The 1,153,433-nt window shown below is 43.7% G+C and overlaps 2 protein-coding genes and 1 pseudogene across 3 annotated transcripts; 1 reads left to right on the plus strand and 2 right to left on the minus strand.

Moving 5' to 3' along the window:
• Positions 1–45,475: 45,475 nt before the first annotated feature.
• Positions 45,476–890,850, minus strand: HTR1F (5-hydroxytryptamine receptor 1F). 2 transcript variants are annotated; one of them, XM_078656077.1, is made up of 3 exons: positions 890,747–890,850; positions 370,284–370,444; positions 45,476–46,773 (listed from the first exon to the last, which is right to left on the minus strand). In XM_078656077.1, exon 3 carries the CDS (start codon positions 46,741–46,743, stop codon positions 45,628–45,630), a length of 1,116 nt encoding a protein of 371 aa, XP_078512203.1. In that variant the 5' UTR covers positions 46,744–46,773; positions 370,284–370,444; positions 890,747–890,850; the 3' UTR covers positions 45,476–45,627. The 2 variants fall into 2 exon arrangements, with proteins under 2 accessions (XP_078512203.1, XP_078512204.1); XM_078656078.1 differs by lacking the exon at positions 890,747–890,850 and adding an exon at positions 821,607–821,694.
• On the minus strand, positions 170,307–172,921 carry LOC144771794 (zinc finger BED domain-containing protein 6-like). Its single transcript, XM_078656076.1, has 2 exons — positions 170,651–172,921; positions 170,307–170,374 (listed from the first exon to the last, which is right to left on the minus strand). Exon 1 carries the CDS (start codon positions 172,848–172,850, stop codon positions 170,979–170,981), a length of 1,872 nt encoding a protein of 623 aa, XP_078512202.1. The 5' UTR covers positions 172,851–172,921; the 3' UTR covers positions 170,307–170,374; positions 170,651–170,978.
• On the plus strand, positions 463,885–465,695 carry LOC144773814 (uncharacterized; annotated as a pseudogene).
• Positions 890,851–1,153,433: the final 262,583 nt, after the last annotated feature.

A 1,153,433-nucleotide genomic window follows, 5' to 3' on the forward strand; every position in this document is an offset into this window, starting at 1 on the left:
CCAAGAATCAGGAGAGCCAGAGTGACGCTACACAGCGACGCGCCAACGCCAAAACACCGTGAAGGTGAATAGCGACCACGAAGAAGATAGCACAGCATGACGACTCATGCCGAAGGTAAAAGCCGACCACCCAGTCTGGTCGCCAAGGAAAGAAAAGAAGCAACTGAGAAGATGGCGACAATCGGTCCAGTCACTAGAAGAGAAGACCAGTGTCTGAGAGCCATGCCCAGACCAGAGAGATACAGGTGGAGTGCACGCTACCTGGAGAAGACTGGCTGGAAAGACCAAGGCAGTACAGTGACCGGATCACGTCGCAAGAAAGAACAGGGAGAAGAAGGGCGCGACGCCATAAAGGAAAGGACATGGACCCACGAAATTCAACCCCGTAATTATTGAAAGCGACAGAAAGAGGAAGTGAAGGTCGCGACGCTAACCCTGGGAAGTGAGCGACCAGAAGACAGTGTCCTAGGACTAGGACAAGACCAGGATGACACGTGCAGAGTGCGCGCGCTGCATGGGAAAGCCTGGCCAGAGAAGATGAAGAAATGGGGACCAGGGTACGTTGCGAGAAGAGGAGAAGAGAAGAAGGAAGAAAGAACAAAGTGGCCACCGACACTAAGAAGAAAAGAAGGGAGAAATCGGAATGGCACGCTGCCACTGCAAGAAGCAGCCGCCCCGGCGGAATGAAGCAAGGTGACAGGCACTGGAACACCTGAGTGCAATGGAAGACAAGCCTGGCCAGAGCACCGGCAGCGCAAACCAAAGACATCCACCTACGAGCCATCCATCCACATGGCGATCGCAGAAGAGAGCAAGCTAGACGGTTGGTGACATCTACCTCTGGGGTTGAGCGGAAGATTGGATAGCGAGACTACTCAGGACTCCGGAAGCTGAGGAACTGACCACCTCGCACCAGCCCGTGGCAACCCAGAATCAGAGGCCTCAAGGGACTCTGGTGGCAGCAAGTCCCACACGGGAGATAGGTCTACAGATGCACGTCTGCAGGACCCAAGGGGATGAAAGCCTCGCGAGCAATGAGAAGAGTCGACAACTCAACCTTCAGGTGGAACTAGGACACGACGGTGGGGCTCGTGGAGCGCCCTGCTCACGGCCCGAAGGCTATGGTGGAGCAACACGACCGGAAACACCAGTCCAGTGGAAGCCTGGCAAAGAGGTCCTCCCGGACATCTGGTGAGAGAGGAATACCGGCGAGAGGGACATCCTAGTGAGAGGGATATGTGCACCTACTCTATTCACCTGCCAAGAGTCAACCCTAAAGCCTGCCCGGAAAAATATCACGCAGCCAGAAGAGAGAACAAAACCAGAAGACTGTTGACACCTGTGTCATCCATCTATCTCTCATCACCAACGGAGTGAAGCAAAGGCAGGGCTGAGAACAGCGGACAGACAGCACAAACAAAGAATGAACCCGCCAAACAACTGCGAACTGTGCCACCGAGAACTGTTAGTCCTGAATGCAAGAACTATATTGCCTGCGGCTTGCAAGCAGCCAAAGAGACTCATTTTGAAAGCGCAAGTCCAATGTTATTTTCTGTGTTTCCTTTCCCCCACAGGTTTTTGGACTTTTTCTGTTTGGGTTAATTTTTAACCAATTTGGGGAGGGATGTAATGCCCAGCATAAGTCAGCATTCTAGTGCTGAAGCCTGTATTCACACTAAACACCCACCCACCACTGATGTCACTGGTCAGGTGACACAGCTTCAATAAAAGAGGCCGAGCCCACGTGCTCGGGGCCAGTTGCACCCAGTTACCAGAGTGTCTGTGTCAGAGGTTCTTTCCAGCATGAGGGCCTAAGGCCCGACCCTACACATCCCAGATCAGACATACCTTGTTGACATTGGGGCCCAGATTTATGTACCTGTTACACAACGCAACGCATTCTCCAAAGTTGTTGGCTGCATTGTTTGACAGGGGAGAGCAGGAAAGCACCATTTCTGCAGAGTTATGGCACTCTCCTCTCTTGCTGGTGAGTGCCACACACATAACTTTGCGCCACATTGCAAAGGTGTCTACGAGAGTCAAGCATAGGATTTGTAATGGAAGATTGCCCTTGCAGAACAAACTACTATGCATAGACACAAGGCTAGAACTTTTTACCATTGGAGGTGTGCTGTACAATGTAGGACACATGGAAAGTTGGAAAAGTAATGAGAAATAAAAGCATTCTTCTTTTTAACGCCTGTTTTCAAGGGGCATTATTTTTGGTGCTGCTTTGTGTTAATCTCAGACAATTTTCCAGTGCAAAACAAGGTTTGGCTGGAAATTAATTAAAAACAAAAAACATTTTGCACTGGTTTGCATCACTTTAGATGTCCTGCACATCTAACCTGGGCTTCTTTTGGAATTTTATAATGCATATTTGCAAGTCCATTATCACTGTTTTAGCGGCAGTTTCCTGCTGCTAAAACGGCGATAATTTTCACGAGGTTCTTGCCAATATGCCCCCTAATTTTCAGAGACTTCCAGTGGTCGGGTAACTGAAGATGGAGAAAGGTAATTCCAAAATTCACAACATGTAAGCATCTATGAAATAAGTAGCCAAAACTGAGAATGGTCACCATTATACACATTTTCCTAATTGACAGGGCGTTTTGGAGCAATATAGGGGAAGATAGTTTTGCTGCACAATATATTTAATAAAGTTCTCAACAATTAAGTGTGGCCCTTTAACATGGAAGGGTCTCTGCACAATGCAGTTTTCATTTGGACCCATTGTTCCACTGGACACTAGTCGATGTGGGATAAGGTTTGACTCAGAAGATTACTCAAGTTGGTAATCCCATCCTAGCTAGTTATGGGTGAAGGTGAACTCCACCAGTTCTATAAAGTGTGTTTTTTAAATCACACACTTTAGTAATTTCAGAAAATTGTGAATGTTTTTAAAAAATAGTGGCTGAAACATTTAATAAAAGGCTCATTTAGAGAGAGAGAAAGTGAACCTGGAAAGATGACTTGCATTTTTATCTGTGCACGCTACATAAAATGTCTCTTGCCACTGTAGTGCCGTGTGGCCTAAGTCACAGAGTGAAGATGTTGATCAAACCATAAATTAAGTTAGTAGGAGCTTTTTAATAGAGGAGTGAAATTTGAGGTACTAGTGTATTGTCTCAGATTATCATGTAGATGATTACCCAACCAAGGCCCCAAAAAGAAAAATTATTACCACCCACTTTTTGTCTCTGAACCCTTAGTCAGCAGATTTGTTTTTGCCCCAAAGAGAGTAGCATGTACTAGTACGTGGATTCCTGGCATCATATAGCCTGAACCATGCCAATTTCCAGTTGATGGTTTATAAACGAGACCCAGGGTTTGGAGTCCTATCCAAGCTTCTGCTTTTAGCTAGGTTAATGATCTTCAACTTTGTGGAATACTGTTGTATTTGTGAAGCGCTAGCGTGACCCAGAATTCTGGGCTAGTTTTAATTTATTTATGAGATATTTTGAGATTCTGGTATGAATGCAGTTGGTGAGTTTTATTTTCTTCAAGATAGTTACTCACACTAAACATTGTTTCTTGACACATTCTCCATGAAATAATTTTTCACCAGTGCTTAATTTGTAATAGAATGAGTGTGGGTGCCCAAAGCTCCACTCAGAAGTCACTCCCTGCCCCTTCATCTCACTTGCGAAGGTTCCTGCTTTCTCTCTTTGAAATGCTTTTTCCGCCTGTCTCTTCCTACTTCCTTGCCCTATGTGTATTTTCCCTATCTTGCTCATGTCAATGTCTGATGATGAAAAATAAGTGCTGGTCTCCATAAATGAGTGCTGGTGAACTCCGCCGGCAAGCACTGGCTCAAATTAAGTACTGACTATTATCTACCTAAGAAGTTTAGCCAGAGTTCCAAACTTTGCCACTTCATGAAGTTGAAAAGCTTCACACAATTGCAAAACCTTGGCATTCAAATCAAAATGTTCTTATCTTTAACCATAACAACCATTCTTGGTGGAAGGTAAGCCATTGGGTAGTCCTTCCTTGCAGTTTGATATGATACAACATGTGCCCTCTGGGTATGAGAGAGGTTTTGATAGAAGATGACATCTGGATTCCTTACTTAAATAATGTGAAAAGTGCTGGGTATTCTTGCACCTGGCCATAGCCATGAGGATCGCCTTTTAGTGGGGTCACCTATAAGAAGTGTGGCTCTTACACAGCTTTACCTTTTTATCATTCCACCATTTTAAAATTGGTGTTGCTACTATGTAATCTTTAATTGTATCTGAACTGTTAACTGGAATGGGAACTTGCATTTGCTATAGTGCAAGTTATTTTACTAACTCATTCTTGCAAGATACATTTATTTATAAATGTATGACCAACCCCAAATAGCAAGATACAGATCAGGGTTCATTTATTTCTAGAGAGAGCTCACAATTATTTATTTATACAACTTGATTTCTTTCTTTGTTGTGCTTCATTCATTTATTCTGCTTTGTGACATGGGATGTATTCGCAAAGGAAAATTCAGTTGTAAACAATGTCTACAACCACATATACCTTTTTTACCACTGCAGCAATTCACAAGTGAGTGAGCAATCTCTGGCATGAGTATGGAGATCTACAAAGTCATAAATTCCACTCCGGGGTTAGAAGTGGAAATGACAAGGCATGGTTGACCTTTGTTAGTTTAGGAACACTCACAAACATACATTTATTGCCTTTCCCAAACTCCAATCTGACCCTTTCCCACTTTGAAAATAAGTGGCGGGAGGATTTAATTCAGCACAGGAATGGAGTAACTTCCCTTCCAGGTTAGAAAGGGGAATGCATGGATTGACCACAGACCTCAAAATACACCACACAGTATTCTCTTTTTTTGTGAAGGCCAGAGAATATACTGATGTGAAAGCTACTTCCATTTTCATTCCATTGATCATCCCTAGATCTGGTGGAAGTAGGGAAATGGCTTTCTCCATGGGGGAAAGATATGTGCCTGAGAAGGAAGAAACTGCCTGCCTTGGTACAGGGGCCTTAATTGCCCTCTATGGAGGACTCTACTGTCCTGGAATCCGTGCTTAATTTGAGCCAGTGGTTGCTGGTGCTCAGTACCTGCATTTAATTGTCAACCCTGGCACTTGTGACAGTCTGCCACAAGGTGGCACTGTCTGGCTACTTTAGAGAGGACCACAACAACAGTTAATTAATAATTAAATATACATAAAGAATTACTATTATCTGCCACCCAAGCCATTCTTATAGCATCGGGGGCCTGAAGTAGTCCAAACTGTCACACGTGTATGCATATGATGGTTAGTGGATGGGTTGTAATTATCATTGGCAACATGGTAGGAGCAATGTGTTGTTCAAGCTGCAGTGGCCTCTTGACAAGAGCCCTGGCTCTTATGTTTTTTACAAACTAAGCACTGCCTAGAATTGGCTTATCATTTGCTAAGAGATTGGAATGCTCAAAGCTTTGCATCTTTTCTAATACACCAAATTAATCTCCCTTCAGTCATGTGTCTGCTTTCTTGGCTCTATTTTCTATTTCAGAGCAGTTTATTGTCTGCCATTTATGTTTCAAATTTAGGTCTCTGCTAGCGTTTTTTGAAGTGGGCATTCTCCTCTCAACCTCGCCTTCTAACTGCAGTTTTTCAATATCCGATAAACTAAGACACTTCATTCTTTTTCCCCCTTGAAACTTTAACTCAATTTCTATTCTTGTGTTTATTGTTGACGCTTCGGAGCCCATTACAAATGGGCTGGTAATTAGCTTGATATCCCCTGGAAATATTGATACAGTGGTGGGATTAGTAATTTGAGAGGATTACCTTTAATTGCAGGATAGTGGGGAAAAACATGTACGGTTACGTTTTTCTTTATCTCTTAACACGTTTATGTCAATTTTTGGCCAGATTTTCCCTAGGACATTTTGCCACTTTTCAGCAGATGAAATGCCTTGGTGTAAAACTCCGGACCGCGTTGTTCCTGCATAACTTTTTTATTCCAGATTAGGACAGTATCTAATGTTGATGACTACACTGGGAATTACAAGTCACTTGCAATGAAACGCTGTGTTGCTCTTTCCAACCATGCCCCTCTTCCTTTCACTCTGCAGTTCTTCTTCTCTTTTGTCCTGCCCTTACTATAGCACACTTTGTGAACACCTGCTTTAGTGGTTTGATGTTTTTTCTTTATTCTACTTGGATAATGAAGATTTGAAAACTTTTATGGCATGTATGCCGAAATAAAGTTATTAAACGATAAAAACGAAACTATATTTTTCTCCCTTCACAATTTCATTTTCTATTTATGGTCTCTAAGTGTGCCCATTCCACATCTCACTTTTTTTTTGTTCAGTAATATAACCCCTCTTGAGTGCAAAAACGTCTAAAAATAATTTTAAGCGCTTTTGTACTACCAGCAACATAAAAACTGGCGCCAAAATCTTGCTCTGGTGTTACACAAACACCTACTGCGTGCTTTTTGCTGGTCGTAACTGCAACAATTAAATAGGACAAATCAGATAATAATGTGTTCAACCAGGTCCAAACTCTGTTTGCATATATTATACACCCCATTTCCGCTCATGTTTGTAAATGGGGTGAAAACAGTGGGGCATATTAGCAAGGGTGTTATCGCTGCTTTAGCGGCACCTTTTGCCGATATAGCAGCAATTTTTTTATCGCCCAATTACCAAGCTGTCGCTAACAGCATTTAGCGACAGCTTCCACGCGATAGCGACCGGTTCTGGGCCCGCTGTGCATGTCAGCGATATTTATCGCTAATGACATGCAAAGTGGGCGTACCCAAATGGTAGCGAATGAAAGCAGTTGCTAACACAGCTATTGCCTACTAGCAATACCCGCAATGTGATAAAAAAACGCGCTAACCGCGATTAGCGCCAGGATTTTACACCTGGTAAAAACCTGACTTAGCCATAATAGTCAATGGGAGGTGGATTCTATGGCTAAGTCCCCACCTGCCTATTAGCGAGATTTTCCATAGTGATAGGATTTTTATAGCTGGAAATCTCACGTTATAGATGGGATTCGCTGCTATTGCTGGATTTTTTATCGCCGTGGAGATAAACGTTGGTAATACTGCGATAAAATCCTGCGATAGGATGTGATAAAAAAAAACGCGCTAAGCGCGGTTTGCAATAATTATCGCAAGTTGTTGCTAATAGTTTTGTGACCGAATTATCTCTGTTAGCCTCAAACGCCCAGTCTGTATTTTTGCATGGTTGCTATGAAAAGGCGGAATCCTCTTTTAGCCTCATTATGCATGACTGCTTCCCTTGCCTTACTTACTGAAAAAGCTTGAATACCACTTTTTAGCTCTGGCATTTCCACTGTGACCTTTTCTGTACTATTTTTAAACACTTTATTATAGACTACAAGGTTTATTTTTAAACCACATTTGCTCAGAAAGCGTTTTCAATAAATGTGGTCTATTTTTAAAATGAATAAACTCCTACAGAACCCTGTCAGGTTTACATACAGGCTTTTAACCAATATGAAAATTAAAGTAATTTTTACATTCATACATTCTGTAGCCTTCATTAACAAAAAAATCACACTGTGGGGCAAATTACAAAGAATCAGTAATCCTGATTAAGACAAGTACCACCGGGATCGATTATGAGGTACTTGGTAAATCCATGGATTCTGCCCATTTCAGATTTAAATAATTGGTCAGTATTGTATTGCTGAATGATCTGCAAAGGTCAAGTGTACTCATTTTACACTTGTGATGATCGTGTTCAATGGGTTATACGTCTGGGGGATTAATGAATAATCTAAAAAATAATGGGTCTTATTTACAAGGCCATTGCGCTGCCAGTGCGTCACTTTTTTTGAGCAACAGCGGCGCAGTGGGCCTGCCCATATTTACAAGGCCACATAAAGTGATCCTGCATGACTTTTCATGGCCTATATAGGCCCCTTTCACGCATTACTCTTTGTGAAAGGGGCGTTCTGTGGGTGTTGCTGTGGGTGTTCACATGCACACATCCATGGAACTTGACACATTCTGGAATTTACAAAGTTTTGTAGAGATGGGAATGAGTGGCGCAACGAGGAAAAATACTTTTATTTCTCTTTTTTGTCTCTTTCAATGCGTACTGCATTCTGCAGCGCATAGAAAGAGGAAAATGCTATCAATTATTGTTTTTGTTCAGGAAGGTGTCCCTTCCTGCACAGAAACAAGCTTCCCTGCAACGTAGGCACCCTGGCAACATGACACAAGAGTGCCTGTGCTGGGGCATGGCAGCCAACTGTGAGCCAGCGCAGGGGAAAGCACAATGACACATCATATTGTTGTTAGCACAATGTATTCCTGTGCTGTGAAAATGATGCTGCTCCGTACAGCAAAATGGTTTGTGGCACCGCACTGCATAATTTTTTTGTAAATGAGGCCCATAAGTTACGTTGGTGGCATAGAACAAAGGTCAGATTGGCAAGTCTTTTTGGGCAGCAAAGTGACTTTTAGGTGAGCAAATAGCAGCATTACCGATTGCCAAATCAATTTTGTCATTCATAAAAAGTGAACTTGAACCGAGAAATATAAGTCTATATTTACATACATATATAATTACTGCAATTTAACACATGAGTAATACATCTCCTCTGAGTGTTCCATAGTGGGGTATTTTGAAATAGTTGGTGACTTATCTTTTTGGCACATTCCCATGTTTACCAGTTGTTCTAAATCTTGGAATGCGTCAATAACAATATGAGTTGCGTGGGAACACCCACGCAACGCATTCTAAGGGCATAGTAAGGCAACACAGTGGTTTGTGCTGCATTGCCTTACTCCAGAATTATTGAGCCACTCAGGGCCATGCAAAGTGACCTTGTGTCACTTCATGATCTGAGTTAAGGTTTGCGTCGCTCTTACACCACATGTGTGGTGCAAGAGCAATGCAAACCAGCCCATAAATAGGCCCCATTGTTGTCAGTCTAATTCAAGCCTGTGCCAAAAAACTGTATTTTTCAAGCATTAACCCCTTCCACGTTTATGACGAGCTCAGCTCGTCATGAGTTACGCCTGTCGTACGCTCATGACGAGCTGAGCTCGTCATGATACGCGGCTTTTCGCAAAAGTCAGCGCACAGCGGGAAAACCCGCAGCGCGCATGGGGTTAAACGTTAAAAGTCACAGTAATATGATCTGTTGCTGCTGAAGACTATGACAGCTGGGAGTAAAAAATCGTCTAAAACATTGACACCAACCATTCCCAGACCCTGTTATGTTGAAACTGTTACAGAATCAGATTTGAATGTCTGTCCAAGGAAAGGTTGTAGAGTAAGCAAATCATAACACTGATATGTTCTAATGATTGTTTTTGTGCAGCATTGAAAGAAGTCAAAGAACCTTCTAAGCTACTGAAGAGAGGGTGACAGGGCATAACGTTTTTCCAATTGTTTAGCAACAGAAGGGGCATTTATTTATGTTGCTTTCTTCTGTGACTTTTGAAATTGTGTTCATGGGCATAGAGAGCTGCTTCTGAGCGCCACAGATGAGACAACGCGACAGAAGGAAAGTTTAAATAGTAGTTCATAGGCTTTATTAAGAAACCCAGTGGGACATAAAAGACGAGCCTTCTGCCCTATTCTGAATTTCAGATGCTTAGATTTAAGGTGAAGGTACAGGGGTCCAGGGTGGAAAAATATTGATACTTTAAAGAACAGACGCCAGAATGATTGGACTTCACCTAAGAGGTACCCAGCATGTGTGCCTGTGAGTTTTACGGTACATGAAGGATGTAGTTGTGTTCAGTGCGTGCATGTTAAATGCACGTGCTGGGTGTATGTGTGCCTGTGAGACGCACAGTACATGAAGTTTATAGGGCTGTGCAGTGTGTGCATGTTTAAAGTGGGTGTATTTGTGCCTGTGAATGGTACAGTACATGAAGGATACAGTGCTGTGCAGTGTATGTTGATTAAATGCATGTACTGAATGTATTTGTTCCTCTGGATGATAGAATGCATGCCAGACTATGGGTTCCATTTTGGGAAACCCAGGACTGCATTATGAAACATAAGAAGGTAGAGTAATCCCCTTTGCTAGATTTTTTAATTGTTGCATTCTTGTAAGCTGCTGGGTGGGACACACTGGAGAGGGGAGAGGTAGGCTTCTCCCATACACTTTAAAGGGTGCTCTGTGATTCAGAGAGAGGTCACAAGAAACTGGCCTGGGCACATCTAAGGAAGGAGATGGGGCTGATAAGGGAATCATAAAAAGTAGGGCTGAGACCTTGGGCTAACCTTTTAGTACTCATATCACTGTGCCTGACATCCAGGTGTGTACTCTGGTCATTCCCATGGCCTGTTTTTGTGGGGCTGTGAACCTCCTACTGTGACAGACTGCTTTCAAGAGGAAGAGAAGGCAGAGGAGTGGGTACTTTAAACGGAAGCAGACCCCAACATAAACCTGAAAGTCTCAGATTCTAAATCACAGTTGGTGTCTGAAAATGGACTAAAAGAAGGGGAGCTTGAGACCTCAACAATTGTCAACTGCTATTCAGCCAGTTGACAAGGAGTTGTGTGAGGAGGGGAAGCACTGAAAGACTTCTGCCAGTGACTAGGACTTGGGGTAAGGCCTGTTAGACTCCATGCTGGATCAGAGGACATCACCAAGGACAGCCTGTCCAAGACAGCCTGTCCTTGAGCTTGGAGTGGTAAACGAAGTTTACCCCGAAACTTTTACAACGCAGGGAATCACAACTTGGTCTTCCGCATACCATTACTCCGCACGTCGCAACAACGACTTGCGGAGGGGGGGGGGAGGTGTTGCATTTAAAATCCAACACTTTCCCTACTGTCTGCACAGACTGTAGTTGTAATAGTAAATTATACTATTCCAACATCCATCGCCCCCCTGCGCAAGTCGTTGTTCGGGTTTGCGGAGTTAGGGTATGCGGAATCACAACGCAGTCATTGTAACAACCGCGCTGTGATTCCCTGCGGGGGAAAAGCCAGCGGAATAACATCATAGATTCACTTGGAGCACCTGCACCTACCTGCTTGCCAAGATCAGAGTGCCCTGTGAGAAACAGGAGACTGTTGGAGGAAGCAAAGTCTAGTGGCGAGCCCTGTCAAGTGAACTCCTTTTTGCAAGGAGACAGCTGCTGCATCGATCAGGTCATTGCCCATGTGCATGACTAATTCGGTGACCCTTTTATGCCAGAAAAGGCCTGCTGTGGAGTGAGCCGTTTGCATCGCTGCACCAATCGGGCCCAGAGCCCATGTATACTGAGTAGCAGGCAAACCCCTAACCAGGAGTGGCTTCTGCATGAAGATTGCAATGCTGTGAGAGTCATAGCCCTTGTTCGGTGGTGAGTCGTGAAGCCGTATGCCAGGAGGGTCCTCTGCTGAGGACTTTGCAGTGCCAAACCGGTGTCAAAGTAATCGCCAGAGGTGTGAGGCCACTCTGCGGACCCCAGCACACCTGCACCGGGGGCAGGATTCTCACCAGCCACGTGCAGCTTACTCACCTAAATCAGCTGCTGGCACCCCAGCTGCCTCAGAAGAGGCGCCCTCAGGAACTCCAGTAGCTCTGATCCTACTGGTGTAGGTAAAGCTGATTTCAGGCTGGTCTACCTCTGGGGCTCTTGCTTTCTAGATAGCGTTGTGGTGCTGGTACACTGTGGACTTTAATATAGAGTCAGAGTGAATGCTTGTGATTCTGACTACTTCTGGGGCTTACCCTGGATGCTGCCTATAGTGAATGGGGAATAAGCATATAGTTAGTAACAAAGAGGGAGTGGTATGCGGGCAGCCACCAAAAAAAGCTTGAGCCCCAACATCAGGGACACTGTGTAGTTCTTTGCGAATATCATATTTTCTTTCATGCTGGTAACTGTAAAATAAAATACTTAGGGGCAGATTTATGATGACTGGCGCATCCCCAGGGATGCGCCAGTCATCCTGCGCCGCTGCTCCGCCACCCATGGTGCGCCGCATTTATAATGCGGCGCACCATGGGGCAAAAACGGCACAGATGCGTGACGCATCTGTGCCGTAAAGGTGGCGCATTGCTGGAGCTGCGTCGCAAGCGCGACGCAGCTCCAGCAAGGCTCGGGGGTGCCCCATCTCCACAATGCTGCGTCAAGACCTACGCCTGCTTCAAGCAGGCGCAGGGTTTTGACGCAGCATTGTCCTGAAAGTGACTGAGTGAAATCTCATAGATTTCACTCAGCCACTTTTAGGAGGCGTTCCTGCGCAGGAACGCCCCCCCCCTGCGCAGGAACGCCTCCTTATGGCGCAGGGCTTTACAACGTGATGCATCTCCTAGATGCGTCACGTTGTAAATAGGGCGCATTGTTTGCGCCGCCGTTGCGTCAAATAAAGTGACGCACCGGCGGCGCAAGGCCTTCGTAAATCTGCCCCTAATTTTATCACAATAATAGGCATTTGGAAGGACAATCATTTATTCTGCTGTTGCAGGAACACTGAGTTGCGAGCCTATGTTAATCCCCCTGTCTCCTCCTCCCACCCACTGTGGAAGTCTTAGACTGTTCAGACCATGCTAACCCTGAGAGGCAAGTGCTGAAGAGGTACTTGGCCCAGTCTCTCCAAAGTCATAGTAGGTCAGGCCCTGTGACATCAGAAGTAAAAGCCTTCAAACACCACAGTTGGGCCCAGTAGCTCCTGCTTTACCTGCGGCCCTCTGAATGGAGCTCTGACAATACACAACCATTGAGCCATAGTACAGTGTGTCAGGGCTGTCTAGCATAAGATTTGTACTAGCAGCAAACCCTTCCAATACCAAACCTATCTTTGACATTTCACTCATTGTATGTGTGTTATACAGTACAGCACGTGAGCTATGTGTGACATCTTTTGAGAAATGAAGGCATTTCTTCTTGATTGTGCCTGCCTCTTGGTGTTATTTTGTGGATGTAAATCCTGGTCTGGCTATTTCAGTAAATCAGGTTTTGCATGACAAACTAAAAACTAAGGGGCATATTAGCAAGGCTTTATCGCCGCTTTAGCGGCACTTTTTGCTTCTAAAGCGGCGATTTTTTAATCCCCCTATTAGCAAGCTGTCGCTAACAGCAGTTAGCGACAGCTTTCAGGCGATAGCGACCGGTTTGGGGCCCACTTTGCATGTCAGCGATATTTATCGCTAATGACATGCAAAGCGGGCGTACCCAAACTGTTAGAGACTGAAAGCAGTCGCTAACACAGCTATTACCTATTAACAATGCAGGCTGTGCGATAAAAAAAGTTACGCTAGGCGTGATTATCGCCAGAATCTGACGTCTGTTCAAGACATTACTTACCTGTGTTATCATTGGGGGGTGGATTGTCATGTTAGGTCCCCATTGGCGTTAATGCGTGAATATCGCTGGATATCCAGCGATATTCACGCATTTAGCCGCTATTGCTGGATATTTTATCCCATTAGCGATAAACGTTGCTAATAGCGTGTTATCCCTGTGATAATATCCGGCGATAAAAAAAACGCGCTAAATGCATTCTGCGGAAAATACCGCATGTCCTTCATGATAAATGTGCTTGTGGTGATTCACCCAAGCTACACCCAAGTAGTGCTCCTTTTATGCACCTTGCCACAAAAGCAGAGCAAAGTGATGTGCTGAGAAATGGGCACCTTTTCAGTGCAAATATTTTGCGCTAGAAACAAATACCCTTGGAAGAGTTTACACTACTTTGGGCCACATTACTCCAGAACGCACCCTTAGTAAATCTGGCCCATGGTTTGCTGTCTTGTGAGCTACTTGGTCACAATATGAAATAGAATGTTACGGGTAAACCAGGGAGTCCTGACGTGGATGTGGTGTCTTGTTGGCAACCAATACATAATCTTCATGTTTGTGTGACTATTTGACCATGTTAGTCCAATGATAAGAGAAGTAGAATGGTTCTTGCCCCCTGCGTTTTGCTGAGAGATTTGGCAGAAGCCAGATGAGATGCTCCTGTAGCAATATGGTGTAGGGCATGACTTTTGAAGGAATCAACCTAGAATTAACGGGAATCATTACGAAAATGAGGATCCGATGGGATGGTGGATTCGTGAACACTGCTTTATTTCAAAGATGCCAAAAGTTTTTATTCCGATGTCAAAATCTGGTAACGTTGATGAGTTTTGCCATATTTTCCACTTATGCCTTTGCCATAAAAAGATATTGCACAACCTTCTTATAAGCCCATTTTCTCAGATCTTTACTTCTGTATTTTCTTAATTTCTAAACTACACAAAGTTGGAGAAGACTGCACATGACTTCATTAAGCGTGCAAGTGAGAAGTCCTACAACCCTTCACAGATCTAACTGCTCTGTGATTGAAAGGATACATTATTATTGGCGGTCAAACTGAGGCTTCTGACTTCCTACTTTGACGCAGATGGTAGGTTTAGGTAAGGAAGAATTGAAATTTGCTGGTTCAACAGGGCAGAATAAAGCCTGTAATGTCTTTAGGTATAGTTGATTGGAATTCATACTGATGGATGTGCAGATGGTAATATGTGACTGCTTGACAATTCTCATTGTTCTTGATCATTTTGAGGTGTCGCTGGCCATTGCCAGTATATGTCATAGCCAATCACATATTTGTCAAGAATACAGTAAAACGGGTTGTGCATAAGTTGAATACAATTGACAATAGACCAAATCCTTGCAGAACAGTGAAAACCATGCCCCTGAGGTACAAATCAAGAGTACAAGAAGACTGTCTTGTTTGCATCTAAGAATGCCGTCATAACCACCACTACCGGCAATATGTTTTTCAAGATTAAGCAGTCAATGACTAATGTTCATTTTAAAAGTATAAAATATGTAACTAACTGTTAGAAATGGGAATCTCTAGCTGGAAGAGGTACGCACCTTGTCCAAGTAGGGACCCTTCCTTCTAGTCCGTGTAAGAGGATCACACACTTAGATAACCCCTGCTCACACCCTCGGTAGCTTGGCACGAGCTGGCAGGCTTATCTCAGAGGCAATGTGTAAAGCATTTGTACAAAACATACACAGTAACACAATGAAAACACTACAAAAGGGCACCACACCAGTTTAGAACAATAAAGTACCTTTATCTAAACCAAACAAGACCAAAACGACAAAAATACAACATACAGGATTTGTAGAGTGCAGCTGCTTCACCCGTGAGGGTTTGGAGGCGCTGTCTAATATAAACTGCCTTTTCTCCTAACGGTTGAACATCCATGTCTTTAGGCACTTCTTGAATTGCTGGAGTGATGGTGAGGGTCTGATGTGCAGGGGGAGTTCATTCTAGGTCTTGGCCGCCAGCTGGAAGAAGGAGCGGCCTCAGCTGTTTGTCTGGCAGATACGACAGCTGGCAGCTAGGGAGTGGGATACAGATCTGAAATTCCTGGTGGGCTGGTGAAAGTTCATGTTCTGGTTGAGGTATGCAGGCTCTTTGTTGTGCAATGCCTTGTATGCGTGAGTAAGTATCTTTTACTGATTTTGGAAAAGGGGGGTGGTGATGGACAGAGCTTCTGAATGATGCAGAATACTCTTACCAAGTCAAGAGATCATGGTTTTAATCCATCACCGTTTTTTAGCTCACTGCACCATCCCAGCTCAGAACCTGGCTATATGCAAATTAGTCTGTTCCTGTCCCAAGCTTCCGGGGACCGGTTTCTGGCATCACAGCCTTCTTCGGCCCGGAAGCTTGTTTCCTTACCAGTATAAGAATTGGCTTGGTAGTTTGGTTTGCCCTGTTCCCATCATGCACTGGGACAGGAACAGACTAATTTGCATATAGCCAGGTTCTGAGCTGGGATGGTGCATTGAGCTAAAAAACGGTGATGGATTAAAACCATGATCTCTTGACTTGGTAAGAGTATTCTGCATCATTCAGAAACTCTGTCCATCACCACCCCCCTTTTCCAAAATAAGAATCTTTTACTGGCATCTCCTTATGACTGGCAGCCAGTAGAGTTTCTTGAGGTGAGGGGTTATGTTTGTACATCTGGGGAGGTTGAGGATGAATCTGGCTGCTGTGCTCTGAATTGTCCGGAGCTTCTTCATGAGTTGGGCTGTTATTCCTATGTAGAGGGAGTTGCCCTAGTAGAGTCTACTGGTGACAAGTGACCTCATGACAGTTCCTGTGGTGCTGATCTGCAGCCATCTGAACACCTTCCTGAGCATACGGAGCATGCGGAAGCAAGTAGTGGAGATGGTGCTGAATTACTTCTTCATTGATAGCTGTCTGTCAAAGATGATGCTGAGATTGCAGGTGTGCTCTGTGGGTATCGGGGTTGGGCACATACTCCAGGGGCCACCATTCATTGTTCTAGTGTGTATCCTTGCGTTTCCTGAAGACGAGTACTTCTGATTTGTCAGAGTTGAGTTTGAGTGTCAGATTTCATCGCGCCTCAAGGAATCAACGGTTACCGCGGGGAACAGACTACAAGTCCCAGAAGGCTTAGCGGCTGAAAGGCGGAGCATAAATAGACGCCATTTCCTGGAGCCGGTGTCGGATATTCCGGTTCGTGTTTCTTTGGGCGTTCCTGTCGACCGTGCGGTGAGGTTTTGTCAGTGCTATTGATGTCCCACAGCACCCTTCTTGAGTGCTATTCCAGCGCTGTTTCTTCAGTCCTGTCCTCTGTTGGAGAGCCTTGTCTTCGGCTATTGCAGAGGACAGACAGTGTGAATTCTTGGTTCTGTTTGCGTGTCTCCGTTGGCGAGCCTTCTTGCTACGGCTATTGCGGAGGACACGCTGTGACTTCTCCCGTTTCCTCCGTTGGCGAGCCTTCTTGCTACGGCTATTGCGGAGGAAACTGTTGTATTGATTTGAGTTGCTAAGACCCTCTGTTGGACAGCCTTTTTGCTCCGGCTATTGCAGAGGGTCTGCGTTATTTGATTCTTGCCTGGGACGAAGGGAGTACTACACCTGAAAAGATCTTGGCTTCAGGTAACCTTGTCTCCATTGATTTTGGGTGACGTAACCCGTACTATAATTTGAGGGAGTTACTGTATGCGTATTTCGCAATCCATATCACCTGGTCTACGTTTCTTCAGGGCTCTGAAGTTCAAGGATTAGGGTACGTAGCGTTATTCTTCCCCCATATAGGTATTGAGTGCTTATAGGGTCTTAGGGGGGGATGTCTTACAGTCATGTTTTTGTACTTACAGGGGAAGGCAAGTACATGCTGATTTACGTAACCTCAGTATAGAGAGGCATCTTCTGAGTTCAGGCGTTCAGCATTCTCCATACAGGTATAGCATAGCCTAGTCGGATTGGTAGCTTGCTTCACAGAGTACTGTTATGAGCATTGACACCAATCCCTTGTTTGTTTATGTTTTCACAGCTCTCCCTCCCTGCAGTCCCCTTCCTTTCCTTCCTGTTTATTATTTTGCCCTCACCTGATCCTTCTCTAGCCCACGGCTATTACAGCATTCTGGGCTTGGATAGATCTGGAGGTGGCCTACTTGTACCACGAGCTGATCCTGAGGACGGAGAGGTTAACATTGAGACAGTTGATGTTCATCCAGTCGGCAACATCTTTCATACATCTTTGGAACTTGTCTTTGATCATTCATGGATTGTTAGAGGATGAATTGGGTGTCATCTGTGTAGGAGATGATGTTGAGCCCATGGCATTTGAAGATGTTGGCAAGGGGAGCCATGTATGTGTTGAAGAAGGTTGGGCTGAGGGAGGAGCCATGAGGAGCCCCACAAGTGATGTTCTTAGGGGGCGTGGAGTAGGGAGGGAGAATGCTTTATACATTCTTCCACTGCTGTATGATGCAATCCACCTGAGGGCATATCCTTGGATCCAGTCTGATGGAGCGTGTTGATCAGTGTGTGGTCGAATATGGTGTCAAAGGCTGCTGAGAGGTTGCGGAGGATAAGGGCCACTGTTTCTCCCTGGTCTAGAAGCATTTGGATGTCATCTGTGGCTGAACTAGAACTGTCTTGGTGCTGTGGTTTGCTCTGAAGGTGGACTGGGAGGGATACAGGAGGTTGTGGATCTCCTGATGTCTGGTGAGATGGATTTCGATTGCCTTCACAATGGCCTTGACTGGGAAGGGGAGCAAAAAGATGGGACAGTAATTTTTCAGTCCTCCTCGGTCCGTGGATGGCTTCTTCAGCAAAGGCTTCACATTGGTGTGTTTCCAGTTCTGGGTGAAGTGGGCTTTGGTGATCGAGGAGTTGAGGACTTTGCTGAGTTCTTTGCTGATGAATTGGTGGCCGAGGTTGAAAGTGTGGTGGGGGCAGGGGTCTGCACGGGCTCTAAAGTGCATGGATCTCATGATGGTAGCCATTTCTTCTTTTGTGAGGGGGTTCCACGAAGTGAGCTGGTGTGGGTGGGTGTCGGTTGGCATGAGGAAGTTGATGCTGTCTGCAGCAGGGTGTTGTGGTGCAAAGTGTTGGTAGATGGCGATAATTGTGTTGTGGAAAAAGTCCAAAAGGGCGTCAAATAGCTCTTGCATGGGTGTGATGTTGTTTTCTGTTGCTGAAGGGTTGGTAAATTCCTTGACTATATTAGATAGTTCCTTGTAGTTGTTGGAGCTGCTATTGATGTGGGGAGCTAGGATTACCTTTTTGGTGTGTTTCAAGAGGTGGTGGCAGCGGTTGAGGGTGGCTTTGAAGTGTATTCGGTCCTTGTCAGTCTTGCTGGAGGGCCATTTCCTTTCAGCCTGTCCGCAATTGCATTTCTGGGTTTTTATTTCTTCCGCAAACCAGTAGGGATGTCATATTCATTTCCTGGGGTAGGTAGGTTTCCTCGTGGTGACTTCATCAGCGCTTGCTGTGATCCATTTTACAAAGTTGTCTACTGCTTGTTCTGTGTCCTCATGGTGGGTATAAGGGAGATGTTGGTCCAGTATTGTTCTGATACCTTGGACCAGCTGGGCCATGTTTCACTGGCGGTAGAGGTGGGGGGTGTTGAGGGGTGCAGAGATGTGTACGCATTGGTGGTCGGTCGAGGTGAGCTCTTCAATTTGGGTGTATTTTACTCTGTTGCTGGCTGCGAAAATGGTGTACAGTCAAAATATCGAGTTTTTAATATCGAGTAGCAAAAATATCGAGTAAAAAATATAGAATAGACATAATATCGACTAGACAGAATATAGACTACCAAAATATCGAATAGAATAGTATTAATATTGAATAGAATAGCATTAATATCGAATCAAAAATATAGACTGGACAAAATATCGAATGGACAGAATATAGACAACAAAAATATCGAATTTGAGGTAAGTAAGTTAATATAATTTTAAATTTTTGTGTAATATAATTCTGGAGCGGGTTGTGGGTTTATAGGGGAATAGGGCGGGAAGTAATTTAATTATAATTAATTAAAAATGTTATTTTATTTATTGGTATTTATTTTGAATTAATTGTTAATATATTATTAATTGGTAATTACTTAAAATATAATTGGTAATTAGTTTTAATTGATTAATTGATAAATATGTTAATGTTAGTTATTTATTTTCTGTAGCGGGTTTTGGGTTTTTTAGGGGAATATGGTGGGAAGTAATTTAATTATAATTAATTAAATATGTTAATTTATTTATTGGTATTTATTTTTAATTCATTGTTAAATAATTATTAATTGGTAATTAATTAAAATATAATTGTTAATTAATTTTAAATAATTGATTAATTGATAATTATGTTAATTTAATTTCTGTAGTGGGTTGTGGGTTTATAGGGGAATAGGGTGTGAAGTAATTTAATTGTAAGTAATTATATTTTTTAAATTTTTATTTTTTTTATCTAATTTTTAATTATTTTTAAATTGTTAATTAATTGATTGTTAACTGGTAAATTTGTATTAGTAGGTAATTATTAATAAAAATTAATTTGTATTTGTATTTTTAATTGATTAATTAATATATAAAAATTTTAATTATTTAAATTAATTTGTAATTGGTATTAATATTTATGTTAGTTTTATTTATATATGAAGTATTTACTTTCCCTACTGTTGCACTCACTGAAGTGTGAATAGTAATGTTTAGCCTCCCACTATTCAACGTATTCCCTACTGTTGCACTCTCTGAAGTGGGAATAGTAATTTTTACCCCTACGCTATCCAACGTTTTCCCTACTGTTGCAGTCACTGGAGTGGGAATAGTAATTTAAACCCCTACGCTATCCAACGCTTTCCCTACTATTGCACTCACTGGAGTGGAAATAGTAATTTTTACTCCTACGCTATCCAACGCTTTCCCTACTGTTGCACTCTCTGGAGTGGGAATAGTAATTTTTACCCCTACGCTATCCAACGCTTTCCTACTGTTGCACTCACTGGAGTGGGAATAATAATTTAAACCCCTACGCTATCCAACGCTTTCTCTACTGTTGCACTCTGTAGTGGGAATAGTAATTTTTACCCCTACGCTATCCAACGCTTTCCCTACTGTTGCACTCACTGGAGTGGGAATAGGAATTTTTACCATCCCACTGTCCAACGCTTTTCCTACTTTTGCACTCTCTGGAGTGGGAATAGTAATTTTTACCCATACGCTATCCAACGCTTTCCCTACTGTTGCACTCACTGGAGTGGGAATAGTAATTTAAAGCCCTACGCTATCCAACATTTTCTCTACTATTGCACTCACTGGAGTGGAAATAGTAATTTTTACCCCTACGCTATCCAACGCGTTCCCTACTGTTGCACTCTCTGGAGTGGGAATAGTAATTTTCTCCCCTACGCTATCCAACGCTTTCCCTACTGTTGCACTCTCTGGAGTGGGAATAGTAATTTCTACCCTACGATATCCAACGCTTTCCCTACTGTTGCAGTCACTGGAGTGGGAATAGTAATTTAAACCCCTACGCTATCCAATGTTTTCCCTACTATTGCACTCACTGGAGTGGAAATAGTAATTTTTACCCCTAAGCTATCCAATGCTTTCCCTACTGTTGCACTCTCTGGAGTGGGAATAGTATTTTTTACCCATACACTATCCAACGCTTTCCCTACTGTTGCACTCACTGGAGAGGGAATAGTAATTTAAACCCCTACGCTATCCAACGCTTTCCCTACTATTGCACTCACTGGAGTGGGAATAGTAATTTTTACCCCTACGCTATCCAACGCTTTCCCTACTGTTGCACTCTCTGGAGTGGGAATAGTAAATTTAACCCTCTCGCTATCCTACGGTAAAAATATTGTATATGTTTTGTTAATAATAAGTGATTTCTAATGTATATAATTTTGATGTAGGTGATAGTGATACTTTGAACACTGTCATGGCGTTGGGCATAAGTGGGACACAGGCAGAAACGACGTGCAGTACTACACAGTTACTGACTGAATTGGAGTCTGATATGATTGAAACACAAGAGGAAATGGCAGGCAGTACTACACAGTTACTATCTGAATTGAATATCTGCACTGATACAGCAGCTAACACTGCTTTCAAGAAAAAATCCAGCTTCTTGCCGATACTCCCACATGACAACATTGATGTTTTTCAGGACTGTGTGAACAAAAGTCTTAATGAACTTAGACATAAACATCATAAAGGTAAATCAAAAGAACAATCAAATATGACCTATAAACAAAGACAGGCCGTGAAATCCCTCATGGAAGATAAGACAATAGTTATCCGCCCTGCAGATAAAGGAGGAAATATTGTCCTGATGGACAAAGATATGTACATTGCAGAGGCCATGAGACAACTGTGCGATAAACAATTTTATGAGCCTATTGAAATGAAATGCTACCATGAAAGTGTTACTAGTTTATGGGATTTGTTATTTGATTGGAAAGAGAAGGGCATTCTTACGTGGGAGGAATTTGAATATCTGAAATGTGATTACCCTGTTCTTCCTGTGCTCTACTTACTGCCTAAAATACACAAAAATGCCACTATACCCCCAGGGAGACCTATTGTGTCCTCACGGGGAAGTGTATCTGAAAGAGTATCCAAGTATATCGACCATTTCCTGAGGGAGTATGTGATGGAACTTACCAGTTATGTAAAAGATACCAAGGATTTTTTGAAAAAAATTGAAAATCTACAGTGGGAGGTGGGTTATGTTTTGATAACCTTAGATGTTCAAAGCCTCTACACTATAATCGACCATGACCAGGGTTTAGAAGCATGTCAACATTTCCTCAAAGACAGGCCCATCAAGTATAGGGAACATACACGTATGCTTCTTTGTATGATACAATATTGCCTAAAGAATAACATCTTTCTATTTAACGGTGAACTGTACAGACAGGTCAGTGGCTCAGCAATGGGTTCTTGCTTTTCACCTAGCCTGGCCAATCTATTTATGGGTAAATGGGAGAAGGACATTCATTCTGATCCCATGCTGCAACAAGACTTTGAGAAGGTGGCAATGTGGCTACGCTACATTGACGACCTCTTCATTGTTTGGAGAGGTACTTTAGACGAAGCAGATCTGTTCATCAACAAACTCAATCGTAATGATTCTAACATTGTCCTTAGTGGCACAAAGAGTATGACAGACATAGAATACCTTGATGTTAAAATTGAGATCACCAACAACAAGGTGCATACCAAACTTTTCCGTAAAGCTATGGCTGGAAATAGTGTCTTGCACGCTCTCAGCAGCCATCCTGAGAGTTTAAAATGGAGCATTCCGTTTGGTGAATTGTTGCGGGCCAGACGTAATTGTAATAATGACAAGGCTTACAGAGAAGAAAGCGAAGTCATTTTAAACAGATTTAAGAACAGAGGTTACCCCAATTGGGTACTCAAGAAAGCCAAAACTAGAGCTGACTCCATCAAAAGGGCTGACACTATCTGTGACAAATCTAACAGTGAGGGTGATGAGGATAATGTGACCAGACTCATTCTGACCTATAGCACTGATTTCCAAGCTGTGAGGAAAATAATATCTAGGAACTGGGAAGTACTCAAGAATGACAATGTTATTGGCAAAGAACTACCCAATAGACCCAGCATCACGTACAGACGTGGGAAGAGCATTAGGGACATGCTTGTCCACAGTGACATCACCACGTATCCTCCTGCAAATGTACAAGGCTTAGATGGTTTCTTTCCTTGTGGCCATTGTAAGGCCTGCGCCAATAGCAAATCATGCAAGGAGGTGTCTTACAATGGGATAAATAAGAAAATTACGTCCTTTCTCACATGCAGTTCTACATTTGTTGTGTATGCAATTGTCTGTACATGCAACAAATGGTACATAGGCAGCACTACATGCATGGCCAAGAAGCGCATTCTGGAACACACCAGAGCCATCACCAATTTTGACCCCAAATACCCGGTGGCACGACATTTTAGGGAACAACATTACTCTAATGTCAAATATTTAAGTTTCATAATCCTGGAACAGATACCTATGAATCCAAGGGGAGGCAATAGGGTTCTCAAGCTCCGACAGAGAGAATCCAGATTGATTATAGATTTCCAAAGCAAGGCACCGGGGGGTCTGAACCAGGATGAGGAACTGGCCGTGCACTTGAAAGAATAATTTGGTCTGTATAGTTTTTTCTGCACGTTCTTTGATGTCTTCTATACCTTAAGATGTTAGTAGTCCTACATTAACAGCTGTATGAATGGTGACATGTTAGTATGTTCATGTTCCATCATATTTTTAATTTTTAATTTTGTATTTATCCATTTTGTTGCAGGAGCAAGAGAGGGGCCCATTTCATCTTCACTACACTGCACGGGAATCCTCCCTTCTCTTCTCCAGCTTCTTCACTTTAAGGGCACTTGATGGTTTGAGAGACTGAGAAACAAAAGGACGGTAAAATATTCCCACTATGTATTCGAGCACTTGCGAATACTTGATCTCGCTCATGCAGGGCATGAGTTTTATGTTGTTAATTACTTCACAGAGTGTGCTGTTCTGCAGTAAAACTTGGACCTTTAAGGCACTTGCCGAACTGCACGCATTGGGCGGTATAAGGGGTGGAGTCCAAGTGAGCGCCGTAGTCACATGATCGGCACTGCTGCAATGTGTTTATTTTAAATGTATTTTGCATTTTGGGATCTGAATATAACCTTAAAAAATGCATGTGAACCTTTACAGACCTATGTAAGTTGCCAGTATCCATGCTGCACATATTATGTGATGTATTTTTTGGTTCGTGGTATTACGTCGAGACAGCAAGTTACTTATATTAGTTTGAGGGATTTATTTTCAGTACCTCGAATACATGAACGCGTGTGATTTTAACATGCGGATTAATGTGTATTTTGTTACAATTCAACTGATGTGAGGAATGAAGTACCTGTCCTATGTTTATGCTTATGATTTAACTACTTTAAATCAATGCCTCTCAAACATGTTTCCACGTGATCAAGCCGTTTTACGGTGAAACGCGTTGTGGAATAAACAGCACTTCTTGAATACCGGTGCCTACCTCTTTCATTGTCCTGAGAGCGTGCTTCCTAAGACTGTTTTGGTTTATAACGATATATATATATATATATATATATATATATATATATATATATATATATATATATATATATATATATATATATATATATATACATATATATGTATTAAAATATTATAATTTTTTCAGTTATATTAATTATTTATTCATTTTAAGTTTATTTAAGTGTTTTAAGTATGTTTAAATTATTTATATTTATTATTATATTAATTTTAAATTACTTTTAAGACATTTAAAAAATTTGATATTTTGACTGTCTATATTTTTCACAATTGATATTTTGGAGTCAATATTTTTGTACTTACCAGTTTGTAGATAGGAAGTCGATATTCTGGCATTCTATATTTTCTCCACGATATTTTGGTAGGTCGATATTTTGCTCCTCGATATTCTGTCAGTGATCCGCAAAAATGGGACTGAGCCCATGCCCTGTGATGTGGGTGGGGTCGGTGACAACTTGCTTAAGTCCGAAGTTGGCCATACTTTCTAGCAGGCCAGCCGTGTTGGTGTCGTCGGTGTTGTCAGGTGAAAGTTGAGGTGTCCAATGCAATGTACAAATTTGAGTTAATGGCAATTAGAGCAATAAAGTTGGAGATGATGTTACAGAAGGGATGGGGGTCCTATAGGTCTGTAGGCGCAGGTGCCTTGGACTGTGGCTTTGCAATTCATTTGGAGTTGGAAATTAAGGTGCTCCATGAAGGGGGTGGTGTCGTCTGTGGTAGTTGTGCATTTGAGGGTCTCTTTCTAGATTATGGGTATGACCCCGCCACTTCTGTTGGTGCTGTCTAGGTGCGCGATTTTGTATCCGGCCGGTGTGGATGTGGCGATGTTGGGTGCTGATGCTGGGTTCAGCCAGGCCTCCGTGATGAAGATGGTATTTTGGGTGTGGGTGGTTTTCCCAGTGAGCGTGCGTTAATCAGCAGGCAACTAATCTCTCCAGAGGTGTTTGCACGGGTCTGCTGCTGGATGTGAGAGACATGGTGTGTCTGATGGACGTTGCCTCAGTTGCTTCCCTTGTGATGCAGGTTGAGTAGCAGTTCCAGCAGAAGAAAGGGCCCCCAGTGGTACTGGGAGAGGCTTGGACATAGCTGTTGTTCTGGTGTCTGGGGTCCAGGGCTCGAAGTTAATCTGAGGTGAAGCAAAAGAGGTTTGTGGTGGTTGGAGTCCTGGCCGAGAGGGAGTTCCGCGCTTGGTTTTCCCTCTGTAAGCTTCCACTGCGAAGGTGTGCTTTGGTCTCCATGCTGGAGTGCAGGCTGGGGGTCACTGGAGAGGTGGTGGTGGTATCTGCAGGGAAAGTCCCCAGGTACAACAGGGAGCAACGCGGGAGGCGAGGTGCAAGGAAGCAGCAGGCCTGCGAGTGGCAGAAGGGAGGCCCCAGCAGAGTAGCAGGACAAGAGACAGGTCAGGGGGTCTCCTGCACGCAGGGCAGGCAGGGAGAGAGGGAAAAGGGCAAGAAATGAATGCCTGCCAGGTCACGTTTGGCTGGACCAGGCTGCCAGGAGCAAGGGGGCATAGCTGAGTGGTCAGCTGTTGGGAGCCTGGTGCAGGGGCAGTCAAGACGTAATGTTGGGCATGGTGATAGGAAGCACCAGGTGGCATGGTACACTACCTCATATGTTCTGTTGATGAAAGACGGGTGGCCTAGTTCAGCCTCCTCTGGGCTCTGATGGGTGCAGATGGGCCCACCCTTCTCCAGGGCTTCGTATGCATCCCGGGACGCGAGAGCCACAGGAGGAATAAATCAGCACCAGGAGGTGTGAAACAGGGAAGGCTCGCCTCCGGGGTGCTGATTGGCACTCTAGTTCCCTGCTAGCGAAGGCAGTGCTGGTTCCTAAGTGGAGCAGGGGGCAAAAATAGTGCCCAAGCAGAGAGGCAACGGAGGGATTGCAGGCACTGCGGAGTCCCTCTATACATATATCAAGATATCACTTTTAGAATTAATATTGCAAAAATAGAAATTGTAAAAACAAATGGCTGCAACTGGGGCTATTACAACATTGTGATAAGCACAAATCCAAAATGCGGCGCCAACCGCAAGGTGCGCAGGCCGGCCACAGGCATCGAGTCTGGTGCAGGGGGGTTGAGGTGGCATTGGTGCTGAGGCATCAGTTTAGTTTGCCTGTGCGGTGTCGATGAGTTCAGGAAGTCACCCTCATCAGTTATTGGCTCAGCAATAACAGAATGGAGGCACTTGCGGTTACGGTGTCGGTGCAAGCATTGCCATCCAGTAGGCCGATAACTTGCAGGCATTCACAGCATCAAAGCTGCAGTGCAAGCAGGGTCGTGCATTTTGTACATCACAAGCAGTGCCCCCAGCCTTGGTGCAGGTCGCGGCATCACTGGTGTCGATGCTGACGGCATCAATTTTGTTTTTCTTGGATTGCAGCACCAACCACAAAAGTCCAACAGAGGGGTCAAGGTGCTGTTTAGTAAGTTGCAGCAGACATATTTGTGGTCCGAGACTTCAGAACAGGAGGCCAACTATACTTCAGGCCCTTGGAGATCTTCTCAAGCAAGATACCACAGCAGGGCAAAAAAGAGTCAGCCATTTTCCTCTGCCAAAAAATAAAAGCAGAAACTGCAGGCCAACTCACCCCTCACTCTCGACAAGGCAGTGCTCCTCACCCAGCTCTTCTTCTTGGCAGGGTCCTTTTGCATCCAGAAGTAATCGTAAGTTCTGGGGGTTTAGATCTAATATTTATATTCTATTTTCTCTTTGTAGTCTTTGTTGCAAGGGTCTCTGAGCTTAGTAAAAAACAGTTCTGTCCTCCCTGGTCCAGCTTCACCACAGGAGGTGGAGACAGCATTGGGCAGAGCAATCATAGACTATTCAGGTGCTAGTGAAAACACCTCCCGCAACTCTAAATGCAGAAAGGTCTCTTCAGCCTGGCTATGAGTCACCCAGGAAAGGCAGGACATACCTCAACCCCACTTGTGACTGTCTAGAGTGAATACACATCCCAAGCTCCTGTCACTCCAAAACCATACAGTAAATACAGGCAGAGGAACACCAGATGGTTAAACAAGAAAATGCCCACATCTAATAAAAGTGCCATTTTCAAACCCACAATTTAAAACCCACTTTCACTAAAATGTGTGTCATTAACTTCTGAGTTCATAGAGCCTACTTTTCAAATCTCTAGCTGTTTGCAATGGAAAGTTACACTTGAAAAATTGTTACAAAGCAACTCCCATGTGAGCCTATGGGAGAGCTAGTCCTTGAAATGGTAAAAAAACACAAAATTGCCAGTATTTCTCAATCAGGACATGTAAAACACACCAGTACATGTCCCGCCTTTAACATGCACTGCACCCAGCACTTGAGTGTACATTGGCCCTACCTCAGGGGTGCCTTACATGTAAGAAAAGGGAAGGTTAAAGCCTGGCAGGTGGGCGCAATTCCCTAGGTAGACATGGCAGTTTAAAACTGTGGGTGCAGACAGTGCAGTGGCAGGTCTGAGACACACTTGAAAGGCTAGTGGTGTGGGTGGCACAATCTGTGCTGCAGGCCCATTAGTAGCATTTGAATTACAGGCCCTGGGCACATACAGTGCACTTTACTAGGGACTTGCCAGTAAATCAAATATGCCAATCATGGATAACCAATCATAATTACAATTTACAGAGGAAGCTCATGCACTTGCACACTTAACAACAGTGGCAACGTGCCCAAAGCATCTAAGCCAGCAAAAACAAAATCCAGCACACAGTCAAAAATGCAGGAGGTAGAGGCAAAAAGTCTGGTGAAACTACACCAAAGATGCCAAGTCTAACACATGTTCGCTCCAGCTGAAATGTGAAGAGAACTACCCAGCCACCTTGGAGATCTCATCGCCAGGGCAGAAGCATCTGGACAGACCATCAGCATTGGCGTGTTCTGTACCAGGGCGGTGATCCACAATAAAGTCCATCCCTTGTAGGGAAATTGACCACCTCATCAGTTTTGGGTACTCACCCCTCATTTACATCAACTATCTGAGGAGCCTGTGGTCTGTATGAAGCCAGAAGTGAGGTCAAAACAAGAAGGGTCTTAGCTTCTTCAGCTCCCAGACCACAGAAAAAGCGTCTCTCTCAATTTCACTCCACCTCTGTTCCCTGGGAAGTAGCATCCTAATAATGAAAGCTACAGGTTGGTCCAGGCCCTCATCATTCAGTTGTGAGAGAACTGCACGCACACCATGCTCTGAAGCACCTGTCTGCACAACAAATTCTTGGGAGAAATTTGGGGCCTTGAGCATGGGCGCCGGGCACATGGCAGATTTCAGAGCATCAAAAGCGGTCTGACAGGCATCAGTCCAGATCACTTTCCTTGGCTGATTCCTGGAAGTGAGCTCAGTCAAGGGGGCAACAATGGTACCATTCCCCTTGACAAACCTCCTGTAGTATCTGGTGAGACCTAAAAAGGCTCTCACCTCAGACTGGGTCTTGGGGCCCCCAAGCCAGGGTGGTTGTCAATCTTAGGTTGTAGGGGCACCACCTGGCTGCTTCCTACCTGGTGCCCTAATTATACCACAGACCCCTGCCCTAATCAACACTTACTGGACTTGACAGTGAGGCCCAATTCCCATCAACACTTCACAGAAGTGATGCAGATGTCACAGCTGGAGCTGAACACTGCAATGCCATCTATTTAGGCAGTGCTGAATTCCTACAGCCCAGACAATACCTGGTTGACCAGTCTCTGGAATGTGGCAGGGGTGTTCTTCAACCTGAAGTGCATGACCCAGAACTGGTAGTATCCTTCTTGTATTGAGAGCATAAACCTCTCCTTGGCCCCATCAGTTAAGGCAATCTGCCAGTACCCAGACATCAAACTTCCAGAGGAACTTGGCAGCTCCCAACTGATCTATGAACTCATCAGCAATGGGGATGGGGGCATGTCAGTCTTGGTGACCGCATTAAGCCAACGGTAGTCCACACAGAACCGAAGTTCAGGTGTGGCACCAGCTGCAGCAGCTTTTGGAACCAATACCACTGGGCTAGCCCAGGGGCTGCTAGAGGGTTTTACCTTCCCTAATGCCAACATTTTAGAAAACTTCTTCTTTGATGCTGGCTTTCACCCTGTCAGTCAACCTAGAAATCTTGTGTTCCACAAGAAGGCTGTCCCCAGTGTCAATGACATGGATGCATAAATGGGTGATACCTGGAGTCAGGGAGAACAGTGCGGCAACTGTCCCAGCATCTGGCGACAGTCCATTTGCTGCTCTGTAATCAGGGTAGGAGAGGTTCCCACCATCCAGTAATTGATCTTGCTCCTTGCTAGAAAGGAAGTCAGGAAGAGGCTCCCTCTCCTCTTCCATTCCATCATCTGTTGCCAAGAGCATGTTTACTTCAGACCTCTCAAAGTGAGGCCTGAGGCAGTTCATGTGCCGGATCCCCAAAGGATTCCTTGGAGACTGCAAGTTCACCAGTTAGGTGATGTCACTCTTGTGCTCCACAAACTCAAATGGCCCAGTCCACTTGATCTGGAGCATGCAAGGCCCCACTGGCATCATCATGCCAGTGGGGCCTTCTGCCGGAGTGGCATTCTGGACATACCATCGTTTTATCTCTTCCTGGCTTCTAACTTCTCTTGAGCGAGCATCCTGAAGCGCACAGTCTGGTTTCTAAAGGCAAGCATGTAGCTAAACACCTCATGTGGAGGTTTAATGGGGGCTTTCACTCAGCCTTATTTCACCAGACTTTCACCAGGCTGAGAGTTCCTCTATGCAGCAATTAAGGGGACTGAACCCTAAGAATGTCTGCGGTTCTTCTCTGTAAGCAAACAGAAGTCATGGCAAGAGGACATCCCACTTATGCCTCGTGGGGTCTCCTAGACCTGTGATCATGCCTTTCAGGGTTTGGTTGAATCTCTTAACCAGCCCATTTTCTGGGGGAAGGTAAGGAATAGTGAACTTATAACTTACACCACACTCCTCCCATAGAGATGTCATATACTTGGATATGAAGTTAGTATCCTGGTCAGATAACACCTCTCTGGGGAACCCCATGCGGGAAAAGATCCCCATCAATGCACGGCTCGCCACAGGGGCCAAGATTATCCCGAAAGGGCTAGCCTCTGTGTACCAGGTTGCATGGTCCACCAAGACCAGGATGTACCTGTTGCCAAAAGCTGTCTTGGGGTCTAGGGGCTTCACAATGTCAATTCCCACCGTTCAAAAGGGGTGCTCACCACTGGAAAAGGCTGAAGAGGAGCTTTTACCTTCCGCCCACTATTACCATTTGTCTGGCAAGACCTGCAGTGTGCATCTAACTGCCTTCATATTTCGAGCCACTAGAAGTGAGTGACAATCCTCGAAAAGGTTTTGTCCTGCCCAAACTATACTGTCAGAGGCACATCATGAACCAGACCCAGTAGGAAGGCTCTGAGGTGCTGGGTTACCACCACCACAAGGGCTGACCCTTGCTCAGCAACCTAAGCCTCACTATACAGGAGACCGTTATCCTACTAGATCCAATATGATCCAAAATGCCCGGTCTGCACCATGCTTGAGAAAACCAAATAGAGTAGGGAATTCCATCTGCTCATGGCAGAATTCCTCCCTGGTGTGACTCCCCTCCTGCTGCGAATGGGTCAGCTCAGATAGATCTCAGAGTTTGGACACTTGCTCCCCTGTAGGCTTCAGGGCATCCACCTCAAGGTTTACCTCCTCCTGGACTGTGGGAACCTCTGGGGTGGGTTTCTCATGTCCCTGCCTCTCTTCTTTATGGCAGGCACCTAGACCACTCTTTCAGGCTCAAGGTCCTATGGATCACCCCTACTGGCTACCATTAACTCACACGCCCACTAAGGCTGATCCAACATCTCCAAATGGGCTTGGCATTCCTCCTTATCTCAAGAGGATCTATCTATGAAATTGCCAAGCAGACAATTGACAGGCATGGTGGGACTCACAACTACTCTCAAGGGACCTGAGATCCCCCCATTCAAAGGAAATCTGCACCAACTTACATAGGTGTTATGTGTTATTCACTGCAGTTACTGGGTGAAGCAAATTGGGGATTATCTGCTCTTCAGATACCCACTGAGAGCTGACTGATGTCACACTGGCCCCTGTGTCTCTCAGAGCCTCCACCCTCTGTCCATTGATGGTTCCCCGCTGCCCGTATTTCTTTGTGTTATCAGGCAGGAGGGTTCTCTGGACTAATTTACTGTCCCTAAGTGAGACAAGGGTCATCTCAGCTGGCTCCCAACTTTCACTTGAGACCAACTCATTTCCCAGTACTACACTCACCAACCCATGTGACAGTGCACCAGTGGGTGCCATTGTGGACCTGGGACACTCAGGATCCCCTCTCATGTGAACCTACTGATCACATGCAAAGCACTTGCGGACACCTTCTCTGCAGGCCTCCATCTAGGGAGCATTGGCTTCTTGCCATCAGGGGACCCTGAAAATTAGTGTGGGCCCTTTAGAGAACTCCTTATATTTATTTATTTATTTATTTATTTATAACAACATTTGTAGAGCGCGAACGACGGCCCTGGGGCATCTCGGCGCTAAATAGCTGCTGTGTTTAACCCACGGAGGTGTTGATATACCAAGGTTATGAGAAATCAAAGATTAAAAAGCCAAGTTTTGAGGCTTTTTCGAAAAGACCAGAGGGAGGTACTGGTCTTAATTGAAAGAGGGAGAGTATTCCACAATTTCGGTGCCGCCACCAGGAATCTTCTGTCACCCCAGTTGACAGTTTTAGTTCGGGGGACCACCAGGTCAGAGGAGTTGGAAGAGCGCAGTGTTCTAGAAGGACAGTAGGGGGTTAGGTTTTGAGTAAAGAACACTGGTCCGGTGTTATGTAAGGCCTTATAGATCAGACACAGTGCCTTGAACCTAATCCTCTTTTTCACCGGGAGCCAGTGAAGTTGTCTGATAATTGGTGAGACCGGTTGGTGCTTAGGGATACGCCCTAGGAGCCTGGCGGCTGCGTTCTGAATAACCTGCATCTTGGCTAGCACTCTCTCCTGGGCACCTAGAAACAAAGCGTTACAATAATCCAGGGTGGAGAGAACCAGGGCGCTCACCAATGTTTTAGCGAGATGTTCAGGTATAAATGGCAGAATTTTCTTAATGAGCCGTAGTTTGTAAAAAGCTGAGGAGGAAATCTGGTTGGCATGAGGTAAGAAATTCAGTCGATTGTCGAATAGGACACCCAGGTTCCTAACCTTATCGACCGGGTCTGGAGGCTGGCCCATAGACGACGGCCACCATAAAGAGGACCAGTCCGGGGAGAGATTGCCGAAAATTATGACTTCTGATTTCTCTGAGTTTAATTTCAGGCAATTGTGGGCCATCCAACTACCAATTGCCTGCATGCCCTGATTGAGCATGTTGGCTTTTTGTGGCCCATCATTCTTGACTGCTAGGACCAGTTGGGTGTCGTCTGCGTAGGACGTTAGGCTCATCCCATATGCCCTGATGACTTTGGCTAGGTCCGACACATAAATGTTAAAGAGTGTCGGACTGAGGGATGAGCCCTGGGGAACTCCACAAGGTATTGACAAGGGGGAGGATTCAAAAGGTCCCACGGTGACAACCTGGGTCCTATTAGCCAGGATGGAGGCAATGAGATTTTTGGCGTTACCTCGGATCCCTATACTCTCGACACGGCCGACCAAGGTGGTATGGTCGACCGTGTCGAAAGCCGCCGATAGGTCCAGTAGGATCAGGATGGCTGATCCTCCGGCGTCCCGGATGGATCTAATGTCATCTGCCGCTTTGACAAGGGCGGTCTCAGTTCCGTGGTATCGGCGGAAGCCAAATTGCGAATCGTCCATCCTTTTGTTCTCCTCGATAAAGAGGGAGAGTTGGGCATTCATAATTTTTTCCACGATTTTTGCTAAAAGTGGCAGGCTAGCGATGGGTCGGTAACTTTTAAGTTCTTCTTTATCAAGGGTGGGCTTCTTGAGGAGTGGTTTTATAAGTGTTTTCTTTAAGGTATCCGGATAGGAACCTGTGGAAAACATAGAGTTACAGATCTCAGTTATGGATGGAAGAACTACATCCATCATAGGCCGCAGAACCTTCAGAGGACAAGGGTCTCGGGCCGACCCTGATTTAATGGAAGATATGATGTTTGACACCAAAGAGCAGGTCACCTCTTCGAACTGGTGGAAAACTGGTCCATCGAGATCAATAGAGGCCCCATGGGATTGGGTAGCGATATTGGCAAAGATTCGATAAATGTCATCAACTTTGCTAAAGAAAAATTTGGACAGAGCATCGCAGAGTGCTTGGGACGGGGGGGGGAGTAAGGTCAACAGAGGAGCCTGCTAACTGTTTGGTCGTCTCATATAAGCATTTATTTGAATTTTGTGCGGTTTCGATTTTATGACAATAGTACTTTTTCTTAGCGTCTGTGATGAGATTTTTATATATGGCTACAGAATCTTTGTACAGAGATTTAGATTCCTGAGTGTAATCTTTTCGCCAGTGTCTTTCTCTGTTTCGACACTGTTGTTTTTGTGTGCGTAGTTCATCAGTATACCATGGGGCCGAGGGGGTTGATCTATTGCGTGACCGTTGCTTGATTTGGACCAGATCTTTAGCTGCTGAACTGACCCAGTTGTAAAATTGGAACGTAGCCGTATTGGGGTCAGTAGATAACGAGGGGGTGGTATCTATGAGCAGATTTTTTAGCCTACGTTCATCTATGTCATCCCACGCCAGGTATGGTTGACGGGGGTTACAGTAGGATTTGTTGATCAGAGGATCATGTATTTGTAACGATGACAAAATGAGATGGTGGTCAGACCATGTTAGAGGGAGTATGTGTGTGACTTCTGGTTACCCTTGTCCCCTCACTCTTCTGCTGGGGTCCCTGCCCACCCTTCACTGGGTTTCCCGCATACTCAATGTGGTCCCTGGTACTCGTCCAGTAGTCTGCCTTCTGAGCAAGCTTCTGGGGTCAGTCAACTTACTATACATCAGATGCTGGTGCAGATCTGGAACAGAAGCTGCTCCCATGCAATTAAATCATACAACCTCTGATAGTCAGTTACCTTGCTGCCCTTTATCCAACCATCCAGTGACCTGCAAAACAAATTCACACATTCATCTCAAGTGTTAGATTCAACCTTTCTAAAAGACCTGAACTGCTCTGTATACTTCTCAGGGGGGGAGGCTATACCTGAGGCATAGAGCCTACTTCATGTTTGGGTAAGTGAAGGCACCCGCCTCCTTCAGTGGTGTTGAGGTGTCCCTCCCATTTACCTCAAAGTGTTTCCACAAGCCCACTCTTCATTGCTTCTCTGGGACCTCATTCATGCTGAGAGTTGCCTCATGAGCTGTAAACCAAGCATAGATGTCCTCCCCTTCTGAAAACCATGTACCACATCATTTGGAATGTGTACCCTCCCCATATACTGCACTGGCTGCATGCTGCCACTATTTGAACTGGACTCCGCCTGCCTGACCTTGATATTCAGTTCCTTTAAACTCAACTCGTGTGACAAAAGCAATTTCTTTCCTTCAAAGGGAAGGGTGTTCTCCTTGTCTTTATCTTGCTGCTTTTGCTCCATCTCAAGCGTTTTCATCTGGAGCCTCGCAAGCTCCAACTCATTATTCCTGGCGCTATGTCTGTCCTCCAGCTCCTCTGGGGACACACTTCTAGAAGTTGCACTGCTGCCAGGCCTGAGCATTACTCCCCCGACGGATAAATAATGAGCGACAAAATCCCCTATCTGGCTTAAATCTGTGAGCTCCACGCCATAATCCTCAGCCCCCTCAGCTTTTCTTGCTGCCCGAAAGACCATGAACGTCTTCTACAGTCCCCGCTTTTGGGCGGAGCTTCCCACAGGGCAGCCAAGGGCTTAGTAAAACTGCTTTAAGTCACTCACAGTGTAGGAATACAACTTCCCAATCTCAAATACACTTTCTGCAACAACAACTTCTGAGTTACCAAGCTCAGGTACGACTACACTTCAAGGGGTGTCACAAAAATAGAATAAAGTAAAAACGGTATGTGGTTGCATAATCGTCTGCACTATAATAGTAGTGTACACTAATTACTGTGGGTCAAGTACAAACACAAGTTCAATCCTCACCACTGTCCATCAATGCTAGAAATGGGAGTCTCTAGTTGGCAAAGGTTTGCACCATGTCCAAGTAGGGACCCTTCCTTCTAGTCAGGGTAAGGGGATCACACACTCAGATAACCCTTGCTCACTCTCTTGGTAGGTTGGCATGAGCAGACAGGCTTATCTCAGAGGCAATGTGTAAATCATTTGTACAAAACATACACAGTAACACAGTGAAAAACACTACAAATGGACACCACACCTGTTTAGAACAATAACGTATCTTTATCTAAACCAAACAAGACCAAAACACAAAAATCCAAGATGCATAAATCAAGCTTTCAATTTTAGAATGATTATTGCACAAATAGAATTTGTAGAAACAAATAGCTCCAACTGGGGATATTACTACTCCATGACTGGCATAAATCCATAGTACATCACCAACTGCAAGGTGCGCAGGCTGGCCCCAGAGATCCACGGGCCCCAAGCAACAGCACCTTGAAAAATGAGGTTAACAGATAATTCACAGCTTCGTGGAGGTGAGGCGTCGATGGGCAGAGGCAGCCATCTCCGTAATGCCACAGGGGAGGTGAGGTGTCAAATCAGTGAGGAGGTGAGGCGACGAGTTCAGTGCAGGCGGGGTGAGGCAACGTCAGTGCAGAGGCGTCGGTTCTGCTCCACTGTACAATGTCGATGAGTTCAAGAAATCACCCTCGTTGGTTATCGGCTCCACGAAAACAGGATGTAGGCGTTGCCAGTGATGGAATAGGTGTGAGCGGTGGCATCAGGAAGGTCGATAACTTGCAAGCGTCTGCAGCATCAAAGAGCGTTGGACCTGCAATGCAGGTGGGGCGCTGCATCGTGCACTTCACAAGTGTGCCCACAGCCGCAGTCCAGATCAAGGCATCATTGGTGGCAATGTTGCGGGCATTGATGTTGTTTTTCTTGCAGCACCAACCACATGATGTGGACTGCTATTGTGTGAGGTGTGTGGTTTGAATCGTCTTGAGGCGAAAAGCCGGGACCGTGCTGTGAGAGACTGCTGTCTTTTTTATTGTCCTTTATCCTTTTTAACTTGCTCTGCTATTGCTATTTGCACTTGATTTGTTATTTGCACCTGGAAAAGTTATCTTAAAGATTTTTCACTCACCCGTTGCCTAATTAATGGTGGGACCCAGCGGTTCCTTGCCCACGGCTGACGGGCCGATGCAGACGCAAATTCCACCCATTTTGCCCGTAATCTCGCCAGGACCTCCCCATCACAGCCGAGTAGGCGCTGCCTGGGGTCCCGCCATCTTGGGTGAGGAGCAGGAGTAGGGATAGCAGACTAGTGTTAAGCCCCTCCCACCCTCACGCCCTCGCCGGTACAAAAGATCACCAGTTCACGCCCCCAATGACTGCTATTGTGTGAGGTGTGTGGTTTGAATCGTCCTGAGGCGAAAAGCCGGGACCGTGCTGTGAGAGACTGCTGCCTTTTTTTATTGTCCTTTATCCTTTTTAACTTGCTCTGCTATTGCTATTTGCACTTGATTTGTTATTTGCACCTGGAAAAGTTATCTTAAAGATTTTTAAGTCAATCGTTGCCTAATTAATGCTGGGACCCAGCGGTTCCTTGCCCACGGCTGACGGACCGGTGCAGACGCAAACTCCACCCATTTTGCCCGTAATCTCGCCAGGACCTCCCCATCACAGCCGAGTAGGCGCTGCCTGGGGTCCCGCCATCTTGGGTGAGGAGCAGGAGTAGGGATAGCAGACTAGTGCTAAGCCCCTCCCGCCCTCACGCCCTCGCCGGTACAAAAGATCACCAGTTGACGCCCCCAATGACTGCTATTGTGTGAGGTGTGTGGTTTGAATCGTCCTGAGGCGAAAAGCCGGGACCGTACTGTGAGAGACTGCTGTCTTTTTTATTGTCCTTCATCCTTTTTAACTTGCTCTGCTATTGCTATTTGCACTTGATTTGTTATTTGCACCTGGAAAAGTTATCTTAAAGATTTTTAACTCACCCGTTGCCTAATTAATGCTGGGACCCAGCGGTTCCTTGCCCACGGCTGACGGACCGGTGCAGACGCAAACTCCACCCATTTTGCCCGTAATCTCGCCAGGACCTCCCCATCACAGCCGAGTAGGCGCTGCCTGGGGTCCCGCCATCTTGGGTGAGGAGCAGGAGTAGGGATAGCAGACTAGTGCTAAGCCCCTCCCGCCCTCACGCCTTCGCCGGTACAAAAGATCACCAGTTCACGCCCCCAATGACTGCTATTGTGTGAGGTGTGTGGTTTGAATCGTCCTGAGGCGAAAAGCCGGGACCGTGCTGTGAGAGACTGCTGTCTTTTTTATTGTCCTTTATCCTTTTTAACTTGCTCTGCTATTGCTATTTGCACTTGATTTGTTATTTGCACCTGGAAAATTTATCTTAAAGATTTTTAACTCACCCATTGCCTAATTAATGCTGGGACCCAGCGGTTCCTTGCCCACGGCTGACGGACCGGTGCAGACGCAAACTCCACCCATTTTGCCCGTAATCTCGCCAGGACCTCCCATCACAGCCGAGTAGGCGCTGCCTGGGGTCCCGCCATCTTGGGTGAGGAGCAGGAGTAGGGATAGCAGACTAGTGCTAAGCCCCTCCCGCCCTCACGCCCTCGCCGGTACACAAGATCACCAGTTCACGCCCCCAATGACTGCTATTGTGTGAGGTGTGTGGTTTGAATCGTCCTGAGGCGAAAAGCCGGGACCATGCTGTGAGAGACTGCTGTCTTTTTTATTGTCCTTTATCCTTTTTAACTTGCTCTGCTATTGCTATTTGCACTTGATTTGTTATTTGCACCTGGAAAAGTTATCTTAAAGATTTTTAACTCACCCGTTGCCTAATTAATGCTGGGACCCAGCGGTTCCTTGCCCACGGCTGACGGACCGGTGCAGATGCAAATTCCACCCATTTTGCCCGTAATCTCGCCAGGACCTCCCCATCACAGCCGAGTAGGCGCTGCCTGGGGTCCCGCCATCTTGGGTGAGGAGCAGGAGTAGGGATAGCAGACTAGTGCTAAGCCCCTCCCGCCCCCTCGCCGGTACAAAAGATCACCAGTTCACGCCCCCAATGACTGCTATTGTGTGTGGTGTGTGGTTTGAATTGTCCTGAGGCGAAAAGCCGGGACCGTGCTGTGAGAGACTGCTGTTTTTTTTATTGTCCTTTATCCTTTTTAACTTGGTCTGCTATTGCTATTTGCACTTGATTTGTTATTTGCACCTGGAAAAGTTATCTTAAAGATTTTTAACTCACCCGTGGCCTAATTAATGCTGGGACCCAACGGTTCCTTGCCCACGGCTGACGGACTGCAAACTCCACCCATTTTGCCCGTAATCTCGCCAGGACCTCCCCATCACAGCCGAGTAGGCGCTGCCTGGGGTCCCGCCATCTTGGGTGAGGAGCAGGAGTAGGGATAGCAGACTAGTGCTAAGCCCCTCCCGTCCTCACGCCCTCGCCGGTACAAAATGATGCTCCTACCCAGGAAGCGCAGCGGGCGCGCCAGCGGCGCGCCTAAGGCGCGCCAAAGGCAAGCCCGTCTGCGCCCGTCCGCGCCTGGCCCGTGCCTAGGGCCACTACCCCATGCCAAATGGAGCCTATCCTGTCATCAGTTAGCCGCCTCTCCTATAGCCGGAGTACACTTTGGGCCTTGGGGGGCGCAAACAGAACTTCATGCTGTATCAGGCGTGAAGTCTGCCCTGACACACAGACAATTTATCATCATTGTGCGGGCTGTAAGCAAAAGCTTCCTCTGGTTCTATGGCAACCTAGCAAGACGATCAAGAACCCTGAAACAGTCTTACCCCGAAAAGAGCAGGCTACAGTAAACTGCATGCTGCTCAATGCCAGGACCCTGGTAAAACACAGCTCTGAACTGGCGGATTTGATACTTGAGACAAATGTTAAAGTGGCCTTCATAACTGAATCCTGGATGGATGCAGCCTCTGGCCCTGACATTGTCAAAGCCACCCCCCCAATTATGACTGTTTTGTATTGGACAGGCAGGGGAAGAAAGGTGGTGGATTGGCGGTCATTTACCACAACTCGGTGAGAGGGAGTTTTAAACCCGCATCTAGGGGCCAGGACGAAATACTTGCATTCAATCTCACTTTATCAGACCATCAAACACTTAAAGGCTGCCTACTCTACAGGCCCCCGGGGGCTAAGGCCCCTTTTTTTTCGACTCTGGGGTACCTGTTAGAAGAAGTAATATGCTCCAAATCGTTTACCATGCTTGGCGATTTCAATTTCTATTTGGAATGCATGTCCGACACGGATACTCGTGATCTTCTAGACCTGATGCAGGGGGTGGAACTATATCAAAAAGTCACGGGCCCGACTCATAAGGCGGGACATACTCTTGATGGCATTTTTTCCAATCACCCGAATTTAGTGGTCACGTTAGTTGACCCTGTTCCCTGGTCGGACCATGCCGCAATCCATTTTTACATTTCCCTAGGCCCCCCCTAGGCCCAGTAAGGTCAGGAATCTACCCAGAATAATTAGAAACTGGAAAAGTATTGACAGTGAGGCCCTTAAGACCCTACTCATCTCCTCACCAATGCACTCCTCAGGTATGGTCGAGGAGGTGGCTATGAGTTATGCTAACTGGCTAGACGCGGCGTGTATGCATTTAGTACCTCCTAAAACTTACCATTCTACACGCTCTAGTGCGTCAGCTCCTTGGTTCTCGGAACAAATCAGAGACCACAAGGTGAAATGTAAAAAACTGGAGAGAAACCGGCGGAAACATTATAAAGAGGTGGACAAAAAGCTACTGAATGCAGAGTTGGGAGTCTATAAAGAGATGATTCGATCAGCCAAAAAGGCTTTTTTTTACCACTCACATTCAGAATGCGAGTCACTCCTCTAAGGAATTATTCCGCACAGTGACATCTCTTGCAGCTCCCAAAGCAGTGGAAATTCCCCCAAGTCAGGAATTATGTGACGACCTGGCCAAATTCTTCCAAGGTAAGGTCGAGAAGATCTTTTACTCCCTTGACCACCTAGTTAAGGTCAATCCCCCACTGACGAACCCAGACAGTTCAGAGACTGACTGCCATATAGGAAAATTACTCAACTTCTCCCCTATCACCGAGGAGGAGGTCAGGAGGTGGATTCAGAGGATTAAATCAGGCTCCCCTGGTGATCCTTGCCCAGCCACCATTTTAAAAACAGTCCCATCCATCATAACAGCAAGACTCACTCCACTTTTCAATAACATACTGGAAAGTGGTGAGTACCCTTCGCGCTGGAAACAAGCATCGATCCTACCTCTACTTAAAAAAATCTAACCTAGATGTGGGCGACCTGAATAACTATCGGCCCATCGCTAGGTTACCTTTACCAGCTAAAACCATAGAGGGTCCAATAAACACCCAGCTGAGCGTATTTCTAGGGAAAGCGCAACGTCTGGACTCATCTCAGCACGGATTTCGGCAAGGGCATAGTACAGAATCAGCTCTGATAAAATCTGCCGAAGATATAAGACAAGTGATGGACGCAGGTGGCAGAGCCGCCCTGATCATGTTGGACCTGTCCGCAGCCTTCGACACGGTTCACCACAGGCTGCTGGTGGACTGGTTGGGGGCCTGCGGAATCCAGGGCAAGGCCCTTAAGGTCTTGCAGGCCTTCCTTGCCAGCAGGACTCAGGTGGTGGCTCTGGGAGACTATGAATCGGCCCCTTTTGTTCTGCCTTGTGGAGTCCCTCAAGGCTCGTCCTTGAGCCCGACCCTTTTTAATGTGTACGTCTCCACCCTGGCGCCAGTCATAAGATCTTTCGGCTTTAACGTAACATCGTATGCAGATGACACACAGATCGTAGTGTCTCTGCTACCGGGTGGAGTGGATGACACAGCGGACAGGTTCAAGGACTGTATGCGTGAGGTCAGTAATTGGATGGTAAAAAACTGTCTTAAATTGAACTCAGCGAAGTCTGAAGTCCTGCTATTTGGGGCCAAATATAACTTTTGGTCCCCAAGATGGTGGCCCGAAGAAATGGGGACACCCCCCTCTCCAGTTACGAAGTTTAAAAACCTGGGGGTGCTGATGGACGACACTCTCTCCTTCAGGCCTCAAGTAAACGCTCTGTCTTCTTCCATCCACTATATCCTGAAAACGATACGAAAAGTGCTGCCTTTTATCCCTGACATACACAGAAAGACCGTGGTAACGGGATTGGCTATATCCCGCCTAGATTATTGTAACAGCCTGCTTCTAAATGCCCAACAGGGGCTGTTAAACAAACTACAAATCCTACAAAATGCGGCTGCCCGTTTGATTACGGGAACTTCCAAATTCTCCTCGGTAGCACAAGATCTGGTAAAGCTCCATTGGCTACCAGTGCGGAAAAGAATAGCCTTTAAGACCCTTTGTGTAGTTTTTAAAGCATTGAAGGGTTAGGGCCCTCACTGCATGACCGCTCTCTTTCAGTGGTACAAACCGACTAGGTTGCTTAGGTCTTCAGACCAAGGACTGATCTTAGTCCCTAAAGTCAGGAAGGCCCGTTGGGGGGGAAGGAGCTTCTCCCTGGGAGCGTCTAGGGCTTGGAATGCTCTCCTATTTGCCCTAAGGCAGATTTCCGATCTGCTGCCCTTTAGAAGGGCCCTGAAAACTTGGCTATTCACACACTAAGCCACTCCGTCTCACTCTTCAGCGGTCATTCAGCGCCAGGACACCGTTTCGGTAACAGTGCGCTTTACAAATGTGTAAAATAAATAAATAAATAATTCCAAGGGCCCGGACACTGGAGTAGGCACGCTTTTTTAATCAGGAGTCCAACAGAAGAGTACAGGTGCTATTTAGCAAGTTGCAAGTGAAGACTTTGTGTCCCTGACACTTCATAACAGGAGGCCATCTCTACATTAGGCCCTTGGAGACCTTCTCAAGCTGGATACCGTAACAGGGCAAAAAAGAGTCAATCCTTTTCCTCTGCCCACAGATAGAATGCAGGCCAACCCACCCCTCACTCATCACAGTGCTCCTCACACAGCTCTTCCAGCTCTTCGATTGGCCGGGTCCTCTAGCATCCTGAAGTAATCTTAAGTTCTGTGGGTTTAGGTCTAATATTTTTACCCCATTTTCTCTTTGTAGTCTTTGTTTCAAGAGTCTCTGAAAAGACCAGTTTTGGTCTCCCTGGTCCAGCTTCACTACAGGAGGGGGAGACAGCATTGTGCATAGCAGACACAGCATATTCAGGTGTTAGTGAAAACTCCTCCCACCACTCTAAATGCAGAAAGGTCTACTCACCCTGGCTATGATTCACCCAGGAAAGGCAGGACACACCTCACCCCCTTGTGACTGTCTAGAGTGAATGCACATCCTTAGCTCCTGCTACTCCAAAACCAGACAGTGAACACACAAACAGGCAGAGGCACACAGGATGGTTAAACTGGAAAATGTCCACTTTTGAAAAGTGGCATTTTCAAACAAGCAGTTTAAAAAGCACCTTCACTAAAAGGTGTGTTATTAAATTCTGAGTTCAGAGAGCCTAAACTCCAAATCTCTTGCTGTTCCCAATGGAAAGTTACACTTGAAAAATTGTTACAAGGCAGCTTCTATGGTAGCCTACGGGAGAGCTAGTCCTTGCAATAGTGAACAACTAAATTGGCTGTATTTCACTATCAGGACATGTAAAACACCTAGGAGTTGCGTTACATGTAAGGAAGTGGAAGGTTAAGGCCTGACACTGGCAGTTTAAATCTGTGCACACAGACACTACCGTGGGAGGTTTGAGACACATTTGAAGGACTAGTGGTGTAGGTGGCGCAATCAGTGCTGCAGGCCAACTAGTAGTATTTGATTGTTCGGGCCCTGGGCACATACAGTGCACTTTACTAGGGACTTACCAGTAAATCAAATATGCCAATCATGGTTACAATTTACACAGGGACCACTTGCACTTCAACACTGATCAGCAGTGGGAAAGTGCCCAAAGCATCTAAGTCAGCAAAAACAAAATTCAGCTCACAGTCAAAAATTACGGAGGCAGAGACAAAAAGTCTGGTGAGACCAAGCCAAGGATGCCAAGTCTAACACTAACAAATGAAATTAGAGATTACATGAGAGTTGCTCTTGTGTTAGGTACCCTTTGATCACCCTTACATTTTGCAATCAAGAGCATTTCTTTCCTATGCAGCACAATGATGGTTTAGGATTAAACAAGATATAGAGTTGGAATGGACCTGGTAGATTATCAAAGCAAGTTCTCTTCCATATGTGGAAGACTACTTGTTGTACTAATGTATGCAAATGCTTGCATCCTTGTAATGAAGAACTTATTATCATCCCACAGTTAAATACTTTGAAGGCTGGATGGAGTTTCCTGGTAGCCAACTTCTAGTTTTTCCATATACCATGCTTTCACTTCCATCTTCCATTTGTGGTAATCACTATCTTTTAACTATTTCACAGAGTAATTAAGGTTCCTCCCAACAACACTTCGTACAGGTGTGAGTCTGTTATGGTACCTTAAGCCCTCGAACCATTATTTAATACTATAAACATTCACTCCATTTTCTAGATCGTATTATCATCATTTGTGGGGTACATCTCAAAAACCGAATTCAACATTCAATATATAACGCTTAAGAATAGACCATGAAGTGGGATTAATGTGTTTCTGTTTCAACTCTCTGTTTCTCTTTATTTGTATCTGCACGGCCTGATATAGAAGTGCATTTGTATTCTTGTTACTACATTCCATAAGCTTCCCACATCCAGTTTTTTGGCAACAATTTCCTCGGGCCATTCCCTGAGCTACATGACAGAAGCCTGCTTAGTACCCATTTTTAACATAAATGTCAACTGTTTTGCCCCAGGTGTATAACTTTTAACTTTTCTAAGTTAAGTTCCATACAATACAGATTTCGGGTCTAAAACTGTTTTTGCAGTTAGTCTCTCTCTTCTGCTTTCCCATTTTTAATTATTGTGAAGTTTTATCAGAGGTAAGATAAAATAATGTTGGTCCATTACCATCTTTATCTTTTACCATTTCCCAGACACATTGCTGTTAGGTCTTAATGCAGCACAATTTCAACATGTTCTTTATGAATGAAGGCAGATTGAGTGAACCGAACTCATGTGTCCAACGTCAACGTACACCATTTTCACAAATGTGTCTCCTCATATAGTTTCTGTTATCAAAAGATCCAACATTTTCCCTGTATAGTGACACACTTGATGTTACCTTTTTTGAGTATATGTTCCATATCTTCCAATTACGAGTTCCCGGGTGCTTAATTCATCTATAGATAGTCATCTTATATTGTGATGTTTAAAAAATAGAGGAATATACAATATTGAGTATATGTCCTATGCGTAAGTCATATGTTATGTTTAAATAAATGCTAAAACTAAAAAAGAAATATATTTTCAGTTGCTCAAAACCATGTGCCAAAGGCTTACTTATTAAAATGGCTTTGAAAATATTTGTTGTAGCTGTGTCAGAATATCATTTGTAGAAATATCGTGTGTCGAAAATTGTGTACTAAATACTTTGTAAAAAACACATCATCCCATTATCAAAAGAGAGTAGATATTCATTTATTAACACCAGTGGGTGATACTTTTTTAATCAATATGTAGGACCCAATATTTATGTCAGAGGATATTCCGACAATGAAATTCTGGACCATACTTTTATTCTAGTTTATTTACAGTCCAGATATTTAACCGTATTGCAAGGCAAAAAGGTTCTTGTGTTCGGAAAATAACACATTTTCCTTTTTAGCTGATAGTTGTGGCATTGGGCAGAGAGCAAACTAACAGACCAGACTAAATCAAATTCGTGTGTGTGCTGTATTTGGTTGTCATTGCGGAGTCATGATTTTAAACCCAGTTCCAATAATTATAGCATATAGGCACAAAGAATGTAAAAAAGTAAACAGACATGAAAAGGAAGTAATTAACAATAAAAATGTACAGAATTATATTAAAACCATGACACAATACATGGGTTTGAGACCCAGCAAACAAATAGTGAACTTGATCAGGGGAAGTAAGCAGGAACTTATTGCAGATACTGTGATTGGTCACAGAAGAGTCAAACATTACATTTAACCAAATGTGTTGGATCAGTTTAAATAATATTGTTGTTTAAAATATTTTGCTAACCAAATTCACTATTATGTGCAGCAAAATCCTACTGCGGTTCATATTATTTAATATTCTTAATAACAGTTAATGGTAATGATTTTTATAGTTCATCAGGTATAATTGAATAACTATTAAAAACAAGATTAAAGTTCTATCTATTGCAGTGGAATATTTTGTCAAAGATAATGTTTACATCGCATAAGTCTCTGAAATGCTTTCTTGAAGTCTTCGTTGAAGATAGTGTAAATTAGAGGGTTTATAAGAGAATTGAGGTATCCCAACCAAGTTAGAAAATTGGACATATCGTCAGAAATATAGCATGTTTCACAAATATTAACAATGACTTCTTTTACAAAAAAAGGCAACCAGCAGATCACAAATGCACCCAAAATCAACCCCAGGGTGGTTGCTGCCTTCCGCTCTCTGTTGCAAGAGATCTTTTGTCTTCTCCAGGCCTTTTCTCTCCTGGATTCAGACTTTGGGTTTCTCACTGTGATGTGGATGCGATCAAAGTCTGTTGAGGGATCTGACAAAGATTTTTCCGCTATGCATAGCGTGGAACTTATTTTGGAAATCCTCCCACCAGGATCCAAGTGCATTTGTCCATTTTGCTCCTCTCTTGCAACCCGGCTTACATTTCGCTTGTGGTATAAAGTTTTGGCAGCTCTGTATATTTTGTAATAAAGGATCAAGATTAATGCAAGTGGAATGTAGAAGGCTCCAAATGTGGAGTAAATTGTGAACCAAATGTGATTATGTTTGATGATGCATTCATCTTCCTTAGTGAATCCTTGGTGCCGCCAAAACAAAGGCGGCATTGAGATGAAAATAGACAAGATCCATACGACTGCTATCATAAAGCCTGCATGCTTAGGTGTTCTCTTCCTGGCATACTCAACTGCGTCTGTAATTGCGCGATACCGATCCAATGCAATTGCAGCAAGGTGTAAAATAGAGCATGTGCAGCCGGCGATGTCAACACTAAGCCATATGTCACACACGGCTTGTCCCATGACCCATGTCTCCTTCAGAATGTACATTATGCTGAAGGGCATCACCAAGATGGCTACCAGAAAATCAGTAACAGCAAGGGAGCATATTAGATAGTTTGCAGGGTGATGGAGCTTTCTGGTGACAATGATGGCAGCAATCACCAGGGCGTTGATAGCTGTTGTCATGAGTGTCAGGACAGAAAGTGTGAGAACAACCAGAACCTTGCTCACAGTTCCCTTGTGCATTACTTCAAGAGTGCAGTTTCGTTCTGTTGAATTAATTAAATCCATGGCGTTCATTTCGGTGACATCACAGGGTACAGAATGTCCCTGCAGAGAAAGAAAACATATCGAACTCATTATTGTGTTGTACTAGACACCTATATCACCAGTAATACATCACAATGACATCACCATTTCATTCAGGGGTACACATTTCAAAGTTAGCAATAGTTAAAGAACAGTTTCAGTGATACAGGTTGAACATTGTTAAACAGGGCAATTTCAAGCTGGCCTACACAGCAATCTATCAATCTATCTATCTATCTATCTATCTATCTATCTATCTATCTATCTATCTATCTATCTATCTATCTATCTATCTATCTATCTATCTATCTATCTATCTATCTATCTATCTATCTATCTATCTATCTATCTATCTATCTACATACCTATTGTTCTTCTATGACATGAGTATTTGTTGTGGGTTCAATTCACAGATGTCAAGGGAAGTTCATCTCAAATGTAACCAAGAGGTCAGTACAATTCTTAAGTTGACCCTCCCATTTCTTAAATTGTAAGAAGTCATGATACTGCTTTATCGGAACCTCTAGTTGTTACTTATCCCTTCCAAGACCGCAAACGCCTTATCCATAGCGCTCATGAATCTCATATCATATTTTCCACAAGACAGTGTCTCTGTGTCAATCAATGATTATTTACACAATATTGTGCTACCACTCTGGATTACAACCGAATGCTTTCAACTTCCTAGGTCAACAATCAGAATGTTTCATGATTTCATTATATTCCCTGTTTTTATAATGTGCATTGCCATGCCTCTCATCAGTGATTTGATGTGTTAATCATCATCATCATCATATATTCTTTATTCAGCATTTCACTAACACCATAAAAGTACAATATAAAAAAGAATACAGACATTTTATTTTAAAAAGAAACATCCACTATGGTACAATACCACTTAATTTATCAAGTCATATATAAAAACAATATTTTCTCTTCACCCTTCCAACAGAATTATTATGGTATCACTCCACAAATTCCTATGGTGGCCCTCAATTTAACTGAGGTTCTTAAAACAATTGTTACACAAAATAAAGTCAGGGGATCTCTTGCCACTTGTAAAAATATAAGGGCTTCTTTCACAAATCTGAGGTTGGCCTTTTTAAACAAATCTACTAAAAAGCGACGCCTAGGCAATGGATAAAATGGGCATAATAATACAAAATGAAGGGTATCCTGCGGAGATCGATGATCTCAGCCGCAGGGACCCTTTGACTCAACTGAATTAGTGAAACCCGCAGGCTCAGCTAATAAATGATGGAAAAGGTTGAGCCTAAAACATGTTAATAAAAATCTTTTCTGGGGGTTGTATACAAGGGCGAGGTAAGGCTCCAAACCGCAACAGGACCTCACTACAGCATGTGCCTGAACTGACTGTTTATTTCTCACTTCCACTTCCCGTGCAGTAGCTTTATGTTTAAAGAGCATCTCATTTACTCTAGCTTGGTCCCGTTGAGTAATACAAGATGGTGTTAAAAAGAGATCTACACAACCAATATTCTCAAGGCCCTCCTTCACATATTTGAGCCAAGGGATAGACATTCCTTTCTCCCTTCCCATACAGTCTCTAATTATCTGCTGAGTCAGATTGGCTTCTTGGTTGACACAGATCTTTAACCAGGCGGCAAAGGGCATGTTCCTCACCCTCTCCTCTAGGTGCTTGCAGCCTAGTTCCTCGTGTACAATATGGGATGATACACATTGGGGGACTTTGAGGAGCCTTCTCATGTATTTATTTTCCTCTATTTGTAATTTAGATACCTCCGCCATCCCCACAGTTCTGCCCCATATGCTACTTTAGCATAAGTGATCGAGTTATACAAAGTCAGCATTTGCTCTGGGGACCATCGTCCCAGTCTACGGCCAAAATTCATTATAGCCCCTGAGCTTGATGCTAACTTGTTACAACGTTCCTCGATCAGCGGTTTAAAACTTAGACTCCTATCAAATAAAATGCCCAAATATAAAAAGGTCTGTACCTTCGCCAAGCTTGCTGAGCCTATTTTGTAGTTAACATTTTTTCCAAAAAGGGCCAACCTCCATGACGTATGATGTAGTCAGGTTAGCAGATAAATCTAAACTGTTCATAAACTCTACAAACCCATCTATCAGGCGCTGCAGTCCTAATGGTGTACGAGCCAGCAGGACCGCGTCATCCGCGTAGAGCAGGACAGGGACTGGTCTGCTTCCAATTCTTGGTGAGTCGACTTTTAAATTAATTAAAAAAAATAATTCTAGGCCATTAATGTAAATGGAGAACAGGAAGGGTGCCAAAATGCATCCTTGCCTGACCCCACTAGTACACTTAAAAGACTCGGTTTGCCCTCCCTCCAAGTTGTACCTCACTTTTGCAGTTGTGTTTTGGTGAAGGGCTCTCAGGATATTAATGAGACAAACTTCAACCCCTAAACTGGACATTATGGCCCACAGCTTTTCCATATTCACACAATCAAAAGCTGCTGCTAGATCCATGAAAGCTAGATATACCTTTTCCTTGCTAGCTACTGTGTATTTCATGACCAATAAGTATACATTTAAACATTGGTCAGTTGTGGATCTGCCAGCCCGGAAACCATACTAGCCATCTGTGAGGATATGGTGTTCTTCTTCCCAGCTCATAAGACGGTTCAGGATAACCCTACCCATTACTTTAGCTGTTACATCTATCAGAGAGATGGGCCTATAACATTGAGGGCTATCCCTACTACCCTTTTTAAATATAGGCACTATTGTGGCCGTCGACCATGAGCGGGGTAGGCCAGAAGCCGTGGCCGCATTTATTACTCTAGTTAACACCTGTCCCCATAATTTCACATTACTTACAAAGAGATCCGGCGGGATCCAGTCCAGGCCTGGGGCTTTGTTTCGAGTGAGGCCTTTAATACCCCCCTCAATCTCTTTCAATGTGAATACTGGCACAGCTGACCCACTCTCCCTGCTTACCTCCTGCTCCCCAGTCGCCGGGGTCCCTCTGTTATATAGAACACTGAAGTGTTCCACCCACCGTTCAGGGAGCACATTTGATGCTATCTGGGGACTGTTTCCATCTTGGAAACAAAGTCTGTTGATTATCGACCAAAAGGTGGAAAGATCTCTTCTTTCTGCTACCCCTCTTAAATCTTCCCAAGTTTGGGTTTGGAGGGCGTTCTTACGACGCCTTACTTCCTGTTTATACTGTAATCTGCAATGAATAACCCTTAAACCGTCTCTGGGTTTATGTTTGAGGGTTGCTCTGAGATTCCTTTGGGCTAGGGAACACCCTCAATCAAACCATTTGGGCTTAGTTGTTGTTTTTCCTCTCCCTGTCGTATGCATTAGGCTATCTACTAGCCGCCCTATCTCTTCAAATGCCTCGACTAACGGGGGCCCATTAATCTCTAGATTTAAGCACACCTCTAGGTGCTGTTTCCCCTCTACCAGTAATGATTTGTAAAAACTATCTCCATCCAATTTAACCCATTTTAGGTGTCGCCCCTGGTCCGTGACCGTCTCCCTAACATCTCATTTTCTCCTCCTTGTTTTACTGCTAACCCGTGACACTGCCACTGTCACTGTTAGAGGGTTATGGTCACTGAAACCACTACAATCAATATTAAATCCCAGAATTTGTTGTTTTAATAGGTGAGATAGAATTACAAAATCAATATAGGAACAGTATACTCTTCCTTGAAAAGTAGGGTTAACATCTCTGTTAGGTTTAATAGATAACAGGTCCATTGAGTGTTCCATGCCATAATTTTTCATCATCCTACTTATTTCCCCCCTTCCACCGTATAGTCAAAGTGGGCTCCCTCCTCTATACTACAAGAAGTCAAATTTTCCGTGAAGGGTATCAACTTTGGACACAAATGGCAATTAAAATCCCCTGCTATTAAAATCAATGGAGCCGTCGCGTCCTTCACCCGCTCCCGCTGTTTCCCTAATCTTTCTTCCAGCTCTCCCAATCTGTGTCCTACCGCATTATAGAAATTAACTATAATTAAGTTAAGATCCTTAGTTTTGTACTGCACCACTAGCGTACAGTCTGACTTCCAATTAAGATCCTTCCAGGTCCCCTCCAGACTCTGAGGGACCCATAAAAGGAGGCCCCCCTTAGCTCTACCTGCCGTTGATCTATCAGCTGGAACTCCGAATGCTTTGTACCCGACCAAGTTAAAATTAGTCGGTTCAACTTCCCAGGTTTCTTGGGCACAAATTACATTAAATTTATTTACATATTCCAGCCACTCAGTATTTTGAAATTTGGCTGAAAGCCCTGCCACATTCCAGGACAATAGTTCTAGGGTGCTCCATTGACTCCTGGGTAAGAGCCCCGGGGTCAAGGAGGGCCCATTAACTGTATTAGTGTGCGTGGCTCTTGGTCGAGGTATGTTAACATGTGCCACCTGTATCCTATTTGGGTGTACTCCCTTTGTTATCTCTCCACCTTGTGTTCTTAATTGTGGGTCACTTTCCTTTGCTGTCGTAACCTTGGATAGTCAGTCTACTTTGCTGAGGTATGTACCCCGGCTCAGTGGTGCATATTTATTATATAGCGATAGGGCACATCCTTTTCTTTTTTGGATTGTCAAACTCTCATGTATATGTGACCCCTGGGTGTAATAGACCGGGTTCTCGTTCCTGGCTCTATGTGGCCAACCCCTTCCTCTATTAGGCTGCTGTGTCCACCCCTCACGATCTCTCCAGCGCCCTCCCATGGTCCCATTCTGTTCAAGTTTGTAAAAATAACTTAAATCTTGCACCCCTATGTTTGTTCGCGTGCCTTTCTGTTGGGCGATGGTAACATGCTGAGCTGCCCTAGGATCATTGAAATTCACCACAATGTAGTCCCCAGCTTTATTTTTATGGTTATTTCCCACCCAGCTCACTCTCCTTACGTACTAAACCTTACATTGAGCTTCTCGGGGCAAAGGCCTATTACAATTTAACCAATGTATTGTTTTGTTTTTCAATTGGTCGTAGGATTCCTCCACTTCTGCATTGAGCTCTGGAACCCCCATCAGGACCGCGACATATGGGGCACAGTCTGGGGGTAGATTTAAGTTGGGCTGTAATTTCTTTACACTGTTCCTTTCTAACCCTCCATTACCAGGACCCTCCTGTGATTTATCATCATCAGTGTTCGATCTCTTACCTTCCACCCCCCCTGTTTTTTCTTTCAGCGGAAATTTTTCCGCAATGGGTAGCCTAGATGTTTCAGTAAGGAATAGGTCCATTTCGCCCTCTCTTACATCCCCCCTTCCAGTGCTTTTCAGAGAGTCACCCCTCTTTAACTTATCGTCTAAACTTCCCAGGGTGTCCTTTATCACCTCTTCAGCCTTCCCAAGTCTATATTCAATCGCTTTAAGTCTGTCCCCAAGGGGTTCTAAGTGAGCTAAAAAAACAGCCTCCAGCTTCCTCCAGAATGAATCCTCAGTTCGCGCAGAGGCCATTGCCATCTCTAGGGCAGTTCCTTTTTCCTGTGTTACTTGCGGATTATCAACATTTACACTGTCCTCAGTGACAGTTTCCTTCTACGTGCTTTGCTGACATTTTTTCACCTTCTTCCATTTCTGTTGGGTGCCCACTCGAGTAACTCCTCGCTTTCTTTTTGCAGTAGCCCCCCGCAAACGCTCGACTAGTAAACAGGGTTCCTCAGAGGTTTCCCCCTCCCGCGGTGATGAATTTGCCTCCCAGTTCCGAGGGGTTTGGGGGTCCCGAGCGATGTGAATATCTGTATTCTCCTCTTGCGGGACCGTTATAGTATCACTCTGGCCTTGTTTGACCGGCGTGCGTGCACTCTCAATGGCCCCCAAAGAAGATCTTTTTGTAAATACTGGGTCCATTGAGAGTCGACGTTCTGTCAACTCTATCTCGTGTGCAAGGACTGAGGAGGCTCTTCTAATAAATTGGTCAAGAGTCTCTGCAACACTTCCCGCTACCGCTCCCTTCCTCCCATTACCAATTCTCAACGACATGTTACACAGAGATTATTTAGGTAGCACAGCTTCAATAATAACAGAGCCAACAATCAAATATACTTTTACGATACCCAAGGACTTGGAGAGGGGGCCCAGCCCTGCCTCAACCTGGCTCGAATGGGATCAAACGGGCCCGCCCTAGGCCCTGGCTTCGCCCGGCGCGCGCCCGCGCACGTCCTGCGAGGCGGGAGCGGCGAGGTCGTTTATAGCGTCTAGGTGCGGGCGTGCAGAATAGCCCTCTGGTACAGCGAGTCCAGGACACCAGCGATTCAGGGTAGGTTCTCCTCAGCAATCCCCCAAACACTGCACTGCGATGTGTTAATCACTTCCCTCTGCTTTTTTAAATGTCAGTGAAATCCACTTTTAAACTAGCTGCCATAAGCATTCCTTATCCCATGTGTGAGAAATGTGGTTATTCATTGAGGGGGGTGTGAAGTCCTACTCAAAAAACAACCACAGCCTATGTCAATCCTTGTCAAGGTGAAGCACAAAAAGTCACTCAATTAACCTGTGCTTAGCCCTCTGGTACCTTGGCACAAAAAGCAGTCAGGCTTAACTTAAAGGTAATGTGCAAAGTAGTTATGCAGCATTAAACAGTAATAAAGTGAAACACAATGCAAAACAATTCGACACCAATTTAGATAAATAGAGTAATATTTAATACATCATTTGACATAAAAACTAAAAAAATCTACTTAGCAGAACTGAAAATCTGTAATTGTAAAGGTTTAGGTAAAAATAGTGCTTAAAAGCACAAAGCGCCAACTGTGATTATCTGGTTGCATCTGACCGGGAAAAGTCACAAATTCAGGCCAACCGCGATGGAGCATGTGCCAGATAAAGGGACCGGGTGAGGCCCATTGAAAAATGCACCTTATATCCTTAATGCAGGGTGCAGTGCCACGTAGCAGTGGTTCCAAAGAATAATGAGGGGTCCTGCATCAAGATGTGTTGTGAAGTGTTGGCTCCGATGAGAGATGTGGGGTCCTGCGTTCAGCTGCATTGTGCAGTATCGGTTTCAATGATGAGCTTCCAGAGCTGTAATGTGAGCTCTGCATTGAGTTGCGTCATGCTGCCTCAGTTCCGAATAGGAGCTGCAAGGGCTGCATCGGGTTGAGTTGTGCTGTGTTGGTTCTGACGGGGACCACAGCTGGGCTGGCAGAGCAACTTTATTCCCACTTCCAAGGGTCAAGGACTGGAGAGGCACCACTTGGGGAGTTGGGACTCACAGCAGGTAGAGTCCAGGTGCAGTGTTCAAGGATGTTGGAGTTTGTTTTGTCCCTGTTCCTCAGACCAGGAGGTCAGCCAGATGTCCCATGGAGGTATTCTGGTGGTTCTGGGATCAAGGTGCAGGTTCAGTCCTTCTTCCTCAGATTGCAGGGCAGCTGAGCAGTCCATCTTTCGGGCAGGGCAGCAGAGCAGCTGGGCAGTCCTTCCTCCGAGGCTTCCACAGGTCCAGAAGTGATCTTAAGAGTGCATCTGAGGGTCTTCTTTTCATACCTGGTGCCCACTTTGAAGTGTGAGAAGCTTCTGGAATTTCTCCCATCAGACGGGTCTGGAATTTCCTGCCTCCCTGCCTTGATCCCAGTCTCTCTGGGGGAACAACAGACTATTGTGAAGGCCTTTGTGTGTGAACTGATGAAGTGCCTCTGAAGTGCAAATGTGGCAGATGACAGCACCACTCTCCCATCCTACCAGAGTGGCCAATCCTGCCAACACCCACCTGTATTGTAATACTGTCTGGATGGAATACACAAAGGCCAACTGCCAACTACACCTTGTCATGTGACCCAGGAACAGGCTGTAGGCACCAAATGGTTAGGAAAACAAAATGGCAACTTTCTTAAAGTAGTATTTATAGATTTTACCATTAAAGGTAGTTTTAAACATCAATTCCTCATACATCAAATATGACTTTCCCACCTGTTCCCAAATCAAAAGTTATAACATATTAAATGTAATAAGGTAATCCATTCTTATCCTCTAGGACAGGTAGGCCTCACAGTACCGGAAAACAAATGTGTGACTTTTTCACTACCAGAACTTTTAAAACTGAAAACTACATGCCTAACATTTTTATTACAATGCACCCTTCCCTATTGGTTGGTTTCAGCCTACTTTAGGGGTTACTTATTTGTAATAAAAAAGGAGATTGCAAAGGGATTATTTTACCATGTTGAATTGGCAGTTTAAAATTGCCATTAGGCTGCAATGGAAGGCCTGGGGCATGTCCTAAGTGGCTATTCAATTGAGGGGCACAATAAGTGTTGCAGGCCCTCTAGTAGCATTTAATTGACCAGCCCTAGGTATACAGTCTTCCACTTTACTAGGACCTTGTAAGTAAATGAATTATGCCAATCAGGTGTAAGCCAATGTAACCATGTTGTGGGAAGTGTGCACAAGCACTTTAGCACTAGTTATCAGTGGTAAACTGCACGGAGTTCTAATAAAAATAAAAACGATGTCAGAAATATAGGATGGGAGAAGATAAAAGGATTGGGGGAAGACCATCCTAAGGCTAACAGGTCGCACATCATGGAATTGTATCTTTGTTGTATTTGTATGATGGAAATTCAGCCCAAAGGCATCGGAGTGCTGTACAAGGTCAAAGGCAAAGATACAGACAGTAAATGATTGAAGAGATGTTCTGTTACTGTACTATATTAATATAAAATTAGAGTTGCCTTCCATTAGGGTTTTCGCACTAAAGAAATTCGATCTGATATACAGTGTAACATCCTGAAGGAAGTGAATGAAGATGCAAATATTGGTTAAATCAATCCAGCACCCTTTCTCATATTTATAGCCCTGGAAATAGTAGAAAATAAGTTGTATTTAAAGAAAGCAAGAGAATCCCAAAGTCTAATCTTAATAGTAGTTTGTATTCTGAGGTTTTATTCTTTTCACGTGAGTTCCTTCTCCGTTGCAGCATTTTTAACCCCTTCCTCAAGACACCAATTAGGTGGTATCAGACTCCCTATCTACCTCCATGTTATTGTCAATACACGCAGGGAGAAGACCATTTACCATAACATCACTTCCCGTGCTAATTCCCATAATTACATCATTTATGACTCATGGTTCAAATGCTAATTTTGTTAGATCCTTGTATTCTGCTCCTCAATCCCTAAACAGGGAACATAACGGTGTATACTTCAAGACAACTACCAGTAATTGAGAGAGGAAGGGCCCCTGCATGTTAGTTGTGTTAAGTCAACAATTTACTATATACAATCTGAATTCTGTATTCTGAATTTATGTTCCATAGGGCGACTGAGCCATCTTGACATCTACTGCCCTGGTGCTTGTGGGCATGAATAGAACTGGTGAAAATGGGTAGGATATATAAAAATCACAAGTTTTACTCCCAACCAATATTCTTTCTTATTTGCTCCCTTTTGATTACCCTTGCAAAACATTCTATTAAAGTCAGCATAAAATCCCTTATTAGGGATAATAAAGGCAGCTCTTACCAGTGTTTTTGATCCACCACCCAAAGTTACAGTAGACAGGTGAACCACACACCTTGAAATTACGTCATTGATTAGAACAAACTTTGTGTGGTGCCAGGAGATGGAGAGATACTAATAGATTGTTATGTTGCTGATTAGTGATCTACAGTGATAAGTGGCAAGCATTTTAAGAAACCTGGCTTCACCGCACCAGATCTGCTACCTATTGATGAACCACAAAATAGCAAGCAGAACAAAGAGAGACAGAAAGAAAGGGGGCAGGGATGGTAGAGGAACTAACTCAGCCGGTGGAGAAGGAGACAAAACAAAACATAGAATAGTGAAAGAAGAGACAAGGAGATGGAGCACGATTTTATTGACATCATTGAGCAGCATGACTCCCAGCAGGGAGAAGACATAGATGATAGGACAACTTTTGATAGGAGAGGTCGGATGCAGAGGAGACGTGCAGGAGAAAGGGAGCAGGATGGTTAAACTTTCAGCAGAATGGCCACACTTCTCTTGCACATGAGTAGCTCTATCCTGTGACAAACCCCTGCATTTCAATGCATCAAATATTCTGGAAGGTGCAACATGCTCAGGGCCTGATTCACAAAGGACCTCCGCACTCATGGCGGGAGCCCTGCAGCCGTGGGGGAGTCTCTGCACTGGGGTGGATACTCCACAATGAGAATCCGCATTGCAGATAATCCGCCCCAAATACAAAGACTCCCCCATGAATGCAGGGCCTCCACCATGAGTACAAAGGCCCATTGTGAATCAGGTACTGAGTCTGCAGCATTGTGTATGCATGTGTGGGACATGTACATTTAATTTACACTCAACCTGATTTGCAACAGTGCTGAAATACCTTAAAACCATTTGTTGACCAAGGAATGAATTCTCAGAAAAAGTAGACATCAAAATTCCAAGTTACTTGAGCTTCTATAATGTATAACCCAGGAAAAAGAACATAAGTCATCCGAGAAGTCATAGCACGGTTGTATGACGGGCCCACGCATGCCATTACAATGCACGCCTTAACAACGCAATTAGTACCATGAGTGCATCTTTACCACGCATGCCTTTACAATGAACAACTTCACCGTACATACGCCTAAGCAAGCATGCCGTTACAACATCCATGCGCTTGACAAATTACCTGTTGTTTCAGAAAACAAGCAGGTGACCTGACGTTCACAAAAAAGAAAACAGATCCATTCTCATATTATTGTCAGAATCATAAACAAATGACATCAGCTTATAAAGAAAACATATATGCTGCTTTGCATCATTACTTCTAAATTCTTCAAAAACTCATAAATGCACTGTTTTAGTCCCATTATCAAGCGCATATCAAGACAGGCATTGGGCATTGGCACATAACCAAAGCCTTGACCGTCGGTCATTTTTTCCTACTGACAGGAACATCAGGCGCATACGAGGTGGAGACAGAGAAGGAAAGCTCAGACTTCTGGAGTCAGAGTATATTATAAAACTTGGCAGCACGTCTCCCTGTGACCATAATGAGGATGAGGAGCTCCATGTGCACATCAGCTGATGTGGGTCGTGAAAGGAAAGATCTTTTAGAGACTCTGGGCGGGGACTTCAAGCTGGCAGAGGCACTCTGGGAATGATGCTTGCCCATGGTGCAGTTACAAGAAATTTGGCAGGTATTGATGCACACTTTTTTTTATAGAATTGTCAAGGCTGCATCAAACTATTTTTCCCTCCACAGAGCCCACTGGAAGCCATAGTGAATCTCAAACATAGGGAAAGGGGATGTAGCCAAATGTGCTAAATGGGGTTAGAGAAGGCGACAGACATCCACAAGGTCATGGAACACCCAGGGATTCAGCAGTTTTGGGAAGAAGTGGATAAGACCGTTTCATGCATTGTGGGGGTGGATTTTAAGGCAAGCCTCTCTTTGATCATCTTTAGGACACTAGAGGGGCCAGAGGAGCTGAGCAGGGGCACGAGAAAGTTACTTTTTTATTTCACTTTGCTGACAAGAAGGGAACTTTCTAGAAAATGGGTGTGTGATCTACCACCCCTCCCCCCCTAAATATTCAGAGTGGCTCAAAGCACTCTCGTATGTACCAAAAATGGATGTGGCAAGGGGTGTCTCTAGGAGGAAAATCTTCTGGTTCTCGTTGATGGAGTGGGTGGGTAAGCACGAGGGCTAATAGTCCGCAAATGCAAGGAGCATATATCATGACCAATTATTACACCGTTACAGCTTTCTCCTCAGCATATACAATTGACCCTGGAACGTGCCATCCTCAATTGAGAGATGCAGCCTCCTTGGCCTAAGCCTTCATAATGAACAAGGTCAAAAATAGAGAAGGTTTAGGAGACTGGTTGGAGCCTGAAGTGAATGAGGCCAAAATAAAGAAAGTAATGTTATGTTTTCTTCCCCGTTGGGGTGATTGAAGAGAGTTTATTCCTTTATTTCTTTAATTTTTTGAACCTTTATGCAAGTTGCAACTGTGTTTACACAGACTGTTCTATATGAGCAGTTTTGTGATGGGTGATGGGTACCCTGTACTCTCCCTGATGCAGTGTTTCCCTTTTTCCATGTTGCGACATTTACCCTTGGAAGGGAAAATTTTATTTTTATTAAGCTTGTGTGTTTTGTTTTGCTTTCTCAAGGGTATGACAGCGGAGTGTGCACATATGGGTTTTGTTTTAGTTTTTCACTTGGGGAATGTATATTAGAGCATGATCGCTGAAGTGACTGTTAATGCCATTTGTGAGTTTTCGATGACAAACAAGACTGTATTCAGATTTGCCTACTTTGTGTCTGGTTGTTGTGATGTGGGGTATCTTTCTCATAGTGAGCAAACATTTGAGGAAAAGCAGGGGATTTTCTGCAGGTTACATAGCTGCTTTGCTTCGATTTTCCAAACTAATGCTTCGATTTTCCAAACTAATTGCTTCGATCTTCCAAACTAATTGCTTCGATTTTCCAAACGAATTCTTATATTTTACCTAAATGCTTATGGACTCCATTTTGTTTATTTCAAGCTAAACTTCTTCCAGCTGACATTTGTTGGCATTGTAATTTACACTCTGGCTCGCTATTACATATGCTTTTTACCTGTCCGTTAATCTCCAAATTTTGGACAGAAGTTTGGGACATCATTAAAAAGATCTTAAATACTCATGAAGATTTATCATATAAGCTGTTAATATGTAAATCTATTATTTTATCACAAGACTTAAGTGTTCTTGAAGGAAAACTATTTAATTTTGTAATATCATCTGTTCTAAAATCCATTACATTCTGTTGGAAGGATGTTTCAAAGATATCAGTTCATGCTTGGTGGTCATGTTTTTTTTTTTACAAGAAGAGGTACTCAGTTATCTATGTCTGGGGTTTGTCATAACCATATTGCTTTTCAGTCATTCTGGATTCCTGTTGATATTTACTTATCAAACTATTAGTTTATTTATTGCTTATACCTCTTTTATTGTTCTTTAACGTTTCAATTGTTATGGTTTAGTAACTCTATTTAAACATTAATGCTAATTTGCTATTTCATGTTTCCCGTTCCCTCCTCTCCCTTTTTAGTTTTGCTATGATTACGTTTATCATTCTATCTATTGAAATGAAAGAGCAAATATTATATTTTATGTAATCTAATAGATAGTTTCGAATTAATATTCTTTTTTGTTTGTCTTGCTTGTTGTTTATTATGAAATAATTTCAATAAAATATTTTGAACACATAGCTGCTGGGGCTGTCAGCTGTTTCGAAAATTATGTACATTGCAAATATTGTGCATATCACTGTCATTGTTTTACCTTTGTTATTCAGTAGGATAGGAACTGTTGTCTTCTCAGTTTCCAGACGCTCAGATGGAAGCGCACATTTCATCATGGTGTGACTAACTCTTACATGATGATTTGCCACTGGGCAGATGCTCTTGTGTGCTTGCATTTCCATCAAAAGGGACACTTTAGCCACTTGGTTCAAACCTGAACTGTGTTCTTTTCAATGCCGCTAAAGATTGATCATGCTTTATGGGCACGCATCCTGCCATGGTGGCAGTGTAAGCAGTGAAAGCACGAACATAGCAACAATCTATCCTTTCCATTACGGCTTCACATGCAAATTATACTTTGTTAGGAGCTTCCTTTGTTCAATCCTTGTGTTTTGTTGTTTTACTTTAACTTACGTTGTAACTGGAATAATGAGACAATGTGAACATGTGCTTGATAATGGAACTAAAACAGTACATTCATGAGTTTTCGAAGTATTTCTGAAGAAGTGATGCAAGGCACCATATATATTTTCTTTATATTTTGATGTAATTTTTTATGATTCTGCCAATAATATGAGAACGATTCCGTTTTCTGTTTTGTGAAAGTAATATGACCTGCATTCATTCTGAAACAATAGTCAATTAATCAAGCTCACTGATGTTTTTCTATGTCTATTACACGATTACACCTCACGTAGGTGTCTTCCATGTTTATTGTTTAAGGTATGTATTATACGGAATTTGCGCACTAAATGTTTCAAGGCCATGAAGAAGACCGGTTGGGTGAAGCGCATTGCCTAATGAATCTTTGGAAACTTTACAACTGTGAAGTGTGGAATATTTTGTATCCTGATTGTTTGGTACTTTATTTTTTTTTTAATACATAACAGGATCTATATTTGTTTTTCCGCACCGGCTCGGCTTGGTGGAAGCGACTCGGCTATTTGCAGGAACTTTCTATGTATGTGTATGTGTGTGTGTGTATATATATATGTCTGTGTGTGTGTATATGTGTATATATTTAAACATATATATATATATATAATATATATATATATATATATATATATTCACTGAAAAAACCATATATACTCTCTTAAACAATCAATTATAAAAACACATACTCACTAACCCACCCATACACACAATCATCCACCCATCTGACGTTAGTATCTTACGCAGATGATACCCAGTTGGTGGTAGCTCTCAATGGTAACAACGATCTGGAGGCCCATCACTTCAAGCAGACCCTTACTGACATCACCAACTGGATGACGGCGAATTTCCTCCAGCTCAATGCGGGGAAAACGGAGATACTGCTCTTGGGGAAAAACACCGCATCCTGGGGCGAAAATTGGTGGCCTGATACTTTAGGCCAACCTCCTAAGCCCAAGGAATGTGTAAAAAACCTGGGAGTATGGGTCGACTCAGCATTGAAATTCACTAACCATACCAAAAAAGTCGCAGCCACCTGCTTCGGCATCCTGCGCAATTTAAGACCTATTCTGAAGTTTTTCAACTGTCACACCCGCCAGGTAATTGTCCAAGCTACCATCCTTTCTAGAATGGACTATGTCAGCTCCCTCCTACTGGGCGCTAACCTGGCGAAAATTGCCAGACTTCAGAGAGTGCAGAATGCTGCTGCCAGAGCACTGGTAGGTCTCCCCCGCCACTCCTCAGTGGCTGGAGCTCTGAAAAAACTGCACTGGCTCCCGGTGGGAAAAAGGATTCAGTTTAAGGCACTCTGCTTTGCCTTTAAAATCCTTAAAACCGCCTCCCCCCGGATGTTGCGCCCCCTCCTGACGGAGTATATTCCTGGGAGGTCACTTCGTTCAGAAGGACAACATCTGGTGGTCATTCCCCGTACCAATCTAGCCAGAATGGGCGGCCGATCCTTCAGCCTGCTCGCTGCCAAGCTCTGGAACAGCCTCCCGGAAACTATCCGTGGCATGCAGGACCTTCTGGCTTTCAGGAAAGCCATCAAAACCCTCCTCTTTCAGTAACGGCACCTCTTCTTTGGTGCTCTTTTCTTTTTCTGCCTTTAGCTTTGCTCGCAGCGCCGGGACGCCCCTTTGCTGGGGCAGCCGAGCGCTATACAAATCCCAATAACATAACATAACATAACATAACATACAGTCTTGCACACATGCTGTCTTCAAAATACATACAAATAGTGAGTCACTCATTCATGCATCTGTGCTCTAAGTAATATCCCCCACCGAACCATACAGACACTGAAACTGATACTCAAAAAAACAACTAATAACCCATATATACACTCATGTAGCTACTCACCAACCCATGCAGCCACTTATACACAAAGTGAGACACAGATACAGATATTTAAATATTTAAACATTACGCGCTAATATATGTATTCACTAAGATACATTTAATAAGTCAGTTAACCAATCAATTTTACACAAAAAAATATCCATTTAGACATTTAGTTACCCATTTATTCTTCCATCAACCTTTAGATATACATATATAAAAAAATATTTATTTTTCAGAAAGATACACATTCACTGGATGATGTCATCAGTGATGTCATTTGAGATGTCATCAGTGATGTCATGAGTGATGTCAATGACCATGTCATGAGTGATGTAATATGTGACGTCATCAGCAGTGCATTGCACGCGCAAGTTATAGTGAGTCCAACTAACTATAACGGGGGAATTTCAATGGTTTTATGCGAGTAAAATTTCCACCTAACTATAACTGGTGTGAAACCTATGGTTTTTTCAGTGAATATATATATATATAAAATTTCTATGGCAAAATGAAACCCCTCATTTTGTTCCTTTGCAAATTAAATGTTTTAAGTGTTAACACTTTATTCCAATCAAGATGATTTCAGGTGTGCCATACTTTTGTCATAAGTAAGACTGTTAGCGCTCTAGTTGTTCTTTAGAACACTCTGGGACATTCTGTCATTGGGCTATAGTTAGGCTACATCTGGCTGATATTTGGGCTACATTTGTTTTTTTTGTCTCTGGTGGCCATCTTTGGGCTACATTGGGCTACATTGGGCTACATTGGGCTACATTTGGGCTCTAACATACATATAGCCCAATGTAGCCCAACATATATTTTTTCAAAGTAAATTTTCGTAAAAACCACTGGAGCATATATCTTGAGACATAGCAAAGGCTCATCGGGGTACCAGTCCCTACAATTTTTCCAAGTTTGGTGGAAATCCATTCACCCGTTCGGGCTAAAAGTGAGTCCAACCGCCCTATGGAAATGAACATGGGGAAAACACGTTTTGGGACCCCCCTTTTATCTCTGCCCCAGCTTGACGGATCCCCCCGAAACTTTCGGGGAAGGAGCGGAGCGCAGCGAGGCAAAGTTAAGGAAAATTACAGGCAGATCCCTCATTCGGCGCCAAAGTTATTCCCAATAGAATGATGTGGATTTCCTATGGAAAACGATCCTAACTATAACTACCTACTGGCGACCGCCAGTAGGTAATATATATATATATATATATATTCACTGAAAAAACCATAGGTTATAGACCATATATAGTTAGGAATTAGCATTTAAAAAACCTTATTTTACTCACACAAAACCATTGAAATTCCATATATAGTTAGTTGCACTAACTATATACCGCGCACCCGCAATCCACTGCTGATCATGTCACATATTACATCATTCATGACATGGTCAGTGACATCACTGATGACATCACTGATGACATCTCAAATGACATCACTGATGACATCACTGATGACATCTCAAATGACATCACTGATGACATCACTGATGACATCTCAAATGACATCACTGATGACTACATCCAGTGACTGTATAATTCTGTCAAGTTAAAATATGTCTTACATATTGAAGAATGAGTGGATGTATAAGTGTCTTGATGAAGGATTTAGTAGGGGCATGGCTGACTGTATGAGTGACTGATTAAATGTGTCTCACTGAGTGCATGGGTTAGTGACTAAACTGTCTTAATTTGTGCATCATTATGTCTGTTGTTCTGTAAACTTCTGCATGTGTTGATCATTAGCTATATGATTAACTGTATGGGTTATTGATTGGTTGCCCAAGCATTTGTATGGGAGACTGAGTGTGTGTGTGGGTGGCTGGGAGGTGTATGACTCTCTGCATAGATGTGTGAGCAGTTGATTGACTAGATGTATGGGTTCAAAAGTGCATGTGGAAACAGCTGTATGGGCGGTTGACTGTGTGCATGAGTGTATTGGTGAGTGAATGGATATCTCAGTGCTACATGTCAAAGTAAGTACATATGTAAAACACAGTACATGTGAGAGTTGACATATATAAATAACTGTGCATAAGAGCCAGTGAATGTGTGAGTGGCTGTATGGATCATTGTGAACTTGTATCCAGGATTGTATAAGTGAGTAAATATGTTTTAGTATATGTTTGAATAAGTAAGGTGTGTATAACTGTATAGTTGAGGAAATGGAGGTGTGATTGATTCTTTGCATGACTGACTAAGTGTCTGAGTAACTCCATGGATGAGTGACAGTCTATGAGTGTCTGTTTACACTGAGTGTATCTAAGGTTATATTAGAGTCTGAAGAGGTTCATCGTATTATCACATGAATGATGTCATCAGTGATGTGATCAGTAATGTCAAATGAGATGTCATCAGTGATGTCATCAGTGATGTCATTTGAGATGTCATCAGTGATGTCATTAGTGATGTCATTTGAGATGTCATCAGTGATGTCATCAGTGATGTCATTTGAGATGTCATCAGTGATGTCATCAGTGATGTCACTGACCATGTCATGAATGATGTAATATGTGACATGATCAGCAGTGGATTGCGGGTGCGCGATATATAGTTAGTGCAACTAACTATATATGGAATTTCAATGGTTTTGTGTGAGTAAAATAAGGTTTTTTAAATGCTAATTCCTAACTATATATGGTCTATAACCTATGGTTTTTTCAGTGAATTTTCAAGGTTTTGTAAATGCTAATTCCTAACTATATATGGTCTATAACCTATGGTTTTTTCGGTGAATTTCAATGGTTTTTTAATAGCAAATATCATAGGCTGTCGAATGTCAAGTACGTGGTAAGTGAAAACATTTTCGTGTTTATGCACACTGATCTGCTTTGAATGGTGCCCCCCCCCCTCATTTCTATTAGGAGTACTCTCTCTTTGCAGATAGTGAAAGGTAGTTAACGCAGGCCTTTGCCCCCGTTGTAATCCGTCGTGCCTGCTTCTCTCTCCATTTGATTGATTGTTATCCAAGTATTTACTGTTTTAGAATTAGTTCTCTTTGGTTCATTCTCTATTTACAAACAAACACAGAGTCGCAATACTCTGTTTAGTCTTTGCAGATAACGAAAAATCGTGTAAAAAAAAAGAAAAGGAATCGAGCAAAATCAGTAGGCCACTAATGGGATCTCTTTTTGACCTCGCTAAAATAGAAACATTAGGAACAACCCCTCATGACAAATACAAAACTAGTGAGATGAACTGAACTCCACACAATGATGGCTGCAAAACAGCTCGGCTCCGCCACCCACCCCGCCCAAAATAACGATAAAGAGCGGCTGCCATGATTGGTTGCGGAATGGCCACGACGGAGCTACGAAATGGTGCTGCTCTCATGCTAACCCCAGCTTCAGTCTGAAACATCCAGAAACACTGTAGACTACCAATTCGATCAGTTCCGGTAGCGCCCCAATGTAACCCGGTAGAGAAGAACTAGCCCTCCCCTCTTTGACTGATGGTTCTTGTTGCCTGTCCCTTCTGTTGTCATTTAACAGAACTATTTAGCCTGCTGAAAGGGGTTGTGTTCCGACCGCTGGTTGGTGGAGACATTTTGACTATATTCTGGACCTGCGTTGTCGCGTAATGCGTCATATGACGCGCCGCGTTAGCGCATCCGGAAGTCATCCGGGGCGCGCAGCGCGTAACGTAAGCATAACAAGTCATGTGACTTGTTAATAAAACTTTTCATTGGTTCATTTTACTTTTCTTATTGTAATGATGAAAGGCTTGGTCATATGACCTAAAAATTACGCTTTTCATTACTTCCGAACATTATTTTTTCTTAAATATATGTTATAATGTTCCAGGCTAATGTACTTTCCCGGAAATTTTACAACTGTCCTGCAAGTAAAATATATTCTTTTTTCGAGAAAAAGAGCGTTTCTTCGTCCCATGACGGAGCCGTGGAGCAAAAGAGGGTCGACCTGCTGTCTTAGTCGCCGATACGCCTGAATATGAGATTCTTATCGATCACTTTATGTTGCAGGAATAGAAAACACAACAGCCCTTGACCATTTATCTTTACTGCGTTCCTTCGTATTATACCTTTTACCCTTCATGTAATTAGTCTGCTTTATTTCACTTGCCTTTTAATGATTCTAAAACAGTGACTATTATTAAAAACTTTACCAATGTATATACTACTACCATGTTTTCTTTTAAAAACCTTTATTGTGAAAATTTCATTATACAAATACGAGCCTATAACCACGTGGGCCTGCCACGGAGCAAACTGTAATCGTATATGATGAATAGACATTTACACTGTAGAGGAACGTAACGGGCGGGCCATTAGGTTGCAAGAACTAAGGTGTCTAACAGTTACGGAATCGGTGGACGTACATTTTATAATTAAAATACGACAGGGCCAGTTACAATAAAATTATCTAGATATACATTTGCGGGCAAGTACCATGGGTGACGTTAATTCGAACTTTCAACAGTACAGTAATCAATAACACATCAGAACTTAATATCAATAGGGATGTCGAAATATTCAATCAATTCTCGTCCCCGCCCGCCATGTGCTTCAAAACTGCATACGTATCTCGTGATTTCAAGGTTCTGCAACCAGTACACAACAAGGAGTTACTAGTCCCATTTATTCCGGTGCCATTTTGGGCGAGGACGGGCAGGTCCAGCATATAGTCAAAATGTCTCTACCAACCATCGACTATGATGATGTTCATATGCTGTATTTATTAGAGTAACACTCATCTGTCCACATGAAATTAATTTGCCACAATCTAAACATGTCATTTTAATCTTTCCAAAGTTCTTCTAAATATTTGGGACCGTTTCCCTTGCCTCTGAAGCTCTCAGTGCCACTTCTTTGATGAATGTACTAGCAGGTCAGGGGTTCTCCTCCAAATCTCTCTTTTATGCAGCACTATAATTAATTGGTGCCACCTCTCCATATGACGATGCATGGTATAGTTACCACAACTATATTTTTTTTCGGTTCCTCTGGAGAGTTCATCGTGGCAGATGAAGCGTGTAACGTACCGGGCATTTACCTTTTTTTGCATGTACAGGAAAGGAAAAAAAAATCGAGCGTCCGAGTTCTAAGGTGTCCCAGGGCCATTTTAGTGGACCAGGCCCAAATCCAAAGAACAGGCCGCCATTTTGAGAGTCCTCTTGCAGCCGCCTGTCGCTGTAGCATCAAGAGCAGCCGAAACTCAGCTGAATGGCAACTGAAACGGTAAAGGGGCGCCTCACTACAGCAGACGAGCCTCCACCTAGGAAGGCCCATTCACGCCGCCTCCCCCCCCCCCCTTCGGGCACCCCACGCCGTTATTCGGAGCAGTATTGTAGGATGGCCACACCAGTGCGGCAACTTGCTAGACATCACCTCGGTGGTAACCGAATCTCAACGCCTTGTGGTGTCTTCTATTCAGAAAACATTGTTATGCTGCCTTCGACCTATTCGCCGCAAGTGCGCACACAACTCAACTGCATAGCTTGCTAGACACCACCTCGGTGCCATCCGGATCTTGGAATCTCAGCGCCTTTTGGTGTCTTCTCTTCAGAAAATATTGTTGCGCTGCCTTTGGCCCCATTCGCACATCAGTCCGCTACTGACGCCATCTCACAGGCTAATGGGGCGCCCCACGTCGACTTTCAGCATTGTAGGATGACCACACCAGTACAGCAACTTGCTAGACATCACCTCGGTGCCATCCGGATCTCGGCGCCCCACTGCAGATGAAGTGCCTCTCAACTATGAAACCACCACGGTGACATCCGGATCTTGGCGCGTTGTGCTGCCTTCGGCCTATTCGCACATCGGTCCGCTACTGACGCCATCACACAGGCTAATGGGGCGACCCACGCCGAGTTTCAGCATTGTAGGATGACCACACCAGTACAGCAACTTGCTAGACATCACCTCGGTGCCATCCGAATCTTGGCATCTCAACGCCTAGTGGTATCTTCCATACAGAAAATATTGTTACGCTGCCTTTGGCCCCATTCGCACATCGGTCCGCAACTTAGACATCACCTCGGTGCCATCCGGATCTTGGCATCTCAGCGCCTTGTGGTGTCTTCTACTCCAAAAATATTGTAGAAAATATTGTTGCGCTGCCTTTGGCCCCATTCGCACATCAGTCCGCTACTGACACCATCTCACAGGCCAACAGGGCGCCCCACGCCGACTTTTACCATTGTACGATGGCCACACCAGTGCCACAACTTGCTAGACACCACCTCGGTGCCATCCGGATCTTGGCATCTCAGCGCCTTGTGGTGTCTTCAAATCGGAAAATATTGTTGCGCTGCCTTTGGCCCCATTCGCACATCGGTCCGCTACTGACGCCATCTCACAGGCCAACGGGGCACCCCACGCCGACTTTCAACATTGTAGGATGGCCACAGAAGTGCGACAACTTACTAGACACCACCTCGGTGCCATCCGGATCTTGGCGCGTTGTGCTGCCTTCGGCCTATTCGCATATCGGTCCGCTACTGACGCAAACTCACAGGCCAACGGGGCGCCCCACGCCGACTTTCAGCATTGTAGGATGGCCACACCAGTGCACCTTACTAGACACCACCTCGGTGCCATCCGGATCTTGGCGCGTAGTGAAGCTGCAGCAGCTGCAAATAAGCTTCAGACAGTGTTACAACCGCTGCTCAGAACTCTCAACTATGACACCACCTCGGTGCCATCCGGATCTTGGCGCGTTGCGCTGCCTTTGGCCCCATTCGCACATCGGTCCGCTACTGCCACCATCTCACAGGCCAACGGGGCGCCCCACGCCGACTTTCAACATTGTAGGATGGCCACACCAGTGCGGCAACTTACTAGACACCACCTCGGTGCCATCCGGATCTTGGCGCGTTGTGCTGCCTTCGACCTATTCGCACATCGGTCCGCTACTGACGCAAACTCACAGGCCAACGGGGCACCCCACGCCGACTTTCAGCATTGTAGGATGGCCACACCAGTGCTGCAACTTGCTGGACACCACCTCGGTGCCATCCGGATCTTGGCGCGTTGTATTGCCTTCGGCCTATTCGCACATCGGTCCGCTACTGACGCCGCCTCACGTGCCAACGTATTTTCTCCGCATTTTATACCCTATGCCGCATAACAGGTCATGTGACTTGTTTATAAAACTTTTCATTGGTTCATTTTACTTTTGGTTTCCTAATGATGGAAGGCTTGATCATATGACCTAAAAACAACACTTTTCATTGGATGAAAACTTTTTTTTTTCCCAAACGATGAAAGCCCCACCTTGTTTCTGGATGTTTCAGACTGAAGCTGGCGTCAGCATGAGAGCACCACCATCTCGTAGCTCCGTCGTGGTCATTCCGCGAGCAATCATGGCAGCCGCTCCCCACCAGAAGCCTGCAGGAGTCGGGGCCCCCAAAACTTTTGATGAATTCTCAAGGCGGAGGGGACGCTTTCGAGAATGGGGTCCAAGACCTAGCAGACAAGCGTCCGATTTCCAAGGTGTCCCAGGGCCATTTCAGTGGACCAGGCCCAAAAAGGAAACAGTCTGCCGCCATTTTGAGAGTCCTGTGACAGCCGCCTATCGCTGCACCGCAAGAGTGGGCGCAACTCAGCTGAATTGCGGCTTTTGACACAGTGGACCAAAAACGGACGGAATGGCAACTGAAACGGTAAAGGGGCGCCCCACTACAACAGATGACACTCCACCTGGAGAGGCCCGTTCACGCCGCCTCCCCCGGGGCGCCCCACGCCGTTATTCGGAGCAGCATTGTAGGATACCAAAACCAGTGCGGCAACTTACTGGACATCACCTTGGTGCCATCGTTCTGCTGCCTTGGAACTATTCGCACAACAGTTTGCTACTGATGACCCACCCCCCGCGACGCCCCACGCCGGAAATCTGGACGTTGTGCTGCGTTGGGACTATTCGCACAGCCGACCGCTACTTCGTTGTTTTTCCCTAAAAATGTTTATATGTTATTACTATTTTTGTTTTCTTGTATATATTTATAAATTATTAAAGTTTTATAATCTTACTACTTTGTCGGAGTGCTATATATTTTTAATGTGACACATAATTGTAAAAACTTTGATGTACAAAGAGTCATCCCTGGAATCTTCCGCTTCAGACTCGGTCCCCTCCCCAATCACAATACAGGATGGTTTTCAGATAATAGCAACGCTTCTGCTGTGACGGATCTCATCGAGTGTGGGCCTTGATCTACTATAACTCCTTTGAAGAGGGGTGATTCTTTACAGCTGTGGCCATAAACTACATCTGCAGGGCTAGCTGATACCCTAGGACCAGCCTGGACAATCGGACACAGAGGAAAAGGAGTGTCAGAGGGTGCGGTAGTGAATAGGGCGAAAGGGAGGTGTCGGGCAGGCACAGGGTGTGATTCTCAGGGAAGAGCAGCGCAGATGGGGGGAGGTTTATTACCCATGCATAAGACAGAGAGCGGGGGTGACCACTGCCTGGGGGAGATGCTTGCGAGGGTGGGGAGCCATGCTAAGGATCGACAGCGTGCACAGAGTGGGTCTGGTCAAGGCATCTAAAATGGCTGCCGTGCACGATAAAAGTGTGGCATTTGAAAAAAGACAAGATGGCGCAGACAATGTTTTTCAACACTTCCTGATTTCCTTCGAATCGAACGTTAACAGACGTTGGGGCATATTACCAAAGTTAAGCGATATTTATCCCTAACGATGCTTAGCAACGATTTTTTTACCGTCAGAAATTATCGCAGATAAACCTTGCTAATATCAAGGTTTATCGCAAATACGATAAAAAACGACCGCAATGCATTAATATCGCTGAAAACTCAGCGATATTCATGCATTACCGAGCTAATGCTCTTAGCCATGTTATCCACCTCCCATTGGATAACATGGCTAAGAACTGCTCAGGGCAGGTGCTAGCTTTTGGAGATATTCGCGCTTATCTCGAATATTTCCAAAACTTGATAATAGGAGATAGCGATGTTAGCGACTGTTTCCAGTCGCTAACATCTTGGCATGCCCACTTTGCATGTCATTAGTGATAAATATCACTCACATGCAAAGTGGGGCCCAAGATGGTCGCTATCTCCTACTAGCCGTCGCTAACTGGTGTTAGCAACAGCTAGGTAATACAGATATAATTTTATCTCCGCGAAGCGGAGCGCTGTTACAGATATATATCTTGTTTTTGAACGTTAATTTCTCAAAATGCACTGAAGCACATATATTGAGACCTAGCAAAGGCACATCGGGCTACCAGTCCCTAATATTTTACCAAGTTTCGTGCAAATCCATTCAGCCGTTCGATTATTATTATTATTTTTTTTTTTTGCCCCGCGGGGCCCTTTTAAAACCTCCACATCAAACCTAAGGGGTCAGCGAGGATCTACTATGCCCCCTTATGGTCATTTGCCCCTTCGCTTTGGCCTCCTCTTGTCTCTCGATCCTACCGAGAGACAAGATGGCGGCCGCTACGGACTGTTTGGAATGTTTACAGACACCGGAGAGCCAATCAGCTTCGCTTCGCAAATCTCCGTAACGCGAAAAGTACGCGAAGCGGTGCGCTGTTACAGATATATATCTTTTTTTGAACGTTAATTTCTCAAAATCCACTTGAGCACATATATTGAGATCTAGCAAAGGCACATCGGGCTACCAGTCCCTACAATTTCGCCAAGTTTTGTGCAAATCCATTCAGCTGTTCGATTATTATTATTTTCTTTTTTTTTTTGCCCCGCGGGGCCCTTTTAAAACCTCCACATCAAACCTAAACGGTCAGGGAGGATCTACTATGCCCCCTTATGATCATTTGCCCCTTCGGTTTGGCCTCCGCTTGTCTCTCGATCCTACCGAGAGACAAGATGGCGGCCGCTAAGGACTGTTTGGAATGTTTACAGACGCCGGAGAACCAATCAGCTTCGCTTCACAAAGCTCCGTTGCGCGAAAAGTACGCGAACTGGAGCGCTGCCCGGTCCGCTGTTACAGATATATATCTTTTTTTAAACGTTAATTTCTCAAAATCCACTGGAGCACATATATTGAGACCTACAAAAGGCACATCGGGCTACCAGTCTCTACAATTTTGCCAAGTTTCGTGCAAATCCATTCAGCCGTTCGGGCTAAAAGTGAGGCCAACCGCCCTATGGAAAACTCAATGTTAAAAACACGTTTTGGGACCCCCCCTTTTTTCTCGACCCCCCCTGGACGAACCCCCCCCCAATTTTCAGGGGCTGCTCAGAAACAAAATGTGCCATTTTCCTGAAAATTTCAGCCAATTCCGTCCACAAACGCCAAAGTTATTAGACATAGAATTTTCAAAAAACCCATAGAGAAAAAATCCTAACTATATATACCTACTGGCGACCGCCAGTAGGTAATATATATATATATATATATATATATATATATATATATATATATATATATATATATATATATATATATATAAAGGGTTTATAGAAAGGAATGCGTGTTAAGGCATATGTGTTTGTAAAGAAAATGTATAAATGTATATTTCTAAGTATTTTGTATACACACATACATATATGTATGTATCTGGGTATATATCTTTACATATGCGTGTATATATGTAAAATACATACATATTGTTACATATACATATATAATAATATATATATATATATATATATTTTCCCTCAACCCTTAAACCTTCCCCACCCTAAATTCTAAACAATTCCCTTGCCACCCATAACCCCATAATCACCATAAACCCTAAACATTCCCTTGCCACCCAAAATCCCATACCCACCATAAACCCTAATCAATCCCTTTTTAATGATTTCCTAGATGCGATGGTACATAGAATACATCACCATATTACTTTCCCCAGTACTGCACAGGAGTTGCATGAAAGAAAACTGAATTTTTACCGGAAAGGCCCAATTTTTCCATGTAATTGGTTGTATTGATAGCATCCATGTTCCCATATGCCCACCCTCTTACAATGAGTACATACTTAGGAATATAAAAAAACACCTATTTACTAGATATATAAATGATGTCTGATGCACAGCATGTATTCACAGATCAAGTAACAAAGCACCCTGGCAGTTCGCATGACTCTTTTATGTTCAGGCATATCTGCATTTACTCACGTCTTCTCAGAGGAGAGTTTGAAGATGACTATCTACTTGGTAAATAAGGCTTATGCATATGCCATAAATGTTCCAAATGCTCAAATGGTATATATCATAACCACATTCCCCAAATGTTTTGTAGGTGAAAGTGCATATTCCAAATCTACATTCAGAAAGCCAAAGGGAGTTATGCTACAATACAGCACAAAAACAGGCAGAGTCTGTAATAGAAAGGACATTTGATCTAGTGAAGAGAGGATTTAGCTGTCTACACAAAAGTAGGGGTGCCGTACAATATTCCCCAGAGACAAATTGCAAGTTAATTGCTACTTCTGCAATTCTCCACAATGTTGAAATGCGGCGAGGATTGCCTAAGATAATGTCGGAATCAGATTCCTATAAAGAAGTAATCCAGAACCCAACACCACAGGCAACACAGGAAGGTACATTAGCAGCAGAAAGAAGAGCCAAATGTAAGGCCATTGCAAACAATTATATTTAAGGTACATGAATGATGCTGTGTGTTACATGCTATGTGATACACACATAAACACAAGAAGTGCAGTGTTAAACAAAATAACCATCATTTCTGAGGTTGTAAAGGGAGTTGTGAAATACTTTTCACTCCTCAGCATGTTCAAATGAAAGTACAACATCAGTACACATTACTGAAATAGCAAAAAATAACAAAACAATATGTGGTGCAAATGGAAACTGATTGATGTTTCGACTGCAAATTGAACTTTGTCACATGCGTGTAGTGGAGTCTTCTGTAGCAACAACACCACCTCATGATCTACTGCAATGCACACACATTGCCTCATTCAAAGAGACACTGCTTATGTTGTATCGTTCCTCACTTTAAGAATGGCCAGCTGCTCTGTTTTGTGCTATTTGAGTGGTCTGTAAGCTCTCTACTGTAATGGTTACTTGCACAAGGCACCGTGCCACATCATCAGTATAGTGGCCCATTTCAACCAGGAGCCCTATGGTGTGAGAGTGTTGATGTATGCTGTACAGGGCAATTTAGTCAACAACTCAACATATCTATACTGGTGAATAGATGGTGCTGAGTATGTCTGCACATTGCATTGTCCTCTTGCATTTGAACACATAGATTGTTCATAGCATCTTGAGTCTACAATTGCCTCTAGAGACTTGAGGGAATCTTCAATGGTTGTTGCTACATGTTGGAAGCCTGTTGCTATGCTTCTTTCTATTCCAGCTAATTATTTTGTATTAATGAGCATATGCTTGCGTTGTAGGTGCTGTACCTTCAACATAGAGGCTCTGAGAACAGTAAACTGATCTGTGATATCCCCCATAGCTTTCTTGGACCTTGACCTGATATTAGGCTGTAATGCTAGACACATGTACCTCTGTGCAGCTGTCTGCGCCTCACTTAGGGTTCTTCTGGGATGTGTACTCCCTGCATCATTCACTTCCTCAATCGCAAGTTTTGACTGGCATGTTCAGGAATGATACTTGCCTCTGGGGTGATGAATGTGGCTTTATAGACTGATTGCTTTCTTGACTGGACATCGTGTGTCTTCCTGACCTTCTATCTCTGACTCATGTTATGTTGGTGTTAGAAAATCTGTATAGAAATGCTATGTGTGCATATTTGTGAATACATGTTGTTATGTTAATTTTTGCTTGTATCAATTACAGCATACTAAGTTTGGTTTATGCTGCAAGTGCTCATAATGGAGTACTACATATCTCATTATGCACATCTAGGGTAGGCCTAATACTTCTAATGTATTTTTCTTATATTCTATTGTGACTAAATATTTCCCAGCCTGATATGGTTATAATGTTACCTCACACATTACTGCAAACATGTTATAGTGATTTTGTAAGTGTATGCATCCCTCTTGCCTGTTGAAGTCAAAGGAGCATCTGAGGTGTCAATTTTCCTGAGTCCAGACACAGTTTCTGGCTCCAGGGTGGACTCAATCATTTCTTCCGGAGGAATTGGTGGTAGCTAGGTTGGAGGCCCTTCTCCTGGTTCCCGAGCCTCAGTTCAATAGGTTGCCATCTTTCCTTTGGTCCTGGCTCTGAGGTCATACCACCTTTTGCTGATCTCTTCAATGCATGTCTGTGTGACCCCCACATAGTTGATCCGCTCCTGGATTTTCAGCCAGATTTTGTCCTTCTGTGCCTCTGGCACAGAGAGGGATGTTTTCCCAAACAAGGCATCATGGTTCACCACACATTCTTCAGTGAGTATTTCTAACTCTTTTCTGAGAATTGTAATTTTGACTTCCTCCCTCCAAGGTCCTTCTCCTTGTCAGGACTTGGCCTGGGAATGTTCCCACTGGGATTGTGTTGACTATCACTTGTCTGAAGGCTCTCCAGTGTTCTTATAGGCCTGCTGCTGCTCTACTTCCTGTAAGTGATGTTATTAATCACTGCCAGGTAAACATTCGGTACTTGTGACTCAATTGGCTGTTTACTGAATCGATATTTGTGATTACTTTAGTAGCAAATTTGACTCGTACCGAATAGGTATGGCCAGACGCTCACATTCGTATATACCAAGTACCGATTTGTAAATTTTCATTTGGTAATAATCGCAATTTACGAATCAGTATTCATTTGCTTCGTACATCTAGCCCTTAGTGACCTAGCATTCTTTCTAGATAAGTGAAATAAATACACAGCAAGCAGTGTTCCCATGGAGAACATTTATTGGATATTGAGGAACATTGACAACTCTTGACACATACAACATAACTCTCTGCCAAATTAAGGGAAAGATACCACTGAACTGGGGATGGAGAATACGTAACTGATCAATGGTAATCTGCCTCACGGGAAATGATTGGTATCACTAAGGCTAATGAGGTGTTCAATTCTAGAACTGTCCATCTGTTAATGGAGAAAACGTAATAACCTGAGGTCTGCCTGGCCATGAGAATCGCCTAAACTTGCCAATAATATAAGGGGATTGTTTACCTTCACATACAGCATTGCTTTTATTGGGTTCTCCCAGCTCTAGGAAAAGAAACCTATTTCTAAAATGGGAGAACTAAAATAATAGAATTGCCAGTTACTGAGGTCACGTTAGTGTTGTCTTAAGAAATACAGTGTACAGTATTCAAAGCAAACTTCTCACCAGACGATATAATCAGCAAAATACTGCTCCTGTTCTCAGTAGAAAAACTGAAAAACAGCCGTGTTGCACTCAAATTACACAAAATAAACTCAGTATTCAGCAGAAACAAACTGTACTAATTTATAGTGTGCACCCTCTGAGGTGGTTCTACCCAACCACCTGTTCAAAATTGAAGAGGAAAACTCGGATGAAAGTCTTAGACAGAAAGTGCACTGCTACATATACTCTAAGAGTGTCTTACACATATTATGCTCCAAATAGACTAGTTCATAACCTTAAACAAAACTTTAACACAATCACAAGCAACACATAAGTTGGTCAAAATTGTCCCAATGAATATCCTTGACACCGTCACTCTGTTCCTTCGTAGATGTTTGTTTATTCAAAAGTAGAAGTTTTAAAAAAAAGTTCATCGTCTTCCAGATATCAATCATACATGTCAAGCATGGATAACATAAATCCCTATACATTTCGGGTATCAAAACCACCCTTCTTCAGGGGAATCTACAAACAAATCATAATGACGATAAGTATACATCACATAAAGTCACATGCATACATTCAATTAAGCCCAAATGGTCCTTAATTCTGTGAGGTAGATATACCTCACAGGCTAATGAGAGGTAGGCATTCTCAGAGCATTCCTCTTTAATGTGACTTTCTAAACCCACATGGCATATACACAAAGGAAACACGAGTGAGTGACAGGCACACTTACCAATCAAAAGGCAAGTAATTCTCCAAATCATCATTGTTTCAAGGTGTAGGGAGGGTCAAACACATCTCAAGACAATCCACATCCTTCATCAGACAATCCGCACATGGCATCATCTTTTGTCGCACATCCACACAATCTCCAACAGTCTGCTAAGGCTCAGAGAAGACACCACATGGTGATTTAGTGCCATATGCAGAATTCCCAAACATTACAGACTATGAGCCCGATTCACAAAGGTAAACCTAGACTTTTGATCTAAACTTAGAGCAAACGTCTAAGTTTACACCTTTGGGAATTCAGAAAAGACATTTACAAGTACTATCTTTATGTCACTCAAGGTAGAGATCCGCCCTGAGTGCAGACATAACTTTACTACTCATAAATGCCCTTTGTAAAGTCGTAAACTTCGATGTTTGGTCTAAGATTAGACAAAATGTCTAGTTTACCTTTAGGTCCCTGTGTCTTTTTCTGAACTTGTACAAACCTTGTCTATAAAGAACAAAATGTAAAAACCTCAATAATGATTGGCATTTAACTCAAACTCTCTAAGTGCTTAAAATTAAAAATACAGTCATTCTTCTTCACTCTCTCCATGATGTTAGCTGTCATCATGAAATTAATTTATAAGCGTTGACTTAACATATGTGACTTGGGAAGGGTAGCATTCTCTGGAAAGCAACTTAGGTGCTCCTATGTATATATATATATATCGTGATCAAGGGAGCTTGACTCCCGAAACGCGTTGATGGATGTAATTTGTAAATAATAAATAAGCCTGAACCAACGATACCCTTGCTCGAGTGCCGGATGATTTCCTTGTGTTATATGAATGGATCTCTTATTTTGAATATATATATATTGTTGTTGGCGACAGGGTTCACAATATTGAAACTGTATTTGCGGCTGCAACTATGTGTCTTAGTCATGTTTTGCGAAACGGAACGGCGGAAAGCGGAGCAGGGCATGTTCAAAAATAAAATCAAAACCATTGACACACAGGGAGGAGTACAGGGTGCTGCGAGCAATAACGCAACAGGTTTGAATGCCAAATTGGGAACGTCTTTACGAGAGAGAAATTAGAAAATGGTGGGAGGCGACCTCCCTACAGAATTACATCGACGTTGATCGTGTACCTAGAGGACTTAGGATTTACACGATACCGGCATATGAGAACCCAGACCCCTTGTTACTGGATGCATGGGCTGAACACACTGCCCAATCTTGTAAGGGGAGTCTGATAATTCTAGTGCGTTTTGCTTGGAGCGACCGAGATAAGGCCCTTGTACAAATCAAGGATATTGAACATGACTTATCTAAAGAAGAAGACCAATCCAAATTAGAGGAGAAACGAGAAGCTATGAAAAAACGTCTAAAGAAATATGAAGAAAAAATCAAACAAAGAAAAGAAGAGAAATTTGAGAGAGACGAGAAGGATTATAGCAGGGGAAGGGTGCTCACCTTCTCCAAGAAATATGATAATCCCAGGAAGGAATTAAGAAAAAAACAACCAGAAGCAATTGTTACAATTCCAGAAACCTCAGACTCGTCCGTTACGGGGGATGAAGTGTCTAGCGAAGACGGCCAGGATGGCTTACCGGAGACGTCGGCTTTTCACGAGGAATATCAAGTCATGCGGAAGCAACAGCTCCAGGGGGGCAGGGGCAAACCCCCAGACAAAAGAGGAGCAAGAGGAAGACGAGGAGGGGGGCTGGAGCCGCCAACATCGTAGGCTCGCCACCCTTAACAAGGAGCAGGAAGATTTTCTACAAGAAGAAGGTGTAGAAGCAAAGGATAATTTAACTATAATTAATTTGACATCCAAAATCCTAACTGACGAAGAGCAAAACATCCTCAAGCTTGGACTCACTTTTTGCCCACAGAAAAATTTAGAGTTCACGCAGACTCGGATAGACCTCTTTAAATTTATCCGTAAACTAAAACTATACAAATATTTCAAATTGAAACCCCCCACCTGGCAAACCAACGGCAGTTGATAGCACAGGGGATGGTATATTGACCTGTAGGGATCTGGCAGGTATCAGATCCTTGGAAGAACTGAGGCTTGAGATTAATGAGGATGAAGAAACGAACTTGAGGAACACACAATTGATAACAGAAATGGACGTGCAGCAAAAAGGGGGTGCCACATCTTTTAAACCCACTTCGACTTTCATGCCTATAATGGGGACTGATGCTATAGATACCTTCTCGGAGGCTGTGATCCAAGACTTGAGAAAACTAAGGAGTACAATAAAATTCAAACATGTGAATCCAAATTTTTCCAATAAACAGCATTTGGCACTGAAAAAATTATGTGAGGACTCTTCTTTGGTATGCAAACCCTCGGACAAGGGAGGGAACATTGTTTTGCTTACTAAAATACAATATGAGAAAGAAGCGTTACGACAACTTAACGACTCTACCACATATATCAGAGTTACGGAATCTATCTATAATAACAGCATTAAAGCATACCATGACATGATCTTTAAATGGTATAACAGAGATATGCTGAATTGTGATGAACACCTTTTTCTGAGATGCTTGAATCCAATAACTCCTACATTTTATTACCTACCCAAGGTACATAAAGACTTGGTGAACCCCCCGGGGAGACCCATCGTTGCCTCGTTAGGTAGCCTCACAGAACATTTGTCTACATATATAGACTCTTTTCTTTCTCCACATGTGGTAAATTTGAAATCATATCTGAAAGACACTAAACATTTTTTGAACTGCATTGATAAATTTGAATGGCGAGAAGGGTATACCATGTTGGTCATTGATATTACTGGATTATACACCTGCATAGGACATGAGGATGGGCTGTTAGCCATTTCTTGGATCCTCGAGAGTAGACCTGTAAAATATTTCGAGCATAATAAGATGCTGCTTGAATTCATGCAATTCTGTCTGGATAATAATATCTTTCTTTTTGGCAAGGAGTTGTTTAAACAGCTGACGGGAGTGGCGATGGGTACCTGCTCCGCCCCCAGCTTCGCAAATCTTTTCGTGGGGTGGTGGGAGGAGCAGGTGGCCTGGTCACCCGTGTAGGAAGGTGGATATCTGACTATGGTTACCCCCAAACTTTTTGCCTGGTGTTTAGCTGGTTTTTGACATAGTTGGCCTGGGATCCTGCTATTCAGGGCCCCAGGCTAATTGCTCTTTCCTTAAAATGGACTCCATGTACCTTAGGTACATACACAATTGGAACTGGTTCACCTTATTGGCCCCTGTAACAGTGTACCCAGGTACCCAGGGCATAGGTGCTTCCAAGGCCTACCAGGGGCTGCAGCATGTATTGTGCCACCCCTGGCCTGGCCTCCATATTTAACACAACTGGCTGATCACTCAGGGTAAGTCGGTGTAACCACCCCTTACTTAGGTGTAGTATGCCTATACCTAACCTAAAATGGACACATATGTCCCTATCAGCCACTCCTATGGAAGGCCTCATCAATCCTGGAGGCAGAGTGCTTGGGAATATGTGAGATAGTGCTCTGGCATGAGCTGAGCCTGTCTGCAGCTTTCGGAACCATGTCCTTTAGCTGTTTCATGATATTGCCATACCATATACTCTTAAGTGCATTATGAACCTCGCGGTTAAATGCTATCTTAGGTTTGGCTTTATCAAAACATGTCGAGTAAGGTGTCATACGAATTGGAATACTACCCCCTCGCCAGTTCTGGCAACGGGGGTAGCATTCCACCCTTCTAGAGGGACACGACATGTACCTAGCCTGAACCCCGGTTAAAGTTAAACAGAGCCTTAGCATCCCAAAATGGATGCTGCCACCACAGACACAAGTCTGACCTCCTGCTGCTGGGAGTCCTTCCAGCGAGGGCAGCTTGGACAAAGGGTTTCCTGCCTGGGGAGGTGCTAGCACCACTCCAGACAGGATTTTGTGTATTGGGTAGGACAGGGCTGAATAGAATCAGACATGCCTGGGGCACACAAGGTGTCCCTGTGCATAGGCCAGTTCAAACCGGTGCTGGGGCTTTCCAGCCCCAGTCCTGGCGTGAAACTGGACAAAGGAAAGGGGGTGTAACCACCCCCCTTCTTGGTTCCACCCAGAGGAGGGACCTAGTAGGTGATCCGGCCCCCCAGATTCGAATAAGAGTGGGAGCTGTGTCCTGAGACTTCAGATCATCCTGAATCAACTTGAAATATAGAAGAAGACTGGACTTCGACATTCTGCTGCACAGAAGACGGAAGAGAATCTCCCTTGTGGCCAAGGAGTGACCACCCTGTGAACACAGGCACCAACCAGCAACTCGACGTCTGCTTTGCCGCCGCCTCCCGCCGGAGCCCGAGCCCAGAGCCTGACAAGACCCAGACTCCCAGACTTCTCACCGACCGATCCACAGTCCCTGCAAAGAAGGGACCCGTGGAGGCACCGAGAGACGTGGGACCGGACATCTTGGAAGACCCCCGAAACGCTGACTGCGCAGCATCAGAGGCACCCTCGACGCTGTGCTTTGGGTTTTGAGAAGCCCTAACCTCGAGCAGCCCTTGCACCAAAGATCAGCCCCCCAGCATCTCCACGATCTGCGTGGGGCCCTTTTGCACTGTGCCACTCGACGTGCCATCCTGGCCACTTGCCACGTGGCTAGCGGCCATCTTGGCAACGAAACCTACAACTTTTACTGCGGGTCTGGTTGCTCCAGACTTGCCCATGCTCCTGTAAAAAGGAGTACCTGCTCTGACCTTGCTGGTCCGAGTAACTAGCCTTTTTCGATTCCTGCGTGGCTTGCACTAGCCAAGGCCTGTTTGCTTCAATCAAGTTGCCGACACTGCCAACAGCGAGAAGCCTGCGTGGGACAGCTCGTGACCGACTCCTGGACGTCTTCGACCCCTCGTGTCCACGTGGCTGCAGAGAGAAGCTACACCTCGACGCCTGTTTGCACCCGACATCGCCTGGTTCCACTCTGGTTCCATGGTAGTCACTGGCTAGTGACTTTGAACATTGTCCCCTCTGCTTTCAGGTCTTCACCTCTTCAGATCCACCCTTGGATCCACCGGAACTCTTCACATCGAGTCGCCTGCAGCATCTTCAGCTCCAAGCACCATCGACCTGCGTGACGAAACCCGACACTACTTCGACCCTATGCACCCGCTTCCTGTGGGTGAGGTAACTCAGCTCCGCTGGTGTTCCCACACTGGTACACACCTCTAGTGTCTGTGTCTCAAGTTTCATCCTTCTAGGTCACTCGGAAGGTTCCTTTTTAACTAACTTTGTAACTTTTACGCACCATTGACATTGCATTGGTAAAGCGTGCACTTTCCGCACTGCACCCGAGTCCCGCTGGCCTTTCCCGACTTCTTCACTGCTAGTCCCGAACAGCTCCAGCGATTCCCCAGGCCCTAGGCCTCTTCACTTTCCCCATAGTGGTTCTTATACCACTATTTTAGTATATGGTTTAGGTGGCCCCTAGGGCTCATCCATATTGTGCAACTTTTGTGTATTTAAACTGTGTTTTGTTTTAACGCATTTGCTTCTGTGCTCATAAAGAGTATCAGGGTTATTTGTAGAAATAAATCTATATATATTTTCCATATATATCTGTGTGGTGTCCTTTCATTTGGTATTCAAGGGATTGTGTATGGTAAAACAGCTTGCTTCACATGCCTTTACAGAGTTTAGCCTAAGACTGCTTAGTCCATGCTACCCCTAGGATAGCTTGTCTATAAGGTTGACTTTACAACCTGCACCATAAGGGGTTGCTTGGCATGGTACAAGGTGATCACTAGAACTAGTGAGCATCATATACCAGGCCAACTTCTCACATTGGTGAGCAGCGGATTGGGATTTGAGCTTGCTGTTGTTTTACCATTGCAATCTTTGAAAATATCATTTGAAAGATCATACAGGTACCTGATAGGTACACTAAAACAAGACTAGATATACTTAAGTTCTACTGAACTTAGTTGTTGTAGAGGATAGGGAGTAGCACACCCTGACTACAACTACTAGATAGGTTTTGTAGGAAAACACAAGTGTAGGTAGATTGCAACACATCCACCACACTAGAGCAATGTCTGGAGCAGAGGGATCCACTGGAACCACCTCTGTTGAGAGTGACCCTCCAAGGGCACCATCCAAATTTGCTATCTTTCCATTTAAGGAACTGAGGCAACTGTGTTCCATGAGAGGAATCAAAACAGGTCCTACTCCTACAGCAGGACACCTCAGAGAGCTGTTAGACCAGTCTGAAGCTCTAAAGAACTCCAAGCCAGGCACCTCAGGGACTGGTGAGCAAGTTTCTCCCTCTGAAGATGATAACCCTGATGCCCCTGCCCCTGTTGTCCAGATAGATGAGGAAGACCAGACCACTGGGAATACTCAGCCTGAGGAAGAAGAGGGGGAGGAGGTTGAAGAAAAGGAGTCTGATGATGATAGAGATAGCCAGGTGTTAGTCAGCAGGCTTAACCAGGCTAACCTAAGCTTATTTGGGACTAAAGGTGGGTCCAACCCATTCAGACCCCCAAATGGACTTAACCAGGAGCATAGGAGGAGGAGGAATCACTCAGGTGAATCCAATACTTCCCATGTTTCTAGAGGTTCTCATGATAACTCCAGAAGGGAGTTCACTAACCCTCAGAGAAGGGAACATGAGGCCAAAATGAGAGAGGCTGAACTTAGGATACAGAGACAAGAATTAGAAGTCGCCCTGGCCAAAGAGAAACTTGCTAGAGCAAGGCAGCCTAGAGAGAGTGGATTAGATTCCACTGGTGGCAGCACTATCCCTAAGGATAAAGACAGGTCCTATGACAATAGAAACCTGAGTAAGATTGTGCCCCCCTACAAAGTTGGGGATGATATCCACAAGTGGATGACTGTACTTGAGAGAGCTTGCAAAGTACAGCAGGTCCCTCAGGAGCAGTGGGCAGCAATCTTGTGGCTCTCCTTTGAAGGTAGAGGCCGAGACAGACTCCTCACAGTTAGTTATGGGGATTCTAGAAACTACCTGGTCCTGAAGAGTGCTCTGATTGATGGGTTAGGCTTAACCACTGAACAGTACAGGTTAATGTTCAGAGACACCCAGAAGACACAGACTCAGGACTGGTCTGAATTTGTTGAATGTGCCACCAAGGCTCTGGAGGGCTGGTTGCTGGGAAGTAAGGTTACTGACTATACAGGATTGTATAATTTAATTATGAGAGAGCAAATCTTAAGTAATTGTCAAAATCAGCTTCTACATCAGCACCTGGTTGACTCTGATCTGACCTCCCCACAAGAATTGGGTAGGAGGGCAGACAAATGGGTCAGAACCAGGATCCGGCCTAAGAACCAGGGTGGTGACCAAAAGAAAGAGACTACCAAGCCTCAAGAGGAGGGTGGGGATAAAAGTAAGGAAAAGACTTCCCCAGGGCCCCAAAACTCCAAGGATGGGGGTGGGTCCCAAGACACTTCTTCAACCCAGAAAAAGCCTTATTGTCATGTCTGTAAACAGGTTGGGCATTACAAAACAGACAGCTGTTGTCCCAAGAATGGCAATAAAGAGAATATACCTCCAAAGCCAGCTCCAACACCTCCTGTTACTGTCAGCAGTAATCCCCCAGGAAGTGGGAGCACACCCAGGAATCTGGGTGGGTTTACTTTTGGAGGACAGGTGGATTCTGGCCCACCCAGGACCCCTACCTCAGATACTCTTGTCTATAAGACTGGCATGGGGTTTGCCAATTTCACTGCTTGCCCAAACACTTTGAGCAAGTATAGACAGGAGCCCCTCATCAATGGCTTGAAAGTTGAGGCCTTTAGAGACACAGGGGCTAGCATCACCATGTTGGCTGAATGTCTAGTCCCCTCAATGCAACTTTTACCTGATGCCACATATCAGGTGACAAACATTGATGGAATAGAAACCAATCACCCCATGGCAGTAGTAAATCTTAGCTGGGGAGGTGTCACTGGCCCAAAGAGAGTGGCAGTGTCATCAAACTTGCCTGTAGATTATCTACTGGGGAATGATTTAGAAATCTCAGCCTGGGCTGAGGTGGAACAAGACACCCATTCTAAAATGGTAAATCTCCATGGAAAGGTTAGTGGGGCCGTGATGGCTACAGCCCCAATCCAAGATGTCCTTCCTGAAAAGGTTCTCAGCCCCATCTTTAGCTAACTTCCCTCCTGAAGAGATTAGCAGGGCTGTGATGGTAACAGCCCATACCCAAACTGAGTCTCCTCCTGAAAAGGTTGGTGGGGCTGTGAAGGCCACAGCCCAAACTCAAACTGATACATGTGTTGTGAAGCCTGAAAAGATGGATCACTCCACACAAACAGAGAGCATTGAGGAGGAAGAGAAATCTCCCTCCCACCAGACTTTAGGAAAGGATCAGCCTCCTCAGGGAACTGATCTTACCCCTGATGAAGGAACTGTCCCAGAGGTTGTTAGGCCTGGCCTGACAGAGCCTCTGATGACAGTGGACCCTTCCCAGGTGGGAACCAGTCTGGAGCAGGTATCCTGCCCCTCTCTACCTTGCCTTGCTCAGCCCAGGGCTGCAGAGGACAAGAAGGACAGTGAGCCCCAAAGGGCCCCCTGTCAAATAAAGCACCCCCATCAACAGATTAGGGGCACCGAAACTAGTAGCCCTAGTGAGGTGAAAACTTTAAAAACTCCCGAGGGAGCCCCCTTAAAAGTAGTTAGGGACCTCCCACAGATGGATTCTGTTGGGCACAGCCAAACCTGGGACCCCAAGGCCCCAAACCTGACCTGTCCCTCCAGTAAGCCAACAAGAGGGACCCAGCCTCCAGCTTTAGGTAGCCAGAGGTTGACCCTGAGAGCACAGTGCAACTCAGTCAAAGAAAGAAAGGCACACATGGTGGAGAGTGATTGGAGGAAGCTGAGTCCTACAGAGGGATCTCACTTCAGTACTCCATCCCAACACCAGCCTTTTACTTTGCAAAGACACACCACAGGTAGAGATTCCCTATGGTGGAGACCCTCAGATACCCTTAGGGTGAGGGATTGCTTAGTGGACCATGAGACAGGGGGTAACCAAGCCAGAGCTGGTACTTCCTTATATGGCCACTTAGGCAATATAGGCTTACCTGGTCAAGGATAGCCTTATCTCCTTTCGTTTGGGGGGGTATGTAGGAAGGTGGATATCTGACTATGGTTACCCCCAAACTTTTTGCCTGGTGTTTAGCTGGTTTTTTACATAGTTGGCCTGGGATCCTGCTATTCAGGGCCCCAGGCTAATTGCTCTTTCCTTAAAATGGACTCCATGTACCTTAGGTACATACACAATTGGAACTGGTTCACCTTATTGGCCCCTGTAACAGTGTACCCAGGTACCCAGGGCATAGGTGCTTCCAAGGCCTACCAGGGGCTGCAGCATGTATTGTGCCACCCCTGGCCTGGCCTCCATATTTGACACAACTGGCTGATCACTCAGCTGGGGTAAGTCAGTGTAACCACCCCTTACTTAGGTGTAGTATGCCTATACCTAACCTAAAATGGACACATATGTCCCTATCAGCCACTCCTATGGAAGGCCTCATCAATCCTGGAGGCAGAGTGCTTGGGAATATGTGAGATAGTGCTCTGGCATGAGCTGAGCCTGTCTGCAGCTTTCGGAACCATGTCCTTTAGCTGTTTCATGATATTGCCATACCATATACTCTTAAGTGCATTATGAACCTCGCGGTTAAATGCTATCTTAGGTTTGGCTTTATCAAAACATGTCGAGTAAGGTGTCATACGAATTGGAATACTACCCCCTCGCCAGTTCTGGCGACGGGGGTAGCATTCCACCCTTCTAGAGGGACACGACATGTACCTAGCCTGAACCCCGGTTAAAGTTAAACAGAGCCTTAGCATCCCAAAATGGATGCTGCCACCACAGACACAAGTCTTACCTCCTGCTGCTGGGAGTCCTTCCAGCGAGGGCAGCTTGGACAAAGGGTTTCCTGCCTGGGGAGGTGCTAGCACCACTCCAGACAGGATTTTGTGTATTGGGTAGGACAGGGCTGAAACGAATCAGACATGCCTGGGGCACACAAGGTGTCCCTGTGCATAGGCCAGTTCAAACCGGTGCCCAGTCCTAGCGCGAAACTGGACAAAGGAAAGGGGGTGTAACCAGCCCCCTTCCTGGTTCCACCCAGAGGAGGGACCTAGTAGGTGATCCGGCCCCCCAGATTCGAATAAGAGTGGGAGCTGTGTCCTGAGACTTCAGATCATCCTGAATCAACTTGAAATATAGAAGAAGACTGGACTTCGACATTCTGCTGCACAGAAGACGGAAGAGAATCTCCCTTGTGGCCAAGGAGTGACCACCCTGTGAACACAGGCACCAACCAGCAACTCGACGTCTGCTTTGCCGCCGCCTCCCGCCGGAGCCCGAGCCCAGAGCCTGACAAGACCCAGACTCCCAGACTTCTCACCGCCCGATCCACAGTCCCTGCAAAGAAGGGACCCGTGGAGGCACCGAGAGACGTGGGACCGGACATCTTGGAAGACCCCTGAAACGCTGACTGCGCAGCATCAGAGGCACCCTCGACGCTGTGCTTTGGCCTAACCTCGAGCAGCCCTTGCACCAAAGATCAGCCCCCCAGCATCTCCACGATCTGCGTGGGGCCCTTTTGCACCGTGCCACTCGACGCGCCATCCCGGCCACTTGCCACGTGGCTAGCGGCCATCTTGGCGACAAAACCTACAACTTTCACTGCGGGTCTGGTTGCTCCAGACTTGCCCTTGCTCCTGTAAAAAGGAGTACTTGCTCTGACCTTGCTGGTCCGAGTAACAAGCCTTTTTCGATTCCTGCGTGGCTTGCACTAGCCAAGGCCTGTTTGCTTCAATCAAGTTGCCGACACCGCCAACAGCGAGAAGCCTGCGTGGGACAGCTCGTGACCGACTCCTGGACGTCTCTGACCCCTCGTGTCCACGTGGCTGCAGAGAGAAGCTACACCTCGACGCCTGTTTGCACCCGACATCGCCTGGTTCCACTCTGGTTCCACGGTAGTCACTGGCTAGTGACTTTGAACATTGTCCCCTCTGCTTTCAGGTCTTCACCTCTTCAGATCCACCCTTGGATCCACCGGAACTCTTCACATCGAGTCGCCTGCAGCATCTTCAGCTCCAAGCACCATCGACCTGCGTGACGAAACCCGACACTACTTTGACCCTATGCACCCGCTTCCTGTGGGTGAGGTAACTCAGCTCCGCCGGTGTTCCCACACTGGTACACACCTCTAGTGTCTGTGTCTCAAGTTTCATCCTTCTAGGTCACTCGGAAGGTTCCTTTTTAACTAACTTTATAACTTTTACGCACCATTGACATTGCATTGGTAAAGCGTGCACTTTCCGCACTGCACCTGAGTCCCGCGGGCCTTTCCCGACTTCTTCACTGCTAGTCCCGAACAGCTCCAGCGATTCCCCAGGCCCTAGGCCTCTTCACTTTCCCCATAGTGGTTCTTATACCACTATTTTAGTATAAGGTTTAGGTGGCCCCTAGGGCTCATCCATATTGTGCAACTTTTGTGTATTTAAACTGTGTTTTGTTTTAACGCATTTGCTTCTGTGCTCATAAAGAGTATCAGGGTTATTTGTAGAAATAAATCTATATATATTTTCCATATATATCTGTGTGGTGTCCTTTCATTTGGTATTCAAGGGATTGTGTATGGTAAAACAGCTTGCTTCACATGCCTTTACAGAGTTTAGCCTAAGACTGCTTAGTCCATGCTACCCCTAGGATAGCTTGTCTATAAGGTTGACTTTACAACCTGCACCATAAGGGGTTGCTTGGCATGGTACAAGGTGATCACTAGAACTAGTGAGCATCATATACCAGGCCAACTTCTCACAACCCGGTAACAAGAAATGGAATAATCTCGTGAGGGGTTGGTATCGTTATATCGAAGACCTCTTCATAATTATGGAGGGGTCAGTCGAACTTGCTAAGGAATACATTGAAGTATTAAACAACAATGATAACAACCTGAAATTCTCAGGAGAAGTTAGTCAAACGGAGGTGAATTATTTAGACCTGACAGTATTCATTGAGAATGACAGCCTGCAAACCAGACTTTTTCGTAAGGTGACCGCTGGGAATTCCACGCTATATGCTACCAGCAGTCATCCTACCAGTGTGGTTAACAGTATACCTTACGGGGAACTGCTCCGGATTAAGAGGAACAATACTAACGAACAGGAGTTCCGCAAAGCCGCGGGTAGCAGCATACAGAGGTTCAAAGCTAGAGGGTACAAAGATGGGGTACTCAGACAGGCTTGGAGCAAGGTAAGCAGGCTAGATAGAAAAACGCTGCTGGAAAACAAACAGGTGAAAACAAGAGGTGGAGAGTTTAGACTCATTACAACCTACTCCAGCAATGCTTCTGATCTTAAACGTATTATGCGGAAGCATTGGAATATACTGATGACGGACAACATTATTAAGAAAGATCTACCCTCTTACCCGTTGGTGACTTTTAGGAAAGCTAGGGCTTTAAAAGATTACCTAGTACATAGTCACCATGAAGAGTGCAAACCCAAACCTAAGTCAGAACCCTTGAAAGGCTTCTTTCCTTGCGGTCGCTGTAAGGCGTGCAAGGTAAGCAAGCGGGTTGTACAGTATAGAGTTCCTGGGATTCAGAAACCCAGAAGAATACAAAAATTCCTTACCTGTACCACGCCATACGTTGCGTACTGCTTGACATGTCCTTGTGGCAGGAGGTATGTCGGCAGTACTACAAATCCGGTGAAACTAAGAATTTTAGAGCACCAGAGAGCGATCCAGAATGCAGATGTAAGTTATCCTGTGGCTAGACATTTTGATCTAGAGCATGGACATAACAGGGACCTGTTATCTTACTTTTGTCTAGACTCTGTCCCCTCAAGTGAGAGAGGGGGAGACAGGTTACAGAAACTTAGACGACTCGAGTCGCGTTATATAATCGATCTGCAAAGTAAAATGCCTATGGGTTTAAACATGCACGAAGATTTAGGAGTTCACTTAATATGATTGATAAAATGAATTTGGTGGATTATTTCTGTATATTATGAATTTTGCAACTTTTAATATGTAATTGATTTAAACATGACTCGTATTATTGATGTAATGTATTTTTTGACATATGCATAGGGAGTGGACCATGGCCCATTCAGGGCAGGATAACAACATCGTTTGGTATGTGGACGGGTGCAGACATTGATGTATCCAGCCATATGTTTGCATTATAATAAGGGCATACCCATCTAGGGTGTGATTCCTGTGGTTCAAAATTATACTGTGTGTGATGTTCCTAAATTCTGATGATATGTTGTAGGGATGTCTATCCAATGCACACATTGTAATGACTACTTGACCCATTCCAATATGGCGACCATATTCTGCTATTGAGTCCTATCTCTTTGTCAATATGTCATGTGATGATTTTAAATGGCGGTTGTCTGCCGTGACTCTAATTCATTACTGAAGAAGGCCGAGTGCCGAAAGCGCATTCTTGAATAAATATTGTGAATAATACCCTGGGAGTGCTGCTACCTCATTTTCCGCATGATCGCGGTTTGGGACTTTTGGAGCAGATATTACATGTCGGGTGCACCCCCGACAAAGCAGGCACCAGCCTTTGAGTGCGGGAGGCAGGTGTAAACGGAGCAGTTATATATATATATATATATATATATATTCTCCACAGATCCCGGCACATAGTAGAGGCTGTCCAGTGAGGCAGTCCATTCACAGGGTACCGGAAACCCCAATTACACAAATCCAAACTTTCCGATATGACGGAGAGAAAAGCGGACACCTTGAAATGTTGCAGAAAAATAGTGATTTTTTTTCTGCAGCAATAAATCACTATTTTTCTGCAACATTTCAAAATGTCAGTTTATCTCTCTGTCATATCGGAAAGTTTGGATGAGTTTTACCCATTTAATCCAAGGGTACAGTCCATCAAATACTCCCAGCACAAATACGGAGCCAAACGCGTTTCGGGCGTAACCACCGCCCTTGATCACTGGCAATTGGAAAAAGCAGTAAGTGAACCACCTGCATACATTATAATGTCCCACCCCAGTGGGCGTGTACGCTGTTGCATGTTGGTTTTTGCAGTCCACTATACATTCAAACCCCTGTGGGTCCCGCCGTATCCAATATAATGTTCAATCTTACCCCAGTGGGCATGTCAGGAGTAATCAGGCAGACCCCATTAGCACCTTTGGATCGGACTCATCCTTCCTGCAGTGTCTCTTTGTCTCCGTCACTGCGGACCCGCTCAGTACGCGGTGGGGCTTCTTCGCGGCTCGGCAGGCCGCTACACAAAAAACAGAAGGTTGCCCAAACTGAAGAAGCCACACAAGATGAGTTTTACCCATTTAATCCAAGGGTACAGTCCATCAAATACTCCCAGCACAAATACGGAGCCAAATGCGTTTTGGGCGTAACCACCGCCCTTGATCACTGGCAATTGGAAAAAGCAGTAAGTGAACCACCTGCATACATTATAATGTCCCGCCCCAGTGGGCGTGTACGCTGTTGCATGTTGGTTTTTGCAGTCCACTATACTTTCAAACCCCTGTGGGTCCCGCCGTATCCAAGATAATGTTCAATCTTACCCCAGTGGGAATGTCAGGAGTAATTAGGCAGACCCCCATTAGCACCTTTGGATCGGACTCATCCTTCCTTTAGTGTCTCTTTGTCTCCGCCACTGCGGACCCGCTCAGTACGCGGTGGGGCTTCTTCGCGGCTCTGCAGGCCGCTACACAAAAAACAGAAGGTTGCCCAAACTGAAGAAGCCACACAAGATGAGTTTTACCCATTTGATCCAAGGGTACAGTCCATCAAATGCTCCCAGCACAAATACGGAGCCAAACGCGTTTCGGGCGTAACCACCACCCTAGATCACTGGCAATTGGAAAAAGCAGTAAGTGAACCACCTGCATACATTATAATGTCCCGCCCCAGTGGGCGTGTACGCTGTTGCATGTTGGTTGGTTTTTGCAGTCCACTATACATTCAAACCCCTGTGGGTCCCGCCGTATCTGTACTGAGCAGGTCAGCAGTGGCAGAGACAAAGAGACACTGCAGGAAGGATGAGTGCCTCGGGTAGAGGGACCCACTGTGGTCTTATTTTAACATTGTGTGAATGAAGTGGCAACGATAGCTCACTTGAGAAAGAATGGGACACTGCAAATACCAGCATACCAAAAGGTGTGGCCACGCCCACGGAGGCGGAGCACAAAGCCTTAAGTGTCTGAAATGGTCGTGCCGCTCATTTCACGAAGCCATCGCCTCTGAAGAAGTGAACCTACACGAAACGCGTCAGGCGGCTTGGATATCATTCCTGTGCTGGCGAACCTTTTAACCTTGCTGTTTCCTCCAAATAAAGATTGTTTGGCTATACTTACCTGTTGTGGACTCCCTCAAACCCCAGGCACCTTTGGTTTTGTAAGTGTGGCGGCCCCGCCTGAGCTGCGGAGGGAGGGCCGGTGCTTCACGGCACTCCTGTGGTGACGCCAACCGGCGCCACTGTTGAAGGAACAGGTGCCTTGTTGTTTGGAGATACTCTGAGACAGCGAAGAAAAAGATCAGCTGCACTCCCCACTGTGGTCTTATTTTAACATTGTGTGAATGAAGTGGCAACGATAGCTCACTTGAGAAAGAATGGGACACTGCAAATACCAGCATGCCACGAGGTGTGGCCACGCCCACGGAGGCAGAGCACAAAGCCTTAAGTGTCTGAAATGGTCGTGCCGCTCATTTCATGAAGCCATCACCTCTGAAGAAGTGAACCTACACGAAACGCGTCAGGCGGCTTGGACATCATTCCTGTGCTGGCAAACCTTTTAACCTTGCTGTTCCCTCCAAATAAAGATTGTTTGGCGATACTTACCTGTTGTGGACTCCCTCTACCCCAGGCACCTTTGATTTTGGATGTATGGCGGCCCCGCCTGAGCCGCGGTGGGAGGACCGGTGCTTCACGGCACCCCTGTGGTGACCCCAACCGGCGCCACTGTTTAAGGAACAGGTGCCTTGTTGTTTGGAGATACTCTGAGACAGCGAAGAAAAAGATCAGCTGCACTCCCCACTGTGGTCTTATTTTAACATTGTGTGAATGAAGTGGCAACGATAGCACACTTGAGAAAGAATGGGACACTGCAAATACCAGCATGCCACGAGGTGTGGCCACGCCCACGGAGGCAGAGCACAAAGCCTTAAGTGTCTGAAATGGTCGTGCCGCTCATTTCATGAAGCCATCGCCTCTGAAGAAGTGAACCTACACGAAACGCGTCAGGCGGCTTGGACATCATTCCTGTGCTGGCGAACCTTTTAACCTTGCTGTTCCCTCCAAATAAAGATTGTTTGGCGATACTTACCTGTTGTGGACTCCCTCTACCCCAGGCACCTTTGGTTTTGGATGTATGGCGGACCCGCCTCAGCCGCGGAGGGAGGACCGGTGCTTCACGGCACCCCTGTGGTGACGCCAACCGGCGCCACTGTTTAAGGAACAGGTGCCTTGTTGTTTGGAGATACTCTGAGACAGCGAAGAAAAAGATCAGCTGCACTCCCCACTGTGGTCTTATTTTAACATTGTGTGAATGAAATGACAACGTTAGCTCACTTGAGAAAGAATGGGACACTGCAAATACCAGCATGCCACGAGGTGTGGCCGCGCCCACGGAGGCAGAGCACAAAGCCTGAAGTGTCTGAAATGGTCATGCTGCTCATTTCACGAAGCCATCGCCTCTGAAGAAGTGAACCTACACGAAACGCGTCAGGCGGCTTGGACATCATTCCTGTGCTGGCGAACCTTTTAACCTTGCTGTTCCCTCCAAATAAAGATTGTTTGGCGATACTTACCTGTTGGGGACTCCCTCTACCCCAGGCACCTTTGGTTTTGGACATATATATATATATATATATATATATATATATATATATATATATATATATATATATATATATATATATATATATATATATATATATATATATATATATATATATATATGTATATATTTATATATATTTTCCCACAGCGGCGCGATCACACCAGCAAAACCGGCGCACTCGTAGATTATTTTCGGCCAAAGTTTATTTTCAAAGCCTCCCCCCCTCGTGCTGACAGACGCGTTTCGGCATAAAACGCCTTTCTCAATGTCAGTTCAATAAAGTTAAAAGTAAACTTGAATACATATTATTGGTGCATGTGACCTTGCATTGCACAAAGTGCTAGAAATAAAAAGGGTGACTACACACAGAGATCCGTGGCGGCCATCTTAGAAAGTGCAAATCAAATATAAAATATAAAAAATGTGATAAAGTGAAAGATACAGTAATATATTGCGCTCTAATACGCGATTTCTAGGCAGTACAATTTATCATTGTTGAGAATGGTTTAAACGTAAATTACTCAGTGTAAAAAAGATAATTAAAACATTTCATTTGCCAAACTCAGCATAATCTCGTGCCTAGAATGCACTTTGCATAATTGAGCCCTGCATGGGCAATGAGCCTAATTATTCTCATGATGTGGCTGAAAAATCTATGTACATTTCCTAAACCCAGGATTTTGTGTCACCTTAAGATTCAATTCTCTCTCTTAAATGGTAGATAAGAGAGGGCCTTCTGTACCATCCTTTTCTCAATGATGTGAATTTAAGTCTATTCTACCAGAGAGCCAACATCTGGGCAGGAAAGGATCTGCTAGAGAGGATTGCGGCTAGTCAATTAAAGAGAATGGGTGGCAGACATTTTTGGGGACTTGGTCCAGGCTGAAAAAACTCAATAGATCTCTATTGCTTTTGTGGCACTTTTCAAAATGGCGATCGATAGGATAACTCACATCCTTATTGTTAATCGCTTGCATGTGTTCGAGATTGCGCCTTTTTACCGGATGGATCGTACTGCCGATATACCGCTTGTTACACGGACATATCAGGCAGTACACGGTATACTCTGAATTGCAGTTTAGTAGTAAGTTGATTTTCCAAAGGCTTTTGGGATCATTGGCATCAGTTCTATATGTGGTGACTTTTTTTTACTAAACTTGCAGGCTTTGCAGCACATGCAAGGATAGAATCCAAGGACAGGATCCTTCCTAGTCGGTGTCATCTGAAAATGGCTATGTACCAAATGGTCACCTACAGATTTCCCACGTCTGTAGGTGATCATGCGTCTTGCTGGAAGTCTGCCCCGTAGGACTTGATCTGTCTGTAAGATCTTCCAAAGTTTTTGAAAACTTTGCATGATCTGGGTGGATTTACAGTTAAACTGTGTAATCATTCTCACAGGTTCTCCTTTGCTATTACTAGGTTCTGTCTCTGTGTTGCCCTTGGCACTTCTATTCGTTAGGAGATCTTTCCTCTGTACTTTTTCAACCCTGCTCTCCACTGTTTTAAGGCTATTGGCTGAGTAGCCCCTAGCTATGAAGCGATCTACTGCTTCTACTTTAGCTTGGTGATATTCTTTATCCAGGGTACAATTGCGCTTGATGCGCAATAGTTCTCCATAGGGTATATTGGAGATTAAACTCTTGGGATGATGGCTCTCAGCGTGTAGGGTCGCATTTCCTGAAGTCGGCTTGCGATACAGTTTAGTCAGCAGTCTGTCATTGTTGATATACACTGTTAGATCTAAATAACAGACTGCTTCTCTACTTATGCTTGCTGTGAAGAACAGATTGAGATTATTGTCATTTAGATGATTGATGTACTCCTCAGCCGAGGAGCGATCTCCTCGCCAAATGACAAAAAGATCGTTGATGTATCTTGCCCACAAGACTATCCTGTCCACCCATGCTTCGTTGTCACTCACCCAGTCCACGTGCTTCTCCCACCAGCCAACAAATAAATTTGCGTAGCTGGTGGCGAAGCACATGCCCATCGCGGTCCCCCTTTGCTGCCTGTACAATTGCCCTGCGAAGATAAAAATGTTATGTTCTAAGCAGAATTGAATCGTATTAAGTAGCATTGCACTGTGATCTTTATATTTGAGCGGTCTCTTTCCTAGGAACCATTGTATAGCATCTAGTCCCTGTGCATGATGGATGGACGTGTAGAGACTCGTAATTTCCAACGTTATTAGCGGCATATCCGGCTCCATAATGATGCCTTCTATGAGTCGTAGTATATAAATAATGCACTGCAACCTTGATCACGATTAGCATCATTTGGGAATTTTTCCATTTTAAACCATTACATCCCATGTGCAAACATAAAAAACTGACATAAGGTGGTGATCAACCTGGCAACCTTCTGAGTGTTAATAATGTCGGCCATTTTGAAATGGTTATAGGCTATTGTATACTTCCGTTTGTAATTTATTGTAACAGATATTGCATATCACCTAATGTACACATGGTAATAAAAAAATAACTATTTCAACTCTGGATACAATATTCAATTTTACAACATTTATGTATAACAAATATTTATAACAGGACCTATTGTCTTTAAATTCCTTATGTATCAGATATATTAACAACACCTGACTGATTAGACTTCATATGAAAAAAAAGAGAAATACATTCCCTTTTTAAGTCAAATTTCAATCTATATATAACCTGCTGTATGCTGAAGACATTGCCCTAAATTGTTTATTCATAAGAATTCGAAAAAGTTTAAATAGGATGTTAGACCTGGCACCCTTGGCGTGGTTTCCCCAGACTTTTTGCCTTCTGACTTCTTGTTTTGCTAGCTTCATTTTTGCTGGCTTTGGGATTCTGGGCACCTTTTCACTACTAACAAGTGCTAAAGTGCATATGCTCTAAACATAGTAACATTGGCTTATCCACAATTGGCATATTTTATTTACTTGTAGGTCCCTACTAAAGTGCACAATACCTGCCCTGTGCCTATAAACTAAATGCCACTAGAGGGCCTGCAGCAGTGATTGTGCCACCCACTCAGTGGCACTTTAAAAATGGCTCAGGCCTGCCATTGCATAGCCTTTGTGTGCAGTTTTAACCTGCCATTTAAACCTGGCTAGTTAACCTACTTGCCAGGCCTAACCCTTCCTTTTTATTACATGTAAGTCACCACTAAGGTAGGCCTGAGGTAGCCCCATGGGCTGGTACAGTGTATTTAACAGGTAGGACATGTACTTTTGAGTTTTATATGTTCTGGTGGTAAAAAAACTGCTAAAGTCATTTTTCACTACTGCAAGACCTAACTCTCCCATAGGTTAACATGAGGATTGCATTACAACATATTTTATGTGTATTTTCTCAAAGGGAGCAGATAGAAAATTGGAGTTTGGTGTCTCTGGGCTCACAATCTAAAAGCACATGTTTTAGTGAAGTTAGTTTATAAATTGCAAGTGTATAAAGACCCAGACAGAAGTGAGAGCCTTACCCCCTTTCTCCTCTGTTCTTTACCTTCCCCCCGGGCTTCTTTAGTGCAGACCCCAAAGTCCCACTTGGCTAGATTATTATTGAGTGGGGGAACATCCCTTTACAGATTAAATGTTGTCTATTTACAGTAAAGGATGGCATAAGTTCTTCGGGGCAGAGCCTCTATAATGCTGACACCTCTTTTACTGACTGTATGTTCATTTGTTTCCTACTTATATGGTTTTATTAGTGTGACCATAACTCGTGTAATTCTCTCCAGCGTAATTACTCGTAACGACCGCAAAACTACTCGTAATTATGCATAATTGTGTGACAAGTGCAACCCAGCATTTTGCGTTATTTTCCCATAGCAAAATGCACCCTTGCATCCAAAAGGGGCCTGATAATTCATTTTGCTTTAAGGAAATAACACTAAAGGCTACAGGACATAAAAAGCAGGATCAAGCAGCTACTCGTTCTTTCTTAGTTTGTTGTTCCTGGGTAGGATTTTTGACCCAAATTATTCTTATTACTTCAGCTGGAACAATTTTTGTAATTTCGCATCACGAGAATAATGTGCAATTAATTAAATTACTCCAATTACTCCAGTGTAATTAAATTTCCCCCAGGCCTAGTTTATATGTGTTTTATGTAGAAGATGTCTTCTTCGTCATCATTTGAGGCGTTATGTTCAATATGTGAAATCTTGACAAGATAGAAAAACTCCAACTAAAATGCAGATAAAAAAAGAAATCGGTCAACACGTGCAGTCATTATTCTGATGATTTCAATTTTTTTTAACCTTTTCATGAAAATGTTCAAACTTACCCTTGATACTCTTAACTTCGCATTCAATTCCATTAGTGAACATATTAGGCATTGAAATAGCTGAGCATAAATCAGTCTCATTTTAACTCGGAGGCCGGCATTAATATAACCGATTTTATTTTTTTTACAAAATTAAGGGGCATATTAGCAAGAACCTCGTTAAAATTAATGCCGTTTTAATGGCAGGAAACAGCCACTAAAACGGCAATAATGGGCTTGCTAATATGCGTTCTAGAATTCCAATAGAAGCCCAGGTTAGATGTCCTGCACATCTAACCTGGGCTTCTATTGGAATTCTATAATGCATATTAGCAAGCCCTTTACCGCCGTTTTAGAGGCAGTTTCCTGCCGCTAAAACAGCGATAATTTTAACGAGGTTCTTGCTAATATGCCCCTAAGTTCTTTTAGAGAAATGCCAGGCGCATAGATGTGACAGAAAATGTATGGTTTCGGTATGCTCAGAGAAAATCTCTTAGAATTTGGTGCCAGAACAAATGGGTGGAGAAACCTAAATCCCTAGTCTGTTATCGGCGATTACTGGATGTTAAGAACTTGGGGGCATATTACCAAGGGCCTTATCGCCGCTTCAGCAGGAATTTTTCCCGCTAAAGTGGCGATAATTTTATCGCCCTATTACCTAGCTGTCGCTAACACCAGTTAGCGACAGCTAGTAGTAGATAGCGATCATCTTGGGGCCCACTTTGCATGTCAGCAATATTTATCGCTAATGACATGCAAAGTGGGTGTGCCAAGATGTTAGCGACTGTAAACAGTCGCTAACATCGCTATCTCCTATTACCTACAAAGGCGTACATTTGGAAATATTCGCGCTAAGCGCGAATATCTCCAAAAGCTAACGCCTGCCCAGAGCAGTTCTTAGCCATGTTATCCAATGGTAGGTGGATAACATGGCTAAGAGCATTAGCTCGGTAATGCATGAATATAACTGACTTTTCAGCGATATTCATGTAGCAAGGTTTATCTGCGATAAAAATCGGCGGAGCTCGGCGATAATAATATTGCCGCTAACCGTGTTAAGCGATAATTATCGCTTAATCTTGGTAATATGCCCTTGATCTTTTTTCTGCACATCAGCACTTTACGAATATATAAATGACATACCAAAGTATGAAATTGATAAGAGTTTGTTTACTGGGATTTTACAAGCTTTTGACTACACGGTTTATTGATGTTACGCAATTAACATAGAGAGTTGTGAGTTAGTTACGTTAATTGAACAGTATGAATGGACATATAATATGTGTAAGATTTATATGAGACGAAAATATTTAGTGAAACAGATTCATCAGCTTTTTCTGGATTTAGAGTGCAGATTTAAGGAACAATTTGGCAGTACTGCCTTTAAAATCAACTATTAAATGGATGAGAGGATGATTTTAATAGGAGCTCGTATAATGGTTCTTGATTCATTGGAGGACACAAATTGGTGCAAACTGGCACACGGATATTGGAGTTTATTTGGAGTCCCATCTGTAATGAAATTGGCCATAAAAAGAATGTGCAAGCCATCCTCTAGAATACCTTGCATGCTTTAAATGGCCTATAAGGAGATTTTCACTTCAACCTCTCAATTGTGCGTATCAAGCAAAAGGCTCCCCTGCAGTACTGTGCCCCACTTTAGTTGCCAACATGTATTTAATTTTTAGATCAGTGTGTTGGTGTGTTGTTACGCAACATTTATGCAGTATTTACTACCTAAGGCAGCTGCTTACATGGGTTGCATTGCGCACCTTGTAAGGTGTATAGTTGGAAGAGTTTTGTCTTTGTTTTAATCCTATGTGAGAAGTGTTTCCATGTTGTGTGGAAGTGTGGCCCGTGCCGGTAAGAGTGGTGGGGCAGGGGGTTGTCGACAGACGACAATGACGGAAATGTTTTTTTTATTAAAGTTTCCATTGTCATCGTCTGTTGCTTCCCCCCCTCCTCCCCGCCCCACTGCTCATTTTTTGCACGGGCCACGCCTGGTTGTGTTGGTGATCAATGAGACACAGTTATTGTGTTATTAGATGCAGTGCATAGCAGTGTAATGGATGAAGGCATGTGAGAGAAACAGGCGTGCAGTTTATGGTTTTCCGTAAGCTGGCAGCTTTGAACATCTCTGCAGATCCCTTTTTGATATCCCTTCAGATCATAGTCCATTTAGATGCTCACTGCACTGGGATGTCGGTTCTAGATCATTTGTTTGAAGTTCATGGTCCTGAGCAAGCAAAGAAGACATGGGGGAGAGATCTTCTGGGAAGGACTTAACCACTCCGGTATCAGTAACTTTGGTGGTGGGGAAAATCAGGGTATTTTCAGACCCATTCACAATGAGGCCCTAAGTTTCTCATTTCATTTTGAATAATAATCTGCTCTAAAAAGAAAAGTCAGAGTCCACTCTCGAAAAAATCTCGAAAAAATCTTACTCTGCTGTATCCTAAAATAACACATCTTCAGGAAATATTGCTTATAAAAACCCATGCACTTTCCCATACCCAAATGGAGCTGCATCATTTGATATCACTCTGAAGAATATTTTCGAATAAGAGAATAGACAATTGGAAGAATGGTGGAAAAATAACCATAAAGCTATGTGTTCACATAGTTATCAACATAGGGGAAAATGTACAGTGTTTTAACGCAACACAGCGCAGTAACCAAAGCTGCTGAATTGTGTGAAAAGTAGTGAGCAGGACAACACCACATCTTCAAAGATATGGCTCTGCTGGTCTCTGTACCTAAAGTCTATACAACAATCATCAGGATCAGCCGGCTTTGCAGTCGGAAGAAATCCAGCGTGTTTCACCAAACCCCTGACGAAGGGTTATTTTGACTGACCCGAAATGCATTGGGTTTAATGAAACGCACTTCATGAATTCACGACTGAAATGAACAATTTAAAATCTTGAATTGGAGGATATTAATATATCGAATAAAAATGGAATGATATCAACATCGAATGGCTGATCCTGATGATTGTTGTATACACTTTGGGTAGAAACCATCAGCTTTCATGTTAAAGGAGCGCGCCCTTCGCGATAACACTATCACACAACTCATTAATATTGAAAGGCACTGAGAGGCACAGTGCGTCAAGGACAGCGCCAAAATTAATCGACATCTAAACTACCGAGCTCAATCTAGGTGTCCAAGGAGATAAATCAAATCTCTGCTGGTCTCTGCCCAAGCACTGCTCCCCTTTCCTCCTGTCTAATGCCACACACACCTTTGTAGCACAATGCAAAGGTTTTCTTTACGAGTCTAGCATATATTTTGTATTGGAAGGGCAGCTTTCCAGTACAAAACACTATGGCTACACTTACTTTTCAACTTTTCTCCGTTTGTATGTGTGCTGTATAGTGCACCAATGCGAAATTTGAAAAAAACTGAAGAAATTAAAAACATTTTCCTTCTTTGAGCCTCCCTCAAAGAAATATATTTTTTGGTACAATGCCCTGTCTCAGTTTGTTAGTAGTGTGAGCATTGCGTCATAAGCCATGGGTGGCAGCATGGAAATGCCCATCTACCACCCATGGGATACTCACGTGATGTAAAGTAGCACATGGGACTACTTTGCGTTACTCTCAGGAGACTTTCTAGTGCAAACAAAACACGTTTTGTGCTTGAAAGTAAATGCCAAATCAACATTTTTTGTCACTTTTGGTAACTCTTCCCCAGAGCAAAGTGTTGATAAATATGTCCCATGGTGTTCAGTTATGACTGGCCGTATTACTGGTTTGTCACTAAATAAACTTGGATTATCAGCATAGACATATAATTGTTATTTTAATAAGTTTAAAGTGGTTTACTTATTTTAATTCGTGGAATTAAAAAGATTTGCTTATATGCATTGTAGAATCATTCTGCAACATTCTCAGACCTTTAATTGAAAGTAGTTGATCCCCTCCCACCCCCACCCCCTTCATGGTCGGCCAATCGGTAGTCAGAAGAAGCCCAGCTGAACGTGGTATTGTGAAAGATTAAAATGAGTAACAGAAAATGTTTTAAAATCCACACTGACAAGTCCCTGGCACTGAAAGAAACTACTTTATATGTGGATATTGACATTGAGGGAGGCAGAATGCCATGGCCCACACAGAGACATGAACCTATAAAGTGGACTGACACAGTGGCCATGTTGTAAGCTGTGATGGGAGGAAGCACAACGTGAATGACAATTGAACAGACCAATGAATAGAAAGGGTCTATGAAGAGGGAGTGGACCTTTAACAACCGGTATAGCCTGAAGCAGGACTATAAGGCTGTTATAACATTCCACTCACTGGGGGTAGAATGTTGTAAATTAAAATGAGAGGAACAGAAAAACAAAGATAAAAATATAGGATCAGAGAGTCTGTACCAACCATTATTGGCCCTGTACCACTTCATTATAATCAATGAAGCTTCCACATTCCAAAGTTCTAATAAGCCTTATTACTTCTGCTTGGCGTCAGTGTTGATGCTCTGTAATTTCAGCCCGATTTGCAATTCATTGCTACCTGGGCAAAAGAGCCTCATTATTGTTAAAAGAAGTCAAAAGAGACTCTTTCCTACAGAAATTCCTGGAAGTTTGCCCTCTACTATGCCTCAGAGGGAGTACTGAGGACACAGAGTTCAAGAATAGTGTGCTTGTGATTGTCCTGAGGTGGAAGCCGGGACTCGTATGCTCTCATTGTATTGCATGACTGTATATTTTAAAAACTGCACTTTTATTTTGTTTTGCACAAAATTCTGTTTTTAAACTCGTGGCACTCGTAAAAACTGTCAATTACTCTTGTGCAGCACTGATCTGCCTTTATACGACCAGTTACCCGGTCTCTGCTTCCTCAGCCCCACTGCAGCCGATTAGGCGCTGCCTGGGGTTCGATATCTTGGCGCCCGCCATCTTGGGTGTGGAGCGGGCGAGCGGTCTAGTGCTTGGTCCCTCCCGCCCCAGCAACTACAAAAAGACCCTTTATCACGCCAGCACCGATTGATAGTGTGCTTGTGATTGTCCTGAGGCGGAAGCCGGGACTCGTATGCTCGCATTGTATTGCATGCCTGTATATTTTAAAAACTGCACTTTTATTTAGTTTTGCACATAATTCTGTTTTTAAACTCGTGGCACTCGTAAAAACTGTCAGTTACTCTTGTGCAGCACTGACCTGCCTTTATCCGACCAGTTACCCGGTCTCTGCTTCCTCAGCCCCACCGCAGCCGATTAGGCGCTGCCTGGGGTTCGATCTCTTGGCGCCCGCCATCTGGGGTGTGGAGCGGGCGAGCGGTCTAGTGCTCGGCCCCTCCCGCCCCAGAAACTATAAAATGGTCCCCCCCTACAGGGAGCGCAGCGGGCGCGCCGAAGGCGCGCCAAAGGCAAGCCCGTCTGCGCACGTCCGAGCCAGGTCGCCAGGTCGGGCCCAGGGGCCAGTGATGCTGGTCGATTCTTCTCATATTCAGCAAACATCCTCAGACAGCTACAAACCATGCTTCAGCCGCTCTCCCCTGGTGCAGTGAGGCGGATCAACTCCGCTGGCATCGCTCGTAGGGCATCTAGCACTCCTGAGAGCCGCAAGTACGTTGTGGGGCCTGTAAGGAGTGTGACATCTGTTCGTGTGATGTATTTGAACACACGCTCTTTGGTAAAGCACCATTTAGACATTTTTATTCTCCTTACTACTGAAAAACCTGATATATTGCTAATTACAGAGACTTGGATTACCACTGACTCCCATCCCGACATCCTTGCGGCCCTTCCCTCAGATTATTACATCCTCCATGCTGACAGCCCTTCAGGCCGTACTGGGGGCGGGGTGGCAGCCATTATACTAAAACAATTTAAATGTATCTCCTCTGCTTCTCTTGTCCTTCCAGAGGTGGACAATCTTGTCATCAGTCTAGAAACAGAGGCTGGTGCCCTTACAATTATACTTCTATACCGGCCCCCCCACCCCATGCCCTCATTTCCTATCTCCCTGACTGAACAGCTGGCTAATTTAATGACACATCACGCCAGAATTGCTCTTTTCGGCGACTTCAATTACTAGTTCAACGATGAGAAAGCTGTCTCTCACGCCACGGAACTGTTTGAAGCTCTAACCAGTCTCAATCTTGTCCAATAAATCTCCGCGCCTACTCACATCAAGGGTCATACCCTTGACCACATTTGGACTTATGAGCTAGCATTATCCTGCCCAGTCATCTCCCCCTGCATCTGGTCAGATCACCATCTAATCAATACCATCATTACTGTTAGTGGCAGGGTTAAGGCCCCCATCCTGGCAGGCGGGTCATCACGCAAATGGAGTTCCTACGACTCCCAAGGCTTTCTCCCTGCCTTGGCCAAGACTCGACCTACCACTGACATCGATGCCAACGTCGAGGCAATGGAAGGTGACATCTGCAACTGGCTAAAGGTGGCCAGTGACCAGTTTGCCACTCTTACCAAATTTCCACGCACCAGACACAGTAATTCACATAGATGGTTCTCTAGCGCCCTCAAAGAACAGAAATTGAAGGTGCGTCAGCTAGAACGGATCTGGAGACGCAATTACTCTGACTCTGATAGATTGCTCTTCGTGGCGGCCCGTAAAGATTATAAAGGTGCGATCTCCCTGGCTAAATCCACACACATTTCTGACAGAATTCTCTCAGCCGACAACAAACCTAAAGAAATTTTCAAAATTATGAATGAGCTTACCACGGACGACAGAACCCTTCCCACTCAGGCCCCATCCCAAGAGACCTGTGATGCTCTGAACTCCTTTTTCATCGAGAAAATAGTTAACATCAAGAATTCCATCCCTCCTCTTACCTCCGTGGGGCTATCAGACACCTCTCCCATCAGTCAGCTGTTCTTCAATCAGTTCCCTATTCTCAATCCCAACTCCCTGGCTGAGCGTGTGGCCCGTGTTAAATCAGGGTCCCCTAACGATTGTTGCCCTCCCTCTGTCCTTCGGAACGTCTGTCTCACTTTACCGGACTGCATACTGTCTTTGTTGAATGCCTCTCTCAACACCGGCACGGTCCCCAGCTGCTTCAAAGAGGCCATTCTAGTGCCCCTGCTGAAGAAACCAGGTGCGGATCCTGTCGATCCCTCCAATTATCGTCCCATCTCCCTCTTGCCCTACCTGTCCAAGCTCCTCGAGGCTCATGTTACCCGATGCCTCTCAAATTTCATCGAGAGCTCCTGCTATCTTGAACCTAATCAAGCCGGCTTTAGGCCAGCCCATTCCACCGAGGCCGTCATCTTGGCAGTATTGGACGCCTTGAGGGGGAATGCTGACAAAGGGTCACCTCAGGCCCTCGTACTACTGGATTTTTCGGCTGCTTTCGACACGGTGGACCATAACATCCTTCTCCACCGTGTCGGACAGGCCGGCATCCAGGGCCCTGCCTTCAATTGGATCGAGTCTATCCTCGCTGGTAGAGCACAAGCCGTTCGTTTGGGCCCTTTCACGGCAGCTAGGGTACCCACGACTTGCGGAGTCCCTCAGGGCTCCTCTCTTTCCCCCCTTTTATTTAACTTATACCTCCAGCCATTGATCCACTCGCTCAAGAGGTGGGATATCACAGTGTTCAATTACGCTGATGATTTGCAGATCATCTTCCCTCTCGAATCCCCTGATGCTACTAAAAGTTTTCAAGCAGTGATGACCCATATACAGTTGTGGATGAAACACAACCAATTGAAATTAAATCCAGGGAAAACGGAGCTTATCCTTCCTGGAAATAGCCCAGCATACTGGGGTCCTCAATTCTGGCCCAAGGAGTTGGGCTCCTCCCCTGCCCCGGCAAGTGCGGTAAAGAGCCTGGGGTAATCATCGATGTGGATCTCTCTCTCAAGGCTCAAGTAGGGGCTGTGATCTCCTCCAGTATGTTCCAACTGCGTAAAATCCGCAAAATAGCCCATCTACTACCACATGCGGCATTGGTCCAGGTTGTGATCTCCTTGGTACTATCCCGCCTCGACTTCTCGAACTCCCTATACTATGGACTCTCTCAGTCACTGCTCCGCCGTCTCCAAATTGTACAAAACCAGGCTGCCAGACTTATCCATAAAACTCCAAAGTGGCAATCAGCGAAACCACTATTGCGCAAACTGCACTGGTTGCCAGTTGAGCAAAGGGCGGCCTTCAAGATCAGCTGCCTGACTTTCAAAGCTCTCCACTGCACTAGTCCTGATTTCCTCAAAACATTGATCACGCAGCACCGTCCGGTGCGCAACCTCCGTTCGGCTCATCTTCACCTGCTGGTCGCCCCTACAGTAAAACTCAAAAAGTTTGGCGGCCGCAGGTTTGCTCACCTGGCCCCTAAATTATGGAACCCTTTTCCTTGTCAGTCAAGTCATGTTGCTCCCTATTGAACTTTAGGAAATTTCTGAAATCCCGGCTTTTCACTCAAACTGGTTAGTCCGCCCCCTGCAATCTCTGCACTATTTCTTTCAGCGCCAGGAAACTTATGGTGTCAGTGCGCTCTATAAATTTCACTTAAGATAAGATAAGATAAGAAGTACAAGTCCAGGGTCCTTCCACTCAAGGCAGGGTATCATCAGTGAGTCAGTCCATCCTTCTTTTTCTGTGGTCCCATCTTCACTTAAACTATTTGCCCCTGTGCAGAGGTTTAAAAGTGAAAGTGGGAGTGGAGGAGTTCTAGAATACAAGCAGCCCTACCCAATCCAGAAATACCATATCACCTCTCTACCTCAACAGGCATTACTTGGGAGTAAGTCCAAGGCTTGTTCACCTCCTTGCCTAGCATTCTGAGTTCCTACAAGTCAGTAGAATCAAGTGTTGGTCTGCAAGACCTCTTCCCTTAAGCTCTGTCCATAAATGACACTCGAAAACTGGTTTCCTTTCTCCTTGAGAAACTTCAGAGAGAACCCCTGCTGTGACTAGTGCCAGAGTTCAGCCAGTTCCCTCTTTGCCCCTGTGAAAAATATATGCCTAGACGTGTCAGGGAGTTTCAGCTAATCACCCTATATGGATGCCTTCCTCGCCCTAGGGCAGGACCAATCTCTCTTGTCTAGGGGGTAGCTTACAACCACCACCGGACCAGCAGATTATTTAACTGGGGACAGCAACATAATTTCAGGCACCTCACTCGCATTGGGACTAGCTCTGGGAAACATTACAAATGTCAAAGTGCATCAAGGCATGCACATAAAGCCACACTCATATGTTATATGTGTCTCGGATCCAGATAAACATGAACAAGTTTTGCCTATGGCTTATCTATGTTAACCAAATAAAAAATTGCATCCAAGCACTTTTCAGCTACACTGTAAATACAGTAAAGCAAATCAGGTATACACCCTTAGGCACAAGAAGAGAGTGGGGTATTTTCCTAATCACAATTAAATTATAAGACCTGAACATGCCAAAACCAATTGATTCTGGCTCCATTTGCCACAGAGATACCGGTATGCAAATGCCAGGCTGAACCAGACAACAGTAATATTTCCTTGGCTTCCTGGTTTGTTGTCAATTCAGATGTATATTGCAGTCGTCGACGCTTACTGGAAATACCGTTTATGGAGCACAAGTATATCTACCAGCCAAAGCATAAAAATATTCAACAACAGGTTTGAGGATAATGCCTAAGGTACTCCACTAGCTGCCTTCGAATTTAATTGATATTCACTTTAAGGCTGATGCCGACAAACCCATCCATTCATTCAGACCTTTCTGTAAGTTCTGTGGGGCTCATTTATGAGCCCATGCGTCACTTTTGCACCAGGGGCCTCATTTATGAAAAGTGACGCATCGCTGCGTGAAAACAGTGATGCGTCACTTTTCACTGCGCCTTCCTTGCACCACCAATGATGCGTCATATTTACAGTATGACGCATCATTGCGCAAGGAGTTACAGATACGTCAGTATTTCTGACGTATCTGTATGACGCAAAAGTGACGCATTGCTGGAGTGTGTCACAAAAGTGACGCAACTCCACGTGAAAGGGCCTGCTTCAGCCTGCTGTGAGGCAGGCGTAAGAAATTGACGCATTTGTGTCCTAGAAGTGGCGCAGTGAAATCACATAGATTTCACTGCGTCACTTCTACGACCCTTTCTTGCATCAATACGCCCCCTTGCATACATTATACCTGGCACAAGTATAATGTGGCACAGGGGTTTACAAAGTGACGCATTTACCTAGATGCGTCACTTTGTAAATATGGCGCAACAAGGCGCATTTTTCACGCCATTGGTGCGTCACAAAAAGTGACGCACTAGCGGCGTAAAAGTGACACATAGCCTCATAAATGAGGCCCCAGCAGTGTAAAAAATGCGCCTTGTTGCGCCATATTTACAAAGTGACACATCTAGGTTGATGCGTCACTTTGTAAACCCCTGTGCTACATTATACCTGCGCCAGGTATAATGTATGCAGGGGGGGTGTTCCCATGCAAGAAAGGGTCATAGAAGTGACGCAGTGAAATCCACCAGATTTCACTGCGCCACTTCTAGGACTCAAATGCGTCAAAATCTTACACCTGCCTCACAGCAGGCGTAAGACTGAAGCAAGCCCTTTCACATGGGGCTTGCCCCATGTGAAAGGACACATTGCAGGAGTTGCGTCACTTTTGTGACACACTCCAGCAATGCGTCAGTTTTGCGCCATACAGATACGTCAGAAATACTGACGTATCTGTAACTCCTTGAGACATGAAGCGTCATACAGTAAATATGATGCGTCAATCATGTCGCAAGGAGGGCGCACTGAGAAGTGACGCATCGCTGCTTTCACGCAGCGAAGCGTCACTTCTCATAAATGAGGCCCCGTGTGTTTATGTTATCGTACATTGCAAAGAAGTCTAGTTGTTTCAGGGCACCTTGTTAGCCTTTAATCCTTTGTGCATGAAATGGACTTCTCTGATATTCCCCACTGTTGTCCCTTTGAGCTTCAGTTTTAGGATGTGTAAAATTAGTTATGCTGTATTTCATCGCAATCAACTTGTAACTTCTTTGTCCAATATACTATTGGGATAAAGAGCCTGAGCAAGAGACATCCTTTCACCTGGCAGCAAGAAAGGTTTTCATGGCTAATCATCCTATCCTGTAAATAACATAAATCTAGAAAGAAAAGAACAAACTCTAAAGAAATGTGCTTAATCTGCTCCATTTGCCACGATTTTCCAATACGTCCTTGCCTTGTAAACACATTTTTAAATCTATTGGGTTGAGACCAATGTTATTGGTCCAGTGTTTTTACAGTGTACTATTTGGTACAGACTGTATACAAAACTGAAACTACAACCCTCAATGACCCAAACTACTGTGATAACAGGCTCAATTGATACTAAACCATAACAGCTAAAACTCCTTGAGGGAAAGCCCTAAACAGCCAGTGAAAGGTATTAAGTCAAGTTAGTCTGAGAGCAAAAAGCACTATTCACCAGATATTGGCCAGCAGAATGACTACCCGTATTATGTACTGTACCGCAACAGTCAATGGTCCCTCACAAGTAATCTTTTTTCTCCTAATATTTCATTATTGGTTATTCAGTAAAACCCAGGAAAAACAAAACAAACAAAAGGTGTTGCTTAACCGGAATAGAGGTTTAAAAATGAAAAGGTACAGAGACAAACAAATGAGGAATGCACATGATGAAATAGGCTCTAGTCCAGTTGCATACGTTCACAAGTAATCGTGACTCAGATTAGGATGTTAGTTCCCCTCATCCCCCCATTGAATTGTTAGCAATGAAGTTTGGCTGTTGTTCCCCCGAGTAGGTTGTATGATGTTACAACGCCATCTTTTAGATCACGGTACATCACAAAGCATCTTTTACAACGCAAGTCGTTACCACGACTTGCGCTGTAGGGTGCTGGACTTGGGAATAGTAAGATTTACTATTCCAACTCCAGCCTACGTACAGTAGGGAAGGTGTTGGAATAGTAAATCTACTATTCCTTAGTCTAGAGCGCCCGCCACGACTTGCGTTGTAAAAGACGCGTGGTAATGGCAGCGCGGTGTTTTGACCGTGTTGTCATGGATGTTCCCCCCCCCCGAGTACCCTGCATACAGCCACGTATGCTGCACATATAGGGGCATATTTTTGCAGTTTTCACACAGTGCTGCGCAGTTGCTGCGCGAAAGGGCTGGAATGCATCGTATTTAACATGCTACGATGCATTCCCATCCTTTCCTTGCGTTGGCACCCTTTTGAATGCCTAGCACTTACCAAGGCACCCTTGTGCCATGGTGCAAGGGTACATGCGCTGCAAACAGAATTGTTTTTGTGCCGGAAGGGGCACTTTCCCTCCCAAAAAACAATCCGCTGAAGCATTTTCCTCTTTCTATGTCTGCTGCAGAATACACACATAGAAAGAGGAAGTAACGAGGAGAAATAAAGGAATGTCTCCTCATTTACGCCTCACCAAGAGAGGCGTAGAATTTTGCGGCATTCCTAGGTTTGCCACTGATGGTTAATCTGGGAATGTGCAAAAATCCATTGGGTGAATGGACACCCACGCTCCACCTATTGGAAGCCTGCCAGGGGCAGAGTAACGCAACGCAGCGATTTGCACTGTGTTGTGTTACTCTGGATGTATCAAGTCAAGCAAGGCCATTCATGATGGCCTTGCCTGGCTGGAGAAAACATACTTAGGAGTTGCGTCGCTCTTTGGCCTCGTTGAGTGGCGCAAGGGCGACACAACTCCTACATAAATATGCCCCTCAATTGTACTTGAAGGCAACCAACTCTCTCATCCGCCAGACCTAAAAAAAACAGGGGAGCTTATTTACAAGCCCAGTGCGCCGCCTGTACGTCACTTTTCCCATATTAAAAGTGACGCAAAGGGCTTGTAAATAAGCCACTGGATGCGATGCAAGACAGTGTGTTATGAGTTGGCTCATAGTCTTTCTTCACCTCAACAACCCTTTCATTCAGCTCAATAACAAAAGCAAGGACACACGGTGACATAGTTATTGTTCGTAAAAAAGGAGATACGCGCATAGTCACTTAAAAGAATGCAAAACGAAAGATAATTTCCTTTATTTTTCTTCTTTATAGGTTAGAACCCTTTTTCTGCCATGAACATTTTACGTCTTGATTTTCCAGGACGCATTTCGTGCTAGGCAAGCTGGCATGTCCTGCAGCTATTTTTGTTAGAAAGCAGGCCCATTTCGTGTGCCCTTCCTTGAGACGTCTGAAGGAAGCTGCAAACGAAAACACGTTTTTATTTTTCGTTAGCGCTCCTCTGCGTTCGAATGTAACCCCGATATTTTTTATGATCGAAATAATTAAAAAAAAAAAGCTGTGGAGATGAGAACGATTAATTGCATTGGAGCAAAGACATTTTGCTATAATGCGCCTTGTCCACGCGCAGTAGCCCTTGTTCAGCTGTCTATTGCGGTCAGTTATCTTCTGCTAATTTCTGCTTCATTGGATATTACCGCCTAATTAGAAGCTAGCGGGGAAACAAGTGGGCTGTAATGAAAACTGATTAATGGCTTCTGAAAGCTTTATGTATGAACCTCAGGGTTATCTGAGAAGATTGTATAAAGTAAGCATGTGATGGACAGATTCGCGGAGTCGTGATCGCGGTTATTTTTAGCGGTAATAACCTGTTTGCAGCTTTGAATAACTCATTTTTGCAATAAGCCGTGCCCAAGTGGGACAGACGTGCTTCATTTCTGATTTGACGGCGGAGAGTCGACACAATACCAATAACAGTTTGTTGTGTTGGAAACACGTTTGGCTTTAGTTTGCATTTATAAGGCTCTCCTGCCTGTGCACAGCTGCTTCGCGACGCAGACGTCATTCCGAGAGGCCATTGATGCATACTCACGGAATGAGCGAAAATGTCATTGGAAGCTTGAGGAAAATGAGGTCATGCTTTTTTAGCCCTTCTTTAAAACAGCTACCGAGCCAGTGCTTAATTTGTAAAAAAAAATAAGTATCAGGGCCCTCTCAGGACATCAGTGGTGCTTGCACTACCCATTGCTCATACCAGCGCTACCAATAACAGTACCAACACAACTACTAAGCACCACACTCCTAGCAGTGTGACAATTCAGACTATTCTAGGACCCCGTAGCTATAAGAATGGCTTGTGCCACCAGGTTTTGGACTTTTAAAGTGTATTGAATTAATAAACAAATATTGTTGTGTATATCTCTAAATCAGGGTCGTCTGCGACATGGTGGCGCTGTTTGTGTAAGTGCTGGTGCTGAGAAGCGGAAACCCCGGCTTAAGTTAAGCACTGTACCTAGCTAGCCTTTGTAGGGATATATATTGCTTCAGTACAGTATTTGCATATTACTTTATGGATGCTCAGTGGTAGAGCCCTCATTTGAGAATTTTCCGCCAATACTTCCGTGAGTACATATGAAAACAGACTGTGGGGAATATTGAAAACAGACTGTGGGGCATATTTACTAAATAAAAACTATTGCAGCACCGCAACCTAAGTTGCTGCATGGCGCTGCACATGGGGAGACAGCCCTGAAAAGGCCCATCATTGATATATGGTGATGCTGTTCTTTTCCTCAGCGCTGGTGCACAAGAAAGGATGCCTCGTGCCATGGACACACCTGTGCACCATCGAGCACAGCTGTGTGTATGATATTTTGCATAGGTTTTGTATCGGAAGCGTCAACTTCCAGTACGAAATGCTATGTTTAGACTGACTTTAATATTTTTCACACTTTTGAGGCAGATTTACTAATATTTGGTGCAATGCAGCAAGACAACTTGCTGCGCTGCATTGTGTGAAATAGAGAGGATAAGAATGCACCAGATCTACGCACATATGGCGCATTCCTGCTCTCTGTTTGAACTGGTGCACTTTGTGGCTGCTAAGTGCCAATGTAGGCGTTGGGTGAAAGGGAAAGGACTGGAATGCGCTGTATTTAACATGACACAACACATTCCTGTCCTTTCCTTGTGCAGGAGCCCTGTGGCTGCATAGCGTCAATGCAGGCACCCTTACATCGTGGTGCAAGGGTGCCTGTGTTACAAGCAGGATTGCTTTTGTGCAGGAAGAGACATGTTGCTGCACAAAAAATCCTTTGAGGTTTTTGCGTCTTTCTATATATGCTGCAGGAAAAGGCTCAGTAATTACTGGGACATACACATTTTGTGCCAGTAAGGACCAACACTTGCATGATGTTCCCCATTAAAGAAAAAATACTTGAAGTAGGTGAAATTTGTAGCACCTGATTAATTCTGAACTCAGATGTGTCAGATTTTATAGGGTGTGATAAATTGCATGTCCCCCACCCAGGCATTCATAATCAGGCCACCAGTGTCCAGTTCTAGTTTGCCTGTCAAATAACTTCTACTTCCTGTTGTGAGTCATAAGCATTTGATATGGTATGACTCTGGCACAGGCCACTCTTACTTGTTATGCCTTACCACATCAATGTGATTAATTACCAGTCCGGAGGTAATCAAAATGTTGCCGGTAACAGGGGATGCCGGCCAAATTAGGATTGCAAGTAATGCAGAAACACAGTACTCATTGTCTTCCTGTGCAACATTTCACCAAAACAAATTCTGGCAAAATATGCAAGGGCAAAATGACCTGGATTGCAGTGAAAATAAAATACAAAATCATAATGGAAAAATTGATTCCTTGTGTTTTACTGCCAATTTCATAGCAGAAATTTCAAAATAGTGCACCAAGACAGTGCCCGGAAACCACTGTATGATGGGTGTTTGTTCGCAGGATTATCGCATCAGGAGTCACACAACTTAAGTAACATGGGCCGTAGGACTGAATATTGTGGAATTGTTTAGTCCTGACATGTCCTCATGCCATCTCTCCCTGCTACAGTTCTGTTGTCCAGCTTGCCCGCAGTCTGTTACCCTCTGTTAGTGCCTCATCTGTTCATTTCTTGCTCTTTTACCTTTTCTGCAGGTTTTTTCTGCCCTCTGATTTGTCTTTTTCTGCTCTCTGTTTTGCCTTTCCTGCTGATTTTTCTGCCCTCTGTTCTGCCTTTTCTGCTCGTTTTTCTGCCCTCTGTTTTGCCCTCTTCTGCTATGCTTTGCCTTTTCTATTCATTTTTCTGCTCTCTGTTTTGCCTTTTCTGCTAGCATATTTTGCTCTCTGTTTTACCTTTCCTGCTTGTTATCTGCCCTCTGTTTAGCCCTCCTCTGCTCTGTTTTGCATTTCTGCACGTTTTTCTACCCTCTGTTTTGCCTTTTCTGCCCTCTTTTTTTGCCTTTTTCTGCTTGTTTCTTCCCCTTTTCTGCCATTTCTATGCTCTCACTGCTTCCCTCCTCACTCCAGGCAGCGCTTCACCCTTCCTAGGACCTACTAAATGGAGGACGCACCACAACCACATTGATTGGGTGCTCTTGCCAGCTCCCCCAGTGACAGTTCTCCTGTCCAGCTTGCCTGCTAACCTCTGCTGCCTGCATACCTGCTGCCCTTGGTTTGTACCTCCTCTGCTCATTTCCTGCTCTGTTTTGCCTTTTCTGCTAATTATTCTGCCCTCTGTTTTGCCTTTTCTGCTTGTTGTTCTGCCCTCTGTTTTGCCTTTTCTGCTCGTTTTTCTACCCTCTGTTTTTCCCTCTTCACCTCTGTTTTGCATTTTCTGCTTGTTTTTCTGCCCTCTGTTTAGCCTTTTCTGTTCGTTTTTCTGCCCTCTATTTTACTTTTGTACTGCTAGTTTTGTCCCTCTTCCTGGAGTTTCCCCAAGACGTGGCTTTTTGACAGGGACCTTGCACCCCAGCACCCTGATACCCCCAGGGGTGATAGTGCCACGCTCTACAAATGCTGATTGATTGATTGACATGTTGACATCTGTCACACAATTTTGTTATATTCTGGTCATGCCGCTGCAGTCAGCAGCCAACGAAGGCAAAATTAATATTGAACGCAATAGTGTTTTCTTTTTTATAGTCTATTGTCTAAGTGTTTTATAATTCTTTTGGAAAGCTCTGCATTTTGTCAGGAAATTCGTAAATCTGGCCTTGTTTATCATGCTTTTTTGCCAAACAGGACACTTTCTGGAAACAGACTGGCCATTTCCATGCATTTTGGGCATGCTTTATAAAAGAACGCAGTCAGTGTTGTGAATCCTGCCACCAGAAAGAGCACGTTCACCTGCAATGTACACACTTTGCTGACCCTGCAACCACAAGACTGTATATGCTTTTATGCCTTCGGTTGCAAATGGGTGTATTTCAGTAATTCTTTGAAAGGCTTTGTGCAGCTGCAGCCTGTCCCTATGGTTGAAGGGACCACACCCCTAATCTTTTTTCAGAGAAGAATGATGTATGTCAGGTTGAGCAATGGTCAGCCTGATGGACACTCTTCATGTTCAGTTTAGGCAGCCAGGAACTAGACATCCGCTAAATGCGCAAGCTCCAGGCTGCATGAGCGGAACTTTGCCAGGCAGACAATTTCACAGCCCTATGGGCGTGTCCTCCTCAGCCTGGCACCCCAGGGTCTAAAACCGGCTCCCACCCTGGTAGCCTACCAGGGAAACACCTGGTGCTCACTACAGCCAGTCTGGGCCCGATGAGAGGGAGCGTCACTGATTGCCTCAGATGTGGGCACTCCAGTTTTGAACCCTGAGGTGCACAGGACTGAGGTCAGTAACACCTTGTGTTGGAAATCAGGACTTGTTTGCAGTGTCCCCCACTTTGTACCCCATTTGAGACCCCTAGATGCTGGTTTGCTGACTCTGAGAGTACCCTGGGCCGTGCTAGGCAGGCCCAGTACCATTGCTAAGGTAAAAACACACTTAGATACAGTGAAACCACCTACATACAGTATGAGTTAGGGTACCCCTATGATTGCCATGACCTCCCTTATAAGGCCCTAGTTCGTAATAGGGCAAGGGGATCAAAACTATCTTTAAGTCCCTAGTATATACTAGCGTACAGCAATTTAGAGGCCAGCAGGCCTTTCTGCACTTGCATGTGTGCACTGCTGAGGCCTGAGGTCAGTTTAAAGCAGTGCTGTGTTGCAGGTCAGCTTTTAACATTGAAATTGTGGCCAAACTCGACTTTAGTGTTTGGGGCACTTAAAAATCGACAAACTTCAAATTTTTGGCATATTAGGTACCCCCAGGATCTACTCTAGGTGTCTCAGTGGTTGGCGGAGTAAGGTACTTAGAAAGAGGACCCTTATAAAATAGGTTTTATATGCCTTGGGGTTAGTGAAATTGCAAATTTCACTTCCCACATTGTAGGACAGTGCTTCCCAAAATCGACCTTTGTGCTAGGAGCACTGTTGAGTGAAGATCTGCAATAGTTTTACATATTCAGAACCCCTAAAGTCTCCCCTTGTTGTTCCAGGGGTGTGGGGTCCTGTAACTATAGGCAGGGCCCTTATAAAAGATGTTTTATAAGCCCTGGTGTTGGAGAAATTGCCCAGTTATTTTTCCCCATTGCAGATCCCCAGCCACATGGGTTAGCATGGCAAGAATGTATTATTTAATAACTCCCGCCAAGGAGAAAAAGAAAAAAATAATTCAAGAACGTACTAAAATGGTATCAATAAATACCACATTATGATATTGTTGAATTTATCCTCAAATTTACAGACAAGAAGTTATTAGACTTCCCTGTCTGTAAGACAAAATTCGGTCTTCCAGTGAACTGTTCTGATTGGTCAGAGTTAAGTGGATTAGCCAGGCTGCTAGACTAGGCGATAAGTAGCCCCAGGGTGAAAGAGCCATTCTGAGAGAGGGTTCTGCTGCATTGGAATGCCTGAGCAAGGGGGAGGGGTCATAAACAATGATCTTCAAAAGGAAGACTAGACAGGCAGAAGAAACCAGTTTAATTTATGTCCCTACCCTCTGAACCTGGCCAGATGGTAGGTTTAAGGAAGGAATGTGCAGATGCCAGGGGAATTGAGAATATGGAGATGAGCCACCCTGGAGGTTGGTTTAGACAGCTGTTGTCTCTCTGCTGGGACTTCAGTCATACTGAATTCTGGAGAAATAGTGTTTTCTGAGAGACCATTGTGCCCCACTTCGGAGAAAATCGTCATGCTCTGAGGTGTTGCCCTGTACCTCATTGGCCACAAGTGGCCTCCTGTGTGACCCCAGCGAACACTGCATGAGTATCTGAGGGGGCAGTGCCTCTCAGATCTGCTGCTTGAAACTAGAGGAAGAAGAAGGGTCCATGCAGGAAGTTTGATTTGCACCAACTAAGCCCTGCACTCTGACTGACTGTGTTGCTTGCACAATCTGGAACTACAGCCCTGTGGATCAAACCTGCTTCAAAAGGACTAAAGAATGGACTCTCTTCAAGCAACAGGTTTACAGAGCCCATCAAGACCATCACCCCCAAGGATCCCCAGCCTGGAGTACTGCCAGTAGATTTGCAATGGTTTTGTCTAAGTGGATTGTGGGAATTGAAGCCCTAAGCTTTCAAGGACAATCTTGGAGCTTCCAGACACTCGGAGTGAGTTGTGAACACTTTGGGACCCTCAAAGAAACTTCTGGAGGAAATTTCAGAAGTTTGAAAAACTTTAGAACAGCTTTGAAAAAAAGGTCCATAAGTGGACCAACTCGACCTAGCCAGCCAAACTGCGACCCTCAACTGTGAGCCATCCTGCCCTCTAGGTTCATCCCGCAGAAAGAGGTCAGACTTCCAGAGTTTCATCTGGAGTTGATCGAATCCAAGTCAGCCAACACTCTCTAAATCCAGCCTGATGAAGTGCATCTAGGGACCCGGGAGAAAAAGCTCTGTAAAAATTTCGTAATCTGGTCGTAGAAAAGGTGACTGGAATCAACCACAATAGTCAAGTCGACCACCTTCAACCGCTAGCCGGTCTGGACCTCTGGTTCATCCTGCTGGAAAGCTCCGGATGTCGGACTTCCATAAGTTTTACCAGGAGCTCATTGCAAGGCAAGCTGGGGAGCCGTCACCAAATTTGGACTGGCTGAGAGCTTCGAGAGACCCCGGGAAGAAAAGCTCTAGAAAAAGAGACCTACTGTGAGGCATAGTTGTGCAGGGCCCCATTGCGGTCGGCCTGAAACTTTGACTTTTTATCAGACTAGGGCGACCAGATGGCCCAATAGGCACTATAGGTTTCATGTTTTTGAATGTTTGGTGTATGTGTACATATATGTGCAAATGTATGCATTTGATGTGAGTGAGTATTGTGAATGGGTGTCTCTTGGCCTTTGTGAATGCATGGGTGTGAGTGATTGTATATGTTTGCATGTGTGGACCACCCTCTCTGCCAAAATTACCTGTTGCCACTGGCTTTTTGGGAGTATTGTGCACTGGGTGTGCCTGCATGCGGATTGAATGGACATTCTGCCAGTCTGGCATTTACCCAATAGGGTACATCATGGGACACTAGATGGTTTGCCATGATCCAAACATGAAAGCCTGTAAGGTCTCATTCTAGTCCCTTCCTCCTTCTGTTTGGGGCTTGTTACAATTTGTTTTGCCAAGGATGATTTTAGTTTTAGTCTGGCCCCATCTGCCTGACAGTACATGTATGTAGAATGTGTACTGCTTTATTTCCCCAATACGAGGCTGTAGCTAATACCATCATTGATTACATTAAAAATCATCTTTAGAGCAGACAAGAAAATGCAGCTCTGTAACACAACAATGTGCTGGAATATTTCATTTCCTTTTTCACACTATATAAGTTGTGAAAGTTGTGAACTGTGATCACAACCAATTAGTAGAAAATCCAAATACGAAAACTGTGAATATGAAGATAGTTGCTGATCCCCAACAAGGTCACAATATGCAAAACGTTTTTACTCCTACATAGTTTCACATATGTCTATAGTCACAAAAAAACTCCAGTTTTGAAAAAAATGAACAAATCCTGTAGTGATAAAATTAATTTGTTACAAGGAATGTTTTAATTAATCTCAGCTACTGTCATTCACTCTGGCCACATTGCAATCTACTAGTTTACTTTAACTGATGCTCTCTAGACAGAGACCAGCCATGTGCAGATCAGTCACGGGCAGTCCATTGTGAACTGATAGGTCAGGCCCCTAAAAATGGTAAAAAACAATTAAAGCCAGAATGGTTATGGCCTAGATGGGCCTCATGAATGGGTATAGATTGAGTCTTACAGTATTTGCCATGCACACTGTTTGCACTTCCTGAATGTTTCCAAGCATGGACATGCTTTACCCGGGCAAGCCCTTGGTCCAGTTCTTAACAATGCCACAGCAAAATAGGTAGGATGCAGGGGCGGCACCTCCACTAGGGTGGAGGAGCATCGCCTCACTGCTTTCTCTCAGTGCGAGAAGCAGAACCATAATATGGTAAAACTACCATTTTATGTTTCTGCTTCTCATACTCCCAGAAAGCAGAAGTGTTTGGTTGTGGGTGGGCAGGTGAGGCGGGGCTGGTCTACGAGCAGGGGAGGACAGGGGAGGAGTGGTGTGCACACTCCTGAGTTAGCATGATTGGTTTGGTCGGCCCTCTAGGGCCACCCAAACCAGTCATGCGCACTCTGCCCTTTTCCATGCAGACTGCACACAGCCTACATAGAGAAAATGGCCTCCTCATAGGTGCCTGGCTGGGCGCCATCCCGACCAATCACTACGCTGCCATTGCAGTGTTGTGATTGGCTTAGGGGACAGGAGGAAGGCTGCCTGCTTCTTGTTCCTGCCGGAGGCAGGCGAACAGAAGCAGGAGCAGAGAAAACGTGGGACCTGGCCAGCCACCGGACACGTACATTTTATAAAATGTATTATTTTACCACCCTCCTCCCCTGCGAATCCCCGTCCCCCTACCAGAGATTAATGCCGGCCACGACTGGGAGGATGTGAAGGCGAGGTAAGAGGTGGACTACACCCCACAGTGAAAAAAAGAAATGATAGTAACCATAGCATAAATATTCAGGGCCTCATTTATGAGGTTTTAATTTAGGGCAGCACCACAAGGAATCTTGCTGCTCTGCTCTACATCAAAAGAAAAGGGCAGGAATGCACAGTATCTATAAGATACAGTTCATTCCTGTCCTTTTCCCCTGCACTGGCGCACAATGGGCTGCCATGTGCCAATGCAAGCATCCTTGCACCATGGTGCAAAGTTGCCTGCTTTCCAGTGCTGATTGATTTTGTGCAGGGATGGACATCTTCCTGCACAAAATCAATCTAAAGACTCTAGTTGAGATTCAGCAGGGGGCTAAAGATAGACCACACACAGAAATCCAGATAAAAAAACTGAGGAAAAAAAAAACCCCAGACAAATAATACTAAGTTATTTATACACAGCATAAATACTACCTTCATGACTTAAAACTGTATTTTGAAACCTAACCCAAACTTTCTGCAACCGGATGTCTCATTAACCAAGACTTCTACAGATTTGGTAGAAGCCACCAATAGGTAGGTTCTTTCCATTTGTTCATATGTCCAACAAATATAAATAGAACATCCATTTATATTTAATAAACTACACATTATGTGCTTTTTCACAATCCTAGACTATTCCATGAAACATATACTTTAGATAAGGAAGATTCTACATATAGGGACACCTTCTTGCACAAAAACGCAGCACACATAGAAATAGGGAAAAATGAAGAGAAAGGAAAACATTTCTCCCGTTGCACCTCTCTACGTCTCCCTTGGGGTGTTGTAGCATTCTGACGCATTCCTAAGGTTTACGATTTCTCGTAAATCTGGGAATGTGACTGGCTTCATGGGTGTTGCATAGGAACACCCACAGCAACACCCATGGAACGCCCCTTTCACGTAAAGTGCTGCATGAAAAGAGGCCGTATTTACAAGGACACATAAAGCCACGCAGGGTGGCTTTAGTGTCCTTCTAAATATGGGGCAGCAAAATGCTCTGCAGGTGCGTTACAAAAAGTGACGCACCTGCAGCGCCAGGGCCTTGTAAATTTGCCCCTTTGGGTTTTAGTGCAAATCTAGATTTACTAAATAGCACGTTCTGAATTTCCCCAAATCCAAATCCCAAGTAAAAACAGGCACAAGTAAGTAGTCAAGCAATATATTGCTTGGGATCCATACACATAACATTTGTACTTTACCGTAGAGCGCTCATTTTATATGTATGACTCCTGTGCTGTTGTCTACATCTAAGAACTTGTACTAAATGGTGTACAGTTCCAACAGCATGAATTTTATTGCCATTCTTAACAGCCAGCTTTAGCGGGGAAAACAATGTCATCGGAGGGAGACTCTTAATAAATCTCGTGCTGGGCTATTTTCTGCCCTTCGAGCAAATGCAGCTCTGTAATTTTTCACAGTGCTTTCAGTTGTGTGAAAAGACTAAGTGCCTGATTACGAGTTTGGCAGACAGGGTTACTCCATCACAAACATGACACATATTTAGTCCGCCGTATTACAATTCCATTATATACTATGAAACTTGTAATACTGGGGATGGGATATCCGTCATGTTTGTGACAGAGTATCACATTGCCAAACCCATAATCAGGCCCTAAATCTGGGCCACTGTTTCTTTACAGTACATGGCAGATACTTCCTTCTAAGGTGCAGGGAAGTTTTGACGTATTCCAGGATGTGGATTAGATTAGCTGGTATTTTCCCATCAAATCTGCAGTTGAAGGATGTGTTGATTTTATCCATCAATTTATAACTTTTAATACTTAGATTAATAGCATTGACCTGGTCTTTGGAATCATCTTTTTTATTATATGTTTGTTAATATGCTTAATTTTTATTAGAACAGGAGGGAAACTGATAGCCAGAGGTCAGTATCAAGAACAACAGCGGATCACCGATTAATGAGATTCCTAATTGTCTTGCCACTTAATTTACATAAGCAAATACTTAAAGCTGTAAGGTTCAAATTGCTCTATTGCAGTCAAGGTACACAGTGATAACTTCATGTTAAAATGAAAATATACAAAATGACACATGTGAAACAATCTGCCATTGATTGCTAGCATCAATTATTTTAACCATCTCAGTGTGAAACGTAATATTTGTAGTGTAGCTAGCATTGTCTTCTTCTAGAGCAAGGCAATAACTCTTTTGCCAGGGCAGGACAAGTGATATTTTTGCTGCTCCGCCCCATTAAGACACAGGGGAAGCATTTGATCTTTGTGAAGCAATAAGATGTTCCCCTGTTTTGGTACCCCAGGCTGCTTCAATAATTCTGCCCATCTATCAATCAATCAATCAATCAAGGATTTGTAAAGAAAATCACCAATGAGGGTCTCAGGGTGCTGGGGTTGCTTGCTGCACCATGGCAAGCTCTTGAGCTCTTTCCTGAATTGCCAGAGCAATGAGGCGGTCCTTAGGTGCAGGGGAAGGTTGTTCCAAGCTTTGGCCGCCAGGTGTGAGAAGGAGCATCTTCCGTTACTTCTTCGGCGGATTCAGGTGGGAGGCAGATAGCAGGTGTCTGGTCGGTTGGTGGAAAGTCATGCATTTGTTGATGGATGCTGGTCCTTCATTGTGAAGGGCTTTGCATGCGTGTATCAACATCTTGAACTGGCATCGCTTGTGGTTTGGGAGCCAGTGTAGCTTCTTGAGGTGGGGTGTGATGTGGGTCCATCTGGGGAGGTCGAGGATGATTCGAGCAATGGAGTCTTGTATTGTCTGTAGTCTCTTCAGGGGTCGTGCAGTGATTCCTACATTGAGGGTGTTTCCATAGTCTAGTCTGCTGGTGATGAGGGCCTGAGTGAGGGTCCTTCTTGTGTTGACTGGGAGTCACCTGAAGATCTTGTGGAGCATGTGTAAGGTGTGGAAGCAGGTGGATGAGACTGCCTTTACCTGTTTCTTCATGGATAGCTTGCTGTCCAATATGATGCTGAAGTTAGCTGTGTGGTCTATTGGGGTAGGGGGATGGGCCGAGTTCAGCAGCCCACCATGCGTTCTGCCATGACGAGGTGATTTTCCTAAAGATGAGCACTTCCTTTTTGTTCGGGTTGAGCTTGAGGCAATTGTCCTTCATACAGTATGTGACGTTCATCATACAGCTGTGGAATTTGATTCTGGTGGTAGAGGATTCTTCTGAGAGTGAGAGGATGAGCTGGGTGTCGTCAGCGTAGGAGTTGATGTTGAGTCCATGCGATCTGACGCTGTTGGCTAATGGGGTCATGTATGTTTTGTAGAGGGTGGGGCTAGAATCAACTTTGTCATTTGAGTTCCATCTTCCTTCGTGTGGTGTCATAGTCAAATACAGGAATGAAGATTTGTTCATCAATCTACATAATGTGCACTGTAATATTTTTAATACCATAAAATAAGCACATGCACAACAGAACTCTTAGTAATGAATAGCCCTCCACTCTTACAGCTACATGGCACTATACTAAATTAATGTTGTTTGCAAGTGATTTATAAATCAGTCTAACACTTTGTGTGAGAAGTTGACCTGGTATATGCTGTCCACTATTCTAGTGGGCAACTTGCACCAGTCCAAGCAACCCTTATTGATGGTAGGGTAAAGACAACTTTAATAGAAAGCTATCCTAGTGGTAGCTGTGGAGAGCAGTCTTCAGGCTAAGTCTTGGAGAAATGTAAAGCAGCTTGTTTTACCGGTCTATAATCTCGTAATTGATCAAATGAGAGGAGAACCACACCAGGTGTATATATAAAATATATGTATTTATTCTAAACACATCCCTCTAGTCCCTTTATGAGGCTAGAGGCAAAAATACATTCAGTAAACTTTATAGCACACAGTAAATTAGCACAATATACGTTGAGCCCTAGGGGCGTACTAGACCAAATATTAAGAAAATGGTCTAAGAACCACAACTGACATAGAGACAAGGCCTAGAGCCTGTAGATCTGCTGGGGCCACCAGGAACCACCCAAGGTAGTGACACAGGGGACCCACGGAGGACGTGTGCAGTGTCTAAACACAGCCGCGAATCACCATTAACTTCTTTGGGGAAAGTCGCGGTTGGAATTTTAAAGATAAAGGACACTTAGAAGAGGACTTGGAGCAAACCCCTTTAGAACTAGGAGGTTCTGGAGTCAACACCCAGGGGAGCACCGAAGTACTCGAGTTACCTCACCCAGGGAAGCAGTGTGCATAGGTGTCTTTTTGGTGTTGGGTTTCGCTGTCGTTTTCAATGGCGATCTGCTGCAAAGTGCTGCTGGCGTCCAAGTGGAAAGTGTTCGGTGTGATCCAAGCCTGCATCAAGGATGAGAAGAACCTGAAAACAGAGGGGACAGAGTCTGGGTCACTTGCCAGTGACCAGGAAGACGATAGGCGGATGCCCACTGATGTCTGGTGCTTTTAGGTGAAGAAGGTGAAGCTTGACTCTTTAGTCACGAGGGCCAGGAGGCGTCGATGACAAACAGGTTCTGGATGCGAGCTGTCCCACAAAGGATGCTGAGTGCTGCTGTGTCGGTTTTTGGATTGGATTGGACCCAGCAACCCACACAGAAAGCAGAGATTGGCTTCGGGGCAGACCAGCAAGGTCTGCGGGTCTTGCCACTTGGTAGGGAGTCAGGGCACATCTGGAGCAACCAGGAAAGCCCAAGGAAATGTAGAGTTAACTTCGTAGGGACCCGCCAGTCGACGGACCAGTGATCGCGAAGGGGCCTCAAGCGGAAATGCTAGAAGCAGGCTCACAGAACACTCGTAGAGTGTAGGCCCACAATCTTCAGTGCAGATGGTGCTCGAGGCTTGGGCGATAAGTAACCCAATGCACAACTTCGGGAGAGTTCGGGAAGTTGATGCACTAGCAAATGTGCAGACTGTCCAGGGATTCCAGTTCCAAGTCACTCGTGAGGGCTGCAGGTTTCTGCTTTGCTGGGGACTCATATCGGTCTCTGAGAAGTCTGGAAATCCTCGTCCTGTGTCACAGATACTTGGAGTCTGTCAGGCGCTTCGGAAATGCAGACTGGCAAGATGCTTTGTTGGTGCCTGTTTGAACAGGGGAGTCACTCCTTGACCCCAAGGGAGATTCTTCCATCTTCTAATCTTTAGTAGAGGATCGAAGTTCCAGGATTTAGTATCAGAGTTTCGTCCAGGTGTAATCTAAAGTCCTGTTGCCAGGGTCCCTTACTTATACTAAGAAAAGAGGTTGGATATACTCTGGGGACCCACCTATGGGAGGGTCTGGAAAGAGGGGTGGTTACACTCCCTTCCTTTGTCCAGTTTCGTGCCAGAGCAGGGGGTGGTAGCCCCTGCAACCAGTTGGAACTGGGCTATGCACAGGGACACCAAATGTGCCCCCAGTGCTGTCTGAAAAGCACTCTCAGAGTGCCCCCACCCAGCCCCAATACACAAAAGTCTGTCTTGGAGGTGGTTACACCTCCCTGTGACAGGAAACCTATTGCCCAGGCCTCCTCTGACGGAGTTTCGTCCAGCAGCAGGAGGTCAGACCCGTGTCTGTGGCTGCAGCATCAATTTTGTGATGCTAGGGCTCTTTTAAACTATTACCGGTTAGACCAGTGTGTACATGTTTCTCCCTCTAGAAGGGTGGAACTCTACCCCCGCCGCCAGGACTGACAGGGGGTAGGATTTCAAAGTGTTTGACACCAAACACAACATGTTTCCATGCAGCCATTCCAAAGTTAGCATTTACCGCCAGGTTATAATGCACTTAAGAGTATATTGTCTGGCTGCATTACAGAACAGCCTCAGAGAATAGGCTCCGAAAGCTGCAGAGGGGCCCAGCTCATGCATGGGCACCCTCCCACACAAAAACCAAGCACTCTGCCTACAGGATTGATAAGGCCTGCCATTGGAGTGACTGATAGGTTTATATGTGTCAGTGATTATGGTAGTTTTCGGTAACCTATATCATAGTAAGGGGTGCATGCACCACCTTCCCAGGCTGCAGTAGCAGTCCTGTGGTGTCATTTTGGAAGGCTTCCTAGGGGTGGCATAATACATGCTTCAGCCCCTGGTAGGCCTCTGGGGTACCTATGGCCTTAGTACCTAGTGTACCATATACTAGGGACTCACAGGGGTACCCCAGTAACCAAACTGGAGTGTACCTAAAGTACATGCAATCATTTTAGAGAGGAAGCAGCTAGGCTGGGGTCCTGGATAGCACTGGAACACCAGCAAGAAGTGGGAGTAACCATAGTAAACAGATCCTACTCTCCTACACTTTGGAGTCCACAGGTGAGTAAGAAACAGTGTTAGGGAGTACTCCTTTTCAGACAAACACATTTCTCAAATTCTGGGCTTGTATGAGCAGGGATGGACTGGGACACAAAAGGCCCAGCCACCAAAATAATAGTAGCACTTATTAGCAAATCAGATAGCTAAAGAAGTAGTCCACATTTGCAAATCGGAAAAGTTTTGTACCTGTAAATACACGTTGTAAAGTTATTTTGCAACGTATGTGAGTTGGAAATGAATTGTATTGTGCCACTGGAAACAGTAAAAAGTGGAACCAAGGAACACCTCGCTGATGAGCCCATAATAAGGTTGAAACCCATTCTGGGTGGTTTGTGTTCCGGTTCAGAGAGGATCTGGCTTGGGAGTTCAGTCTAGGCTGTTCCTATTGGAGCAGAATTGAGACTGATTTGCATATAGCTGGGTCCAAACTGAAGTGGCATGGTGTTTAAAATAACAATGGAGTGGGATGCGGCCCATGTCATTACCAGTGGCTGAGATCAATTCAAGGATTCCATCCATCACTTTAGTATAATTTAGTGTGTTTCCCTAAGTTGGGCGGGCTCAGATGTTGGCCCCACGCACACTGATGGGCCCATAACAAGGGTGAAACCGACCCTGGTTTGCTTATGTTCTGGATCAGTGAGGACCTGGCTTGGCAGTTCAGGCTGGACTTTTCCCACTGGAGAAGGGTCAAGACTGATTTGCATGAAGGTGGGTCCAAACTGAAGTGGCATTTTATGTAAAATAATGATGGAGTGGAATGCGGCCCAAGCAATTACCAGTGGCTGAGATTAATTCAAGCATTCCATCCATCCCTTCTTGCATACTTTATCAGCAAACACTGGCCCATCACACCATAGAACACGCCTACACACTGACTAGTCAGACCAGCCCATTGGGTACTGCCTTATTGCCCTACGGGCCAGCCCGACCCTGTGTATGAGTGAAGTTAGAAACAGAAGCAGATGCAAGAACCGTGAGAGAGAGGCAGGGGGTGCTGCACCATCATGAAGTTGGGAAGGTTTCGGATCTGACAATGGATCCAGGTCTTGTTATAATATGTGGTTGTGTAAACATACGCCTGTTCTTTTACGGTATGCTATAGCTGTGTATCATACGTTATGCCAGATAAAAGTATGTTATTCCGGGCTACTTGAAGTTTTGTTATTGGTATACAGTTGACAATAACTGTGGTTTACATCGAGCATTTTACTGCATGTGTTAAACCAACATCAGAAAGATGCAAGGCTGCATGAACCATAGGGCAATAAAAAAGAACTTCAAGTTTACAGCTTCCTCTTACCACACTGGGCTATTTTACCAGGCTGTTCTGCTTTATTATTCAATTTCTAATTAAAAGCACTGTCAGTTTAATTGAGAGCAATTCATCCTAGGCCTCTTTTACGAGCGGCCGAAAAATGGGCCATCTTTTCCCTTATCCCCGGATGTACCAATACCAGGAGAACCTATTGGAGTGAGGAGAAACGTATCTATCAACAAATGAACCCTGATGTCCACTAAGAAATGAAGAATTACTGGGGGAATCGGTATTGCGAGGCCTGATTTTCCTGGCCATTTTTCTCCATATTTTCGCACAGCGGTTTCAGTGGTTTTTCAACAGCTGAAATTTCTGTGTGAATGTAAAAAGTTTGTCATATCTATTAGGCCAGCAGATGGTAACGACCCATCGGGATTAAGAGCCCACTCACAATAAGGGTTATTTTCTCCTGCTATGCTGAGATTGTAATGTATGAGTTCAGTTAACATAGCACCTAGTTGCTTTCATTATTTTATAGTGGATATAAATCTTAAGGATCTGTAGCAGGTATGCATTCTGCACTTGTACAGAGACTATAAATTTATAATAAACTGCAACCTAAAAGAAAAACTCAGAAGAAAATCAAGCCTTGGGGTATGATTTAACAACCTAATGATTTTTGTTCATTGTGGTCCTGGCTCACTTCATTTCGATTAAATGTCAGAGCACAATAGAGATCATTTGTTTCCTCTACTTAAAAGAGTCAGTCTGAGAAACTTATGGAATGTAAAATTCAACAGAATGTGTATTAATTTGATAAAATACCATTGTTTGCAAACAGACTGCATTGCAATATTATCAGATAATTTTTAATTAAACAACACAAAATCGGTGGTAATAGTAGCATATCTTGTTGAAGTATATTTTCTTTAAATACACACATTACTTCATATCTAAAAGCACGTATTACCTGTTTTATGAGTTTGCTGTTAGCTTCACGCTGATAACACACCATGAAGGCCTCGATAATAACTTTATTTTGAATTCCGATGAGGTTGGCAACTTCAGTTACAGACCCCATTGTAATTAAAAAGTGGGGACATGGTTAGTCTCATTATGGGACTCTTTAAGCTTCCCCACGTGACCTTTGTTAACTTCACCACTGAAGTTACTAGTAACCCTTTACTAGTAACATGGTGGATTTAACAGGGCAATAACCAAAGGACCATGTAACGAGGTACTACAAGGGACCGATGATGCAACCACAATACAGAACTGGGACTAGATGTGCACCAGTTTGCACTAATGTCTTATTTTGTAGTGTCCTATGAGATGTGTGAAGTTTTCTAGTGCAACTTATTCCTTGCATACTTTATGTACCTCACATAGTCCACAATGTTTCTTTTTAAGCCAAGCTACACCATTTTTGATCTGGGTAGAGACAGCTTTAGCTGTTTCCAGAGTTGATATTACCACAACAAACAACAGAACAGCAATAAACATAGAGGGGCTTTTGGACAACTGCTTCAGCCAGTGGCTTGTTTGAGTCGGCCCTCTTTACATTGATTCTGTGAGGTGACCATCATGTTCTAGATCAGTTAGCAGCATCTCATGAACATTTTCCTTTTGCAATAATAATTTACATTGATAATTGAGAGACCAAGTCAGTCAGTCAGTCATAAAACTTTATTTCGCAACGTTTCATCTGCATTAAAAGTACATACATGACATTCTATGTAGACAAGACACAAAAACAACAATAGATCTAAAAACATAAAAAATAGAAAATACAGAATGTAAAAACTGATAAAAACATAATCCATTTTCGACTGATTAGAATCACAGTTCATGTTTACACATCTAATCCTCCTACATGACTTAATCTAAAATCTGTTTGTTAGGGCCCTTATTCCTCTTTCACGGGTCTCAAAAGAGACATGTCCTTATTTCCGGTATCTTGTCCGGCACTCCTCCTTTGTGGGAGGAAGCGCTGTCACTGTGCAGCCTTCCTGCACACATACACTGGGGTATTAATAATTGATGCTGTTCTTCTCAGGCTTTTCTCAGCTGTGGCATAACACTGGTACTAGATTGGTGTCCATTGTGAGAGGAATCCTGACATTAAAGTGGTCAACACCTGAACATGATGGAATGGTGAAATTTTACATGAAATAATTTGCTTCTTTCATTTGTCCTTCCACTTCCTCCAACACTGAGCGGCTTGAGAAACCTGGTATTGAATTAAACTGAATTTCCTTATCTGAATTCAGAAGAATCTTCTGCATTAGTTGCTGAACTGAAAAGAGTGTTACTGGATATGCTCATTGATGAACTTGGTTCCCTTCTCGTTAGGGATGATGCAAGAACAGTGTTAAGTTGCATCAAGAAGATAACCTTGAAGAATAAGCATTGGTACTAGAGTGGTGTCCATTGTGAGAGGAATCCTGCCATATAGAATTGCGAACACTCGAACATGATGAAACGGTGGAATTTTACATGAAATAATTCCAATACCAGGCAATCATCCAATATGCCAAACAATGGATGTTGTTTTAGGCATGTTACAGTCACTTAAGAACCCTACGGCTGTTTCAGCAGACCGGATTAGAGTCACCTGTTTCTTTGCTCTGCTGCACTGCTGAGAGATCAAAAATGTGTATCCTACTTGGGGTACTTGTTAGGAGTGCAATGTAACCGTTTGTAGTTTGCACTCTCATAATATTCAGGTTTACTGATGTAAGTAGATAATAGAAGAACAGTGAATTAATTAACATATCCTTGCAATATTAACGTGATTAAATGTGAGTTTAACAAATGGTTTATAGAATTTTAGTAACTGCATAAAAAAATGATGTAAAACACTTACATAGGGTTTATTAGTGATGTGGCACACTGATACAATAAATGTATTTGACAGTTTATTATGTTAATGATGTAGTTGAATATATGTGAATAATTTAGTTTAATAAAGGTGTCTATTGAAAATGCAATTGAATTATGAAAATGTTAAACGTGCATACCATGGTGCTTTTTCTAATTTAACCTAAGTCGTAGGCCTGAGTTCACAAAACATTGAATGTTCTCGTTTCTGAAAGCAATGCTTAGGTTCCCAAGCAAATTTGTATAGTGTTACTTGTTTTTCTTGCTTTGCTTTGCAGCTGGACAAGCACCCTGTTGGTGAATAGTAAGATCATTGTTTCCATTAGATAGTTAAGGTATGAAGGCGGTACAGTTAGCCTGGCCTGGTGAAGATAAGGTGGAAGGAGGTGCATTTACATGGGAGAAGGAAAAAAAACCTAGGACGAATTGTTGCAAGGGACTGTAATAGAGAAGATTGTGGAAGGAATTGACGTCATGGAAAAATCCTGTGTCTTAGCCTATTGTGAAGAAAGTGGAGAAAACCATTTGGGACTTCTGTTGAATGGGATTTTGTGTATATGATGCATTGTAGTGAGGGTCAGGAGCTCCCAATCCACCTTGACTTTCCGACCGAAAGCACCTGTGTACTAGCTTGTTTCTTTCTGTTGGTGGCTTTATGCTGCTTGACCCATCTGATGTTGCTCTGACTTCTTAAGAAGAGTCTAACCACTGACACCTTTTCTTTTGCAAACCTTTTGTCCTAAATGTAAGTAGGGATGCCACTCTAGAGTCAGAGTAGGGATAGATAGAACTAAATGCTTTTCTCCAACGAAGTGCAGATGTAGGGAAACTTAAATTTTTTCTTTTTGATTACCTGCATACTATTCATAGAACTCATTTTCCTTTTTCTACTGCATCAAGCGAATCTTTTCAAAAGATTTGGATTCTCTCTGTGCCCACTGTACTTTTATACTCCTATGCTGCGATTCGTATATGTCCAACTATTTTTGAATTTGTAATAAAAAGTGACTAACCCTTAATTTATTGCCGAATTGGGTTATTGTGTAGCTACGAATTGGTAACAATGTATACTAAATTGGTTTATGAAATTTTGCTCTCCTTTACACCTCCATGCTGCAAAAATGGACCATCAAAGGATCGACATCAGAGAGTTACTGAGTAAACAGGTCCAGGTCTTTTCACTGCGACCGGTTTTGCTGCATTATTCAGCCCGTCTGACGACAAAACTTTCAATGTAAGCACTGAGAAGGTGCCACATAGCCCAAACAGGCACTGAAGACCCGGGCTCTGGGAACCTGCAATAGTACACCACATCTAGGCCTCATAGCAGCAGGGTAGCTGGTCAGTGAGGTGCCATGTCTACTCGAGGATGGTCATAATGCGTTATAGATGGGGCTGTGTTCAGGCTGCATTTAATGAAAAACTTACATTAAATTAAAAGGAAGGTTCATTTATTAAAATATATTAAAGTAACTGTAATATTTTAAAAGGATATGGGATGCTGATGATGGCTTCACCTTACAAAAAACACAGGGGCATATTATCAAGGGATTTATCTCCGCTTTTTTGGCTTTAAAAGCCAAGAAAGCGGAGATAAAATTATCTCCCTATTACCTAGCTGTCGCTGACACCAGTTAGCGACAGCTAGTAGTAGATAGCGACCATCTTGGGCCCCGCTTTGCATGTCAGAGAAATTTATCACTAATGACATGCAAAGTGGGCGTGCCAAGATGTTAGAGACTGGAAACAGTCGCTAACATCGCTATCTCCTATTGACAACTTTTGGAGATATTCGCGCTAAGCGTGAATATCTCCAAAAGCTAACACCTGCCCTGAGCAGTTCTTAGCCATGTTATCCATTGGGAGGTGGATAACATGGCTAAGAGCATTTGCTCGGTAATGCATGAATATCGCGGACTTTTCAGCGATATTCATGCATTTCGGACGATTTTTATCGCTTAGGACAGTGTTTCCCAAACTGTGGTCCGCGGACCCCCAGGGGTCCGTGACACATTCCCAGGGGGTCCGTAGGAAACAGTTTTAAAAGCACAGAAACATTTCTTGTATAATTAGCAGCTTTTCAGCAACAATAAAAGTGTCAAGAGAATGCCAGTGATTAATGTACCTGCTGGAGAGCAAGGAGAGTTTTGTTCAGTGGCTTTGATTTAACTAATGTAGCACAGAGGGTCAATGTGCCTACTGCAAAGAACGTGTAACATGCATCTTAAAAAGCAGCATTTTATGTGCCTAGGTTCGTGGTTACTGCTTTTGTCACAGAGATTCTGTTGTTACTGTGCACTTCATAAGTGACAATCGTAATCTAGCAGAGGGACCTATAAACAATCAAAGTGCTGCTTGCAAACTGCATGGTACCAGTTAGTAACTTATATTTTGTCCCAGTTATTCATTATCCTGATGCTGCTAAAAAGATATATTTGGCTGGAAATACATCTTTAATGTTAAAGTCAATGCTAGCCACTGTGTTATGCTCTCAATCCTGAGTTTGTGCTTTTCCAGACCAAGCACTCTTTAAACATTTTATATACACACTGATTTACATGTATGTTTCAATGTCTCTATATGTGTGTGATGTAAAGTGCTCTGACATCCTACAGTGGTATGAGAGATGCTACAAAACAAATGAAATACATGTGACAGAGGGGCTATTACTTCAATATAAAATACTAAGGGCCAGATGTACGATCTGTTTTTATATGCGCGAACGGGTTTGCAAACCCGTTTGCGCATGCAAAAAGCTATTGGGCCATGTACATAGCCTATTTTGCGAGTCGCAATTTGTTTGCGACTCTCTAAATAGGTTTTGCAACTTGCTATTTAGAAGGGGCATTGCCTTCCAAATAGCGAGTCTCAAAACCATATACAAATGTTTTGCGGTCGCAAAACAGTCACAATTACCACCTACATCAAGTAGATGGTAATGCATTCGCAAATGGGAAGGGGTCCCCAGAGGACCCCTTCCCCTTTGCAAATGCAAGCAAAATTATTTTTACGGTCAGGCAGTGGTCCCAGGGACCTCTGCCTGCCCTTAGAAAATGAAACGAAAACATTTCATTTTTTTTTTTTTTTAATGCATGGTAAATAGGCTGCATTTTTTTTTTAAACTGCTTTATTCAAAAGCAGTCCGAGACATGGTGGCCTGCAGAGCCCAGCAGGCCACCATCGCTGGGAGGGCTGGCATTCCCAATGGGCTCGCAAATTGCGAGAGGCTCATTAATATTAATGAGCCTCGCAATTTGCAACCCCATTGGGAATCCCAAACATTGTTAAACACACTGTTGCACATTTCATTTAGCGACTCGTAATTTGCCACTCGCAATGTGTCGCCAATTGCGAGGCGCTAAATGAAATGGTCGTACATCTGGCCCCACAATCCTTAGTACTTTGAGTATTTGTTTTGTGTGCACACGTCTGTATTTTTTTCGAATTACTGTTTTAATGTTTGAAATTTAACTCATACAAATTGCTTGGGGGTCCCCGGCTTCCAGTGGTGACTCCATGGGGGTCCTCAGGAGTCAAAAATTTGGGAACCACGGGCTTAGGAGATAAACCTTGATAATATCAAGGCTCCTAAGCGATAAAAATCGTCGCTACATGGCGATAAAATTATTGCCGCTAAGCCAACATAGCGATAATTATCGCCAGTTGTTGGTAATATGCCCCACAGTAACCATAATAACATTTATTTGAACTGTTTTCTCAGTAACGGTCTCGGTAATACCTGACAATAAGTCCATTGAACTCAAACCAGCACACATTTTCTTCAGCAGAGGTTAAAAAGAAGTTGGAAGCATGCTCCCTTCCAAGAAGGCTGTCTTATTTGCATGACAGGAGAGTCCTTTGTCTATGATGATGACCCCTTCGCTGCTTCTCAAAGCTGTTTTGTGCTTCTCTCCTGCTAGAGATCGCCAAGACGGAGGAACATGGTACCATCAAGATCTGCTTGCAGGGAGATTAGGGGCAAGGTAGAGCTTAACTCAACATGGAGATGAAGCTGCATTGTGATGGAAAGCCACTGCCGTTACTTGAGCAGTATAGCACCTATGGTGGCACTGGATTGTTCCCTTCCTGGACAGGGGACACACCTGTGGTGCTAACCAAATTCCAATAGTAAATGTTACTACTAGGAACTTTATGTGTTTTATGGGGAGCTGTGATGTTGCCTCCTAATGGAGGGTGGGAGGGGGTGAGCTCTTAATACTCAATTCAATTGCCTCAGAAGTACTAAGAAATGGGTGGCAAGAGAGAACATGCTCACTCAGAAAAAAATAACATAACATAACAGTATTTTCGTAGTGAGATGGGCACAATTGAAGGATGGGTTTATGTCTCACTCATACTATGTTGCCCGTGCAGCCACACAAATTCATGACATATTCTTCAGCCACATTCATTGAGAGGCGTTCATACCTATGAAGGAATTTTCATGTTAAATCTGGGCACCTTCATATAGTGTAATTGAAGATTATTTGCCCTTTTTAGTGAGGCTTGGTGCTACTTTTAAAATTGTATTTATTTATCTATTTATTATTTATTTATTTAGCCAAACTAGAGCCAGTGGATCTTAGAACACTTACAATACAAGGATACTTTAGTTGTATTGAGTTACAAATTGCTCAGGGCAAGCATCAAGTTTCAAATACAGTTATGAAAATATTTTTCTTTCAGATAGTTTGTAAACAGAAGGTGCACATCATCCAGTGGATAGTCAACTAAGAGATGGCAATGTGGGGACATCCAGACATTTTGTCTGTACCTTTGTTAACACCCATTACAATGGAGCTGGTGGCAGTTCTACCCAGGTTTAATGCTGCTAGGAACAAGGTTATAATAGTGAGGAATCAGCTGAGTCATGTTTGACATCCACATAAGTCAGGTCACTTCTAGGACATACATTTTGATTAAATTCTTTCATGGCTAGCGCCATATATTTTTCACATTTCTTTTCAGGATTTTTTACTCACTTATCACCCATTCATTATTTTACTGTCTCATCAGTTCATACAGTCACTCATTTATCTAAGCATTGACTTATGTTAATGTCCATCACCTCACCATTCCATGCAATAACACAAGCTAACTCATCAATCAACGAACACTGCTTGACAATGCTAGTGGGCTGGACAGTGGTCTTGAATTCCAGAATAGACAAAGCGTATCAGTTTACATTTGCCAGAGTGTTGAATATCATGGCTGCACATACAGCATGTAGGATGTGGGTGGTAAGCTGGGAGTTGTAGTCTTCTGGGCCTCTGCAGCAGTGCATTTTGGTATTTGCTGCTCCCAACCCTTTTCCCCACCCCAAAGCCATACTTTTGAACTACCATTCCTATGTGTGCATATTTGTTTCTGAAATCTAGTGTATGTCTTTGGCTCAATTATTTGGGCATGTCGTGCCTTGTTGCTTGTATATTAGCATAACTGTTTTGTGCTGTACATTGTAAACTTTGCTTGTGGGGTTATTTTTGCAAGCCTTCTGAATGTTCTGTGTGTAATTGTTTTGTGCAGGACTGAGACATACTTGTGTTCATCTTTTTAGTGTGAGCCCCCCCCCCCCACTTCTAATACAGATGCTATGCTTGATCTGATAGACTGATCAAGAGGAGCCATGTCTTAGCAATCAGGGTTACACTGTCCCACTAACCTTGAAGAACATATGAGTGAAGTGGAAATTCACTGTTGAAAAAAACATGCAAAGTGCATTTGTGCATTGGTGTTTGCATATATGAGTAAATTAAGGCCAGAACTATTGGCTTTGGCACTGCTTGTTTAATAAGCAATGTATTAGCTATTCACAGCTCAGCACACCATTTGTTATTTATATCACGAAGTTTGACTTTTTTGTTGTTTTAATAAAATGAAAGCTGAAGAAAGAGTATTCAACGTTCTAAGGGGCTTATTTACAAGGCCCTTGCGCTGCTGGTAAGTAACTTTTTTCCATATTAAAAGTGACGCACCAGCGGCGCAAGAGGCTTGTAAATAAACGCCTAAGTGTTTCATTTTTAAAGCAGATGACCCAGTAGCATTGTGGGCCAAATGCAGCTTTTGGGTACTGTCCAGGAAAAGGAAATTGACCGTAAAGGTTTGTTCCACCAGCTACAGTATGATGAATTGAATGACCTGGATATCCACCCCCAAATTATTTACCACCTTTAGTTACTGGTACTGTTTTTGGAAACATTTCCCAAAAAGGTCGCGTTGAACGATTTACCTTTTCCTGCATTAAGAAAATGGCTGTTGTTTTGATGATTCATAAGAAATATTGTAATTCTGAAAACAATTGAAGTGATATTGTTGGGCTTTCTTAATTAAAACCAGAAGTAGTGGCACACACATGTCGAAATAATATAATAGAAGGCGATATTACAAAGCCAGCAAAAAAGCTGAGCACTGCACCACTGTCAGACCCATAAACAGTTGATTGTCTCAAGGAGTGTGCTGAAAGGGAAGAACCTGTGCAGCTGTGAGGCCAGTGTGTGTAACTTTGTATCATCTATTTTAGTCCCTCGTCATCACTTTCAGCCCCAGCATCTAAAGCCTCGTCCTGGCTGTTGTTCCATTCCTTCGGTCACCTTTGTAAATACTGCCCCTTAACCCGCATCATTTAGCGTAAAAGGGGCATGCAATGGGTGTTGCTCTGTGTGATCCACTGCAACATCCATTCCTTTTTGATGGTGCCCCACATTTATAAGGACCTGTAAATCTGTGGCAGCACCAAAAACGAACGCCATGCAAGAGCAGGCGTTAGATTAGCAAACGAGGAGAAATGCTTACAATGTTTCTTGCATTTGCAATGCCACACATTCCCTCCGGGAAAAGTTGGGGGAACAAACACAAATATAAGTGGGAGTGTGTAGCCCCAAAATCAAAGCCAAATAGATTTCAACCAGTATTAACAATGAAACAACTGTATCGACTCCCATCGCCTATGAAGAAGTCGACCCCAAGTCTCCTGGGCCAGGTGACTGTGGTCTGGTGACTGTAATGTTATTATACATGTCTTAATTGATCGAAACTCCAAAACTACCTTTGTCCTGTCTCTTATACACAATTTGCCTCTGCTATTAACCATCGATCTCTTGTAGATATTTAGAGACTTTGTAAACCTACTTTAAAACAGTGTACCTTTTTGTTACCTGTACATTTTCGCATTCTAAAATTGATAATTTATTTGTCTGAAATCCCATGTCCCAACACATTTTGAAATCAGATATTGGCACCATGTTGAAATCGGATCATGCTCCTCTTACTTTATATTTGGATTTACTCCCTGTCCCTACAAGTAATACACAATGGCATTTTAATAATTCACGTTTATTAGAGACCTCTTTTACACAAGGTTTTGAGTCCTTTACAACTGTATGTTTCCTAATAAATGATTTTCAGGATCTTTCACCCTAAATTATGGGGGATACCTTTAAAGCTACTGGAAGGGATTTTATTATTACCAATGAGTCTAGGAAAAAGAAAGTATTTTCACGAAAAGCATTAGCAGCCGTGAAACATAAAAAAATATTTATTTATGTTTTACCTCAAAATCTAAACTTTGTTTGGAGAAATTGATCCAAGTTACATTTGATTCTAATAAACTATGTAAAGGGGATGCCGCCACTTATCTCTTTCAATCCAATTCTAAATAATATAGTGTACAAAATAAAGCAGGTAAACCTCTGGCTAATTATCTTAAGGTACCAAAAGACAATATTAAAATAGAGTCTATTTTGTAATACAATACCTATTTTTAAAGATGCCCGAAATGTTAGATGCCTTTACACTATAACACAATTTTCTCTATACTCCTGAATCTAACCCTCGTCAAGACATTCAGAAAGAATATAATCCAGCTTTTGATTGTGCTTCCCTAGAAGGTATCTCTTCACAAGATATTCATACTTCTATGAATTCTAAAAAGAAATGAAAAGCTCCTAGCCCAGATGAGTGCTCCATTGATTTTTATTTACAACAAGGGGTGGTGATGGACAGAGTCTCTGAATTAAGCAGAATACTCTCACCCAGTCAAGAGATCAGGGCTAGATCCAACACCGTTTTTTAGCTCATTGCACCATCCCAGTTTCAGAACCTGGCTGTATGCAAATTAGTCTGTCCCTGGCCCAGTGCATCATGGGAACAGGGCAGACCAGACTATCAACATTTCTCCAAATATTTAAATCCCAGATTACATCAATTATTTTCATGTTTTATTAAGTGTAATTCAAGGGGGGGGGGGGGTCTTTTCAAGATGCTTAACTCTGTCTTATTCCCAAAGATGGACCATAAAGTATGCAAAAACTAGAGACTAATTTTCCTGGTTAATTAATTCTGACTATAACTTTTTTGCAAAAATGCTTGCTTTATGTCTGACTCTCAACTACCAAATTAAATTGGACGGGAGCAGTTTGGTTGTAAGAAGGACAGATATATTTTAGATAATAGTGGAATATTTGTATATGTTTTGAGTAAATCCAAGTTATACAAATGTTCCCTAGCTGTTCATATTTTAAACTCAGAGAAGACATTTGATCACATGAATTAGAATTGTACTTGTCATACACTTACATGGTTTGGCTTTGGGTCTAATTTTATCAGTATGGTCTCACTTTTATACTCATCTCCCAAAGCCTCCATTTTTGTAAATGGACTAATTTGCTTATCCTTTTGTATGAAAAGGGGAGTTTGTCATTGTTGTCCCCTTTCTTCTTTACTTATTAGTTTAGCTTCAGAACCGTTTCGGCCGAAATGTGACAAAATACTGATATCCGTGGTGACAAGCACATTACACTCTCTGTATATGCTGATAATATCCTTTTATTTCTGCCACACTCAGATTCCTCCTTAACAGTATTTCTTGCAGAAGTTGGTATTTTCGTTTCTCTTTGAGGATATAAACTTAATTCTGATAAATGTGAGATTCTTCCGCTAATTGAACAGTGTTTTGAGTGTGACTTTATTTCCTCAAATTTTACTTGAAACTGAGATAAAATCAAACATCTTGATGTCTGGTTTACAGATTCAGTTAGTTGAACTGCTTCTTTAAATAGGAAAACAGCCAATACACACATTTCACCTCCCAGACATAGAACAATTTGTTAATTCATTAATATGGTACATTTAATTTATGAAGATCAATAAACAAAGGGTTTGTGGATCTCATGGAGAGGAAAGTGATTACTCTGGCTACACAGACATATTCACAATGAATTCTTTTTTTTTACTTCTAACATGCTCAGTTGCTTTTTAATCTACCCTCCTCTTATAACAAAATAATTGACTCTATAATTTCTGCCATTTTACAATTTATCACATTTTAAAATCCAACAGTTCATCCACTACGAATCACTCTCAACTACCAAATATAATTCTGTCTGCTCCTACAGCATCTTGCATTTATAGTGTTATTAATTCGTCTTTTGACATCAGGGAGAAGACCACTGTAGAGCTACTAGGGGGAAAACGACTTCCGAGCCAAATTCTCTATTGCTTTATGGAGTACAATTTGCTGAAGATACATACATTTTCTCGGGGCAGCTTATACATCCCAGACTCTATTTTTTACATATATTAGACTCATGGCCATCCTAGTCACTTTACACACAATTAATAGCACCAAATTTGGTTAAAACTATGGAAACAAAGTAACTCTATATTTTACATAAATACACCATCTTCAAAGATGTAGATTCTCACTGGTGACCAAGTAATGTCATGTTTGACAGAAAGGGCAACTGGGTCTGTATATGCTCTATCGAGTCTAGGATTATATTGGATGCTATACCACCAGACTTGAAATGAATTAGTTTTAGAATGTTTCCAATTTTTAGTTATTTGCTGATGCCTTTCAAGTGATTGGAATTGTTGTGAAATGATTGTTTTTGAGCATGAAGGGGCATATTCCTGCTCAAAAACAATCCTGAGAGGCATATCCTTCAATCTATGTGTGCTGCAGAAATAAAGATATTTCTTCCTGTTACACTCTCCTGGGAAGGCATATCTTTTTGGCACATTCCCAGGTTTATCAGTTATGGTGCATCTGGGAATGCATCAAAAACTATGGGAGGTGCTTAGGAACACCCTCGCAATGCCCATGAAATACCTCCCTTGCACAGAGTAAGGCAATGCAGTGATTTTCGCTGCTTTGCTTTACTCCAGATTTATGAAACCATCCAGGGTCACACAATGTAGCCTTGTTTGGCGTCATAAATTGAATTTAAAGTTTGTTTCGTGCATGTACCACAATGGATGGTGCAAACACGACACAAACTGGCTCATTAATAGGCTGCTCGGTATATTACCTATGTGGAGATCTCTGCACATGTGAATTGACGACTTAGGCCTTGATTTTGATATCGGCGGAAATCCCATCTGACATCTTCGGTTTCAATTCTGACCGCCATATTATGAATACAGCAGTCGGAACTGAAACCAGCAGGTCATTCCGGCTGGCTTAGGGGCAGTTGAAACCTGCACATTATCGCTTAAGGATGGCGTTTCCGCCATCAGGATTACCATGTTGGTTTCCCATAGACTTTTCATGTCAGGCTTTCCGACATGAAAAGCCTGTCAGAAAGAGACTGTGGGGTCCCTAGCAGGGCCCTCTAGCAGAAGCGGCCTCTGGTTGAGGACCTGTAGGGCACATTTGGTGCCCCCCTGTCAATCCCTGCAGCAAGTGGCAGGCAATGTGTGGTGCCTTCCACGAGATGCAGGGATTAACATAAATCCGCATTCCTCTATGGGAGCTTGTGCTGCAGCCGGTTTCCGACTGCAGCACAAGCTCCCATAGAGAAATGGGAGTGTGCGACCGCACATGGTGCGGTTGGGACCGCTGACCAAAAGTGGGTCTGTTCCAATTCCACAACAGTGTTTGACCAACATCGTAATGAGCCCCTTTGTAATAAATGTGGGATGGACTGGAAGAAAGCAGTGGGAACATGGGTAACATCCAACACTAAATGGAAGGGGTTCAGAGAGGGATTTGAAGGGGTATAAGGAGGGGGAAAGGAGGAGTTTAAGAAGGGGCATGCTAAAAGAGTCAACTACCTCCACATCCTCTGAAAGACCTTCATATGGATTCTCCCTGAACACAGAAAAACCGTCACCCACGCACTCATAACCAGCAGACTGGACTACGGAAATGCCCTCTATGCCGGCATCAACAGGACCCGGCTGCACAAGCTCAAAACCATCCAGAACGCAGCCACCAGGCTCGTCCTTGATACCCCATGACACAAACGCATGATGCAACATCTTCGAGACCTTCAATGGCTCCCAGTTGAGAAGAGAATAACCTTCAAACTTCTTACCCACACCTACAAAGCTCTCACCAACATCGGACCCAAATACCTCAACGATAGAGTCGGCTTACATGCTCCCAAAAGAACCCTCCAGTCGGCCGACCTCGCCCTAGTAGAGACACCCTGCATCCGCAGAAACAGAACAGGTGGAAGGGCCTTCTCCTACCTCGCAGCCAAAACCTGGAACAAACACCCGGTAAACATCAGACAATTCCCCAACCTGCACATCTTCAGGAAGGACCACAAGACCTTGCTCTTTGACTGTTCCAGAGCTGCCCACCACCCCCTCCCCCCTCCCCCCAGCGCCTTGAGACCCTCACGGGTGAGTAGCGTGCTTTATAAACCCCTGATTGATTGATTGATTGATTGAATACAAACACCCACCTACAAAAGACTAAGACCATTGCTATTCACAAACTATATTTCTACAGTTCTAAAGTTACTATTGCCCTAAAGGTGACAAGACAGTAGTAAATGTCCTCTAGGCCAGCCTTGCAGTAAGTCTAGCACTACACAAGGACACTTACAGGTACTGCAACATACTTGGACCTGATGGGAAGTAAGGTTAAAAGATTTAGATTATTTCAACATTTATCAAATGTGTTTCTGCTTGTGTACACACTTATTTTAGACTAAAAATTAAGCAAAATGAATAATTACATATTGTATTAGTCTGAACATTGACAGTTAGCATATGAAAACATATTTTGACGCTCTTATTAAACATTAAAATGTAATTTACATTAATTGCACAAAACTTTTATTTATATTTAATAAATAACAAGGGTTTTTTTATTTTATTTGGTTTCAAAATTAATATTTGCAAAATAGATTACTATATTTAAATGATTTATTATTTATGAAACATTTATTTTGAAGAGCTAATGTACCCTAGCATTTTATTTTATTAATTCTAGGGAAAATATATTTATATGATGTTATTTTTCATTTATAATTTGCAATAAAATAACTAAAATATTTTGGGGAAAATCATAAACTTTAATCATTTTCTTTATTCTTTCCCATAGAGATATCTTCACCGCAGTGGCAGAGATCTCAGCCACTGTGGCAGAGATCTCCACCTATGTGTGAAAAGCTACCATTATTATCTTTACACTCATAAATTTGGCTACACTTCCTGGTTTCAGGGTATGGCGACATGTATGTCTACACTTTGTAGTAAATTCACGCTCCTACATGGTGAAAAGTGGTCAAAAGTAATATATTTACTCAGAGTATTTGAGTAAATATGCATGGGTTGAGTTACGCATGCATAAATTTACCTTTGTAAAAAGCCACTATAATGTCTAGAAGTGAGACAGGCCAATTTGTAGCTGGCATTCCTCGAGAGTAACAGAATTGAAATCTGCCAATCCTTGCACAGTATGAAGGAGCCTTTCACTTTGTAAAGGTCTTCTATGCATGTAACATTCATATTTCTATATCTTAGCTTAAGAAGATATTGGAAAATGTGTATTAATGACCTTTTGTTTGTTTCACTAGGCATTAAAAATCGAATCAGTGATGTTAGATTTTCAGTGCAAAAGTCACAAAGCATTCGGTCTTCTTTCACTCAGGTGGTTACAGGGAAGCAGGACTGCTTTGTGTAGGTACCTCATTTTAATAGACAAGCCCATAATGGGCGTGGATGGTTTGATTAGCTGAATTTATCATACGCTATATTGGTAAACTTTTGTAATGGTGTTTTCTGTGTATGTCCTTGTCATAAGTCAGGAGAATTTCCGAAAAGGTGGAAAATACCCAGTGTGAGATTTTAGTGTGGGTAGGCAAATAATCACTACCGATCACTGTTGAGTAAACACAATTTTGGGGCTCTCACCACATGGAAAACAAAACATTTCTGTACTTGGTGAAGACAAGAAAGAAGTATGCTTGCTGTCTACTGCCGGCCTCAGGGAGAACTGATGTTTTGACTGTATGCCTTCTTGAACCCGAGATCTGGTGGAGGTTTTTAAGGGTTAGGCCTTCTGCCCTCATGTTGTGCAAAGGATGGAAAGGGTCAAGAAGGGCATCTTTGCAGAGGAACCAGCAGACCAATGAAAACTAGGACTTTTGATGGAGACTTGGCTGAAGAGTGTGATTGGGTGTATTTCTTACTGCTCTTCAATTTCTGATAAACTGTCCTTAACAGTTTGGAGAGCTCAGGAGTGACCAGGAAGAAAATGATTACCATTCTACAAAGTGTGACGTGCACTATTGTCTGTGGCTCTGAAAAAGAAGAGTGGAAATTCTGTGTCCCCTTCGCACCCTTGGCTTGGATCCATCCATAAAGTACTGCATAAAGTTTGTGAAGAAATTAAACACCTACTACAGACCAACACATTTTAATACAAGTTGTGTAAGGGTGGCATTTGCTGTCACCAGCATGTGAATGTGTATGCAGTTAATATTGCATGTGAGTGCACTGTGTTTTTGAACAAAAGCTGTTTTCCTATTCCTGGACTATTTTTAAGTCATCCAAAAAAACTGTACGGCAGTCACTTAGGGATAGTGTTGAAATGCACAGCTTCACAAGAAATCATGCACTTATGAAACCACTACTGTTTTCAGCGGCTGTTTTTTGCCTTTTCAAATTCGTAGCATCTGATTAACTTGACCAATTTTTGTTGTGTGGTGTAATTCTTATGTTTTATTTCCTTTTATTGAAAAGATTTGTGAATTTCAACATTTGATTTCTTAACTATAATGTTGCTAAGTGGATGTCATTTAGGGGGTCTCCCGGAGCCACAGCTGTGACACCATTGGTTGTTCTATGTGACACCTGGCACTGCCTTTGCGACCACCTGCCTCCGAGGTACCAATCAGCGTCTTAAACACAAGGGTCGCTTGGGTCCTTATTTTCACTCAATTGTTTTCTATACTAATAGTGAATATTCTTCTAGTATTCGCTATTAGTTTAATTAAAAATGTAGCAGGGTTACCTGGATTGGCAATGTAGTGTCAGCTAAAGTAAGTAAAAAAATGCATTCAAATGTATGTTATGTATGTGCTTGTGAGTGAGAGTGTATTTATGTGCGAGACAATGTTTGAGAGTGGGTAAAGAAAAGTGAGTGATATATGCTTACAAATCTGTTGTGTGGCCATGTCAGACTGAAGGTAATTCTTGCCTTAATAAAGACAGCTGTGTTAACATATTGGTGCTGGCATACTTGAGGCAGTTCTTAGCATGACAGACACCTGTGGCAAAATACAGGCACTGCCACACAGACAGTAATTCCTAGCATACTGGATACCCATAGTAAAATACTGGTAGTAGCATAGTAGAAGTAATTCTTGGCACATGAGGCACCTGTGAAAAAATGTTGCAACTAGCACATTGGAGGTATTCCTTGGCACAGAGGACAATCGGACACATGGGGAAAGGGCAACCATGGCAAAATGCTGACTCCGTTATATTGAGGTAATGTTTGACAATAAGGGTCACCTATGATGTGTGGACAGCTTAAATGGAAAAATTATGGCACTGGCATATTGGGGGTACACATGGCATATGGTGCACACGTGACAAAATCCTAAAACAATAGAGCAAATCTTTTGAGATATGGTGGCATCCATAGCACATTGTTTAAATAATGTGATCAACATCCTAGGTAGCATCTGCTTTCATCAGCTTGACACACCATGAAACGATCTGAAAATGTAATGAGTGCTATTTCAGAGCCTATGACATTTTAGTAAATATATGTGAAATGTGTGCTTTAAAATGAACTATATTACCACATCCTTTTCGATGTTTTCTGAGAGAGGGAAATCACCTAATGGAGGCCTAGCATTTTTGTTTTGTTTGATCACTACAATACAGGGCAAGTATACTGTCCGCAAACTTTCAAAGGTCATGTCAACACTATAATATAGGTGGTATCTAAAATACATGTTTGTCTTTGTTGTGTTATGATATTAATCATGCTGTTATTATTGAACTTCAGTGATATCAATTATTGTGATGTCATCATGGTCAAGGTCATGTGACATGACTTCCTGGCAAAAAATTAGGGTCAAGGGTCATATGACGTCACCCTGTGATATCTTTAATGGCAAATGGTATGTTATGTCACTAACTTTCCCCTGGCATTTTGGTGAATTGACGCCTATGTATCGCTTTGCTGCTTCTAAATACCTTACCCATATTTTCTGTTAAACACAAAAATAAAACATAAAGCCTGATGCCTGAACCACAGTTACCAGGAGTGAGACAGGATTCTTCACTGATAACTGCTTTCACTTACCTAGATGTGAGCTACATACCTTAGTGGAAGCTCATTCATGGATCTCCAATACTCTTCAGTTAAAAATACAGTTTCTCCCAATCTGTGATTCTGGATACAATATAACTCCATCATTTTAAAGCAGGAGAATGAGTGAGTTCAGTAGTCAAAAACAAGCATAAACATTTAGTACATATTTACTAGAAAATGATGCAGCACAGCAATGCAAAAACCATCTTGCTGCGCAGAGCTGCATCATTAGGAAAGTGCAGGGATGTGTTGTATTTAGAGCAATATGACACATCTCTGGGCTTTCCACTGTGCTGGCGTGCAATTGCCTGCCGAGCACCCGCGTAGGAACTCTTGTGCCATGGTGCAAGGGTGCCTGAATTGTGGGGTTGATTGTATTTGTGCAGGAAGGGACACTTTCACAAAAACAATCATTGATGGTGTTTTCTTCCTAAGTGTGTTGCAGAATGCAGCACACATAGAAAGAGCAAAAAGCGAGGAGAAGTCAATGTGTTTCCCCTTGTTGCACTACTTTAACGTCTCTCCTGCAGAGGCGTTAGAATCTGATGCATTCCCAGGTTTACGAAACCTTGCAAATCTGGCAATGCGTCAGATTCTATGGGTGTTGCATGGCAACACCTACTGCAACACCCATGGAACGCCTCTTTCCCACTGAGTAATGTGTGAAAGGGGGCCATATTTACTAGGCCATGAAATGCCACACAGGATGGCGTTACATGGCTTTCTAAATATGGGCCTGGTCACTGCGCCTCCTGAGCATTACAAAAGTGACGCTCCTGCTGCGTTAAAGTGCTGGGGTAGAGATGAGCAGGCGGCAATGGCGCAAGATGGCCACATCCTGAGGGAGCCCCACGGAATCGGCGTTTACTCTGCCACGAAGGGGTCACTATTCGGCTTTGTTCCCGCTTCCCGGTTTGCAGTATTTATGTCAGAAACTGCTGGGACTGCTGTGGCGTGTTTTCAACCTCCGTTATGTGACTGGAGGTTCGTTTTGGCTGTTTTTCTCCCTGCCGCTTTTGCCTCGTAACCGCGGCCGCCATTTTACGTGCATTTGCAGTAGCGCAATGAAATTCCACCTCAACTTGATGGCGGTTGCCGAATTTATCGGCATCAATATTGTTTAACTAGAGAAGTGGAGCAGCAACAAATGATCTGTCCTTCTCCACCTTTGTTAGCTGCAGATATCTTTTTGCTTTGCGCATTGCGCTCCTTGCAAGTGTGGTATCTCTTTTTTCTCTCTTCCCTCACCTCAGCTCAACAGAAATGGCACCTCTTTAGCGAAGTGGGCGTTTCTGACAATGTCGTAGTATTTCATCTGCCGCTACATGTATGTTTTTTGGGATGCATCCTATTCTGAATTTTTGGCAGTGGCATTCAGCTGGCATTATGAGGGCATATATATCAATTTGACCTACCCTGCATTACTGCATACTCTGAAGCTTAGGTACTAAATCTTCTTCAGCAGTTTTTTCCCACGTACATTAACGTTTGGCACTGCAATTGTATTCAAGCACTTCCCAACCTGCTGTTTTAAAATTTGGCGGATTCTTGGAACCTGTTTTTTTTTTCTTTTCGCCAAAGGAACAGTAACTTCATTTGTGCTCACCCGTTTCCTTGTGGCAGTTGGAACTTTTAGTGTCTTTTGCTTGCCCTTGAACAGATCCAGGATACTGCCTGCCTAGTCCATCTGCGCCTGTTTCATGCTTGTAACCTCTTGGCTACATTTTGTAGCTTTTATTGTACACTCTGCGTCCCCTCAGCATACTGATCCGTGCACTCCAGTTTTTGGTCCTTGATGATTTCAATACCTTTTTCTCTCTGTGCTTACGCCATTGTTTTGCTACCCTCTATATTATTCCAAAATGGATGTCACGCAGTCCAATAAATCACATAATGCCTCAGGGTCTGCTTCTGGGAGCTGTAGGGTTTCTGCAGCCAATAATAGAAAACGTCTGAAGAAGGATCCCTCCTCTCCAACTAAATCTCCTCTTCCCATCACATTAGAGGATATTATGGACGAAGTACGTTTCTTTCGCCCATTCATGTCAGACACTACTGCCACTCTCCAAAGAATTGAAGAAAAATGGTCTGGACTGGATATGAGACTAACTGATGTTGAACAAAAAGTAAGTGATGCTCAGGATATCATTGCTAAAGTTGAGACTCTGACCAAGGAGGTTAACCAACTGAAGAAATCTACAGAGGACTTAGAAAATCGTAATCGCCGTAATAATCTACGCATTTACGGAATTCCAGAGGGTTCTGAGGGATCTGACATGATCACCTTTTTGAAGTCTCAAGTCCTACAGATTGTTGGCCTCTGAAAAACATCTGACTTCAACATCCAAAGAGCTCATCGATTGGGACCCCAAAATGCATCCAAGAGGTATTATTGCCTATTTTTTGTTATATTCTGACCTCATGGCTATTCTCACCACAGCCAAACAACATAAGCAGATGTTCTGGTCAGGCCATAAAATCTTTTTTAGTCAATATGTGTCCAAATCAACTGCTACTAGGTACAAGGAGTTCCTATATTTCAGACCGGCCTTAAAATCCATGAATGCCCGTTATGGCCTTATACACCCCTGTTTCTTCAAAGTGACTTACAAAGACAGAACATTTTCATTTGATGATCCAGCTGATCTTCGGAAGTTCATCCACACTCACCGAGAAGAGCATAAGGAACTGGGCAAACACTAATCGACTTGTTATAACTTACAAAAAAAAAAAGTTTTCCTTCTTTTTTCTCTGTAGGTCAACTTGTTTGCTCTTATTTGTTGCTAATATCAACTGTTCTCTTGTCTATTTTAGGCTTATCTTGTGCTATGGTTGACAATCCCTGCCTAAATAATTTGTTTCTTGACTGTGTTTGACTTTCCTGTTGATGTGTTCCCCTAACTCCTGGTAAGCTCCCTTTATCTTTGTACAATTATATCATGTGTGTTGCATGTTCTTCCTGGATTATCCCATCCCTTCCTATTTATCTGATGTTATATTGTCGAATTCTGCCCTCGACTCCCCCCAGTGATGTGGTTGCCTTGGTTTTTTTCCTCCATCCCCCCTCCCTCAACATTGCTTTTTTTTCCTTTTTGCCTATTATGACTAAAGCCTCACGGCTTCTTGTCATCTTCTCTTTCCTTATTACTTTGGGAGACCATGCTCCCTATCTATTCTTCTTTCCTTGTTTCTTCCCCTCTATCTCTTCTTCCTTACGTTTATCTGGATATTCACATTTATTTTCCTTCTTTTTATCGCTCTATGGGCAACATTTTTTTTCTTTTCCTCTTTTTTCCTCTATTAAAAATGTTCTCTTGCATTTCAACCACTTTCTCAGTATCTTTTCCTTACCTTCCTCCTGTTGCGAATCTTCTTTTTTCGTACATCTTTCCCTAGCTTTTTTCTGCTGGCCTTTTCTTCCTGCCCCTCTTCTGGATATTTCATCTCCCTTTTTCCTCACTCTTTTACCTTTTTTCTAACTTTCCTTCTCTTCACATTTACTTATGAATGGTCTTCCTGTGATATCTTGGAACGTCAAAAGCATTCGCAACCCTATTAAAAAACAGCGAGTTTTATCTCATTTGGCGATATTAAAACGTCAAATTGCTTTGCTGCAAGAAACGCACATTAGATTAGAAGATCTGCCTTCACTGTGTAAACAATGGGTAGGAGAGGTTTTTTGTTGTCCGGCAGTAAAGGTGTGGTTATCTTATTTTATAAGTCGTTAATCGTTCAGTTACATAATGAGTTTCACGATAACAACGGTAGATGGTTGTTTTTAAATACTACTGTTAATGATGCGCAATTTTCACTTTGTAACGTTTATGGCCCCAATGGCCTTGATTTAGTGTTTTGGAATGACTTCTCTAATCTTCTCTCTTCGCATGCAGCTGATAATTTAATTGTGGGCGGTGATTGTAATCAGCCCTTTCTAGATCATAAGTCACAAACCAGACATATTCCCAACAAGATGCAAAAATCTTTTTACAGAGCCATTTCTTCAAGAGGTCCAGTAGATACATGGAGAATTTCCCATCCTGATACACTAGAATTTTCCTTCTTTTCCCCAGTTCACATATCTCACTCCCGCATTGATTACATTTTCCTTACACAGCATGCCTTACAATTCATGACTAACTCAGAAATAGGTTCTATTCTCATTTCGGATAATGCTCCTGTCATTATTGACCTGAATTACCCTACACCTCCTTCCTCCTCCCGTCATTGGCGCTTTAACTACTCTCTCATTTTAGACCCTCACTTTGTTGAGCAATTTACATCCTTTATGGATAAGTTCTTCCTTAACAATCTTCATTCCACTCCTCACTTTAATTTTGCTGGGATGCTCTTAAGGCCGCTGACGTGGTTTTATTATTGCATTTGTAGCTCAGAAGAAAAAGAAAGCTCTCCTGAAATCTTCCCTTGTCCTTAAGCAGATTAAAGACCTTGAACTTCAATATTTCACAGCAAACTCCACAGATACCCTGTCTTCTTTAATTAAGGCAAAATACAATATAATAAGCACTCTTGGGACTCTGCTAGCAACAATCTTCTCAAATGTAATGCAAAAATGTATGGCGGACGGAAAGAGGCGAGTAAATCTTTGGCAAATTATCTCAAAATTAAGAAGCAGAAATCCAAAATCGTTGTTATTAAGGACATTCAGGCAGTGTGTCACTCTACTGACGATAAGATTCTCGATTGTTTTGTTCAGTACTATACCTCCCTATACACTCCAGAATCCACTCAAACCTCTTTGCAAATTGACTCCTTTTTTCAATCCATTCCCAAGTCTTCTGACCAGTCTACGGACCTCTCCTCCCTAGATGCTCCTATATTAGATAAAGAAATACTTAATGCCATCAAATTACTACCCAAAGATAAGACTCCGGGTCCAGATGGCTTTACTGTTCGCTTCTACCTACACTTTAAGTCCAAATTAATACCCCACCTACTCTCATTGCTTAATTATTTTCTTAATACAGGTAAATCGGCCGCTTCATTCACTCAAGCAATGTTATGCCTGATTCCTAAAAAGGACAAAGACCCTTCCATGTGCAAAAATGACAGGCCTATCTCCTTAATTAATACTGACTGTAAAATCTATGCAAAATTTTTAGCCATTCGTATTAATTCAGTTATTCCTGATCTCATTCATATATATCAATCAGGGTTTGTTAAGGGTAGATCAATTACGGACAACTCAAGAACTTTCCTTAATATCATTCATCTCGCTTCCAGAATGGATTCTCCAGTTGTCGCAATAACACTAGACGCTGAGAAAGCATTTGATAGAGTGAGTTGGGATTTTATGTTTTGTGCACTGCGTTGGCATGGCTTTAGTCCTCACATTATTCAGCATATTCAATTGCTATATTCTGCCCCTTCCACTTCCATTTGGGTTTATGGTTCTCAATCCGACTACTTTCCTCTTCACAGAGGCACCAGACAAGGATGCCCCCTCTCCCCTCTTCCTTTCATTCTTGCTTTAGAACCTTTTCTGGAAAAAATTAGGCGCTCATCTTCTTATACTGGATTTACCTTTAAGAACATTGGCATAACATACACCGCTTATGCTGATGATATTCTTCTTTATATTTCTATCCCGTCTAGCTCCTTATCCGCTTTCTTTTCCTTATTAGATGATTATTCTACAGTTTCGGGTTATAAATTAAATATTGACAAAACCGAAGTTCTACCCTTGAATAAATTCTCCCTCTCTCATATGTTTCAAGGTTCTGGTTTTGAATGGAGTCCCAGCAAAATCAAATGTTTAGGTGTACTATACGCGAACACCATCAGAGAAACCATTAACATTAATCTTGCAGATTTATTGAAAAAGATATCTACTCTCATTGAGGGTTGGTCCCCTCTTTTCCTATCCTGGTGGGGTAGGCTCTCAACTAATAAAATGATGCTTCTCCCTATTGTCAACTTCTATCTTTCTATGCTTCCTATCTCCCTCCCGCTCTCTTTTTTAGAACTATTAATCAAACCCTTATTAAATTCTTATGGAATAACCGTAAGGCGAGGATTTCTCTCTCCCGTCTTCAACAACCGAAAGACCAAGGAGGGTTAAACTTTCCCAACCCTAGTCCTTATCATTCCGCCTTCACGTTAAAACAGATTTGGTCTTTTCTTTCAGATTCTTCCTGCCTTATCCCTGCTGCTTGGAGTTCTATTGAATTTGCACAACTCTCACCCTTCTCGTTTCTTACTGCGACTCGTCTAACTCAACCACCAAAACGTTTTTTTACCCCCATATTTAAACATTCTAAAGCGCTCCCTCTACTGTTGTCTCACATCTTTATTTTACATGCTGACTCTCAATCTCAAACCCCAATCTGGTACAATAAATTCTTAAAGATTAATAATGGGGCTATCTCAGATGTTCGTGACCTTTTTCATATATCTGATACTTATTCTTCCCAATACCCCTTAGTTAAAAATGCCCTTGCTTCACTGAGCATATTCTTCAGCCCATTACTAACCTTACTCTTTCCCCTTCACCTGACTTTTCCTCCCCTCTCAAGGCTGCAGCTATATATAAAGGACTCTCTCTTTCACAAACTGTCAGATTAAAATCAAAATTAGAACTTTTGTGGGAACAAGATTTAGCTCAGGATTTTTCCTATCAAATCTGGGATTCTATCTGGTCCAAAATACACACAGCTTCACGTTCTGCAAGTACTACTCAAACTTTATTTTTTTTATAATATACTCTTTTTTACCCCCTCTGATCTTTATAAATTTAAATTGCTTGATTCTAAGAAATATTGGTCATGTTCACATACCAATGGCGACCTCCTTCACATGTTTTTTCACTGTCCCAGGGTCAAATCCCTTTGGTCTCATATTTGGTCAAAGCTTAATGAGATTTTAAATACTGACTTTTCTTTTGCCATTGCTCACATTTTTTTAGGAGGCTCCTCTCCTTTGTGGAATGTTTCTCATAATGTACGTACGTTTACAGATCTGGATATTGCTATTTCCTTTCAGATCATCCCTACCAATTGGAAGGACAATTCAAAAATGTCATACAATGCCTGGTGGAATTTGTTATGCCATCATCATAGACTTGATTGTGCTTATGCCACCTCTGTACCATTATTAATCAAAAGAGATTTGTTATATTTATTTTAATTTATTTATTCAAAGTTTTATATAGCGCGAACAAGATCCTTACAGATATCAGAGCGCTTCACAATGAAAGGGGTAGGGGCAGTAGGAATGAACAGAGGTAATGGGAGCAATGTAATAGTCACTAACATGAAAGGATAATAATAACATACATAAAACATATCAAAATACAGTCAGGTAAACAAGAAATATAAGACGGCACAAGTCAATGATCCCACTACAGAGGTGTTCAGGTACACTTTGGGTGTGTGGAAGGCTTAGAACAGTGTTTTAGTATAGAGAGAGCACTGAGTGGGGGCACCGGGAGGGTGAAACAGTGACCCAACGTGTATCATATATTGGTTGGTAGTGAGAGAGTAGCGTAGTAGTGTCTCTCTCAAGTAGAGGTATAGTGCCAAAGGACAAGGTAAGCATTGACACAAAGCAATGCAGAGTCTCTGATCCAACACCTATAGCGTTCAGGAGATCTTGGCCAGAAGGATGGTTTTCACCTCTTTCTTGAAGAGTGCAGTGGAGGAGATACGCCTGGTTATGGTCTCCATTAACTGAATTTCTTTCTAGACATGTGGTTTGAATTTTATATTTTTTCTCTTTATCTACCTTTAATTCGTTGTTTCCTTTTTTTTTTTCTCTTTTCCCCTACTCTTGTGTTTTTCATAATCACCTTACATTATCATACCGAGTTGTTTATAATGTTGCCTTTTCTCTTTTCTTTTTCTTTTTTCTCTCTTTTCTCTTCTTCTCTTTCTTAAAAAAAACACCAAAAGCCTCTTGTACTAGGTATATTTCTTAAATTTTTTCTTTAACACTTAAAATGTTCATGATATTATCTTTCATTGTTTTAATCCTTTATGTACAGATGTTTTACTATGTATATTATATTCAATAAAGCTTTCTAAACTCAAAAGTGCTGCCGGAGCATTGTAAATATGCCCCTTACTTTTGGAAATTTCTAGCCTACAGTGTGCGTATATCAAACCTTTGAGGCACGTAATCTCAGGAACCACAGCACCAATCACAACACCCAATACAGCATTGGAAAGGACAGTTGCAGCAGATGGACATAGGCTATACAGCTGGCCACCATATACATTCGAAGGGTAAAAGAACCTTAGGGACAAAGTAGTCCCTTGTGGGTGTGGGCGTTCTGCTCGGGGTGTTCTGCTGGGGGCGTGTGCATGTGCGTTGTGCTGGAGGCATGGCCATACAGCGATGGGCGCGGTATTCGCTACGTGTTAGTACTTCCTTGTGGCCGTGTGCGTTGTGCTGGGGCCGGAAATCAGGTAAAACAAGCGTTTACAGGGCTCTGTTGTGGGCATGTGGGGGCGTGGCCAACGCGGCGTGTTAGTACTTCCTTGTGGCCGTGTGCGTTGTGCTGGGGGCGGAAATCTGGGGGCGGAAATCACGTAAAACAAGCATGTGAGTTGTGCTGGGGGCAGAAATCTGGGGGCGGAAATCAGGTAAAACAAGCGTATACAGGGCTCTGTTGTGGGCATGTGGGGGCGTGGCCATACAGCAATCAGCGCGGCATTCAACGGGGCTCCGTTGTGGGCATGTGGGGGCGGGGCCATACAGCAATCGGCGCGGCATTCAACGGGCATTCGGCAAAAAGGGGGCACGAAAATCCTGCAAAACAAGCGTTCACAGGACTCCAGTGTGGGCGTGTTTATACCCGGACAACGTCGGAACGGGCTGCTAGTATATATATATATATATATATATATATATATATATATATATATATATATATATATATATATATCCATCAAAACGAAGGTGACCCCTCGGTTGTCCTCATGGAAAGAGCCACTCAGCAGGTAAGTATGTTCTTAGCTTTAATCATGAAAGCTGCAGCATCACATCCGAAAACAGCATTAAATATCAAGGGAGTCCATACGCCGACGCGTTTCGTGCGCTGTGCGCACTTCTTCAAAGGCGGACTGTTGAAATAACACACAGCAATCCACGGCACCTGAACACTTTATGACGCTCGCTGAGTAGGGCGGGGACAGCTCGCACTGTCTTCTGGTCAATTGAGTGCAGTGGACAATAAAGTTTTGCTAGTGTGCTGTCATATTCAAATAAAGTTCCACAATGGGTTAGTGCTCGTTTCTCTTCTGGGAGGCTGCACTGTAGACCTTCCATTTAGCCCTCGCCTGCCCCTTCAGCTAGCGTGATTAGGCGCCAGCCTGGGCTGTGGAACACAGCGGGGTTCTTTCCGCGGCTGGACTAGCCGCTACGAATCCATCAAAACGAAGGTGACCCCTCGGTTGTCCTCATGGAAAGAGCCACTCAGCAGGTAAGTATGTTCTTAGCTTTAATCATGAAAGCTGCAGCATCACATCCGAAAACAGCATTAAATATCAAGGGAGTCCATACGCCGACGCGTTTCGTGCGCTGTGCGCACTTCTTCAAAGGCGGACTAAAGTGTTCAGGTGCCGTGGATTGCTGTGTGGTATTTCAACAGTCCGCCTTTGAAGAAGTGCGCACAGCGCACGAAACGCGTCGGCGTATGGACTCCCTTGATATTTAATGCTGTTTTCGGATGTGATGCTGCAGCTTTCATGATTAAAGCTAAGAACATACTTACCTGCTGAGTGGCTCTTTCCATGAGGACAACCGAGGGGTCACCTTCGTTTTGATGGATTCGTAGCGGCTAGTCCAGCCGCGGAAAGAACCCCGCTGTGTTCCACAGCCCAGGCTGGCGCCTAATCACGCTAGCTGAAGGGGCAGGCGAGGGCTAAATGGAAGGTTTACAGTGCAGCCTCCCAGAAGAGAAACGAGCACTAACCCACTGTGGAACTTTATTTGAATATGACAGCACACTAGCAAAACTTTATTGTCCACTGCACTCAATTGACCAGAAGACAGTGCGAGCTGTCCCCGCCCTACTCAGCGAGCGTCATAAAGTGTTCAGGTGCCGTGGATTGCTGTGTGGTATTTCAACAGTCCGCCTTTGAAGAAGTGCGCACAGCGCACGAAACGCGTCGGCGTATGGACTCCCTTGATATTTAATGCTGTTTTCGGATGTGATGCTGCAGCTTTCATGATTAAAGCTAAGAACATACTTACCTGCTGAGTGGCTCTTTCCATGAGGACAACCGAGGGGTCACCTTCGTTTTGATGGATTCGTAGCGGCTAGTCCAGCCGCGGAAAGAACCCCGCTGTGTTCCACAGCCCAGGCTGGCGCCTAATCACGCTAGCTGAAGGGGCAGGCGAGGGCTAAATGGAAGGTTTACAGTGCAGCCTCCCAGAAGAGAAACGAGCACTAACCCACTGTGGAACTTTATTTGAATATGACAGCACACTAGCAAAACTTTATTGTCCACTGCACTCAATTGACCAGAAGACAGTGCGAGCTGTCCCCGCCCTACTCAGCGAGCGTCATAAAGTGTTCAGGTGCCGTGGATTGCTGTGTGGTATTTCAACAGTCCGCCTTTGAAGAAGTGCGCACAGCGCACGAAACGCGTCGGCGTATGGACTCCCTTGATATTTAATGCTGTTTTCGGATGTGATGCTGCAGCTTTCATGATTAAAGCTAAGAACATACTTACCTGCTGAGTGGCTCTTTCCATGAGGACAACCGAGGGGTCACCTTCGTTTTGATGGATTCGTAGCGGCTAGTCCAGCCGCGGAAAGAACCCCGCTGTGTTCCACAGCCCAGGCTGGCGCCTAATCACGCTAGCTGAAGGGGCAGGCGAGGGCTAAATGGAAGGTTTACAGTGCAGCCTCCCAGAAGAGAAACGAGCACTAACCCACTGTGGAACTTTATTTGAATATGACAGCACACTAGCAAAACTTTATTGTCCACTGCACTCAATTGACCAGAAGACAGTGCGAGCTGTCCCCGCCCTACTCAGCGAGCGTCATAAAGTGTTCAGGTGCCGTGGATTGCTGTGTGGTATTTCAACAGTCCGCCTTTGAAGAAGTGCGCACAGCGCACGAAACGCGTCGGCGTATGGACTCCCTTGATATTTAATGCTGTTTTCGGATGTGATGCTGCAGCTTTCATGATTAAAGCTAAGAACATACTTACCTGCTGAGTGGCTCTTTCCATGAGGACAACCGAGGGGTCACCTTCGTTTTGATGGATTCGTAGCGGCTAGTCCAGCCGCGGAAAGAACCCCGCTGTGTTCCACAGCCCAGGCTGGCGCCTAATCACGCTAGCTGAAGGGGCAGGCGAGGGCTAAATGGAAGGTTTACAGTGCAGCCTCCCAGAAGAGAAACGAGCACTAACCCACTGTGGAACTTTATTTGAATATGACAGCACACTAGCAAAACTTTATTGTCCACTGCACTCAATTGACCAGAAGACAGTGCGAGCTGTCCCCGCCCTACTCAGCGAGCGTCATAAAGTGTTCAGGTGCCGTGGATTGCTGTGTGGTATTTCAACAGTCCGCCTTTGAAGAAGTGCGCACAGCGCACGAAACGCGTCGGCGTATGGACTCCCTTGATATTTAATGCTGTTTTCGGATGTGATGCTGCAGCTTTCATGATTAAAGCTAAGAACATACTTACCTGCTGAGTGGCTCTTTCCATGAGGACAACCGAGGGGTCACCTTCGTTTTGATGGATTCGTAGCGGCTAGTCCAGCCGCGGAAAGAACCCCGCTGTGTTCCACAGCCCAGGCTGGCGCCTAATCACGCTAGCTGAAGGGGCAGGCGAGGGCTAAATGGAAGGTTTACAGTGCAGCCTCCCAGAAGAGAAACAAGCACTAACCCACTGTGGAACTTTATTTGAATATGACAGCACACTAGCAAAACTTTATTGTCCACTGCACTCAATTGACCAGAAGACAGTGCGAGCTGTCCCCGCCCTACTCAGCGAGCGTCATAAAGTGTTCAGGTGCCGTGGATTGCTGTGTGGTATTTCAACAGTCCGCCTTTGAAGAAGTGCGCACAGCGCACGAAACGCGTCGGCGTATGGACTCCCTTGATATTTAATGCTGTTTTCGGATGTGATGCTGCAGCTTTCATGATTAAAGCTAAGAACATACTTACCTGCTGAGTGGCTCTTTCCATGAGGACAACCGAGGGGTCACCTTCGTTTTGATGGATTCGTAGCGGCTAGTCCAGCCGCGGAAAGAACCCCGCTGTGTTCCACAGCCCAGGCTGGCGCCTAATCACGCTAGCTGAAGGGGCAGGCGAGGGCTAAATGGAAGGTTTACAGTGCAGCCTCCCAGAAGAGAAACGAGCACTAACCCACTGTGGAACTTTATTTGAATATGACAGCACACTAGCAAAACTTTATTGTCCACTGCACTCAATTGACCAGAAGACAGTGCGAGCTGTCCCCGCCCTACTCAGCGAGCGTCATAAAGTGTTCAGGTGCCGTGGATTGCTGTGTGGTATTTCAACAGTCCGCCTTTGAAGAAGTGCGCACAGCGCACGAAACGCGTCGGCGTATGGACTCCCTTGATATTTAATGCTGTTTTCGGATGTGATGCTGCAGCTTTCATGATTAAAGCTAAGAACATACTTACCTGCTGAGTGGCTCTTTCCATGAGGACAACCGAGGGGTCACCTTCGTTTTGATGGATTCGTAGCGGCTAGTCCAGCCGCGGAAAGAACCCCGCTGTGTTCCACAGCCCAGGCTGGCGCCTAATCACGCTAGCTGAAGGGGCAGGCGAGGGCTAAATGGAAGGTTTACAGTGCAGCCTCCCAGAAGAGAAACGAGCACTAACCCACTGTGGAACTTTATTTGAATATGACAGCACACTAGCAAAACTTTATTGTCCACTGCACTCAATTGACCAGAAGACAGTGCGAGCTGTCCCCGCCCTACTCAGCGAGCGTCATAAAGTGTTCAGGTGCCGTGGATTGCTGTGTGGTATTTCAACAGTCCGCCTTTGAAGAAGTGCGCACAGCGCACGAAACGCGTCGGCGTATGGACTCCCTTGATATTTAATGCTGTTTTCGGATGTGATGCTGCAGCTTTCATGATTAAAGCTAAGAACATACTTACCTGCTGAGTGGCTCTTTCCATGAGGACAACCGAGGGGTCACCTTCGTTTTGATGGATTCGTAGCGGCTAGTCCAGCCGCGGAAAGAACCCCGCTGTGTTCCACAGCCCAGGCTGGCGCCTAATCACGCTAGCTGAAGGGGCAGGCGAGGGCTAAATGGAAGGTTTACAGTGCAGCCTCCCAGAAGAGAAACGAGCACTAACCCACTGTGGAACTTTATTTGAATATGACAGCACACTAGCAAAACTTTATTGTCCACTGCACTCAATTGACCAGAAGACAGTGCGAGCTGTCCCCGCCCTACTCAGCGAGCGTCATAAAGTGTTCAGGTGCCGTGGATTGCTGTGTGGTATTTCAACAGTCCGCCTTTGAAGAAGTGCGCACAGCGCACGAAACGCGTCGGCGTATGGACTCCCTTGATATTTAATGCTGTTTTCGGATGTGATGCTGCAGCTTTCATGATTAAAGCTAAGAACATACTTACCTGCTGAGTGGCTCTTTCCATGAGGACAACCGAGGGGTCACCTTCGTTTTGATGGATTCGTAGCGGCTAGTCCAGCCGCGGAAAGAACCCCGCTGTGTTCCACAGCCCAGGCTGGCGCCTAATCACGCTAGCTGAAGGGGCAGGCGAGGGCTAAATGGAAGGTTTACAGTGCAGCCTCCCAGAAGAGAAACGAGCACTAACCCACTGTGGAACTTTATTTGAATATGACAGCACACTAGCAAAACTTTATTGTCCACTGCACTCAATTGACCAGAAGACAGTGCGAGCTGTCCCCGCCCTACTCAGCGAGCGTCATAAAGTGTTCAGGTGCCGTGGATTGCTGTGTGGTATTTCAACAGTCCGCCTTTGAAGAAGTGCGCACAGCGCACGAAACGCGTCGGCGTATGGACTCCCTTGATATTTAATGCTGTTTTCGGATGTGATGCTGCAGCTTTCATGATTAAAGCTAAGAACATACTTACCTGCTGAGTGGCTCTTTCCATGAGGACAACCGAGGGGTCACCTTCGTTTTGATGGATTCGTAGCGGCTAGTCCAGCCGCGGAAAGAACCCCGCTGTGTTCCACAGCCCAGGCTGGCGCCTAATCACGCTAGCTGAAGGGGCAGGCGAGGGCTAAATGGAAGGTTTACAGTGCAGCCTCCCAGAAGAGAAACGAGCACTAACCCACTGTGGAACTTTATTTGAATATGACAGCACACTAGCAAAACTTTATTGTCCACTGCACTCAATTGACCAGAAGACAGTGCGAGCTGTCCCCGCCCTACTCAGCGAGCGTCATAAAGTGTTCAGGTGCCGTGGATTGCTGTGTGGTATTTCAACAGTCCGCCTTTGAAGAAGTGCGCACAGCGCACGAAACGCGTCGGCGTATGGACTCCCTTGATATTTAATGCTGTTTTCGGATGTGATGCTGCAGCTTTCATGATTAAAGCTAAGAACATACTTACCTGCTGAGTGGCTCTTTCCATGAGGACAACCGAGGGGTCACCTTCGTTTTGATGGATTCGTAGCGGCTAGTCCAGCCGCGGAAAGAACCCCGCTGTGTTCCACAGCCCAGGCTGGCGCCTAATCACGCTAGCTGAAGGGGCAGGCGAGGGCTAAATGGAAGGTTTACAGTGCAGCCTCCCAGAAGAGAAACGAGCACTAACCCACTGTGGAACTTTATTTGAATATGACAGCACACTAGCAAAACTTTATTGTCCACTGCACTCAATTGACCAGAAGACAGTGCGAGCTGTCCCCGCCCTACTCAGCGAGCGTCATAAAGTGTTCAGGTGCCGTGGATTGCTGTGTGGTATTTCAACAGTCCGCCTTTGAAGAAGTGCGCACAGCGCACGAAACGCGTCGGCGTATGGACTCCCTTGATATTTAATGCTGTTTTCGGATGTGATGCTGCAGCTTTCATGATTAAAGCTAAGAACATACTTACCTGCTGAGTGGCTCTTTCCATGAGGACAACCGAGGGGTCACCTTCGTTTTGATGGATTCGTAGCGGCTAGTCCAGCCGCGGAAAGAACCCCGCTGTGTTCCACAGCCCAGGCTGGCGCCTAATCACGCTAGCTGAAGGGGCAGGCGAGGGCTAAATGGAAGGTTTACAGTGCAGCCTCCCAGAAGAGAAACGAGCACTAACCCACTGTGGAACTTTATTTGAATATGACAGCACACTAGCAAAACTTTATTGTCCACTGCACTCAATTGACCAGAAGACAGTGCGAGCTGTCCCCGCCCTACTCAGCGAGCGTCATAAAGTGTTCAGGTGCCGTGGATTGCTGTGTGGTATTTCAACAGTCCGCCTTTGAAGAAGTGCGCACAGCGCACGAAACGCGTCGGCGTATGGACTCCCTTGATATTTAATGCTGTTTTCGGATGTGATGCTGCAGCTTTCATGATTAAAGCTAAGAACATACTTACCTGCTGAGTGGCTCTTTCCATGAGGACAACCGAGGGGTCACCTTCGTTTTGATGGATTCGTAGCGGCTAGTCCAGCCGCGGAAAGAACCCCGCTGTGTTCCACAGCCCAGGCTGGCGCCTAATCACGCTAGCTGAAGGGGCAGGCGAGGGCTAAATGGAAGGTTTACAGTGCAGCCTCCCAGAAGAGAAACGAGCACTAACCCACTGTGGAACTTTATTTGAATATGACAGCACACTAGCAAAACTTTATTGTCCACTGCACTCAATTGACCAGAAGACAGTGCGAGCTGTCCCCGCCCTACTCAGCGAGCGTCATAAAGTGTTCAGGTGCCGTGGATTGCTGTGTGGTATTTCAACAGTCCGCCTTTGAAGAAGTGCGCACAGCGCACGAAACGCGTCGGCGTATGGACTCCCTTGATATTTAATGCTGGTTTCGGATGTGATGCTGCAGCTTTCATGATTAAAGCTAAGAACATACTTACCTGCTGAGTGGCTCTTTCCATGAGGACAACCGAGGGGTCACCTTCGTTTTGATGGATTCGTAGCGGCTAGTCCAGCCGCGGAAAGAACCCCGCTGTGTTCCACAGCCCAGGCTGGCGCCTAATCACGCTAGCTGAAGGGGCAGGCGAGGGCTAAATGGAAGGTTTACAGTGCAGCCTCCCAGAAGAGAAACGAGCACTAACCCACTGTGGAACTTTATTTGAATATGACAGCACACTAGCAAAACTTTATTGTCCACTGCACTCAATTGACCAGAAGACAGTGCGAGCTGTCCCCGCCCTACTCAGCGAGCGTCATAAAGTGTTCAGGTGCCGTGGATTGCTGTGTGGTATTTCAACAGTCCGCCTTTGAAGAAGTGCGCACAGCGCACGAAACGCGTCGGCGTATGGACTCCCTTGATATTTAATGCTGTTTTCGGATGTGATGCTGCAGCTTTCATGATTAAAGCTAAGAACATACTTACCTGCTGAGTGGCTCTTTCCATGAGGACAACCGAGGGGTCACCTTCGTTTTGATGGATATATATATATATATATATATATAGAGAGAGAGAGAGAGAGAGAGAGAGAGAGAGAGAGAGCGAGAGAGAGATCATAATAGAATGTGACTGTCTGTCTTACCTACATTGTTGAGGTTTCCAACAAAGGCACTCATTACAAGTTGTTAGGACCGAAAGCTGCACGTTATATCCTATTATTTAGGAACAACATATACTTGGGTGATATTTATCACACCGGATAGATTCCGATTCAGTGGAGTTGAAATTTATCAGGTGTAATGAGGGCCTTCATTTTTCTACAGGCAATGAGTCATTGGAGCAAGCACTCCTGCTCGTTGTAGCCCCCAGTGGATTTCTCTGAATATGCAATATGCCATGGGCTCTATTTCCGAGAAGATGCAGTAATAAAGAAAAAAGCGTCAACAACAAGCGACATTACGTTTGAAAAGCGAAATGTAATTGGTTTACGATTCAGTCCATGATCAAGCAACCTATACAAAGGCGGATCGGCTCTGTTAGCATCTCATTACTGGCATTTATAAACCAGAGAAGGAGATAAAAATGAAGAGGAATCACCCATGCAAACAACAATTTCCTCTCTCTAGCAAAAAAAAATCACATGAAAACAGGCTTTTGAAATTCAATAGGCCCTAGTAAACATTATTTCCAATTTGTAAATTTAACTCTGGCCACGTTTCAAAAATCTCCTTACGAAAAACATCCAAGTGGCTAAAGTGATTTACTGCTCGTTTAAAACGAAATTAAGTCAAATATATCCATTAAAGGATTTTTACCTTGTATCAAGATTGAAAAGTAGCACTGATTATTTATAACATCTGCAAATACCAAAAGCACAGTAAAACCCCAAACCAGGTAAAAGCAAATGGACAAATCCAGGGCAGACCCATACTCACTGTAATATAATGAAGGGTAACTAAAAAAAAAATAAACATTATAAAAGACCAATAACTCACACAGCATTCCCCAAAACCAGAAAGTGCAACGCCTGCATTAGTGGTAGTCCGTCGGATAGTGGTGACAGATACTTGTCCATCTGCTTTAGAGTATATAAAAAGATATTGACTCTAAATATGACAGGTGGGATGTCAGCCACTTTTTGGCGGATGTTCAACAATTTAATAGTCAAAATGACCTCCTTAGCCTAGATGGCTATGGGTGAAACAGTTTGGGATCTAGTTGATGAGCTTATTTGCCTCGGGTGTGTGGTACAACCGTCTCTTTGTCAGACATTCAGAATTAAGGGTAGGTAAATACCTCACAAACAAGTATCCCATAACTGATTTATTTTCTAGGAGGAAATTAAATATGTCCTCTATTTATCACCCTGCGGGCAAAGATAAAAAAAGAAAATGTCTTTGATAGATAGACCCCACCCACTCTAGTAGCGGCATGTTTCATCATCAAGACTCATCCTGGTCCCTAAAGACCAGCATGGGCTCAACCTTTTTCCAGGGAGCACTTTGAATATTATCTAAGCTCAACTTTGGTCTCAAACAGATGCTAAAAATACCTCAAACAACCTAGAAATCCCTTTAATAGCGGTTGTTTGGGTATGTTAATAGATTTTTCTGTACAGGGTTAAAGATATAATGGTCCTATTATCTTAGTAACTGGTCAACATATTTCAACTCTAAATCGGAAGGCCTATTGACTAAGCATGGGCGGATTTTGCGGATTCGCAATCCGCGAATTTGCGGATTTGCGTATTCGCGGATTGCGAAAATACGCGAAATCCGCGAATTCTCGCGGATTAGCGGATTTTTTGGGGGTGTGTATGTTCGCACGGGTTTCTGCAAGTTCGCGAGGGTTTTGTACTATTTCGCAAATTGCGAACTTACTTGTCGGGTCGCCAGTTTAGCGAACTTGTTGTTTCTACGTGCCCAGCCTGTTTGCTAAGCTTTCTTCATCACTGCCACCCTCTGTCACCACTGGCACTCTCTTTGGTCACCCATGCCACCCTCTGGCTCACCCATGTCACCCTCTGTGTCATCACATCACCCTCTAGTTCACCAGTGTACATTATTGGGGCAAAGCAAAGCACTGCCATCCTCTGTCAACACTGGCACTCTGGTTCACCCATGCCACCCTCTGGCTGGCACACCCATGCCACCCTCAGTGTCATCACAACACCCTCTGATTGACCACTGAGTGAACAAACACCTGCTAAGTGCCTTAAGTTTTGCAAACAACAACACCTGCCCTGCCCCAACTGACATTAATGAAGGCTGGCACCTGCTTGTCTGCTCCCTTTCCTTTTTGTTGCAAATGCAAAGTAAATAATTTTTTTTAACAGGATGCAATGGCATACTTGTAACTATTCTGTGACTGTCAGAGCAGGGTCACACAATAGTTGCAAGTAGGCAACCGGATTCTGGAGGGCCCCTTCAGGAAGCACTACAGGTAAATGGTTACAAATGATGAGCTCGAACTTTTGCACCTGCTCGTTCGTTTTGCTTTTGCAAAACTCGTTTTTCGGTAATTTCGCCCTATTCGCGGGGCGCGTCGTAGTGCGAACTGGCCCGTGGAGGCCGCAAACTCGTGCGAGTTACCTCAAGGTTGAGTATGGGCGCCGCCATTTTGTTTGCGTGACGTATTTCCGTTTCCGCCCGCTAAGTGTAATCTCGCCCGACTCGCGCCTTGCGAATACAAGTTCGCACGAGTTCGCGAGAGAAATCGCGTGCGAACTTACTTACGCGCACGTGATCGGGCCGCCATCTTGTTTTTCATTCATTCCTATGTGTCTGGGTATGGTGTTTCTATCCTCTCTATATCTCTGCCATCCTTTGCTTGTTTTACTATTTTTTTGATCTATTTAACTTATTTTCTATCCCTGTATTTTTCTAGATCTATATTTTTGTGTTTTAGGCTATTTTTGTTTACTTTTGAACTACTTTTTTAAACTTTTACTTTCCTTCTTCTCTACTCTTATTCTTTTTCATTTTATCTCCTTACCTGCCCAGAACATGGTGAAGACAGCAGTCAAGCTGCCCAAGACGGGCACCGCAGCCCGTGCCCGGCTCCCGTGTGGTCGATTGAGGGCGGAAATGGTGGTGCCCCGGGAGATTTTCAGCCCTGAGGAGGTGGGCGCACTTGTTTTTTACGTGCAGCGCCGTCTCCCCAGGACCATCGCGGCAGGCGGCAGGATTGCTGCTGGTTACACCAACAGCCAGGAGCGACGGAAGCGGTGGGGGCAGGTGTGCCGGGCCCTTTTTAAGATCACGGGGGTCCAGCGCACCTACAATCAGGTCACCCACCGCTGGACCGACATCCTTGACCGAGAGCGTGACCTGCTAGACGTGCTGGGAGTGGAGGTCCCCGGTCTTGGTGAGTAGTAGTAGCAATTTTTTCATTAATATTTCAAAATCTTCTGTGCATTTCAGGTGCACTGTTCTCCTTCTCTGTGCCGGTGCCACTGCTTATTTGTTATCTATTTTGTGTTCATTTAATTGGGCTGAGTATGAGTGTATTTTACAGAACTGCGTAATGCTAGACACAAAGGGGCAGATTTACAAGCCCCTTGTTCCACGTTTACACTGCCTTACCTGACGCACAGCGACGTAAACGTGGCGCATCCCTGCGAGTCATGTACAACGTGATGCATCTAAGGAGATGCGCCACGTGAATGCCTGGGCCTGCGCCTCAATGGGTGCGTTCCCACGCAGGGGGGGAGTGGGGGGTGGGTGGTGCCGGTCAGGCAGATGTGTGCCTCGCAAAAGTGCCTGCGTAAAATCTACAAGATTTAGCGCAGGCACTTCCGCGACGCTGCTATGTCAATTCTTTATGCCTGCTTGCTTGAAGCAGGCGTAAGGACTGATGCGGTATGTAGAGTATTGGGCAGCCCTGAGCACTGCTATAGTTGCATTGCGCCCACGAAGCGACTCTAGAGATGCGCCCCTATTTCGTCACGAGATGCGTTACGCATCTGCCTACCCTTGCGCCAGGGTTTGCCGCATTGTAATAGCGGCGCATCTGCCGTGACGCAAGGTTAGTTTTGCGTTACGTATTTGTTCTGGTGCACATCTGGAGGTGTCCAGCTCAGAACTCGTAAGTATGCCCGTAAGTGTCAGATTAGCAATTACCTGCGCATCCCTGCAAAGTGTGTGGCACGGCAGCACCACCCATGGTGCGCCGTATTTACAATGCGGCACACCATGGTCCCACAACGTCACCGAAGCGTTACGCATCGGTGCCGTAAAGGCGGCTCTTTGATGGAGTTGCGTTGCAACGATGGCGCAGCTCCAGCAATGCTGCGTCAAGCCGTAAGTCTGCTTCATGCAGGCGCAGGGTTTCAGTGACGCATCATTGTCCTAAATGACTGATTGAAATTTTATATATTCCCCATAGCCACTTTTAGCATGCGTTCCTGCGCAGGAACGCCATCCCTTGCGATGGAATGCTCCCTAATGGCGCAGGGTTTTAGAATGGGATGCATCTCCCATATGCGTCACGTTGTTAATATACGCCAGACCATGGCGCCTCTCTTGTGGCGCTGCGTCACAAAATTGACGCAAGAATGGAGCAGAAGAGCTGCAAGGGGCTTGTAAATCTGCCCCTAGAGTAGAGGCTCAGGTGCAGTCCTTCCATTGTAGCCCTCTTTTTGGCTGAAATAGTAGGTTCTTGTTCTTTCTAAATGTTTGATTTGGTTGACAAGGACATCGGCAAGCAGCAATCATCAATGTTTTCTGTTATTTCTTTCATGTTGTACGTCAGGTCCGCCCAGGGGCAAGCGGGCGGAAAAGGAGGATGCAGCAGTGGCTCCAAAGGAGGAGGATGCAGGCCAGGGCGGCGAGTGTTCCTTTGCTGGCCCCAGTAAGTTTTCATTTAAATATAGAGGACCTATTGTTGTCCAAGCATTCCTAATTTAATTGTTTCGAAATAGTGTTTAGATAGGAGCAAAATCCATAATACTACTGTTGCAGGGACACTTCTCCACAAACCGAACTATGGACACCAAAGACCAGAGTAATAATATTTCAGAGTGGCGTGTTTGGCACACTGTATAAATAAACCTGGTAGTGTCAGCAGCACAGATTCCTCCTTCCAAAAATTGCAAAACTTTTCGCTCAGTCACTCTAGTCTGGACTCTCTGGAGGAAAAACTACAGAGTCAATTCAAGTTTAAAAGCTTTATTAAAAGTTTAAGTAAACACATATATTAAAATAAAGTTAGTTGGAAATGGAAAAGTGCTTGGTGCAGAGTTGATGAGTACTGGATTGGTAGAAATTTCTTGTGGTCGAGCCGAGCTTTCACCTGGTTTCAAGTTGATGTTCCTCTTGTCCTTAGAAGTCCAGTTTCTGTCTGTTCAGAGAAAAATAATGTGTGTTAAAATTAAGCAAGCATTCAACAATTGTGACAAAAAAATTAAGCAAGACAACAGCTTTCCCTGGAAGGAGGGACATTTACTTTAGACTAGAGTAGACAGTCAATTACTTTTTCAGTTGTTTTCACATTTTTTCATTCATAGACCAAATACTAGTGGAGTGGTGTAATCGAACATTCTTAAATCTACTTTGTAGGTGGAACATCTGGTGGCGGGGCCAGCTCGGATGTGGTCATCATTGACTCGGAGTCCGAGGGTCAATCTGGGGAGGAGGCGGCGCTAGAGGAGTCGGACCAAGAAGAAGTACAGACTGTGAGGAAGGAGACAGTGGCGGTGGCGAGTACAGGTAAGCTGGATCATGGTACTATCTGACTCTTAGATAGGATATGATGTGTATCCAGTGGTGGCCCAGTGACAAATTACAATATGGTAATTACAGCAGGCTGGGACCGAAAGACAGATAGAGGCAGAGACAGAGAGAGAGGAAGACAGAAGGAGAGAGAGAGAGAGAGGGAGGGAGCCAGAGGGAGGGTGAGGGAGGGAGACAGAGAGAGAGAGACAGCGAGGTAGAGGGAGACAAAGGGAGACAGAAAGAGGGAGACAGAGAGAGAGAGAGAGAGAGAGAGAGAGAGAGGGAGGGAAACAGACATATCGCCTGGGCCTGGTGCAGATGATACGGTTGCTGGTGTGGTTAACGGCTCAGAGGAAAAATCACTCACTTCTGCCACATCTCTTTCATATGAAAGAGCACCAAACCAAGGATACAAGAGAGTTGTGGGAAGGGAAATGGTGATTCAAGCGCCCCTCCCTGCGGACGCCCATGATACTGGCCTGAATAGTTTTGTACTGCCCTGGCTAGTTGCTAGTTGTACTGTGACACAACTTCCTGCTGAATCATTTTGTGTTAATCATATTCCTAAAGAGCATTGCTTACAGATTATGTCTTTCTTTCTTCATATAGTTGGCAATACTAAAACCTCCAAACCAACGAGGAGTATGCTGGCTGTACTGGCCCGGCAACGGAGGCTGGAAGCAACTGTTGCGGAATATCGGCGACTGGTGGAACTCGAGGGGGATGACACGCACTCCAGTGCATCCAACTTAACATCGTCTACATCCTCCTCTGTTACCCCACGTTCTGCCGGTAAGCACAGTGCTCCAGCGAACCGGAGCCGTGCCGGAAGACGCCACCGCCGAGCAGCAAAAGCTGCACCTCGCAGCACTGTTAAAGGTCGCTTGCACCGTGCACTCCGCAGAGTGTCAGACCTAGAGGCGGAGGTCCAGAAATGGCACAAATTTCAAAATGTGGTGGAGGGCCTCCGCCTAGAGCAAGCCATCCTCCAAGAAAAATATGATGCCCTGGCCCTAAAGCATGATGCCCTGGAGGCCAAACTTACCAGCTTGCATCCCTAGAGTGTCCCTTGCCCCTTTTTTTGAGACTTTTGGGGGGTGGGAATTGGGAGTTGGGTTTTTTGGGGACTTTTGAGGACTATTTGTTGGGGTTAGGGAGGGTCTTGCGGGAGATTATTTTGTTAGGGATATAAATATACTTTTTCAAACTTTATCTGAGCATACCTGTTTTTTTACTACTTTTGAGCTGGGTGGGTGGTGGTTTTGCAGTAATTTCATTTAACTGAACACTGTCATCGTGTTGGTTCACGTGCAATAGGCCAAATGTTTTCCTAAGTAAATGCCTGTCACAGAGTTTGTTAATTCAAGAGCCCTAGGACTTTGCTGCTAGTACCACTGTCACTCTCTCGCCTCTCCGAATACTCCATTATACTACCTCCCATCCAAAAGCTTATCTTACCTGTAATTTGTGTTTGAGGGCTGGCTCCACCTGGAATTCACAGAGTCCTAACGCGTTCTGCAGCAGGGCCACAACTGGAGTTTCCCGGCGTGGATTTTCTGCAAAACAAAAACAATCAACATTAGAAATGTGGTAGCGGTGCTGACACAACCCTAAAACCTAGAAGCCCCAGAGACAGCACCCCTGAGACAGGCAAGCGAGCAATATAACGCCTACACGTTCACGTGCAATAGGCCAAATGTTTTCCTAAGTAAATGCCTGTCACAGAGTTTGTTAATTCAAGAGCCCTAGGACTTTGCTGCTAGTACCACTGTCACTCTCTCGCCTCTCCGAATACTCCATTATACTACCTCCCATCCAAAAGCTTATCTTACCTGTAATTTGTGTTTGAGGGCTGGCTCCACCTGGAATTCACAGAGTCCTAACGCGTTCTGCAGCAGGGCCACAACTGGAGTTTCCCGGCGTGGATTTTCTGCAAAACAAAAGCAATCAACATTAGAAATGTGGTAGCGGTGCTGACACAACCCTAAAACCTAGAAGCCCCAGAGACAGCACCCCTGAGACAGGCAAGCGAGCAATATAACGCCTACACGTTCACGTGCAATAGGCCAAATGTTTTCCTAAGTAAATGCCTGTCACAGACTTTGTTAATTCAAGAGCCCTAGGACTTTGCTGCTAGTACCACTGTCACTCTCTCGCCTCTCCGAATACTCCATTATACTACCTCCCATCCAAAAGCTTATCTTACCTGTAATTTGTGTTTGAGGGCTGGCTCCACCTGGAATTCACAGAGTCCTAACGCGTTCTGCAGCAGGGCCACAACTGGAGTTTCCCGGCGTGGATTTTCTGCAAAACAAAAGCAATCAACATTAGAAATGTGGTAGCGGTGCTGACACAACCCTAAAACCTAGAAGCCCCAGAGACAGCACCCCTGAGACAGGCAAGCGAGCAATATAACGCCTACACGTTCACGTGCAATAGGCCAAATGTTTTCCTAAGTAAATGCCTGTCACAGACTTTGTTAATTCAAGAGCCCTAGGACTTTGCTGCTAGTACCACTGTCACTCTCTCGCCTCTCCGAATACTCCATTATACTACCTCCCATCCAAAAGCTTATCTTACCTGTAATTTGTGTTTGAGGGCTGGCTCCTTCATTTCTTCATTGTGCAGAATCCAGGCATCAGCATTATGGGTAATGGATAGGGTGAGTCTGGAGGAGGAGGACTCAGGATAGACGACCAGGACTGAGTTCTTGTCAACTAACTGTTGTGAACCTGAGGAATGCTGCGGCATCAAAATCAAGATAGTTCTGTTGATGGGCTTGTTGTTTTATTGGTTGATTACAGTTTTGTTGGGAATGTGATGAAGCACTTGCTAAAGAAAGGCAGACACACAGGAATAAAAGTGAATAAGGAGGACTATTTACAATTAATGAATGATTGAGTCATTTTCAGAACTCGCTGTCAGGGAAGCAGAACTCGTCCTCATACTCTGCTAACTCATCAGTCGGGGTTACTTCTGGTAACTGAGGAGAACTTTCCTCGGGTAGGGCGGTGTCCTCTTCTTCCTGCGTGCATTCTCGTACTCTGTAATCTGGTGGTATGAAGTGCTGGTTCATCTTTATCAAGGTGAGCCGCTCCACATTTGCGGGCAAGAGGCGGGACCTTTTGGAAGTCACAATGCCACCAGCAGAACTAAAAACACGTTCTGAAGACACGCTTGCGAGTGGGCAAGACAAGTAATTGATAGCCAGGTTGGTGAGCTCTCGCCATATTTTTCTTTTCCCATGCCAATACGCCAATGGGTCCTCAGTAATATTGACCTCTGTTGAGTCATCCAGATAGGCCTGCACCATTGAAAGAATGTCCTCCCGGATTCCTGTACTTTGCACTTCTGTGTCCTTTCTAGGACCAGGAAACCCTAGCTGAGTTAGCCAACTCGCTTCAGACATATCGCATGCGCCTGGTGGAGATGATACGGTTGCTGGTGTGGTTAACGGCTCAGAGGAAAAATCACTCACTTCTGCCACAGGCACAGATGGTGAAGTGCTTTTTTGGGACGCCTGATCGCCTGCTGATTCACTAGTAGTACTGTCTTCTCCTACAGTTTCCTTCCGTTCTATTTCAAAACGAATGGCTGACTGAGCTAGCCAACCTTTGTACTCTGTAACATCCGATGTTTCAAAAGGAATTATTACTTTGCCAAACAATGGCTTTTTGTAACGTGGATCCAGAATAGTAGCACAAATGTAGTGCTGTTGTTTCTTGATATTTACAAGCCGTTCATTGCTAACTAGGCGTTGTAATAATCTCTGCGCCAACTCATGTGCTTCGTTCTTTCCAACGTCCTTTAATTGTGAAGACACCACCTTGACTTGGTGCTCGAGCTTCAGCAACAGTGGGATAGCTTTGCTCAAAGAACAGTCCTCCCTGCTCACGTCACGCGTGAAGACCTCAAAAGGCCGAAGCATGTCTGTCAGGCTTTTAACTAGCTGCCATTGCTCCACCGCTAGTATCATTCCTGTCGTATCACCACCCAGGTTGTAGAAATACTCATTGACTACTGGAAACAGCTCATGCAGACGCTCAAGCATGTAGAAGGTTGAGTTCCAACGTGTTGCCACCTCCTGGATAAGTGCTTTCACTGGCATTCTACGTTCATTTTGCTTGCGCCTCAGCTCCTTCCGGGCCTTAAAAGAATGGTTGAAATGTGTGCATATTCTTCTGCAGATGGTCAGTGTTTTGTCGACTGCAAGTTCTTTTTTCAAAAAATTTTGCACAACAAGGTTGATACAGTGCGCCAAACACGGCACTCTGAAATAGAAACCGTCCGCCATGGCCCTAACTACATTGCTGCCATTATCTGTAGAAACATAACCAACCTTGCAATGTCTTGGGCGCAGCCATTGCAAGACCTTTTTGTTAAAGTCAGCCAAAATGTTGACTGCAGTATGACTTTTCTCCATGCCAAACATGGCTAATGTTGCATGTTTACGAGCACCCTTAAAAATCTCGACCAAGTCACCACCTGCATTTATCTGTTTAATAACCCCTGAAAAAGAGACCCAGTGTGCAGTGATGCACATGTAATCAGTGGCTGCGCAACTGGTCCACATGTCTGTTGTCAGGTGTATAGTGTGAACAGCACTCTTCTGCAAAGCTGCCCCCACCAACTCAAGCACCTCTTTGTGTAGTGCTGGAACAGCAACCCTGGCAAAATAGTACCGGCTAGGAACCTTCCATTTAGGGGCCAATGTTGCCACGAGTTCAAGGAAACCCACACCTTCGACAAACGAAAAAGGGAGAAGGTCCACCGCTAGCATTTTTGCCAGCTTAGTGTTATAGAGGCGTACAGTTGGGTGGTTGCGTTGAAATTGCGCATCTGAGGAGAACATGGCTGAAATGGTGCGCTGGACAAATTTACGGGATGATGCTGATGCCTTCTTCGACCCACTTCTGATCAGTGTTGACATTTTCCGCATTGGTGTGTCTCCCAGACTCTCAGTGTGCCTGTTATGTGTTACGGAGGGTGTGGTGCTGCAAGGGGTACTGGGTGCAACCGGACACATGTCTGACGCTTCTTCTACCTCCCCATCATCTTCAGATGAAACACCTACTATGGGTATATTTTGGCCACTTGCCCTTTGGGATCGCTTTCCCTTGACGTTTGCTAGGTGCGGAAACCATTCGACAGCGTGCTTTCTTTCAAGATGACCTATCTGGCCTCCGGTTCCATAGTTGGTACCAGTCTTACCACGGCTAACGCTAGTCTTACAAATGCAACAAACGGCTATGTTATCATATTTTTCATGGACACTAAAAAAGTTCCAAACTGGGGACTGGAAACTTCTGGTTTTGCCGCACGAGGTGATACTGCTGCCAATGCCAGATGAAGCAGTGGTGGATGAGCCTTGCAGACATCTACTGGGTTGTGCAATTATTGCAGCAACCTTACTTGAGGGAGTCGAGCTGGATGGAGTCCCCCTCCGGGGAGAAAATATGGGAGCTGTAGGTTTTGTTGAACTTGTGGTACTACTTGACTGCGTTGGTGGTGCTACCAGTGGCACGTCGCCAGGGTCACGCTCAGCATGACGTCGGGATAGGGTGTAAATGTCTGTCTGCTGCATGGCCGGTGTGGCTGGACTGACATGTGTGATGACTAGGTCATTGCTGTCATCCTCTTCAACAACATCAGAATGCACCACTTCATCAAGTCCGACGTTCGGATCCATAAGTATGAGCTTTCCGGGGCCCTTCCTTTTAAGATTTGATACCATTCGCAGCTCATGGTGTGCCTCCCTCTCAGACGTCGGAGATGGTTGCCAATCCAGATCCAGATCATCATCTGATGGAGCGGGGCTTGAAGAGGAACTTCTACACACCCTCCTTGATCTTTTCCTTGCTGGGGAGCTGGGAGAAAATGAATCATCAGGAGGAGTGGCTTCGTCTTCCTGACATGATACCCCGGCTCCAAAGTCAATTTCCTCCTGTGCCCCTACTTCTGGAAGAACAACCATTGTGGGCACTTGCACCGCTCCATGGCCATCTTCACTGACCTCTACTTGCAAGTCTCCATGGACCTCTCCTTCTCGGCCTTCTCCTTCTCGGCCTTCTCCTTCTCGGACAGCTCCTTCTCGGCCTTCTCCTTCTCGGACAGCTCCTTCTCGGCCTTCTCCTTCTCGGCCTTCTCTTTCTCGGCCTTCTCCTTCTCGGCCTTCTCCTTCTCGGCCTTCTCCTTCTCGGACAGCTCCTTCTCGGCCTTCTCCTTCTCGGCCTTCTCCTTCTCGGCCTTCTCCTTCTCGGCCTTCTCCTTCTCGGACAGCTCCTTCTCGGACAGCTCCTTCTCGGACAGCTCCTTCTCGGCCTTCTCCTTCTCGGACAGCTCCTTCTCGGACAGCTCCTTCTCGGACAGCTCCTTCTCGGACAGCTCCTTCTCGGACAGCTCCTTCTCGGACAGCTCCTTCTCGGACAGCTCCTTGCGCATGTACTTCTGCTTGTACTAGTAGCCCATGCAGTTGTTGTTGCGGCTTTGGTTGTTGAATAGTACTTGTGAGATGAGTTAAAACCTGTGTTGATGGCGTGCTGCTACTTTCTTGCGATGATCCAACATCACTGGTCGTTGGTGATTCAACAACTAAACAGGCTACCTGTGCAGCACTCATGGTGGGCCTTTGTTTTTTTGGTTGTTGTTGCCCAAAAAATGTCTTGGTTGAGCAACCAGTCGCCTTGGTAAGTGGTGCCACTTGCTTCTTCTTCTCCTTAGTAGAGACATCTTTCTTGGAAGAGGACCTACGGGCACCTCTTTTTGGAGCCATCTTCTTCAGATGTCGGAACAACAGGCCGCAGCAGCACTTCTTCCTGGCACTGATGCTCAACGATGATGATGCGTAGTTTTGTGCACCTAAACGCAAACGAAGACAGAGGAACATCAGTAAATATAAATGTTGCATATGTAGCGCTTGAATAAACAGTTAGCAAGTAGGCATTTATGAATACACACGTGCACACCACACAATATGGAATTTTCAAAATTAGGATTTGCTAAATTTTTGGGAAACAGGAATTTAACATTGATCCAAGAGAGCACACACACAGAGGGTTGTGCTTTCATGTACCCCTGACTCCGCCTGGGCACAATGGGTGAAAGCAAGGCACACCTATGTCTCAAAGCTCACTGCCTGCCTTCAAAATGGCCGCTTGACCCCCCCATCCACATGGCCAGGACCATGCCTCAAAATGGCCACCACCAACATAGCCAGCACCCAACCCCTACTCCAAAAAGTGAAAACACACAACACAAATCAAATCACCACAATCCAATGCCATCCATCCATTTTCAGAAGGCTTATGCTGCCTGCTGGTGGTTTTCCGGTGCAAAATTGCATTTTTTACAATTTCGCGAGTGCGAGATTGTTGCTTCACGGCGCGAACGTGGCAAAAACCCACAAAATCCGCGAACAGACCGATTCTGGGCCCCCCTGGGCATAATGGATGACATCAGAGCACAGTGGGTGCAGGCCTATGGCACAAAGCACACAACTTACAAATGGCCCCTAGACCCCCACCCACACGGGACCAGACAATAAAATGGCCCCCACCCCCATAGCAAGCCCCCAACACCACCCCAAAAAGTCCTAAAACACACAAAAATCAGCACAATCCAATGTCATCCATGCCCTGGCCAGAATCATGTTAACAAAAATAATTTCAACAAAACAGTTGTATCATCCATGCACCCATAAATAAGCCTGGTGGTTTTCAATTCATGTGCAGCAGAATTGTAATTTTTACAATTTCGCGAGTGCGAGATTGTTGCTGCGCGGGACACGAGCAGTGCGAACACAAGCAAAAACACATCCTCAGCTCGCGAACTTGCAGATTTTCCCCCCAAAAAAGTCGAAAAAAAACAACACACACAAAAATCACCACAAACAAACAACATCGACTTACTTCTTTGTGAAATCAAAATTCGAATCCAAAAGTAATCCAAAAGGCCTCAAATCCAAATATCCAGCAGCAACCACAAAAAGTAATCCTTCCCAGTCAAGATCGAAATCAAAGTGGCCAGGAAATGGAGGAGCTTGCTGGACAGGAACAGGAAGTTGGAGACTGGGGCACTTTCTTCACCCCACCCCTATGGGAGGAGCTTGCTGGACAGGAACAGGAAGTTGGAGACTGGGCCACTTCCTTTACTAAGTAATTTTTGTACTTTCGCTAGTGCGAGATTGTTCCTGCCCGCGCCGCGGACCGCGAGCAGCGCGAGCAGTGCGAACACAAACAAAAAATCCGCTTCGCGCGGATTTTGCGTATTCTCGCCGCATCCGCGAGAGTTCGCGGATTGCGGATTCTCCGAAAATACGAAAAATCCGCGAGCGTAACGGATTTTACGCCCATGCTTACTATTGACCCACGGGTTTCACCAGGCCACACGTGCTGCCCAGTTTCTTTCTAAAGTAAACACACCATGCATCACATTCATGCATGCTTTGTGAGGTATTACTTGCCTCAAAATGCTGTATTGATATCTTAACTTCCAACTGGGGAATCCTTAATGACCACAGTACCCCAGTAGTCACACATTTGTCACATGCCAGCATTGAACCTACTTCGAGTCCCGCCAGTTGAAAAGCGAGACTCGCTAGAGGTTCAATGCTGGCTTTTTTTTTACTACATAAGTGCAGCTTATTGTCTGGAGGGATTTGGGTTGCATGTACTGGGCTCAGAAGACCAGGGCACAGAAAACAAAGGGGCATATTATCAAGGGATTCATCTCTGCTTTTTTGGCTTTAAAAGCCAAGAAAGCGGAGATAAAATTATATCCCTATTACCTAGCTGTTGCTAACACCAGTTAGCGACAGTTAGTAAGAGATAGCGACCATCTTGGGCCCCGCTTTGCATGTCAGAGATATTTATCACTAATGACATGCAAAGTGGGCGTGCCAAGATGTTAGCGACTGCAAACAGTCGCTAACATCTCTATCTCCTATTACCAACTTTTGGAGATATTCGTGCTAAGCGCGAAAATCTCCAAAAGCTAACTCCTGCCCTGAGCAGTTCTTAGCCATGTTATCCAATGGGAGGTGGATAACATGGCTAAGAGCATTAGCTCGGTAATGCATGAATATCGCTGACTTTACAGCGATATTCATGCATTTCGGCCGATTTTTATCGCTTAGGAGATAAACCTTGATAATAGCAAGGCTCCTAAATGATAAAAATCGCCGCAACACGGCGATAAAATTATTGCCGCTAAGCCAACATAGCGATAATTATCGCTAGTTGTTGGTAATATGCCCCAAAATGCCCACAACTCTTGCAAGGAAAGAGGCTGACACTCATTGATCTGCCACTGCTCTAATGCGACTGGTTCTTCTAGGACACCAGCCTTCCTGTCCTCCCTTAGAGCAATAAAAGCATTTAAGTCAGCCTTTCAAGGACAACAATTCATTGAAATCCAAGAGTAGGGAACATGATATCACCTACTCTGTGACTCATGGTTACTTCACAAGATTGGACCCGTGTTGTATCCAAAACTCTCCCCATGCCACTTATTATCGTTCGTGGGTGTATGGTATGGAAATGATATGGATTGGTAACTAGAGAAATGGGTGAGGAGTTAATAGCTATGTTTGCTTTTGGTTCCTTTCTATTACTTCTGCTTTCTTAATGTCCCTTTCATTTGACTATAATGCAACAACAATGTAGGAAACACACAGGCTTCTTCTCCTGACATTACGTTCGAGCCAGGTTGTATTTCCTACAAGGCCAGCATTAAGAATGCCTGACAACCTCACCAATAAACTCACCACTTTTGGCAGACAACACCACACCAGAGTGCAGGACTTCAACACAAAAGGGATGAAAATATGCAAGGATGATCAATTATAGGCAAAGTCAATGGGGGGGATTTACTAAGATTTTCGGCTGTGTTTGTTCACAAAAGTGATGCAAATCTGCGCAAAAACTTTCTGTTCTGAAATAATGTAAAAATAACGCAAACCAGCGCATAGTGCTGCTTTGCATTACTTAGAGCCAGGGGGTGTACCATGTGTGGAGCATGTGCATTCCCATGCAACCACCCAAGGCACCCTTCAACTGGTCTTTCGACTTTGTACGTGTGCTGCACTGTACAGCACACATACAAAGAAGAAAAATGGTTTTCAGTACAAAACCTATGATAGACTCATGGAGATACCCTTGCGCCATGGCATAAAGGTGTCTCCGTGGAGAACAGCAGCTGATTCAGCACCGGCGCTAGGGAAAGGGGAGGAGAGTGCGATATTTCAGTAAAATTGGCACGCTCCTCCTCTCTCCTTTTCACGCAGCACAGTTTTTGCGGCTGCTACACTCTGCTTTTTGAAAAGGTGATAAATCTGCCCCAATATATCTGGATTGCATTTTAATTCAAGAGCAAAACAATTTTAAAAAGATGGCTAAAGTATAGAAACAAAACAAAGAAAACTTGCTTTCTGAATACAACGCATCTCTGAAATAAAGAATGTAAGATCTGATGATGCAGTTGCTTTTGAGATGGTAAAATAATCCCTCAGGCCCTTTATCAGACCAGGCATTTCACCATTGAGGTGGCGTCCCTGGAGCCAGTTTTGAAAGACCTGGGTGCCCAAGTGCTGCTGTTGTTCTCCCTATCGTCACCAGGCTAATTGCAGAGGGTACGAGGAGACTTCAACAGGGAGAGAGAAAGAGAGAGTGGGGAAAGGGTAGAAAGTAAAATAGCAGAGCGGTAGCATGTGAGAGAGAAGGAGCAAGAGAGAAGGATGGATGTAAAGAGAGAGATAGAAAGAGGATACAGAGGGAATGGGGCTGGTTTGAGCATGTTTCAAAGGCTCCTATTGGCTCCCCAGTCTGTCCTGCCCTAATACATTTTAACACAGGAGCTCCTTGGAAGAAGAATGATTCATCGAACATCTGCTAGCATGAGGTGATGGGAAACAGCCATTACAATGCATTTGCCTTTACCACGCATGCCTTTACAACAAATCTCGTTGTAAAGGCATGAATGGTAAAGGCATATATGTTTTACATGTAAGTATAAGGTAGGTATAGGGTTTGGTTTGGGTCCGGCTTTTGGGATGTACGGGTATAAGTGTTGGGATGCCAAGGTTAGTTTTAGGGTTCATGGTGTATATGGGGTTTTGAGGGCAAGCCTAATTTTAGGGTTCAGGGGGGGTTTGGGTTTTGGGGTGCCCAGGGTAATTTTAGGGTTCAGGGTGGATTTGGGATTTGGGGTGTCAAGGGTAATTTTAACTTTTAGCGTCGGTATGGGTTTTGGAGTAGCAAGGGTCATTTTGGGGTTCAGGGTTGGTTTGAGTTTCTGGGTACCAAGGGTAATTTTATGTTTTAGGGTGGGTATGCATGTTGGGGTAGCAAGGGTAATTTTAGGGTTCCGTTTTGCGGTGCTAAAAGTAAATGTAGGGCTCAGGGTGGCTATGGGTATTGTTATGTTATGTTAAAATTATTTCTAGCGCGCACGTGCACTGATTGGTTTCTTGGCATTAAATATAGCAGTAGCCGAACCCTGGTGAGACTATTCATATGCCTGACAAAATAAAATGTCTTAAGTAGTCTCCTGAATATAAGTAGGTCTTCGCAAGATCTGATACCAAGGGGGGGGCATTCCAAAAGTAAGGGGCCAACACCACTAACCTACTGCCACCTAGTCTCTTCCGTGTGTTGGGTGGTATGACCAGGAGATTCATGTGGGCAGAACGCAAGTTAAGGGTGGGTTTATGTCTCTAGATAATATTGGAGACACATTTTGAGACACCCGATTTTGAAGGCACAGCGTTGTGATATCGGGAGCCAGTGTAGCTTCCGCATAAAAGGACAGGCCTCTTGCCATCTTGGTTGATGGAAAGTCAGTCTGCTGCCTGATTCTGCACCAGCTGGAGTTTCTTAACTAGATACATTAGCAGACCGAAATACAGTGAGTTGGCGTAGTCTACGTGGGAGATGACCAAGGCTAGGACAACCTGCACCAAAGCTTCCCTGGTAAGGAATCTGCTGATTTTCCTTATCTTCTGCAGCTGGAAGAAACCAGAAGAGAGTACCATTCTAATCTGGGATCACTGTTAATTGTGACCCCGAGGCTCTTAGATAAAGAAGATGGAGCTGGGGGGGTGGGGGGGAATCCAGCTCAGTTGGCCAAAAGTGTGAACTCCAGGGGTTCCGAACACTGCTAGTCAAGATCAGTTCGGTTTTATCTGGATTTAACTTGCTGTTCATCCAGTTGCTGATGTACAACATGGGGGATTGAAAATCAGAAATGGAGTTGTGTGTGTTATCGATAGTGAATATAATTTGCAGGTCATTGGGGTAATTAAATGTGCTCACATTTCTTTCTCTTAAAGACCAAATCAGAGGGAGTAAATATAGATTGAACAGTTGCGGGGATACTGATGATCCCTGTGGCACTCCACAGTTTAAAAAATAAACATTATAAAAGACCAATAACTCACACTGCATTCCCAAAAACCAGAATGTGCAACGCCTTCATTACTGGTAGTCCGTCGGATAGTGGTGACAGATACTTGTCCATCTGCTTTAGAGTATATTAAAAGGTATTCATTCTAAATATGGCAGGTGGGATGTCAGCCACTTTTTGGCGGATGTTCAATAATTTAAAAGTCAAAATGACCTCCTTAGCCTACATGGCTATGGGTGAAACAGTTTGGGATCTAGTTGGTGAGCTTATTTGCCTCGGGTGTGTGGTACAACCCTCTCTTTGTCAGACATTCAGAATTACGGGCAGGTAAATACCCCACAAACAAGTATCCCATAACTGATTTATTTTCTAGGAGGAAATTAAATATGTCCTCTATTTATCACCCTGCGGGCAAAGATAAAAAAAGAAAATGTCTTTGATAGATAGACCCCGCCCACTCTAGTAGCTGCATGTTTCATCATCAAGACTCATCCTGGTCCCTAAAGACCAGCATGGGCTCAACCTTTTTCCAGGGAGCACTTTGAATATTATCTAAGCTCAACTGTGGTCTCAAACAGATGCTAAAAATACCTCAAACAACCTAGAAATCCCTTTAATAGCGGTTGTTTGGGTATGTTAATAGATTTTTCTGTACAGGGTTAAAGATATAATGGTCCTATTATCTTAGTAACTGGTCAACATATTTCAACTCTAAATCGGAAGGCCTATTGACCCACGGGTTTCACCAGGCCACACGTGCTGCCCAGTTTCTTTCTAAAGTAAACACACCATGCATCACATTCATGCATGCTTTGTGAGGTATTACTTGCCTCAAAATGCTGTATTGATATCTTAACTTCCAACTGGGGAATCCTTAATGACCACAGTACCCCAGTAGTCACACATTTGTCACATGCCAGCATTGAACCTACTTCGAGTCCCGCCAGTTGAAAAGCGAGACTCGCTAGAGGTTCAATGCTGGCTTTTTTTTTACTACATAAGTGCAGCTTATTGTCTGGAGGGATTTGGGTTGCACGTACTGGGCTCAGAAGACCAGGTCACAGAAAACAAAGGGGCATATTATCAAGGGATTCATCTCTGCTTTTTTGGCTTTAAAAGCCAAGCAAGCGGAGATAAAATTATATCCCTATTACCTAGCTGTTGCTAACACCAGTTAGCGACAGTTAGTAAGAGATAGCGACCATCTTGGGCCCCGCTTTGCATGTCAGAGATATTTATCACTAATGACATGCAAAGTGGGCGTGCCAAGATGTTAGCGACTGGAAACAGTCGCTAACATCTCTATCTCCTATTACCAACTTTTGGAGATATTCGCGCTAAGCGCGAAAATCTCCAAAAGCTAACACCTGCCCTGAGCAGTTCTTAGCCATGTTATCCAATGGGAGGTGGATAACATGGCTAAGAGCATTAGCTCGGTAATGCATGAATATCGCTGACTTTACAACGATATTTATGCATTTCGGCCGATTTTTATCGCTTAGGAGATAAACCTTGATAATAGCAAGGCTCCTAAATGATAAAAATCGCCGCAACACGGCGATAAAATTATTGCCGCTAAGCCAACATAGCGATAATTATCGCTAGTTGTTGGTAATATGCCCCAAAATGCCCACAACTCTTGCAAGGAAAGAGGCTGACACTCATTGATCTGCCACTGCTCTAATGCGACTGGTTCTTCTAGGACACCAGCCTTCCTGTCCTCCCTTAGAGCAATAAAAGCATTTAAGTCAGCCTTTCAAGGACAACAATTCATTGAAATCCAAGAGTAGGGAACATGATATCACCTACTCTGTGACTCATGGTTACTTCACAAGATTGGACCCGTGTTGTATCCAAAACTCTCCACATGCCACTTATTATCGTTCGTGGGTGTATGGTATGGAAATGATATGGATTGGTAACTAGAGAAATGGATGAGGAGTTAATAGCTATGTTTGCTTTTGGTTCCTTTCTATTACTTCTGCTTTCTTAATGTCCCTTTCATTTGACTATAATGAAACACCAATGTAGGAAACACACAGGCTTCTTCTCCTGACATTACGTTCGAGCCAGGTTGTATTTCCTACAAGGCCAGCATTAAGAATGCCTGACAACCTCACCAATAAACTCACCACTTTTGGCAGACAACACCACACCAGAGTGCAGGACTTCAACACAAAAGGGATGAAAATATGCAAGGATGATCAATTATAGGCAAAGTCAATGGGGGGGATTTACTAAGATTTTCGGCTGTGTTTGTTCACAAAAGTGATGCAAATCTGCGCAAAAACTTTCTGTTCTGAAATAATGTAAAAATAACGCAAACCAGCGCATAGTGCTGCTTTGCATTACTTAGAGCCAGGGGGTGTACCATGTGTGGAGCATGTGCATTCCCATGCAACCACCCAAGGCACCCTTCAACTGGTCTTTCGACTTTGTACGTGTGCTGCACTGTACAGCACACATACAAAGAAGAAAAATGGTTTTCAGTACAAAACCTATGATAGACTCATGGAGATACCCTTGCGCCATGGCATAAAGGTGTCTCCGTGGAGAACAGCAGCTGATTCAGCACCGGCGCTAGGGAAAGGGGAGGAGAGTGCGATATTTCAGTAAAATTGGCACGCTCCTCCTCTCTCCTTTTCACGCAGCACAGTTTTTGCGGCTGCTACACTCTGCTTTTTGAAAAGGTGATAAATCTGCCCCAATATATCTGGATTGCATTTTAAGTCAAGAGCAAAACATTTTTAAAAAGATGGCTAAAGTGTAGAAACAAAACAAGGAAAACTTGCTTTCTGAATACAACACAGCTATGGAATAAAGAATGTAAGATGTGATGATGCAGATGCTTTTGAGATGGTAAAATAATCCCTCAGGCCCTTTACCAGACCAGGCATTTCACCATTGAGGTGGCGTCCCTGGAGCCAGTTTTGAAAGACCTGGGTGCCCAAGTGCTGCTGTTGTTCTCCCTATCGTCACCAGGCTAATTGCAGAGGGTACGAGGAGACTTCAACAGGGAGAGAGAAAGAGAGAGTGGGGAAAGGGTAGAAAGTAAAATAGCAGAGCGGTAGCATGTGAGAGAGAAGGAGCAAGAGAGAAGGATGGATGTAAAGAGAGAGATAGAAAGAGGATACAGAGGGAATGGGGCTGGTTTGAGCATGTTTCCAAGGCTCCTATTGGCTCCCCAGTCTGTCCTGCCCTAATACATTTTAACACAGGAGCTCCTTGGAAGAAGAATGATTCATCGAACAGCTGCTAGCATGAGGTGATGGGAAACAGCCATTACAATGCATATGCCTTTACCAAGCATGCCTTTACAACAAATCTCGTTGTAAAGGCATGAATGGTAAAGGCATATGTGTTTTACATGTAAGTATAAGGTAGGTATAGGGTTTGGTTTGGGTCCGGCTTTTGGGATGTACGGGTATAAGTGTTGGGATGCCAAGGTTAATTTTAGGGTTCATGGTGTATATGGGGTTTTGAGGGCAAGCCTAATTTTAGGGTTATGGGGGGGTTTGGGTTTAGGGGTGCCCAGGGTAATTTTAGGGTTCAGGGTGGATTTGGGATTTGGGGTGTCAAGGGTAATTTTAACTTTTAGCGTCGGTATGGGTTTTGGAGTAGCAAGGGTCATTTTGGGGTTCAGGGTTGGTTTGAGTTTCTGGGTACCAAGGGTAATTTTATGTTTTAGGGTGGGTATGCATGTTGGGGTAGCAAGGGTAATTTTAGGGTTCCGTTTTGCGGTGCTAAAAGTAAATGTAGGGCTCAGGGTGGCTATGGGTATTGTTATGTTATGTTAAAATTATTTCTAGCGCGCACGTGCACTGATTGGTTTCTTGGCATTAAATATAGGAGTAGCCGAACCCTGGTGAGACTATTCATATGCCTGACAAAATAAAATGTCTTAAGTAGTCTCCTGAATATAAGTAGGTCTTCGCAAGATCTGATACCAAGGGGGGGGGGCATTCCAAAAGTAAGGGGCCAACACCACTAACCTACTGCCACCTAGTCTCTTCCGTTTGTTGGGTGGTATGACCAGGAGATTCATGTGGGCAGAACGCAAGTTAAGGGTGGGTTTATGTCTCTTGATAATATTGGAGACACATTTTGAGACACCCGATTTTGAAGGCACAGCGTTGTGATATCGGGAGCCAGTGTAGCTTCCGCATAAAAGGACAGGCCTCTTGCCATCTTGGTTGATGGAAAGTCAGTCTGCTGCCTGATTCTGCACCAGCTGGAGTTTCTTAACTAGATACATTAGCAGACCGAAATACAGTGAGTTGGCGTAGTCTATGTGGGAGATGACCAAGGCTAGGACAACCTGCACCAAAGCTTCCCTGGTAAGGAATCTGCTGATTTTCCTTATCTTCTGCAGCTGGAAGGAACCAGAAGAGAGTACCATTCTAATTTGGGATCACTGTTAATTGTGACCCCGAGGCTCTTAGATAAAGAAGATGGAGCTGGGGGCGGGGGGGGGGGAATCCAGCTCAGTTGGCCAAAAGTGTGAACTCCAGGGGTTCCGAGCACTGCTAGTCAAGATCAGGTCGGTTTTATCTGGATTTAACTTTAAATGGTTGCTGTTCATCCAGTTGCTGATGTACAACATGGGGGATTGAAAATCAGAAATGGAGTTGTGTGTGTTATCGATAGTGAATATAATTTGCAGGCCATTGGGGTAATTAAATGTGCTCACATTTCTTTCTCTTAAAGACCAAATCAGAGGGAGTGAATATAGATTGAACAGTTGCGGGGATACTGATGATCCCTGTGGCACTCCACAGTTAGACTTGACCTCAGATGCAATGAAGTGGGAGAGGTGAACAGACTTGGAGCGTTCTTCCAAGACGGATGTAATCCAGCTAAGAGTCAAACCCTGAAGTCCTGCGTCCCTGACACGGTCCACCAGAATTCCATGGTCAACCGTGTCATATGCCACCCCCAGATCCAAAAGCACCAGGGCCTGAGGGCTGCCCCTATTGACTCCCTTTCTTAATTCGTCTAACACAGTCAAAATTACTCCCTTAGTTGAATGAGAGGGGCGAAAACAAGTTGGTAGGGATCAAGGAACTGAAACTGTTCAATGAATGAGCAAAGGCATTTTGCCACATGGGACCCCAGTACCTTAGCCAAAGAGGGAAGCAAAGATATGGGGCGATAGTTAAGTGGGGTCAAGGGGTCAGCCCCAAGTTTTTTCAAAAGGGGAAATATAATAGCTTTTTTGAAGGCTTTTGAAGTCCAGCCTATACTGCAAAGCCAGATCTTCCCATAATCATATACAAACATCCTGGGACCTTTTTTGGGGTAACACCCCTCATCAGCCATGCTAGCTTGAATCCAGTGGCATGTGAGCAAGGGACCCACGTCTGGGTATACACGCCAACTTAGGGCAAAAAAAGCACGCACAAGGAAACGATGGAGAGATCGCTGAAACTTTTCAGACACTCACCCTCAGTCACAGATCTGGGTTGAATGCCTCATCGTTCTTTAGCTCACTTTGCCACCTCAGTTCAGACCCAGCTAAATGCAAATCAGTCTTGATTTAAGCTATTCTGGCTAATGAGGGAGGAAACCCTGAAACCAGTCCAAGGATACTTGTTTCCGGTCCAGAGAGGACCCTGCTTGGCAGTTTATTTATTTATTTATTTATATAGCGCACTACTACCCGAGGGGGTCTAGGCGCTTGTAGAGGTAGCCCACAAAGCAGCTGCGTGATGCAAAGAGCTAGTGCTTACAAAAATTACAGCGTGTAAAGCCAGGTCTTCAGTCCTTTCCTAAAGGACAAGAGATCAGTAGAGTTCTTCAATTGAAAAGGTAGGTTGTTCCACCATCTGGTGGTGATAGTGAAAAAGCTTTTTCCAACCCATATCTGAAGATGGGAGGATGGCACTAACACAAACATCAGGAAGGTCGAGCGAAGTGTGCGGACCGGTGTATGCCATTGGAAGCGTTTTACCAGGTAGATGGGACCTGAATTCTGTAAGGCCTTAAATGCAATACACAAAGACTTAAATCTAATGCGCTGCTCAATAGGCAGCCAATGTTGGGTGTTCAAGGCCTGTTTGGCTGATGAATATTTGGACAGACCAAAGAGCAATCTGGCGGTGGAATTCTGAAGTACCTGCAATTTTGCTATTACAGTTCAGCTGGACTGTTCCCATGAAGCACAGCATCAAGACTGATTTGCAGATGGCCAGGTATCAAATGGAGGGGCATGGTTAGCAAAAGATTAATGGATTTAACCCAGATCTCTTGACTGAGGGTGAATGTTTTATTTGTTCTGCATTCCGTCCATCAATTGGGTGTCTTTTGCTTTCTCGTCCTAAGTGCATCGGGTATTCCCAGACGTGGACTCCAGGCTCACTCTGTCACTGGATTCCAGCTATCCTGGCTGATGAAGGATGAAATCCTGAAACTGGTCCTAAGATGCTTGTTTCTGGTCCAGGGAGGACCTGGCTTGGCAGTTCAGGCTGGACTTTTCTTATGAGGCACAGGGTCCAGACGGATTTGCATATTGCCAGGTCTAAACTGGGGTGGCATGTCGAGCAAAAGAATGATGGATTTGACCCAGATCTCTTGACTGGGGGTGAATGTTTTGATTTGTTCTGCATTCCGTCCATCAATTGTGTGTCTTTTGCTTTGTATGTACTCTTTTACTTACATATAAAGCAAGAGGCTGGGTCCTGATTCAGAAAAGAAAGGTACAATGATGGTGTAAGTTTACTATTTTTTTCTCTAAACAAACTATGGGCTATATTTATGATCCAATTTGCATCGCTCTTCCACCACACAATGTAGAGTAAGAGCGACGCAAACCTTAAGTCATATTTTTTAGGCCACGGAAAAGCCACTTTGCGTGACTTTGAGTGGCTCCAAAAATATGAAATAACACAAAGCAGTGTAAATTGACGGTTTACGATACTCTGCCATAGGTAGGCATTCCATGGGTGTTATGAAGGTGTCCCCAGGCAACTGTCATGGTTTTCGATGCATTTCCAGATTTAAAAGACCATAGAAACCTGTGAATGTGCCAAAAAGATATGCAGGAGGCGTAACAAGGAGAAATATGTTTATTTCTCCATGTTTGTTCCTCTTTCTATGTGTGATACATTCTGTAGCACACTTATAAAGAGGATAAAGCCTCTCAGGATTGTTTTTGTGCAGGAAGGTGCCCCTTCCTGCATAAAAACAATCCTGCCTGCAACACAGACCCCTTTGCACCAGAGTGCAAGGGAGCCTGCATTGGCACTAGGCTGCCAAAACGGTGCCAGAGGGGGGAAGGACAGGAATGCACCCTTTGGATATATACGGTCCCTTCCTGGCCTTTCCCTGTGATGCAGGGCAGTAGAGCAAGGTGGCTTGCTGCACTACCTTGCACCACTAAACTTATCATTATGGCCCTGTGTGTTTAGTTTTACCTGTAGTATTTTTACAACTGAAGAGACTGTCCTATTTGTTTATGTGCAGAGTTCGCCACAGTCGTAAATATGCAACACGTAAAACTACACTCGTAGTTTGTGAACAGCAAAAACATTGTAAACCTACACCAAAAGTGTACGTTTGCCTTTGTGAATAAGGCCCCTGATTTCTTCAGCAGGTTTTTTCAATTCAACTCCTCACAAGGGTAAAGCCGAGCGTTGGAAATGATCCTGCATTTTCATCAAGGACTGGTTGGAGAAAGATGTACTAGATTGTCTGCACCTTCAACGTGTTCAATATACTTCATAAAATATTAGCTCGCATAGCATTCTTAAACGTGTGAAATCTCATACACTGTGTGGAATTGGACACTTTGTGAATGTGCTCCAATATTTCATAAAGTGAATCTTAAATCCACCAAATGGTTTGTTTAACAACATTTTAAAATTGCTGTTCAATGACCAAATGTGCTATAGGCAGCTCAAAGATATGTAAAGGGGATGAATTGATAATTCTTTGATTAATAATATTTGTATTTGTATCAGTGTATCTGCAGTTTACAGAGCAGATCTGTTATTTACATAATTGCAAAGGAAATTAAGATCTACGCGTGAAAACGAATAGTAAGGGGCTGAATCATTTCAAATGAATGTCGTTTTTTCACAGCTGTGACAGCAGTTAAATATGTAAAGTATGCATGTAAAGAGCAGAATCTGAAATACATTTTCTTTTTTATAATTGAGCGAATGGAAATTATTTCTATTGCTATCTTTGGCAAATGAAAAACACAATTTGAAGTGCCTCTTGCTCTGTAAAATAAATTCCTTTTTAATTAACTTTAGACGGATTAGTAGCATTAGCATTTAGCCGCTGGCCAACTGTAAAACTTGGTGTATTTCTACTTAGCAGCTTAGAAACGTCCTAATTGAAAGCAAATTAAATGCTTTCAAAATGACCCTTAGGAAAGTGCTACTTTCATCTTTTTGTACATCTCATTTTTCAAAAGAGTGCTTGGCGCCTTCAAAAACCTGCACCCTGCACTAATGAGCTCTGAATGTGCAGTCTGATGCCTTCACTGAAGGGAGACCTTGTTGAGTGTTTTCAATCTAGCAGAGGACAATGGTAAGATCTAACAGCTTATCAACATCAGAGACAGCATGACCAATCAGGAAAGGCCCTGCTGATCATCAAACAGGCACCACCAACTTGTGAAGGTGATCAGCTATGAGCATGCAATTAAATGAGTCACCATAAGTACCTCTCCCGGTCTAGTCCAGGGGGTCCCCAACCTCGGTCTTGAAGGGCTGGATCCACATCAGATCAGATGACATCAAAATCACCTAATATGTAACTGAATAATTTAGATGAATTGTGCATACATTTATTTCATGTGGCCCTCATAGAAAATGTGGCATGGATTAGTCCTTCCTGGACCTATGTTGGATACCCATGGTTTAATACGAAATATAATCATGTAAGGACTTAAAAAGCAAGCACACTAAGGGGCCGATTAGGATGGCGGACGGACTTGCGTCCGTCCGCCACCCCTGAGTAGGAGGGACCGTCCGCATGGGCAGCGGCGGTCCCTCCATGGCAATTAGGATGTGACCGCCAGGGTGGCGGTCACATCCTCTATTTTTAACATTGCGGCGGGTGCAGCTTCAAGCTGCACCCGCCGCAATGTTAAAAATGCATGTGTTGCATTTACATGCACAAAGCGGCAGGCACCGCACGGTGCCTGCTGCTTTGTGTACGCAAATGCAGGGGGGTACCATAGGTACCCCCCATGTGCACCCCCCACCCCCCATTCACCCAGGGGGCCCGCAACGGGTCCCCAAAGTGAATGTCCGTATGCTTTTCCATGGCGGAAAAGCCACCGTGGAAAAGCATATTTACACAAACATCATAATATGGCGGACGGTGTCTCATAGACACCGCCTGCCATGTTATAGCTTTTCCGCCGCGGTCGGAAGCCGACCGCGGCGGAAAAGCGGCGGACGGAATTCCAGACCCACCAGCCATCCTAATTTGGCGGTGGGTCTTTGGAGTCTCCGCCGCGGTTTTTCCGCATCCTCCAGGCCGGCGGACACTTCCGCCGGCCCAGAGGATACGGAAAAACCGCCATCCTAATGAGGCCCTTAGTCTGTTTAGGATAAAACATATTCTCAGGATTCCTGTCTGTTCTTTGTTGGTAATCTGTTGATTTCCAAACCGTCACGTTCCTAGTAAACTATGAGTGTCTGTCTTGTAATTAACTCACTCTGTCTTCCTGTAGGAGCTGTACCAGAAGGGCACGAATCCTTTGTTCTTCACCGAGAGGCACCTCAAACGTCTTCAGCAAAGCTGGGGAATCCTATGACTATCACTGTAGGAGTGTAAGCCTTCCAGAACCAGCCAGGTAGGTGGCTGTCCAGGTTTCAGACAGAGATGCACTACTTAATTACTTTTCACTAATTAGTTTTACTTTAATAAATACTACAAGGCTGTTTTCTGAAGCATTTTTAATAAATATTACAACGCTGGTTTCTGTAGTGTTTTCCTAAATCAACTTTTGATAGATTGACTTTTATGCTTATTGCAGGCCTTTGAAAAATGTAAAGGCCGTGGCGCCTTTTGCTCTAATCAGTTCTTTACTACTATTACTACAAATACAGGGATGAGAGAGATATGTACTGGAAGCTCTGTTTGGCTACATCAGCTCATGACAATCCTGAATACACCCTGTCAAAATATGTGTTCCGTCAGTATAATTAGCGAAGTTTCTGCATATTTTCGGTACTCTTGTTGCAAGAAATTCCTGAAATGTCGTTATAATGAAACATCTCATAATTACGAGCCAGCCATTCATCGTAAAAATATAACGCAAATGCAGCGTTTTGGTAACATGTATTGCAAATGCATGGGAACAGATCATGAGTGGCTGTTGTTCAAAGTGCATTTTTTTATTTTGCAATATATTTTTTGCACAAAATGCATACTTACATCCAAAGTGGACTCGAGGGGATATGCTAAAGTACAGCACCAAATACCAGTTTTGCATTTCGCAAAATTACGCATATATATTTATTCAATTAAAAATAGCTTTATTCGACAGCATGTGTCATAAAAGCATCAAATAGCATACATACAATAAAATAGAATCTGTACAATAAAAAGAGAAAAAGATCATGTAATACAGAGGGTTGTTTAAAAGTCTCATAAAATAGAATTAATAGCAGCATATTTGGTTAAAAAAACATTAAACAAGTATCATAAAAGAAAATTTATTTTGGGGCACTATATATATTTATTGTTTGATCAATATCAAGATAACAGAATGAACGTACTACTTTCGGTATTCACAGAATAGATTTAAGACTACTAACTTTACGTCCGCACTCGGGCCGGAATTTCCGGCCTGGAGGCGGAGCTTCCAGCTTGGGGGCGGAGCTTGCAGCCCGGAGGCTGAGCTTCCGGCCCAGAGGTGGAGCTTGCTGCCCAGAGATGGAGATTTCAGCCATGGCTAAATCCCCACCTCTGAGCCGGAAGTTCCGCCTCCAAGCCGCAAGCCCCGCCTCCGGGCCGGAAGCCCCACCCCTGGGCCACAAGCTCCGCCACATGCCGAAGCTCCGCCTCCAGGCCGGAATTGCCGGCCCGAGTGCGGACGTAAAGTTAGTAGTCTTAAATCTATTCTGTGAATACCGAAAGTATTCTGTGAATCCCGAAAGTAGTAAGTTCACTCTGTGACTCCCGAAAGTAGTAAGTGCATTCTGTGAATCCCAAATAGTAGTAAGTTTAGGATTTAGTCTTAAGTTCATTCTGTGAATCAGGCCCAATCTATTTTTTCCTCAGTGTAGCATAAGCAGGGCAAAAGAAAAGATAATGATCAATAGATTCAATGGCGGAGTTACATGACGGGCACATGGAAGTAGAAGTAGAATTCGTCCTTTTGCTTCTCACGGCGTTCAGAGGAAGGGTGCCAAATCTAAACTGAATGTAGAGTGCACATGTTTGTGGGGGTTCTACATCATCCATGTACATTTCAAATTTAAAACAACTTTTAATATTTAAAAATTGTGTTGTTAAAATGCCTAATGACCTTGATTCAGTGCAACCAGTATTAATAAAATTCTAATACATTGTTTTTAGTTGGGGGATCATTTTTTTAGATATGGAGCGGGGGTCATCCCACATGCTGCTTATCCCTATTATTGGAAGCCACCCCTTAACCTTCCCAAACCAGGGCAAGAGACCTCATTTCCTTTGTAGGGACAGCAATTCTTCCACAGTATCCTTTACGGGCATTTGGATTTTGCTAGTCCACAATCTTTCCCAGAACGTGAGCACCTTTAGGGCAGCACAATGGGAGATAGATTTTAACCCAAGGTCGATGCTTAATGGCAATAAGGGAGTACTCTTTGGAATATTTAGAAGAGCTCTTAAACATTTATTTTCGGCAACTTCTAATTGTTTGGTGTCCTCTAGGCCCCAAAGTTCAGCCCCATAAAGTGCCGGGCCCAAGTCTTTGGCCCTATGAATTTCTATCACAGGGAAAACTGGGTGAAAGGTTGACAGTTTAGCTCTTTTAACAATTGTGCAGTATACTTGTTGTAGTGTCAGGCCACTTTCCAGAATTTGAGGGGACCATGCCAGGTTTTCACAAATTCTAACACCTAAATAATCAAAGGCTTTAACCTGCTGTAAAAGTTGACCTTCCAACAGCACTTTCCTCTTGGCAAATTGGTAGGGGTGGAAAACCATATACTTTGTTTTCAGACAGTTGATTTTCAAACCCCGGGATTCACATGCTATTGAAAATTCAGTTAAAACATTTTAGATGCTCATAGGGGTTTTAGATATAAGTAACATGTTGTCAGCAAACAAAAGCAATGGTATTTGCTTGCATCCCAATTTCGGTGGGTCACCTCCACAGTCGTATGGCTCATTAATGAGCTCATTCATAAATAAAGTAAACATGGTTAGTGCTAACAGGCACCCCTGGCGTACTCCTATCCTAATTAAAATATTTCCAGATTGCCTCACATCTTGATTCCATCTGACTCTTGCATAGTTATCCTGGTGTAACCCGATTAAAAGATGGAGTAGGGCAGGGGGAAATCCCATGTCCCTCAGGGTATTCCAGAGCCGGGTGCGATCGATGGAGGCAAAAGCGGTTTAGAGGTCAACATATACTACATAGAGGTGTCCTTTCTTAAGTGTGACCTCCTTCCATATAAGCATTAAAAAACAAAACACTTGGTCTAGAGTGCTGGCGGCAGCTCGGAACCCCGCCTGCAAGTGTGAAATTATGTTATTGTCCTCTGCTCAATTTTGAATACAAGTCAAAATTATTTTACTTAACATTTTTTGGGACACGTCTATGAGGCTGATAGGCCTATAATTAGCAGGGTCCCCTTTTTATATATTGGGATTATTTTGGCACCCAGCCACGTGCCTGTAATAGTGCCTCCTCGTATAATAGCATTAAAAAGAACATGAAGCAGAGGGCCCCAGATATTGGGTTCTGATTTATAAAGATCTCCCGGGAGTCCAGGGGCTTTGCCGGTTTGGTAGGAAGTGGTTGCATTCTTTACTTCCATAAGGGAAAAACTCACTTCCTCATTTCAGCCAAGCTCCACATTTCGGCCTCTGGGTGTCTCCCCTGGGTACTCCCCCTGCGGCACCCACAGCCTCATCAACCTCCATGGAATATAGTGCCTGGAAACACCCTTCCCAGATATGCGGCTGTGAATAAAAATCATTTTCGGCAACCTGATAGGTTACCCCCTTGGAAAGGAGATGCCAGAATAGGTGGCAATCATTTTGCCCACATGCCTCCACTAGAGTGGGCCAACTCCCAGTTTCCCAATTTCGTTTGGCCTCCCTTTGTGTACTCTTGTAGTTCTACCGTTTATTGAGTATGTTAGACCTCATCTAGGTAGCTGATTTAAATGATATCATCATTTATGTTGGCATTAGACAACTTCAATAGGAATTGCGTCACCTCTTTATAGATTCCAGGGAGAAGCTTCCCATCCGTAACTACATTTGTCCACTTAATTCTATTGTTGTTATTAGGTGTTACTACCTTGCCTTCCTTAGATTTTGCTGAGAATTTAAAATCAGTAACCCATAATAACTTAGAAGTAGGGCGTTATGGTCACTATCATTTCGATCAAGAATGGCCATATCAATTACTTGTGGCCAAAGATCAAGATCGACTAAAATGTAGTCTATTCTACTTCTAGTGTTCCCCCTCTAAAATGTGTAATCGGACCTAGGGTCAGAGAGGGTCCTCCCATTGCATGCCCACAACCCATAAGTAGGTGTAAACGATAAAACTTCCTGTGCTACACAGGTACACCTCTTAAGTGGTGGAATTTGGAGCCTTGTGATACCTCTTGCAGCTTCCTCCTTCAGGACTAATTCCTGCACGCAATCCACAGGCTCAAACGTAGTGTTAAGGTCTCCAGCTATAATGAGGGGGCAGACACTACTGTCGGATTGCAGAAAATTAACTAACGTTGTCATAGTGTTAGAGGGTTTATGAGGGCTAGTAAATGTCCTTATAGCATGAGATATTAAATTCCATTGATTGTGATAACCAATAATAGACCTTGTTTTTTAATTGGGCTGTGGTTTCCTGGATATTAGCCTGAAACAGATGAACATTGGTAAGTATGACAACATGAGGGCAACATTCGGGTGGTAGGTCCAAAGTGACCTGATGTGGTGGATTAGCAGAATGGGCCAAAGCATTTGACTGACTAGGCCGTCGCCTTGGTGGGCCATTCCCCTTGAGAAGGGTGTTAGAACTGCGAGTATCAGACCTGGGTCTATTTCCAACGGTTTCACTGCCGTTTATATGACTAATATGCTTGGAGGCCCTATTGGCATCCCCCAGTGCTGCAACTCCCGGCCCAGGCTGTGTCGCTGGTGAATCCACATTAATCTGATTCCCCAGCCTGTTATAGGTATCCATTGGAGCGTAATACCCCTGTGTTAAGACTACCCTGATGTTGTACTGGATTTCTCCCTCCACCTACCAGAACACCTGTAACAGATTTAATTAAAAGATCCACATTTTGCTCTAACTTGTCAAGTCTAGACAGGATTGGGATGAAATTTTTGGTTAAAAATTCTGGCAACCGATTTAAGAAAATGTCTGTGTCCTGTGAAGAACTAGGTGGAGTGATATGTCCTGCAACTTTTTCTTGGCCTTGTCTTAGCTCCAATTGTGGGTTCCAGGTGTTTTGGATTTTTCCTTTTTACTGGAAGACCAGGGTCCATAGGAACTAATTGGGGGGGGGGGCAGAATTCTCAGGGGGAAAGGATGGCTCAATTTGTGAGGTATCTTGAATCAGCATGCTTCCCGAAGCTCTGTGATCATTTGACTCATGCACCCCACTAGACAATGGATCATGACTCAATGTTGCATAGGAACTCCACCCCAAAGATAGCCGTTGTTAGGCTGCCAACATTTCCTTGTCAATAGTAGAGGCAGCCTTGGTTAGAAAACTGTCGAGTTTAGGATTTTTGGTTTTATTTCATAGCTATAATTTCACTTTAACTGTGTTTTCAATAATACAGACACACAGTGGGAAAGTGTGTTATTGATTGTGGGAGGGTGTTAAGCCTACTCAAGCAACGACCCTGATCACTGTCAGGGCTACCCACAAAAAGTCTCTCAATTAACCTGTACCTAACCCTCTGGTAGCTTGGGTCAAAGCAGTAGGATTAGATTAGATACAATGTGTTAAGCATGGATGCAGCACTTAAAACGCAATAAAGGGAAAACACAATGCAAGAAAAATCCACACCAATTTAGTTCAATAGAGTAATATTTAAAAATATATTTGATATCATAAGGACAAAAATTAATTCAGTAGAACCAGGGATATGCAATATTAAATATGTTAGGTAAATATAGTGCCTAAAAGCACAAAATGTAACTTGCAGTTATCTTGCCGTGCTACACCGGGCAAAATCTCAAGTTCAGACCAACCACGATAGAGCGCTAGCAGGGATCAGGTTAGTCCTGTGGGAAAAGTTAACTTCACAAAGTCTAACAGGAAAAGTCCAGTTGGCGGTGGAGTAGTCTTCGAGGAGTGTTTCGCAGATGGTTGTTGCTGTACCGTGAAGAGCAGGCCAGGTGTTGGGGTGGTCATCTCTGTAGTGCAAAGATCCTGTCATGTGTCATGGACAGTCGTTTCTGGACCTTTGCATTGCCGGTCACCGGGGGTGTTGTTGCTGTAGCACAAAGTACAAATCTTGTGTAGCCGGTTGTTGCTGTAGTATGAAGAGTTGGGTCCATCTGAATTCTGCATTGGCGGTCATCGCGGATGGCTGATCTCACATAAAAGGGCCCATTTGCATTTGTGAAGAGCCCAAAACCTCAGGATTTCCCCCTTTTGCTTCAGAGGAGTGCACTCTGATTCCAATCAAGGGATAAGAACCTAGGGAGACACCTCTTAGAGATCTGGGACTCACTCTAACAGAGGCCAGCAGGGCTCAGGCAGGTCCAGTGGCAGGTCCAGGCAGATCAAGTTGCAGCGGATCAGCTGGGAAGTTACAGGGAGTCCTGTTGTGCTTATTGTGTCCCTGTAGATAAGAACATGAGGTCAGCCAGCTGACCCTTGGAGGTCACTCTGCCTGGGATAAAAGGGGCAGGTCCAGTCTTTCTTTTCAGAGACCACAGCCAACCTCAAGAAGCAGGGCAGTCCTCGGAAAGCAGGGCAGTCCTTCTGTAGGAGCAACAGGTCTAGGAGTGTACTGAAGAGTGGGTCTGGGGCTCTTATTTTTATACCTGTTGCCATCTTTGAAGTCAAAGACACTTCAGAAGGTTTCCCCCGCTAGATGCTTTTGGAATATATTTTCGCCCTGCCCTGGTCCCCAGATGTCTGGGGTGATTAAAGACTAGTGAGAAGTCCCTTGTGAGTTTTCTAAGGCAGTTCCTTTGAAATGCAAGTAGAGCTGTGCACTGTTCTGCTCCTCCTATCCACTGCAGGTAATTCCATTTTACATGCGGCTAGTAACCATCCCCCAGGTCTGGTCAGGAGTATCCCCCACGGGGAACTCCTTAGATTAAAACGTAACAGTACCTAGTACCAGGGAGGTGGACTTTGAGATAGCAGCAAAAGAAAGTGTTGATAGATTTACCAATAGAGGGTATAACAGTAAGTTCTTGCATGAGACCCTTAATAAGGATCAAACGATACCTAGAGATACTTTGCTGAACAAAGAGAAAAAGAAAAATGAATCCAATGACATCAATAAAAACAGTTTTAGGAGGATTACAACTTTTTGAAAGAATGCCAATGAATTAAGACAAATCATGAAACGCAATTGGCATATTCTTCAAACTGACAATGTCATTGGCTCTGACATTCTGCCAGCTCCTTTGATCACATTTAGAAGGGCGAGATCACTGAAAGACAATTTGGTACGCAGCCATTTACAAGCAGTTAGCAAGAAATAGGGGACCCTAAGGGAGATTAGGGGGTTTTACCCTTGTGGTAAATGTAAGGCTTGTGTAAACAGTAAGCGTACGTTGTCTTATACTATAACTGGCCTGTCTAAACCTAAGACCATAACTAAGTTTCTCACATGCCACACTGACTATGTGGTGTATTTCCTTCAATGCCCGTGTGGCTTATGCTACATAGGCAGTACCATTCATTCTGCAAAAATAAGAATCTTGGAACATATGAGAGCAATAGCTAAGGGTGATGTGAATTACCCTGTTGCCAGGCATTTCGCTGAGAAACATAACAGCAATAGGGAGCTATTGTGTTATTATGGTCTGGACCATGTCCCACAGAATATAAGGGGAGGGGATAGAGTCAGGAAACTTCGTAGCCTGGAGTCACGATATATATTAGACTTGGGCACAAAGACCCCTAATGGAATGAACATGAGTGAGGAGATGACAGTTCATTTGGGAGACTAGTGCACTAGTGTCTGTTATTCTGTGTATAGCTTTGTTTATAATATCTGTTAAGGATGCACTATTTTAAATTTGGATTTTAATGATTAAGTTTGAATTTTGAAATTAATCTGGTGGATTTGCCGATAGACGGCTTAATCACCTATGAACAGCAATGAGCAGTTGATTGAGCCGATACACGGCGTGATTTAAGTGTAGACAAAGTAATCTTTTGTCGTGTTATTATGCAAACAGAGGAAAGTTTATTATCTAAGGCCACATGCGCATTTTCCCTGCAATATGAAATAAAGGGATTAAGCATTATTGCGCAAGTTTGTGAATTGTCGGAAAGGCGGCGATTCAATAAATTTTGAATTGAATTATACTATTCAAAGATGGCCGCTATACAGACTCTGTAAGTCCTCTTTGATTATTATGAATATTCTAATCATGTGATCCATGCAATGTAAGCCTTAAAATGTTTGCTTTACTGGCGCGTAATTTGAAAAACACAAGACTAAGGCATCGCCGAAACGCGTCTGTTTTTCATGTTTCCCCCCCATACAAAATAAAAATACCCTGATGAATTGCAGTGGACCCCGTGAGTGCTATTTCTGGTACCTGAACTGGAACGGGATGGAGCTTTTGTATTAACGCGGATGCACTGCCGTGTTCGAGGCACCCGTCTGTGTGTGCGCTGTTGAAAGGTGCAGTTGGAGCGAAGATATATATATATCTCTCTATATATATATATATCTATATATATATATATTTATATATATATATATATATCTATATATACAGATATATATATATATATATATGTATTTTCCACCAAGAAAAGATTAATGTCCGCACTCGCTCAATACATTGAATTGGGTTTATTTAACAAGAGACTGCAAACAATCCCCTTCAGTGAAGGGGATTGTTTGCAGTCTCTTGTTAAATAAACCCAATTCAATGTATTGAGCGAGTGCGGACATTAATCTTTTCTTGGTGGAAAATTTAATTGTGGGGACGTTCATCTCCGCTGTCCTGCACCGGCCGTGCAAAGTGTGCACTTGCAAGTGAACAATTTGGTGGATAATATATATATATATATATATATATATATATATATATATATATATATATATATATATATATATATATATATATGTATATGTATATGTTGGAAATGGCCCTTTTTGCAGGGTTATCCCCAAACCTTTTGCTTCTTCCCCCCTTGTTTTTCCTGACCTATGGTTGTTGGCAAAAGGACTCTGAGCACTTTACCACTGCTGATCAGTGCTAAAGGGCATATGCTCTCTCTGTAAATTGATATGATGATTGGTTTTCCATGATTGGCATATTTGTTTTACCTGTAAGGTCCCTAGTAAAGGGCACTGAGATTGCCGGGGCTGGTAATTTGAATGCTACTAGTGGGCGTGCAGTACTGATTGTGCCACCCACATGAGTAGCTCTAAAATGGTGTCTCAGGCCTGCCATCTCATTGCCTGTGGGCAGTTGCTAACTGCCGTGTTATCCTGGCCAGTTTACACACTGACCAGACCTGACCCTTCCCTTTTCTTACACATTGGACACCCGTATGTTAGGCCCAAGGTACCCCCTGGGCAGGGTGCAGTGTATATGAAAGGTAGGACATGTACTAGTGTGGGTGACATGTCCTGATAGTGAAATACTGCCAATTTCGTTTTTCACTATTGAACGGCCATCTTGCCCATAGGATAGAATGGGGAATGCTGTGTCCCATGTGTACCTGCATATCTCCCCATAGGAGCAAGATGGGAAGCTAAAGTCTGGTATCCCTGAACTCAGAATATGATAACGCATCTTTTAAGAAAGACGGTTTTTAAATTCCGTGTTCTAAAATAGCACTTTTAGAAAGTGGCTATTTTCCTGTTCAACTTTTCTGTGTGCCCCTGCCTGTTTGTGTATTGACTGTCTGGTTTGTGAGTGACAAGGGCTGGGGGCGGCTCCAGGAGACTGGGTGAGTCAGCACTAGGCTTAATAGACCCATCTACATGTAGAGTGGTGGGGAGGAGTAGCACCTGGGTCTGAATAGGGCTGTGCCTGCCTCCCACAATGCTGGCTCCAACTCCTTCGGTGCGTCTGATAGCCCTGGCCCACACTCACAAAGGAAGAAGACATGCCCTGGCAGAGGGCACCTAGAACTGGTTTGGACTGGATCCTGGACCCCTCATGCATGTAACAACAAAGACTTTTGGGGTATAAAAGTAAGAGCTGGAACCCCAGTAAAATTAGACTACTTTGGAACCAAGTAGGAACCTCTGCCCAAGAAGATCACTTGAAAAAATTGAGGAGAAGTACAGCCTTTGCTGTGTGTTTTGGGGCTGGCCTGCAGTTGGCTGATTCTGCTGAGGGTGAGGCTAAAGGACTTTGCTGTGTGCTGTGTCCCCCCCTTCTTGAAGAGAAAGGACTTTGCTGTGTGCTGTGTCCTAAGAGTCTCCAAGGGCCTGAGGAGAGCTGGACTCCTGTTTGCAACTCAGGGACACAAAAGTTGCATAAGATATCCGCTTGTGAATGACCAGTGCGTGTGGCTGCGCACTGACTGTGGCCCTGTGAACTTTGCCCTGCCTGCCCGTGTTGAAAATCACTGGGTGTGCTTGTCCGCACACATCAGGGCTCTGGGTGAGGTGTGACATGTCCCCATCGTGAATCGCTGCCGGATTGTCTCGGTGATCAAGAGTGCCTGCCAGGGCACCTCCCAAGACGAAGACTCAGGGGTTAACCTCACCGCCGCTGACCAGGGATTGACTCACACACTGAGGGCCGGAGCAGGTCCAAGGCTGATTTGTATATGGCTGCTTCCTGTCCGAGGTGGCATGGTGGGCAAATAAATTATAGAGTGAATGCGGCCCTAGTAATTCCGAGTAGTTGAGATTAAGTCAAGTATTCCATTCATTACTTTTTTGTTTTCTTCATCATCATAATGACAGGTCTCAAAGTACTCTGCAGAGCTTTACCATTGTCAGGACCACTAGGATTATGGAGCAAAGTAAATAATGTGGCTTAAGAGCAAATTGTACGCCACATTCTCTAGCAGTATATTTTCATTTACTGTTTTCAATAAGCATTCCTGCTTAAAAAGACACACACTTTAATCAATCAATCAATCAATGACACTTGTAAAGCGCGCTACATGCCCGTAGGGTCTCAAGGCGCTGGGGGGGGTGCCGCTACTGCTCGAACAGCCAGGTCTTCAGCTTCTTCCTGAAGGAGAGGTGGTCTTGGGTCAGGTGCAGGTCGGTCGGCAGGGAGTTCCAGGTCTTGGCAGCCAGGTAGGAGAAGGACCTTCCTCCTGTAGTCGCTCTTCGGATGCGGGGGACGGCGGCGAGGGCGTGGTTGGCTGATCGGAGGTGGCGTTTGGGAGCGTAGAAGTTGACTCGGCTGTTGAGGTAGCTCGGGCCTTGGTCGTGTAGGGCTTTGTGTGCGTGGGTGAGGAGGCGGAAGGTGATTCTTTTGTTGACGGGGAGCCAGTGAAGGTCTCACAGATGTCCGGAGATGTGATTGGTTCGTGGGATGTCGAGGATGAGTCTGGCTGAGGCGTTCTGGATCCGCTGGAGTCTCTTCTGGAGCTTGGCGGTGGTACCGGCGTAGAGGGCGTTGCCGTAGTCCAGTCGGCTGGTGACGAGGGCCTGGGTGACGATCTTCCTGGTCTCGGTGGGGATCCACCAGAAGATCTTCCGTAGCATGCGTAGGATGTTGAAGCACGCCGAGGAGACGTTGTTGACTTGCCTGGTCATGGAGAGGGAGGAGTCCAGGATGAAGCCCAGGTTGCGTGCATGGTCTGTCGGTTTGGGTGCGGTGCCCAGGGCGGGAGGCCACCAGGAGTCGTCCCAGGCGGAGGGTGAGGGGCCCAGGATGAGGACTTCCGTCTTGTCCGAGTTCAGTTTCAGGCGGCTGGTCGTCATCCACTCGGCTACCTCTTTCATCCCTTCGTGCAGGTTGGCTCTGGCGGCGGTGGGGTCGTTGGTCAGGGAGAGGAGCAGCTGGGTGTCGTCGGCGTAGGAGATTATGCTGAGGTTGTGTTTGCGTACGATGGCCGCGAGGGGGCTCATGTGGACGTTGAAGAGGGTGGGGCTCAGAGATGATCCTTGAGGGACGCCACAGATGACTTCGGAGGCCTCTGACTTGTACGGTGGTAGGCGGACTCTCTGTGTTCTTCCGTCGAGGAAGGAGATGATCCATTCCAGCGCCTTGTCCTGGATTCCGATGTTGCTGAGGCGCCGTACTAGGGTGCGGTGGCAGACCGTGTCGAATGCCGCGGAGAGGTCTAGGAGGATGAGGGCCGCTGTTTCTCCATTGTCCATCAGGGCGCGGATGTCATCGGTGGCGGCGATGAGGGCGGTCTCGGTGCTGTGATTGGCTCGGAAGCCGGACTGTGAGGGGTCGAGGGATCCGTTCGTCTCGAGGCAGGCGGCCATCTGCTTGTTGACGGTCTTCTCGATGACTTTGGCTGGAAACGGGAGGAGTGAGATGGGGCGGTAGTTCTTGAGGTCGGTGGGGTCCGCTGTTGGTTTCTTGAGTAGAGCGCTGAGTTCGGCTTGTTTCCAGCTCTCAGGGAAGATGGTGGTGTCGAAGGATGTGTTGATGATGTCTCGCAGGTGGGGTGCGATGACAGCGTCGGCCTTGTTGAAGACGTGGTGCGGGCAGGGGTCGGTCGGTGATCCGGAGTGGATGGAGTTCATCGTGCGGATGGTGTCTTCGGTGCTGATCGGGGTCCAGGCGTGGAGGGTGGTGGTGGGGGGTGGTTGTTCGGTCATGGTGTGCGTTGGTTGGTTGTTGAAGCTGTTGTGTATGTCCGCGATCTTGTTGTGGAAGTATGAAGCCAGGGAGTTGCAGAGGTCTTGCGATGGGGTGATGTCGTTGTTTCCTGCGCTGGGGTTGGAAAGCTCTTTCACGATGTTGAAGAGTTCCTTGCAGTTGTGTGCATTGTTGTCCAACCTGTCCTTGAATGCTGTTTTCTTGGCGGCGCGGATTAGCTGGTGGTGTTTCCGGGTGGCCAGCTTGAAGGAGGTCCTGTTGTCCGGTGTCGGTTCCCTTCTCCAGACTTTCTCGAGGGCTCGGCAGTTCTTCTTGGAGCTCTTGAGTTCGTCGGTGAACCATGGAGCCTTCTTGCTGCCGGGTCTGCTAGGCGGGGTCCTCAGTGGGGCGAGTTCGTCCGCGCAGTTGCTGATCCACTTTGTGAGGTTGTCAGCGGCCTGGCTGGGGTCCGCTGTGCTGGCAGGAGGGTGCTGGCTCAGGGAGGTGGCGAGTTGGTCTGCTGTGATCTTGCTCCAGCTTCTGCGGGCGGCCTGTTGCTGGTGGTGGTGGGTCGTCGTTCTCTTGAAGGTGAAGTGGACGCATCTGTGGTCCGTCCATTGAAGCTCTGTGGCGTGGCTGAAGTCGATGTCTGTGCTGGAAGCGAAGACTGCGTCGAGTGTGTGTCCGGCGAGGTGGGTGGGGGTGGACACCAGTTGCTTCAGTCCCAGGTTGGCGAGGTTGTCGAGCAGGGTGCTGGTGTTGTGGTCGTTGTTGTTCTCCAGATGGAAGTTGAGGTCTCCCAGGAGGATGTAGTCGGCGGAGGGGAGGGCATGCGGGCTGACGAAGTCGGCGATGTCCTCGCTGAATTGGGTGCGTGGTCCGGGGGGTCGGTAGATCAGGGTGCCTCTGAGGGTGGTGTTCGGGTTGGTGTGGATCTGGAAATGCAGGTGTTCGGCGCTGGTCAGGGTGTTGTCGGTGCTGGTCGTGAGACGGATGGTGTTCCTGTGGATGATGGCGATGCCTCCTCCCATCTGGTTGGCGTTTCGGTCCCTCCGGACGATCTTGTAGCCCTCTGGGATAGCGATGGCGATGTCGGGAGCTGAAGAGGCGTTCATCCAGGTCTCCGTGAGGAAGGCAACGTCAGGGGCTGTGGCGTCTAGAAGGTTCCAGAGTTCGATGGCGTGTCTGTGGACGGAGCGGGTGTTGAGCAGGATGCACTTGAGGTGGGTGCTGCTGGCGTTAGACTTAGCGGGTGCTGGTGCGAGGCTGGTCCGGATGCAGGAGAACTTGCAGGCGTGGCAGCTGAAAGGTCCGTTGGTGCGTCGTGGTGTGGCTTGGTGGCAATCTGGGAGTCGGCCGGTGTTGAGTGCGGTGAGGGTGGCGGCGGAGTACGTCAGGCGGGTCGGTCGGGGTCCTCGGGGACCAGGGGTCCTGGCGCTGGTCGCGATCCGGTCGCGGACGGGCGCAGACGGGCTTACCTTTGGCGCGCCTTCGGCGCACAATCGGCGCGCCCGCTGCGCGTGACCGCTGCGCGTTCGCACGGTCGCCATTTAAGGCGAAGTGCGCGGGTGGGCGGAGCAGCTGGGAGGCGGGAGCGGGGAGGGAACAGAAGAGAAAGGGGCGGGGCTAATGGCGGTGGCGGGAAGCGGGAGCGGGGAGGGAGAGCGGAGGGCGGCGAGGTAGGCGGGCAATCAGGAAGGAGACAGGCACAATGCACAATGGGGGTCAAAACACTAAGAGGCGACGGCACAGAAAAATACAGGCAACAATTCTGGTCAAAACGGGTGAAAACAGTTAAGCTGACGATCTTACGGCACACAAAGAAACAAGCACAAATGTCGGGCAAAAGCGGGAGAAAACAGTTAAGCTGACGATCTTACGGCACACAAAGAAACAAGCACAAATGTCGGGCAAAAGCGGGAGAAAACAGTTAAGCTGACGATCTTACGGCACACAAAGAAACAAGCACAAATGTCGGGCAAAAACGGGAGAAAACCAACGGGGATCGCTCAAGGCGGCAGCGAGGCCGGCGCTGAGGCAGAGGCAGGCACTGGGGGCACACGCAGCAGCTGGTGGCCGTGCGGCGCGGGGGTGTCCCACAAGTGGCTTTTTAAGCTAACTATCCAAACGTAAACATGTAATATAAAACCTGCATAATAGGGAAAGTATAACTCTGTAATATAATAACATCTCGGGACTCTGGTTTATGATGTCACTAGAAAACTTTGATGGGACTATAGGGTCATATTACATGCATACAATACGTACAAAGGAGGTCGCTTGTCTGGCAGAATCAGAGATAAAGGCAAGCTCAAATAATATCAAAACAATTGAGTAGCAAAGGGTAAATAAGGGACGTTGTGCCCTTATGTCATGGACGCAATAGAGTCCTTGAGGCATTTTGATTTTGAGGCGTGATGTCTTTAAATGAAATGCAGAGGTGGTTTCTGAGCTAACTGTTGTTATGGCTTTCCACAAAGCAATGGTCAGTCCTGTCAAGTCATATAAAATGGTTTAAACAGGTTTTATATTATCAAAGCTGCCAGAAGACCTGAAGGTGAACAAACTATGTCTCAATTGTTGTTCCATTTTTAGCGGAAAACGTTTTTATTTTAGCGTGAACGTCAAAGTGTCTGGCTGAGGATAATTGAATTCGAAATGGTGAACTCCTGATGGGCCTCCAGGCAAAGGATGGCCTGTCACAAATAAACAGATATTTTGAAATGCTATGTCAGAGAAAGGCAGTGGACTAGCAAATGGAAAACTCTGCAAACTTAATTTTAACCAAGCCTGGGCGAAATTTCAATTTTGCATACGTAGTTAGCGGTGTTTCCATTGTTTCGCGTTACATTACACTAAATTACTCCATTACGCCTCTTAGCATAATTGTAGGTTGTTTCGGAGCGGGAGTGCCTGAACAATGCAGATAGAAGGCAAGCAGCTTTTATTCGGAGTACTTGGGTTTTTCATGCTTTTTAGCACGAAGTGCTTTCTGTGATCCAAAATTGATACATGTCGTGCCGCGGTCTAGTCCTCCGTCGTCACGTGACTCCCGCGAGGTATGCCGGGAGTGACGTGACGCGGCGGCCGGCCATTCTACGACCAAGGCGCGACAGACAAGATGGCTTTCCCTGCATGGAGATTTCTAATAATACATTTATCATAATAAATAAGCAGCAGTACAACCCTGGATTATGTTTCCATTATTTAGAGGGGCTGCACACTCATATTCCACAGTGGCGACGAGGCGGAGAACTCGCTGATTACACCCACCTAGAGTTTCTCAGGGAGAGCCAGATATTACACAGTGGGATATGCCCATCGCCTGGCCTGCTGTTGAGAGGCCTGTCACCATCCAGGGGGCATCGGCGTGCACCTCGGCACGCATCCCAGTCCTTCCGCTGTCCTCCAGCTGCAGCAGCCACCAGAGGGGCTGAAAGACAGGGTGCTTCACCACGTGCCCTCAGCAGGTGGGCCACACCAGGGATTTCTCCCCTCAACTCGGCCTGGCAATGCGCCACCCGGCTCAAGGCATCCCCCAGGCCTGCTCCATTGCCCGCCAATGACCAGCGGCTACTGTGAATACACTGCCCACAACCCGGTAACCGTCACCAAGGATACCACCCAGCGAACTATACAGCCCCACTGCGCACCTGCCTCAGCAGCGCCCTACACTGTGACTTTAAGCCAAGTTATATGTTGCACAGAAAAGGTCCTTCTGTCCTGGGGTGGGCAGACCAGGGAGCGCTGGGTATTCAAATCAACCCAGGCGGCTACACAAAAGTACTTTTAATGAACAACCCATCCGCACCAGCCGGATTAAAGGAGGAGTTTCCCACAGTTTTCAACGGCAACATTTGTAAACTGTCCAAATTCACGCTCAAGATCATGCTCAAGGAAGGGGCAGTGCCAGTCTCCCACAAGGTTAGTGTTAGACCTGGCATCTTTGGCGTGGTTTTCCCTGTCTTTTTGTCTCTACCTCCTGTATTTTCGAAGCAGTGCTGGATTTCGTTTTTGCTGGTTTAGATGCTTTGGGCACTTTGCCACTGCTGATCAGTGTCAAAGTGCAAGTGCTCCCTGTGTAAATTGTGATTGTAATTGGTTATCCATGATTGCTATATTTGTCTCACCAAGAAGTCCCTAGTAAAGTGCAATAAGTGTGCCAGGGCTGGTGATACAAATGCTACTAGTGGGCCTGCAGCACTGATTGTGCCACCCACATGATTAGCCCTAAAATGGTGTCTCAGGCCTGCCACGCAGTGCCTGTGTGCAGTCTGTGAACTGCCATGTGCTCCTGGTCAGTGTCCCCACTGGCCTGGCCTAACCCTTCCCTTTCTGTTCACATTGGTCACATCTATGGAAGGCCCAAGGGACCCCCTTGGGCAGGTTGCAGTGTATGTGAAAGGTAGAGCATGTACTAGTGCAGATGACATGCTCTGGTAGTGAATTACAGCCATTTTCGTTTTTCACTATTGAAAGGCTACCTTTCCCATAGACTATCCTAGGGAATGCTGGCTACAGTGGCTACCAGTAGATCTTCCCATAGGAGCAAGGTAGGACATAAAAGTCTGGTATCCCTGAACTCTGAATTTAATAACACATCTTTTTGGAAAGGTGGTTTTTAAATCCTGTGTTTGAGAACAGCACTTTTAGAAAGTTGTCTGACCTTTCTGTGTGCCTTAGCCTGTTTGTGAATTGACTGTCTGGTTTGAGAGTGACAGGGGCTGGGGAGCCCCCAGGAGGCTGGCTGAGTCAGCCCTAGGCTGAATGACTGCATCTGCATCTTGAGTGGTGGGAGGGGATAGGACCTGGGCCTGAATAGGGCTGTGCCTGCCTTCCACAATGCTGGCTCCACCTCCTGCTGGGCGGCTGATGACCCTGTCCCTCACCGTGAAAGGAGAGGAGAAGCCAGGAAAGCAAAGTGCTCAAGAAACACCCAGAACTGGGTCCGACCAGGCTCAGAGCCCTCCTGCACAAAGGGAACAAAGACTTTTAGGGGTATAAGTACAGGACTCCTGACTACAGAAAATTAGATCATCCTGGACTCAAGAAGGAACCTCTGCCAAGGAGAAAGCTGAAACTGAAGAAGGAAGACTGTCTTGCTGTTGCTCTGCTGGACTGACCTGCTGTTGCTTTGCTGCCAAGGAGAGGGGAAGTACTTTGCTTTCTGCTGTGTCCCCTTGCTTGAAGGAATCTCCAAGGGTCTGAGAGAGAGCTGGCTCCCTGCTAAGAAGTCCCAGGAACAAAAGGACTTCACCCCCAGCTTCCCTGAACTCTGCTGAGAGAGTTCTGTCCTTCCTGGAGTGCTTGACCCATGTGTGGTGCCTCAGGAAGTTGTACCTGTGTTGGGAAGCTGGACACCAAGATTCTAAAGACTTTCTGCAAGTTTTCATGCCTCGCTTGCGGAGCGCATCCCCGTCAGTGCTAGGAAATTCCCGACGCTACAAAGGCCAAGATCGTCGCAGCGCCTGCTGCCGCTGTCAAAGCCGTCGCATCCTTCGTTTGTGGGATGCACAAGTCCGGTGCGGGAAGAGTATCATCGCTACGAGCATCGTTGCAGAGCCTGCCGTCACTGGGCGAGATCGTCGCACCGCTTGCTTGCGGACCGCATTACGTCGCTGCGAGAGTCTAGAGTTTGATATATGTTTTTAATCATTACCACCAAATGGTAATTTTGCTTTAAGCCAGACAATATCCTCTGGATCTCTTGTGAATTCACATACGTTTATCATCGCATGATACCTCCCTAACTTGGGCCGCACTCAGCAGTTTTGTTGGTGTCCGGAAAGCCGAGGGAGTTCATTGTTCCCCACATGTGATGTATGAATTGCTGTATAAAAAATGATATGTTCAATTTAGAGTTGTGCCAGTGCAAGCAACATTTTAATCACCAGTAAAGTTATACATCACACATATGATTGGAGAAAAACGATCATATTTAGGCATCTCTACTAGTGCAGCAGATTGGCAGTACACCTAATGACAGAATGTCAGCAAACTGGCTTACTTAACCCTGAGTTAGTCAACACCTGGGCTTCTCTACTGAAAGAACTTTTTGTAATGTCTGATCTCACTGATGGAATTACTTTCAATGTGGGCGAACACTGAAATGATCCTTTAGAGAGTCACTACCCAGCTTCTCTATCCATGGATCTCCAATAGGGGGGTTTTCTGTATGAGATTTTGTTTTTGCTTTCTCTTTCACTTATGTCAGATTTTTTTTCCTAGCGTATTTTACTAGAAATGTATCAATATCATATAGCAGTGTCAGCTTATTTTACAGCAGATTCATGCATTGCAACGGTGGGAAAAGTGGTAGACCTGTGGAGTTACATTTTTATCCCAATTTGCTTTGGCTAGTACATTTCAACATAACACTTTACATCAGTTTTGCGTTAAAAATTAATGCAAATCTGGTGCAAAGCATTAGTGAATCTGGGCCCAGGTTAATAGTGTGTACAGTAGATTTCTTTGTCAACAGAAGGTAGCCTAAACATTAATTTGTTAGTTATAATATTCTAGAAAGCAGGACAAAGTAAAAGGTAGGTGCTGCATTCGATTGCAATGCCTAAGAAGAGAATCAGCAATAAGTGCATGCAAATGCAGTGGTTCATGGATAAGAACTACTGAGGTGGCACACGTTTACATTGGATTTGTTAAAGACATCTGACCAAAAAATAACTACATTATCATGTGATCTTGTTAGGGAATTTAATGTAACATCAATCATTTAGGGAGTTGGTCCAATATATTTTATTTCAAAATCTCCCCTAAAAAATATAACATCAGGAGTTCGAGATCAACAGTCAGAAAACTGGACAGAAAGGACAGGTCAAGCAATTCCCTGTCATAAGTGTCTTTATATTCTTATTTATGAAGGTTAGTTTAATGATTTCTTTTGTATGATCTGTCCAAAAAAGTGCAGTTAATGGGAAGGTGCTCAAAATTAAATAAGGCCGGCGATAAAGTTGAATGAAGATAAACCAAAAAAAAAATCAAGAAATATTCATGACGACAGAGGTATCACTGTCTTCAGGCCCCACCCTTCCTTTTTACAAGAAATTGTAATATCCCCCTTTTTATTCCCACCCTCCTCTCATTTGCAGCCTTCCCTCCTCTTACCAGATCTACTTAGAAACCTTTTCAACACCTGACTGAGCCATGTTCCTCCTGGAATGTGGCTAGGAGTTGAACTCCACTGGCAGACAGGATCCGTCCTCAGTTCTCCAGGTGTCACTGAGTTCTCCCTGGTCTTATAGACCTTCGGTTCCTCCCGTCTCAACTCTTCAGAACCCTCCCCCCTCAAATCCTTCAGTTGCTTCCGTCTCAACTCCTCAGGTTCCTCGGGGTTCGGGTCAGAGACCTGTAGCCGGTAGTCTCCTGCTGTGACTCTTGTTGGACGTGCACCTTCCAGCTCCCCATTCGCCTCCCTCCCCGAGTCTGTCCGCCTCTTCTTCTAGACGTACGCAAGTCCCAAGGTAGCTCTGTTCTACACAGGGTTGCCTGACTTCCAATCTCGTTGTATCGGGCCTGTAATAGAAGGGCGCAGTCGGCTCCAGGGAGGTAAATCGCCTTATCTTCAGCCCCAGGTTTGTGACATATCACTAATGTGATTTTTAATCCAAAGAGTTTCATTTGAATGGAATTAATGAAGAAATGCATTTGCTTAGCACTCAATACACTGGCTCTCCATATATGGAGTGCATTAGGTAAATCTGATTAGGTTTCTGGATATTTTCATTGAATAGAGGGAAATTAGGAAACTTGCTTTTTGTTTCAACACAGATATCTTCTGGCCTTGATTGTACATTCAAGAAATGAGGGTGCAGATTATGATGGTGGTCGGTCTGACCGCCGCCCGTTATAGCAGAGGTCAGAAGACTGCTCGACAAGCTGGCGGCGTTCTGACTACCGCAGTACGATGTGACCACTGTGCTGGCTGTCGGAATGTGCTCCTAATCATGACAGCTTATGCTGTGGCCAAGGAAAAAGACCACAGCACAAACAGCAGTGATAAGGAGCACCTCCTGCATGTCCATGGACTGTGTGACATGCACCATGTAATGCCTGGCACACAGTGCATGGATATGAGGGGGGTACTGCATGTGCCCCCAGGACCAACATACAGTGGCCCACAATGGACGGGGGCCCTGTTTGGGGACCTCCATATCGGTTTCCGACAGCCTTTTCATAGCGGTCTTCTCACCCTGAAAAGGCTGTCGGAAAGGGACATCGTAATCCCAATGGCGGTGCCTGCCTAGGCACTGTCGTCATTAAGGTATATGAATCCGAACTCCACCTCCAACAGGATCATAGATCCTTTTGGAGGTGGCGGTCTTCTCTCCAAGCGCAATGGGTCTGACTGCTGGAATTGTAATTTGGCGGTCGGACCGAAGGGCCTGTTGGTGTGTCGTCTGGCAGCTATTGTAATTGGCCCCTAAGAAGCAGTAGCCTGGATGGGTAATAAAATATTTTATTTTAGAGTTAAAGTGATCTTTATCCATTGAGTACTATTTTAAAGGGGGTTGACTGGGTCGAATTAGGTAACAGTATTGCTCATAATACATATCATAAGGAAGAAGTATCATGTGTGCAAACATATCACATCATGTCTTCAAAGAAATTAAATGCCGGAAGGAAATGGAGCATGCTGATGTAGAACTTAAAATGTAAATGCCCATTAGTTCAAATTGAAGATTGTGATGAAAAGAGTTTCCTTAAACAAAAAAGCTCAAATAAGTTAACAGAGCCGACCCCCAGAGGAATTAGACAAGGGGAATTGGTTGACTTTTCCTATTTGTTCAATAAAAAGAGGGATAGAGTGTATTATCCAAAAGATCCGCTTTTTTAACAGTAAATACAGAGACAAAGCTCGTTATAGGTATTTGAAAAATATTATATGGGGACGCCACAAAAGAAAATGAAAAAAGGTGTATCCGTGTTCTGTGTGCAAAATACGATTTAAGTAATTGAAAACACAAGTTATTGCCTTTTCTGGAAGTACATGAACTCTAGTAGTCAAGGTCTTCAGGAGACAATGACACTTTTTATCTCAAAATGAACCTTGATTCAAATCTGGAAGAATTTTTATCAGGCGGAGGGTGATAATAACTTTTTGAATTTCAACATTGTGTGTTATAATTAGAAAGAACAAGAACCCACTTCTCTGGAGGTAGCAGTAGTCTAACAACGTAAAATACTAATGGGCACATGCATCAACCTATTTAGAAAGTGCAAACGGTGCGAATCGGTAAATTCGGCCGTTTGCGCTTCCTAAATACGTTTTTGGGATGCATGAAACAATGTTTCAAAATTCGCTTTTTTTTGCATTTCTTAAAAATGCGAATGCATTTAAGGAATCGCATTTGTGCGATTCCTTAAATGCAATGCATCATTTTTTTTAAAAAATGCGAATTTTGAAATAGGAAGTGCAAATTAACACGAGGTTGACCCTCGTGTAAATTTGCGAAAATCTTTAACAAAGCAAAAAAATTCATTTTTTAAACTTTCATGTTACAGACACACATGTCCTTAGGACATGTGTGTGTGAAACATGCACTTTAAAATACATTTCAGGGGTGCAGGCGGGGGTCCTTTGGACCCCCCTCTGCACCCTTGCAATGCATCAACAAATTGCGAGTTCAAAAAAAAAAGAAATGCAAAACGGCATTGATTCCTATGGGCCTGTAGGCCCATAGGAATCAATGTAATGCCATTCCTTAATTGCGATTCGCAATTAAGGAATCGCAATTTCCGAAAATTAAGAAATCCTAAAAACTTTTAGGATTTCTTGATGCATAGGATTTTGCAATTCCTAAATTGCGATTCCTTAATTTTCTCAATTTAGGAAGTGCAAAATCCTACAATGAAGCATGTGGCCGTAAGAGCCCCTGGACCAGATATTTTTTCTAACTGATTAAGATAGAGGTAAATTGGCAGGTCTAGGTGTTTTTATCATCATCAATAAACTTTATTCGGCTTTAAAGATAAAACCATCAAAGTCATACAACCATCAGTATACCAACATTCAGATTACAAATTGACAAATATGGTAAATTCCAAGTAATCTGAGTACGGGACAAAAATACATGATTTAAAATACAGAAATGAATCACAGCTTGCCCTGAGTCTGACAGTGACCCGTAAAAAGTTAAGAGTATAAAAATGGTGTCACTAGAGGGGAGTTCTAAAAAAATAAAAAGCTGATCTCACCCTCCTAAAACCCACTTTTTTAAGAATTGAGAGGATCAATAACTTTCTGGGAACAGTATAAAAAGCACAAAACATTAAAACCTGCATCATGTACTGAGGTGATGTACCGTCGCAGCCAGAGGGCATAAGGTGTTGTCCTCTGTGCGACTGAACTGGGGTGGCAGAGTGGGCTAAAGAACGGTGATGGATTAAACCCAGATCTTTTGACTGGGTGTGAGTGTTTGATTGGTTCAGATGCTCCATCCATCACCACCTCCTTTTGTACCGCGTTGTCCTCTGTGCGAGCCATGGGGATGTGCCAATAAGTAGTGAAAGAGGTCGGGCCGGAACCTCGTCAGTAAAAAAAACGATCATAAATACTTTTGCCTTTGTGCAACATTCAGTCCATCATCTTGTGTGTTTTGCTGATCACCCTATGTGGGAAGAGTATGCCCAGACGTGGGTCCAGTGCTCACTAAGCCACTGGAGTCAAGCTATCCTGGCTGAAGACGGCTTGTAGCCAGAAACCAGTCCTAGGATGCTTGATTCCGGTCCAGGGAAGGCGTGGCTTGGCAGTTCAGGCTGGACTGTTCCCATGAGGCACAGGGTCAAGACTGATTTGCATATGACCATGTCTGAACAGGGGTGGCTTGGTGAGTAAAATAACGATGGATTAAACCCAGATCTGTGACTGGGGGTGAATGTTTTGCCATTGTGCAACATTCCGTCCATCATCTTGTGCGTTTTGCTGATCACCCTATGTGGGAAGGGTATGCCCAGACGTGGGTCCCATGCTCACTAAGCCACTGGAATCAAGCTATCCTGGCTGAAGACGGCTGGTAGCCAGAAACCGGTCCTAGGATGCTTGATTCCGGTCCAGGCAAGACGTGGCTTGGCAATTCAGGCTGGACTGTTCCCATGAGGCACAGGGTCGAGACTGATGTGCATATGGCCATGTCTGAACTGGGGTGGCTTGGTGAGCAAAATAATGTATATTGTATGTTTTGATAAATACTTTTAAGCCCTAGGAGATATAGCTCGGTGGTAGGCACAGTTTTCAGTACAATGTACTTTCGTACACTGGGCTTACACAGCTCTTTTCCCTTTCTTTCACAACAATGTGTTCTTAAAAAGCACTCCTTGGCCCAGACCAGGTCCCTTTTACAAAATACGCTCAGGGTTCGTGAAAAGTTCTACTCTTCCTAGCCTGGCAAGGCAGACTGTTATGTACTGGAGCCATTCGATGCATGAGACATTATCAAGAAAAAGACAATCCGGTAGGACGTCTTTACTAAGTGTGTTCTCTTGCTTAGCCCAGATCTTGAGCCACGATGCCAGGGGATGGAAGGCCAGTTCATCTGTAAGGAAAGACATCCCCAGATCTTCATGGACAAAATAGGATGGAATACATTGTGGGACAGAAAGGACCCTTCACAAGAAAGAGTTTTCGTTGCTTTGCACAGTCCCAAGCTCGATGTGGCCCCATATCTCACTCTCGTGGGAAATCTTTGAAATACATTTTGCTTGGTAGATCTTCAAGAGGGCCCCTATTGGCTTCCCTCCTACTCTGCTGGCAAAATAATAAACAGCTGCAGAAGCTTTCACTAGGTCCCCATTCTTCAAATTAGGCAAGGGGCACCTGCTCAAGGAATCATCAAACACTACTCCCAAGAAGAAGAAAACATTAGTCTTAGGTATTGGCGAGCGTCCTAATTTAAAAATGGGCTGCTTTGCCCTTGCCTTACCGGGGCCCACCTGCATGATGTATGATTTGGAATGGTTCGCCAATATATCCAGGTCCTCCATAAATGAGGCAAAAGAGTTAAGGAGAAGTTGTAAACCCTTTGCTGTCCTCGCCAGGATGACTGCATCATCCGCATATAGGAGGACCGGCAGGCTACGCTTGCCTACCTGGATACAGTCTGCTTTTTTTGCAAGAAGGGCCTTCTCTAGAGAGTTGATATATAGGTTAAAAAGAAAGGGTGCTAGGATGCAGCCCTGATGCAAATCCCTCTTGATGTTGAACTGGCGGGACACTTTCAAATACTTTGAGTAACAGACAACCGCCCAAGAATCTTGATGAAGATCCCTAAAAAACAAATGATGTTGTTGTCAATGCCGATGGATGAAATCGACTGCCATAGCTTGGATCTGTTCACACAGTCGAATGCTGAGGGCAGGTCCATAAAGTCTATATATATGGGGCAGGCACGAGCCACGGTGTACTTGTTCAGGACCAGATATAAATTTAAACACTGCTCCACTGTGGAATGACCAGAGCGGAATCTCTATTGAATATCAGCTAGAAAATTACTTTCATCAGCCCAAGATTCAAGTCTGTCAAGAATCATGCATCCCACCACCTTCACCACAGAGTCTAAGAGGGAGATGTGTTGATAACAAGAGGTGCTGTCCTGATCACCCTTTTTAAATATCGGGACTATAGTCGATAAAGCCCAAGAATCTGGGCGGCCAACACAAACTGAAGCATTAATTACAGCTGTAAGAACGGGCGCCCAGGTTTCTACGTGGGCAATGTAGAGGTCAGGCGAAATCCAGTCTCACCCCAGGGCCTTACTTTTAGATAGTCCCAAAATACCAGCTCTCACCTCTTGATGGTGAAGACGAGATCCGCCTTACCTGCCACCCTTTCCCGCCCCTTAATTGCCATAGTATTTGGCTGAAAGATACCCTCAAAGTTATGTACCCAATCATCATCCATAATGTGGGCGTCCAATTGATGAACAATTTATTTTGACAGAAATGGACTATTGATAATGGCCCAGAACTTAGAGCTGTTACGCAATGTACTTGCCTCAATGAAATCAGTCCAGGCCTCCTCTTTCAGGGTGGACTTACGGGGTGCTATTACAGCCTTGTATGCCCTACAAAGACCTTTGACCACCACCAGATCTCGGGGCTTAATATTCAAGGTCTGTCTCAAATTCCTGGAAGCCTGGGAGCACGTAGAATCAAACCATCTTGGGCCTACTGACCCATGGCCCCCACCCGGGGTCCGTAGTAACCTCCGTATAATGGTGGACATGTTTCCAAATGCGCCCAAGATGTCCGAGGCACTTGCCTTGCCATCAAGACAGATGGCAAACTCCCTATGACGCTGATTAGCGAGGGACTCATGAAGTGACTCTGGGACAATATACAACTATTTTAAGCTCCTCCCCACCTCCACCACTCTGAGAGGGACACACACCCTCCCGCTCACCTTGGTGTGTCTGTGTACTCGGGACCATCCTGTTGCAACACAAATGTTTTTTTTTTATGATCGCTACACTCACTTGTCTGGACGGAAAATTTGGTGACCAAGGAAAAGAAAGGGGTACATACAAAGGGAAAATCTATAAAGGTGTCACACCCTCTCCCAATGAAGGTGGGAGTGATATCGGTTTTCCCCAGGGGCAGCTTGTTCATGGCTGATGTTAAATCAAATTCAAGCAGGATTGAGTTAAGCTCAGTACCCTGTGGGGTATGTTCATGTGCAGGCATGCTTGCTGTGCGCACCCCATGGCTTCGACACCTCCTTGTCTGATGTCCCCAAACATATGGATGTTAAAATCCCCTGTTAAGAAAATGTAATGCCACCTCCGACCTTTCAAAATGCCAGCCCGTAGTAATGACCCCAGCTGCATTATAATACACTTGTCCTTGTGTGTAGCTCCCGCGTTATAGAAATTTACCAAAAGGAGCTTGCTCTTGCAACTGGTCAACAACATCACGTGTACATTGGGGAGACATAGAGTGAGGTGACGGAGATGTCAAGGACAGCTAATGAACCAAAGGTAGAGAGCCCCACTTAGCTCTCTAACCCTGATATGGACGGGATTGCTGGAATGAAGAGGGTTTTATAGCCATCCAGGTGATAATTATTTTCAGTGGTCCAAGTTTCCTGGAGGAATATCACATCAAAGCTTTTCACAAGGGCCACCCATCCAGGATTGTCTATATTACTTGCCACCCCACGGTGTTCCAAGAAGGGAACTAGCAGCCTGATTCATCGTTCTCCCGTTTTGCGAGCCCCTAATAGCGATTCATAAGGAATCGCTATTAGGGACTTGCAAAACGGGATTCATGTAGGAATTGCTAAATAAATAGCGATTCCTACACATTCCTTATTTGCGAGTAGCAAATTGCTAATCGCAAATAAGGAATAACTCCCCATACATTCCTATGGGCCAAAAGGCCCATAGGAATGATTGGGGAGTATTCCTTATTTGCGATTAGCAATTAGCTAATCGCAAATAAGATAGCGATTTAAAGGGTGCCAGGGGTGTCCAAAGGACACCCTGTAGCACCCCTTAAATGCAAATTGAAACAGGTGTTGCGCACACACATGTCCAAAGGACATGTGTGTGTGCAACATGCAACTTAGAAAAATGCTTTTAAAAGCATTTTTCTAAGTTTTCACTATTTACCACGAGGTTTGACCTCGCGGTAAATAGCGGGCCGAAATTGCGAATTCGCAATTTTTAAATGGATGATGAATTGCATTTAAGGAATCTCAAATAGAGATTCCTTAAATGTAAATCCTCGCAAAATAGCGAAATCGCTATTACCGATTTTTGCATTTGGGATGATGAATCCCAAATGCAAAATTGGCGCTCGCAAAGGGCCAGATTCTCAGAATCTGGCCCTTTGCGAGCCGATTTCGGCTTGATGAATCAGGCTGTTACACCCTCCTTTTCTACTCAATGCCTGGTCCGAGGGCTGGACATTTCCCCATGGTACAAGTACCAAGGGGCCAGAGGAACCCATACAGAGTCAATTGCAATCTTCCATCGAGCTTAAGGGAGCAAACCTATTTGCAGAGCTTACCCCTATGATCCCCTCGGTTCGGCCCCTGTGACACCCATCAAAGAGAAATTTCTGGGTCGGTAAAAGAAACCCAGTGGGAGTGCCAGGATTGCTGAGTTCCAAAACCTATAATCGGACTGCACAACCGTACTTAAGATGTGATTTACAAAGATTGAATTATTAAAATTAACAATGATACAATTCCCCTGCCTAGATTTCTTGGTACTACCAACCCACTGTGTCCGGCACACCATAAGATTTGATTTTCCACCCTAGGGCCAAGGACAATGTTAGAATTAAGCCAGTGCACCACCTTATTCTTCATCTGGAAAAAGTCTTCATTGTAAATGTAGTATACTTGTAAAGCGCACAGCTGCCCCAGCAACGGGGCGTCCCGGCGCTGTATAACTCTGGGGAACCCGTCCTGGCTTTCCCTGTGGGATGGTCCCTTGCTGGGAGTCCCCAAGGTGGAGCCAGGCATCCCCGGAATTGGTGGGGCCGTTGTGGAGATTAGGCAAGCTAATGCCCAGAGTTGCAGAGTGGAACCCTGATTAGAGTAAGCACCGATGCGAGAATTATCGAGTCCGCTGACCAAGGTCCTCGACCCTGCCACGTCGGGAATTGAACCCTGGTCCCAGGCTGACTTCTGCTCTCAGTCCTGCTGCCTCTAACCAGTGAGCCACACTACTCCATTAGAACCAGGATCAAGACGCAGTACATTAGCTAACACCACAACAAGTGGGGTAGACTCAGGAGGGAGGTGAACAGAGCCCACACTACGGGAATGGTAATTGAGGTCCCCAGGTGACATGCCATCAGACCCATCTCGCCTATCATCGGGACAATACAAACTGCCTACTTTAACACTCTGAGGTTGGCGGAACTGAGAGGTGGCTGAGTTCAAGATATTATCCCCCATTGAGTTATTAAACGGTCCTGTAGGTCAGTCCAGGTCCTGGATGATGCCGTTGTGACTGCTGCCATGAACATTGGCTGCTGTATGGCAATAGGCACCACTCTGGCTCCCGCCCCCGTACCACTACCATTAGGACTAGAGTTAGGGGTCGAGGTCGTTTGCTTTGCGGGAGGAAGACATGTAGTAAGAAGGGTGCGGTGCCTTTGCAAAGAGGCTGTCAATTCAAAGAGGTTCTGTTCCAGTGCAGCGAGACAGTGTAGGATGGGATCCAGTTTGGTATCAAGTGCTGACAGCAAGGCAGCTTGAAGCATATTTAACTAAATTGCATCCAAGTTGGGCACCACTAAGTGTGCTGCTATGGTTGGCCGAGGTCCAGATTTCTTACTGCGTCTACAGGGTCCCCCCCACCGAAGGGAGCTTCCTCTTTGCACCTCTTGAACTCAAGCCGATTCCAGAAAGCTTACCCAGTTCTGACCCAGAAGGTGGCATATGCGCACCACGCCAGTTGATGACCGTTGGGGAGAGGGGAACAATACCACCTACCAGAACTGGCGACAGGCCAACCCGGTCTACTGGAGGGGAATGTAACCGAGTTTGGGTGCCAGCATGTAGGATGACCGAGGTGATCAATAGAGGAGGGTGGGAAGGTGATTGAGATAAATGTCTACCCACCAATTCAATCTATTTGACCAAGACCCTAGCTGCGCTCTGCAGAATAGCGTCCATAATGCTGCCAGTGTATGGGGGCTCTTTACTTATAGATCCAGCCACCCCCTACACTTACCCATTGCTAATGTGCTTGATCCTATAGGAGTAAGGATGCTCGGGTCGGCTCTGCACCCGCCCTGCACAAATGAAAGTTCTTTTTAAGAATAGTTAGGGTTTTGAGATCAGCTCAAATCACAAATGGAAAGACAAAACTTCCAGACTGGATTAACACACAATCCTTGAGAATCTGCCTCCTTGTCCCTTAGAGATACTAATACTCCAGATGTACAGCCTGCAAATAGTTGGTGGGGATATATGAGAATATGTGTAATAAGGAGTATTCTCCCTACCTGGTCCCCTGCGGCTGTCATGGAAAGTTGAGCTTGAGCTGTAGGAAATGCAGGAAGATGGATGAGCCTGCTTAGCAGAGGGCTAAGGTCTAAGGGGATAAATAAGTGAGACCAAGAGGGTAGGCCCAGCCTGGCCTCCTTCGGTCTCGGATGGCTACTTGAGCGCCTCCAGGCACGTCCCTTGGTACATTGGTAGCGTGGCGTGGCCGCACTGCAGGCTGGGTGTTTTGGTCCCCGAACCCGGACCTCTGGATCTGTGGCAAGTGGGGTGGCAAGTCATATAATTAAAAAACAGCTCATGCGCAGCGGGAGCCCTGCAGGCTACTTAAGCGCCTTCAGGCGCGTTCCCAGGTATGTATCTTTTTTTTAACTGATTAAGATAGAGGTAAATTGGTAGGTCAAGGTGTTTTCATCATTATGTACTACACCTTATGTGAGACTGGTGTAATACTGGTGACACTAAGGGCCTGATTCTGATGCGGGTTGGAAAGCTTCCCGTCCGAATCGGTTTAGAAATGGTTTCCGACCCACACGGATCGGGAGAGTCCCGCTGACAGAGTACGATGCATCCTGATACTTCCCGATTCAATATGGTTGGACTCTCATTGACTTCAATGGGAGCATATGTTCCTAACCGCATCATAATTGGGCCCCGGTCAGGAAGACACGTTCCCAATCCGATTTGGAAGGAGCAAATGCCGCATCAGAATCAGGCCTTAGCTGGGAATGCTTTCCTAACTGCATCAGAATCAGGCCCTTAATGGGACATGGTTGTGTCAGAGGAACCAATCTCATATTGGCTGTTTTTAGTTAATAATTCTACATGTGAAGCATCTGCGAAGCATGGGCGTCCACAGGGGGACAAGGAGAGGTGCTTGCCCCCCCTGGAGGTCCACTCCTTGCCCCACCTGCGGACGCCCATGCCACTATGCATTACACATGGTGCTCCAGCCACTGTTCCTCTCCAGCTCGCACTCTCTGTTCTAGTCTGAAGCTCCTCTGCGTCCCCGGGCTCAGTAGGACAAGACGCTGAGGCTGTGCTCCATTTTCCTGCACTGTCCCATTGGCACTCTCTTCTAGGCGAACTCCTCTGCATCTCATCGCACGTCAGATCTAGACAACACCTGGAGACTCTGCTCTTTTCTAGATCCTTCTGAGTACCCTCTGCCCCCCCCCCCTCTATCTTATCATTTAGTCAGAAGTGCCAGGAGACCTCGGACTTTATAGCGCGCTCTGACACAATAACACGATTGAGGCAGAGTCTTTTCAAATAATTATTGGATTATAGTGATGGACTGCCTAGAACAGTTGCTGTTAAGTAAGTTACTAAGCAGAAAGAATAGCCACATTTGAATAAAAGAAAATATTTTAACGTAGGCACCGCTCTGTCATAAAATGGTGGACATCAATGGATGATTTTTGATTTAATAAGTTGCATTTATCAAGAAAGATAACACAAACAGAAAACGAATGGAAATGAAGTGTTAGACATAAGTCAGTACAGAGGGGGCTATCCAGAGGGCTAGGAAGCGTGGATGCTAAGAGGAGAGGGGCTGAGTCCATGTGTAGTCACCACTGTAGTCCAGAGCAGGGAGGAGGTGCAACGAGCAGGCAGATGTAAGATGTATCCATGAGTAGAAATGATCATACAGCCCTTCCGAGCCTTACTCATTGAGGGTTAGAGCAACTCGTTCTGGGCACTTGCCTGCATTGCCGCAACATTACATGCAAATCAGGGATGTGTTCTTTAAATATAATATTTTTTGAGCCCTTAACGTTTTCTTCCGCCCAATGGTATAGATAGCCAAACAGCGGAAAGTTTACATCCATGTGACAGGTCCACTGGAATTATGCAATTGTGTGGCGATTTTAGCATAATTGTATATTTGCAGCATTTGTTGCATAATCCAACATATGACGCATAATCTGTAGAGTTTGGCAAAAAAAACTTTCTAGCTCAAACGGTTCAAAGGTTAGTAAAAACGAAGCAACACATGTTGCTGGGCAGTAGAAAGTCCTTTGCAAAGGTTGACTGATCAACTTTCTGTAGCTTGATGCTATATTTGGGTGTTTAACTAGTGCTAATGAGGTGCAACTAATGCCCAAACAGTGTTAACAAGTTTAAAAATGACTAAATGAAGTTATACTGTCACAAAATGTGCCACATAATTTGCTTTTTCTTGACGCATAATTCACTCAACCCTGCCGCTTTATTTGACCCTCCCTGCCTCATAATTGCAGTGGCCCTGCTGCTAGGGTATCCCTGCTGAGTGTCTCATATTCTACTCACAGAGTGTGATTGGCGGAGTAAGGCTGGGCCTGCCTTACCCGTGTGCTCTAGACTAAGATGTGTGGCTGCGCTTGTGTGGTGAATGTGGCCTCAGGGAGTTCAGACCTCTGTGAGGACCGAAGACAGACAAAGAGAGGAAAGCACCTGGCTGCGGATGGCAGAGCCACTTTTCGCAGCTACCTCTCACCACTGGCAGGCCCCAAAACTAGGGCAGTGCCTCATACACACTTAAGGGTCTCCCAACCTGTGTATTCGAGTCTGAGCCCGTGCTCTCATCAAAATGAGACGGTCAGAGAGAGAAAACAGTAAAACTCGGGGAGTCATGCAATGACACAGAAATGAGTATGAAAACATAACAAACTCAGGAAAGCAGGTGCTCCTGAGTAGACTGGGGAAGATATTTGTGTAGCATCCTGCTAAAAAGATTCCTGCATTTCTCACCTGCACTAAGTTACTATCTGGTGATGTCAGAAACAAGGGGTTAGTGGGGCAGCGATGACCAAGCAGTTCGAACTTCCACTCGTACCTAATCTTAGAATTGCCATACATGCTCCAAGACTGCTTGAGCTTGATAAAGGTAACCAAGTTAAGTAACACCAGTACAAGGGGTAAATGTAATTTGTGAGGTATAGAGTAAAAATGGTTGTAGAAACAACCGTTTAATTTTCATGTATCATCCCATTCCCTAATTACCAAAAATACAGTACAAAAGGTTGAGAATCCATAATTAGGTACTTTGTAACGCGACAAAAAAGGCCATCCTTCCATCCTTTTTCAACTTTGGGCTGAATCTCTTTTTCTGTCCATCTGTTCACAGTTGTTCTTAATCACAGTGAAGTGTTGTAAATGGCCATAGCATATGTTTTTATTTTTGTATACATTTGACACATGCAGCCAACTTAGTAGCCAGTAGGTGCTTAGAAGAATGTAGAGTCTAAATGTAGTGGTTGTGAGATTTGCATAATTGAGGACCCCTATTCCGAGATCCTTCGCATACATAGACCTTCTAGGCAGGGGGCGCCACAAATTGTAACTAACACCCCAAACCTCGGGACAGGAAGATTTCAAGGATAGCACAGGTACTGGTCCAGTACCCGAAGTAAAGAGCAGCACAATGGACTACTTATTAAAACTACGTTGGTGCCCTGAGGATAGGAAATGTTGTGCCTTGATCCCTGTTAGAAGTCTCTGGCGAGCTAGTCGGTTTGTAGAGCTTAATATTCAGCCTGTTCCTTCACCACTTGAAATGCCCTGGTTGGGAAATATGCGCTCCTCAGGGGCTTGTTGCTTCCACTGGCCCCTCTGCTGCCTTCTGCTTGTCGAATCCATCATTAAGTTAACCCAGAAGTGCAGTAGGTGCTTGAAGTACCCCTGGTCTGTGAGGGAACCAATCAGATGTTCCAGGGTCTGTGTCACGCACAGAAATAATTTCCCGGTGTAGCTGGAAATATTTTAATCCATCGTTATTTTGCTCACCAAGCCATCCCAGTTCAGACATGGCCATATGCAAATCAGTCTTGACCCTGTGCCTCATGGGAACAGTCCAGCCCGAACTGCCAAGCCAGGTCTTCCCTGGACCGGAATCAAGCATCCTAGGACCGGTTTCGGAGTTTCACCCCTCTTCAGCCAGGATAGCTTGACTCTAGTGGCTTAGTGAGCACGTGACCCACGTCCGGGCATACCCTTCCCACACAGGGTGAACAGCAAAACACAAAAGATGATGGACGGAATGTTGCACATTGGCAAAACATTCACCCCCAGTCACAGATCTGGGTTTAAACCATCGTTATTTTGCTCACCAAGCCACCCCAGTTCAGACATGGCCATATGCAAATCAGTCTTGACCCTGTGCCTCATGGGACAAGTCCAACCCGAACTGCCAAGACATGTCTTCCCTGGACCAGAATCAAGCATCCTCCATGCGGCCCCCTTCCCAAATTATACATAATTTGTATTATTATTTATTTTTAAAAGAGTAAGGCCAACCCCGGGGGATGGGGTCCCCGGGGCCATAAGTGGCCAGAGGAGGGGGTAACTCAGCCCCCCTCCAAAAAATAACAAATTAGGCCATGCCCCGGGGGATGTGGTCCCTGGGGCCGATTAAGGCCTCGGGAGGGGGACCACATGGCCCCCTTCCCAATTTAAAAAAAAAAAATAAATAATTTGGGGGGCAGGCTCTGGGGGATGGGGTCCCCAGGGCCAAAATATTAGGAAAAGAAGGGGGTGCGTTTGCACAGTGGTGAAGGGAGGGGGCGGGGCCTGAGTTCACATGTGTGCAAACACACCCTGTGGCGTGGTATAAGTTGGGGAATTAATTCCTTCTCAATCCTGAGGGACCCTCAGAGCCAACTAGCCCACCATGTACCTTCAGTAAGCGCCACGGAGCTGCCTGATGGGCTAGTTGGCCCCCAGGGACCCACAGGATTGAGGAGGTATTAATTCTCTAACTTAAAACGCGCCACAGGGCGTGTTTGCAGACATGTCACCTCTGGCCACGTCCCCTTCCTTCTCCACTGTGCAAGCGCACCCCGTGACGTGTTTTAAGTTGGGGAATTAATTTTCTTTCAATACTGAGGGTCCCTGAGGGCCAAATAGCCCAACAGGTATCTCCAGTATGCGCCAGGGAGCTGCGTTGCATAGAGGTGTTCAGAGGCCACGCCCCTTTTTACACCTCTCTGCAACGCAGCTCTGTGGCGCTTATTGGAGGTACCTAGTGGGCTAGTTTGACCCTAGGGACCCTCAGGATTCAAGAGGACTTAATCTCCCAACTTAGAATGGCCACAGGGCGCGTTTACACAGTGGTGAAGGGAGGGGGAGGGCCTGAGGTGACATGTGCACAAACGCCCTGTGGCGCGTTTTAAGTTGGGGAAAAAAATCCCCTTCAATCCTGAGGGACCCTGGGGCCAACTACCCCACAAGGTGCTTCCAGTAAGGGCCACTGCACTGCGTTGCAGAGAGGTGGTGCAGGCCGTGTCCCTTTTTACACATCGCTGCAATGGCGCTTACTGGAGATACCTAGTGGGCTAATTTGCCCCTAAGGACCCTCAGGACTCAAGGGGACTTAATCTCCCAATTTAAAATGGCCACAGGGCATGTTTATACAGTGGGGAGGGGAGGGGACAGGGCCTGAGGTGACGTGTGTAAACACGCCCTATAGCGCGGTTTAAGTTGGGGAAATCATTCCCCTTCAATCCTGAGGTCCCCTGGGGGCTAACTAGCCCACCAGGTGCTTCCAGTAAGCCCCACTGTGCTGCTTTGCAGAGAGTTGGTCGAGGCCGTGCAACTTGTTACACTTCTCTGCAACGCAGCTCTGTGGCGCTTACTGGAGGTACCTAGTGGGCTAGTTGGACCCTACGGACCCTCAGGATTAAAATGAACTTAATCTCCCAAATTAAAACGGCCAGAGGGCGTGTTTCCACAGTGGTGAATGGAGGGGACGGGGCTGAGGTAACGTGTGCAAACATGTCCTGTGGCGCATTTTATGTTGGGGAATAAATTCCCCTTCAATCATGAGGGCTCAGGTGGGCCATCTAGCCCACCAGGTGCTTCCAGTAAGCACCACTGCGCTGCGTTGCACAGAGGTGGTCTAGGCCGTGTCTCTTTTTACATGTCTCTGCAATGCAGCTATGTGGCGCTTACTGGAGGTACCTGTGGGCTAGTTGGACCCTAGGGCCCCCCAGGATTTAAGGGGACTTAATCAGACAACTTAAAACAGCCACAGGGAGCGTTTACACAGTGGTGAAGGGAATTGGAGGGGGCCTGAGGTGACGTGTGTAAACATGCCCTGTGGTGCGTTTTAAGTTGGGGAAAAAATTCCCCTTCAATCCTGAGGGACCCTGGGGGCCAACTAGCCCACCAGATGCTTCCAGTAAGCGCCACTGTGCTGCGTTGCAGAGAGGTGGTCTAGGCCGTGCCCCTTTTTACATCTCTCTGCTACACAGCTCTGTGGCGCTTACTGGATGTACCTAGTGGGCTAGTTGGACCCTAGGGACCCTCAGGATTGAAGGGAAATTACTTCCCCAACTTAAAACGCGCTACCGGGCTTGTTTTCACAGTGGTGGAGGGAGGGCATGGTGTAGGAAAGTGGCTCTATATATACAGGACCAAAGTAAAATCAGTCGAACTATGAATTATGATTTACTCACCTGTTATCAGGAGAGACCTCAGTGCTGCATCGTTGAGCCCAGTACTGATCCTGAAAAGTAATTCTAACTGTACAGACCAGTAACTTGAGTTTCCTTCCATAGGCTAACATTGACTGATTTCACTTGGAAATTGTTTTAAGTGTGGCGTTTTGGAACTTTAAAATATTCCTCTAAAATCAGCCGAACTACGAATTTCGATTTACTCACCTGCTATCATGAGAGATCTCATTGCTGCATCTTTGAGCCCAGTACTGATCCTGAAAAGTAATTCTAACCGTACTTACCAGTAAAGAATTTTCTTCCATAGGATATCATTGCCTGCTTTTTGCTGAAAAAGTTTCTAAGTGTCGATTTTTGAAACTAACAAATATTCCTCTAAAATCAGACAAACTACGAATTCCGATTTACTCACCTGTTATCAGGAGCGACCTCAGTGCAGCATCTTTGAGCCCAGTACTGATCCTGAAAAGTAATTCCAACCGTAATTACCAGTAACTTGAATTTCATAGGATATCATTGCCTGCTATATAAAATATATATAAAATAAAAAAATATAAAATAAAAAAAATATATAAGAATTTCAATATTTTTAAAAACTTTTTTTTTCCAATTTATATTAAAACTATGTAATGTAATTTAAAAAATAAAATATCTAAAAATAAATAGTTTAAAAAAATGTAGTAAATCAGTATAAAAAAAATATAACAATTAATACATTTAAAAATTGTCATTTACAAAACCTTTGAAATTCACTGAAAAACCATAGGTTTCAGACATGTTGTAGTTAGGAATTAGCATTTAAAAAACCTTCGAAATACACTGAAAAAACCATAGGTTTCAGACAGGTTATAGTTAGGAATTAGCATTTAAAAAACCTTAGACATTCACTGAAAAAAAACATAGGTTTTAGGGGTGTTATAGTTAGCTGGACATTTCACTCGCACAAAACAATTGAAATTCCTCCGTTATAGATAGTTGTACTAACTATATCTCGCACACCCCAAATCCACTACTGATGATGTCACATATTTCATCATTCAGTACATGGTCAGTGACATCACTGATGACATCACTGATGACATCTCAAATGACATCACTGATGACATCATCCACGGGACAATCTGATACATCTCATCATACACTAGTATAACCTTTCAACACTCATTATAAAATATGCAGTACCATATTTGAAACCATTGACACACCAATAAAAGTTTCTAAAAACCCACTCAGTGATTCCTACATCTACACACACACATCTAGACACTTACCTATAGATTCACTCATACATGCTAACAAAGATCAATAGAACACTATTAAATATACTTATACACCTACATCGACATTACACACCAGCACACATCCTATTCACTTATGCAGTCATCCTACTCACTTATGCAAACAATTGATCATACTTACATTTACTAAGCTACACACTTATACAAACACCACTTTATGTATTCATATAGATAGTAACATCACTATTACAAGTATACCGTTTTCGATGCAATCACTCATACAATCACTGAGTCTTATGTATACTTATTTATATACAACAACTGTCACATACACTGCCTTTTATATTTCTACTTTGTTGGATATGTATCATTGAGAAATATATTTACTCATCACCACACCCATAAAGAGATTCACTTACCCAAGTAACTGTTTCCACATACAGTCTTAACCTCATATACCTACTAAATCAACTATTTACACATCTTTGGACAGTCACACACCTCCCACCCAACCACACACACATTCACTATCCCATACAAATACTCACTTAACTAATTAATAACTAATAGAGACTTTCACATAGCTAGTAACCAACTTATGTAGTTGTTTACACCACAAGAGATAGAGTGATACAGATATTCACACAGTTTAATCACTACCCCATATATTTAGTGAGACACTTTAAATTCGTCACTTAGACAGTCAATTACAGTCCTACTAAATCCTCCATCCAGACACTTATACATCCACTCAGTCTTCAATGCAGATTGCTATATATATAATACTTATTTAAATTTCGAACCAAACCAAATTCACTGGATGATATCATCAGTGATGTCATTTGAGATGTCATCAGTGATGTCATCAGTGATGTCACTGACCATGTCATGAATTGTAATATGTGACATCATCAGCAGTGAATTGTGGGCGCGCTAGTTATAGTTAGTACAACTAACTATAACTGAGGAATTTCAATGGTTTTGCACGAGTGAAATGTCCAGCTAACTATAACACCCCTAAAACCTATGTTTTTTCAGTGAATATATATATATATGTATATATATATATTAACACACAAAGTTCCAAAGCGGTACAACACGCTCTCAGAGACCCAAACACAACGCGTGGCGAGCAGAGTGCAAGGGTGTTTATTATCACCTACTACATCTTTCGGCTTCCACGAAGCCTTGATCACGTGATCCGTGATCAAGGCTTCGTGGAAGCTGAAACATGTAGTAGGTGTTAATAAACACCCTTGGACTCTGCTGGCCACGCGTTGTGTTTGGGTCTCTGAGAGCATGTTGTACCGCTTTGGAACTTTGTGTGTTAATTTGATTACCGGCGTGCTCGGCCGGTGTACACGCCACCTCCCTCGGGGCCACTGCAACCCACGGAGCAACTTTTGGGATTGGATATATACATATATGTATATATTGTAGGCTAGAAATTTCCAAAAGTAAGGGGCATATTTACAATGCTCCGGCAGCACTTTAACGCAGCTGGAGCGGCACTTTTGTCATGCTCAGGAGGCGCAGTGAGCCGGCCCATATTTAGAAAGCCACATAACTCCACCCTTCGTGGCATTTCATGGCCTTGTAAATATGGCTCCCTTTCACACATTACTCTGTGGGAAAGAGGCATTCCATGGGTGTTGCAGTAGGTGTTGCCATGCAACACCCATGGAATCTGACGCATCCCAAGATTTTCAAGGTTTCGTAAACCTGGAAATGCATCAGATTCTAACGCCTCTGCAGGACAGGTGTTAAAGTGGAGCAACAAGGAGAAACACATTTATTTCTACTAGCTTTTTGCTCTTTCTATGTGTGCTGCATTCTTAGGAAGAAAACACCATCAATGATTGTTTTTGTGAAGGTGTCCCTTCCTGCACAAATACCATCAACCCTGCAACGCAGGCACCCTTGCACTATGGTACAATAGTTCCTACGCTGGTGCTAGGCAGGCAATTGCACGCCAGCACAATGGGAAGCACAGAAAGGAGTGATATCTGTAGAGCATATTATACATATATTTTCTTTTTAATTTTGATCAACTTCATAGACTTGACAACAAATGTTATGTAAATTAAGGAATTAGCACCGACATATCGATAATTGTTTTAGTTATTCCAATACTGGTCGATAATAGAGTATATGTCCAACATGAGGCTTACCAGACATGATATACTTGTATTATCAACCAAGTACTTGCTGACAATAGATATTGTTTTAAAAAAAAAGAAAAATTGCCAAAATATGATATATATATTTTTTATGTATTTATACAGATATACAATAATATGCTTGATAGCATGAGTCAGGATTTATGACTCATATACTTCAAGATTTTCAGCCTTCGTAATTTCTTGTGCAGATATGAGAAGTTGTTGGATTGCTAAGTCTGTTTTCCGTGTTTGACATCACATGACACGGAACCCGTGAGGGGAGGGGGTTGTGCACTCAGCAACATTTAAAAACAAACATGGATAACTGTTCTCCGTATGTGAACATGGGCTGTCTGAGCCCGAAACGCGTCATCGCTTTGTGAGGGGAAGGTCCCAATAAAACATCTTGCCTGATACCCTGTGGTCCGTCTCTCCTTCATCACCATCAGGAGGTTGTGGGAGGTAGCAAATCTTTTGGATACCATTACGGAAGTTGGTTGCTTCCGCGGACGGACCCCGTCCCTGTAAGCCGGCAGCTGCCCTCAACCGAAGCTTGTGAGACTCCATAGTGGAACTTTGGTGGCCGCTCCCTACTGCACCCAGTATACTTTCACCGACCGGAGGACGTGAAACAACTGGGTCAGAGGACTCGTTGAGGATCTGAATCAGGAGGTGAGTTACACGGCATAAGGCGTAGGTGGGGAAGTCTAGTGGAAGTCACCCAGATTGCTAGCTCAGACATTGTGGGCTAAGGACCAATGACAGAAAGAAACACCTCACGATTTGTGCAGAAACAGTCCGTGAACGAGAGGCAGCAGCAGATGAGGTATTTGGCAATTTGCCCACGATATCCACAAATCAAGCACATTCACAGAGCAGTGGAGTTAACAAAGAAACTGATGCAAAAATATTGTTGATGAATTTGGAGAGAAACACGAGAGTAGAAATCACAAAACGGTGGGAGCACAAATCATTAACCAAATATGCGGAAGTGGGAAGAGTCCCACGAGGACTGAGAATTTTACTTGCCCCATGTTTTGATAAACCCAACTCGCGTATGCTGAAAGAATGGGGGGAAAATAATCTTGCTGCTTCAATGAACCGTGTCCATATCTTAATAAAATATGCTGAAATAGACCGCCTGGCAATCCTAGATGAAATCAATAAGATTGACGAGGAACTTACTAAATTGGAAGAGATGGAATACATTAAAAAAAACGGGAAGCCTTCAAGGAAAGACTGCGCAAGCATGAAGAAAAGATTAAATCAAGAAAAGCGCATAAATTTGCGCGCGACCTAGCTGATTATGGGCAGTTGTTTACGTACGCGCGCAAGTTTGACAACGCTAAAAGGCAACAATACAGTAATAAAAGCAAGAGCGGCACAGTCAATGTACCTTCAAATGTAGTCCCAGACCCCAATGATGAAGTCTCTAGTGCTGACACAATATCAGTAACTAGCGATTCGAGCCTAGAACCGGATTCTATGAAAACACTGACAATGAAACTGAGTTTGGGGGAGGAACTGGATTTTTTAGCGGAAGAGAGACCACAGACCTTGAGACGGAGGCAGCAAAGGAGGCCAAACGAAAAAGAAAAAACACAAGAAAGTGTAACAGGAGAAAAAGGCGCAAACAAAAATCAAAAGAAAAAACCACAATGGCAGAGGAATCGATAACTAAAAAAGACAATACTATAATTAATCTTTCATCGATAACACTGTCAAAAGCCGTAGAACAACTCTTGGCACTTGGTTTGAATTTTTGCCCAGGACATAGTTTTGATGATGCGACCACTCGTATTGATGTATTCTGTTTCATTAGGAAACTTAAACTTAGAAAGTTTTTTGCCATCAAGCCGGGAACGAGCAAAACTAACATGGCATTGGACAATAACGATGGTGAAGGTCGGGCACTTGCTGTGTCTGACATCCCCACTCTCTTGATGTTGCACGACCTTAATGAAGAAACTGGATTGTGGCCCTCAGTTTCTGATATAGATGTGGCAACACAAACAGGATTACGCAAAATCAACTTAGTATAGAAGGGGGCTGGGATCAGCCCTTTTAAACCCAAATCATGTTTTATTCCACTAATGCCCAAAGATGCAGTGGACATTTTTCATGATAGGGTCATTGAGGACATCAAAAAACTATATCACCAAGTAAAAGGAAAGAAGAAAAACACGCAATATAAAAAATATGAATATGTCAAACTAATGAAAAAGTTGGGAGAAAATAACGAGATAATAATTAAAAAAATCGGATAAAGGAGGTAACCTAGAAATATGGCCTAAAGGTGACTACATTCGGGAGGCCATGAGACAACTTGATAACCCTGATTGTTATGAGAGAACTACAACAAAGGAATACAACAAGGCAAAGGAGATTTTACAGAGACAATTGGCACAATGGAGACGGGAAGGGCTTATATCTAAGGACGAATACAAATTCCCAGTCCTTTCCGTACTATATCTAATTCCCAAAGTGCACAAAAATACTATGGCGATTCCTGGAAGGCCCATCATTTCGGCTATCAATAGCATGGGAGAACAAGTAGGACAATACATTGATTTTGTCCTACAAGATATGGTAAAGGAATTACCCAGCTATGTGAAAGATACAGGGGACTTCCTTATAAAAATCAAAGACATGTTATGGACAGATGATTTACTGTTGCTCACCCTAGATATAGAGTCTCTCTATAGTAGCATAGATCATAATATGGGTTTACGAGCAGTCAAATATTTTCTTGACAGGAGACCATGTGAGTTGTATGAACACGATAAGGTGGTTTTGGATCTTATTTCATGGTGCCTGAATAACAACTTTTTCCTTTTCGATAAATATATATTTAAGCAAGAGAGAGGAGTTGTGATGGGAGCCTGTTTCTCCCCCAGTTATGTGTGTTTGCACGTTGGCTGGTGGGAGGAACAGGTTCTGAAATGTGAACAATGTGAAAAGTTAGATCAGCATTTGATATGTTATCTTAGATATATTGACAATGTTTTCATACTATGGAACGGTGATGAAAGGGAAGCTCATGAATTAATTGAAGTTATTAACACCAATTCAATTAATTTGAAATTCACTTCCCATGTAAATAAGTCCAACATTGAATTTTTGGATGTTAAAGTCGACATAAAGGATGGCAAATTTGAAACAACTTTATTTAGAAAGCCAACATCGGGAAATGTCACACTTCACGCAAGCAGGGCCCATCCCAAACACCTCATAGCGAGTATACCCTATGGGGAGGTTTCAAGACTTAAACGGATTTGCAGTTTGGAATCTGATTTTACCTATTGCTTGCAGGAAACTAAGAGTAGACTGAGAGCAAGAGGGTATTGTGACAGCATTTTAAATGAAGCTATGGAAAAGGCAAATTCCTGACCTAGAATGAGTCTTTTTAAGAGTAGTGTGAGTGTCACACATGACTCACCCACTGAGTCTGAACCCCTGCTTAAGAAAAATGAAGGCCCTAGAATAATCACCACATACAGCAATGAGGAAAGAAAAATCAGATCCATAATCAAAAAGAATTGGCCAATTGTCCTCAGTGACGGAGTGTTGCGTACTAGACTACCTGCAACTCCCTTGATCACTTTCGGAAGAGCAAGGTATATGGCCTTCATTTTGGAGACTAGTTGCCCTGAGACTAGACAGTCTACAACTAGGCTTAAACCAGCTTCAGATTTTAGAAAATGTACTACCTGCAGGGCCTGCAAGTTTGGCATCAGTAAGACTCATTATGTAACCCCATTTAGCAGGAAAGAAATAGCCATTGTGGGCAGCTTTAACTGTAAAACTGACCATGCAGTGTATGTTCTGACATGCACCTGTGTCCTTAACTACATTGGTAGTACTAAGCTACAGGTGCATGTCAGAATTTTGCAACATCTACACGCAATCTTACACAGCGATCCAGCATATCCAGTAGCGAGGCATTTTAAAAGAGTACATGACAATGATGTGAATTGCCTCACGTATTATGTGATTGGCTCTGTTCCCAAACCAAGGCGTGGGAGAAATAGGGAAAGGCAGCTAAGGCAGCTGGAGACAAGAATGATACCTGAGTTTGATAGTAAGTGGCCCAATGGCTTAAATAATACTGAGGATATGCATAATTTTCTCTAAAAGTGAAAGAATAGTATGGTTTCTGGTAGAGAGAATAAAAAAGAAATTCAGAATCTCTGATGCATTACTATACGTTAGCTGGAGCAGTTTTTTCTGGATTTCTAATGGATGTACAAGGGCAGATTGTTTTTAATCATGATGTAAGGATTATAGTGCCTCATCTGCTGAAGCAATTCATTTTATAATGAGGAAATTTTTAGCATGATGTTTTTAGTAAGGTTATTTACTGTGCTGCCTCTTCTATTCTTTTTCACCACCAGTTATGAAGAAAGGTTTTGAGGAGGAGACCCGAATCCCCTATGAGAGCAGGAAAATCATATTGAAAGCTGGCGGAGCAGGCGAGGCAAGTAGGAGCAGGAGCAAGCAAGCGGGCAGGCACGGCACAGAGGCGGATTGAGTGCGGACTTTTTGGGACTGCAGGTCACGGTAACGATTGCGGCAACGGGAGTGAGCCGTGTTTGAGCCAGGAGCCAGTGGCGGTCTCCCGTGACCCCCCGCGATCACATCCGCGAGTGCAGGCGCTCAAGCTGCTCGAGGGGGGGGCAGAGGCGGTTGGTGTACGCGGTCCCTGGCTGCTGGTGGACCGAACTGCAGGATCACTGTGGGACCACCGATCTCCAAACAATCTTCCGTGAGTACCTGCGAGACCTGCGAGGCCACTGGGGCAGGTCTGTGACTCACGCTGGTCTTCACCGGTGGTGGTCGTGGTGCCCACCTTACTCATACTTGCTTGTCCCACTGCCTTTGAACTCATGCTGAGCCTCGGTGCTGCCTCATAAGCTTCCTAAGGTTTTCAAAGGTTTCAAGGGACTCTAAGGGACCCCAAAGGACTCTAAAGTACTCCAAAAAGTGCCCAGTGAGCATCTCAGGAGCATCACAGTTGTGATCCCCCCCCACTGCTTTATTGAGTTACTAAGCCTCTTAAGGCTCCCTCCTAAGGCCCCTTGGGCGCAGGGAATTTTAATTGCACAGATTCGATTGTAGGGGATCCCTCCAGCAGTTTTTGCTTTACTGCTCTCTTAGATCACTCCAGCCCGGATCTTTTGGACCGTCCATTTGCTCCAGTGGCTTGAAAGGAGAGGACGCAGAGGCAAGCAGGGAGCAGGGAGCCGGGAGCCAAAGACAAGCGGTTAAATACTGGGCTCACTGCACTTAATGCATTTATTGCATTTGCTACATTCTCACTGCCCACTGCTCACTGCACCCTAAAACACCACAAGCGTAGCAAACAGCAGACCTAAGCTGCAACAGCACAGCAAACAGCAACCTAAAGCCACTTCACGCGCTTGTCCACCCAGGCAACTGGAACTTCTGGTTTATAGAAGGCAAAGGACAGCAAGGGCTGTAGGACTGTTAAATTGAACTACAATCTCTGCACCTTTAGCGTTATAGGCGGACTTCAGGTGTCTTCAGGTGAACTCATGAGGTCAGGAAGGACTAGGGTGACCCTTGCGTCTAAACCAAGGGGAAAAAAGGGAAATTAAACCCTAGTGAAAAAAACATCACTGAGCCAAACTTCATCACAATTGAGCACAATTTGGCCGAGGATCAGGGCACGGCAGCAGCAAAACTGCAAGTCGCAAGCACAACACACTGTTACCAACCAAAGATTTACACAAAATTCAGTTTTTTAAAGGATGTGGGCTCGGCTATCTTCTCCAGCAACAAATCATTGCAAGGCCTGAAAACCCCATTGCTACCAGCATTACCACCCTCACAAATGCCAGCAATTACCCCAAGCCTTTTGCCTCCAGACAAACTAAAGGCACCACAGCACCAAGACGAGACTCTGATCCATAGAAACAAGGGCAGCCCCCAGAGGACCCCGATTAAAGGAGAGAAGCCCCACGAATTAGCCGACGATCCGCCATCACCTCCATCACAGCCTGTAGGCAGATTGGAAAACGCCTGCCTGGGAAGCAGCCAGAGGATTACATCGGCAGGACACAAAGAGAATGAAAAAGTCACTTCAACACTACAACTAGACAACAAACCGGGAAACTGGACCACCGCAAGGAACAATGCCAAGCAGGAGCCCGGGGTTGAACCAAGGATAAAAGAAGAGGAACAAATCAGGGAAACAAATCTCAGCCCCTCGACAAGCATGCTGATCAGAAGCCACAGTACGCTGATCAAGCAAACAGATCTAATGACCAAAAGTCCACCATCAATCATAGACCTGCATGGATATGCCCAAGGTAGCGTGCCTATCAAACTGGGAGGATCAGGGGCAGGCTCTCAGGACCCAAACCAGAAAGAAGAAGGTAGGGCAATGGTGTCTTACCTAAATACACTTCAATGGAAAGACATGCTTGCTACTTACAATCCAGACCAGAAGGAGTACCCTCATCAAAACTCCCTACAGGAGTCTCCCAGGGCCATTAACCAGGCAGTTTACAATGCCAATAAAAGTAAAAACGAGAAAGAACTCAGGTAAGAACAAAATTATGGCACCTGGAGTTCTCTCTTAAACACAATCCAACTAGCCGTTGAAGCTTTGCAATAGCAATCAGAAAAAATGGAGTTGCAACTAACACTTCTGAACACATTGGCAGTTTTTACAGCCAGTATTGCCGAAAAGTTGGGCAATATGAACAGCTTGATAATGAGAGCAGAAACAAACACCAATCTCAGTTGCAACTGCAACCAGGTAGTTGACAAACTAGCGACTCTGCCCTCAATGCTAACTGGTCTTATAAGCGATATAAAAAATTAAACAGCAGAAAATGCAACAAAAGATCTGGGCTCCACCAAAAGCGAAGAGGGTTTATCCAGCAGGAAAAAACCCGGCAAAGGCTCACAAGACATCTCTGAGGACCAGAATGACGAGATGGCACAGACTGGAAATGGGAATCTGCAAAAACTTAATGCCAAACAACGTTGCCAACAAAAAAGGAAAGGGCGCAATCAAAAATTACAAACAAACACAATAAAATATTTTTCCATTTTCACAGGCACTCAGAAAAAACACGTAACAAACGCTAGTGATGCAAAGCCAACACATCTGGTAAACCTGGTACCAAACACTCCCAAACAACAGCAAAAACCAAACAGAAGAAGCACGGACCATGGTGAAATAAAGGTACAAACTTTGTTAATAAGAGACAAAACCAAACAAAATGAAGAACAAAACAGGAGAGAACCAAGATCCCCAACTAACTAATCCGCAACTCCAGGGCAAGCAGGCGGTCTGACGCGCAACTCAGAGGCAACAAGCGCACTTGAAACCAAGCAAACGACCCCTACTTCAAATCCCTACACAGGGGACAGAAGAAGAACTAATGGACCAACAATAAGGCCATATCATGAAGTATCGCTAAGGGACATAGAAACTAGGAGCATACACACTATGACCAGACCAAGGGGGAACCCACTGGTAAAATGGACACACGACAAGGGGATAGAACTAAAGCAAACTCCTCTAAAACACACAATAACAATATCAAATACAATGATCCCCTTAGCATCTGGAGCAAGTAAGCGTCTGGAAATCCAGGAAGAAAAATCATACAATGATCTAACGGCTACAATACACTCATTACCAATGAAACAACAAATACCAGAAAACAGTCGTCAGTAAACAGAGGTCCTGGTTTTCCACCCCGAATACACGTCAAAGGGACAACAGGACCTGCTAAATCACGGCAACATCCTTAGACTAATGAAATCCATCCCAAAGCTAGAGGGAATAAGTTTAAAGGATTTAGTCTCCATAGAATTCCTATCTGCAGTCAATCCCCAAAGCTCGGAGGCAACTAAGACAACCTGGACTTCAAGCAACATAGCAGACTTAATCTTAGCAGAACAGGAGCTTTTCAACATCTGGGGCATCAAGATCGCCCCCTTTCTAAAAACCAGCCTACCCTCTACCATTCCTGAGCATGACGAGCTCAGTATCAAAGACACATCAGGCACACTCTATCAGTGTACATAGCGGTGCCCGGGGAAGCTCACCAAAAAGTAGCACAAGCAGCCCATGGGATCGACCAGACTTATGGTCGGTTGCAGCAGCAGAGTCATTTCAAGGCCCAATAAGGGAAGCACTGTCCCGCACCATCACCATACGCTCCGAGGAGGGCTGACGTTACCTTCAAGATAGAATTTGTAGTGGGGGAAGGTAACCAACCCAAGGTTTATGCTCTTGAAACATTAACGGATTAACTACAAAAATAGACAACCCAGATTTTCTGGACTACGTCTCCCTCTTCGATATAATACCACTCCAAGAAACTTTGCTCAAGGACCCACAGCACATCAAGGGCTACACATGTTTTGCCACACCAGCCTCAAAGGCCAGCAGGTTCAGCCATCACTCAGGTGGATTGGCTACCTACATCTCCACCACAACAATAGCGTCAGCAACCCTTATGGACTCAACTTCATATACAACAATAGCAGTCAAAATAAGAATTGCCCTTGATGAAAAAGAAGAGGAGGTATGCATAATCAACTCATAGGTACATCCAAAAAATAAATCAAAAGATTCAATTAAAATCACTAATCAACTGGCCGAGTACGTCACCCAGATGGAATATCCACTCTTCCTTCTGACAGGGGACCTAAATCAAGATCTAATTGGCTCGGCAGAAGGGGAGGAGGTACTGGCTATAAACATAATTCATAATATTCCATCGCAAAGCGTCCTTCTGGACAGGAAAAAATGTCGCAATCGTCGCTTTCTTAACGACTTAGAACACCAAAATCTCCAGTCTTTTACACGACCGCAACAAGCACCATTCTGGACTACACCTTCGCAAGCCTTGCACTGTTCCCTTACATCTCGGGGTTCAGAATAGGCGACAAGGGTGACAGCGACCATCGCCCCCAGGAATGTCACATAATATCAAACACACCTACCTTAATTACGCCAGATACAACAATGGGGCCGATTCACTCCTTGAATCAAAAAAGGATTAAATGCACGATTGCCAATACGAACCTTCAAGCCGAACCTGCACTTCAACTCTTCGATATCCAAGCATCGACTGCAGCCGGGCATATCACTTATTGGGCTCACTTTACTGCAATATTGCTAAAAAAGCTTGCAGCAACTTTCCTCTCAAAAGACAACCTTCGTAAAGAGGGTAGCAAACACAATCTAAAGAAAAAACTGAGAGTACAGCTAAGGAACCTCAAAAGATCAGTAAACTCGACTCTACGCAAACTGAGAAAAGCTCCTAAAAACATCAGCTTACGAGCAGTGCTGAAATAGCAATGGACAGCGCTCAAACAATTAAAATGGAACATCAAGATAGACGGCAAAAATTAAGCATAGGCCAGACTCCTATACGACATTAACAGTAACAACAGTGCCCGCTTCTGGGAAACAGTAAATGGATTCATGCGTCCGCCGCAAAAAGAAATAGGATCTCATATCACTGAAGAGACCTGGATAAAATACCTCTCCAGCCACTTTAACGACCACACAGAGCATCTAGGAGCCCAAATGGGGACTAGCAAGATCCCAGAGAGAAATTGGAAAACGTGTTCGTTAGAGACACAGGCACAGGCCTTCTCAGGCATAAACATCAACCTCTCAGAGATATCGAGGTGCCAGCAGTCAGACTTAATTAAAAAGCAGATAGCCAAAGGCAGGAAAGAAGGCACCCCAGGCCCAAATGGCATTCCACCTGCCCTCTATAAAGCAAATAAAGAGTGGTCTGACATCATGCAACTTCTATTCTTGGAAATCAGGTTACTAAACCGAATTCCAGAATCCTGGAAGGGTTCGACGATTGTCCCAATCTACAAAAAAGGAGACAAGGCTGACCCAAACAACTATCACTTAGTAGCCCTTATTGATAATGAGGCGAAATATTTTGCCCGCACTATATTAGAGGAGCTTACACTTTGGGCTGAGTCAAACCTGATAATACCGCTAAATCAGACAGGCTTTTTCGAAAAACGACTGTAACATCAACAAACATCCTTGCCATGTCATTAATAATCGATGCAGCAAAATCATCTAAGATTCCCTTACATTTGTGTTATATCGACTTCAGCGCCGCATTCAATAACATCGAAAGAGGCAGACTATGGAGGAAACTAGCGCAATGGGGCCTACCACAGTCGACACTTAATATGCTGATGCTCCTTGTTAGACCTGACATCATTGGCCTTAGACCCTTCCATTTTTTGACGGATTGCCTCCTCTGTTTTGACATATTTTTGCTGGTTGTATGTTTTGGGCCCTGTGCCACTGCTAATCAGTGCCACAGTGCAAGTGCTCCATATGTTAAATTGATATACTGATTGGATTCCATGATTGGCTTATTTGATCTACTGTCAGCCCCTAGTACAGTGCACCAGGTGTGCCCAGGGCTTGTAGAGCAAATGCTGCTGGTGGGCTAGCAGCACTGGTTGTGCCACCCACAGAAGCAGCTTGTAAAGTGTGTCTCAGGCCTGCCATTGCAAGGCCTGTGTGTAGTCTGTGACTACCATGTCGACTTGGCCAAGTGCACCCACTTGCCAGTCCCTAAACCTTCCCTTTGCTTCATATTAGACACCCCTATGGTAGGCCCAAGGGCAGGGTGCATTGTAAGTATAAGGTAGGACATGCTCTGATGTGTGTAGCATGTTCTAGTAGTGAATTACAGCCATTTCCGTTTTTCACTATTGAAGGCTACCTGTTCTCATAGATTAGACTGGGCAGTGAAGATTGTTACATCCCTACAATCCTAACTGACTCAGGGAACATGGTAGAAATTCCGAGTTTAGTATGCCTGAACTCAGAATAATAAAATAAATCTTTTAGTAAAGTTTATTTTAATATTCTGTGTTTGCAAATTCCACTTTTAGAAAGTAGGTATTTGCTTGCCTAACCATTTGAGCCCGCCTCTGCTGACTTGTGTATTCCTTGTCTGGGTTTGTGTGTGACAGGGCTGGGGAAATTCCAGGAGACAGTCTGGGACAGCCCAGTGGCGATTAGGGAGATTTACATCCAGATGGGAGGGGGAGAGTGCACCTGGGACCTGAATAGGGCTGGGCCTTCCCTCCACAATGCTGGCTCCACCCCCTGTGGCTTGTCTGATGTCTCTGCCCTGCACAGTCAAAGGAGAAGGGGAATCCTGTCAACAGAGTACTCCAGAGCTGCATCTTCCCTCCCCTGTGCTGGCTCCACCTCCTGTGGGGCGTCTGATGTTTCTGCCCTGCACAGTGAAAGGAAGAGAAGAGTCATGTAAACACAGTGCTCAGGAACTGGTTTAAACTAGGCAGAGGCCTCTCTGCCTTCAGAGAACAAAGGATTTTTTTGGTATAAATGTTGGGACCCAGTCCCACAGACTTTAGATCACTTCTGGAACAAGAAACCTTTCTGCCAAGGAGAAGAACCAAGGAAGCTGCAGGAGTTTGGACTGCCCCTCTGTCAGTGTGCTGTTTGCTGGGTTGGCCTGCAGTGGTTGCTTCATTGCCAAGGGAAAGGAGAAGGAACTTTGTAGGGACTTTCATCTACAGAATATTCTCCAAGGGCTTGAACTGTGCTTGCCTCCTGCTGAAGTCTCAGGGCCAAAAGACTTCACCTCAAGCTCCCTCCTGAATTTCCTTGCTGGGAATTCTGACTCCAGTCACTTGCGTGCCGCTGGGAGCTGGAAGCGCGACGCATCGAGAAGAAGCGTGTCGCCGCCGCAGCTGAAATCATCGTAACGACAGAGAAGCGAGAGTTCGTCGCATCTCCCTGGAAGCGTGTGTTCATCGAAGCTGTCTGCTGTTGGATCGCCGGAGAAGCGCGACGCATCGAGAGAGCTGTCATCGCATCACCGGAGAAGCGCATCGCAGGGCCTGTCGCGGCTCAAAAGTACAGAGTCATCGCAAGGCTGCCAGGGCGTCATCGCATCGTCATTGCATCGCCGCATCAAGGGCGCCATCTTCTCGCATCGCAACTGGATCATCGCATCGGCATCGCATCGCATCAAGGCGCCATCTTGTGCACCGCAACAGGTTGAGAATCTACACATCACCTCCGCACCGGTAAGGCTCACGACGAGTCCCCTACTCTGCGCAAGCATTGAGGAAGGACGCAACCGTTCCCCCGGGTCACGGAACCGACACATCTCCCCTTTTGCGAGCCTTTTGTTCACTTTGCGTGCCGCATCCAAGAACTTTGTTGAGAACTTTGTCGCATTTACCATCAACTTGAATTAAGAGACTTTTATCATATTTTAAGTAACCTTTAGTATAGTATTGTGGATTTTTGTCGTTTGTGGTCTTGTGTTTAAGTCTATATAAAGAATACCTACTTTTATAAAACATGTGTTGTGTCCATATGTAGTGTTATCACTGTATTCCTGTGTATATTCACAAAGGCTTAACACACTGCCTCTGAGGTAAGCCTGTCTGCTCGTGCCAAGCTACCAAGGGGGTGAGCAGGGGTTATTAAGGAGAGTAATCCCCTTATCCTGACTTAGAAGTAAGGGTCCCTATTTGGACAAAGGTGATAACCATTTCAAACTAGAGACCCCCAGATCTAACACTCCTCCACAGGGACACCTGGGTGCAGGTGAAACTAGGAAGCGGCACCCACCTGTCCTCAAAAGTACCAACTACTAAAGGTTTGAAACAAGGGTACGTTCTTGCGCCAACCTTGTTCAATCTTTTTATGGCGGACCTACCAAAAGCATTCGATGCCTGCAATTCTCACTCACCGAGGATAGGAGGGAAAACCTTGAGCAACCTTTTGTATGCAGACGACGTAGTGCTACTCAGTCACACTTACATTGGCCTTCAATGACTTCTTACTGAAATGCAGAAATACGCCATGGAAAACAACTTAAAAATAAATCTCAGCAAGACATGTACAATGTCAATTAACACCAACAAAAAACAACAGAAGAGCTGGTCTCTCAGAGGTAAAAAAATTGAGCCAGCTTGTGAGTATAAATACCTGGGAGTCATATTTGACAAAGAAGGCTCTTTCGCGCACCAGAAGCAGGAAATAAGAAGGAGAGGCTCATTGATTGCCCTGACGATGATAAATCTGGCAACCCAACTGATGGGTCCGACTATGACCCCGTTTCTGAAGGTAATCCAGGCAAAACTGCTTCCCTCGATCACCTACGGTAGCGAGGCAATGCGGGGAAGAGATTCCAAAGACCTGGATAGCATACAGGTCAAAGCCTACAGAACAATGTTCTCGCCCCATCTTACACATCTCCGGCTCAAATAAGACTGGAGTTCAGCCTGCAAAAACAAGATCTAGCCAGGCACGAGCATACATCATCTGTTGGCATAAACTAAGAAGCGCTACCACAAATACACTAAACTCTCTGTTATGGAGTGATATACAAAACAGGGACGCTTCTCAGGCAAGAAATTACCTTCAGTTAGCCTTGGGAGTCACTAAACTCTCAGAGCTCTGGGACAAACAACTTGGGCATAGCAATTTAAAAAAATAGTCTGGAAAAATGTTAAATCACTCTCCTTATTGGAGGATAAGGCACTATTCTCAAGAAGATCACATGCATGGATAACCTTAAGTTCCTACAAATCATTAACTCCACAAATATATTTCAACCAGGGTTACCCTAAAGCCACAAAAATGAACCTTCTAAAGTACAGAGTAGGGGTTCTGCCATTCACAGGGCACTTACCACCATGGTTGAGGAAATATGGTAATGAGACCTGCAGGCTATATAATTCCAACAATGGTGATATCCTTCACGTAACCTGTCTATGTGAAGAACTGCAACAAGCACGCCAACTGCTTCTTAAAGACCAATTTAAGCAAAGAGGGATTGGCACCAGAAGGCAAGTGGTGCTCGCCTTCCGGAATCCGTCAAACACCAAATTAAACTGCAGATTTGTGAAATTTCTGCGAGTGGCCGAACAGAGAATGCCAAAACTGGTGGAAAATGCTACAGACTCAGGCCGATCAGCAGATGGACAAAAGGATCTAAAGACATCTTATTGAACATGTCCGGCTAGCACCAGTGAGACATCGTTGTGCAAGCAGAGCCCATGTGGTAAACACAGCATATGGCTGAACAGGACAAGAGCTATCTAATACAGAGATCAGCACTGTCCTGCAGTTAGTGTAAAAAAGTGTGCTTCACCCAGTTTTACTGAGTTATCTTTTTAATTCTAAGGAATTTCCTATTTCATGACCTATTTTAAGAGTTTTAAATAATGATGTTTTAAGAATGTTGTAATATGTGTGACAATTGTTTTAATTAACTATGAAAATAAAATAAACTTCAAACTTCAAACTTATATGATTTTAGCAGTATTGACCTGGATAATGTTTTTACTGTTATTAATATATGTAAGATTTGCACACACCATACTATGATCTGTTATTGGATATATTCCATATAGTTGCACTGTAGTACTCTTTTTGCACTTTTGTCTTTTGCTGCTAAGCACTTATGCACTTTTTTTAAATATTTCTTTTTATTAAAACAGGACATCAAAAATAAAGACATAACATGGAGGAGACACTCTCCCATATTGCACATCATCTCGTCAGGAGAAAGAAGGGGTGAGGGGGGAAAGCAGGGAACATGGTACACAATTATAGGACACTCACGGAGAGGTAGGGACATCTACGGGAGAATCAAGAGGTGGCACTCAGATGTCACCCCTGTAGCGGTTCTACAGCCCCCACACAGATGCCCACTTACGAGAGCGGCCCCTTGCTATATAAACAGTTTTTTCGCGGAACATACACCAGTCCATGTTCTCTTTCCATTCTTCGATGGTTGGTAGTCTCTCAGATCCCCACCTCTGTGCTATATTCCTTTTCGCTATCATATCACCTAGAGTTACCCAGTTAGTCTGTGCTATATTAGGATCTGTGGGTTCCCAAATATTTAGGCGGCATCTCCTCACTTCCGGCAGCACAGCCACTCCCAAGACCTCTTGCATGATAGCATGTATCCCACTCCAATACTCGGCTACAGAACGACACTCCCAAATGATATGGAGGAATGTATCCACCAGACCACACCCCCCTCTGCACAAATTCATATCCGACAGCCCCATCCGGGCCCTGTGACATAAACTCTATGCAATATTTTCAACTGAACAAGCCTCAAGCGTGCCGGGATCGGAACTACCTTTGGCGATGATATAGCAGATTGCCAATCCTCATCATCCAATTCAACACCATCTTGCAACCATTTTTCCCTCAATTCGACCAGCAGATCTGCCCTATGATTAACCAACTTTTTATAAATCAGGGAAATAGTTTTTTCAGGCAAGTGGCCATCTAAAGTTCTGTCTTCAAGAGGCGACGCCTCGGGCAGGTCCGCCACCGCTGGCAGAGCCGCTGTCATCGCATGTCTGACCTGTGCATAGCGAAAATACTCAGTTCTACCTAATCTATATTCAGCTTGCAATTCTTCAAACGTTTTAATCCGTCCCTTAGCCCAAACGTCACCGATAGTCGAAATCCCAATCAGGTCCCATTTGTCGAAACCCTTTGTATTCCAGAATTTGCCCAACTTATCGGAATCAAATAGTGGGGTAGCCTGGGTCAAACGGTCTCTCCATCCCAGAGAGCTAGTGGCATCTCGCCAGATCCGCACCGCATGCCTAGTCGGCCCGTCAAACTTCTCCATGCCGACTTAGCATATAGTTCCCTTCTATAATTGCCTCCAGGAAGAAGCCACCTATCCATCACATATCCAGGGTCAGAGGGGGGCCCATAAGTACTGAGGTTAATAGCTGCCAACTGAGAGGCCCAATATTATTGCCTGATATCCGGGAGTGCAATCCCGCCATCATACCATGGAAGCGTCAATTTGGCTAATGGGATCCGGGGTCTACCATCCCATAAAAGACTACGTTGTAACCCTTCGACCTCTCGAAAATAGCTAGCTGGCACTATATCTAATGTATTTTGAAGGGCATAAAGAAAACAAGGCAAATACATCATTTTAAAGAGGGTTGCACACCCCAGTAGGGAGAGAGGGAGCTTCTTCCAGCCAGCCACATTGCTTCTTAGTCTAACCAAGGAGAGAAGGAGATTCCTCTCATAACCGACTGCGGGGTCGAATGAAACAAATATCCCATAATATTTAAATCCATCTGTAGCTATTTGAATCAGACAATTTCGCGGTGGAAGCGGAGTCTCCCCACTAAGAACGAACAAAAGCGATTTTCCCCAATTTATAGACAACCCTGAGTTCCTGCCAAAGGAGAACAGCACATCACAAACGGCATCCAGGGATTTCCTAGGTGAGGCCAAATAAAGTAAAAAATCATCTGCATACAGAGAGATCCTGTCCTCCCATTGTGGGGATCACCGGAGACCTCAAACAGAGGCCTCCCAGTGGATCCAGGCGGCCAACGGCTCCAGGGCCAATGAGAACAGAAGGGGAGAGAGGGGACAACCCTGTCGGGTGCCCGACCCAAGACAAAATGGCGACGAGACCCGGTTATTCACCACTACTTGGGCAAGGGGTTCAGTATACAACAAGCGGACCCAGCGGATAAAATCTGGGCCAAAGCCGAATTTGGCTAGGATGGCCCACAAATAAGGCCATTCTACAGTATCAAAGGCCATTGTTGCATCAAGCAATGCTATTACGGTGTGCCCCATTAGGGTATGAGCCCTGGAAATCACACCATGTAACCTACGCAAATTGAGGGCCGTGTTTCTATGAGGGATGAAGCCCGATTGATCGGGGTGTATCAATCCGCTGATCACTTTAATCAACCTGGTGGAGAGGATCTTGGCAAGATTCTTGGGTTCCGCGTTTAATAATGAAATAGGCCTATAGGAAGCGCAACTTGATTTTGGTTTGCCCTCCTTATGAATAACCACTATAGAAGCTACTCTCTGATCGTAGGGCAGTATCCCCTTCTCCCGGGCTTCAATGAACATGCGTCTCAGGTAGGGAGCAATCTTATCAGGTCGAAGCTTGTACAGCTCAATTGCAATCCCATTTGGCCCCAACGCCTTACCCGAATTCAAAGAGCGCACCGCCTGGGCTACTTCTTCTATGGTGAGGGTACTGTCCATAAACTCACGGTCCTCCCTGGTCAAGCACCGGAGCTGCAAGTCTCGCAGCATCAATTGGAAGTCTTCCTCCTGGAGATCCGAGACCGAGGTGTATACAATGCGAAAATACTCCGCAAAGCTCTCTACTATATTCTGTGGGTCTGTGAGGTGCATGTCGCTCTCCATCACAATATCTGGGACAACACGATCTGCCCTATCTTTCTTGTTCAACCAAGTGATAAGTTTCCCTGCTTTATCCCCGACGTCATTCAGCCGACGTTGCTGCTCTCTGGGCTGGACTCAGGGCTTTAGCGCTATCCGTGACCAGCGATTTGTACTCGTGCTGTTTTAAACTAAGGACATGCAGCTTAGCATGAGTCACTTCCCGCTCCAGTTCCACATCCAGGCCCCCTATCTCAGCTTCCACCTCAACAATTTCTTTATTCCGGTCTCTCTTAGCCCCTGCTATCAACGAAAGAGCCTGACCTTTAAAAACCGTCTTAAAGGCTTCCCAGAGTGTGATAGAAGAGGACACCGATCCCTCATTTTCTAGGAAATATTGATCTAATGCCTTGATCAGGTCCCCCCTGATTTTGGGATTACGCAGATGCCAGGGATTAATGGGGGCTACCCTACCCTCAGATCGCAAGGCAACACCGAGATGGGACCAGAGCGGCGAATGGTCTGATATGCCCTAGCAAGGTGTGTCGCCTCCACTACGTAAGATGCGCAAGCTGCCGGCACAAGACAATAATCTACTCTAGAGAGACTACCCTGGGCCCCAGAGTGAAAGGTGTACTGCTTTTGGTCCGGATGAAGCAACCTCCAGCCATCAATCACACCCATGGCTTCTAGGAAATCAGGTAACCATCTCTGGACTTGTTCTATATCCCGCGGAGGATGCCTGTCCATAACTCCAGAAGCCACCGCGTTAAAGTCACCTACCAAAATCAATAGGTCACGCGGGAGATCTAGTAGAGCTTTTCCCAAATCGGCAAAAGTAAGAGCTTGCATGCCTGGAGGTACATAAACCGATAAACAGGAGAGAACATGTCCCTCCCAGCGACCCGTCACTCCAACATATCTGCCCCTGTCATCTTCGGAAATAGAGTCAATCACAAAAGGGAGCACTTTACGGGCAAGGATTCCCACCCCTCTGGAGCCCGAAGCGAAGCCCGCATGTGCCACCAATCTGTATCCCATTCTGTGCATCGCCTTACACGTATTCCCAACCAGATGCGTTTCTTGTAATAGAACCACATCCGGAGCGTATCGTTTAAGGTATTGAAAAACCACACTACGCTTGATTTTGTCACCCAACCCCTTTACATTCCAACTCAATACCTTTAGTTCCCTACCCCCATCCCTAAAGATGCAGAAGGAGCGGTCTTCCCCCAACCAATGCAACATGTTCATGCCACTGTCCAATTCGATGCCTTGATAAACAATAACAAACAATGTGAAAAAAAAAAAAAACATCCCCCAAACAAGCCCCACTTACCACACCCTCCCTGCATCCCTGCTCATGGTATACATCCGCCCCCAACTCGCAGTGTGCCTGTCGCCCCATGATCTAACGAGTTAACTATCAAAAAGTAAATCTGAGGAGGAGTACGACCCTCCGATTCCCTGGACTATCATTGGACCTGCTTAAGTCATCGCTACAGCTGACATGTCTGCACATACTTTTCAGCCAGGATCCACCCCCCAACTCGGTCCAACCCCACCTGCAACAATGTCAGTCATTATTCTTGCTCTTGCACGCACTCATCTTCATCTCCGCTCCGTCGCCGCTGCTCATCCCAAGAGGAAAGACTCTCCAACCAGTCCGAGGCAATTTCGGGATTATCAAAGAAAAACGCTTTGCCCGCATGTTCCACTCGCAAGTTGGCAGGGTACATCATGGCATACTTCAGTCCGTTAACACGAAGTTTCCGTTTGACACCCATGAAGGTTTGCCGTTGTTTCTGTACCACCTGCGTAAAGTCTGGAAAAAAACTGAGGGTGGAATTTTCATACTGCAGAGGACCCCCAGTCTTGGAGGCCTGCAGGATAGTGTCTCTGTTCCTAAAGTTAAGCACCCTTGTGATCATTGGCCGGGGTGGTGCCCCAGGTCTCGGTCTCCCTCCTGGTATCCTGTGTGCTCTTTCCACTGGAAAGAACTTTCCCAGGCCTCTGGGTTTCAAATGATTGAGTATAATGTCTTCGACAAAAAGGTCCGCGGTCTGTCCTTCGGCCTTCTCAGGTACACCAATATTGCGCACGTTGTTTCTACGGGCCCTTCCTTCATATTCGTCCAACTTGCGGCTTGCGACTTCGCCAGAGGTTTTGAGGTCCCGAACTTTCTGCTGCAACAGTGCTACATCATCGGTAAGACTGGATGATTTGATGTCTAGTGACTTTACCTTTTCACTAGTTTTGGTGAGGTCCGCCCGGATTAAATTAACCTCTATAGTGACCGTGTCCAGTTTATGATCTAAGGACTCCATCTTCTGACCGAGAGAGGTTTTCACCCCTTCAATCGTGGTCATCACATCCTGCAGCATAAGTTCCGTTGTAGCGGCCGACGCCTCCACACTCCCATCTTGTGATTTCCCAAACCCGGTGGGCGATCCTCTGGGTTGCGTGTAGCGATCCAGCTTGCTAGTTTGAGTATACCTGGCTCCTCTGGTAGTCTTAGATTGTCGTTTCTCCGATTCAGGTTTGGTCGCCATTCTGAAGGCCAATGAAGAGCGGGTCAAGCTGCGGCTGAGATCTTGCGACGGTGGCACTAAACAATGGGCACAGCTGCGTGAGCGTTACTGTAATCACACCTGGTCAGCCAGCATAGCCAGCAACCAATCGCGCAAACCAGTGTTCTAGGGGGACGGTCAGCCCCAGACCTCCTCACTCGCCCAATGACAGCGCCGTCTTCCAGTCACCATCGCGCTGACAAGGTAGCAGAATGAAGTTTCACCATTGAAGCTTCACATTAAATGTAGCGGCTCCTAAAGTGGAAGAATTTTCATGCCCTCCACCGGCCACTACCGCCCATGCCATCCGCCTCACCAGACCTGGATATCGCAGCTCGAGGCACTCCGGAGCGCCACAGGCTCTCACGTCTCCGATCAGATACCTCCAGCTCGAAGCCTCACACCCTGGCTCATGCAGCGTAGTCCTGGGAGCCTGCAATTAACACTTATAGAGCCGGGGCTGCAGGCACAGGCAGCTCGTAAATCCTGGTCGCAGCGGCTCAATTGCGCCCCGTCCGTGGGCCAGTGTGTATTGTACTGCGGGGGCCGTGGGGGGGTCACCCAGTAATCATGGGGGAAAGGCCGGGACATCTGCGGGGCCGGACCGGGGACTTCCGGTTTCGGCCCCGATGTTGACGCACTCCTGCCGGGGCCCGATGCCCACTCGAGACCCCGGCTTCAACGCTGACAGGCCGCAGTCTTCCCGATCCTCTCCCTCCGGCCTACAGCGGTCTAACGGGACGCAAGTTGCAGCACCCGGCACCGCCCCTCTTCCTCCGCAACAATTCACGTCCAACCGCAGGATAAGTTACAGGATAGACCCGGGTGGTAGCGGGGGTCTCGGGAGCCCTTAGCTCACGCGGCCATTTTGGACACGTTCGAAGCTCCTCCTTCACTTATGCACTTTTTAAATTTTTTCTAAATACATACCAAACAGGAAACTTTGCAATATTAACTTGCCATGAATAATAGACATTTTCAAGGATTTATCGAGAAAAGAGTGATATCTGTAGAGCATATTATACATATATTTTCTATTTAATTTTGATCAACTTCCTAGACTTTACGACAAATGTAATGTAAATTAAGGTATTAGCACCAACATAACGATAATTGTTTTGGTTATTCCAATACTGGTCGATAATAGAGTATATGTCCAACATGACACTTGCCAGACATGATATACTTGTATAATTAACCAAGTACTTACTGACAATAGATGTCGTTTAAAAAAAAAAGAAAAATTGGCCAAAATACGATATATATATTTTTTATGTATTTATGGTTTAAATCTTTTTATCGGTTTCAGTACAAACAAGAAAAACCAAGACCCTCGGCCCCTCAGTGATGTGTTAAGAGACAACAATGTTGTGTTGCATCGGTACCATAGGCAAAAGCATGGAGCGGGTCCTCAGAACAAACAAGGAAAGGAACAAGTGAAGAATCAGAAACCCCCCCCACCAACCCACCTCCCCACCCACCCCTCGTCCACCTTGAACTAAAGAAAGCAAGAATGGTGAAAAACGGGGAAGGGGAAAGGGAAAGAAGAGAGCAGCCCAGTGTTCAGTGGCCTTTCTTGTGAGCTGTCGTGGAGGTGCTGCTTGGAATTCGTGTGTCAGGGAGGCGGAGCAGACGCAGATCCCAGGGACATGTTAACTCCCAAAACTTGGATACCAGTAGTGTCAGGAAGGGCCACCACAATTCGGGAAACCCTGTCCCCCTGCCAGCTAACGTGAGAGTGAGCTTCTCCATCCCCAGTACCAGCCAAAGTCTCTGAAGCCAGCCAGTGTGTGTAGGAAGCTGAGTGGCGTGCCAATGTAGCAAGATGTTCTATATAGCCGAACCTGGGGCAATTGCGATCTATCAACCCCTCCGGGATTTGAGTGGATATGTCAGTGGGTTAGAGAGGCCTGGGAGAACATAGGAAGGGCAGCGTGGGAGCTGTGTCTCAAAGTGTAAATCAATTTCGTCGAGCACTTGGGACCAATATGGTTGTATGCGGGCGCAGCTCCATAGAACATTTTCCAGTGTACCCACTTTCCCACACTCCCTCCAGCATAGGGCACCCCGTTGAGTGTGAGCGCTCTGGCATGTAATACCAATAGGTAACAATCTTGGTTAGGGTTTCTGTAAGGCCCATATGATAGGCCCAGTATCGAGCCCTGTGGTATCTGCCTTCCCATTCCTTGTGGCTCAGTGTTCTTCCCAGGTCTCTTTCCCAACAGTCACGGCCTGCATTATGTGTGTGAGTAGTGTTGGCAAATAGCATTTTATAGAGGTCAGAGATGAACTTCTTATCAGAGGTGCGTGTTCTTAGCCTCTTCTCATAGGGAGTGAGTAGACGCTGCGCCTGTGGTTTGACCTGTGGGTGGAATGCCCAGTGACATATCTGGAGATAAGGCAAGCGTTCTGTTTCAGGGATAACATAGTGTTCTTTGAGCAGCTGTTTGACGTCACATCACACGGAACCCGTGAGGGGAGGGGGTTGTGCAATCAGCAACATTTAAAAACCAACATGGATGACTGTTCTCCACATGTGAACGAGGGCTGTCTGAACCCGAAACGCATCATCATTTTGTGAGGAGAAGGTCGCAATAAAACATCTTGCCTGATACCCTGTGGTCCGTCTCTCCTTCATCGCCGTCAGGTGGTTGCGGGAGGTTGCAAATCTTTTGGATATGTATATCTTTCTCAGTTTGAGGAAACAACTGCATAGATTGCTGTCTGCTGTCCCTTGTAGGTCATCATCTCTGCTTTTGTAGACAGTCACAGGGGGTGTTAAAATTGGGGGTCTCGAGTTGGCAGTGGCTTGCACCCTGTCCAAGTAGGGACCCTTCCTTCTAGTCAGGATAAGGGAGTTACACACCCAGATAACCCCTGGTCACCGCCTTGGCTGCTTGGCATGAACAATCAGGCTTATCTCAGTGGCAATGTGTAAAATATTTGTACGCAACACACAGTAAGACAGTGAAAACACCACACCAGTTTAAATAAAGTATCTTTATCCAAACCAAACAAGACCAACATGACAAAAGTCCAACATACACAACTCAAAATATGACTTTTAAAAGGTTTCAAGCAAATTTGTTCATAGAACTCTATGGATGTGGTGATTTTACCCAAAGCACTTCAAATGCTTCAAAATCCACAGGGAAAAAAAGCCGCAGAGGAGACAAACATAAGAAAACACACTGACACGTCCTTGAGGAGGCGATGCATCATTTCTGCTGCACGCAGGAGAAGTGTTGCATCGAATCTGGACTGTAGGGGGAAGCAATGCATCGAAATCGAAGACGGTTCTGGCATGCGGGTGATGAGCCAGGAAACCTGTCGCACTGGTGCGATGTGTGGAAATCTGGATATGCTAGAAATCGATGTGGCAGTGGAAACATGGTGCGCTGAACTCGGGCAGCGGTGGTTTCTTTGGCCATGGGTAGGCGCTGCATCGAGTTCTACTGCCACATGGTTACGGTGTATGGAAATTTCTCCCGCACCTTGGTGCAGCTTTGGAAAAACAGGCACTGGAAGGGCGATGAGTTGATGTTTGATGGTTTTAAGCAGATCTTTGCAGCAGGAGCAAACTCCAAGTTCCCAGAAGGTAAATTGGCACCACTTGGCAGGGCAGAACTCCCAGCAGTGGAGTTCAGGGATGCTGCAGGTGAAGTCTTGCTGACCCTGACAGGTGGCAAACACACACAAGCCCTTGGAGAAACCTCAAAAGCAGGATAGAAAGCAAAGTCCAGTTCTTTTCCTCTCCAAATCAGAAGCAGCAACAGCAACTTCAGGCCCACCTAGCAAAGCACCACTCAGCAAAGGGGCAGTTCCCTTCCTCACAGATCTTCATCTCTTCTCCTTGGCAGATGTTCCTCTTGATCCAGATGTTTTCTAAATCTCTGGTGTTTAGGTCCAATACTTATACACCCTTTTGGCCTTTGAAGCAGCATTCTTCAAATGGTTGTCTTTGTAGTGCACAAGTTCTAGTCCTCGTCTTTACTCTAGACACACTACAAGGGGTTGAGACAGAATTGTGGGAGGCCAGGTGCCACCCTGTTCAGGTGCAGGTGACAGCTCATCCCACTACTCTAGTTCAGGAAGCCCCATCAGCCTGATGATGGGCCATCAGGATATGCAGGCCACACCTCAATTCCCTTTGTGTGACTGTCTAGATTGAATGCAAAAACAGGACTCTTCTAGTCTACACCAGACGTTGATTCAAAAGGCAAACAGAGGCACAGGATGGTTAAACAAAAAAATGCCCACTTTCTCAAAGTGGTATTTCCAAACACACAATTTAAAAACCACCTTTACTGAAAGATGTGCTTCAAATTCTGAGCTCAGAGATCCCAAACTCCAAATCTCTAGCTGAAAGTTACACTTGTAAAATGTTACAAGGCAGCTCCAATGAAAGCTTATGGGAAAGATAGTACTTGCAATAGTGAAAAACGAAATTGGCAGTATCTCACTATCAGGACATGTAAAACACAACTGTACATGTCCTACCTTTCATATAAACTTCACCTTGCCTATGGGAGTCTCTTGGGCCTACCTTAGGGGTGCCTTACATGCACTAAAAGTGAAGGTTACGGCCTGGCAAGTGGGTGCACTTGCCAGGCCAAAATGGCAGTTTAAAACTGCACTCACAGACACTGTAATGACAGGTCTGAGAAATGTTTACAGGGATACTCTTGTGGGTGGAACAATCAGTGCTGCAGGTCCAGTAGTACCATTTAATTTACAGGTCCTGGGCACCCTCGGTGTACTTTTCTAGGCACTTACCAGGAAATCCAACATGCCAATCATGGAGAACCATTCAGAATTACAATTTACACAGGGAGCACTTGCCCTTTAGGACTGATCAGCTGTGTTAGAGTGCCCAGAGTAAATAACACAGCGAAAACGAAGACCAGCCGAACATCAAAAACACAGGAGTTACAGACAAAAAGACTGAGGAAATGAAGCCAAGGATGTGAGATCTAACAGGGGAACTCGGAGTGTGACCTAAAAAAATGTCAAATCCGTATTTGTAAAGCATGAACCACCACCCTTACGGGTCTCAAGGCCGTTGTGGAAATTAAGTGAGCTATTGCCCAGAGTCATATGGTGCTGAGCTGAGCTGCTGTCGGAGCCAGGGATCAAACTGTGAACCTTGTGCTCCGAAGTCACCTACCCTGGCAGCTGCACCACACCTCTCCACCTACATAATGAGTATCAATTTGGTACATTGTTCTGTAAAGCCATTCAAATGTTCATTTGTAGATAGGTTTAATTGCAAATTGCATTAAACCCTTCAGCGTGCAAAATGCGCATCCAGGTTTGCTAATGGGTTCTTGTACATCAGGCCTCCATAAATCTAGGCTACGTTTTGTATGAAGCAAAAGAATAAAATACATTTTAAGCCCTACTGAACGGATTTCTTAAATTTTTACTTGATGATTATGGTTTGATTTGGGGAGTGCTAAACCAGAGTGCTTTATTGTAAGGCCTCCATAAATCTGATTTCAAATCCTAGCTTCACTTCTAAACCACATTATACCATCTTGGGCCAAGAAACTGCATTCACATATGTCTCATTTCCCATCTCTGGAATACTTAAGTTGAGGTGTTGGGGTGGGGGTGAGTGTGTGTATGTGTATGTATTACCTACTGGCGGTCGCCAGTAGGTATATATAGTTAGGATTTTTTCTCTATGGGTTTTTGGAAAATTCTATGTCTAATAACTTTGGCGTTTGTGGACGGAATTGGCTTAAATTTTCAGGAAAATGGCACATTTTGTTTCTGAGCAGCCCCTGAAAATTTGGGGGGGTTTCGTCAAGGGGGGGCCGAGAAAAAAGGGGGGTCCCAAAACGTGTTTTTAACATTGAGTTTTCCATAGGGCGGTTGGCCTCACTTTTAGCCCGAACGGCTGAATGGATTTGCACGAAACTTGGCAAAATTGTAGGGACTGGTAGCCCGATGTGCCTTTTGTAGGTCTCAATATATGTGCTCCAGTGGATTTTGAGAAATTAACGTTTAAAAAAAGATATATATCTGTAACAGCGGACCGGGCAGCGCTCCGCTACGCGTACTTTTCGCGCAACGGAGCTTTGTGAAGCGAAGCTGATTGGTTCTCCGGCGTCTGTCAACATTCCAAACAGTCCGTAGCGGCCGCCATCTTGTCTCTCGGTAGGATCGAGAGACAAGCGGAGGCCAAACCGAAGGGGCAAATGACCATAAGGGGGCATAGTAGATCCTCCCTGACCGTTTAGGTTTGATGTGGAGGTTTTAAAAGGGCCCCGCGGGGCAAAAAAATAAATAAATAATAATAATCGAACAGCTGAATGGATTTGCACGAAACTTGGCAAAATTGTAGGGACTGGTAGCCCGATGTGCCTTTGCTAGATCTCAATATATGTGCTCCAGTGGATTTTGAGAAATTAACGTTCAAAAAAAGATATATATCTGTAACAGCGCACCGCTTCGCGTACTTTTCGCGTTACGGAGCTTTGCGAAGCGAAGCTGATTGGCTCTCCGGTGTCTGTAAACATTCCAAACAGTCCGTAGCGGCCGCCATCTTGTCTCTCGGTAGGATCGAGAGACAAGAGGAGGCCAAAGTGAAGGGGCAAATGACCATAAGGGGGCATAGTAGATCCTCGCTGACCCCCTAGGTTTGATGTGGAGGTTTTAAAAGGGCCCCGCGGGGCAAAAAAAAAAAATAATAATAATAATCGAACGGCTGAATGGATTTGCACGAAACTTGGTAAAATATTAGGGACTGGTAGCCCGATGTGCCTTTGCTAGGTCTCAATATATGTGCTTCAGTGCATTTTGAGAAATTAACGTTCAAAAACAAGATATATATCTGTAACAGCGCTCCGCTTCGCGGAGATAAAATTATATCTGTATTACCTAGCTGTTGCTAACACCAGTTAGCGACGGCTAGTAGGAGATAGCGACCATCTTGGGCCCCACTTTGCATGTGAGTGATATTTATCACTAATAACATGCAAAGTGGGCATGCCAAGATGTTAGCGACTGGAAACAGTCGCTAACATCGCTATCTCCTATTATCAACTTTTGGAAATATTCGAGATAAGCGCGAATATCTCCAAAAGCTAGCACCTGCCCTGAGCAGTTCTTAGCCATGTTATCCAATGGGAGGTGGATAACATGGCTAAGAGCATTAGCTCGGTAATGCATGAATATCGCTGAGTTTTCAGCGATATTAATGCATTGCGGTCGTTTTTTATCGTATTTGCGATAAACCTTGATAATAGCAAGGTTTATCTGCGATAATTTCTGACGGTAAAAAAATCGTTGCTAAGCATCGTTAGGGATAAATATCGCTTAACTTTGGTAATATGCCCCAACGTCTGTTAACGTTCGATTCGAAGGAAATCAGGAAGTGTTGAAAAACATTGTCTGCGCCATCTTGTCTTTTTTCAAATGCCACACTTTTGTCGTGCACGGCAGCCATTTTAGATGCCTTGACCAGACCCACTCTGTGCACGCTGTCGATCCTTAGCATGGCTCCCCACCCTCGCAAGCATCTCCCCCAGGCAGTGGTCACCCCCGCTCTCTGTCTTATGCATGGGTAATAAACCTCCCCCCATCTGCGCTGCTCTTCCCTGAGAATCACACCCTGTGCCCGCCCGACACCTCCCTTTCGCCCTATTCACTACCGCACCCTCTGACACTCCTTTTCCTCTGTGTCCGATTGTCCAGGCTGGTCCTAGGGTATCAGCTAGCCCTGCAGATGTAGTTTATGGCCACAGCTGTACAGAATCACCCCTCTTCAAAGGAGTTATAGTAGATCAAGGCCCACACTCGATGAGATCCGTCACAGCAGAAGCGTTGCTATTATCTGAAAACCATCCTGTATTGTGATTGGGGAGGGGACCGAGCCTGAAGCGGAAGATTCCAGGGATGACTCTTTGTACATCAAAGTTTTTACAATTATGTGTCACATTAAAAATATATAGCACTCCGACAAAGTAGTAAGATTATAAAACTTTAATAATTTATAAATATATACAAGAAAACAAAAATAGTAATAACATATAAACATTTTTAGGGAAAAACAACGAAGTAGCGGTCGGCTGTGCGAATAGTCCCAACGCAGCACAACGTCCAGATTTCCGGCGTGGGGCGTCGCGGGGGGTGGGTCATCAGTAGCAAACTGTTGTGCGAATAGTTCCAAGGCAGCAGAACGCGCTGAAATCTAGATGACACGAAAGTGATGTCTAGTAAGTTGCCACCCAGCAAATAACGGCGTGGGGCGTCACGGGGGGTGGGTCATCAGTAGCAAACTGTTGTGCGAATAGTTCCAAGGCAGCAGAACGATGGCACCAAGGTGATGTCCAGTAAGTTGCCGCACTGGTTTTGGTATCCTACAATGCTGCTCCGAATAACGGCGTGGGGCGCCCCGGGGGAGGCGGCGTGAACGGGCCTCTCCAGGTGGAGTGTCATCTGTTGGAGTGGGGCGCCCCTTTACCGTTTCAGTTGCCATTCCGTCCGTTTTTGGTCCACTGTGTCAAAAGCCGCAATTCAGCTGAGTTGCGCCCACTCTTGCGGTGCAGCGATAGGCGGCTGTCACAGGACTCTCAAAATGGCGGCAGGCTGTTTCCTTTTTGGGCCTGGTCCACTGAAATGGCCCTGGGACACCTTGGAAATCGGACGCTTGTCTGCTAGGTCTTGGACCCCATTCTCGAAAGCGTCCCCTCCGCCTTGAGAATTCATCAAAAGTTTTGGGGGCCCCGACTCCTGCAGGCTTCTGGTGGGGAGCGGCTGCCATGATTGCTCGCGGAATGACCACGACGGAGCTACGAGATGGTGGTGCTCTCATGCTGATGCCAGCTTCAGTCTGAAACATCCAGAAACAAGGTGGGGCTTTCATCGTTTGGGAAAAAAAAAAGTTTTCATCCAATGAAAAGTGTTGTTTTTAGGTCATATGATCAAGCCTTCCATCATTAGGAAACCAAAAGTAAAATGAACCAATGAAAAGTTTTATAAACAAGTCACATGACCTGTTATGCGGCATAGGGTATAAAATGCGGAGAAAATACGTTGGCACGTGAGGCGGCCTCAGTAGCGGACCGATGTGCGAATAGGCCGAAGGCAATACAACGTGCCAAGATCCGGATGGCACCGAGGTGGTGTCATAGTTGAGAGTTCTGAGCAGCGGTTGTAACACTGTCTGAAGCTTATTTGCAGCTGCTGCAGCTTCACTACGCGCCAAGATCCGGATGGCACCGAGGTGGTGTCTAGTAAGGTGCACTGGTGTGGCCATCCTACAATGCTGAAAGTCGGCGTGGGGCGCCCCGTTGGCCTGTGAGTTTGCGTCAGTAGCGGACCGATGTGCGAATAGGCCGAAGGCAGCACAACGCGCCAAGATCCGGATGGCACCGAGGTGGTGTCTAGTAAGTTGCCGCACTGGTGTGGCCATCCAACAATGCTGAAAGTCGGCGTGGGGCGCCCCGTTGGCCTGTGAGTTTGCGTCAGTAGCGGACCGATGTGCGAATAGGCCGAAGGCAGCACAACGCGCCAAGATCCGGATGGCACCGAGGTGGTGTCTAGTAAGTTGCCGCACTGGTGTGGCCATCCTACAATGCTGAAAGTCGGCGTGGGGCGCCCCGTTGGCCTGTGAGATGGCGTCAGTAGTGGACCGATGTGTGAATGGGGCCGAAGGCAGCGCAACAATATTTTCGGAATAGAAGACACCACTAGGCGCTGAGATGCCAAGATCCGGATGGCACCGAGGTGGTGTGTAGCAAGTTGCCGCACTGGTGTGGCCATCCTACAATGCTGAAAGTCGGCGTGGGGCGCCCCGTTGGCCTGTGAGTTTGCGTCAGTAGCGGACCGATGTGCGAATAGGCCGAAGGCAGCACAACGCGCCAAGATCCGGATGGCACCGAGGTGGTGTCTAGTAAGTTGTCGCACTTCTGTGGCCATCCTACAATGTTGAAAGTCGGCGTGGGGCGCCCCGTTGGCCTGTGAGATGGCGTCAGTAGCGGACCGATGTGCGAATGGGGCCAAAGGCAGCGCAACAATATTTTCTGATTTGAAGACACCACAAGGTGAGATGGCGCTGAGATGCCAAGATCCGGATGGCACCGAGGTGGTGTCTAGCAAGTTGTGGCACTGGTGTGGCCATCGTACAATGGTAAAAGTCGGCGTGAAGACACCACAAGGTGAGATGGCGCTGAGATGCCAAGATCCGGATGGCACCGAGGTGGTGTCTAGCAAGTTGTGGCACTGGTGTGGCCATCGTACAATGGTAAAAGTCGGCGTGGGGCGCCCTGTTGGCCTGTGAGATGGTGTCAGTAGCGGACTGATGTGCGAATGGGGCCAAAGGCAGCGCAACAATATTTTCTACAATATTTTCGGAGTAGAAGACACCACAAGGCGCTGAGATGCCAAGATCCGGATGGCACCGAGGTGATGTCTAAGTTGTGGACCGATGTGCGAATGGGGCCAAAGGCAGCGCAACAATATTTTCTGAAGAGAATACACCACAAGGCGCTGAGATGCCAAGATCCGGATGGCACCGAGGTGATGTCTAAGTTGCGGCCCGATGTGCGAATGGGGCCAAAGGCAGCGTAACAATATTTTCTGTATGGAAGATACCAGTAGGCGTTGAGATGCCAAGATTCGGATGGCACCGAGGTGATGTCTAGCAAGTTGCTGTACTGGTGTGGTCATCCTACAATGCTGAAACTCGGCGTGGGTCGCCCCATTAGCCTGTGAGATGGCGTCAGTAGCGGACCGATGTGCGAATAGGCCGAAGGCAGCACAACGCGCCAAGATCCGGATGTCACCGTGGTGGTTTCATAGTTGAGAGGCACTTCATCTGCAGTGGGGCGCCGAGATCCGGATGGCACCGAGGTGATGTCTAGCAAGTTGCTGTACTGGTGTGGCTATCCTACAATGCTGATAGTCAGGCTGGGGCGCCCCGTTGGCCTGTGAGATGGCGTCAGTAGCGGACCGATGTGCGAATGGGGCCAAAGGCAGCGCAACAATATATTCTGAATTGAAGACACTACAAGGCGCTGAGATGCCAAGTTCCAGATGGCACCGAGGTGGTGTCTAGCAAGTTGTGGCACTGGTGTGGCCATCCTACAATGGTAAAAGTCGGCGTGGGGCGCCCTGTTGGCCTGTGAGATGGTGTCAGTAGCGGACTGATGTGCGAATGGGGCCAAAGGCAGCGCAACAATATTTTCTGACTGACACCACAAGGCGCTGAGATGCCAAGATCCGGATGGCACCGAGGTGATGTCTAAGTTGCGGACCGATGTGCGAATGGGGCCAAAGGCAGCGCAACAATATTTTCTGAAGAGAAGACACCAAAAGGCGCTGACATTCCAAGATCCGGATGGCACCGAGGTGGTGTCTAGCAAGCTATGCAGTTGAGTTGTGTGCGCACTTGCGGCGAATAGGTCGAAGGCAGCATAACAATGTTTTCTGAATAGAAGACACCACAAGGCGTTGAGATTCGGTTACCACCGGGGTGATGTCTAGCAAGTTGCCGCACTGGTGTGGCCATCCTACAATACTGCTCCGAATAACGGCGTGGGGTGCCCGAAGGGGTGGGGGGGGGGAGCCGGCGTGAATGGGCCTTCCTAGGTGGAGGCTCGTCTGCTGTAGTGGGGCGCCCCTTTACCGTTTCAGTTGCCATTCAGCTGAGTTTCGGCTGCTCTTGATGCTACAGCGACAGGCGGCTGCAAGAGGACTCTCAAAATGGCGGCCTGTTCTTTGGATTTGGGCCTGGTCCACTAAAATGGCCCTGGGACACCTTAGAACTCGGACGCTCGATTTTTTTTTCCTTTCCTGTACATGCAAAAAAAGGTAAATGCCCGGTACGTTACACGCTTCATCTGCCACGATGAACTCTCCAGAGGAACCGAAAAAAATATAGTTGTGGTAACTATACCATGCATCGTCATATGGAGAGGTGGCACCAATTAATTATAGTGCTGCATAAAAGAGAGATTTGGAGGAGAACCCCTGACCTGCTAGTACATTCATCAAAGAAGTGGCACTGAGAGCTTCAGAGGCAAGGGAAACGGTCCCAAATATTTAGAAGAACTTTGGAAAGATTAAAATGACATGTTTAGATTGTGGCAAATTAATTTCATGTGGACAGATGAGTGTTACTCTAATAAATACAGCATATGAACATCATCATAGTCGATGGTTGGTAGAGACATTTTGACTATATCCTGGACCTGCCCGTCCTCGCCCAAAATGGCGCCGGAATAAATGGGACTCGTAACTCCTTGTTGTGTACTGGTTGCAGAACCTTGAAATCACGAGATACGTATGCAGTTTTGAAGCACATGGCGGGCGGGGACGAGAATTGATTGAATATTTCGACATCCCTATCGATATTAAGTTCTGATGTGTTATTGATTACTGTACTGTTGAAAGTTCGAATTAACGTCACCCATGGTACTTGCCCGCAAATGTATATCTAGATAATTTTATTGTAACTGGCCCTGTCGTATTTTAATTATAAAATGTACGTCCACCGATTCCGTAACTGTTAGACACCTTAGTTCTTGCAACCTAATGGCCCGCCCGTTACGTTCCTCTACAGTGTAAATGTCTATTCATCATATACGATTACAGTTTGCTCCGTGGCAGGCCCACGTGGTTATAGGCTCGTATTTGTATAATGAAATTTTCACAATAAAGGTTTTTAAAAGAAAACATGGTAGTAGTATATACATTGGTAAAGTTTTTAATAATAGTCACTGTTTTAGAATCATTAAAAGGCAAGTGAAATAAAGCAGACCAATTACATGAAGGGTAAAAGGTATAATACGAAGGAACGCAGTAAAGATAAATGGTCAAGGGCTGTTGTGTTTTCTATTCCTGCAACATAAAGTGATCGATAAGAATCTCATATTCAGGCGTATCGGCGACTAAGACAGCAGGTCGACCCTCTTTTGCTCAACGGCTCCGTCATGGGACGAAGAAACGCTCTTTTTCTCGAAAAAAGAATATATTTTACTTGCAGGACAGTTGTAAAATTTCCGGGAAAGTACATTAGCCTGGAACATTATAACATATATTTAAGAAAAAATAATGTTCGGAAGTAATGAAAAGCGTAATTTTTAGGTCATATGACCAAGCCTTTCATCATTACAATAAGAAAAGTAAAATGAACCAATGAAAAGTTTTATTAACAAGTCACATGACTTGTTATGCTTACGTTACGCGCTGCGCGCCCCGGATGACTTCCGGATGCGCTAACGCGGCGCGTCATATGACGCATTACGCGACAACGCAGGTCCAGAATATAGTCAAAATGTCTCCACCAACCAGCGGTCGGAACACAACCCCTTTCAGCAGGCTAAATAGTTCTGTTAAATGACAACAGAAGGGACAGGCAACAAGAACCATCAGTCAAAGAGGGGAGGGCTAGTTCTTCTCTACCGGGTTACATTGGGGCGCTACCGGAACTGATCGAATTGGTAGTCTACAGTGTTTCTGGATGTTTCAGACTGAAGCTGGGGTTAGCATGAGTTATTTACAACAAGGGGTGGTGATGGACAGAGTCTCTGAATTAAGCAGAGTACTCTCACCCAGTCAAGAGATCAGGGCTAGATCCAACACCGTTTTTTAGCTCATTGGACCATCCCAGTTTCAGAACCTGGCTGTATGCAAATTAGTCTGTCCCTGGCCCAGTGCATCATGGGAACAGGGCAGACCAGACTACAAAAGCCAATTCTTACACTGGGAAGGAAACAAGCTTCCGGGGACCGGTTTCTGCCATTTCAGGCGTCTTCGGCCCGGCTTGCTTGAATCCTGATGGTGCAATGAGCAAGGGACTCACATCTGAGTATACCCTTCCACGCTTAGGGTGGACAAAATTATTTACAACAAGGGGTGGTGATGGACAGAGTCTCTGAATTAAGCAGAGTACTCTCACCCAGTCAAGAGATCAGGGCTAGATCCAACACCGTTTTTTAGCTCATTGCACCATCCCAGTTTCAGAACCTGGCTGTATGCAAATTAGTCTGTCCCTGGCCCAGTGCATCATGGGAACAGGGCAGACCAGACTACAAAAGCCAATTCTTACACTGGGAAGGAAACAAGCTTCCGGGGACCGGTTTCTGCCATTTCAGGCGTCTTCGGCCCGGCTTGCTTGAATCCTGATGGTGCAATGAGCAAGGGACTCACATCTGAGTATACCCTTCCACGCTTAGGGTGGACAAAATTATTTACAACAAGGGGTGGTGATGGACAGAGTCTCTGAATTAAGCAGAGTACTCTCACCCAGTCAAGAGATCAGGGCTAGATCCAACACCGTTTTTTAGCTCATTGCACCATCCCAGTTTCAGAACCTGGCTGTATGCAAATTAGTCTGTCCCTGGCCCAGTGCATCATGGGAACAGGGCAGACCAGACTACAAAAGCCAATTCTTACACTGGGAAGGAAACAAGCTTCCGGGGACCGGTTTCTGCCATTTCAGGCGTCTTCGGCCCGGCTTGCTTGAATCCTGATGGTGCAATGAGCAAGGGACTCACATCTGAGTATACCCTTCCACGCTTAGGGTGGACAAAATTATTTACAACAAGGGGTGGTGATGGACAGAGTCTCTGAATTAAGCAGAGTACTCTCACCCAGTCAAGAGATCAGGGCTAGATCCAACACCGTTTTTTAGCTCATTGCACCATCCCAGTTTCAGAACCTGGCTGTATGCAAATTAGTCTGTCCCTGGCCCAGTGCATCATGGGAACAGGGCAGACCAGACTACAAAAGCCAATTCTTACACTGGGAAGGAAACAAGCTTCCGGGGACCGGTTTCTGCCATTTCAGGCGTCTTCGGCCCGGCTTGCTTGAATCCTGATGGTGCAATGAGCAAGGGACTCACATCTGAGTATACCCTTCCACGCTTAGGGTGGACAAAATTATTTACAACAAGGGGTGGTGATGGACAGAGTCTCTGAATTAAGCAGAGTACTCTCACCCAGTCAAGAGATCAGGGCTAGATCCAACACCGTTTTTTAGCTCATTGCACCATCCCAGTTTCAGAACCTGGCTGTATGCAAATTAGTCTGTCCCTGGCCCAGTGCATCATGGGAACAGGGCAGACCAGACTACAAAAGCCAATTCTTACACTGGGAAGGAAACAAGCTTCCGGGGACCGGTTTCTGCCATTTCAGGCGTCTTCGGCCCGGCTTGCTTGAATCCTGATGGTGCAATGAGCAAGGGACTCACATCTGAGTATACCCTTCCACGCTTAGGGTGGACAAAATTATTTACAACAAGGGGTGGTGATGGACAGAGTCTCTGAATTAAGCAGAGTACTCTCACCCAGTCAAGAGATCAGGGCTAGATCCAACACCGTTTTTTAGCTCATTGCACCATCCCAGTTTCAGAACCTGGCTGTATGCAAATTAGTCTGTCCCTGGCCCAGTGCATCATGGGAACAGGGCAGACCAGACTACAAAAGCCAATTCTTACACTGGGAAGGAAACAAGCTTCCGGGGACCGGTTTCTGCCATTTCAGGCGTCTTCGGCCCGGCTTGCTTGAATCCTGATGGTGCAATGAGCAAGGGACTCACATCTGAGTATACCCTTCCACGCTTAGGGTGGACAAAATTATTTACAACAAGGGGTGGTGATGGACAGAGTCTCTGAATTAAGCAGAGTACTCTCACCCAGTCAAGAGATCAGGGCTAGATCCAACACCGTTTTTTAGCTCATTGCACCATCCCAGTTTCAGAACCTGGCTGTATGCAAATTAGTCTGTCCCTGGCCCAGTGCATCATGGGAACAGGGCAGACCAGACTACAAAAGCCAATTCTTACACTGGGAAGGAAACAAGCTTCCGGGGACCGGTTTCTGCCATTTCAGGCGTCTTCGGCCCGGCTTGCTTGAATCCTGATGGTGCAATGAGCAAGGGACTCACATCTGAGTATACCCTTCCACGCTTAGGGTGGACAAAATTATTTACAACAAGGGGTGGTGATGGACAGAGTCTCTGAATTAAGCAGAGTACTCTCACCCAGTCAAGAGATCAGGGCTAGATCCAACACCGTTTTTTAGCTCATTGCACCATCCCAGTTTCAGAACCTGGCTGTATGCAAATTAGTCTGTCCCTGGCCCAGTGCATCATGGGAACAGGGCAGACCAGACTACAAAAGCCAATTCTTACACTGGGAAGGAAACAAGCTTCCGGGGACCGGTTTCTGCCATTTAAGGCGTCTTCGGCCCGGCTTGCTTGAATCCTGATGGTGCAATGAGCAAGGGACTCACATCTGAGTATACCCTTCCACGCTTAGGGTGGACAAAATTATTTACAACAAGGGGTGGTGATGGACAGAGTCTCTGAATTAAGCAGAGTACTCTCACCCAGTCAAGAGATCAGGGCTAGATCCAACACCGTTTTTTAGCTCATTGCACCATCCCAGTTTCAGAACCTGGCTGTATGCAAATTAGTCTGTCCCTGGCCCAGTTCATCATGGGAACAGGGCAGACCAGACTACAAAAGCCAATTCTTACACTGGGAAGGAAACAAGCTTCCGGGGACCGGTTTCTGCCATTTCAGGCGTCTTCGGCCCGGCTTGCTTGAATCCTGATGGTGCAATGAGCAAGGGACTCACATCTGAGTATACCCTTCCACGCGTAGGGTGGACAAGATTATTTACAACAAGGGGTGGTGATGGACAGAGTCTCTGAATTAAGCAGAGTACTCTCACCCAGTCAAGAGATCAGGGCTAGATCCAACACCGTTTTTTAGCTCATTGCACCATCCCAGTTTCAGAACCTGGCTGTATGCAAATTAGTCTGTCCCTGGCCCAGTGCATCATGGGAACAGGGCAGACCAGACTACAAAAGCCAATTCTTACACTGGGAAGGAAACAAGCTTCCGGGGACCGGTTTCTGCCATTCTGCCATAAATAACGGTGATGGATCAAGCCCTGATCTTTGGACTGGGTAAGAGTGGTCTGCTTAATTCAGACACTCTGTTCATCACCACCCCCTTTTCTGTATCGTTTTTGGCCACTATAGGTGTGGCAGGGTATACTCAGACATGAGTCCCTTTCTCACTGCTCCATCAGGATTCAAGCAAGCCGGGCCGAAGAGGCTGAAATGCCAGAAACCGGTCCCCGGTAGCTTGTCTCCTTTCTGGTGAAGAATTGGCTTTGTAGTTTGGTCTGCCCTGTTCCCATGATGCACTGGGCCAGGGACAGACTAATTTGCATACAGCCAGGTTCTGAGCTGGGATGGGGCAGTGAGATAAATAACGGTGATGGATCAAGCCCTGATCTTTGGACTGGGTAAGAGTGGTCTGCTTAATTCAGACACTCTGTTCATCACCACCCCCTTTTCTGTATCGTTTTTGGCCACTATAGGTGTGGCAGGGTATACTCAGACATGAGTCCCTTTCTCACTGCTCCATCAGGATTCAAGCAAGCCGGGCCGAAGAGGCTGAAATGCCAGAAACCGGTCCCCGGTAGCTTGTCTCCTTTCTGGTGAAGAATTGGCTTTGTAGTTTGGTCTGCCCTGTTCCCATGATGCACTGGGCCAGGGACAGACTAATTTGCATACAGCCAGGTTCTGAGCTGGGATGGGGCAGTGAGATAAATAACGGTGATGGATCAAGCCCTGATCTTTGGACTGGGTAAGAGTGGTCTGCTTAATTCAGACACTCTGTTCATCACCACCCCCTTTTCTGTATCGTTTTTGGCCACTATAGGTGTGGCAGGGTATACTCAGACATGAGTCCCTTTCTCACTGCTCCATCAGGATTCAAGCAAGCCGGGCCGAAGAGGCTGAAATGCCAGAAACCGGTCCCCGGTAGCTTGTCTCCTTTCTGGTGAAGAATTGGCTTTGTAGTTTGGTCTGCCCTGTTCCCATGATGCACTGGGCCAGGGACAGACTAATTTGCATACAGCCAGGTTCTGAGCTGGGATGGGGCAGTGAGATAAATAACGGTGATGGATCAAGCCCTGATCTTTGGACTGGGTAAGAGTGGTCTGCTTAATTCAGACACTCTGTTCATCACCACCCCCTTTTCTGTATCGTTTTTGGCCACTATAGGTGTGGCAGGGTATACTCAGACATGAGTCCCTTTCTCACTGCTCCATCAGGATTCAAGCAAGCCGGGCCGAAGAGGCTGAAATGCCAGAAACCGGTCCCCGGTAGCTTGTCTCCTTTCTGGTGAAGAATTGGCTTTGTAGTTTGGTCTGCCCTGTTCCCATGATGCACTGGGCCAGGGACAGACTAATTTGCATACAGCCAGGTTCTGAGCTGGGATGGGGCAGTGAGATAAATAACGGTGATGGATCAAGCCCTGATCTTTGGACTGGGTAAGAGTGGTCTGCTTAATTCAGACACTCTGTTCATCACCACCCCCTTTTCTGTATGGGGTTAGCATGAGAGCAGCACCATTTCGTAGCTCCGTCGTGGCCATTCCGCAACCAATCATGGCAGCCGCTCTTTATCGTTATTTTGGGCGGGGTGGGTGGCGGAGCCGAGCTGTTTTGCAGCCATCATTGTGTGGAGTTCAGTTCATCTCACTAGTTTTGTATTTGTCATGAGGGGTTGTTCCTAATGTTTCTATTTTAGCGAGGTCAAAAAGAGATCCCATTAGTGGCCTACTGATTTTGCTCGATTCCTTTTCTTTTTTTTTACACGATTTTTCGTTATCTGCAAAGACTAAACAGAGTATTGCGACTCTGTGTTTGTTTGTAAATAGAGAATGAACCAAAGAGAACTAATTCTAAAACAGTAAATACTTGGATAACAATCAATCAAATGGAGAGAGAAGCAGGCACGGCGGATTACAACGGGGGCAAAGGCCTGCGTTAACTACCTTTCACTATCTGCAAAGAGAGAGTACTCGTAATAGAAATGAGGGGGGGGGGGGGCACCATTCAAAGCAGATCAGTGTGCATAAACACGCAAATGTTTTCACTTACCACGTACTTGACATTCGACAGCTTATGATATTTGCTATTAAAAAACCATTGAAATTCACTGAAAAAACCATAGGTTATAGACCATATATAGTTAGGAATTAGCATTTACAAAACCTTGAAAATTCACTGAAAAAACCATAGGTTATAGACCATATATAGTTAGGAATTAGCATTTAAAAAACCTTATTTTACTCACACAAAACCATTGAAATTCCATATATAGTTAGTTGCACTAACTATATATCGCGCACCCGCAATCCACTGCTGATGATGTCACATATTACATCATTCATGACATGGTCAGTGACATCACTGATGACATCACTGATGACATCTCAAATGACATCACTGATGACATCACTGATGACATCTCAAATGACATCACTGATGACATCTCAAATGACATCACTGATGACATCTCAAATGACATCACTGATGACATCACTGATGACATCTCCTTTGACATCAATGACCACATCACTGATATCATTCATGTGACAATACAATGCATCTCCTCACACTTTAATATAACCTCTGTTACACCCAGTGTTAAATACAGAGTATAATTTTTGAAACCATTGACACACCAATACTAGTTACTACATACGCACTCAGTGATTCCTATGTTTACACACACATTCACTCATTCACCCATACAAATCATTCATACATACAATCACTCATCTTTACAACACTATCATATGCACTCATACACCTATACAGACTCTCACACTCTGTCACTCATCCATGGAGTTACTCACACACCTAGTCAGTCCTGTAAAGAATCAATCACACTTCCATTTTCTAATCTATACAGTTAAACATAGAGCACCTTACATTTTGAAACATATACTAACACATACTTACTCTCTTATACAATCATTGATACAAGAACACATTGATCTGCACAGTCACACATCTCCCAGCCAGCCACATACACACTCAGTCTCCCATACAAATACTTGGGCAATCAATCAATAACCCATATAGTTACTCATATAGCTACTGATCAACACATGCAGCAGTTTACAGAACAACAGACATAATGATGCACAAATTAAGACAGTTTAGTCACTAACCCATGCACTCAGTGAGACACATTTAATCACTCACTCATACATTCAGTCATGCACCTACTAAATCCTTCGTCCAGACACTTATACATCTACTCATTCTTCAATATGTAAGACATATTTTAACTTTACAGAAACATACAGTCACTGGATGTTGTCATCCGTGATGTCATCAGTGATGTCATTTGAGATGTCATCAGTGATGTCATCAGTGATGTCACTGACCATGTCATGAATGATGTAATATGTGACATCATCAGCAGTGGATTGCGGGTGCGCGATATATAGTTAGTGCAACTAACTATATATGGAATTTCAATGGTTTTGTGTGAGTAAAATAAGGTTTTTTAAATGCTAATTCCTAACTATATATGGTCTATAACCTATGGTTTTTTCAGTGAATATATATATAACTAAATATATATGTGATTCCATATTTCTAGCGTTTCAGCTTCCGTGTAAATTCTTTCCATTACATATAGCGTGACTGTGTATTTTTTTTCAATTAGCGTTTTTAATAATACACCGAGATATCTGAAATTCCAGAGAACGCTGATGAAATCCAAAATTAGCCCAGAAGTCATTAAATGTAAATTTAAATATGCAGTTCATCTTACAAGTAAATTAGTCTCCCCGGCTATGATACACTGACACTGCTTGGATGATTCGTTTTTGGAAACAGCCGGGAGACAGTACACAGGGCCTGCGAGCAGTAGCATAATTCTGTAAGACACTGAAAAGCTGCGTTCATCTGTGCCCAACAGTTGGTGAATTTGTTGCATCTAATCAAATCAGTCTGTACTAGGTGCCACAAATAAACCTTTTTGCCAAAAATACAATTAAAGCAAGCAGAGACCCACCACTTTATGTACACAAACTAAACGCAGAAATAACACCTATTAATTTCCGTTGTGCGAACCTGTGCTGGTTTATTCGGCCAAAGACAGCTATTATTCTAAGGGGCATATTAACAAGCGGCAGCAATAATTATCCCTGGCCGCGCTTAGCGAGAAAATAGTTATCGCAGAAAATTATCGCCATGCTAGCGCTGTATTAACAACGCATAGCGCAATGGCAATAATTTCCCAGTGATAGCGATGTTTTCCATGGAACATCACTGGTTTTGCAGCGATGTTCCATGGAAAACGGCGATAACCTTGCTGATACAACCCTGTGGTCGTATCAGCATAATCTACCCCCAATGATAAGTATAGCTAAGTCTGCATTTTAGCAGACGTTAGTTTTTGGCGAAAACAGCGTTTTTCTCCCAAAACTAACGTCTGCTAAAATGCGTGGGCAGCCTTGTAAATATCATGATGTGCACATCAGCGATATTTACAAGGTTGTACTGCCCAGTGAAGCCCACTTTGCCTCTCATTAGAGATGCAAAGGGAGGCGTTGGGTAAAACGGTGCTAACATGCTCTAATGCATGTTATCACCCTCTTGTAAATAGGGCGATATTTTTATCTCCGCTTTTTTGGCTTTAAAAGCCAAAAAAGCGGAGATCTGGCCCTTGTAAATATGCCTCAAAATGCGGTATACTTATTTTGAACATTATGCTCAGTAGTTCTGTTACACTGCTAACTGGCTAATTACATTTTATATCTGTAGCATATTTCTTACAGCATAATTTATATAGTGCTCCCTTAAGCTATCTCTAAAACAAGCATTTTTTGCTTTTGTCATTAATCTTAATGTTGATTGTTGGTTAGGAGAATTATAGCATGTACACTTAAAGCGAAAGAGGGTCCTTCAAATGCCAGATGGGTAGGAAAGGAGAAAAAAAGTGGGTTTGAGCTTAAAGTGTAGCACTAGCAGGAGAGGAATCCAGAGGCTAGCACAGATGCCAGATAGCATGATTATGGGTAGGTGAGGGCGTAACTCATGTCTGTAGCGTAATGATGCGTAATTACTCACAAATCTGCAAGATTACACAAGAAGAGTGATTCTACATTTAGCTCTATCCAAAATGAAGGCGAGCATGTATTTGCACTATGAAAGAGTACTACAGACAACAGAACAGAGATAGCAGTGCGCGCAGCCGCTCATTAAATGTGCACTTGGGACAGGATTTTCTCCCGATCTACTCCTGGCATTTAGAGGTAGTTTTTAAGAGCAAAATTGACCCTCCCATTTAACCGCATGCGCGCTAGCGGTTTTCCCGCTGCGCGCTGCGATTTTGAAAATCCCGCGTTACGTGACAAGGTCAGCTCGTCATCCGCGTAGCGCAGGTTACGCCCATGACGAGCTGACCTTGTCATGAGCGTAGAAGGGGTTTAAATCGACACAAGGATACAATTTGCACTAAGAAAATAATGCTAAATGCCGCAGAATATAAACAGCAGCATGAGGGTCCGCTGCACTTGCTAAATGTGTTCTCGCGGTAGGATTTTATTCCTACCAAATTACTCCTAATTAAGCGAGCGGGTGTAATTACATTATTATCAGTAATTACGTGTCAACTTTACATAATAGAGTGGAAGAGAATGCAACATCTGAAAATAAATAGCGGTTAATAGGGGAAATACGTTACCTTTTTATGTAAGTATAGAAGAGGGACACAAATGCAGTAGAAACACATTTGTGCCGGCAGAAAATGCAACAATAGTTTTAAAAGAAAAAGAAACTCCCCATCACGTCTCAATGCTCCTAAAATATAACAGCCCTAAGTATGCCACAAGTTTCAACATTGGAAACATTTTTTTTTAACAAATTATGTGATAATGACTTTAATGTTCATTGTCGGTTTGAGGCTGGAAAATTAAAACCAATAATAATTTATATATTTTTAAATTATCCAAATTTTGATCTTAGGCAGTCATGTTTCTCATTTCTATAGAAATAAGAAAAAATAGTACGCCTAAAATAGTACAATTAATTCATGTTTTTAACTATGTTTCCTTAATTTTGTACAATGTAGGTTCCATGATATTCTGTGATGTAGGAAAAATAATGCAGTGGGTGAGTATGGATTCTTAATAACTTCTTTTTACATAGCACTTCACCCCACAGTTGGTTTCGAAGCAATGTAAATATCAGAAAGACATAGCAACCAATTTGATGTACAGTACTTACCAACCTTAAAAAGATGGAACTCTGAGTTGGCTTTGGGAGGATTTGAACACGTGACTTCTGGTTATATTAAATGTCAGCATAAAACATATAACTCACTGAGCTGTCTGTCTGGTGCTAATTATAGGCAAGCAATATTTCAAATGATTATGCTAATTCCATGCTGGGTTATGTGCCAAAAATCAACAGCCTCGCCAGTACTTCAATATAAGTACTTAATAAATCTTTCTGTAGGATTTCCTTGAAAATAGTCTTAAAATTAACTTCATAAGGTATGTTTAAAAGATTGACACTCCTAAAAAGCCAAAACCAAATTTGAAGCAAGGCTTTAGTCAGCTCTCCATTTTCACACCAAATGACTTAGGGTGGGTTGTGTGTTAGAATAGCTGTTCAGAAAGATTGTATGACCTAAATATTGTGTCTTAAATATTGTTCCTTTGGGTGCACAGTTTCTATTGATAAGTGATTTGGTGTTTTTTGGGGGGAACAATATTTAGGAATCGATATTTATGCCAGACAATATTATGGTCTGAGGCTCCAATATGTTGGTGGTGCTGATGCGGCACCGCTGAGCATATCACAAGTTGCCTCACTGCAACCCTATCAATGGCCTAAGGTCGAAGACTTTCCAACTGAGATCGTAATCAGGCCCTAAGTAGTGAACACATTATTTTTCTTGTACTTTAGGTGGAATTCTTTTTAGTTTAAATGAAAAAAAATATTTTTATTTAATTCAATCAATTAAAAATAATGTTTTCTTTGATTAATCATTAAGTAATTAGCATTTTGTCTTTTGTTATGAATTTAGAATAAATATATAAAATTAATTTGCATTATTATTTATCAATTTCTAAGTTTAATAACTTACAGAGCTTTCCACCACCAGAGTGGAGATATCCCTATGGTAAGGCATGCATAACCTTTTCCTATAATTTACCATGTCGAGATCTCCACACCAGCTGCCTCAAATTCCAATAATAGAGCATAGGGATAATAAAAAGATTACTGTAAAATATTTGCATGATAAATATTAATATACATTTTACATTGAAAGACAAAAGGCAAAAATAATGATAAGTTTTCAATATGTAGCAATAGTTATTAGAAGTGATGTATATAATTAATAAAAACAAATGTAAATATATTTTAATAAAAAATAATTTACATTAAATATTATATTCAATATGTTACTACAACATAAAAAATATGTATTTTTAGATCAAACATTTTTAATTCATTTGATTAACATTAAGGGCCTGATTAATATGGCGGCTGGAAGAGCGCCCTACCACCATCGCCGCAGGAATGGAACTGCTCGATATGTAGTCACCAGTTCCACCCACCGAATTACAATGCAGTTACAGTGTAGGCGCTCATAAAAATGCATTTTATCATAAAAGGGCTGCAGCACAAGCGGCAACAGTAAAAGGTACTTTCCAAACATCCATGCACCATGTGCCAGGCACCATATGGTGCCTGGCACACAGTGCACATGGGTGTTTGCGGGGCACCAAATGTGCCCACCAGGCCCATAGCGGAGGCCAAAGGTTGATAGCGGCCCTGCTAGGGTCCCCTTAAATCACATTTGGCTGCTTTTTCATGGAGGTCGGTCCGCCATGAAAAGGCAGTCGGAAAGGGCCATCGTAATTACTGCTGCGGTACTTCCACAGGCACCACCCCCATTGTTGGGATTACGGTCGCACCAGCCTGTCGGAGGGATGTCGGAGGCGTCTGTCAGTCCCTCCGACCGCTGCACTACAACCGACGCATCGTAATACGGCAGTCGGACCACCACCAACGACCTGTTAGTGGCAGTGTCACCAACAGCATAATTGGGCACTAAATGTTATTTATTTATACTTTTTACTATTGTGCTTAATTTAGTCTAATTTACCATATTTCCTATTGGGGTCAAATATATTCTATGGGAGGGTGTCATAGTTTGGCCATGTGTGGTGCTGTATTTACTCCAGCTCTGAGCTGGAGTGCATTTACCACTGTTTTGGGTTCTTTTGGCAGTAGTAACTATAGAGGTGCAGAGTGTGAATAGAAGTGGGTGTCACACTGTTCCTAATATTTCAGTTAGACGGTGGATTTGGACAACATAAACATCAAAACTATACTGGACTGAGTCCATGCACACCATCAGGATATGTTGACCTTAGTCCAGGCTAGCTTGCAGTGCACCATATGGACCTTTAAACCTTACAAGGTACCAGGTGGTGTCTGCAGCCTCAGAACATGAGAACCCTGATTCCTCTTGGAAACAGATCAAACCCTTTTGTGAGTAACTTAGGCATGCCCAAATGGAGACACAAGAAATACTCAACTTTGCATTTCAAACATTTATTGAAGAAATACGATTTTTGTGTAAAATACATGTGCTGAAATGAATAATAGAAGGAAACAAAACAATCAGTATTACGAGAATGGTAAAGAAAATAAACTGTTCAACCACTGTTCTGTTACATTGATTATATAAGTATATATAAATATTACTACCTAGCACTGCCTATCTTTATATGCATAGGGTGTGCAGATCTGCCAAAATACATTGAGAGTGGTTTAAGTCCCCATTTATTTGGAGGTGGGTGTCATCTGGGAGCCCGGCAAAGGTCCTAAGTTAGGATTTCGGTCAGAAAGCCTTGGTCTAAATTCCAACTGGTGTATTACGATTACGGCAGCCACATTTCAAAATGGCCAGTCATTCTGTCTGGCTTCCGATGGTCTCCTTCAAGTTGGAACTACCACCATAATCCCATGTGGACGGCACTTCTGCCGTCAGGATTATGATGGTTTTTTTTCGACACTGAAAGCTTGTTGGAAAGTGACTTTTGAGACCCTAGCAGGACCCCCTCAATCTGCAGCCTCCTGTTGGGGGCTAAGGGGGCACACTGTGCATGGATTTACAGTGACTCCCATTTCTCTATGGGAGCTTGTGCTGTAGCCAGCTTACGACCACCACACAAGCTCCCATAGGCAAATGGGAGTCTTTAACTGCACCATGTGTGGTCACATCGTAATTGCGCCAACCCGAGGTCGGTCGGTCTCGAAACCGCAGGGATGTTGGTCAAAGGAAACTTTGATGACATCCTAATCAGCCCCTTAGTGTAGTGCGGGCCGTCCTCCTCCTCATGGGGGTAACAGGATTCAGCTTCAGCCATACTCTCTATGCCGGAGTTCTAGTCTGGTTGTTATTGTTTATTCCACCCTTGCTGAGCCTGAGCTGTTGCCAAACAGACAACAACAAACAACATTTTATGCAGTGAACTTAGTCCTCTTACAAAATGTTCATGGCCCTGATAATATGCCTAAAAAGAAGTACAAATGTACGTAAACGCAATTTCAGAGAATATTATCCCATAAGGGTGGGTAAGCAAATGTGTGTCAAGCGTCATTGTTTGAAAAAGATGTCAACTTTAAACATATATCACTATCAAAGGTTAGAGAGAGGACTAGGTAGCTAGTCGTAATCCCCGGGGTTTTATATGTGAGATCAAAAAGGACTAGCCTATTTGTGAATTTACATAGACTCAAGACTGTAAGACAGTGTACAAACCCTTTTGTTTGTTCATGAAGCCCTCACCCACCAACCTGGTTGGTGGCATGCTTCATCATCGGGCCCACTCAGTGACACCGAGTGTGTCCTGGGTGTGCTTCGACACCTGAATACAGCGGAACAGGTATGTTTCTGAGTGTGCAGTGTAGTGACGTGAAGGTGAAAATGTAAAAGCTATACAGGGATCCCAGTTCCCGAGGGTAAATTATATTTAAATAACTGGGTCACTGTTAGCATTAAAAAAGGCTGTTGGATGTTATAGGAGTGTTAACTAGGGTCTCCTACATCCAGGTGTGGTCTACATGTTTCAGCCAGGCCTTTATGATTAAAACTGGCTTTCCTCAAGACCAAAGTGTGCACGTGCAAATTACTTAATTTGAAGTGATTGTGTAATTTTGAGAAATGTGTAGCACTCGCTAAGGTGCTTTACATGTGTGAGGGGGATTTCCTCTTAGAGCATTAGTTGGCTTGTAGCCAAAATTGCCCCATGGAGTAGTCCGGCAGAGGAATGGACCGAAACTTTCGGTCAGTGTCTGCGTTGAACCTCAAGTCGTCTCTGCGGCCTAACATAAACATGTAAAATGATGGTGTTCAGTGCCCAGGGCCTATATAAACACACAGCATGTACTTACTCTTTTGTGGATGGGTGCATGTCCCTCTCTATACCCCTCCCTAACTCTCCCTCAACCATTCCTTATTCCGTATTCCTCCCTAAAAGCCTAACCTTTCTATTTTCCAGCCACTTTCCCTCAGGCACCTGGCAACTGACAGCTCACCTGATGCTGCCCAACACAATACGCAAAGGGGATGCTGCCCCACAAGCACAGCTACAGTACTCACCTGTAGGTAGACATTCACATAAAAGCTACCACCACCACCACATGTCTGAGAGCAGTGTAAAAGAGCTAGAAGTGCATTATCAGCAGATTTTCATGTGTCACTTTGTAAGAAGAGGGCCATGCTGAGGAAAGGGTTTAATATTTTTTCCAGAACGCTGAGCCAGTTATGTAGAGGGCAGGAAGTTATAGCCATCTTTGAGAATAGATTTTTGATGGATGCCACAAACAGTCTTGATGCAATCATGTTGCATCTCGTTTGCCACCATCATTACACACTAGTCCCTGTAGTGATACTAGTCATTCGTTGTCAAAAATAGCTAAAATCGCTTCATGTTTGGAAATGTTGAGCAGGCAAATGAGACACATATTAAATGATGCTGCATGTAATTATGTTCAAAGAGTATTATTTTTTCGTATTTTCATCATCACTATTCATGTTATGGTGGTTTGGTAACATCGCTCACTAAAGTATATTTGTTAGATCTGTTGCAATTCATGTACTGTGTATAGTTGCTTAATGACACATGCATGAATATCGGACATAACACCTTTTTTTTTTTCATTTGCTAAATTAAGTTTATTGAAGTACCATCTTCTTGATGTGCCTTTATCCATATTCCCTACAACAATTTCCATTTTAATCAAGACATGATCCAAAAAGGCATTTAGAATGTGTTCATATCTATAACTACAAAGTTATGTGATGTCAGAAAAAAATCTATTCTTGATGCTGAATCATATTTTGCTGAGTAGCAAGAATAACCATGTTTAGCTGGGTTGTTAAGTCGCCACTTATCTATAATATCTAGATCAGATTTACAGCTAGACAGAGCAATAGTAACTTGCAGTTTATTTTGTTTACGTTCTAACTTTGTCGAGTCAAGTGAGGGGTCCTGTAAAAATTTCAAATCACCTCCCCATATGATCTGTCCAGGTATGCACGATGGAGCTTGCTTTAATTGTAAGATAGGGAGTGGATCATCTATCACTGGTGCATAAATTGTAGCCAAAATAAGGTTCGACTGATTTAATTTCCATGCACAAACGTCCATCTTCCACTCGGATCTGAGTATGATCCATTAGCATGAAATTGGACATGCTTACCTAAAAAGATGCCCACGCCCCTCTGTGCAATACCTGAGAGGGATGAGCAATAGAAACCCACCCAATTCTTAAAGATTTTACTAGCATCTAGCAAGCTTCCAAAATGTGTCTCTTGAATAAAAATCACTTCAGGATTATGCCCTCTGAGCCAGCTCGCTACTGCCTAGGTTTTGCTCGGGTTATTAAAACCATTAGCATTAAAAGTTAGGATTGTTAATTTATTCCCATTCGTCGTTTTTATGCTTTATGGGATATTTTTTTAAATCGTCTGAGAACCTACAAGATACACATCTCATCATGAGAAATTGTGCTTAACTCCCTGACCTTGACTCTGCTCCTAGCTATGACCCTGATAAAGAAAACATATAAGCATAACACACATAAAGATCCCTCCAATAAAATCTATTCCTAGCAGTTGACCAGCTAAAGTGCAGATTGTGTGAATTGTGCAAAATATGCGTTAAACAGCAGCAGCTCTTGATAGCAACAACAAAGTAGCGTGCAATAAAGCATAAGTACCTACAACAACTAAAGTGCAAATTGTGCAAATTGTGCAAGCCATGCTTTAAGCCTCAGCCCTCAGCTGCATAAATAGCACTCAGTAGTGGCTAAACATACGGTAGGGCATAGGTACCTATAATACATTCTACATTTGCCCTTTACCTGATAGCTTAGCATCCTAAAAAACATATTTTTTTAAATAACCATCTAGTGTGCAAATTTAGCCTTGAGTAGCAGTTTGTAGTAGGGGCTAATATATAAAGTGCAAAAAGCAAACTTGTGTACCAAAAAAGCTTAACGTGTTTTCTCCCCCTGAAATACATAATATATTTCAATAAATGTACACCGTGTATTGGCAATTTCTCTGCAAAATCTATCCGTATTCTGAATAGTTAACACTTTGTCTAAGAACTCTCTTTTTTCTAAATGCTTCACCCCCTCCACCTCCCCCCCTTGAAGGAGAGAAACTCCCCTTTTTCCAACTGTTCTCCCCTTCTCCCTCTTTTTTTCTGGATGCCATCTAGTTGCATTCTTTTGCCTCTCCTGATTCACCTCATGACCGCCCTTGGCTTCCTTCCATTTCCAGTTCTCAACATACTTTCTATTAGAGTCCGAAGTCAACCTATACCTGCGGAGCCCCTTTTCTTACACAACGCTCAGTTCTTCCCAAAAAGTTTGAGCATCTGATAAGTCCGTAAAAATTAAAAATGTTCCTTTAGCCAGAACTTTTAATTTAGACTGTTGAATAATTATTGCTTGCACTCCTTTAGCCTTAAAGGAGTCAATCATTTTAATAAAATCCTTCTGTATATGTGCTGAGGCTGCGGACATGTCAGAAAAAATTAAAACATTTTGGATCTCAGAGGTGGAAAATGATCTTCTGGCTATTGCTGCATTTACATTTTTTTCTTTATTTCTGTAGTCTGAGGGGTTCATTAAGATTGTTTATGGGTATTTGGCGTTTGGATTTTTCTGTGTAGGAACCCTGTGTGCGATGGTGACTGTGAGGTCCCTTTGCAGCTCTGGTATTTCTTTTCTTAGGAGTGTCTTGGACCACTTTACCATATTGGTGTTCTCCATACCTTCCAGGATTCCAACCATGCGAAAGTTAGACCGTCTGTTATAATTTTCAAGATGTTGAAGTTTTAGCTCCATCTGACGTTTATTTTTATTGAGCGCATAGAGATCCTTATGCATAGCTGTGATATTGTCCTCTAAGTCCGAGACATGGTTCTCGACTTCCACAATCCTTTTAGGAATGTTAAACAGGTTTTTCTCAAGCTTAGACACCCTTTCATGTAACTGTGAGATTTCATGCGTTTGGGAGACTTTAAAGTCTCTTAGTACTTGTAGGATGATTGTAAGCATGTTTTTCTTGACGTATTTCCTTTAGTTTCCTCATCTGCTATTGGCAAGAATAGATCTAATTCTGATTCTGATTCAGAAGAAGACTCAGACACTTATACTTCTGTCATTGAGTGAGCATCGTTTGCACAAATACTTTGCACCGTGCCACTAAGTTAAGCCTTACTGCTCTATGCCAAGCTACCAGAGGGTCGAGCACAGGTTAATTTAGGATTGGTTTCTGCCTCATTTTAACAAGGATTGTGGTTGCTGCGTGACCAGGGTTCACACCCCAGTCGACCAACAACGCAATTTCTTACAGGTCCAAATTATTTTGTTTTTTTTAATGTTAAGGAAAGTTCCTGCATTTGTGTTTGAGGTTCTTCAATTAGTTCAATATCGATTGGCCTTTGGACTGTATATATACTCACTCACACTTTAGTTGTTTTTTGCTCTAACTTTTTGTTAAAGCCACAAAGCTGCATGCATTTAATAGGCCTCCATTACAATTGTCCTGATAATTCCAATGGGCTGTTATTAGGCTCATCAAAATTATGGATTGTGGTGTTTCACATGGAGAGTACAGCTGGTAAAAGACTGAGGGAAAACATGTAGAAATTGGTTTGGAAGCATTATCTTTTCCAACATAATTTCCTTGTACCCCCAGAATTACCAGATAATTCACAAGCATTGAACTAACTGTGCTAATTCTGGGGCATTCATAACGGGGGCGTCATTATGGCTTCTATGGTGCCCTACATGATCTGAGAGGAGAAACGCATGCTTGCTTTAGTTGTACTCCATATTTAGCTTCCAACTGTTAAAACCTTATGAGCATGTGAAACAAATGTGTTACATCGCAATGTATGCATAAGGGCTAAGGGCTTGATTGATATCAAAGAAATATGCCTTGTCTGCTGTACTTTACCACCTTTCCTAGTAGTACATTGTAGTTTAATCTTGGAAGTTAAATTGAGTATGCTGCTTCTGTCTAGAAACCTAGCAGCATTTGATGAGGTCTGGAAGTCAACAATATAACACAACCAAAACACTAACATCACACTAAAACAATAAAACACAATTAACAACACAACTTAAAGCATAACACATCCAAATATAAAAACCAACACAATTCAATTGCTGCACTGGTAACTTTGGTTTGTTATGGTATTGGGTTATATTGTTCTGTTGGTTGTTGTTGGTGTGTTGTGCTTTGTTCAATTTGTACGCTTGTACTTTGTTGTGCTGTTTTTGTGGTGTTGCTGACTGTTCTTTCTGTATTGTGCGTTTGTTTTTGGTTGTGGCATCGTTGCATTCTTGTGGTGCTTTATTGTTCGTTGTTTGGTTATACTACATTGTGTTATTGTGACATTGTCTTGCACTGCTTTGCCACTGTGGTACCTCAGTTGCAGTCTGCCTGTGTAAATATGCATCAGCATTCTTGGTAAGGGGTGTATGTACCAAACCCTGTGCCATTTACAATCTAGGAACATGTGTCTCTTGGCACCCTAGTCCTTTTTGCTCTATAAGATTTCTAGCTAAACATCCATGAGTCACGTGACTTGAAATAGGCTGTCGTGAGATCATAATGGCAGAGTTTACTGGCAGCAAAGCAAATTCTTAAATTGAATGTTTGTATCATTAGTTGGATGCTAAAAGGTCTGCAGCATTTTGAAAATGGTAGGTTTACTTTTTAAATAATATAACTCTCTTTCAAAAACGAACACTAGTCCATTTATAGATGCACAACCTCTTGTTTTATGATGCTGTGAACTGCAGGGATTAAGGCATTTATTTTAAATCCCCATTTTCACATATTATGTCCACTAACAAAAACAGCAATCACTGTAATTATGGCTCATAGAGGATTCATATACATTGTGAAAATTGTTTAGTGAATAAATAGCTATTTGGTTATTATGGCACACATGCACTAACACAGTTTCCCATAGACACAGGCTGGGAAAAACCCTTAAGTACATCAGGCCCTTCGTTGTTCAGGCTTTTAAGCTTTGTGTAGGTTTTCAACCCTCGTTAAGTCTGTTGTTGTTGAGGATTTCTACGTCCAAAAAAGAGCAAGGGGCCAGTCCAGACTATGTGGAAGAGGGCAAAGGATTTAAAGGGCTAGTCGACGTTTCTCTTCAGAAAGCCCTAGGGGACCATATATACGATTTTACAGTAAGAAACTGCATTTTAACATTCATCTAATAAAGCTGTAGGTGCATATTTTAATACAGTGATACGTGTATGCATTCATGTAATGCCAATTAAATTAAATGTGTCAAAAAGGCATGTTATTTAGATTTATTAACACAGTGTAAAGGTGAAATTTAATGTTATTACATTCCTAAAGAAGGAAGTGAGTAAGGTGGACTGCTTCATATACTCCCTTTTAGTTGATTTACAGAGGAGAATTATGGTCCCTATACTCCTATTTAATCAGATGTGATTGCTTTACAGTGATTACACCCGCAGTGGTTAAATACCTTTATTTGTACCTTCTACACATCACAAAACTGCATGGCATGCCCATTATAAGCTGATCATCTGAGAGCAATAGGCTAGGTATTATCATTTTTTTAAGAGGGGATAATCATCATGATTAAAATGAGTCACGGCCACCCCACGTGACGTAGACCAATGTTGATTAATCACATATTATACCTGATGTTTCTGCACATTTGCTTTGTACACATTTTGTACTGAAAAAAACTTCACAGTCAGATGGAAAATATCAATTCCAAAATGAAAAATTCTTGTGCAACTATTTTGGGAATAGAGTTTAGTATGGTAAAGTTATTTCTCATTTCTATTTGAACGTTAGTTTGTTTAAAATTGGACTTTTATGACACAGTCTGCATTTTGTGGACAAAATTTACCTCAAAATGAATCCCTACAATTCCTGCCCAATATATACAAGGTTATACTCAGCTGTAACTCAGACCCATCAAGTAGGAGTCTCAAAGATATTTTTCACAAGCCTCTACGTCACAGCTATCCAGGTGTACTACTATGTCGTATATATATTTTTAAGGCTGCTCTTTCCAAGGTGTGGAACTTGACATCACGTATAATTGTGCACTGTTGAGCGCAGTCTGATTTGCAAATGTTTCTTTCTTTTTTTTCCATGGGGAAATTATTTCCATAAACTTGGGCAGTATCCAGGGGTAAAAGAGTGAGCTAGAAATGCGTGGACGCCCACAAACTCACAAGTCTGAGCGCATCCTCAAACCTACAAGCAAACTACACATTGATCTGCTAATTCCCTACACCTTGAGTGGGGTTTATTGCTGAATAATTCCATAAACCCCCAAACTCAGATGATCCTTCCTTTTTATCAACCTTGGAGTGTAATCTGATAGAGTCTAAACTCCTGGTGGTTCTTGTGGGAGATTTTAATACCCTACTGGATGTGAACCTGGATAGATCTACTAAAAAAATTGTATACACACACACACAAGACTAGACAGGGCTTAAGAAGGATGATACAGGATTTTGGATAGATGGATGCCTGGAGACATCAAATGGGTTTGGCAAGGGGGTACACATTCCATAGAAAAAAGTATGGTCACTTTTCAAGTTTAGATTATCTTTTTATAGATGGTGTTTTAGCTGAAAATATTAAAGAAGTCAAACACCTTTCTGGTTATGTATTAGACCATTTATCCTTAATTATGACAGTTCAATGCCCCGAGTTGTCCAGAATTCAAGGTGGACTGTCAATCGAGCCCCACTTCTGAATGCAGATATCGCAGTGGTCTTCAAAAAGAGTCAGTGATCCGTTTTTTATTCACAATATGGGATCTACTTCCCTTGCCAAAGTTTTGGATACCATTAAGGCTTTTATTAGGGATGCAGTGAGAAGCTAAGCTAATTTCAAGAATAATTGGTGGGGATAATGGAAAAGTATGAGTACCCGAATGGCCTAGCCCCTCCAAATCTGTTGATAAGGTCAGAGACAGAGGCAAAGAAAATCTTGATCACCTTTGAAACTCAAAGAAGTTCAACGACAACATTGTTCACTCTTGCTGGGGGGAGTGAAGGGTAACAAGTTATAGAGATCTAGCCTTTTAACAGCTAGCTGATACTGACAGCAGAGGCCCGTCCCCTGCCAAAGTGGTGGGGGCCGGAGGAGGGAAGTGGGGAGGCAGGTTGGGGAGAACCCCACCCCCCCAAAAAATTTACCTTCTCTCACTCTTATTGATTCTGGGCACAAGCTCCCAGAATGCCCATTGGCCGGAGACTGGGAGCCAGTGACTGCTCTCTTCAGGCCCAGCAAGACAGCTGGTGCTGGAGAGAGTTTCACTGCGCACGAGGGTTTGGCTGGCATGAGATGGTCAGCCAAACACCTCCTGCACAGTGAACAGAGTGCACCACTCCCCCACCACCAGTGGCATCCCCTTGATCCACCGCCAAGACGCGAAAGAGTCCTGGGGGTAGGTCCAGGGGATGAAAAAAAAACGATAATTAAACAGGCTTAAAATAAATTTTAATATTGTTTTTATTTGCTGGTGGTGGCCGAGAGGTGGCACTCCTCTGCTCAAATGGAGCGGACACCACTGGATACTGAGTTTGTAACATCCGTTCTTATATGTGGGTCTATGCTACTTTATGCTCAGGGAAGGATTTTGCTACTCCTTTAGAAGTGTGATTAGCTGTTTTCTGGGACATGCAGCTCCATACAAGTTGAACAAACTACAAGCACTGGTGGGAGGTGATAGGAAGAGGAAATAACTCTTGCCCTCTCAAAGTGGATACCAATCGTCTCCTGTTAAGCGCAATCTTACTTGATCTCATGACCGCTCACAAATGGAGGCCAGAATGAAGTTTGCAGACCTCAATTTGCCTCATGAATGGTGCTGTAATCCCCACAAGCTGACCAGAACCCGACACCTATGTAACGATCACTGCTGGTGCTGTGGGCAACCGGGATGTGACCTTTAACAAATTCTTCGGTCTTGTCCTTGGCTCCAAGGCTACTGGACAGCGGTTTGGAGTAAGCTGCAAATTGCAAAGATATACCCCTTTGCAGAATATTTAAAATTGACCCAATATAATACATTATGGACATTGACAATGCTACAACCCCCTGGAGGTGGTGGATGGCAACAGCACTCATGATGGCAAAGAATGCACACTCCGATCTTGACGCACACTGACTTTGTCCACACATGCGGAATGGATAATTGAACTGTTCTGACTGGCTACATTTGAATGGAGAGAATATACAAGATGCAAGACCAATTCCTACTGTTTCAGGCAATCAGGGGATCATTTATTTAGCCATATGGACACGTCTACAGATCAATCTTTGAACTTCGCCTTAGTTTTAGTAGGTTTATTGACCACCTCACTCACAGATGATGTAGAACAAAGCCCTGTGAAATGCTAGGGTAAACAGGAGTGGCCACTATGATCCCCATGCCATTCAGATATATGAGAAGGTGGTCTAGAAGTCATAGAAGTATAGAGCACTAAGCTAGACTGGTACAGTGTCCCCTCATGGAAGGGCGGCATGTTTCAGAGGAAGGGCAAGGTGAGAAAAGACGAGATTCTGGTTAATGCAAAGAGACGACTTTAGCGCTGGTGGTGCCTGGTGTGACACTATTTTTGGGCGCTCTCCTCCCCATGACCTCCTCCTCGGATTCCCTCACTATCACCCCACAAAAGTACCCCAATCTCTCCATAGCCCCTCTCTCACATGCATTTCATTTGTTTGAAAGTACTTGTAAAGGCTGGCTTTACTACCAAACTAAGCTGTCCTGATAGAATGCAGATCTTTTCTTTGCAGCACGCATAGTAACCCTCTGTGCTACTTTATAGTGAGTGAAAACTGCCCCTAGACAAAACTCAAATCTCTTACCCTAGCAGGAACATTATTCACAAGAGTTATCTTGACCTTTCTGTTGCTGCCTGAAAGCTGGACACATAAGGAATTCTGTAACAGGTGCCTTTAAATCAGAATGGTTTTGCTAAACACAGCACCCCCCTTGAGGGAAGTGCCCCCTCCAGGTCAGGGCCCAGTGCAACTGCATTGGTTGCACTGCCCTAAAGCTGGCCCTGTAATAATGTACGGCCACCACTGTCACCCTGGTATGACATACCTACCTCTCCGAAATTGTTGTAGCATGAATGTTTCCCCCACAACCTTTGTCCCACTTTGAAAGCACTGAGAAGTATGGTGGAAATGGTGCTACTCTGAGAGTTGCTATGATCTTACTCACCCTGTCAAAATGGGCTCCAGATGAGGAGCTATGGTCACCCAAAACCACGTGTATCCAGGACCATTATGCTGTTTATATCAGTAGGGGGACTGTGAATTGGTGCGTATTGAACGGCATAGGAGTGTAACTATGACTGTGAACATGAATAAATATTACTCTTGAGATTTGTTGCTCGTGACGCTGGGCTAGACCAGGCGCAGGACATTTGCAGGACGGGGTAGAACAAAAAACAAACAAAAAATACTGTGACTGGTGGAATTGGCATTTGTTTGAGTGTAAGGTTCTGCAAATATGTGTTACATCACTGACAGGGATGATGCTACTTGTATCTGTATTATTTTAAAGATGAACTTATAAAAACAATGTTCTAATAAATAAAAAGGAACGCAACTACACTGTTACCTAGCATCCTTGGTGTGGTTCCCCCTGTCTTTTTACCTCTACCACCTGTATGTTGTGACTATGTGCTGGATTTAGTTTTTTCTCGTTTAGATGCTTTTAGTACTTTGCCACTGCTGATCAGTGTCAATGTGCAAGTGCTCCCTTTGCAAATTGTGATCATGATTGGTTATCCCTGATTGGCATATTTGCTTTACTGGTAATTCCCTAGTCAAGTTCACTGCGCGTGCCCAGGGCCTGTAAATCAAATGCTACTAGTGGGCCTGCAGCACTGATTGTGCCACCCACATAAGTAGCCTTTTAAATGTGTCCCATACCTGCCACTGCAGTGTCTGCATGTGCAGTTTTTGTTTGCCCTGTCACCCTGGCAAGTACACCCACTTGCCAGGCCCTGACCTTCCCAAATATTAGATGTAAAACACCCCTAAAATAGGCCCAAGGTACCCCAATGGGCAGAGTGCAGTGAATGTGGAAGGTAGAACATGTGCTGGTGTGGTTTACATGTCCTGATAGTGAAATATTGTCAATATCATTTTTCACTATTGCAAGGACTAACTCTTCCATAGGCTAGAATGGGAGATGCCTTGTAACAGTTTTACAAGTATAACTTCCCATTGGGAACAGCTGGAGATTTGGAGTTTAGGCTCCATTAACTCAGAATTTAATAACGTATCTTTTTAGTAAAGGTGGTTTTTAAATTGTGTGTATGAAAATGCCCCTTTTAGAAAGGGGGCATTTTCTTGTTTAACCATCTTGTGTGCCTCTGCCAGTTGGTGTGCTAACTGTCTGGTTTTGGAGTGACAGGAGCTGGGGATGTGCATTCACTCTAGACATTCACAAGGGGGATTGAGGTGTGTCCTGCCTTCCCTGGGTGACTCATAGCGAGGCTGAATAGACATTTCTGTATTTAGAGTGGATACCTTGGCCAACTAGAGACCCCATTTCTAACATGCACAATTATATTCTAATAGGGATGAGTCTCAACCATTCCATTGTGTCTCCCAAGATACACAACACACATATTCGGCTTTCCTAGTTAAAAGAGTCCCTAGTTTGTAACATTTCTTTAAGACCCTTAATTCACTCAGCACATCTCATTCATGCCCTGCCCTGAGAATGTCATTTGATCTAACCCTGGGCGAACAAAACTCTCCAAACCAACCACACCAGTGTTGCCCATTTGAAAAGCTCGCCAATAATAACCAACAAAAAAGTCCGCTGCTAGTTTTATATACATAAAGCAGCCAGCACTAGGTTCCCATTAAGTGTTGGGAGGATGCGCCTATGAAATTTAAAAACTGTACAAACAAATATACATTGTTTACTTTTTAAATCAACATATACTTAGACGAATAGTAGATATTATACCATTTGGGTTAGAGGAGTCCAATGAATAGTTCAACTATCATCGGGCTCAAACCTAAAAACAATATGGCAAGCCCTAGTCCACAATATTTTATGGCAACAGAAATGTCAACAAATAGATCACAAGAACGCAACACGTCTCTTCATATGAATCTCTAGTCAATAATTTTAACGAAGAATCGGGGTCAGTAGATGTACAGGAACAGAGCCAAGATCCAGGGGTATAAAGATAAACAGATGTTACAGAACTACGGATGCTGGGGCACCTTGATGGTCTGAGCTTCATGTATTTTAAAAGCGAACAATTAAACTCCTCAACCGTGAGTCACAGAATAAAAGAGTAAGAAGGGGCCAATCAGGAAAGTTAAAGTTTATAATCGTTATCAGTGTGCAAGAGCAGTTCCATTGATCTCTTACCAATGCCCGAATCACATATCGCTGAACACCAATACACAGAGGGACATTAAAAGCTTATGGACACACTCCCTGAAGTCTAGAGCCCATCTTGGAAGGGTACTGCCAAATTTGCACTAACAGTGCCAGATGACGTAGCAGATATTTGACTATAAAAGATTTAAAACCGTTGGCAAGCCAGCGGTTGGGCCCATGTTCGCCTCGCCTCTCACTCTGCTACCACTGTACCTTAAAACTCAGTGACAGCAATTAAATATTCAATTAGTCTTTTGTTTCATGTGATATAGTTATTAAATTTGCAGAGCATTGACAGGAGGTTAAATTCTGTGCCTAATATTTTTTCTTCTTCTATGAATTGAGAACCCATTAGTCTGCCTAGCAATTTCTTTTATAATTGCCAACATTGTTTTTATTATGAGTATTGGAAAAGATTTTAATTAAAATAAATGCTTTCAATTCAACTGTTCTGTTGTAAGAAGGTTACAGTTCCCTAGCTTCTAGGCAAACTCATTGCTACACTTCATAATAAAACATGGTAAATTATGTTGGAATCTCGATGCATTAATAAGAATAGTATCACATGGCTGCAAAATCCATTGTCTTTGTATTTGGGACTTAAAAAGCGCGTTATACCTAAGGGCGTCAAAGTGCTAGCGGTGTTGATAAAGGAAGTTTGCCAATATTTTAATTTGTATATGTTGAGTGAGGCTGCTGGTTTTGACCTTTGTTCACTGGTCACTGTGTTGCCTACACTAATTTTTGTTGCACTCTTCAAATTCTTTTTGCCACCATAGTGACATCTTTTGTCCATCAATGCAGGTAAATCTAAATCCGGTATTTGTAAAGCGCAAATTACTTACCCCAAAGGGTCTCAGGGCACTGGGGACCATTGGGAGATTAAGTGAGCTATTGCCCAGAGTCACATGGTGCTGAGCTGAGCTGCGGCCAGGAATCAAACCTTGAGCCCTGCGCTCCGGAGTCAGCCACCCTGGCCGCTGAGACACATCTCTCCCTCCAGGTAAGAATTAGGCACGAAATATTCCATTATCTGATCAGACTATAAGGAGAGAACACCCCAAAAGGTTTGCTTTTAATCTTGTAGCTAACCTAATTTAAATGGGAATACAGTATGCCGTGTATAGATGCGTGACCACACCTTAATATGTCGTATCTTTTTGCCAGTAGGCCTTTTTGCAATATTCAATATAATTTAGAGAATGTTGATCCTGGTGAAAGTTCTGAATTATCTAATTCCACTAGAATCTTACTGAAATTGAGAAAGTAGTAATTTCAAGGTCTTCATCCAGCAACAAACGTGAGCATCACCACTGCTTGTACCATAACCAATTGTACCATCTATGACAAAACAACTGCCACCACCACCAAGGCACCTTTAGAAGCCGAACTTCAGGCACCTCAGGATCACCACCACATGTGTATGTCACAGTGCAGATTTGCGTTTGCCTACCCCTGAATCTCACCTGCTAAGGAGTTAATGCAAGGTAGTAATTTTGCATACATGTGCTGGGGACACATACATACCACTCTGTGGGGCCTAGAACAAAGGCCATTTTGGGGTACCTAAAACATAATTTTGTATTGCTCTTTTATGAACACTTACATACCTTTTTGTGTAAGCCCTAAAACATCTTCAATTGGAAAATTTGGGAATATTCATATACATTTAGCGTGACTGAAATGGACTGGGCCCTCTTTTGACTCATGCTAATAGGGAGTTGGATGTTTCAGGACGGGTTCACAAACAAATCTGCGAGCATGTAAAAAAAAGTACAAGAGTGTGTTTTACATACTCCAAAGTTAAACTCATTTGTAAGTAGGCCTCTATGAGTCAGTCCATGAGCAAAAACTGCACTGTGTTTCTAGGCTGTGCTATCTACAGCCCATGCAACTTGTAGTCAAAAGACACCGGGCTAGATGTAGGTAATTGAAATTTACCAACTCTAAAATACCGAATTTTTTATATTCGGTATTTTAGAATCGGTAAATGCTATGTAGGTAAAAAATCGGTATTTTTTACCGATTTGGTAAAATTCGGAATCTGCCATTCGGAATTTACAGAACCGGTAATTACCGAATCGGTATTTACCGAATCGGTATTTCTCATCCATTCCTATGGGCCTTTTGGCAGTAAATTTACCGAATCGGTAGTTTTTTTGGCCCCTACATCTCAAAATCCAAATACTGGTCGGTAACGGCCGGAATTCGGTATTTTCGGCCGTTAACGACCGGTATTTGGCTACCTACATCGGGCCCATCTTTCTTCAACTGTGCACAGCTACATAACAGGATCATGATACTGGCCCCTAGGTGTTAGTCAATAGGTTATGCTATTTTTGGAAATGGCCCTTTCTAGGGTGCTTGCCGTCGACTTTTTGCTTTCCTCCTTCCCAGTTTTGCTAGCCTTACTTTGTGAATGCATTTGGCACTGCCGAGTTCGTCATATACATACTGTGGATTGGTGTTTATATGATTGGCTGATTCGAGTTAGCTGTCCCTTGTCATGGGGTGAGACTCATACCAAGGGCATGTATCTTGAATGTGCCTCCATGGGCCTTCCATGCTGGTGGACCCATCCACGAAGGTAGCTCATCGATTGTGCCACTAGTTTGCCCTGAGGGGCCTGTGCGCATGAGTTACTGTTGTTTGACTTGGCAGTTTCACTGCTTTGTGCCAAGGTTCTGCATGTCTCCTGCTGTATTGGAGTTCAGTGTAGGGTGTGGTGTTGGAAAGAGGTTGGGCAGGTGTTTATATGTGTTTTCTGCAAGAGACGTGATTGACACCGGATGGTGTGTTTGGTATGATGGGGCCTGCTTCTCGCATTAGATCAGCATGAGGAGATTAAGGGAAAGGCTGTCTAGCATTAATTCCTATTTGCAGAATAGTAATAATATAGTGTTTGGTATCAATAAGTTCGGAATAGCATATCCTCTTCAGTAGCGGGAGTGGGTTTGACATTACAGTGATGGAAATGTCACTTTGGGAAAGTGGGCATTTTGATGTCCATGGCTCGGTGTGCCCAGCAGCCTGTATCCTAATTCACAACTGGGTACTAGGTCGATAGCCACATCTGTGCATTACTGATAGAGGGCCATAAACTAGGGAATCACAGGAAACTGCAGTCCTCTGACTCTGTAGTGCCTTTTGGGGGCGGTTACCTGGGGCTGAAATTGGCACCTACATTCCAAGAGGCCCCACAAAAGGTTGTTATCAAACTTCCCTGGGTCGGATGGCAGACAAGACAACATTTAGAGAGGACCTGTACATTTCAAAGGTGGCCGTTTGACCCGATCGTATCTTTAAAGGCTATGGTGTGTATGACTACTAGGGCTTCGGCCTCAGAAAGTAGAGACACTTTTTGATTTGGATCCATACTGCACTCACTTGATCCTGGGACATTGACACAAGGAATCATTAGGGCAGGAGGGACTGCAACTGGAATTTCCGCAGCCTTGTGGTGGCTTGGAGCTTGTCGTGCTTTAAGAAGGGGACTATCACTTGGTTGATTTTGACGGGATATTGCTTGCCTGCAGCTAGTGCCAAATGTTGTGACCTGGGTCTCGAAGTACTCTCAGAGTGCTAGTGAACTGGCTTCCTGTCCACGAGATACCAGAGACAGAAAGGAACTCACTGTCTCCACAAGATTATAAGGACAGCACTGGGTGAGGCGGAGACAGGTGGAAGTGATTGTATTTGGGACAAGGACCAAACTGATATACACCATCTTCTTGCAGTGCAAGAGACGTGAGTGTGCAAAGATCAGCAGCCATCTAAGGTGCCAAGACGTGAGGACTTTGAGGAGTGCGGGGTAAGCTTGTAGAGTACGAGGGACCCGTGCTTGCAATCAAGGGGATATATTATCTTGTGCTCCAGAGTGTCTGGTGTCCTAGGGGTGTTAGGGGATCCTGAGCCAGGAGATGAGACTATCTTCAGCCTCCAGATCAGGAGCACGGCCGTGCCTGATATCATTTCCTCTGTCAGAGATTGTTCGCTCCCTCTCCCTGGACCCACGTCACAGGGTGCTTTGTTTTGGAAAACATTGAGATTAGACCTGAGTGGTTTCGTGCCCATTGTGGACATCTGCAGCTGACTGCCGGGGGGTATGGCAGGACACACCTTCGCTTGAGGGGAAAACATTTCTCCAGATGGAGAGTGCACCAGCTTCCTGGATCACAACCTTTTGTCTATGTAGGGCAAGTGATCCCGCACTCATGCTGATGCTGTTGAGTGCTTGAGGCCTAATCCGGAAGGATGAAACTAAGTAACTGTTTCTTTCCGTATTAGGTGGTTCTGACTGTCTAAACAACTGGGTGCCAGCAGGGACAACGTGTATCGTTGGCTGTTGGAGTTGCAAGACTGAGGCGCTGGGTCATGAGGGGTAGTCAGAGACGAGTGACTGTTTGACCTTTCTGCAATAGGAAAGTCTGACAATTGCATACAACTGTGAAGTGTATATACAATGTATACTTTGCTTTGATTTCAATAGAGGTATTTGACAATTGCGTATAACTGTCGAGTGCATATACAATGTGTATCTCATTTTGATTTCAGTGTGCATGTGTAATACAAAGACAAGCGTTTTTATACATACGATGTGGAGTTTTGTTTGTGGTGAACGTACTGAGTTGCGAGGGGGGGTGTTGTGCCAACGATTTACACTCGAGCCCTGAGGATAAGCCTGACTGCTCAGTGCCAAGCTACCAGAGGATGAGCACAGGTTATTGGACATGTGTATGGTACTCATCCTATTTGGAACGGTGGATTCTGACTGGCTCTGAGCCCAAAACCGTTGGGTCTAACAGTTATGTGGAATGCAACATCAGTATGCCATAGTAACAGATCAATTATCATTCCTATATTCTGAACAGCTGGATGGTCTGGTATTTACCTTATCTCTGAAAGCAGTGGTACTGTGTGATATGTTGCCGCATACTAATTTTTTTTGGTCTAGCTACAGACATCACCAGCTGTCTGTCGGAGTACAATACTAAACTGAGTCAATCCTTGTTCAGCATTGGATGACTTTCATGTCAGTCTCCGCTGCCTTGCTCAAATTTGTAGCTTTCCCCCCTTTTTTTGTTTGATGCGCCCAGAGGAGCATTTTTATTTCACCTTTCCTAAATGCGTTATTATTCATGCTCCGAACGCAGCTTTGCAGCTAATAAAACGTAACCACATTTAAGCACCAGTTTGCTGCATTTCACTGTCACCTACTGCTCACTAGAAACACTGCAGAAGAAATGTAAAAGTTACAGCATGGATTTTGGCAGACATTGAGAACTTCTATAAACAAGCACTGACAATTACAATTATTCTAACTTGTATGCAAAGGTTAACGACCAATTGGCATTGACAAGGCTTGTTCATATACCCTTTTCCCATCTGTTCCACTGCATTCAAATAAATGCACAGGCTCTTTGAAACTCTTATTTTAGTGTGTGGGTGCCAAATGATGCATCATTAAGGTGTTTACTTACACTAAACTGCTTTTTTTTCTTCTGTCCAGTGCCATTACCTCCCACAGGATAATAATGTAACATGATGGTTTCCCTTTTTCCAAGTAACCTTTCAAGCGCTCGGCCAGGTGTTACTGGATAAATACTCTATTAAGTACAGTTGGTGTAGATCATAAATATTACATTATCAGCCTTCTGTCTATTGCCAACAGATCATTGGACAGCAAATCCTCAAGCCAAGGAATCCCTGGAGGGCGCCTCTAAATTTTTAAACAATTTACATATGGCGCATCGAGAAGAATGTTGCATAATTTATTCTCTTGAAGACAGTTCCATGTTTTCAGAGCAGGTGGTTTGCTTGGGCAAACCCTGACAGACGCGTGGTTCTTCCCATGTGATGATCCGCGCTCCTGTTTCTGTGCTAATTCGAAAAATATTCATGAACACTAATCTTGAGAGCAAAACTATTCACTAAAATTTCCCATCTACTAGCAGATTAAAATAGTTTTGTCAGTTAAGTTAAGCCTTTATGTCCAATTTAAGACCAGATAAAAAGCCAACTAACATCCGAAATTTGGAGTCAGAAAGCAAAGCACATCCCATGACTGAAATGGGCTTCAAATATCACTTTCGTTTGTGGAGCCATGGGAACATCCTTAAACCGCTAAGCAACACCCCTCTTCCATTAGAGCGCCAGATTTATTTTTAGAACTCATGCTATGACAAATTATTGCTGGATGGGTGCCTTCTGTGCTCTACCATGTCCCCAAATTAAATTCAGAGATTGAACTGCTTGCATAAAACAGAGGCATTTTGTCTGTCACAACGCCTTGTCAATCATTTCCGCTAATGTTTGTGTTATCAAAGTCACATCCTTGAAAAGTATAATGATGTGAATATTTGCACTTACAAAATAGATTCAGTTCTAAAAGTGCATAGCTTGCTACACAAATAAATGCATACATAAGTACATAAATACATAGATAAATAAATACCTATTTAAATAAATATGCAGGTAAGTGCAGGGTTCCAAAGTTATGTGATGACCTCAACTCTTGCTCTGCCAAATGCCTGAGTTGATGAATCAGTAGTCTTGATCCTACCTCATCCATATTTCTTCCAACCCTACACTTTGACTATTTATCTCTACTTAGCAAGTTCTTTTTCCATTCATGCTTTTTCCATGCTCACTGGTTTCCTATCTCCCCCACCTCCTACTTTCTCCTTTTCTGCCTTTTTCTTCATTGCTCTGGGTCAAAATGTAATTCTTAAACCCAGTGGTTTCTGGGGATGCATCAAAACCAGACAGAATCCAGTCTCCGAGATAGGACAAGTAGGATACACTTGCCCGATAACCTGTGCTTACCTTTGATAGAGTGCTTACAGCCCTCTAAATTGTATGGGTGCATTATACATATGGTTTATTATATATTATCGTTTGCAGTGTTTCAAATCATATAAGCATTAGATTGTTAATGGCACATTCCAGTAGGATTTGTATGTATTAGAAAAGTCTATAATTCCTGTATGCATACTGTGCAGGATGTCATTATACCCATATAATGTAAGTGTGTATCGTTTAAGTTGCCTGCACTGTAGGCCCAACAGTGCAGGTTGTTTTGAAAATTTGTCTCTCCTTGGTTGCTCAAGAAATAATTGCAGGAATTCAATCTTGTTATTCTTAGATTTAAGGAGATTCCCAGAATGTCTTTGAAGAAGACTAGAAGGCAAAAAGGGAGGACGCCTTTTGTGTCTTGTTGATCTGGGAACCAAGGCCACTGAGAAGGAGCAGAACAACACAACTCCTGTGAAAAAGTACAAAGAAGTTGCAATTGAGAAGTTTATCATGTGCCGTATTGGGGGCTGAGCATTGTATTTTTGTATGATGTGCAGGGACAGATTTGAGACACATCTGCATTTTCGGAGTAGAAGGAGCATCTTAGAGCGAACTCCATAGCCTTAAGCTATCAGACCCATTTGACGTGAGTACTTCCTAGGAAGTCAACACGTGCTGACACCTTTGGGGTATGATACAAGGGAGACAGGCAGGACCCTTATTTAGAGCAGTGTAGGAAAATATATCTTTTGTTTTTCCTCTCAATGAAAAGAGAATTGGACTCTGCTATGATTCTAGGTTGCATTTTGATTCTGGAGTTCATCATATTATGCCTTTTGTGCCAAATGAATTATATTCGCAGACTCGGCTCTGTATTGATTTTATGTACCTATATACTCTGATTTTAAGGTGTGTTTATATCCAATTATTTTTGGCTTTATAATAAACCCAAAATATCAAGTGGGGAATAGATCACTTGTCCTGCATAACCAGGGTTTTCTTAAGTTTTTCGTGTAGTATACCCATAAAAAACCCTTGTTCACGTACGGAGGATGGTGGTGGCGGTATATCTTGGTTCTCCGCCTTTCTCTTAAAAACTTGACTAGCATCATCATAGAGTTAGTTCTCATGCTTACTCCACCCGGAGATGTACCCCTGGTTAGTACCGTAGTGATCAGTGATATAGGAGTCTCAAAATACAAAAGGTATTATTATTATTATTAATCGAAATTTGTAGAGCGCAACTAAACCCGTAGGCGTCAAGGCGCTAAGAGATGGTGAACTAATTGATCAGAAAACGGCAAGGGATGAGTTACAAGTATGCTTCTTGAAATAACCAGGTCTTGAGTGCTTTGCGAAACAGGGCCTGGGATGGGATCCCCTTGAGGTAATCGGGGAGCGTATTCCAGAGTCTAGGCGCAAGGAAGCGAAAGGCCCTTCCACCCCATCTGACCTTGGATATTCGGGGAACAGCCAGCAGACTTTTGCTAGAAGAGCGAAGTGCCCTACCGGGGGTATAGTAGGATACAATAGTACGGATGGCTTCAGGCCCAATCCCATTAAGGGCACGATGCGTAAGTCAGAGAGCCTTAAAGTTAATCAATTAACAATTCAAGAAGTTTTTATTCGATTATTAAATCATAAAAGACATGTAACACAATTTACAAATCTCTAAAATACATATACATTTCACATAATAAAAGGACAAATAAAATGGTCAAAGACCAGATTAAATCGAGTACAGTACTTCATTGAGAGTCATTAAATATTAAAATAAACCTTAGTCTAATAACCTTAATGGGACTGACAGGTTTTACAGAAACACAATTACACGTAATCAATAGCAATTCTGTGAAGTGGAGTCAATAACCTATGATGAGTTAATAAATCTAGTTCTAAGGATCCAGGCCCAGCCTAGATATTTCGCTACTCCAGTTACGATTAAGGGCGATGGGTCAGACTTTAACAACCTTCTGGCAACTGCTGCTGAACGAATACCCAGATTCCTACAAACAGGTTTTAGCCACTTAGCTCTAGGGGCAATATACAGGGGGCAGACAAAAAGGAAGTGATCAATACTTTCATTTGATCCTGAGCACCTAGGACACTGTCCCGGTCCTCCCTTACCCCACTGTTTTGTATAGTCCCTTAAGGGCAAGCAGCCACACCTAAACTGGTGAAACAATTTGCGGTCCAGGGGCTTAGTTATTACATCCCAGTAATTTTCAAAGCTGGAGACATATTTCATAGCAAGAAATTTGCCAGTGAGGTTTGTATCAGACTGTCCGGTATGTCTAATATTCACCCCCCAATCCCAGTATTGTAGCTTTAAGTCCTTCTTAGTGGGAAATGTTGCAGTGTCAGGGTTTAGCCATAGTTCCCCGTATCCCATAGCACATAGAGTGGATCTCAGAACCTTAAACCAACCTATGTTTGAGGAGCCCGGAAGATCCCTAACCTCTAGACACACTCTCGCATAGAGCTGGAGTTCGGGCGTAGTCCAGAGGCGACGCCAAAATGCTATTGGGCGCTGTCTAGCCATCTCCTCCACCGGCTGACACCCAAGATCATACAAGAGTGGAAGCCGAGGAGTAGATTGTGGGAGGCCAATAGCCTGCCTTAGGAATTTATTTTGGGCAACTTTCAAAGAATCAAGGTTACTATGACCCCATAGCTCCGCTCCATACAGAACAGATGGTAAAACCTTCATGCCATAAATTTTTATTAAGGGGGACATGGGCCTAGAACTGGAGTTTTTGTGTTCTTTAAGCAAGGCTCCTCCAATCTGCATATGCTTTAGTGCCATTAGGTTAACCTGGTGGGCCCAACTGAGAGTCTCACTAAACGTAACTCCAAGGTAGGTAAACAGCTTAGTCTGTTCCAAAGGTGTACCTCCCATAGTAACCCTAGCTGAGACGGATGAGTGCCCTCTTAGTACCATAAATTTTGATTTAGATACATTTACCTCTAACTCATGTTCGCAGCAAAACAGTTCGAACCTAGACAGGGCCTGCTGGAGACCCTGTCTGGTCTTAGATATTAAAAGAGTGTCGTCTGCGAACATGAGGAGTGGGATTTTCATTCCAGCCAGGGTTGGGGCATCAGTAGACTGGTTGGTAAAATATTGAGTAACCCCATTTATATACAAGGAGAATAGGGTGGGTGCTAAAACGCACCCTTGCCTTACACCTTTAGAAACTGGAAATTTTTCTGTTACCTCCCCTGGTTTGCCCCAACGTACTTGGGCATATGTGTGGACATGGAGGTTGACCAATAGGTGTAAGAGAGGAGCAGGCATACCCAGCTTCGCTAGACAGTCCCATACCTTGGCCCTTGGGACAAGGTCAAAGGCAGACCTTAGGTCCACGAAAGCTGCATAGAGATTTCCTTTTCCTAAGGTGACCGTCTTCCAATAAAGAAGAGTGAACCAAAGAGCCTGATCCAGAGTGCTCACATGTGGCCGAAAGCCAGCCTGGAGTGGGGAAAGAATGTTAAACTCATCAGTCCATTCTTGAATCCTGCCAAGGGCGAGGTGGGCTATGATTTTTTGCACCGCATCAATTAGGCTGATCGGCCGGTAGTTGGAGGGAACCGATCGATCGCCTTTTTTATAAATAGGCAGGATTTCTGCCCCAAACCAAGATTCGGGGACCTCGGCACCTGAGGCTAAAGCATTTGCCAGATGGACTAAATAGGGGACCCAAAGGTCCTGATCCTGTTGGAATAGATCGGCAGGAATGCAATCTGGACCAGGTGCCTTACCCCCAGGGATGGCTTTCAAGATATGTTTAACTTCACTGCTTGTAAATTTAAGTGGGGGACTAGAGATAATATTTGGAATATATTCCTGTGTATTACTACAGTTCTTAAATTGTTCCTCAAAGAAACATACCCACTGGGATTGACCAACCGAGGCAGGGCTTGGACGATCTTCCTGTGAATTACCCCATTTTAGTAGGTGCCAAAACTGGCACATGTTCCGGGATCTACATGCTTCGGTTAGCGTCGCCCACCGTTCCTCATCCCAGTTGGACTTAGCTTTATACCTTGCATTTTTATAAGCCTTCTTACAATCCTTTATTATGCTATGGTTTTTTAATTTTATTGTTCTAAACAAATCCCCATGGGTTTGACGACAATCCTCATCAAACCAGGATAAAGTTTTCTGTTTTCCCCTTCTGCCCTGCTTGGAAATGGTTTTGACAAAAAGGTTTTTTAACTCTAAAAATAAGGTAGTATGAGTCTTAGTAATTTTTACATTAATATCATCCTGAGACTCACAACAAAGAATTTCATCCAGGGTGTTTAGAACTAAAGTTCTAATCTCCTTGCATGCCTCAATATTAACAGAGACTTTAGGCCACCGCACCCTCCTCATGTTGTTACTAAGGACAACTTCATTCTGAACAACATTCGGGCAGTAGCTCTCTAGCCCCAGGAAGCTGTGATCCCTAAGTTCCATCACAAGCGGGTCGTGATCACTTTCAGGTCTGGTCGTGACCACCATGTCCTCTACTAGGGCCCACATCGTAACGTCTACCAAAATATAGTCTATACGGCTATTATATCTGCCGTTACAAAAAGTGTATCTGCCTATCCTATCGGATCGTACTCTGCCGGTTAGTGCTCGCAGACCCTTATCCAGACACAACCCTTTAATAAATGTAGCAGTTTGCGTCCATTTCCTGATCGGGGCTAACTCAAGCTGGGGAATCCCCCAGGTCATATCCTCAGCCTCTGTAAGTAAATCATCACCAATGCTCAAAGGTTCAAAACAGGAGTTGAAATCCCCCATTACAACCGTAAAACCATTTACATGTGAACCGGAAAGGAAGTTGTCCAGAATATGGAGGGTTGGTACAACCATTCCTCCCCGGCTATCCCTGACATAGATGTTAATCAATAATATGTCAAGGCCTTTTGATGATCTTATTCTTACCGCTAATATGTCAGGGCTATCAGTATATACCTCCTCAGCTCTTACACCCTCATGTTGGCGAACCCAGGTAGTCAGGCCTCCCATAGCACGCCCTCTATTGCCTTTCATTGCTGGTTTACTAAAATTTAGGTAACCTACATGGAACACCGCTGGGAGTGCCCAGGTTTCCTGGAAGGTCCAAACATCACCATGGTTAATAAAATCAACCCATTCCGTGTTGCACAATCTGGACTCAAGGCCAGCAATATTCCAGGATCCAAACTTAGTACCACTTGAAGCTGTCCCAGAGATACTAATATCATCATACATTTTACCCCCAGTGTTTGACCTATCTAATGGGAGTACATCATCACTCCTTTTTCCTGTGTCGGCCTCCCCATAAGCTACCAACTCGGATGGCTGATCCCCATTTTGTGAGCCCCCATGGTCACCAATCACCCTATCAGCTACCTCGACAGTCACTACATCCTGGGATACTACTTCAATTTTCTCACTCCTACCCCGTTCCCCTCCAGAGTTATCATACAGTTCCCTACCACAATAGATTAATATGTCCTTTGGCTTTATTCCATAATGGGAATCAATTTCTGGGGTAATGAAAGTACCCGTACAATGTAGGATGACCTTAGAAACTTGATTGTAGGAGACAAGTCAATCATTTGATTCTAGCCCTGACAAAGGATCATATAGATTAGACAATGGAATATTCCAATAGTCATTAGACCAATTAGAGTTAGTGCGGTTATTTGATGTGGGGAGAAAACTTGGAGGATAGTAGCGACGGGTAGGGGGGCAGGGAGTGTTAGGATTATTGGTAGGAAAGGGGAAAAGAGAAGAATGTTTTGGCATGGTCAGGAAGGGGGTGTATCCACTAGCACCATGATGGAGAGGTGGTCTTAACATGGGCTCTGGGTAGAAATAACTCAGATTTCGAGTGGATATACCTCCTTCATTGTTTCCTGGGAACCAGTCACTTATATAGGGAACAACTCTGGGATCCCTAAAATTGATGATCACAATATCGCCCTCTATATCCTTTGGGCGGACACCAACCCAGTTACACCTTCTTACTGAGATAATCACTCCGTTTAGATGGGCTGGAAGGGGTCTATTTTTTTTCAGCCAATAGATAACTTTATTCTTCAAGTTATCATTAGGCTCACGATAACCATTTGTGATCGAGGGAACACCAGTCAAAACAATTACCAAATTAAACGAATCGGGGGGTAGGTCCACTGTGTTCCTGCGAGTTAAGGTCTTTCTTTGAGATAAGGTTGTGTTTTTATCAACTACAGGGGGCAAACTTTGACTATTAGCAGTAGGGATCGGTTTGTTTGAAGCCTGCGCATGCTTCACTTTAACTAGTGTTGGTTTGGGTATTGGGTTATCTTTATTATTTTTGCTGGATGGCTTTCCAGTTATTTGAGATGTTTTACTATTTGTCGGTATTGTAGGTTGAGGTTGGACTTTCAATTGAGACCCATCAATGCAATTCACTGGCTGGTGAGTTTTTGTCTGGACAGCAATTGTTAGTAGGTTATCTATTTTCTCCCCCAAAATCCTCACTCTCTCCAAAAGGGGGAGCATGTAGGATTTTAAATTTTTGTCTAAAAGTTCTATCATCTCTTTTTTCAAAGAGGTTAATAGATCATCTATGGGGGTAGGAAAGGGGTATATAGAAGACCCTAGAGGAACAGCCCTCACGGGCGAAACTGTTATATTAACATCCGGTATTTCTACCGGGGGAGGTGAAACTTGATTAATAAGACTTTTCCTTTTAACCCCACCCTTTCTCCTCTTCTTCTTAGGCGGGGAACGAAACACCCTATGAAGTTTGGTGGATTTGGTACCAATATCATTTTTACTTTGAGTGGGCATTAATTTGTGTATGGGAGTTGACTTGGTAGGGGTTACATTGTCGGATAAGTGATTAGACAAAGATGAGTGTGATTTGTTAGCTCTAATTGGAGCTACTGGAGTATTTAGAACTATGAGACTATTAGAGGTAGTAGGTGGACTATTACAATTATCAACGATATTTGTTCCAGAATTTATAACAGATGTATTGTGGTCACAAAAAATACTAGGGAGGTGGTCAGTACAGAATAGATCGACATCTCTGTCCGACCTCCCAAAGCTTCCTGTGTCATGTGTGGAACTTTTGAGTACCAACTTGCCACTCATTTCCCCCTTACTTGTTGTGTACCAAAAGAAATGTTTTAATACACAAAATGTTTTTACTATTATGTCAACTCTCTAAATGTAGAATTTTTTAATTAGAACCTTTTCTCAAGTCTTGAAATGTGATTCCTTGCTTAATTCTTAATAAAATACTGAATTTTACTTTACTGTTGTAGCTTAATTTCCTTGTTTTATATTGACATTGATCTATGTTCTCTATGATTGCCTAGATTGTTATTTCTCAAACATGTGTGGAACTTCTATCAATCACGGGAGGCAGGGGATTCTGTTTCAAATGTTCAATGGATCGACGTCGCTCAGCACGCTTCTCAGCTAGTAAAAGTTCTTTATCTATATCCTTATTTGCTTTCTCGAAGTATTTATCGAGGGGCCCGAGGATCGACACCCCAACACAAGATGGTAAGGAATTAGACATAACTATAAAACTATATTTTAAGGTGCTAAGAATCCCAGCTAACCTAAATACAACAGTGGTGGAATTACCGTCTTGGAGACCGGGCCCAGCCTAGCCTCTTCCGGCCCCTGACGGCCACAGACGGCCCCGCCCTTGTCCCGGGCTTCTCCCGGCGCCCTCCCGCGCGCTCTCGCGCAGCGGGAGTGATGCTGTCCCTTAATAGGGAAGTGGTGGGCGCGGGGGCGTGGCGATCGGGGAGAGCAGCCCAGGTGTTGCTAGTTGGGCTCGCAGGGACTCCTGGACAGTGGAGTCCCTGCTTTTGCTCGCAGCCCCAATCAGGAAAGCTCGGTGAAGGCGAGAGCAGCCCCTCCGCTTTTGAAGACCGCACAAAGTCAGGTGCGCTGCAGGACCCGCGCAGCGGGTCCGGCGAGTAGTTGGCGCAGGTAGGAGTCAAATACACCAAGGGCCAGTCCGCACTCAGGAATCCTTTCGCAGCAAACAGTGTCCCAGAGAACAGCCCCAAACGTCCGCCTTTACCAAAGTAGGCGGGGGGCGTGGTGATCGGGGAGAGCAGCCCAGGTGTTGCTAGTTGGGCTCGCAGGGACTCCTGGACAGTGGAGTCCCTGCTTTTGCTCGCAGCCCCAATCAGGAAAGCTCGGTGAAGGTGAGAGCAGCCCCTCCGCTTTTGAAGACCGCACAAAGTCAGGTGGGCTGCGGGACCCGCGCAGCAGGTCCGGCGAGTAGTTGGCGCAGGTAGGAGTCAAATACACCAAGGGCCAGTCCGCACTCAGGAATCCTTTCGCAGCAAACAGTGTCCCAGAGAACAGCTCCAAACGTCCGCCTTTACCTCCGTAGGCGGGGGGGGCGTGGCGATCGGGGAGAGCAGCCCAGGTGTTGCTAGTTGGGCTCGCAGGGACTCCTGGACAGTGGAGTCCCTGCTTTTGCTCGCAGCCCCAGTCAGGAAAGCTCGTTGAAGGCGAGAGCAGCCCCTCCGCTTTTGAAGACTGCACAAAGTCAGGTGCGCTGCGGGACCCGCGCAGCGGGTCCGGCGAGTAGTTGGCGCAGGTAGGAGTCAAATACACCAAGGGCCAGTCCGCACTCAGGAATCCTTTCGCAGCAAACAGTGTCCTCCAAATTGATCGAATCCCGAATAAAAAATTAAAGAGAAGCCGGGCTTGAGTATTCACCTTAAGGTACAGGTAATGACATAAATTATGTCTGGTCTGAGCAAAGAAAAGGTTATAGAAGGTGCACCATCCAAAAGTTGTGCACCTTGACCTGATCTGTAAAGTAATGACTCCGATCGGCGTACAGTGTGTGTCACAAACCCTTCCTTAGGCCACGGCCGACTCGCGGGAGGAAGGCTGGAAAACGCCCGATCTATATCTCGTAGAGCCCAAAAGCAGCATACCCCCAATCCGTATAGTACCTTAAGGTGAATACTCAAGCCCGGCTTCTCTTTAATTTTTGATTCGGGATTCGATCAACTTGGAGGACAGAAATATTAGGAAGACCTCCAGTTATTCTCTTTAAATATTTATATAACCGATTCAAACTACAGCAGTGATCACCATATTCTTGCCTCTGCCGCACTACCGATTAGACCATCGAGCTACCAATTCATTCTTGCCCTGAAGAAGTCCCATCCGGGACGAAACGCGTCGGCTGCTCGTTTCTATCTATTGGAATAATAAAAGAATTAATCAAGAAAATTTGGATATCACTTTCATTGTCTTTGTAACAAGTTCACTGCCTTTTTATAGTTCTGATATATGGTGCACCTGTGCTTATAAATTTAATCCGCGAATTTAATACGTCTGGATTCGAGGTGTAATAAAATACGGTTCTGTGCATAGTGGGATTTATTAGGAATCTCTTGCACCAAATATGTCCATAAAAAAAGTCAACATGTTTCAGCCCTCGTGTTTGCTCATGTGGGTCAGGTGGGCTTTCTTCAGGACCTAGAGTGAAAAAGATAGTGTTGGACACTAAGGGGCTCATTAGGATGGCGGACGGCCACCCTAGAGTAGGAGGGACCGTCCGCATGGGCTGCGGCGGTCCCTCCGTGCAAATTAGGATGTTACCACCACCCTGGCGGTCACATCCTGGATATTTAACATTGCGGCGGGTGCAGCTTCAAGCTGCACCCGCCGCAATGTTAAAAAAGCATACATTGCATATGTATGCAGCAAGCAGCAGGCACCGCGCGGTGCCTGCCGCTTGCTGCATACATATGCAGGGGGGTACCATAGGTACCCCCCATGTGCACCCCCCACCCCCCCTTCACCCAGGGGGCCCGCAACGGGCCCCCGCAGTGAAGCTCCGTATGCTTTTACACGGCGGAATATCCGCCGTGTAAAAGCATTTCTTTCTGTGCATCCTAATATGGTGGACGGTGTCTGAGAGACACCGTCACCATATTACAGCTTTTCCGCCGCGTATGTAAGCCAACCGCGGCGGAAAAGCTGCGGACGGAAACCAGGACCCACCAGCCATCCTAATGTGGCGGTGAATCTTTGGTGGGTCCGCTGCGGTTTTTCTGCATCCTCCGGGACGGCGGTGGATTCCGCCGGCCCAGAGGATGCGGAAAAACCGCCATCCTAATGAGCCCCTATGTGTGTCCCTGTGAATATAGACCTAGAATTTTCAGGGTCTTGTGGAATCAAGATCTATTAGCCTGATTCCAAAAAGGTCAAATAGTACCTCGTGTCCTATAATCCGGACATCAGCGGGCGGCCAAGAAGTCAGTTTCCTACTTTGGCGCTGGGGCAGCACAGTTTGTGCTGACTCTTCCTTTGGGGCCTCGGTTTATAATAAACCCATCAAATGAAGTACGGAGTCTGTGGTCCTTTAACTCATAACTAATTTGTAAGTATATCCATGAATTGCTTTGCTCCCCTCAACCACTTTTAGCAGGCAATTAAAAGACCATCTGTAGGGTATCTAATCGGGAAGGCAAGGAGTAAATTTAACATAATCACCTTTGATAGCTTGCCACAGGGCAGCAAGGGTAGTCCTCAATGCCCCCCTAGGACTCCCTCCCTCCCTCTGCTGATTAGGCTCCACTGGCTGCCAGTGAGGGCACGAGTACATTTTAAGACCCTATGCACTATCCACAAAAGTATGATAGGCAAAGGCCCAAAATATCTGGCCAACATCTTCCTGCCCTATGCCCCTGGACGTACCCTTCGTTCCGGTAACCAGCAGCTTCTGCAGGTGCCCAGAATAAAAAGGTCCAGACAAGGAGGGCGAGCTCTGGCCCATCTTGGACCAAAGCTCTGGAACTCCCTACCTTCTGAGATGAGAATACTTACCAACCATCTGACCTTCCGTAAGGTCTTAAAAACGTACCTATTCCCCAGCAATTGATCCCTCTCTGTTTATATGTACTACCCATATTCATCTGAGGATATTCTTACTGGCAAAGCGCGGAGATACCCCTTCGGGGATCTATTCAGGCGCTATAGAAGAATATAAAATAAATAAATAAATAATAAATAATCCTCAGGGTCAAAGTGTAAAATACTGGCACAACCCCACTATTGTAACACACTGAGTACACTACAAAAAGACTACACACCGTATGTATAAAACTCTGGTCTTTGGATTACACACACACATTGAAATCAAGATGATATACACATTGGATATATGCTTTACAGTTATATGAAATTTGGGAACTGTCCCACAAGCAGTAGAACAGCATGAACAAATATGTACTAGTCATAGGCATTCACTTGACCCATTATCCACTCAGTCTCGTAAGCAACATAAACCCATGTGCGTACTTCCCCAAGATGTTCACGATCCAAGCAATCCCTCCCACATCAAAAGCGACAGAAAAATATATACAAGCTGTTCAGTGGTATTCCAATTTCCTGCTAACACATTAGCATAAAACACAACATTCATAATATCACATACCCCCATACAGTTGTAACAGCTACAAAATCACAGGTTTTGACTACCCTTGTGACCCAACCCCTCAGCCACTCAAACTACACCAGCCAACGATACACATTGCACCTGCTGGCGACACTTTGATTAGATTGTAGGGACCACCTAAAGCAGAAGGAAACTGTTACTTGGTTTTGTTCCTCCAGATTATACCTTCAGGCACCCAGCGGCACCTTCACGAGTGTGGGATCACTATCAACCCCGTAGGCAAAAGACTGTGACACCGGAAGCTGGTGCACTTCCAAATTGGAGAAATGCTTCCCTTCAGGTGGATGTACAAGCTGCAGTTGCTCCAGGCAGCCAGCCTTGGGTGCACACAAGGACCCCACGGGTCCAGTCACGATATTCTCAACAAGAGAGTATCTTGTGGCGTGGGTCCGGGGAGAGGGAGCTGATGACCTCGGATGGAGGCAGCGATGTCAGGTACTGTCGTCCTCCCAATCTGGAGTTTGGAGACAGTCTCGGCTTCCAGCTCAGGTCCTGTGGACTTGGAAAACGTCCCCCAACACCCCTTGAACACCACATGTTATGGAGTACAAGCTAGTAAAAGCTTCTGGTTGCAAGCACAGGTCCCTCGCACTCTGCAAACTTCCCAAGCACTCCTCAAACTTCTCACATTCCGGCACCCCGGGTGCTCCACTGATCTTTATGAGCACACTCCTCTGAACAGTGTGATTACGGCATACGCCAGGATGGTCATTGTTCCAACCGATGATCACTTCCACCCGTTTCTGCTGCACCCCACGTGTTCTTTGCTATCGCCTCGAAATGGGAAGATCCTTTCTGTCCCTGGGATCTCATGGACTGGAGGCCACTCAACCGGCTCTTGGAGAGTGCTCAGGGACCCACACCATGACAGTTGGTAATTAGCTGCAGGCCAGCAACAACAGCAAAATCCACCACATGATAGTCCCCTTCTTGGAGTACGACAAGCCCTAGGGCACCGCAAGTCTGCAGATAATCCAGTGAAGTCCCTCCTGCCCCAATGGTTCCTCTTGTCACCGTCCCAGTGTTGAACTAGCATTGTGTGGTTCCAATTCCAAAAACGTCTCTAACTCCTCAGGCAGAGTCCCAGCAGTTATACCCACAATGGCCTTTGAAAGTGAGATCAGTTCCAAAGGGCCACCTTTGAAATGCACAATGTCTTTCTAAATGCTGTCCTGTTTGCCATCCTACCCTGGGAGGCTTGATCAATTTCTTTAGTGGGGCCAAGACCTTGTCTCTTGGAATGCAGGTGACAATTCCACACCCTTGTATCCATCCCAGGAAGGCCCCTCAGAGTCAGAGGTCTGCAGTTTCCCTTGAGACCCTAGCTTAGGGCCTTCTATCAGGAATGCACAGATGTAGCTGTCCCCCCAGCACTCAGATGTGGATTGGAGACAGGCTGATAGGCACACAGAGTCATGGCATTTCCACAATAGTAATGTTGAATCCACTTGCACGACCAGAGAGGTTTTTCCATTACTAATTTATCGATATTGCACCCTTTACTGCTTCTCTTCTGCACATGGGAAACACTGGTCAATAGCCTTTCCATTGGTCCCTCATGTTAGTCAATGCGTGAAGCAGACCCCACCATACCGAACACACCATCTGGTGCACTTTACTACCAGTGAATGTAGCGCACCCCTGCCCATGCCCTATCACTTCCCGATACGGCACCCTGCCCCCAGGTAGTACTCCGATGTAGAGAGAGACATGCAAAACCATGGCAAGTAGCTTTTTAAATGCCAAGCTGAGTAAAAGTAACCTGTACACAGAGGTCCTGCCAGGGCAAGCCTGTGGCAGATTTGAAGAGCTACCTCCGTGGGTGGCACAACCAGTGCTGCAGGCCCACCGAGGAAGTATTTGAGTTACATGCTTAGGTGTATGTCTTACCTCTAGACATGGGACTTACAGATAACTCAAATCAGCAATTTGTGTATACACCAATCACCAATATGTATATGGCAAGCACGCTTTGGCACTGAATAGTGGAGTCAAATCGCTAAAAGTCCTACACCAGCAAAACAAGGTCCAAACATGAGGTCAGAAGCCTAAAAGGCCAGTGGAGGCCACGTCCAAAGATGCCAGGGCTAACAGTAATGATGAAAAATGCCTCCTGACCCTCAAAAATGAGTGTTGTTTCCCTGCACCTGCAGACACATTTTAGCATGGCCTTTACTACTTAGGCATACATATTAAGTTGTTCTGCCATACAGTGAAATGCTGATAGTTATAATTTATGCTTGTTGCGGTGACTTTGATACTGCAAATCCAAATATGGGTTCAGTGTGATTAATAAATGCAAATAGCACAAACTTTGTATCACTGACATTTGTGTCACCATGTTTTGTTATGATCGCTGGACCTTAACGCATGTTACTCCTAACTTTACTACTCCTAAACTGAAAACAATCCTGACTTTCGGTATTCACAGAAGGCATTTAGGAGTCCTAAAGTTAGGAGTCCTAACTTTACCACTCCTAAACTGAGAAAAATCCTAACTTTAAGACTTTCGGTATTCACAGAAGGCATTTAGGAGTCCTAAAGTTAGGAGTCCCAAATTCTGTGAATACCGAAATGAGTAAGTGCGTTCTGTGAATACCAAAATGAATTAGGGGCATATTACCAAGCAGGGCGATAGGCAATTATCGCTGCTTTAGCGCCCCTTTTTGGCCGCTAAGCGGCGATAATTCTATCGCTCTATTAACAAGCTGTCGCTAAGAGCAGTTAGCGACAGCTTTAGGCAATAGCGAGCGGTTTGGGTCCCGCTTTGCATGTCAGCAATATTTAGCGCTAATGACATGCAAAGTGGGCGTACCCAACCTGTTAGCGACTGAAAGCAGTCGCTAACGCCGCTATCGCCTATTAGCAAGGCAGGCGTAGCTATGGAAATATTCCCGCTATCGCCAAAAACTAACGCCTGCTCTGACCAGTTCTTAGCCATGTTATCCAATAAGAGGTGGATAACATGGCTAAGAGCATTTTGTCACTAATGAGTGAATATCGCTGTATTCTCAGCGATATTCACGCTATCGCTGGAAAATTTATCGCTTTGGAGATAAACGTTGCTAATAGCACGTTATCTCAGCTATAATTTCCGGCGATGCTTAGCGATAAAAAATTAGTTGCTAAGCCTAGTTAGCGATAAATATCGCTAATCGTTGGTAATATGCCCCTAAGTGCCTTCTGTGAATACCAAAATGGTAGTAAGTTTAGGATTTTGTCTTAAGTTACTTCTGTGAATCAGGCCCCCTGTGCGTAACACTCTGGTAGCTTTGCAGGAAGCAGCCAGGCTTAACTTAGAGGCATTGTGTATAGTATTTATGCAGCACACAAACAAAGAAAGTGAAAACACAAGACAAGATAAAATCACTTTAGAAAAATAGAGTGAAATCTAATAAATAATTTGAGACCAAAATTAGAAAAAACCCATTCAGTTGAACCAGAAATATGTAGTTTCCCTTCATCTTCTCCTCCTGACGCTTGTTGCTCGACAAGTGATATGTATTTGAGACCGTGCTTGTGCCCACCCCCGGGTTCGCGCCCACTGGATGGGGATAGGATCAGACAGCCAGTTGTGGAGTAAATGCTGTGCGGAGTCGTGCCTCAGGACTGTTGCGGGCTCTAAGAGAGACACAATTGAGTGGTTTGAGAGGACTTCTGGTTCCATGCAAAGCTGAGCACAAATTTGTGAACTTGTGGGAGAAGTCACCTGCAGCAATTCCAGCTCCTGGTCATTGCAGTCGAAACCTATTTGGCACAGTCTATTAGCCTTGCAGGGTGGTGGTGACAGTATCTCAGAGCAGTCACAGCATGTAAGAGGAGGAGGTAAGTGGAGTGCAATTAAGAAGTACATATTTGCTTCTAATTTTGTTTTATTGCTACCAAATAAACAAAGTGCTTATTAGGCATCTCTAGTCAACCATGGGGTTTGTATAGGGAAGCCTCCCACAAAAAAAAAGGCTCTAAGCCCCAGGCTTCCGTTAAGAACAGTAAAGGAGCCGGGAAAGCGAAGGTGCCAGCAGTTGGTACAAGAGACTCTTTTGGATTGAATAATGTTTCACTTAGGGAATTAAGCAAGTCCCCTCCACGCAGATCGATCCCTTGAAAAAGGCATGTACTTTGTCTAGCAACAAAGTTAGCTGTTTAAATTAAGGATTTTGTGGGGAAACTCGTTAAAAGTATAGTGTCACAGGATTCTGCACATGCTGGCCCTGCGGCCACTCCCTCAGGAGATGATTTGAAGATGCTGGACACCCAGTAGCGGGAGGTCCTGGGTTTGGTTGAAGATATTGAAATGATGCACCACTTATCTTCTTCGCCCTGTTTATTCTGCCCATCTGAACTAACTTTTGCAGGCTTTGAGGAGGGTCTGGAGAAGTTCTACACTCCCAAGCGCCTCCTCAGATCAACCAACCACGCCCTCGCCGCCGTCCCCCGCATCCGAAGAGAGACAACAGGAGGAAGGTCCTTCTCCTACCTGGCCGCCAAGACCTGGAACTCTGTTCCCACCAATCTGCGCCTGACCCAAGACCACCTCTCCTTCAGGAAGAAGCTCAAGACCTGGCTGTTCGAGCAGTAGCGGCACCCCCCCCTCCCAGCGCCTTGAGACCCTACGGGTGAGTAGTGCGCTCTACAAATGACCTGATTGATTGATTGAGGGGAAAGGGGAAGTGAGAAGAGCAGGGAAACACCTGAAGCTGGTATGTCCAGGGGAGTGATAGCAGCTAAGATTGATTGTGCAGGTGTATCTCTACAAGAGGGGGACAAAGGGAATCTGGCCTCGTCTACTGAGAATATGGACTTTCACTGTCTGGCCACTCCCGCTGCTGGACATTCTCTTATTGATGCAAAATACCCTGCATGGTTTATTGGAATGATCCCTCCCAACAAATGAGTCTCCGAGAGCTGAGGCCCGCATTCTAAAGGAGATCCTTTGCAAGTTAAAATCAATTAACTCTTCTATGCCTACACTTGTAGGGCTGGTGACCTCTCCAAACTCTGAGCCTGGTCCAGGGAACGAAGTAATAGAACTATTCTCTGAACAGTCCTTAGTAAAACTGATTAACTTCCTTAAGCTAACTAAGGCAGCTAGTCTGGGTAATCTACTGCTATTATTAAAAAATCCAACCCTAAGAGGTGGACTAGCTTTTTTCCAAAGTCTTTGTTTTTATAACAAAAATAGGTATTTTTCCACAAAGTTGGAAGGATGCAATAATTATGCTCATACACAAAAGGTATTTTGATAAGTTTGCTCGACATCAGAGCTAAATTGTATTCCAAGGTAAGTCTATTGTCCTTAAAGGACTAGCTCAAGAGAAATAACCCTGTGCCAATGGAGCAAGGAGGCTTTAAGCAAGGACACTCTACGTTTGACCATTGCTTTAGTTTGTGGGCACTTGGGCAGAAGGCAATGGAAAGTACAGGGAATCTTTTTTGTTGTTTTGATTTTAGTTCTACTTTTGATATTGTGAATAATAGTATTGTGTGGGATAAGCTTCGACATCTGGCAATTGCCAGTAGCTTACTTGCAATCCTCCAGGAATTGCAATGCCAGAATTTGGCACAAGTGGAATTAGGTTTAAGTCGGGCGCTTTCTAAAAAAATTCCACCGGGTAATCGGGTGAGGCAGGGTTGTGTTCTTGCCCCTACACTGTTCTCACTATTTCTTGCCGATCTTCCCAGAGCCCTTGCTAATACCAAATATTTCTCACCAAAAATGACAGGAAGGCATATAAGGTGCCTCCTCTATGCAGATGACTGGGCCATCTTAGATTTGACCCAGGCAGGCCATCTTAGATTTGACCAAGGTAGGCCTCCAGAAAAAACTGGAAAGGTTCAATATGCATTGTGTGGATAATGAACTAAAGGGGAATTTGGAGAAAACTCAAATAATTAACCTTGGGGAAAAAATTCAACTGTATAAGTTGGTATTGTGCAACAAGATGGTGGAGGTTGTAACCGCGTATAAATACCTTGGAATGATGAATACTAATAAATTAAATTGGGCCATACACAAAGAAAATGTGGAAGCTTGGGCAGTATACTCTACAGAAGGTATACTAAAATTCAAAAATACCTTTAGAGGACCATCTTTGACCACAGTATTATCTGCTTATAATGCTATGGTGCCTAAACAATACTTATATGTTGCTGAACTGCTGACTTTAAGTGCAGATGCACGCTAGGATATGTGTGAGGGTAAATGCCTGAAAAAACTTTTGGTGTTACAAAAAAAAAAAACACAATGTGCCCAGCGATAAGAATGGAAGGGGACCTGCAGGATTGGAATTCCCTAGCCTGTAAAGCTTCCATGCGCTTTCAGGATAAACTTTGGTCTTCGAAGGTACTAAAGGTGTCAGCCCTCTGTGCCAGTCAAATAACAAGGAGTGAACTAAAATGGGCGGTGCAGATCAGCAATAGTTTAGTGAAAACTGCTGTGACTCTGAAGGTTGGTAACTTGGAAGTCATGGTGTCCTCCTACCTATCAAAGGGGGATTTGAAAGAGGCCAGTAGGAGAAAATCCAGGGTAGCAAATTGTTGGAAAACGGTCCTCCATGAAGGATCACCCACAATGTTTTACCTTCCTCCTCCTTTTTTCTGTTGGACTTAGGACCCTGAGCACTTCAACACTGCTGACCAATGCTAAACATGGTAACATTGGTGTTTACACAATTGACATGTGTAGTTTACTTGTAGTCACTTGTAAAGTGGTATACCGGGGCCTATAACCTAACTGCTACTAGTGGGCCTACAGCACTGATTGTGACACCCACACAAGTAGCCTATTGAATCTGTCTCAGGTCTGGCTTTGCAGGGCCTGTGAGTATAGTTTTCTGCCACGTCAACTTGACATTTAAAACTACTTTCCAAGCCTTAAACTCCTCTTTTATTATACATAGGTCACCCCTAAGGTAGACCCTAGGTTGCCCTAAGGGCATAGTGCTCTGTAAGTAAGAGGTAGGACATATTCTGGTACGTGTTGCATGTCCTAGTAGTTACAAACAGCTACATTCGTTTTTCACTACTGTGAGGCCTACTCCTCTCATGGGCTAACATTGGGAATTCCTTAAATCACGTATAAGCTGTAATTCTTGATTAAAAAGAGTAGCTGCATTCTGTTTCTTATCTTTGGAATGGTAATGATAAATAACCTTTGCAGGTATAGCTTGATTTAACATTACTGTTTTAGAAATGCCACTGTGGACATTTCTTTGCACTTACTGCTCTGTGTGCCTTGCAGCGTGTCTCCAATACCCGTCTGGGGTTGATGACAGCTACACTTATGCATTCCTCTAGACAGCCAAAAACAGAGGAAGGGTGGGTGTGAATGAAAACATATCTACATTCATCTGAATTCAGAAAGCTCTACCTGGGGAGGAAGAGAGAGGGGAGCTGACACTTACACCTGAATAGACTTTGTCCTGTTTCCCACACTGAGGGCTGAGTACCTCATACTGATAGTCTGGAACCAGAGCTGGTAAAGAAAGGGGCATTGTGTACTTCAAGAACCTGCTTTGAAGTCACACTCACTTCAAAGGTAAAGTGGGTATAAGTACTAGTCCTCCGACCCTACAAGGACAGTACACTGCTGGCCCCTTGAAGAACTCTGCCAGGAGTAAAAACGTTTGTGCTACAAGGATTGCCACTCTACTTGGCTGCTGTTTTGGAAGAACTGCTTTTCTGCTTTGCTGTGCTGCCCTGCTGCCTGCTTCCTGCTGATGTCTAACCGGCTGAGGACAAGGACTAGACCCATCTCACTTGAATCCAGAGTGACTCAAAGGGCTTGCTGGCTAGCTTACTGTTCTGAAGTCTCAGGGTTATCATAGACTTCCTTCAACTCTGCAACAGTACCTGGACTGCCATCTGTGAGTCCTACCCTGCCAAGTGGTGCCAAACCAATCCTGTGCCCTTGAAATGTGATTTCTGCTGTCCAGAACCATCAAAATCAACTCAGTGATGAGTTTGCACTGCGTGGAACCAACGCATTGCTCTTCTATGCCAATGGAGAAGCAGAACAAATACATCGCTTTGATGGACTGTGCAGCTCTATGATGATGGACAGCACAGCTCAATGATAATGCAGTGGCTTCATCATAAAGTGGTTCGTCAATGAAGCATTCATCACCTGCATGGATCAGAACCGAAGCATTGAGTTTTTGACATCAATGCTTGCCCCATCGAAGGTACTTTTGCAGCAGGACCTGCTTGTGTCTTGTATCTGGCCTGCCCTCCATTGCAGTTGGCCTGAACTTTGGATTTTTCCTGGTCAAGCATGACGTCAAGTAACCCTTAACACTATTTTTATTTAAGCACTACTTTTGTAATTATTCTTTAAAGATTCATAACTCCTGGTCTAATTATTGTATTTTTGTTATTTTGGTCTTGTTTTACTCACACAAGTATTGTCTATTTTTTAACCCTGTGTGGAGCATTTTTGTAGTGTTTTCATTGTGTTACTGTTAGTGTGTTAGTAGCACAAATACTTTACACATTGCATCTTTAGATAAGCCTGGCTGCTCTGTGTGAAGCTACAAGAAAGTCAGCACAGGTTATCTTTCATTGTGTATCTAGCTTACCCTGACTAGAGTGGAACAGCCACAATCCTTGTCAGGGTGAGCTACAAAAAGTCACAACATTAACTGTGCTTAACACTCTGGTAGCTTGGCTGGAAGCAGTCAGGCATAAGTTAGAGGCAATGTGTAAAGTATTTATGCAGCACACAAACAGAAAGAAAGTAAAGACACACGACAAAATCACTTTACACATATACGGGCATATGTACTAGAAACTTGCTGAGTGCAGTGTTAATGCAAAAATGAGTAGCACCACACTCTGTCAGTTTCAAAATGCAGGGAAGAGCCGTATTTACAAAGATACTCACTTGTTTTTAATGTCATCCCCAGGTTTAGGGGCATGCAGATAGTTATAAAGAAATCGAGGAGGGCGCACGGGACCACTTCAAGGGATTATTGATGTCCCATGGACCACCACCTCCCCAGGTCTCATGTTAATAGCAAATGGGGGGCCTTGTAGCCCCCCGATGCCCTGGGGACCACCACTTCCATGGGGCTATATAGAAAAACGAATACGGGAGGGCTACACGGACCCCTTCCAGGCCCGGGTACCACCACCTCCCCAGGGCTTTTAATTTTTTTTTAGAAAGATGGGGGGAATTGAAGTCCCCCTCCTGGGTTGTTCTTGACCCCAGGGACCACCACCTCCCCGGTGCAGGCCAATGAAAATCAAAGGAAGGGACAGCGTGCCCCTCTTCCTGCAGCCATACATGAACCTCAGGACCACAACCCCGAAGTCCGGCTCCTGCTATGTCCCAAGGTGCCCCCCCCCAGGACATACCAGTTTGTATTTGCTTCCCGCCAAGCAAAATCAAAAACTAAGCATCCAGCAAGCAGAGCTGTCAAAATGCTCCTTCTTGCTGGAAGCTTAGTTTTCATCTCTTTCTCTGCCCACAGCATGTGGGCAGGAAAAGAGATGAAAATATTGCTCTTGAACGCAGGGAGCTGCATTTCCAGCAGCACCCTCTGTACAAGAGAAATGGCAGTTCCTGTTGGAGGCAGGGATTCAGCTAGGACCGCAGGGGTCTTGAGGCTCCCCCGCCGTCCCATCGCACACTGGCTGTCTTGAGTGGGTTCCAGGGCACCAAGAGAGACATGGAGGGGCCCGATGGGATGGGGTCTCTGGGGCTGACATCGGCCCGTAGGGGGTGCTGCGCTGCCCACCTCTCCCATTGTATTTCAGCTAGGCAACTGGGGTAGGGGTTCGGGGGGCTGAATTTGGCCAAGGGAGGGGGGCCACATTGCCCCCTCCCATTACATTTCTACTGGAACCCAGGGGATGGGGTCCCGGGGCCGAAATCGGCCCAGGAAGTGGGGCTGCATGCCCCCCTCCCCAATTGAATAATGACCCGGCCCTGGTTGATGGGGTTTCTGGGGGTATCATTAATTTGGAAAGGGGGGCCATGCTGCCCACTTCCCCTTTAAGTCGTGGCCAATCTCCAGGGACGTTCTGGTCTTGATGCACATTTAAATGAAATTATAGTTCAAAGGGAGGCACTTACAAATTTAAACATAGCAGGTGCCCCCGTTGAAGCTCCACTTCTGTAAATGACGAATGATGATAACTCCTAGGTTTGATGAAGGCAAAGCTAGTGTGTTTTTTTGGCAAGTCCATGTCAAAAAAGTATCTGAAATCCTTTGTGGAGGTGAATGCGTTCATCTATTGGAGCCCAATCTGTAGTGACTGTGACAAGTGGATTCTTTGTTGTCCTCTACTGGTGACAGAAGAGTCCATGGTTCTTCCTTATTGCTGTGAGTGTGCAAATGTGCAAATCACTTGGAAGTTTACATGTTGGGCCTCACTCACCTTAGTAGTATCCAAACATCTTCCTGCCTTTTGCCAGGGTGATGGACAGCTTAACAAGCTGCCTTCCCAGTGTGTTTCCCACTGATTTTTGTGAGGATTTCTTGATACAGAGGAATATGAGGAACTCTCCACCAAACAAAATGGACTTACTTCCTACAGTTAAGAGGAAGAACCCTTGTTTGGTGGCTATTTACCTCTTTGTAGTCTTGTTGTCTTCTCCAAAGGAGGATTCATGTTATCATATGTTTCTGGATAAAGATGCACCAGGAACATTCACATTACCAAAACACAATTTCCTCTTACTCCATTACACAGCTGTAGTGTGTAATACGTACTGGAAATTTGCTCAAAGAGGTAACACTTAGCAATTAACCAGTAGTAAGAACTCCACTTAAGCAGATATTTTGTGCCAAACTGCAGAATTTCTATAGTTTTGTACAAGTGAAATTTGAGCCAAACTATATTGTCCCTGTAACCTTTGTTTTTCGAGTGAATTTCTAAGTTTTTTGTAATGCTATTTGCTAAATAGAATTTGCCTGTAACCTATGTTTTTTTCAGTGAATTTCCACCGTTTTTGAACGTTATTATATATATAACGTCCCTGTAACATTTGTTTTTTTAGGTGGCTTTCTAAGGTTTTTTGCTCTTTTTCCTAACTGTAACCTTTCACCCTTGGAAGAGGGTGCGTGAGCGGTGTATGGGTCTATGAGTGAGTGTTTAGGTAGGTGTGTGACTGGGTGAGTAAATCAGGCCCAAAGTCTTCAAGGAATTTCTAAAAGCAGACCTTCCTCTAAGCGCTTCATTTCAGTGTATGTGACTTCACACCACAGCAATGCAGGTATTATGCTTCCACTGTCTAGGGGTGCTGACCTGGCCCCATTTTTGTGCCATAATAACCAAGGGGCATCCCAATGGTTTCTTCTTTACTCTTCTAAATAATACTGCGAGCTATACTTTAAGGTTGAACATCAGAAGATATCTGCTCCATTATTTGCTGAATATTAATTTTCAATTATTGAATTATTTACCTCTTATACTTTCTCATGTTACTATGATCATGAAGGTACTACGTCCTTTCAGCACAGCCTAAAGCTCTCTATATTTCACTATTGATGCATCCAGCAAGTACTTTACGCTTCCATCCCTTGAGCAGATCAGCTGTCCTTACTGAAGCTGTGTTCTAGGAGTGGACAAACTATTTGTCTGATTAGCGTTTGTCAGAAGTACCTAATATAGCACAATCTCACATGCAAATAATGTTTCTTTTTACACTTTGCATCCTCAAATCCATTTGGCTGCTGTGACAGGCCTGACAATTCTCTTCCCAGAAATAAATACCTAGGTGTGCATTGCAGTTTTTCTGAGTCCATTTAATAATTCCCTTCCTGCTGAGGAAGGTTGCTCAGGCCACCTAACAGAGTCAAACCTCAGGCTCCAAAACATCTGTATGGTGCCTTAGGTCAACCTGTAGGATGCAGTTTGGTGCAAAAAAGCAGCTTTCTGCCTAAAAACAAGAAAATGCATTGGGGTAAAAGCAAAGTGTGCTGTGGATACACCTGGGAGAAAAAGTAAAACGAGTTGTTAGCCAAAGAAAAACATTTTTATTTATTTCCACATCACGGAAAAAATAAAGTAGGGTGCAAAAGAAAAATGTGTGGTGAAAAACTGAAAGAAGAGCAGGGCGGAGCATAGCAATGGGCCAGGATTTAGTATTGCGGTGGTGCAGGAGTAGCGGCGGTCTGAGTCACAGCAGAAAGGTGAGGCGGAGTACCTGAGTAAGAAGGAGAACATACATTTGGCTGTAATGGCATGAAGCAGTACTTTGAGAAAGCAGGCAGACAATGAAGCACGCAAAGGGTGCAGAGGTCGTGTCGAAAAGTTTCGGAGTCGCAGCCTAAAGAAAAGGAGGTGTGCCCGAAAGTTGGGGATGTGTCAGCGAAAAAGAAGGAGAAATGTTGAAGCGCCGGATGCAGTCCAAGCGCATGCACCTCAAATTCCGCAGATTGCAGCAGTTGTTAGAATGTTGCGTACCATGGCACCTTTGCTGTTGCTCTCGGTTCCTTGGTTCTCCTCAGTCTATGTTGTTTGCACAGTAAGATGTCCCAGGCAGTGGGGAGCCCCAGCAAGGGTGCAGGGGAGCAGGCCAGTCCGAAGGTAATCCATGCTGGGTGTGATTCCGCTGGCACCTTGTCTGTCCTGACCAGCTGTGAAAGTCCACTACACCAGGCATGCCTTCCATGGATCACCTGGGTAGGTCCATAGGTTCTACTGTGCATAGAGCTTTATTAGACGGGTGTATTTGTGGAACCCTGGCCTAATCTGTGCATAATGAGTTGTGCAGAGAATACACCTGGACTGTAGCCTGTTGAAAGAATGAAGCAGGGGACCCGTCCTGTCTGTTACCTCACAGTGGTGGTCTGAGAAACCGCTTAGTCCCCGTATGCACACAATGAGTCTTGCTGCCTGCACACTGACCTTTGAAAAATGCAATGTATAGCAGACAGCCTCCTAGCTCTTACTGGCAACTTGAGGGTGTTTGTGCCATACAGGACGTAGTACCTTCATTTTTGTAAAAAGCCCGGCCTCTCATGGAACAAAGGGGCATATTACCAAGGGCCTTATCGCCGCTTTAGCGGGAATTTTTCCCGCTAAAGCGGCGATAATTTGATCGCCCTATTACCTAGCGGTCCCTAAACCAGTTAGTGACAGCTAGTAGGAGATAGCGATCATCTTGGGGCCCACTTTGCATGTCAGTGATATTTATCGCTAATGACATGAAAAGTGGGCGTGCCAAGATGTTAGCGACTGGAAACAGTCGCTAACATCGCTATCTCCTATTACCTACTTTTGGAAATAATCGCGCTAAGCACGATTATCTCCAAAAGCTAACGTCTGCCCAGAGCAGTTCTTAGCCATGTTATCCAATGGTAGGTGCATAACATGGCTAAGAGCATTTGCTCGGTAATGCATGAATATCGCTGACTTTACAGCGATATTCATGCATTTCGGCCGATTTTTATCGCTTAGGAGATAAACCTTGATAATTGCAAGGTTTCTAAGCGATAAAAATAGGCGAAGCACGGCGATAAAATTATTGCCTCTAACTAAGCTTAGCGATAATTATCGCTTATTCTTGGTAATATGCCCCAGAGTCTCTGTTTATAGCACCCACATGCCAGTTGTGCATCCTGTTACCCCAGAACTTCCGGCATCCCCAGGAATTCACTGTGAGGAAAAGAAACTTGGCCACCTGGACTTATGAAATCTATCTCAACAAACACAATCCCTTTGATAACAGTAACTTATGTGACTATTGGACTTGTTTACTACCTGCATTTGTGTTTTTTGATTTTTTTATACCGAGTCCATTTAGCTATTTTACCACCTGCCCCTGGGACCTGGCTCACCCGGGGGCTCTATCATGAACAAGTGTGGGAGACCATGCTTGTTTTCTTTTTTTAATTCTTGCCAAGGATTCGCAACTCTGTTGCAATTTTGCAGTAAAAATGAAAAAGGAAAAAAAGTTTTTTTGCCTTGGCGGGATTCCTAAGGGGGTCCAGGACAAGGGCTAGGGAGTCAGGGTATTCCTTACCCTGTCTCCTTTGCTTTAATTGTATGTGTTTTTGCATGGACTTCACTGAGGCCTGGTTGAAGTGTTAGTTCTGAGAATCCGTGTCCCAAGATATACAAATTTGTTTTTCCCTTAGTATCTGAAAACTACTGAATGGTTTTACATCAAATGACAAAAAGCCCTCTTTGTGGACCAAGAGCTAGCTTTCTGACAAATTTGGTGTAATTTGACTCCCCCAAAATGCACTGCTTATGATCTCACATATTATATCACTCATATATTGCAGTGCTCACCATGGATTCATCAAATATCGACAGTGCCGCCTCCTCCCTTTCTCTAACTTCATCAGCTGACATGATGCCAAACGAATCTTTAGTGGATGTTCACCACTAAGCAAGAACCGCCGGTGTCTACGTTATATGTAATAGTAGAAACACAGGGGCATATTACCAACGTTAAGCGATATTTATCGCTAACGATGCTTAGCAACGAATGTTTAACGCTAGGCATCGTCAGAAATTATCGCAGATAAACCTTGCTATTATCAAGGTTTATCGCAAATGCGATAAAAAACGGCCGCAATGCATGAATATCGCTGAAAAGTCAGCGATATTCATGCATTACCGAGCTAATGCTCTTAGCCATGTTATCCACCTCCCATTGGATAACATGGCTAAGAACTGCTCAGGGCAGGTGTTAGTTTTTGGAGATATTCGCGCTTAGCGCGAATATCTCCAAAAGTTGGTAATAGGAGATAGCGATGTTAGGGACTGTTTCCAGTCGCTAACATCTTGGCATGCCCACTTTGCATGTCATTAGTGATAAATATCACTGACATGCAAAGTGGGGCCCAAGATGGTCGCTATCTCCTACTAGCTGTCGCTAACTGGTGTTAGCAACAGCTAGGTAATAGGGAGATAATTTTATCTCCGCTTTCTTGGCTTTTAAAGCCAAAAAAGCGGAGATAAATCCCCTTGATAATATGCCCCACAATTCTTTACCGGCATTCCCTCTTCCTTGACCGCGCTGCAGAATCCTCGCTTACCTGAGTGTTATGGCGCAAGCCGCGAGTCCTTCGACTCTCTGGGTTGCTCCTCGCACTCCATTTTCTGCTCTGAACAATGTTTTGTGGCGCGTTGACGCTTGCCTTCATCAAAGGTAAGGGGGGCAGCGCTTTGTAAATCCAACACTCATTGCTTGTGTTCGACCGCCGCTGCTCCAAATCAGAGGGCGCGTCGTCTTTGTGGACAACCCAAGCTCAGTCCGTAATGTATCAACAGACTTTCCTTCGACCAACAAATGATGACGAAGCCGTGTCTTGCCAAAATACAGATTCAATTGTCAGCTGTTGGACGAGTAGTGCCTGACCTGCAGGCTTGCTCACCAACGGGTACAATAACGTTTTCAGCCATTTTAAATATTTTGAATGCTATATCACGTGTAAAACTACTAAAACATAAAAGATGGGAGGTTGGAGACTTCGTTATTCCGTAAATCTACAGCGGGAAACAATTTGCTACATGCAACCAGTTTGCACCCCCAGAATCTAATCAAAAGCATCCCCTATGGGGAATGCCTGCGAACCATAAGCAACTGCAGCAACCAAGTAAGTTGCAACGAAGAATTGGAGGTTTTAAAAGCATGTTTCAAATCCAGAGGTTATTCTGAAAGTTGTATAAAATTTGCCATTTATAAAGCAAAGAAAAGGTCGAGAGAAGACATCCTTTTTAATAAAAGTAATGCAAAAAAGAGATTGGAAAGTGAGAATAAAAACCAGTGTAGGATGGTGACCTCTTACAATACACAGCATAAAAAACATGAGAGATATTTTGTCCAAATACTGGCATTTGATCCAGTCTTGGGCAAACTGGTACAGCAGAGACCGCAAATTACTTTCAGACGAGCAAGGTTGTTCAAACAAATATTTGTTACCGTGAGCAAAGCCGTGAGCGGGCTGAAACGCATTGGTTGAGTTGTGCCGATAAACTCATTTGAATAATCTTCACTTGAGTGCCGCGTCCTTTGTGTGCAAAAATTATATATATATCATATGATCAAGGCCTCTGGGCAGGCAGAAACGTCATGCTGGCATGGTGCGCTTCTTTTGAAATAAAAATCCGATTGCTTACCTGCATCTTCTGGGTCAACTTCTCATTTCTGGTCATCGTAACGCTCCTATGATAGGGGGCTCGGCGATTCGGATTGAGTCTTCAGCATATAATATATATATATATATTCCAGCTGGAATATATATATATATATATATATATATATATATATATATATATATATATATATATATATATATATATATATATATATATATATATATATATATATATGTATATATATATATATATGTATCACAGCAACACAGCAGTACAAGCATCCCAGCATCTGACACCATTTAGCAGGAGGCTATGTTATAACTGGTGGATTTTAGTGTTTTTTTTTTAGTTAAAACATTAAATTGTGACTGAAATCTTTACATTTTCAATGCATGCATGAAAAATCTGTATGTGGTAACATCTACTATTCTTCTATTACATGTGGAAAGGACACAGCTCTGTATTGCAGGGAGGTGAAACTATTAATATTATCCAAGGTACCACTAAATACCAAACCATATTCACAGATCATTATTGAAACTGGCCACTGGTTGGCTGAACAACAGAACACAGAGATGGACCAAACACTGGTTAACTACCGGTCTCAGGCCCACAAGAAATGTATCCGAGGACTCATGCTCCTGACCAGGGTCATGCAAGATTTGCGTAATTTGCATCCATTTATCTTTGCAAAATTATGTGAATTGCAAATCGATCATTTGGCCCTATATTTTAGCACAAAACATGTCCTTGTTTCAATATTTGATGTGATCAGGGTCTGATTCCCTGGGCTGGCAAACACTCGGTACCTGAAGGACCTATTACAGAGGCCAGCTGGTGGGCCGTTGTTTTTCTTTTAGCATTAGATAATCTGGCCCAATTTCCCTGGGCGGGTATGGCTGCAAGCTTGCAGCCAGAAAGGCTACCTCGGCTTCCGAATAGGTGTTTAGGGCTCAGTTTGACCAAGTACAGCGCCTGGCTGTCTCATTGTCATGCGCAGAAGTACAATGTGCAATCTGAAAAGGCATAGAATGTGGTGGGTCTCCTCAGATCTTGGGACACAGGGAGTGACAGTGAGGCCTCAGGGAGTGACACTTCTGTTTTTGAGCTCACAACCCTAGTACTATGAGGGGGGCTGAATGAAAGGCACGTACAAGACAGTGGTGTAGTAAGAGGGAGCAGGGGGCAGACCGCCCCGAGTGGCATGAGTTTTGGGGGCGGTGGCTCTCCCCCCTTACCTGCGGCTGCTGAGGGGTGGTAGCTGCAGGAATCACTAGCACCCCTCCACTGCTCTTAGAGACCTAGCTACGCCACTGGTGCAAGAGACCGTCCGATGACAAGTGGTGGCCGCTTAAGAGGCGTTGATTTTGTCTTTAGCAGTGGGCAGACAAGCCCCGGGTGCCTGCTTCCACCTTATTATGTTAAAAAAGGGCAAGAGTAAATATTGATAACAACCAAACAAAGCAAAGAGAAAACAAATCTATTTTTTAAGGGTTACTGTGAAAAAAACATTAATCTTGGACAAAATTACAAAGGGAAGGGAGAGACAGAGGAAAGCAATGGGAAGAGAGACAAAAAGGTGAATTGCGATGGGAGAGTGGATAAGAGTAACAAAAAGAGGGGTAGAGGAAATGGCAATAAAGAGAGCAAAAAAAGGAAGGTAGAGGAAGTGGGAAAAGAATCCTAGAGATGCAGAGAGACGGATGAGGGCGGGGAAGAGATTATGGAGAAGAAGTGATAACAAAGTGAGTGGAGAGAAGGGTAGAAATAAGTAAAGCTAGAAGAGTGAAATCTGGAAAGCGAAAGTGAAGAGGAAGGAGACAGGAAGGTGAATGACCAAGGAAGTATGAGAAGAGAAGAAGGCTGGAGAGGGTGACAATAGTTTCCTGGTCTGTGAGAACAAAGGAAGAATGGATAGTTCCACTAATGTGCTAGGATGGTACATGTGAGCGACTATTCATCCTTTCTTAGTTTAAAGATTGTTGGCTTTCTGGGAGGTAGTGCTAAATGCAGAATACTATCCACAGGTGGAATTTCCTTCATCAAAGGGAAGGAATTGTAAAGAAAATTGCACCAGGGGATACTACTTTGGTTTTAGGGATGTCTCCTTACACAGGAGGATTTGACATTACTGACTGCAACAAAGCAATAATTGGAACACAGGAGACTATAACATTAGTTGTAGTTCAAGACACAAAGGAGTTAGAGAGTCAGCGAGAAGTGAGTTCGGCCTTCGGGAGAGAGGGAAGGCTTACTAGACAGAGAAATAAAACAAAACACCAAGGAGAGATACAAAATGATAGGAGGAAGCAAGGACAACAGACAGAGATAAAACAAAAATATAACCGAAGAAAGAGCTACTATGGAAGGCTCATGAGTGTGAGTTGGGAATCTGTAGACTGACTGAGAAAGATAGGAAAGAGAGGGAAAATGAGAGGGGAGTGGTGAAAGAAGTAGGTAGAGTGAGAAAAAACAAAGAAAGGAAAAGGCAGAGAAATAAACAATGATAGAGAAGGTGGAAGAACTAGAGGTTGGGGCCAAAATGTGATCGGGTAATGTGAGATGTACACATCAAGCAAGAAAGGAATATGGAGAAATACACAGAGGAAGGAGAGAGGGAGAGAGACAGAAAAGTTGGTGTTATAGATGGATAGAAATAGAGAGAGCTAGAAAATCAGGCAGATCATTGCACTTGGTAATAGAGGAGATGAAATGATGAAAAAGAAAAAAGACAAGTGGATTTAGATGTGTTTCGGGGAAAGAGGGCAATGGCACATATCATATGTAAGAGAGTAATTAAAAGGCTTCATTTGGAGTGAATTCCTGCAGCTTTTCCAAATTCAAATCATGCCTCTGCCATCAATACAAAAGACATCTAGTACCAAGCTGTATACAACCCCTAAAGACATTACATGTAGAAACATTCCTAAGTGACAACCAAAACATGAAGACTTGTATAACTCTGATGCCACCTTGGATGGTTGCTGGAGCTTCCCAGGGAGTATGACAGTCACTTAAGGGTGGATAGCGGCAAACTGGTGCTGAGCATATGAGGAAATTCCTTGAGATTTCAGATACCCAATTAGTGGCGGATTTATACAAAGTGAGACAAAAAAACTGACTCCCGCTTAACCAAACAGTGTGTCCTTAGGCAAATATTTTATTTCAGTAATCCTCCATTTTCCTCAATATACCATATGAAAGTACACTGAAACAGGTGAGTTCACAATACCAGGCGTGTGGGCCACATACATGGTGCACATGACAACTGACTTGTCTCTTAGCTCAGAAACATGTCGTCAGGGCGAGGGAGTGGTAGGAATTTTTCTAAATTTATCATTATAGACTATGGGCCAGATTTACAAAGGCAAAGTGAGAAGAAAGTCTAACTTTACAACTTTTGGTATTCAAAAGGGCATTTACACATAGTAAAGTTAGACTTTAGTCTCAGTTTTGGTCTCATCTAAACTTAAGACCAAAACTTAAGTTTAACTGATATAAAAGGCTAACTTTACTACTCGTAAATGACCTTTGTGAATACAGAAAGTCGTGAACTTAGACTTACATCTCAGTTTACATTTCCGAATCGTGCCCTCTGACATTTAATAAGTGCATCTCAGTGCAGTGATATAAAGTGACCTATTAATAATAATAACACTTTCTGCATGTTAAAGAAAGTTGCTTTTTGAATTTTGAAGAGACTTCATTATATTTTACGATGTGTTTGTTGCATGATTTAGATTGCTAACATTTCTGGGCTGAGCTTGCACAAAGGCGAAAATTGTCGATACAGCCAGGCCTGTGCACTGACGCCAGAGGAGTCAGATAGCTGGTTGATCTTTATCTTTTTAATTATCACTTCCAAGGGTGGAATAGGTGGGCCAAGAACAGAAGAAGCTGTCCTTGCATTATCAACTGTGCGCTCATAAGCACAGACATTACTACTGACCCCGCTTTCTACAAAACGAATGCAGCAACCTGCAACCTTCTGCAGTCCCAGTGCAGTGGAAGAAGAATGTTAAATTGCTGCTCTCATCTTCCCAATTGATCTGCTCCTCCACAAGATTTCGCTGATGCTGTTTCTGGAATTGTTACAACAACCAAGTAACAGTTTTTTTGCGCTGCTCGTGGTTCAAAGGCAACAACAGCACACAGACTCTTGCATGATGAGAGAGGTGTGTACACTTCATAATCAAGATTGTGCTCTCGGGGAAGTCCTGGTGCGTGCGCCAGCAACACGGGATCCGGAGATGACCATGGGGCATATTATCAAGAACGGCAATAAAATTATCGCAGCCTTAGTGGCAGGAAACTGCAGATAAAGCGGCGACAATGGGCTTGATAATATGCCCTTGAGAATTCCAATGGAAGCCCATGTTCACACCAGAACCTGGGCTTCTATGGGAATTCACAAGGGCATATTATCAAGCCCATTATCGCTGCTTTAGCAGCAGTTTCCTGCCGCTAAAGCGGCGATAATTTTAACACCGTTTCTTGATAATATGCCCCCAAGAAAGTAAGCGGTGCACGAGAAAGCAGGAATTTCAGGAGCATGAAAGTGACGAGTATAATGAACTTCTGTGACCTGGGGATAATTAGGACTATCAGGTGCCGAAACTGAGCATGAGCTTCAGGGATCTACTTCCTGAGTAGGAGCCTCTGAGAAAAATGACAGTGAATCTTGCGTGTCTGAGGTAGACTAGGAGACTCAGGGAACTGAGGATGATCCAAGGCTGGGGAGAAAACAGACACATCAGGGAAATGAGAGTGAGCAATTGCTTCACGGAAATGAGGATGAATTTGAATCTCAGGGATATAAACTGACTAGTACCCTTCAAGCTTGCCTGCTCACCCCATTGTTCTCGGTGGGCACTGAGTATGAACAGGAGCCTCAGGACATTGGGTGAGCAGAGCGGCTGGTGAACTGAGAGTAAACATAGCAATCAACGTATCTGAGGTGAACATGGTTCTCGGTAAATGGAAAGTGAGCTGCAGCTTCTAGGTAACAGTGAAAAGAGATACATGGCTTAAGGATGAACAGGGACATCAGGTGAACTGAACTCCATAGGCATTTCAGACTGAGCAGGAGCCTTCTGGGAATGTGAGTTCCCAAAAGGAGAATGCAAATGAGCTTAAGGGTCCTGTTGTTGTGTTAGAAGCTTTAATAATAATGATGAGAAAGTGTCTTAAGGTCTTACGATGAGCAGGGCCTCTTATTCCTTGAGGGTGCACAAAAGCCTCCATACAGGATGCACATGGTCCTCTGACTCATGGCCTGATGGAAGGTAGGGAATTCAGGGATCTGAGAGGGAGCACAGACAAAAGGACTAAAGGGTGACTAACTAATTCATTGAGCAAGGTTCAGAAATGTTTAGACCTGAAGATTAGGTGAGGAGACCTGTAGGTGAGTTGCAGTGGAGCAATGGCATTTCTATTTTTGGGGAATGCAACTGGCTCTGGAAGCTTAAAAAGCTACATTTATCACAATTTGTTCTCAGAATGACTATCTTGATACTAACTAAGCAACGTTTGATGACAATTCATTATCCGCCAATGTAGGCCACTTTTTCTTCCGGTGCCAGGCATAATTTTGGTCCCACTCTGACCCCGGATGTGAGGGCACATTTTGTGTAAAAATATAGCACAAAAAACACAATTGGCAAGAACAATAGCGGCTTGAACTCTGACGGGGCATAATCACTTATTTTCCGGAATTTCACATACAAGCGGAACACAAAATCCTGACAGTACTCAAATTATGCAAGCCTAATTTAAATATCTCACTGGCCTAGTCCTGAACAGATACATTTCTACCACATCCTAGCATTGGTATGCTTGCAGGCTGAGACAAGAAGGAAAGATTTATGGTGGTAGCGTGCAGGTATTTTGCTGCAGAATATATCTAATTTAATGATTTCCTTGAGCTGTCCTTTCCCCCAGTGCTTGCGCCGTCAGCCTATCGCCAACACAGGCACCCTTGCACCATTTGCAAGGGTGCCTGTGTTGTCAGCAAGACTGTTTTCGAGCAGAAAGGGCCACCTTCCTGCACAAAACAATCCTGAAAAAACTGTTTTGCTTTTTATGCTTGCTGCAGAATGTAGCACACATGGTAAGAGAGTAAACAAAGAGAAATAAAGTTATTTCTTCTTGTTATGCCTCACCTTGGGAGGCACAAGATGTTGGCACATCCATTAGATGGTTTTGTAAATCGAGGGAAGCATCAAAATTCATGGATGTTGCGTGGGCACACCCACATCAATGCCCAAGGAACACCTGCTGAGAACAGAGCAAGGCAACGCAGCGATTTGAGATGCCTTGCCTTAATCCATATCTATGAGGTTATTAAACGCCATGCAAAGTGGCTTTGCGTGGCCTCATAGATATGATTTCAAAGTTTACGCCTCCGGAGGCTCACAAAAAGTTACGCTCTGGCAGCGCAAAGGGCTCATAATTATGGCGCTGGGTTTGAAAAGTGGTTTCAGGCCAGTAAGCCGAACAAAAACATTTTTGCACTTAAATTATAAAAAATCTGATTTCACCACAAAATCAGATTCTGAAAATGAATTGACAAATAACTTTGCAGCATTTTTGTAGCATTTCCCAAAGCAGAGGTAAACATGTTCAGGAAAAGTTAACACAGTGAAATAGCTTCAGGACTTTACCTTACTGTGAGAGCACACTAACTCCAATAACTAATGTGCCCTGTTTGTAGGTTTCGCCTGCACATTGCTTGCGCTGTCCTTGTGAAATCTATTGCATTTAATATATCTTAAATGGGGCTCACATCCCACCTTCACTTCTTATTGGTCCTTGTGCTTGTCTCTTTATATTTCCTTGTTTCTATTTGTGTAGGCATTCTTTTTCCTGTTGTTCCATGTGTGTTTCTCTTATCAGTTTCCCGTGGCCCAAGTACTTGTTTTCATCCACCCACTTTGATGGCAACTACTTTAATTTGTTTAAGGCTGCACAGCGTTTATTTGCTTTGTCTGATGAATGAACCTCTTTAAGGTGTGCTTTCTGAGAGGTTTTTTTCTGCTTTCTCTTATCTCTTTTATTTGAACATTTTATGTTAGCATGCAGATCAAGCGTGCTTGTGAACCGATGCTGAGACTCGAACCAGGCTCCCCAGCTCCAAGGTTGACAGCTCTGGCCATTACGCCACATACTATGTTCTGCCCCTTCTCTCTATTTTCATTACCTGCTCCAGGCTTCCTCTGGAATGCAAACACACACACATTCCAGATAACTCGAGTTTAGTTTGAATATCGTTGTCTTTCTTTAATAGCATGAGCAAAGATAAAGATGAAAAGTTGTGGAAACATTTTTGAACAGTTACCGTTTTTACTTTCAACATACTTCGATGTACATTTATGATGTTATTTTTCTTCTACACTGAAAGAGTAAAATAGTTTGGTAAACTGTTCCCTTTGAATCAACTGGGTGTTGTCGTGCAGTGAATGTGAGTGCACTAGATGAACAGAGCCCTATTGCTCCACAATTAAAAAATAAAGGTTTCTTTAAGTTCTATAGTGTGAAGGAACTAACCTGAAAATCCACTTCCTTCTAAAAGCAGAAGAGGAATGTGCACCTTCATTTCCTGATTACTGCTGGATAGAGTATTATACAAACTAAGTGAATAGAAAAACAACTCATTGCGACAACCTAAACTTACCGACAGAGTGCACGTAGCATTTTTATTGCCTTTTAAGTTCTTACATTTACTCATTGTTTCTTCTGTTTCCGTTCTTGTGTATAGGATTTAAATGTCAAATGGAACTAGGGACATTCCAATAATACTGGGGTGAATTCTTGTTTACTGATGAGGATGAGATTAGGGTGAAAGGGGTGAAAGGCAGCTCATAGAGACTACGCAGAATGTCCATAAGTCTGTCTAAGGTCAGCATCGCAACAAAATGACTTTCAGAGTACAACTCAAGAGTGGGACTAATGATAGAGTGGTATTTCGGCTGTTCCAATATATTAATATTAAAATCATTTCTGAAGCTCTTTAAATAATGTAGATAGTGTGATGGTTATTATTACAAAAGTGCAGCATTACCTGCACAGTAGGCCTTCATTAATATATGCTTTGCTGAGGTGTACTAAGTGCTTTGGGGTTTCTCTGCTGCGAGTGATGCTGCCGCAGAAAGTTTCAGAGAAAAGAGTCAGGTAACAGCTCTTTTATGATCCTGCATTAAAATGCTGCTGTAAATCACTTCACTTCTTTGCTGGTCGGCTTGCAACTAATGGGACACCTCAGTTGACTGACCATAGATACCATAACATCAGGGTGTTGGACACAGGGGAACTGTCTGGAACAGCACATTTTGCAGTGAACCTGTTAGAACTGGGGGTCCCTAGTTGGCAGAGGTAGGTAACACTGTCCAAATAGGGACCCTTGCTTTCAGTCAGGGTAAGGAGAAAACACTCTTTAGATAACCTCTGCTCACCCCCTTGGTAGCTTGGCACAAGCAGCCAGGCTTATCCAAAAGCAATGTGTAAAGTATTTGTACCAACACTCACAGTAACACAGTGCAAACACCACAAACTGACTCCACAACAGGTTAGAAAAATAAAGGTATTTAATCTAAACTACACAAGACCAAAACGACAAAAATCCAATATACACAGTTCAAGAATATGGTTGCGAAAGAGTTCTTAAAGTTGCGATAAAATAATCCACAGATGCCTGAAAAGTTCACAGTTGCGTCTCGTTTAGCCAACAGTACCTTTAAATGCGACAAAGTTCCAAAACAGAAGCTGGTGCAGTGGAAAACAAGTGATGCGTTTCTCATGAGACCCTGGGGAGGCGTCGGCGACAGCCCCGCTGCAGCAGCGGGCGTGTTACGACGAATCCGGACTGTATGGGGAGGAAGGCGATGACTTTTATGGATTCCGGTGCATAGGTTCCGTAGGAAGTTTGTTCTCGCAAAGGCACAATGCGATGATCTGAAGGGGCTGCAATGATCTCTGGGGCAACGATGGGTGATCCAGCGGTGATCTTCCTCTCAAAGCTCCTCATTGCGATGGCTCTGTGACGATGTTCGCAGTGACGTGATGCGGCCCGCAAGCAAGCGGTGAGGCGATCTCACCCAGCGATGACAGGCTCTGCCACGATGCTCGCGGCGATGGTGATCTTTCCGCAAACGAAGGATGTGACTTCTCCGACAGCGCCAACAGGCGCTATGACGATCTCTGCCTTCGTAGCGGCGGGAATTTCCTCACACTGTCGGGAATGCGCTCCGCAAGCGAGCGATGCGATAACTTTTCTGTAGTCTTTTAAATCTTGGTTTCCAGCTTTCTAGCGCAGGTACAACTTCCAGAGGCACCACAACTGGCCCAAGCACTCTAGGAAGGACAGAGCTCTTACAGCAGAGCTCAGGGAAGCTGGGGGTGAAGTCCTTTTGTTCCTGGGACTTCAAAACAGGGAGCCAGCTTACAATTTGCCCTTGGAGATTTCTTCAAGTAAGGGGACAAAGCAACAACAAAGTCCTTCCCCTCTCCTAGGCAGCAAAGCAACTGCAGGTTTGTCCAGCATCACACAGCAGGGCAGTCCTTCTTCTTCAGTCTTCCAGCTTTCTCCTTGGCAGAGGTTCCTTCTTTTTTCCAGGATGATCTAATTTTCTGTAGTCAGGGGTCCTGTACTTAAACCCCTAAAAGTCTGTGATCCCTTTGTGCAGGAGGGCTCTGAGCTCGGCCTGAACCAGTTCTGGGTGTTCCTTGAGCACTTTGTTTTCCTGGCCTCTCCTTTCCTTTCAGGGAGAGGGACTGGGTCATCAGCCGCCCAGCAGGAGGTGGAGCCAGCATTGTGGAAGGCAGGCACAGCCCTATTCCCTATACACAGGATTTAAAAACAACCTTTCCTAAAAGATGTGTTATTAAATTCTGAGTTCAGGGATACCAGACTTTTATGTCCTATATTGCTCCTATGGGAAGGTATGCTGGTAGCCACTGTAGCCAGCATCCCCTATGATAGCCTATGGGGCAAGATAGCCTTACAATAGTGAAAAACGAAAATGGCTGTAATTCACTACCAGAGCATGTCACCTGCACAAGTAAATGCTCTACCTTTCACATGCACTGCACCCTGCCCAAGGGGGTACCTTGGGCCTTCCATAGGGGTGACCAATGAGTACAGAAAGGGAAGGGTTAGGCCTGGCCAGTGGGTACACTGACCAGGAGGACATGGCAGTTCACAGACTTCACACAGGCACTGCGGTGGCAGGCCTGAGACACCGTTTTAGGGCTACTCATGTGGGTGGCACAATCAGTGCTGCAGGCCCACTAGTAGCATTTGTTATCATCAGCCCTGGCACACTCAGTGCACTTTACTAGGGACTTCTTGGTGACACAAATATGCCAATCATGGATAACCAATCACAATATCAATCTACACAGGGGCACTTGCCCTTTGACACTTAACAGCAGTGGCAAAGTGCCCAAAGCATCTAAACCAGCAAAAACGAAATCCAGCACAACGTCAAAAATACAGGAGGTAGAGGCAAAAATACTGCGGAAACCACGCCAAAAAGATGCCAGGTCCAACAAGTGTCTCTTCCAGCTGAAAGTGGGGAGAACTATCCACCCTCTTGGGAGTTCTCTTCACTAAGGCGGAAGCATCTGGACAGACCATCAGCGTTGGCCTGTTCTGTACCAGGGCGGTGTTCCACCATAAAGTCCATTCCCTGTAGGGAGATGGACACCTCAACAGTTTTGGGTTCTCACCCCTCATCTGCATTAACCATCTGAGGGGCCTGTGGTCTGTCTGAAAACGGAAGTGAGTTCCAAACAGGTAGGGCCTCAGCTTCTTCAGAGCCCAGACCACAGCAAAAGCTTCCCTTTTAATTGCACTCTACCTCTGTTCCCTGGGGAGTAGCCTCCGGCTAATGAAAGCTACAGGTTGGTCTCAGCCCTCGTCAGTGATCTGTGAGAGTTCTGCTCCCACACCATGCTCTGAAGCATCTGTCTGCACTATGAACTCACTGGAGAAGTCAGGCGCCTTGAGCACCGGTACTGTGCACATGACAGTCTTCAGGGCATTAAAAACAGTTTGGCAGGCTTCGGTCCAATTCACTTTCTTGGGCTGCTTCTAGGAAGTCAGCTCTGTCAAGGGGGCAATGATGGTGCCATATCCCTTGACAAACCATCGGTAATACCCGGTGGGACTTAAAAAGGCTCTCACCTCTGTCTGGGTCTTGGGGGGCTCCCAAGCCAGAATGGTATCAATCTTCACCTGTAGGGGCGCCACCTGGCCGCTCCCAACCTGGTGTCCCAAGTACACAACAGATCCCTGCCCTATCTGGCACTTGCTGGCCTTGATAGTGAGGCCTGCCCTTTCCAGAGCCTTCAACACTTCACAGAGGTGTTGCAAGTGTTCTTCCCACGTGGAGCTGAACACAGCAATGTCATCCAGGTATGCCGTGCTGAATTCCTCCAGCCCGGTCAATACCTGGTTAATCAGTCTTTGGAATGTGGCCGGGGCATTCTTCAACCCAAAGGGCATGACTCAGAACTGGAAGTGCCCCTCTGGCATTGAAAATGCAGACCTCTCTTTGGCCCCATCAGTTAAGGCAATCTGCCAGTACCCAGAAGTTAAATCAAACGAACTGAGGTACTGGGCAGCTCCCAACTTATCTACACGCTCATCAGCTCAGGGGATGGGGTGTGCGCCAGTATTCGTGACCACATTGAGCCCACGGTAGTCCATACAAAACCGGAGTTCTGGAGTGGCACCGGGTGCAGCAGCCTTTGGTACTAAGACCACTGGGCTAGCCCAGGGGCTGCTGGAGGGCTCAATTACCCCTAGCACCAACATCTCGGAAACTTCTTCCTTGATGCTGGCCCTGACCTTGTCAGCTACTCTGCAAAATGTTTGTTTCACAGGTAGACTATCTCCAGTGTCCACATCATGGACGCACCAGTTGGTGATACCTGGGGTCAGGGAGAACAGGGTGGCAAACTGACCCAACACTTGGCGACAGTCCTTCTGCTGTTCTGGGGTCAGGGTGGACGAGAGGACTACACCATCCACTGACCCATCTTGCTCCTTGGTTGCCAGGAAGTCAGGAAGAGGGTCACTTTCCTCTTCCATTCCAGCATGTGTAGCCATGAGCATTATCACTTCAGACCTCTCAAAATGAGGTTTGAGGCGGTTCACATGCAAGACTCTTAGGGGCTGCCTGGGAGACTTCAAGTTAACCAGGTAGGTTACTTCGCTCTTGCGCTCCACCACCTCATATGGCCTAGTTCACTTGTCTTGGAGCACACAAGGCCCACTGGCGCCATCACCCACACTTTCTGCCCAGGTTGAAATTCGACCAGAGTGGTATTCTGGTCGTACCATCTTTTCATTTCTTCCTGGCTAGCTTATAGGTTCACCTGAGCGAGCTTCCTGAAGCGTTGTGTCTGGTTGCGGATGGCCAGCACATAGCTGAACACATCCTGGGGGGCTTTCTCACGGGACTTCTCTCATCCCTCCTTCACCAGAGTGAGAGGTCCTCTAACAGGGTGGCCATACAGGAGTTCAAAGGGACTGAACCCTAAGGACTTCTGAGGCACCTCCCTGTAGGCAAACAACAGGCATGGTAACAAGACGTCCCACTTCCGTCTCATGGGCTCCGCTAGGCCCATAATCATACCTTTCAGGGTGCGGTTGAACCTTTCAATCAACCCATTTCCTTGAGGGTGGTAAGGAGTCGTGAACTTATAAGTTACCCCACACTCCTCCCACAGAGACTTTATGTACCTAGAGATGAAATTGGTATCCCGATCGGAGACCACCTCTCTGGGGAACCCCACACGGGAGAAGATCCCCATCAATGCACAGCTCACCACAGGTGCTGTGATTGTCCTGTGAGGGACTGCTTCCGGGTACCGGGTGGCATGGTCCACCAAGACCAGGATGAACCTGTTGCCTAAGGCTGTCTTGGAGTCCAGGGGCCCCAAAATGTCGATGCCCACCTGCTTGAAAGGGGTGCTCACCACAGGAAAGGGTTGGAGGGGTGCCTTGCACTTCCCTCCGCTCTTGCCACTGGCCTGACATGTTCGGCAAGACCTACAGAATTTCCCGACGTGCTTCCTCATCTGGGGCCAGTGGAAGTGGGTGACAAGCCTGTGTAGGGTCTTGTCTTGCCCCAGATGTCCTGCGAGAGGCACGTCATGAGCCAGACCCATTAGGAAGTTCCTGAAGCGCTCGGGTACCACCAGCACACAGGCTGCACCGGCCTCAGCGAACTTAGGCTCACTATAAAGCAAATCATCTTCCCAGTAAATGAAATGATACTTGGCCACTAGGCCTGCTGCCTGGTCTGTGGCCTGTTGCCACAAACCAACACGAGAAGGGCACTCCTTCTGCACCTTGCAGAACTTCTCGCTGGAGGGGCCACCCTCTTGCTGCCAATGGGTCAGCTGAGGCAGTTCCCCCAGTTCGGCCAACTGTTTCCCGGTAGGCTCCAGGGCACCCCCCTCAGGTTCTGCTTCCTCCTGGGCCGTGGGAACCACGGGGTGGGTTTCCCAAGCCACCTGCCTACTCTGTTCTTGGCAGGTCTCTGGACCACTGTTTCAGGCTCCAGTTCTGCTGAATCACCCCTACTGGTTGCCGTAGCAGGCGTGGTGACACAGATCCACGCTGGTAAACCTAACATCTCCAGATGAGTTTGGTGCTCTACATCCTTCCATGGAGAACTCTCCAGGTCATTCCCTAGCAGATAGTCTACAGGCAAGGCATCACTGACAACAACTTCCAAGAGACCAGAGACTCTCCCCCTCTCAAAGGGGACACGCGCCACTTTGCAGAGGCACACTGAGCTATCAGCTGCAACTATCAGGCGTAGTACATTGGGGATACACTGCTCTTCAGACACCCACTGACACCTCACGGATGTCACGCTGGCTCCTGTGTCTCTCAGAGCCTCTATCTCCCTTCCATTGATGGTCACCTTCTGCCCGTATTTCTTAGTGTTAGGGGGCAGTAAGGTTTCTTGGACCACCTCTTGGTCTCGTAAAGAGACAAGGGTCATAACTGCTAGCTCCCCCCATCCACTGGAAACCAATCCCCTCCCAAAGTTACACTTGCTAACCCTGGGGTGGGAGCACCAGTGGGTGCTGGGTTTTTCTTGGGACACCTGGATGAAAAGTGGCCCACCTCGTTGCAGTGATAGCATGCAGAGGGCCCTTGGCTATCCCTTCCGCCCCTAGGGGGCCATGGCTGTCTAGGTCTGGTGGGGGTTGGAACTCCTTTCCCTGGGAACTATTTTGGGGCCCTTTAGAGAACTCCTTTTCGTTACCCTTGTCCCCCCCACTCTTCTGCTAGGGACACTGCCCACCTTTGGCTGTGGTACCCACAATTCCTCTATGGACCCTTGTACTGGTCCAGCCGTCCGCCTCCTTAGCAAGCTCAATGGGGTCTGTCAGCTTGCTGTCTAAAAGTTGCTGGTGCAGCTCTGGAACACAAAGACTACTCAAGTGCTCCCAACTGATTAAATACAATAACCCCTTAAAATCAGTTACCTTGCTGCCCTTCATCCAACCTTTCAGAGCACATGAGTACAAATTCACACATTCCATCCAAGTCTTAGGGTGTGCAGTCTAAATATCGAGTTTTTTATTTCGAATGGACATAATATCGACTCCAGAATATCGAGATGGCATTAATATCGAGGTAAGTAATATCGATGTATTTTTTATCGATTGTTATGTATGTTAAAAAATATCGATAGATAAAATATCGAGTAAGTAATATCGTTAGTAAAAAACATCGATTTGTTTAGTAGTTTAAAAATATCGAAAGTTGTGTTATCGGCTGTCATGATATCGACTGTCATGATATCGACTATTAATATGGATATAAATAATATCTAATAGTTAAATGTACACTGTTTTAATGTTTTATAAATACATTTATTGTTAAAATATATGTTATTTATTTATTTATTTATATAGAAATAATTTAAAAAATAATTAATAATTTAAAAAAATTATTCAATTACTATAATAATTTCTAGGAGCGGGTAGTGGGTTTTTAGGGGAATAGGGTGGGAAGTATTTTAAATATAATTAATTAAATATGTAAATCTATTAATTGGTATGAATATTTAATTAATTGTTAATTTAAAATTTTATTTAATATATAATATTTAATTGGTAATTAATTTAATTGAATACATTATTTGCTAATTATGCTCATTTAAATAATTTATGTCATGTAGCGGGTTGTGGGTTTATAGGGGAATAGGGTGGGAAGTAATTTAATTATAAATAATTAAATATGTTAATTAATTAATTGGTATTAATATTTAATTAATTGTTAATTAAATAAAATATGTTAATTATATATAATTTAATTGGTAATTTATTTAATTTAATAGAATAATTGATAATAATGTTAATTTAAATATTTTATGTCATGTAGCGGGTTGTGGGTTTATAGGGGAATAGGGTGGGAAGTAATTTAATTTTAAATAATTAAATATGTAAATGTATTAATTGGTATTTAAATTTAAATAATTGTTCAGTAAACCATATATTTTAATTTTAATAAATTTAATTGGTAATTAATTTAATTGAATAATAGCTAATTATGTAACTTTATAAATTTAATGTCATGTAGCGGGTTGTGGGTTTATAGGGGAATTGGGTGGGACGTAATTTTATTATAATTATTTCCAAAGTTAAAATTATTAATTGGTCGTAATGTTTTAATAATTATTACTTAAATAATGTATTTAAATTATATAAATTTTAATTGGTAAATAATATAATTTAATTGAGTAATTGCTATTTAGGTTATTTTAAATAATTTATGTTATGTAGGGGGTTGTGAGTTTATAGGGAAATAGGGTGGGAAGTAATTAATTTATAATCAATTAAATATGTAATTTTATTCATTGGTAGTAATATTTAATTAATTGCTCATTAAAAAATTCATGTTCATTATTTTAAATATAATTGGTAAATAATGTAATCTAATTGTTTAATTGCTAATTATGTTATATTAAATTTTTACTTTTCTGGAGTGGGTTGTTTGTTTATAGGGGAATAGAGAGGGAAGTAATATAATAATAAATAAGGAAATATTAATATTTAATTAAGGTATACAACGTTTAGCACACAACGTTTAAAATGCACTACCTTTACAATGAAACTTGTACAACGCTAAAACCATAGCAACGCATGTATTTAGATTAAATGTTTTAACTATGCAGGTATTTTTACAATGCATACCATTACAACGTAAGTGTTGGTAAGTATATAATTATATTAAAAATGTTATAGCTTTGGATTGTTGGGTAAAGGGGTATTTTTAGTGTTCTTGGTCAGTTTTCAGTATTTGGGTAAAGGGGTAGTTTTAGGGTTCAGGGTCAGTTTTCAGTTTGTGTATTAAGGGGTATATTTAGTGTGCAGGGTCAGTTTTCAGTGTTTGGGTAAAGGGGCATTTTTAGGGTTCAGGGTCAATTTTCAGTTTTTGGGTAAAGGGTTATTTGTAGGGTTTAGGTTCAGTTTGTGGGCTAAGGGGTATATTTAGGGGTTAGGGTCAGTTTTCAGTTTGTCGCTAAAGGGGTATTTTTAGGGTTCAGGGTCAGTTTTCAGTTTGTGGGTAAAGGGTTATTTTTAGGGTTCAGGGTCAGTTTTCAGTTTTTGGGTAAAGGGGTATTTTTAGGCCTCTGGGTCAGTTTTCTGTTTGTGGGTAAAGGGGTATTTTTAGGGGTCAGGGTCAGTTTTCAGTTTGTGGGTAAAGGGGTATTTTTAGGGTTCAGGGTCAGTTTTCAGTTTTTGGGTAAAGGGGTATTTTTAGGGGTCAGGGTCAGTTTTCAGTTTGTCGCTAAAGGGGTATTTTTAGGGTTCAGGGTCAGTTTTCAGTTTTTGGGTAAAGGGTTATTTGTAGGGTTCAGGTTCAGTTTTCTGTTTTTGGGTAAAGGGGTATTTTTAGGTTTCAGGGTCAGTTTTCAGTTTGTGGATAAAGGGGTATTTTTAGGGGTCAGGGTCAGTTTTCAGTTTTTGGGTAAAGGGGTATTTTTAGGGGTCAGGGTCAGTTTTCAGTTTGTGGGTAAAGGGGTATTTTTAGGGGTCAGGGTCAGTTTTCAGTTTGTCGCTAAAGGGGTATTTTTAGGGTTCAGGGTCAATTTTCAGTTTGTGGGTAAAGGGGTATTTTTAGGGTTCAGGGTCAGTCAGTTTTCTGTTTTTGGGTGAAGGTGTTTTTGTAGGGTTCAGGGTCAGTTTTGAGTTTGTGGCTAAAGGAGTATTTTTTGGGTTCAGGGTCAGTTTTCAGTTTGTGGGTAAAGGGGTGTTTTGAGGGTTCAGGGTCAGTTTGGGGTTTTAGGGTAGAGAGGTACAGGGTAAAAATAAGGTACATTTAAATTTTCATTAAATTAATTAATTTGTAATACATTTAATTAAATTTTTTTCTATTAATTTACATTAAAAAAAATATTATATATTTATAAATACTTATGTTGTAATGTTATGCGTTGTAAAGGTATTTGCTTTGTAAAAACATTCGTTGTAAATAAATGCGGTGTAATGGTATTTGCTTTGTTAAAGTTTCGTTGTAAAGGTATGCGTTGTAAAAGTATGTGTCAAAACTTAATACATCTTTTATTTAATTGTATTTAATAGAAAATAATTGAAAATTAATTTTTTAATTATCTAATAAATTATTGGTAATTAGTTGTAGATTAGTATTAATAGGTAAGTAATAGAAATAATGATAGTTAATTAGTAATTTAAATATAATAATTATTATGTTAAATTAAATAGTTAATCATTTGTTAAAAAAATTATATTGATATTATTTTTTTATTTATTTATTAATATATGAAGTATTTACTTTCCCTACTCTTGCACCCACTGGAGTGGGAATAGTAATTAGTATGGGTTCAGTGTCCAGCACCTTCCATGACTTTACAATTGGTGAAATGGGAATTGTAATTTGTATGGTTTTAATGTGTAGTATGGTTTTGTGAGTTTATAATTGGTGCAGTGGAAATATGAAAACATTTTTTATATAAATAATTATTATTGGTAGGATAATATAATAAAGTTTTTACATTACATAGAATTTTTTTTACATTATAATTATTGTTATTGTAGTACTTAAAAGATTAATACATTTATACAAATATTAAAATTTAAAAGGCATTTTTATATAGAATATTTCATATGCAATTAATATTTATATACAATAATAAAGAAGGAAACATACACAGGGTTAAATGCAATAAATGAAAAACAGTTTATTAACATATAAAAAATAAATTGTAAGTAGAGATTAATTTTTTATTTCAATTGAAATTTTTTAATAAACAGTTTTTATTATCCAAAAAAATATATGAAGTACATCTATATGTTTTTAACACATAAATGATATTAACATAATTTTATGTTTATTTACATATATTGTAATTTAAATAGTTAAAGAAACAAATTGGTAATATGTACTTTTTATTTAATAACAATTATTTTATTCACATACACATTGAATATATTGTCATAGATAAATATGTACATTTCTTTTGTAACAGTAACATTTTTGTTTTTTACAAAGTCATGTTATTTTTTTTTAATTAATATTATGAATATTGAACATATTTATAATATTAATTTTTACATAGATAAACACAAAAAGACATTTTTATATACATACATAATGTTTAAACTAATATTTGCAATTTTTAATAACAATTTATTTGTAACAAAGTTATAGATGCAAATTTGTTTAACATATAGATTATTTTCAAAATGTATTTATAAATCATCAAATATTATTTAAAGTATCACATAACAGTTGAATAATTATTTGAAAGTAATTAATATTTATGAAATATTTTTCTACAATTTCAATAATTATTTACACTTAATATAATACTCTGTGTATTTTTTTAAGTGTTGGAATATAGAAATTAAAGAGTATTTTGCTGTATACAGGGACTACTTTTTAACCGCGTAATGTTACTTAGGCTTATTTGGTGCTTCAACAGATCGCGGTTGGATGCTGCTTCGCGTTAGAGAGGGTAAGTTTGTTTTAATTGTTTTTTACAAGTTAATGAAGTTATTGTTAGTGTATGTGTGGTGTGTTTAGGTTTATGTAGATAGGGTTATTTAGAGAAGATTGTGTGTTCGGTGTTAGGTAGAGTGTACGATATTTGATTTTTACCGCGTTTTTGTTGTAGGTGTGTAGGGTGAGGTAATATGTTTAAATGTTACTAAGATAATATGTTTGGTGTACAAATATGTGTACTTATATATGTATGGGTGTTTTTGTGTGGGTGGGTATGTATTTTATTTCTTCTAGGTTATCGTCGCGTTTCACTGTTTTTGAGGAGTTCCTTCGTTTTTGATCAGAGTTGTGTGACGAGTATTATATACTCTTATTTTTGCACAAAATTTTTTGGGATTTCAAGTTTTCCTGCAGCGTTTTTTTTTCTACATTACTTTTTCGGGTTTTCTATCGTATCTCGTGTCTATTAATTTGGAAAGGAGTCGCTATGGATTTGCTTGTATTTTTGCATTTTTGTTTGGGCTTCCATGGATTGTATGGGTTTTTGCAATGGTGTCGTATGGATTGCTTGGAATTGGATTACGTTTGAAGCTGCAACAGAAATGTAAGTATTTTCCGAACATTTAATGGGTGGGGAAACTGTTTTAATTTTTGCTTTACTTACGTTGTATGTAACATTTTGTAAATACATTATCTAAATACATTATATATATGTTAATATTATGTATTTGATAATTTAATTGCAAATTGTTACATGTTATAATCAAGGATTTTAGAAAAAAAATGCATTATTTAACGTGTATAGTTATGTAATGTTTTAAAGAATAGTTTTTGCAATCATTGATAGATATTCTAGTCCTTTGCTAGTTGGATAGAGGGTAACTTGACTTTGGAGTGTGTTATACATTTTTTTAGTTTCTTTGGTGAGTTTAGGTCCGATCAAAGTTACTGATTGCTCCATTCGGAGCTCCTGGCAACTCTGTTCTTTTTGTAAGGATTGTATTAATTTGTGAAGGGTAGGCGTTCCTCGGCCTGTAGTTGCTTGGAAGGCATTGTGCCATCCTTCAACTGCATTGTTTGTTTTTGCTTCCTTATTTAGTGTGCTAAGGTAGACATTCCACCAAGCTATTTGGTATTTGGGTTGTCTTCTATGGCCTGATCTGTGTAGCCTTCCTACCCATGTGTCTTCGAAGTAGTCAAGCATAGGGCTTAGTCTTTCTTCGTTTCTTTTATAGTAGGGGCTGTCTATTAATAGGTTATAGTGCTCAGTTACATCTGTTAGTGGAACATAGGCTAGGGCGATGAGTTTTTTGATTTGATAAGCAAATGTGCTATCAGTGGCGTATTGGATACTCAAGGTTGATTTTTGTAGATGTCGCCAGATACATTGATTAAAATGGTAATAGCAACCTTGTATTGCTGTGTGTGGGTATGTTTTAAGGATGCTGTTTATCATTGATTTTTCAAAGTCAATGATAATTTTTTGTGGAAAATAGTTGTTAGTATGTTGAATGACTTCAGTTAATATTTCTTGATAGGTAGCTTGCTGTTTGTTTGGTAGAAGGGCATAAAGGAATGGAATATTTGCATTTTGGAAATGACCATGGATGGTGTATAATTGATAAAAAGGTTTGGGGCATACAGAAAAAGTACCGTCCATCATCCAAGTTTGGCATTGGGTAAGTTTAGTCATGTTGTTTGCTGTGGCAAACAGTATAATTCTTTTATCTTTAGATTTGTTGTCATAGAGTATAACATTTTCTTTATTGTGAGTTACAGAGAGTTCAGGGGGAATTTGGACTTCTTCAAAAGTTTTTGGTGTGGGAGGAGTAGTGCATGTTGCTCTTTTTTGTCTAGCTACAGTTCTTTTAAGGGATTCGATAGATGGTAATTGGCTAGAAGCATGTTGGGGAAGTACACTTAAATGGTGTTTCAGAATAGCAGTTGTTGGTTGATCAGTTCTAGTACTAGCTTCTTTAAGGGAATCTAGCATTTGTCTAATCTCTATTTCTGTTACATTGGGTGGGTGAATATGTTCTTTAGTATAAGTAACAGTAGTTTCCTGAGTTATAGCTCTACCATAACATTTGTTGGCATAATATTTCGTACACTTCCAAAACACTTTCAAATCTTTTTGTTTCTCTTGAGTGTAGACATATCCCATGTAACAAAGAAGCATTTTCCCTTTTTGTGAATAAATGAATTTAGCTCCTTCAGTCATGATTGTATTGTAGTGCTAGGAGGTAATTAAAAGAGAATGTCATTACATTTTTAGAAAAAATAATGTTCTAATCGAATTATACAGTTTAATACATTTTTAATTTACCTGTAAATCTTTTGATGATTTCAAGTAGTTATTTTCAGGTGTTGATGTTCTTCAAACTGTTATTTTCTGTGTATATCTTTTTGTACCTGTGGAAGTGGAGAAAATGTGTACAAATATTTTATTACTATTTATGATATTTTGATAGAGGTTTTTAGCTAGTTTCTATTTAGTTACCTATCTATTAAATGTCGAATTTACATTTCAAATATATACTTACTTATTTATATTTAACTTTTGATGTCCAGGTGTTGTGTAGGTCTTCTGTATTTTCTTTTTGTCTGTAGGATAAGTAGTAAACAAAAATACATATATTTTAGGTATTTGGATTTTAAACATAGGTGTGAGGTTTGAGAGTTACATTTTCGCTGACTAATAATGTAGTAGTACTTACTTTAGATATGTGTAGCTGTCTTTATATTGAAGTCAATCAGTTTTCTTTCAGAAATCTTGCAGAGTTTCGTCTTCCTTTAGTTAGGAGATGTATCCTGCATTTTTAGTTTGCTGTAATCTCGTTTATATAGTATTAGTCTAATTGTTTCAGAAATAGGATTGGTTGTTTAAATTGATAGTCTGTTTTTATTTGTGGATTTGAATTTTTTTCTCTGTTATGCTAATTGCTTTCCTTATATGGGTGACGCCAATTAACGTTTTTTTAATGTGTAAGGCCTTATTTAGTATAGGTAATGTTATCTTTATATTTGTAAAGTGGAGGAATGTATATAATTTGCAGTAAGAAATGTTTATTGGTTCGAAACATTGTTTATGTATTATAAAATGTATGTTTGTATTTATTGTGTGTTGTAAATGTTAGGAAAATATATAATATATTTTATCTATTTATATAAACAATATCTGAATAATTATGATTAGTATGACTCAATTTAAAAATAATAAAGTCATTTATTCAAGGATGTATTAATGGCGATATTTAAAAAAATCGATCAATTTGCTATCTATATTTTTGTATTCGATATTTTGACTGTTTTTCATTTAAATATGTGATAATCGATGTTTTAGAAATCGATAATGTTGTTAGTCGATATTGTTGTAGTCGTTGTTTTTAGTAGTCGATGTTGTGGTTTCGATATTTTTGTGGTTTGTTGTTTAAGTATAGTCAATCGATAATTTTGTTGTCGATAATTTGTCATCGATATTTTGTCCAGTCGATATTCGGTCTGTCGAGGTTATGTCAGTGATCCAAGTCTTAGACTCTCTCTTCTTGGAGTTTCTAAACTGCAGTCTGTACTGCTCTGGAGTAAGTCCATACCTAAGACATAGGGCCTCCTTCATATTGGGGTAGGTCATGGCACCTGCTAACTCTAAGGGCTCTAGAGCACTCCTCCCAGAAGCCTCAAAATGTTTCCACAGGCTCGCCCCCCAATGCTGTTCAGGCACACCATTCATTCCTAATGCAATTTCCTATGAAGTATACCAGGCATAGATATCCTCACTCCTATTAGAATTCTGTACCAGGTCCTTGGGAATATATACTTTACCCCCTGCACTGGCTGTGCGCTGCCACCATTTGAACTGAAATCCACCTCCTTGGCTTTCAGATCCAGTTCTCTCATGCTCAACTCGTGAGCCAGAAGCAATTTCTTTTCCTCCAGGGCACGGGCATTTTTGCTCTCCTCCGCCGCCCTCTCTAATTCCAATTGCTTCATTTTCATCCTCATGACTTCCAAGTCATATTCTCTTACTCTTTGATTTTCTTGTAACTCTTCTTGGGTGAAGCCCCTACTGGAATGGTTGCTGCCAGGCCTTGAGCCTGTTCTGCTCACAGGCAGATCTGTGGTTTGAAAACCATTCCCTCCATTTACATTATTTCCCTCTTGGGACTCCCAATGGGCCTTCAAGATTCTCTGCAACTCCTCCTTCCGGTGGCCGCTCTTGAAGGGGCCGCAGAATTGCCTAAGCTGTGTAACTTTGTAGGAATACAAATCCTCAATGCAAAACTCCAATTCTGCCTCCTCCACACTGGGTGCTTTTCCATTCACAGACATGATGCTTAGAAGAGTTACTCAAAAATAGAACCAAGCAAAAAAAACAGTAGTATGCGGTGGCGTAGTGGTCTGCACTTACTAGTGATGTACACCAATCACTGTGGGTTAGTACAAATACAAATTCAAATCCCACCGCTGACCAACAATGTTATAACTGGGGGTCTCTAGTTTGCAGAGGTAGGTACCACTGTCCAAATAGGGACCCTTGCTTCTAGTCAGGGTAAGGAGAAAACACTCTTTAGATAACCTCTGCTCACCCCCTTGGTAGCTTGACACAAGAAGTCAGGCTTATCCAAAAGCAATGTGTAAAGTATTTGTACCAACACTCACAGTAACACAGTGCAAACACCACAAACTGACTACACAACAGTTTAGAAAAATTAAGGTATTTAATCTAAACTACACAAGACCAAAATGTCAAAAATCCAACATACACAGTTCAAGCATATGGTTGCGAAAGAGTTCTTAAAGTTGCGATAAAATAATCCACAGATGCGTGAAAAGTTCACAGTTGCGTCTCGTTTAGCCAACAGTACATTTAAATGCGACAAAGTTCTAAAGCAGAAGCTGGTGCGCTAAAAAACAAGCGATGCGTTGCTCCTGAGACCCTGGGGAGGCGTTGGCGACAGCCCCGCTGCAGCAGCGGGCGTGTTGTGATGAATCCGGTCTGTATGGGGAGGAAGGCAATGACTTGTATGGATTCTGGTGTGTAGGTTCCATAGGAAGTTTGTTCTCGCAAAGGCACAATGCGATGATCTGTAAGAGCTGCGACGATCTCCGGGGCGATGATGGGTGATCCAGCGGTGATCTTCCTCTCGCAGCTCCTTGTTGCGATGGCTCTGCGACGATGTTCGCAGCGTCGTGATGCGGCCCGCAAGCAAGCGGTGCGGCGATCTCACCCAGCGATGACAGGCTCTGCGACGATGCTCGCAGCGATGGTGATCTTCCCGCAAACGAAGGATGCGATGTCTCCGTCAGCAGCAACAGGCGCTGCGACGATCTCGGCCTTCGTAGCGGCGGGAATTTCCTCGCACTGTCGGGGATGCGCTCCCCAAGCGAGCGATGCGATAACTTTTCTGTAGCAAAGTCTCCCAAATCTTGGTTTCCAGCTTCCCAGCACAGGTACAACTTCCAGAGGCACCACAACTGGCCCAAGCACTCTAGGAAGGACAGAGCTCTCTCAGCAGAGCTCAGGGAAGCTGGGGGTAATTTCCTTTTGTTCCTGGGACTTCAAAACAGGGAGCCAGCTTACAATTTGCCCTTGGAGATTCCTTCAAGTAAAGGGACAAAGCAACAACAAAGTCCTTCCCCTCTCCTAGGCAACAAAGCAACTGCAGGTTAGTCCAGCATCACAAAGCAGGGCAGTCCTTCTTCTTCGGTCTTCCAGCTTTCTCCTTGGCAGAGGTTCCTTCTTGTTTCCAGGTTGATCTAATTTTCTGTAGTCAGGGGTCCTGTACTTAAACCCCTGAAAGTCTTTGATCCCTTTGTGCAGGAGGGCTCTGAGCCCGGTCTGAACCAGTTCTGGGAGTTCCTTGAGCACTTTTTTTTCCTGGCCTCTCCTTTCCTTTCAGGGAGAGGGACTGGGTCGTCAGCCGCCCAGCAGGAGGTGGAGCCAGCATTGTGGAAGGCAGGCACAGCCCTATTCAGGCCCAGGTGCTATCCCCTCCCACCACTCAAGATGCAGATGCAGTCATTTAGCCTAAGGCTGACCCAGCCAGCCTCCTGGGGGCTCCCAGCCCCTGTCACTCTCAAACCAGACAGCCAATTCACAAAAAGGCCAAGTCACACAGACAGGTCAGACAAGAGAACAACAACTTTCTAAAAGTTCTGTTCTCAAACACAAGATTAAAAAACAAACTTTTCTAAAAGATGTGTTATTAAATTCTGAGTTCAGGGATACCAGACGTTTATGTCCCATCTTGCTCCTATGGGAAGATATATCTTGGTAGCCACTTAGCCAGCATCCCCCATGATAGCTTATGGGGTAAGATAGCCTTACAATAGTCATAAACGAAAATGGCTGTAATTCACTGCCAGAGCATGTCACCTGCACAAGTACATGCTCTACCTTTCACATGCACTGCACCCTGCCCAAGGGGGTACATTGGGGTGACCAATGTGTACAGAAAGGGAAGGGTTAGGCCTGGACAGTGGGGACACTGACCAGGAAGACATGGCAGTTCACAGACTGCACACAGCCACTGCGGTGGCAGGCCTGAGACACCATTTTATGGCTAATCATGTGGGTGGCACAATTAGTGCTGCAGGCCCACTAGTAGCATTTGTTACCACCAGCCCTGGCACACTCAGTGTACTTTACTAGGGACTTCTTGTTGACACAAACATGCCAATCACGGATAACCAATCACAATATCAATCTACACAGGGAGCACTTGCCCTTTGACACTGAACAGCAGTGGCAAAGTGCCCAAAGCATCTAAACCTGCAAAACCGAAATCCAGCACAGCGTCAAAAATACAGGAGGTAGAGGCAAAAAGACAGGGTAAACCACGCCAAAAGATGTCAGGTCTAACAGAACCCAAAAAACTTCTCCATGTTGCGACCCTTCCAGTTCACATGTGATATTGTTTCCTGTAGTGGTACATTATTAACTTAAAAGGGTGAGCAGGTATGCCATTGGCCATGGGACTGGCACAGTCTAAACGTTTAGTTCTGTAGCTGAAACAAAAACAGCTTCTAATTATTCACATAGGCGAAACCTATTGCATCTACCAATACTTGCTATATTTGCACCCTGCCCTTTGGCACACAAGGCACTATTTAGGAGTGACTTATGAATATGAATAGTCCTACATGTTAAATGTATTTTATTCTTGCAATGTGTTACTGTAGGGCAATTAAACTGTGGCCATCCAGAGTACAGTGCTTTTCCTGGCAGATATATAATTTTACAGTATTTAAAGGTGGTATAAATACACACTGGGAACCACATATAACATTTATAGTTCCATATCATAGGTGCATATCATGCACCATTTACAATGGAATTAAGGAGAAATTAAATTGCACAAACTGTAAGATTCAATCTACACTACATATTTTAGGAAGGAAGCACAGATGATTTTCCACTGTTTATTCATGATATAACAAAAGAATCCTAAATTTAGCAAAACCAAAAACGCAAAAAAAATCAAGGGACCAAAAAATTTGGTCATTTCTCACAAGTGTGTCCGAAGTACCTTATTAGGCAGGAGCTGGTGACTCAGGGAAGGAGGAACCATGTAGGATTCTGAATGAGAATGCAGATAGATAGATGACCAACTCCCAATGTACAGTGGGGAGGGTCCTGCATTGGTGATGGAGATTCCAGCATGTGCCTATATGGACATGTTGTGACCAGCAATGGTCGTATTGAGTGAGAGACCTGTGATGAGAAGTGCGGGAAGTCTGGACAATTAGAACATAGGGGCATATTTACAAGTGAAGTGGCAGAGCATGTCGTTAAGCCAATTTAGGCTAATGACATGCTCCGTCACTTCAGAAACACAGGGCTGCACCATATTTACAAGAATATGTTACAGCCCTACGTTTCCCCCTGCTCTGGCACTGTTTCCCCCTGCGCTGGCACTAACCATAGTGCAAGGGTGTCTGCGTTGCAGGGGAAGATTGTTTACTGCCGGAAGGTGTCCCTTCCTGCACAAGAACAATCTTAAAATTCTGTTTTGTAACTTCAATGCAGCACACATAGAAGTTGCAATATTTCATTTTTTTAATATGATTGTTAATGTGCAGGAAGGGACACCATCCTCCACATAAACAATCACTGCTGTTTTGCTCTTTCCATGTGTGCTGCGCAACGCAGCACACATGGAAACAGCAAAATTCGAGGAGAAAATAGACCTTACTCCTCGTTTCGCCAGTGTAAGACCAGGTTTCCCGGGCCTTAATATTTACGCTGGCTCTGTAAATATGGGCAGCATCAAAATCAATGGGTGTTGCGGTGAAACGCCTACAGCAACACCCATTGCCCTCCCCTTTCACGCTAAGTGTAGCACGAAAGGAGGCCTTATTTACAAGTTGGTGTTAAGCCGCGTTCAGCGGCTTAAAGCCCCCTTGTAAATAAGGCGAAGTCAAAGTCAAAAAATCTTGTATAGCGCAACATATCAAAGTTAGGTCTTAAGGCGCTTGCGGACCCTTCAACTAGCTGAGTTCTGTCTCATTTCACTTAGAGAACAGCCATGTTTTTAATTCTTTACAGAAACGTCGATTGTCTGAGATGGACGTGAGGTGGAGCGGAAGCTGGTTCCAAAAATAAGGGGCAAGATGGGAAAAAGATTGGCCACCGTTCCGCACAGTGCGAACCCGCGGGGGAAGTAAGAGGAGTTTAGAACTAGATCTAAGAGTTCTAACGGGTTGATATTTTTTCAGTTTTTCCCCAAGATAACCAGGGCCGGTGCCATAAAAACTAATATGTGCCCCTATCGTCACCACACGGTCCTGAAAAGTGACGTTGTGGTGGCGATAGGGGCTTATAAATATGCCCCATAGTTGTCAATGCCACCTCCCAGGGACTACTGAGAGTTTGTAACAGGGGATAAGCAATTCTGGTCGCAGAGTCAGGATTGATGCTGGTGTTTTTAACCCCTTTCATGCGTCGGTCGGCCGGCGGCCGGCCGACGTCACGGTGGGCGTGTGCGGAGGACGGCTGGGGGCCGTCCGAACCACACCCACGCCATAAATCACCCGCACCGCGGCGGAATTTTCGCCGCGGTCAAGGGGTTAAAGGCGCCCCGAAAATAAACATCCAGGATGTGAAGTCCAATGCCAGCACATTCATTTAGATCTTAGTGATATTAAACATTTGGGGCAATAACACTACAAATAGACCAACTTTTTAGCAAATGAAAATCTCGACAATTGTGCAATTGCACCCCTTGATGTATATGCATTAACACTATTGGTAATTCCTCGCATATTTAAACATTTGAACAAAATCACATTCTAAAAGTGCCAGCAATGTATGTTATATTTTGTTATGTGACTTTACGTTAGGTTATGTTAGCGCGTGTTTCATAGTATATGTATGGTACATTAATTCTTCCAGCGGTACGGCAGAATTCTGTTGTCAAACACCCCCGTCCATTTTGGACTCTAGCTTCCCCTTTTCAAACACTCACAGTGAGCCTGTGGTGAAACAGAGGCAGAACTTTATCCAATATGTGTCAGCTTTTGAAGTGCACTTCCTAAGTGCTTTGACTAAAAATAAGCTATGATAACTTTCAAAAGAAAGATGACCTGTCAAATCAAAGTATTAATATCCTGAATACTGATGCTCTGCTCAGCACATATAAAAGATGTGTTATAAATCATTTCGCATCTGCACAAGGAAAAATAAAATACCAGATTTTAAATCTGTATCTATGATTACAGGAGGAATATATTAATGCAATATGATCCGTTTATGGAAGTAAAATACTCATTGCAATTTTTCAAAAAGAAATCATTTTCTTGTGGGATGCAGGGAACAGTGTTACCAGTCATTAATAGCAATGATATCAGAATAAGAAAGCCAGTTCAGAGCCTATGTATAACGTTGATGTATTATGCTGTCACATCTAAATGCTTGTTTTAAATTAGTTCAGACAAAAAGTCAACAGCACCAGTATCAACATAACTCACAGCCCTCGAACCGAGAATTCGAAATTTATTTTGCATCTTTTTTTAAATTCGGCTTTATGGAATTCCTCGACGCTAATACGCCCATTCATTCTCAGAGCCGTCTGGCCAAACTTGCTGCCAGAATTTTTGAACTAGCATTAGTTTGTTTAGGTGTTTCTGGGGACATATTAGTTGAGAGAAATACTCTCTTGAAGAAATCATTGTTTTTTTACGTTTATGAAAATACCCTTTTGCTCCTCTCTTTCGTACTCATGCATCTGTTCTACAAACCACCAAAAATCCACCCCTAATTTCTATTCTGCACCCTAGGTCACTTGTTTACACAGCCCACACCTCTCTACTTGAAGTGATTTGTATATATTTTTTTCTTGAAATGCTGCATCAGCGTTTATTTTCCCGCTCGGTTTCCTACTCAATGCCCCCCCACACATCTACCCTCCCACATTATTTCCTATACTTCTTATAGGCAACACCTTGTTTGCTTACACCTTTCGTCATGCCCTACAGAACGTCATATTTTCCATTAAAGTAAAGGTAGAAAGACTATCCTTCTCAAAATTGTTGAAAGACTTTCGTGGAGTAGTGTAGTACTTTTGTATTTATTAATTTGTTGCTTGAGGATGCCATTTTGAAAATTAATTTTAAGTTTCTAGTCACTTAAATGTTGGTGTTGTGCCAATATTTTAGGGGCATTTTTAATCTATGGGCCTTCATTGTACATCTAGGATTAAACACACTGTTTGTTTTTTATTAATTCTTCTGGAAACATGTAAATCTCTTTTTTTGACGAAATTACATTTCGGTCAGTTAGCTTTCTGTTAATTTTCTTTTTTAAACATGTTTTCTTCAAGAATGATTTTCTTTAGGATTGTAGAGACCTAAAATGAGGCTTCTCATGCAAGGAGTGAAAATAAGGAAAAACGCAGGAGAGGGAAGGACATGGGGCCTCATTTATGAAAAGTGACGCATCGCTGCGTGAAAACAGCGATACGTCACTTTTCACTGCGTCCTCCTTGCGACACCAATGATGCGTCATATTTACAGTATGACGCATCATGTCGCAAGGAGTTACAGATACGTCAGTATTTCTGACGTATCTGTAAGCGCAAAACTCAGGCATTGCTGGGGTGTGTCACAAAAGTGGTCACACATGATAATAATCCACATTTGTATCATGTGTGACCACTTTTGTGACACACCCCAGCAATGCATGGGGGTTTCACATGGGGTAAGCCCCATGTGAAAGGGCTTGCGTCAGTCTTACAGGCAGGCGAAAGATTTTGATGCAACAGCGTCCTAAAAGTGACGCAGTGAAATCTCATAGATTTCACTTCTCGTCACTATTACGAGGCTTTTTGCGGGGAACTCCCACTCTGCATACATTATACCTGACGCAGGTATAATGTAGCGCAGGGGTTTACAAAGTGACGCATCTGCTTAGATGCGTCACTTTGTAAATAGTGCGCAACAGGAGGCATGTTTTACGCCGTCGATGCGTCACAAAAAGTGACGCATCGGAAGCGCAAAACTGACACAAGGCCTCATAAATGAGGCCCATGGTGTGATGAAGGAGTCTGCTTCCTCTATAGTGCCTGGGGGAACTGTGCAATTGACATTGACATCTGTTCCCCACATAGGGCAAGATCACAAAACATTTTGATTAGTGCTATTTCAGCTCCTAGATGGCAAGTTAAGGCAGTGCTTGCTCGAAACACCTTTTGCCATTGTACTATGAGAACAGGATTCTAGAGGTGATAATGCGTGACAAGAATGTTTGTATATATTTGTTGTGTGTCATTTTGTTGTTGTGATGATGTGGCCCCGTGTTTTTTCTGTGTATTTGTGTTTGGATTATTTCAATGTGATTTTGTTGTGTTGTACTGCGGTTGTTGTGTTGCATTTTATATAGGCTGTTATGTTTTAATTGTGTTGTTATGTTTCTTTGCCTATTTTATGCTATTAGGTTACTGCTGCATTTTCAAGTAAAAACAACAAGGAGATGGATGGAATGCTTGAATTAATCTCAGCAACTGGCAATCGCTCAGGCCACATCTCAATCCATCATTTTGCACCCACTATGCCACCTCAGTTTAGACCCAGCCATATGCAAATCAGTCTTGCCCCTGTTCTTTATGGGGACAGTCCAGCCCCCGTTGTCCATCCAGGTCCTCCCTGAACCGGAACACAAGCAACCCAGGACTGGTTTCACCCTTGTTATGGGCTCTTCAGCCAGGTATAGCTTGGTTTCAGTGTCACAGTGAGCCCGGGACCAACTTCAGGGCATACTCGGTGTACTTGAGGCATCAAACGCATAAATAACAAAGTGATAGATTGAATGCTTGAATTAATCTCAGCCTACACTTATGTATGTGCATTAGCATCTTAAGAAAATGATGGTATCAAATGATGAATGGAAGTTTGGGATCCATTTAAGTTAAAATAGATAAAGAAGTGAAGATACTAATTAAAGCAAACTTTTATTGCAAGTTCTAATTTTGCTTTAACCAAACTGGGCATTACCAAAGAATGGATACTAAATTGTTCTGAAGCAGCTCTGAGATCAGCAGCTAAGTTAAACATGCAAAAGTTAATATATTTAACATGGCCGATATGGTGTGTTGCTTAAAAGTATATCAAATGACACGTTCATTCTACAGATTAAACAGTTGAAATGCAATCTTCTTTACAATTTTTCCTAGACCATAATATATATAAATCTACGGACAATCCTAATCACCTTTGAAATGAATTTAGGAAGATGAAACAATGTATCTTACTGTGAACGACTGAAAATGGGAGGGTCTGGTATTCAAGATCCTGATCATGTTTTATAAATTTGCCTTACGTTGAGGATTTTGTCACAGTAATACGCATGTGACATATTTTTGAATAATATATTTGTAATGCCAGAGCAGCAATAGATGTTGTACCCTCGCCAATGTATTCTAAACATCTTTGTATGTTTTTAAATACTTTCAATGTTTAGTAAACATATATTGATTCTTCTGTGTAATTTGGATTTTAGTCTAGTCTATTAGAATCTCAGCCACTGACTTGTTGCCCTTTTTAGATACCTATGTCAAATCTAAAGAAAAAAATACAAAATTCAATTCTTAACCTATTGGTAGAGATCAGATCATTGACTGAAGTACCCTCCTTCAAAAGGTCTCATTATGTCCCATAGGTGCTCACTACTTTCAGCCCCAATAGCAAGCAAGCAACATAGCTAGATATTGTTCAAATTTCAGCAGTCTATCTTGTGGAGTTCTACAATGATCTCCTCTTTCTTCATATCATTCAGTATTTATATGGCCAAGGGCAGATCTCCCCTTTGTGCCCTGACTCTTACCATTCATCCAGTGGCGTAACAAAACTTGTGAGCGTCCACCTGCAAAGTACGAGCAGGGGACCCATCATGCTCCAGACCAAGCCCGAAGGTCCCAGGCCAGGATCTCAGGAGCCCCCGCACCGCAATACTAGCCAGACCTTGCGCTTCACATCAGCTGGCCCGTTAGGAGCTGTTTATTTCAGCAAATTGAGCTAAAAATAACCATTCACCTATTGTCAAATATGCTTTATTGGTATAATCACAATCTCAGAGACTGTTTATGCAAAACCTCCTATGTATGGACATTGATGAAAATTACACTGGTCATTTTGCCTCTTGCCTCAAAAAGACAACCTATTCCGTCACTTCCTGAACGGAACATGTTGTATTCAGATGGGTGCAGACTTGGTGGTACACCAGAGCCTAAATCAATATCTAATTAGCTGTGAACTTTGAAGTGTTGCCTTCCCTAGCCCAACACTATCTAACCTCCAATGTCTCCTACTAGTCATTCAAAGTACAGAAGTATTTATACAGAGCTCTCTATCCTGTCTGCAGGTACATTGACAACTGACCCCAAAAAGGAGGCAGACAATGTCTGCACAACTATATTATAGAAACTTCAGACCCTGACTTCGCATAAATCCAACAACTCATTCTGTTCCCATGACATTGATATTGCCTAGAGTGCATAGTGCAATGTTTGTGTTATTACCTTATCGCTCACTTACTCACTCACTTACTCACTCACTCACTCACTCACTCACTCACTCACTCACACAATGTAAACCCAGTCTTCCATTGGTAATTGAAAAAAAAGCTGTATTTTGAAATGTGTGTTCCCCTATAGATGAACACCTTTCAGATGAACATCTTTAAAAACCAAAATGGCGTTCACAGTGGTAGCTAACTAGATTCTCTAAAACTGGATTTTGCTCCCTGCATATAAAATATGGAAAACAATTGCATTATTTGCCATTTAAAAAACACAGATGACTACAAACGTTTGGGAGCAGCAGCGAGCACGTTTAACCAAATGACTACACTTATATTTTGAAGAAGCTTTCAAATCTCACCCACTACTTGATTAAGAGCAAGACTGAAGTTTTTAATACTTAATGCTTAATTCAGAATCTGGTAATCATACAACAGTGAACTACTAATGTGTGATTGGCGGGCTCTGACTAAACCCCTTCTTACATATTGGCATCCCATATACTTTACTCAAATTCCAACTTTCCTTCACTCAAATTGTGATTCCATCAAATTCTTACTCATTCAAGTTATGTGTTTTAGACAAATATCCACTGTAGCGATGGAAGATGCTTTTATCAAATATGTATCTATACCATAAATCATTTGGCTATATGGGGGGGGGGGGTTCAACAGGAAAAATGTATGCTAGGAGATCCCTGCTTCTTTCAGTTTTAATTGACACTATTTCCTAAAGCTGGTAGCACTGAAGGTACAGCAAATGTACTATGCGGTGTACATGTCCGGAGGCATTGGCCTTTGCCTTCTAATGAAGGACTGACTACATACCCCAAAATATTCTTTGTAAACGCTGTAAATGCAGATGTTATGTAAGTGTGCTACTTAATATGCTTTTAGAAAAGCCCACATTTGTATAGTTTGGCACAGTAAGCAGCACCTTGCAGCCAGGTCCGATGGCACAGTGGACTAATGCATTTACTGCAGGGGCCTGTGTTCGACCTCATGGTCAACGGTTCAAATCGAGGTGGGTCGACTCAGCCTTTCATCCATCTTAAGTTGATAAAATGAGTACCGTTGAATTGGGTAACAATAAACATGTTATTCAGTGCCATGTTACCTACGGGTGAATGTGAGCTTTATATATGTTACGTGGCAGCATGTTCTTTTTTGGTTACCACAATTAAATTTTAAATGGTTCAAGCTAGCTTCCACAGATTGAGAAATTACATGGACCATCGAACTCTGTACACAAGGGAAAGCTCAGGAGGCTTAAAATGAGTTATGTTATATGTGTAATTAGAGTACAACACAGTAGTGAAGCAATACTAAAGTATGAAAGGCCAGGCAAGGGCAGTGTGTGCACAGCACTTTCAATAAATTAGCTATTTCAAATAGATTCACACTAAAACCAAGATAAATTATAGGAAAAAATAAGCAAAACACAATATAGTGGAATTCCCAAAAAATATTAAATGCAACATGTGTGGATCTCACCTGGGGGTCGTTGGACACGAGCAGAGCAGACGTAAAATAAAATACAATATTGAAACTATGACCTCTGGGAAAACACTATAGAATGATTGTGAAAAGCTTTAACAATAGTGAACCTCTTTTATTCAAGATACTTCGAACATAGCTTGAACGGAAAAAAATAAGCAGTACAAATAGGGTAACATAGGTTTTGCAAATCGGTACTGCACACCAAAAGATATGATTGTAGACACAGTTGCTCAAAATGTAGAACTGCTAAGTTTCCCCAAAATGTCCCTGCAAAGCGGTATACTCGGTGTATTTCACAAACCTAGATATTTGTGATAATTTAAATAGAAGCGAAGAAATAGAAAAACAACAGTATGGACGGTGTGAAGAGCAGTTGCAAAGCAAGGGGACAGTTCCCTATTGTTCATTCTTGCACACAGGGGGTAGTGAGGAGGTGCACTAACCTCTGGGGTGCCATAGACATACAGGGTCAATGGCTCAGAGTGGGCCACAAAGTCTCTGGGCCCAGCTAAGTGGCTAACAAATTGGATGCTGGACGCCAACACACAACAGGTCAAAGAGAGCAATGAAGAAATTGATAAAAACGTGTGTATGACAGGAAGAAGAAGTGAGAGTTGGGGTTGCCGTCTGTTGGCAGCACTTATTCTGCTGTGTGGCAAATGTTTGTGATCACTTACCTGTAACACTGAAAGTATGAGTAACAGAGAGAGACACAGAAGAGTCCCAGTCTACTGGAAGCCTCAGAACTTAACTTGAGGGCACCAGTGGCAACATCCCTGGGTGCACCTACCCCCCCAAAAACAAATATCGATCTATCTATCTAACTATCTGTCTGTCTGTCTGTCTGTCTGTCTGTCTATCTATCTATCTATCTAAATCTATATCTATATCTATATCTATATCTATCTATCTATCTATCTATCTATAGATAGATAGATAGATAGATAGATAGATAGATAGATAGATAGATAGATAGATAGATAGATAGATAGATAGATATCTTAAACAAGGACTTAAATAGAAGGGTTCAAGGAGGAATACCCAATGGGACTACTAAAATGGAAACTAAAGGATGTACTAGTGTTTAGGGTCCCCAAAAATATGTCAAAAATAAAATCCAAGGGAACAACTAGGGACAAAAGAAAACTGTTGGCTACTTCCATTCAGTTCTACTGATGTTGGCAAATATAAACTGCTGGTTTTAGGGTGTAAATAATGTATGTCGGTAAAGAATTGGTCAAAGGTAGGAAATCTCCATTAATTTGGAGGCTGAACTGGTCAATAAATATGCAGCGTTTGAATCCACACAATGCAATAATAATTGTGGAGACAGACTCTAGTTTTGATTAACTAGCATTCCTTTGCTCTTATCATCGATATGGGGCGCATCCAGAATAGCAGCATACATATCAATCAGCGATCATAAAACCTACAACATACATTGTCCATACCATGGAACAGGTTAGATGGATAGCATTATCCAAAGATCGCTACTAAATCCATATCACATGTTCATTGAAAAATTAAGTAATACGGATAGGGAATTATTTTTCCGCTTCATCCCGGGAGAGGTGTGTCACAGTGGCCAGCGTAGCTGACTCTCGAGCGAGGGGATCACGATTTAAACACCAGCAGTAGTTCAGCTCAGCACCATATGACTCTGGACAATAGCTCACTTAATCTCCACGTCGGTCCCCAGCACCTTGAAACCTTAAGGGGTGATATGTTTGTACTTTACAAATATGGAATAACATCATTCAGCTTCAGAGGTTTCCACATACCAGTGCAGAAACAAACTTGGTCACCCAGAAGGAGGTGTCCAAAGTTTCACTGCTTGGTGAGGGCATCCTAATGATCTGTGATGTATAAGCCCAGGTCTTCTAGAGGAGAAACCAGATATGAATTTCAACAGTGAAATTGTTACTGCATCCAATAATGGGTGAGGCGGGAAGTAGGACACGTGGATGCTTTTGCCCTCGCACCTTCTCAATATGAAGCCAGTGCTGCCTGGGTATTCATCTGCAGGGACAGCTCCTCCGCAATGGCGCAGGTGCATCGCCCCACTGGTAGAGCCAGCAGCTAAAAATAAAATGATATTTGATTACCATTTTATTTTTAAGCAGCTCGATCAGCCAGTGTGTGCAGGGAGGGGGCGGGGCCAGGGAGGGGGCAGGAGGAGTGCCAAGTGCACTCTCTAAGTGTGTACATGTGTCTGGCTGGGCGCCTCAGGCTGACCAAAACACACATTACCACATACTCCCTGACCTGAGCAGAGCATCTTTTCAGCCCACTCAAGCCAAACCCCATGCTGCTCTGCACCGCTGGGTTTGGACTTGGAGTCTAATGCAGCCCCAGTGCCTGCCGGGACACAGAACAGGAAACCCCTGGCGGGACGCAGGACGCTGCCAGCAACTTAAGGTAAGTTGTATCTATTTTATTATACTCTCCCTGCATTCCCATGCGCCCCGCCCCACTACCTTTTGTATGTGACCGCCGACACTGTTCATCTGGTGCATGTAGGGTGCACTGGAGTAAGATCAGCAAGCTTCTAGTCACCTCTAACATTTTATTAACCTGAGGCACAATCTTGCTGCCAAAGCTACTTGTCTTTATCATTTCTGCATCCTTAGGGAAAGCTCTGCTGTCTTGGTATATGTTTGCGACAGGATTACAATCTGTGCAATAGCTCTGATACCTGGGGAATTCGACAGTAATATTCTTGTGATCTAAGGGATAGCTTTGATGTAAGTAGGACATGGCTCTGATATCTACCTATCTGAAGAAAAGGCCCTGCTGCAAAATTATTGAGTATTCTGATAGATGTTTCTACTGTCTTGTGTGCTTGCCTGGATCATCTTAGAAACCTGGAAGATAGCTTTTCAGGAGATGGTGTTAGCTTCTAGTTTGTGCAAAACAAAATATGGCTCAGAGCTCTGAGATTGCACACCTGTGAAGTGCATAATCGTAGAAAAATACATTGATGTTCATTGCGCATGCCTGGAACACCGCAGGCATAAATGCTAGCTCTGCTTTCTGATGTCTGCCTGAAATATCTGTGCATGTGACTGCTATCTTTAGTTTTCGAAATACATGTCTTTGACATCTGTCAGCTTCATGTCTCTGAAAACTGAAAGTTAGTTTGGTTCTGACGAACGCACCTGTAACATCTGTATAACCTGAGGGATACCTCTTCTGCATATTAGTAAGCATGCATAACACCTCTGTCATCCGACAGCTAGTTCCGTAGTCTGAAGCACATCTGTCGCTTGAAATCAAACATCTGTACACGCAGATTGCCAGCTCTGCCCTGCCAGATGGAACAAATACATGTATACACTTCATGGATCTGCTGCCTGAGGCTTCTCTCAAAGTGAACATTTAAAACCCATCAGCCATGAACCGCTGCCGCAATGCAAGTCTGTTTGAGCTGGAGGAGACAAGTACGTCTAGATTTTGCAGTAAACTTACACTCGGAAATGGTGACTAGCCAAAAGTAGTAAACTTATTACAAATTGTAAGAGTAAATGTACACATGTAGTTTTACTCTTATGCTTTGGAGTACATTTACAACTTTTGGCTATTCACTTTTTAAAATTAAATTTATTACAAAATCGTGATTTAGGTGTCGCCACCCCTGAAACTGGGAGGTGGAGTTAAAGTTATGAGTGCTATTTATAGATTTGCAAATATAGGTGGAGCCCTCCAACACCCCAGTAGAGATAATTCTATGTAAAAAAAATAGGGAAAACAATTCAAGTTTATTACGTTTTTTAAAAATATTTAATTAATTTTACTGGTAAATTGAATTGTTAATACATTAAAAATAGTTTTCCCATAAAAGTAATAACATGAAATATTAGCCAACATTACCACTTTAAAATCATGTTAATTAAACAAGGAATTATAATATATTAAGTTATTTCATCAATATTATTTTTAGCAAAATATAATAAAGGCACCCAGCCTAGCAATTGTATATTTAATTCATATTTAGTAACTTTAATTAGAAACTGTGTTTAATTAATATAAGTAACATTTCATTTTTATTAAAAGTAAAACATGTATTTTTTAATGTCAACTGTTCATTTTGAACTAATAACTTACAATACACATACACATGATTTAAAAGTTGAAATAACTTAATTATTTTAACATTATTTTTTTACGGGGGCACTGTATTAAGTCCCTGCCACCATTATTTTCTATGGGAGTGTGTTGCCTTACCTCTGGGTGACCTTCAATGATTCTAGATTTATTCCGAGACCTTGCTGGAATACATTTACTACTGTTTTGTCACCTTCAGGGCACAAGTAACTTTAGAAGTGTCCTTTAAGTAAGCAAAGATCTTACTCATTTGCGGGTGGGTGTGTGTATTAGCATGTCCCTCATTAAACATCTCCTTACAAGCACACCTCTCTTTGTGCGTCTCTAACCCCCTACCATTTAGTAGTAGATATTTACCATTTTCACACCACTTCCCCCGTCCTTCCCACATTTACAACTAAGTGCAGAGATCACCCCATAGAAAATATAGGTGAGGTGGAGGTACAGATTTTCACCCGGACGTTTGTGAACTGCATTTTGTAGTAAGTAATTAGTACTATTTTACGTACTACAAAATTCAGTTTGTGAATTGGAAACATCTAGACCATTGACATCAACTATGCCTGCAATGCACTTCTATACTGAGTATGAATAAGCCAAGACTGTGACTAAGATTTACTAAAGCTTCGGGTCCGGCTTGCTTTATATATATAATGCGAGCCCGACACAAAGTGTTAAGGTGGGTTTTACTATCCAACACAAATCTGGATTTGCGTTGAATAGTATTCCAAAGAAACGCAAAGTTGTGCAATGCGCTGCCTAGCATTCTTTTGTGCCAAGGAGGTATTCCATGGGTGGTGCATTGATGTTCCCATGCAACAACGTATGTGCCTTGATGCAAATCCCTATCTCCGAAGAATCGTTGAGAGGGATTTGCACCAAAATCATACTTCTCTTCAAAGCAGGTGCAATAAGGAGAAATGTTTCTATTTCTTTTTGTTTTCCCTACTTTTCATGTATGCTGCATTGTACAGCATACATACAAAGTCCCCAAAACCTCAAAGAATAGTTTTTTGTAATGGTTGACCCACTTCCAGTATAAAACCTATTCTTTGGAGAACACAGACTCCCATGAACTATGGTGCAATGGTGAATGCTGTCAAAAGTGTGCCAGTGCAAGGAGACAGTAGAACAGAGCCTCATCATAATAGATATTACACTGTTCTGCTTTTCCAGTATACATCACATAAAGTCATTTATAAATTAAAATCATTAATCCGAATTGCTTTGGTTCAGTTTCAAAACATGTTCTGGATTTTGTAAAAGCAAATATTGAACAATGCTCTTCATATGTTTATGACTAAATGTCAGGGACCAAATGGATTCAGGTAGAACACAAACAGGCTGCTTGTTAGGGGTTATACCTTTTGCCTTACTCCTCCATTTTTGCTGATCTTGTTTTTGCTGGGATTAGGACTCCGTGCACTTTACCACTGCTAACAAGTGTATGTGCTTACTCCCTAAAACATAGTAACATTAGCTTACACCCAATTGGCACAATTAATTAACGTATATGTCCCTAGTAAAGTAGTACTGCATGTACCCAGGGTCTGTAAATGGAATGCTACTAGTGGACCTGCAGTACTGATTGTGCCACCAACTTAAGTAGCCCTTTCAAACATGTCTCAGGTCTGCCATTGCAACCTGTGTGTGAAGTTTTAAACTGCCATTTCTACCTGGCAAAATTAACTTTTTATCAGGCCTAAATTTAGCTTTTTAATACATATAGGTCACCCATAGGGTAGGTCCTAAACAGTCTAGAGGGTAGGATGCAGTGTATTTGAAATGTTGGACATGTACTTTAAACTTTTACATGTCCTTGTAGTGAAAAACTTAAAAATGTGTTTTTCACTATTTCAAGGCCTACCTCTCTATAGGATAACATTGGGTTAACTTATTACATTTAAGAAGTGCTAACTTTTGATTGGAAGTACGTAGGAATATTTATATTTTGGGGCCTAAAAATTATAATTTAGAACCCTCTTTAATAGTAAAGTTGAATTTTAAGACGCCATGCTGAAAAATGCCACTTTTATAAAGTTGCCATTTTCTTGTTCTAACCATTTGGTGTCGGTAGCCTGGAACCTGGGTTGCATGACTAGGTGTAGCTGGCAGTTGGTCTTTGTGCTTTGCTCCCAGACAGTGATACAGAGGGGAACTAGATGTTGGCAGGATGGGCCATATCTGACTTGATGAGGGTGAGAAGCTGACACCTGCTGCACTTGCACGTGACAAATGCTGTATCCCAGCACACTCAAAAAGGGGTTTACACTTGTCTTTTGTGGCCCCAGACAAGCTAGGGCCAAGGCAGAAAGTAGGAAATTCCAAATACCAGTGGGGAAGGGAAGCTCCAGAACCTTCTCCTATTTCGAAGCTGGCACCAAGTATAAATAAATATAATAAATAGTGGACCCTCAAACCCAACTCTTCAGTACACAATTCGGGACCTGTATAAGACTGCTGTGCGACTCTGCTGCAAGAAGGATTGATTCTCTGCTGCACTGCCGCTCTTCTGCACTGCTGCCCTACTGCCCTGCTGCCTGAGGGAGGAGAACTGGACCTTCTTCTTGATTCGAAGATACCAGAGTGACTCCACAGGCTAGTTGGATGGCTTCCTGATCAGGGCTTCAGGAACAGAAAAGGCTCCAACAACATATAACCCAGCACCTGGACTCTGTCTGTTTTCACTCTTGCCCCCAAGTGGTACTGCCCCAGTCAGAAGTTAGAAGTGGGCCTGAAGGTGCTTTGCCAGATGAGCTGCAGTCCAAGCACAACCAAGACAGTGTGACACATTGCCCCACAACTCCGCATCAGAACTGCACTGTGAAATGCATCCCTGATGCAGAACCCCACAGCGCTTTGGAACTGCCGCTGCCTGGCTCCTCATTGATGCAGAATCTTGTGCAGCAGTCCAACAGCATGTCAGAACAGCTGCTGCGCAATGCATCCTTGACACAGGGCCTTGAATCACAGCTCCACAGCTCCCTGGAATCGCTGCTGTGTGATACATACTTGACACAGGACCTCACATTGAAGCCATCAGCCCATCAGAACCACAACTGCGAAACAAATGCTCCACACAGGATTTCACAACGCTCCATAACCCGGATATAAGTTGCCTTTTTCGGTGGGCTTAATTTGGTCCCTGTATTTGGTCCGCACTCCACTGTGGTCAGCTTGAATTTGTCCCATTCTGGCATGACCAGATAACTACAGCTGTCGCTTTGTGCTTTTAGGCACTGTTTTAACTTAAATCTTTCAAACTGCATATCTCCGGTTCTCCTGATTGGATTTTTGTTGTTTTGGTCTCAAATAATTCATTAGATTTTTCTTGTGTTGCATTTTCACTTTATTATGCTTTGAAGTGCTGCATTGCGTCTCTGTTAGGCTTGGCGGCTTTTGTGCCAAGCTACCAGAGGGTGAAGCACAGGCTAATTTGGGGTGTTCTTGTGACTTCACCTTAACAGAAATTGTGGTTGCTGCTTGAGTAGGGTTCCCCACCCTGAACCAGTAACCCAATTCCTTACATTGGGTTTTAAACTCAGAGGTATTTTAAAGGTATTGCAGCAGGTTGAACAAAGGCTTATCTCAGAAGAAAAATGGTCTCAGCAGTTGGGGGAGGCAGATCTCGGCACTTAAGAGGTGGAATTCAATTGCAAGAATGTTCTTAATGAAAACTACTTTACCTACGTTTGGTATGGAAGATCAAGAATGAATTCAGTAATATTTTTCTCCACTTTTTATCTAATGCAGATGGGAAAAATCAGATTTTGCACTTGTGAATATTCACAAATTATATCTGTACAAAATGTGCCAGGGACAGAGCCAGACTGGAACCCAAATCATCCCTGGCATATATGTTCATACCACAGCAGGTAGTGACTAGAATGGAACCATTGGAGTGGGGTTGGGGCATGACAAACAATAACGTTTTGAAAGCATCCCCATGGAAATGTCAGAGTGACAGAATGGTCAGTTAAGCCCTGGCGCTACATGAATGATTTGTATTATTTACCGGCTAAAGTCCTTGGTGAAATATGAGGACAAGGGGTGAGGCTTGGATGCAGCAAGCATATGTCATGGGGGAAATTATTATTCACAAAGGGAGGCAGTGAGTATACCAGATACCTTATCTACACTCCTGCATGAGTCTTGCCTAATGCAGGATTGGCACAGAGGAATTACCAATTCTAACAAGAGACAGAACTGTGCACTGTTAGTCTTGCAAACCATGGGCCTGATTATGATGTCAGATGCGAAAGCAGGACCACCCGAATAGGAGTCGGAGGTCCCACTGGCCGCATTAGGATTAGTCTTAGGATGCGGTAACAATGTGGATATTTTGTATTGTGGCGTGTGCTGTGGGATGCAGCACACGCCGCAGTACAAAATAAACACATCTTACATATCCCTGCACTATGTGGCAGGCACCATGCAGTGTCTGCCACTGGGTGCAGGGATATGTAGAGGGTACTATAGGAGCCCCGCATGGCCCGTGGTGGAGGGCCAGAGGGGCCCCCCAAAGTCATTTTCTGCCAGTCTTTTCATGGCGGGTTAACCGCCATGAAATGCCCGGCAGAAAGGGACATTGTAATCCCTACGGCTGTGCCTGAGGAGGCACCTCCAAACATTGTGGGCATTGCAGACCACTCCATGAGCCCATCAGATGCGTGGCAGTCGGTTTCTCCGCCCGCCGTCCATCCGCCCGCAGCATCCAGCAAGGTCCAATGGGGGTGGGACAGCCACCGATGGCCTGGCGGTTCCACCGCCATCGTACTGAGGCCCCATGTTCTCAAATGTTCGTGACTTACATGACCAGTGAAGAACTGCATTATATGTCTAATAGTAAAAGTAGGAATATAAATAAAATTCAGTGCAATAACATGCAGGGCATGTGTATTTTAATTTAGTACCCATTTGTGACGTTGGTTCATCAGCCTCCTAACGTGAGCGGTAAACATCCTTTACAACGCAACTGTTACAATGAAGTACCTTTACGACGCAACCATTACAACGCAACTTTTACAACGACTTGCGCTGGGGGGCGCTCTAGGATAGGGAATAGTTTCCAACACTTCCCTACTATCCACGGGGACTGGAGTTGGAATAGTAAATTAAACTATTCACTATCCAGCGCCCCCAACGCAAGTCGTTGTCAAAGTTGCGTTGTAAAACTTGCGTCGTAAAGGCATGCGTTGTAATAGCATGTGTTGTAATGTCATCCATCCACGTGAGCTGCCCCACATCACTGTCCAGATGTGACTGGGGTGGGTGTAACTCATGTAGTTCCTGATTCGTAATCATGCACAATTACCTAAGAATTCCTTGAGTCTGTGCTTGAATTACAAAAGAAGAGTAATTCTGTATTTAGCATTATTTCTTAATATAAAAATGCCACCTTGCATCCAAAATCGATGCAAAGATACATTTTGCGCTAAGAAATAGCAGTATGTGAAAAAGAACATGAACCATGAGCAGCTTCTCGCACTCGCTAAATATTCTCTTGGGTAGGGTTTTTCCCCCAATTTACTGCCGGCATTTCGCACTATTTTCTTAGTGTAAAATGCACCCTCGCAACTAAATGTTTCAGAACACACATAGTGAGTGTGAGCGGCCCCTCACGCTTGCTAAATGTGCTCTTGCTGTAGGATTTTTTCCACTAAACTACTCCCAGATAAGCAAGTAGGATAATTATAGGTAATTCCGCTTCAAAGAGTAACGTGGAATTACCGAAATTACTCAAAATACTCTGGCATAATCGAAATTATGCCAGGCCTACACGTGACTAATGCATGTATTGCGCTTCAGGTCAGCATGCACCCTGCTGCTATGATGTTTAAAGAGAGGCAACCAGAAGAAGAGCTTGCAACTGCTGAGGCTGCAATTTTGCATGATTCTATCAGACTCTTATATTTGCGAGACCCCTTTTCCAAATGTGTGGCCTGCTTCCCCTTCACTTCGGGGCCAAGTATCGCTTGGAGTACATACTGACTTTGTGGGGTATAAATATTTTTTTTGTGAAAGTTTTTTATTCTTTTATCATTAAACAAGGCTGTTACAATGGCAGGAGTACTTCAGTAATATGATAACGTTACAGTCACGTCTCTGTACTTAGTAAAACATGTAGTATGTATAGTGGCAGTTACACATCTCGACATAGGTCATTAACAATCCCCCCTCCTGATTCAGTTTAAACCTCTTCCATTTCATCGTCCGAACTATCAATGTCTCCCTCACGCAATGGTTCACATATTTCCCCTCTAAAAACGTTCCAAGGAGTCCATATCTGATTCCACCTGCGTGGACTCCCCCTGTTAGCATATGGGGTATATTTTTTTGTTGCAGTTTTATAATGAGCGAACTCGACCTAAAGTACTGGAGCGCTTCACATGAGCACCATTTACATTACACAAGGTCACTTTCATTTTTAAGGCATGGGGGCATTTGCCCAGAATAACAGGTTGTTAAGCTAAGACTCGATTTTTGCCCTAGCGCAACATCTTCTCCTATGTGATAGCTATAAAATCAGGATAGCACATTTGATTTAGACTCCAGTTTTTAATAATCTTTTATTTGTAGGGCCATACATTTCTCTAACTAAAATTCAACCTCTCTTCAGAGGTGAGCTTTTCGTGCGACGCTGCGAAATGCTAGCCTAAGAACAGCGTTATATTTCATTTCCCAGTAAATTAATTTCACAATCAACCACCGCATAATAACAATGATCCCAGATCTTTTTGAGACACAAATGACTTTTCTTTTTAATAGGCAGGTTACTGCCACATCCCTGGTGATTAAATTCGATAGTACCTCAGGTTGGGTTTTCATTGACATTTTATCATTCTGACGTCAAATAGACATCGCCCCGAATGCCCATGTCTACCGTTCTTAGGGGCATATTATCAAGGGGGTTTATCTCCGCTTTTTTCGCTTTAAAAGCCAAGAAAGCGGAGATAAAATTATCTCCCTATTACCTAGCTGTCGCTAACACCAGTTAGCGACAGCTAGTAGGAGATAGCGACCATCTTGGGCCCCACTTTGCATGTCAGTGATATTTATCACTAATGACATGCAAAGTGGGCGTGCCAAGATGTTAGCGACTGGAAACAGTCGCTAACATCGCTATCTCCTATTACCAACTTTTGGAGATATTCGCGCTAAGCGTGAATATCTCCAAAAACTAACACCTACCCTGAGCAGTTCTTAGCCATGTTATCCAATGGGAGGTGGATAACATGGCTAAGAGCATTAGCTCGGTAATGCATGAATATCGCTGACTTTTCAGCGCTATTCATGCATTGCGGCCGTTTTTTATCGCATTTGCGATAAACCTTGATAATAGCAAGGTTTATCTGCGATAATTTCTGACGATGCATAGCGTTAAAAAATTCGTTGCTAAGCATCGTTAGCGATAAATATCGCTTAACGTTGGTAATATGCCCCTTAATGACTTGCCATAATAGCATAACATAAAACAGTACCATTGAGTTGTGCAACAAAAAACACCTGTTATTCAGCGACAAGGTCCCTCAAGGGGTGAACGTGCGTTTTATAAATGCAAGTATTACGGTATGTTATCTTTCTGAACGACCACAAATGTATTGTGTTGCTACGACTATTAAACCTTGTATGCTAAAATTATGCAAAGATTGCTAATTTCCCTTTATAGAGTAGGTTTCAAAAGCAAAGGTTTCCTCTTTAGAAAGGCTGAAAAGTTATCTCATGCTGGTGACTTCTCACAAAATCTTACGTCACACAATTGATGCTATGGAAGTTATTTCCATCACTGTTCATTCAACTAAGGTTTACTCATAAGCCACTCAGAGCATGCGTTATAGAGCAGAAGAGTGCCATATCTTCTAAGATATGATGCTGTTCTCCTCTCTCCCTACACTGGCCCACTTTTGGCCATCATGAGACAATGCTGCACCGCTGCGCCACAGTTCAGGGTCTCTTCCACTTCAAATACTATGGGGCATATTTACAAGTCCCTATCGCCACATGAACGTTACTTTTAGTGACGTTCCTGTGGCGATATGTAAGTGCCCTTTCCAATGCAGCATTAAGCTTCTTCATTTGGTTTAACGTTGCCTTGTAAATAAGACCCCCATTCACGCTATACTTAGCATGAAAGGGGTGGGCAATGGGTGTTACAGTGGGCGTTCCACAGCAACCCCAATTAATTCTGACACTGCCAATATGCTTTGGCGCTAGGCTGCTAAAAGTAGTGCCAGCGCAGGGTTGCACCTTATTGCTATAAATATGGTGCAGCCCTGTGTTTCAGAAGTGGTGGAGCATGGCATCAAGCCATGGAGGGGAACACCACGCTCCACCAATCCTGTAGTAAATATGCCCCTATGTTTTAATGATTTCCCTATTTTGTATGTGTGCTTTACAGTGCAGAACACATGAAAAGTAGGAAAAACAAAGAGAAATTAACTCATTTCTCCTCATTGCAGTCCTTGAGGAGGCGTGTGTTTGTGGTGCACATCCCTAACTATGATTCTTTGTAGATAAGCATCAAAATCTATGAGTGATCTCATTGGATTGCCAATGCACCACCCATGGAGCCCCCTTAGCACAAAGTAATGCAAGGCAGTGCATTGCTCTACTTTGCATTACTTTGGGAAATTACCCAACGCAAATCCAGATTTGTGTTGAATAGTAAATGTCACCCCATTCGCTTTGCATCTGGTTTGCTTTAAAAAAGTAACACAAATGTGACCCACAGTGTTAGTAATCTGGGACGAACTGCCTAGTTAATACCAATTATACACAGCTCAGTATAAAATCCACACCCTCCTCTATTGAAAACACTTCTGTTTGACACTATTGCTAATTTTTACAACTTTTTTCGATTACAAACTCGACGATTAAAGTACTGAAATGTTGTTTGCTCCTTGACTGCAGCTACAATATATTTGGGAGTATGCTGTTCTCTTGAAATTAGTTAGACTCCTATCCTTGTAATATTTTCACCTTTGAATTGAAATTTGCAGACCAACGCATATCAATAGCTCGCGCATAGATTGCATGTTTTTGAACACTGGATGGTTCGATATTTGAATCACTTAAAAACCAGGGAAAATTCAAAAATCCTCAAGTCTTAAGCAATATAAAAAGACCTGGAGAACTTAACTAAGTCGGAATATTGCTTTACAAAAATCAATTAAATGTGTGGGGACAGCGTTGCCTGTTTCGTCACCGTTTTTGGTAAATTTTCTCAAAGTCAATGACAATAAGGAATAGTCCTAAAGAGATTTGACAATTGAATGAGTAGGGCATTTCCCATTTCAATAGATTAGTTTACATATTACTCTATGACTTTTTGTTTCAGTGATACATTTACTTTACCGTCAGGTTTTACTCAAACTGCAAACATTACGCGAACCAGATAATTCTTTTTTGTGGTTCATAGAAGAGATTTTTCTCCGCCTCTTGAACGGCTCCATCTTTAGTTTGGCAGAGGGACTCTTCATTCCAAGAAAACTTGTCATCCTTCATAGTTTTTATTCCTGAAATGAAAAAAAGGTAGTTTAAATGGACATTCACTCAATTTAATCACGTTTAGTATGGAATTTAGTAATTACATCTGGTTCTGAGAACACAAACGATTGCATTGCGCTGAGAAACAGGTGCCGTATTTGGTGACCATCATTGATATTAGAACTGTGTAAGTAATAAGCATCTTAAAAAGACCAGGGGCCAGATGTATGAAGCTATTTAGCAGTTGCAAACCCTACTATTTGCTAAATCACAGGTTTTGATACTGCTAAATGACTTTTTAGTATTTATTAAATTCATTTTGCGATAAGTAAGCTTTTACCAAGTCGCAAATGGGTGTAGAAATGTATAATACATTTTAACTTGAAAGGGGTGTGTTGAGGATGTCCCTTCCAATTTGTGATTCGGAATATGTATCAATGGTTTGTGACTTAAGTTTTATTCAGACACCATTGATAGTTTATGATTCCTTCAACTGAGGTGGTAACCCATTTGTGAATGGCAAGGGAACCTCTTGCCATCTCTTCCCCTTTGTGAATGTAAAAAGAAAATTGAGAGTGGGTCGTGGCTCAACGGACTCCTTCCAACTCTTACATGAACTTTTTAAAAAAAGTATTTCCAGAAATGTAGGCCTATTTCCTTTAACGAAAATGGATTGCATTTAAACAAAAAATACTTCATTTAAATAAATTCATAGACAAGGTGGTCTGCTGACCCCAGCCAGTGATGGCATCCAATCTGTGTGAGTTGAAATTTGCGGCCTACCTAATGAAAAGTAATGAGGTAGGTAGAATTGGGACCAACACAGAATTGCAATTTTGTAAAACAACTTAATGGTACACATGTTGGTTAAAAAATGCAGAATTGAGTCACAAACAATTGGTGCATGACTTGCAACCAATCTTTGTGAATTGTGAATTTGTGTTATCTGTTCCCATGTGAAATATGTTCTTTTATGTAATCATTGTATAATGTACTAACAAGCTAGTGCAATGCACCTTCAGAGAACAGGTTGGGCCATTCTATCCCATTATGCTGCAGATAACGGCAAATGTTGAAGGCCGTTTCAAAGAAGGCTCATTTTGCAGCAGCTTGAAAAAAAGAATTAGTTAGCATTTTCTGCTTGTGCCTTAACCTTATTGGTCCTTTGCCTAGGAAAAATGTGTAGGTGTATTAAGTGTTAGAATTGTGTAATGAAGGCTAATGCAATGTAGACGATTCTCTAGAAGCTTCTTTCTCCGACCTTTAGGTAGATGCCCTTTCACTTGCCTTTAGAGCAGATCTATTTTAGATGCAGAACCCTTCTTTTCTGACTTATAAACAGAACTTTTCCCTGACTAAGAAGAGTAGGGTGCTCTCTTCATGGTAGAACTGGTCTTGCTTACTTTCCATTTTGAGACAACTTGATATTAGTCTGTCTTTGTTTATGAGCCTTTGAATTGCTTATATTGACTAAGGTATTCATGTATTGAATAATGCTTTACACCTAAATTGATGATTTGATTTTGTAACTCCGCAAATCTTTCAATAGACGTTTATGGCTGAAACTTAACTACTCTCTGTCTTCCTTGTGGAGCCTACTGTGCTTAATATGCATAGAAGTGTAATGTTAGCCTTAGTTGGAACTAAAGATTAATCGGAGAGCGCTTTCTAAACCTGAATCGGCACCAGAAGTTGCACGGACCAAAGGGCTCTAACACAAGGCATCGGTCAAAAAACATCAGATGCATCACCTTCCAGACTCACAGTCCTTCAGCCATATTTGCAGGTGGAGGAACTACTGTATTTTTGATGGTGAACCCTCAGCTGACTCAGCCGTCAAAAACGCTTGGCATCCCAATAGAATTATGATGCAAATGAAACAGGTGTCACAATGACCTCAGACAGACCCAGGTGAGTTATGTAGTATTAAAGCACAGGAAAAGCTCAACACTAATTATCATTGACTGTCTGTTCACTGTGGGTGCTCGAGGGACACATCAAGTGTGCGGTTTGGTTTTTGACAATGAATATTCATATGATACATTTGCATTCAAGGATTCTCAAAGCAGGAGCACTTGCAACTGGGTATTGATTATATTGCTGGAAGTAGAATGCCTAAGTGCAGTCTTCAAGATCCCCCAGTAAGCAGCTACCATTCAAAAGATTAAACTACACTGCAAAGTTGAAAAGCTAGGGCCTTTACATGCAAAGCTTTGTTAAAATCCGCAGCATTGCATTACACACAAAGCAGGATATAGTGGAGCGCCATATGTACTAATCATCAATTACATCATCACCATTGGACAAGCTTGCACTAAATATGCCTGACTTTAAACCCACTTTATGATTATGCCGTGGTGCAAGAGAGCACTCACTTGTGTAAATTCTGTACTCAAGGTAGATCTTCCCATACAAATCCCCACATGGAATCATGAAAACAAAGATATGATATGTGGAATTTTATAGAAATTACATATATTCTATGTATAAAAATCCCGCTGTTCCACTCAAACTCAGATCATGCTACTTTGGGAGTCTTTAGTTGATTTGTCCGGGGATATCTTATGAGGGGGTTGACACTATGAAACACAATGGGCTTAGATCTAGTATTTCAGCCCCCCAAAAAACCTGTGCACAATAAAGTTGATTGATGCTGCTGTCTCTTTGCATGGTGTAGTGCTGCTTAACATTGTGTGAACATCCGTGCAATCAATTAGTATATCTGGCTGGAGCATTAAAATACACAGCAAGCAGGCTCCAGCTCCAACAAAATCTAGGAAACAATGGTGTATCGTCAGTGCTATGCGGCCAGAATTCTAAAGGGTGCACATGGGATGAACTTTGGTTAGAAAAAGTAAAGACTGTCTTAAAACAAGTGCCCTACATTAAAAAGAATGAAATACCATTATGGGGACAATACAAGCTAGTTGTGATAAAGGCAAACACTTGTGATTACATAAACATAGTAATATTATGTATACTCAATTCTAGAGGCTAATTCACAAAGGTAATTTACACTTTTGAATATCTTTAAACTTTTGAGTAACTTACAATATTTACAAACTGTACTGTTGTAGTAAGTTACACTTTTGTAGTAACCTAGACTATTGCAGTAGGTCCAGCACTACACATGACCAGCCACTGGTACAGCTCCTCCCTCCCCCACAGAAAATAATGACGGTGGAGCCTTAAAATAAAACCTTATAAGAAATAATGTTACATTAAATTAAATGAGTTAAAATAGTAAAATATATAAATAAATATCAATTAATGTAAGAAAATATTGGAAATAGTACATATTTAATATCATATTAAATATTTACTACATAAATAATAAATATGACTAGTATATATTTTTTACATTAATTCATATTTATTTACAGTGCTTACTATTTTAACTAATTTCATTTAATTAAACCTTATTTTTCATAGTGCTATATTTTAAGTGTCCACACCATTATTTACTATGGGAGGGCTTTGCACTACCAATGGTTATCCATAGGTAATGCTTAGTTTTCTACGAAGTGTAAGTTACGACAAAGGTGCAGTTTGTTAATATCAAAAAGTAGTAAACTTACTCAAAAGTATAAACTTGCTCAAAATTGCAGTTTGTGTATCAGGTCGACTGGGCCTGATGCACTAACTGTACTTTATAGTATGTTTTCTAGAATTACAGTAGTACTACAAAACATATTACAAAGTGCTCTTCACAAACTGTACTTGTATAGTAACTTACACCTATGTGTTTACATACACTTCTGTAGTAAGCCCCTAACTCTATTATTGTCTATGGGGTGTTGTTGCAGTACAAGTGGTTGGCCATGTGCAGTGCTGAACTTAACAAAAAAGTATAAGTTACCATAAAAGTGTAAGTTACTACAAAACTGCAGTTTGTGCATTGTGCAAAAACAAAAAGTAGATATCTTACTCAAAAGTGTAAATGTACTCAAATGCGCAGCTTGTGAATCAAGCACAAAGTTTCAGACTCTGCAGGGTTCCATAAAGTTCCTATCACCCAGTGTTCCCCCACTTGTCCTGATAAAAACCCTAGCACACTTCTGCAGTTGGGCCTAGTGTTTGCAACTGGAACGTTTCAAACCAGGGTCAATGGGAGTCCCATTGACCCTAAGTTTATTTGTTCCAGTTTTGGGCACTATGACTAGCCACACAAGCGAGGTAGCGTTTGTATCAGGACAAGTGGGGGAACGTTGTGGTATGAATGCTTCGGATCCCTGCAGATTCCAGAAGTTTATATAAAAAAAATGCACAGAAAATGTGTGATTTTAGGCTACGTTAGAGGCTTTCTGGGCATTGTGGGTAAGAAAACCTCATGGGTGCCATGAGATGCATAGCATCCTAGATAACCCCTTCCCCACCTTAGGTGTCTAGTTTTCAGACATGTTCTGGTTTGGCATGTTTACCTTGGCGCCAATTAAGCTAAGGCCACAAAACCACAGCTACCCTATTCGCAAAATATGGGTTGGAAAATGTTGGTGACAGGTTGCGTTTTAGGCCCTCTCCTGTCGCAGGTGCTAGGCCGAGACCCACAAATATGATTTTTAACCGGAGACGTGTGGAAACACAGAATAGTAGAACATTTGTGATTACCATTACCAAGTGGATTACTCTGCATTGTTCCTTCCAAATGTAATCTACTGTGTATGAAAGAAGAAATGTTGCCAATTGCCGTCTACAACTCATGCTATTGTGGATACCCACAAGTTCAGAGATGTGCAAATAACCACTGCTCCTAAACTCAGCATCTAGTGTACATTTCTGAAATACATAGGTTTCTTTCACACCCATTTATTACTCTTTATATTTTGAATTGCTCTGTACTCGGCACACAATGAAAAACTATTGTAAGGTTGTAGGCTCTGTGTACTCAGGTTCTAGGAGAACCCACAAACCCTATATATCCCCAGGACCAGAAGCATCTGGCGGGTGTACTGGTGTATTGCTTTTATAAATCAGTTATTGTCACAGTAAGTTGCACATGAAAATGTTGTACAAATGACTGCTTTTATCCTACTCATTTCTCTCTTTTTTTCTAATTCAAGCGTTTCTTCCTTTTGGAAAATACTGTGGGTGTGCACAATTTCCCCTTGCTGAACTCTGAATTTGATATACTTTAAAAAAACGTATAGCTATCTGGCATCGCCCATGAGTTCTGCACCTCCTTCCAACATATACTGGAAGTAGGTTGAAAGCCCAAACATTAGGAAAAATGAGTTACCTCTTACAAATATGCCAAAACTGTGGCAAAAAAAAGATAGGCTTTTTGATACAGCTCTACATGCTCCTGAAACTGTGAAGATTGTGATTTTATCACAGCAAACATTTCTGTGATGGCATTTTTAGGAACAATATAGACACTTATTTGTGGAGTAGTTTTCTCCTCTGTTTTTTCACATGCTGGGAAAAAAGAATGCAAATTTGGCACGGATGCCTTATGTGGAAAAAAGTTATGGAGGCATAAACCTGGAACACCCCTAATAACCAAAAAAGGGCTCAGCACTGGGGGTTGAAATACCTCAGCAGTTAAGGGGTTAAGACACCTGACTCTATTCCTGGATCGCTCACTAATGGGAAGTTCTCTACTTCCTGGTTGCTATTTCAGGGCACCATCTTGGTGAGGTGCTCTATTAAACATTGGCAGGATATTTAAACACTGGTTGGACTGGCAATTCCATCTGCGCTTACCAGTGATCAGACTGCGATCTGTGTGAATGCTGACTCTTAGCTGAAGGAAGATTAGTAAATCTTTCTTAAACTTTTCATCTGAAGAATGATGTGCACTAACAACACAGAAATGCTCTAAATAAGAATTGTTCTGACAGACTAAAGAGTTTAGGACTGCTAAGGCCTGATAGTGATCTGGCAAATGTTAATCTATTATGTATGAAGGAAGATTTAGAACTGCTAGTTGACCACTCCGTGAGGGCAGTTCAAGACACACAACTTTAAAAAAAAATGCGGTGTGCTGATTAAAGTACATTCAGTGATTAGTGATCGCCATAATATATTAGCTAATTATGAAAAAATTAACTAGATTTTATCTGCGTAGCAAAAACTTGTTTGAAAGAAGATTGCGTGGCAATAATGAATCTTGTTCCTCCTGGGTATCAGATAGTCTCTGTCTGCAGAGAAGAGAAACATAGTAGAGGTTTAGAGATGATGGCAAGGCAATCTTTTAAAGTAAAATAAATATTGCTGGATATTCAAACAGAGTTAGAACTGCTAAAGTTGAGATTGATTGACTGACCATATGAGAATTATATGGCAGATAATAGTTGGATATAAGCCCCCTAGCAGATACTCACAAAAATGCATTGGAACTCCTTTGTCTGAGTCATGACATCCTTTGGTGTGGTTCCCCCTAACCTTTTTTGCTTTCAGATCTTGGCTTTTACTTATTTCATTTTTTTGCTTGCTCCTTCCTGCACAAAAACAATCCTGCCTACAACACAGGTACCCTTGCACCATCGTGCAAGGGTGGCTGCATTGGCGCTAAGCAGCCAAAATAGCGTTTGCGCAAGGGAAGAGGACAGGAATGCACCATATCGGATAAACACGGCACATTCCTGCCCTTTTCCTGTGATGCAGGGCAGTGCAGCAAGGTAACTTGCTGCCCTGTCCTGCACCACAAAACCCATAAACATGCCCCTATGTGTCCCCATTGCAGCAACCTTGTCGCAACATACTAGAATACAGTCAGTGATCTTGCAGCATGCTAGAATACAGTCAGTGATCTGCTGCACCAAATTACTGATGGGTGGCGGCCTGTGTGTTCACCTCGCTTTCCATTAAGGCTACTATTTGTTATAATTGCCACAAATCTAATATTCAGTCCGACATATATTGGATTTAGAGCTGCAATGATAACTTATCTACATCTACCGGTGGGGTGTTAAAAGGAATGCGTAATAGGACCTTTCTATTCCCTTAGAAGTGCCAGATATGTGCAGACCAGATGGATCATTGATTCAACATCCCCCCTGCATAGATTCTCATTGTTTCTTAACCATTGGGGAGCCATTTCCAGCAAGGGGACAAAGTGCCAGAAAGCTGTTTTAATCAACTTTTAAGCCAGCTGTAACTAACTAGGTTTGTGTCTTCTGGTCTGTGTAAGACTGGATTACTATCCAGGTATGGAAACGCCTGAAAAATTCAATTCTGTCCTCAAGCCTGGACAAATAAGTGGTGCTCTTGTTAATGTCCCTTTTGAAAACTAGGTGAGTAAGCTGAAGATTCCACAGCTCATTGATTAAGGCATTTTTCTAGATAGCGCCCATAGGCCACCTTCGTTCCTGAGCATGTTATTTCTTGTCAGCACAACCAGTCTAATGTGCCTGCTATTGATTTGTGCGTATTATGACAAACCTTTAGGTAAACCCCTTGTCTTGCTAGCGATTGTGTAGCAGCTCAAATTCTAGCCGAACTTGGGCCGAAGAAACCATCCAGTATAGTTGGGAAGTTCTTTTATGGGCTCGAGCCACTAGCAAATCTAATAGATGTTCCACCCTACCCAAGAGAATTTCACTACCATTGGTTAAGATTGGAAGAAATGTAACCACTAGTTGACCTAGTGGATCTTGACTTGGACCTAAAAGGTTTTTGTTAATTTTAGGAATGCTAGGATATTGTTAGAGCCTTTGCTTTAATATTCTCTTTTTGCAAGAAGAAGGGAGCTTTTGGGTCTATCGCAATGCCCAAGTATGTGTACTGCGATTCCTTGGTTATATTACTACTGTTACTGCTCCAAGTTCTAGCTTTTTAAAATTTTGTTTTCTAAAATTAAAGTTTTGGTTTTAGTAATATTTATCTCAGGTTTACTGCCCACAGAACTTATTTATTAACAGTTGAATCCCGATTTTACGTTTACTAAACAGAACCAGATCATACTGGATATCTGGAAATCTCCTCATTTTGGAGTGTGGGCATTAATATTTTCATGTTCTAACAAAAGATTTGATATGTAAAAGCTGAACACGTTGGAGACAATATGCACCCTTGCTTCAAACTAATTTTAATACATATTTTCCTGTACACAATGCGCCAGTCCCAAGTTTCATCCTTGCCCTAGTGTCGGTGTAAAGCTGGTATATTCCTTTCAAATGAATACTTTATTTTGTTTTTTGAAAACATATGTTTCAGGTGCTCACATTGGTGACAAAGTGCATAGGGTGATCTAAAATTGTCTAGATCGAAACGCCGTCTACCCAACCAAGGAAATTCCCCCACTTCACTGTATATATTTCCGTGGCATACATCCTTGTTTTTGTGACATTCTGTATATAGTTTTACTTTTTCACCCAGTCACCCTATGCACTTTGTCACCAGTGTGAGCATCTGAAACATATGTTTTCAAAAAACAAAATAAAGTATTTATTTATATGTTACCCTACAAAAAAGCCTTTCTCCCAAGATTGACTTAAATAACATAACTATACCTTACTATATAAGGACCTCTTTAGGCCACCCGAAACCACTGTTTTTTCTAAAAAATCATTGTCTAGGAAGGCAATCATCTCATAGTTTTCTACCTGGGTGCCTCTATTACCTTCTTTATAAATTGGATGGATTATTAAGCCCTGCAGTAAATCAGGAGCCAATTTACTAGAAATAATGCTATTAAATGCCCACTCTACTAAATAACCAATAACAATGTGGACTGTGTTAGTTAGAAACTGGTGGAATTTAGAGATGTAGAACAAAAGCACCATATTCGTTAGGACCGTCCCAACACTGCTTTAATTTAGTAAAGAGTAAATTTAGTAAAAAGTTGAAGAGAAGACCTACCTCTTTAAAATAACACTACATCACAGTGCATTAACAGATCACACGCCTGCTGCATCTCTATTAATAGTTGACTTTATGCTTGCCTTTGACCTTGTACCATGTTTCACTGCCTTTTGGCTAGGTTCGCACTAGGGAACCAGTGCTTAATTTGTCTAATAAAGAGTGCTGGAGTCCAAGGCTCTGCTCAGAAGCTCACGGTCAGCACTATTAACTATCAGCACACCGAATACCAAGGCTGCTCAGCCTTACAATTCATACCTCCTAAAACCACCAGATATTTACTGACAATTTATCTCACTCTTGCAAGGTACTGCTTACTCCCTTTGTGACGTTTTTTCCATCTTTCTCATCCTTATTTGTATGTTTTCCCTCTCATGCTCTCTGGAAATGTTGCATGAGGACAACTAAGTGGCAGTTATCACAAATGAGTGTGAGTTGCCCACTGGCAACCACCAGCTCAAATTAAGCACTAGTTATACCACACGCACACTACTTAGATATATCTAAATTAGCTGCAATGGTGCGAGAGCTAAATGTATCCAAAGTTATAAGGAATCCCAATCAGTTATTGGAAAGCTACAATGAAAATTTGAGGGACACTTGATTTATTACCCCCTTTCAAAAAGTACAACATTGTTCTAAGCTGAGAGCAAATAAATGGCTTAGGGCCATATGTATGAAGCTAATTTTTACTCGCAAACGCTGCGAATCACAAAAATTAGCGTTTGCGATTAAAAATGAGCAAATCCCAATGTATGAAGCAAAAAATCGTCGCAAAATAAGGAATCGCAAAAATAGCGATTCCTTACATTGCGTGAGCCTGAATTCTGCGATTTCCATAGTGATTCCTTAATTTGCGATCATCCCAGTTAGCGATAATCGCAAATCTAGAAACCGCTAATAAGGAATCACAATGGAATGTATCAAAAATTTGGAATTTGTGAATTCACGAAATTCGCAGTTTTGGAAATCGCAATTACCACCAAGTGGGAGCAGGTGGTAACCAGGTGCAAAGTATATAAGGAAGCCCACAATGCAACAGACTTTTTTCCACAATGTCTGGGCTCTACGTGATAGCGAGGAGGCGAAGACTGAGAGCTGCTGCGCAGAGGAGGAGACGCCAGGAGAGGATATTCCGTGCGTGCATCACCATCTACCAGCGCACTGAGGAGGACATCTACACCCACTACAGAATGGAGGAAGACAGCATACTAGATTTAATTGAAGAACTCAGACCCTATCTTGAACACCCCACACGCAGGACACAAGCCATCCCCACTCACATCCAGGTCCTGTGTTCACTACACCTGCTTGCCTCAGGTAGTTTCCAGGGGGTGATAGCCACAGCAGGAGGGGTGTCACAAAGTGCCCTGTCCCGCTTTTTCCATGCGTTCCTCGATGCCATGGCATCACTTCCCCAACACCCCACATGAGCTAGCCCAGACCAAGCAGGACTTTTACAATATTGCCCGATTCCCCCACGTCATAGGATGCATAGATGGGACTCATATTGCAATATCCCCCCCTCAAACAATGAGTACGTATTCAGGAACCTGAAATGCTACCATTCACTTAACATACAGGTGGTGTGTGATGCCAAAAACATCATCACTGACATAGTAGCAAAGTATCCAGGCAGCTCACATGACGCTTTCATATTCCGTCACAGTGAGCTATACCGTAGACTCTCAAGAGAAGATTTGGGCGAGGGATACCTACTAGGTAAATGCATTGAAACATAGGGCACATTCCTACTGACTACCCTGTGCATTACAGTGACTGACCATTCACATTTCAACCCACAGGTGACAGTGCCTATGCAGTCCGGGATTTCATCATGACACCCTACCTCAATCCTGCACACATTTCTACAAGAAGCACCATTGAACGAACTTTTGGCATACTGAAGAGCCGATTCCGCTGCATCCATAAAAGCGGAGGAGCACTCCAATAGAGCCCTGAAACATGTTGCAAAATAGTGGTAGCATGTGCCATGCTGCACAACATCGCTACCAGGAAAGGCACACCAGTGGAGTTGAGCGAATCTGACTCCTCTGACGTGGAGGGGCCTGGACCTGTATGCATGGCAGCTGGTGTAGCTGGTGCTGTCGCTGGCCGCCAGAGGCGTGATGAAATTACGCGCAACTACTTCTAGGTAAGAAATAATGACACAATGACAAATCTAATTTGTGTGACAGTGTTTTTATTCCTTAATTGCAGGAGAAACAATGCCACACATCCCTCCTGCCAACTACTCACACTCCTAATATCATGCACATGTTTAACTCACAGTGCTACAATTCAACCTGGAGTGAATGCAAAGTCAGGTCTTAAGTTGACCTCTCTCGAAGCAAACAAAATGCGGCCCTGGTTGTAAGTGTTGCACCGCTTAATTCTAATTATGCGTAGCAGGCCTATTGTTCCTGCCACTACGGCGCCTCTCCATTATGGGTGGTGGAGTGTTGCTGCTCCACACTGACTGTGCGTCCTCCTCACTGGGAGTCAGTACTCCAGGGCCTGTAGTGCGGAGGGCACGCAGCTCGTCAAGAGCAGATGTTGCCTGCACAACTGCTGTCGCAATGTCCTGTATGCCATGTGAAAACTCCCGCTGCATCACAATGCTGCGCCTGGTCTGGATATTAGTGGCAGAGGCCAAGCGGTTGATGGCCGTGTATAACGGTCCAGGCGCTCCAGCTCTCTGCGCCTTGCAGCACGTTCTGCGCGCTGCTCTCCACAAAGCGCATGCATGGCACCCCTCAGTTCACCTTGTATACCACTGAGCCCTGCCCTCACCTCTCGCTGTAATGCCTTTATGTTTTTTGCTTGCAGGCGCTGCACCTGTAGCATGTTCAATTCCAAGCCAGCAAACACAGATTCTTCAGCCTGATCTCGGAAGCTGCTGGCCGTGCGGTGTCTGCGCCAGGCTGTGCCTTGTGGACCTTGGCTGTCTTGTGGCCTTGACTCTTGCTGTGGCCGTGTGTCTTCGGATTGCAAATTACTATTCCTGTCCTCTGCCACGTCCTCCATTGGTGGCAGTGGCCTCACTATGTCCTCCTCTGTCTTTTCCGAGGATTGACAGGGCTCCCCTTCCCATCTGTTTCTAGCTCCTGCCCTGCGTCTCCGGAGTCTGGAGGTTCCATCACTCTTCCACTGCCTGTAGGCTGTGTAGTTGCTGGTGCTGTGGACAGAACAGCACACATTAATTACTTGTACTCATTTGCAATGTGAAAATAAATGATTTCACAGTTTGGGGTTACATTACTTTTTCATGTCCCTTTCCTGTCCTGCACGCAAAATTTGCCTAGCGTGGCTGGTGAACACAACTTTTATTTTCATGTGATTACATCTCCCAAGATACATTGCTGTATCTGCCTGTGTACCTGCTCTAGCATGAAATGTGGTTCCCAGGCCACTAAGTCGCTGCAGGGAGGTGTGGGTGGTGGTGTTTGGGGTGTGATGGCATGCTTCTTACCTGGTCTGGATGCTTGTTGATCTGAGCTGTCTAGGTCAGCCACGCCCGTCACGCTCTCTGGTAGCAGGGTACCCTCCACAAGTTCCTCCAGAGGTGTGGAGTCCGGCACAGTTGAGGTCCCTCCGCCGGTGTGCTGTGACTGCTCCAGCCTGGCAGCTAACTTCTCTTTTGAGCGCTGGCGCAGGTCGTACCAGCGCTTGCGTAGTACGTCCACACTCCGGTGTGTCTCTCCCAGCGCATTCATTTTTGCCTGTATGGCTTCCCAAATGCGTCTTTTACGGGTCTCTGGCACCTTCAGGGAACTCTTCCCAAACAGCAAATCGTGATTTGGCACCATCTCCTGTATCAGTGTCTCCAGTTCTGCTTCAGAAAATTGGTAGTGATGTCATCAAGCTGCACCGGGTTTCCGATTGACTGATTTGCGAAATTCGCTAAATTGCGATTTTTTCCGTTAAGGAATCGCAATTTAGCGAATTTTCGGGTTTAAGAAATCGCTTTTTGGATTCTCGCAGATAAATAGCGTTTTTTACCGAATCGCTATTATTTGCGATTTCTTTCATACATATTGATTTGCGATTCTGAATCTGCGATTTGGTAAAAATCGCTAATTCCAAATCGCAAATCGTGACCTTCATACATATGGCCCTTAATGAGGAATTAGCAACATTGAGGGGTAACCACTGCCAATTATAGAGGACATGGCAGATTTCTTTACAGATGGCAGAAATAAATGGCTCAGGCTTAACAACACAAATAAAAAAGGTATAAAAGCTACTAAAGGAATGTATTATACAGACAGAATTTTAAATACATCAAACTCTACCACAACTATGTTCCAAGTAATGAAGGATTTGAAGGTGCTACTGGGGTATCTGGTGATTAATTGCTGCATGAGAGGATGCAATCAATTTATTGAGCTTTTTAAAAAGACAATCCCAGCAATTAATGATCATTTATCAACTAATGGCTTCTCTAAAAATGCCTCCAATTGGAAGCTGGCTGGACACTGAAATAAAGAGCTTTAAATAGTTCTCTGACCTAAAAGGTGGGGATTGTCTGGTTTTAATGAAAAGTAGCGGACCTTCTGGTTCTGCAGCTGATATTTTACCAATTTCTCCTATATATTCCCAAGACCATCTCAGACAGCCAGATGTAAGTTACGGTGATGAGAGAACCAGTTTGGAACCTGTCCGCTGGGCAGAAAGCTCATATGAATAGGGAAGTGGCTCAGGAGATGACGAAAGACTTGGGTGGTGGCAGAGGACTTTGCCATCTTGAACAAGGGCCTCCTGGGTAATTGTACTGTGAGGCAAAGAGAAATTGCTGCAAAAGGGGGTAGGAGACTGTGTTAGAATAATTTGGATTGGGTGGCCAAATTTATTCTGTCACAGGCTAGTGCACATAATACGTTTGGGACCTCACCACCACATCCTCAGAACAGTTCTAGACCTAGGAAGAATACATCTGAAGAAGAAGGTCATGCTGTAGGAAATATGAATGCTGACTCCTGATTCCTGACTCTTTCTGGAAGAAGAGGACTCACTTAAGGACTGCTGACTGGTGCTGACACCCATATACTGTACCAGCACTTCAAAGTGCAAGAGTTTGGCCTCCTGTTTCCTACTTCAGAATCCCAGCTAACCACAGCTGACTAAAATCTAGAATCAGGCAGCTTGTGGGGACGTTTGAAGTATTATAATCTGCAGCGCCACTAAGAGCACACTCCCAGATTGAGGGACAGATGAATTATCTTCGGGCCTCTGCCATCATACAGTGAAGACTGGGACTAGTGCAGATAGAACATCCAAACCACGACGAGGGTTATAGTTACCACGACGATAGTTAGAAGTTCCACTGCGATCTATGCACAGCAGGTATGCACCATTGCAGGTACATTTAGCTTATAAATACCGCGGCTGCGGATACTTTACTTTGATGAGGCACGGATACATCTCTTGTGGCCCGTGCATTGATGAAATACCTAGGATGGATTAATTACTTCCTAATATGTAGGCGATGACCACTCTGGCATTTCACTGAACGTGTTATTCACAAGTGAATCTATTGGATCCAATATATATTGATCCTTGCAAATTCAATTCGGTTAATTGGACGTACTTCCTCTTCGTTCTCCAGCTTGTGTTGCGAGCTAAACAGCCCAACTTTCTTTGAGAAATCAGTGTTCCCTTGGTTTCTTCTGTCCTGATGAAGACCCCGCTTTGAGGTGTGACGTATACCTACCATTATAGTCTTGGGGTTGAAACGTCGACGGCTACTACTACACACCAGTCGATGCAACCACCATTATAAATATTAAATATGAGCATCGATAACATGGTTTCCTTTTAATTGTTGAGCATTAGTTGCTCCTTTATTCTACTGGCTCAGTGTTCTGAAGCCAGGTGTATCGTTCTTTTATGAATTATGTACTGTTACTAATGTTTTTACTATGACCTACCTTGCACATCCCTCTCTTACACAAACACCGTCCCTTACCTTTCCCTTCCTTGTGGCACTATAACAATTGTGTTAGTATAGTAATCTGCTTTATGTATCATGAATAAGCACAGTGTGATTAAATAATGTGCTGAAGTATTTGTTTGTGATTTATTCTTTTTTAAAACTTTGTTTTTTATATATTGTTTGTTTGTGTACTTGAGATACTCCTTCACTGGGACCCCCTACTTTGTATCATTACAATCTACTGGAGACCTAACTGAAGAGAGATCTGATTCAGAGAAGTCTGGCCTAAGAAGTAGGGGGCTAAATGACTGAACAGAAGAAACTTTCCCATCAGTTTGACAACAGTGGTAGTTATTTTTATTCACCTGGAGAGCACCAAGACAAGGTGCTGAAGTTTGCCATTGGAGGATAAATAAGAAAGTCAGGTTTGTCCTGCTCAGAAATGTTTGCAACGCTGAAAAGGCGTTCAGTAGGATCTCACAATATAGCAGCCTATTGGAGCCCTTCCCAGCTAAAGCTTCCCGTTTTACCTTTATGAAGGAATTTGATAACCAAAGAAATTACAAAAGCCTGAAAGTACAACTTGGAACATGGTGAGGTGACAAGCGTTTCTGACTGGCAAAGCATTAACAACGGATCCAAAATGAAGCCTTGGAACTTATAGAGCTAACACTAATGGCCTCAGCAAGAACTTGACAAAGACAAATCTGACTTTAAGGGACTCTATCCACCCTTAGCTTTGGAACTTGTCATGAAGAAGGATTTTGACTTCATTTCAGAGACTAAGTCATAAGTTAACATCTATGACAAGGACAACTAGCTTGCTGTAGCTGGCCTTCACTCCACTATGGTTAGCCTGAGCTCAGGCTTAGATCCCAGTCAACCACGGACTGTTGTTTTTCATGGTGCTTTACCTTTTTGGGGTGCATTTTACATTACAATATAAAAAAATCATACCTCCTGAATTCCTTATTCAATTTAATGATATTGGTGTATCTTTGCTTATTATGTTTTTCTAAATTTTTTTAAACTAGTTTGGGAATTTTGTTAAATTCAGATGCCTGTTTGGAAACATATGATGGCTTTTTTGCATTGAAGAAGATATCTAAATATCTGATTTGGAGTTTTCTTCTAAAGAGCTTTGCGTCATATCCAGGACAATGGAAATTATACTTTACTAATATGACTAATTTCTTCAGTTTGCGCTGTTAACTAGATTGCAAGGAAGATCAAACCGAAGAAGGAAGTCCCAAGGCATTTAGTCAGACATTTGATTGCTCTCTGTTGACTGCAGACCTTACCGAGGAAGTCTCATTGTCATTGCAAGTCACTTTTGGAGATCCTTTGAAACGCTATCTTTTAACAATATTGTGTTTCCGAACTGTGCTTTAATTTTTGGTATTTCTTGATTGCTGAGGCCTAACTCATTTGTCAACTAGCCTTACCAGAGCAATATCTTTCTTGTCACAATTTTGTCATGATAATTTCTACACTTGAGGAAGTTATTGGCAAACTAATGATGAGATAAGAGATTCAACTGCAAATGGGATTGTGACTAATCTTCCTTCATTGCACATTCTGAGCTAGGATGGTCCTCCAATTTTTACCAAGCCTTATGTCCCCTAATTGCTGTCTTATAGGGAATGTGATTAAGGATATCCAACTGAACCCGGTACTATTGTCCGTTTTGAATGCAATTATTCCTTAACGGATAATGAAAATGAGATTATGAAGGTCTTCTTGCAGGAGAATTTCCAAAATGTTTTAATTATATCATCTTCTGCACCAGCTAGGGCACCTTTGCTTCTTGTACCCTAGAAGAATTAGGAACAGCACCCTTGCATTGATTACCAAGGTAATCAATGTCCTTTGCCTGTAATAAAGGGCATAATGGAGTGTGTCTAAGTATCACAAGTCTTCACTGAGCTTGATTTGAGAGGTGGTTATCATCTTCTGCACATGAAGTAGAGTAACACATAGAAAATGACTTTTTGCACTTCAGTTGACCATTTTGAATACTGTGTAATGCTATTTGGGTTGTGCAATACCTAAGGCATGTTTCAGTGTGTTGTGGATGGTGGATTTTTTGATATTCTGATACAAATTGTATTGCTTTGTTTGGATAACATCATTGTATTTTCGGAGCCTCCAGTGGAAAATCAAGAGCATATCATTCTGTTGCTATCAAGATTTCAACAACATCCTTTGGTGTGTATCACAAGATGTGTAGGTTCAAGGAAATGAGGTGGAGTATCTGGTATTGAGATTGAACATAGCTGGTCTTTGCATGGATTGGAGGAATGTTTCAACTATTTTGAAATGACCTTCACCTACTAATGTCAAATAAACAACATATTCTTCGATGTGAAACCTCTTATCATCAATACTTTAAAAACTTTGCAGAGATAACTTCGCCGGGAGCAACGGTGCTATTTTAATTTTCCCTGCTGACTTTTAGAGACTTGTGCTCACCTGCTGAGTCCACAACGCCAGCGCCAGGAACCAGAGCTCAGTTAATCTTCGGCTGCCCCTTCGCCTGCTACCACGACCCAGACCGCCAGACCGCCCCCGCTGATCGCCCCCTCCTTGCCTCGCGTGGGGAGTGGGACGGGCGGCCATTACACCTTGGGCGGGTCTGGGCTGGGCGTGCAGTCCTCTGGCTCCTCCCCCCCTGGCAAAGTGCTCAAAGGACCCACAGCTGATTCCTGCATTGACTGCAGATCTCCCGAGGCTTCGCCGGGAGCAACGGTGCTATTTTAATTTTCCCTGCTGACTTTTAGAGACTTGTGCTCACCTGCTGAGTCCACAACGCCAGCGCCAGGAACCAGCGCTCAGTTAATCTTCGGCTGCCCCTTCGCCTGCTACCACGACCCAGACCGCCAGACCGCCCCCGCTGATCGCCCCCTCCTTGCCTCGCGTGGGGAGTGGGACGGGCGGCCATTACACCTTGGGCGGGTCTGGGCTGGGCGTGCAGTCCTCTGGCTCCTCCACCCCCTGCCACGCCCCATTTGAAACTCCCCCCACATGTGTCCCTATATAATCACTTCCCCTTACCGACGGCGCAGCGGGCGCGACGAAGGCGCGCCGAAGTTGCGCCTAAGTTAAGCCCGTCTGCGCCCGTCCGCGGCCGACCGGGGCTAGGGGCACATCACCCTGCCCAAATTATTTCCTACACTTCTTCCCAGCTTCACAGTTTACAGGGCCCATGGTTTCTATCTCCTTTGACACACTCACGTATATCCCTGCTTGATTTATCCTCTGCTTCTCACTGCCCTTGTCCATCTGCCTCCTTCACCCCTGATCCTCCTCTTAAAGAGGATGCCACCGTAGCCCCAGTTAAAACTCTCAAGGCTTATTATTTGAATACCAGATCGGCGGTGGCTCATTCACATGAACTATCAGTGCTGTTAGACCTCCATGCTCCGGATCTTCTCTTTTTAACCGAGACATGGCTCTGCGATGACTCTCTACCTACCTTGCTAGCCACTCTGCCCGCTCCTTACTACGCCCTTAGAGCAGATCGTTCATTTGGCAGAGCGGGGGTGGCGTTGCAGTCATTGCCCGTGCTGATCTGCCATTTCAAGTGCTTTCTCTTCCTAACATCGCCACCACCGAGTACCTTGCCATCCGCACCACGTCGATATCCCCCCTCTCACCTGTGTTCTTATTTATCGCCCTCCCCAGTCACCTTTACGCTTCCTCCCTGATTTTCAGGAGGTGCTAGCCACCCTCTCTGTTAATAACTCTTCTGTGTTATTGCTGGGCGATTTCAACTTTTGGCCCGCTGACCCAGCTGAGTGTTTATCTTCAAGAGAGTTCTCAGATACACTTCTATCTCTTAATTTTGTTTCTCATTTATCCTTTCCCACTCACGTCAAGGGGCATATCTTGGACCAGATTTGGTCCTTGAACTGCCCTGTTGACTCCCTCTCCATCTCTCCCTGCACCTGGTCTGATCACCATTTGATTTCTTTTGTTCTTCCTATTAGATCTATACCGAGGGTCCCACTTCCTAAAAATGTCTGGGTCCGCTCGTGGAGTGGAGTTGACCCAGCAAACTTGTCAGCCCTTTTAATTGCTTCTTTTCCTGCCCTACACGGTCTTTCCACCTTGGCTCAGGCTAATGCCATTGAATAATGGCTCTCCTCAGCTAGTGAGTCCATTGCCCCTCTGAAGCGATTGACTTCCAAACGGGAGAAAGATGCCAATTTGTGGTTTACCGATGACCTCAAAACCATCAAACTATCGGTACGCCGCGCTGAGAGGGCCTGGAGGAGAAACTATTGTTCCATCTTAAGAGCTGACTTTACTACTCTATTAGCCCAATATAAGAATGCTATCTTGGCTGCTAAAACTGCCTATTTCTCCTCCAAGATTCTCACTGCCGAGAACCAATCTAAGGAAATCTTTTCGATTGTCCAGAACCTAGCCTTTTCAGACCGTACTTCCCTTAGGCCTTCCCCCTCCCAGGCCCTCTGTCACTCTTTGAATAGTTTTTTCTTTGATAAAATCGCCGCTATTAAAGCCAATCTCCCTTCACCCTCCCCGCTTTTTGTTGATCCTCAGGGTCCTCCTCCGCAAGGACAATTAAATACTTTCCCCCTTCTGACCAAGGAATCCTTTACATCATTAATTCCCCTTGTAAAATCTGGTTCTCCCCTTGATATCTGTCCCGCTCACATACTTCGTCACATTTACACCTCTTGCCCTGATCCTCCCCTTCACCTTCTTAACAGCTCTCTCTCTCAGGGGGTTGTCCCCAGCCCTTTGAAGTCTGCTATTATTTTACCTATCTTAAAGAAGCCTGGCGTGGACCCCTCAATCCCAGCCAACTATCGCCCCATTTCTCTCCTACCATTTCTGGCTAAGGTGCTCAAGCGCCATGTCACCAGGTCTCTGAGCACCTTTGTGGAAGAGAATGGGGTACTGGCTTCCCGTCAGGCTGGTTTCCGCCCCGCACACTCTACGGAGTCCGTAGTCCTTTCGGTCCTTGACAACCTCAGGGAGGGGAGGGATACCAATCAACCCCAGGCATTGGTCCTCCTCGATCTCTCTGCCGCCTTCGACACGGTGGACCACACCATCTTACTCTCCCGTGTCGCGACGGCGGGGATCGGGGGCTCGGCCCTGGTATGGTTATCCTCCTTCCTGAGGGACCGCACCCAGGCAGTTCTCCTGGGTGACTTCTCTGCGGACTTCCGGAAAGTTCAGTGCGGGGTCCCCCAAGGTTCCTCCCTCTCTCCTCTCCTGTTCAACCTTTACATTTCTCCCCTCATTTTTTCTTTAGAACACATGGAGGTCTCCGTATATAACTATGCGGATGACCTCCAACTTGTGTTCAATCTATCTTCTTCTTCTGCTTCTATTTCTAATTTCCAGTCTACTATGATTTTTATCCGGGACTGGATGGATTTCAACCACCTGAAACTCAACCCCGATAAGACCGAGTTGGTGTTGACGGGTGGTTGCTCCAGTCCCTGGTCTTCACTTTTTTGGCCCCTTCCCTTGGTCTCCCTCCGGTTCCCTCTACCTCTGTCAAGACTCTAGGCATCAAACTTAATCCTCACCTTACCCTTCACTCCCAGGTTAGTTCTGTGGTTTCCTCTTCCTTTCTTTCCCTCCGTACCATCCGCAAGGTTTCTCGATTTTTCACCTTCGAGGCTTTGAAGCTGATTGTCCTCGCGATGATCATTTCCCGCCTGGATTACGGCAACGCCCTATATGCAGGAATACCTGCATATAGTCTTAGGCGGTTGCAGATGATTCAAAACCAGGCGGCTCGGTTGGTCTTTAACCTTCCTAAATCCTCACATGTCACTCCCCTCCTGAAAACCTTACATTGGCTTCCGGTCCGGGAACGTGTCCAATTCAAGCTTGCGACCATCACCTACCAGGCTCGACTGGGCACGTCCCCTGCTTTCATCTCCTCGGCGATTATCCCTTACTTGCCAGCTAGGGAGCTTCGATCCTCGTCTCAATTTCTGTTGACAGTCCCCCGGTTTCGCCGGAAAAAGTGGGGGGGGTTCAAAATTTGCGACCCTTGCCCCAGCTCTCTGGAATTCATTACCCTTAGAGCTCAGATCCCTAACTTCATATTCCCAGTTTCGAAAGAAACTTAAAACTTATTTTTTCAGCAAAACCTTTATCTAGTTTCCGGTCACCTGCCCTCCCCCCATTTTCCCCTGTGGAGATTTGCTAGTTACAGCGCCATGAAACCGCTGGTGAAAGAGCGCTATATAAAAACTTTTAAACTCAAACTAGTAAGAACGTTTTTCTGGGATGATCAAACTGGAAGACCCTTTGAGACACTTAGGATGCTGATTACTCAAGCACCAATCTGATGCTATTCTGACATTTCTAACAAGTTAATTGTGGAAACAGATGCTTCTCAATGAGCTCGTAGGGCAGGTTTGTTACAGAGACAAGGTAAAGATATACTGAAGCATCCTTTAATTTATTTCAGGTTTTGCCATATTCAGAACTGAAATATTACATTCTAGAAAGAGAACTTTAAATGGCTTGTACCACAAGGAGACATCTTTTCATTGGCACTAAAGAACCATTTGAATTTGAACTGCACATTGGAATTTGCACTGCTTGATGAATAGTCAGTCCAGGAAAGGCTGACAAACTAGATCTGATCAGAGAAACTCAAGAACAAATAGATCCCAAGGAAGTAGACAAGTTTCATCTTATTACAATCTTCATTGTGGCTTAACGTTCAAGATTATGTCTATGAATATGTTCTTGCGTGTCCCATTTGTACCCAACTCAGGGTATTACAAGCCTTTTGGCAATTTACAGCACCTACCTGTAGCTACTGAGCTCAGGCATATGATTTTTAAAAACCTTTTAATGGATCTTCTGCCTGTTGAAGAATGTCGAGAAATAATGGTTAATGTGGACACATTATCCAAGAAGAATATTTTTTGGCCAAGTGATCCATAGAAAAGCAAGCAGCTCAATGTAATTGCTAGATATTTTTCATATTCATGGGCTAGCTCATCCCATCATTCATGAAAGAGGTATGTAATATGTGTCCCTTTTCTGGAAGGCTCTATGAATGGTTTCAGGAATTGAACAAGTTATTCTTCTGGATATCATCCAATGACCAAACAAATAATACCAATCAAAGTTTTCAACAAAATCTGTGATGTCATTGGTATGCAAACCCGAATATTTGGGTCTACCCAATGGGAATTTTTCCTACAGTAGGTTTTCACCCTTTCATTGTATACATGGTTTTCATTTAGAAACTATTTCTTCTTCTCTTCAGAAACTGAATCAACTTGTTTCTGAAAATGTAGGCTGTTCAAAGATCAAGATAAATAAACATGCTTATACTTCAAGGTCATGCTCCTTTCTTTTTTTAAGGTTTGACTTTCTCCTATTTTCTTACAATTCATACATTGACCAAGATTCTTTGGCTCATATGTTATCCTTCATCATATCGACCCTGTGACCTTTTAGTTGAAATTGACTCCTACTTGGAAGATTCATTCTGTCTGCCTTAGGCTCAGTTGAAGACACACGCCTCAGAATCTCTTATCAGCTTCTATCTTAACCTCTCCCAATCATGGTACAAGGATATGAAGTTCCTGAAGTTTGTGGATTTCAATTTTCAGAGGTTGTCTTCAATTCTTGATTCAATGGAAAGGAAATCAAGCGAGAGAGCAGAAGTGAGAAGGTGCTTCTTCAGTTCCCGCTCCCTTACTATTTCACCAGTTGTTTCAAAGGAATTCTTATAAATACGGGCAATAAGGAAGGGGCCAAACTGCCACTTCTGTGCCCAGGCTTACTGGAGGCCTTCCATGGTCAGATGGAAGATTGTGTGTGCACCACACACTTACAGAGAGTACATTACTGGATGCCTTTTCTGGTATGTTGCAGGGCCTCTTCAAGGTCTAGATCATGCTGATGATTCTGTGACCCTTGTTATGTGGATGGGTGTTCCACAATTAGCTTCAGGCAAGCATGGCAAACCTGGACACAGATTTACTAAGATTTTGTGTTAGGGCTGCCTCATTAATTTTCACAGCCCCAAAGCAAAATCCAATTTTAGGACTTACAAAGCCACACAAATCCCGAGTTGCATGGCTTTGTAAAAATAAAAAAGTTATGCAATACAGTGAATAGAACTGCCTTGTACTACCTTGCGTCATGCAGGCATTACATGGGTGGTGTATGAGAGTACCTTAACATCCATCAATGTTCTTTTACACAAACCCATTTTTTACAAAGATTTGTAAACATGAGCTTGCACCAAAATGGTGCAGCTACCTGAGGCTGGCGTAACAAGGAAAAATGTCTTTATTCTACTATTATTTTCTCTTCGTCATGTGTAACTTTACTGCCTCCCACAGCTCAAATACAAAGAGAAAATAGCCACGATGAAGCACACATATTTCTTCTGATATCAGTTTCTGTTTCAATTGCATATATAGGAGGCAATCATAAGAAGAGACATCCATTCCCTAAGTTTTGTGGCATTCATCTCCCAATTTTTCTTCTGTGCTTGATTTTTGTTTTGTGTGAACTCCATTTAGATTCATCTTGTGGATTATTGGTCTGCCTCTTCTCTCTTCCTGGTTGCAGGGAGAATTCTTTTTTTTTTACTGAAGTAAAAGTCTCATCTCCAATCAAGTACTTTCAAATAGCCAAGAAGTTTTTTATTACCTTTGAGGTATTGTCCTCCTAACTAGGAACCTCTTAAGTAGACATGTCATACCTTTCAAATGTATCATACTGTGCATGGCATGATTATACTGTGAACACAGGGAGGAGTCACCCTTTCCACAGTCAATCAAAAAGGAAACTGAACTGACCTGTACCAAGTCCTCATCAACTGATAACAAAAATCAAGATGACTAGCAACTTCAAAGTAATAATTGTAGCATTCATCCTAATGGAAACTACCACTTCATGTTCATTCAGACAGCATACAATTGATGTGCCAGATCGACTTTTAGCTCCTCGGTGTGTGATGCTGACAGGGGCCATCCATTTCCAATCATTCATGCCATCCTCTCAAAAAGGCGTGGTCATGCCTGAAAATAATTCAAGAAGAGAATACTCGTGTTTTTCTTCAATAAAATTCCTTAACCCAAACAGGAATGCCTATGTGTGGGTCACAGAACCCACGGTGCCGTTGGACCAAAGCTGCACTTATTAAACAGACAAAACATGCCTGTTTTTTTCTGTTTAGAGGTGGTGTTGTCTAGCACCTTGCCAGGACTGTCCCTTTGAAGCAGGCCAAGACTAATTTGCAAAAGGTTTTTCTCTGTCAGTAACGGTGCAGCAGGCAAAATAAACAATGGACTGGAACACAGCCCCGAGTAATTGCCAGCAGTAGCAATTTATTCAAGCAGAGCATTCATCACTGTTTGGATTTTCTCAGTGACTTATTATGAGTCATACGTGTGATAGGTACACCGACGTGTGGGCCATACAGTACACTCTGCTACAAGTTCCAAGCTGCACCATGCTGATTGGGGCCAACAAGAGCAAAACGTGCACAGGGTTGATTGTGCTGCTGGAATGCCACCCGGAGAAATTACAGCTGGCTGAGATTAATTCAGATATTGAATCCATCACTTTCAAACTCAATCAAAAGTCTTTTTAGGGGAAAAAAACGGTACTCTTAAAAAATAGCCTTAAAGACTGGTAGCATTGGTCTGTATATCCCATTAAAGGCCAGCTCTGGCATTACAGGACTGAACAAAAGGTCAAGACTTTACAGCCTGGTAACACCCTGCAAGGCTATTAGAATATTCGGCCCCTTGGGGCCGACTCTTCAAATGCAAAACAACTGCCTTCCTGGAGACAGAGGGTTTAAAACACCATGGGGCATATTTACAATTACTGGCACATCCTTGCAAATCAGCAGGGATGCGCCAGTTATTGTGCGCCACAGCTACGCCATCATGGATGCGCCGCATTTACAATGCGGCGCACCATGGGCAAAAACGGCACAGACGCATCTGTGCCGTAAAAGAGACAAATTGCTGGAGTTGCGACGCAGCTCCAGCAATGCTCTGGGGGCCCTATCTAGTTACTGCTGCGTCAATCCTTACGCCTGCTTCAGGCAGGCGCAGGGTTTTGACGCAGCATGGGCCCCAAAGTGACTGAGTGAAATCTTGTAGATTTCACTCAGCCACTTTTAGGATGAGTTCCTGCGCCGGGACGCCCCCCTGCGCAGGAGCGCCTACATGTGGCGCAGGGCTTTACAACGTGACACATCTCCCAGATGCATCACGTTGTAAGTACCCCGCACCATGGCACAGGATTTGCGCCGCCACTGTGTCACAAAAGTGACGCAACGGCGGCGTAAATGAGGCTCAAGGGGCTTGTAAATCTGCCCCTATATGACTTTGAAGTTTCTCAGGCTCTTTTTCACACCGTCTCGGTCAGTTTCTAACAATTACTGTCCACTAGCAAGCCAATAACTGTTAAAAATGAACAGTGGGTGCTGTGAAACTGGGTAGCAGGCAGTCCCAGATTCTCCCTGGGCTCTGCAGAACTGCTTTTCTTTGATCGTCAGAGCCACACTCGATGCAGGAGCAGAGGAGAATTCCAACTCCCTCCTTCCAAGGATCCAGTAGCACCGTGAGCTAGTGGAGTAAGGAGGGAGGGGGGGGGCTAACTGCTTTTTTACAGCCTCTGCTCTCTCACTTCTCTGCACAATCCTGGAGAGGCAGGGGGAGGGGGGAGTCAAAAAGTGTGGATTTCAACACTTTAGTGTTGACAGCAGCAATCGTGTAGAAGTGGGTATTGCCCACTGCTGCTCAAGGATCTTCAATGGAGATTTCATCATTACCATTTCATTATATCCTTTATAAAAAAAATGTGTACATTATTTGGTAAATGACTTTTAAAAGTACGATTATGTTGAAAATGTCCAAATACACCTTACTCAACAAAAACACTTACAAAAACGTTACAGCCAAATTGTAGAAAGCTGTCTTTGTTATGTTTAACCATCTTATCATTTAACCATTCATATTCTATTATGAAGAAACAGATTTCATTCGTTTTACCTTTTGAAGGAAGTGACAAATCAAATGCTGCTTTCAATGTTCCAGCTTCAGACTAATGGTCCTCATCAATCAATATGTCAGGAGAGTACTAATATAATAAAAAGTACACAGGTTTCTCATCTCTCTTTCTATTAGAGAGCTCTCCATCTTCAGCTACAGCTGTCTTTCCTGTTTACTAATTTCACCGAATGCTAGCTTGAAGCATTATGGTTCAACAACACACTGAGGGTCATATTTTTCAAGCGTTTGCTTTGCCCTTGCACCACACAAGGGCGATGGAAGACCTAAATGAGATTTGTCAATCCACGCCATGCCACCTTGTATGGCTTGATAAACCTAGAGTAAAGCAAGAGAGTATAAATTGCAGCCTTGCGTTACTTTTATTCATTTATGTTGTATGCATGGGTTTGTTTGAATGTAGGATGAATGTATTGGCCACAAAGTTTGGAGCGGATGAGTTGTAAATATGTATAGAGAGTGTTCTAACCGGAGTCCCAGTGTTACCTACAAGTAAGAGGGAGGGATATGCACAATTAAAAAATAAGATCATGCATTGGTTAAGTATATACAGACCGATAGCACCCAATATAAATGGTGATATTGTCCACGTTCGACGCCTCCAATGGTTGGGAAGCCGACAAAAAAACATCGAGGGAGACGTGGTGGTTGTTAACTTTAGGGATCCCAATGCAGTCCATTTTATATTAAACTGGCCCCCGGGCACCACAAGTAACTGCATAATACCCAGACCCTTGACCCTTGACCTTTTTTTATCCAAGGTCTGTGGTTTTTCCCTCCCACCAACAACCAGCCCCTCATATTACACCTCAAACTATGCCCTGCTTCTATCCACCAGGCATGCAGAGGGCTGGTAACATTCAACACATGTTGCCACCATTTACTAGGCCTATCCCTGTGGAGCCTTTCTTCCCCCCAAATATTCCACCGGCACCTGATGCTTTTGGTTGGAACTGTGTTCCATATAGGCAAACTAACTCCAACAATGGAAGAATGGACCATTTGAAACCGTTCACCCCTTTAGAAATTATCAACAGATTTGACATCTTCAGTGGGCTTGACGATTGCGATTGATGCCAAGCGCCTAGGGGGGTTGACGGAAATGAATTGTTGGATGCTAATTTGGTGGGGGGAAGGGGTGTTTCCTGTTTACAGACAGATGGTGTTAATATCTATGTAGCTGGATCTGAAGGGAATGTACGTACATTGCCTGTGTTAGCTTCAAAAATTGGGGATGGTTCAATACCACTGGGAAGTGTTAAACCTCAAAATGAGCTAATGGCTATTGAGTATGATGTAATTAATCGTGAAGGCCATATTTCAGAGGTTGTAGAGGGGGGAAATGTCCCGATCCATAAACTCTTGGAACCTCGACAAATCTTAAAGTTGGTATCCTGGAATATAGCCGGGCTATTTAAAAACCTAATTGACCCGGACTGGGCAAGTTTCATTGACTCTTTTGATTTTTGTATGTTGCAAGAGACCTGGGCAGTTGAAACTATTCATAGGCTGGGATACAAATCTTATGGTGTCAATGCAATTCCCTCGAGGAGTGGAAGACCCTCGGGAGGGTTACTGACCTGGGTAAAGGTAGATTTAAAAGTGAGCATAGAAGTGGTGGATACCAACTCCCCTGATATTTTGATTTTGAAAATTGATGTTCGTAAAGAGAAAATATTGTACCTAGTTAACGTTTACAACAGACCAACCCCCATTATTAGGGAATCTTCCACACTAACATCCCTTGATATTTTATTGGGTAATCTAGATACTGGAGCGAACTATGTCATTATATCAGGTGACTTCAATTGTAACTACGAACCTATTGTGGGGCTCAGCGACATCTTTATAGAAGAAGATGAGGCCAATGGGATTCCTGCTTTAGAAACCATAAAAACAGTAAAATGTTCTCCGTTGGCCCTTCAACTGACTAGATTATGTACAGACCACTGTATAAGAGCGTGTAATGGACGGCTACCATCAGACATCATGAGGAAGCCCACATTTTACAGAGGGAACTACAAAAGTAATATAGATTTCATTATGGCCTCTGTGTCCTCATGGGAATTCCTTTTAGACATGGAGGTAATGGAAAGACTAGAGAGCGACCATTTTCCTCTGGTCCTTCATGTCGAGGACTCCCTACTAGGAGATACAGTGTCTCCATTAATGGGAGACGGAAATAGTGGTGAGCAAATTGAGTTACATATTAGTAACAACAGACGTTCTCTCAAATGGCCACTAATATTGGGCGATGGTGACGTCTTAAGTGAAATTTATGGGTTGTTTGCTAGTATCTTTGGAGCATACCCAAATGTCATCCCAAATGAAGGCCATGATAGCCATTTTATGGAATTACACCTTAAATTTTTTAACGCTTTAAAGCCCCTAGTCACCAAGATGCCGAAAAAAAGGCAGCAGAAGACAAACGACTTATCCCATAGTAATCCCTGGTACAACAAGGAGTGTAGGGAGTCCAAGAGGGCTCTACTGACAGCAATTAAGTCTAAGATCCAAACAAATGTTATTTTAGCAAGGAACAATTATAAAATGCTCCAAAAAGCATGTAGAGTAGCATGGGAAGAAGCAAAATGGGCTGATTTGTTACAAGCAGCAAAAATAAGAGATAGTGTAGCCTTCTGGAGGCTGATAGCTAACGGAAATCACCAAGGTAGAGTGGTTAAGGATGTCTATCTAGATGAACAGACTTGGGTAAACCATTTTTCTGAACTTTATAAGGAATATGAGGAACCCAGTACTGATAGAACTCCTAGCCATGTTATTCCGGGGGAAACCCTGGAGTTCACCCTAGGAGAGACAGAATTGGCAATAAACCAGATTAAATCTGGCAAAGCCCCTGGGTTAGACAAGATTCCGGGAGACTTGTATAAACACGAACTAAAAATTTGGGTCCCATACATTAACCATTTGTGTAACGAGTTATCCCGAACCCTAGACTTCCCAGAAAGCTGGAAGGGGGCTGAAATTGTTTTAATCTACAAGAAAGGTGACAGGATGGACCCCTCAAATTATCGTCCGATAAGTCTAATGGACATATTGCAAAAGATCTACACAAGACACATTTTATTCCGTGTCAATGATTGGCTGGACGAGAAGGCAATTTTGTCAAAATATCAAGCGGGTTTCAGATCCAAAGTTAGTACAATTGATCAAATTTTCCGCTTTTGTTGCCTTTATTGGAAATACATTAAGATTAAAAAGGGACAACTTCATGTTGCGTTCGTCGACCTAAGGGCGGCGTTTGATTTAGTTCCACGCAATTTACTGTGGGAAACACTACGTTCAGTAGGGATGTCACCAATCCTGATAGCGCAAATAAAAGAGTTACATAGAGGGAACTTCGCCAGGGCACGGTGGGGCCCAAAAGGCGAATTAACCCCTAAAATACCAATTGCACGAGGAGTGCGCCAGGGGTGTGTATTGGCCCCTACATTGTTTTCGCTATTCGTGAATGACATTCCATCATACTTGGAAGAAAGTAATAATGATTCCCCCAAGTTAAATGGTGAAAAAGTTACTTCCCTGTTGTTTGCGGATGACACCATACTAATTTCCCAGACTAAAAAAGGCCTTCAGTCTCTTTTAAATTCCTTTTATGATTACTGTAATAAGAAAGGACTGGAGATTAACGGGAAAAAGACAAAGTGTATGGTCCTAAATCCAACAAAGAGCGACAAGGGCCCCCTAACTTTAAATGGAATAAAATTGGAATCAGTCCCGCACTTTGGTTACTTAGGAGTAATACTTGATTCTACCTTTTCATGGAAAGCCCAATTAGAAAAATGTAAGATGCTTTTTAGTCAGAACACTAAACCCATTATCAGAGAACAAGGTTTAAGTACCAGCAAAGCCGTGTCTCCAGCAGTTGAACTCTTTAAATATAAGGTTCAATCTGCAGTATTGTACGGCTCGGAAATTTGGGGCCCAGGATCCAAAGATGTCTTTAGGGTCATGGATAACAACTTCCTGAGAAGTCTGGTTAGAGTCCCCAGGAGTACTCCTCTGGTTCCGCTCCAGCTTGACCTAAATTTTCGTAGAACAGACCATCACATTATTCTACGTCCCTTATTGTTATGGATCAGGCTGTGGCGTGTACCGGAGTTGCAGGCTTACAAAAATGGCCTAATAGAAATCATGGAGCTTGACAGCTTTAATGTGATACCCTGGTTTAAACATGTTAAATTCTGGTTTACCTCAATAGGATTGTCACATTACTGGGAACATCCAGATGTACTTCCTCCAAATTCCAAAACCATGGTAAAAAAGTGCTTTTGGTCGTACATTTTAGGTATGATCACAAACGCTCCTTGTAATGGGTCGCTTGTACAAAGATTCCTTAATTTTAAAGGTGATCCATTTTTTGAGTCATTTCTGGATGAAATAGAACCACCGCTGGCAAAGACACTATTTCTGAAATTCAGATATGGAAACCTTCAAATTGGTTCAACACTGGTCCGTTGGTCTGGTGGTGTTAACTCAGCGAATCATGCAGAGGGTGAATCATGTACCATGTGTGGTGGTAACCAACAAGAAAATGAGCTACATATCCTCTTCTTCTGCCCAATATATGCTAAAGCGAGGAGGAGATGGATCAAGCCCATATGTCAAACACTAGGTGTAAGAACATGCTCTCAGGCCCTAAGGATCCTTTTGACTGATAGCAGCCAGCCTATTGTATTTAGTGTTAGTAGATTTTTGCACAGCATCTTTTTCCAAAGGAAAAAATTGGGTTATAAACTGTAAATCGCTAAGTACCTAAAAAGTCGTTGACATGTTATAATTGTTTCTGTATTATCTGAGGGGCAATTGACGAATTCCTATCTCTGTCACCCGTATTCGTTGTAACCTATTTCTGTCACTTACATCTGTTCCTGTTGAACTAGAACAACTACTATGACCTTCAGGTTTTTTTAATTTTTGATCTCAAGATTCGACATGAAAACTAAATGAATTTTATAGTATGCTATGTATTCTAAAGGAATGTTTTATTGTTATAATGTATTGCTCTTTTATGGTATTCATGCCGAAATAAAGATAAATTGAATTGAATTGAATATAGAGAGTGTATGTCATGTTAAAAGATTGTATTTAATTGTTTATTTTGTATATGCACAAAAAATGTTTCTGATGACACTGCAGCACACTTAAAAAGGGGAAAATGCCTCTGAGGATGTTTTTTGTGCAGGAAGGTGTCTCTTCTTTCACAAAAATAATTCTGCCTGCAATGCAGGCACCCTTGCAAAATGACACAAAGGTGCCTGAATTGGCTCTAGGCAGCCAAATGTATGCTAGCTCTAGGAAGGGACAGGAATACTCCGGATAATGTTAAATATGGGTAATTCTGCCCTTTCCCTTTCATGTAGCACAGCTCAGCAAGGTGGCTTGCTGCGTTGCTTGAATTATTGACAAATATGGCTCTCACTATTTTTTGAAGAACGTACAAAACTTAACCCAACATTTTTTGTAACCAGTTCAATGAAATGAAGACGTGAGGGATTCTGTGCAATTACTTTGAAAATTATACATTTAAATTTACATTGTAAAACACTAGCCCTTGCATCACTCAGGCAATTTTAATGCATGTGCAATTTATTTTGCCTACAAGATGTGTACTGTGCTTCCCGGTAAAGTCTGAAAGGTCCCTTAGCCCTGGTACTAGTAGCAGGCACAATCATTTGGCTTCATAATCTGCAATTGTGTCTTTCTCCTGCCAAGTATTTGGTGCCTAATTTACAATAAATACTTGGATTTTTAGTTTTAATTTCTATGGGGCTTTTACATACTCTACCTTGATATCGGGTCCTAGGGACCAGATTATTAATCTTTATAACTTAAAACAGGGGCGGAATCTGGCACATTACTTTTTGTAATTCAATAATTGACCATTCTTTAATATGAGGGCCATATTGGAGCATTTTTGATCCCCCCAATGGGCCCTTAGTACTTTTCATCAAATAATAACGAGAAGGGTAGGTCATAAGCATGACCACATCCCCTCCTTTAGAATCATGGCATTAGTACCTTAATTCCTTGTGGGCTTTATTTGTTTATTTGCCAATTCCCTCGTTGGACCTTGAACATCCCCTTATAACAAGCAGGACACATTGGTTCTATTTTCAATCCTTGCACATGGTCTTTAATATTGTACTAGCCAGCAACATGTCACAAAGTACTGTGTTGACAATGCGCTAAGTGAAACATGTAGCACATTTATTTTTCTGCTGATTTCCCCACTTGGCCATGAGCATCCACTATGAGAAAATGCAACCTCAGTTATGTGAGCATTGTTTAGTGTGCCCATTTAAATTTGAGAGTCACATTGACTCTCTCGTTGGGCCATTAACTTTCAAATAAGCCATAATATCATATCACAGAGCAATGTGCTGACAATGCGCCCATCCAATGTCACGTGGGCCGCACTGATCGAGCCATTGATTCCCTGGCTGGGCAACAGGTTTTTCCGGACAGGAATCTTACATTGAGCTATTTGGACATGGTTTCACATTCCTGAAATTTCCTTACAGATTGTCCTTATTTTGAATCTTTATTTCAGGATTCTGGAAACATACTGTTCCCTTGTCTACAGGGCACAGTTGTTAAGATTTCATGGAATTACTTGAGTGAGTAGTCTTATTTTATGAGAACACTCTCAGGTACTACTAGTAAGATGTGCATCTATTATGCTGGTTTCTTTGTTTTGTTTCTCAGAGCACTTTGAACTGCTTAGGACCTTATCTTGTGGCTGAGCATTGCTCCACTCTTGTCTCATAGTAGGGTTTGCTGACTTCATTAGCCAACATGTTCGAGGTTGGTGGAGTTTGGAGACTTCATTAACCCATGTATTCAACACCGGAGCAGGTTAGTGAAGGTTTTCTTCTCTGCTCTTTTCTCCTGACAAGTTTTTTTCAAATCTGTACACTTCTTGATTATTTTAAGGCACTTTTTATACATCATCTGGATGGGCACGTTTCTGATTCACTTTGTCTTATCTACATGGTGATGGTTTTCTTTCCTCACAGATTTTTTTGTCTGGTTTTCTGCAGGTGTAGACATATGTTTTTTAGGTTACAGTTCTTTCTGACTAGTTACTGATTCTTTCTCTTAGGGGTCCTACTTTTTCATACTTGCCCCTCTTTATTGTGTTAAATACTTATTGAATAAAGTTTGGATGTCACTTTCAGACATCCTAAATATTCAAATTGATTCAAAAGCCTATGTTGAAATAAATACCTTGTTGGCACTCTCACTTTTCCTATATTAGTTGCCCAAGCCTACAAGGGTATCTTGGGTTGTCCTTTAGGATACATAATTTACAATCTATCACCAAAAAATGATGAATAACGCATGCAAGTGGTTTTGAAAACATTTTATGAGGATTATTACCACATTCCTCCTGTTTTGTTCTCCTGCTCTATTTGCACTCAGCTTTAAAACAGTGCTGCTACTAAGGCATAGTTAAATATTTTTGTGCTCATTTTTGTGCTATCTGTTAGCCCTTATAGCAAGTCCTCTAATCATTACAAGGGTAGGATGAGTATCAATTTCAATTCAATAAGAATAATTGTATTTTAACATGCTCTACTCTTAATCCTTTTTTTATACTGCTATTTAAAAAAGGATTATAATGAACGCAATACACAGTCAAAATGGGATATGGTAATATGGCTCAAATTTGCTCTACAAGTCTCTTGGCTGATACAAAATGCTTTTTTCTTGATCTCGTTGTCATGAAGAGAGAGAGGGGCTTCTGGTCAGTTCCCTTCAGCCTTTAGTTGCTTTTCTGAGCCTCTTTTAGTCTTTGCTTGTGTGTCATTGTCTTTCACAAGTACAATAAATAACTGGAGTAATGCACAGGTTTACATTTTGTGATTGGCAATTAAGAATCTATCTTTGAGGTAATAGCTGTACTTTATTACACAATTGCTTGCAATTGAGCTGCTAATTGATATTTTCCTTTCCTCTGGCAAAATAACCCAAATAGACAAGTCTAAACCTGCCTTTTAAACATTTGTAAGTCACCCCTAAATTGGCTTAAAATGCCCATCAGGCGGTAGTCATGGTATTTAACAGTAGGACCAGTAAAAGGTTAATGGTAAAAATGTCCTTACAGTGAAATGGCCCTAAAAGCTATTTCAACTGTAGTACGTTTAGCAGTTCCATAGAAAAGCACTGGGATACATTATCGAAGTTATCTCAGCCTAGGAACCAGATAAAATGATCATCCTTGGACTTTTTCAAATATTTATTGCAAACCCAATCAATTCATTGGTAAAGTTGGATTTGTACAGAATATTTTACAAAGATACTTTAGAAAACTCACCTTTTGCCTGCCTAAAACCTATAGAAGGCCATCTGCATGAGCTTCCAACTGCAACCCAGGAGCAGGAGGTGTGAATTTGCTACCAGAGCTGAGACAAACGCCTTGGGAGTGCGGAGGTGCACTGTCCCTTTGACAGGATAGCATTCTGGGTAGTGCCCCACAACTTAATTACCCTCTCAGAGGCGTACACTCTCACAGGCAGATTTGGATAGCACGTGGGCCTGCCAACTTTCTTTGTCCCTGTAGCAAGGCTGCCACACATTGGGAGAGGAGCTGTACCTTAAACTGGTTTAGAGTGAACACAGAGAAGGGGTTGCTCATTTCCCTAGCCAACCTCTTCAGCAGTCATTCCCACCCACAAGCTAGTGCCAGGCATAAATGTGCCACCCAGATCACTCTTTAGAACACCACTGAAGCTATGGACGACAGAAGAAGAACTGCATCTACTGTTGAGACCTGTGAAGAGACCTGAAAGTCTGCATCTGCCCCCCTTGTACCCAGAACACAGATGTGGATTCCAAGGGGCAGCTGGCTGACCTCCTGTTAAGCTACATGGTTACAAAAGCTGTAATAAGCCCACATTCCAGGAACAGCCAGCTGACCAGTTTCAACTGGTCTTTCCCTGAACCCTGCTGGTGGCTTCTGTTAGAGTGCATCCTGACCCCACAGTGCTGTTCCTGAGATGCTGGAACCCTTGTCTGGTGTCAGAGTGTACTCTTCCTGCCTAAACCTAGAAGCGTTTGACTTACAAACATTTTCATACCTTTTTGCTTGGAGCACTGTCAGAGAACTTGGACCAACCTGCCAACCCACCAGCTGGGAGGGCATCACAAGTGGGCCTGACTTTGCCTCAGCGTCTCCTACATTCTTCTCTGCAGAAGCTAATCCATTTCAGTGGGCCCATTGCTGACCTGCATCTTGTAACGTCAAACCCTCCTTGGCCACAGCTGGCATCCTTGCCTTGCTGAGGTATTCTAACCACTAAACAAAAGTATACACCTGAAGCTAGTACATTTTACTAGGCCCGATGTCGAGCAGCATCCAACCAATGCCAAGAGCTTCCTGTGTGTGAACTCTGGACTTTGACCAGATCAAACCTGACCTGTGTGGCCAACCTGTGCTCCATCACAGCCGGCCTTAACTCATATCCATGTCACGGTCTAGTGCGAGCAATTGCCTTTGGACTGTACTTTGCGCTTTTTGGTGCTACTGTTATTTAAAACTCAAAATTCATATCTCAGTTACCCCTTATTAAATTTATGTCATTTTGGTATAATTTTATTCATTAAATTAGTTTCCAATTTTATAATTTGGCAGTGATTTATATTGTGTTTTGTTTTTGACTTTTTAAATGCTTAGGTACTTCTAAATGCTTTACACATTTTTGTAAGTTAAGCCTGTGTGCTCTATGCCATTGATGCCAGAGATTGTGCTCGGGTTTAAATACATGAAACATTTAATGAATCTAACAAGAATAATGCCATATTACTTGTGGTGGACCACCATCCATCCAAACTAATAATACATTTTATCTCAATAAAGATACCTACTTTAGGACCAAAGAGAGACAAACAAGCGCTTCAGCCTTCTTGGGAATGTTTAATATACTTTAATAGAAATAAAACATATTTGCAACATTTTTCTATGAAAGAATATGCTATGCACAACATTTTACTCTAAGGCAAGTTTTCCCACCATTTCTGTGGTCATAATGATAGTTCATTAGCAACACATGGTGATTTTGTTGTGTAATGTTGAGGCTGACATTTTGCTCTGGGATACCATTCTGGCAGACTCAAAATTGATCTCTATATGGTACATGTGTGTGTGTGGTCCAAACTTCAGTGGAAAAAACCAAAAGCTTGTTACAGTGCGTGAGAGAAAAACGCCAGATATTTTCTGACATTTATAGATGTGCGAAGGCAGTGGTGAAGATTTGAAGAGAAAATGATTATGAAAAGAATGTGAGACAAACACTATCACAAAAAAAGCCTAAGGACAGAGGACTGTCATTATTTTAATGAGAACAAAGGATTGAAAGCTAACACCAACCGTTTATGACAGAGGGTTGATAATTGTATTAGTCACTTCTCATTTCTGAACAGATAAAGATGAACGCAATCCTGTTCAATTCATGTTGAAATGCAGCAAATGAAAAGTAAGTAAGGGTCTGGAGCTGGAAAGAGGTTCCAGGCTTGATGATGCAATACATAAGCTCATTGGAAACACCAGAGGCCGTATTATGCAGTGACGTAACATTAGCCCCTGCAGCTCCCTCAGTACAGGGGGCCCACACGCATTAAGGGGCCTCCTCTGGTACTGTGCATAGATGGCGGGCCCCTGGCCTGAGAACTCCCGAGTGGGTTAGGAGCATGGGGGCCCCCTCCATGTAGGTTGCAGGTGGGGCTTTTTCAAGTTGTATTACGCCACTGGTATCAAGATGGATTCTGCCTGGGGCGTTGCTTGAGCCGCTTAGAAGATGACCGCAACGGGCTGAGGCTCGCTTCACGACCGGAGCTGTTTTGCATTTTCGACCTGCTTTATCATTTTCCATGCCGTATGAACATGCCGCATTAGGGGAGCTGGACTGTTCCCATGAGGCACAGGGTCAGACTGATTTGCATATAGCCATGTCTGAACTGGGGTGGCAGAGTGGGCTAAAGAACGGTGATGGATCAAACCCAGATCTTTTGACTGGGTGTGAGTGTTTGATTGGTACAGATGCTCCATCCATCACCACCCCCTTTTGTACCGCTTTGGCCACCATAAGTGTGGCAGGGTATGCTCAGACGTGAGTCCCTTGCTCACTTTGCCACTGGATTCAAGCAAGCCGGGCTGAAGACGGCTGGAATGCCAGAAACCGGTCCTCGGAAGCTTGTTTCCGGTCCAGGGAAGGCATGGCTTGGCAGTTCGGGCTGGACTGTTCCCATGAGGCACAGGGTCAGACTGATTTGCATATAGCCATGTCTGAACTGGGGTGGCAGAGTGGGCTAAAGAACGGTGATGGATCAAACCCAGATCTTTTGACTGGGTGTGAGTGTTTGATTGGTTCAGATGCTCCGTCCATCACACCCCCTTTTGTACCGCTTTGGCCGCCATAAGTGTGGCAGGGTATGCTCAGACGTGAGTCCCTTGCTCACTTTGCCACTGGATTCAAGCAAGCCGGGCTGAAGACGGCTGGAATGCCAGAAAACGGTCCTCGGAAGCTTGTTTCCGGTCCAGGGAAGGCATGGCTTGGCAGTTCGGGCTGGACTGTTCCCATGAGGCACAGGGTCAGACTGATTTGCATATAGCCATGTCTGAACTGGGGTGGCAGAGTGGGCTAAAGAACGGTGATGGATCAAACCCAGATCTTTTGACTGGGTGTGAGTGTTTGATTGGTTCAGATGCTCCGTCCATCACCACCCCCTTTTGTACCGCTTTGGCCGCCATAAGTGTGGCAGGGTATGCTCAGACGTGAGTCCCTTGCTCACTTTGCCACTGGATTCAAGCAAGCCGGGCAGAAGATGGCTTGAATGCCAGAAACCGGTCCTCGGAAGCTTGTTTCCGGTCCAGGGAAGGCATGGCTTGGCAGTTCGGGCTGGACCGTTCCCATGAGGCACAGGGTCAGACTGATTTGCATATAGCCATGTCTGAACTGGGGTAGCAGAGTTGGCTAAAGAACGGTGATGGATCAAACCCAGATCTTTTGACTGGGTGTGAGTGTTTGATTGGTTCAGATGCTCCGTCCATCACCACCCCCTTCTTCACCACCCCCTTTTGTACCGCATTAGGGGAGCGGGCGCCGGAGCTCAGGTAGCTGCGTTTACAGCCATTTTCTCTGCTGCCTGCTGCATTCTGCGTCGCTCTTCCCTCATAATTGCCGGCGGCGCCTGCCATTATGTTTGCGTCGGGTCGCGGATGATTTTTCTCCTCAACAAAATTATCCCGCATTGCTACAAGTGCAGCGCTGGTCTTCTGAAACTCATTCCTCCTTTTTATTTTATTTTTAAATGGGCTAATTTTCTTCTTTTCAGCGCTGGGGACAGCCAATAGCTTAAGGATGTGACCCTACATGATTTATCTTGTCCTCTCAATGCCTGCTTTCTATGGTCATTTTCCTCATGATTAACTTGTGGTTTTTCATCACCGGAGTACTCTGCGCACTGCCCTTTATGAGCATTAACGCTTCCATGTCTGGCTACCTTCCTGACGTATATATTGAGGTGGATTAAGCTAAGCTGCCTGTCATATGAGCCAATAGTCACCTTCAAGTGCATGCTTGTGACCATTACAATTGTTCACAATTATTGACTCTGGCTTTCGTTTGGGCATTAATGGCTTTTGATGCTGCGCCCTTGCTGTGTGAGGTGATTTTCACAGGAGCTATTGTCATTATTGCCTTTTGCTGCCTCTTTTAATTGTCTTATTCTTCCTTTTTATTTCCTCTGGACACTTTTTTAAAAAATTTTTTTTACTACTTGTCATATGAATTCATCTTCTTCTTTTGGTCAGAAAAATGCTGCGTCTAGTATGTCTTATCTTTGCAAGGACTCCAACCCTGCTGCCCCTCCCAAAAGACACAAGAAAGAACCTAGTTCGCCTACCAAGTCTCAATTAACCATCACTCTGGAGGATGTCATGTAGGAGATTAAGCTGATTAAACCCTTTGTGGTTGAAACCAACACTACCCTTCAGAGGTGGGATGAGAAATGGTCTATTCTAGACTCTAGAGTAACAGAGATGGAGCAGAGAATTAGTGACACTCAAGATCTGATCCTTCAGATTGCTGCCATGGCTAAAGAGATTACCCTTCTTAAAACGCAAATGGAGGATTTAGAAAACCGCAACAGGTGCAATAATCTTCTAATTTATGGCGTTTCTGAGCGGGAGGAAGGGTCCGATATGATCGCCTTCCTAAAGGGGCATATTCCCAAAATTGTTGGTGTCAAAGAAAGTGTTAATCTTAATCTGCAGCGCGCTCATCGCATCAGTCCTAAATCTGGAGGTGCTTCTTCTTCTTCAGCGTCAACCAATCATCCCAGAGGTATAATCGTCTTATTTCTGGAATATACTGAACTGTTAATGATCCTTTCAGCGGCCAAACAAAGAAAACAGATGTTATGGTCTGGTCAGAAGGTCTTCTTCTCTCAAGATGTTGCCCATGCTACTGCAATTCATCGCAAGGAATGTCTTTCTCTCCGCCTTGGGCTTCGTTTCATGAATGCCAGATACGGTTTGATGCATCCTTGCTACTTCAAAGTCAGTTACAAACTACTCTTTTGACCGTCCGGAAGATCTTAGACAATTTATTTCTTGTCATAAAGGGGATGAAATGGACTTTGGATGGTCCTAATCAATTTGTTGTCTATATTATGTCTTATGTTCTCTGAGTTCCACTATTTCTTCATATCTGTTTGTAGTTGTTGACATTTTCCCACAGTCTGTATGTTATATTGGTCGGTTTTAACTGTTATTATTGTTATCTGTCTTTTTCCACAGATGTTCTTACCTCATGTTCGGACCCATTCCCCAATTGTTTCCCTCTTCCTTGCATTTCCATTTTAATCCTAATGTTCTCAATTACCCTCACGTATGGTAAGTGTTGAGTAGTTCTTCTCATATTCTGGTTGTTGTTGTTTGCTGGTTTAATGTTCATTGATTCAGATCTGATATGTGGTTAATCTCTTTCATTGTTTTGTTCTCACGATTGGTTCCTTATTTTCTTATCTATTTCTAGTATTTGGCTCTCTGGTAGCTTTCATTTGTCCTTGTTGGTGTGGCCGTCTCTTTTTCCTTTGCGGCATCCCGCTCCCACATGTTATTTTCTTTATTCTGGTTCTTTATCTTGTTTTTCTTGACTGAAGTCTTCGGTCTTCTTGTCAGCTTTTCTTTGTCTATCATTTACCTTTTCTATCTTTTCTACTTCTTTATTCTCTTCTTACTGTCGTTTGGCAACATTTCTTCCTTTCCTGTAATGCATTTCACTTACTTATATCCATTTTATTCACCTCCCTCTTCTTCATTTTACTATACACTGCTCCCCCTGCTTTTCAATATGTATTCCTTGTTGTTAGTTAATCACATGGTTACTCCTTTTTTTCAGCGTTATCAAATGTTCCACATATCTCTGAAATGCTATATTTTGCTTATCTGTTTGTTTAATTCAGCTTTTTCCTGGTTACTATGACTGATAATGTTCGTATTGTTTCAGGGAATGTTAAGGGAATGCACAATCTAGTTAAAAAGCAGAGGGTTCTTACCAATTTGTCTAAGTTGCAGTCTAAAATTGCAATGCTTCAAGAGTCTCATCTTATAGATAATGAGATTAATTCTCTTAAAAAGCAATGAGTTGGATAATGTATTTTGTTGCCCGTCCAAGGATAGAAAGTGATTACTTTGATTCACAAATCACTTTCCCTTGTTGTGAAAAAGGAAGAGAGGGATGTAGATGGAAGATGGCTTCTTTTACACCTAATTATAAATGGCTCCCCCATTTCCCTCCTTAACATTTATGGCCCTACTGGTTTTGACGTACAATTTTGGAAGAATATGTCACATACCCTCTACTCCTGTCCCATGCTCAATCTCCTAGTGGGTGGGGACTGTATCCCTTTACAGATAGGAAATCTAATGCTAGATATATTCCCAACAAAATGCAAAAATCCTTTATGACTACAATTCACTCAATGGATTTGGTTGACGCTTGGAGAATATGTCATCCGGACACATTAGAATACTCTTTTTACTCCCCTACTCATAAATCTTCCTCTAGAATTGATTATATCTTGATGAGTCCTCTTCTCGTGCCTAATTTAACTCATGTGGATATTGGATGTATTCTTGTCTCTGATCACGCTCCAGTTTTGATCAATCTAGATCTCCCCTCTGAATCCTCAAACCACGTAGATGGCCCTTTAATAATTATCTACTCAAGGACCCTAAATTCCTGGAACATTTTAAAGAGTTCTTGCCTGATTTCTTCCTGAGGAACATTTCTCCGGATCTTCCCTTTTCTACTATTGGGATGCCTTCAAGGCTACGGCAAGAGGTTTCATTATTGACTATGTTGCGACTAAAAAGAAGCAGTGCAGCAAAGATTCTGCTTCTCTACTAGCCTCTATTAAGCGTCTAGAACATGCTTACTTCACGTCCAATGAGGAAGACAACCTTAAAAAACGAATTCAAGATAAGATGTCCTTCAATAAAAAATCGACCGAAGAAGCTTCTGGCACCTTACTTAAGATTAACTCTAAATTCTATGGTGGTCGTAACAAAGCCGGTAAGTTATTAGCTAATTATTTAAAGGTTAAATCTCAACGCTCTAAGGTGGTCAAAATTACAGATACTAGTGGCTTTGATCATTTCAAAGATGATGAAATTTTCAGATGTTTTACAGATTTTTACAAGACGGTTCATACTCCAGAATCTTCCCCCTCTCAACCAGCGTTGGATTCTTAATTTGATGCATTCCCCCCCCGCGTTCCTCTGAGCTTTCTGATTGTTCAATATTAGTAGACGACCTCTCCCTTCTTGAAATCAAGTCCGCCTTAGCCTTACTTCCAAAGGACAAATCTCCCGGATCAGACAGCTTCACAGCAGAATTTTATTCCTGTATTTCCCAATTCTTGCTTCTTCACCTTTTAAATTTATTTCAGTACTTTTTGTCATCCAAGGAAGCTCGTGGGTCCTTCCTGAAAGCCAAGATCTGTCTCATTCCTAAGAAAGGCAAAGATCCCTCTTCCTGCACTAATTATCGCCCTATTTCTTTATTCAATTTAGACTGCAAAATTTTCCCTAAAGTCCTTGTCCTTCGTATTAATAAGATTATTATCTCTGATTTAATTGGCTATGAGCAAACGGTTTTTGTTAAGGGGAGAACGATTGCAGGTTATTCCAGGACTTTTTAGAACATTATACATCTTGCTTCTAAAAGTTCTACCCCGTTGGCAGCTATCACCTTGGACGTCGAAAAATCTTTTGATCGTGTTCACTGGCTCTTTATGATGCGTGCCCCTGAGTGGCATGGATTTGGCCCTACTAGTTTATCACTTATTAGTCTGTTGTATTCTACTCCCACTACTTCAGTTTTTGTTAATGAGCTTCAATCTCAATATTTTACTCTCCAACAAGGTACTCGTCAAGGTTGCCCCTCGTCTCTTTTACTTTGTATTCTTTCCCTTGAGCCTTTTCTTCATTCTCTTCGGAATTTTCCTTTCTTTCATGGTTTTATTCATAAAGCTATTGAAAAAAAGTTCACTGCTTATGCCAATGATATTTTGTTATTTATTTCTAGTCCGTCTACTTTTTTGCCCACTTTTGTTGATTTTCTCTCTTCATATGCTGCCATTTCTAGATATAAGTTGAATTTTTCCAAGTCCGAGATCCTTCCGCTTAATAAATATTGTCTTAGTAGTATGTTTGAAGGGATGGACTTTAAATGGAATACTAACTTCATTACGTGTTTAGGGATGAAATATTCAGCTTCAATTGCTACAACTGTTCAATTGAACCTGGACGAGGATTTATCTAAAATTTCTGCCATGGCGGAGAAATGATCCCCTCTATATCTGTTCTGGTGGGGCAGGCTGGATACCTTCAAGATGATGATGCTTTCGGTAGTTACTTTTTACCTTTCTATGTTACCGATAAGGCTTCCTTTAAAAAAAATGTAAGAATGGGGGGCGTGGCTTGCATCCGTGGGAAATGACCGCTGCCGAAACGAGTTCCTTCCCTCCTGCGGCAATCCTGTTTTATCCTGAGCCTTCCGAGGTTGTGCAATGCTATAAGGTGGGGTTTTTTTTGGTTCCTGACCCCCGTGCTACCTTTGGACCCCTGCTGCTGCGTCTTTTCCTGTAGAATCGTCCGGGCTGTGCAGTGCTCTGGCAGGAAAATGGTGGCCATGCGGTGCGGCCCATGAGGAGAGACTGCCTCTGGGCGCAACTGTGACCTTGCCCCGAGAGCTCCGCTGCCAGCAGTGAGGTACGGCGAACGACCGAGGCGGCGCGAGACCTGCGCTGGCGAGTCCGCAATGCTTCATCCGGCACAGCAAGAGATAGTTTGCGGACGCGGCGGACGCCCTGGTAATGGAGGCCTGGCTTTGCAGCCTACATGGTGAGGAGGGCCGCATTACGATCGGCACCCCGGAGAGGGCGCCCTGCGGAGGCCCAGTGAGGTAAAAGCGATCCAGGAGAGGTGGCAGGGGAAGGCCTTGACGGGCGCATTGACCCTATTGCTTGCGGGGGCGGGCGAAGAAGGCCCGGGAATGTAGAAGACTGTGACGGCTCGGTGGCTGGAAGGTGGGCTGTATTACGGCTGTTACAGCCTCTGAACTGCAGCCTAATACAGAGTGAGCCTATGCCTGGAGGTAGTGGCGCTTGAGCTACCCACTGATGCCCTGTACTTTCCTCGCAGTGGGGGCGCTGCTTGGCTGCAGGAGGTGTGTTAGAGAAGCGCTGGCTGTTGCTCCTTGTCTGGAGGGGGTACAGCCTGTTTACAGGACTGTGTGCAGTGCTTTGGCGGGGGAGGAGTGAGGAAGGAGCGTGACAACAGCTGAACCAGGATGGGCGATTCTGTACAGCCTGGTTGTGATCCTTCTGGACAGTTGGATCTGCGTGAGGGCCCAGCGGGCAGGGTCCTGGAGTGACAGTTGTGCGGGTGCTGCCCTACTCAAATATCCTGGTGGTAACTGCAGCAGAGATCACACGTGCGGACCTCTGGTGTAGGCGGTGCGCTGAGTTTGGGACATTGCTTTGGCGGGACCCTGACCTCAAGCCTGAACTGACATAGTGTGTGTCGGCTCTCCCTGATGCGCTTTGAGGAGCAGGAGTGCTGGCACTGTGGAGCGCTACTGAGAGTATCTGCTAGTGGGCTGTGACTAAGGAACGAAGGAGTCCTACACTGATTGCAGGGGCAGCTGGCCCCTGACTCCTGAAGTCAACCATCATAAGTGAAGGCCTGCTTGAAGTAATGGACCCCGAGAAGAAGCACCTACCAGTGCTGAGTACTGTCTTAGTTGTTTCCTTCAATTGGTTGCGATTGTATCCACTAGGCTGCCCTCTGCTTTTGTCTGAAGATTCGGGGCTCCACAGTCATGGCTACAGGAGGGAAGGGTCCCAAGGCTAAAGCCCAGAAACAGTTGGCGAAGTTCGCATGGTGGTCTAAAACAGGTGAAAAAGGTGAATCACCGCGATCAGAGAGAGATGGGCAGCGGTGGCCCCTGCACAGGGACCGGAGCCAACTCTTTATGATGTTATGGCGGCAACAGGTGGGGTGCGTACTTCAGTGGACTCGGTCACTATTGAGGTCTCGCTACTCAGAGCGGACTTTAAGAAAAATGGATGAGAAAGTTAAGGAACTTAAGATAGTGATGAGCGCCCTGTAGACAGGCACATCGGAACTCCAGAGACAAATGCTCGACATGCAACAGAAACAGGCAAGAATGTCACAACAGCTAGACGACTATGAAGACCGAGCCCACCGTAATAACATTTGAGTTTTAGGGGTTCCGGAACGATCGGAGGGGGCGGCTGCGGATCTGTATGTGGAGGAGCTAATCACAAAACACCTAAAGCCAAAAACTTTGTCTAGCTACTTCTCTATAGAAAGAGCTCACAGGGTACCGGGTGGTAGACCAAAACCGGGTGCACCTCCGAGACCCCTGATTGCCAGAGTGTTCAACTACCGAGATAAGGACATAATACTGCAGACTTCATGGTCCAGCCCTCCCTTGAAGATAGATAACTATGAGGTGGCGTTCTTCCCGGATTTCACGGCCAAGGTTCAGGCGCAACGCAGAAGCTTCCAAGTGGTGAAGAAGGAGCTGAGAGATTGGGAGGTGAAATATGCGATGTTCTTCCCAGCACGGCTGCGAGTGGAGTCGGATGGAAAGTCGTGGTTCTTTGACTCACCAAAGGTGGTCTGGGAATGGATGGAGGGCTGGAGCACGGCGGGAGTCCAAAGGCGGGACCGCCCTAGTAGATCTGTCCTACAGAGAGGAGTCCGGATGGAGGCGGCGAGCAGTGATCCCGCTACGGAGAATAGTCGGCTGGAGGAGCAGGATTGATCGCCCTGGCGGAGGGACTGAAGAGCCTGGAATTGGAAGGATACGCAATTAGAGGGGCACGGGCAGGGGGGTGGAAAGACTCACTGACACAAGACTGTTTCTATACTTGGTGATTTATGACATACATGGTATTATTTGATGGGTATATTGACGTGATATGACATGGCTTAGTTGCTGTTAATAGAGGATGGCTACGAAATAAGATAACTGTGATGTGTATCTGCGGGAGGGGGGTCGATTTCCTCTGCGTTTTCAGCATTTCAAGGGGGTGAGAGGCACTCTGCCATGTTTGAGGGTGGGGAGTGCTAAATCCACAGGCAGGGAGGCATGGAGGGGGGTGGAAATGGGGACCACGGGTGGGAGGGGGTGTTTTGCAGTTTCTCGCTGCGTTCAAAGTTGTGGTGAACTCCTATGCCACGGATTGGATAGACTGGTGAGTATGTGCTTCGGAGACGAGTTCCAGAATAATTGTATTGTGTTGCTATGTTCTGTTTTCTCTGTTCTTTTTCAGTGCCACAGACTCAGATGTGACAGTGCTGCTTTTATTTGCAAGTTGCGTAAAGAAGTGATCGATGTATTATTTACCTATTGGGTTATGAGTATCACCGTACTGGGAGATGGGGGCTGAACGGGAATCAGTGCTCTCTGTCCTTTCCTAGAATGTTAATGGCTTAGGTGATAAAATAAAGAGAGGTGTTGTCCAGCAGTACCTGAAGAGACAGTCCCCAGATCTTGTCCGATAGCAGGAAACCCACTTAGTAGGCAATTAAAGTAAGGCCCCTAATAGATGGGGATACCGGCTCCTAGTGCATGCTGACTATACCACCCAATCTAGGGGCACATGTATCCTGGTTAGAAAAAGCACACCATTGATTGTATACAACACGTGGATGGATCCGGGGTGGGCGGTTTGCGGTAGCTGAAGCCCAGTGGGAGGGGAGGGCCCTGAATGTAGTTTCTGTTTACTTGCCACCAATGCTGGGTAGAGTTGCCTTAATAGAACTAGGTCGGGTATTGACCAAACTTCCTGATGGTACTTTGATACTGGGCGGGGATTACAACATGACAATGGACGACACGGTTGATAGGTACTCACAGAGGCAAGGGGCCAGGCCAAATTAGCTCATGGCGGAATTTACCGCTGCACTGGGCCTTTCGGATGTGGTACGGGAGCTCCAGACAGTGGACTCTAACTTTAGATATTTTTCCAGTGTGCATGGCAGTCTCTCCCGAATAGACTACTTTTTAACATACACATCCTCAGTGGGTATTTTCAGGCATCCCCGGACGTATCTTTGGGGTATTTTGGATCACTCCCCAGTGGGAGTGGAGTTCACTCATGAGGAAAGGCAGCGGCGTTGTACTATTGTCATCAACCCATGGCTGTTGATCATTCCAGATATCAAGGAGGAGCTTGGGGTGCAAACTGGGTATTTCCTGACAGAAAATCTAGGGTCGGTAGAATTGCCGCAAACGCTATTGGAGGTTTATAAAGTGGTCTTGAAGGGGTATGCCTTGTCGTTGAAAGTGAAATATGTTGCTAAAAGACGTGAGATCTTGGTACAGCTGGAGGAAGCCCGAGGGCTTGAGGCGGCTCAAGTGTTAAATCCCTCAGAGGATGCACTGCATAGTCTGAAATTAAAGCAGGAGGAGTACAAGCTCAAAGCACATGAACACATGCTGGCCAAACAGGCAGCTACCCAACACAGGCTTTATGAGCTTGGAGACAGGGCAGGAAAGACACTAGCGTGGCTGGAGAGGAAGGAACAGGGTGCGCGGTGGGTGCCCTGGCTAACATTACCCAGTGGTGAGGTCCTGCACTGTCCCGGCGATATAGCAGAGGCGTTTGTAGATCACTTCGAGAAGCTGTATTCTCCCTCCACGATATATACAGCGGAAGATTCACTCTGGCTACTGGTGGATAGCCACGTGCCAACTCTTTTGGAGGTGGACAGGGATTTGTTAGATGCGGATCTATCGAATGAGGAAATCCAAAAGGCTATTGGACAAATTAAGTCTGGGAAGGCGATGGGGCCGAACTGTACCCTTGTGGAGTTCCTTAAGGCTGTGGCCTCTCAGGTGGTCTCGCACTTGCGGGCAATGTATCAGGAAAGCTGGGAGAAGGGAGTTCTGCCGCCTGACCAGCGTCTAGCAAGTATAGTTGTTATCCATAAGGCCGGAAAGGCGGTGGACGACTGTCGCTCCTACAGCCCTATCTCACTTATAAACGATGAGGCAAAGATCTTGGCAAAAGTCCTCGCCACGCGGCTGGGAATGTTGATTTTCTCTTTGGTGAACCCAGACCAGTCTGGCTTCATGCTTGGGAGAAACACCGCCCTTAACATCCGCCGACTCCATAATGTGATGGCGCGTCGGGAATATCTGGAGGAGGATGCAGTTATATTGTCACTTGATGCATCCATGGCATTCATTTCAATCAAATGGCTGTATCTTTTTGAGGTTCTGGTGGGAGCTGGGTTGGGCCCTAAATTTATACGGCGGATGAGGCTGCTGTATACTGACATCCAGGGGCAGGTTAGAGTCAACAACTACACGTCCCGAAATTTCACTCTAAGGTGAGGCACCAGGCAGGGGTGCCCGCTGTCCCCGTTGTTGTTTTCCCTCATGCTGGAGTCCCTGGTGGCCTGGATTCGTCGTGACGTGAAGGTACGGGGTTTTAGATGGTCACCGGAGTGTGAAGATAAAATATCTCTTCATGCCGACGACATATTGCTATATCTTGCCTCTCCATATAAATCAATTCACACAGTTCTTAACATCTTCACGAACTTCAGGAAGTATTAGAGGTACGCAATTAATTGGAGTAAGTCCGTGCTGTATGTGCTGCATGGGCAAACTCCACGTCTCCCTAAAGACTGTGCGCTGGTGGTCTCAGCGGATGGATTTAAGTACCTGGGAGTCTTTATCACACCAGATCCGGCTCTCTTTTCTAGCCGCAATTTGGCACCCCCGTTGGCCAAACTGCGCACAGATGTCAAGCATTGGAGGTCGCTGCTTCTGTCGCTGGTGGGCCGCACTACTCTTTTTAAAATGTTGGCTCTCCGATGATTTCTGTACATTCTCCAGAACTGCCTGCACCGGATTCCAGATACATATTTTGTAGCGGTGGAAGTGGAGATACGTACACTGCTCTGGGATGGTAAAGCCCCGAGGATTGTGCTTCAGAAATTGATGAAAGGATGGTATGATGGGGGCATTGCATTGCCGATGTAAGGTTGTATTATTGGGCTTCTCAATTGGTGGCTGTGAATAGATGGAGATACACCCCGCCAGATGACCCGGCATGTGCCCTAGAAAGGTATCAGATGGATCGCTCGGGCTATCTGGGGGCTCTGTATTACCGCACTAAGAAGCAACAGTATATTGGCCCCACTTTACATACGGTACTGATCTGGCGGTTAGCTAACTCACGTCTGGGATGGGTAGGGGTGCTCACCAAGGCAATGCCACTGTGGTATTCACATAAACTCGGCATGCTTTGCTATCACTCGGGGTTCATTAGGTGGGATGTCATTGGTATCTCGAAGGTCAAAGACCTGGTTGAAAGAGGAGCGATTCTCAGATTTGAGGAGCTGCAAAAGGCCTACCACTTGGCCCCAGGAGAGGTTTTTAGGTATCTGCAAATTAGGCATGCTTTGCAGGCAGCCTTCCCTAGCTGCGAGGACATACCGGATTCATCACCCCTTGAGGATCGCTTGTTGGATGGGCTTGTGCAGTCCAAGGTGATCTCCTTGACCTATAAAAAACGTAGTAATAATTTGCCTGATACCTTTGGAAAGCTTAAGGAGCACTGGGAGGGAGACCTTAGGCCGATTAATGAGGAGGATTAATGAGGAGGATTGGCGACAGGCGCTTATGTCGCCCAGAGAGGCTCCTATTACACTCAGATTTAGATTAGTACAGCTTCGTATCCTACACCGCTCCTATTTGACGGGAATAACACTAGCAAAAATCGGGTATAGACAAAATGACCTGTGTTTGAAGGGTTGCCGGCAGCCGGCTACCTTTTATCATATGGTGTGGGTATGCCCGTTCGTGCGGAAACTATGGGACAGGGCCACAACTCATGTGCAATCTGCATTGGGGGAGATGCTAAGCCTGATGCCCCGCTTGGGCTTGCTTAATGTATGGGAAGATACAGACCTAACTGAGATGGAACAGCAATTGTTAACGCTAGGTTTCACGCTAGTCAAGAGGGATATAGCGAGGGGGTAGGGGGGAGTAGCGCCGTCAGCAGTTGCAGTATGGCTGACAGAATTTGATAGATGTATGGTAGCAGAGAAAGACGTTTTTTTAGCTAGGGGGTGCCCGAAGAAGTGGGATAGAAATGGTCAAAGTGGAATTTCTATAGGAGGGAGATATGTGTATCACCTGTGGTGGAATTGGAAATGCGGAGAAGTAGAAACAGAGAAGTAACTGTTTAATATATATGCTTTTCTGGCCTTTATCCCAGGTGCGGTGTTAAATGTAACTTGCAAGTACTGTATGTAATTACTGTCTATCTGTCTGGCATGCACTTTATCAATAAAAATAAGTTTAAACATTTTTATTTTTTAAGAACCTTAATAGTATATTGAGTAAATTCCTCTGGAATAATGGAAAAGCTCGTATTTCTCTTTCTGTTCTCTCTGCTCCTAAGGCTAGAGGTGGGGTTAACTTTCCTAACTTTCGCCAATATCACTCCTCATTTCTACTTCTATAAGCCTTACCCTATTTTGCATCATCAGATGATCCTCCTTTATCAGTATGGCATGAAATAAAGGAATCAATTATTCATCCATTTCCCTTCTCTTCGCTAGAGTACCTTGCTCATCCTCACCACTCTTTTAAATCTCCCACTATGTCATATATTATATCTACTCTTTATCCGATTGTTACCAAATAACGTTCTCCTCTGCAGCTATTTCTGGATTCCTCTATTTGCCAAAATAAACTCAACCATACTCTTTTCTGGAAACACTGGATTTTAAAAGGTGGTTTACAGGTTAAACACCTATTACATAATAAGCATTATCTTTCTTTCCAGGAATTTCAGTCTAGATACAAGATTGATCTTTTTCTAAGTTTGAGTCTTTAAGACAGATTGTAACTTTGCAACTCTCTCTTCTCTCTGACACTTCTTCTTCTCTTTCTGATTCCTCTATTCAACCGTTACCTTCTTCCTCCTCTGTTTGAGCTTCTCACATTTACAAATACCTCTATCTACTCGTCCCAAAAGCAAGATTGAACTTTTATGGGAAACAGGTTTGCAGCACACTTTCTCTATACACACCTGGGACTCTATTTGGGTTCAGATACACCACACTTCATGCAATGCCAGCACTACTCAATCACTTTACTATTTTATCAGAGATTATTTTTAACTTCATTGGCCTTTTCTAAATTTAGCCCTTCCTTATCCCCTAACTGCTGGTTGTGCAAAAATACTCCCGGTACATATCTTCATTCCTTTTTTCTTTATCCTAATATTTTCATTTTTTGGACACCAGAATGCAATACTATTGCCTCTATTTGTTCAACCACTTTCCCTTTTAATATTCCTTCTATATTTTTGGGTACTTCCTTTATGCGCTGGTTGGGTGCTCGCAAAATAGACTCATTTATAGATTTATCTATTGCCATTGCATTTCAGGTTATAACATCGAACTGGAAAGATGCCTCTAGAGACTCCTTTTCTGCCTGGTGGAATCTTGTATATAATCATCACAGGATAGACAAGGCCTTTGTACCCAACTCACAGCAACTTATTCCTAAAGAAGCCTTTTGGTCTCCTCTCACTAACTACATTTCTTCCTCTGCATTACGTAACAAGGACATTTTTTTTGTTTTTCAACCGCCATGATTGCTATTTTCATTCCTTTCTATTACGTATTTACAAAAGGATTGTTACACGTATTTATTACAGGATTGTTTACATATTTACTACAGGATGTTATACTGCCTATTGCATTCTGTTATTATATTGTCATTGGATAGTTCTACCAATATTCAGCATGTGATTGCTGATATCTTTTTCTTTCTTTCTTTTTCCTTCTTTCTCTTTCTTCCTTCATTCTTTTCTTCCTTTTTCTGTCTTTCTATCCCCAAGACAAAAAAAATGCTATTTTTATTATCATACTCTTTAACTTTATTTTCCTTTCATATTGTTTTATTCTTGCAATTTATGAAGTATTACGTTTTGGGATATATTGCTATTATTGGGATTACTTTTTGTTCTCTTTATTGTATTTCTGTACCGTATTTTCTATATATATTTCAATAAAGCTTTCTAAACAATTACAAAGGATGGGCTCTGTCTGAAAAACTACAACAATATGTCACAAGTGTGGAAAAATAATTATCATAAGGCAAGTCAAATGGGTGATAGTGAGGCAGAACATATTCTGATGCGATACTTACTAACAATAGGAACAGAGCAATATTACACCGCATTGCCTGATAAGAGTAAATGGAAATGCCAAGTGTTGGTAGATTCAGGACAAGTGTTCACAGTGAAACTAGAAGATAAACTCTCTCAGACAAATACTGGAGATGAGAAAAACATACTAGACCAATCTTTGTGATGCTGACACAGTAGATGTAAGAAGAAATGTTGACACAATTCAGGTGGCCGTTGATCTTAAGACAAGTTCCACTTTATGAGGGTGTGATGATAGATCACTGTTTTCAAAGCGACTGGAGGTGAGGATCATTCTTGAAATCACAACTAAGAAGGGTATTTATATCATTAAACATTTGCAGGTAGCACCTAGCACCCCAAAGAGGATTAGTGCACTTTCCAAGTAGCGCAACAAACACTCCGGGACCAGATATTTACAGTTTAACAGATGAAGAAACAGGATTCGATTTAAATACAACTGATCTTGTAATTCCCTACTCATAGATGTTTAAAAATGGGTTGAGTCCAGAGTGGTGTGGTTGTAAAGAATTCTAGCAGGCAATGGCAGTGCCTATGAAAGACTGGTTCTGAGATTGGGAGGTTCTGAACCTTGGTGTTTCACGATAAAGTGCATTTTTGTCTACAGAATCCCTTTTGTCCTCCTGTGATGTTCGCCAACTCAGAATTTAATTTTTGTAAATTGCTTTCTATGCCAAGCATCTTTTTAATTACATTCTGGTTTCAACTAAATGTCAGAGAAGTTCTAAAAATTGGTGAGATATGCCCAAATATCCTTTTATATCAGGTGAATTTAGCTGCAGAGACTCAGTATGGCATTGTCAAAGCCCAGTCAATTCAATTCATATCAGACTGTATTCAGAATGAATCCATTAAATCAGACACACGTTACAAATAAATAAATACAACTTCTTATTAATGTCACATAATAAAGATCAGTTCCACCAGACATGCAGCTAAACACCACATCTAGGCCCAGATGTAGGTAAATCTCATTTACCGATTCATAAATACCGAATTTTACCGATTCGGTATTTCTGAATCGGTAAATGAGATGTAGGTAAAAATTCGGTATTTTTTACCGAATCGGTAAGATTCGGTATTTACCGATTCGGTAAATACCGAATCGGTATTTGCTATTGAATCCTATGGGCCTTGAAGCCCATAGGATTCAATAGCAAATACCGATTCGGTATTTACCGAATCTGTAAAAATACCGAATTGCTAAGGGGGACAGGGTGTCACTTTGACACCCTGTTGCACCCCTGTAACTGGCGTTTGCGCCATGTGGCACACAGACATGCCCTTAGGGCATGTCTGTGTGCCACATGGCACAGGTGTACATGCACAGATGTGCATGTACACAAGAATTCGTAATTTCCATTCAATTGTATTGCATGGTAAATACCGAATTCTAAAGGCCCTGTAGCACTGTTAGAAGTGCTACCTACATCATAAAACACATTTTCGGTATTTTTACCGAATGGTAAATTTACCGAATCGGTAAAATTTACAGAATCGGTAAATTTACAGATTCTGTAATTTTACCGATTCGGTAAAATTACTGATTTGGTAAAATTACCGAAAATGTCATTTTTTTGTGCCTCTACATCTCCATAGCCCTTTACCGGTCGGAAACGGCCGAAAATCGGAATTTTCGGCCGATTCCGACCAGCAAAGGGCTACCTACATCTGGCCCCTAGTTCCTAAAATACAAAAACCAGAGGAAAGAAAAAGGAGATTTTCATTATTTCGGTATTTACCTTGTCAACTAACTGTCTAACTGAGGGGCTTATTTATGAGAGCTCTGCTTCACTTTTGTACCACGTATAGTGGTACATGCATGAGGCAGGACGCTAAATCAGATTTATAAAGCCATGCAAAGCCACCCTGTGTAGCTCTGAGTGGCCTCATCAATTTTGAGTAAGGCAATGCAGCAGAAATGGCTCTGTCATGTTACTCTGCGCCCAGGAGGTATTCCATGGGCGTTGCAGTGGGTTTTCCCATGGAACACCCATGGATTATGACGCTGCCCCAGATTTACAAACTCATGTAAACCAGTGGAAGCGCCAAATCCGTGTGCCTCCCGAGGTGAGAAGTAAGGAGGAGAAATGTTTATTTCTCCTAGTTTTTTCCTCTTTCTATGTGTGCTGCATTCAGCAAGATGCCTTGCTGCACTGCCCTATGGCAAAATTCCATAAATGAGGGCCCAAATTCTGAGCAGGTCGGTAAAGGGTGATGCACCCGGTAAATGCAATTAACCCAGGCTGAGGTATTTAGCCTGTGCAGCAGATATATCAAATCCCATCAGGAAAAAGGGCCTAATCTATATGATAATTTATTACAGCACTGAATGCCACATGTTTTTTTGGGTTATTATTTTTTGGATCTTTTGACCTCTGGTAGGTTTGCTTTACCAAACAAAAGTACAACTTGGAATTCAGAACTCTTTGCTAACCCTTGTTTGCAGAAGAATCTGAAGTCAACCCCAGCAGTTAATCAGGTTATTGTGAGTGTATTACCATTTAATACAAATGACTGCTCGCATTAATACTTGAATGCAGAGGAAGTCACAGCTTAGCATACAGCGTTTGTGAAGTACATATGTAGACATGTACAACCCTGGTAAAAACAGTGAGTTCTATTGTACGCTGGTCTGTAGCTACCCCAAAGTTCCACAATATTGCACAATCCAAAACACCAGCCAGCATCACATAACAAGCAGTTGCAATGCAATGGGTCTCGCATTTGCGAGAGTTTAAGCTATTGGCATTGTAAATGACAATTACTTTTATTTATGTGTTTTGATAATAAACACATAATTGAAAAGCATTGTCATTGTCCAGCAGCTCAACCTCTTGGAAATTCGAGACCTATTTTATTTCAAAGAAGGGCTGTCATTGTTCCGGGCTGTTTGAAATGTGAAAGCGCGCTTGGCGCGATGAATGTTGCAGGAAAACATGTCATGCCTGCAGTAGGAGAAACTCAATAAAGAAAATAGTGCTTACAGACTTAATAAGACATACTGTGTAACAACAGAAGTAAAGGGGCCAGTCCATAAGGGAGGTTACAAATTAAGGCAAGGCCGTACTAAGGAGGGGCTAACAAGCCTATTCACGAATCAGAAGCAAGCATTTACAAACCACAATGACACAAGCCAATAAAAAATATGGGCGGAGCTTCAAGTCCATACTCGAATCCAGCATGCCTTTCAGAGCAGCTTATGCACTGCCCAGGCTCGACCTAAAAACAAAGGACAGTATGCAAATCCTTTGTTTGTACAAAGGGCAAATTAGCCCTGATTAGGAAGGCCCAGTAAAAATAAAAGTCTGTGCAAAAATATCTGTTTGTGTAGAGATTAAAAAAAATATCGTACCAGCTGCTTACTGACTGCAATAAAGATCACATCTTCAGATTATTCCCCTGATAAAACAGGGCGATAAAGGCACAGTAAAAACCGGGACATGATGAATTTTGGTGCTGTTAGCACTAAAAGCTGCGAGTTATGGCTAATTTAACCCGTTGGCTGCATCGAACGTTCAGCTCCAGTGCTGAACGTTCGAAAAACGGGTGGGGCAGCGTCGGCCAACGGACGTGCACAGCACTACCAAGGTAGTGTTCGCGATGACCGCTGGCCGACTGCAGCAGCCAATGGGTTAAAGGCAAGATTAGGTCATATTTATCAAAACAAAACAAAAAGGCATGCGTGAAAGGCAAGCCAGCCAAATCACTTGCTGACATCAAGTACAATATAAAGCAAGTTATGCACTGACTAGTGTCTGAATCAACGTCTGGTGGTGGGAGAGGGGGTGTGCTATCTTCTTGAGGCAGTTAAACTGAACATTTGCAAATATAACAATTGTAATGATGGTAATGCCCTTCTTTGCTCCAATGAGGACGCTGCAACGTTATGTGGTAAACTTGTTTATTTAACTTAATTTCCCTAAAGAGCGCCGGGCTACGACAGCTCTCTGCCGGCTTTTCGCGCTTCTCAATGTGCGCTGCGCGCGCACCCTCCTCACGGCCGCACGTCACGTCTGTACGTGACGTGCGTAAACTAGACTGCGCCACTACATATCTCCCCTTTTTCCCAACCAAACATTTAACTCACTGTCCGTCGCTCATGTCAAAGTCTCGGAATCTTGCAGGCTTATTCACCATCCTACCACTCCGTGTGAGTCTCGGGGGGACAGGCGGGACCGCTCCTTCTTGCGACTCTTCGCTCATTCCTCCACCTTCAAGCGCGGTCGCGCCTCCATCTCGCCTGCTCATTTCCGCCTCACCAACTGATCCCTGATCACCATAGTCCATTGTCTCTCTCCACTGTTCTCCTCTGCTCACCTCCAACTCTCCATCTGATTGTTCTTGTTCCTGAGACCCTGCTTCTGCCCCTTCAGGGTCTCCTCCATCACAGTTCCATCTTTGCCCTCCGTTGCATCTGGCCATGCGATCCTGTGACCACACGTTACCGTCACTCAGTAGAGCCGCCCTACCCCTCACTTCCTTGACTTGCAGGGGCTTGCTGTATTTACTCTCTCCTTTCCTCCTTAGCGTGGCCAATCTCACTCGTACCCACTCCCCTTTTTCCAGCTCTGTCCCTTTCACATTTCTCCGGGCATTGTAGTGTCTAGAGTAAGTGGCTTGGGCTTTTTCCAGGTTGGCTCGTACAACCGCAGTGGACCATTCGCTTGTTATGACTTTGTCTTTCCACACACAGTTGTCCTGGGTGAATGGTTCGCGGCCTCTCAGTATTTGGAAAGGGCTGTATCCTGTACCTGTGGGGGTGATCCTGTACGCCCACACCATGCGCTCAATCTCCCTTTCCCAGTCCTTGTTGTTGGAGATGGCTGCCTGCACGGAGCCCATCACTACTCTGTTAAAGCGCTCCACCAGTCCGTTCCCAGCCGGGTGGTATATGGACGCGTGCTTCGCTAGGATTCCATTCCTTTGCATGAAGTTGTTCCATTTCTCTGACCTGAATTGGGGACCATTGTCACTTAAGATGGACTTCGGAATGCCTTCTCTCACGAAGGTGTCCGCCAGGAATTTTATGATGGTCTCTGTATCCATCACCTCGCCTGTTTTCAGCTCAGGCCATTTCGAGTACCGATCCACCAGGACACACACGTACTTCTGGACTCCATGCACATCCAAGATGGGTCCCAGTATATCCACTGACAACTCCTCCCACGGATTCCTTGGGGGGTCAAATTTGCCCAGGGCAGGGCGGAGTGGTTTGAGCGTTTTGTCTGCCCCTTGGCACTGTGGACAGTCTCTTACATGCCTCTCAGCTCTTACATCCATACCTGGCCACCAGTAGTTCTGCTTGGCCCTTAGTTTAAGTTTTCCGATTCCCAAGTGTCCCTCGTGGAGCATGTCCAACAGTCTGGGGATGATGTCTGCTGGGGGGATGACTTTCTCCCCTCTGTATACAAATACTCCTTGGTCGTCCATCGACAGCTCTTCTCTGACTTCGAAGTAGGGGTTGAGGCCTCCACGGGTAAGTCTTTTGTCGGGCCACCCTCCTGTGATGTATGATTTCACTTCCTCCAGGACCGGATCCTTTCCGTAAGCCTGCCTCCATTCCTGGTGTCCGATGGTTTTCTCTTGAACTTCCATGAGTGCCACCATTTCACTCTGATCCATGGCTGCCGCTCTACTCAGAAAGTCTGCTACTCTGTTCCTGCTGCCAGGGATGTGCTCTACGTCGTACCTAAATTCCAGCAGTTTGAGGGTCATCTTTGAGATCCGCGGTGTGGCACTTGCATGTCCACTAGACGTTAGTACTTTCAGCAAGGGTTTGTGATCTGTCCTTAGCAAGAACCGTGTGCCCCACAAGAACTGTCTGAACCTGGACATGGCCCACACAACCGCCAGCATCTCCTTCTCAATTACACTATACTTCTTCTCGGTCTCACTGAGCTTGCGGGACGCAAAACTGATCGTTTCCATTCTCCCTTGGCCTCGATCTTGCATAAGGACGGCACCCAGCCCCTTGTCGCTGGCATCCGTGGTTAGTACCGTGGCTCCTTGGGGGTCGTATCCTTGGAGCGGAATTGCTCCAGCCACCTCTCTCTTGATGACTTCAAATTCACCTTGCGCTTCCTCCGACCAGCAGAATTCCGTGTTGTCTCGTGTCAGCTGCCTCATGTGATGGGTTTTGGAGGCAAAGTGCTGCACGAACTTACTATAATACTCCGCCATTCCAAGGAATGATCGTACTTCTTCCTTGGTGGATGGCGGTGGCGCATCGCAGATGGCGCTCACATTGTCTGTCTTCGGGGTAACCCCTCGCACCCCTATCTCGTGACCCAGGTACGTCACCGACTCCATTCCAATCCGGCACTTGGTCCATTCTGCTGTGAGGCCCTTGCTCTCGAGGATCTTTAGTACTCTGCCAAGTTTGTTGTCGTGATCCGGTCTGTCTCGTCCCATTACCAGGATGTCATCCTGGAAATACTGGACCCCATCGGTGTCTTTAAACATCTGGTGCATCAACTTTTGGAACACCGCAGCCGCCGAGGCTAGCCCGAACGGCATCCGGCGGAACTGGTAGCACCCGAATGGAGTGATGAAAGATGTGAGTTTTCGGCTTTCCGGATGCAGGGCTATCTGGTGGTAGGCAGAGGTCAAGTCTATGGTGGAATACCATTTGACCCCCCTGGTTCTGGCCAGCATTTCCTCGATCCGGGGCAAGGGAAATCTCTCCACCACTATGCTCTTGTTCAACTCGCGTAGGTCGACACACAGCCTGATCTTCCCGCTCGGTTTCTTCACGACCACCAGGGGTGCGGGCCACTCCGTGCACGTGATGGCTTCGATGATCCCTTTCCTCTCGAGGTCCTGTAGTTCTTCTTGCACAGCGTCCCTTACCGCCAAGGGAACATTTCTCACTTTGTGGGCGACGGGCACAGCACCGTCCTTCAAGACTATCTTGTGCGCGAATTTCTCCATCCTTCCGACTGTGCCTCCGAAAACCTTGGGGTAGTCCTCCTTCCATTTTTCTAGGTCCGGCCAGACTCCCGGTTCCATGAGTAGTATCTGTTCTTTTCCTCCTGGGTCCAGCTTGATGCCCAGGTCGCCTTGGTCGAGCCATCCTAAGACCGAGGGTCCTCTCTCAGAGATGTACAATTTGCAGAACGCTGACCGGTCTCTGAACTCAAACTGTAGTGGTCTGAATCCTGCCATGGGAATGCGGTCCCCATTGTACGTTACAGGGCGGATGTCTAACTGCTCCAATTCTGGGCCAAGATGTGGTGCAAAGCTCTCCTCCCACACCGCCCTTTGGATGATGGTGTAGGGCGAGCCGGTGTCAGCCACGACCTTAATCGGTATCCCGCCAATCAGCATCTCCAGCACCGGTTTCATTGTTCTCTTGCCTTCGATGTTCAACACCTGGCCCTCTACGCTTTGTACTTGATCTTCAATGTAAATGACTGTGACCACGTCTTCTTCTGCACCCTCTTCTTGTTCTTCGCTTTCCTGTTCGACGTACTTTACCATGCTCTTCGAGGACTTCCTCCGACACACCTTCTCGTAGTGGCCCACTATGCCGCAGTACAAACATTTGGCGCGGAACGCGGGGCACTTCCTGTCGTGTGCCTCGTGCGACCAGCTCCCGCACCGATAGCACGATTTCTTGGTACTTCCTGCCTGTTTCCCTGGAGGGCCTGGGTTACCTTGCCATTTGTTGTGTCCCTTTGCCGCCGAACCCTTGCTTTTGTAGTCCCTGCGGGGCTCCTCCTCGTCTATTCTGTTCACCATTGCGTTAGTGGTTGTCTCTTTCCTCATTGCGTCCGCGCATCTGCGCGCCAGCTCTGCCCTTTTGACGATTACCATCACTTCTTTTAGGGTGGTGTCTCCGCTGGCCCACAACTTGTCCTGCACCGCCGTGCTCGTGGTATGCATCACCACCTGGTCTTTGATGAACTCTTCCTCCCAGTTATCATATTTGCACGTGGACGCTAGTCTCTTCAAGGCCGCAACGTACTCCTCCACCGTCTCTCCCGGCCGTTGTTTCCTTTGCTGGAAATTGAACCTGTCCACTGAGACACATACCGCCGGCCTGTAGTGTTCATTCAGGTCTTCGATGGCATGGGCATACACATCCACGTCGGTGCTTCCTCTTTCTTTCGGGACAAGGCTTTTTAAATTCTCAGGCCTTCTGGGCCCAGATTTAGCAATAATATGCGTTTCTTCCTCTTGGGATTGAATTGTTCTTCATTCTCATCCTCCAATACTCCTATGAAATTGTCGATGTACTCCCTCCAGTCTTCCCACTTCATAAGCGGTTCTCCTGGTCTTGGTAGAAACTGCACTGGCGCCATCGCGTACCCCGCCTGCGCACTCATTTTCTCACTCTTGATCGCAGGATGTGCGTTCGCTTGGCCTCTGGGACTTCCTGGCGTGTTGTCCCGCTCTTCCTTGCTTGTTTGCGGTTGGGGACTGCCTTCGTCCGCCCCCTCAACCTTGCCTGGGGGATCCAGCGCGGTCCTCCTTGTCTGGTGGGTTGTCGCGTGCTCAGGCGCGCTGTCCTAACGTCTCTGGGGTGTGGGCTACCCCTTGGGCTGGTAGTCACCTCCCCTGGGCTGTGCTGAGCTCTGCCACGCTCTTTAGGGTGGTACCTGAGTGTTGCAGCTGATCTCCTCCTGACCTCTGGCTCTGCCTGGCACCAGGTTTTTTTTCCTTCCTGTGCTGTGATCCAGTTTCTTACTGCTTGCCCTCTGGCTACCAGTGGCAGATGGTGTCCTTGGTGGTCTGGTCCTCTGTGGGGGGGGGCAGGGGGTCTAGTATCCCATCCTCGTCGCCATTGTAATGATGGTAATGCCCTTCTTTGCTCCAATGAGGACGCTGCAACATCATGTGGTAAACTTGTTTATTTAACTTAATTTCCCTAAAGAGCGCCGGGCTACGACAGCTCTCTGCCGGCTTTTCGCGCTTCTCAATGTGCGCTGCGCGCGCACCCTCCTCACGGCCGCACGTCACGTCTGTACGTGACGTGCGTAAACTAGACTGCGCCACTACAACAATGAGAATATTATGGATGAGGGTACGACGGACTAGGATCTAGGTTGGAGTCCAGAGATTTCACTCGGAGAGAGAGGAAGGATAAGAAGCCTTTGGTTTTGAATTTGTTAACCAGCGATGGGTTGGATTTGTTTTGCTGTTTAGGAATATAGAATTTATGAGAAGTATATTTCACAGAGAGGGGAACCTTAGTGAAATATTTGTGGATGATGACACCCATTTGGGCTGGTGTTAAATAGGAAGCTTGAAGCAAAATATATTTAAACCAAAACCCTGTGGGCTCACCATACTGGCAAAATGATTGTTTGCTTACCAGCAACACCTTTTAGCAATTTTAACAGGGTTCTAATTTTTGTTGTTTGACAGAGTGGAGCACAGAACACTGAAGGACATTTTGTTTATGTTACAGTTTTAAAAGCCATTTAATCCATTTAATGAATGCACCTAGACAAAATAATTGGCAACAACTCTTTCTTAAAAACAAGCCTGGGTTTTAGAGCATCTACATTATTTTAATTAAGTATTGCTTCTGCTTAGAGGTGACTTTAGCTCACAGTAAATGCTCATCATTACTTATAATTAGATTATTATCACGTGAATAGTAAAATTATCTGTTGCCCCTAGGCACTCGGCTTGCATTTTAACATCTTATACGGTTGTCAGCGTCCTTTTGTGCAGTTAATCATATTGAAAAAGAATTTAAAGGAGACTGAAAGAAAGGGATTTAATATACAACATTAGTATTTTGGGTCCCCAATAACCCTTTAGATAGTGTTTATGGCTGGGCAGCGAGAGTTTGCATTGAGACATTATGTCATACGCTGCCAAGCCATAGGGGTTTCTGTGGCCATGAATATAGTTAGAATACCTTTGTGGAAATCTTTTGCCATTCCTGCCTTCACAAAGCCAAGAAGGCAGGATCTGGTTTAGGCAGAGGCAGCCGGCAAGGTAAGAGCGGTGCGGCGGTAGGGCAGGCGGAATGGGAAGTCTACAGCCGATGGGTTGGTTCAAATAAAATACGAAAAAAAAATAAAACCACTTACCTTGTGCTCGCCTCATTGCTGAGTGCGATGCGGTGAGAGCAAGCTAAGTGGTTTTATTTATTTTTCATTTAATTTTAACTAACCCATCGTCTGTTGACCAAACCCCCCCACCACACCCCAATGCTCTTAACTGTGTCGAGCATTCGGTCTAGTAAGGCTGCTGGGTGATCTCTGGCAACTTGAACCTAAGCACAATGGCAGAGCCCACATAATAAATGCATGTCGCTGCATTGGTGTGACTGCACTTACGTTACAATAGGACCTGCAAGTTGGACATATTTAAGTGTCTTCTTCTCCTTAACAGCATAAGCATAATTGCATTGCTTTTTCTGTTTTAAACTTGTCTTCCATTAGGGGTGTTAATGAAGGATAGAGAGAAGTATTTTTTTCTCCATAAAGGTGGAAAGGGCACAGACATAGCCAGAAACGTAGGGACTCATTTACCAAGGGGGACCTTCCTGCACATACACAATCATTAAAGGCTGTTGGACCTGGCCCTTTTTGCAGAGTCATCCCCAAACTTGTAACTTTCCTCATGTATTTTTCCAACTTGATTTTGTTGGTATTATGATTCTGGGCACGTTGCCACAGCTGATCAGTGATAAGTGCATGTGCCCTCGCTTGTAAACTTGGTAACATTGCTCTACACATATTTGGCATATTTAATTTCTTGTAAGTCCCTTGTACCGTGGTATCCCATATACCCAGGGCCAGTAAATTAAATGCTACTAGTGGGCCTGCAGCGCTGCTTGCACCACCCACCGATGTAGCCTTTCAAACCTGGCTCAGGCCTCTGACATGTGCCTTAACTATGTGGCGTGTCCTGGTAGTGACAAACAGCCTATTTGGTTTCTCACTGTTGTTAGTCTGCTCCTCTCATAGGTTTGCATTGGGAATTCCCTGATATGTGCTTCGGTGGTAATTTCTGATATGAAATGGGTAGCGTGGCCATGTTTGGTATGTTTGGAATAGTACTAATATATCCTGCTTTTTGGTGAAAACGATTTGTTATTACTATTTTAGGAATGCCACTTGTAGAACTGGCCATTTCTGTGTGCTTATGACTCTTTGTGTTGTGCCTGTTTGTGTATTCACCGTTGGTTTTGACTGAAAGGAGAAGTGGATGTGCATTCACTCTAGACAGTCACAAAGGGGGAGGTTGAGGTGTGTCCTGCCTTTCTTGAGTGATCCGACGCTGGGCTGAATATACCTTGGCTGCGTTTAGAGTGGTGGGAGGATTTTCCAATACATTTGAATAGGCCTGGTCTGCATTAAAAGTGATGGGAGGAGTTGCATCTTCACCTGAATAGGGCTGTGCCTGACTTTCACAATGCTTTCTCCGCTCCCCTGTAGTGTGTCTGAGGCCAGAGCTTGCATGTGAATAGAGATGTTGTGCACTTCTAAAAAGTGATTGAAATGCCCCCAGAAAAAGGACTTCTGGAGTATAAGTACAGGGGCTGTGACCCCATATTGTTAGACACTGTGTGGTAACCAGAGGCTGCTGGCTCTATAAGCTGCACTTTACCAGAGGACTGATTAGGAGGAACCACGATTGGACTTAACAGCTATGAAGTGGTGACCTACTAAGCTGAGAGAAGGAATGCCACTTTGCTAAAAAGACCCTTGTGCTGGTTTGCCTGCCTGCGCCCTGCTTTTGGTGCCCCCAGTTATTCTCACGGGGCTTGTGGGCTGGCCTCCCCTCCTCCTGCTCATGTCATGGGGTTCTGAGGCTGACAGAACTGAACTCTCACAATAGCATATAGGAGAGTGCTTTATGGCCTCTTAGCTTGTGTGTGGAGCGCTGCTTTAAAATCAGCTAGTTGCGAGCTGTTTTGTTACCACAGCTAGCCCTTGGTGAGTGTGTTGGCTTGGGGAGCGAGCCCAGTTCCAGTTGTTTGAGGGGAATGTAGGTGCTCCCATGCAGCATCAGTGATTAACCCTCAACGTGGAAAGACCCGACCTCTTCCCAGCAGTGCCAAGAAGCCATCGCAGCAGCTAGGTGGAGAGACGCAGTCTCTTCCCAGCAGTGCTGAAGAGCCATCGCAGCAGCGAGGGAAACTCCTGAAGGAGGGGCACGAGCCAGTAGGAGGAGTTCCGCTGACATCACAGCAGCACCTGAGGCACTCTGCAGGCCTGACTGGCACCTCACTCACCAGAATGGCAGCGGCCGACTTGTTTTGGGGTAGGAAAAGGGAGCCTGCCATAGCGGGTGCCGTAGTCCCCCAGCAAGCCCCGGGGGAGACCGATGCGGGTGCCCTAACCACAGGATGATGTTGCATTGCAGTAGCTGCACAGCGAGGCCGTGGGCAGCCAGTCTTTTTCTAAAGTGAAGGTCTCCCTGGCATTGTGGCCACTGCGGGGGCCTCCTCTTTTTTCGAGCACGTACCTGGTTATAACGGCATAACTGGAAATTCTCTGATATTTTAGGGAGCCTATGTGTTTCTTGTTGCTCTCTACCTACTAACGGTGGCAATTGCGCCCTCCTATTGTGGCCTACCTTTAGGGGAGCATTTACGACTCAGCTGGCAGGTGGGGGGAATCCTCAACGGAGGTCTCGGTCCTGCTGTGCCCCTCAATTACCCTAACTCCTAAAGTAGATGTGCAGGTGTTCCTGCAACCTACGTGTTGTGCCAATTACCGCATTCCCTGTTGTAGGTGGGCAGGTGGCCCAGGAGCCTACATGTGGGGAACAGAGGTACAGTATAACCCATAATAGAAGTGCAGGTGCCGCTTTTGGTGTTCTTTATTGTAACACATGGTAATGTGGATATGCTGGGAGTAATTCTGCTGTCTTGTGCATTCCCTAGCTGATGGGTGCCCATGCCCTGATGTAATGATTTATGTTGTGTATAACTGGCATTTATCGGGATAACATACATTATATGAGAAGTTGCATTTATGTGCACAGCAATGGTGTTATGCAGAATGTTGGCATGAGGTGTTGAAACGTGTGAACCTTATTTGTATGTGTCAGAATCTGGCTATGATCCAAAGAAGAAGGACAAAGTTAGAAAGGGAAAAATAAAGTGGAGGAGAAACAGAAAACAGTGACAAAGGGAGAAATCAGAGATGATGAAAATCTGCAAGGGTGAGATAAAGAGACCGGAAGTGTAGAACGTTGCAAGAAGGATGAGCAAGCTGGAATGAAAATTAAGCAGCCATTCTGCAATCCATGCATTGGGAATGCCGGTGGCAGGCTCCTAAGAATATTTATCAGCCCCTGCACCATTTTCCTCACAAATTAAGGACAGCTTGTGTCTAAAGTTAGCGAAGGAATTCTCAGACAAGTTGCATAACATGGCAACAGGTCTTTGTTGGGCCTGGCCTTCTCTGCAGGGTTACCCCCAAACATTTTGCCTTCACCCTCCACATTTATGCTGAATTCCTTTTTGTTGACCTTATGACCCTGTGCAGTTTACCACTGCTAAGTAATGCTAAAGTGCTTGCGCTCTCTCTATTATAAACATGGTACAATTGGCTTATACCCAAATGGCATATTTAATTTACCTGTAAGTTCCTGGTAGTGTGCTACACCATATACTCCAGGCCTGTAAATTAAATGCTACCAGTGGGGCGTCAGAAGCTATTTTGCCACCCACTTAAGTAGCACTGTAAAACATGTCAAAGGCCTGCCATTGCAGCTTGTGTACAGTGTTGAACAGCCATGTCGACATGGCATTTAAAACCCTTGCCAAGCCTTAAACACCTGATTTATTACATATAAGTCACCCCTAAGGTAGGCTCTAGGTACCCGATGGGGCAACGTGCTGTGTTCTTAAAAGGTTGGGTATGTACTTTTAAGTTTTACATGTCCTGATAGTGAAACATTCAACATTTTGATTTTCACTACTGTGAGGCCTACCTCTCCCATTGGAGTTACCTTATTACATTACATAAGTGTACTTTTCAAATGGGAGCAGGTAACTATTTAATTTTTGGTGTCTCTGGAAGCGGAATTTAAAATCCTAACTCATGAAGAAGTCAGATTTTAAATTCTGAAAATGCCACTTTTGGAAAGTTTGTGAATTCCTCCCAGACAGTCACACAATAACGGGATTAGGTATGCCTGGATAGGCCATTTGCTAGCAGCATGGGGGGCTTGCAACTGAAAAGCCTCTGTTCTGCCTTCACACAAAGGGCATATTTACCCCACATTGTTACTGCACCCAGTTTGGAGCCAGGGCAGGGGAGACCATTCTATGCACTTCAAAGACACTGTCTAGAAGCTTCTCCCACATTCCAGAACCAGTGCAACACAGTATAAAAAGGGGACCTCAGACACTAACTCTTCAGTACACTTCTGGACCTGTGGATACTCTGCCAGGAAGAAGAACGTCTGTGTTGCTAAAGAAACTGTCACTCTGCTGGACTGCCACTCTGAAGGAACTGCTGCCTTGCTATGCTGACCTACTAATCTCCTGCCTGGGGAGGAAGAACTGGACTTGCAATCACATATTGAACCCAGGACCCCTGAATGACTCCAAGGGCTAGGCTTCTGGTGTCCTGATCTGAGCCTCAGGGAAATAAAAGGCACCCCAACATCCCGCATCAGCCCCTGTCCCCAGCTTCAGAGAGATTCTGACCTCCCAGTGGGTGCCTCTCAGGTACTGGATCCTTGGTGTGGCTCAAGGGTACTGAAGTCAAGCTTTTGGGCTCTTTGTGACAGCGAACAGGCCCATTTGCACTGAGACTTCGTTGCTCACACTGCAAATCAATGCGAAGCTCTGTCAGACGACTATTCGCACTGTAGCATCGACCGCTCATGGGGGCTGCCACCGTGAATCTCCAGCAATGCTTGCACAACTCCTGGCCTCCTATTTGTACAGCACCATCATCCTCCCACTATGCTCTCCTTGCTCCTTATGACCCCTCCAACACAAACGGTTCTCCTGGCACAAACCTTAAGAAGTAAACTTCAGCAGGGCTAACCTGTTGACTGTAGCAGACCTGCGGTCCATTGCAGTCGCCCTAAGTGTGATTTTCACCCGATCCAGCACAATCAGATATCACCAGTTGGCGCTTTATGATTTTTGGCTTTATTTTATACTTTAATCTTTACAAATGTATAACTGCAGTTCTACTGATTGCATTTTTGCGATTTTGGTTTTGTTATATTTGTTACATTTTTCTTTATTTTTCTAACTTTGTGTATCAATACTTTTTGTGTGGTATTTTTCACTTTATTACGGGTTGAAGTGAGCACAAATAATTTACACATTGCCTTCAAGTTAAACCTGACTGCTCTGTGCCAAGCTACCAAAGGGTTGAGCACTGGAACCAAGCCGTACCTGGCTGATAAGTCCAAAACGAGGGTGAAAATGGTCCTGAGTTGCTTGTGTTCTGGTTCAGGAAGGACCTCGCTTGGCATCTCGGGCGTGACTATTCCTGATTTGTATATAGCTGGGTCCAAACTGAGGTGGCATGGTCTGCAAAATAACAGTGGATTGGGATGAGGTCCAAGTGATTCCAGTGACTGAGATGAATTCAAGCATTCCACCCAATACTGTTTTGTATACTCATTTTATCACCCTAAGTAGGACGGGTATATGCCCAACCGTGGGTCCAATGCACACTGTGTCACTGGAACCAATATGTAAATGTTTTTGAGCTTGTAAAGCGCACTGCTATCCGTCCATAGGTCTCCTGGCGCTGTATAACTCTGGGGAACCCGTCCTGGATTTCCCTGTGGGATGGTCCCTTGCTGGGAGTCCCCAAGGTGGAGCCAGGCATCCCCAGAATTGGTGGGGCCATTGTGGAGATTAGGCAAGCTAATGCCCAGAGTTGCCGAGTGGAACCCCTGATAAGAGTAAGCACCGAAGCGAGAATTATCGAGTCCGCTGACCAAGGTCGGGAATTGAACCCTGGTCCCGGGCCGACTTCTGCTCTCGGGCCTGCCGCCTCTAACCAGTGAGCCACACTACTCCAGCAGCTGAGCTCATTACTAGGGCAAAACCGGTCCTGGGCATCTTGTGTGCCGATTCAGAGAGGACCTGGCTTAGCAGTTTGGGCAGGACTGTTCCTATTGGAGCCGGCTCAAGGTTGAATTGCATATAGCTGGGTCCAAATTGAAATGGCATGGTGTTCAACATTACCATGTATTGGGTTGCGACTGAAGTGATTACCAGTGACTGAAATAAATTCAAGCATGCTATCCATCACTGTTTTGTATACTTATTGTGCCTCATTCTGACAAAATTGTAGTTGCTGCTTGATCAGGGCTCACTTCCCATTCATCCAACAACCCAATTTCTTACAGTCTTCCTTCAATAAAGCGTGTTGGGAACCAACAGTTTGCCTCGCCTGTGTCCATGTCCATAGTTTGGGATGACGTGAGTCCTGTGCTCTCGACACTACTGGAGTCAAGCTATCCTGGCTGAAGACGGCTGATAACCAGAAACCGGTCCTAGGATGCTTGATTCCGGTCCAGGGAAGACATGGCTTGGCAGTTTGGGCTGGACTGTTCCCATGAGGCACAGGGTCAAGGCTGATTTGCATATGGCCATGTCTGAACTGGGTTGGTGTGGTGAGCAAAAAAACGATGCCTTTAGGCCCAGATCTCTGTACTGGGGTGAATGTATGACATTGTTCTGCATTCTGTCCATCAACTGTTGTTTTTGCATAGTTTGGGATGTACATGATCGGCACATGCTTTCGATGAAGTACAAATACAGCAATTGTCTTTGTCAGAACTGTTAAAATTTAGTATGATGCTTTTTTGAGCTACATTCAGCAGTTTTTTTGTGATTCCTTAGATGAAGACAAATGTTTGAGCACTGAAGACACTAAAATATTCAAAATACTGAAAAAGATGTAATTTGATCTTGGGGTATAAGGTCAATGGATGCATGGACTAAGCATTAAAAATGTCAAAGCCTTTGAGGATTTTTTATAATGTGGTTTACTGAGAATATACACAAGAATTGGATTTTTTCCAGGAAATTCAAAGATTTTCTGCCTTTTCGTGTCTGTACAGGAAACAAGCAGGCACCATCAAATCATTCCACACCCCATGGTGTTATATGATAGACATTATTCTGACAAGCTCACATTGGCGGGTCACATTAATTGCGGGTGGCGGGGGGGTTAGGGCGCGCGGGGGGCGCAAGTGGGGGGTGGTCGGAAGGGGAACAGTAAAAAATAAATAAATAAAAGCAAAACTTACCTTGCAGCACCGGTCCCGCGTCGCTGCTCCAGCTGTCCTCTGCAGACAGAGGCACAGGAAGCATAAAAAAAGCCTCCTGTAGTGTTGTGATTGGTAAGCAGCCTAGCCAATCACTATGCTGACAGGGAATGGGGGCCTGGGCTTTTTCTCCATGCAGGCTGTAATGCAGCCTGCATGGAGAATGTGGAAAGTGCGTGTGACTGCTCTGGGTGCCCCTGAGGGCCAACAAAACAATCACTGCGCACATAGGAGTGTGCAAACCACTCCTCCTCTACCCTGCTCCAAGAGCAGAGCAGCCCCGCCCACCTGCCAGGCCACAAAGAAACCATAAAATAATAACTTAACTCCTTCACTGCATGGCAAATTCCGCCGTGGTGCCAGAGGGGGCGGGGCTGGGCGTGGCGCTGCCATCCTGAGGACGGCTCCCAGCCATCTTGAGTCACAGTAGGCGTGTGCTCATGACGGCCGGGAGCCGTCCAAACTCTGCCCACCAATTAATTCGCCCGCACAGGTGGGGAATTAACCGCGCATGGGCGGAGCGGCAACGGTCGGATGTCTCCCGGCCGTCAAGAGCACAAGACTACCGTGACTCATGATGGCCGGGAGCCGTCCTGAGCCTTGATGAGGTTAAAGTTATTATCATTTTATATTTCCTTTACTTCACTGCTCAAAAGAAATGCGGCCACCCTGTCATCTCAGCAAAAGTAATGCTCCAGGTGGGCAGTTCACCAGCAAGAACCATTTTTTAGGAGTTAAACAGCTTGGGAGATGTTTTGTCATTATTCCAAGTCTAGTCAAAAATATAATTGAGTCATGAAAGTTTTAGTGAATCATTTTGCTGCTGAATATAGATGACTGATCTAAGGAGCATAATCATCTCTCAATCCCCATTGTGCTGTAATTTGCACTAATTATATAAATATGCCATTTTAGTCATTCTCTAAAATTATGCAGCTAATACAAATCTCATTGAAAGGGCTTTTTTCTGACAAATGGGTTCATTAGCATCTGCATCAAACTCATTTATTTCCTGAGATTGCCAAATCGAGTTTTAAATATGCTTTCTGCGTGTTAATTCTGATTTAGCCTTTGACTGTCCAAACCTGCTTCAGAGATGTGGAGCTGAAAATATTGGACATGTATGGAACATTTCGCAGCCAGGGTAATTAATTGGTTAAGATGATATTTTCGTTTAATTATATGAGAAACGTGTATGCCACCCTATTGTGTGATAATGTCTTTAACAAAAGTGGGCTGATGACATGGCAAGGGTCAAACTGAATTATTCTGATTTTAAAAACTAGGGTCTGTTTCGCCTCAACTACGCGTGTGGAGGTAATTTGCACAAAGGTGCTGCTTGTATTATGTATTGTATAAACGTGCTAATTTTCTTCATGTGTATTGTGGTGGACAGTGTTTTTTTGTGTCAACAAATGTTCATGTTTGTCTTCATGCTTTATGAATGGGAATACAATTTGAGGTGCTTTCTGTGTACTAATAGGTTGCATCGCACATTTTCCACTTGTTCAGAGTCACAAAATGGCCTTCCTGATTAATATTAATTAGTCAGGTCTCAATTTGCATCCCATTTTAATTGGCATTGAATGCAGTACTGGAGGCCTATAAGGCACAGCTGACATCATTCCCTGCATTTGCTTTCACAATCCGGAAACACTTTTTTGTTTATAAACTGCCCACGGCCTATAAAGGGACAGATGCTGCTTAAACCCTGTAATGACTATATGTGTAAAAATCAATAAAAATATGTTGAAATAAAAAATTGAAAAAAATCAGAATCCCATTTAGGAATACATCACTATGGAGCAGGCAGTGGTCCTTTGGGCCACTGCTGCTGCCCACAAGTTCACCAACACATTTCCTAAAGGGAAAGCTGTCCTACTACTCAGTTCTGGAGCTGGCAACTGATCAATGGTTTGCAAACACAATTGGGGTTACTAACTATTAAGAAATGTTTTTCCAAAATTCAAATAGTCTGGAGTCCCTTCTTTCAAGCCCTCTCCAATGTCCGATTTGAAAACAGCTGCACACCCCTTTTTACAAGTCAGAAAGTCTTTTGTACATTGTGCAAAAGCCCTTTCGCATATGCAAGCCCTGTGATCTTGTGAGGTGCTGGATATTGCGACTGCATAACTTCATAGCATGCCTGACCCACATTTTTTTGATGTTCCAGAACGCCATTGACTGCTTAAAAAAATAATAGAGTAAAGTAGCATAACCCTATAATATGTATTTTTGGCGCTTAATAACACCTGGAAGCAAATCAGTGCAATTGGGAGGAGGACCTATTAGTCACTGAAATGTTAGAATGAATCTGACTACTTGGTATTTCTGAGATCTAGACGTTTTCTACACAGTCTCACAAAGCATGTGACAACGTTTCTTCCATGTTAAGCTCAAGAGAATTGAGAGACTCATATATAGTGAAAAACTCACAACAAATTTTACAAATGTAAAAACATGCAAAGAAGAAAAGTATCACAAATGACAAAAAGAATAGATGGGTCTTGACCAAGCATTGGCAGTTCACCAGTACAAGCTGGCTGCATTTCTATAGCAGTTAGGATGATAGATTTTTTTTTCATCTTTTTACTGACCCTAGATATTAGGGGCCTCACTGTTTTGACAAGAAACCAGGGATAGGAATCATTATACTATCCAACTCTATTTTTGAGGGTTTGACTTACACTTCCCTTTCTGTTTTTGTTCAATCCATGTACACCAGCAGGCACATATTTGGGTTTGGTACCCGACACGTTTCGGGCATTTAGCTCAGCTGAAGTGTAAGATGAGTGTACCCCTTAGTCACCCTAGAAGATTGTCCTAGCATTAGGGAATCTTTATTCCTAAGTGAAGTTTTGACAGGTGCTACTTTGAGTGTGTCTAAGCATAGAGGGTATCTGTTAGACTTGTCAGCCTTTTGTGTGTCTCCCCCAAACGTTTTGCCTTCTCCCCTTCTGTTTATTGAAATTTGTTTTTGTTGGCCGTAGGACTCTGTGCAATTTACCACTGCTAACCAGCGCTAAAGTGCTTGGGCACACTCCTATACACATGGTGAAATTATCATCCACACATTTAATTTACTTATAAGTACACAGTAAAGTGGTACTACATGTGCCCAGGCTGCAGTGTATCTGAAAAGTTGGACATATACTTTTAAGTTTTACATGTCCTGGTTGTGAAAACCTCTTAAATATATGTTTAATTACTGAAAGGCCTACCTCTCCCAACCGATAACATTAAGCTACCTTATTACATTTAATAAATGACAACTTTTGTTTCGTAACAGGTAGAAAAATCATGTTTAGTCTCTAATGATTTATAATTTAAAATCCTCTATATTGATGAAGTTCGATTTTAAGTCACAATTCTGAAATTGCTAATTTTGGAAAGGTGGCATTTTCTTGTCCTAACTATTTGGTGAATGCACTGTTTCCTGGTGTAGTTGCCTTTGTGTATTCCTCTCCGATAGTGAGATAAAGGGGCACTCAGTGTTGGCAGGACGTGCCATCCTGTCATGATGGGAGGGGCTGTGCTGTTCCCTGCCCCCATTTACATTTCAAAGGGACTGACTCGGCACACCAACAAATAACTAGACACCAGGTTCTGTCACCCCAGACATCTTGGGGCCTGAGTATGGGAAGGAAGGAAGTTCCGGAACCAGATGTGGGGGGAAGTCTAGAGGTTTCCCACAGCTGGCATTAGGTGCAAATATTGGACCCTCAGACCAACTCTTCTGTGGACACAACAGGATAACTGTCCTGCTGCTATAGGGCAGCTCTGCTTTCTGAGAAGGAAGACTGGACCTGTTCCCGCCATTCCATGCAGAGTGACTCCAAGGTGACTGACCTCCTGTTCTGAGTTACAGTGACACAACAAGCTCCTAAGGCGTCACTCTAACTGCCCAGCTGATTTGCTGCACTGGACCTGCCTAGACCTGAATGAGCCCTGATGCCCTCTGCTGGAGTTAGTTTTTGATCTCCAATTGGTGCCTCCTCCAGTCCTGGACCCTTGACTGTCATCAGTTGAGCTCCTCCTGTGGGGAAAGGAGAAATCCTGAAATGTTGGGCTCTTTGCGACTCCAAAAGGACCTGTTCATGCTGAGATCTTGCTGCCAGTGACAACTGCAAAAGTGAAGGTCCGTGGATCCAACTCTTTGCGCTACAGCAACCAACCGCAACGACCCCGCACGCATGATCTAAGCCTAATGCTATAGCATCAACAGCCTGCGGTGGCCGCCAATGCAAAACTCCAGCAATTCCTGCTGTTCGTAGTGCAGCGACAACCATCTGTAATGCTCTCCCTGCTCTTCACAGCCTCCTCCACTGCGAAAAGGACACTTTGCAACGTACTTTGAGTAAGTTACTTTTTTAGCGGGACCAACCTGGCCCCTGTACCTGACTTGCTCTCCATTGTGAAAAGCCTGAACTTGCAACCTTTCCTCAGTCTAACATGACAAGATAACAGCGAGTGGTGCTTTATGCTTTTGGGCACTATACTTACCTAAAATATTTGAAACTGCATATCCCTGGTTCTACTGGTTGGGTTTTTGTAATTTTGGTTTCATTTTATTTACTAAATTTTACTTTATGTTTCTAAATTGGTGTGGGATTTTTCTTGTGCTATGGTTTTACTTTATTACTGTTTCTGTTTTGCAAAAATACTTTACACATTGCTACTAAGTTAATCCTGACTATGTTTGTGCAAGCTACAAGAGGGTTCTCCCCCGGTTAATTTCGTGGATTTTGTGGTTCACCCTGATTGGAATTGGGGTTGTTACTTGGGAAGGGTTTTCCACCTCCCAGTAAAAAAAAAAAAATCTTCCAGTGTTCTTCTGGTTTTTATAATTCTGTCATAATTCAGCATGGTTGCATAATAGCCAATTGGAACAGAGATTTCATGAACTCTTCCAACTCAGCTTTAACCAGAGAAACCCATTTAATACAGTGCAGGAACACACTGATTTAAGGACAGACATGTACTGAGTGAAGAAATGGCAATCAATCCCCTAGCTTGGCCTAGGCTCACTCTCTAGCTACAAAAGTGTCACAATAAAAATCCAGGTTGTGATCATTTTTGTTTACTCTTGGGTCAAATGATGTGTAAACATCAATTTACATGACCTAATCAGTACACACCATGGCTCTCTGATTCAAACTGCAATCATGTTGCATTTTGCACATATTTGAGAAGCACACAGTCATGAGAGTTATCAATCATTTTAATCACCTGTTAACCATTTTTAGATGAAATATTACTCTTAAATATGCTGTAGAATATATTCTGACATCTTGCTGGTCATTTCTAGATCTATGGAAAGGTAACATCTTGGGAAAATGTCTTAGTGTGAGTGCTGTGCTACCTGTGCAGGCTCTGAGATTAGAGTTTGGTCTGGGTAGTGATTTTTTTGGTGCCCTTGCAAACATAGAGAGGATGAGCACATGTAAACAATATAATTATGAACTGTACAATATATATGGTTCTTCACAAACATGGGCAATAAGAAGAGATTAATATAGGACAAAAACAATTACAAAAATCACATCTGTAATGCTTTGTAGAAAAATGTAATAATGTATTCCTTTCCTTCCTGTACATTGAACAATTAACATGAACACAGCCAAAGATACACCAAGGACACAGCCAATGCGTTTTGTCCTTATACACAAGGACTTCATCAGGGCAGGATTCCAATTTTGTTGTTTTAACATCAAATATGAATTCCCAATGTACTTTTCATTGCACTGGAGGATAAAGACTTCCAGACGCTCACTGAGGCATCGTGCTGCAGCCGGCCGCCGTTGTTGAATCAAAATTCGGATCCAGGAAGCCTCAAGACCCATGGACAAGACCATTGATTAGAGAAAAGCTCAAAGAAAAAGACTAAGGGCCTGATTTAGATCCCGTTGTCCCTCCATGGTGGCAGTTACAAGTACTCCTTTGAGAGAACCTAGTCCAGGCCGCCGTATTTAGATGTAGGCTGGCAGAACAGGCATCCACATCAACAGACTGTTTTCTGTTGTGTAAGTGGCATACCTCCATTGACACGGCGGACTGCTCTGCAGGCTAACAGTACTCCATCATTGTCAGGCCAGAGCGTTTGCACCAAACCTATTAAGATTTCCCCGTTGTGCTGGCATTGTCCTAGCTTCGGATTCCTAGTGGAGTGAGTCCCTGGTGGAGTGGAGATTGGCACTACCTATTAATGTGTTCTTTACACATATATGTTGTGTTTTCTTAAAAAATATCTGTAGGTAATGTTTCATACCCCCTTTAGAACATAAAGCATAGCACACAAACAACATATATACACACACCGTTGAATATACACTCACAGGCATCACAAGTGCAACACCCACAACCACCACAACAAACAAATATATTTTAAGTGTCAATACAGGTGTATTCATCTAACCTTGATGAGCTGTAAAATGAACACTAACACATTACACATATGAAACAAATTGCATGTAAGAGCAAAGTAAAAGAACACAAGGCCAATTCAAATGTTAACACACGATTCATAGTGAAACGAGTGGATAAGAAGATTACCTTAGATCCCGGCGACAACAGAGTTAATTAGCATTTTGTGCAAATGTAGCAGCAAAGGAAGGAACTGGACAATGGGGTTCAAGACAGAAACAGAAGTGGAAAACAGAAAATAATTGACATTTCTACCTCATTTCCTTCAATTCCGCCAACTCAAGTATGGAGGTTTCCTTGCCACAATTTCCTCGACAGAAAGGAATATTGGGATTTGGCCGCGGTAATCTTGGCTGGACTCCCTCCGACAGCCATTTTCGCCTATGATGCCATTGACGTAAGAGGATAATTCTGGCGAGGACGGCAGCACTTGGACCGACTATAGTCCATAGACCCGCTAACAACTAAATAGAGCGGGCAGACCGGCAAGTAGGTGGGTGGAGAAACCATTGGAAAAGTGACTGCTGGTGTCGATCTGCCAAGATCTAAATCGGGCCCTAAGTCCGAAGGGGAACCTTTGAACGGGATCTAGCTCTCATCCTATCTGACCCATGCTCTACCGCAGTAGTCCTAAAACACTGACTTTGTCCTAGTCCAGCACGGCCAGATAGCCAAAAGTGGCGCTTTAAACTTTTTGGAGCTAGAATGCACAATTATTTATTAATTTTTTATAAATTCATAACTCTGGCTCCTTACATTCAATTTTTGTCATTTTGGTGTTGTTTTGAAGATACAAATATTTCCTATTTTTTAAAAATTGGTCTTTTATGGTGTTGTTTCTCTTACATATTTAATATTTTGGTGATAATAAATTCTTTACACATACCTGGCTCCTACGTTTAGCCTGACTGCTCGCTTGGCAAGCTACCAAAGGTTGAGTAAAGTTTAATTCATTGAGACTTGACAGGTCCTATTTGAGATTGTGGTATTATTACCAGTTGAAGGTGAATAGTGGTAGTCAATATCCTTGAGTCAATATTTTTGCATGTCGATATCCGGCTCTCGATATTTTGGAAAAACACCTTAAAGAAGATTACATTCAAACATAAGAATGAAATGGCTGCATGGGAAAGATAGAGGAGAACATTGTTGACGAGGCAGGTTTGAGACATAATACATTATAGAGGTCATTGTACATATATATATGTGCATCTACGTGTAATCGATATGCAAGACAAGCGTGTGGTTGTCATTTTGACATCCTGATTCACAGAATCAGGCTAAAGATCATTTTTAAATTGTAAAACGTATCACCATCACAACTATAGGACTTCAGGTAGGAAAAGAGGATCGTTGGGTTATAGGGCTGTCAAATTTAACTTTGCAAACATTCACCAACATTTTTCTTGACCTTCCCTATCCAGGAATATCTTATGAAGTCCCTCTTAATGAAATGCAAACTCAAGTCTACCAGAGTTATGCTAAGCTAACGACTCCTCTGTTTAAGTCATGAGTCAAGCTCAACACTTAGGGGGATGTTAAGATGTCACTACTCGAACGTAAGCTGACATTAGAGCAGAAACATAATTCCTGCTCATATTTCTGTCCTCGGAAAATATTTTTCACAAAAATCTCTAGTTGGATGTGGATTTAGCCCATTATTATTGTGGTAAAACAAAATACAACTATCAGTTAATACAACCAGCAAATCGCTGATGACAGTTACTTTGCAAAAATGCATAAAATCAGATAGTGACAGACTTCCAAGAAGTTATTCTCCATTTTTATCAAGTGAATGGTGAAAGAAAGAAGCAAAAATTGTGCTGCCGAGATTTCGCTTCAGAATTTGTACTCATCTCTAAATGATGCCATTGCACTTTCAAAGAAGTGCAATTTGAGGCAGAACAAAGAAACTGAAATGTAGTTAAGAGGCAAAGAGAATCATCCAAGTGAAAGCTCAGTTTATTAGGTAGAGTTTCCAGTTAAATGGACTATATCAGCTATGGAGGGTGTCTCATGTAGCCTCTACCTGCAGGTCCCTACAATATCTTGTTGTGACATGCTAGCCAAGTAGCCAAAGCTGCTTTTATGAATTAAACATAGAGGGAAAGAGTTATATGGAACTCAACAGGGTCACAAACAGTCTCAATTCTTGAATGACAGAGTTACAAAAGTGATTGCTGGCTCTGTGGCACTTAGCAGTGTTGAGGCCCATCAATGTAATCAAATGAGAAAGAAAACGTTATGGCATAGATCGCAAAAGAAAGGGATTACCCTAAATAGAAAACTGCTGCAAAATGCTATTCCCAAGTGCAAAACCGAAGGAAATAATGTCACTACATGTCACTACCTTTGGAGAAATCAATATCCTCAGATAGCTGTATATCAATTGGCACATATTAAAACCCTTGATAAGGCATTCCACAGAAATTAACCTTTGCTCTAAGGAAGAAGAATAATTCGAAAGATTCTTCGTTGAGAGCGCAGGGCAACTCCTTAAAAAAACCTAAAGACCTTAGGTCTATGTGGGATTTATTGTCTAGAAAAGGACACCAAAGATGCGGTACTGCCATAGTATGCCCTATAGTATTACTGGCAGTGAGGTTGAAGATCATGTACAAGCAAATACCAAGTCTAACTCACAGCATGTAGGATAAGCTAACATTTGCCCCTATGGACTTGAATATATTGGCAACATCGATTGAAGAAAATGAGTTCCACCCATTTAACCACCCTGTTTTTTTGTCTTTGACGGCCCGGTTTATGATAGGGTATATGTCTCTCTGATGGTATGCATATGTAGGCTGCGCTTTTGAGACCACTGTCTTGCACAGCCTGGGATTAGCGCACTGGCACCCTGTCACAGAAGGGACTCATCAAGGATTGGTACTGACCTGGGGTAGGCATTATAATGTGAGTGGGATTCATAGTGTAGGACTGTAGTGCTTCAACTGTATTTCACACTATAGGCAAATCTGCACTAAAGAACAGTTTCACCCTACTTAGACCTACAGGGTCCAGTCAGATTTCACTCTAGAGGTAAACATGCATCCCGAGTGTAGGTTTACAGACCCAGACGTCATACCTAAAGTCTTTATCGCATTTTAAGAATTGTCATATTTCCCTGGCTCAACTCATAATCAAAATCCAGGCTTTTGTCTTACTGATTGAGGTAATTATTCTACTCTCCAGAAGGACACTCAGAGACCTTCCCAGACAATAGAGCTATAACAGTGCTTGATCCAGTTTCCGAGAATAGAATGGGTGTGTAGGAAATGTGCGTCTTTCAATAGCTTGTCATACTGCACCTAGGCTGGGATAGCCAAGGTCCACAGAATCAGAGCTGAAGGGCCTGACCACTGCCGCTAGAAAAAGGAGTGGCTCACCTTTGAAGTTTTGGTGGAAAGTAGCTGAGTCAGCTAAAGGTAGAGCAGACACTCTAAGGGGATATCTTTCCATAGACAACTTGAAGTTGCTATTGCTATATTGGTATGTTCCAAACTGCTGTGCAGGAGAGTTTGGACCGGGGTGCTGTGATGATGGGGCACTTTAAGGTTGGCCAGGGGTGCCTGGCTACTAGGGGTGAGACAGGCTAAAAGACATTGGACCAAGTAGCAAGCATTGTAAAAGAGTGCCGTGCTGTATGGTGAAGCCACATGATGACTGTGCCTGGATGGACTTTCTTGCAGTAGAATAACAATAGTTCCCGCAGCCAGTGCTCCAGGGTGCCCTCTCTGGCACTGTGCCCGGGCGGTGGTTGAGAGCTCCTGACTGGGTCTGGAGCATGGGGCATCCTCTGTGTACTTTGCTTGTGGGCCCGTCAAGTTTTGTTGCGCCACTGCTTTCAATCTTTTGATTCCAGCTGTCCCTCAGTAATAGGATGGGTCTCTGCAAGGTCAATGGCATTGGTCCACTGATGCCCCCTGAGAAGCAGTTGGGATAATGAACCCGCTGGGGGATCCTGGATGGTCCCCATGAGACTTGTGTGGACTAGCTTTGAAGGCCCTGACACACAATTGTCCTGCAAGTAGCCAGGAGGCTGAGGTACCTGAGTGTGGCAGGGAGGGTGTTCTTATCGTTGCTTGTGGAGGAGCTGCACAAGAATCCCCCCAAGCAGCTTCAGCCCTGCCAAGTACCACATATCAGGCATTAGACTAACACATTTGAGTGTGGTGAGGAGCACCACACTGAAATGCATTGTCATGCATTATGCAATGCACCTCAGCTGTCAAGACTTACGCTACCTAAACAGAACTGTGGAGTGGCAATGAACACCATGGCGCACGCACACTGCTTCCCCAGTCTTTGTGCTCCAGTCACTCTGCTGCTAGGCTGCTTAATGCTACAATGTATTTAATACTATTATAAGGTGCTGTGGGGACAAGACGTCAAGTCCTGCCTCAGGAAGTAAGTTGTGGGAGGATGCAGTCCGAAATGCTTGTGCATATTCAGAGATGCGTATTACTAGAGATGAGTGCACGCTTTGCAAACTCTCATCAATTTACCTGGCCCTTTAGGTGTTGTGGCAAATCAACATGTTGAGCGCCAGCAGTGTTGCCAACTCGCACCATTGCACCACAGAAGAGGTTGCTGCCTCCTCTGTGTGGCGCAGCTGTAGTAAATTTGACCCCTGGTCATGCCGAATTCAATTACTGAGAGAGGGCCCAGGACCGACTGGAGTCACCTGTCGTAATTTGGCAGCAACTGAATTAGCATTTAGCTCAGCTACACGAACTTTTCATCGTTAACTTGACCGAATGAGCGGGGGCCATTTTGTATTCCCTGGCTTCCGTTTTATATGAACATGCGGCCTCGTGGTCAGCATGCCCTGTTGTCCTTCCTTTGTACCAATGACCATTTACTTTGCCCGGCAACAGGCTATTTTTAGTACTGGTCAAGCCTACACATGCGCATTCGAGTATTCTGGTTTATGAGCGGTCACCTCTTAGGAATGTTCTCCAAACTGACCAGTGGTACTAAACTCCTCCCACATGTTGGCTGTGTTCCAAAAATGCCCTTATATGTACCTAAAACTGTGAAAAGAGTATACCACCTACCTTTTTATTACTGTTAAAATTGTATAAAAGAGGTCGCACACCGATGTTCGGTGTGATACTTCTTGCTTTGCTGAAGGGTGCTGTAGGAATATACCACCACCCCATGGGGTCTTAATAAACTTGTCTTTTGCATTTTCCAGTTTCCGTGCCAACTTCTATTCTATGGTGTTCGAGAGTATTTGCAGAGTATGTAGACCTGACGAAACCCAATACCACACACCAGCATTACAGTGAAACGAGAGTCACGCTCCAAGTGAAGTTGGTGAGATCAAGAGTGCGGCCTAATAATTAATATCATTCAGGATGGGAAACACGGGTCTCTGTTCTCCAGGAGCCCCTTACCTTTACCATTAAGAACCAAGCAGTGAGCAAAAAGGAACTAAGGTAGGTGGAATGTGCATGCTGATGTGTGATGAATTGCAATCTACCCAGCACCATTATTCATACCTATTTGTGCTGCTTTTGTCGCTGTCTCAATGTGAAAAGAATGTGACCTGAACTGACATGCTGGCAGTCTAACCCCCCACCCGGGCCATACACATCACTTCCGTAAACTGGAGTTTGCTCAAATATGAGCCGTCTGCCTGCAGAACCAACAGGTGGTCTCCCCCTGGGCGGGTTAGCAAGTATCGCCTTAGGACAGTGGTTGAAGTGGACGGGATTGCCAGGGCAGGGCATGCCCCTACTTTTTTAATTTAACAGAATTTGTTTCCCTACTTTTTTTCATCTAAAAATATTTCCTTGGGCTTCAGAAATAGTGAAGGCCTTTAGATAAGGCTCAGCCGTTCATGGCCGTTTGGGGACGGGCGGGGTGAGCAGAGAAGGAAAAGCACTCTGTCTTTTCCTTCTTGCACAGAAAAGACAAGGACAGAGTCCACTTCTCCTGCTCTGCTGCTGACAGATGCCCCCTTCTCTTTCTTTCTTTCTCTTATTCCCTGTCAGTCTGTTTCTGTATTGCTCCTCTTCACTAGCTGAAAACCGTGACTTCAAGAAACGGTTCTTATCCTCTCTTGAGAAACAGATCCAAAAAGAAGAAACACTTTTGCTGAAAATTTCATCTTGTTCTGACATTTTTCCATACCAAAGGCAGCCTTGGGATGGAGAGAAATAAAAAGGTTTAAAATACAAAAAAGAAATAAATAACAAATAAAGCCAGACAGAGTTGTCTCAAAGTGGGCAGATTTGTTTTAACTACACCTAAACAAATTAGCGCCACTGTTAGAAATGGGATCTCTGGTTGGCTAAGGCTTGCGCCAAAGCCAGGCAGAGACCACCAATCTAGTTAGGGCAAGAGAGTTACAGCCCGACGATAACCCCTGCTGACCCCCTTGGTAGCTTGGCACGAGCAGTCAGGCTTATCCCGGAAGCAATGTGTAAAGCGTTTGCGCAACACACACACACACAGCAGCAAAACACTAGGCACACCACAAAATGAGCTCCACACAAGGTTATATCAAAAATAGCCTTTGTATTATCATAAAACACATTAGATGGTAATCACACAATATACACTGCTGTGACAACTGGCACTAGGCAGTATTTAAAGGAGATTATATACACAAGACAGGGCCGCATGGACCACCGTCAGAATCATCACTTAGTAGAAATAGTAAAAGTAAGATTTATCATAGATGTAGAACACAACCAGTTATTGTAGCACAAAGAGTAAATGTAGAGCACCACCAGTAACTACTGGCACAATAATGACCTCAGCATTATCACATTAGGTATAAACACATTAGGTGAACCTTATGCACCAACCTCAAACGTACATTATGTAAGAATCATGAGGCATAAAACAGATTAGGAGAACGCATTGCGCAATAGGCATCACAGTCATAAATACATTAGGCAGTACCCAGCATAACACAGTGTGCCCCAAGTGGGGGCGCAACACACTGAACTGGCCCTATGCCAACTGGCCTCTCACAGGGGGGCTCAAGTGCCCTATGTCCCACAGAGTCAGGGTGTTATCTGCCAGGGCAGCAAAAGCAAAGGAGAGCAAGGAACTTGCCTAAACGTAGCAGCTGCCTACTAATTTCTGAGCAGCTGTAAAAAATGAGCAAAGGCACCAGCGTGCCCCCCGAGCCCCTCTCTGGGACTCTATCACCCAAAACCTGCCCCCCATGTTGCAGTTGCCCACTACGGCGGCGCAACTGAACACCAGCAAGGTACTGGCACATTGGAGTCCCCTCTGGGACTAAGAAATAACCAAGAGAAATGCCAAGACATTGCAGCGACAATTAGTAATGCAAACACGGGCACCACTGTGCCTTTGGGCCCCCACTGGAGATCTAAGAGTAAATTATGGGCACCGTTGCAGCTGCCCGCTATGGTGCTGCAGCTGTGGCGAGGAAATGCGCTCCGGAGCCCTGCTCTGGGGCTCTTGTAACGAATTTGCCTCCTCCCCTAGACTCTGGAGCGGCCCGCTCTCCCGCATGTCCGCTCAGCAATCAAGGCACCAAAAAGAGAGCCCTCACTCACGGGGTCTTTGCTGGGGTGGGTCTTCTCTGGTCCTCTCGGCGGCAGTGACTGTGGAAGCTGCACACGGGGCTCTCCTCTGATGCTGCCGCTGTCACTCTTCAACTTCATGGGACCGGTGTCTGCCGCCGGCAGACTCTCCACCCACACACAGGGCTCTCCTCACTCCACAGGGAGCCCCCACCTTACAGAGCGAAGTCTCCGTTGTCTTCGGGCTGTTTGCCAGCGTGGGGTAGGCTCCGGCCTGGCTCTGTCTGGTGATGCGGGGCTCTCACCGGCATGGGAGCCTCGGGGGGTCTAGACGTGCACATCCCAGCGCGGGGTGGGCTCCTGCCTGGGTCTTCTCCGGAGGGAATTTGAAAAGCGGCTTGCGTTTTCTTCTTGCGGCAAATGAGGTGTAGGCTCCTTCTCAAATCACAATATAAAGTGGAGTGGGCACCCGCTCTGAGTGGAAAAATGCGGGGTAGGCTCCTGCTCCCCCTCAGAGCACGGGGGAATCATCCACACCTTGGGGAATTCTTTAAAACTGCTCACGAAGCACAACGCTATGAAAAATAAAGCAACACGCTTTTTAAGAAATAAAAGCAAACGTCAACAGTCCAGGGAAATCCCTTCAGGAGTAAGGGGGCAAAGGATGCGCCCAGGCAGGCCAGCTCACGGGGTCCTCCAGCAGGGAGGCAGTCCCTAGTGGTGGTTCCTCCTGGAGCCCAGCAGCAGCAGCCCCCCAAGTCAGGAACAGCACAACGGAGCACCAATTCATGGGGCCACAGCCCCTTCATTTATACACCCTTTTCCTTTGTGTCACAGCACAGGACTTGGGGATAACAGTTAGGACTGGTTTGGGGGAGCTTTGGAGCACTTTGTTTTGCTCAGCTCCACTCTCCTTTGTCAGGTGGGGGCTCAGGGATCAGACACACCACAGTGGGCAGAGTCGGCATTGTGTAGGGAAGGCACAGCCCTATTCAGGTCCCAGGTGCAGCTTTTCCCTCCCATCTAGATGCAGATCTCTCTATTTACCACTGGGCTGACTCCCCCTGGCTCCTGGAGCCACCCGCACCTCTCAGCTCCTGTCAATCACATCAGGCAGGCAGACACACAGTACACAGAAATGCCAACTTCTAAAAGTGCCATTTCTCCACCAGTCACCATAAATCTGCGCAGAATTTATTCTCACGAGTTCATACATACTAAACTCGCCCTGCACTTCTCTCATACCAGGAATTACCATGGACACACATATCCCTCATGCAATCTTATGGGAGGGCAGGCCAATATCACCACCCGCACTCAGAGCACGCACGCACTTTACACTGGACCCCAGTGCTAAAGTGCCAGAGGCCAAAAACTACCAATATCAGGTCACAGAAAAGTCAAAAAGTTTAGGGGTGAACCTTCCAAAAGGGCCAAGTCCAACAGCCACTTTATAGAGTTTGCCAGTAAAGCGCTACTTTTTTTCCTCGTCTTTTTTATGAACAACATTGTTTCTCCCGGGTGGGGAAGTTCACCAGTCCTGGAGGTACTGCAATACCTGGTTGATGCATAGAGTGGAAAATGTTTAATGTGATCCTTATCAGCTGTTTTCTTTATTTTAGTTTATAAAATGTGTACCATGGCTCTTTGTTCAGGGATATGGTATTTTAAAACCATACTGCTTATGTTTTGTAAGGATATAAGCAATGGATGTTGAAACGTATACCTTTCAGGCCCAGTAGTCACGTCCTTGACTTTTCATGCAAAAACACTCATTTATTGCTGAATAAAGAGTGCAAAAGTGTTAAGGTAACCATGTTGTTCCTACTTACATTTCACATGCTTTTGTTAATCTTGCATTCCCTATAAGTATTTGCTTTCTCCAGGATGTTATTACTTTTTTTTAAGGCAGCATATTACTCTCGTCTAGTACATAATTTGAATTGAGTCACATCCAGGTCTTTATAGCGGATACAATTAGATTGTAGCTGAAGGCAGTGAGAGTTTCTCTCAGTGGAGCAGTATGGTGTTCAGTGAAGGAGACAATGTGGCACTATGGCCAGAGCAACTGAATATGGAACTGGGGAACCAGGTTCAGCCTTCATGACCTGTGCACCGGAACACTCTCCTGCGGGAGCACATTCCCATGCTAGACCTTAGAAGACCTGGTGTCTTAGCATAAGCAGGTTGGCCCTAGAAGGCAGTTGGGAGTTAGTCTTGAAGGGCTGTCCACCACAATCCATACGGAAGTTCACCTCCAGTGTTGCAGGTAGTCCTACAAAGTTGAGCACCCTAGAGCAACAGTCACTCTGTCAATGAATTCTCAGGACCCTAGAGGACAGTATCTCTCTCCCATTGGTACATCCATTGGCCTTGTTTTAACAGTAGCAGTGTAACTCACCAGGGATGGGCAATGCTGGATTTTCATGCACACCAAACTAAGATCGCAAACTTTATGGTCTCTCTGCTTCATGCCCAAGCACTTTTAACATGCGCTGCCTGCTTTGGCGCCACTGGAATTATGCATCAATGGAGGACAAAATTATGTTGCAGTGTTGACTAATGTATACAGCAAAAAAAAGTCTGCAGCGTAATGCAGTACATTTTCTGATACTTTATTATTTTTACATTTGTACTCATACTAACAGTCTCTGCAAAGAGTTTGTCTCATTAGTACCAGTGTAACATTCAAATGCAGCAGTGAGAAAGTTGACCAGTCAACCTTTGCAAAGGGCCCTCCACACAAGTGTATTTTGATATGTTTGCGCTACAAATAATTTTTTTGTTAAAATCGTCAGATTATGCAGCAGATGATGTATTATGTGGCAAATATGGCAGAACCATAATTATATGGAAAACATTTGTAAACTAGGATATTTTGCCATTCATGTTTGAACTCTTGTGGAAAAAGGGAGAAGTGCTGATGACAGAGACTGCATGGCTAGGAGACACATGGCTGGTGATTCCACTTTTAAGTGTATTTGGGACATTCTGTGATTGGAAATGTATCCCACTTTGTGAATGCATTTTAATGTCAATAACTCATATTAAACCTCAAACATGAGTATCCATCGGTTGAATTAAATAACGGAATAAGCTGTAACTGGTCAGTGAAATGCCAAACAAATACAAAAAATTTAGATATTTTGCTCTTTCTGGCCACATCTCTGACTCCGCACACAGATCCAATCCTCAGGTCATTACCACCATCTGATTCTCCTCCCAGAGTTCCCCTGCCATTCCCCCCCCACTTCAACCACTGCCTTAGGAGGCACAGTGGGCTCTGGCGGTGGTCACTCAAGCACATTTGTGCCACTACCAATTTGATGTGTTTTAGACCACTTAGTGTAAACTCCACTGCCCCGTCCTTCAGCGACGACAGATATTACTTTTGCGTCCTTTCTACAGTGGAGGGTTTCTTGCCAGGTAATAGGGTGGCGAGGTCACGATGCCATGCAGCAGGGTGCAGGGTCTGGGAAACTTTTCTCCCAGCTGTAGAGGATTACCATCCTGTCCTGCATTAGTCATTATCTAGGCTGCAGGGATAATTTGTATTAACTTGGTAAGAAGTATTCTGCATCATTCAGAAACTCTGTCCATCACCACCCCCTTTTCCAAAATCGATTTTATCCACACTATGTGTGGGAGGGTATACTCAGACGTGAGTCCCTTGCTCATTGCACCATCAGGATTCCAGCAAGCCGGGCCGACGAAGGCTGTGATGCCAGAAACCGGTCCCCGGAGGCTTGTTTCCTTCCCAGTATAAGAATTGGCTTGGTAGTTTGGTTTGCCCTGTTCCCATCATGCACTGGGACAGGAACAGACTAATTTGCATATAGCCAGGTTCTGACCTGGGATGGTGCATTGAGCTAAAAAACGGTGATGGATTAAATCCATGATCTCTTGACTTGGTAAGAGTATTCTGCATCATACAGAAACTCTGTCCATCACCACCCCCTTTTCCAAAATCGATTTTATCCACACTATGTGTGGGAGGGTATACTCAGACGTTAGTCCCTTGCTCATTGCACCATCAGGATTCCAGCAAGCCGGGCCGACGAAGGCTGTGATGCCAGAAACCGGTCCCCGGAAGCTTGTTTCCTTCCCAGTATAAGAATTGGCTTGGTAGTTTGGTTTGCCCTGTTCCCATCATGCACTGGGACAGGAACAGACTAATTTGCATATAGCCAGGTTCTGACCTGGGATGGTGCATTGAGCTAAAAAACGGTGATGGATTAAAACCATGATCTCTTGACTTGGTAAGAGTATTCTGCATCATTCAGAAACTCTGTCCATCACCACCCCCTTTTCCAAAATCGATTTTATCCACACTATGTGTGGGAGGGTATACTCAGACGTGAGTCCCTTGCTCATTGCACCATCAGGATTCAAGCAAGCCGGGCCGACGAAGGCTGTGATGCCAGAAACCGGTCCCCGGAAGCTTGTTTCCTTCCCAGTATAAGAATTGGCTTGGTAGTTTGGTTTGTCCTGTTCCCATCATGCACTGGGACAGGAACAGACTAATTTGCATATAGCCAGGTTCTGAGCTGGGATGGTGCATTGAGCTAAAAAACGGTGATGGATTAAAACCATGATCTCTTGACTTGGTAAGAGTATTCTGCATCATTCAGAAACTCTGTCCATCACCACCCCCTTTTCCAAAATCGATTTTATCCACACTATGTGTGGGAGGGTATACTCAGACGTGAGTCCCTTGCTCATTGCACCATCAGGATTCGAGCAAGCCGGGCCGACGAAGGCTGTGATGCCAGAAACCGGTCCCCGGAAGCTTGTTTCCTTCCCAGTATAAGAATTGGCTTGGTAGTTTGGTTTGCCCTGTTCCCATCATGCACTGGGACAGGAACAGACTAATTTGCATATAGCCAGGTTCTGAGCTGGGATGGTGCATTGAGCTAAAAAACGGTGATGGATTAAAACCATGATCTCTTGACTTGGTAAGAGTATTCTGCATCATTCAGAAACTCTGTCCATCACCACCCCCTTTTCCAAAATCGATTTTATCCACACTATGTGTGGGAGGGTATACTCAGACGTGAGTCCCTTGCTCATTGCACCATCAGGATTCAAGCAAGCCGGGCCGACGAAGGCTGTGATGCCAGAAACCGGTCCCCGGAAGCTTGTTTCCTTCCCAGTATAAGAATTGGCTTGGTAGTTTGGTTGGCCCTGTTCCCATCATGCACTGGGACAGGAAGAGACTAATTTGCATATAGCCAGGTTCTGAGCTGGGATGGTGCATTGAGCTAAAAAACGGTGATGGATTAAAACCATGATCTCTTGACTTGGTAAGAGTATTCTGCATCATTCAGAAACTCTGTCCATCACCACCCCCTTTTCCAAAATCTATTTTATCCACACTATGTGTGGGAGGGTATACTCAGACGTGAGTCCCTTGCTCATTGCACCATCAGGATTCAAGCAAGCCGGGCCGACGAAGGCTGTGATGCCAGAAACCGGTCCCCGGAAGCTTGTTTCCTTCCCAGTATAAGAATTGGCTTGGTAGTTTGGTTTGCCCTGTTCCCATCATGCACTGGGACAGGAACAGACTAATTTGCATATAGCCAGGTTCTGAGCTGGGATGGTGCATTGAGCTAAAAAACGGTGATGGATTAAAACCATGATCTCTTGACTTGGTAAGAGTATTCTGCATCATTCAGAAACTCTGTCCATCACCACCCCCTCTTCCAAAAGGGATAATTTGTATTAACTCCAAGCTTGAGTCTTCTTTAAAAAACACTTGTTCCTGTGTATTTTATAATTAGGCTGTCCGGAATTCGGTTAAAACCGACTCTGAACGAAAAAACACTACCGAATGAAAATCAGCTGACACTGTTTAAACCGAGTGTCACGGATTTTCATTGCTGTTGCACCACTTGCCCACTTGATGGAGCCAAAGCATTGCAGACCAAACTGCAATTAAGGTACAAGAAGGAAGCAGCCCAGAACGTGCGTCACCCCCATTAAAAGCGGGGAGACACATTGGTTGGCAAGGTTGTTGGGTGTGGCCAGGTCCCATTCTAAATACTGTCCAAGTTTGTGTGGTCTCGCACACCTCACTACAGTTCGGGCAACCTTGACGAGGAGACGACGACCATACGAAGACTGCCAGTGTTCCAAGGCCTAGGTGAACCAGCCAAGGTAAATGTTGGGAGGTTTACCCTGCGCCCGTGGGGTGGGCGCCGGGTAAAGAGGCCGCATGCTTGTAGTTTTGATTGTGATGCCATTTCTAAATCAGCCCGTGAGCAAGGCCCCCCTGCCTGGCTAACGTGGGGTGGGCGCCGGGTAAGGAGGCCGCATGCTTGTACTTGAATTCTGATGCCATTACTAAATCGGCCCGTGAGCAAGGCCCCCCTGCCTGGCTATCGTGGGGTGGGCGCCGGGTAACGAGGCCACATGCTTGTAGTTTTGATTGTGATGCCATTTCTAAATCAGCCCGTGAGCAAGGCCTCCCCTGCCTGGCTAACGCGGGGTGGGCGCCGGGTAAGGAGGCTGCATGCTTGTACTTGAATTCTGATGCCATTACTAAATCGGCCCGTGAGCAAGGCCCCCCTGCCTGGCTAACGTGGGGTGGGCGCCGGGTAATGAGGCCGCATGCTTGTAGTTTTGATTGTGATGCCATTTCTAAATCAGCCCGTGAGCAAGGCCCCCCATGCCTGGCTAACGTTGGGTGGGCGCCGGGTAAGGAGGCCGCATGCTTGTACTTGAATTCTGATGCCATTACTAAATCGGCCCGTGAGCAAGGCCCCCCTGCCTGGCTAACGTGGGGTGGGTGCCGGGTAACGAGGCTGCATGCTTGTAGTTTTAATTGTGATGCCGTTGCTAAATCGGCCCGTGAGCAAGGCCCCCCCTGCCTGGCTAACGTGGGGTGGGCGCCGGGTAAAGAGGCCGTATGCTTACAATAACTCCCTCGCACTCATCACCACACACTCACAAATACACACACCCTCTCACGTTCATCAACAGACACCCAATCACACGGTTTCTGATTGTGCTTGGACTCGGCCCACAGTCATAACTCCTGCAGACATTTTTTGTCAATATTTGCGCACTTCAGTGTCGAAGCCACCTTACTGTCTCTGCCGTCAGCTCGTTGCTCGCTGCAGTATATAATCTCTGGTACAAGGGGCCACACACAGGCTCTGTTTGTGGGCCGGAATGTGTGTGTGTTGGGGTGGGGGGGAGAGATACTTAGAAAGAGTTGGGGAGGGAGAACGAGAAGGGAGAACGGCGAGAAGTGACTTGAGAGTGTTAAAGAGAGGGCATGCTACGGTGGAGTAACAGCCAGAGCTGCTAACTAGGGAACCGGGTTCGAGTCTGGAGGTGGGCTCAACATCCGGAGATTCGGGCAGATCACGTAACCTCCCAGTGGCTATAAAAATTAATGTGCCCCTGTGTAATGTAGTTGGTGCTCATGTAAAGCGCTCCAATACTTTTGGGTCGAGTTGGCGCTATGTAAAGCTGCAAAGTAAAGAGCTTAAGAGAGGGGTTTTGAAAGAGATAAAGAGTGAAAAATGTTAGTACCACTGTGTATCTTTAGGTCAGAGTGAAGGAATGATGGTCTGAAAGGTGAGAAATGCAAGTTTGACCTTCAAAGGGAATTAAAAAAGCCCCGATAGGAATGGAGTAATCTGGTCATAAATTTTAAAATAACGGTCTTGACACTGAATGTAGTATCATAGCTAGGAGCCTTAATCAATTTTGGAGATAACAGTGGCTTGAATTACAGCCCAGACGTTTGACAAGATCGACCTGTGGGACAACTGACCTACGTGAATTGTAGATCATCACATTTTTGGGGCGTTCTACAATATTGGAGAGATTCTAGGTATTTCCGGGTGTGTGCCGGGTAAAGAGGCAGCATGCTTGTTTTTTCTAATCAAGATTCTACTGTTTAAATCGGCCCGTGAGCAAGGGCCCCCTGCCTGGCTAACGTGGGGTGGGCATCGGTGAAAGAGGCGCAATATTTTTTCATACGGTGGGGGAGAGGAACTGTTGAGATCTGCTGTTTGTTAGCCTGCGGCCGTGCCCCATTACTTCACAGGTCGTTAAAAAGACCATTTACATAATGAGGCTTAAATGCTTGCAATGGCTAACGTGGGGGTGGGCATTCTCTCTGGAGGTCTGGTGACTCAACGATAAAGTGCAGGGGTGCGGTTATTAAGGAACCACCCTGGGTATGTCTACTACCTTGATGCTAAGACGTAAAAGAAGGAAACAAGCAGCACGTTTATCATCCTCAGTCTTTAAAATGGTGTATAGCAATGAATTCAAACTATAATAAAGCACGGGGTAGAGTAAAGTTAAAAAAGGCTGATGTACTTTTGCGACATGGAAGAAATGGTATTACAAATGGAAAACCAAAGGGTACTTATCAGCATAAATGATGACACACCTCCCTTAGTCTCCCAGAACAGAGATAAAAAAAAGACACTGACAAATGCCTCAATTGGTCCCATTTAGGTTTGCACACTTGCTGGATGGGAGTCCTGTAGGCAATAATAGAGTGTCTACATAAGAACATTAATATTTACAACTGTATTTACAGCGGGCACATTTTCTTTTTAAACCTTTAGGTCTTTGTCCAACCTAGACAGCACCACTTGGAACGGACTTCGTAACCCTATCCCATTGCCCTCTCCTATGATTCATTGCTTAAATCGGCCCGTGAGCAAGGGCCCCCCTGCCTGGCTAACGTGGGGTGTGCGTCGGGTAAAGAGGCCACATGCTTACAATAACTCCCTCGCACTCATCACCACACACAGCGCAGTCAAAAATACACAATATTTGCGCACTTCAGTGTCAAAGTCACGTTACTGTCTCTGCCGTCAGCTCGTCGCTCGCTGCAGTATATAATCTCTGGTAGAAGGGGCCACACACAGGCTCTGTTTGTGGGCCGGAATGTGTGTGTGTTGGGGGGGGAGAGATAATTAAAAAGAGTTGGGGAGGGAGAACGAGAAGGGAGAACGGCGAGAAGTGACTTGAGAGTGTTAAAGAGAGGGCAAGCTACGGTGTAGTAACAGCCAGAGTTGCTAACTAGGGAACCGAGTTCGAGTCTGGAGGTGGGCTCAACATCCGGAGATTCGAGTAGATCATGTAACCTCCCACCACAATCTGAAGCAGCAGCTGCTACAAACAGGCTCGGCGATATATATAAATATATTGATATACATTTATATCCCCCAGAACTTCTTTCATCTCGATGAGCATAGCGCCTGCAATGCCTGGGGGTGTCAGATTATTGCAATTAACTTGGCGCAAAATAATTTCAAAGAGGAGAAGGCATGTGTGTTTGTCAATTGAAAATGGTGTTTTATTAAGGTAAAAAATATATAAAGGGATGATTAAATCTTTTTTTTGTGATGAGCTGAATACTAACATTAAGGTACGAATACAACATTCCATGTCCAATTGCCAATATCTTTTTGTTTTGTCATTTTATTTGAAAGCAGATACATAACAATAAAAGACATTATTAAAATATATCCAGGTATACAAATCAGTCCTACAGTAAACGTGACTGTCAGTGTAACACTGTTATTAACATTTTCCAAAATCTGCTACACTGATAACCACGTTCTATTTAAAGATTTCTATTGTTTTTCTGAATTGCTTGCAGCTGTAAATATAGACAGGAGATCGTTAGCAAGAAAACTTTATTTTAATGTTGGTCAGCCTTTCTCTGCAATTCACTCTAAACAAGCATTTGCAATGCAATAGGTCTCGCATTAATTAAGTTTGAGCTATTGACATTTCTAAATATTGCAACACCATACTGCGATTGCTACATTAGTTAATTGTGGATGCGTTAACAATTGATGTGTGCACTGATGGCTGGTGGTGTGTGTGCCTGTAGAAATTATGCACTGGTGGCTGGTGGTGTGTGTGCCTGGTCGAAGTGTGCACTGCCGGCTGGTGGTGTGTGTGTGCCTGGTGGGAGTATGCACTGATGGCTGGTGGTGTGTGGCAATGACGCTCAACATCCTGTGAATCTGGGCAAACCATGTAATCTACCAGTCCCTAACAAAAATGCATGTGACCTTGTGTAAAGCAACAGGTGCTCACATGAAGCGCTTTAAAATCTTCAGGTCGAGTTCGCACTATATAAATCTCAGAGGAGAAAAAACCAGCAGTGAAAACCAGCCTAGCTTTACTCAGAGCCATGCCATCATACTATGTGATTTGTGAGAAGTGCCCAAAACCATGAACATGTCACCCAGCTCTCACTTTCTTCAAATGACAACACATTGATTCTAAATGAACTATATAAAGTGCCTGCCTTGTCTACAACGCCCAACACCCCCAGAAATCTCTCATAAATTACTCATACCTGAAGATGTCACAAAATCTGCAATTCCAAAAACGTCTCTCTGTACCCCTCAGTTCAAGAGGTGTGCCTTGCACAGAGCCTCCCTTTGCAGGCAAATTTTCAAAAATGCTGACTTAACCTTACAGACATCAAGGCCTCACGCCAATGCCCTGGGGTGCTTTTAACCCTTTTAGCTCCCGTGACCAGAACTTGTTGTTTCTGTTACTCATTGCAACACAAGTCCGCTCTTCCCTGTTTGCACAGCAGTCACCTGACCATGAAAATATTGTCTTTCTCTTTATTTTCTCAACAGAACGCAACCGGTTTCTAAGTGTGTTTTTTTTTATTGATCTAGTGTGCGCAGAACAACATGCCCCGCAGAATAAAGACAGCAGAAGACTATGTGCTGGAAAACAAAGATTTCATGGTTGAAGAAGTGGGCAAAAGATGTTAATTTGCAGGTTTTGCAGAGTGACTGTCCCAATAGTAACTGGGAAGACTGCAAGCCGAATTGCTGAACATCTTGTCACCATGACCCACTTGAAATTGAAAGAGCCACCTAATAGCGACAGCCTATGCCAGATGTCTCTTGCCGAGACAATGACCCACTTCAAAAGAAAACGTGAGGAAGAAAAGGATGTGGCACATGAATTTGTATGTGCCCTACTGCAATCTGGAACCAGCTTACACCAAGCCGATGGACCAATTGGGAATCTGTTCCGCAAGCGTGCACCAGCATGCAAAACATTGCCAAAAGCAACACACATGTATGAGAAATACCTACCAGAGGTGTTCCTTGCAGATATTGAATATATTTCAGAGTTACTCGAAGGTGATGTAAAGATCTCTGTTACCATTGATGAAACCCCAGAGATGCGTGGCGACCCAGCAGTGGCAGTGTTAATCACATTTTGTGTTGCAAAAAATGGATGGTACAGACATACCATCATGGCAGATCTAGATGTACTGGAAACGTGCAACGCAGTGTCACTTGGAATGCTGCTGCAGAGAGTTCTTACCAAGTTTAACAAAGATTGGAGTGACATTGTTTGTATTTGCAGCGATTCAGCTACGTATATGAAAAAGTTATGTGATGACCTGTCAAAAGCAATGCCTGAGCTGAAGTGTTTCCCTGTGAGAGATCCTTGCCACTTGCTAGATGGTATGCTGAAAGCAGCATTACAATCTTCTGAGCTAATGAAGAATGCTATTGATTTTGTGGTCCATTCAGGCGCACTGTTTCGTTATGCGCGGGAACTCAAACGCAAATATTTCTCATTTTGTTTTTTGTGTGGCAGCAAAGAAAGAGTAATCCCAACTGTGTCATTTAGTCGGTGGTTCTCAGTCCTAGAGGCCGTGAATGCAATATTATCTATGTGGCGACCGCTTACTGAATTTTTGCTTAGTGATGATGCAAAAGGCAAGAAATGTGAGGATCTTCGGGTGCATATTGATAGCGATGTCAAAAAAAGTACACTGTACTGCATCCTTAGATTTTTACAGGAAAACATGACTGCTGTAGTGGACATAATCAAAAAACTAGAGTCAGAAAACACCTTTGTCTACCAAGTTTTCAGTATAATTGGTGTAGATGTCAAACATCTCCTCGAGAGTAGGCTAGGCGACACTTTTTGTGACTTTGGCACTGCAACATGTTCCCTGTTAGAATGCTTGCCACTTGGTAAGCAAAGAAGTGTTGAAGACCAATTCAGGACATTTTATTTTACCATGCATGAGAAATGGCTAGCTATGATGCATAGAAATGTCCCTTCACCAACCATGGCGTTTGAAGTCAATGAAGCCTCACTTTGGTACTCTGCACAAGTGTTAGATCCATTCCGTAAAGGGGAATTTTCTCCGGACTTTGCAAAGTACTGCTTTATTTTTGACTGCTTTAATACCTCTGAGGGCATCTGCACCCAGTTCAACGCATATGTTGCAGAACCTGTCCCAGAGAATGTCAACCTTGAGGTGCACCAGTACTGGCATGGAAAGCTACGTCAGTGGCCAGAGTTGGCAAATTGTGTACTGGCTGTTTTGGCGTTGCCAGTCTCAAGTGCCAATGTTGAGAGGGCGTTTTCACAAATAAAAGTGTACATGGGAAGGAAAGAGAGAGCGCGAATGACTAAAGAAACACTGAAGAAATATTGTATGGTCTACTACAATAACTTTGACTTGTAAATATGTATTTGGATTTCATATACACGTACGTACACAGTCTATATGCCATGCATCAATGAAGAAAGCCAGCAATAATAAAAGCAAAGCGTTCCATAAACACCGGAAAAACACAGTTTCAGTTGTTTTTTATGGCGCGAAAATTAGTAATCACTGAAAAGCACAGTTTTTTTCAGGTATTGAAATCACAGGAAAACACTGACAAAACACCACCAGAATTTACCAAAAATAGAAACTGAAAACAGGAAAGCAACTGAATATGGAACTGGGGAACCAGGTTTAGCCTTCATGACCTGTGCACCGGAACACTTTCCTGTGGGAGCACATTCCCATGCTAGACCTTAGAAGACCTGGGGGCATATTACCAAGCAATAGCGATAATTATCGCTATTGCTTGGTTAGAGACAATAATTTACCGCTGAGCTGCGGCGATTTTTATCGCAGATAAACCTTGGTATTACCAAGGTTTATCGCAAATGCGATAAAAAAACGCCCGCAATGCATGAATATCGCTGAAAAGTCAGCGATATTCATGCATTATCGAACTAATGCTCTTAGCCATGTTATCCACCTCCCATTGGATAACATGGCTAAGAACTGCTCAGAGCAGGTGTTAGCTTTTGGAGATATTCGCGCTTAGCGCGAATATCTCCAAAAGATGGTAATAGGAGATAGCGATGTTAGCGACTGTTTCCAGTCGCTAACATCTTGGCACGCCCACTTTGCATGTCATTAGTGATAAATATCACTGACATGCAAAGTTGGGCTCGAGATGGTCGCTATCTCCTACTAGCTGTCGCTAACTGGTGTTAGCGACAGCTAGGTAATAGGGAGATAATTTTAACTCCGCTTTCTTGGCTTTTAAAGCCAAAAAAGCGGAGATAAACCCCCTTGATAATATGCCCCCTGGTGTCTTAGCATAAGCAGGTTGCCCCTAGAAGGCAGGTGGGAGTTAGTCTTGAAGGGCTGTCCACCACAATCCATACGGAAGTTCACCTCCAGTGTTGCAGGTAGTCCTACAAAGTTGAGCACCCTAGAGCAACAGTCACTCTGTCAATGAAGTCTCAGGACCCTAGAGGACAGTATCTCTCTCCCATTGGTACATCCATTGGCCTTGTTTTAACAGTAGTAGTGTAACTCACCAGGGATGGGCAATGCTGGATTTTCATGCACACCAAACTAAGTTCGCAAACTTTATGGTCTCTCTGCTTCATGCCCAAGCACTTTTAACATGCGCTGCCTGCTTTGGCGCCACTGGAATTATGCAGCAATGGAGGACAAAATTATGTTGCGGTGTTGACTAATGTATACAGCCAAAAAAAGTCTGCAGCGTAATGCGGTACATTTTCTGATACTTTATTATTTTTACATTTTTACTCATACTAACAGTCTCTGCAAAGAGTTTGTCTCATTAGTACCAGTGTAACATTCAAATGCAGCAGTGAGAAAGTTGACCAGTCAACCTTTGCAAAGGGCCCTCCACACAAGTACATTTTGATATGTTTGCGCTACAAATAATTTTTTTGTTAAAATCGTCAGATTATGCAGCAGATGATGTATTATGTGGCAAATATGGCAGAACCATAATTATATGGAAAACATTTGTAAACTAGGATATTTTGCCATTCATGTTTGAACTCTTGTGGAAAAAGGGAGAAGTGCTGATGACAGAGACTGCATGGCTAGGAGACACGTGGCTGGTGATTCCACTTTTAAGTGTATTTGGGACATTCTGTGATTGGAAATGTATCCCACTTTGTGAATGCATTTTAATGTCAATAACTCATATTAAACCTCAAACATGAGTATCCATTGGTTGAATTAAATAACGGAATAAGCTGTAACTGGACAGTGAAATGCCAAACAAATACTAAAAATTGGGATATTTTGCTCTTTCTGGCCACCTCTCTGACTCCGCCCACACATCCAATCCTCAGGTCATTACCACCACCATCTGATTCTCCTCCCAGAGTTCCCCTTCCATTTCCCCCCCATTTCCCCCCCACTTCAGAGAAGTGTGGCTCACTGGTTAGATGAGGCAGACCTGGAAGCAGAGGTCAGCCCGGGACCAGGGTTTAATTCCCGGCTCGGCGGGGTCTTGAGTCCTAAAATGTCCATGGACTCGACAATTCTCGCTCCGGTGCCTACTTGATTCACGGGTTCACACTCTGCGACTCTGGGCAATAGCTTGCTTAATCTCCACAACGGCCCCTCGCGGCGGGATGCCTGGCTTTCACCTTGCGGATACCCTGCCGGGGTTATCTCACAGGGGAATACCAGGACGGGTTCCCTAAGCAAGCGCTTAGAAACCGCTCGGTGATTTGCGCTATATAAATTCCTGTACATTTATATTTACATTTCAACCACTGCCTTAGGAGGCACACTGGGCTCTAGCGGTGGTCACTCAAGCACATTTGTGCCACTACCAATTTGATGTGTTTTAGACCACTTAGTGTAAACTCCACTGCCCCGTCCTTCAGCGACGACAGATATTACTTTTCCGTCCTTTCTACAGTGGAGGGTTTTTTGCCTGGTAATAGGGTGGCGAGGTCACGATGCCATGCAGCAGGGTGCAGTGTCTGGGAAACTTTTCTCCCAGCTGTAGAGGATTACCATCCTGTGCTGCATTAGTCATTATCTAGGCTGCAGGGATAATTTGTATTAACTTCAAGCTTGAGTCTTCTTTAAAAAACACTTGTTCCTGTGTGTTTTATAATACAGTAAAATCCCATATGTATTCAGATATGGTATGCCCGGGGGTGGTGAAGATGGGGTGCTACAGAAAATGAGGCTCATTTGCAGGCAGTATGACCTCTCACTTCCTGTTTGGTGCAGTTGGGTCCCACAGTGCCCCTCACATTTCTGCGGCTTTTCATCTGCAGTTTTAACATCTTCTTTGAGTTTCTTGTTGCTCAAATGGGTGTAATGTCGGATATTTATATGTTTCCTTCGCCTTCATTGCTTGTTTTTGCTCGCGAGAAAGTGTCACTCATAGTCATTGAATACCACTCATAATTACACTGAAATTGTGAACATGTCACAAATAATAATCTGAAACCTTGTCAGCTATGCAGCAAAGAAGATTAGGAGACTGGACAGAGTACATGACTGTTGATGGAGCGAGATTTAGAAACATATTTTGTTTCAACTCGCAAAGTTAAACTTCCATAATAAAATAATCGTACTAATAAGCATGGAGTGAATTATATTAATCAACCTAGATTAAAATGCATACACGACATGAGGGTTTAACATATGTGCTTTATGTTGCATCTGCAAGTACGTGAAAAATAATGTACTAACTTTGTCTATTGTCTTTGTCAGTATTAAATGCGGCTGTTTAATTAATGGCATGTGCTTATTTATGTGTGCTTATGTTATGTCTTTCTGTCTTTATGTGGCACAAGTTTGGAAAATAATTTTGTTTGCTGCTTTATTTGCTTCAGCTAGGTAACATAGATTAATGGGTTAATAATTAGCACGATTCAGTTGCCCAAAATCTGCCTCGTTGGTTAATGGGCCTTGTGAGTGATTTATGATTAATGGTGAGTATCTGGCGTTGGGTGGCGTTGCTGAGACAGAATTTCGATAGGGGCGCTGGATCAATTCTCTGGTAGCAGAGTTACGGTTACTATGGTAACTGACATGCTACATGGTAGTTATATAGGATTTATGACTAAAACATGTTGAGTTTGTCAAGTTGTTATATGTTGTCGAAAATTTTCCAGCAGTGTGAAAATTCCTAATTGTGCCGGCATATGAGTAGTGTGACAAGTGAAGTTGCACAGTACATTTGTTCTGTTTCAAAATAGTGGTATTGCCATATATCACTAGTGTTGTGGACGTACAGCACAAGTTTAGGGATTTTAGGTGTGCTAGGTAGAATGTATAGTGAGGATTGTCTATGAAATTATAGCTTTCGAGTATAGGGACTTGGAGCCTGTTTTAAAACTCACTGCAAAAAGAGTAGTAGAATTCATCCAAAATTGTGTGAAGGGTAAGGTAACGTTGTTTATTTTACTGGCAAAAGTGGATTTCTATAGTTGGTTAAAGTCCTACCAAGATTTCATGTATGTATGAATAGGGAAATTTTCCGTTTGAAAGTGCGTAAATGATTTTGTAATTCCGTTCGAGTCAAACTTTGAATTGTTACTTAATGTACATTCAGAGGGAAATGAGTTTGTTATTACTTGTTTGAAGTGTAGAGTAGTCATACTTTATCAACGATTGAATATTCTGTGAGAAAAGCGTCGTCTATTTCACGCAAAAGAATACCTGAATGATTGTATAAACTATCACTATATTTTAGCGAAGCAGACAAATGGTTTGTTTTTCCTGTTGTTATTAATTGAAATTCATTGAAAAAATTTCTTAAAATGGCGCTGTGAAAATATTTTGTAAAGGAGGGGTGAGCTCTAGGAGTAAGAGACGAGAAGCTGCAGCGGCAGTGTACGTCACAGGGTCCGCGCTGTGATTGGCTAACAAACGTCACAGCTAGCGCGCTGATTGGCTCACGTGCCTCTGATGAGCTGTTAGCTGATTGGCTCATCCTGAAAAGAATAATTCTATTGGTTGAGCAAGGTGGTGACGTAGCTTAACCTGATTGGCTTGTTGGTGAGTTTTGCGCACGGATTGGCTGGTTTTGCGGAATAACCAGGAAACGTTTACGATCATTTAGAATTAAGCGGATTTGATTTGAAACATGAGTTATTACTACAAGAAAGAGGAGAAAAAGCTTACATGGCTTCAGAAATTGAAAAATATAATTTCACCTGATAAGAAAATTGAAACGCGAGGTGGAAAATTACTTCATAAGTACAAAACACCTGCAGCCTATATGGAAGGTGAATATTGTTATCATACTTGCCTTTGGTTTGATAATTGGATGGATTATACCAAAAATGATGGTGTTTTAGCATGGCCGGAAGACGGATCATTTAATAGGAGGGTTTTGAAAAATTTGAGGGAAAAAATGATGGCTCTTGTGCCAAAGCCTAGACCTACACAATTTGAAGCTTTAGTTTGAATGAGAGGATGATATGTTTGAACTTGCATGAGAAACCAGAGGTGTAACAAAAGGTCCAAAATTAAACATTAATAGAGAAACCCATGAAGATAGAATGCGTCGATGGAGACAAGCAGACATGTGTGATGGTCTCTACCCATTAAGAGTAATGGTTACTGAAATACCAGGTCAAAAGAATACCCAAAAGAAAAATAATATTGAAGAGAGTGAATTAGAAGATCCAGTTTTAGAAGAAATTTATATTACTAATCATCAGAAACAGACTCCTTTTAAACCAGCTTGTACATGGTCTACCCAGATGGTTTCTACAGAAACCACTCCAAGTGCACCACCACTTAATGAAGAATCACCCAGATTTTACCCGAATAATACGCAAACTCCTGAAAGAGTAGAAACGAGAACTAATTCTAGTACATATGGAGAAAATAGAAATTTTCCTGAAACTCCAGTTTCGAGAAATGAGACTTCCAGAGGTCTAATGGGAACTGGAAGAGATGAAGAAACTCCAAGTGCTTCAGAATATTTACGATCAAAAGAGGAATTAATTCGACAATTAACTAAAGGTATGGAAGCAGTAACAGTTCCAGTAACGATTGGTCCTGTTCAACCTGTATTTGATCTGGGAGAAATTAGACATCCAGGTTTGACTATTCCATTAAATGCAGAAATTCAGAAAGTAGCTGAAAAATTTTACTCAGATTTAACAGAAATACATCGAGAAAAAACAATGATGCCTGATTTAACTTTTAATCAAGGTTCATTATGCAGAACACCAATTGGTGCAGAATCTCATGCTGAAACCCCAGAAAAGAGTGTTGAAAAATCCCCAAAACTTGATGTTGCCAGATTAAAAGTGGAAATGGAGGAACTAATCATTGGCACAATTGGACCTGACAATTTAAAGCATTATCAAGACGATGAATTATTATTTATTTGTAAAAGTGTACAATGGAAAACGAAAAATAAAAAAGAGCAGTTGGAAGAATTAGCTACTGAATTAGAGATTGATTTGAGCAAACAGAAGAATTTGGGAAAACATTACAGATTAGCTTTTACTGAAAGAGATATTAAGAACTTCAATACGATGGGAAGAATTTTGCATATAAAAGATTTGATTGTGTATATAAAAAGATTGGGAAATTTGAGTAAATGGAGAGTAAAATGGACAAAGCAAAGAGAGGAAGAAAGGAGAGAAAGAGGCATGGTGGCAAATCAGTATCCAATGAGGGAAATAGCAGGAGGTGGATATGTGCAGGTTCCTTGGTCAAGACAGGACATCTTGTTGTTTACAAATGATTTTCCTCGGCTCAGAGAGAAGCCTGTGGAATGGTATCGACAGGTGGATAGATTCATAAAAGTTTTGAAAGTTCTGTGGATTGATCTTGATGGATTCTTTGACATAGTTGTCCCGTCAGATTTTTGGACAGAATGTAAAGTTTCTGTAAGTTGGCCAAAGGTAGAACCTGCTCGAGATACAGTAACAGGTGCTCCATCGTCTGAAGTTATAGGTCTGTATGATAAAGTAATTTACTGGTTGAAAAACAAGATTCCCCCAAAAGAAGTTGATTGGGTTAAAATTGACAGAACAAATCAAGAGCCAAAAGAGTCAGTACATTCATTTTATGAAAGATTACTGTTGGTGTTTAAACAGTACAGTGGCTATGAAAAATTAAGTGAAAAGAACATGAGCCACTTCTTACACAGGTTTGTTTATGGCTTGAGACCTGAAATTGGTGAGATGATCAGAAACGGGATTGTCGGCTGGCAATCACTCTCAGTTGATGACATTCTGAGAAAAGCTAAATACTGTAGTGACGAGATAGATGCCAAACAGAAAAAGCTAAAAGAAAAGGCAATGTGGGCACAGGTGAAAGTAGCTGAACAGCAAATTGCAAATTTGGAAAATAAAAATGTCAATATTAATCAGAATCAGAATCAAGGAAAATTTAAAGGTAATAAGCCAAAATTCAATGTTAATATCGAGGAGTTGAAACAAAAGCTCCCTTGTTTTAATTGCGGTGAAATTGGACACTGGAAGCGCGAATGTAAAAATCCGCCCAGAAATTTTTAAAATGCATCATTGAATCCACAGATGCAGAATGATGTAAATATGCAGCAACAGCTACAGCGACAGTTAAATGAGTTGAATCTGCAGCAACAACTACAGCGACAGGTAGTGAATCAGCAGAATCAGATTCCTCAACCACCACTTCCACATTGTGTGAATGTGCAGTGATACAATTCGGAAACGGGATTCTGCGGAGGTGACCAGGTAATCAGACCGCAAAGAGTGAATGTGCCAAATGTTTCTCAACAATTTTTGATGACAGAAAATGGAAGAAGTGATTCCGAGGATTACTTATGACGGTGCCTGAGAGAGGGGGAAGAGTGTGTGCTTGGAGCCACTCTTGAGGTAGATCAGTCTGGTCCATTTGTAAATGGTAAAGTGAATGATGTAGAAATCACTTTTCTTGTGGACACTGGTGCTACCCGTTCTACTGTTAGATCAGTGGAAATAGAAAACCTGCCTCTCTCTGGGGATAGTATCCAAGTAGTTGGTGTAGCTAATCAACAAATTAAAACAGATTTAACTGAGTCTGTTAAGGACGAAATTGGAAAATTCAAAGACAAGCACAGATTTGTAGTTTGTAACAGCAGTCCTGTAAACTTGTTAGGAAGGGACATATTCTGCAAGATGAACTGCAAAATATATTGCTCACCGGAGGGTATTGAGCTTCAAACACTGGAGGAAGATGGGCTTTACAGATTAACAATGTTAATGGTTAAAGCAGAGGAAAGTAAGTTGTTTCCTGCATTTGACAAAGATAATCTACCTGAAGAACTTAAAAGGACAGTCAAAGCTGAAATTTGGGATTTGACAGGAAGTGAAATGGGCTTGATGAAAAATGTTGATCCAGTTAAAATTACAGTGAAACAGGGAATAGATTTTCCAAAACATTCCTCAATATAAAATGAAAGCAGAAACAATTGAAGGTGTCATTCCTGTAATTGACAAATTCATAAAACAAGGTGTACTTAAAGAAATTGAAAGCAGTCCTTGTAATTCACCGATCATGGGGATCAAAAAGCCAAACGGAACATACAGGATAGTTCAAGACCAGAGAAAGGTTAATCAAATAGTTGTTCCATGTTGCCCACTTGTTCCAAACCCAGCAGTGATTCTTTACCAGATTCCGCATGATGCAGAATGGTATACGGTCATTGATCTTTGCAATGCAATCTTTACTGTTCCATTGCATCCAGATAGCCAGCAAATTTTTGCGTTCCAGTTCCAGGATCGCATATTAGCATGGTGTCGTATCCCTCAAGGGTATATTGAGAGTCCATCTATCTTTACTCAGTTGCTAAAGAAATCTTTGGAGAACCTAAATTTACCTGGAAAATCGACATTGGTTCAATACATAGATGACCTCCTTGTAGCAGCAAAAACACGAGATAACTGTGTTACAGATACAATTACTCTTTTGAATCATCTGGCAGATGAGGGACATAAAGTGTCTCCTGCAAAATTACAGTTTTGCAAACAAGAAGTAAAATATCTTGGTCACAGAATTGCAAAAGGAATCAGACAAGTGATAATTGAAAGAATTAAAATGATTCAGGGAATGCAACCTCCAAAAACACAGAGACAGGTCAGAATGTTTCTAGGGATGGTTGGCTATTGTCGTCAATGGATTAGTGGATTTTCAGTAATTGCAAAACCACTGCAGAGATTAACAAAAGCTGACATAAAAGACCCAATTGTTCTGACAGAAATTGAGATGGAAGCTTTTGAAAAGCTAAAGAGAAGCTTGTGTGAAGCACCAGCTCTAGGTATGCCAGATTATGAAAAAGATTTTGAGTTGTACTGCAGTGAAAGAGAAGGATGTGGATTATCAGTTCTTATTCAGAGACATGGAAAACTGAGAAACCCAATAGCATACTTCTCAGCAGTTCTTGACCCCGTTGCAAAAGCATTACCAGGTTGCTTGAAAGCAGTAGCTGCAACAAGTGTGAGTCTTGAGCAAAGTGAGGGAATCATAATGGGGTTTCCTGTAAAAGTTTATGTACCCCATTCTGTTGAAATTCTTCTTACTAGAAGTAAAACACAGCATTTGACGAGTAACAGACTTACCAAATACGAAAAAGTTATTCTGGGATCGGATAACGTTTAAATAGCAAGGTGTGTGAATTTAAATCCTTCCACATTATTGCCTGATGGTACTGTAACAGAAATCAGAAACGAAAATGATATCGATCATGAATGCTTGGATGTTTTAGAATATTGCATCAAGCCTAGTCAGGACATTAAAGATGTTCCTTTGTCTGAATTGGATTTTGTTTACTTTGTTGATGGTTCTTGTCTAAGAACAGACGAGGGTTTTCTGAGAGCAGCATATTCAGTCTGCACAGTTGCAAGTGTAGTTGAAGCATCATGTCTCGAAGGAATTCGTTCAGCTCAAGTAGCAGAATTGATTGTTTTGATTCGTGCTTGTGAAAGAGCAAAAGAGTTAAAAATCACCATAGTGACTGACAGTCAGTATGGATATGGAGTTGTCCATGATTATGGTCAGCTCTGGTCTCAAAGAGGTTATTTAACTTCTGCGGGAACTCCAATCAGAAATGCAAATTTGATCAAGAGATTAATTGATGGCATTCAATTACCAGAGAAAATTGCTGTCGTGAAATGTGCAGCTTATAAAAAGGGTGAGGATTATATCACAAAAGGAAATGCCTATGCGGATGAAATCGCGAAGTATTGCGCGAAAAACAATTTTGCAATCAATCGGGAAAAAGATAATGAACATGTTCTGAGTTCACTTATGCTAACATCTGTAGTTGAGACATGGCAAGGAGTAAACGATTTACAAGATGAGGCAAGTGATGAGGAGAAAGACTCATGGTTAAAAGCAGATTGCAGACAGTGAGAAGAAGATGGGATCTGGGTTTACAACGATGGCAGACCAGTTTTACCAAATAGCATGATTGCTGACATGGCCAGGATGTATCATGTTCAAGGACATATTGGACGATATTCCATGATTAGGCTAATTAGACAGACTTGGTTTAACCCAAAATTCAGGATAATTGCAGAATCTTTTTGCCAGAGATGCTTAATCTGCCAACAAATGAACCCTAACAGAAAAACAGTTGTGAGCATGGGAACCATAGGACGGGAGGGTGGTCCTTTCACAAGGTTACAAATGGATTTCATTGACATGCCACCCCACGACAAGTTACGTTATGTCCTCGTGATAATCTGTTTGTTTTCAAGGTGGGTTGAAGCGTTCCCAACACGTCACAATGATTCAGTTACTGTTGCAAAATTACTTTTAAGGGAGATCATACCAAGGTACGGTTTTCCGGTGACTGTGGAAACTGATCGTGGAACACATTTTGAAAACAGACTGTTACAAATGGTTTGTGAAGCATTGAATATAAAACAAAAGTTACACTGCGCATATAGACCAGAAGCATCAGGTGTTGTTGAGCAAGTAAATGGTACAACTAAGAACAGGATTGGAAAAATGTGTTTAGCTACAGGAATGAAGTGGACAGATGCACTTCCACTTGTTTTGATGTCACTAAGAAGTACTCCTGATAAAAAGACAGGACTAAGCCCACATGATATTGTCATGGGCAGAGTCATGAGACAAGCATTTGTACCTGTCGGGAAATTGATAAGTATAAATGATAGCGTCATTTTGGAGTACTGCAAGAACCTTTCTGACGTCGTGACTTCTGTGTTCCATCAGGTGGGAACTGAAGTGATAACAAGAGACAAAGAGCAAGCGCATGATCTGTTACCAGGAGACTGGGTAAGAACAAAAGACCACCGAAGAAGAAACTGTTTGGTACCCAGGTGGCAGAAGGCAAGACAGGTGATTCTTGTCACAACAAATGCAGTAAAGTGGAAGGGTTTGAAAAGGTGGATTCATGCAAGTCACACAATTCGTGTACCACCACCTGAAAATCCTGACGAAGGTGACACTACAGCAGATTCAGATTCTGAAGAAGAACCTGAGAGAAATCCAGATCCTGAAGATCGACAGGAGAGTCGACATCTGGAAAATTCAACTGCGAATAAGGCATTGAATGAAAAAGATTTGGATATTGTGATAGTAGACTCTGATAATGATGAAGGTCTGCTAGAAAAAGAAGCGGAAAAAGAGTCTGAACAAGAATCAATCCATGATCAGGAGAGTATTGAAAAGCAGGAGAGAAGCTCTGAAAGCATGAACGGAAATTCTGAAACTGGGAAGTTAGAAGTAATTCAAGAAGAAGACGAGTTACCAAGTACCGGCTATAAGGATAATGTTCCTAACAGAGTGAAGCTGCCGAGTAAAGAAGATCCTAAAATCAGATTTGAAATTTCAGATACAGAGTTTGAAGAGAGTGATGAAGATTCTGATATAAGAAAATTCAGAAAGAGAGCTTGGAGAGCGGAATGCAATGTGACTGAGCCAAAGAAGAAATTACTGAGAAAAGGTGATAACTGGCCAAGAGAAAATGAAGGCCTAACATTTACATTGGTGAATAGATCAAAAGAACAGGTGAATGAGGTGTCAAGTCAAAAGGGTGACCCTGAAAAGAAAGGTGAAGCAGGAAAGAAAATAGAAGTCATTAGTAGTAGGGAAAAAAGAGTTGTAAAACCTAACCAGAAATACAAGTCCCCTGAGTGGACTTACATCATCATCCCACCTGTGGTGGAGGTGAACAGTAGTAGTCAAGAAGAGATTGATGACAATAGTGACAATGATTGAAATCTTTCTGTTTGTTTTTGGCATAAGGCTGAAGAAATTGTGTTAGGTGACACAAGGTCGAAGAAATTGTGTTAGCTGGAAAAACACATTGATGTAAGACGCAAGGTCGAAGAAAAGCTGTTAGAAGGTGGGATTTTCTAAAAAAAAAAAGTTAAAATAGGGGGGTATTAGAAATTTTAGAAATGTTTAGAAATTTTAATTTTTGATATTTGTTTTCTTTGCAAGGCTCTTGTTAACAGAGTAAAGATGCCTTATACTTATACTAATACCAATTCTAGATGTTTCATTTTAAGGAGATGTTGTAAAATGTCTTCCATTTGTGTGATTCTAATAATCTTGCTTTGGTTAATTTTAGCTGTCATTTTCCCTTTTGGGATTGATAAGGAGACGTACAAAGCTAACATGACAAATAAAGCTATGGCTAAACAAGATAATCATGGTGCAACGAGCAAAACTAACAGAGTTATTGATCACAAACCAGAGATCCACCAAGATAGATCTGTTGGTGATTTTTCTAGCCATACTTTTTCAAAGCTTTTGGCTGAGTATGTAAAAGTAATGGAAGTCAAGGACTATTATATATGTGTAAAATTGCCTGCTTCTGTTTCGGAGGGAGTAACTTATAATATGTTTCCTCTTACTTATGGCATAACCTGCAGTGTGATAGCTAGCTTATTTTATCAGACTGGTCGTTTAGAATATTACTATTCGAATCATGACGAGATCTTTGCAAACTTGAAAATTGACAAAAGCTTAAATAAGCATAAACAAGCAAAACAGATGAGGGAATTTTTCATTGTTACTAATGAGCTTACCTATGAGTATGCTTTTAAAAACAATTTGACTTGTAAATTGAGAACTGAAGAAAAGTCCTTTCTGAATTTGGTTGAAGAGAGATGAGCAATTTATAATAGAAATGAAATGCTTAAACAAACCAAATCGAAATTTTGGCAGATAGAGGACGAAAAGCTAAATGGCAAATCATTTGAAAATGTTGCAATACACGTAGATAAACCTGTTAGCGGTAAATTCTGTATTAGGAGAGATAAGACATTGTTTGATAATTACTTTGTGGGTGCAAGTCAATGTGAAGACACTTATCAGATCATGGGGGGTTGGGGATTCAAAGGTGGCAAGGATCCAATTTTCCCTGGAATCTATTTTGTATGTGTGGACAAAGCATATTACAATCTCCCAGACCACTGGTATGGGACTTGTTTTATTGGATTAGTTTTTCCGAAAAATGTTCATGTTGACAGAAATGCAGAGGGTTCATTTGAGATTAACAGTCATCTGAGCAGATTTAAAAGAGAAAGTTTCTCAGAAAATTTGGGAGACATCTTAGAAGCAGTCATACCTTTAGTAGGTATAACCCTGAATGCAGTAAAAATCAGAAAATTGTCCATGATTGTTGACAGGTTGTCAACTGATACAGCTAGTGGTTTCCAATTAGTAGATACTGAGCTCATTGCTATAAGGTCCATGGTAATGCAGAATCGTCTTGCACTTGACATTCTGCTAGCAAAAGAGGGAGGAGTTTGTGGCATTTTACATGTCCAACACTGCTGCACCTATATTCCTGATAAGAGTCAGAGTATCGAGATGTACATCAAAAACATTTCAGAGATTCATTCAGAAATTGTACCCTTAGAAGAGGAAGATTTTTCAGAACGTTTGACCAAAAGAATTTCAGCAATCAAATCCTGGTTTCAAGAAATAGGTAGTTCAATCTTAGGTAAAATACTGACACCTTTATTAGTTATAGTCTTTGTGATACTTTTGTTGAAGATCAGTTGCATGTTACACAAAAGAAAGAAGTACCTAAGGGAAAAGAAGAAAATCTATAAGCTTAGAAATGAACAAGAGAGAGAGATAGAACTGGAAGAGTTTCGTAGAACTCAGTATGAGAGTTGCAGGCAAACAGCTGAGACAAGACTTTAGAAATACTAATACAGTGTATATCAAAACATGTTCATGAATTAAAATGTTGCTAAATTTTTGGGTGTAGTTTGGTGATTTTGAAATCACCAGATGAGGGAGTTGATGGAGCGAGATTTAGAAACATATTTTGTTTCAACTCGCAAAGTTAAACTTCCCTAATAAAATAATCGTACTAATAAGCTTGGAGTGAATTATATTAATCAACCTAGATTAAAATGCATACACGATATGAGGGTTTAACATATGTGCTTTATGTTGCATCTGCAAGTACGTGAAAAATAATGTACTAACCTTGTCTATTGTCTTTGTCAGTATTAAATGAGGCTGTTTAATTAATGGCATGTGCTTATTTATGTGTGCCTATGTTATGTCTTTCTGTCTTTATGTGGCACAAGTTTTGAAAAGAATTTTGTTTGCTACCTTATTTGCTTCAGCTAGGAACATAGATTAATGGGTTAATAATTAGCAAGGGGGGTGGTGGGTAACAGAACGCATTCTAATTCTTTCATTAATTGTTCTTTTGTGTTTCTTTGAATACTAGTTCTCCATGAGAGAGGCCTAAGACCTGAGGCCTAACGTTTTAAAGATGGTGTTGTCGAGTCCTGTCCAGAAAGAGCAAGAGCCCTGCGTGGAAAGTTTTATCACGTTGGCATTATTTTGCAAGTTGAATTGAAAAACGTGTTATACAAGCTCATGGAAGGACTAAGCCAAGGTCGGAAACCGGCAAAGATTGCCAAGCTAAGGAAGTCACGGACTGTCATTTACAAAATGTTTCTCTTTGAGGAAGCTGCGTGACTTGTGAATAAAAGACAATAGACTCTTAGAAAGGTCGGAACTAGGCTTCGAAAAAGATGATGACACCATGTGGGCTGACGTCTGTCAGCCAATAAGGACTTTGGTTGGCAGGGAAAAAGTATACATTTTAGTTAGATTAGCTAGGAAAAAAGGTATAAAAATTGCCCCCTTGGGCAGGAGGGCGCTTCTCGCTTTCTGAATCCTGTATGGCGTGCTGTGCTGAAGGACTTTTTGGAGCACGTAAGGATCAATAGGGTTATTGACTATTACTTTAGGTTAAGTGAGTTTTAGATAGGGAAAATAGAATTTAGGTGATGAAAACTGTTTATTTCACTTAAATTATGCTAATTGATTTTACTTTGAATTCACAGTCTAATGTGCCATTCCTTAATAAAAGCTGCAAAAATTGCTAATAAAGAATTTAATAAAATGCACTTACATGAATAAAGCTAATAAATACGATTCTGAATAAACAAGCTGGTCTTGTTTATTCCTGGTCTTGTTACCATTAGTTGATCCATTTACCTTAGTGACTTAATTAAAATGTTTTATGCACAAAGCCATGGTCATTGTATATAAATGTGCAAATAGTTTGTGAATAGGTTCTGATTAATTAGGTAACATGATTCAGTTGCCCAAAATCTGTCTCGTTGGTTAATGGGCCTTGTGAGTGATTTATGATTAATAGTGAGTATCTGGCGTTGGGTAGCGTTGCTGAGACAGAATTTCTATAGGGGCGCTGGATCACTGTCTAAGGGAGCCCAAAAACCCAGCTCCCAGTAAGAAACAGCCTTTAAAGGCTAGAAGGCTTTAGCAAATCTGACTGGCCACCAGGAGCAAAATGACCCAAGGATCCGTAAGGTGGGACCTACAGGGCCTAAGTTAGAGCCTGGTTCTCTGTGCTTTCTCAAAATACTCCTAGGGAGAGCCAGGGGTAGGCAACATTTTCATTTATTACACTTTTGTGGAAGAGGTGGGTGTGGTGTCCCCTCCTCAAGTACAGGTATGTTCTTCCCAGCAGCTGGAACATCAAAAGCAGGTCCTGGGAAACCCATCACCTGGAACTGCAATGAATCTTTTTGGCCAGCCGCGTTGCCCACCCCCATACGCATGTCTTGCAAAGTGGGAGATGCCTGCCTCTCATAATCCTGCCTGCAAGGAGATGGGCAGGGGAAGTGCGACATTCCTGCCCATAGGTGGGAGCAGAAGGGAAACTGCTCCCGATCATAAGCCTTGTTGGCGCCTGCGTGCTGCATGCTACGGATTGCCGCCTGGGACCAGGTGACCTTGAGGCTTCCCTTGCAACCCCTAATGACCATCAAGGTTCTGCCAGTGGGACCAGGACATCCCGAAATAAAAAGCACTGTGTCACAAAAGTGTATGCCAGGAAAGGTTGGTACGGTAATGCACACACTGCGTGGCAGGGAATAATTCCATAAGCCTCTGTGCACATTCAGAAATGTCCATTATGGGCCCTTGCACCCCAAAGAGGGGGAACGGGCATCACCAATGGAGTATTAATGTTTCAAGGGGCTGCATAAAGTGCAGCGGGCCCCTCAGAATATGTTTGTTTACTCTCCAGTGGCATTATAATTATGATCACAGGGAGGGATTTTCATCATTTCAGAGCATCCGCTGAATCTGTGTTTTTGCATATGGGTTTTGGAGGGCATACACCTCTGGTGGCTGGTCTTAGAGCTGCAAATTGCATCATAATTAAACTAAGAGGAAGACTTTTGTCATTTACACTAGAGTCTAAATTTGATAACTGACTGCTATGACGTAGCAACAGTTAATAACAAAACTTATTACCACTGTTGCTATGTCATAAAGGCCTTCCAGGCCAGGCTGACAGAGCTCTCTGGGAGCCTGTCAGCGCAGCACTGCTTGACTGCTTTGAGTTAAAGCAGAAAGCACAGCTGCAGGTAGGTGAAGGGAAGTAGGGAAGGTGGTGGTGGCTGGTTGGCTGGTTAAGGATGACAGTAAGGTATTCATTTTTCACATTTGGGTCAGGGGGAGAGGTCATATTATGTATGGCGCCTCCATTACCTCTCTGAAACTGTGTGAGAGTTGAAAGCAGGGGCAGATGATTTTGGAAGGCGCTACATAACATAAAATTATAGGTGGGTAAAAGTGAAGTCCGGGTATATTTTTCACATTTAGGTTCTGATTGACAGCATAGACAACTCAAGCTTCACTCTCGTGAATAAGAACCCCTCCCATAATTTACTGTCACCCAGCTATAGTTGTATATGCATATTGTGACACTGGGGGTTGGGAAAGGTTTGTCAACTGTTCCGTTTGATAGCCTTTTCTGAATTGGAAAACAAATCCAAGTGGCCAATGCAGCTGCTATATCACACTGTAAGTTGCCTTATGTGATTTGTGGGCTGCACACTGGTTCTCAGATATAGAAGGATATAAAAGGGCCCTCTATTTGCAAGATAAATGTCTACATTACCAAAGTAGATTTTCCAAACAATATGGCAATTCTTGAGCCTATCTTCGGCGCCTTTCCTGCCTCTCATTTCATCTGCAGTGCATTGCATCAGTCACAATCAATCTCTTTAAACCAGGCGACCATCATGGAATGGTATTGTCAATAGTTTGTCATTGTTTTCGCATTCCAAGAAGGCCAACACTTTTTTTAAACATAACAAAACAGTACAACTAAATATACTACAGACAACACCATTATGAGATGGCTACTGGCATCATTGTTTAACTTTATTTGATATTGCTAGTATATGTGTGCTATGTTTAGGTGGAAGCAGGTTTCTTTTTTCTATGTTTATTTGCTTAAAGTATCTTGCACATGTTGTTAATTGTTTTGAATTTTTTTATTGTGGTTGTGTAAGTGGGTGAATGCAGTGAGAATGAGTCATTGGGTGGGCAAATGGATACAAGAGGGCCAGCATGACATTTTCACCTTACTATAACGTTTGTTTTTCCATAAAATGTCAAAGTTTTTTGTAATAACATCACCTCTATGTTTTTTATTAATGGAAAGTAAGATGTCCACCGCCCTGTGAGGCGCGAGGTTGGGTGCTCGGCCTGGTCTGTGATAAGGCCTTGCGCCCAACTCCTGCAGGACTCCAGCCTCCGCTCCTCCCAACCCCACTGGCTATGCCATGCAACAACGTAAAAGGTGTCATTTTAAGAAAGTCACACCTACTGACTTTGTAAAAGGCTCAAACTACTAAAATAATAGTGGCAGGAACTATTGGTTTATAAAGGGGTCAGCACCTCAACATATATAAAGAAGACCTATTGGCTTTGTCAAAAAGTCACCAATAACCATAAGCAAATGTATATTTCATAAATGCACAAAATGAAATGGTTAATAAAAGTGAGTGTGGTCAAATATTTTCAAAAACGCTTTTTTGTAAAAAGTATTAACTTGTCTTTGATTTTTCTTTTTTTTAATATTTTGAAGCCACAAAGTCGAGCCATAAAACCGACCGCTAGATGCCCCTGCATTCCAGGTGAAGAGCATACAGCCCTAGTTTGGAGTGCTTAAAAAGTATGAAAAGCTTTCCAGCTTTCCTGGGGTCATGGATTCTTTGACCCAGAAGACTTACTGTGTTTTTTTTATGTTGTTGTGGACACACATTCTAGACCAAAATCTAGCCTTCTGCCAAGTTTGGTGTCATTCCATTCCATTTTGGTTGTAGCCACGTTTAGTTTTACTATGGAAAATAACTTGGGGAAAATGTGTTTTGGGACCCACCATTTTCTCAGGCCTCCTCTAGATGGATCACTCCAAAACTTTCTAGGAGGGAGCTGAGATGGATGAACTTTTTTTGGGAAAGTTTTATGGAGATTGGCTAAATAGCGCCAACATTATTGGCAAACCAAAAAAAGCTTTTGCAGTGGAAACATAGTACTAATTATAACAACCTAGTGGTGACCGACCACTCTAAGCCTTCTTCAGGCTCAGGAGATCCTATCCCGTGGGGTGATCCTATTTTAGGGGAAGGGTGTGTGCCCCCCCTCCTCACACATTTATGAGGCCCCAGGGATCCCATCTCCAAGGGCCACTTATTAAAAAATTGGGAGAGGAGTGTGCAGCCCTCTTACTGAGCCTTTTTAAGCCCAGAGGACCTCATACCCTGGGGCTGATTCTTTTTTCCAGACAGGGTGTGAAGCACCCCTCCTCTAGCCTCTTTACGACACAGACCCCATCCTCCGGGACCAGTTTTTTTGAGAGATGGGTGTTGGGACCCTGTTGCTGGCCATAGATCTGCCCTGAGGTCCCCATCACCCGGGGTCTAATACTGATGATGTGTTCCATGGACCCCAACACTTGAGACACTCGTATTTCCTGTCTGGGAGAACACGACCAGGGGATATAGGGGCATATTATCAAGCCTGTGCGATAAAATTATCGCCGCTTTATCGGCCGAAAACGGCCGATAAAGCGGCGATAATGGGCTTGATAATATGCTCTATGGAATTCCAATCGAAGCCCATGTTAGATTGAAGACATCTAACATGGGCTTCGTTTGGAATTCCTTAGAGCATATTATCAAGCCCATTATCGCCGCTTTATCGGCCGTTTTCGGCCGATAAAGCGGCGATAATTTTATCGCACAGGCTTGATAATATGCCCCATAATCTTTAGTCCCTGCCCACACTCTCCCGTGCAGGAAACACAACTTTGCTCCCACCCGGCCGAGAGCAAAGAAGAATGCTGCTCAAGTCCCAGTGGGAGCAACCTAATAAGCCGGCTCCCGCCAGTACCACAATAGATGCTGATTGGGGAGCTGACGGTGGCCGCCAGGGACTTTGGGGCTCCCCCTGTGGTCCCCAATGAAGGCTGCATTGTGGGTGCCCCAGGTGGTACTCATGGTGAAATAAATGCCAACTCCAACCAGCACCACAATGAGTTCTGGCTGAAGATCCAGTTGGAGCTGCAGGGACCTTGCACCTCCCATTGCAGCCCCCAACATTGGTATATGTAACTGGGGGCTCAGAGTGGGCAGGGGCACCCACTTTTAAAACAATTGGCAGGTCTCGCCTGCACCACAATGGGTCTTGGTTAGAGAGCTGAGGGGGTCGTGTGGCTCCCTCTGTGGCCACCAAAATTGGTTTATGTCGTGGGTGCCCTGAGTGGGCAAGAGGACACCTAAAAATATACATAACAATTTGAAATATGAATAATAATTATTAATAATAATAATAATACTATTAATACATGAGAATTAATTCACCAAGAGTGCCCCTTAATGCATTGCAGTGATTTTTTAAAAATAATTTACATTTTTGGTGAGGCTCCTAGAAAGGGCAGAGGCATCACCAAGCATTTTTATTGTCCTTGGTGACTTTTTGAAAAAGTCAATAGGTCTGATTTATATATATTGGTGTGCTAACACCTTGGTAAAGCCAATAAACAGGCTGACCTTTGGACATAGCCAATAGGTCTGAGTTACTTAACATGACACTCATTATATCATGACAAGACATATCCAGGTGTGCACGGCGAACGGGTGGACGCAACAGGGTTTGCGTGCAGGGCCTGGTCACAGGCCAGGGCCAACACCTAACGCCATGCCCCACACATTGATGCACATCTCTCTTTACGTTAACATACCCATGGAAATACACTAAAAAAACTAAGGTTAAAGTGGCACTCTAGGTTGGAATTGTAATAATATGTAACTTTACATTAAAACAACCTTTGAAATTCACTGAAAAAAACAAAGGTTTAAGGCATGTTATAGTTAGGCGAAATATCAGGTAAAAAATTTCACTTTAAACAAACAAATCTGCTGAAATTCACCAGTTATAGGTAACTCAAGAATCTATAACAGGAGCCCTAAAGTAAATATTATTCATGCCCTTGCCATGCACTGCAAATTACCTCCCATATTTCGTCACTTATATCATGTTCTATGACATCATTGATAACATGACCGCTACATCTGAAATTACATAATTGATGACAACACTGTAAATGGTGGGAGTACGAGTTACATTAGGGCATGAGTTATAGTTACTGGAGCACACACAACATTTTCATATTTGTTGTGAGGCTACACTGTCGATACTGAGTCAACAAGAACTCAAAATATCTTTATCGCACACACATAACGTATAAATAAGGATAAAGAAGGAAAAAAGGCTAACACTACATGCATAGAGGAGACCGGTACATCATCAATTATTCGTAAAATGGCTGATTAATCCACAACAGATTGTAAAGGGTTTCCATCAAATTAGACTCAATGATCAGTCCTATCATTTGGCCAAACCCATGTGCAAATGAGGCTGGTCCCCTGATCAGTGGGACACTCAGCTCCGCACCTTATTGTTGTATCAGGATTTGGTCCACCAAATACACAAACCGTCCATGATGACTGATCTTTTGATGGTAAAGTAAGAAGAAATAGTGCAACGAACAAGAAAGTGATTTAAAATAGGATGGAATGTCCTCCTTCTAAATACTTTATTCTGCGGACTAGACAAGCCTCCTAATTAAAAAATAGAACAGTGCAAGAGAAGACAGTGACAATTATCTGTCTACATAAGGGCCAACATGTTATTATTATTATTATTAAAATTTTATATAGCGCGCAGTTACCCTAGGGCATCCCGGCGCTTGAACAGAGCAACAACAGCTAAAAAACAGTCAGTTCGTCAGGGCAAATCATGCGGGAAACAGAAATGTTTTCAGACCTTTGCGAAAGCGCAACGTGTCGGTCTCGGCGCGAAGTTTTAGAGGTAAAGAGTTCCAGAGCGTAGCTGTATTCACAGAGAATCTTCTCCCGCCCGTGCGCGATCTCTTTACTCTGGGGACAAGGAGGAGGTGTTTCTGGTCAGACCTCAGCGTTCTATTCGCTTTATAAGGCACAGCTAGATTTTTTAGAATCGGTGGTCCTATTCCCTGAAGAATTTTGTGGGCAGTGCAAAGTGCCTTGAATTTTACTCTCTCACGCACTGGTGACCAGTGCAGCGCCTTGAGGGCAGGTCTTGCTGATGCAGTTCTAGGAATGCCCATGAGCAGTCTAGCCGCCGCATTTTGGACCTGCTGTAATTTGTTTAAGGTGGATTCAGGGGCACCCAGAAAAAGGCTGTTACTGTAGTCAAGGCGAGATGTTATAAGCCCCTGAATCAGCAGTTTCCTCGATGGAAAGGGGAGGAGCGGAAAGATTTTACGAGCTGCTCGTAGCAGGGCGAAACACACTCCTGCCGTTTTTTTGGCTTGGGTCCTGAAGGAAAGATCTTGTTCCAACCATACCCCCAAGCTCTTAATCTCCTCTTTCAAAATGGGGAGATCACCCATACAGCTCGGCCAGCAGGTTAATGGCAGTAAGGGAGCTTTATTCCCTAACAGCATAATCTCTGTCTTAGAGCCGTTCAGCTTGAGAGCTGAGTCGTCCATCCATGTATGAACTTCCACCAGGCATGAGTGCAACAGATCGGGGTTGTCAACCAGTTGAGGAAGTGCGACCACTAGCTGAGTGTCATCAGCATAGCTGATGATCTTGATGTTATAAGGGGCCACCACATCCTCCAGGGGGGCCATATAAACATTAAACAATGTCGGGCTCAATGAAGAGCCCTGTGGCACACCCCACTGGAGGGGGATAGATGGAGTCCGGTTGCTGCCTTCCCAAACCTGGTATGACCGACCGTCAAGAAATGAGCTAAGCCACTTCAAGGCGGCCCCTGCCACACCCACCTCTGACAGTCGCTGAATCAACACCTGGTGATTCACGGTGTCGAACGCAGCGCTCAGGTCCAGGAGGATCACTGCCACTGAGCCTCCTGAATCCATGATGCGTCTGGATTCTTCTACGACTGCCAGGAGAGCGGTGTCAGTACTCTGGCCTGGACGGAAACCGGTCTGCGAGTCTCGGAGCAGACCGTTCGACTCTAAGAAGTTTGACAGTTGGTGGTTTGCCAGCTTCTCAGCAATTTTGCTGAGGCCTGGCAACAGAGATATAGGCCTATAATTTGACAACTCCGCCATGTCCAAATTAGGCTTTTTTAACAGTGCCTTTACCACTGCTGTTTTCCAGCTTGGTGGCACCAGGCCCTGGGAGAAAGATGCATTCATCAGGTCCGTAATGGGCGCCACAACTGAAGTAGCTGCTTGCTTTAACAATTTCATAGGGACCGGGTCTCTGGGGGAGCCACTTTTCATTGAAGTGAGAACTTTCAATGTTTCAGCCTCTGAAACTGGGCCAAAAGAGTCCAGAAAGATAGATCGCACTCTCGGCTGAGTTAAGGAGTGCTCTTCCGGGGTTGCTAGAGGTCGTGTATTCTGGGAAAGGGAATTGAGAATCCTCTCTATTTTAGTATGAAAGAAGTCTGCCAACTCCCTGCACTTCTGGACGTCATGTATGGCTGCCGGCTCGGGAACTTTGAGAAGTTCTTGCACCACTTTAAAGGTTTCCCTAGAAGAATTTGATGCTAATCGAATGCGCTCCTCGAAGAGGGTATTTAATCCCTTGGCATTCGTCAGGGCCTCTGCTCGTATAATAGTTGCACTCCTAATAGTGAAATATAGAATTCACCACCATCACCAAAACAAATTGTAGTAAAACTGGTTAGAAACGGTACAACCTGTAACAACCATGGACATTAACCCTCCGATTCACAATGGTTACTGTGAATTCTGTGAAGGAAAACGTTATATAATTAGTACTGTATTCGATGCATCAGTCTCATGTGCATAGTGTGTCACCAAGCCAACCAATAATGTGTGTCAGAAAATAGATTTTTATGCTTACCCTTTGTGGTAGGGCAATAGACCTCACCTCACCTGGACACTGCTCAGGTACTAAGAGGCCCGCACTACAAAGATATAGGGAAAACAAAAGAATGTGGCAAAGTACTGTAAAGAAATTTTTTCACTTTACACCCTGCCTATAATCATTCCTATAACAAATGCCCTATATCTAGAGGCAAAACATGTGAGGTAGATAAACACCCCAAACTTAGTGTACTAAGCCTCAAAATGACCCAGAAACTCGACTAAGACACCAAACTTTAAGGAAGATTAAAACTCCTTTGTATGCTTATTGAGGAATTTTACAACATACTGATCTTCAAAACCTGTGATTTGCTAAAGTTTACAACATAGTATAGCTAAAAGTATTCTGTGGTAGCTGCTCACCTTTCCGTCGGTACCTCAAGCTCCCATCTGAGACTTGGGGGAGGCACCGATCTGTAGGAGATGATAGTATAAGTAGTCTAGTGAGGGTTTGTTAGTGAAGTATCCCTCCACTTTTAAGATGTATACTAAATAGTGGCAATCTTATCATGTGTCCCTTCAATTGGTATATATTAGTGGCAAGGACACTATTATCAGACATTTATTGTGAAGTAAGCCTTATTGGTCTTTATTTTCATTAGAAAACTAAGGGCACTACGTTACGCTCGAAATCTCGCGAGATCTCGCGAGAGGAAGTGCTCAGAACTACCACATGATGTCATATCGGCCATCTTTGTAGTTCCTAACACTATAATCTGGTAATCACTAGACCATGATTATTCCTCACGTGCATATGATGTTAGAATGCCCCCAGTGTTGTGAGTCACTGCCTATTTTTCTACAAAGTAAGCCTAGTTGAGCTTGTTTTCTTAGGAACAAGAGCGCACTACTTAGCGCTCGAAATCACGCGGGAAGATGCGCTCAGAACTACCCGATGACATCATATCGGCCATCTTTGTAGTTCTGAAGGCTCCAACCTGTATATCATAGAATCACGATTGACCATGTGTTGTTTTTGAAAAAAGTACCAGTCATTGGGCAATGACAGCTGCCCAATGATGTCATTTCGGACATCTTTGTAGTGCGATGACTGCAACCTATTGGTCCGTGATATTCCAATGTTGTTTTTGGGAACGCAAGTGCTCTAAGTAGTATGCCATGAGTGGCCTCAAAGTGTATTCAATGGGCATAACTATGTAGATGCTCCAAAATCTTACAATGTGGGAACCATCCTAATGATTGTGCATAGCTATATGTCACCCTCCAGTGTATGTCAGAAAACTCCCAGATTTCGCGAGATTTCGAGCGTAAAGTAGTGCCCTTAGTTTTCTTATGAAAATATAGACCAATAAGGCTTACTTCACAATAAATGTCTGATAATAGTGTCCTTGCCACTAATATATACCAATTGAAGGGACACATGATAAGATTGCCACTATCTAGTATACATCTTAAAGGTGGAGGGATACTTCACTAACAAACCCTCACTAGACTACTTATACTAGCATCTCCTATAGATCGGTGCCTCCCCCAAGTTTCAGATGGGAGCTTGAGGTACCGACGGAAAGGTGAGCAGCTACCACAGAATACTTTTAGCTATACTATGTTGTAAACTTTAGCAAATCACAGGTTTTGAAGATCAGTATGTTGTAAAATTCCTGAATAAGCATACAAAGGAGTTTTAATCTTCCTTAAAGTTTGGTGTCTTAGTCGAGTTTCTGGGTCATTTTGAGGCTTAGTACACTGAGTTTGGGGTGTTTATCTACCTCACATGTTTTGCCTCTAGATATAGGGCATTTGGTTATAGGAATGATTATAGGCAGGGTGTAAAGCGAAAAAATTTCTTTACAGTACTTTGCCACATTCTTTTGTTTTCCCTATATCTTTGTAGTGCGGGGCCTCTTAGTACCTGAGCAGTGTCCAGGTGAGGTGAGGTCTATTGCCCTACCACAAAGGGTAAGCATAAAAATTAATTTTCTGACACACATTATTGGTTGGCTTGGTGACACACTATGCACATGAGACTGATGCATCGAATACAGTACTAATGATATAACGTTTTCCTTCACAGAATTCACAGTGACCATTGTGAATCGGAGGGTTAATGTCCATGGTTGTTACAGGTTGTACCGTTTCTAACCAGTTTTACTACAATTTGTTTTGGTGATGGTGGTGAATTCTATATTTCACTATTAGGAGTGCAACTATTATACGAGCAGAGGCCCTGACGAATGCCAAGGGATTAAATACCCGTTAGGCAGAAACATGTTGGCCCTTATGTAGACAGATAATTGTCACTGTCTTCTCTTGCACTGTTCTATTTTTTAATTAGGAGGCGTGTCCAGTCCGCAGAATAAAGTATTTAGAAGGAGGACATTCCATCCTATTTTAAATCACTTTCTTGTTCGTTGCACTATTTCTTCTTACTTTACCATCAAAAGATCAGTCATCATGGACGGTTTGTGTATTTGGTGGACCAAATCCTAATACAACAATAAGGTGCGGAGCTGAGTGTCCCACTGATCAGGGGACCAGCCTCATTTGCACATGGGTTTGGCCAAATGATAGGACTGATCATTGAGTCTAATTTGATGGAAACCCTTTACAATCTGTTGTGGATTAATCAGCCATTTTACGAATAATCGATGATGTACCGGTCTCCTCTATGCATGTAGTGTTAGCCTTTTTTCCTTCTTTATCCTTATTAATACGTTATGTGTGTGCGATAAAGATATTTTGAGATCTTGTTGACTCAGTATCCACAGTGTAGCCTCTCAATTTGGCTGTTAGACCCCCTGTGTTTCATGTGTTATACATTCAGTTGGTGCTGGGGATAAAATCAGGTGTGGGTCTTTAAAATATATATCCCTTGGACCCTATTTTAAATGGTTTTGTTTAATCCATATTTGTTGTGACCCTGGATTATGGGGTCATTGGGGCTCATAATGGCTTGGGGGGTGCACACCCTCTTCCCATTTAATAATAAAATACAACCCTGGGGAAACTGGTTCCTGGGGCCTAGTAATGACTTAAGGAGGGGGTTAGCATACCATTCCCGTAACATAATAATAAAAAACAACCATCCGGCCCTGGCCCACCAGGGGTAGACTGCACTGTGGATCCATGGATCCTCTGCGGGTCTTGTGTGCCATAAAAAAAGGCATTGTTTTTGCTCCGGGGGGGCCCTCTGGAACCCCAATACAAGGCCTAGGAGGCAGGGTATCTCTACACTGACCACAAAGTAATGTACAAAGTTCCCCAGATGGGGTGGAGAGAGGGTAGAGTATGTCGATATGAAGCGTGTACAGAGAAGGAGAAAGAAGAGCCAAAGAGGGGAATACCCTAGTTGGGACTAAAACCCTCACACACCTAGCAAGCTAGATGTCATGCTTCATCATATGGGTTTGCTCCTCGCTGAACTGGCGCTGCAATGTTCAGCGGGCACCCATAAAGGGGCTCTTTAACGGAGATCTTTAATCCCTGCCATATGGTGCATGCGGGTGTGCGGGGAAGAAAGGGGTGTAGTCGTGAGAAATGTGGTGAAACTTAAAAAAGGTGGGTCAGTCCACAATGAAATTTATTGGCGTGGCTGGCGCCCTTGGTTAAAATAGTGGGAGGGGAGATAGTTGCTGCTGGTAATGTTGGGCAAGATATCTACAACCCCCTGGTGTGGTCAACATGTTTCATGCCTGGGGGGCATTTCATCAGGACCTAAGTGGGACGTACTACACAGTGAAAAAGATATAAAAATATTCATACAACCTTATGCCATGAGGTCATAAAGGGGCAGGCAAGAAAATCCTGCTGAGTATGGGTGACCTAGAGAAAATACATAACAATACATAGTGAAGGTTTGTCTGTTCGTGAAATTGAGAGGCCACACACATACCTCGCTAAAAAGACATACTCGTGTATGAACAATACAAACCGAATGGTTAGAATTTAGAAATCTGCATTGACATTAATAAGTGCCTACTTAATGGAGAACACAATCATTTATCATGCACAAACTAGTTTGGTGGTGAAAGACTAAGGAACACTGAAGTCGTGGTGGAGGGGCACAGCATAAGTGATCTTACCCTAAGGGAGATCATAAGATGCCCCGCAGTCTGCTCCAGTGGGACCTGCACGTAAAGGTCAGGAACCTGGGAGGGGAGGAAGACAGTGTTGATGACACGCAGTCGTCCATATCTTCCCATAATGGAAATTAATTGCATCATGGGTGTATGGACTCGTGGGGAGGACAAAGCCCATGCGGAGGAAGTCCACCCGAACGGCCATTGGTGTGCCTCCTGGAGCACAAATCGGTCAAGGGAGCTGGAAAACACCCCCGCGGTCAAGACGAGTGCACGGACCACGAAACGGCGAAAAATGACCCCGCAGGCCCACCGGGCGCAAAAGTCAGAAAACACCGAAACGATGGACCACACAACCATCGAGGCCACCGGGGACGAAGCCATGCTCGCGTCCAGTAGGAGGCACCAAGCAAAAATGGGCGTGTAGGTAACAATCCCACAACATACGCAAGACCAACCACGGCCAAAAAGAGAGAGGCTGTTTCAATGGTTCGAAGCACTTACCCGGATAGCGTGCGGTCGAAGCCGCTAACACCTACCCCCACCGTCTGGTCAGGACAGAGCAGCTGGTCATCGACCTGGTGTTTGTGAGAAGTATTAGTAGCCCAAGTCTCGCCGAGTCCGCGTGGGGGCGGGGCCTCAGCGGGTAGTCGCGCATGCGTCGCAGTGTGGAGCTTTACAACCACTGAAACAGTGCGGTCGGGATGATGACGGTGCTACGTGGCAGCCATATTGGGGGTGAAAATTGAGTAAAAAGGTCCGCTATATCGGGATGACAATTGAAGGTCATCTTGTATAGGCAGAGTTCAGTCATACATGACTTGGTGATAGAAATAAATATAAACACAGAAGAGTAGCTGCCATATATTGGGTTTTGTATAACACCGTGTGTTGTTATTAGCTGTTATTAGCTGAACAAGAAGCGAAGGAAGGTACATTGGCACAGATAGAGTATCATAAGTTGGGCCAAGGGAAGGGGTGTTACCGTGACAGTACCGACCATGGCACACAATCATTGATCTTGACATTCCACCACCCCGTTTTGCATTTAAACGCACGCTATCCGGGTAAGTGCTTCGAACCATTGAAACAGCCTCTCTCTTTTTGGCCGTGGTTGGTCTTGCGTATGTTGTGGGATTGTTACCTACACGCCCATTTTTGCTTGGTGCCTCCTACTGGACGCGAGCATGGCTTCGTCCCCGGTGGCCTCGATGGTTGTGTGGTCCATCGTTTCGGTGTTTTCTGACTTTTGCGCCCGGTGGGCCTGCGGGGTCATTTTTCGCCGTTTCGTGGTCCGTGCACTCGTCTTGACCACGGGGGTGTTTTCCAGCTCCCTTGACCGATTTGTGCTCCAGGAGGCACACCAATGGCCGTTCGGGTGGACTTCCTCCGCATGGGCTTTGTCCTCCCCACGAGTCCATACACCCATGATGCAATTAATTTCCATTATGGGAAGATATGGACGACTGCGTGTCATCAACACTGTCTTCCTCCCCTCCCAGGTTCCTGACCTTTACGTGCAGGTCCCACTGGAGCAGACTGCGGGGCATCTTATGATCTCCCTTAGGGTAAGATCACTTATGCTGTGCCCCTCCACCACGACTTCAGTGTTCCTTAGTCTTTCACCACCAAACTAGTTTGTGCATGATAAATGATTGTGTTCTCCATTAAGTAGGCACTTATTAATGTCAATGCAGATTTCTAAATTCTAACCATTCGGTTTGTATTGTTCATACACAAGTATGTCTTTTTAGCGAGGTATGTGTGTGGCCTCTCAATTTCACGAACAGACAAACCTTCACTATGTATTGTTATGTATTTTCTCTAGGTCACCCATACTCAGCAGGATTTTCTTGCCTGCCCCTTTATGACCTCATGGCATAAGGTTGTATGAATATTTTTATATCTTTTTCACTGTGTAGTACGTCCCACTTAGGTCCTGATGAAATGCCCCCCAGGCATGAAACATGTTGACCACACCAGGGGGTTGTAGATATCTCGCCCAACATTACCAGCAGCAACTATCTCCCCTCCCACTATTTTAACCAAGGGCGCCAGCAACGCCAATAAATTTCATTGTGGACTGACCCACCTTTTTTAAGTTTCACCACATTTCTCACGACTACACCCCTTTCTTCCCCGCACACCCGCATGCACCATATGGCAGGGATTAAAGATCTCCGTTAAAGAGCCCCTTTATGGGTGCCCGCTGAACATTGCAGCGCCAGTTCAGCGAGGAGCAAACCCATATGATGAAGCATGACATCTAGCTTGCTAGGTGTGTGAGGGTTTTAGTCCCAACTAGGGTATTCCCCTCTTTGGCTCTTCTTTCTCCTTCTCTGTACACGCTTCATATCGACATACTCTACCCTCTGTCCACCCCATCTGGGGAACTTTGTACATTACTTTGTGGCTAGTCTATTGGACACGTACACTGGACCCCATAAAACATTGTCCTTTCTTGGTTCCCTTTGTTGTTATATATCTCTACACTGACCCATGTATATATTTTTTCATAATTTTTGCTGGTAAAGGGACTGGGTCGCTGAGTCCTAAAATGGCTGGTACCACATCTATTTTGATGTGATGACAGCCAATCAGACCTTTAGCTTTGTCAGCACTACAGATACTCCATGGCATGATATAAACATACATTTTGAACTTTAATTTTTCAAAAACTACTAAATAGACTTAATCCAAATCAAAAAAGCACCCTTTCTGAAAAAAGATCTGTATCGCTGTTGCGGTATATGGAAACTTGCATGAGGTAAAGCGTGTTCCGGAACTCCCCTTTTTTCTCAATCTTGTTTGACGGATCACCCCAAAACTACTAGGTAGGTCCTTTTCAGTAAAGCTATGTGATGATTCGTCAAACAACACCAACGGTATAAACACACTAAAGAATCTATTTCCTATAGAAAGTTGTCCTATTTATAACTTCTCAGTGGTAGTACATGAGAGTCTGCGATTCCTGTATAAGAGCCCATCTGTAATTTCCTTATTACAGGCAACTTATGACACCTCCAGTCACTTGTAATAAAGAAATGATGTAGCTGTTTAACTATAATAACGTATTACAGTTGAGTTCAGACCTCACAATGCCTGCTGCCAGAGCCAGCAGCCAGGAGAAAAGGCTAGACATAGAGCAGAATTAAAGCTGCTGTTTAAACAGCAAATATGAAACCTGTCTTTTCCTTCTTCTGCACTACTTTTCTAGACGAACAGTGATCAGTGGAAAGGAGAAGTTTATGGTGACATGTTTAGTTTTTTGCACACTTTAGGTAATTTTAGGTAAGGTGGAATATATGTGCATGTTTCTAGCTATTCTGAGCTACGGGATTTTCTTTTCAATCCAACTGGAATTAAACTGATTCTAATATCTTCTTGCAACAAATACCGAACTGCACTACATATTCTACTTTTATCCTTCATGTCTGCAAAACTTCTACCTGTTTCATATGAAAGAGCAACACACCAAGAATGTAAACAGTTTGTGGGATGGGTGATGGTGTGACCATGTATCTGTGTGGTACATTATAAGCATTCAGCAAGTTACCTTAGAACTTGGTGACCTTCTAAAGGAACTTGGCCTTGTTACTTTATAATGTCATGGAAGTACTCAGTGACATGCAATATCCTTATTAGGGGGGTCATTAGGATCGCGGATTTCCCGCATCCTCCGGGCCGGCGGAAGCCACCGCCGGCCCGGAGGATGCGGGAAATCCGCCGCGGATGAATGAAAGACCCACCGTCAAATTAGGATGGCTGGTGGGTCTTTGAATCTGTCCGCCGCTTTTCCGCAGCGGTCGCCTTCCGACCGCAGCGGAAAAGCATTAACATGGCTGGCGGTGACTATCAGACACCGCCAGCCATATTATGATGGAGTAGGATGTATGCTTTTCCACGGCGGCTTTTCCGCCGTGGAAAAGCATACGGACCTTCACTGCGGAGGCCCGTTACAGGCCCCCTGGGTGAAGGGGGGGTGAGGGGTGCACATGGGGGATACCATATTTGCGTGGACAAAGCGGCAGGCACCGCGCGGTGCCTGCTGCTTTGTACACACACATGCTGTGCATGCATTTTTAACATTGCGGCGGGTGCAGCTTGAAGCTGCACCCGCCGCAATGTTAAAAATAGAGGATGTGACCACCACCCTGGCGGTCACATCCTAATCTGCATGGAGGGACTGTCCGCCATCATAATCGGCCCCAATGTACGGTGGGGGATACTTTTTCCATATATATCAAAAGATCATGACACACTACCAGGCCTGTCAGGCCTTCTGAAGAGATTCAAGCAAGAATTATTACAGTTTAACAATTCTACCGCCAGACTTTCCGAAATTTCATTAAAAGGCCTGGGTGGATTTTGTGGAACTCATTGAAGTGACAAAAAAACTCCACCACGCTTTGCGGTGTTCCATAAGCGGCAGAGTGAGGTAAGTCACGCTGCTCATGCTGATTTTAAATGGCAAGCGTTTGTACCGCGCTGTAAAATCAGTGCGAACAGCACCATGCGCAGCATAAGAGGGCACAGCTTCTCTCTGCCGTTCGAGTAGATGTTCTACTCGAGTGGCAGCTTCCTTAACACAAGCAGCAGGTTTCTCATCACAAGCAGTAGTGACCTGTTGCGACTGCCCGAGCTGAGAAATCTCATGGAGAGGTTGTCTAGCACTGGATTTTCCTCGCTCGTCAACTTACTATTGGCAAGCCGTGGAAGAGGAAAAACTCCACGCTGCTGGGTTCTTCATGGAGCGTGGAGTGGAAGAAACTCTGCAAACTCAGCTAGCGATCGGAGTTTACCGCACAGGCCTAATAGCCAAATCCTATTGCCTTTAACATGCGTGGTTTATAATAACTAAATCAAGCATAGTGCCTTTTTTGTAACTTTTGTTAATAAATTGATCTGTTCTACGGTATCTGATACAACTTCCCCAATGAACCAATCAGGCCTATACCCTTTATCAATGCCTTTACCATGCATTGCCTTTGCCACGCATAGCTTTACAACAAAAGGTAAGTCTTTTTAAGGTAACTGTGTGTGTTACATATATATATTTATATATTATATATATTTTTTAAATTTAGGGTTGGGGTGGGTAAGGATGTAGGGGGCAAAGGGTGTTTTTAGGGTGGGCAAGGGCATTGGTGGTAGGGATGTTTTTAGGGTTTATGAATGGGTAATAGTATGGGTTGGTAAGGGTGCTTTTAAAGTTTATGGGTGGGTAGGGACTAAGGGTGGATGTATACCTCCCATGAGACCCCAATGCGTTCTGATCCGCATCAGGTGTAGGCACATTCATGCACACATTTTTGGAGTGCATGGCTCATACAGTGTGGATTTTAGGGTCAAACCTCTAAGGTTTTTGTGTAGTGCCTGAAGATTGAAAACATGCTCCAGCCATGGTGATCTCACGCTGGCACGGACAAGTCACCAGCAGCGCCTACTCTTACCGAGAGAATTATCATTTTTTAACTGTGCGCAAAAGCATAACAAGGCTGGACTCAATACAGCTGCCGAAAAAGAATGAGTTATTGACCTATGGTTAGATTGCTATTGGATCAGCTCCAGCGAGAGTACAGCCTGCAAGAAGCCCCTACTCAATACATTAGCGTTTGCATTCAGTTCAGGGCACTACATTTAGAAGCAGTCAGTCCATGATAGGGAGGGGTGCAGAGGAGTCTCAACTCTCCAAATCATTCCTGGGTTTAGGACAATCGGATGAAATAAACCCAAAGTTGAGGAGCATTGCAGCGGTGGTGTAGGAAGAGCAAGGGTGTTGATGCAATGCACAGAGATACAAGGCTGACAGAAACTTGGGGCTGAGGGGTATCCCAGTACAATATGGAACTGTTCTGAAATGCAAGGACAGTCTAGAGGTGTGAACAAATCAGTGACCGGAATGAAGGGAGTCTACTATGTATTCACATTTAAACAATGTTATATCCAGGATAATTGTATAGCGCGGCTCCTGCCCATTACCTGTCCTCTTGGCGCTTTGTGCAGACCCCGGCCTGTGGTTTTGATTCATCCATTGGAGACTCTCCACTGGGGATTATGGTCTCAAGCTCCACTGGTGAATGAATGTAGATGGTTCGGAGGGTGTAGGTGACCCCTTAGGTGCCCTCTTGGAACAGATTTTTTTTCTATACATCTCCGAAAACAATATTATGACTATTATGCAACTCATAACAAATACATATTCAATGAAGGAAACTGAGTGTCACAGCTATGAGGAAAAAAAGCAAAAACTGCAAAGGCATGAGCTAATGGACATGTTTGTTTCCTTGCCCTGCCCTGGCGGCTCTCACAAAGGTGGGGTACAGAAGTCACAATACAGCTTATGTAGAGCTGAGCAGGAGCAGTTCTTGAACCAATGAAGCATTTCAGACCACTAGAGCATTAGGGTTTAAAGTGGATGCTTTTCCCAGTGGAGGCTCCTGTAAAAGGAATACTGCAGAGTCCCCAGTGTCACAGAGAATTATCCTAGGCAGCGAGTTGCACTTCATCAGGATATGTTGCTTGAACTGGAGACCAACAAATATTCAACTCTTAAGCAGAGCGGTTTTATTTTTTGACTTGCTGAAACAAACTATGGCAGCCAGGGAAACCAATGCCGCACCACCTGGAGAATTTAGCGTAACAATGCAACCCTAGTGCCCACGTCTAATAGCCAGCTGCTCATTGGGCGTATATTAGAAACATTTTATACTATTCGGGTTCTTCATCGGTTTAGAACAATTTTTGGGATTTGGACTTGACCATGTATGCCCGGTTCAAGGAATGAGACATTGTTTTCTTGAGTGTACATCGCGAATCTTGGCAAGATATAAGTGGATGGATGAGGATACCCCGAGGAAGCCTTTGTTAAGGGAAAAAGCATTGGCTGCGCTATAGCTTTTCGGAGGAAAAACCTGAATAAAAAAGATAAAACACATACGAAAAAGATCTATAAGTCGAATTTTGGACTGATTATTTATGATCACGTTTAGTTATTGCCTCTCTGTTTCAATGTAAAATTATTTTTTGACTTATCTGCTGGTGCCGAATTTACTTTCAGTTCAGTGACATATAGGCGCCTACGAATTATACAAGCGCACTCTAGTTGTGTTCAGAATTTTTACCTATTTCTATTGCTTTTCTAAATCACGTACTCTACTCAATTTGAAACTGAAATGGATATTTCTGTTGGCATTTCTGAGCTCACTCCCCTTATCGTAGAATCCCCAGGCGCAAGCTGTGGGTCTCATTTTCAATATTTTGCTGGAGGGCAGCACTGCAAACCTTCCTGCTACGCTGCCCCACGGCAAAAGAAAAGGGCTGGAATGTGTTGTATCTATCCGATATGGAGCATTTCTGTCCTCTTTCTCTCTTTCACTCAATTGGCTGCCATGCGCCAACGCAGGCATCCTTGCACCATAGTGCAAGGGTGTCTGAATTGCAGGGATGATTGTTTTTGTGCAAAAAGAGACACCTTCCTGCATAAAAACATCAATTGAGGTGATATCCTTTTTCTATGTGTTCTGCAGAATGCAGCACTTACAGATAGAGGAAAAAGCAATTAGAAATAATGTTATTTCACCTCATTGCACCTCCCCTACTCCACCCCACCCCTCGGAAGCAGTAGGATTTTGATGGAAATCCCAGGTTTACAGCTTGATGTAAATCTGGGAATGTGTCCAATGAGTTTGAGGCACCACAGCGACTTGGGAATCTGTTGCTTCACTCCATATCTACAAGTCCATGAAAAGCCATACAGGGTGGCTTTATGTGGCCTTGTAGATATGGCTAAACCCTGTTTGCCACCGGAACGTCACAAAAAGGGGTGTTCCAGCGGCTCACAGGTCTGATAAATGAGCCTTGTTTTGTTCTCACTTACTTGCCCGTTTGATGAGAATCCGTCTCTATGTATGCTTCATATTGGACATGATATGGAATGTGAGATATTTAGGTAATTGCATGCAGAATATCTTGGTTTCTATTAATGAACGCATAGTGCTCCCTACCCGGGTTTTTCCTTTGCACACAGCTCTAAATAAACATCTGTGAAATGTAGAAACTTAGTGGTACCAGTGTAGCTTTATCCCAACAGCCAGCAGCCTATTCTTATTTACTCTTGTTTCAAGGCATGTACTGCAAGAATAACTTTGATTAAGCATGTGTTATCTAAAAACTTGTGTTCCTTGAATGATGAGTTAGTTAAAAGAAAGTGTTTTTCTCTAAGTCTGCCTGAAAAGATAGCACTGTACAGTAGTTTAAGGTTCTGCACATTTATTTTTGACTCATGTTCTCCATGGAGGACGCTTTGAAACTTTGAGCTTCCTGTAAATCCGAGCAAGAGGTGTTTTTTACTCTCACTGGAAAGGGAGGCGGCTTGTGGGATCTGTTGAGCAAACATGACAAAAAATAAAGCCTACTCGCAGTGTTTCTGTAACTCCGCAAAATTCCACAGAGTGAAACTCCGCAAGTTCCACCCAGGTCTAGTAGGGACAAAGGTTAGTAAGGGTTTTTAGGATTTAGTAGTAAGAGCATTTTTAGGGTTTAGGGGTCGTTGATGGAATTGTGTGGCAAGATATAAAAAAGGGGGGGGTCTGAGGTGGTTTACCCCCAAAAAGAAAATATTTATTTTTATAATAATTTAAAAAATTGCTTACAAACATTTGACAAACTGAAATACGGCCTCTTCCAAAAGGTCCTTACAATTAATATTACTGTGCACATCTTCTATCCCTGTGCTTTGTAAGAGGGTATAGCCAATACTAAACCCATATTCTACTGTGGTAAAGTGTAAGATTTCAGGTAGCCAAATATCTCTATTCAGCTTTAATACATAGTAATAATAATCCATCCATAAATGCCTACTGAGTTTTACAAAAGCTTTTTGTAAGGAATATGTCAGGCCTACTGCCATTGTTATAACTTTTTTATGTATTAACAACATCCAATTTTGACTTATTGACCATATAAAAATTGCACTTTTATATTATGTTTAAAACTGCTATGGAAATGTTTTCACATAGCAAAATAACATGCAGGAAAAATCTGCTTCCTTTAAATGTGTAAGACAGTCACTTTATAATGCATTTTACCTTTGATAAAGCAATATTTTCACATAGAGAATAACACATAGGTAAAATGTGCTGCTTTAAATGTATATAAAAATAACATAAAGAAAATGATTTTTGTACAAGGTTATCATTTTTCAATATGCTTCTTTACTTAGGACCAAGCCTTTTTCTTTTGACTCTTACTCATAGCTAAGTAGATGTGTAGTTAGGACATTTTGCCTAGCACCAGCATCTTGCTGAAGAATGTGCTGACTTCAAGCTTATGTTTCCTTAGCTTCATCACACCAGATTAGATCATTCGTTCAACAATGAACCTTGCTGCAATACATTTACTGTTAGAATGAACTATAATCTAGATATATTTTATGTATGTTTAACTAGAACATAATTTATATCTGTTTCAGCGGATCTAACTAGCCTCTGTATTCACAATAGACACTGAACACATTATTCAGCTTAGCTAAGAAGGTTTTCATGAGAACTTTTCTCCATGTTGCCAACATTTGAAACAGTGTTTTACTATATACCGGCATAAATGTTTACTGAGGGAATCGAGAGAAGAGGCAACAGATTTTTATGACACCATTGAATGAGTGATTTCCACATTTAAGAGATTTGAACACCTGCTAAGTTTCATTACATTATTGTGTGATTTTATATCAGTGAGTGTTCCTAGCCAGTTAGGAAGATGATTCATCATTCTCAATCTCAGACTCACTTGGAGGTGACCCTTATCCTTGCCCTTTGTTGCTGACAGCGTTTGCTAAAGGTGACATTATTCCTATTCTTTTTCTCCGATCAATGCTACTGCAACGATCAATCCTATATCACTAATTTTCTGACTGTTGCTGTTGTAGCTGTGAGGAAATCTGCTGAGTTAACAGAATGTCTCTTTATGGGTAGTTTTATCTATGCTCCGAAATCTTGCTCTTTTCTGAAAAGGAATTCGTCATGGGTTTCTCTGCAAAGAGTAGATTAGGCTCTTAGCTAGTTTAGTGACAATTTCCTTTATGGAACACTCTGTATTTGATTCTAATCCACCCTTTATTCAACATTTCTGTAAAATGAATTATTCTGAATAAAGATGACAAAACCAATCTAATTCTTTAAGACAAATAAAGGTTTTGAAAACGTATCCAATCTCTTATCATTGACTGAACATTAAGGATCTGGCAGTTGATGATATAGGCATGATTTTTGTTTTCTTTCCAGCTCCATTCGTACCATGGTAGAAAAAGGTCCTGTTAAGCACCATCAGGAATTCCAAGGGTTGAAATCTGTAGGTCAGGGTGTTTAGTCTTCAATACCATTTGGCCAAATTCATTAAGCACAACGCAAGCACTCCTTCTCAGTGGAAGCACAATATTTCTACCCAGTCAAATGCTGAATTCATATACACCAACATGTGGGTGGGGCCCAAGCCCCTTTCTCAGTTACTTACAATTATTTTTCTGTTGATTGCATAAGGTCAAGCCACACCTAACAATAAACAGCAGGATCTGGGGTCATTGTAACTCAGTGCATGGTATTACTGAAAGGATCTGGGAGGTGAGGGACTGGGTGAAGGTCAGCCATGCTGAAGGCCTCAGACTGCAGCCAAAACCTGTTGTGTATGCAGAAGGCTACGCATTGGGGATTCTGAGGATCTTGCCTGGATCCTCAGACAGGCAAGGAGGTATGACCTTTAGTCACAGCATGTCTACTATGCAAAATGGCCATGTGCCAGTTGACCAAAGCGCAATTGTTTATGTGCAGGACACATGGTAACAGCAAAAACGAGGAGAGAAAAAAACATTTCTCCTCATTGCAATAGGTTAAGACCAGGTTTTACCTGGTCTTAATTTTTGTGCTGCCCCATACTTACGCCACCCTTGTCAATATGGGGCAGTGTCAAAATCAATGGGTGTTGTGCTGGAACGCTCACAACACCCATGCCCTCCCCGTTCACGGTAAGTATAGCAAGAAAGCATTCCTAATTTACAAGGCAGCGTTAAGTCAAATTAAGTGGCTTAACACTACCTTGTAAATAAGGCGAATTCCCTATCGCCACCACAATGTCGTGAAAAGTGACGTTGTGGTGGCGATAGGGGCTTGTAAATATGCCCCTGAGTGAGGTGAAGCTCCTCTGACTGTAACCTTTCTAACAGTACCATCAGTTTGGAGGGATGGGAGGGCTGTAACTTCAGGGCATTCCTCCCGCTTCAACAAACTGCATGTGGCTATTTGTATCCTTATTATGAAAGTGGAAGGTTTAATAAAATAAGCCTTTTGATTTGAAGCAACTTTGGTTGAACTATTGTTAATTAAGCAATTTTTGATGTAATGAGCCCTTCTGCAGCTTTGAATATTTAGCCGAAATGACCAAAATTACTGATACATTTTCATGTATATGTAATATGATTACTACATATTTTTGAGAAAAAAAATATTTATTTATATTTCAAGACCATACTTGCATTATAGAGCCGCCGGTAGACCTGTCAGCCTGGCGATAAAGGGGCTATATATGGTGGTGGTGTCTGCTAGACACTGCCATCCATATTAGCATGGGAGCTGGAAAAAGCCTTTCTGTGGTGGCGTTGCTGCCATGGAAAGTCATGCAGAATTTGCTTACGGGGGGGCCCTCAGTGTATTGAGGGGGTGGAGGGTGCACATGGGGGGTACCTATGGTACCCCCCTGCATTGTCATGGACATGGTGGTAGGCACCTTGCGATGCCTGTCACCTTGTGCATGACAATGCACACAGTGCATTCCCAGCATTGTGGTGGGCGGTGCTGTGAGCACCACCCGCCACAATGCTGGGAATGGAGGATGCCACCGCTACGGTGGCGATGGCATCCTAATCGCTGGTGTGGGACCGCCGCACAACTGGCGCCGCATTCCTAATGGGCCCCTAAATGTTTACCCAAATATTTTGCTTAATAAGCACAAAGTTTCATTTACCAAAGCACAGTTTACGTATTCTGAGCATGTTTCACCTGCTGAAATTTAGCAATATCACTGTGCAACTCTGGAAGTAGGCTAAAATCTGCTTAAATTGACTTCAGTCCAACACTTGTTAATATGACAGTACATTTTTGCGTGACAGCGGTGTGCTTTACAAATTCAGATTTAAGGGCATACTTACAAGGGGGTATCGACACCAGAATCCCTGCACCTTATTTACAAGCCGGCATTAAACGGCTTAACGTGGCTTAACGCCGTCTTGTAAATAATGCCCCTTTCACGCAGCCCTTAGCGTGAAAGAGGCAGGGAATGGGTGTTGCAGTGGGTGTTCCGCAGCAACACCCATTTCATTTTTGATGCTGCCCCCTATTTACAAGGGTGGCGTAAATGTGGGGTAGTGACAAAAATAAGACCGGAGAAAACATGGTTCTAACCTGGCGCAATGAGGAGAAATTATTAATTTCTTCTTGTTTTTGCTGTTTGTATGTGTGCTGCAGAATGCAGTCACCCTTGCACTATGGTTCAAGGGTGTCAGAGTTGGCGCTAGGCAGCTAAATGTAGTACTAGGGGAAACAGGGGTGCACTGTATTATTGTAAATACGGCACATGCCTGCTTTTCCACAAAGTCGGACCCCGGCCTTACCAATTGTGGCGCAACACCGCCCACTGCCATTCAATTGTACATATGCCCCTTAGTCTGTAAGTCTACATTCAGCATACTGAGAAACAGAGGCTGTTGGACCCGGCCCATTTGGCGGGTTCACCCCGAAACTTTTTGCTTTTGCCTAGCCTGTTTCTGTATGTAACCTGGTGTTGGTGATTTTAGGTCTATGCGCACTTTTTCACTGTGGTCCAGTGTAAAGTGCGTGCGCTCTCTGTGTGTGTGGTGAGTGACCTGCCCTCCCATAGGAATGCATGGGGAATATGTGTGACCATGGTAGTTCCTGATGTGTGGGGAGTGCAGGGTCGAGTTTGGTATGTGCAAACTCGTGAGATTGAATGCTGCGCAATGATGTATGCGGCATGATTGTGTCTAGTGTGGAAGTGCCACTTCTAGAAGTTGGCATGTTTGTGTAATGTGTGTCTGCAGTGTGATTGGCTGGAGCTGGCTGGTGAGCCGGGCTCCAAGAGTCAGGATGGGTCTGCCCTGGTGGTGAATGGAGAGATTAGCATGCTGATGTGAGGGAGGGGTACACCTGGGACCTGAATAGGGCTGGGTTTTCCCTCCACAATGCTGGCTCCACCCCCTGTGGTGCGTCTGATGTCCCTAGCCTGGCCAGTGAAAGGGAGTTCCCCATAACCAGTTGTAGCTGGTTCTTACATTGCCTGCACCTTCTAGACAAAGGACTTTGCTGCTTAAAAAGGGTGCTGTGACACCCTGAAGAGGTTCTTGTTTTTCTAACTTGAAACTACCAGGGGTGTGCTGCTGCTGGGGCCCAGGGGAAGGCTCGCCTCCCTGGGCTCTGCCCAGCCCAGCCCCTGAATACCTGGAGTATTTCCCTTACTAGGTTGGTGTGCTACCTCCTTGATGCCTCAGGACTTCTGGAACCCTGTTCCCCTGGGTCTGCCTTTACCAAGGGTTGATGTTTCCTGAGGAGCGCTTTATTTTTACTGCAGCGCTGTGTTTCACTTCTGTACTGAGGGAATCCCCCGGTGTGGGGATTCCCCCCTCCTCCTTGTGCCTTGCGGGTGCTACCCCGCTTATGGAATCGTTTTTGCGGGCGCAGGTGCCTACCCTGCATTATGCCCGTGTTCCTGATATTTTAATTCAGAGCGGGTGCCCACCCCGCTCCTGACATTGGTTGGCTGATCGAGGGAACCTACCCCTCATTTTATCGCAAGGAAAATCACCGCCGCGGCCGGGGCGAACAACCGGAAGTCAGGCGCCCTTGCCCGGGACGTGGGCGGGGCCTGCATTCCAGCCGGAAGTCCCGCGCACACCCGACAGCCTGGAGGGATCGAGTGGAGCTGCCCGGTGAGAAGAGGATGGCGCCTGCCGTTGCGGGGCTCCCGTGACTGAGGGAGAGCCCCGCAGGCGCCAGCTGAAGGTGACTGAAAGCGGAGGGGGCTCGAGGCACATTGCCGGTGCCTGCCCCCACCGCGTGTCCTGACAAGGCCCGCAGCATGAGAAAGAGCACCCCTGAGCAGCCCAGTGAGGTGAGAAGGGCTGGGGGGGCTTCGGGCGGGTGGATGTCGGTCCCTGATAGGAGAAGGGCCATAGTTTTGAGCGGCCCCGTCGTGCAGCGGGCCGCTCCTTTAACCAGGGGGGCAAGCGTCTTGTGGATAGCCCCAGAAGCCCCGTAGTGCCCGTGCTTATTCTCTGTGGGGCACATTTTTGTTTAAAGAGCCTGCGTGGCTCTACCCGGGCCTTATTTGTGTAAAGCGCTACGGTGGACTTGGGTGCATATGTCGTTCTAAGGGGTCCCATGAACTTTCACAGAGCCCGAGGGCTCCAACGGGCACAGCGTTAGTGTCTGAGGCTAGATGGCACCAGAGGGGACTCCCTATCCGTTTAAAGGCCCATGTTCTTCCCTACAGTTGTGCCTCATGATTTAAAGGGCCCAGTGGGGTCCCCAGGGGTCCGTGTCACCCCAGTTCATGTGCCCGTTCTTGTGTGCCATGGCGCATAATGTTTCTAGGGGCCAGAGTGGCCCAGGGGCAGGAAGTATCTATAGAGCCGGATGGCTCCAACGCCCCTCAGCTGTGTCAGAGCCTGTGTGGCTCCAACCCCTGTGGCGCAGTTTCTCAGAGGGCCTGTGTCCTGTCCCCAGTGTTTGAGGGGACCTGTTTATTTTCAGAGCCAGATGGCTCCAACGTTTGGGCGCAGTTTTGTTCCTAGGGGCTATTGAGAGCCCATGCCGCAGTTTGAAGTTCCCAGCTGCCCAGCAAGTAGTGGGCAGCTGCACCGTTTAGGCTTTTGTTTCTGTTAGGGAGACCTGTTCTTTGTGAATCCAGGAGTGAGTCGCACTCCCTTCGCCCCTACCTTGGCCTTTCACAGCTGCGCAGCACTTGGTGCCAGCTGCAGCGTTTAGGCCCTTGTGATTGTTCTCAGCTGCCCAGCAAGTAGTGGGCAGCTGCAACGTTTAGGTTTGCGCCGGTGGCACACCCCTGACTGATGCTGCATTGGCAGCGCGCCCTGACATTCTGGACACAGTTGGCCAGGGGGCTGGTATGTGGATAGGGCGCAAGGCCCTAAGGTGATTGTTGCGCAATGTGATTACCTGTTAGGTTTGTGATGATAATTGCCTGATATGATTTATGTGCTAGAGTGATGTGGTGCTAGGAAATGTAATGCATTTAGTATGTTTTACGCACCCTGTGTTTTATACCTCTAAACTTGGGTTTATGATTATGAGGTTATTTTACGTATGTAGGTTTATGCTAGTGAGATGTTTTCACTCTGTGAGTTACGCCCCTAAATGTGATTTATTCTTAGGAGGCAGAGTCTAATGTGTTTAGACTAGTGAGAGATTGCCTACTGTAGTTATACTGTTTAGGCCTTAATGTGATTGCTGCGTAATGTGCTTTGCCTTTATGCTTGTGTTATACTTCTAAAGGTACTCATGCTTAGAAGTTTGCTTTACCTAGTATGTTATACTAGAGAGGTTATGTGTCCATGCGTGATCTATGCCTATGGTTATTAGCATTGCGTAGTGTGTACCTACTTGTTACCAGTGGTTACTGGTTGTGATCTATAATTGTTATTTGGTGTGACAGTTATTCTAAGTACTAGTTCTACTAAGTGCTGATTCTGACAGTGGCCCACGTGGCCCTGTCCTGGTGTAAATAATCCCTTGCGAATATTGCCCGTGCCAGTTGGCACAATGTATATTGTGTGACTACCATCTGATGTGTTTTGACAATACAAAAGTTATTGTTATATAACCTTGTGTGGAGTTCCTTTTGTGGTGTGCCTAGGATGTTGTGGCTGTTGTGTGCGTGCGCAAATGCTTTACACATCGCCTCAGGGATAAGCCTGTCTGCTCATGCCAAGCTACCAAGGGGGTGAGCAGGAGTTATCTTGGCATGTGACTCCCTTGCCCTGACTAGAATGGTGGTTTCTGCCTGGCTTTGGCATACGCCTTAGCCAACCAGAAAATCCCAGTTCTAACAGAGGTTAAATGGAAATTACATAACTGCTGACTGGTAAAACAAAATAGGCTGAAGTAGCAAATTACAATTACTGAATGCCTTTCTCATGGTGCGCCCTATGATTTATGTTGCTGGACAGTTGCCAAATTATGTGTTTGCAATGTAAGCATAATCATGCTGGTCTTTCCCTCATCGAAACCCAATTATCGGAAATAAGTATTACCAAGCCACTATATATGTGTGTAAACTATAAACTACCATACATTATGATGGTACTACTAACCAATGAGTAGCCCCCTGACCATATAGAGGAAGGAGACCAAAGACCCAGTTCATATACAAAGTCATGTTCTTGGAGATGATTTTCAATATCTGTACAAGAGAGGGTAGAGCAGTGGTCTTCAAACTTTTTGATGCCGTGCCCCCCCCGTGGGAAAAAAAATCATCTAGGCCCCCTCAGAAATGTTCACAATTATTTTATTAAATTGGCAATGTTTAAATATGTCTATACATATTTAAACATTGCAGTTACATTTTGTTACTGTTTTAAAAATGCTATCAAATACATGATTGCCAAATATACTATTCTGGTCAGACAGGCCTTACTAACATGTCCAAGTATCCACAGTGTGACTATTAGAAGTGGGGGTGGGTGGGGGTTTGAAGAATATTTAGAGTCCCTTCCCTTTTGAAACATTCTCCCAGCTAGGAAATCAATTACAAAAGATGCTAGTGATTGCCCATTACAGAGCGGCTTGGTGCCGCTCATTTTTTCCAGCTTAAAACAAAGCACTGTTATCAGTACAGTGCTTCTTTGTGTTAGAGCCTGGCGCCCCCCTGGGATCACTTGAGGCCCCCCCTAGGGGGGCCCGCCCCACATTTTGAAGACCCCTGGGGTTGAGTATATGTTGCTACTTATAACATGGGCATACCTTTGACCTTTATCCAGCTGTCTTTTAAATAATTAATTTGCTTGCTTTCTCTTTTGAAAGTGAATTTATGGATGCAGGTATATAAAGTCATTGTTGTAGGAAATTTGGATATTAGTTCTGGGTTATGAGTACTGCGCAAACAGTAGTTCCACAATTTTCCTTACTGGGAACCTAGCACCCTATGGAAGTGCTTGACTCTCTCAGAGTAGCAAAAGCAGAGCAGTTCAAGGCCTACACAGGGGAGGTGGTGTGGACTACTAATCTCTATTCGCTGTCATGTAATAATAACACTTATTAACTGATTGTCCAGTTAGTGCTCTTTCTTTGAAAAAGGAAAAGTACATTTATTACCCATACACTACTAAATACTACACATTGATTTACAAATGTATACATGAGGGAGATTGAAAATGCCTTAGATGACATTATGAAATCACATTTGAATCCTAAGGAGGTAATGACTGCCACAATCACAGTTTCACTCCTCCCATACTACATCACAATATATATGAGGGTAAAAGTTGAAATAAAACAGGCCTATTAAATTTGCAAAGGATCAGCACATTAAAAGACACAAAGTCCGCATGCTAAAACTGCATGCCTTCCTCCATTGCGGGCAGCACGGAGAGCCCAGCCTTTGCCAGCTACCCACACAAGCAGCATCTCCTTTACTGCTGTGGGAGCCTGCAGCACTTCTCCCCTGCCTACTCCTGTAGGCAAGGTGACTTCCTTTGGTGGTGGCCCGTGGGATCAGGGAGCGGGGGACAGTCCTACCACAATTGGAGGAGGTCAGCGACACTCCCCCCCTGGATCCCAGGGGCTCGGAGATGTGGTTCTGGGCCACTCCTCCTCCTCTAGTCATGAGAACGCTGTCTATGGCTAGCCAGGAGGTACAATAGATCAGGTCCCCGTCCCCTGTGTTCTTCTATGGAAGGGCGGGATGGCGTTCTCCCAGTTTCCTCTGATGTTTGGGGGGACCGGAGTTTGCGTCCCTGGCCCCTGTATATGATAGCTGGCCCAGGAGATGGGATCCCCCGTCTCCAGAGCTCTAGGGAGAGGGCCACATGCACTGCCTCTGTCAGGGCAATTAAGTATTAATAAGCCCTTGTGTCAACCCCAGGGCTCTGGACCACCCCATGGGTATTTTAGAAAATGCAGTGGCGTCCCACGTGCTCTGTTGCTCAGGAAAGGTAAAAGGTCACCAACCCTAAAAAGTTCATAACTCGGGCGCCTTGAGCTTATTGGGACAATCCTAGACTTATTTTACTCTAAAGGGGAATTCTAGCTACCAGGAGCAGTTCCATCAGGCTCCTGGCTTCCAAAGAATCGTGATTTGCAGGGAGCTGGTTTTCCTCGCTTCCTGCATCAGCTTTCCTCCTGGTCTTTGTCTCTAGGTGCAGCAGTCTAGATCTTTCCCCCCAACTGGTCCTCAGGGGGCAAAAGGGGGCCAGTTTCACTGGCCCTTGAACAGACCCACTGATCCTGGGGTCTAATGGGGCAGAATCCTTGGTCCCTTCGGGCATCAGGTAGTTTCTCCTTCTAGTTGTCCATGGCTGTGGCAGTCTCAGAATCTAGCAGTGAAAAGCACAACCAGCCCTCTCTCTATCTTGTGCAAGAGTTTTAAAAGGGGTGGACGGTTCTAGAACCCAGGCAACAATGGCTAATCATAGGGTGCCACATCACCTCCCTGCTCTTATCCCAACCCTCCTGCACAGCATGCTGGGACAGTACCAGATGGCATCATCCATGAGTCACTGTTCACATATCCTCTGGTCTCCTCAGCTCAGTCATTCGCTGACATCCCTACCAGAGCCTTTCCCACCAAAACTTCAAAGAGAAACCCTCTCCTGTATTGGCTCCAGTTGTCTGGGCTTCCTCCTTTGTTCAGTGGGCCTGGGCTATCTGTAGTAAATTGTTCATAGATTGGAGGTTATGTAAAAGATCCTTTATTCCAAACGAGCAGATAAGATATAGCAGACCATCCAGTGCGGCAGCAACAGTCAACTGCCACACTGAAGAATCCAAATACAAGGAATCCATAAAGGAATACAGAATACAGAACATTAACTTTGAGTGATCTGATAACAACTAGAATGATAACTTACTTCTATGTACTACATATCTTCTCCCTTTCCCTTTTTTTTTTTTTTTAAACTAATCAACATACAAAATCTTGTAAGTAGGTTGGGGGTTTTCCTAGACCTTATAGGACGTGTCATAACAATATTATCTTGAGTAGGTACAAAGGTCTGTAAACAAAAAGGAGCATCACCTCCTCCAGACACAGATGCTCCATTCTGAATAGTTGAGTCAGTGAGTTTATCATTTGCCAAAACATAACCACTATTAGCAGTGTGAATATCAGAGGTGCAAGGGGAAGGAGTTTTATTAACTTGAGAAGTAACTGTTCTCTCTCTTTTATAGAGAGCAACTCTTCTAAAGTTCCAGCATTCACCATTGTTAAGTATAACACAGTGGTTGAGGACCTTTTTTACTTTAAACGGTCCTTTAAACTTGGATAAACCTCTTTGCGTTCTTCCCAACTTAATTTTAACTAAATCTCCTTCAGAAAAGAGAGGACTTTTAACAAAAGAACTTTTAACATTGTTCTGTGGAATTATTTCTTTCTGTAAAGTGACAACCTGCTTCATCCAAGAAGGAAATAACTTCACTCCAGGGTCACGTCCTCTCATCAATTGAAATGGAGCCAAATCACCAATAGCCAAGGGAGTGGTACGATATGCCCATAACATTTCGTTAACCATCTTCCTGATTATGTGTCCACCACTGAATGCCATCTGGATTATACCTTTCACAACTTTATTCGCCCTCTCACAGACAGCATTGCCTTGGGGTTTATACAATGACGTGCGGTGATGGGAAATTCCACATTCTTTTAAGAAATTATGCATATCTCTGGACGTAAGTTGTGGACCATTATCTGTGATTATCACAGAAGGTAAACCTTCCTCTTTGAACAAATTTCCTAAAAATCTAATAGTGTTTGAAGTAGTGATGTCATTTGTAAAATGCACTACCAACCACCTAGTGAATATGTCTACCACAACAATAGCAAATCTGTCATTCTCATTCAACTCACCCATTGGTCCTATAAAATCAAGACTGATCGTGTGCCAGGGTAGATTAGGACTTGTAATATGTACATCAGGAACAACTTTAGGACCAGTTTTTAATCGTTTTTCACCTTCTACACATAGAGGGCAATTCTCAACCCAATCAACTACCTGAGTGTCTACACCAGGCCACCAAAAGCGTTCTTTAATACGTCTCTGAGTTAAAGTTTGGCCCATGTGTCCTTCATGTGCTAACTTTAGCAGTTTATTTCTCAATCCAAAGGGTGGAATGAATTTTTCTCCTTTGAAAAGAATACTTCCATCCACAGAAAGTTCGTCTAAAACTTTGATGTAGGGTCTGATAGAAACTGAAACAGAGCTTTCACGTCTAGATCCTAACTTTACCATCTTAATAACTTCCTGAAGGGTGACATCTAAGTCCATTTCTCTAGACCAATCACTAGAGGTAAAAGCACCTTCACCTACAAAAACAGCATCTTCCACAGACGCCACAGCAATATCTTCTAATCCTCCAGGTTCCACCATACTCCCAGAAGAATGCCAATCTAAAGATAATCTCGAAAGGCAGTCTGCCTGTACATTTCTCCAACCAGGGATGTATTCCATTGTGTATTGAAACTCTTGCAACCTAGCTGCAAGCCTCATTAAGCGAGCAGAACCTTTTCCTGCTCCACCAGGTGAAAGAACCTTAATGAGTGGTTTGTGATCCGATCTTAGTGTAAACTTCATGCCCCACAGATATGTGTGAAAGTATTCCACAGCCCAAGATGCAGCTAATGCCTCCCTTTCTATGACAGCATAATTTTTCTCTGTGTCAGTGAGTGTTCTGGAAGCAAAAGCCACTGTGACTTCTGATGTTCCTTTCATCTGGGACAACATGGCACCTAATCCATGTGCACTGGCATCTACCGTGAGTATTGATTTATTGTGTACATCAAAAGGGGACAACATGGCAGCATCACATATTTCATTTTTGATATTTACAAAGCAATCTTGTTGTTCAGTCCCCCAGACAAAACTAACCCCACGTTTGAGCAATGACCTTATGCATGCAGTTTTGTCAGAATTTTTTTTTTACAAATTTTGAGTAGTATTCTACTAAACCCATGAACGAGCGTAGTTGGTCTTTATCACAAGGTGCAGGTGCGGAGCGAATAGCTTCACACAAATCTTTTTTTGGTTTTATGCCATCAGATGTGATTGTGTATCCCAAATAATCTACTTCACTCACTCCAAACAAACATTTGTCTTTGCGTAGAGTGAGACCAGCTTTGGATAATTTCTCCAAGACTACTTTAAGAGTGAAATTATGCTGATCTTCAGTGTGTCCATATATCAATATGTCGTCCTGGAAATATACGACTTTGGGTACCCCTTCAAAAAGATTTGATACTAATCGTTGGAAAACACTGGCTGCTGATTTTAAGCCAAATGGGAGTCTAGTAAATTGATAAGTACCCCAAGGTGTGATGAATGCTGTTAGACTCTTGGAGTCTTTGTGCAGATCGATTTGGTGATAAGCACTTCTCAAGTCCAGCTTCGAGAAGTACTTGGCTCCTTTTAATGTGGTAACTAGCTCAGATATGTTTGGCAGGGGAAATGTGTCGGCTATAACACTATGGTTAAGCGACCTGAGGTCCACACAGAACCGAAGCTTGCCGTCGGATTTCTTGGTGACGACGATAGGCGAAACCCAAGGAGACGCCTCTACAGGTTCAAAAACCCCTGACACTAACATTTCATCCAGTAGGGACTTGACTTCATCTCTAATGACAATAGGGATGCGTCGCACTTTGTGTTGGACAGGAATGGAGTCTGGTTTAAGTATTATTTTGTGAGAATAACCTTTAAGTCGACCCAAACTTTCTTCAAAGACTTCCTTAAAATTTGACAATAAGGGAAGTAACTCCATTTCCTCCACTATCATGACCTGTGGATTTGCTCTGGGATTGACAACTATATAGAGGTCATATTGATGTACCCAACCTAGTATTGCTGGACCTGATTCAGAAACATAAACTTTTCCCACGATTTGTCTAGTGAGAAACTTAATGTTCGCTTCAAAATAGCCTAAAATGTTCAAAGGTTCTCCTTGATACCCACCAGGAGAAATATCTTTTGGAAGAAGTGATAATTTCCACGTTTCTATGAAAAGAGAATTTGGCACAATGGTGTATCTTGAACCGGTGTCTACCATCAACTGTACACTTTTATCATTTATCATGAATAATGCTTTTGGTCTATTTTTTTTCTTTTGTTCTTCATGTTGAATACATTCTGTACTTCCTACTACTAAGATTTTGTTATTCTCCTCATTGGTGTCATCAATAAAGTCATTTACACAAGATACTGATGGACGAGCTTTGCTCCTACACACACGAGCATAGTGTCCAATTTTGCCACACTTCATGCACTCCTGTTTAGCTGCAAAACAAAATTTGGAGTCAGACGTGTGACCCACACTACCACATCTCATGCATTGTTTTGAAGAAACAGGTTTGAAACTATTTTGGCTTTTGGCGTTCACTGTCTTCTTGTTAAACAATTTTTTTTGTTTGACTACTGCAACATCATCTTGTTCTTCATCCTCCTGTGTAGAATAATTGTGAGAAAGGCATGACACTTCACTTACATCACTTAAATTAGATCTCTTTTCTAATTCTCTCATACAACCCTCGGATTGTTCTACCACTTTTGCCAGTTCAATTGCTGTCTGAAGATTAGGGTTCTTTGCTGCCCACAGACGCTCTTGTATTTTTTTGTTATTACACTGTACCATTAATTGGTCTCTAATCAGTTCGTCTGTCATGTTACCAAATTTGCACTTTACAGACATTTCTCGCAATCTTGAAACAAAGTCGTCTATAGTTTCTCCTGTTTTTTGGTTCTTGGTGTAAAATTTTTATCTGTTCATTACCAGATTCTCTTCTTTTGCATATCTTACTTCGAGACGAGAAATGGCTTCTTTATATTCATCAACTGGAGCTTGTGCACCAGCTTGTAGTGCTTGTGGTAGGAACCTAAAAACTCGCTGGCCCTCTTTACCCAGTGAGCTTAGTAGAAGCGCTTTCTTCCTCTTTGCCGAATAGTCTTGTGCTTCTAAAGCATCTAAGTAGTCCTCAAACATGGGGAACCAATCCTCCCATGACACACTGGGTTGGCCTGGGTTAGATAAGAAGCTGGGTGGTAAAACTACAGCACCGCTATGAGGAGCTATTTGTTCTGACATAATCTTTATAAGACTGCAAATTGTTAGTGAGAAGATGTGAAAACGGAGTTTTACACAGTCGATTTATTTTATAATTAGTCAATAGCTAATGCTGACGAACAGTATATAATTATCAATCTTTACGATTATTCAAAATAATTGTTTACTTGCTTTGAATGCGCAAAAGACGTGCGCATCGTCGTTGCTTCGCCGGGGATGATTTGATTACTATGGTAATCTCAAATTGGCCGCTCTGACGTGAGGACGTCTGACGTTCACGCTTTGTCTGTGGCTCTGACGCTCGACGTTTACTCGTTGTTTGTGACTTTGACGTGTAGGTACGAAGACTCATTAACATATGGAGCGCATGGGCTGGCTGTGTCACCGAAGTATTCGCTTACTCCCCGCAACGTTCGATTGCGTCATCACAATGGGGAAGGGAGCGGTAGGGTTAAGGTGCAGCGAGAGCGCGAAGAGTCTAAGACCGGTAAGTGGTAGGCAGAATTATTTAACAGATATTTTGTACTTGCTGTTTTCTTTGAAGAGTTGTCGTGCGTAGCGGATGTACTCCTTACACGGTTGATTTCTTTCCGCTTGTTGTATACGTCAGTTTCATCCCAACTGGAGGTCTGCTATGTTCCGTTTGTCGTTCTCTGGTTTCAGATGTTGGTTTTAGATGCTGGGTTCGTAGAAATCCCGTCGCCAAAATATTGTAGTAAATTGTTCATAGATTGGAGGTTATGTAAAAGATCCTTTATTCCAAACGAGCAGATAAGATATAGCAGACCATCCAGCGCGGCAGCAACAGTCAACTGCCACACTGAAAATCCAAATACAAGGAATCCATAAAGGAATACAGAATACAGAACATTAACTTTGAGTGATCTGATAACAACTAGAATGATAACTTACTTCTATGTACTACACTATCCCCAGCCCTGGTACAGTTTGACAGGTAATTAACAGATGCTTATTTTCTTTCCCACCCATTCCTCCTCAGAAGCTGAGGGAAGCACTATTACTTACTCCTTTTGTGTGGGGTGGCCTTTGTTTCCTCTGCTGGGGAGAAATGCAATTGCCTTCGCCCTGCAGGGTGACAAAAGGCCTGGGCTCTGATCCTGAGTTGAGCCAGAGAAATATGGCAATTCTGGATGACCCATAAAGAGTACATAAATGGTCTTGGGACCTACAAATATGAACTGTACTCCAAGGCATATTTACCCCTTGCTCTATAGTAAAGTGTCACAGCAGACAAAACAGTAAACCATACTGACTTTCCCTATGAATGCTCACTAATATTATAAGGTCTACCCTAGGTCAATATCTTACTCTGGACTCTGGAGAGTCCCCTCCATACCAGGCTAACTGTACACAGTTACTTGGCTGCGTGCCACGTGTCTCACATGCACAGCTTGCACAGGTGTGCACAAGATATGCACACATGTTCAGGTGCAACCAATGAAGTACCCCTTACCCTAGCAGCGTCGCAGCTGCCTTATATTAAAAGAAGGACACTTTTGGTAAACATGTGCACTCCATTTGTCATGTGAATTTCATGCGTGAGTCACAGGTGGTAAGACTCACCCACAGTAAAACGCCCAAAACTGGGTGATACAAAAAGCAAAATATCCAAGCGTATTAAATGGGTGGAAGACATTTCTCAATAAATGTGTAATCTGTAGCGTGAAAAGAAGCAACAATATTTAACTTGCATTTGATTGCAAATTCTATTTTTTGCACTTTAGTTTGTATTTAAAAACCTATGGCATAATTTAGAGTTTGGCAGATGGATTATTCTGTCACAACGAGTGGTTATTTCATCTGACTTAGTAGAAGTACATTAAAGCCTTGGCATGTATATCAACACAGATGGAATATCTGTCATGTTGGGACAGGTTATGTTGTGATGGAGTAACCCTTCTGCCAAACTCTGAATTAGGCTGATCATTTTCTGCTTTCCTTTAATCAACACCAACAGTGCAATCAATAAACTGTCTGTCATAAAGTCCCATTATCTTCTCTGTACTGTAAAGTGTCTGAGAAAAATGGTTCAGTAGAAAGAACTTCATTGTTAAGCCAGGCTGGTTCTGCTCAATGACCAGCCTTTCACTCTGTTGACTGGCTCTGGCAGATGCAGTGTGACATATAAACTCATGTATAATAATTGAGTACCCAAGAGTCCCTACATCATTTTAATATGGAAGATGAGAAGTAAACTAACAGGTTGACTATAGAGTTACAACAGGTTTAATGTCACAGAGAAGGATACCAACTTACATCTAAATTAACATACCTACAGAGCATATGCTAATTGAAAAGGGACACACATAATACTATGTAATCCTTCATTTATAGATGAGTATGTTAAGTGTCTTGAACTATTTATGCATATGTATACTGTATTTTTCATGTTCACCCTCTGATTGTCTCAGATCGGCTTACACTTACCTTACCTCACCAAACTAAAAATACTGCGTATCAAGGGTATGATATTCTGACTATTAAGGATTTCCTCTTAACAGCAGGATCTGTTACTCATTTTCTTTCACATTGGTATGATGCACCACACATTCCTGAGTAAACTGTGATACACCCACAATGGGGTCATGAAATATATTACATTTCACCATGTGTATTCTACCTGTTTATAGGACTCAGACCCTCTAAATCTTTATTTTGGTACCCCATCTAGTAACCACCTCATTCCCTCCACCCTCCCTAATTCACTTCCTTGAACATTCTCTTTTTACCTTAATTTCCTTCTGGGACTTGCTGCAATGTTCTGTGTTGCATGAAACATTAGTAGATTTGGTCCGGTGTGTTCCTCTTTAAGGTCAAGTAGAACTGGTTCTTCGCCTTCATGAGTGCCGGAATGATCTCCAGCTTTGTTTACATCACTCTTTTCTTTCTTCTCTTAATTAATTTTTTTCACAGGCCATATTATTTTGACCTCTGTAGCCCAATCAGTCTAGGGGCTGGATTACAAGTTTGACAGTCCTAAGTGCTGCCAAACCAGCGGTGGGGTCCGAGCACTGCCGCACTGCATGACCGCCCACAGTATTTCGACTGCGGTTGCCGGACTGCCACGAGACTGCTGACACCACTGGGATTAAAAATCCTATGTGGCGAAGTCGGTGCAGGTTGAGGCAGCAATATGATGGTGGTGCCGCTCCTGCACCACCGAGCATTTTGAGAGTTGCCTCACCACCACCCTTTCGATGGTGGTGAGCCCGCCATGAAAAGTGTGGCAGTGAGGCAACTAATGATAGGGCCCCCTGCTGTCGCTTGGCCCAGGTGGTGAATATGGGAGGTCCCGGTATTTACACCACCAGTTCCTGCATGTATGCAACGCCGTGCAGGAAGGTGCAGTCAGCGCTCTGATAGTGGCGGTCTACATGTCAGGCTCTTTCAATGAGCCTGACAGACTGATGCTGTCAGACCACCGCAGGAACTCCTCCCAGACCAGGATTTGACTCCTAATTTGACTGGCTAAAGCACCACGGGTTTTGCAGAAAGTTCAGTCCAGTCCTTTCTCCGCCCAAGACAGAAGCATCCACTGCAGTCCAACACAGCAAAGCACACAGCAAAGTGGTAATTCTTCCTCACAGCTTCTCCAGCTCTTCTTCTAGGCAGGTTTCTGAGTCCAAAAGAGTTCTAAAGGTCTGGGGCCAGGGTCCCTATATTGATACCACATTTGCCTTTATTATCTTGTGTCAGAGAGTCTCTGTTCTTAGTCCAAACCAGTTCTGTGCTCTCTGGTCCAGCTTCCTGGCAAAAGGTGGAGACAGCATTGTGTAAGGTTTGGAATTCGTTCTTCTAAACTTTAGGTGTGAAGATGTTTTCCGGTTCCAGTTCTTGAGGGTTTTAGTCTGTCCGAGGTAGGGGGTGACCCTTTCTGGTAGCCACAGTGCTAATGACAATTCAACATCTAGCCTGACAGTGCCTTCTCAATGGAGTCTCCGAGAGGAAAAAAACCCCGGAGGGAAAAGTGTCTGATGGAAGTAGTGACTCCAAGTTCCAGGCAACAGGACACATCAAGGAGGGTAGTCAGCAAGGCAACAACAGACCTGGGAAGAAGAGGAAAATTGCGGAAGAAAGAACCCACAGGAACAAAATACCAAACTGGAGCAAAGTCTCACCATTAGAAGCGAATGGATATCAACAGGAGTGAAGAGACACCAACAGGAGCGAAGAGACACCAACAGGAGCGAAGAGACACCAACAGGAGTGAAGAGTGTCCCAACGCGAGCAAAATGAGAATTCCAGCCCTTTATATATCCAAGGACAGGAAGTGACACAACAGGAAAAGGAGAACCACCCTCTTGGTTTAGGAAAAAGGTTAGAAAACCTCAATCTTTAAATAGTGAAGCAAAAAGAATACCCAAGGCATTCTGGGAACCAGACAGAGGAATTATGGGAGAAAGAAACATGAAAAAAGGCCCCCAACCATGAATGCAGGCAAATCATTGTGAGGTCCCTCCAAGCTTCAGGTAAGTCTACAGCACTTGGTATTCCCAGGTTGTCTCCCATCCAGGTACTAACCAGGCCTGACCCTGCTTAACTTCAGTCGAGATCAGCTGCTTTCAGGGTGGTATGGCTGCAGGCAGGCCACCGCCTACATTGGTGTCTTGCCCCAAGAGAACAGAGAAGTGCTGCAGGGCACATCTTTGCACCAGAAAAGAAACGGCGAGCCACCGCACTGAGCTGAGGCGTGCCCGGTGTCCAGAAATAGGTGTGTTACGACCCTCCGCGGTGAGGTGCTGCAGGCCATGACCTGGTCTGCGGCATAACAGTAAGGTAGACCAGGCCTATTCAGGTGCACTGAAACCTCATCCCACTACTCTAAATGCAACCCAGGTCATTAAGCCCAACCCTGACTCATCCAGGAAAGGCTGGACACACCTCGACCCCCACCCAGTGGCTGTCTACAGTGTATGCACATCCCCAGCCCCTGTCACTCCAAAGCCAGACCATCAATCCACAACCCAGCAGAGGCACACAGGATAGTTAAGCAAGAAAAAAGTAGCATTCTAAAACACAAATTAACACCATCGCTGCTAGGCGTTCCCCTACCCCCCACCCCCCCCCCCCCCACCCCCGTGCTAAGACTTTTTTGGGCTATTTTGGGTAGTTCGCACTTGGGCCCTGTAACTTTCGAACACATAAGGTATCCACACCAAATGCGTCCTTTTCTTCCAACATCATCGGGATTCTAAATGTACCCAGGGTTTGTGGGTTCCCCTGGAGGGGACCCAGAAATTAGCCAACATACAGCTAAATTTTCTTTTTTTGTGGAAAAATGGGAAAAAGTGCTGCAGATGAAAGCATCTGTTTTTTTCCCTTCAAATGGTATCTACAAAGGGTTTATGGGGCTACAATCACCATTTCCCCAGCTTTTAGGGACTGACATACTTTTGTCAGAAAACCAACATTTTTTACACAGTTATGGCACTTTACTAGGACATAGCCTATTGTTGCTATTTTTTGTGCTATCAACCTTCTTCCAGTTAATGGTAAAAATCGGTATGAAAGCAAAAATGGATCCTGAAAAGCTTCACGTTTTAGGAAAGTAGACGCATGTCTGAATTCAGCAAGGGGTCATATTAGTAGCTGCTTTAAGGTTTCTTTATAGAAATTAACAGTTGAATATAGGAAAGATTTAACATTAGTTGAAAAAAAACAGCCATGTGTGCCAAGGTTTTCACCTGTAACTTCTTCTAATTATGACAACTGTTTGAAAGCAATATACCGTTACATCCGCTGGACGTTTCTGGTTGTGAGGATATGTAGGACCAAGAATCCGAGGAACCCAGAGCCAATAACTGAGCAGCATCTTGCATTGGTTTTTTCTTATGTACCGGGTATATAGCAATTCATTTGGGGAAATATATTCTTGGAAAAATCTGTATGAAAGACACCTACGTATTTCTGAAATTGGAACAAAATATAGAGTTTGTAAACAGTAGATATTTGCACATTTCCGAAACTGTGAGTAACCATACTAGCATGAGACTTATAGGACATTTTTCAAAGTGACTTATTTTTACACATTGTCTTTCATTTGGAAGGCAGAAATGCATGAAAAGTCAATAGGTAATAACAGTTGCTCTACAATTCTGTGTTACCCTGAGTCCCCAATAAAAATGGTACCTCTTTTGTGAGGGTAGACCTAGTGCCCATGACAGGAAACGGCTCAAAACGCAAAAGTGGACACACTTTATTTCTACTGTGAAAACTGACCTTTTTTTGCCAAGTGCTTAGCTGTAGATTTTGAACCCTAGCTCTGCCGGCTCCTAGGGAAACCTAGCAAACCTAAACATTTATAAAAACTAGATACCAAGGGGAATCCAGGATGGGGTGACTTGTCTGACTCTCACCAAGTTCTGTTACCCAGAATCCCTTTCAAACCTCAAAATGTGTAAAAAAACATTTTCCTCACATTTCTGCGGTGGAAAGCGTGGAATCTGCTTGGATCCACAAAATCCACCCACCCCACATTCCCCAAGCCTTCCAAGAAAAATGGTACCTCACTTGTGTGGGTAGGCCTAGTGCCCGCGACAGAAAACGGCCCAAAATTCAATGTGGACACACCACATTTTCACAGTGAAAATTGGCCCTTTTTTTGCAAAGTGCCTAGCTGTAGATTTTGAACCCTAGCTATTCCGGCACCTAGAGAAACCTAGCAAACCTATACATTTTTGAAATCTAGACACCCAGGGGAATCCAGGATGTGGTGACTTGTCTGCCTCTCACCAGGTTTTGTTACACAGAATCCCTTGCAAACATCAAAAGGTGTCAAAAAAACACATTTTCCTCACATTTCTGTGATGGAATGTTCTGGAATCTGCATGGATCCACAAAATTCCACCCACCCCGCATTCCCCAAAGTCTTCCGAGAAAAATGGTACCTCACTTGCGAGCGTAGGGCTAGTGTTCGTGACAGGAAAGGGCTCAAAACGCAACCCGGACACACCATATTTTCACAGTGAGAACTGACCCTTTTTTTGCAAATGTCCTAGCTAAAAAAAATGTAACCCTAGCACTGCCGGCACTTAGGGAAACTTAGCAAACCTATACATTTTTAAAAATTAGGCACCCAGGGAAATCCAGGATGGGGTGACTTGTATGGCTCTCACCAGGTTATGTTACCCAGAATCCCTTGCAAACCTTAAAATTTGTTAAAAAAAATTTTTTCCTAAGAATTCTGTGGTGGAAAGTTCTGGAATCGGCGTGGAGCCACAAAATTCCTCCCACCCAGCATTCCCCAAAGCCTTCTGAGAAAAATGGTACCGCACTTGTGTGGGTAGGCCTAGTGCCCGCGACAGGAAACAGACGAAAATTCTATTTGGACATACTACATTTTCACAAAAACAGACCCATTTTTTGCAAAATGCATAGCTGTAGATTTTGAACCCATGATCTGCCGGCACCTAGGGAAACATAGCAAACCAATACATTTTTAAAACTAGACACCCAGGGGACTCCAGGATGGGTGTCCCATGAGTTTTTGGCCCCGGGCTCTGCGGCCATCTAGGGAAACCTAACAAACCCACACATTTCTGAAAACTAGAGACCTGGGGTAGTCCACGAAGGTATGGCTTTTGTGGATCCCCCAACGTTTCCCTACCCAGAATCCCCTGCAAATCGCAAATTTTGTTGAAAAATAAATATTTTCTCACAATTTTATGTGGGAAAGTTGTAGGATCACAGGGTTGACACAAATTTCCTACACGTTCCCCCAGGCCTCCCAATAGAAATGGTGCCTCACTTGTGTGGGTAAGCATAGTGGCTGCAACAGGAAATGGCCCAACTTGTCTGTTGCGGGGATTCTGGGTAGGGAAACGTTGTGGGATCCACGCAAGGCATACCTTCCTGTACTCCCCTGGATGTCTAGTTTTCAGATATGTCTGGTTTTGGTGGGTTTCCCTAGATGGCTTCCGAGCCCGGGCCAAAAACTCATGGGACCGACTTTGCAAAACAATGTTGTTTTGTGATAAGACATTTTGATGTCACTGCAATAGGTTTTGGGCCCTTGCCTGTCACTGCTACTTGACCGACCCACGCGAGTGTGGTACCATTTTTATCGGGAGACCTGAGGGAATGCTGGCTGATAGGAAATTTGTAGAACCACGCAGATTCCAGTACTTTCCCACACAGAAATTTGAGAAAAATGTGATTTGTACAGCTTAATTCAGCTCACCAGGTTCTGTTACCAAGAATCCCTTGCAAACCTCAAAATTTGTCCTAAAAACACATTTACCTCACAATTCTGTTGTGGAAAGTTTGAGAATCTGCTTGTATCCATAAAATTCCACTCACCCCGCAGTCTCCAACGTCTTCCGAGAAAAATGGTACCTCACTTATATGGGTGGGTCAAGTACTCGCGACAGGCAAGGGCCCAAAACCAATTGGGGTGACATCAAAATTACCTATCACAAAACAATCTGGTTTTGCAACGGGGGTCCCATGAGTTTTTGGCCCCGGGCTCTGCGGCCATCTAGGGAAACCTAACAAACCCACACATTTCTGAAAACTAGAGACCTGGGGTAGTCCACGAAGATATGGCTTTTGTGGATCCCCCAACGTTTCCCTACCCAGAATCCCCTGCAAATCGCAAATTTTGTTGAAAAAATAAATATTTTCTCACAATTTTATGTGGGAAAGTTGTAGGATCACTGGGTTGACACAAATTTCCTACACGTTCCCCCAGGCCTCCCAATAGAAATGGTGCCTCACTTGTGTGGGTAAGCATAGTGGCTGCAACAGGAAATGGCCCAAATTGTACTGTGGAGACTTCAAAATTACCTAAAACAAAACTACCTGGTTTTGGGGGGGGCAGCTGTTTTTTTGGCACCGGGCTTTCCGGCATCTAAGGAATCTTACCAAACCCACAAATTTCTGAAAACTAGACGACCTGGGGAGTCCAATGAGCTTTGGCTTGCATGGATCCCGCACGTTTCCCTACCCAGAAACCCCTGCAAAGCTCAAATTAGCTGAAAAAACACATTTTGCACGTATTTGTGTGTGGAATCACCATGCCCGCACAAATGTAATACCCCACAGCGTTCTCCTTAGTGTCCCAAGTAAAATGATACCTCACTTGTCTGAGTGTCCAATGCAGAATTGGATAAAAACTTATTTTTTTAAAAATGTAGCGCTTAGAATTCTCGGTGCTCTTCCCATAATCCCTATGTTTTGGGTTCTTCCTAGTCCCAGGCCCCACCCTCACAAGTGAGATATCATTTTACTCGGGAGAGTGAGGGGAATGCTGTGGGGTAGGACATTTGTGCCGGCATGGTGATTCCACCCAATATTATGTGGAAAATGTGTTTTTTCCAGCTAAATTTGAGGTTTGCAGGGCATTCTGGGTAGGAAAAAGTTGGGGGATCGACACAAGTCATACCCCGCTTGACTACCCCGGGTTCTAGTTTTCAGAAATGTGTGGGTTTGCAAATTTTCCAAATGGCGGCCGACCCCTGACCCAAAAACCCAGGTGACCCCCGTGCAAAACCAGGTTGTTTTGTGATAGGTAATTTTGATGTCTCCTCAATACGTTTTGGGTCCTTGTCTGTTGCGGGGATTCTGGGTAGGGAAACGTTGTGGGATCCACGCAAGGCATACCTTCCTGTACTCCCCTGGGTGTCTAGTTTTCAGATATGTCTGGTTTTGGTGGGTTTCCCTAGATGGCTTCCGAGCCCGGGCCAAAAACTCATGGGACCGACTTTGCAAAACAATGTTGTTTTGTGATAAGACATTTTGATGTCACTGCAATAGGTTTTGGGCCCTTGCCTGTCACTGCTACTTGACCGACCCACGCGAGTGTGGTACCATTTTTATCGGGAGACCTGAGGGAATGCTGGCTGATAGGAAATTTGTAGAACCACGCAGATTCCAGTACTTTCCCACACAGAAATTTGAGAAAAATGTGATTTGTCCAGCTTAATTTGAGGTGTGCAGTGGATTCTGGGTAGGAAAACTTTGGGGGACGCACACAAGCCATACCTAGCTGGACATTCCCGGGTGTCTAGTTTTCATAAATATGTGGGTTTGGTGGTTTTCCAAGATGGTCGCAGAGCCCGGGGCCAAAAACCCAGGTGACCCCCTTTGCAAATTCAAGTTGTTTTGTGATAGGTAATTTTGATGTTACCTCAATACGTTTTGGGCCCTTGCCTGACGTGAGTGAGTTACCATTTTTATTGAGAGACTTGGGGGAACGATGTGTGGTAGGAAATTTGTGGATCCACACAGATTTCAGAACTTTACACCACAGAAATGTGAGGAAAATGTGCTTTTTTTTTTTTTTTTTACAAAATTTGAGGTTTGCAAGATATTCTGGGTAACAGAACCTGGTGAAAGCCAGACAAGTCACCCCATCCTGGATTCCCCTGGGTGTCTAGTTATCGAAAAATGTATAGGTTTGCTAGGTTTCCCAAGGTTCCTGCAGAGTTAGGGCTCAAAATCTACAGCTAGGCACTTTGCAAAAAAAGGGTCAGTTTACACTGTGTATATCTGGTGTGTCCACATAGTGTTTTCGGCCGTTTCCTGTCGCGGGCACTAGGCCTACCCACACAAGTGAGGTACCATTTTTCTCAGAAGACTTTTGGGAATGCGGGGTGGGTGGAATGTTGAGGATACAACCAGATTCCAGAACTTTCCACCACAGAAATGTGAGAAAAATGTTTTTGTTTACAAAGTTTGAGGTTTGCAAGGGATTCTGGGTAACAGAACCTGGTGCGAGCCAGACAAGTCACCACATCCTGGATTCCCCTGGGTGTCTTGTTTTTGAAAATGTATAGGTTTGCTAGGTTTACCTACGTGCCGGTAGAGCTAGGCTTCAAAATCTAGAGCTAGGACTGTGCAAAAAAAGCGTCAGTTTTTACTGTGAAAATGTGGTGTGTCCATGTTGCGTTTTGGGCCATATCTTGCCCTGGGCTCTAAGCCTACCCACACAAGTGAGGTACCATTATTCTCGGAAGACTTTGGGAAATGCAAGGTGGGTGGAATTTTGTGGATCCACGCCGATTAAAGAACTTTCTACCACATAAAATGTGAGGAAAATGTGTTTTTATTTACAAAGTTTGAAATTTGTAAGGGATTCTGGGTAACAGAACCTGGTGACAGCCAGACAAGTCACTCCATCTTGTATTCTACCTTATGTCTAGTTTTACATAATGTATAGGTTTGCTGGGTTTCCCTATGTGCCAGCTGCGCTAGGGCCAAAAATCCACAGGTGGGCACATTGCTAAAAACAAGTGTGTGCCTAGTGGGCTGTCTGCCCCGCTGGGGGTTTTCCCCAATATGCCTCAAGGGGAGGCAGAAAGACTGTGACAATGTTTTGAAGGGTGGGGGCAATCGTATGCCCAGTCTAGGCAGCCCCCACTCCATGCATAAATAAAGCAAGGGTAATTGCTGGCACCTAGTGGGCTTTCTGCCCCCCCGGGGCAGAGCAGGGGCCACTGCCCCCATCTGCCCCATAGGGGGCAGAAAGACTAATTTCACTGGGGGTCGGGGCATTGTCATGCCCATTTTGGGCGGCTCCCAACATCAATAAAAAAATCCCTGGTTTCTAGTGGGCTTTCCGCACCCCTGGGGCAGATTGGGGGCTCCTGCCCCGTCTCCCCCTGGGAGGCAGAAAGACTGTAATTTCACTGGGGGTGGGGGCATTGCCATGCCCTTTTTGGGCAGCCCCCCCCAACATCAATACAAAAATCCCTGGTTTCTAGTGGGCTTTCTGCCCCCTGGGGGGAAGAGAGACTGACATTTCTCTGAGGGGTGGGGTTATTGCCATGCCCTTCTTGGGCAGCTCACATCCCAATATAAATAAAAAAAATCCCTTGTCTCTAGAGGGCTTTCTGCCCCCCGAGGCAGAAAGACTGCTAAAAAAAATATGGGGAAGCAAAGGCCCTTGCCCAAGGAACCGCTCTCCTCTCGTGTCTAGTTGGTGGATCCCTGCTTGGGGATAGCCCTCCTAGAGGTGATTCTCCCCTTTCCAATGATAACTCTCCCGTCTTTCTACGAGCTCGGGGGGCTGACATAGCCCCCTGAGCACATGGAAAGGGAAACTGAAATGAGCCTCTTGGCTCATTTCAGTTTTGGTTTCACTGAAATGACGTCAGTGTGACGTGCGCGCTGATCGTCATTTATGGGAAACCACCGGGGAGGCCTCGGGAGCTAGGGAAGCTCTTCCGCAGTTCCCGAGGCTGTTGGTGGATGAAGGGAATCCCTCAGGTGCCCGCACCCGAGGGATTTCCCGTGCCATGGCATTAGAAGCACAGGAGACGTCCGACGCACATGTGCACTTATGCGTCGGATGGCTCCTGTGCGTCCGACGCATCGAAGGGGTTAAAAACCATCTTAACTACAATATGTAATTTTTAATTCTGAGTTCAGGCATACTAAATTCCATTCTCCCATCTTGTCCAAATGGAAAGTTATACTTGTAAGATGTTACAAAATATCTCCTATTCTATCCTATGGGACAGATAGCCTTTCAATAGTGAAAAACAAAATAAAGTGTTTTTCACTATTAGGACATGTCACACACCAGCACATGTCCTACCTTTCACATAAATTGCACTTGGCCCACAAGGGCACCTTACACTTTCCATAGGGGTTAATTACATGTAATAAAAGGGAAAGTTAGGGCTTAGCAAGTGGGTGCAATTGCCAATTCGACATGGCAATAAAAATTGTACGCAGACACTGCTGTGGCAGGTCTGAGATACCTTTACAGGACTACTCCTGTGGGTGGCACAATCAGTGCTGCCGGCCCACTAGTAGCATTTGATTTAGAGGCCCTGGCACTCTCAGTGTACTTTACTAGGGACTTACCAGTAAATCAAACATGCCAATCATGGAAACACCAATCCAAAACATAATTTACAGTAGGAGCACTTGTCCTTTAACACTGAACAGCAGTGAGAAAGTGCGCAGAGAAACGCAACCAGCAAAACAAAGTTAAAACCAGGAGGCCAGAAAGTTAAAAGACAGGGGAAACACGTCAAAAGATGCCAGGTCTAACACAGATTATAATACATTAGAAGCGATTACAATAAGAAGTACCACCTGCTATTCTCTTGCATAGGCAGAAAATATTGTTAATTTATATTCAATTATATTCAATTTTTGGTTATCTTAATTGCATTCTTATCTTTTATACTTGTCTCTCAATGGAAATACATTATAAGTAGTCTCTGCTTTCATAGGAGACCTTAAGCTGTGCAAATTTGCGATTCTCAATTAGCGATTTTTTGGTGAATCACTGTTTGAGAATCGCAAAACGCTATGTATGTAGGATTTGCAAATCATTTTGTGATTCCTCCATATTCCTTAGTTGCGAATTGCAAATTGTGATTGCGATTAAGGAATTCCCTATTCATTCCTATGGGCCTAGAGGCCCATATGAATGAATGGGAAGACATTCTCAATTTGCGATTCTCAATTAGAGAATCGCAAATTGAGAATGCCTTTTCAAGGGTGCCAGGGTGTCAAAAAGGAAACCCTGTTGCATCCCTGAAATGTGCATGTGTGCACATGTGTGCACACATACATGCCCTAAGTGCATGTATATGCGCCACATGGCACTTTGAAAAATGCACAACATTGAAGTTGGTGGTAATTTGCGATTCCTTGAGGCCAAATTGCACTTTTTCTGTGCTTCTTACATTGCATTTAAGGAATAGCAATTTGCGATTCCTTACATGCAATCGCAAAATAAGGTACCGCAAATTTTGTGATTCCTTATTTTGCGTGGCAGTTTTTCTTTCATACATACCACTGAGACAAATTGTGATCACAAACGCTGAAATTCGCAGAATTTCGGTGTTTGCAATCGCAATTTGGAATGATACATATCGCCCTCATTCTTTTTCAAAATATGTTCATTGAATTATATGCAACAAAAACCTAAATGGAAATGCATATAACACAAATGTTCAGTGTTGCATGAGGTCAAAAGCCTTTGAATGATATACCTAAAAAGTAAGGAGTGTGTATATAATGCTTCATCGACATAAAGCATAAATCTTGGTGAAAACAGTGGTGAATACAAAATTTAATAAACCATCAACTTAACTTGTAAATGAATAACAAAAATACAAATCTAGATATTCTAAAGTGGAATCACACATGAACATATGGTGGGCTACTCAGATACAATATACACTGAGCCAAATTCACAAACATGCTTTACTTTTACACCTGTACTAGCCCTCCTGAGCGCATCATAAATGTCAAATTTTTTAAAATTCCCAAGCATTTCCAGAAGTACGAATCCAACACGGAAAGCTGCACCAGTCGCACATTTTTTTACTTTTCGTATTTTAAACCCCTAGGAAAAACTTCTTCCATGGTACTAATCTTTTCCCCTATATGCCCACGAAGTTTGGGTGGGTTCTGCCCTCCTCTCCCTAAAAGCAGAGTTTCTCCAGACCTTTGATGGTGTGACTCTCGATGCAAACCATGCCTTGATCGAGCCACAAATCTTGCATGCGATTCACTACAGGGTACTTGTATGTAGTAGTGGCACACAACTGCAAAGCAAAAAAATCATTTATGCTTGCCAGATATTAATTGTTTGGTGTATATGAAGCCATTTCCACTTGTATACCTAGGTGTACAGCTGTAAATTGGTTTTTAATTTGAGCCCATAATGAATTAAACATGTGGACTCATTTCAATTCATTTCAGCATCATGGCCTATGCACCACAACCTCCCTTTTTAGGCACAGTTAAAGACAACTTTAGCTCTTGCTACCAGCATAATGTATATGCAAATGGCTAACTGAGATATATTCTCTGGTTCTTTTAGTTGATGTCCATTCTTCATGTATGCATGTCATGGCTGATGAAGGTAGGCTTCAAGTTGAACCAGGAGTCATCTAAGCATTTCTTTAGAGCCGCAGGGCGGCGCTCTGAGAGTGCTGCCCTGCAAGTAGGCAAGAGGCTATAGTTGCCATGCAACATTGCTCAACATTAGGCTTGATTGGGCACCCCACGTCTGACCAATATGTTGATGACATATACTCCACCTCCTACAGAGTAGGCAGTCTAAGCAGAGAGGGCTGACAGTTTATTCAGAGGGAGCTTTGTGGAAAAGGTGGCACTGAGGTGGAGTTTGTGGAGATTTGCAACTAAGGCACTGCAAAAATTCTCTCATTCCTTTCATGCAGCTACTATTGGGCCTTTCACTGCTACGTCTGAAACAGTTAGAAGGGAGGCAGCCTAGAACAAAAAAGGGGGGTGTTAGAGAGAACGCAAAACGTGTAAAAGAAGAGGTGCTAATGGGAGATGGAAATAGAAGAAGGTAAAATGTAAGATAGGTCTAAGAGGAGGGAAAGGCGGTAAAAAGATCACATTCCGCTGCCCTCTGTCAAGTGAATGTATCACATTCAGTGGTTTTCAATAGATTTCTGGAGTTTTCATCTCAGAATGCCACAAAACAGAATTGTTCCCCAATTTAATTTCCTTATTACTTATTTGTACATTCTCTGTGTCAGCATCCCCTCTCCCATTACACCTCTTGGAGTGTAGGTGTGTGCTTGCTTCCGCATAAATGTGTGCCCATGTGTGCATGTTGTGTGTCTCAACATGAGTGTTTCTATTTTGGTAGTTATAGTAGAGTCTCTCTGGACATGTGGACCTTTGCATGAATGCATTTAGAGCACCATTCAAATGGTGAAAAGCTGAGTCAGGCAGACCTGTGACTGGCTAGCTGCCAGTCTTTCAGAGATACCAGCCTGTCTTAATTCCTTCCTAAGTAATAGAATATGCCGTACTGACACCCATTTCATACACTTTAAAGTCAAATTAAAAGCCTAGTCATTCCTCCCTGGTTTAAAATATAGAGCTGGGAGGAGGTGGAACTTGACCGCCAGGCAAGATGGCCGCTTGAGTACAGAGCTCTACGTATCACTGGAGCGAATTCTCCCATCACAGAGCCTTCCGATGCTTAATCTTGCTTCATGAACTGCTGAAACCTAGACAACAACTCAGGGTGAGCAAGGAATTACCTTTGGCTTCTGTAGTGACTCCTTCTACATAACATACGAGTGCTTGCATTTTTCTCCCTCACAGGGGTGGCCATTTTCTATTTATCACATACTTCTCAGGGAGTTCTTTCCTCGCCCTAAAATGCTACTGCTTTGTTTTTAAGAGGTTCTACTTCAGTACAACCTGTTTTAACCCTCTTTTGATAAAGAACACATCTCTGCATACTGATGTCTCTGTTCTCCATCATTCATCATTTCTGCACATGCTGCACATCACTAAGGGACTTGTTTTTCTTTAGGTCCACCTCATGAATGCTCATTCTGACTCTCACACTGCAGAGTTAGAGGGGTTTTATTTTCTTGATGTGGTTTGAGTGTCCTATGCATAATATTGGTTTCTACACTCTAGCTCCTCATCACAGTGGTAATTTTAAAGTTTGCAACTGTTGACATTGGAAGTTTCCCTCCGCCTGGCTTGCTGCAGACTTCATATTAAAATACTTGCTATACTAGAATTTCTTACTTCTTCATATACTCTCTCAAGGAGTTCATGTCCTATTTGGTACTACTACCTCTGTATATGTTGTACTTGGGTTCCTTCTGGTATACCTTTAAAGAGTGTTTTCTTTTTACTTCACTGCTTTAATCACTTCAGCTATGTTTGTTGTCTGTTGCGCTGGTGATATATTGTGAGTTTTATGGGCAGAGTAAAGAAATACAAAAGTTCTTCTCATCAAATAATCCTATCCTCTTTCTAGAATTTACAGACTTATTGAAAGTCCTCAAAGCAGCAAAGTCTAAAAAGCATCTCCTTTGGTCAGAAAGAAGATCTTAATTTCGCAGGTTCCCAACTTCGCTCCTTAGGTGCTCGCTTTGAATTATTTCACACTTGCCTCTTCAAAGTGACTTTGCAGAATAAAACAACTTTCTATACTTCCTTGGTGGCTCTTAGAAACTTTCTTTGCATTTACTCCGCGAGTACCAGGGATACCTCCGGTCCTTCGATGAGCTGAATACACCTTCTGTGTTACTACACATCTTCATTTTTAGAGTTTAAAATATTTGTATTAGTATGTGTACTCTGAAGTCATTATAATGGGTTTATGTCTTTTTGATAACTAACTTCTGTTTCTTTCAAAGGTTCCTTGATGTCTATTGTGTTACTGTGTTATTTAATAATGCTCTTCGTCAATGCGTTTTGTTCCCTTGCTATGCTGTCTTCACCATGTGCTGTCATCGACCCCATCTTAATGTTCAACCTTATAAGGTATGTTTTTACTGTTGTTGTTATTTGACATGCACTGTCTTGTCTTTATTGATCTTCTTCTCTTTCTCTTGTTTACTACTGTCCTTTTATGTTCACCTTTTCTTTGCTTATCAACTTATCTTTGTCTGAAGTTTTTGTTATCATAGAAGACCATTTGAACATGTATATTTGTCCTTATCTTAACATTCAGAGATATTTTCAGAAATGTGAAAGGGTTTAGTAACCCAATAAAAAGCCAGATAATGGATATAGCTACCTACACTCCTGATTTGGTTCTTCTCCAAGAAATTCACCTAATGGAAACTGAAACCTTAAAGCTTAAGCGTGGGTGGGTGGGAACAGTATTTTTTTCTCCAGCCTCCCCTAAAAAGAATGGTGTAATGCTCTTATGCCACAAGAAATTAAAATGTGTTACTATTTCCTAAGAATTTGATACTGAAGGCAGATCGCTTATTGTAAAATGACTTATTATTGATATCCCCTTAACAGTTGTTAATAAATATGGTCCTTCTCAACTAGATCACTCTTTCTGGCCAACCGTCTCTAAGAAATATTTGCAGTATGATGATGAATTTTTTATTTCGGGGATGATTGCAACAAAATTATGGATCATTTTGTTGATCGCCAATCTCAAGTCAACGCCTCCTTGCGGACTTCTGGAGACTCTGTAATACCTTCAGCAGAGAATTTTCTTCCTTCTCTCCCCCTCATGGCTCTCTACGCAGACTTGATCATATTTTTGTAAGTGAATCGCTTTCCCAAAATCTTATTGACTCTACTATTGAACGTATTGTGATTTCTGATAATGCCCCAGTTGTCACAGATCTTGATTTGCATCTGGTACATTGCAAATCATGCAGATGGAGGTGTAATATTTCTCTTATACCTGACCCACCTTTTTCCTCCTCTTTTGAAACTTTTACTATCAAATTCTTTCAGAATAATGTGATACTGATAGCTCTCCTGAATTAGTATGGGACACATTTAAGGCAAATGCTTGTCATCACATTATTGACTATGTTTCTAGAAGGAAGAAACAGCAGACTTCCTTATTGTCTAATTTTTCAAGCATTTAACTCTCTTTAGAAAGGCACGACTACCGGACTGGATGGTTTTACGGTTGAATTATTCTTTATTTCTCTAATATTATACTTCCTAGGTTAATGCACATTTTTAAGTTCTTTAGAAACACTGGGTCAGCTAGGGGCACATTCCAAGTGGCCACCATCTGTCTCAATCACAAAAAGGCAAGGATCCCACACTTTGTCAAAACTTTCAACCTATTTCACAGATAAACGCAGATTATAAGATTTTCGCCAAACTGTTAGCCCCACAAATTTAACCTCTCTTACCCTTGTTGATGGGGAAAGAGAAGTCTCGATTTGTCAAAGGTAAATAGGCATCAAACAATTCAAGACTATTTTTTAATGTATTGAACAAAGCTTCCTCTTTGTCGTATTTTTTAGCTGCAGTTTAGCTGCAGTTTCTATTGATGCAGAAAAAGCATTTGACCCCATTGATTGGACCTTTTTACTCAAGTCCTTATGATGGCATGGTCTGGGTCTCAACCTCATCTCACTTATTTCTGTACTTTATAAATCCCTTATGGTGTCCGTTTTAGTTAATGGGACAACCTCCAACTATTTTGCCCTGAAACGTGAACGTTTGTCAGTGTTGTCCATAATCTCCACTTTTGTCTGTCCTAGCTCTTACACCCTTCCTGACCCATATTTGAAGCAATATGCATACTGAGGGGTTTCAATATGGTGATAAACACTTGAAACTTTCCACCTACGCTGACGATGTTCTTCATTTCTCTCCAATCCAGCCCAATCTATACTAGCCTTTTTTAAAGAAATCACAGATTTTTCCTTGGTCTCAGCATATAAAATTAATTCAGATAAAACTGAAATTCTCCCTCTTACCAAATTTAGTTGTAATTATTATTTTGCAGATGCAGGGTTTCATTGGAACACTTCCAAGATTAAATACCTGGGTGTTTGGTTTACTTCTTCTGTAAAAGACACTATTGCTTTCAATATCAAAGACAGGTTGGGAAAGGTTGATAAACTCCGCTCGTCTTGACATCCATTGTTTCTTTCTTGGTGGGATCATCTTGATTCCATCAAAATGAGGAATGCACCCATTATCTTATATATGTTATCCATGATTCCAGTTTACATTACTATTTCATATTTTTAAAAATTGGATATTTTTTCCCAAAATTTCTATAGACCAGTACAAAATCCAGAATTTCCTCTACTCAGCTTCAGAAATCTAAGCAGGAGTGTAGTGTTACCTTTCAAGACACAAGATAATTATATTTTAATTTGAAAAAGGATGCATGACTGTGCAGCTTAGGGTCAAAGAAAAAATCTTACTTTTACTCGATTAAGTGGTAAAAATATGAAGTGTTCTTAGTGCAGCCAATGAAAATAATCATGAGCCAAATACAAGGGCCTAATTTTTTGTCTTTTTCAATTTTTTCCGTTAGATTCAGGAGACACTGTAAGACGTTTAACGAAACACTCTTTGGACAGATTTTTTTTAAAATTCAGATTGAACCCTAAATGCCCCAGACACATTGCTGAAAAAATGTAGTTCAGTTAGGATTAAGTGACAGCTGTTCATGTTTTGCTTCTACAGAAGTCAGGATAATGTTGTAATCGCGCTGTGGCAGCTTTAAAAGGGTGAATAATTGCAACCGTAAACCAAGAGCAAACACAACCAAGGCCCTTGCGCTGCTGTTGTGACACTTTATGTGGCACTGTGGCAGCCTCACTTCGCCTTATTTACAAAGTGGTGCAACTAAGCAGGTTTGTTACTTTGTAAAACCCCTGAATTACATTATACCTGGGTCCGGTATAATGTATGCAGGGTGGGCGTTCCACTGCAAGAAAGCCACGTAGAATTGACGCCGTGAAATCTATGAGATTTCACTGCACCACTTCTAGGGAGTCACTACGTCAAATCCTTACGTCTGCTTGTGACGCAGGCCCTTTCACATGGGACTTCCCCTATGTGAAAGGACACATTGCTGAAGTTGCGTTTATTTCCAGACACACTCCAGCAATGCACACTTTTACGCCTACAGATACAGGAATACTGCAGGTAAGAGCGGTGGGGCCGGAGGGGGGATTTCAGAAGACGACGACATGGGAAAAATAATTTTTTATTTCATTTTTACTCATCATCTGCCAAAATCCCCCCACATTAGGCCACACCGCCCCACTACTCTTACCTGCACGGGGGGCTGACTTACGTATCTGTAGATCTTTGCGACATGGACCGCCGTACAGTAAATACGGCACATTCATGGTGTTGCAAGGCGGGCACACTGAAAAGTGTTGCATCGCTGTTATCACGCAGCGATGCAAGACTTTTCATAAATGAGGCCCTCTATTTTAGATAAAATCAAGTGAGGAGGACAATCTTCAATCTACTGTCTGAAGAGAAAAAAAAATCATATGTGTGAGCTATTTCAGCTCACCAGTGAGATTTATTTTAAGCTTATCATAAAGATACTCAAAATTCGAGACGTTCTTTGTGAGATTATTGAATTTCTAATTAGTCACACGCAATTTGCTTGACTAGCTTGTCCATCCATATTTGATAAGGGTTGCAGGAGCTGCTGGATGTAGCATTTAAGCGACAGTGACAATCGTGCCCATCACTGAGCTATTAGTGAACTGAGACGTATGTTTTGTGTTGTGAAAACTGGATGAAAATAAAAAGGAGCGACGAAGATTCACTCTGCATTATTCAGCCTCCTATCTTTTCTCTTGGTTCGATAATTAAGTTTAACCTAAAAAGAGGAATGATTTATTACTCACCATGATAAAAAAATGCTATTGTCTTTCCCTTCAGTTGAAAACAGTATTTAATACTTTTTGCCCATTGTGCAGTAACACAGTAGAGAGACTACCTTCTGAGACTTTCTTGTTTAAAGTACAGCAACAGGGTAAGCAAAGAAGAACAGCTCCTACAGCAACCCCCCACCCTGCTAAATTATTCAAGAAGGATTTTGAATAATTTAGTGGTAGGCCCACTGGAGTTGACCTTCTGTGCTCCTTTACACGCTCTGTTTTCGGGAATACTAGAAAAGACGTTTTCTACTATGTGTGTGCTGCATGTGGCCAGAGGGCTTTAAAAACGAAAAGAAAATAAACTGCGTTGTCCAGAAGTGGCATGTTCTCTCTGTCATGCCATTATAAGAAATGCATCACTACCACGAAGGGACCTTGCTACACAGGCAGACTTAAAAAAACTTACCTGAGTGAAGACTCTTCCTCTGAAGGCAGAAGAGTTCTGCAATGTTCTGCAAGATCTGCTCTCCCATACAGGACTTTAAAAAAAAAACCAAGAAGCACTACCGTGTGGGTGCCTGTCTTCCCCCGTGTGACTTAAAAAAACAAAAACCTGCACTGCCGTCCAAGGTTCTGCTGACCTTATTATGAGGAGCTTCCTGCTTTAGAAAGGAAAGTTATATGCTTAATTGCCCTCTGATATCTTACTTGCCCCTGCTCGACAATCACAGAAAAATAAACCCATTGCTACACTATCTGGTGGGTGCGAGCCTCGCCTACAGGGCTTTCTATAATTAAAAAAAAAGCACGCTGCGTTGCTGAACTTCATTATTTTTTAGACTAAAAAATGAAGAAGCATTATCAAAGCCAATGGGTCTCGACTTTGAGACGTATTCGTTATGGCAATGACTATTTTTCTTACTCTACAGCATTGTCATTAACAATGCTGTATTTACATGAATAAAATAAATGGCCGCGGCAGCCAAGTCATTTTGTAAGGGTGTGCATGCTTCACGGATGAATAAATAAATTAAAAAATTTAAATTAAACAGAGGTCTTTTAAGTCTAAAGTGGAAGGATTGACAGCAATTTGTAGCCTCCCCCCTCCTGAAAAATACATTAAAAAAAAATAGGCCCGGGGAATGCAGGGTGAGGGGGCAACTAGGTAGTGGGTTTGAGTAGCAGTTGGGATAGAAATGGAAAAGTAGCACATGAGGGAGCAACATGGAGGGTGTAGGAAAGTCACCCAAGGGAGAGAACAGCACACGGGCAAAAAGGGAAGCACATGGACGAGAGCAACATGGAGCGTGGAGAAGAAAAGCACATGGGTGAAAGTGAGCAACACAGAGCATGCGGGAGAAGCACACTGAGCAACAAGGAGTACAGGGAGAGAGCGCTCAAGGGGAGATTGCTGGAAAACACATGCAGTCTCATGGAGTGCTTAAGCAAAATGAAAAAAATATTTCCTGTTACAAATGGGGGTCTCTGGTTGGCAATGGTTTGCACCTTTTTTCAAGTAGGGACCCTTGCTTCTAGTCAGGGTGAGGGATTTACGCTCTTGGACAACAACTGCTCACTCCCTTGTTAGCTTGGCATGATCAGACAGGCTTATCTCGGAGGCAGTGTATAAAGAATTTGTGCACACATACAGTAATACAGTAAAAGCACTACAAATGGACACCAAACCAGTTTAGAGCAATAAGTAATCTTTAAACCAAAGAAGACCAAAACAACAAAAATCCAACATACAGTTATTAATGTAGGTGATGTGTCGGTTTCTTATTGTGGCCCCAGTGTTGTTGTTGACTTGGCACCACAGTGTGACGCGTGCGGATTTGGGGATGCGTTAGTTCTCGATGCAGCGGCAGCAATGGCACTGTGTTGATCTCGCCAGCTGCAGTCCCATGATGTGTCTGCTCTTGCAGTCGCACAGCAGGGCCTGTGTCGTAATCGTTGTGGTGATCTCAGACTTCGGAGCTCAGTGCACAAGATTCAGTGTGCAGCTATTTCTCCAGCCATGGGCCGGCTCTGCGTCGGTTTCTTCAGGAGCATGATAGCAATACGTGGGAATTCTTCCTGCCCGGCAGGGTTGCATCAGAAACGAGTGCGGATGTGGCCTGCTCCTTTAGTTGCTTCTCTTTTCCCAGCTCCTAGCAGCAGGAACAACCTCTGGAGGCCCAACACAGGAACGGGTACCTCTTAGCAGATCAGAACTCCCAGCAAGGAAGTTCAGGAAAGCTGGTGGTGAAGTCTTTGAGTCCCTGAGATTTCAGAACAAGAGACAAGCTCTACTCCAAGCCCTTGGAAAACTTCTTCAAGCAGGATACACAGCATATAGCAAAGTATTTACCCTCTCCTTGGCAGAAACAGCCAACCCCAGACAGCACAAAGCAAAGGGGCAGTACTTTTCCTTCCACTTTCCCAGCTCTTCTCCTTGGTAGAGGTTCCTCTTGAGACCAGAAGTATTTGAAAGGTTTGGGGTCTGTGCCGCAATATTTATACTGCATTTCTCTTTGTTCTCTTGTCGCAGAAAGGCACCGTGCGCAGTCCAAACCAGGTCTGTCCTGACTGGCCCAGCTCCCTAGCAGGAGGTGGAGGCAGCATTTTGTAAGGCAGACCAGGCCTATTTAGGTGCAAGGAAATCTCTTCCCTCGACTATAATGCAGCCCAGTCTATTCAGCCCAGCCCTGACTCATCCAGGAAAGGCAGGACACACCTCAACCCCCACTGTGGCTGTCTGAAAAGAATGCACATACCGAGTCCCTGTCACTCCAAAGCCAGACAGTCAATCCACAAACCAGCAGCGACACACAGGATGGCGAAGCAAGAAAATACCCACTTTCTAAAAGTGGTATTTTCAAACACACAATATAAAAATCATCTTTACTAAAAGATGCATTTTCATATTCTGGGTTCAGGCATACTAAACTCCATCTTTCTATCTTGTCCCCATGGGAAGTTATACTTGTAAGATGTTACAAAGTATTCCCATTCTTTCCTATGTGTCAGGAACCTTCCGGTCTTTGCAGAAGCTGAATGGCCGCTGTTCCCAATGCCCGCCCAGCGGTACCGCCGCTATTCTGCAGCAACGTCACCAGCAGAGGGGAAAGGGGAGTTGGATAGAAAGAAGAGACACTCCGTCAACAGCTACCACCCTCTCTGTGCCGTAGGAATCTTCAATGTTTGTGTTCCTGGCTGTGCACTGGGTACCTAATACACAGATGGAAAGATCATATACATACAACTACTACAATGAACTTTTAATTATATACCTCTAATAAGAATATCTTCCTACCAGCTGTCATCAAAGTATTGCCTCTCTTCTATGGTTATGATTAATATGACGTGGTGAGATACTTGGCTATCTGTAAAAGAAGTAACAGGATTTACCAAAGACTCTAACTGCCTATTTCTGTGAGAGAGTGTACTGTTAGTTCAATACCTGCAATCTTCTTAAAATATCGTTGAAAATAACTCCTGGTGAACACCTTAGAATATTGTTCTTTTCTTGTTCTGGATAAGTCTTGTCTTGTTTGCTGTAGACCTTGCCAGTTTATATACAATTATTTACATCCACTTGAAGAGCGCGTAAAAAGGGACAGGGAAGGATAGAGAAGGAAGGGAAGGAATAGGTAAAGCGCTAAGAGGGAGGTTCAAAAGGTATGTGTTCGGGCGAAGACCTGGTTGAGCTCTGCAATAGTCTTACTGTTTCAATGTCCGCTCACCGCTCTTCTTTAGTCTTGTAGCCCTCGAAAATGCGAGGCTGAAATTCTCTACTTTTCCACAGCACCTCGCCTCAAAGATTCCACTTGACTGTGTGGAACCGAACAGACAGACGTCGAGTGACTAAGGCTTTCCAACATAAGCTTACTATGTAAATTCGCTCGTGACTACGAGGAGAGAATTACTCTGACAAGGGGAGAACTAATTGTTCACTAAGGAAGCGGAACTAATATCCGTAACTAACTCAGAACTATGGCCAAATTCCGTCTTCAAATATCAGAGGAACAGGACTACGGTACTCTCTGGAGAAAACCTCAGTTGAAGTGCGCAGTTTAGAACGCGCGCACTCCACTCAATGACTAGACTGCACCTGCCGGTTCATAATAACGAAACGATGGTCACAGCGGCGGCCATCTTAGGGTGCATGTAAGCTATACTACTGTGTACCAGTGATTGACTAAACTAGGTTTAATGATCACACACCTCTTTTTCCTAAGGGTCTGTGTTCCTGAATGTACAATGGAGGCGATGGTTTGTTTCCTGACACTATGGGACAGATAGCCTTTCAATAGTGAAAAATGAAATACACTGTATTTCACTATCTAGCCATGTCACACACATCAGTAGATATCCTACCTTTCACATACACTGCACCCTGCCCCCAGGGGTACCTTGGGCCTACCTTAGGGGTGACCCACATGTAATAAAAAGGAAGGTTAGGGTCTGGCAAGTGGGTGCACTTGCCAGGTCGACATGGCAGTAGAGACTGCGTGCAAACACTGCAGTGGCAGGTCTGAGACCCCTTTGGAAGGCTGCTTGTGTGGGAGGCACATTCAGTGCTGCAGGTCCACTAGCAGTATTTGACTTACAGGCCCTGGGCGCACACAGTGCACTGTACTAGGGACTTAGTAGTAAGTCAAACAAGCCAATCACGAAAATGCCAATCCATTAACACACTTTACAGAGAGAACATAAGCACTGATCAGCAGTGGTAAAATGCCCAGAATCATATAACCAACACAAACAGAATGCCAAAAGCAAAAGGTCTGGGGATAAAGCCCACTGAAAAAGCCAAGTCCACAGTTCCCTAAAATTGAGCGGATGAAGGACACAAGAAAAGAGCTATACTGCAGAGGAGGGATAACCCAAATGGACAAGGCAAGCCATTGAATGAGAAACAAGAAAATGATAGCAACAATGAAGCCATCCAATGGTAAGCAACGGGCGGACTTTAAGCCCATTGTAAGTTCTTTGTAAGCTGACACTAGGCTTTTTGCAATCAGACAGCCTGCATTGCTAGGCCTAACCGAAAATCAACTCACTTCACCATTTTGCCGAGACCTGTCTACCCAATACAAAATACAACATCTCCCTGACTCAGCAGATAGCAAAACACGCCATATAAATGTGACAATTTAGTATAAGGCCAAACTATGCCACTAGATTACAGATGCCCATGTGATCAGAATACTCAGACTAAATACCACTTTTTAAATTGCCTCTCTTTTTTACAGATTAGCCACCACCACATATTCACCCACTTTTACAACCACACATATACATCACACACTCAAAAGAAATACAAAGAGTGTCTAACAAAACATATTCTACACAATATGTCCAGCCACTCTACACAATTCACCCACTGATGTATTAAACACCATTTACAAGTAAAAATGTGAGACCTACTTACTGGGTTTGACCATGCCATTTATGTTGATTACTGCCTTTCAAGATTCAAAATGTATCAGACTTCCACACTTGACCCCCAATGTATAGGTTCACAACATAAATTATTTGTAATTCCAGCACTGTGATGAATGAAAAAATGAAACGCATCATGTATGATTGTGCTACATCGTCGTTTACTTGTTGTAAATCGTAGTCATGAAGTTGGCCAATCTGGGTTTTACTATGGTGCAGTAAAATACTTTAAAGCACTAACTACATTATCAGGCACTGAAAAATAACAAAGTGCCATAAACTGTAGTCATTATATTGAAATGGTTCATCTGTCACAAATCAACAACTTTATGCACTCATTATTCACACTAACTGGCTGCTTAAGCATTCACAGGCCTACATTTCAGCCTGCTTCAACAAGTGGGCTTGCTGTGCTCAATTCCATTCTAACCCCGCTTCACGGGGCAGCGCTTTCATGTTGGGTAAAACATATCCATTCCTTTTACTGAAATTAAAGAGCAATGGAGCAGAGCAAGGGATACCTCAGAAGCCGCAGGTCATTTTCAGTCATGCTCCATTAGAAGGGCTTTGGATATTTTTCTATCCTTTCTGAGTGGGTTCCATGGGTTCTAATAATGACCTGCAAAACTCTAATTTCCAGTGTAGTGTTTCCCTGTCATTTGTGCATGAAATGACTGCGGCCTTTCCCCACCACACTAGTGGGCCAGATGCACAAGCATTTCATTTTGCAAGTAGCTAATTGGGATTTTTTATGACTCGCAATTAGAGGCTTACAAAATGACATGTGCAATCCAGACATCCAGCTACAGAGTGTTGTATTTTTAAACAACACACTGTAGCAGCATCATGCCTCAGCTCCGTAACCCTCTCCTCCTGTCATCAATGTCAATGTCAATGTCAAATATTCTTGTAAAGCACACATCTCACCAGGAGGTCTCATGGCGCTAGCATCAAAAATACAGTGAAGAAGGCAGCAACCTGAAAACCTAGAGCAGAATTACTGACAGAAAAAACAGGTTTTCAGCTTTCTACTAAAGCACCAGTGTTCTACTATAAAGGAGAGGTGAGATCCATAGCATGCGGGCAAGATAAGAAACAGAGTGGCCACCATAATGCGAAGTTCAAATGCGAGGCTGAACAAGGTGTGATTTAGTACCAGACCTTAGTGATCATCCTGGTGTATACCATTGGAGTTTTTTCTTTAGGTAGTATGGGCCGGTGTCATACATTATCTTGTGTGTAAGACTTAAGATTTTAAACTGGCCTCTTTGTCGCTCTGGGAGCCAGTGGAGGGTCTTGAGATTAGGGGTGGAGAGTGATCTGGGGGGAAGATTGAGAATGAGTCTGGCTGTCGTATTTTGAAGGCTCTGGACCTTGGAAAGCATGTCTTCATTTAGAGCTGTGAACAAACCATTTTCATAGTCAAGATGGCTAATCACAAGACCTTGCACCAATGGTTTTCTCGCTTCAATGGGAAGCCACTTGAAGATTTTGCGGAGATTCCGCATAATCCTGTAGCAGACCCCCAACACCTGATTAACATGCGTTTTCATGGACAGGGAACTGTCAATGGTGATTCCCAGGTTACACACTGCTGACTTGGGAGAGGGACATGTGCCCAATTCAGAAGGCCACCAATCTTGCGCCCAGAGTTGCTCAGCTCTCCCAAACAAAAAGATTTCAGTCTTGCTGCCATTTAATAGTAACTTGTTTATACTCATCCAATTGTTCATTTGGATCATACAACTCTTGAAATGAGAGAGTGTGCCGACGTGATCCGAACCACAGGTGACAAGCAATTGGGTATCGTTGGCATACGACAGTCTCAAAGCCGAATGATCTAATGATACTGGCAAGCGGTGTTAAATGGATGTATGATGTTACAACGCATACTTTTACAACGCACACCTTTACAACGCATTTTTTACAATGCAACATCCATTACAACGCATTTAATTACAACGCATGCCATTACAACGATTTTTTTAAAACTACCATTACAACGCATTCCATTACAACGCATACTACCCTTACAATGCATACCATTACAACGCATAACATTACATTGCATGTATGGTAAGTATTGGATAGTGTAGGGGTAAACATTACAATTCTAACTACAGGGGGGTGCAACAGTAGGGAAAGTGTTGGATAGTGTAGGGGTAAAAATTACTATTCTAACTTCAGGGGGTGCAACAGTAGGGTAAGTGTTTGATAGTGTAAGGGTACTATGCGTTGTAATGTTATGCGTTGTATTGACATGCATTGTAGTGGTATGCGTTGCAGTGTCATGCGTTGTAATGGTTGCGTTGTAATGTATGCGATGTAAAGGATGTTGCGTTGTAAAAGTTTTGTTGTAATGGTAGTGCGTTGTAAAGGTTTTTTCCTTTGTTAAATATAGATTGAACAACATGGGGCTAAGAATGGAGCCTTGTGGGACCCCAACAGAAACTGGATGACTGCAAGATACCATTGAGTCAACAACAGGCCCGGACTGGCCGTTGCGGGCACCAGGCAATTGCCCGGAGCGCCGCAAGGGTGGGGGCCGGTTTTGGGCCCCTGAGGGCCGTTTTTGTTACAGGGCCGTTTTTGCAGCATCGGCCCTGCAACAAAATCGGCCAAAAACCAGCCCCGGCAAAGAGCTCGGCGGCATCCCCATCCCCCATGGGGGGGCGGTGGTGTCGATCGAGCACTTTGCCGGGGCCGGTTTTGGTTCCCAGTCCGGTCCTGGTCAGCAAGAACAGTAGTGGAACGGTCCGCCAAATAACTCTCGAACCAGTCCAAGGCCTTCCTTCTGATATCTACCTCCCACAGTTGATGTTTCAATACACTGTGGGAGATGGTATCGAAGGCAGCAGACAGATCCAGGAGAACCAGGATTGCTGATTCTCTTTTTTCCAGCGTGAGCCTGATGTTGTCCATGATCTCAACCACCGCAGCTTCCAGACTGTGGGCGGCTTGAAAGTCTGATTGAGAGGAGTCCAGAAGACCATGGTTTTCAAGATGGGCAGTAGACGCTTATTAACTAGGTGTTCCAGTACTTTCCCAAAATATGGTAGCAGTGAAATGAGATGGTAATTAGCTGGTAAATTCGGGTCAGCCAAGGGTTTTTTGAGAATGGGCCTGACTTGGTCCTGTTTCCATCTCTTCGGAACTTTAGCTTGCTCTAATGACATGTTAAAAATAAGACATTGGCAAATAGGGGCATGATTTTAGTGCAAGATCGGGGTGGAAAAGGGTCAACTGGAGAACGTGATTTAATCCTAATTAAGCCTTCTAACACTTCAGTGGTAGTGATGGGTTAAAATTCTGTTAAAAGGGGAACGTCCTTTATTTCAGGTGTCGGTGGAGTCATAGGCATATTACTAATAGGGTGATCGGAATCTATGTCAAGATGAGGAAAGGAGGAATATATGGTTTTAATTTTATTATCAAAAAAGGAGGCTAAAGTGTCTACCCACTCTTGAGTAGGAGAAAAAGAAGACTGCTCAACCTGAGGGGAAGTGAATTCTTTCAATAGTTTGTAAAGGTGTTTATTCGCCGAGTTAGGTAGGTTCTTTTAGCTGATTTGATGTTTTTTATATAGTTAAGATGAGACTGCCTCTAGTTACTGCGGTCTTCGTCAGTTTTGGTTTTCCTCCACTGGCGTTCGGCACTCTGCTAGTTTGTTTATCGATTTTCAGAGCCGTCATGAACCAAGGTGAAGCTTTACTTTTTACTTTAACCTTAGTTAGCGGGGCAACCCTATCTAATACATCTTTAATAGAAGTTTCTAAAATGTTTGTAGCCCATTCCACAGTGTCAGATTGACATAACTGCTGTGGTTTAAAGTGGGCGAGAAAAATCTCTGGAGTTAGTTAAAGCCATGTTCGAATCAAAGTGCTTATGTTTAGTCCTGGTCTCTTATAAGACTTTATGGGCATGACAAATTGTAAAAGATAATGGTCGGTCCATAGTACTGGTAGTGGAGGTTCAATAGTCAGGTTAGGGGAGTTAAAGAATACTACATTTAATGTTGGCCCAGCTAGGTGCGTTGCGCCGACTACCCTCTGCGTCAATCCTAGTGTGTCCATTGACCCAGTTAGATGACAGGAATCAGAGTCCAACAGTTGCTCGGCATGGTAGTTAACATCTCCAATTAGAATACAATTGTCAGCAGCTAGTACGTGTGATACTATAACTTCAAGCAAATGGTCCACAAATTTCGTTTTTGGGCCAGGAGGTCTGTAGACTAAGGCTCCTCTCCAGGTTTCAGAGTCGGGAGTTTCAATATTAAAAATCAATTTCTCAAGCATTGTGGAGGAAAAAGACTCTAATACATTAATCTTGAAGGGGGCCTTAGTAGCGACTGCAATACCTCCTCCCCTGCCAACTTTCCTATCCAATCTTGTTAAATGGTATCGAGGGGGGAAGGCTATTGTGACATCAGTAGAGGCCTGGCTATGAAGCCAGGCTTCTGTGATAAAAAAGAATATCAGGCTTTTCTGCCTCCAAGAGGCTCCAAAGTTCAAGTGAATGCTTAGGTATAGACCTGGCATTAAGATAAAGAGCCATTGGTGCTCTAGGAACTACTTTTGGCTCGATAGCACCTATATCATGCGTTGATGTCTTTACGTGGTTTAGTGGATTCAGGGGTTTCAAAGATCGCAGCTCCTCACTCGAGTAGGGCAACATAATATTAAATGGCGTACCAATCCGTATAAAGTAAATGGGGCAGGGGTTCTGGCGGCTGGCGGCGGTTAGGTGCGGGCTGGCGCAGATTGGCTTGCCTGCCGGCGCACCGCTGCGCACGTCTGCGCCCTGCTCAAGTTTAAATGGTGGGAGGGGGCGGAGCCAAATGCGGTAACGCTGCCCACCCAGAAGTCTGGAAACGAGGCAGAGGGCCTGACTTGTGCACTGACAGTGTTTATGAAAATACAAAAATGCATGCTTTCACGCACACTGCTAAATTTAAAAGGCACAGGCCTTACAGGGGGCCTGCGCCTTGAAGCCCCTGATCAAGAGCCACTGCTGTTGCCTTGAGTGCTGAGAACTTACCTTGCATAACCACATTAACAGAGAATATTTCATGTTCTGTCTACAGGATCAGTTTCTTTATGAAAAAAAGGAGTCCGGCCAAGGATTTAATTGTGCTACTATTGCAGGACTCTACTCACAGAAACAGTAACTAGACATTGACCACTCTGCAATTCCTCCCCCATTAATTACTCTTCAAGAGGGGGCTTTATTGTTTGTGGGCAAAAACCAAGAGTTGAGAATGAAAAGCTCAAGAGCCTCATGTCCAATCTACTTCCTAGGGATGTATGACGTTACAACACATATTTTTACAACGCATGCCTTTACAACGCATTTTTCACAACGCAACATCCTTTACAACACATTCCATTACAACGCATGCCATTACAACAAATTGTCTAAAACTACCTTTACAACGCATTCCATTACAAGGCATACTACCTTTACAACGCATACCATTACAATACATACCATTACATTGCATGTATGGTAAGTATTGGATAGTATAGGGGTAAAAATTACTATTCTAACTCCAGGGGGTGCAACAGTAGGGTGAGTGTTGGATAGTGTAGGGGTAAAAATTACTATTCTAACTTCAGGGGGTGCAACAGTAGGATAAGTGTTGGATAGTGTAGGGGTAAAAATACTATTCTAACTCCTGGGGGTGCAACAGTAGGGTAAGTGTTGAATAGTGTAAGGGTACTATGCGTTGTAATGGTATGCGTTGTAATGGTATGCATTGTAATGACTGCGTTGTGATGACATGCGTTGTAATGGTATGCGTTGTAGTGTCAAGCGTTGTAATGGTTGCGTTGTAATGGCATGCGATGTAAGGGATGTTGCGATGTAATGACGGCGTTGTAATGGTAGTGCGTCGTAAAAGTTGCATTGTAAAAGTTGTTTCCCACTTCCTAGTGGTGAGTTTGAGGTGTTCTATGCTTCCTGTGCCTGCCTGATCACAGAGGCCCCAACACACACAATCAACAAACTCCCTAATTGTTTTCCTTTGAGGAAGTGACTGGTCCTGTGCACTGTAACTAAGGTTATATGCTCAGAAGGCGTGAAAAGGCTGACAATTTACGCAATCACAGAGCACCAAAATCAATGGTGGTTGACAATCCAAAATCACATCTCTTGAGAGACACACTTCCAAACAGAAGTGGATGTACACTTAGGCATATATCAGACAAAGATGAGTACCTGAAGCACACAAAGACAAACAAACAAAGAAACACGCAAAAAAAGGAACTCTGAGAGAAGGTACTTATGAAGAATGGAGGGCGCCACCACTAAAACCATTGCCATCCCTTAGGAAATAAACGCTGGATGCTTTAAATGACACAAATGTAGTGCCTAGTCAAACTTTAAAAAAAAAACAATACTAGAGTAGTGATTTATTTGGTGCTGTTACTTGTAATCTCATCTATGTAATACTGAAAAGTCTGATGGGGAGTGGATGGATATATTGGGTGAATATGATCTGCGGGAGGTTGAAGGTGTCTGAAGTGATGAGATAAACTGAAGTGTTTGATGGAAAGTCCACATTGCCGGTGAAGAATGCACTTCTGCATATTCTCCCGGGTTGTGGAGCATCATTACTGGCTCAGCTCTATGGCTGTGAATTTTCTTCCTGTAGTGTGTCTGCAGCTCTGTAATCAGTGAAACAGTGCTTCCACTTGTGTCATTTCTGCTCTGGTGGCTTTATATTTCCTATACACATTTGTGGTAACAGTATGGGTCATACAATTTGTTCTTGCCAGCTGTTCTGGCCCTTCCAAAGTGTTGGTGTCAATATAGAATGGGAGTGACTGACTTCCCAATCGCATCCCTTTTTAGAAGTGATTCTAACATGCATCGTGCTATGCCTTTCTAATCTTCACCCATCATTTGACTCACCATTGCCAGTCCCAACTATCCTTTCAACATTAATGGTCTATTTCAACGGGTTGCTTTTCAGAGATGCACGTTTGAATGATGTGATGGACCTCCTGGTAATCTTCCCTTTAATAAGTGATCCCAATGTATATTTTAGTCTGCTGTTCTAGCCTGTCTGCCATTATGTTCTTCAGTCATGATGTGATTTATAGCTCCTAAGCCTTAATGCCCGTTCAGTACTATTGGCATATTTGAACTGGCAGGTACTTCCCCAGGACTATATGGCTTTGACAGGCACTATATTGTCTCATGTAACTCTTCTAAAGTGACTTGGGCAGATTACTCATTCACTCAACAAGACAAATGTCAAAATGATGGATGTTCTAGTTCGCATAACAGACTTCAGAGCCACAACGCTGCATGTTCGGGGTCACTTCAATCAAAGCATCTCTGAAGGTAAAAAAGTATTGCTAAAGATAAGTTTAATAAGATTTCTGTGATGTTAAGGTGCTTTCCCAGTTACTTGTAAAGAACGTGTAGGCCCTCATATATAAACACTTATCACTTCATACACACAGTATGTATGGAGGACATCTAGCTGACATAACCTGATGTGAGAGACCCCACTTGCAAGTAAAAGTATATTCTACAAGAAGTGTAGCCAGTGTACTAGGGTAGAGAAGACTTCACCCATCAACAATATATTCCCAAGGGCCCAGAGCACGAGCTAGCCTAAAACCTTATCCTCTTCTTTTTTTCCTGACATGTTGAGACTTTTGCAAAAGGTGGAGCAGGGTGAATAGGGCAGAGCCGCCAGCTTCTACCCTCACTACTGAACAAGCAGTTCTTCCCTCAGCTGCTTTTCTCCATATACATTACAACTCACCAAGAGAAAGACTAATTGCAGGATCTTTGTCTTTTTAAATGAGCTTTGGGAAAGTTTAGCTCTTGGTTTAGAGAAGGGCAGGGACACTCTCACAGAGACCCTGGGCATAGGGGAAGATAGGCTGCATCCTTGCACAGTCTAAGACGGAACATAGCACAGTGCCATGTGAACATGACTGAATAGCCCTTGCTGTTGCCTAGTGTTAGAAATGGGGTTTCTGGTTGGCTAGGGTCTGTACCTAAGCCAGGCAGAACCCACCACTCTAGTCAGGGTAAGGGAGTTACACCCCCAAGATAAGCCCAGCTCACCCCCTTGGTAGCTTGGCAGAGCAGTCAGGTTTATCCCAGAGGCAATGTGTAAAGTGTTTGTGCAACACACACACACACAGACACACACACCAATGACACAGTCAGTCAGTAAATTTACTTTATTCGATACTTATAATATAAGATCATAAAAGTACAGATGAATAAAAGTAAAACATCAATGCAAGGACAAAAATGATATACATATCAGTTAAGAAATGATGAGATCAGAATTATGAAGTTCACAATTAGGAGACAATTGATACAAATAATTTAATAATCATTCTCTGGTATTATACAGTCGCCTGATCTTACATGATTGAGTTAAAAAAGACGCCACTGAGAACCAAACCATAGGATTAGGCAAGGATTGTAAAAAAAAACATTGCTACACGACATTGTTTAAAATAAAAATTGCGCATCAGGGGCAGAAAAAATCTTTTGCGAGGTTCCATGTAAAATTTGCAAAAGAAAATCTGTAAATTTGATTGTGCAGAGACACCATCACAAGGACAAAATGGTAGTTCAGTTATGGAATAAATTCCAATAGGATGTGCCATCATACAGGGAATAAAATTAAATCGGAATCTGATTAAAAGGAATCTATGGCATGAGTTTGTCACAGTAAATAGATATAACATTGTCCCTTCCTGAACCTACGCGCCTTCAAGGTATGATTTTACTGATACATTTGTGCAATTTGTTTGCAATCTAGCGTCTGCCCTTTGATTAAGAAGACTAAATGTTATCTCCCATTTTGAAATGCTCTTGCAATCCCTGGGGGCAACAAAAAGATGCTTTAAGCCTAAGGAGGAAAGAGTGGATTTAATATACGAAATCCATGGAATCCTATGGACATTTTCCATGGATAAACAGTCTTCGATTAGCTTTTGGGTAATCTGGATAGATTCCCTTCTTTTAACGGAGTGCCACGAGATAATTGGAGTCAACGAGATTATATCAGACACATATGGAACATCCAATTCTGTATGGGCAATGAAGTTGGAGCAGCTTACGGGGAGGCCCATTAGTTTTTTCCAAAAAGTGTTCTCTATCACTTGGAGGAAAAAAAGGGTTGGTGTAACCCCATATGCCTGCCCGTAAGTTGCTACAGACACTGATTTAGCTGCATAAACCTTAAATACACCACAAAAGAGACTCCACACAGGATTATATATAAATGTCACTTATATTGTATATAACACATAGCCCACAACCACATAAATCATGATTCACTTTGCCAACTAGGCAATTGTCATAATCATCACAGTTAGTGCACTAAAGTGAATGCTTATGTATTGCACACGTTCTAAAAATACCATCACTGTACATAATATGCAGATCATGAAATGATACTCGCTATTGTATCACTGCAAGGTATAAAACGACATAATATCACAATGTCAGGACATGAAATGCAGCAGTTAATTCAAGTAGAGAAAAACACATGAATCACCATATTCACAGGTATCACTAAATACAGTCTCAACCCCATAGGATGCAGTCAATACCTGGCTGTATCGCATCTGCACCACTATTGTACGTGAGGTGGTAATGTGAGCACTAACTGTAGAACACAGGAGCACCTGCATGCCTGGCACAGTCAATACAATAATTTTCCAGATTTTCCTGAATCCGGTTGGTTCCTAAGCGGGGGCCCCATCACAGGCTTGCCCCACTTGGGCAACAACAGAACAAGTGACCGCTAAGTTGAGGTTCAGTGCATAGCAATTATCACAGATGCAATGAAGATGTGAGTTTCCAGATAATGCTGTTATTTTATATTAAGGAACAATGCTTTAATGAACCTTATCTATATATACATAAACTGTTAAAATAGTTATAACTCTGAACAAATACACAAATTAAACAAACAATGAAAATATACCACACGTGAAAACAGGGTAAATGATTTTCTCACAGCATATATTATTTGTAATCATCAAATAAACATTCAATATGATTGAATCTGAAAAAGATACAGCAAATCACCAGTTGGCCTGTTAAAAAAACACAAACTTCATAACCATTAAGTTCAAACACTCTGATTTTGTAATAAGAAGGTTCACAATACTCCCACAAAACCTGGTTAATTTGTAGGCATTTTCTAACATATATGCTGTTCATGATCACTAATGAACTGTCAGAAAAAAGAGAAACCCAGTGGCAAGTGTAAATCTGGGAAAAATGGTCCTGTACAGTATGATGGGTGGCTTTTCGGCCCTCTAGGTCATTGAAACCTATGGCTTCTGTTCCCCTAGCGGAGGACCACCTGTCATAGATAGAGATTCTTGTCTACCTGACCTACCTGGCAGCAGAAGAATAACTGAAGGCAGAAAACTATTGCAGAGCATTACTCATGTTTCACCCACCCAGCAAAGTGTTTTGTTTTTCAATAATGTAATGTCTTGCAATATTTTAGGACCTTTTTGACTCCTAACGGACTCCGTAGAGCTGTGAAGTAGGTGTCAGCGGCACGCTCAATGCCATGAAATCTTGTTGTAAAATTTTGGGTTCTCAGTTACACACAGCAGAATAAAGACGTGTAAAACTAATCTCAGTGTGTAGCATTGATATTGGCGGGTACCCAGGCTGGAGGAGAAACAACGAGGATGAGATAAGTAGCCTGAAGAAAGACAGTGCTCTCCCAGAGAGTTTGCCGTGGTCCAAGTAAAATACTTGTGAGGGCCACATGTGTCGCTGTCAAAGACCAGATTCAGAGCTTCATGCATGTGGAGCCAAAGCACAACTCTAGCCACTGCAAAGCAGGTGAAGACAACCGAAGTGTTGCAAAGAATCTACACATTGATTGTCAAGAACCCGTTTGTCAAAATATATATAAAGGTACTGCAGTGCCACAGAAGATAACAATGTGCAATATATTGAGCAATACTACAATAGGTCTTTACATACTGATACAGGAAAAAATGCTGGCTGACAGAATAAGTAAGAAAGAAGTAGATTATCATTGCACTTAACAGAGCCTTGATAAGCGGAGCTTAACAACCTCACTACCAGGTGAGGAGACCCGAGAAGAATCATTAGGGTTGTGCTTACTGAGCTGTCCAATACCTGAAATGCCCATAACCAAAGGTGCCAAGTGATGGTTCAGAAGAACTCTAGAGGCCTTAAAAAGTGAAGGGCTCTAATGGAGACCAAGGAAGAGGTCACCAGTTCACTGTTTGTCCATGGCCACTCTGAGGCGGTTTTAGCACAAGGTCTCAGCAATACAGCAAATGGCGCAGGTTCAAATGAACAGCCAACAGGATCAGAAAGCACTCCACCCTCAAGGTCAGCCACTCCCATATTGAGTTACCATGCTGCTGCCTTTCTGAACCCAGCACCACCTGTCGATACCGCCAAAAAGCAAAAGTCTGGCGATATATAGACTGGCGGCATTTGATGATTTCATTGATACACTTGAAGAAGTGTCTGGTGTGGGAGAAGTCATAATGAAAATGCTGGAGACAGAAATTGCATGTTACCAGATTGAAGAAACACTGAATTTCAAGTTCAATCCAGTACCAAACGTAACAAAAGATACATTTTCAGTCAAGAACGTCAAAATGCTAGTGAAACCATTGGCGAATTTGTGGAGAGACTTGATAAGCTCATCAAACACTGCAAGTTCAATTAATTTAATGATGAAGTTATGCGAATTATTGATAGATGTTTGTCAGATGCATTCAGATGGCGAATGCTGAGAGAAACTCTTAGGGCCTGATTTAAATCTTGACGAGACTGCCACAGAGTGGGCTTTTCTAGCGTTCTTCCCTCTCTCCGCCCTGGTGGTCTGCCTGCCTGATTTGGATGCTGGCTGGCAATGGGAGAGAAGACTGTTGCGGATCCGCTGACTCAGCCAGGACTTCGCACCCCGCCATTACAGCAGGATGGGCTGCAGCAGGCAAATGCGTGACTCCAGCCAAGATTCTTGCCCTCCAGATTTGGATGTGGGCTGTTTGGAAGGGAATTCCAGCAGGATTCCCTCCTACTTAGAGTCAGTGGAATGGGACAAAAAGGGGTGAAAACTCATCTTTTTGGGGGGGACAGCCTGAGATATTGTCCTCTACTCGTTTTCCCAGGTCCCCTCTTACCTGCTTCACATTGGCGTGATGAACCGGCACCCTGTTTTGCTGGACCCAATGATAGGTGTTCATGGTGAGTGCAGGTATACTTTGCACGGTGTGTGTAGGTTGGTGGGTTGCAATGCAGATTGTACATAATATGCTCACATAACCTACATAAACATATGTACACATACAGAACATACATGTGTTTTACGTAAATAAAATATGTTCCTTACCTGTCTCCCCACCACCACGGTTGCCCCACAATCAGTACTCTGCCAACAGGACACCACCAGCCCAACGGGAACATCCAAATCTGCTTAGCAGGACTGTTAAGATGGTGAAGGGGATGGTGTGCCAGCACAGAAGACCACTGCCACGGTTGTCTTCTGTGTATTGCGTATACATCTAAATACGGCGGGTGGAAGACCATCAGCTCAGCAGAGTACTCAGTCCCGCCGACGCGGTCGGCCGGCAGTCAGACCACCAAGATCTAAATCAGGCCCTTAGTCTGGAATGAGTGTTGCTGGCTGCCAGAGCTAGCGAGCGTGCTGAAAAGTAATATGCTCACATGGAGGCCGGAGGTGCCCAGAGTGAATCAGACAGGAGTATGAAAAGTAAGCCCAGGCAAAAGACTGAAGGACACAAAGTAATCTCTACACTTCAAAAAGAAGTTATGTTTTAGAATTGGATTTTCATTTACACACAAAAGTAAATATCCCTCCTTTGGATAGATATGTAAAGGCTGGGAGAAAGAGAAGCATTTTGTGATGGTTTGTAAAGCAAAGGAAAAAGTAAGTGTGTCCCTGCTCGAAGACAAAATGGCCACCAGAACATTCCAGCATTCCAGAGGCATTACACACACCAACAAGGCCAAGTGGTGACATCACTTGAGGCAAATTGACACTGAACCTAGTTGATAGTCATCTACATCATCGTCAAATAGTTTGTCTACCTCAATTTTGAGTGAAAGTGAGGAAGATGGTTGCGCCACATTGATGCTTATCTCAGAGAAGCTTGCGCATGTCGGACTGGCTACATGTGAGGAAAAGCGCCGGTCAAATAAAAGTGGATAGGCTAAAGCACCAAAGTCTTACAAACATTATCCGAAAATTACATTGAAAATAAATGATTGCTCAATACCTTTCATCATCAACAGTGATGCTTCAAAAAAGATAATGTCTCAAGAGAAATATAATGAATTTTCTCCATTGCTCTCAATTTATGCCATTGAAAACCAAAGAATTCATGTGGGTTTCAGCAACATCCAGAAAAAGTCAAGGGTCATTTGTAGCAACACTGATACATAGGAAAACTAAGATTTAAGCATCCATTCATGTGCTTCAAGGTACAGCAGCAAGTGCCTGCCTGCTCAGTTTCATTAATGCTGCTAATATGGGGCATATTTCTGTGAATTACAACATGAATGCTCACCATGAAATAGTAAGTGAATTTCATTTGTTTTATGGCTTGGGAAAGCTTAAGGCTATGAAAGTAAAGTTACAAATTAATGAAGATCTTCATCCTGTTGCTCAGGGACATAGACAAGTTGGTATTCATTTACAAGAAGCTGCTGAAAAAGAACTTGAATTGTTACTTAAGCATGACATTATTGAGAGTTTAACCGGTCTAACGCCATGGGTTTGTCCCATAATGGTAGTACCTAAAATGGACAGTGAAGGAGCTGTAAGCATATGCATTGATAGCGTCAAGCAAACAAGGCAATTGATTGAAAACGACATCCATGCCCACACATTGCTGCCATGATAATGCAATTAAGAGGTACACAAGTATTCTCTTGCCTTGATTTGAAGAAAGATTATCATTTGGAAATTGAAGATGATTGCAAGTATATTACAACCTTTTCCACGCATGTCTGTCTGTTTTAATAAAAGAGACTCAGTTTTGGTGTGTCATCGGCTGCAGGACTTTTCCAAGACATCATTCCATGTGCCATACAGTCTGTTGCATTCAATTATAGCAATGATATATTAATTTTCAGAGCTACACAGAAGGAGCATGATAAAGTTCTCACCCAAGTATCCCATTTACTGAGTGATGCAGGTCTGACTTTGAATGTAGACAAGTGTGACTTCCACAAGACAAAGTTAGAATTCTTTGGCCATATCTATTCAGTTGAGGGTATGACACCTCATTCTGCCAAAGTACAAGCCATGTCAAATGCTGATCCTCCACAAGATGTTTCTATTAAACATTCATTTCTTGGCATGGCCAGTTACCTTTTCAAGCTACCGTAAGCGCTCCCTTATGAGTTAACAAAGAAAAATGTTTCATTTAAGTGGTCATATGAATGTGAGAGAAGTTTCAAGACATTCAAAGAAGCCATTGAAACAGCAACTTAAATGGCCTATTTCAATCCTAAGCTTAATACAGAGGTTGTTGTTGACGTTAACTCAGTCGGGTTAGGTGTTATCCTTGCACAGTACAGCGTACACCCCCATGCTCTAAGTCATATTGTGGCATATGCCAGTCAAAGTTTGTCACAGACAGAACGTGCTTACTCACCATATGAGAAAGAAAGAGTGGCCCTGGTATGGGCTTGTGAACATTTCCATGTATTCCTGGATGGAAAGCCTTTTACCCTAGTAACTGATCATCAAGCTTTACCAACTATCTTTGGCAATTCAAAAGCCAAGATGCTTCCTCGCATTGAACCATGGGGATTACAATTACAAGAGTATGACTTTATGATTGTGCATTGTCCAGGGATCCAAACACTTCTGACTACTTTTCCTGAGTGCCAATACAAGGTCAGGACACTCCATCCAATACGACTGAAGCCTACATTAATTTAATTGGAAAATAAAATACTCCAGCTGCCATATCGATAGCCCAGATCAACACTGACACGAGCCATGATGATGACATACTGAAGTTGAAAGACATATTTGCACATCAGTCATGGGATCGACACACTTAACCTCTCACCAGTGATGCTGAATACCAAAAGTATAAAAACGTTAAAGATGAACTACCTATAACTCAGGGAGGAGTTATACTGAAAGGACAGAAATCCTAATTCTGGAGAATTTGAGACAGAAAATAATTGAAGTGGCTCACGTAGGATATTGTGGTATTGCTTCCACCAACAGAGCTCTCCGAGATCAAGTTTGTTTACCATATTTAGATGAGAGGGCTGAAACAGAACTCAAGACCTGCCATATATGTAACTGCCTTTCTACAAACAATGCTCAGCATACTCTTACCATGCCAGAACTACCTCAGCGTGCATGGGAGAGAATAGCCATCTACTTCTTTGGTCCACTAAATTACGGCGATCATGTGATGGTAATTGTGGATGAGTACTCACGTTTTCCATGAATAAAGGATCTCTCAGCCACAAGTCATGAGCAAGCCATTGAGAGACCAGAAGGCTTTTTTGTGACATGGGGCATTCAAGCCATTTTGAATTCTGATAATGGCCCGCCAATCAACAGGTGAGAATTCAAGGATTTCCTGGAGCATCTGAACATAAAGCATCGAAAGAGTACACATTTGTGGCTGCAGGACAACAGACTTGTTGAGCTTTTTTTAAGTACGCTAAAGAAAGCAGTAAAGTGTTCAACTCCTGAGAGGCTCAGTTTAAAAACTACGAGTCTATCATTCAACAACTCACTTGACCACAGGCAAAAGTTCTGTGACTTTGATGTTTGGGAGAGCAATGACAACAAAATTATATCAATGGACTAACAAAAGAGTAGGAAGTGAGAATACAACTTGGACGAAGGACTTGGTTACCAAGAAAAAAATGAAAGCCTATGCTGACAAGAGGCGATATTCTAAGAACATTGATTTTAAGACAGGAGATCTAGTAATCACACGACAAATGCAAAGGAGGAAATCTGATACTCATATGATGCTGTACCTTTCCCCTTTGTGTCCACCAAGGGACATATGGTGACTATCCAGCATCCTGTAAAGTCTGTTACAAGAGACTCTTCTCACTTTCGGAATTTGATTCATCGGCCTTCTGACCAAGATGGTAAAAGAAAGACTGAACCTGAAAGCTCAGTGACAGCTGTTATTTCATCATCATCCTCAAACTTCTCTAACAGTGAAGATGACAGTTCCCAGCTTCAAGTAACCAGATATGGTTGAATAGATAAAGCGCCAAGAAGGTTGATTGAAACATTGTAATTGCATATTACCTAAAGGCGGTCGCCAGTAGGTAGTTATAGTTAGGAACTTGTTTCTATTCAAAAAGCCTTTTTCCTTTTGCAGATTGATTGTTCTTCGCATAATTTTCAAACCTAATGGTTCACTCCGGTCAGCTCCCGTCTTGAATATTTTTGGGGTGATTCATCAAGGGGGGGCTGAGAAAATAGGGGGTCCCAAAATGCGTTTTACCCATGATCATTTCCATAGGAAATTTGGACACGGCTTCAACCCGAACTGCTGAACAGAATTGGCAAAAAGGTAGCTCTTGGTCCAGAATGAGACCTTTTTTTCAAATGATGTAAATCCCTTCAGTGGTTGCTGAGAACTTAAAAAAATAAAAATGTATATATCTGAGCACCGAGGAAGAGTCGCGACTCCTCCCAAGCATGAGCTGACTTCTGATTGGGTGTCAACACTCCAAACCAGAATGTGTTGGCAGCCATCTTGTGACTCGGTAACTGAGTCACAAGAAAACACTACAAAAAAGGTGAAAAGAAAAGAAAAGGGGGCAGGGTAGAAACACCCTGACCGCCTAGGCCTGCTGAGGGCATCCCTCAAGGACCCCCTGAGCAGGCCTAGGGTGTCTTGTGATAAAAAAAGAAGAAAATGAGGTGCAGAAAGAGGAAACAGACGTGCAGAGAGAGGGAAGAGAGGTGCAGAAAGTAGAAACGATTTGCAGAAAGAGGCAAGAGAAGTGCAGAAAAAGAAATAAATGTGCAGAAAGAAGCAACAAAATGCAGAAAAGGCAAGGGAGGTGCAGAAGGAAGGAAGAGTATCTTGCACACCATTAGTACCAATTTAACAGCCACATATAAACCTCTGTTGCTTCTTTCAGCAATTCTCTTGCCTCTTTCTGCACTTCTCTTCCTTCTTTCTGCACCCATCTGAACCTTTTTCTGTAACTTTCTTGCCTCTTTGTACACCTCATCTACCTCTTTCTGTACCCCTCCTGCCTCTTTTTGCACCTCTGTTAGTTCTTTCTGCACTGCTCTTGCTTCTTTCTGCATATCGCTTGCCTCTTTTTGCATTTCTCTTGGTTCTTTCTAAACCTCTGTTGGTTCTTTAAGCAATTCCCTTGCCTCTTTCTGCACTTCACTTGCTTCTTTCTCCACCTCTCTTTCTTCTTTTGGCACCTCTGTTGCTTCTTTCTGCACCCCTCCTACCTCTTTCTGCACCCATCTTCCCTCTTTGTGCAACTCTCTTGCCTCTTTCTACAACTCTCTTCCCTCTTTCTACACTATTCTTATCTCTTTCTGTACCTCTGTTGCTTCTTTCTGTACTTCTCTTGCCTCTTTCTGTACCCTTTGTGACTCTTTCAGCACCTCTTTTGCTTCTTTCTGCACTTCTCTTCCTTCTTTCTGCACCCTTCATGCCTCCTTCTACACCCCTGTTGCTTCTTTCTGAACTTCTCTTGGTTCTTTCTGTACTGCTCTTGCCTCTTTCTGCACCCCTCTTGCCTCTTTGAGGACCTCTTTTGCTTATCTCTGCACTTCTCTCTTCTCTTCCTGCACCCTCTTGCCTCTTTCTGCACCTCTCCTGCTTCTTTCTGCACCTCACTTGCCTCTTTCAGCATCTCTGTTTCTTTTTTCCGCAGATCTCTTGCCTCTTTCTGCACCACTGTTCCTGCACCTTTCCTGCCTGTTTCTGCACCTCTCTTGCCTTTTTCTATACCTCTGTTGCTTTTTTTCTGCACTTCTCATTCTCTTTCTGCACTGTTTGCTCCTCTTTCAGCAACTCTGTTGCTGCTTTCTGCATTTCTCTTCCTTCTTTCTGTGCCCCTCTTTTCCCTTTCAGCAGTTCGTTTTCCTCTTTCTGCACCCCTGTTCCCTTTTTCTGCACCTTTCCTGCCTGTTTCTGCACCTCTATTGCCTCTTTCTGTACCTCTGTTGCTTTTTTCTGCACTTCTCTTGCTCTTTCTGCACTGTTTGCGCCTCTTTCAGCACTTCTGTTGCTTCTTTCTGCATTTCTCTTCATTCTTTCTGTACCCCTCCTGCCTCTTTCTGTACCTCTCTTGCCTCTTTTTGTACCTCTTTTGGTTCTTTCCAGCTTCTATCTGCACCTCACTTGCCTCCTTCTCCACTTCTTGTGCTTCTTTCAACAGCTCTGTTGCTTCTTTCAGCAATTCTCTGGCCTCTTTCTGTACTTCTCTTCCTTCTTTCTACACCCCTCCTGCCACTTTCTGCACCTCTCTTGCTTCTTTCAGCACCTCTTGTGGTTCTTTCTGAACTTCTCTTGCCTCTTTCTGCACCTCTGAGGTAGAGGTAGTTGTAACCCCACCCTAATATGTACTAGGGCCATATAGGGGAGGCCATGCCATTCACAGGGGTGACCCAATCCATAGTGTACCCTAGTGTATGTAGGTGTTTTCACTATTCTATGTGGCGTTCGACGTAGCACTGGCTCTGGACCTGGTTAGTTAGAGTCAGTTGCCATTAGTACCAATAAGCAAAATGTTTGGGGAACAGGATGACTTTGTAACAAGGCCTATTTTTGCACCTCTGTTGGTTCTTCCACCATATCTCTTGCTTCTTTGTGCACTTTTCTTCGTCTTTCTGGACTTTGGTTGCCTCTTTCTGCATTTCTCTTGCTCCTTTCCACGCCTTTCTTCCTCTTTCTGCACATGTCCTACCTCTGTAGGCATAGTTAGAAATTAGATTTAAAAAACCTTTGAAATTCACTGAAAAAAACATAGGTTTCAGGGATGCTATAGTTCTAAATTGGCATGTAAAAACTTTTGAAATTAACTGAAAAAAACAGGTTTCAGGGATATTTTAGTTAGAAATTAGCATTTAAAAAATCTTTGAAATTCACAGAAAAAAACCATAGGCTTCAGGGACGTTATAGTTAGAAATTAGCATTTAACAAAACCATAGAAATTTCCTGAAAAAACACAGTTTTCAGGGATGTTATAGTTAGTTGGACATTTCACTCGTTCAAAACCAGAGAAATTAAACCGTTATAGTTAGTTGAGCTATGTATAACTCGCGCCCCCGCAATGCACTGCTGATGACATCACATATTACATCACTCATGACATGGTCAGTGACATCACTCATGACACTGATGACACCTTAAATGACACCATTCAGTGACTGTGTGTATCTGTAAAGTTTAAATATGTTTTTTTATATATATGATGACATCACTGATGTTTTCTGTAAAGTTTCAATATGTTTAATATATATAGGGAAAGGCGTATCGAAGAATGAGTGGGTGTATAAGTGTCTGAATGGATGATTTAGTAGTGCATGACTGACTCTATAAGTGAGTGATTAAACGTATCTTACTGAATGCATGGGTTAGTTACTAAACTATGTGACTGTCTGTATCCGTCTGTCTGTTGGTGTGTAAGCGGCTGCATGGGTTTGCGACTAGCTACATGAGTGTCTATATGGGTTATTGATTGGTTGTCTGAGTATCTGTATGGGTGCCTGAGTGTCTGTGTGGGTTGGGGTGTGTGTGACTCTGTGCATAGATGTGTGAGTGGGTGATTCACTGGGTACATGGTTTCAAGAGTGCATCTGTGATGGACTGTTTGGGTATGTGAGTGTGTGTATGGGTGTGTTAGTGAATGAATGTATATCTCAGTGGTACATGTGTGAGTAACTACATATGTGAAAGTAACTATATATGTGTGTTACAAATGGTTATAAGTGAGAGTGTATGCTTCTGAGAGTGGCTGTATGGGTGAGTGTGTGCTTGCATCAGTCATTGTAAATGAGCGTAAGAATGTGCTAGTATTTGTATGAGTGATTGAGCTAGTGTATAAATAACTGTATAGGTGAGTAAATGGCAGTGTGCTTAATTATGTGCATGACTGACTAGGTGTCTGAGTACCTGTATGGATGAGTGGCGGTGTGTGAGTGTCTATATAGGTGTATTAGTGCATATGATAGTCCTGTACTCACTGACCATAAGTATGTGTGACTGTACGGGTGAGTGAGTGGATGTGTGTGTAAACCTAAGAATCAGTGTGTGGGTATGTAGTTATTGGTGTTGGAGTGTCTATGGTTTTGAGAATGGCAGTCTGGAATTTAGAGTGGGTATATCAAAGGTTATATTAGGGTATGAGTAGATTCATAAAATTATCACATGGATGATGTCATCAGTGATGTCATCAGTGGTGTCATCAGTGATGTCATTTGAGATGTCATCAGTGATGTCATCAGTGATGTCACTGACCATGTAATGAGTTATGAAATATGTGACGTTATCAGCAGTGCATTGCGGGAGCGCGAGTTATAACTAGCTGAACTAACTATAACAGGGGAATTTCTTTGGTTTTGTACGAGTGAAATGTCCAACTAACTATAATGCCCCTGAAACCTATGTTTTTTTCTGTGAATTTCTAAGGTTTTTTAAATGCTAGCTTCTAACTATAATGCCCCTGAAACCTATGTTGTTTTCAGTGAATTTCAAAGGTTTTTTAATTTCTAATTTCTAACTATAACATGCCTGAAACCTATAGTTTTTTTCAGTGAATTTCAAAGGTTTTTCAAATGCTACTTTCTAACTATGCCTACAGAGGTAGGACATGTGATGAAAGAAGAAACAACGCACAGAAAGAAAAAAAAGAAATGCAGAAAGAAGCAACAGAAGTCCACAAAGACAAAGAAAAGTGCAGTAAGGAGCAAGACATGAGCAGAAAGAACCAACAGACAAGCAGAAAGAGGCCTTGTTGCAAAATCATACTGTGCACACAATTTTTTCAGACTGGTACTGGTGGTAACTGACTGTTAGGTGATATTCTCATGCTACACTCAGTAGGGTGCAGAGGGCCCCGATACAGTACCATATTTCCTTAACTCCCACTGAATTTAATTTGAAATATTTAAAAATAATTTATTATGTCATACATGTTTAATTAATTTTTCCAATTCACAGTGTACCACAGCTCATTTTAGTTTAGGTAAATAACCTTGTTTATGATATCAGTAAACATGATTATTAATTTCTGCATTCCTCCAATCACAATTCCCCCACAACCTCTGAGATTGGACTTAGCCGTACTTTTAAAGTGAAATGGCAATTCAAGGCAGCCTTTCCACCATTCTACCTTTGTAAAAACATCATCCAACAAATCTTAGACGTTCACCACACTTAGACATACAATAGACTCTTAGGCTGATGAGATGGATAGCATTGAAAAGTGAAATTAAAAGACATTCATGAGGGAATATTTCCTGCAAGGATACAGGGGCCAGATTTACTAACATTTCACGCAGCGCAGTGCAGCAAGGCAACTTGCTGCACTGCATTGCTTGAAAGGGTCACATCAGAAATGCGCCATATTTGCAAAGATATGGCACATTTATGCTGTCTCCTTATAATGGCACACTATATGCAGCCTAGCGCCAATTCAGGCACTCTTGCACCATAGAGCAAGAGTGACTGTGTTACAGGCAGGTTTATTTTTTCTATAGTGAGGGACACCTCCCTGTGCAAAACAATCCTTAGAGGCATTTTCCTTTTTCTATATGTGATGCGGTATGCACCACAAGTAGAAAAATTAAGTAACAAGGAGAAATAAAGGTATTTCACCTTGTTACGCCTGTTTCTGGAAAGCATACCATTTTGACACATTCCCACGTTTACAACTCTATGTAACTCTTGGAATGCATAAAACCCCATCGTTGGATATGTGGGAATGCCCATACTCCACCCATGGAACTCCTCCCTGTCGTAAAGTAAAGTAAGGCAGCGATTTGAGTTGGCTTGCATTACTTTGAGTTTAGTAAAGCACACAGAGTCACACAAGGCAACTTTGCATGGTTTAGTAAATCCGACTAAAGGACATATGTCATGCAAGGGTAATGTAAGCCTTAAGCAAAGTCTCCCATTGTATATAGTGCACCAGAATTAGGAAGTAGTCATGTTATTGGAAATTGACTCTCCTAATTCTGGTCTTACCTGGATAAATCTACCCATTATGAGAAGTTAAATCTTAGCTTATTATCCAGGATTGCAGGGTTTAGCAACACACTTTTTGCTCAAATCTACACTTCATTAACCTTTTCTAATGGTCTTAGTCTACCTCATAACTTTCATGATTTGTAATAAGGATGTTTGAACGAATGTTTGGGAATCTGTAATTGATGTGATTTTCCACTGCAGCACAAAATGGTGACGTGTTGCCTGTTTGATGCTTTTAAACGTACATTTATTTGAAACTGTGCTTAAGTCAACATTGGCTAAACTATTCCCCATAACCAGGAAAATCATGGCGTTACCTCTAACTCTAAAACCGTTTTAAGGCATGGGCAAAGTTGGAAATTGCCTAGGCCCCTCACCTTCGAAGGAGTTTCTGTAGAAAGTGAAGATTTTGTCTGTCTCACCTCTGTCTATTTCTGTATTTCAACCTCTCTTCTTCTGTCTGCCTACTTCTACCTCTAACTTGGTTTCTCTTTTACCAAGGGCCCTCTTAAGAAGTTTTGGGGTCGTGGATAAGACATGTTTTTTTTCCTGTAGAGCCCTCTTAATTGGTTTTAACGTATAGGCAACACAAACAGTAAACAGTTTCACCTCTATGTGCAAAGTGTTTTGAAACTGCTTATGAATGACTCCAATTCTGAAAGTTTGTTTGACATCATGTGAGCTTGAATTAGCAGAAAATGGGTAATACGATTCTAAAGTGTTCCAAATATGGGCCCTCAAAATATGTCTTGGTCCCCAAAAGCATTCAGACGACACTCCCTGTGCTGAGGATGTGCTTGATAATGCTGCATGGAAGATTCTCCTGATGTGTTTTGTGTATAAAATGAAGTTTCAATATAAATTCTCATGAATGCCCTTATTGATTCCCTGCAAGTTCACCTGCAACCGGACCCACGCCACACCAGCACCCACCAAGCCGAACTCCAGCAGCACCCACTGAAGGGCATCCTGCTCAACACCCGCTCCGTCCACAGACACGCCATCGAGCTCTGGAACCTGCTCGACACCACAGCCCCAGACGTCGCCTTCCTCACGGAAACCTGGATGAACGCCTGCTCAGCGCCCGACATCGCCATCGCCATCCCAGAGGGCTACAAGATCATCCGGAGAGACCGCGTCAACCAGACAGGAGGAGGCATCGCCATCATCCACAGGAACACCATCCGCATCATGACCGACACCGACGATACCCTCGCACCCGCCGAACACCTGCACTTCCAGATCCACGTCAACCCCAAGACCACCCTCAGAGGCACCCTCATCTACAGACCTCCGGGACCACGCACACAATTCAGCGAAGACATCGCCGACTTCATCAGCTCACACGCCCTCCCCTCTGCCGACTACATCCTCCTCGGAGACCTCAATTTCCACCTGGAGAATAACAACGACCGCAACACCACCACCCTGCTGGACAACCTCTCCAACCTCGGACTCAAGCAACTGGTGACCACCCCCACCCACTACGCCGGACACACACTCGACCCGGTCTTCTCTTCCAGCAAGGACATCGCCTTCAGCCACGCCACGGGACTCCACTGGACGGACCACAGCTGCGTCCACTTCAGCTTCAGAAGGACCACGGTCCACCATCACCAGCAACAGGTTCCCCGCAGAAGCTGGAACAAGATCACTGCAGACCAGCTCGCCGCTTCCCTGAGCAAGAACCCTCCCACCAGCACAACGAACCCGAGCCAAGCGGCCACCAACCTCACGAAATGGATCACCGTCTGCGCAGACGACCTCGCCCCTCTGAAGACCCCGCCGAGCAGACCCGGCAGCAAGAGAGCCCCATGGTTTAACGACGAACTCAAGAGCTCCAAGAAGAACTGCAGAGCACTCGAGAAAACTTGGCGCAGAGACCCAACATCGGACAACATGACTGCCCTCAAGCTCGCCACCCGAAAACACCACCAACTGATCCACGCCACCAAGAAAACTGCATTCAAGGAACGACTGGACATCAACGCACACAACAGCAAGGAACTCTTCAACATCGTGAAAGAGCTCTCCAACCCCAACGCCGGAAACAACGACATCACCCCTTCGCAAGACCTCTGCAACTCCCTCGCCTCCTACTTCCACAACAAGATCGCGGACATACACAACAGCTTCAGCACCCAACCGACGCACGCCACGACCGAACCAGCGCCCCCCACCACCACCCTCCGCGCCTGGACCCAGACCAGCACCGAAGACACCATCTGCACGATGAACTCCATCCACTCCGGATCTCCGACCGACCCCTGCCCTCACCACGTCTTCAACAAGGCCGACGCTGTCATCGCACCCCACCTGCGGGACATCATCAACACCTCCTTCGACACCGCCACCTTCCCGGAGAGCTGGAAGCACGCCGAACTCAGCGCTCTACTTAAGAAACCATCAGCCGACCCCACCAACCTCAAGAACTACCGCCCCATCTCGCTGCTCCCGTTTCCGGCAAAAGTCATCGAGAAGACCGTCAACAAGCAACTGGCCACCTTCCTCAAGACGAACGGCTCCCTCGACCTCTCGCAGTCTGGCTTCCGGGCCAACCACAGCACCGAGACCGCCCTGATCGCAGCTACCGATGACATCCGAGCCCTGCTCGACAACGGAGAAACAGCGGCCCTCATCCTCCTGGACCTCTCCGCGGCCTTCGACACTGTCTGCCACCGTACCCTAGTACAGCGCCTCAGCAACGTCGGAATCCAGGAGAAGGCTCTGGAGTGGATCATCTCCTTCCTCGCCGGAAGGACACAGAGAGTCCGCCTCCCCCCGTTCAGATCGGAGGCCACCGAAGTCATCTGCGGCGTCCCTCAAGGCTCCTCGCTCAGCCCAACACTCTTCAACGTCTACATGAGCCCCCTCGCAGCCATCGCACGCCAGCACAACCTCAACATCATCTCCTACGCCGACGACACCCAGCTGATCCTCTCCCTCACCAACGACCCCGCCACCGCCAGAGCCAACCTGCACGAAGGGATGACAGACGTAGCCAAATGGATGTCGAGCAGCCGCCTGAAACTGAACTCGGACAAGACAGAAGTCCTCATCCAGGGATCATCACCCTCCGCCTGGGACGACTCCTGGTGGCCCCCCGCCCTGGGCAGCGCACCCAAACCCACAGACCACGCACGCAACCTGGGCTTCATCCTGGACTCCTCCCTCTCCATGACCAGACAAGTCAACGCTGTTTCCTCGCCGTGCTTCAACATCCTACGCATGCTACGTAAGATCTTCCGATGGATCCCCACCGAGACCAGGAAGATGGTCACCCAAGCCCTCGTCACCAGCCGTCTGGACTACGGCAACTCCCTCTACGCCGGAACCACCGCCAAACTCCAGAAGAGACTCCAGCGGATCCAGAACACCACAGCACGACTCATCCTGGACATCCCCCGCCGCAGACACATCTCCGGACACCTGAGAGACCTGCACTGGCTCCCGGTCAACAAGAGAATCACCTTACGGCTCCTCACCCACGCACACAAAGCCCTACACAACCAAGGCCCAGGATACCTCAACAGCCGCCTCAACTTCTACGCTCCCAAACGCCAGCTTCGATCGACCAGCCACGCCCTCGCCGCCGTCCCCCGCATCCGAAGAGCCACCACGGGAGGAAGGTCCTTCTCCTACCTGGCCACCAAGACTTGGAACTCCCTCCCGACCCACCTCCACCTGACCCAAGACCACCTGGCCTTCAGGAAGCAGGAAGCACCTGGCTGTTCGAGCAGTAGCGGACCCCCCCCCCCAGCGCCTTGAGACCCCCCGGGTGAGTAGTGCGCTATACAAATAATTTGATTGATTGATTGAGTGATTGATTGAAAGCGGCTTGGTAAATTACAAACCCACGTGATCACCCTCATAAATGTTGCAAGGGTTATTGCACTTGATAATAAATACTAGTGCAATGAAGATCATACACTAAGTTAAATTTTGTCAGGTCAAATCTATTGGAATTCAATGAAAGAGAAATGTCTGGCAAATACTTTGACGTGTGTATTCAGCAACTTGCCACTGTTGAATTTCTCATAACTAGTACGGAATAGAACTTTCTCTTCTGTAAGCCAAAATCAAGCCATCTAGGGCCGTATTATGGAAGTGCCCAGGGGACACAACGGGCATTTGCACCTGCTTTGCGCACCCCTGAAGCATTTTAGTATTACAGAAGGGGATAGAGACACTTGTGTGTCTCCTTCTGTAATACTGAAGGCTCTGGTGCACAGACAGTGACAGCGCTTCCTCAAGAGGGCATTCCCTCGTTGGCATGACCCCATGCAAAGGAGGGAATCCCTTTGCCTCTGCGCCAGCGCCGTATTACAGATGTGGGCACAGAGGTAAAGAAGCTCTCAGGAGGTGCACCTAAAAGGTGGCGCACTGTTAGTTCACCCGCTGATAGCAGCCATCTGGAGGGGGGAAGTGGGCCCAATGGACCCCCATACATCCCTTTGCAGGCGGGTACAGTCAATTACTGCAGCCGCCTGCAAGGGGATCTCTAATCCCCTTTAAAAGTGCAAGCGGGTTGCCGCCTGCACTGTGAAATCACAGAGCAGCGTTAAAGCAGCCACTCAGTTTTTTGTATGAATGGGCTGCTCAGGGAGCAGCGTGAGTTCGCGGCTGCCCTGGGGGCAGCGCATTCACCATAATGCAGTGCATTTTCCTGGATTGCGCTGGGCATACCTTTTAAATGGTGCGCCCGGAGCAATCCAGGAAAATGTGTCACATCTATAACATGGCCTCTAGTGGTCTCTGTTGATTGGCCAGCCTTAACAGGCTAAGCCAGGCTGCTTTGATTAGGCAATAAGTGGCCTGGCCGGAGCAGAGTTTATCTGATGAAGTCAGCTCTGAAGCTGACGAGGATGGGTCCTGCAGGAGGGGCTGGGTAAATCAAACTGAGCTCAAAGAAAGAGCAAATCAGAGAGGAATGGAAGGCTTACCTACCCCCACATCCTGTGCCCCAGCCAGATGGCATGTTTAGGACAGGAATTTGCAGATATCAGGGGAGGAGAGCTAATGGAAATGAGCCACATTGTGGGTTGGTTTAGCTAGTTCCTAAACCTCTGGGAAGAAATCATTCATGTTGGATTTTGGAAGTGCAGTGCTTTGTGGGACAAGAAGATGCCACACTTTGGAGGAAGTTGTCATGCTTTTGGGTGGCACCCAGCATCTCATTGGACAGAGGTGCCTCCCTGTTTGTCGTTCCAGAACATTGAATACATATATGTTGACCTGCATTGTCTCTCAGATCTGCTGCCTGAAACTACAAGGAAAAGAAGGACTGCCTTGCTGGAATCTGGATCTGCACCCAAAGGCCTGCACTCTGAATGACTGTGCCTACTTCACAACCTGGTACAACAGCCCTGGGGACTGTAACTTGCTTAAAGAAGGACTAAGGAGTGGACTCCCTGCAAGCTTCAGGTTAACAGACCACACCTGAATCATCTCCACCAAGAGTCCCCATCCTGGAGTGCTTCCAGTGTCCTTAGTACATTCATGAATGAAGATGAGACAAAGAAAAGAGACTTAATTATAAGTTTATGGAGTACCCCTTCACTGATGAAGACGTGTTAGTTCTATTCTTGTGTCGCAGAGTGATTACCATTGCCAGAGATTGAATCCAGCATTTCACCTATCAATTTGTGTGGTGTCTAAATGACAGATGAACCGTGGTACACTCCAACCGCATGAAAATGACTGTTTTTATTCTCCTGATATCTACAAAACAAATCGCAGACAAACAATGCGTAGCTATGGCAGGATTTATCATCATCGTCTTTTGCAAAACGTAGGTTGCATTTCCCAAGAATATCGAATAGCAATATTAAATGATCCGAAATGTCTGAAAAAAGGTTCTACCAATAAAAGATATCAAACACAGTAACCTCGTAATAAGGTGGACATAAAAACACTATCACAACGAGAAGTTAAGAAAATGATTTTAGAAAGTCCAGGAAGGACACATATTTGAAAATATATTCAATATGAACAGTAGTTACTCAAACCACCCCAGCATTCCCCTGCAGCACAAAAAAATCTTCAGAGTTGGGATGCGTGCTTTGGGAATTTATCTTTCTCAAAAGCGTCGATGAAAGACAGTTTTTTTCCTCTTTGGGTCCTGCTTATCAAAGGTTTCTTTTTCTGCGAGACCACTTGGGGAAAACCTTTTGATAAATCAGTATCTTTGATGCCAATGAGGTTTGTATGATTCAATATTTTTGCTGTGATAACTTGCAGGGCAGTTATCGTTCTAACTTTGAACCTTTTCGTATCATCCATACTTTTTCAAAAAAGACCTATTAACAATTTTCTTTTTTTATCTATCATATCCCCGGTTCTGGTCACTTTAACTGTTTTGTGCGTAACAATTAGCCCAGGTGAGGTAACATAGAAGAGCAACAAAAATGATACTGCCACCACGGAGCAGTCGTTAAAACTCGTTAAAACACAACTTTGGAAAAATGTGCCAGCAATCCTGCTTACATGGAAGTTAATTTTTTTGCACTCATATTGCTGTACAAAAATGTATTACGTGATAAGAGCTTTGCTACCTAAGTGACTACCTTCTGCTTATATAAATATCTGTAATAAATAGAGGAACAAAGTACAACAAATATTTTGTAAGCAATTTGTCTCACAGCTGTGAGAGATGGATATGTTTGACAATTGCAATTTGAAACTTTTTCATTTTTATGAAATAGCAATATTGGTTACATTTTATTGAAATCATAATAGTTTATCCAACGAACAAACGTGCGATGGTGTGTGGACCTCCTGTTGATTTTTGGAAGGCCCTCATAGTTCCAGCTCTCAATCGTACTGTTGATTAAGGTTTTATTCATTTAATTATATATTTCTTTAATTGTTTTCGATGTCACTAATCTGAGACATATCGCCATTTCTTAGTGCAAAGGCATTGGCTTATTATTTTTAGTACTCCAGGGCCGCATTACACATGCAGAGCATTTTCCTTCGTTGCGCCGAGCACACCTTTAAAAAGGTGTGCAGGGGTCAATGAAGGAAAATGCGCCACATTATGGGGAAATGTGCTGCCCCAGGGCAGCTGCGAACTCATGCTGCCCTGGGGGCAGCGCACTCACGTGAAATACGGAGCAGCTGCTTTAAATCAGCTCTATGTTTCACTGTGCAGGCAGCAACCCGCATGCACTTTTAAAGGAGAATGGAGATCCCCTTGCAGGCAGGTGCAGTCAGTGACTGCACCCGCCTACAAGGGGATGTCTGGGGTGGTCCATAGGACCCCCTTTAAACCCTTTGAGGGGTGCTCTCAGGAGGCGACCCTCCAGAGGGCTCCTTTGCTTCTGCACCCATGTCGGTAATAAAGCGCAGAGGCAAAGGAATTCCCTCAGTTGCATGCGGCACGCCCCCAGGCAAATGAGGGAACACTCTCTTGAAGATAGCATCATCATCATCAAAGCTTTATTCGAGAATTATACTCATAAAAGCACAAACATACATTTAAAATACATCATTTAAAAGATTATATCCTATTTATACAAAATCTTAAAACAATTGTGCAGACATAAATGATAAAAAACTTTGATGCCTGGTTATACAGAAACCACAAAAAGTACCACAATCAGTTTGCTTTAGTAAGAATTGCCCTCCGTCTTATGGACCATGCCCACCCCAAGTACTTTGCTGTTGCTAGAACAACAGGCATATCGGCGGAGGTACAGAGTATTCGTAATGCCTCAACACCCCTAGATGTCGCTAAGTTTTTACAAGCAGGGACTAACCAGACTTTTCTCGGGGTGGTGTAAGCTTTGCACAAAAATAGAAAATGGCCTATGCTTTCGTCTGCTGCACCACAGACTGGGCAGCAAGAGGTGGTGGAGCTCCTCCACCTACCTGTCAAAGATCTCAGGGGAAGGCCACCAGATCTTAATTGGAAGAAGAGCTTCCTATCCCCTGGGTTAGTGATGCTGTCCCAATATGGTTCTAAGACAGGTAACAATTTAACTTCACAAAATCGCCCCGTCATGGAATCAGATCTGGTTTTGTTCCAGATTCTTCCAGCTACCCAATCCCAGATAGGCCCTTAATCGTATTTTTGCTTGGGAAGGGTTCCCCAGATGGATTGTCCCAAAAATTTGAAAGGCCAAGATCACCTAGGGCAGTCCTGAGACTTTTTAGCCAAGCTATCTTGTGGAAAGTATCGGCGTTAATTATTGCCAAAAACCCCTCTGCATAATGCCGGATCTCCGGGGTAGTCCAAAGGCGTCTCCAATAGAGAATCGGGCGCAACCTCGCTTGGTCACTAACTGATTTTCTCCCTAAGTCAAGACCAAGGGCAGACCCAAGAGCCTTGGCGTCATATACAGCCAAGACAGGTTTTATGGGCTTGGACTTCGATTTTTTATGTTCCACCCGAAGTGCCCCCGAGATCTGTTGGTGCCTCAAAACCGCCTTTGCTATGTGCTGCGACCATCTCGAGTCGTTTGCTATCTGTACCCCTAGATAGGTAAATACAGTAACCACCTCAAGCTGGCAGTTGTTCAGGAATGTCTTTTGCCGGGATCTACGCCTTGATGCAAAGGTCATCAACTTGGTCTTACCCACGTTGACTTCCAGGCCATACTCCCTACAAAAAAAATCAAAAATGTTCAGAGCTCGCTGCAGGCCGGCCGGAGTTTTGGATAGAATTAGCGTATCGTCGGCGAACATCAGGATCGGAACCCTGAGGCCCGCCAACGAAGGCGCGTCTATACTGGCGTCCAGCATCCGAGCCACTATCCCATTGATAAATAGGGAAAAAAGCAGGGGAGCCATTGCACACCCCTGTCACACTCCACGTTCAACCGGGAAGTCAACAGAGGATTCACCATTCATACCCCATTGAACTTTAGCGAAGTTGCACTCATGCAACCTCATTATCAGGGTAAGTAGCTCTGCCGGGAGACCTATTTCACTCAAAACTGACCAGAGCTTTCTCCTTGGGACCAGGTCAAAGGCAGCCCGCAGGTCGACGAAAGCAACATGTAGGCTGCCTTTGCCAAGCACCACTGTCCGCCACTGCAGCAGGGCAAAACGAAACACCTGGTCAACTGTGCTTGTAGCCCGCCGAAAACCAGCCTGATGAGGGGACAGGGCATTGTTCTCATCAACCCAATCCATTAGCTTATTTACCACCATCCTCCCTACCACTTTTTGGACAGTGGCGATCAAGCTTATCGGCCTGTAATTGACCGGGAGAGACCGATCCCCTTTTTCATATATGGGTATGATGGTTGCTCCCCTCCATAATTCGGGGACAGCCAATCCCGTCGCAATAGCATTTCCCAGAAGGAATACATATCTGGCCCACCTCGCCTTATCATTTTTAAAAACATCAGAGGGTACACCGTCTAGACCTGGGGCCCTTCCCCCGGGGGCAGTGCATATTGCAACTTCGGTTTCCTTGAGGGTGAATAGATTCCCAATGGGGAAAACAGCTGAAACTGCTTCCACATCCATAAATTCTGCAGTCTCAGCATATTGGGGTTTGAAATGGTCCACCCAGGCACATTCGGCGACATTGTTATCAGGTTTGTCTGGAGTTCCTCCTCTACCCCACTTAACAATGTTCCAGAATAACCTGGAATCCTTAGCCCCCGAAGCCTCCTTTAGTTCGGCCCAATGCTTTTCATCCCATGATTTTTTTGCTAGGGATAGGCTAGCTTTGTAGTGCTTTCTAGCACCACTGATCGCTGCCCTGTCCCTGTTCCTAATTGCTCTGCCCAAGCTCAGCCTGGCTTCTCTGCACTGATGATTAAACCACTTGGCTGGTTTGGGTGGTTGTTTATCATTTCTCTTACGGGGCCTCAAGAAGTGCGGTTTTAAAAGAGAAAAGAGCCTGTCATGTATGTCAGTTATTACCCTAGACCCTGGAATTACTGGGTTTGCATCCTCCATAGCGGTGATAGCAATGTCCACCTCAGAACTTATAAATGCCATAGATTCTGCATTAGCCAATACTCTCGGCCAGTTAAGTCTGCGCATGTCGTTGGCCATAGTAGGCAGTGGACCGTCAGTCGATTGAGGATTCCCTGATGTGGCCAACCACCAGTTGTGGGTCACACAGAGAGGATTGTGGTCACTCTCCAATCTGCCCTTGATTTCCATGTCGCATACCAGCTGCCACAAGTTTAGGCTACAAAGGACGTAGTCTATCCGGCTTTGGCTACGACCATTGTCAAATGTGCAGGCACCTTCCCTATCACTCTTCGTTCTCCCATTTAGGGCTCTTAGTCCCTGTTCCAGGCAGATGGCATTCAGTTGTATTATATCTTTCGTCCACCGCCTAACCGGGGCCAGATTTAGAATTGGAACGCCCCATTGCATATCTTCTTCTCGCCCCAAGGGATCATCGGAGCTGTCTAATGGTTCCAAAGTCCTGTTTAGGTCGCCAGCTACTACAACTTTATTTCCCAAAGACTGCATTTCCAAAACATCGGACAAAGCCTCTAAAACAGGTGACTTCCCTATGGTGCTACCCCTGGCATAGATGTTATAAATGTCTATCCCTCCCCAGTGTTCTGATGCCAATCTTATCATTTGGATATCCTTGCAACCCAAATCCACCACTTTGGTTGTTGCTTGTAGGCATTGCCGTATCCAAATTGTAAGACCTTCCATCGGTCAGCCCCTGCTGCCTCTACTAGCCGGGATAGCAAAGTTTAGGTAGCCAGGAAGGAATATGGGATCACAGGCCCATGTCTCTTGGAATAGACATACCTCAAAACCATTGATGAAGTCTATCCAGTTTTGGGATGCCAGCTTGCTACTCAGCCCCGCGATGTTCCATGAGACCATCTTCCCTGAACAGGGACCATCTATAAAGACTGCTCCTGCAGAGGGCTCCCCAGAGTGACTTGTTAGGATTCCTACGTGCCCCTCCCTATCTCGATTATTGTCATCATTGCTGTACACAGCCTCCTGGGTACCAACAATGCTAGTTGTATTTAGTTCCTTGTTTTCAGGTACCCCAGGGATTGGAATAAGCTCCCCACACATTGCCTCCAAATTCACAGTTTCCCAATTAGTGATAGTTTCATTTGGCTCCACATTTTCAGTCGTCAAAAGAGTTAGTACAGACTCCCCACATGTGTCCCAAAAATTCACATTTTCCCAGTTGTTCGTGGTATAGTCAAAGTTATATTCGTCAAAACCCAAACCATGCAGATTTTTTCCATTTGGTCAATGAACCCACCCCGAATCTGCCATCACTTCAAAACGATTATACGTTGGTACATTACAATAGTTTCCCCGTTGAGAGGGTGCAGTGAAAGGAACAAATCCTGGAGAGGGGAGATTAGTGTAGCAACCTACTTCTGGGACTATGCCAAATTGAATGTCTGTTGGTCTTGGATAAAAAAATGTGAGGTCGACAACACCAATTCCAGCACTACTCGTACCCCAATTTTGCCTCGTAATCAAGCGTACCACCCTGGGATCCTGAAAATTGACAACTATACAATCCCCCTCCAAGCGCTTGGGAGTACAACCTATCCAGTCTATCCTTCTTACTCCTATAATCAACCCGTCCACTTCCCTGGGCAATGGTCTGTTGATCCTTAACCAGTGCATTGCCTTGTTTTTCAGCATCTGGAAGGATTCTTTTTCCCCAACCTGCAAAGATGGTACATTGGTGAGGATAGCAACGAAAGGATACGAATCTGGAGGTAGATTCATAGGTGGTGTCCTGCGAGGCACTCTCAAAGGAAGTGTATCAGGCAGACCAAGGGCAGGGGCAACAGGGCCGGTCGTTGGAATGCTTAGTGAGGCTTGGTAATTGTTCAATACAGGATTACCTGTCTTGAATCTATCTTTGGTACCCACGGCTACAGTATCTGGGCGCTTTTTGGTTTGAGAAGTACTGCTACTTAGATGGTCCGGTAGCTGTGAAATAGTATTGGTGGGTTGTCCCGTCAGCCGAGGCCTCTTTGCAATGGTGGCTACAGAGGGAAGAGGCTCAGCCCACTTGGTTGTGGAAGATTTATACTATCCCTCGTCCTAGGGTGGGACTTAATTAGGGATTTGGTGGAAAAGAAATTATCTAGGGTAGACTGCTCGAAGTGGTCTAATCGATCGGCTAGTCTTTTGACTCGTTCTTCGATGGGAGTCAGGAGAGACCTCATCAGCCTCTCCAACTGGAGCAGCAGAGGTAAAGCAGAGGGTGAAGTCTCAGCCGATCCCATCATTGGAGGGTCACCAGGGTTGGATACAGATCTAGCCGGGGTGGCTTCATCCCTAGCTATCTCGACCCCATCGGAGCCGACCCCATTAGGCTTGCAAGGAATACACAAGCCTGTTCCAGTTTTCCTTATTTTTTTGGGATGTTTGGGAAGATAACAATTCTTTGGGGCAATGCCTCTTTTTCTTTTGGTGCACCATTTGTTAATTACCACGTACTGAACTGTGGGCCGAAAAAGTATAATTATGAACTGTGGGCCGAAAAAGTATAATATAACCTCAATTAAATCGGGCGATAACATCTTAAAATGCACAAGCACTTTTCCTTATTTGGGACTACTATTCTATAATACGGGCTCGTGGGAGCCACATGTCGTTTATGGGAGAAATAAAATTGGCAAAGCCATTAATTCAATTCTCTCCCTACGGCAACCCAAACAAGCTGATGTTATCACCTCTCTGCTAAATATTTATCGTACCCAATGTCAACCTACGGGAACTTACGGGGCAGAAGTGTGGGGATACTCTAACTGTGTGCCAATTCAGACAGAGGAAAATAGGCTCTGCAGAAAGATCTTGGGTGGAGTTTTCTGTGCCCCAACATTCATCTGCCACAATGAGCTAAAGCTATTGTATATAGAGGACTTTATTCGATCAAGGCCCGCCCTCTTCTGGCTAAAAATGTGGCTAAATCCGGCTGCCCATTTAACTCGCAGCATAATATCTGACTGCCAACAAAGTGAAAGGTCTAATCTTGTATCATGGTTGAAAGCTGTCGAGAATAGCCTATCTAGTGTGGGCCAGGGCCTCTTGTTTAGTTCCCCAAATACTATTGTCCACGCACATAAGAAAATGGTCAAACATGCACTATATGCTTTGTACAGGGAGGAATGGACGAGATCTGAACACTCCAAACACTCAGTTGCAAAATATATTTCCTATGCTGAGCCCGATAATGGCATTTTAGTTACACCACAGAGGTATTTGTTGATCACATATGGAAGATGGATCAGGAGTCTTCTGTTCCGAGTACGGGATGGAAGTATTGTAAATTTATTAAGCTTTCCCCTTGGCTACAATAAACATCTGGAGCAGCTGGACTGTCCTTGTTCCAAGGATGGCAAACAAAGCTTGATACATTATTTTTTCTTCTGCGGCTTTTATAAACTGTATACTTCCCAATATCTAATGCCACACTGTCGTAAATATGATTTAAGGGATTTTAATCAGGCAATGAGAATGTTTCAAATGATGCTTTCTGATGAGGTTATATTTGCAGTGAGCTGTTTTCTTAAAGCCTGTGTGCGGTCACGGGCAACTATGGAACTTGACTAATGAACACGTGATTATTTGTACTTTGTCACTTTGCATATTTGCATTATGTATATTCAATTATTGTATATTTGCACACAGACATTTAGTCGTTTGGGCTAAATGGATCTGATTTCTGTGGAAACTATAAAGCAAAATATCCACACACTGTGAATTTTTGTAATATTGCCATTTGCACAAACGATGCTTTGAGATATAATCACTCACTTGTAATTGAAAAAGGCTTTTTTTTATATAATAACAAAATTAATTTGTTTTTATCAAAATTTTTATGCATTTTAACCTGTGTGTACTTTTATGGATGAATTAATTCCGAATAAAGATCATTTGAATTGAATAATTACCACGTGGAGTGGCGCACTCAAGTGGGCAGTATTTTCCTCACTAGTAGGTAGTTCAGTTAATATAATAGGCGAAGTAAGGACCGGAGTGGTCCTATCATCACCCGCAGGAACATCAGTCATTGGGCCAGGTGACTGAGAAAAAGAATAGGGAGTTTCTATTACCACTGGCAGGGTTAGAGATGATAAAGGAGGAACCAATGCCGGGAAACCCAGAGATGGCCGTTTCTCCAAGGGAATTTTAAGGAGTTCAATAGATAGCCTACGCTCGGCGCGTCGCTCCGCCAGAGCAATCTCGTTGTCAATATCTTGGGTAGCCCGGCTAAAGTATTTGTCTAGAGGACCCAAGATTGTTTGCCCCACCTCAAACTGGGGGGAGCTTTGGGCAGGGGTAGTTAAAGGGGAAGGCATAATTAGCAAGCGGTACACTTTAAAAGGGAAGGAACAATATAAACTAGATCAGAAAGTTCTCAAGGCACAGGAACAGACTATGACAATGAACCATAGGTTAAACAAGTCAGGATATCAAAAATGGCTTACAAGCTGAATCAGTGTCCATATGGCGGTACCGCGATGTCAGAGAGTAGGCCCAGCCCAGCCTCCTGCAGCCCCTGACGGCCACAGACGGTCCCGCCCTTGTCCCGGGCTTCTCCCGGGACGCTCCCGCGCAGCGGTGACCTGTTCGTGTTATGAAGGGATAGGGAAGGAACGAGGGGCGTGGCCAGCAGGGAGAGCGGACCAGGTGTGATCAATGGTTAGTGCAGGGACTCCTGGGAAACGGAGTCCCTGCTGTTCAGCTCGCAGCCCTGCCGCAGTTTGTTCTGTGCCCCTCACACTCTGCTCCAAGTGTCAGTAAGCACCCTCCTTGTACTGCGATGCGGGACCCGCGAAGCGGGTCCGGCGAGCAGTAATCAGCCCAGGGAGAAATGGTAGTGAAGAAACAAGTGGCAGTCACGTCCTACGCCAAACAGCAACAGAGTTCAAAGGGTCCCACGAATGCTCCAGAGAGCGCTGGTTTTCTCCTCACAAGGGCGGGGGGCGTGGCCAGCAGGGAGAGCGGACCAGGTGTGATCAATGGTCAGTGCAGGGACACCTGGGAAACGGAGTCCCTGCTGTTCAGCTCGCAGCCCTGCCGCAGTTTGTTCCGTGCCCCTCACGCTATGCTCCAAGTGTCAGTAAGCACCCTCCTTGTACTGCGATGCGGGACCCGCGAAGCGGGTCTGGCGATCAGTAGTCAGCCCAGGGAGAAATGGTAGTGAAGAAACAAGTGGCAGTCACGTCCTACGCCAAACAGCAACAGAGTTCAAAGGGTCCCACGAATGCTCCAGAGAGCGCTGGGTTTCTCCTCACAAGGGTGGGGGCGTGGCCAGCAGGGAGAGCGGACCAGGTGTGATCAATGGTCAGTGCAGGGACTCCTGGGAAATGGAGTCCCTGCTGTTCAGCTCGCAGCCCTGCCGCAGTTTGTTCTGTGCCCCTCACACTCTGCTCCAAGTGTCAGTAAGCACCCTCCTTGTACTGCGATGCGGGACCCACGAAGCGGGTCCGGCAAGCAGTAATCAGCCCAGGGAGAAATGGTAGTGAAGAAACAAGTGGCAGTCACGTCCTACGCCAAACAGCAACAGAGTTCAAAGGGTCCCACGAATGCTCCAGAGAGCGCTGGTTTTCTCCTCACAAGGGCAGGGGCGTGGCCAGCAGGGAGAGCGGACCAGGTGTGATCAATGGTCAGTGCAGGGACTCCTGGGAAATGGAGTCCCTGCTGTTCAGCTCGCAGCCCTGCCGCAGTTTGTTCTGTGCCCCTCACACTCTGCTCCAAGTGTCAGTAAGCACCCTCCTTGTACTGCGATGCGGGACCCACGAAGCGGGTCCGGCGAGCAGTAATCAGCCCAGGGAGAAATGGTAGTGAAGAAACAAGTGGCAGTCACGTCCTACGCCAAACAGCAACAGAGTTCAAAGGGTCCCACGAATGCTCCAGAGAGCGCTGGTTTTCTCCTCACAAGGGCAGGGGCGTGGCCAGCAGGGAGAGCGGACCAGGTGTGATCAATGGTCAGTGCAGGGACTCCTGGGAAACGGAGTCCCTGCTGTTCAGCTCGCAGCCCTGCCGCAGTTTGTTCTGTGCCCCTCACGCTTTGCTCCAAGTGTCAGTAAGCACCCTCCTTGTACTGCAATGCGGGACCCGCGAAGCGGGTCCGGCGAGCAGTAATCAGCCCAGGGAGAAATGGTAGTGAAGAAACAAGTGGCAGTCACGTCCTACGCCAAACAGCAACAGAGTTCAAAGGGTCCCACGAATGCTCCAGAGAGCGCTGGTTTTCTCCTCACAAGGGCGGGGGGCGTGGTCAGCAGGGAGAGCGGACCAGGTGTGATCAATGGTCAGTGCAGGGACTCCTGGGAAACGGAGTCCCTGCTGTTCAGCTCGCAGCCCTGCCGCAGTTTGTTCTGTGCCCCTCACACTCCGCTCCAAGTGTCAGTAAGCACCCTCCTTGAACTGCGATGCGGGACCTGCGAAGCGGGTCCGGCGAGCAGTAATCAGCCCAGGGAGAAATGGTAGTGAAGAAACAAGTGGCAGTCACGTCCTACGCCAAACAGCAACAGAGTTCAAAGGGTCCCACAAATGCTCCAGAGAGCGCTGGTTTTCTCCTCACAAGGGTGGGGGGCGTGGCCAGCAGGGAGAGCGGACCAGGTGTGATCAATGGTCAGTGCAGGGACTCCTGGGAAACGGAGTCCCTGCTGTTCAGCTCGCAGCCCTGCCGCAGTTTGTTCTGTGCCCCTCACGCTCTGCTCCAAGTGTCAGTAAGCACCCTCCTTGTACTGCGATGCGGGACCCCTGAAGCGGGTCCGGCGAGCAGTAATCAGTCCAGGGAGAAATGGTAGTGAAGAAACAAGTGGCAGTCACGTCCTACGCCAAACTGCAACAGAGTTCAAAGGGTCCCTTGAAGATAGCACTTTATGTGCGCCAGCGCTTTTGGTATTCCAGAAGGGGCAGCATAAGCGTTTGCGGTCCCTTCTGTAATGCCAAAGTGCCCAGGGAGTGAGCGATCTGGTGACAAACACAAGTTGCCTCCCTGAGTCACATAATGTAATACAGCCCCTGAACACATCATCTTGGTTAGTCATGCAATAATCAGAACTCAGGGACTAGAATGAGACCCCTCTGGCTGCCCTTTGGCATCATACATTCAGGAATGAAACCCTGTCAAGCATCATGTCCAACCACACAGAGGAAGTAGATTTTATTCCTGGCCGAAACAAATTCGATAAGAGTTTAAGCGAATGAACAAAAATCATGTGCTCCACTTGAGAGATTGCAGCATTAATCCAGAACCAGCAACTTCAATTTCATGAATGGGATTGAGCTAGCAGACAAACCTGAGAACAAATATCAATCATCATCGTGTCTCAGACAAAATAACCATCTAGCTCCAATCCACAATGAAAGAAAAATGGCAGGGATGCTCCTCGGTACTGCTATTCAATCAGATGCACTTTTTTTTACTTGATTAGGACTTGTATAGTTTTTTAACTTTTGCACTACGTGTGCGTTTGAAGGACACTTTTTTGGGAGTCTTGTTGTGCTCCTCCCTGTTTCACTGCATCATTTCTGGCTGTTTGACTGGAGGGAGGACCGGTTAGGTTCCAGCGCACTTCCAGCTGTGGCCATTTCCTGACGGCCATTCCTGAAGAGGTGACGCTCTTGCCTTCTACACGGCTCTTAATACTTCCTGCATTTAAAACAGATAATGGCGCAGACGCGCGCAGCGGGCGCACCGCTGGTGGGCCAAAGGCGCACCTAAGGCAGGCCCATCAGCACCCATCCGCGCCTGGTCTTTGCCAGGAGTAGGGACCTCTGCCCGTTTGGCCCCAGATACTGATTCTAGGCACTCTTATTCAGCCTCACAACTATTTCAGGTGAAAAATCGTCTACACCTTGTCCATTAGCCTCTACGATTAGGAATCTTGAAGGCCCTTTTGTTTGTTTGCACTGCCACTTTAACAGCTGTAATGATATATGTGTCTCCCCTGATACATGGGGTGGCAACACCAGCTGTGTTAGACTAGCAGGGGTGAGTGGGTCTTCTTACAGTCAAGTAAGTCCCCTTCCTACAACTGGATGTGTTCCTGGAATGGGTTTTTAGCAAATGTGCATACTCTACCAAAACATGCCGCAGAACTGTGGGACCTAGTGAGTTCCGACTCCCAAATCTAGACTTTTTAACATAGACCTGGCTTAAACCTGTTTCACCACCTGATATTGCTCTTGCCCTTCCTGAGAACTATCGGATTCTTGGACTGTACAGAGAAGGGAAATTGGGAGGTGGTGTTGCCATATTATACAAAGATGTGCTGAAAGTTTCAGTAATTGACTCCACCTCAGACAATACAACAGAAATCTGTATATTTAAAACTGATCTGACACCCCAGGATAGTCTAAAGGGCGCTCTTATTTATCGCCCCCCAGGGCCACTTAAAGATTTTAATTTAAAATTGACAGAAAAAATTGCCCTGCACACTATTTTCTCAAAACATTTCATGTTACTTGGGGACTTTAATATTCACAGTGAAGATAGTGAAAACACAGAGGTGGCTTATTTCTTGGCCAATATGAGCTCCCTGGGTCTTGCAAAGATTAACACCGGCCCCACACATTCGGCAGGCCGTATCCTGGGTATTACATTTACAAACTCACCCTTTATATTTTCTGACCCCCCCCTTGCCCAGTGATGTGGTCGGATCATTCTCTGTTTCCATTCCGGACTAATTGTGGCATCAGATATCAAATTCCTGCGTGCCCCCAAAACAGTCTCCGAAGGAAATGGCACAAAGTCACGAATGACAATTTTAGCAAAAATGTTGTCCCTCCAATTTTTAATGAACATATGGACTGTAGTAAGAAGCTTAGAGTTTTTAATGAGGCCATCACTTCTGTGATAGATACTCTTGCCCCTATGACACAACAACAAATCAACACCCCAAAAAAACAGAGCAGACTGGTATAGTGTTGAGATACGCAGGGAAAAATCTACATGCAAACACCTGGAATTTTTTTTGCAGAAACAGCAAAGTTTATTTATAAAACTGCCCTAGTTTCTTATCATTAGACCTTAAAAAAGGCACGAAACGATAATATTATATTAAAACGCAAACAGGCAAGAAATTCTATGAAGGAACTTTATAAAATTCTCAATTCATTCACTAATACTACTGCATGTTCTTAGCAGATTCTCCCCTCTCAGGGATTATGTGACAGTATAGCAGAGTATTTTGACGAAAAAATCAACTCTAATCTTACAATCAATTTCCTCAAACTACTTATCCTTTGGATCCTTCAAATCTGAGCCCCTCAACTTTAAGAAGCCCTGATGAAGGCCTCAAGCATTTTATTGCTATTCAGGTCTCTCAGGTGGAAGCCATGCTCAGAGTAGCGAAATCTGGCTCTCCCCTTGATATCATGCCAGCGCATATATTCACTCTCCTAGCAGCTCTGTTGGCCCCCTCCATTTGTGATATTTTTAACACTTCATTATGTGAAGGGGTCATGCCTGGAAGGCCGCGCAAGTGCTACCAATTAAGAAGACAGCTCAGTTACCTGCTGAAGCAATTTCCAACTATCGCCCCATCTCGCTTCTGCCATTAATGAGTAAAATGGTGGGGGGTTACGTAAACACACAGCTGATGGGCTATCTGGAATCTTACGGCATCCTTGACCCCAGTTTGGGTTCAGACCCAATGACTCTACAGAGACTACCCTCATTGGGGTCACAGACCATATTAAAATGGCTATGGATACTAACAAGGCAGTGCTGCTGGTCTATTTGGATTTGACAGCAGCCTTCGATACCGTCTCTCATCAGAAATTGATTTATCAACTGAGAGAGGACGGTTTGCAGGGACAGGCTCTCAAATGGCTCATTAGCTTTCTGGACAAGCGTTCCCAGACGATTAATCTGGGCCCTTTCTGTTCTCAAACCTTGAAGCTTACTAAGGGGGTGCCCCAGGGCTCTTGTTTAAGTCCTACCTTGTTTAATATCTATGTGGCCCTCATGGCCAAGATCATTAGGGAGTACGGTTTTACTCCATTTTCCTATGTTGATGATACACAACTACTTCTGTCCTTTGATAAGGATACAGATTAAGTTGAAGAACGTTTTGCTACAGGCATGTTAGCTATATCAGCTTGGATGACGGGAAACGTCCTTCAATGGAATGCAGCCAAGACCAAAATGTTACTGTTTTGTCCGGCTCAAGCACTCTGGTCCCCTAAGTGGTGGCCTGCTAGTTTGGGCCCCGCCCCATCTCCTTCTCCTGTACCAGAAAATCTTGGGGTCCGTTTGGATGCTTTGTCGTCTATGAGGGATCAAATCAAGACCACCTCTGGGACCTGTATCATACCCTGAGTCTTTTGCGCAGAGTGTTTCAGTGGCTTCCCCTTTCCGTTCGAAGAACCTTGATTCAAGCTCTGATCATAGGTTGTCTGGATTATTCCAATGCTCTGCTGTTATCTGCTAATGAATCCCTTTTGAGCAGATTACAGATTGTGCAGAAAGTGGCAGCTTACTTGGCTCTTAAAAAACCACCTCGTACCTCGTCGGGCCATTGTGAAAAGCGCTCCATTGGCTTCCAATCCGCCAGAGGATCAAATTCAAGCTATGTTGCCTCGCACATAAAGCTCTCTATAGCACGAGCCCTAGTTACCTGGTGGAGAAGTTCAAGGTTTACTGCCCGACCCAACAGCTTAGGTCTGAAGGTCAGAAGGTAAAGGGGTACTTGTGGTCCCTCATTACAGGAAAACACGAACAGGCGGTAAAATCATCGCAATATTGGAACACCTTGCCGGAGGCCTTGCGTAAATGCCCCAATCTTTCTCGTTTTGGGAAACTCTTGAACCCAGAATTATTTCGGGATTGATCTGTGCTTGTCCTGTGCCTTCTCCTTGGTAGCGGGGAGATGCCCCTTTGGGGGTGATGCCAGCGCTTTATAAATCCTGTACATACATACATACATACATTCATCTGCTATGAATAAGGAATTAATGAATATATCCATAAGAACACAACTAAACCTAGAAAGAACATGCAACTTCTATGATGGAATAAGCAAGGAAGAAGTCAAGGGTGCAGAAGACTGGACCTGGCTTCCAAGTGTATTTGCAACTAATACAATTTCCAAATAGCTAATGAAGAGCAGTGCATAAAAATTAAGAAAATTCTCTATTAATTCTATCATGGAACATTGCCCTAATTCGTAAAGTAAGAATAAATGACAACTCTAGAATTTTTGAGTTAGCCTGAAATTGTTTTCTGCAGGAAACTTGCACAAAGGAAGTAAATGTTCTAAACAACTATATTGCAAAGATTAAATTTGCTTTGAAGTTGCCAAATAAGGGCAGGCTGTCAGTGGGGCTTGTTACATATGTTAACACAAGGCTGGTTCTCTCCTCGTCTATAATTCCAGTCAACCGAGACTATATTCTAATCATTGAATTGACATTTAAAGGGTATTCCAACCTAAAACTAATGCACGATGTCCTTTTCAACCATATAAAAAGTCACCAGATGACAAATGCTAGTGTTTAATTATTTCTTACTTGGATCCAAATGAACTCTTAGACCCTTTATGTCTGAAATATGACCCGTTTGCTAAACTGAAACTTTTTTGTAAATTCCCAAATATGACGGTGAATCAGTGATCAATTACCAAAATTGATCATAAATTCTGGCTAAAAATATTCATCAATCCACTTATCAACCTACATTGTTGCTATTCACCTGATATCCCAACTAGTCCCTCTCATTATGCAGGAAACACAGGTAATCTATGGCACTATTCACTGGCACCCCATTCTATTTTACATCATATTGACACCTTTACCATAATTCCACATATTGAAAGTGACCATTATCCACAACTTATGAAGATAAAAAGACTTAAAATCAATGATTCCTTGACGACAATAGGTTGTGAAGACAATGGAAGTATCGGGAAATTGAGAAGGAAATTAAATGGGGGACGTCAATATAAGTGATGGATACAGCAACAAGATTGCGATTAGCTAAATATCCTGTGTACTAACCACAGTGACAATACTACAGAAAATGGGAAATTGCACTTATATCACCTGCTGATTTCTTTGAAATTGTAAAGTATAAACCTGGCAACATTTGTCCAACTCAGCCACAGGCAAAAAAGATTGTGCTTAACAGTTCTTGGTAATAAAAGGAGCAGAGAAAAATGAAAAAGAGTGAAAATAGGTGCAAAAAAGACATGCTCAAGCAGGTGGCCACTCAAGGAGAATCTGAGAGCAGAAGACATTGCCAGAAAAAGCCTCTTTTGAGGCACAAAGATGACACATCATCACATGGGCTACTACCCACAACGGCATCACATTCTGGAGGTTTATTTATGGCCTGGAGTGTGCTGAACCAAGCAACCAATGTAGACATGGAGACAGTATCTACCAGACTTTTACTATGACCCTGAGGCTGAGACGAAGGCTGATACCATCATGAGCAGAACCTCAATAGACATCAATGAAGAAATGATTACAGCCATGAGTTCAGCAAGACGCAATGCACCCTTGGCCCTTATAGAGTTCCTATTTCCATATTTAAAAAGATCTTAGCACATGGATGGGCCCACTGATGAGGCTGTACAATGTTACAATATGGACGGAATTGATCCCCATCTCGTGGAAAAGCTTAATTCTGCATCCTGAGGGCAAGCAGAGTCATACCCAGATTTGTTTAACTATTGCTGCATTCGACAGTAGAGCAAAAGTCTACTTCTGCATTTTATGAAATTAGTTAGAGGACTGTGTCAATAATATGAATATAATACAAGTTCTCCAAACTGGATTTAAACAAGAATCAGAAACATTAAAGACTATCATGGTCATTAACACATTGGCCCAGAAAACCCAGACAGAAGGAACCTCTATTTACGCTTCTTTCTTAGATCATAATGTTGCATTTATTCGAGTAAATGGAATAATCCTGTGAAGAAAAGTATCATTTTGGAGCATCCCAGCTCCCCTGCTCACTTATATTCAATCACTCCATACATATACATGGGTGAGGATCAAACTTGGAAACAACAGAAGTGTGTCCAGAAAACTATCAACTAACAGGGGGCTTAAGCAAGGCAGCATCCTCGCTCCACTCTTATTTAACTTGTACACAGCTGCTTTTATTCCTTCCCATAAATGATAAGAAGGTTTACACCTGAATCTACAGTGCACAGATTATATTTTCCTCTTGGAGTTTACCCCTATAGGACTACAAAGGGCACTATCTTGCCCACAGATACAATGAGAAAAATACATTCAATCTCCCTGTCAATAAAACCAAGATAGTGCACTTTGCAAAATCAAGCCACTAGGAAATATAGTGGATCAAAGGAGAAAACAACTCAATCAGACAACTTCATATACTGGGGAGTATGGCAGGATTAAAAGCAAAAACTGAAGAGACAACTCCAAGCCAAGTGTATTTGTGTGATATGGAAGGAGGGTTGGAGCACACTGTCTCACATCCCAGCACTTACTAGGGCCCAGTGCATCATGGTAATGCAGTGCATGATAACACTTACTTCAGTAATAGTCTATAATTTTTCAACCTTGTTGGTGCAGCTTGTTGTCGTAACTTTAGCCATGTGTTTCTGGATTCATTTTTTCATCAGTAGAGAGCAACAAGTTATTTTGGAGGTGCTGGAAATGCTGCCCAAAGTCTTTTCAGGTCTCTGTCCCACTCACTGGGCGCAGGTGATCAGCACAAGCTTGTCAACTCAGAAGCTCAGGGGAGCCTTTACAAAAAGGTTGGTGGGCGATGGGATTCCGTCCTCTTAAAGAGGACTCCTGCCATGTTTAAGTAGGAGCTATTCCCTTGTGCTGTCGGAGCTCATGAACTCTCTTTAGAGAGGTCTGATTAGACCTGTGGACTCTCTTTGTTTGATACTGAACTGTTGAGGGGATTCACTCTGCACTGGTCTCTAAACTATTCCCTAAGACCCTATATCCAACATATTGTAACGTTTAAAAAAAAATCTAACCTTGGCCTTGTGCCTCCCTGTGAAGCAGTATCTAGTATCATCATCGTCATCAAAAACTTTATTACGATCACCAGGATCCTAAAAAGTACACAGCACAAGTATAAAAACAGAGATATAAACATTTGGGAATAAATAAATTAAAAGCAGATTCATTAAGTAAATGTGCAAAAAGCTAAGTACAACGATTCTTAAAAAAATAAAGTGCTTCATGCAAGTAGCTTCCCGCGCCTGATCCACAGAGAATACCAGAATCTTGAGAGGCCAAAAACCATTGGTCTGCGGGTATCAGTCCATAATACTCTCATTACCTCTGGATAATGCCCCGGGCCAACAAGTCTACACAATGGAAACATCTATACTTTCCTCATGGATGAATAATAAGGACAAAAAAAGTAAATTGACAATTGATTTTGGGCAAGCTTTACATGCAGGGCACAAAACATCAAAGGAAGCACTAGAACATCACTTAAAACAAAACAGTCTAGTGGGAAGAGTCTTATAACGGAACTGCAAAGAAAGTTTGTGTGCAAACGTTGGAATAATTTCATCAATAGTTGACTCAAACAATGGAATGGATTTGAAGAGCAGAAAGTCTTTTGTTAAACTATTCGCTGGTTCTGCCAGAGCCATTGCTAGTGTCTTTTCCCAATACAGTTCTTTCAGCTTCACCCTCGAGAGTTGTACCATACTTCCAGGATTGGTCCAGAAGGTCTCCATCCCCAACTTCCCCAGTAATTCGTATTAGGTGACAAACCACCTAATCGAGGATACCTTCGAAAATTTCAGGAGATCTTTCAGAGTCTCTCTATAGGTTTCCAGCTCATCCACTGTCCATATCCTAAACCAAAACATTAGCAGTTTACAGTTCAACTTGTGTTGCAGCTGCCTATGGGCAAGGTCCAAGTACAAGGGTTTCAAAGGGGAGCTAACAGAAAGATCAACCAACGATCTTAGGAACCGGTTTTCGACAGTTGTAAGGGGGAATTGATTACCTGGGCCCCATAGTTCAGCACCGTAAAGAACTCCTCCCAAAACCTTGGGTTTATAGATTTTGAGGGCTGGGTCAATGTATTTTGTCGATATGGGCACATTGGTAAATTAATTGTAACTTTGCTTTAGCCATACTTGGCAGGGAGACCATCTCTTTTAGGACCCTCCAAAGCCTTTTCCGGGGGACTAGGTTGAATGCAGAGCTTGAATCAACAAAGGCCACATATAGTTTACCCCTCTTAATGACTGCTTCCTTCCAGTAAATGCAAATAAGACGGAAGACCTGGTCCAGGGTACTTACTTTCGTATGACACCCTGCCTGGAAATGACTTAGGATTTGGGCCTCTGTCATCCAGTCCTGTATCCTTCCTAGGACCTGTTTACAAAAAATCTTTTGGAGGGAGTGTATGTAGTTCATCGGTTTGGATCTATCTCCTTTCTTGAAGATGGGCACTATTTCGGCAATCTGCCATGAGGATGGAATAGGGTCACCAGACAAGATCAGATTTGTTACCAGGTTTATATATGAACCCCAGAGCATATGGTCTTCTCTGTACAGGTCATTTGGTATTTTGTCTGGACCCGGAGCTCTTGCTGGCGCACAAGGTGAGATTGCAGTTTGGGTTTCTTCTAAGGAGAAAACCAAAGTTTCCCCTTCTGCTCCCAGGGACTCAACCCTCATCTCACTAGTCTCATTACCTTCATTTGGACTGTTACCATAAAGAGGGCCAAAATAGGCAACCCACTCATCAGGCTGGACAGTATACTCCAGGGTTTGTCTTGCCCCTTTTAGACAGTGTGTTGCCTGTCTCCAGAAGGCCTTGGGGTCGTTATCCATCAATGCACTATGTAAGGAAGCCCAGAGAGAACCTTCCTAAACCTTTATAGCTCTGCCTATGGCCATTTTATACTCTGCTCTACAGGATGCTATCTCCACACTAGCCCTACGCTTTAATGTACCGGTAAGTGCACCCTTATCTTTCCTGCACTCCTGATTATACCAGGAACTCTTAGTATCTTGCAGCTGATCATTATAATGTCTCCCCTTCTCCCACGCTGTGGATGGCTGACTAGGTGTGTCCCTTATTTCACCAAAGAGCTGCTCGTGACCGGCCCCAGGCTTTCCACTGGATCCTTCGCAGGTAGCTTAACCAGCTCCTTAATCAACTGCCTTGCTTTTTCTTTCACTACTTCTAGAGCTGCTGGATGCTCCTCCACCCAGACCCACTTACCAGCTCTTTGGTTGTTTGTGACAGAGCACACCCAATCAGGGCACACCAGGTTAGTTGTTTGTGGGGGGCCAAGTTTAGTAAAGACAAGGGCTAGGACCAAAGATTAGAGGTGATTAAACAATAATCTATTCTACTAGTGTGACCGGGTCTGTTAAAAGTGTGTTCCCGATTTGGGTCTGACCTTAGTATCTCTTAAATCTTGCTGTATGGTAAGGGCAAGTACCTGGGCTCCTCTCTTTGTCCACCTTACTTTTGGTAGATCTAAGGTTGGGATTGACCACTCTCGATCCCAGTCCTTAGTTAAATCTGGAGGGGCTGAATTTTTATATTTATAGAGATCTACACACACTTCAGCCAATTGAACATTATTTGAGGGACAGAAGTTTAAGCCTCGTTTTAGTAAATCATTTTCCACTGGTGTCAAACCTCTCTTAGATAAGTTCATTACTTGCAGGTCATCATTTGTGGGGTCTGAATAGGAGTCTAGTTCCATTTCTGGTTCATACTCCTTGTTCTTGTGCCAATTCAATTATCTTCGCTGGAGGCGCTTGCCTCTCCTTGTCGGTTTCCTCGTGTGTGCCCACGTCCCCTGCCTCTTCCCCGATTTACTGACGGTTGAGCCCCTGTCTGTTTTTCCCAATTCTTTTTTTTGCAGGGCCAACCTCATTTCCTCTAAAAAATTACACCTAGTGCGTTTTTCGGTGTTATCTTGTTCTCCTTCACTGACATCAGTGGATGTTAATGATGATAAGCTATCCGCCATGTATGCTGCTTTGTCCAATTTGTCCTGTTGTTTTAGCCTATTGAATTTTCGAGCATAGGTAAATATGCGGCCTTCAGCGTAATCCTCTTTATCCCGCTGAAATTTATTTAATTTCCTTGTGCAAACCGTATCTTCATGTCTCTCAATATATCCTTCCAATTCTTCCTTGAATTTCACTTGCTCACTATTCAATTGAATGGTTGCCAGTTCTTGTTCCATATCTTTCAATTGCTTTTTAATTTTTTCTAGGGCTATATCCAAGTGTCGTACAAGAATTTCCAGTAAGCCTAAAGATGATTGGAGTATATACTCGCCCCACTCCTGTAATGATGCACTGCTTGTCTCTTGATGGTTTGGCAAACTGGATTGAAAAAGCGTGATTATTGCTGCATGTGCGAGGAGTTTCCTTTCTTGAGAAAAGAAGGGTGTGTTGGAAAATATCTCGGCGTGGCTCTGCCAATCTGACTGCATCACCGCAAGAGCGCCCAATGACCATAACAATGGGGCCACCTATGGATATAAATACAATGGGGCCGCCTATGGATATAAATATATATATAGTCACTAACAACTGCCACAGCGCCGTACGTCTGCCCTTCAGTGGCAGTGCCAGCAGTGGCGGCAGAAGCCACAAGTATACAGAGCATCCAATCCTGAATAAAAGGAAACGGCACACCATTTTTTTCTGCAAGTGATTTATTCAGTGTAAGCAACGTGTTTCAGCCGAAACTGCCTTTGTCAAGTTTACAAACCAAATGCCTGCAGCCATTCCATATGAATGATATCACAAAAGACATAGAAGAAATCCTCGTGGATTGTTACATGGATCAATAACGGTCTCCAAATGCAGAAGCCGTATAAAATAATTATACATGTGAAATCACATATAAACAATGTATTCATATGAATGAATCTGTTATTGAAATATTTACAAATTCATAGTTGTATAAGATCGTGAGACCATCAGCCGGCCACGTCGTATTTTACATGTCATAGTAAAAATAAAAGAAATATTCTTAAACAATTCATTCCGCAAATAAATCCATGGTGATTAAGAACTATATCAGATTTCAATATATTAGCATTGTTAAACAGAAAGATTTCTCGGAGCAGATTGCCCCCAACGCAAAACAATATCAAGTATAAATTTATAAAGACGGAACATGTAAACAATATATTTAATTGATTTGAATGATCTTCGACCTCATATATAGTCATCATATTTTCATCATCTCTCATTTCTCATTTCATTTCTGCGTGATATTGTTTTGTAATGGTGGAAATCTGCTCCGAGTATTCTTTCTGTTTAACAATGCTAATATATCTCCATCAGATATATTTCTTAATCACCATGGATCTATCTATTTTTAACACACATATATATATATATATTCACTGAAAAAACCATAGGTTAGAGACCATATATAGTTAGCTGGACATTTTATTGACATAAAACCAATGAAATTCCATATATAGTTAGTTGCACTAACTATATATCGCGCACCCGCAATCCACTGCTGATGATGTCACATATTACATCATTCATGACATGGTCAGTGACATCACTGATGAAATCACTGATGACATCTCAAATGACATCACTGATGACATCACTGATGACATCTCAAATGACATCACTGATGACATCATCTAGTGTCTGTGTGTTTTTGTAAAGTTTAAATATGTTTTACATATTGAAGAATGAGTGGATGTATGGAAGACTGAGTGTGTGTGTGGCTGGCTGGGAGGTGTGTGACTGTGCATATCAATGTGTACTTGTATCAGTGATTGTATAAGAGAGTAAGTATGTGTTAGTATATGTGTGAAAAGTATGGTGTTCTGTGTTTAACCTTTTGAATGCTATGGGTATTTTTCCCCTGTGCTGGAAACCCATGAACCCCATTATTCATGACGAGCTGGGCTCGTCATGAGCGTAGCAGGAGGCTACTGCATGACGAGCCCAGCTCGTCATGAGCGTGGAAGGGGTTAACTGTATAGATGAGGAAATCGAAGTGTGATTGATTCTTCACAGGACTGACTAGGTGTATGAGTGCATATGATAGTGTTGTAATAATGAGTGACTGTATGTATGAGTGATTGTATGGGTGAATGAGTGAATGTGTGTGTAGACGTAGGAATCAGTGAGTGCGTATGTAGTAACTGGTATTGGTGTGTCATGATGTCATCAGTGATGTCATTTGAGATGTCATCAGTGATGTCATTTGAGATGTCATCAGTGATGTCATCAGTGATGTCACTGAAGTATGGTGTTCTGTGTTTAACTGTATAGATGAGGAAATGGAAGTGTGATTGATTCTTTACAGGACTGACTAGGTGTGTGAGTAACTCCATGGATGAGTGGCAGTGTGTGAGTGTCTGCATAGGTGTATGAGTGCATATGATAGTGTTGTAATAATGAGTGACTGTATGTATGAGTGATTGTATGGGTGAATGAGTGAATGTGTGTGTAGACATAGGAATCAGTGAGTGCGTATGTAGTAACTGGTATTGGTGTGTCATGATGTCATCAGTGATGTCATTTGAGATGTCATTTGAGATGTCATCAGTGATGTCATCAGTGATGTCACTGACCATGTCATGAATGATGTAATATGTGACATCATCAGCAGTGGATTGCGGGTGCGCGATATATAGTTAGTGCAACTAACTATATATGGAATTTCATTGGTTTTATGTCAATAAAATGTCCAGCTAACTATATATGGTCTCTAACCTATGGTTTTTTCAGTGAATTTTCAAGGTTTTGTAAATGCAAATTCCTAACTATATATGGTCTATAACCTATGGTTTTTTCAGTGAATTTCATTGGTTTTTTAAAAGCTAATATCTATAGCTGTAAAATATATTCTTTATTACGTGACGTATCACGTAGCCACGTGAGACGCCTCATGACGCGTCGCATAACCGTGACGTATCGGCTCTGCAGCGCAAACAAAACCCGTAACGTAAGCGTCCCGGAGCACGCTTACAGATATATATATTTTTTTTAACCTTAATTAGACAAAATCCACACGTGCACATATCTTGAGGCCTTGCAAAGGCACATCAAACAAACAGTCCCTACAATTTTGCCAAGTTTGCTGGAAATCTATTCCCTTAATTTTTTTTTTACTGTTTCTCTTGGTTTTCCCCTTGTTACGCTTACCGGGACGATACCCGGTACGCGAACCGGACGCTCCAAAAACACAAGATGGCGGACTCCCGTTACGCTGCCGGTTAGCTGCCCGGTTCGCGTACCGGAAAGCGCCTCTACCGCGAAAAATCGCGGGGGACTTTAATATCCCCCTCATCAATCCTAGGGGGTCAGGAGGGCTTTACCTTGCCCCCTTTCCTTCATTTCCCCTTCTTTTTTCACCACATCTTGTCTCTCGAACCTACCGAGAGACAAGATGGCGGCCGCTCCGGACTGTTTACAATGTTGACAGCTACGCTGCCGTTTTTTTTAATTTTTTGCCCCGCGGGGCACTTTAATATCCCCCTCATCAATCCTAGGGGGTCAGGAGTGGTCTACCTTGCCCCTTTTCCTTCATTTCCCCCTTCGTTTTTCACCACATCTTGTCTCTCGATCGTACCGAGAGACAAGATGGCGGCCGCTCCGGACTGTTTAGAATGTTGACAGACACCGGAGAGCCAATCAGCTTCGCTTCGCGAAGTTCCGTTACGCGTCAGGTACGCGAACCGGGGCGCTAACCGGAGCGCTGTCACAGATATATATATTTTTTAAACGTTAATTTCTCAAAATCCACTGGAGCACATATATTGAGACATAGCAAAGGCACGTCGGGCCAACCATATCTACAATTTTGCCAAGTTTCATGTAAATCTATTCAGCCGTTCGAGCTAAAAGTGAGTCCAACCGCCCTATGGAAAAATGAATGGGAAAAACGTGTTTTGGGACCCCCCTTTTTTCTCGGTCCCCCCTTGACAAAACCCCCCTAATTTTTCAGGGGCTGCTCAAAAACAAAATGTGCCATTTTCCTGAAAATTTCAGCCAATTCCGTCCACAAACGCCAAAGTTATTAGACATAGAATTTTCAGAAATCCCAAAGAGAAAAAATCCTAACTATATATACCCACTGGCTATCGCCAGTAGGTAATATACATATATAAACATATATAATCTGCATATCTATATAAATATAAATGCATGCATACATATACATATATGCATACATATGCATGTTATTTACATGAAAGTTTTAAAAACACTAATAAAAGCAAAGCTAAAAAGCCACCTCATTACAAACAGAATGGCTTTAACTTAAACGAGGGCGAGATCTATTGCATTTTCAATGCTTGTTTACTTTGGTTCTATCAAGAAGGCATTCAGATGTGTCACACATTTGCCATAAATTCTGAATGTTAGCACTCTAGTTGCTCATTAGATCACTGTAGTAAAGCTAGTGCTCACCAGGGAAGTCTGCTGCTAATCATGGTTTGCAGCCATTTTCCCGCATTTTTTATCCCGCAGACTTTCAGTCCGCATACCATTATCCCGCAAGGTCATTGACCTCGCATACCATTATCCCGCATTTTTTCAAAACGCATGTGCATTTATCGCGCATGCCTTTACAAAGAATTACGTTTTAAAGGCATGTATGGTAAATGCATTTGCGTTGTGAAAACCACGATAACGAGAGAGGTAAGTGGGTTTGTGTTAATTTTTTCGTGGGTTAGTGATTGTGTAGTGTAGTGTAGTGTTGTGTAGTGTTAGTGTAGTGTAGAGTTGTGGTGGTTGTTTAGTGTAGGGTCATGCTGGGGGTAATGTTTTAGGGTTTAGGGTTGTGTTGTAGTGTTTGCGTAGTGTAGGGTCATGCTGGGGGTAGTGTTTTAGGGTTTAGGGTAGTGTTGTAGTGTTTGCGTAGTGTAGGGTCATGCTGGGGGTAGTGTTTTAGGGTTTAGGGTTGTGTTGTAGTGTTTGCGTAGTGTAGGGTCATGCTGGGGCTAGTGTTTTAGGGTTTAGGGTAGTCTTGTAGTGTTTGTGTAGTGTAGGGTCATGCTGGGCGTAGTGTTTTAGGATTTAGGATAGTGTTGTAGTGTTTGCGTAGTGTAGGGTCATGCTGGGGGTAGTGTTTTAGGGTTTTGGGTAGTGTTGTAGTGTTTGCGTAGTGTAGGGCCATGCTGTGGTGTAGTATTTTAGGGTTTAGGGTAGTGTTGTAGTGTTTGCGTAGTGTAGGGTCATGCTGGGGGTAGTGTTTTAGGGTTTTGGGTAGTGTTGTAGTGTTTGCGTAGTGTAGGGTCATGCTGGGGGTAGTGTTTTAGGGTTTTGGGTAGTGTTGTAGTGTTTGCGTAGTGTAGGGTCATGCTGGGGGTAGTGTTTTAGGGTTTAGGGTTGTGTTGTAGTGTTTGCGTAGTGTAGGGTCATGCTGGGGCTAGTGTTTTAGGGTTTAGGGTAGTGTTGTAGTGTTTGCGTAGTGTAGGGTCATGCTGGGCGTAGTGTTTTAGGGTTTAGGATAGTGTTGTAGTGTTTGCGTAGTGTAGGGTCATGCTGGGGGTAGTGTTTTAGGGTTTTGGGTAGTGTTGTAGTGTTTGCGTAGTGTAGGGTCATGCTGTGGTGTAGTATTTTAGGGTTTAGGGTAGTGTTGTAGTGTTTGCGTAGTGTAGGGTCATGCTGGGGGTAGTGTTTTAGGGTTTTGGGTAGTGTTGTAGTGTTTGCGTAGTGTAGGGTCATGCTGGGGGTAGTGTTTTAGGGTTTTGGGTAGTGTTGTAGTGTTTGCGTAGTGTAGGGTCATGCTGGGGTGTAGTGTTTTGGGTAGTGTTGTAGTGTTTGCGTAGTGTAGGGTCATGCTGGGGTGTAGTGTTTTAGGGTTTTGGGTAGTGTTGTAGTGTTTGCGTAGTGTAGGGTCATGCTGGGGGTAGTGTTTTAGGGTTTTGGGTAGTGTTGTAGTGTTTGCGTAGTGTAGGGTCATGCTGGGGGTAGGGTTTTAGGGTTTTGGGTAGTGTTGTAGTGTTTGTGTAGTGTTAGGTCATGCTGGGGGGTAGTGTTTTAGGGTTTTGGGTAGTGTTGTAGTGTTTGCGTAGTGTAGGGTCATGCTGGGGGTAGTGTTTTAGGGTTTTGGGTTGTGTTGTAGTGTTTGCGTAGTGTAGGGCCATGCTGGGGGTAGTGTTTTAGGGTTTAGGGTAGTGTTGTAGTGTTTGCGTAGTGTAGGGTCATGCTGGGGGTAGTGTTTTAGGGTTTAGGGTAGTGTTGTAGTGTTTGCGTAGTGTAGGGTCATGCTGGGGGTAGTGTTTTAGGGTTTAGGGTAGTGTTGTAGTGTTTGCGTAGTGTAGGGTCATACTGGGGGTAGTGTTTTAGGGTTTAGGGTAGTGTTGTAGTGTTTGCGTAGTGTAGGGTCATGCTGGGGGTAGTGTTTTAGGGTTTAGGGTAGTGTTGTAGTGTTTGCGTAGTGTAGGGTCATCCTGGGGTGTAGTGTTTTAGGGTTTTGAGTAGTGTTGTAGTGTTTGCGTAGTGTAGGGTCATGCTGGGGGTAGTGTTTTAGGGTTTAGGGTAGTGTTGTAGTGTTTGCGTAGTGTGGGGTCATGCTGGGGTGTAGTGTTTTAGGGTTTTGGGTAGTGTTGTAGTGTTTGCGTAGTGTAGGGTCATGCTGGGGGTAGTGTTTTAGGGTTTAGGGTAGTGTTGTATTGTTTGCGTAGTGTAGGGTCATGCTGGGGGTAGTGTTTTAGGGTTTAGGGTTGTGTTGTAGTGTTTGCGTAGTGTAGGGTCATGCTGGGGGTAGTGTTTTAGGGTTTTGGGTTGTGTTGTAGTGTTTGTGTAGTGTAGGGTCATGCTGGGGGTAGTGTTTTAGGGTTTAGGGTAGTGTTGTAGTGTTTGCGTAGTGTAGGGTCATGCTGGGGTGTAGTGTTTTAGGGTTTTGGATAGTGTTGTAGTGTTTGCGTAGTGTAGGGTCATGCTGGGGGTAGTGTTTTAGGGTTTAGGGTAGTGTTGTAGTGTTTGTGTAGTGTAGGGTCATGCTGGGGGTAGTGTTTTAGGGTTTAGGGTAGTGTTGTACTGTTTGTGTAGTGTAGGGTCATGCTGGGGGTAGTGTTTTAGGGTTTAGGGTAGTTTAGTTGTTTAGTGTATGCTAAAGGCATATTCGTTCTAAAAGTTTTCGTTATTTTAATTTGCGGCTTAATAGTACATGCGGGATTTTTTTTGCGGACTGATGGTATGCGGGATTTCGTCATATATTCGCTAATCATACTTTCTATGGCAAAATGAACCCCCTCATTTTGTTCCTTTTTAAATTAAATGTTTTAAGAGTTACCACTTTATTCCAATCAAGATGGCTTCAGGTGTGCCATACCTTTGTAATAAGTAGGACTGTTAGCACTCTAGTTGTTCTTTAGAACACTCTGGGACATTCTGTCATTGGGCTATAGTTGGGCTACATCTGGCTGATATTTGGGCTACATTTGTTTTTTTTGTCTCTGGTGGCCATCTTTGGGCTACATTGGGCTACATTGGGCTACATTGGGCTACATTGGGCTACATTTGGGCTCCAACATATATATAGCCCAATGTAGCCCAATATATATTTTTCAAAGTTAATTTTCGTAAAAACCACTGGAGCCTATGTCTTGAGACATAGCAAAGGCACATCGGGCTACCAGTCCCTACAATTTTGCCAAGTTTGGTGTAAATCCATTTAGCCGTTTGGTGTAAATCCATTCGGCCCCCCCTTAACGAAACCCCCCCAAAATTTCAGGGGCTGCTCAGAAACAAAATGTTCAATTTTCCTGAAAGTTTCAGCCAATTCTGTCCTCAAACGCCAAAGTTATTCGACATAGAATTTTCAAAAATCCCATAGGAAAAAAATCCTAACTATATATACCTACTGGCTATCGCCAGTAGGTAATATATATATATATATATATATATATATATATATATATATATATATATATATATATATATATATATATATATATATATATATATATATATATATATATATATATATCATGGGTACTCACAAACTTTCTCTCAGGGGCCAAATTTACAGTGTGGTTTGTGTCTGAGGGCCGCACCGGTGGGGGCGGAGCCAGTGGGGGAGGGGGCGGGGCTAGACCAACCAAAAAAACTGACCATGAGGTTGATCACTGGTCCCTGCAGCGGAAACCTTCGTCCACTGAGCCACCAGACCCGGCATACACACCTCTCTCTCTCTCTCGCTCTTTCTCTCTCTCTCTCCCTCCCTCCCTCCCTCTCCCTCTCTCACTCTCCCTTACTCTGTCCCCCTCCCTCTGTCGCCCTCCCTCTGTCTCCCTTTCCCTCTCTCACTCCCTCACTCTGTCTCCCTTTCCCTCTCTCACTCCCTTTCCCTCCCTCCCTTTCCCCCCCTCACTCCCTCACTGTCACTGTCTTTCCCTCCCTCACCCTCCCTTTACCTTTCCCTTTCCCTCCTTCCCTCTCACTCCCTCACCCGGTCTTCCTTTCCCTCCCTCACTTTGTCTCAACTTCAGGGATTCCGCACTCCTTGATTTGTTCCATAATTTGCCTGCAGTAAGAAGAATTCACATTTATTACCAGTGTATTAGTATTAGGCAGAAACTATTCTTGAATCAAAGCTAATAGGATCTTGAATGCAGTAGACTCAAGTGCAAGGGACTCTGCAGTAAAGCATATGGCACCCTCCTAAACTTCACATAGATAAATATGAGTAAAGATAAGCTTTTTAAAATTCGTAATGCTGCCATGATAACTTTATCCGCCTACTTTCAGCTCTAATTTACCAATCCAATTACCCTGCTACAACCCCAGATACTAACCAAAATGACAGGAAAATTTGAGCCAGAGGATTGTCAAGTTGGATACAAGTGAATTGTCAAGTTAGTAGTTAATGTGTTTATGTGCCCACGATAAAATTAGGCAATTCCTCAACACATCAGTACTTGTGCTAACTTTTATATACAAGGACTTGGAATACATAATGCAACGCAAGTTGCAGGGGAGAGGGAAGCCACCTTCAAGTCTCACAACCCAAGGAAAAGTTACTAGTCACAGCAAATTAAACTGGTCTATTCGGTCACTAGAATGTTGAGCGCTCAATTAAAGAAAATGGTGTAGCATACAACTTGTACACCAGCAATCCAACATTGGTCTTTGTTGCACCCTTTAATTTCCAACATTCTACTCGCAGGGTACAGAATGTCAAATAGCCTTTCTGCTGCAGGCTATACCAGTTAGAGTTCATTCTTGTTCGAAACCTTTAACTTTGGTTGAGGGTAGCCAGTAAAGCCACTCCCTTTCCCTCCCTCACCCTCCCTTTCCCTTTTCCTCCTTCCCTCTGTCACTCGGTCTCCCTTTTCCCCCCTTTGTCTCACTTTCTTTCCCTCTCCCTCCCTTTCCCTCCGTCATCTCACCCTGCCTCTGTGTCAGCCCGGGCTGAGACAGCTTCGGAGCACACACACACAGACAGCCGCCCCGGCCCGAGCGCATTAACAGGTCTTTAAAAGACCATTAACATGTTAACGAGGCTGTGTTGTTCACCTCTTAGCGCACCTGCTCCACTCTAACTATGGCAGGAATCGCCCGGCCGGCCCCCACAGAGCTGCAGTCTCTGAGTCGCGCTGCTGCAACTTGTGTTGGCAGACACACTTTAAAAAAAAAAATTAAAACGCCGGTTCAATATGTGCAAGGTCTGCGGGCCGCCAGGGAAGGCTTGCCGGGCCGCTGTTGGCCCGCGGGCCGTACTATGAGTACCCGTGATATATATAGTTAGGATTTTTTTCCTATGGGATTTTTGAAAATTCTATGTCGAATAACTTTGGCGTTTGAGGACGGAATTGGCTGAAATTTTCAGGAAAATGGAACATTTTGTGTCTGAGCAGCCCCTGAAAATTTGGGGGTGTTTCGTCACGGGGGGGCCGAGAAAAAAGGGGGGTCCCAAAACGCGGATGGTGTTTAATTCTAGCAGTTAGTCTGGGAACACAATTGCTGCCACTTACTTGGAGCACCCTGAACGGAAAGGCGCTAAGGCATAGCTTTACAAATAATTGTTTGTTTGTCTTATATGTCTGTCTGTCTTTTTGTTCCACAGGTGCCAAGACACTCCATAACTAGGAGTGATTTTTCGGAATGAGCAATTGCTCTTCCTATTTTTATGCACTTTAACACTTTTTTCATTTTCACTTTCACGTCCCCAGGTTAGGGTGGACGATTAGAGAGTCCATACCGCCGGGGTTTAACATTGTCCTGATGAATGCCTAGGTAAATTGAAACCAACACTAAGGCTGAAACATGTTGACTAAGTTATTTCTGAATTAAACCATCCATTAACTTGGCTTTATAATTCAGTCACATAGAACTCTTTTTACTGTGTGTTAGGGATCATTAATAAAAATTTTTGTAGATACCCTTTATACACTTTTATAGTTTAATTTAACCCTCCAACACACCCATCACACAATACCTGCTCCGCAGTCTCCTGGCGTCGTAGCACACCGAAGAGGCATTAGGTCTCTTCGGTGGGGCCCGATGATGAAGCATGACACCGACCAGGTCGGTGTGTGAGGGCTTTCTTTTCAAACCCAAATAGGGTGTGAACTTCTCGAGTCTTTGAGGCTCCATTTAAGTGGCTTATAAGAGACATTAACCTCTCTTCCTTTGTTTATTGTTATATCACTGGGGATTAAGAGAGTGTTCCTGTAATTCCCTACCTCTCCCATTGTTTTTTGTACCTTAGCAGCGCACAGCTGTGAGAGTCTGTTTTTATTCCAGGCAAGATAACTCATCTCGTGTCATTGCCTGTTTTACTTCCTTGCCCTGATCTCATCATGGCGAATTTAGGCTTAACATATTCGGAATCTGAAATAGAGGAACTAATGTCCGACCCTACTCTATTTGCAGACCCACATATTTCCCAAGCCATAGCTAATACCACGGAATGGGAAAATCTCACCGAAAAAAAGCGCGAACATATTCGGACGATCTTACATGGTACTATTATGAAACAATACCTCATTGCAAACACAGCACCGAGGGGCCTACTAGTCACCAATGCCCCTCGCATCTTCCTCAATGATGCAACCTTCAGGAAAGATTGGGCCATGATCGCATGGCATTGCACGCGTGATTGGCTGGTCTTAATTATAAAAACAGCTTTCAGATTATCTGAGGCATTATTGATCGAAATTAGAGAGACTGAATCCACCTTCAAAGCCACAATAACTGGCTATAAGAAAAGGCTGGACGAGATAAACAAAGAAATGAATGAGTATAAGGACAATCTAATGCAATCAAAAGCTACAAAATTCCAAAAAGATCTAAAAAAATTTGCTTTTGATACTGTATATCCTTACTCTGCAGCCACTTTCGTCCCCCCAGTCAGAAACACAAACAAATCAGATCAATCAGATGATAATTCCTCTGATACCAGCGGATCGAGCAATGATTCCTCCATGAAAACAAGAAGAAGAGGGAACCGTGGGAATAGAAATAACAGAGCGAGATCTGGCAACCCGAATTACCATCAACATTGGCAACCACCACAGATGGAGATGGGCCCAGCCGCCTACCCTTACCAGCAACCCCAATATCCCTTCATGGGTTGGAACCCAGCCTTTATGCCCCCAATGCAATTCCAAAACCAATACAGACCGCCTTTTTTAGAGAGCGGCCGGAGGGGAAGGGGCAGGAGGAGGGGCAACAACAACAGAGTCTCCTGGACCGAGGACGACTCGGTGTCGAACCACACGCGCAGCAGTGCCCAACAACCAGGAACGAGCGGACTGTAAGTCTAGTAACTAATTTGTCCAAACGAATCCTGTTACCAATTGAAAACCAGGTTTTAGAAAAAGGCCTAGGTTTCGTCCCTACAGCCAGACCCGACAAATTCAGACTCCATTGTGAACTTGCCGGTTTTTTTCGGAAACTGAAATTAAAGGCATTTTTTGAAGGAAAAACAGACCCTAACGAAGCGATTAGGAAAGGAGATACTGGGCTGAGACCCAATTCAACATTCACCCCTCCTCCTTATACGGTACCAGCAGCCATCACTGCTTTTGAACAGGCAGTGTTCAAGGATTTGGAGGCAAGCCAGAACCCCAAAGTATTCGGGAATTTCACGACTGCGGAATATAAGGCACTAGAAGCTCTACAAAATGACAATTCAATAACCATAAAACCGGCCGATAAAGGCGGTGGGATTGTCATACAAAATACAAGTGACTATGAAAAAACCTGTGAAGATCTTCTGAATGACAACAGGAATTATATCCCACTAATGACTGATCCCTCCACTGACCTGACTAAAAGGATTACCGCTTTAGTCAAACAAGCTGAAGAGAATGGACACATCTCTAAGAATGAAGCAGAATTTCTGAATACCAATGAAAATATCATCCCATATTTTTACACATTACCCAAATTACATAAGAACCGTCTACCACCACCAGGTCGCCCAATAGTATCCGGCATTGGATCACTTCTGGAACCTCTGTCAAGGTTCTGTGACCAATTCTTAAAGCCTTTGGTACAGACAACCCCTTCCTATCTGAGAGATACTAAAAGTCTACTACGTCTCCTGGCAGACATCACATTCGAGGTTAATTCAGTCACGTTAGTGACCCTGGATGTGGAAAGCTTATATACTAGCATCCCCCAGGACGATACCATCAAAGTCCTGGGGAAGACTTTAGACTCAATTGAATGGAATTACCAAACACCGAAAAAATTCATTATTGATTGTGCAACAATAGCACTCAAAGAGAATTTTTTCTCTTTCAAGGACAAGTTGTTCCTTCAATGCTCAGGGACTTCGATGGGTAGTACCTTTGCCCCAAGTGTGGCAGGGCTATATGTGGCGGATTTTGAAGCCCAACACATCCTTCTCCCAACTGCGAAATTTGGCTCGTCAATGCTTTTGTGGAAACGTTACATTGACGACATTTTGTTGTTATGGACAGGCACTGAGACTAATCTGGAAGCCTTTTTAGTGTGGATCAATACCCTAGATAACAACTTAAGATTTACCAACACCACAAGTAAAATTGACATTGTCTTCTTGGATGTACTAATCACGATATCTGGCACTTGTCTAACCACTAAAACTCATCATAAACCAACAGCAAAGAACAATCTATTGGAATTCAGTAGCTTCCATCCACGGCCCCTAAAAGAGAACCTGCCCTATGGGCAATATCTTAGGTTAAGGCGTAATTGTAGTAGCATTACTGACTTCAAAGAACAAGCCTCGAGTCTAACTGAAAAACTAAAAGACAGAGGATACCCTCCGGCAATCCTTAACAAGGGCTTCAAGAGAGCGAGAAATCAGCCTAGAGAAGTCTTGCTAGAAGAAAAAACCAACAGCCAAGACTTGGTACCACTCACTTGTGTGACTACATTTAATGGGCTGTCGAACTATATGAAAAAAACCATAAACAAGCATTGGAGCATCATAAAATCAGCAAAAAAAGACTGGGAAAAACCAATGTTCTCTTTCAAAAAAGGCCGGAGCATAAGAGATGCCCTGGTTCATACTCGCCCGAAACAGAAAAATGACCTTCACACACCCTCAGTCACTACGGCATGGGGCCTTCCCCCCATTACAGGGCATTATCCCTGCTCAGACTGTAGCATATGTCACCTAACAGAAACTTCAAAATCACTTGCGTTGGAAACAGGAAAAATCTGGACACAAGTTGCACATACCAACTGCAACTCAAACAATGTAATATACCTGATAACATGTCCCTGTTCCTTACGTTACATCGGAATGACAACTAGAAAAGTGAAACAGCGCATTGGTGAGCATCGGAGTAATATCCGATGCAAAAAAGCTACAACTAAACTGAGCCGACACTATCTGGAACATAACCATACCCCAAATGATATGAAATGGACAATAATTGGAAAAATTACTGGTACCACGAACATCACTAGCAGGCTCTTTGAGAAAGAACAGCGGTGGGTGTACCGTCTAGGTACCAACATCATTGGGCTCAATGATGATATTCCGTGGAATACAGTACTAAACTGATGGACCCCCGCATCTCAATGAACACTAGGTCATGAACAATTCCTGAAAAATCTGACAAGAAATAAAATTTCTAAAAAACATTTTTTCAAAATAAGAGAAAACTAGAGAAAAGAGTACCTAATAAGACCCGTCTGATCAGTAAGCGCACAAGAAATTACCATTCTGTTGCTGAATAATAGGACCTTTGGAACATCACTATTCAGCAAACGTCATGTTGACCTCTGCGCTCCCACCTACATTAATATTGGAAGATCTGAACTATAACGAATGAAGCCCAGACATAATGACAACAATGATTGTATTTCGAATAGCCAAAGGCACTTAATTCTTACATGCCGTCTTGTTGACATTCTCGCAAGCAGTGATTGGCCAATTCATTCGAGCCTCCCTTTGGAGACACAATGTAATTTCCTACACGAGCGCAACCAAGCCTCGTTTTCACCAAGCCTTACGAGCGCGACCAAGCCTCGCTTTCCCTGAACCCCGCCCACAGGGAAGCACAGCCCGTCCTCGGTCTGGTGCAGCCACGCCCACCCGGAAGAGCGCCAACAACGTTACACAGCCTTTAAAAACATCCCCACCGGCCCCGTTACTTATCGTCGGGGTCCGGTTGAGGAACTACGAGGTGTACAAGCGGGCTGCGAGTGCTGAGGGCGTGAGTAATGCTGCAATGACGATCGGACAATACCACGCAATCAAGCTAAGTTGAACGCGATTCCGAATGTTTCTAGCCTATTTTCTTTTTTCTTAGGATGTGCCAGGGACACTCCAACCCCCCTCCTGAGACCCATGGTGCAGATAGCGCCTAACTTTAAAGTGAGATATGTTCCTTTATATCAAACTGATGTGTGTGGGTCACTGACTCTTTGTCCATTGATCCTCCGAAACACCCACACCACGTGATTTTAATCCCTTGCAAGCCATCCACGGCTTTTTTAAATCACTTATCGTCACGACACTTCCCAGAACTAGATTTATCATCCCTAGAGGGTATGCGGATGGTGTTTAATTCTAGCAGTTAGTCTGGGAACACAATTGCTGCCACTTACTTGGAGCACCCTGAACGGAAAGGCGCTAAGGCATAGCTTTACAAATAATTGTTTGTTTGTCTTATATGTCTGTCTGTCTTTTTGTTCCACAGGTGCCAAGACACTCCATAACTAGGAGTGATTTTTCGGAATGAGCAATTGCTCTTCCTATTTTTATGCACTTTAACACTTTTTTCATTTTCACTTTCACGTCCCCAGGTTAGGGTGGACGATTAGAGAGTCCATACCGCCGGGGTTTAACATTGTCCTGATGAATGCCTAGGTAAATTGAAACCAACACTAAGGCTGAAACATGTTGACTAAGTTATTTCTGAATTAAACCATCCATTACCTTGGCTTTATAATTCAGTCACATAGAACTCTTTTTACTGTGTGTTAGGGATCATTAATAAAAATGTTTGTAGATACCCTTTATACACTTTTATAGTTTAATTTAACCCTCCAACACACCCATCACACAATACCTGCTCCGCAGTCTCCTGGCGTCGTAGCACACCGAAGAGGCATTAGGTCTCTTCGGTGGGGCCCGATGATGAAGCATGACACCGACCAGGTCGGTGTGTGAGGGCTTTCTTTTCAAACCCAAATAGGGTGTGAACTTCTCGAGTCTTTGAGGCTCCATTAAAGTGGCTTATAAGAGACATTAACCTCTCTTCCTTTGTTTATTGTTATATCACTGGGGATTAAGAGAGTGTTCCTGTAATTCCCTACCTCTCCCATTGTTTTTTATATATTTGAATATACCAAGGCAGTTTGAGGAAAAAGTGCCATCAATTGTTCAAAAAGGTGTCCTTTAAAAGCATTTCCAGACCTACCCCAGTCAAAGTGCCCAAATCATTTCCTCCACAGTGCAAAATTAACAGGTCAGGGTGTGGCAAATGCAAAAAGGTTTTCACCAATGGTATCAATTGGTGACATCTCAATCCTCTGTGGCCAATCCAGTTGATTTCCACATTTTGTAAATTGAGGTTGTGTAAATTTCTGTTATCAGCATACCTTTGAGCCCAGTGGATGTAACTATGTCCAATAATCCAGACAGAAAACATGGTGAGAGGAGGTTCTGCTGCAGTCAGATGAAGTGTGGGAATGAAATGGCAGTTGAAACAGTAGGAGTTTGTAATGAAAAAAACTGTGGAGTTTCAGTGCTAATTATTCAGTAGCAGTGATTGGTGGATTTTGATTGCTGAAAACAGAAAGTTAGGGTGCATGGATGAGTTCTTTGAAAGATGAAATTTGAATGGTTAAGAAAAAATCATTTTAAGAAACAATGCACTGGATACGCTGGTGTACTGAGAGTTCAGAGTTCAATTGAAACATTGTTGTGTGAACTTGTAAACATGAGAGGTCTTTCAGGAGGTAGTTGCTATGGAAAAAAGGCAGAAAGGGTAGAGGGGGGAAGGGTGTTGATTTGAAAAAAGTGAGGGAAGAGTTTTGATTGGGTGACATGAGAGATATGTGTGATGAATTACAGCATTTCTGTGCCTTTGTTGGTTGCAGCCTCTGGAGTGCATACCCTTTGCTCTGCTAAAGAAAAATTGGTGTGTGTCTGAGACTGTTTTGAAACTCAAAAAGTATTTGCTAAGGTGAGAAAAGATTCATTTAATTTAGATAGGGATTAGTATGCTTAAGGGAAAAAATTAGGAAGAAAGTTGTGTATTTAAAATGTTGCTTTGTGTCAAGTGTTTTAGAAATAGATTTTGTTTCTTTTACAAATTGTAATTGGAGAAAATGTGAAGTATTAGTACTGACAGGGTGTGCTTGTACATAAGAGCTGTGCTGTGTTTTCAAATTATGACCAGAAAATCGTTTTTAAAAAAAAAGAAATGCTTTTTACATTTATGAGAAGGACAAAATGGTGTTTGCTTCTTTAAATAAATATTTCACTTCCCACCATGAATATGGGAGAATAATTTGCTTGTTTGTCGGTTTAAAAACACGTTTCTTGAAGTCATTTAAGTTTCACAATATGTTCTGCACGAGTTTCATAGTCAACATGGGGGCAAATTTACAAAGCTTATGAGCCACATTCACGTCATTTTCCCCACGTTAAAAGTGACTTTAAAGGTGGTGCAAGGTCCTTGTAAATACGCCCCCATGAGTGCTTTTTAAATTTAAGTCATTTCCCCGTAGTGCAAGGTCCTTGTAAATACGCCCCCATGTGTGCTTGGCAAATTTAAGTACTGACAGGGTGTGCTTGTACATAGGAGCTGTGTTGTGTTTTCAAATTATGCCCAGAAAATCGTTTTTTTAAAAAAAGAAATGCTTTTTACATTTATGAGAAGGTCAAAATGGTCTCTGCTTCTTTAAATAAATATTTCACTTTCCACCATGAATATGGGAGAATAATTTGCTTGTTTGCCGGTTTAAAAACACGTTTCTTGTAGTCATTAAGGTTTCACAATATGTTCTGCAAGAGTTTCATAGTCAACATGGGGGCAAATTTACAAAGCTTATGAGCCACATTCACGTCATTTTCCCCACGTTAAAAGTGACTTTAAAGGTGGTGCAAGGTCCTTATAAATACGCCCTCATGAGTGCTTTGCAAATTTAAGTCATTTCCCTGTGGTGCAAGGTCCTTGTAAATACGCCCCCATGTGTGTTTGGCAAATTTAAGTACTGACAGGGTGTGCTTGTACATAGGAGCTGTGTTGTGTTTTCAAATTATGACCAGAAAATCGTTTTTTTAAAAAAAGAAATGCTTTTTACATTTATGAGAAGGACAAAATGGTGTCTGCTTCTTTAAATAAATATTTCACTTCCCACCATGAATATGGGAGAATAATTTGCCTGTTTGTCGGTTTAAAAACACGTTACTTGAAGTCATTTAAGTTTCACAATATGTTTTGCAAGAGTTTCATAGTCAACATGGGGGTAAATTTACAAAGCTTATGAGCCACATTCACGTCATTTTCCCCACGTTAAAAGTGACTTTAAAGGTGGTGCAAGGTCCTTGTAAATACGCCCCCATGTGTGCCTGGCAAATTTAAGTACTGACAGGGTGTGCTTGTACATAGGAGCTGTGGTGTCTTTTAAAATTATGATCAGAAAATCGTTTTTTTAAAAAAAGAAATGCTTTTTACATTTATGAGAAGGACAAAAAGGTGTCTGCTTCTTTAAATGAATATTTCACTTCCCACCATGAATATGGGAAAATAATTTGCTTGTTTGTCGGTTTAAAAACTCGTTTCTTGAAGTCATTTAGCTTTCACAATATGTTCTGCAAGAGTTTCATAGTCAACATGGGGGCAAATTTACAAAGCTTATGAGCTACATTCACGTCATTTTCCCCATGTTAAAAGTGACTTTAAAGGTGGTGCAAGGTCCTTGTAAATAAGCCCTCATGAGTGCTTGGTAAATTTAAGTCATTTCTCCGTGGTGCAAGGCTCTTGTAAATACGCCCGCATGTGTGCTTGGCAAATTTAAGTACTGACAGGGTGTACTTGTACATAGGAGTTGTGCTGTGTTTTCAAATTATGACATGAAAATGGTTCATAAAGAAAAGGAATGCTTTTTACATTTATGACAATGACAAAAAGGTGTCTGCTTCTTTAAATAAATATATCACTTCTCACCATCAATCTGGGAGAATAATTTGCTTGTTTGTCGGTTAAAAAATCATTACTTTAAGACATTTAGGTTTCACAATATGTACTGCTAGAGTTTCATAGTCACTATGATGATAATGATATACATTTAGAACTGTGTAGGAGGCATGGGGAAACTGAGGCTTCTGTAAGTGTCAAGGGAGGTGAGTAATGTACATTGCTCTGTTGCATACAGTCCTCATCTTCTGCGTACTCTTGGATATGCTAGACTACATCTGCACAATGAGATACCTAAGCTGAGGAAATACAGGTGATGTGATTGTGAAATGAGCAAAAATATTTGCACGTTTTTCAATTATATCACCTGTGTTTCCTAACATTACGAATCACATTGTGCAGATGAGGTTTAGGCCTGTCCAGGGAGACAGAGGAGGCCTGGCCTTTGTTCAAGAGTGCAGTGGACATGACTCACTTCGTTGGTAGGCCTGCACATGTATTATCTCCTCTGTACTCTTCAACAAGCCTAAATTTCATCTGCAACCCTGAGTAGGCCTCACCTCAAACAAACCTATGCATAGGCCACACCTTATCGGCATCCTGAACCAATCATTTAAAATGTTAGGGGCAGATTTATGATTGCCGTGCGCCTCTTTTGTTCCGCCGTTGCGTCACTTTTGTGACACAGCAGCGGTGCAAAAGATGCACCATGTTGCAAGATAGGCCTCACTTCATCTGCAACAAGATACCGTCAGTTTAAACTGTATACATTTAGGAATGTGTAGGGGGCATGGAGAAGCTGAGGCTTCTGTAAGTGTCAAAGTTGTTGCATACAGTCCTCACCTTCTGCGTACTCTTTGATATGCTAGACTACATCTGCACAATGAGATACCTAAGCTGAGGAAACACAGGTGATGTGATTGTGAAATGAGCAAAAATATTTGCACGTTTTTCAATTACATCACCTGTCTTTCCAACATTACGAATCACATTGTGCAGATGAGGTTTAGGCCTGTCCAGGGAGACAGAGGAGGTCTGGCCTTTGTTCAAGAGTGCAGTGGACATGACTCACTTCGTTGGTAGGCCTGCACATGTATTATCTCCTCTGTACTCTTCAACAAGCCTAAATTTCATCTGCAACCCTGAGTAGGCCTCACCTCAAACAAACCTCTGGATAGGCCAAACCTTATCGGCATCCTGAACCAATCATTTAAAATGTTAGGGGCAGATTTATGATGGCCGTGCGCCTCTTTTGCGCCGCCGTTGCGTCACTTTTGTGACGCAGCGGCGGCGCAAAAGATGCGCCATGTTGCAAGATAGGCCTCACTTCATCTGCAACACGATACCGTCAGTTTAAACTGTATACATTTAGGACTGTGTAGGGGGCATGGAGAAGCTGAGGCTTCTGTAAGTGTCAAAGTTGTTGCATACAGTGCTCACCTTCTGCGTACTCTTTGATATGCTAGACTACATCTGCACAATGAGATACCTAAGCAGAGGAAACACAGGTGATGTGATTGTGAAATGAGCAAAAATATTTGCACGTTTTTCAATTACATCACCTGTGTTTCCTAACATTACGAATCACATTGTGCAGATGAGGTTTAGGCCTGTCCAGGGAGACAGAGGAGGTCTGGCCTTTGTTCAAGAGTGCAGTGGACGTGACTCACTTCATTGGTAGGCCTGCACATGTATTATCTCCTCTGTACTCTTCAACAAGCCTAAATTTCATCTGCAACCCTGAGTAGGCCTCACCTCAAACAAACCTCTGGATAGGCCACACCTTATCGGCATCCTGAACCAATCATTTAAAATGTATGGGGCAGATTTATGATGGCCGTGCGCCTCTTTTGCGCCGCCGTTGCGTCACTTTTGTGACACAGCGGCGGCGCAAAAGTTGCGCCATGTTGCGACATATTTACAACTTGATGCATCTAGGCAGATGTGTCACGCTGTAAAGTCCTGCGCCACATGAAACCTGCGTCAGGTTTCATGTGGGCGTTTTGTTGCAGGGTGGGCGTTCACTTGCATGAAAGCCCTGTAAAACTAACACAGTGAAATTTACAAGATTTCACTGAGTCAGATTTATGGCATTGCTGAATCAAATCCTCACGCCTGTTTGAAACAGGCATAAGGAGTGACGCACCATGCAATGTGTGGCTTGCCCCTGTGCATTGCAGGAGTTATGTCGCGCTTGCGACGTGATTCCTGCAATGCGCCGCTTTTGCGGCACAGATGCGTGACGCATCTGTGCTGTTTTTGCCTCATGGTGCTCCGCATTGTAAATGCGGCACACCATGGGTGGCAGAGCAGCGGCGCACGTTAACTGGTGCATCCCTGGGGATGCGCCAGTTAACATAAATCTGCCCCTTTACATTTAAGTATGAGCAGGGGACACAGAGTCGGTGAGGCTTATCCAAGGTTAAGAAGAGATGAGTCCTGTTCACTGAAAACTTGGACATAGGCCTCACCTCCTCAGCATCGCTGGACATGGCTAAATAATATCTGCAAAATGTTACTCTTGTTAAACAATTTTACCATTATAGTCTCTGAGATTTGTCTCTTACTCTGCAACATCTCATTGTTGTTCTCTTTCTTTAAAGATAACGACAACATCAACCATGAGTGATAAGGAGCAATCTGTTGAGCTCGATCTTATCATTGAACTTGTCATTGAAACGTCAGTGGAAGTAGATCCCTTGGATGATTTATATCCTGTGGATGATGAAGAATATGATGAGGATGCCAATTTGTCAGAATTGTATGACATAGGGTGGGCAGCTGACCTGCTTGAGCCTATTGAACTATAAAGACTTTTAAAAATAAATTTAAGTTACTGGAAATTAAAAGTAACCATGTTAACCGTTTTATTTAAATTTAAATACAACTTCAAAAACAGCTTGTGTGAAGTGTCTTTAATAAAATAGTGAAATATGCTAATAAAATTAGTTCAGATTCACATATAAAAGAGCACAGGTCAAATGTAGAAGCATTCCATTTCTTTGCTACTATTTGTGAGTTTTAAATTTGTCAATGCACTAAAAATTATTGTATGTAGAATTGACAACTAGTGTGTTAATTTTTTGACGACTGTTATTGATTTACTGTTTGGTAATAGTGGTTAATAACATTTTTTATTATATTTTACCACAGATTCAACTGCAGATCATTTCAAAATTAAAAAATGCCTTCAAGGCAAAGGAGGAGAAAGGCTACAAAACGTCAAACACAGCAGCTTAGTACATGCTTGCAGCAGTCCTCTACAATAAAAACTCGTCAAGTCACCAAAAAAGCTCCGGGTAAGACAACGAAATCTTTCCTAAGAAACATTTCCAGAAAAAAAAGTATCACTACAGAACATGTTTTAGTCCAGAAGAAGAGAGTCAATTTAAACAGGAAGGAAAGGCCCCTTAATAAAGTTAGTGGTAGAGCAGGAGAAAACTCTGTGAGTGCCGGTAGAAGGCACAATCAATTTAGGGACATTCGTAGACGAATGTTCCGCAACAGGATAATTGTAAATTTGATGAAAAATGTAAAGAAAGGTCAACAGAAACTGGCTTTTTATAAGAAAAAGAAAAATGTTGAGAATATTATTGATCAGGCTTTGGAAATGAAGCGAAAGTTATTTATTTTGGTAATCAATAGAATTAGGAAACTAAACAAGGCAATTTATGAATTCAAAACAAATAGTAGATGGAAGAGAATAGTTAATCGTACACATTTCTGTGAAGTATTTTCAGGAGAATGGATGCATAGTTCAAGTTGTGAGGCATTTTTCAATGAGGAGAGTTACTTCCAGGACAATGATTTGGTGCATGCAGTTGACACCAGTGGTCGAGCATATGAGGTGAAAGACGGTTGTCCAGTTGAAAAAGAAAAACTTGTGTCAAAAGAGGCAGAAGAGGTGTTAGGTGATGAAGTTTTAGGGAGACGTCCTAAGGGTCCAGTGTACACCTGGAAGTGTAGTAGTATTTGCAGTGTGCGACAGGATTCCATCAATTTGCTTTGTGATTTTGTACGGACATTTAATAAGAAAAGTTTAAAACAGAAAATGACGTTGTTGCAGGAACTAGATCCATGCAGAGTGAGAGAAGTGACAGGTTTACATGGTTATTCACTGGCTTGTCTTTCCAGGAGAGTATGCCAGAGTGTTTTTCATCATTTCAGGATGCTAGCAGTCCATCATAATAAAGTGAGGAAATTAGTGAGAATGTTGTATTTTGCTAAGAGTCCAGCAATTAAGCTTAAACAATTAAGCAGTGCTCTTTTGCATGGTTTTGAAGTAGATGTGAAGAATATTTGTGAAGAAATTGAGTTTTGTTACTTTGCAAGTAAAGAGGAGAATGTTGAAATTGACCCAGAAGAAGAAGGTAATGTGGAAGAGAGTGTACAGATTTCCAGTACAGATAATTTTCAGAAGGAAATTGCCACGTTTCAGGTGATATCAAGTGAGAGGCCTAATTTCACTTGTGTGTGTTGTCGACGCACTTATTATAAGAATCAGACTAAGTTAGTGGATTTATATGCAAAAAGTGAAAGGGAAAATAATAGTGAATGGAAGGATTTCGCAACATACTTGATGGTAGAAAATTGTTTTGATTTAGGATCGGATCAACGTGTGTGTACTTATTGTTGTAACAAATTAAATCAAAACCGGATGCCTGCTAGAGCGGTTCATAATAATATGGAATTGGTTGACATTCCTTCTGAATTGAAGGATTTAAATACTTATGAATCTATTTTGATTCAAAGTGTCCATCCCTTTCAGGCTATTGTACGAATGGAGCCAAAGACAGGGAAATTGCCTCCATCAGATTTACAGAGAGGATTAAAGGGAAGAGTTGTTTATTTGCCTCTAGATTTGAAGAAAAACATTACTACAATTGGAGTAGAGAAAGTGGAAGAGGAACCTCTGGTTAGCTTAGTTAATGGGGTTCCGACAAAGAGTAAGAAAATCTGGCAAGATTTAGTGGATGTTAGGAAAGTCAAAAAGGCAACATTGTATTTGATGAAAAACAATGAGTACTACAAGAATGTATGTGTAGCAGAAGAGGAAGTAAGTGAAGAAGAGGACAGCGATTTGTGTGCTGGACAAATTGAGAAAGTAGAAGCCTCTAAAAATGAAGAAATATATGAACATTATAGTGTTCATCCTTTACATTCCAAGGAAGTCATGGGGAATGCTATTGAGTTGTTTCAAATGCAACAAGCCAAAGGGAGTCCCATTAGTGTTTGGGAGGAAAGTTTGGAAGCTCGGTGTTTCCCACAGCTATTTCCAACAGGTCAAGGAGGAAGATATGATGAGCGACATGATCAAATTCCTGCTTCTGAATACCGGACTTTACGATTGTATGCAGAAGATCCTAGGTTTGGTCAATGCATTCCCTATTTGTTTCATCTACTGTTTGAAAGTGATCTGTCTGGACTGTCATATGTAGTGAACCACATCTTGAAAAGTGGTGTACAGATGCAAAATATCTCGGCAAGGGACATATAGGGACACATATGCTGCTATGGATCAAAGATGCACCCAAATTTGGAACAGATCCGGATGACTTAGTGATGAGTTTCATAGAACAGTATTCTACATGTGCTGTTCCAAAGACAAAGGAAGACAAAAGCCTAAGAGAACAAGTTTTACGCTTTCAAAGCCATCGTTGTGGAAAGTACTGTCGTCGTAAATTCAGAAACAAGGACAAGTTCTACACAAAATTTCGTTTTGGATTTCCACGATCGGTGATATCTAAAGGAAGAGTGAACAGTTTGATGTCTTCGCTGCGACATAATGTGACGAGGAAATCACCCAAAAATACATACAATTTGAAAAGAAACGAAGAGTCCAAGCACATCAACGACTACAACCCAGTGATTTTGTCCATGTGGAATGCTAACATGGATATACAGTTTGTGGCTGATAACTGTATGGCTGTGGCTCGGTATGTGACATCTTACATCACAAAAAAAGAAAATACAGAATTGAAGGATATGCGGGAGGATATTTCCCATGAAAAGAGCCTCAGTAAGAAGTTGTACAGTTTCAGTCTGAAGATGTTGTCGCATCGAGAAATCGGAGCTTACGAATGTTCTGACCGGTTATCTTCAGCAAGTCTCTATGCCAAATCTAGGAGTATCATTTGGGCGAGTCTGGGTCTTGCTGCAACGCGTAATCGAGTTCTGAAACCTGTACGGGAAATTGAGTATTTGGCGGAAAAGGAGCCAAACAGTACAGATATTTTGAAGACCAACATGTTGGATACATATTATCCAAATAGAAGCAGTCACCTTGAGAATGTTTGTCTGTATGAGGTTCTACAAAATTACATATTCAAGAGGAACATCAAAGAAGATATTGATAAAGGAGTGTATGCTGTAATTGGAAGTGAGGGATGTCTGGTCAAGCAAAGAAAATGCCAATTGGTAAATCATCGAAAATTGAGTGGCGAATCTCCTGAAAGAAAAGAGTTTTTCTATTTAGCTCTTTTGCAACTTTTCAAGCCTTGGCGTGCAGAAGAGGAACTGCTTGGAGATTTCCTCTGTTACGAAGACTCTTTCAATGCAGCCAAGGAGACCATAGAATGTCCTGTTTTTCCAAAATATCTAGAAATGTTGAATGCGGAAATCGAGCAGGAAGCAACAATTGCAGCCGAGATTGCTAGAGACAGTTCTCAGGACAGTCAGAGTTCTGTTTCATTGAGTCAGGATCCACTAGGAGGACCAGTTATCGAAAATGAAGCTGCCACTGCCATGATTGAAGTGGAAAGAGCCATGGCACATGCTCAGGAGGATGCGGTTAACTTAGAAGATTTGGAAAGACAACTCAACGTTGAGCAGAGGAAAATATATGACGAAGTTACAAACCCAATTGATCATGGATTAAGTCATGAGAAGAAAGAGTGCTCATGTACGTCGTTGAAGCCTGTCCGACTGTATGTGAGTGGAGAAGCAGGAACTGGAAAAAGTTTCCTAATTAAAGCAATTTCATGTTATCTGCAGAAAAGGACCGAGTCATCGCTGTCTTGTGTTGTCACCGCTCCAACTGGGCTGGCAGCACATAACATTAAAGGGATTACTTTACATCGTCTACTGATGCTGCCAGTGGAGTATGATAACAATTTACAATACCACAAATTATCTGGAGATGCTTGTTGTGAAGTTTCCAGAGTCCTGAAGAAGATGAAACTTCTTATCATTGACGAAGTAAGCATGGTTTCTAATGTCATGCTTGCCTTTGTGCATTTGAGAATGCAGGAAGTTCTTAAAACAGAGTATGATGTGTTATTTGGTGGCAAACACATCATTGTTTTCGTTGATCTTCTGCAGCTGACACCAGTGAAAGGACAACCAGTGTTTAAACTGCTTACGCATGAAGATACCAGGAAGTGCCTAGGGAGCATTGGCAACGTTAACATATGGTTAAACTTCAATTATGCTGAGCTGCGTGAAAATATGCGTCAGGCGAAGGATGAAGATTACAAGAATATTCTACAAGATGTTAGAATCGGGAAAGTGACCGAGCATGGGAAATAAGCTTTACATGCACGATTACTGTCAAATTTGTATCCAGAAGAAGACATTCTGCCAGAGAATATTTTTCGGAAAATTACTGAGAAGAAATCTGGAATATGTTTGATGCCAACTCTTGCAGAATGTGCAATCTTCAACAACAAAATGTTGAATTTAGAAAACCAAGAGATTGTGAAACTGGAAGCTATTGACAGAATAGAGCATATGGGAGCAACAAGTATTTTGTCCGAGAATTTGAAATCTAAATTGGATTCATTAGAGAAGACTATATCTAAAACTGCTGGTTTTGAAAAGACTCTGAATGTGTGCTTAAATTGCCGTATCATTTTGAGAAGGAATTTACATGTTGAAAGAGGTCTGGTAAATGGATCAATGGGTAATGTTGTTGATTTTGAGAAATACAGAAATAGAGATGGAATTGAATTTTTAAAAATTAACTTGATGGCATTGAGGAAGTACAGCTAATTGGTCGTTGCTCTGCTAGGTTTTTGCTTGTAAAAGACTTATATGTTCGCCGTAAGTAGTTTCCTGTTTGCTTGGCATATGCGGTGACAATCCATAAATCGCAAGGTTTAAGTGTAGACAGTGCATTGGTGAATATTGGCAGTTCTGTGTTCAAGGAGGGTATGGCATATGTGGCATTGTCACGAGTCAGAACTTTATCGGGATTGTACTTGATTGAGTGTGATGTCACAAACATTTGTGCGGATCTAGATTGTGTTAAGGAATACAATAGGTTAAGAAGAGAGTATGCGCCACATTTGCCTCAATATCCTTTGTTTGAGAAACGTGTGGTAGGCCGGAAACGAAGAAATGTGACCAATAGTAGGGAGGTTGTAGCAAAAAGACGAAAAGTCGATGAACCCGAAATTATAAGCAGAAAGAAAATGGATTCTGTTGAAGATGTTGTTGGTTTTCAATTTGAAAATTGTTCTGGTGTCAACTGCTATGCTAATGTAGTGGTTAATGTTGTCTTTTCTTTAGAAACTTTAAAAGAACAGATTGTGATCAATTCGGATCAAAGTTTTTGCTGTTTGTTGAATTCTGTGCTAGAGAAATGTAGCACTGATAGAACAAAAATAGAAAGTGTGTCTGAAATTCGAAATCTGTTAGACAAATGTTCAGGTCAAACACAATTCTCTCAAAATATTCAGGAAGATTGTCAGGAGTTTTTAATGTATATGCTTGATGTATTGCAAGATGAAGGTGTAGATGTAGATCATCTGTTTGGCCTTTCTTATCAATGGCAGCATGACTGCGAGAACTGTAGGGTATCAAGTACTACTAGTGTAGACTCAGAAAGATTTATATATTTAACTTTGCTAGACAGTAAATCAGTGTCCTTTAATAAGCTAGTAAAAGCAGCCGATCAAAACATGGAGTGTAGCCAATGTAAGTCTGCAATGCTGTCCACATTATTTATACGAAGATATGGCCAGTATGTCATTTTAATGTTCCAACGATGTAGGCCTGATGGAACAAAATTGACAACTTTAATAAAAAATTTTGTGGCTTCGCAGTTGTCAATATCAGGAAGGACTTTTGTAACTGCAGCAATTATATATCATGACGGTCCTTCAACAACATCAGGACATTACACAGCTTATTTGAAGTCTGGAAACGGCTGGTCATTCTGCAATGATTCTGTTTTAACTTTCAAAAAAAGTTTGCCTTTTGACCTTAAAAATTCTTACCTGGTGTTTTTACAACCAAAATTTTAGGGAAGGAATCTCGGGATTTGCTCTGAGGAATTTCAAGAGGTTCTAATGGCTCCTACACTATTTGGCCTTGAGGATAATTGTAGTACAGAGTGAAAAGTTATTTTTGAGTTTTAAGTAGTTCCTGAAAAAAAGAAGGTATTCTTACAGAAAGTGGTGGGCACGGATTAGTTAAAGGACAACAGAGTATTTCCCAAAGCAAACGGTGTTCTTACCATAACACGTGACGTCATGGAAAAATAACTGCACTTTGAATAAGTTCAGAAAAACTGTTTCTTTTAATAAGCTAATTCAAGCAGCCAATCAAAACATGGAGTAGAGGTAATGTAAGTCTGCAATGCTGTCCACATTATTTGTACAAACTTTTGGTTATAATGTCATTTTAAAATTCCAACTATATAAACCTGATGAAAGTAAGTTTTCAACTTTAATTACAAATATTGTGGCTACACAGTTGTTGATTTTAGGAAGAACATTTGTAACTGCAGCTATTATATGACATGATGGTCCTTTGACAACATCCGCTTATTACACAGCTTATTGAAAATGTAAAAAAAGCTAGTGTTTCGGAAATGATTCCCATTTGACTATGAAACAATGCTGCCTTTTGACTTAAAATATTCTTACTTTGTGTTTTCAGAAGAAAGAATTTAGGGTAGGTAACTGGCCTATAATGATTCTAGGAGTTGATATAATTTTATGTACTGTTTTAAATTGCTTTGTGATTTACAGTGATCAAGAGAATTAAATAATTGTAGTAGTCATAGAGGTAGTGTAAGTGTGCCTCATAGTAAGCAGTATCAGTGTCATAGGAAATGTGGAACATGAGTGAGCAAGAAGGGTGAGATATTACTAGTACAGGATTGTGAAAGTGATCTTGGACGTTTTCTTTCTGAAAGTTGTGGAAAAAGAAAATGACGGGATTTGCTTAGAAGAATTCCAAGAGTTATAAATGGCTCTTACACTATTTGGCCTTGAGGAGAAGTGCGGTAGAGAGCGAGAAGTCATTTATTGTATGTAACATATTTGTCAAAACGATGGAGCTTTTCTTTCAGAAAGTGGCGGGCAGAAAATAATAACAGCACAACAGAGTATAAGCTGTTCATAGGACATCCTTCGACGTCATGGAAAGTAAGTTACTTTTGAGGAGTTCTGATTTCTGATTGGTTATGTTATATGGGTTTTTTAAACACAATCATTTTGATTGTGTGTTTTTTCCCCCGCTGTTATATGATGAATACCTTCAACTCACTGTTTTTAGTGAAATTTGATATATTCTGAGAACAGCAAAAATAAACCATTTAACATGTATAATTAATTCTGTACTTTGTATTGTGAATTTTAATTTGTACTCGTCTTGTCTCATGCTCACTCGTCTTTTACTACCTTCTATCAATCCTCTTTACATACTCACATTGCCTTTTGTTTTATTCTCTTTCACCCTTGTTCTCTAACTCCACTTATCTTTCAACCTTTGTTTCCCTATTCCAACTCTGCTTTTTTCTTTTCTCCCTTGCACCATTTCCCAGCTTTTAGACCCTCTGCTTCGCTTGTCTTTTCCATCTTTCCTCCCTTTGTTTTCTAAATTAAATATTTTTGGGTTCTCCTTTTTTGGTGCAATCAGTTAGTATAACTCACCCTCACTCATTTATCTTTCTTTGTTGCCTCACTCAGTCTGTATCTGACACTTTTTCCTTCACTTCCTCTGTCTCCTCTCTCCATCACTCTCTTTTCCTTATTCACCCTTTCCTTATATAGTTTACCTTACTCACTTTCTTTTAGTAGCTTACACAACTTCAATTTAGTTTTCTCTTCTATCCTTCTTTTCTGTCACTGAAAGTATCTTCCTTTTTTTTCTCTTAGTAATTTACTCTATTACAATTTCTTTTTGTCTCTGTCTGTCTATCACCGTTTCTTTCTCTTTCTTTCTGCATGTTTATCTTTAACTTTATTTCTTTGTAAAATTGGATGATTTTCAATCTTTTCCCTTGTCTTTTCTAATTTTTAAATACATGTTTTAATATTTTTCAAATTTTTGTTCTTTCTTTCACAGATTGAAAGTATAACAATAACAAATGACTAAGTTAACGACAATTATAAGGTAAGTGTTTTGTACTCTTTCCGTTACATCTCTATCACATTTAACTTCTATTAGTTCCACTGCTTCATTTCTTTAACCCTCAGTTTCCTGCCTTTGCTACTTCCCTCATTCCTTTTTCTATTACTTACTTACTCTACTCCTTCCACTCCTTTTCTCAGTCCCTCTGTTCTCATAGTTCCTCACTCCTGTTCACTCAGTCCGTCTCTATTACTCTCACTGTCTCTGACTCATCACTCTTTCACTACTTGTTCATTATGCTTTCTCCCTGTAGTTCAAGCACACTATGTTATTTACATTTCTTTGCTGTTTCAATTATTCCTTTTCTGTCACTTCTTCTTTTCTGCTTTCTGTTTTTTCTCTCTGTTATTCCACATGTTTTAACCTTAGTCACTGTCATACATCTTGTTTTATTCCTATTTACTTTCGCTCACTGTTTTCTTAACACTTTCCCTCAGGGTTGTTCTTTTAGTCCGGTTCTATCCCTACCTCTCATTCCACATCCTTTACTGTTTTTCTTCTTAATTTGAACATTCACTCACATTCTCCAAGAAACTCTTGTTTATTATTCTTCTACTCTCCTTTTTTTCTTTCACTTCCTTATCTATTTTGTTTTTCTCAATTATACCCTCTTACATCTTTTCTTTGGTAAATAGATCTATTAAACAGTATCTCTGTGTTACTCCCTCTAGCTGTCTTTCTTTTAACATTTGTCAATGTTTCCTTCCCTTATACTCACTCTTCCTTTTAAAAAAAAAAATCTGTTTCGCTTCCGGTTCGCATACCGGCGCGCGAACCGGGAAGCGAATCAAAAGAAATAGAGGTTGCCAGAGTGCTAAACATTCTAGCAATTTTTTATAAATGGGAGGTAGTTCTGAAAAGAACTTTTTTTTTATTGTTTTTGTTGTTTTATATTTTTTTTATTATTTTTCTGAACATTTTTTTACTTTTTTTGTATTTTTTGAACGGTTTTATATTTTTTTTGGTTTTTTTGGGGGGGGAAACAATAATCATTCATTATAAAGGGCTCAACAGGAGAAACAAAAAAAAAAGATAATTTACTTTCTGGGGCGTTTTGTACATTTATGATTTTCAAAAGCTCTGTTGATTAGATTTATGCTTCTCTCCCCATAGCAAATTAATTTGCCGCAAAAAATGCAGACATGCTTCATGTCCCCGAAGTTCATCTGGATGTTTGGGACCGTCTCCCTCGCCTCTGGTCCCGTCACTGCCTGTTCGGTTGATGTACTGGCCACAGGAGGGGGGTTTTCCTGCAGGTCACGTACCTGCGCAGTACTATAATTTATAGGGTGCCACCTCTCCATGTGCCGATGCATGGTGTAATTCCCGAAGCTGTACTTTTTATCAGTCCCTCTGGACAGAACTTTGTCACAGATCAGACATGTGACGTAGCGGTTATTTACTTTTTTTTGGCCCCGGGGAAATGTGTAGAATTGCCAGATATAATTATCCTTCACATGGGACCTCCTTGGCTCTTCAGGCAAAAACTGCCTCCTCTCTTGCTCCTCTTCCTCTTCTTCCTCCTCTTGATTAAGGATGACCTGAGGAGGTGGTCCATCCTTTTTTGGTGGTGGTGGATTGGCTCCAGCAGCTGCAGCTACAACACTTGCCATTTTAGAAAATATGGAAAGTAGGTCTTCCTCTCACAAAGATGAAAGTCAGAGTGAGGAAAAAAGGTGGGGGCTTTCATCATTTGTGAAAAAAAAATGTAATGAACCAATGAAAAGTGTTATTTTCAGGTCACATGACCTGTTCCGCTTACGTTACGCGTCCCGTTACGCGCCCGGTTCGCTTCCGGGGTGTTGCGTTTCGCGCCTCGGGACGCCGGCCGAAGCGCTTCCGGGTGCGCTAACGCGGCGCGTCATAAGACGCATTACACTGCTGATGATGTCACCTATTACATGATTCATGACATGGTGAGTGACATCACTGATGACATCACTGATGACATCTCAAATGACATCACTGATGACATCACTGATGACATCTCATTTGACATCAATGATCACATCACTGATGATATCATTCACGTGATAATACAATGCATCTCCTCACACTCTAATATAACCTCTGTTACACCCAGTGTTAAATACAGAGTATAATTTTTGAAACCATTGACACACCAATACTAGTTACTACATATGCACTCACTGATTCCTACGTCTACACACACATTCACTCATTCACCCATACAATCATTCATACATACAATCACTCATCTTTACAACACTATCATATGCACTGATACACCTATACAGACACTCACACTCTGCCACTCATCCATGGAGTTACTCACACACCTAGTCAGTCCTGTAAAGAATCAATCACACTTCCATTTTCTCATCTATACAGTTAAACACAGAACACCTTACATTTTCAAACATATACTAACACATACTTACTCTCTTATACAATCACTGATACAAGTACACATTGATCTGCACAGAGTCACACACCTCCCAGCCAGCCACACACACACACTCAGTCTCCCATACAAATACTTGGGCAACCAATCAATAACCCATATAGCCACTCATATAGCTACTGATCAACACATACAGCAGCTTGCACAACAACAGACATACTGATGCACACTTTCAGACAGTTTAGTCACTAACCCATGCATTCAGTAAGACGCATTTAATCACTCACTCATACAGTCAATCACGCACCTACTAAAACCTTCATTCAGACACTTATACATCCACTCATTCTTCAATATGTAAAACATATTTAAACTTTACAGAAACACACAGTCACTGGATGATGTCATCAGTTATGTCATCAGTGATGTCATTTGAGATGTCATCAGTGATGTCATCAGTGATGTCACTGACCATGTCATGAATTATGTAATATGTGACATCATCAGCAGTGGATTGCGGGTGCGCGATATATAGTTAGTGCAACTAACTATATATGCGAATTTCAATGGTTTTGTGTGAGTAAAATAAGGTTTTGATAATGCTAATTCCTAACTATATATGGTCTATAACCTATGGTTTTTTCAGTGAATATATATATATATATATATATATATATATATATATATATATATATATATATATATATATATATATATATATATATATATTACTTCAACCCCACACCTCGATTAGGTGTAGATAAAGGAAGGCACACACGAAGAATCTGAAGCTGATGCTTTATTGATGCAGAACCCCCCTGACAGACGTGTTTCACCTCACAGCTTCGACAATCTCAGTTTGTTAGTGCAAGCACATGACTATTTAAAACCACCATACGTCACATTATAATAAATAGACATAAAAGACGGGCTTCTGCAACATTTGGTTAAAAAATGCATGGCAGCCATCTTGTAGTGTGTTTTAAAGGACTAATAAAGTCCAAAACAAACAAAAGTGCGGTACCTCCAGTAAGCGCCAAGGAGCTGCTTTGCAGAGTGTTGTATAAAGGGGTGTGGCCTCTGAGCACCTCTCTGCAACCCAGCTCCCTGGCACATACTGGAGGTACCTGGTGGGCTAGTTGGCCCCCAGGGGACCTCAGGATTGAAGAGGAATTAATTCCCCAACTTAAAATGCGCCACAGTGCGTGTTTGCACACATGTCACTTCATGCCCCGCCCCCTTCCTTCACCATTGTGCAAACACCCCTGGGGTGCGTTTCAAGTTAAGGAAATAATTCCTCTTCAATCTTGAGGGTCCCTGGGGGACAACTAGCCCACCAGGTACCTCCAGTATGCTCCAGGGAGCTGTGTTGCAGAGAGGTGATCAGAGGCCATGCCACTTTTTACAAGTCTGCAATGTAGCTCTGTGGCGCTTACTGGAGGTACCTAGTGGGCTAGTTGAACCCTAGGGACCCTCAGGATTCAAGGGGGCTTAATCTCCCATCTTAAAACAGACACAGGACGCGTTTACGCAGGGGCGGAGGGAGGGGACAGGGCCTGAGGTGACGTGTGCAAACACGCCCTGTGGCGTGTTTTAAGTTGTTGAAATGATTGCCCTTCAAACGGTGAGGGCCCCTTGGGGCTAACTAGCCTACCACGTGCTTCCACTAAGCGCCACTGCGCTGCGTTGCAGAGAGGTGGCCCTGGCCGTGCCCCTTTTTGCACCTCTCTGCAATGCAGCTCTGTGGCGCTTACTGGAGGTACCTGGTGGTCTACTTGGATCCCAGGGACACTCAGGATTCAAGGGGACTTATTTAATCAAATTAAAACGGGCACAGGGTACGTTTACACAGTGGTGAAGGGAGGGGATGGTGTTGGAAAGTGGCTCTATATATAGTGGACCAAAGTAAAATCAGCTGGACTACAAATTCCGATTTACTCACCTGTTATCAGGAGAGACCTCAGTGCTGCATCTTTGAGCCCAGTACTGATCCTGAAAAGTAATTTTAACCGTACTTACCAGTAACTTGAATTTCCTTCCATAGGCAAACATTGACTGGTTTCACTTGGAAATTCTTCTAAGTGTGGAGTTTTGGAACTTACTTTACAAATATTCCTCTCAAATCAGCTGACCTACGAATTCCGATTTACTCACCTGTTAGCAGGAGAGAGCTCACTGCATCTTTGAGCCCAGTACTGATCCTGTAAAGTAAGTCTAACCGTACTTACCAGTAACTTGAATTTCCTTCCATTGGCTAACATTGACTGGTTTCACTCGGAAATTCATCTAAGTGTGGAGTTTTGGAACTTTAAAATATTCATTTAAAATCAGCCGAACTACGAATTCCGATTTACTCACCTGTTATCAGGAGAGAACCCAGTGCTGGATCTTTTAGCCCATTACTTGTAATGGGGTAACCCAGTAACCCTCAGAACCTGGGTAGACAATGTTATATAAAAATTGGTTCTGTCGGATAATGAGCAATTTCTTTGTTACACAACATATATTCCTATAACATTTCTTACTCAGTTATACTTGGAAATATTTTATAAGAAAATCACACACCACACATTTGATATAGATATCAAAAAAGAGAAAGGTTGTTATTCATCAATCCCTTTACAAAAATTAATTTTTGACATTTAAAAGTTGGTTGTCCATACAATAGAATCAAAAGTGCACAAGTGAATAAATGTGATCAAGTGATTTACGTGTATAATACAGTGAAACAATTTAAAGCTAAAAATAACAGAAACATAGGTCCAACATTAGTTTCGATTTCCACAGACAGTACAATTATTTCTATTTTTCTGCTGGGATATAACAAGGACCAATTGGTGAATTAACGTCGACGTTTCGACCCTGGGGTACGGTGCTGTCTTATTAGCTTATAACCCGAACTGGTCGCTAATAAGACAGCACCGTACCCCAGGGTCGAAACGTCGACGTTAATTCACCAATTGGTGAATTGTATGGACAACCAACTTTTAAATGTCAAAAATTAATTTTTGTAAAGGGATTGATGAATAACAACCTTTCTCTTTTTTGATATCTATATCAAATGTGTGGTGTGTGATTTTCTTATAAAATATTTCCAAGTATAACTGAGTAAGAAATGTTATAGGAATATATGTTGTGTAACAAAGGATCTTTTAGCCCAGCACTGACCCTGAAAAGTAATTTTAACCGTACTTACCAGTAACTTGTATTTCCTTCCATAGGAATCCATTGTCTGGTTTTCACCACAAAAGTTTCTAAATGTCTATTTTCACAAACTACAAATATTCCTTAAAAATCGCCTATATCACTTAAACACATTCTATCAACTGTTTACAGGAGATGCACCAGTGCTGGATCCAGGATCCACCACTGAGTAAGAAAAAGTGCCGATAACACTACTCTGGTAAGTGAATTTCCTCCCATAGTATAACATTGGTGATTCTATGTGAAAAGGTTTCTGTCAACTTTTAAAATACAATAAAATTCCTTAAAAATCACTACTGCAACCAAAATACTTTTAATCAACTGTTTACAGGAGATGTCCCAGGACTGAATCTAGGATCCAGTCCTGTGATTAGAAAAGGAATCCATAAAGTAACTAATTGCATTTAACTAGAAATTCACATTGAGCTCAATGTTGCATTGTGCTTGAAATTGTGTTGCCCATTGCAACAACTGTAACTACTGTACTTAAAAGTCTATTGCCTACTTGCAAAGTATTTAAGCTAAAGTAATTCATTCTGAGAAAGTATATTTTGTAATATAATGTAATTATAATGTAATTTAAAAAATAAAATATCTAAAAATAAATAGTTTAAAAAAATGTAGTAAATCAGTATAAAAAATAAATAAATATAACAATTGATACATTTAAATATTGTCATTTGTAAAACCTTTAAAATTCATTGAAAAAAACATAGGTTTCAGGGGTGTTATAGTTAGGAATTAGCATTTAAAAAACCTTAGAAATTCACTGAAAAAAACATAGGTTTCAGGGGTGTTATAGTTAGCTGGACATTTCACTCGTACAAAACCATTCAAATTCCTCCGTTATAGTTAGTTCTGCTAACTATAACTCGGGCGCCCGCAATCCACTGCTGATGATGTCACATATTATATCATTCATGACATGGTCAGTAACATCACTGATGACATCACTGATGACACCTCAAATGACATAAATGATGACATCACTGATGACACCATCCACATGCCAATCTGATACACCTCATCATACACTAGTATAACCTTTCAACAATCATTATAAAATATGGAGTACCATATTTAAAACCATTCACACACCAATACAAGTTTCTAAAAACCCACTCAGTATTCCTACATCTACAAACACATCTAAACACTTACCTATAGATTCACTTATGCATGCTAACAAAGATCAATAGAACATTATTAAATATACTTATACACCTACATCGACATTACACACCAGCACACATCCTATTCACTGATGCAGGTATCCTACTCACTTATGCAAACAATTGATCATACTTACATTTACTAAGCTACACACTTATACAAACACCACTTCATGTATTCATATAGATAATAACTCATACTTAGGGGCCCATTATGATGTCAGGCGGATTGCCCCCGCCAGGCTGGCGGTAGCCACCGCCATCCTGGCGGGGGCAATCCGCCCGACATTGTTGCACTAAAGACCCCCCGCCATATTAGGATGGCGGGGGAACCTCGGCGGACAGAAAGACCGTCCGCCGCTTTTCTGCCCCGGTCGCCTTGCGGCCGGGGCAGAAAAGGAATAATATGGTGGCGGTGTCTATGAGACACCGCCAGCCATATTATGATGGGCTTCCAGACATGCCTTTCCGTGGCGGCAATGCCGCCACGGAAAGGCGGAGACCTTCTGCGGGGGCCCGTGCGGGCCCCCTGGGAGTCCGGAGGGTGGGGGGTGCACATGGGGGTACCTATGGTACCCCCCTGCATTTCAAAGTGCAACATGGCAGGCACCCCGCGATGCCTGTCATGTTCTGCTTTGAAATGCACAACATGCATTTTTACCATTGCGGTGGGCGGCGCTTTCTGCACCGCCCGCTGCAATGGTAAAAATACAGGATGCGCCGCCTGTGTGGCGGGCGCATCCTAATGCTCAAGGTGGGACCGCCGCTCCTATGGTGGGCGGTCCTGTTTTGCACGGATGGCGGGCGGGCAAAGTCCGCCCGCCATCCTAATGACCCCCTTAGTGTGTTATTAAATCACTATTACAAGTATACAGTTTTTGATAGTCACTCATACAATCAATGAGTCTTATGTATACTTATTTAAAAACAACAAATGTCACATATACTGCCTTTTATATTTCTACTTTGTTGGACATATATCATTGAGAAATATATTTACTCATCACCACACCCATAATGAGATTCACTCACCCAAACACGTGTTTCTGCGTGAAGTCTTAACCTCATATACCTACTAAATCAACTATTTACACATCTTTGGACAGTCACACACCTCCCACCGAACCACACACATATTCACTATCCCATAAAAATACTCACTTAACTAATTAATACTAATATAGACTTTCACATGTCTTTTAGAAAAACATTAAAAACATGGCTTTTTATTTAGGAATTGTGATGTCTTTTATTCTCAGTTATGTTTCCTTTTCAATAAAGGCCCTCTTCGCCAAAGCGCCGGGACACTCCATTGCGAGTAGCCGTTGCGCTATAGAAGAGCCCAATTAACATAACATAACATAACACATAGCTAGTAACCAACTTATGTAGTAGTTTACACAACAAGAGATACAGTGAAACAGATACTCACACAGTTTAATCACTATCCCATATATTTAATGAGACATTTTAAATTAGTCACTTAGACAGTCAATCACAGTGCTAGTAAATCCTCCATCCAGACACTTATACATCTACTCATTCTTCAATGCAGATTGTTATATATATAATACATATTTAAATATCAAACCAAACCATATTCACTGGATGATGTCATCAGTGATGTCATCAGTGATGTCATTTGAGATGTCATCAGTGATATCATCAGTGATGTCTCTGACTGACCATGTCATGAATGATGTAATATGTGACATCATCAGCAGTGGATTGCGGGCGCGCAAGTTATAGTTAGTAGAACTAACTATAACAGAGGAATTTCAATGGTTTTGTATGAGTGAAATGTCCAGCTTTTTAAATGCTAATTCTATCTATAACATGTATGAAACCTATGTTTTTCTCAGTGAAAAATAAATATATATATATATATATATATATATATATATATATATATATATATATATATATATATATATTGCTGTTAGGTTTCCCAAGGAAAAAGTAAAACGCACTCACCCGTCTTGGTGTGTTTGACAGCGGTTTATTTAGCAACCCAAACCCAACGCGTTTCGCTTTCTTCCAAAAGCTTGCTCCCGTGAGCAAGCTTTTGGAAGAAAGCGAAACGCGTTGGGTTTGGGTTGCTAAATAAACCGCTGTCAAACACACCAAGACGGGTGAGTGCGTTTTACTTTTCCCTTGGGAAACCTAACAGCAATAAATAACGATATGCCCAGTCGTAAAACCTGCACCACGCCCTGATAGATGAGCGCCGACACCGAATTGGGCAACAACTGCTTCATATATATATATATATATAACAATAATTTGCAATGCTTGGAATATTATGTCATTGCCTCGGTTCCTAAACCTAGGCGAGGCGGTGACAGGGAGAGAATGCTTAGGAGATTAGAATCTCAGTTCATTTTAGAACTAGACAGCAGATTTCCTAATGGATTGAATACTACGGAAGACTTACATGTTTTCTTATAACCATGTTTTCTGCCTTACCTTTAAAATATGCAATTTTCCGCTTTGGCCTGCCTCACATAACCATGAAATGTTATGAATTTTACTTATTTTACACCTCTCACGTACTTTTTGCACATTTGTTCTTTTTTTCTTTTTTTCACTGGATAAAGGATTCACACTAATTTCCCTATTGCTTTTGGGACACTGACACTATGACAATATTTTGGTATGTTTTCACCTGATATATTATACATGTATTCATTTTGGAAGTTATCAGATGATTTTCTATTTTGGGGCTTTGAACAATTGGAGGCTTCCGACATGCATAATAGAAAAATGTTCTTTATTAGTGCTGTAAATAGTGTAGATAAAGAACCACTGCATTCATGCAGAAAATCAACATACTGCTGATATAACATAGACAATGGTTTTTTATGGTTTAATTTTATTGAACAGATCTATAAAATATGATCTATAACGTTTTACCATAAAATTATTTATAAATATTTATATATATATTTATGTGCATATGCTGTGTTGCACATATTATCTTGCGCTTTTACACCATGCATTTTGCACTTTATTTGCACAAATTGCACTTTCAAACATAAAGTGATCATTGTTTACATTTCTATTCGGATCAACAGTAGTCTACCTGGTTCAAGCATTTATGCTGATATAACTACATATTTCAATTTGCCAACCACAGCGCTTCTCTTATAACTTGCATTTTGCCAAATTTGGTTCTTAAATGATTTAGATTCATTTATCAATTTATTTATCAATGTCGAATATCACACTTCCTTTTTTGATTCTGTGTACGATATTCATTGTTTGGAAAACAGACTGTTTATGTCAGTTATGTATAGTGTGTCTTCGGTTTTTATTTCTCATCACATGGTGTTGCAAAAGTGAGAAAAAAACACTAATTGAAACTGTTGAAAAAAATCGTGCAGTGTACCATATATAAAGGGTGTTTGTTCATTATTCTGACAATCTGTGACCAAGGGTGGACGCCCGAAACGCGTCAGATTTGGTAAACTCTCTTTCTCAATAAAATCTGCCGAGAATACATTGGGATTTGCGTGGTCTTTCCTATTCCTGCCTGTTGGGTGGCGACGTGGTGAGAGACTGCTGTTTTTGTATATATATATATATATATTTTGTCATCCAAAGTGCCTGTGCTTTCGGGAAGGCACACGACATTTCTCCGCCCTGCGGGCATATCTCATTAGCATGCTGTCCGCTCTCCAATTTTAAAACTGCCCGACGCGTTTCTGGGAACCTTTTCCCGTCATCAGGGGCTGCCAACAAGGAATAATGTTCACACACCGGTATTTGCCAGACATGGATTTATTAGCCACACCCCTGGTAGGCGTGTTGTTTAGTACCTCGTCATACCAAGTGTTTCTGGGATGCGTAGTCCGTTCGGTGCATGGAAGTTGCATTTAGAAATTCCTTGAAGAATAATGCTCCTCAATTACCTATAGTAGGCTGGGTATTACGGTTCAGCACGCTGTACTGGAGTCCTGTGCTCGAACCTCCAACTCGTTTGGAAGTGATGGCCTCGAACTGCTGCAAAGGGTGAACGCGGCAACAGCTGATGGTGCTCTCCCCCCGACCAGGCGGCCGGTAAGAATTTTGTCATCCAAAGTGCCTGTGCTTTCGGGAAGGCACACGACATTTCTCCGCCCTGCGGGCATATCTCATTAGCATGCTGTCCGCTCTCCAATTTTAAAACTGCCCGACGCGTTTCTGGGAACCTTTTCCCGTCATCAGGGGCTGCCAACAAGGAATAATGTTCACACACCGGTATTTGCCAGACATGGATTTATTAGCCACACCCCTGGTGATTCTGTGTACGATATTCATTGTTTGGAAAACAGACTGTTTATGTCAGTTATGTATAGTGTGTCTTCGGTTTTTATTTCTCATCACATGGTGTTGCAAAAGTGAGAAAAAAACACTAATTGAAACTGTTGAAAAAAATCGTGCAGTGTACCATATATAAAGGGTGTTTGTTCATTATTCTGACAATCTGTGACCAAGGGTGGACGCCCGAAACGCGTCAGATTTGGTAAACTCTCTTTCTCAATAAAATCTGCCGAGAATACATTGGGATTTGCGTGGTCTTTCCTATTCCTGCCTGTTGGGTGGCGACGTGGTGAGAGACTGCTGTTTTTGTATATATATATATATATATATATATATATATATATATATGTGGAGTAGTGTGGCTCACTGGTTAGAGGCAGCAGGCCTGAGAGCAGAAGTCAGCCCGGGACCAGGGTTCAATTCCCGACGCGGCAGGGTCGTGGACCTTGGTCAGCGGACTCGATAATTCTCGCTTCGGTGCTTATTCTAATCAGGGGTTCCACTCGGCAACTCTGGGCATTAGCTTGCCTAATCTCCACAACAGCCCCACCAATTCCGGGGATGCCTGGCTCCACCTTGGGGACTCCCAGCAAGGGACCATCCCACAGGGAAAGCCAGGACGGGTTCCCCAGAGTTATACAGCGCCGGGACGCCCCGTTGCTGGGGCAGCTGTGCGCTTTACAAGTATACTACATTTACATTTACATATATATATATATATATATATATATATATATATATATATATATATATATATATATATATATATATATGTATATATTTATATATATGTATGTATGTATGTAATTCTCCATGCAAGAGATCCAGGGATTTACATTAATTTCATCTAGGCAATCTAAAAGAATGTTCTAGCTTTTTTTCCATGTTGTCATGTCCAGCTAGTGATTTGACAGTCCCTCTGGAAACCTATTTTTTAAGAAGTTCAAGCTAAATAACTAAAAACTATTAGTTATGGTAATGAAGTGTGCCTTGGCGGGCAATCTCCTTGGCTCAATGGAATCTACTAAGGTGATTAATCAGCCGCCTGTATTCAACTCCTTAGGACCAGATGAGAGTGGTGTTTGTCCTGCAAAGCCAGCAATGGGCCATGAAAGCTTCATTAGTCAATGTCAAAGTCAAAACAAACTTTATTCGGAAGCCGAACCTATAATAAAACTGCAAATGCAGATAAAAACATCATTACAGATACAATGTTTCAGGGGTATTTTAAATAAACTGGGTTGGATGCAAACTTTGCAGCAGATAATTTGACAAAAATGTTGAAATTACTAAAAACACGTTAGTTCGAAAGTGCATGTGTGCCTTAAAATCACGGTACAATGTGCTTACGGATAACCTCTATAGTGACATAAAATGTCTAGAGGTAGATATTCGTAAATATTGGCAATCTCAGGAACATTAAACTCACTCAGTTGGACTGCCAAAGAGGCTTAGGAGCAAATTTAGTCAAAGTATATAGTACCTCTGGTTTGCACAGCTGCATGCAAAAAGGAACCTATATGAAAACATGTCTCTTCATCAGGCAGTTGCTGTAGCATGAGAAAACAAAACTTTATTCTGGTTTTCTTAACCATAAAGTGCATAGCTTAAGTACAATAGTTCATTAAAAAGACAATTTAAATGATATAAAATCACAGTTCTTAAATTGCTGGATTCATTAAGACCATGCAGCTGATTACACAAAGCGGCCTGTAACCTGTACCAAAATTTTGTTTAAGGTTTCCCGGGCCAACTCGTAAGTCAAAATAACTTTCTAAAATGCCTTCACGTGAGTCAATGCACAAGTTCCAGGGATTCCTATTCCCCTTTTAAAGTGCAGTGTGCACTTGGAGTCTAAACAGACTTTCAAATGCTCCTCCAAGGTTGTTCTGCTCCCTATATCCTTGGTTTTCTCACGTACCCAGGCTTGATCTACCCTTATTTTTAAAATAATGTGTAGATTACATGTAGTTGGTTTTCTTAAAATACTTCCTTAAGATTGATCCCTAACCGATTTCCTTTTTGACCCTGCAGAGTTGTTCGTTCTCCAGGTTTAAAAGTTTTACTCCTAGAGATGCCAGTGGAACCAAAGCACCACCCACCCAACCTGTTGTATAGCATTTTAGGGCCCTAGTGTAATTTTCCCGATTCATGCCCGTATATAAGTATAAATCACCTTGTCCTTAAATAGTCAAATCATAACCATATTTAGACATAGCCCATGCAGTCCAATTAAAGGCATGGATACTTCCACTAGTTCCGAAAATCCACGCTGATTTCTTGTAAAACGCGCCTTCAGCAGTTAGGGACTTCCCCTTGCTTGAATATTGATTGGTCCAATAACTCATGGAGTTTTAAAAGAACTGAGACTCTTTGATGACGTTATTATGTCAAACTTTACGTCAAACTTGGCACATTCAAGGTTTCAATATGCCCACACTTGCCCTAGCAAACACACAGTGGTTTGGAGCAGTTCGACTATCTACTTGCCCGACGCAGCTTGCTACAGCAAGTGCCGAAGGAAGCCGACCCTCCAGCAGATGCACTGAGAGAGACGCTGTCTTTTCTGCTGCCGAGAAATCCAGCTCCAGTGTTTCCAAGCTCCCCTTGCTGGGTGTTGGGAAATCGAGTCCTGAGACCAAGAGATACCAGACCTCCTTCATTCTAAACCAAGGTACAGAGCTGATTAGACCCTAAGAGAAATCTTGGATAGAATCTTGGCAAAATAATACTAAACTTATGCTACACCGCACTTACTCCTTCCCTCATACTAGACTTAGGTTAGGTACACCGGGGTAGGCGTATTTTAGAAGCACCAGTTGAGCACTTTTAGTCTTTATTTATTTATGTATGTATTTTATGGCTTAGAAACCATACCATGCTTTTACAGTATTATTTTATAATACTCTTCTTGCTGTATGCAGTATACTTTACAGCCAGTATTACGATTGTAGCAGTTCATTTCTTCTGCATGAGAAAGAAGACTGTTCAATAAATACTTTTATTGAAAACGCCCGTCTATCTATTTCTCTGCACCTCTGATGAAACGAAGCATGCCCGAATGACTGAGTGAAATATCTATCTATTGTGTCCACGACTCTAAAGATACGTTTTATGTTGGGAAACAAAGTTGTCATGTTTATGCGGTTGTCAGAAACGAATCCCGTCTTGTTTATTCGAGAAAGTTTCTAGTGACCTCTGAGCTAGCTGGCACTCACAATTAAGTCTAATATATTCGATGGAGACCTAGTAGACATAAGTCCTACGTCAAATCTATAGGATATATTATTCCAATGCGCAGAGCCTATTGGGAATATAGGCTCTACACTACAAACCAGCTGATGACTGCTTGCCTGCAAGTGCAGATATTTAGATTAAAAAAGAATGGTTTGAGAAATATTCTTTCGGCCGAAACGTTTGGGCACATGCACATGAGGTAACATATTTACTCTAGTTTGTAACCGCATAAATGGCAATTTGGGTCTGGCAGCCTGCCCTTCCATGTCAGTTGGAATCAAAGTGCCCAAAACGGTAAAGCATAAAACTTTTTTTAAAGGCAGGGGGAATGTCAAGTATAGAAGAAACACGAAGTAGAAATAAAGTAGTTTAATTCATCAAGTTACAGCATCACCGTAGGGCATCCAGTACTGTCCGTGTCCAACATCCAACTGATCACAAGAGCACGGCACGGACCTTAAGCTCTAGAATGAGAGGAGAATGGAAGGTCCGTGCCAAGTAACATAACAACTATATACACAACAGATCTTCCACTTTTAAACAGAGAATAAAATAAAAAAATAAAAAAAATCATATATACAACTTATCTCTAATGGAAGTAACGAAGTCAGAAAGTCATCCAGGTTTTTGGCGTAAACGCTTAGTTTCACACAATTCAGAGAGGTGTGAAATGAATTATCATCTACTGATGGTACAATTCGGAGAGGAGACAGCCGTTCCTCCCACTGGTGGAAGACATTCTATTATCCTTCATGGTCATGAGGGCCATAATGGGATTGTAAGAACTAAACAATATATGAAAAGTTCAGGAGGGAAATCTTTCTTGGAAGGTCAGCCTTCCCGGATATATTTATGAACTTTTTGCAAAATGTTGTCTTTTAAGTATTCAGAGGACCTCACTTCCTTTTTAATGAGAAGAGGATGCTCATCGTGTACTAACGCAATCTGAAAATCGTCCCAGGGATTGTGATCGTGCTCTTTAGGTGATACAGGAAGTCTAGATAAGAAGTCAGCAGTGACATTTTCTTTTCCCGGGACATACACAATTCTATAAATAAAGTCTTGTAGCCTCATGGACATGCTGGCAATTCTTGCTGAGGCATTCATCATCCCATCAGTGGTGAGGTAACGTACCAAAGGTTTGTGATCACTGCAAATCTCACATTTCTTGCCCCAAACAAACACTCTAAAATGCTCCAACGCCCACACGCATGCTAAGGTTTCCTTTTCAATAGTGGACTACTTCACTTCAAAGGGCGTCAAAGTTCTAGAAGCATAAGCTATAATGGTTTCTTTACCCTACTCACATCTCTGTGCAAAAACTGCTCCCAGACCTTTGGGGTTGGCATCCGTTGTAATAACACAGGGAAGAAGAGGGTCAAAACTACTAAGGGCAGTGGCATTACCAATGGCAAGTTTCACATCTTTGATTTCCTTCTCGCATTCCTCACTCTAAACAAATTTGCTTTTGATTTTGAGTAATTGCCTAATATTGAACACCCTGCAAGTGAAATTCTGTTTGTATTTTGCGTAAAACTCAGGCATTCCTAAAAATGACCTTAAATCATCCTTTGAAGAAGTAGAAGGTGCAAACAGAATTACCTCAACTAGTTCAGGTTCAGGTTTGGTACCATCTTCACCTAGTACATGACCAAGATAAGTCACAGAAAAAACTCCAAATTTATATTTTGAATGTTTCACAGTCAAACCATTGGAAGGTAATCTACCTAGAACAAGATCAAACGAGTTGGCATGATCAAATTTGTTGTTGGCAAACACAAGAATATCATCCTGAAAACACACTGCATTTTTAGAATCTCCAAAGATGTTATGCATGGTGCGTTGGAATACGGCTGCCACAGAGGCAAGACCAAAGGGCATTCTTTTAAAGTGATAACATCCAAAAGGTGCAACAAATGCAGTGTATTTCTTACAATCTTCATCAAGAACAATTTGATGGTAGGCAGCGGAAAGGTCAATACATGAACAAAAACTTTGCTTTGCCTATAAGTGCCAACATTTCAGAAATTCTAGGTAACGGAAATTGGTCAATTACGATATTATTATTCAGATGGCGCAAGTCAATGCAAAGTCTGATGTTACCATTAGCTCGTCTGGCCACTACGATTTGAGAAATCCATTCCGAAGATTCAACCTTTACGATAATCTTACTCTCCATCAATTTGTCGAGTTTTTTCTTTACTTCATATCTTACGCAAAAGGGAATATTTCTATCTTTAAAGGTTTTCGGACATGCATTATCCTTCAAAATTATCTTGTGCTTTGAATTTGTTAACTCACCGATGTCATTTCTGAACACATCAGAAAATTTCTCCAATAACATTTTACTATATTCATCAGAATCTCCCATAACCATGACAGGATTATGATTATTAGGATTAAGGATAATGTTTCGTTTTTCTCTGTTCGAACCATCCCAAAACAGACGGTCTTTTATTTTAAACATAAAACTTTGCAACGCATTCATGGTCCTTGGACCTTAAAATAAGTAAGCAAAACCCAATAATATCTATTCTTTCACCTGAGTACCCTTCCGGATTGATATCAGAAGAATCTAACCTGGAACTCAGTTTTACAAATGTAGACTTCCAAATATTCTCATTCACAATAGAATATGGAGATACAGAATCAGCATAAATTTGTATATCTATACCTCCAATAGTTACATATGGGTTTCTTTTTGATGACCAAATTGTCAATATTCAAAACGAAATGAGAAGAATCTCTGATGTTTAACAAGTAAGACCTATCAGAGTTAGTGCTATTATCATCATTACCACTTCCACCTTGGTCATCACCGTCAACACATTTATCTTACCACCTTTAGCTTTTCTGCACAATTTTGAAAAATGTCCCACCAATTTGCAAACAGAACATTTCTATTTTAAGGCAGGACAAATTTTGTTATTAGCTAGATAAGATTTACTGCCACATCTATAATAAATAAACTTGTCTTTGTCAGGGAAAACATTATGTTCCTTTAAAGTATTTTGCTTTTTAGGATTTACACCAGCATTATTTACTTTAGCTACAACTGAACTAGCTGAGCCTGCTTTATCTTTATCTTCTGCTCGAACCTCTGTAGCACTCCTGCATGACATCTCAGCTTTCCTAACTATAGCTAAAATATCATCTAATTTAGAGTCACCGTTAATCCACAATCTATCTTGGATAGAAGAATCTCTAACGCATGACAACTTGGTCCCTTATGAGATCTTCTTGTAATAACCCAAATTGGCCGTCAAGAGACAAGGTTCCTAAGGCAGAAACATTGGGGTCAATAGATTCCTCAGCGTTTTGTTTGCGTTGAAAAAACTTGTACTTGTGACACCAATAGTTCCAACAGTGAAATCAAAAAGTAAAGGAGAGCAGATGCGCTTTGTTTATTAACTTGAAAAGTTACTGTAAATGTCTCAGTTGAATTCGTGAATATTCCTTATCCAGAAAAAGGACCAAATAAAATAATGATATTCCGAGCCAGACTGAAGTTGATGATACCAGGTTGCTAGGATACGTATACAAAACAAAATGGCCACATGTTGCGTAAGGAAATGTAATGATGTAGACTCACATTGGAGAACATGCAACGTAATGCGCACGTAAGCCTTGACAAAGTATTCAGAAGAACAGGGAGCTGAAGACGCTAGAAGGCTCGTTGGCAGGAGACTCGTCCGCACCCCAGACTCCACAAATGGAAGAATTCTTGCAATATCGTCAGCCAAGAACTGCTGCTGTCGTCATGCACTTCAACTGTAAAGGCAAGTTTTCAAATAATGCCAATGCGGGCGGTTGAATAAGGACAATGCAGGGCAGTATCCAAATGATCCAAAAATGGCCAAAATGGCCAAGTATCGCCGGAACACTCTGACGTAGACACAAATCCAACCAAATATCCAAAGTCGGAATTAAAAGTAGTAAGGTGCCCTTTTGAAGAAAAAATCAGAGTCAAAATAATCTAATCTTCACACGCCGGTCCATGGGGTGATGCTGTACCAACCTCAGTCGCCAATTGTCAAGTATAGAAGAAACATGAAGTAGAAATAAAGTAGTTTAATTCATCAAGTTACAGCATCACCGGAGGGTATCCAGTACTGTCCGCGTCCAACATCCAACTGATTACAAAAGCACGGCATGGACCTTAAGCTCTAGAATGGGAGGAAAATGGAAGGTTCGTGCCAAGTAACATAGCAACTATATACACAACAGAGAAGTATGCCTCGACGTATGCTTGAGGCCTCAGAGTTTTGTATTAATTATCACAGCCCAAGCATGCCTCTTCCTAGTGAAACATGTTTTGTTATGTAGATAGGACAACTTTTTTGATGGGGTGTCAGTGATCCGGCTGAAGGCTGTGCATTTCATCCTACTTTTCCATGCTTCCTGAATGTCTAATTGTGCTAATAATTCCCCTAGATAATCTCCCCATGTGTTTGCTTCTCTTTTCCCTATTTGTGCCTCGATCTCAAGCCAGCATGTCATGTATTCCTATCGGTTCTGAATCGATCCCCCGATTCCTGACCCTATTCTAGTTAAACAAACCAACAAGTTAACTAGCAGTCAGCCCATGAGGCAGAAAACCCCCATGATGCAGATACCGTTATCTGACGCAGTCACACTACGGCACAGGAACGTGTTATCTGATTATGTCATAACGCTTGCGATCTAATTAGACAAGCGATATTCCTCCAGCCCCAGATAAGGCATACGGAGTTCTCATAACAAATCAAACCTATGACAACCTGGGCAAAACCCTGCGGCCATTGTTTTGATTTCACCGAGAACTTTAGTAAAAGAATGTGCTAACGAGCAAGTCGTATGACATCCTTATTGACGGATCTATGTCCATCCTTACGTCAATCTCGGCACCTTAAAGGTATAAATATTACCGATCTTGCCCTATGCAAACACACGCGTGGTGACGAGACGGAGCAGCCATACTTGCCGAAGCCGAGAGCAGAGCAGACCCCGCTGGCAGCAGCCCCGCCTTCCTGACGCGCTGAGAGACGCGCTGCTTTCTCCTGCCGAGAATCCAGCCCTGGCGTTTCTGGGTAGCCCTCGCAGGCAGCCTGGAATATCGAGAGCAGAGAACGAGATACCATTCCTCATTCATCCTAACTTCCAGGTACAGAACTGAATAACCCCTCACAGAGAATTCTTTAGTTATTCACTTGGCAAAAACAAACTTAACTTAAACTGTAACTTTCTATTCCCGCCCACGTATTAGACTTAGGTCAGGTACACGGGGTAGGCGTATTTAGAAACACCAGTTGAGTACGTTTAGTCAAATGTATATATGTATGTAAATATATTTTAATCATTTTAAACATCTTATGGCTTAGAAACCATATCAATGTTTTTACAGTATTACTTTATACTATTGCTTTTAATGTATGCACTTTACTTAATTATAAGTATTACAATAATATCGATCCATTTCTCTTGTATGAGAAAAGAGACTGATCAATAAATAACACCTTTTTATTGAACACGCCCGTCTCTTCCTTTTCTCTACATTCTGATGAGACTAAGAACGCACGTACTGACTGAGTAAAATAATTTGCCTTTTGTTCACACGACTCTCGAGATTGACTCTTGATTAAGGGAGAGCAAAGTTGTCATGTCCTATGGTTGTCAGAAACTAAATCCCTTCTTGTCTAATCAGGGAAGTTAATTCCTCCTTGAACATTCGAGAAAGTTTCTAGCGAACTCTGAGCTATGCTGGCAAACCCAAAAATTAAGTCTAGTATCGACAGCAGTAGACCTAGTTAACGTCTGGCCTAGGCCTTTACTGCTGTAGGTATTATTCCAATGCGCAGAGCCTATTGGGAAGATAGGAACTACACTACATGGCGCCCAACGCGTTTGGAAAGGGCGATAAAACTAACGTAAGACATTTAGAGTAACTCAGTCGTGCTTTCTCACTCAGACCCCTTTTCCCATTATACTCCAAAGACGTCTGGAGTGGGTGAAAGGTTATATCCTCCAAAACCTCGCAGGAGGGAACTCCTATGTATGGTTCTTGGTAAAGTCAACGTTGAAGGATAAACAGTTCCAAAATATTGTGCATCTAATCTCTGTTTCCATAAAGAAACCTGATCTGCAAACAAACAAAATAACCTTCAGGACAGTAAAATGTCAGACAATGAAGATGAAAGAGAGGCAGGTAGATTAGCAACTGAACTCGCAGCAGCTGATGCTGCAGCACTAGATGCGGACGGGGATATAATACTCATCCCGGTCACCAAAAGGAAATCTATAACCTTAAAACTTATAGAAAATGGACTGACACCTAGAGGTGGCACAGTCATATTCGTAATTGAGGCACACGAATATCGGCAGACAGAGGTATATTATACATGGATACATTTTCCAGCAGCAAATGCTGTAACAAAGTACTTCCACTATTACAAAATAGAGGTACCACCTGACATTTACACTCCCTTCGAGGAGGTGGAAGTACCACTCAAATTTCAAGAGCATTTGCTCTTATTTGATGGCGCCCTAATACATAACAATCACATTACAAGGCTCGGTCCTTTAGGTAGACCAGGAGCAACGTGGCCGGTCCTAGCCGGATACACACCACATCCAGACTTCGAAAGAATGCCTGCACCAGAGCTGTTAATACAGCTAAAACAATTAATAAAAGTACATAGACAATTAGTCCAGTATGTGATGCGGACTTCAACAATTCAGCCAGCGATTAAACTTCCACAGCTGACCCCTCACCAGGGGAACACAAATAAAATTACACCACAGAACATCCAATCCTGCCTAGGTAAAGTACCGGCTAAACGGGAACAAATACCATTCTGGTTGGCACAGAAAATTACCCAAATAGAGGCGGTGTTTCCTGACACCACCCCGTTAGAAAAACACAGGATTCTGACTATCTGTCTTCCAATGGGAATCGCACCACACATTGAGGACTGTGACACTTGGGGTACAGTCTTTGCTTCCATCTACACAAAAACGCACGGTGTTCCATCCATTTCGGTGATACCAGATGTGCTAAAACAAATTCAAGACGAATATGGTCCAGAACCTGCTTTAACTCTTGGTATGAAATTACTAAAAGACTTCAAGCAGGTCTCGGCTATACTATTAGCCAACATAAAAGGTAAAGCAGCAAACGTGGCAATCCGCCAGAGGTTAAAAGAGACAGATATAGCAGACCAACCAGCTGAAATTGCCAGAATCATAGAAAAATCCTATGAGGAACTAGGTAGAGATAGTTTAGGTGGAATACCAGTAAAACCGCAACTGACTGAAAGTCCAGAAAAAATATTTTTTTATAATAATTCAACATCACAGAAAAAGAACTGGGATGGAAACAAACAATCCAATCCTAAAGAAAATAAATTCCAGTCCCGAGGAAGGTCTCCTAGGCGAAGGGAGAAATCTCCGAACCAGAGACACAGGTCACCCCAGAGTGACCCCTCTGGGAAAAGATATAACCTTAGAAATAGGGATAATATAAAAAAGCCTGATAGATATCAAGACATTGATACACGTCCCTCTCAATCTTTTCAGAATTCCTCGCAGAAATCGGAAAGAAGAGGACGATCAGAACAAAGAGAAGAGCACGCCAAGTCCAAAGACAAGGAACCTGCTCATCTAAAAAAGAAATTACAATTTCCAAAAAAGAAGGTAGCCAGTATCAAGGTAGTTAACAATGCCGAGAATACTGAGGACACAACTGAAAAACGGAGAGTGGGCTCAGACAATGCTAGACAGCGCAGCAGAAGTGAGCATAGCTCGCAAAGTCCTTATGAATCATCTGGAGACAGTGGACACGAATGAATATCTTCAAGTGGAAACTGCAGACACCAGGGTTAGCAAACCTCACAAGATATACGAGATAACATTACGTATAGAGGGAGATAAGACTAGGAAAATAAGGGGACTATTTTGCGATAACCTCTCCAAGGGCTATGACATCCTTCTAGCTGAAAAAGACTGGCCACCAGAGTTTGTCAGGGAGTGCCCTCATGGCGAAGAAATAATTATGCCTGCCTTCTCAAATCATATCCCAATTCATAAAAAATACACACTTGCTAGAAAGTGGGCAGTGGCTCTAGCACCTGCTTTATATAAAAATCATGTAGGATGGGATGAGGATTCTCCTCCTCACAAAATCCAGTTAAAATCACAACCTACTGCACAAAGGCAGTACCCAATTAAGCAAGAAGCTAAAAAACAGGTAAATGAAATACTAGATCAGCTAGAATACCAGGGGGTGATTGAAACTTGCACCTCACAAATGAACAATCCTTTGTTTCCGGTCTCCAAACCAGACAATTCATATCGTCTAGTTTTGTATTACCGACACCTTAACACATGTTGCAAAACTTTTGCAGTGCAAAACTCACACAGTGCTGCACTAATGAATAACATAGTGCGCAAAAAATACAAAACAACCTTGGACATTTCCAATGGATTCTTTTGTCAAAACATAGCACCAGAGAGCAGATATTTAACTGCATTCTCAGTAAATGGCACTCAAAAACAATTCTGTCGGTTAGCCCAGGGGTACAAGAACAGCCCGGGGGTATTCTCAGCGAGAGTAACAGAATTACTACAACTATATGATGATGAAGCATTATCTTATGTCGATGACATTTACTTAACAGATGATGACTTGGATACTCACTTGAAGAGAGTGAACACCATAATACTTGGGTTCGCTGCAGAGGGTTACAAATTCAACTTTAAAAAGTCCAGAATTGCCCATCTGACAGTCCTGTTCTTAGGATATGAATTATCAAGTGAAGGCAAAAGCCTGGCTGACAATTTCCTAGAGAAATGCGCCGTAATCCAAGCACCTAGAACACAAAAAAATCTTCAGTCGATTCTAGGCTTCCTAAATTTCGGAAGAACATACATTGCAAACTACGCAGAAAGGGTCAAACCCCTTTATGATCTAATTAAACCAGACTTTAAAAGATCCAGTTGGACTCAAATACACACAGAAATTCTGAGATCCTTACAAACAGACATGCTAATTAAAACAAAATTAGAAACACGTGATAACACACGCAATCTTGTGATTCGAGTCATCCCAGGGAGATGCGGATTCACATACCTGACCTCTAATGAGGGAGAAAAGGTACCAATTGCATTCAAATCACACTTGTACACAAAAGCTGAACAGAGATTCAGCAACAAAGAAAAAATTGTTCATGCAGTTCAAACCGCAATAGCTAGAGAAAAAGACATAGCTGACGGTAGACATATCACAGTCAGAACAGCTGAATCAGCCCTTGAGGCATTAACAACACCATGTAATTTACCAACAACAACATTGGATCCCGAATGGTTACAATGGGTAAATTCAATCACAACGGACAAAGTATACTACTACTTTGATCCAGAACTAGAAGAAATGGAAAATCTAGAATATGAAAAAACATATCCTCTGCCATCCGACATTCTGCCTCTACGACATTACGCCTGTGTAATCTATACAGACGGACATGCTCAACCGTCCGTCTGGGGAGAACAAGCATACAACCCCACATGTGAGATTACAAAAGAAGTGTGGCGCGGAGGTAAACTAAAACCTCTATTAACAAAATCACACTCAGTAGAAACTAATTCAGAAAAACAAACTGAAATAACAGCATTGAAGATGGCGCTAGATAATGCGGATCGCGAATTCCCGACACTTATAGTGTCAGATTCATATTACTGCGTCAAAACATATAACAAGGATTTGCAGATATGGATTCAAAACGGTTACAAAGGTGACAATGATGCACCAATAAAGCAGAAACTGCTCTGGGAACAAATAGCTCTTTTACAAAAAGAACTACCAAAGACTCACGTGACACACTCACTGAGTCATCAGCGTGATGGCGTTCACGTTGTAGGGAATTCATTGGCTGAAACAGCCGCAGCGGTAGCCACTAAATCGGCTCCCGTAGTTCGAAAAAAGCGTACATTAAAATACATTGACGGTGAAACAGTGCTGGCGGTGAAAACGTCATCAAAAGGCGACTGCTCAGCGTTACCGATCAACTATCCACTCAATTATACATACATAATCGATGCAAACTCCGTCCCTTTTGCTCGAATCCCTGGAGTGGGGGATAGAGTGATTCCAAACATGGACAGGAGAAACTTGTTAATCGCAGACGCACACATGGGCGAGGGTCTCAGACACCTTAAATTAAAAGATTCTCTGGAAGAATTACAATCACGGTACTGGTGGCCAGGTATGAGCCTGCGTCACACCATGTTTGTACAACGTTGCCCAAACTGCAATAGAGATCGCAGTGGGGAGAGAAACAGTTTGATACCTCGTCGTATTACGGCAGATAATATCAGCAGTAAAAAGCAGGGCTTGCGATTAACATATACAGGCTAGTTCCACTTATAATGTAGATCACCAGCACTCGGCTGACGTCCGGACTGTTATACAAGATTTGCGAGTCTAAATGGCATATACGCTAAGAGCATGCTACGTTCGACCATTGTTTTCACTCAAGCCCACCAGCCTGGGGGGAAACATGGCCGAATGAGCACAGTCCAGCGGGAATCTTCTCACTTCCTTCCTGAGGGTACGGGATGGTGTAAAGAAAAAACCAAGGCATAAAGCAATCTATAGCAGAAAGGATATTAGGTTCGGGAGCTGGGTGGGTCAAACATCTAATAAGTGTCCAACGTAGTCTAAATAACTTGCCAAGAAATTCTCTGAAGGGATTCAGTCCGTACGAATTATTATTTGGAACTAGGATGTTGATCTCTGACCTTGATAGTCAGACTTCAGTGGTGAAAGAAAAAAGCTTTGATATCAAAGACCGTTTGGCTATTTTGCAGGACTTAAACAAAACAAGAAAAGACCTGAGCAACATAAAGTTGAAACAGCAGCCAACAACCACTGAAGAACCACCACCTGTCCCAGCAAGACCTGTCTGGATTCCAAAAGTCGGGGATCTAGTCAGGGAAAAGATCGCGGTAACGAAGGAATTTGGGCCTTCTTACAGAAAAGCAGTTCCTGTCTTGTCTGTCAACGGGACAAGATCAGTTGTACTACCGCCACTTGCTGGTAAAAAGGAGAACCGAGTTGTATCCATCGACCTGGTAAAACCACAACATGTGGCCGATAACAAACAGTAGGCCAAGTGGACTCCCAATAAGTAGCAGAACACCAAGGTTTGCTACCAGTACAGAGGTCCTAACGAAGAGGCTCATCACATTTGAAACGCCTACAGAAGAACAACAAGGACTATGCAACAATGCAATAGAACTGAGACCTCTGAAAACCCAAATAAAAACATTTAGCAGAGACACACCAATCTATAATGAAGTACCAAGTGACAATGCAAGAAACAAAAATCCTGAACCAATTGGAACAATTGATAGAACTGCATCCGGCTACTTCATAAACTTCGATGATTCCTCTGAAGGCTTCAGTGAATCAAAGACACAGCCATCATCAAAAACCTTTAAAGATAAAGCTAAGGAACTTTTGAAACAACTGAAAGAAACATATCTAATTTCTCCATGGATTGAATTTTGGGTGGGTTTTGGTGCATTTATCCTCATACTTTGGCTCATCATGGTACTTACTTTGGGACGCTTCGTTGAGGGAAAATATGCTAAAATGGACACAGCAAGTCAGAACATCAACTTGATCCTCAAATCACACACATCTTCACACGTCGAGAAAAGAGAACTTTCTTCAGCCAACTTCACAGCCAATCCAATACCTGGTGGGGTCGCCTGGGACAACACTGACTATGAAATTTATGGTCCGGTCGAGATCCTGAAATATCCACACCAAATTAAGATCTCCTTGAGTGACTTTGTAAAACCAAACTCATTTGCTGATGATTGGGACTTCGAAAGCATTAATAATATGATGTCTGACTTAGTAATGTCTGCTAAATTTACCAAACATGATTATTTGCAGGGTTCTACAAATTATGATAGTATGTATTGCTATAACCACTATGGTAACCATTTTCTACATAGATCTGCACAGCCTAGAAATGTTTTAAATTATAATCAATGGGAACATTGTGCAACACCTCCAAAAGGGAGCTCTAGAACCGTTTATGACAAATATCCATATTTTTCTGGTTTTAACACAAGTAATGCTGAAACATTTTATTTTAAATTGTCAAACAAAACAGGGACCAAGACCATGATAACCAACACAAAATTGATATATTCGGATTCATTGTTTGAACGAATGAATATTTTGAGATTTGATTATTGGGACAAATATGTTAGATTGAAAAGTGTATGGGGCACAAAAGAATCGCAAGTACAGGGTATAGAATCACTGTTTAGAGCCTGCATGATCCCAGAACAAATGATATTTTTAAATGACACTGTTCAACAAACCACCTGTCTTGGCCTAGCCAAAATCAAAGACTTAAATAAACCGTCTATTCCAAAGCCAACAATGTTTAGCAATAACTCCGATACAGATGAAGAGATAGACGTAAACCATATATTAAACCAAAACAGAACACATCCTGATTGGAAACAGTGGTTGATCTGGCCAACAGATACCAATAACTGTCAAGACAGATTCCTGAACAAAACACAGGGATTCAAAATGACCAGGCCAGACCCTAGATATCCCCAAAGACATCACCCAGGGATAATAACCACCTACAGTGTGGGCAAATTATGCCTTCAATGGCTACAAACTTCCACACTGCCTGAAATTAAGCAACACCTAACTTTACTTACTGATGGTGCTGACTTGCGTGATTTCATAATGGGACCACGCAAACAGCGTCAAAAGCGTTTCATAGCAGCCTCTGTATATGCAGCATACAATGAGGCCTGGAAGGTTAGTCAAATTGAAACAGCAGAGAGAATACGGGAAATTGACCGTATTAATTTGGAAAAATCACTTTCTGTAGTGGACAATGGGTTAATGACTCTGTCCTCCAGAATTTTTTCTTTGGACAGCATTGTGTCTTCAGCAATCGATATATTATCGCAAGACTTACTGTTATTACAACATGGTCAGTCGCAATTGCGTTCTATTGTACAGCTTGGCTGGACGTTACAAAATCTGCGTTCAGGCTATGTGCCTTGGCGTTTAATCAACACAATGTCACTATTCCAAATCTTTAACCTTACTGATAGACAAATCGGTATGGCGCAAAAGGGTGCTGATTATACAATCTTGAGCATTGAAAAACTTGAAAGATTACCAATGACAATGTCAGAACGACCTGTCAGTGAATGGATAATACACGGAATCATAAATATTCCAATCTCAACCTTCAGGTTTCAATACTGCCAAAAATATATACAGGCTGGCATGTACGAGAAATTGGGTAAGGGGTACCTTAAAACAACTTGGAACCTGCCCTATTCACATGCATGTGTCAGTAATAAAGGACAGAAAGTGTTTCTTAGTGGCAACAATTGTGCGATGTCACTAAGCGGCACGCTTCTGTGTAACGGAATTAGTTTGCATGGAGCTTGTGAAGGGAATTCATACAACCTTTCATGTCACCAGCAAGGCGCACCTGCAACTGAAATAGAACCATTCTTTCAAAGACTCTATAATGGGAGTTACATTCTTATTGTAGACCGCAGATGTTGTAGTCTTATGCCCGGGACTCCTTATCTAGTAACTACTACTGCGAAGGTCAAGTGCTGTGGACACTCTTTGTTCCCCAGCTCCTTTCCAGACAGGGAGGCAAGGGCATGGCCCGATTTGAAAATTACTTCTATTCGAATAGATACTTTAAGCAGAATGAAAACAGTCCTTCTTCAGACGCCTACCAGGCTCTCGTCATCAAAAGAAACGTATGATCTACAAGTCGCAAGGACGACTGCAGAGATACATACATTATTATCAACTAATTCCCCCGTACATTTTGCGGAAATCCTGAATGAAATCTTAAATATTTCTGATACCAATGGGATCTCAGGGGTATTTAAGACAGTATTTTCGATGGCATTAACACCATTCAAAGCCATACTGGGTATTTTTCCAGATTTCGTCCATTCGATTTTTGGCGGACTTCCCCTGATCCTGGGACTAATTGCAGGAATCCTATTCTTAGTCCTTATTTTTTGTTATGGCAACCCATGTCACAGACAAAACTCTTGCGACAAGGGAAGAAACGATCCTAGCCATTGGATACCGGGACCGGATATCAAAAATCCTGGGACTCTCCCGGCTTAGAGACCTGAACATGACCTGGTTTCTATCATTTCGACCAATGTGGCAAAGATGTGTTTTACCTGTATTGAGGTGTCTGCTATGCGGAGAAGAATGCGTGTTAGACACCTGTCTGACGCTACAATCGGATGCGCCGATGGATGCAGAAACATTGTTGAGCCCGATAAAGGTTCATGCTTTGTGCTGCCCTCAAAGGCTACCAATCCTGATGACGGCATTCGTGGAAGCTTCACCACTACGATTGATGGGTAGTGAAGTTCAAGATGAAAGCAGCATCGAACAGGTACGACCTTCTGTCAGTAATGCAAATCAGAATGTCAATGGAGACAATCATGCGCAAGAATGCATGATTACACCTATTTCCGAGTTAGTGGAACTTTCCCAGGAAGCTGTTGACAGTTTTTTCGAAAGCCTAAATGATATGATGTTCTCACCCGAACAGAAATAGAGACTTTTGAGCAAGCTCGCACACGGCGTTCCCTGAATTCGGCCTTCAACTTTAAAAATAAAGTCACATGAAAATTTTCGCTCCAGTTCACGGACAGCAGTTTTTTCAGCAGCCCCAAATAGTTTTGCATATTTTTCGGGACACTATCTTCTGCTTAAAGTAAGAACTATTCTTAAAGAACTAAGGTTTCTAAATTTTAGATAGCTTATAGACATTAGCTGCCCGCTGGCATGTTCATAAAGATATTTTATTCTGTGATGGAATGGTCTCGAAACTTTTTTCTGTCAGAAACCATTTCATGTGTAATTCTTATATACCAAATAAGCAATAATGTATACAAATGCAATTACTTTGGCATTTTTCTACAGCTTGAGTGCATACCATATATATATGTCTGCAATTTTTTTCAGTATATTTGAAAATTTCAAAATGCATTTATGTATTTTGGGGTGGTAAGGTATACACACTACTCTATAGTATGTTGTACTATGTTATACTATGCCTAGATTAGTAAATATGTCCATAGTTAGCGTGGAGTGGGTGTCATGTATTCCTATCGGTTCTGAATCGATCCCCCGATTCCTGACCCTATTCTAGTTAAACAAACCAACAAGTTAACTAGCAGTCAGCCCATGAGGCAGAAAACCCCCATGATGCAGATACCGTTATCTGACGCAGTCACACTACGGCACAGGAACGTGTTATCTGATTAGGTCATAACGCTTGCGATCTAATTAGACAAGCGATATTCCTCCAGCCCCAGATAAGGCATACGGAGTTCTCATAACAAATCAAACCTATGACAACCTGGGCAAAACCCTGCGGCCATTGTTTTGATTTCACCGAGAACTTTAGTAAAAGAATGTGCTAACGAGCAAGTCGTATGACATCCTTATTGACGTATCTATGTCCATCCTTATGTCAATCTCGGCACCTTAAAGGTATAAATATTACCGATCTTGCCCTATGCAAACACACGCGTGGTGACGAGACGGAGCAGCCATACTTGCCGAAGCCGAGAGCAGAGCAGACCCCGCTGGCAGCAGCCCCGCCTTCCTGACGCGCTGAGAGACGCGCTGCTTTCTCCTGCCGAGAATCCAGCCCTGGCGTTTCTGGGTAGCCCTCGCAGGCAGCCTGGAATATCGAGAGCAGAGAACGAGATACCATTCCTCATTCATCCTAACTTCCAGGTACAGAACTGAATAACCCCTCACAGAGAATTCTTTAGTTATTCACTTGGCAAAAACAAACTTAACTTAAACTGTAACTTTCTATTCCCGCCCACGTATTAGACTTAGGTCAGGTACACGGGGTAGGCGTATTTAGAAACACCAGTTGAGTACGTTTAGTCAAATGTATATATGTATGTAAATATATTTTAATCATTTTAAACATCTTATGGCTTAGAAACCATATCAATGTTTTTACAGTATTACTTTATACTATTGCTTTTAATGTATGCACTTTACTTAACTATAAGTATTACAATAATATCGATCCATTTCTCTTGTATGAGAAAAGAGACTGATCAATAAATAACACCTTTTTATTGAACACGCCCGTCTCTTCCTTTTCTCTACATTCTGATGAGACTAAGAACGCACGTACTGACTGAGTAAAATAATTTGCCTTTTGTTCACACGACTCTCGAGATTGACTCTTGATTAGGGGAGAGCAAAGTTGTCATGTCCTATGGTTGTCAGAAACTAAATCCCTTCTTGTCTAATCAGGGAAGTTAATGCCTCCTTGAACATTCGAGAAAGTTTCTAGCGAACTCTGAGCTATGCTGGCAAACCCAAAAATTAAGTCTAGTATCGACAGTAGTAGACCTAGTTAACGTCTGGCCTTTACTGCTGTAGGTATTATTCCAATGCGCAGAGCCTATTGGGAAGATAGGAACTACACTACAAGCATAAGTTCAGAGATACACTCTTTGAGGTTTGAAGTCTCCATCACAGGTTGACAAAGGTATTCATACTTTGGGATTTCTGATTTTTAAGGATAAATTCCAGACGCACCTGAGCTGAGAATGTTCTTTTGGCAGGTTAAACACCACTTCATAGGCTTTTGTTTGTAGCTGGTTAATATGTCTATCTCCTTGCCACAAAATATATCCAGTCCATATGCCAAGGAAGGTATGACTTGTGCTGCCATTATGGCCAGGAGATGACTTTGGGAGGGGCAACTCAGTTTCTTTATCAAAACTTAAATGAGAAGATATTAAAGACTGCACTTTACCTTGAACTGCTGCGATGTGATGGGTGAAAGACATCTGGTGCCCCAGATTAATGGCCATATACTTGTATGAACGGGCTGACTCTCCCTGCTCTCCTTTGCTGAACCACTTGTATTTCTTGTACTTGTTGTCTACTAGGTGCTTTGGTTTTACATAAGTTCAGTTTAGCCACTATTGTTCAATGTAAATTACTAGGGTATTGATGGATCTTTGCAAGCCGATCAGTGTTTGACTCAAGATGACAATGTTGTATGCATACTTCAAAAATACAATGTTCTTGCTTGCAAAAGTTGGTGGATGGCTGTCGACATGTGTCATATCACATTTTAGATTGGCTAGATATAAATTAAACAAACTGGGGGCTAGGACACATCCCTGTTCCAGTCTGTTCTTGGTGGTAATTTTTGGGGTTACTCTTCTGCCTCATCCTATTTTCACGGCTGTATAATGCAATATTTACATTTAGCGTTTCCCCCTGGGATTCCCCATTTGTCAAATTTGGCCTAGAGACTCGTTCAAAGGCAGTTTTGAGGTCTATGTAGCAGGTGAACAAGCGGGTTTTCCTCCTTAATGCGTTTCCCATTAAGACGGCAATGTTACTAAGTTTGTGGTGGCTCGCATATCCGGCCTAAACCCTGTGTGGGTTTATGGAATCAATTGTTGCCCCTCTGCCCATGCTTGTAGATCTTGTAGAATGTAGGATGCATACACTTTTGCTTCCACATCTATTAGGGATTTTGATCTGTAGTTGGACAGTGATATGAGGGATCCATTTGTATATATTCAATGAAAAATGTTCCCTTTTCAAGTTGTTGGTTTGTCGTTCCGGCAGTAAATTTGGTTGAAGAGGGGAGTTAGGTCCCTGGACCAAAATCCCACATCATACTTAAATAGAGTATTGGTAAGTCCTTTTGGGCTGGGTGCACTTTCAGACCTTCATTTTTTTATGATGGTATCTAGTCGCTTGCTGTCAGTTAATGCCTCTCCCATACATGGCTAATGTGTCACTATGCCTGTTGCTTCTACTGTGTCTCCTTCCCCTACTTGGGTTATAACACCTTGTGGAGCCTTCCGGCTCTTTCCTTTGTCCATTTGCAATGTCCTTCCTTCTTCTTGGGGGCTTATTTAATGTTCATTACCCCAATTTTTGGAGCTGAGTTCCTTTTGTTACACCATCTCCTTGTTATGGTGATTTCAGTTATGAGCACACCTCTTGCTATTTATGGGACTGCCATACATTTTACTCCCATACTATCTCCAGATTTCATCTGAGTTCCTTGCATTTTGATTGCGAGACCTAACCTTTGCTAACCTGTTGATGTTGCCCCAAAACTCGTTGCGGTTAGGCAATTTTCTGGACCACAGTAGCTGTCCCATGGCTCCTATTAGAGCATCCTTTTTGCCTTTCGCAATTTTGTTTGTAGGGTTTTTTCATCAAGATTAGTTGGGCGTTGTCTATTTTTTCCTCGTTCTTCTCTACCAGTGCCAAATACTTCCCTGGTGATTTCTCTTTTTGCTTCAAGCAGCCCCATTATGAAAAAGGTTTTACTTTCTGTTCCTCCTGTCACCTCATGTCCTTCTATTTTCCTGTATTCGACGCATTTTGCTAGAAATGTTGTTATTAAATCCTTCATTAAAGCAGCCCAGGCCAATTTGTGTGAGTGTTGGTCATTTTTTCCTTCTTCCAATGTTTTTGCATGGCGATAGACTGCAGCCACTATTTGCTCCATGCTGCGGCAGGCTGAGATAAGCTTGAGAACAGGGTCTAACATCTCTGGATTTCATAAAAGAAGTTAACAACATTTAAGTATATTTCTTATAAAAATCACAGAAAAAGATCAAATATAACAATGAACGTCCGAAAGATCATTACATGGCCACAGTTTGGAATCAAGATTGCTTTGGTACCAAGTGGGAAACAGAGTAAATATTTGATTGTATCTGCCCTAATACGGAACAGGAATAAACTTTCCAACTTCCTCTAGCATTAAATAGATATCTGGTCAGGGGGGTTTACCGTTCATGCCCAGAAAGGTTGCGATAGGGGTTTTTGAGAATTCCATTTTTAGCCTCTATGTTTCTATGTTTTCCAATCAAAATGCTTGCAAATACTTTCTTCTGAGGGCACCCAACTCTCTTTTAGAAAAAACATGGTCCAGACCAACCTCAGCAAGACACTTTTAATGTAGGCCAACCACGGTATAAAGAGGCCTCTGTCACAAGCCAAACAGTTGTAATTATCTCTTTTGTGAAAGAAGCATCCTCGTTTATCCAGACGGACAACCATAACAATGGTGGCTGTATGAGGTCACACAATATACAAGATCTAGCTCCCTGTGGCAAATTAAGTAGGAAGCAGAGGGAGGAAGGGACTAAAGCTTTTGACAGAACCTAGTTTCCTCTATCTGCATAGTCATTGGGTCTGCAAGGCCCCAGATTTCTGCCCCACAAGATGCCACAGGGACACATTGAAAGGTATTTATCTGCAATAATGGGGCCAGTGTCCTGTCACCCAATGAAGATGGGAGGCTAAAGAGTGAGTCTACTGCCCTTGATAACTTCACCCTGCACTGTGTTATATTTGGTGGCCATGAGCAGGCTGCATTGAAAATACCCTCCAAATAAGAGAATGTACTAGTCCTTTGCAGTCGATTGGAGCCCACGTCAAGACTTGAAAGCCGTGTGTCCTTGGGTCCTCACAACATTATAAATGACTTGGAAAAGTTGGCCAATAAGTATAAATTGCCATGAATTGTACAAATAAGAGGACCAATGAACGTTGTGCTTTGGGACTGCGGGACGTTAACATGGCATCATCTGCTTATAACAACACAGAGAGTGGGGTGCCACTTATTCTGGGCACATTAAGGGTACATTAGATTATGTGTTGGTTAAGATTATTCATATAAAGTATGCACCCTTGTCGGGCCATGTGCATGATATTAATTTCTTTAGATGTTTCCCCCTTTTGGTCAAGCCAGACCCTGGCATTGGTATTTTCATACAAAGGGGCTCGGTAATGTAAATGTAAATTTATGCAATCAAATGTCATGGACATGTCCATAAATGCAAGATATAAAGGAGATTGCCTTGCCACTGTATATTTACAAAAAATTAAGCGCAAATTCAGGCATTGTTCTATGGTGCACATATGGCTGCGAAAGCCATATTGGCAGGAGTTTATGATGTTATTGTCCTGTGCCCACTCAACAATCTTGTTATACAGGACCCTTCCTACATTTTTGGATGGAATATCAATAAGCAAAATGGGATGATAACAGCTTGGCGAGGATTGGTCCTCCTTCTTAAAAATCGGCCCAAGAATTTGGTATTGATGAGTTTGTCAAGCTATTGAAGAAAATAGTCAGTAGTGGGGCACAGAAAATGATGTCACATTTAATTATATCAATGTGGACACCATCCAGGCCTGTTGACTTTCCCCCAGAACTCTGAAGGATAGCTACGGTGGCTTCTTGTAGGGTTACCAGTGAAACTGGGCAAAGTCCTCAGGCACCCGTGACACAGGTTCAGGCTCCGCAACACTATAAACCTGGGCAAAGTGTACATCTGATGCCTCGTTGTTTACGTGAGAACTAAGTGGGGTCACCATTTGGTAAGCTGATCTCATAACAGATATCGCACTCCAGAAAGCCTTGCTATCCTTTATGAGGCCTGCATGGGCTAATACAACCCACTGCTGAGTGATGACTTCCTTCCACCGCCTAACTGTTGTTATCTTAACAAAAGACATCAGCAACCTTTCATCACTGTAACTCAACGTAATGGAACCAATCATAAAGGAACTGTACTTGATTTGACATTGTGTTCTACATTTTGAGGAATACCCAGAGATCCAATCGAATGAGGAGTTCCATTCGGTGTCCCACTGACAATTACTTGGAATGGAGGGCGGTAAGCAAAGACAGCTTGTTTCCCCCTCCCTCCTGCCTAGGTTCAACATTTTGACTTTTCCTCAAACTCTGCTGTTTTGCCTGGACGCATTCACGGAGAATCACTGATGGAGTACAGTGACTCATGTGCCGATGCTGTGACCGGACACCATGGTCTGCTGATTGTCCAGCCCTGCACAACCTTCCTGGAGCTGCGGGGTGTGCCTGCTCTTTGTGGTTTCTCCTGCCCGGCACGGCCTACCTGGCCCAGCAGTGCTGCTCCCGCTCCTCTTTGTTGCTCTGGCCTTGCGCGGCCTTCCTGATCTGATGGAGCTTCAGCTGCCTTCTTGCTGTCCACAACACCTACATTGGCTGCCGGTCTGGGTAGATGTCGCATTCGTTCAGCCGCTGTCTGGTCTTGTGTCCCTGGAGTCATTGGTAGCACTGTGGTGTGGCCTTTCACTGGTGTGAGAGGTCTTGCCACACACAGCTTCTCGATTGAGGTAAACAGGTTCTGTCAGTTTCGGATGGTTGGTACTGGAAGAGCTCGCCTGCAAGGGCTGCCACGCCAGACACTGGCGTGAGTCAGTTCTTGGGAAGAGGCCCAGATCTGGGGCATTCACAATTAATGTTCCTCATGACTGTGCTTTCTGCTCCCCTCACTCCCATCACTGACTTTTACATTGGCTCCTTTTCCCTTCTCGGGTTGGGATCGTTTGCCATGTTAGGGATCTCACCCTCCAGCCCTTACCTTGATCCTTAGTATGCAAGATGGTGCTCATATCTCTGGGCATTGAAAAAGACGTATGTCCATCGTCCTCACATAGAAATAGAAAAAGGACTTTGTGCAAGTCCTACTGTCTTTAACTGGAAAGCAGGTCTAGTTATTTTGTGTAAAATAAAAAACAACAACAAAAAATCCCTAATCCCAAGTAGATTCAGAAGAGCAGATTCCGCTCATTGTGAATTTTAGCACAGCAATGGTAACTAGATTGGAATACGCTTTGTGTTACAACCAGGATGCCGACATTTTATGTTATGGTGTTCTTATTGCCTATCATAAACAAAACTGATTCACTGACTCCTTCCATACTGTCTGTTTGATTAGCAAAGCTGCTGGTCCCATCACCATTATTTATGCCCTTCAACTTTACAGTACTCTTTAATTTTAATTTTAGCAAGTCATCAGCTACTTCTAATCGAAGCATAATCTTACTTTACGCACAAATATATGCATATCACTTTATTTGCTCCATGCTTACATTGCTACTTGGAACGCCATCTACTCTGATTGCCTGCTATGTCTGGTAGACCATTATTCTTTTAAAATCGTGTACCCTCCTAAACCTACACAAAAATGCTGCTAAGAACTTCAAACACATCCTACTCAAGCAACACCCCAAAACCCAGGTCTCTGATGCCTACTATTGCAACTAAAAATGCATTGTGGTTAACATCCTTATTGTCTTCACTACCCGAAGATCCAAATGGAGAATAGTCCTTACTGCCATGTTCCGTTCTAAACCAATTAAAAAGAATCCACACTCCTCCAGAATATCCATATTGCCCTCATCAGACCTCAATGCTGAACTTGCAGTGTCCATTTACAACAATGGAAATATCGTTATACAAGCTTCGGACACAAATCTGAAAAAAATGGACAAAATATTCATGAAGATTAGAAATGCGGTAGCTAACAATGTACAGGACCTCAGACTAATTAGTCCTTCTTCCAGGTTGAACACTCCAGCCTTATCTTCTGTCTCTACCTCCTCCCCCATTCCTACCACACCTACTAGGACCCAACAAGACCTCTCCCCTTCCACTATCAATGAGTCCATTTTGGTAGGAACAAAACCTTGGTCCGCTATGATAGACTACCCTAGTCCATACATTTGTGATTTTTCCTTACCAGCTCCACATTTATCACTGACACTCAAAACTTACACCCCAAAAACATACAGCTGTAACAATGCAAATATTATGAGTTCAGCTCGCGACTCTTACCCTACTTCACCCTTGCACAAAGGAACACCCCATCCACCCATTATGCTCACCAACACTCTGGTTTCTAAGAACCCACTGCAAAAGACACCCAGTGATGAGGGCAACCTGACTCCTTGCCCCTCCCATACCCAATCGGTCACCCCTAGGACCTCGAACCCTAGCACTCAACCTTCCAGCACCTCCCAATCGATTGACCTTCCCTACTACAAGGTATCCACTCAGTCGGTCACAGCTCCCTTCGAGGAGAGATGTCAATCTATATCTACCCCAGCACACCCACCCACTCCTTACACCCTTATCCCTTTGAGAATAAGTTGATAGACCTCAAGATTGAATTACAACTAGCTTCAGAACCCTTCACTCCACTGCATAAAGATGTAGAAGTGCTGGAACCTCTTCATATCTTCCATGACTAATCTATGTTCCCACCTCACCACGGCCAAGCATCACTTGTCAGTAGAAATCAAGTTAAATTTACACTGGAGAACTAAGCCTTCCTAATCACTGCCGCAGGCCACATAGGAACATTGAACATCTATCAGCGGATGATATTCACTCCCTTCATGTATCTCACAATGCCTTGCGTAGCAATTCTGCACTATAAACATTCACTATCCAAACTATTCCCTCTAAACCATTCAGAGAGACTATGTCAATCACAGAACCTCAAACATGCTCAACTTATTTCCTATCACTACCTCTCAACTTGAAGCACTTGTAACAAAGTCCCACATCAAATCGATGGTTCCTAACTATAGGTCCATGGTAAGACATTCTGCTGATATTGCAGACCTCATTCTCTCTCAAGATCCAGACCTCCTAATCGTAACGGAAACGGAAACCTTGCTTAACAACTGTTCGTCACCAAGCTCAGACATCTTAGTTCCCCCTGAGTATGACATCGTTAGACTAGATAGGCCTTTTAAAGTGAGAGGGGGCTTAGCCCGCATCTTTCAATCACTTCTCACCCTAAAACACACTAAAACTGATCCGATGTACTCTTTTGAGCACATGGGCATCAAAGTCTGGAACAGCAACAACTTAGTTTGTTTACTACACATGATCTATCAACCCCCTGGTGATAATCTTCTCGTTGTAGAACAAATAATGGAGGTCCTTTCCTCCTATTTGGATGAAAACCCAATTCGCATCTTCCTGGGTGTATTCAACCTTCACTGACGCAAATGATCACTTGCTGTGCACTTTTAAGGCCTTCCTGTCTGATCTAAACCTCACCCAATCCTGCAATAATCCTACCCACATCAAAGGATCCACTCTAGACTTAATCACTGCGAAAAACAACGCTATTCAACTAGATGCTATCCCCCCTGTGATTGGTCGTATCATTACCTAAATTCTTTCAGCATCTTGGAAGGGGTGGCACTCAGTAATAAACTACTTCTCCCGCCCCCTAACCTGACAAATCTCGAGGACCTCAGCTATCAATACATTCATTCCATGACTAATATTTTCGACTCAATTACTCCAAAACAACTCAAAATAATTCCCAGCAAAATATCTAAACCTTGGTTCAATTGCTCTCTTAATGAGGAAAAACGCAAGCTAAGGTTGGAGGAGAGAACCTGGAGAAACTCACCTTCTGTTACAAACCTCAAACAGCTGAGGATAACAAGAAGCATGTGCAACAAACATATCTGTAGTACTAAGACTGATCACTTTAGATCCGGTGTATCCCAACACTCTGCATCCAAATCCTGATGCTTCATCGCACCAAATTCAGCAGGAAATACTCACTCCCGATTACGGAACATTGGGATTGTTGGCAGCTGTGATCGCCATTCCCACATACTGCCCTATTGCTGCGTAATCGGCTAATACTCGCCGCCATCACTGTGCATTGAGTAGGAGGGAAGCTGCCGCCTCACACAACAATTCAATTGGGCACCACGGCACAGAGGAGCTCTTACGACAGACTCTTCTGCCCTTTGAGACGACACGGAGCTGGTGATGCAAGTACCGCAGGGCTACCGCTTCCCATGACCGACACCGAGCCGGTTCCCAACTGCGGCTCGGCTCATGACTGCCATCTTGGGACTTTCATCGATTGCTGGAGACGTGCACGGAGACTCCTCCTGGATGGCCTGCCTAACGGTCCGGAGTACCGGACATCACCGTGTCTGCGATTCACCACACAGCACAACCCCTAGTGAGATCGGGGGCAGGCTTGGCTCTTTGGTGACAGCTCCGGGAGGACTTTGCGGACCGCCATCTTGAGACGGGGGTCTCTCTTTACTTCAGTCTAACCCCGATCCCAAGTCTAAATTTAAAGCTCCTACTATCTCCCCCACCGGAAAAAAAACATTCTATTTGATTCCTTGGTTCCCTCGTTCTCTGGGCGTTATTTCTCCTCGCTATAGACTTCCATCCTGCCTGGCTCACCTGACCCTGACGCCGTATCTAATATGGCGGATTCCACCGCAATGTATATCACAGCCTTTGTGTCTGACAGGCGATCTTGATCTTTAGGCAGTTATTTTACTTCCAAAGAGAACCAAGTAAGCCCTTCTCTTTCTTTCTTCCTTGCCTGATGCTATCAAGCCCTTTCACCTCACCAACCTCCGTCCTGCCTCAGAGGCCTAACCTTAATATGGCGGACCTACCTGCAATCGACCACCACCAAATCGGCCTCCACCCACCCCCTTCTCGCTCCACCGGACTGCAGCAAAGAGAGAAGCCCCTCCAACCACACTGGACCACATGGACTGGCTCACTGAGCTTACACCAGCGGGGCTAGGGATGCTCTCCCACTATCCTTCCCCACTCGGCTCACCCATCATGACACTGAATATGTGATTCATCTATTTTCTTTAAATGTTTTTGCTAGTAACTGATGTAACTTTCTAACTAATGTTAATTTTGTAACATTTTGAAGCTCATGCAAAGCGCTATGATAATTTAAGGTCTAGCCAGCGCTATATAAAACTCATAACCCTTTAACTCACTTTTTACTAGTAGCCCTCCCGCTTTAGACCTTGAGGGTCACTGATTTTGATTTAGCTACGTTCACTTTGGCAGACTACTCATTTCATTTTCTTGTTTTTGTCCTACTACCTCCTATGTTAGCTGCTCTAGGGCAGTAGGCGTCAGTACCAGCGTACCCACTATCATTTACACCATCCTGCTGTATAGGTCCTCCCCTACCGCTCATCAATCAATCAATCAATCAATCAAGACATTTATAGAGCGCACTACTCACCCGTAGGGTCTCAAGGCGCTAGGAGGGGGGGGTGGCGTTACTGCTCGAACAGCCAGGTCTTGAGCTTCTTCCTGAAGGAGAGGTGGTCTTGGGTCAGGCGCAGGTCGGTCGGGAGGGAGTTCCAGGTTTTGGCGGCCAGGTAGGAGAAGGACCTTCCACCTGTTGTCGCTCTTCGGATGCGGGGGGCGGCGGCGAGGGCGTGGCTGGTTGATCTGAGGTGGCGCTTGGGAGCATAGAAGTTGATTCGGTTGTTGAGGTAGCTCGGGCCTTGGTCGTGTAGGGCTTTGTGTGCGTGGGTGAGGAGACGGAAGGTGATTCTTTTGTTGACGGGGAGCCAGTGCAGGTCTCTCAGATGTCCGGAGATGTGGCTGTTTCGTGGGATGTCGAGGATGAGTCTGGCTGAGGCGTTCTGGATCCGCTGGAGTCTCTTCTGGAGCTTGGCGGTGGTTCCGGCGTAGAGGGCGTAGCCATAGTCCAGTCGGCTGGTGACGAGGGCCTGGGTGACAGTCTTCCTGGTCTCGGTGGGGATCCACCAGAAGATCTTCCGTAGCATGCGTAGGATGTTGAAGCATGTCGAGGAGACGGCGTTGACTTGTCTGGTCATGGAGAGGGAGGAGTCCAGGATGAAGCCCAGGTTGCGTGCGTGGTCCGTCGGTTTGGGTGCGGTGCCCAGGGTGGGGGGCCACCAGGAGTCGTCCCAGGCGGAGGGCGAGGATCCCAGGATGAGGACCTCCGTCTTGTCTGAGTTCAGTTTCAGGAGGCTGGTCGTCATCCACTCGGCTACATCTCTCACCCTTCGTGCAGGTTGGCTCTGGCGGCGGCGGGGTCGTTGGTCAGGGAGAGGATCAGCTGGGTGTCGTCGGCGTAGGAGATTATGTTGAGGTTGTGTTGGCGTGCGATGGCCGCGAGGGGGCTCATGTAGACGTTGAAGAGGGTGGGACTCAGCGAGGATCCTTGAGGGACGCCGCAGATGACTTCGGTGGCCTCTGACTTGTACGGTGGTAGGCAGACTCTCTGTGTTCTTCCGTCGAGGAAGGAGGTGATCCATTCCAGTGCCTTCTCCTGGATTCCGATGTTGCCGAGGCGCTGCACTAGGGTGCGGTGGCAGACAGTGTCGAATGCCGCGGAGAGGTCCAGGAGGATGAGGGCCGCTGTTTCTCCGTTGTCCATCAGGGTTCGGATGTCATCGGTGGCAGCGATGAGGGCGGTCTCGGTGCTGTGGTTGGCTCGGAAGCCAGACTGTGAGGGGTCGAGGGATCCATTCGTCTCGAGGAAGGCGGCCAGCTGTTTGTTGACGGTCTTTTCGATGACTTTGGCCGGGAACGGGAGGAGCGAGATGGGACGGTAATTCTTGAGTTCGGTGGGGTCCGCTGTAGGTTTCTTGAGTAGAGCGCTGAGTTCTGCGTGCTTCCAGCTCTCCGGGAAGGAGGCGGTGTCGAAGGAGGTGTTGATAATGTCCCGCAGGTGGGGTGCGATGACAACGTCGGCCTTGTTGAAGACGTGGTGAGGGCAGGGGTCGGTCGGAGATCCGGAGTGGACGGAGTTCATTGTGCGGACGGTGTCTTCGGTGCTGATCGGAGACCAGGCGCGGAGGGTGGTGGTGGGTGGCGTTGCTGTGGTTGTGGCGTGCGTCGGTTGGATGCTGAAGCTGTTGTGTATGTCCGCGATCTTGTTGTGGAAGTAGGAGGCGAGGGAGTTGCAGAGGTCTTGCGACGGGGTGATGTCGTTGTTTCCGGCGTTGGGGTTGGAGAGCTCTTTCACGATGTTGAAGAGTTCCTTGCAGTTGTGTGCGTTGTTGTCCAGCCGGTCCTTGTATGCATTTTTCTTGGTGGCGCGGATCAGTTGGTGGTGTTTCCGGGTGGCGAGCTTGAGGGTGGTCATGTTGTCCATTGTTGGTTCCCTTCTCCATACTTTCTCGAGGGCTCGGCAGTTCTTCTTGGAGCTCTTGAGTTCGTCGGTGAACCATGGGGTTTTTCTGCTGCCGGGTCTGCTGGGCGGGGTCCTCAGAGGTGCGAGTTCGTCCGCGCAGTTGCTGATCCACTTCGTGAGGTTGTCGGCGGCCTGGCTGGGGTTCGCTGAGCCGGCCGGAGGGTGCTGGCTCAGGGAGGCGGTGAGCTGGTCGGCTGTGATCTTGTCCCAGCTTCTTCGGGCAACCTGTTGCTGGTGGTGGTGGATCGTCGTTCTTTTGAAGGTGAAGTGGACGCAGCTGTGGTCCGTCCAGTGGAGTCCTGTTGCGTGGCTGAAGGCGATGTCTTTGCTGGATGAGAAGACGGCGTCGAGCGTGTGTCCGGCGAGGTGGGTGGGGGTGGACACCAGCTGCTTGAGTCCGAGGTTGGCGAGGTTGTCGAGCAGGGTGATGGTGTTACGGTCGCTGTTGTTCTCCAGGTGGAAGTTGAGGTCCCCCAGGAGGATGTAGTCGGCGGAGGGGAGGGCATGCGGGCTGATGAAGTCGGCGATGTCCTCGCTGAATCGTGTGCGTGGTCCCGGGGGTCGGTAGATCAGGGAGCCTCTGAGGGTGGTCTTCGGGTCGGTGTGGATCTGGAAGTGCAGGTGTTCGGCGGTGGTTAGGGTGTCGTCGGTGTTGGTCGTGATGCGGATGGTGTCTCTGTGGATGATGGCGATGCCTCCTCCCATCTGGTTGGCGGTGCGGTCCCTCCGGGTGATCTTGTAGCCCTCTGGGATGGCGATGGCGATGTCGGGCGCTGAGGAGGCGTTCATCCAGGTCTCCGTGAGGAAGGCGATGTCAGGGGCTGTGGTGTCGAGGAGGTTCCAGAGTTCGATGGCGTGTCTGTGGACGGAGCGGGTGTTGAGCAGGATGCACTTGAGGTGGTTGCTGCTGGTGTTCGGCTTGGCGGGTGCTGGTGCAGGGTAGGTCCGGATGCAGGTGAACTTGCAGGCGTGGCAGCTGAAGGGTCCGTGGGTGTGCTTCGGGGTGGCTCGGTGGCATCCCGGGATGCCGCCGGTGTTGAGTGCGGTGAGTTCGGCGGCGTTGTAGGTTTGTCGGGTCGGCTTCCGTCGGTGGGGGCCAGGGGTCCTGGCACTGGGCGCGGTCCAGGCGCGGACGGGCGCAGACGGGCTTACCTTTGGCGCGCCTTCGGCGCACAATCGGCGCGCCCGCTGCGCGTCAACGCTGCGCGTTCGCACGGTCGCCATATATGGCGAAGTGCGCGGGGGGGCGGAGCAGCTGGGAGGCGGGAGCGGGGAGGGTACAGAAGGCAAAAAGGGGCGGGGTTAGCGGCGGTGGCGGGAAGCGGGGAGGGATGACGAAGGGCAGCTAAGAGCAGGCAGTAAGAAGGAAAGTACAATAAACTGGAAAAACAGGCAATACAGAACGACAAAACAGAATTGCAATACAGAACGACAAAACAGCTCATCTGTCCCTAAACGGCCTCTTTGACTGTACCCCTTGTCAAAGCCCTCCCTCTCTTCCTTTTGGGGAGGGATCCAGCATTTTTGCCCTGGAGTCTCAGACTCCCCTCTGAGAGAGTCCACAGTGTTAAGGGATTTACACATAGCGGAAAATGCCTAAACGGGATATATGACGTTACAACGCGGACTTTTACCACGCAGACCATTACCACGCATTTTTTACAACGCAGGACCCTTTACCACGCATACCATTACAATGCTGGTATTTACAACGCAGGTACTATTACAACGCATACCATTACAACGTAAGTATAGGTAAGTAAATAATATGGTAAAATAATTATTAATAATATTTTTTTAATTAATAAATTATTATTTTAATATTTAATATTTTAATTATTTATGTTAATATTTAATTATTAATTTTTAAATATATATGTTAAAATACCCCTGTACCCCCAAACCCAAACCAAGCCCTAAAACCTAAAAATACCCCTGAACCCCAAAACCCAAACCCAGCCCTGAACCCTAAAAATACCCCTGTACCCCAAAAACTGAAAACTGACACTGAACCCTAAAAATACCCCTGTACCCCAAAAACTGAAAACTGACCCTGAACCCTAAAAATACCCCTGCACCCCAAAAACTGAAAACTGACCCTGAACCCTAAAAATACCCCTGTACCCCAAAAACTGAAAACTGACCCTGAACCCTAAAAATACCCCTGTACCACAAAAACTGAAAACTGACCCTGAACCCTAAAAATACCCCTGTACCCCAAAAACTGAAAACTGACCCTGAACCCTAAAAATACCCCTGTACCCAAAAACTGAAAACTGACCCAGAACCCTAAAAATACCCCTTTACCCAAAAACTCAAAACTGACCCTGAACCCTAAAAATACCCCTTTACCCAAAAACTGAAAACTGACCCTGAACCCTAAAAATACCCCTTTACCCAAAAACTGAAAACTGACCCTGAACCCTAAAAATACCCATTTACCCAAAACCCAAACCTAAAATATTTTAAATAAAATGATATACTTACCAATACTTACGTTGTAATGGTATGCGTTGTAAAAGTACCTGCGTTGTAAATACCAGCGTTGTAATGGTATGCGTGGTAAAGGGTCCTGCGTTGTAAAAGTTGCGTGGTAATGGTAGGTCGTGGTAAAAGTTGCGTGGTAAAGGTTGTATACCGCCTAAACGGCCTCCTTTAATGTGCCCCTTGCCAAAGCACTCCTTTTCCCCTTGTTGGGGAGGGATCCAGCATCTATGCCCTGGAGTCTCGGATACCTCCCCTGAGAGTACACAGTGTTATGGGATTCACACTTAGCGGAGGTTTGGGACTATTCCCATTAGCACTGGGAACTCTGCACCGTACACCGTGAAAAGGCAATCTCTTTGAAACCTTTTTGATGATCTCCCCTAGGCTGATACTTTAACCTTCTGATGTACTTCGGTGACCGAGCAACCTTTGGCCGATGACCGGTGTAGTTGCCCTACGCAGCTATTGAGGAGTTTGGCTCTGGTTCCCCCCTTGGCGGTCTCCTACCCATCCGATCGTCAGACTCAATCTCTTTCCTCATCACACTGCTGTGTCCCCTACCCCATCCCGCACCTCTTCCCTCCCTCACTCTTTATCTTACTCTTCTATTTCTTCCCTCTCTCTCCGAATCTCTTTCCCCCAGCCTGCCTTTTCTCCCCCATACCTGAGCCTTGGCTTTGTAACTCATGTATGTCCAGTAACTATGTATCTAAACTGTAGTAACTATATAACTATGTTTTGAAGCAATTGTACCTCCTCATGTAAAGCGCTCCGATACCTCTGGGTTTAGCCAGCGCTATATAAAACTTTTCAAATAAACAAATAAAAATAAAATAAGATCACAGCTCGGTCTCGCCAAAAACAGGCTGAAACAATTGTTCAAAATCTTCAAACAACAAGCCAACCACTCAATTAACCAACAATCTGCACTCAATGACTTAACCCCAAATAGCGAAGAGTTCTCTGCACACTTCCTAGAAAATACAAGAAAGATCGAATTAGAATTACTACGCATCACAACAAGTACACATGGTGTGTCCTAGTCCACTACCTCTCCTGCACCCCTGTTCATTTCCACTCTCTCTGATTCATTGTATTTCTCTCCAAAAAACCAAGCACTGTGGAATACCTTCACACTCCCGGACGACGTTGAGCTATATAATACTATTACTTAATTATAACCCTCAAATCATTTCAACGATCCTCTTCCTGCCAATCTCTTCAAAGATCTTTCATGCTCAGTGCTACGATTATAGTCGAAAATCATCCCTGACTCTCTCTTGCAAGGATTGATTCCTGACTGCCTCAAAATGGGTCAAGTTACCCCATGCCAAAAAAAACTAATGCAGGCCTAACGGATCCTAACAACTTCAGACCCATTTCTAACATAATGACTTTATCCAAACTACTTGAGAAGTGAGTGCATACACAACTATGTAATCATATTGAACAATTTCAACTCCTCGACCTTCACCAATCAGGATTCATATTGGGACAAAGCACTGAAACTGCTCTGATTCACATCGTTGACGACACCTTGAGACTTCTGAACCAGAAGGAAAGCTGCCTTCTTATACTTCTATATCTATCCTAGGTGTTTAACAACACTTGATTACTCTGCTGGAAAAATGGATGGGGTTAGCAGGCCCAGTCCTAGATTGGCTTTCTTCATTCCTATACAATAGAACTCAAAGAATCAAAACCTACCAATCCCTTTCTAACAGTGCTCAAGTCCCAATAGGAGTGCCTCAAGGTTCAGCACTTTCACCCTAGCTTTTCCTTGGATTCGCTCAATGAAATTCTGAATCATTCAAACATACGTTACCGAAAGTATGCAGACGGTACTCAATTGCACTTGAAAGTCTCTACATCAAAACACTTAACACTGCCCTTGCAAAAACGCTAATTTGGTAACCCATGATCATCATATGCTAAATCCTCTGAAAACTGAATACCTCCTGCTCTCCCCTCGCAATCACTCTACACCCATTCATGGCAGACTCAAGCAACCAACAGCCCTCAATTGCACTCCAAACATTGGGGACAATTGTGGATTATGGAAAAACACCTAAATATGCAAGACTATATCAGGGCAACAACCAGAAGGGCTAATCACCAACTAAACACCTTAAGGAAAATCAAACCCTTCCTCCCTTCCGTTGACATGAAACTGGCAGTCCAATCACCAGTTATCTCTCACTTAGATTATAGAATTGTGACCCTAGCTGGACTTCCCAAAGCCAAACTGGCCCCTTTAGGATCTACTCTGAATTCTGTTGCAAGACTCATTACTGGTTCAAGAAAACGTGAACATATCACACCAGACTTAATTCAACTCAAGTGGCTCCCCTTAGAAGCAAGGATTTATTTCAAGATTGCCTGCTTTACACATAAAGCGCTTCACTGTAACACTCCAGGTATACAAACTTGAACTATCCATCTTGAATCAGCCCATAAGAAGCTCTAAGAATCTACTGCTGAAACCACAACAAATCAATAAGAAGAAAACCTATAACCGAGCCTTCTCTAGTTTGCCCCCAAGAATTTAGAATTCGCTTCCTTCCGAAATCAGATCTAACCCTTTGATTGCCACATTGAAAAAAGAAGTCCAATGTTTGCTCCTGAATAGTTACTTGCAAAAATAGACATCAAACCATCCTAACCAACTAATACTTCAGGTCTTCAGTACTCTTAAATGATCAATGATGTATTTGTATTGCTTTATACCTCCTATTTCCTGATCATTTCTCTTTCACAATATTATTTAACTGTCGGCTTATTTGTTAAATGTTCTACCTTTCCTGTCCATATTGTTTGCTTTTGTGTAAAGCGTTCTGATATCCGGACAGGTCATATTCGCGCTTAATAAAACTTTGCAAATAAATAAATTAAATTGTTTCCACAATAACGGCACAGCCAGTGGGTCCCTTAGAGTGGATTGAAGGGCTTTATACAGTGAACGATTGGCTGCTGAACATTCCTATTCAAACCACCTCAGGCCATGGTTTGGGCAGGGGTTTTTTGATCTTGAGGCAGAGGGACACAAAGGAACTAACTATCTCCCAGCTATCGACATCATCTGCCAGGCTGCACAGAACCGCCTCCAAATCCAAATGAATTACTTCCCCAAGACTATATGCGGGTTAGGGAGTTTGCAGATCACTCTAAGGTTATCTGTAAATGGTGTTAAATTGCTAAGAGCTGCCTCAGCCTTAAATACAAACCTACGTGGTGCAATTAGGGCTGCCTCCAGTGGATTGTGATTGCTGAAGTTGGAGGTGCCATACATCACTGCATTAATTAGTAGTTTCTTCCCCTAAAGGTAGGCAACCTCAAATCACCAATGCCTGCTGCTTCCGACTCGTTATGCAGGTCAGAATGTTGAAAGGAAAGCCTCCAGCTCAGTATCTCTTGGGTCAGAACCTGAAGAGCAGCCCCAATCCCACCACCAGGGGTGGTAACTTGGCATTAAAATCCCCTGCTACACACATACACAGTTGCCACCCTTTGCATGATGCTTTTCCCACAATCGAATCAATATAATTCAATAAACTGAGAAACCTGCGATTAGGGACATTTTCAAAAGGGAAACATCCTTTACAACGCAACTTTTACCACGCAGTGCCTTTACAACGCAGGTTTTTCAACGCAAGTCATTACAACGAATTGCGCTGGGGGGCGCTCTAGGATAGGTAATAGTTTAATTTACTATCCAACACCTTCCCTACTATCCATGGGGACTGGAGTAGGAATAGTAAATTAAACTATTCACTATCCAGCACTCCCCAACGCAAGTTGTTGTAACGACTTGCGTTGAAAAACCTGCGTTGTAAAGGCATGCGTAGTAAAAGCATGCGTTGTAACAACGTATATCCTTTTCAAAATCATTATTAAAAAGGCTAATGAGGAAAAGGGTCAGCTCGCCCTTAAAAACCACTGCATGAAAATCATTGCAAGTATTATTTAAGACCACTGGATGGCCACCCAGTAGGAGTTTTATCCAGATGGTTAGGCCCCTGAGGCACGGCCAGAGTGGGATAGAGTGGCTGGTGTGCCAAAACATAAGAACCCATCAAACGGATGGGATTAGGGTCCCAAGTTTCCTGCACCATCAAGATGTCACAGCTTCTTATCAATAGCTGCCACTCTGGAAGATATGTCTTGGAACGTAGCCCTGGATGTTCCAGCTTAAGATCTTCATAGAGGGGCCGTGTTGTGAGAAATAAAGGTTGGAGCACTCAAGGGCAGGGCATTCAGATGCAACCACTAGGTCGTTTTGTGTGGCGTGTTGTGCATGCAACTCTGGAATTCCCAGTCATTCAATTCCAGCGAGTCCAGGAAGGGCTGCATATTTATTATTAGATTCATAATCCTCAATTGGAACAGGCTGGCATCCGGATGGGGGTAGGCTTAGAGCTTGCTTAGAGGGTCTGTAGGAATAGCCATGGGGCAGTGTAATTATGCCTGTCGTAGTAAGAGGTCACTCCTTCCAAAATCCAGTAAGTTCCTTACAGTGGATGGCTGCTTGAAATTCACTAAGAAGAAGGGAGTCCCTGTTAAGGTGTGGCAGACAAGGATTGCTGGAGAAAAGACTGAGGGGAGGTTAAAGAGTGTAATTTCTGTAAGATATATCACAAAACACCCATATCTGGCTCTATCAGGTATGCAATACACTACGACTACAAACAATAACTAACAATGATACAAGAAATTTGTAAAAAAACGAAAGTTTTAATATAGGCCTCCCAACTGGGTCACATTCTAAAACATAATTCAGACATTTATTAAAAATAACGTTCAGGATAGCAGCAAATGTAAAAAATATACAGTCAAAAAACTTTAAAAAGGTCGACGCGGCGTTTCGGTGACACTTTATCTTGGCACCTTCATCAGGACATTAAGTCATTTGACTTTGTATCTGTATTTTGGGTTAAGGAAGCTTTTCAATTGCTATCCACTTTGCAACGAGATTAATCAAGGATTGTGCCCGGTTCTTTAATGGTCCGGTTTTCTGATACGCACAGATCAACTCTTAGGGATGGAGTTTGTTTTTTGTAAATATGCACGGAGAAACCACCGTTGGGGATCGATGTAGATTATTCAAAGGCTGCAGTAATCAGCTCACTTGTGAATCTCCTTTCTATATTTATTATTAAATGCAGATAGGACAGAATTCTCTCGATGGTCAGGATTGGGATCAACCGTCAATTAGTTGATGGCTTAGCTCCTCTGGTCGGCCTCCCTGTTTCTCCGTGCTTCCTCCTTCATTTCATTTCGAAATGAAATGAAGGAGGAAGCACGGAGAAACAGGGAGGCCGACCAGAGGAGCTAAGCCATCAACTAATTGACGGTTGATCCCAATCCTGACCATCGAGAGAATTCTGTCCTATCTGCATTTAATAATAAATATAGAAAGGAGATTCACAAGTGAGCTGATTACTGCAGCCTTTGAATAATCTACATCGATCCCCAACGGTGGTTTCTCCGTGCATATTTACAAAAAACAAACTCCATCACTAAGAGTTGATCTGTGCGTATCAGAAAACCGGACCATTAAAGAACCGGGCACAATCCTTGATTAATCTCGTTGCAAAGTGGATAGCAATTGAAAAGCTTCCTTAACCCAAAATACAGATACAAAGTCAAATGACTTAATGTCCTGATGAAGGTGCCAAGATAAAGTGTCACCGAAACGCCGCGTCGACCTTTTTAAAGTTTTTTGACTGTATATTTTTTACATTTGCTGCTATCCTGAACGTTATTTTTAATAAATGTCTGAATTATGTTTTAGAATGTGACCCAGTTGGGAGGCCTATATTAAAACTTTCGTTTTTTTACAAATTTCTTGTATCATTGTTAGTTATTGTTTGTAGTCGTAGTGTATTGCATACCTGATAGAGCCAGATATGGGTGTTTTGTGATATATCTTTGAGAAATTACACTCTTTAACCTCCCCTCAGTCTTTTCTCCAGCAATCCTTGTCTGCCACACCTTAACAGGGACTCCCTTCTTCTTACTGAATTTCCCCCTCCCTGTAATACAGTTTTTGGGGATCCTCCATTTACTTTGATGCTTGAAATTCACAACAATGCAGTCTCCCTCTATATCCTTTTGAGCTAATTCTATCCAACCGATCCTGCGCGCCATTAGGATTTCATAACAGTCTGCAACATTGCCTTTTTGTTGGGTGCTGAGCTAGTAGGTGCCCTGTTATGTAGCTGTTTCCAAGGCTTAGTGTGATTTGATTTTAGAGAGGTATCCCCTGCCAATGTCCCAAATACGGACTAGCTGCTGGCGATAAATTTAGAATGGCGGAGCTTGGGTAAAAATCTCCATGCCTCTTTGTTCCCTATTTGCTGTGCTCGTGTGTCCCCTTACATCCACTGGCCTTGTTAGGGGGATGTTATGGTTACCAAATCTTAGGGTCCCTGCCATTTGGTCTTTGGGAAAGTGACCTCCAGAGCTTAGATTTGGCCTTGATGTGCATGGGGAGGGATGCATTGCCAGCTGCTGCAGCTGGCAGGGTAGGATTTCCTGCCACGGCCTCACGATTCCCATGGCAGAATCCGCACTCAGTGGTGCATGCAATGGGGTTGACTTGGGAGCCAACCATATACGGGGACTAGTTCTTTACTTGAGCCTCAACGGCACTCAATCGCTCTCTGGTTGGCTGAGATGCTTGTTTGTGATTACAGAGAGTTTGTTACATAGCTCTTCAGTGCAAGACGTTACCATAATGAATGAGTTTTTAAGGTCTCCCCCTTCCCAGGTTTTCTTTGATTGGGATGTAATTTCTGTTGTGTAGTGCAGCTAGTATTTCTGCTTCATGAATTAGATGCTGGTGCAGGAATAGGATTGCTAGCCGTTAAAAGTTCATGGTCATCTCATGGGAAGAGCTAAATAGTCATTAAGACAAGTGTGATAGTTAGTCCTGACCTTAAATAACAAGCATTTGCAATGCAATCGGTCTCGCCTTTGGGACCTTATATGTAATTAGCTAAGCAGCACATTAGCCTGGGTGCTGAAACATCAACTGTTCTTTAACATGGAGAGCAATGAAGCACCAAACTGCCTGGCACACCAGGTATGGGAACACATGGAGAGAAATATTGGCTTTCAGCGGGGAAGTGGTCAAGTCCAAAGCTTGTTTTTAATATAAAATCAGAGCCTTCAGTCGTCATATCACGAAAAATAAAAGATTTGAAAACAATATTATTGTCTATGGGTGCTCATGGAAGACAATTACTAAGGACTGGAATCTAGAGAATGCTAAAGTGATTCTGGTATTTTACTGACCTTTGATGGTCGTTTTCTATCAAGAAAGTTAAATAGAGGCAGTTGCCAGAATTTTTTTTAAAAAGAAAGTCCCTCAGCAGAAAGCAATTCTGGTATTTTACAGACCTCTACTGGTCGTTTTCTATCAAGGCAGTTAAATAGAGGCAGTAGAATAAGCAGAAAGAATTCTGGTATTTTACTGACCTCTACTGGTCGTTTTCTATTAGGATAGTTAAATAGTGGAAGTTGACCAGAAAATAAAGTTCATAAGGGGAAGCAGACAAGTCTTAGGGCTGATCTCCAGAGCCCACAAAGTACGTACACATATACGTATATACTACAGTATATACAAGAGGTCTCGAATGCTCAACCTAAAAAACATATGGGGCTTGGTATCAAACAGTCCTCGAGTATAGGTCTATTTTATAATCTCTGTAATAGTGTTTTAAAGGCAGAGGTGAGACATAGATTATTTATGTCTGATCATTGCACCATCAGTATGAGTAAGATGTTTTTATAGGGCTATACGTTCTTGTTCTGCTCCAGGAATCCAACTACATATTGTGCATGCCTTAAGAAATCCTATTAAATTAGATTTTCTGAGAATAGGATTTATTTTTGTCTAGTTTGAGCAAGGCAGACAGAGTTGTAAGAACAACGCATTTTCGGAGAAATGCATTTTTTGTAATTCAAACTCCAACAAACGATTTCACTTTTCCCATCTCTGTCTGGCTTTGATTGATGAACAGAGACCATTTCTAAAGTCGTCCTCTCCTAGACTTTGTGCGAGAGCATGTAAGGAGATTGATAAAAATGTGTTATTTGCACAGATGAACAGTTCCTGGCAGCATTTTTGAAGTTTGATAATTTGGGCTATTTAAAAGCACATGTCAGGTCATTTTATAATTATTGTGTAGATTAAATTGCTCATTTATGTATGTATTTTTAATTTCCATTTAAATACTGAAATAGAGTTTTTAAAATGTAATCGAACTATGATTTATTGAATTAATGCCAATAATTACTTGTAACGGTTTAAATCAACTATACAATAAAGAATAATGCATCCAAATAATGAATTTGATAGGTTAGAGAAATAATTTATATTTATCTTTTTTAGCTACTTCTTTTGTGTCAGGCCCATACTGCTACGTGAAATGAATATTACTCTTAATGCCTTTGTTCTTTGTGTCCAGCCTCCTAAAATATTTGCTATCACAAGCTCGTAGATTCTGTGTGTTTATAAAGTTTCTTAATCAATGTCTTGAGGGCCATATTTATGAGACCCGTTGCATTGCTCTTGCACCGCGCAACATGGTGCAAGAGCGACACAACTCATAAATGTTATTTATGATCCCACGCAAGGCCATTTACGTGGCTCTGAGTGGTGTTATAAATCTGGAGTACCGCAATGATGCGCAAATCTCTCCATTACGTTACTCTGCCCTGGGAAGGCCTTCCATGGGCATTGCGTGGGTGTTCCCACACAACTCCCATGGTTTTGATGCAGTCCCAGATTTACCAAAAGTGATAGACCTGGGAATGCGCCAAAAAAGTTACACCTTCTATGGAGAGGTGTCTTTATTTCTCCTTGTTACTTCTTCTTTCTATGTGTGCTGCAGGGAGGCCTTCCCGTGCAAAAACGGCTGCTAACCCCACTTTGCAATATTTTTAAGGGGTTTCTTGAAGTTTGGTGCACCAGAAAAACTGTGTCTAACTGTAGTTAGAGGCAGTTTTTTAAGACCAGAAAAAACTGGTCTTAAAAATGGAGACAACCCTTGGGGCCTCATTTCAGCAGGCTTTGTTGCTGGACCGCGCTGCAAGCAATGTTTCTGCGCTGCCCTGGGGCAAAACTACAGGGCAGGACTGGCACCATCAATAAGATAGTGCGCATTCCTGGGCCTCACTCATGAAAAGAGTTGCAGTGCTGCGACAAGACAGCGTTGCAACACTTTTCACTACCCCCTTCTTGCATCACCCCAGATGAGCTGTATTAACTGGACAGCGCGTCATGATGCAAGTAATGACAGATACGTCTGGAATCCTGATGTATCTGTCTGCGCTAAAGTCACGCATTGCTGCAGTCGCGTCACAACCATGACACAACTCCAGCAATGCATAGGGCCAGCCTGTCCCTGTGGCACTGCATCACCCATACACCTGCCATCATGCAGGTGCAGGTGTAAAGTACTGATGCTGTGCCATTCTTGAGGGGTGTCCGGGTGTGGGCCCAGTTGGAGATGCATCGGTGGCGGTTGCGCGCGTGTCATCGTCTGCAAGTGTTGGCGCGGTGGTGGTGCTGAGGGAGTTGACAAGAAGTACTTCATTGGCCTTGGTCCAGCTGCGAGGGGGCGATGATGGCCATTCTGTACGATGGGCATGGTGAAGACTGATGTATACAATGATGGTCGGTCCTGGAGAGTCCGGTGGTGTGGCTGTAGTGGAAGGTCCCACTGGAAGAGGAGACATGCTCAACCGTGTGTTCTGCTAAGTGACTTGGTGCGGTGACTAGCTGCTTGAGTCTGATGTTGGGAAGCTACCCCAGGAGGGGGTGGTGTTCTGGGCACTGGGGCTGTCCAGGTGGAACTTGAATTTGCTGAGTAGGATGTCGTCAGTGGATGGGAGAGCCTGGTGTGCAATGATGTCTACAATGGTATCGGAGAATGGGTGTCCATGGCCCGGGGGGCTGCAGATGAGGGTGCTTCAGAGTATGGGGTTGGGTTGTGTTTGGGGTCAATCATGAAAATTGGGGTGTGCATTTGGATCAAATATGAAAATTGGGGTGTGCATTTGGGGGCTCAAGGAGGAATTTTAGGGCTCAGGGTTTGCTTTAGGGTGCAGGGGGTAGTTTTAGGGTTGCACTCTCTGAAGTGGAAATAGTAATGTTTACATCTCCGCAATCCAACACCTTCCCTACTGCTGCAATATGCCTAGTATTAGATGCATTGTAATGGAATGCTTTATAACGGTATAAGTCGTAACTCCGTATATCCCTTTGGCAAACCAGTGGTAGGCCCGCTGCGCATGGCCGCACAACCGCCATTGAGAAGTGCTGTGGGGGGTACTGGCCAGCTGGGAGGTGGGAAACGCCAGAAAGAACACTGAATGGGGCGTGGACGCGGGGGGTGTGTATGAGCGAGTGTTGTAAATATTTAAATGTGAGAAATCTTACCTCAAGGCCTGGTCCCATGTCTTTGTTGCTCCTGCTCTCCTGAGTCTGCTTCCAGGAACAGGAAGTAGGCAGCCAGGCCCCCTCCCCAAAGCTAATCACAACGCTGCAATGCGCCATTGCAATTGGTCATTGGCGCCAGGACAAGTCGTTCAGCTAGGGGCTGGAGGTGTGGACATGGTCTCCATGAAGGCTGAAATGCAGCCTGTATTGCAAACAGGACAGTGTGCATTGCTGCTTTGTGCGGCCTGAGCGGGACTACCAAACAGTCACTGTGCACTTGAGTGGGCATGCCACTCCGCCCCTGCCCTGCTCCGTGAGTGGAGCAGCCATACCCACCCTCCCGCCTGCAAAGGAAACATGGCACGATTACTTCAGGAAGTTATCATCATGTGATGATTGTTCCTCTTCTTGCACTGCTTGAAAGCAGTGGGGTGATGCTCTTCCACCATAGTGGATGAGCCGACCCTGGGGGTGCGTCATCTACAGGTGCAAGGCCTGGGCGACTTGACCCCCGGGCCTCCTCTGTTACGTGTCCCACCTTCTCCTTACCTGGACATTGACACTGTGGTGCAATCCGCTAAACTCTCTCCAAATCTGTCACTCAGCCTGGGTACAGCAGTTGCCGCCAAGTCTGCTGGTGAACCTCCCAATGCAGTTGATGCAGCAGGGCTCCTTTAGGCGTGAACTTGCAGCGCTCCCGCAACACAAGTTTGGTGCAGCCCAGGGGCCTCACCCTCCACAGCATTCGGCCAGCAACCTCATCGGGCCTGAGATGCAGAGAGGTGCCGCTCACCATTGGTAATCCCCTCCGAGCACACCGGTGTAGTGGTGGATCGGAGTATGCGATGCAGACCTCCCTACGTTGGTGCGCAGGAGCGCATCTACCATTCACAGCTCTAAGGGGCACAAGACGGTCTTCTCACACAGGTCAGCAGTGTGTCTGCATGTGACTGGCCGGACTTCACCAGCAGGTACGGGAGATCGCCGCGCCTCAATGTCTACCGCAACCGCTCATCGACTCCAGAGCTCCTCCGCATCCCACTCCAGGCTCCAGACACAGGTCCAGCAAGGCATCCAGGCTGCAGACGAAGGTTGGTTTTCGCCCTCTAATACCGAAATTCCTATCGCCATCACACTAATGTTAGCTGCAGCTTTCACCGCTGATCCCTGAAGCAATAGCCATGTAGAGACGTCTTGTGCAGACGTTGCTAACAAGGCGATAGTTTTCAGCGGTACAGAGCGGTAAGAAAACTGCTGCTAACTAGCGTTAGCAGTAGTTTTCGCCAGTCCTTGTACATATGGCCCTGAGTTCCTCAGGGATCTGTTCTAGTGCTCTCACTCTTCAATATCTAGCTTGAAACCCAGGTGCAAATAATAATGGGTAATTCTAGATTGCTCCCCAGCAATTACTGTAAGTGGCAATTCATTTTTATTATTTTTTTTAAAGTTCAAGTTTATTGAAACCAAGTAAAATAGGCATTTCGATTATTTTTTTATATGTGCCTCAATCTGCACAAACACACCAACAACAAGACCGAAACTGTCAACCACCACCTGAACCTAATTTGTGGGCCTAAACCCTTAAGACCTAATGGAAAAGCCCAATCTTTCCTACACTTAGTATTCAATTATCTTAATTGTTTTCCAAATGGTCTTCCAAACATTCTCATCTCCCTTCTTGTAGCCACATCTTATGCTTCAAGTCAACTTATCTCTGGGACGTATTGATTTTACCACATCACTCTGGTACTGCTGACCTTGAATTGGCTTCCCGTCAAGGGCAGATCTGTCTCCAAACTTGAATGCTGCAAGCACTAATTGCTAAACTTTGATCACTCCTACTCCTTAGCTAAAAGCTAAAGATCCCAGGAGGATCCCATCAACTTCTCGCCTCTAACAATCCATTATGTGAGACACTTCCTTCAATAAAAAAAGAACTCTAGATCTGTCTTTCTCTAGTTGTGCTCCCAAACTTTGGAACAGTTGTTCAACTTCTATCTGAACTATCCAATCCTTATCGTCCTTCAAAAAAGACCTTAAACAATTGCGTATCAGACATAATTTCCTTTCCTCTTCAATCTAGAACCAACTCTCTTGATGACTATACTATTTTCCATAGCAATATGCTTTTCTTGTTACATTACCAATTCCCCACGTAGAAATTAGGAATCGACCTAACTGTACATGAATGTAAAAGTTATTTTTCTTTCCAGTGCACCTATTTCACTCATCACAGTTATCACCACCTTTATTGATCTGTCTTCTCCCGATGACATAACTCGGCTATGGACTACACCTGCATGTATATTCACCTTAGTAAGCTTTGTTCATATGAGAGCAGATTAGAGTTAGTGAACTTGTTCATTTGACTTTTTACTCTGAAATTTTTGGGCTATGTTTTGATTCATAATGCTCATTTCATTGTACATGTTTTTTCTGGCCCTGGACAGAGTTCTATGCAAATTGCTCATTGGGCTTGAACACACAATACAAATCTACTAAATAAATAGTTATATTTAATAGTTAAAACCATTCAGTAGAAAGCAGACTATTGGCACATTGGGCCAATCTGCATTGACACCACTGTTTCTGGTTCAAATGTGAGTCAACAATAACATATTACAAAGACTGGACTTGTACAAATTAGCACTTGCATTTACAATTACATAAATGGACATGGGGAGCGTTGCTGGGCATTAGGACCGACCTACACAATTTTTCATCATAGTCAAAAGGCAGAAAGGAGAAGTAAGCTAGAAAGAAAGGTTAAATGTGACAAAGGGAGGAAACCGGAATGAAAAAGCCTGCAAGAGGGAAGTAAAGATATAGGAAGGTGGACGGTGAAAGACAGAGACATAAGGTTCAAGACTAGACAGCCCTAATATGTGGCAACCCCTTCTTCGGGCGCATATTGTGGGCAGTTCCTAAAGCATTTGGGAAATTGCACTTTCACTTTAAACAATTAAGCAGTGACAAGGCTTAAGACAAGTGGAGTTTCTTCTTGGCAGAGTTTGAGGGCATGTTGTACTTTTCCTACTGATGGCCATCCGCGCTGTGTCTGAATGAAGACATATCATGGGCACATTCCGCTAGCTCTTAGTTATTAGGTAGAAATTCAAGTAATGTACTTTTTATTTTTCAGACCGGATGGAAGCCTGTGGGAAATTATCAGTGCTACAGAAACTGAATTTTGGCCCATCTCTGATTACCAGTGCATTAAAGTTTGCCCTCAAGAAAATGGACAGCAATCTCGCAAATGGAAAGCTGCCTAAATATAGCCTACCACCTGAGGATTCAGACAAGAAGGTTGCCTGAATGTCACTAAGAATATTCGGCAGTCCAATTAAGTGAGCTGTAAGATACCTTGAGCTGCCCAGTGGAAATTCAGTAATTTTCTGTGATTCCATGTGTCATGCGAATGCTTTTGTCTGCTTTTTTTCTGAGGCGGGGGCAAGACTTTTCTCATTGCCTTTGTCTGCATCAGGAAACGTGATCAAATTTTAGGTCACCAAAAAAGCCCTTTCTTTCAAGTGGGTATTTGGAAAATGAGTATCAATAGGTCACAAATACACTTTAGTGCATTTATATATTTTAAAAATAGTTTAAGCCCACGCTGTTTACTTTCATCCGTGTTTCTGAAATGAAAAAAGGTAAACTACAAGTGGAGTTTAGGAGAGTCGGTATGAACCTGCAGGTGATGGGAGAAATATTTTGTAGGGCATTTTTTTTTACTGCATTAACACATTGAAAGCAATTGTAAGTGGTACGTAATGCGGTGTTTCTTCTGATAATATCCACTAATTTTATATGGAGTGTAGCTACGGAAATGACAGACAATAACAATTTTACCTCTGCTTGTACTCTGATTTTTCCAGAGAGCTGCTAAATGTGTAATTAATTGTTGCTAGTTAATCCTTCACTTCTACAGCCATCTCCAATATATTTACCCGAAACCTCAAAACCAGAGCTTAGATTTAGTATTTACAATTTGAAAGGGAACTTCATGCTCAATTTGACCCTATTGGGCATGTGAGAAATTTTGGTCGGTGGTTCCCATGCAATCTGTGCCCCAATTCTAACGACCGGTGTCTTTTGCTTCTAGTGCCCTGGGGCTCCTACTCTGCGCCCCTAAACTGTGAGCCAAGAACCCCTTTCAGCACTTAACTTTGACGTAGAACTGTCCAATGAATAATCAGGGAGTCAGTGAGGGCGAGAGAATCACGAACTCAGCAACAAATAAATAACACTAAAAAAAAACAATGTTCAGTCAAAGCTTTTTCGTTTAAAAAGTAAAAGCGTTTTAATATCTGCAAAAATAAAATCTTCATGCAAAATTACAAATATTCACAAAAATGTCAGGTGTAAAAAACAATGGTAACACCTTTAAAAGGGACTCTAAGACTACAAGGGCGTACACTAAAGAAAGATGGAGGGGCAGATTTATGAAGGCCTTGCGCCGCCGGTGCGTCATTTTTAACATGGGAAAAAGTGACGCACCGGTGGCGCAAGGCCTTCATAAATCTGCCCCGGAGTACTTAAGTAACAAACTAAAAGTGGCCCCGACTCAGGGGCAGATTTACGAGGAAGTGCCGCAGTACGACAACGCAAGTCCTTTGGCTACGCTGCAGCCCTTCCAAAGCACAGGAATGTGACATATTTACAATATCATGTCACATTCCTGTGCTCTCCCCTGCGATGGTGCACAATAGCTGCCATACGCCGGCGCAGGCACCCTTGCACCTGCGTCATGGGGAGATATTTTTTATGCAGGAAGGTCCCCTTCCTGCACAAAAACAATCACTACAGGCATTTTCCTCTTTCAATGCATGCTGAAGAATGCAGCACTCATTGAAAGAGGAAAAAACAAGGAGAAATTAAAACATTTCTCATCGTTGCGCCTCCCTACACCTCTTCTGGGGAGGCGTAGCATTCAGACGCATTTCCAGATTTACGATTCCTCGTAAATCTAGAAATGTGCCTTGTTCCATGGGTGTTGCGTGGGAACACCCACAGCAACACCCATAGAACGCCCCTTTCACGCAAAGTGCTGCGTGTAAAGGGGCTATATTATTCACAAGGACAGGAAAAGCCGCCCTGGTAAATATGCAGCAGTCAAATACAAAACCAGTATGTCACAAAAAGTGACTTACTGGTGGCGCAGGGGACTTGTAAATCTGCTAGACTCTATAGGTGTGAGGCATCTTTAACAGTTAGCAGGCATCTGACCCCTCTCCTAAAACAATTCCACCATATATAAGGAAAGCAAACATGTAGAATACACTTATAAAAAAGTTATGCGTACCGCTTTCTCACAGGCAGTCACCATACAATCAACAGTAGAATATAACCATTTGAGCATTACTAAAATTGCAGACTTCACAAATATATATATATTTTGACAATCACCTTTAAAAAGGCCTTTTTAGTGGTTTTGTCATACTTTCAATAGCAACAGTGCAAAATAATGAGCATCTCACTGAAGGTCACATTTCTCATATTTTTCTTATTGAACAAGGCTGACTAGCAACCACAGAGGGCATGGGAACTCATTGCGTCCATGCATTGCTAGGGTACACTAACAGATACCCAAGTGTGCATTAAACTACTGAAACCTCTTACGGGGTCAATAATTTAAGGCTTTAGGCTAGCACCAACAGTATTCCAAAATCTTAAGGGTATTGTTGCGGGGGTGACTATTTGGGTGGGGACTTTTTCAGAACCTATAAGCCCCCCAAACTTAACACAGCTTATTGTGCAGTGCTCCTGTTTCACCTAGGGCATCACCAGAAGACTGAGGCATCCCGAAAAGGTCCTCTCTTCTGTTCATACAAAGAGAAAATAGACATGTAGGTTTAATCTACATCTTCTTACGAATGGGAGACAGTTGAAATATGCAAATCATCTATGAAGGTCATACTGGACTACATCGCAGAGGACTCTGTTGGCCTGTGCGATGTGGGAGGAAAGGCAATCACACATAAAGCGTATTTATTTCCACAAAGTGCGGCACACACCAGGAGAAGACCAGGCAATGATGGGCTTCTTACTTGGTGGCCGATCGAGGATGGAGAAGCATACGTCTAACGCTTCCAGAATTAGCTTAAATAAACCCAAGAAAGGAGCTTGTAGCAAAACCTCTATAATGAGCCATTGGGGCCTTTAAAAATTGAAATGTTTGAGGAAGAGCTTTGCATACATGCCTGGGGCCCAGCCCTAAAACAACTTGTTAGGGATGTGAGTATTATGACCTTACCTCTATTTAGGATAAAGCAGCCCTTGGTTAAAGTAGCTACTGGCCCTTATGAGCAGGAGGCCTAGATTTACATCTAGGTCAGAATCCAAGAGCACCATCTGTAGCATCCCTCAGCCCCACCCTGTTCAACACTTACCTCATCATATCCTACGCAGATGACACCCAGCTCTTTCTCCTGCTATCAGAGGACCCCTCCACCACTAGGACCAACTTTCACAACTATATGACAAATGTTGCTGGATGGATTAAGACCAACTGCCTGAAGCTCAGCATGAGCAAGACGGAGGTGCTGGTTTCTGGGAACAACACCTCCCTGTGGAACAACACCTGAAGTCCCTTTGAACTCGGACCCACATACACTTCGACAGACCATGCCTGTATCCATGCCATCAACCTGGACAGAAAACTCACCATGAAATGCCAGATCAATGCCGTCTCCTCCGCCTGCTTCTACACCACTGCATGCTCTGGAAGATCTTCAGATGACTCCCTGCCAGCACTGGGAAAATCATCACTCAGGCCATAGTCTCCAGCGAGCTGGACTACGGCAACATATTCTATGCAGGAATCACCACCAAACTCCTGAAGAGCCTCGAGGTGATTAAAAACTCAGCCGTCAGGCTCATCCTCAACCTCCCCAAACACACCACGTCACCCCCACCTCATGAACCTCCACAGGCTACTCATCCAGAAAAGATCACAATTTAAGATGCTGATACATGCCTACAAGGCCCAGCAAGACCAAGGACCAGCTTACAGCAACCACCGCCTGAACTTCCACCAACCCTCCAGACACCTACACTGTCCTGCCTCCCTCCCTCGCCCTTGCACAGACTCCCTGCATCCACTGAAGCAACAGAGGAGGACGTTCCTTCTCCTACCTCGCCACCAAGTCCTGGAATTAACTTCCCCTCCACCTCCAAACATCATCATCTCTCCCAGAATTCAAAAACGGACTCAAGACATGGCTTTTCAAACTAGCATATGGTTACCCTTGAAGGTGCTTTATAAATCTGAGTTGATTGGTTGACAGTCTCAGCAGATATTCACCAAACAGACCCATTACTGAAGAGTCATTATCTGTTGAAACTCCATAAATGGCTGATAGTACTGTTTATAACAATCTCCTCACCGGCACAGCTCTTTCATCGTGCAAGGGCCCAGATGCATAATGTGAGGGTGTCAGATCCGGAGACTCCGACTACAGATGCAGTGCAGCACGCATCACGTAGATCGCAGATGCAAGCAGGTGGTGTAAGCGGGGAGTGTCAAGCTAGAGACAGCGACCCAGCAACGGAGGCTGACAGTTCCCCCTTTTTCCTTCTGACCGGGCTCCGACTAAAATCTAGCCACAACGTGTGACCCCCACCTTTTTTTCCCTGCCTTTAACAGAGTCAGTGGCTTTCATGGAGATCCTCCGTGAGCACGAGTAGAGACCTCCTCAGGTCGACTCCCTGAAGCACTCCACAGTGAGTTTGGCGGCACATCTACGGGAGGTAAGGGTGTGGACCTTCCCCTATATTAAGTTTTCTACTTAACAGATGATCTGTAAACTCAGCCTATAACTGGTAAACCCTTCTGATCTTTCTATCATAAAATGAGCCCCCAGCATGTAAATGGGAAAGGAAGGAAGTGGATACCATCAATATTATGTATTGACCCCTCTTACCACCCTGCTTCACCATGCCAGGCCAGGGAGGGGAGCTGGTTAACACACATGCCGGTCATAATGGTATGGCTGTTTCCCTCATAGGCATAGTCTCACACCTAACACCTGATGTCATATGATACGTAGTTACTTTAGGTAGTGTGCTGCTTCTACGGGATGGGGCACAGGAAGGACATTCATGATTGAAGAACACAGTAATACATTGGTTTAGCAGATATGTTGATGTGGTGGCAGCCACTGGTCAACATATCAACATGGTGAGGCAGGTAACTTAGATTGGTCTTAAATGCTTTGAGGGAGAATGCCTAGTTGTCAATTTTAACTGACTCCGGGTGGCTACCCATGTGTTGGCACTGGAACCTTGGACTTATGGTGCCTCCTCTTCCATTACAGTACTGCTGATGGGATTTTTTTAGAGGTCCCACCATTCCCGGGTGTATTTCCACCAGCTCAGGCTCCCCTTCGGGCCCCTGTCCCACAGAATTCTGTTTCACTAAATACTCATATGTCCAATTCACATATCTAACTGGTTTGAATAGCTGAACATCACGGGGAGTAATGATTGGCAGCACATGATGAGTCTGATTTCCCACCCTTTTAACAATTCGCAAGATAGTGCGATCACCGAGACTGTCAATTAGGCTCATCAATGTAGTGAATTTATTAGTAGGAATATCTCTGATTTGAACAGTAAGAAACATGATATAATCTAGCTTAATTATATCATTCCTTTTGATATGATCGGACTTGTCCAATTCTTTTAATCTGGATGGGTTTAACTATTTTGCTTTATCTGTGAATTCCTCATCTTCTGGCAACACAATGGCAGATTGTTGACACTGGTTGCAGTTTCCATTAATTGTAAGCTCGATGAGCTACATATCGGGTCTCCCAATTTGCAGGCAGTATTGTTTACATTTTCTAACATAATACATTTCTATTACTAAAGTTTTATAATACTACCTCTATGGAAACCACCCTTGAGCATCTTTAAACTTTATGATCGTCCACAGGCAGTCTTGGGAATAGGTCCTTCTTTTCCAGCTGGTTTATGTTCAGGGCCACTGGAATTATGCGATTGTGCGGCTGTAACTATTTTGCACAATTATAAATTTGCCACATTTGCCACATAATCAATTATCTACTACATAATCAGCAGATGTTAACAAAAAATGTTTCTAGCTCAGAGAGTACAAAAGTTGTGCAGAGGAAGGCCCTTTGCAAAGGTTGACTGATCCTCTTTCTGTTGCTTATTGCAAGATTTGGGTGTTAACCTGGTACTAAAGTGTTCCAACCAATGCCCATACAGTGTTCAGAACTTAAAAATGCCAAAATAATGAAGTAATACTATCACACAATGTGATGCATAAAGCGGCATAATTATCCATTTCTTGCTGCATAATTTACTTCAACATGCCACAGAATTTGGCCCTCTCCAGCCACATAATTCCAGTCGCCCTGCTTGTATTACCGGGCAATTTTAACATTTATTTATGTCTGGGGTAACATTCATCTCCTCACTCTAAACCAAGGTGTACGCTTAACAATGATTTTTATATGAAACACTGAAGGCAAAGGACTTCCTAAATACTTTTTCAAATCAATTGAATCTGGTATGTTCTGTGGATATGATTGCTACTAATAGAGATGGCCCCCCTACCGCCTACCTACACGGGAAGGGGATGTCTCGCAATTATAAACTTTATCTTTGTTTCGGACTTCTTTATGAGCCTAATTAAAGAGTTTAAGACCAGACCCTGTGGGTTTAGTGACTACAAACCTGTCTGTTTTTCGTTGAGGTGGGAGACTCATCAGTGATGGGCTCACCCACATCAGGTTGTAGTGGGTTTAAGTTGAATGGTCAGGATGGGTGACTGAGACGGTAAAAAGTGGCCCCTGAGTTTTATTTAGCATAGCTGTTTAGCAGCTGTGCCCTGGGCTTTAAGACATGCTTGAATAAAGATTCTCCAGACCATTATATTGTATGTGCCTTTAGTTCAATAAATAATAATGTCCATGGACAGCTGTAATTACCAGTCATTCTCTTTCACCACACCTAGCCAGGTGGTTCAACAAAGATTGTTCAAAAGCTCACAGAAATCTGCTTAGGGCACTTAAATCCTGCCCAAGACATTAATCATTGATATCCATCTGTTAATCAGATTACAAATCAAAGATTAAAATGCAAAACATCTTTCTAAGGGATGAGGTCTGGGATCAATTGCTGAAAGCTCGCAGTCTGTCCAACAGCTCTAAGTTGCGTGAGATTATAAATCACCCTATTTTTTCAGAAATTGTCAATTGTTTAATCTGACATTCCTTTGATTGTTGGGAAAATCCTTTTGAGGGCATTGGTATCATCATATCCATTGATCAGTATAAGGGGCACCATCCTAGCATCTGACTCTTCTAGGAGATGATTTGAAGGCAGTATCTTGTGGCTGTCAAAAAATGAAGCCCCAGGTCCAGCCGGGACTCCATCCGATCTATATGTCAGTGATCCAGATTTTTGGGTCCCTCACTTGATTCAGACGATAAACTGTTATACCTGAATGTCCTCCCTTATTGTGATACACTTCAATTATTCTACCAGTTTTTCAAAAGGGGACTAAGTGAACTTCTCAATGTTATAAACCAATAAATTTAACACATTCTGTGGGGATGTTCATACAAAAAGTGATCCTTAACAGACTAATGTCTTCAGCAAAGGATAATCATATTTTGGCTTATCTGCAGTATGGGTTTAGACCTGGCCTACGTAAAAGTAATCAGTGTTTGGACCTGCACCGTATCATAAATAAGTACATAGTAGACAGGCCAGATTCTATCCACATGTCTTTTATGGACCTCACCTTGGCCTTTGACAGAGCAAAAAGACTTAAATTATGAATCATCCTCCTAAGTTTGGAGGTGGACCCTGATATTGTGTATTTTCTAATGGATCTACACATGAAGATGTCTGCCATTCTTTGGTATAATAACGACGGTTCATGTACAGAGCCATTTTCGGTAATGAGATGGTTCTAACAGGGGTGCACTTTGATCCCTTCCTTGTTTACACTATATATTAACAACTTAGAAAAGTCCTTGATTGCAAATAAGGTAGATTTTCGTAAAATTGGGAATCAACCACTCCTCACTTCATTTAATACAGGAGATGTGGTTCTCTGAGCCAGAAATACCTCAAGTTTTTAAAATCTCCTAGAGTCATTTGTGGCATTTAAATAAGCATTAAACACGCCCACCACGTGTAATAAGTCTTTCATAATGGTGGCAAGCACTAGATCCCCTATGCAGGATCCTTCGGAGCCCATGGTCATAAATTGTTCAGGGTAAATTCCTTTGTGTAATTTGGCATTGTATTTGACAGTGCAGGCCCCTCTCATCAATGGCAAGAAAAAAACCTTTCAAAGGCCCATTGTTGGAGTCTTTGGTTTTGCTTCTGGGTTGGGAAAAAAAAGAGCTTTGTTGAAAATATTCCAGGTGAAATGTATGTCTTCCGTTGTGTGTGGCTACTTTTATACCACCTCATTGTAAACTGTAGACAATTGTTTTTGTAGGAGACTATTGAGCATGCCACATTTTATCCCTTCTTATATAGTGCATCAAGAATGGGCTTAAGCTACCTTGTAGACCTAATAGGTCTTCACCCTTTACTGAGAGGGGTTACAATCTGAGTCTGAGTCTGAGTCTGAGTGTAATCTAAATAGGGCCATCTTGAGTGACTGTCTTACTCTTGACAAATGGCAGTCAATTCCATGGTTGAAATACGTAAGGGATTAATTTGCCCTTATGGGCAGTCACGTTTTTGTTTAGAGCCGTAACAAGATTTATAAATCTGACCTGACCTGTACTTCCCAAAATGCCTTTTTGTGGCATCAGCTCCAAAGGCAAGAAGAAGGACTAAATAAGTCATCAGTCTGTGTGTATGTTTCTTTAAAAATACCAATTTTCACTGAACTCTATGCATTGTTTGTTAACAACGATTACCATCATTTCTTGTAAATGAGGTTTAGGTTCAACTTAGCACACCAGCTATTGCGACTATTCGTCTCCACAAAAATGCCCCTCACTTTGTCATGTTTAGTGGGTATTATATTAAATCCTATAGGGATTTTATTCTTCCATTTTTTCTTAAGGGAAATAATTCCCCTCAAGTATGGCTTATTTTCCCTAAGGTGGAAGTTATCCTTGCCTATTCTTTATGCACAAACTCCTTACTAGACCTGGCATTTTCAGCGAGTTCACCTCCAGACTTTTTGCTTTTTGGCCTCCTATTTTTGACCCTGTTATAGTTCATAGTCACAGTCAAAATACTTTGGGGCACATTATGATGGCGGCTTTCCCGCATCCTCCGGGCCGGCGGAATCCACCGCCGGCCCGGAGGATGCGGGAAAACCGCTGCAGACTGAAAAAGACCCCCCGCCACATTAGGATGGCTGGGGGATTGTTTTTCAGTCCGCAGCTTTTCCGCCGCGGTCGCCTTCCGACCGCGGTGGAAAAGCAATAACATGGCTGGCGGTCTATCAGACACCGCCAGCCATATTATGATCGCGTAAAAAGTATGCTTGTCCACGGCGGCTTTTCCGCCGTGGAAAAGCATACGGACCTTCACTTCGGGGGCCCGTTGCGGGCCCCCTGGGTGAAGGGGGTGTAGGGGGTGCACACAAGGGGTACCTATGGTACCCCCCTGCATTTGCGTGGACAAAGCGGCAGGCACCGTGCGGTGCCTGCTGCTTTGTGCACGCCAATGCTGTGCATGCATTTTTAACATTGCTGCGGGTGCAGCTTGAAGCTGCACCCACTGCAATGTTAAAGATTGAGGATGTGACCGCCAGGGTGGCGGTCACATCCTAATTGCACAGGAGGGAACTCCGCACGCAATGCGGAGGTTCCCTCCTACTCTATGGTGGCGGACGGACTCAAGTCCGTCCGCCATCATAATCGGCCCCTAAATTCGGTTTTACAAATAGCAAACCATAAAAGCATTGTTACAATAGTACCAGGGACAATTGTATGATTAAAAATCTGTACATTTGAACTTGTGCAAGTAATAGGGTAATTCATTCACATATTAATACAAAGCAAGTTAAAAACTTTCATCCCAAAAGTACAAACTTTAGATTAAAATGTAATTAATATCATGACTACGGTACAAGGTTCCATTAGTTTGGGAGTTTTTTTCTCAGTCTCAGTGCATTTTTTAAAAAGCCAATCACAAATAAAGTGCTTTCTGGGCTCAGCATTTGCAAAAAGCAAAGAGCCGGACGAACCTGAGTAAAACATTTTTTTTTTAAAAGGGGCTTTAAAAAGAGTCTACGTGGAACATCATAATAGTGGCAGAAACACATAAAGTGCATTAGATCCTGTGGAGATGAAACATCGCAGCCACAGGGCGGCAAAACCTGTCCTTTATGACTCCCCTTTGGAATAGCAAGTAGGAGGTGGTAATAGTTGAACCTGAATCTGGTTAAAAGAAACCGCTCATGAGCTGAAATAGGCCATGTCAGATAAGGTTCCAGCAAAGGGACGTTTTTAAGTAACATAAAATTACTGACACTAGGTTTAACCAATTCCACCCCCTCTCGATTAAGTTTTTGCCATAGGGAGAAGGTTTTATTAACGTAAGCCACATCCTCGATGGTAATAGTTTCAGGATTTAAAAAGAGATCCGGTCGTCCGAGGTCGTTAAAGCAAGATTTAAGATATTTTAGCCAGGGGATATTAAGCATGTTATCTAGGGTCAGGGCCTCTTTAAGTAGCTGGTGATTAAGCATGAGATCGTTGTTTAGCCAGCATTTCATCCAAAAAAAGCAGAGGGCGCATAGCTAACATATCGCCAATAAACGGGAGCCCCGTTTCTTCGTGGATGATTAAATTCGACGTGCCCTTTGGTACTCCCAGTAATTTTTTTTTAAAAATTGTGTTAGTTGGTTATAGGACTCTGGGCACTTTACCACTGCTGAATAGTGCTAAAGTGCTTATGCTCTTTGTAAATTGTGTTTATGGATTGGTGTTTCCATGATTCGCAATTTGGTTTACTGATAAGTTCCTAATTCAGTGCTCTGTGTGTGCCCAGGACTTGTAACTCAAATGCTACTAGTTGGCCTGCAGCACCGATTGTGCCACCCACATGAGTTGCCCTGAAAAAGGTATGTCAGACTTGCCACTGCAGTGTCTGGGTGCAGTTTTAATCTGACATGTTGACCTGGCAAGTGCACCCACTTGCCAGGCCCTAACCTTCCATTTTCTTACATGCAAGGCACCCCTATGATAGCCCCAGGGGCAGAGTGCAGTGTATGTGAAAGGTAGGGCATGTACTCATGTGTGTGACATGTCCTGATTGTGAAATACTGCTAATTTTGTTTTTCACTATTGAAAGACTATCTGCCCCATAGGATAAAATGGAAAACACTTTGTAACATCTTACAAGTATAACTTCCCATTGGGACTAGATGGAGAAATAAAGTTTAGGCTCGCTGAACTCAGAATTTAAAATAACACATCTTTTAGTAAAGATGGTTTTTAAATTGTGTGTTTGAAAATGGCACTTTTTAGAAAGTAGGCATTTTCTTGTTTAACCATTCTGTGTGCCTCTGCCTGTTTGTGGATTGACTATCTGGTTTTGGAATGACAGAGGCTGGGGATTTTCATTCACTGTAGACAGCCATTGGGGGGGTTGATGTGTACCTGGCCCTTCCTGGATAACTGGATGCATTTAGAGTAGTGGGAGGAGTTTCCTTCCACCTGGTTAGGACCTGTCTCCCTTTCACAATGCTGTCCCCACCCCCTTTTGATGCATCTGCAAGTAGTTTGTGTAGAATCATGCATCCATGGTTTCTATAGACCCAGTTGCTTGAAACCTTTGAAAAGTCATATTCTTATTACACGTGTGTAGGATTTTTGTTGTTATTGTCTTTTTGAGTTTAGATAAAGATGGTGCTCAGTCAAAATATTACATTTTAAATATCGACCTATACTAATATTGAGTTCTAAATATCATAGGAACAGAATATCGAAGTCAAGAATATCGATGACCAGAATATCGACTTTAAGGTAAGTAATATCGATTTTTTTTAAATCGAAGTATGTTTTTTTTGTGTTATTTATTTTAGTATGTATTTTATATGTATGTTTATGTTTTTTTAAAGTTTTTACATTATTTTTAAATATATGTATAAAATGTTTATAAAATAATACTTTTTTTTAAAGTAAATTTTGCGTTTTAGTATCAGAGCGGGTTGTGGGCTTATAGGGGAATAGGGTGGGAAGTAATTTAAAAATAAATAATAAGTTAATATGTCTTTATTTATTGTTATTGTTAATACATGTATTGTTTATTAATTATTAATTGGCAAGTAATTTTTTAATTGGTAAATTTATAATTATATTATTTTACATAATTTATTATCAATTAGTATTTATTGTTATTTTTAATTAATTTATCGTAAATTGATTATTAATTGTTAATTAATTTTACTTAATTGATTAATTGGTAATTCAATTAATTATATTATTTTTAATGTGTAGCAGGTTGTGGTTTATAGGGGAATAGGCTAGGAAGTTATTTAAATATAATTAATTAGATAACAAGTGTTTATTTATTGTTATTGTCAATTAATTGGTAATACATTTTTATTAATTGGTTCATTTATAATTATATAAATTATAAATATTGTATTACTAATTTCTATTTATTGTTAATTCATTTATTGTAAATTAATTATTAATTGGTAATTCAATTAAAATAATTGATCAATTGGTAAGTAAATTAATTATGTTATTTTCAATGTCTAGCAGGTTGTGGGTTTATAGGGGAATAGGGTGGAAAGTAATTTAAATATAATAATTAGTATATGTGTTTATTTATTGTTATTGTTAATTCATTTATTGTTAATTAATTATTAATTGGTAATTCATTTATTTTAATTGAATAATTGATAATAAAATGTATGTGTAGCGCGTAGTGTGTTTATAGGGGAATAGGGTGGGAAGTAATTTAATGGTACTTAAGTAAATATTAATTTAATTTAATAGGTATTTATTACACTTTTTTGTTAAATATGTATTAATATGTTATTTAGTTAAAAAAATATATTTATAAGTATGTAAATTTAACCCCCTACGCTATCCTACATTTACCCTACTGTTGCACTCACTGGAGTGGGAATAGTAATTTTTACCCCTACGCTATCCAACACTTTCCATACTGTTGCACTCACTGGCGTGAGAATAGATATTCTTACCCCTCTGCCATCTTACACTTTCCCTACTGTTGCAGTCACAGGAGCGGGAATAGTAATTTTTACCCCTACGCTATCCAACACCTTCCCTACTGTTGCACTCACTGGAGTGGGAATAGTAATTTTTACCCCTACGTTATCCAACACTTTTCCTACTGTTGCTGTCACTGGCTTTGGAATAGTAATTGTATTTCTTCTGCTATCTAATATTTTTTGTATTCATTTTAAAAAGATTAAAAATAATTGTAATTGTTTAAATTTGTAATATATATATTTTTTATAATTGTATTATTATTTTATGTGTATATATGTATTTATAATTAATAAAAAAAATAACCAATAAGTGATTAAAATAAATATTAAAACATATTAATGTAGGGGGCGTGGCTTCGACGCCATGGCAAAATGGCGGTTCCTCCGTGAGCTCCGGTCTTCAGCGGGACTCGTGTTCTACCGAGAGCCGCTTATTTAACACCTCTGTTCACCGGAACACTGGGCTTCTGTTCCGGAGGATGCCGTGAGCGCCTGGACTGCTTTTGAGGCTCCTCTCTGCCCTGCATTATCGGCTGTGATCTCCGTTAATTTCTCCTCATTTTTGACGCGGGGGGCGCCATTTTAGGTCACCGTGTCCGCGTCTCTTCACCAGCCCAGTAATTCTCTAACTATTATTGCTTCCTGCAGTCCACCTTACTGGCAGAATGTATGAAGTGAATTTTTCTGCAAAACATTCCTGATTGGCAGTTAATATTGGATTTTTTTTCTATGTTTCCAGCGTGGAAAAGGGCTATTTCTTTTTTCTATATGTATACTGATGCAAGTTTGCTTTAATGGCATTCTGTACTATTCAGTATACACAATTTTCACTTCCTGACTTTTATGACATTGTTTTTTTTAACTTTTTTTCCTCAATTAAGCTATGATTGAAAGCCCTTCAAGTTACTGTGCACATTTGTTCTTGGCAATGTTCTTTATTGCTGTCCTTTCAGGAATTTCTCTGTTACTCAACTTTTTTCAAACAGTTTGAGTTGAAGAACGCATCTGTTGTCAACTTTCTTTGGTCCCACTCATTTTGTGCAACGATTTGGGTTTGCACTGATTCAGGTTTCACTCCGTATAGCATATCTTTGCTTTATGGCGTCTCTTCATATGCTGGAGATGTGGGCGGCCGCCATTATTGGCCGCTGAGCTCACGTTTCCATATTTTTCTTTACTATTATACGGATACCACAATATATTTCTGCTGAGGAATGATATATACGCTTTTTTGAGGTCCTCTTTAAGTGTGCCCTCATTTTACACTTCAGTCTCATTGGAGTATTTTACTGAGTTCTTTCCACAGTTACTTTTTCTTTTTTCTACAAGGGCCAACGATTCAAACTCTGCCAGAGACATAAAAATGACCCACCGTCTCCTATCCACTCCTCCCAGAACCCGGTTCTGGACTCTTTTTTAGATGAGGTTCCGGGGCCTCCAACCTTTTATGTCTGCAACAAATGAAAAATTAAAGCAAATTGAGGAGAGATGGATTGTCGGAAAGAGTTCCTCGCCTTGTGTCCCCAGATGAGACATCTTAATATTCAATACGGAATTCTTCATCCATGTCTCTGCAAGATTACCCATGATGGGCGCTCACGATCCTTTGACGATCCTGTAAAACTCAAACTTTTTCTTTATTCCTTTTCTTTCACTGGAATGGATACCAACACCTGATTTTCTGATTTGTTCTTCTCTCTTTGTCTATATCTGACGAGCTCATCAGGATTGTCTCTTTAAATCATTTGTTTTCATCCTCTTCTTTACCTCTTACATGTTGTACCCCTCATTGAGGTTCCCATTTTTCTATATCTCTCATTCTTTTTCATGAGATCCGCCTTGCCGTGCGTCCTTATGTTCCCTCCTCATTGTTTTCTCTTCTTTTTACAGGTCTGGCTGTTTTGCTTTGATCTGTTTGTTCGATGTCTTCTCTTTATCCTCTCCCTTTTTCTTTCTCTTTTTCTATCTTCTTTTCTATCCCTTTTTCTTTGCTTTTTTCCTCAAATTATCTCTATTTGTTCAATATTGGCCTATGTTATTTCTTTATCGTTAATGTACTTTGGAATTGTGGGTTTTTTCGTAGTATTTTTCACATGTAATTTTTTCCTGTGGTGTGTTTTTTTTTTAGTTATTTCCTTGAAGTGTATCAACTCCACCTGTGTTATACCTTCCCATCCCTCCATTATGTGTAACTTTGTTACGTGGAACGTCTGTGGTCTTGGGAATCCAGTCAAAAGGCAAAAGGTACTGTCTCATTTATCAAAACTAAATTCTCAGATTTCTTTTCTACAGGAAGCGCATTGTACTGATGTGGACTCACTTAAGTTGAAAAGGCAATGGGTGGGCCAAGTTTTTTTTTCTCCTGCATCCAACAAAAAGGGGGGTGTCGCTATATTGTTTCATAAAGCTTTAGCAGTAGAAATCTTATCAACTAAGAATGATGACGATGGGCGATGGGTAATGGCAAAGATTGTGGTACAAAATAAACCATTAGTCTTGCTAAATATTTATGGTCCTGTTAAGCCAGATCCTAAATTTGGGAATAATATTAAAATTCTACTTTCTTCAATTGATTGCCCTAATATTGTTGCTGGCGATTTCAACCAATGGTTAGACCCTTTTTCTGATAGATTATCCAAATGTAAATTTCAACCTGATAAATCTCATAAAGCTTTTCAATCAGCCATTGCCTCTCGTTCATTGTATGAGGTTTGGAAGACTTGCAATCCTGATTTATTTGAATGTACCTTTTTTCTAATGTACACCACACCCGTTCTTTGATTGATTATATTTAGGTCAGTAAATCCTTGCTTCCTTCTATTCAAAAATCTGAAATTGGATCCATTTTTATATTGGACCATGCCCCTGTTCACGCTGTTCTGGACCTTTCACTTACCTCCTCCCAATTTAGTAGATGGAAACTTAATATTTTTTACTATCTGACACAGTTTTTATCAAAGAAGTTACCACTTTTATTAATGAATTTTTTGATATCAATAACCCATTGGACACTTCTGTTCCTAATAATAATGGGATGCTGTTAAGGCCGCTTTTCGTGCATTTACCATTTCTTATGTATCCAAAAAAAAGAAGACCACCAGGAAGAAATACGAGAATCAACTACAGAAACTCAAAGACTTAGAACATACGTATTTTACTTCTCGGTCACCTACTGCCTTCATGATTTGATTAAGGCAAAAACTGAGCTTAATAAATTAGCGACGATTGAAGCATGTAATATTTTGCTTACAGAATCCAAGTACCATGGAGGTCAGAATAAAGCGGGTAAGATGCTAGCTAATTACTCAAAAATTAAATTTGAACGTAAAAATATTGGCCCCATTCTTAATGAATCTACAAAAAAATTAGTCTTATCAGATGAGGATATTGGCGAAGTATTTCATGAATATTATAAGTCTCTTTACTCTGATGATACATTTCACACTAATCAACATTTAAACACCTTTTTCTCAGGTCTACCTTCCCCACCTTCTTTCCCCGATGAATTTAATGCATTAGAGAAAGACATCACTCTTCAGGTGGTAACCAATGCTCTCAAATCTCTAAAACAGTCGAAAGCACCAGGCCCCGATGGTTTGTCTGTAGAGTTTTACAGCACTTTTAATTCCATTTTGCACCCAAGCTCTTGCAGCTCTTTAATTTCTTTATTTCTGATGCTAAAGCATCCAGATCTTTTATGGATGCCTTAATTGTTGTAATACCTAAACCGGATAAAGACCACTCTTATTGTAAAAACTATCATCCTATATCGTTAATTAATTATTAATTATGATTGTAACATTTTTGCCAAAATTCTTGCATCCCGACTTGAAACCATCATTCCTCTTTTGATTAAAACTGATCAAGTTGGTTTCGTTAAAGGCAGGCTAGCATCTGATAATGCTTGGATGTTTGCTAATATCATTGTCTATGGCAAAAAATACAAATCCCCCCTTGCAGCCTTGTCTTTAGATGCTGAAAAAGCATTTGGTCGTATTAATTGGCAATTCATGTTTCATTGGTTTGGTCTTGGGCCCTCTTTTATTTCTTATATTAAACTTTTGTACTCCTGTCCTTGAGCCAGTATTTTTGTTAATAATCATTTTTCAAAAAAAAAATTCTTTGTCCAGAGGCACAAGACAGGGATGCCCTCTTTCCCCTCTATTATTTATCCTATGCCTGGAACCATTCCTTGAGCGTATCCGAATTAATTCCCGGATCGCTGGCTTTAAACTTCATTCGGTAGAAATCAAAATATCTGCTTATGCAGATGGTATTCTGATTTATATGTCTAATCCGGTATATTTTATGAATGAAGTTCGATTATACTCCAGTATTTCTGGTTACAAACTCAATCTATCAAAAACAGAAGTCCTGCCCTTAAACTCTATATGATATCAATTTATGTTCAGTGATACTAATTTTGCTTGGTGTACTTCAAAAATTGAATATCTTGGCATTTGGTTTTCATCATCACTGAATGATACAATTAAATTCACATTTAATGCATTAATAAGTCCAATCACTCCTCCTTATTTGGTCTCCCCTGTACCTTTCATGGTGGGGCAGGTTGGATACCATTAAAATGATGATTGTTCCTCATGTTTGATATACATTATCTATGCTCCCTAGCAAAATTCCCAATGTATATTTTTCTCGAATTAGTTCTGTGTGTGTAAAATTTTTATGGAACACTAAAGACCCACTAATTGCTCTAAACAAACTCATCCGTCCCAAAGATGAAGGTGGTGTGCGTTTCACAAACTTTAAAGCTTATCGTTCAACTTTTTTGATTAAACAATATTTTGCATTAGCTTTTGATTTTGTAAATATTCCTGTGCCCAGATGGATCCTTTTTGAACGTTCCTTACTAAAAGATTTTCCTTTTCAACATGTAATCTTTATGTCAAATTGCACCTTTTTGTCCACTAACCCTGTTTTAAAATACTCCCAAACTTTATTATATAACATATTTTCTAAGGATTTTACTCCACTTCAATGTTTTCTGTCATTTACTGTATGGTATAATACATTTCTTAAATATAAAGGCAAAACATTCTACTACAAAAACTGGTGTGTTAGGGTGCCAGGAGAAGATGGCTGATCAGCTGCGGGTGGGGTTCGACCTCATGACAGCCAAACTTGATGCCATACCTGGGTGTCTGAGTCCCATCAGGGACCAATTACAGTCCCTAACAGACACCCACTGTCCGCACCATGCTCTCCAACAACCCTTGGCTGACCTCGCTGGGGCCATTACTCGGATACAAGACCTGTCTAGTCAGACAGGCTCCAGCGATGACAGAACAGAGTTGGCACAGAATAGTAGGACAATGGAGACCATGGAGCCGATGCAGGCAGGAAGTATGGCTGCCATGGCTGAACACCAGCGAGATGTAGCTGGGATCTTCCATTTCCTGCAGATCCTCATCTTGTCATTGCTACCAAATAGCCTGTCCCAGGTGACTGCTGCAAGAACTTCAACACACACGCCTCCGCCTCTGATGTGTCATTGGCACACAGTGGTGCAGCCCTACCACCTCAGCCCCTTGATGTATCAGTGGCACACAGTGATGCAGCCATTACACCAACACACACACCTGACACACTGGACACAGAAGACCTATCAGAGTATTAAGATGTGGATGGTAATGACTGTGTGATGAAGGAGGTTGTAGCATTTATCCCCACGATATGGCCTGTACCTGCCTGGATCAGCGCTACGCATCATGTCCTGGAACAATACCTCCCACTGCCCCCGATACACTTTGCGACATTCACCTGGACCCCAACATGGACTGACATATCTGCTCTGTTACCAATGACACAGCAATCCGGCTGCAGACTGAACTCTTCCTCTTCCGATTAACTTTTCATTCCCACAAGGACTCTGGTTGGCCCACCACTGGGCAACCATGTAATGTGGGCTTGGCATGGCAATGTACTGCTCCAGCTCCGACACAGCACAGAATGTGAATAAAACATTCCGAATCACACATATGTGTCATGTCTACGTTCACTCAGGTATAAAAGTATGGATGAATGTAGGGACATTGATTGCACTAAAATGTACACCCTGGGAAATGACTTCAATGTGCATGTTTGACCCTCACCCACATGGCCAATTTGATGACTGAGAAGGTGTGAACTAGCTGTGGCCTCATTGCACATGAACAACAATCTTGCAACCCCCCAACGTAGTGCCACATCCATGTATTGAATAGGGCTGAGTGTAGAAATATCAAAATGGGTAGCAGGCCTGACGTTCTGTCCCACATCACATGTGGCAACAGAAAATCTCTTTGCATAACCTACTCACACACACCTGTGTGGACAAGGCCAGTTTTGTTTGATCACATTGATCCACATGGCAAAAAGTTTGACACCATACTCACATTGCTGAGGACAGCTAAGAGCACAGGTCTACCAGCAACAATCCCAATCACAATGCCTGGCACAAAGAGGTGAAGCTGGCAATAGGGACTCGCCCCCAATGTACATGCATCAGTAAGTCCCTCCCTGTGTATGGACAATGCTCATTGAGGCACACGACTTGTCATTTTAATCAACACTCATCACAGTCGAACACTGAGGAAGTTGCATAGACTTTATTAGCATGTGCATGTCAGTACCGGCAAGGGCCACTACATGCAGACCAATGCTTAAGACACTTACAGGCAGAATAGCAACATGTCAAGGTGCAAGAAATGGGGAGGCAAAAATGAAAACAAATCATTAGGATGGCACCACCCTCAGCACACCTTGCCTTGATTGACGAGTCATGTGATGGTAGGCGTCTGCTAGTTCCCCCGTGTAAGGCGACATGACTCACAGCCCATGGGACCTGCATAGTGCTGTACCACCGGACTGCGCCGACTGTGTACTCTTCTGACAGTGAGCAGGTGAAAGGGTCCAACAAGGCCACATCTCGTACTACATTGCCATGTGTGTACTCTCCCTCCAGCAGTATGTCAGATATGTGAACTTTGCCAAACGACACTGTGCAACTCCAACCATAGGACTGCATCACCTTGCACAGGTGTGTACCAACATACGTAGGTGCCCGCACATGCATTCCAAATCCGGCCGAATAGAGACACGTCCACTGTTCTGTTGGGAAATGTGATTATTCCTCCAAGATGCAACAATGTGTTGGGACATGTGCTCTGGGTGACAATTAGTTGTGGCTGCAGGAAAGTAGTTACTTGTCCATGAATGCGAGCGCAGCTTCATGGGCAATCAGTTCCAGAAGTATGTCATTCTCAAGTTCAACCAACAAAAGGGAGAGCCAATTCATTAAGTGGTCCGGACAGATGTGCTTCATCCACGCCGTTTCACCAATCTGTAACACAGCCCAATAGGGGAGCGCCTCAATGTGGTCACTGCAAACAATGACTTTTGCAATCTCCCATCCACTACTGCCACTACATACGCCACATATCAAGGCATCCCATGCACGGGTATCCCGGTTACACTCCTGTTTGTGGTCCAACAGGGGGCACACACACAAGTCATAATCCAGTTCTCCTACGGGTGTGTTGGATAGGCAGACCTTCCTGGGCCACTCAAATGTACATGATCGACAGTGGAACCAGGGCTGTACACAGGTGACATATGCAAGACGGAAACTCAGCCAGTAACTGATGTGCAACACTGCCAGTGGCAGTGATCCCAACAGATGCAGCATTCATGTATGGTATAGTTCCATGTGACATGGGTTGTGCATGTGCCCGGGATTGCCTGCCATTGCGTTTGTTGGTCTCATAGCACCAGCATTTATCTGACCTGCGGCAGTTATGTGGATGATGTGCCACAGCTCAGAGCAATGAGTTGTATTTGTGTGCAAAGTTTGGACATATGTTTTTTGTTTACTTACGTGTCAAGGGCATCCCATGCAGGTCTACCTCAAGCAGGGACAGGTGTGTGTGAGGTGTGGACAAGTTGGTCTTTCATTAGCGTAGGTCGTCAAGATCTGGTATGGTATCTCTCGCAGGGGGTGCCAGCCACATTCAAAACAAAGGACGGAGGTTCAGATGTCCTTCTGCCTTGTGTATTAAGACAAAGGAGCTTTCATACCTAATGTTAGTCTGACTACTGCTTGCATTTTTGAAATGTTATGTAGCCTTCGCGTTGCAATTGATGCCAGGCCTTGGACTTATGGTGCATCAATAGTGATACACACGCAACAGTTGGCATGTATGAGCCAAGAGCCCGATTGGCCTTGCGCTCCTTGTACAATGTCTCTCTTTCTCTATCTTTCTCTCTCATTCTCTCTTTTCCTCTCTGTCTCTCTCTCTATTTCTATCTCCCCCTCTCTCTCTCTCTTTCTCTCTATCTCTGACTCTCTCTCTCTCTCCCTCCCTTTCGCTCTCTCTCTGTCCTTTGATGAGCGCATGACACAGCTTCTTATGCAAGATTTTGTCTTGCAGGCTGTGACTTACAGATTGTCCTGAGCAGACCCACCATGACTCTTCAGAATAGTTGTTTTGTGTTTATTCTGAATCAAACAAATTATTTGGCAATTCTCCTTTTTCTGACCACACATGTATGTTAGGTGTTGTAATTGTGCGACATCAGGCAAATTATTTTGTTCATGATTTTGTTACGTTGATGTGATGTGTCTTAGTCTGGAAGGCGGTTGGGGGTGCCCGGAGTAGGGCCCCAGGGGAGTCCTGGGTGTGGTGGTGGTGGGTGTTTTGGCCCTGTTGGTCCTCCGAGCTGCATAATCAGTAGCTCCATGGCATCTGTTGTTCTTCAGGAGTGGCTCCGGCTGGCCTCCCTTTTCTGGTACAGGTTGTCATTTGACTTTACACCAGGTCAGAGCAGGTGTTAATTTCCTGCTGCTAACACGCCTTATTGCCTGTTTTGTGATCTTATTGCCGATCTGGCTGGTCATTGAAAATGTTGAGGAGTGGTGTTGTCGTGGCTTTTTGTACGAGGACTCCTACTCTGCATATCATTAGCGTTAGTTGCAGGGGTCGTCTGTGGCGATGATTTTTGCGGCTGCTATTGCTGGTAAACTGATGATGACGGCTGTTAGCACCAGCTTGTGAATGGGGTGATGAATTTAACGCAACTTTGGCTGTGATAAAGTGCCAATAACTCGGCGATAAATCCTTGTGAATATTTCCGTGAGAATAATCTTTGTGGTTATGGTCAGTAAGCGGTCGAGTAGTGGCATGTCCTGGGTGTTAAGGTGTAAGCTAGTCACTGAGGCCCACGAACCAAGGACAACAATTGGAAAATGTAAGTTAATTGCTGTTCGATGTATCCTTGATAATTGGTTTTCAATCGTTGTCCAGTCTGGACCAAGGTGGGTGCAACTAAAAAACATATGCTTGATTGTCCCAGGGAGCAGATTGCAGTTCCAACAGAGTTTTAATTTGTATAATTTGACGGGAATCCAGGGAAGTAGATTCATAATAAAAACATTTATTGCTTGAGCGAAGGGACAATTCTGTTGCGTAATGATGTGTCACAGTGTTTAGTCCATTTCATTTGCAACAGTGTTTGTGACATTGGTGAGAAGATGCTTAGAACTCTGTATATTCTTGATGCCATGTGTCCAGCTGAGTGCCATGATGTCAGGCTTGAGACAATAAAAGGGTGGTCAAATGGGCCTTGTTTAGATCATTTAACTTTAAGTTTTAGAAAGGCATTAAAGTTGAGGTTAGACAAATTAAATGTCACTTGGAGTTTCACAAAATATCAAGGACTGCTATCATTGTTACATCGACCTCGGTTTAGTCTTATACCTTTGGTAGCCCATGGTTAGTAATAATTTCAGGTTTAATTTTCCAGTTAAGCCATAAGGAAGCCAGTGTTTGATATAGAGTTTGGAATCTGTTAATCTAATAGTTTAGTGCTTTGGCAGTGCTGATAAATAGTTTGCGGGAAGTGAAGAAATGTATCTCAACATGATGATGAGGGAGATGGTTTGCATAATGTACATTCCATATCTGCCAAGAACTGGTGGGCACCTTGGATTGCTAAAAAAGCTGATCGATAGTGGTTCCAGTTTGGTAATTTACAACCACCTAGCGTGAAGTCTAATTGAAGGTACTTGTAGGCAATTCTTTTTTTTACCATCCCACAGGAAGGTTGATGTTAGCTTGGCAATGGTTTTAAAAAAGGTGTGTGATAATCTCATGGGAAGCATAGATGTGACAAAATTGACCACTGGGATGATCATCATTTTCAAAGTTTGAAGTCTGGCCCACCATGACAGGTGTTTCGGGGATGAGGAGGAGAGGAGGTGTTTGACTTTAGATATGGTTTGGGTTTCATTGTGTTGAAGCAAATATTTTGAATCACTGGTAAACCAAATATCCAGATATTTAAGGAATTTAGGTTGCCATTTAAGGCCAGAGTCTCCGAGGTGTGTAGGTAATCAGTAACGGTTGAGGGGTTGAATCTCAGACTTGTATTCGTTTAAGATGTACCCAGAAACAAAAGGAGAACTTACAGATTGTACTAGTGATTACTGGTATGACTTCCACGATGTCACTGGAGAATATAAGGATATCATCTGTGTATGCAGCCGTTTTGCATGATGTCTTGCCAAACTGAAACCCTTTAAATTCTGAATCGGTATATAGCATTTGCAGAAATGGGTCGATGGATAATAGAAAAAATTGTGGTGATAGGGGTCAGCCCTGCTGTAAGCCTTGTTGTAGGCTGAAAGGAGCAGACGGTACACCATTAATTGTGATTCTCACCATTGGGAAGGGGGAACATCCTTTATAACGCAACTTTTACAACGCACTACCATTACGACGCAACTTTTACAACGCAAGTTATTACAACGCATTGCGCTGGGGGGCGCTCTAGGATAGGGAATAGTTTAATTACTATCCAACACCTTCCCTACTATCCACGGGGACTGGAGTTGGAATAGTAAATTAAACTATTCACTATCCAGCGCCCCCCAACGCAAGTCGTTGTAACGACTTGCGTTGTAAAACCTGCGTCGTAATGGCATGCGTTGTAAAAGCATGCGTTGAAATGTCATACATCCTTGGGAAGGCATATAGTGCCATAGTAATTGTTATGAATGGTGTACCTAAGTTGTGTGTCTCCAGGACCGATTCTATGGCCACGAGACCTTATCAAAGCTCTTTGTCTCTTCAAGGACTATTGAGATGACAGGATATACAGATAGTTGAGCCTTTTCTACAATATGACGGAAAGTACAAATGTTGTCTTTGGCTATCCTCCGTTTAAGAAAACTCTTTTGAGCGTTCTGAATAAGTTTAGGGATAAATGACTCCAGTCTTTTGGCCAATACCTTTGCGTACATGTTGGCTTCCATGTTTAGGAGAGATATTGGCCTATGATTTATGAGATCAGTGTGATCCTTACCCTCCTTGGGGATCACAACAATAGCAACTTCCAGTGTACCCTCCTTGGGGATCACAACAATAGCAGGTTCCAGTGTAGTCCTGAGACCAAGCCCTGCTGTCCAAAATGATTTAGTGTATCCTTTAGGGATTTTATCATGGATTGTTTCACTTTTTGATAGAATAGTTTGAATGAAAAATATCTGGGTCTTTGCCAGACCTGGTAGATTTGATTGCTGCCACATTTCCTCCATTTCTAGAGGTTTATTTATTTAAATCTAGCTTTCTCAGTGTCTAAGATTGATTTTATCATTAGTGTATTTAGGAAAGCTAGACAGTCTCCCTTATTAATGTTAGTTTGTGGGCAGAATAGGACTTCAGAACAGTTCCTAAAGGCTTCCAGTATGTCTATATTTATACTTTTTTCTGAGCCATTAGGCTTTGATGTGTGAGATTTGGTTACTGAGTCTCTTGAATTTGAGGGTGGCTGCTAAGCTTTCCCTGCCCTGTTAAGGTACAATAATCTCTTGGCTTTCTGTGCATGTACCCGGTACAGGTATGCTTGTTTGCTGATTATGGTGCTGTATTTTTATTTTAGCAGTTTCATTTAATTTAAAATGTGGTTCATTTTGGAATGTCAAAAGGAGACCTGCTTCATTTTTATTTCAGCAGCTAAGTTTTGTAAGGATTCCTTAATATCTCTATTCTTTATGGCCATGCGTTTGATATTTTGACCTCTTATGGAGCATTTAAATGCCACCCATAAAGTTACTGGGGAAGAGACGGAGTGCGTATCTTCTGCAAAGTTTTGAAATGGGTGAATAATATGTCAATGAAAACCATGATTTGTGCAGGCCCGACAACGGCAATACCAATAAATGCAATGTTAATGTATGCCATAAACTGTGCCCGCATATCAATGTCAATACCCATAAATACAATGTCAATGTATGCCATAATTTATGCCCTCACAACAGTGTCAATAATGGCAGTAACAATGTCAATTTATGCCATAATTCATGCATGCATAACAATTTTGTACCCAGTAGAAATAATGTCGATGTACGCTAAGACCTACGCATGCATAACTATGTCAAGACAATCTTGATGTATGCTGTGACAACTGTACACACATAGCTGAAAATGGGTATGAAAATGATATCTATGACTGCCATATTATTTTCAGAACTTCTAATGAACTCATATAATTGCTGTAAGATTCACCCAAGGTGACCTCCCCTTCAACCCAGAGTCAGAGATATGTGGTCAGACAGGTCCAACCCATGCCTATCAAGAGACAGGTCACAGGTGGGGCCTCACTTATCCATAAGGAAAACGCACACCTAGGGAAGAACCCTGATTGATCCCACAGATAGTTGCACCAAAAACCGATCTGAGGAAATTGGCCCCAGCAAAACACATTTGGCCAAAGGGGCATGTTCCCGCACAAATACCACAGAGCTAGATGCCTCATGTAGATAGGCGATTAGAACACAACATGCACACCACACATAGTGATCACTTGCGCCCTATACCAGACATCTGGACACATGCACAAAGGCCCACACTACCGATCCCAGAGGTCGAGAGCTATTTGTGTCCACAAACTTGTTAATTTAGGACTGAGATACTTTTTCAGGAATGTAGAAATTGTTTCTATTGTACCTCACAAGATGTATATATCGTCAGCCAAAACTTTTTACAACAAGGGACTTTCCTCAGATGCACTCTGTCGAGAGTCTCCGGGCCACTGTGTTTACTTACACCGACTTGCTCCTGTTTTGCCAAACACCTCTTGTCTTTTCATTTCTTTAAGGTAAACTGATATCCGAGCAACAAGAGAATATTTCAATTTCCTTCTTCAAGTCTTGTACATGCGATTCCTTATCTAGGATTTCATCATTCATTCACCACATGGATTTTTTTCATTAGTGGGTAAATTCAGAATAGATATAGGTATCGCTCCATGGTCTGATAATGCAATGTGGGAGAATTATGGTATATGTGGTGGCTGGAAGCAGGGAAGTGTCCTCCAATAAGTAGTCAATGCAAGAGAAGCTTGAGTGTGTTGGGTAAAAGAAGGTGAAATCACTTCCTACAGGGCAGTGGATTCTCCATACATCAGAGAGTCCATGAGTGGAGCATAGGTTAAGCGGATCACTGACATAATATCGACGACACAAATATCGAGATACACAAATATCGAGTCAAAAATATCGATTGACAAAATATCGACTCCCTATCTTCAAACAGGTAAGTACCAAAATATCGACTCCAAAATATCGACTTACAAAAATATAGACTGTCAAAATATCGATTTTTTTAAATGTCTTAAAATTAAGTTAAAACTAATATAGTAATAAATATATTTAATATAAACTTAGAAATAATTATAAAAAAAATGTAATTTTAATAAATAATTTATATAATTAAAAAAAATATATCACCAAAAATTACACACACACATATACACATATATATATATATATAACATATTATTAAATAAACATATATAACATTTTAGAAAATGTTTAAAATTTATTGTTACAACTATAGTGAGTTCAACATTAGCAAAAGTGTTGGATAGCGTAGAGGTAAAATTTACTACTCCCACTCCAGTGGGTGCAACAGTAGGGAAAGCGCTGGATAGCGTAGAGGTTAAAATTACTATTCCCACTCCAGGGATGTATGACGTTACAACGCATACTTTTACAACGCCTACCATTACAACAAAACTTTTACAACGCAAAAACTTTTACAACGCATACATTTACAACGCAAGATTTTACAACGCATATACCTTTACAACGCATACCATTACAACATAAGTATTGGTAAGTATATAATAATTTTTTGAATATAAATTAATAAAAAATATTATAATATAATTTAATATAATTTAATTTTATTAAATAAATGTAATTTAAATGTAATTTTACTTTATTTTTACAAAGTACCCCTTTACCCCAAAAACCCAAAACTGACCCTGAACCCTAAAAATACCCCTTTACCCATAAACTGAAAACTGACCCTGAACCCTAAAAATACCCCTTTACCCGAAAACTGACCCTGAACCCTAAAAATACCCCTTTACCCCAAAAACTGAAAACTGACCCTGAACCCTAAAAATACCCCTTTACCCAAAAACTGAAAACTGACCCTGAACCCTAAAAATACCCCTTTACCCCAAAAACTGAAAACTGACCCTGAACCCTAAAAATACCCCTTTACCCTAAAACTGAAAACTGACCCTGAACCCTAAAAATACCCCTTTACCCAAAAACTGAAAACTGACCCTGAACCCTAAAAATACCCCTTTACCTACAAACTGAAAACTGACCCTGAACCCTAAAAATACCCCTTTACCCCAAAAACTGAAAACTGACCCTGAACCCTAAAAATACCCCTTTACCCAAAAACTGAAAACTGACCCTGAACCCTAAAAATACCCCTTTACCCAAAAACTGAAAACTGACCCTGAACCCTAAAAATACCCCTTTACCCCAAAAACTGAAAACTGTCCCTGAACCCTAAAAATACCCCTTTACCCCAAAAACTGAAAACTGACCCTGAACCCTAAAAATACCCCTTTACCCAAAAACTGAAAACTGACCCTGAACCCTAAAAATACCCCTTTACCCAAAAACTGAAAACTGACCCTGAACCCTAAAAATACCCCTTTACCCAAAAACTGAAAACTGACCCTGAACCCTAAAAATACCCCTTTACCTACAAACTGAAAACTGACCCTGAACCCTAAAAATACCCCTTTACCCCAAAAACTGAAAACTGACCCTGAACCCTAAAAATACCCCTTTACCCAAAAACTGAAAACTGACCCTGAACCCTAAAAATACCCCTTTACCCAAAAACTGAAAACTGACCCTGAACCCTAAAATTAAAATATTTATCAATTAATCAATTATAATTAATTACCAATTATATTTTAATTAATTACCAATTAATAATTAATTAACAATTAATTTTTAAAAAATATCAATAAATAAATTAACATATTTAATTAATTATAATTAAATTACTTCCCACCCTATTCCCCTATAAACCCACAACCCGCTACAGAAAATACATTACTAAAATTAAAATATTTATCAATTAATCAATTATAATTAATTACCAATTATATTTTAATTAATTACCAATTAATAATTAATTAACAATTAATTCTAAATTATTATCAATAAATAAATTAACATATTTAATTAATTATAATTAAATTACTTCCCACCCTATTCCCCTATAAACCCACAACCCGCTACAGAAAATAAATTACTAAAATTAAAATATTTATCAATTAATCAATTATAATTAATTACCAATTATATTTTAATTAATTACCAATTAATAATTAATTAACAATTAATTCTAAATATATATCAATAAATAAATTAACATATTTAATTAATTAGAATTAAATTACTTCCCACCCTATTCCCCTATAAACCCACAACCCGCTACAGACTTATATTACACAAAAAATAAAAATTATTATTAACTTACCTTAAATTCGATATTTTTGTTGTCTATATTATGTCTAGTCGATATTATGTCCATTCTATATTTTTGATTCGATATTATGTCCATTCTATTCGATATTAATTTTCTCTAGTCGATATTTTTGTTGTCTATATTATGTCTAGTCGATATTATGTCCATTCTATATTTTTTACTCGATATTCTGTCCAGTCGAAATAATTGACTCGATATTATGACTGTACACCAGGTTAAGCATTCATTTGTGAGCTTTGGGGGGACTAAATATAAATGCTGAGTGACGGTCTAATATAGGATGTATCGGAAGATTGAAATCTCTTCCAAGGATTATTTGGGAGTCACTCAGGATATCTGATAATTTCATGTTTAGCTTATGCCAAAATTGTGGGTCCTCCCTGTTAGGACAATATGTGTTCATTGTATAGAGGTCATTATCCCAATTTTTGACTCTGGTAAGCAGTCATCTACCCTCTGTGTCATGTTCTTTTGAAATTGACACCAAGAAATGAAGGGTGTGCGGTTCCTTAATGGGAGTCTAGGTCTCCTGGTCAGACCAGGATAGTCCAGGGGAGTGCTTCTTTTAGGAGCAAGGGCCCTCACACACCCCAGGGGGTGCCATGCTTCATCATCAGGCAGTTCCTCATTGGGCCGTGCTGCAATGCCTAACAGGCTCCTCGAGGGGGCTCTTTGCCAGAGTTCTTTTCTTTTTTGCCAACTTGAAGAGTGAGGTACACATGTGGTGCTTGAGTGTGAGTAGAGTGAGCGGGGTTATGTATATTAAAAATTACTAAAGAAGCACCAAGAACCAATTTTAATTATCGGGTCTCTTTATCATGATAAAAAATGTGATGAGTGAACAAATTATAGAAGTAATGGTCTATCTAGGCTCTAGTTAATGTAGGTCTTGGGTCAACATGTTTCAGGCCTTTTACTGTCTGCTAGGATCATTGAATTTCCTCAGGACCGATTGAACATCATCTACTCAAACAGGTATCATATGTGAATGCAGATGTAAAATTTATTGGGTATAAAGCACCAGGCGGATCCAGTCAGGGCACAACATTATTGCGTGTGCCAATAGTAGTAGTAGGTAGTCTGTGTGCTATTCGAGCCTCTGACCTATCCCTCACGCTGACCAGTCTGCCTGAGGCCTTATTCCTAATACATTTTAGGTCTGCATCCAGGAAACACACTACATACCTGCGTAAGGTATACAGGGCATGCTTTGTACATATTTCACATATGATCCCTGTTTGAGTAGATGAATGTCAATCGGTCCTGTTGAAATGGCAGTAGTTTAATATTTTAGTTGCTTTGACCAGGTGGTTCAACTCTTTGGTGTTGACTGAGATTATGTTTATCGAAGACATTGTTGCCAGTTGTGACTCCTACATGTAGGTTTGGTTTTAGGAGGCCTTTTAGATGTCATCAATTATTCAGGCACCAACACTGTATGACAGGGATTACACTTAGTTGGTGGGAAGAACTGAAGGATTGACAAAGCAACTAATACAACAAGAATAAAAATATATAACAAGGGAAGACAATAGGATCCCCAACTGGGGGTCCTGCCTCCATTCCACCTGGGGGAATCTTGAAGAGATGAAGGACGTAGGAAGAGACTATGTTGGAGACTGGCCAGATGGGCAGGTACCAGGTGCGCAAGGCAATTAGAGGCCAGTGTTCGTGAGGGTGTAAGTTGGTGGGTGTTCGAGGTTGAGTAATAAAGATCCTTTAGTTAACACCAGAGGAGTGGTATGTGGAAGTTGCAGAATTGCGCATTAGCAAAGTCTTGACGCCTTAATAGGCTGGGCTTCAGCTATATTGAAACAGTAGGCATAGTGGTAAATATGAGGGGAAAACGCGAGCATAGGGACAGTGGACAGCCACCCATGGTTTGAAAGGAATACTGAGATTAGCCTCTTCCGATAAGTTGTATTACAGCATAAATCAGCGACAAACATACAGCAGTCTACAGAACAATTGTGTGGAAGTATATGAAGAGGAGCATCATAACATGTAGATAATTACAAGCTGTAGGTAACATGGAGGAACATATATATATATATTTATTTGGGAGATTCCGTATAGTGCTTCTTTGTCTATCTATCTATCTATCTATCTATCTATCTATCTATCTATCTATCTATCTATCTATCTATCTATCTATCTATCTATCTATCTATCTATCTATCTTTCTATCTATCTATCTATCTATCTATCTATCTATCTATCTATCTATCTATCTATCTATCTATCTATATTTATTATCTACTGGCAGTCGCCAGTAGATAGTTATAGTTAGGACCTATTATCCATAGGAAAACCGCAACATTCTATTGTCAATAACTTTGGCGTCGATTAATGAATCTTCTTGAAATGTTCCAAACTTTTGCCAGCTCAGTTCCACTCCTTCCCTGAAAATTTGGGGGTTATTAGTCCAGCGGGGGCCGAGGAAAAAGGGGTGTCCCAAAACGTGTTTTCCCCATGCACTTTTCCATAGGACCTTTAGCCACGGCTACAGCCCGAACGGCTGAAACTAATTACACCAAAATTGGCAGAGAGGTAGTCCTCAGTTCCGACTTGTGCCTTTGGCCTATCTGGTGTCAATATGTTCAGTAGTTTTTGAGAAAATTGTGGTTAAAGTAATTTATATATCTTTGGGCGTGGAGGATCTGCAGATTGTGCGAGGATTGACCTCGTAGGATAAGCGCACCATCCCAATCACACGCTCAATTCTAATTGGCTGTCAAGCGGTTATAAACATTCGAAACCAGGGACTGTTGGTAGCCATTTTGTGTCTCGGTAGAAGCGAGCTGAGGAAGTCTGTGGAATACTTTGGCAAAACATGAAGAGGGGCAAGTTAGACACACCCTGATTCCCTAGGCCTGCTTAAGGGGTTACATAGGGACCCAAAGTCGCTGGATGTGTGTAGGATCCGCGCATTTCGCTGCCGAAAAAAAGAAGCATGCATTTTTGAGATATACATCAAGCTTATGTGTTTAGATCTTGGGTGGCTCTAAAAAGAGCCCTTGTGTTTTTGAGAGATTTTAGTACCTACAAGTAAGTACCGATGCAGAGTCTAAAGTTCAAGAGGAAGACTCTGTTTCCCTCATCTGTAAAATGTACACCATCTGTCCTATGGATGCCATGCATATTGAAACGCAGATTGTTGTGGTATATGGACCCATTCTATAGTCTCGGAGAAAAGCAGAAACTGATTTATTCACATGTTTTCTAGTTTTCTCAAGCTGTGAACAAAATTGATTGGACCAGTTCCATTTTTGCCTTTGGCATATGTTAGAATATACAAAGGCAGTTTGGGGGAAAGTGACATCGATTCTCCAAAGGTGTCCTTCATAAGCATTTCCAGACCTACCCCAGTTAAAGTGTCTAGGTCATTGCCACCACAGTGCACAATTATGAGGTCAGGGTATTGGAGATGTAACAAGGATTTCACCAATGGCATCAATTAGTGCCACTTTAACCCTCTCTGTCCAATACATTTAATGTCTACGTTTGGTAAAGCTAGGTCTTTGTGAATTCCTTTCTGTTCTGCGTACCTTTGGCTCCAGAAAATTTAGCAGTGTCCCACAATCCACACTCTAAGCATGTTGAAGAGAGGTCAGGATGCACTCAGATGGTCTGTGTAAACGGAGTGCCAGTTTGAAAAGTAACATTTTTGTAAAATGGCGGATAAGATGCAGTTGAGAAAAAAAGAAGAGAAATGATTGGTTGTTGGACAATATTCTACATTGAAAACTAGAGTGCAGGTTTCTGTTTTTTGAAAGTCATACAACAAAAGACCCAGTCCACGGACGTCAAAGCATATCAGTGACTAAATCAAGAACAGTCAATATGTACTGATACCTAATACTGTCCTCTACAATTTATGAGAGGACACTGCACTGCACTCTGCCCAAGTTAACATTAAAAAAGAAAGCCTAATCTCCTTGACAGTGACACAGAACAACAAGTACTATGACCTATATAGGTCAATGTCAGTGGTCCACACCACCAGTGTTGGACTAAATTCTGCTTAGAAAAAATGTGTGAGAAACAAATGACACCTCACGGAAACACCACCAACGGGGTAACTGGTATGTAATTTCCAAACAAGCCCCTGTCTCATCATCGGTAGTCACTTGTTTCTCAAAGAAAGTAAGAAAAGAAGTGTCCAAAACAAACAACCAAAGGTATGTGACAAACAGTGGAAAGCAGAAGCATCTGCTAGTGACAAACATATAACATAAACAAGTGCATAAAACACAGCATAGGGTTCCCTTAACCAACTATATTTATAGGGAAGTGATTATATGCTGCAATACTAAAAAGGCTGGTAGCTATTCATGCATACCATTACCTATTGCCAGTGCCGACATGTTTCACTGCCATATCAATTTAAGCAGGTTCATCAGGGCTGCACTTATATGCCGCCACTCCACTTTTGGACACTGGTTCTGTGTGAACTGCCAAGGAAGAACAGGCATAAAGAACCAATTAAAAACATGTAAACCGTCTGTTTGTTAGCCGTATGTAAGATATGGTATATAACCCTTGTTTACCCAGAGTCAGCCTAGTTGTTCATACCAGCCTCCCCGGGGAAGAGAAGGATGCAGGGGTACTCCAAATGTGAGTTCTCGCCTTCACTTAACATTAAGCTTTCTGCTGGTAGAGAAAAAAACGTTTTTGCAAATGTGTAGGAAACATAAGCTTGGGCCAACAGTCTTATTACTGTGTGGCTCACAGATCATATTCAGTCATACATACTGTTTAGTGGTATAAACTCAACAACATTCAACTCTTATAAAATTGTCTTATGAGGAGATCTCATCATAGCCTCTAGCTGTCAAAATACTTGGCAAAATGGGCAGCTTGAAACTGCCTAGCTTACTACGTAAACAGTACTCAATTTCTCAGAGCGCGACTCCCTTTCAGTTTAGACAAGTGCACAAACGCTGCCCTGCCTCCACTGCCGGAAGTCACAATGTCCGATTACGCTTCTATTTGCAAACTGCAAGCACACTGCCCTGCCCATAATACCGGTACCGGCTTGGAACCGGACGACAATGATACTTCTCACCGTACTACCGCCGTGTTGGTTAAGGGAACCATATTCTGTGTTTTATGCACTTGTTTATGTTATATGTTTGTCACTAGCAGATGCTTCTGCTTTCCACTGTTTGTCACATACCTTTGGTTGCTTGTTTTGGACACTTCTTTTCTTGCTTTCTTTGAGAAACAAGTGACTACCGATGATGAGACAGGGGCTTGTCTGGAAATTACATACCAGTTACCCCGTTGGTGGTGTTTCCGTGAGGTGTCATTTGTTTCTCACACATTTTTTCTAAGCAGAATTTAGTCCAACACTGGTGGTGTGGACCACTGAAATTGACCTATATAGGTCATAGTACTTGTTGTTCTGTGTCACTGTCAAGGAGATTAGGCTTTCCTTTTAATGTTAACTTGGGCGGAGTGCAGTGCAGTGTCCTCTCATAAATTGTAGAGGACAGTATTAGGTATCAGTACATATTGACTGTTCTTGATTTAGTCACTGATATGCTTTGACGTCCGTGGACTGGGTCTTTTGTTGTATGACTAAGTTTGAGTGGAGGGCGACCCTTTCCTTTTTCCCTTTGAGCTCCCATTGAGAATTTCACTTCTGTTTTTTGAAAGCCTGATTCTTAATGGTTAACACAAATTGATAGAAAGGAACATTACATAAGATAAGCTGGTATATTGAGAATTCAAGCACACTTGCTGTTTTGATTAGTAACATTGTGTGATCAACTTTTGACCTGTGTGCTCAGTTAATTGTTTCATGAAGTGTTTCTAAGGTAACAGTCAGAAGGCAGAATGGGGGTAGGGTTGAAATGTATGTCGCTTGGAAAGGATTGAAATGTCTAACCAATAGAAATGTGTGTTTGGTTTTGTATTAATGTGGCAAGGAATCTGATTTGATGTTCAGGTGTATATGTGTTGAAAATGAGAGGGAAACTCTGCCATTCTATGGTTCTGGTGAGAGGTGTTGAAAAAAGAGATTTTGAATAGGAAAATCTGCTGTGTGACTGACATACTTTTTATTCTACAAAACAAATCGAAGGGTGAGTTATTAATTTGTGAGGGAATATATGTGGTGCATTCTGGTTTTAATTAGAGTAATGTGTTTGCTCTGATAAAGTGAAGGGAATATTTGTTTTCTCTAGAATTTTAATGTGAGTATGTGTGCATTCAGAAAGCATTCTGAGATAAGCATTTGTTTATTTTATGTGTTTGCACACAGATAAGTATGCTGTTCACTTGTTTTGGTAGAATTAGAAACCAGTTATTTTTTATTTTTTTGCAAAAGTGACTGTAGTTTGTAGATTAAAATGTAGTACTCATTCTAGACTACAAAATGTTTTTTAGTAAAATAGAAGGGATAGTGTTTGTCTAGAATCACACAGGGGTATATTATCAGGAACGGCGATACAATTATCGTTGCTTTAGTGGTAGGAAACTGCTGCTAAAGTGGCAATAATGGAATTGATAGTATGCTCTTGTGAATTCCTATAGCAGACCAGGTTGTGGTGTTAACCTGGACTGCTATGGGAATTCACAAGGGCATACTATCAAGCCCATTTTTGTCGCTTTAGCGGCAGTTTCCTGTCGCTAAAGCGGCGATAATGTTATCGCCATTCTTGATAATATGCTCCACAGTGTGTCTTCTGTGCATTTAGGAATCACTCTGAGAGAAGCATTTTGGTACTTCGGGCATATTATGAAGCAGGACGTTAAAAATTATCGTAGTTTTAGCGGCAGAAAACTGCTGCTAAAGCGGCGATAATGGGCTTGATAATTCTAATAGAAACCTATGTTCTAGTGTGAACATAGGCTTCTATTAGAATTCTTGACGGCATATTATCAAGTCCATTATCGCTGCTTTTGCTGCACTTTTCTGACGCTAAAACGGCGATAACTTTAACGCTTTGATTGATAATATGCCCCTTGTTGTGTTTTCCGATATATTATTAGTTAACAATGTATTGTGTTGTCACATTTTGGTACAATTAGAAAATAGTCATTGGTTATGTGTTTCCAAAATGAGTTAGGTATTAATAGTAAAATAAAGTTGTGAAATATGTATAATGTATGGTTGATGTTTTTGCCAACAGATAAGTACATGTAGTCTTGCACTGACACTTCCACCAGTATGATTTCCTACACTACCCAAACACCACTACACTATTGTAAACCCTTAATCTACCTCCAGCATGACCACCTACACTACTTATTCACCACTTTACTACCCTACACTTTAAATCTACACCAGTAGAACCTCCTACACTAGCCAAACCCCAGTTTATTTCCTAGAACATTCCCCTACCATGACCTCCTATATCATAAAAACACCACAGCATTATCTTAAAGCCTGAAACGCTATCCCTAGCATCCCTAGATCTCTTATGGTACATAAACACCACTGCACTATGATAGAACACTACCCCAGTATGAGTCCTTATACTACCTAATCACCATTTCAGTTCTCTAAAGCTTAAATCTATCACAGCAGGATCCCTTACACTACCCAAACACTACTATAGTATCTTACTACTATATTTATAAGGAATATTGTTATTTGTCTAGAATCACACAGTGAGTCTGTGCATTTAGGATTCAGTCTTATAGAAGTATGTTGGTAGTGCATGTGTCCTTATTTGACCCCCTGAGCAGGACTAGGGTATCAGGGTGTGTCTACCCTGTCCCCTTTTTACATTTTGCACACAAATTTCACTGACTTCCTCAGCCTCACTTCTACAGAGGCCCAAAATGGTTGCCAACAGTTCCTGATTTCGAATGTTTACAACCGCTTGACAGCCACTTGGAATTCAGTGCGTCATCGAGAAGGTGCGCTTATCCTGTGAGGCCAATCCTCGCACAATCAGCGGATCCTTCGCGCCCATAGATATATAAATGACTTTAACCGTAATTTTCAAAGAAACTACTGAACAGATTGACTCCAGATATTCCAAAGGCACAAGTTGGAACTGAGGACTACCTCTCTGTCAAATTTGGTGTAATTCCGTTCAGCTGTTCAGGCTATAGCCGTAGCTAAAGGTCCTATGGGAAATTGCTTGGGGAAAACACGTTTTGGGACCCCCTTTTTTCTCAGCCCCACTTCACCAATTACCCCCAAAAGTTTGGAAAATTTCAAGAAGATTCATCAATCGACGCCAAAGTTTTGGCAATAGAATGTTGCGGTTTTCCTACCCTAAATTTTAAATATAGTTCTGCAGAACCTTCAACACTACCCAAACACCAGTTTATTTTCTACAACATTACCACAACACGACCCTCTATACTAAAGAAAGACCAGTGCAGTACTCTAAACTCTAAATCTACCCCTAGTATGACCCCTACACTGTATAAACACCGCTGTACTACCCTGAATAATAAAACACTACACAGCACGACTCTGTTCACTACTCAAATACCATTGCATTACTCTAAACATTAAATCTATCTCACCACCACCTCCTACACTACCCAATCACGACTGTACTATTGTAGAACACTACTCCAGTATAACCCCGTACACTACTGAAACACTACTGTACTAACGGAAAACACTACTGCTGTACGACTCCATACACTACACAAACACCACTACAGTACCGTAAACTCGAAAACACTATCCCTTTTATAACCCCATACACTACATAAACACCACTGCACTATCCTAGAACAGTACGTCACCACGATCTTCTACACTAGTCAAACATCATTGCAGTACTCAGCATGACCACCTACAGTATACAAACACCACTGCACTCTCCCTAGCATGACTCTGTACATTATATAAAGACCACTGTAGTGTCAAAGAAAACTGTCCTAGCAGGACCCTCTACAGTACACAAAGTCCACTGCACTACCGTAAACCCTAAATCTACCCCCAGTACAACCTCCTACACTATCAAACATCATTTCACTACCCTAAACATTAAATCAATCTCAGCATGACATCCTACACTACCTAACTACGACTGCACTATCCTAGAACACTACTCCAGCAGGACCCCCCTACACTGCACAAAGACCACTGCACTACTCTAAACCCTAAATCTACCCTAGTACGATCACCTACACTATGCAATCACCAGTGCAGTTCCCTAAATTCTAATACATTAACCCAGCACGATCTCCTACACTACTCAAATACCACTGCGCTACCCTAGAATGCTGCCCCAGCACGAGTCCTTACACTAGATTAACAACACTGCACTACTCTAAATCCAAAATCTGTAGTGTTCCGAAACCATAGTGACTGTTTACGTACCATGTAGTAATATATTTACTAAAGTAAAAGTGAACCAATTATGAATTAACTCAGTGTCTTTCCTTATAGTATTGTGATCATTTAGATAATAAGTATGTACTCATAGACTGCTTCAGGTTTTAGTGTTATGTAGTGCCTCAAACTGGAATGCCCAGTGTATGTAGTGCTCTTACAACTTTCAGAGTTCTGCTTCAGGCCTACAATTTTTTAGTTAGAATTTGTATGAAATGTGTTTGTATAATAATAAAAATGAATATTTTTTTTAAGTTTTTAATAAATACTTATATATGTTTATTTTTTACAGATACTGTTTATTATCGTTGAAATAAATGTAACATGCCGCACATAGGAAGATGAATAAAAAGTCAGAAAAAGGACACTTATTTGAAAAAAACTCAACCACAACTCTTGGAAGACCAACATAATGTGGCGAAAAAGAGAACAATTTCTGGTAAGACTTCAGAAGACTTTATAAAAAAGATTACTAGACTGAGAAAAAAAATACAAATGTGCAAAGCAGTGAAAAAGTTTCAAGCACAAGAAAAAGTCAAAAGAATAGAAAAGGCAAAAAAGGCAATGTAAAAACAAAGGATACAACTTATAGTAAAAGAAAAGAAAATCAATATAAAGAAATCCGCCAACATTTATTTTACAACAGAGTTGTGAATAACTTACTGAAAGACACAAAAAATATAGGAAGAGAACACAATTTTATAATAAGAAGAAGCATATTGAATCCATTGTTGAAAAGGCGTTTGAAGTAAAGAGAAAACTCTTCATTTTAGTACTGAAGATAATTTGATCATTAGATAAGCCAATACATTTAATGAAGGCCAAAAGTAAGAGGAAAAGAGTAATTAACAAAACAAATTTTTGTGATTTTTTTAGGACAATGGAAACACAGTTCAAGTTCTGAGCCTTTTTTCAATGAAGAGAGTTATTTACAGAGAAATAATTTGTTGCATGCAGTTGACACCAGTGGTCGAGCTTCTGAGGGTAGAGATGGTTGTCCAATTGAGAAAGAGCAAAAGGTTCCTAGAAATGTAGAAGAATGATAGCTGATGAAGTTCTAGGCAGACGTCCTAAAGCCCCAGTGTACACTTGGGATTGTAGTAGTATTTGTAGTGTACGACAAGAATCTATTGATAAATTGCGCAATTTCTTTCAAGCAAATTGCAAAAAAAATGTTAAACAAAAGATTAAGCTGTTGCAAGGACTAGACCCTTGCAGAGTGAGAAAACATACTGGTTTGCAAGGTCATTCTCTGGCTTGTCTTTCAAGGAAAGTAGGCCAAAGTGTTTTTCACCATTTCAGGATGTTGGAATTTACATATCACTTGGTTAAGGAGATAGATAACTTTTTGGTAGGCAACGTGGGTTCAGTTGAATCTCCGGCGATGCTCTGGGAGACATTGAAGCCCACCTTGCGAGGGGTGGATATCTCCTGGTGTGTGACTGCGCGGAGGGAACGTCAGAAGGACCTGGTGCGTCGGGAGGCAGATATCGAGGCATTGGAGCGTAGGGGTCGAGAGGCTGACGGAGGCCCGGCTAGGAGACAATTGGTTGTGGCTCAGCAGCAGTACTCAGCGATACTTATGGATGAGGCCCATCAGCCTTGGCTGGCAACGCGTAGTACGGTCTATCAATGAGGGGATAGGTCTAGTAAGATGCTTCGCCGCCTATGTCAGGGTACTTTTCACGCTCAGCCACTGCCGCGGGTGCATGACCCTATGGGGGAGCCAATTCTACAGCCCTCTCCTATTGCCGAGAGCTTTGCGGTGTACTTTGAGGACCTTTATTCACCCAATGAATTTCTTGAGGTGGAGACTATTGTGAAGTTCATCGATGATCTTCTGCCTAGGACCGGCTCGGATGAAGTAAGAGAGAGCAATTAGGTAAACCTCTGTCGGATGATTAACTGGGTATGGACCTGGGGGAGTTGAATCCTGGGAAGGCCCCGGGTCCTACTGTGTTCCCCAGCGAGTTTTTTAAACGGTTGTACTTGCAGTTGGCCCCACACTTTTGGCTTGTGGTGGAGGAGGCGCGGGAGTGCGGCTTGCTTCCCCCTGACTGGAGGCATGCGGAAGTGGTGGTGTTCCACAAACCAGAGCAACACGCATCATATCACCCCATCTCCCTCCTTAATGTTGAAGCGAAGGTGCTGGCCAAGGCGTTGGCCAACCGGCTTAAGCCGCACATCACAACGTTGGTACACCCGGATCAGGCTGGGTTTATGCAACGGAGGGCGACCCGCCACAATATTAGGCGTGCGCATGTTGCTGTGTCGGCCAGTGGGCGGCTGGGGTAGCCGGCAGCGCTACTAATAGCTGACATGGACAGGGCCTTTGACTCTCTGAGTTGGGTGTACCTGTTTGCACTACTGCGGAAACTTAGTCTGGGCCCACGCTTTCTGGCCTACCGGCGGCTGCTATACACTCACTTAACGGCTTTGGTTCGGGTGGGGGGGAAGTTTATCGCTCCTTCTCTATCCAGCGGGGCACGCATGTTAAGATGTGAAGATATCTATGAACATTATAGTGTGCATCCACTTTATTCAAAAGAAGTGATGGGAAACACAATTGATTTGTTTCAAATGAAAAAGGCAAAAGGAAGTCCCATGAGTGTATGGTAAGAGAGCTTGGAAGCTCGTTGTTTTCCACAGTTGTTTCCAACTGGAAAAGGAGGACGATATGATGAACGTCCTCTGCAGATTCCTGCATCTGAATATCGGACAACAAGATTATCTGCAGAAGACCCATGATTTTGACAATGTATCCCTTATATATTTCATCTTTTGTTTGAAAGTGACTTGTCTGGATTTTCATATGCAGTCAACCATATTCTAAAATCTGGAATACATCTGCAAAATGTATCTGCAAAAGATTTTATGGATAAAGTGCACCAGAGAGATGATAATCTAGAATCTCAGCTCATTAATATGATGGCATGTCAGCGTGGGACTAATGAATATTCGTACCATCGTCATGGAGAACTGAAATGCATGCTACGGAATTTAGGAACTCCAACATGGTTCCTTACCCTAAGCTGTGCTGAGTACGCGTGTGATGATTTGCTAGAACGTCTTCGAGAGGCAAATTTGAATATAAAAAACATTGAATATAAGACACCAGGAGAATTGTGCTCTTTGGATCCTGTCAATGTATGCAGGTATTTCAATCATAGATTTGATGCTATGGTGTCTTTTATCTGCAGTAAAAAAAATCCTCCTCTTGGAGAAATTGTGGATTTCTTTTGGAGAAAGGAGTATCAAGCAAGAGGTGCTCCTCTTATACATATGCTGTTAAGGAATAAGGACGCTCCCAAATTTGAAACAGGTGCGGATGATACTGTTTTGAGTTTTATTGAAGAAAATGCAACATGTGCTGTACCCAAAAGCACAGAAGAAAACAACTTAAGAGCAGAAGTGTTACGATTCCAAAGCCACCGATGTGGAAAATACTGTCGACGAAAGTACAATTCTAAGGACAAGTTCTACAACAAATGTCTTCTTGGATTTGCCCGTACTGTAATATCGATAGGAACATTGAATAGTTTTATGTCATCTTTGCGACATACTATCACAAGAAAATCTCCAAAAAATACTAACAACTTAAGAAGAAATGAAGAGTCAAAATACATAAATGACTACAACCCAATTATTTTGTCCATGTGGAATGCTAACAGGGATATTCAATATGTTGCAAACAATTCCATTGCTGTACCTCGATATGTAACATCTTATATTACAAAATCAGAAAAGACAGAATTGAAAGAAATGTGGGAAGTGATTTCTTACGAGAACACTCTAAGTAAGAAATTATACAGTTTCAGTTTGAAGATGTTATTGCATCGAGAAATCGGAGCATATGAATGCTCAGATCGGTTATCATCGGCAAGTCTATACTTCAAATCTAGAAGAATCCTTTATGTGAGTCTATGTCTTGCAGCAATGCAAAATCAGGTACTGAAATCTGTTCAAGAAATTGAATATTTACCAGAAAAAAATCCAGAACGTACAGATATTTTGAAAACGAATATGTTGGACACATATTACCCAAAAAGAAGTTATCATCTTGAGAACATGTGTCTCTATGAAGTGCTGCAAAACTACACTTTTAAACGGAATGCTACAGAGAACATCAATGATGTAAAATATGGAGTCATTGGTTCCGAAAGATGTTTGGTGAAACAAACAAAAGGACATTTGATTAATCACAGGAAGCTGAGATGTGACACTTCTGATAAAAGGGAATTTTACTATTTAGCTCTTTTACAACTATTCAAACCATGGCGTTCAGAACTGGAATTACTCGGAGATTTCCCGAGCTATGAAGATTCCTTTAATGCTTGTAAAGATAGCATACAATCCAGTGCTTTTGCAAATTATGTGAAAATGTTGAACGATGACATTGATCAAGAAGGTACAATTGCTCTGAGATTGCTAGAGACGGTTCTCAAGACAGTCAAAGTTCTGCTGCGCAGAGTCAAGAACTACTAGGACAACCAATTGTTGAAAACGAAACAGCAATCGCCATGAATGAGGTGGAAACAGCAATGTAACAAGCCCAAGAAGATGTAACAAACTTAGGAAATTTGGAAGAACAACTAAATGTTGACCAGAAAGAAATATATGAGCAAGTGCGACAACCGATTGACCATGGATTACTTCATGAAAAGAAAGAGTGCTCATGTACGTCATTTCAACCTATGCGAATGACAAGCTGGAACAGGAAAAACGTGTTTTAATTAAAGTAATTACAAGTTATCTACAGAAAACAACTGAGTCGTATATGTCTTGTGTTGTCACTGCTCCAACTGGGTTGGCAGCACACAACATTAAAGGAATTACTTTACATCGTTTACTAATGCTACCAGTAGAGCATGACAATAAATTGGAATATCACAAGCTATCTGGAGAAGCTTGCTGTGAAGTTTTAAGAGTTTTGAAGAAAATGAAAATTCTCATTATCGATGAGGTAAGCATGGTCTCAAACTTAATGCTTGCCTTTGTGCATTTAAGAATGCAGCAAATTCTTAACACAGAGTATGACGTATTATTTGGAGGGTAATACGTCATAGTTTTTGGAGATCTACTGCAACTGACTCCTGTAAAAGGACAACCAGTTTTTAAAACACTTGCGTATGAAGACATCAGAAAGTCTCTGGGTAGTGTTGGAAATGTGAACATTTGGTCATATTTTGCATACAAAAGAACTCATTACAAATATGCGACAGGCAAATGATGTTCATTATGGAACTATTCTCCATGATATAAGAATTGGACTACTGACAGAACATGGCAAACAAGCTTTACAGACTTGATTACTTTCCAATTTGTTTCCAAATGAAAACATAGTTCCTGAGAAAATATACATGGAAATTGCAGATAAGAAATCTGTAATCTGCTTAATGCCAACACTGCATGAGTGTTCTACATTCAACGAACAACTTTTGAAACTGGAAAATGAAGAAATAATAAAATTGGAAGCCATCGATAAAATAGAACATGAAGGAATCACTATTATTTTGAATGAAAAATTGAAGACAAAATTGGATTCTTTATAAAAATAAATATCTAAAACTGCTGGTTTAGAAAAGAATCTTTATTTTTTTTTTTTGGTCCTCATTTTCCACCATGGTTTCGAGTGTAAAGACCAAAAGAAGTCGACATGCTGACACAGTATAAAACTGGAGGTGATTAATGTATAGAACTCCGTCAACCCACAGCAATATCAATAGCTCTAAAGGCCAACACTAAAGAAACCAAAAAGGAAACCAGAAAAATGCTGCCATTGTACCCAAGATCTTAACCAGAGTACGGCAAACCAGGAAGAGTTGAACCAAAGCAGCCTAATCATTGGACCAGGGAAAAAAAAAGAATATGCATGTAGGAACTGATAATTTTAAGGCGTAATTTGGATGTAGAGAAAGGTTTAGTAAATGGAGCAATGGGCAAAGTTGTTAATTATCAAAATAAAGATGGTATTGAATTCTTAAAGATTAAATTTGATCAGAATGAAAAAGTGAAAGAAATTGGTCATTGTTCTGTTCGTTTTTTGCTTGTTAAAGATTTATATGTCCGTAGAAAACAGTTTCCATTTTCTCTGGCATATGCAGTGACTGTTCATAAATCTCAAGGTCTAAGTGTTGACAGTGCTTTGATGAACATTGGAAGTACTGTGTTTAAAGAGGGTATGGCATATGTTGCTTTGTCGTCCAGAGTCAGAACATTATCTGGTTTGTTTTTGATTGATTTTGATGATACCAAGATTACTGCAGATGCCTACTGTGTCAAAGAATACAATAGGTTAAGAAGAACATATGCTCCTAATTTAGGTCAATATCCTGTATTTGAAAAGCGTGTGGTTGCTCGAAAAAGAAGGTATGAGAATATCTGTACTGAAGGTGTAGAGAAGGGAAAAAAACAAGAAAATGTTGTGACTGCAAGCAAAAAGAAAAAGGACACTGTTGAAGAGATTGTTGGTTTTCAGTTTGAAAACAGTTCTGGTGTCAACTGCTATGCTAATGTAGTGGTCAATGTTTTATTTTTTCTTGAAGGTTTGCAACAGCAAATTATGGAACATCAGGAAAAAAGATTTTGTTCTTTATTACATTCTCTTTATGAAAAATTGAGAACAGATAACAGTAAAATACAAAGCGTTTCTGATGTTCGCAATCTTTTGGATGTATGTTCTGGTTCTACACAATTTACACAAAATATCCAACAAGATGCTCAAGAGTTTCTAATGTATATGCTTACAGAATTGGAAAATGAAGGAGTAGACTTAGAGAATATTGTTTGCCTTTGTTATAAATGGGAACATCAATGTGAAAATTGTATGTATACATGTAGCCCTAATGTAGACACTGAAAGATTATTATATTTGACATTACCGGACTGTAAATCAGTGTCTTTCAGTAAATTAGTTAAAGCTGCAAACCAAAACACGGAGTGTAGGCAATGCAAATCAGAAATTTTATCAACATTATTTATTTAAAGATATGGTAAATATACAATTTTAGTGATGCAATGTTGTACAGCTGATGGAAGAAAATTGGACACTTTAATAAAACATTTTGTTGCTGCACAACTATCAATATCTGGAAGGACTTTTGTAGCAGTAGCAATAATTTTTCACATTGGTCCTTAAATAACATCAGGACATTACACTGCATATCTCATAAGTGAGAAAGGCTGGAGTCTTTGTAATGATGCTGAGTTGGTTTTCAAACAACGTTTGCCTTTCGAATTGCCAAATTCCTATCTAATAGTTTTAAAGCCAAAGTTTTGAGAAGATAATTCAGCCTCTGAGGAATTTATTGTTATCATTTTATAGGATTATCATTGGAAAATGTACATACAAATTACTGCTTACTGCAAAAATACAATTTGGCCTCAAGGAAATGTATTTATTTGAATTATGGACTTTTTATTGCACATTGTCTCGGTGTATAATTTTAAGTGGCATTATTTATAGTGTTTATAAATTCAAGTTATAACATTTTCTTAGCAGTAATCCTTTTATAACCGTGTGCTTTGTATTATCTAGTATTTTACTATAGATGTATGATTTTTTTCTTTTAAACAATCTAATTGATTGGGTTTTTTTGCACGCCGTTATGTGATGAGTACAATTGAAATTACTGGGCCTTATTTATGAAGGCCTTGCATCGTTGGTGCGTCACTTTTTCCCATGTTAAAAGTGACCCACCGGCGGCGCAAGGCCTTAATAAATAAGGCCCACTGTTTCTAGTGAAATTCAATATATTCTGAGAACAGCAAAATGGGCAAAGAAATTACTTTGTAAAATGTTCAAATTATGCTGTGTTGGTAAAAATGTATTATTATATGTTATAACTATTTTTTCTTTTTTTTACAGATCTAATCATATTTACCATCATTTAGATTGTAAAAAACAAGTCTTAAAATGGAGAATGAACTGTGTTTCCACACAGTGGAAGAAAAGGAACATGGATGGACTAGATTTCTGTCAGAAAATTGTAATGGAAGCAGGTATAAAATAGGGGACAGCTTCAGAACACCTGTCTGCAAGATATATGGTATACTACAGAATAGACTAATATGGTTCTTTTGCAGGTCTTGGCAATTTAGAATTAAAAGAAATGAAACTGTTTAATTTAAACAACATCAGTCAGTGTTTTTGCAAATGTCATATTAGGTTGCATCTCTTCCCTTCAGTTATATATAAACATATAATATTAGTTCCCTAAAACGTAAATAGTTGTAAATGTATCTTGTTCTCTGTTATCAGTACCGAAATGTACTTCTATAATAACAATTGACCTAGCCATCAACTCTCTTTCTTATTTATAAGGTGAGGAAAAGGCATTCTCCTTTTCTTTTCCATGTAAGTATAATTTCATTATACACAGTACTTTGCTTTCAAAAGGTGTTCTATAGGTTTTGTTGTGCGTGTTTGCACAGAGCACTCATAAAAGAAGACACATTTCCAGATTTATCAGAAATCATAAATTTGGACATGTTTGTGAATGCTACACCATCCTTCTATTTGACACGACACGGACATCCTTGCTCCATGGTGCAAGGGTGCCTGTGTCACCACATGCCTGCAGTTTCTGCAGCTGTGCAGAGAGAAGCACAGAGTTGCAACATATTTATGTACATATGTTGCATCCTTGTGCTTCAGAAGTACCACAGCTCGCTGTAGTTAAACAGTTTACAGTGTCATGCTGCAGCACTTCCTTATAATTCTGCAGTTATGCATTCACCACACATCAGAAAGTTATTTTTATTGTCAATTATGCACATACATTAATCTCAACTTTTACACACTAGCATACTAGCTTAGATCTTTCTTTAACCAGAGTAGTTAGTTCTGAAAAGAACTCTTTTTTTTCTTTTTGTTGTTTTGTTTTTTGGGGAATTTTTTTGAACGATTTTGTCTTTTTTTTCTTTTAAAACAGGGGAAAACATGAGAACTGGGAAAAGAGAACTAAAAACTGGGAGGAGAGGAGAAAAAAAATCAAACAATGGTGTTGGTCAACAGCTCGACACACCAGATCCACCGACTCCTCTCCATTTGCTATCACCCGTCCACATTTTACATAGGTCATTCTAAGTTTCCCAAATTGAGGACGAATATCAGGGTGTGCGGTAGAGGTTGATGGTGTTGCTCCACTCGTACTCAGGCCTTCTGATGAATCAGGAAGAGCCTCTCTCAATCTCCTTAACTCCACCTTTGCAAAGTTGATCGGATGCTTAGATTGTAAGTGCTTCTGCATACTTGTAGTCCCGCATGAGAATTTTTGTTGGGGTCTCCCCTTGAAAGCACTTCATTGCATATTTGGCAAGTAACTTTTGTTGCAGTCCCCTTTTTTAAGCCTGGTGGAAAGGTGAACATTTTCCAGACAATGCTGGTATATTTTTGCTTTAGTGGAAGTTCAGAAACAAATTCTTGCTGTGTTGAGCTCTCTGAATCAGAGGATGATGGTGGAACCGTTCATCGCAGCTACAGCCCGAAATGCTGAACGGAATTACACCAACATTGGCAAAGAGGTAGTCCTTGGTTCAGACTCGTGCCTTTTAAAGTGCCATGACCGGGGGGATTGGGTCCCCAGGGACGATTAAGGCCTTGGGAGGGGGGCCGTATGGCCCCCTTCCCGAATTTTTGATTTAAAATTTTTTATTAGGGGCAGGCCCTGGGGTATGGGGTCCCCAGGGCCAAAATATTAGGAAAAGAAGGGGGCCACACAGCCCCCTTCTTAAACCAAAAAAAAGAAAAATACCGGCATCGCGGCAGAGGCCATGCCCCCTTCTTGTGGCACTCTGCAAAAGCGCCCCCTGGTGCATTTGAAGAGGGGGAACGAATTCCCCTTGAATACTGGGGGTCCCTGAGGGCCAACTAGCCCACCAGGAACCTCCAGTATGCACCAGTGGACTGAGTTGCAGAGAGGTGCTTTGAGGCCACACCCCTTTTTACACATCTCTGCAACGCAGCTCTGTGGCGCTTACTGGAGGTACCTGGTGGGCTAGTTGGCCCCCAGGAACTCTCAGGATTCAAGGGGAGTTAATCCTCCAACTTAAAACGTGCCACAGGGTGTTTGCACAGTGGTGTAGTGAGGGGCGGGCCTGAGTTCACATGTGTGGAAACACACCCAGTGGCGGGGTTTAAGTTGGGGAATTAATTCCTTGTCAATACTAAGGGTCCCTGAGGGCCAACTAGCCCACCAGGTACCTCCAGAAAGCACCACGGAGCTGTGTTGCAGAGTGTTGTAAAAATGGGCATGGCCTCTGAACACCTCTCTGCAATGCAGCCCCCTGGCGCATACTGGAGGTACCTGGTGGGCTAGTTGGCTCCCAGGGACCTACAGGATTGAGGAGGAATTAATTATCTAACTTAAAACGCACCACAGGGTGTGTTTGCAGACATATCACTTCAGGCCACGCCCCCTTCCTTCACAACTGTGCAAACATGCCCCTTGGTGCATTTAAGTAGGGGAATTAATTCTCTTTCAATACTGAGTGTCCCTAAGGGCCAAATAGCCCAACAGGTATCTCCAGTATGCACAAGGGAGCTGCGTTGCAGACAGGTATTAAGAGGCCACGCCCCTTTTTACACCACTCTGCAACGCAGCTCTGTGGCACTTTTTGGAGGTACCTAGTGGGCTAGTTTGACCCTAGGAACCCTAAGGATTCAAGGGGACTTAGTCTCCCAACTTAAAATGCACAACAGGGCGCATTCGCACAGTGGTGAAGGGAGGGGATGGTGTAAGAAAATGGCTCTATATATACTGGACCGAAGCAAAGTCGCTGAACTACGAATTCCGATTTACTCACCTGTTACCAGGAGAGACCTCAGTTCTGCATCTTTGAGCCCAGTACTGATCTTGAAAAGTAATTCAAACCATACTTACCAGTAACTTGAATTTCCTTCCATAGGCTAACATTGACCGGTTTCACTTGGAAATTCTTCTAAGTGTGGAGTTTTGGAAATGTAAAATTTCCTCTAAAATTAGCCGTACTTAAAATTCCGATTTACTCAACTGTTATCAGGAGAGAACCCAGTGCTGGATCTTTTAGCCCAGTACTGATCCTAAAAAGTATTTCTAACCATACTTACCAGTAACTTGAGTTGCCTTCCATAGGATATCATTGCCTGCTTTTTGCTGAAAAAGTTTCTAAGTGTTGATTTTTGAAACTTACAAATATTCCTCTAAAATCATCCGAACAACGAATTCCAATTTACTCACCTGTTATCAGGAGACAACCCACCACTGAGTAAGAAAAAGTAACGATAACAGTACTTACCTGCTAAGTGAATTTCCTCCCATTGGATAACATTGGTGATTCAATGTGAAAAAGTTTCTGTGTCAACTTTCAAAATACAATAATATTCCACAAAAATCACTACTGTAACCAAAATGCTTTTACTCAACTGTTTACAGGAGATGTCCCAGGACTGAATCTAGGATCCAGTCCTGTGGTTAGAAAAGTAATCCATAAAGTAACTAATTGCATTTAACTAGAAATTCACATTGAGCTCAATGTTGCATAGTGTTTGAAATTGTGTTGTCCATTGCAACAACTGTAAATACTGTACTTAAAAGTCTATTGTCTATTTTAAACTAAAGTTATTCATTCTGAGAAAGTATATTTTCTAATGTAATGTATAATGCAATTATAATGTAATTTAAAAAATAAAATGTCTAAAATTAAATAGTTTTAAAAAATGTAGTAAATCAGTATCAAAAAAATAAATATAACAATTAATACATTTGAAAATTGTCATTTACAAAACCTTTGAAATTCACTTAAAAAACCATAGGTTTCAGACATGTTATAGTTAGGAATAGGCATTTAAAAAACCTTAGAAATTCACTGAAAAAACATAGGTTTTAGGGGTGCTATAGTTAGCTGGACATTACACTCGTACAAAACCATTGACATTTCTCCGTTATAGTTAGTTGTACTAACTATAACTCGCGCGCCCACAATTCACTGCTGATGATGTCACATATTAATCATTCATGACATGGTCAGTGACATCACTGATGACATCTCAAATGACATCACTGATGACATCATCCACGTGACAATCTGATACATCTCATTATACACGAGTATAACCTTTCAACACTCATTATAAAATACGGAGTACCATATTTGAAACTATTGACACAACCAATGAAAGTTTCTAAAAACCCACTCAGGGATTCCTACATCTACACACAGATCTAAACACTTACCTATAGATTCACTCATACATGCTAACAAATATCAATAGAACATTATCAAATATACTTATACACCTACATCAACTGTACACACCAGCACACATTCTATTCACTTATGCAGTCATCCTACTCACTTATGCAAACAATTAATCATAATTACATTTACTAAGCTACACACTTATACAAACACCACTTTATTTATTCATATAGATAGTAACTCACTTAGTGTGTTATAAAATCACTATTACAAGTATACAGTTTTCGATACAGTCACTCATACAATCACTGAGTCTTATGTATACTTATTTATAAACAACAACTGTCACATACACTGCCTTTTATATTTCTACTTTGTTGGACATGTATCATTGAGAAATATATTTACTCATCACCACACCCATAAAGAGATTCACTTACCCAAACAAGTGTTTCCACCTGCAGTGTTAACCTCATATACCTACTAAATCAACTATTTACACATCTTTGGACAGTCACAAGCCTCCCACCCAACCACACCCACATTCACTCTCCCAAACAAATACTCACTTAACTAATTAATAACTAATATAGACTTTCACATAGCTAGTAACCAACTTATGTAGTAGTTTACACACCAAGAGATACAGTGAAACAGATATTCACACAGTTTAATCACTATCCCATATATTTAATAAGACACTTTAAATTAGTCACTTAGACAGTCAATGACAGTGCTACTAAATCCTCCATCCAGACACTTATACATCCACTCATTCTTCAATGCAGATTGCTATATATATAATACTTCTTTAAATATCAAACCAAACCACATTCACTGGATGATGTCAGCAGTGATGTCATCAGTGATGTCATTTGAGATGTCATCTGTGATGTCACTGACCATGTCATGAATGATGTAATATGTGACATCATTAGCAGTGGATTGCTGGCGCGCAAGTTACAGTTAGTACAACTAACTATAACAGAGGAATTTCAATTGTTTTAGTAAGAGTGAAATGTCCAGCTAACTACAACACCCAATTTCTAAGGTTTTTTAAATGCTGATTCCTAACTATAACATGTCTAAAACCTATGGTTTTTTCAGTGAATTTCAAAGGTTTTTTAAATGCTAATTCCTAACTATAGCATGTCTGAAACCTATAATTTTTTCAGTGAATATATGAATATATATATATATATATATATATATATATATATATATATATATATATATATATATATATATATATATATATAATGCATCAGTATGTTAGTAATAATTGGGTAGCATTTGGTAAACACACAATATATGTAATTATCATAGATAAACATTGCATAAGTATGGTGTTAATGTTTGAGTTGAGTTGTTCCCAACAAGGTGACATTATATCAATACAGTTAACTCCAACAGTGGCATTCCAGCTCTAATTTAATCTTTAAATTGAGTCAACCAGTACCATGTTAACAGTATTTAGTGGGGCACAAATGTTTGCATCAAAGAATTACAAAGCAACATAGAATAATAATAGGATTAAGAGAATTAAATACAACACTGTAAATATATGCAAGGTTGGTGCGCTGATGTTTTAAATTTACAAGAGGCTGTTTGGCAGGGCTGTGTTTTAACTCTGATTCTTCTTATATCATGCAAGAGCCAGGACATGCCTTGTTTGGTTCCTATGTAGACCTCTGTACTTCTCTATGCTGATAATGCAGTATTAATGGCTCACACAACTAGTGGTTTAAATAACTCATAGATTGTTTCATATCCTTCAAGAATGGACATGTTTAAGCACTAATTATGCAAAATATTTTATATTACTCTGGGGCCTAACTCCATTAACTAAACTGAGTCCACTGCCTCCTCAATTAAGAATCATGGGGCATATTTAGGACAAAGTAAGGCACTGCAGTGCAGCGTAGCAAGTAACCTTACTGCACCGCCTTACAGCGAAAGGGCTGGAATGTGTCGTATTTATCCTAATATGGTGCAATCCTCTCCCCGTTCCCCAGCGCTGGCACACAATAGACAGACTAGCACCGTTGCAGGCACCCTTGCACTATGGTGCACCTTTCTGCACAAAATCAATCCCTTGAGTCATATTCCTCTATGTATGCTCCAGAATGTAGCACACATAGAAAGAGGGAGCAACGGGGAGAAATAACAATATTTCTCCTCATTAGGCTTCCCTGGGATGGCATATCATTTTGGCACATTCCCAGGTCTGCCCGTAATGGCAATCAATAGGAGTTGTGCAACACCCATGGAACGCCTTCCCAGGGCAGGGTAATGCAACACAGCGATTTGCGCTGTATTGCATTACTCATGATTACTCAAGTCACACAGGCCCACACAAGTGACCTTGTGTGGCTTGATAAATTGCGTTTTGGGATTGCATCGTGCATGTACCATGTTGCGTGATGCAAACGCAATGCAAACCCCTTCATAAATATGCCCCTAAAGTCAAAGCTTTTCCTTACTTGGGGCCATCTTTTCTCCTCCACTCATATTTGTTTAATTTTGCATCCAGATTGAGCAGGAAATTTTTAATTATATACACTCACTCTGTGTAAGAGTAAGTCTGTTTCCTCTGCTTGTATTGGTGGAGGGGTTTGGAGAAATGCTGATTCAAGTTATCTTCAGACCAAAGAGTATAACATTTGTTGGTGGGTCTTAGCTACACAGTTGAGCTACCCACATTTCTTGTGCCACATAGAACATGGATTGCAAAAAACACAGTTGATGGACAGAATGTAGAACAATGTCTTACATTCACCCCAGTACAATGATCTGGGCCTCAATTCATCGTTTTTTTTGCATTCCACACCACCCTAGGTCAGTCAATGGCTATATGCAAATCAGCCTTGACCCTGTGCCTCATGGAAACAGTCCATCCCGAACTACCAAGCCATGTCTTTCCTGGACCGGAATCAAGCATCCAAGGACCGGTTTCTGGCTATCAGCCTTCTTCAGCATGGATAGCTTGACTCCAGTGATGTGGAGAGCATGGGACTCACGTCTGAGCATACCCAGCTCACCCGGGGTAAAAATTGCAAAATACACAGTTGATGGACAGAATGTAGAACAATGTCTTACATTCACCCCAGTACAAAGATCTGGGCCTAAATCCATCGTTTTTTTGCACTCCACACCACCCTAGGTCAGACAATGGCTATATGCAAATCAGCCTTGACCCTGTGCCTCATGGGAACAGTCCAGCCCGAACTACCAAGCCATGTCTTTCCTAGACCGGAATCAAGCATCCAAGGACCGGTTTCTGGCTATCAGCCTTCTTCAGCCTGGATAGCTTGACTCCAGTGATTTTTTTGGGCTAAAGAACGGTGATGGATTAAACCCAGATCTTTTGACTGGTTGTGGGTGTTTGATTGATTCAGCTGCTCCGTCCATCACCACACCCTTTTGTACCGCTTTTGGCTGCCATAAGTGTGGCAGGGTATGCTCAGACGTGAGTCCCTTGCTCACTTTGCCACTGGATTCAAGCAAGCCGAGCTGAAGACGGCTGGAATGCCAGAAACCGGTCCTCGGAAGCTTGTTTCCGGTCCAGGGAAGACATGGCTTGGCAGTTCGGGCTGCGACTGTTCCCATGAGGCACAGGGTCAGACTGATTTACATATAGCCATGTCTGAACTGGGGTGGCAGAGTGGGCTAAAGAACGGTGATGGATTAAACCCAGATCTTTTGACTGGTTGTGGGTGTTTGATTGATTCAGATGCTCCGTCCATCACCACCCCCTTTTGTACAACATAGAACATGGAGGTATATCTGTAAGGGAATGGCGGAGCGTGGCGTGCAGCATAAACTGCTAACACCACGCTCCGCCATTCGAAAACACAGGTATGCATTGTATTTACAATGGTACAGCACATCCTTCGTTTTCCATACTGCTGGTGCTAAAGTAAGCCGCCTAGCACCAAAACATGCACCGTTGCACCATAGTGCAAGGGTACCTGCATTGAGGGAATGATTGTTTATGTGCAGGAAGCTGTTCCTTTCTGAACATAAAAAATCATAAATGGCGATTCGTAACTTCTATGTGTGCTGCATGCTATGCTATTTTATTTTGTTGTCTTTATGAATTATTTTAAATTGAATACAAGCAATTGATTGCCTGGTTGTTACTAAACCTTGGTTGCTACAGCCACCCAAGGTGTTTGCCATGGAAAATGTGCAAAGAAAATGAAGCCCAAATATTAATACGGTCGGACTACTTGAAGCTTTTTATTTGCTAACCACCAAGTCAAACCTCTGACTTTCCTAGCAAAGATCATAGTCACATTTTTATCACTATTTCTTACTACTTTATTTGGACTACAAAACAGTTCAAGAATTCTTTCAATTATCTTTGTGAATCAACTGAACAATAATCCAAAATACCTATGTCATTGGCATACTAAAGACGCCATAAAGTCTATTGTCAATCTTGGGTGAAAAGGCTAGCTTCAAGACAAAGGTCAGGTAAATCTGCTTAATGATGCCCAAAAAGGTGACTGCGGTGCACAAGGACACAGACTTGCTTTAATCTAAATTCGGCCCATATACGGGGTGTCAACTGACATGGGGCGGCTCCTCTGTCATGGCAGAGTAGCGTCGCCCCCCTCCCACTGAAAGCAAGCAGAGCAAAGGACAAAAATAAAATGATAATAAAACATTTTTATTATCATTTTATTTTTGTCCTGCAGGCTGCAACTACGAGCCGAGGGAGGGGCGTGGTCTCCCACACTGTTGCTGCAGCTGTAGCACCAGGGAGGAGGGGCGAGTGGTGGGCACTGCAATGTACACATGAAGGTTTGGCTGGCCGTCTGGGGCCAGCCAAACCATCATGCATACTTAGCATTTCTCCACCTGAACTGTGTTGTACAGTTGGGTGAAAAAAACAACATAGGCTCCCAGTCTATGTCTGAGCGCTGCACCTTTGCACTCAGACCAATCCCAACACCGTTCACATGCTGGGAGTTGTTTTACCAGCATGAGAGCAGCTCTGTGAGGGGGAGCCTGAGCAGTGTGCAGCAGTTTCTAGATGGGATACGAGGATCAGGAGCAAGGCGGCGGCTGTCGGAGCAGGTAAGTGCAATTTTCTTTGTTTATAATTCTGTCTTTTTTGTTTGTGTTACCCCTTCCGCCACCTCACCACTTCTCCATATGAGTGCCCGCTACTGCAACTGACCCCATATCAGTCATTTCACTGGAGCCCAATTCCGGTATGCAATTTCTGAAAAATTGTCAATAAACCAGAATAGATGTTCCAGAGTTTTAGTATTTCCACAAAATTCTAAGGGCAACAGTGCCTTCTTAACATATAAGCACGCTGAGCAGTTGCCTCAGGCCCCACAAGTATAGGGGCCCCATGCAGACAAGAATTTAACACTAATTTTCCATTTAACATTTTTATTCCTGTGAATGGTTGTGTAGGCAGCGCCTAGTGCACTGCTTTGCCTGGGGGCATATGATGCTGTTAGGACGGCCCTGCGGACAACCAGATCAAACATGGACCACCAGATCAAACATGGATCAACAGTTCACAAAGCAGCAGTTTAAACTAGCCACCTCAATGGATCTTTAACCAATAATCCAGAGAACAAAGAAGTGGTAAAGAGTGGAGTGGTTATCTCTAAATTCTCCTTGCTTGCATCACACCATTTTGTCTTTTGTCCAGTCCTTAAAGCATTTTGCTACTATGTGTGCAACCATTATAGCTAAAGATCTCGATTAATAAATCTATAATTTTCTTGTGATCGGGTGTACTAATTGCCTCTAGCCAAGTATTTGAAACGCTGCATGTCAGAGTGTCCCATCTCAGTAAAACATAGAACAGTTTCTCACCAAAGTGGATTCGACCGAATTATTGCTGTCAGAAGTTATGGCCTGGGTGGAATTTTCTTCATGAGGGTGTAATCTCATATAATTTGCAGTGATTCATGACACAATTGTTAAGCGAAATGGCCGAGATTATGCCATTATGCTACTTCACCTAACTGAAGTTTTCTATCACAGGAATTCGAGAACAGCGCAGGTGAACCCAACAAAGCAACAGCTGGTTAATGTCAAGTGTAATTTTGCGCTTTTATTTCTTTTAGCATGAACTGTTTCCTCTCATCAAAAATTGATGCAAGGACGCAGTTTGCACTAAAAAATAGCAGATCAGCATTTCGCATAGTAACACTTAGGGGCATATTTACAAGCCCCTAACGCCACCAGAGCATCACTCTTTTGTACGCTCCGGTGGCGTTGCTCTCTACTCCATATTTACAAGGTGGCGTTAAGCCACTTAGGATGCTTTAACGCCACCTTGTAAATATGCCCCTTACCGCAGCAGTCCGCTGTGGCAGAGGGGCGGGCAATGGTCTTTGCTGTGGGTTTTCCACCGCAAAACCCATTGGTTTTTGATTCTGCCCGGCTGGGACAGCGTCAAAAACTAAGGCCAGGTAAAACCTGGTTTTAGGAATGTGATACAAGGGGAAATTATTTAATTTCTTCCTGTATTTTGCTGTTTCTGTGTGCTGCATTCTGCAGCACACATAGAAACAGCAAATGACCTCTGAAGATTGTTTATGTGCAGTAAGGTGTCCCTTCCTGCACATAAACAATTAGCCCTGCAGCGCAGTCACCCATGCAACATGGCGCAAGGGTGCCTGCATTGGCGCAAGGCAGCTTTTTTAGTGCCAGCACTAGGGGCAATGCGGGGATGCTCCATATTTTTGGAAATACGACTAATCCCAGTGTTTTGTAAAAGTCGGGCTCCGACATTTTTCTTATCCATTTCCCACATAATTTTGTGCCATTTTTTTGAGGAATGTCTCAACATTTCCACAAAAAGAAATGATACAAGAAAAGTGCACCTCTCAGGTTGGAAGGTAGGTGGCAGGAGATGAGCCAGCAGGAGATAACGCCGTGGTAGTGGGAGAAGATTCATGAGGGAGTGCGCAAGGTGGCGGTCTCCAATAGATTTAAACAGATTCAATACAATATGGTTCACATGACATACCTATCACCCAAACACCTACACACGATTGACAGTTTGAGATAGCCAAGTTGCCCCAGAAGCCACTATGACCAGGCAGATTTCGCACACAAGGTTTGGTCATGTCCGACGATCCAGGGATTTTGGATAACAATCCTGGAGGACCTGCACAGGATAACGGGGTGGAGGGTGGCCCTGGAGGTGTGCACTTGTATCCTATGATTGATTCCCCGAGACCCTAAACGCAAAACCAGTAGGAAGTTCCAGGTATTAGGATTGGTGACGGCTAGGCGGCGAATAGCAATCCTCTGGCTGACGCAACATGGGCCACTAATAGCAAGCTGGAAACCGGACCTGAAGGAATGGCCAATGGCAGTGGAGGGGCAAATACGTAGTACTAGGAGGGACGCCAAACTCCCGGAGGTGTTGCAGGCATGGGGTTAATGGTCTAAGAGATAGGGGGAAGTTCCCCTAGTTCTACACAAACGGTGGCCACTGGAGATAGTCACGAGGGAACGGAGTCCCCCAGACAGGGGGAGAATCGGGAGAATGCCCCAAATTGAATGTATGTTAGCTGGACCTTGGGGTGGGTGTACCCGGTGGCGGGGGGGGGGTTTAGGGAGGGGGTTGTTTGTTTACAAGTTATAGTGATTCATAATGGTGAATGCCTTTGCTGATTGATGATTTGATATGCATCTCAGTGGAAACCGATATTGGTTCATTAGCCTCGGATCGGGTAAGTATTGCTTACTGTATGGGGTGGTACATGGGATGTTACTGTTTCCATATGCGAGGTATGCCAGAAAAATTGCAATAAGGAAAGTAAAAAAAAAAAAAGAAATGATACAGATTTAGCCCAGGTTAAAATATCTTCTGGCCATTAGCTCTCAATTTATTTGCATTTTTTATGATTCAATTTATTATCTCAACAAGAATCAATTTAATTAGATTTACATGTTTGCATGAACTGCCCCCCAAAATTGACACAACAACACCGTTTGCACCAAAAAACTTGTGCGAAAAAATTTGGATCAACATTTTGTGTAATAGTGCATAATTTTGTGCCATTTTTGAGGTATGTAGCTTATAAAGTCCACAAGGGCAATTAAACTGATTTCGCCTCGTCCAAAATATTATCTGGTCCATTTGCTCTCAAATTATTTGTGTTTTTGATTATTTCACTTGTTATCACAACAAGAATCAGTTTCATTAAGGGTATTAGGCCCAATTCACAAAGGTAAAATGAAAGGAAAGTCTAACTTTATGACTTTCAGTAATCATAAAGGGCATTTACTACTGGTAAATGCCCTTTGTGAATACTGAAAGTCGTATAGTTCAACTTTTAGTATTCACAAAAGTCATTTACGAGTAGTAAATGGCCTTTGTGAATAACAAAAGGTGTAAAGTTAGACTTTCGTCTCAGTTTACCTTTGTGAATTGGGCCCATTTTCTTTAATCCATTATGTCTTCCATACTACCGGTCACAGTATTCCATCTGTAAAAGGTCACAATAAATTGACAGCAACACTGTTCTAAAACAGTATATTTAAGTGTTTAATGTTTAAGTGTTACGTTTTTGTCCACATTGACTAAGAGCAAAAACTCTCTACCATTATCATTTATAATGACAGACATCGTTTTCTGACAATTATGAATATTATAACCATTTTACTTTCAAAAATAGTTCTATTAAATAAACATCTTGCTCTTCTCGACCTCAGCAAACCTGTCTTAATCTGGTTACATAGCCTGTGGACCATAGGGATTTTTTTTTAAGTTTTCTTTTGTAAGCCAATGCTTTCAGCATTATGAAATACTATATGTGTATCCTCACCAACCTGAAGCGACTTTTGTGAAATACACTTCACTACCATGCTCTTAACATTTCGAAACCATCTAAGCCTTTCATCTCCCGCTCTAAAAAGTTGAACGGATTCCAGCTATAACTTAGATAATTGGCACAAAGCCTTTCTAGATACAGTGTTTAATCTCTGTGGGTAATTATAATCTGGCATATGAATATACTCTATGTGTCTTCAATTGTTTGTGATCACTACCTATCTGCTCCAGTAAATCAAAGATTCAGCTAATGCCAAACGCTCAACTGAGAAATAAATGTAATCAATGGGATCCCTCCCGACCCTTATCATTATATGGGGCATGCAGGACAATCATTATTAAAACAACAATTTAAACAGATCAAAATTGTACCTTGCTAATAATGATAATACCATACTCTAGGTATACCATGACCAAATCCAATGAGACCACAATGCTTTAGAGACATTGCAAACACAAATTGGTCCCAAATTATCAGACCAGTTTCCGATGGGGGTAATTTTAAACTAAAGTCTCTCACTAGTAACATTAGAGCTTTTGAATATTGTTAATCAGTTGTAAAATTGTGTGTTGATGTGCAGGTGCTTGCCGGAAGGGAATTCCATAGCCTGGGTGCAGCACAGGAGAAAGCCGTCAGCCCATTCTCGTTAGTTTGAAGTGTGGGATTAGAAAATTGCCTTGACCTGATGATCTGAGATGACGGGATGGAGAATATTGTTGAACAAGGGCCTGGAGATAAACTGGGGCTGACCCTTGCTTGATTTTGTGCATGACAAAAAAGGCCTTGAATTTGACGCGATTGGCAATGCGGAGCCAGTGAAGGTCTTTAAGTACAGGGGAGATTGGGGATCTCCATGGGACCTTACAGAGGAGGCGAGCAGCAGAATTCTGAACTAGCTGTAGCCTTCTCTGAAGCTCCAACGTGGCTCCGAGATACAGTACATTGCCGTAGTCCAGGCGGGAGGTGATTAAAGCCTGGACCACCGAGCGTCTAGTCCCTACTGGTAGCATCCATAGTATTTTTCGAAGCCAGCCCAGGATGGAAAAGCACGTGGCTGCCACCTTCACCACTTGGTGTCGCATAGAGAGCGAGTCATCCAGGACAAAGCCAAGGTTGCGAACCTGGGTCACTGGAAGGGGTGGAGGGCCCATTTCTGGAGGCCAGTGCACAGGGCTCCAGAGGTGCTTCTGCTTTCCCAGAATGAGCACCTCCGTATTATCTCCATTCAGCTTCAGGAGATTCGCCTGCATCCATTCGGCCACTTGGCTAAATCCAAGTTTAAGAGCGGATGGGGCGTTTGCTGCGGCTGAGGAGAGGGAGAAAAGGATCTGGGTATCATCTGCGTATGAGTAGAGGGATAGACCAGCGTCTTCCACGATGGTAGCCAGGGGTCTCACATAGATATTAAAGAGCATAGGGCTCAGTGAAGACCCCTGTGGGACGCCATACGCAGATGAACGGACAGAGGAGGAGGAACCGGAAGAGACAACCTGAAAAGTACGATTGTTCAGAAACGAGACCAGCCAGGCAAGGGCAGGACCGACCACTCCAACGATTCTCAGGGCTCGCAGGAGGATAGAGTGTGAGACCGTGTCGAATGCGGCGCTTAAGTCTAGAAGAATAAGCGCCGCAGTCTCACCATGGTAGGTTCTCCGTGACCCCCAAGAGGGTAGTTTCAGTGGAGTAGTGGGGGCGAAATCCTGACTGGGATGGATGTAGAAAACCTGTGGACTCCATGTGAGAGGAAAGATGGATGTTAACACGCCTCTCCAGGATTTTTGAGAACATGGGAAGCAGAGAGATGGGCCGAAAATTGGCGAGCATCTTGGGGTCTATGCCGGGTTTTTTCAAGAGTGTACCACCAGGGCTCTTTTCCATTCCTCCGGGACTATAGATTCCCGCAGTGAGGAATTCAGGAGCTCTTGGATAACTAGTAGAGCCTCAGGAGAGAGCTGGCGGAGGATGTTTATAGGGATTGGGTCCAGGGGGAGCCCGAGTTGACCTTCGTCATGTAAGTAAGTAGCGAGGTGGAATCTAACAGGGGCCAATTTGCGATCTGGGTTTGCTGAGGTAACGGGCTCAGAGGGTCAAGAGTGGAGGGATCGAGAGGAGGCTTAGAGGGGGCAGAAGCCAAAGTGTTGTAGATGGTTTCAACTTTGGATATGAAGAAGTCCGCAATTTCATTGCATTCCACTTCTCCCAACACTGGGAGAGTGGGGGCGGTGAGCCTGCTAGTTTTTTGACCATAGAAAAGAGGGTTTTCGGCCGGTTAATGGCCTTTTCGATAGAGTCTGAGACAAAAAGGGCTTTTGCCTTCCTGCAGGCTTGGTGGTAACACCTGAGAGCCGATCGATAGGTTAGTTTATCGTTCAGGGCGTAAGTTTTTCTCCAAGATCTCTCCAGATGTTTACATTCGGATTTGATAGCTTTCAAATCGTCCATGAACCATGGGGCAGGGGTAAGATGGGAAATTGGTCGTCTAGGACGGAGCGGCAAGTGGCGATTGATATTGGAGGTAAGCCAATAGGATACTTTCTGAGCCAGGGAGATACACCCAAGGTTGGTATCAGGGCAGGTGGCAGAAAGAGAGGCATTGAATGCCGAAACGTTCATCTTAGACCAGGCTCTGTGGGTGCCCATAGGGCCAGAAAGGGGCATGCCCTTTGTAGTGTCCGCAGGCATGGTGAAATAGATGGCAAAATGATCGGACCAGTCAAGGAGGAGCGCAGGGGAGGTGCAGTCAAACAAAACATTGGAAAGGATGGGGTCGAGTAGATGGCCAGCCTGATGAGTGGGGCCTTGGTTGCGCAGTGTTAGATTAATGGCCTCGCAGTCGGATAAGAGTGTTCTGCTTAAGCCATTTAGTGTATCTTCTAGATGGAGATTTAGGTCTCAAAAAAATCGTAAAATTTGCTGCCTTCAAAGCGTGGGGGGCAACGTATTCAGTAAATGAGGCCAGCCACTGCATGGGCTTGTCAGGGGGGCGGTAGATGAGAATGCCCGATAGCGTCAGTCGAGGGGAGACCGCTATCTTGAATATAGCGGCTTCGCAGTTTGGAAAAGAGACAGCATTAAGAGAGCAGGAATAGATGTCCGCTAACCCACCGCCTTTCACGGTGGAACGATCCTGCCTAACTATAACATATTCAGGTGGCAGGGCACTAGCCACATCTGGGCCGGAGCTCGCGTGGAGCCAGGTTTCCGTTAGGAAAAGGGCATCAGGCTGAGTGGAGATTAAGAGGTCGAATATATGATCTCTGTTTTTAGGCAGGGATCGACAGTTAATACTCCAGAACTTGTAGGGGGGGGGGTTGGTGGCGCTAGCGGTGCAAAATTGCACGAAAAAGCGAAGTGGCACTGAGGGCATTTAGATGGCGATTTGAGCGAGTAGTCCAAAGCTGAGCAAGAGGGGAGGGGGAGGTTCAGGTGATGAAGCTCCTCAGAGGAGTAGGTGATTGAGCTTTGGAACGTAGTCTTGGCAGGAGCAGGGTTTCTGGCCGCAGGGCGCCTCAGGGCGCGGACGGGCGCAGACGTTGTGAACACAACGGTTGTCGTCTTGATGGTTCTGCTTCAGCACACACATTGCTATGCTCTGCTTCTTAATGGTCCTTCATTGTGCATGGGTTTAGAAATTGAGGTGGACGAGTCCCTAACCAACCCAGATCTGTCATATCCCCCTCAACAAATGAGTTGAAATTCTTTAGAGAAATTACCACGTGGTGATTAGTACACCATCCCTTCCTCTTGCAGAAGATGTGAAATTACTCAGGATATGTGTATTACTCAAAGGAATCTTTAAACTGCATTTGGCAATCAGATTAATATTTTTGCCAAGAGGGTAGCTCAAAGATTCTTTTAAGGTTGGGTAAAGGATAAATGTCGAATCATAAAGTACAACAATGAATGTGTATCGACTAAAACCTACTCTGAATGTGCATTCGGCCCACATTTTTCTAGGGAAAGACATATCAATGTTTTTCCTATCTTTTGCCAGTCAAAGCTTTCAATTTAAATATACTATATCCAAAGTGTAAAAACATTTTAAACACTACAGATTTTATATTTAGACAAAACAAAAAGTGGCATTATTTTTTGGATCTCCAAGTAAATTATAAGGCCCTAGCAGGCCATTCCTAACTCTGTGCAGAGTGCAAGCTGAAGCAGGTAACAAAACAGTACAATACAAGACACTTGTAGAGTACATAGCTGCCTCCGGAGAGGCATCCCAGTGCTAGAGGAAAGCTCCAGAAAAAGACAAACCTAGTAACAAGCCTTATATGCCCATAACAAGCCTTATATGCGACCTTTGACCTTGTCACCAGGCAGGTCGCTCCCCCCATCCGCCACGCAGCCCCCTGTGGGTTGAACCTCCATTGCCGCTTTTGCCGCCTGACTGCTCACTCCCTTTTTTATTCTGTACCCCTGCGCTTGGCTTCTGTGCCACTTGTTTTTTCATTCTGTGCCCCTGTGTTTTGCTTTCTGTACCCCTGTGCTCTGTTGTCCCTCTCCCGCTGTCTTTTCCCGCTGTTTTTTCCCCGGGTTTTCCCCGGGTTTCCCCCCACCCCTGCGGCCCTCCCCCTTCACTCCCATTGGCCGCCCCGCTTCCACCTCCCAGCTGCTCCTCCCTCCCTCTGCCCTCATATGGAGGCCGTGAAGAGGGCGCGCAGCGGACGCGCGCCTAAGGCAAGCCCGTCTGCGCCCGTCCGTGCCTGGACCGCACCCAGTGCCAGAACCCCTGGACCCCGCACCCCCGCAACACCAGACTGCACTACGACGCAAGCACCCTCCATGCACTCAACACCAGACGAGACCACCCCTGCTTCTGGGCCACCCCGAAACGCACCCAGGGGGCTTTCACCTGCCGGAACTGCAGATTCACCAGCATCCAACCCTCCACACCACAAGCCAGGGGAACCAACCACCTCCGCTGCATCCTCCTCAACACCTGCTCCGCTCGCAAGCACGCCATCGAACTCTGGGACCTCCTAGACTCCACCGCCCCCGACGTCGCCTTCCTGACGGAGACCTGGCTGAACGCCACCTCAGCACCAGACATCGCCATAGCCATCCCACAGGGCTACAAGATCTCCCGCAGAGACTGCACCAACGGAGTGGGAGGAGGAATCGCCATCATCCACAAAGACTCCATCAAAATCTCAATGAACACAGATGACACCCTCACCACCGCCGAGCACATGCACTTCCAGATCCACACCGACCCCAACACCACCCTCAGAGGAACTCTTATCTACAGACCTCCCGGACCCCGCCCACAGTTCAGTGACACCTTCGCCGACCTCTTCAGCACCCACGCCCTTGCTTCCACATACTACATCCTCCTCGGGGACCTGAACTTCAACCTCGAGAACAACAACGCCAACTCCACCGCCGTGATTGACAACCTCGCCAACCTCGGACTCAAACAGCTCGTAACGACACCTACTCATGCCGCTGGACACACACTTGACCCCATCTTCTCCGCAAGCCCCCACGTCTCCTTCAACCACACCACCGAACCACACTGGACCAACCACAGATGCGTCCTCTTCACCTTCAGAAAACCCACCGCACACCACCGCACCCAACAGCTACCATGCCGCTGCTGGGGCAAGGTCACCGAGGACCAACTGACTACCACCCTCGCCCTGAGACCACCCACCGACCCCACCGACCCAGACACCGCCACGACCAACCTCACACAGTGGATCAACAACTGCGCCAACACCCTCGCCCCTCTCAAGACCTCTACAACCTACCACACCAACAAGAAAGCCGCCTGGTTCACCGAAGACCTCCGGATCTCCAAGCACACCTGTCGGAAGCTGGAGAGGAAATGGCTCCACGACCGAACACCAGACAACCACACAGCTCTCAAGAGCACCACCCGCAGACACCACCAACTCATCAGGACCGCCAAGAAGACCGCCTTCAAGGACCGCCTAGACAACAACGCACACAACACCAAAGAGCTCTTCAGCATCGTGAAAGAACTCTCCAACCCCAGCTCCAACACCAACGACATCCCGCCATCCTAAGACCTGTGCGACTCCCTGGCCACCTTCTTCCACTGCAAGATCACCGACATCCACGACAGCTTCAACTCCGACCCCCCGCACCCACCACCGAGTCCACCCCCCCTGCGACTACCACCCACACCAGTCACCTGACCGCCTGGTCCTGCGTCAGCTACGAAGACACCATCAATACCATGAACTCCATCCACTCTGGATCCCCATCGGACCCCTGCCCTCACCACGTCTTCAACAAAGCCAGCGCAACCATCACGCCCCACCTCCGGAAAACAATCAACTGCTCCTTTGAAACAGCAACCTTCCCAGAAAGCTGGAAGCACGCCGAGATCAACGCCCTTCTGAAGAAGTCCAAGGCGGACCCCAAGTACCTCCAGACCTTCCGGCCCATCTCCCTGGTCCCTTTCTCAGCAAAAGTGACTGAGAAGATTGTCAACAAACAGCTGACCCGCTACCTCGAAGTTAACAACATCCTGGACCCTTTCCAATCCGGTTTTCGCAGCAACCACAGCACCGAGACCGCCCTCATCACCGCCACTGATGACATCCGGACCCTGATGGACAAAGGAGAAACAGCCGCCCTCATCCTCCTGGACCTATCAGCAGCCTTTGACACGGTCTGCCACTGCAATTTGGATGATACCAAAGCATGGACAGTCATTTTACAAAAATCCTCAGGAATAAGATGAAGCATCCTCTTAAGTGACATAAGATTATCAAAAGAAGCAGTGGAGATAGACCTAATTTGGGGCTCAAAAGTAAGATTCAAATTGAACTGTACCCCTAGGTTTCTAACCAATGGTGCCAGGGGAGGGGCACCCAGGACAGTTGCCACCAGATGCTAGAATCCAGAGAGAGGCCTTGGTGCCAAAGAAGAGAATCTTTGTGTTTTCTGAATTAAGCAACCGTCTTCCTCATTCAACCTACACAAGTATGCACATGTGTGTACAATGTAACCTGCACAGAATGTCTTCCCCAGCTGTGTAGAAGCAAACCTTATTCTAAAATGGGGGTACAGACAGTTACAGCTCTAACCGATATTAATTAGAGGTTTGGAGTGAGAGATAATCCATTAGGGAGACTTACTCACAGCAGAGTTCCAGAAACCAGGAGGTCCAAAAGTGAAAAACCTATGGGTTTTATGGTCAGAACCCACTTCCTCAGAGAGTTCCCGAAAGCACAGGAGACCTGCATAAGATGCATGTATGCCTAAACTTCCTAGGGATATTGTGCAATTTACATCCATTGCACAAGTTACCCACAAGCTATTTTTCATGAGTACTATGTGGTCATAGATTTAGGGAAGAATACCTGTTGTGAATGCACATTACATTTCAGCTTTGGGAAATATAAAAAAATAAAATAGCTTTTCGATTTTGCCCATTGTGCAATATGTATGTTATCAGGCAAAGCATAAACAAATATGGCACAAGTAAGCTCATCTTTCAATCTCCATAAGACACAAAAAGTGACAGCAACTCTTGGAAATTGGCCCCACACTACTCATTTAACAAGGCTGACAGCAAACGTGTTTTCAAACAGATGGAGTGCAGGTCCCAATGCCTTCCATAAATTAAAAAGAGGATACAATGTTTAACTGTTTCTGCTGGTGCAACATTTACATAATGGCAAAAGGCATAACTAAGCTTTACAATTTTCATTTTCTATTTGTTGTGAATTTTGCTCTATTTAATCAGTGTTTTCCAATGTTTTAAACAATTGCAAAAATCGGTGATTATCATTGTAAATGTGTTTTAGCCTTGTACAGAATCAGAGGGATGGTGTTTTCCCAGAGCTTTCATTTCCTTCTCTCCTTGTTTATTGTCAATTATTCTTGCATCCTCTCCTGCATCTTACTCCCTCCTTTGTGTAGTGTTTTATGATATTGTATAACAGAAGCATTGTGGTTCCTAACAGACTCTGTAAAGCTGTGACATAGATGTCAGGTCCCAATGCCATGAAAGCTTGTTTTAAAATGGTTTGTTCGCAGTTACAAGCATTAGAATAAAGATGTGTAATACTAAACTCCATGTGTGGTCTGGTCATTGGTGGGTACCCGGCTGGGAAGATGAGATATGGAATAAGTAACCTGAAGAATAACTGCTCTCCCAGAGAGTTTGCTGTAGTTCAAGCAAACTGCTTGTGCGTGCTAGGTGTGTCACTGTCGAAGAACGGAAATTATGCTTCATGCACATGGAGTCAAAGCACAACTCCAGTCACTGTAAAGCAAATGAAGTCAACAAAAGCGTTGCAAAGAAATTACATGCTGATGGTCGAGAACCTGCTGGTCAAGCCATATATAAAGGTATTGCGCTGCCACACGAGATGAAATTGTACATTATACAGAGTGATACTGCAAAAGGTGGTTATGTCCTGATACAGGAAGAATTGAGGGCTGACAGAACAAGTAAAAAAGAAGTATATTGTCATTACACTTACCAGAGCTTAGATAAGAGGGGCCTTATGGCCTCAGTACTAGTCGAGGAGACCCAAGAAGAAGAAAGAGGGTTGTGCTTACTGAGCTGTCTGAAAACCGAAGTGGCCCACCACCAAAGCTGACAGGTGATGGCTCAGAACAACTCCAGAGGTCACCAAAAAGTGAAGGGCTCCAATGGAGACTGGGGAGAAAGTAATTGCTTCATCGATTGTCCATGATGACTCTGAGGCCGGTCCATTGCAGGACCTCAGAAACAGAACGAATGATGCAGGCTCAAATGAACAGCTGACAGGCACAAAACGAGCTCCACACTCTAGGTCAGCTACTCCCATAATTAGTTACTATGCTGCAGCCTTTTTGAAACCACCACCACCTTTTGATACTGCCAATAAGCAGAATATTGGCAATAGATGGTCTGAGTAGAATAGATAGAGACATTTGATGATTTCATTGAGGCACTGGAAGAGACCGATAAAAAGATTATCAAGTATCTCAAAAATATTGCTGGCAATTTTGTGAAAGAAGAAAAGGCTGTGAAATGATGAAGTAACTACATATATCAGAGAAAAGAAAGGCTGAATCTAAAATTCAATCCAGTACCCAGCGTGGATTACAAAGTATACGTTTTCAGTCAAGAACACTAATGATACATTTATTGAAAGACTTGATACGCTTCTCAAACACTGTAAGATCCATCAATTGAATAATGAGGAAGACATGCAACTTAGAGTTACTGATGGATGCTTGTCAGATTTATTCAGACAACGAATGCTCAGAGAAACTCTTAGTCTGGAGCGGGTGTTGATGGTTGCCAGAGCTGAGAATTGTGCTGAAAGAAAAGCCACTGAAATGGAGGTCGGAGGTGTCCAAAGTGAATCAGTCATGATCATAAAAAGTAAGCAACAGTGAAAACTGAAGGACACAAAGTTCTGTCTACAAGTAAAAAGAGGTTATGTTTTTGATGTGGATTTTCTCGCCATTGGAGAGATATGTAAAGGCTGTGGGAAATAGAACCATTTTGTGATGGTTTGTAAAGCAAAGTAAAAAACAGGTGCATCGCGGTACAAAGACAAAATGGCCACAAGAACATTCCAGAGGAAACGTTCAAAAGCTCCCCACAAGGCCAAGCGGCGACATCATTTGACACAAATTGGCACTAAACAAAGTTGATTGTGTCTTGTCAATGTTTACCTCCGAGAAACGAGCACATGTTGGACTGGTTTCATGGGAGGAAAAAATGTCTGTCAAAGAAAAGTTGGCATGTCAAAGCATCAAACTCATACAAACATTGTCTAAAAATAACATTACAAACAAATGACTGCCCAATACCTTTCATCATCTACAGTAGGGCATCGTTAAGCATAATGCCTGAAGAAGAATGTCATGTATTATCTCCATTATCTTGATTTAAGCCTTCTATAACCAGAGTGTACACTTAGCCTGCATTGAAACCCATAAAAAGTCCAGGTTCATTTGTAGCAATATTGAAACACAAGAAAACAAAGGTACAAGCACCAATCCATGTGCTCCAAGTGACAGCAAGTGCCTGTCTGCTCATTTTCAGTATTGCTGCTGGAATGGGAATGATTTCTGTGAATTACAACCCAAATGCTAGCCATAAAGTAGTAAGTAAATTTTCTTCATTGTTTCATATTTGGGGAAAGTAAACTCTAATAAAAGTAAAATTACACATTAATGACGATGTCCATCTTGTTGCTCAGAGACTTACATGGGTTGCTTTTCATGAAAAAGAAGCTGTTGAAAAAGACCTTTAATCATTACCTAAGCATGACATCATTGAGCATTCAACTGGTCTGATGCCATAGGTTTGTTCTATAGTAGTAGGGACCAAAAAAGGACATTGAAAGACCTGTACTCGTATGCAGTGAGATGTGCCAAGCAAACAAGGCAATTGAATTAGAACGACATCCAGGTCCACATATTTCTGACATGAAAACGCAACTAAATGGTGCAAAGCTTTTCTCTCACCTTGATTTAAAAAAAGGTTATAATCAGTTTAAACTCAAAGAATATTGCAGGTATATTACTACCTTTTCTGCACACATTTGTCTGTTTTGATATAAAAGACACAGTTTTGGTGTGACTTTGGCTGCAGAACTCTTCCAAGACATAATTCGTCATGCCATACAGCCAGTTGTGAATGCCTTTAGCTATAGCAATGACATTGATTTTTGGAGCTACACAAAAGAAGGCTCTCACTCACTTTGAATGTAGACAAGTGTTAATTTACACACGACCAAGCTAAGATTCCTTGGCTACATCTTGTCCGATGGGAGTATGAAACTCGATCCTGTTAAATTGCAAGCACGGACTAATTTTGATCCTCCACCAGATGTTTCTATGATGCGTTAATTTTGTAGCAGTAAAAAACAGTAACACATTTTATTTGATCCAGACCTCAACTGAGATGAACAAATACAGAATTAAAATAATTTTAGATACTCATAAAAATGATTAGATAAAAGACTTTTGCTTTTTAGGCTTACTACATGATGGTACAGTAGCAATATTCTACCACCTACTCATACAGCATTCGATGGGATTGGATAAGGTAAAATCTTCAAATAGTGCTTATGATTTAAAACAGCTGCAAAAAGCTTTTTAAAAACTTAAACAGATTATGGCAGACAAATTCATTAACAGTAGAATTACACAATGTAATTAAATCTTGGGCAGAGAATGTGTTATACTTTGATTGAATTGGGGTTATATAATGTTGACGAGCCATAACTATGCTCACATTAGGACATATTAATAAAACATGAAGCAGGTCTTGTTGGCCACCTTTGCATAATTCACATACACCTTTGGGGTTGTTAGTGCCATTCCAATTAGCTAAAAAAGTGGCTAACGGGAGTATACCCAGGCGTAAGAGTAGAATACAACGCCTTACTCCATGCTTTAATTGAAATTGCAAATAGGGAGCATAGATTTTAAATTCTATTTGTTCTGCAAACCGTTCATAGAGCTTCAATTGACTACAATGTTCTTTATCAGATTCAAAGCTGATTCTAGGGGCCAAATGTTTTAAAATCCGTTTCAGGTGTGCTGGGGACCACTCCTGTGAAAGTGCAACCGTGCATTGAGAGACCTCAAAGGCTTTCGCCATATTTCAATAAAAGTATACCCAGACGATTCCTCTCTAAAAGTCTCCAATTTTAACAAATATCTTAAGGTGTCTGGGGCTGCATGTAATAAATTGTACGCCCACCTAGTAATATTTGAAATTACTCTGGCTGAGATTCCTGTTACCAATAGCTCAAGACATAGGGCATGAACTGGTACCCACTGTGACACTTTTATCAGTTTTCGGAGTATGCTCCCTTCCTTTACTTTTATAGATTGCCATGTTTTAATTTGTGAATATTCCATGGCATACGATAAAATCGAAGGGATTTTCATACCGTAGACTTCCAGCATTGGTGTAAAGTGTCTATTTCCCGTGGAAAGATGTAATCTCTGTAAAGCCCCAACCTGGGAATCTGATTCCGGTTCAGGTGGCGGAGGTGGGCTGTATCTAACAGATTGGAAGTAAAAATACAACCCAAATACACATACTCTCTTACAGTCTCTATTGGCTCATCTCCTAAAGACCAGATATAAGATAAGGGCTTCCTTCTGCCACTGAAGGGGAGTGCTTTTGTTTTATTAAAATTTGGCATCCGAAAATTTTCGGTTGCATACAGATTTAATTCATTCAACGATCTTTGTTAACCTATCAGGGTCTGGTCGAGTATAACAATATAATCTGCATACATTAAACAAGGTATATCGACTTGAGCTAATTTTGGTGGGAATTTTTTACTTTGAGAGAATCACCCTGGGAGATCGCTAATATAGATGGAAAATAATAGGGGAGCTGGTAAGTATCCCTGTTTTACCCCATTCCGCGAAGGGATGGGTTTGGTTAGATCTTTTTCTCCCCCCATTTGGACTCTGCACCATGTTGATGTATGAAGGGAGATTATTATTAAGAAATCTTTGGGAATCCCCATTTCAGCCAATTTTCTCCATAGTGTTAATCTATCTACACTATCGAACGCGGCCGAAAAATCAATAAAAGCACAATATAAAATTTGGTCATTTAACTTCACAAATATATCAAGCACTGTTTGGAACACAGCAATATTGTCCAATGTAGAATGCTTTGGGCGAAACCCAGCCTGATACACGGGGATTACTTTTTTAGAAAAAGCCCAGTCTTTTAAGTGTTCCAAAACACAAGCAGCAAAGATCTTGCCGGAGGCGTCGAGGAGAGCTAATTGTCTATAGTTTGCAGGGATTTGTTCTTACGCCTTTTTTTTAAAAGGGGAACCACCACACTCCGTCGCCAAAATTCTGGAATTTCTCCACTTTTCAGACAATATTGGAAGAGAGGAGCTAAGAATTTTCCCCAGACATCAGCGTTTTTTGTAAAACTTTGATAGGAATCTTGTCTGGGCCCATCGCTGCTGAAGACCTGGCAGAGGAAATCAGAATAGAGATTTGGGCGGCTGAAATGTCCATAGATTTCTGTTCGGGTAGTTTCTTCAGTGCCTGATCCAGTCCGGGGAAAGAAAGGTTGTGATGATTAGATTAATAGAGCCTTAGAATATACTTTTCCCTTTCAGATGATGATACAGGAGTCGCTTGTGCAAATTTTCGTATACCCATCTGCGCAGAGATTATTTTCCAGAATGATTTATTATTGTTTTGTTTTACCGCTAGTTGAATGTCGACCGAGACACGATCTCTCAGTGCTTGTCTTTCTTTCTCCTTTTTCCGTTGGTGTAGTTTTTTCAGTTTCCTCATTTCTCCTTGTCTTAGCACACAGAAAGAGCGGAATTGCATTCTAGTCAATTTATTTAATTGTAAAGAATTATTCTCCAAAAACTTTCCCATATGGCATATTTTAACAAATTCTCGTCTCGAGGTACTTCCTTGAAGAGAGGCGACTACCGACTGTAAAGTTGCCTCAAATCTATTTATTGGATTGCCAGTGTTACTCACTGATGTTAGCATATCTTGAGAAATCATATGATGTATCTTACTAATTGATTTGGAATTCCAATGGATCCTTCCTGTTTTATGATCTACAACTGCCGGGACCATGGAGAGGAGTGCTGGGTAAAGACTTGCATGGTAATTTTCATGAGAATATCTAGTAGAAAACGATTGGACCGTCGGAAATAAATCTAAATCTAAACTGCAGATAAAATAGTCTATGATTGAAGACTAGGTGGCCATTAGGATGGCGGACGGACTTTGCCCGCCCGCCATCCTCACAGTACTGGGGACCGCCCGCCATAATGGCGGGGTCCCGTGGGGGGTATTACGATGCGCCTGCCACAGTGGCGGGCGCATCCTGCATTTTTAACATTGTGGCAGGCAGTGCTCTCAGCACAGCCTGCCACAATGCTAAAAATATATGTATGCATACAAATGTAAATGTAAATGTAAATGTGCTGGATTTGTAAAGCGCACGGCTGCCCGTAAGCGTCCCTGCGCTTGCTTAGGGAACCCGTCCTGGTATTCCCCTGTGAGAAACCCCGGCAGGGTGTCCACAAGGTGAAAGCCAGGCATCCCGCAGCGAGGGGCCATAGTGGAGATTAAGCAAGCTATTGCCCAGAGTCGCAGAGTGTGACCCCGTGAGTTGAGTAGGCACCAGAGCGAGAATTGTCGAGTCCGTGGAATTTTTGAGCCCGAGACCCGCCGAGGCGGGGAATCGAACCCTGGTCCACGGTCGATCTCAGCTTCCGGGTCTGCCGCCTCTAACCACTGAGCCACGCTTCTCCACAAAGCAGCAGGAACCGCACGGTGCCTGCCGCTTTGTGTATGCAAATGCTGGGGGGTACCACAGGTATGCCCCGTGTGCACCCCCACCTCTCCTTCACTCCGGGGGCCTGCAGGGGGCCCCGAAAGTAAAGACCGCAGAGGCCCATCTGATATGGCTGGCGGTGTCTATTAGACACGTCTACCATATTAAACCTTTTCCGCCCTGGTCACCTTGCAACCGGGGCAGAAAAGCGGCGGATGGTCTTTCTCTCTGCCGCGGACCCCCCAGCCATGCTAATATGGCGGGGGGTCATTCTGGTTGGGCTGGTGGGCGGATTGCCCCCGCCAGGCCGGCGGTGGCCAATGCCAGCCTAGCAGGGGCAATCCGCCCCCCATCCTAATGGGCCCCTATGTTACACCCAGTCTGGTAAATGCCGCCAGAATATCACCATCTTTTCTCCCATTTATTATTACGCCATTAATTGCTTTGATGGAAGACAAAAGCATGTTTCCCCTTTTATCTGCTTTTAATTTGTCAGGGAGGACGGGAGTTGGAATGTGGCAGGCTTCTTCCTGTGGAGATTTCCCACTATTATAGATTAGTGAATTTGAGATCTTTCCATTGAAGTCCTCAGCCATTATCATCATAGGGTATCCCCTTACTTCAAGTATAGATTCGATTTCCTTGAATGCTTTAGTCAGGATTTGATCTTTTGAGGTTCCCGGTGGAAAATATATAGTAAAAAGTAGGAGGTCAGATGAAGTCTCCATTATTTCTTTCTGGCACTTAATGCTGATGCATTGAACATTTGGGAGGGATAGCTCAATTTCCTCCTGGTTCCAGTCTATCTCTTCTCTCAATAAAATTGCTAGGTCTCCTTTTGTATGACCTCTTCTGGAAGCCTCTGCTGCTTTAGTGAACACGGAGTAATCTTTTTGCGCAAAAGTTGTGTTGGACCATTTTCTTGTAATAACACGATTGAAGGTGGATGTCCCAGAATAAAAAGCATTTTATCGGTTGTCTATCCCGCGATGTTCCATGACACTATGACATGCCTATCGCTAAAAAGGCAATTTCAAATCTTTGCCCAACTTATTCCTGTTTAGAGAACCTGCTATCCAAGCCCACGGATTTTCATCCGAATGCGGCTTTTGCCATGAGCCCGATCTGTCCCAGAAATGCCGAACACCATCTTTTATAGAAATCTGCGGAGGAATGTCTTGCGCATGTGTCCTTTCTTTATCTTCCGTTCTCTGCTGTTTAAGATTATTGATAGAGATGCCTTTAATTCCTTTGACTTCCCTTATTTGTTTACAAACGGAGCTGGCCTTTTTAACCATAGCAATATCGAAAACATTTTTATGAAGAGTGCCTTATTCTTTAATTATAATAGCTGGGACTACATTAGGCAAAAACTCTACATGGGCCACCAAGCAGGTCGTTTTGTCAGGAAAAGAGACTAATTTTATTTCCCCTGTAGTTAACGATTGAAGCAGTTCAATCTTATGTAACAGTTCAACTATTCTTCCTCGATTTAATGGACATTTACCACTAGGGAATATATCTGTAAAATCTAGCAAGTTTGAAAATGAGCTTTCGGAATCATCCTTAGAATCTTGAATGATACATTTACCCTCTGTTATATGTTCTTTTGATATTGAACAATTTGAAGAGAAATTCGAGGCTAGAGGATTTAAGACTTTACTGCCTTTTATTTCCATTTGAGGGATTTTTGGAGGGGACTGCTGACAAATATTGAATGATCTGTTACTCTTGGTGTGGTTGTTTTCTTCCCTGTCTTTTTCTGCCTGGCTTACTTGGAGAAATTTTATTTTTGCAGAGCTCTTTTTGATATTCTCCGTTTTGCTCTTTTCTTTGTCAGCTTTGGCTTATTCTTTTTCCCGGACTTATGCTTCTCCTTTTTATGGGTCATTCTCACAAGTTCCAATGGAATTGATTGGTTCCAAGATGATACTTCCCCTAAGCCTCTCCTTTCAGTTGGTCGAGAAGGGGAGAGATCAGTTTTAAGTTTTTTTGCTAAGAAGATTGGAAAGAAGGATATGGAGTTTTGGATTGCATTCCCCTTGTCTCTTCCTGGACCGGGTTCTTTGAATCATTTCCGAAGAGAATACATTTCATCACCATTTAGGGGATTAGCTTTTTGATTTTTTGGTATTTGGTATTTTTCCATCTGATTTCCCTTCTGCTTTTCCCCCTTTTCTTGCAATGGCGAGATGCAGGGGAAAGAGGCATTTACAAGACACTTCTCTTTTCTACCTACATCATACTGTGGGATAAGAGATTGCATGTGTGTCGGTTGAACAGGTAGATTTGATTGAGCCAATTGTTTTTTCCTTTTTTTGTCTACGAGATAGAAAAGTGATTAGGAACAGAGAGCATTGATACTGTTTGACACCAGAGAATGGCAAAGCAGTCAATGTATAGCAAAATCGAGCACTTGATTTACAAAGCTGTCATGCAACACAGACCAGCAAACCAAAGTTGTTGTTCTGCGCTGTGTGAGAGGGAGGGCAGGGAGGTGCCATATCTACTAAGATATGGTGCCGTCCTGCTCTCTCCTTAGCATTGACATTGGCATAGAATCAGGCTGCCTTGTGCCAACCACACAACTTTGCACTATAGTGCAAAGGAGTCTGTAGCATAGGCTTTTACTGGAAGGTGCCCTTCCAGTAAAAAATACTATGCCTAGAAAACCTTCAAAACGTTTACCAATTTAGATCTGTGCTGTACAGTGTACCATACACTGGAATGCGCAATTTTTAAGACGCAAGCCTGGAGCAAAAAGTTAGTAAATTTGCCTTCTGTGTTTTCTGGATTCTACTGAAAAATAAATATTCCCTGCAGTAGTGTTTTATTGGCTACAGATTAACACTGAAAACCGGAAACCTAGGCATAATCCATATAAATGCACTTACATGTAGGTATAAATAGTCCAAAACATAAAGTATTGAGCAGGTGTCAAATAATGGGTCAAGAAGATTTTGGCCCATAAATAATATTCCTCCACCAGTATACATCAGGATGCATGGAAATAGGAGGTGTCATGTTCATATCCAGGACTAAGTAATAGATCAGAACTTACCCAAGCTCATGCTGTTTTGGAAGCAGAAGTCTCCTATTGACTACTATTTAGTGCATTGCTGCATGCTGCACCAAGTTGAGAGCAGTGTTTTCTGACTGTCAGACTCACTTTGACACCTCTGCAACTCTAGGCCCCATAAATACAGAATGTCAAATTTGGGCTTCTATGTGCAGTCATAGAAATAATTGGGCTTATTTCCAAGCCCCTTTTGCTACCGGAGCGGCACTTTTTTTGACGCTGCGGTGGCGTTGTTCCATTCTCCATATTTACAAAGTGGCAATAAGTCACTTAACATGGTTCAAGGCCACCTTGTAAATATTCCCCTCTCCGCTGCAGTCCTATGTGGCAAAGGGGCGTGCAATGGGTGTTGCAGTGGGCGTTCCACATCAACACCCATTGCTTTTTGATGTTACCCCAGATTTACAAGAATGGGGCAGCGCAAAAACAAAGGCCAGGAAATACCTGGTCTTAGAACGGTGATATGAGGAGAATTTTTTTATTTCTCCTCCTTTTTAGCTCTTTCTATGTGTGCTGCAGAATGCAGTACACATAGAAAGAGTAAATCACCATTATTAATTGTTAATGTGCAGGAAGGCATCACTTCCTGCACATAAACAATCTCCCCTGCAGCGCAGGCACCCTTGCAACATGCCGGTAGGAGACCTGCGATGGCGCTAGGCAGCTTTTTTTGTGCCAGCATATGAGGAAAACACAGGGGTGTGCTGTATTTACTGTAAATACATCACTCCATTTAGAAAATGTCAGAGTGCGGCACTGCTGAATTTGGCATAACACCGCATTCTGGCATTTTCTTGTTCGTATGTGCCCATGAGTTCCCAGTTAACGTCGAATTTGATCATATAATGCCCAATCCACACTGGTGCTCTCTCCATTGGGTGTGATTGGAATTGCACAACCCAAGATGTATCAGTAGCTCTTCCTATGAGGTCAGTTCTGGTCAGTTCCAGTTTATTGATATGAATAGTTTAAAATGATAAAATGTATCACAGCTCTCACCCAGCGACGACAGGCTCTGCGATGATACTCACAGCGATGGTACTTTTCCTGCACCGGAGCGATGCATTCCGCAAGCGAAGGATGCGTCGGTTCTTGCAGAGGCAACAGGCGCTGCGACGATCTCGATCTTCAAGGCGGCGGGAATTTCCTCGCACTGACGGGGATGCGCTCCGCGAGCGATGCGTGAAAATTTGCAGATAGTCTTAGTTTCTTGTTCTCCAGCTTTCCAACCAGTAAGCCACAACTTCCAGATGCCCCTCAGTTGGATTCAGCACTCTGTTTACATGACTCCTTCTCTCCTTTCACAGTGCAGAGCAGAAATATCAGATGCCCCACTGGAGGTGGAGTCAGCATTGTGGAGGGAAAGCACAGCCCTAGAGCACTTTGTTGACATGATTCCTTCTCTCCTTTCACAATGCAGGGCAGACACATCAGGTGCACCACAGGGGGTGGAGCCAGCACTGTAGGGGGCAGGCACAATCCTATTCAGGTCCCAGGGCAACTCCTCCCTTCCATCTAGATGCAGATCTCTCTATTCACCACTGGGGGGAATCATTCTGTCTCCTGGAATCCCCCACCCCTGTCACTCACAAACCAGCCAGTCAATTCACAAACAGCCAAAGGCACACTGAAAGGTTAGACAAGAAAGCAGCCACTTTCTGAAAGTGCCGCTTTCAAACACAGGATTTGAAAACCATCCTTCCTAAAAGATGTGTTATTAAATTCTGAGTTCAGGGATACTAGACTTTTATGTCCTATCTTGCTCCTATGGGAAGATATGCTGGGAGCCACTGTAGCCAGCAATCCCCATGATAGCCTATGGGCAAGATAGCCTTATAATAGTGAAAAACGAAAATGGCTGTAATTCACTACCAGAGCATGTCACCTGCACTAGTACGTGCTCTACCTTTCACATGCACTGCACCCTGCCCAGGGGGGTAACTTGGACCTTCAATATGGGTGTCCAATGTCTACAGAACGAGAAGGTTTAGGCCTGGTCAGTGGAAACACTGGCCAGGTTGACATGGCAGTTCACAGACTGCACACAGGCACTGCGGTGGCAGGCCTGAGACACCATTTTAGGGCTACTCATGTGGGTGGCACAATCAGTGCTGCAGGCCCACTAGTAGCATTTTTATCACCAGCCCTGGCACACTCAGTGCACTTTACTAGGGACTTCTTGGTGATACAAATATGGCAATTATGGATAACCAATTACAATAACAATTTACACAGAGAGCATATGCACTTTAGCACTGATCAGCAGTGGTAAAGTGGCCAGAGTCCTATTGCCAACACCCACGGGTCAGGAAAAATAAGGGAGGAAGAAGCAAAATGTTTGAGGATAACCCTGCAAAAAGGGCCATTTCCAACACACCACAATTGGGACAAGAAGCTCCTGCTTGTCTTGTGGCCCCGTGAATGTAGTTCTGACAAATAGACACTGCTGGTCGGGCAGGAGTGAAGGATTGTGTAGTTGATTACATCACATATGGCAGATGGTCATTGACAGTATACATTGGAAGGAAACTATGTGGGTCAAAACCCTTGCAACAACTAGTAACCAGCAAAGCCTTGTGTTATGACATTGGCATGATGGTGTGCATTTCATCCACAGAATGTATACATGAGGGAGAGACAGAGATAATTGGGTCATCTACTGGACAGAGAAAATGAGGGCAGCTTCTTAGAATAAGTAAGGTATTGAATCGCTTGCTGGGTGCACATCACTCTCTTATTACACCTGTCTAAATCTTTCTCTTATGCTCTTTGTTGCCCCTTGAATCCCTTTACTTTCTATTTACTTTCTGTTGCAAGTCCCTGAACAAAAAAGCGCTAAAGGGTTGCAATGCAGTTTTAATTTTAAGTACTGAACTTCTGAATATTCAGTAAGATTACTTCTATTTATATTGGTTAACTTCAGTGGTGGCTCATAAGCTATGGTGGAGGAGAAATGACGTACTGCTAATTCAGCAGTACGCAAAAGAAAAAGAAAATGAGTATAACATAGCATTATTATCGTTTTATTTTTCTACGCGGAGCTTAGAGCCAGTTGGTCGGTGCTAGGCTCAGTGATGCCAAGAAGGTTGAGGAGTGGTTTACACTCCTCTAAGTGAGCATGACGGTTTGGCCGTCCACCGTGGGTCGGCCAAACTGTCATGCGCACTTGGCATTTTCTCCATTGGGCTTTGTTACACAGCCCCGTGGAGAACATGCTCAGCCTGCCCAGGCACTGCCTGAGTGTCCAAAGAGAATGCTCAGACCAATCACAATGCTGCTCCGAAGGGGGAGAGACGTACAGTGACAAAGGAAAAGGTGAGTTAATTTTTTTATTATTATGTTTTTTGTACTGGTGAAATAACCATATGTTTTGCATCTGATCTCAATCGCCTACCTGTGTGCGTTCACGGGCGGCATTATCGAGTGGCTATCCTCCGGATCTCTACGCTTTTGGCCGCCTGGAGCCTCTGATTTGAACTCAGATACTGGCCTCCACGCGGCAGTCCCTTATTCACGGAACTTTCAACTTATTCAGCGATTAACAAGACTGATTTCTACCTATAAGGAAAACGATATCACCTGGTGGCTTGACGTATCGCTTGGACTATCACCTGTGCCTATTTTAATCTACGGACTGCCACGAGGGATAGAATTACCTATTTCAGCACCAGTTTTTAGACACACGGGACCCATTATCTCGGATTTAACCATCTACGCGAATTCATCCATCTTAGCTGGTGTTCAACCTCTGTCGGGCTCCATGGACTCCTGAAACGAATGTGCTTTACGCCCTGAAGAAGGTGACACCCTGGATAGGGGGTGATAACACCGAAACGCGCGTCGGGGTGTCTCTTTCTTCTTGTCCCTTATATTTGTTAAACATATTTGTGCTAATTTAGCCTATGTTCCCAAATCAGTTTCATTAAGATATATTACTGTTTCTTTGATATTCTATCCACCCAATAGTGGATTGGATATGACTAATTAGATTGCCGTTTAAAGAGATATTAGCTTTGTCACTGTACATGTTTTTTGGGACGTTTTATCTGACCCAGACAGAACTATTGGTGATGAATGTTTAGTGTTGATTCACGGTTTGAATGGGTTTTTGAATGTTTGATTGTATGAATGTGGTATGTTAGGTTGTCCATGGAAAGTGTCACTATTTAGGGCCAGTGTTGGTGCTGTATATATTTTACTATGTAACAAGAATTGATTTTGGTACTGATCTGCTGTTCTTGAATATCAACAAAACATGAATAAAATGTTGTCGCAATAATTGATTCATTTATTCTTTTTTGTAAATACATGGTCTAGCCTGAGTTATTATTGATGGAACGACTTAATAGCATCCATATAATTTAGATAGGTAGCGCAGCTTGTTAGACTTTATGATATTTTGATTTTCCCCTATTGCTCTACCTCCATCGCTCCAGGGGTTGCCCTCTTACCTAGTGGTTGCACCTGATCTCCACCAGCAGAGTAGTGGGTTATGTTTTTTAATAGGGCTCTGTGCACTTTCCAAGTTATTGTCAGTCATTACATTCTATTTTTTTTTAACTTAATTTATAGAAAAGCAAAAGCATTATGGCTCAAATGTAATAAGGGCATGAGTTGCTCCTGCATCACACATGACGATACAAGATAATACAAGCTCTTTAACAGGATTTACAAAAGCACAGAAACCAATCTTATGTGCATCTGCCTGTATCAGTAAATCAAGAGTAAATCATGGCACAGTAAATTGCTGCCTTGCGTTTTCCCTGCTTTGCGAAGGCATTCCAAGGATGGAGCAAGGACATTGCCATCCACCCACCCACAGAATGTGACACAATCCCAGATTTATTAAGGTCAGTAAACTAGGGATTGCATCAAAATGGCACACCTTCCAAAGTGACGTGTAACGAGGAGAAATATCTTTACTTCTCCTGTTATTTCCTCTTTCCACTTGTGTTCCATTCTGCTCACATAGAAAGAGGAAAATGTCTCTGAGAATTATTTTTGTGTAGCAAGGTATTTCTTCCTACACAAAAACAATCCTGCCTGTAATGCAGGCACACCCTCGCACCACAGCGCACGAGAGGATAAAGAAATGCGTCATATCTTAGTAGATATGGTGCATTTCTGCTCTCTCCCTGTCAAACAGTGGAGCAAGTTGTCTTGCTGCCTTGCGTGACTTTCTGAGAAATCTGCCCCTAAATATCAGGTTAAGAATGTCATTACAAAATTATACAATTACAACCATTTTGACTTCTGCAATTATCCTTTTTCTACAAAAACTTGAAAATATCGCTTTTCCACAAATATTCTTTTATGTACTGTGTAAAAATACAGTACACTTTTGTGCAACCCCTCTTTAGGGAATACCACAGAGCATCATATTGATTAAAGTCTTTATCTAGTTCTAGGAAGGCAAGAGTGCAGGAACATTAAACATATGTACACAGTCAGGAGGTGAAATAATTCAGTGCATAATTTCCACTTTGAGGAACCAACAGATCTGCGCTGAAATTCTAGCTTTTCCTTCTTGGCCAAACTGTGTGATTCTGAGGACATATTTTTATTTCTCAGTGTTCCATTTTCCTCAACTAAGAAAATCTGAAGAAAAAAATAGAATGTAATGACTGACTCACTTGACATAATGTGCATTCCAATTAACATATACTTTTTTAGTTCACAGTCCTATAGGAACTACCTCTTTCCCCACTCACTAAATGCAAGCCCACCTCTTAATTCAATTCAATAAACTTAATTCAATCTAATTTAGAAAACATGTATTAAAGTATACATGTGAAAATAATACAATATCATTCTTCCTTTTGCAATAAAAAAAGTACAAAAAACTATCAATTACAATTGCAAGATTCAGGTTACAGCCCCGGGACAATGGGGGTATAGGGTTAGACTCTGCAAAAATACGCAATTCGCTGTCTATAGTTTGTGCAATGAATGCAGTAGAAGGTCGAATAAAGTATTGCAGATACCCAGTCACCAGATTAATTCGTAAATAAATATTTAAAATATTTCATTTGAATTAAAAAGACACCCTTTGGGAATTATAAAAACCATTTAAAATTATGACATGAATTATATGAGTCCTGTGTCACATCAAGCCTATTTCGAGTAATTTTCATAATGTTTCAGGAAGTCAAATGAATGAGGCGCTAAGGGTTAGCATGACTTTCCGGTTCAAGTGAATGTTTTTTTCGCTTACTTGCCCAAAGGAATGAAGCTATGCAGAAACATACAAAAGGCTCATGGAGCTTCTTCATGAAGAACAGGGCGACATGACATTGCTTAAAATTGTACCACCGTAGAAAAGGTATGATATATTTGGCTCTCTATTCCTTATAAACATGACAGAAGAAAAGGAAGTGGAGGTCAGACTGGATGGATAGATTATCACATGGGCAAGTAATCAGGCCTCTGAAAGCATACTTTTTCAGTGGATAGCCCAACATCAAAGGAATTAGGTTTAGGCAGAACCTTAAAAGGATGAACCTATGGAGCAAGTTGCTTACCGCATCCTAATACGAGCATTCACTCTCTGTTAGCGGTGGAATCAAGTAATAACGCTTTACAGTTGTTTTTATCTTCTGAGATTTCTTCCTTTCATAGGCTAACTTTGCTAGAAATAATGCCCTTAGCCTCTTTTTTGGGAGCCTGAAGCATGAGCTGGGGTTTGCATACAATTCAGGGACTCCTAGTGAGTACAGGGTCAGTTTAAAGTACTCTAGCCAGGGAATTTTACATGCCTTATCCAGTGAGAGACAGTATTGTGTAATGGTCTGATTAAGGTCTACTGTGTTCCTGTTCCATATAGAGTGCCGGAGCATGATTGGGGCTACTCTTGATATGTCAGACATATAGGGCAAATCCAGCTCTAAGTGAGTGACATAGTTTGAGAATGAGGAAGGGAGCGAGGCAATTCTCTTTATCTGTGATTGTAGGCAGTCCCAGTTCTAGATGGGGTAGAACATATGATAACAATGGGCACAGGTCTAGGAAGGGAGTAGCAGGGGTTCATACCAACATTTGTCAATAACGGCAGTCTTTGCCCTTTTATATTGAAAAGAATTGACAAACCCAATAGGTTGCACTTCGACAATGCTCTTTTCTCTCCATTTTTGGCTTTGCCAATACTGGATGCTTTTCAAAATGTGCCGGCATTAGCAAAGTTAATAGAAGCAGCTGTTAGGAGAGAGGCAGCGGGAGAAGGGGGAGAAGAGATGCAGGAGAGGAAATAAACTCTTGGAATGGGAGAGGGGTATAGGAGAGTCATATGAGGGGAGTGAGAGCCGATACCAAGCCTCTGCAGAGTTCTGTGTCAAATGGAGCTAACAAAACAGAACTCGAGGAGGTGGACACAGAGAAATGTTCTGAGGACAAACTCAGGAATGTACTAGAAAATAGTTCCAAAAAGATATTGTCTCATTGAGTGTAGATTTAGTATTAATAATTTCAATTGGCATATTTTTAGCAAAATGTATTTACGACTAGTTATTTATGCCAGATGATATTCTGACTATGATATTCCATTACCATACCCAAAAACAAGAATAGGAAGGAAAGCTATTCGGTCAAGATCAGGGAACGTAAATAGACAATAAACCCATCCAATAATCAGTGAGGAGTCTGCACAAACTCCATGTAGTGTTAGTGCAATGCTGTCTTGCAGAAATATGTTTGCAAAACCACATAGGGTTGACTCATAGCCATCGCTATAAATGCGGATATCACAATAATCATTCAATACCATCTCACATTTTATTTTGGGTAGTAAATTATTGGTTGTTGGTGTATATAAGGCCAGAGGGACTGAAACAAAACTGTAAACTTTCCCACCCCTCTGATGAAACTGTTGGGAAGACAATAATACTTGCATGGTGTATTGCACGTGTTGCTATGCGGTGAGCATCTGGTGTCATACTAATCTAAATTGTGGGAGGAGGCCTCAATCTGCCCCTTGACATGTGTTAGGTCCCGGGAATGCCCTTGTGACATGAAGAGATATACCAAGCGTATCCTCTTTAAAAGACAATGGACTATTATCCTTGAAAAGGTTTAGCAAATAGCGTGGTGGTGGCATGTACCATGTTTTACGAATGCACAGGAAGTAGGAAGTAAAACTACTGAATTTCGAGAGACTAAGCACAAATAACTCAGGGCCATATGTAGGTGGCCCAATACCGGTCGGTAACGGTGAAATTTAACAAACCAACCGGTATATAGGCATAAGCGATGTAGGGAAGGAATCTGTAATAAGGAATCGGTAAATAACGGTTCCTTATTACCGATTTCTAATTTACCGATTCGGAATTACCGAACAACTAAATACCGAATCAGTAAATAAGAAACGGTAAAAACGAGAAAAGAGATGAAGGAAAAATCGGTAATACCGAATTTCATGAAATTCGTTATTTACAAGTCGGTAATTAACACTGACTGAAAGCAGGTGGTAATCAGGTGCAATGTATTTAAACAATCCTAAAATGCAACAATTTGATCACTATGGCGGCCTTCTATGTAATTACAAGGAGGCTACAACTACAGGCAGCAGGAGTGAGGATCTGGAGACGGGAGGAGCGCGTTTACAGACAGCGCATCACACTCTCTCAACTGACTGAGGCTGAGATCCATGAAAGGTACAGGCTACACCACCACACCAGACTGGACCTGATAAGGGATCTGCACCCACTCCTGGAGCATCCAACACCAAGGGCGCACGCCATACCACCACATGTGCAGGTGCTCTGTAGCCTACACCTACTTGCATCTGACAGTTACCAGGGGTGATAGCTGCAGTAGGTGGGGTGTCACAGAATTGCCTGTCCCGTTTCTTTAAGAAGTTCCTGGATGCCATGATGCAGAGAATGCATCACTACATAAGCTTCCCAAACACACAGGCAGAACTGCTGAAAACCAAGACTGACTTTTACCAAATGGCACACTTCCCGCATGCCATAGGGTGCATTGATGGGACACACATTCCAATCTACCCACCTGCAGCCACTGAGTATATCTACAGAAACAGAAAATCCACCCACTCCATAAATGTGCAGGTAATCTGCGATGCTGCCAACATAATCACCAAAATCGTGGCCAAATTTCCAGGGAGCACCCACGACTCATACATTTTCCAGAACAGTGGAATCTACACACGCCTGGCTGTGGGAGAATTTGGAGAAGGATACCTGCTAGGTAAATTACTGTGACACACCCTGATGGATACTGTAGATGAATGTGTTGGTGTCTGTAATTAATGGCACTCTCTTTCCCACCTAGGTGATAGCGCTTATGCTGTGCGGTCATTTATCCTCACTCCCTACCTAAACCCATCAACCCCGAGTAAGAGACAGTACAATGTGGCACACAAATCAACACGCAGCATGTGGAGCGCACGTTTGGACTATTGAAAAGCAGGTTCCGATGCCTCCACAAAAACTTGTGCTATGCTGCAAAACCTTGCCACTAAGAAAGGTACAGAAGTTGAGTTAACTGACTCTGAGAACGATGATGACCAACGCAGAAGGAGTGGCGCCGGCAGCAGATCGGAGACAACGTTGGGCAGAGATCACACACAACTATTTTTGAGTAAGTAAGGAGACACAGCTGTTGTATGTAAATGACATAGTTTTAATATTTGGGCACTACGCCACTACACAAAGGGCCCAACTTGCCAGTCCAATTTGTGACAACCCTAAGAGGAAGTCATGGATTACTTCATCCAAATCAGTACAGGAAGTGTGGGCTGCATTAGCGTCTGCAGCCACGCACAACACTGCCGGATGCCATCAGCAGACTGTCTTCACTGGCTATGGATCCAGTGCCAGCCCCATGCCATCTGCTGCTTCTCCGGGTCTCAGTTGCAGGGGGCGTGATGCTGCTGCAACTGGTCGTCTCCTCACTGTCCCCCACATCAACAGCACCAGTATTGGCTGCTGAGTTGTTAGCAGCACTTCAAGTCCAGTTGTTACCTTGAAAAGCTCCTTAGAGACATCACGGCTGCAATGTGCTATCCCTTCCTGCATGGCCACGGAGCACCTGCAGTGCAGAGAAGTGGCTGTTGAGAGGCGGTTCACTGCCTTAGCATGGTTTTCCATTTTCTGCCTCTTCCTGCGCCGTGCCATCCTGTCCTCATGAGGTTTGCTGCATAGCAGCATCACTGACTGGGACATGTCTCTCATGCCCTCAGCCATCTCCTTCATGCCCTCACCAGTGTGGAGGTCATAGTGCTGATGCCCTTCTCAATGTTCACCATGTTGGTGTTGAGGTGTTTCATTTGCTGCTGTACAGACTTTAATGGCTTCCCTTGCAGGCGCAGCACCTTGACTATGTTTGCCTCCAGGCCTGCGAAGACACCATGCTCCTCATCCTGCAAAGGTGGACTGGTTTCCCTAGCCCTGCGGCGCCTGGCACCTGTGTGTGCTCTCTCTGAGGTGGACTGCGACCCAGCATTACTGCCATTCACTGGCACAGTTGAGATTTCCCTCCCCCTGGTGTCTTCCAAGGACGACTCCATCTCCTGGAGTGTGGCAACAGCATGCCTCCTGGGTCTTGTCACTACCGGTGGTGTTGCTGCTGGTATTGCTAGCAGTAGTGATGACACTGTCAGTGGTGGTGAGGCTGGCAGTGGTGGTGATGCTGGCAGTGGTGGTGTTGTGTACCCTGCACTTGCACTGGCCTCCTCTGATCTTTCCTTTCGGGGTGCCCTTCCTGCCTTGGCTTGAGCAGACCTGCACGATGTTTCGCCTGTGGACACAAATTGACATTAGCTCAGTAGTCCAGCAGCCCTGCTTAGCAATAATACATTTTCATTTCTGGCACACTATCTTAATGTCCTCTGCTTGCTTATTACTGATGTGTGTCACATGCCTTGTTGTTCAGTGTGATGACTGTCATGATATGTGTTTCACTGACTACATCTCCCATAAGGCATTGCTGGTGTTTACTAAAACCTGTATTGGAGTCGGATTCACACAACCTTATCGGGGAATGGGGATAGGGAAGGGGGTGCAGATTAGTGTGCATGCTTCTTACCTTGTTTGGTGGCAGTTCTGGCTGAGCTGTCTGCATCCCCGCAGACACTTTCTGGCTCTATGGTAGACTCCACAAGCTGCTCAAGTGGAGTCAGGGCAGGTGCCCCGTTCCTTCCTCCTCCGGTCTGGCTGGCTTGTTTTTTAATCTCCACCATCTTCTTTTTGGTAATGCTCCTGACATCATACCACCTTTTTTTAAGTACTACAATTTCCCGGGGGGGGGGGGGGGGTCACTCTTATGGCATTCACTTGTGCCTGAATTCCGAGCCAGATCTTCCTTTTTTCAGATTCAGCCACTTGCAAGGACTGCTTCCCAAACAGCTTGGTATGTTGTTTCACCACGTCCTCAATCAGGACCTGAAGCTACCTTTCGCTGAATTTCAGCTTTCTCTTCCTTTCACCTCATTCTTTGTCTGTCTCCTTGCTAGCCATTATGAAGGTTTTGGAGGAAAACTTCTCCCAGTGGCTCCTGTGTTCACCTCTGCACTCCCAGCCTCTCCAGAAGGTTCTGATTCAGTGCACCTGCATGGGTGTGGCCACTTCCTGGTTGGGAGGTGGGGTGGATGCACAGGATTGGCTGATTCCTCAATTGCTGGTGTTTTGAATTTTCGATTCGCTATTTACCGATCCGGTATTTTCCGATTCGGTATTTTCCAAATCGGTAATACCGATCGGTATTGAGGAATTGTAATTTTTTTTCGGAATTTTACTGATTCGGTAAAAAATACCAAATTGTTACCTTCATCAGAGATTCCGAATTCTTAATACCGAATCGGTAAAATTCGGTATTAAGAATTTGGAATTTCACTTTACCTGCATATGGCCCTTAGAGCGGTACTGCCTAGACAACAAGGTATTGAGAGCAGACCCTAATCCGGGGGAACTGCCTAGACCACAACGGGGGATCAGGGAGAGATAGTAGATAGAGTGCATCCCTGCTCAACTGTACCCAGGACATTAAATTGTGCTTTTCCTGTGTTTGTATGAAGAATTCTGCTCTACTGTGTTTTAAAATACTCTTTGTTAGGCAAGATAAGCACTGGGCCATTCAGTTATTGTGCTGTGTAATTGTTGAGTCTTGAGCTCGGGCACCATCTCCTTGAGAAACCTGTATCTGCTCACTATTATTACCATTGAAAATGAAGTGGTGAAGAGTCTGTGCTTGGCCCATTTTGCAGAGCTAGGTAGGACGGACATTAGTACATCAGAGGTTAACAACCTCATCCCCCACAGTTGAGGCCCAGACACCCCTGCTTGCCCGATGGCGCCCCTAACCTGGTATGACAGAAGCACTGTTCCTCGATTTTCAAATCAATGCACAGTAGAAAAATGGCATATTTTCTGAACCACATAAAAGTGAACACAAGGTGGGGGAAACTGCTAGAGACATGTCGCAGCCTGTTTCAGGGTTCAAAACAACACTCAATGTGTGCCTGTGATTGTCGGTGTTGTGCACTGGCATCCTTTGCTGGAGAGCAGCATTTATTTTTCATCTGACTGAGACCCAGAACGAGATAAAAGCAGAAAAGGGGCAAGGTAGAAGGAAGATAAAGATAGAAAACTGAGACCTGGTGAAAGCAGTACCTGGAAGTGTGAGATAAGGAGACAAGAAGTGTAGGGTGCTGGAAAAAAGAAGCATGAGGTGGAATCAAGGCTAACCAGTCTTGGTGTTTCACAACCCTGGCATTTGGCAGCACTGTTGGCAGGCATCTAAAGTAAAGGTTTTGACCCAGTTTACCAAACTACTAGAAGATAATGAATCTAATAAAGTCATTTGCCTGCATATTGGTTGTACCCACCGACGACTACTTATAAGTGTTAAAAGGAAAGAAATGAGAAGCATTATACATGACAAGGGTGGTCTTGGGGTGAGGATGGGAGAAAGGAGGCCCAGTGCAAGGATTTTCAGAGAATATAATTTACCACATGTAAAACATATTGTGAGTGTATTTGAAAAATGATACAACATAAACGTAAATGTTTTGGGGTTTATAATAGGTGGTAGTCTCTCCTCCACTCAATGGTATGGCGACAGGAATTGTAAGTAGAGCACACGCGCAGTTCAAATTGAAATGAAATCCAAAACGTCTTCGTTGACGCTGGTATTACATGGTTCCTTATGTCTGGCTCAGAGACGCCATGCTGTTATGTTTCATGTACGCACGTGCAATACTTATTCTTTTCTAGCAGTCAGATAGTCGATGAGGTCACTGAAATGTGAAGTGATGTCATTCCCATATCGAGGAAACATGCTTTACGACATTCATAAGAGAAGGAAATATGCAGGACGTTAATCTGTCAGGGAAAAAAATAGAAATAATGGAACTTGGGAGAGGATGATGTTAATGGTCCATGACACTAATGTTGCAAAAATTAAATTTGGTCACCAAGGGAGCTTTTTATTTGAAAACCGTCCTTCGCTCCAGTTTCGCCCCCGAGGCATTATTCGGATTCACTTAATGGAAAACCATTGCTTTGAGTGTGATAATGCAATCATGGAAACTATTAATAGCTTCTACTGTTTCTTTTTTCATGAATTAATTACTTGCTACTTTCAGAATACACCACATTCTTTCTGCTGTTTTATCCGAAGGATGCTTACCCCCTAGCATCGTTGTCACTTCTTTCTCCACTTTTTGATTGACTGTCCATAAAGGCGTCGAGACAACTTTGGTGGCATTCTGGCACTACGCAGAACCACAAATCACCCATTCAATCAGGCAATTAATCAATCACTCCGTCATGCTGTCCCTCGTTCAGGTCCATCAATCTGTCCATCAATCATTTGAGGGGCTTTGAGAAATATTCCAACCATCAACTGATCAGCTTCAGGTGAAAGGTGTAATCACTGAAAACATGAGTTGGATTTAGATTTAGGGATGGCAAATATTACAAATGTAGCCTTACTTCCAAATCCCATATTAAAGAAATTGAAAAATAGGATCACATAGGATTACACCTACGTTTGAAGTACATTTCCGCCTCTGTTGGGATCCACAAAAAAATTCAGGAGCACGGCAATGTTCAAAATGTACACCTGCACAATTTACTCCAGATGTAAAATTCCCGGAGAGTAAATTATGCAAGAATTTGCATTAAACTCTTTTTTACTTTTAATCTGCCACAGGGAAGATGTTTTTGCCTGCGGAGAATCACATGTCTTGTTAAATATGAGGGTATTCCATCTCCATTACCACCCTTCAAAAGGCACTTACATCAGCCTTTTACAGCGGTGGTACGGCATGGAATTCCAGGGTGGGAATCTACCAGCAAGTTGTTCATGAATAACCACAAACATATGATTTAGAAATTGTTTAAAGCATATACAGTTTAGGGATGGGTGAATTATTCTGTTCTGCTGGAGAAATTGGTAGAATTTTGGCAACTCCGTGCTATTTTCGGTTGCTAGGAGGATATCACCAGAGATTTTTCCAACGTGGGTAGTCTAGGGCGATCGTGAAGGTTTACAGTCAGAAGGCGGCCACCAGAGTAGAAAATATACTCGAGCAGAAACCAGAATCAACTCGAGAAGCTAGGTCCTCTGGCAGAGCATGTGCCACCATTCACGATGATTTTTCTGTGCAGACCGCGCTCCCAGCACTAAGTCATAGTGCCAGCCAATTTGCCTGTTGGTAGAACTCGGCAGAATCTCACCAAAAATTACAGCACAATATCTCAACTCATAGAATGCACAATTACAGAAGTGTATGGTAAACAGCTGATAATATCAAAGGGATCTAGCTATCAGCCCTGAAGAAAGCCATTTGACCCTGAGTGGCATCTGAAAGATGACTGAAACATGTAGACCAAGATGTGAGAGATCATAACTGTCTTCTTCCCAATCCAGCCTTGTGATTTTGTAACCTTACCTAAGGCTCCAATTAATAAATATCAACCTTCCTGGCAGTGATACCTTATGTAATTTTAACATTTTTGTTCCCTGATAAAAAAATAAACTGCTCCTCTGCAACTCAGGTGTCGAAGAACACACAGATGCGCCAGGCCAATGATTGTATATGTACAGGAAGGTCCCCCCTTCCTTCGCATAAACCATAATTAAAAAAAAAAGCTGTTTGGAACTTCTATGTGTGCTGCATTAAGCAGCAGCACACATTGGAGTTACAAAATGGCATTTAACCATTGTTTATGTGCAGGAAGGGGGACCTTCCTGTATACAAACAATCTTCCTCTGAACGCAAACACCTTTGCACTATGGTGCAAGGGTGCCTGTGTTGGCGCTAGGCTGTTAAATTTAGCGCCAACTCATGGGGAAATGCAAGGCTGCACCATATTGTTGTAAATAAGGGGCAGCCCTGAGTTTTTGAAGTGGCGGAGTGAGGCGTTAAGCCAGGAAGGCTAACGTCTCACTCCGCCCCTTCTCTATGATGAAGCATGCCACTAATGAAAATTAGTGGACAAGGGTTCTTCTATGAAAAAAAATAGGAGCACCCTTTGGCAAATCAGAGGGTCTATCAGGACATAGGAGATAGGCTCTCTCTCATTAGTTATTTCATATAGTTTGGAAGTTGAGCGAGCCCACACGCTTCTTACTCCCCAGTTTAATTATGGTTCAGATAAGGCAAGAAAATTCCAAAATTTTGAAAGTTGCATTTTCAGAATAGTAATTTAAAATCCGCCATCACCATCAGTTAGAATTTAAAATTAGGTCATACCTTCCCATTTGGAAATGTCACTTATAAAATGTAATAAGGTAATGCCAATGTTATCCTAAGGGAGATACATAAGCCTTGCAGTAGTAAAAAAAAAAGGTAAGAGTTTTTCACTACCAAGACATGCAAAACATAAAAGTACGTGTCCTGCTTTTTGAATACATTAAATCCTGCCATTTGGGCTGTCCAGGGCCAACCCTAGAGGTGACGTATATGTATTAAAAAGAAAGGTTAGTGCCTGTTAAAAGGTTTAATCTGCCAAGTTGAAATAGCAGTTTAATCCTCATACGCAGGCTCTGCAATGGCAGGCCTGAGACATGTTTAAAGGGCTACTTTAGTACTTTAGTGGGTGGCACAATCAGTGTTGCATACCCACTAGTAGTATTTAATTTACAGGCCCTGGCGACATATAGTGCAGTTTACTAGGGACATATAAGTAAATTAAATATTCCAATTGGGTATGAGCCAATTGGGTATGAGCCAATATTACAATGTTTAGAGGAGAGAACACATGCACTTTAGCATTGGTTAGCAGTGGTAAAGTGTGCAGAGGCCTAAGGCTAGCAAAAACAAGGTCAGAAAAAAATGAAGGAGGAATGCAAAACGTTGGTGGGAAGACTACCACAAGGATGACAGGTCTAACAAATATTGGATCTCTTAATATCCTTGATATAGACAGCCTCTCCTTAATATTGTTGTTGTCCATCACTGCCAATTATATATTGTCATATATGTGCCATTGGTTAATCTCAAGTGGATCTATAATTCTGAATGGATGAAAAGGGGGGGTGAGAGAGTTTTATTATTAGCAAGTGCCCAATATATGACTGTTCACATTTTTATTTACTTGAATATGATACCAATTAGGTTTACATCCTGCAACATTAGTGGTCGGAATTCTCCTCCTTCTAAATGCAGAACGCTGTATTTCATTTGCATTACGTAAAAGTGCCTGTTTTGATTCTACAGGATTGCCTTGCAGTCTAAAAAAGTTTTCCCTGTTAATTAATTGCTGATATAAAAGTGGAATAGTAAGACCTTTCTTTTCCTCATTTATTTAGCATTGACAATGTATAGGCAATCTTCTAAATGTACTGGGAGATGAGGAATATCACTTTGTGACAGATAAAATCAAAAATGAAAAAAACAGAACTCCACCTGCTAATTGAATCTAAGAGCAGTACAGACGGGTTCATTGTTTTTTCCCTTGAGCTCCTAATAGTCACACTAGCGAAGAAATATAATTAATTTCAGAAACCCTACATAATGAATCACATGAAACTGGGGGTCATATTTACAAGCACCTATCCCCACCACAGCGTCACTTTCAGTGACGTTGTGATGGCGATAGGAACCTCGCCTTATTTACAAGGCAGCATTAACCACTTAACGGGCTCTATGCGGCCTTGTAAATAAGGCACCCTTTCACGCTATACTTAGCGTGAAAGGGGAGGGCAATGGGTGTTGCAATGGGCATTCCACCACAACACCCATTGATTTTGATGCTGCCCCCTATTTACAAGTGTGGCGTAAATAGGAAGCAGCGCCAAAATTAAGAACAGGGAAAATCTGGCACAGAGAAAAATGTTTAATTTCTTCTTGTTTTTGCTGTTTTCATGTGTGATGCATGGTGCAGCACACACGGAAACAGCAAAATGCCAATGATTGTTTATGTACAGGAAGGTGTCCCTTCCTCCACATAAATAACCATTTAAAAAAAAATTATGTTTTGCAACTTCTATGTGTGCTGAATTCTGCAACATACATAGAAGTTACAAAAAGCCATATAAAGATTGTTTATGTGCAGGAAGGGACACCTTCCTGCACATAAAAAACACTTCCCTCAACGCAGGCAACCTTGCACCCTAGTGCAACGGTGCCTGCATTGGCGCTAGGCATCTAAACGGAGTGCTAGCGCAGGGAGAAACGCAGAGCTTAACCACATTCTTGTGAATATGGTGCAGCCCTTCATTTCTAAAGTGACGGAGCATGTTGTTCCGCCACTGTCTTTGTAAATATGCCCCTAGGTTTGGAAAAACATTTCTTTCTACCCTTGTACCAGTTTCAATATAATCTGAAGTGCAATGGTGTGATCACATTAAATATAGAAGTTAGAGATTGAAAACATCTTGCATTCTGGTCTCCTGTTTTCAATGGTACGTTGGACTTTGTTTTGCTGGTTTAGTGCCTTTGCACACTTTCTTACTGCTGTTCAGTGTTAATGTGCAAGTGCTCCTACTGTAAAATGTGTTTATGGATTGGCGTTTCCATATTTGGCTTATCTGATTTACTGGTAAGTCCCTACGAAAGTGCACAATGTGTGCCAGGGCCTATAATCCAAATGCTATGAGTGGGCTTGCACCACTGATGGTGCCACCCACATGAGTAGCCCTGTAAGGGTATCTCAGACCTGCCACTGCAGTGTCTGCATGCAGTTTCAAACGGCCCTGTCGACCTGGCAGGTGCACCCACTTGCCAGGCCCAAACTTTCCCCTAAGAAGTAAGTGGAAAGCCACCTAAATTGTTTTTTAAATTGACCACCATTTGCAAAATGGCAAAAACTGTGGTGCAAGAAAATACATTTTTTGCACCTCTGCCTGTTTATGAAAGCTGTGAAAAGGATTATTGTAGCCCAACAAGCCTTTGCTTAATGTCATTTTTAGAACAGTCAATCACATACTTTCATGCACAGCACCTTTCCCCATTTTTTAAAATGTAAAATGTTTTCTTGGTTTGGAAATTAGAAAGTCTAGGGTCATGAACAACTGCTGATTCAAGGTGGTTCAGTAGTACATAGCTCCTGCAGAGGGAGACATAAATACTCAAAAAACCGTGCTCAAATGTGAATGGGAGTGCAAGAGGAATTGTGCTGAAATAAGGCAGGACAACTGCCGGGCCCGGAGTAAAATCCTGCCCGAAAACTGGCCCTTGGGCTGACGATGCAGGTGATGGCTGTGGCAACCTAGGGAGTACCAGAGTAGGCTGAGGGATGCACAATGTGGCGAGACAGCAGTTAAAGGGATGGCAGTCCAGGCTCCGAGAGTGCTGTGGAGCACAGAGGGATCCCAGTGAGCCAGCAGTGGCCCGCAGAGCTACCGGCAGAACAACAGACAGTGGGGACCCTGGGCCCAAGGAGGGAGCTGGAGTCCAGTGAGGACTACAGGAAGACGATGAGGCCGGCAGATCAGGGTCTCCTATCAATAGCTGAGGAGACAAGCAGTGGCCAGATTTGTTAGAAGAAGCCCCAATTGAGACCCGAGGTGGCAAAACACTGGATTGCAGACTGGGGGCAGAACCCCTCGCAGCGAAAATTGGCTGGGAGGAGGCTGAAGGAGGCTAAAGGAGGATCTGCTCGGGTAGTCAGGGTGTGTCTTTGTATGGAGCAGGAGACCGCCCTGCAACAAGATCTGCCCAGACCTACAGTATGTGAAGCGGCCAGGGCCAAGACTAATATGGAAACAGGCTCCAGCCCCAAGAAGGGACCAGAGAACATAAGCAACTGCACTAAACAACCCGGAGCCCCCAGGGAGCCTTCCTCGTGTCCCCTCGCAAACCCGAGGTCCCACCCTTAAACCGCTCAAACGGTGTGAAAGTGCAGATAGCAAATCCAATTTAGTGAATACCCGCAAAGGTGTTGTTGCTCTCAACCCCACAGACATCAACACCTGCAACTACTAGAGGACAATGGTCTGTGATAAAGGTACTAAGGCGACCATGGCTCATGGATTGGAAAAGTATGCGTTCCATGCCCGACGCAGGGAATCGAATTGGGAAACCAAGCCCAACAGCAACTGATGGAGGTGACAGAGCATTCCAAGAGAGAGATACTACAGGCAGTGCTAGGAACAAACGCAACGTTGGAAAAGAAAATAGACTCTGTTGCTTTTGATATCAACCTCCTGCATACTAATCTACACAATATCTCGGTCAGGGTGTGAACAGTAGAATCCATAAAGGAAGAGTATACTGGAGCCATCAAACAATTGCATACAGAAGTACTCCACCTTCAAACTGCCTGCACACATGACTGGAGGACGTGGAGAGGAGCTCCAGAAGGAGTAATATGCACCTAGTATGCATACCTGAGAAATTGGAATGCTGAAAAATATGTCGAGAACTTGCTCAAACCATTCTTGCAGCCTTAGCAAATCTTGAATTACTGGGGAGGAGAGAGCACACCGGGTCCCCGGGGTTCCACCAAAGCCTGGGGCATGACCCCATCTGGTAATTGCGGGACTTCTTAATTATAGAGATCAGGATACAGTTCTGACGGCAGCAAGACAACAATGCCTGATTAGAATTGAAAACCAAGATATCTTGATCTTACCAGACTACACACAAGAAGTGAAAGCCCAATAACGATCACTCAACAGGTAAGGGAAAATACAGAAAAGGAATCTTCAATACATGGTGCTGTTCCCCTAGAAATCGAAAGTCCTGCCGGAGCGGAAGTCATAATTTGTTACCTTGCCTGGAGAGGTCTGAGACTGGTTGGAGGACTGTAGGCTGGTGACACAGGGACAATGCAAAAGTCCATAGATGATGGACTGAAGCTCACTTGGAATGCCACTCCAGCTAGGGCTAAACCTAGAATGATAGCAAACGCCACCGCCTATCAGCGAGACAGCGGGGACCATGATGGCAGAGATGTAAGATTGCACTTCCGAACTCGAGGCATATATACAAGGATACCGCCAGGGGTGATGGGAGGCAATACATAGCATCAAGCAGACCCCACATGTATACACGGACAAGAGGGACCAATGTTTGCATTTAATATTACTAGAAGTTAACTAAATATTAATTGGACATTGGCAACAGACACCTCAGTCATTGGTGGGGTCAGTAGTTCGGAGACAAGGGGTGGTGAACCTGAGTCTTACAATTCTCTCCTGGAATGTTAACAGGCTGGGTAGTAAGGTGAAAAGGGGGATGATCAGGAGATTTGTGAAGAGACATAACCCAGATGTAATCCTGCTACAGGAAACACACATGAGAGGTAGCAATTGTGCATTCCTGTGCCAGGGCAATTACAAAACAGTGGCCCATTCAAGTTTTTCGTCCAACTCTAGAGGGGTGGGAATTATGCTGAAGACGTCTCTGCCACTGGTGGCCACACAGCTGTGGGCAGACAGGTAGGGGTTCTACGTCGTGGTACTGGTAAAATGGAATGGGGAACATATAATGAGTGTTTCCTATTATGTACCATCAGGATCCTCCCTGAAAGCTGGTGCAAGACTAGTTTTCTTCCTGTTATCACAAGTACAGAGGGACAGAAATCTAGACACCACTTTCTGCCCCTGGGGGTTTCGAATCACTCACCATTATAGGCTAGAATAATGACCAACACTCAGACAAATAGACCACCATGGCATCTGGAGCCTTGGAATATCAGGGATTGGTAAACAAAGAACCACCTCATGCAAGCCACAAAGGAATATTTCACAGACAATGAAGGATCGATAGACTCTGATATAACTCTAGGGAGTGTTAAATAAATGTACTTAGAGGCCGCCTACTATCAAAAATGTCAGAGAAACTGAAAGAGGCCACTAAAATACTGAGCAAACTGAGCAATACCTGACACAGTGGGATGGGCAATACCAGGACAACCCCATGCTGACACTTTCACATCTTACAATGCTGACAAAAAAAGAATACAAACAACTTGGGGAAGGTGAGGCACTGAAGTTACTCAGCACAGACTGTAAGAAATGGTTCATTACACATCCAATGCCGTAGTTTTAACGGCGTTTATAAATTCTTGATCTGTAGACAAAACTGGATAAACTACAAGTGTTTCCAGGAAAACTCTAGCCTTTAGAGATTTATCAAAATTGTCTCAGTCTAACGCCTTTATAAAATAGCCCCTCTCTGATCCATCTACATTGAAACAGCACATGACCCACACACATTTAACACACATGAAAAAAGTGGGGAAGGCGAGATGGCACCTCACGGGCACACCACCAATGGGACCCCTGGCTGGTACTCACCAGGATGGCCCTGTTCTCATCATTGGTGCCATCAAGCCTTAACGAAAACGTGCCTAAACCCAGGGTGGGGAGACAGTGAATGGTGCAATGGACACAACTTATATGTGACAAAACTTACGACATTGGACATATAACATACAACATATAAGTTACTGTGCAACTAGAACCAAAAAAACTTTTATTCGTGTTCTAATCTTTGTTGCAAACAGTGTACACTTAAATATAAAAAAGAAGGATGTGAATACTACCCATCGATTCACATCCTACTCGATGGGTAGTATTCACATCCTTCTTTTTTATATTTAAGTGTACACTGTTTGCAACAAAGATTAGAACACGAATAAAAGTTTTTTTTGGCTAAAGGCTAGAGTTTTCCTAGAAACACTTGTAGTTTATCCAGTTTTGTCTACAGATCAAGAATTTATAAACGCCGTTAAAACTACGGCATTGGATGTGTAATGATGTATTGAGTGGAGGGCGCCGTAGTTTTGTTTTTCCCTCTATACTCCTTGGTGTTTTCACTGTAAGAAATGGTTAACAAGGCTGTGAAACAACTCTCCTGATTGGTCCAAGGCCACAGATAGGAACGGGAGATTCGAGGGGGGGCACGACTAATGGCCGACATGACCCCAGAGATCATACCCATCTATGCCACCTACTTCTAAACCCGGTATCAACCTGGTCAATAGTACAATGAACAGGTTTTGCCCATAGGTTGGTGCTCAACTAGAGATTTGGAATGTGCTCTTTAATGGTCCATTTCGGGCTTTCAATATTTGGATATATTACATTGGTCCTGTTGGACTTTATAAATATGAACATGGGACAACTCCTCACCCAATAAAAGTCAGACGTAACCCGATGGTGAAAGCTGTCACTATCCCTACTGGGAAGGGCTGCACTATATGAAATTATATATCCACCAAAATTCCTATATGTACTTTAAAAGGGGAAACATCCATAACAACGCGGGCATTACCCCGCACTGCTATTACAACTCTGCTATTACAACACAAGTTGTTACAACAACTTGCATTGGAGGGCGCTGTAGGATAGGGAATAGTTTAATTTTCTATCCAACACCTTCCCTACTGTCAACGTGGGCTGGAGTTGGAATAGAAAATTAAACTATTCCACTATCCAGCGCCCCCCAACGCAAGTCGTTATAACGACTTGCATTGTAAAAACTGCAATGTAATGGCATGCGGGGTAAAAGCCCGCGTTGTAATGCCGTACAACCCTTTAAAAGATACCATACATTGTTTCCAGGACATTATTTCAAGCAGTAATGGAGACCGGCAGAGTACTACTCTGGGATGGGGTCCCCCCTGAATTGCCTTAACAACTTAACGAATGGTCAATATGAAGAGGAATAACTCTACTGAATCTTAAATTGTACTACTGGGCAGTTCAGATGATGGTGATCAAAGATTTGGGCTTTGTGGAGCAGAGTGATCCGGCCTTCATGGTGGACGGTAGGCGCCTGCTTAATTGAAGATATTTTAGGACACTGAACGGTAGATACATCATACAGAGGCAGTAAAACCCCATAGCCATGGTGGCTCTGATATGGAAAGAAATTAAAAAGGCTATAGGCTGGAATAGGAAAAGCACCCTGGAGATGCATTTATGGGACTCGAACATTCTCCCAGACCTGAAAAACCCAACCAGCTTTTAACAGTGGGATCTATTGGTATTTCTAAAAAGGTAAACCTGTGGGAGGCGGGGTCATGATATCATTTGAAGAACTCCAAGTGCAGTTTGGGAAATCAGACTTCCAAAGATTTTAATATATTCTGGTAAAACAATGCCCTGACACAGTACATGGCGCATTCGGAAGAAGCACTCAAAGAAACCCCGTTAGAATACAGGAATCTGATGACCCCATTACATTGACATGCAATATCACAGATCTATTGATCACTAACTATGAATAGCCTTCCTCCCCTGGGCAAGCTAAAAGAAAGGTGGGAAAAGGAGCTGAGTTATAATCGAGGACACATACTGGGAGGAAGCGTTCAGCTACCGAAGGGAGGTAGCGATTAGAGGAGGTTTCCAGATCACACAGCTTAAGATACTACACAAAGTACACTATATTGGAATCAAGATCTACAAAATGGGCAAGATCGCCAATGAAAGACGCCTCTGAGGCTGCAATTAAAGATGAATATTGGTGCATACTCTTTGAGAATGATGGGATTTGGGGCCCTTCTGGGGATTATACCGGGATACATGGCACAGGTGATGGGACATCCGATTGAACTATCAGCAGAAGTGGTTTGCTAAGGATTGTGAGGTGAGCAGATAATACCCTGATATATCCTCACGTTTTGCAATGTGACACTGATGGTGGCTAAGAGCAACATTATGCACCTATGGGGCAGCGGAAGGACACCACAAATGATTCAATGGGCGGGTACCATGGACTGGTGTATACAAGCAGAGTGAACTGTGTACCCAGCACACAGATAGAAAGAACTGTGTACCATGCACACGGACATCTGAAGAAGTTCGACAAAATATGGGGCATGTGGGTGGAGATACAAGAACAGGAGTGTTAAAGGAGGCTATAGGGAACAGGATCCCTTTGACATCTACAAATGGGAGGAAGCTCTGGGCCACCTAGGTATTTTCATGCCCAACCAGATGACATGTGGTACGAGGCTTGGGGAGTTGGATGGATTCCTGTTTTGGAGATATCCCTGAGTTGCCAAGGTTTATGTACAGCGTGTATGAATGGTATGGTATTGCCTAGTACCAAAACTATAAAAAAAATATTTTTTTAAAGAAATGCCAAAATCCTGGATACCTTTAGAATCCCCAACAAGTGGAAAAGAAAGAATGCACATTTGGTTTGGAAAGCTTTTAAGGAAAAAGGTTATGAAGTATTAAGCCTAAATTGCCCCAAACATTAACAAGTTCAGCATATGGAGTGAGAAGTGCATGCACTTAAAAAGTTTATCCGCACACTATCCATCAAAGTTAAATAAAGTGAAAATTTTTATACCAATTGTACCCATTGTTAATTTCACCATGCATAAAACAGTTTCAACATCCTCTCCCTTCTAACATTTGTCTTTGATCAGAGCAAGTAGTGCATTTTCTGAAATTTCACATTATCAGCTACCTTGTTGAGTACTTTTCTCTTTTTTTTACAGCAGGCAACCAAAAAGTATTGTCCAGTACTTCCTTTACTATGTTGAATTAAATTTACCTGCACGAAAACTAAACACACTTTTCAAGCTAATTGCCATAAAGCAACGTGATAAATATCTGTTCTAAGCCCCAGCAATTCGTGTGCCTAGAGACCCTTGGTAAAACTGCGTAATACAAATATCAAATAACATAACAAAACATGATTGTGGTTGCTACTCCCTTCCAGTAGCAACCAGCAGCTGTCCTAGCTAAGGGCATAATTAAAAGGAAAAAAAGAAGGCTTGAACAGCGGAACAACCTGTGTAGTTTTCAGGAATTAAACGACCTCTGAAAAAACCTGAGCAGTAATCCACTTTCAGAGCCGCTGAGGGAAATTAATCAACAGATTGACTTTAGGATTGGGGATCAGGATTTATTGATAGAAGCAAGGTCCGAACTATTGATTACACTGAGCAAAAGCCGATCTCATTTCTTATTCCATAAACAAATCAGATCTTAATCATTGTGAGCAAAAATCAATGAAAAAGCAAAAGAGCTGGCAACAAGTTCAGAGACACGAACTATCAATGTCAGGCCTTGAAAAACGTTGTGCTATATCATCAGTCTTTTGTAAACGAAAGATGGCCGCCAGTAGAGACAGCTGAATACCCCACAGCTATTGGCTGAAGACTGCTCTAGCAGCTGTCACAGCGATCAGGCTTGAAATGTAGGCCCTCTGTTAAGTCATCACATCTCAACCAGCACCTGCCTCACACGCTTATAACATGCATGCATTGCTCAAGGTGGATACCTTATCTATGAGATTAGTAATGCTATTTGTATTTCCTATGTGCAGTAGAACAGATGACTTGCCACAAATAGTCTCCAGAACACAGAAATCCTCGTCCTGGGGGAATGATCCCCAAGATCAAACCACAAGAATAAAGTTATCGGTTTTCACAGGAAAAGGCTGTTAGTCATAATCCCAAATAGTAACCCGTTTAGATGAATGGTTCTCGTCTCTATATCTGCAAAGAAATGGCGCATGTCTCATCCTTGGAACATTTCATTCCCCCATCCCATTAGGAGGTGGGGAAACTGCAGGGTTCCTGCTGGCAGATCCTTAGGGGACATTTTCATTGGAAACCCTTGAAGTGACAACCTGTCTGATCTGCCACTGTGCTGCCAGGTCACTGAAATGCTCACCCTACACAACTGCCCTGACATACGGTTTTATGGACACGAGGGCGATTGTTATTTTTCTTCTGCTGAAACAAAATCCATTGTAGCAGTTTGTTTCAGTAAGGCAAAGAAGAATATAGAGCGGGTCGAAGAGCAAATGGTGCCCTCTAAACCTTCTCCACAGACTTCAGTGCAAGTAATACACCTGCAGCAGCACAGGGGGCCTCATTTACAAGAGGCCTGAGTCGTCAGAGGGTCACTTCTCAATCATATCTGTGAGGCGGCACAAATCCACCCTGCGTGGCTTTCCATGGCCTCATAGATATGTGGTAAGGCAAGACACAGCAAAACTGTCTTGCCTTACTCTGCGTCAAAGAGGCATTCCATTAGCATTACAGTGGGTGTATCAATGTAACACCCAAGGATTTTGATGCTGCCCCAGATTTACAAAACTACATACACCTGGGACAGCGTCAAAAGTGTACACCTCCTCAGGAAAGGCATAACAAGGAGAAATACATGTATTTCTCCTCGTTTTTTCCCTCTTTCTTTGTGTGCTGCATTCAGCACACATAAGAGGAGGAAAACACCTCCATTGATTGTTTTTGTGCAGGAAGGTGACCCTTCCTGCAGAAAACAATCATTCTTACAATGCAGACACCCTTGCACCATGGCACAAGGGTGCCGGTATTGGCACAATCCAGCTAAAACAGCACCACTGCAGTGGACGAGGACAGGAATGCATCATATCTCATAGATACAACGCATTCCTGCCCTTTTCTTTTGATGCAGGGACATGCAACAAAGTGACTTGCTGCGCTGCTCTGTGACAAAAACTCGTAAATGAGGCCCTGAATGTATTGAGATTCCTTAAGTGTGGATATCCAATGATAGCAGGCAGTTCTTCATCAGGAGAGTGTGGGGCCAGACCGCACTGGCTTGTGAGCTGCTGATCAAAGTTGAAATTACCTAACAGAACCTCATTTAAAAAGTGGCGCAACACACAAGGCTGCAAAATCAGCAGGGGCCCAGGCCTCTTTTCCCCTGGTGCAGCATCGCCTGCCATATCTAGACATCTCCACCAGCCTGGCAGGGATCTCGCTACCTACAATCCATCGTCTGGTATTGTGCTTGGACTGTAAGCAAGGCTTTATGCAAGACAGACACCATTTATTTCCGGCCTTATTTTTTGTTTTACATTAACAAACTTCTGAAGAGGGAGTTCACTTTTGTTAAAGAACAAATCAAGGATCATGTGAGTTTCCCCGCCTTGGTCTGCCATACCTCCTTCCGTGGACCAAGAACAGGAATCTGTAGTGAAGAAGTTAGAAACTCCAAAGTTAAACAAAATATGTCTTTATTTAAATACAGCTTGCCAGGGCATGATCCCTCCTGCCACCCAAGAAGCAACTGACAATATTAGAATCCCACTCGAGCCAAGGTACAACACATGGAATTGTACAACATGAAGGTGCCACATAAAGCTTATGCTCTGAGTCCAAAGACATGCCATTACAACACATCCTCTCCCTTTCTACCTAAAACCCAAAACAAAGAACTAAAGAAATGAACTGAAAAAACCCACAAAAGTAAACATAACATAAAGAACTCACATGAATGGAAACAGGAAGAACATGTCAAACAAAATATTCACTTTCCATGTATGTAATCCTCCAAATACCAAGGCGGTCTGCGATGTCTTAGAATGCGTGCCCCACTCTCATTCATTTGAGATAGGTTTGTTCTGCATTCACTATTCCTCACATCCCCACAACCATTTTCACTTCTCAACATACTCCTACCTGAGTCTTCTACCAATTTTACACCATCCATCAACATGAAACTGCTAATACTTTCCTAGCTATGATGCTCCTCTTTTCTCCCAACGTTCCCTTTCTGATACAGAGCTATTTTGCGACAATTTCATATCTCACTGTTGAAAATGGCTCTTTTTGCAAGGTTACCCCAAACATGTTGCCTTCCTCCTCCTCTTTATGCTGAATTTTTTTTGTTGGCCTCAGGACTCTGAACACTTTACCCCTGCTAACCAGTGCTAAAGTGCATGTGCTTCTTCCCTAAACATGGTGATATTGGTATAAACCTATTTGGCATAGTTAGTTTACCTGTATGCCCCTTGTAAAGAGGTATACCATATACCCAGGACCTGTAACCTAAAATCTACTAGTGGGCCTGCAGCACCGATTTTGCCACCCCTACATGTAGCCTTTCAAACTTGTCTCAGGCCTGCCATTGCAAGGCCTGTGTGTGCAGTTTACTGCCACTTTGACATGGCATTTAAAATACTTTCCAAGCCTTAAACTATCAGTTTAGTACACATAGACCACCCCTAAGGAAGGCCCTCTGTAGCCCTATGGGTAGGGTATTATGTAACTAAAATGTAAGACATGCACTTTTAGGTTGTAGATGTCCTGGTAGTGACAAACAGCTAAATTCGTGTTTTACTACTGTGAGGCCTACTCCTCTCATTGACCAGAATTGTGAATATCTTAAAACACTTTAAAGCTGAAATTCTTGATTAGAAAAGAATAACTAAATCCTGTTTCATATCTTTAGTGGTAAGGTCTGATTTGACATTAATATTTTAGAAATGCCACTTTTAGAAAGTAGACATTTCTCTGCTCTTAACTTTGCTAGATGCCAGCGGCCTTTCTCCAATACACGTCTGGGCTGGGTGTTAGGTTTGAAATCCTTATTCCCTCAATGCACTCGTTTCAGGCTGTAGTAGGTTAGCAGTGCATAGCTAAATAAATGACATGTGTGCTCATGTTATGCAACCCACTGAGTTATCCCTGTAATGTTTAGGCTTCAGTTAGCAAGTGTGACTCCATTTTGCATTTTGTAACCTCTATTAGGCTGCTTAGACTGTTCTCGAGTTAGGACTCGCTATCAAATCGCCAGCCTCAGCAGAACACTGTATTTCGTTACTATTTTCTATGTTGCTCAAAGCTGTTTTCTAACTTGCTACTGAATAGGCCGTTCTGCCCTGACATACTTATCTGAAAGTATAGTTACTGCTCCCACGTTAGGAGATGCTGAGACTTGGCACCGTGGCCTTGGAGCTGTGATAGCGTGTACCCATCTGGCAGGTGTTAGCTCATACTACTGTGCCTCTTTGTTCATGTTCGGCCCAGGCCAGTATTTTTCCATAGTGGGAGTGGATGGAGGCTTCACAAGAGGCATGATTATCTACTGTAGAGAGTTGGGGGTTCAGTCCCTCTGCAGACAGCTTAGGGTGTAGGTCATGATGGGCTCCTCTGCAGAGTATTGCTAATAAAACTAACTGCTTGTATTATTTACTGTCTGACCGACTCTTCATTCTTGGGAAGACATAGCAGGTAGTTGTAAGGAACCCGCGTGGTCCCTAAGGGCATCGTCTTTCATGGGTGACAGCTACACTGTGTGCATTCCCTCTAGACAGCCACAAACACAGGAATACGTTAAGGAAAACAGGGTTAGACCCACTAAAGTCAAAAGGACCTGGGTAGTTATCAGTAAGAAAGGAAGGGGTCCTAGACACACAATATATGGTTCAAAATTATTACTTCTATATTCAATGAATTCAAAAGAGCAAAGCTATTGAATGCAAAAGAGTTTAATTCAAATTTTGCATTTACATCCTATTCAGTAGTCAAAACTCATAATACATTTGGTTATATAAATAACAAATTTCTATACATGTACGTGCCCACATTCACAACGGGGAGGGGGAAGTGAGGAGGTTGAGTGTCAAGGGTAAGGTAAGGATAATCTGATTCATTCAGTGACAAGTCTTATTTTCAATTTAAAGACTGTGTATCCGTGGTCCTTTTAACCAAAGGCCACACCATGAGGCTCCTAAAGAGTCCAAATTATAATTGATGAGCAAAGGCCTAACTCAGCTGGAGCCGTTAATGTCTTGCTTGGGGTCGGAGTTGGTCGTTGAATATGTAGTCTACGTTACGACCCGGATTAACAGTAGGAGTATGTTCCTTACAGAGTGGGTCTTCGTCAGGACAAAGAAGTTGTGGGTGGGCAACCTCCTAGGGGATAGTTAAAACAAGAAGAATCGATTAGACCACAGCCGCCCTGTTCATTAGTACAAGGATGGCGAACTTTTTTTGAAGAATGATTTAGTAATTAAAAACGTGTTGTCAAGTTTGTGTCGAAAAACACATTACACATGTTATTAGGTTAAGGAATGTCATTAGCTCACCTTTCGCGTGAGGCGAGAGGGGCTGAGTCAGCGGAAGGTGAATTTTCACTGATCACGAGTGACGAGAGGGCTGGATCAACGGAACATGAATTCCCCAGATCAATATGATATTTTCTAACTGAAAATAACGAGGAAAAGATTAATTGATCCAGACATCTATCAATTACCCGATTAATTAGACAAGAAGGAGAGACACCATAGGGCCTATCTAGGTCATTTCTCTTTGTGGTCAAAAAAGGTTATCTATATTTCTCATAACACAGAGGAGTGCTGTTTGGTCATTTCTAAACTTGTGCTACGTCTGGATTAGAAAATTACAGATAACTACTATCCTGGATCTATAATTTACCTCTGATCTCTGAAGGTTTTCAGGACGTCTTTTCCGTGCGGATAGACGTTCTTTAAGGGTTGTTAGATTGATCACCTTAAAGTAGGGAAAACAGTTTTTTTTAAAAAACATTCAGGCATTGGCTACATGATTGCTCTAAAGGTCAGTGATAGTTCATCGATTGAGGCTTACCCCTAGGATCCGGGATCTGTAATATGCCTCTGATCTCAGAAAGTCTTCCGGACGTCTTTACAGTGCGAAAAAAAGTTCTAAAGGATTGATCACCTTAAAATAGGGAAACAGAGTTTGTTTTACATATGGGGCATTAGTTGGATGATTGCTCTAAAGGTCAGGGATAATCTATAAGATGGGGCCTACCCCTAGGATCCGTTTGGTTAATGGACAGAGTGGTTCAGACCTCGTGTTATCTTGGACCGATTGGATTAGAAAACGCCTATACATTAGGGACATAAATAAAAGAAACATTAATAATACTATCTGGTTATTAAGTTCCTAAACATATTTCGTATAAAGATTACCTTTGATGTGCGGAAGGTTCTGGGAGCCTGTATCTATCGAAAAGTCTGAGTTTTTTGTACAAAATTGAGCCTGGAAAATAATGATGGCATATTAGATTTTGATGCCAAATTGGAATGAATTAAGAAAAGAAAAGGACGTCTATGTAAGAATCCTTACCCCCACAAGTGACGATTCATCTGGGGGTCGACTGGATCCTACTTGATTATCACAGCCTCCTGTAAAACAATAAAGAACCCAAAGGTTCATAAACTCGAACCATGATTCCACCGCATTTGTTCAGACTAATTCACTAAGAGGGGCGGGATGGACTGATTTACCTTAAACGTTTAGAAAACTGCCGGAATCTATCCGATGTATTCGAGATACTAAACGCTCCGTCGACGACCGTATCAAGCCGTTTACTTCTGGTTAAGTTTGGAAGGGGGCGGGGCATCGGGTTACGATCGGGAGAAATCGAAGAAAGACTCACCGGTCCCGATTTATTTAAAGTATGAAATTAAATCCTTACAAAAATGGGTAGTGCTATCCGTGTATTTATTGTGATGGGGCCTGCTTCTATGCCATGGAAAACATAGCAAAATTAATCTCCGCCCGTTTGAGGGTATCAAATTGTGAGTTGATCAAATGTTGCCTGGAGGAATGATAACCGTATGACTATACTGATTTACCTTTAACATGTAAGGTTTGATGAATGCAGCTCTCACAGAGCGATGTAACCAGTATCCTTCAATTGGGATGATTTACAATGGAGTCGCAAGTATTACTGTAACAAAGAGGGTCCCCCCCCTCGATGCACTACCTACAATTTGATACCCTCAAACGGGCGTAGATTAATTTTGCTATGTTTTCCATGGCATAGAAGCAGGCCCCCCCACAATAAATACACGGATAGCACTACCCATTTTTGTAAGGATTTAATTTCATACTTTAAATAAATCGGGACCGGTGAGTCTTTCTTCGATTTCTCCCGATCGTAACCCGATGCCCCGCCCCCTTCCAAACTTAACCAGGAAGTAAACGGCTTGATACGGTCGTCGACGGAGCGTTTAGTATCTCGAATACATCGGATAGATTCCGGCAGTTTTCTAAACGTTTAAGGTAAATCAGTCCATCCCGCCCCTCTTAGTGAATTAGTCTGAACAAACGCGGTGGAATCATGGTTCGAGTTTATGAACCTTTGGGTTCTTTATTGTTTTACAGGAGGCTGTGATAATCAAGTAGGATCCAGTCGACCCCCAGATGAATCGTCACTTGTGGGGGTAAGGATTCTTACATAGACGTCCTTTTCTTTTCTTAATTCATTCCAATTTGGCATCAAAATCTAATATGCCATCATTATTTTCCAGGCTCAATTTTGTACAAAAAACTCAGACTTTTCGATAGATACAGGCTCCCAGAACCTTCCGCACATCAAAGGTAATCTTTATACGAAATATGTTTAGGAACTTAATAACCAGATAGTATTATTAATGTCTCTTTTATTTATGTCCCTAATGTATAGGCGTTTTCTAATCCAATCGGTCCAAGATAACACGAGGTCTGAACCACTCTGTCCATTAACCAAACGGATCCTAGGGGTAGGCCCCATCTGATAGATTATCCCTGACCTTTAGAGCAATCATCCAACTAATGCCCCATATGTAAAACAAACTCTGTTTCCCTATTTTAAGGTGATCAATCCTTTAGAACTTTGTTTCGCAATGTAAAGACGTCCGGAAGACTTTCTGAGATCAGAGGCATATTACAGATCCCGGATCCTAGGGGTAAGCCTCAATCGATGAACTATCACTGACCTTTAGAGCAATCATGTAGCCAATGCCTGAATGTTTTTTAAAAAAAAACTGTTTTCCCTACTTTAAGGTGATCAATCCAACAACCCTTAAAGAACGTCTATCCGCACGGAAAAGACGTCCTGAAAACCTTCAGAGATCAGAGGTAAATTATAGATCCAGGATAGTAGTTATCTGTAATTTTCTAATCCAGACGTAGCACAAGTTTAGAAATGACCAAACAGCACTCCTCTGTGTTATGAGAAATATAGACAACCTTTTTTGACCACAAAGAGAAATGACCTAGATAGGCCCTATGGTGTCTCTCCTTCTTGTCTAATTAATCGGGTAATTGATAGATGTCTGGATCAATTAATCTTTTCCTCGTTATTTTCAGTTAGAAAATATCATATTGATCTGTGGAATTCATGTTCCGCTGATCCAGCCCTCTCGTCACTCTTGATCAGTGAAAATTCACCTTCCGTTGACTCAGCCCCTATCGCCTCACGCGAAAGGTGAGCTAATGACATTCCTTAACCTAATAACATGTGTAATGTGTTTTTCGACACAAACTTGACAACACGTTTTTAATTACTAAATCATTCTTCAAAAAAAGTTCGCCATCCTTGTACTAATGAACAGGGCGGCTGTGGTCTAATCGATTCTTCTTGTTTTAACTATCCCCTAGGAGGTTGCCCGCCCACCCACATTTTCTTTGTCCTGACGAAGACCCACTCTGTAAGGAACATACTCCTACTGTTAATCCGGGTCGAAACGTAGACTACATATTCAACGACTAACTCCGACCCCAAGCAAGACATTAACGGCTCCAGCGGAGTTAGGCCTTTGCTCATCAATTATATTTGGACTCTTTAGGAGCCTCATGGTGTGGCCTTTGGTTAAAAGGACCACGGATACACAGTCTTTAAATTGAAAATAAGACTTGTCACTGAATGAATCAGATTATCCTTACCTTACCCTTGACACTCACCCTCCTCACTTCCCCCTCCCCGTTGTGAATGTGGGCACGTACATGTATAGAAATGTGTTATTTATATAACCAAATGTATTATGAGTTTTGACTACTGAATAGGATGTAAATGCAAAATTTGAATTAAACTCTTTTGCATTCAATAGCTTTGCTCTTTTGAATTCATTGAATATAGATGTAATAATTTTGAACCATATATTTTGTGTCTAGGACCCCTTCCTTTCTTACTTACAAACACAGGAATGGCTGGCTGTGACAAAGGACTCATCTGCATTCTGATAGCTTTCATTGGCAGGAAGGGGGAGAGGAGAGCTCACACTTACATACGAATAAGCTGTGTCCTGTCATCACACAAAGGATTGGTTACCCTCCACAGATAGACTGGCAGACATGACTGGGTTGAAAAATATCCTTGTGCACTTCAGTGAGTGTATGTGAAGTCACCCCAACATCAAAGGCACTTTGGGGTATGGGGGCTCTAGCCCTACCAAATCAGTACACCACTGCAGCTGAGTAGAACTCTGCAGGAGTAAAGACTGCTGTGTTGTAAGGGTTACCACTTTGCTGTGACTGACTGTGCTGAGGAACCGCTTCTCTGCTTGGCTGATCTGCCCTGCTACCTGCTGATCTCTGCCTGCTGTGGACAAGGACTGTAACCATCTCACTTGAACCCAAAGTGACTCCAAGGACTTGCTGGCTTGCCTTCTGTTTTCCCGTAGTCTCAGGGACACAAAAGACCTTCTGCAATCCTGCTATTGCTACTGGACTCTTCAATCTGGGAGTCCTACTATTGACTGAGGTGCCCTCTCCAGTCCTGTGCCTTAGAAGTTGGCTCTGCAGCTGATTTCTGTAAAAAACACTGCATTACCTCGACTGTGTGACAATTTCCATTGCATTGCCCTTTGATGCCGATGCAGAGGCTGCTCTTCGACAACGAATCCACAGCCTGCCGATGACAACGCATTGCATTCACCTTAATGGAGCTCAATAATGACTCAGGACCCACATTGTGTGGCCTGACGATGACGCAGTAGACTCTCGACATTGACAAAAGCTCCATCCAAAGTATTTCTTCGGAGGGACCTGTGTGGATCATGTAGCCAGCCTGCCCTTCACCATGGTTGGACTGAACTTTGAATTTGTACAGTCCCTCACGACCTGGGTAACCTTTTGACTGCTAGTAAGATCTTAGCAGTATTTTCTCATTTAATATTTAAAAATGTATATCTTTACTTATACTTATTGGATCTTTGTTGTTTTGGTTCTGTTTTACTCAAATAAATATTCTCAATTTTTTTAAACCTGTCTGCAGTCTTTTTGTGGTGTTTTCATTGAGTTACTGTAATTTAAGTGTTGCATAAATACTTTACACATTGCCTTTTAAATTAAGCCTGGCTGCTCCATGCCAAAATACCAGAGTGTGAGCACAGGTTAAATTTGGGTATGTATCTGAGCACCAGAGTGGTGGTCCCTAGTTAGACCGGGGGCAAGCCTCTCCCAACTAGAGACCCCATTTCTAACAGTCACTGCTAGATTTGGCTTTTTCAGTGAGTTTACGACCAGACTTTCTCCTTTTTGGCCTTCTGGTTTTGACCCTGTTTTGTTGGTTTTAGTCTTCGCAACAATGGAGAGAGAGAGGGATAATAATAATGACAGGCACTATGTGAGGTGGGAACTCCTGGTCCCCCAATTAATATGAAAAAACAATAGAGGAGTAACCCCTCGTGGGTAGAGAGAAAAAACTCTCTAACAATGAGCACAAGTGCTCTGGTCAGCACATTTTGCCCCAACCTGTTGCTGGATAATACATATCCTTATAGAAGACCCCTCACTCACCAACCTGGTTGGTGACATGCTTCATCATCGGGGTCCCACCCCATAGGCCGAGTGCCTACAGGGTGTGCTGCGACACCTGATTACAGTGGAGCTGGTTTCGTTTTTATGTGTTCAAGACTATCAAAATTGTGTTTAAAAAGGGCCAACACTACTCACTTCAAGTATTTTATTCTTGAGTGCTTGAACCCTTGGTAAAATTAAAGTGTGGCACCTTTGCCTAATTAGGAAGGCTTTGGTGTCAAAAGTCGTATTTAAAATATATAAAAATAGCGAAAGTGTGCTATGTGAATGTGAATATACAAAACTATTGTTTAAAAAGGTCTACATGTTTCAACCCATATATGGATTCAAGGGTTTTCGTCAGGACCGTGGTGATTTGAACTGGGTGGTCCGCCCACGCTAAGGAGCGTCCTGCCCTAGTTCAAGTTAGAGACCATAAATAGTGATCTCGTGAAAAAAAGTGCGTTTTTCTTTTTTGAAAAAACCTGTGAAAAGACAGGGAAACAAGGAACAGGAAGGGGTCACACACTGGGGTAGACAGATTGGATCATACCACATATAACACATACGTTCATGGTCAGTAGCACAATCGTAACATCCACATGTGGAGTCATGCCAGCATATCAATATCGTGAGTAGAACATATCTATTGCGTGGATGGCAACAGAACTACAGTGATAAGTTGCTGGGTAGTGCCTTTCAATCGAAGGGCAGGCGCCAAAATGAGGGGTGTCGAGATGGTTTTGGCATCTGGAATATGTGAAAATCAGGGGTCGGTAAATGGGAGGGTGACCTATTAGCGTGCTGCGATGTGAACGGCTGCCAAACATTTGTGAGCAGTCGTGCAAAAAAACCGTCTCAATTGCATGGAGGCGGCTAGTTTTTTAGTGCTTACGCTTAGAAGCGGAACTATCGCTTCATGGGCACCAGCGTTACCAAGTTGACAGGATTCCGTCTCCTGTAGGTAGAAAAACATGTATCTAGTGTCAGCTCTGTGATCACTGAGCGCTGACAATCGAATATTGCCTCAAGAGAAAATGCGGTCAATCATTACCGCATTACGATCCATCAAGTGTACTTACTTGTCGCTTCTGCTCATCAGACCGAAAAACCTACTTGGTTCTTGCTCGGCGTGCCCCGTGGAGTGTCTCCGGTACCTGAATGCTGCCGGTAATGTGAGCACTTCCTAGTTGGGCGTGGCCGGGTCACGTGTGTTAAGCACGTGGTCCAGTGATAGCCATTCACGGTGTTTTGGTTAACATAGTTAAAGGACTACACTTGCCCAAAAGAGTCATTGTGTACATCGCTATGGTAACGATGTATTTAGATCTCGGGCGAGCAGCGCTTTGTGAGCGCATAGACAGTTTGCACTGAGGCATAATTCTAGGTTTTTTTTAGCGTTTGTGGGGACACAAACACAAAATCAGATTGGGACATAATTACAAGGTATTATTTTACAGAGAATACTGAGAATACTTCAGGACAGAAAAAGCGGGCAGGATTGCCGCTTTTTTGAATATGAATTAAAACAGAAACGGGCACATAATGATTCAGTGCGGTGGAGTCTGGATTCTGATGAACCCTCTTATGTCAACACATTATTCCACGGTATATTGTCGTTTAAACCGGTTTTATGCGTGGAAAGTCTGTAGACCCACCTCTGTTCCTTTTCAAATAAACGTTTGTTCAAGTTTGTACCTGGTTGGACTTGTTCAATAATTGTCCATTTAATGTCATCGGCAGTGTGACCTATGGACAAAAAATGTTCAGTGAGCTTTGTATTTGTCTTCCTGCACCTGATGGTGCTCCTATGCTCTCCGATGCGTAGTTTTATCTTCCTACTGGTCATTCCTACATAATGTAGGTCACAAGAGCATGTCAATCTGTAGATGACATTCTCGCTATTGCAATTGGTCTGCCCTCTGATTGTCCACACTTTATTGGGTTCCAGCAGTAATGTTTTTGTATTTGTGGTAAAGGGACAAACACTGCAACTTCCGCATTTGTAGTGGCCAGTTACCTTCGGTAGACCCCATAGGTTTGTTTGTGTTTCTTTCCTTGGGGATACCGCTAGGGGTCTGGTATTGACCACTGCATCCTTTATGCTTCGTGCCCTTTTAAAAGAAAATAAGGGTTTGTTCCATCTGAGGTTGCCTGTGTTCAGAATGTTCCAGTGCTTTTTTATTATCCTTGACACATCATTGGATATTGTGTTATATGTTGTAACACACGTCAAGGGAATCTCTTCCGGGACCCTTTCTTTCGGTTCCAATAAAGCTGTGCGAGGTTGATTACGAGCTCGCTTCTGGCTTTTCTGGAGGATTCTGTTTGGGTGGCCTCGGTTTTGAAGTTTTTGGGAGAGATCATTGGCTTGTCTCTTGTAGTCTTCTAGTTCACTACAGTTCCTACGGATTCTAAGGTATTGCCCGTATGGTAAATTTTCGTGTAGGGGTCTGGGGTGGAAGCTTTCAAAGCGGAGGAGGTTGTTTTTCGCAGTTGGTTTGTAATGGGTAATAGTAGTCAGTTTCCCATCTTTTTTTGTGATTTTTACGTCTAGGAAGACCAGAGTGTCACTGTTTTTTTCATATGTGAACTTCAAATGATTGTCTCGGGTGTTTATCCAGTTGAAGAAAGAGGTTAGCGATTCCTCTGAACCTTTCCAAATGGTTAGCACATCGTCGATGTACCTACGCCATATTAGGAGATTGGAGCTATAGGGGTTTGTATCACTGAGAATGTATTTCTCTTCAAAATCAAATACGTACAAACCGGCTATGCTTGGAGCAAAAGAACTGCCCATGGATGTCCCACCCGTCTGTAGGAATATTTGGCCTTCAAACTCAAAATAATTCCTTTTGAGTGCTAGTCTCGCACACTCGAGGACAAAATTTTTCGGTGTTCTTGATGTCCATGTTTCTTTTTCTAGAGCTCTAGAAAAAGAAACATGGACATCAAGAACACCGAAAAATGTTGTCCTCGAGTGTGCGAGACTAGCACTCAAAAGGAATTATTTTGAGTTTGAAGGCCAAATATTCCTACAGACGGGTGGGACATCCATGGGCAGTTCTTTTGCTCCAAGCATAGCCGGTTTGTACGTATTTGATTTTGAAGAGAAATACATTCTCAGTGATACAAACCCCTATAGCTCCAATCTCCTAATATGGCGTAGGTACATCGACGATGTGCTAACCATTTGGAAAGGTTCAGAGGAATCGCTAACCTCTTTCTTCAACTGGATAAACACCCGAGACAATCATTTGAAGTTCACATATGAAAAAAACAGTGACACTCTGGTCTTCCTAGACGTAAAAATCACAAAAAAAGATGGGAAACTGACTACTATTACCCATTACAAACCAACTGCGAAAAACAACCTCCTCCGCTTTGAAAGCTTCCACCCCAGACCCCTACGCGAAAATTTACCATACGGGCAATACCTTAGAATCCGTAGGAACTGTAGTGAACTAGAAGACTACAAGAGACAAGCCAATGATCTCTCCCAAAAACTTCAAAACCGAGGCTACCCAAACAGAATCCTCCAGAAAAGCCAGAAGCGAGCTCGTAATCAACCTCGCACAGCTTTATTGGAACCGAAAGAAAGGGTCCCGGAAGAGATTCCCTTGACGTGTGTTACAACATATAACACAATATCCAATGATGTGTCAAGGATAATAAAAAAGCACTGGAACATTCTGAACACAGGCAACCTCAGATGGAATAAACCCTTATTTTCTTTTAAAAGGGCACGAAGCATAAAGGATGCAGTGGTCAATACCAGACCCCTAGCGGTATCCCCAAGGAAAGAAACACAAACAAACCTATGGGGTCTACCAAAGGTAACTGGCCACTACAAATGCGGAAGTTGCAGTGTTTGTCCCTTTACCGCAAATACAAAAACATTACTGCTGGAACCCAATAAAGTGTGGACAATCAGAGGGCAGACCAATTGCAATAGCGAGAATGTCATCTACAGATTGACATGCTCTTGTGACCTACATTATGTAGGAATGACCAGTAGGAAGATAAAACTACGCATCGGAGAGCATAGGAGCACCATCAGGTGCAGGAAGACAAATACAAAGCTCACTGAACATTTTTTGTCCATAGGTCACACTGCCGATGACATTAAATGGACAATTATTGAACAAGTCCAACCAGGTACAAACTTGAACAAACGTTTATTTGAAAAGGAACAGAGGTGGGTCTACAGACTTTCCACGCATAAAACCGGTTTAAACGACAATATACCGGGGAATAATGTGTTGACATAAGAGGGTTCATCAGAATCCAGACTCCACCGCACTGAATCATTATGTGCCCGTTTCTGTTTTAATTCATATTCAAAAAAGCGGCAATCCTGCCCGCTTTTTCTGTCCTGAAGTATTCTCAGTATTCTCTGTAAAATAATACCTTGTAATTTTGTCCCAATCTGATTTTGTGTTTGTGTCCCCACAAACGCTAAAAAAAACCTAGAATTATGCCTCAGTGCAAACTGTCTATGCGCTCACAAAGCGCTGCTCGCCCGAGATCTAAATACATCGTTACCATAGCGATGTACACAATGACTCTTTTGGGCAAGTGTAGTCCTTTAACTATGTTAACCAAAACACCGTGAATGGCTATCACTGGACCACGTGCTTAACACACGTGACCCGGCCACGCCCAACTAGGAAGTGCTCACATTACCGGCAGCATTCAGGTACCGGAGACACTCCACGGGGCATGCCGAGCAAGAACCAAGTAGGTTTTTCGGTCTGATGAGCAGAAGCGACAAGTAAGTACACTTGATGGATCGTAATGCGGTAATGATTGACCGCATTTTCTCTTGAGGCAATATTCGATTGTCAGCGCTCAGTGATCACAGAGCTGACACTAGATACATGTTTTTCTACCTACAGGAGACGGAATCCTGTCAACTTGGTAACGCTGGTGCCCATGAAGAGATAGTTCCGCTTCTAAGCGTAAGCACTAAAAAACTAGCCGCCTCCATGCAATTGAGACGGTTTTTTTGCACGACTGCTCACAAATGTTTGGCAGCCGTTCACATCGCAGCACGCTAATAGGTCACCCTCCCATTTACCGACCCCTGATTTTCACATATTCCAGACGCCAAAACCATCTCGACACCCCTCATTTTGGCGCCTGCCCTTCGATTGAAAGGCACTACCCGGCAACTTATCACTGTAGTTCTGTTGCCATCCACGCAATAGATATGTTCTACTCACGATATTGATATGCTGGCATGACTCCACATGTGGATGTTACGATTGTGCTACTGACCATGAACGTATGTGTTATATGTGGTATAATCCAATCTGTCTACCCCAGTGTGTGACCCCTTCCTGTTCTTTGTTTCCCTGTCTTTTCACAGGTTTTTTCAAAAAAGAAAAACGCACTTTTTTTCACGAGATCACTATTTATGGTCTCTAACTTGAACTAGGGCAGGACGCTCCTTAGCGTGGGCGGACCACCCAGTTCAAATCACCACGGTCCTGACGAAAACCCTTGAATCCATATATGGGTTGAAACATGTAGACCTTTTTAAACAATAGTTTTGTATATTCACATTCACATAGCACACTTTCGCTATTTTTATATATTTTAAATACGACTTTTGACACCAAAGCCTTCCTAATTAGGCAAAGGTGCCACACTTTAATTTTACCAAGGGTTCAAGCACTCAAGAATAAAATACTTGAAGTGAGTAGTGTTGGCCCTTTTTAAACACAATTTTGATAGTCTTGAACACATAAAAACGAAACCAGCTCCACTGTAATCAGGTGTCGCAGCACACCCTGTAGGCACTCGGCCTATGGGGTGGGACCCCGATGATGAAGCATGTCACCAACCAGGTTGGTGAGTGAGGGGTCTTCTATAAGGATATGTATTATCCAGCAACAGGTTGGGGCAAAATGTGCTGACCAGAGCACTTGTGCTCATTGTTAGAGAGTTTTTTCTCTCTACCCACGAGGGGTTACTCCTCTATTGTTGGTTTTAGTCACTTTACCACTGCTATTCAGTGCTAAAGTGCATATGTTCTCCCTGTAAATTGTGCTTATGGATTGGTGATTCCATGATTGGCATATTCGATTTTCTGGTAAGTCCCTAGTACAGTGCGCTGTGTGTGCTCAGGGCCTGTAAATCATATGCTGCTAGTGGGCCAGCAGCACTGATTGTGCCACTCTGCAGGGTCGGTGCACACTTTTTTACTGCCATATCGACCTGTCAAGTGCACCCACTTGCCAGACCCTAATCTTCCCTTTTCCTAAATATAAGTCACCCCTAAGCGAGGCCCAAGGGATCCCTATGGGCAGGGCGCTGTGTAAGTTAAAGGTAGGACATGCACTGGTGTGTGTGTGATATGTTGTGGTAGTGAATTACAGTGTATTTAGTTTTTCACTATGGAAAGGCAATCTGTCCCATAGGATAGAATGAGAGTTTATTCATAACATCTTGTAAATATGACTTCCCATGGGGGCAAGATGCTAAGATGGAGTTTAGTATGCCTGAACTCAGAATATAAAAATGTATCTTTTAGTAAAGATGATTTTTATATTGTGTGTTTGTAAATACCACTTTTTGAAAGTAGGTATTTTCTTGCTTAGCCATCCTGTGTACCCCTGCTGTTTTGTGGATTGACTGTCTGGCTTTAGAGTAACAGGGGCTGGGAATGCATATTCTCTCAGATGGTCACAGGGTGGTTGTGTGTCCTGCCTTTCCTGGATGAGTCATGGCTGGGCTGAATAGACCTGGGCTGCATGCAAAGTACTGGGAGGAGTTTTCACTAGCATCTGAATAGGCCTGGTCTGCATTTAGAGTGGTGGGAGGAGATTTCCCTTTCACCTTAATAGGCCCTGTCTGCCTTGGCCAATGGTGTCTCAACCTTCTGCCAGGAAGCTGCACCATAGAGGATAAGAACAGTTTTTGGCTGGGCAAGGAGTTTCTCTGCCACCGGAGAACAAGTAATTTGTGCTATAAAAAGTAGGGCCCAGACCCCAGAACTTTAGATTACTGCTGAACTGAGGAACCTGCCAGGAAGAAGAACTGGAAAAGCTGTCAGGAGGAACTGCCACTTTGCTGCGTGCTCTGCTGTGTTGACTTGCTGCTTCTGTCTTGGGCAGGGAAAGGACTGGAGTACACTTTCATCATCCTGCTGTTAGATATTTCTCCAAGGGTTTAAAGTAAAGTTTGCCTCCTGTTTGAAGTCTCAGGAAAATAAAAGACTTCAGAGAACTCACTGGAATCAAGGAACCTGCCAAGAAGAAGAGCTGGAAGAGCTGCTAGGAGGAGTGCTGCTCTTTGCTGTGTTGCCCCTTTGTTGGGTTGGCCTGCAGTTGCTGTTTCTGCCTTGGGCAGTGAAAGGACTTGACTGAATTTTCTCTAACTTGTTGCTGAGTATCTCCGAGGGCTTGTAACCGAGCTTGCCACCTGTCCACGAAGTCTCAGGGACAGTAAAGATTCACTCACATCTGGGCACCGTCTCTGGAACTGCGGGTTTCAGTTACTGCAGATGGGGGAAGCAGCCGACCCCATCACTGGCTCTGTGTCCTGAAGGCACCCCAGAGGGTACCTCCACATCTTGCACTGCAACCCTGGTCTCACTGACGACGATGACTGACGCCATCACCACCGAGCCGCTGCTTGCACCATGACCTGTGGGCACCACATTCCGCAGTGCCTTGCCTTCACCTCACCGTCCTGGTCTCACCCACGCTGTAGCTGCTCTTCAACCGGCTCCGTTGCCTGCACCGCAATCTGTCAGCACCGCCCCACTTTGCACCGTGGCCCTGGTCTCACCGATGCTGCTGGACGACCGCCATTAAGCCATTACCTGCACCGCAACCTGAGATAACCACAAGGCTCACCGCTACGCTTCGCATCACAACCGCAATGGTTGCCACATCCGGCTACATCCACAACACAAATGGTACAGTTAGTGAGTTTACTGACACCCTGACCGACGCGGTCAGGTAGAACTGTTGGATTCAGTTTTTTCAGTATCGAATTAGCATCTGAGGGCGCTACAGATGCCAAAGGGCTGCATTTTCGGTGTTATTCTTTCAAAGTGCATATATTTAAGTACTGTATGTTGGATCTTTATCGTTTTGGTCTTGTTTTGGATACATAAAGATATTGGATATTTTTCTAAACTGGTGTGGTGTCCTTTTGTAGTGTTTTCACACTCCACTCCACTCCACTCACACTCCATTCTGCAGCCAATGTCTCATTCTATATGGCAGAGTAATTTCGTTCACTCTCAGTCAGAGATCACAATGCAAAGGCCACCGTTTTCTCCAATCCTCCATCCTCCTGGACCCCTCCCAATCCAGCTTCCGCAGCAACCACAGCACCGAAGCCGCCCTCGACGACATCAGGATCCTGATGGACAAAGGAGAAACAGCCGCCCTCATCCTCCTGGATCTGTCAGCTGCTTTCAACACAGTCTGCCACCGCACCCTATCAGCGCGCCTCCACGAAGCCGGAATTCAAGAGAAGGCCCTGGCCTGGACCACATCCTTCCTCTCCGGCAGAACCCAGAGCGTCCGCCTCCCATCCTTCCGCTCTAAAACCACCGAGGTCATTTGCGGCGTCCCACAAGGATCCTCCCTTAGCCCAACGCTGTTCAACATCTACATGGCACCTCTCGCCCACGTCGCACGACAGCACAACCTCAACATCATCTCCTACCCTGACGACACCCAGCTGATCATATCCCTCACCGAAGACCCCCTCACCGCCAAAGCCAACCTTCACAGAGGTATGAAGGCCATCGCCGACTGGATGAAAGATAGCAGACTGAAGCTGAATTCAGACAAGACGGAGGTCCTCATCCTCGGACCCACCCCATCAGCCTGGGATGACTCCTGGTGGCCCACATCGCTTGGCACAGCCCTGGAACCCACCGACCACGCACAATACCTGGGGTTCATCCTCGACTCCACCCTCTCCATGACCAAGCAAGTCAACGCCGTCTCCACGTCCTGCTTCAACACCCTCCGGATGCTCCGCAGGATATTCGAATGGATCCCTCCTGACACGAGAAAAACCGTCACCCAGGCCCTCATCACCCGCAGACTCGACTACGGGAATGCCCTCTACTCAGGAACAACAACCAAGCTCCTGAGACGACTACAACAAATCCAGAACGCCTCGGCACGACTGATCCTCGACGTCCCCCAATGCAGCCACATCACACCCCACCTGAGAAGCCTACACTGGCTCCCTGTCAACAAGAGAATCACCTTCAAACTCCTCACCCACGCACACAAAGCACTACACAACACCAGACCAACATACCTCAACAACCGACTCAGCTTCCACACCCTCACCCGCAACCTCAGCTCTACCACCCTCGCCCTCGCCACAGTTCCTCGTATCCAGAAAACCACCGCCACGGCAGATCCTTCTCCTACCTCGACGGCAAGACCTGGAACGCTGTCCCTACCAGCCTACGACAGACCCAGGACCTGCTGGCCTTCAGAAGAATTCTCAAGACCTGGCTCTTCGATCAGTAGCAGCCCCCCCAGCACCTTGGCACCCTCACGGGTATGTAGCGCGCTTTACAAATGCTTTGATTGATTGATTGTAGCTGGGACAAAACAGCACCCACACCACCTGCACTATTATCCACAGTTAAGATAGATCTCAAAAGTGTGTGAAACAGCACCAAAATCCCTGCCGCACAAACTTTCTTTCTCACATTCTCAAATGGTTCCTGTTGGTCTTTGCCCCATACAAATGCATGCCCCTTCCTCAATAGATGCCTTAAACTCTCTGTATTCTCAGAAAAATTTCTCACAAACTTAGAATAATATTTGATGAGACCCATGAACGATTGTAATTGATCTTTATCTTGAGGTGTGGGAGAAGATCTCATAGCCCTATAAAATCCTTTTGGGTTTGACTCAGTCGCCGGTAATCATGTGGACCAAGTACTCAATCACATCAATCAAGAATTTGCATTTGTGCTTTCCTTCTCACACATGCTGTTCATAATGATGGCATATACTGATCCCAAATCTAACATTAATTCACCATTCTTGTCCTTAACTGCAAAGCATTCTTTCGTCTGACTCTCCTCCTTTCATTATTTCCTTCCTGAATCAAGATTAATACACAATCTTCCTGTCTGTCACCCCTTGGTTGCTCCATGACTGCTACATGTGATTCTCTTTAGACATGCAGGCAAAGTAGCCCTTGCAACCACCTTTCCTGCAATCCTTATTTACAGCATAACAAGACTTAGAATCTACAGAATGGAAAGTACTCCCACACCTATAACAAGCCTTCAGGGATTTAGAGTAGCAAGGCCTCCTTTCCATAACTTGTCTTTGTTTTGTTGAGCTTTTGAGAATCATCTTTTTATGTACCACACACATATCCATCACTTCCCAGATCCTTCTTGCACATTTCCATCATGCACAATTTTGATTCTTCTACTACTTTGGTTATATTGAGTGAATCCTTTAGAGCAGGATTCTTTGCAGCACATCACCGCTCTTGTGTTTACATGCTCCTGCATTGAACAATCAACTGATCGTGCATAAGCTCCTCTGTCAATTGGCCAAAACTACACTTCACTGAGCGTTCACCCAAACTAGACACAAAGTCCAGACTTCTGTGGGTGAGTGTAAAATTTGGATCTGGACATGACAATGCTCTCCTCTCTGGCAAACCTGCATTCCCAACGCAGTTTAGCTTCTTTGTATAAGTCAAGTATAGACTTCTCATTAATGTCAAATATGGTGCCCTCCTTTTCCCAAAGTAATCTACAATAAGGTTTTTTCCTTGCTTGTTTAAAGTCTTGCCCGCCTAAAGCAATCAAATAGTTTTCAAATAAATCTCCAGCCCTCCCACTAAATAGATGGCGAGCCATGATGGGGCAAGAATGGAGGAGGAACAACAATTGCTGAGGATTCCATGTTAGAAAGTAAATGTTACTGAGAAAATAATCTCCTGTGAGATAGTTTTATGTCCTTGTTTAATTTTTGTGTTGTACAGTCAGAGGTAAAGGAAGGATCTTTCACATGGGAAGAAAAAAATTCTTTCCTCCAATGATCATGTGGTGCTGCAGACCCATCGATGTGTGAGAATCCCCCATTGTGTAAAGACGCTTGAATATCATTTGAGTTGATGAGGTACAACAGCATATCTAGCGGAGGCTTTGCTGTTGGTAACTGAACAGTTACCCGACTCTGAATGACGCAGGGGAATGACAAGGGTTGTATATCAGAATATAATTACCAAAAATACCATTTGACACAAAAATTGTGTCTTCAATATATAAAAATATCACTTAAATAGGGGTAGATTTTCTATTGTTATCTCCAATGAGGTGATTTTGTGTTAAGCCATATTTATGACAAGCTATTTCTGCTACACAATTTTGGTTATGATTTTCTAGCACTATACCATCGCAATCCTAGCAAAGTGAGAGCTCTGCCATGTTATTTAAGAGCTCCTGCTCTGCCTGACTCTAAAGGATCCCTTAGTTAGCCATGCCATCACCTCTTAAAAATGACCATCAATCACTGCCACGTTTGCAGCTTATTTGTTTCCTGCAGCTGACACACTTTGAGAGAAAACAACATTTATGAAGTAGTTAAAGCCCATAATATAACACTATGAACATTTTAATTTGGAAAATGCAGCCATTGTATCCACATAATAGACAAACCACTTATAGACATTTAAGGCCTAATTTAGACTTTGGCTTTTGCAACAGAGGCAGAGCACCCTCTCTGCCAAAGCAAGGTTCCACCTGTTTCATTAGTGTAAAGCGTACCTTTAGTATGTAGACGTTGGAGACTTTTCCATCTCCACCGCATACATACACCTCTCACAGCCCAACAGTGTAAGGGCTGTCGGCGGTATAGCCATGTTTCCCCCAACCTATTTAGAGTGGGTGAACACATGGCCAGTTTTCACAATCCTTCACTGCCAGGTAATACCTGGCAATAAGGGGCAGTTAAAACTGCAATATGACCCTACGGAATAGGGAAAACTCCAATGCTGAGGGGGTTACATTATTATTATTTTTTTAAATCCCGCTTTGGGATTCTGTTTTTGAAAATCAAAAAAACATTAACATTTTGAGGGACAGCTCTGTCATGTGGACAGAGCCATCCATCAAACTTTCAATACATTTACAGGAACTGTAGTCACAGTAGAGTTGTCTGTTGGGCTGGTGGACATCTCTAAATTTGATAGGCTGAGTACCCTTACCGTGGCGGGAGTCGAGTACCCCGCTATGGAAACCGTACTTAATCTGTCCTCCAAACTTTAAATCAGGTATGCACATAATCAAGGAAAAATTTACAGGTACTTAACTGTGTACTGGGTAATTACCCATTTTGTACCTACGTTTGTAAAGAAAATTCATAATTATGCCTTCATTTAAAGTCAATAATACATTAAACGTTACTATGACAGCAAAATGCAGACGTATCTGAATAATTTTAATAAAATATTTCACCCTATTTGTTGGTTGAAAGGATGATAATGTTTCAGAAATAGCTAATATTAAGAATAATGTCAGAAGGAAGACACCTTTGGAATATCTGAGCACTAAATAGCAAAAACTAGGTTGAACAATTTTTATGCAACAAGTAAATGTTCACAAGCTCTGAAGCAGAAACGAGCGACTCCATAATTATATACAGGTCTCTGAGAGTCTCAAGTGACAAAAGACACACCTGGCATGATATACTTGCAAATAAAGTTTATAAATAGTGCCAAGAATAATATTTTGCCATCAATAAAAATCATTCTTGAAATTACTCATTCTGGATTGAAGCTTTTTGAAACAGACCGCACACATGACCATTAAGACATCAAGACCCAAACACCTAGTGCCGTATTACACATAGGGCGAATTTTCCTTGATTGTACCGTGCGCACCTTTTAAAAGGTGCACCCGGCACACTCAGGAAAATGTGCTGTAGTAGGGTGAATGCGATGCCCCCAGGGCCGCTGCGGACTCGCGCTGTCCTGGAGGCAGAGCATTCACGTAAAAAACAGAGCACCTGCTTTAACGCCACTCCCTGTTTTCACAGTGCAGGCGGTAACCCATCTGCACTTTCAAAGGGGATTAAGATATCCCTTTGCAAGCAGGTGCAGTGAGTGTCTGCACCCACCTGCAAGGAGATGTTTGGTCCCCTCACCAGAGGGCCACAATCACGGGGCGCATCCTGAGAGCTTCTTTGCCGCTGAGCACGCATCTGTATTAAGGCGCGGGTGAGAGGAAAAGGGCTTCCCTCATTTGCATGGGGTCACAGCCCCATGCAAATGAGGGGACACCATCTTGAGGAAGTGCTGGCACTGTATGTGCACCAGGGCTTTCGATATTACAGATGCTCAAGCATCTGCGACCGCTTCTATAATACCAAAGTACTATGGGGGCATGCAAAGCAGGCACAAACGCCCATTGCGCCTCTGGGGCACTTGTATAAGACATCCCCTAATCTTCACATTGAGACTCTATGCCCTTTCCACTTGCCCACAAGCGACTCTTTATTGTGTTGTCTCGATTATTTACAGGTCGCTTAGGGTTGCTACTGACACCATTCAAACATGGAGGGATTTAGCATCTGACTCACCCTAATTAAGCATTTTCTCCAATTAAGGAAGGCCGCTGAATGACAGTAAGACATTGTTCCTTTTTAATTGTGAAGTCCTGCAAAAAGGCTTCCATGCTTTTTATACCCACCACCTGTTCTCCATATGGGTGACAGGAGCCATTCACACAATGTCTACAGGAATATAGAAAGTAGTAAAATTGCTGCTATATGCCGTATAACAAATGTTTGTCTTTTTGCACAACACACTATTCAACAGCACATTACAACACATTACAGCACATCCCACAAAGCTATAAGACACCATGTCACAGCACTGCAGATTACATTCTATACCATTACTTGACATGCCACATATTTCACCTTATATGTTAGCACATACGTCAACATACCACTCCACACCAGATCACACTATACCTCTCAACACCATTGTAGCACTTCACATCATGTCACTGCTAGTGAACACTGTACAACACCATTCTCAGCACAGCACAGAGTTCCATGGCATACTATATGCCGAAATACCACACTATGCACGACTGCACATTAATCACCACCCAGCACCACATCACTCTTCTGTGGAACCCTACATGAAATGTCACCTCAAACTACCAGACCAAATCAAATCACATATCTCCACACCATACAGCACAGCATTATAGTGCATTAAATCATCCCATACCTATCTTATATCTTCATACCATATTACCCCTGAACTACATGAAACCTTACCTCACAATTTAAAATATTTCAATATCCCTGTCCATACATTACTACATCCCACCTGCACCTAATAATTCATCCCATCACCTACATCATACAGCAACACCACTCCATGTCTGCGTACAATATCAAACCGCATCATACCAGAGCATATAAAACCATATCTGTTAGACCTGGAATCCTTGGCATGGTTTTTCACAAACTTTTTACCTTCAGAACTCCTGTTTTTGTTGACTTTGTTTTTGCTGGCCTTAAAACTCTGCCCACTTTTCCACTGCTAACCAGTGCTAAGTGCTGTTGCTCTCTGGTCAAAACATGGTAACATTGGCTTATACACTATGGCATATTTTATTTACTTTTAATTCCCTGTGAATTTAATGTTACTAGTGGGCCTTCAGCACTGATTCTGCACCCACTTAAGTAGCACCGTAAAAATGTCACAAGCCTGCCTTGCAGAGACTGTGTGTGCAGTTTAAACAGCTATTTCAAGCCAGCAAAATACACATTTTGCCAGGAACAAACCTTCCTTTTTAATACATTTAAATCACCCATTAAGGTAAGCCCTGGACAGCCCCAAGGGCATGGTGCAGTGAATTTAAAAAGTTGGATATACACTTTAAAGTTTTACATGCATTGGTAGCGGAAAAACTCTCAAATTCGGTTTTCACTACTGCAAGGACTATCTCTCCCATAGGATAATTGGAAGTTGCCTTATTACATTTTATAAGTGTAATTTACAAATTAGAAGAGATAACTGGTTCATGTTTGGTGTCTCTGGAATCTTAATTTAAAATACTAAATTCAAGTGAAGTCAAATTTTAAATTACAATTCTGAAAATGCCACTTTTTGAAAGTATACATTTTCTTGCCTCTGCCAATTTGTGCCTGCATCGTGTTGTGGATCATGTGACTCGGTGAGGTTGGCATTTGAGCCTTGAGTATTCCTTTTAAACAGCCACGCACAAAGGGAGTATAGGTGCCACTGGCACATGGCCACAGCAGGCGATCTTCTGATTAAGATACGACCCACATGGCATGAAGCGCGGAACGTAGCACACGCCCCCAGTGTTTCTCACGCCCCCAGTGTGCCCCTTGATGCGGCGCAATTGCATTCACATGGCATGAAGGCCGGACACACGCCCCCAGCGTTTCTCATGCCCCCAGCGTGCCCCTTGATGCTGCGCAGCAACATAATTGGCGCTTGTATGTACGACTCACATGGCATTAAGGGCGGACACACTCCCCCAGCGTTTGTCACGCCCCCAGTGTTTGTCACGCCCCAGCACATGCCCACTGCCCATGATGTGATGGCCGTACCACACACCCCCAGCGTTAGGCATGCCACCAGCCCACGCCCACAGCACAACGCAGACACGCCCACAAGGGACTTCTTTGCTGGCACGGTTTTTTTACCTTTTAAATGTATAGAGGAGTTGGCCTAACGGCTAAGGCGCTCGACCTCGGACCTGGGGATCTGGGTTCGAGTCTTGGTAACGATGCCAAACATCCTGTAATTCTGGGCAAATCATTTAATCTCCCCGTGCCTAACAAAAATGAATGTGTGTCCTCATGTAACATAACTGGTGCTATGTAAAGCGCTCTGATACCTGATTCAGTTCGGGTCAAGTTCGCGCTATATAAAACTCTGCAAAAGAAAATAAAAAATATGGAGGCCGTCTGCATAGCCTATGTCCTTCTGCTGCAATTGCCCTTTCCAACGCTGTATTGGGTGTTGTGATTGGTGCTGTGGTTACTGAGATTACCTGCCTCAAAGGTTTGGGCTCTCTCTTTATAATATTAGTATGGATTAAAACTGGTTCTTAAAAGGCAAATTCATATATAAAACAACATGCAGGCTTGATTTTGACAACAAATGTTTTAAAAGAAACAGATTGTCTGCCAACAGTAACAGGGTAGTACAAAACACAATTTGTGCTCCTACAATGTAGGGCTCTATCTTACTCTATTTACTACGTACTACTTTACCCCCCCCCCCTTTTTGTTACGAATGGCCCATGCCCAACCCAAAAACTTTGTTACACCAATCAGAGTGAGGGTGGAGGTGTCAGACTTTAAGATCTTCTCGCAACCATCACCGATCTTGGGTTCATGGGCAAACATACTGGTTTCAGCCATTTAATCCTAGGCAGGTGGTAAGCAGGGCAAGCAAATAGGAAATGGTCTATGTTCTCACTATGATCTTTACAGATCATACACTTGTCACAACTAACGGGATCCCATTTACTTGTGAAACTTCTTAATGGAAGCGTACCAACTCTGAACTGGTGGTAAAGCTTACGATCATGAGGCTTAGTGATAAGATCCCAGTAACCTTCCAAAACGACCCCGTCCTTAATGTCGAGGAAATCCCTTGATAGTGACTGCCTTATGTGGGAAGAGAATCTCTTGGTTTTGACCATTTCCCAGTATACTTTTCTGTAGATCTTCTTCGGTGGAAATTGCATAACCTCAGAATGTTCCCATAAATTATTCATCCCCATTTCGGTCAGTAAGGACCTGATTGTGTTCAACCATGGGATCTTATGTGATCGGCCCAACCTTTATCAGGGCTCGAGCTAGCTGCGCATGTTTTAATGCCAGCAATTCGACTTGGGACTTCCAGCTTAATTTTCCACTAAACGTAACACCCAAGTAGGTAAACACGTCAGTCTGCTCCAATAGGGCGCCATCCATATATACTCTGGCTTTGATGGACTTAGATTTATGGAGCACCATAAACTGTGTCTTCCCTACATTAACCACTAGCTCATGTTCATGGCAAAACACCTCAAAACGAGACAGTGCTGCCTGCAGGCCCTGTCTAGGATATAAGCAGGGTGTCGTCCGCGAACATGAGCAATGGTACTTTCATACCAGCTAACATTGGTGCATCAGTTGGGTTATTTACAAAGTACCGAACTACCCCGTTTATAAATAAAGAAAACAGAGTAGGGGCCAGCACACACCCTTGTCGTACCCCTTTGAACACCATAAACCTTTCAGTGGTCTCTCCCGGTTTGCCCCAACGAACCTGCGCATAGGTCGATTCGTGAAGTTTAACCAATATGCCCACCAAACGTACAGGCATCCCCATTTCCAATAATGCCTTCCACAGTTTCGTACGGGGAACAAGATCGAATGCGGATTTTAAGTCCACAAAAGCCGCAAAAAGCGTGTCCCCACCTATGACCACCTCCTTCCAATAAATTAATACAAACCTAAAGGACTGATCAAGAGTACTTGTGTGCGACCGAAACACTGCCTGTAGTGGTGTTAAGATGTCGGTTTCAGTTGTCCAACCCTGTATTCTCCCAAGCACTAGTCTGGCTACGATCTTATGAACTGCGTCGATAAGACTAATGGGTCTATAATTCGCTGGTTCAGAACGATCCCCCTTCTTGTAGATCGGCAAAATTTCGGTGCCAAACCAGGTTTCTGGAAGCGGGGAATAGCATTTGCGAAAAACTTTATGTATGAAACCCATAGATCTTTATCTTGCATTAATAAGTCTGCCGGAATACAGTCAGGCCCCGGGGCCCTGCCACTCGGGCTATTTTTAATACTGACTCAACCTCAGTGCTGGTAAAATTCAGTGGTTCGTTAGTTAAGAGGAGCTGGGGGGGGGCACCTCCTGCTATGATTGGACTTAAACTGAGCCTCAAAATATGTCACCCACTTTTCTGGGACAACATAATTGCTTGGTGTCTGCGACTGCATACTATTGCCCCATTTAACTAGGTTCCAGAATTGGGTCATATTCCTCCCGTTACATGCCATTAACAGGTTCAGCCATCTTTTTTCGTCCCACTCTCTCTTCGCCTGTCTCTGTACTTCTTTGTAATTGGCTCTAGACTGTTTAATATTGCCCTAGATCTGATAGCCTTTGCAAGATCTTTGTAGGCCTTCCTACATGCATTATTATACCAAGAGCTGGGCTTCATGGGTTTATTCTTTTTACAAGAGCTTTTTTGATGAAGCACTTTTTCAGATTCTTAAAGAGTTCTTCGTGAACACCCGGTAGAATGGCGTTTAGAACCTCCTGAGACTTACAGTCGGAGAGTTGGGACAAAGACCCCGAGACCATGTCCCTCATCTGCGGAAGATCACCTTCGTTGTTAGAGATCATTGCCCACCGAACCCTTCTCAAATCATTGGTGACAGTAACCGCTTCAGTAACTAATTCACCTTCCCTCTGTTTAGAACTGCAAAAGCTTCTATCATTTATTTTTAAAACTAGCGGGTTGTGATCACTTTCCGGCCTCCTCTGAATCTCCATATCTAATACAGAAGGCCAAAATTCCACATTAATAAAAATGTAGTCTATACGACTGCTGTTTCTACCATTATCAAAGGTATTTGCACCCAGCCTGTCGGACTGCATCCTCCAATTGGCTGCCCTCAAACCCCTTTCCAGGCAGAGGCTCTTCATTTGTATGGCAGCCTCAGACAATATTCTTATGGGTTGTAAGTCAAGTTGTGGAATAACCCCATAACACATCCACATCTTCGCTGAGCCTACCGTCTTCTAGGTCCAGGGGTTCGAAACAACAGTTAAAGTCACCCGCGATAATCAAATTGCTAGTGACTACTTTGTGTGCTAGATAACTTTCAAGGACATTAACAACACTAGAACCCCTTCCACCCGGCTGTCCCAGAGAGTAGACATTAAATAACGTTAAGTCTAGGCCCTTTGGTGATCTAACCCATATAGCCATGATATCTGGACTGTCTATAGATAACTCATCCACCATTATCCCCTCAATGTGGTGAGTCTGCCGCAAAGGCGGCAGACCCACCCAGAGCGGGGCATCGGACTCAGAATTAGAGACTGCACCACCAGCTTCCACAGCCCTTGAAAAATCGCTAGCAGCTATTCAAGCCAGTCTCCAGGCAATTGATGGGAAAATCGAGGCCCTAAATGGTAGACTGGACCAATTCTCGGCAAAACTTGACAAACAAGCAGTTCGCATCGGGGAGGCAGAGTAGCGTATCACGGACGCGGAGGACGGCCTACAACAGGTCCTTTGGAGGACATCCGTGCCAAGAATGAGGACATTGAAGCGCGCTCACGACGCAACAATATTCGCATTTTAGGCCTTCCCGAGTCCACAAATGTGGGGCGTCTGGAGGACTTTAGGGAGGCGCTACTGCTCGAGATCTGTGGTAAAGATGAACTGTCTCCTCTCTTTGATGTGGAATGGGCACACAGGTCCCTAGCGGCGCGCCCTCCGCCTGGTGCTGCTCCGAGACCAATCATCGTCCGCTTACTTAATTACAGAGACAGAGACACTATATTGCGCATCGCTCGCCAGAAGGGATCAATAGTTCATCAAGGGAATGCCTTATCCTTTTACGCCGACTTCACGGCAGCGGTGCAGGCTGCTCGAAAAGAATTTCAACATGTCAAGAAAATGCTGATGAACGAGAATATCCCATATGCCATGCTGTATCCGGCAAGATTGCCTATTGGAACTGCAGAGAAGGCGAACATTTTTGTGAATCCCAAACATGCCATGGAGCATGCCAAATCCCTGCGACACCAGCGGGCATCTCCGGCTCATACGTCGGACATCGATGAGTGAACAGGGGGGGGCGGTGCAGGTCGTATCACATTGCTGTGCTCAATAGTCCCCGTCCTGTTGGTTTTAGTTGGGCGGTGCTGTGTTTTTGAATGTTTCTAGAGGAACACTGTTTGTTTCCAGCCGTGCATTGCCGCCACAATGTCCTTTACGGGTGAGGTCATCGGAACCTTCTTGGGCCCGGAACATTGAAGTAATGGTTCACCAACTAATGTCATTGTTGTAGGACTGTACACTGTACACTGTAGCACTGATGGTGATACCGTGTTGTAGTACTCTGTGGGCTATCCAGTATGGCCTTAGTATACTGTACTGCAGTTGGGGCATGATTTACAGTATTACCAAGTAGCACGGGTGGTTCTGGTTCTAGGGAGAAAAATGAAGTCGGCGGCCCCCTCCCTACTAGTTTTGGGAGTGGAAATGGCCGCTGCGTGTCCTCATGGGTGATCCCCACTGGAACACTATGTTTTTGTTGTGTTTAATGGGTTGGGAGTTACACATTGGTCAAGGGGGGATATGTTTGATTGCTTTCTTCAACATGGTATGGTACATGGTGGCAGTTCGCTTTCCTCAGCTCTATGGCTGCATAGTTACCTGCTCCAAAATTTTTCGCTATTGTTATGCAGATGTTTACTGTAATAAATGACGAATATAACATATAAATGCATCACTTGGAATGTCTGAGGTCTAAATACCCCTAAAAAGACAAGGCAAGTACTAGCACAACTCGATAGGCATAATGTAAAAATTGCCCTGCTACAGGAAATCCATCTTAGTAAGCCTACCGAGGGCAAGGTAGCGTGTCGCTGGGCGGCCTACCGGTTAGCGTCTTCGTTCTCCACTTACGCGCAAGGGGTCCTCATTCTTGTTAAAAAGGGGGTCCCATTTACTGCCATCCAGACTAGCGTGGACACAGAAGGTCGCTGGGCTATGGTATTGGGAAAATTGGAGGGAGTGTTGGTGGCTATTGTCAATATGTATGGCCATTGACAATAGATGACACAACACCTTATCTGCAAATGTTTAATGTTTTGCGTAGCTGGCCGAAGGTGGCAATTATGTGGGGAGGCGACCTCAACACCTATCTAAATCCGAGGGTAGATAGGCCCGGTTCGACTGCTGCGTGCATGGTTAAAGTTGCTCAGTGCATGAGGGATGTTATGCTGGAAAGAGGGCTGATGGATGCCTGGCGTTTGCAAAATGAAGGAGTACTCGCAGGGACTCATGTTACACCTGCGTTTATTAGCTGGTCTCGACTTGACTACTGGCTCTTGAGTGCGGAGGTGAATGGGTGGGTAGCTGCGATTTATACGCTACCACGGACCCTTTCAGATCACAATCCAGTTCTCCTTGAATTGACTGTACCTATCACACTACACAGGCCGTTCACATGGCGGTTTAGGGCGGAGTCACTTTTAGATCCAGTATTTGCTGACACTATACGAGAGGCCATCGTGCAATACTTTGAGGTGAATCTAGGCTCTGTTGAGAGTCCGGCGACCCTCTGGGAAGCCTTCAAGGCAACGATAAGGGGGACCTGCATTGGTACATCGGCGGGGATCCTCAAAGATATTAGGGGCAAACTCCATAATTTAGAAATGCGACTGGGTGAGTTGGAGACAGAATATCACCATAGACCGACTAGGGAATTACTGGCTCAAATTCATGAATATATCGAGGAGTATAACGCCCTAGCAGACACAGAAGTAAGATACTTGTCCAAATGGCATGTAGCATGAACATATGGTGAGGGTGGGAGGCCGGGCAGGATGCCGGCACGGAAGCTGCAAGACAGGACCTATCACCCCCCATAGACCGTATAGTGGACACTAATGGTGTAGAGTATCACACTCAACAGGCCACAGTGGAACAATTTTGGACATGTTATGTGGACATGTACTCGTCACAGGGCCGAATGGATGAGAAGCCCATGAATGATTACTTAGATGACACGGCCTGCGCATGGCTATCTGGCGTCCACAGAAAGTACCTTATTCTTCCCATTGAGGAAGAAGACATCAAAGAGGCCATACGGGCTCTACCAAATAATAAGGCCCCGGGCCTGACGGCCTGAGCGCTGAATTTTACAAGACATATGCGGATGCATTTGCTGAATATATATATGCGGAAGCACATGACTCAGGCATTCTCCCCCCTTCGCTGTGATAGGCCCTGATCATTACCCTATTGAAAAAGGATAAGCCTCCGGAGCGCTGCGACTCATATCGTCCCTTGTCCCTTAATAATTTAGATGCAAAGATACTCGCAAAGATTCTCGCCACAAAGCTACAGCCTCTGATGCCATTATTAGTCCTTACAGACCAGGCTGGGTTTATGCCGGGACGGTCTATCTCCCTCAACCTGCACACTATCTTTGCCATGTTTCATGTCCTCAACCCTGACATGCCAGCGGTTGCAGTGCTCCTTGATGCTGCAAAAGCGTTTGATTCGATAGAATGGCGCTACATGCTGTATATCCTGCACAGGATGGGTTTCCCTATGGTCTTCGTGCGTTGGATACAGGTGCTGTACACAGAGCCGTCAGCTAGGGTCCGGGTGGGAGGCCTTACATCGGAACCTTTCCAGATAGAGCGGGGCACCCGTCAGGGGTGCCCGCTCTCCCCACTTCTTTTCACCATCGTCCTGGAACCACTGGCGTGTAAAACTTGTCAACGGCATAGGGCTGCGGCACTGAATTTTAACAATTGTCCGGTAGGGATATCTTTATACACGGACGATATGGTCCTATATGTCCGTGAACCACATTACCTGTCCCAGATTCTTCGTTAATACATTAAATTTGGTCTCTTTTCGGGTCTTCTAATAAACAGGAAAAATCGGTCATTATCCCGCTGATGGCGGTTACTGGTCCACTGTCGGTTGAATACCCTCTACTTTGGTCAGATGAACCAGTGAAATACCTGGGGGTGTGAATACATCGAGATCCCGAAACAGTGAGCAGGGCCTATACTGTGCTGGTCCAACAGGTTGACCGTTAGGTGTGATTGCCGCTATCTTTGGCGGATCGTATTGCTATGATAAAGATGGTTATCCTTCCCAGGTTCCTATACCTCTTCTGTAACATTCCCGTCCGGCTGAAAATGCACTTTTTAAAAATGATTCAAACTCAATTACTTCGACTGGTTTGGGGTTCCAAGCTGCCGCATATCAGTTGGCAAACGATAACACTGACATTTGAGAAGGGGGGGGTTCAACGCTCCAGATTTTTATGTATATTACCTTTGTGGGCAAGCACAATATGCATATTTCTGGTTTAAACCTCATGACTACATCCCGCATGAGGCGGTGGAAGAAGGTGATGCTTATCCGATCCCATTACCAGCATCGTCACACATACTCGCAGACACACACCCAGATAGGAGATTAACACGATTGATGTTATGATCAAGGCGTGGCAGGCTATCGGTAGGCGGTCGGACAGACTTCCCTTATACGCACCTACCATGCCCATCGCGGGGCATGCTGCTTTGTCCGTCACTCAGGATCAGGGCTCAGTCAATGCGCTCCGAGAGGTGGGCCTTGACCGGTTAGGAGACTTATACCCTGGAGGATCATACATCACGAGTGCTGACCTAGAGTACATACAGAACCCCACTTTTTTGTTTCAATTCACCTGTTTCAGGCTACGAAGGGCGGTGAAAGATCATTTTGCGAATTTCCCTGCTGAGCCTGAAACACTGAAGGCACTGCAATTGGTGATTACTGCACCCACACGGAAAAAGCTGTTCACAAAACTATACAAAGCAGTCCGAGACGACACAACCCGTGCCCCAGACAGGAGCATGGTGCGCTGGAACACGATTGTGCATCCACCTATTACTGACATGGAGTGGGCGCAGGTCTGTTCCTTAACAGGACACTTAACGTCGAATAGCAACTTACGTATTATTCATCTAAAATTTTTGCACCAAGCCTATCACACACCCAAGAAGCTATGTAGGATGGGACTCAGGGAGGTAGATCGCTGTAAAAGATGTAGTGAACAGGGGGCGGATTTATACCACTTGGCTTGGCATTGTGAGAATGTACACAGTTACTGGGAGAAGGTCCTGGAGCTCCTGGGCACTATGACAGGGCTGGACTTACAGTGCACACCATTAATGTGTTTATTAGGATATGTCCCTCATATAAAAGGGGTGGTGGGTAGGTTTGTGAGAGTTGCCCTCCTTTTGGAAAAAGTCAAACACTATTTACATGGGATAGTAGGTTGCGCCCAAAGACGGAGGGGTGGCTCAAGGACAAAGTGTTTTGTCGAGAACAACTGGAGCTGTATGCGGAGGAGCTGCCCGTTTCTTCCAGACCAAAGGATATATGGGCCCCTCTAAGAGAATATCTGCTGGCCTCTAGTGAAGCAGACTCAATGTGAGATAGTGGCTGTTGTGCAGTCTGTGGGGAGGGGTTATTACACTCGGAAAAAGTCATTTGCTTCTGCTTTCTTTTTTTTGTTTCAGGTGACTTATTTGGTGTAGGTGCATGCATTATATGTTTGTAACAACCAGGCGGGGAGTTGTGAACAGTACCATCGTCCATTCGCTCCATATATTGGCAATGTGTTGTTATGTTTACTGTTCGAATTGGGCATGTTTCTGCACAGTATAGTCCTGAGAAATGTATGATGTACAATCTGAAACGCTCAATAAAAATGTTATAAATACAAAAAAAAATTAAAAATGCTGTAATCTTATGAATATTTTTGCCTAAGATGTCAATGTAATGTCATTATTGCTGCATATTGTTTCTAATAAAAATTGTTTAAAAAATAAAAAAGAAGAAAAACAACCATTAATTAGAATACTAGCTTGGGTTTGGAGTACAGCAATTTTATTAAAGAAACAAAACAAATTGAGGGCCCAATTCACACAAAAGACAGGTTGGTAAATATGAATTGCCACTTAATAAGGTCAAAAGCATTTTCAGCATCTAGTGAAAGTGCTGCTCACAGATAATTTACTTTTCCAGATGGATTGACCATCTACAGCTTTAGCAACAGCAAGACTGCCCTTAATAAAGCCAGATTGGTCTGATTTTATCAAAAGAGGAATTCACAGATTCTAAATGCGAATCTAAGATTCTGGCAAGGATCTTACAGTTGTAATTGATAAGTGAAATAGGAATACATTTTAAAAAGAATTTGGGGTCTTTGTAGGGATTATGGTTATCAAGGTTTCGAAAAAGGAGCCAATAGCTTTGGAGTCAGAAATAAATGTATTAAAAACTTCTAATAGCTCCAGAAATAAACTGACTGTCAGTCAACTAAGAGTTATTGAATCCCCATCGTACAGTTTTTCAGACAATATTGGAGATATCCAACGAAGTCAGTATCAGGGCATGATGAGATATAAAGTTAGATCTAAAATATAATCAGTTCTGGACATCGTATTGACATTGAAGGAAAAAAAGCTAATTTTAATTTATCAGCCTTGCAAGTCCTCTAAACATCAAATAATGGTCTTATGGTAATTGCTGATTGAAATGATGTATGCAATTTATCAGATTTGAACTTATATTTAGGCTTTCTATCCCCAAAACGATCCAACAATTAGTTAAAGACACCAGCCATATGGATATTGTAGTAAGGCATATCAGCATGTTTTCCTTTATTTGAATGCAAAAAAGCAGGGTCAGATTTTACAGGATCGTAAACATTAAACAAAGTAAGATGTCTGGTATGCAAAATACCTTCAGTGTCACACTCACATTCAAATTTAAACAAATGTTATTCGGGATAGAGCCATAAAAGCCACAATTCACTCCTAAAGTTTACAGTGAAACACATACAATTTATCAGACTTTCCTATAAAATTTCCAATTTAAAATCAACTGAAATATACCCAAAGGTGAATAAAGTGACTAATGCCAAACCTAACAGAGATATATATTATACATGCATATATGTATTCGAACAATTATCGCCTCATATTGTTTCCTACTGTTAAAGCTAATTTAAAAATCTCTGAAGTAGGGAGGAATTGTAACAGTTCTAGTCCCAACTGGTAATTTCTGTCCATTGAGCTACGCCATACTGGGGCTAGAACGCACTCACCTGGACCTTGATACAGAGGGCAAAATATAATAAAGTGACATGTGCTTTGTTGTGTAATGTTGCATCTACATGGAGGTAAATCACAACACCAGTATTTTCGTGTAGAAAAAGCAACTTTAAAATGTACAATATTTAGCCTAAAAATTGTTAAAAGGTGCAGCTAAAAAGAATTTTCTACCCAACACAAGTATTGCTCGAACAACTGATTGTTGACACCGAGGCGTCTCGCACAACTGTTTGTAAATCAAGACCACCTTCCATTCTTATTTCCTTACATGTCCCCCAGGTACTGATTTTTTATTGCCTCGTTGTATATTAAATGGTGTTCCTGTGGATTTGTGAATACTTCAACCATATTCACTTTACAATCAATTTTCTGCACATAAGCAACCCACAGGATTCTGTTGGCGCCACCTAGAACCAGGCAATCAGACAAAAAGATTCTGACTAGGCTTGATTCAGGATTAGCCCAACACTTTATCCATAACAATGGAGGGGATAGACCTATTTGATCCTCAATATTTGGCAAGCTGAGCTCCTCATGTGCAATAAATGTTGAAATATGTTTCAGCACTGCCAAGGATCAGCGTGCAATAGCAATTTCTAGGTGCTAGATGGGCCCCACAGTACATTTTGTTGTTTGATTGGATGTCCAAGCTCACAAATACTCCATGAGATAACATTAAACATATTGGGTACATGGGAAGAGAGATGTAGGTACAGGGGTGATAAGCTGCAAAAAAGGAGAAGAGACAAAACAACAACATTGATTACATAATACTAAGGATAAAAACAAGTAAAAGAAAAGAAATTAAACATCATATAATCATTCAAAGACAAAAGAGAGGAAAAGAAGAGTGAACGTGAGAAAAGGAAATTCATATTAAAACAGAAGAGAGACCAGATTAAGGATAAACTAGTAAAAGTTAGTATAAGACGTCTCAACACCATAACAAGATCAACAGCTGAGTATACGTAAATAAAATTGAGAAAAAAAGAAAGCTATCATAGTGAGAGAAAAAATACAAAAGACTTTAAGACTTCTGAACAACAGTATCCATTTCATGTGATGTAATTTTCTGGAGATACAGTTTCAATTTAGCAGGATTATCAAAAGATTTAGTGGTGCCCACTTAGGTTAATATGCATAAGCAAGAATGCAGAATGGCATAAAGTATACTCAGGTGCCTCACTTGTGGCCTCTCAGTAAGAAATTCCTTATGTCTGGCATTGGTTGCATTAGAAATAGCTTCTGATATGAATATATCATGACCAGACAAGTCGCCTTTTGGCTTTAGCCGCTTTCATGACTAAAAGAAGTATATTCTAAAAAATGTATATTAATGATGCCTCAGAGTTTGGAGGGGAGAGGATTAAGTTGGCCGAGATGATGAGGCATGTTGTAAGTTAAGAAACAGAGCAGTAGGAAGATCAAGCAGGTCTGGAAGGAATTTCTTAAAAAATTAAAGAAGATTCATTTTCTCACAAGCCTCCAGCAGGCCATAGAAACAGAGATTATTGGGATGATTCCTGTTCTCCAAATCCTCTGTGTGAAGTTTGAGTTGCAGGATCTCTTGTTGAAGGAGAGGAATTTTGGTAGAGACATCCTGAAGAGAACTTATGTGCTGTTCCATCTCCGCTGTTTACTCTCTATAATAGACCTTCTACTTTCAATCTGTTGTAGTTTCTCATTAGTGGCACTCATAAATGGCTGAAGGCCCCTCACCTCATCAAGAATGGTGTCAAAAACTGAGTTACTAGACAAAATAATAGGTGATGGAGGATCATTTTTTACCCTTTTGGACAGAGGAGGTAGCCCCAATGAGGGAACCACTAGTCATTTGGACGTGGAGGGTGTTATTGCATGGATGCTTCTGTAAAGATTTTATTCTGCCCATGAAAAGCAAACAGAAACACAGGACAGTGCCTCAGCAGGATATCAAAGTATCTCAACAATGAAATTTAAGTGTTTCAAAAAGGTAGGGTGCGCTGCTGTGTGAGGTGATGAGAAGAGTTAGTTATGTGAGAAACAAGCATTACCTAAAATGATGGCCATGCAGTTAAATTATAGTGAAATAGCATAGATCCAGTACAGCAAACATAAATTGGTAAAAGAGTAGCCCGAAGACTCACTTAGGTAAGCAGTGGTGAGAGAGTAGAGCCTTGCAGTTTGCAGAAATCATACTATGTAGAAAACGCAAGCAACGCGCTGTACAAAATTGTGCCCACTCACTGAAATGACATGTTGAAGATGCCAGGAATCACAGGAAAGACTCCTGCAAAGGCACAAGCATGTTGAGGAGCAAAACAAGTCCAAATTAAATCTCCAGAAGTCCCATTAGGGCTTTTCCTTAAGAAGCAAGCTCTGGATCAAACAGGAGCTTACAGAGTAGTCACCATCTTCATTGGCGCAGAAGCCATGCCCTGTTAAGCTTCTAACTAGTTCAATGTGCAGCAGTGGCGAGCTTATATGAATGCATTGTCTAGATTTAATTTGTCTCACTGAGACTTAATATGTCTTCCGCTAGTGGGAGATTATTAGCCCTTTGCTCTTCATTTTTACTTTTAGCTTATTATCCACAAATAATAGGCAGACCAGCGAAATTTGTGGCTAATGGACAGTCATTTTTGTGGGCTGGCCTCTTTGTCTTGGGCTTTCGGGTGACAGTGGTTTTACTAACCTTAGAGGGGTGTGTCTATTGTAGTCAGAGGCAGACTGAACTGCCACTAATATCGAAAAATTCCCTGTAACACCTGAAGCTGACCTCTCATTCAGCAAGGCGCTTGTCTGCACCTCCATTACCTGCAGTTGCCAAAGGAGATCAGTTATGTCACCTGGAACACCTGTTCAACAGAGTATGTATGTGACAGGTTTCTTCTAGGATGGCTTTTCATAGAAGACCTTTCCACTGCCCCAACCACTCCATGAAATCCATTTATTCATGTCATGCGCATAATCAAATAACTTTGGGATCACTTTCCTACTGTGCAATTTTTCAAACCTTGTTTTCCAATACATATATTTGTTATAATAATACTAGATTTCACATCTTGAGGGGGCCTACAACTGACATACTGTGCTCATGTGGAATGTTCTAAACTGATGTTAGGAGTCTTCTCTTGCCCTGAAGGCATGAAAATACATATAAGATATATAGTAGTGAAGCATTATATTGAGGTTCTTACTGTATATATTGAGGCAGGGATACAATGGTTGAAGAAGGGCAGACGTGCATCCATGTTACATCTCTCATGGCATATGCAGAACATACTTAAGATTCCAGTTTTTGCAATCTGGGAAAAATGCAGACTTGGTTTAACTTGGTTCTATGAGTCATATCAACATAATTAATATTCAGGAAACCTAACAAAAAATAATGGATAGATGAATCATTTATTTTCAATTTTTAATATGTAGTCAAAGTACCAGGTACAATACTCAAGGGTAATTAGGTTGTTGAGGACTAGGTTTCTTTAGTCAGGTATTCTATAAGACATATCCCAGAGGAAATGTAGTGAAACTCTGGTAGGCAGTCGTGAATGGGATCTAATCATCCAGCTTCAAATTGAACACAATTTTATATTACTGAATGTCTATGCGCCCTTTAATGAAAGTTATGCAATTTCACAGCCTTGCTGCTTTGGGGATTTTAGAACACGTTTTAAACTCTGTAAAAAATTAAAATAGAACAAACAAAGTACTTTATTCTTACCACTCAAATCTGAAGAGCTCTGTGATGAAATAGAAACCTGCCAGGATTTGCATGTGCAAGCTGGCAAATGTAGTGTGCACCCAGGAGTTAAAAATACTACTCCCTATACCTTTTATGGAATCCTTCCCTTAAGGAGTTACACTGATGATACCCTGAACACATGCTTAATGTTCAGGAATAGCATACCAACAATTAACAAACAGGTGATTGTAACACTACCTGTTTAAACTAAGGTGATGCCATTTTTAGCAATTTTATTACATACTACTAACAAATAATTATTTTCTTAGAAATGTGTTACCATTTATCCTTCCTCTACATCTCAAAGAACATTCTCAAAATCCTTCCTGAAGTAACTTTTATTTCCAAGCAAATATGTGGACGGAATTTCCAAATATAATCAGTAGAATTCATATGAGGAACATTTCTAAATATTAAGCTGTATTGTGATATTTGCAATTTTCAGGTTTGGTTTGCATTGCTTAAAAATGTGTGAATTGTAGGGGATAAAAATACATACAGAGGCACAACTCAGAGCCAAAACTCAAAGGAATGTTTATGTTCATAATGTAAATCTCAACCAATCATGAGCCCCTTAGTTAATTGGCCTGCTTAATGTATTTATTTAGGGATATTTGTGAGGCACTGCATGGTACAGTTAGGCTGCCTTAGAGCACTTTGCATAAGGGTCACAAATGTTGTTCTCTGGAATAGCAAAGGCCTATTAACCACATTAGTGCTAAGGCAATTTCCCCTGAGTGCTGTTACTCTAGATTTCCCATTGTTCATGATGAGCTCAGCTCGTCATGAGCACACGAGCAGTGTACTGCATGACGAGCTGAGCTCGTCATGAGCATGGAAGGGGTTAAGTGGACTCTCCCCGAAGTTCAGCTGATCTGTTTAGCAAAAGGTCCTCCACATTGCTGGGTTATCTCCTATTTTTAATACCTAATACCCCTTGTGGATGGTAGAGATGGCAGTTTTTAGGTTAAACAACAACAAAATTGGGGTAATAAAGTTCAACGTTAGCCTTTGATGAGATGTGTTTCAGCATATAGGGTGCCCTTCAGGTAGTCAATATGGTATCTGTGAGGGTCTGAAATATACTGTTTCATCAATCCAGTCTGGAAGACTAAGGTCCAGACTGTTGTTCTGAATCAGTTTCTGAGAGGAAAAGTTTCATCTTCTTCAAGAAGAGGAGATGGTGCCAGGTTGTCCTGTTTCCCTTGATGATGAGCTATTTTGAGGACGATGCCGGATTGAGAATAAAAAGCGGACCAGTCTGCGCCTATCCGCGGCCCACCGTGCTGGTCTGGGCCACCCCCCTTTTATCTGGATCCAAGCTCAGTAAGTTTGCCTTTTTGCATTCTACATTTATAAGATCTTCCAAATGGGCAGGCCCAAAACAACAACGAAAGTTGGCATAAAGGGTGCAATGCCACCCCCACAGATTCTTTAATAAGATTTCTTACAGGGGTTAAGTTCATGTTGAATAAAGAAATTATTAATGTGGATGAAGACTTGGGGCTACACAGCGGGTGGTATTCAAAGCCTTTCAGACAGTGGAAATACCTAGAACCAACATGGCAGACACTATAATGGTAAGACCTCCCTAAATCTAAACGCTGTTTTCAAATGCAGGCCCTTAACCCCTGTCACAAACGTTTCATCATGAATTACAAGTCCCCCCCCCCGGCCAAAATGAAAAGGGGCTCATTTAAAGTAACCAGATAACAGGAGCATAATTATATGGGAAGAGATTTAACTTTCAATGCCCAGTCCATGAGTGAGCAAATAAAAAACACAGAGGGGAAGATTTATGAACCCTGTGGGCCACATTTGCGCCGCAGTTTCATCACTTCTGTGACGCAGTGGCAGCGTAAACCATGCGCCACATTGCACCCTATTTACAACGTGACGCAACTAGGGAGATGTGTCATGTTGTAAAGCCCTGCACCACGTGAAACCTGCGTCAAGTTTCATGTGGGTGTTCCGGCGCAGGGAGGACGTTCCATCGCTGGAATGCCTCGGAAAAGTGTTTGAGTAAATCTACAAGATTTCACTCTTCCGACGCTGCTGCGTCAAAACCTTGCGCATGCTTGAAGCAGGCGTAAGGGTTGATGCACCATGTTGAGGATAAGCCAGGTTGGAACAGTTCTGGAGTTGCGTCGCGCCCGCGTCACAACTCCAGCACTGCGCCAACCTTACACCGGCAGATGCGACACTCATCTGTTTATCCTTGCACCATGATACCTGTGGTGGCGCAAGGGTAAACTTGCGTCACGCATCTTTCCTGGCGCATCCCTGCTGAGTTGCAGGGATGCGCCAGGAAACGTAAATCTGCCCCGGAGTCTATAGTCAAACAGGTCTTAGAGTGGGTGACCTACAAATTAGCACAGTTGAAACCAGCTTAGCAAGTGTTTTGAAGCTATTAGAGAAGCAGAAATTACTCTGGACTGACAAAACCTCAGGCAAAATATGGAACTGGCAATGGGAGACATAATTAGGCAAGCAGATTAACTTAATTGGGTTACTCATGGGAGATTAGCCCAGCGAGAGACTGAGCCTGTACATCTCAAAACCAATACTATTACCAATGCTGATACAAGAAGATCGAGTGCTCTTACTATTAGTAGGGTAAGGTCTTCCAATGAGAAGACGATCAGGTTAGAAAGTCAAACCATGCAATTCTCAAAGGATGTGTTACATCTCCTGATGGAGGCTACATCTGATGTCTTGATCTTAACAGAAGTCCAGCAAAGGAATCCAGGGGTGATCTCTTAAACAAGACCATTCAGTGGATACTGGAAAGGGTACAGAAAGGCAAACTTATTATTTCTGGAAATCTTAATGGTGAGAAGAGTTGGATGGATAGGGAGTTCCTAAAAAACATTAGAAAATGAATTGGATAATACTGAAATTTAGAGATCTCTACCTGGTTGAGTATATTTTACAGTTGCTCCACTAATTTGCATTTCCAAATTGTCTGTTTGAGGAGAAAAATAAAGGCAGTCCCCTTGGGTTATTTTTATAGACCTGATTCTGTTGTTCCAATATTAAAACAAAAAAGAAATAGAGGAACTGTGTACATGCCAGTCCAAAGTCATTATATCTCAAACAGCAATGACTTTGCACCCCTAGAAGTTATGGATTAACTTGCCTGACTCACATTTTCAGATAAATCTGAACTTGCACCTTTTAACAGGGGGGGGGCACCAGCCTATGGTGTACAACCGATAGATGGTGTACAGGGAACCTTGGGCAAAGACATGCTTACCATTAATGGTCCTGGTCAATCCAAAATATCTACAGTATCATAACATGCCAACAATCCAAATCTAGATGATTGGGTAAAGAATGTGAACAATGCCCAGATAGTGTGTATCCAAGAAACTTGGTTCACCAGATCATTTGACATTGACAGTTTGACATCTTATTGAACTGCAGGCACTAAATCCAATAAGGGTAGAGGAGATCTGCTCGTATTGGTCTCTACCAGAATACCATTAAGAGTAACCAAAACATTTCTAGTGTCACCATGTAATCAATTTGTGCTATTAACCTTGGATGGCAATCCTGATATTTTAGTAATACATTTTTATAATAATATCTTTGATTTATTAAGGCTTGAAGTGGTTAAAGCATTGGAAAAAGATCTTGATTATTTCATTGATCATTATACCAAGGATATCTACATGATTTTGGCTAGTGATTTTAATGTCACTAAGTGTTGTTTTCCTTCCACAGGTGTGTGGCTTCACTGACACCAATGGTAATGATATTGGTCACTTTAAAAACTGATCATATGAAACAAAAATAAACAATTTAATGCTTAAATATAATCGAAATATGGTAGACTATTATAGCCCCAATTGTCAAACTCACCCTCCCAACCTTTATTGTAAGAGGATGTAACAGCAATATTGATTATATTCGTACATCAGAGAGCAAAATAATTACACCGTACAATTATCAGGTGGGAAAAAATTGCATTAGCAATCATAACCCAGTGATCTTAATAATACAAATATAGCAGCAACTAGTAGTATCTGCAACAGGTGAAATAGCAAACATTGTCCCAGTAGGGCAGAGTGCTACCAGAGTGAAATGGACAGGTGTGGACTACTCCAGATGTTTACGTGACTCAGCAATTAGGAATATGGATTTTTTGATTTGTGGCTTGTCTTCAGAGGAGAACTAAGAGGAGTCGATGGAATCACAAGTCTATAAGACATTGCTTGACTAGGAAAACTAAGAGGAAGGGAACAAGGAACAAAGGATGGTTTAATTAGTCTTGCACCCAAGCCCATAATTATTAAGTATGGGCGAAATTTGCGAATTCGCGGTCTGCGAAATGGCAAAACAAATCCGCGAGTTCGTGAATTTTCCCGTGAACTCGCTGATTTTTTTGCCATTTGCACAAATATGTGACCACGTGTGCCTGTAACTTTGCCAGCGCGCCAAAAGGCGCCGAGGTCCCTTGAGTGAGCTGGCCATTACGGTGGGGACGGGCGGGAAGACGTTTCATACCGCTAGTGTGTGGTGGACGGGGTCAAACGGGTGGGGCTTCTATGCGAGTTCACATGCATATTGTTTATAAAGGGTCAGAGACCAAGCAGAGCAGCAGATGAGGAGAAAGCAGCTTCCTGGTCACAGGAGCTACACAGGGATGGCGCTCGGGAAACTCATGGATGCAAAAATACGTTTGGCACAGGACCCCAGAATCCTTCAGATGTCCAAGATAGCTCTGCTGCGCATGTAGGTACAAAGCCATTCTGATCCTGTTCAGGCGCATGCAGCTGCTGCTGCTGGACAATGTCCCATCTCATACTAAACTGCCTCGTACAGGCATATGTTGGCGTTGGGCAGTAGGTTGCAGTAGCATGCGGGTGCTGCACGCCTGGTACATGCTCATACCGGTGCCAGGGGGGACACATGTTTATTGGTGCTGTGTAGCAAGTTATGAATTTACATTTTGACTGCACCAAATGGTGGTACCACCTACACGGATCAGAAGCATCCAGGCACCAGACTTCATGGTGCAAGAGCATAATGGTGCTGTGCGGTACGGGTATATATGTACTGGGGGCAGGGGGGCACTTAGCATAATGTGTGCTCACACCCAGAGGGCTCCCAGGCAATTGAGCACAAATGATTTTTACACTGAGAGTGCTCCGCGGCAGTTCAGCAGCACGGGGGCTCACACCCACTGGGCCCCGGGGCAGTTCAGTAGCACGGGGGCTCACAACCCCTGGGCAGCTCAGCAGTGCGGAGGCTCATACCCACAGGGCTCCTGGGCAGTTTAGCAGCACCACCCTCTGGTTCATCACTGCCACCCTCTGGTTCATCACTGCCACCCTCTGGCTCACCACTGCCACCCTCTGGTTCATCACTGCCACCCTCTGGTTCACCACTGCCACCCTCTGGTTCGCCACTGCCACCCTCTGGTTCATCACTGCCACCCTCTGGTTCATCACTGTCACCCTCAGGTTCACCACTGCCACCCTTTGGTTCACCACGGCCACCCTCTGGTTCACCGCTGCCACCCTCTAGTTTATCACTGCCACCCTCTGGTTCATCACAGCCACCCTCTGGTTCATCACAGTCACCCTCTGGCTCACCACTGCCAACCTCTGTTCCACCACTGCCACCCTCTGGTTCATCACTGCCACCCTCTGGTCCATCACAGCACCCTCTGGTTCACCACTGCCATCCTCTGGTTCATCACAGCACCCTCTGGTTCACCACTGCCACCCTCTGGCTAATCACTGCCACCCTCTGGTTCACCACTGTCACCCCCTGGTTCACCACTGCCACCCTCTGGTTCATCGCTGCCACCCTCTGGTTCATCACAGCCACCCTCTGGTTCATCACAGCCACCCTCTGGCTCACCACTGCCACCCTCTGTTCCACCACTGCCACCCTCTGGTTCACCACTGTAACCCTCTGGTTCACCACTGCCACCCTCTGGTTCATCACTGCCACCCTCTGGTCCATCACAGCACCCTCTGGTTCACCACTGTCATTCTCTGGCTCATCACTGCCACCCTCTGGTTCATCACTGCCACCCTCTGGTTCACCACTGCCACCCTCTGGTTCATCACTGCCACCCTCTGGTTCATCACAGCACCCACTGGTTCACCACTGCCACCCTCTGGCTCATCACTGCCGCCCTCTTGTTCACCACTGCCACCCTCTGGATCATCACTGCCACCCTCTGGTTCACCACTGCCACCCTCTGGTTCACCACTGCCATCCTCTGGTTCATCACTGCCACCCTGTGGTTCACCACTGCCACCCTCTGATTCACCACTGCACCTTCTGGTTCATCACAGCACCCTCTGTTTCACCACTGTAGATTATGGGGAGAAAGCACACCTGCCCAGCCAGCCTCAACCGAGACAAATTAATTTGGTGCTGGTTAATGTGTTACTGAATTTGAGCTTCAAGTCCGGCACCTGCTTCCTTATCTGTAAGTGCTTCCTGTTGTGCCATACTTGTAACTATTCTCTGACCCTGCTTCGAGGGTCAGAGTAGGGTCAGAGAATAGTTGCAAGTAGGCAACGAACTCTGGAGGCGCCACTCAGGAAGCACTTACAGGGTTACAGCAGGTGCCCAAGTTGAAGTTAATTTCTTTGTAACCGTTTTGTAAATGGTTACAAAGAATTTAGCGTCAACTTGTGCACCTGCTGTAACCCTGTAAGTGCTTCCTGGAAAAATTCGTCCCGCTCGCGGATTCACGGATTTTTCCGCAATTTCGCGAGATTCGCGGATCGCGAAATTGCAGAAAATCTGCAAATTCCGAGAGCGGAACGAATTTTCAGCCCATACTTAATCATTATCTCATTAAATTATTACACTTGAATCCCAAGTTCCTACCTGCTATTCTGGTTGGTAGGTTTAGTTATAAGATGGCATTAAGTGGTAGGAAGAAAAAAAAAGACACGAAGAGTGCAGGGGGAAATTAGTACAGGCAGCAGAGACCAAGGATAGTACAGTTTTCTGGTTGTGATGAATGCTCCATTATTTTCAAAGGGCATTTTGTCTCACTTTGAACATTTAATAACTGAGGTATTCTGGGTGAACCACTTTGCTTCAGTGTTCTCTACAACCAGCGCACTAGACACTGGAATTATTTTCCCTTTGGCATTCTTGTCAATCTCTGTGGTTTTTACCTTGAAGGAGGTTTCAAGGGCATAAATAAAGGTCAATTGGGGAAGGCCCCTAGCCCTGACGGTGTCCTGATGGACGATTGACACTTACAAGTCTCTTCCTGCTGTATAGGCTCCCCTCTTAACCAAGGTTTTAATTGGGCTCCATTTGTAGCCCATCCTAGTCAAATTCATTAATCATGTCTATTTTTAAGAAAGGATCCAGGAATGACCCACAACGTTATTTACTCATGTCTCTGCTTGATTCCTCTGCTAAGCTAAAGGGAAGGTTCATTTTAGAAAGACTGGAAGTATGGGCTGAAGAAAATTAACAAATTCCCAATGCAGTTTTAGAAAAGGTTTGCGGATGGTAGAGAAGTGCCTTAATTTGAACATTCTGATAGGGAAATATATTATGGATAAAGAAGGTGGTTTACATATGCGCTTCGTAGATCTTAGCTGCAGATTTGATTTGGTTGACCACAATAAATTGTGGAAGTGTATGGATTTGCAAGGGGCCACTAAGGATCTAATTACACTCCTGGCATATATGAATATTCATTTAATGTCAAAAGTGCAATTTAGGCCACAGGGGGAATTAATACAACCGTTGAAGATTAGAGGGGGGTCTATTAGGGATGCGTCCTTGTTCCTCCTCTTCTCCATATATATATATAAATGGAGTTGATGATAAATGCAGTGGCTTTGTGCTTATGCCCCAGAGTCGGTAAGAGCTCAATACCAATTCTTTGTATGCTGATGATGCAGCCCCATTGGCCTCAATTCCAAAAAAACTGCAGAATTTGATTAATACCTTTACATTCTATATGGAATAAACACATTACTACATTAATTTATGGAAAACATTTACTATGAGCTATGGCCAAAGCAGAGGAAGGTCTAATGCCTTTTTTATAAAGGAGAACAAAATTCAAACCAAAAAATTGTTTACTTAGGGATTTGCAGCCTGATTCATCAATCTCCCGTTTTGCGAGCCCCTAATAGCGATTCATAACGAATCGCTATTAAGGACTTGCAAAACGGGATTCATGTAGGAATTGCATAAAGAAATGCGATTCCTACACATTCCTTATTTGCGATTAGCAAATTGCTAATCGCAAATAAGGAATAACTCCCCATTCATTCCTATGGGCCAAAAGGCCCATAGGAATGAATGGGGAGTATTCCTTATTTGCGATTAGCAATTAGCTAATCGCAAATAAGATAGCGATTTAAAGGGTGCCAGGGGTGTCCAAAGGACACCCTGTAGCACCCCTTAAATGCAAATTGAAACAGGTGTTGTGCACACACATGTCCAAAGGACATGTGTGTGTGCAACGTGCAACTTAGAAAAATGCTTTTAAAAGCATTTTTCTAAGTTTTCGCTATTTACCACGAGGTTTGACCTCGCGGTAAATAGCGGACCGAAATTGCGAATTCGCAATTTTTAAATGCATGATGAATTGCATTTAAGGAATCTCAAATAGAGATTCCTTAAATGTAATTCCTCCCAAAATAGCGAAATCGCTATTACCGATTTTTGCATTTGGGATGATGAATCCCAAATGCAAAAATAGCGCTCGCAAAGGGCCAGATTCTCAGAATCTGGCCCTTTGCGAGCTGATTTCGGCTTGATGAATCAGGCTGATAGTTCTCATCCAATGGCGGTTGGAAACACCATAGAGGTATTAGTACTTCAAATATGTTAAGAATTAATGATGGCCTTTTTAGGTTCACCTCCAAGTTAGGTATAAAGGGGATCAAAAAGATGCGGACCTTACATAACGCTTCATCAGTTGCAGCAGCCACATATTGCAAAGGAATTTGGGGTGTTCGGGACAATGGTATGATGCAAAAACAAGATAATAGGATTTTAAAAAGACTCTTAGAAGTACATCACTCAATGCCGGAAACTATCATTCATAGAGAACTGGGAATTTGTTTCTTATCAGATGTATTAGAATCTAAACCACTTGTCTTATGGCAGTCAATTTGGTACGAAAATTGAGACACAATTGACAAAAAATGTTTTGAAAACTGCTGAGTGCTGGACCAGGCTCACAATATTCCTTGGTTAATGCATATAAAAAATGCATTAGTAGGGCTTGACCAGACAGATAGGAATCTCTGGTTATGCCTGAGAATATAATAGGATATTCCAAAAGGGATCTCCAAGATCACATATTTAGAGCTTGTGCACAGAAAATAAATGTGCTTGATCAAGACAAATCTACTGTTATGAGATATATGTCATTGAACAATCATTTTGAGTGTCAATTGTACATCACCTACATCCTAACTCTTATCAAAGCTATCTCTTAACCCATTTCGTTTACTCATAAGTCATCATCTTGTAATATTCGTAAAGAGTGGAGGTTGGGAACCCTTGACCTGAAAATGTCCCTGTGATAATATATCTGAACAATAATCCAAGCACTTAGCAATTTTCTGTAGATTTTATCTGGTGCACAGGAGGCAATATTTAAAGTCCTTCTTTTTAAAAGAAAATTTGTATAGCTATCTTTAGTCCTTTCAGTATTTATCTGAGTTAAAGGATGCTACAGTATGTCATCATGTAGTATTATAAAGGTGCTACGCACAAGGAAAACACTGACCCATATGGAAACCAAAGTCACTTAGCTTATGTACTGTTAAACCCTGGCATAGTATGTTGGAAATTGATCACTGTAGGCTCAACAAGATCACTGGAAACTTTTATTCTAAGATTTTAATAATCATTTTTAGTAATGTTTTATTTTTTTATCTTGTTTCATATTTATTGATAGATATATGTATGACCTATGCTCCTTCAATGATGTGAATTCTTTTTTATTATTCTTTTAATTTCATGTAAGCATAACTATTTCAGTAATGTTTTTTGCACAATATGATGCTTTTATGGTTTATTATGTCATAAAGCAAATAAAGATTCTTCGATTTGAATTGGATGGAGAGTAAATTCATGCTATTTTGCATTGGCTAAAAGCTCAGGAGAAATCCATCTAGATTTACTTCAGAGAGCCAAGCTTTTAATTTGGGTTGTTTGGGCTGCTGGTGAACAGGTGTAATTATTTTTTTGGCAGTAACACATTTTAGATAGATGCTGGCTATCCTTTTCTGACTGAGACTGTAACAGTTATTAAGTTGCTGAGTGGCATAAGCATTGGGAATTTTCAGGTAGATTTGCATAGTATTAGAGTATTGGCAGATCTTGTTTCTGGACTTGGTAAATAGATTTTTAGGAGCTTTATGTAAAAGTTGAAGATGATAGGGGTAAGGACTGAGGTCTGGGGTGCTCCACTATCGACAAGGATATTGTACAACCTTCACTTTCCAATCTGAAAAACTGAGTGACATATGAGGAGGTAGGTAGTGAACCACTGCAGACCTGTGATCCAGATGCCCATGTCTGCTTCTTTGTTGGTGGTCAACTGCGTCAGACGGTTGCAAAAAGGTTGACTAGGGTCACGAGGTAGGGTTATTCTTATTGGTGATCAGAAGGATATGGTTGACTGCATGTATACAAAGTTTTCTCTGATACTTAACATGATATTAAGGCATATTGTCAGTCCAGGTCGAGGCTATTGTTGCTGATCTGATGCTTGAGTTCAGTGGACACATCTTTCTCAATGATTCTTTCAGCTGAACGGAAGGTGGAAGATGGAGCATTAAGTGACAAGGTTATTGGTGATAAGTGTGGGGGTTTGGTATAAGTAACAGGATGACTTCTGATTTTGGATTGCATGTAAAGGTTCCTTGGTTGAGGACTGATTCGTCAATGTTGTGCAGAAGTGTTACGTTATCTCCAAGGGGAAATTTCACAATAAACAAGGGTAGTGTCCACCTTTTTTATTTTCTGTCAACAAATTTTTATTACACCATAACTTTCAAACACATAGTAAGCATTATTCTCCATCTAAAAGGTAATGTTCTGCAGATGTGTTTTCTTTGTGGTTTTTGTTTACCAGTGATATTACTCAAGACTTTAACATTTGACTGGTGTTAGTCTCTTATCGGTTTATTTAAACAAAAAAGTCTTTCAAAGATTTAAAACACACCATGAATAAAATTGAAATCAGGTTATTAATTAATAAAGTTAAAAAGGCAAAATAAATGAAAAGGACCCCCACCCAGTAAACACATATAAACTAAAGCCCTCACTGTAGATGAGTAAGAATTTACATTCTACTTCATAAATAAAGATTTTGAAATCAACCAACAAAAATATAAATCATATTGCAGCCAATGAAAATATGGGTACTTATTCATATGTGATTTTGGGTGCATAAAGGTTTCCCTTCATGAGCTGTAATCAGATAGGTGACACCTGCCCTTTGACCTGGCATTCGATTGATTTGGTCAACAATTTGGAAATCAACGAATTTAGATTAAGGGTGATAGTAGATTTCCTTTCCAGATAATCCTAATCTCTTCTTTTATTTGTCTGTATTGCTGAGCATCTCAATGCCTGAAAGAAAGGAAGACATCCCAATGCTGTATATAATCAGGATCAATATGATGTCATGTATATAAATGCATCTGCCTTCGATCTGATCTGGCCCGTGTTCTTCCACTTTTATCAACCTCATTTAAGCATTGATTGGATATGAGCAAAATAATTGTGAGTCTTATGACTGTGCCCTTGAGATGTCGGACCCTGGTATGAATCTAAAATATCACCTAACCACCTGCATCATTATATTAGGGAAACTATTAAGTTAGTTAGTTACTTTATTCAATAAACAAGTATCATAAAAGCATGTACATTCATAGGTCATGTTGAAGAATCAATTATTACATACAAACAGAAGGTACATTCACAAATAGTATTTATATATCCATTATTCTCTACATCCAATAAATACACTCATCTAAAATAATGCAGTTAAAAAATGCTACAATAAAAGTGCTAAAAATGCTTTATATACAAATGATAAAAGCAACAGTACATCTAGAGTGGCCCCACACACCGCCTAGATCTTCCTTTCCTGTAGCAGCTTGCTACGTGTTAGCCAAGCACAGCCCAAGTATTTGGCTACCCCGCAAATCATAGTGAGGGAGGTGGTGTCAGATCTTAAAATGCGGAGCCCCACCCAGTAATTCTTGGAGCCCAATTTTTTACAAATAGGTTTAAACCATTTCCTTCTTGCGTACCTGTATACTGGGCAAGCAAAAAGGAAGTGGGCAGGGGACTCCAAAGGGGCTGCACAGCCAGGACAAGAAGGAGATGTTGCATTACCCTGTTTCCACCCTGCTGTGAGTTTCTTAAGCGGGAGAGTTCCGAACCTCAACTTCATGTAGAGCGTCCTGTTATTTGGGATTTGGATAAAATCAAGAAAGGGTTCCAATTTCCGGACCAGCTTATGTTCAAGGAATTGTTCAGTGAGGATCCCCCAGTTGGATGTACTTGCCTCCCCCACCTGTACCCAATCCCAATATGCCTTCTTAATGGTTTGTTTGGGTGGCGGGTGTAGGAGAGTAGGGTCTGCTATCCTATGGTCACCCCAAATTTTTGCTTTTTGCTTCACTGGTTTATGACTTAATGTGGCTGTGGGCCTGCTAATCAGACCCACAGCCTGCTGTTCTCTCTCTAAATTGTTACCCATGTACTTTAGGTGCATAACGAAAATGGAACTGGTTCACCTTATTGGCCCCTGTAACAGTGTACCCAGGTACCCAGGGCATAGGTGCTTCCAAGGCCTACCAGGGGCTGCAGCATGTATTGTGCCACCCCTGGCCTGGCCTCCATATTTGACACAACTGGCTGATCACTCAGCTGGGGTAAGTCGGTGTAACCACCCCTTACTTAGGTGTAGTATGCCTATACCTAACCTAAAATGGACACATATGTTCCTATCAGTCACTCTTATGGAAGGCCTCATCAATCCTGGAGGCAGAGTGCTTGGAAATATGTGAGATGGTGCTCTGGCATGAGCTGAGCCTGTCTGCAGCTTTCGGAACCATGTCCTTTAGCTGTTTCATGATATTGCGATACCATATACTCTTAAGTGCATTATGAACCTCGCGGTTAAATGCTATCTTGGGTTTGGCTTTATCAAAACATGTCGACTAAGGTGTCATACGAATTGGAATACTACCCCCTCGCCAGTTCTGGCGACGAGGGTAGCATTCCACCCTTCTAGAGGGACACGACATGTACCTAGCCTGAACCCCGGTTAAAGTTAAACAGAGCCTTAGCATCACAAAATGGATGCTGCCACCACAGACACAAGTCTGACCTCCTGCTGCTGGGAGTCCTTCCAGCGAGGGCAGCTTGGACAAAGGGTTTCCTGCCTGGGGAGGTGCTAGCACCACTCCAGACAGGATTTTGTGTATTGGGTAGGACAGGGCTGAATAGAATCAGACATGCCTGGGGCACACAAGGTGTCCCTGTGCATAGGCCAGTTCAAACCGGTGCTGGGGCTTTCCAGCCCCAGTCCTGGCGCGAAACTGGACAAAGGAAAGGGGGTGTAACCACCCCCCTTCCTGGTTCCACCCAGAGGAGGGACCTAGTAGGTGATCCGGCCCCCCAGATTCGAATAAGAGTGGGAGCTGTGTCCTGAGACTTCAGATCATCCTGAATCAACTTGAAACTAAGAAGACGACTGGACTTCGACATTCTGCTGCACAGAAGACTGAAGAGCATCTCCCTTGTGGCCTAGGAGTGGCCACCCTGTGAACACAGGCACCATCCAGCAACTCGATGTCTGCTTTGCCGCCGCCTCCCGCCGGAGCCCGAGCCCAGAGCCTGACAAGACCCAGACTCCCAGACTTCTCACAGCCCGATCCACAGTCCCTGCAAAGAAGGGACCCGTGGAGGCACCGAGAGACGTGGGACCGGACCTCTTGAAAGACCCCTGAGAAGCTGACTGCGCAGCACCTGAGGCACCCTCGATGCTGTGCTTTGGGGTTTTAGAAGCCCTAACCTCGAGCAGCCCTTGCACCAAAGATCAGCCCCCCAGCATCTCCACGATCTGCGTGGGGCCCTTTTGCACCGTGCCACTCGACGCACCATCCCGGCCACTTGCCATGTGGCTAGCGGCCATCTTGGCGACGAAAACGATAAACTACACCACTGGTCTGAGTGCTCCAGATTGGTCCTTGCTCCCCTGAAAAGGAGCACCCGCTCTGACCTTGCTGGTCCGAGTGAGAAGCTTGAATCACTTCCTGCGTGGCTTGCTTTAGCCAAGGCCTGTTTGCTCCAATCGAGTTGCCGACACCGCCATCAGCGAGAGCCTACGTGGGACAGCTCGTGACCGACTCCTGGACGTCCTTGACCTCTTCGTGTCCACGTGGCTGCAGAGACAATCTTCACGACATCACCTGTTTGCACCCGACATCGCCTGGTTCCTTCCTGGTTCCACGGTAGTCACTGGCTAGTGACTTTGAACATTGTCCCCTCTGCTTTCAGGTCTTCACCTCCTCAGATCCACCCTTGGATCCACTGGAACTCTTCACATCGAGCCGCCTGCAGCATCTTCAGCTCCAAGCACCATCGACCTGCGTGACGAAACCCGACACTACTTCGACCCTGTGCACCCGCTTCCTGTGGGTGAGGTAACTCAGCAACGCCGGTGTTCCCACACTGGTACACACCTCTAGTGTCTGTGTCTAAAGTTTCATCCTCCTAGGTCACTCGGAAGGTTCCTTAATAACTAACTTTGTAACTTTTACGCACCATTGACATTGCATTGGTAAAGCGTGCACTTTCCGCACTGCACCGAGTCCCGCGGGCCTTTCCCGACTTCTTCACTGCTAGTCCCGAACAGCTCCAGCGATTCCCCAGGCACTAGGCCTCTTCACTTTCCCCATAGTGGTTCTTATACCACTATTTTAGTATATGGTTTAGGTGGCCCCTAGGGCTCATCCAAAATTGTGCAACTTTTGTGTATTTAAACTGTGTTTTGTTTTAACGCATTTGCTTCTGTGCTCATAAAGAGTATCAGGGATATTTGTAGAAATAAATCTATATATATTTTCAATATATATCTGTGTGGTGTCCTTTCATTTGGTATTCAAGGGGATTGTGTATGGTAAAACAGCTTGCTTCACATGCCTTTACAGAGTTTAGCCGACTGCTTAGTCCATGCTACCCCTAGGATAGCTTGTCTATAAGGTTGACTTTACAACCTGCACCATAAGGGTTGCTTGGCATGGTACAAGGTGATCACTAGATCTAGTGAGCATCATATACCAGGCCAACTTCTCACATTGGTGAGCAGCGGATTGGGATTTGAGCTTGCTGTTGTTTTACCATTACAATCTTTGAAAATATCATTTGAAAGATCATACAGGTACCTGATAGGTACACTAAAACAAGACTAGATATACTTAAGTTCTACTGAACTTAGTTGTTGTAGAGGATAGGGAGTAGCACACCCTGACTACAACTACTAGATAGGTTTTGTAGGAAAACACAAGTGTAGGTAGATTGCAACACATCCACCACACTAGAGCAATGTCTGGAGTAGAGGGATCCACTGGAACCACCTCTGTTGAGAGTGACCCTCCAAGGGCACCATCCAAATTTGCTATCTTTCCATTTAAGGAACTGAGGCAACTGTGTTCCATGAGAGGAATCAAAACAGGTCCTACTCCTACAGCAGGACACCTCAGAGAGCTATTAGACCAGTCTGAAGCTCTAAAGAACTCCAAACCAGGCCCCTCAGGGACTGGTGAGGAAGTCTCTCCTTCTGAAGATGATAACCCTGATGCCCCTGCCCCTGTCATCCAGATAAATGAGGAAGACCAGACCCCTGGGAATTCTCAGCCTGAGGAAGAAGAAGAGGGGGAGGAGGTGGAAGAAAGTGATTCTGATGATGATAGAGATAGCCAGGTGTTAGTCAGCAGGCTTAACCAGGCTAACTTAAGCTTATTTGGGACTGAAGGTGGGTCCAACCCATTCAGACCCCCAAATGGACTTAACCAGGAGCATAGGAGGAGGAGGAATCACTCAGGTGAGTCCAATACTTCCCATGTTTCTAAAGGGTCTCATGGCAACTCCAGAAGGAGTTGACTAGCCCTCAGAGAAGGGAACATGAGGCCAAAATGAGAGAGGCTGACCTTAGGATTCAGAGGCAAGAGTTAGAAGTTGCCCTGGCCAAAGAGAAACTTGCTAGAGCAAGGCAGCCTAGAGAGAGTGGATTAGAATCCACTGGTGGCAGCACTATCCCTAAGGATAAAGACAGGTCCTATGACAATAGAAACCTGAGTAAGATTGTGCCCCCCTACAAAGTTGGGGATGATATCCACAAATGGATGACTGCACTTGAGAGAGCTTGCAAAGTACAGCAGGTCCCTCAAGATCAGTGGGCAGCAATCCTGTGGCTCTCCTTTGAAGGTAGATGGCTTGATTGGCCGAGACAGACTCCTCACAGTTAGTGATGGGGATTCTAGAAACTACCTGGTCCTGAAGAGTGCTCTGATTGATGGGTTAGGCTTAACCACTGAACAGTACAGGTTAATGTTCAGAGACACCCAGAAGACACAGACTCAGGACTGGTCTGAATTTGTTGAATGTGCCACTAAGGCTCTGGAGGGCTGGTTGCTGGGAAGTAAGGTTACAGACTATGAAGGATTGTACAATTTGCTTATGAGAGAACAGATTTTAAATAACTGTCAGAACCAGCAGTTGCATCAACATTTGGTTGACTCAGATCTAACCTCTCCCCAAAAATTGGGAAAGAGGGCAGACAAATGGGTTAGAACCAGAGTTAAGCAAAAGAACCAGAACCAGAACCAGGGTGGTGACCAAAAGAAAACAGACCAGAAGGGTGGGGAGCAGAAAGCTAAAGACCAGAAGTCTTCAACAGGGCCCCAAACTAATACTGAGGGTGGGTCCCAAACTTCCAAGAAGAAGAAGAAAGAAGGTCAAAGGAAACCCTGGTGTAGCTTTTGCAAAAACACCACTCACTGGACAAGTGATTGTAAAAAGGGTGGAGCCCCCAACACTGCAGCCCCTAAGGCACCTGCACCCACTAGTACAGTTGGCAGTGTTGGTCCACAGACTAAGGGGGTAGTGGGTATCACCTTGGGAACTGATGGAGATTCTGACCTAGTCAGAGTCCCCACACAGGCTGTTCTGATTTGTGATGGGGAGATGGATTTTTCCCCTACTGTCAGTCCCAATAATTTGGGCAAGTACAGACAGACACCTCTAATTAATGAAAAAGTGGCTCAAGCATACAGGGACACATGTGCCAGTGTCACTATGGTGACGCCTAGGTTTGTGGACCCTGGACAATACATACCAGGTGATAATTACCTGGTGACCAATGCCAGTAATGTCACTACTACACATAGTGTGGCAATTGTTAACTTTTCCTGGGATGGGGTAACTGGCCTAAAAAGAGTTGTGGTTAGTGCTGATCTCCCAGTAGAATGTTTGTTGGGCAATGACCTGGAGAGCTCTCTATGGTCAGAAGTTGAGTACAGGACTCATGCAGAGATGTTAGGGATATCATCACATGTCCTTGCTGTGACCAGGTCACAGGCCAAAAAGTGCCTCTCTGAACCTCAGGTCTTGGATCCTGGAACAATGGACCAAGTACCTTCCAAGACAAGGAACAGGCGGGCAAAGGCTGTGCCTTCCTAAATGCCTACAAGTGAGGACCAGCCTTCACAGGAAGATGATTCTGAGACCCCTGAAGGAACTGTCCCTATAGAGCTTGAACCTGATCAGGTTGAGTTTCTGGGGACAGGGGGACCTTCTCGGGCAGACTTGGGGCAGGCTCAGTTATCCTGTCCTTCTCTTGAACCCCTCAGACAGCAGGCTGCTGCTGAGGCTGCTGGGAATGCTCAAGGTACCCATAAGGTTTATTGGGATGATGGGCTCCTTTATTCAGAGGGTAGAGACCCCAAGCCTGGTACAACCAGGAGGTTGGTCATACCTCTGCAATTTAGGGGCTTCCTTCTTACCTTGGCACACGATATTCCCTTAGCAGGACACCTAGGTCAGAACAAAACATGGGACAGACTTGTCTGTCACTTTCACTGGCCTCACATGTCAGAAGATACAAAGGAGTTTTGTCGCTCCTGTGTAACCTGCCAAGCAAATGGCAAAGCAGGTGGTACCACAAAGGCCCCCCTAATACCATTACCTGTGGTGGGGGTGCCCTTTGAAAGGGTGGGGATTGACATTGTTGGACCAATGGATCCCCCTACAGCATCTGGGCACAGATTCATACTGGTGGTGGTGGACCATGACACCAGGTACCCAGAGGCAATTCCACTTAGGACCACAACAGCTCCTGTTGTGGCCAGGGCCTTACTTGGAGTTTTCTCCAGAGTGGGGTTTCCTAAGGAGGTAGTATCTGATAGAGGTGCAAACTTCATGTCAGGTTACTTGACAGCTATGTGGAAGGAATGTGGTGTTAACTATAAGTTCACCACTCCCTATCATCCACAATGCAATGGGGTTGTTGAGAGATTCAACAAGACTCTAAAGGGCATGATCAAAGGATTACCTGAGAAGCTCAGGCGAAGATGGGATATCCTTCTGCCCTGCCTTCTGTTTGCTTACAGAGAGGTCCCACAAAAAGGAGTTGGCTTCAGCCCCTTTGAATTGTTGTTTGGACATCCTGTAAGAGGACCCCTATGTCTGGTGAGGGAAGGATGGGAGTTACCTCTCAAAAAGCCCAAGCAAGACATAGTGGACTATGTACCTGGTCTCCGCTCCAGGATGGCTGAGTATATGGAGAAGGCATCCAAAAACCTTGAGGCTAGCCAGGCCTTACAGAAAGCCTGGCATGACCAAAAGGCTGTCCTGACTGAGTACCAGCCTGGACAGAAGGTATGGGTGTTGGAGCCAGTGGCCCCAGCAGCACTCCAAGACAGATGGTCTGGACCCCATACAATCATTGAGAAAAAGGGAGAGGTTACCTACTTGGTGGACCTTGGAACTCCCAGGAGCCCCCACAGGGTGCTCCATGTTAACAGGCTGAAAGCATATGTTGACAGGAGAGACATGGGCTTGCTCATGGCTACAGATGAGGGGCAGGAGGAAGAGAGTGACCCTCTCCCAGACCTGCTGACTCAGAATCCTGAGGATGGCTCAGTTGATGGTGTGGCCTTAGATGGCAGCCTCACTGAACCTCAGCAACATGACTGTAGACAGGTTTTGCAGTCATATCGACATATGTTCTCCCTGACACCCAGTCAGACTAACTGGTGTACCCATGTGGTGGACACTGGTGACAGTCTTCCTGTAAAGAACAAAATTTACAGGCAGCCTGACCATGTCAGAGACTGTATCAAGGCTGAGGTGCAAAAGATGCTGGAGTTAGGTGTCATTGAGCCTTCAGAGAGCCCCTGGGCTAGCCCAGTGGTTCTGGTCCCCAAACCTCACACCAAAGATGGAAAGAGAGAGATGAGGTTCTGTGTGGATTACAGAGGACTCAATGCTGTCACCAGGACAGATGCACACCCAATTCCAAGGGCAGATGAGCTCATAGACAAATTGGCTTCTGCCAAGTATTTGAGCACATTTGACTTGACAGCTGGCTACTGGCAAATCAGGTTAGCTGAGGAGTCTAAAGCCAAGACAGCATTTTCTACCCCCAGTGGGCATTATCAGTTTGTGGTGATGCCCTTTGGTTTGAAAAATGCACCTGCCACCTTCCAAAGGTTGGTGAATCAAGTCCTTACTGGGTTGGATGACTTTTGTGCAGCATATCTGGACGATATTGCTGTCTTTAGCTCCACCTGGGAGGATCACCTGGTCCACCTGAAGGAAGTGCTAGAGGCTCTGCAAAAGGCAGGCCTCACTATCAAGGCAACCAAGTGCCAGATAGGGCAGAGTAAGGTTGTGTACTTGGGCCACCTTGTGGGTGGAGGCCAAGTTCAACCACTGGAGAGTAAGATTCAGACCATAAAGGACTGGACTCCTCCAGCTACCCAGACTCAGGTCAGAGCTTTCTTGGGCCTGACTGGGTACTACAGGAAGTTTGTTAAGAACTATGGGTCCATTGTGACTCCTCTTAATGACCTGACATCCAAGAAGATGCCCAAAAAGGTTCAGTGGACAGAATACTGTCAAAAGGCATTTGATGACCTGAAGAAGGCCATGTGCTCTGCACCTATCCTGAAGAGTCCTGACTACTCCAGAGAGTTTATTGTCCAAACAGATGCTTCTGAGTTGGGAGTGGGAGCTGTGCTTTCACAACTTAATGTAGATGGTCAAGACCAGCCCATTGCTTTCATTAGCAGAAGGCTGACCCCCAGAGAGAAACGTTGGTCAGCCATTGAGAGGGAGGCCTTTGCTGTGGTGTGGGCCCTGAAGAAGTTGAGACCATACTTGTTTGGCACTCACTTCAAGATTCAGACCGACCATAAGCCCCTCTTATGGCTTAATCAGATGAAGGGTGAAAACCCCAAACTGCTCAGGTGGTCCATTTCCCTACAGGGGATGGACTTTACAGTGGAGCACCGCCCAGGGACTGACCATGGTAATGCAGATGGTCTCTCCAGGTACTTCCACTTAGAACATGAAGACACAACTGGTCAAGGTTAGTCTAATGTCCCTGCGTTTGGGGGGGGGTTGTGTAGGAGAGTAGGGTCTGCTATCCTATGGTCACCCCAAATTTTTGCTTTTTGCTTCACTGGTTTATGACTTAATGTGGCTGTGGGCCTGCTAATCAGACCCACAGCCTGCTGTTCTCTCTCTAAATTGTTACCCATGTACTTTAGGTGCATAACGAAATTGGAACTGGTTCACCTTATTGGCCCCTGTAACAGTGTACCCAGGTACCCAGGGCATAGGTGCTTCCAAGGCCTACCAGGGGCTGCAGCATGTATTGTGCCACCCCTGGCCTGGCCTCCATATTTGACACAACTGGCTGATCACTCAGCTGGGGTAAGTCGGTGTAACCACCCCTTACTTAGGTGTAGTATGCCTATACCTAACCTAAAATGGACACATATGTTCCTATCAGTCACTCCTATGGAAGGCCTCATCAATCCTGGAGGCAGAGTGCTTGGAAATATGTGAGATGGTGCTCTGGCATGAGCTGAGCCTGTCTGCAGCTTTCGGAACCATGTCCTTTAGCTGTTTCATGATATTGCCATACCATATACTCTTAAGTGCATTATGATCCTCGCGGTTAAATGCTATCTTGGGTTTGGCTTTATCAAAACATGTCGAGTAAGGTGTCATACGAATTGGAATAGTACCCCCTCGCCAGTTCTGGCGACGGGGGTAGCATTCCACCCTTCTAGAGGGACACGACATGTACCTAGCCTGAACCCCGGTTAAAGTTAAACAGAGCCTTAGCATCACAAAATGGATGCTGCCACCACAGACACAAGTCTGACCTCCTGCTGCTGGGAGTCCTTCCAGCGGGGGCAGCTTGGACAAAGGGTTTCCTGCCTGGGGAGGTGCTGGCACCACTCCAGACAGGATTTTGTGTATTGGGTAGGACAGGGCTGAATAGAATCAGACATGCCTGGGGCACACAAGGTGTCCCTGTGCATAGGCCAGTTCAAACCGGTGCTGGGGCTTTCCAGCCCCAGTCCTGGTGCGAAATTGGACAAAGGAAAGGGGGTGTAACCACCCCCCTTCCTGGTTCCACCCAGAGGAGGGACCTAGTAGGTGATCCGGCCCCCCAGATTCGAATAAGAGTGGGAGCTGTGTCCTGAGACTTCAGATCATCCTGAATCAACTTGAAACTAAGAAGACGACTGGACTTCGACATTCTGCTGCACAGAAGACTGAAGAGCATCTCCCTTGTGGCCTAGGAGTGGCCACCCTGTGAACACAGGCACCATCCAGCAACTTGACGTCTGCTTTGCCGCCGCCTCCCGCCGGAGCCCGAGCCCAGAGCCTGACAAGACCCAGACTCCCAGACTTCTCACAGTTCGATCCACAGCCCCTGCAAAGAAGGGACCCGTGGAGGCACCGAGAGACGTGGGACCGGACCTCTTGAAAGACCCCCGAGAAGCTGACTGCGCAGCACCTGAGGCACCCTCGATGCTGTGCTTTGGGGTTTGAGAAGCCCTAACCTCGAGCAGCCCTTGCACCAAAGATCAGGCCCTCAGCATCTCCACGATCTGCGTGGGGCCCTTTTGCACCGTGCCACTCGATGCGCCACCCCGGCCACTTGCCACATGGCTAGCGGCCATCTTGGCAACGAAAACGACAAACTATACTGCTGGTCTGGTTGCTCCAGATTGGCCCTTGCTCCCCTGAAAAGGAGCACCCGCTCTGACCTTGCTGGTCCGAGTGAGAAGCTTGAATCACTTCCTGCGTGGCTTGCTTTAGCCAAGGCCTGTTTGCTCCAATCAAGTTGCCGACACCACCATCAGCGAGAGCCTACGTGGGACAGCTCGTGACCGACTCCTGGACATCCTTGACCTCTTCGTGTCCACGTGGCTGCAGAGACAATCTTCACAACATCACCTGTTTGCACCCGACATCGCCTGGTTCCTTCCTGGTTCCACGGTAGTCACTGGCTAGTGACTTTGAACATTGTCCCCTCTGCTTTCAGGTCTTCACCTCTTCAGATCCACCCTTGGATCCACCGGAACTCTTCACATCGAGCCGCCTGCAGCATCTTCAGCTCCAAGCACCATCGACCTGCGTGACGAAACCCGACACTACTTCGACCCTGTGCACCCACTTCCTGTGGGTGAGGTAACTCAGCAACGCCGGTGTTCCCACACTGGTACACACCTCTAGTGTCTGTGTCTAAAGTTTCATCCTCCTAGGTCACTCGGAAGGTTCCTTAATAACTAACTTTGTAACTTTTACGCACCATTGACATTGCATTGGTAAAGCGTGCACTTTCCGCACTGCACCCGAGTCCCGCGGGCATTTCCCGACTTCTTCACTGCTAGTCCCGAACAGCTCCAGCGATTCCCCAGGCCCTAGGCCTCTTCACTTTCCCCATAGTGGTTCTTATACCACTATTTTAGTATATGGTTTAGGTGGCCCATAGGACTCATCCAAAATTTTGCAACTTTTGTGTATTTAAACTGTGTTTTGTTTTAACGCATTTGCTTCTGTGCTCATAAAGAGTATCAGGGATATTTGTAGAAATAAATCTATATATATTTTCAATATATATCTGTGTGGTGTCCTTTCATTTGGTATTCAAGGGGATTGTGTATGGTAAAACAGCTTGCTTCACATGCCTTTACAGAGTTTAGCCTAAGACTGCTTAGTCCATGCTACCCCTAGGATAGCTTGTCTATAAGGTTGACTTTACAACCTGCACCATAAGGGTTGCTTGGCATGGTACAAGGTGATCACTAGAACTAGTGAGCATCATATACCAGGCCAACTTCTCACAGCGGGGTCTGACCAGCCCATGTGTCCCCTAGCCCAATGTCTATCACCAGCTGTCTAAGCTTACAGATCCATTTGATCTTGATGCCCGTGTCTAGTTTGATAAGTTCACTAAGGGCAGCAACATAATTAGACAATTCGGGGCTCCTTGTTAGGCGAGCCCAGAATAGTAAAGGGCAAAGCCGTACAATATCTTTGATGGAGCGTTTCCCCATATCCTGGCGAAGTGGTATCAGAGGAGTGGAGGGTGGGAGAGAAACCAAAACTCTATAGAACTTATTTTCAGATCTGACTAGATCAGATGTGTTCTCGAATCCCCAAAGTTCCGACCCATAGAGAGCCGATGGTAATGCTTTACTCTCATATACCACGAGGGCCGGGGCTACCGGTTTACTGACGGAGAGTTGCTGGTCTCTTAGAATTGCCCCTGACACTCGCTTGTGGTTGAGGAGCATTTTTGCCAGATGGGAACTCCACTTCATCGAGTTGTTAACCCGAATTCCCAGGTAGTCAAAAGACTCGACTATATCAAGTGGAATAACATTGAGGGTGAACTTGTTTCTAAAATGTTTGGACTGGGATAAAGTCATCAACTTAGTTTTGGACGTGTTGATAGATAAACCCCGTAGGTCACAGAGCATGCTGAACCTATCCAGCAGTTTTTGTAGACCACTAGGGCTTTTCGATAAAAGGACGGTGTCGTCGGCGAAGAGGAGGGTGGGGGATTTCTCACCGGCCAGGGTTGGGGCATCGGCTGGGTCCTCTCTCATATGGTCTACCACCCCATTAACAAAGAGAGAGAACAAAGTCGGAGCCAACACACAACCCTGGCGTACCCCCCTATTCACCGCCACCCTACCTGCCAACAGGCTGTGGTTGCCCCACCTAATTCTCGCATAATTTCCCTCATGCAGGCATTTAATAAAATCAAGAATGAGTGGAGGAACACCAAGGTCAAACAGCACCTGCCAGAGCTTGGGACGTGGTACCAAGTCAAAGGCGGTCTTCAAATCGATAAATGTCAGGTAGAGACTGCCTTTCCCGATAACCACAGTTTTCCAATATATCATAAAAAATCTAAACACCTGGTCCATTGTGCCCACCGTCTGTCTAAATCCTGCCTGAAAATGTGAAAGGATGTTCCCGTCGTCCATCCAGGACCTAATCCTCATGAGAAGAACCCTGCCAACCACCTTCTGAATTACATCAATTAAACTGATCGGCCTGTAGTTGGCAGGGTCCTCCCGGTCCCCCTTTTTATATATGGTTACCACCTCGGCACCCTTTCAAGAATCAGGGACGACATGGCCTCTGAGCAATAAGGTTCATTAAAAGCAAGATAAAATGGGCCCAGGGTTTGGGGTCGTAAAGAAGTAAATCCCCTGGAAGGCCATCTGGACCTGCCACCTTTTCTGGTGCTATACTGGCAATAGCTGAGGTTACCTCATTGATCTCAAAAGGTTCTGCTGGTATTGAGCCCTCAGACAAAGATAAGAGCATCCCGCTCGATAATGGCTGATAGCCAGCGGTATCACAGTACAGGTTATGGAAGTGGTCATACCACTGCTGCTCTGTGATATGGTTTGGGATTGGATCAATTCCCCTTTGCATGCCTTTATTAATTATCTCCCAAAAGACAGCTGAGTCTTTCAGTTGTGAGGCAATTTTAAGCTCCTGCCAATGAGATTCCTCCTAGTTACGTTTCGCAAGCTCTTTTTCCCTAGTGTACTCCTTCCTTGCTACTCTTATTGCAAGGGGATCTTTTTTCTGTAAGGCTAGAGATACGGCCTGTCTTTTTTCCCTGCAAGTGGCAGAATACCTGGGGTTAGAGGGTCTAGGTGGGCATCCTTTCATCTCGCTGCGCTCCTTAATGATAAAGAACATCCCCAACCTTTCTATTGTGTCCTGATAGAATTTAGAGAATGGGAAGTCATATGTTTTCTCGTGGGTACCGTTAATTGGTTTGAGCCCTGCAATCTTCTGGTCAATGAGATCCTTTATGCTACTTAACTTATCTACCTGATGTAAGATCTTATGCCATTTAAGACTTAGTTGCAATTTGAGGGCATAACCTCTTTTATTGACATCATCAGAACGTTGGATGGCCTAGTAGAAGTAATTGCCCAATTATTATTAATTTGCATGCATAAGGGATTATGATCACTGTCCAGAGTGGGTTTGACTTCCATATCCACAAGTTCACCCCATAGTCGTGTATCCACACAATGTAATCTATTCGTGATGGACAACTTGGCCTGTTGTACGTATGGCCCCACTTAAATCAGAGCGTTTCCTGCCATTAACTGCTCTTAAATTATATTCTAAGGTTAGGGCATTGATTTGGATATCCCTTTGTGTCCACTTCTTTATTGGCGCTATATTCAGAGTTGGTATGGCCCATTTGCAATCCTCCTCGCCAATGCCCAACATATCCTCCCCACTCAATGGTTCATATGTGCAGTTGAAATCCCTTGCTACAATGATACCAGAGTGGGGGGGAATACAGGATAACTCGCTCTCCAATGATGTTAGTATTGCTGAAGTTTGGGCCCCGGGAGACCCTTTCACATAGACTTTGAATATCTCCACATTAGTACCCTTAGCAGGTCTTTTGATTGTCAGATGTAGAATATCCTTTAAAAGTAAACTATGCATAATGATGGACTAGTTTAATGAGATGTTTATCCATATATGGAGGCCCCCAGAGGGACGGCCTTTTCCCGAGCTTATAGCTCAGATGAAAAAAGTGGTATACCCTGATTTATGCAAGGGGACCATACTCCACGTCTCCTGGTACAGGCAGATGTCATACTTGCCAATGAACTCATTCCACTCCAGGAGAGGCAGTTTCTTCTGGAGTCCTGCAATGTTCCAGGAAAGGAAGTGGATCACCCCTGTATTTGTTCCATCATACCTTGCCCCATCGACCTTGGCTCTGCCTCCCACAACTCTTTCTATCTCAAGACTACTATGGCAGGAGTCAGTAGCGCCACATCTCTCCCCCAATAGGTCAGTGGGGGTCTTTGGTGGCGGGGCCTCATCCAGTCAATCAACTTTATTCAGTCCAGAGACTCGCTTCACCACTGACCAATGTCCAGAGAGGGAAGCGTCTGATCTGAATTATAGAGTGATCGGGAGGGGAGGTACGTAACTCTAGGGCCAATAGGTTCCCTGCAATTGATGCGTCAAATAACTCTATCTCAATGCAGTCAGTCTGGGAGTTACCCAAAGTGATCCTCCTCACTTTTGCCATGTCTTCCCGAATAACTGACCTACAGCCCCGTACATGTCGTAGCCAGTGAATGGCTTTATTTTGCAGAGATTCACTGCTTTCCTGGCCTTTGATGGAATTGTATTTAGGGACCTTGGTCATAAATGCTGTCGGGAAGATATGCCCTGCATGAGTCGTGCACCATGCATACTCCTTACTTCTCGACTACTCTGACCTTTGACGGGAGCAGCTGGGCAAGGGTGACATAATTTGATGGAGGGTTGGCCCCCCGGTTTCCCATTGGCTCCCCGATCTGTGACAGTCTCTATATAGGTTCTAGTGGCACAGAATGGAACAGTTATGCTTAGAGAGCCCCGGGCGCCTTTATCTAGCACTGTGGGTAACCTGCCCCCAGCCCCCGAGGATTCCCTAGTGGCACCCTGTTTGCTAAACTATTAGAGGTAGATAATGGGGGTGGAGTAGTTGTTACAGGGGGTGGTCAGCTCTGTGTGTAAGCACTTCAACCTTCGCTCTCAATGATACTAATTCCCTCTCAAAAAAATCAATTCTCTGTAACAAACCTGTGTTTGGAGAACCACAGCTCCCGCAACCTGCTGTCTCAGAGATAGACTCTGTGACAATGTGCTCCCTCGGAAGAACTGATGGGATACCCTCAATAATATGCTCTAGAGCAGAAAACATAGGGTAATTGTATATCAATCATACAATCTTGTTGGGTCCCTTTAGTGGTTACACTTGATGGCATATTGGGGGTTTCCGCTGGCAAATTTGCCTCTAGAGTCACACTAAAAGAGCTATTGACTTCACAGATAGGGTGTTTTTGGGTCGCTTTCTTGTTAAAAATAGAGGGAATTACTGTTCTCTTGGTCCGAGTTAGAACCTCGGCAAGGGGATCTATAATATCCACTGGGTTTTTAGTGTTATTAACGCCCAGAACTTCCTCGCATTCATTAATTATAGTTCCTATTCTGGTTAGTACACAGTTACTAGCTGCATGGGGTATTTTCTTGGCCTTTTTCCCTTTCTTATTTACTATTGGCCCCCCCACCCTCCATTAACTTCCTTTCCCCCATTCGTTAGGTGCACTTGCGCTGGGTGAGAAGCAACCCTTTTCCGAGCTAAATTACAATATACAACAATAACAAGACACGAGGTTAACTGACCAATGTCTCAATACGTAGCCACCGGATCCCGGCCTATGAAATCAAACAGTACCTTAAGTCCTTGTGTCCCGCGGGCCTGACAAAAAGGGGGGGGGCCTTGCCCTACCTCTTCCTGGAGATGACGGTCTAGGACGGGCCCGCCCGGCGCGCGCCCGCGCGCGTCCCGCTGGGCGGGAGAGACTGGTTGATTAAATCCTCCCGGTGGAATAGAGGGAGGGGCTGTAACTCGGCTCTCAGCCCCGCTGGTTCCTGGGGCGTGTGGTCCTTCTCAAAAAGTGGCCCCACTACAAGGGCGAAGCGTCTTCCACGAAGCAGGAGGCGCGAGCAGTATTTCAGTCTCCCGGTGGAATAGAGGGAGGGCCTGCAACTCGGCTCTCAGCCCCGCTGGCTCCTGGGCCGTGTGGGCCTTTTAAAAAAATGGCCTCGCTACAAGGGCGAAGCGTCTCCCGCGAAGCGGGAGGCGCGAGCAGTATTTCAGTCTCCCGGTGGAATAGAGGGAGGGGCTGCAACTCGGCTCTCAGCCCCGCTGGCTCCTGGGGCGTGTGGTCCTTCTAAAAAAAAGGCCCCGCTACAAGGGCAAAGCGTGAGGCGCGAGCAGTATTTCAGTGTCCTGGTGAAATAGAGGGAGGGGCTGCAACTCGGCTCTCAGCCCCGCTGGCTCCTGGTGCGTGTGGTCCTTCTCAAAAAATGGCCACGCTGCAAGGGCGAATCGTCAAAAATATTAGGTATAACTTTCAAGGTGCATTTGTCAATGATTTACCCAGAACTCTATGGTCACAGGCCACTAGTTTTGCACTATACAGTGGTACATTGCTCTTAAAAGCAAATTACAGTGAGATAGTAGATAGCTGCCACCACACTCAATATTGAACTTTAGTAAGCCACCCAAGGATACCATTTAGCTCACTTCGCCTTCCCAGGTCAGACACAGCTATATGCAAATCAATCTTGATCCTGATGCCTCATGGGAACAGTCCAGCCCGAACTGCCAAGCCATGTCTTCCCTGGACCGGAAACAAGCATCCTGGGACGGGTTTTGGACTAAAAGCCCTCATCAGCCAGGCTAGCTTGAATCCAGTGGCTAAGTGAGCAAGGTACCCACGTCTGGGCATACCCTGCCAACTTAGGGTGAACAAAGGAAACACAAGGAAATGATAGACGGAGTGCTGAAACTTTTCAGACACTCATCCCCAGTCACAGATGTGGGTTGAATCCATCACTGTTCTTTAGCTCACTTCAGCACCCCAGTTTAGACACAGCTTTATGCAAATCAGTCTTGACCCTGTGCCTGATGGGAACAGTCCAGCCCGAACTGCCAAGCCATGTCTTCCCAGGACTAGAAACAAGCATCCAAGGACCAGTTTCGGGCTAGGAGCCCTCATCAGACAGGCTAGCTTGAATCCAATAGCAAAGTGAGCACGGGTTCCACGTCTGGGCATACCCTGCCAACTTAGGGCAAACAAAGCAAACACAAGAAAATGATGGACAGAGCACTGAAACTTTTCAGACACTCACCCCCAGTTACAGATCTGGGTTGAATCCTTCATCGTTCTTTAGCTTACTTCGCCACCCCAGTTTAGACACATCTATTTGCAAATCAGTCGTGACCCTGTGCCTCATGGGGTAGACAATCCTCGCAGTTTAAGAAATGAGTGTAAATTACTCTTAGATATGCATATAAATCTACACTCTCTGCGCAATCTTCTGCGAGTTACCAAGAAAATTGCTTTTGTTTCTTCCTGAATATAAGGATTTTGAGAATTGTCAACGTTTACTTTAAGGTGAATGCTAATGTGGTACTCATACAAGACCACCAGCTTCCTTTGCAGGTTGTTTGGGTTGTGATATATTATCACTAGATTGTCTGCATAAAGTAAACATTACAAAAGATTTACACCTAAGCTAGGAGAGAAAGAGTAATTTTATTTTCACTTAATTGGTAAATTGGCATATATTATCACTAGGTCATCTGCATAAAGTAAACATTACCGAAGATTTACGCCTATTCTAGGAAACAAAGAGTAATGTTATTCATTTAATTGGTAAATTGGCATTGTATAAAGCAAGTAGGACTTACACCAGCACACAACCATGTATTAGGCTGTTTTAGACCTGAATCCATTTTGTGAACCACCCTGTGAGGTCGACCTCCATCTGAGCACAATGAAAGCAAAATAATTATGAGCAGAAATTAGGGCTATTTCTGGGAATCAGAATTTTCCAGAATCTCTGTCTGTCCACACGATCGAAGGCTGTACACAATTCAATGAAGCAGTGGCAGAAACACCCACTTTGCTCCATCAACTTCTGTGCTATTGCCCAGAAGTGCAAAGCAGTGGCCTATAGCGGAGAGCGTCTCTTGAAACCACTTTTGCAGAAGGAAATGCATTTCTCTGACAAGCCATACGCTATAAAACTATTTTTGAGTACGCTTTGGCAGTGTTGACCTTCAGAATTATCAATCTATAGTTTGAAGGAAGGCTAACATCTCCCCTTTTGTATATGGGCTTCTCAGTGGAACCTTTCCAAAACGCAGGGAAGTGGCTAGTTTCTCTCATCCAGTGAAAAAATGTAATAACTGTTGGGCACACCAATTTATATTGTTTTTAATACCACTGCTGTTAAATTGCATGAGCTCACCATTTTACTGAAGTTCATTGAAGGATTGCATCTTTTGGAATCTGAATAGAAAATTAATCTATCATACAATTTACTACTTTAAAACTGCCATCACACAAGCACTCACTTGCATGACCACATAGATTCATCAAGTGACGGGCGCGACAATCTTGTACGACTGTGTGGACCAAAGAGATTGAACACTCAGAGCCACCTTGATTTTACTAATTCATTGTATGCATCATAGAAGGCATAGAGTGCCCAATACTATTGTAGGGATATTGGAAGCCACTGAGGGGTTCGATTGACCATGTTCCTTACAATACATGGCTACACCATCAACCTTTGTACAAACCTTCTAAATCATAAGGCCCAGATTTGCAGCATTACATGTGTTGTGTTACATTTGTGTTACTTTGGATTGCAACCCAAAATAACGCGAAGCTGCACTGCCATGTGTTACTTTGCATCAAGGGGGTTGTGTGGGTACCCCATGCAATCACTATCAGTTTTGACTCACATCCCAATCTACACAGTATTATAGAGAGGGATTTGGGCCACAATTCTGCACCTCCTCGAGGGAGGCGTAACGAGGTAGAAATGTTTTCATTTCTCCTTATTTTTGCCACTTTGCATGTATGCTCATTGTAAAGCACACATACAAAGTGTGAAATACCTAAAAGCATAGCTTTTGTCCTGGAAGGGACCCCTTCGAGCACAAAAGGTGTCCTTCTGACAATGCACTATGGAGCAAAGATGTCTGCATTGGTTCATAGCAGCCAAACATGTACCATCATAGGGAGAGATCAGAACAGTGCCACATCTTATTAGAGCTGGCACTGCTCTCTCCAGTTCACGCATCGCAGTGACTTTACTTGTGCCTATGCGTTGCCTGACTTGTATGTAAAACTAGGCCTTCCTCTTTCATGTTCATTGCAGCCATTATATCTACTATGAAATTAAACACATCAAAATCCTGATAGTAACTTTTTAACTTTTGCTAAAATATACTAATATCAGTTTAATGCAAATCAGATGTAAAAATGATCTGCTGAGAGATTGTATCTTTCCAGTAAGCACCTATAGCATGGAACCAAAAAAGCATGTCATAAATATTTTTTTTAAATATGTGTCAGAAAATACATGCCAGAAAATGGAAAAACAAGTTTAAACTGTAGCTCATGACCTGCCATTCGGATTTGCTGCTGGTTCTGGTAGAAGTCGTTATGATGTCAGAAGTCAACTGTAATAACATATTACTGCTATGCAGGTACGTCATTTCCATAATACAGGTGATGAGAGATGGATCAGGTTGCCCGCTAGCAGGAAATTGGAGACTGGCATGTATACATGGATTGCAGGCTTCCAGTTTATAAAATAATATATCGCTGTGAGAAACCCACTTTTCAAAATGTTATCAAACCCATGGTTATTCCAAACAAATAGGGAAGGATAGCAAGATCCCCTGTTATATCATAAAATCTTTCAAAGACATGACAAATCAAGAGTGTGTAATTTATTATAAGGAAGAGCAGCATAATGCTTCTACTGAGAGTCAGTCTCACATCGTGAGGCACCTGTTCCTCTAATCACAAACATTTCCCACTCATAAAATCCCCTCGCCCTCCTTACCTCCTGTTCTGTACCGAGCCCAAACACCACTCAGTTGGACTGACTGGGAGGGAGGGATTCAGTCATCACAGCAAGAGAAGGACACAGAGTAATGCTATTACTAGTAAGTAATCACAGCATTACCCGTTTGCCCTTCTTGCTGTGTTCACATAGTGAGATGTACCCAAGCCGAAAAATGGACCACAGAAATGCAAACACATGTTTAGTTCGAGCTGCAAAAAATTGCTCAGAACATGGAAGCCAGAACCCTGGAGTCCAACAACTCCGGGACCACCGGACTCTGGAACACACGATAATGGGTCACAATTGTAGAACGAACTGTCCAAGTGGCAGCCTGACAGATCTCCTGCAAAAGAGCACCCTGCCCCTCAGACAAGGAAGCAGACTTGCCCCTTGTAGATTTCCACTGGAGCTCCACAGGAGAAGAGAAACAAAAATGTGCACATCCCGCAAATGAAGAGCCATCTTCTCAGGAGGGTGGATCCATACAAAACATAGGAAGAATCACTTCCTGCTGACAATGAAAAACAGAATGCACCTTGGGCACAAAGCTTTGGCCTAATTGAAGAACAAACCTGTCCTTGAACACCCAAAAGAAAGGAGACAAACAAGACAACGTTCCTAACTCCCTCAGTTGGTGAGCAGATGTTACTGTCACCAGAAAAAAAACACTTTCAAGGTCAGAAGGTGTAACCCTACAAAAGCCAGTGGCTCAGAAACGGGATGCTGAAGAGCCCACAACACCGGCAAATCTCAAGAACGACACCCCATCTGGAGGAACGGAGGGAGATTGGAAAACCCCATAAAGATCCTGGGAACCAGACCCTGATCGTCTACCAGACCCCCCCCCCCCCCCGAGACTGAAAAGCATTAATTGCTGCCCAAGCACCATTAGAGTGGCAGGACTCAGACCCAGCTGGAACCCATCCTTCAGAAATTCTAGCACCTCAGGCAGGGAAACAGAAAAACTAAGCACCTGCTGGTGATCACGCAAAGACTGAAACATCTTCCATTGCCTAGCATAAGTATAATAAGACCGGATAGACAACTGTGTGGACACCTGCACAGAAGAGGAGAAAGATGCCGAAATACCCTGCAGCATTAAGCCTCCCCACTCAAATGCCAAGCCGTCATTTAAGCCTCGCCAGGGAGGGAAACTGGAGACAAAGAAACCTCAGGTGAGGCAGAACCAATGGAAACTTCCATTCCCAACCCACCTTCATCTCCATCATTAGAGGAAACCAGACAGAGTGGGCCAGGAAGAAGCCATCAGAAAAACCTGAGCTTTCTCCCTCCGAACTTCAACCAGAAACCTCTGGATCAATGTCGAAGGAGGGAAAGCAAACATCAGACCCACCAGCAACGTCAGGGCATCCATCGAGGAATATAACTCCTCCCTTCTGGGGGAAAAACTGGGGAAGAAACACATTGCCAGGGCTTGCAAACAGATCCACCTGGGGGCGACTCCACAACTGGCACACTTTGGCAAATATCTGGGGCAGAAATACAAAAGTCCTGATAAGGCGAAATCTCCCTGCTCAGGCTATCAGCGTAACAATTTAAAGCTCCCTGAAAAAAGATAGCCCTTAACGAATCCACAGCTGACTGGGTCCAAAGGAACATATGATCCGAAATTGCAGCCAATGACTGGGCCGATTGACATAGAACTTAGTCGTTGTGTTGTCCGTCTAGATGAGAACAGCCCTGTCCTTCAGAAGACAGGAAAATTGAAGGAGTGCAAGCCAAATTGCCTCGTACCTCCTCCAGTTCAAACAGCAGGAACTCTGGTACTCCTGCCACAGTCCCTGAATTGTTAGAGCCCACAACCATGCCCCCCAGCCTCTCTTGCTGGCGTCTGTTGTGATGATGATAGGCCCTGGAGACTACAAGTATATACGCTTCAGGATATTTGATGGAAGAAGCCACCACCCTACTTCCGTCCAGATCACCTCTGTCACAGGGAGAAGACATGTCAAATCCTGCACATTGGGCAACTATTTGGCCAGAATGAACTTCATCAACGTTTTCAGGTGCCACCGAGCCCAGTGCACCAAGAACACCAGGGCAGCCAAATTGTTCTAAACCCTTATCCAAAGGGAGACAGGCTGAATGGATACTGACAGAAGGTGCGGCAGATGCAAATTAATGTTCTGAACCCTTGAGTCTGGCAAGGTTACAATGCCCAGATCCATCTAGAACCGGGCCCAAAGACAGAATCTCCCTGCTTTGTCTGGAGAAAATGCGCAAGAGCCCAATTGTCAGCCAACCGAGACGTGTATTATAAAGACAGGCAGAGGCACAGGATGGTTAAGCAAGAAAATGCCCACTTTTGAAACTGTTGGGTAACATTTCCTTCAAGGAGTATATTTATGAGTGTATTTACCTAAGCTAGACCAATATTTCACGATGACCCTTAATGACATCCACAATAAAAGGAAAACACAATAGGCAATTGGCATTAAGAGATGACAAGAAAATCAATACAGACCGGGTGTATTAATTAAATCAATTGTATTTGAAACATGATATTTACAGAAGAAATTATGAGAGGAAGAGGTACCTTAAAGGTATTGGTAACAGGAACAATAGGTAGGCAACATTATCCAACACGTATTTCCTCAAGTCCACAAGGGTATACTGGGTTGCCTATTTTTGCCAGATATATACTTTCTAAAAGTGGCATTACCAAACACGCAATTTAAAAAAAAGTTAAATTGTGGGTTCAGAAACCCCAAACTCCAAATCTCTATCTGCTCCCAATGGGAAATGACACTTAAAAGATATCTCAAGGCAATCCCAATTTTACCTTATGGGAGAGATAGTCCTTGCAATATTGAAAAACAAAAATAGCAGTATTTCAATATTAGGACATTAAAAACACACCAGTACATGTCCTACCTTTTAAATACACTGCACCTTACCCTCTGGGCTACCTTGGGCCTACCTTAGGGGTGCTTTACATGTAATAAAAAGAAAGGTTTGGACCTTGCAAGTGGGTGCACTTGATATGTCAAAATGGCAGTTCAAAACTACACACACAGACACTATAGGGGCAGGTCTGAGAAATGCTGGCAGGCCTACTCATGTGGGTGGCGCAATTCGCATTTCAGGCTGTTAGAACTGGGGGTCTCTAGTTGGCAGAGGTAGGTACCTTTGACCAAATAGGAACCCTTGCTTCTAATTCATGGAAAGGGGATTACACTACTGGGATAACCCCTGCTCACCCCCTTGGTAGCTGAGCACGAGCAGACAGGCTTATCTCAGAGACAGTGTGTTAAGCATTTGTGAACACAATAATACAGTGAAAACACAACAGAGGGACACCACACAGGTTTTAGAAAAACAAGAATTCTTTATATAGACTTAACAAAAGACCATAAACGACAAAAATCTGCAATACTGTACTCAAAATAGACTTAAAGATGGTAGAAGTCACTTAAATTAAGGTGATGATGAATGCAACAAAGTTCTCACAAAAGTACCTGGATGTGTAACGAAAAACAAACAAAAGATTCACAGGGAAGGAGATGCATTGGTTCCTTGCTTCGGGGGAGACGATGCGTTGCGCCTCAATGCTTGCGCAGAGTAGGGGATGTGTCTTGGTCCTTACCGAAGAGGAGATGATGCATAGATTCTTGTGCTGCGTTCTGGTAGCGATGTGACAAGATGGCGACGATCCTGTGCGATGCGATAAGATGGTGCCCTTGATGCAATGACGTGAAGGCGATGCGTGCACGCCCGGCGGCCTTGTAAATTTGGAGTTTCGACAGGCCCTGCGACACGCTTCTCCGGTGATGTGGCGGCGACCTCTGCAGCGGCGACACGCTTCTCCGGTGATGTGTCGGGTAACAGCTTTGACGAAGGCACGCTTCTCTGATGATGCGGCGGCGACCTCTGCAGTAGCGACACTCTTCTCCAGAGATGCGACGGCAACAGCTGCGACTGCGACACGCTTCTTCTCGTTGAGTCACGCTTCCAGCTCTCAACGACACACAGGCTTCTGCTGACAGAATTTCCAGCAAAGAAATTCAGAGGGGAGCAGGTGGTAAAGTCTTTTGTCCCTGAGACTTCAGCAGGAGGCAAGCACAACTTGAAGCCCTTGGAGAAATATTCTGCAAGATGATGAAAGCTCTTTTAAAGTTCCTTCTCCTCTCCTTGGCACTGAAGACACCACTGTAGGCCAACCCAGCAGCACAGCACACTGGCAGGGGGGCAGTCCAACTCTTACAGATTCCTTTGGTTCTTCTCCTTGGCAGAGGTTTGTCTTGTTGTTCCAGAAGTGGTCTAAAATCTTGGGCTCTGGGTTCCCATATCTATACCAGCAAATCCTTTGTCCTCTGAAGGCAGAGGGTCCTGTACCCAGTCTAAACCAGTTCTGTGCAGTCCTGGAGCACTTTGTTTACATAACACCTGCTTTCCTTTGGCAGGGTGGACTAGGGTCATCAGACACACCTCAGGAGGTAGAGCCAGTATTGTGGAAGGCAGGCACAGCCCTATTCAGACCCAGGTGCTACTCCTCCCACCCATCTGCATGCAGAAAGGTCTATTCAACCTTGTGCTGACTCTTCCTGTCTCCTGGAATCTCCCAGACCCTGTCACTCAAAAAATCAGACACACAATACACAAGCTAGCAGAGGCAGGCTGGATGGTTGGGCAAGAAAATACCTGCTTTCTAAAAGTGGTATTTTCAAACACAGAATGTTAAAACCAACTTTACTAAAAGATGTATTTTATTATTCTGAGTTCAGGCATACTAAATTCGAATTTCTATCATGTTCCCTGGATCAGTTAGGATTATAAGATGTTATAATCAAACTGCCCATTTCGGCCTATGGGGAATGGTAGCCTTGCAATAGTGAAAAACAAAAATGGCTGTAATTCACTATTAGGACATGCCACACACACACCAGGGCATGTCCTACCTTATACTTACAATGCACCCTGCCCTTGAGCCTACCTTAGGGGTGTCTAGTATGCAGAAAAGGGAATGTTTAGGGACTGGAAATGGGTGCACTTACCAAGTCGACATGGCAGTACTAGACTGCACACAGGCTCGGCAATGGCAGGCCTGAGACACACTTTACAAGCTGCTTCTGTGGGTGGCACAACCAGTGCTGCAAGTCCACCAGCAGCATTTGATTTACAAGCCCTGGTCACACATGGTGTACTGTACTAGGCTCTGACAAGTAAATCAAATAACCCAATCATGGATTCACTAATCAATATACCAAATTAACATGGAGAGCATATGCACTTTAGCACTGATCAGCAGTGGTAAAGTGCCCAGAGTAATAAAACAGCCAACAACAGGTCAGAAGAAATACAGGAGGAAGGCAAAAAGTTCAGGGATGACCCTGCAAAAAGGGCCAAGTCCAACACAGGCCCAGTAGTAGCATTTGATTTACAGTCCCGGGGCAAACCTGGTGCACTTTTCTATGTACTTACTAGTAAATCAAGTATGCCAATCATGGATAAATCAATCACCAATACAAGTAACACAGGGATATTTGCACATTAGCACTGATCAGCAATGGTAAAGTACCCAGAGTCCTAAAACCAGTAAACACTAAATGCAGCCCACAGTCCCAAACAGGGGGTTCTGAAGCAAAAAGACAAGGAAAATCACACAAAAGATGCCAGCTAACAACTAGAAATATGATTGAAAGTATCAAAATAATAGTAACAATAAATCCAACAACTTGCCAAGGCCTGATTTATTATAACTATTAAAGGAAAGCAGTGTTAGAACTTACTTTCCTGGAGTTACCTAACACAGTCCTTTGGCAGCCTCTTCTGATTGGCCAGACTCCGGCAGCCTGAGCCAAGCTGCTCCCTGATTAGTTGTGAAGTGGCCAGGGGCTGAAACAATACATCCATTTGGTGGGAGGAGATTTGCTTCCTGGAGAAGCCAGGGACAGAAGGGAGGATAGAGAAATAAAAAGGACTTCAAAGGTAGAAGCACAAATGTCACAGGACCCTGGCCAGTCCCCACTTTGTTGATCCCCAGCCAGGTGGTAGTCCCTCTAATTAGATTAGGAGAAGAGCTGGAAGGAGAGTGTAGGGAAAAGTTAGCCACTCCTGTGGGTTAAGTTAGCCAGACCTGCACTCCAAGGAGAGATTTTCTCTATTTTGATTTTTGAGGAGTTGTGCATACCAGGACAAAATATGCCACACTTCTCAGGAAGTTCTCATGACAGCAGGTGGCAACTTGAACCCCATTGGTTGAGGTGTCACTCCCGCCAGCCCAGAATGCGGAATAATTATAGGAGAGCTGCAAGAGCATCTCATATTCCTGCCTGAAACATCTGAAGAAGAAATGCTGTGCTACTGGCCCCTTGGACTGCATAACAGAGAACTGCACTCAGAAGGACTGCACCGCACCTGCTGCAGTTTAAATGCTCCACACAAGAAGGACTTTGTATGTCTTTAAGGATAAGGAGTGGGCTTCCTGAGCATCAACAGTTAAAAAAGTATTGGAAGAAGCTGCCTGCAACATCCAATAAGGGGACAACTGCAGCTGACCTGTTTCATCCAGATTTTCCAGGACGGACCAGGTGCATTGTGGGAGTTGGAGTTCCAGACCCACAAGAGCAGACCAGAGCTTCTGAACCCTTGGCTGGTGCTGTGAACTCTTTTTGACTCTCAAGGAACCTTTCAGAAAAAGATCTGAAAGTTTGGGAACTTTTTGCCAACGTTTTTTTAAAAACGCCACAGGAAGACAGGCATCAATGACGAGAGTAAAGCTGGCAATGTCGAACTGTGACTCGGCCTGACCATGCAGGTTTGCACTGCTGAAAGCTCTGGAGCTCATTGCCATTGACGACAAAGTCGCTAAGTCAGAAAGTACAAACTTGACCAGGCCCAACCACTCATCGTATCTGACCCACGTTCCATAACTTTTGGTCTGAAACTTTAACTTTGTCCCGGTCCAACACGACCAGATAGCTGCAGTTGGTGTTTTACACTTTTAGGAACTAGAAAGCAATTTTTTTTAATTTAAATTGAAAAATTCATATCTCAGGTTCCCTACATTGGATGTTTGTCATTTTTGAGTCATTTTAAAGATAATAATATTCTCTATGTTTATAGATTGTAGTGTAGTTCCTATTATCCCAATAGGCTCTGCGCATTGGAATAATACCTCCAATAATATAGACCTAGACCAGACGTTAACTAGGTCTTCTACTGTCGATATTAGACTTAAAGTTTTGGGTTTGCCAGCTAGCTCAGAGTTCACTAGAAACTTTCTCGAATAGACAAGGAGGAGTTAAACCTCCCTGGATAGACAAGAAGGGATTTAGTTTCTGACAACCATAGAACATGACAACTTTGCTCTCCCCTAATCAAGAGTATATCTCTAGAGTCGTGTGAAAACAAAAGACAACTTATTTTACTCAGTCAGTACGTGCATTCTTAGTTTCACCAGATTGTAGAGAAAAGGAAGAGACGGGCGTGTTCAATAAAAGATGTTATTTATTGATCAGTCTCTTTTCTCGTACAAGAGAAATGAATCGATATTATTGCAATACTTATGGTTAAGTAAAGTGCATACAATAAAAGCAGAAGTATAAAATAATACTGTAAAAGCATTGATATGGTTTCTAAGCCATATGCTATTTAAAATGGATAGAATATATACATACACATATACATGTAACTAATCGTACTCAACTGGTGCTTCTAACCACGCCTACCCCGGTGTACCTGACCTAAGCCTAATACGTGGGCTGGAGTAGAAAGTAGCAGTTTGAGTTAAGTTTGTTTTTGCCAAGTGACTGACTCAAGAATTCTCTGCAAGGGGTTATTCAGTTCTGTACCTGAGATCTAGGATGGTTGAGGGATGGTATCTCTCGTCTGTGGTCTCGATATTCCAAGCTGCCTGCAAGGGCTGCTCGGAAGCGCCGGAGCTGGATTTCTCGGCAGGAGAAAGGCAGCGTCTCGTTCTCAGCGCGTCAGGAAGGCGGGGCAGCGCCAGTGGGCTTCGCTCTCTGCTGGGCTTCGGCAAGTCTCGCTGCTCCGATCTCGTCACCACCGCGTGTGTTTGCTTAAGGCAATGTCGGTAATATTTATACCTGTAAGGTGCCGAGATTGACGTAAGGATGGACATAGATACGTCAATAAGGATGTCATACGAGCTGGTCGTTAGCACATTCTTTTACTGAAGTTCTTTGAGAAATCAAAACAATGGCCGCAGGGATTTTCCCAGGTTGTCATAGGTTTGATTTGTTTTGAGAACTCCGTATGCCTTATCAGGGGCTGGACGAATATTGCTTGCCTAATTAGATGGCAAGCGTTATGACCTAATCAGATAACGCGCTCCTGTGCCGTGGTCTGGCTTAATCAGATAACGGTTTCTGCATCATGGGATGGCTGCTAGTTAATTTGTTAACCAGAATAGGGTCAGGAATAGGGGGATCTATACAGAACCTATAGGAATACATCACACCCACTCCACGCTAACTATGGCCATATTTACGAATCTAGGCATAGTAAAACATACTGTAGAGTATCGTGTATACCTTACCACCCCAAAATACACATAATGCATTTCGAAATTATGTAATATACGGGAAAAAAATAGTCACATGTACTATATGCACTTAAGCAGTAGAATAATGCTAAATTAATCACGCATATGTATACATTATTAGTAATCGAATATGAGAATTACACATGAAATGGCTCTTAATACAGAAGAAAAGTTCGAGACCACTTCATCACAGTTCAAAAATATTTATGAACATACCAGCGGGCAGCTAATGTCTATGAAGTTTCTAAAAACAGAAATTAGTTCTCCAAGAATAGTTCTTACTTTAAGCAGAAGATAAGTGTCTCGAAAAAATTATAATAACATTTTTTTTTGGGGCTGCTAAAAAATTGCTGTCCGTGGACTGGAGGAAAAGGTTGATCTTGCTACTTTATTATTAAAGTTGAAGGCCAAATTCAAGGTGTCGGGAACGCCGTGTGCTAGCTTGTTCAAGAGTCGTTATTTCTGCTCTGGTGAGAACATCATATCATTGAGACTGCTGAAAAAGCTGTCAACAGCTTCCTGTGAGAGTTCCACTAACTCGGAAAAAGATGTAACCATGCATTCACGTGCATGATTGTCTCCATTGACGTTTTGAGTAGTATTGCTGACAGAAGGTTGTACCTGATCGATGCTGCTTTCATCTTGATCTTCACTACCCCTTAATCGTAGTGGTGAAGTTTCCACGAATGCCGTCATCAGGATTGGCAGACGTTGAGGGCAGCACAATGCATGAGCCGTTACCGGACCCAACAATGTTTCTGCATCCATTGGCGCATCCGATTGTAGCGTCAGACAGGTGTCCAACACGCATTCTTCTCCGCACAGCATGCACCTTAATACAGGTAAAACACATCTTTGCCATATCGGCCGAAATGAAAGAAACCAAGTCATGTTCAGGTCTCTAAGCCGGGTTAGTCCCAGGATTTTTGATATCCGGTCCCGGTATCCAATGGCTCGGATTGTTTCTTCCCTTGTCGCAGGTGTTTTGTCTGTGACATGGTTTGCCATAACGAAATATAAGGACCAAGAATAGGATTCCTGCAATTAGTCCCAAAATGAGGGGAACTCCTCCAAAAATCGAATGGACGAGGTCTGGAAAAATACCCAGTATGGCTTTGAATGGTGTTAATGCTCCTGAAAACAATGTCTTAAATACATTTGAGACTCCACTGGTATCAGAAATATTTAAGATTTCATTCAGGATTTCTGCGAAATGTATGGGGGAATTAGTTGATAACAATGAGTGAATCTCTGCAGTCGTCCTTGCGACTAGGAGATCATACGTTTCTTTTGATGACGTGAGCCTGGTCGGCGTCTGAAGAAGCACTGTTTTCATTCTGCTTAAAGTATCAATTCGAATAGAAGTAATTTTCAAGTTAGGCCATGTCCTTGCCTCCCTGTCTGGAAAGGAGCTGGGGAACAATAAGCGTCCACAGCACATGACCTTCGCAGTCGTACTTATGAGATAAGGAACCCCGGGCAGTAGACTACAACATCTGCGATCCACAATTAGGATGTAACTCCCATTATAGAGTCTTTTAAAGAATGGTTCTATCTGTGTTGCAGGTGTGCCTAGCTGGTGACATGAAAGGTTATTTGAGTTCCCTTCACAGGCTCCATGCAAACTAATTCCATTACACAGAAGTGTACCGCTTAGTGACATTGCACAATTATTGCCACTAAGGAACACTTTCTGTCCTTTATTACTGACACATGCATGTGAATAGGGCAAGTTCCATGTTGACTTAATGTACCTTTTTCCCAATGTTTCGTACATGCCAGCCTGTATATATTTTTGGCAGTATTGAAACCTGAAAGTAGATATCGGAATATTAATTATCCCATGTATTATCCATTCAATGACAGGTCGTTCTGACATTGTCAATGGTAATCTCTCGAGTTTCTCAATGCTCAGGATTGTATAATCAGTACATACGAGGATGGTCTGAGTATTGCAAATATAATATACATATATATACGATTCTAAATAGAACCACGGTCACCTTTAGAATTGAAAACAATCAAAAGGATATCTAATTTTTCATTTCATTCATTATGGCATTTTATTCATTTATAGCCAAGATTATGAAAAGCAATTTGTGGTAGAAACATGTAATTATAACATCATTACATTCCATATTCGAAATCGGTGCTCTCTGTGAAAAGGGGAAGGGTAAGTGAATGAGTGAAGGGGACAGAGTAAAGGTGTTGTGACATAATAGTTGCATCCAAGTTAAAAATGAAAAACCTCTACAACCAGACTAATGGGCAAAGGTTCCCAATTTTACATCACACATAGATGGTGAGAATACATCTCTTATTTAGGTCCTATGGTGTGTCAAGGAAAATAGGCGTATTTCTACGTTTCGACCCCTGATACGCAAGAAGGGCAATTCACAGCCTCATGTTGGGGTCTTCATCAGGAAGAGGAAGGAGAGCCTATAAGGTAATATGAATACACAAATCAGAATTTTACAGAAGGTGAACAAACGTGGTAACATTATTCAAGGTAGTGATGTGGGTGGTTACCTACATCAGCAAACGGTCGTGGAATGTACCGTCCGCAGGGGGGGCTTCCAAATGCTCCGATGAAAACTGAAATACAATGAAATAGGTGCCATCAGAGCCCTATACTTTACTAGATCAAGGGTTTTATCGGGGGTGGCAGATGGGGGGACTTACTTAGCGTGCCGGTAGAAAATGGGCACAGGTAGGTCTGTCCTCGAAGGGTATATTGGTCTGAAAGAAGAAGGGGAAGCTCCTTTTAGCATGATATGTCGTTATGGTGAATAAGGTACAGCACTGAGGACAATTAAAAAATAGGGATCAATGCTCCCACATTTGTTACCTTACAGGGGTGAGGTCAAAGTCGCCCTGTTACTCCAAACGCGTGTTGAATCACGAAGGAAATCGCGGTGCCGGTTTATTTTACTAGAAAAACAAAGCGGAACTGAATTCAGTTTACTTGGTCCGCTGGGTACACTAAACTTGAGTAAGTGTGGCCGATTGTAATTGCGGGGCGCCCGATCGGCTGGTTTAATCTGCACATACCTTCTGAAATTGGAACGCGCATCAGCGCTGTCACTTCCCCGGCGGCCTGCATCCAAATGAACTCGCGGTGCAGGCGCTCAATGCCAGTGACTGCTAGATGAAAAGGGGCTCGGCCCGCCGGTCCAATGGGATCGGGGCCTGATTCGCGCGCTCCATGGAGTATTCTTAAAGGGATAGTTTCCCCGTATGGAGAACAATACTGGCTAAACACTGGTAAGCCAGAGCCAGTTATGGGCGGTTGTTTCTGAGAACAGATCTCAAATTCTGGCAAGTGAATTACCAGGCAGAGACACCGTGGGTGAGAATGCATGGAAGTACATTGTCTCCTGTTGGGCCTACACCGGAGCAGTGGAACACAAGGTGGTGATGCAGTATGTTACACCTCTATATATTTTTAGCAGCAATATTAACATGTCTAAGACCGGACAAATTACACACAAGTACATTGTCTCCTGTTGGGCCTACACCGGAGCAGTGGAACACAAGGTGGTGATACAGTAGGATACACCTCTATACATTTTTAGCAGCAATATTAACATGTCTAAGACCGGACAAATTACACATGGATGTGGATACCTGAAAACAGCAACAAATGGTACACAGTCCTCATGAATGTCCAGAGCGTGTTATGTGTGGTGTCACGTTATTTTTACTGGTAATTATGCACATGTGTAAGTACAGGTAGAGATACAGTTACCCAGGGTCTATTCGGGATTGAGTCCCGCCATCTGCGAGAAACTAGCCTCCAGTTCATTCAGCCCCTTGTTTATTGTTTGGAACTTCTGCATCCATTTGCATTCCCTTGTGTCAAGAGCGGCAGCTAGATTACCTCCCCGAGGGCCGAGGGTGATTTTTTCAATTATCAACCAGCGAATGGACTCTGGTGGATGGTTTTTCTCAGTGAAGTGCTCCACCAAAGGGGCCCCTGGGGTTGTACAGCGAATCCTGCTACAATGCTGGAAAATGCGGTTCTTGGCTTTTTGCTGTGTCTGTCCAATGTACATGAGGTTGCATGGGCAAAAAATCGCATAAATCACTCCGCTTGTGTTACAATTGGTCAGAGATTTAAGGTCTACTGTCTGGGCGTTGTACCGTATTTGCTTGGTCTCCAGACACAACGGGCAGGCCTTACATTTTGTACATTTGAAATGGCCCAGCAGTTCAGGTAGGTTCCATAGGTTCCGAATTGTCGGTGACGGTGGGGTTTCCAGTAGAGATCGCACCACCGAGTCCCTTACGTTCCTTGATCTTTTAAAGGCGTGCATAGGAGGGTCAGGAACTTGCAAAATTTCTCCTACCAGACCCCAGTGTTGGTTCACAGTTTTGCGAATGGCATTGCTTTCGGTGCAGAAGGTGGTTACCCCTTTTATACTCACACAGGATTGTATAATCAGCACCCTTTTGTGCCATACTGATTTGTTTATCAGTAAGGTTAAAGATATTGAATAGTGACGTTGTGTTGATTAAACGCCAAGGCACATAGCCTGAACGCAGATTTTGTAACGTCCATCCAAGCTGTATAATAGAACGCAATTGCGACTGACCGTGTTGTAACAACAGTAAGTCTTGCGATATTATGTCGATTGCTGAAGACACAATACTGTCCAATGAAAAAATTCTGGAGGACAGAGTCATTAACCCATTGTCCACTACAGAAAGCGATTTTTCCAAATTAATACGGTCAATTTCCCGTATACTTTCTGCTGTCTCAATTTGAGTTATCTTCCAGGCCTCGTTGTAAGCTGCATATATAGAGGCTGCTATGAAGCGTTTTTGACGCTGTTTGCACGGTCCCATAATGAAATCACGCAAGTCAGCACCGTCAGTAAGTAAAGTCAGGTGTTGCTTAATTTCTGTCAGTGTGGAAGTTTGTAGCCATTGAAGGCAGAGTTTGCCCACACTGTAGGTGGTGATTATCCCTGGGTGTTGTCTTTGGGAATATCTAGGGTCTGGCCTGGTCAATGTGAACCCCTGTGTTTTGTTCAGGAATCTGTCTTGACAGTTATTAGTATCTGTGGGCCAGATTAACCATTGTTTCCAATCAGGATTTGTTCTGTTTTGGTTTAACACATAGTTTACGTATATCTCTTCATCTGCAGAGTTATTGCTGTTCATTGTTGGTTTTGGAATAGACGGTTTATTTAAGTCTTTGATTTTGGCTAATCCAAGACAGGTAGTTTGTTGAATAGTGTCATTCAAGAATATAATTTGTTCTGGGATCATGCAGGCTCTAAACAATGATTCTATACCCTGAACTTGCCATTCTCTTGTACCCCAAACACTTTTTACTTCCACATTGTTGTCCCAATAATCAAAACCAAATGTATTCATTTGTTCAAAAAATGAGTCCGAATATATCAATTTTGTGTTTGTAAGCATGGTTTTTGTTCCTGTCTTATTTGACAATTTAAAATAAAATGTTTCAGCTTTACTTGTATTGAACCCTGAAAAATAAGAATATTTGTCATAAACGGTTCTTGAGCTTCCTTTTGGAGGGGTTGCACAATGTTCCCATTGATTATAATTTAAAACATTTCTAGGTTGTGCAGATTTATGTAGAAAATGGTTACCATAGTGGTTGTAGCAGTACATACTATCATAATTAGATGAACCCTGCAAATAGTCATGTTTGGTAAATTTAGCAGACATCACTAGGTCAGACATCATGTCATTAATACTTTCAAAGTCCCAATCATCAGCAAATGAGTTTGGTTTTACAAAGTCACTCAACGAGATCTTGATTTGGTGTGGATATTTGAGGATTTCAACCGGACCATAAATTTCATAGTCAGTATTGTCCCATGATACCCCACCCGGTATAGGATTGGCTGTGTAGTTGACTGAAGAAAGTTCTCTTTTCTCGACGTGTGAAGACGTGTGTGGCTTGAGGATCAAGTTGATTTTCTGGCTTGCTGTGTCCATTTTTGCATATTTTCCCTCAATGAAGCGTCCCAAGCATAGTATCATGATGAGCCAAAGTATGAGGATAAATACACCAAAGGACACCCAAAATTCAATCCATGGAGAAATCAGATAGGTTTCTTTCAGCTATTTCAAAAGTTCCTTAGCTTTGTTTTTAAGCGTTTTCGTTGATGGCTGTGTCTTTGATTCACTGAGGTCTTCAGAGGAATCATTGAAGTTTATGAAGTAGCCGGATGCTGTTCTATCAATTGTTCCAATTGTTTCAGGATTACTGTTTCTTGCATATTCATTTGTTACTTCATTGTAGGTTGGTGTGTCTCTACTAAACGTTTTTATTTGGGTTTTCAGAGGTGTGAGTTCCATTGCATTGTTGCATAGTCCTTGTTGTTGTTCTGTAGGCGTTTCGAATGTGATTAGCCTTTTAGTTAGCACCTCTGTACTTGTAGCAAACCTCGGTGTTCTACTACTTATCGGAAGTCCACTTGGCCTACTGTTTGTTATCGGCCACATGATTGTGGTTTTACCAGGTCGATGGATACAACTCGGTTCTCCTTTTTACCAGCAAGCGGCGGTAGTACAACTGATCTTGTCCCGTTGATGGACAAGACAGGAACTGCTTTTCTGTAAGAAGGCCCAAATTCCTTCTTTACCGCGATCTTTTCTCTGACTAGATCCCCGATTTTTGGAATCCAGACAGGTCTTGCTGGGACAGGCGGTGTTTCTTCAGTGGTTGTTGGCTGTTGTTTCAACTTTATGTTGCTCAGGTCTTTTCTTGTTTCGTTTAAGTCCTGCAAAATAGCCAAACGATCTTTGATATCAAAGCTTTTTTCTTTCACCACTGAAGTCTGACTGTCAAGATCTAAGACTAACATCCTAGTCCCAAACAATAATTCGTACGGACTGAATCCCTTCAGAGAATTTCTTGGCAGGTTATTTAGACTACGTTGGACACTTATTAGATGTTTGACCCACCCAGCTCCCGAACCTAATACCTTTGCTGTTATAGATTGCTTTATGTCACGTTTTTTTCTTTCAACAATTCCGTTTCCCTCGGGATGAAATGGACAAGAATACCGCAATGCAATGCCCATGCTGGTCATGGCCTCCTTATAAGCTCTAGAGCTAAAAGCAGGACCCTGGTCAGAATGCAGCATGCCAATTGCGTATGTGCCGATAAAGACTCGCAAATCTTTTATAACAGTTCTGGCATCAGCCGATCGCTGGGGCCACATCCATATGAATCTCGTGCATGAATCCACTGTGACCAAGATATATTTATAGTTACCATCCCTTTGTAAGGGACCACAGTGGTCCAGGTAAACACAGGCTAATGGTTTATCCGAGATTAGAAGGGGCGTGTGTGCTTGTCGTCTCACTGTTGATACTTTCATTTTTTGACATATTTCACATTCTAGAACATAGTTCCTGGTTTGTCTTCTCATTTGTGGCCACCAGTATCTCTGTTTTAATAACGATACTGTGGCTGAGACGCCAGCATGTACAGAAGCAAGCCCTTCGTGTGCCGCTATGATGAGTCCTAACCTATGTTCCATGTTTGGAATTACTCTATCCCCGACTCCAGGGATTCGAGCAAATGGAACATTATTCGCATCAGTTATGTATGAGTACTTTACTGGAAAGCCTTTCGGGAGTGTTTCTATCGCATCTTTTACTGTAGCGCTGACAGCTTGTAATATATCGCTGTCTATTTTTGTTTTTGACCGGGTGATGGCAGCTACGGAAGCCGTTTGCACAGCTGCCTTTGCGGCCTCATCAGCCAATGAATTCCCTGCAACGTGAACGCCATCACGTTGATGACTCAGTGTATGTATCACGTGAGTCTTTGGTAGTTCCTTTTGTAAAAGAACTACTTGTTCCCAAAGCATTTTATGCTTGATTGTGCCTCCTTTTGCATCCTTAAAACCATTCTGAAGCCAGATCTGTAAGTATTCATTGTAAGACTGAACGCAATAATACGAATCACACACTATGAGTGTGGGGAATTCCCGATCGGTATTTTCAAGCGCCATCTTGAATGCCAGTAGTTCTGCTCGATGAGCTGTACAATCTCCTAGAGATTGTGTTTTAGTGACCGCTGGTTTGAATTTCCCATCGTGCCAGCGACCTTTTACAATCGCACACGCAGCACTGTAAGCTTGTTTACCCCCTACTGCGGGTTGTGCTGATCTGTCTGTATATATTATACAGCCGTAATGTTCTAGAGGCAGAATTTCGGTCGGCGGCGGACATTCGAATTCATATTGGAGAAACTCTTGTGTTTTTAAGTTAGGATCAAATTCGTATACAACGTCTGTTGCAGCAAGAGAATTAGCCCATTGTATCCATCTCGGATGGAGCGCTTTAGCATTCGGTATGCTTGCTTTTGTTACAGCCTCTAGGGCTGGTATCGGTGTAACGATTATTATTCGTTTACCTTGTGACAGGGCTCGTTCTTTTGCTATAGCTGTCTGTGTTGCAGTAAGAATTTTTTCCGTTGGGCTAAATTTCATTTCAGCTTTAGTGTACAAGTGTGATTTGAATGCAATTGGTACCTTTTCTCCCTCGTTAGAGGTCAGGTATGTGAATCCGCATCTTCCTGGGATGACTCGAATCACAAGGTTGCGTGTGTTATCACGTGTTTCTAATTTTGTTTTAATTAACATATCTGTTTGTAAGGATCTCAGAATTTCTGTGTGTATTTGAGTCCAATTGTTTTTTTTTAAATCTGGTTTTATTAGATCATAAAGGGGTTTGACCCTTTCTGCGTAATTTGCAATGTATGTTCTTCCGAAATTTAGGAAACCTAGAATTGACTGTAGGTTTTTTAGTGTTCTAGGTGCTTGGAGTACGGCACATTACTCTAGGAAATTGTCAGCCAGGCTTTTGCCTTCACTTGATAATTCATATCCTAAGAACAGGACTGTTAGATGGGCAATTCTAGATTTTTTAAAGTTGAATTTGTAACCCTCTGCTGCGAACCCAAGTATTATGGTGTTCACTCTCTTCAAGTGAGTATCCAAGTCATCATCTGTTAGGTATATGTCATCGACATAAGATAATGCTTCGTCATCATATGTTTGTAGTAACTCTGTTACTCTCGCTGAGAATAATCCTGGGCTGTTCTTGTACCCCTGGGGTAACCGACAGAATTCTTTTTGAGCGCCATTTATTGAGAACGCTGATAAGTATCTGCTCTCTGGTGCTATATTTTGACAAAAGAATCCATTAGAGATGTCTAATGTTGTTTTATATTTTTTGCGCACTATGTTATTCATTAGTGCAGCACTATGCGAGTTTTGTACTGCAAAAGTTTTGCAACATGAGTTAAGGTGTCTGTAATCCAAAACTAGACGATATGAATTGTCTGGTTTGGAGACAGGAAACAAAGGGTTGTTCATTTGTGAGGTGCAAGTTTCAATCACCCCCTGGTATTCTAGTTGATCTAGAATTTCTTTTACCTGTTTTTTAGCTTCTTGCTTGATTGGATACTGCCTTTGTGCAGTAGGTTGTGATTTTAACTGGATTTTGTGTGGGGGAGATTCCTCATCCCATCCCACATGATTTTTATATAAAGCAGGAGCTTGGGCTACTGCCCACTTTCTTGCAAGTGTATATTTTTTATGAATTGGAATATGATTTGAGAAGGCAGGCATAATTATTTCTTCGCCATGTGGGCACTCCCTGACAAACTCTGGTGGCCAATCTTTTTCAGCTAGAAGGATGTCATAGCCCTTGGAGAGATTATCCCCAAAAAGGCCCCTTATTTTTCTAGTCTTATCCCCTTCTATGCGTAAAGTTATTTCATATATTTTGTGAGGTTTGCTAACTCTGGTGTCTGCAGTTTCCACTTGAATGTATTCATTCGTGTCCACTGTCTCCAGATGATTCATAAGGACTTTGCGTGCTATGCTCACTTCTGCTGCGCTGTCTAGCATTGTCTGAGCCCACTCTCCGTTTTTCAGCTGTGTCCTCAGTATTTTCGGCATTGTTGAATACTTTAATACTGGCTACCTTCTTCTTTGGAAACTGTAATTTTTTATTTGGATGAGCAGGTTCCTTGTCTTTGGACTTGACGTGCCCTTCCCTGGGTTCCGATCGTCCTCTTCTTTCCGATTTCTGCGAGGAAGTCTGAAAAGATTGAGAGGGACGTGTATCAAAATCTTGATATCTATCAGGTTTCTTTATGTTATCCCTATTTCTAAGGTTGTATCTTTTCACAGAGGGCTCCCTTTGGGGAGACTTGGGTTCTTGGTCCGGAGATCTTTCTCTCCGCCGAGGAGACCTTCCTCTGGACTGGAATCTTTTTTCTTTTGGATTGGATTGTTTGTTTCCATCCCAGTTCTTTTTTTGACTGTTTAGGTTATTTTTAATAAATATTTTTTCAGGACTTTCAATTAGTTGGGGCTTCACTGGTATTCCACCCAAACTATCTCTACCTAGTTCTTCATAGGATTTTTCTATAATTCTGGCAATTTCAGCTGGTTGGTCTGCTATATCTGTCTCTTTTAACCTCTGGCGGATCGCCACATTCGCTGCTTCTCCTTTTATGTTGGCTAGTAATATTGCCGAGACCTGCTTGAAGTCTTTTAGTAATTTCATACCGAGAGTTAAAGCGGGTTCTGGACCGTATTCGTCTTGAATTTGTTTTAGCACATCTGGTATTACTGACATAGATGGAACTCCATGTGTTTTTGTGTAAATGGAAGCAAAGACTGTACCCCAAGTGTCACAGTCCGCCACGTGTGGTGCGATTCCCATTGGAAGACAGATAGTCAGAATCCTGTGTTTTTCTACCGGGGTGGTATCTGGGAATACCGCCTCTATTTGGGTGATTTTTTGTGCTAACCAGAATCGTATTTGTTCCCGTTTAGCTGGTACTTTACCTAGGCAGGACTGTATGTTCTGTGGTGTAATTTTATTTGTGTTCCCCTGATGAGGGGTCAGCTGTGGAATTTTAATTACTGGTTGGATAGTTGAAGTCCGCATTACATATTGGACTAATTGTCTATATATTTTAATTAATTGTTTTAGTTGTACTAAAACATCTGCTGCAGACATTCTTTCGATGTCTGGATGTGGTGTGTATCCGGCTAGGACCGGCCACGTTGCTCCTGGTCTACCTAGTGGACCGAGCCTGGTGATGTGATTATTATGTTTTAGGGCGCCATTAAACAAGAGCAGGTGCTCTTGGAATTTGAGTGGTACTTCCACTTCCTCGAAAGGAGTGTACTCATTAGGAGGTTCCTCTATTTTATAATAGTGGAACTCCTTTGTTACAGCATTTGCTGCTGGAAAGTTTATCCATGAATAGAATACCTCTGTCTGCCGATATTCGTGTGCCTCAATTACGAATATGACTGTACCACCTCTTGGTGTCAGTCCATTCTCTATAAGTTTTAACGTTATAGGTCTTCTTATGTTGACCGGGATGAGTTTTATATCCGGGTCTGCTTCTTGCATAGTATTATCAGCTTCTATTAGTTCAGCTGCTAATCTAACTCTCTCTCTTTCATCATCACTTTCTGACATTTTACTGTCAGGAAGGTTATTCTGTTTGTTTGCAGATCAGGTTCCTTATGGAAACAAAGATTAGATGCACAATATTTTGGAACAGTGTATCCTTCAACGTTGATTGAACCAAGAACCATACATAGGAGTTCCCTCCTGCGAGGTTTGGCGGATTTTACCTCTCACCCACTCCAGACGTCTTTGGAGTATTATGGGAAAAAAGGGGTCTGAGTGAAAGAGCACGACTGAGTTACTCTAAAGTCTTGCGTTAGTTTTATCGCCTTTCCAAACGTTGGGCGCCATGTAGTGTAGTTCCTATTATCCCAATAGACTCTGCGCATTGGAATAATACCTCCAATAGTATAGACCTAGACCAGACGTTAACTAGGTCTTCTACTGTCGATATTAGACTTAAAGTTTTGGGTTTGCCAGCTAGCTCAGAGTTCACTAGAAACTTTCTCGAATAGGCAAGGAGGAGTTAAACCTCCCTGGATAGACAAGAAGGGATTTAGTTTCTGACAACCATAGAACATGACAACTTTGCTCTCCCCTAATCAAGAGTATATCTCTAGAGTCGTGTGAAAACAAAAGACAACTTATTTTACTCAGTCAGTACGTGCATTCTTAGTTTCACCAGATTGTAGAGAAAAGGAAGAGACGGGCGTGTTCAATAAAAGATGTTATTTATTGATCAGTCTCTTTTCTCGTACAAGAGAAATGAATCGATATTATTGCAATACTTATGGTTAAGTAAAGTGCATACAATAAAAGCAGAAGTATAAAATAATACTGTAAAAGCATTGATATGGTTTCTAAGCCATATGCTATTTAAAATGGATAGAATATATACATACACATATACATGTAACTAATCGTACTCAACTGGTGCTTCTAACCACGCCTACCCCGGTGTACCTGACCTAAGCCTAATACGTGGGCTGGAGTAGAAAGTAGCAGTTTGAGTTAAGTTTGTTTTTGCCAAGTGACTGACTCAAGAATTCTCTGCAAGGTGTTATTCAGTTCTGTACCTGAGATCTAGGATGGTTGAGGGATGGTATCTCTCGTCTGTGGTCTCGATATTCCAAGCTGCCTGCAAGGGCTGCTCGGAAGCGCCGGAGCTGGATTTCTCGGCAGGAGAAAGGCAGCGTCTCGTTCTCAGCGCGTCAGGAAGGCGGGGCAGCGCCAGTGGGCTTTGCTCTCTGCTGGGCTTCGGCAAGTCTCGCTGCTCCGATCTCGTCACCACCGCGTGTGTGCAATGTTGGTAATATTTATACCTGTAAGGTGCCGAGATTGACGTAAGGATGGACATAGATACGTCAATAAGGATGTCATACCAGCTGGTCGTTAGCACATTCTTTTACTGAAGTTCTTTGCGAAATCAAAACAATGGCCGCAGGGATTTTCCCAGGTTGTCATAGGTTTGATTTGTTTTGAGAACTCCGTATGCCTTATCAGGGGCTGGAGGAATATTGCTTGCCTAATTAGATGGCAAGCGTTATGACCTAATCAGATAACGCGCTCCTGTGCCGTGGTCTGGCTTAATCAGATAACGGTTTCTGCATCATGGGATGGCTGCTAGTTAATTTGTTAACCAGAATAGGGTCAGGAATAGGGGGATCTATACAGAACCTATAGGAATACATCACAAGATTGGTGTTGGATTTTTATTGTGTTGTGTCTATTACTTAATTACTGTTTTGGTGATATTAAATGCTTTACATACTTGTCTCCTAAGTTAAACCAGACTGCTCGTCAAGGGTTGAGTAAGGATTCATTTATTGAGACTTGACTGGCCTTATTTGTGAGATACCATAATCTTCAGATTACAAAGTTTATGAAACCTTCCTTTAGACAGCAATGTTATCCCTCTGAATGCACTGAATGTACACGTTGAAATCTAACACAGAAGAACTCCCCTCCAGATTGTATTGCTCTCTTAACCCAAGCTGTTAGACAGTACTGTTATCCTATGGGATACACAGATATTACAGAGCTCTCCTTCATCTTAAATGGGTTTTACAGGCAGGAACAACTATAGAACACAGTAGAGGGAAATAATGTTTTAACACACTAGGTTGGATTCAGACAGCAGAATTACCCTGGTGTTACATTGGTCTTACAGCCTCAGGTCTCAGAAAGAAGAGTTATAGATCAGCTTGCACAGATATTAAAGGCTCATGTTTCAGCAGGGCTATGTATCACGTTTCAGGCAGAGAATACAAAACTCTCCCTCAGGATACAGAGAAATAACCAACTACAGGGCTTTCAGCCTGCGTAGCTATCCTGTAAAATTAGATTTAGAAACCCCAGACGTATATCAGACAGTGGAGCTATAACTCTCAGTACACAGGGCTTACAGTCAAAGACTCGTCACAGACAGCAGAGCTATCTCTCAGGGTACACATTTGCAGCTAGATATGAGACAACTTATTTACCAGTCAGAAATTGATCAAACCAGTTCCAGGTGGCCTAAATCATGAGAACTATTCCTCACAGTAAACAGGACCTATAACCTCAGCCAGATATCGGGTTAGCAGTGACATCCCTCTGGATACACAGATCGAATCAGTATTACTGGTTCTCAGCTAGCACAACTGTCGCTCAAAGTATACTGGCTTTCCTGCCAAAGCCACAGCTCAATCAATAGTCTGAAAAAGTAACTTTTTGCAATTAAGTACATATTCTCGCTGCGTGACACCATACATTGGCAGTAGATTGGTACGACTCTTGTGCATTATGTCATTTAAGGTAAGTCAGGTTGAAAAGGCCACATTGTTTCAGATCTTAATTTCAGGGGCACCGTTAATGAGTTCTGCCAAGTATGTCAACGTATATTTCTACATAGAGAAGAGCAAACAAATAGAAACAAAAGCAAAATTGTTGGTTGGTTTGGTCCATGTAAATAACATAGGGCCACATGTACGAACGCATGATTTTGCAACTTCCTAATTGTGACTTTTTGAGACTCACAAGGAGGAAGTTGCAAAATGGTAGGTACATTCCCATGCCAGCCCTATTTAGCGAATCGGTAACAAGTCGCACGCTAATTTGGAAATACTGTTCAGTCGCAATTAGTGAATGCGGTCGCTATTTGCGAATGCGATCGCAATTAGCGCCTGCATCAGTAAAAAAATGCCTTTCTGCTTCCTGATTTAGAGGAGGGACCCCTACACAGGAAGTGCTGCCCAGGAAAATCCAGGCGAGCAAGCAGAGTAAGGAGGCAGGACTGAGAAAGTAAAAATAAATTAAGATTCTCCGAGGAATAAGTGGAGATATTGACAGCAGACTGCAACAATAATTATGACCAGCTGTTTGGCCATGTGTCCATTAATGTGCCAGAGTCCCAGAAAAGAAAGTTCTGGGAAGACATGCTGCAAAGGATAAATATTGTGGGAGTGAGCGTTCTGCTCATAAGAGGAAATCTACCAGAGGTGGTATGGCCTTCCATCCCTCTCTACAGAAAGGGTGACAACACGCCTACAAGATTCTCTGCAACAGTAGGTCCTTCCACTGTACCCCACCCTTGGTGCTGAGGCAATGATGGAGACGACCCTGGAGGCAGAGCCTGTTGCAGGATTTGGGACCCTGGACATGTTTGCCCCTCTACCATCACCAATTAAGTGCTAAACTTCACCTATGCCAACTAGTCTGCCCTTAAACCTGGTGTCCACATGCATCTAATACAACCTTAAACATCATGTCTGGATGGCCCATTTACATGTGGAACAAATTCACACATGGTGCATTATGGAAAATATTTTCATAGACATAAACAGTGTAGTCGGTGTCAGAAATTTGTAGAATAATGTAGTAAGACCAATGAGAGTGCGTAACATGCGTAACATTGTATTGATATCCTCATTATCTAATTAGATACACCTGTGAATGTGACTGAAGTGCCGACAGATAAGGGAGAAGACCAGGGCTAGATGGAGGAAGAACAAACTAAAGTGCCTGAGAGTGTGCTTTCCACATCACATGGCCAGTCCAGCACTATGACCATCTCCCCACAGCCAGCAGCAGAAGCGGGTATCAGACAACCACCCACTCCAAGTCACCATCCAGTCAGCAGGTCCCAACTGCAGCACTCCAATGTTCATGGGCATAGGCGCTATCACACAAGTCGGGCATCTGGGTCCCAGGTGACTCTGACCAACATGCATTGTAAGGCAGGCTGGAATAAGCAATGCTGCAGGTTCAGTGCCTACATCATAAACAAATGAGGTTGATCAACTGAAAATTGACAGTGGGCTTTAGCACATTATCAAACTATTTGGGAGACAATCAGGTTCGCATGGACACACTAACAGCTATTAACAAACTATGCACTGAGCTTTTAGAGGGCTGGAGCGTAGAAAGGCTCAGGATGAGGAGCAGGGTGTCTGGATGGATGCTATAAAAAAGGCCATTGGGAGACTTGTACAGGCCACCGCTGCACTGTCCAAGTGCACAGTGGCCCTACAGGTGGAGATGGGCCACTACAGTGGCAATGTCTCATGGGGCCTTGCCCGATAACTGCAGCAGTGGAAGCTATCCAAACTGCCCACATTGACAGAGGGGTGGTGTGCAGAGGCTCTGGAAAGTGAGGTGTAAAGCAGAAGCAGGGTATCTGACTCAGATACCTGTGGGATGCGCCGCAGTGGCAGCCACCCTGGCACCTCCACATGGTACCAGCTCACATTCTAGACCCACTTCCAAGAAATAATTGATGGGTGCAAGTCAGGGATTGGTTATTTCTGTTCTTCCCTTCAGCTGGCAGTGATGAAACTGACCTACATATTCACTCCATGGACTTATAGGTTTTTGTGAAAGACAGGTTTTCTGTCAATGGTTATTAAAACATGCCATTAAAGGGAGATTTTCTTTGAGCATTCAATTACTTATTGTGGCATTTTCTCACAGTATTGTGTATATGGACATGTTTTACAGTGCAAAGTAATGTCTGGCGATATGGTCCCTGCGCATTTTCTCCTCCTCTGCTCTGCTTGCCTCGGTTGGGTGCTGGGCATGTGAGCCAGGATCTTCATGTAGAGTCACTACCGAACACCTCAATGTGTAGGCCTCTCCTGCAGACATTTTTGTAGAATATGGCACAGGTTGCCACTATCTTCCATGCAGTATTGGGCACATAGTGCAAGGCACACCACTCTTGTGGAAGCCCCTAAAGTGGGTTTTTAGAAGCCCAAATGTCTGCTCGATCACCAAACTGGTGCGCCAATGTGCTGTGTTAAATCTCCTTTTATGTGGGTTGCTGGGCAGCAGGTAGGATGTGAGGATCCAGGACCTCAGGGCATATGCACTGTCACTTGACAAAGCAAATATCTGTGTGAGACAACTTGCAAAGAGTGGTGAATGGGCAATTACATATATGTGTTAACTTACTTCCCAGTACCTTGTAGGTAACCCTCATCGAACTCCCCTCTTTCGAGTTGTTGGTAAATACTACTGTGCCTGAACTTGTTGGAGTAATGTGTGCTCCCTGAATATTGTGGCGCAATATCTGTGATGATATTGTGTGCATTGCAGTCCACTTGGATGTTCAGGGAATGGATGTTCTTGCGGTTCCTGAATACATATTTCAGGTGAGATGGGGGACATATGGGCACATGGGTGCCGCCTAACACCCTACAACCTGTGGGAATCTAGATATCCAGTAGCACTGCAATTACGCAATTTGCATTTCCACATCCTTCCTGAGGAGGTAAATGTGTTGGTGGATGTAGAGGAGCACGGCATCCAGGAAAGAGTGAAATAAACGCAAAAGCGCACTCTTCGTTACCCCTCCAGCCACTGCTATCACATTTTGGTAACTGCCACTGGCCAATAGGTGGAGGGAGCACAACACCTGAACATGGGTGGGGATTGCCTTGCTGTGCAAAATCAAAGCTGTTTCGTCTTTCAGAGTCTTGTAAGACGTGTTTTTTCTTGTATTCTTTCTTATATTTTTTAATTCCTGACACATCAGAGAAAAAATGCTGCACTCTGGGGGCCACATGTACAAACGAATTGTGACTCACAAATCGGTCGTGAATCATTTTGCAAATGCAAAAAGGGCTGTATGCAATGTACGACAACCATGCGTGAAACAAAAATAGCAATGCAGCCGATTTGTGAACCAGTATTTCTTGCCACTAGAACTTTCTTGTTGCAATTAGGAAATACCTAATTGCTAGTCATAAATTGTATGTTCAAGCAAGCGGCAAATTGCGAATAGTCGCAAAAAGCCTTGTTTGCATATGCAATTACCACCAATTCAATTCAGATGGTAACAGGTTCCAAAGTATAAAAGCAGCCCCAGAATACTTAAGGGGCTTCCACTATGGCTTCCCTGTGCATGATAGTGAGGAGGATGCACATACTAGCTGCTCAGAAGAGGAGGCAGAGACAGGAGAGGATATTCTGAGTCAGCGTGACCATGTTTGAGAAGATGGCGGAAGAGATCTATGAACAATACATGCCAAGTAGCAACGTTATCTTAGAGCCAATAGCCCTCTTAAAGCCTCACCTTGAAAGCAATAAGCTGTTAATATTTTGCTAAAATGAAGTGAACATTCATAGATGTCTGCATGACCCCACCCATTCATTTACCAATTTAGCTCACACCACTTGTCTATGACAATGCCCCAGAGGCGAAGGAGGTGGCCCAGTGGAGTCTACCATGTTAAACTGGTGGTCTCTAATTGGCAGAGGTATGTACCTTTGTACAAGTAAGGACCATTGCTTCTAATCAGGGTAAGGGGGTTACACACTTTAGATAACCCCTGCTCATGTCCTTGGTAGCTTGACACAAGCAGGCAGGCTTATCCCAAAGGCAATGTGTAAAGTATTTGTACTTCAAACGCACAGTAATACAGTGAAAACAAACTTTAACAAGACCAAAACAACAAACTCCAACATACATGTAGTAAAATAGCACTTAAAAACAGTTATTTCAAAAATAAAGCTTGTAGAAAACAAATAACTCCACCGGGGGCTATAACGAGGTGCGCGCCATCATGCACGGACTTACACGGACCCAAAACCTACAGTACTTGTAAAACAAAGTCTATGACAATGCAGGGCATTGTGGGGGGTGAGGAGTTGGTGCTGAGGTTGAGACTGGCTCCCTGGCTGCCACAGGAGAGGTGAGGGACTCTGTCCGTGAGGAGGCGCTGTGTCGAATCCAGGACATGAGAAGCTGTTTTGTGTTGGTAGTGAGGCATCGGTTCCGGTGAGGTGATACAAAGTTGGCGAGTTCATGGAGTCGCCCACGGCAGTTATTGGTGCCAAAATACCGGGATGCAGGTGCTGGCGGTGACAGAGTTGGTGTAAGCGCTGGTGTCGGAAAGGCTGACAACTGCAGATCTCGAAGGGGGTCAGAGCTGAGGTTCAGGCAGAGTGTTGCACTTCACGAGCAGTGCCCCTGGCCTCGGAAATTGCTTTTCTGGCTTCTCTTAGGTTTCTCTTAGCTCCGAACAGCAGGAACAACCTCCACAGGCCCAAAACTGGAATAGGTACCTCCTGGCAGGTCAGAACGCAATCGAGATCAGGGGCGCTGATGATGAAGTCTTCGAGTCCCTGCTACTTCATAACAGGAGGCCAGCACACACAAGCCCTTGGAGATTCTTCTTCACGCAAGTTTCTCAGAAAAGTTCCAATCTTTGTCCTTTTCTTGGCTGAAGTAGCAACGGCAGGCCAATCCCCCACTGCACACAGCAAAAGGGAAAAACTCCTCCTCACAGTTCTACAGCTCTTCTCTTTGTCCAAGGTTTCTCTTGAGTCCAGAATTGATCTACAGTTCTGGGGTTTAAGGTCCACTACTTAGGCCCCATGTTGTCTTTGTCCTCTTGTGGCCAGGGTCTCTGAGCCCAGTCCAAACCAGTTCTGTCCTCTCTGGGGCAGCATGACCACAGGAGCTAGAGACAGCATTGTGCAAGGGAGACAGGCCTGTTTCAAGTGCAAGGAAAGCTCCTCCCACTACTCTAAATGCAGCCACGGTCTATTCAGCTCAGCTCTGAGTCATCCAGGAAAGGCAGGGCACACCTCAACCCCCCAGCACCCAGTGGCAGTCTACAGCGAATGCACATCCCCAGCCCTTGAGACTCCAAAACCAGACAGTCAATACACATCCCAGCAGAGGTTAAGCAGCAAAATGCCTACTTTCTAAAAGTCTTATGAAAAGAGGTTAGGCCCTTGGACAGAAGCCTGGTAGGGCCCAATTCAAGTACAAACACAGAAAAGATCTGGCTACTACTTTGTGGTACTGCTCAATTCACTTTAAACAGACACACGGACAGACCCAATATATCAATCCACTTGGATCTGGTTATTTATTTAACCTTTACTTTTGTATTTCAAAGTTCGTTTTTTAATTATTCTAGAAGAGTCTGAATATAAAAAAGACACTATTAATTTCCAAACGAATAAACATGAATATACATATATACAAAACATCAACTGTGACAGAAAAAATATGCACCATTAAGAAAATGGGGTATTACCCAACACGGCCAAAGGACCTGGGTATCAAATGGTATAATAAAGAATTGGTCCTAGACCTATGATTATATTCAAGAAAATACTGCTAATGAATCAAAAATTATATATTTCATAGGACTTAATCCTGAAATGGAAAAACATAGAAAAGAGCCAAATGCGTTTCAGTAAGCCAAATCAGAAAATGTACCCATCAAGAATACATAACATAATGTTATATCCAGACATATCAGTTCACAATGTATTTCACATTAGTATATATATATTAATAAAAACAATTTGCTGTAGCAGAGTAAACCAGCTATAATGGGCAGAATCATCTGAGATTTCAGATCCATTTAGTAGGATTGAAAATAAAACACCCACCCTTAATCATCACAGGTATAAACAGCAGATTGAACCAATTTGATTACCAGGACTATGTATGGAGGTTGAATCTATTCTGCAGAGATAACTTGATTAAGGCCATGGCAGGATCCTGTATTGTAATATTTGACAGTTGGGAGATTCAAAAGGAATGGTGCTGAAAGACATTGAAAAGTCTATTGAAACCAGAGATCGAAAACCGCCTCCATTTGCACACTCAGCTTCTCTAATGACAAGTAACCAATTATAGCCTAAGTACTATTTGCTGATTTGAAACTTGCCTGAACTACAATTAAGATTTCATTTGCATTCTTATGACACATTGTCATAGGGGTTCTGTTAGAGAAGATCCTTTGTTATCTGTAGGGTTGACATGCACTTCCTTTAGTTGCGGCATTGCCAGAGTTTCTTTCAGTTCCTCAGAAACCCTACCATACTTCAGTTATTGAATACAAATCTTGGTCCTCGAATGGCCAAATAAGTTGCTAGCTCTTTTAAGATCTTGGGTCTTAACCTATCTTTCTACATAAGTAATGGCTTGCAAAGGTTCATATGATCATAAATTGCTTTGAAAAGATCTTTGACCTTCAAACAGAGTGATTTTAAGAGATAAGTATACCTTATGCACATGCTAACATGCTTAAAGTGGACAACTAGTCCCTAGAAAATTTGAAAGATTTCTACACTGTAAAAGACGTTTGTTGTAGACTTCGCCTGGGTCAAACTTCTGAGAAATGTGTTGATTCCTATCGCCTTCTTTAATTACAAAATGGGTCCCATCCAGACTCAATTGCTTCCTATTCTGTGGAAAACCTTGTTGGTGATCAACCTGGAAAAAGCTAGAGTTCCTCTGCTTTTTGAGGAGCTAGCTTGATTTACAATACAAGAGTCTAAGAGAGGGCAGACACCTGGCCTGTTGAGAAAGCCTTCTACATTTGTGTTTGCAAATACTGCTCTTGGGGGATTTTTTCTACCGAAAGGGTTTGTTCCAGAAACTGACATATATCAAGTCATGGGCAAAAGACCAACAGGAACACTTAAGGGAATGTTAAGGATTTGTTTGGAAGCATCAGCAATGACAAACCTAGCTTTTATGAACCTCTGCACAGCAGACCATTTAGCAGAAAAATAACTAAAGAGGAGAAAAGGGACAGAAAGTCTTGCCTTTCAAGTAGGATGGAAAATGGAAAATATTATCTAAACTCTTATCTCAGTCCCTGCTCCAAGGACTTGCAAAAAGGGCTGTAGGAGACTGGAGACAGTCCCGACAACTAACCAACTGGTCTTGGTCAGGTATGAGCAGTCTACATTGCCTGCTGTGAAACTTGCCTCCAAGAAACCTGAGTTCTTGGAAAGTGAGAAGTACTCAAACCACAGGGAGCAATTGACCAGACAGAGCTTTGTCAGTCAACTGTTGCAGTCTTGTGAAGTCCCAGCATACCAGTGCAATTGTGCCTAGCTGTCCATGATTTTTTTCCAAGAATACTGGGTTTACCGGAATCATTCCAGAAAAAAACAGAATGTGCCTTACTTTCACTTTAAAGTCTAATTTGGTGGTATGTTTTACATTGTTCAGGAAAAAGAATCATCTTCTGGAATGTAGGAGATGATGTGGATGCAGGAGAGTCATACCTCTCAAGTTGGAATCTCATCATAAGTAACCTCATCATGCTGAACAATCTTTGTCTCACTCAGTGATTTTTCAAACATTCAAATATTGGTGGCCAGGAAGTTGAGGCAGAGATGTTTGTCTATGGGATTGCCAGGTTAAATATTACCCATTGATTTAACCTGATTAATCAACTAGAGCACTAGGAAGTATACCGGAAACAAACCTCCTGAGGAAAGGTTAATCTTGAATCTGACACCCTTGTTTTGGGAATCAGCCATCAGATGCACTTTTTCCCTCACTAAGCTTTTATATCAGATATCCAGAGATCAGCAAGTGCTACTACACAGTAAATGCAAGGTCCTTAACTCAATATCAGATATAACTTCCAGCTTTACCCTGCATGAGTAATTCTTTAAAACATAAATAGTGCTATTATTACCAACCATTTACTCCAATTCAGCTGGATGCTTTTGCCCACCAGGCTATTTAGTGTCTACTATCTTTATCCTCATGAAGAAACTATCTCATTCTGGTGCAGTATTCTGATTCCTTCCGATGAACAGTTATTTTTATGAAGAGTATTACTGTTTAAAGCATGTGGGTTGCTGTAACAGCTTTTTGGCATGAGTCATTTTGGCGAGAATGTCAAGACATTGTAGAAAAAAACTGAAACAAAGCTCAGGTTATGAAATAAACAAATTCCTGAAAAATCTCTACACTTTTCCAAACTTGTCCTATTGCTACTTACGGTGGTGCTGCGCAAAACTGGCCACTCTTTACATGTCACTAAAACCAAAATGCAAAAGATTCCTAACACTCAAAATGTACATGCACTTTGCACACAAGCCCTGCGTGTCATAATGATTCATGCGCACCTTACGTTTGACACTACTATTGCCAGAGAATCTGTACTGTAGAATTTATAGACCTCACATAGAATGTTTACTAATGTCAGAAAGAAATACTTTTGAATGTTTAACTTAGGAAATCATCTTTACTAAATAGGAGATACATTTAATAAAATAATTATTGATGTTTATTAAATACAGTGACTGACATGCAATAATAAAACGTATATCCTTCATTTCAACTGAAAGGATTTGCAGTTAACATACATGAGCGGCAGCATTGCCCCCCTGCTGAAAGCCAGCAGAGGCAACCCACAAAACTAAAATGATAATAAAACATTTTTAATATCATTTTATTTTTAGGCCTGCAGGCTGCAAGCAGACTGAGGGGCATGGCCTCTCACACTGACGCTGCAGCTACAGCACCAGGGAGGATGGGGAATTGGTAGGCACTGCCAAGTATGCATGATGGTTTGGCCGGCCCTCTGGGGCCGGCCAAACCATCATGCACACTTAGCCGTTCTCCACCTAGCTGCGTTGACAGCTGGGTAGAGAAACAACACAAGCTCCCAGCATATGTCTCAGCGCCATACCAAGGAGCTCAGACCAATCCCAGCGCTGCTCGCATGCTGGGAGCCTGCATAGTGTGCAGCAGCTACTGGACGTTCGGCGCAGTGAGGATTGGGAAGAGGGTGGCGGCCATCAAAGCATGTAAGCGCACATTTTTATATGCTCTTTTCTTTGTTTTGTATTCCTCTTCTTCTGCCCCAGCACTTCTTAATACAAGCGACTGCTACTTTTAACATATACTATCATGCAAAGATGAGAACACGTAACGTGTAATTGTTCCAAAAACCATCCTATTTACTTAATTGTTGAAACCTTAGATGCGATTCATAAATGTGTGCTATGCTGTTTGTGCAAATGTAGGAATGTCATTTATAGCTTTAAATGATTCTTATGTGTGTAGGTTATTAGTATTGGTCAAACGATAACGCTTATTCAATGTATGCGTTAATGTTACTTGCATGTGTTTAACCAGTGGCGTCACTAGGGTTGGTGTCACCCAGTGCGGTAACTCATGGTGTCACCCCCTCACGACTTACCCCATGATGGACCCCCTCCGAGTTCGCCAGTGCCCAATAACAAGATGCATGCCTATAGTTCTCAACCGGCTCTATTTATATAAATAATAATGATAATACCGGCCTACTTACTTTTACACCCTTTTTGTAATGGGGGAATGAGCTACAGGTGTAACTGTAGGGAATCTTAAATCAGTTGCAAATTGCCCTGGAATGGTCGCTACCTATATCAATTAGAAAGTAGCACATATAAGGCAATGTACTCAATCTTGGCTTATCAATTCTAATAGTTGTAGCCTCACTTTTGTATTCACTCGCATCCACCTTCAGTCAACTAATTTGGTTTGCCACCTGACTGGTTTCCCTTCCTGCACCGAGGCAGAAGGGCCGTAGTAAAATCTAAACCAATTGGTTAAAACATAATGGTGTAATCTGACAAACTTTTGTTTCTATTAGCACGAACGCGTAATAAAATGAAGGGTGACTTACTTATTTTTGTGCCTGTTTTTCAAAGGGTCCTTCTTGTATTAAGGCCCTTTCATTCAGCTACAAGGTAAAAGCCAGAATATTATCTTTTCAAGTAAAAGTGGAGACATCCTCACTGCCTATGTTATCTTTTGTTCAGAATTACAAAGGCTTGGTTACAAACTCTTCTCTATTTTAGCCCCGTAGTCCGACTGGCCATATTAGATATCATTGTGGAAAAGCCAAAACCTCCTTGCTTCCTCTATTGTATTTGCTTCACAATTGAAGAGGCTCGATTACTACCTTTCTCTATTCTGGCCCTGTACTCAGACTAACCACCCACACTACTTCACTTTCCCCTTTTAGGATCTATAAAAAAAAGTCTTCCCCCATGACCGCGTTCCTCATCCAGAACCTACCTCATGCAGGGAACCAGCGGTGTCTCAAAACTTCAGTTTCTGCCTTTCGTGCAATTAAACACCATCTCGCTATGTTGGCGCCTTAAATGCCTCCTCATTTCTCCTATGTGAATACGTGAACGTCAGGGTCATATGACCTGCATCTCTACATCTTAGCGGACTGTTAACTATTGGCACTCCGGTTTTGCATGGTGCAACAAAAACTTTATTGGGACTATTTACATAAAACACCTGTATTGCGCAATCCATCATCTAATTATGTGTTAAACATTGTAAATTGTCTCATTTGGGAAAGGTGTTATGCCCGTCCGAAGGTAACATCTTGCTCACTGCACAACTGAAGTGACTTTTAAGAGAGAGTGGACTTCTTCCTTTCATGTGTTGTGGAAGTTAAGGAGATAAGCAGCTTTGCGCCCCCTTCCCCAGCCCACACACACAACTAAATACCAGGATTGCCTGTGTTTTCCCGTATGACATCACACACGCCCCCACAAACATACTCAGTGGTATACCGGCACCATTGCCTGACCCTGTCATTGTCCCACGGACCCGTGCAGTTATATGTGGCCATCAAAAAAAGAAGTGGGGGCACACTGACGTCACGACAGGAAGTGACATCACAAAAGGTGACATCAGACTCAGTGCCTCCCCTCGCTCACCCCTTAAGATGCGATTGCATCAGAGAAGCCAGCGCGTGAGCAGCATTCTGAATGACCTCCGATCTTGCCCCAGAGAGGCCAAAGCGTGAATGTGTGGCTCCATTTGCTCCAGTTATTGAGCTCCCGGTAAAATAAGTGGGGGGACGCCGTCCACCTGCGTGGTACCCCTACTCGAGTCCTGGTGGCCATGTAATTTATGTTGTTGCAGGACAACACAGTGACATTGACATTGAGTGTGATTTGCGCCATAGTTATGCTTACATAAAACAGACATATGTAGCTAAGAATGTTACTTACTTATCTTGATACCCTGTTGTACTGTAAGAATGAATCCGATTCTTTCAGAGTGACAGGTTGCAGACAAAACGTGCACGCGGGAAGACGCGTGCTGCTGACAGTAGCGTCGTCCTCCAGACAATTTAAAATGAGTCAAGGTGTGTAAAATGTTAGCATTTACTGCTGAGTTTCTAAAACGTTGCTGCCCAGTGGTAAAGTCCAAATTTAGCCTATTGGTTCTAAACACAGCCTCGCAGTATGACGGGAACTTTCCTCAAGGTTTGAATTTCAGAATAACTACATGATTTCAAGCCTGTCAGTTTATAAGAGCAATAACATATTTAAATCGTCTAGTTGACAGTTACCGTTTAACACCTTAGAAGTCTGGAAAAAATAAGTCAATTTAATAAAAACTCACATTTATTTTTTTCATTCAGTTTCTGCATCCTAGTCAAATGTGGTTCAATACGCCTAAACAGCAGCCAATGCTATCACTCACATTTAGGTATTTGCTCGCCCATTTCAGTAATTTACATCAGTGTATGTAATGCCTTGCTGTTTTTAACTACTCAATCAAGGCTGTCCTCCTTTAATACCGAATTTGACCGCGATGAAATAATAAGGGGGACATAGTTGATGGTGATGCACAGCAAAACAGATAACAGAATAACGACGCATTGGCTGAAAGAGATTTCCAAATATAAGCCTTGTTAAAGTTAGCACGTGTCACCCCATGTGATGGGGTGTCACCCGGTGCGGTCTGCACCCCCCGCACCGCCCTAGTGACGCCACTGATGTGTTTTAAAGTAGTTCCTAGGCATACTTGCTATTGTGAAGTTTCATTGCTTATTGTATGACTTATACCACATGAACTAAAAGTACCAAAGAAATATTATGTTCATATATGCTTAATGTGCACATGCATATTAAATGTGCATTGTCCGTTAATGTCTTAAGTTAACATTATTCTCAAAGGCCTAATCTTCTTTGTATAATTTATTGTGCTCCCGTATTATGCTAACTTGCTCTTTTCGCAAGTGTTATGTATTGTTACTTTGAATAGATACATTTCTTGTGACAGCAATAGATATATGTCTGGGAAAGGAATCCAACTACAAGCACATGAGAAACCTGTGACTAAATAAAAGACTATTGTGATCCAATCTGAGTGTGTAATCAAGACGGTGTTCCCATGTCCAGTGTGGGATTTTTCTCTGATGTTGCAGATTTCAATGTATAGTCTATTGATGATGCAACCAAAGGGGTGGTACCCCATGAACTTGAGGACTATAACATATCAATCACCTTGTTGGATAGGAGAAGAGTCTCGTAGACATTTAAGCTTGGAGCTGCTGTCTCGTTAGGCTTGCCTGAATCCTGCCGATGTGTTCTAACTTTCTTTTCTGAGCCCCTTTTCTGCATGTCCTATGCAGAACCTTTCTTGGACCCCTACTCGAATCATGACCCAAATCCACCTTGCCTTTGAATACACTCTTTAAAACATTCCCCCATGTCCTGTGATTTCCGTTAAGTGTGGTTTAGACTGACTCCTATTAGTGACTTATTGAAGACTCCTGTCCAAGCTTTCTGCAATGCTGTTGCTGATGTTACCAATACTCTTATGCCTTATCCCTATCATTTTCTGTAGAGCTCTTTGATTCCTGAGCTCTCATTATTTCTGTGCTTTGGTCTGTGCTTGGGAGAGCTAGTTTGCTAATGTATGGAAAAGATAAAATAAGATTCCTTTTCAAGCATCAGATTCATATTCTATTGTTTTGAATTGCAGCAACAGAACTTGTTGTTTATTTAATTCTAGTTCGCCCTAACTATTTTAGGAGGCTCGTCCTTCCTGTTGCAATAATATACTTAGATAGCATGGTCTTGAAAGTGATCTATTTTAACCTGATTACTAACTTGTAGTAAACACCCTTGAACTTGGCTACCAATTACTGGTCCTCATTGTGTTGCCAAATTAGTTGCACTTTTAATTTAAATTGAACATTGATCAGACACATGATGATAACCCTCTTTCTTCTATGTGCGATGTATAAAATATCCATGGGAGGACCTATGTAGAAAGTAAGTAAATGACAGAGTGATCCAGAAATCGAGGGAACTTAAATCCACCCTCTAGAATCACCGAATGGGTCCAGAAACGCTGGATCAATGTTTTTATGGGACACAAGTTGCTAATGAGACTTAATAGGTTCTAAAGATCACATCAAAATCACACTCTTGCAAGATGTTGAAATGCAGCAAGATTTCATAACAGCCATGCTGTCCTTTGATGTATAAAACATAGAAGAAAATGAACATACCTGATATGCAATCATGGCTCCTGAAGCAAGGTGTGCTCTGTCATTGATCCATGTTTTGAAGGAGTACAATGACACAAATGATGTGCATTTGCCAATATCATTGTTCGTCTAGAATAGAGAAAAGAGAATAAACAGATTTGTGAGTACAAGCAAAAATGAGTTCTGAACTTAGATCTTGATGTAAAGACAATCAAACTAACATGAATGTACTTTTCCTGACATAATGGTTGTTTCGGGGCATGTTACTTTGAGAAATTCATTTAATGTAAATAAGCTTACCACTATCTCTCCCATCAAATCTAACATTAAATAATTTGAAATGAATGTACATCAGTCTTGCAACGAGATCAAAGCCCAAAAACAACGTTTAGTACAAGGTGATGTGAACTTTTGTGGAAAGAACTTGTGTGGAACCGATAGAAAAGGTAAAGAGAAGTTTGAAGTGGATCAGTACTCGGAACTAGGTGCTCATCTGAGCTATAACGTCTAGCTGGATATTAAGTTGTTATTAAGGATAACTATATTATCTAAATATTGTTTGTATATGTTGAAGTATTACTTCAATAGTATGACAGGGAGTGACTAAAGTACCAGGCAAGAGTAAGGAAGTGAGACAACAACACGTTCTCATGGCAAAAGAAATCCCCATTCTCAATTCCTTGGAATACATTTTCATGTCAGTCACATAAGGACAGACTCCCTTCTTGTACTCCATGGTAATTGTGGAACTTAGGGCATCTATTTTACTGCCATGGGGAACACGCTGATAGCAAGATATACAGCATCCAGATACCCTGTTTACCAAGAATAGGTTTCCATGCCATTCCATGTCATACATTAACAGATCTCTAGTTTGTAAAGCACACATTGCCATTTCAGTTTTCATATTGCACATAAACACATAACAGTGCACATTAGCATGCACATTTAAAAACTATCTTAGTCTGTGCTGTAAAGAGCATATTTCCATGCAGGTTGCCACATAGCTATCACATTATATGTAGACTATCACACCAGCTTCTGATTGGACTAAGGACATACTTTGAGGTGGATGTATGGTCCACCATACTGTCAGAGTAGCCAAAGCCCCATCTGTACCTACCCCACGGGAGAGCGCCCATTGCATTTAAAAAATCCTACCACTCTAAGAGGTCTTGTTCATCAAAGGTTCTCATTGTGATATAGTGGGAGCAGAGTCAATAACATATCAATGTTTTTTGTGGTCCTTTCAACAATGTTTTGTTTCTCATACCCAAACCCCAATGTAGGGGTGGGGGGAAAGGTTGAGTTGTTTCTGAGAACTAATACATCTTTGGAATTATAGAAGGGGCCAAACATGCTTTCACTTGTGAAATAGATGGTGCTGTGCTAAATATGTGCTGGTGCAATTACAAGAGGGTGTTCCCTTTCTTCAACTGGGAGCATGGCACCATGCATATAAAGGCATGCTTTGCCATTGCTCTGTGTTATAGATGTAGGTGCATGAGCCAAATGGCCATCAGGATGCACATGGTTTGTGCACCATATAGAGGTAGCACAGAGCCAGTGCGTCCAGAGGCTTCCCTTGGAATGGGGTATGAGGGTCATCTGGAACCCCCCAATTCCCGCTGCAGGTGACAGCAGTCACTCACTGTTGATCTCTGTCCTCCTTCAAAATGCAGGCAAGAATGCTGCCTGAGCAATGAAAGGCATACTAACTGTTTCAAACAGCTGGTCTGCTCTTCATGAATGTCCTATTCCGGAGTGGCGTGCTACTCGCCAGAAAAGCGATTCAACACCCATCAGGGGTAACAAGTGCAATATGAATGCAAATCTTTCTTCCCCTTTTATCCCTCCGCTGTCCTCCTCACTCCAAGTAACTGACTAATATCCACCACTGAAATTACTTCATATTTCACCATATTAATTCACCACTAATCCTTTGTAGGCTTCCTGCATAGCGTGCGTCAACAAGCGCTATATAAATACAAACCTTTGTCCTCCTCTATCCTTCTGCTATCATTCCAAATCCAAATAACTGACTAACCTATCCACCACTTAAAATGTACTCGCATGTTTCACTATACTAATTCAACACTAATCCTCTATGGATCCCGGAGTAGCGTGCTACTCGCTGAAAAAGCGCTTTAATGCCTCGTCAGGGGTAGTAAGCGCTATATGAATGCAATTACAATACAATACAATTTGTGCCTACATTGGGAACACCACATTCATTGTGATAAGGTGCACTGACCCAGTCTATGCCTGGCAGCAGTGGCTCCTCCACTATGGCAGAGGAGCGTCACCCCCCTCGCCAGCAGCAGCTGCAAAACTTGAAAAATAAAATGATAATAAACCAAGTTTATTATTGTTTTATTTTCTCCTACTGTGGAGCCTTGGAGGAGAAGCCAGGGGATGATAGGCACTGAAGGGGAGTGATGGACACTATCATCAGTAGGCATGACGGTTTGACCGGCCATCTCAGGCCGACCATACCGTCATTGGCATTGAAGCTCTCTCCAACCCCAGCTGCATCGTGGGTCGGAGAGAGCAGGCGCAGGCTCCCAGGCTAACTGGGAGTGCAAATCCTCGGCACTCAGGCCAATTCTGATGCTGCTTCCAGCAGCATAAAAGCAGCGTCAGGATTGGTTGCTGTACACTCTGGAAGCCTGTGCCTGCAGAAGAGAGGGGCAAGGATGCAGCGATGTAGGTAAGTGGTTTTCTATGTATTCTTTTTTTGTCTTGTCCATCCGTGCTCCCCCTGTGCCCCCCCCACCCCCCCCCCGGTCCCACCCGTGCCACTGTATCAATGCACTGCCCCTACTGGCGCCTATCACACTCAGCTAAAGGTGTCTCTGAACAGACAAAAGGAATGCTCTCCATGTGGAATATGGGCCCTTATGTTTATATTTGTCACACAAACAAATTTACCCAAACAAGCTTTTCTACAAGAGTTCAATTTAAAATGACTTGCCAGTGCTGATTCTCTCTTAGCACCTGTTGGAGACATAAATATATGAAAAGAAACAAAAACACACTCATGCGAGATATTTTGAGAGACTGCATTCATATTTTCCATTAACCTGTTCACGTGTAAGCGACGTAAAAGAAAAAAAACACCTTTTTGTGACCAACTATGAAAACACACTGAAAGGTTCCTGAATGGCCAAACAACAGGCGAAGGCTTGTTTACCCATTACATTCCTTAACAGTGCCTAATTAGTTAGAACATTGCATCATTTGGTTCAGTTGCCATGTTGTCTGAGGGTTGATATTGGTCACCAACGGTTTTCACATAAAAGAATGTGTGTTTGTGACAGTAAAATAACAAATGTTTGTTGTTACTCAACTCAATGGTGCACATTTAATCTACCTCTGAAGGAGAAAAGACTGAGTGGACCTGCAGGGATTTGAACCTGTGTCCACAGGGTAAAATACGTATCATGGAGTGGATGTATTAGCGACACCAGAATATTTGTGACTCTTAACTATGAAATCACTGGCCTGCCCATCTGTTTTTGTGCATGTGTGGGCCCCACATCTATTCAATGCCCATACATATCTGTTAAATAACAAAAGGGGTGTGTATATGGGCCCACTGTGCTCCAGAAATAGACAATGTGGAAAAGGAAGGTCTGACTTAGAAAGGTAGGGACTTTTTTACAAGCCCATTGCGTAACCTGTGCACCACCTTTATGGACACACCAGCAGTGCAATGTGCTTCCCCATATTTACAAGGTAATATCAAGTCACCAGCCATGTCTTTTAATTGCCTAGTACATATGTTTCCTTTTCACGTATTCTGCAGCACACATGGAAAGAGGCTAGAGCGCTCGACCTCGGACGTGAGGATCTGGGTTCGAGTCTCGGTAACGACGCCAAAACCTCCTGTGATTCTGGGCAAATCACTTAATCTCCCCGTGCCTAAGAATGAATGTGTGTCCTCATGTAACGTAACTGGTGCTATGTAAAGCGCTCTGATACCCGATTCGGTTCACGTCTAGTTCATGCTATATAAAACTCTGCCAAAAAAATATATATATTGTTTTATTGCACTAAGGTGTCCCTTCCTGCACAAAAACAATCATCCCCTCAGTGCAGGCACCCTTGCAAAATGAAGCAAGGGTGTCTGTGCTGGCGCATGGCTGCTGTTTGTGAGCCGGCGCAGGTGAGAAGGACAGGAATGCGCCATATCTTGTAGAAATGGTTAATTTCTGCCCTTTTATGTTGACGCACAGCAGCGCAGCAGCAAGGGTTGCTGCGCTGCTGTGTGTGAACATATTGTAAATGAGGCCAGTAGTTTCTGAATAGAAAGAACATCTGAAAATATATTAGTTCACTATGTCTTCTTGTGGTTATAGATTGATATTTGTCACCAAAGAAAGCCTGTCAGAATCAAATTTTTCTACAGGGTTGTGCAGAAGTTACTTGCCTACACACTGCCCGTTTTAGTACCCCAAACTTAATCTCTTAGCACTAGCACCTTTCCATCTTTTTCTAAATCTGCACTTTCCTACTGAAAAAACACCCTATTTGTGGTTCCATCTCTATATTGCCATGTTTCTGTAAAATTATTGTTTATTTACCTCTCTAACTAGATACCACTTATAGCCTAGTATGCTCCATGCAATCTATTTTTTGTGTTCTTCATTCCACAAAAACTAACCTCTCCCTAGTGTCCATGTTTATTACCACTGTCAGTGCTGAACTACTTCCTTTCATTTTGGAGTCACAGTTCGTAACTTCTGCTCAGCCTACCGTAATCCCCTAATCAAAAAACACCACCATGTGCAGCATTTTCGTCTTTCATTTGCTCAGCCGAGTGCTGTGGAACTCTTGTCTCTTCCTGATGAAATGCGAACTCTCCCCGCTCACCCTTTTAAGTCTGCTCTAAGGTCTCACATCCTAGAAAATGCTCAATAATGCACTACCCTTCCCCATATCTTTACAAAGTGGCCCAAATTTACAAAGATTTTGCATCAGGTTTGAGTAACGATTGTAAAACATTCACAAAGCAAAATACAGGTTGGTATTTAAAAAAAACAACACAATTGGCAATTAGTAACCAAAGTGATGCAATATAGAGCAATGTTCTGCCTTGCATTACTTTGTGTTAAAAGTAAGTTCAATTGATGATGCATGAGCATTCATGTGAAATTACCCATGGATGTTAAAGAATGCTCATATTTACAAGGAATTGTAGGCATTGATTTGCAACAAACTCTCGCACCTCCCTTTGACTGGCATAACGAGGAGAAATATTTTTAATTTGTAATTGGTTTTTTTCCTCTTGTGCAACATACATACAAAGATGACATGTCCATAAGGCATAGTTATTGTGCAGGTTGGTACTATGCTGACCACAGCGCAAACACCCTTCCACTATGGCATAAGGGTGCTTGCATTGGCATATGGCTGCAAAAGGTTTGCCAGCATAGGGAGAAAGCAGAACTGCACCACTTCTTTGTAGAAATGGTGCAGTTCTGCTCTTTTGACCGACGCAGATCAGCAACGTTGCATACTGCCCTGCATGCCACAGGCTTTTTTAAATGTGGTCCCAGATCTGCTAATGTAAACACTTATGCATGAAAAAATGAATTACTTGTGTTACTTGTGCTGTTAGGTCTATGTTTCACATCTACTATCAAATCCATAACCTGTTCTATATGTTGTCACATCTACACTGTGAACTGTATCTGCCGCCGACCTCACAGTGCTCGTGTGCTTTGGACGGCCGGGGGTCGTCCGAACTGCGCACGCGTCAAATTCCGCCGCACCGTGACGAAATTTTCGCCGCATTGCAGAGGTTAGAAACCTGGGGCCTCATTTATGAAAAGTGACGCATCGCTGTGTGAAAACAGCGATGCGTCACTTTTCACTGCGCTCTCCCTGCGACATGATTGATGCGTCATATTTATAATATGACGCATCATGTCGCAAGGAGTTACAGATACGTCAGTATTTCTGACGTATCTGTAGGCGCAAAAGTGACGCATTGCTGGAGTGTGTCACAAAAGTGACGCAACTCCAGCAATGCTTCCTTTCACATGGGGAAAGCCCCATGTGAAAGGACTTGCGTCAGTCTTACGCCTGCTGTGAGGCAGGCGCATGATCTTGACGCAACAGCATCCTAAAAGTGACGCAGTGAAATCTCATAGATTTCACTGCGTCACTATTACGAGGCTTTTTGCGGGTGAACGCCCCCTCTGCATACATTATACCTGACGCAGGTATAATGTAGCGCAGGGGTTTACAAAGTGACGCATCTGCTTAGATGCGTCACTTTGTAAATGGTGCGCATCAGGAGGCATGTTTTACGCCGCCGATGCGTCACAAAAAGTGACGCATCGGTAGCGCAAAACTCACGCAAGGCCTCATAAATGAGGCCCCTGACCTTAATGTGACATGCTTAGAAATATTTGTAATACCTGCTGAATGGTCCGGTTTATCAAATCTATTAAATGTTACTAGGAAACATCTGATTGTGTTAACTAAACCTCCTATTTGCTACATATTTCACATAATATTTGAATAGAGAAGTTGTATATTTTAAAACAGTATTTCGTTTTTGTGTTAATGAAATGCAGAACAACACAGTATTTTTGCAAGTTGATGTTTATAATTTTTAGCATTATTCTTTGTGAAGAAATGTAGCATTAAAGGGTAAACTGTGTTGGAGCCAATTGGAAAGAAGGCTTATAAATTGAGAAGCTATATAAGTAAGATGTCTGTAACAAACCTTGTGGTAAAACGTTGTAAACTGCGTGTAATTTCATGTAAAATGAAGAGCTGATCTCACTCTCAGACGAGTACTGCTGTCTGATTGGATCCAAAGAGGAGAGACCTGCTACCTATTTTACAATATTATTGTTCCCTTTTATATCAGTGTGTGTTCCTATTTAGCTGCATTCACTTACTCACACTTAGACTAGACTATTTGCAGTGCTGAGAGGGAGATGCTGAGAAGTTAAGACCCAGACCCATTTCCTTGTCCCTTTTCTTTGGGAATATCTATTTATTCAGTTTAGCATAAAACAACAAACAGCATAACATACCCTACCCAACTGTTGGGGGTATGTCAGTGAAACATATAGCAGTTATTACAGAGGTCTTCCGGAGCTCTGGGTCGAAACATATCTCCAATACAGCAATCAGAGTCTTTGTCCATTCATTGTGCACAGCATCATCAAAGCCTGCTTCACCCCCCATTGTCTATTTACGTCCTGTTTTCCCTCACTATAGTTTCTTTCCAGGTACCCCATATCTTCTCAAATGTGCAGCGTCAACCTCTTGCCTGGTATATTAGCTTTTGTGCCCCCATAAACCAGTCCATGCCTTATACCAACTTCCTTATAGTAAGCAGAGTTAGCACCCCCTGTACTTCAGTATATCTCTACGAGGCACCATAAAGGCCAGGTCACAAAATAATAGAGCATAGTTGTCCAGAGTTTGTTCACCCCATATACCCAGTGAGGCCAGGTGTGGTCTGAGTCCCACTTGGTATCCCAGTACTTCCGATATTTTCTCACCCATCCATTTCCAGTAAGACACAATTTTTGGGCATTCTCACGATATGTGCATCAGGGTGCCCGTCATTCAACAGCCCCTCAGGAATTGATCTTCTGATACTCGACCCATGCGAAACAGGGGGGTCTGAGTGTAGTATGCCCTATGATTTTTTTAGTTGGATCAAGCATAATATAATCCCACCTGAATTGCGATCTCTCTGGGATACTCACACTCCTGCCCCACATCATCATCCTCCAGTCTACCCAAGCTCTTTCTCATCTCTCTCTCAAAGGTTCAAGATGGAAGTCTGTTACCCAGAAGAGCAGAGTAAAGTCAGGACACTGCGTTCTCTGTTAGGGGAGCACCCTGTATTCCAGGGGAGATCCTCTTCCACCTCCCACATAGGGCCTTACATTTGTCTAAAATGAAGCGCAGTTATTGATATTTCAGAAATTGAATCCCTGACAATTCGTATTCAGTTTGCAAATCAATAAATGAAAGCACTGCATCTTCCTTCCCATATGTCACCCAATTTAGTCCCATTTTTGAAGTCCCTCTATTGCACGCAGACTGCTGAGGAGGTTCGAGTCCCAAAGTGGGGTTTCCAATGCCAATCTGCCTCACCATCCCAGAGTATGTCACTCTTCTCCATATGTTAATTACTCTCTCTGTGGGGAAAGGGGGGTACCACTTCCCCTCCGCAGAGCTGACTGATTTATCCCTCACGAGCTATGGCCGTGCGGTCCACCCTCAAGGATGGTTCCTGTTAGGAGTATCTTGTTCCAGTTTGGCAATTGTGACACCCGCTCCTGCTGTTCTTCATTTGGCCTTATACTGATGTTCAATTTTTACAGATTTTTACTGTGACTGTATACTTATTTGCTCAAATAAATGAGATTTGGCTGAGTTTCCTAACCTACCCTTAATGGGAAGTTTGGCGGCCTTAATTGGAGTTGAAACTTTATGCTCTTCTTATCTCACTCTTTTCCTTTGAATTCAAACTCTTCATGACTTCTACTAACTCTAACACTCTGGTACTGTTCTTTAGAATAGGGTATTTATCCTTTATGGAACGTGCCTGATGCAGTATTTGATCATTTGTTCTAAACATATTTTTATGAGATTTCTGTAAACTTACTTGAATTTATTGTCTAATTTGAATAAAAAGAACAAAAAAATCTTACTAAACTCTAAATTAGAAATAAACCTTTGAAGCTAATTTAAACTCTCATCTTTGACTGAACTTAGAACTGTCATTGTGATTGAACTTATGACGATGAAATAGCTTCTGCTTGGAAACACGATGGTAAAGATCTGTCACCGAAAGTGACTTATACTCGGAAGCCAGGGCAGAAATGGGGCTTGAACCTGAAATTTATGGTAAGAAAAGGTTGAATCAAATAATTTCAATGTTTCCCCACCCCGCACTATCACCTTAGAGTACTGTTTGGTGGTCCCAAATGGACGATAGCACTAAGCGCAGGGGCTAGTTGAATTCCGGAATAGCAATTGTGGTTGCGAGCCTCGTTACAGTAAAAACGACAATTACGGGTTTTTACTGAAAGGATATGTAAAATATAAATTTGACATGTCCTACTTTTAAATATCAGCACCCTACCTTATGGCCTTTAGAGTCATGTTTTTATTTTATCATAGCAGTGGTGGAACAATAAGTGCCACAGTCCACTGGTGCAATTTAATTCACAGGCCCTGGGCACACTTTGTACCATTTACTAGGGACTTGGAGATAACTTAAATATGCCTATCAGGTATTAACCAAGAGAACATGCACTTTGATGGTTCAACTCACGTGCACTGGGGCCTGGTCAGCAGGGCCCAGTACACCCCTGAGTCAAACTACTAGCAGCATCAGTCCACGTATTAGGAGTGTGATTATGTAATAGATCCCTTTGTTTACAATCATACCCATCCACACACAGAATACCAACATAAATTCTTTCCTCACTAACATGTTTCAGTACAATGCATGCAGAAGAGAAATGTTATGGTTTGTGAGTCATCGCACACATTTCTTCTAAGACTCTTGGTAAACCGGTCACACACAGGGGGCAGAATGTCACCCACGCATCAATTTGAAGTTTTCAATTGTAAAATCTTTTGGTAGTGTTTTAGTTGTCAGCAGTCAACTGCACATTGCTTGCTTTCAGCATGTGCCACACTAAATAATAAATACAATAGTTGCATAAACAATAATAAATATTTCACCTTGTCAGTGGTATTTCAATAAACAACAATTTGCATAAAAAATACATATTCAAATATCAGCATCTTTTTGTTTGATTACACTAAATACATTGACAATCAAAAATGGGCGACACTACACTGTTTACATGATGCATCCTGTTGTCTGGGGACTGGCTATGGAAGTCCAGAGGGGAAGGCACTGTCCCAGAGCATGTACATCATGCAGAATACCTGTCTCTGTTGTTTTTTTATATTTCTGATCTATAAACTCACTACCTTGGCGAAGAACCATCTCTAAAGAAGTTATTGGCTTTTTGCAGCAGTGGAAAGCTGCCAGTTACAAACACTCTCAGCTAACGGAATTGAATTATAGACTTCTTCCTGTGAATGGAATTGAATTATCGAACGCTTTCTGTGAATGGGATTGTGGTATTTTCGTAGCTTGCCAGAGCATCACATTCAGATATGTGATTTAGTTTGACTATCTAGCTATATTTGAAGCACGAAGTAGGATTACAATCTTTAAAATGGTATCTATGTGATAAAAAGATGATCGCCTATATGAGATAATCCTTTTAAATCCTATTATGCTTTTATCACTCAGAGGTGTGAAGATAATATTTTCCGTGTGTGTATGTATGTGTGTTTTAAAAAAGCAATCTAAAAAATACATTATTTACTGTTTCAAAGACCAATGAACAATTCAAAGCACTGCAGCTGTCCGTGTGGCGTTAGTCCGAAAAGAAGCTTTTCCTTTTGGATATAAATGGTATTTCACCTGTGCTTTCCAGGAAACATTTAATTTCTCAAATGATTGAAGCAGTGTCGCCTTTGACCTTTTCCTTTACAATGCATCACGGGCAAACAACAACCTCTACCTCAACATGCTATACATGCAATATTACTTAAATAATAACTAAACTTGCTATTATATTAATTTGCCTTGTTTTATCTTTCTTGGAGTTTTGATTGGATTAAATGGGCTGGATATCGAATTAAGTCAATTTAACTAAAAAAACAGTCAACAAAGTGGCAGCTTTTTTGATAATGACATTCATTGCAGTCGTACAAATTTGTTGATGAAATTATATTTAATATTATTACTAATCAATAGGAACTTTCTTTTCGAAACAATTAATCATTTTTTTCCTATTCCCCATGAACACTATATTTAATATTAATAATACCCAAAACGAACCGCTATTCAGAAACACTTTTTAGGGGTTTTGTGATGTTTTGTGAAAACAATATTCTGTATCTACTGGAAGCCAACACAGTGTGTAGAGACTAGTGGGTAATTATAAATAGATGTGTTTTCCCCAATACCAAAAAGTACACATTTTGCATCTCCCCATTTCTTGACAGATCCTGCTGCGCAAATTATATACATTAATTTTCTACCCAACACCTTTGGGTGCCCACCCCCTAACCCTTTGACTACCACTCTCCTATCTTGTTAAATTCGTTTGTGTTGTCCTTAGGACTTTGTGACCTTAACCACTGCTTACCAGTGCTAGTGCTCACTCCCTAAAACATGGTGAAATTGGCTTACATCTGATTGGATTATTTAATTCACCTCTAAGTCCTTAGTAAAATTGTATACCATATACCCAAGACTGGACAATTAAATGCTACTAATGGGCCTGCAGCACTTATTTGAAACACACTTACGTACCCCCTAAAACATGTCTCCGGCCTGGGGGTCATGGCAGCAATAGCCGACAAGATGGCCACATCAGTGTGAGGCTTCGGCGAAGGCAGTCCTACTCTGCGCTTAACTGCGTCAAAATCCATCCCGAATGCGCCCTACAGACAAGGGCATAGCCGGGTAGGACCTGGTGACACTATGAGCCCGAAAGACGGGAGGAACTGAGACCCGGTGATCACGTACAGCTCAGGAAATGGAGCTTGCCTGATGCAGCCTCGGAGGCTCCGCAGCCACAGAGGCCGCGGGCGAGCATGATTCCAAGGTGCCGTCTACTAAGGAGCTGTCCCTGTCCTGTCTTTCCACCGGATCCATTCTACTGGTGACCTGAGATCCACTGCTGCCCGATCACTGAGGCCTGCCGGGGACGTATGCTGCAGTGGGTGGGCCCAGGCTTCAAGCCTGTTTGTGGACAGGCCTGGCATGCTCTGCAGTGAGGAGAGTGGTGGATGCTCACTCAGCGACAGGCCCTGCGTCGGTGCGCTCATCAGGCAGTAAGTCACGTGCCCGTGTGCTACCCCTACACCGCCCGAAGCAAAGTTTAGTGTCCAAGGGGCCTGCAGTCGTACCGGGCAGCTGGCAGCTGTGCTGCTGCACGCGGTGTGCCATAGAACTAAGTGTGGTACAGACTGCAGAGGAGGGAGTGCACCATAATCTCTAAGCACCACTGAGCGGCTTGTGTCCCGCCCTCAGCGTGCAAACAGTGTGCGCATAGACATTAAGGGACTCGCAGGACCAGAATACAATATCGACTTGACCCGATCACTTGGAATCGGTTTACATTGCCAATGCAGCACTTGGCCCCCTCGCTGTGTTCAGTTTAGGGAGTGTGAGCAAACCTCTCGGCCATCTGACATACTACCCCCTTTTTTAGCTGTATGCACCATACCCTGATTACAGAGTGAGCTGTGGAGAAGGGAACAACCTGCTGAGCTGGTCAATCTTTGAGTAGCCTGTGACCTCTTTCCCCTCCCACGGGGCTCATTTAACACACATGTATGGGCATGCATGGCCATTTAGGGGATCAGTCAGATTACAGAGCCAGGACAGCGACAATGCTTCCATTACTCTGCCAAATCTAATGGGCCTGCACTGAACCAACAACATGGGTTGCACAGACCCTAAACAGCGCAGGCACACATTTGACCTTTTAAAACGCCCAGAGTGCCGCAGAGCACATTCAGAAATGGATGAGCCTGCTGATGGTAGGGAAACATCCTTTACAACGAAACTTTTACAACGCACTACCATTATGACGCAACTTTTACAACGCAAACCATTGCAACGCATAGCGCTGGGGGGCGCTCTAGGATAGGGAATGTTTTTAATATACTATCCAACACCTTCCCTACTATCCACGGGGACTGGAGTTGGAATAGTAAATTAAATAAATCACTATCCAGCGCCTAAAAGCACTATGCGTTGTAATGGTATGCGATGTAAAAACCGCGTTGTAAAGGTAGGCGTTGTAAAAGTATGCATTGTAACGTCATACATCCGCTGATGGTAGCATAGACGCTGCCTCTTCAAATCCTACGGCAACTATCATGGGGGAACACAAGGTTGGCTTCAGCGCCATGGAGGCCCGCTTCGATGCACTGGCAAGCGGATTCAATAAATTAGGTGAGCACCTAAACAACCAAGGAGCGCGTTTAGAAGGGGTGGAATGAAGAATTTCAGACTTGGAAGACTTCTCCAACTGAACATTAAAACGTATGGAAAAGATTAAACAAGTACTTAAGCAGGTGGCCATCAAAAATGAGGACCTAGAGGTCAGATTGTGCAGTAATAACATACGTATTGCAGGTATTGGGGAAACCACAAACATGGGGCACCCCAAGGTATATGTGGAACAACTCCTAGTCGAAATCTTTAACCGCTTTAACTTCTCAATCACTTTTGCAGTGGAGAGAGCACATCGCTCCTTGGGCCCCAGACCCCCGGAGGGCCCGCCACAGCGCTTTGTCATAGCATGACTGCTCGACTACAGGGACAGTATTACCGCACTCAGGCTGGCCCAGGAGCAGGGTCCACTCAGACACCAGGGTGCTAAAGTCTCACTGTTCCCCAACTTTACCCGTGTGGTGCAGGAGGCCAGATGAAAATTCAACGATGTAAAAAACACCCATCGAAAATTAGGAATACGATATGCTAAGCTATACCCGGTGCGCCTGAGGGTGGTGCATAACGGCTGCATCAAGATTTTGGACGCACCAGCAGAGGCTGTCTTCTGCAAGGAGATCCGAGGTTCATCCCCCCAAACCCAGCGGTCCACATCTAGAAGCCCAGGAGCGGAGCGGACAGGGTGATCCTCCCCAGCAACTTGTAACAACAAAATGTGAAGATAACCAAAGCTGTGGGTCACCTGTCTCTTTCTGGAGTGTATATCCTTGACCTTAGCAAACACTAGATGTTGTTATTTACATTTGGCAATTGAATGACTCATGTGTGTTTAGTAACCCGTTCAGAAGGGCCACCAAGACCAGATCGCCGCTGGGCACCCATGTGATCACCACCTGTCCTTTCTTTTTTATTTATATTGGGAAAGTCTATGTTAAGTTGTATTGTTTAATTAGGGATAAATACTTCTAGATGCTGTTCAATATAGTGTGGGAGTGGGGAAGGGTATGCGGAATTGTATTTTTATACGTTAGCAAGACAATTGCCTTCCATCGTAGAAAATTGTATCACACAGTAGTGCTTGACGGCTGTCACACTATGCTATTAGCTAAATCATCTCATGTCATAGCCAATACACTGCATCTATGTCAGCTAAAAGATTAGACCTATCTGCTATATCAGGGAATATCTGGGGCATAAATAGTGAACGTAAAGGCAAACAGGTGCTGTCCTACCTTAGACAATGTTAGAACTGGGATTTCTGGTTGGCTAAGGCTTGCGCCAAAGCCAGGCAGAAACCACCACTCTAGTCAGGGCAAGGGAGTCACACGCCAAGATAACCCCTGCTCACCCCCTTGGTAGCTTGGCACGAGCAGTCAGGCTTATCCCGGAGGCAATGTGTAAAGCATTTGCGCACGCACACAGCAACAACATCCCAGGCACACTACAAAAGGAACTCCACACAAGGGTATATAAAATCAACTTTTGTATTCTCAAAACCCATCAGATTGTAATCACACAATATACATTGTGCCAACTGGCACGGGCAATATTCACAAGGGATTATTTACACAGGACACGGACACATGGGCCACTGTCTGGATCAACACTTAGCATAAATTGGTACAAGTAAAAATAGATCATAAACCTACACCCAGTAGCCACTGGTAATCACTGTACTCCACCTCAACCTGTAACATAACTTTACATTATGCACAGTCACATCAGGCGCAAATGTTATCCTGCGCCAACCTCACCAGCATAAACACATTATGCAATCTCTCACTAGTCTAAACACATTAGACCCTACCTCCTAAGTATAATTCACATTAGGGGCATAAAGCACAGAGTGAAGTACAATCTCACTAACACAAACTTACATAGGTAAAATAACCTCATAATCATAAACCACAGTTTTAGAGGTATCAGATACAGGGTGCGCAAAACATACTATAAACAATACATTTCCTAGCACCATATTTAGAACACATAAATCACATTAGGGCCTTGCACCCTATCCACATACCAGCCCCCTGGCCAACTGGCCATCTCATGCCCTGTGTCCAGAATGTCAGGGCATGCTGCCAATGCAGTGCCAGTCAGGGGTGCGCCATCTACGCAAACCTAAACAGTGCAGCTGCCCACTACTTGCTGGGCAGCTGAGAGCAATAACAGGGCCTAAACGCTGCAGCTGGCAATAAGTGCTGCGCAGCTGTGGAAGGCCAAGGTAGGGCGAAGGAGTGCGACTCACTCCTAGGTTCACCAAGAACACATGTCCCCTGAAAGGAAAAGTCCAAAACGGTGCAGCTGCCCACTACTTGCCGGGCAGCTGGGAAATAAACTGCGGCATTGGCCCTCACTGGCCCTTTAGAACAAGTTGCGGCAAAATGTTGGAGCCACCTAGGCTCTGAAACAGCTTCGGGGCGTTGGAGACATCTGGCTCTAAAACCAACTGTGCCCCAGGAATTGCGACAGCCCTCTCAGGCATGAGAACTGCCCTTCAAACAAATTGCGCCAGATGTGGGAGCCATGGGGCTCTAACAATAATCAGGTGCCATGGAGTACACTGGCTCCTCAAATAACAAGCATGGGCCCCTCTGGGTACAAGTAAACAAGTATGGCCAGACGTTGGAGCCACACCGGACTCTGTGAAATGACTAGTAAAACGTTGGGGCGGCCCATTGCCATCCGGGGCCACCCTAAATGCACCCCTGCCACTGTGCAAACCGTTTGAGTGGCCTGCTGCCATCCGGGGACGCTCTGAATGCCACCAACATACTGGGCCTCAAACAGGCACCACCAATTGGCCGCGCAGAGCCACCCAGCCCTTTCTCACTCATCGGGCTTCCTGCAGGGGAACTCCTCCTCATGGTGGCGACAGGGCTTCTCTCTGTGCAGCAGCAGCGGGCGGGGCTCTCTCGCCCTGGGGAGCCTCGTCGGGTTCCCGCTGCACCGCGCTTCTTCTGAGGACAACTCCTCGATGTTGCAGGGCTCCCTCCTCTCATGGGAGCCCTGCAGGGCCACCATACTCCTTCTCTCCCTTCCTGGGAGATTCCACCACGGCACGGCTTCTCTCTCGGCAGCGCGGGCTGGCGCGGGGCTTCCTCCAGTAACCCGGAAGTCCCGCCCGCCATTAGGAACCACGCTGCCTGACTTCGGGGTGGTTTCTGGCAGCGGCCCGGAAGTCTTCTCATGCACTCGGGCTGCGGAAGTGAATTCACGGCAGAAACGAGGGGTAGGCACCCTCGAGCTGAAATATAAAACGTGGTGGGCACCCGTAATTAGAAATATAAATGCGGTCATAATGCAGGGTAGGCTCCTGCCCAAAAATATCACAATAAGCGGGGTGGGCACCCGCGCTGGGAACAAAAGGGGTAGGAGCGCTTCCCTCTGGGAAAACGACAGCGCTCTGCTCATAAAGGAAAATAAAGCGCTCCCGAGGCGCTGGGAGGCACAACAACCCTAAAGGCCCCAGATGTGGCCCCTTAAGAAAACAGGGCCCCAGCAACAAGGTCCTCCTAGGTGAAGAGGGCAGGAGGGTCCCAAAAAAGTCCTCCAGGGCATCCAGGGGCTGGGCACGGCCCAGGGAGGCAAGCCTTCCCCTGGGCCCCAGCAGCAGCAAGCCTCTGGTAGTTTCAAGTTAGAGAACAAGACCATTTTTCATGGGGTCACAGCCCCTTTTTATACACTGAAATCCTTAGTCTCCAAAGGTGCAGGCAAGGGGCACTTTGTTTTGCTCAGCCCCTCTGCCTATTCACAGGATGAGTCAGGGACATCAGACACACCACAGGGGGTGGAGCCAGCATTGTGTAGGGAAGGCACAGCCCTATTCAGGTCCCAGATGCACTCCTCCCTTCCATCAACATGCAGATCTCTCCATTCACCACCGGGGCGGACCCATCCTGACTCCAGGAGCCAGGCACGCCAGTCAGCTCCAGCCAATCACAAGCCAGACAGTCAATTCACATTTACTGCACAGACATGCCAACTTCTAGAAGTGGCACTTCCACACTAGACACATTAAATCCGCGTACATCATCGTGCAGTATTTAATCTCACGAGTTCGCACATACCAAACTCGACCCTGCACTCCCCACACATCAGGAACTACCATGGGCACACATATCCACATGCATTCCTATGGGAGGGCAGGACACTCTCACCACGGGAACAACGTTTACAACACAACTTTTACAACGCACTACCATTACAATGAAACTTTTACAATGCAACACCCATTAAATCGCATGCCATTACAACGCAACCATTACAACGCATGACACTACAACACATACCAGTACAACGCATGTCATTACAATGCATACCATTACAACGCATAACATTACAACGCTTAGTACCCTTACACTATCCAACACTTACCCTACTGTTGCACCCCCTGGAGTTAGAATAGTAATTGTACACTATCCAAAACTTACCATACATGCAATGTAATGTTATGCTTTGTGATGGTATGCGTTGTAAAGGTAGGATGCGTTGTAATGGAATGCGTTGTAAAGGTGGTTTTTGAAAATTGGTTGTAATGGTATGCGTTGTAATGGAATGTGTTGTAATGGAGAAGTGTGGCGCAATGGCTGTGGAGAAGTGTGGCTCAATGGTTAGAGCAGGCAGACCTCGATGCAGAGCTCTGACCAGGGACCAGGGTTCAATTCCCGCATCGGCGGGTCTCGGGCTCATTAATTCCCCTGACCGGATATTCTCGCCTCAGTGCCTATTCTGATCATGGGTCCCGCGCTGCAACTCTGGGCAATAGCTTGCTTAGTCTCCACAACGGCCCCCACAACGCGAGGGATGCCTGGTCTGCACCATGGGGGTGCCCAGGAGTGGACACTTCACAGGGAAAGCCAGGAAGGGTTCCCTTGCGGTATTCGTACAAGCGCCGGGAAACCCACTGCGGGTAGCTGTGCGCTATACAAGTACAAAAACATTTACATTTACGATATGTTAAAATTACTTTTACCGCGCACGGTCACCAAATGGTTTCATGGCGCTCATAAACAATAACGGGGGGACAGACAGCAGGATTACTCAAAAGCTAATTGAAAAAGATGAGTTTTAAGTAGTTTGCGAAAACAAGAATAGTTAGGGCAGAGTCGGAGTCAGGTAGGAAAGGAGTTCCACATTGCAGGGGCAAGAAACGAGAAGCACGAGCCACCATGCTTTTTATGTTTGTATCTGGGGACAGTCAGGAGGTTGTGAGTGGTGGAACGAAGGTTTCTTGAGGGAATGTGACGCTTGAGGCTGGAGGAAATGAAAGCCGGAGCAGCAGCAAGAAGGGCCTTAAAGACAGTACAGCCCAGCTTAAAAATGCAGCGGGAGGCCACTGGAAGCCAGTGCAATTTCCTCAGCAGGGGCAAGACATGTTGATATTTGGGCTGCTGAAAGACCAGTCTCGCCGCCTGGTTCTGTACCAGCTGGAGCCGATGAAGATGGTAAGCAGGAATCCCAACGTAAAGAGAGTTAGCATAGTCAATACGGGAGGTGACCAGAGCCATAATGATAAGTATGAGAGCCTCGGTCGTGAGAAACCTACGGATTTTGCAGATCCTGCGTAGATGGAAAAAGCAGGAGGATGTAACTGCATTGATTTGAGGTCTCATAGATAGATCACTAGATATAATCACACCGAGGCTCTTCACCGAGTTGACAGGGCAGGGCGGAGGGCCAAGAGACGAGGATCAGAAACTGGGGCTCCAGGGGTTGGCCGTCCCTCCTGTTAGTACTAACTCTGTCTTGTTAGGATTGAGCTTCAGCTGGTTAAAATGCATCCACTCAGAGATGGCAAGCATGGTGGATTGAAAATTAGCACAGGAAGAAGGGGATGAATCAACAGGGAAAATCAACTGTAAATCATCCGCGTAATTGAATATAGTGACAGGGGTGTGACGGAGAGAAATAATAAGAGGTTGAATGTAAAGATTAAATAAAAGGGGTGAGAGAGCAGAGCCCTGAGAAACACCACAGGAGAGTGCAGAATAAGGGGCTGAAAAGGTAGACAAATGAACTGATTGAGAACGTTGGTGCAAGAAAGACCTAATCCAGGTTAGAGCCATGCCCTGGATGCCCGCATTGTTGACACGGTCGATCAAGATAGCATGATCGACCGTGTCAAAGGCAGCCGACAGATCTAATAAAACAAGAGCTTGAGCCAGGTTCTTATCGGTGCCTTGCCTCAGTACATCCATTACAGCCACAATGACAGCTTCAGTGGAGTGAGCCGGCCTAAAACCGGCTTGCTGGTCATCTAGAAAAGAAGACCCTTCAATGAATGCAATGAGGCAGCGGGTAACATAGGTCTCCAAAATTTTCCCCAAATAGGGGAGAAGGGAGATCCATCGATAATTGCTCAGGACAGAAGGATCAGCACCCGGTTTTTTGAGTATGGGGCCCACAACCGCCTGTTTGAAAGCATCAGGGACAGAGCCTGTGGCAAGCGAGCTGTTAAGAAGTGCCAAGGGAGGATCGGGCATGCCAAAAAGGCGGCTTTCAGGATTTGAGGGGGACAGCAGTCATTGGGGGAGTCCGAGCCCACCGTATGTAGTAACGAGATAAACTCAGTCAGGGAAATAGGAGGGAATACATTAAGACAGCAGGGATTCAGAGGGGGTAAAGAAAAAACAGTGGATGGGGAAGGAAGGGGGATATTATTTTTAATAGTGATAATTTTATCAATAAAGAAAGAATTTAGGGAATCGCAGAGAGTCTGTGTGGGTAAAGGTTGGGCAGTGACACGGTCTGGCACAGAGAGCTTCTCTACAATTGAAAAAATATTTTTAGTTTTAAAGGCAGAATTAAGAATTTTCTGCGAAAAATAAGAAGTTTTAGCTTGTAAAATGGATTTTTTGTAGAGGTTTAATAGATCAACATAAGCAATTCTTAATAGAGGGTCATAGTTACACCTCCAACGACGCTCTGCTTGACGGAGAGCCAGTTTGTCCAGTTTCAGCTGATCCGTGAACCAGCGCGTGCATTTCAAATGTACCTTTTTGTGTATAAATCGGGATGTCTCGCCTTAGTAAAATTGAGCAGTTTCTTGAGTTGTACACCGTGTTGTATTACTGGGATTTCTGCTACTGGCTGCAGCTAATACATTTGATCTCTGACGCCACCTAGAAGTATTCAGTGTCTCTGTATACCAAGGCAAGGGAACCCAGAGGACTTTGGGCGTGTCCCTGGCGCCGCTGGGTACTTGAAATCCCAGTTCTTCAGTTGGCGCGGCCAACGTGGGACGACTTCAGTGGTACCGGTCCAAGCCCGAAGATTGCGAGGAGCCACGTGAGGAAACTCTGGAGAAGGGCCCCCACTTCATCGACCCCTGCATGTCGACGTGGACCGAAGGTCTTTTCTGCGAGGCTTCCCGCTTTCCAACGGCTATGAAGGACTGCTGCCCTGACTGTCGCCTTGCCTTGGACGCTCCAATTGATGTTCGTAAAGCGAGACGATAGACGGTCTTCTGGTGGCGTGACAGATATTTGGTTAAGTATAAGTGGGTCGCTCCCACGACTTTGTTTGGTTCCTTGGTTTTGATTTGGTTGCTGCAGTACCCAAAGCCGAAGGGCTTGTATATTTACAATTGTATCATTTTTTGATTCCCTTTGAAGTTTGAAACCAGACTAGTGAGCAAGATGCCTGGTCTTGGTAAATTTGGTAATTGGTTTGTTCGTGGTAGTAACAGGGATTCCCGATTGGAGGATTCATGTCCGATACCTCCGGTTGGAACTCCGACTTATGAGCTCTATTCTAAACACGGAGTGGGTCCCATTACTTATAATGAAGTATGGGTCCACTACACTAAAAAGGATGGTGTTTTGCAATGGCCCCCACATGGTAGTTTTGAAACAGAGATTTTAGACAATCTAGAAGTTAAGCTATTTAAGAAGAAAGCCCGGCCGGCAATGTTTGACTCTTTCCGCCTTTGGCATAAGGAAGACAAACAGAGAGAAATTAAACAAGCAAAGAGAGATAGGAAAGATAAGAATATGTCAGTACTACAAGCTGCTAGACAGTTTAAGGAAGATGGAGAAGAGCGTGCAAGTGAAGTTTTAGATAGACAGCGTTGTATGGCCATAGATAAATGTTATCCAGCCTTGCTGTGTTCTCCTCCAAAAGTGATTGAAGACCTTGAAAAAGATCCTTTGATCTCTCATTTACTGAGATTGCCACCTCGCTATGTGCAGGGTGCTACCGCGCCTCTATTACCCCCGGTTGTTCCACCCTTTGTTGTTCAACCTCCTGCTGTTGTTCAGCCACCCGGTGCTCTACAGATGGTTTTGCCTCCTCCTGCGCAACCCATTCTAGGGTCGCCAGCCTTGCTACCAGCTTTGCCTCAAACTCCTTTGCCTTCTGCTTCTGCATCTTCGATTTCTACTGTTCTTGTCCCTACACCTTCTTTGCCTCAAAATACTTATTCTCCTGTTCTTATGTCTGCTTCTTCTCCTTCTGTTCGAAAACGAATGACAGAAACCGTTTCTAATTTGTTGTCACCATTGTTTGGGTCACTGAATATGACCCCTGTTTCGGAGCGTAAGCAGAGTCGTAGTCAGCTTCCTGGTTTTGAGGAACGGGCTGTGTTGGATTTGTTGGCTCGTAAATGGATTATAAATGCCTCAAGGTATAGTTTGCCAGCGGTTATGGATGTTTTCTTTCAGTGGGAGCCGCCTAAGAAAAGATATGTTTTTAATATGATGTGTATGTTCTTGCGTCAGGAATGGGAAGATAATGATTTGGGTTTGATCCCGCAGGAACTACTTGATGTTCAGTCGGATTTTGCTAAAGGGATGATAGTAGAATCTGATATTACAGACGCCGTAGAGACGATACTGGCTTTTAGATATAGCCTTCCGCCTCAGACATTGTATGAACCTGATTCTTCTGTTAGAAGAAAAGCGAGACAGTATCCAATGAGAGAAGTTCCCCCAATTTGGAAGGAAGAGGACCCAAACGCTAATCCAGTTATTCTGCCGCATTTTCAGCGAATATGGGTACATGTCCCTTGGAAGAGAGCAGAGGTCTTGGCTCTTAAGCAGACCTTACCTGACCCTCGTAAGAATCCTGCTGGTTATTACAAGGAGCTGTCCCAGACAGTTGAAACGTGTATTATGAATTTAGCTGAAATCGATATGTTGATGGGTAATGTAGTCCCCCAACCTTTGTGGGCGAAGATTCGTCATGAGAATCATGCTGCTGAATTAGGTGATACCTGGGCGAATATTGTTGCTGCAGATGGTAGACAGGAGGGAGGTGCTAAACCTGAACCTCTAGTTTCAGAATTACCAGGTAGAATTATTAATCTGATGAAAACGATGATGCCTGCTTTACGAGTAAATTGGGATAAGTTAGCAGCATGTAAGCAGAAGAGAGACGAGAGTGAATCTGATTTCTTCACTAGGTTTGAAGAGACGTTTATTGATCATAGTGGTCAGGATATGAGTACGGAGGGTGGTCAAAGGTTGTTTGTGGATAAATTTGTCTTTAATTTGCTTCCCAAACTTTCTAATAAGTTAAAGGACTCTGAGAGTTCATGGGCTGTCTCTTCGTCGGCCCAGATATTGGCTACTGCACAATATTACGAGAATAGGGATAAAGATGAGAAGGATAAAGTGGAGAAGAAAACTAAAGAGTTAAAGACGAAAGTTCTTTTGCAGCAAGCTTATTCATCTCGTCAGAATCAGCCTCAGTTTCAGCTACCTCCACAATTTCAGAGATTGTTACAGAAGCCTGAGCCTTATGTTCAGCGATTCTTTCCTGGCCCTAATCAGTGTGCTTATTGCAGAGAGGAAGGTCATTACAAGAATAGTTGCCCGGCTTTGTTACAGCGTGCGAATGGTGTATCTGGTCAGAGAGGTCGTGGTAGTTTTCAGCAAGCTCCTAGGGGTAGGGGACATGGTGTGATCCCTCAGAATGAGCGTTCCTCTTCCCTACAGAATTCTGTGAATTATTTTGACAGACAGAATGTTCCGAGTGGTCAGTCTGCCCAGTATTATGTTGAGGATTACTATGACGAAGGTGAGAGTTCTGGTTATAATGGTAACTAGGACAGCCAAGGACAAAGAGAGGGAGTAGTGTCAGTTCCAGTAGACCAGAGTGGACCTTATGTTGAAGTGATTACATCAGGTGTGGTAGAACCTTTTCTTTTGGATACTGGTGCGATGAAGAGTTCTTTTATGCACTCTAAACTTCCTGGCGCACCTTTGTCTGGCTTGACCAATGTTTCAGTAGGATTTTCAGGCGCCCCAGTTCGTAATCCGGTTTCTAGTCCTTGGTCCCTTACCATTGGCCCTTGTGAATTGGAAGCTCCACTTATTTTAACGACTGGTTGTGGTGAGAATCTGTTGGGTTTGGACATGCTGAAAAGATTGTATGCGACATTGCATTGCTCTCCTTCGGGAGTACAACTTACCCTTGGTAAGAAAGTGATTTCTCCAATGTATTTGTCTAAGGATTGTTTGCCACTGGAATTGCGTTCGCTTCCTGATACACTTTGGGCTACAGGTCCAAATGATGTTGGTCTTTTGCAGATTCCACCTTATGTTGTCACCCTTAAGTCGAATGCTAGGCTACCTCGTATTCCCCAATACAAGATTTCGAGCGATGGTGAGAGAGCTCTTTTAGCGATTGTCTATGATCTGGTTGAGAAGGGTGTAGTTGAGGAAACGAGAGGTAATGTGTGTAACAGTCCTGTTTTGCCTGTTCTTAAACGTACTGATGCTTCTCAGCCACCTGTGTACAGGTTTGTGATCGACCTTCGAGAGGTCAATAAGATAGTAGTGCCACAGTTTCCTGTGGTACCTGATATCACTGCTTTGTTGACTTTGACTCCTGCTTCGGCAGCTTGGTTTTCTGTCATCGATTTGAAGAATGCTTTCTTCAGTATTCCTATTGCTGAGGTGAGTAGGGATATTTTTGGCTTCTCATAAGGAGGCCGAAACTTCCGGTTTAAGAGAGCTCCCCAAGGTTATTGTGAAAGTCCCTCCATCTATAGTCAAGCTTTGAAAACTCAGCTTGACTGTTTTGTGTTACCTGTTGGTGCAACTCTTATTCAGTACGTCGATGATTTGTTGGTTACTGCTGATGATGAAAAGATTTGTAAAGAGGCTACTCTTTCTTTGTTGCGGTATTTGTCTGACCTTCATCATAAAGTGTCACCTTCAAAGTTGCAATATTGTCGCCAAGAAGTGACCTACTTAGGTCATCTCTTGTCGAAGGAGGGAAGGAGATTGATCCCAGATGGAATTCAAGCGATTGTGCAAATGAATGTACCATCCACACAGAGAGAAGTGCGTGCCTTTTTAGGTATTAAATCATATTGTAGACAGTAGATCCCCAATTTTTCCTTGCTAGCGAAACCTCTGTTGGCATTTACTCTGAAAGATACTCCGCATCCTCTTCCTTGGTCTGACGAATGTCAGAAACGTTTTTCTGAACTACGCGATGCATTGTGTTCGGCTCCTGTGTTGGGTACTCCAGACTATAGTAAGCCTTTCACGTTGTACGTGCACGAGAGAGAAGGTTGTGCGTTGTCAGTGTTGACACAACCATTCGGGGACAAGCAGCGTCCATGCGCGTATTTTTCAGAAACGATAGACCCAGTTGCTAAGGCGTTGCCGAGTTGTCTGAGAGCTACAGCTGCAGCGGCTGTTTCTATTCGACAGTCTGCTGGTTTGGTATTGGACAATACGTTGATTGTGATGGTCCCACATGCAGTGGATACCTTATTGAACAGGACTAAGACACAGCACCTTACTAGTGCACGTCTGTCAGGTTACGAGTTGACATTGTTGGCTAGTCATGTTCACATTAAACAATGTAATGTGCTGAATCCAGCTACGTTGTTACTGATCTCTACAGAGACGGATCCTCAGGAACAGCATGATTGTTTTCTTCGTACAGAGGAAGAAACGAAAGCTAGAGTCTATCTAAGGGATACTCCCCTTACGGATGTTGATGGTACCCTATGGGTAGATGGTTCGTGTTTTAAGCTTCCGAATTGTGAAACGACTGCAGCGTATGCTATTACAACTTTACATACAGTTGTCGAGACAGCACGCATACCACAGAATTCTGCCCAAGCAGCAGAGTTGATTGCACTGACTAGAGCGTGCGTGTTGTCAGAAGGAAAGCGAGTGAATGTTTACACCGATAGCCAGTATGCGTTTGGTGTTGCCCATAGTTTTGGGCGTTTGTGGAGAGAGCGTGGGTTCCTTACTTCGCATGGGACAAAAATACAGCATGGGCAGTTGGTGAATGAACTTTTGGAATCTCTCACTCTCCCAAAACAGATTGCAATTGTGAAGTGTAGTGCGCATAAGAAAGTTGTGGATGATGTTGGTCGAGGGAATGCGTTTGCAGATGAAGTTGCAAAGGAAACGGCGAAAGACATGATGAGCCGTATGTATGTTGCAGGCCCAGCTAATTGGGTTATGGCTGGTGGAATGTGTGAAGACACAATAGAAAGTGTGAAAACGATTCAGGCTGAAGCCACTGAGAAAGAAGTGAGTGTTTGGAGAGAAATTACGGGTATGTTGGATTCAACAGGTTGTTGGGTTGAGTTGTCAGAACACCAGCGATGGTTGTTGCCTGATGCGTATGTGCTCCTAGTGGTTACAATGGTTCATGGAATGGCTCACATAAGTTCGAAGGGAATATGCAAGTTGTTGGCTCCAGTTTGGCAGAATGCTGGAATTCCGAAATGTGCAGAGAACGTGGTGAAACATTGTATGATTTGTCTGAAGTATAATCCTGGTAAGGGAACTCCAACTCCAGCTGGTCATTTTGCTCCTCCAACGTATCCGTTTGAAGTGATACAGTTAGACTACATTCACATGGAGAGATGCAATAATTTGAAGTATGTCCTTGTGGTCGTTTGTGCCTTTTCCAGGTGGATAGAGGCCTACCCCCTAAAAGATAATACTGCCTTGTCTACAGCCAAGGTTTTGCTGAGAGAGTACTTCCCTAGGTATGGTTTGCCGAGAATTGTATGGTCGGACAATGGGAATTAATTTGTGGGTCAAATCATGAAGAAAGTGTGTGCTGGATTGGGAATAAATCAAAAGTTCCATGCAGCGAATCACCCCCAGTCTGCTGGACTTGTTGCATGTTACAATGGTACCTTGAAGCTGAAATTAGCTAAGGTACAAGCGAGCACTGGTCTTATATGGCCGTATGCCTTGCCATTGGCTCTTTTGTCAACAAGGACGACTGTGCATTCTCGAGTGGGACTTAGTCCGTATGAAATCATGTTTGGTCGTCTGCGAATGTTTGGGGTGTGCCTCGTCCTAAAGAATACAGCGGTATTGAGTACCCTATGTTGGTGGATTACTTACATGACTTGACTGCTAAATTACGTGTTCTCCACCAACAGGTCTATGACAGTTTGCCGACAGCTACTACAGATCCAGGACATTCAATCCAACCTGGTCAATACGTCCTCGCCAAGAACTTTCAGCGTACCAAGAACTTGGAACCTAGATGGACTGGTCCTTACTTAGTCCTTTTGGTTACTAGAACCGCTGTTAGAGTAGCTGGCAAAAAGAACTGGGTGCATGCCACCCACTGTAAAAAAGTTCCATTGCCCTTACCATATGACAAGTGGGTGAGGGGAGGTATAGCCGATTCTGAATGTGAAAAAACTCTTAGATTTGTTTCATTTGGTGATGCTCATTTGACATGGACTCGGTCAGAACGCGAGGATGATGATGTTCTGCAAGCTGCTGTGCCTCCTCATCTAAAGATTGACACCACCAATCCGGAACTTCTATTAAAGGACCCAACTGTACCTAAAAAAGAACGCTACGATCTAAGACTGCGAAAGACTGTACATATGGACAAATAAACGTGAAACTGGAATATTTTTTTTAGATAGTGAATTTACACTTTGGCAGATCAAGAAACTTTTTTTCTTTTTCCTTTTTCAAGTCACCATCCGGACTCAGCTGCAGGGTCACGGTAGGAAGTTCTTAAGGGGGGAGCCACGTATTGACACAAGGTCTGTGGTTCAGGGTCGTTAGTGCGATCTTGGCGCACACTTAAGTGAAGAAGGAAAATTTCCGTGAGCAGCACGTTAGAGGATGGAGTTTCTTGAGTCTGAAAAATGTGTTAGGAAAGTGGATTCTAAAAACCGAATATGTATATTGGTTCGTAGCAAATGTTTTTTAATAATGTGTTTCCTTATGCTTGTGAATATTATGTTAGCTTGTGTGGGTTGGATTTTCTATGTCACACAATTGCCGCTTACATCTACCTCCCAACCTACTCTTTCTTTTTCTACTGCATCTCCACATGAGTTTCATACGTTACCTGAACATGAACAGACACGAAGATCAGAATTTGTGAATAATTCTTTTATACAGATGTTGCATCAGCATCAGCTAGTTATAAATACCACAAATTGTTGGGTGTGTGGTCTTATGCCACATACTACAGACAAGGGAATGCCATATTTGGTTTTGCCTTTTTCACCTAATGGGTCAGTTTGGGCACTCCAATCGATGTTTATCCATGCGAACGAAGCACAAGAAGCTGGAGACTTCTTTAAGGGGTTCCTACCCTTTTGGGGTCCTATGGCTAATAGTAGGAATATTCGTCAGCTTACGAGAGTGGTTGAGGACACTATAAATGAGACTGCAGGTGCCCTTAGCAATATTACAGCTGAGCTTCAAGCGGATCGCCTTATGACATTACAGAACCGTTTTGTTTTAGATATTATACTTGCAGATAGAGGTGGGGTATGTAAATTGATTAGATCTAGTTGCTGCGTTTTCATACCAGATAATGCCCCGACAGTGTACCAAGCCATCTCTAGACTACATAAGATCTTTGAGTCTATTCATGTGGACGAAGGAGACTGGTCGTTGATGGGATGGTTATGGGAATTGTTGTCCAAATGGGGATGGAAGATTCTGATGTTCCTTGGTATGGCGTTAGCTATCCTTTTCTCGTGTTGTTTATGCATCCAGTGTGGTCCCGCCATTTGTAGTCTTTGTGCTACGATCTGTGTGAGAAGACCAGTCCCGAGAGAAGTGAAGGATAATAAGATGATGTTACAGCAACACCTTGATGACCTGATGAGAATAGATATAGACCTAGATTCAGATTGACATGAGTTTAGGCTATTGCCTATGTAATGGCAAAAGGAGGGTCTGAGGTTCTGTGATTTTGCGTGCTTTTAAAGTGCACGACTTTCTTTTCTAAACATGGGTTTTTGCTATTCGTCGTGACTGCCATCTGGTGTTGCCTTTTACGTAGGCCTCAGAAGTTAGTCTGCGAGCAAAGCAGTCTGACCTTTTGTGGGTCATGTGTACATTAACTAAGGTTTCCTTCGTGCGCTGGAGTTAATTTCAGAAGCTGGCCTTTCACCTGGAATTGACCCTGCCAAGCCAATTTCCCTGAAAGATCGTTATCCACTTTCCCAATCACCATTCAAGACATTTGTTAACTTTTAAGTTTCTTTACGTTTCTGTTATCTTGCACATTATCTGAAACTACTTTTCTTTACTGTTTCTTCATTTCATGGGTTACGCTTTCAATTAAGGGTTTGTTCGGGCCTTCCAGATTATTATTTAGATATGCCTAAATATTAACTTGTGGGTTGGGACACTGTAAAATGAGCTTTACTATATGATGCTGTGTGATGTCATGTATTTTCTATTGGTTGAATTTTGGTGCAGGGGCGTGCATTTTAAATGTACCTTTTTGTGTATAAATAGGGATGTCTCGCCTTAGTAAAATTGAGCAGTTTCTTGAGTTGTACACCGTGTTGTATTACTGGGATTTCTGCTACTGGCTGCAGCTAATAAATTTGATCTCTGACGCCACCTAGAAGTATTCAGTGTCTCTGTATACCAAGGCAAGGGAACCCAGAGGACTTTGGGCGTGTCCCCGGCGCCGCTGGGTACTTGAAATCCCAGTTCTTCAAACGTCATACAACCCTCACCACACATACACAGAGAGCGCAAGCACTTTACACTGGACAGCAGTGAAAAAGTGCGCAGAGGCCTAAAATCACCAACACTAGGTTACAGAAACAGGCCAGGCAAATGCAAAAAGTTTCGCGGTGAACCTGCCAAAAGGGCCAAGTCCAACAGATGACATGACATCAAACTCGCTTTTCTACAGGAGACCAATCTACCCCGAGGGGAGCAGGCCTTTGCTAAACAGTGGAGCTCCCACCAATACTTTTTGTGCTATAGTTGGTACTCTTGAGGAACCTACATACTAATACATAGGAGTGTCCCATTTGTGCAGCACGAATATTACACCGTGCCACACGACTGCTATATTCTGTTACAGGGCTCCTTAGCAGGAAAATAGGTGCTACTAATCAACATATATGCTCCCAATATCGATGACCCCTACTTTTTCCGGGATCTGATGACACGTATGGACAGTTTTGAGACTGAACATGTCATAGTTTGAGGGGAACTGAACAATCCACACTGCCTTCGGACAGATTCAACTAGTGCACAGCCTGCTGATAAGCCTAGAGCTAGGCGAGTTTTCCATACAGTACTGATACATATTCACTGCTGGACGCCTGGCGTACACGTCACCCACATATACCTGGTCATACATTTTACTCCTCTTCACACAACATTTGGACTAGACTGGATTACTGGTTTATGACAGCGGGTTCCCTCCTGTGGGTCTCCAAAATCGAGGTCCTCCCCCGGACCCTGACAGACCATAGTCCAGTCCTCTTGAAATTAGTTATTGTGTACTCCTGCCCGGCTGCATTCACTTGGCATTTCCAGGGAAGTGCCTCGCAAGAGCCGGTATTCCACAACAAGCTGCTTATGCCATTGAAGAATATTTTGAAATCAACACCGGCTCGGTGCCTATGCAAGCCACATTATGGGAGGCTTTCAAAGCATACATCCGCGGAATCTGTATCTCCTATCGCACAGGTGCTCTACTGTTCATCCACACTCAGTTACAATGAGTTGAGGACGCACTGCATGATTTATACCACAGCCCAGTAGTAGATAGCATGACAGGTCTGAACCAGCGAGCTGACTTATTGGTGGAATTTCTAGAACTGGCGAACAAAGAGGTGGTATACTTGGACAAGTATGCCAGTGCCCGTCATTACAGGGAGGGAGAAAGGACTGGATGAACACTGGCTCAGCTATTACGCTCAGACAGGTAACAAAACTACAGAGCGAGGCGAGGCTCCAGTATAGGGGAGACAATTTCTGGGGGAGAGAACATTCTGAATTAATTAAAAAAATTACTACCAGGCTTTGTATAAAACATGCTTGGTGGATAACCCCTTAGGGATCACCTCGTATCTTGAGGACTTTTGCTATAGTCTGGTTGTCGAATGAACAGCAGGAGTTCCTCAGTGAACCTTTGACACTAGAAGAGGTGACGCAAGCCATCTCAGCCCTTGACGGAGCCAAGGCCCCTGGATTAGATGGCCTAACCGGGACTAACCGGTGCCTTTTATAAAGCTTTTAAGCAACAGCTAGCCTGAGACTCCTTGCAGTATACAATGAAGCTTTGGTCACTGGCGAGCTACCGCCTACACTTCGAGAAGCGGTTCTGACAGTACTGCTGAAACCTGAAAAGATCCTAGCAGCTGTTCCTCCTATTGACCACTTTCCTTACTCAATCCATACTAATATTATAAAGAAAGAGCCCAAACCTTTGAGGCGGTTAGTCTCAGTAACCACCGCACAAATCACAACACGCAATACAGCGTTGGAAAGGGCAGTTGCAACAGAAGGACATAGGCTATGCAGACGGCCACCATATACATTTTTTTTTTAAATTGTTGTTATTAACTTTTCAAGAAACAGTGGTGTTCATCACATTCATACAGTGCAAGACAAACAAGTGTACCGTAGGACACCATATACATTTAAAAGGTAAAAGAACCGTGCCAGCAAAGTAGTCCATTGTGGGCGTGTCTGCGTTGTGCTGTGGGCGTGGGCTGGGGCGTGACTAATGCTGGGGGCGTGTGGTACGGCCATCACATCGTGGGCTGTGGTCGTGTGCTGGGGCGTGTGTCCGCCCTTCATGCCATGTGAGTCGTACATACAAGCGCCAATGACGTTGCTGCGCAGCATTAAAGGGCACGCTGGGGGCGTGAGAAACGCTGGGGGCATGTGTCCGGCCTTCATGCCATGTGAACGCAATTGCGCCGCATCAAGGGGCACGCTGGGGGCGTGAGAAACGCTGGGGGCGTGTGCTACGTTCCGCCCTTCATGCCATGTGGGTCGTACATTAATCAGAAGATCGTCTGCTGTGGCCAAGTGCTGGGGGCATGACAAACGCGTTCAACTGGAGGCCTGGTAAGTAACATTACTGCAGCCTCTCCTGCGCGCTGTTACTGAACTCTCTCATTCAACGAAATTAGACGCGCCTGCTACCATCAACCAGGGCTCTAGCCGGGCTCAGGCGGCGGATCAGTACACTAATTACACGCGCCTGATAACATCAACCAGGGCTGCAGCTGAGCCTTAAGCGGGGGAACACGTGCCTGCAAACATCAATCAGGCCTGCATCTGGGCCTCAAGCGGGGGAACACGCAAATGAGCGTGTCTGCGGGGACAATTACTGCAGCCTCTCCTACTCGCTGTCACTGAACTCTCTCATTAAACGGATTTACCCGCGGCTGATAACTCTCTCATTCAACGACATTACACGCGCCTGCTAACATCAACCAGGGCTGTAGCCGGGCTCAGGTGGCGGATCACTACACCAATTACACGCGCCTGCTAACATCAGCCAGGGCTGCAGCTGGCCCTTCTCCGTCCCTATTCTAATGAAATAAAAAATATTGTCTACCACGAGATTTTAAAATAAATTGCCCTTGCCAAATACACACATTACACACATTCTATTTCATACCCGGACAACGTCGGGACGGGCTGCTAGTATAGATAATAAAATACTATCTAAGGTGCTTGCCAATAGGCTAGCTCTATTGATGGAGCAAATTATATCACCGGCTCAGCCCTGTTTTGTACTGAATAGGTCGACCTCTTTAAACCTTTGAACCATATTCGCACTACTTAATGAAGTATTCCCGACCACGCTGACAGCAGTGGCTCCGCTAGATGCTGCAAATGGCACTCGATTCCTTTGAATAGCAGTTCCTCTGTGCAGTTCTCCGTAAACTGGGCATACCCCCTTTCCTTTCACTGATTATGCTCTTATACACTGAGCCCTCGGCCTGCCTACGAATGAACAGGGCGCTCACAGACCATTTCACCACACACTGAGGCACTAGACAGTAGTGCCCGCTGTCCCCGCTCCTGTTCATTGTCGCCATGGATCCATTAGTGCGTGCCATCTTGGATCAACACACAGCCCTTTATTGCTTTCGCTATATACAGATGGCATTCTGCTCTTTGTCAGACATCCACAGGTCAACCTAATCCAGCTCATGCAAGAAATAGCTAGATACGGAGTACTTTCGGGACAAAAATGTTTCCCCTTGACTAACGGCGTCACACCCCTCCCCGCTGACTTTCCCATCCAGTGGGCCGAGGATGGCACAAAATACCATGGTATCCATTTGCAGAGAGACAGAGATCAGAACGTACAGCGCAATTATGGTCCAGCTTTAACATCGCTAACTGCGCAGATAGATAGATGGATCAGACTACCACTCTATGGCGGGGCGACTGGCTATCATTAACATGGTAGTGCTGCCCAAATTTTGATATCTGTTTACCAATATCCTGCTCCCATTGCCACAGACTTTTTTTCAAATGCTACGTGGTACATTGCAGAAGCTGGTGAGGGCAGGGGATCACTGGTTCACTCTCACGCTTCTGTGTGAGCGAGGAGGCCTTAGAGTGCCAGATCTTTACTACTACTACCTAGCTGCCCAATGTCATTACACATATTGGTGGTACCACCCAGATACCCACATCCTGTACATTCATTCAGAGCTTGCACAACTCAACAGGCTTTTACACTTCCTTTGGAGACCCAGGATGTCCAACGGTCTGTGAGCATGGCGTAGGAAGCGTTGTACACTGGGCAGGGGACCCCTATACTTGGGGGCTATTCCCCTCACAGACAATCCATTGCTCCCTCTCGCACAGGAGACATTAGTGAAGCCCATGCTTGGGAGATATGCGCCATGCACCCTGGATGACTTATTCCCCAATGGCCACGTGCTGCACTTGACGGACATCACAACAGTAGAACCCATCCCTTATATGCACCCTTTCATTTTTAAGAGACTACAACATTCTCTACTCTCTGTCCTACCTATCTACCCGCTTCCACCAGATTACTTTTCCCCTTTAACGAGAGTACCCTCGGCATCAGAGGGCCACCACATGACTTCTAGATTCTCCTGCTCGTGTATGACCATGAGGCCAGACACTACCATGCGAATTCGCCGTAAATGGGTGGAGGAATTGGGTGCACCACTGACAGATCAGATATGGAGTTATTGCTGCTCGCAGATCAGAAACATCTCTGTTAACCAGAGGCATAGACTATTACATTTTAAGTTTGCCCATCAATACCATGTTTCCCCAGTAGATATTGCCATATTTGACCATTCTAGACCAGATAACTGCGTGAGATGCCGGGCTCCAGGAACAGTCTTTACCCATATAACTTTGACCTGTCCGAGAGTCTCCCCCTATTGGGAGGCCATAGTTACCCATAAATGCACCATGATGGGACATAACAACAAAATAACCGGACCCCCTGGTGGCCTGACTGAGATATACCCATAATGTACCCTACACGTCTCGACATTTAGTCTCAATTGCCCTTTTACTGGATAAGATTGTGAAGGCTCTGCGATGGGGAAGTGGCAGTTCACCCACCCCCGCGGAATGACTTGAAAGCATGGGCCATTGTGAAAGTATGATAGAGGAATATGCTAATTTACAACCCCTTACATCACGCCCCATGGATATCTGGGTACCATTCAGCACGTATCTTCACAATCTCACACAACTGCCCGCTGATAAATCTCTCACTCTGGAGTCCCCAGACCACGTTTAGCACCCTGCAGTCTAGGCCCCCTATGGTTCAAATCCATATCTTCGTAGCTGGAACATATTGATAATATAATGGATGATTGGAATATTTTGTACTGATGATTATTTCATATGATCCAGTAGTGTAAACTGTTGTTATCCTGCAATTGTCTATTGCTTTCTTGTTGATGTAAATTAATAAAAACATTTTTTTAACATGTCTCAAGTCTTCCACTGTGGCCTGTATCAAGTTTTAAATGGCCAATTTGACTTGGCAAAATAAACCCCTTGCCAGGCCTAAAAGTCCCTTTTTAATAAATATGTCCCCCCTAAGGTAAGCCCACATGGCAGGGTGCAGTGTATTTAAAATGTTTACATGTAATTGTACGTTTTATATGGTCTGGTAGTGAAAAATGTCCAAATTCCAAGTGAAAACTGTGAGATCTCTCCTCTCCAATAGGATACAATTGGGTTACCTTATTACATTTAATAAGTGAAAACATTTGTTTGGGAGGAAGTGCAAATACCAGGTTTGGTCTCTAAGAAATTGTTACTCCTTTAATTCAATTAATTTCAAATCAGTTCATAATTACAGAGCGCATGACTACTCCATTGGGTTTCCCAGTGCTGCATGAGAAAGAGGAACCAGACCAACAGAGCTAGAAGAGCCATGTCTTAAGCATCTTCCTGAAATTTCATAGGAGTTACAGAGGCGGAGAGACAAAGGCAGAGAATTCTATACCTTGGTACCTAAAAACAAAGAAAAGGACTGCCTGCCCATTCTATCAGTCTAACTTTTTAAATAGTGGCCAGATTGGAATTGCTCAACCAAATCTCCAGCTTGGGAATGTATGAATGGATCATGGAGTGAATACATGCAGAACTAGCCTTGTGCAAGGCTTTATAGACATAAATAACGATTTATACCTTATTTATTTTGCTATTGGATTCAAATGGAAACTGAGGAGCTGAGAGGAGTCTGCCAAAGTTTGCATTCACCAGCATTCTGAACAATTTGCAGACACTTTATCTGGGAGTTCCTGACACCCAGATATAGCACATTCCCATAATCCAATTTTGGATTACAATGGCCTGCACTATAGTTTTTGGGGTCTCGAAGGTAGGAGTCATTGTATATTTCTTAGGCATCTTAGCAGGCCAAAATAACATGTAACTGCCTTAGTAATTTGCTAATCCATAGTCAGTTTGTCATCCAATTGAAAATCCAGGTCCTTATCCCCCTGCATTGATGTTGGGCAGTTGCCTAATACCTCAGGCCAGCCAAGAAGGGCTCCAGCAGGGTCTGGTTACCGAAGACCAGCACTTCAGTCTTACTTCCATTTAATTTTAAACAGTTATGCCTCATCCAATTAGCCACTCTCCTAAATCAGTGGACCATGTTGGATAAAGTACTGTTGTTCGATGAAGAGAAAGATATGAAAATTTGAGTGTCATCTGCGCAGGCGTAAATAGACAGTACATAAATTACCACTATATTCACCAAAGGGCGGACACATAGAATGAACAATGTTGGACTCAATGATGAGCCTTGAGGGACTCCATGCGGTAATCTGCACACCAAGGAGTCATAGGGTAGAGCAATAACCTGAAATGAGTGTTCTTCCAGGAAAGATTGAAAGCAGACAAGAGTCATTTCTTGAATGCCATTGCCCGCTAATTGATTGAGAAGCACCTGGTGGGAACCAGTGTCAAACGCAGCACCTACATCCAAAAGAGTGAGAGTTGCAGTACCTCTTCTGTCCGACTCCAGCATCAGATGTTCTGTAGCGCATAAAAGTGCGGGCTCTGTGATGTGTTCCGGTGAAATTCAAACTTGGAAGCGTGCAAAGCATTATGGGATTCCAAGTATGCCGACAACTGAACATCGATGTGTTTTCAAATAATCTTTGCAAGGAGAGGCAGCAAAGAAATAGGGTGGTAGTTTGCCCAATTTAATGCTTCTCAGTTAGGTATTTTTTTAGTACCAGTAAAACTAAGGTATGGTTCCATGCCCTTGGGACGGTGCCACTGGATTAGGACGTATTCAATAGATCAGTAGGAATAGTAGAAAGGGGTCACTCAATGAATTTAACTGATCTGGTGGCAAATGATCCAATGGAGAATCTGACTTGACTTTTAATTGGGATAAAATAATGGTGGTCTCCAGAGGCTGAATACAGGTCAAACTATTTTGAATGTCAGTAGTACCTGAAGTTATGACAGTGGTGGTGGCTGAATGCTCAAAAGTGAACTAGATGGTATCAACCTTATTGCAGGACAATTGCACCAAACCATTACATTTTGCAAAAGAGCAGGACAAGGTACCACAGAAGCCAGGCCTAGTAAGGATTTTACAATCTGAAACGAATCTTTAGGGGCATTACTAGCATTAAACATTTTAGATGAATAATACATAGCTCATGCAGACCTTCAAGCCCTGTGCTATTAGTGGCCTCCTTCAGCCTCACTTTATGTTCTGCTGCATAACACTTGCACCAAGCATGCTCCAGTCTTTTGCACTTTTTCTTTAGTACTTTAGTAATAAGTCTAAAGTGAATTCAATCCAATGATATATCATGTAATTAGTGTTGTCCAAGGTTCCCTCCACCTTCAACTCAGAGCTTTGGAGATAAAAGAACAATTCTGTGTGATCCATCTTGGTCCAGCATCTAGAGAGACCAGCTATAGCTGGATGTCCTTCTTCCAGCTAAGGCCCCGTAATTAGCAAAAGATTTGCCAAGTGATCAGACTAACTCAAACCCCAGATAAATTGGAAAATACCGGGTCTAGTAGGTGGCCTGCTTTGTGAATGGGTTCATTGACAAGGAGTTGAAGGCCCAAAGCTTCGAACTCTCTGATATTAGAAATAACAGTATTGCAATTATTATGATGAAAATGAATGTTAAAATTCCCTAACTGTGTGAAATTAGTGCATATAAGAATAACGTGAGATAGTCCATAGCCATCCTTGAGCTCCAAGCCCCAAGTACCAACCAGACTGAGAGGAAGGTATATTAAGGGCCCAGAGAAAGTAAACTTGTTTGTAATGCCTAAGCAGAAGAAAATACTTTTGGAGCCAGTGATAGCCAAATTGACAATCTGGAAGGGAAGGCTTTACTTAAAGATTATGGCTAGCCCACCGCTCCCCTTTTCACAATTCGCTTGGGTCATGCTGTATCCTGTCTAGTAAAATATCGAGTGTAGAATAGTCTTGGTGTAAAGTTTCTGTGAAGAATACTGCTTCCAGCTTATGATCCCGTAACAGATCAAAGATCTGTAAGCAATTTAAACATTTTAGTTTCTGTTTTTTTAATTGTAAAGCCGAATAATAAGTCACAATTCTGAAAATTCCAATTTTATAAAATCAGCATTTTCTTGTCCTAACAATTTGGTGCCTGCATTATGTTTCCCTTCTGTTACTTGACTAGGTGTAGTTGGCAGCTGGCCTTTGTGTAGTCATCCCAAACAGTTAGACAATAGAGGAACTGGATTTTGGCAGGATGGGCCACTCTGACTTGTTGGGAGGAGTGGAGCTGTCACACAAACAAAGAACTTGACACAAGCCTATTAAGCCTCTAGACATCCTGGCTACATGGTAGGGAGGCAGACAATTCCAGACACTTCTGTGGGGGGGGGACAATTCCAGAAGCTTCTTCCACTTCAAAGCTGGATCCAAGTATAAAGTAAGGACCCTCAGAACCACTCTTCAGTACAATCAAGGACCAGTGGACACTACTGAAGCAGGATTGCCCTTCTGCCAGAGGACTGCCCTGCTGCTTGAGGCCTGTCCTTCTGTCTGGAAAGGAAGACTGAACCTGCGTCCTTTATTCCAGTGACTCCAAGTGCTAGTTAGCTGGCCTCCTGTTCTGAGCTACAGGGACACTACAAGCTCCAGAGGTCCCTCTGAATCTGCCTAGCTGACCAGTTGCACTTAACCTGCTTGGACTTGAAACTGGACCTTCCTGAGCCCTGCTGGCCTCTGCTGGGATTGAGTTCTTGATTTCCCAAGATTGCCTACCAGGTCCTTGGATCTGGCATCAGTTGAGCTCCTCCTGGAAGAAGAGGTTAAATCCTGAAGTTTTGGGCTCTTTCCAGCCGCGATCGGGCCAGTTCACACCAAGATGTTGCAGCTGGCGCCGGCCCCCAACGTGAAGCTCTGGCTTTAATGAGGAGAAATATCGTTAATTCTCCTTGTTACTTCTACTTTACATATGTGCTGCATTCTGCAGCACACATACAAGAAGAATAAGCCTCAAAGAATAGTTTTATGTGCAGAAAGGTATACATGTCTTCACATAAACTATTCTGACTTGCACCAGCACAAGGAGAGAGCAGAACAGTAATATATCTTTATAAGTATGACACAATTCTACTCTCTCATTCATGGAATGCAACTCAGCAGCCTGACTTGTTGCATAGTGTGAACCTTCAGTAAATGTAGCCATCTGTGCACACCTACTGTAGTTGTTGGTACATATTTCATTTTCAAAGTGTTGTGCCCATGCAAGTGTGGGAAACCCAATTGCCCATGCTAATGGTTGCATAGCAGAAACATTTGCACCAGTAAAGAGTTCTCAGGAGCAAACAGGATGTCCGTTCCCAGGGAGAGGAAGGACATTTAGCTCACATTCCCAAGGTGTTCTTGAAAAGGGGCATGAAGGCTTTTAGTGTTCTCATCTTTATGTGGCACTAGTTTGCATTCTTTGGGTGGTAAGGTGGAAAGCATGGCCCCCATTTCAAGAAAGGATTGATTTGTACATGTGCCCACACTGTTAGTGCCACCAGGGATAGCCAAGGAGTATGTGTGTAGGAATGTCCTGCACATGAGTTCTTGAGGATGACTTAAACACACTGTTGTGTACTTCATTTCCCCTGGAAGTGAAGAGGTAGCTGACTCTGTACACCCTCTACACTCAGCTAATACAGGCAATATAGACATTGGTCAAGCCTCGACTTAGAAGTGCACTACAGCTCAGGCTTTCAAAGTGGAGACAAGATGGACTAGAGAATATCACTGTGTATATATTCACATGCTGTCAGCACAAAAGGCTGGCAAGGGAGCAAATGCCTCAATGAAAAAGTAACAGGTATTACTTACCAGAAACTATTTCATTATACACAGAGGAAACACCAGTGCATTCAAATTCTGCCAGAATTATACAGCTGTTCACATGTATACAAGCCTTGAAGGCAGCACCTAAAACTGAGGGTAAGGTCTTCAATGTTCAATATTTCATTAAGGGAAACAGCTCTGCAACACTCTGACAGCATTGAGTAAAAGGCTTTGCTTTCAATTCTAAGTGGTTACAAATTCATTTCTGATTGCTTTCAACACACTGTGGGTCAGATTTACAACTTCTGATGTAATCCCTGCAAATCAGCAGGGATGCGCCAGACAGATGCGTCACGTAATCCCCCCTTGCGCCACCACGGGTGCGGCGCATTTACAATGTGGCGCACCATGGTGCAAGGAGGGGCAGATGCGTCGCGCATCTTGTGGCGTACGAGTGGCGCATTGCTGCAGTCTTGTCGCAAGCGCAACGCAACTCCTGCAATGCACAGGCGCCGCCCATACTTAACATGGTGCGTCACTCCTTACGCCTGCTTCAAGCAGGCGTAAGGATTTGACGCAGTAGCGTCGTAAAACTGATTCCGTGAAATATTGTAGATTTCACTGCGTCAGTTTCACTGGGCTTTCCTGCGAGGGAATGCCCACCCTGCGACAGAACGCCCAGATGAAACCTGACACAGGTTTCATGTGGCGCAGGGCTTTACAATGTGACGCATCTGCCTAGATGCGTCACGTTGTAAATAAGTCGCAACGTGGCGCATGGTTTACGCTGCCGCTGCATCACAAAAGTGACGCAACGGTGGCAAAAAAGTGTTGCAAGGGGCTTGTAAATCTGCCCCATAGTGTCATGTTCAATAGTCTAGCTACAGGTGTTTCTCATTATTTATGTTACTGGTATGCCTGGGTGATGGAAATATCTCTTTTGTGAGTCCTACTGCCAGTGGTGGCTCGCATTGGGAGTGCTGCGGGGTGGTGGTGTAAGGTGGGGAGGGGCATGGTGGGGGGTAGAGGAGTCGGACATATGACGTCCACGAGTAAAGCAAGTAAATAAATAAATAAAACTATTTACCTTGCGCTCACTGCATAGCCAACTCGGCGATGCATCGAGTGCAATGTAAATAGTTTTATTTACTTATTTATTTACTTTACTCGTGGACATCATGGGGCATATTACCAAGCAATAGCGATAATTATCGCTATTGCTTGGTTAGAGACAAAATTTTACCGCTGAGCTGCGGCGATTTTTACCGCAGATAAACCTTGGTATTACCAAGGTTTATCGCAAATGCGATAAAAAACGGCCGCAATGCATGAATATCGCTGAAAAGTCAGCGATATTCATGCATTACCGAGCTAATGCTCTTAGCCATGTTATCCACCTCCCATTGGATAACATGGCTAAGAACTGCTCAGGGCAGGTGTTAGCTTTTGGAGATATTCGCGCTTAGCGCGAATTTCTCCAAAAGTTGGTAATAGGAGATAGAGATGTTAGCGACTGTTTCCAGTCGCTAACATCTTGGCACGCCCACTTTGCATGTCATTAGTGATAAATATCACTAACATGCAAAGTGGGGCCCAAGATGGTCGCTATCTCCTACTAGCTGTCGCTAACTGGTGTTAGCGACAGCTAGGTAATAGGGAGATAATTTTATCTCCGCTTTCTTGGCTTTTAAAGCCTAAAAAGCGGAGATAAACCCCCTTGATAATATGCCCCTATATGTCTGACTCCACTACCCTCCACCCTGCCCCTCCCCTACCCCACCCTACTGCCCCGCAGCACTCCCACTGCGAGCCGCCACTGTCTACTGCAGATCTGTTTCTAGATTCAACCCTTCAATACAGCTAGGAGAACAGTGGTTTGAGAAAGTTGAGTTTCTTAGTAGAAAGCCATGGACAAGGCTTTCATTCACAAGACCAAGGATACATTGGGCAATCATCTGCTAACAAACAGAACAGTTCAAAACAGCAGTGAAGTGTTTTCATGTAAATAGAAAATGATATCAAGAAAAAAAATACGTTTAATTGTCAACCTGAAGCTCCTATGTTTGATTCACAAGCCAAATTGTTACAATGAGCATTAAAATATTTGGAGAAAGAAGAATGTTTAAAATAATGGATGGGGAGTGAAATAAATGAAAACCCAGACCTACAACTGCATGATCCTGAGGTTGAGTTTTGATGGAAATGTATTCTGCAGGGAAATCATGCATATTGTGATCAGCTTCACTGCTTTGGTCTTAACGGTGAACCAAGAGGTCAGTACTTTAAGTGCTTGGTTTCTGGGGCATGACCTGGATGAAGCCAAAACGTAGTTAATTCACTGTATCTCAAGAAAGCTTCTTTGACTGGTTCCAGAGATCAAATCCAAATGAAGTCTAATTCATTGTATGAAACTTCCACAATGGAACACCCTGAAGGTACAACAGTAGCTCTTGAGATCACAGGTGTTTGTTCCCAGCATCTTTTTACATTTTTTGTGGGGTCAGAGGACCAACCGAACATACCAAAATGTCCCTCTGGATAATCCAATCAAGGTGAAGAAGATCTTTAAATTAATGGAAACCCAAATTCACGAACTGTCTTGAAGCAATGGAGCAAATGTGTATGTGAAGTACACATATTGACCTCTACTCAAAATTATCCGATAGGAGTCCTGGACATAAAGGATGCAAGACAAATCGCTGGTACAAAAAATATGATCTGCGTGAGATTGTGTAAACAAATATAGGCTGGAGTTTAGGAAACACTGAAGAAATCATGTGACAGGCACATTAGTTGCACAGTGTTGTCAACTTGACCCCTTCCATGCTGGTGACGAACCCCAGCCGTCACGCTCCACGGTGCTCGTGTGCTGATGACGGCTGGGGTTCGTCACGACCCCGCCCTGTTCGTTCGGCGGCAGCACACGGGGGGAATCGCGGCAGCACGGAAGGGGTTAAAGATGCCAGACTACTACAAAAGCAATTAGAGATGTTCATATGCAGTACCCAGGAGAAAAATCTTTAACACAACAGATAATGTGGCATCTGGTGCATCATTGTCTACCTATCACATGTTTAATTTACCACTCGCGGGCAATTCTTAGCACGGCTGTCTCACTAGATCACCGTTTACGGTAATGAAGAATGTTTAAATGTAATAAATAAATGTTGTGCAATGCATGGTGATGACATCGGTAGATGGGATTGTTGCTACTTTGTTCCTCTGCAGTGCTTGGTAGTTTATGCACAGCGTTAATCCTATCCACGTACAATGATCATTGCGCATTTAAGTTAAAATAGAACACAATCTTTTAAAGTATAACTTTTTCCATAAACTATAAACATATCTGTGCGTGCACGTGTTCATCAAAAGCTGCATTATATGAGGAAGAGATAAAATAACAGAATTATAACAGAAGAATAGTAATAGACTAAGTACTTGTATAATTATAATTTTCATAATACATGTATTTGCCGGGTTGTTTTCTCCCCTGTGTGTCTTTTTTATGTTTCCAACTAGCTTTTTAGGTTCCTATAGTGCATTATTCCATTTTAGGTGATGCCTTTTCAAGTACCGAGCGGTCTCACCGATGTGGACCACGAAGTAAACTCATAGGGAACTGTCAGGGATTGAAGCTATTGGACGAAATAAAAAAAAAATCAATGGGGCATATTATCAAGGACCAGTGTTACAATTATCGCCGTTTTAAAATGGCGATAATGGGCTTGATAATACACCCTTGTTAATTCCCATAGAAGTCCATGTTCTGATGTTAACAAGGGCTTCTATGGGAATTAACAAGGGTATATTATCAAGCGCATTATCGCCGTTTTATCGACAGTTTCCTGCCGATAAAACGGCGATAATTTTAACACCGGTCCTTGATAATATGCCCCAATAGCCACTCGTAGAAACAAAAACGGACATTAACCTACAGTCTAGTTTCTAGTATACCTTCTAGGTGAAATTATGTAAAGTGTTGCAGTTTTTGTTTGATGAGGAAATGCAAGTCCTTATGGGTTCTTTTTTTTGTTGCAATCAAAATGTTAAATAAAAACAATCTGCAAAACATGGTGTCTGATGTGTCACTATTCATTTGTATGTCAAACCCATCATCATGCTCTTACTCATCTTCAAGGTCATCACAATGTGTTTCTTCTTCAACACTTGGGAGAGGGCTCTTGCTTCGAGCAGGCATGCTGGGAAATGTTCACTAGGAGGCCAAAAATCATTTTTGTGTTATTTTGCATTTTGTTGCGAGAGACACCTTGGGGCATATTAGCAAGGAACCTCGTTAAAATTATCGCCGTTTCATTGGCTGGAAACTGCCGATAAAACGGTGACAATGGGCTTGCTAATATGCGTTATAGAATTCCTATAGAATCCCAGGTTAGATGTTCAGAACATCTAACCTGGGATTCTATAGGAATTCTATAACGCATATTAGCAAGCCCATTATCACAGTTTTATCGGCAGTTTCCTGCCGATAAAACGGCGATAATTTTAACGAGGTTCCTTGCTAATATGCCCCTGCATTTCTTTACTCTTTCACGTGGGTGTGTAGTATTTGGGTTTGTAGTTAAGGTTTCAAAGGACAGGGACTGCCACTGGCAAATTATAAAATATGTCACAAATCAATTTTTACACTATCAGATGAAAAGTAAATTTAAGATAGTGTGTTTTTGGTGACGTTATTTAACAGTTAATTATGCTCATGTTGTAAACTCGTTATGATTTTTGGTATGTTGCGAATAAGAATTAAATAGGCATCATATGCAAATCGAGGATACTTTGCATAACACGGTGTTACGATAAGTTTCGAATTGAACACCATTTTGCTTGTTTAAAAAATATTCGAGAGTTTAATTTTGAAATAGTTGCTTGCAACCCTTCAGGGGTATGACATGGACATGTGTGCATTGAATCATCAAACAACATTTGGGAACAATAAAAGAGCATAAAAACTGATTATACTGCTTGCAGTTCTACATTTGCTCTTTGGAAATTTATGTGAAATGACATTTCAGCCAACATTGCTGCTATGACCTTGTTTAAAATCAAATCAGCAGAATTCGGGCTCAGATATCTATGCCTCTATTGCAGCAGTTCTTTGGAAAGAAACAGGATTACAAATACAATCCAGAACCCACAACAAGGTACCAGAAAGTACATCTTTGTTGCTATTGTTAACGCGGGATTACTGGTTACTAGTTACCTTACCAAATCCCAAACTATGTCGACTGAATCGTTGGTACCTGTCATTGAGTAAAAGGTAATCTAACAATAGGTCAATCAATTTAAGAACTTACACCACTCTAAATGACCACTGACCAAATTTTAAGTTTCAAAGATTTAATATAAAGTCAAAGATAACTGAAGATACAAACTTCTCAAAATGAGATTCAGAAGATAAATTGGTATCACTATGAACATGAACTTTTTGAATAGTCTGAGTCTGAAAAACAGAATAATGAGTACAACCTCCAACAACATAAGCGTTGCCAAAATAGATACAAGTTGCACCCTCAAAGTCATTACAGAAAAGAAAAATTCAGGTTAGTCTGTCCCTACACTACACTAAGGGCCCGATGTAGGTAGCCCTTTACCGATCGGAATCGGCCGAAAATACCGATTTTCGGCCGTTTCCGATCGGTAAAGGGCTATCGAGATGTAGGGGCACATTTTCGGTAATTTTACCGAATCGTTATCATTTCCGAATCGGTAAAGTTACCCAATCGGTAATATTTACCGATTCGGTAATGATGACGATTCGGTAGAACTACCGAAAATGCAATGTAGGTAGCCAATGTTCCATCAGCACATGGCCTACAGAATCGGTATTTTACCATGGAATACAAATCCATGGTAAAAAACCGATTCCTGTGTACATGCACATCTGTGCATGTACACATGTGCCATGTGACAGACAGACGTGCCCTTAGGGCATGTCTGTGTGCCACATTGCACACATGCCCGTTTTGGGGGTGCTAGAGGGTGTCAAAGTGACACCCCCTGCACCCTTGTGAATTCTTTAATTACCGATTCGGTAAATAGCGAATCGGTAATGCCTAATCATTCCTATGGGCTTCAAAGCCCATAGGAATGAATGGGCATTACCGATTCGGTATTTACCGAATCGGTAATTAAAGAATTGTTAAGGATTCGGTAACGAATCCAGATGTTGGGACCTACATCCCATTTACCGATTTTTGAATACCGAATCGGTAGGATTCGGTATTTCAAAATCGGTAAATGGGATTTACCTACATCGGGCCCTAAGTGACATCCCTACTTAACAAGATCTTTACCCCTCTAGGTGTCAGCCGTGGTGACTTCCTAAGAAGATCACGCACTTCTCTTTGTCTCTTCTCTGATAATGGGTCTCTCCTGATCAGCCTATCTGCCTACCCATCCGCTTCCTTAGGCTCCCAAAAATCATCTGCTCTGCCCTCCTCCCGGGTCGCTTTCCCTAATACCAAATCACATTTCCAAAAGAAACGCCCCTTGGGACGCCCCTCACGTGGTACATCTTTGCGCGGTAAACTCCATGATGGTACTCTTCAAGACCCTCGTTATAGTTGACCTTGGTTCCCAGGCTTCTTCTCCAGTGCGCTGATACCCCCTGAAATTCCTGGAAACTCCTACAGGCCTGCGCCAAGCGCCACTGAACAAAGTCCCTTTCATTCGAGCTGATTAAGACCCTCGCACCTGCATACAGTTCGTCCTGCAGTGGGCCTCAAATTCCAGACTCCACCATATCTTTAGGTCGTAAAACACACTCAAAGCTCGGTGCTGGACACCTCTCGACTTCTTCCCTAACGAGCACATGGCAGTTCAAACGATATGACATTATCAGTTCAGGCCTACTTGATTTACATGAAGCAGGTCCCTGCACTCTTAAAACATTAACTTGATTTAAACAGCAACATTCTTAACTAGCATACGTTTCTAAAATAACACATCTATAAAGCATATATTTTAAACTTAATTCGATAATACATTTGTGGAAGAACCAGATTAACTCCATCTCACATTATTTTAGCAGCACGTTTAGATTTGCTGTGAATTGCCCTAAGGCCTACACAATATACTGGATTTTAAGAGTTCTATTCAACTCTAACATGATTCCTTTAACATGAGAACATGAGGTTTTCATATTCATTCCAACATGTCTACATTAATCTCACACAGTTATGATTATTGTTACTCTACTTAAACATTTTATACATTTCACTACTGAATATAAGACACTCTGTGTATTTCACTTCTAAATATAAAACACTAGTGTGCAAAAGCATGTTTAAACTAACTACGTGCTTGTAAATATGGTGCACTTATACATTTTTCAGACTTGTGCTCTCTCAATCCCCCCTTTGATGACCTTCAGGGGTCATCACCATCAAGGCACCATTACAAAATGTAGAACCCTTCAAAGTGAAGTCGTGGCAGTGCCACCTCTTTTCATTGTCTCTAATGCCTTTAGACTCCTGTATTGGGTGTCCTGCATCGCTGTCAACTTTTCCTCCTGTTTCCTCATAGTTCTCTGTAACCTATTTGCTCTATACCACTGATACAAACGCACCAATCCCCACAAAGTGATTACACAAATCACAATTATGATGATGGGTTTCAGTATGTACCAAACGATACCTTTTCCTAAGTTGGCAAACCAACTTCCAACTTTACCCATTCCATGACCTACTTTTTCCCACACATTTATCTTTGTCAGATCCTCAATTTCGTAGTGTATGGCAGTGATGTTTCGTATATACTTCTCTAGAGGTTTTGAATTGTCTGGAATGTAAGTGCAGCACTCCTGGACCTTCAAAGCCTTACAGACTCCTCCCTCTTTAGCTAACAGAACGTCTAAAGCAAGTCGGTTCTGAAGAACCATTGCCCTAATCGATTGCATCTCACCTTCTATCAGCATCAATGATCTAGCAGTACTGGCAGATAGCCTATCTACGACTGTAGCTAACCTCCTGATCTTAATGTCATTCAATATCAGTCCTAAGAAAGGGAATGCAGCACCGAGTACATCTCCAACTACTTCTGCTGCACCCAGCCCTCTCTTCCACCTAGTTGGTATTTCTTTCTTTGTCGTTTCTAAATTCTCAACATGATATATTTTAGGGAAGACAACAGCCAGATAGCATGATCCGTACCAATTATCTGGTAGCTTTACATAGGCATTTCTTCCACATACAAAATATACATTTGGAATTGCTTGCATCCCCTTCAAAAAAATCCTTAGAGTAATACTCCAGTTGAAAGGCATGTTCACAATTGACTTGACCTACATAAAAATTCTCATAATAGGAGTAACTCCTGTGGATGCACAGTTTCCCCCGTTTCTCCTTATCTAAAGCAATTGGACCAATACTACCCTTTCTTTGATGTGCCCTTTCCTCCTTGGTCCAATCTGTTTCCCATTGTCCTGAGGCCTTCAGAATCTTCTGCCTCCTGTATCTAGTATCTACCTGCCCTATAAACTTTTTCTCAATTTCTGACACTTGACAAGTCAGATTGTTTCTTCGAGCATGTGAAGTATCTAATGTTTTCCATGGAATAAACCATTTGTGTAATCTGTCTTCGCTTTTGTAGTAGTCCCACTTGTTCAAATGCTTGAAATTCGGGACCTCTGGCAATGTCGAGTCGAAATTCGAGAAATAATACTCAAATCCTTCTCGTCCATAAAATATGCTCAACAACAAACTGCATGTGATTCCATATGTCAATGGAAAATGATGGTATCTGATACCCTCCTCCACAGAAGCTGGTAATTGCATACAAACGTAGCAATTCTTCACCTCCATGGCATCAACGTATTCATAAAGCAATTTAGCATAAGCATTTGACCTGTAATTTCCCTGTGACTCATCCGTGTGTAACCTTTTTATTTCTGCATCTAACAACGCTTTGTCTTTATCGTTGATGTTTCCCTTATCATTAACAATAGTGGTTCTCGGTGTTGACACTCCCTTGACCTCCTTGACTGCAGTTGCATCTCTCCCGTGTCCCAATATGTATGAAACAGTAACCACTAAAACTATCAGGGAAATCACCACTCCCAACAATGTGCCAACTATACATTTTGCCCTGCGGTTCGGGTTGCCAGCCTCCATGTTCTCAAACAGTGTAGTTCTTGACTTTCTTTCAGCATTCGCTTCTTCTTCTCTCTGTACAAAGTCTTTCTTTTACATATTGTCCCTCTTTGGAACACTTGGAAGCCGACAATTTACTCCGCCAAACATTTTAAAGTCCTGTAGAAAACAGACAACCCTAGCCCTTCTCCATCCGCTAAAAGGAAACCCCTACCAATTTTCTTCTTCCACTCGGCGCTAGGTTATCTTGCAGTAATTTTCAAAGTCCTTTCAAAAAGTCTTTTTGCAATCAGAGTGTTAGTCCAAAACAATGAGCATTCCAAGAGCTTCCACTACTCGCTCAAGCATTTCTAACCGAAGGAGCGTTCCCTCCAACACTGGATATCGTGAACAGCAAACTGGAAATTCAACTGTTTCTAAAATCAATTTTCTTATTCCGCTTAGGAGAGGGGGATAGACGATGTTGAGTGTCAGCAACCTTTCAGTCTCCGCCCCCGGTAGCAGGAACAGAATTTGTACAGTGATGATTGGGTCAGTTCTGATCAGGTTCACTTCCCTGACCCTCCCGGTTCTGTGCCCCACCGACATCTGCAACGAGGTAGGTCCAGTCAGGAGTAGAGTATCTTCTACTAGGCACTCGCACCCTCCTTGATCTTCTAGGGCCCTCCTCGGTTCCCTCCTGGGTATCTTCTTCCTGATCCGAGACTTCGGATATAGGAACAAGTGTTTCTTCCTGGGCCGACCTCAAACTTAGCCTCCTGTCTCTTCCCGGCCAAGTGGCAGCCTCACACCTTGTTCCCCTATATCTCGTCCTCACACCCGGTTCTTGATCACTTTGGTACTGATCTGTGTCTGTTTCGTATTCACTGCTGCTCTCTCCTTCAGTTGCGTCTTCAGTCTCACTGCCGTCCTGCCTTCGCTCTTCTTCTGAATCCGATGCGTTCCCAACTTCTTCCGACACCCCCTCAGCTGCTTCGATCCCTTCTTGCGACTCTTCTTCCACTTCTGGGCTTTCGTCTGGGATAGGAGCTGTTTCTTCTAGAGGTGCTGGAACTCTTCGAGTATGGGATGCATGGATCCAATTTGGTAGCCCCCCGCACTTCACCGCGGTGTTCGTTATCAGGATTACCTGAAAGGGCCCACGCCAGCGAACATCTAGGCAGTTCTTCCGGACGTGTTTTTTAACCAACACCCAGTCCCCTGGGTTCAGGTCATGACACAGGTTCCTCGATGCTGGAACTTCAGCCGCATGCACCTGAAGGGACACAGAATGGATGGCGTCAGACAGTCCTTTACAATAATCCAAGATCAGATCATCTGTAATATTCAATAGGGCAGCAGTTGGAACTGTGGGAAGTCTCATGGCCCTCCCCATCAGAATCTCGTGTGGAGAGAGACCTGTCCTCCTGTCAGGGGTGCTGCGCATGCTCATAAGCACTAAAGGAAGAGCATCTGGCCAACTCAAAGATGTGGATGCCACTACTTTAGCCAATCTATTCTTCAAAGTGCCGTTCACTTGTTCCACAATTCCTGAAGCTTCTGGTCGATAACTACAATGCAGCTTTTGATCGATATTCAGTGTGGAGCACAACATCTTCACTATTTCGCTGTTAAAATGTTTTCCTCTGTCCGATTCCAGAGAGGCAGGCACCCCGAAGCGCGGTATCAACTCCCTGAGCAACAATTTAGCCACTGTGAGTGTATCGCACCTACGTGTAGGGTACGCTTCAACCCATCTGGAAAATACGCATACTATCACCAACACATACCGAAGGCGATTAACTCTTGGCATTTCGATGAAATCTAGTTGCATTCTATTGAAAGGCCCCCCCGACCTCCCAATGTGACTCAGTGTGACTGGTGTTCGTTTGCCTACGTTCAGTTGTTGGCAGGTAACACATCGCTTACATACTGATTCTGCTGCTATTCTAAATTTAGGGCAATACCAAGTTTGCCTAAACACTCTCATCATAGCATCCCTTCCTAGATGTACTGGACCATGTATTTCTCTCGCCATGGGATTAGCTAATTCTTCAGGTAACACAGCCCTCCCATCTGCTGAAACCCAAAAATCCATTTCACTTCGCACGCAACCTGCTATTTCCCAAGCCTTTTTCTCTGTTTCAGGTGCGTTCTCCTGCATCATTCTTAAATCCTCCCAAGTGTCTACAGTTTCTAACATCATGCTTAATTCTGTCTTTTCTTCAGCACCATCTGTTTCCACTTTTGAAAACGAATAATCTTGTTCCGCACAATAACGTGCGACTTCATCAGCGTATCTGTTGCCTTGTGACACAAAATCTGTATTCTTAGTATGAGCTACACACTTTACGATTGCAATGTCAACTGGACCTTGTAATGCTTCTAACAACAATCTCACAAATTCTCCGTTTCGAATGGGCGAACCAGAGGAGGTCATGTAACCCCTCTGAGACCACAACTGCCCGAAATCATGAACCACACCGAAACCATATTGGCTGTCAGTGTATATGGTGACTCTCTTTCCGTTTCCTGCTATGCAGGCACGAGTTAGGGCAATGATTTCTGCTACCTGTGCGGAATGTACTCCTTCCAGGCAAGCGGCTTCCACAACTCCAGTAATGGTACAAACAGCAGAAGCTGCTCTCAACCGACCAGTATCGTCTCTTAAACATGAGCCATCAACAAAATAAATTTCATCGGGGTCAGACAACGGCTCATCCACAATATCTGGTCTGGGTTTCGTGCATAGTTCAGTCACATCAAGGCAATCGTGGTCTTCACATCCTTCGCCTTCTATTACAGTAGGTAATGGCATTAAAGTAGCAGGATTCAAGACAGAGCATCTCCTGAGGGTCACGTTCTCCGCGGCAAGAATAACTTGCTCGTAGCGCGTGAGCCTACTATTGGTCAGATGCTGCGTCTTCGTCCTGGTCATTAGCAATTCAACTGAATGTGGTACATACACCACCACTGGATGTCCCATCACAATACTCTCGCTCCTTTCAATGCTGACACCCGTTGCAGCAACGGATTTGAGACATCCGGGCAACGCTGCGGCTACTGGATCTAATGTAGCCGAAAAATATGCAACTGGTCTACGGGCATTTCCGTGGGTCTGTGCCAAGACTGACAAAGCACATCCCTCTCTCTCACAGCAATAGAGTGAAAATGACTTTTCGTAATCGGGCATTCCCAGAGCCGGAGCACGACACAAATCGTCTCTCAGCTGCAAGAACGCCACCAAGCATTCTTCGTCCCATGGTACCGGATCACTCACCTCCTTGTGCGTCAGTTTCTGTAAGGGTTTTGCTTTCAGTGAAAAGTTAACTATCCACTGTCGGCAGTAACCCACCATTCCTAGGAACATTCTAACTTCTCTCTGTGTTGTAGGCGCATTCATCTTCATTATCGCCTCAATCCTCTCTGGTGACACCTTACGTTTTCCTTTCTCTAACCGGTGCCCTAAATACTGTACTTCCGTCAGACAGAACTGCAACTTGCTCGGAGATACCTTATGTCCATTTTCAGCTAAATGGTTCAGTAAGGCAATTGAATCTGCTTTACAGGCTTCCTCTGTCTCTGACGCAACAAGTAGGTCATCTATGTATTGGACCAGAACCGAGTTCTGGGGCAGTACTAGATTTTCGAGATTCTTTTTCAACAACTGATTGAAGATGGATGGGCTGTCTGTGAATCCTTGTGGGATTCGACACCATGTTAAAACGCGATCTTCCATTTTAAAAGCAAAAAGATACCTGCTCTCTTCATCCAATGGGATGGAAAAGAAAGCCTGGCAAAGATCTATCACTGTGAACCATTCTGCCTGACATGGTATTTGAAATAGTATTACTGAAGGATTCGGTACCACGGGACAACATGAAACAACTATGTTGTTAATCTTCCGTAAATCCTGCACTATCCTGAATTTTCCGCTAGGTTTCTGCAAACCCATAATCGGGGAGTTACAAGGACTACCCACGATTTCTTTCAGTATTCCCTGTTGTATCATTGACTCGATCACAGGTTTTATCCCCGCAATCGTTTCCTGGGACAATTTGTATTGAGGCGTTCTTGGAAACTCGGCATTTGGTTTTACCAGTATTTTTACCGGCTCTACCCCTTTAATCAATCCTATTTCTTCTCCTGTGAAATCCCATACCTCTGACGCCACTGCATCTCGTAAGTCTTGGGGAAGATCTTCAACTGTCAGAGTAGGATATAGTTCTACACAGGATTTTGAATTGGCCACCTTAAAGGTAGCATCATCGTCGGTAGTCTGTACCTCCACTCCTTGCGGGGTGCAGTATATGGTGCAGTTCAATTTGCACAACAAATCCCTTCCTAACAGACATACCGGACTCGAGTCACAAACCACAAACTGATGCTCGTTCATATGGTTTCCTATCTTCACAGACACTGGTTCTGTCAAGGGACTAGTCAGCCTTTTGTTCGCGACTCCTACCACCTGAATTGTTTCCCCTGACATCGGCAAGTCTGGAACCACCGCCGATCTCAGAGTTGATCGGGTAGCCCCAGTATCCACCAAGAACGTAGTGGGACACCCTGCCACCTCTGCCTCAACAAATGGCCCTCTTTGATCCACCTCTAGGACTGCCCCGAGGGTACAGTCCTCTTCACTGCTCACACGTTGTCCTGTCAATGGATCAATGTAATAACACTTTTCTTCCTCGATGAATAGAGGCATTTGTTTAAAGACCTTTCCCCCTGTCGCTACCTTCGGTGGCTGTGGGAACTGGGCCCGTGGAGCCGAAGTCCCCCCTTTGACCACCTTGCTACCTGGAACTGTCACCTTTTGAGTCGGGACTTCTTGGACCTGCTCTTCTACTTCTAGCTCTCCATTTTCAGGGTTAAAGGGACACTCGCGTCGCCAATGCCCCACCTGGTGACACTGATGGCACTTCGTCGTTTTCTTTAAAGTGGCAAAGTCTATCCTAGTTCTCTGCCCTTCTTCATTATCTTTGTTCTGACCATTTGGTTTTCGTCCCATCCCCTGCTTCTGCTGGCCCCCCTTCCCAGCGGACTGCATTTGTACCACCATTAATTTCTCCTTTAAATTCTTAGCTTTAGAATCTATTTCGTCACTACAGTATCTCGCATAACGTAGAATCTCATCTAGTGGTTTGTTCTGCCAACAGATTAAATGTTGCTGTATCATCAAACAAATATCAGGTCTCAACCCCAAGACAAACTTTGACACAAACTGCCCTACGTCTTTGGGATCCATTACATCTAGTCCACTGTATTGCTTGAATGTTTTCAATAATCTTTCATAAAACTCGTGAATTGTCTCCTTGGGTTCCTGCCTTGTTCGGTCTATTTTCACCCAATCTATATCCTGTGGTGGTACCTTATCTTTCAGCCATGCTATCACCCTTTCATATTTTCGCATGACAATCTCGGACGGTCCATTAGTCCGAGCATCCCTCACTGGTTCAGTATTTGGCCATTCAACACTAGTTTTGCACGGGGTCCACAAATCAGATGGGACCACGATGTCAAACAACGTGTTCAAATCAATCCACAATACTTTCGAGATCTTGACAAACCTTTCTACCTGCTTATACCACTCTACTGGATTGTCCCTTAACTTCGGAAATGAGTTGGTAAATGCAGCTAAGTCTCCTCTACTCCAGGGCACATGTACATAATTTCCGTTTGATATTTCTCGCAAAGGGAATGCCTCCATGTGCATTATCCTTCCCTCGGGGGTCATCACATTTGCACTTCGTCTAACTGTGCCCTTTTTCGACCACCTTTCTTCCCATTTGTCCAATTCTCTCCACACTCTTATCCCTGATACCAGCTCTCTTATGTGTGTTTTTAGTCCAGTAGTTCTCTTCTCATCTAGATCTTGGTCTGCGTACTGTAATCTGTGGTTACTCTGCAATGCCCTTGTCCTAGATAAATCCACGGCATACCTGTCTGCCAAATCAGTCAGTTTCTCATGAAACGCTCTAGCTTACCTAGTAATATCCTTTGCCATGAACAATAACTCATCCTGTTCATACAATTCTATCCTTTCCAAAGGCAATGTTCCATCTATTATCTCATCAACATCTGATTTTAAACTAGTAACATCGAGCCTCTTTGCCTTAATTTCAGCTTTCAAGACACTCAATTTAGCTCCTCCATCCACATCTCTCCCATTCCAGCTCCGAGATCTACGTTTAGGTATAGGTGAGTTATAGGGAGTCCTCCCCTGTTCCCATCTCTCTAGGTCCCATGCCTTTCCATCTTCTCGAGGTGGGTGGTGGAACACTCCTTCATGCCTCATAGCCCCTCTCTCCACATCCTGGCTAGTTTCCCGGGATGCAGGGTAAGATGTTCCATTACTCCCTCTTTCTTCACTACTCCCCTGTGATTCCTGATTATTCGAGGCGTGGCGGGACCTATCGCTGTTCTCCTTTCTCCAATGTTGGACGTCTTCCCCGAGTGTATGATGAGGGCACCTAAATCTATTCTGAAAAGCTCGTACCATCTCATCTCCCCCTTTCTCCCAGAGACGGGACATTTCCTCACACTCTACACTCCTATTATTTTGTTCCTGCTGTTCTCTCTGATCTGCAGGACGTGTATCCCCTCTATTCTCTTGACTTTGGCCTTCCCGCCCCTGACTACTTTCGCTGGCCCCACAATGAGATACAGTCCCGTTACCTCTGGTTTCCCACTCTGGTTCTGTTCTTGTCCTGTTGCTCGGGGATATTGCGGACCCGTCCCACTCCCTCAAATCAGCTCTTAATTCTGAATAGGGCCTTGGCCGCAGTCCCCTTAGGTCCATCGGTCCTCTCTGACCTCCCTGTCCTGTGTTGGGACCCACAGATGTATCTAATGGGGTATTCCACGTTACCGAACCTGGCAATTGCTTCCATGCATTTGTCACGTTATTCCTCCTTTCCATCTCGATCCTTTCTCTATCCAATTGCCTCTGTTCTTCCTCTCTATCTCTCTCTGGGTTATAGATCGATACTATAGGTCCTATGGTAACAGGCACCTGAAGAGCATCTGGCAATCCAAAGGACTCAACCCTTTCGGTGGCTGGTGTTTTCTGCACCACAGACCTTCCCACTACACTCTGTACTGTGCTAGGTTGAGGTGTCTCCCCACCTTTGGTAGGTGTCCATTCCGATATAGGGAGTGGTGTATACCCCTCTATGGTATTCCCATCTTCCCTTGCGAGCCCTCTATCTTCTATCACCCCCACTCTCGGAGGTGGTCTATCCATTAACAATCTGTTTATCAGATTGTCCTCCGACTCGCTTTCTTCGTCTTCTTCCATGAGGTTTCCTCCTCCTCCTGCCACCCCCCTCATCGGATACATTTTTTCCACCTCAATAACCTGTACCCTCCACCGCTTTGCTTCCTCATCCCATTTAGAATCTCGCACTGCTCTTACCGATCGCGTCAGTCTTTGTTGACGCCTGTCAAATTTCGTGTGCAGCCCTAATCCATGCATTAAGGGCCTCAAACTGTGTTGGTCTGGGCGAAGGTTTCAATGAGGACATGGTTGCTTTTAGCCGATGTAACACCTCTAACTTAAACGTCCCGTACCTCGGGAACTGCATTTCCTCATTCCCTTCCGTAAGCTTATTCCAAGCCCCAATCCATAATATGGTATGCAGCCCCACATTCGTTGCCATATAATGAGCTGGTGTACCCTCCGGCGGAGCCTCTTCCCCGTAATAATGTTCACTTCGTTTACGTTTAAAAATCCCTTTCAAACACTTAAAACACTTCATGATTTCGCTCTTTCTCCGCGTTTGTTTACTTCCTGATGATATTCCACCAATCTCAGCCCCGTTCACACTAACTGGCCTATCCGTACGCGACTTTCCTCCGACGTCACTCTAGCCGCCCAACCAGAGCGCGGCTCTAGCTAACGTCACACCAACCGCTCAATCACAGCGCGGCTCTAGCCGACGTCACCCGTCCCCCTTCGCAGCAGTTCCCCTCCTTTCTCAGCTCGTCTCCTCGGTCATGCACGCGTCCCATTCATACTTTGAAAAATGATTACTTCCGTCCAAGCGATCACCTTTCTTGACTGTACGCCCACAGTCTTTCTCTGTAGTTGTCACCTTAACTTGGCGAAATGTCTTTCCGTTTACTTCCAGACAATCGCCTTCTCCGATAGGTTACTCACACGCAGTAACTTTCGACCAGCGTCCGTTACTCATACACTCACTCTTACTCTCCCCCTATCTTGGATCCACGGCGGTCAATGGTACCTCGTGACCTCCGTACTATGGTCGACAACTACCCTGGATGTTCGATACACCCAAAACCACTTAAGCTCTGGCCTGAACTTAAGATTTCACCAGTTCACCCGTTTACCAGGTAACCAGCTTACCAGGTTGCGCGCGCTTACAACCTTCTCTCATTCACTCTACAGGCATTCAACTCCGCAAGACATTACAATACAAATACAACACAAAACACCGCAATCTGTTCACGCATGACCCTTTTTATACTCACTCTCCTCCGATACTGCTGCTTTTCTCGCACCGTCTGCACCTTTCGGCACACGATTCTTCCGCTGCTCGTTTCTCGACGTCTCGGGGCCTTGGGGTAAACTAACCTCTCTAGATTACCTTCCTCAAGAAGATAACCATCCTCACTCTGCTACCAACTGTTAACGCGGGATTACTGGTTACTAGTTACCTTACCAAGTCCCAAACTATGTCGACTGAATCGTTGGTACCTGTCATTGAGTAAAAGGTAATCTAACAATAGGTCAATCAATTTAAGAACTTACACCACTCTAAATGACCACTGACCAAATTTTAAGTTTCAAAGATTTAATATAAAGTCAAAGATAACTGAAGATACAAACTTCTCAAAATGAGATTCAGAAGATAAATTGGTATCACTATGAACATGAACTTTTTGAATAGTCTGAGTCTGAAAAACAGAATAATGAGTACAACCTCCAACAACATAAGCGTTGCCAAAATAGATACAAGTTGCACCCTCAAAGTCATTACAGAAAAGAAAAATTCAGGTTAGTCTGTCCCTACACTACACTAAGTGACATCCCTACTTAACAAGATCTTTACCCCTCTAGGTGTCAGCCGTGGTGACTTCCTAAGAAGATCACGCACTTCTCTTTGTCTCTTCTCTGATAATGGGTCTCTCCTGATCAGCCTATCTGCCTACCCATCCGCTTCCTTAGGCTCCCAAATATCATCTGCTCTGCCCTCCTCCCGGGTCGCTTTCCCTAATACCAAATCACATTTCCAAAAGAAACGCCCCTTGGGACGCCCCTCACGTGGTACATCTTTGCGCGGTAAACTCCATGATGGTACTCTTCAAGACCCTCGTTATAGTTGACCTTGGTTCCCAGGCTTCTTCTCCAGTGCGCTGATACCCCCTGAAATTCCTGGAAACTCCTACAGGCCTGCGCCAAGCGCCACTGAACAAAGTCCCTTTCATTCGAGCTGATTAAGACCCTCGCACCTGCATACAGTTCGTCCTGCAGTGGGCCTCAAATTCCAGACTCCACCATATCTTTAGGTCGTAAAACACACTCAAAGCTCGGTGCTGGACACCTCTCGACTTCTTCCCTAACGAGCACATGGCAGTTCAAACGATATGACATTATCAGTTCAGGCCTACTTGATTTACATGAAGCAGGTCCCTGCACTCTTAAAACATTAACTTGATTTAAACAGCAACATTCTTAACTAGCATACGTTTCTAAAATAACACATCTATAAAGCATATATTTTAAACTTAATTCGATAATACATTTGTGGAAGAACCAGATTAACTCCATCTCACATTATTTTAGCAGCACGTTTAGATTTGCTGTGAATTGCCCTAAGGCCTACACAATATACTGGATTTTAAGAGTTCTATTCAACTCTAACATGATTCCTTTAACATGAGAACATGAGGTTTTCATATTCATTCCAACATGTCTACATTAATCTCACACAGTTATGATTATTGCTACTCTACTTAAACATTTTATACATTTCACTACTGAATATAAGACACTCTGTGTATTTCACTTCTAAATATAAAACACTCGTGTGCAAAAGCATGTTTAAACTAACTACGTGCTTGTAAATATGGTGCACTTATACATTTTTCAGACTTGTGCTCTCTCACTATCAATGCATGGCTCCAATTGCTCTTAAATGTGCTTAAATACGTCCACAGGTGAGTGCTCAACACACATTTTGGTCTGTCAGCTGATATAAAGAAAAATAAACAAGATCTGAATGAAGAATGGTGACATATTAGGGGGCATAATAATCAAGCTATCACACAGTGCAGCAAGTCACCTTGCTGTGCTGTGCTGTGTGAGAAAGGGAAAGGGCAATACTTAACAATATACAGCATACTCCTCAACTTTTCCAGCACTGGAGACAATTTGCTTCCTAGTGCCAAAGCAGGCACCCTTGCACCATTGTGCAAGGATGTCTGTGTTGTAAGCAGGATTGCTTTTGTTCAAGACGGGGCACCTTCCTGCACAAAAACAATCCTGAGGCATATTCCTTAGGATGCAGCGCAGAGGAAGTAACGAGGAAAACTACCAATATTTTTCATCTGGGGAGGCTATACCTTTTGACACATTCCCAGGTCTACTACGCAAGGTAAATATGGGAATGTGCCAAAATCCATGGGTGGATGCGTCGTAACACCCACGTGCCACCCATGGAACGCCTCTCTGATGCAGAGTAAGACAACACAACAATTTGCACTGGTTTGCGTTACTCTGAATTTATCAAGCAACTCAGAGCCCGCAAGGTGGCCTTGCATGACTTCTAAATCCTACTTAGGTTGTGCGTCGAACTTGAGCCCCCTTGCCTGATGCAAGGGTGGCACAAAACCTACATAAATATGCCCTGTAGTGTAGCAACCTGATGGCAGTAAAAATAGAGGCATGGGAAGCAAGAAAAAGGGCTGACAAAAAGATGTCTGGAAGGCTAAGTGAATCCACGAGGAAAAAGAATGGGTAACATTGTTGTAAATCTGTAAATGTAAGGATTCCTGAAATTTCTGGGCATAGATACATTTAATCCATACATCACAACTAAACAAAACAGGAAACAGCATAGCAGCTTGTGGATGGGAGAAGCACATTAAAACAATATATTGTGCACCTGACTATGCCCCTGAGATTAAGCTTTTGGAGAAAGATCACATTAGGCTGGCACACATGGCCACAAGGTAAGCCATAATTGATAACATTAGAAAGAGAAAATCAGATGGAGTCTGCTATTTTTTCAGGAATAATTCTGCCATCCTGGCAGGGCTAAATTCTTTGCCTTCTACATTAGAAGGGACTGTGCCATCTCCCATCAAATTATTTTATGACAGCACTTCTGAATGTGGAGGCTAAACAATATGCTAGCCTACTCCTGATTGCATTCCTTCCTGATGATGTTTACTCTCACAGTTATTACGGCTGGCGGGTGGTGACTTCAAGATATATATATTGTTGCGGGGATTCTGCTCATACACATAACTGTGCACAGGAACCCAGGACCTTAGTGGATTGTGGTGTACCAATAAACTCACCTCAGTACCCAGAACCCCTAACCGACGAGCATCAGTGCCTCATTAGCTCTCCGTCTTATAGCGAAGCTACCAATGATTAGACAACCCAGAACATGCGACTTGGGGTACTCTCAGGAATGGTGGGAATCAAGAACACTCTTTCATTTTTATTCTCATACCAGTCCACAGTGTGAGTAATTAGAGAAACAGAAAAATTAAAAATGTTTCTTTTAACGACGTGCTCTAAGATGTAGTATTTTTGCTAACATAAGCAGGCATATGATTAAAAATAATACAATCAGCATTATTACAGTTCCATAAAACACAAAGGGAGAAATCAAGTTATAATGGTAGTGGAAACAGGTCCTATAGTGCCTTGTGTACCACCCTCCTCTGCTAGGAACTAGGTTTTGTAATAATAGAAGGTCTCTTAGGCTTGAAGGGGAACCCCATACCTCCAAGATCAGCAGAAGTGAATCACATCAGGATCAGCAAAGCTCTCTCTCTCTGGAAAAGGATTTTCTCCAAGTGCTCCAATCATGCATGCAGTGCAATATTAAAGGCACTAGAATTTGAGTTAGCTGCAGCTGTGTTCATGTTGTGTCTAGAGCGTGGGCCGATAAACGAGAAGAACAGCATACATTGTTATGGTGACCTTGAGGGCTTCTGCATGCAGTGTACAGACTGAGGACGCGATGTAAGTCTAGGGATGTGCAAAACAAGCCGTTCTCATGTGAGGAAAACCAAGCAGTTTAACTGACAACAACAGTTACATGTAGTGTTGTGTGCAAAAGCGGCAAAGTGGCAAAATGGCATTTAAACTTCTAATAAGCGTATGCTAACATAGCAATGTGTGCAAGCAGGGCCCTGTCTTCACTACAATATTTGACCTGGAGCTGTTATGGGGTGTTCTCAGAGTCACAAGTGGCTGCCATTTTAATAGCACATCGCTCGCTATCTCTGCCCCCGGACAGTTTTGCCTGGCACTTTGACACAATGTGATAAATATGCTAAGTTGTGACCCAGGATCCTTGCATTTCCTGATATGTCAGCACTCTTTACCTCTGGAGCCTCTTTTCTCTAACCCTACCCTGTGGAAGTCATCTATATAATTATTAAGTGGACGTCATTTTGTTCAATGTGACATTCGTTCCACAGTTTTCTCGGCAAGCAACCTTTAGAATATGTGGCGCAATACTCTCTTTTTTTTTAACTCTACAACTTCAAAGTCAACATATATAGTGGACTTATTCATTATTTTCTGATCAACACCGTGAGATTTTTCTGCTGCCCTTTTCTTTTACCTCTCTCACAGTGTAATTTAATATTTTGAACAGCATTTTATTTTATTGGTGGCCGGACGCAAATAAATCTCTTTTTCACTGCTGTTACACACTTCTTGTGGCCGTTGTACTGCAGATTCATTGACTGTGAGTTCTACTTATGCCATCACTACCTTGCATGGGCATGGTAAGGTATTTTTAAAGGTCTACTCTCCACTCTATATATTATGTCAAAATAGCTACTGATCTACTCACATCTGCCAAACTTACTCAATCTACTCAATCTACTAACCAGCACAAAATCTAAATCAGCGATCAATGATCCTTCATCACCTATTCTGTCCTCTCACAATCCTGTCGTGGATGCTATCCTCGATGAGGTGAGATGTCTCAAACCTTTCATGTCTACCACTAATGAAAAGATTCAGCTAATAGTTGACCGTTGGATAACTATGGGGGTTAAAATATTTGAACTGGAGGAACGAGTTAGCAGTCTTCAGGATGTGCCCACCAAAATTCCTTTCATGGAACAAGAAATTCAAAAACTCAAATTGCATGCTAAAGACCTTGAAAACAGAAATAGACAGAACAATCTTTGTTTGTATGGATTACCAGAGAAGCTTGAGGGTCCTGACCTACTTGCTTTCCTAAAAAAACTCCTACTTGATCGTCTTGGTTTTCCGAACACTCCTCCTCTGAACATTCAGTGAGCACACAGTCTTGGTCATCTTCAACCTCATTATCCCAGATCCAGAAGCACCATAATACTATTTTTTTTAATTTACTGACCTTTTATGTGCCTTAAAAGTAGCCACAGAAAAACGTCATCTTGTCTGGTCTGGCCAAATCATTTTCATATCTCAAGACCTCTCTAATGCAGCCAACATCAGAATAAAGTAATTCCTTGGCTTGCAATTTCAAATGCGTTGAATGAATCTTAGCTATGGTATTCTCCACTCCTGTCTCTGCGTAAATACTCATGGAGGCACTTCTCGCTCCTTCGATCATCCTCTTAAATTAAACATGTTTCTTCAAAATATTTTTTCTCAGAATATGAATACTGCTGTGCAACAAACCTAAGTCTTTTGTTATAAGCACGTTTTTCAGTTTTTTGTACTTTCTTGTGTTTATGGCTTCGCTAAATTCACTTTACTTTTTATCTACCTTTGTTTGTTCTTGTTCTGGTGCTGACACATCTCATGCTCATTTTTCGTGCTCTTCTCTTCTGATCTGGATGTTTATCCTTGATCTGTTTCTTTAGCCTTTTCTCTACCCTTACTTTCTTTCTTTTATCTTTTTTCTTCTGTCTCTTTTTTCTGTGACTATGTGAGTGCGTATATGTCTTTAACCACTCTTTTGTTTACATTTCACACTTGTTTTGTTGTTGCAAGTAAATGGCGTCTTTTTGTATTCTTTCCTGTTTTACAGCTTGTCAACCATATTCCTGTCTCCCCTTTCGTATTCCCCACAACTTTAACATTGTGTCGTGGAATGTTCATGGTCTGGGACATCCAATCAAAAGAAAAAAGGTACTTCCTCACCTGTCTTAACTTTATTGACATGTTGCTTTTTTTTACAGGAGACTCATTGTACTGATGTTGAATTGCTTAAACTAAAACATCAATGAGTAGGCCTAGTCGTCTTTGCTCCAACCATTAATCATAAGGGTAGTATTGCCAACCTATTTCATAGTCGTTGATGTACAGATTTCATCCACTAAAGGTGACACTGATGTACGATGTGTATTGGTTAATGACACAATTTATTACAAATTGATTTCTGTATTCAATATTTACTGTTCAGTCAAACCAGATTTTTGGCATAGTATTAAAATAAAACCCACTTCCATTGACATCCCTAACATGTTTGTAGCATGTGATTTTAATCAATGGATAGATCTGTTTACTGTAGTAGTAGAAAAGCTTTATTCGATTTTAGCAAAATTTTAAAATCATAAAAGCAACACAGCAAGAAATCAATACATGTTGTGCATAATAAAACAGTAACTAACACATATAAATCATTACAATTAAAAAACTGTAGGTACAGTAATTGTAGGGCACATTAAGCTTTTCCTTTTTCTAAAAATACTCTTTAAAAAGCCAACCATGGTGGCCACACTCAGTTCATCATGTAACGACTGAAGGTACAGTAAGGCTGGGCGGCACTTGTACCATGTCCCGCTATTTTTCAGAAGAGGTTTAATCCAACGGGCTCTCTCTTTACAATAAAATTTACAAAAGCAAATCACATGGAGGGTTGATTGTTCGGCCTCCCCATCACAGTGGCACTTACAAAGCTTTTTTGCCTAGTCATTGGTTTTGGGAAATGAGACAAGGTGAAAAAAAATGTCAAATCTAAACCTTGTAAGTAAAAACCTGTCGAATCCCTTTGTACACCAATTCAAATAGGGTTGCATGTTAACAGATACTAGCGACATATGATGCAGCACGACCGAGCCCTTGTTGAACTCAACCCCAAGCCGCAGGGATTCCAGATGGAACCAACAGGTGTTCTTTAAGTCTTTCCTCGTGACCCTACATAAACCCTCTGGTACAGTAAAGAACTCAGGGTACCCCATGTCTTGGCAAAACTTTTGGATATAGTTTAGCCAAGCTATTTTATTTGATTTATCCAGTGCCATAACGTCGCAAATAATCTCTCTGTTCAACTCCAGATCTGCTGCAGTCCAAACCCTATGCCAGAGTAACAGAGGTTACATTGCTATCAGATCACTGATATGGTGAACACCCAACTCAGCGTGACAGTTATATACGGACTGACTAGAAGGTACCGCTAAAATGAACCTAAGAAAAGCATTTTCTACTAATTGAATTTCCCTGGTATCTTGGATGCCCCAGACACCAGCACCGTATATGGCCGTACTAACACATTTGGCCGAATAAATTTTAAGTAAAATTTCGGGGGGTCTTCTGCCCATCTTGCATGAAAAAGACATGAGTGCTGCATTCGCTTTTTTAAAAGACAAGGTCCTGCTCCTAATAGCCGGACCCCAATGTCCCCCACCCTCAAGAACAACACCTAAGTAGGAAAAAGATTTGGTTGCCTGCACTTTCTCCCTGCATGCAAATAGCTTGCAGGTTTTAGATTTTGCCCCTGGCGCACCTCATCACGTAGGTTTTTTTTACATTCAGTTTCAGACCCCTAGAGTCCATGAAATTAATGTAGACATCTAGGGCTGTCTGCAGACCTCTCTCTGTCCTGGCCATGATGACGGCATCATCCGCATATAATAGGGAAACCACTTGTTTAGAATTAATTCTAGGCGAATCGATAACTTTGGACACCAAAACGTCCTCTAGGTCGTTGGTATATAAGTTAAAAAGAAGAGGCGCGAGAACGCACCCTTGCCTCACTCCACGTTTCACGTGGAAGGGCTTGGTGCACTCACCCCCGGTTCCAAATCTCACCCTGGCCCTTGCCCCTGCATAGAGTTGCCTTAGGAACGAAATAATGGCCTCCTCCACGTTAAGATCTTCTAACACCTTCCTCAGGCACTCGTGCTTAACGCAATCAAAAGCAGCACTCAAATCTACGAATGCTGCATAAAGTTTGCCCGCCTTGGCCTGAACATATTTCCCTTGTAGAAGTGTGAAGTTCAGGACCTGTTTGACGGTGCCCTTCCCCTCACAGAAGCCGTACTGGACCGGAGACAACACTCCTGCTTTCTCTACCCAAGATAGTAGCCGGTTCAAGACAACCCTCCCTGTTACTGATATACGACTGATAGGAAATCTGCATGTAAATTAAATCCTAACAAACCTCATAAGGCATTCCAATTGGCCATTACCACTCGTCCATTATTTAATGTTTTGAAAACTTGTAAACCCTGATACGTATGCGTTTATATATTTTTTCTAATGTGCACCATACTCTGTCCAGAATTGATTATATTTTAGTTACAAATCCCCTGCTTCTATCTATTTAATTCACAGAAATTGTTTCAATTTGTATTTCAGATCATGCCCCTGTTTTCTATTCTTTTGATGTATCCCCAGATTGTTGGAGGATCAATACCTTCCTACTATCACATCAAAATTTTATTACAGGAGGAACCATTTTTATTGAACATTTTTTTTTAATTAACTAATCTACTGATAATTCCATTCCTAATAACTGTGATGCTTTTAAAGCCTCCTTTTCGGCATTTACTATAGCTTATTCAGCTGAAAGGAAAACGAAAAAGAAATTAAATTCCCAATACCTTGCATTGCTTCAACAAATTGAAGCATTTAAGCATACTTACTTCACTTCTAAGTCTTCTTCTGATTTACATGATTTGATTACAGCCAACTCTACCCTTAATAAACTTAGCAACACTGATGCATAGAAAATTCTATTTAAGATTATAAAAATTCCAAGACGGTCAAAATAAAGCAGGTAAAATGTTGGCTAATTATTTAAAATTAAATCTGAATGCAAATATATTGGCCCCATTCCTAATGATCTCACCAACAACCTTGTGACCTCTACCTCTGATATTTCGAATGCCTTCCAAGCTTACTGCTAATCATTGTATACATAAGAAGCCATTCCTTCAGAAAATTATATTAAAACTTTCTTTAGTGCTTTTCTCAATCCTCCTTCTATACCTGACACCTTTAAAATATTTGAAGCCGACATAGCGCTCCAGGAAATTATTGATGCTATTACATCCCTAAAAAAAATGACAGCTCTTGGCCTAGATGGATTTTACATTGATCTAATTTCCTCATTTTCTTCTTTTTTGCCCTTAAATTACTTGAACTTTTTAATTTTGTTCTTTTAATTCAAAGGCTAGTGGTTCTTTTCTAGAAGCTCTGGTTCGTTTGACCTAAGCCAGATAAAGATCAGACCCTTTACCAAAATTATCGTCCTATTTTTTAAAATTAAATATGATTGTAAAATCTTTTAAAAATGTTAGCATCTCACCTTGAAAGTGTTGTTCCTCTACTTCCTCTACTTGTTACACCTGATCAATCTTGTTCATTAAGAGTAGGCTTGCTGCGGGCAAATATTCTCTAGTACTCTTGCATTGGGTAATAAATATCAATATCCCCTATCTCTGGATGTTGAAAAGGCATTTGATCCCATTAATTAGCATTGCATGTTAACTACTCCCCATTTGTTTGGCTTTGGCCCAAAATGTATTTCAATCATAAAATTATTATACTCTGACCTTCATGCCAGTGTTTTTGGAAATGGATGCTTTTTCCCTTATTTCAATTTACAAAAAGGCACCGGTCAAGTTTGCCCCCTTCACCTTTGCTTTTTAATCTGTGTTTAAAACCCTTTCTTGAACGCATTAGTTGAAACACATTAATCTCTGGATTTAAATAGAATTCTCTTGCAACTAAAATATCAGGTATGCTGATGATATTTTGATATACATGTTGAACGCCCTTGTCTTCCTTAAACCCTTTTTTATAAAAGATCATTTTATATTCTAACATCTCCGGATAAAAATGTAACTTTTTCAAAATGGAAATTTTGCTATTGAATTACTTGTGTTATCATTATATGTTTGCAAACACACATTTTACATGGTATAATTCCAAAATTAAATGCTTAGGTGTGTGGTTTTCTACCTACATTTCAAGCATACTTAGTCAACATTTTAATATTTTAAAACTTAAAATACAGAAATTATTTGAATCCTGATCTCCCCTTCATCTATCTTGGTGGGGTAGATTAGATACCCTCCAGATGATGATTTACTGCACGTCCTTTACATACTTTCTATGTTACCTTTCAAAATACCCAATTATTAAATTTTTAAAACATGAAATATAGAAATTATTTGAATCCTGGTATCCCCTTCAACTATCTTGGTGAGGTAGATTGGCTACCCATGAGATGATGATTTGCCACATGTTCTTTACACTATTTCTATGTTACCTTACAAAAAACGCAATTATTACGTTACTCAAATTCATTCTATTTGTATCAAATTTCAACAACCATTCACATATGGCTTTATCTAATCTTAAACGCCCAAAAAATGAGGGGGTGTTATCTTTACTGATTTTAAGATCTACTATTCTTTTTTAACTCAACAATGTTATGCCTTAATTGATTATTTTCAAGATTCGCCCATAGCATGATGGATTGTTTTAAAGAATGTTCTTCATTAAAGGATTTCTCATTCCAAGAGGTGTTTCACATGTCTGATTGTACTTTTATTTCTAAAAATTAGATCTTAAAATCTCCCAGCACTTGTTACATACAATATTTTCAGTTAATCTAGGGTTTCATCAATGTTTTCTAAACTCTTCTATTTGGTATAACAAGTTTATTAAATTTCGCCACTAGTAGTTTTATTTTAAACATTAAAAAGAGAAGGCTACTGTGTTTGTCCATCATTTAATAAAACATAACTCTGTAATTCCTTTTACCCAACTACAAACACAATACAACCTACTAAGTTTTTTTAAAGGAATATGTATTAATATTTGCTGCCCTCCAATGCTTTTTATTGACTCTAAACTTTCCTCCTGACCTCACCTCATCTACATCCTCAACACCAATACACACTATTGATCAAGATCCTATTCCCAAAATTGACCACATATACAAAATTTTATTATCACCTACTACTATCTGACTAAAATATTCTATTGAATTACTATTGGAAAGTGACCTGTATCATTCTCTGTTCATCAATGAGATAAAATATTCCTTAACATATTTAATACCTCCAAGTCTGCACACATTACTCAATCTCAATTGTTTGTCTATAATAGAGCTTCATTACCCTGAAATATATTTCTTAATTCAATCCATCGATTTCATCACCTCGTTGGTCGGGTTCCACTTCTAATGGTAATTCAACTCATTTACACTACGATTGTTGTCATGTGTTTCATTTAATTTTAGGAAATGTATCTGGTTTAAATGGTCAATAATATTCCATTGTAATATCCCATTCTTTATCCAAAACGTTTTCTTTGGATCTATGACACCGGATTTTGCTCATATTTCACCTACATCTGTATTATTTTATCTTTTCATTGAGATTGCCTCTAAGGTTATACTCTCTTGTTGTAAATTATCTATATATACATGGTGGAATTTCATTTTGTGATGAATGTTCAATATCAAATGCTTCTTCATTAGTGTTACTCCGGAAGATTAAATTGGATTTATATTGGTTACCGTTCACTACATATTTGTCTTCTCACTCACCAGTATCTTAGTTTCTTTTTTTAAATTTCCATGCCTCTACTCGTTTCTTTCTATTTTTCCTTTCTGCTTTCTTTCTACTGTTTCCCCCTTCTCATTTCTCACATTTCTCTCTCTTTTTGTGTTTTCTCTTTGTATATAAAATTATAGAGATTTGTTATAGTACATAAGTTACTCTTATCTGTTCTAATTTATTCAAATCAAATCAAATAAAAAAATCTTTGTTCGGTTATTCGAACAAACAACCATAAAAGCACAGTTCAATAGACAAAGTTTTAAAAAGATTGAATCGATCTAAAAACCACTTCCGGAGTTTAAAAATCACAATTCACCATATACAATACAATGTTAAAAACAATTCTAAACATTTATCCCTCCATGCTATTTCTAAATTTTAGTGCCAGTTTTAAGAATCCGGTTACAAATAAAGTGCATTCGTGGGTTAGCAGCTGTAGATAACAAAGTGCAGGTCTAACTTGAGTAAAATTCATTTTTTTAAGAAGAGTCTTTAAGTAAAGCCTCCGAGGTAGGTCATAATAAGGGCAAATAAATAAAAAGTGCACCAAGTCCTGCAGAGACACATTGTCGCAGCCGCAGGACGGTGGCACTTGTCCTCGGTGGCTCCCCTTAGGAACGGCAAGCAGTAAATGGAAGAGGTCCAAACGGAACCTGATTAACAAAAATCGATCAAAGCCCGACATTGGCCAAGACAAATACGGTTCCATACTGGGAGTAGATTTTATTACAAGATATGTCCGGACACTACTTTTGTTCAGTTCCACCTCCTCTCGATGTAGATACCAAGAAAGGGAAAAAGTTTTCCTCACATATATTACATCAGATCTGCAAATAGAATCTGGTCTTGTAAAAAGCTCAGGTCGCCCCAATTCTGAGAAGCAGTCTTTCAGGTATTTGAGTCCCGGGATTTTGTGCATATTATCCCAGGATAGGGCTTCTCTCAGAAGTTGGTGATTAAGTGGCAGGTCTTTGTTTAGCCAACACTTTAACCAGCAGATTATAGGCCCTAGAGCTATAGTATCACTTAAGAAGGGGACGCCTAGTTCTTCATGAACTATAAAACTGGCCGTTCCCCTTGGGACCCCCAGCAGCTGTTTCAAGAAATTATTTTCTACTATCACCAGGTCATTAGTTGCCGTATGCCCCCAAAGCTCACTCTCGTAACAGCCTGCCGCCACGCTCTTTGCCTGGTAAATTTTTAGCAATGCAGCAATTGGGCGATTGCCCATTTTCCTAGCAAAGCTAAAAATGGCCGCATTAGCCCGAGTTAACTCCCCCCTTTTCCTCTGGACTGCAGGGCCCCATTTCAGCTGGTTATCAAACAGGACACCCTGATATGAGAAGGTTTTTGTAGTAGGGATCTTCTCCCCTTTAACATGAAATGAGAACGTCTTCTTATAGCCCTTCCCTATGTTCATTACAAAGGATTTCGTGTTGTTAATGGCGAGATCTCGGGATTTCCTAAAGCTGTGAAAGGAGTCAACTAACGATTGAAGCCCTTTTGCGGTCCTTGCCAACAAAACGGCGTCGTCCGCGTAAAGTAAAATGGGAAGTCCTTTACGCCCAACATAGGGGTAATCTGCTCCGGTATTTAAAAGGTTCTCCTCCAAATTATTAATATATAAGTTAAAAAGAAACGGATCTAAAATACAGCCCTGTCGGACTCCCCGGTGTACACCAAAATACCTTGTTACCTTTAGCTCTTGGGAGTAACGTACATTGGCCCTCGTGTCCTGGTGCAGGTCTGCCAGCAAGTTAACTAGATTTTGCTCCACGCCCATGTGGCCCATGGCCTCCCAAAGCTTAGCCCGATTGACACAGTCGAAGGCTGAAGAGAGGTCTATAAATGCCATGTGTATTGTGCCCTGACGTGCCAAGGTGTATTTCCCCGGGACCATATACAAATTGAGACACTGTGAGATGATTGTGGAGTGACCTGGCCTAAAACCGTATTGGATCGGGGAGATTATATTATGCTCTTCCACCCAGGTTGTTAATCTATTCAAGATTACCCCCCCGCTACTTTGACCACAGAATCAATTAAAGATATTGGTCTGTAGCAGGACGTACTATTACGGTCCCCTTTTTTAAACACGGGAACTATCGTAGAGACCCCCCACGACCTAGGGCATCCAGATACAACGGCTGCATTAAGCACAGTGGTAAGAACTGGCGCCCACAGTGATGCACGTGATTTAAAAAGGTCTGGGGGCAAGCCGTCAGGCCCTGGAGCTTTATTACTTGTTAAGCCTTTAATTCCCTTTTCGAGCTCGCTAATGGAAAAGCACAGAGGGTTATCTTCTAAAACAACGTTTTTAAATTCTGCCTGTGGTAAATTACTATTAAAAATAGAGCTAAAATGAGAGACCCATTCTTCTTCTGATATGTTAGTGCCTACAGCAGTATTACCTGTTAATTCAAAGAGTGGTTTATTTATAATTTCCCAAAATTTTGCACTATTTCCAAGAAGTTTGGGATCTAACAGGTTTTCCCAGATAGAGGCCTTCATTTCTGTTTTGCGTTTAACTAGGGCCTTATTATAGTGAATACGTAATGCCCTGATTTGTGCCTGGTCTCTGGGCCTGGCTTTTAGTGCCGCCTTTAGATCACGGCTTGCCTTAGAGCAAGATTGGTCAAACCACTTCGGGCTACTACGAGCCCGCCCCGTAGAAGGCACGGTTAACATTGACCCGACTTTTGATACAATACCGTCAAAAGCAGACAGGATCTCCTGGGATGGAGATACCAGAGACGCACAGAGGGACAACTCAGGGCCACACGTAATATTGATTGATTCATACAAGTGGCTCGAGTTTACCATTGCCCACTTTAAGCGACGTTTACCGTCCGTGCACTATAAAACCCCACCATCTAACCTCTTCTTGCGCAGTTTAAATAATTCGCCACCCAGTTGAATACAGACTGGATTATGGTCGCTATGTTGGTTCTCCTGAATTTTAAAGTCCAAGATAGAAGAACCAAGGTCACCAGAAAGAAGTATATGGTCAATGTAGGACCCCCCTTGATTTCCTTTATAGGTGGGTACATCATGAAGGGTGTGATCAGCCACCACAGACATGGCCGAGGTTAGATTGAATTCATTCAAAAGGTCATTCAGCAAATTACCCCGCAGTGTATGATCAAAATGAAAACCTCTCTGCCTGTGGCAACCCAGTGTGCCCGTTACAGTAACCCCTGGATTCCCACAGGGATGTGCATTAAAGTCCCCCTGCAATAAGTATGTGGTGTGGGAGGCTCTCCAGGTTATTCCTGAGAAAATTACCCAAATCCACGAGTCTACACTCACCATTGTGATTTACGGCGTTATAAAGATTAATCAGGGTTAATGAGTCTTTCCCTTTCTTGACCAACAACACTTGAATGTCTTTATTGGAGAGGGAGTACCTTTTCACTGTGCATGTTAGTGCTCGATTAACATACACATCCGATCCCCCTTTAGCTCTACCGCTACGTGACGGCTCTGCGGGTACAAAAAAGCTTTTGTACCCTTCTATGATTACGCTATTCCCCACCAACCATGTCTCTTGAAAACATATCACTGCAAAGGATCTTATATACGCTAACCAGATCGGGTCACTAATTTTACTTGCTAACCCAGCGATATTCCAAGAGATTACATTGAATCTAGAGGCCATCAATTCAGTGGGGGCCATCACACATGCAGCTAAGGCTTTATCTGGGGGCGCCACAGGACTGGCTTCAGGGCTATCCCTTGCGACTGTGTTTGATTTAGTAACATCTCTCTGGGTGGTTTTTGGCACCTGGGTAGGTTCACAGGTTGTTACGGGGTAAACTTTATCTGCGCCACTATAATTCAGGGAATCATTATCTACCGCTTGTTGCCCAGGATAAGGTACGACCGCATCTGTTACCCTGGCTACATCTATTTATTCAATACTTGCAATATTCTGTAATGTTTAGTACTGTTACATTGTGTTTACTACATATGTGTCCAGTGAAATACTCACTTTATCATAAAAAAGTACTTTATTTTACTACCAAATAAGCAAAGGAAAATATGACATTCGTGAACAACTGCACAGTCTTCCTGAGGTCGGGGCTCTAGTGTTTCATAAGCAGTTCCCTGTGTCCCACTCCCTCCTGTTTCTAGCAATTGTGGTTATTCCCCATCCACCAAAGGCAACATCCAGGGTAAGCCCCACTAGTAGTCCTAGTCTCATGAGTTCACTCTGATTCTGTAATAAAGTCAAAAGTGTTCCAGCACCAAAGCGCTATCTAGCAAGCAGGTTTCCCCGGGGCTGACCAGCCCGTACTCAGTCAATCCTGTACCTGCGGGATCAGAGCAACCATAGTTCCTGAGTCCACCCCCTCCACAGGAGCTGGAGTGACAGTGGCTAGTTCAGGTGATTACAGTGTATACAGCCCAAGAGTGCTGAGGTCAGCAGTCCTCAAGTTCTTCAAACACAGTCGCACAACTGCAATGACAAAGGTTTCTTTGCAGTTCCCCAGAGAGGGGGAAAAGTAGTGCTAAGATCCCGATACTGATCCTTTGTTCTGATGTAGGATCAGAAGAGGACTGGACCTGTGTCTATGACTGGATAAAGCGATACCAAAGGGGATGATGGACGGACGGTTTGAGCAAATCAAACACTCACCCCCTTCAACTGATTAGGTGTTAATCCATCATCATTCTTTAGCTCACTCCACCACCCCAGTTCAGAAATGTCCATATGCAAATCAGTCTGACCCTGTGCCTCATGGGAACAGTCCAGCCCGAACTTCCAAGGATAAGAGCAGTGAAGGACTGGTCTCACTCCTCCGGTGATGATCCTGACCAGGTCAAACGTCTTGCATACAGGCAATGACCAGATTGGTGCAGCAGCCATCTGCTCACTTCATAGAGGTCCTTCCGAAGCATACGACAGTCATCAACTTTTTCCTGCATACAGTCAACAACCTGATCAGTACAGCAGTTGTCTCCTCAAAACTAGTAAAGGGAGGCCACACGACCTAGCTTCCTCCATCGCTCTCCTCTTTCTCACAGGACACACTGGTCCTGGCAAGCAGGTAGGCGCTGGTGCCCTAAGCTCCAGGGAAGGTGGTTTTGGATTCCCTGGGTGATTTCCCTTCACCCAGCAGGGAGACTAGTAGGCCTTGGCCCTCAGTCCTGCTTACTTGCAGAAATCTTAAAGGAAAGCCATCTCAATAATATAAAGTTATCACTTTATCATGGAGAGTCCAGATATGGGGGTCTTTATCTCAATGCCCAGTTTCAATTTTGATAATTGAAACAATTATTTAATTGCTAAAAAAACAACTGCTTTGTTCCTTTGACGATGCACTTTATGAAAGCACATTGTCACCTTACTGACTCCACATGCCACAAATAGTCCAATCTTACCTAAACGCTGCTATTTCACTGAAAACGGAAAAAGAACTGATGAAGCTAAGATTCTGCCTTTTTGATGTTGGGGGTGGCAGGGTGGGGGGGTGAAGGAGAGAGGTCCAAACATCACAAAACTACTGGGTCTGTAATTATTGGGAATAATCTTTGTCCTGTGGCATCTGCTGCCGCCTGGAATGTAATATACCTGTTTAAAATATTTAGTACCATTCTTCAGACCCTTGAATATAAGATCTTGTGCCTCTGCAATGAGAGGATGTGTTAACCCAACAGACACGAAATAATCAAGCAGTTTTATCTAAATCTTTAAGGAATGGGCCAGAATGAAGTTTATTTTTTAAAACACTAGTTTTATTCATAGGATTTATTTTAAGTGGCATTGTCAAACATGCAAAACCATCTGTTATGTACCCCCTTTTGACACTTTTAGGGCATGTGAAATAAACTTTTGCCAAAGGCGCTGGGTTTAATCCATCATCAAAGGCGTCTTCGAAACTGAAAGGCTTAAGGAAAAGTGAAAGGCAAATATGAAAACTTTTATTTTAAAAGATACACCCAGTCAGGAGAAGCACTTTCACAATTACTGCTACCTTTTAACATTCTATTTGATTGTGATCTTTGCAATAGTTTAAGAGTTATGCTTTGTAATGATTTTTATTAATAAAGATTCTTATTTATTTGAGTGCCCATCCAAATTGTATATTTATTTGTGCAATTATTTCCTTTTAGAGGTGGGTCAGTTTTATACACTGCGCTACACATACATCTTGAGTTCCAAAATTCCATTTTAAGCACTCTGTGTTCTTCTTAGTCAGACCAAGAGAATTTGCTTTCCAAATGTTTTCTTACAACAATAGCAACAACAAAATCGTGATTTGATATTACAGCAACTTTATGACTTGAAAGAGTGCGCTGTTTAACGTCATACTACCACTAACCATCAAGGATGCCCTAATAAGTTACCAGTAGAATTAGTAATTGAGCTTCTAGAAGCTCTTGTCCCTCTTTTTCTTGAAGCCATTCAAGACCTATCTGTGAGTGGAAGTGGGATGATTCCAATACTGTAGTCCTTGTGAGAAAGGATAAGCCTCCATTAGAGTTTACTTATTAGTTCTGACACTACTTACTCAATGCTGATGCTAAATTCTGTACCAATAATTAGCTCATCAACTAGCACAAATCATACTGCAGGTGCTGGCTCAATAGAAATGTGGTGTTGTATTAAGTGAGTTGAAAAGGTTGCATGCAAACCTGGCATCTTGTTCGTTAGAGAAAGGAGGTCCATGAACTACTTTCCAATACTTTCTTGAATGTAGAGCTTATAGTGGATCATTTTTATGGATCTTCTTCTATATGATCTTGGAGAAGATTAAATTTGGTGACACAGTTATCTAATGGTTTAAAGGTCTTTATCCGAAACCCTGTGTCAGGGGTTGCATCAATGGCTCTAATTCTGGTTGTTTCTAAAAAGAATATGCTAAGGAGCATGGTTGATCTCTTTTCCCTTCACTCTCTGTTTTGAAAATGGAGAGTAATCTTCCTGTTATAATGAAGGGAGTAACAGTTAAAGTTGTGGTTATACTCATGACATAGAAATTAATGCTACTGGCTCAGCCTGGGATATATCGACTGTGAAGAGATAGCAGAGTTTGGTATAAGCACTGACTATCAACTACATATTAACAATATGCAGATTATGTTGGTGGGAGTGGTGCAGTTTGAAGACACAAGAATAACACAATTGGTTGGTACTTAAAGGCTACTCTTGCTTAGAATCTACAATGGTCCATGTTTAATTATGATTACTGTCCCACAGATGGTTTAACATATGTAAAACTTGGGATTGTTTTCCTTTTTTACTGACTGGCATGTGAATATGATCTGAATGAAACTCTTCCTGGATTTTATTTTGCATGTTTAGGACTCTCCTGATTTAAATTAATGTCTCATTCGTTAAACGATTATATGCAGCCATCTCCAATTCAACAAAGTACCTACCTTAAAAAGCCCTTTAGGCTTGACACTAACTCCAGATTCTATTAAATCAATCAGAGTGGGCATTCATGATTCTAGGCAATAATTCGAGGCCTGTATTAAAAGTAACTGATTGGCAGTTCCAAAGAGTTAGAATGGATCATACCTTTGAAAAAATAACTGAGTCCCATTTTGAGCTGGGACTTAATATTTCCACCAAGAACACTCCAAATCTCCAGAGCTCCAGCGATGCAAACCAGCTTTAAGTATCCGGTCATTTCTATGACGACGAATACAGTTTCAGTGGCAGCCCGAGTAGAGAAGATTTTTCTTCTAAGAAAGAGACAGAGTTCCATTCTGAGTTGGGACTCAAAAGAAATTTCAAAGCTTTTCTTTGAAAAAGTGGGAAAATCCCTTCCTGAAATGGCACTTTGCAACCTTTTGGAACTTTTTGATTCCAGGTCTTTACCAGGACTGATCCATGTGCTGTATCCGATCAAGGATCCTTCGCAGTTGGCTTCAAATTTAATTCCATCTAGGTACCAGTCTACTACTTCCATGTTTTGTCATTGACGCTTATTGCTTTTTGGTATCATTTCATTTTTCTTTTTAATTTAAATCATATCTCCTTTTCCCCTTCTTGGATTTTTGTCATTTTGGTGTAATTTTGTTTATTAAATTTGACTATATTTTTCTAATTCATTTTGGCGTATTAATTGCTAAGTGTTTTGACTTTATTATTGTTTTGGGACTGAACATATACTTTACACATTGCTCTAAGTTAAGCCTGTGTGCTCTTTGCCATAGCTACCTGGAGAGTGAGCTCAAACAATTTAGTGGCTTTGAGGGTTCACCCTGACAAGAAATGATATTATCCCTTAGGGCTGTCCCCATTCCAAAAAATAATCAATGTTCTTACATTTTGCAGATATTTTGTTCAAGCAATGCTGAATTTGATCACTGATTTTTTTTAAACAATAAACTTTGAAAACTTGATCTGAGACATAAACTTAATATTAGAAGGAAACAGAAAGACCATAACTGAATTATGCCAAATTGTGCTATTGGGCATCAAGGTCCTTCTGATCTAGGATTGTCAGGAATTTGCTAGACATGAGGCAATACCAGAGAATTTGTGGCACATGTAGACATTTATAGAGGCAAATCTAGTTAGACAACAATAGAGAGAGGATCGGAGAAGGGAATCCTGAGTTACAGTTCAGGATTGGTTACAATGAAAGGGGATGTTTCTCAGATAGGGAATGATTAAAGCCATCTCCAGTAAAGAAGGATGTTAGTGAAAATTCCTATCACAACAGTGGCATATTTTAGTTGGGTGCTATGAAGTAAGAGAATACAAAATTCACCTAATGTTCCATTCGCACCCGTAGCATAAAGGTGCTCATCTTAATCATTCAATTGCATACGCTAAAATATCAGACAAGTAGTTTTAAAAGTTGCATAATAGAAATGCAATATTCAATCAGCAAAGAGTTTTCTGGTTTGTTTGCCAGCTGTATGAGGGGCAACATAACCAAATCTACAGTAATGTCACAGTTGCTACCCTCAAATGTAAGTTGCAATGAGTTGCGTATGTTGTTTCATTTTTGTACTCAATGCCCTGTTTTTCATTGGGTTTAATAAATATTAAAGTTAAGAAACTGATTATGAGAGTTTATGGGTTGAATGTTTATTTTTCAATTAGCCTTTCTTGGTTTATACTGCGTAAACAAATATTGTACACATACTACGCAAGGAACTGTCACCTAGGTGTTGCTTGTTATTAATTGATATTTAATTAGTCAAACCTTTTGATTCTGAAGGTATGCACCATGCTACTTTCCATCACTATGGCAGTTTTCTACATTTTATGTTAGTAAATCCCTCTGATGAGCTACACCAAACACTTAAACTCCAGGTACAAAGACATGTACCTGGTCCCTGGTACTTTTGTATTGGGGACTACTACAAAATGAGAACATCATTATGGGAACTGAGTTCTTGTTGTAATACCCCCACACACTATTTGCCTGGTTTTTGGTGCAACGTTGACCAAGGTGTACTGGGTCCCTGCTAACCAGATTCCTAGTACCAGTGTTCTTACCCTAAAATTGCACCACAATTGAAACAACTTCAGCAACTCCTGTAAGTCACCAGTAAATGGTACCCCTGGTACTTAGGTCACTGGTACTGAAGATGGGCATTATGCCACCCCAAAGACCCCTCACCAAGACCATGCAAACTGCCACTGCAGGCTGCATGTCTAGTTCCAGGGGTAACCAAAGAGTCAACATTGCACACATGTGTGCCATGCCCACATACACAGCATGAGGTATAGGCAAGTTACCCCTACTGCAGGCCTAACAGCCCTAAGGCAGGGTGCACCATTTCTCATGTGAGGGCATATCTGCATGAGCAGATATTACCCTACAAAATGTAAGTCCATTCTTGTATATTGTAAGTGCACAGGGAAGCCATAGAGAGTACATAGGATGGATACTTGTCATTACGAGTTTCCTATCTCCCTGATGGCTTCACTGTACCCTAAGATGTTTGGTACCAAACATCCCATCCCATTAAATCCGCAATGATGCCAATGTTGTATTTAATATTGCATACTCACAGGATATACTATAGAGGGCCCCCTGAAAACCTACCAAGCACCGTGTTGCCTCTGACGAGTCTTAGCCAGCCTGCCACCACCATACATGCATCTGACCTCTTGGGTGAGAGCCAACACACTCAGAGGCAAGGAACAACGCCTGCTCTGTGTGGATGTGCTTCATATCTCCTCCAGACAAGGTTGGTCTTCCAGGGAGGGAACTTCAAAGGCATCCCCAGATAGTGGAGAATGCCAACCCCCTGCCCCGCTCCACATTTGGCAGGAGGACAGGTGAGAAAACTAGTAGTTAGATCAGGAGGTGTGCCCACATTTTGCCAGCACCACCCCTAAGGTAGGCCATGTGATGTGTACATGACATTTTCAATTCTTCCATCTTAGTGTGGCAGGAATTAACCTTTCAGTGCTAGGATAGTGCCCCTTCCCACAAGAAGTGGTCATTTAGAGGGTGTAGACACCCTAAAGGTAGGTAGCCCAAAGGCTACTACCTGTCATTCCCTTTAACACCTCTAAATTTACTATTAAGGAGGCAGCCCAGGACCACAAACTCTAGATTTGACGGATGCAAAAAAAAGATATGGACAAAGAAGAGTTGCAGACCCGAGAACAGAAGACCTTCTGCAGTATTCAGCACGAAACCCTGACTGCTGCTTCCAGGACTTGCCGATCATGGGGTGCTGTCTCGTTCCACTGCTGTGAGGACTCTAAGATCCCTGGAGCACCCACAACCCTTTACTAATCCCCAGAGAACTTCCTTGGGGTGGAGGAACTACTCCCCTGCATTATGCAGGCATCAAACCCTCAGAGTCTGGTTTACCAACTTGCTGCTCCCTGGCAACTCCAGCATAGCATCCAAGCAAAATGAGGCACAACAGCTCTGGAGTCTCACATCTGTTTCCCCCGCTGAGTGTGAAGACACCAGAACATACCGGAGCCATGCCACGCCAATACATGGGGTACCGGACTCCCTGCAATCTACACTGAGACGAAGAGTCCAGTCCAGTCTCAACTGCCCTGGAAGTAAGCACCCATCAAGTGACGTCAAGACTCTTCAGAACAACTTCTTGAGTGGCCCAGCTGTCCTGGAATCACCTCTACAACCTGACCGCTCCTGAAAGCGAGGACATCTTGACACATGCCTCCCCCAGTTATCTAGTGTGTTTTCAGGTAGCTTCCTTCTTCGCAGTCCACCAGCTGCCAACAAACTCATCACCTAGTTCCCGGCCGAATACGAGACGTGTCTCAGAATCTGCTGGTGGACATTGGGCCTGGCCTTGCTACTTACCTGAATACAGAAGGTGAACCCCGAAATCCAACTGTATGATTTTATATGCATTTTTCTATTTTCTCCCATTTACTTCATTGTTGCACAATTGCGCAAAAAAGTGATTTATTTTGTAAACTATAAAAATTCATAACTTAAAAAGTTCCTACTGTAGAACAAAGTTCTTGGTCTGAAAAAATTATTTACAAATCAATGTTATTTTTGCCAATTGGTCACAGATTTATTCTTGTTTGTGTGTATCATTTACAGCCTTTGTGAGTAAATCAAATGCTTAGTACTATCTTCTGATAAGCCTAACTGCTCGCCCACACTACCACAAATAGTGCACTAGTATTATCTACTTTTGCCTCTGTATACCAATCAGAGTCTCCCTGGAGTCTTTACACAGTGTACTTCGTTTTAGTGCACTATATAGAGAGCCAGCTTCCTGCAATCAATAGTGACAGTTATCATCAAAATAACTCTAATCAGCTTAACCCCTTGGCCGTGGTGGTAATTCCGCCGTGGCGCTGGGGGAGATGGGGGTCCGGGCAGTACAGCCATGCTCGTGACGGAACCACTCAGTCACTTATGGAAGACTGCTCTCCATAACTTATAATGATCATTCAAGCAAATTTATCCAGATGATCAATGAACACGTAGGATTCATATTCTACTCAGTCAGGAGCCACGGGTGCACTGTGCTTGTGACGGAGTGGTTCCATCACGGTCCCGCCCACCCAATAGAACGCCCGTGCATGCGCGGAATTCCTGCAGCGTGGGCGGGGCGGCCGCGCCGTGACGGAACCACTCCGTCACCAGCACAGCGCTACCGTGGCTCGTGACGGAGTGGTTCCGTCACCAGCACGCAAGGGCTTAAAACACGTGCAGAATGAAATACGTGGGAAAATTCTGTATTATTTTGAAGGAAAACTCATTATATTCTCTCCAATAATATGAATCCTATGTGTTCATTGATCATCTGGATAAATTTGCTTGAATGACCATTGTCAATTATGGAGAGTAGTCTTCCATAAGTGTGGGACAAAAGGTGACTTTAATCCCATCATCAGGATTTACTGTAATTGTGAAAGATCGACAGTTTCTAATACAGTGAGGCTTAGCTTTCAATAGCACAGCAAGTGTGGGGGCATGAGGCTCAGTAGTCTGAGTGACCCCTTTTACCTTACTTGCATTATTGGCCGTGGCACGCATGCGCCGCACAAGCAGAAATATAAACATTGGATCAGCAGTTCCCCTATATATTTAACATCTCATCCATTCTATGGTGGTGTGGTACACTAAACAAGGGTGAAGAAGTACTCCAGTTTGTCTGTACTCACATTTGCTCTGAAGACCACCACACACTCAGGACAGCGGGGGCCACATGGCTGAGTAGGCTACATTGATTTGGGATGCTCTCTATACCATACCATGTCCACTTTGACCATCTGGATTTTATTTGACAAAATGCACACATTTGATAATTCTACGTATGCAAAGATAACTTGTTCCCATTGAAAGTAATATTGAATTTTTTTCATTTCCATAAACATCAAATGGTAGTATTTCCCATTTTAATGACAATGAATTAATAAGCATCGGAAGTTCGAAAGCTGAGCTTGCTTTGCAGTGATTTGAACTCATGATCTTGATATGCCAGAATATGTCACTGTTCACTTGTTGGGCTATCTTTCTAGGAAATTATCTGTTGAATTCTTATATATTCTGCTAGATTCGAGTAAAAAGTGAGGCCACTTACAGACATAATTTAGCAGTCACCGTCCTTTAGCAAATCAATATCCTTTTGTAAATACTGTTTCTCCCCTGTGACGGGTGCAGAATAGTGAATATATTTCTGCAAAATCTTTATAAAAAAAGCATGATTTATTTCGGTTTCTGTGTTTTCTTAAAAATATTCAGACAATTTTTAATGAACTGCTGCATGTTTGCCATCAGATTACGTGCCAATGTGTAATGACAGTCATGCTTTTGAGAGAGCGCAAATCAAGAAAAATATAGAAGTGCACCATATTTACAAGCACGCTGTATTAGATTAGTAAACATTATATAAGAGTGTCGAATCTATAGAGTGAAAATACATAGGAGTGTTTAATTAAAATAGAATACTTATATCAAGTGTGAAAAGCTAATGTAGATGTTTGTAGAGATGTTAGAATGATGTTGAAATCCCATGTTATGTGGCGGTGGTAGGGGAAAATGTAATGCTGCTAAACGTAGAAATGTGTAGGCCACATGGCAGTTCACATAGAGTACAAAATGCTGTTACACTCTTACACGATGGTGGATTTTGATGTTATTGTAATTCAAAGTATTATCGATCATAGAACTGAAAAATATGTTTTATAGAAGTGTTTCATATAATCATTGTGTGTAATAAGTTAGAATACTGTTTAGAAGAAATTAAATGTTTTACAGAGTGCACAGGCCCGTTCATGTAATTCTAGATAGGCCTGAATAGACAAAGTCATTTCTTTTGATCTGCATGTGCTCGTTAGAGAAAGGTCGTGTTAGGCACAAACTGTGGAGCCTGTTCGAATGGCTTACGACTTAGAAGATACGGTGGAGGCCGGAATTTGGGGCCCACAGTACAAGTGTCTGTTTGCAGGTACGAGGAGGTTTTAATCAAGAGAGTGATGAATAGACTTTTGTTCAAGAGAGCCAGGCACAGGCCTGGAGGAGTCTTCAGGAATTTCCTGGGGGTACCGTCTTGCCGGAGAGGAGCCTGGGAAGCAAGGTCAACGCTAACGATGGGCCCAGAGGAGTACCAGCATGGAACATACCAGAACCAACACCACGTGAGGGGCGTCTCTAAGGGGTGTCTCCAAAGGGCGTTTCTATTGTAAATGTGATTTTGTATTAGGGACAGTACCCCGGGGTGGAGTTAAGGCAGATGATCTGAGGAACCTAAGAGAGCGGATGGGTAGGCAGATAGGGAACTGCGAGACATCGTTTTTTGGAACAAAGACTAAGGGAAGTGTGTGATCTTCTTTGGAAGTCACCACTGCTAACACCTTTTTAGGTTAAGATCTTGCTAAGTAGGGATGTCACTTAGTCTAGTGTAGGGACAGTCTAATCTGATTTCTTTCCTTTCTGTAAATGACTCATAAGCTACAGCTTGTGTCTATTCTTGCAACTTTGATGATTTTTGAATTGGTTTTGGTAATATTCTTCTGCCGACTAAGAGCATTTAGAAAATTCATGTTTGTATTGATACCCGTATATCTTTTGAACCTTATATTGAGATGTTTGTATCTCCAGTTAAGTTTGGCTTTGTAATAAACTTTTAAACTTTTTAAGCTTAAGTGGTTCTTTGGAGTGGAGTAAGTCATTAATTGATTGACCTAGTAGTGGATTGCCTTTTACTCTATGACAGGTACCAACGGTTCAGTCGACCGGAGTTGGGATCTAGATCTATAACAATAGACCAGAAATCCCGCGTTAACAGTTGGTAGCAGAGTGAGGATGGTTACCTTCTTGAGGAAGGTGATCTAGACTAGGTTAAGTTTACCCCAAGGTCCCTAGAGATCGAGAGGTGGCCTGCCGAAGAGGGTGCTGATGGCGCGAGAGAAAAGCAGCAGAATCGGACGAGAGTGAGTATAACAAGGGTCATGCGTGGACAGATTGCGGTGTTTTGTGTTGTATCTGTATTGTAATGTCATGCGGAGTTGAATGCCTGTAGTGTGAATGAGAGAGGGTTGTGAGCGCGCGCAACCTGGCAGACTGGTAAACTGGTAACCTGGGAAACGGGTGAACCGGTGAAAATCTTAAGTTCGGGGAAGAGCTTAAGTGGTTCGGGTGTATCGAACACCCAGAGTAGTTGTCGACCAGAGAAAAGGGGGTCATGAGGTACCATTGATCGCCCGCAGGACCGAGATAGGGGGAATGCAAGAGTGAGTGTGTGGGTAACGGACGCAGGTCGAAAGTTACCGTGTGCAAGTAACCTATCAGAGAAGGCGATTGTCTGGACGTACACGGAAAGACATTTCGTCAGTTAAGGTGACAATTACAGTTAGACTGTGGACGTACAGTCAAGGAAAGTGATCGCTTGGACGGAAGTAATCATTTTTCAGAAGTATGAATGGGACGCATGCATGATCGGGAGACGAGCGGAAAAAGGAGGGGAACTGCTGCGAAAGGGGGACGAGTGACGTCAGGGAGAGCCGCGCTGTGATAGGGCGGTCGGTGTGAAGCCGCGCTGAGACGAGAGACGTCAGCGAGAAGCCGCACTGTGATAGGGCGGTTGGTGTGACGTCGGCAAAGAGCCGCGCAGGGATAGGCCAGTTAGCGAAAACCGCGCTGAGATTGGTGGATTGTCATCAGGAAGTAAAACGAACGCTGAGAAAATAGAAATTTCGTAGATTTTGAACATGAAGTGTTTTAAATGTTTGAGAGGGATTTTTAAGAGAAAAAGAAGAGAATCTTATTCCGGGGAAGAGGCACCGCCGGAGGGTACACCAGCTCACTATATGGCAACGAATGTTGGGTTGCATACTATACTGTGGCTTGGGACTTGGAGTAAGATTACAGAGGAGAATGAGGAACTGACTATTCCGAAATACGGAACGTTTAGATTAGAAGTGTTACATCAGTTGAAAGCAGTTATGTCCTCATTGAGACCTTTGCCTAGACCAACACAGTTTGAGGCGCTTAATGCATGGATTAGGGCGGCGCACGACAGGAGTCAGAACAGACGCCAGGAAAGGGTACGGCGATCAGTGAGGGCAGTGCAAGATGCCAAATGGGATGCGGAAGCCAAGAAGTGGAGGGTACAGGTGATTGAGGTGGATAAGTTGTACCCCATGAGAGAGGTTACAGGTGGAAAGAAACACATAGAAGAGGATGATGAGAGCGAGTCGGAGGACGGCCTAATAAATAGGTTGTTGATAGATAAACCACCTCCGGACAATAGGGAGATAGAGGGTACTGAGCTCTCAAGGAAAGGTAGGGTTGACATAGAAGAGAACAGGCCACTCCCTATAACGGATTGGGTACCTACCAAAGGTGAGGAGACACTTCAACATAGTTCAGTACAGAGAGTAGTCGGAAGGGTTGTGGTGCAGAAGATGCCAGCAACAGAGAGGGTTGAGTCTTATGGATTGCCAGATGCTCTTCAAGTACCCGTTACCATAGGTCCTGTAGTGTCGGTTTACCACCCAGAGAAAGGGAGAGAGGAAGAACAGGTACGGCTGGAGAGAGAGAGAGTTGAGATGGAAAGAAGGAATAACACGACAAATGCCTGGAGGCAATTGCCGGGACCGATAACGTGGAGCACCCCATTGGAGTCAGCAGTGGATCCCGTAACCGAACAGGGGGGTCAGAGAGGACCGATGGACCTGAGGGGACCACGGCCGAAATCCTACAAGGAGTTAAGGGCTGACTTGAGGGAATGGGATGGGTCCACAGGAGTACCGAGCAGCAGGTCAAGGGCAGAAACAGAATGGGGAAGTCGAGGAAATGGAATATTATCTCACTGCGGGGCTAGCGAAAGCAGTCAGGAGTGGGAAGGTAAAAGTCAGGAGAGTAGAGGAGTTACCCGTCATACAGACAGAGGAAATGGGCAGGAGCAAAGAGGCAGAAGTACGGAGTGTGGAGAGACATCTTGTCCCATTCAGAGTGAGGGAGACCAAGGGACCCAAGAATACAGAGAGAGGTTTAGGTGCACTCACCACGCACCTAATGATAACGTACAGCACTGGAATCGTGGGAACATTGGGAACAGTGAAGGATATTGCCAGGTGTCGAGTGATCCGAGACCACCGGCAAATGGTGAAGAAATGGGGAATAACGGGATGTCTTACCATACACCTAGAGAAACCATGCAGAATGAGAAAAATGTGATTATGGGAAATAGAGGCGTGTTTCACCATACACCCAGAGAGGATGGAACTGCATGGGACCTGGAGAGATGGGAGCAAGGGAGGACTCCCCATAACTCGCCTGAGCCTAGACGTAGGACTCAGAGCTGTGATGGGAGAGATGTAAATAGACTCTCTAGAGATGGCATACTGAAAGCTGTGATAAAAGCCAAAAGACTCGATGTGACCAGCTTAAGATCTGATCTGAACGATATAATAGATGGTACATTGTCTTTAGAAAGGATCGACATGTACGAACAAGATGAGCTACTGTTTATGGCAAAGAACATCACTCGAAAGGCCAGAGAAATTCATGAGAAACTGTCTGAACTGGCAGACAAGTATATGGTAGATTTGTCCAGAACCAAGGCATTACAGGGTAACCACAGGTTGCATTATTCAGATCAGGACTTAGATGAGAGGAGGACAACAAGATTAAAAACACACATAAGGGAACTGATTACAGGAAGAGGAGCATGGAGGGACCTGGACAAATGGGAAGAGAGGTGGTCGAAAAAGGGAACTGTTAGGCGAAGTGTGAATGTGATGTCTCCGGAGGGAAGACTAATGCAGATGGAGGCATTCCCTTTGCGAGAAATAGCGAATGGGAATTATGTACACGTACCCTGGAGTAGGGGAGATTTGGCTGCCTTCACCAACTCATTTCCGAAGTTAAGGGAGAACCCTGTAGAGTGGTACAAGCAGGTAGAGAGGTTTGTGAAGATCTCAAAAGTATTGTGGATTGATTTGAACACCTTGTTTGACATTGTGGTCCCTGGAGACTTGTGGATAGCATGCAAGGTTAGTGTCGAGTGGCCAACTACAGAACCAGCAAGGGATACTCATACTAATGGACCGTCAGAGACAGTAATGTTAAAATATGATAGGGTAATGACATGGTTGAAGGAGAAGGTGCCACCACAAGACATAGATTGGGTAAAAATAGACCGAACAAGACAGGAACCAAAGGAGACAGTCCATGAGTATTATGAGTGATTGCTGAAAGCATTCAAACAATACAGTGGACTAGATGTAATGGACCCCAAGGATATAGGACAGTTTGTATCAAAGTTTGTTTTGGGGTTGAGACCTGATATTTGTCTGATGATTCAGCAGCATTTAATTTGTTGGCAAAACAAACCCTTGGATGAGATTTTGAGATATGCAAGATATTGCAGTGACGAAATAGAGTCCAAAGCAAAGAAATTAAAGGAGAAATTGATGATGGTGCAGATGCAGTCAGCTGGAAAGGGAGGACAGCAGCAACAGGGAACAGGGACAATGGGACGGAAATCAAACAATCAGAATAAGGACAACGAGGAAAATCCGAGACCTAGAATAGACTTTGCTACATTGAAAAAAACGACAAAGTGTCATCAGTGTCACCAGGTGGGACATTGGAGACGCGAGTGTCCCTATAACCCTGAAAACGGAGAACTGGAAGTTCTAGAGGAGGACGTTCAGGAAGTTCCAGTCCAAAGGGTGACAGTGACAAAGGGTAAGGTGGCCAAAGGGGGGATTTCGGCTCCACAAGCTCAGTTCCCGCAGCCACCAAAGATTACGACAGGTCTATAGACAAATGCCTCTTTTCACAGGTAAAGAAGAGTGTTACTACGTTGATCCATTGATGGGACGACGTGTAAGTAGAGAGGAGGACTGTACCCTCGGGGCAGTTCTAGAAGTGGATCAAAGAGGACCGTTTGTTGAGGCTGAGGGGGCAGGGTGTCCTACCACATTCTTGTTGGATACTGGAGCTACTCGATCAACTTTGAGATCGGCAGTGGTTCCAGATCTACCAATGTCGGGGGAAACGATTCAGGTGGTAGGAGTTGCAAATAGGAGAATGAATAGCCCTTTGACTGAACCAGTATCAGTGAAAATAGGAAACTACACAGATGAACATCAGTTTGTGGTATGTGATTCTAGTCCTGTGTGTCTGTTAGGAAGGGACTTATTGTGCAAACTGAACTGCACAATATACTGCACACCTCAGGGAGTAGAGGTACAGACTACAGACGATGATGCTACCTTTAAAGTTACAAATTCGAGGACATGCATAGAACTGTATCCTACCCTGACTGTGGAGGACCTTCCTTGGGACTTACGAGATGCAGTGTCATCAGAGGTATGGGATTTTACTGGAGAAGAGATAGGGCTGATCAAAGGAGTAGATCCAGTGAAGATTATGGTTAAACCAAATGCTGAATATCCAAGAACGCCCCAATACAAACTGACCCCGGAGACGATTGCAGGAATAAAACCTGTAATCGACTCTATGATAAAACAGGGAATACTGAAGGAAATCGTGGGAAGTCCATGCAATTCCCCGATTATGGGTTTGCAGAAACCTAGTGGGAAATTTAGAATAGTGCAAGATCTTCGAAAGATTAACAACATAGTTGTTTCATGTTGTCCAGTGGTACCGAATCCATCAGTGATATTGTTTCAGATACCATTCCAAGCTGAGTGGTTCACAGTGATAGACCTTTGTCAGGCTTTCTTCTCAATCCCATTGGATGAGGAGAGCCAGTACCTTTTTGCTTTTAAGCTGGAAAATCGCGTTTTAACATGGTGTCGTATCCCACAAGGGTATACAGAAAGCCCATCAATTTTCAACCAGCTGTTGAAGAAAAATCTTGAAAGTCTGGTACTGCCGCAGAACTCGGTTCTGGTCCAGTACATAGACGACCTACTTGTTGCGTCAGAAACGGAAGAGGCTTGCAAGACAGATACCATTGCCTTGCTGAACCATTTAGCTGACAATGGGTATAAGGTATCTCCGAACAAATTGCAGTACTGTCTGACAGAAGTACAGTACTTGGGTCACAGGATAGAAAAAGGAAAGCACAAAGTGTCACCAGATAGGATAGAGGCGATAATGAAGATGAACGCGCCTACGACACAGAGAGAAGTTAGGATGTTCCTAGGAATGGTTGGGTATTGCCGACAGTGGATAGCTAACTTTTCACTGAAAGCAAAACCTTTACAAAAACTGACGCACAAGGAGGTGAGTGATCCGGTACCATGGGACAAGGATTGTTTGATGGCGTTTCTACAGCTGAGAGAGGACTTGTGTCGTGCTCCGGCTTTGGGGATGCCTGATTATGAAAAACCATTTTCACTTTTCTGCTGCGAAAGGGAAGGTTGTGCTTTGTCTATTTTGGTACAGATTCATGGAAATGCCTGTAGACCAGTTGCATACTTTTCGGCTACCCTAGATCCAGTGGCCGCAGCGTTGCCCGGATGTCTCAAATCCGTTGCTGCAACAGGTGTCAGCATTGAACAGTGTGAAAATATTGTCATGGGACACCAGTTAGTGGTGTATGTACCTCATTCTGTAGAACTGTTAATGACCAGGACCAAGACACAGCACTTGACCAGTAGTAGGCTCACGCGCTACGAGCAAGTTATACTTGCTGCGGAGAACGTGACCCTTAAGAGGTGCTCTGTTTTGAATCCTGCTACATTGATGCCATTTCCAAATGATATTGAAGGCGAGGAATGTGAAGATCACGACTGCCTTGATGTGAATGAACTATGCACGAAGCCAAGACCGTGGATGAGCCGTTGATCGACCCTGATGAAATTTTCTTTGTTGATGGCTCATGTTTAAGAGACGATACTGGTCGGTTGAGAGCAGCATATGCTGTTTGCACCATTACTGGAGTTGTGGAAGCCGCTTGCCTGGAAGGAGTACACTCCGCTCAGGTAGCAGAAATCATTGCATTGACACATGCCTGTATAGCAGGTAGTAAAATTAGAGTCACCATCTATACGGATAGCCAATATGGTTTCGGTGTAGTTCATGATTTTGGGCAGTTGTGGTCTCAGAGAGGTTACATGACCTCCTCTGGTTCGCCTATTCGAAATGGGGAATGTGTGCAACTGCTGTTAGAAGCATTACAAGGTCCAGCTGCAATTGCAATTGTCAAATGCGTAGCCCACACCAAAAATACAGATTTTGTGTCGCAGGGCAATAGATATGTAGACGAAGTTGCCCGTTACTGTGCTGAGCACGGATGTTCTTTCACGGAGGTGGAAGTAGGTGGGGCTCAGGAAAAGACAGAGTTAAATATGATGCTAGAAACAGTTGATACTTGGGAGGATTTAAAGGAGATGCAAGAGAATGCACCTGATTCTGGGAAAAAGGCATGGGAAACAGCAGGTTGTGTGAAAAGTGAAATGGACATTTGGGTTTCAGCAGATGGTAGGTCAGTATTACCTGAGGAATTTGCGAATCCCATGGCACGACAGATACATGGTCCAGTACACTTAGGAAGAGATGCCATGCTGAGGGTATTTAGGCAGACTTGGTATTGCCCTAAGTTTAGGATTGCAGCAGAAGCAGTCTGTAGGAGATGCGTTACTTGTCAACAACTGAACGTAGGGAAAAGAACACCAGTTACAATGAGTCACATTGGGAGGTCTGGGGGGCCTTTCAACAGAATGCAATTAGATTTCATTGAAATGCCAAAAAGCAACCGCCTCAGGTATGTTCTGGTGGTTGTATGCATATTTTCCAGATGGGTCGAAGCATACCCTACACGCAGGTGCGACACACTCACAGTAGCAAAGTTGTTGCTTAGAGAGTTGATCCAGCGCTTCGGGGTGCCGACCTCCCTGGAATCAGATCGAGGAACTCATTTCAACAGTGAAGTTGTGAAAACGCTTTGCTCTGCATTGAACATTGATCAGAAGTTGCACTGCAGCTATCGACCAGAGGCTTCAGGTATCGTGGTTCAGAAAAGGGGATGGTGATGAACAGAGTGTCTGAATTAAGCAGACCACTCTTACCCAGTCCAAAGATCAGGGCTTGATCCATCACCGTTATTTAGCTCACTGCCCCATCCCAGCTCAGAACCTGGCTATATGCAAATTAGTCTGTCCCTGGCCCAGTGCATCATGGGAACAGGGCAGACCAAACTACCAAGCCAATTCTTCACCAGAAAGGAGACAAGCTACCGGGGACCGGTTTCTGGCATTTCAGCCTCGTCAGCCCGGCTTGCTTGAATCCTGATGGAGCAGTGAGCAAGGGACTCATGTCTGAGTATACCCTGCCACACCTATAGTGGCCAAAAACGATTCAGAAAAGGGGGTGGTGATGAACAGAGTGTCTGAATTAAGCAGACCACTCTTACCCAGTCCAAAGATCAGGGCTTGATCCATCACCGTTATTTAGCTCACTGCCCCATCCCAGCTCAGAACCTGGCTATATGCAAATTAGTCTGTCCCTGTCCCATGGCACGACAGATACATGGTCCAGTAAACTTAGGAAGAGATGCGAAGTGAAGTAGTGAAGTAGTGTGGCTCACTGGTTAGAGGCGGCAGACCCGAGAGCAGAGGACGGCCCGGGACCAGGGTTCGATTCCCGGCGCGGCAGGTTTCTGGACCAGGGTCAGCGGACTCGATAATTCTCTCGCCTCGGTGCCCACTCTGATCAGCGTTCACACTCGGCAACTCTGGGCATTAGCTTGCCTCATCTTCACTAACGGCCCCACCAGACCGCCGGGGATGCCTGGTCTCACCCTGGAGATACCCATTAAGGGACCATCTCTCAGGGAAGCCAGGAAGGGTTTCGCAGCGGTCGAAGCGCCTTGGGACCCTACGGGTAAGTAGTGCGCTATATAAATGCCTATACATATACATACATATACATGCCATGCTGAGGGTATTTAGGCAGACTTGGTATTGCCCTAAGTTTAGGATTGCAGCAGAAGCAGTCTGTAGGAGATGCGTTACTTGTCAACAACTGAACGTAGGGAAAAGAACACCAGTTACAATGAGTCACATTGGGAGGTCTGGGGGGCCTTTCAACAGAATGCAATTAGATTTCATTGAGATGCCAAAAAGCAACCGCCTCAGGTATGTTCTGGTGGTTGTATGCATATTTTCCAGATGGGTCGAAGCATACCCTACACGCAGGTGCGACACACTCACAGTAGCAAAGTTGTTGCTTAGAGAGTTGATCCCGCGCTTCGGGGTGCCGACCTCCCTGGAATCAGATCGAGGAACTCATTTCAACAGTGAAGTTGTGAAAATGCTTTGCTCTGCATTGAACATTGATCAGAAGTTGCACTGCAGCTATCGACCAGAGGCTTCAGGTATCGTGGAGCAGATCAATGGCACTTTGAAGTCCCGAATAGCCAAAGTATGTTCATCGACTTCCTTAAGTTGGCCTGATGCTCTGCCCTTGGTACTCATGAGTATGCGTAGCACACCAGACAGGAGGACAGGTCTCTCTCCACACGAAGTTTTAATGGGGAGGGCAATGAGACTTCCGTCTGTACCAACTACAGCTTTGTTGAATATTACAGATGACCTGATCCTGGATTACTGCAAGGGTCTGTCTGATGCCATTCATTCTGTGTCTCTTCAGGTGCAGGCTGCTGAAGTTCCATCTTCAAGAGATCTATGTCACGACTTGTGCCCAGGTGACTGGATCCTGCTGAAGAAGCACGTCCGGAAGAACTGCTTAGACGTGCCTTGGAAGGGCCCCTATCAAGTTATCCTGACAACGAATACCGCTGTGAAGTGTGGAGGGCTGCCAAACTGGATTCACGCTTCCCATACTCAAAGAGTTCCCGCACCCCTGGAAGAAACAGCTCCTCTCGCAGATGAAAACCCAGCTGTAGACGGCAAACCACTAGAGGGGATCAGTCAAGCTGTGGGGGTGTCGGAAGAAGTTGGGAGCGCTACAGAACAAGAAGAAGAAGGACAGGACGGCAGTGAAACCGAAGTTGCCACAGAAGGAGAAAGTTACTGTGAATACGGCTCAGACCCAGATCAAGCCCAGAGTGATCAAGAACTGAATGGGAGGACAAGATACAGGAGAACAAAGTGTGGAGAAGATAGTTGGCCTGAAAGAAGGAAGAGGCCAAGCTTGAAGCTAGCTCCAGAGAAAACTCTTGCCCCTGTATCTGAAGACTCGGATTTGGACGAAAGTGCACAAGGACAGGAACAGGAAGGTCCGAGAAGATCGAGGAAGGTGCGAGTGCCTTGCAGAAGATACGCTACTCCTGAGTGGACCTACCTCGCTGCAGATGTCCAGTGTACAGGGAACTGGGAGGGTGAGGGAAGTGACCCTGATCAGTACTGACCCCATCATAACAGTGGCAATAGTGTTGTTGATACCGGGAGTGGAAGTTGAAGGGTTGCTGACACTCAATATCCCTTATCCTCCTTATCTGAGTGGAATAAGAGACCTGGTTTTAAACAGAATAGATTTCCCGACTTGTTGTCCAAGGAGGTCAATACTTGGGGAGGTCCTTCTTCGTTTGGAAATATTAGAAGCCGTGATTAGAGGCGCTGGAACACGTATAATTTCGGATTACTAAAAGACTGTGTGAAAGACTTTGTAAATAAACAAATTGAGAGATAACCTAGCGCCAAGTAGAAGAAAGAAGAAACTAGGGACTTCCATTTAGTGGACGGAGAAGGGCTAGGGTTGTCTGCTGCTATAGAACACAAAGACTGATCTTGCGGAGAAGAATATCAGCTTTCAGGTGTGGTTTGAAAAGAGACATTGTGCTGTGAAAGAAAACTGGAACTACACTGTTTGAGATCATGGAGGTTGGCAACCCGAACCGCAGGGCCAAGTGTATAATAGGCACACTTTTAGTGGGAGTGATTTTTCTTATAGCTTTAGTAGTTACTATATCATATGTAGTGGGACATGAAAATGAAGAAAAGGCTGCAAAGGACGCAAAAATTGTATCGACACAGAAACCTACTATTGCTGGTAAAAAGGGGGACAATACAGAGAAAGATAAAGCTTTACTAGCAGCAGAGACTCGTAGGTTACACGTAGATGAATCACAGGGAAATTTTAAATCGAATGCATATGCTAAATTGCTTTATGAATATATCGATGTTATGGAGGCTATTTTATGAACGTGATGGGTTTGAATACTATTTTTCAAACTTCGATGCTATTTTACCTGAAGTGCCGAACTACAAGCATTTAAATAAGTGGGATTATTATAAGAGTGAAGACAGATTACAGAAATTTTTCCTTCCCTGGAAAACGTTAGATACTTCACACGCTCGAAGAAATAATTTGACTTGTAAAGTGTCAGAAATTGAGAAAAAGTTTGTAGGGCAAGTGGATGATCGATACCGGAGACAGAAGATTTTAAAAGCTTCAGGTCAATGGAAAACAGATTGGACCGAGGAAGAAAGGGCACACCAAAGAAAGGGTAGCAATGGTCCAATAGCTTTAGACCGAGAGAAAAAGGGGAAACTGTGTATACATAGGGGTGAAACCTATTATGAGAATGTGTTTGTGGGAAAAGTGAGTTGTGAACATGCTTTCCAATTAGAATATTATTCGAAAGACTTCTTGAAAGAAATGCAGGTGATCCCAAATGTATATTTTGTCTGTGGAAGAAATGCATACGTGAAACTACCAGATAATTGGTATGGATCATGTTATTTGGCAATTGTCTTCCCCAAAATATACCATGCTAAGGATTTGGAAATTATAGAGGGAGGAACTCAAGCTAGAGGAAGAAGGGATGTAAGCGCTGAGGAGGTAGTTGGAGACGTATTCGGTGCTATGTTTCCAATTTTAGGGATAGCACTAAATGATGTCAAGATTAGAAGATTGGCAACAGTTGGTGATAGGTTGTCCGCCAGTACTGCTAGATCACTAATGCTGGTGGAGGGAGAAATGCAATCGATAAGGGCAATGGTTCTTCAGAACCGACTTGCTCTAGATGTTCTGTTAGCCAAAGAGGGAGGAGTCTGTAAGGCTTTGAAGGTCCAGGAATGTTGCACTTACATTCCAGACAACTCAAAACCTTTAGAAAAGTACATTCGGAAAATTACTGAAATACACCATGAAATTGAGGATTTGACAAAGGTAACAGTGTGGGAAAAAGTAGGTCAAGGAATGGGTAAAGTTGGAGGTTGGTTTGCCAACCTAGGAAAGAATATTATTTGGTACATACTGAAACCTATCATCATAATAGTGATTTGTATAATCACTTTGTGGGGATTGGTGCGGGTGTACAAATGGTATAGATCAAACAGGTTGCAAAGAACCATGAGAAGACAAGAGAGGAGATTGACTGCGATGCAGGATAATCAGTACAGGAGTCTAAAGGCTCTAGAGATGATGAAACGAGGGGGTACTGCAACGACTTCAGTTTGACTCAGTCCATACCTCAGGGATGGTGTTGTGATGGTGATGACTACTAAAAGTCATCAAAGGGGGGATTTAGAGAGCGCAAATCAAGAAAAATATAGAAGTGCACCATATTTACAAGCACGCTGTATTAGATTAGTAAACATTATATAAGAGTGTCGAATCTATAGAGTGAAAATACATAAGAGTGTTTAATTAAAATAGAATACTTATATCAAGTGTGAAAAGCTAATGTAGATGTTTGTAGAGATGTTAGAATGATGTTGAAATCCCATGTTATGTGGCGGTGGTAGGGGAAAATGTAATGCTGCTAAACGTAGAAATGTGTAGGCCACATGGCAGTTCACATAGAGTACAAGATGCTGTTACACTCTTACACGATGGTGGATTTTGATGTTATTGTAATTCAAAGTATTATCGATCATAGAACTGAAAAATATGTTTTATAGAAGTGTTTCATATAATCATTGTGTGTAATAAGTTAGAATACTGTTTAGAAAAAATTTAATGTTTTACAGAGTGCACAGGCCCGTTCATGTAATTCTAGATAGGCCTGAATAGACAAAGTCATTTCTTTTGATCTGCATGTGCTCGTTAGAGAAAGGTCGTGTTAGGCACAAACTGTGGAGCCTGTTCGAATGGCTTACGACTTAGAAGATACGGTGGAGGCCGGAATTTGGGGCCCACAGTACAAGTGTCTGTTTGCAGGTACGAGGAGGTTTTAATCAAGAGAGTGATGAATAGACTTTTGTTCAAGAGAGCCAGGCACAGGCCTGGAGGAGTCTTCAGGAATTTCCTGGGGGTACCGTCTTGCCGGAGAGGAGCCTGGGAAGCAAGGTCAACGCTAACGATGTGCCCAGAGGAGTACCAGCATGGAACATACCAGAACCAACACCACGTGAGGGGCGTCTCTAAGGGGTGTCTCCAAAGGGCGTTTCTATTGTAAATGTGATTTTGTATTAGGGACAGTACCCCGGGGTGGAGTTAAGGCAGATGATCTGAGGAACCTAAGAGAGCGGATGGGTAGGCAGATAGGGAACTGCGAGACATCGTTTTTTGGAACAAAGACTAAGGGAAGTGTGTGATCTTCTTTGGAAGTCACCACTGCTGACACCTTTTTAGGTTAAGATCTTGCTAAGTAGGGCTGTCACTTAGTCTAGTGTAGGGACAGTCTAATCTGATTTCTTTCCTTTCTGTAAATGACTCATAAGCTACAGCTTGTGTCTATTCTTGCAACTTTGATGATTTTTGAATTGGTTTTTGTAATATTCTTCTGCCGACTAAGAGCATTTAGAAAATTCATGTTTGTATTGATACCCGTATATCTTTTGAACCTTATATTGAGATGTTTGTATCTCCAGTTAAGTTTGGCTTTGTAATAAACTTTTAAACTTTTTAAGCTTAAGTGGTTCTTTGGAGTGGAGTAAGTCATTAATTGATTGACCTAGTAGTGGATTGCCTTTTACTCTATGACAGGTACCAACGGTTCAGTCGACCGGAGTTGGGATCTAGATCTATAACAATAGACCAGAAATCCCGCGTTAACACTTTCCTAATTATTACCTATATATGTTCTAATTGTACGCAGTAAACTTAACCATAAGATTATGCAGCTTGAGTGGGGTACATGGCAGGAAGGCCTTCCTTGGTTCCGAAAATGTCCTCAGAACAAGAGTAAATCTACTTTAAAGCAGGCCTAAGCTAAGATAAAGGAACACGATATTAACCGATGGAGATTGCCTATCGGTTTGATCCAAGGAGTGTGAGGTGACTAAGTCCATGCTGCGCCTCGGGCATAGTTTGAAGTAGGCGGTGCTACTAAAGATGCTGTCACTCACCACTGTACTAAACGTACTATATGTTTGAGCCAAGGAGCGTGAGGTGACTTCTAAGCCCATCCTTCGACTCGAGCACTGTTTGGAGGAGGCATGACTGATCTGGGTGTACAAGAGCATATGTTGAGTTTCCTGAGACAGCTGTATCTTAATATCACCATAACTGTGAGACATGGCCCAAATGGTGAAAATACTGCAACGTCCAGGCTTGAAAGGTGCATGCACCAGGCCTGCGTGCTGGCCCCCTTTCCCTTTAACACTCTATATTAGGGTCTAGAAAAATATTTGACAAACTCAGGATACAAACAGGGCCCCTGCCTATACCAGCATTCTTCTATTCCAACAATGCAGTGTGGATGGCAAGGAATTCAAACATCCTGCAGAAACTCCTGGATCTGTTTGATACCTTTATAGCTGACCTTGAGCTGACCATTAATCACTCTAAAACTCATGTAAAGGTCAATGCCCCTAAAGGAGTTACAGCCAGAATCTATGAGATCAGTAACATGAAGATCAGTGCAGTCCCAGTCTCTATATTCCCTTACTTGGTGATCTCGGTGAACAATTTCTGCATTTGGAAACCACTAGGTAAGGTCAAGACTGATGAGTTTGCAAGAGGTATTGTGCTATTTACATGAGCACCAGTTGCATTACAGATAACACATTCTTTTTTAGGTCTCTCTAGCGTTGCAGTGCGAATGCACTGCCATCGCTTTGTGAGGCATGCAGTATACATTATAGTGGGGAAGCATCGTGGAAGCTTCGCCCACTCTCTGGCCCATCTTCTTCATTGGCTTAGGCTATAAATGCTGCCTTTCGATTGGCTTTAAGCTTGTTAGTCCCTCCCCAAAACAACCATGTCAGTAATTTTTGTCCTTCCACGGCTACTGGCCCCTTCACAGCACAGACTACTTTCTTCTCGTGCCCCCCTCCTGCAGTCCGATGCCTTCTCACCGCCTCTCCTCGTGCCTCCTTGCCCACATGCATTGCCATTTGCAATGCAATAGGTCTTGCGCCAATGCTTGTTTGACTTTGAATAGCCCACACAGGCACCTCCCCAACTTACTCCATGAATTACAGTCTTATTAGGAGGAGCCTGCCCCCGTCCACTTAAGCTTCACTGCCTCCTGTTGCCATTCACTGATCGGGTGCGAGGTGGCGCCGGGATCCTTGCGGAACTGTAATCGGGTTCCGAACTCTGGGGGTTGGAGATGTTCTATGTGGCAATTTCGCCCGCACCGAGAGGGCCGGTGGCAAGCTAGGCTTCACAGCCTCTAGCGCTCGTTTCTTGATACGGTAGACAGCTCCGGTTATCAGCCGCCATTGGTCAATTTTCTAGTTGCTCTCCACCACGGTCTCGTAGCATCTATTAGAGTTAACAAAGAGGGGAGATGCAGCAGGTTTTTTAGCTCAAAACGAGGAGTCAGACAGGGCTGCATCCTGGTGCCCCTCCTTTTTACATTATATATAAACTCACTGGAAAAATCTTTGGAGGGGGCCACAGTGGACATACCGCGTGCAGGAGACTTTGCAGTCCCAGCACTGCTTTACGCGGATGACGCGGTGCTACTTGCCCGCCCGGGGCTGGGGCTGCAGAGACTCCTGGATGCTTTTGGGGAATTTATGCAATCCTTAGACCTCCAGGTAAACAATAAAAAATCACACGTAATGGTTGCAGGCAAACGACCAAAGGCTCTCAAATTAAAACGATTTGCCTGCAATGACGAAGAGGTATCCAGGGTCCCGGTATTTACATGCCTGGGCGTCATTTTTGACGAAAAGGGCTCATGGGTCCCCCAAATAAATGCGAAAGGCATAGCTGTTACCAGATCTACCTCGGCTTTACTTGACTTTGCAAAACGCTTAGGCTCACGCCCGACCGAGGCTCTGCTAACAGTATACAAGTCTAAATGCCTCTCAATAGCAATGTATGGCGCATCATTATGGGGTCTTTTACCTCAAGGTAAATTGCAGATCATAGAGAACAAATTCCTCAGATCCTTATTAGAGGTCCCCCAATACACCCCAGTACTCTCGGTCCATACTGAGTTAGGCCTTGGCTATATTTCTGACCAGTTACACGTGGCCCCATTAATCTGCTGGGCCAAAACCTGGCTTAACACCGAAATCACACTGAATCACACCATTCTCAAAGACTGTATGGCACTAGAAAGAGCAAACAAAATCCCATGGCTAGCATACATAAAAAAAACTTTTTGTAAATTGGGTCGGCCTGACCTATATGCATTCCCAAATTTGCTCCAGAAGGGAGATGTGAACTGGATCAAGGCTAACTTTCTGGGATTAGCTGAGCAAGAACGGGAGGCAGTAGAGGTGGCAAAACCTGGTGTAAGAGCAAACTATATGCTCTTGACCACCCCATTAATTGAACCCTACTTAAAGATCGTTACCATCCCGTTCCACCAACACCTTCTCGTCAGATTCAGATTTAATATTATTCAGTTCTCCCTGGGTGACTACCCAATATGGGGCAAATCAGATCAGTCCATCCCTTGCAGTTGTGATAATTTTTCTGATCAGTCCTTGATGCATTTTATTATGTTTTGTGACCATTTTATTGATATCAGAAAACAGTTTTTGGCTCCATTATTGAGAGAAGCGGGATTTACACAAGTGCGACCCGCACTCTTGTATTTACAACTGCTGGGCAGCACAAGGGTAATTTTTGAGGTTGCAAATTTTCTGGTTGCTGCTATGCGTATCAAGGCCAAAAGACAGTTGATGAATGTTTTAGAGGTGTGATTTCATTTTAATCAGTTTTTACCTTCTGCATGTGGTGCTATTTACCCATTTTATGAACTTTTATGATGTACTGGTTTTTACTGATTTCTTAACATATGAATTGTTTTTAAATTCACAAATATTGTTATGTAACTGCTTTTATGATTTTAATTAATCGAATAACGCTTGGTTTGACTTTGAACTCGGCAAGTGAAAATGCACACCCTGGAGGCCAAAGGGGCAAACACTGGCAAGGTCTACTCAGTCTTTCACCCTTTGTAAGAGCGATAACAAATGTCCCATCAAACTGAGAAATCACTACCAATTAAAATTGACAGTGCTATGATGTGACAGCTGCAGTTGGAAGCGTTATATCAAAACACAAACTCTCGTTCTCAGTTTAAAATCCACACCTCGAAAAAAAAGGCTTTTTATTGAGAGAACACTGTTTTGGAAGTCTGAGGACAACATTGTCTATTTAGCCAACTTTCAGCGCATTCTTTATTTACTTCTTTGCTGCACGGCCCTGCTTGCAGCTGCTCGTGTCTTCGGTTAGTGTTCATTCAGCCCACCAGGCTGCTGTCAGTCCACTTAATCTCCCTGAGCCGCCCCCGAACCCTAACACCACTTCACGTTAATCGCAGCTCATTTGCAGTTTCTTCTTCTGTGACCGCTTAATCTCCCCTGTTCTGAAGCAGCCGTGTAGCTCTTCTAACTCCTGTAGTCCAGGGTCCAGGCTTCCTGCCTCCCATATACAGCCTCAGTGTGATATTGCTTAAAATAATACCTAGAATACCCCACATAAAACCTCATTTCTATAATTGCACCATAGTCCAAGCAGCATCTTGTGCATCTTCCCCTTGCTGGAACCATGCGGGATGAAAGGCTGATTGCCTATCTTCTGATTAGGGTGCAGGTGCGCCCACAGGGGACGGGATGGAACCCTTTCCCTTTATCTGGAAGTGAGAGGAACAAAGAGGCTAATTGCCTCTTCTGCGCTGCCTCATTCTTCGATTAGCACTTAATACGCCTTGCGCAAAGGCAGCAATTGACTCCTAAAGAAAAGGCTTCAAAGTTATCCCAGACTGCCATATTGCCCTCTTACAATGCCAGCACATTAGTCATTGATTCGACTGTTCTGTACTGCTCCCTACTTGCTGCACCTGAGGCTAAAGACTAAGTGCCCTTTGTAAGAAAACTATTTTTGCAGGTATTTAGACGGGTTACCCCGGTGTCACATTACCATATTTTGTTTGTGAAGTAGTGTGAAATGTTTCTTGTCAGCTGTTTGATTAAGGAGATTTTAATAACAATGGGAATGCAAGCAGCAGAGGTAACAACAGTACAGAGTCAATACATCTAGCATGTCACTACAGTTCCATTTAAAGTTAAGTCATATGTTATGTTACTAATTATTTATCTAGGTCTGCGCTTGCTTATTGTTTCGCCTCTAGGGATTTATAAAATCTAATGAACTAAGGAGTTTCATGACTATCCCAAATGCTTTTTACGATTAAAAAACAGGTTTTGCTTCACTAACAATCCTTCTGTGTGTTGATAAATGTGTACTCTCTCCATGTGAATAATTAATTTCCTTCGTTGTCACGTCCATAAAGGTTGTTAGCTGTTTGCCCCAATGTCCAACCGATCAGATCTACTTCAGCTGTGATGAAACTGTATGCGAAGGACCCCTGTCCTTACTTTGAGGTGGGGAGGGTAGTTTAATACCTTAGATGGCTTGGAAAGGCTCCTATGAAGAGTCAACTTTCGATTTATCTGGCCATTTGAGAGGATTTGCTACGATCAGAAAAGTCTCTCACTCTTAGGAATTCTGGTTTGCGTTTTCGGTCCGTTGAGGCATAGCTAGTCGTCCGTCTTTCAGGCCACTTGAAATGATCTTGCTTTTTTCCCTTCCTTGTTATTGGTGCATTTTTGTGGACACTGTCCATTAGAAATGTTGTATTCAGTCTACGGCTGCATGGATAAATACTTATAAGGTCCCAAAAGCGAGACCGATCGCATTGCAAATGCTTGTTTTTTTTTTAGGCAATGGGAGATTTATTATTTAGAAGTTTTCTATAGCGCTAACAAGACCCGAAGGTATCAGAGCGCTTCACAGTAGTGGGCATGAAAAAGAGAACAACATGAAACAAACCCAATAAAAGCAATCGGCGACAGACAATTTGGAAAGAAGAAAAGTTCGGACAGCAGGGCTTCTCAGTACTGGATTCAACAATAACGCATGGATTCTGAGACGTTTGCAGCTCCAAGTTATCCATAACCAAGGGAGCGGATCAGGTACAAGGATTTAAGTTGGCTCTTGAATTCTGCATAGGACGGTAGAGTTCTGATGTGCGGGGGGATGGCGTTCCATATTTTGGGGGCATTTCCTGAGAAAGAGCAATCCGCAGTTCTTTTCCTTCTGGTTTTTGGTAGGATGAGCAGCAGGGAATTAGAGCTTCTCAAGTTTCTGGCTTGGCCTGCTTTTTTGAGCTTGTTAGCCAGGTATTCCAGTTTGCCGGTGTGGAGGGCCTTGTGGGTTAGGCAGGCCGTTCTGAAGGTACTTCGCATTTCCACAGGGAGCCATTCGAGTTCTTTGAGAGCCGGGGAGATGTGATCATATTTTTTGCAGCCTGTGATCATTCTTGCTGCCGCGTGAAGTGTTGTTTTTAGTGGAGCCAGGTGGGATTTGGGGATGCCTGTTAGGATTGAGTTCCCATAGTCCAGTCTTGATAGAACTAGAGATTGCGTGGCTAGTTTGAGGTCCTTGTTGGGAATGTAAGGTTTAATTTTGTTCAAAAGTCTGAGGTTGAAGAAAGCGCTTTTCGCCGAGTTCTTGATGTGATTTGACAGGGTTAGTTTAGGGTCTAAGGTGAAGCCCAGGGATTTAACGGAGTCGGCTAGCGTGAGGTTACCCTTGAGAGCATCGATCGACTTTAGCCACTCGATGATTTGAGGGTTATCTTCTTTGTTTGAGATGAGGAGTGTTTCTGTCTTATCGGGGTTGAGTTTCAGGTGATTCTTTGTCAGCCAGTCTTGAACTTCATTTAGGACATCGTTGAGTCTCTGGATGTCTTTAAGAGAGGAAATTTCCAGGTAAATCTGCGTGTCGTCCGCGTAGAGGTGGAAGTTGATGTTGGCGTTCCTGAGTAACTTAGCGAGTGGTTCCATGTAGATGTTAAAGAGCTGGGGGGAGAGCACCGATCCTTGAGGGACACCCTTGTTGACTTGCTGGGTATCGGAGGTGAAGTTCTTGATTTTTATTAGTTGCGAACGGTTGTGTAAAAAGGAGGAAAACCACTTGAGAACTACCTCGCCAAGGCCGGCTCTTTCTTGAAGAGTCATGATGAGGAGCTTGTGGTCCACCGTGTCGAACGCTGCTGAGAGATCAAGGAGTATGAGGAGGCAGCACTTGTCAGCGTCAAGAGATCCGTGAATGTCGTCTATGATGTTCAACATCGCAGTTTCAGTGCTGCGGCCTTGTCTGAAGCCAGATTGGAGGGGGTCCAGGAGATTGATGTTGTCCAGGTGTTGCGTCAGTTGCAGGAGTACACAGCGTTCAAGTGTTTTCGAGAGTAAAGGGAGGTTAGATATTGGTCTGAAATTGTTCAAGTCAGTTGAGTCGAGACCAGGTTTTTTCAGGAGAGGAGTGACTTGTCCCATTTTTAGACAATCGGGGACCACACCGCTTTGTAAGGAGCTGTTTATGATTCTTCCCCAGATGGGCGCTAAGGTAAGCTTCATTTGTTTGATTAAAGATGGGGGGATGGGGTCTGAGATGTGTGCTGAAGGTTTAATTAAGTGATTTGCCCAGAATCACACGCTGTTGAACCTCTGGCCAGACTCGAACCTAGGTCCCGAGCTTCAAAGTCAGTCACTCTAGCCGTTAAGCCACAGTCTCCCCCTAAAGCAGAGTTTTTCAATCTGTGGGGCGCGCGACACCATCTCCGGAGGGGCGCGGACTCCACACAAAGATCTTACCTTTCAGAGTCTTGAGGTGTCACAATTTCATATGGGAATTCTCCCGTAACTGAGGGCTGGAGGGGGAGGGAGGGGAAATAGATAAGGCAGGACGTGTGCTTTGGTCACGTTAAGAGCTAACAGTTAACCTTCCCAGGAGGGGGTTAATTGGTAGAGCTTGGATGCTTCAGCTGCAGCGGGAGGCAGGGTCTCCTCTGCTAAAAAACGAACAGACAGTCCTGTTCCTTTGCGTTCGATTTCAAAGCAGAGGAGACTCCTTGCCTCCCACTGCAGCTGAAAGGACGGTCTTTCCTTGCCAGCTGTATGAGGGGCAACATAACCAAATCTGCAGTAATGTCACAGTTGCTACCCTCAAATGTAAGTTGCAATGATAATCATAAAAGACAGCTTATGATAGAAAGTGCTGACAATACAGCTTCAGGTGACTGTTATTTTTGTACCAATTGGGCCATCAAAATAATGAGCTGGCAACCCTAACCATAAAACTGGAAGTTTGTTGGAAGATCAGCACATTTATTTTGTCCACCCTGATCCCTGGTTAATGCCATAATAGCAATAGTTTAACATATCTGAAACCCTACGCTGCCGTCAATAACCTGCTGAGTTAGTTCAAGTGTCTGGGAATGCACCCTGCTTTCAGACAACTCGCTCTCATTCTCGCCCTTCACTTTCATGCTCACCCTGCTCGCACAGTGATCTCCATGCACTCACACTGATCACCATGCACTCACACCATTCACCCTCTCACCCTGCACTCACCGCGATCACAATGGACTCACACTGATCACCATGCACTCACACAATTCACCCTGCACTCACAACGATCACAATGCACTCACACTGATCACCATGCACTCACACGGATCACCCTGCACTCACACTTATCACCATGCACTCACACTGATCACCCTGCACTCACAGTGATCACAATGCACTCACACTGATCACCATGCACTCACACGGATCACCCTGCACTCACACTTATCACCATGCACTCACACTGATCACCCTGCACTCACCGCGATCACAATGGACTCACACTGATCACCATGCACTCACACAATTCACCCTGCACTCACAACGATCACAATGCACTCACACTGATCACCATGCACTCACACGGATCACCCTGCACTCACACTTATCACCATGCACTCACACTGATCACCCTGCACTCACAGTGATCACAATGCACTCACACTGATCACTCTGCACTCACAATGCACTTGTGCTGTTCACCCTGTACCACACCCTGCAGTCACACAAGCACACTACTCACCCTACACTCATGAAACACTTCACTCGCATGTCTCCCTTTGTGCTCAATGTGCATACTCACTCAAATAAGACCATCACCAACCATACATCCATTTGTCTCACTCTGCACTGACATCCGCACCCAAATTCATATGGTCACCTCACTCATCCTGCAGTCACTCCTCTTACCCTTCTCTCACACTGTCGCATAACTCACCGTGCACTCACACAGGCACTCCTACCACCCAAAAAGTGCAGAGGGTTAATGTGCCTGCTATAAGAATGTGTACCATGCAGATCAAAGAACTGAGTGTGGGTAAACTATGAGTAGCGCTATAAAAAAATGAAATGTTTGCCAGAAAGGTGCTATAGAGAGATGGGGTGCATTGTTGGTGAGTGGAAATTCAGGGAGAAGGAGGAAATGGGGGAGGGGGGTCAAAACAGACCGTCGCACTATGTGCGTCCAGTGCTAGGGCCAGCCCTGGATAGGAGTGTTAGTCCTCCCGAAGTTCGGGTCTAGTTGCGCCCCTGTACACAAGTATGGGCATGTCGTGCCCCATCAAAGATTATGTAGTGTACCAGATTCCAGAAATTTCTGTCAGGTGGTGGGGGGTGGGGGGGGGGGGGGGCGGAACATCTAAAAAAATTCAGCTGAGGGGCTCAACCTACAAAACTTTGAAGACCTCTGCCCTTAAGCGTTTCCTGCTCCCTATTCGGAGTTCTGCTCATTTTAGACAGACCTGCTGTGTTTACTGACAAGGGCTCCCGTCTGTGTGTTTCTGTTTCATCACAGCAAATGCTATTCAGCAGTCTATTAAACTTAAATGCACTTTACGATGAGGGGTCGTTTTCTTTTATGCATATGTATCATTGGTATTATTTAGTTATAATTGCAGCTTATGTTTGCCCGTTTAACAATTATACTTTTCAAATAGCGCGAAATTGCTACTGCTGGTACACATTGTCATTTCAAATATGTCCTAGTTTTTTTATTTTTAAGCCTTTTCTTTTTCTATTCGCCAATTCCGTTGCCATTAACATAATGTGTTTTTATCTCACTATTGCATTTCTTATGGTTCTAGCAACCAAATAAAGAGTAAAATCAGTACATCGATCATTCAATAGTAAATATTCAGAAATACTTTTCCAATAACTATAGCAAACGGCCCAAGAAAATCATTGACACAATAAAGGATGATCTTAACAGCCCATGTTTAACTTTTTGTATATGGATGGATGTTTTTATTACGAATGTTCGTACTTTTATGATCTTATAAAATAAGCATCGAATAAAGTGATTTCCACATGACATGAAATGCCCCAGCATACCTCATGAAATAATTATACTGTCAAAGTCAGTGTAGAGCCTGCTGTGCGATATACTGAAACATATGTTGTGTCTTTTTTTAGTTTTCAATGGATATCTTGTTAGAATTTTACTTTAAATTTAGAAAAGCCAAGATACAAAAAAAAAAACTGGTAAAGGTCTCAAATGACATTAAGCAGACCACTCGAGGTGCCTTTGGCCTATGTCCAACCATTTCATCATATCTCCTTGACTGTTGTTGACCTTAGCGTGGAGGGTTACTGGTGTAATTTTCTCGCCTCTTCCCTCCTCCGTCCTGCACAAGATTTAAATTGTTGACCTATGTAAATTGTCCAGTAAGATTTTGCTCGTTAGCCATGACATTCACTTGACCCAGCTTCATCAAAGAACGTTTATTTTTTTTATCAGAGCTCATAGGTTAGTCACATGGACAATTGGCACACGCGTTTCTTATAAATCAGTAGACTATTCTGAAAATTGGAATGAACGAATCATTAGCCAACAGTATTTTAGGTACATGTTGCTCAAGTCACGAGCGCACTCTTTAAGTTCATTTGCTATTTGACAGAAGAAATGACAAAAATGCATCGGCATTTCCATTAAGAATCAAAGAATCTGCGGGCAACTTGAAGAATAACTCTGAGCATATGGCAGCATCTATTAATAGAAACAGTAGCCAGGAACAGCTTCTTCGCCAACAGAGTCCCTTGGGGCTTTTTTTTGTTGCAATGTTTCCATTTTGTGACCACGCAACCGGATTTCATGTGGTGTCTGTCTATGGAAAAAAAAGTCTGCCTAGAAACATTTTTCCCTAAAAAAATGTAGGGACGTACTGCTCAAGAATTCATTGTAGATTCAATTTATTAACCACCAATTATTAAAAAAGAAAGCAATCGGGTCGCAATAATACTAAGGTTTAAAAGCACACAAATCTAATGCTTCCTCACTGAGAACAGAAACAAAATGGAAACAACGAATGGATTCTATGATCTGTAGAAGAAAGTATTGCCAATGTATGGTTTGGGGTTCAGTATAGGTAGAGGAAGGATATGGACTCTCTATCAGGATTCATGAGCATGGGCAGTCTGCCTGACCATAGACTACTGTGGGGGCCGATTCTCACAATGAATTTTGAAGTAGGTTGAGTAATACAACTGTAGCACTACTCGTACCTACAAAATGCTCTTCCCTGCCTACAGGTGGAGACCTCCGCCTCTTCTATCTTTTCTCTGCGGAAATCTGCACCAATGCGGCAGAGATCCCTGCATTCACAGCTATAGGATCTAGGGAAAAATGTGGGCGGGGCCAGGGCGAGTAGTAGGAAAAGGAGCACTATCTACTCCTAAATGTGAAGAAATGGTTTAGGGAGGGAACAAGTTCATACTGGGAGTGGCCCTTGCACGTAAGATCGATCGGGTGGTGGCGGGCAGATGTGGGGGATCGTTGACAGACAACAAGGAAAAAGAAAATTAAAAAAAAAGAAAAACACTCAGACTGCACTCGCCGCTTCGCCGACTCGGCGATGTGGCCAGTGCAAGGTAAGTGTTTTTCTTTTTTTTAAATTGTATTTTCCCTCGTCGTCGTCTATCGACTCCCCCCATCGCACCACTCTTACCTGCACAGGCCGCTCCTGGTACATACAAACACACTCCTAAAATAGAGTAAGGCTATTGCTATTTACATGCTACAAATCTAAAGGTGCTGCATCCCTAAAGGTAACAAAACAACGTACTGCAACCTAGCTTGAAGAAAGTCTACCACCATATATGACCTCTAACAGGTACTGCAACGCACTTCCATCGAAAATAATAGAGGCACGGAATTAAAATCACATTCTCAAGCAAATAATTGTAAAATATTTAAACTATTTTCACTTTTAAAATAAATATAGATATACATCTTTTGTGTTAAACAGTTATACACAATTAATAATCAAATATTTTATCAGCATAAAATGTAATCCTTATTAAAAATAGTTCAATTATATGTTTAAACTTTTATTACAAATATACATTAATTAAAGTTAATAAAAACATTTTTATTTACATTTACTAAAGATTAAATTAAATAATAAAATTAAAAATTCTACTGCAATGGAACTTTTAATTTTGTTAAAAAATTCATATTACGTTTTTAGCGGACAGGAGGCAGCTGGGTACTAACACCCTTCTGGCCCAAGCTCTACAACAAGGGACTGACGACAACACTATTGGCCCGACTAGACACACAGCGTCGCTATGGTATAAGGCACAGGTACGGCTGAAGTGGGAGGGTGTGATTATACAGCTTACACCCTTGTGGGACTCCAAGGCCCTGGGTAACCTAAGACATAGTAAGGGGTTTACCCAATGGGATAATATCGGGATATCCACTGTAGGTGATATGTGGATGAAGGATGGGGTGATTCCATTTGAGACCCTGAGGGAGCAGTATGATCTGGGCATAAATGAAACATACCGTTACATACAGATTAGGCATGCATTAAGGAAGGCAATTGCACCGGGCACTAGGGTCCCGGAATCGGCTCCGCTTGAGGACCGCCTACTCACAGACTATATGGAAACCAGCGCCACTTCCCTCACCTACCGCAAACTGATAAACAATCTACCCGACCCATTGCAGAAACTGAAAGAGAAATGGGAAGATGAGCTGGGAGAGATGGATGAGACAAACTGGAATGCAGCAATGGCGTCACCTAGAGAGGCTGGTATCTCAGCGAGATTTCGGCTAGTACAGTTTAAAATATTACACCGAGTATACTACACACGCACTACCCTACATAAAGTACAGAGGGCAGATCACCCTTATTGCTTGAGGAACTGCGGAGAAGAAGGTACACTGTTTCATACCCTGTGGTCCTGTCCCGGCATGGTGGACTACTGGCCCGCGTGTAACACGCACTGTGGCCCAGACTCTACGAATCCCCATCACACCTGACCCTAGAGTGTGTTTATTGAATGTGTGGGGCCCGACCAACCTGACGTCGCATGGACGGCAATGGGTGGTTATTGGAATGATGTTGGCAAAGCGAGATATAGCGCAAAAATGGGGGGCATCGGAAACACCAACCTTAGCGCAGTGGTGCAGAAACATGGATTTGCTCATGTTGACAGAGAGGGGGGTGTATCAGCAGAGAGCCAACCCACGTAAATGGAATAAAATATGGTCACCTTGGAACATATATAGAGGGGATCTGTGTGAGCCACTGCCCGAAGAAGAGGATTTAGACAGTTCGGGGGAGGAAGAGGACATAGAGGAGGGGTGTTAGAGGAGACAGGGTAGGCTCCAGAATTCCCGTACTCTCCCGGCATGAACAAGTGCTATGCGAACTGTGGCATCCGGGACTTTACTCGCTATACTACTGTGATTAAACATAACAATATCTATATTGCATAGTGCTGAAATTCCAATCTACGACCCTAAAAGTTGAAAGTTGCATATAAATTTGAACCTGTTGCACTAGCGGTTGGATATGGCTGAATGTTGACGCTACACTGCCGAATGGCTGATCATGCTATTATGTCTGTCTTGCTGCAACAATAAAAACAATAAAAAAAAAAAAAATCATATTAATAAAATGAATATATATGTTTCATATATTCAGTTATGTAATACACATCTAATTTGAAGAGTTAATGTAGTGTAGCATTTTATTTGAGTAGTAGTGGGTTAAAAATCATTATTTTAAAACAGTTTATATTAAAAAAAATGTGATTGATGTACTTTATTAGTTTGGCCTATTTTTCCGTCAGAGTATCTCTGCCATTTTTTTTTTTTTTTTTTTTTTTTAAAGATGTTTATTATTATTCAATAGAGCAGTACATATAGCGAAGCCTACAACCCTGTGGGCCGGCTGCAACATTTCGGTGTAACATGAGGGTAGGGAAGTGCAGAGAAAGGTGCACCGTACCATCTATTGTATCCTCAGTGAATGAGACTTTAATTTCATTTTACGTATCACATGCGCTCATTATACAGTTATGTCTGCAAGTGACGTCTTATTTTTTCATTTTTTCTTATAAGTTAACAGTTTAACTCTGCAAACAAAACAGATCAGTTCTCATCAGTATGTCCCAATTTTTAGCTGCGCCATCGCGTATTTTTCCGGCATCCATGACACTGAAACCCACAGAACGGAGCGTCAGTCCTTGGGGGCGCGGCAATGGAGTAGGGGTTAGCAGTGCATGTACACAGTCTGCTTTGTCATAGTGTGCGACAGCCATTGAGAGCAGTGGGGCCCCTCGGGCTGTCGACAGAGTGTGTGAAGCGCCTAACGGATGAACGGTATAGCCACGCTGTGTTCTCGGAGGACGCCACCCGCGTCCGGTCTCGTGGCCGGACATGTGTCCAGGTACATCTTCCAGGTGTGGCGTGTAAGGAGGTCATGGCTATGTTTGGGAAACAAGAGTCCGAAACAATGAACATGGGGATATGTGTGGGATGGGGAGTGGGAGGGGAGAGTGTACTTGGTGGAGCGATGCCACGGAGAGGGGCCGGGAGTATGTTTCAATCCGTTGTGGATTAGTGAGTCTTCGTGTGGGTGGCCGTCCGTGCCCATAGCCAGCATGTCGGACGTGTGGCGCAGCCGCTGCCCAGGGCGTCCGGGGGGAGGCGGGCTGCCTACTGGCCGCAGGCGCCACATCTCCAGCGCTCCCGGCGGGCGGGTGTCGTGGGGGGGGATACAGCCTGTATCCCTGTCGTCGTCACTACTACCCCAGCAGTGCTATCCCATTCGCAGCGGTCTCTATATGAGCCCTCTGGCCGTGCCCTCCCCCTGGAGGGACCTCAGGATGTCGTCCCAGAGTTGTGCTATCGGGAACTGCCTTAAGCCCGCTATCTCCTCCCGGTGTAGTGCCGTGCTTTCTGCTGTAGCCCAGTTGGTGAAGGATGCATACCAGTGTTTGGGGAGTGGCGGTTCCCTTCGTTTCCAGTGTTTAGTGAGCAGTCGTTTGGCTGTGATGAGGCCTAGATCCCAGAACCGAGCTTGTGTCTTATTGAGTTTGGTTCTTTTGTATAGCCCAAGAATACAAGCCTCCCACGTGTGTGGTAACCCCGGGCCTGTGCTATGTGTCAGGAGAGATGTCACCTCCCCCCAGTATGTGGCTAGAGAGGGACAGTGCCAGAGCATGTGTAAGATGTCTGCGCCTAGCAGGTCACATCTGGGACAGGCGGCAGTGTTGGTAATGAAGTATCTGTTGATTCTATCTGGCGATAAATATGCCTGGTGCAGTATGTACAACTGAATGGTCCGGAAGCGGGAGTTACGTGGGATATTCACGGGGCTGGCCAGAACCAGGTTCCATTCCTTATCCGTCCAATCCCTCCCGCGGTGGGCCGCTCATTTGTCCCTAATCGGTTGTGTGGGTCTTTGTGTGTGCATGAGGAGGGCCTGCGCCAGCCAGCGAATGATGTGGGAGCCGTTGCCCATAACATGCAGGTACTGCATTAGGTGGTGAATCGGTGGCTCATACTGGATATCCCCCCAGGACTCCGTATATGCCCGCAGTATGGACGCGTGGAGCAGGAATTGCCCCGCCGGCAGACCCGTGCCCTCCGACAGTTCCGCAAATGGGAGCATGGCCCCATCCGCATAGAGGTCGCCCATGGTCTCCACCCCAGCCGCAGTCCAGCTCTCCAGAATACGTGGTGTCACCGTTCCACCCCTCCGGGGGGTGCCCATCAGGGGGAGTGCAGGGGCATATGGCCTGACTTCCTGAGTCAGTTTTAGGCTACGGATGAAGCATTTACGGGCCACAGCCACGTGCAGGGGTAGAGGGCGGGGTCCCTTGGTCAGGGGGTGAAACAAGGCGCAAACCTGCGAGTGGGTCCATTGATAGTCAGCGGTAGCCGTGTCGTCAAGGTGCGAGCCGCTAAGCCAGTGTGTCACCCATTGTAGCTGTGCGGCCAGGTAGTACAGCTCTATGTTAGGGACTGCCAGCCCTCCCTCGGCAGTCGGGGAGTACAGCTTCGCCAGTGCCACGCGGGGGCGCCCAGCGTTCCAGATCAGGCTGCGGAGCATTGATTCCAGGTCACGGAATATCTTTGTGGGGACATACAGTGGGATGTTTGCAAAGTGGTATAGTAGCCTGGGCAGGGCTATCATTTTGGATAGTGCGATCCTGCTGGGCACATTCAGTGGCAGAGTCTTCCAGAAGGCCATCTGGGCCCGCAACGAGGAAATAGCGCGCACCAGGTTGCCCTCCAATATGCTTTGCGTGTCCCTGTATATATACATTCCGAGGTACTTGAACGTGGTGGGATACCATGTGAGTCAAGTGCCTCCGAGGTGCACATCACATTCCCGCAGGTCCGGACTGAACGAATACACTCCGGACTTAGTCCAGTTGACCTTGAGACCCGATACTTCTTCAAAGGTCTGGAAAATGTCTGACAGCGCGCCCGGTACCGCGGTGAGGTCCCGCACATACAGCAGCAGGTCGTCCGAGTAAAGCGAAACTGTGTGCACCCTGTCAGCCAGCGGGATCCCCCATTCTGCTCCCCTGTCCCGCAACAGTGCCACCAGGGGCTCAATGGCCAGAGAGAAGAGAAGGGGTGACAGGGGGCAGCCCTGTTGGGTGCCTCTGCGTACCCGCACCGCCTCCGAGAGCAACCTGCCCGTCCTCACGCGGACACTGGGCCTCTGGTAAAGTAGTCCGACCATGTCCGCGAAAGCATCGCCCACGCCGAATCTGTCCAGCACCGCCCCCAGATAGGGCCACTCCACGGAGTCAAAAGCCTTCTCAAGGTCTAAAACTAGACACCCCGATCTCGGCCAGTGCAAAGTGGCGGCTTCCTGAACTCGGAAGAGGCGGCGTATGTTACGGGAAGTGCTCGTTGCTGGCATGAAACCATTCTGGTCATCATGCACTAGGTTTGGGACCTCTAAGGCCAAGCATTGGGCCAACAAGGAGGTGAAGATTTTATAGTCAGTGTTCAACATGGCCAATGGCCTGTAGGACCCCATGCATGTTTCATCCCTGCCTGGCTTCAAAAGCGAGACCAGACTGGCCTCATTAAGCGTGTCCGGGAGCGCCGAGTCCTCGATCGGGGCGTTATAAACCTTGAGCAACTCCCAGATCAGTGTGTCCGAACATGCTTTAAAAAATTCGGCAGGTAAGCCATCCGGGCCAGGGGATTTGCCATTGGATAGGGCGAAAATGGCATCGCGCATTTCCTCCTGGGTGAATGGTGTTCCTAGGTCCCCCTGCTGCGCGTTCGTAAGGAAAGGCAGTTGTACATCTGTAAGGTAATCTGAAATGGACGACGAGGAGACCCTCAGCTGGGACTTATACAGGGCCTGGTAGTGCCCCACAAAGGCTTGGTGTATCTTACTCTGTGTGTACACTATCTCTCCCTCAACTGTTCGGATGGCGGACACCGGCTCCGTGCGGTTCTCCTGCCTGACTAGCCAGGCCAGCAATCTCCCGGGCTTGTCCCTGTGTTGGTGTACGCGCGCCGAGTGGGCAGCATAATTGATGTGTCTCAGTCGTTCCAGTAATGCCGCATGGTCTACTCGGGCCTCGTTCAAGTGGTCACCCGTCCCAGCCACCGCTTCCTGCTCCCGGCGGAGCAGGTCCGCCTCCACCCTGCGTAGTTCTGCTTCTAGTGTTTTCTGCATACTCCCCTGTGTGCCCAGACAGTGTCCCCGTATCACCACCTTGAAGGCGTCCCATTCTACCCTTGGGGAGGACGCTGTGCCCGAATTGTTTGTGAAGTATTGTGTTACGCAGGCCTGCAGGGAGTCTCGAAAGGGGGCATCTAGCAGTAGGGCAGGTTGTAAACGCCATGTGGGGATGGGCGGATGTGGGCGTTCCCAGGCCATGTGTAGCATGTGTGGATTATGACCCGAGTGTGTCCGGCCAAGGTATTGAGAATCAGTGATGTGCGGCAGCATTTCTGATGACACCATGTACCTGTCGAGGCGGACGTGTAGCGCGTGCGCCCCTGAGTAATAAGAGTATATCTTGGTGTTGGGGTTGTGTGCGCTCGTGGCTCCTAGAGACGTTGCGTCCGGCCTGGGTGGGGCCGAGCGGTCCAACATGGGATCCAGCACCGTATTGTAATCGCCCCCCAGTATCCAGGGGACACCGTGCCAGGGCGCCAGCTTCTCCGATATGCGCGCCAGAAAGCCCCCCTGGTCCGTGTTCGGAGAGTAAATGGACGCCAGAACTACTGGTTGCCCATCCATGTGGCCCCTCACCAATACATACCTCCCCTCCGGGTCTGTGAGGACATCTGACATTGTGAAGGGAGTGCCCGGTCTCACCCACAGTAGTGCCCCACGGGCAAATGAGGAGTACTCTGTGGCATACAGTTGTCCCCTCCATCTACGACGCAGCGCAGCCACCTCCGCCCCGCACAAGTGTGTTTCCTGCAATGTGCACCTGCTGCCTTTTCAACGGCACGGCGCGCTGGTGTGTGCATGCCTCTGATGTTCCAGGTGCAGATCGTTATCGCAGACATTCTAGCAGTGTGAACTCCCCCCCACCATATCTACGAGCAGCAGCCCCACCAAGGTCCACCTCATCCCTTTTTCCAACTCTCTCACATCCACCCCCCTCAGTACACTCAGCAATGTTCAGGAAGACATTAGGGAGGGGAAAAACAAAGAACAACAATAACCAGTTGTGGGTGAACCCCACTAAAATACCAAAAGGGCAGTGGCGAAACGGGCCACCGTCCATACTCTCGATCGAGAGGGACAACCTTTCTAGTCTAGGGGGTAACGTGTGCTAAGCACAGTCTCGGCAGTTCAGATGTTCAGTCAAGGAAGGGGATCAAGATCCTTCCCTAAGCCATATGAGATAGGCAACTGGCAGCCACCATCAGCGTTCCGGAACGTGGCGCCAGTCGGCCCACGGGGGGCCCCGCCCAAGCCGGCCCCAGCAGAGGAAGGGTATAATGAGATGTGGTGCGTTTCCCGGGTCCCTGGCAGGAATGGCTCCCCATGGACCGTGGCCTGCGGTCAGAGGTGGTATAGGATGAGAACGGGCCAAAAGACAACCCCACCGCCACCACACCCTGTGTCCATCAGTGCCATTGGGGCAGTACTCACTGTTCCAGCTGTCCACTGTCCAATCGGCAGGCGGGGGGGGGAGAAGACGCCCCCAGCAGCATCGGGCATCAGCCGCGCCTCAGCGTCCAGTCAGTTCCTGCCGCCATCCCCCCCGCCATGGCAGCTACCTCACAGATGACTCTTACAGAGTCAATGAAATAGGTCAGCAGTTTGCGGTGTGACGTTTTGCAGGTCCACTGAAATCTGAGAGTTCGGAATCCCATACACGGCTTCATCGTCATCGCTAGGGACTGTCTGTTGGCCGTCATGCAGGGCCGCTTCCTGGGACGGCGAAGTACTCAACTGGGAGACCCTCCGGAGCGCATCTTGTTGTTCCTGGAGCATTTGGTTCATCGGGGGAGAGTGTCGCGACCCCTCCTCCGGGCGTTGAGACTGCTGTGTTTTGTTTCTGCGGCGGCGCCATGGCCCGCGCGATCTAGGCCTCGCTTTACCGCCCAGTGCCTGTCTGGGTGCCGTGTCCGTGCCCTCGTCCAGCCATTCACTGACCTCCTCGGGGGTGTTGAAGAAGTGGGTCTTGTCCCCTGCCACCACTCTCAGTTTTGCTGGGAAGAGCAGGGAATATTTAAGGCCTGCGGTGCGGAGTCTCCGCTTTACCTCCATGAAGTTGTGCTTTTGACGTTGCACTTGGACAGTGTAGTCGGGAAAGAACATTATCACGGCATTGTCTATTCGGATTTCGCTGAGGCGTCTGGTTTCCCGCAGCACCGTGTCCCGGTCCCTATAGTACAGTATCCTGAAGAGCAATGGCCTCGGGTTAGCGCCGGTGGTGTGGGGCCTCGTCGGCACTCGGTGTGCTCGCTGCACTACAAAGTAGGGTGATAGCGTGCCTTCGGGAAGCAGGGTCTTAAGCCAGTCTTCAACATGCTGGGCAGGGTCGTTCCCTTCCCATTTTTCCGGGACCCCCACGAGCCTGCTGTTGTTGCGTCTCGCCCTCCCTTCCGCGTCTTCGGCCCGATCCTCCAGGAACTCCACTCTGTTCAGGAGGTCTTGCACTTGCCTGTCCGTCTGGGCGACCTTGGGTTCAATCTCCTTCACCGTACCCTCCAGAGTCTTGGTCCGATCGGACAGTTTCCTGTGGTCATCCCTTAGGTGGGTCAGGTCCACGGCGACACCGTCTATTTTGGACTCTAGGCAAGTTCTGGTCTGTTGGAGCGACTGTTCCATGCGCTCCATGGCCGCTAGCACGCTGTCCAGCCTCGCAGTCAGTTGGTCGGTGGCCATTTTATTTAGCAGCTTGTCTGTTTCGTCCTTCGGCGGGGCGCCACCAGTCCCGGTGCGGGTCCGCACCCCTCCGGACATGGGCAGGATCGCCCGGCCAGCAGCTCCTCCACCTGGGCCGCTCCAGCAGCACCTCCGGGATCACGCCACCGTCAGGCGGGGGGTCCGTCGGCCAGCAGCCGCCCCTCTGGCCGGGGCCGTCGTCGTTATGGCCGGGGGAGGGTCCTCGCCCTCTCCCAACGCGGTTTCACCACGCCGCCCCAGGTGCAGCGGGAGGCCGGGGGGGGGGCAGTACGCGGCGCGTGGGTCCAAAGGGTCCAGGTGCTGCGGGAAGATCCGGCCGTCAGGTCCAGGCCAAGGGCGCGGCCTCTCGCGTGTCTCCCTGTCCCCCAGGCAGCCGCTATCCCCGTGGGGGGCCCGCAGGCGAGTCCGGTGCGGAGCGCATTGTTGGGGGCCGGCCAGTCTGCCGCCGATTGGTTTTTTTTTTTTTTTTATCCTCATTTGCGTGCATAGTTCCAATCTATCCAACCAGGAATATGCCTCAGAGCTAAGAAAAAAACCGGCTGTGCTTCTGTACCGTCTCAGCATTAGCTGGGAGGGAGATCTTAGTTGGAGAGGGAAGAAGCCAAATCCCAACAGCACATTCACACAAGCCTGGAAGTTCTTGCTTAGGGCTGTTCATTGGAAGATAGTGCTCGTGACACCGTAGCCCCATTTGTTCCATGACTCTACGCCATTAAAAAACAATGGTTGGCAATGCTCGCATTAATCATAGGACCCTGGAAAAAAAAAAAAAATCGCCGCCGATTGTGGTGTGGCGACTAAGTGGGGGGGGTCGGCAGCCCTTCCGCGAGCAGCGGGCCCGCAACGCAAGTCCCACTACGCTGGTAGGCGCGAGAGGGACTCACCGGGTGGCTCCGGTCTCAGCTCAGCATCCCGAGGAGCCCCCATCAGCCGGGTCCGCCCTCTCACTAGCGCTTCACCAGTGGTGTCCTCCGTGTCTTGCCTGCCCCGGGTGCATCGCCAGGAAACCAAGCGAGTTTGCGCCACTCACGGGGCATCCGGCGTGTGGCGGCCGTGAAGCGAGGGCCGGGCGTCCGCTCCTCTCCCAGTCCGGGCCCCTCGCAGGCGTCTAGCAACGAGGTGAGGTGTTTTCGGGGCCACCGGAGGCTGTGTCCAGCTAGGCGGCAGTCGGCCAGGGGGCCGCAGTCAGCGTGGTGAGGTTTGCCGGCCGGGGCCTGTGTACTGGGCCCGAGCCGCGTCCTCTCTTGATTGCCCCGCCGGCCGGGAGGCAGCAGGTCCCGCAGGAGGGCCGTAGGATAGGCCGGAGTCAGCCTCATCGGAGCCCCAAGGTGAAAGTCGGCCAGATTGCCGAGAAGTGTTCCGGGGGGGTCCGCCTGCAGTTTCGGGCGGCTACGGTGAAGAGTGGCGGAGAATCGGCTCAGGGAAGGGGAGCTTGGCACAGAGCTCTACCCTAGTGCGACCTCCGCCATTGCGTGCTTAGCCACGCCCCGTCAGAGTATCTCTGCCATGGTGGCAGAGAGCTCCATCTACATGAGAAAAGTTACTAGTAGTATCTTTACACTAGCAATTCAGCGGGATATGTACAATGAAGTGGCTGAGCGTGTTGTTAGCCTCTTGGGCTTAAGGACACTCTCCGCCACTTCGGAAACACAAGGCACCATATTTACAAGAATGTGGTGCAGCTTGTGTTCCCCCCTGCGGTGGTGCTAAGTTGTTCCACCGGCACCCTTGCACCAGAGTGCAAGGGTGTCTGTGCGCAGGGAAGGATTGGTAATGTGTAGGAAGGTGTCCCTTCCTGCACATAAACAATCCTAAAATGCCATTTTGTAACTTTCATGTGTGCTGCTTCATGCAGCACACAAGAAAGTTACAAAAAGGCATTTTTTTTAAAAAAAAAGGCTTGTTTATGTACAGGAAGGATCAACTTCCTGTACATAAAGAAACCATGGCATTTTGCTTTTTCCATGTGTGCTGAACAAGGCAGCACACAAGGAAAAAGCAAAAACGAGGAGAAGTAACGCATTTCTCCTCGTTTCGCCAACTTAAGACCAGGATTTTCCTAGTCTTCATTTTGGTGCTGCCTCCTATGTACGCCATCCTTGTACATAGGGGGCAGCGTCAAATACAATGGGTGTTGCGGTGGAACGCCCACCACAACACCCACTGATTGCCCCTTTCACGCTAAACATAGCATGAAAGGGTGCCTTATGTACAAGGCAGCATTAAGCCACCTTAAGTGGCTTAACGCTGCCTTGAACATAAGGCAAGGCCGCTATCCCCACAAGAACTTCACAAAAAACGTTGTTCCCGTGGCGATAGGGGCTTGTACATATGCCCCTCAGTCTTGAATTTCTCCACCCCTGAACAGAGAGGGTGGAGGCATGTTAGTCTACAATTTAGTGTAACTCTACACAGGAAAATAGTGAACAGCAAAAAGTGTATGGTTACCCTTAGGTGTAGTAGTAAATACACACTTGAGTACATATACATGTGCAATTTAGATTTATGAATATGCCCCCTGATGTTTACATTTCTTCTCAGGCACAATTGATTCCATACAGTAAACTGGTTTAATGAAACATTAATAAAGATTAAAGCGATTGTGTTGCTTTGAAATGAATGAATTCTTTCGAGCAGCCACCACAGTGAAAGGCAGAAAAATAAACATATCAAAGTCCAGTCCATAAATCGATTCCGTGAAAATAGGACCTTTTTTAATAGAACACACCAATAAAAACAGCAGATATTACGTGGTAACCTACCTTTCTCCTCTATGACACTTGCATATCTCTCTTGATGCACTATTAAAACTTCTGGTCTTCCTCATTTGAGATGTGACTCAGGGGCATATTACCAACAACTAGCGATAATTATCGCTATGTTAATTTAGCGGTGATATTTTTATCGCCGAGCTGCGGCGATTTTTATCGCTTAGGAACCTTGCTATTATCAAGGTATATCTCCTAAGCGATAAAAAACAGCCGAAATGCATGAATATCGCTGAAAAGTCAGCGATATTCATGCATTACCGAGCTAATGCTCTTAGCCATGTTATCCACCTCCCATTGGATAACATGGCTAAGAACTGCTCAGGGGCAGGTGTTAGCTTTTGGAGATATTCCCGCTTAGTGCGAATATCTCCAAAAGTTGGTAATAGGAGATAGCGATGTTAGCAACTGTTTCCAGTCGCTAACATCTTGGCACGCCCACTTTGCATGTCATTAGTGATAAATATCACTGACATGCAAAGCGGGGCCCAAGATGGTCGCTATCTCCTACTAGCTGTCGCTAACTGGTGTTAGCGACAGCTAGGTAATAGGGAGATCATTTTATCTCCGCGTTCTTGGCTTTTAAAGCCAAAAAAGCGGAGATAAACCCCCTTGATAATATGCCCCACAGTTTTATATTCTTGCACTGTGCCAAGTGTGGCAATAAATTCCAATGACTAAAAAAATAAAATATGTCTTGATTTTAGGGCACATTTCTACCAAAAGTAACCATGTTTCAAGTATTTCGCATCCACCTAGCTAGTATGAATAAAACATGCACAGGATCACAAAATTCCAAACAATGCTTGACATTTACGGTACTTTTCACAAATAGGCTTGGATGTGCTATCACCGAATCTGCTTTCAGACGAGGCCTTCAACTACAGCATCAGCTCCTTTGAGCGCACTGTGACGAACGGCAAAACGAAATAGTGCAAAATCCCAGCAGTGCTGCATTAGAACGCGGTTTTTTCAGTTTCCTCGGGACTTGATAAATGTCCTTTGGAGTGACGCGATGCAGTCAATGATAGATTTTGCTCCATCGGAAAAGCAATGTCCTCGAGTGTAACTGAAGTGTTTTCAACAGCCAGTGTGGAGGAAATAGAGATGAGATGTAATCACCAGAGAAAAGAACATGATAACAGCTTCAGTTATAGTTGGACACTATTGAATTTTTTTCAGCAATAGACACAGAAAATGCCATCTCTGATGGCAGGCTTGATAGATAAAATAAAAAGAGTACAAGAGCCATAGTCTGCTTGTAATCATGACAAAGACTGCTGTGGAGAATATCAGACACAATTGTAGGGGCGGAACAAGATACGTAATGGGGAGAAACAAAGGGGGGCCATTTTAAAGGCTGCAACTTTATGTAGAAACTCAAAGTAACAAATCAAAGCAAACTTCAAGTAGATAATAATGTATGCCAATGACCTTTCAGAGATTTCCATTAAATCAATCACCAATCAAGTGTAAAAGACTGCTGGTTGATTAAGCTAGTGTGTGCAGTGAATATTTTCATCTCGCTCATTCACCCCTGGAGCACGCTCTAGTTTTCTCTGTCCAATCAGAATGTCTTTGTAAAACATGATCTGTGATTCAGATAATCAACACTGTGTCTATGACATACCCCTTGAACAAAAACCCTCCCCGACATGACGCTAGGGACATAAAACTTACGCATTATAAATTCCAAACCTTATGCGAAAACAATGATCAACGCTGGTTTCCTGCTGGCCACATGCATCAAAGTAGAATATTGTTGACTACTGCTTAAATTATTGATTTTTACAATAGGCGGTCTCGGGTTTTTATTATTAGTTTAGCGGCATCAGGATTTAATATGTGAAACTGTCCAAATAACATTTGGTATCACATATAGTATACAGCAAGTTGGTTAAAATGTGAATGAGTGCCTTTATGTTTACACGGTAATATAGTCCAGAAGCTCTATTTTGCCTTTCTGCCTGCAATATTTTGTTGCAAATCAGGTTTTGAAAGTGTAAAAAAGTGAAGTCGGCTAGGGTGCCCACCTCACTCTAGTCAGTATGGACACGGTATCCAATCCTGAAATGTTCACTTACAAATCATTGGTTTCAGGTGTGTTACTCTAGTTAATTCAATTGAGGCAAAACAAGACAACAACACGCAGAATGTAACAAGACAACAACACGCAGAATGTATTTGGCTATCACACAAGAGTCAAGGACTGTAAACAGCAATTCAATGTAGGGGTTAGAGAGGAGTTCTATGCTCCCCTTTAGCACAGGAGGAGGAAGGACTCCTCTGCCCAGAGTCGACTGATTTGCATCCAGTAAAACACAATTTCACGTTTCCAGACCCAGAATTACCAAGTCTGGGCATATAGTGGGGCTATTGCTCCACCCTACTGCAAGTGCATTAGGATGCTTTGGGCACCATGTAATGAGTTTTTGTGTGATGCACTGTTTTAAAAAGCTTTCCCGTGGGTAACTAGCTTACATTTTTGTTTTAATGGACAAGGGGAAATGCCCATTTTTGTTATTTGGATTTTATTGCACAATGTTCTGATCAATGAAGTCATTTCAGATGTCATCAGTGATGTTATCAATGATGTGATAGAAAATGTTATGAGTGATATAATATGTGAGGTTATAAGCAGTGCATGGAGAGGACTTGAGTTATATCTTCTTCGGTTAACTATAGCTGGGGAATGTCAGTGGTTTTTAAGATTAAAATGTTACATTTTAACTACTATTTTCACCTATCTATAAAGCCACTTTAACGCAAGTTTGTTTAATCTAAAGTAAGATATGATCACCATACCTAATTATAACGTCAGTTTAACCTTTGTCTTTTTTTTGTGCATTCCCCATGCACTTCACATGGCCGTGCTTGTTGCGGGGTTGACTGCAAGGCCTGGCCCGGCCCTGTACCAAACGCCCTCTAGGAACAATGCCTGTACCAACCCCCCAAGGGCGGCCAAACCCCCACCATGCATGGTACTTTAAAATAATTATTTTCTCAATCCTTCAGGACACTGAGGCTGAGTCCCTGAGTCGTGTAAAGAAAGCTGAAATATTTCTGTTTATGTTGTGGCCAGTCAGTCAGAACAGGACTCTCAGGAACCTCTTGCTCCCGCAAGATGGCAGATAAAAACAAGCATTTACAATGCAATGGTTTCGCCTTTGGAAAGGTTAGAGCTATTGGCATTGTAAATGCCAACATTTGTATTTATGTGTTGGTTTTGAAAACAGATAAATAAATGGCATTGTCATCTACATTGCCATTAGCTTAATCTCTCGCAAATGTGAGACCTATTGTACCCTACGGACGAGCTCAGCAGACAGCAATTACTACCACACACACACACCCAGAGCCAGCCACACACACCCAGAGCCAGCCACACACACACACCCAGAGCCACACACACACACACACACACACCCAGAGCCACACACACACCCAGATCCACACACACACACCCAGAGCCACACACACACACACAGAGCCACACACACCCAGAGCCACACACACACACCCAGAGCCACACACACCCAGAGCCACACACACACACACACACACACACACACACACACACACACACCCAGAGCCACACACACACACACACACACCCAGAGCCACACACACACACACACACCCAGAGCCACACACACCAAGAGCCACACACACCCAGAGCCACACACACCCAGAGCCACACACACACCCACCCAGAGCCACACACACACCCACCCAGAGCCACACCCACCCACCCAGAGCCACACACACACTCAGCAGAGCAAGCACAGCGAGGGGGCAGGGAAGCAAGCACAGCGAGGGGGCAGGGAACTAAAAGTAAAATACTAAAAATAAAATATTCCATGTTGCAATTAAAGTTACAATCACCCAGTCACTGGTTAATGACTGTAAAAACATCATCATCACCTATATACCGAAGGGAGGAGTAAAGAACCTCAGGTTTCCACAAACAATTTTGCCGCACCTCTTCAGTGGGTGATTAGGAATGCAGAAATGGGAAAGAGAGCTTCAAGCATTGGTACCAAAAATCTTGCTAAATTAGAGGCTTTGTACTATCTCAAATCATAAAGACCTGCATGCGCGGGGCTAAAGTTACTTGTTCATTAAGACATACCTTATCTTTTCTGAAACCATACTTTACAAACCTTTTGTGGTAGTGCATTTCTGACATGGGTTGCCCATTAAGGAAGTACAAGGCTTTTAAGAGGATGTCTTGCCCAGCTGTGCAAGTCACAGATGTCTTCGGAGACACTAAGCTTGTCAAAGATGTAACTGCTGCCAGGCAAGTTTCTTACAGTGAAGTGGATCCACTTGAATAAGCACTGGGCTTCACAAGTAAACCAGTACAACAACCATAGGATGGGGTGAGCAGATCAATGCATGCACAACTTCACCCGGGATTCAACCTGTTGTATGCTTCAAGAGTGGCTGTGTCCACCTATGTGCTGGGCTTTGAAGTCATTGATATCAGCCAACATCAAAGTGGGCACTAAATTGCAGATGTGCATATTAGAGATGCAATTTTTCAGGAAAAGTAGACACCTCCATGCAGTCTGCTATCCATTAGAAATCCTGCAGTTTGGTGTTTGGAACTAAAGTTGAAGAAATCTAATTGGCAGCCATCATTAGTAGCCACTGCTGGACTGCAATTTAAGATTATGGTTGTAATTTTTTGTTATTTATTTGTTATGTTTATCAACAACGTCCTGGTGTATTGCAATAAGGCCACATATGCGGATCTGCACCAGAGCCCCAAGACATTTGCTTTCTTCCTTGAAACAATTAGCATCCCCAGAGGCACTCTATACGATGCCAGCATGAATCAGATAGAATTAAAAAACTGGACCCTGTTACATAAACTGAGCTGCGAGGAGCAATGTATTAAGTTCATAAGACACAGGGGTGTGCCCTATGCATTTGCTGCAATCACTTTATAAACATAGACCGCAACTTTATATATCCCAGGCACCAGCTCTGTGACAGTAGCTCAGTGCATCTGTATGCCGTAACACAACTGCACCCAGTGCAATGCTCTATTGCTACATGGAGATCACGTTCTCTTTGTATAGCCTTTGAATAGAGTTTTTACAAATACCAGGTGTCACCTGTGAGACAGCTTCAAGGCGTGTTCATATGCAGTAACACGACAAAGCACCAGTGCCGCACTGACTTTGCACAGGATCATAACTTGGAACCGATGAGGCAGTAATCATTATCTAAAATTAGATCTGTTCTTAATCATTTTAAAAATAAACTTGTACGCCCTGAACCTTTCGGGGTGTCTCAGAAGGACAGTCTGGACTCCGGCAAGAGCCAGCGGACGCGTTTCACATGTGCCCATCCACCAACCTCATCATCTCATTGGTTGAGAATGTGCTGCACGTGCCACTTCCGGTGCAAAATGGGGACAAGGGGTTGGCCATGGTAGCACACGTTGCAGCCAAGCAAAGACGCAGCGAGCGGAAAAGCCTGTCCCAAATCGACGGTGAGTCAGTGTTTAATTCGTATTTACTGCACCCCAGGTGCAGCAGTGCCACACCCCATCCTCTGGTGGTACACTACCCTCTCCCTGGGTGCGACCGCAACAAGACGGCACAGGCTAACAGTGGGCGCGGTGCAGCTTTTTGGCAAATTGGACACGGGAGTAAGCAAAGCGCTGCGGAGAAAGCAAAGCTTCTGTGTGTGATTTACCACGGCTCTCTGAATTCATACCATTGCTAATGCTGTGGAGTCTAGAAGCAATTAGGGCTGTTTTTGAATCAAGATTTGAAGCAGGACCACAATTTTGAGGTTCAAATGTGAAACTCGGAAAAATAATAAAGAGCAAGAACTAACTAGGCCAGTAGTTCGGCTTTTGCGACAGTGTTCACGCCCACAGAGGCACAAAACACAATGAAGGGCGGGCTCATGTGCACACAAGCGAATCGCCTATACATCTACAGCAGACGTACACGCATGCACCCATGTACACAGACCAAGAAACATGCAGAACTTCATGCACATGGCCCACAATGGTACATAGCCATAGGAGAGTAGATAATAAAACATATCAAAACACCACACACCAGCCGGAGGCCCAGGTTGATGTTTATAATACCGGAGCACAGGAAAATGTGCACACATTGGAGCCCAGGAGTACGCGCAGCGGGGGAATTCGTTGATAAACATGCGTGGTGCACAAGGCAATTTACTCACAGAGAGAGAGAGAGCATAGGGAGATGTGTACCGGGAGGGTACTGGAAGACGAGACACGTGGAAGCACAGTGTAATGTACCTAGACTTTTTCTTATCTCCCCATCCCCCCTTGTTGCACTGCCCACATTCACTACTGCCACTGACTGCACTGAGAATACCAAGCCAGGCTGTGAACAATCAAAGCAAGGGAACCAGTTTCCAACAAAGTAGTGGTCCGTACCGCCTAGAAAATGTTTCCATTTGCCCTTTCCATACTTTAAAAGTTAGGTAATTCCTCAACAGATTTCCCCATAGAATTGGAACTTCAACTGGCGCATGCCTGGCTACCGCGCTGCAGAGGCCAGGGATAGGATGAGCACGTAGTAAGAGCACATTTAAGACAGTGACTGGCCCTGTCAGAATTTCGCGCTGCCTCCAGCCTCCCCCCAGAGCGCGCAGTGCTGCTGTCATGAACACTAATCCACTCCTGAGTACAAACCCACACTTAAAGAAACTCACTCACCGTATGCGCTCGCATGAAAAACATAACCTCTGAAACAAAACGCATGGGAGAAGACACGGTTTATGAGAAAGGCAACATATGCCACACACCATGAAGTTAAAGGGCGAAATGTAACAGAGAACGCATCACTGACTCCAATTACCCAAGTAATTCTCGCAAACATTGTCAACAAAGAAATATTGTCTCTGCCTGTAGAGTTAAGCAATTGAAAGACAGGGTCAGTTTCAAAGTCTGTTTTAAAATACAGCCGATGCTAACTACCCGCCGCATATAAACCCCTGACTCCCACACAGGCACACTCACATTTGTTCTCTTTCTCGTCACTCCTCATCTCGCGTCTCACGCCGCCATAAGAGACAGACAATTAGTGTTGTGTAAACAGCGCCAGTCTTGCACTGTTTACACAAAACTAACGGGCTGTCGAAAAGCAGCGGTGTGTGTGTTTGTCAGGGGGAGGATTGTGAAAGGAATCCTAGTCCCCATGCTGGCGAGCCCCACCGCCACACACTGGTACAAATTAACCACTGAATCTACCTCAGGGGAGCACTTGATGATGTGCCTCTGAGGAACACTGAGTGGCGTGCCTCATGGCAGCGCCTGGTGCTGTACATCAAGGCACTGGATGATGTTGTTCAGGGCCATGGGTTGTAGATATTAGCGGCTCTGTGATTTGCAGTGAGGGACAGGGTGAAGTCAGAAGTTGTATGAACACATGTGCAATATAGCACACACTTTGATGTGCTGTAGTCAGGCACACAGGGTGTTATCATAGAGGGCTCAAATTCACCGCATTCTGTACTACAGGCACACGGACAGCGGGAGGGGGGCGGGCAGGCACACGGACAGCGGGAGGGGGGCGGGCAGGCACACGGACAGCGGGAGGGGGGCGGGAGGCACACGGACAGCGGGAGGGGGCGGGCAGGCACACGGACAGTGGGAGGGGGCAGAAACAGGGACACGAACAGCGGGAGGGGGGGCAGGAATGGGAAGACGGACAGCGGGAGGGGGGTGCGGGAACGAACGGGCACACAGAAAGCACGGACCTGGACTTCCTCCGGCGGCGGTCGGCCGCGGAATGAAGAAAAGAAACCTCAACGAACCAAAAAATAAACCCCGTCCACCGCCGCACTGACGTCCTAAAAGGGGCCAGATGAGAAAAATTCTCAGAAACGCCCAGGAGTGGCCTCGCAGAATGACGGACGCCTCTGTTTCCCAATGGCTAGCGTTCATTTATGGAGCTAGCCAATGGGAAACAGAGGCGGAACGAACATCCATACTGGTAAACAAAAGTTTTCGCCTGCGCGAACCGCTGCTTGCACAGCTTTTCGCCAGGCGAAACCTAAAAAGGCCATTATGGCAAATTAGATCACTCTATTCGTTGAAGGTGAGTGCCTGCAAAATCTCACAAGACTCTTCTGCAGCCAACTGTCTAGATATCTATACATTTTGAAACTTAATATCTCAAAAATTACTGAACAGATTTAGATCAAAAAATACATTTTCTGGGTAAAGTTTTAACTTTCTGCTACATTTGCTGTAATTCATTTTAGCCATTTTGGATGTAGCTCTGTCTAAAATTCCCCATGGAAATTGCATTTGGGGCCTCCTTTTGCTTGGCCCCGTTCTATTGATTACCCAAAAACTTTCCAGGAAAGAGTTGAGGTAATTAAACTTTTTTTAGGGAACATTTTGTGAAGGTTCATCAAACGGCACGGGAGGTTTAGCAAAGCATGCTGCTGCCTGTCATTTAAATAGTTGGCCACACCCAGATACTATACATTTTGAACCTTGACTTCTCAAAAACTATTGAATGGATTTACACCAAATCACAAAAAGCATGCTTTCAGGGTATAGATCAGTTTTCTGCCAAATTTGTTGTAATTCCGTTAAGCCGTGTTTTTTCTTAGTCTCTGTTGAATTTTCCTATGGAAAATAAAATGTGAATATCATGTTTTGTACCCCATCCCCTTTTTCTTTTCCTCCACTAGTCAGTTCACCCAGAAACTCTCCAGGAAGGAGATGAGGGGATGAGACTTTATTTGGAATGTTTTGTGAATATTCCTCAACAGGCGCCCAAGATATTAGCAAATAAAAAGAAAATCCTAAGGAAACGTGGTCCTAATTAACAATCAATCAATCATTCTTTACATGGTTTAACACACGTAAACTATAAAATAACTGCAATACTGTACAGCTTAAATTCGGAATATAAGAAAAACGACAATCAAGTGCATGTTGAGCTGCAGTAATGATCAAAGACAAGCAACAATTCAAATAACCAAAGGGAAAATAAAAATCTCAAAAATTATTATCAGTCTAAGATCATAGTGTCTCTCATTTTCACAGCACAATTTACAAAACAGACAACATGAAGGTAAGCTTGAAAATTAGTCAACATCCATAAGAGTAGCAGGGCAGGACGGGTTTGCCTAAAACTCATCTCATTAAAAAGTGGCTTTAAAAAAACGTCTACGTCTATGGCAATAAAAAGAAAAGATGCTATGTATCTTTAGCAGAGCAGCCATCACAAATCTGTGAGTGTCAATGTCTTCTGCAGTCTAGCCCTTCCGCATATGCAACACGTGATGAATTAAATTGAACCTAAAACGTGTTAACAAAAAGCAATGTTTGACAAACTGTAATTTAAATAAGGTTCGGAGAACAAAGTAGTTTGAACCAACGTGTACGATCTTACAGAGGGCAAGGACAGAGCTCCAGTTTCCCTTTCATTTGACATAAAAGTCACACAAGCATTCTTAACCCAAGCAATGTCGCCCTTTACGATAGTTTCAGATTGAAGACACAATTCAGGTCGACCTAACTTGACAAAACAGCCCATAACATATTTAGGTGATGGACTCGTATAGGCGACGTCAAGGGACAAACACTCACTGGTAATTACTCGGTTAAGCTGAAGTTCAAGTGCACATTAAAGGTACAGCAGGGCAATGATAGCAAACGTTTGAGACACCTGTTCTCAATAATTACTGAGTGCCACAAATTGGAATATTCCCAGAGCTCGACGCCAAAGGATGCTACCGGTTGATATACACTTAGCTTGCACATTTTTTTACACAGCAGATACACATCTATGCTCTATCTTGGAAGTGAAATCGAATGCTGTTGTAGCGCTTCTAGAAAATGCAAGACATCTGGCGTTAACCAAAGGGATCCAGCTAAGAGAGGAATCATAAGGAATACCCAACTAGGGAAATAGCTTAATCTTGTCGAGTCTGTTCGCAGGAACAAAATGAGCTCTGTTCTCGGTGTTCTTAACCATAATATTGTTAGTACTAAGATCAAGCATGCCCATGTAGTCGACAAATCTCACTAAGAGGCGTTGCAGACCTAAAGTGGTTCTACACATCAGGACATCATCGTCTGCTTAACATAACACAGCAATAGGCAGACTCCCTACTAGTAGTAGATGTTGCCCCTCATCACACAAAACCTTTTCCAAACTGTAAACATATAACATACATAAAAAGGTGCAAAAATACAACCTTGTTTGATGCTGTTTTTCAGGGAAAACTTAGTGGTGCATTTCCCAGAGGGACCATAGTGAATAACAGCTGAGAGGTCAGAATGTAAGTCATGCGAAAAAAACAAAATGGTTTTATCAAAGTCTATGCCCAAACTGATGTTCCAGAGTTTGGACCTATTGATTCTATCAAAGGCTGAAGTTAGGTCCATAAACCCCAAATGGAGAGAACCCTCCTTCGCCTTAGTGTGCTTGAATATGATCATAAAAAGATTCAAACCTTGATGCACCATTCCATTGCCAGCCTGAAAACTGTATTGCACCTCAGACAAAACACGATGTTTACTACCCACTCAGAAAGTGGACTCAATAATATGCTCCCGGTCACTTTGTTAGTGGAGTCGATTAAGGAGATAGAGCGATATCAATGTGAATCATCTCTTTTGCCCTTTTTAAAACTGAAACAGTAAGAGAGTTGGACCACGAAGATGGAATTTGATGTCACAGAATTGATGTAAAGTGTTAAAAGGGCAGTCCATAGAACAACATTGGACTTAAACATGCCTAGCGTATGGACCAGGGTTTTTTTTCTTGGGAATCTTAATTAGCACATCTCTTACCTCTTACCAGCTAAATTATAATGGAGAATTTAGACGACTAATTGGCAAAGTATTAGCCAGGCTGTCAATAGAACTATTATTGGCAGGCACATCAGAAATAGCACAAAATATGCAAGTCAAGAATCTGGAGTAATAAACTGAGAAATAATGCTTCTAGCAGAGAATGCTAAGAACGGGTGGTTAATAACTTCCCAAAACTTGGAACTATTGTTGGAGGAAGAAGACTCCAACAAATCGGGGCAAGCATCTTGCTTGAACATGACTTCCCTATGCTTAATGGGTAGGTCATATGCCCAGCGGCAAGAAGTCCTCTATATATGTCACAGGGTTTCTCCTTCAAGGCTTCCATGAGGTTTCAGTCAACAAGGAAATAGGAATGGTCTTAACTAATAAATATATAACTACCCAGTTACAGGCCATAGTGTAAGAAATAGATAGATAGATAGATAGATAGATAGATAGATAGATAGATAGATAGATAGATAGATAGATAGATAGATAGATAGATAGATAGATAGATAGATAGATAGATAGATAGATAGATAGATAGATAGATAGATAGATAGATAGATAGATTGGTAGGTAGATTGGTAGGTAGATAGATAGATTGATAGATATATCGGTATATAGCGGTAAGAGTTTTGGTGGCAGCTTACTCCCCGCTGGGCGCCGAGCCTTGCAACACTTGAAAGCGTTTTAATCTCTGAGGCACACTAGACAGATTGGTGAACTTTGCCCTGTGTTCTCGAGTTGTAACTCGATTTTTTAATGACATTTTAAACTATTGTAGTGATTGTACTCTGCTTTTATTATTCACCCTGTCAATTTGAGCACTTACTTGCACTCACCAGGGACTTGCATCTTCTTTTGAGGGCTGTTCTCGCTCCGTTTTGAAACAACCGGCACCCCAGCCAATCGCGGTTGTGAAGGGCGGGACAGGGGCGGCACCTAACGGAGCCTCGAGCGGTTAGCGCTCTAGACCTCCGCTTCCTGAAGGGTATTTAGCTACTCGTCGGCCCCAGCGCGCAGCGATGGCGCGCAGGGTAGGCGCCTCGGACTGCGCCGAAGACGAGCCCAAGACCAGCCCGTCTGTGCCCGTCCCGTGCCAGGACGGGTCACGGAGCACGAAATGTTGAGACAGGTAGGATTACAGTGGACCAAATACGGGCGTTGCGCCCTAACATTATTAATAACTGTTCCATTCTAAAGCCTTCCTTAAAAGGTACACATGCGTGCCCTCATTGTGCTTTTGCACTAACCAACATCCAACCCTATTCAGAGGTTCCATACAAGCTTAGGCCACCTACTCTAACCTCTGTTGTAAACTCTCGCACTTTCACTTTTTATACTGTGAATTGTAGATCACTGCCCCAACACAAAGCTGACATCCATCACCTCCTAATGGAAGAAAAACCTTGTGCGATATTTTTAACAGAGACCTGGTTGCACGATGGCTCAGGTCCCGATGTAGCCGCCGCTCTGCCCTCTAACTATGCTATTGTTAGAGTAGACAGAGAAAGACAGGTCGGCGGGGGTATTGCGGTGATTTTTGACAGGGATTTTAATTGTGATTTTGAAACGGTTAATATCTCTGGATGCGAAGCCGCATTTTTTAAAATATCATTGAATCCTAATTTCATGTTTTCCGGCTTTTTAATTTACCGCCCCCCGGGTAACGGCAGTGTATGGGCTGCAAATTTGGTTAATCTTATTTCCCCTTACTTCCTAAATGCCCAAAATTTGACTATATTGGGAGACTTAAACCTCCACTTTGAGGATAAATCCAACTGCATCGCTTCCAACCTTTTGGAAGATTTTAATACTTTGAATATGTCCCTGAGAAATGAGGACCCCACGCATAAAGCTGGGCACCTGTTGGATCCCATTATCTCCAATATACAGGAGCTGAAATGGTTAAAAACCGACCCTATTTGTTGGTCGGACCATTTCCTAACGCTCTTTAGTATTACGCTTATACAACCTGAGAAGCTAGGTTCTGCCCGGCCCCCAATTTCCATGAGAAACTGGAAAAAGATAGATCTGACCGAACTGCAGAATGCTCTACAGGTATCCCCCCCAGTTTTAGGTGAGGATATGGAGATCAATGCGCTGGAAGCCCACGCCTGGCTAGAGAGTGCAGTGGATATTTGTCTACCCGTTACCAGGTGTAGAGGGAATGTCCATCGGCCCCCGGCTCCCTGGTATACGGAAGAACTGAAGCTGGAAAAAACTAAGTGTAAGGGACTTGAGAGGAAGTGGCGCAAGCACTATGATCCTCAATCTAAGGAACTATACCGTAAGGCCAGAAACCTCTATCACACGGCCTGTTCCAGAGCTAAGGCATTTTACGTAACGGAGACCATTAATATGGCTGCCAATAAAGCACGGACCCTTTTTAACACAGTGAAAGACTTAGCCGGAGCAAACTCTGCGGCGGTCGCGCGCCCCTTGACCCCTCAAAAATGCCAAGATCTTGCTACGTACTTTGTGGGAAAGATCGACACTATTCTTGCAAACATTAATTCCCCGGTGAGGGAGGATAGGGAAGCTCTTCCTTCAGAAAGCCCATCAGGAAATCGGCTGGATTCCTGGCCTTATATTTCCGTGGGCACCTTAAAATCCTTGGCGACCTCCATCAAATCAGGCTCTCCGCGTGATCCCCTCCCTATTAACATTCTATGCCAACTGGATGACGGTGCTTTAGGAACTATTGCCGAGACACTTAATGCTTCCATCCGTCTGGCAACTGTCCCGGCACCGTGGAAGCACGCTATGGTCAGCCCTCTGTTGAAGAAGCCATCTGCTGATCCAGAGGTTCTTGCAAACTATCGCCCAATATCTCTGCTGCCTGCTTTCTCAAAAATTCTGGAGAAGCATATCCATGGCGTGCTTTCATCGTACACGGAGAACAACAACTTGCTCCATTTTTCCCAGTCGGGCTTCAGGGCAGGCCATTCCACCGAATCTGCCCTCCTGGGAGTCACGGAGAAGATCAGGGGACTTTTGGACGACGGACAAACGGTTGCTCTCGTCCTGCTCGATTTGAGCGCGGCTTTCGACACCATCTCGCACAACAGACTGCTTGCCAGGCTGAGTGGGGATGGTGTCGGAGGAACCGCATTGGACTGGATTAGATCTTATCTGAGCAACCGGACGTTTCAGATCTCGTCCTCTCACGCCCAGTCGGATATTTTTCCGTCACCTCATGGCGTGCCCCAGGGCTCAATTTTAAGTCCATTATTTTTCAACCTTTATCTCCGCCCCCTCGCTGATTTAGCAGAGCGGGTAGGTCTTGAACTTATGACCTACGCGGACGATTCACAGATTATTTTTTCCCTTACCAACTCAGAGTCTTCATCCCCTTCAACCCTGAAGCTTGGTCTTCAGGAGGTCTTCAGCTGGATGTCAGCAAACCAGCTGAAGCTCAACGGGGAGAAGACGGAGATTCTTCTCCTGGGAAAAAATCGTGATCTGTGGCAGGAGAGGCACTGGCCGCCATCCTTGGGCGCTTTCCCCAGTCCAGCTACCCAGGTTAGAAACCTAGGGGTGTGTATCGACGATTCTTTATCGATGAAACAACAGGCTAATAAAGTGGCTGGTATTTGTTTCACGATCATTAAATGGCTGCGGAAGATTATCTGGATGCTGCCTGTGGATACCCAGAAGACCGTAGTCAATGCGCTAATAACATCTAGGCTTGACTACGGTAACATTCTTTATCTGGGCTCCAATTTAGCTGTAACCAGGCGGTTACAACTGGTCCAGAACTCCGCAGCCAGGCTGTTGTGTAAGATTCCTAGGACAGCAAAGATCTCGAATCACCTTAGAGACCTGCACTGGTAGAAAGTTGAGAACCGGGTCAGTTTTAAGGCCTTGACCTACATGTTCAAGATCAGAGCGGGAACCGCACCACGGTATCTGCAGAAATTGGTTAGGCCCCACGTACCTGTACGGAATCTCCGCTCTTCAAACGGAGCAACCTTCACGGTTCCCAGATTCAAACTGGCCCGAATGGGAGGTAAATCTTTTTCCCACCTGGGACCAGTTCTTTGGAACTCCCTTCCTTTAGCCTTGCGCAAAGAGGAGAGCTTTGTCAGTTTTAAGAAACAAGTTAAAACCTGGCTGTTTAATAAATAACTGTTTAAATAAATAGCTGTCCATCTGTTGTCATCAGTTGCTTTCTGTGTGTTGTTCTCTTAGCCATGGCGCCGGGAAACCCTTTGTGGGTATCAGCGCGCATTACAAATGCAAAAAAAAAATAAAAAAAAAATAAATATTTATTTTATGTACGTATAGAGCGCCCAAATCACCCCCTAAGGTGTATCTCTGTGCTGTTGGAAGAACAGCTGTCAGAGCAGACCCGGTGTGGACAATTCAGAAGAAATATATGCTCAGCACTTACGGAGATGAATCGGGAGTTGATGTCATTAGTAGGGAGCTAAGTGGGAGAAAGCTTTCCCACCCATGCAAGATTTCTTGAAACGGAGAATGCGGAGCAGAGATTTCTCTCCTAATCAGTGGAATCTATTTGGCTGATATTGAATGAGTTTTTGAGCTAGATAACCGGTTCCTTTACCATTTAACTCTTAATGCACAATGTAACATATCTTAATGCTAACCCGCTTACATATCGGTAGCCAATGCAGATGTTGTAAAAGGGGGAGGGAGGCTGTTCTGGCTTGTAGGTTCTTGACGAGCCGGGGTGTTTTGAACTACCTAAAGTCTGTTTAGTTAAGATTCACCTGCTGCAACCAGGAGGGCATTGCAGTAATCTAGGTGGCTTATCACCAGTGTCAGAACAAGTGTTTTATGCATGGTGAGGGGAAGAAAAGGAAATACTTTGCGCAGGAGGCTTAGCATATTGAAGCAGGAACCTACTGTAGCTGTCATCTGATCTTTCATCGTAAGTTTCTGGTCCAGGCGTATGCTCAGGTTCTTGACCACTGTCTTAGGGATAGCGGCAGTGCCTAGCTTGGATGGCCGCCACTCTGGAGACCAGATCAAAGGCAGATCAAAGGCACATCACTGAAAATCATGATCTCGGTTTTTCCAGCATTTAACTGAAGAAAATTATTTGTCATCCAAGCAGAAATTGCTGTCATACATTCTGAGAAAAAGGCCTGGGTGTTCCTAGAGTTTTTATCAAATGATAATAAAAGCTGGATTTCATCAGCATTTGAAATCGGAATAAAGCCAAGTTTCCTGATTAATTTTGGTATCAATGCCACATAAATATTGTATAAGGTGGGGCTAAGGCAAGATCCATGAGGCACTCCTTTAATAAGCTCCATAGTTCAAGAGCGGAAGGAGCCAAGATTAATGGTCTGTGTCCGATGGGTTAAAAAATACAAGAACCATTGAAAGGCTTGTCCAAAATCCCAATTTCTTTGATTCACCTGAGCAGAATAGATCGAAAGATAGATAGATGGATAGACAGATAGATAGATATATCCTTGATATAAATGTGTGGATGGGGAACGTCACTAATGTAATCTGATGTGTTGATAGTGAGGGGAGAACAGGTGGTGACATATGGTTCAATAGAACAAGATTTGTCAACCTTTATTCTAGAGGCCACCTTCAGATAAGTGTGGCCCTGATTAGTAGTGGCTTCTTGGTTCTAATTGAACCTGTATAGAGCAGTTACTAACCCTATCAGAAATATCAAATCTGCAGAAATACCACAAATCTTATCTTTCATGTGGAGAGCTGTGGGTTAAAGTACAGTGTGAAATTACAATGGAATCAGGCCTGGAATTACAAATTCCCTCCACAAATTCCTCGTCAAATCCCAAAATCTTAGTTGACTCTCATGGTCTAATTTGTAATGGGCTGCATTTTACTAATCCCCAGAGTTACCTGTACCCCATTTTCCAGGCCACTAATAATGAGGGCTAAAGTGAAAACCAGGGTTATTGTCTCATGCAATTCTCTTATTTTATATGACACAAATGAGGCTCTGTTTGGAGCTAGCTGCAACATTAGCGTGAATTGAACTCTTCCCTGTCATTACAAGAATGAAACATGACTAAGAAGTGATGTGCATTTTAGTAACATCACCATTATGTACGTGGTACTATTCTTGCTTACTAATACCAAACTCTCACACCTCTCTTCCTCGTTACCAAAGTCTGGCTACCAGGTCCCTCCTTTGTTACATTTTAGACGTTAAAGAAAATTTTTGAAGGGTTATTACATTTACAGATATTTACTGTTCTCGAAATATTGTCCAGTAATTTCTGAAGCACATAAAATGCCAAAGAACTCCAAAAAAAGGAAACAAATCTATCAAATATTGTAATTTTCAATTTGGAAGCATTACAACGCATTATCACATTAGCCATTTTTTCAAACTTTCATCTTGAGTACAGTTCTAATTTAGACTGCACATTATAGCTTAATTCAACCTATTTGGTTTCAATATTTTTAAACGTTCTAAGAACTGCTGAGGAAAAATCAATATATATTTGAATATCTCTCATACTGCCTGCAAGAATGATTTAACAGGGGCTGATCTAAACACTGCACAAGACCAATAAACAGTGAGGGTGGGGGGCAGTAAGTATATAGTATGACAATATTGTCCTAAAATCTATGATTTGACAATACATTCATTTATAGTCCCTTGTTGCTCAGTGAGTGGGCAGTGATAAATCAATAACTGTGGTGTGAAATATATTAAAGGTAAACCATTATGCATACATTTACCTTGACACTCCAGGATTGGGCCAGATTTACGAAGGATTGTGTCGGGTTTGCATTACTTTTATAACTCAGACCCAATTTAAAAAAAATGTTCAGGATTTACAAATCAATGAAAAACAATGTACATTGGTAGTTATGTGGGTTTGTAAGAAAAAGGAACACTGACCAGTGTGTAGCACTGCTTTCTGTTTCTCTGTGTTAAAGGGGCGTTCCATGAGTGGTACACATGCGTTCCTGTGAAACCACAAAAATATTTTGTAGGGGTGGACGTAGTTCGCGTAGTAGCTCTAAGCGTAGCTATGCAAAGTGCACTTCGCACTACGCGAGCTACGCGTAGCACTACGCAAACTGCGTAATAGCAAGTTCGCACTGTGCAAGATGTCATTTTCAATGATTGCACAGTGCGGACAAGCATCCGGGACTGTGCAATCATTGAAAAGGGCATCTTGCACAGTGCGAGTACTTTTCTGCTGCTCGAGTAGATTTTTACTCGAGCTACAGCTTTCTCAATGCGGACTGGTAGTTTCTCATCGCAAGCGGTCGCGAGCATGCGTGACTACTCGCAATGAGAAACCTGACCTCCCCGCGTTGAGAATCTCGCCAGGTGGTTTATTTTCAATGATTGCGATCAGCATCTTGATGTTGCTGATCGCAAACAAGGAAAAAGTCTCACGAGGATGTCATTTTGCTTGCTCGTGGTCAACTTGACGTTGAGGACCGCGAGCAAGCAAAAAACAACCGCTGCACTACGCTACTCATGTTTGCACTGTGCTACGTGCAGTTCCCGTAGTGCGAAGTTGCGCAAACTACGCAAACTACTCGAGCGTAGCGTAGTGCTTTGCCCAGGGTTAGTATGTATGAAACGATTTATCATTCGCAAACAGTGCAAATTGCTAAATTTGACCATTTGCGAATGTAAAATAGCCTTTCATGATGTATGAAAGACTTTGTAGTTGCAATTTTAGGTAATTGTAAAAAATTGTGATTACCTAAAATTGCAACTACAAATATGGAATCGTAATATGCTATTCCCTAGGCACGTGTACCAAGCATTTACTAAATGCAAACTGGGCATTTTGGGAATGCTATTATTATCAACTCCAAGTCAATGGTTACCATGTGTAATTTTTGAGAATGTACAAAAATGCATTTTTCAAAGTGCCATGTAGGGCACATATGGACTTAGGGCAGCAGTGGTTCGCACAGGTAAACATGGTGGGTAGGAGGCGGGGCTGGAGGGGGAAGCCGACAGACGACGGAATTGGTATAACTAAATAAATAAATAATATCTATTTAGTCGTCTGTCAGTTCCCCCCTGCCACTCCCTGCCCCGCCCCACCGCCCTATTTCTCTTACCTGTGCCGGACGCCACTGTCTTAGGGCATGTGTTTGCTTTGCATATGCATATTTTGTTTCTGGGATACTTTAGGGGGGCCTCAGGCCCCTGACACTATTGGGTTTGCATTACCTAATTCACGATTATCAATTAGGCAATCGCAAATTAGGTAATGCACAACAATGCATACCTATGGGCCTTTAAACCCATAGGAAGGAATAGAGTAGTATTACCTAATATCGATTACCTAATTGTGATTGAAAATCTTTAGGAATCTCTATTAGGTAATTGTTGTTTTCCTACATACCATTTTGTATTCCTTAAATAGCGATTACCTAAAATTCGGTATTTAGGGATTGCAAAACTGATTTTTGATACATGTGGCCCTAAGCTATTCTACACTCCCTTGAGGAATCGTTCTGTATCAGTTATTCCAGTCTTGCGAGTCAATTCAGATTTGACCTGTTCACTTAAAGAAACTTTGTATACCAATGCAGAGAACGGATTGGAAGGAGGTAGGGCAGCTTGGCAGATCATTTAGATCAGACAAATTAGTTCTCGCCCATCATTATCTCCTTTAAGTTGAGAGATTGCAACTGCAAGCCATTGATACCAGATGATTGTGGGAAGAGTCAAGAAGCTGGAGAGGTGCACCTTTGCAGAATGATGTGGACTAATCAAGTTCTTTTTCCAATCCTTCTGTTATTCTAAAACTCAACCCTGTTGTTGTCTTGTAGTGTACCGGCACAAATATCTAAAATGGTAATCCATGTTGCTTCAGTTGAGCAGAACACTTTTCTGCCTCTAAATTTCTACCCTAGACTTTCCATACCAGGGCCTTGAGTTTCAAGGAATCCCTTCCCCTGTTTAAAAGTTTTACCTAGGCATGCTACAGGGCCTAGCCTCAGTGACTCTCCTCGACCTCTTTTCTGAAAAATGCTACAGAGTAGATTCAGTAACTGCTTGGCAGTCACAATGGATTTACTCCCTCTCATTCTGTACCTTATGTGGCTAGTACTCCCAATGTTAGAGTTGAGACAGAAATGGATATGCTTTTCGACATGCACTTTAACTGAGCTCCTGTAGAATATTGTTCATATCTCATAAAACACCAAAGATTATAGATAACATGAATTTAACTTCACTACTAGTAATGTATTCCAGGGTACTCATTTGTTACAAATTTGATTTTATTACCACTTTCGAATTTAAAGATACCAATTTAATGGTCCATTAATATTTACACAGCATTTGATATGTCATACAGAGATGCTGGCAGCAAAAAATAAAATGGCTGTATTTTTGGAAGCAGATTACCACCTTCCAAGAATGACATTAATGGGAATTTGGAAACAGAAAGAGTTGCATGTTTAAACACAGAGCATTTGACTTAGCCAAAGCAGTGAGCTTAGCCCTCCATTGGTCAAATTACCAGTCAACAGCAAATTAAATAGTGGCGGCTTTTCAAAAAGAAATACATGACTACATTGAGCCAATGTGAAAATGCTGATAGAAGATAATGGAATATAGTGAATGGTCTACTGACCGAATGGTGTAGGCATAGTGGGAGAAGGCTGGGTGTCGGTTTGGATATATAGTCCAATTATGTGCTGCGTTTACCTAGGATGGTGAGGTGGGAGTCACTAGACAGTAATAGTTGAGATAACATCATCAGTCACAGAATGTAATTATGAATTCATAAGATTTGCAACTTATTATTATAGCCTTAGAGCCTGCCACAGCGGGCTCTACTGGCCAGCTCCCGAGTTAAAGGCCCAAGCCAAAGGCAAGAGCTTTTAACAAGGGAGCAGGCCTTTAATGGCCATTCGAGCCTGCTACGGAGGGCTCTAAGCCTCTAAGAACATTTCGCCCCTAGAGGGCAGAATGTCGTAATTTGTAAAACAAAGACCTCATTTCTTTCAAGCCCTTGGGCTCGCGAGGCCTTTGGTAAATATTGTAATGTTGATGCTCCGATTTTCTACCGGCCATTATACCCGGGAGCACTCGATTGTTTTCAATGCTCAAAATTCCAATGTTCTACTACAATGGTAGCCATGAAGAATAAATGACTGGTGCTGGCGCAACATAAACACCCTGTTTCCGATTAGTGTTATGCATGAGTATGGTAAACTGTTATCTCAAAGCCAAAATCCAAACATGCTGGAGCTGACAAGTGAAAGAAGTAATTTATTCGTTACAAGTGAATGCCATTAGCAGTTGTGGTACAACAGTACAGTGGCTAACTTTTCCTTGGAGTTCCAATGAGGGCCAAGTATTTTATGTAGGAGCAATGGCCATAATAAGCAGAAATGTTTTCAGAGGCGCTATATTTCAGACAATTTACTTGGCCAAAAAACCTCCTGGTTTACATTGGAATTCAGTACATATGACTTCTATACTTACTCTGCCAATTTACTGGCATTTCCAGACACCCCCCCCCCCTTGATGAAGTCCTTGGATACGAAACACGTGTTAGCTTTTCTTTTGTTAACAGGCTGTTTGTCAACACTACCTGTTAACGTCAGCCCTGATTAGCACTCCAAGGAGAAATAAATCACAGCACTGTTCTAATACAGACTGCGGTGGACATTTACCTCATTACCATTATATGACATTTTCTTTTGTTAACAGGCTGTTGTCAACACTACCTGTTGACTTTGGCCCTCATTAGCACTCCAAGGAGAAATAAACCACAGCACTGTTCTATTACAAACTGCTGTAGACATTTACCTCATTACCATTATGTGACTTTTTCACACACAGTGTTACAATTTAGAAGTAATCAGTCAGTGTTGGTGGGCTGGAGTATTAATTGCACCAGTAGGAATTTGCTGTTAAAAGCATACAAGATTAAATGATAGTTTGCAACTGTGAACCTTCTGTCCATAGTTACAATTTCTCATTGTCTTTTGTTTTGTCGGTTCTTTACTAGAATCTTCAAGCAGATGATATTGCTTCATGAACTATTAATATGTGATCATCTCATTATCATGTTTGAGTTCTGAAGAACTTTGGAACTTTTTCAGAAAGCGGTTGGATTTGTCATAATAGTGTTCTAACATACCCGACTCTCACAACAGCCTCATAAAGTACACAACCCTAATAGGAATTTGTGTTCTGAGATTGTTAATTTTGATTTGTGGATTGTGTTCTTGCAGCTAGGTATTAGGTGAGAGGATACATGAATGGTCTTAATTGTGCAGGGCATTAGGTACAGTACAGCACTATAACTTTTTTGTGATTTGCAGAAGGCCCTGATGCGTATACCTGCATTGCGATTTGTTAAGTTGATTGATATGAGCACTATGATGTGAACTAGGGAAGTTCTGAATGAAAGTGTAAGGAGCCAAGGCGCAGTATATCTATTTCAAACATTGGAAGAGACTATATTAACTAGGTGCATATGGTACAATTTGTGAGGTTGAGCTGACCTGCATAAAGAAAGAATGGTATTTTGTGTGCGATTGTGCTTAACTGCATGGGTAATGATGCAGTTTCTAAGGCTGTACTGGGTTGTGTCAGATATTTTCGGATTAACGCGAATATGATTGAATATGTGAGGTATAAAGTGTTTGCAAGGAGTGTAGTAGGGTGTGGTATGTATTATGGTTCACGAGTAATGGGGCTTCAGAGCAATAGAGGCCTTAAATGGTAGTGTATAAGTTGTTCTTAGTTCTAACCGGCAACAGGAAGCTTATCTATAGAGTATGCAAGTTGCCCCCATTGCAATTATCCAGAGTTGTTAGTTCCAGTAATCAGCCTTAAATTTGCTTTCATCCTGGATATTTTCATCCACAGATGTTTGTCATACAAGTGTGTTGTGCGAAGATGCATCTTGTCCAATGAAAGTGAGGATTGGTGGGAGCATGCTGCTTGAGAATTGTTGGGCTTCCAGCATGTGATGTCAGATAACACTTACTTAGTGATCACAACAAGTTAGAGTATGGCTGAGAGAAGTTTTTTATTCCACTTATATCTTACACATTGAGGGTGCAAATCACAAAGACCTTTGTGGGTCTAAGTTCAACTTACATGTACATAAAGCCGTTTTCAAGTGTAAATTCTCACATGTAACGAACAATATCCTATTGGCAAAAGTTTGTCTTCTCAGAGGAATTTAAGATTTCAAAATGTCCATGTATATTGTGGTTTCACATCCAATCTGGAGGGCCACATGAAAAGTAGGGGTAAAGGTCCATACTGTGATGGTTGGTGTTGTTTGTCCTTGTAGTCGTGGGTCTGCCCAATTAGGCTCTTTAACCGGGCCAAGTGCACCCTTTCCACATTTCTAGACTTGACACTTGGGCTAGTGAGGGCCAGCAGTCTAAGGCTTCTCTGGGAGGTAGTGTGTGAAGTAAATACTCAGAACTCCAACAAACAACAGACACTATAAATAATTATTTATCTGAGTGCTTTTCTTTACTTGAAAAGAGAAGAAATTTAATCACACTAAAATGAGACTTTACATACAAGAAATTGTAGTTACTAGAAGATTTTTGTTAGAATTTGGGTTGTAGATTGACTGGGGTATGAGACCTAGTCAAGCAGCAAACACAATCCGAGTTAGGGTAGGAAGCAGGTAAAAGTCTAAATGATCCTGTGCTCATCCTCTGGTAGTTTGACAAAGAGCAATCAGGCATAACTTAGAGGCAATGTGTAAAGTATTTGCGCAATACTTCAAACTGTAAAACAGTGACAATACTACATAACAAGATTCCTGACCAGCTTAGAAAAATAAAGCTTAATTTAATAATTAAATACAAGACCAAAATGACAGGTTTGAAGTCAAAATAGTGCTAAGAAGCATAAAGCGCTAAAAGGGGATACGTGGCCGCACCAGATCAAGATGAAGTCAAAAGTTCAGGTCGACTGCGATGGAGCGTGGACCAGGTACAGTTATCCACTGAGCTAAACAAAAGTACCTTTAATCCGAGGTTGGGGAGCATTGGGTGGGTTTGGGTCAAGGATGCATCACTCAGCTAGGGTGATGCACTGGTTCCAAGATGCAGGGAGTTTGCTATGTGAGATCCCGATGTGTTGACGTCAAGAATCATGCCAACGGTGATATGAAGGCCGGTGTTGAGGATGTGTTGCGCATTTAAGGCGATGTGTCGGCTCCGATGAGAGGGGAAGCTGCTATGTAGAGTTTACTTGTCGAGGTTGCTGTTGGTGTGAATACAAGGACCTTGCGCTGTGCAATGACAGTTCTGAAGACGATGTGGTGGGTCCGATCTACGCAGAAGAAGCAATGCATTGGTGTCAGATCCAATTATACAGTTGTGACAATGCAATGATTTGGCAGAGGGTGTGTCAGTTCCTCTGGAGCAAACTCGTCAGGCCCACTTCCAAGGATCAAACACTGGGGTGGCACCACTTGGCAGGGCTGACTCATGGATTGCAGAGTCCAGGAGCAGAAGCAGGGTGGTTGGAAGTCTTTTATGTCCCTGCTACTTCAGATTAGGAAGCCAGGCAGCTAGCCCTTGGGGTGACTCTGGGTTCAAGTGATGCAGGTACAATCAATTTAACCCAGCCAGGCAGGAGGGCAGCAGGCCAGCAGATCAGCACAGCAGAGCAGGAGTACAGCAAAGCAGCAGTCCAGCAGAGTGGCATTCCTTACAGCAGCACAGCAGTCCTTCTTCATGGCAGAGTCTTCACAGGTCCAGAAGTGCACTGAAGTGGTGATGTCTAAGAATCAGTACTTATATTCTGTGGTGCCTTTGAAGTCGATGATATTTCAAAGACAGGCCTTTGAAGTGCAAAGAGACCCTGCCTTTTCTGCCCCTGCTCCAGCCTCACTACAGAGAGTTAAGCAGCCCTTTGTGTGAGGACAGGATCAGAACAGCTTCTCCCTCCCATCTTGCCAGGATGACCCATAAAGTCACACCCGAGTTCCCATTGTGTGCGGCTGTCTACGGAAATATTGAAACAACAAAAGAGTGATCGAGGGTGTGCATCCAAAGCAAATTAAAGGTTACACTCCCCAAAAGAAAGCAACAGGAGACAACAAAGAAGGTGGGAGCGGATTAGTTAGGGGACAATTTCTTGTTTAGTATGAAGAACCCTCACTCACAGACCTGGTCGGTGACATGCTTCATCATAGGGTTCCCAACGGGTAGACCGAATGTCTTGTGGTGTGCTTCAACGCATGATGTTACAGCGGAGCTGGTTTTTTGTGTTGTGAATAGTGCAAAAAGACTGGTGATGTTAAAAGAAAGCAGTCTGTGTCTCAAAAAACATTTTATTGAGAGACCAGATTGCGTTTGTTTAAAAACAAGTGAAACGGGCGCCAGAAGGTCATGAGTTTGAACCAATAGTGTCCTTAGTGTAAAACATTACTGCTCGACATGTTTCTGCTCAAATTGGCTTGTTCAGCCCAGCTTTCATCAGGACCAGAAAATGCCCCGGGCGGTATACACATGCTAAGGTGTATCCTGACCTCAGGGTTGGATTTGTTAAAGAACAAAACTCATGGTTTTGTGGACAGTCCTGGATTATCCCAGCGTCCAATACCCTGTGAAGAAATAAAAAGAAGAAGACAAAATGCGGCGCAAAGCAACATCATAGTTAGTCTATTGCTGCCCACATGGTGAATGCAGACACACACTTATTCTGACATTCGTGGGTTATCGCTCAACCATCCTCCACCATAGGAAAACCATAATGTGCTATATTATGGCAATGTGAATTCAATATATTATGAATTGTGGCGCAATGCTGAGTTGAAACAAAGGCGCAGTGTGGCATGCACAAGTTGTCGATTGAACATGCATTCAAATTGGCACTAGTTCTAGTGATTGCTAGTCAGGGCTTCTCAAAAGTATGGGCCTGCCTACTAGTTTCACGTGGTTAAACAGTGCGTGCCCCTAAACACTCCGTGGAGTATTTGCCGAATCCAAACAGGGATCGGCCACCATAGTATGGAAAAAATATATATTGTGATTGCTCGAGAAATCTTACATGTAGACAAGTTATGTCCCGCTTCTGTGGGCTCACGGCGGGGGTATTCTTCAAGCCAGATATTCCCTGTAGCAGCGTCAAAGGAATTGTATCGGATTGGTATTGGTTTGTATGAAAAACAATCTCACCAAAACCCTCATAAATGGCTATGTTCAATACTCCTAAAAGAGTTCCCTGATGTATAATGTTTTTAGGAGAAATGAAAAGAGGGAGGGAGTAGTGAAAAAAATGCCTGGAGCCCTCCCATTTGTTTAATTTCACAGTTAAGCATTATGGCATTTGAAAAAGGCCCTTTAATCGAGTGTCTCTATGGGGTACGATTGGGTCAGGTCACCCCATTTAACACGGAACAAACCAAACGTTTGATATTATGACAATAGAGGCGCTCCCCGCAGTCACGCGCTTCTTTGCTATTATGCCTCTGTATATCCTGCAACATCAGAATAAACAAAAGGTAACAGCATCCGGGTACTATTTAAGCCCCTTGTAATTAGAAAGCCACTCTGTGGTCTATCCTATTCATACTGCCCCGTTTCTAACAAATCTGCATCAGTGAAAGCAGCCGCGCCTTTCGTGCGATTGAGGGCGAAGTTTTGAACAGAGTGCCCCGTTTCAGAAAAAGGGGGTGACAGTTGAAACAAAAGCGCCTTTTCTAGATCTAAGTGTTTTATATACTTTTACAATTATGCGCATATCAAAATACCCCCCACATAATTATTTGGGACTTAAAATCCGACGGCTGCCCTCCTGCACACCTATCTGTTGCACGTACGCGGCCCGAATGTTGCCGGAAAGGCAAAACGCGGAAGCAGAAGTGCTTCTTTTCGGTCACGTGATCCTCACGTCATTCGGCTCTTAGCTGTATTCTTCTTAAAGGGGAACCACTTATTTGAAGGAGAACTTTATTTAAAAATGCCGCTGTGTACAAAGAAGGCAGAATGTTGGAATTATAGTTCGAATCCCACAGAGGCTAAATGCAAACTATACCTCTGTTAAATAATAGTCGGGATATATTAAATAATCATTTCTAAAAAGGTAAGACTTTTCTGGAGGACAAATCTTAAGAAGACAGGGGCTTTTTATTATTATGAACAGGCGTGAAATCACATGGGCTAAATACAATCGGATCCCAGAAAGGGTATAGCTAGAATGACTGGTCATATTGTATATCATAGGGACCAGGGTCTGGTGATATTGCATCTAGTTAAGTTGATGGAATTATTACAGTCACCCACTGAGAATGGAAAATAGGGCAACCAGTGGCATGGACCCTATTAAGAAGGTTGTTTACTTCACATTAAAGGTTTTTCAGTGAGATTAAGAAAACCTAATACCTATGAAGATCAGAGGAGAGAACCCCTCATCATCGCATTACTGTACCCCATGGGATATTATCATTCAACCCAATTTGATGTGTGGACAGGCGATAAATCCACCGTTGCTCTTTCTTGAACAGGTGATCTTGCATCTCTGCATAATCCTCCAGTTGTTCTATTACAGTCCATCGAACATCATCTGGGGTGTGGTTGAATTGTAGGTAATGCGCCATCAGTTTGGCGGTGTTCCTTTTACATCTTATGTTGCTACGATGTTCTCCAATGCGCTGCTTCACTTTTCTTGTGGTCATACCCACATATCTTGATCCGCACGGGCAAGTGATCAGATATACCAAGTTTTGCGAATTGCAATTTGTGTGTTTACGTTGGACCCATTGCTTTCCCTGCTCAAGATCCAGAACCTTAATTGCAGATGTGAGGTGGCATATGCTGCAGCCACCGCACGGGTAATGACCCGTGATAGGCGGAAGGCCCCAAGCATTCAGGACTGTGCGTTCGTCTTCCTGTCTGCAGTTCTTGGGGTGTGTATGGACCAATGAATCCTTAAGGCTCCTCGCCCGATTGTAGGAAAACAAAGGTTTTCTCCAGTCATGATTATTGCTGGTGAGGATTTTCCAATGTTTGTTGATGGAACGACTAACCGCATTGGAAATGGGGTTGTATGTCGTGACACAAGTTAATGGTATATTTCCTGCTGGTTCCTTGGGGATGTCTTCCAAGAGGGCATCCCGGTGTTGATTCCTCGCTCTCTTCCGGCTTCTTTTGAGGATTCTTTCTGGGTATCCCCTTTCTTGCAATCTTCCGGTCAGTTCTTGGGCCTGGTTCTTGAAATCAGAGAGTTCGCTGCAATTGCGTTTTAAACGTAAGTATTGCCCAAATGGGAGATTCTCTCTGAGTGGTCGCGGGTGAAAACTGGAGAAATGCAATAAATTGTTCTTAGCGGTGGGTTTTTGGTAGGTCTTCGTCTTCAGTTGGCTCCCCACTCCATTAATAGTCACGTCCAGGAAGACCATTCCCTCCTTATTATGATGGTGAGTGAACTTTAAATGAGGATCACATGTGTTGATCCAGTGGAAGAAGGACAAAAGTAGGGCCTCTGATCCCTTCCAAATCATGAGGATATTGTCAATGTACCTTTGCCAGAATGTGATGTTTTGTGGGAAAGGGTTGGTTGGTACAAGAATGTGCTTACATTCGAAATTGAACACATACAGGCCAGCGACACCAGGAGCAAATGTGCTGCCCATAGACGTGCCGGTGGCCTGCAGGTAGATATCATCTTGGTATAGGAAGAAGTTTCGCTTCAGTGCCACAGTGGCGCAACTCACCACAAAATCCGTTGGTGTTGGTGTCTACGGGAATACACAAAGCCCAGCTATTACCCACCCCAGATTAGAGACATGAAGCAGTCACCAAATGGCTAAATTAAGAAAGTACCAGCTTTCTAAAAGTGGCATTTTCAGAATTGCAATGTAAAACCAGACTTCACTAAAAGCTTGGATTTTAAATTGTGACTCCAGAGACACCAAATTTGAAAAGTCTTTCTCTTCACAATTGTGAATTACACTTATAAAATGAAATAATGTAATCCTAATGTTATCCTACAGAAGATATAGGTCTTTCAGCAGTGGAAGACAAATGTGAGTGTTTTTCACTACTAGGACATGTAAAACTTAAAAGTATGTCTTGCTTTTTAAATACACTGCACAGTGCCCTCTGGGTTGTGCCGGGCCTACCCTAGGGCCATCTTATACATATTAAAAAGGAAGGTTTAGGCCTGGCAACAGGTTTATTTTGCAGCTCAAAATGGCATTGCAAAGTGAACACACAGGCTCCTCAAGGGCAGTCTGAGACAAAGTTTGAGGTGCTACTTAAGTGGGTGACACAACCAGTGCTGCAGACCTACTAGTGGTACAACAGGGGGTGGTGATGACGGAGCATCTGAACAAATCAAACACTCACACCCAGTCAACAGGTCTGGGTTTAATCCATCACCATTCTTTAGCCCACTCTGCCACCCCAGTTCAGACATGGCCATATGCAAATCAGTCTGACCCTGTGCTTCATGGGAACAGTCAGGCCCGAACTGCCAAGCCATGCCTTCCATGGACCGGAAACAAGCTTTCTAGGACCCGTTTCTGGCCTTTCAGCCGTCTTCAGCCAGGCTTGCTTGAATCCAGTGGCAAAGTGAGCAAGGGACTCACGTCTGAGCATACCCTGCCAACGTATGGCGAACAAAGCAATACAAAATGGGGTGGTGTTGGATAGAGCATCTGAACCAATCAAACACTCACACCCAGTCAACATATCTGGGTTTAATCCATCACCGTTCTTTAGCCCACTCTGTCACCCCAGTTCAGACATGGCCATATGCAAATCAGTCTGACGCTGTGCCTCTAGGACCGGTTTCTGGCATTTCAGCCATCTTCAGCCAGGCTTGCTTGACTCCAGTGGCAAAGTGAGCACCCCCTTTTATACCGCAGACCTACTAGTGGCATTTAATTTACAGGCCCTGGGCACAAGTAGTGCACTTTACTAATTTCTGATAAGTAAATTAAATATGCAAATTGGGTATGAGCCAATGTTACTTTGTTTTAGGGAGAGAGCCTAAGCACTTTATGACTGGTTAGCAGTGGTAAAATGCACAGATTGTGTTTCTATCTAGGACCCTAATTCGATATTCCCGATTTGTTCCCTTATGTGGTTATAATAAATAATATCCTTATAAAGGCATAAGAATCATATCCATATTTAGTCATAGCCCATGCAGTCCAAATTAGGCAAGGCTACTTCCCTAGACTCCTAGAAAGTACAACGCATTCTTTAAACAAACCAAACCTCCAACAACCTGGGGATTCCCCATGCCGTTGTTTTGATTTGTCCTAGAACTCCTGCGAGCACTGAAAGAACGGCCAGTTCTTAGTGACATCTTTTATTGACGTCTTATGTCCAACCTTACGTCAAACCCGGCACCTTTCAGGTATAAATATACCGACGTTGCCTTAAGCAAAGACACGGTGGTTTGGAGCAGAGCGGCTATCTACTTGCCCGAGAGCCCAGCTGATGCGAGAGCCCACGGAAGCCGCCCCTCCCTGTTGACGCACTGAGAGAGAAGCTGTCTTTTCTCCTGCCGAGAAAATCCAGCTCCGGAGTTTCCAGATACCCTTGCGGGTTGCTGGAATATCGAGTCCTGAGAGAGAGATACAAGACCTCCTGCATTCTATTACCCAGGTACGGAGATGACTAAACCCTTGAGAGAATTCTTGATTCAGATTCCTTGGCAAAAACCAACTTAACTTAAAACTGCTACTTACTTACTCCTTCCCATGTATTAGGCTTAGGTCAGGTACACCGGGGTAGGCGTAGATTAGAAGCACCAGTTGAGTACGTTAGTTAATGTTTTTATGTATGTATATATTTTATCCATTTTAAAGTATCATATGGCTAAGAAACCATATCAATGCTTTTACAGTATTATTTCATAATACTCCTTTTACTGTGCGCACTTTACTTTATGATAAGTATTGCAATTATGGCAATTCATTTATCTTGCATGAGAAAGAAGACTGCTCAATAAATAACACCTTTTATTGAAAACGCCCGTCTCTCTATTTCTCTGCACTCTGGTGAAACTAAGTATGCACGATTGACTGAGTGAAATAGCTGTCTATTGTTTTCACACGACTCTAGAGATACACTCTTTATTCTGAGGGAGCAAAGTTGTCATGTTTATGCAGTTGTCAGAAACTAATCCCTTCTTGTCTAAATCAGGAGAGTTAACTCTTTCCTGAACATTCGAGAAAGTTTCTAGTGACCTCTGAGCCAGCTGGCAAAACTAATTAAGTCTAATATAGTCAGTAGAGACCTAGTCGACCTCAGTCTTACGTCTACACTGCTGTTTATATTATTCCAATGAGCAGAGCCAATTGGGAATATAGGAACTACACTACATGGCGCCCAACGTTTGGTAAGGCGATAATCTAACGCAAGACATTAGAGTAACTCAGTCGTGCTTTTTCACACAGAACCCTTTTTCCGTAAAAACTCCAAAAGACGTCTGGAGTGTGTAAAAGGTTAAAATCCGCAGGAACTTAGTGGGAAGAGATTCCTATGTATTAGTTTTTGGTTTAGTCAACGTTGAAGGATACAGTGTTCCAAAATATTGTGCACCTAATCTTTGTTTCCTTGAAACTTGATCTGCAACAAAAAACGTTGTCAGTAAAATGCCGGAGGGTGACGAAGAAAGAGATGCTACAGCGTCTCAACTGTTGATAGATGACACAACTCTCCAACAGAATGACCCGGAAGCTATTATCATTCCGGTAAATGTAAGAAAAACTATAACTCCTAAACTTATAAAAAACGGACTGACATCACGAGGTGGTACAGTCATATTCGTGGTAGAGGCCCATGAATATCGGCAGACAGAGGTATTCTATTCATGATTACACTTTCCAGCAGCAAACGCTGTAACAAAAGAATTCCACTATTACAAAATAGAGGAACCTCCGGATGAATACACCAACCAACAAAAACAAATTCAGCAAAAAAGAGAGGAGCAAGGTAAAACATTTGGGGGTGACCATGGGGAGGGCCATTATTTAACAATTGTGTACTACATGAGCTATAGGTATTATCTAATGAGAAATAAGTAGGCTGGATTAAAGATTTGGCTCACTAAGCAGATGAGCAGCTTCACTTGTTTCTGTGACCCAAAGACAGTCTATATTTCCTTTACAAGTCAATAGGTTCATTGTTTAAGCATGGATCCCACATAAATCTAGACACAATAAATGTTTCAGCTGCAATGTTAAATCCCCCTTAAATTATGATCAGTTGAGTTGAAAACAATCAAAGTGTAGCTGCATGACTTGCTCAGAGGCTACTTGGGCATGGTGCATTGACTCTATGTGGTGTACCCAGTTAAGGAAGAAAATGGAGGCTTGTTGTTTTTTTAAATTTGTCTTTGGTTCTGTTTGATTAAATAGCAGAATAAGGGAGAGTGACGTTAGACTTTAAACTTAAGTAGGCCATGGAATGATTCCACAGTTGCAGTGTTGAATCGAATTTAGTTCAATTATAACACAAACAGGTACAAACATTCTCCATAGTTTGAACCGTGATCTGTGATGGATTGATGACGCACTTTTGGAACTGGTGCAGTGCACTGGGGACCGCTTGTAAATAACTGAATAGAGACAGGCTAGAGGAATGACCATAGTTTATGTACTTTTTCCTATGCCCATGTTGATTGCCACATTCTACTGGAGGAGATTTAGTCAAGCTTTGCGAACACCACAGCACTGAAACTGCAAGTGGTATCAAATTCTCTCTGAATAGCAGACAAAGTTGAGCTTCTCCTCCTTGTCCCAATAATGGTCTTTGATAGTGTCTTTCACCAAGATCTGAGTCATACCCTTTCATCTCACTGGGGCACATCTGACACTGCAATACCTGACACACAGTGCAATACATGCTAATAGACACCAGTTTGTGTCAATGTCAAACACAGGACCTCACCGGGTTCCATCCTCACGTTGAAGCTATTAAATATGAATATGGAGCCCCTTTGCATCTACCTGGCCAGACAAGGTTTTGCACTCATACGTATGCCAACTCTACTCAGAGGAATTATCGGCTGACTTCTGCAAGCAACAACCAGTGCTATAGGCATTGCTTTAATAATTCTGGATATCAGAGGTATTCTTAAATCTTAATCATACTAAAACCATGTTCATCCTTACCAAGAGGGGTAAATTGTAACCTAAGATTAATAAATGGCTGTACATTATGAACCACTAGACATTTTGAGGCTTCTTGCCAGAGGTGCCATACTGTTAAGTTAAAAAAATTACTTTAAGTCCCTCCTTTAAAGGACATACACTAAAATGTAACAACCAACTGATGTCAAAATAGAACATTCCCTGTTGCATGTTTAAGTCTGTCCCCCCACAAAATAAATATATTCTTTTATTTGAAGTTTTATAGAGCACAAAAATGACCCACGGGTATCAGAGCGCTGTACAAAGAACAACCAATCATGTTACAGACCAAATGGAATGCCTCAACAAAGAGCAGGGGCACCTTCCTGCACAAAAACAATCACACAGTGATTTCCTCTTTCTGCAGCACGCATATCCAGGTTTACGATTTCTCGTAAATCTGGAAATGCGGCAGAAGCCATGGTTGTTGCATGGGAAACCAACAGCAACACCTATGGCACGCCCCTTTCATGCATAGTGCTACGTGAAAAGGGGCCATATTTACAAGGACACGAACAGCCACCCAGGGTGCACAACGCAGCACACATGAAAACAGCAAAAACCAGGAGAAATGAAACATTTCTCCTCGTTGCGCCAGGGTATGATCAAGTTTTCCCTGGTCTTAATTCTGGGGCTACCGCCTATTTACGCCTCTCTTGTAAATAGGGGACAGCGTCAGAATCAATGGGTGTTGCAGTAGAACGCCCACAGGCAACACCCATTGCCCTCCCCTTTCACGCTAAGCATAGCGTGAAAGGAGGCCTTATTCACACGGCAGCGTTAATCCACATTAAGTGGCTTAACGCTGTAAACCATGTTAAGTGGCTTAACGCTGCCTTCTAGATAAGGCGAAGCCCCGATCGCCACAGGAACGTCGTAAAAAGTGACGTTCCTGTGGCGATAGGGGCTTGTAAATATGCCCCTGTGTTTAACACTGCTACCTACGCAGCTATGAAAGAGAGTAAGATATAACAGACACCTGCATTGTGCATGTAACAGCTGAACACAGCTCATCTTCGAAAGGGTGTTGTTTTATCAGTCTTCCTGATTAGGTGCTGAAAGCTGCATTTTTCAGACAGCTGGGATCAGTGCAACCTTCCATTAACCTAGCCTTTCCAAACCACAGCTCTGTCACATATCATTACCTTTGATGGAGCCTGACGAGTTTGAAGTGCATTATCTGAATTTCTGGAATATTCAGTCTCAAAAGTTGATATGTTTAGTGTGTTTTTCTTACTTTCTCAAAATTAGCTTGACATTCTTGATGCCACGAAGCTAAGAAATTTTGCTGAAGAGTAATAAGCTGAGATGATTGCGCGACAAGTAGCTGACAAAGGTTTCATAACATCTCTTTACCTCTGAGTCCTAGTATCGCAGATACAACCAGGCAGGGAACACTTGGTTTCAAACTCCCCTTCAAATTCTTGGAACTGCAGGTACAGAGGTAACTACTGGTCACATATTTTACGTGAACGAAACAAATTCAGCTGTGAGAAGATTTTATTTGCCTCTCATTTCAATAAATTGCGCGCCTAAGTGCTTGAAATTTCATTACAGTGCGATCTCAGTTTTGGACGTATTAATTAACCTCAGTTCTGATGCTCACCAAGTGGGATAAAATGTACTGCTATTTGAATGCCATAACCCGTTCCTTAGAGCATAACGCAATAATACAGGAACAAGGGTGACATATCCTTTACGATAACACTGTGTCGTGACTATGGAACGCTCTGTAAGAAAGGAGGAATAAGTGCAAAGGGAAATAATGGACGGGCTAAATAGCATATGCAATTAACAGTGACGTCAAAGAAAGTAACGTCACAAGAAGAGATGCCATGCCCTTATAAGAAGACTCACTCACGTAACAGATAACGGGACTATTAAAAAAAAATGACCACAATAACAAAGGGATGAGAAATTAAAAAAATGTTTTTTTAATTTTTATACTTCACGTGCGCTTTTTCTGCATATCAGTTTGCAACCAAATTGTTGAATTGAAAGTGACAATATTTTTCAACAGACAAACATGTGGTGTTCGGAAAGTACATTTTTAGCGAGTCAACAAAATGGCTGGGTGCATTTTTTAAACAATAAAGTTGCTGTTAATTTCTGTTTGTTTTCTGCTGGTGTTCTTTGTCGAACTCCACTGCATGGGAGTTCTACACACTTGTAATTCGTTGAGCAATAGAAGGGCTGATTGTGTGAATTTCTCTGTTCCTCAGATAAGAGATTCAAATATAACGCTCTCCTGGGCCATTCTCACAAATTAGGAGGCTGCTGCATGTGGGGTGCCGAATTTAGAAACATCCTGTGGTGGCCCAGTTACTCACATGCAGTGTTTGCAAATGCATGGAGCTGCAGTGCTGAGGGGGAATGTGACACTTCTCAGCTTTAACAAGTATTGGAAAAGCCAGTAGGTCTCATCTTTGGGACCTTTTGGCTTTGCCAGTAAGTCCCTCCAGGATTTAGTGATTGTGCAATTCACAATAAGATTACAAACTTGGTACTTTTGTAAAAAGGTTGCACTTTTGAAGTCGTAACCTACCGGACAGCGCAACTGTTTGGTTTGCGAAACAAATCTTGTGGAGTTTCAAAAAATTGACCTGGGAATGCATTCTGCCTGTTGCTTGCTATGGGCTTTGTGGTTTGTAGCTCAAGTTTTCCTGCTTCCCATTTGCTGGGTTTATTTGCTTTAGCTGTCCAGCTTGAGTTCGTACCTCACAATTGCGAAAGCTGTGTTTATAGTATTCTTACTTGAGACTCGTTTTCTGTAATAAACAGACTTGTTGATCCTGTTCTTATCTCATCACGGGGCATATTAACAAGCGGCAGCAATAATTATCGCTGGCCATGCCTAGCGTGAGTTTCCCTAGCGCTGTATTTACAACGCTTAGCGCATTGGCGATGAAAATTCCAGCGTTAGCAGGGAAATGTCCCAACATCGCTGGAAAACCAGCGATGTTCCCTGCTAAACAGCGATAACATTGCTGATATGACCCTGTGGTCGTAACCCTACATTCCACCTCCAATGCAAAGTATGCCTAACACTGGAGTTGAGTAGACTTTAAAATCCAGCGTTTAATGGCCGGTTATTGCGATTTTGTTTATCGCTACGCTGGCCGGGGCATTGTTGTAAATATTGCGAAGCTGCCTTCACAATAGTTCCCCATGTTGTCCATTGAGGCACGCCTACTTGCCATCTCATTAACGATGCGATGCAAAGCGGGTGCTAAATCATGGAAACACGCGCTAGCGTGTCCTTGCTAATATTGCGATAAAATTATCGCAGCTTTTCGGCCGAAAGCGGATGCTAAAGCGGCGATAATTTTATTGTGGCCCCTTGATAATATGCCCCCACATTTGCTGGGCATGCAAAGAGTGAGGTCAAATTTCAGGTGCTGTCTTCCAAGGGGCTTGTTTTCTTTTTCCTGAAACTTACCCTCTTTCTCTTGTTGCTAAGGTACCTCTGTGTCTGTCAAAAATCCCCCTCGCAGCCATCGCGCGCCAACACAACCTGAACATCTTTTCCTACGCCGACCACATTCAGCTGATTCTCTCCCTCACCAACGACCCCGCCACCGCCAGAGCCAGCCTACACGAAGGGATGAAAGACGTCGCCGAGTGGATGAAGAACAGCCGCCTGAAACTGAACTCAGATAAGACGGAAGTCCTCATCCTGGGATCATCCCCCTCCGCCTGGGACGGCTCCTGGTGGCGCCCTGCCCTGGGCACCAACTCCAAGCCAACCGACCCCGCACGAAACCTGGGTTTCATCCTGGACTCCTCCCTCTCGATGACCAAACAAGTCAACGCCGTCTCATCATCCTGTTTCAACACCGTGCGCAGGCTCCGAAAGATCTTCCGATGGATCCCCACGAAAACCAGGAAGACGGTCACCCAGGCACTCGTCACCAGCCGACTGGACTACGGGAACACCCTCTACGCAGGAACCACAGCCAAACTACAGAAAAGACTCCAGCGCATACAGAACGCCTCCGCACGACTCATCCTGGACATCCCCCGCCACAAGCACATCTCCGCCCACCTGAGAGACCTGCACTGGCTCCCCGTCAACAAGAGGATCACGTTCAGACTCCTCACCCACGCACACAAGGCCCTCCACGACCTGGGCTCCAAGTACCTCAACAACCGCCTCACCTTCTACACGTCCACCCGCCTGCTCAGCTCGACCAACCTCGCCCTCGCCACCATCCCACGCATCCGCAGATCAACCTCCGGAGGACGATCTTTCTCCTACCTGGCGGCCAAGACCTGGAACTCCCTCCCCATCCACCTACGGCTGACCCAAGACCATCTTTCCTTCAGGAAGCAACTCAAGACCTGGCTTTTCGAGCAGTAGCGGACCCTTCCCCTCCCAGCGCCTTGAGACCCTAATGGGTGAGTAGCGCGCTTTATAAATCTGATTGATTGATTGATTGATTGATTTTTTTGGTACAATGAAGGCCTATTTATGGCTTCATATTGCCACAAAAGCATGGGAAATTTGGCAGTTTGTGTTTATGCTACACTCCCTTCATTGCATGTTTTGAAAACTTTTTTCTCCTTGGTAATTTATATTGTGTGTTCTTATAGGACTGTATGCCAATATTTACTTATTTCAGTATTTTCTCAATTATGTTTTCTCCATGTGGTTGTTGGTAAGTGCAGAACATACATATATAATTATATGAGGTAGATTCAAAGAGATTGTGGCATAATGGCAAATGAGTCAGTTTATCAAGCAGGCTGGTGCCTCTGAAAGGCTGATAGGTGTTAGACTCATTACATATGACTGATTCACTCCTGTCCATTTACCTTTCCACATATCACAGATCAGTTTATGTGCCAGCGTTGCTGTGAGTACATCTATGCAGACTGCTGCTGAGCTGCTGGGTTTACAAGCATGATAACGGAGTGTACAATGAAAGCTATTTTAAAGTAGTGCATCAGTGTCTCCACAAAGGTGTCCTCGCCTTAAAGGAACTCGTTGAGAGTCAGTGATTTGTTTGAAGGCTGTCCACAAAGAAGCCATAATTCACCCATTTCCTTCTAGCCTCCTTGCAGTGATAACACTGCATTGCTCTTGGCAACCGCCATCACATATGCCATAGAGATCTCACATTTCAGCAAAGGGGAGGAGGGGGGGACTCATACAGATTGTTTTTTTAGATCAATGCAAGATATGCAGGAACCCCTAAAGGAATCCTATAGAGTTGTCTGCAGTATGTTGGGATTAAAAGATATGTTCTGGAAAATGTAAAATACTTGCCTTTATTTATTTATCCGGATTCGGGCTTTGCATTCTGAATGTAAGCATCACCCCGCCGATAGGTACCACTTAAGGATGATCTTCTCTAGAGTATGTATACAGGTTACAAGCAACACTCAAAATATTTATTAGAACAATTCAGAGATCAATCTCTAATGCTATTTTGTGCAAAGGACCAAGCAAAAACTGCACCAATGCCTGCAGGTCTACAATCTTATTCATTTACATGATGGTAGTCTGTTCATTGGTGTAGATGTGCTCACTCAATGAAAACAAGCATTGGCAAAGTCAATAGGTCTTCCCTATGAGAGATATATTTGCTTTGTCAATATTATTTTAGCCATATTATACAGCAGCACTGGCTTCAGTGCAACGTGGCTGAAAGTTAAAAAAAGAAAAGCGCTATGATGCAACATGGCTAAGAAACATTGGCAAAGGCAAGAGACCTCACATAGACAACACCTGTTGGCTTTGCCAATGCTTAATACTAAAACTCATGTGAAAACTCCTGAATATGGCTATAATTCCTCCCCCTCTCCTTTTTATGGTCCCAACGCAGGCACTGGGCATAATAATAGCGAAGTCTGCGGCAGACAAGGGAGATGTGTATTTCTCTCCTGTCTGCTGCTTTGATGCCCGAGTCACTGACCTGCAGCCCAGCCCTGTCACAGTTCCACCTGCGATACAAATTCTCTTTGAAATTGCTGATCATGTCAGCTGTAAGGAGCTCAGGGCGGACTGCGCCCCACAACAAACCTCAGAGGCAGCGCATGCTTGCAGAGCATTCTTTAAACATTTAGAGTTGGGTTCCATACCTTCTGCCCTTAGCAGAATGCTGGTGCTACTTGTGTGTGTTTGCTCTAATTTCCCTACGCAAATTCAAAAGAAACCACATGTTTTAGTGGTGCTACTTTTTTTCCCATTTTGAAAAAGTATGAATTGTCTCAAATATTAGGGCAATTTGAAATATGCGGTTTGGAGGACACAATTATGTGGCAGTGTTGACTAAATTATGTGGCAACAAACGCCAAATTATGTGGTTTAAGGTGGCACATTTCTTGATAGTATTACTTCCTTATATGGTGATTTTTACACAGGTTATCACCATTTGGGCAAATGTCTCACCTCATTACAGTCACTCTATTTCCCAAATGCAGAAATAATCAATAGAAAGGGGGCCGTTCAGTGTTTGCAATAGACCCCCTAATGCGCGACAGCATGTGCTGCTACATTTTTGGTAACATTTGATCCATTTGAGTTAGAAACAACATTTTTCTTTTGCTAAAATCTGCAGATTAAGAGGCAGATTATGGATTATGTGGCAAATGCAGCAAATTTATAATCAGGCACAAAATTCCTGCGGCTTCAAAATCGCATAATGCTAGTGGCCCTGCACATATTTAACAAGACTTCCTCAAGTCAAACATTTATACTGTGAATATAATCAAATGTCTTAACCTATATGTAATTTCGAACACTAGGAATAATGGCTAAATCTCCCACCTTGAAAAAAATGTGATTACATTTTTTTTATTGCGTGTTTATAAAGTTTCATGATCTTGGGTGTCTAGTCAACATAATGTTAGGGATAATGGAAAGTGAAAATGTACACTTTGTAACACTACACAAAATCACATAGTTAACCACTTCCCGTTCCCCTACATTAAACCCTTTAATGGCTCTTATATGCTGTTGAGGGTTGAAGGTGAGGGTATACTTGAAAATCACAGAATATAAACAGAAATTGTACTTTGAATTCGCTCGCCCCTTTAAGAGAGACTCATCACTTTCAAATGTGCCATTTTTTAATTAATCACAAAACAGGCTAACAAACATGATGACCCCAATTTTTAAAATTGCATAATCAAAAATCATTAGGTCTGGCATTGACAGGCAGCCCAGTTAGCTTGTTAATGTTAATTTCGTATTGCCATGTTTTTTTTACAATGTTATTGATAGGAGAGCTGCCATGTATTAACCAATGTAAATTACAAAGCACGGGTTAAACGCAAAAAAAACTTTTACTGCAAAACGCACACATTCCCACAGTAGTTCCTGCTACTGAAGGGAGCTACTCTGTGCTCAGATTTGCATCTTCTGACAGAGAAGAATGTCATCAGAGACGGGTAAATATTTAATGGCTGAAGTGGACTGGCAATTTGCCCCTGCTATATGCTGTAGTCGCTGTTGAAAAAGGTGTATGACACAACAACAGACGAATGGATGAGCAGGACTGACTGATAGGCCATATAAAGTTGTATATTATATACATATCATTTTAGTAAAACCAAAATGTGTTGGCTAATGGCAGACCTAAAAAAAACCAGACCAAACTCTTAGGATTGAAAGTAAACACATTCTCAGACATGTATTGAGAATCATTCACATCTGCTTTCTTGCTGACCGGTTATTGGTTCCACGTGGAGCACTTCTTAACCAGCCCCTGTGTGCCACCTGATAGTCGTGGTATTCACTTCCTTTGTGAGAGTGGCAGGCGTGGGACAGAGAAGCCCCTACGTCAGATAGGTAATTTGTGCACTTAGGCTCAGAGATGTCACCTTTTATCCCAAAATGAAGGAACTGAAGCCCAGAGGGTCAATGAAATGGTGAGAAAGTGGTAGTAATGTGGTGGAGGGGCAAGGCAATGGTCACAAACTTGACCCCATTCACTCTATGTAAATATCATTCTTCCCACAATGCAACTTTTTGCAAATGATGAGACTTCAAACGAAAACATAGTTGTCAGTTGTGAAGCAGGAGCAGTGGTACCGCGGGCAAGAGACCTGAAGGACCCACTGAGCCCTCGTCATTGCTTATTATTTCTATGCAAGAAGCATGGGCCCATTTTCCTGGCTTGCACTAGAGCTGTTGCTACTTCACTGTATTCACCATATGCGACTTCTAATCTGGTGTGAGTGAGAGGTCTCCCAACTTCCAAAAGTGTCAGTCCCACTCTTGATGAGTGAAACTTGAGGTCTGTGGCAGAACTATTACATATAAATCACAAATTCAGAGATGAACAGTTAAGAACGATACCCTGAAAAGCTAAGTCAGGCCATGTGCTACTTAGGGGCCGTTTCCAATTCCGGTCGGAAGTGCGATCGCATCGGAATGTGCTGTCCGGATTCCTTTCCAACCGAGCCATTCTGATGGGCTCGGTCAGAATGGATTCCGACTCGGATTTACGGTTGGCTTACGATGGTCTCGGAGAGCCCGTCTGCCATCCGAAAATCCTTCAGTACTCCCCTGGTCGCCTTTTTACGACCGAGGGAGTACAATGGCAGTTTTTCACTGCCTTTACGTGCCGGTGTTTCCAGTACAAAAAGGCAGTCAGAAACTGTCTCTGGGGTCCCCTGGCAGGGCCCCCATGGGTGCGAGGCTGCCAAATGGTGGCCTTGAGGCACCTATGGTGCCCCTCTGTTGATCCCTGCACCCGGTGGCCGGCACCTTGGGGTGCCGGCCACAGGGTGCAGGGATGAACTGCACCCCTGCTTTACTCAAGGCAGGCATGCATTCTGCTTGAAATGCATGCTTCCATTGTGAAGCATACGAATGCAACCGAACAGGGTTCGGTAGCATTGTACTTCCAGGGCCGTAACCGACGACAGCAGGTCGGTCGGTTACGGCTCCTGACCGATGTCGGACAGACCTGAGTCCGTCCGCCATCGGAATCGGCCCCTAAGTGTGCTCTTTTCATGGTACTGATGTCTGTGTTGCCCTGGCAGTCAGTGCTTTCTTGCAGATTAACTGGACGTTCAGAAAACTGACCTTTGCACCTTGCTCTTCATGCACCAGTTTGGATGCCTACGTTTAGCTATCTCAGGCTGGATACCCTAGCCAGAATGCTGCTTTTAGTCACTGACTGGTTCCTGGTAATCAAGTACTTAGCAGCATTCCTGTCAGGCATTTGCTTACTCAACAGCAGGATTTGTTTCTGTGGGGAAGAAGGAGTCAGCAGGTGCCAGGTACCATTGTGCTGGCTTGATGTATGCATTAGAATCAAACACATAGTAATGTATAGCACAGAAGCACTCCAAATTACTGTAAACATGTCAATTTCAAAGTGCAATACTCCTAAGGAATCTTTTCAATTTTTAAGGCTAATAAGGAATCATTTTAAGTTATCTAAATAGCCACAAAAATGCAGCAAAAATTGCATTTGGGTGCTACAAAATGTACGTTTTTGTGCCATAAAATTTGCTAGCCCATGCCACAATATTCTGTCGAATCTTGCTAATCTGTTTTTAAACATGCGTAGGATCTGGCTTATGTGTTTTTAAACATTCTGTGCAGCACCTCCAATGCAATGTAGCATGGTTAAAGAATTTTTAAAAAGCCTTTGATTTGGCTGCTAGTGTAATTCTTTAGGCACACACCTAGAAAGTGATACAGGAGCTTTTTCTGTTTAATTACCAATCGAGTTGGAGGGGTAACTAAAAAGAAAAAAATGCACAACAATGTTTTTTTCAAAGCCAGTGGAGGAAGGAACAGGGGGAGTAAGCAACATGGGGTGGAACGCAGCGAGGGCTCGGAGGAACAGAAACAACACAGAGGGTACAGGTGAGGGGAGGCGAAGCTATGGGCAAGGGCTCAACGCGGAGTAGGCCCGGGAGAACAACATGGGCGATCATGCAATGGTGGGATTACGGAGGTGGAATGAGAAGATATGGGCAACAAATGAGAGCACAGGTGGGGGAAGCAACATGAAGGATATTGTTCGAGAGAAAGAAGCAGAGTGTGAGGTAGCAAAGTGAAACAGGCAGTGATGAATCACACAGGTGAGAAAGCTATCGGGTAGAACAGGCGTGAGCACAACATGAAGGGAGCTGGGAGGAGAACACAGACAATAGAGAGCAAAACGTAGAGTAGGAAGAGCGTAGTAAACAAGGGAGGCAACTAGAAAAACCAAACACTATCATGGAATGCTCAACTGAAAAGATAACAAAAGTGCTTGAAAATCAAGCAGTGGAAACACAGACAATCAAAAATTATGAAACAGAGGCAATTCTCAGTGAAAGAAAAACACAAGAATGACACGCAGAAGACTGAGGTTGGACGTCGCTCGCTGGCGTAAATTACCTTTGTCGCCGCTGGGTAGAGCCGCCCTTTTCAAGATGATGTCCTTGCCACGATTCCTTTACGCACTCCAGAATTCCTATGATGATATCCCCGCTACTTATTTCCGTGAGGTCGAGAGTCTCCAAAGGCAACTGATTTGGGACGGGCGTCCACGCATTGCCCTGGCGAAGCTCACCATCCCTTGGTATGACGGGGGCATGGCGCTTCCTGATATCAGAAGATATTATTGGGCTACCCAACTATCTGCCATTAACCACTCCATGTACTCCCCGGGTCGGGATCCAGCCTTTGAAATGGATAGATTCTAACTGCCGGGTGGGGATTTTAATAGAGCGCTTTATTCTAGGTCAGCTGGGCGCCATCTTACGGGACCGACCAGGATTGCGGTTAGTGTGTGGCGCGCGGCGAATGTGAGCCTGGGATGGGATGATCGAGTGACGCTGGCGACTCCGCTTTATGCCTCTGAACGTCTGGGATGTCTCTGGACGTCAAAGGGATTTGACCGCTGGGACATGATTGGAATCTGTAGAGTGGGTGACGTATATACGAATGGAGCGGTGAAGTCTTTCGAGGCACTTCGGACTGAATATGCCTTGAGTGATAGGGAATTCTTTCGATATTTGCAGGTCCATCATGCCCTCGCTTCTGTTCTGGCTTCTGATGCCGCCATCCCCGAGTCTTCCCCCCTCGAAGATCGTATCCTGGATGGCCATCTCCCCGATAGCACTATCTCCTTGATTTATAAGAAGCTGATTCACAATCGCTCTGACTTGCTTGTCCGACTCAGGGAGGCCTGGGTTGGTGACGGGCTGGAATTGGATGACGAGGATTGGCAGTCGGCACTGTCTTCTCCGAAAGAGGTCGCCATCCATGCCCGTCTCCGTTTGGTTCAGCTCAAGATCCTCCACCGGGTGTATGTTACGGGTCCTCGTTTGGTTGCGATGGGTTTTTCCCCGGATGGTTTATGCAAGCGCGGTTGTGGGATGAGTGCTACGTTTCTTCATATTATTTGGGAGTGTCCGAGGGTGGCTGCCTATTGGTCTGAGGTGCTTGCGGTAATGACTGATGTGACTGGCGTTGCTTTGGGGCCGGAGGCCCGGAGATGCCTGTTGAACGTGTGGGAACCTACCGACTGTTCGGTTGCCCAGACCAGATGGGCGACCCTGGGATATATGGTTGCGAAGCGGGACATAGCGCAACTCTGGGGCTCGCACAGGCCCCCCACTGCTTCCGTGTGGGAAGAAAACATGGACTGGTCTATGTTCCGCGAGAAGACCGTTTACACAGCCAGGGGCAGACCTAGGGCATGGGCGAAGATCTGGAGTCAGTGGAACGCCTATCGTGGAGACATTTGTACTCCTCCATTGGTTGAGGCCCCCGATGTTACCTTCCCTCCCTAGGCCGGCGTTCCTGAAATTTCGTATATTGTCCTTTGGTTGCTTGCCCTCCCCGCTGCCCCCCCCACCTTGCCTTATCCTATTGAGTATGACTCCGTATTCTTGATTAGTGGATTTCCCCTCCCCCTCCTGGGCTGACTCCGTTTAGTATGCATTCGCCTTTTTTTTTCTTTGATGTTTTTTTTTTTTGTATACATAAAAATGAAAAATGCCTTATTTTGTATCATAGTGTGGGCGACATCTTGTATCTGATTTGTGCCGGACCACCGGAGTGGCTACCAATGTCTTTATCACATTGTGCCTTGCTCTTAGCGGCCAGCCCGTGCGGTCGTAGGCCCATCTCTGTAAACCTGATTTTGTTGCTCAATAAAAGTTTTTAACCAAAAAAAAAAAAAAAAAAAAAGAATGACACGCAGAGACAAAAATGAGAAGCAGGCAAATGAGAGTGACAGGAAAGCCAACCAATGGTAAAAAAAATGGGTGGGCTCTAAGCCCTGTATTCTTTTGGTAAGTCCACAATGTGTCTCACAACAAGACAGGATGCAGGCTGCTTCACAGACCCATGTCCACCCCAGTTGCACGGCAGCAAACATGACACTAAATCTTAGATGTAGCTACGCTGTGCATTTTGCAGTGACCAAAAGTCAAAAATGCATAGAGATGGAAATGCATATAGCTGATGTAACACCCACTTTGTACGGCGCCCCGCTGACAGTACCACAGCATGCAACCTCCACCAATGGATCTCCAACTGCTCCAACACCCTGGCTCCCCTCAAGAAGGCACCTGGCAAGCAACACTCCAAGAAACCCAGCTGGTTTAGTCGCACCCTCCACGAGTCCAGACGCAACTGCAGATGACTAGAGAAGAATTGGAGGAACAACAAAACCCCAGAAATCCACACAACATTCAAAGCTGCAATCACCGTGCACCATCTCCGCCTCAAAACCACAAAGAAAACCACCCTCCTGGACAGAAAAACAACCAATGCAAACAACAGTAAAAAACTCTTCACCTTTATCAAGGAGTTTTCCAGGCCCAACACTGAGACCACGTACCTCCCACCCTCCCAAGATCTCTGCAACAAACTCTGCACCTTCATCAACCACGAGGTCAGGCAGATCTATGGCAGCTTCGACCCCCCCACCAACCTGACACCACCGCACTCAACAACACCACACCACAAACAGATCCAGCTCAACTGGGCCACGCTCACCAGAGACACTCTTGAGTCTCAAAACCATCAAGAGCATCCACTCTGGAGCCCACTCGGGCCCATGCCTGCACCACATCTTCTATAGAGCAGCCACCGCCGTTTCCCCAAGCCTCTGCTGCCTCATCAACTGCTCCATCGAGACTGCCACCTTCCCCAATGACTGTAAACATGCTGAGATCAACCCTCTGCTAAAGAAACCATCCGCAGACCTCAAGAACTTCAGACTCATCTCCTGCTCCCCTTCCCAGCCAAGGTCAAGGAGATGGCTATCAATGCCCAACTCTCCATGTTCAGCGAAGGAAAGCATGGCCTCAACATCTCCCAAAACGGTTTCAGAAGCACCAAGACTACACTTCTCGCCGCCACCGATGACATCCACTCACTCCACGACTGAGACAATATTCAGACAAAATAATGAGTTTAAAATATCGTGGCATGGAAATATAATCAGCAAGAAAATCGATTTGAAGTTAAGTAATATCGATTTTAAAAATATTTAAGCTATTAATATTGTTTGCAAAAATATAGATTTTTAAATTATTGTTTTTTTGTCATCGTTATGTATTTTAATATATTCTTTAAATGTATATAAAGTTAATTTTTTGTATAATTATTTTTTATATTTTAAATATTTGTTAATTTTTTAGTAGTTAATGCATTTAATTTATTTAGATTTTGTGATTTTTAGTTCTGTAGGAGGTTGTGGGTTTATAGTGGTATAGGGTGGGAAGTAAATTAATCATAATAAATTAATGAATATTTTTTATTTTCTAATATTTATTTAATTTATATATATTTATGTATTTATGTTAATTGTGCTATTAATTTTGTTTAATTAAAATGTAAGTGCAGTTTATTGGGTTTATAGGGGTAAAGGTTGGGAAGTAAATTATTTTAATTAATTAATTTGTTAATTACCATTAATTAATTATGCAAAATGTGTAATTTATTAAGGTGCGGTTGGAAGGGTTATTCAGGTAAAAGGAGCTGTGGGGTAAAAGAAGTAAATGGTAGGAAGTAATTTTTTTAATTAATTAATAATTAGTTAATTACCATTAACTAATTGTGATAATTGTGCATTTTTTAGGTACAGTTGCGGGGTTATTCAGGTAAAGGGTGGGAAGTCATCTATTTTTCATTAATTTATAATTAGTTTTTAATTATATACATTTTTTTAGGTGTGGGTTGTATAGGGGTAAAGGGTGGGAAGTAACTTTCTTGTAATTACTTGACAATCAGTTGTTAATTAGTATTGTAAATACGTCTCCATGGCTCCGATGAACCATAGGAGCCACGGAGAGGTATTTATCAGGGTGAGCGAGTAGCTTTGATGAATGTGTGACTACAGGCGCTCCTCCCCTCCCGTGATAATAGCTCATGGGGCTATAGTTTGATAATAAAAGTATTATCTTAAGAGACTATACCATTTGGGTACAGTATATGATGCATGTTATTAATGTGCATGGAAATTCTGCTTAATTAATTAGGCAGACCACATTGTTGTTTTCTGCTTAGAGTGAAGTCGGGATCATTCTTTTGGTCCTGATGAGAAGCCAGGGGATGGCTTCAAAAGATGTAGACTAAGGCGGTAGCAGCCCGTCATAGCATACAGCCTCCACTCATCATTTTGAACAATACCAGCTAGAGGGAGTATTACATTTTAGTTTCCACATAGCCAGGTATTTTTTAATCACACTTTATTCACTCTGACCCTTCCACTCTCACATTACACATAGGGGCCGATTCTGATTGGGAAAAAAAGCGTCCGTCTGAATTGTATACGGAGCACTCTCCGTGCGATTCAAACACATCCGTCCAAATCGCTTAGTACGATCCATATCTCGTCAATCCATCCGAATCGTCGCGAGCCGTATGAATTGCAAGGGAGAACCCGTATGACACGGACCCTCACAGTGAACCGTACGATTCGTAAACTTGCAGTACGACCCGACGAGAAGGATCCGGACCGGGGTATGAGGACGCAATTCGTACGGTCCACGTCAGGTACGGGCGAATCGTATAGACAACCACACAATCACATACACACCGTACGGTGCGTACACCCCATGATCGCAGGGTGTACGCACCGTACACCCTGCGATCATGGGGTACGGTGCGTACACCCAGCGATCATGGGGTGCGGTGCGTATACCCCATGATCGCAGGGGTACGCACCGTACCCCTGAAGACATGGGGTGTACGCACCGCACCCGGGGGGGGGGCGTTCCGTACCTGTTTTGAGGTGAACTATGCTTCTCCGGATTTTTTGGGCTCCCATAAAAAAAAGCGTTGTAGGGTGCGTACCCGACACGAATCGTACTTGCTGGGCCAGGAAAACCTGCTTCAAACCGTATGGATGTCGTGTACAGCGGGTTCCAAGGGAGAATCGTACGGAGATTAGAGTCGTACGGTCTTTGTACGATTAATACGGAGTCCTGCTCCTGGTACGAATCGTACTTCATTGTACATACGGGGACATTGCAGGATACGATTCATACGGGAAAAACACTCCATACGGCTATTCGGAGTGGTTTTTCTCAAATAGAAATCGGCCCCATAGTGTCATTTCACGTCTCTGTCTGTAGTAGCACGCCCGACCCGCAGGACGGCGGGAAGAACCAGATGATGAAGCATGCCACCAAGGGACCTTTTGGTGGGTGAGGGTTATTTTAACAAAACATTGTGTTTCCCTATACATCTTTAGGGGACACACAGTTCTTATAAATGTTGAACTGACCTAGGAAAGATACTATTATTCTGTTTATTAGGGTGGATTCTTTTTGGTTTTGTATAAATTATAGTGATAATAGTATATGCATTAAATATTATATTTCACCATTTATTTTAAATTGCAATAATTGATATTGTTATGTTATTGTTAATTTAAATGATATTATTTTCAATTGTTTTTATATTTAAATATTTTTAATGCAACACAGTACAAACACCCGACAAACCCCCCCACCCCTTCCAAGCAACAAATTCATCTTAATCCACAAACATTAAGCAGCAGTACATATATAAGTAATCTATGTATACAACTATATAAAGTATTGAGTATTCAGTACCAATCGTTACACCAATTCATCATAAAGTGCAAATGTGCATACTAGCATTCTGTGTAGCGAGACCCCGTAGAATATCACAATCAGATACCATCCCCTACTGTCCGCGATACTCCTTCCCGCTCTGTTAATGACAACATCCATTTTCTCATTGGTGCCCAGACTTATAAGCCTCTTTTTTTGGGGCTAATTTGTCTTTCGGAGCATACACAGCCTTTTCTATATGATAAACAGATAAAAGTCGAGCCAATCATTGCTGAATAAAGGAGGAATGGGATCCAGCCAGGCAGTAGATAAACCCAACCTTAATACTGACATTACTAGAAACATAAGAGGCTGAGCATAGACCAAGTATTCACCCTTTTGAACCCCCAGTATCACTAACTAAGGAGTTACCTCAATTTGCAAGCCCAGTTTCATTCTAACAAACTCTGTAATACTTTTTAAAGATCTTTCCCAAACTGGACAGTCAGCAAATAAATGTATCAAATCCTCCCCCATACAGCATCTAGGGCAGCAAGTGACATACATCCCGCCATTTAGCTATTTTCCCAATAGTGATAAAACGATTAAACCAAGTTTAAAAATGTTGTGCTTGCAGGTTAGCAGACATTAACAATGACTGGCAAGGACTAAGGACTCTACCACCTCCCCATTTTCAATCGAAAACACCCCCTGCCACTGCCTAACATGTTTATCAACATCATCAACCATCAAGCTATTTAAAGTCTCCTATTAGGGACTTCTGTCCAGTTATCACATCTAATAACTCAACCATGCGAAAAACCACCAACACCCCCCCTAATTTTTTCCCTAAAAAAATCCATACTCTTTAAATATTAAAAAATGTATTATGTCTCAAATTGAATTTCATTTTAATTTTCTCAAATGTAATTATGCAATTACAAAATCCCCCAAAATAAATAAGCCCTGTTTTTTCCATCTTCTAGCATAAGAGTCCCAGATAAAAATTAAACCAACCGATGCCCACTTTCTTGCTGACCGAATTTGGTAAGCACAATGTAGGGTTTTGACCTAACTCTTTTAAAATATCCAAACTCTAACTGGCCAAGCAGACAGCCACATGCCACCTTCCCTAACAACAATTCATCAATTGTGGACAGGCTGTCATCTACCTATTCTCTCTCTACTACTCCGTGGAATAATAAAGCCATGTGTTGCAAGGCTGTGGCCAAATAATATAAACAAAGATTTGGCATTGCCCAAACCCCTGTGCTCTCAGAAGAGCCATAAACTGCAAAGCCCTTCTGGGTTGGGCATAGGCCAGCATATATCTCGAGATCATCCCATCCAAGGCCTTAAACCAATATCTCCCTACTTCTAGGGGAATAGCTTTGAAAAAATTTGACATTTTGAGCAAAAACATCATCTTCAATATGTTGCTTATTCCAATCAGCGTAAGTCAAAAGTTATTCAATCTCACGAAATTCACCTTCTTTTGCTTTCTTAATCAAAGGGCAGAATTTATTTCCACAATTTTATCAATATCTTCCGTGACATTAACCCCAAGGTAGGTCGCACTCGATACCATCTGACTATCCTCCCATTGTATATTACTATTAATGACAACTTGAGTTTTATCTTGATTGAGCCAGAAAAACACCCACATCTGACCGCTTTCCCTTTAATTTCCCATACAGTCCCCCCAGGATCAGGGCATACAATTGCCAGATCATCTGCATATGCAAATATTTTAGATTCCCAACCCTGCATCCACACTGATGGAATTACTGGATTCTTTTCAATACTCCTGATGAGAGGGTTTGTAAATAAAGCAAACAATAGGGGGGAGAAATTATGTTTTTTAAAGTGTAAAATTATTGTTTCTAAATGTTAAGATGTCTTAGTGGTTTATATTTTATAAGTTTTTGAAAATGTTTTTTTTTTTAAAGATTTAGGGGCTTATCATGATGCTGGTCGTAATCGGCCCCTTAATGTATTTTTTATATGCATATTTTTTTTTAAATATTTTTATATTATCTAAACTAAAATAATATTAATATAAATTAAAGTTATTATTTAAATTAAGTTAATCTGTTACATTTGCTAAAATATATATACAAATATATATATATATATATGTTGCTATTTAATATATTTACTATTTATTATGTTATTCTATAAATATTAAAACATGATATTTAATACAGCTATATTAATGAAATCAATATTTTTATATTTTTGTATCTACCATTATAAGTATGGGACTTCAATATTTTTGACATTGATATTTTGGTCACAATATTTCTGTAAGGAGGTGATTTGTCTGTCGATATTCTATCAGTGAACCGGCTGCAACAAAACCGCAGTCCTCATCCTTCTAAACCGCTCAGCCTCCTTCGACACCGTCCCCGATCCCACCCTGATCACGAGACTCCACGATGCCAGCATCCGCAACAAGGCCCTGGTCTGGATTCACTCCTTCCTCACAGGTTAAACACAGCGAGTGAGACTTCCTCCGTTCCTTTCCAAACCCATGGAGATCAGCTGCGGAGTACCTTAGGGCTCCTCCCTGAGCAAGACCATCTTCAACATTTACATGGCCCCTCTCACAGCCATCGTCAGGAACTACAGACTCAACATCGTCTCCCACGCCGATGACACCCAACTGATTTTCTCCCTCACCAATGAACCCACAACCACAAGAAACAACTTCCACAGCAGGATGAATGCCTTTGCAACCTGGATGAAGAACAGTTGCGAGAAACTCAACTCAGACAAGACTGAAATCCTCATCCTGGGACCCATCCCCTCAGCATGGGATGACTCCTTGTGGCCCTCCACATTGGGAACCCTGCCCACCCCCACAAACCACGCACAAAACCTAGGCCTCATACTGGACTCCTCTCTCACAACAAACCGTCAGATCAACTTTGTGTTCTCATCTTGCTTCCACATTCTTCGCCAGCTTAAAAAGACATTCAAATTGATCTCCACCGAATCTAGAAAAATGGGCACCCACGCACTCATCAGCCGCAGACTCGACTAATGCAACACACTCTATGCCGGCACCAGCCAGAAACTCCTCAGGAAACTTCAGAACGTTCAAAATGCAGCAGGCAGACTGGTCCTCGATATCCCCTGCCACAACCATGTCACCAAACACCTCCAAGAACTCCACTGGCTCCCAGTCAACAAAATATTCACTTTTGAGCTCCTCACACATGCATACAAAGCCCTCCACGTATAGCATACCTGAACCACTGCCTCTTATTCCAAGTACCCACCAGACACCTATGCCCCACCCAGCTGGCCATGGCCACCGTCCCTCAGATCCACAAGACTAGAACCGAAGGAAGATCCTTCTCCTACCTCGCTGCCAAGATCTTGAACACCCTGCTTCTCCACCTTAGACAATCCCTGTCGCTAACCCAATTCAGGAAGGATCTCAAGACCTGCCTCTTCCACTGAGCCCAAGCTTTCAGACGTTCCAGCAGCCCCTCCACTCCCCCTGTGCTTCGAGACCCTCCTGTGTGAGTAGCCATGCTCTACAAACCCTGATTGATTGATTGACTAAAATCTGCTGTCACCCTTTTTATATACTCCTTTTTGTGCCTCAAAGCTAGCCTTTCACTACAATTCATTTCAATGGGACATAAATAACACACATATATATAACAAGAGGGATGGACTGAAGAGTATATAAAGGTCCAACATACATGCTCTGATTAGCTAATCAAGATCACAGGGGTATGCAGTTCCTAGTAAGTACGCTTTGCATGCTTAGGTTAGTTAAGTTCCACACAGTCTGCAGGAAGCATTGCTCCGTAGGAACAAATACCCTCACGCACCTATTTTGGTGTCATGCTTCATCATTGGGCTTTTGCTCCACGTCGGGCCGGTGCTGCAATGCCCAATGGGAATCCTCAATGGGGGCTCTTGACTGGAGATATTTTTATAAGCCGTATTGTGAAGTATGGGTGTGTGCTTGAACAAAGACCCGAGAGTCCCATACTTTTATACCCTTCCAAAGATTTATAAGGGGATTGCCCCACCTCCAGGCAGACTCATAGTCTCAGGGATAAATTCCCTCCTAGAACCACTCCCCAAATTCTGTGACTATTTTTTGCAACCATGTGTAAAAAAAACTCCATCATATATACACGACACACGCGATATGTTGAATATAATTGAATCCACTACTGGCACACACCAGCTAGATCTTCTAGTCACCTTGGATGTGGAATCTCTTTATACGAATATACCAAAGACAGCCACACTGGAGGTAATAGATGCCTATAAACTTTATCATGGAATGCGCATGCATGGCCCTTGTGGAACATTTCTTTCAATATGGGACACAACTATACCAACAGACACAAAGTACTTTCATGGGAAGTACCTTTGCCCCAAGTCTAGCATGTCTCTGTATGTCATATTTTGAAGAACAATTCATTCTCTATCCAGAGAATCCATACAAACCTAACATCCTTTGATGGCGGCGCTATACAGATGACATACTCATCTTTAGGAAACGGGACACCTGGCTACATGTGAGACATTTTACTCCTGGGTCAACACCTTGAACCCCTACCTAAATAATTCAAAAACTGTTACTGAGAAGGAAGCACCGTTCCTGGATCGTTTGCTAAAGAAGAAAGACAACAAGCTAGGAGCCAGCTCATATAAAAAAAACTACAGACAGGAATAGCCTTCTGCTTTACAATAGCCACCATCCAAAATCCCTGTGCAACAACCTAACATATGGACAGGTTCTGCGCCTGCGACACAATTGCAACAGACTAATGGATTTTGATACACAGGCACAAAAGCTGGCTGTAGATTTGGAATCAAGACAATACCATAGTAAATGTGGAAAAAACACGTAAATGGGCTAGGAATTGTAACAGAGAGACACTACTAGAGCCACGCACTAGACAACAAGACGAGACTCTAACATGTATCACTACTTACACATACCAGTCAAATAAGATGCGTACATTTATTTAGAAACACTGGAAAATCCTACAAACTGGGCAACTATCCTTCCCACCACCAAGGTTTGCATTTAAACTAACTGCTATTCTGAAGGACATACTAATACACACATGCCCACAAGACCATAAGGGGTCAGACTAGAGATTACTATGGGATCTACCGCCAGTAAAAGGACATTTCCCATGTGGATCATGTGCCGCCTGTACTTTCACAAAAAGCTCGAGGGATATACATTTGAAGACTAATATGATGTGGACACAAAAGTCACCCACCGATTGCAACACAAAGAACTGTGCCTACTTGATCACTTGTCCCTGTGGGGAACAATACGTAGGGACAACTACACACCCTGTAAAACTGAGAATAAATGAACATCGCATCACTATATGCAGCAAGAAATCCAATACAAAAATGAGCACACCTTTCCTCACTGAGGGACACACTGCAGAGGATATACGATGGACTGTGCTAGAAGCATACCCAAACATTACATTACCATCCTCATTCACAGTATAAACAATTGTTCAAAGGAAAACATTTCTTTGAATAACTACTGAAAAAAACACACCATGTCATCAAAATAGGAGTGTTTATATGTCAATCCAACTATTAAAACTAAGATTGACATGACTAACAATGTTAGTCCAAATTGACTTCACAGATTTGTGCCCCCTTGTTGAAATGGCCACCACATTTACACAGAAATGGGAGAGAATATTCCTCTCCCATTAAAAAATAAACAGACCTAAACGACTGGCCCAAGTGTTTCCGCTCTAGTGCCTGAAACCGGACTTCACCTGCACGAGACACACCTGCTTCCAATTAACTCTGATGGAAGACAGGTTAAATACTGGAGACTCACCGCACTCCGCTCTTCCAAGGTTGTCTGTATGAGTAGGTCTTTCAGTTTGCTGATATATAGGAGTTCATAAAGATGGCATAGCCGCTCTATTTTTCCAAAAGAGAGTGCTGGTGCAATTTTACCGCTCGCTCGACAGATCATTAACACAGGTTAACCGGCCTTGTATTTTGATATTTTACAGCATGCTAATAAGCATGTGACCAGGCAAAATACTCAGAGAGTCCTGATTTATACCCGCAGTGGGTAAGTTTCCTCCCTGATCAACACGGTGTATTGGAATTTCATGGTACATGTTTTATCTTCCGTGTAGAATTGGTGAAATGCACTTTTTAATTCATGGGACAGATTAGAGAGTGAGCAAGTACATGTGAGCATGCTTTGTTGTCTCAAATTGTCCATTTTCCGATAACTGTGAAATTGATGATGTCTTAATTTTGTCTGCACTACAGGTCTTCTAAAAAAACTGATTTATTTATATTGATACATAGAGAACTATAGGTGGTTGGGAGTAACACAAATGAACTCATATATGGAAATACTAGTCACTGTGTAGATTAGGTTTCTATGGTCATGAAGAAAAGCTGCTGGATCATTCACATGACTAAATTTGGCTTGAAACTTCGACCTTCAGCTACCTTAGATAATCACTTCTAGAAAGTGGAACTACATATTTTAACATAGGCAGTAAGGCTCAATCATTAAAATATTTTTGTAGAGTATCCCGTCCTTTTTTATACCACTCTTTCACATATTTACTTAAAATAAACCAATCTACTATTTTACCAAAACTCCCACACTTCACCATATGGCTTATAAAAAGATCTCCTGTAAAGAACCCCCATTGAGGGTGCCTGTTGGGCTTTGCAGTGCCGGCCCAACATGGAGCAAAAGCCCAATGATGAAGCATGACACCTATCTAGGTGTGTGAGGCATTTGTTACGACAGAATATTGATCCCCGCAGACTCTCTGGAACTGAACTGACCTAAGCAGATAGATCCGTACTTACAAGGAACTGCATACCCCAGTGATCTTGACATAAATAGCACATCGTTATCATAAAATTATCTAACAGGTATGCTTCTCATAAGCTCCTGCTTGAACATTCCTGTGAAAGACATACTACAATCTTGTGAATTTCACTCCAAATTTTAAGGATCTGATTTACAATGGCAATATTATCCAAGGTGGGCACTCCCAAGTAGTTATTGACTGGTGTTGGACCTGTCCCTTTTTGCAGGGCTATCTCTAAACATTTTGCATTCCTCCTGTATTTTTCTGACCTGTTTTTGTTGGCTTTAGGACTCTGGGCATTTTACCACTGCTATTCAGAGCTAAAGTGCATGTGCTCTCTTCTTTAAACATGGTATGATTGGTCTACACCCGTTTGGCATATTTCATTTGCTTGTAAGTCCATTTTACAGGGGTATCCCATGAACCCAGGGCCTGTAAATTAAATGCTACTAGTGGGCCTGCAGCGCTGCTAATGCCACCCACAGAAGTAACCTTTCAAACCTGTCTCAGGCCTGCCACTGCAGGGCCTACGTGCACAGTTTACTGTCACATTTGCTTGGCATTTAAAGTTACTAGACCACGCTGTAAGAGTTGAGCTCAGCTCCACTGGACTAATTAAGCCTGAGAGCAGCCACTCTTCGTTTATTTTAACAAGGTGGATAACCACCCTAATAAAAAGTTTATTTGGATTATCCAACCTTTTTTAATGTCACTCACTCACGTCTACACCTTCTTTTAGGGCCCTCATACCCACAGCACCATACGGCAAGGAACAAAAGATCTCTGCCAAAGAGCCCCTTTAGGGGTGCCCATCGGGTATTGCAGCACCGACCTAACAAAGAGCAAGTCCATATGACGAAGCATGACACCTGGCTTGCTGAGTATGTGAGGACTCTAGTTACGAAAAGAGGATTTCGCTCCCCCGGCCTCTCTACGTCTTACCCACCCCTGGGGTACAGCATACTCTTCGTATTACAGATTGACTGGCACGTGTGCTGGACTCCGTTAACAAGCCCTACAAGTCCCCCTTCTTTGCTAGAGATTTAAAGTTACTTGCCAGGCCAGAAACTCCCTTTTTTACTACATATTGGTCACCCCTGAGGTAGGGCCTAGGTAGCCCTATGGGCAGGGTCCTATGTAGGTAAAAGGTAGGGTATGTGCCTTTATTGTGTGGCATGTCCTGGTAGGGACAAACAGAACATGTGGTTGTGTACTGCTGTGAGTGCTGCTCCTCTCATAGGTTTGCATTGGGAATTCCGTAATGTGCTTTTCAGTGGCAATTTCTGATCTGAAAAGAGTAGCATTGCCATGTTTGGAATAGTGGTGATGAATGCTGCTTATTGGTGAAAGTGGATGTTTCTTTACTATGGGAGAAATGCCACTTTTAGAAGGTGAAGAGACATGAAGAGCCTGCACTCCTTCTCTTGAAAAGATGTTATACAAAGAGTAAGTACAAAGATGTAATTTTTCCACGGAGAGGAGAGAAAACAGATTCCCCTGATGAAGAGCCCAATGGGCTCGAAATGCTTTGGGACAGTATATGTCATGCTCATTTTACATAGAGACCAATTTGTGCGTACTACTGTACGAAGCTTAAAATGGCATACACTATGTATTTGGAATATATAATAAAGACTATAGATTATATCTTACTGAGTTCGTTGTGGTGAAGAATATGCAACAAGGATGGAAAAAATTACATTGACTAAAAAGATTACTGTGGATTACCTGGAGGAACACTATTCATTGGAGGGAGTTGTTCCCACTCAGCGCAGTGCACCAGTAAAAGAGCGCAAGGACAGTGCTCGGTCTTATTCACATATAATTTTAGAAGGTGGGCATTTCACTGTGCTTATGCCTCCTTGTGCTTTGCAGCCTGATTCCAGCCAACGTCTAAGTTAGAGTGGCAGCTGGGCTCTGTGAATACTTTCCAGACAGTCATCACACATCAAGGGTTAGGTGTAACAGGGTTGCATCTGCATTCATCGGCATACTAGTCTTCCTGGACTGGGAGAGAGGGAGGTGGGGCACACTTACATTTGTAAAGGTTGGGTCCTGCCCTCACACAAAGGGACCATTTACCCCCTCCTGATGCCTGGAGCCAGGGCTGGGATTGAATGGGTGTGTTGTGCACTTCAAAAAGTTCTCTCGAAGTTACCTTTACATAAAAGCCTTTTTGATTATAAGTACAGGGGCTCTGAACCCACATCTTTATATACTGTGTGGGGCTTGTAACGAGACACTGGCTCTACAACCTGCACCAGAGGATTGCTGTGCTGCTAGGAAAACCACCACGTGGACTTTGCTTTGATGTACTTCCTGCTTGGGTGCTACATAGACTGACACTTTCCTGAGGAAACCAGTATGCTGGCCTGCTGCTTGCCTCTCTGCTCTCATACCCCCAAGTTGTTCTCTAGGGGCTGGTTGGCTGCTTCCCCCACCACTGGTCATTTGGAAGCCTGGGGATTTCCCCCGTTTTGGTCCCAACCTGTGCCAAGGAAGAAGTGTTCGATGAGCAATTCATTTTTTTCTGTCTCATCTAGTGCCAAAAGAATAGCGCATGGTCCGCGTTTCATGCTTTCACTTTTGTATCTTCTGGTGACCTGTGCCTGGGGAGTGAGTAACTTCTGCCAGACCAGCATGTGGTGAGCACTGTATTCTCGCCCCTGGGCCTGAAGGACTATCAGGGAGAGACCCGGCTCTTTGCTTCGTGGGGCAGAGGATGTGTTGCACTTCGTTAGCCCTTAAAACAACACGTGGGGAGTACTGCTTGTTGTGACCCAGGCTCTCAGTGCCCTACTGGTAGCTGCAGATGAAGTGTGCAGCCTCCAACGGAATCCCCTGCTAGTTTGGCTTCCCCGTCTGCCCTCATATTGCTGGTGCAACCAGAAGGGCCGAGCAGAGACAGGGAAGTTGGCACGTCGACAGCTGTGTGTCTCAAGTGCCCCAAGGGAAGCATTGCTATCCAATGCTGTAGAGAGGATGCAGACTGCTCTGTTATTTAGCATTATTACCAGTGGTCCTAGAAGCCCCGGAGGGTCCTGGACCCGCTGCAATGTCAGTGCGGCTTTTAATTCGAAAGGCTACGGCCCCCAACAGCGCTGGGGATGCCTGGTTTCACCATGGGGGTGTCCAGGAGTGGACACTTCACAAGGAAAGCCAGGAAGGGTTCCTCAGCTGTATGAGTACAAGCGCCGGGAGACCCTTGTTGGGTAGCTGTGCGCTATACAAGTACAAAAACATTTACATTTACATTTACGTTGGTTGCAGTGGCTGCACAGCATGCTTGCGGGCAGCTGCCTTGTACTACACTGTTTGAGGGGAACCAAAAGAGGTCCCCCACCAAAATCAGCATTGTGTGGGCTCCAGACTCCCATGAAAATACTTTGGGGGCACTTGTCCGCATTGAAGGCAGTTCAGGGCCCTGTCCTTGATGGAGGTCCCCCATTTAATTGATCGATGTTCTGGCGACTATTAAAGTTCTACATTAACTGTGGTAGGTGCGAATGGGCCCCTGTGCCCCCACAGGTCACCTGAATAACCATACTATATGTGATAGACAAGCAGGGGTTAATGCTTATGATGTGTTTATGTACTACAATGAAGGTTGGTGATTCATGTGGTTTTCCCCAATAACCTAACTGCTGCATTTCATGACTTGATGTTATGGTATATGTTGTTTATGACCTGCATTGTCAAAATAACAAGTATTATTTCAAGATTTGCATTTGTATTCGCAGTGTTGCTGACATGACATGTTCAACATATAAGTCTTTACCTTATTGCACTTACTGTTAGGTTTTAACATTTCCCTAGTTGGTAAAGTAACCATTGGTTCATGTTGTTTTCGTATATCTTTATATGCAATACAGAAACGTATTTTTATATACTATTGTATGGAGTCTCTTTTGTGGTGTATTTATTGTGCCAATGGTGTGATTGTGTCGCAAAAGCACTTTACACATTGCCTCTGTGATAAGCCTGACTGATTGTGCCAAGCTACCAAGGGGGTGAGATGAGGTTATCTTGGGTATGTAACTCCCTTACCCTGACAAGAGTGGTAGGCTCGCCATGGCTTAGGTGTATACCCTAGTCAACCCAAAACCCCATTTCTAACAACCAGGTTGAGATAGAACCTCATCTTCACCTCTGTTTCCTCTGTCTCCACCATGGTCAATCTCTGACTTGGAGTGCCCTTCCTTTAGATAACATTTCTTAATGAGTAATGTTCACGGACAGTTGATTTGCTAGTTTAATCAGAAGCAACTATTGATTCTAGCTTCAGCTCTTCATTGCCTGGATTGATAAACAGTGTACACATTATCGCTGGTGAGTGGCGCCTCCTACTTCTGCTTTCCTCCAATCCTGATATCTAAGCAAGGGAAATGGCAGAGGAATCTGTAAGGGTTTTCAAACAATTTCACCTGCCAGTGAGTCCTTATGAGTAAGGGAAATTCTTGCCAGTGCCCTTTTATTTTCTTCAGTTAGTCCTGTATATTCTAGTGACTTTTAAAAAGTGTGTGCTGTGACATATTCACTTTATCACTTTGATCCTCTATTGCTGTATATTCCAAGGAGACCGGTCAAACGCTGCAATACATCTGTTGTATATCAGCTCACTTGCCCCATATTTCCTTTCAGGTGAAGCGCCGTGATTTTGATTCTATGAAGTATCCTATAGGGATAGTGAGCTACAGGCATTTTTGAATTTTCTAGTATCTTACCAGTGCACTCCTAGCAATTCACGTAGCTGGTAGATCAATGATCCTTATAGCCCTCTGGCAAAGGCATGCGGCTTCCTCCTGCTTACTCACCATTGATCACTGTGCCTGATGATCTTACAGAAGAGCTTCCTTGTAAGAGTTAAGCTTACAGAAAGAGCGGCCTGGTGCCATCTTACTTACCTTCATAATGTAAACGTCCAGTTACTATTCTGCAAATAGAAATGTACTCCATTAGGGACAGGAAACTGAGCAATGAAATATAATGACTATGAAAAAGAAACTGGTACCAAAGTAGTGACAACTGCCAGGGTTAAATACCGACTCATGAAAGCTAATTGCTGTCACACTAGTGAGTAGTGAGATATGTCAGGGTTAAATCTCCACTCGTAAAAATAAATGACTCTCAGAGTAATGAGGTCTGTTAATGTTAAAACCCCACTTTTGAAAATAAAGTGTTGGTGTAGAATTAACCAGTAACATTTGTCAGTGTTAAAGAAGGCAATTCAGTGAAAAGAAAAACACATCTTGTCCTCTACCCAATTTTGCAGCATCAACAATTACCAACAATAAGGGTTCCGTAATAACTCTTAGTTTGATGACATCTGGTTGAGGTTACATCATTCACTATATGATCCCTTGAAATCCCCACAGGGGAACAGAAATTGCCCTCAGAATAGATGAGCTTTGTCAGTGTTAAATATCCTGCCTTCATTTGTTTGTCACTAAAAGACTGCCTTCAAGATGCCTTATTGGCCCTTAATATAACATATTATATCAGCAAATGTGTGTGTAATAATTGGAGAGTGTTATCGATATGTAGGGTGATCATGGCGGCTATTACAAGAAAAACGCCACTGTTGATTTAGGAAGGAGTTAATTTTATTATGCAGGTGAGATTTGATAATAGACACTTATATTTGAGGTAGCAGGACGGAGCCCAGGAATTTCTGCTTAACTTACTGAGAAAGTTGCATTCTATTTACTGGTATAGTGCGAACAAACTGACAGGTTTACATAGCAATTCACTTAAAAGTAGAGTGTCCAGCGTAGGTCCATTAGGGGCTGATCAATGACAGATTTTCAGGATGATGGTAGTTTTAATTGGTGGGTTCTGGTATGGTTACTGTTTTAAGCTGCATCTGTTTAATCCTATGTTACTACATAGCTTATTTAATAATACTTTGTATACAAATGTGGTTCAGCAATCTGTGAGTCATTTAGCAAGAATCAATGTTAAGAACATACAACTAAATAAATGAAACTAGATATAACAAAATTATACACCGAGTTACTATGGTATTGTAAAAAGAAACTGTATTAGATCATTCAAAATACTTTAACACTACTTTTTGTGTTAAACTCTTTAAAAGAATGAATGACATCATCCATTCTATATTGGCTTGAGATATCTCACGGTTTACTTATGTATGCCATTTGCACGGGGCTTTTGGTCCATTTGTCTTTTTCTATGCTTTTAATGCTTTTGCATAGTTTTCTATGGTTTTCTGCCTGCTAAAGTTCAACCAGCAGAAGTCGTTATACATTGCCCTGTTACCGGCCGGGTCAGTAATCTTAGGCTCGATCATGAATAGACTTGTGAGTCAATAGCTCTGTAGCATCACATCCAATCTGAAATGATCTTACAACTTCTGACCTACCTGACCTTCGTTGCTTGCTACCTATTGCGCAAAACAATGATGTCTATCTGCCTTTGTCTGTAATCTGCTTTTATTGTTGTTACGTTGATTTTGACTATACCTTCCTGCTCTAGCCTATCAAGCGGGCGACAATGCACAACGCTCTGATACCCTATTGGGTCATGTTCGTGCTTTATAAAACTTTTCAAATAAATAAATTACTGACACTAACCAAACATCTGTGTGCCCAACAACACAGATCACATGCAAACTGGTTTAGAGATCCATCCTGATCCTATGTCTAATATGCCGGAGACTTTGTTCAGCTAGTAGGTTCTATTGAGGAACATTGCATAGAGAAAGAGCTTTACCAAACACCATTGGGCAAAGCGGGGTTTGTTGTGCATAGGCACAAGGATACCAGCATGGCAGGATAGGGATGTTCAAACCAGCCTCACACTTTAGGAGGCAGCGAGCAGAACTGTACATGCTGTTCTGAAAGCAGTCCACTATTCTCCAGATTACCTGGCAAATGCCAGGGAAGCAGAATGGCCAGCTCAGCCCTGGATCCCATGGACGAATTGCCCTGAAAGTCTCATATTTTGAACCAATAAGATGAAATTACATTATTCAGGGTGGCATCTGCTTTCATTTTACCCTGACCCGCTTTAGCAACCACTTCCTTCTGCTTAAGGTATAGACAGTTTAGCAAACAATGGTCCCAGTAACCTAACATCAAAAAGTGTTTTACTAAAACATAATTTGCATTACTCAAACAAACAGAAAATAAACGAATTTCTTATTGTACCAGTGTTATTTAATCACACTGAACATGCATCTCATTCGTAGAAAACATTTGCAATGGCATTTGGCGTGCCCGATCGTGGGGTGACGCAAGGGATGGGAAAGGTGAGAGCTTTTCAGTGAAGGTAGTGAAATACGTGCAAGTTAAACGGCGCGTTACACAGTTACACTATTCATTTGGCATAACATTTCCTAGCTAAATAATACAACAAATGGAAATATTCATATAATCTGTTACACAGCCATGTATTACAGTTAATCACAGTAGATCAGGTACTGTTGATAATCTGGCATCAAGGTAGTGGCGACGTTTCGACCCCTGTATATGTGTAGCTTCCTAAGAGCCTTGCTCGCGGGGTCTTCCTCAGGACTGACGTGTGCATGAAGTGGAAAGGGCACTGTGGTTGAACCCAGTCCTCCCAAGAGATTCAAGTGAGGATTGGTGGGCCCAAAGGCTCCAGGAACTTTTAGTTGGAAGAGAGCGAACAGCACTTAAGTTTGGAAAGTGGTCCTCATGGATCCAGAATATATAAAAACAGAATGAATCCGTGTTATCTATATTGAGCTGTCCATTACTTGTGGAAAACAGCCTCAATTGGCTAAATGTATAGACAGTGGCAGGGTATGACTTTGTTTGAGGCATTTTGTTTTTTATTGTACTAATATAGTATTTATATAGCACTTACTATTTCTAAAAAGGAGTTGAAGCACTTTTAATTGAGCGTTATGCAGCTCCGAAACCCAATTTTAGGGGTTAAATTGGTAGTTATGGTCTGGCTGGAGAGTGCAGCTGTCACCACACAATTGTGTGAGAATCCCTACAGAGGAGTTTTGGCTCCATCTACATGTTGGGAGCCAGGAGTACACGTGTTGATTTGGCAAAAGTTGTGTACGTCCACAAAAAAGTGCGTTCCCTCTAAGCAGCTGTGATTGTTTTGAATATTAATCCAGCTACCTAAGCTTGAACTTTTAGAGGCACAGACATGATTTGGAATGCAATTAAAAGCTTGAAGATAACTAAATAAATTATGTTTTGTCTAGCAGCAGCTCAGATGGGAGGAGGGCTCTCATTAACCTGGATGAAACTTTAGGTCTGGCTTGACAGTGCAACTGTCACCTGACCTTTTAACCTTACCCAATATTATTTGACCTTTAATTAATTCCTCGCAAATACATATCTACTCCCGTGCTATCTGCTTGTCATGCTTTCTATTACCATACAGCATTTCTTTAAAGATAGTCCTATTGGCATTGCCAAAGCTTGTTGTTAGTTACTGGAGTTGTTAAATATTTTGTTTCTAAACTTTAAACATTGACTGGGCGAAGTATAACCTATTCTGTTGTTAAATGTAATTTTATGTTTAGTGTGAATCCTTCCGGAGCTGTTGGGAGCTTCATTACTTATTAAAGAAACATATAAACAAAACAATCTAAGCTGGCCCGCTGAGCTCGCGACGAGGGGCCATCTGAGAGTGCTCTGCATACACATTAATGCAAATACCCGAATACAAGCACAAACAAGAGAGACTGAGGGAGACAAAATATTAAGGAGGGTGGCATTACGGCAGGTACAACAGACATCTTGATTGTCTTAAGGAAATCAAAGATAGGCTTTTAAGCAGGGACTGCAAGCTCCCATGTATGCATAGAATACATATTTAAAGCAACTGAGACACTGCAAGAAAGACACACACAGTGAGTGAGCATCAGAGGCAAACATTAATAGACATGCCCAGAGACTGTTACTAAGACACCAAAAGCAGCAGAAAGAGACATTGCGAGATAGTGATGGTGTTGCAGTGATCAGTCTAAAAATAAAAGTAAATGTCATAGATTTTGTATAAAAAATAATTTATAAGATGGGAATTTTATTAAACTTTTACTTACAAGTGGATAGCCAAAAAATTTCAATAGAAAATTTCAATGAATGTAATGTGCCGCCATGCTGCCTGATGTTGATATCGTTCTTGTTCTATTTTGAATTAATAAATAATATTTTTATGAATTATACCGCTATGTAAAGCTTAATGTGCCGGTGCTGAGAAACCAGTAAGGAAACTCTATAGAGAGAACAGCCATGTTTTGATGGAATTCCAAAAGACAGGCTCCGTGGACACAGTAGGCGTTGGAAGAGCGTTCCAGAGCTTTGCCGTCCTGTATTGGAAGGAATATCCTCCAATCCAAGACTTTCAGAATCTGGGGACAGCAAGAAGTCTATGTCCTGAGGACCTAAGAGGCCTGGCAGAGGCACACCAAGTTAACAGCTTTTGGAGGAATTTTGTGCCCTTTACCCGCACCACCTTTATTAGTGAGTTACCTGCTTTCAAAGATCTCTCCCATACAGGCAGCCAATTGCCAATGTAGAGTTTCCTGGGAAGAGAAGGTTGTCTGGCATCTGGTAATATTCAGTATTAGCCTGGTGGCTGAGTTCTTTATGATGTGTAAGTGGCCAGTCAGGAATTTAGGAGCACCTAGCATTCTTTGGTTCATTCAGTTGGCTACTGTGATGAGGCATTCTTTGCAATTGTGTTGGCGCCCAACTTCCCTCTCAGAGACGGTAACAATTACTTGTGAGTACCTTCATAAGATACATTTTGAATGCTGAACGATTGTACCGGTTGTGCCAGTGGTGTTGTATATACATTAAAAAGGGTTGAACTAAGAGCTGAATCCTTCTCCTACCTCGCTAAAAAGAGACCTGGAACTCCCTCCCTCCCCACCTCAGGCAATCCTCGTTGCTACTCCAATTCAAGAGAATCTCAAAACCTGGCTCTTCGACTGAACCCCAGCGCCCAGATTGATCAACAGCGCCCTCCACTTCTTGAGACGCTCGCGGGTGAGTAGCCACGCTCTACGAACTCCTTGATTGATTGATTGATTGACTGATTGAATCCTGCAGGACTTCATACAGGAGATCTGAGGAAGTTGTCTCAAACGTAGGAAGTGAGACTTTTGGCGGAAACCTGTTAAAGCAAGAATGGAGCCAAGCATGCACAATCTTTAAAAGCAAGATTGGAATTATAAAACATTTTCGACCAATGTTGTTGCTTTGGCAGAGATGGTTATTTGGAGTTTGCACTTTCAGTTAATGTTCTGAATCCCTAATTACTCTTTTGTTATGTTTATTAGGTACAGAGACACATCGGGTTTCATGCAACAGAGAGACACTTGAATTGAAGGGACCTTAATGTATTCTACGCTTCTAAAAGTTGTGAAGTTAGCCAGTGCAAGGAAAAGTGTTATATTCTCATTTGCTATTTGAAAAGTAACTGCCAGGCCAAGAGATGATAAAAATCTAGCAATAAAGTTTTATTGAAACACCATGAATGGGGAGATGTTTGGTCATAACCTACTGCAGCAGCGGTGCGTCCATTGGGGCGTAGGGGCGGAGCCCCGCCAGCCACCATGGACGCATCGCGGCCGCCGGCCGTATCTTAAAAATTGCGCAGGGGGGGATGGCCTGCTGCAGCTTGAGTGACAGTCCACACACTCAGGCTGCAGCAGACCGTAGTGCGCAGTCCCGCTGGGGAACTTACAGTACGCATGCTTGAGAACGTTTTCAACTTTTTCAAGCATGCGCACTGTAAGTTCCCCAGTGGGACCATGGGGTGCTTCACAGTGCTGCTGTAGCCCGGGTTTCCTAAGGGCGAAAGGGCGAGCAGCAAATGTGACCCCCTAGCCAATCCTTGCGTGGCTGCAGGGCCAGGATTGGCTGGTACACCTGCGCAGCATCCCATTGGATGCAGCGCGTGGGGTTGGCCCGGAGGACTGGTCGTTGGCGCCGGCGGTGCCCGATTCTGGTTTTCCACAGTGAGTTTATTTTATTTATTTATTTTATTACCAGTACCAAACAATTCATTTTAGCCCTGGAAACGCGAGGTCTTTCTTAAAGAATGCTCTGTTGTCGTATCAGTCCATGTCCAACCTTTCCTGCTTCCTCGGTGACGTTGACTGTAATATCAGCAGCTGAGGATTGAGAGAAGCGAACGCACTGAGGGGGTGCACCTTCCTTGTAAACGGGGGGCTCTGCCGTCTGCAGGGCCCGCCCCACTGACCTGCCCAGACTCCACCTAAAGTGTGAAATGCACATTTGAACAAGAGGTTCTTACGTTCGCTCGCTCTCTCTACCACGTCTTAACCATACGCCATGTAAATAAATACAAAACGAGCTGCCCCATCTCCCTGGCCCCTTTCTATTGTTCATTTTGAACAGATGAAAACCTGCAGCTTTGTAAAGTCACAACATATGACCGAGTTCGGTTACTGTCTTATCATAAAACATAACAATTCAATCTGTCATAAAAGTTTACTTCGAATAAGTTCTTGAAATCTTACAACATTGCAGAAAACTAAATCTCATGCGAATATCCTGTAAAAAGTAACACCGAATACAAGTAAATTAATATTGATATATACAATTTATATAACAAGAAGATATTCTTTACATTTCATAAATCTTAACGGTCGCTTTTCGCAACATATACAAGTACACTACACCTGTAGGGTCCAGCTGCCTGCCTGTCCCATCAGGAAGTGCGCACCTTTCTTCCTATAGAGTCCAAAAACAAACCAACAGAAGCACATGTTGGGGAGAGCCAGGGTAAAAGGTTGGGTGGTGGGGCCGGAGAAAAGGGCAGACAGCATGAGGCTAGCATCAGCCACTGGCTTCTGTGTTTCAATGTAAACAGTGAGCAAAGCACAGTACACTGTGAAACATGCTCTTACTTCACTGTGCTGTTTACACCCCCGATTTACATGTGAATGACCCAGCACGCCACCTGTAACCAGGCATCTCTGGGGGGAGGGAGGGAGAGAGGGGGTGAGGAGAGAAGCTAGGTCACTGCTGAGAGGGGAGGGCAGGCACGAAGGAAGAGGAAGAGCATGTGAAACATAGGGGGGGAGGGTTGAGGGAAAGAGTGACCCAAGCAAGGGAGAAGAGATAGCTGGGTGGAAGAGAAACGTGTGAGGTGAAGGACAGTAGGAGGAAGTGAGGGAAGAGGGGACAGAACGTGGGAGGGAGTGACACAGAGGGAGGGGTGACACAGAGGGAGGGAGTGACACAGAGGGAGGGAGTGACACAGAAGGAGGGGGTGACACCGAGGGAGGGTGTGACACAGAAGGAGGGGGTGACACAGAGGGAGGGGGTGACATACAGGGATGGAGTGACACAGAGGGAGGGAGTGAGGGATGGAGTGACACAGAGGGAGGGAGAGGCAGTTGTTGCAACGCCAATACGTTGATTGCTCTTGGGCAGTACTTAACTTCGCAGACCACGAAATCGCACGCCCCGACAACGCGTTTTGTTTTTTGTACCCCTCTGTTTCATGTGTGAACTGCTCTTTTATCCTACTGAAATGAAATTGTTGTAAAAAAGACAAGAATACATATCCCATATCGGTCCGTATTTAGCCAGCCACGCATTTCCCAGAGTGTGCTTTCTGCCCGTCCTATAAGGCACCTGGACGCCACACAAAGCGTTATGAAGCGCTATGTAAATATCATTACTGTTGGGGATAGTCTGGTCCGCTGTGCAAGAATTGTGATTGGCTTTAAAATCTGTTCCCTAAAGTGCAATTTATATCGGTGCATATTTCGTCAGCCACGCATTTCGCAGATTGCGCTTGCTACCCGTTCGATAAGGCACCTGTACGCCACCCAAAGCGGTACGAAGCGCTATGTAAATACCATTAGTGTTCGGGATAGTCTGGTTCGCTGTGCATAAAATGTGATCAGCTTTATAATCGGATTTCTAACGTGCATTTTTCTTTTCTGCTGTGTACGTTTCTTTCGCTTGCAATTACATTTTTAATGCACAGTGTTTTCTATGGGAACGCAAACTGGCACTGACTGTACATGATTTACGACCTGATTCTTTAAACATGGCTAGTTTTTCTTTTTAAACCTAGTTCATGTACGTAATGGAACGACAGAGGTATTTGTGAATACATTTATTGCAGCTCGCTCCTCCCATCTACAAAAGGCCCTGAAATGATTATGTCTGCAGTACTGATAAATGTGTCACGTATGGTGTTAACCGTCTGCGTGACTCGTTTTTTATCTTTATCACATTTATCATTTTCGAAGAGTTGCAGAACTAATTGCTTTCTGTTCATGACCAAATGTACCCGTTTTGATAATAATTTGACCTTTTGAGGCAATCCAAATCTATGAAATCCGAGAACTAAACACTATTGTCCAGCTCGCTCCTCCCGTCTACAAAAGGCCCTGAAATGATTATGCCTGCAATTCCATCCATCCACCCTGTACAGACTTACATGAAGCAATTATTAAGTATTTGTTTGCGAACTATCCACCCATTCATCCATCTACCCACCCTTTGATCCATCCACATACCCATCCAGCCATCCTTCACCCATCCACCCTTTGAAACATCCATTTATCCATGCACCATTTCATCTAGCCATCCACCAATCCTTCACGCACCCACCCTTTCATCCGTCCATGCATCCAGCCACCGTTTCATTCAGCCAGCAAGCCATCCGTCATCCACCCACCCTTTCATCCATCCAGCCAGCCTTTCACCAGTCCTACCATACACCCTTCATCCATCCACCCACCCTCTCCCCATCAATCCACCCATCGCATTAACAAAGGAATGATGATATTGACATTGCGCACGATTTACGTTATTTGTAGCTTTGTTGAGCGTTTGCAGTATTAATGAATGCATTACAAACAATTCAGTCAACTGGCATTAAGTATATGACCGTTATTAAGTATATGAGCGTTATTAATACGCGCGTCAATAACCCACCCACTACGCCGGACACACACTCGACCCGGTCTTCTCTTCCAGCAAGGACATCACCTTCAGCCACGCCACGGGACTCCACTGGACAGACCACAGCTGCGTACACTTCAGCTTCAGAAGGACCACGCGCCACCATCACCAGCAACAGGCTCCTCGCAGAAGCTGGAACAAGATCTCTGCAGACCAGCTCGCTACTTCCCTGAGCAAGAACCCTCCCACCAGCACAACGAACCCCAGCCAAGCGGCCACCAACCTCACGAAATGGATCAGCGACTGCGCAGACGACCTCGCCCCTCTGAAGGCCCCGCCGAACAGACCTGGCAGCAAGAAAGCCCCATGGTTTAACGACGAACTCAAGAGCTCCAAGAAGAACTGCAGAGCACTCGAGAAAACCTGGCGCAGAGACCCAACACCGGACAACATGACTGCCCTCAAGCTCGCCACCCGAAAACACCACCAGCTGATCCACGCCACCAAGAAAACCGCATTCAAGGAACGACTGGACAACAACGCACACAACAGCAAGGAACTCTTCAACATCGTGAAAGAGCTCTCCAACCCCAACGCCGGAAACAACGACATCACCCCATCGCAGGACCTCTGAAACTCCCTCGCCTCCTACTTCCACAACAAGATCGCGACATACACAACAGCTTCAGCACTCAACCGACGCACGCCACGTCCAAACCACCGCCCCCCACCACCACCCTACGAGCCTGGACCCCGATCAGCACCGAAGACACCATCCGCACGATGAACTCCATCCACTCCGGATCTCCGACAGACCCCTGCCCTCACCACGTCTTTAACAAGGCTGACGCTGTCATCGCACCCCACCTGCGGGACATCATCAACACCTCCTTCGACACCGCTACCTTCCCGGAGAGCTGGAAGCACGCCGAACTCAGCGCTCTACTAAAGAAGCCATCAGCCGACCCCACCGACCTCAAGAACTACCGCCCCATCTCGCTGCTCCCGTTTCCTGCAAAAGTCATCGAGAAGACCGTCAACAAGCAACTGGCCGCCTTCCTCGAGACGAACGGTTCCCTCGACCTCTCGCAGTCTGGCTTCCGGGCCAACCACAGCACCGAGACCGCCCTGATCGCAGCCACCGATGACATCCGAACCCTGCTGGACAACGGAGAAACAGCGGCCCTCATCCTCCTGGACCTCTCCGCGGCCTTCGACACTGTCTGCCACCGTACCCTAGTACAGCGCCTCAGCAACGTCGGAATCCAGGAGAAGGCACTGGAGTGGATCACCTCCTTCCTCGCCGGAAGGACACAGAGAGTCCGCCTCCCCCCGTTCAGATCGGAAGCCACCTAAGTCATCTGCGGCGTTCCTCAAGGCTCCTCGCTCAGCCCAACACTCTTCAACGTCTACATGAGCCCCCTCGCAACCATCGCACGCCAGCACAACCTGAACATCATCTCCTACGCCGACGACACCCAGCTGATCCTCTCCCTCACCAACAACCCCGCCACCGCCAGAGCCAACCTGCACGAAGGGATGACAGACGTAGCCAAATGGATGTCGAACAGCCGCCTGAAACTGAACTCAGACAAGACGGAAGTCCTCATCCTGGGATCCTCACCCTCCGCCTGGGACGACTCCTGGTGGCCCCCCGCCCTGGGCAGCGCACCCAAACCAACAGACCACGCACGCAACCTGGGCTTCATCCTGGACTCCTCCCTCTCCATGACCAGACAAGTCAACGCCGTCTCCTCGTCATGCTTCAACATCCTGCGCAAGCTACGTAAGATCTTCCGATGGATCCCCACCGAGACCAGGAAGACGGTCACCCAGGCCCTCGTCACCAGCCGTCTGGACTACGGCAACTCCCTCTACGCTGGAACCACCGCCAAACTCCAGAAGAGACTCCAGCGGATCCAGAAAACCTCAGCACGACTCATCCTGGACATCCCCCGCCGCAGCCACATCTCCGGACACCTTAGAGACCTGCACTGGCTCCCGGTCAACAAGAGAATCACCTTCCGGCTCCTCACCCACGCACACAAAGCCCTACATAACCAAGGACCAGGTTACCTCAACAGCCGCCTCAACTTCTACGCTCCCAAACGCCAGCTTCGATCGACCAGCCACGCCCTCGCCGTCGTCCCCCGCATCCGAAGAGCCACCACAGGAGGAAGGTCCTTCTCCTACCTGGCTGCCAAGACTTGGAACTCCCTTCCGACCCACCTCCGCCTGACCCAGGACCACCTCGCCTTCAGGAAGCAGCTCAAGACCTGGCTGTTCGAGCAGTAGCGGACCCCCCCACCCCCCCAGCGCCTTGAGACCCTCCGGGTGAGTAGTGCGCTATATAAATGCCCTGATTGATTGATTGAATAAGCTAAGGTGACATAGCCGCTGTTTAAAATAACCATGTCTTCAGCTTTTTCTGAAATTAAAGAAATGAGGTACACTTTCTCAGAGACTCAGGAACAGCGGTCCACAATTTGACTTTGACAAGGATGTTTTTAGGTCTTGTGGTAGCCAAGACATTTTGATTTTCCTAAAATTGTATACAATATACTTACCTATTGGGGCTTTCAGCCAACGGAATTGGTCTGTTGTTGACCCATGTGCACCCTTGACTTGTGCCTGATTTCAAAGCCATGTACTTCAACATGGCTAATGTCCATCTCGGTGGCCATGTTTAGGTCACCAAATACTTCATAAGTACCTGAGTATGAGAGACAGTGGAGGATGTGGGGCTATTTAATACATGTCCTGGGGCCCAGTTCCACTTTTCAGGTATTGGGTGACCTGGGAACTGAGAGGTTAAATCACAGGAGGGGATGGGAAAGATTGGAAATCATGGGAAGGAAGGCGCATTTATCATGTGGAGGACAAAAGAAAAGTAACTGAGACCTCGAAACAATAAGGGAGTGGAAGGATGAAAAATAATGAAACAGGAAAAAAAAAAAGAAAAACAAGCAGTGGCTCTCTGTTGAGTAATGTAGTCTTTTTAAACCATACTGCTCACGGTTCACAGGATATAAGCAATACACCGTGATACTGGTCCCCCCAGGGATCTGTAGTGGTGCTTAAAGTTCAGTAAAAAACACTCTTGATTGCTGAATAATAAGTATAAAAGTGTTAAGGTAGCCATGTTGTTCTACTTACATTTCATATGCTTTACTTAATCTTGCATCCATATGAGGGTTTGCTTTTTCCAGGAAGGTACTTTTTTTCCAGGCAGCATATCACTCTTGTGCATAATTTAAATTGAGCCGCATCCAGGTATATGTAGCAGGGCACAACTGGGTTGTAGCTGAAGACAGTGTGGGTGTCTCAGTGGGATAGTATGGTGTTCATTGGGGGATGTGGCACTACGCCAGAGATGCCGAATTTCGTTCTGGGGAACCAGGTTCAGCCTTCATGAACAGTCCACCAGACCACCCTCCTGGATTCCTGGAGTGCCTCTGACTTCGTTCTGTTTCTTTACTTTTTGTGACTGTTGGTCCTGCTGGGAAACATTTTCAATTTATGTTGTCTTGTTTACTGGGAGCATTGCTTTTATTTTCCTTTAGTGTAATAGGCTGGCTGGTGAAGTGCACTTCCCATAGTGTGCAGTCACTTCAATTTGCCTTTTGGTGACTACCTGGCTTGATGGTGGTTTTCTATTTGATTTCATGTAACTCCTTGTCTTGATGAGTGCATTGGTTTTAGTTTGAGGTAACTGCTTCACATGCTGGTTTCATCACACAGCTGACACCCACCCTGAGAAAGCCAGAGCTGCCCTGTTATTGGTATCAACACCAGTGCGCTTAGGTTCTTTACAGCTCCTTCACTTGAAGTGGGTTACCACCTACTCGTTTACTTTTTGTATCCTGCTCGTACCAAGTCAGATCCAGACCCAGACCAGTCATTTTTCTTTCATTAAACTGTTTGACTTGCTTGGTGCTTTTATGTTGGTGCCTGCATGCTGAGGTGTACTCTTCTTCAGTTTAAATGTATGTGACTGGCCTGTTGACTAGCACCCTGCTTTCAAAGTGAAGGTTCACAGGTTCACACTTGCTTTAGTTTACTTTTGTATGGTTGACTGCATGCACTGTTTTGCTGGATGCATTGCTTTAAGTTACTACTTGATGCATTGCTTTCAGTTTGCTTTCAAGTAATTGCCTCTCATTTTCCTAATGCTTTGTGAAGGATGTTTCCCAACTGCTGTGCAACTTCTTCTACTCTTAGAGCTGAGATTTTCATGAAAGTCTTATAGTCTGAATTCAGCACCTGAGCGTAAGAGCGTAATAGGACGGAATGAATGAAGCTCTGTGGTTATACTGAATAAGCAGCTACCTATGTTATGCCATCTATTAATGTAATAACTGCACTTTCACAATTGCTTTATTAACCTTCCTGCTTTCTCAAATTTGCTTGAAAATGCACGATTTTTCTTCTTTTTTTTCAAAATTTTCTTGGGGAGGGTAATCCCCCCAAACCCCCCTTTTGGGGTTCGGCCTCGCTCGCTACGCTCGCTCACTACGGTGCTGTATGCAAATCACTTTACGCCTTACCACTTTGAAATGTCACCCACCGCCCCAGACCTACTGTAGAAATGAGCATGGTCAGCGCCATTTTGACAACAGACAGTTAAATACAAAAGGAGAAATGCAAGTGCTAATTTAAGACAGAAGGCCTGATTACGAGTTTGGCAATGGGGTACTCCATCACGAATGTGATGGATATCCTGTTCGCCGTATTATAGCTTTCAAGGGATATCATGGAATTGTAATACAGCGGATATGAGGGAGCATCCTATATAGCAAACTCTTAATCAGGCCCAGAGTCTCTATCACGGTTTTGGGTTCAATGGTGTATTAAGTAATTGAAGAGCTGAAGGAGTGCTATTTTACCAGCTTAGACAATGCTACATGGTTGTGTGTCACTGGAACTTTCAAGGCACACACTGCTTTTCTCTGGAAATATAACATCACTGGCTTATGTATCTGAAGTAAACAACAGAACGTAACACAATCACAAACACAAAGCAACATGGCAACACGATGAAAACATAACAAAGCACAACACAACAAAACACTGAAAACAGAACGCAACATGAAAACCACAATACAACACATCTTATTGCAATACTTCACCACAAAAAGACAGCAGCACATAAAATAACAACACACATGCTCACCACAACAAAATGCCGCTCAACAAATTTGCACAAACATTTTTTTCACCCATTACGACCTCCAGAAACATGCCTTCTGGATACAGCAGATGCACCATGCCGCTCACTGTTTTGCTTCCGTGACAGAAGCAAGCATATTGTAGTCTTTCACAGAATGTAATGTCTCCACAAGAATGTACCCACATTCCTGTTCTATGTTTGCCCTTGACTTTGCGCTCTGTACCAAAGCAGATTCTCTCTTGACTCCTGTGTGGAAGAGTCCGCTCTTGCCCCTCTCTACTCTCCTAATAAAGGACCTTCAAATTTACCCAGCGTGTCTGCAGCTTCCTTCTCCAACACATTACTTAAAATGCTGCCTCTGGGCGTGCCCAAAATCTAGAGTATTTGCTGGGCTGAAGCTCTCACAGCCCTGAGGCCTGTGAGGTCATCAGCTCGGTAAAGACATAGCCTTGTCGACCAGTCTCCACCCCCTGATGCCGTGGGGATAAAATCGGTACAAAAGAGGGTGGGATAAAATCAGCCCCGGGCCTACTTCACTGAACTCCTGTATCTCTGGGGCTTCCCGTCAATCAGGGAGTGGAGCGCATGGTCACGTCACCCTATACCAGCTCGTCACAGGGTGGGGTAGGCCCCACCCCGTGTTGTGCTAGGGAAGGGTGGAGTTAAGGTTACAGGCAGCCAGGAAGCCATGAAATCGAGTCTGCGCAGTTTGTCTTCATGAATTTTGAAGACACACTTTGCAGACTCCAGGTGTCTGCTTCCTGTGCTGCAGTTTTTAGGACGCCTTTTCTAGCTCCTGCAGACTCGTGGACATCAGACACTCTAGGTGTCCCTTGCAGTCTCAAATGAAAGAACTTGCTTTGCTTCGCTTGAAGATTCACCTGAGTCAGTCCTAAGAGTCAGTTCTGACGATGCCTCTCAGTTCCAAATCCTGTGAGCGGACCAGCTGAGAAATAGAAAAAAAAACATTGCAGCTGGGAAAATGAGAAAGTGACTCGCTCAGGCATGGCCTATTTGAAGAAAGTAAAGTAAGTAATTCAAGCAACCATCACTGCTGTATTATGGTCTCAAAAAAACATATAAAGGCATTGTTTTAGAATGTTGGAATGGACACATCGTTCTCATACGTTCTTAAAGTTTCTTTTTAGGATCGGGAGGAACGTGGTCACAATTCTTTAGAGTTTCATATGTGGTGCTATTTTAAGTAGTTGGTTGTCCTTGTAAACAAAATGATCCCTTGAGGTGTGCTTGTGACATGTTATGACGGGCATATTTTCTTTACAGGAGACAATGTGAATGTCAGAGCGGCCGGTTTTTGAGTGGGGAACTAGGATTGAGTCCTGGTGTCAGCTCAGAATGTATGACGTTAAGATGCATACATTTACAATGCTTGCATTTACAATGCAGTTTTTACATCGCAACATCCTTTACAATGCGCTTCATTTAAAAAAATTTTTTTTTTTTTAGAGAGTTTTATATAGCGCGAACTTGAACCGAACCGAATCAGTTATCAGAGCGCTTTACATAGCACCAGTTACGTCGCATGACACTACATCGCATTTTTAGAAACTACCTTTACAACGCGTTCCAGTACATTGCATTATACCTTTACAACGAATACCATTACAACGCATACCATTACATTGCATTTAAGGTAAGTATTGGATAGTATAGGGGTAAAAATTACTATTCTAACTCCAGGGGGTGCAACAGTAGGGTAAGTGTTGGATAGTGTAGGGGTAAAAACTACTAATATAACTCCAGGGGATGCAACAGTAGAGTACGTTTTGGATAGTGTAGGGGTACTATGCATGTTCTTTACATTTTTTGTGTCTTCTGCGAATAAACGTGTCATATATTATAATTTTTCAAATGGAGCTGCATCCACAATTTATTTGAATGCAAAGTTTCTATGGTCCAAAGATATTTGCTGCTGTGTTTTGCTTGAATAAGGCTGGTTCAATTAGCACAGCAAACACTAATGTTGCAAAAAGAGCATGCATCTCAAAGGTTCCCCGTGTTTAAGGGAGTCAGTGCTTGTCTGTTTTCAGACTTAAGCATCTTAGTATAGCACTTCTCAAAGTATTAGTTTGCACTGTCATGCACTGGAGTCAAATGTTGTGGTTGTTTCATAAATTCATTCTACACAGTGCTTCTGTAGATCAGTGTGGAAGGATATTCGATATGGAAAGTTCACACTCAAAATTACCAATTCTGTTTGTGTCAATAATTCCAGGAAAAAAAATTATCAGGAATTCTAGAGTCATCCCCTCTGGAAATGAGAATAGAAATTAACCTTCCAGGGTCAAATGTTCTACCTGGCAAATTTGTTCACAGAATTCTTCATGCGGTAATAGTATGTGTTAAATTACTGTATCAGTTATAATTCCCGATTCAGCCAGTGACTAGTGCTAATGATTGAATCAAAAATTACATGCTACGATGAATGAGGGCCAAACTTGGTATCACAGTGAGTTAGCTCATGAGCTGCAGACTTCACAGTTGGGCAGTGATTGCCCTTTGGGAGTTTTTGCTGATATTTCTGCTTGCCTTAAGATTTCCCCCAGTGGAGTCTGGAGTCTGTGTCCACTTGAGGTAATCTGTGTTCTCTTCTAAGGTTATGTGTCAAAGCCTAGGTTCTGCTTGTAGGCTCTATTGTAAAGCCTTTATACTAAATTAGAACATTGGAATGTTGAGAGCTCCATTGAAGACAATGGAGCAGCAGCGGACTAAATGAACTCAACATTCTAGTTCTAATAAACAGCCTCTGCCTTTCTCTGGGAAAGTGAAAGGCAGAGGCTGTGCTGCAGGGCAGACTGCAGCCACCCCCTCCCCAAGCTCAGAGTTATTTGAGCATCAAATGAGGGGGAGGAGAAATGCTGCTCAGTTCCTGGGTCTCCTTGGCTTGGCTGAACTACGCAGTTCAACCAAGCTGGCTTCAGTCCCTTTTCACAACTCTTGCTGTACATGTTCAAAAGCTAACATCCGTGGCCCTGTGTGCGGCTGTTACTTGAAGAACATTCATAGCAATAGCTGTGAACAAAGGCCTCAAGGGCCCTAGGGGATTTCAACCCTCTCTGGCTCCATGAGGCCTTTGTTTTAGTAATTAGAACATTCTGAGCTGAAGGGGCGAAATGCTCTAATAGCTTTATAGCCCACCGTAGCTGGTCTATACCAGCCATTAAAGGCCCGCTTCCTGTCAGGTTGAACCACAAACATCACAAAATTAACCTGTGCTTAACTCTCCGGTAGCTTTCCAAAAAAAAAGCAGTCAAGCTTAACTTAGAAGAGGTGTGTAAAGTATTTATGCAGCACACAAAAAGTAATAAAGTGAAAACCCAACAAAAGAATAATCCAACACAACTTTAGTAAAATTGAGTACATTTTAATAATTATTTGACACCAAAGTAAAAAAAAAGCCAATCAGTAGAACCGGAGTTACGAAATGTTATAGTTTAAGGTAAACACTAGCACTAATCACCAACCAAGTTACGCAAGACCAGGTCACAGTCAAAAAATATGGCAGCCCGCAATGGAGTGCGGGCCAGATACAAGGAGTCGATTCAGCTTGGTCAGCGCTTCCTTCAGACTTAGAAGACATTTTGAAGAAAATGTTCTGAGCAGATAAAGTTCAGCGGAGCAATGCTGCAGGCGGTGTCGGAGAAGGGAGCTTCATCTTCGGGCAGTCACTGAACAAATTTGCAGTGCAGATTGCTATCTTTGGACGTAGTCTCTTTTTTGAAAGGCCTGATATCCCTTAGGTTACAAACTGCTGAACATGATTGCTTCTGTGCAGAAGATTGTAATGGGAGCTGCTGCAAAGTCTGGTGAAGCACTTTTGGTGGATAGACGAGTAGGTTGGTCTTGTCTTCTCCCCATTCTCATAGCAGTTTTTAGCCAAACCGTTCCCAAAAAAGTCAAGGTTTTGACTTTTGGCAATCTGGTTACCTTTAACACCACCACCAAGGGCCCAGGACTAGAGGGGAACCACTTGGGGGGTGGTGGGGTTTGACTCACTCAGGCTGGGTCCAGGGTGGGTTCAAGATGTTTGGAACTTTTTCTTTACCTGAGGCTCTGCAAAGGAGGCCAGCGAACTAGCCCTTGGAGTCATTCTGGTGGTCATGGGTTCAGGTGCTGAAACAGGGCTCAACCAGCAGGGCAGGCCTCTGAGTGTTCAGGGCAGGCTCAAGGAAGCAAAGCAGTCCTTCCTGGTGCAGGATAGCAGTCTGGTGGGGTACACAGCAGGTCACAGCAGCAGGCCGTCATCTTAGAGTCCTTCCAGAGGTCCAGAAGGTGAACTGAAGAGTCCTATTTATATACCTAATGCCTTCTTTGAAGTAGGAGAGGTTTCTAGGGAATTCCCTTTCAAGTGTTTGAAGTTTCCTGTCTCCCTTACCCTGGCGCCAAGCAGGCTGCCTGAACAATGCAGGGATAACAAGTCTTGTGTAAAGGCAGGGCACAGCCCATTCAGTTGCAAGTGGGTTGTGCTCAGCTCTGCTCCCACATTTTGCCTGTTGATGGCCAATTAAAGCACACCTACTCCCTCTATGGTGTGACTATCTGGGAAGAAGCAAAGCCCAAGTGCCAACTGCACACAAGTTATATCATCCAGGAGCAGGCTGTAGGCACCAAATAGTTTGGGAAGGAAAATGGCAACTTTCTTAAAGTGGTATTTTCAAAATAGTAAATTAAAATCTTACTTTACCATTCAAGAGGATTTTTAATTACAGTTTTTTCAGACATAAACATGAATTGCTCACCTGTTCTTAATTTTAAGGTAGCACTTATTAAATGTAATATTGCAACCCAATGTTATACTATGAGAGAGGTAGGTCTCAAAGTAGTGAAAAGGAAATGTATTTTTTAACTGCCAAGACATGTCCAATCTTTTAATTATTGTGTAGTACCTTGCCTTATGGGCTATCTAGGGCCTACCTTCACCACACTCAGCTCGTCCTCTCGCTCTCAGAGAACTTCACCTTGGCAAAGTCCATCTTCGATAACTGCATGGGGAATGTCGCGACATGTATGAAAAACAACTGCCTAAAACTTAACACCGACAAAACGGAAGTCTTCATTTTTCGCAGACACACCACTCATTGGAACGACTTGTGGTGGCCAGCAGAGCTTGGACCTACCCTCACACCGAAAAACCACAACCACAACCTTGACATCATACTGGACAACAAACTCTCAATTAAACATCAGGTTTACGCCGTCACCTCAGCCTACTTCCACATGATTTGCACACGCTGAAAAATCTTCAAGTGGCTCCCCACCAACACCAGAAGTCTGTAACGGAGGCCCTCATCTCCAGCCGGCTTGACTACAGCAACACACTCTATGCCGGCAACTCCACTGAACTCATGCAAAGACTCCAGACAATCCTGAACGCAACAGCCGGACTGATCCTCAACCTTTCCAAGAGGACATACATCACCCAGCACCTAAAAGACCTCCAATGGCTCCCTGTGCAGAAGAGACGCCAGTTCAAGCTCCTGACCTACGCCTATAAAGCCCTCCACAGCGAAGGAACCAGACTACATGAACTACCGCCTGGCCTTCTACTAACCCACAAGAGACCTCCACTCTGCACACCTCACCCATATGCATCGCATCCACCGCAGCCATGCAGGAGGATAGTCTTTCTCCCACCTCGCCACCAAAACCTGGAACTCTCTCCCCCTCCACTTCTGCACCTCACCCTCACTGAACCACTTCAGGAAGGGACTCAAGACCTGGCTCTTCTACTGATACATGCAGCAAGCACCTGTAAACCCCTTGGGGTGATTAGCTGCTCTGCATAAATACTGATTGATTGATTGATTGATTGATTGATTGATTGATTGATTGATTGATTGATATCTTAGGGGTGAATCATCCGAATGTAAGCAGGACAAAAAAGAGAGGTCCACAACCACTGGATTTTGAGGAGCGTCTTTTATTTACTAGTTGAGCAAGATTTATAGAATCAGGTTTTATGAGGGGATAATACGTCTTATGCCTGTAGTCCTATTTCGTTGCTTCTGGTTTCGCTGTGTTTGCGGCTCCTCAAGCTGGATTCTGGAGCTTCCGGGTCCCCTCAAAAGAATAAACAAAAGGAATACCCAATTAGTAAAGGGTTCTGGTTCCTTTTATCGTTACCACAAGGGAAAGGGAGTGAGGAGACTCCTGGTGTCCCTGAAAACACACTTGAAAAAGAAAAAGAAAAGATTGTCTTTCTTTTTAGGGAAGTGCACATGAACACGGAAAGATCTCTAGAGGATCAGGGATGTGGGGAGGATTCGGCAGGTGATCAGGGACCATTTCCCACCTCCCGACCCACTCCACAAACCTTGCATGCACCTCTGAGAGCCATGCTCCTCCTGGAGCGTGGCTGGGTGAAGCGTGGGGACGTTGGCCTCCTGACTAGGGTGACCAACTGGCATTGGTGCAAATTCAGGACGGTGAGTGTAAAAATTCAGGACAAAGGGTCAAAATTCAGGACACAAATTCAGGACAGGAGGTCAAAATTCAGGACAAAACTTCAGGACAATAGGTAAGTTTTACAGACACATCAGAGGTCGCGCAATAGTATATAAGTAAGCCCAGCCATTTCCAAACATATTCAACCATTTGCAAACCTATCCATCATGTATCCTTTCACTTATCCATCCCTTCATCCATCCTTTCACTCATCCATCATCCATCCATTCACCCTTTCACCCTATCCATCTGTACACTTATCCATCTACTCTTCATCCCATCCATCCATTCACTCATCCATCCAGCCATTTACCCTTTCACCAATCCAGCCATCCTTTCACTTACTAATCCTTCCACCCATCCACTCTTTTAGTCATCCATCCATCCTCCCTTTCTGTCTCCATCGACCTTTTCACTTAGCCAACCGTCCTTCCATCCATTCATCCACCCACCCATCCATCCATCTACTCATCCACTCATGAATCCATCCATTGACCCTATCACTCATCCATCTATCATCCATCCTTCCCCTCATCCACCCTTCCCCTCCATCCATCCATCCTTCCCCTCATCCATCTTTCCCCTCATCCATCATCCATCTACCCTTCCACCCATACATCCAGCTATTTACATTTTCTCTCATCCATCCTTCCCCTCACTTATCAATTCATCCATCCTCTCATTATCTATTTAGTCACTCTTTCATTCATCCATTTACCCTTTCGCTAATTCATCCAGCCATCCACCCATCCCCTTTTGAGAAGAGGCACATCAAGAACTTCACTCTCGCTGCAGGAGCCATTCCAGGACTGGGACAGAAGCCACCCAGGGCGGAGACAGGATCCACCACAGGGGGGGTACAGGAGCCATCACAGGCGGGGGGGGGCAGGAGCCACCACAGGGGGGGACAGGAGCCATCACAGGCAGGGGGGAGGGGGGACAGGAGCCATCACAGCAGGGGGAACATGATCCACCAGGGTGGGCACAGGGGTGGGCATGCAGTATTCTAGTATCATCTTGGGCTCCTGCCCCCTCCTGCACAAGACAACGAAGACAGGCTCTCTGTCCAAAATGTCATCCCCCACTGTGATGAACAGTACTTACAGGAGATACTCTAAGAGAAATGATTGTCCTCCATACTTTGTTAATCAGTGTGGGTGCGATTGTGCCTTTTCTTTATTTTATTACATTATAGACTGCATGTTTGAAGAATCGAGGTTTGCTTACAATTTTGTGACAGCAATTAAGCTCTGTGAAGAGAACCACGTGCTGCCTCGGTGTAATCTGGCGGAGTCTAGGATGTTTGGGGCCCTGGGTAAAAATGGAATGTCTGAGCCCCCTCTAAAACTGCAGAGAGGTGACGCATTCAGGGCTGTTTGCATCTGAATGGATGCCCCTGCTCCTGAACCTGCAGCCCCTCCTTTCAGTCACCTTCGTGCACCTCTTAGCAGCTCATCACGGGCTGGAGGTGTGAGGGTTGCCATCCCGCTGTGCCTTTCCAATGCTGCGGGGTATCTGAGCTTTGATGCAGCGGGAGGTGGGGGCAAGCTGTGCTGGCTTTAGAGTGGGGCGACCGGTGCCGGCTAAAATGACGGACAAATGGCGTCCGTTAAAGAATCCTTCACGGACAACGGACAGACGGCCAAAATTACGGACTGTCCGTGAAATTTACGGACGGTTGGTCACCCTACTCCTGACTTCTCCAGGGCTTCTGCTTGCTCGTCCTTGGTGATCAGCACGAAGACCCCGGCGCCTTTCCTTCTTCCTCCTCTCTCCAGCGCGGGGGCTCCGTTTTCAGCATCGGGTTTCTCCTCACGTCTTTCGGAGTCCGTCATCTCTGCTACAGCCTCTCTCTTTTCAATGGGAACGGGGCCGATGACGTATAACCTGGAGTTGGGATCCTCCAAACGCTGTTCCCATTTAAAGGGGCCCTGGTTGAAGACTGGTGTGTATATCTTGGCTTTGATCCAATGCTGTAAACCAATCCGAGGAGTCCCCTGGCTGTGAAAAGAAGAGAGGACCCCCATTGTCAGGAACATGCCACCACTCCTTTGCCCTCACAGTGGAGATGGGGTCCCCCTGACTCTGAAATAAAATGGACGTTTAAGGCTTGGGAAGGAGATTATATTGCCAAGTAGCATTAGTAGTTTAAAACTGCATTCAGGCTGCAATGGCAGACCTGGGACATGTTTAAGGGGCTACTAAAGTGGCTGGCACAATAAGTACTGCATGCCCACTAGTAGCATTTAATTTACAGGCCATAGGTATATGGTATACCACTCTAGAAGGGATGTATAAGTAAATTATATATGCCAAACAGGTTTAAGTCAATTTTATCATGTTTAAAGGAGAAAGCACAAGCAATTTAGCAATGGTTGGCAGTGGTAAAGAGCACAGAGTCCTTGACACAACAAAAACGAATTTCAGCAAGAAGTGGAGGGTAAAGGCAAAAGATTTTCAGGAAAACTGCCCTAAGGCGGACCGTTCTAACAGGGATCAACTTCGCATTTTCCTAGCGAGACTCATCTGATTTTTTTAACTTTCCTTTCCTCCCTTAGGATACAGTCAGTATGATTTATGAGTTTGAAACTTAGATTATGGAGATATTTAATTGCCTAAACAAGAATTTCATCATGATTTGTGATTCTATGTTCCGTAAAATTATGCACTTTCTCTGTATTATTGTTAGAAATTCTGTACTAAACCTCTTAACTTCTACATTGATCTGGAGCTCAGTTATTACATAATCCCAGTTTCTATTCTAATTTACTCTGCTAAATTATTGCTTAATTGATGGGAAGGGTAGTCTATTGCAGCTAGATCAAAGAGAGGTCCTAGAGCTGAAGTGCCTAAAGTAATAAAACGGGATGCAAAAGTTATTGAGGTTCAGAAAATTATTAGGGTCCAGCTCCCATTATACTTCTGACATCAGGAAGTACACACAAACAGGATTCTAGTGACCACTGGACCAGAGGCTTAGTAATCCTGTGCATAACAGTCACAGGTGATTGTATGTACCTAGAGAATAGCTGATGACAAAGAGTGAAATTAGTGGGAATGTCACATCAGGACATTTATGAATAATCATCTTCTTCCTTCCAGATTTCCTTTCCTGCTGCTTTCTTCTGCAAAATCCTTCCCTCACCTCATCACTCCAATAATGTGTAACTTATTAATTTGTGCCTTAATGGTATTCAGATTTTGTGGTGCCTGCAGGTGGACACTTGAGTCGTTATGCAAGCCCTGATCAAATGCAAGACTGTGATAGGTGTCTAGTATATCAAAGTGGAACATAAAATAATGTATTGTTTCCATGTTCCGACAGTGATTAAAAGCCCAAATGCCATTTTCACTGTTTGGGGTGTAGCTAGTTATATGAAGAAAATGCTATAGTATAGTACTGTGCTAATGCCCTTTCTTTAGTTTAAAATACGCTACAGAGATGGTTCAATCATTTTTTATCTTTATTAAAATTCCAATCCAATAGTACAATTGTATTTTGATAAATATACAGGAATGGTAGTTAAAAAAATATATACTGTCCCCATATGAAGCTCCGTCAGGCAAAATAGCAGGAGCCTGAAGCTAGAATGTCAGTGATGCTTTGATGGGGTGTGAAATACTGCTCTCAGAGCATGGCCAGTGGTTTGGGCCTGGTAGAATAGCTTAAAGGAGGAATATGTTCCAGTTTACCCAAGCAATGCAGTGTAGCATTGTGCAGGAACTGGATGTACGACGTTATAACGCGTACTTTTACAACGCGTGCCGTTACTACGCAACTTTTACAATGCAAGTCGTTACAACGACTTGCGTTGGGGGCGCAGGATAGTAAATATTTTAATTTACTATTCCAACTCCAGTCCCCGTGGATAGTAGGGAAGGAGTTGGATAGTAAATTAAACTATTTACTATCCTGGAGCGCCCCCCAGCGCAAGTCGTTGTAACGACTTGCGTTGTAAAAGTTGCGTGGTAACAGTACCGCGTTGTAAAACCTTCGTTGTAAAGGTTGTTCCCCGCAGGAACTTAGCTAACCTAAAAGGGACCAGGCGAGACCTGTACTTTGATAGGTTAGTGATAAGGAAAGCCTGGTGCAAAAGGGTGTTTTTATCCCAAAACACACTTTAACCTCCTCGTCTCAGTAGAAGAGGGAACCGGCCCCAGAACCCATTTGGGGTGGTTGAGTGTAATGGAGCTGGCCATTACCGCAAACACACTACTAGGAGTGCCCCAGTCTCCCTTTAGGAACATTTGATGAAGAATGGTGCAATGATAACTAGTTTGCCCTGAGTCAAACAGATCTGCTGCAAAAGTTGGAAATGTTGCCCTTGGGAACTGTTGTCTATTGGTCAGGAAGTGTCCCTAGGTGACTCCCACCCACTGACTTGTGAAAGGAACAAAAATATCACAAAACTCCCACCTCCTGTGAACAGTTTATGATCTCTAGAGTTTCAGCTGCATCTTCTGCAATGATGCCCGACTTGGAGAGGAGTTTGTCAGATACTGGTTGACGCTTGCCCTGGAGGAAGATTTTGAGCTACAAAAAAGAGACTAAAGTTCGGATTTATATGTTGGTGGAGAAGAAGGAACTCTATCTCAATGGACGGAGTTCCCTCTTCACTAACACAGTAGTTCACCTGCCTGATATGGATGCAGGTGGACCTTAAGTTTTGCCAGGGGGGGGGCAGGACAGCGTCTGCATCGGACATGTGGTGAAAAGCTCTGAGACAGGCCTGCATAACATTGTGCTTCATCCTTGGCATTCTGGCTAGAGAGCTTCCTAAAAATTGGGGGTGACCCCGTGTGCCCTGGCTGGCAGACAGTAAGGTACGTGCCTGGTCCTGAAGTGGTGACAACAAGGGAAATACTTGCAGTGGACGCCGAGCGATGCAGCTGCATCTGAAATCCTACTAAAGAGGTTCCGGTGAGGGAAAGATGATCCCCCGGTTGGCCGCGTTATGACCTGTGAAGGGCCCCCCTGTGGACTGCTCAACAGCGCCACAGGATGCTGCTCACCCCCTCTTCATCTGCCTTTGGCGGCCCAATCGCAGGTAGGCTCCTGGGGGCTGGGCCTTGTAGTGGTTGCTTCTGCAGAAGGCAGGTGACGCCGTGTTGCAAGCACCACTTAGCCTCACTGGACTGGGTGCATCAGAGTGTACCTTTTACTGGGCACTGTGTGCTAGGTGCCGATGGCCCAGGAAAAAGGAGCTTCACTCCAATTTAACTGCAGAAAGAACAGATGATGGATGAAATGCTGAACAAATCAAACATTGACCTCCAGTCACAGATCTGGGTTAAATCCATTGTATTTTTTGCTCACCATACCATTCCAGTTTGGACAGAGCCATATACACATCAGCTTTGGCCCTGCTACCCATGGAAACAGTCCAGCCCAAACTGCTTGGTCAGGTACTCCTTGGAACTGAAACAAGCATCCTGGGACCAATTTCTTGATATCACCCCTCATTAGCCAGGCTAGCTTGTATCCGGTGGCATCGCCAGGACAGGACCCACATCTGGGCTTAATCTTCCAACTGAGGGCGACAAACGAAAAAACAACAGATGATGGACCAAATGCTGAACAAATCAAACATTCACCACCAGTCACAGATCTGGGTTAAATCCATCCAATATAAGGTGGTTACCAAGTGGGACTGCCCAACTTTCAATACCAGGTACAACAAATATTGACATGTTTCCTGTGGCAGCACCTGGATTTAGGAGATGCTGAGATTGCTCGCCAGGAGCCTCGGTGTTCTGAGGACCTAGCAGCATTGTAAGCCCCCGTACTAGGTGAAATGAGGATTTGGCTTCCAGGCAGGTCAGTGGTGACCAATTCTACATTTCTATGGGATCTCAACTGTTCCCCCCTTTATTTCTCCCTACTGGAGTGGGCCTGAGCAGGAGAGCGTGTCTAGTGCCCCCTTGCTGATGTGAAACTGCCTCCCCTCTTGCCCCCATGAGAGCTGTGTAGGGACGAACATTGAGGTGAAGTGAGTAACTGAGTAGGTGATGTTGTCCTGGTGCTAAATGGCACATATGGCTATCCTACACTCCTCTCCCCCTTTGTGTTAATTCCATCTGCAGTGCCAGAAACTGTGGTGGGCTTGTGCACACCTGGATCTGAGGCTCTGTGGAGGAGCCTCATATGCCGTTGGGGCTGGAGATCTCCCCTGTACACTCCTTAGAGACCTTGAGCCATCTGAAAGCTACCCTGCTCAGGCATTCCACTCAATCCGAAAAGGTGCTCAATGGCATCTTGGAATCTAAACCAAGCTAAACCAAGTAAGAGGCCAAAATCGACAGTGTCTCCTTGGATGTCAACCTTCTTTGGGCAGACCACCAGAACATGACGGAACGGGTGTATGAAGTAGAATCCTTGGTGACCTCCATGCACCCCACAATGCACGATCTTCAAGCGCAAAATGAATGAAAGATAAAATGTCCTCCAGGCCCATAGGAATGAATGGCAATTACCGAATCGCTAAATACCGATTCTGTAATTACCGAATCGTAACGATTCGGTAATTTATACCGATTGTTTATCTACATAGCAATTACAGATTCTAAAATACGGAATCGGTGAAATTCGGTATTTTCGAATCGGTAATTTACAATTACCTACATCTAGCCCCAAATTATTAATTGATATTAGGAGATAATGGCAAGCAAACCAAATGCTGCAAAGATAGCCAACATACACTGACAGCCTGGGTGCAGCACCTCCAGCACCTCAAAAAGTCACCCTGTTCTGCGAAACAAACTGCTTGTTTTTTTGATATTCTTAATAATACTATTAATTAGGATAATACCTCTTCCAAACCACCATGCAGTAAAATTAACATCAACAAACACTAGAAATAAAAAAACACATTCGTATTACGTTTTCAATACACACTGAAAATTCAAAAGACCAAAAATACAACCCTGGAGCCTGAAGAAATGATCAAGCACTAAAAATGTCAAGAACATCTTAAAAAATAAGTAGGACAAATTTAATTACTAAATAAAATCTATAATACATTGTAAACTAAATGTAATATAATCTACAAAATAATGTTTAACTTATATCATTCACAGATTTCAAAATGTTAAATGTAGACAACCAACACAAATTCACAAAAAAACAAACCTTACTAACATATATGATCTATAACTATATTAAGAGAAGCTCAACCAATAAGCGTACTCAATGGAAATGACTAAAGTATTACACCAATGGCTGTTATAACTTATAGACGTACTACAACTATAAATGACACCAAAAAAAACATCAGAGAACACAACTAAACACCTAATATGGATAAAGCAGAAATTTGCGATATTGTCCAAGAATTGGAAGATGCATCCAACAGCTTATCTACACCAACATTATTAGGTATTAGAGTCATTTGGACTGATTCACAAAGGGATGTAGGAGTATGTAAAAGAGTACTCCTATTAGAATCCCTGTATGCTCCTATATGTCTGTGTGAATCGCCCATAAAATATCTAAAACAAGAATATTCAGGCTATATTTGTATGGAATTAGTACAAATTAAAACAACTTTGTCCTATTTGCACTTTTACTAATCAGTAGCTGAGAGTTTCGGGCTGATTCATAAATGCATGTAAAAATACATGAAAGAGTACTCATGTGCTACTAGTTCCTGGGCTTATAGATACTTTCACTAGTCTGGCCTCCTTCCAGAAATAGTAATAGGACAGATTACCTCCACTCTTAAATCAAAAGAAATGATAACTTGAACCAGAGTAACAGAAATTTGCAGAAATTGGTTTTGCAGCCCACCTAAGCAATCTTTCTACTAAAGAGAAAATGATTATGGTTTGCAGCACATCTAACAAGATACCCACTCTCACACAATGCAATATGTGGCTTATGGATGGACTATTTAAATCATGTCAGAATCCTTTGGCCAGATATATACTATCCACTGGCAGACTCAAAACGCTATAATTCCATTAAACTATGCACTGCTACGCAATCGACATTTAGCACCTATCATGAATTACTAACATGGATTAAGAGGACCATCCTATTTTAATTGGCAATTGTAAAGAGACATATTTAGTGCATATATCTGAGTGTGTCCTATCATGGCGAAGGAGATTTTGACACCTACTAACAACATCTATTCCTGTGGGTCTCACAGAACTGATTGTTACCCAGAACGCACCTTTCACTTTAAAGAGCAGGAAGTTCATAGGGTGATAGTCCTCTGGGTTCTCTGTCTCAGGATTGGTATACTGACAAGTCCTTGATACCACAGGATCTGGCAAGGGCAGATAAGGCTGCATTAAAGATTAACACAGAAAATGTATCAGTGCTCCCTTCCCTCCTGTGACTGGAGCAAGAATCCGGCACTATTCCCAATCAAGGTCAGTGTGGGCAGGAGTCTCTATGTTGGACATGTCCACCCCAGACATGTGCAAAGAGGTGTGAAGAGCTCTTTACTATTCCAAGGCTTCTGTTCTCTTCTTGTTCCTCAGGTCTAGGGAGTCCCCAGGGACTACCGTCTCAAGTTTGGCTGTGCTCACTACTTTTTTCTTTTACGTATTTGCATAGCAGTCTGCAGTAACTTGGGCCCCCAGGACAAGCAAATGGCTGGGGGGGTACATGCTAGCTCCCCTCCTTAATTACTTGTGACATACCCCTGATCTTCCCTGGGGTATTTTGAAACCCAAGGAGTGGGATGCTTTTCACGCCTGGCCCAGACTTTTATTGTTTTCTTGGCCATCAATAGGCCAATTAAAACAATGTGTGTGTCATTTTGCTCCTGGTGAACAATTCTTGCCACCAGCAGGGGTTTCTTCAGGCCTCCTGGACTCTGCATTTTTTAATTCTTTTCAGAGCTTGATCTCTTCCTTGATACTGCTCCCTTTTCCTGAAGAGCTGTCCTCTGTCCTGTGCTCATTCTTTCCTCACCCTGGGGTTACTGCCAGTAGAACCTTGCAGGCCTCAAGGCAGAAAACCCTGTCTTCAGGTCCCACAGCCTCCATGCCCAATTGAAAGTTACAAAAAATTGGGGCAGCTCTCTTGTGAGGGCCATCCCTCTGAAGGCCCAATTCTCAGACATTCCAGGGAAACCCTTCTCTTAGAGGGTCTCCCAGCATGCCAATCAGGGGTCCAATCTTTTTCAGGGTTCTGTTAAATCAATCTTCTCTCTGTATATTTTGTTCAGAGGTTTTTTAGTGGGGACCAGAAATTCCAAAACAAAGGCAACACTGTCCAATGGTTGGATGACACATCATCATTTTTCTCCTGCCCCAAACATCCTGCACAACATTTTGGGGTGTTTCAAAATAGTGACTCAAACTGGTCTGTTGAAAGATCTCTGGGAGTCCAACGCCTGCCCCTAACTGCCCAACGGCCTCATCCCTTCCCTCCAAAACATCAGATCCGGAGCCTCCCTTGCAATTGGCTCCAGAGGTATGCCCTTTACTCTTTGTTTTCCTTAAGATGAACCTTCCCAGCCCATGTCCAGTGTGAAAAGTATTTATCAAATGCAAATTCTGCTAAAATGTTTCATTTCCCAGTAACAGGTTCAAGCACTTGGCTAATGGTTGTATTGAGTGGGTAGGCCAACAGAGTAATTATCTTGGCCCTGGAGGGGAAAAACATGTGGAATCTATTGCTGAGCCTGAGGAATATGAAAAATCAAGATGGAGTGCAGATATGACAAAAGTGACACAGAGGCTACACTCAGGGTTCATTGTTACTATATGATCAGCGTGTCAAACTAGTCTCTAGGCCTCCCTATGATGAACTTGTATTTTTGTGCAAACTTCTTCCATAGTGTGTAATATAGTGAAGAGCGCATACTTTTCAGTAATCAATAGTGATGTACCTACTCGTATTTAAACTCGGCTCAAATTATAAGGCCTACACCAGGTCAGCCTTATTCCTGAAGAGTTTCTTCTTTGACAGGCTGCATTTGCACAGGTATTAGGATGAATAAGACTGTAGTCCCTCTCGCTTAGCCTGCAAATGTGTGCAGATGCATGTGCACACAGATTCATGTATAACCAAACCAGAACCTCTTACCAGAGCTACATAGCAGAGCACATTGTTTTAAAAGGTGGACCTCCGTGGCTAGCACCCTCAATTAAATTTAATGGACATGACAATATATGAGACTCAGGTAGTTAGACTCACTCACAGTAAAAGGCGAAAAACCAGGTAGCTGAACATTTAAAAAAAGTAAACTGGGCTAAATGTGTTAGAGCCCACTTTCTTACATTAATTGATAGAAATGTTGTAGCAGGAACACAGTTACCAAGATGTTTGCCAAAAACAAGTCTTCCATAAAGAGTAGGCAAATGCACAAAAGGTTCCGTGAAAAAATACAGATTTTTGAAAACAAACTACACTACTTGGAAAGCCCAGCCCAAATCTCACAAAGTAAACAATCAAACTAAAAAATCCCAACAAACCAACCAAAAATGCACCCATTATAATGAATGTCTATTTTTCAAAATTAATAAGGCATCATTTCGTTTTTCAATCCATAAAATATAACACTTAAACATACATTATAAATTAGTTTCATTACTGGATTAAAATTCATTCAATATTTAATTTAATTTGAAAAATAATTTTCTCGCAGAAAAAACAAAAACAAACACCAGATAGAAAAAAAATCAAGGTGCAGCATATAGAAATAATGGAAATTAACTTTTAATAAAACATTTACAAATTCGACATGTTATATCTCCTCTCATTAAGTACTACATAAATAAAATATGATTCATTACTTTCAAATGCCATACTACACACCTGTATCATAAAAGAAACAGCAACAATTAATCAAATAACAGTTGAATTATATCCTGCCCCCAAGTCCACTTCAAATAAATAGTTAAAAATATAATTACTGCTTAGATGCTGAAGATTCCTTGAGCCATAAATTCTAATTAACACATAGAAATCGATTTAAAACAACCCACAAAAATGTAAAAATATTATCCTCCTTAAAAACAACTATCCGCAAAAAAGAAGTATCAAGCCCTAGGAATACCTTCAAATCCCAAACATCTTTAAAAAACATCACCGTAGGAAAACTGGAGAATTAGAAGACAATGCAAAAAAATATATAGGTGTTAATTTTCCAAGGCATTTTCTATTAAAAAATAAAAAGTAGTACCTTAACCATGAAATCTTTAAAAATGATCCACTTCACTTGTAATTGAGAAATATATTGCCCCAAACACAAAACAAAGTAACATGAAAGACACAAAGCAATATGCATGCACTTTGTAAATTAAATAATTGCAATAACATTAAACGATTATGTTAAAAGTCACCAAAAACAATATATGACAATTTAACAAAACCACAGGAGTTTAACTAAGTAAAGACTAACCCCTACTAACAAAACTTCCTGGTCTAAACCCAATAAACTATCATAACCTCAGCCTAGAACTACCAATTTAGAAAAAGAAGTCTCCTTCTGTGAAAAACAGAGCCCATCCCTGAAACCACCATTCTTGTCAACCAATACTGCAAACTAATAAGGAAAAATGGCTACAAAATAGATTTGGCAGTAAAAAATGGTGGAGAAAAGCAAATAAAACTGACATATTGTACTGAATGGATAAAATGTAAAACATGTTTATTCAAATTAACAGGCAAATAAAAATTCAAAGCTTTCATTAGATACATGTCACAAATATAATTTAAATCACGTAAAATGTTTGAAAATGTATTTTTAGAAATATGGTTGAAGAAATAAAAATATAATTAATTTATACCATACATTAACCACTTAACTGTGCAGGAAGAAACATTCACGTCCACCATAGTGCATCCACAGTGAGGTTGAAGTGAATGGTTCATTCAGTCCAATCCTTTTGAGGTTATATCAAAATTGTAAAAGCACCTGTTTTTTTTATGGGTAAGGTGTTGAACGTTCAAACCTATAGCTCAGAATTTCTGCGAGTTAATTTATTAACTTTAGACAGAATTAGTAAAAAACACAAAGAGGCAATCCATGATCTCTGAGTCTAGGTAGCTTGCAGTATTTTTTTTTTTTTTAAATGGATGAGAGTGGCCCACCATGGCATCAGGCCATGTCTCACCCAAAATGGGCACCAATTTCTTTCTGCCCTTCCCCCCAGCAGCAGAAAGCACTTTTTGGTCTGGGATTTTTTATTGTAGGAGCAGCCTCCGGCCAGTGACAAGTGCTCCCCCTACCTAAAATAAATAAGTAGTCTTTCTGAACTCCCTGGGGCTAAATTGGAGGCTTACCCTCAGGCTGAACCCACCAGGAGAGCAGAAAGTAAAGTGGAGCCCACGGAGTATTTACTTTTAGAAGAAAATGGTGAAGCCACCTCACCAATGCCCCTTCCTTCAAAATGAGCAGATATGCCTTTCTTTGCCTTAGGGGCCAGATTGGGAGTTTCTCCAAGAAAGGGCGGCAAGCACACTAGGCAGCAGGGATTTTCTTTTGAGTAGAGTCCCCCGTGCCATGGCCAAGTTGCCTACCACTTAAAAGTAAAAAACAGATCTGCCTCCCTGGGAGTTGATAGAGGATTTACCCCAATCTGACCCCTGGGTGCGAAAAATCCACTAGCCACCAAGGAGTATGCATTAAAAAAGAAAAGAGGTACAGGTGACCCATCAAGGCATCTGGCCATCCCCACCCAAAAATTAGGACAACAGCTTTTCAGCACCCCATGGCTTTAAAGGGAGGGGGGTATCCTCAATCTGCCTTCCCTGGAGCGGAAGTTGGGGAGGAGGCAGAAAACACACTAGACACAGGAATTTTTAATAACAATATGCAGTTGTGTGGCCCACCCAATCATAAGGCCTTTTCTCCATACCTAAAGGTCACTAGAGACCCCCCCGCCAATCGCCCCCTCCCACCCCAGGCTTAAAAAGGACACACATTTGAACTCAATACCCTATGAGAAACAAGGATATTAAGGTTTATGCGTAAAGTTCCTCAAGCATCTAAAACAGGACTCAGCAAAAGGGGTGGAAAGGCCTTAGCACCTAAAGGGTTAATTTAACATTAATGATGATATTATTCTGAATCATATGTTTAATGTTAGATAATTAGTAATGCATATAATAATTATTGTTATAAGTTCTAATACATAAACCATTTTAATGTAAAACCTAATAAGAAATAGGTTTTAAAAAAAGACTGCTTATTCCTTTTAATTTTTTTGTTGACATTAAATATTACAATGCAATTGTTTTTGTAATGTATTATATTAATATTGTAAAATATGAATAATTGCAAAATTACATTATGAACCATTTGTTGTATTAATAAAAAGAAATTATTCAAATATAAGACCCTCCTGTAAATTTGTAAAACAATATCAAACTCTAAACCTAAATAAAATATAACAATTGTATTGTTTTTTGAGGTTCATACTGGCTATAGTAAAGGATATGTAATTTGTATTAATGCAAAGTCTATTTAGGACCTTTTTATGATGTCGGTCAGGCTTTTGTCTGCTGACACCGTTGCGGAAAGGAATTGCCCGATCTCAGGTCAGCGGTTCCGACCGCAGTATTTTGATGCGACCACACATAGGACGGTTGCAAACCTCCATTTCTCAAAGTAAGCATGTGCAGCGGGCAGAAAAGTCCCGCAGCACAAGCTTCTATTGAGAAATTGAGGTTTTGAAACATCCCTGCACTGTGTGGCAGACACCACGCAGTGACTGCCACATGGTTCAGACCCCATTGCAGAGGACCAGGGGGAGAAGGTGCCATGCTAGGGGCCTCCAAAGTCAGTCTCTGACAGCCAAACCATGTTGAAAAGGTGGACATGGATTGCTTGTAGGAAACTGACATCGTAACACCGGCAGTGTAGCCGAGCCTAAATACGCCATCATTATAGACATTACTATTCCACTCATGTTGTGATGGGCTCTGTGAGCCCGTCAGGAGAGGAGCGGAATCTCTCCACTGGTTTCGTTCCAAACACTGTCATTAAAAAGCGGCAGTTGGACGGAATCCAAGTATGTTGAGCAGAGAGCCTCCCACCGTTGGCCGGAGACTTTCCGTCTGACATTATAATCGAACCCCTAGTGTTTTAGACCCGATCTCACTCTACGTAAGAAAAGTAAATATATTTGTTGGGTAAACCTTTAATAATCTCACTCCAATCATTGCAGCAAAAGTATATAATTTGGTAGCTCTAATTGTACAGTACTACTCAAAGGAAAGTAAAAATATTGAGGCCTATCAGATTTAATATTATAATGTCAACCCTATTTTTGTGATGGAAGGACATGCATATATTTCAGGAGGGGAGGGTCATATTTGCTAGTCTAATTCCAATCCCTCTGTCACTGGGGAAAGTGCACATGCTGAGGAGGTCAGCTTTAGTAGTCTTACGTCAATCCCACACTCATTTGGGAATTACCTGTATGTTGTTTAGGGGTCATTTAGTAATATAACTCAAATCCCACTTTTGTTGGAGAAAGGGCATAAAATTGGAGGAATCACATTTTGTACTTTAACCCCAATCCCACTTTCATTGTGATAAGGGTGCATATTTCAAAAGGGTTTACATTTACTTTTCTAACTACAATTGCACACTAATTGGGCAGAGTGCATATTTTGGGGGAGAGGAGTGGCAGATTAATTGTGTTTAATCCAAACAATTCTCATTTTGGAAATGCATTTATTGGAGGGGGCATTTACTCTTGTAACTGAAACCACACTTTCATTGAGGAAAGGGCATATTTTTTTGGGAAAGGAAAACAATTTCATATTTTATCACCAATTCCACTTTCTTGGGGGTCAGATATGTTATTCTAGGTCCAAGTCCAATTACAATATGGAAAGGGAGTCTGTAAGGTAGGCAGATTTACTATTCCCACATTCATTGGGAAAAGAGCAAATATTTTAGAGGACTCAGATTTACCATTGTAAATCCAATTCCACTTTCATTCAGGAATATGCATATATTTCGGGGCAGTGGGTCAGATTTACTATTCTTACGCCAAGCTCACTTTCCTTGGGAAAAAGGTATACATTGGGGGGTGTGAGTAATGGGAACCAAATTTACTATTCTAACTTCAATCCCCTTTTCATTGTAGAAATGGTACATATTTGGGTGATTTGATTTAGGTCCTGATTATGAGATTGGCGGTCCAATGGACTGCCAAACCCACAGTGGCAGTGCAGCTACTGCCGCACTGGCAGTCGGATTGAAGTATTTTAAGTTGGTCAATCGAACTGCCATGGGACGCTGCTACCACCAGGGACCTGCATTCCTTTGCGTTCTTGCAGCTGTGTGAGGCCCGCAATATGCTGGCGGTGCTGCTGTAGCACCACCAAGCTTATTAGGAGTTTCCTCACCGCCACAGTTTTCATGGCGGTGACATCAAATTTACTATTCTAGATCTAACCACACTTGAAGTGAAAGGGCATGTGGGGGGAGTAGGTTTACTATTCTACCTCCAATCCCGCTCTCATTGTAGAATGTATGTATATGCATGAAGATTAAATTTAGGGCCTGAGTTAGATCCTGGCAGTCTTACTGGCACTCTGCCTTTGCTGCAGTCCCAAGTACACTGTCTAGTAGATGGCGGCCCGCCTGCCACATTTAGATGTTGCAAAAAACACAGTGGATGGACAGAATGTAGAACAATGTCATACATTCACCCCAGTACAAGGATCTGGGCCTAAATCCATCGTTTTTTGCACTCCACACCACCCTGGGTTATACACTGGCTATATGCAAATGAGCTCTGACCCTGTGCCTCATGGGAACAGTCCAGTCCTAACTACCAAGCCATGTCTTTCCCAGACCGGAACCAAGCATCCAAGGACCGGTTTCTGGCTATCAGCCTTCATTCAGCCCGGATAGCTTGACTCCAGTGGTGTGGAGAGCCTGGGACTCACGTCTGAGCATACCCAGCCCACTCGGGGTGAAAATTGCAAAAAACACAGTTGATGGACAGAATGTAGAACAATGTCATACATTCACCCCAGTACAAGGATCTGGGCCTAAATCCATCATTTTTTGCACTCCACACCACCCTGGGTTAGACACTGGCTATATGCAAATCAGCTCTGACCCTGTGCCTCATGGGAACAGTCCAGTCCGAACTACCAAGCCATGTCTTTCCCAGACCGGAATCAAGCATCCAAGGACCGGTTTCTGGCTATCAGCCTTCATTCAGCCCGGATAGCTTGACTCGAGTGGTGTGGAGAGCCTGGGACTCACGTCTGAGCATACCCAGCCCACTCGGGGTGAAAATTGCAAAAAACACAGTTGATGGACAGAATGTAGAACAATGTCATACATTCACCCCAGTACAAGGATCTGGGCCTAAATCCATCGTTTTTTGCACTCCACACCACCCTGGGTTAGACACTGGCTATATGCAAATCAGCTCTGACCATGTGCCTCATGGGAACAGTCCAGTCCGAACTACCAAGCCATGTCTTTCCCAGACCGGAATCAAGCATCCAAGGACCGGTTTCTGGCTATCAGCCTTCATTCAGCCCGGATAGCTTGACTCCAGTGGTGTGGAGAGCCTGGGACTCACGTCTGAGAATACCCAGCCCACTCGGGGTGAAAATTGCAAAAAACACAGTTGATGGACAGAATGTAGAACAATGTCATACATTCACCCCAGTACAAGGATCTGGGCCTAAATCCATCGTTTTTTCCACTCCACACCACCCTGGGTTAGACACTGGCTATATGCAAATCAGCTCTGACCTTGTGCCTCATGGGAACAGTACAGTCCGAACTACCAAGCCGTGTCTTTCCCAGACCGGAATCAAGCATCCAAGGACCGGTTTCTGGCTATCAGCCTTCATTCGGCCCGGATAGCTTGACTCCAGTGGTGTGGAGAGCCTGGGACTCACGTCTGAGCATACCCAGCCCACTCGGGGTGAAAATTGCAAAAAACACAGTTGATGGACAGAATGTAGAACAATGTCATACATTCACCCCAGTACAAGGATCTGGGCCTAAATCCATCGTGTTTTGCACTCCACACCACCCTGGGTTAGACACTGGCTATATGCAAATCAGCTCTGACCCTGTGCCTCATGGGAACAGTCCAGTCCGAACTACCAAGCCATGTCTTTCCCAGACCGGAATCAAGCATCCAAGGACCGGTTTCTGGCTATCAGCCTTCATTCAGCCCGGATAGCTTGACTCCAGTGGTGTGGAGAGCCTGGGACTCACGTCTGAGCATACCCAGCCCACTCGGGGTGAAAATTGCAAAAAACACAGTTGATGGACAGAATGTAGAACAATGTCATACATTCACCCCAGTACAAGGATCTGGGCCTAAATCCATCGTTTGTTGCACTCCACACCACCCTGGGTTAGACACTGGCTATATGCAAATCAGCTCTGACCCTGTGCCTCATGGGAACAGTCCAGTCCGAACTACCAAGCCATGTCTTTCCCAGACCGGAATCAAGCATCCAAGGACCGGTTTCTGGCTATCAGCCTTCATTCATCCCGGATAGCTTGACTCCAGTGGTGTGGAGAGCCTGGGACTCACGTCTGAGCATACCCAGCCCACTCGGGGTGAAAATTGCAAAAAACACAGTTGATGGACAGAATGTAGAACAATGTCATACATTCACCCCAGTACAAGGATCTGGGCCTAAATCCATCGTTTTTTGCACTCCACACCACCCTGGGTTAGACACTGGCTATATGCAAATCAGCTCTGACCCTGTGCCTAATTGGAACAGTCCAGTCCAAACTACCAAGCCATGTCTTTCCGAGACCGGAATCAAGCATCCAAGGACCGGTTTCTGGCTATCAGCCTTCATTCAGCCCGGATAGCTTGACTCCAGTGGTGTGGAGAGCCTGGGATTCACGTCTGAGCATACCCAGCCCACTCGGGATGAAAATTGCAAAAAACACAGTTGATTGACAGAATGTAGAACAATGTCATACATTCACCCCAGTACAAGGATCTGGCCCTAAATCCATCGTTTTTTGCACTCCACACCACCCTGGGTTAGACACTGGCTATATGCAAATCAGCTCTGACCCTGTGCCTCATGGGAACAGTCCTGTCCGAACTACCAAGCCATGTCTTTCCCAGACCGGAATCAAGCATCCAAGGACCGGTTTCTGGCTATCAGCCTTCATTCAGCCCGGATAGCTTGACTCCAGTGGTGTGGAGAGCCTGGGACTCACGTCTGAGCATACCCAGCCCACTCAGGGTGAAAATTGCAAAAAACACAGTTGATGGACAGAATGTAGAACAATGTCATACATTCACCCCAGTACAAGGATCTGGGCCTAAATCCATCGTTTTTTGCACTCCACACCACCCTGGGTTAGACACTGGCTATATGCAAATGAGCTCTGACCCTGTGCCTCATGGGAACAGTCCAGTCCGAACTACCAAGCCATGTCTTTCCCAGACCGGAATCAAGCATCCAAGGACCGGTTTCTGGCTATCAGCCTTCATTCGGCCCGGATAGCTTGACTCCAGTGGTGTGGAGAGCCTGGGACTCACGTCTGAGCATACCCAGCCCACTCGGGGTGAAAATTGCAAAAAACACAGTTGATGGACAGAATCTAGAACAATGTCATACATTCACCCCAGTACAAGGATCTGGGCCTAAATCCATCATTTTTTGCACTCCACACCACCCTGGGTTAGACATTGGCTATATGCAAATCAGCTCTGACCCTGTGCCTCATGGGAACAGTCCAGTCCGATCTACCAAGCCATGTCTTTCCCAGACCGGAATCAAGCATCCAAGGACCGGTTTCTGGCTATCAGCCTTCATTCAGCCCGGATAGCTTGACTCCAGTGGTGTGGAGAGCCTGGGACTCACGTCTGAGCATACCCAGCCCACTCGGGGTGAAAATTGCAAAAAACACAGTTGATGGGCAGAATGTAGAACAATGTCATACATTCACCCCTACGGCAACGCCCTCTACGCCGGTACCACCGCCAAGCTCCAGAAGAGACTCCAGCGGATCCAGAACGCCTCAGCCAGACTCATCCTCGACATCCCACGAACCAGCCACATCTCCGGACATCTGAGAGACCTTCACTGGCTCCCCGTCAACAAAAGAATCACCTTCCGCCTCCTCACCCACGCACACAAAGCCCTACACGACCAAGGCCCGAGCTACCTCAACAGCCGAGTCAACTTCTACGCTCCCAAACGCCACCTCCGATCAGCCAACCACGCCCTCGCCGCCGTTCCCCGCATCCGAAGGACGACAACAGGAGGAAGGTCCTTCTCCTACCTGGCCGCCAAAACCTGGAACTCCCTCCCGACCGACCGGCGCCTGACCCAAGACCACCTCTCCTTCAGGAAGAAGCTGAAGACCTGGCTGTTCGAGCAGTAGCGGCACCCCCCCCCCCCCCCCCAGCGCCTTGAGACCCTACGGGTATGTAGCGCGCTTTATAAGTGTCACTGATTGATTGATTGATTGATTGACCCCAGTACAAGGATCTGGGCCTAAATCCATCCTTTTTTGCACTCCACACCACCCTGGGTTAGACACTGGCTATATGCAAATCAGCTCTGACCCTGTGCCTCATGGAAACAGTCCAGTCCGAACTACCAAGCCATGTCTTTCCCAGACCGGAATCAAGCATCCAAGGACCGGTTTCTGGCTATCAACTGTGTTTTTTGCAATTTTCACCCCGAGTGGGCTGGGTATGCTCAGACGTGAGTCCCAGGCTCTCCACACCACTGAAGTCAAGCTATCCAGGCTGATGAAGGCTGATAGCCAGAAACCGGTCCTTGGATGCTTGATTCCAGTCTGGGAAAGACATGGCTTGGTAGTTCGGACTTGACTGTTCCCATGAGGCACAGGGTCAGAGCTGATTTGCATATAGCCATTGTCTAACCCAGGGTGGTGTGGAGTGCAAAAAAACGATGGATTTAGGCCCAGATCCTTGTACTGGGGTGAATGTATGACATTGTTCTACATTCTGTCCATCAACTGTGTTTTTTGCAATTTTCACCCCGAGTGGTCTGGGTATGCTCAGATGTGAGTCCCAGGCTCTCCACACCACTGGAGTCAAGCTATCCAGGCTGATGAAGGCTGATAGCCAGAAACCGGTCCTTGGATGCTTGATTCCGGTCTGGGAAAGACATGGCTTGGTAGTTCGGACTGGACTGTTCCCATGAGGCACAGGGTCAGAGCTGATTTGCATATAGCCATTGTCTAACCCAGGGTGGTGTGGAGTGCAAAAAAACGATGGATTTAGGCCCAGATCCTTGTACTGGGGTGAATGTATGACATTGTTCTACATTCTGTCCATCAACTGTGTTTTTTGCAATTTTCACCCCGAGTGGGCTGGGTATGCTCAGACATGAGTCCCAGGCTCTCCACACCACTGGAGTCAAGCTATCCAGGCTGATGAAGGCTGATAGCCAGAAACCGGTCCTTGGATGCTTGATTCCGGTCTGGGAAAGACACGGCTTGGTAGTTCGGACTGGACTGTTCCCATGAGGCACAGGGTCAGAGCTGATTTGCATATAGCCATTGTCTAACCCAGGGTGGTGTGGAGTGCAAAAAAACGATGGATTTAGGCCCTGATCCTTGTACTGGGGTGAATGTATGACATTGTTCTACATTCTGTCCATCAACTGTGTTTTTTGCAATTTTCACCCCGAGTAGGCTGGGTATGCTCAGACGTGAGTCCCAGGCTCTCCACATCACTGGAGTCAAGCTATCCAGGCTGATGAAGGCTGATAGCCAGAAACCGGTCCTTGGATGCTTGATTCCGGTCTGGGAAAGACATGGCTTGGTAGTTCGGACTGGACTGTTCCCATGAGGCACAGGGTCAGAGCTAATTTGCATATAGCCATTGTCTAACGCAGGGTGGTGTGGAGTGCAAAAAAAAGATGGATTTAGGCCCAGATCCTTGTACTGGGGTGAATGTATGACATTGTTCTACATTCTGTCCATCAACTGTGTTTTTTGCAATTTTCACCCCGAGTGGGCTGGGTATGCTCAGACGTGAGTCCCAGGCTCTCCACACCACTGGAGTCAAGCTATCCAGGCTGATGAAGGCTGATAGCCAGAAACCGGTCCTTGGATGCTTGATTCCGGTCTGGGAAAGACATGGCTTGGTAGTTCGGACTGGACTGTTCCCATGAGGCACAGGGTCAGAGCTGATTTGCATATAGCCATTGTCTAACCCAGGGTGGTGTGGAGTGCAAAAAAATGATGGATTTAGGCCCAGATCCTTGTACTGGGGTGAATGTATGACATTGTTCTACATTCTGTCCATCAACTGTGTTTTTTGCAATTTTCACCCCGAGTGGGCTGGGTATGCTCAGACGTGAGTCCCAGGCTCTCCACACCACTGGAGTCAAGCTATCCAGGCTGATGAAGGCTGATAGCCAGAAACCGGTCCTTGGATGCTTGATTCCGGTCTGGGAAAGACATGGCTTGGTAGTTCGGACTGGACTGTTCCCATGAGGCACAGGGTCAGAGCTGATTTGCATATAGCCATTGTCTAACCCAGGGTGGTGTGGAGTGCAAAAAAAACGATGGATTTAGGCCCAGATCCTTGTACTGGGGTGAATGTATGACATTGTTCTAGATTCTGTCCATCAACTGTGTTTTTTGCAATTTTCACCCCGAGTGGGCTGGGTATGCTCAGACATGAGTCCCAGGCTCTCCACACCACTGGAGTCAAGCTATCCAGGCTGATGAAGGCTGATAGCCAGAAACCGGTCCTTGGATGCTTGATTCCGGTCTGGGAAAGACATGGCTTGGTAGTTCGGACTGGACTGTTCCCATGAGGCACAGGGTCAGAGCTGATTTGCATATAGCCATTGTCTAACCCAGGGTGGTGTGGAGTGCAAAAAAACGATGGATTTAGGCCCAGATCCTTGTACTGGGGTGAATGTATGACATTGTTCCACATTCTGTCCATCAACTGTGTTTTTTGCAATTTTCACCCCGAGTGGGCTGGGTATGCTCAGACGTGAGTCCCAGGCTCTCCACACCACTGGAGTCAAGCTATCCAGGCTGATGAAGGCTGATAGCCAGAAACCGGTCCTTGGATGCTTGATTCCGGTCTGGGAAAGACATGGCTTGGTAGTTCGGACTGGACTGTTCCCATGAGGCACAGGGTCAGAGCTGATTTGCATATAGCCATTGTCTAACCCAGGGTGGTGTGGAGTGCAAAAAAACGATGGATTTAGGCCCAGATCCTTGTACTGGGGTGAATGTATGACATTGTTCTACATTCTGTCCATCAACTGTGTTTTTTGCAATTTTCACCCCGAGTGGGCTGGGTATGCTCAGACGTGAGTCCCAGGCTCTCCACACCACTGGAGTCAAGCTATCCAGGCTGATGAAGGCTGATAGCCAGAAACCGGTCCTTGGATGCTTGATTCCGGTCTGGGAAAGACATGGCTTGGTAGTTCGGACTGGACTGTTCCCATGAGGCACAGGGTCAGAGCTGATTTGCATATAGCCATTGTCTAACCCAGGGTGGTGTGGAGTGCAAAAAAACGATGGATTTAGGCCCAGATCCTTGTACTGGGGTGAATGTATGACATTGTTCTACATTCTGTCCATCAACTGTGTTTTTTACATTTAGATGTTGCGGCAACACACAGGAGACCAAAGTGGTCTTCTCTGATGGCTAGCAGTACTCTGTCGCCATCAGGCTGGCAGAGCTGTGGTAAGCTGATTTAGATATTCTGGTTGTGCTGGTGGTGTCCTGCCAGTGAAGTCCTGAAGCAAGGGGGCAATGGTGGTGTGGAAACAGGTAAGTACTACTTATTTACATCTCAATACTCATTTATGTTGTGTATATGTCAATATGTACTTGAATTTAATGTGTCCTGGCGATTGTTTTTACATATAGCATTGCACACCAACAACATACACACACCATTGACCGCACACAAACTCCTACCACAAAAGCCTACCTTAGAAACCGGCAACAACAGGGTGGCAGAGTGTCGCAGTCAGGGAGAAGCAGCACAGTGACGACCTGGACAATGGCATTGAAGACGGATTCCGAGGTGGGACCCTGAAAAAGGTCAGTTTGCACACTTTTTTCTATGGTTCCGCCAACCAGAGCTCGGAGCCTTCCCTGCCACGTTTGCCTTGATGCAAAGGCACTTCGTAATCTGGATGGCAGGAATTTTGGCAGGACTTCCTCCAACAGCCGCTTCAGCCTCTGACAGCATTAATACAGGAGACAATTCCTGATGGAGTCTGCAGGACCGTTGTTGTCTTCCCTCCAGTGCCCAGCCAATGACTAAATCAGGCGGGCAGACCGCCAAGGAGGTGAGGGGGAAGACCACCAAAAAAGTGTTGGAGGGACTAGTGCTGCCAAGATAAATATCAGACCCTTAGTATTGTAACTCCAAGCTAATTTCATGTGTGTATATTTGGTAGTTTCATTCAGACATACTATTCTAACCTCAAATAACCTTACACTGACAAAAAAATATATATTAAGTAAAGTATAATTTCCTAAATTAATTTGATGTACTTCTTTAACTCCCAAACCACTTTCATTAATAAGAAGAAAACATTACATTTAATTTAATATTAATATTTAGAACACCTCTATTCTTTAAATCATAATTTTACATTACTTTTAAATTAGTAATACAAATATGTAGTTCTTTCCATATTATTTGTTAATGGATTATAATACCTTTTACAAATTTTTTTGAATAATTGTTCTGTGATTGTGCATTTTTCGAATAATTTAATTAATTTCATGAAAAACGTTTTTGTTTAAATATATGTATTAATTGTTTTCTAAATTAAATTTTTAACCACATTTTCTTTTACATTTATCATTTTCATTATCAATTTACAATCCGATTGGACATCTAAAACAACGTGTTAGTTTTATAAATTACACTTTGTAAATTATGATTATTTTTATTAAAGATATTCATTTTTAAATAATGTAAAACTGTACTATTTACGGTCAACTTTTGAGTAGTATTTGTCCCCACCCATCATACAAGGGAGAAGGGAAATTTGCTCCAATTACTCAGTACAAATCTCTGTACAGTTGTGGGTGGAGTTTTATGCTCATATGTGTGATAATCTACATGTACGGAGATCTATACCTGTGGATTCACCTTTGTTAATTGGGCACTTGGGGTGTGATGTGGATGTAGAAATAATGCTATGCAAAGAAGGATATGCAATTTGACACGAACTGGTTTGTGAATGTACACACAATTTGCAATGCAACTTATTGACTACTAGAACTCATTGCGAATTGTACATTTGCAGCAGAGCACAAAATTATCTGACTGATGAATAATAATTAGGTAAGTCATATTTTGAGACCCCTTCTGTGCAAGGAACAGCAGACATTGTCGTTGCATTAGCTTTCCCAAATGGGAAACTTAATTTTTAAAGCTGGCCCTGTCCAATAAGGTGAAAAGCACTGTTTTTTAAATAAAAGTGATTATCATTTGGGAACACATTTGGAATACCAGACATTTGTCTCCTGGATTCCCCCCAAAGTCCACCTCCAGACTGCACCTGTCTTAGATGCCCCTCACTTTCAGGTGTTGAAATCTGATTGTTAATTTGCAAATGCAGTTTCAGGTGGAAACCACTGATACATTCTATTGTGACTTCCAAACAGGAAGGTGTCCTCCTCTATATTGCCCTTCCAATTTGCTATGGGTCACACAATCTCTTTTATGAGTCAGCAGTTTTTGATTCCTAAAAAGAAGCTTTGTACATTTCAAAACAAGCTGCTGGGTCGCAACTCTGTAGTTTTGCAAATGTCAGGGTTTGTAACCTCAAAATTGTTTTGTACATTGCCACCTTAATAATTCAAAATGGCATCCAAGCCTGTTTTCACTGTCTTGCTTTGTTTTTAATGCAATGCCACAGCATTATTGTAATTATTACTGCATACATATGTAGTGATAAAGGTAGGCGGCACAAAGGATAGCTTGAAGTGTTGGTTTATTCAGCTTAGAGGAAGCACAGCGACAAGAAACAGGAACAGCTATCAACTGCCAGAAGGGCAACATTCTAACACAAAGCATGGAACTTATAAACACAGAAGTTCCATCTACAGGTGCCTAAGTGGCACAGCACAGAGAATACTACATTATCCTCTTTTCTGTAAACAAAAGAAGCAACAATCATGGAGGGGAAAAGGAAGAAAAGAGGAAAAGAAGAAGAGAAAGAAAGAAAAGAAAGCTAGACCAGAAAATGAGAAGAAAGCAAGATCAGAACAAGAGAAAACCAGAAAATAAGACAGGAAAGAAAAGAAGGAGAAAACACAACTCGATGAAAAGAGGAAAAACACAGAAGCAGAAAGTTATCTGAACCTGGCAGGAATCTTACACACTCTAAGACTTCTGCGAGGCCCTGGTACAAAAGTAGCATCAACATTACTGCCATTTCCATTATTAACAGCACTAAAACATTTGTCGTTTGAACCAGAATTGGAATTGGACCTAAAACATTTGTCGTTTGAACCAGAATTGGAATTGGACCGGGGAACAGAAAGGAAAGCATCATCTCTACTAACCTTAACAATTTTACAGATGTTCCACCAATCCTTATTATTCACACGTACCGCATTCCCGCAGACCCTGTCAACCACAAGTGGCTGAGAAAACTTGCTTCTACCTTTGGTGACATGAACAGGATTTTTAATGCAAACCACATCACCTACACAAATATCATGGGGTACAGATCTCTTCCGTTCATCAAAATAGGTTTTTTGCTTCCTTTGAGCTTCTGAAACATTATCTCTTACAAAATCATCAATACCATCCATCACATTCATCTTCACCCATCTAGACATCCAGCCCGGACAAATTTTAGTAGAAGGTTTCCTACCCCTCAGGAGTTCAAAGGGAGAAACCCCAGTGGAAGAATGCGCAGTGGTACGGTAAAACCATAACATGGAACGCACAGCGTTCTCAACAACGCACTTGCTGGCAATGGCCCACTGGACACAGTTGTTGAGTACACGGTTCATCCTCTCAACAAGGCCAGTGGCCTGGGGGTGGTAAAGAGAACTTTTTTTATGAGTCACGCCACCCTGTCTAAGGAAAGATTCAAACTCACAACTGACAAATTGGACACCATTGTCAGTCATGACAACAGAAGGAAAGCCCTCTCTCAAGAAGATGTCTTTCAAAAAGGAAATAACACTAGCAGAAGAGGGTTCACTAATGAAACGGATTTCCGGCCATTTGGAGTAATAATCAATGGCCACAATTGCAAAACGGGAACAAGAAGGTAAAAGGTTAAAAGGACCAACTAGGTCGACTCCAATCTTTTCCCATGCCCTTTCCGGAAATTGAATGGGTTCCAAAGGGGGAGACCTAACCTTGTGACTTTTATCTGAGGATTTGCAAATGACACCATCGTCGCCAGTAAATTTGTAGTGATAAAGGTAGGCGGCACAAAGGATAGCTTGAAGTGTTGGTTTATTCAGCTTAGAGGAAGCACAGCGACAAGAAACAGGAACAGCTATCAACTGCCAGAAGGGCAACATTCTAACACAAAGCATGGAACTTATAAACACAGAAGTTCCATCTACAGGTGCCTAAGTGGCACAGCACAGAGAATACTACAACATATTATGTTTGTAGACCAAATGCTTCTGTTTCTTTTTGTTCTGATGTTACTTTGACTTTATCGTAGTTCTGAATTATTATTACAATGTAAATACAATGTGTAACATTGGACTTGCTGGGTGTTTGTTCCAGCTTCTTAATAACACCATGCAATCTGCTATCTGAAACAGCTCCTCTGTGGCTTGCAGTTAACATTGTGAAATTACTCCCATGTCAAAAAAAAAATCATGTCTTTCTTCGGTGTGGGCTGGAAAACTGTGTCGTTGTAGTGTGATGAAATATAATGTCATTTGAAAGCATTGTTTGTATTTCCTTGCTCAGGCTGTGCGGATAATGGGTCAATATTCCAATCAGTTTATATTCATCAACAGGTATTGGAAGTACCATTTAGTTTTATTAAGGTGCATCCACTAAGACAAGAGCAGAAAATCCACTCCGCCCACCCCCCAAAAGATGAAAGATCAAATTGTACTCTCAGTCCTTCTTTAAAGCTACAGCATTGGTTAGCCGATGACCTTATGCACTTGAGCTGCAGAACTAGAAGGCAAGTCAGAAAGGGCAGAAGATTAGTGTAAGAGTGGCAAAAAATAATGGGTGCTACTGCTCATGCTCAGTATTCGCACATGCTTAAGCAATCCACAGGACCAGCAGTACAGCATGTAGTGAGCCACCCTACCTTACCCACGCTGGCTCACTACCCCAGGTATACACCATGGACATCTTCTGGTCAAGCGTGGCCAGAGGCTACATAATAATGAAGCGCAGACCGCCCGTGGTCTTCTATCCACACCTTTACCAAGTGTGTGTGTTGTGTTATTGGCCAGTAGCGACTAGGCCGCACTCTGTTAGGTACCGTTGTTACTCAGCATAACCCTGCCACACTGGCAACGAGGATCTGCTACGTGTACACTGTCAACCCCTGTCAGCTCCTGAAGGGTCGAACGGGTTGCACCCCTGCTGAATGCTGCGACCCCCAAAAGCAGTTCCTCCGTGGCTATGCCCTCGCCTGCCGGGGAAACAACCTTTACAATGCAGTCATTACATCGCACTACACTTACAACGCAGTCATTACATAGCAACATCCTTTACAACGCATGCCACTACAATGCCGGCATTACAATGCATACCATTACAACGCATGACACTACATCGCAGGCATTACAACGCATACCATTACAATGCGTACACTTACAACGCAAAGTACCCCTACACTATCCAACACTTACCCTACTGTTGCACCCCCTGGAGTTAGAATAGTAATTTTTACCACTATACTATCCAATACTTACCTTAAATGCAATGTAATGGTATGCATTGTAAAGGTATTTTTTTTAAATGCGATGTAGTGTCATGCGATGTAATGAAATGCATTGTAGTGGATGTTGCGATGAAAAAACTGCGTTGTAAGTGCATGTGTTCTAAATGTATGCATGTAACATCATACATTCCGCCTGCCGGCGTCTTGGCACCAGGTGTTTACACTGAAGACCTGTGCAGGTTGGACCACCACCGCCTGTCGGCACTACAGAGATGGTAAATCTCACCTGCAGTGCCTCACATCGTGAGCTGATTTTGCCGCATGTGCCGCTCTTCAAACTGCAGCCGCTGCTTCTCTCCCAACATTTGGCAGCACACCCTACCTGACCCACAGTGTTTCTCTGGCCTGAGTCACGCTTCAACCCTAACCTATGATCAAACTGCGAAGAGGGGTGAGGCACGAAGCACCACCCATGACAGCCCACCAGCAGTCTTGGCACCATGTAGTATGCTGCACATGTGAGAGAAGTGGGTATGCTGATGATGCCAATGCTGTGCACCCACAAGGAACCCTACCGAGAGCCTTTTTTTCACTACAACAAGTGCTGGTAGGAGTTCTACAACCATTCAGGCAGCTTGCTGAGCCAGCGTCAGCATCTCCCCGCTGAAAAATATGGTTTGGGAGGCTGGACAACAATTTCATAGCCAACCATGAAAATGATGGGGCCATTAATGAGCTCCCTCCTACTCAATTACACAGGAGAATAAATCTATAAGTTATTCGAGCATCTCCCCAACACAGGAGTAATGACCGACTAATATGCAGCGGTGAGAGCCGTCAATGGGCAGTTTGATCCACAATTAAACCCAACCTTTGAGTATTTCAAGCTCCGCTAAGCCAGCCAAGATGAGGGGCATTCCATAGATTATGCATGCCTGCTTGAGATAGCTAGAACAAGCTCAACAGATGACCGGCCAAAAGAGATAAGGTCACAGATCATCCATCGATGTTGGAACAAAACACTCAGAGGCCTCATCTTGAGACAGCCAAACATCCGCCTGGATGACATCCTCATCACGGCAATATCCAATGATCTGTCGGCTGTGAGAGGCACCAAAATAGGCCTTAGCATTACTCAAATAATGAAACTTAAGTGGGCCGACGCATTACACACAAGTGGGTAAGCAAAAATGACTAGGGCACCAGCCCTCCCTTCAATCCGGCACTTACTGCAGATATTGTGGCTACAAAAAACACGCCTTAGATGACTGCCCCACGAAGGGCATACATGCTCGAACTGTGGCAAGACTAATCATTTCTCTACATTATGAAGAGGAAGATTTAGAGGGGGAGGGACCAGAGGAAGATGGACCACGTCTAAAGCAATTCAGCAGCTGTCCCTCACTGAATCTGAACTTAAGGGCTCCGCCAAACAACCACAACACTACCGACAATGACTAGAAGACTCATTGTTGGATGATGAGGAAAAATCTTTCCTCAACTTGTTCACAAGTGTCTTGAAGAGACACAGAAGGCTGCAACCCATGTGCATGGTAGAGATTGCCAGGTCAGAAGTAAAATCCCTCACCAATACTGGCGCCTCAGTAAAAGTGATGTGCATTCAGCAATACAGGTGCCTCAGGACCTGGCTGTCATTATCTTAATCGAAAACCAAGATATGACCAGTCCTCACTGCCCCTGAAAGGACGTGTGACAGTAAGTGTAAAATCCGATGACCAGGAAATCACAACAGCATTCCACCTGGTCGACAAGGAACCCAACACCCTGCTAGGGAGTCACATGGCAGAAGTTCTAGCCCTCATATCATTTGCCTAGAATGTTAATGCCTACCAGACCGACTAACTGCTGAGCCAATTTCCTGAAATTTTCAGTGGCCTAGGGTGTCTAAAAGCCCCACCGATCAAGCTGCACATTGATTATTCTGTCAAACCTGTGCCTCTTTGGCACCAACTTGTGCCTTGTCACTTGAGGCTACTGGTTAAACAGCAACTGGACAAGCTCGAGAGCCAAGGGATGATTGAAAAGGTGTCAGGCTCAATGCCCTGTGTGTCCCCTATGGTTAAAGCAGAGAAATCAAAGCAACCTGGAAAAGTGCGCCTATGCATTGACATGCGGCTCCCCAATCAAGCCATCAAGCGGCAGAGATGTGTCGCACCCACAATGGATGAAGTGATCGGCAACCTAAATAGATCAAGGTGGTCCTTTGAACTAGACTTGTATGCCGGATACCACCAGGAATCTATTCTCAGAAGACAGCAGGTACATAACGACGGTCTCTATGCATCTTGGGCTATGCTGTTACAAACGGCTGAACTTTTCCTCAGAAGCAGAGGTGTTTCAGGATGCCATAAGGGAGATGTTGTCGGGACTCCAAGGCATCATGAATGTAAGTGGCAACATCCTGATCTACTTTGCAACCACCAAGGAACAGCATAAACACCTGCGAGCCATGGTGAAAAACCTGTGGGATCACAACGTCACCCTCCACAGAAAAACGTTTTCCTTTTTTGAGATCTCCATAGAGTTCTTCGAATACGTATTCAGTCAGGATTGGGTACAGTTCGAGCCATGAATGTCGCAAGCTATAAAGCAAGCTCAAGCTCCAACCACCAGCTACGAGGTACGCAGTTTCCTCAGCCTGGCTACTCACTGTGGCAGATTTATTCCCAACCTCATAACCAGAGCTAAGCCCTTGACAGCCCTGACCTAGGTCAATGTCCTTTGGAAATGGGGCCCCAGTGAGGAGAAAGCATTCCAGAAGATTAAGGAGGCTTGATAGAGCAAGACGACTATGGCATACTTTGATCCAAAGAAGTGGACAGAGCTACTCATTGATGCAAGCCCTATAGTCCTTGTGTCTGTGCTCACTCAGGAAATAGAACCAGGGAGGTGGAGACCACTGGTATTCACCAGCAAAGAACTCACACAGACTGAAGCATGATATTCCCAAATAGAAAGGGAGGGTTTAGCCATCAAATGAGCATGCACACATTTTCACTTGTACCTCTGCGGGAGGCCATTCAGAGTGGTTACTGACCATCAGCCACTCATCTCATTGTTCTGAGGTACAGCACCCCACTCACCACCATGTTTAGTACACTGGGCCATCAGCTACAGCATTACCTCAATGAATTGGTTTACTGGCTCAGCCATTGCAAGATCAAAGAGAGGCCACAAAGACAGACTCAGTGCTCGTGAAGGTGATGGATGCCCTACAAAGTGGTTTGTGGCAAAACTTCTTACGTGATGCCATCAACAGGCATGTCCGGAGAAAGAGAAGCTCACAAAGATGTGGAGGGTGCACAATGAACTCAGTGCCACCTAGGACAGTTTCACATTGAGAGGTTGACAGCTGGTTATACCCAAGAGCCTACAACACCGGGTAACAACGCTGGCCCATGGAGGACACCAAGGCTCAATTAGGATGAAATTACCCATGAAAGAGAAGGTATGGTTCCCAGATCTTGAAGCTGCTGTAGATTAAATGGTGAGGCCATGCCCCTCATATTAACACATCATCTCCCAAGAAGCATCGACACTTGTCATTACAGAGGAACCCTGCACAATCACAAGGTCCAAAATAAGTCTAGATTTTGAAAGCTTCACCAATAGGAGAGTTACAGTAATCCTGGTGAACATTTATTCAAAATACCTCCTCGTCTACTTGATAGACTCAACAGCCTTCATCAACATTTCACTAGTGCTAGAGAAAGTCTTTTCAATGTTCGGGCTGCATGAGGAAAATAAAATGGACAAAGGGAAGCCTTTCCAGGGGGTCGGAGTTCAAACAACTGCTTGAGCACTTGGGGATACAACACAGCCGTGCCACACCACAGGGGCTGCAGGCCAACAGAGTAGATGAACACAATATGCTTACACTAAACATAGACCTCAGAATCGCCAGAAGGAGTCAACCCAGAACTCAGCCTCTGGAGATTCCTGAGGGAATACCGGGGACCACCACACTGCACCACACGGTGCTGTCCATGGATTCTGATGCTCAATGAACCCAGATGGGACACCATCCCTGTGCACCCAGAATAGACTCCATCTCTTTATGACCCTGTGAGCACCCAAGCCCAGCGCACGAAGAACAACGTATGCGCAAGCATGAAACGACGAGCTGCACCCCGGATGATATCTCCAGGTGACAAAGTGATGATAAAGCACCGTAGGCCAGGTTGAAAGTTCAGGACCCCGTTCGAACCAGGAGTGTGGACAGTGATCTGCATAAATGGTACCATGGTCACAACCTGCAAAACCAGTGAGACGTCACCAGGAACTCCTCGTGGCTTCGGAAGGTAGACCTCCCTGCTCAACCAGAGCCTGAGATGGAGAACAATGTCATGATGGAAAACCCATCTGGGCCTGAGAACCTGGGAGGAGTCGCCTCCAGTGATAAGACCCCTGAAAAGACTAGTGCAAGAGCAAGCAGTGACACTAAGTCCTGGAACAGCCTGAGCCCAGGTAAAACAACGAATCGCTCACGCCACCATTGGTATAACCTCAGGTCCAACCCGCAGTTGAGGAAGTGGCTCAAAGACTTTGCATGCCAAGTCCAACTGCAAAGTTAACTCCCCACGATGGCTACCTGCCCTGGATACACACCAAGTACATCCTCTGGCCGGATGTGGGTAGAGGCTATATACTAATGGGGCATAGACCGCACGTGGCTTCTGCTTGTACATTCACCAAGTGTATGTGTTGTGTTATTTGGCAGCAGCGACTAAGTCACAGTCTGTGTGGTACGCCTGCTACACTGGGTAGTCCTGCCACACAGCAGAGATAGCCTGCCTCTGTTTCACTGATGCCTGCTGAGATTCTGGATGTCCTAGTTCTCATGTCTATTCATTTTGCTCAGCTTGTCCCCTTCATTTAGGCCCATATATACTATCCGTCACATAGTAGAGCATTAGATGGAAAAGTGCATTACTGTGTTCATCAAGCCAAGACAAATGGCAGAGCATCAATGTAATTGGCAGCCCTCTCATTAAAACTGCTGGTCTAGCATATTTTTAAGAGTTGTACATTGGGCACAGTTAAAGCATTGTTGTATAGCATGGAACTTGTACTTGAGGTGCACCCTCTAGGACACATTCCTGTATAATGGTAACCTGTAAAGAGTAAGCCCGGAGTAATTTTGCTTACATTACACTTGTTATTTGTGGGACTATATAAGGGATAAAGTACCCCATGACATACATTATAAGGATGTTGCAGTTCATTGCGGAGTTCCATAATCATATAGAGGAACAAGGCTGAAGACTGAGTTCATTTATAAGCTTATGGAAGTCCGATGTGATTTGCAATATCCTTATCATGTACACCAGGGGGTACTTTATACTGCATAATTCATGGTCACACCATCACCTTTCCCACAAACCACTTAAAACCTTGGTGCAGGGCTCTTTCATATGAAAGAGCAAGCATGCTTGCAAACATAAAGAATAAAAAGAAATCCTTTAGTGCAAAATGAAACACATCAAAAAGTGTTACTTATTTGTGCAAACAGATTTTAGAAACAGTTAAATAAATGACAGTTCTGTAAAAAAGAGCTACCGCAGAACGCCACGAAACATGTAGAAAGATTCTAGCTTTTCCCAACTATGTAAGGAGTGCAAAAAATAACCATGCTGCCACTGCTTGTCATTCTAAGCTAAAGAAAAGTGTAGATAAAAAAAAAGCAATGTTCTGGTTTCATTGCTTTAAATAGCTGCTTCAGTAATACTCCTTGACCAGACTTGCCTTTCACCTCTGCTGCTAGTTCTGGTTGCAGGCATTGTGAAATCAGAACTCGACAGTAATAACTTATAATAATTGAGATCTGATGTCTTTTCTTTATAATCTGCGACTGGGCGTGTCACAAGAAATTATTACAGAATCCCACATATTATAATGCAATATGCTGTACGTCCTTTGCTTGCAGCTGGTTTCATTTGACATTAGGCTTTCATGCAAAGCCTGATCATGCCATATTAGTTGATTGGCTGTCAATCAAATACTAAGGTTGTTTAGATTGTCCCCATCCCGTTACTACCCTACGCAGATAGTGCTCAATAGCAATTTAAACGCTCAACAACAATTTAAATTCATAATGAACTATCATCCTGTTGTTCATTGAACAAAGCGTAAAGAAATTGCAATTCTTTCTGGATCCTATAGTGTGATTCATTTACATTATATAAGTTTATGGTGGTTTAGATGTGATTACATTAGTCACAGAGCTATATGTAATCTTAAAATCTTTCAGAATGATAACAATTAAAATATGAACCAAAGGGCTAGCAAGGGAAAATATTATTTTAAAAAAACTTTGTGAAAAGATAACCATACATTTCACATTGCTTTCTGTGGTTATTATATTGTGCAACTGTTAGATTTGGGGGTCTCTAGTTGGCAGAGGTAGGTACCTTTGTCCAAATAGGGACCTTGCGTCTAGTCAGGGTAATGGGTTATACTCCTAAAATAACCCCTGCTCAACCCCTTGGTAGCTTGGCACGGGCAAACAGACTTATCTCAGAGGCAGTGTGTAAAGTATTTGTGATCACATACAGTAACCGAGTGACAACACTACAGATGGACACCACACAAGCTGTAGTATAAAAATAAGTATTTTTATATAGACTTAACATAAGACCACAGCGAAAAAAATCCACAAGACTATACTTTAAAAATGGTAGAAATAGCTTAGTTCTCTTTAGATGTAAAATGTGACACATTGAGTTCAATGTACCTTTGGATGCGTAACGCTATACAACCAAAGTGTTGCAGGGAAGGTTATGCGTCGGTTCCTTACACACAAGAACAGTAATGTGTTGGGTCCCTACAGCTTCGTAGGGGATGCGTCGGTTCTTCTCCGTGTGGGGAGGTGATGAGTCGGTTTCTAACTGCACTTACGTGGCAATGCAACCAGCAGCGCTGTGATGCGATAAAGATCCGGTGCAATGAAAAAAAATGGTGTCTTCTTCTTGATGATACAATGATGCATGCACGCCCAACAGCTGTGCAGCGACTCAAAAAATCTTCTGAGCCACGACAGGCTCTGCGACACGCTTCTCCAGTGATGTGACGGCGTCTGCTGCGATGGCGACACTTTTCTCCGGCGATGCGAGGCGCTTCGGGTGGTGCGATGGTGACAGCGGCAGTGGTGGCACACTTCTCCGGTGATGCGACGGCGTCTGATGCGACAGAGACACTCTTCTCCGGTGATGTGACGACAACGGCATGCTTCTTCATCGTGAGTTGCGCTTCCAGCTCCCAGCAACACGCAGTCTCTCAGAAGGCCCAGCCTAACTACAGGCACTTCAATTCCCAGCAAGGGAAGGCAAGGAAGCTGGTTGGTGAAGTCTGTTGTCCCTGAGACTTCAGCAGGAGGCAAGCTCTATCTCTAGCCCTTGGAGATCCTTTAAAAGTTCATTTGAAAGTAGCACAAAGTCCTTTCTCCTTTCTTTGGCTGTCAGGCAACCACTGCAGGCCAATCCCCCAAACAGCACTCAGCTTAGGGATAGTCTCCTCCTCAGTTTCTCTGGCTCCTCTCATCAGCAAAGGTTCTTCTGGTTTCCCAAAAGTGATCTAAAGTTCTGGGGTAGGGGTCCCCTCTTTTATACACCCAAATCCTTTGTCTCTGAAGGCAGAGAGTGTCTGTGCCTAGTCCAAACCAGTTCTGTGCAGTCCTGGGGCACTTTGTTTACAGGACTCCTTCTCTTCCTTTGACAGTGTAGGCCAAGGACATCAGACGCACCACAGGAACTGGAGCCAGCATTGTGGAAGGCAGGCACAGCCCTATTCAGGTCCCAGGTGCTCCCTCCCACCACTCTACATGCAGATGGATCTATTCAGCCCAGTGCTGACTCAGCCTGTCTCCTGGAATCTCCCAGCTCCTGTCACTCAAACTCCAGACAAGGAATACACAGCCTAGCAGAGGCAGGCTTGGACAATTAGAAAATACCTACTTTCTAAAAGTGGTATTTTCAAACACAGAATGTTAAAACCACCTTCACTAAAAGATACATTTTATCATTCTGAGTTCAGGCATACTAAACTCGAATTTCTACCTGGTTCCCTGAGTCAGTTAGAATTATAAGATTTGATAATCAAACTGCCCATTCTGGCCTAAGGGGAACAGGTAGCCTTGCAAAAGTGAAAAAATAAAGGAGGATGGCAAAAAGTTCAGGTGTGACCCTGCAAAAAGGGCCAAAACCAACAGCAACATTCAGTTTAAACAGTAATATCTGTATTTTGAAATGCAAATCTATCTGAATTTGAGAAGCTCCATTTAAAGGTTGAAGGTGACCGGACACAGTATGGTGAATGGGATCTTTTGTGACACTGAGATGCCCTTGTGAAGAAACTGGTGTCAGATGGAAAATTAGAAGGAAAATCAATGAAGGGTATTACTGGTGAATCCCATAAGAGATTACATAGTGAGTATGGGGGTAGAGTGCTCAACAGTGTCAAAGGCAGCTAAAAGGTTCTACAATATCAGGAGGCAGTAGTCATTTTCAACTGTGGACAAAAGGACATCTTCTATAAAATGTAAGGTTGCTGTATCTGTGCTGCTGCAGCGAGATCAGAAACCAAACTTGTAGTTGTGGGGACGGCGTTTTGGAAACTGCTTTTGATATGACATGCACCCACAAATATTCTCAGCATTGGGTAAGTGCCTTAACCATTTCAAATATCAGTGTGAAGCCTGATTCTGTCATGAAATCACTGTTGGCAACTCCAGACTGTTATGGTCTCTTGGTTAAATCCACCCAGGAGAGGGGAAGTTAGTCTTTAGGATCATCTGCATTTTGGGGTCATGCTTCAGCAGGCTGGTCTATGGGAAACAGAATCTAGGTTATTAACAAATAACACTGAATGGCCTAGAGTCTTCCATTTTACTCATTCTACACCATGATAGATTAGTCTTAGAACTTATTTTTAACAGTGCACATACTTTATATTGCACACACCATAATACATACTAATTTGTCTGAATTCCGTACACATAGTCATGTGTCGGAGGTTATCTAATAACATATGACATGGCTGTCCCTCAACATAGTCAATTATTCATAGGTGATCATTTATGAATAAATCACTCTTTTTAATCAACACATTATGGTGATTAACCTTGTGCACTACTATATTTTTGCAGATTATTACCTGGCAGAATGTTCAGTAGAATGGCATGGCAGACAACAACGTTTCTCGGAGCAGCACCCCCAGTACGGTTGATTTCAGCCCAACGAGTGAACACTAGATGGTGTTGTGAACACTGTTCAATGAACTTCATTTTGAGTATGCTGCTCTGAATACCCACCATCATTAGTATCACATCCATGCTGATCCTTGTGTCTATCAATGAACTCACTGGGACCCTGTTAGTGTATCCATCTAGAGGTAACTTATAGTGCCAGCAGGCCCCTTACAGAGGGCCTCAGACAAAAACGGGAGGGGGCCAATGGGGTCAAAGGAAATCTCTGTCAAGCAATTGGTTAATATTTACTCATTCTGTAATCGCCACTCCACAATACCATCCCTGAGAAATCCCACTGTATGATCCTTTATTCCCATTGCATCTCCTCCGTGAACTGATTGATTTGTTAGTATTGTTCTTACATAACAGAACCAAAGAACGGAAAGGCATCAAAGCTTATGCATTTGATCAAAGAAGTCACCATAATGAGTATGATGCGCAGGTGAACTTAAGACTTTTACCCGGAACAATACAAGCTTAATGATAATCTTGTAAATTATAGAATCATAACCAAGATCCATACGGATGAGGTGATTTGGGGTATTTTTGACCACGTTGAGAAGCCATTTAAAAAAAACAGCTTTCTGTAATAAGTAACTCTTCACCTTTTAAGTTCCTCAAATGTTCCTGACCATATGTAGCTGCACTTGCTGCCCTTTGCGTTAAAAAACATTACTTGTTGATGTTGGAGCTCTGACTCCATGGCGTGCTCAATATCTTGTCAAGGCACCTACTCTGTGATGTAAAACCATCACGCTATTTTCAACATCCTTATCCCACTTTCTATCTTCATTTATTGTAATATATGGATAATTGAAAATTAGTACCCGCTCCAAGGTTCTTGAATGTATAGAAATATTGCCTTAAAGGGCTTATAAGGGGCATAGGGGCATATTCTCAAGGAGTCATCGCCGAGTTATCGGCACTGTATCGCAGCCAAAGTTGCGATAATTCTATCACCCCATTCACGAGCTGGTGATAACAGCCCATAGCACCAGATTACCCACGATAGCAGCCGCTCAAAACATCGCCACAGATGAACCCTGCAACTATCGCTAATGAGATGCAGAGTAGGCGTTCCAGTGCAAAAAGCAGCAACAACACCACTCCACAACATTCTCTCCGACCAGCCAGATCGGAGACGAGAACCCAAAACAGGCGATAAGGCGCGTTAACAGCAGGAAACTAACACCTGCTCTGACCTGGTGTAAAGTCGGACGACAGCCGGCACCAGAAAAGGGAGACAAGGCCAGAGCCACATTTGAAGGGCAACCGATGCCACGGAGCCACTGATCATGCAACTCGGAGCCCCAACAGGGCCACAACACCCACCGCCACCACCCCCAGGACACCCCTCGCCCCGGACCAACACCGAGACAGCGCAGACAAAGAAAGCGACTCTCAGAAAATGCACCAACCTCACAGACCCAATATTGGACTTGGCCCTTTTTGCAGGGTCATCCCTAAACTTTTTCCCTTCCTCCTACCCTTTTTTTGCTGACTTGGTGTTGGTGGTTTTAGGACTCTGGGCACTTTAGCATTGGTTAGCAGTGTAGAGTGTGTTGTGCGCTCTCTGCCCTCCATAGACTAACATTGGGAACCCCTCCCTTATGGGATAATTCCTAAATAAGACATAATAAGTATGTCATGTTTGGTATGTGTGGAATGGGAATAATAAATGCTGCCGCACTGGTGTGCGCAGATTTACTTTTACTATTTTAGAAGTGCCTCTTTTAGAAGTTGGCATTTCTGTGTGCTGTGTGCCTGCCTGCATGCCTGTTTCTAAAAGTGACCAGGGCTGGTGAGGAGTGGGTGGCGCCAGGGAGGTAGGGTCAGGCTGAGTGGGAGGTCTGCAACTAGAGTAGTGGGCAGAGGAATACCCTGTCCCTGACTTGGTCAGTGCTGCCCTGTGCAAGGCTAGCTCTGCCCCCTACTAACACACCTCCCAGCACCAGTTGGGACTGGAACCTCCAAGCCCCTTCCAGAAGCCCCTACCTCCAGACCCTTCCAGAAACTTCTACCTACTTCCAGGCGCAGGGCAGGGAGGTGTATAAATTGGGGAAGTGTGGCTCAATGGTTAGAGCGGCAGACCCTGATGCAGAAGTCTGGCCCGGGACCAGGGTTCAATTCTCGCCTCGGCGGGTCTTGGGCTCAATTTCCTCGGACCTGATAATTCTCGCCTCGGTGCCTATTCTAATCATGGGTCCCACTCTGCAACTCTGGGCAATAGCTTGCTTAATCTCCACAACGGCCCCAACAACGCTAGGATGCCTGGCTTCACCTTGGGGGTGCCCAGGAGTGGACACTTCACAGGGAAAAGCCAGGAAGGGTTCCTCAGTGGTATTCGTACAAGCACCGAGATGCCTCCGGGTAGTCGTGCGCTATACAAGTTTCTCTACATTTACATTTACATTTACAAATACAGGGGCTGTGAGCCATGAGGAATGTTGTTGTGCCTGTGCTGATGTGGAGGGGACACCCTGCCAGGAGGAACTGCCGCTGGACCCTGCGTGCTGGCCCCTGTGCCCAACTTTGCCCCTCTGCCTTCTACAGGACCCAGGAAGAGACCCTGCTGGAGTAAAGGCTGCTGCGCCGCAAGGATTGCCACCTTACTAAGTTAGACTGTTCCTAGGAACTGCTACTTCATTGGGCTGAGCTGCCCTACTGCCTGCTGAGCTTTGCCTAGTCTGTGCCTATTTCATTGCGCCTCGTGGGCGCTACATTGGATTCCTGCCCCAGAGGACTTTGCGCTGCCTGCAGTTTTAAATAAGGGGAGCTGGTGACCTGCAGCGCAGTGCCGCCAACATGGTGAGAGGGAATCCCGGCGTGTTGGATTCCCCCCCTTTTTGCTCCTGACACTAGCGGGAGTCCACCCCGCATGTGGACACCTTTTTAATCACGAGCAGGAGCCTACCCCGCAACTTTGTGCTTGATAAAACTCGCGGGTGCCTACCCCGCGTTCTGCCTGTTTTTTTAAAGTCCAGAGCGGGTGCCCACTCGCTCTCTGAAGTCCTCGGGAAGAATCACTGCTGCCTTGTGCTCATTAAAACCAGCGGGTGCCCACCCCTCATTCCTGCCACTTTGGATGGCTTCTGTGTCGCGGGTGCCTACCCTGCGTTCCTAGATCGTACTGAGGAAGTCACTGCCGCCGGCCGGGGGCACCACGCGGGCTCCCCTGCTGATGTCAGAGGGGAGTCGCGCTAGGATTGGTGCAGGGTGTTGCCTGGCAATGGGGAGCGTCATCCTGGAAGCCGGGCGGAGTGAGGAGCCACGCCCCGGGAGGGGCTGCCTCGCTTCTCACCCGTGCTGCGAAGTTAGGAGAGGCCTGAAGGCGGCCTATTGTGGTGCGGGGCTCCCGTGAGGGTGGGAGAGCCCTGCGGGTCTGGCCGCAAAGAGGAGCCGCCGCCACATCACTGAGGCCGGCCCGGAGGAGGTCAGGCTGCTGCGACAGCTTGGGGCGTGGCCTGCTTCCGAGCCGGAAAGAGAATCCAGACGGGAGCCCACCCTGCGCTGGACGGTGCAGGAGGAAGCATGTAGTCTAGCGGGGCTCCCATGAGCTGGTGGGTGCCTCCGCCCTCCAAAAGCCACCCAGAAAGGTCTGCCGAGGCCCATACCACTGCCTGTCCCCTGCAGGAAACCGAGGACCGGAGCAGCACAAGAAGAGCCCCGGTGAGTGGGGGCTCTGGGAAGTGTCCAGGGTGCTGGGAACGGCACCAGAAGGGCCGTGGACAGGGTGTTCTGCACAGCTGCACCGCACAAGAGCGGACAGCTGCAACGTGGGGGAGGTGGTTGCTTTAGAGCCCCAGAGAGGGAGGGCTCCAACTTGCCTTGAACTGGCCTGTGTGCTTCCCAGCTGTACAGCGGTTGCGGCAGCTGCAACATTGTGGACACTGGTTTCTGATCTCCTGATTATGTTTTATGCCCCTTGCCCATATGAGTAAGCCTCATGTTTTTACACTGATGATGATGCTTTCATGCTAAGCCTGAGCTAATGGGTTCATGCTAATGTGACTTATGATTAACTGGATAATGCTCAGTCCACTTAATGCTTTAATGCCTAATGAGATGCCTCATGTGATTATGCCCAATGGATATGTCTAATGTTATGCATAGTGTGATGTATGCCTATTGGGGTATGCCTAATGCTAACATGACTTATGCCTAATGGGGTTTACGCTAATTGCAGTGTTGCTACCATCATTATTTTACCAGTAGGGAATGGTGGTTTTACATTTACTGTTTATGATTGGTGATGGTTCTGGCAGGTTTCTGCCTGGCTCTGGCGCTTGCCCTAGCCTACCGGGAACCCCCGTTTCTAACACCCAACACCAGAGAATGCCATTGCCCACTACAGGCCCAAAGGGACAACCATCCCTTGCATCCTGACCACCATTGTGAACAGGCTAATTTTACCAACACATCGGAAAAACAACATCCCACCTCAGACAAAGCTGCTGGTTGTGCTGCATCTGTTGGGCCTTCGTCCTCCAACCAACAACCGCTAGAGTCGGAGGAATCTCACAGCCAGCCCAATACAAGTTCCACACAATAGTTGTGGGTGACATCATCAGCTTGGTAGCCCACTATCTATACCTCCCCCACACTGTGCAGGAACAGCTGGTGACGAAGCAAGGTGTCCACGCCATAGCTGGCTTCCCACATGTGTGAGGGGGCAATTGACAGCACACATGTCCTACTTGTGCCCCTGGCAACCCTGCACACAATAACCACAACAGAAAGCACACACATTCCATCAATGTGCAGGCAATAGTGGACCACCCGGAAAGTTCCACCAACGTCAATGCCAACCACCCAGGCAGTGTACATGATTCCCAAATCATCCGACAGTCCATCATCAACCAGCGCTACCAGGATGGCACCTAAGGAAATGCACTGCTTGTTGGCAAGTACCAAATGAACACACTGCACACCTTGACTCCACAATCATGCAACGCACACCACTGGGAATGCACACATAACCAAATCATATACAACATGCCAAACAACATGCCCACCCACCAGACACAACAGCACAATTCACTGTGGGAACCTAGGCCAGCCATGCACAGAATCCATCAACGGCATGGCACCACAGCCACACAACAGCAGATTGTGGGATGAGGAGGGAACCTGGCATGTGCGAAGGAGGCAAGTGGCTGATGAATAAGAATGTACACAATGCCACGTGTGGCGTGGATGTGATGGCCAGACTGCAGTATGCAGACCACACACATATTCATGTCGACATACACCGCCGGTGTTTGGAGTGCAGTGGACAGTAGATGCAAGCTCCAAGCCCGAAGCCCGCAACCTTGGCAGCCTCCTCCGAACATCACGACCTCCGCGACACATGGCCGCAGTACTCCTTTCTTGTTTACTTACTCTACCGGCTGACACAGAGTCACACATTTGGAAATGAGTCTTGATTTAGCAATGGCGGAGTTCATACCATTTTACCGGCATCATCGGAGACTGCATCCCCTATCAGCCCCTGTGCCACTAAGTCTGTTCCCTGAAATTCATGGACACTCTCTGGTTGAACTTTGGTAGTGTCTGAGACAATGGACTGGGGGGTTGTCTTCATCCTCATGTAGCTGATACCGAAATGTTGGTGGAAACAAGGCTGTAGCACTCCACTCCTCAATTTGCTGCTTCAGGACGGCTTCTGCCCTCTGCATCATGCCCAGGAGGACACCCTTCACTGTCCCCCGCAGCCCTCTGCCACATTCACCTCAGACATGGATGAGGACCCGCTCTGTCCGCGTGGCCCTACCTCAGTGTACCGCAAGGCACCGTCCCGTGGCGGGGTGCCTGTACCGGCCGCTGTGCAGCCGGGGCCACTAACTCAGTGCTGGTCAAGTCAGGGACACTTTCTTCCAAGATATGGAATGGCCTCTGAGGCAATGGCCTTGGGGTCATCGACACCATATGTGTGTGGCCCTGCGCTGTCCGCTGCCTCCATCCTCAACTGGAATCACACATCAAATCCAGTCCTTACTGTCCCAGACGTGACATCACCGCAGGAGGCACATGCCACTATCGCCAGGACCAACTCCAACCACCATCTACCAGAGTCGACAAAGTGGTACTGGCAGACTAACAGAGTTGCTCACACCTGTCGTGGATACCATCATCTGCCTGATACCCTGCTCAGCACTCCAGGTGCCGCTAACTCATCGTCCATTACTGTTTTGGTCATGTACTGTGGTGAGTTTACGCAGCAATGTCTCCTCGGGCAGTGTGGTAGACCTGGGAAGATGATGGGTAAGACAATGCAGGTGTGACTCCCCCCACTGCAGTTACATCAGGAATATCTCAAAGGGACACAATCCTAGACATTTTGTTCACATGAGCACGCTCAGCTCTGGTGCCCCAACCACGGTGCACTGCAGCTCACGGACACTTCTGTTTGTTCATTGGGTGGCCTCTGTACTTGCTCCGGCTACCACCATAATGCAAGACTGTTGTCTCTGTAATGCTGGTGTTTACTGCTTCTGTCTTCATAGTGTTTACTGTTCAAGTTGTTGCCAGCACCAACCACTCTGTGAGGGTAAGCTAACCAGCACATCAGCACTGGCATCACTGTACATGTGACCCTGCCAATAAAGGGGCTGGATGCACATGCCCATAGCCAGTTCCACAAACTATCTGCCTGTGTCCGTGTGGTCATGATGTGTGCATGAGGGCCCCGGGCCCGACAACATTATATTGTGCTGTGTACAGTGGACACAGCCATGTCCTTGCAGGCAGCCTGTTGGTGCTCGGACATGTAGCTTTGACATCAGCCACTCATTACGTAAGGGGAGTGTACTGGGCCATTGTACAGAGGTCCATCGTGGCTGTGTGAATGGTAATTCCAGGCCTCTGGTCATGGTTCAGTACAGTAAATGTGCAAATGCATGTGTGTCTGTCGCAGTGTTGATCTCCTTTGTGGGGTGCAGGTTTGCCCTGATGGGACTTGGAGACCCCTTATGTAATGTTATTCGATTTCCACGAGCCCTGAACCAACCCGCGCCTGTTCAACCAAATCCTTTTGGCATTCTGACACCTGGCATTTGAATGCGATGTGTGCCTCGGTGGCGTGTTGGGTGCCAGCAGTGCGTGTGGGTGCTTCCTGCTGTCTGGTCTATGCAGGGGCTTGGTTCTCCTCTATGTTGCCTGTCTTCCCTGGTGGTGGGTTGCCTGGGATGTTCATGAGCTGTTGTAGGGCGTCAGTGTCCAAGGTGTGGTGGTCCTCTCCAGCATCACTGTTGGGTTGTCTGGGCTGGTCTGCTGGAGGTGTTGTTTGTCCCTCTGCAATGTGAAGGGGAGATGTATGTTGACATTGTGTTGACATGTATGTTTGCGCATTGTTCTTGTTGACTTACAGACTGTATGACAATGTACATTGTGACTGGTTGGGCTGTGTTGCCAAATTGATATGGGACAGTGGACTTTTGGACTACGTGACGGATGTGATGTTGTGTGCGGACGTATGTATCTAACGAGTTCCTGCTCTGTTCAAAGTGTTTGGCCTTTATCTGCGCATAAGCGGACCCAGTTGTGTCCCCTGTTCTGCGGTGTCAGTGTTGCACTTTGTACAGCATTGTCGTGGGATGTGCTGTTCTTGCCATGTGTGTGTGCTGCCGTGTGCCAAGGGGATCATGGACATGATCCAGGGTCATTGTGGTTGTGCAGTGTGCTACACATTGTTGTACATGTGTGTCATTGTGCCCATCTCCCCCATCCCCAAGTCCATGGTCATTGCTCACTCTGTTGATGATGTGTCCGGTCCTCTCGAATGTCATTAGTAGCTATTTGCAGCTTGTTGGACTTGGCCCTTTTTGCAGGGTCATCCCTGAACTTTTTGCCTTCCTCCTATATTCTGTTGTTGGCTATTTTATGACTCTGGGCACTTTACCACTGCTGAACAGTGCTAAAATGTTTATGCTCTCCCGATTGTAAATGAATATATTAATTGGTGATTCCCTGATTGACTATTTGGTTTACTTGTCAGAGCCTAGTACAGTGCACTGAGTGTGCCCAGGGCGTGTAATTCCAAATGCTGCTAGTGGGCTTGCAGCACTGGTTGTGCCACCCACAGAAGCAGCCTTGTAAAACGTGTCTAAGGTCTGCCATTGCAGAGCCTGCGTGCAGTCTGGAACTGTCATGCTGACTGGGCAATTGCACCCACTTGCCAGTCCCTAAACTTTTCCTTTTCTTCATATTAGTCACCCCTATGGTAGGCCCACGGGCAGGGTGCATTGTAAGTATAAGGTAGGACAAGTCCTGATGTGTGTGGCATGTCCTAATAGTGAATTACAGCCATTTTAGTTTTTCACTATTCAAAGCTACCTGTTCCCCATAGGCCAGAATGGGCAGTTTGATTATAACATCTTATAATCCTAACTGACTCAGGGAACCAGGTAGAAATTCGAGTTTAGTATGCCTGAGCTCAGAATGATAAAATGTATCTTTTAGTGAAGGTGGTTTTAACATTCTGTGTTTGCAAATACCACTTTCAGGCCTGCCTCTGCTAGGTTGTGTATTCCTTGTCTAGAGTTTGAGTGACAGGGCTGGGGGATTCCAGGAGACAGAATGAGTCAACCCAGTGGTGAATAGAGAGATCTGCATCTAGATGGGAGGGTGGAGTGGCACCTGGGACATAAATAGGACTGTGCTCACCCCCACAGTGCTGGCTCCATCCCCTGTGGTGCATCTGATGTCTCTGCCCTGCACACTGTGGGCCCGATTCACAGAACTAACTTAAGACAAAATTCTAAACTTACTACCATCTCGTATCCACAGAAGGCACTTACTCATTTTGGTATTCACAGAAGACACTTACTCATTTCGGTATTCACAGAAGTTAGGAGTCCTAACTTTAGGACTCCTAAATGCCTTCTGTGAATACCAAAAGTCCTAAAGTTAGGATTTTTCTCAGTTTAGGAGTAGTAAAGTTAGGACTCCTAACTTTAGGAATCCTAAATGCCTTCTGTGAATACTGAAAGTCTTAAAATTAGGATGTTTCTCAATTTAGTAGTAGTAGTAAGGACTCCTAAATGCCTTCTGTGAATACTGAAAGTCTTAAAATTAGGATTTTTCTCAGTTTAGTAGTAGTAAAGGTGAGAAAAATCCAAATTTTAAGACTTTCGGTATTCACAGAAGGCATTTAGGAGTCCGAAAGTTTGGAGTCCTAACTTTACTACTACTAAATTGAGAAAAATCCTAATTTTAAGACTTTCGGTATTCACAGAAGGCATTTAGGAGTCCTAACTTTACTACTACTAAATTGAGAAAAATCCTAAATTTAAGACTTTTGGTATTCACAGAAGGCATTTAGGAGTCCTAAAGTTAGGACTCCTAACTTCTGTGAATACCGAAATGAGTAAGTGCCTTCTGTGAATACCAAAATGAGTAAGTGTCTTCTGTGAATACCAAAATGGTAGTAAGTTTAGGATTTTGTCTTAAGTTAGTTCTGTGAATCGGGCCCTGAAAGAAGAGAAGACTGTCACCAAAGTGCTCCGAGACTATACTTGCCTTCCACAATGCTGGCTCCACCTCCCGTGGGGCGTCTGATGTGCCTGCCCTGCGCTGTGAAAGGAAAGGAGAAGTCTGGTAAACAGAGTGCTTCAGAACTGGTTTTGACTGGGCACAGGCCCCTCTCCCCTCAGAGAATAAAGGATTTTGGGGTATAAGTATTGGGACCCTGATCCCAAGAAATTAGATCACTTCTGGACTTACAAGACAAAACCTCTGCTGAGGAGAGGAACCAGAAGAAACTGAGGAGAGACTATTCCCAAGCTGAAGTGCTGCTTGGGGGATTGGCCTGCAGTGGTTGCCTGACTGCCAAAGAGTGGAGAAAGAACTTTGTGGACTTTACTTTCAACTTGTGCAAAAGATCTCCAAGGGCTTGGAAGAGAGCTTGCTCCCTGACCGAAGTCCCAGGACCAGTGGACTTCACCAACCTTTGTGAATTGCTGCTGGAAACGCTGTTTCAGTGGCTACAGAGGCAGGGAGCTGTGACCTACTCTCATGACCGGCCCGGTGTCCTATAGGCACCACATCAAGCAACTTCCGCCTCGAACAACCCAAGCTCTGAGCTCACCGACTCCGTCCTGACGTCGTCACCGAGCAGTTGCCTGCACCGCGACTGGTGGGTACCGCGACGTGCAACGCCTCGCCACACCGACTCGTACTCGTCTGACCGACGCGGTCACTGCTGCTGACTTCGAGTCCTGTGAACGCACCGGAGTTGGGCACCGCCTTGCACGCTTCGCGACGCACCGCCCAACTCGCACCGTTGTCCGGACTGATCGACGCCAGCTCCCGAACTCCGGCTCTGTCGCCGCACCGCAAGCTGCAAGCACCGCATCGAAGCACAGTCTAGTCCTGCAACGCACGCCTTGGATTTACCGACTTTGTCAACGGGCCGCTGCCTGCACCGCATCGGGGGACAACGCGTCCTGCAACGCTTTCTTTTCTGCACCGCGACGAACACCGGTACCGGCTCGCACATCCGTGCCAGCCATCTCAAGTAAAAGGTACTGTGACTGAGTCTGTCGACATTTGAGTGGGCCCTTACCAATGCGGTCTGCTGGATTTGCTAGACTCTGTGTTATTTCAACAATGCTGTAGCCGGATAGGGCTACCGACTCGCACAGAACCTTGATCTAAGCCTTTTAACCAGAACTCTTGAAATCTAATAGTACTGTGGAATATTTTTGTCGTTTATTGGTCTTGTGGTAACTCTATATAAAATATACCTATTTTTGATATAAAACCTTGTGTGGTGTCCATTTATAGTGTTGTCACTGGGTTACTGTATGTAGTTACAAATGCTTAACTTACAACGCCTTTGAGATAAAGCCTTGCTGCTCGTGCCAAGCTACCAAGGGGGTGAGCAGGGGTTATTTTAGGAGTGTAATCCCTTATCCTGACTAGAGGAGAGGGTCCCTATTTGTCCCTAGTACCTACCTGTGCCAACTAGAGACCCCCAATTCTAACACAGCTCTTCTATCATATCATTTATTTAGATTGTGAAAAGTAGATAGACCAATAAACACCCATATTTTATACCATCGGAAATGTGCACTTTTCTGTTGATCCTTATAACTGTCTTGTGCAGTAAAGAGGATGTTTACTGATAGACAGGCAAGATGAGGATTCAGTTCTAGATTTTCCAGTTTATAACAAGATTTCCAGTTTACTGGATAAAATGCTGAAGTGTTATGTAAAAAGACTGCAGGTAGAGTGCCTTTCTAAAGCAGATAGTCACACAGTATCAGGATGGCTGTGAGTTTTCCTTACTAGAGGACGGATTCAGAAGAATTACCATTAATACCTATTTGCATTGTTAATATCCTGCTACGCACACATCATCTTATGCCACAGTAAGTAGCTGCACATAGAACCATGTACATGAATAATGTACAAAAGCAAAGCATTGCAGTGCTCACTAAAGAATGAGGTATTAACTGAGATATTTATTAATATAAATAAGTACACTTCATGTAACTTGTTTAAGGTGGGTTGAATAAAAAATAAATGCCATGTAGAATATTAGATCACATGTGTGTAAACTTATAATTATAAAGCAAAATACTGTGTCTTCCAAACCGAGAGAAGTCATAAAAAATAAATGGAAAATGAAAGGAATGGATATGTTCTAACACATGCTGAAAAATAATGATCCAACTCAGTGGTATTAAACAGTTAATTGGAAATGGGATATAATGATATGTTTGAAAGTGAACATTGTAAGTGTCCATTATGAGCTACACGATATGTGAGTCCCTTGCTCATTGCACCATCAGGATTCAAGCAAGCCGGGCCGAAGACGGCTGTAATGCCAGAAACCGGTCCCCGGAAGCTTGTTTCCTTCCCAGTGTAAGAATTGGCTTTTGTAGTCTGGTCTGCCCTGTTCCCATGATGCACTGGGCCAGGGACAGACTAATTTGCATACAGCCAGGTTCTGAAACTGGGATGGTGCAATGAGCTAAAAAACGGTGTTGGATCTAGCCCTGATCTCTTGACTGGGTGAGAGTACTCTGCTTAATTCAGAGACTCTGTCCATCACCACCCCTTGTAAATAATTTTGTCCACCCTAAGCGTGGAAGGGTATACTCAGATGTGAGTCCCTTGCTCATTGCACCATCAGGATTCAAGCAAGCCGGGCCGAAGACGGCTGTAATGCCAGAAACCGGTCCCCGGAAGCTTGTTTCCTTCCCAGTGTAAGAATTGGCTTTTGTAGTCTGGTCTGCCCTGTTCCCATGATGCACTGGGCCAGGGACAGACTAATTTGCATACAGCCAGGTTCTGAAACTGGGATGGTGCAATGAGCTAAAAAACGGTGTTGGATCTAGCCCTGATCTCTTGACTGGGTGAGAGTACTCTGCTTAATTCAAAGACTCTGTCCATCACCACCCCTTGTAAATAATTTTGTCCACCCTAAGCGTGGAAGGGTATACTCAGATGTGAGTCCCTTGCTCATTGCACCATCAGGATTCAAGCAAGCCGGGCCGAAGACGGCTGTAATGCCAGAAACCGGTCCCCGGAAGCTTGTTTCCTTCCCAGTGTAAGAATTGGCTTTTGTAGTCTGGTCTGCCCTGTTCCCATGATGCACTGGGCCAGGGACAGACTAATTTGCATACAGCCAGGTTCTGAAACTGGGATGGTGCAATGAGCTAAAAAACGGTGTTGGATCTAGCCCTGATCTCTTGACTGGGTGAGAGTACTCTGCTTAATTCAGAGACTCTGTCCATCACCACCCCTTGTAAATAATTTTGTCCACCCTAAGCGTGGAAGGGTATACTCAGATGTGAGTCCCTTGCTCATTGCACCATCAGGATTCAAGCAAGCCGGGCCGAAGACGGCTGTAATGCCAGAAACCGGTCCCCGGAAGCTTGTTTCCTTCCCAGTGTAAGAATTGGCTTTTGTAGTCTGGTCTGCCCTGTTCCCATGATGCACTGGGCCAGGGACAGACTAATTTGCATACAGCCAGGTTCTGAAACTGGGATGGTGCAATGAGCTAAAAAACGGTGTTGGATCTAGCCCTGATCTCTTGACTGGGTGAGAGTACTCTGCTTAATTCAGAGACTCTGTCCATCACCACCCCTTGTAAATAATTTTGTCCACCCTAAGCGTGGAAGGGTATACTCAGATGTGAGTCCCTTGCTCATTGCACCATCAGGATTCAAGCAAGCCGGGCCGAAGACGGCTGTAATGCCAGAAACCGGTCCCCGGAAGCTTGTTTCCTTCCCAGTGTAAGAATTGGCTTTTGTAGTCTGGTCTGCCCTGTTCCCATGATGCACTGGGCCAGGGACAGACTAATTTGCATACAGCCAGGTTCTGAAACTGGGATGGTGCAATGAGCTAAAAAACGGTGTTGGATCTAGCCCTGATCTCTTGACTGGGTGAGAGTACTCTGCTTAATTCAGAGACTCTGTCCATCACCACCCCTTGTAAATAATTTTGTCCACCCTAAGCGTGGAAGGGTATACTCAGATGTGAGTCCCTTGCTCATTGCACCATCAGGATTCAAGCAAGCCGGGCCGAAGACGGCTGTAATGCCAGAAACCGGTCCCCGGAAGCTTGTTTCCTTCCCAGTGTAAGAATTGTCTTTTGTAGTCTGGTCTGCCCTGTTCCCATGATGCACTGGGCCAGGGACAGACTAATTTGCATACAGCCAGGTTCTGAAACTGGGATGGTGCAATGAGCTAAAAAACGGTGTTGGATCTAGCCCTGATCTCTTGACTGGGTGAGAGTACTCTGCTTAATTCAGAGACTCTGTCCATCACCACCCCTTGTAAATAATTTTGTCCACCCTAAGCGTGGAAGGGTATACTCAGATGTGAGTCCCTTGCTCATTGCACCATCAGGATTCAAGCAAGCCGGGCCGAAGACGGCTGTAATGCCAGAAACCGGTCCCCGGAAGCTTGTTTCCTTCCCAGTGTAAGAATTGGCTTTTGTAGTCTGGTCTTCCCTGTTCCCATGATGCACTGGGCCAGGGACAGACTAATTTGCATACAGCCAGGTTCTGAAACTGGGATGGTGCAATGAGCTAAAAAACGGTGTTGGATCTAGCCCTGATCTCTTGACTGGGTGAGAGTACTCTGCTTAATTCAGAGACTCTGTCCATCACCACCCCTTGTAAATAACACGATATGTGTGGCCAACATGTGATAAGTGAACAACCACTTAGGCCCAAATATGAAATTCATGACAGAGGTCAGTATTTGATTGGTGGAATGGGTTGATAACAAACAATCTTTGTCCTTCTAGAGTTCAACCACAACATGCAGACAATGAAATCTCAGGAGCTAAATGGTTGGCTGATGTTTGAAACAACGGTATCAGGTGGAGAAGTGTGGCTCACTGGTTAGAGGAGGCAGACCTGGAAGCAGAGGTCAGCCCCGGACCAGTGTTCAATTCCCGGCTCGGCAGGGTCTTGAGTCCTAAAATGTCCATGGACTCGACAATTCTCGCTCCGGTGCCTACTCGATTCACGGGTTCACACTCTGCGACTCTGGGCAATAGCTTGCTTAATCTCCACAACGGCCCCTCGCGGCGGGATGCCTGGCTTTCACCTTGCGGATACCCTGCTGGGGTTATCTCACAGGGGAATACCAGGACGGGTTCCCTAAGCAAGCGCTTAGAAACCGCTCGGTGATTTGCGCTATATAAATTCCTGTACATTTACATTTACATCAGAGGCACACCATTTTCCGATTAGTATGGTAGACGTCCCCCAGTGGAGACTCAAGTGAAAATGGAATCTACAGCATGGTTCCTGTCAGCCACCTCCTCACTCAATTACCCTGCCACAGGTAGGGGCGTTGGATTAAGACGAGGATGCAGGTCAAGGGTGAGTGGTGTGCTGTGTGAGGTCATGTAGTCTAACTACACATAGTTCACACGAAAACTACGAGTACGTATACTTGGTATACATATTGCGCTTGACAAAAAAACTGTAGTTTGCAACATTTTTGGTTTCAAAGTCTGTTTTTTGACCCTGTATTTGAGCCATAAATAGATGCTATTAACCAATAAAATTCAAAATGTGGTCGAATAAAAGTTGGCAAATATAACAAAAATATCACAAAACTACTCTTCAACAAATACAAACGCCAGAATACAGCCAGACAAACACTGGTCTCATATAAAAATGATGCGACTTCATAGGCGCAGTTAATAGAAGAACTACAAACTACAGGTACCTCCTGGAAAGTGCTCTATTTGATACAATGTTTATGTAATGCAGTGTTTTGATCATGCAACAGTTAAGGTTAAACTTGCACATATAAGGTAAGTATAAGAGTACATGACTGTGCGATTCAGACCTCTGAAGCCAAACTTCCACTTTATTATTCATCCCATGCTTGTGTGTGTGTGCTTTCTTGTACTGCAGTGTATGTAAAGTGGTTGGCCGACAAGGGAATCAGAAGATGCTGAGATTGAGGCTATGCAGACTCACCTATGTGCAGAAGATCGAGGGCTTGATAGAGCAGGAGATGCAAGTTTAATATAGAACGTGAGTGGGTAGTAGGCCTGTGAAACTTAGTTATTGTACAGATTTACAAGTACAATATGGCATGCATAAGCACATGATGCTCAAATACCTAACATGAAGCCACATGCCCCAGTGATCACCAGCATGAACTTTTACAACCATCACAACGCACTGTAATAAGACGGTTTAAAGTAACTTGGGAAATGGACGAATATATGTATGAAGCATCACCTGACATTTAATAAAGTTTGCACATTGAAAGTATGCAAGTGGTGTAGATCGCAATTTAGATGTTGCGCTTGCCATGCTCACTGAAACGGATCACGTAGATACTTACCAGCTTCAAGCACATATGGGAAACTGTTTACAGTATATACAACTGTCATGCCACCCTTTGCTTCTCGCTCTAGACCTGCAAAATGGAGCTTTACTTCTGCCCACAGTTGGGTAGGAATCGCAGTTCCTAGTGCAGGTATGTTGGTTAACTGGGCTTTCGCGAATCCTGCTGTAATTAAACTTGAAAGAAAAAGTTGCCAGAAAATTCACAGCCACACAATATGTGAATGGATGGCATAGTACTGAGCTGTGGGCGGTGCTACCCCAGCTCTGTTTTCCCCCTTGGCATCGAGAGTTACACATGGAGGGAAGAAGGAAGCAATATCTCCACAATTCATCCTCCTAATCACCCATTTCGAAGAGTGTGAGCCTTCATCTTTAAATTGTCTGCCTCCTCTTCATGATGCTCTTCATGATCAGAAACATTGTCTTATAGCCTATGTTGGACTTGGCTCTTTTAGCAGGTTCACCCCGAAACTTTTTGCGTCCTCCCAGCCTTTTTCTGTAACCTGGTGTTGGTGATTTTAGGCCTCTGAGCACTTTAGCACTGGAGTCCAGAGTAAAGTGTGTGCGCTCTCTGTGTATGTGTGGTGAGCTGGGCCTGCCCTCCCATGGGAATGCATGGGGGATATGTGTGTCCCTGGTAGTTCCTGGTATGAGAGGAGTTCAGGGGCGAGTTTAGTATGTATGAACTCGTGAGGATAAATGCTGCACAATGGTGTGCGCAGATTTATGGTGACTGGTGGACAAATGCCACTTTTAGAAGTTGGCATTTCTGTGTACTGTGTGTCGGTCTGCCCGATGTGAATTGCATGCTTGTGATTGACAGGTGCTGGATGATGTGGGTGGCTCCAGGAGCCAGGATGGGTCTGCCCAGTGGTGAATAGGGAGATCTGCATGTAGATGGGAGGGAGGAGGTGCACCTGGGAACTGAATAGGACTGTGCCTTCCCTCCACAATGCCGGTTCCACCCCGTGTGGTGCGTCTAATCACTGAGCCCCCACCTGACAAAGGAGAGAGGAGCTGAGCAAAACAAAGTGCTCCAAAGCTCCCCTATACCAGTTCTGACTGGTATTTCCCAGCCCTGTGCTGTGACACAAAGGGTTTTAATAATATAAATATAGGGGCTGTGTGCCCATAAAATTGTTCAGTTCTTAGTTGCTGTTCCTGCTGGGGCGAGCTGCTGCTGGGGCCCTGGGGGGCTGCCATGAGGGCTTGCCTCCCTGGGCCCTGCATTGCCCCCTTGATGCCTTAAGGACTTTCTGGGACCCTGTACTTTTACTTCTATAGTCCCAGACCTCCAGAACTTTGAGTGCCTGTGCTTTTCATCCCCCAGGACCTTGGCTGCATCCTAGCGCCCTGTGAGCTCTTTATTTTTATTTGGCTAAGAAGAGGAGCACGTATGCTCCTCAGCGCTCAGCAAAATATGTTTTGGTCAGGGGTAGTTTACTTTTGGACTTCACCAGTGTTTGGTTTAGCATGTAGTACTGGTACTGTAGTATAAGTGTGGTTAACAGAACTACTGAAGTTGACCTCATTGCTCAACCAACCTTAATCAGAACTATTTTTTGCTATCGGACCTTATTAATCACCAACGCTTACAGTGGATTTAGTATATTGCTGTGCATGCCTGTGCGACAAAATTATATTTTATTAAATGTTCATATGCACTTACAAGTCAGGTGTTGTCATTGACATTTAGTGAATAGCCTGGCCAAGACAAGTCATGTATATATACAATGTATGTATGTTAGTGGTATTTCTATAGCGCAAACCTAGTCAAAAGACAGTGGGGAGTTGTACAGAGTCATAGACAAATTTAATGGATATCCTTGGGGTATCTTAACTGTGCTTTAATGGTTTGAAATTTGAATATTTTAATATTTTGTGGTGTAGTCCAAACGATGTTTGTAAGCGTTGTCTTCACAATTCACCTTTCCACAGGCTCGGTGTTTCTTTGTATTGCTTGCCTATCATAAGATCAATGCAACAATTGTCATCGGTGCCATCCTTTGCATTTTCCCATAAGCGACCTGCCTGTGGTACCTTAACATCTTCAAAGCTAGAAAAGTATAACTCTGAGCAAGCTAACTGAAATACTACTTGAGTGCATGGATGTGTTCCCCTTTGGAAACCGGCCATCATTCTAACGGGTTTCCTAATTTGTAGGTGTGTCTGGTGATTTGCAATGCTCTCCTTGGGGCACTTCTTCACACATCAATTGCAATACACCTATTTATGATGAGATGTTCCTCATTTTCGGGTGTCACCACTTGCAAGCTTTCATATTGGCAACTATGAAGTAATCATTTGAATGAATTATGTAATGTGTGCAGAGCATTACTTTATCCACACTGAAGTATTGCTCCACCTGTTGTGCATACATTTCTGATATTAGTTTATAAATAGTGAAGTTTATACTTGCCATACATAGCGAGCATAACCCATGCACCATATCTAAAACAGGGATATGTTGCTTTGTGACTCAGGCTCTTGGTTGTGTGGTAGTAAACGAGAAATGCCGTTATCTCAAAGATAAACACTGAAACAAGAGTTGAATATTTTGGGTTTTCTCTCTGGGGTGTCATGGTTTCCATTCGAAGGGCAATTTTATTGTTTTTTTCAAGCCGCGTTGTGGAGACAGCAGGATAGCTCCATATCTACAAAGCTATGGTGCTTCTGTGATTTCTGGTAAACAGGGGCAACATCAGTGACCGGAATCCCTACCTGCTGGTCAGACGCTCGCTCCTGGGGCCCAAACGCTGTGGTCTCGCCGTCGCCGCATCGTTCCGACTCGCGGCTCGCCGCTGGAGACTACAGCTCCCAGGGAGCCTTGCGCCCACTTCCTGCTTCCTGCCACAGCGCGCCCGAGGCGCTACTTAACCAGGACGCTCCCTCGGTGAAGCGGGGGGCAACATCAGTGACCGGAATCCCTACCTGCTGGTCAGACGCTCGCTCCTGGGGCCCAAACGCTGTGGTCTCGCCGTCGCCGCATCGTTCCACCTCGCGGCTCGCGGCTGGAGACTACAGCTCCCAGGGAGCCTTGCGCCCACTTCCTGCTTCCTGCCACAGCTCATCCGGAGGCGCTACTTAACCAGGACGCTCCCTCGGTGGAGCGGGGGGCAACATCAGTGACCGGAATCCCTACCTGCTGGTCAGACGCTTGCTCCTGGGGCCCAAACGCTGTGGTCTTGCCGTCGCCGCATCGTTCCACCTCGCGGCTCACGGCTGGAGACTACAGCTCCCAGGGAGCCTTGCGCCCACTTCCTGCTTCCTGCCACAGCACGCCCGGAGGCGCTACTTAACCAGGACGCTCCCTCGGTGGAGCGGGGGGCAACATCAGTGACCGGAATCCCTACCTGCTGGTCAAACGCTCGCTCCTGGGGCCAAAAACGCTGTGGTCTCGCCGTCGCCGCATCCTTCCACCTCGCGGCTCGCAGCTGGAGACTACAGCTCCCAGGGAGCCTTGCGCCCACTTCCTGCTTCCTGCCACAGCATGCCCGGAGGCGCTACTTAACCAGGACGCTCCCTCCACGTCGCGGGACGCGCGCGGGCGATGCCGGGCGGAGCCGATCGAGGGCCGATTGAGGCCGTCCGGGGCTGATCGAGGCCGGGCTGGGCCACATCCTTAACAACCGTCCATCCAGACTATAACCGCCATTAACATTGTAAGTGGAACTCTGCGGGGACTGGCCGATATACAAGCAATATGGGAAAACGTAAAGTAATGGAGGGGGGGGATGGATCTGGTAATCCTTCGAAGCTCTGTAAGGGGAAGAAACCATCCAAAAAGTCAAATCAATCTGCCGGGAACAATGTAATGGACCGTATTGATGCTCTTGTGGACGAGTGCAGGGATATTCTCGTGACTGAGCAAGGAGGTATTAGTGAGATTGCCTCAAGTCCAAAGGGACGGATTCCCACAAAGCAAGTCCATGATCCCGCTGCACTCCCAACATCAATCCCAGATATGTTCAAGGCCAAAAGAAAACTTAAGGTTAGTATGATTAACCTAACTGGGGACTGTTTACATCCATCTGTTGAGGCTCTGAATAATGACGTTCTGTCTATCCACTTTGACCTTGACCCCGAAAGCACAAACCAGCCTCCGCCACCTGTTTCGCAAGTACTTCTTGGCAACAGGTTTGCGGTTCTGGCCGAAATCCACAATGAGCCCCCGGCCCCTTTAAACATTGACAATAGTAGTGTAGGGGCACCAACCGTGGAAGTTGGTGCTCTGACTAACCTTGTCTTTCTTTTACGGGATGAAATAGAGTCCCTGAGGGCTTTGGTCATTAGTTTAACATCTATTGTCAATGACAAATGTGAGGGGGTAACTAGAATAACATCCAATGCTATACCTGCTGCACGCAAATTTTTTCCCATAAAACCCCATGAAGTAATTAAAGTTCCCCTAGCTAAAAGCTTAAATAAGCGCAGCGATCAGATCTCGGGGAAAGCCGCTGGTTTGAGTACTGGCCCGCCACTCCAGAAGGATAGGAATGAAGGGTTTTTAACCAAACTCTGGGAAAGTGAGGGCGGTAGACAAGCAGCAAGGGAAAAAACGCTTGATTTAGCTAGCTTACAAGCTAAACCAACAGGGGTGGTTGTGAGCCCGACAATTGTTGATGACAATAACCTCAGGAATAGGGGGAACTCGTTCTCTAACAAAGCTCACTATAAAAGGAACACAATATATATGACCAATGTTCCCAAATTAAAACCTTTGAAGTTAGGTAACAGCAAGCATCCAGACTCCCTAACTAACAAGGCTATCCACTGGCTACGCCATGTTAGAGGATGTCGCTCGGTAATCAGGGAGGACATCCTGGAGGCAAAAAGGTTAAGTTCCCCGATTTTCCCTTGTGACTCTATAGAGTTAACTTTAAAATCTGCATTCCTTGCCGATAACCTCTTTACATTGGAGTTTAGATCCAGTGCTCCATCTCAATCACAGATCTAACTAAGGAAAACTTGTCCCCATAATCTGCCCCCAATTCCAAACACCGTAGGAGGTGCTAACGCTAGGAATTGTTCTGGGTTAGACAATAATGATTGACAAACAGCGGTATTACTTATGTCAGTTGGCGGAAATCTGGTGGTTCCGAATGTTGGGGAATGTATAGAAGTCCCAGTAACCGCCGAGGTAGCAGGGCTCCCATTGCAGACTGATGACCCACCTCTGAGGTCTATCCCAGAGGTTGATACCACGAGTAGGTCTGTTTTGCAAACCAATTTACACCTAGAGATGCCAAGCGTATCTGATCAAGGCCAGACCCTACTTCCCCCTGTAATTAATACATTTACATCATCTGGTGGTAGCATGGAGGGGCTGGGGAGGTTGGTCTCATGGAACATTGCAGCGCTACGTGCCAAACAAGACTCTCAGGATTGGGTAAATTATGTTAATAGTTTTGATATATGCATGTTCCAGGAGACTTGGCTATGTGAACCATCCTTTGCCCAGGGATACCTAAATTATTCTGTGCCTGCATCCAAGGGTGCAAAGGGGAGACCCATGGGTGGTTAAACCATTTGGGTCCGCCAGAGTCTTCCGTTAACTGTCAAGGTCATAGATACCAGAAACAGAGATATTCAACTCATTAGAGTAGCCTCAGGTATCTTGGGTTATCTTCATATCTACAAGGTTTATGTCAGGGGTAGCAAGGGTGGGAGGTCAGAGGTTTTAGGGGCCTTGGGTTCCCTCCTTGACACCCATTCCCAAGATAACAATATAGTGATTGCTGGCGACCTAAATCGAACTTTTGAACCCCTGTCAATCGACGATGACTTCCTTGGAGATGAAGAGGATAAGCAATGGGGAGTCCCTAAATTAGAGTTAAAACCAGTTTCCCGTTGGTACGAGGATGTCATCTGTCTGAATGCCATTTGTTACGAAAAGGGTTTGCGAGCATTAAATGGGAGGACTCTGAGTGATAAGGGTGGGTCCTGTACATTTGACAATGGTCGCAGCAGAAGCAGAATTGACTATGTTCTATGCAGTCTAAAGATATGGTCCCTGGTTCGTGACATGGAGGTCAAATGGCGGATTGAGAGCGACCACAACCAGCTGTGTGTGGAGCACAATTGGTGGATCTCTACCAGTGTGGTTTTAAACACCGTGGGAGCTCTTCCGTCTTCGATTGTCTCTTCAAATGACATGCGCATGTTAAGATGGGCACATGTTGCTACTAACCAACAGGCCATTGCTAGTATCAACAATGAAGCTGATAAAGCAATATTGGCCATAGAACAAATTAACTTGTCCTATCCAGGTTCAAACAGTGTAGTTGCAATTCATGACACTCTCTTTTGTGCCATCAAGAACCATTTTGTAAAACCTGTGAGAAGTAAGGGAGAAGGACCCCGAAAGCAGGCAAAATGGTACAATACCCAATGCAGGAAAGCCTGGTTAGCTCTAGGAACCGCTATTAAAGAGAGGCAACCTAAGGCCATCCGATCTGCCAGAAAGGATTATAAGGAAAGTATAATAAAGGCAAAGAAAGCATGGGATGAGCTCCACTGGTTAGAACTAAAGGCAGCTAGCGATAGGAAAGATTCCAGGCATTTTTGGAATGTTGTAAAATGGGGAAGAGAGGGACAACCCGAACCTCCCAATAATAATGTGCCAGAAGAGGAGTGGGTGAAATATTTTAGGCCCCAATATGGTGAAACCCAACATCCCACTGTGGTGGCTGACTTAAGTCCCGTTTATTATAAAGATGATTCTTTTAGTATTAAAGAAATAATGACGGCCCTTGATACAGTGTCCAGTGGCAGAGCCCCAGGATTAGATGGTGTTCCAGCTGATATCTTTATCAATGACAAAGAGCGATGCTGTAAGTATATTCATCTTCTTACCAACGCAATCGCTCGGGGTACAGCTGTTCCAACATCCTGGCAGGGTGCAGTAATAATACCTGTGTTCAAAAAAGGCGATCGATCCCAGCCGGGTAATTACAGGCCCATAAGTCTTATTAACACCATTCAAAAGATAGTTGATCGTCTAGTTGTAAACAGGCTCCTCGACTGGGCCGAGGAGAACAACGCCCTGTCCCAATTCCAAGCGGGATTTCGAAGGTCAACTAGTACGGTTGACCAGGTGTTCCGCTTCACCTTGCTCCAGTGGAGGACTGTGTTGCTGGGAGGGGGCAGTCTGTATGCGGCTTTTGTCGATTTGAGGGCTGCCTTCGACCTAGTACCTAGGTCCAAGCTTTGGCTGGTTCTGAAGAACCAGGGGGTACCAGAAGAGCTGTTGACCATGATAATGAGGCTCCACGAAGCTAACTTTGCCAAGATCCAGTGGGGGGTTCAGGGAATGGTGACTGCAGATTTCCCAGTTGAGCGCGGCGTCCGCCAAGGGTGCTTGATGGCGCCCACACTGTTTACACTATATATTAATGGGGTTGTTGCTCGTATGTTGTCTACGAATGTGGATGCTCCCTCGTTAGCTAGCACAAAAATTCCCATTTTAATGTTTGCAGACGACACGTTGATTTTATCTAAGACGCCGAGTGGTCTACAGCGTGCTTTGTCTATCTTCGACCAATTTTGTGGGGAGCATGGTCTAGAAGTCAACGTGACCAAAACAAAACTCATGATTTTTAATCCGCACCGGAGTTTTAAGTCCAAGCTAACTATGAATGGTCGTCCTTTAGAGGAAGTGGAAGCCTTTACATATCTGGGAATCCGTGTATCTAACAATCTCAGATGGTCCCAGCATATACACATTGCTTCACTAAGGCACAGGCAATTGGCTGGCGTTCTTGGTCTAGAACACAGAAAATCTTTGACTAGACCAATAAAACCAGCATTGCAGATATACGAAGCTAAGGCACTCGGCTCTGCACTATACGGTGCTGAGCTGTGGGGATTTGAGAAGGTGGTAGCCCTTCAAACTTCGGAAAACAAGTTTTTCCGGGCCATCACCGGTGTCCCCAAGAGTACCCCATTGGTGCCCCTCAGGTACGACCTAGGTAGAAAAGCGGTTGGAGACTTGGTTAGACTTCGTCCGATCTTGTACTGGCGAAGGCTCTGGACTACGCCTGAGCATTCACATTATGCAGAGGGCTTCCTAGACATCATCAAAAGGAACGAGTTCCACATAATCGGGTGGCTTAAATCTCTCTGTCTAACCTTGAGCGAACTGGGTCTTCAGGCACTGTGGAAAAATCCAGCGGGTACCCCCTTCCCAGCAAAAAAAGCTATAAAAGAAATCTACTGGGAGAAGGTTGCTGTTCGGACCTGGAGTAGCTCTAGTACAGAGTCCATGGCTGGAAATTTTTTAGAAGCCAAGCTATATCCTTGCCTTGAACCGTACTGGGATGCTATAACAAGGCCAGGCGACAGGAAGCTCCTCTTCCAACTAAGAGCGGGAGCGCTTCCACTTAGATCATTAACAGGAAGGTGGGGTGGTGGATCACATGATAGCTGCCCTGCTTGTGGTGCTACTAAAGAAACAGTTGGTCATTTTTTATTTTCTTGTACTGCGTACTCTGACCCAAGACGCATTTGGTTATCACCAACATGCAAAAATCTGGGTACCACCAGTAGTACCGTTGCCCTACGAATCATCCGCACAAGCACTTTAACGCCTTTAGTGATAGCTATAGCCAAGTACCTTGGATGGGCATGGTCTATTAGGCAAAGACTGTTAGCCACTTGATTGTGTTTCTTTTTATCAGTCGGTCTGCATTTTAAACTGTCATTTTTATCTAAATTTTTTTATTCTGATAAACTTTTATACCTGTACCTTTTAAAGTATTTTTATGTATAGAATTTTATACTGTAAATGCATTTAAATTGTATTTTACTATCAAGTCTCAATTTTAAAAGAAAGTCTTACTTTTTAACTGCAATGATTGTAACTGATTGCCAACTTTATGTTTTTGCTTTAATGAGTGTACCTCGAATAAAGCATTATTTGACTTGACTTGACTTGATTTCTGGTAAAAGTTTTGTACTGGAAGGAAACCTCCTAGAACAATTGCTATGCTTGCACAGTTTACAGCTATTTTAACTTCATATGAGTGCTGCACATAAAGGTACGGGGAACATCCTTTACAACGCAACTATTACAACGAAGTACCTTTACGACGCAACCATTACAACGCAACTTTTACAACGAATTGCGCTGAGGGGGCGCTCTAGGATAGGGAATAGTTTCCAACACCTTCCCTACTATCCACGGGGACTGCAGTTGGAATAGTAAATTAAACTATTCACTATCCAGCACCCCCCAACGCAACGCGTTGTAACGACTTGCGTTGTAAAACTTGCGTCGTAAAGGCATGCGTTGTAATAGCATGCGTTGTAACGTCATACATCCAAAGGTACACGTAAAGTTAGTAACGTTTAGTGAAAAAATTACTTCTCTCCAACATTATCTACTCCACAGCAGACGTATACTTTTGCTGCAAAGCCCAGTCTACCTTTGTAGGACTTAGAGCTTTCTGTTAAAATCCATTTATGCTTGCATGGGAACGCTCACGTTGCAAGCACGCCTTTGATGACACTTTGATGCAAAGTAGCACACACTGCTATTCTGTGTTACTTTAGGATTACTTTCCTGCACAAATCAATATTTGCGTTGGAAAATAAATCCCAGTTCAAGACTCTTTGCTGGTTTGTATCACTTTTGTGACATTGCACCTGAGCAAAGCCTTGCAAACCTGGCTGGCGTCAAAATCTAATTTGACCTCCACTGCATTGTTTTATAAAAAAATATTTACGTAACATTTTTTTTAAGCTTTACACACAATAAGGCAAGCTGCACCTGTGTCCCCGACCCAGGAAAGCCTGGATTATGAAGCAAAATCCAATAGCTTTACTCCAATATCTTCCCTTCTGAGGAAACAAATAGC

The sequence above is a fragment of the Lissotriton helveticus genome, chromosome 8 (genome assembly GCF_964261635.1).
Source record: "Lissotriton helveticus chromosome 8, aLisHel1.1, whole genome shotgun sequence".
NCBI lineage: Eukaryota > Metazoa > Chordata > Amphibia > Caudata > Salamandridae > Lissotriton > Lissotriton helveticus.

Bases quoted from the DNA above. Each gene is read 5' to 3' on its own strand.
- HTR1F (XM_078656077.1), bottom strand. From the start codon at position 46,743: ATGAACGCCATGGATTTAATTAATTCAACAGAACGAAACTGCACTCTT.
- LOC144771794 (XM_078656076.1), bottom strand. From the start codon at position 172,850: ATGCTAGCGGTGGACCTTCTCCCTTTTTCGTTTGTCGAAGGTGTGGGT.